This window comes from Symphalangus syndactylus, chromosome 10, assembly GCF_028878055.3.
Source record: "Symphalangus syndactylus isolate Jambi chromosome 10, NHGRI_mSymSyn1-v2.1_pri, whole genome shotgun sequence".
Classification (NCBI taxonomy): domain Eukaryota; kingdom Metazoa; phylum Chordata; class Mammalia; order Primates; family Hylobatidae; genus Symphalangus; species Symphalangus syndactylus.
The window spans coordinates 106194341-107217500 of record NC_072432.2 but is presented as its reverse complement, the minus strand read 5'-3'; the positions used below and the strand labels follow the sequence as shown (position 1 = coordinate 107217500).

Here is a 1023160-nt window from a genome sequence, read left to right as displayed (position 1 = left end):
AAATATATATATATTTATATATATAAATATATATATTTATATATATAAATATATATATTTATATATATAAATATATATATTTATATATATAAATATATATATATTTATATATATAAATATATATATATATAAATATATATATTTATATGTATAAAAATATATATATTTATATATATAAATATATATATTTATATGTATAAAAATATATATATTTATATATATAAATATATATAAAAATATATATATTTATATATATATTTATATATATAAATATATATAAATATATATATTTATATATATATAAATATATAAATATATATAAATATATATATTTATATATATATTTATATATATAAATATATATAAATATATATATTTATATATATATTTATATATATAAATATATATATTTATATATATTTATATATATATTAATATATATAAATATATATATTTATATATATTTATATATATAAATATATATATTTATATATATTTATATATATATAAATATATATATAAATATATATATAAATATATATATATAAATATATATATAAATATATATATATATTTTTTGGTAGAGACAGGGTTTTGCCACGTTGCCCAGGCTGGTCTTGAATTCTGGGGCTCAAGTCATTCACCTGCCTCGGCCTCCCAAAGTGTTGAGATTACAGGCATGAGCCACCACACTTGGCCCATTATAACATTTTAAGGGAATTAAATTAGCAAATCATCACTGCAGATCTGCTAGTATGACAGCTGGTGGCAATTTGTCATATGTTGGTTGTATGGGCAGGTTAAGCCTGCAAGTTCATATGTTATAGCCAATGGTATAACAAAAGCCTTTGCTAAAAATCTTAGGCAAGCCACATTTCCCTTGGAACTCTGTATTAGATGTCAAGGTATTAAGTTAGTATCACTCATTTATATCAATGCATGAAGAAAGGTCTGGAAGTGCACTCTTTAAGTGGGGAAAAACCACAAATTTTCAAGGATAAAAAATGGAGCGACAGAGGCATTACTAAAATGGAAACAAAATTATGTTCAGAAGGAGGCATGGGGCACCCTGGATTTTATTAAATAACAATTAATTGACATTCCATTAATTAATAATTACCAAAATAATACTCTATAACAACCACACAATGTCAGCAGTGAGCAACATAATCATCTATTCAGCTTGTGTGCCTGCAACCCTCCAGCTGGCCTGGAGTCAGCTGTTCTGGGTTGGGCTTGGCTGGGACTGATTCTGCTCCATGTGTTTCTCATCCTCCTCCTGGGACCAGCGGGCTAGATCAAGATGTTCATCTCTTGGTTATAGCCGTGAAGCAAGGAACAATTACACAAGTGCTTTTCCAGCCATTAGTGATACCATACCCACTAACATTCCATTGGTGAAAGCAAGTCACATGGCTGAACCCAAAGTTAAGAGGCAGTGAAATATATTCTGCCTCTTGGTAAGGGGAACTTCAAAGTCAAATGGTAACAGGTGGGAATAGATACAAGGAGAGGTAGAGAATTAAAACTATTCATGCGGCCAGGCCCGGTGGATCACGCCTATAATCCCAGCACTTTGGGAGGCCAAGGCGGGTGGATCACTTGAGGTCAGGAGTTCGAAACTAGCCTGACCAACATGGTAAAACTCCAACTCTACTAAAAATATAAAATTACCCAGGCATGGTGGCATATTCCTCTAATCCCAGCTACTTAAGAGGCTGAGGCCAGAGAATTACTTGAACCCAGGAGGCAGAGGTTGCAGTGAGCTGATATCAAGCCATTGCACTCCAGCCTGGTCAATAAGAGTGACACTCCATCTCAAAAAACAAACCAACAAAAAACTATTCATGCAATTTATCCCATATACTAAAATGTAAATTATTTATGGCAGGTGTCATTTCCAGTAAACCAAGCCCATTGGAAGAATGGTGGATTTTTCAGGTATCATTAAATTTGGCTGAAAACCTCCCAGCTCTGCCTGTGATCTGCAATCTTGTCATTCCCAACTAGAATACTCTGGGCTGTGAAAAAACAGAACATTAAAAACTAGTAGAACTATCCAATTGTTTCCTGTCTTTTTATTTGTTTTTAATTGAGATGTGGGCACCTGGGTGGTTTTGACTGAATTTCTTACTAGAAGAGGAAAACCTACTTCATAGCTTTACGTCAGGAACATGTATAAATAAATGCTGCTTACCAATTATGGAAGACCAAACAAAATGGACAGGAAGAAACGGGTGGGTAAGTTCACTAATAAACTTCATTCCAAACTTCCTTAAGCAAACCCATCTGCCCTTTCTTGTTGACAAAGCAAGCTAGAAAACTGACCTTTTGAAGTTAACCCTGTAGAAGTATTGGCACTCACCCTTAATTTCTACTGACCTATTCATTGGCTAACGGATGTTAAGGTGTTTTGCCTGTCTGGTTGCCTCATTGATGTTGGACCTATCAGGTGGGTGCCAGATCTAATTCTGATTCTGCATGACTTTCTGAGCAGTAACTGCTTAATCACTACTCATGGAGGCAGCCATAATGACTGGAACTCTATAGCTCAAATTCAGTGCTCACATACAAACAAACTGCAAATTCAGGACTCAAACTCTACTTCCGACGTGAATAAAAATCATTTTGCTTAAGTAAGCCTATCTCCCTTTACTATACGGCCAATACAGGGAGTTGTGTACTGAGCCCCCTGTCATGGAATGTAGGAACTCAAATATAGTTTTGGAAATGCAAATACATTTTCATTTGCTGATGCACATGTATCATTTATGATACAATCTGATTGGTTGTAAGTAATAGAAAATCCAATTTAAACCTTTTTGGTTCATACACTGGAAAATTTCAGGGTATGTGGGTTTCAGGAGAATTTGATCCAGGGGCTTGATAATTCAGTTTTTCTGTCTCACTAGACTCTAATATGTATAGTGAAGGCTCCATCGCAAGGCTGGTTCTCCTTATTTGAATCTAAGGGAGAGTCCTTACGTTTGCAATGATTAGTCCACCCTGAACCAATCCCTGTGGTCAGAGGAAGGGATTGAGCTGATTGACTGAGACCTGGGCGACCTAAAGCCGTCACTGTGCCAAGAGGGATAGGGTCAAATTTCATGGCTACCATTCAATGAGGAGAGGAAGAGAACCACAATAAGGGTGTCATGGAAGGAAGAACTCTGTCTCCAAATTAAGTATATGATTATTTTTGTCAATTGAAGTATAAAAGGCTCACAAATGAAATTTGTATTTTCTGCCTGATTTCAAACAATTCCCTGGAATTGAAGGATTTATATGAAATTGTTGGTTCTCCTTGACAGCCTACCCACTTCCACCCCATATTTAATAAGAGACCAAAGTCAGAAATGTATTGTGCAGCTTATATACCGTAGTAACTAAAAACATAGCCAATCTGTGTCCATAGCTTGTGTTGTTTAGAATGCTTGGGCAGAGATAAAAGGGTAAAATGGCCTCTCGTCTATCTGGCATAACTGTTCTACTTTAAGTCAAAGCTGAATATTTAAACCTCAGCAGCAATATCTCAAATGGTCAATTTAAGAAAAAACTTCAATTTCAAATTAGCTTGTTCTTCAAAGGGTGTTTGAAAACATTTATTTGCTTAAGCAACTAAAAACTTAGTCATATGGTTAGGACTCAAAGTAATGGGCTGGTGCAGCCTTGTAAGTTTATAAGCTCCACTTGCTCACATGTGTTTTGCATTAATTTGTGTCATCCTTAAAGCCAATGTATTATCAAGCCTTTTACAACTGACGAAGTAGCATACTTCTTCCTCTTGGGGATATGAAAGCATGTTATAAACACTATTACCCTAGAATCCCTTGAGATTGTGCGTGTGTGTGCGCATTTGTGTGTGTGTGTGTGTATGCATGTGTATGTACCATATGTGCCTCCTTATGAACAGATAATTGAGTGTCTACTATGTATAAGGTATGTCATGCAAATCACCTTAATTTGCAGAATCACCATATTTAATATAAGTCCCATTGTACAGATGATAAAACTGAGTCTTGGAGAAGCTAAATGATTTTTCCAGTAGTCATAGAGCTACTAAGTAGCAAAGCCTGAGGTGAACTCAAATCTGCCTGTGGTCACAGCTCATGATCTGATTTGCCAAATTTCACTGCCTCATCCCCTCTCTAGGACTTGAATTAAGTCACATTTCTCATTTTGCTTTTTAGCTTTGCCTCCTTCCCTGCCCACCTATCCTCTGCTGAATTCCATAGTCATTGACTCACTAAATATTGATTACCTCTTATATGCCAGACACTGTTTTAGGTCTGGCTAGAGATGCAGCAATGAACAAACTAGACAAAAATCCCTGCCCTCATGGAGCTTACTATTTGGAATTGGAATGGTTCAGTCAACTGTGCCTTGATCTCCCAGATTTCCATCCTAATACCTTTATCTTCTGATCATTCAATAAACTCAAGGCCTCTCCTCAAAATGTTGTCCTGGAATATAACTCCATATGTCAAATTCCTAAGGGTGGTGGCAATTTTCCTTTATTCTTCTGATCCAAGACACTCTTTGCTGCCCCACTGCTTCAGCTTCAGAGAAGGTGGCCAATCTCTGCATTGACTGCTTGCCCAGTGGCACCTGGATATATGGGCATTGAGGCATCCAGTGGGTCAAGAGATGGGAGTCACAGGTCCAGTTTCCAGGAGAGCAGCTTCTGACCCTGAGATGTGCAGGCAAGGAGTTTGTTGATAAGTGCTCTCAGGCACGTACTGGGCAGAGAGAAATGTTGAACTGCTATGCATCCACCACAGAGGTCAATTCTACACGGAGGCCTGGGGCTAGAATGGCCTTCAGAGACGTGCCCAACTAGTGTGAGAGGTTGATGCCTTTGTACTCCCACTTCAATCAGCTGTTAGATGTAGGCCACCCTGGGAAGAGAGTGACTTTGGGGGAGGTAGCTCTCTCTAGCCATGGCAAATTCCCAGATAGGGTCTCACCTGAGTGTTGGACTTCAACACACCTAGAAGCTGGAGGAATGAATGCTTCCATCCTGGAGTGGAGGTTCCGGGAAACACACCACAGTCTCTACCGCAAAGGGCTTCTTCACGTGTAAGCAGAGAGTGGCATCTCCTCCCTGCCTTCCCTAGCTAGAACGTTCTTATGGGGTCCTCGGCTCTAGATATTACTTCAGCAAGGTTTTGAAGAAAATCAGAAATCCCGAAAACATGAAACACAAACTTCAGTAGCCTTAGACTAACCAACACTACAGGAAAACTGGGCAGAAAGCCTGTAAGGCTAAGCTGTAAGTTCGAGCTACCATTGATCAAATTTGCTACTTACCTATAACTGGCTTTTCCATTTTGGTAACACCAGAAACATTTATTTGACTGGATTTTGCCATTATTTAGTTCTTTTTGCTCTTAAGCAGTATGATATTGTTTTGTTTAGTTATAATTAACACTTATTGGGCCAAACTAGGCATTGAACCTAAAGTTACACAGATTATCTCATTTTATCCTCAAAACAATCCAATGAAATAGGTATCACTATTATCTCCAATTAACAGATGAGGCACAGTGAGGTTAAGGAGCTTCCACAAGGTCACATTACTAAGTGACAGAGCTGATATGAGAACCCAAGTCTACCTGACATTGCTTGAGCTCTTACCCCGTACTTCCCTGCTTCTCTCCCTTTCACAGGGTTGTCCTGGGTTTCCTTTAAATTTGGTATTAAGACTTACTCTCGGATCCTCCATGTCCCACTGACTTATTGATTGAATCATTAAACAAATATACCATATTCTAGATAGTATCCAAGGCACTGGAGCTGTGATACACAAGACAGGGACATTTATTGCTCTCAAACATTCTCACAGGATGGTGTGAGGCATCAGAGAAGTAAGCAGGCACTCACAAGACAGAGGGATACATGATAAGCTATGTGTCTTAATCCATTTGTGTTGCTATAAAGGAACACTTGAGGCTGGGTAACTCATAAAGAAAAGAGATTTATTTGACTCACAGTTCTACAGGCTGTACAAGAAGCATGGTGCCAGCATCTGCTGTGGGCAGAAGCCTCAGGCTGCTTCCACTCATGGCAGAAGGCAAAGAGGAGCCAGTGTGTCACATTGTGAGAGAGGGAACAACAGAGAGGGGAGGGAGGTGCCAGCCTCTTTTCAACAATGAGTTCTGATTGGAACAAAGAATGAGGACTCACTCCCAGTGAGGATGGCATCAGATAGCCATTCATAAGGGGTCCATCCCCATGACCCGGCACCTCCCATCAGCCTCCACCTCCAACACTGGGGATCAAATTTCAACATGAGACTTGTGGGGTCAAATAAACTACACCCAAGCTGTAGCAATATGGGAAGCCCAGAGTACTGTAGGTGCGCATAGGAGGGACTCCACTCAGTCATGGGGGTGGGAGAGATGGTCAGTGAGAGCTTCATGAAACGGATATCTAAGCAGAATCCTAAAGCGATTATCCAGGTAAATGTGTATATGTATGTGTAGGGGTGGAATATGGGAAAAATGTTTTAACAAGCAACAGAATGCAAATGCTTGGAGGCAGACCCAAGAGTTGAAAGAAATTGAGATGTCTGGGTCTCCTATTTGAGAGTTTGGGTATGGAAAGGATGTATTGAGTAGGGACCAGATCATGCAAACTTTCCAAGCCACATTCTAAAGACTGAATTTTATCCTAAGATAATTGGGAAACCATTGAAGAGTGTTACATAGGGTGATATTGTTAGATTTGCATTTTATTTTGTGAGTAAGTGGTTAGTTTTCTTTTTAACAGCTTCACTGTGGTATACTTTGCAAAAAATAAACTGCATATATTTAAAGTGTACAATTTGATAAATGTTCACATATGTATATACCTGTGAAACATTCTTTTCCTGCTTCAGATTGCTAATACATTCTCACTTTGTTATATTTGTTATGTTTATTTAAGCTCTTGCTCTATAAGTTCCAGTCAACGTTTGTTGTCTTTAGGAGACAGTTATATTGCCCTGGGAAATCATGTTTCTGTTTTAATCTACCCTGCCTGGTAATGTGTTTTAAGCAGGAGCCGAATCCCTCCATGTGAGTTTAAGAACAGAGAAGGAATAAGCCCCAGAGCTGGATGCTCCAGATACCACAGAATTCGATAGGCTACTATTTTTGGTACCACTCTGCTAGGCAACTCCTGTGGGCAATAGTTGCCTAGATTAAAATCTGCCATCCCAGGGAGTTTGATGTGGAAGAGGTGGATGAGTGGATGTTAAATATCAGCTGGCCAGTCCTGTTTTCATCAACACTCATCCCAACAGGGTTTTTGCAGTACTTTTATGCACCCTGACAACACTAGCAGCCTGCGTTGATGCTGCCAGTTTCAGTGGCAAAGGGACCAGCAAGGATTCATTTAAAGCCAGGCAGTGAAGAGGAAAAGGCAGAACCCAAAGGCCTTCCTCCACTATCCCCTCTGCCTGCTGCACATGCCCAGCTGTCTGCCCCAGCCTGCCACCGCTCATTCCTCACACTCCTACGCTAGACGGCCTTCTGTCTCTCCAGGGCATTCTCACCGTTTTGGGTGTCACTGATAATTTCCTCAGAGCTTTGATTGCATCTGCTTCTGGAGCTATATGCAGTAAATTTAGGTGAAGGGAACCAGCAGCCCATGCTCGTATACCACCTTAACAGAAAGAGGAAGAGGCCTGAACATGTTCCTTAATAGATACAATGCACCTCTCAGTCTACTTCCCCCATAAGAGTGGTAGGGAAGGCCGCCCACAGAGGCCTGGTCAAGAACCAGCACTTCTTACAGAAGAAGAAAAGATATTAAATGCTAGCCTTCCGTTTTCCTCTCAAAGTAAACCTAAGTTAAATCTTTAAGGTAATGACTCAGAAACTCTGAAAAGCATTTAATAATAGCTCTTGATGATTCATATGAATATTTTACTCTAAAGATGCTTATCTTGGAGGAATGTTGGTGTGAAACTTTCGCTCCTAGGAAGTATGAGTACTTACTGCTTTGTGAAGTGATTATGATAATAGTAAAATAACTGTGTTTCTCTATGCACTGCCAAAGAATTGGGCATTGCAAAAACACTCTAGAATAAAGCGATAAATAGATGGAGTAGCTAAAGACATTAATTAAGCTGCTTAAAATAAAGTACTGTTTCATTCCTTTTTAACCCCAGTGTCTACAAACTTTACAAAAGAATCATTGAACTAATTGCTTGGGTAAATCCCAAGATTATAATTTGCAGAACTCTATTATTAGATAAAAATAAAACTCCAAGATTCTAAAATGCATTTGATATCAATGCTTAAGTTTGAGGCCAAACCTCTTCTAACTGATAGAACTGAGAGAGTTCTTCACCTGGCAATCTTGGTCTGGCCTGCCGCCAAGTGGCTGTGTGACCTAGGCCAAGTCACTTATCTCTCTGGGCCTCAGTTTCCTCATCTATTTCAGTTCACTGAAATAGATCTCTGGGCTAGTCCACCATTCTCTTCACTTTCATGAAATTATCCTTTCTGATATATTGCATGCTTTAGCAGACCCATCCCTGGAAAACTGTATGTAAAGACTGCTTTGGTATATCAAACCTAATTTTTCCCATGGGCTTAGGCCAGAGTTTTCTGAGGAGTGCCTCATTCACTGGTGAACCAGGAAAGTGACACAGATGGCAGCATCATTGGTGCCCTCAGTTTTCAGGGTGGTTAGGCTGGAGTCCCCAAGACAACTCAGGATCTGAAGTAACCTCAGATACAAATATAATTTTTATGAGCGCTTGGATGTGAACATTTTTGGAAAGCCCTGTCTTCGGTTTATGAAGTAAGAGAAACATCCCCCACAGGAAGAGAAATTAAGAAGTCATGGAATTATACTTAAGATTTCAGCAAAACTTAAACAAACATGTGCATACAAGCAGTACATTTAAATAAAAACTTCCAGATGAAATAGGGATAATCCTAAATATATGTTATAGTAATTCAGGAGAAAAGCCTGTAAGAACCCTGGTAACTTTCATGGCAGATGTGGGAGAACTAGACAGGAGTTTTTCCCCCTTATCTCTGAGTATGGCTGACATGAAAAAAGCTATCATGTTCCAAAAAACTTTTACAGAAACAAAGTCTACCTTTTTTTGTCCCTTTTATCACCTCATGGCACCTCTTTCTCTCCCTTTTAAAAATAGTCTGGTCCATTTCAGAGAGCACAAGATGACTGGCTTTGGGTCTGGAGAGAGAAGGTCTTCTCTCAATTCCAATAACCAACAGTATAATACTGACAAGTTACTTTAAAGGAAGAAATAAAAATTCCTATAAAAATGTTTACCTTGTCCATTTCTAAATACAAATTTTGGGGTGACTTAAGATAAAAATAATCATTTTTTCAGCGTAATTATGGGATCTTCTTGTTTCTTTGTTTCAAGTCATGCCAACCACAGAGATGATCTGAGAATGTGACACTTCACAGCATCAACATCCAGAGAGTTCATCTGATTCAACACTTTGATTTCAGATATAAAAACAAGGTTTCAGAGAGCTAGTTACCCCTAAAATGTATTTAATGAGTCCGGAATCTGGGTCTACTTAAAAATTTTACATTAGTTTCCCTTTCTCCCCAGCCTTTCCCTAGTTTAAATGGCATTTACTGTATATTTTAAAAATCTTTTGTTTTTGGCTGCCCAGCACATGAAGTTCATTTTTATTTGCAGGGAGCTCCCAACTTTTGGTCACCTTCCCAACAGAAGCTGAAAGTGTTAGAAGAGGGCTTGCTTACCTAGACTCCCTTGCAGCTATGGCACAGACATGTGACCTACACTCTGCCAATCTGATGCACCAGCAAAGACTTTTACTCTGGAATAGAAGGGAAGCAATTACTCTCAGACAACATTAGCACAGTGGCTTCCTCACCAGAACCAGTAATGAGATATCATTTGGGATCTCCCCTTTGGCCTTGAACTTGGTCCTCCAGGCACATCAACATTTTTGTGAGCTCACCAGTATCTATTCAGTAAATTCTTTAGCCAGAATCTTCTATTCCTTGCAACTAAGACCCTTGACAAGTACAACCAATAATATTTCTATTTGTAAATCTTATCAAACACTTGCCATGTGCTAGGTATTGTTCTAAGCACTTACAAGTATACATTCATTTAATCCTCACGATAACTCCATGAGATAGGTATGATTATGTCCATTTTACTGGTGAGAAAACTGAGGCACAGTGAGGGAAATAATTTCAGATTAAGAAATGTTCTCAAAATTTTAAGAAATGAAGAAGGAGGGCTAGGAGTTGAACCAGGCTGTTTAGATCTAACTCTGAGCTCTTAATCACTACACATACTACTTCTCCCTAATTTTTTCTGATTACATAATTAGTAACTATAGAAATATTTAAACACTATAGAAGAGTAGAAGGAAGAAAATACAAATAAACCACAACTCTACTGCTTATAGAAAACTATTGTCTACAATAGTTAAAGTATTTAAGTTTAGCCAGTACAGTATAATTTACTTCCTTGGTCACACTAGCCATATTCCAAGTGCTCAGCAGCTCAGGAGGCTCATGGCTACTGTTTTGGACAGTGCAGATGTAGCACATTTCTGTCATGTTAGAAAGTGTTAGTGGATGATGCTGGAGAGTCTGCTGGCATTCTCTCTTCATAGCCCTCTGTGGCTATGTACAGACACACACATAATTTTACATAAATGGTAAGAAGCTGTAGATAAAAGAGAATAAAGAAGAGACCCACAATAAAAAACAGCTTTTAAAATATTTTTTCTCTTCCTTTGGCCTTTCCCCTCTCTTCTCTCTAATAAACCAAGAGTGCATGACTCCTTCGATTCATAAAAGCTTTTCTCTAGGCTCTTACAACCATATAAAGTCACATATTCACATGCATAAGGCCTTGTTGTTGTTGATAAACACTTTTAGCCCACTTTCTTTTTTCACTTAATAAAACATTATGAAAATCATTCTAAGTTGGCCAGTACAAATCTAATTATAAGTGGCTGTGTGGAATTCCATGGTTCAGACATACGACAGTATTTCCAATCTTCCCTTATTGATGTGCTTCATTTTTTCTACCACAAGCAATGCCCAATAAACATTACTGGCCATAGATCCTTATAAACTAAAACTTCTATTTCTACAGGATTGATTCCCAGGAGTAGGACTGTTGGATTAAAAGGAATGTTTACATTTAATTTTAATAGCTATTGCCAAATTCTATCTCAAGGGCTAAAATGATCCCCATGTCCTCCAGCAATACATGAGTCTACTGTAATCTGCCCTGTCTTTTCCTTTTCTGTCTCCCCCTACTCCACACACCCCCATCCTGGCCAGCACTGCATGCTATCACATCTTTTAATGACTCTCAGAATTGTTAATGAATGTAATATCTGTCAACATTAGCATACGAAGGGTGGAACGGTGGGAGTAGCTGCCCAAGGTATAAACAATAAAACGTCACACTGTATGTGAGGATACAAAAACAGTAATAGAACTGACTAAAAGTTGGTTTGCTTTTTATTATCACCAGACATTGGCCATGCTAAACAGTGTGATTGGTAACATATCCCTCCCCTCAAAAATCTTTCATTGGCCTAACTTCTAGGCAATTTCTGTGGTTACTGTTGAGTCTTAAGAATAGATAGAATACACATGTAAAGCTTCAAATCCCAGTTACGTACTTGGCCTCAAACACACATGGATTCAGCTATACATGTTTGTTTCAAGAATAAATTTATGAGGTTCTCAAAAATTCTCTCTAACTTCAGGCGTGGTTTACATATGCAGCCATTGTGGTACCACACATTTTTGTGCTTAAACAGGAGATTTAAAATAAACCATGATAGCTGAAAGTAATTTTTCTTTTTTGAGATTAAAAAAACCACAAAAATATTTCCAAACAGAATCAGTTTTGAATAATGTACTCTGAAGATACATTAGCAACAGGCTTTAAAATTGTTCCTTGAAGTTTGGTGCATAGAAATTGTGGAGAAGCCCATGAACAATGCAATAACCATAAAAAATAAGGAAATAAATAATTCCATAGAAAACATAATCAAATGCTGAAGAAGAGTGCCAGGAAAAATGATAAAATGTGCTGGTCTTACAGTGCCAAGAAATCACAAGGGTAGTATTTGAACACCTTGATTATTTTCACCAAGAACTAGACATTTACTCTACAGCAGTGGATCAAATCATGTCGGTGTTCACTATTCAATCATTTGTTAAGTTTTAGTAGAAAAGGAAAACCTTCAGAGATTTTCTAAAATGTAATAGAAACTTACAATGAGTTTTCTGGCAAAAATATTTTAGTGGAAGTGTTTCAACGGCAGAGACATTTGAAATCCACTGAGGTCAATCCTGAAGAAACAAAGATGTGAACAATGGTACAATTTCTGGAATTTATTGTGAAATGTGATTTTTATTAATCTCTAATTTATCTTTATGCTTAAGACTTTTCTAAAGATTTATCTGTTGCTTTGCATTAAAGAAACTTTCAAAATTAAAATTAATAATGGGTTTTTAATGAACTGTGAGTGAAGATAGGTGGACAAATCTGGCTGTTTCTTTAACATGAATATGCAAATGTTGACAAAATAACTGACATGTGCAGAAGTTAAAGCTCAAAATCAAGAAATGTAACGTTTTCAGAGGAAAATGGTGGATAGGACGCAGGACTAACTTGCAGCTCTCACTCGGATAGACAGACCAGCATGTAGAGACCCACATTGTGAAATTTTGCTCCAAGAACCACCACAGGAATATACCAGGAAAGCCAAGAGAAGAGAATCCGAAAGCCCTTTGAAGGAGGTGGATTGCCGCTGCAGGCTCCATGGGACAGCTGAGGAACTCCAAGGACAAAGGACATAATCTCTTGGGAGTTCTGTGGCCCAGCACACCACCTGACCAAGGACAAGCTTGTATCCTTCCTATCCTACTGCAGCTGATGCACTCTTGAAAGCACCACCTCCTGGCTGGAGAGCAGCCAACACAAGACCAGTGCACTTAACAAAAATACAACCAAGGACCCTCACAGAGTCCACTTCACTCCTCTGTCACCTCTACCAGAGCAGGTGCTGGTATCCACGGCTGACAGACCAGAAGACGAGTCCCATAAAAAAACTCCTTGTAGACACTCTCTAGTACCAGCCTGGAGCCTGGTAGTTCTGCTGAGTGGCTAGATCCAGAAGAGAAATAACAATCACTGCAGTTTGGCTCTCAGGAAGCCCCATCCCTAGGGGAAGGGGGAGAGGACCTCATCAAGGGAGCACCCCTGTGGGGCAAAACAATCTGAACAGCAATCCTTGATTCTTAGATCTTCCCTCTGACCCAGTCTACTCAAAAGAGAAGAAACCTGAAAAACAATTCTAGTAATACGATAAAACAAGGTTCTTTAACACCATCAAAAGATCACACTAGCTCACCAGCATTGGATCCAAACCAAGACAAAATCTCTTAATTGCTGGAGAAAAACTGCCAGGAAAAGAATTCACAAGGTCGATTATTAAGCTAACAAAGGAGGCACCAGAGAAAGGTGAAGTCTGACTTAAAGAAATTAAAAAAAAAAAAAAAAAAAAGATGCAGGATATGAATGGAAAAGTATCCAGTGAAATAGATAGCATAAATAAAAAACAATCACAACTTCTGAAGATGAAGGACACACTTAGAGAAATGCAAAATGTACTGGAAAGTCTCAGCAATAGAATCAAACAAGTAGAAGGCTTTCAAATTAACCCAATCCAACAAAGACAAAGAAAAAATAATTTTTTTAAATGTACAAAGCCTCCAAGAGTTTGTAATCCCTGACAAGAAAGGATTACATTAAATTACCAAATCTAACAATAATTGGTGTTCGCAAGGAAGAAGAGAAATCTAAAAGTTTGGAAAACATATCTGAGGGAATAATTGAGGAAAACATCCCCCGCCTTGCTAGAGATTTAGAGATCCAAATCGAAGACACTCAAAGAACACCTGGAGAATTCGTCATAAAAAAAATTACCATCTCAGAACATAGTCATCAGATTATCTAAAGTTAAGACAAAGAAAAGAACCTTAAGAGCTGTGAGGCAAAAGCATCAGGTAACCTATACAGGAAAATCTATCAGATTAACAGCAGATCTCTTAGCAGAAACCCTACAAGCTAGAAGGGATTGGGGTCTTATCTTTAGCCTCTTTAAACAAAACAATTATCAGCCAATAATTTTGTCTCCAGTGAAACTAAGCTTCATAAATGAGGGAAAGATACAGTCTTTTTCAGACAAGCAAGTGCTGAGAGAATTCACCACTACCAAGCCAGCATTACAAGAACTGCTAAAAGGAGCTCTAACAAATCCTCAAAATACACCAAAATATAATCTCCTAAAGCATAATTCTGACAGGACCTATATAATAATGACATGATGAAAAAAAGCACAAGATATTCAGGCAGCAAATAATCACACAATGAACAGAATAGTACCTCACATCTCAATACTAAGGTGAATGTAAATGGCCTAAATGCTCCACTTAAAAGATACAGAATGACAGAAAGAATTCACCAACCAAGTATCTGCTGTCTTCAAGAGACTCACTTGACACAGAAGGACTCACATAAACTTAAGGTAAAGGGGTGGAAAAAGATATTCCATGCAAATGGAAACCAAAAGTGAGCAGGAGTAGCTATTCTTATATCAGACAAAACAAACTTTAAAGCAACAGCAGTTAAAAAAAGACAAAGAGGGACATTATATAATGATAAAAGGACTAGTCCAACAGGAAAATATCACAATCCTAAATACATATGCACCTAACAGTAAAGCTCCCAAATTTATAAAATAATCACTCCTAGACCTAAGAAATGAGATAAACAGCAACACAATAATAGTGGGGGACTTCAATAGTCCACTGACAGAACTAGACAGGTCATCAGGATAGAATGTCAACCAAGAAACAATGGACTTGAACTATACCCTAGAAGAAATGAATTTAACAGATATTTACAGAACATTCTACCCAACAACTGCAAAATATACATTCTATTCATCAGCACATGGAACATTCTCCAAGATAGTCCATATAATAGGCCACAAAACAAGTATCAACAAATTTAAGAAAATCAAAATTATATCAAGTACTCTCTCAGACCACAGGGGAATAAAATTGGAAATCAACTCCAAGCGGAACCCTCAAAACCATGAAAATACATGGAAATTAAATAACCTACTCCTGAATGATTGTTGGGTCAGCAATGAAATAAAGATAGGAATTAAAAAATTAGTTGAACTGAAAAATAATATTGACACAATCTATCAAAACCTCTGGGATACAGCAAAAGCGGTGCTAAGAGGAAAGTTCATAGCATTAAATGCCTATGTCAAAAAGTCTGAAAAAGCACAAATACAAAATGTAAGGTCACCCCTCAAGAAACTACAGAAACAAGAATAAATCAGACACAAACCCAGCAGAAGAAAAGAAATAGCAAAGATCAGAGCATAACTAAATGAAATTGAAACAAAAAAATTACAAAATATAGATGAAACAAAAACCTGGTTCTTTGAAAAGATAAATAAAATTGATAGACCATTCATGAGACTAAACAAAACAAAACAAAACAAAACAGAGAAGATCCAAATAAGCTCAATTAGAAATGAAATGGGAGATATTACAACTGGCACCACAGAAATACAAAAGATCACTCAAGGCTACTATAAGCACCTTTACGTGCATAAACTAGAAAACCTAGGGGAGATGGATAAATTCCTGGAAATATACAACCCTCCTAGATTAAACCAGGAAGAAATAGAAACTCTGAACAGACAAATAACAAGCAGCGAGATTGAAATGGTAATTTAAAAACTGCCAATAAAAAAAGTCCAGGACCAGATGGATTCACAGCTGAATTCTATCAGACATTCAAAGAAGAATTGGTGCCAATCCTATTGACACTATTCTGAAAGATAGAGAAAGAGGGAATCCTCCCTAAATCATTCAATGAAGCCAGTATCACCCTAATACCAAAACCAGGAAAGGACGTAACAAAAAAGAAAACTACAGACCAATATCCCTGATGAACATATATGCAAAAATCCTCAACAAAATACTAGCTAAGAGAATCCAACAATATATTAAAATAATCCACCATGATCAAGTGAGTTTCATACCAAGAATGCAGGGATGCTTTAACATATGCAACTCAATAAATGTGATACACCACATAAACAGAATTAAAAACAAAAACCTCATGATCATCTCAATAGATGCAGAAAAAGCATTTGACAAAATCCAGCATCCCTTTATGATTAAAACCCTCAGCAAAATCAGCATACAAGGGACTTACCTCAATGTAATAAAACCATCTATGACAAGCCCACAGCCAACATTATATGGAATGGGGAAAGGCTGAAGGCGTTCCCCCGAGAACCGAAACAAGACAAAGATGCCCACTTTCACCACTTCTATTCAACATAGTACTGGAAGTCCTAGCCAGAGCCATCTGACAAGATAATTAGATAAAGGGCATCCAAATAGGTAAAGAGGAAGTCAAACTGTCATGTTTGCTGATGATATGATTGTATACCAAGAAAACCCTAAAGACTCATCCAAAAATCTCCTTGAACTAGTAATGACTTCAGCAAAGTTTCAGGATATAAAATTAATATGCACAAATCAGTAGCTCTGCTATACACCAACAGTGACCAAGCTGAGAATCTGACCCCTTGAACTCAATCCTTTTTACAATGGATGCAAAAAAATTAAAATACTTTGGAATATACTTAGTCAAGGAAGTAAAAGACCTCTACAAGAAAAATCACAAAACTACTGAAAGAAATCATAGATGATACAAATGGAAACATATCCCATGCTCATGGATTGGTAGAATCAATATTGTAAAAATGATCATATTGCCAAAAGCAATCTACAAATTCAATGCAATTTTCATCAAAATACCACCATCATTCTTCACAGAGCTACAAAAAAAGAAATCCTAAAATTCATATGCAACCAAAAAAGAGCCCATACAGCCAAAGCAAGCCTAAGCAAAGCAACAAATCTGGAGGCATCACATTACCTGATTTCAAACTATACTATAGGGCTATTGTCACTGTTAATACTGAGTGTCAAATTGATTGGATTGAAGGATGCAAAGTATTCATCCTGGTTGTGTCTGGAGATTCATCTTGGTTACCAAAGGAGATTAACATTTGAGTCAGTGGGCTGGGAAAGGCAAACCCACCCTTAATCTGGGTGGACACCATCTAATCAGCTACCAGCACAGCTAGAATATAAAGCAGGCAGAAAAACACGAAAAGACTAGGCGAGCCTAGCCTCCCAGCCTACATCTTCCTCCCATGCTGGATGCTTCCTGCCCTCGAACATCGGACTCCAAGTTCTTCAGTTTTGGGACTGGGACTGGTTTTCCTTGCTCCTCAGCTTGCAGACGGCCTATTGTGGGACCTTGTGATCATGTGAGTTAACACTTAATAAACTCCCCTTCAACCTCTCAAAGTTCTCTCTATATATATATCCTATGAGTTCTGTCCCTCTAGAGAACTCTGACTAACACAGTCACCAAAACAGCATGGTATTGATATAAAAATAGGCATATAGACCAATGGAACAGAATAGAGAACTCAGAAATAAAGCCAAATACTTCCAGCTAACTGATCTTCAACAAAGCAAACAAAAACATAAAGTGGAGAAAGGACACCCTATTCAACAAACAGTGCTGGGATAACTGGCCAGCCATATGTAGAAGAATGAAACTGGATCCTCATCTCTCACCTTATATAAAAATCAACTCAAGATGGATCAGAGACTTAAATCTAAGACCTGAAACCATAAAAATTCTAGAAAATAACTTTGGAGAGACCCTTCTAGCCACTGGCTTAGACAAAGACGTCATGACCAACAACCCAAAAGCAAATGCAACAAAAACAAAGATAAATAAATGGGACTTAATTAAACTAAAAAGCTTCTGCACAGCAAAAGAAATAATCAGCAGAGTTAACAGACAGCTTTTTCTCTCTCACATAGAGTGGGAGAAAAGCTTTGCAATCTATATATCTGACAAAGGACTAATATTCAGAATCTACAAGGACCTCAAACAAATTAGCAGGAACAAAACAAACAATCCCATCAAAAAGTGGGCTAAGGACATGAATAGACAATTCTCTCTTTCTTTTTTTTATTATTATACTTTAGGTTTTAGGGTACATGTTCACAATGTGCAGGTTTGTTACATATGTATCCATGTGCCATGTTGTTTTGCTGCACCCATTAACTCGTCATTTAGCATTAGGTATATCTCCTAATGCTGTCCCTGCCCCCTCCCCCCACCCCACAACAGACCCCAGAGTGTGACGTTCCCCTTCCTGTGTCCATGAGTTCTCATTGTTCAATTCCCACCTATGAGTGAGAACATGCGGTGTTTGGTTTTTTGTCCTTGCGATAGTTTACTGAGAATGATGGTTTCCAGTTTCATCCATGTCCCTACAAAGGACATGAACTCATCATTTTTTATGGCTGCATAGTATTCCATGGTGTATATGTGCCACATTTTCTTAATCCAGTCTATAGTTGTTGGACATTTGGGTTGGTTCCAACTCTTTGCTATTGTGAATAGTGCCGCAATAAACATATGTGTGCATGTGTCATTATAGCAGCATGATTTATAGTCCTTTGGGTATATACCCAGTAATGGGATGGCTGGGTCAAATGGTATTTCTAGTTCTAGATCCCTGAGGAATCGCCACACTGACTTCCACAATGGTTGAACTAGTTTACAGTCCTACCAACAGTGTAAAAGTGTTCCTATTTCTCCACATCCTCTCCAGCACCTGTTGTTTCCTGACTTTTGAATGATGGCCATTCTACCTGGTGTGAGATGGTATCTCATTGTGGTTTTGATCTGCATTTCTCTGATGGCCAGTTCTCAAAAGAAGATATACCAATGGCCAACACATATGAAAAAATGCTCAACATCACTAATTATTATGAAAATGCAAATCAAAACCACAATGTGATACCATCTTACTCCTGCAAGAATGGCCATAATCAAAAAATAAATAAATAAACAGATGTTGGTATGGATGTGGTGAAAAGGGAATACTTTTTACACTGTTGGTGGGAATGTAAACTAGTACAACCACTATGGAAAACAGTGTGGAGATTCCTTAAAGAACTAAAAGTAGATCTATGGTTTGATCCAGCAATCCCACAACTGTGTATCTACCAGAGGAAAAGAAGTCATTATGTGAAAAAGATACTTGCACATAGATGTTTACAGCAGCACAATTCACAATTGCAAAAATATGGAACCAGCCCAAATTCCCATCAATCAAGGAGTGGATAAAGAAAATGTGATATATATACATACATATATAATATATATATATTATATATACACATATATGTGTATATATGTGTATATATTATATATGTGTATATAGTATTTATGTGTATATTATATATATATATACACACACACACACACACACATACATACATACATATCATGGATACTACTCAGCCATAAAAAGGAATGAAATAATGGCATTTGCAGCAACCTGGATGGAACTGGAGACCATTTTTCTAAGTGAAGTAACTCAGGAATGGAAAACCAAACATCATGTGTTCTCACTCCTATGTGGGAGCTAAGCTATGACGACACAAAGACATAAGAATGATACAATAGACTTCGGGGACTTGGGGGAAAGAGTGGGAGGAGGGTGAGGAATAAAAGACTTCACACTGGGCTCAGTGTACACTGCTTGGATAATGAGTGCCAAATCTCAGAAATCACCACTAAAGAACTTATACATGTAACCAAACACGACCTGTTCCCCAAAAAACAATTGAAATATAAAAATATTTTCAAAACAGAAATATAATGTTTTCATTACTGAGATAAAGTTGGTAATTTTTTTCTTTTTTCAAAAATCAGATTGATATAATTTTAAAACATTAATAATTATTTTTCCTTTTTGTAATATTTAATTTTTTAATTTTTGGCATATTATACATATATAATACAATAATAGAAACATTCTCAGTCTGCATTTCTTTTCTTACCTTCATTATGATTAGTTTCATTCCATGATTATTACCGAAAATTTTTTTGCAATATAGAGGACAGGGTGTTATAAAACCATTAAAAAGACACCCAAATGGTTTTAAACAGCTAGAATTGGCCTTCAACAGTGTAATCTGAAGCACTGAACTTTAAAATTGTTCCTTGAAGGTTGGTGCACAGAAATTGTGACTCTATTGGGCACATGTCAGCATGTATCAGCTCTAGAACTACCACAGACAGAAAGAGAAAAGTGGGTGACCAAAGGATCCATAAATGATTGAATGAGCCATTTACAGTTTCACTGCGCCAGCCATGTGCACTTAGACATGCATACCTTAATCTTTCTGACAAGCCCATTTCTTTCATTTACATTTCCCTGACTACAGGAAAGCCGAGCATCTTTTCATGTTTTTGGACATCTGATTACCTGCTAGAATTCATCCAGTCCTCTCTGGGATGGAGACACCCAGCCCGCTTGGATCAGGAATCTCTTTGAAAATATGATGAAGCCTATGGATTTGTTTCTGAGCAAACAGCCCACATTTTCATTGGTACAGACCCTCGCACCCAAGTTCAGGGGACTCAGAAACCACCCCTTCCTCATTCTACAGATACAGAAACTCAGGCCTATGATCTTGGACTAAAATAGAGCAAGCCCCACGCCATTTGAGACTTCTTTTTCTCATCTGCAGAATAGAACAATCACACTTAACTTCATAGGATGAATGTAAGGATTAAATGAGTTAATGTCTGAGCATACAGTCTGGACAACAGAGTTTCTTAAAAGTTTGAGTTGATTTCCAATATTAAAACTGAAAAGATCTCACACTTTTTGAAAAATCCACATTTTTTGGCTTCTCTTAGAAAGGCAGAAACCAGCAATCCTGTGCTCACCTTGTCAGGAGCTAGCAATGGGCTAGGCTGGGAAAACTGCTGTTTCCAGACGAAGGCTTGATTTGCAGATCCCCACTGTTCTCAGCACTCTGCATGTTGCCTGGCAACAGTGTTGACCCCTGTTTATTATTTTCCAAGTAGAGGGGCTTTTACTTTATCTGCCAGGCCAGGAAGCCCTTTGGGCTGGGACTCCTGTGCACGTGTCAGTGTCAAGTCAGTCACACGAAGGTGATAAGGCTAGAAAAGGACTGAGATGGTGCTATCTTTCTCTGGGAGATTTGCATTCTGTCATTTAAGGAAGGGCCTTCCCATAATCCTGTCACCCTGATCATGAAAAATCCTAGTAATTATTTGAGAACTCTTTTTGCAATCTAGCCAAAGGACTAAAGATGAAATTGCAGTTGCTTTTACCACCAAACTGTTTGGCAATTCAGTCAATTTCTCTCTATCTCCACTGTCACAACCCTAGTTCAAGCCACCATCACCTGCCCAGATTCTCATGAGACCAAGAAAAAGCATTCAAATACCTTTTTGTGTCTTCATTTCCTTTAGATCATACTTGTTTTTAATAAACTCTCAAATTTTACAGGTAATAAAGTCACAATTGCTGATTATTTTTCTGTTGCCTCTTTTTCATTTCAGGAATGCAAGGGGCATGAAGACAAATCATTGTACAGAAGGGGTGAGGGGTGAGGGTTTGGCTGAGCTACAGTGGTATTTGTCAACAAATTAGTAAACTGAAGTCAAATATTGTGGGTACTAACTTCTCAGAGAACAGGTTTGTATGAGCAGCAAGGAGAATAGGAAGAGGAGCTTCAATAGGGATTTCCCAAAGTTTGGAGCTGATACTCTCCAAACACCAGTCTCGGGAATTATGAACTTACAATTTTGAAATCCTGCTACTGAAAAGCCCAGCTTAACTACCATGAAGAGAAAAGAAACTATGCAAAGCCGGCTGTCTTGGGAGCACACACACGGTTAGCAGGCTGACAGAGTCCTCTGCCTTCTGTGCCTGCAAGGTAGCACATTCCTCTCCATGCATTTTCTTCTATTTTAATCAGGCACCATACGGCCTTGGTAAAACCCCATGAGTATCTCTTCTCTTCTCTTTTCTCTCTCTCTCTCTCTCTCTCTTTTTTTTGATGGAGTCTCGCTCTGTCACCCAGGCTGGAGTGCAGTGGCACCATCTCGGCTCACTGAAAGCTCCGGCTCACTGCAAGCTCCGCCTCCCAGGTTCATGCCATTCTCCTGCTTTGGTCTCCCAAGCAGCTGGGACTACAGGCGCCCGCTACCACGCCTGGCTAATTTTTTTTTTTTTTTGTATTTCTAGTAGAGATGGGGTTTCACTGTGTTAGCCAGGATGGTCTTGATCTCCTGACCTCATTATCTGCCCACCTTGGCCTCCCAAAGTGCTGGGATTACAGGTGTGAGCCACTGCACCCGGCCACAGGTATCCCTTTCTGAGGCAAACTTCTGCAATGCCCAAGTCTTGTTTAGTGTCACTGGATACTTATCAACACTTTGAGAAATAGGAATGTCCCAGTACTCCTTCAAGTGGGGTTCATAAGTATGACAGCATGCCCTGGGGTGCTGGCTGAAAATTCAAATAACCTGTCTCAGGACAGACCTCCTAAATCAGTCTCCAACGGTAGGTTTGGGGACCCTGTATTTTAAACCAATCAGATCCATTATCCTCCACACTTAAAATCCTCCTCTCACTTCCCATTGTTTTTAGAAAACAACAACAACCCAAACTCTGTATGTTTCCATGTCCTGTGAGGTCCTACATGGTCTAGACCCTGCCTGTTTATCTCCCATGAGGCTGCCCCTCCACCTCTGAGCTCATAACCCAAATGGCCTCTTGTCTGTCCATCATGGTAAGCTCTCTTCTTCCACAGGACCTTTGCACATGCTCTTACCCCTGCCAGAAATGATTTCTTCTTTCCATTTCACCTGACTAACAACAAATCATTTAGTTAAGTCTCAACTCAGAAGTCTCCTGCTGGGTCATATCTCTCATTACTGCTTTTCATATTTGTCCCCTGTTCACTGGCATGAATAAATTCCAGTAGCAAGATCTCAAAACTGCAATTAAAAAAAAATGTATCATGGCGGGAACACTTAACATGAGCTCCACCCTCTTAACAAATGTTTTTAAAATGTACAATACAGTGCTGTTAATTCATACTATATATTTCTCAATGGTGGGCCAGTGTCTATGTCTTCTTCCACTAAATCCACAAAGCTTAAATAATGTCTGGCACATAGTAAGTGCTCAATTCATATTGAGTAAAAGAAATGGTGTTTCCCAGTGTGATATCATCCAGTGTCATGACTTTAAGGCCCATCTACTAGTTGGTGACTCCTAAATTTATACCTTCAACAGTAACCTCAAAATGTCTAAAATTAAACTCTTGATCCAATGTTCACCATCTTGGAAAATGGTTTCATCATTCACTCAGTTGCTTAGTGTCCAAAACTTGTTGTCATCTTAACCTTTCTCTCACCACATGTTTGATCCATCAGCAACTCCTACAGCTTCCTTTCAAAATATTTTCAGAAACCCTCTGGTTCTCACCTGCTCCTCTGCTACCAGGTGCAAACCATTACCACCTCTCAACAAAACTTACTTCTGTAGTCCTTTTTAGAGGGAAACTCTTGGGTTTGTGGAAATAAATGAAGGCCACTCTAATGAAAATAAACAGAAACTATGTATTCAGAGTTGGCTATAGCAAGAGAGTCAGCTTCCATTCCTTTTGGTTGGCACAGACTCAAAGGCAAGCAGTGCAGTGTGAATGATTTATAGTATGAAAAGGGAAGGCTTCATGTTTGCTAGATTGGAAGTTGTTGGTATGGGGAAGCAGGAAATGGGCTAACTAGAAGCAAGGCATCCTATGTGATTGGGTTGGGGAGCATATTTGTTTTTCTCTGGTTGGTCCTGAGTTGGAAGCTGGCCAAGTTGCAACCATTTTAGACCAATTGCTGCAGAGGTGGTTTGGCTTTCTGGACTGGTTGCTGCTGAGTTTGTGGATCAGAGTTCTATTTTTAAATGGTGTGCCCACCCTCTGTTTGTTTATTTCATCTCTCAGGTTGATGGGATCTTCTATGGCCACTTGGGTGTTCTCCCTTCAGTGGGTATCACAGAATCTTTGCCATAAATTTTGGGCATGGGGGAGTGGATAGGTAAGGTCATACTGAGGCATGTGGATACTAATGCAGTAAGGCTAATAACTTAGTACCCTTTTAAATAGCCTTAAGATATACATTCAGATGAAAGCTGGGGGATTGAGGGAGGGTTAAGGGCAGAGATGGGGAATGCTGGAGGCAGGGCTCAGTCTCACACTTAGTGTTCCCAAACAGTTCAGCTTTGGTCCTTAAGTCCTGAGTTTCCAGGCCCACCTTCCTTAGAAGAAATCAAGTGTTTCTTGAGGGAGAGTGCAACAAAATGGCTACAAATTCCTCCCATCCCAATATGCATGCTCCTTCGCCACTCCTTCCACCAACAGGTGGAGTCTGTTTCCTCCCCCTCTGAATATGGGCTAGCTTTGTGACTTGCTTTGACCAACATAAAATAGCAGAAGTGTTGTTTATCAACTTTTGAGACTGGGCTTTAAGAGACAATACATGTTTTACTTGGTACAATGCCCAGAGACCAACATGTAAGAAAGCCAGTCTGGCTCCAGGACCATAAGCGACCATGTGGAGGAGAACAGAGGTGCCCCAGCCAACAGCCACCACCAATTGTCAGACATGCAAGGGAAGCCATCTTGGCCTCAAAACCCAACCAAACCAGCTGATACAGCCACATGAGTTAGTCCCAGTAAGACTAGAAGAGAAACTGTCCAGTCAAACCACAGAATCATGAGAAATAATAGATTATTGATGCTTTGAACCACTAAGTTTTGGGTGGTTTGTTATGTGACAAAAGACAATTTTAAAGCATTTCTAAAGTATACCTTTTGAGACTCAAACATCAAAGAAATACCAGAGTATTTCTATCATATTTTACCTTCTCTCAGAGAGGAGTTCTAGTGAATATGTTCTTCTTACCTAGATACATAGTTATTAGCTAGATGTACTGTCCAACTGGCCCCAACCCTTAATCTAGTTGTAGGGAAACGATGGTAGGTCTAGTGTTCAAAAGAACTGCTTTGCTTCAGGAGACTCCCTCAGAATCACAGAATTGGTCCAGCTAGTCATTGTCTTCCCCAAGAAGGGGCAGATTCTACAGGTAGAAGAGTGTAGACTTGGAAAAACTAGCTTCTCCTGGTGCACAGAGTAAGGGCTCTCACCTACAGGGCATGCTTGACCCTGTGCTGGACTCTGAAGAGACAGGCCAACAAAGCTCCACTCTGCCTGAGGATTTCCCAGCCTTCTATGAGGAGTGTGGCTCCTTACTTGGTCCCTGCGGACTTCAGTTTGGCCTCTTCTTTCCCCAAGGCTTACGAACTTCCTTGGGAAGGGAGGCCCCTGTCTATTTCCTTGGGTTCTAACTTCATCCAATCTCTGTAGGAGGAATCCGTGGTGGTTTCAAAGCATGTCTGCAAATTCTTTGACACTCCTTTTTGCAAGAGGTGGACTTTAGTTTCCCTCCCCTTGCATACAAGCCAACCTTAATGATTCATTTTTAATGAATAGAATGTAGCAAAAGTGATGCTGTGCGATTTCCACATTTAGATCATGAAAAGTGATAGAGCTTCTTCTGCCTGGATCTCTCCTTGGAACATGCACCTTTGGTTCTCTCAGCTGTCATGCAAGAAATAGGTCCATTCTGAAGCTGCTGTATTGGGGGACCAGGTGCAGAGCCCACGTCGAGAGCAGAGAGATGCCTGAGCAGCCCCAGCCATTCCAGCTCCCAGCTGCTTGAGTCTACCTAAACCAGGCATTGGAGATGTGGATGAAGAAGCCTTTGAGATGACCCCAGCCCCAGCCACCATCTGAATACAAACAAATGCATGAGAGACCCCAAGTAAGAACCACCTAGCTGAGCTTAGTCAGAACTCAGACCTGTGAAAGATCTAATAATAGATGGCAGTTGCTGTTTACACTACTAAGTTTTGGCTACTTTGTTACATAGCAATAGATAACTGCTACAGAATCCTTGAGCACTGCTGAGATGAGGAAGGAACAGGCGAGAGGAGCTATGGAGATTGGCCACCATCTGTGTGGTACCTCACTGCCAGTCGTATCTGCAGCCTTGCTGAGGGGCAGGTCACTCCACTGCCACTGACCTGGGAGGATCAGTCGGGGATTCTTCAAATGTAAATGTCATCAAAATATAATACTAAACTCATAATTAATACAAGAATACCCTTCAAATTATACATCCTAGGGAGGGAGAAATTTACACGACATTTGGTATATGTGGTTAAAATTCTAATTCAGTCAAAAATACTAGGTTTAGAGATAATTTTTTTCCTCCCCATGGAAACTATCTTATCTTTTCTTTCCTTGTGAATACAAGATTTTTCTGGAATTTCTACTAATTACAAAAATAAGTCATGGTAAATTATGGGACCTTCAAGATTATTTAGTCCAACTCTCATTCTTACTGACAAGAAAACCGAGTCTCAGAGAAGTGAAGGGATGTCCCTGAGTTAACAGATGGCAAACAGTGGCTAGAGTCTAGGATTTTAGACTTCCAGTCCAGTGTGCATTTCAAGTCATGAATGCTTGTTTTATATATGTAACAAACCTTATACAAGCACTTATGGGCCAACACTAAGTGCTGCACAAGTATTAACATATTTAATTCTCATGATGACCCTAGGAGGTAACTGCTACTTTTATTTGCCATTTATAGTGAAAAGAGACAATTGAGTACAGACAGGTTAAGTAACCAGCTCAAAGTCAGTACCTCCTTTAGACTTGGACAACAGGAACCTGGGCCCTAGGCTTTAGAGGGCCCCATTCTGGTCTCCTCTTGCCTATTGTTCCCTGTGGGATGAGGAATTAGTGGGGCCAAGATGCTTGCTTAACTGGAGGCTCTGTTCTACCTTCTAGACCACAGCCATGTACCCTAGAATTCCCTGCACAAACAGCCCTGAGAACACTTCCAGGTCCTCTGCACGCATTTTCCTCCAGGGCTGGCCTCCAGAGTGTGGACCTCCCCTCACATGTGTGTACCCTTGGGCCAGAGGGATGGCCAAGGAGCAGCTATTTGGATTGTGAGGTTTGGGGGCAGCTTGAGTGTGTAGGATGGAGAGTCCTCACATGGTGAGGGATGGAGCTGGGGGCAGAGTAGAAAGAGAGGGAAAACAGGAGGGCTGGCTCTTCCCTCACTGCCACCTAACACAAAACTCTGAAGAGCATTAGAATTCTAAGTTTAAAAATGGCACTCCAGAGCCAAGTGCAATGGTGCACACCTGTAGTCCCAGCTACTTGGGAAGCCTGAGACAGGAGGAACCATTGAGTCCAGCAATTCCAGTACAGCCTGGGCAACATAGTGACTCTGTCTCAAAAAAAAAAAAAGAGGTACTCCAGGTCATTATGAAGATATATTTGCCAAGGTAAAAGATAGAATAATTCTATGTGACAGTTTGCTAGAATAATCTATAACTTTTAAATATTTGGATGTATACATGATAAGTCTTTAGACTTTTATTCTGAGCCCCATAAATGTTAGCAGTGAGCAGTGGTAGATGGTTAACAACCAGCTCTCGGGGTGGAGATAGTATGGAGGCAGCCCCGATTTGTACTAGGTTTCCATGATGTGAACATACCTACTATGGCTGATTTCAATCCACCAACAGAATATCACTGAGCAGGGAGTTGGGAAAAGATATGCACAATCAGCTCACAGGAACCAGACAAGCCAGCTCTAGCAAATAATTCAGGGCCAGCCAATGTCACACAGCTAGCAAGTGGCAGAGGCAGAATTTGAACAAAGGCCGTTTGGTTTCAGAATCTGGACTTCTAACTGATATGTTGCTTCCTAGCCCTCTCTTTCCTAGACCCACATTATTAGATCCTGTAAAGTATTGAGGATTGTTGTACTAATCTATACTTTTTGAGTCCTGGACTCTGGAGGGCCATGTCCTAGCATCAGCTGATGCTAATATAACCACAGACATAGAGAAGACTTTTTGCCAGAAGCAAGGTGGCCATATTTTCCCTTATTTTCAAAACCTCTTGTCTATGCTGTGTTGTTCTTGACTTTAGAGTTTATTCCAGCTTCTGGGAACTCCTGCTTCCTGCCTCCTGCCTGCTTGCCTTGCCTTACCTCGCCTTACCTCGCATCTCAACTTGATCACTTTTACTCATTTGTCCCTGTGGCCTGCCTGACCATGATCCACTGGGCATCTAACTGCTGAGCCTGGACTGTAGTTCCAAGCTGGGGACATTAGGTGTTGGGTTTTTTTAAAGGGTCAGTTATCTTTCTATTTAATAGGTACTCACATGGGGAAGGGAACATATAAAATATTTTGACCGGCCAGGTTCAGTGGCTTACGCGTGTAATCCCAGCACTTTGGGAGGCCGAGGTGGGCAGATCACGAGGTCAGGAGTTCGAGACCAGCCTGACCAACATGGTGAAACCCCGGCTTAACTAAAAATACAAAAATTAGCTGGGCATGGTGGCATGCACCTGTAGCCTCAGCTGCTTGGGAGGCTGAGGCAGGAGAATCACTTGAACCCGGGAGGTGGAGGTTGCAGTGAGCCAAGATTGTGCCACTGCACTCCAACCTGGGAGACAGAGCGAGACTCCATCTCAAAAAAAAAAAAAAAATTTGACCATATAAAGGAATTCTACTTTTGAAAAAAATTGAGAACTACCCCTTTTTCTTGACCACTCAGCCTTTCTGACTATTCTATGAGAAAATAAAATCCTAATGCCTAAAGCATCCATTAAGTATAATGAACTGGGATATTGGGATGCAGGGCTCTAACTTCCAAAGGTGCTACTTTTTTTTTCCCCAGTGTGACCCAAAGGCTGTCCTTGAAGTAAGAAAATTAATTGAAAGGATTTATGGCCAGCACAGTGGCTCATGCCTGTAATTCTAGCACTTTGGGAGGCCAAGGCAGGTGGATCGCTTGAACACAGGAGTTTCAGACTAACCTGGGCAACATGGCAAAACCCTGTCTCTAAAAAAAACAAAAATTAGCTGGGTGTGGTGGTGCATGCCTGTAGTCCCAGCTACTCGGGAGGCTGAGGTGGGAGGATTGCTTTAGCCTGAGAGATCGAGGCTACAGTGAGCCATGATCATGCCACTGCACTCCAGCCTGAGTGATAAGAGTGAGACCATGTCTCAAAAAAAAAAAAAAAAAAGAAAAGATAAAAGAAAAGAAAGGACCAGGGAACCAGAGTGACACAACTATTTAGCCAGAAGACCCCAGTCCCAAATTCCATTAAATTCAACAGGTTCATGGTCCATGATAATCTCTAGATTTGATTCCTGGGATACATACTCTTTTTTCCCATATGTAGAGCAGTCATACTTATACCAGACAGCTATTTGGCTTTTTGGGAGTGAAATATTTAATGAAAAGAATGCATCTGGGGTCTCAAGTAAAATCCACAAGCTTTTAGGAGAAACGAAAATGTAGACCATTGTGGATCGGATAATTTTTGAGGTCTTTCTGATGCAAATTACAAAATTCAGAGGCCCAGAATGGGATGTTCTGATAGTTTCAGCCTAAAGCTGAGCTGAGTGACATGCATGGGTTTTTGGAATATGTGCTATATTTTCACCAGCTTTGTAAAGACTGAGCAGATGTTTGGTGGCCCTAAAGATCTGTCTCCAATTGCTGCTCTTCCCAGAGCAGTAGTTTTCAAAGTATGATCTTTGGACCAGCAGTATCAGCAACACATGGAGACTTGTTACAGCTGTAAATTCACCCCAGATCTGCTGAATTGGAAACTCTGGAGTATATTCCAGCAATCTGTGTTTTAACAAGTCTCCTGGGTGATGCTGATATGACTGAAGTTTGAGAACCACTGTTCCTGAGTAAAACTACAAGTCTGAATGTGCCTCTAAGAACACTGGAACCATGGAGAGATAAGAAGCATGTTGGAGATGGGGGAGGAAGACGAAGGGAAGTGGTAGAGGACTAGCAGCTTGGTGCATAAATTAATGGCCTGTAGCATTTCTCCAGGTGTAATTATCCACTCTGAACTGACAATCAGCCCTCTACCAGTAGAGCAGCATATTGGTGGTTAAATTTTGTCACCAATTAAAATGTCTCATGACCCACTGGGTTCCCAAATCTGTGTTCCATTCTGGTTTCCATTCCAGAGGTGATCAGATGGCTTCCTGTGATTGCTTTTCAAGCACCCCTTGGAGAGGGATATGAACCTCCCTCCTCTCTTTCCTTATTTGCATGTAGAATATCTTATTAACAAGGATGATTCAAATTTCTAGCATTTGGCCTTTCCTCCTCCCTCTGCTTCACAGCACAGTAAATAGCATGCTAAACGGAGCTCAGAGGGAGCACATTAAATGCATAGAGAAGTAATACCATAAAGACAAGCAGAAGTCTCAACTAGCCTCATCTTGCTGGTAATTGATACAACCTTTGATTTTTTTGTTTTTTTTTTATTTGAGACAGAGTCTAGCTCTGTCGCCCAGGCTGCAGTGCAGTGGCATGATCTTGGCTCACTGCAAGCTCAGCCTCCTGGGTTCACGCCATTTTCCTGCTTCAGCCTCGCGAGTAGCTGGGACTACATAAGCCTGCCACCACGCCTGGCTCATTTTTTTTTTTTTTTGTATTTTTAATAGAGACAGGGTTTCACCGTATTAGCTAGGATGGTCCCAATCTCCTGACCTCGTGATCCGCCCGCCTCAGCCTCCCAAAGTACTGGGATTACAGGCGTGAGCCACTGTGCCCAGCCACATTATACAATCTTAAAAAAAAAAAATGCAGACGTGTAGTTTCCTTTACGGCCAAACATCAATGAGTCCTGACTCCTGAGATCCGTCAATATATTCCAAAACCATAATGCTAAATCTAGGACTGTGATGGAACCCTGCAGTGTCAGAGTATAATCAGAAAAAAAAATTCATCTTTGGACACACAGAGAGACAGTGGGAGAATGGGACTTGTTTTTTCTCTTTAGCTGGAGGACATACATGGAGTTGCTTGGCTGGGAGCTTCTCCAGTATTATAGCACAAGCTGTAGGTGTCTCACCTACATTCCCTCAGCACACTGATAGTTGCATGCTGCAAACACCATTGACTCTCAGCTTGGGGGTTTTTGTCTGGCCAAGGGAGTATGCTTGGTCTGTGTGCGGGGCGAGCTAGAAGTTTCAGGAGATAACATCCCTAGAAGCAACACTCACCCAATTGGTAGATAAATACCCCCTTAGAGTCCTCACCTCTTAGTTGGGACAGCTCTGAAGAGGGTCTTGCACTACCCCCTAGATCACCCCAATAGGACTTAGCTCTTGTTGCTCACAGTGGGAACTGGCTTAATAACATATCCTTTATTGCCTCTTTCTTTTCCTTGACTCACTGTCCTACTCCTTTGCTGGTATTTTCTTGGATAACCTCTTAAATAAAGTACTTGTACTTGAATCCTTGTCTTCTGAGGTAAGTCACATTAAGACAAGGATGACAAGAAAATATTTAAGGTGACACACACAATAAGGGTAAGGAATAGCTTTCATTCTTTCTTAAAAACAAAAAGCAAACCATTACATTTAGGTAAATGGTATAATGAATTAACTAATTTGTTCATTCATTCATTTGTTATCAACTTTTATTGGGTACCTACTGTACGCATAAGACTGGGCTAGACACTGTCCTCAAAGAATTTAAAGTGTTTAAATCTAGTTTTGACTATAAGACCAACATGAAATGTGATTGAAGGATATTCAAATCAAAGGACTGTGGGAGTAGAGAAGAAAGAATATCTGCTGGTGGTCAGGGGGTATTTGATAAAAGCCTTGCAAGGTGGACAGAAGAAGATTTAACCAGACGCCATTCTATGCAGAGAAAACAATAAGAGTAATTGTGAGGTGAGAGAGTAAAAGGTGTCTGGGGAGGTGAAGAATTCTGTGTGCCTGGAGCCTGGAGCCTGGGGTAGATGCAGAGAAGCTGGGGTATGATGGTAAGAGGGCTTGAATACCAACCATCTTGAACCCAGAGGAAGGGGCTATTGTAGTGTTTTGGGCAAGGGAGTGATCTAGTCGAGCTGGGCACTGGGAGGCTTAATCTGGCTGTATAGCATAACCTGGGTGGGGAGATTGGGCTATGGAGGCACATTACAAAAGTGCTGGTATATTTATAGTGCAGGTGTTAAAGAATACTTTTCAAAACATTACATAAACGACTTTCATGCAAGTATAAAATGAATATGTCAAAGATTAGGACTCTCAAATTGAACTTGAGAAAGTCTCTATTTTCTTTCCTACCCCAAAGCTTGGAAACAAAGACCAATAAACCTTTCCACCATATTTGTCCTGGAGAACCTGTAAATTTGGTTAGTTCCTATCGTCTTGAAGTCTACCCAATTTTCTAAAGTTCCTGGCCTGCCAGGAAGTGATCTTTCTTAACACCTGTGAGGTTGATAACTCATTAGCAAGGTAGCAGGCTGGTTTCTTAGGAGAGTTTTGCAGACATTGGCTCATATATAAATTCAAACCCTTAATACAGGGTTTGTTGTATGTGACTGGTTTCTAAGTATACTGATGGGATAATTCTTGTGCACTAAGCAATCAGTATACCTAGAAGCAATTTTTACACCCACTCACGTAAAACATACCTCAAAATGTTCCACTGCATATGTGAAAGGAACTGGATAATTTGTTAATTCAACCACAATTCTGAAATCCTACAATAACTTCACTAGTAAGGAGCACTAAAGATCAAAGAAACTTTTCAGAGCTATCAATAATGATAACAGCTCAGGCACAGTGGCTCAGGCCTGTATTCCCAGCACTTTGGGAGGTCAAGGCAAAATAATTGGTTGAGCTCAGGAGTTTGAAATCAGCATGGACAACATAGAAAGTCCTCATCTCTACAAAAAATAAAAATAAAAAATTAGCCTGGTGTGGTGGCACACATCTGTAGTTCCAGCTGTTCAGGAGGGTCTTGAGCCCGGGAGATCAAGGCTGCAGTGAGCTATTACCATTCCACTGCACTCCAGCCTGGGCAACTGAGCAAGACCTTATCTCAAAAAAAAAAAAAAAAAAAAAAATTAAATAATGTTAACAGAAGCAAGACGGCCAAATACAACCCTCCAATGATCATTCCTCCCACAGGAGTAAGACGTTGAACAACTATCCACACAAAAAAGCATCTCCATAAGAACCCCAAATCAGGTAAGTGATCAAAGTACCTGGTTTTAACATCATATCAAGGAAACAGGCACTGAAGAGAGTAGGAAAGACAGTCCTGAATTGCCAGCACCACCCCTCCTCCATCCCCTGGCAGTGGCCACGTGATGTGGAGGGGAAAATCTGTGTACTCGGGGGAGGGACAGGGCAGTGATTGTGGAACTTGCATTGAAACTCAGTGCTGCCCTATAATAGCGGAAAGCAACACAGGGCAGAACTCAGCTGGCACCCATGGAAGGAGCATTTAGATCAGCCTTTAGCCAGAGGGGACTCATCTCTTCCAGCAATTGGAACCTGAGTTCCAGCTAATCTCATCACCACAGGTTAAAGCCTTCTGGGGTTCTAAATAAACTTGAAAGGTATTCTAGACCACAAGGGCCGCATATCCTAATCAAGTCCTGGTGTTACTGGGCTTTGAATCCAGTGGACTTGGGGTATACATACCCTAGTGAGACACCAGATGGAGCAGCCAAGGAAGTGCTTGCATCATCCCTTCCCTAATCCCCCAACCCCAGGAGCATAGCTCAGAGCTCTGGGACAGACTCCTTCCTTCCACTTAAGGAGAAAAGAGGGGAGAGTAAGGAGGATGTTGTCTTGCAATGTGGATACCAGCTCAGTCACGGTATAACAGAAAACCATTCCAGGCCCTAGCTCCTGAATGACATTTCTAGGTACACCCTGGGCCAGAAGGGAACCCATTGCCTTGAAGGGAAGAACCCAGTCTTGGCAGGATTCATCACCTGCTGACTGAAGAACTCTGGGCCTTGAATAAACACCAGTGGTGGCCACGTAGTACTCTCCATGGGCCTTAGGTGAGACACAGTGCTGTGCTGGTTTCAGGGGAGATCCAGCATATTCTGACCTGTGGTGGCCATAAGGAGAGACTTCTTCTGTTTGAGAAAAGGAGAGGGAAAAATAAGGGACCTTTGTCTTGCAGCTTAGGTTATCAGCTCGGCCCATAGTGGGGTAAGCACCAAACTGGCTCCTGAGGTACCCAATTCCAGGCCTTGGGTCTTGGACAACATTTCTGAACTTGTCCTGGGCCAGAGGGGAGCCCGTTTCCCTGAGAGGAGAGACCCAGGCCTTGTAGCACTCACCACAAGCTTATTGAAGAGCCTTCATGTCTCAAGTAAACATCAGTGGTAGCCAAGCAGTACTTGCCGTAGGCCTGAGGTGGTGGTGGCTGTGAAGAAAGACTCCTTCAGGTTGAGGAAATGAGAGAGAAGAGTGAGAAGGACTTTGTCTTGCAGCTTTGGTGCCAACTCAGCCACAGTAGAATAGAGCAGATTTCTAAGGTTCCTGACTCCAGGCCCTGGCTCCTGAACAGCATTTCTGGACCAGCCCTGGGCTGGTGGGGAGCTTGCCACCCTGAAGGGAAAGACACAAACATCGCTGGATTTGCCACCTGCTGACTGAAGAGCTCCGGGCCTTGAGTGAACATCAGCAGTGGCCAGGCAGAGGTCACTGTGAGCTTTGGGTGAGACCCAGTGCTGCACTGGCTTCAGGTCTGACCCACTGCAGTCCCATTGGTGGGGGCCACAGGGGCACTTGTGTCACACCTCCTCTAGTTCCAGGCAGCTCAACACAGAGATAGACTCTGTTTGGGGGAAAGTAAGAGAAGAGAACAAGAGTCTCTGCCTGGTAATCCAGGGAATTCTCTTGAATCTTACCCCAGGCCACAAAGGCAGTACCTATAAAAGTCTGCAATAGTCACAACATTACTGGGCTTGGGGTGTCCCCTAATGCAGACACAGCTACAGTGACAAAAGACTTAGATCACAATGCACAAGTTCCTATGAATACTCGGAAAGACTTCTCAAGAAGGATGGCTACAAACAAGCCCAGACTGCAAAGACTACAATAAATACGTAACTCTTCAATGCCCAGACATCAAATTCTTCTCAAGAAGGACAGGTACAAACAAGCTCAGACTGCAAAGACTACAATAAATACATAACTCTTCAACACCCAGACATCAGTGAACACCCACAAGCATTGACCATCCAGAAAAACATGACCTCACCAAACATACTAAATAAGGCACCAGTGACCAATCCTAGAGTGACAAAGATATGTGACTTTTCAGACAGAAAATTCAAAACAGCTGTTTTGAGGAAGCTCAGTGAAATTCAAGATAACACAGAGAAACATTCCAGAATCCTACCAGATAAATTTAACAAAGAGATTGAAATAATTTTTTAAAAATAAGGCAGAAATTCCAGAGCTGACAAACACAATTGACATAATGAAGAATGCATCAGAGTCTCTCAACAGCAGAATTGATCAAGTGAAAGAAAGGATTAGTGAGCTTGAAGACAGGCTACTTGAAAATATAGAGTGAAGGAAGACAACAGAAAAAAGCATAAAAAAGAATGAAGCATGGCTAGAGGATATAGAAAATAGCCTCAAAAGGGAAAAATCTAAGATTTATTGAGACTAGAGGATATAGAAAATATCCTCAAAATTTAAGAGTTATTGGTCTTAAAGAGGAGGTAAAGAGAGAGATCAGGGTAGAAAGTTTATTCAAACAGATAATAACAAATAAACTTTCCAAACCTAGAGAAAGATATTAATATTCAAATCCAAGAAGTTTATAGAACACCAAGCAGATTTAAGTGAAATAAGACTATCTCAAAGAACTTAATAATCAAAGTCCCAAGGATCAAAGACAAAGGAAAAAACCCTAAAGGAGGCAAGAGAAAAGAAATAAATAACACACAAAGGAGCTCCAATACATCTGGCAGTAGAATTTTCAGTGGAAACCTTACAGTCCAGGAGAGAGTGGCATTTAAGGAGCTGAAGGAAACAAACTTTTATTCTAGAATAGTACATTCAGTGAAAATATCATTTAAACATGAAGAAGAAATAAAAACTAACCCAGACAAACAAAAGCTGATGGATTTCATCAACACCTGGCCTATCCCACAAGAACTGCTGAAGGCAGTTCTTCAATCTGAAAGAAAAGAATGTTAATAAGCAATAAGAAATCATCTGAATGTACAAAACTCACTCATAATAGTAAGTACACAGAAAAACACAGAATATTATAACACTGTAATTGTAGTGTGCAAGCTACTCATATGTTGTGTAGAAAGACTAAAAGTTGAACCCCTCAAAAATAATAACTACAGCAACTTTTCAAGACATAGACAGTACAATAAGGTATAAATAGAAACAGAAAGTTAAAAAGCAGGGGGAATGAGGTTAAAGTGTAGAGTTTTTATTAATTTTCTCTTTGCTTCTTCATTAGTTAGTTTGTTTCTGCAGTCAATGGTAAGTTGTCATCAGTTTAAAATAGTGGGTTATAAGATGTCATTTTTAAGCCTTGTGGTAACCTTAAATCAAGAAACCTATGACAGATGCAAAAAAACTAAAAATAAAAAGCAAGAAATTAAAACCTACTGCCAGAGAAAATCACCTTCACAAAAAGGAAGGGAGGATGGGTGGAAGGAAGAAGGGAAGGAGGAAGGAAAGAAGGAAGGAAGGAAGGAAGGAAGGAAGGAAGGAAGGAAGGAAGGAAGGAAGGAAGGAAGGAAAGAAAGAAGAAAGGAGGGAGGCAAGGAAGGAAGGAAGGTATGAAGGAAGGAAGGAAGGAAGACGGCCACAAAACAACCAGAACACAACCAACCAAATGGCTGTATTAAGTCCTTATCTATTACTAATAACATAAAATGTAAATGGGCTAAACTCTCCAATCAAAAGACACAGGGTGTGGCCTAGGCATAGTGGCTCATGCCTACAATCTCAGTACTTTGGGAGGCTGAGGTGGGAGAATTGCTTGAGCCCAGGCATTTAAGACCAGCCTGGGCAACATAGTGAGACCTCATCTCTACAAAAAATAAAATTAGCCAAGTGTGGTGGTGTACGCTTGTAGTCCCAGCTACTCGGGAAACTGAGGAGGGAGGATTGCTTGAACCCAGCAGTTTGAGGTTACAGTGAGTTATAATTGTGCACCACTGCACGCCTGCCTGGGCAACAGAGTGAGTCCCAGTCTCCAAGAACAAACAAACAAATCACAACAACAACAAAAACAGAGTGGCTAAACTGATTAAAAAATAAGACCCAACAATCTGTTGCCTACAAGAAACATACTACACCTATAAAGACACACACAGACTAAAAATAAAGGTATAGAAAAAGATGTTCCATGAAAATGGAAGCCAAAAAGGAGTAGGAGTAGCTATACTTACACCAGACAAAATAAATTTCAAAACAAAAACTATAAAAAGGACAAAGAAGGTCATTATATGACAATAAAGGAGTCAATTCAGTAAGAGGATATTGTAAACATATATGCACCCAACACTAAGCCACCCAGGTATAATATAAAGCAAATACTATTAGAGCTAATGAGACGGATAGACCCCAATATAGTAACAGCTGGAGACTTTAGCGCCCCCACTTGCAGCACTGGACAGATCTTCCAGACAGAATATCAACAAAGAAACATTGGGCTTAATCGCTTGCTTGCTTCCTTCCTTCCTTCCTTCCTTCCTTCCTTCCTTCCTTCCTTCCTTCCTTCCCTCCCTCCCTCCCTCCCTCCTTCCTTCCTTTCTTTCTTTCTTTCTTCTTTCCTTTCTTTCTTCTTTCTTTCCTTCCCTCTGTGGCCCCGGCTCCAATCTACTCGGCTCCCTGCTGCCCGCGCTGCGGACTACCTGGGACTGCCGGCGCACGCCACCGCTGCCTGCTTTTTCTCCTTTAGCTGCAGGCACACGTTCGCCATCTTGGCCACGCTGGTCGCCAGCTCCTGACGCCGACTGCTCTGCCCGCCTCAGCCTCCCGAGGTACTGGGACTGCAGACGGAGTCTCGCTCACCTGGTGCTCGGTGTTACCCGGGTTGGAGTGCGGTGGCGTGGTCTGGCCTCGCGGCAGCCTCTGCCTCCCAGCCGCCTGCCTTGGCCTACCAGGGTGCTGGGATTGCAGCCCCTGCCCGGCCGCTGCCCCGTCTGGGAGGTGGGGAGCGTCTCTGCCCGGCCACCCTGTCTGGGAAGTGAGGAGCGCCTCTGCCCGGCCGCCCCGTCTGGGAAGTGAGGAGCGCCTCTGCCCGGCCACCCATCGTCTGGGAAGTGAGGAGTGCCTCTGCCCGGCCACCCCATCCGGGAGGAAGTGAGGAGGGCCTCTGCCCGGCCGCCCCGTCCGGGAGGAAGTGAGGAGCGCCTCTGCCCTGCCACCCCGTCCGGGAAGAAGTGAGGAGCGCCTCTGCCCGGCCGCCCCGTCCGGGAAGAAGTGAGGAGCGCCTCTGCCCGGCCACCCATCGTCTGGGAGGTGAGGAGTGCCTCTGCCCGGCCACCCATCGTCTGGGAAGTGAGGAGCGCCTCTGCCCGGCCGCCCCATCCGGGAAGAAGTGAGGAGCACCTCTGCCCGGCCACCCACCGTCTGGGAGGTGAGGAGCGCCTCTGCCCGGCCACCCATCGTCTGGGAGGTGAGGAGCGCCTCTGCCCGGCCACCCATCGTCTGGGAGGTGAGGAGCGCCTCTGCCCGGCCGCCCCGTCTGGGAAGTGAGGAGCGCCTCTGCCCGGCCGCCCCGTCTGGGAAGTGAGGAGCGCCTCTGCCCGGCCACCCACCGTCTGGGAAGTGAGGAGCGCCTCTGCCCGGCCGCCCCGTCCGGGAAGAAGTGAGGAGCGCCTCTGCCCGGCCGCCCCGTCCGGGAAGAAGTGAGTAGCGCCTCTGCCCGGCCGCCCCGTCCGGGAAGAAGTGAGGAGCGCCTCTGCCCGGCCGCCCCGTCTGGGAAGTGAGGAGCGCCTCTGCCCGGCCACCCATCGTCTGGGAGGTGAGGAGCACCTCGGCCCGGCCACCCATCGTCTGGGAAGTGAGGAGCGCCTCTGCCCGGCCGCCCCGTCCGGGAGGAAGTGAGGAGCGCCTCTGCCCGGCCGCTCCGTCCGGGAGGAAGTGAGGAGCGCCTCTGCCCGGCCACCCCGTCCGGGAGGAAGTGAGGAGCGCCTCTGCCCGGCCGCCCCGTCCGGGAAGAAGTGAGGAGCGCCTCTGCCCGGCCGCCCCATCTGGGAAGTGAGGAGCGCCTCTGCCCGGCCACCCCGTCTGGGAAGTGAGGAGCGCCTCTGCCCGGCCACCCATCATCTGGGAGGTGAGGAGCACCTCTGCCCGGCCACCCATCCTCTGGGAGGTGAGGAGCGCCTCTGCCCCGCCACCCATCGTCTGGGAAGTGAGGAGCGCCTCTGCCCGGCCACCCATCGTCTGGGAGGTGAGGAGCACCTCTGCCCGGCCACCCATCCTCTGGGAGGTGAGGAGCGCCTCTGCCCCGCCACCCATCGTCTGGGAAGTGAGGAGCGCCTCAGCCCGGCCGCCCCGTCTGGGAAGTGAGGAGCGCCTCTGCCCGGCCGCCCCGTCTGGGAAGTGAGGAGCGCCTCTGCCCGGCCACCCACCGTCTGGGAAGTGAGGAGCGCCTCTGCCCGACCACCCACCGTCTGGGAAGTGAGGAGCGCCTCTGCCCGGCCGCCCCGTCCAGGAAGAAGTGAGGAGCACCTCTGCCCGGCTGCCCCGTCCGGGAAGAAGTGAGGAGCGCCTCTGCCCGGCCGCCCCGTCGGGGAAGAAGTGAGGAGCGCCTCTGCCCGGCCTCCCCGCCCGGGAAGAAGTGAGGAGCGCCTCTGCCTGGCTGCCCCATACGGGAAGAAGTGAGGAGCGCCTCTGCCCGGCCGCCCCGTCCGGGAAGAAGTGAGGAGCGCCTCTGCCCCGCCGCCCCATCTGGGAAGTGAGGAGCGCCTCTGCCCGGCCACCCATCGTCTGGGAAGTGAGGAGCGCCTCTGCCCGGCCACCCATCGTCTGGGAAGTGAGGAGCGCCTCTGCCCGGCCACCTATCGTCTGGGAAGAAGTAAGGAGCATCTCTGCCTGGCCGCCCCGTCTGGGAGGTCTACCACGGAGACCAGAAGCAATGTGGGGGCTGGTTGTGGTGGCTCACGCCTGTGGTCCCAGCACTCTGGGGGGCGAGGTGGGTTGATCACTTCGGGCTAGGAGTTCGAGACCAGTCTGGCCAACTTGGCGAAACATGAAAAATACAACAGACAAACCAACCAACCAACTCAGTGACAACAAAACAGGTCTACCCTGGAGTCATACTCTAATTTTTTCTATTTTCCTCCCTTTCTGATCCTTTATCCCACTTTCTTTTTCTTCCTCTTCCTTCTCCCTCTTGTCAAATAGGGGATTGAGTTATTATCACTGATCCACATAAAGTCCCTCTCTCATTTATTTTAACTCCCACCCCCCATTTTTATTCCCCGACTTCCCATGTGCAACCTTCCTAATATATTTGATACGCATCAAAAAAAAAAAAAAATATTGCTTGTTTTGAAAAAATTAGAATACAATAAAATACGCTTGTCACAAAAAAAAAAAAAAAAGAAACATTGGGCTTAATCTGCATTATAGATCAAATAGATCTAATAGATTATATACTTATAAAACATTTCAGCCAATGGCTGCAGAATATACATTATTTTCCTCAGCACATGGATCATTCTCAAGGATAGGCCATATGTTAGGCCACAAAACAAGACTTAATTTTTTTAATGGAAATCATATCAAGTATCTTCTCTAACCACAAATAAATAAAACTAGAAACTAATAACAAGAAAATTTGGAAACTATATAAACACATGGAAATTAAACGATATGCTCCTGAATGACCAGTGGATCAATGAAGAAATTAAGAAGGGAATTTTAAAATGTCTTGAAACAAACAAAAATGAAAACACAACATATCAAAACATGGGATTCAGGGAAAGCAGCACTAAGAGGTAAATTTATAGCAAAAATTACCTAAATCAAAAATGTAGAAAAACTTCAAATAACCCAACAATGCATCTTAAAGAACTAGAAAAGCAAGAGCAAAGCAAACTCAAAATTAGTAGATGGAAATAAATAATAAATATCAAGCAGAAATAAATGAAACTGAAACAAAAAATAGAACAGAACAACAAACTGAAAAATTGATTTTTTTGAAAAGATAAAATTGACAAATCTTTAGACTAAGAAAAAAAGAAAACTCAAAATCAGAGATGAAAAAGGAGACATTACAACTGATACTGCAAAAATTCACAGAATCATTAGAGACTACTATGAGCAACTATATGCCAGCAAATTGAAAATCTAGAAGAAATGGATAAATTCTTAGACACATACAACCTACAAATATTGAATCATGAAAAAATCCAAAATCTGAAAAGACCAATAACAAGTAATGAGATCACAGCCATAATAAAAAGTCTCTTGGCAAAGAAAAGCTTAAACCTGATGGCTTCACTGCCGAATTCTACTAAATATTTAAAGAAGAATGAAAACCAATTCTCAAACTCAAAAAATAAGTGGAGGAAGGAATACTTCAAAACTCATTGTATAAAGCCAGTATTACCCTGATACCAAAACCAGACTAAGATACATTTAAAAAAACTACAGGCCAATATCTCTCATGAATATTGATGCAAAAATCTTCAACAAAATACTAGCAAACCAAAATTAACAACATATTAAAAAGATCATTCACCATGACCAAGTGAGATTCATCCCTTGGATGCAAAGACAGTTCAACATACACAAATCAATCAATGTGATACATCATATCAACAGAATAAAGGATAAAAATCATATGATCATTTCAATTGATGCTGAAAAAGCATTTAATAAAATTCAACATTTCTTCATGATAAAAACCATCAAAAAACTGGGTCTAGAATGAATATACCTCAATACAATAAAAGCAATGTATGGCAGACCCACAGCTAGTATCATACTGAATGGAGAAAAATGGAAATCTTTTCCTCTAAGGTCTGGAACACAGCAAGGATGCCCACTGTGAGCATTCTTATTCAACATAATACTGGAAGTCTTAGAGCAATTAGGCAAAGATTTCTTGAGTAATATTCCACAAGCACAGGCAACCAAAGCAAAAATGGACAAATGGGATCACATCAAATGGAAAAGCCTCCGTGCAGTAAAGGATTCAATCAACAAAGTGAAAAGACAACCCACAGAATGGGAGAAAATATTTGCAAACTATCCATCTGACAAAGGATTAATAACCAGAATAAGGAGTTCAAACAACTCTATAGGAAAAAATATGAGACAATTTAAAAATGGGCAAAAAATCTGAATAGACATTTCTCAGAAGAAGACATACAAATGGCAAATAAGTACATGAAAAGGTGCTCAACATCATTGATCATCAGAGAAATGCAAATCAAAACTACAATGAGATATTATCTCACTACAGTAAAAATGGCTTTTATGCAAAAGATAGGCAATAACAAATGCTGGCAAGGATGTGGAGAAAAGGAAACCCTCACACGTTGGTGAGAACGTAAGTTAGTACAGCCAGTATGGAAAACAGTTTGGAGGTTCCTCAAAAACCTACAACAAAAGTACCATATGATCCAGCAATTTTACTGCTAGGTATATATCCTAAAGAAAGGAAATCAGCATATCAAAGAGATATCTGCACTCCTATGTTTACTGCAGCACTATTCACAATAGCCAAGATTTAGAAGCAACCTAAGTGTCCATCAACAGACAAACGGATAAAGTAGTACATATACACAGTGGAATATTATTCAGCCATAAAAAAGAATCAGATTCTTTCATTTGCAACAACATGGATGGAATTGGAGGACATTATGTTAAGTGAAACAAGCCAGATACAGAAAGTCAAATTTCATATATTCTCACTCATGTATGGAAGCTAAAAATGAAAACAATTGAATTCATGGAGATATAAAGTATTAACAGAATGATGGTTACCAGAGGCTGGAAAGGGTAGTGGGGGTGTGAAAAAGTGGGGGAGGTTAGTGGGTACAAAAATATAGTTAGATAGAATGAATAAGATCTACATGGGAGGCCGAGGCAGGCAGATCACTTGGGGTCAGAAGTGCAAAACCAGCCTGGCCAACATGGTGAAACTCTGTCTCTACTAAAAATAGAAAAATTAGCTGGGCATCATGGCACATGCCTGTAATCCCAGCTACTCGGGAGACTGAGGCAGGAGGATCTCTTGAACCTGGGAAGCAGAGGTTGCAGTGAGCCGACATCCTGCCACTGCATTCCAGCCTGGGCAACAGAGCAAGACTCTGCCTCAAAAAAAAAAAAAAGAATAAGATCTGGTATTTGAAAGCATAACAGGGTGGCCACAGACAACAGTAATTTATTGTACATTTATAAATAACTAAAAGAGTATAATTCAATTAATTTTAACACAAAGAAAAGATGAATGCTTGAAGTGATGGATACCCCATTTATCCTGATGTGATTATTATCCTGTGATTATTGTATGCCTCTATCAAAATATGTCATGTACCCCATAAATGTATATACCTATATACCCATAAAAATTAAAAACAAATAAAAAATAAAACAATAACAATTTCAATCAGCCATGTTAGATAATATACATTCTTTCCATTTTCTCTATAGAAAATAATGTTACAGAACTTTTATATATGGAAAAAGAGATAAAAGAATTTACAACCAAAAATATAGAGAAAAAAGCATTATAGAAGTGTGGCGGGCAGTTAATTAATCAAACTATCACTTTTTTTCTAGATTTTATAATGCATGTGGTTTCTGTTAGAACATTTTAATTTCTCATTTGTTGCAATCTTTTTTTTTACTCTAAATAAATATTAACACTGGTGCCTTATTCTGTGTAAATTCCTTAAAGTGAGTCCTCCAGAAGTTTTGGGCCCCTAAACCTGGGTCTACTCCTGCTGAGTGCACCACATACCTCCCCCTCTGGAGGGTCCTTTCCAATGGTGTTGCCACAAACCAGGCTGTGGGCCTGCATTCACAGATCTTTCTTCTTCTTCTCTGTCTCAGGGGAAGTCTCTCTCTATACTACTTTTCTAGGGATCCTGTGCTCCCCTCTACCCATCTTAGACTGAGCTCTTTGTTGAGGTCAAGAGTTTCACAAAAATCAAGACGTGCTTTCAACTGTAAGCATTTTCTGTTATTTCCTCTACAAGAATCCCCAAGGCAAGGAAATATTATGGACCTGAACTGAATACCAGTTTAGGACTTGAGGAGAGAAGGTTGTGGAAATCTACAAATCGATTTCTCAGTAAATGATCCTGCTACATGAGCTAACATGATTGCTCTAATTGTTTTAACAGTCCTATTAATGTCTGTCTTCAGTAAGTAGATAACATTTATATAAAAATTAAATAATAATATAAAGCATATCTTGAGTCCGTTGAGGGGAAAGAATGTTCCTCTAGAGTTGCAGAGTGACCCCAGCAGTTGCACATATGAGACATGTAGTTTTTGCTATACAGTCTGAGGAAGCAACCAGAACTTCAGCAAGTTCTGGGGCTTCTCCCACATCACTGCCATATGCTCCCAGATGGGAACATAAACAAGCAATGAAAAGGGAGTGTTGAAATGAGAGATCTGGTAACAGGTCATTTGAAAAGACAGAGCAAAGACTTGTAGCCATTTTCTAGCAATTTCACAACTACTACTGAAATCAGCATAACATTTGCAACCTGGCCTATGTTAGAAAAAAAAGGCGTGTAATATACCGTCAACGGAATTGTGGTTTGAATTCTCTCTGAATGTGCGTTTATTTCTCTTTTATCCCAGCTGCATCTGTACCTACCTTGCTGTGAAACAGCATAATTAACCGGTAGGTTTCAGGGAGAGGTGATAATTTTCAGCTTATTCTAGGTCATTTTCAGTCAAAATTTTATCCTGAAAATGCTTTTCCTTCTCCCTTTGGCAGCAGCTTTCAGAAGTGGATTTTGCTGAAGCCTTCTATTTTCATCACTCTGATTGCTTTATTTATGCAGCAAATCACTGATTTGGTGTTTAGGAAATTGTCATGTTTGGGCAGCAAAGCTTTTTAGTTAATGGATTGAGGAGTTCTAAACTTGTTTATAAAATACATGCATTTTTTAAAAGGCCCATAAAGTTCCAACTCATCATTCATTATATTCAGGGTAGTGATTAACAGTAAGTTCTTTTACCATTTACTTCAACTCTTCCTGTCAAATCAACACTGAAGAACATATTTATCTAAACTTAAGAATATCTTGGTACTTGTCTTAATAACTAGGTTGGATAAATCAGTCTTTTCTTTAAACAACACTCTTAGTACTTTCTTCCCTGAATATCTAATCTCGTTGAATAGAATCCTTCAGGAAAGTAGAAAGATAGCCTGGAAAGATGGCCTCGCTATGACACTTCCCATCTGGAAAATGACTAGGACCACCTGTATTGAAATGACAACAGTGAACGATAGAGTAATAGATGCATAGGCCATAGATTTTGGAATTAAGTAGAAATCAAGGTTATGTGCTAGTCTTGGCTCTGCCATGACTTGGTTATGTCACTGTCTTGACCTTTCATGGCTTGTTTCTCCATCAATGAATTAAGAAAGTTGGATTAGACTATTACAATTTTTTGTTTGTTGTTGTTTTGTTTTAAGCAAGAGTTTTTCGAATGAAAATTTACTTGAAATTCAGATATATAATGAAATATGTTGGTTTTCTATTGCCGTAAAACAAATCTCTCCCCAAAATTTAGTACCTTAAAGCAAAGGTAGTAATTTATTAATCTCTCACAGTTCCATGGGTTGGGAAATGGAGACTGACTTGGTTGTGTTACCAAACTGAACTTGGGTCTACTTGCCCTGTGTGCAGAAAAAGCCAAACACTAATATTAAGATTTGCAGCAAGAGAAATTATTGCATTTATTGCAGGGTGCCAAGCAAGGAGAATCAGGCAGCTAATGCTTAAGACCTGAACTCTCTGATGGCTTACAAGCAAGGGTTTTGAAAGGCAGGGGTAAATTTTAAGAAAGCAGAAGTTACAGGTAAAATCATAGGTGAATACATGGAAGTTATATATTGGCTTGGCCCAAAAAGGTAGGATACCTTGAAGTGGGAGCTTACAAGTCGTAGGTGAATTCAGAGATTCCTTGATTTTGCAATTGGTCAAGGAAGCAAGGCTTTTGCTAAAAACTTGGGGTCAGCAGAAAGAAATGTTAAGGTCTGGTCTGTGGGCATGACCTTTTCCAGGCTCCTCAGGAAGAAATTTAGAACAAAGAACAATGGTCAGAATGTAGTCCTCAATTCCTTCTTAACTGAGGTCTACTTGATGGTGATCAACATTTTCCATTTGTTGGGAAAAAAATAACTCAAGAACATATGTCAAAATGTCATCTTTTGCTTTTATAGGGAGCCAATATCTTATGAGTCTAATTTACTTGGGTCTCACTAGTTGATATCTGTTAATGTCCCCCTTGTTTTTCTCCCTCCAGGTGGCTTCTCTTCAGTGATTTCCATTAGCTTGCAGAACTTAAACTTATAAGTATTGATATTAGAGGCATTTATTTTTACTGTGGTTAGAGGAGTGAAAATGTTAGGTCTTTGCAGGACCCATTCATGTGCATGACTCCCTGCAGCCCTCAGCAACCCTTTCTGAGGTTCTCCCTTCTTCAGGATCTCAAAGACACTGGAGAACTGTGAGAGCTGGAGCCTAAGGGGAGACCAAGGAAGTGCCAGCCCCAGTCTTAGAAAACCCTCCTCCCTGTCCCCTACATGCTTCTAGGTAACCCGGGGTGGGACAGCAACTCTCTCTCCCCCTACCCCCAATAGTATCCTTTAAAGGGCTTGGTGGGAACATCCTAGGCCCTGAATCTGCCAGTGCAGGTGCAGCCGACACCAGGCGGAAGCCACCCAGCTGGCTTTTAATCTGTCCGACCTAGCACCACTGGACTGTCTCAAGTCCTCCAGAATCCTGGCCTCCCCTATATTTGGGGATTCTTGAAGGCACATGTTTCTTGTAGTTATTGCTTGCTCTGACTTCCTGCTTCTGTTTATTGCTGTCCCTTGCAGCCACTTCCTTTTTCTGCCTTGCATCCACCCAAACATTGGATCCAACTTTCTTTCCCTGCCTTCTCCAAATATACCTCACACTCCTGTGGAGCCTTTGCTACTGGGTCGGTGGGGACAACCATAGTTCTGGAGTTGGGAGGCCCTGTGGGTAAACACAGCAGGTCATTTAATATCAGATATCAGGGATCCCTGTTTTCAGAAGTTACTCCGCCAACCCTTCCACCTGTACCTTGCTACTCACTGTCTCTTCCTGGGTCCCACTTTCCTGCCTTCTTGCTTGGTCTCCACTCAGCTTCTCTCTGGTTTCAACCCCTTCATTTCCTCATGCTGTGGGGAGCTCTCACAGAGCTCAACATTCTTCCATCTTTGCAGGAGGAGTAATTTTATTCTTCAGTCATGTTCCCAGTTTGATGCAGGGCATGTGTTGAGGGTTATCTTTCTACACACACAAAAAAATTTTTTTAATACAAACATAAATGCATATAAGTAAATATTTTTATATCTATTCTCCCTGAGATTTTCCAATGCCTAATATTAAACTAACAATCATTATTTTAGCTCCCACTACCCATATAAGGGTTTCATGGTGGGGAACAAGCCACAGGACAGAAGGCTGTGCAGCAAAATAGTTATGCCTTTAGCTTCTGGACACAGAGAGACCCAGATATGAATCTTGGCCCCAATACTTACTTGCTATGTGACTTTGGGCAAGTTACTCAACTTCTCTGAGCTTCAACTTCCTCACCTGTAAAATGGAGGTAACAACAACTACCACCTTATAGGGTTCCCATGAGCATTAAATGAGAAAATACATATAAATCTCAGTGTTTGCTGCTTAATAAGCATTTGATATATAGCTCTTTTATGTAGGTCACTGAAGCAGAGAGGACAATAAGGTTTTGCCAAAAGAATAGTTATAATAATGTTACTAGATATACCACTATATATGCCAGGCACTTTACGTGTATTAGTTCATTTTATTTTATCTTTTAACTTTTTAAATTTTAATTTTTGTGTAACAGACACGCAGGCTGGAGTGCAGTGGCATGATCATAGCTCACTGCATCCTCTAATTCCTGAGCTCAAGTGATCCTCCTGCCTCAGCCTCCCGAATAGGTAGCACTACAAGTGTGCACTACCATGTCTGGCTAATTTTTAGATAGCGTCTTGCTATGTTGCCCAGGCTGGCCTTGAATTCCTAGCCTCAAGTAATCCTCCCACTTCAGCCTCCCAAAGCACTGGGATTACAGGGATGAACCACTGCGCCTGGAATATTAACTTTTTTTTTTTTTTTTTTTTTTTTGAGACATAGTCTCACTTTGTCACCCAGGCTGGAGTACAACGGAGTGATCTCAGCTCACTGCAACCTTTGCCGCCCAGGTTCCAGCAATTCTCCTGCCTCAGCCTCCCAAGTAGCCGGGACTACAGGCGTGTGCCATCACATCTGGCTAATTTTTGTATTTTTAGTAGAGATGGAGTTTTGCCATGTTGGCCAAGCTCGCCTCAAACTCCTGACCTCAAGTGATCCACCCACCTTGGCCTCCCAAAGTGCTGGGATTACAGGTGTGAGCCACCATGCCTGGCCTTAACTCATTTTAATTCACATAATTCTCTAAAGGAGAGAATATTATCTGTCTCTCAAAGATGCGAAAACTCAAGTAATCACTTCAAGGTTACATGGCTAGGAAGCACAGAATTTAAACCAGACTTGCCCATGTCCTTGCTCTCTACACTATTTTTCTCCCTTTTTATTTCCACATTGACCATTAGAACCAGATATACCCTAGCAAGTACAAATCACAGAGTGTATATCTGGTTAGATCTCCTGAAGCAGAGGCTGAGATGGAGTTTGGGGCACAGGATGTTTTTTAGAGATCAATACCTGTAGAAGAGGCAGGGAGCAAGAAGAATGAGGTGGCAGAAGAAGGTGCACTCTGATACAGGACTGACAAACCTTTGACCAACCCCACAGGGCACTCCAGCACACAGATAGCTCATCAAAATAGTTTTAGGAAGTGAAGTAGTTTTTGGTGTAGCAAAATTAAACCCATGGTAAGTATTCAAGGGAGGTCAGTTATTAGGAATGTTATCAGTTAGCAACTGTACTCAGCTCATATTGGAGACAATTTCCCGCAAAACAAATTAGGGATTGGACTTTTCTTTACATAAAAGAAACCTGGAGATCAGCAGTATGAAGTTTCTATACTATCCTCCATGATATCAGCAGATCTACTTAAACTCTTTCTCTTTTTTTTGAGCTGCAGCAAGATTTATTGTGAAGAGCAAAAGAACAAAGCTTGCACAGCGTGGAAGGGGACCCAAGTGGGTTGCCCTCTTAAACTCTTTCTTAGCTCTGATAAAGACTCCCTCCTTGACCAAACCTTAGTTGAGCTCCACTGAGCTCTCTTGTCAACTAGGCCTGAGCAAATTAATGCAGGAACTGAAAAGCAAATACTGGATGTTTTCACTTACAAGTGAAAGCTAAATATTGGGTACACTTATAAGTGAGAGCTAAACATTGCAATGGGAACACTGGAATTGCATGAACTGAGTGATCATTTCAGAAAATAAAAGGGTTTTCTGCAAAGGTTTCAGCCCCTGGTGTTTCCAGCCACTTCTAAACAAACAGTAGTAGTGTCAACTTACCTGGACTTCCTCTGCTGCCGACCCCAGGCTGTCATGTTTGCCTAACCGAATACTGTAAGTTTTGATTTCTCCATCACACCTTCAGTTCCTTCTCAAACTTCTCTTCCCTTCCCCAGATTTTAACACTGCTCAGCATTATCACCAGGAAAATATCCTGCATCATCTGTCCTACAAGCCCCACAATATGTGTGAGCAGTCTGATACTGCCCAAGTTCATGAACCTAAAGTGGTGTGATTTTTCTCCAGCAATGTTCAGCTGCTGAGGCCAGGCATGGAGAAGATGAAAAGCCAGGCTTTGCTTTCAATAAGATCAGTGCATATGAGATAAGGCAGATGGGCTAGAACAGAAAATTGTGGTCAGAGAAAGGAGTGTATGAAATCAAGAATTTGGAGTTTTATTCAACAATTCTATTCTGAGTGGCCACTATGTGCCAAGAGAATTCTGTGATTAAGTTACTTTGTAAATCTTGCCTAGAAGGAGGAGAGAATAGACCAAGGCTAAAGTTGGAAGTGTCAAAGAAGCAGAAGTCACTCACAGTAGCTAGAATGTGGGATGTTTGGTCATTTTTGTGATTTGGACAATGTTCATGCTTCGAGTTCAGACATGATTACAGTGTGGTCTTGTTTTGTTTTGATCCATCGGGGTCACTGAGTGGCCTTCTCTGATGTTGTTTTTCTGTGAAAGTGTTGTGTTCGACAGGAGAACACCAAGACCCAGCTGATAGTACCAGGCCAGCTTCCAGGTGTCAAGGACTGCTTTTCGCTTTTGTCACCCCTTAGAACTAACCACACATTAAGAGAAAGAAAATTCCAGTTTTAAATAAACTGGCTTTACTAGTCTCCCATTCAGGAGAAACACAAAAGGCAGGGTTAACATGTTCCTCAAGCTCCCAACAGTAGAATGCTTTTGAAGACGAATTAAAATTTGAATGCAAAAATAATAAAATTTGCATTCAAACTATTTGAATGCAAGAGCAATGAAAACATTTGAATTTTACTTATTATAGGTACAGTCTAGAGACACATAGTCTCAGAGTCTGACCTACTTTAAAACTGTGATAATCTTTGGGGGATTAGCTCATGGACACTAAATAATTTACTTTTAAATTCCATTATAGCTACTGTGGTTTTAAAATAACAACATACTTTGTATTTTCATGACCTGTATATTGGTTTTCCTTCCTCCCCCAACACCATTCCTGCTATTTTAGCAAGCAAATGCATCTAGAAACAACGTATGATTTCCCAAATCATACTATTCAGGGGAAAAATAAAATGTTAATGCTAGAAGGAAGATATCAGGATCCCAACCATCGTCAAAGTCACCAAGCTACAGTGGAAGCATAAAAAGCTGATCCTAGGTCTCTAGACTCCTTGCTTTAGTTGGGACAGCCTGATACTTGGGTGGGCAGAGACATTTTCTGTCTGGTTACTGTTGGATTTCCACTGCCTAGGATGTTGCTGGATAAATTATACGTGTTCAATAAATGAATACATAAAAATTTTTGATAAACAAAGCACTTTTCTTTTTGTTTTTTTCTTCTTTTTTTGGGACAGAGTTTCGCTCTTATTGCCCAGGCTGGAGCGCAATGGTGCGATCTCGGCTCACTGCAACCTCCGCCTCCTGGGTTCAAGCGATTCTCCTGTCTCAGCCTTCCTGAGTAGCTGGGATTACAGGCACCTGCCACCATGCCCGGCTAATTTTTGTATTGTTAGTAGAGACGGGGTTTCTCCACGTTGATCAGGCTGGTCTCGAAATCCCAACCTCAGGTGATCCGCCCGCCTCAGCCTCCCAAAGTGCTAGGATTACAGGCGGGAGCCACTGCCCCCGGCAAACAAAGCACTTTTCTAGAAAGTCAGTGATTTGGAGCTGTAAGGTACTTTAGACCCTGTTATTCAAAATATGCTGTTGGCCAGCAGCATCAGCATCACCTGCTAAATTGTTAGAAAAGTGGAATCTCAGGCTCCACCCAAAATTACTGAATCAGAATCTGCATTTTATTTAAACAAATTCTCAAGTGATAAATAGGGATGTGAAAGTTTGAGAAGTATTGCTATAGACATCATCTATGTTTCTCAATCTTGGCTGCATATCACTGTAAGGAGCTTTTAAAATATGTGAATACTTAGGCCTTATCTGAACTTGATGTTCAGCCAGGATTGAGGACCACTATTTGCAGCCCAATATCCTGTGCAACTGAGTTACTTAACCTTTCTGTGCCTGTTTTCTTATGTGTTAAATGGAACTACCAATATCCTCTAGCCAAAGACCATAAGGAATACACTGTAATTAAACAGTTCCTTCAGTGGCTTGCTGCAGTAAGGAAAATGCCACATCAAAAGAGGCCATGAGGCATTTCCGAAACAATATGTTAGGGTAAGGTTGTTTACAGGAATATGAACTTGTGTTAGGTGATGTGGGAGAGAATTCAAAGTACTCTGAATTGAGTGCTGTCTAGAAGTGGGAGCAATTCTATTACGCCTTAACAATTTTTATATAGGAGATGAGAGGAATAAAGCAAGTTAAGGCTGTAATTTGTGAACAAGTAATCACTCATATTAGCTAAAAGAAGGGGATATTTGGTCATTTTTAATGAGTTGGATTGTTCTTGTTTTTTTCTGTCTGGACACAACTTTAGAGAGACCTTGCTTTTGTCTTGCTCCATTATGGTCAGAGTAGCCTAGTCTGCTGTTGGTGTACATGAAATTGTTTGTGTCTAACATGTAATAACTACAAAAGTTGTTGATAAATTTTACTTTTTTTTTTTTTTTTAAGGGACAGGGTCTCACTCTGTTGCTCAGGCTGGAGTATGGTGACGTGATCATAGCTCACTGTAACCTTGAACTCTTGGGCTCAAGTGATCCTCCCACCTCAGCCTCCCAAGTAGCTAGGACTACAGGTACATGCCACCATGCCCAGCTAATTTTTTTTTTGGTAGAGATGGGGGTCTTGCTGTTGCTCATGCTGGTCTCAAGCTCCTGGGTTCAAGTTATCCTCCCACCTTGGCCTCCAAAAGTACTGGAATTACAGGCATGAGCCATTGAACCTAGCCCTTTTTTTTCTTTATTATTATTTAGTGTTATTATTTAGTGTTCCTCTTTATCTCTACTAACAGTTTTTGCTTAAATTTGGCATTGTCTGATGTCAATCTTGCTACAACCAGCTTTCTTTTTGTTAATATTTTCTTGGTACACATAATTTTCCTTTCAAAATATTTTAAACCTTTCTTTGTGGTTTTAGGAGATCTCTCATTAATGACATCTAGCTGGTATTTCTTTAATCTCACAATCTCGATCTTTTATAGGTAAATTTAATCCATTTACATTTATTATAGTTTGTATGACTTTCTCAGTACTATCTTCTTTCTTAATTCTTTTAGTCATCTAAAGTTTGTATCAAATATTGAGTTGTTTCATTTCTAGCATTTTAAATTCTTCATGGAAATCCATTCTTGTTTCCTATCTGCCTATTTTTATTTTGTAATTTCTTGCTATGTTTAATAAAATTTAGTTTTATTTACCTCCTTGAGCATCTGTTTTAGTTCACTCCTACTGCTATAAAAATATCTAAGATTGGGTAATTTATAAAGAACAGAAATTTATTTTTATTCACAGTTCTGGAGGCTGAACAGTTAAAAATCAAGGTGTTGGCAGATTTGGTGTCTGGTGAGGGCTGCTCTCTGCTTCCAAGATATCACTTCCTTCTGTGTCTTCACATGGAAAAAGGGGGCAGATAGCTCCCTTGAACCTTGAACCAATCAGGGTGCTGATCTTGTTCATGAGGGCTTTGTCATCATCACTTAGTCACCTTCTAAAGGTCCCACCTCTTAATATCACATTGGCAGTTAAGTTTCAACATATTAATTTTAGGAAGACATATTCAGACCATAGCAGCATCCTAAACATATTGACTTTGGTTGAACTCTTGCATAAATTAATTTTATATGGAAGACATTTGTTCTGTTGATCATATTGGCTTTTTTCTTTTTGAGACAGAGTTTCACTCTGTCACCCAGGCTGGAGTGCAATGGCACGATCTTGACTCACTGCAACCTTTGCCTCCTGGGTTCAAACTATTCTTCTGCTCCAGCCTCCTGAGTAGCTGGGATTACAAGTGCCCTCCACCATGCCCAGCTAATGTTTTTATTTTTAATAGAGACAGGGTTTCACTGTTTTGGACAGGCTGGCCTTGAGCTCCTAACCTCAAGTGATCCACCCGCCTTGGCCTCCCAAAATGCGGGGATTATAGGCATGAGCCACCGCTCCTGACCCATATTGGCTCTTTCTTTGCATTGATTTTTTATGTTTTAGAATTTGGATTTTGAATGGGAGATATTTTATTTCCTCTTAACAATGTATTTTCTGGGCCGGATGTGGTGGCTCATGCCTGTAATCCCAGCACTTTGGGAGGCCAAGGCAGGCGGATCACAAAGTCAGGAGATCAAGACCATCGTGGCTAAAATGGTGAAACCCTGTCTCTACTAAAAATACCACAAATGAGCCAGGCGTGGTGGCACGCACCTGTAGTCCCAGCTCCTCAGGAGGCTGAGGCAGGAGATTCGCTTGAACCCAGGAGGTGGAGGTTGTAGCGAGCCAAGATCGTGCCACTGCACTCCAGCTTGGGTGATAGAGCAAGACTCTGTCTCAAAAAAAAAAAAAGCAGTATTTTCTATTTGTCTTTGTATTTCAATGCTTGTCTGTCCTTATTTGATGTTTGCATAGTTGCTTCTATCTGGCTTCTGAGCCCGCAGTACAAAATGGCCTCAAGGGATCCTGACCTTTGGTGATACTGAAGACTTTGCAATTCCTGTTACTGAGCCAATGAAAACTTAGTTTATTCCTTAGGGGTCATAAAATTTTGAAGGTGATCTCCCACATCCTCAGGCAAGCAAATGCCATAGCCAACAGTACAGCTTTTCTTTCTTGTCTTCATTTGATGTAGATGTTGGAGTGGTGAAATTCCTTCTGAACCTCTGGCTTCATGCAACAAGTTTGGCTTTGGTCTCTCCTCTTGGGTGAAGCATTTTGGTCCCCTTAAATCCCACTGCTACCATTTTTCTTCTTACCTATGTCCTAAGAGTCTTGTGCTTCAGTTTATTCTCTGCTTCATGTTTTTTTTTTTCCTTTTATGGTTTATCTTGTTGTGAAACATGGCTATGTCTATTTTTATACTTAATCTATCACTGCTGTTTTGAAGCAAAGGAGGTGCAAAAAAAACATGATCTCATCTCACTTTGTTTACCAGAAGTCCCAACTTGCCATTCTTAATATTACTCTGTGACATAATGCTATGAGTATATAAGCTCCCGGAAGGCAGGGGCTATGACCTCCACATCATGGTCTCCCCAGAGTTAGTACAATGTCCAGGACATGGGAGAGGTCCTCCATAAATGCTGATTTGAGTTTGTTGACTTGATAGGTGCTAGCCTTATCTCGAAGCCTCATGTTTTGAGAATCTATCACTACAGTCCTTTTTAAAAGCCTCTTCTCAGAGAGAGATGTTCATTCATTTCTTTATCTTATAGGTGCAATTTTTTAGTTCTATATTTGTCCATTAAAAAGAAGACCAAACTAGTCTCAAACAAAGGCCCCACAAATCTAAAATCTTACATAAATGGTCAAAGAAGATAAATTTGGAAGAAGTATGCTGTGTATTTCCCTTTTCCTCCAATTTCTAAATTTCCTTTCAAATCCTAGCTCAAGTTTCCTGGATATCTTTCCTAAGCAAGTTTTCTGACAATCCTTCTCTGACTTAGAATCCCTTCAGCAATGGTGGGTAAAGGTATATTATTATTATTATATTGTGCATGGTTCTACGGTACTTTAAAATAGTTGCTTCATCTATAAAGTTTTGAGGCAAATTTTGAAGTTTTTCTTTGGCACCATTCTATTAGTCACTTTTGAGCCCATCTGACAGCCCTTCATTACATCCCTTACTTTCCATTTCCACCCTTCCATACACAACTTGCTCTTAACAGACAATTAATAAAAAATATTTTAAATTAATTTTGAATTGAGATATAGCATATATAAGTGCATAAGTTTTAAGTGAACACAATAAAATTTTACATATAAACATATACACTCACATAGTCATTACCCAGATAGAGATAGAGCATTTCCAACATTACAGATGGCTCCTGTGAGCTCCTTCCCAGTCAATATCCTCTCCTCTGTGGAAGTAACTTGCCAATTTCAATTCTGATCTCTAGTACTACATATTAGTTTTGCCTGTTCTTGAACTTCATATAAAATATTAGTTTTGCCTATTCTTGAACTTCATATAAATGGAACCATAACTGTATGTATTCCTAAACTTTAGAAATAATTTCAAACTTACACACACTGGGTTGATGATATCTAACATTTGCAGTTTTACAAGATGCTAAGCATTTTCCTGAGAGCACCCTCACATGAACATAAAAACACCTTAAAATTTAAAATACTATACACATATAAAACATCACTATTATTACATTTGTACAGAATTTTCTCCAATTTGAATTGTTTCAGGGAGATGACCAATTAACTGGCCTGAGTTCCACAAATGATTTGCCTGTCCATACGTCATGTTGTTTTAGGTCAGTAGTTCTTAATCTCGGCTTATTAGCCCCTCTTCAAACAGGGGAGTTAAATATTTAACTGGGGAGCTTTAAAAACCACTGATGACTGGGTCTCTTACTCTCTTCTGCCCCCCAATTCCAAGAATATTGGACCGGGGATTTTAAAAGCTCTTCTGTGGGGATCTAACATGCAGCCAGTGTGGAGAACTACTGTGTTAGGTGAGGGTAAGACTTGCCTTTGTAAGCCACTGTGAAAACTCCCTGTGCCTGACATGCCCCCTTCTTGTGTCCCCTTGTGTTTGGGTGGACCTTGTCATAAATACTTATCTCAATGACTCCTGGACCACAGAACCTTGGGCCTCTCTTTATGGCTAAGTGGTGCCTAAAAATGGGCTTTGGATCATTAAATCACAAAATCACACCTTCTTCCCATGGCAGGCATCCTCGTTGGTTACTGGCTAAAGAAAATTACCATGCAAGCAGGGAGATGCTGCCTGTCCCAATATTATAGATCTTTCCTTTATTTGCTTTCTATCAGTACTTTTTTTTTTTTGCCTACTTCCTCAGCTTTGATTTATGTTTTCCTAAATATCTATCTGTTCTGTTCTGTCATTGATATTTTAGCAGTAGGCAGGCTGTTATTAGCAACGTGCCAAACTCTGTTTGAGGAGGGGGAGATAAGCACACCATTACCCCACAAGATAGGGCATCAGGTTCAGTGCGTCTGCAGTTAACAGAAAAAAAGGGACAGTCAGCCAACAGCTCCAATGCCATCTTTGCTTCATCATTTAAACAAACCACTATTTTAGATAAGGAAATTTACATTGGATTCTCAAGACAGCCATTTATTATAATTCATTTTGACACAGTCTCGTTAATATAGCCATCCGTGCATCTTTGTCAGGACTCCTGTGATGGAGTGTTTAGTTAGTTCCTTTTGAAATAAAGCAGATTTGGTGCAGTGTTAAAAACTGATGGATGTCTTATCCTCATTTGTTCAAACAACAAACTTTCTAAATGACCTAAATTGGTGCTCATATAGTCTGCTTTTGGAGAATCAAAATCACAACTCTCACTCTCCAGTCAAATCCAAAAACCAACAATTACGCACCTACTATGCCAAGACTCTTTGTCCAGTTGAGTTAAAATCATTTGTTTGCTTTTGTGGTGCTAAGGACTGCATTCACTGAGATTAATATGGCCTGTCTAACTTGAACAGGCCACCTCATTAATCTAAAAAGAATAAAACATGTGACATGGACTGCTGTTTGCAAACATTTAAAAGCAGAAAAGCAAATGATGAAATTGAGGCTGGCAACCCTGTACGCTCAGGACTGGCTGTTTTCTGGAGGGGATAATGACACTGAGTCCTCTTATTCCAGGGAATCCTAAGCAATTGCTGGAGGCAAAGTCTGAATGGCAGTCTTCATTTGTCTGGTAGGACATGCTTTGAGAGACCACTATCATTTATGGGGCCAAGCTGGTGGATGAAGTGTTCTAGCAGAAATAGCAAGCTTCTGTCTGCCTGTCTTCACTCTCTTGGTTCAGCAGTTCAGTAAAAGTTATCAGCAACATGCCCTACCTCATCACGAAAGTGCTCCATTATAAAACTATTCATAAAAGCATGATAAGCAGTATCATGATAAGTACCATAATAGAAACATAACACTCTTCTTGCCATAATTCCTGCAAAAGTGGGGAAAACTTCCCAAGTGGTGACCTTCAGGCAAAACAGGCAGTAAAAGGCATTTTTAGAATCACACACATCCTACCAAGGGAAAAGAATCAGCCATAGAAAAATAATGTAGCTAGTAGAAGCACAACACACTCCAGGCTAGACGACAAGTTTGCAAGACTCAATGCCACAGGAAGCCCACACTGTGTTTCTACTCTGACAAAAATGAGAAATAACACAAACATTTAAAGGTATTCATCCCAGAGGTCAAAATAACAGGTTCAGAGTCAGCAATCTGAACGCTGCTCTTTCCTCCCATAATGGGTTTTCACTGTGACACAGCCAACAGTCTCTCTTTGGGCAATGATTTAGAGCATAGGTTCAATTTTGCTGGAATCAGGAGAGACTTCACTCTGACATATTCTTTCTCAAAGAGGTGGTTTTTTGATTAGTAAAACAATATAAGCTACTGGATGTAAGGCAAGTAATCCTACAGACTAACGGAATTCATTCTGCATATGAGGAACCCTAAGTACAAATTCAGTTTCCATGTGTTTGACTGTATTCTAATACTCTTTACACTAGAAAAACAGGCCATAGTTCTATACACATTTCTCCATATGTGCTGAAACATGGTCAGGTCCCATTTGCAAATTTACCTTTGGAAATCAGCTGTAAAGGTCATCCTTATATTCCACTCCTTGAGGAAAGTTGAAAAGCAGATTTGTACCTCACCATTAGACTGCAAAAGCACTACTGACTCAAAAGCACTATTGACTCTGAAATGCTTAATACTCTTGTAAAGTATATCCTTATACTTGCTGTAAGAAATACTTTCATTTATAGCTTAATGTTTGTGACAGCTGGCATCATCCAATTTACCCACGCCAGGGGCCACTGTGGAAACAAGACTAATTGACATTTGGATTTCAGCTTCGGCTACCCTAGCAGGTAGGATAAAGGTCTTGGAGAGGAAGGATGACCAGTAGTGTTGGCCTCTCTAAGACTTAGAGAATTATACAAGGTTCAGTATTTCCATATTTTATTCCTAATAGCTAGTACCAAGTATGCAGGAACAAATGTCTAATTTGAATGAAGTTTAATTACAAAATTTCTCCATTTCAAGATAAAATCTGAAACAGTAAATCAAACTCAAGCTCAACTCAGGCCCAAGACGGCTCCACTGCTGAGAACTGAATTGCCACTGTATCTGTCCAGTGGTCAGCACTGCTCAAGAGCAGGCTTCTAGTACTGCCTGGGATCCAGAGAGTTGAGCAGGAGAGTACTGGGACCATGTACTCCCTATCTATAGTAGGCAGATTTCCATTTCTGAGCTGAACATTTGAGGACAGCTGCTGAGGCAAAATGCTTGTGCTGTAGCCAGAAATAGTAACCCTAAGTTCTTGGGAAATCACATTTTGTACTGTTGGACTAGGCAGACTGGTTTAGGTATTCCACAACTGGAGAGGACACAGTTCATCTGGGCCACTCAGTTTGCCAGAATGGAGTCTGGATCCTCTTCAAAGGATATGTACCTGTAGAAGCTGCTGGCAGTGGGGACTGGTTGGGGTTGGGGGGTGAGAGTCAAAGTTTTGTTCCCTGATTCTAGAAGACTGGGATCATACTTGTAATCCCGGAAGGTGATCAGAAATGTTATTTTAAAACTCAAAAACAGATCCACAGACCACCGACTATAGTGAAAGAAGGTGGTAAGTTTGGGGCAGGCTCTTTAAGTGCAGAAGGTTCCCTGCCTTCGTCAAAACATCTTATGTCTGGGCAACTGGCTACCTTCATATACTGATTCCTTTTTCACAAATAATGCAGGTAAAAGATTTTATGTTCTCCCAGAAGTAACTGTCCGTTTGTCTCGCAAGATAACAGCTCACTGACAACGCACCTAAGTTAGTCAAGAGCTCTGATGAAGATGTACAAGAATAATGTTGTTTCCATGCCTAACACATCTATTCTGTAGTCCATGCATAAACGTGTAATAGTGACTTTCAAACTCTAATCATTTAAGAAAGATGTTTTGTAAGGTTACAGTTGCCATAGTCCATAATATATAAAGTTGCCATAATCCTTCAGGAAAGGATTCACCATTTTAGATGCCATTAAGAACATTCATGATTCATGGGAGAAAGTCAAAATATCAATATAAACAGGTGTTTGAAAGTTGATTCCAACTATCATGAGTGGCTCTGAGGGGTTCAAGGCTCCAGTGGAGGAATGAACTGCAGAAGTGGAGCCTGAAGATGTGACTGAATTGCTGCAATCTCATGCTAAAACTTGAACAGATAAGGAGGTGCTTCTTATGGATGAGTAAAAGTGGTTTCTTCTTATGGATGAGTAAAGAAAGTGGTTTCTTGAGATTGGATCTACTTATGGTGGAGATGCTGTGAACACTGTTGAAATGACAACAAAGGATTTAGAAAAGTCCATAAATTCAGTTGTAAGGCAGTAGCAGGGTATGAGAGGATTGACTCAAACTTTGAAAGAAGTTCTACTGTGGGCAAAATGCTATCAAGCAGCACTCCATGCTACAGGGAAACCTTTTGTGAAAGGAAGAGTCAATCAAGTGGCAAAGTCCATTGCCTTATGCTAAGAAACTGCCACAGCCACCCAACTTTCCAGAAACTACCACCCTGATCAGTCAGCAGCCATCAACTTTGAGGCAAGACCCTCTACCACTAAAAAGATTACAACTTGCTAAGGGCTCAGAAGATCTTTGGCATTTTCTGACAATATTTTAAAATTAAGGTATGTATATTTTTAAAGATACAATGCTATTGAAATACATTATAGACTACAGTACAGTATAACTTCTATATGCATCAGGAAACTAAAAATTCTGTGATTTGCTTTATTGTGGTATTTGCTTTATTGCCATGGTCTGAAACCAAACCCATAACCTCTCTAAGATATGTCTGTATAAGTTCCTAAGCATAGTAGGGAGCATATCTAACTAATGTGTACCATTTTAAGTAGTGGCTATTCTTGAATTTACACTTTCACATGAATTTTAGAATCAGTTTGACTAGCTCTAAGTCCTATTGAGAGTTTTAAAACAGGATTGAAATGAATTCTTTACAATATAACCTTCCCATTCATGGCCATGATATTCTTCTCCATTATTGAAGTTTTCTTATCTTTCAAAAAAGAACATAAGACTCTAGCATATTTTTTGTTAGGCTTTCCCTAGGTGATTTTTAATTGCTATTATAAATAATATCCATTTTTCCCATAAAATATTGCTATATGTTTGTATATTAATCTTGTACTGTTATCTTTTTCAACTCTATTCGTTCTGATAGCTTGTCAGTTGTCTACCTTTCATCTTCTAGGTAAATATTTCTTACAAATAATGAGATTTGCTCCTACTTTCCAATTTATCTCATTACTTTTACTTGTCTTAGTGCACTGGCTAGGACACCCAAGAATACTGTTGAATAGAAGTTGTAGAGGGTATCCTTGTTTGATCCCTGAAAAGAATTCTTCTAGCATTTTACCCTTGTATATGATGATTACTAGAGATAACTTTAAACAAGTTAACAAATTTCTAGTTTGATATTTTTGTTTAGCCAAATACGGTGTGGTGGTTTTAAATGTAATCTACTCCAGTTAAAGACTATGACAGTCTATTATTATCACTAACCAAACTCATGAATAACGAACAGTATGTAAAAAATAATGTTATGTTTTACTTTAGCACCCAGGAAGCTCAAAACCAAACTATCTGAATATAACAACTCTGCACAGCATAGCCTGCTCATCTATATGACGTTGACACTATTCCCTTCCCCAAAATACTGCCTATTCTAATTTATACTATCCTAAATATTTTTCTCTTATTTTTCTATTTTATTGAGTGGATTTCCTATTACTTGCCATACATTTTTAATGGAATAAGATAAAGTATAAATAAAAACTTTAAAAAAACAGGGCTACCTTTGGATTTAAAGTGAAAAATGTGATACAACCGGGACAGTATAGCACATGAAGATCTAACACTATGACTAACAAATGTATTGGGTGATGTGAATTAAGAATCTGGTTCAAAGGAAATCAAGTATTTAAACTGAGGTCTGCTTATATACAGGGTTAAGCTTATTTGTCATGAGTAGCCATTAGTAAATACATGTTAATTTCATACAATTAAAAAGAAACCCACAAACCATTAGCATTTTGATTAATACACGATTAATAAAAGTTTGTTGAACATACAATCTTAGATCATTATAAATTCTTTTTGAAAGGCAGGCTGGGTGCAGTGGCTCACGCCTTAATCCTGACATTTGGGGAGGCCACAGAAGGTAAAAAGCTTGAACTCAGAAGTTCAAGACCACCCTGGGCAACATAGTGCGATCCCATTTTTACAAAAAATACAAATATTAGCCAGGCATGGTGGTGGGCACCTATAGTCCCAGATACTTGGGAGGCTGTGGTGGAAGGATCACTTGAGCTCAGAAGGTCATGGCTACAGTGAGCCAAGATCGCACTCCTGCACTGCACTCCAGCCTGGGCAACACAGCAAAACCTTGCCTAAAACAAAACAAAACAAAACAAAAACAAAACACACTGATCTTATAATTGAGTGATAACACTAAAAAGTAATCACCTCTCCCAACAAAAATGTAAACAGGACCGATAATTTGTGATTTTATTGTCTTTCCTTTGTCCGGCCTTTAACACGTTTCTGTAATTTAAATAAAAATCTATTTACTTTCTCCATTTTAGCAAATGGTTTCTCTACTCAAATAGGTTGCACTATAGTCCCCATATGGTTTTCTACTGTTCCACAACCACTATTTCACAAAGATTGACAAAACTTTAATAAAAGTTAAATTTACAGACATCTTAAGATAACTTGGGAAATATGTAGTAAAAAAGAATCGAGTCCACAAATTAAGAATATTTTGCTAATATGCCAAACACCAATTTCAGCAAATCCAATCTACTTAACTCATATATTTAATGTGGTAATTTTTCTAACAAAATTTAATGGGGATATGAATGATATATTTATGCCCTTGACAAAGATGACATGTGTGATTTTGTTGTGACTAAGAAAGGAGAATATGATTTCTGGTGGTTATTCTATCACTCTGGCTCATGGAAGCTTACAGAATATGTAAGGTTCTGCCACATCCAAAGATGTTAGGCAAATGTAATAGAAGGCGCACTGGGCTGACACACGTTTTCATCGTACAAATCTTCCGGCAGTTCCTCTTCATCTCCATCAGGAAAATATGTAGGGAATGGTAGATTTTTACCGAGATCCTTATATGCAGGCAGTTTAGAATCTCTGACCTGAGATAAGGCAAAAATCTTAGTAAGTGATACCAATTAAGTTCTCTAAAGGCAGACTTTTCAGCTATTATTCATAATCAAAGAAATACCCGCTACTACATTTTCTAATGTGAATAACACAACTGTTACATACATAGAGTAAAAATAACTCAGTCAATGCTTTCCTTTAATTCTAAAAAATTTGACTAAGCCAGTAACAGAAACTCAAGAAGCTACATGAATAAAATCACCAATTGTTACTTTGTATCTTAACTTGTAAGAATCTCTAGGATTGCCCCACAGGATGAAATCACATTCTAAAATTAGTACTTGAATTTCATTTATATGGATTCATTTTCAAATATAATGACCTGACAAACTAGCATTTTTGTTAGTCTTAACTCTAAGAGCACATAATCAAAAATATCATCTCTTATTAAGGAAATTAGCTTACATTTTTCTTCCTCTACCAAAAGAGTCATTTCTCCAACAAATAAAACAAACAAGATTGTATTTCTATGTCACATGGTCAAAAAAAAAAAAAAAAAGTCCTGTATTGATGGAAGATTTAAAGATAATTCTTCAGCATTTTCAAATTTGGGTAAGGGCCTTTAAGTTGAGACTATTTTATATCATTCTTGATTTAGCACTGAATACTCCCATGGACTTAGTGCATTTTTCTGCTTATAGGTGTGAGCAACAAGAACCAATCCTACCTTCATATACAATAAATGCAGCACAATGTATGTCAGAGCATACATTCTTATTGATAAGTTAAAGACAGAATAATATTTAGCAAAAAACAGTAACAGACCTATGAGTATAAGAGCTCTGTTAACTCTATATATTCTCAAAAATTCTAATTATATCTGTGAATTCACAGACTGAACAATTTTAATATAGGTACTGATGTGATCTAAAATGTTGAGTTTTATTTTTGGAAAACATTATTGGATTCTTCAGAACTTCTGACTCATTCTATAGCCTTCATTCATAAGTAAAGTTTTAAAAAAAATTACATGTAATTATATACACAGAGTAAAATGAGGGATAATTACTTTAGCAATAAGAAATGAATAATTTGATTGAAATAAAGTACACAGCTGCTAGGAACAGCTTAGTACAGAAAAACAGATCTACTTTAATCCCTCTTATTAAAATTGTTTCAAGAAATTACCAGTAAATTACCCAGAAGAAAGTAAACTTGTTCAGTTTTGTCGCCCCAATCCATTAATCTTAGGTTGAACTTTAAGAAGGGAAAAAGTCATATTCTTAACAATTTAAACTTGCTCAGTATTTAGGATTGAAAATAAAACCCAAGCAAAAAAACCAATAAAACCAATCACAACAAAACTTTCTGTGCTAATTTGAGAAATAAAAATTTAGTCATCAATGACCCAAAGAGATAATTCTCAGTTGCTTTCACACTTTCATAGAACTATTATACCTGAGAAATATTTTAGACGACAGAAGCACTGTTTATAAAATCTAAGTATTATAATTCATGGATCTGAAATGTAAATGACATCTCAACCATTTTTGTCTTAGTGGTGCAAAAGTTGAGGGCCAAAGGTCTGCAGCCCACATGTATTTCTGTCTATTTAATCTTACCTCAGGTTTATTATTTCCCTGCCTGCACCAAGACTCCCTCAATTATCTACCTCATTCTTTTTATGTCTATCAGCAAACCAGTCTAAATCTTTTAAGAAAATGTGGGGGAAGGACAGACAAAAGCCAGGCAAATCTGAAAATAAATGATATACAGGACATAGGAATGAACACGAATGAATCGTATTTTAGAACATATATATATACTTATTATGCTGTAAACAATAGTTCTTTAGTCTTCATTAATACATTTAGTGAATCCAAACAGCAAAACAAAAAGCTAATGCCAATTAAATAGGTTGGTCATCTCTAAGACTATCTTTACTAACTTTGGAATCTTAAAAAAAAGTTACTGGTAACCCTGTACTCTGAGGAAACAAAAGCTCCCAAAAAGTGAGTGGATGTTAACAAAGTTGGCTGCCCACTAGGAAGTGGTTCAAAACCCATGGGCAAGAAAGGACTAATTTACCTGCTACGGAGTCATCGGAAGAACAGAAATAATGGAGTGAAAGGACATAGCAAGTTTTACCATTTAAAACACAAACCTACAAAATGTTCCCCAAATTCACACCTTAATTAATGCCTGGGCAGATACTTTAAGGTTACAGAAGAAAGTTATTTAAACACCATGTTTCAAAGATTTTTTTAAAGGATGCATTCTTTTATTACACAAATATACTTGCTGGAAATATATTCACTAGTGTGTTAATAGTTCAAAGGGGACTAGACATTGTTCTGATGCCAGTTTCTCAAAATGTATTTAGACTCCTGTTTCAGAACTCTTTGGTGTATCTTCTGAGTATCTTCAGTGATGGCAAACTATTATCGATTATGAGAGTGAATAGAGTTTTTGGAAGTAACCTTTTATTGAAGTAGACGATAAATCTGAGTAATAAATGTTACTGGTTATCAACTATTTATACAACTACATCACAATGTCATTGTATGCACTATAGTTTTTCAAGACAATTGACCATTCATCTCTGCTGGTAACAGGGATATTGTAGAAGTACTTGAGAAGATGTTGTAGTAGTACTTAAGAAGTCACAGCAATGGTAAGGTTCAGCTAGAAAACCAGCCTAGAATCATGTATGTAGAAAAATGGGCAGAAAAGGAGGATTTGACATTTAAAAATTGATCTGGTGTCCAGTATACTTTTGTTCCAAAAAATAATCCTTCTCCTTTATCAAGTTGTGCTATTTATAACCTGTGATCTGAAATGTGGGGTCAGGGATATGAAGATATGTCTTCATATGAATTATGAAGACAAAATACTATGGGAAGTACAATGACAATCCTCTGGCTTCAACTATCTGTCATTGTAAGTATGACTGCCTTACTTGGGGACTAGAAACCTACTTAAACTTAAAAACCTGCAAACTTAAGGAAAAACAAAACTTACAAAAATTCATCAAATACATTTTTCTTTTCTTTTTTTTTTAAGAAGCGAGGTCCCACTCTGTTGCTCAGGCTAGAATGCAGTAGTGTGATCATAGCTCACTGCAGCCTCCAACTCCTGAGGCCACGTGATCCTATCCTCCCACTTCAGCCTCCTGAGTAGCTGGAATTACAGATGCAACCCACCAGGCCTGGCTTAAACGCATTTTTTTCTTTAAGAAAAATGAGAATAATCCAGTCAGTAAGTGAAGTGTCCCAGAAAGGTAATTTTAAAAAGCAAAACTCTTATTCCTTGCAAGATTTCAAAAAATTATTCCTTATGCTAGTAATGGAACCTAGAAATGAAAAAAATATATAAGGAAACACTGAGTTTAAAAAATCAGAGGATTAAGTTTCACTATTTTTTTGCTGCTATCATTGGAAAATCAATGAAGAATATACTCTGGAGAACAGCTGACATAACTTCTAATACAAACTTATTTTCAGCATGGAAGATTCAAAACTCAGAGGTAAGAAAATTTGTATTGTGTTGGAATAAACCCCAGGCAGAATATTTATTTTCTACTTTATGGAAGTAAGTCTCTGAGAACTTAAAGAGTTTTTATTAAAATGTATCTGAGCTATTGGTACAAATTTTTTACTTTCTTTTTTTTTTTTTTTTTTTTAAGAAAAACACTTAAAAGATAAAATCAGGGCATGGTGCTAGTAATAATAAAAAAGCTCCCCCTCAAATGTCTACCTTTAACCACTTCTGATGATTCTAATTTTTACCTCATGTATTTCTGGTTTGTCAAAGTAACTCTTTTAAAAGCCAAAAAAGCATTTTTTGGGGGGTGGGGGCAGGGTTTACTTATAATTGACACATAGTTGTACATATATATGGGGTACAGTGTGATGTCTCAATACATATACATTGTATAATGATAAAATCAGGATAACCAGCATATCCATTACTTTAAACATGTATTATTTCTTTCATGGTGATAACATTCAAAATCCTCTCTTTTACCTATATTGAAATATACATTACTATTAGCTATAGTCAGTCACCCTACTATACAACAGAACACTGGAATGTATTCTTCCTAACTAACTCTGTGCTTGTAGACCACTACTGCCAGCTCTCCTCCCCACTATCTTCCCCCAGCCTCTGGTAAAACCATTCTGCTCTCTACTTCTATGAAATCAACTTTTTTAGATTCTACATAAAAGTGAGATCATGCAATATTTGTCTTTCTGTGCCTAGCTTATTACACTTAACATAATGTCCTCCAGGTTTATCCACATCACCACAAACAACAGCAATTCATTCTGTTTATGGCTGAAGATTATTCTAGTGTGTGTGTGCATTCTCTAGAATATCTTCAGCCATACGCGTGCGCGCGCACACACACACACACGCCCACCCATCCACCCACATCTTCTTTATCCATTCATTTGTAGATGGGGCACTTACACATTCCTTTTGGAAGGACAGAAACATACTGGTATTTCGGCGATAGTTTTCCAAATATCCTTCTCATATTCCTGAAGATCTTTCTGCTTACTGGCCTGATATGGTTTGGATTTTTGTCCCCGCCCAAATCTCAATTGTAATCCCCAATGTTGGAAGAGGGGCCTGGTGGGAAGTGATTGGATCATGGGGGCAGACTTCCCCCTTGCTGTTCTCATGATAGTGAGTTCTCACAAGATCTTGTTGTTTAAAAATGTGTAGCACCTCCCCCTTCTCTCTCTTCCTCCTGCTCCAGCCATGTAAGACATGACCGTCTCTCCTTCCCCTTTTGCTATGATTGTAAGTTTCCTGAGGACTCCCTAGCCATGCTTCCTGAACAGCCTGCAGAACCACGAGCCAATTAAACCTCTTTTATTTATAAATTACCCAATCTTAGGTATTTCTTTATAGGAGTCCATCCATTCTATTAGGATGGACTAATACGCAGCCTTACCCTTTTTACAGGTTCTTGGTTTTAAAGAAACAGAAACATCTTGTGCATTTTTTTTCACTCAGGTGCTACTAAAAAGCAGAAAGATTCAGGAGAGAACATGTGGAAAAACAGTCATTTATTTATGAGCCACATATATGAGTCAAAGGAGACTTTATGGCAAATATCCACATATATAAACAATAGAAAATAAAGATAGTAATTTGTTAGAGCTTGCAAGTAAGAAACAAAAAAAAGAAAAAAAAGAAGACACTTACCTTTACTAAGCAATTTTTATGTCCAGGTACAGAGCCATTTACATAGATGATGTTGTGCTTTGTGTTTATTCTCCACACCTGAAGCATGAAATAAAACCAAAAATTTTAGGATATACTTGTATTAAAACAATGTTACTAAAAGCTGAGGATGTAAGTTGCTTGTAAAGTAATAATCTTACCAGTACTTCAGAATGTTGAATAAGAACTGAAAAACTTCAAGTCCTATGGATGACTTGTAATAGAAGACCATAGCAGATATATCTTATGGAAGTAGTAGAAAACTCTCATTTTAAATAAAGATGTGACTGAATGATCAAGACTATTTGGATATCTCAAAGGACTCTGTTGGCGCCATTAACAATAACAAGTGGAAATTCAATTTTATTTTTAGTTAATACTAGCTTGCTGTAACTAGAGGCTGGAGAAGCCACAACCTCACTGATTCTAATTTCTAAAGTAAGTGGGCTGAGTAGATGGTCCTCAAAAGATTTCCATGTGGAGAAAAAACGTACATAAATGGGAGAGAATGACTGGTCAAAAAATGGTACTGAGAAAATAAAATATTTGGAGAAGGAATCAAGTTTGACCCATGGCTCCTATCTAATAATGAATAAGTATTAAATATTACAGAAATTAAAATCACACACACGAACAAAATACAACAAATAGATGGTCTCTGATGAGTATAAATGTAATAGAAGGGGTAAAAAAATCTTAGGTTTAATTATATAAAATTTGAAAACTTCTCCTGGTCAAAATTTATATATAAAAGGTATCTAGAATAGAGACTGGGAGGATATGCACCAAAATGTTTCCAGTGATTGTCTTTGGGTATTGTTCTTATGGGGGCTTATTTTTGTCTTTGTACTTCCTACATTTTAAAACATACATGCAAACAAACATAAACATTAGTTGTTTAACAGAAATATAATCATACAGCATCCATTATAGTATAACTCAGTGTTAATTAGATACATTTCTCATTGGTAGAGATTGAATTCAACTTCTCTTTTAAATATACACAGATATTTTTTATAAAAACGGATGTATATCATAATCCTTTTGTAGTGCTATTGTTTCCTCCTATTTTGATTGTCTCCCACTCTCCTTACCTACATCCACTTACACACACACACACACACACACACACACACTTGATATATAATCCAAGAACCTGGTATATACCCTTCCACTCATTATATGATGGCACAGCAACATACATACGTAGAGAGCTTCTGTTCAATCTTTTACTCAATAAAGAGCATTATACTGAATGCTCTGAATCTTACTTTTTTCATGCAACAGTATCTTGTAAAAATCTTCCAGGTTCAAGAGTGGACTATTAATTTTGTCTCTTTAATGACTGCACTTTTCATGGCTTGAAATATACATTATCATTACTACCACCATTACTACAACTAGAGTGTACATACACACACACACAATTCATGTATCCTCTTTTCCTCAATAATTTTAAAGCCTCTTAGAACAATGATACAGACACAGATTAAATACATATTCTGCTACCTTTGCATTTAGACAATTTAGCTGTTCCTAAAAAGAACCACTTGCAACACTTACTTTCAGTCCGTATGAGGTCCTATATATGTTTCCCATTTTTCCAGGCATTTTAGTTCCAGGCCAGACTCTGCCAATATCCTAAATGAGAAAACTAAAGTTAACACTTTTAAGTACCATCAATTTTAAACAGCACTGATCAAGCCACAATGCAAACTAAAAATATAAATTATTAAAATGTTTTATTTTTCCCCTATTTGGCTAGGTCCCAGTAAGGAACTAAATATGGATTTAGACATATTTACTCCTAGAGGATTTCCTTTCTAATGAGACTAGACTGATAAAATAAATACAGACTAAGAAACAGATTTAGGAGAAAAACTCAGTAACAACTGACCTAATACTGGCTAAGAATTAAAAAAGGACAAGGGCATACAGACACACTGACACCATCATTCAAAGAAAAAAATGGACTGCCAGGCCTGTTTTGAACTCATCTTCCATATTAACTGACTTAATGGACTTCATCCATACCTCTGGTGCTGGAATGGTCCTACTCCTCCTTGCTTTAGATGTTACTTTCCCTGACCAAAATTATTCAAGGACAGAGTTAGTTATCAGAATACTAGTTTGGCTAGCCCTGGTTTTCTCTGATTTACACAAATCTAACAGCTTCACACAAGTCTCTGATTTTGGCTCTGATAATGGATAATAGTTCTACATCTAAAGAAGCAAATCTGAATTATGACTAAAATGGAACAGCTTCTTACAACACATGAATTCTCACTTTTCCATCAGCTGCTCTCACATTAACAGGTGAAACTCCCAGTGGAAGTACCTCATCATGGCATTAGATACGTTTAAAATGTAACCAACAGACTTAAAAGACAATTCTGAGTATTACAGACTAAGTATCACTCTTATTCATTCTACAAATATATTCCGTTATACATGACTACAATGTTCCAGTAGACAGAACTAAGACATACACACACACACACACCCCTCTATTTCTCTGTGTGCTACATTTTTTCCTTGTGTGCATGCATGCATTTCCCTCCCCCATCAAACAGTATATGCATACTTATAGTTTGAATTCAACACCATAGGGTTCATTTTAATTTTCCCATTTTCATACTTTAATGCCCTTTTCCAATAGTGAGAAACCTAGCTCCATCATCAATACATTTACTTATCTACTCAATCCTACAATTCACAGAAAATTATTTCAGAATTGCTAACTGATACTAATTCAAAAAACAAACTGAATTCAACATTTGCACAAAGTACATTTTAAATTTAGACTCAGGGTATATACAGCCAAACTACAGATGCTCAGCTAACCTTGTGGAATATAACTAATTCTAGTCTGGCTCTGGGAAATGAGTGAGGGGCAAGGATCCATAAAAGGGTGACAAGCACATGGATCCCCCTGGTGTCAAGCTAAAATTACGTGACTTCATATCAAGGACGGACTGAGGACTACATGTGCAGAAGTTGAATATTTAGCATTAAAAAGAGCTTCACTAGTTATACTCACACCAGTTGCAATAGCTCCAGGTCTCCTGTGGGTTTTCGTTTGACCATGCGTAGCAGGCTGGCCTTTAAATCCCCATCTTTTCATGACACCTTGAAAACCTTTACCAATACTGAACAAAACAAACATTAGAATTTACATAATGAAAAGAGCACAGACCATTCCCAATTGCACACTTTCTAGTACCAACTGTACACATTCTTGTTAGAGTTTTAACAATGCTTCTTATCTAAATAACTAGAAAAGGCTATACAAGTAAAACTGCAAATAAACATTCCTTTATCTCTGTCTTGGTCTGCACCCCTTCCTGGAGTCTAATTCTATATAAAATGATTAATTCAAGATTGTGAGACACCAGCAAGCTAAGCACAGGGAATTTTATCTGAACAGGAGTTTTATTATCCTAATTCTGTGAAGATGACACAGCAAAAATGGAAAAGCTCTAGAAGTTTCAAAGTACTTATAACAGATATGGCAAGCAGCCATTAAGATGGAACCCAAAGATCACCACCTCCTGGTACTCATGCTCTTGCTTAATTCCCTCCCCTTGAGTCTGGGTGAACCTAGTCCCTTGCTTCTAATAAAATATGGCAAGAGTGATGAGATGTCACTTCTGAGATTTGGTTACAAAGAGACTGTAGCTTCCATCTTGGTACTCTCTTGCTTGCCAGGCTCTGAAGGAAGCCAACTTCCACAGCTAGTGTAAACTGTCCTATGGAGAGACATGCCGCAAGGATGTCTCCAGCTATTAACGAAGGACCTGAGGTCTGCCAATGGACTATTAGTGGGTACGGAGGCAGATTCTCCCCAATTAGAACCTTGACATGACTACAGCCCTGGCTGATGCTTGACTGCAGCTTTGGGAGAGACCCCAACTCAGAGGCATCCAGGTGAGTTATAATGGGATTTCTGAGCACAGAAACTGAGGTAATAAATGTTTGTTATTTTAAGCTATTAAGTTTTAGGATAACGTGTTAGGCAGCAATAGGTACTAGTACAATAGAGGACTAAGTAGAAAAAAATAATGCTCTAAATGCTGAACAAATTTTATCTTAGAAGATATCAGAAGGATCTTCATCTCAGGGTTGAGAACAAATGGAGAAATAAAATCAGAGAGTAACAATTTCTTACTAATCTAAAATCTCCTTTTAAAATGAAATCACTCTATTTTCAAATTCTGTTAACCTAGAAGAACACCCCATGATCCAGGTAGAAAGCAAACAACACTAAAGCTAAAGCATTATTAACGTTTGTTTCTGAAATGCTCACTATATTAGGTATAGAAGGTATGCAGCTTGAAACAACAAAGGCCATATATGACAAACATACTGATGTTATGCTTTCAGCTACTCCCCTAAGATCAGGAACAAGACAAGTATGCCCACTTTCACCACTTCCATTCAACACAGTGCTAGAAGTCTTAGAGCAATTAGGCAAGAGAAAGAAATAAAAGGTATCCAAATTGTAAAGGAAGAAGTAAAGTTGTCCCATTTGCAGATGATACATCATATATAGGAAATCCTAGACTGCACCAAAAAAAGTGTTAGAATAAATTCAGTAAAGTTGCGGGATATAAAATTAACATATAAAAATTGGTAGTGTTTCTATATACTAAAAGTGAACCATCTGAAAAAAAAAATCAAGAAAACAATTCCATTTTCAATAGCTACGAAAAAATAAGTACCCAGGAATAAACTTAATAATGGAAGTGAAAGATTTCTACACTGAAAATGATAAAACATTAATGAAAGAAACTGCAGAGGATGTGGGTAAATGGAAAGCTATCCCCTGTTCATGAACTGGAAGAATTGCTAAAATGGCCATACTATACAAAGTGGTCTACAGATTTAATGCAATCTCTATCAAAATACAAATGACACACTTCACAGAAATAGAAAAAATAATCCTAGAATTCATACGGAACCACAAAAGACACTGAATAGCCAAAGCAATCCTGAGTAAGAATAAAAAAGCTGGAGACATCATACTACTTGACTTCAAAACATACTACACAAAGCTATAGGAGCCAAAACAGCATGCTACTGGCATAAAAACAGACACACAGAACAATGGAACAGAACAGAGAGCCCAGAAATAAATTCACACATCATGGTCAATTGATTTTTGACAAAGGTGGCAATACCACACACTGGGGAAAGACAGTTTCTTCTATAAATGGTGCTGGAAAACTTGAACATCCACATGTAATGAGGTTAGACCCCTCTCTCTCACCATATGCAAAAATCAATTCAAAATGGATTAAAGACTTAATGAAAAAAAAGTATGAAACTACTAGAAGAAAATATAGGGGAAATGCTTCATAATACTGGGCTGGGCAAGTATTTTTAAATGAGACCTCAAAAGCACAGACAACAAAAGAAAAGACACAGTACATCAAACTCAAAAGCTTTTTGCACAGCAAAAGAAACAAAGCAAAGAGACAACCTACAGAATGGGAGAAAACATCTGCAAACTACATCTGACAAGAGATATATAAAACATATACTAAAAGAACTGCAAAAAAAACTAAAATAGTTTGCAAAGGAACTCAAACAACTAAAAAAACCCCAAGTAACCCAATTAAAAAATGAGCAAAATATCTTAACACATTTCTCAAAAAGAGACAAAGAAATGGCCAACAAGTATATGAAAAATGTTCAAAACCACTAATTATCAGGGAAATGCAAATCAAAACCACAAGGAGATACCATCTCATTCCAGTAAGAATGGCTACTGTCAAAAAGACAAAAGAAAACAAGCGTTGGTGAGAATGTGGACAAGAGAACACATACACTGTTAGTGGGGATATAAATTAGTATAGCCACTATGGAAAACAGTATGGAAGCATCCCTCAAAACATTAAAAATATGATGACCATATGATCCAGCAATCCCACTATGGGGTAGATATCCAAAGTACATGAAATCAACATGTTGAAGAGATATCTTACATTTATTGAGCACCATTCACAATAGCCAAGATACAGAATCAACCTAAGTGTCCAACAACAGACAAACGGATAAAGGAAATGTGGCACATATACACATGGAATGTGATTGTCATAAAAAATAAAATCCTGCCATTTGCAACATTAATGAAATTGGAGGACATTACGTTAAGTGAAATATACCACACACAGAAAGACAAATAATGTATGATCTCACTCACATGTGGAATCTAAAAAATGTTGCTATGATAGAAGTAGAGAGTGCAACAGTGATTACCCAGAGACGGGGGAGAGGATGGGGATGGGAATGAGGAAGTTGGGGAGAGGTTGGTTAATAGGTAGATAGAAGGAATAAGTTCTGGTGTTCTATGGTACACTAGGGTATCTATGGTTAACAGTAAATTATTATATATTACAAAATAGCTAGGAATGTTTTTGAATGTTCTCACCACAAAAAAATGATACATGCATGAAGTAACAGGTACCGTAACTATCCTAATTTGATCATTATACAATATACACACATATTAAAACATCAACTTGTACCCCATAAATACAACTGCAATGTGTCAATTAGAAATAAAATTTGTCTTTGACTATATCAGTATAAATGACACAATAAAAAGACTGGAAAAAATTGTAAGACTGTATTAGACTTTTTAATTTTTTTTTTTTTTTTTTTTTTTTTTTTAAAGAGACAGGGTCTTACTCTGCCAACCATGCTGGAGTGCAGTGGTACAGTGATAACTCACTGTAGTCTTAAACTCCTGGTCTCAAGCAATCCTCCTGTCTCAACCTCATGAGTAGCTAGGACTACAGACTACAGGTGCATGCCACCACACTCAGCTAATTTTTAATTTTTTTGGTGGATAGAAGGATCTTGCTTTGTTGCTTAGGCTTTCTTGAACTTCCAGCCTTGAGTGATCCTCCCACCTGGGCCTCCCAAAGTGTTGGGATTACAGGTGTGAGCCACCATGCCAGGCATGTGACATATTTTTACTCTTAAAATGAAGATTTTTCTCACCTTTTACTAGATAAAACATCAACATATTTTTAACAGAGTGTTCCCTAACTCCACCAATGTTAGCTATTATTATATAGTATACTGCTCAGGCCATTTACAAAGAGGACAAAAAGAAAAAGATTATAAAAACAAACTTATTTCCACAAGGACTTTGCTATGCATTCAGCAAACAATTATCAGACAGCAATGGATTGAAGAAAGCCTATGTGAATAATACAGTTTGTTTTCAATACATCAAAAATCCACTCTAAAAATAAGGATAAGGCTGGGTGTGGTGGCACATGCCTGTAATCCCAGCACTTTGGGAAGTTGAGGTGGGAGGGCTGCTTGAGGTCAGGCGAGGCCAGCCTGGCCAACATAGTGAGACCTCAAACTTAAAAACAAAAATGATACATTACATCTACAACTTAACAGCTGAATACTATCAAATCATAGGTCAAAAGTTACTTTTATAAGAATAATTTAAACGTAGCTTACACCACATTCTTCACATTAAGCCCATGAACAGTGTATATATAATTTTTTGGATGTGAAAACTCAAAATAATGTGTATACCTGATCAAAGAGCTAAAACATAACACATATTAAATAAAAACCCACTATTTAGTTATGTAAACTAACATCTAAGAGGATAATCAAATATTTTATGCTTTAGAAATTTAACAAATGTTTCCATTTAACATTGCATTTTAGAACCTAATTGGAAAGTACAGTGCTTAGCAATTTAAAAACAAAAAGGAAATACCTAAAGAGTAATTTGAACTTACCATATCATTTGGCAAACAACACTTCAAAGAGAAAAGGAGAGAGACTGGCAACACTAATCTAAGTAAACAACATTGGCCATTCCTGGTAGAAAGTTTACTGGTACTTCTGTGTTCTTAAAACTGATGATCTCTAACTTAAAAAGAGAGCATGAGTGCATGCACCAATAGAACACATGCCAGGTGAACTACAGAAGATAATTTAGCTCATTTTAAGAGTAAATAATTATAAGATAAAAGTGGTATCCTGAAAGTGCTAATTATCTGTTGGCTAATTACAGATTGCTTTTCAATCTAGCTCTAGAATACATCATGTAGTTATACTCTGTACAATGAGAACTTCTTCAGTAACCTTTAAACAAAAGAACAAAACACAAATAACACGACAAATTATTGGCTGAATTCAGATTAGGGAGAACAGAGTGTACCTGTTGATCCATGGGAGGTTCAAGTATTTATACTACTCTCAGTTGTCACTCAACTTGAGAACAAAAATAAAACAAAAGCAAGAAATGAACTAATCTATACTTAGCATAGCGAGACACATTTCAAGTAAAAGGTTTTCACAGGTCATATAAAATAAAATCTTCATTTTACTAAAAATAATATACAACATACTTTATATTTTATCTCTTACCCATTTTCTGCTGTAGTTTTTAATTAATGATAGCAGAAAAAATCAAATAAAGGAAAGCTTAAAGTGGAAAGAACACAGAGATCCCAATTTTAGTGAGATATATTTGAAAATTAAGAAGACATAAAGGATTTATTTTGAGTATCTATACTAAAATATAGAAATTCAGATGTATCATTTAATCCAGGAAACATTATTGTCCTTGCTTCTCAGTCCATTTCCCCTTAGTACACTTTCAGTGCACGAAGGGTAGAAACTGTGTATTATTTAGCCGTAGTGCCCAGTCTAGAGAAGTAGAGTAAAATTTGTTACTGGCTATAGCTGTGTCCTGGGAAGACAGGGTATTAAATCTCCTTTCTTCTGTCCTACAGTTTCCAATTATTGTATAATGGGCATGCCTTTTAGTTTGAAAAGATGGTTTGAAGAAAAGGGAAGAAGCTTAAAGGTATGGCTAATAATCCTGCAGAAAGAAGGGAATGCACAATTTAATGTTTCCCACTGAATTCTATAAATCTCTAGAGATTCTTACTATGAGAATTGCATTCCCTTGCTATACTGTGACAAATGCCCAAACGCCTACCAGCAGACACACAGGTTTTAATATAAATCCATCATGTATTTCTTTGTGAGAAACTGCCTTTCATTGCATGATTCTGGATATACTTGTCTATGGGGATAAAATGAAATGTCCATAAAGTGAAGAGTGACCATATACCTGCTTTTAAACCCATCCATTCTGTGTCCTCTGAGAACTTCCTCTAAAATTCCCATCCCCTGAGTCTCTCCCTTGAGAAGCCACTGGATTCTCCTACCTTCTTTTCCCTTCATATCCCTCCTCCTCTTTCACTGGAACACAAACTGCTTCTCCTTCTCCCATCTACCATCCACTCTCTGCAATCCATCTTCCTCTCCAATTACTCTTTGGAATTCACTCTGAGATTAATCCCCAAATCCCAAATCCAAGTCTTTTACTAAAACAGCTTTTTATTATGGAAGTTTTAAGGAATATTCAGGAGCAGAGAGATTAACTCAATAAATCCCCATGTATCCATCATCCAGTGTCGAACAATAATCGACTCAAGACCTATTTTTTTTCATCTGTTCCTCTCCTCTGACAACTCCAATAGATTATTGTGAGGTAAACTCCAGATACCCTATCATTTCATTCACAAATATTTCAGTAGAGATCTCTAAAAGAATACTTTTGAAGAACAAAACCACAATACCATTATCACAACCTAAAAAATTTAGTAATTTCTTTACATCGGTGTTTAGATTTCTATGGGATCTTTTAAAATAGAATCTAGGCTTTCCTCTACCCCTTAACGTCCCGCTCCTTTCCATTGTCATCATTTCCTCCCTGTTTTCCTGCTTCCCTAATATTCTTTGAGAAATCTCTTTCCTCTTGCTGCCTCTGATTCTCTTCTCACTAAGGTTTAAAAGAGGGGTTGGCAAACTGGCCTGTGCTGGCCGTATGTTTTCGTAAATAAAGTTTTATTGGGATAGAGTCATGCACACTAATTTACATATTGCCTATCTCCAATTTAGAGCTGCAATGGCAGAATGAGTTAGTTCTCTCATGGGCAAGAGAGAACATAATAATGTCTGCAAACCTAAGATATTTACTTCCCATTCTTTGAGAAAAAGTTTTTAGACCCCTGAAGTTATTAGTAATAAGCTGGAGTTCCACAATCTTGCACTCTGGCAAGAATTTTGCTATGATCCCATTCTACAGATGTACCAACCATAGCCAATTGGAAGTACCTCAGCCATTCACTTGCAGTGTTTCAGAAACAAACCAAACATCTCTCTTCCTTCAAGTGATCCTTCAACAGCCACTAGAGCAAAATTCCCAAGGTGGTAATCTAATCACATAAATTTGTACTCTGCTTTAAAAAAAACAAGCAAACAAACTTAGATGGTTCCCCAGTAATATTTTTAGCTTAGAATATATAAGGTTTTTTATAACTGGATCCAACCTGATTTCCAAACACTGAAAAATCTTAGTCATAGCAGATTACTCCATGAGTCCCTAAACAAGCCACTCTTCCATGCCTTTGTTCATTTTGTTCCTTCTGCCTCAAACACCCTTCATACTACATTGTCTATCTTCCCACTATTGTCATGAAAGAACAACCAAGTATTTAATATCAAGTTGCATCACCTGTGAAATATTCGATTTTTTTTTTTTTTTTTTTTTTTTTTTTTGAGACAGACTCTCGCTCTGTTTACCAGGCTGCAGTATAGTGGTGGGATCTCGGCTTACTGCAAGCCCCACCTCCCAGGTTCAAGCAATTCTCATGCCTCAGCCTCCCAAGTAGCACTTGCCACCACGGCTAATTTTTTGTCTTTTTAGTAGAGACGAAGTTTCGCTATGTTGGTCAGGCTGGTCTCAAACTCCTGGCCTCAAGTGATCTGTCCACTCTGGCCTCCCAAAGTGCTGGGATTACAGGTGTGAGCCACTATGCCCAGCCCAAAATATTTGATTTTTAATTTTTAAAAATCAAAATCCATACTCTAAGTAGAGGTTTTTCAATTAGAACTATTTCCAAATTAAGTTTTCTTTTTTTCTTCAGGGAAATGTTTAGAGTCCTGCAATTTATCCAGCCACTGATGAAGCTGGTTAGAGCTGGCAGGAACTCCAAATTATTCTTGCATACACTGTCCCCCCTGCCTGGCCATGAGCACAGTCAGGCAAGGTCTACAAGTATGCCCTCCAAATTAAGTTTTCACTTTCTCTCTTTATGCTGTAAGAAGTTTAAGTGACTTGTACATGTATCACTCAAAAAACCAGTAACTGTGTACCAAATGGAGAAAGGACACTTGACTTCTTTAAGAATACACCCAAATCAGGCTACATTTTTAAAATTTAATAAATAGAAGTGGGGGTGGGAAGGTGAAGAAATTACTGGTTTAAAAATCAGCTTCTCTGTTATGGTAAAATGGAGATTCACAGGAAAATGGAGATTCACCTGAGTTTCTAGCTAAAATCAACACCAAGCTGAAATGAACCTATAAAACAGATTAGAATTAAGATGAAATCTGGCTGGGCATGGTGGCTCACGCCTGTAATCCCAGTACTTTGGGAGGCCGAGGCGGGCGGATCATGAGGTCAGGAGATCAAGATCATCCTGGATAACACAGTGAAACCCCATCTCTACTAAAAATACAAAAAAATAGCCGGGTGTAGTGGCAGGCACCTGTAGTCCCAGCTACTCAGGAGGCTGAGGCAGGAAAATGGCATGAACCCGGGAGAAAGAGTTTGCAGTGAGCCGAGATCGTGCCACTGCACTCCAGCCTGGGCGACAGAGCGAGACTCCGTCTCAAAAAAAAAAAAAAAAAGATTTAAGATAAAATTTTTTAACTGTGATAAAGTATTACTGAATATGAAAGCAAAATGTCTAAATCAACATCAAAAGAAATTCTCGTAGGATATAATAATCACTTTACTATGCTTTAGATTCAAACTATCCAAATGTTCTTAGTTTTAAAACAAACAAAACATTCTAATAAACAAAAAAGAATAATTTTTGCCAAAACATATTATATGTATATAAAAGGCTTATTAGCTAGTTGACAATCTCCCTCAAGATTAGCTTTTAACTCATGATGAACTAATATGGCACAAACATTTTAATCTTTTATCACAGCTTCTCCTCATTTCAGCAAACTCACCCAGATGTTTCCTACTTACTTGCATTTCCACATAGCATCTCTACTGAAGATCCCTGTAAAGTGTGGCAGTCAATTTCTACCCAATTCAGTGTTGCTGTCTAAACCTACTTGATCAGTGATGAACAGCTGCTGAGCCCACAAGTCAGTCATGTTGGAATTTTCCAGTTGCTTTATGTTCCATTCACATAGAGTTAGAAGGTGGCATGGAATATCAGTATAGCTGTAACTCTTTAAGATGAATTTGTGACAGCATGACCTGAAATGCAGGTATATGATTTCTGTCTAAAAAGCATAAACCTCCCATCAATATCTGGGAACATTTTTATCAACAAGAGTGCGAGGAGTGCACTGCTTACGGCTTTTCTGACATCAAATCTAGCTCATTTAATAGTACAAAGAGTCAAATGTGCAGTGATTCCTTCAATTTCCCAACTGCACTAAATAAACCCAGAACACCACATTTGCTGTCCTGGGCACACCCTGTTCTTCTCAAAGAAGAAAACACAAACAATTCTACAATATCATGAAAGGACACAAATTTTCTGAAGGTCTTCAGCCATATAATGTTCTTCAATAGATTAGAAAGCCATATTGCCATGAGCTATGAATATACTGTCATGTATTATTTCTTCATTAGTATAGATAAGGGTGAGTTATGACACTTGGAAAACTGAGGAATTATTTTTTGGAAACAGATTGTTAGAATTGAAAAAAACGTTAGAAACCATTTAGCCTCAGACCCTCAGGTTAAAGATAACGAAATCGAAATCCCCACAAGTTAACCCACTTGCCCAAAATCAAATCCCTGGAAATGGAAGCATCCGGCCACACTTTCAATCCAGGTCATAGTGCCTCTCAAGAAACAGATTAGAAGAAAAATATTAAAATATTCCAGCAAATCGGAGAGGCATGAAGTCATTTCAAGGGCATCCTCATTACTCTGTAAATTCCAGATACAATAGATAGTATGTGATCTTAAAATCACCTGGAGTGTTTTGTAAAGCTACTACTTTGTTACATAAAATATAAAGGCAAAACTTAATGTATTAGAAAACACCAGAATTGAATTCCTAATAACGTCATGTTTTCTATTCATTTCGAAAGATATTTTCTATTCAGGAAAACATGGATCTTTCTTTTTAAAATTGAAACTAATTACAAAGCAGCAACATCAGTAATAGTGATAGTAGCTAATACTCCTGAGCATTTATTACGTGCCAGGCCTTGAGCTAAGAGCTTTCTATGCACTGTCATTCAATCTTTGTAATATGGCTGTGAAGTACATTTACAATTATTCTTATGTTAAAAATGAAGCAGCAAAGAGATTAAGAAAGTTATCTAGGTCACAGAGCTACTGAAAGGCCCGTGCTTTTAGCTACCACCTTACATTGCCTCTTATTAGGCCTTAATTTTGCTGAGCTTGAGTAAAAACATGCTGCTTTGTAAATAGGGAGGCAATTATAGATGACCACTAATAAAATTTTTAACCCAACAAAACAACTAAATATAACCCCAACACACCACTCTCCAATCATTCATTTTGACTGATTTAAGAGGGATTAATTTTTACAGAGATTATTTCTCTCTATAGTTTAATCACTCATCTTGAAAATTGTTTCACTAATACATTAAAAACATACTGCTTTGAATAACTAGTACATAAAGTTACTTGTTAAAAATGAAATAAAACTGAAAATGTACAGGACAGCACAGCAACTGTATCCTGAAGGCAGCACATACCTTGCTTTCTCCTTCCAGTTTACAACAAACATCTACCAGTTAGAACAATGAGCTTGTGGGCAGTTTCTGACAGTATGCAGACACTCTTCACTCAACAGTGTACTGGGCTAGGTATACAGCCCACAGAGTCTTTACTCTTTGACAGTTTAAACACCTTTAAGACTTTGGTAGGCAACAATACTTCTTTACACATTTTGGTATTTGAATGAAAGAATCCAAACTAACTGAATCTCACTAAATGTGCCAAGGTGCTCCAATACCTAATCTTCTCCACCGCACTCCCCTTAATTTTTATTACTGGCCAGGCATGGTGGCTCACGCCTGTAATCCCAGCACTTTGGGAGGCTGAGGCAGGCGGATCATGAGGTCAGGAGATCGAGACCATTCTGGCTAAAACTGTGAAACTCCATCTCTACTAAAAATATAAAAAATTAGCTGGGCGTGGTGGCAGTTGCCTGTAGTCCAGCTACTCAGGAGGCTGAGGCAGGAGAATGGCGTGAACCTGGGAGGCAGAGCTTGCAGTGAGCCGAGATCATGCCACTGCACTCCAGCCTGGTCAACAGACCAAGACTCCATCTCAAAAAAAAAAAAAAAAAAAAAAAAAAATTTATTACTAATGATAACATTGTCAAGTAGTTATTTTTCTGTTTTGAGACCAAAGGGTAATGAGAATTTAAAGGGCACCGACAACTGTAAAGTAGTAAGATTATTCTTGAAAATATGAGTTGTTTTAATCAGCCCAGACTTGTAGACAAGATTTTTAAATTGTCCTTCTTTCAGAAAGAAAAAATATTTTAAGTACCTGAAGTCTTCTGACTTCAAATTTTAAGTAAATAAATAAATTACAGATAACCAGGAGAAAAATTACTTCAGGTATGCGCTGTCATGAATTCAAAGTTCAACAAGACACCTAGCAGGAAGTGTCTCTCCATGCTATTATGAATGCATCACTACCATCTCTGTCCTTCAAGTCCTTTCAGGCAGACACCTAACACTGCTCCCTAAACACAGCAGAAAGCATCTTTAGTTTTCTTTTTATTTGTTCTTTGTTTCACTCTTCTCTCATTTCTTCCTTTTTTTTTTTTTTTTTACAAGTTATAATAAGCACCACTAGAATTCAACAGAAAAAAAATGGGCTAAACATCCTATGCTGGGAATAGAATTAACAGTCATACCTCAGCTTACTCACTATTTATATATTATCTATAGTTGTTCCCTCTTCAAAATCGAGACTGAAAGAATGGGAAAATGTTAGACTCTAAACCATCATCTATTAAAAGTTACAATGGAATATAATTGCTACTATAGAACAAGAACATAAACCTTAAAAATGTAGCCAGGGTAGGGGCAGGGAGAAAAGACATCATGATACATGCTAGTTTAAAGATTTTATTTGGAATGAATTACATAAACTGCCATATTTCAAAGACTGGGCTTCATTATCTATTGATAGTATAATAAAACTAAGTAAAAATGTTCTGCTAGGCAGTTTTATTTATTAGATGTAAAAATCTTCCCCATACAATCTAAATAAAATTTGTCTTCTACCATCCTTTTGATGAAAAACTACTGCTGATATTACAAGTAAAAATTAAAATGAATTCTGGTAAATTATATATTCACCTCACACCCTAACGTGACACTGGTAAATTTACCTATTTATCTAGAGAATTATAACCAACATTAGTATAGGTAAACACAATGTATCTTTCATGTAAGCAAGTTTCCTAACAAAATTTTATTTTAAAAGGAACACTTAAAAATTGTAAGTATATCTTCAAGAAGCTGTTACTGTTGGTTACTGGCCACTTTTTAAAAAACTGTCTGCAGACAATTCCATTCCTGAGGTAGACAGATTCTTCTAACACTATTTTCTTGAAATGCAGACAGTGTTTGTTCCTATAAAAAATTTTCTTAGTTATTTCTAAAGTACATTTAACTCAGCAATTAAAGTTGAAGGTATAAGGTAAAAACCATTGAAATCTAGTACTAAAAATATAAGTGGAGATTGATAATTAAAATACATTACAGCATGAGAAAAATTAAGAAATTAGGGATTGAGATTTTTCTCTTTTCTAATGAAAAGATAATGAAGCCAATTACTAAACAGACTAGTTTTCAGTTTTATGCTAACTAAAATGTAACACATACCCACTTTTATTGGCAATGTTATTTTAATTACATTAAACTTGCCTGCTTTTAAACAGATGTTTATATGTTATAATTCAAGCAGAGTTAAGGAAAGAAAGGCATTCTGAATTCTGCGCTAGGTAGAGGAGTGAGGAGGAAAAGTGGTTTAACTGATGAGCTTCTATTTTCCAGTCCAGTGGTTCTCAATGTGTGTTTCTGGACCAGCAGCATCTATATCACCTGGAAACTTGGTAGAAATGCAAATTCTCAGGTATTAACGCCAGACCTACAGAATCAGAAGCTCCGTGGGTGGGGTCCATCAATTTGTGCTCAACTGAACCTCCAGGAAATTACAAAGCACACTCAAGCATGAGAACCACTGCTCCAACCTATAAATCCATGTCCTTTCATCACTCCCTTAACCATGGCACTGCACATATTGTTCCCCTAGTGTTCACCCTTCTAACAGGATTAATATCCAGAAGATAGAGCCCAAAAGTTCCAAAATGCATTAAGGAAATAAGAGAGAGGAGTTTAAAAAAGAAAAAAAAAAGTTAAGCAAACGTATGCACATGTATGTGTACATGTACACAAGTGGGAAGTCAGTGGCAGAGAGAAGAGGCAGCGGCAACTACGGGTGTATGCAGCTGGGAATACAATGCCGCACTCAGAGGAAATTCAAAACAGTTCCAGATGAGAAGGACAATGAATCCTATAAATTTACAAGCATTTAAAATTAAAAGCACCTTAAGGCAATAACAACATGTCAGCTACAAGAGCTATAGTTATTGGTAACATTTAGCAAAAGGTCAAATAAAGTCCAATTCATTCTCACATAAGTAATAAATACCTCATGAAGATATGCACACACACGGGAGGAAAACCCTGCCCCACTGTTAACACAGTAAAAGTTAAACAGAATATTGTATTGTAGCCCATATAATAGTGGTGATCTTCTCAAATGGAGGTCCTCACTTCTCTAGAGTTGATTGTCACTACTTTAAATTCCAGGGCTGGTTGTCCCCCAATTCTTATCAGCTATTTAATCCTGAAGCTGGTGCATGGCTTTACACAATCTTGTTTTCTATGAAAATGATCTTACGAAAAAACAAGTTTTCTTCTTTTACTTTATGCTTACAAGAAGGCAGCTAAAGTTTTAAAAATCACTTTAAAGAAGGCAAGGAAACCAAACAGAAGCATATGAGATGAAAGCATTCACTGAAGATAGGCATTTGAAAAGCTAAGCTCCAATCCAAGTTAGTCACAAGTCCAGCCACAAGGCAAATGTTAACAAAGGCCTCTGACTTTGCATGGTTTCTTTGAATATCTCATATTGTATAAAACACATAATGGAATTCACACATTAACTGTGTATAAATTAACAAAATTACTATGTGGCATTTTATATGCATTAATTCAAAAATTAACAAGTAAAATAATCTGATTTACAACACACGTATTTCCCCAACTAACCAAATCAAAGCTTTTAAGCTCCAATATTTTGAGTTCTTGCCAAAGGAAAGCAAAACAGAGTTATCAAGGAACCAGTGATTTCAGGGGTTCTTGTAACTAGGAACAAGTTCATGATAATCAGGAAGCAGGAAAAAAAAGGGGGACAGGTTTACAATCTCTTTAAAAAGAAGACTCATCTTACTACCAATCTATCCCACATTTCATTTCTAAACAGCGAAATGAAGGTTATTAAAGCAGCCAGCAGCTTTTGCAATGACCTATATTTGAAACTAGGAAGAATGCATCTTAACCGTGTGAAGGAAAGTGATACTAGCACTCGCCCAGTTTCTTTTGATAAAAGGTGCTCTGGCTCAATCTCTGTGATTACAAACCTATCCCAGAGCATCTGTAAACAATGGCATATTTTTCAGAGGGTTCCTAGTCAGAATAATCTCTGCAGAATTATCATGCAACAAAAAGGAGAAAACTGAGGCATCAAAAGAAATGAAATTATCATTTATGTTGAAGAAACAAACATCTGATCTTTGACAAACCTGACAAAAACAACAAATGGGGAAAGGATTCCCTATTTAATAAATGGTGCTGGGAAAACTGGCTAGCCATATGTAGAAAGTTGAAAATGGATGCCTTCCTTACACCTTATACAAAAATTAATTCAAGATGGATTAAAGATGTTAGACCTGAAACCATAAAAACCCTAGAAGAAATCCTAGGCAATAGCATTCAGGACATAGGCAGGGGCAAGGACTTCATGTCTAAAACACCAAAAGGAATGGCAACAAAAGCCAAAATTGACAAATGGGATCTAATTAAACTAAAGAGCTTCTGAATGGCAAAAACAAACAAACAAGCAAACAAAAAAAAACTACCATCAGAGTGAACAGGCAACCTACAGAATGGGAGAACATTTTTGTAATCTACCCATCTGACAAAGGGCTAATATCCAGAACCTACAATGAACTCAAACAAATTTACAAGAAAAAATCAAATAACCCCATCAAAAAGTGGGCAAAGGATATGAACAGATACTTCTCAAAAGAAGACATCTGTGCAGCCAACAGACACATGAAAAAATGCTCACCATCACTGGCCATCAGAGAAATGCAAATCAAAACCACAATGAGATACCATCTCATGCCAGTTAGAATGGCAATCATTAAAAAGGAAACAACAGATGCTGGAGAGGATGTGGAGAAATAGGAATGCTTTTACACTGTTGGTGGGAGTGTAAATTAGTTCAACCATTATGGAAGACAGTGTGGCGATTCCTCAGGGATCTAGAACTAGAAATACCATTTGACTCAGCAATCCCATTACTGGGTATATACCCAAAAGATTATAAATCATGCTACTATAAAGACACATGCACACATATGTTTATTGTGGCACTATTCACAATAGCAAAGACTTGGAACCAACCCAAATGTCCATCAATGATAGACTGGATTAAGAAAATGTGGCACATATACACTATGGAATACTATGCAGCCATAAAAAAAGATGAGTTCATGTCCTTTGCAGGGACATGGAAGCTGGAAACCATCATTCTGAGCAAACTATCGCAAGGACAGAAAACCAAACACCACATGTTCTCACTCATAGGTGGGAACTGAACAATGGGAACACTTGGACACAGGGCGGGGAACATCACACACCAGGTCCTGTCAGGGGTGAGGGGCTGAGGGAGGGATAGCATTAGGAGAAATATCGACTATAAATGACGAGTTGATGGGTGCAGGAAACCAACATGGCACACATACACCTATGTATCAAACCTGCACGTTGTGCACATGTACCCTAGAACTTAAAGTATAATTAAAAAATAAACAAAAATAAAAGCTATAACCTGATGTGAACTCTTTACATACAATTAATTTGGCACAATTTAAAAACCAGTATAATAGGCAACATGAAAGATTTGAATTCAGAATGAGAAATATATTTATCCTTTATTCACTGACTTGAAAGACTGTACTTCTTTCACTTACTCTGTTCTCTTTTAATAGATGAAAACAAAAGGAAAAGAGAACTCGCTATGAGGACATACGTTTTGGCTGTAACATCCACATACTGTCCTGGACGAAAGTGAGCAGCATAAAGAGGAGTGCCTTTATGAAAAGAAAATGAAAAATCAATATGAAATTTGACAGCACAGAAACAACTTTATTCAACATAAACTATATCCAGGAAGGCTTCTAGCTATCTGATTTCAAAAATGGTAAGAGATTCTCTTCTGCAATTAGAAATATCCAAACAATGAAATTATTCAACAAATAGGTCTTTTGACTGACTTCACAGAGACCAAAAGTGGTGCTGTTTGAAATGAGTGATTCCCATGACAACACAGTGTTCTTGCTGTCAAACACATAAATTTGATGATTCTTGGTTGTTTTAGTGAATAACAGTATACTAAATTAAGATATGTTTCTTGTTTTCACATTGGGAAAACAAAAACAAGAATAACTAAAAAATGTTGGGGCTTCATTAAATATCTTGCACCCATTGGACAAACAGGAAACAATTACTTGAACCCAAGTCCCTCATATGGTGTGTAATGATCATGGTATGTATGACATCTATATAAAGCCTCTACATATCAGATTTTGGGTGAACTCCTCATTGTACCAACACAATATAGTTCTCCAGTTCATGCCTAGATAATTAGAATAGGAAAAATTGCCTTTATAGATACTCTTATTAAATTTTATATAGAAACGTTTACAAAACTAGTTGTATGCAAATAAAGTCTTACTTTAAATGTACTTGGGAAATGTTATTTTAAAAAGGTTTAAATTTTGTGATGAATCAAAGCCCTTCATAATATTGTTTACATAAACTTGAAAGTAACATTTATGAGAACTATTTGGCAATTAATTAGCAAACATTTATAGGGCACTTACAAATATGTGCAGCTAGAAATTCAAGAATATAAGAACATAAGACACAGCCCCTGACAGCAAGAAATTTATTATCTTGGTGAAAAATAAACATTACCAAATAAGATACACTTTTTTAAATGGCAGAAAGAACTGTAGTACAGAATGTAACTGAAAGTTGATTATAGTTATATTTTATTTAATACAAGCAGCAAACTGCTGTAAGATTTCGGGGGGGGGGGCTTCCTTTAAGTTATAACCCAACCTGGATTTATACAGGCAGAGAAAAACCTTGAATGAAGAAAATATAGAGATTTAATCATTCCACATTGTCTACATATTATCAAAACATCACACTGTATCCCATAAATGTATATAATTATGATTTGCCAATCAAAAATAGTATTAATTTTTTAAAAATAAATTAAGTGACCTTTTATGAGGTTGAATTGCTGATTTTGGACCATTTTGACCCCAAAAACAATTTTGTATGATTTGAACTACAGCAAAAGTTAATGTGGCTTAATTTTATCTTTATCATAAACATAAACAAAGAGTTTAAGAAAGTTAGATGTGTTAATACCAAAGAGAATATTAAAAAGTGCTTCAGAACTGTATACACAACCATATATTTTAGAACTATCCCTTTATATTTAAAGTATTTCCATTATAAACTATTCTAATATACAATGGCCCAAGTACCTCCACTAATTTTTCTATTTGTTTAATTCCATTTACCTTGCCTTAAAATTGCAAAATCTTAACTTCAAGAATACTTTTAATCCTACCTTATATCAAGGCTGACCCTCTGTCACACCAATAAAAGCCTACTGCAACTGTATTTTACTTAAAGCAGTTTAGTTCAGATATTAAATACCAAATCTTAAAACAGCATTCTACTGTCTTCTTGTCAGAACTCAAGTTCAGAGATCAGGAAGCTTTTCTGAAGTTCAGACATCAAAATGTTATATTTTGCTAACCATATGAGCCAATATAATCATATGCCAAATCTTTACTCTTTGACAGTCCACGAATTAGGCAAAATATCTTGGAAATTTTAAGTAAGAATCTTTACACTGAGGTGCTATGGTCGGTCCCTTCTGTTGTTATATTTTCTCCAGTTCTTCTATCTAAGCAAGAGCCTGGCTATTTTTCATGAATGCCATCCTGTGAACAATGATCTTTGAATTTTAAAAGTTAGTGTATTTCTTTGAGGTGGCTTTTTCAAATGTTAAACTCTCTACATTAAAAACTTAAAAGTGTTCCTCCCTCTCTCACAGAAGGCAAAGAGTTCTCTACAGGTTTTTCCACTAAAAAAAAAAAAAATCAGATACAGTTTTGTATTTAAAAGTAAGTGTTTGAGACTCTGCATTTTAGATGTAGCTTTATTGAAAGGGGTGACATTAAACAAATTGCATATTTGGGTATTTTTACCTCCCTCCTCTCCCCAACCTCAAATTACCTGGTTTAATTGCAGCATTATCTGTTATATTAAAGATTTTAACTGTCTGTTTCGGGGGCAATCCAAGTTCTCGGTAAAATTCCAAAATGGATGTAGCTTTCTAGAGGAAAAGCAGCACATATAAGTAATACATTGAATATTAAAAGTGGAATTGAATGCACAGAGATCTAAACCAAATTATTAACACCCCAGAAAATAAATCAAAGCATACCTTATTCCTTAATGAACAAAGGGCACCCAATTCCCCTTATTTAAGGGAGGTGAGATTTATAGCTATATTTTATTACATCTCTGTGAATAATCTTACTACTTAGATTCCAACCATGTACACAGTGTTCAAATATAGCACACTAGGAAAGACCTCTGTTCTGCAGGAAAATAAAGAGTTGTGCTCATATTTAAATTCTGACTGGAGACTGTCTGAATTAAGAACCTAAACCCCGAAAAATCAACTCTCTGCCTATTCTGCACTTATTCTAAACTGGAAGAAAACACGGTATGTTACATTTAAATGTTATGACCACAAACTTCAGAATCTCAAATGTGGCCTGGTTATATCTAGAGATACCTACATATCTCTGGCTAAATAATTTTCACACTCTATAAGGAAACTAAGTCACATCCTCTTCTAAAATCTTCAGCACTGTTTCCTCTTCCTCCCCTTGAGTTGATCAAATAAAAGAATTAAGAGAACTTCTCCATGCTTTTACCAAATCAAATTGTCTATACCAGCACTAATATATTAATAGTACTATCCTCCCACCCTACTCTAGGTTATACATGAGATGCACATGGAGAGCTCCTAGAAAATGCCAACAGCAAGGGCCCTCTGCTTAGAGATTGTATCTTCACTGTCTAGTGTGGGGTCTAGGCATTGCTAATTTTCAGGCACCTCACATGATCTCTATGTCAAACTGGGGCTGGAAATCATGCTGATAGATGAGCTGTCCATACTTTTATTAAAAGCACTAATTCCCACCCCTTCTCACCTATTCAATGGTTTCCTCCTGAAATTGTCCCCACTCTCTTCTAAGAAATCTTCATTTTTTTCCCCCTTTCTACTGGAACTTCCTATCACTATATATAACATGTCACAATAATTCACATATTAAAACAAACTTTTTCTTGGCCACATATTCTTTAGCTAATTTTTCTGTTCTCCCTTACAGCAAAGCTCCTGGAAAGACTTGCCAAGTCTACTTTCTCTCCTCCCATTCTGTGAACCCAGTTTAATCAGTGCTTTCAGCTCCTAGCACTCAATGGAAAGTGCTTGTCATTCACCAAGGATCTCCATATGGTCAACCACACTGGTTGATACTCATTTTACTGAATCTACCAGCAATGCTTAACACAGGTGACCACTCTCTCCATGGAAGACTTTCTCTTGGCTTCCAGTTACTACTCTCTCAGTTCTCATATATGTGAATGTCTGCACATTTCTAACTTCAATTCCAAATTCTACTTTGAACTATACATTCACATGTCCAACTGCCAAGTCATTATCTCCACTTCAGTGTCATATAGAAACTTAAGCTTAACGTGTCTAAAACTGAACTCAACTCCCTTCACCCAGCCTGCCCTTCCCTGGCCTTCTTCCAAATCTCAATAAAAAAGGCAACTCCATAATGCTGCCATATAGGTCAAAAATCTTAGTCACCCTTGATTCTTTTCTTCTTCACATTCCACGTCCCATTCATCAGCAATTCCTCCAGACTATTTAAAAATACAACCCACACCAACCTCATCCACTATCTTCTGCCTGGATTATTTCAATAGCCTCCTAACTGGTCTCCAAGCTTCCACACTCCTGACTCTCTAGTCTGTTCTCAATTCACAGGCTGGCATTATCATTTTAAAACTCAAGCCATATCATATATCTACAGTGGCTTCTACTTCCTGCAGAATCAAGTCCTAAGTCCTTATCATGGTTTAAAATGTTCTACACAATCTGACCTCATCTTTTACTCTCCTCCTGACTCACCCTGCTTCAGAAAAAATGCACTCCCTTATTGGCCCAAGAACACATCAAACACTGGCCTCAAGACCTTTGCGCATCCTATTGCCTCTGTCTAGAATGCTTTTCTGCCATATTTTTGCATGACTGGCTCCCTTACTTATTCAGGTATCAATCAAAATATCAACTTACCTTGTCTAGTTACTCAATCTGAAATAGCACCATTTTTTGTCACTTATCCCCTCAGCCTACTTTTATTTTATTAAAGCATATTATTTTATTAATACCAGTTTTTTAGGCATACCAGGAAGCTTCCGAGAAAAATCCTTTACATTTTTAGTATTACCCTTCAAAGCATTTATCTCCATGTGTCATGATACACATTTTTTACTGTTTCTATGTCAGCAGTACCCAACCTTTTTGGTACCAGGGACTGGTTTTCACGGAAGACCATTTTTCCACAGACCAATGGAGGCAGCAAGAGGGATGGTTTCAGAATGAAACTGTTCCACCTCAGATTATCAGGCATTAGAGTCTCATAAGGAGCATGCAACCTAGATCCCTCACATGCACAGCTCCTATAGGGTTTGCACTCCTATAAGAATCTAATGCTGCCACTGATCTGACTGACAGGAGGTAGAGCTCAGGTGGTAACTAATGCTCACTCACCTGCCATTCACCTCCTGCTGTGCAGTCTGGTTCCCAACAGGCCACAGCGCAGTCCACAGCCCGGGGGTTGGGGACCCTTGTTCTATGTAACAGCCTTCCCATTTCACCCCCAAACCTACCCAAATGTAATGGCAGACTTGCTTTAGTTGCTGCTATATCCCCAGCTCCTGGTAGATCCTGCTGTCTGCTCTCCACTCCTGCCTTCTGTCCTGCTATTGTAAATATCACTACAACCAGTGCCACTAAAAACAAAACCTATAGACATCTTATTTTCTTATAATTCCTGGGTCTTCCCCCCACCTTAATTCTTAAGACTCGATATAGATTGCTACAGGGCTTGACAAAAAAGTTATGACACTTTTTATTTCCTCATGTGAAGAGTGCCTCTTTCATCACAATATAACATAGTACATCTATTTTCCTGCTGTTCGCTCTCCCTCAACTTTCTAACCATAAATGAAGAACTTGCAGGCCCCCAATGGCTATGGTACTCTATATATGCTTACCTGAATCTGTCTGCACCACTCTCTTCACCTGTGATCTCCTCCCTACCCTGCATCTCCAAAGCTTCAAAGTTGAGGGAAGAAGGAACAGCAGGCTGAGGTATCTGTGTTGGTTTTATTCTGGTGAAAGAGGCACTCTTCACATTGGGAAATGTAAGTACATGTCTCTAGTACTAAATTCAGTTGTATTTCCTATCCAGATCCCTCTCTGAGCAGCCTTACCACAGCACATTGCTCCTTTGTCTATGCCAACACTAGACACTGGAATATCTCAATTACCGTCCATATCACCATACACTTATCTACTCAAATGTTGGTCAGCATGCTGACCTGTGAGCACCTGGATGGTAAAGGCCGTTTTTTATTCATCTGTGTCTCTGACTTTACAGCTAAGCACAGTGGCAGGTTAGACTATAAAGAAGTGGGCTAAACCAACGATGAAAAGAAACAGAAGATAACGGACAGGCAACCATCTGGGAAAAAGTTTGTCTAACTCCTCCCACTTTTCTACTCTTCTGCTGCATCAGTTCTTGGAACACGATGTTACTGTGTTTGTGTCCTCAATCTTCAGGTCTAGTTACTGTAAAAGTATAGGCCTAACAGATATATCATGACTTGCTCTGAGGACGAACAAATCGGCAAGAATCTATTATAAAACCAAACCAATAGTAATTTGTAATTTTCAAAAAGCAAGAATAGCAGCAACTAAAAAACCCTAATCAACTCAAGATGACACTGATAATAACAAAGTATCCTTCTCCCAAATTCCAGTGAAGTGCCTGCAGAGTCAGACTTGTTTGTAGAATATAGTATGTGAATACTCAGCAAACTTTAGTTACTTGTTCAGTTTAAAATGTAAACCATTAGTACTTATAACTTACTCAGTTGCCTATAGTTGACATGAAATTGGGTGGCACTGGCCTGTAGGCACACAGTTTAATTTCTGGATCAGTCTACAACTTACCAGGAATCCCCCTGGGGCTCTCCAGTGGAGCCTACAACAAATGCCGAGAAGCTCTACTTTGATGTCCACTGAAGACTGTTCTACACCTCACAGAGTTCTCTCAAGAAGCTATCCTTTCCTCCACAAGAGTGATAACACAAATTGATTCCAATCATTCTCTTATTATTTTATTTCCTACACGCTGAAATTAACACTAACACCCAACATCACTATTATCAAGTCCCCTGCTTTTCATCTTCATTCATACTCACTTCTGTAACAAGAGCAAACACAAAATTTTCATTTAACAGTATGGCTCCTTGAAATTATTTTCCTGATGTATAAAACTCAGATTTATTAAATTTTAGAATAGACTTCAAGTTTATTTTTGACATTCACCTATTCCACATGATTTTAAAAGCATATTATTTTGTTAATGCCAGCTTTTTAGGCATATCTGGAAGCTTCTGAGGAAAATCCTTTACTATTCTAGTAATACAAAACAGACAATATAAACATCTCATCCTAAGTAACTTTTTAGACTAAACCATAAATAGAACCAAGGTAAAACATACTTCTTATCATCCAATTTAACTAATAGTAAATACTTTTTTCTTTTAAAATCAAAATATTATAAAACTAATTAGGTTTCAGTCAGAAGGAAAACCAAATGCTCAAGTAGAGTTAAAACCAGAAGCAGTAAAAAAGACTTTTTTCTTTTTTTCAAACTTCTAAATAAGTAAATGATTTCAAAAGGCAATTTAAAAGACTGACAGTACTGTCACGCTTGGATAATCCCATCTACGAGGTTGCATTCTTTTCCCCCACTTCAAAGTTCTCTGCAATTATCCTTCCCACAATGAAAATGCCTCTCCTCCTAAGATGAATTGATTTAATCAATGTTTAAGGCCACTTAACTTCCTCATTCAAAAACACTATGTACCACATCAGTTTTTATTTATAAGGTACAAAATAAAAAGGCAACGTAGTCTAATTTCTTGGAGGCATAAATTCTCTACAGATTAAAAGAAAACAGTTCTAACACTATTATAAAGTGATTTAATTTCCAAATGTTTAGATATATGAAATTTTATATTCACAGGTCTTCGTTTTTTAAAAAAATCCTCTATAATCAATCTATTTGCATTTTTTCCTGAGAGCTATAATATGGAAGTCTGTATACTTTTAGTTTCAAAAATCTTTGTTTTCAAACAAAAATGCTGTATTTACAAAGAATTCTAAAACTTCATTTTCACATTTCATTTTGAAGAAAGGTCATTTTATAGACAAAGCTTTTTCTTGTTATTGTAATAAATGTCACCTGGACTTAGAAATTTTATATCTTGAAGAAAGAAGGTCCTTTGCAGTACTTTCTATGCTAGAGAAGTGAAGTTTTCAAAGTTTATGTAAATTAAGTGAGTCAAAATCCACAACATTAGAACACAACATCCAAATCACCCTCCTGTGCTATGTAACCACTGAAGAGAATAAAGCTATCAGAATAAGCTAAAGAGAAAAAAATGTGGCCGGGCGCGGTGGCTCACGCTTGTAATCCCAGCACTTTGGGAGGCCGAGGCAGGCGGATCACGAGGTCAGGAGATCGAGACCACGGTGAAACCCCGTCTCTACTAAAAATACAAAAAATTAGCCGGGCGTGGTGGCGGGCGCCTGTAGTCCCAGCTACTCGGAGAGGCTGAGGCAGGAGAATGGCGTGAACCTGGAAGGCAGAGCTTGCAGTGAGCCGAGATTGCGCCACTGCACTCCAGCCTGGGTGATAGAGCGAGACTCCGTCTCAAAAAAAAAAAAAAAAAAGAAAAAAATGTGTGAACACCCTCGACTATGAAATGCAATGTCTATCATTTCTGTAATATTTTAAATTATTAGTACTGTTATAGTAATATTATTAGTATTACTTTCATAAAATTTTGATTATAACACATCTTCATCACTAAGTAAAATACAATAAATTGAGCTCCCATGTACTTTTTTTCTCCAAACTTGTTTTTTCTTGAGAATTAAAATATTCAGAGAACCAATGTGAGACTTTCAGAACTGGAAGAGAATTCAGAGACCATCAAGTACTATTCCTTGTTTTTACGGGTAAGAAAATAGATGTTCAAAAGGTGAGTAAAGGGGACCTAAAGGTAGAAATCAAGATTAGAATTCAACTCTTCTGATCCCACATCACTTGTTTTCTCACCACCTCATATTTCAGAGGGGGCAATCCTCACAGACATGGCTGGGGCAGAAGGGATTACCCTAGCATGCTTGATTTACAAATATTAAGGCCATGAAGGCATCAATTTACAAAACTGGTAATGAAAATGAAGATGACGATGCTAGTCATTACAAAAACACAGAAGTACAATCAAGTAGAAAACAGTGGCATCTATCAAACCAAAGAATTACTCATATGAAGGCTGGCACATAACAAATTTTTAAAAAGTCAAACACTTGATTTTTTCAAAAAGTTCCTATAAATATCTCATTGTACTCTAATTACTATGGAGTTATTTGAAACCCGAGTTTGTTAGTCACTAAACTGTTAAGAATAGCAGCACAGATATTATGACAAAGCTTTAAAGAAAAATAAATGGAGTATGCTACCATAATATTCAAAAATAGCTAACTTCTCTAACACGAAACAAAATAAACCATGTCACAGATTTCAGTGATTTCCACCACCACTTATTGACTAATCAGTATTTCTCACCATTTACAGAACTATGATTTCCGGTGAACATCTCAAACATCTCTTTCCTCCAAAGCTTCCCTTTTCCTTGTTCCTATCCCAGAGTATGGAATCAGCACTGACCTAGTTCTGTCCTCCCACCCAGTCCTTTCCAATCCCTGCCCCTTCCAATCTCAATGCAACTGCCTTGCTTCTAAAGGCTCTTATCAACTCTCTCCTGATCTCTTAAAACAATCTCCTAAAAACTGTTTCCTCCTATCAGATTTTTAAAATTTTAGTTAACTAATTTAACAATCTGAACAAGTTACTGACCTAGTTAAAGAATTCAGAAAGCACCTCAAAGTCCATAAGATGAAGTCTAAACCTCACACACTACCTTGATAGCTGCAGCTTCACCACCCTCCCAACACTGGCCCAGGCCTGCACACTAAAATGCAGCCACATTACACTTCTCTCCCCAAGCACACATGCTCTTCCATGTTGTCTCTGCTTCTGCAGAGGTCATTCTGTCTGGCATGCCTGTAACACCCATTTTCCTTTCTATTCTCCTCCCTGTGAAACCTCCTGGGATTTTCCCTGGCAGAATTGGCTGTCTCCGGTTCTGTGCTCCTTGGATTTATAATATTGTACTGGGATGGCTGTTTTATTTGTGTAATTTCCTCACTAGCTTATGAGCTCCCAGTGGGTAGATATCAAGACACAGTTAGGTAAGGCTCTGGTGTCTGTCGCTCTACCTTTTACCAGTGGGTGACTTTGAACGAGTTAGTTAACTGCGTTAGCCTCAGAGGCTGAAAAGTTTACATAAAGTAACAAATGAAAAAGGCGTAATGCTTACGCACTTGGCATGTAATAAATGTTCAATAAAAGTTAACTATGATAAGAAAATAGAGTAGTTGGTAGGATAAACACCTGATAGTTTTGATAGTCAGGGTATGGGCTGTATCCTAATTTCTGCCTTGTTCATTTCATAAACAGTTTGCAATGAAAAAAAAGTTTGTCTTAGAGATAAGCAATGTGTTCTAGTAAACCTAAAGATGTTTACTGAAAACCACTCCCATTTTGAGAAAGGTTTTCTGGTTTTAGTTATTCAATACAGGATACTCACTGGGCAGCTTTTCCAAACTTAAACTACAAACTCAGTACTCTACTTTAAAAAAAAGCTTTATTAAAAAAAATCTGATTTGGGTTCTTATACAGCTTTCTCCCAAACACTGCAAGCTCCTTCTAGAATACACAAAATTAATTTCCACATACTCTTGGTGTCAAGAGTTAAGACAATTTTCCATAGGAAGAAAGTGAAATGAAACATAAAACAATAACAAAATAACCAAATCTACTGTCTGTTATATTCCAGGCACATTTGAAAAACCTAATTTAATCTTTGTGATAAACCCATTACGTATGTAGTATTTTTATTCCCTTGTACAGATATACAAGCACTACAGCTTAGAGAGGTAAAATTACTTGTTCCAGATACAGGGAGAGGTATTAGAACAAACTCAAGAGTCTCCAAGACTCCTGGGCAAAATGGCTGTGCCGACTGCCTCCCCCAAATACACAATTTACCTCACAAACAAATGCAAGTTTGCGGCTGTGGAACAATCTCAAAACATAAACTCATCCAGATTTGAAACTGATGAAAAATGCAGTATTCTAGCTATGAAAATACATCCTTACACGAAAACGTGATACAGTTTTTCCTCCTACAGACAGGGCTGCCATTTTTCCATTATGATTTTCCTTTGAAGTATATTTTAAGACATGACAGTCTTGTACCTAAAAAAAAAAAAAACATAAAAAAACTAAGCATGTGCCAATACATATTTTAACATTACAAACCAGCCACATTGAGACATTAGGACAAATAGGAATTCCCTACAGTTACTTACCTCATCTTTCCTCTAACACCAACCACAATCTTAAAAACATAAATTTTTAAAAAATGATGAAATACGCACTTTGGGAGGCCGAGGCGGGCGGGTCACGAGGTCAGGAGATCGAGACCATCCTGGCTAACACGGTGAAACCCCATCTCTACTAAAAATACTAAAAATTAGCTGGGCATGGTGGTGGGCGCCTGTAGTCCCAGCTACTCGGGAGGCTGAGGCAGGAGAATGGCGAGAACCCAGGAGGTGGAGCTTGCAGTAAGCCAAGGTCACGCCACTGCACTCCAGTCTGGGTGACAGAGCGATTCTCCGTCTCAAAAAAAAAAAACAAAGATTAAATACATACAGAAAAGAACATATACAACAAAATGAGTATAAACAAAATATATATGTAACCACTACCCAGCTCAAGAAGTAGAATCCCAAAAGCCCGTGTGTGTCTCTTCCCAATCACCTCCTCATCTTTTTACCCTACAGCAGGAGTTCTCAAAAGTATGGTCACCAGACAAGCAGTGTCAGGATCCCCTGGGAACTTAATAAGGCGCTGATTCTCAGGCCTCAATCCAGACCTACTGAATCAGAATCTTTGTGTTTTATAAGACCTGTAAGTGATTCTGAGGTTCACTAAAGTTTGAGAAGCACTGCCCTAGAAATAACTCTTGACATTTATGATAACCATTTATTTTTCTTTATAATTACTATATTGGAAAGTATTGCTTAATAATGTATTTAGAATTGTCTGATTTAAACTTTATATAAATGGAATCAGATTTTATGGATTTTATGTACTCTTCCATGTCTTACTTCACTTAACATATTTTTAAGGTTCAACTATACTGTGTAGCTCTATTCTGTTCATTTTCATTGCTGCACAACATTTCGTTATGTGAATATAACATGATTTGTTTACCCGTTCTACTGTGGACAGAGACTTGGGTTATTTCTAGTTTGCTGGCATTAAGTGTGATGCTGCTGCTCAAGTTTTCTAGTAATACTTGGAAGTGGAATTGCTAGACTACAAGGCTAACCTGTCTTAATTTTGCCACATAATGCTAAAGTGTTTTCCAAAATGGTTTTGTACCAATTTGCAATCCCACCAGCTATTACTGAAAGCCCCCCGCCCCTGCCAGTTTCTTCAGAGTTCACAAAACTATCGTCTTATACTTGATCATTCAGAGCCAATCATAATTTGCAAAGGATCTATAGACTCTTTGTGCCTTATTAGCACTCTAAGCACTTAGGTGCATGAGCTCTTACTTTACATCACCTGTATCATTACTTGCCTAAGACTAAGCAGCAAGATCAACTGAGTTGCTCAAAGTGATTTGGGGAGTGATGATCTCTTACCAGTATCTTTCTATAATAATAATAATAACAACGATAATGATAAAGACAATAGTAGCTAATATTTAGTGGACACTTAACATTGTTTCAAGTGCCTGACATTTATCATCTTGTACAATCTACACAATAACCTTTTGAGGTAGGTCACAATTATTTCTTTTACAGAATAGAGTATCTTTCACAGATGAGGCACAGTGCTCCAAGGAATACACTAGTAAGTGGCAGAATCAGGATTGCAACTCAGGTATTCCGGTCGCAGGACACACATTCTTACCCATTAGACTATAGCTTATCTTAGTGAACAAAATACAGCCTCACCAGATAAGAGTATTATATTCTGTTAGCAAAAAGATCAAAACCGTAATTTGGAGTTGAAAGAACGCCATAAAAGAAAACAAAATGGGATTGTGTTTTTTTCCGATTATGAAGTAAACAAGATCTGTAAAAGGCTAGGTTATACTTAAAAAAAAATTCATTGCTCCAGTTATCCCAATACCAGTATCAGAAGGCCACTGCTCAGGCAAGGGTGAGAACATTCCTGAAACCACCATAAGTTCTTTAATACTATTTATGTTCAACATTACCCCTTTCTTCACCACACAGTTCCATGTTTCAGGATACAAATAGTTCTTGTTAAGGTTTGCACAAATAGATCTTGAAACACATAGATATCTCTTACGTCTTGTTTTTCTTTTACCTGAAGTAATGTGACCACATGCTTTTGACCATCCTTGGTCCATAAAGGCATCATGCCCAGCTTCAAGGCAATAAGGCCAACTCTAAAGGAACCTGGCAATTAAAACCAAAGCAATGTGAACAAAAGCTTTTGCAACATTCACCAACATGAAAGCAACATTCACCAACATGATGAAATCGTTTTTCCTAAAATCAGGTTTCAGTATGAGGAGCAGGCACATAAGAAATATGCTAATATATTCAGAGAGTAAAATAGGACTGTTCTTTACAGATGTCAGTGCCTTCAACCATGCCTGGCATGACATATTAGTGCTCAATAAATATTTGTAAAATGAACAAACATAAATATATGAAATAAAGAAAACAGAGAAGTTAGATATATTCTGGTTTTAAACAATGGCATTCATATAGGGCATGATAAGTCCATCATTTTGCTTTCCTAGTATCAATTTTTACCCAACTTTATTCATTAGAAAACATCTATCACTCAAACTCTGAAAAGATAGCTGAGGCTATAGAGATGCCACGACTGGTCATATATTGCTAAAATATGTCAGTCTACAACCAGACACTTAGATTCTTTGCATAAACTGGTAAAGTTGCCTCACTAAGAAGTTTTGATAACTATCCAATTCGACTGTCACAATAAACCCTAACCAGGGACCACACACTTAATAGAAAAGGCCTTACTCCTCTTGTTCTGGCCACACATGGGTTTAGCATCCTTCTAGACACAAAGAGCTGATTCAGGGGTTATGCTTCCCAAATCTACAGTGCTAAAGCATCCCAGATGAACATCCATGCAACACATTACAATTTACATCATACTCTTCCAGCCTTTCTTTCCTGACTTATATTCTTTTTAGCTGAAGTAAACAAGAGAATGTATGCAGAATGATTCTCCCTTCACCTATAAAACAGCTTCTCAAGCAGGTCTTTATTATCATGACATTCACTAAAACTAGACTAGGAGGTTGGAAATAAACTTGCAAAACAAACCACAATAAAACAGACGCAGCACATGAAAAATAAATTCAAGAAATGATAAATTATCAGGCGGTCACTATGATTTTAAATGTGTCCAGCCACACAGCAATTAGGAAATGAGAGCTCATCAAATACAAAATAATCACCTGGTTCCCAAGGATGTATAGGCCATGGTTCATCTTTCAGAGGACATAGTTTACTTGCTAATTGGGCTTTATCTTCGTCAGAGACCAACTGCTTAATGAATGGGACATTTTCTTCAGAAAGATGCTCATCCCACCATGTACCACTCTTTCCATGAAGACCTCTAACAAAAAGCCAGATGTGTGTTCTATAAAAAGAAAAAACAAATAAAACCAAGCCACAATTTAAAAACTTCCTCCACTTATTATAGAAAAGGGAAGTCACAAATTGGAAAGTGTGGTCAGGGCCTTGGGAAAGGGCTTGGATTCTGTATACCTTTTTTTCATGTCTCCAACCTTTTCCTCATCCCATTCCTTCGGATAAGGCTCACATTTAAACTGTTAGTCGTTACCCTGGAGAAAAAAATTCATCTTCTCCTCGCAGATAAACAGATTCCCAAAAAAACAGTCCTACCTATAGACATGAGAAGCCACTAACCCATTTGGAAGTGTACCTTAATAGTTTTACATTCAGTGGAGGTGGCAGAAGGTGGCATGCTGATCTTTGTCTAATAAGCTCACCGCCTCCCTACAATGACATGGCCTAGGTTCAGAGAAGTGAAGAAACTGGGTATGCAAAGTTAAAAGATCCACAAAAGTCATGACCTCTGAACAGGTGAACGTACCAAGAAAGACCTTAGTGGGTGGAGGTCAGGAAGAAGGGGCGTAATTCTTGCATGGAGGGTCAGAACAGAAGTAAAGCTTTCTGCAGTCTACTCTCCTTTTGTAGTCAGGTAAATTCAGGTTAGATTCCCAATTTTCCACTTATTAGTTGAGTGACTTTGGGCAAATTAACTCACCTCTCTAACCTTCAGTTTTATCTGTAAACCTTATGATAGTAGTTTGTTCCCGTGAGGCTACATAAGGGACCTAATACACTTAGCAGAGCTCTTAGTACCTGGCAAATGCTCACTAATTTTAAGATATGATTGCTGTTAATAGCGTTCGCTGCTAGTGGCTGGCTCATAAGCGTTTTTTAAAAATCACCACTTCAATCCCCTTAGAACGTGCTTCCTTAGGTTAACCGCCCTTATTCTTCTGTGCCCCACGTCTCAACAGAACCCCTTCCTCCTCCACCCAGGGGAGGCCCAACTGCACCAGGCCATTCCACTGCTTCAGGACGCAACTGTGCAGGTAGGACACCCTCACACCTTCCTACCTGTTTCCCGGGCCCAGGGCAGCACCCAGGCCTTCTCCGACTCGACCCAGCACCTGGGCGCCGACCTGCGTCAGCAGCCTCCAACCCGGCATGGATTAGCCCGGGAAGACTCGACTCACGACTTCCGGGCGCCCCGCCGCTCTCCTTTCAGGGAGTCCCCACGCCACCGCCACGTGGACGCAGCAGCCGTGGAGAAGTTGTCGCAATGGTCGCCGGAATGGTCGCCGGCCGATGCCCTCCGCGACGGAAAGAAAGCCGCCGGATCCACTTCCGGTGCACTTTACAATGAACTCCGGGCACTGGAGTCGCTCCCCGGAAACTATAGTTCCGCTTCCACCGTTGTCCTACTTTGGATCTGAGTTGGAGTAGGCAGGGGTGGGTGGGGACTGACTCGCCCCTCCAGGGGTAAAATAAAAGGAATGTTCAGAATTTAAACTTTAGAAGAATAAGGGCAGACTTCCTGAGGACGCTAAGGAAAATGAAAACACTTCTAAATAGTGCCCGTTGTGAGGCAATGCATTATGCTAAGCAGCGCTTGATAATCCTATATTAATCATAAAAAACGGTCCTGAAAGGAAGTAGTTATTTTTCAATTATAAATGAGGAAACTGACTCAGAATTTAGGTGCTGGACCAAAACAACACATCTGGCAGAGGAGCAGAGTTGGCACTGAAACAGAGTTGGCATGTGTTATCAGTAGACTACACCCATAGAAATGATGTATGCCTTCTAGGGCTGGATCATAAAACATATTGTTACTGCAGTTTTTGTCTCTTGGATTGCTCCCTATGGAGAAAGCTAGCCGTCATTTCCTGCAGACACTCAAACAGCTCTGCAGGGAGGAACATATAAAGAGGAATCAACTAGCCAGTCATGACTGAGCCACCTAGCAAGTGGATCCACTAGCCCTAGGCTGCAACTCATGGAGACGTTAAGCCTGAACCTCCCAGCCAGGCAGCTTGTGAAATCCTGACCAGGAGAAATTGCCAGAGAAAATAAATGATTACTGGTTTTTTTTGAGTCATTAAGCTTTAGGGTAATTTGTTATGCAGTAATAGATAGCTAATACACCTTCTGCACAAACAATCGCTTGTCTTGGGTTCCAGATCTAGCCTAATAACCATGTATTGACTAGGATATTTATTCTTCTACTAATTCCCTTGTCAGATTACTGTTTGTAGAAATTTGGAAATAAGAACTTTAAAGTGTAGCTATTTCAACCTTGTCTTTTTACTAGAGATCTGGCTATCCTGGCTTAACAGGTCCAGACAATGGTCAATTCCTGGCCATTACTTGGACTTTAGTGGGCTAAAAAATCTTTGCTTTGCTTGTCCATTCATTTAACTCATTGCTGTTGCGGTTACCTTAGACACTTTTCAATAATATTTTGGACCTTGAAGGAAAAACTACATCTCTTCATTCTAGCCATGCTGCCTGGCTTCCCAGATACTTAAGGATGGCTCTTCATTGAACAAACATGTTTTGAGGTGTGCTACATGCAAGAAGTTGAGAATAAGAAGAAGATTTCTGTACCACTGCCAATAACTAACATCCATATAGTGTGCTAGAGTATGTGCTCAGCATTGTGGAAGCCCATCAGCCAAGGCTACTAGAAGAAAACGTGAACTCATACAAAGTTGAGTTTAATTAGCTTGATGCAGCAAAAGACAGCATATGTCTGAGGATGTTTCCAAGAGTGACTGGGAGGGGCTTGAAATGAAATTTGGACTTAAGGCTGAGTGATTTTAAGGTGGCATCAGAGAAGCAGGAACTTGTTTTAGAATGGATGCTGTCAAGAAGAAAGGACAGTTCAGCAATTGGATATCTTGATAATCTTTGTTCTAGAGACAGGAAGAACAGAGAGGAAGTGGGCATGATGTTCATAAGGAAGCAGCAATCACTCAGAATAAGGAACTGTTAGTCATTTTGCGGCAGTGGTGTGGCCTACAGTACGGTCTGTAAGAAATATTGTAATGATGGGCTGGGCATGGTGGCTCAGCACTTTGGGATGCCAGGGCGGGTGGATCACAAGGTCAGGAGATTGAGACCATTCTGGCTGACATGGTGAAACCCCTTCTCTACTAAAAGTACAAAAAAAAATTAGCCGGGCATAGTGGCGGGCGCCTATAGTCCCAGCTACTCAGGAGGCCGAGGCAAGAGAATGGTGTGAACCTGGGAGGCGGAGCTTGCAGTGAGCCTAGATTGAGCCACTGCACTCCATCCTGGGTGACAGAGCAAGACTCCGCCTCAAAAAAAAAAAAAAAAAAAAAAGAAATATTGTATTGATGTTCTGCTATAAACACTGCAGTCCAGTTACTAATAGTATTCACTTTTACTCTCTCAGTATATTTTCTCACTTGATTGTTATAACAATCTGCTGTGACAATAGTATAATTATCTGGATCTTACAGTTAAGAAAATAGGCATACAGAGATTACATAACTTAAATAAAATCACCCAGCTATTAACTGGTAGAACCAAAGACTGTGACCACAGATAGAGCTTATGCTTTTAGACATTTTGGCTCTTTGGCTCTCTATGACAAATATGTCACTACTCTTGCATTGGAATTTCTTTAAGGCTAAAGAGGAAAATCGGTAAGTAAACATATCACACTCAGTGGTCAGTGAGGATTGAAGAGGTAGCCATTTGGTCTAACCTTTTCCCATAGTACCAAATATCTCCTAATCCATAAGGACGACCTTGACAGCAGGCACCACTGCTGAACTGAATCAAAGTAAAACATAGCTTGTCTGCTGTCGTGAAAAATGTGTCTCCTGATTGCCAGCCAGGGCTGAGTGGTGTCATACTTGATTTAGTCACTACAATATGCTGCTAACTGACAGTTACCAGGCCCAGTTGTCAAGGGACCCAGCCTAGGCTTTTCTAGGGCAGTCAGGCACTGACCTAGAGCTTCCTGTTATTTCTGATGTCATCCATCAGAAACTGCCTTAGACCCTGAAATTGTAATGCCATTTTGCCTCTGTAAGATTTCAATTCCTTATTGGAACAAAGATAACTTGCACTTTCTCTTTTTAGTGCTACAGTTCTATAACTCTTACTCCGCTAATTCAGACCAACAGATGATCTCATAAACCTTCTCTTACTAAATAAAACATTAGGAATAGATTCGTTTTTGAATTACTAAAGCCATGTTCAACACAAGAGAATAATCATAGAAGGAGCAGATTTCAGAGCAAGAGTTCACCGGAAATAATCTTTTATATGTGTTCCTACCATTAGGCTCTACCATTAGCTCTTATAATGTTTGTGATAGATCCTGTATAGTTGGATTATTGCAAGATGGTCAATTTTTTGTTGGGTAATTTCCATTTTAGTATTCACTTATGCTGTCTCTTAGTTTATAACATACCTTATATTTGAAATTAGAAATCTTTTAAACAATGATTTGGATTTACTAAGTTATCCTTGACCTTCCTCCATTTTTCTCAAGTTGTGAGAATCTAGCATATTTTAAAATCAGTAAAGATGTTATGAAGGTGAGTCAAGCATCCAATGGGGATATAGATAAAATAAACTTTAAGAGATTTTTGAACTTTAAGATTCCATTGCTGGCTGAAATAGAAAATTTGAAAGGCTGTATTGCAAAATCCACAGATATTCAATAAGAGAATGAATTCTGCTTCAATGTCCTTCAGTAAGGCCAAATCACAATTTGTAACTTTAATATATTGCTTTTAAAACATAATTTTTACTTGTAAATTCCCAAGTAAGCCCACAGACTTTAGGGTTCCAAGAGATGATCAGAATTAAAATTCATTTGGCTTGAAGAAAGCCTAAAAAAAATTGAAAAAAGCAGTATGGCCATGTAGTAATCTGGGTTTATGGTTTCAAAACTTAATGTAATTATACCAATGTGCATTTTTTAAAGTTCTTTGATTGCTTAGAAAAAATATTAGCAACAGACAATGTAGCATCACATGCCAGGGAACCAATGCTTTTCAGAAGGACATCTCTTCCTCCCTGGTCTTCCTCCCAATGCCAGTGTAGTTTTGATGGCTAGAGTATAGCTCTAAACCAGTGGATACTCTAGTCACCTAGAATCATAATCAGGATTACCCCTCTGAGCCTTACAGATACAGAATCTGGAGAAATTCTAAAGACTGAGCTAGTTTAGGATTTTGATTCCACTTACAGGAGGCCTAGGGGTTCCCAGAAAAATGATAAATAACTAACATTTGCATTGCTTTTGCTAAGTGGCAGACACTGATCTATGTGCTTTCCGTATATTAACTTATTTAATCCTCACCTGTGAAGTGGGTACTGTTAGTCTCATCCCCATTTTACAAATACAGAAACTGAGGCACAGAGAAGATGAGCAGGTCATTCAAGTGCACAAACTTTACATTTGTTAAATAAGTGGTGGACCCAGGAGTTGAGGCCAGGCAGGCTGTCTACAGAGTCCAAGTGCTTAACTGATCCACTGTACTGCCTCTTTCCTTAGAAGAGAAAGCTACATAGCACATTATTGGAACACTCAGCTCAGCATCCAGAGGATGCCCCAGACCAGCAAAGATTGATGATGATAGTGCTAAGCCTGCATCTTTAGGCGTCTGATCAGTCTAGATCAGAATCAGTCGGTCTCAAGAGAGAATGATGAGGCCGAACTGCTTGAGATATTCACCCATTCAATTCCTATGCAACCTCATTGGAGGCTATTCAGAGCCCACCTGATGTCGTAATCCTGTGATTCTCAACCCTGAATGTGTACAAGATTTACCTGGGAATCTTGCTAAAATGCTGAACCTGATTCATTAGGTCTAAGGTGGGATCTGAGAGTCTGCATTTCTAACAAGCTCAAGATGAAGCTCAAGAGTCTGCATTTCTAACAAGCTGACCACATACTGGGTAGCAGCATTCGAAAAATGGCTGTGAACTCAGAGCCAAGAGACTTGGGATTCAATCTCAGGTCTAAACTTAACTAGCAGTGCCACACAGAGTAAATCACTTCACCTCTCTGCCTGTTCATCCGATCAGCTGAGGCCCCTTCTAGTCTTCTAAGTGAAGACTTCTTTTTTTTTTTTTTTTTTGTAAAGATGGAGTCTCGCTCTGTCACCAGGCTGGAGTGCAGTCTCACTCTGTCACCAGGCTGGAGTGCAGTGGCGTGATCAAGGCTCACTGCAACCTCCGCCTCCTGGGTTCAAGCGATTGTCCGCCTCAGCATACCAAGTAGCTGGGTTTACAGGGGCCCGCCACCATGCCCAGCTAATTTTTGTATTTCTTTTTTTTAAGTAGAGACAGGTTTCACCATGTTGGCCAAGATGTTCTTGATCTCTTGACCTCATGATCCACCTGCCTCAGCCTCCTACAGTGCTGGGATTACAGGTGTGAGCCACTGCTCCCAGCCACAATAATCACATTATTCTAAATGTTTATGTCCTGATTCTTGAAATCTGTAAATGTGCTTTATTACATGACAAAAGGGACTTTGCAGATGTAATTAGAGTTTTGAACCTTGAGATGTGGAGATTATACTAGATTTTCTGGGTGGGCCCAGTGTAATTACATGAGTCCTTAAAATCTGAGAACATTTCTGGCTGTGGTGAGAAATGTAACAATGGAGGAAGGGTAAGATAAATGCAATGTAAAAAGAATCAACCTAACAGTGTTTGCCTGGAAGATGGAAGAAGGGGTGCAAAACCAAGGAATGCAGTGACCTCTAGAAGCTAGAAAAGGCAAGGAAATATATTCTCCTGTAGGAGCTCCAGAATAGAATGCAACCCTGCAGACACCTTTGTAGTAGCCCAGTGAGACTTGTGTCAAAGTTTTGACCCCTAGAATTGTAAAATAACAAATTTGTGTTGTTTAAGCCATTTAGATTTGGGTACTTTGTTATAGCAGAAATGGAAAACTATTATAGACAATTAAGCCCAAAGTTCAAAATGCTGGTAACTCATATAGCAAACAGAATTTGATTTTGGAATATTTTGAGATATAACATCAAGATTTTAAAAGAAACTGTTCTATTTTCTTTATTTAGTTTTGTTTACCTTTTTTTTTTTTTTTTTTTTTTTTTTTTAGAGATGGGGTCTTGCTCTGTCACCTAGGCTGGAGTGCAGTAGCATGATATGGCTCACTGCAGCCTCAAACTTGTGGGCTCAAGCGATCCTCCTGCCTGCCTTCTGAGTAGCTAGGACTATAGGTGAGTGCCACCATGCCTGACTAGATTTTTCATTTTTTTGTAAAGACAGGATCTTGCTGTGTTGTCCAGGATGGACTGAAACTCCTGGCCTCATGCAATCTTCCTGCTTTAGCCTCCCAAAGTGCTAGGATTACAGGCATGAGCCACCACACCCAGCCAGTATTCTATTTTCTAGTTTCCTTTGGAGGTCTAAAAAAATCGTTATTAGTATGAGTAAGACCCCAAAAGCAAATGCAATAAAAATAAAAATAAATAAATGGGACCTAATTTAACTAAAAAGCTTCTGTACAGCAAAAGAAATCATCATCAGAGTAAACAGAATGTCACATGCATCCGTGTGGAGACAGTCCACCAAACAGGCTTTGTGTGAGCAACAAGGCTGTTTATTTCACCTGGATGCAGGCGGGCTGAGTTCGAAAAAGGAGTCAGCAAAGGGTGGTGGGATTATCATTAGTTCTTATAGGTTTGGGATAGGCCTACAAAGTACGTTCTTAAGAGCAGGGGAGAATATTACAAAGTACCTTCTTAAGGGTGGGGGAGAATATTACAAAGTACCTTCTTAAGTGGGGAGGGGAGAATATTACAAAGTACCTTCTTAAGGGCGGGGAGGGGAGGCTATGTCGTATCAGTTAGGGTGGGGCAGGAAAAAATCATAATGGTGGAATGTCATCAGTTAAGGCTATTTTCACTTCTTTTGTGGATCTTCAGTTGCTTCAGGCCATCTGGATGTATACATGCAGGTCACAGGGGATACGATGGCTAAGCTTGGGCTCAGAGGCCTGACATTCCTGTCTTCTTATATTAATAAGAAAAACAAAACAAAATAGTGGTGAAGTGTTGGGGGCGGCGAAAATTTTTGGGGGTGGTATGGAGAGATAATGGGTGATGTTTATCAGGGCTGCTTCGAGCAGGATTGGGGCAGTGTGGGAACCTAGAGTGGGAGAGATTAAACTGAAGAAAGATTTGGGGGTAAAAGGTGATATTGTGGGGCTGTTAGAAGGAGCATTTGTCATATAGAGTGATTGATGATGGCCTGGATGCATTTTTTATGAATTGAGAAGCTAAACAGAAGACACAAGGTCCAAATAAGAGAAGGAGAAAAAGAGGTATTAAAGGACTAAGAATTGGGAGGACGCAGGACATCCAAATAGAGAGTGCCCAAGGGGGTTCAGCATAATTATTTGCTTGGTGGGCAAGTTTTTGGGCTCTATCCTTGAGTTTTTTTATGTTGTCATATACCAGGCCAGATTGATTTAGGTAAAAAAAAAAAAAAAAAAAAAAAAAAAAACACTCTTCATTTAAAAATATATAGAGTCCTCCTTTTTCAGCAGTGGGTAAATTGAGGCCTCGGCGATTTTGGAGGAAAGACAAATGTAAAGCCAGCAATTGTTTGTTAAAGAAGGATTAGAAATGGCTAGGAGAGCGTGAGTGAGATTGATAATGTGGTGGAGATAGCTGGGGAGAGGTAGAGGGTGGCATAAGAATGGGAACTAGAATAAGAGGGAGTATAAAAGTTAGGAATAGGACTTCATCAGGGTGAAAGTATTGGAGTGTGTTCTGCCAGCAAAGATCATCTATCCACTCCAAGAGGGAGTCAAGAGTGGCAGATTGGGGATAGATTGTCACGATGGAAAGGAAATGAGAGGTTTTAAGAGGTGGGCTAATGGCTTGTAACCTACAAGGAAGAGGTTATGAAATGATGACAGAATACAATGGGCCTATGAGGCTGGAAGGAGATATATATATTTTTTTGGCCTAAGAACCATCTGCCTTGAGTGGAGAGGGATTGATAGGTGGAAACTTCATTTGGAGAGTAAATAGGAGTGACCAATGAGAAGGAGAAAAACTGGCCATGAGGCACAGAAGTTGGAAGCTAGCTGCTTCTTTAGCTACCTTATCAGCATAAGCGTTGCCCTGAGTGATCAGATCTGATGCCTTTTGATGGCCTTTGCAGTGAATGACTCCAGCTTCCTTTGGAAATAAAGCAGCTTTGAGAAGAGTTTTTATTAAAGAGGCATTAATGCTGGAGGACCCTTGCATAGTGAGGAAACCTCTTTCAGCCCATATAACAGCATGGTGGTGCAGGATATGGAAAGCATACTTAGAGTCAGTATAAATATTGATGTGTAGTCCCTTTGCAAGAGTGAGGGCCCGAGTTAAGGCAATGAGTTCAGCTTGCTCAGAGGTAGTGGAGGGGGGCAGAGTAGTAGCCTCAATGATACATGTGGAAGATACTATAGCATAGCCTGCCTTTGCTGGTGAGTGGCGATTAGGCCTGGTGGAACTGCCATTAATAAACCAAGTGTGATTAGGGAGAGGAACAGGAAAGAAGGAAATTGGGGAAATGGAGTGAATGCCAGGTGGATCAGAGATATACAGTCATGGGGGTCAGGTGTGGTATCAGGAATAATGTGGGGGCCAGCCTAAAACAGTAAGGTCAAGTTGGTTGGACAGAAAGGCTACAGGACATGATCCCAGCTCTTGTGTAAGAATTCTGACTGCACAGCCCTGAACTTTGGCTGTGTGTAATGAAAAAGGGTTGGGATGAGTTAGGGAGAGCTAGTGTGAGAGCAGCTTTTAGGGCTATTTTTAAGGAACAGAAAGAGGGGTGGAGAAAGGATTTAGGATTTATGGAGTCAGCTAGGTTTCCCTTTGTGAGTTTATATAATGGTTTTGTTAGGATGGCAAAACCAGGTATCCAAAGGCGAAAGTATCCAACCATGCCCAGGAAGGAAAGGGGTTGTTGTTTTGTAGAAGCGATTGGGGTTTGGGAGATCGGTCGGATGCAATCAGCAGGGAGAGCACATGTGTTTTTATGAAGAATTATGTTGAGATTGGTAACAGATGAGGAAGAAATTTGGGCTTTGGAGGGGGATATGCGATATCCCTTTGAAAATAGATGTTGGAGAAGAAGGAGGGTGTCCTGTTGAGAAGATTTGTAGGGGCAGGCTATAAAGTAGAAGGTCATCAAAATATTGAATAAAGTGAGAAGCAGATGAATGGAAAGAAAGTAAATCATGAGAAAGGGCTTGACTGAAATAATGGGGGCTGTTCCTGAAGCCCTGAGGTAGTACAGCCCAGGTAAGTTGCTGAGGCTGATGGGTGTCAGGGTCAGTCCAAGTGAAAGCAAAGAGAGGCTGGGATGAAGGGTGCAAAGGAATAGTAAAGAAAGCATCTTGGAGATCCAGAACAGAATATAGGGTTTGGCACTATAGGATGGATGAGAAGGACAATTTGATTAATAAGGTGAAGATCCTGAACCAACTTTAAGACTTGTCTGGTTTTTGGACAGGTAGGATAGGGGCGTTTTAAGAGGTTTAGAAGCCTGGCCATCAATACCTGCAACAGTTATGGAGGCAAGGGAAATAGGGCCCTTGAAAAGAAGGTAATGTGGAGTGGATAGCCTCCATATTGATTAAGAAGGGGACAGACTTACCCTCCACTGTAAGAGTTGCCCAAAGTGTCCATGATGGTCCAGGAGGCTTCCAAGGTGATTGGACAGTGTCAGTCTTCAGCCACTAAGCCAAGAAGATGTGGGAAGGAGTCAGTCAGAAAACCTTGGGCCAGAGTTCCAGGGGCTCTGGGAGTGGCTGTCAGGTGAGTTGGACAGTCCGATTTCCAGTGGGGTCCCGCAGAGACGGGACACGGCTTAGGAGGAATCCGGGGCTGTGGGCATTCCTTGGCTCAGTGGCCAGATTGCCAGCACTTAAAGCAAGATCCTGGGGGAGGAAGTCCTGAAGGAATGCCTGACTGCTGTGGCTTAGGCATTTTGAAGTTCTTGTGTGCTGGAGATGTGGCTGGGGTTTCTCTCACAGCAGAGACAAGTAATTGCAACTCTTCTCTATTATTGTACACCTTGAAGGTGAGGTTAAGTCCTGTTGTGGGGTTTGAGGGCCAAAATCTAATTTTTGGAGCTTTATTTAATGTCAGGAGTGGATTGGGTAATAAAATGCATATTGAGAATAAGACGGCCTTCTGACCTTTTAGGGTCTAGGCTGTAAAGCGTCTCAGGGTTGCTGCCAAATGAGTCATGAACTGGGCTGGGTTTTTATATTTGACAAAAAAGAGCCTAAGTGCTAACTGATTTGGGAGAGGTCAGATAAAGAAAAAGGAGCATTAACCTTGACTATGCCTTTAGCTCCAGCCACCTTTTTAATAGGAAATTTTGGGGCAGGTTGGGAAGGGCTAGTCACGGAAGGAAACTGTAAGCCAGATCAGGTGTGAGGAGGGGAGGTGATAGAAGGATTATAGGGTGGGGGAGCAGAGGCTGAGGAAGAATTGGAGCCTGATTCAGCCTCGCAGGGAGTGACCTGAGGAGGAGCAGTCTGGGGAGGAGGGGAGAGGTCAGATGTGTCAGTAGAAAAGGAAGATTGAAAAGACTCAGTGATGCTTGGGATTGGGACTGAAGGGACAGGTGAGAGGGAAAGAAGGAGGATTTGGGATGAGTCACACTGGGATCAGAGACTAGGGAGGGAACAAAGTGTGAAAAATGCCTGGATGTAGGGCACCTCAGACCATTTGCCCATTTTTTGACAAAAATTATCTAGGTCTTGTAGGATGCAGAAAACGAAAGTGCCGTTTTCTGGCCATTTAGAGCCATTATCAAGTTTGTACTGGGGCCAAGTGGTGTTGCAGAAGAAAATAAGGCATTTAGGTTTTAGGTCAGTTGTGAGTTGAAGAGGTTTTAAGTTTTTGAGAACACAGGCTAAGGAAGAAGAGGGAGGAATGGAAGGTGGAAGTTTGCCCATAGTGAAGGAGGCAAGCCCAGAGAAAAGAGAGGGTAGAGGCACGAAAGCACAGGTAGAGACAGGAAAGCACCACTTTCCTGCTTGCCCCTCAGGAAAGTGGTGCTTTCCACTAAGGGTGAAGGATCAAGGCAGGCATTCCTGTGGTGAACAGACACCTCTGAAACGTGGGTGAATAATCAAGCAGGTGTCCCCGCAGTGATTAAACACCAAGGGAAGACTGTCTTCCCGAGTCCGTGACCAGTGCCCGAGTTTTGAGTTCATGGATAAAACGCATTTCCTCTGTCTCTACCAGAAAAGGAATGGAACTGAAATTAAGAGAAGGGAGAGATTGAAGGATGGCGCCAAGATTGAAAGGAGAAAGAGGTTCAGGGATAGTGAGAAAGGTTGGAGAAGAGAGTAAAATGAGGCCACTTACCCAATTTAAAATTGGTGAGATATTCCTTGGGCTGGTTGATTTGAGGACCTGAGGTCGTAGGTGGATCTTTCTCACAGAGCAAACAGCAAGAGGACAGGGGATGGATCTCCCAAAGGAGGTCCCCTGATCCAAGTCATGGCACCAAATGTCACAGGGGATATGATGGCTTAGCTTGGGCTCGGAGGCCTGACACAGACAGCCCACAGATGGAAGAAAATATTGGCAAACCTTGTATCCAGTAAAGGACTAATATCCACAATCTACAAGAAACTTGTTGGGAACAAGGCCCCCAAAATCTGGCCAAAAACTGACCCCAAAACTGGCCATAAACAAAATCTCTGAAGCACTGTGACATGGTCATGATGGCCATAACGCCCACGCTGGAAGGTGATGGGCTTACCGGAATGAGGGCAAGGAACATCTGGCCCGCCCAGGGCGGAAAACCACTTACAAGGCATTCTTAAGCCACAAACAATAGCATGAGAGATCTATGCCTTAAGGACATGCTCCTGCTGCAGTTAACTAGCCCAACCTATTCCCTTAATTAGGCCCATCCCTTCATTTCCCATAAGGGATACTTTTAGTTAATATCTATAGAAACAATGCTAATGACTGGTTTGCTGTTAATAAATACGTGGGTAAATCTCTGTTCGAGGCTCTCAGCTCTGAACGCTGTGAGACCTCTAATTTTGCACTTCACACCTCTATATTTCTGTGTGTGTGTCTTTAATTCCTCTAGCACCACTGGGTTAGGTCTCCCCAACTGAGCTGGTCTTGGCAAAACTCAAACAAATCATCAAGAAAAAACAACAACAACAGATAATCCCATCAAAAAGTGGGCAAATGTGACTTCAAACTATACTACAAGGCTACAGTTACCAAAACAGCATGGTACTGGTACCAAAACAGAGATATAGACCAATGAAACAGAACAGAGCCCTCAGAAATAATACCACATAGCTACAACCATCTGATCTTCGACAAACCTGACAAAAACAAGAAATGGGGAAAGGATTCCCTATTTAATAAATGGTGCTGGGAAAACTGACTAGCCATATGTAGGAAGCTGAAACTGGATCCCTTCCTTACACCTTGTACAAAAATTAATGCAAGATGGATTAAAGACTTGAATGTTATACCTAAAACCATAAAAACCCTAGAAGAAAACCTAGGCAATACCATTCAGGACATAGGCATGGGCAAGGACTTCATGACTAAAACACCAAAAGCAATGGCAACAAAAGTCAAAATTGACAAACGGGATCTGATTAAACTAAAGAGCTTCTGCATAGCAAAAGAAACTACCATCAGAGTGAACAGGCAACCTACAGAATGGGAGAAAATTTTTGCAATCTACTCATCTGACAAAGGGCTAATACCCAGAATCTACAATGAACTCAAACAAATTTACAAGAAAAAAACAACACCATCAAAAAGTGAGTGAAGGATATGAACAGACACTTCTCAAAAGAAGACATTTATGCATCCAACAGTCACATGAAAAAATGCTCATCATCACTGGCCATCAGAGAAATGCAAATCAAAACCACAGTGAGACACTATTTCACACCAGTTAGAATGGCAATCATTAAAAAGTCAGGGAACAACAGGCGCTGGAGAGGATGTGGAGAAATAGGAACACTTGTACACTGTTGGTGGGATCATAAACTGGTTCAACCACTTTGGAAGACAGTGTGATGATTCCTCAAGGATCTAGAACTAGAAATACCATTTGACCCAGCCATCCCATTACTGGATATATACCCAAAGGATTATAAATCATGCTGCTATAAAGACACACGCACCGTATGTTTATTGCGGCACTATTCACAATAGCGAAGACTTGGAACCAACCCAAATGTCCATCAATGATAGATTGGATTAAGAAAATGTGGCACATATACACCATGGAATACTATGCAGCTGTAAAAAATGATGAGTTTGGCCAGGCACGGTGGCTCAAGCCTGTAATCCCAGCACTTTGGGAGGCCGAGGCGGGCGGATCACGAGGTCAGGAGATCGAGACCATCCTGGCTAACACGGTGAAACCCCGTCTCTACTAAAAATACAAAAAATTAGCCGGGCGTGTTGGCGGGCGCCTGTAGTCCCAGCTACTTGGGAGGCTGAGGCAGGAGAATGGCGTGAACCCGGGAGGCGGAGCTTGCAGTGAGCCGAGATCGCGCCACTGCACTCCAGCCTGGGTGACAGAGCGAGACTCTGTCTCAAAAAAAAAAAAAAAAAAAATGATGAGTTCGTGTCCTTTGTAGGGACATGGATGAAGCTGGAAACCATCATTCTCAGCAAACTATCGCTAGGACAAAAAACCAAACACCGCATGTTCTCACTAATAGGTGGGAATTGAACAATGAGAACACTTGGACACAGGAAGGGGAACATCACACACCGGGGCCTGTCATAGGGTGGGGGTAGGGGGTAGGGATAGCATTAGGAGAGATACCTAAAGTAAATGACGAGTTAATGGGTGCAGCACACCAACATGGCACATGTATACATATGTAACAAACCTGCACGTTGTGCACATGTACCCTAGAACTTAAAGTATAATAATAAAAAAAGATTTAAAAAAGTGAGCAAATGGCATGAAGAGACATTTATCAAAACAAGATATACACATAGCCAACAAAAAATATGAAAATATGTTTAACGTCACTAATTGTCAGATAAATGCAAATGAAAACCACAATGAGATATCTCCATACCCCAGCCAGAGCGGCCATTATTAAAAAGTCAAAAAACAGTACATATTGGCATGGATGTGGTGAAAAGTGAATATTTATACACTACTGGTGGGAATGTAAGCTAGTATAACTTCTGTGGAAAACAGTATGGAGAATTCTTAAAGAACTAAAAATAGATTTATCATTGAATCCAACAATCCCACTACTGGGTATCTATCTACCCAAGAGAAGCCATTATATCAAGGAGACACCTGCATACATATGTTTATTATGGCACAATTCACAATTGCAATTATCAACCAATGAATGGATAAAGAAAATTTGGTATATATGCACCATGGAATACTACTCAGACATTTAAAAAAGAATTTAATAATGTCTTTTGCAGAAACTTGGATGGAGCTGTAGATCATAATTCTAAGCGAAGTAACCCAGGGTGGAAAACCAAATACTGTATGTTCTTACTTATAAGTGGGAACTAAGCTATGGGTACATAAAGGCAAACAGAAGGTATAATGGACTTTAGGGGCTCAGAAGGGAGAGGGTGAGTTGGCAGTGAGGGATTTAAAAGACTACACATTGGTTACAATGTACACTACACAGGGGAAGGATGCACTAAAATCTCAGACTTCACCACTATACAGTTCATCCATGTAACCATAAACCACTAGTACCCCAAAAGCTGTTGAAATTTAAAAAGTAATTTTTGGTAAGAAGGCTTATATCCTTTAAAAATCCAAATTAATGACCAGTTGCATTATTTTGTACATCCATATATTAAAAATACTTGATTGCATATCAACTGTGAAATATACAGTTTTTAGTAGTAGGTGCTTGACAAATACTGTTTAAATAATCAAATGAATTTGAATCACACTTCACTCAATGTAGAAGATAAAATAACAATGACAATACCTGTTATTTATTGGGCATTTTATAAGTCAGATAATTGGCTCAGAATAGACACCATCAAAGTTTTTCCTGACAATAATGATAGATATGTTCACTATTTTTCATATGTGAGTGCATGTCAGTTAAAGAGTAAGCAACTTGGCTGGGTGCAGTGGCTTACGCCTGTAATCCTAGCACTTTGGGAGGCTGAGGTGGGTGGATCACCTGAGGTCAGGAGTTCGAGACCAGCCTGACCAATATGGAGAAACCCATCTCTACTAAAAATACAACAATTAGCCAGGTGTGGTGGCAGGCGCCTGTAATCCCAGCTACTTGGGAGGCTGAGGCAGGAGAATTGCTTGAACCCAGGAGGTGGAGGTTGCAGTGAGCCAAGGTCATGCCATTGCACTCCAGCCTGGGCAACAAGAGTGAAAAAAAGGTAAGCAACTTGAACACTTAGCTAATAGGTAGCACAGTGGAAATTCAAAACTAGGTTTGTCTGGCTTTAAAACCTCCAATCACTTTCCCGTTTTTCTTCTACTCTAGAGCATCAAGACAAAAATCTCAGTCTTTGAGGAACTCACAGTGTAGCAGAAAAGACAAAGGAGGTAAACAGGAGGAGGTAAGTGCCAAAGCAGAGATGTATGTACAAAATTTGGTGGTTGGGTTCCCAGGGCAAGCTAGCCAAGAGAACAAGATTTCCTTTGGTGTGACCTAGCCTTGAAAGTCACACAGTATCACTTGACTTCAGTCACAAGCTGGCCCATATTTAAGGGGAAGAAACACAGACCCACACCTGAATGTGAACATGGCAAAGCCACGTTGTAAGAAGAACACGTGGATGGAAGATTGTTGCAGCCATCTTCAGAACCACAAGCACCATGTGTATGTCCATGTGAAATAATGAAGTTGCATCTGGGTAGTTGCAGAGATTGACCAATTCTGACTATCAAGAGTTTAACACTTGAACCGTTTAGCCTGACAGTTCCTTGCATCTGATGTCCCTCCTTGCTCACACCACCTCTCCAATTCTCCCTCATCTACAAGGCCTGCCTTAGGCCTGCACCCTCCATGAGGACTTTCTCATAATCAATAGCCCTGGCTGTTAGCTCCCTCCTTTCTTAGCAATTATTGTGTGGGGTGTTTCTACCTTGTAAAAAAGCTTCAGGCTATGTCTGGCTGGCTTACAGGAGAAAAAATAAGCTTTATTCCATATTTTCTTGTGCTACACAGTGTAGCTTTTGGGTAAAAAACTAGTGTGTCCTCCCTTCAAAGGCCGGGCTTGAAGAATTGTATATGCCCAAAAGGATATGGGGACTTGACTATGATCCAGCGTCAACCACACAGTCTGGGACAGAAGGGGAGATTTACCATCCAACAGGGTGAGCCGCTGACGTTGAGCTCCCTTTCCACTGTGCCTGTGACCCCCAGTGGCAAGGACTGGGCAGCTGATGTGGGTCCAGTAGGAGGAATGGACAAGCTGCAAGGGAGAGAAAGGGCACTGCTAGCTTTCAGGTGTCATGCGGTGACAGTGGTCCCTCCATTTGTGGTATTAGACTCCAACCAGGCCTTTCAGGATCGTCATGGCAACTTACCCATCTGTGCCGCTGAGCTGAGACGAGACAGGATTCCCTTAGTAACCAAGGAACCCGGGAGATGATGCTTAAAATAATTCTTTATGCCCAGGCAGAAATAAATGCCTTTGCAGTTTTAATAACCATGAAGCATTGTGGGGCATGGCTTTCATTGTCCCTTTATTTCAAAATGGAACAAAATGGCTTTTTAAAGTGGGAATTTCCAACCCAGGTCCAAATGTATCCTTGCTTCACAAAGCACACATCCCGCTGAGGCGAATGAGCATCACACCTGAGCTTCTGAGACGAGCTTCTGGTCACGATTATATAAATTACCTTGAAATAGATGAAGCGCTTTCTGGTTGAAATCACTGTGCTTCATCTAATCTCTTTTATTTCCTATTAAAGTCTCAGCCAGTCTCTCAGTAGGGCAAACAGTTACGCTTGGCAAGAGTTTAACACTTGAACCATTTAGCCTGACACTTCCTTGCATCTGATGTCCCTCCTTGCTCACACCACCTCTCCAATTCTCCCTCATCTGCAAGCCCTGCCTTAGTCCTGCCCCCCTCCATGAGGACTTTCTCATAATCAATAGCCCTGGCTGTTAGCTGCCCCCTTTTCTTAGCAATTATTGTGGTGTGTGTGTGTGTGTGTATGTGTGTATAATATATATATATATTTATATTCTTGCATGCTATCATTCTTTTATTATAAGTAGTGAGAAGCCTCAAGCTTCTAAATCATGGCTTCTCAATTAAATTGCAAACTCTTTAAAGGCAGAGTCGTAGGATATGGTTGTTTGGCCTTTCCAGGAACCTCGTATTTATAATAAGAGCTCCAGGAACACTTGGAAATCTTAGAAGTGATGGTTGCAGATGCGTGTACTTTGTGCATGTACTAACAACTCACCTGTTCATGTTGAAAGGGTGACTTTCATGGTATGTGAATTATACTTCAATAACAAAAAACTCAAAAATATGTGGAAATCTGGTATGAAATACTGAGAGAGTAGCCAGAATTACCATACCAGCAGGAGTAGAGGCAACCCCAGAACTATGGCTTGGGTGAAAAGGCCTGAACTTGGGTCACCAAACATCTAGCAAAAGGAAGAGTTTTCTGTCTTGCCCATCGGCATGCTTCTGCCTCCTCCACCAGCAACGTTAGCAGAAGCAGAGGGCTTAATATTGATATACTCATAAAATAGCCAAGAGCTTTTTTTTTTTTTTTTTAGGAAATGTCAGGTCTTGATTCAAATCCTAAATCCTATTTTTGTCACTATTTCTATGCATCTCGGTGAATCACTTAGTTTCTTTGAGCTTCCTCATCTTTAAAGTATGATAAAAAAATACTTCCTTCACAAGGTAACACTACAGATTAAAGGAAATAATGTATATAAAGTGCTCAACACAGTACCTGGCACATAGTAAGAACTAAAATAATGCTGACTACAATTGTTAATAATAATATTTATATTCACTTTCTGTTAGGTATTATAATCATTATAAAAAATCTCAATACATCCTTTTCTAACTTTCTCATTGGTGTTTTTAGCATGAATAATTCATCTTGATGTAATCATGCAAGACTCCTAAGAAGATGTTAGGAGACCCCGTCGTCATTCTTTTGGCCTCTAGTGTCCTTTATCTTCACGTTTGCCAGCTTCCTTTTACTACTGTGGAAATACAACATATGCAAAATTGGTGTTTTCACTGTTTAAAAACATCGTCAGCAGCATCATCGTCATTAACTGCACCAGGAAGCCACGACTCCTTTCTGGACAAGGTGCACTTGCCTCTCTTCCTTCCATCTCTTTCTTCCTCCTTGAAGTTCACAATCCCCAGTCCAGGAGCATTGCAGAGAATGCCAGGTGTGTCTGCAGACTTGACTTTAAAAGAAAACAAGTTCCTTCAAGTGAGTTCATCATGATGGGAATGATAATTTGTTTGAGAGAATGTGTGTTCTTTGGCAAAAGAACTCCTGTTATACCATGACAGTAATAATAATAGTAATAAAATCACCAATAATAAATTTATTTTTGAATTTATTTATGTAGTGTCTGGTGTTATGCTAAATGTTTTGCAAATATTATTTCATTTCATTCCCACAACAATCTATGAGGAAAGTACTGTGGTTGGAGAGGTTAGGTAAATTGTCCAAGACAGCATATCTAGAAACATCCCTCGTGAAGCCATTTACCTAGTACAACCCGGTTTAGACCCAAGGTCTCCTAATTCACATTCTTATTATTTCCACTTCATGCGATCCTTGGCCTTTGAGCTTGCTGTTTTGGGAGACTGAAAGCAGAATTCTTTATAAAATGTCTCCTTGCTTAAGTTATGGCCAGAAAGGAAGGGGAAAATAATTTAAAAAATGAAACATCAATTAGATTGGAAATGTTCACATGTAAAATGTCATTATAAGTAGGCAAGTCCTTTGCAAAAAGAAGCCTGTGACTTGGTCAGAGAAGAAAATAAGATATATCAACATCGATTCTAGGGGAAATAGACTTCATCATCTAAACTGGACACTTTCTCCCATGAGCAAAGGGGAATGTCCCAACAGTGGGCACGTGGGAGATCTCAAGCAGAAAAAAGGTGCTGGTTGCAATGGATACTTTCTTGGACTTTAAAGCACAGTGGTCTTCTGAGGAGGAAAATGAAGCCAGCATGGGGGACAAGAAGCCATTCTCCATCAAACCCTCAGTTCCCCCCATCAAACTTCCAGCAAATTTAGAAAACACCATAATCCCTGTGTCCTTCCTGGTTCCAGGAATATGAGATTTTTTTTTTACTCGCCCCATTGTATTATGCATATAAGTGTGAATCATCTTATTCCAAATCCTGAAATAAAATATGTAGGGAGCCATCATATAATGCACACCAGGGAAATAGTAAGGAGCAGTCAATAGAAAATAGTGGGAAGGCACACAGTGGGTTTCCCAGAGATTCAGGAGAGGAGGACACTATAATGGTCTGTCCTTTTGCCTTTTCTCTGCAGTGGCAACTCAAATGATTTGATCTAGGCTACAGCAAATTGAATCGCCTCTGTCTCTTTTCCATCTCATGTAAGAAAGTGAAGTAGAGGTTGGTGATTGGGCAATGTTCTTGCTTTCTTCAACAAATATCCAAGCACCTTCTGTGTTCCAAATCCTATGTGCATCTGCTGTCTACATGCTATCTGCTAGCTATGTGCTTAGTCCCATGGTGAAATCAAAGATGAACCTGTTCTCCAAGGTTATGGGGCAGAATACTTAGAATAAAATATTAGATTAGCAATATCATCATATTAATTTAGTTACTTCTTTTTGCCATAACGGTTCAAGGACCAGAAAGGAGGTCATGGGAATGAGTTCCCTTTGTGGCTGGTGGGGTAGAGGAGGAATGGCAGTGCAGCACTGCCTCTGTCTACCTCTGCCCCACTATATTTCTCTCTGCCAAAAGCCAAGCTATATTAGTCAGAAATCTTTAATTGCAAGCAACAAAAGTCCAACTTCAACTGAATTAAACGAAAAGAAAATTCAAAGGCGTTTGTGGCTGAAAATTTCAATGGTAGATCTCACTTTAGGCAATGCTGGATCCAGACGCCAACTGAGGCCATCAGGATGCTATCTTATTCTTTTTTCAATTTTATCTCTTATGTTCTGTTCTCTTCTGTTTTGGCCTCATTTCCATGAGGCGGCAGGATGGCCTCCTGCACACGCAGATTCCTATTCTCACAGTGTAGTAACCCCAAGGGAGCTCTATTCTCCTAAGAGCTCCAGCAAAATAATCCAAGCCCAAAAGTCCTGGGTTTGAATTATTTGGCCTGGCTCAGGTCAAATATTTATCAATGAGCTAGTCACTATATTGAGGGTCTTTGAAATGCTATAGGTTTTTGCATTTTTTCGGCTTGCTTTATTTATTTATGTATTGCCAAGCTTTTGCCTTCTAGGCTGTACAACTTGCCCATTATGCTATAAATAATGACTTATAGACACTTTACGATGTGCCATACATTGATATAACACTTTAAAGATATTATCTGCTTAAGTACTCACAAGAACTCTTAAGAGGCAGATAATATTGTCTTCATTTTACAAATCAGAAACCTGAAGGTCAGAGAGGTTAACTAAATTTACATATTCTCTGGGGAAACTGTTTCTGCCTGGCACCAAAACTCTTGGTCATAGTCATAATGATTCTGCCTTCTTTTGGAGGATCAGGTCAGCTTGTTATCCATTCTTGCTAGAATAGACAAATGTACTTTCTAGGATGGGCTGAGATCTGCAGGAAAAAAATAAAGACTAAGTCCCACAGGTGAGGCAGCTCATATGGGGCAGCTCAGGCAAGCTCATTTTGATCCTAAAGATACTAAAAACAAAACATAGACAGAATAGGATGGTAATTTCTGAGCTGTGGCTATATTTTAATGATATTTTTAGTCACTTTCAATTCATTTGCTTAATATTAAATTCTAAATGAATTAGTTTAGATTATGAAATTATTTTCTCAGTCTAATTCAGTTCCTGTGGGTGTAGATATTTTTAATATCCCACACTCCATTCTACCTGGGTTTGACATTTGGGGCTCTGATTGCTTTCTATGATGCAGGATTTGCAATCCCAGTGGATCCCACCATTGCCAAGGATTACCTCTGGGTTGTTAATGAATGCAGGCAAGTCCTTTTTAGCATTTTTACGTTACTTGGAAAAATGATTCAATATGCAAGAGTGAAGAAAAAAATCTTCCTCTTGAAATATACCAAAACTGTTCATCACCAGTAAAATAAATTCTTGTCTTAGAAACTACTCTGGCAATCAGGATGGGAACATTAATGGGGAAGTGGTGTCTGCCCACCTTAGAGTAAGCCCTGTCAAAATCAGGCATGCTTTCAAATTTTGTAAAAGTGAAGGCTAATACATATATATAATATATATTATATATATATGCATGTATGTTCTATATACCTAAAAGAACACTGCATAGTATAAGATACTATTATATTTTTTAATCTATTTTTTCCCTCATAAATTCCTGGGCAACACTAGAGAAATTATTTCAGAGCTTGAAGCCATATTTACTTTTTAGGAAAAAGCATTTTTTGTTCCATCAACAAGGCTGGAGTTTTAGAATCCTGCTATGTTCTCAGGAGTCACAAACAGGAATGGAATGGCAGCCTGATGCACCTTTATGAATTTACACTGGGGTTTTAAAATTAGGAAACACTGTACATTTAATAAAATAAGAAATGCCTACAAAACTTGTGTTTCTGAGTAAGCTTGATTATTATATTATACATACTAAAGACCCAAAAAGGTCAGGATCCCACACACAGTTATGAATACCAACATTTCTTTGTGATGCTCTGTATAACTGCAAATGGCAGAAGAACCTTTAAATTAACAATATGAAGAAGGCTTAGATGCATTTTGACACTGAAGAAGAAAGGATAATGGAATTGCAGGGATAAATTTGTCTTATTATTGGCAACTATGAAATTTTTAAAATGAAACCTTTGTAAATGTTTAATGAGATTTTTCTTTTCTCCTGAGTTATTAACAATATATTTTATAGCCCATGACTTCTTACAGCAAACACAGGATTCAGTTTTATGTTTATCTCTTTTGCATCATAATTTCCTTTGTTCACTACAAGTTTTCAGGAAAGCTTTGTTAAGCACTACCTTCTGTTCTTGGTTGCACTTTGGAGGATTAAGCAAGGAAAATGTGTCCATCGTAGTATCAGGGGTGGTGGGTGTGGGGTATGATTTAAAGAAAAATGCAGCCACCTAGAAATCTGTTAATGTGATACAAGGGCAGGAGATAATTAGCAGAGGAACCTGGAGCCACATCCAAAGTGAGAGGTGAGGATGGGTTGGGAGGGGACCCAGGTGAGTGACTGGGTGGCATGCTAATCTAATAAACTGGGGTATTAGAACATTTTATTGTGTGTTATTTAGGTTGATGTGAAATTCACATAACATAACCTATATAACATAAAATTAGTCATTTTAAAGTGGAAAATTTAGTGATATTTAGTACATTCAAAATGTTGTGAGCCACCACCTCTATCTAGCTCCAACAAAACACCCCAATAGGGTGATAACATTCCTGTTGGGATATTTTGTTAGAAGGCTAGAGAAACTTGGGGGACATCTGAATTACATAATTGCATTACATAAACCTTGGGAAACTGGTCACATTCTCTTGTATTATAAGTTTGTTGTACTTAATAATGTTTGCCTCAAAATCTTGGTGCTAAACTGAGAATTTTGGTGTAATAACAGTTAATGCACCAGAATTTGATTTGTGCTTACCGGCTATATTTCTTTCTTTTCTTTTTTTTTTTTTTTGAGACGGAGTCTCACTCTGTTGCCAGGCTGGAGTGCAGTGGTGTGATCTCGGCTCACTGCAACCTCCACCTCCCAGGTTCAGGTGATTCTCCTGCCTCAGCCTCCCAAGTAGCTGGGACTACAGACGTCCACCACCACGTCCAGCTAATTTTTGTATTTTTAGTAGAGACGGGGTTTCACCATGTTGCCAGGATGGCCTCGATCTCTTCGGCCTCCGAAAGTGCTGGGCCAGCTGTATTTCTTAAAAAACTGCACTGAGAGTCTGTTGTAAGTGGTTCCCTTCCCACTAGAAGGACGACTTCTCATACAGATTTATTTCTGCATGCTCTAATCATGTATTGGGCACTACGTAGGGTCTCAGTTTAAAGGTAAGATAGGGCTCTGTTCTCTGGGAGAAACTAAGGTACTAGGTGGGGAGAAAAGTTCTGACAGAGGTATGCACAGGTAAAAAGGGAACCCACAAGATAAATATTTGGTTTAATCTAGGGTAGGGAAGAGAGGTTTAGTAGGGCTTTTTTTCTTTTCTTTTTTTTTTTTTTTTCGAGACGGAGTCTCCCTCTGTCACCCAGCCTGGAGTGCAGTGGCACAATTTTGGCTCACTGCAACCTCTGCCTCCCAGGTTCAAGCGATTCTCCCACCTCAGCCTCCCGAGTAGCTAGGATTACAGGTGTGCACTACCATGCCTGGCTAATTTTTGTATTTTTAGTAGAAATGGGGTTTCACCATGTTGGTCAGGTTGGTTTCGAACTCCTGACCTCAGGTGATCTGCCCACTTTGGCATCCCAAAGTGCTGGGATTACAGGCATGAGCCACCGCGCCAGGCCTAGGAGGGCTTCTGAGAGGAGTTGACATGTGAGCGGAGTCTCCCAAGATAAGTAGACATTAACTGGGTGAAGGGGTGGGATGGGGGAAACAACAAACCAATGTGAAGAGTTTGTTAGCGGTGTAGGGTGGGGTGGGGTGGCTAAAAGTGGGCAGAAAAAGTGTGCAAGGATCATGATGAAAGTCAGATGCATGTTATGTTCAAGGTCATATTCAAAAATTAGGATTTCATTCTGAAGTTGGTGGGGAGCCATTAAAGTATTTTAGGCACGGCAATGAGATGCTCACATTTATTTCATAACTACCACCGTGGCAGCAGTATGGAGAGCAGATTGGATGAAGGTAATACGGATTACAGAAACCAGTTAGGAGAATCTTTTACATTCTAGACAAGAGGGGATAAGGTTAGAATAAGTCAGGAGCAGTGGCTACACAAAGAAGTGTAAAAATGATGACAGCAGGAGTTGAGTGGGGGAGATGGCGAGTTGAGTGGGGGAGATGGCGAGTTGAGTGGGGGAGATGGCGAGTTGAGTGGGGGAGATGGCGAGTTGAGTGGGGGAGATGGCGAGTTGAGTGGGGGAGATGGCGAGTTGAGTGGGGGAGATGGCGAGTTGAGTGGGGGAGATGGCGAGTTGAGTGGGGGAGATGGCGAGTTGAGTGGGGGAGATGGCGAGTTGAGTGGAGGAGGCGGCAGTGGGGCCCCGGACTAGGTGCCTCCATGACAGGCTCTGAAGAGCTGGGGCTCCGGGAAGACACGCTGAGGGTCCTAGCTGCCTTCCTTAGGCGTGGTGAGGCTGCCGGGTCTCCTGTTCCAACTCCACCTGGAAGCCCTGCCCAAGAAGAGCCAACAGACTTCCTGAGCCGCCTTCGAAGATGTCTTCCCTGCTCTCTGGGGCGAGGAGCAGCCCCCTCTGAGTCCCCTCGGCCTTGCTCTCTGCCCATCCGCCCCTGCTATGGTTCAGAGCCTGGCCCAGCTACTCTAGACTTCTATGCCTTGGTGGCCCAGCGGCTGGAACAGCTGGTCCAAGAGCAACTGAAATCTCCGCCTAGCACTGCTGGCCTCGGACCCCGCCCTGCGCAGCAAGCTGGTCCGCCTGTCCTCCAGCTCTTCCGCCCGGAGGTGGAGCTGTTCTGTAGCCGGGAAGACAGCTCTCGCCCAAGCCGAGCGTGCCCCGGGCCCCCGCCTCCTTCCCCGGAGCCCCTGGCCCTGGCCATGGAGCTGAGCCGGCGCGTGGCCGGGATGGGGGGACACCCTGGCCGGACTCAGCGTGGAGCACGTGCACAGCTTCACGCCCTGGATCCAGGCCCACGGGGGCTGGGTGAGCCGCTGAAGCCTCTCTCTCCCGGCCTCACGTTACCCGACTGTCATGTGATAGAGGATGGGCGGGGACTTCTTAGGTTCCTCTCAGACCTCAGGTATTCTCCCAGCTCCACTGCGTTCATTCTGTGTTGAGCCCTTGCTGTATGCCAGGACTGCAGCGGACGCTATGCCTGGCGTCAACGACTGAGTACGCTAATACCGTGAGCGTGAAACCAGTGACTGAGGTTACTCAGGGAGAGGCCGGACGAGGTGGCTCATGCCTGTAATTCCAGCACTTTTGGAGGCCGAGGCGGGAGAATTATTTGAGGCCAGGAGTTCAAGACCAGCCTGGACAACATAGTAAGACCCTATCTCTACAAAAATTGAAAATAATTAGCCGGGGTCGGGTGCGGTGGCTCACACCTGTAATCCCAGCACTTTGGAGGCCAAGGCAGGTGGATCACCTGAGGTCAGGAGTTTGAGACCAGCCTGGCCAACGTGGTGAAACCCCGTCCCTACTAAAAAAAAATACGTAAATTAGCCCGGTGCGGTGGCAGGTGCATGTAATTCCCAGCTACTCGGGAGATTGAGGCATGAGAATCGCTTGAACCTGGGAGGCAGAGATTGCAGTGAGCTGAGATCACGCCACTGCACTCCAGCCTGGGCGACAGAGTGAGACTGTGTCTCAACAAAATAATAATAAAAACCGGGTGTGGTGGCGGCTCGCGCCTGTAATCCCAGCACTTTGGGAGGCCGAGGCAGGTGGATCACCTGAGGTCAGGAGTTTGAGACCAGCCTGGCCAACGTGGTGAAACCCCGTCCCTACTAAAAACAAATACATAAATTAGCCCGGTGCGGTGGCAGGTGCATGTAATCCCAGCTACTTGGGAGATTGAGGCATGAGAATCACTTGAACCTGGGAGGCAGAGATTGCAGTGAGCTGAGATCACGCCACTGCACTCCAGCCTGGGCGACAGAGTGAGACTGTGTCGCAACAAAATAATATAATAATAAAAACCGGGTGTGGTGGCTCATACCTGTAATCCCAGCACTTTGGGGGGCTGAGGTGGGTGGATCACTTGATGTCAGGAGTTTGAGACCAACCTGACCATGGCGACACCCAGTCTCTACTAAAAATACAGAATTAGCCGGGCATGCCTGTAATCCCAGCTAGGGAGGCTGAGTCAAGAGAATTGCTTGAACCCAGGAGGCAGAGGTTGTAGTGAGCCGAGATTGCGCCACTGCACTCCAGCCTGGGCAACAAGAGTGGAACTCTGTCTCAAAAAATAAATAAAAATTTTAAAATTAATAAAATGATGGCAGTAATAATAGCAAATGTCACAATATACTGAGTAGTGTGGCAAATGCCAGGTGTCACAGATGTTGTGCTTTGCAACCCAGATCTCCCCATTCAGGCTTGAGAATTTATTCTTCCAGTTGCTGAGACCCAGAAGAGAAGGCTCAACTCTTCTGAAATTTCCTTAGTTGAAAAGAGATGCTTTGACCAAAACCAACCCTTCTTTTGAGGTATCTGCTGGCTTATCTATGATGGGATATAAAGGCCAGGCCCCTTTTCCCCAGCTTGGGATCACTTCGAAGGGCTGTCCCCTTCAAAGCTTCTTATGGGATCAGAGTGCCACTTCCGTTTCTTTCTTTCTGCAGTTCATGATCCTGATAATACTCCCTTAATAGTCTATCTGCATTCTAATCTTGATCTTAGAGTTTGCTTTTCAGGGAATGCAACCTCCAGACATTGTTCTAAGGTGCTTGCATATATTATCTGAAATCGCAGCAATTTGTCAAAGTAGGAATCATTCTCCCTATTCTACAGATGGGGAAGTTGAGGCTCAGAGATACCATCCCACTCTTAAATAGCAGAGATTGGATTTGAATTCATGTTGTTTTGGCTTGAAAACACCAGGTATTGTCACATACCATGCTCAAGAGGAAGGCACTGAGTCAAGACAGAATTAGAGAGTAGAAGTTTTTTAAGGAGGGATTTGATTGTTTATTTCATGTGGAGGGCAAGGCAGGGGATGATGATAAAAATGGTTGACTGGCTTGATAGTTCTCACCTGTGTTCTTACCTCTCTTCCTACACCACTACTTTACTTTCAATGTTTGAGAACATCTTCATGAGAAAGTCCACAAATAGTAAGTGTCTTAAGTGTTAAGGCGTATATAATATGTCTAATGGGATCCCAAAGTCCTAGAGTCAGAGGGCAGCTCTAGGCTGTGAGCTCCTCCAGGAGCAGGGACCAAATATTTTTATCTCTGCCTCTCTCACTTTAACTCCCATCCCCCTACTTCTCACCCCCAAGCCTAGTGCACGATTGGTGCTTATCAAGTGGGGTAGACTAAAAAAAGGGAGTTATTCAAGCAGATTCAGAATAAGCTCTCCTGGGCAAGGTCTAGAATCAGCAGGTATTTTTAACATCACTCCTTGACTTGCTCTATATTTTTCTTCTATTACCATGGGAAGCCTTTTTACGATTCTTGAACAATCCACATTTACTCTAAGAATCATCTAGTAATATTTTGCATTTCTTTTGTGGTAGGCAGAATGGCCCCCCAAATAAGTCCAAGCCCTAGTCCCTGGAACCCATAAACATGTTCTGTTTATGGCTTTACAACTTGAGCGATATAATTATGGTTACAGAGCTTAGGATCTGGGATTGTCTGGGTGGGCCAATCTAATCATAAACCCTTAAAAGCACAAAACTTTCTTTGGCTGGAGTCAGTGAAATACAGCAGAAAAAGAAGTTAGATTCAATGTTTGAGAAGGACACACCAGTGCTGGAGGGGGCCACATGGAGAGCGTGAGAGGGAATGTGAGAAGCCCTTCAGAGTAAAGATTGTGTCTGCGCCCACCCCACCATCCCTGACACTGCCCTCCCCTCTACTTTCTTGCCCAGCTGATAGACAGCAAGAAAACAGGGACTTCAGTTCTGCAACTGCAACCAACAACCCGAGTGAGCTTGGAAGCAGATTCTTTCCAGAGCATCTAGTAAGGAACACAGCCCTACTGACACCTTGATTTCAGCCTTATGAGACTTTAAGCAGAGGATGCACCTAAGTCTTCTTGGATTTCTGACCTATAGAAACAGTGAGATTATCAATGTGTGTTGTTTTACACACTAAGTTTGTAGATGTGTTATGCAGAAATAGCAAACAAATAGAACTTTGGCAAGTAGGCTATAAAAAGCAGTTCTCAGAGTGAGGTCCCTGAGACTCTTTCAGGGGGTCTCTGAGGTGAAAACTATTTTCATAATAACATTAAAATGTTTTTCACCTTTTTCTCTATATTGACACTGGCATAAATGGTGCAAAAGCAATGGTGGGTAAAACTGTTGAGGCTTTAGCTCACATCAAGAAAGTGGCACCACATGGTACTAGTGTTCCCTGTATTTTTCACCATCACACACTTGCAGAAAAAACATACAGTTTTACTTAACACTGTTCCTGGTGCAGTAGGAAAATTACTATTTTTATTAAATCTTGACCCGTGAGTTCATGTCTTTTTCAAATGCTGGGAGACAAATTGCAAAGCACCAGAAAGTGCTTTTGCTGCATTTTAACCTAAAATGGTTGCCTCAAGGAAACGCATACATGTCGTTGTGTTTGGAGCTGATCTAGCTGCTTTTTTTCCTCACAGAACATCATTTTTACTTGCAAAATGACTGACAGATAAGCCAGAGCTATTTAGACTTGGGAGATATTTTCTTAAAAATGATTGAAGTGAGCCTATCACTTCAAGAAAAACAACTGACAGTATTTGTTGGCAATGATAACATTTGAGCTTCCTAACAAAGATTAGAGTTTTGTAAAGCCTGAACCTGCCACCATAATTTGACAAATTCTCTATACTTAAAGACTGTCTGGTGAAATCAGCAGTGATATTGTACAGCAATAGAAAATGCAGGGTTTTTTGATATTATAAAATAAACTGTGCAAGCATTTGGAACATCTAAATAGCTGAGTGGATCAATATTTTCTGAATGACCGGTACATGATGCTACAAAATAGTGCATGGGTAAAAGAACCATTGAAAATGCTAGGACAATTTTATTGATATGATTTCATATTCTACATTGCAACTAACCTTTAAAAAACTACCACTGGTTGAGTTTGGATGTGGTAAAAAGAAGGACAATTATGTGAAAAAACTAAAAATAGCTCTCCTCTTTCCAACTACATATCCACTTGAGGCCAGGTTTTCAACATTGTACTTCAACCAAAACATCATTTCACAACACGTTGAATACAGAAGCAGATATAAGAATCTGGCAATCTTTTATTAAACAAGACATTAAGGATTTGAGAAATTATAAAACAATGCTGCACTTCTCTGACTATTTTTTGGTTTTGAAAATATAGTTTGTTATGAAGGTATTTTATTTATGTTATCATGTAATGGGTCTATTATTGCTATTTAAATAAATTAATACATATATTCCATTTCCAGTTTCAATTCCTAATATAGTAAATTATATTAGGAATATATTGTATATTAATATATATAGCAAAAATATTAATAAATATAAGCCACAGAAGTAAAGCCTTTAGGGTCTTCAAGAATTTTAAAGTGTGTATATTATCTATTGAGACCCAGTGGAGAGCAGGCCATACACAGATATAACTTAGTGGTTCCAAATTTGCACACAGAGCAAACATAAGCCCAGAGGTAGTTTTCATTTGACTTGCACAGATTGGTTCTTGCAGATTTTTTTTTTTTATCATTTTAGTTTTTTAGACCGAGTCTTGCCCTGTCGCCCAGGATGGAGTGCGATAGTGCAATCTCGGCTCACTGCAACCTCTGCCTCAGGTTCAAGCGGTTCTTCTGCCTCAGCCCCCTGGGGAGCTGGAATCACAGGCATGCACCACCACACCCGGCTAACTTTGTATTTTAGTAGAGATGGGGTTTCACCATGTTGGCCAGGCTGGTCTCAACCTCCTGACCTCAGGTGATCGGCCTGCCTCAGCCTCCCAAAGTGCTGGGATTACAGGTGTGAACCACCACACCCAGCCGGCTCTTGTCATCTTTTTAAACAGTTACTGAATTTTAAATGAGCTTTCAATATTTATAGATCAGTAGGTTTTATGTGAAATACCATGTTTTTCAGTTTTCTTGAAAAACTGGATGGGCTGGCTGCATTGGGTCCACATTCTTGCATGGCCCCTGGACCTGGGTAGCAGCTGCCTTCTTCTGGACACACACAATAGCAAGTTCCAGTTTCCCTCCATTTCTCCTCTTACTTTACTCTTTGTGTCCCTCTGTTAAAACCTGTTTTTTCTTAGTTATTCCTATGGCTTGCGCAGCTCTTGGAAGCATCTGTATTTGTAATGTCCGACCTAAATGGTCTCCTTGATGGCAAGAAGTTGGGGAGACCTGGTTGTGGCTTGAGAATTGTCTATTGCTTTCAGTGGGGGATGTTGTACATTACGAGACACCAAGTGCCCAAAACAACAATCTGAGATCATCAGATGAGACACATCTTTCTGAATTTGGGAGCAAAGGATATTTTAAAGCTAATTTCTCTCAAATTTCCTAATAATCTGCTGCTTGATATGGCAAATGAATGAGTATAGTGCAAGAAGGATAGGTGAAACGGGGATTATACAATGAGTTTGGGTTTAGGAGCCAAAGTATCCATATTTAAATCCTGGCTCTGAACTTCCATAGCTGTGCAATCCTGGCAAGCTACCTAATCTCTCTGTGTCTCAGTTTCCTCATCTGCAAAGTAAGGCTATTAATACTACCAATCTCACGAGGATGTTGGGAGGATTAAATGAGATAGTACATTACAAGCACTTAGAACAGTACCTGGCACACAGTAACCTTTTGTTATGAACTGAATATTAGTGTCCCTCCAAAATTCATATATGAAGCCCTACCCCTCAATGTGATGGTATGAAGAGGTGGGGACTTTTGGATATAATTAGGCTTAGATGAGGTCATGAGGGTGGGATCCTTGTGACGAGATTAGTGCCCTTATAAGAAGAGACCAGAAAGCTAGCTCTCTCTCTCTGTCACGATAGGACATAGTAAGAAGATGGCTGTCTGCAAGCCAGAGGTGAGCCCTCACTGGGAGCCAAATTGACTTGTACTTTGATCTTCGACTTTCTAGACTTCAGAACTGTGAGAAGTAAATTTCTGTTATTTAAGCTACCCAGTTTATGGTATTTTGTTATAGAAACTTGACCTGACTAAGACACCCTTCAGTAATTCATAGATATTATTTTTATTGTTCTTTTGAGATGAACTTGAGTCTGACTGTGAAAAGGAAAGTAAACTGCCTTAAGGTTCTGCCAGGCCAACTGCATTCTGTCCTCTCCGCCCCATCTCACAGACTCCAGGAATCCTGACATGAGTGTAGAGATCTTAACAGATCTTTGTGAATGACAGGGTGCATCATTTAATTGATAGACACAAACACTTAACCTACCTGTGAAATTGACAGTGGATTCAAGATTGATCATAAGGCATATTAACAAGCCTATTCATTCATTTACTTATTTTATTAGTCATCTCGCTATTAAATGTCTATTGAGTGTTTACTATGTTCTAGGTACATAGACATGTAAGTTCATGTCTTGGTTTGGGGTTAGATATAATCACCAGATATTTCTGTAATATTGCACCTAAATATTTTAATTTCTTGTTTATTAGGAGCAGTGATCCATGTTTCCATTGGACTATGAAAGAGCTACTTCCAATCTGAGGCCACATTGCCTACATGAAATAAATTATTGTTAGGAAATTGCCTTGAAAAGAGAAACAAGACCACAACTCTTAGAAGAATTCTGTAAGTACCCAATTTCTTAATAAAACAATATAGCTTAAATATTTATGATTTTTTCAGTCATACAATTTTACCATCATTCCCAAAATGTTGTGCATTTGGTTGACATGTATTTGAAAGATTAGGATCTATAATTGTAACTCTGGAAATCATACAAGGCATTTTATTTGCTTGTTAATACTGCTCCCCCCTTCAAACAAAACAAATTTTGCCTTGTGATTTACTTCTTCATCTCTCTGACCAAAAATAAACTCCACTTTGTGCCTTTTATGCTTGCAAAAACACTTGCCTGTTTCTCTGCAAGAAGATTATATAAGTTAAACATTCGTCCTTTTGGCTCCAGACTGGCCAGCTTATATTGAAACAAAACACCTCCACCCCAAACAATAATTCTAGGCATTTCTGCTTATAAAATTTGCCCTCAGAAGTGATAAAAAGGAGGCAAGAAGTTCCCACACTAAGCTCAAAGGTCAACTTAGTGGACCAGATCTCGGGAGCTGTACTGCATAGCCATTTGCCATGTGTAAGTTTCTATTGTTGTGGTTCCAATGAAGACTCTTTGAGGTCACTTCTAGGGATTGACACCATCCATGCAGTGGTGTGTGCTGCCACTTTTAAGAGGGCAGGGACTGGCCAGGAGGAGCACTTTCTAGTCTTATCTAAGGAAGAGGTGTGAGTATAAAGCAGCGAGACTGATTCGAGGTGTGCAGCTTCTGCAGTCAGTCTCATTACTTTCTTATTATTATTATTCTTTAAGTTTTAGGGTACATGTGCACAATGTGTAGGTTTGTTACATATGTATCCATGTGCCATGTTGGTGTGCTGCACCCATTAACTAGTCATTTAGCATTAGGTATATCTCCTAATGCTGTCCCTCCCCCCTCCCCCAACCCCACAACAGTCCCCGGAGTGTGATGTTCCCCTTCCTGTGTCCATGTGTTCTCATTGTTCAGTTCCCACCTATGAGTGAGAACATGCAGTGTTTGGTTTTTTGTCCTTGCGATAGTTTACTGAGAATGATGGTTTCCAGTTTCATCCATGTCCCTACAAAGGACATGAACTCATCATTTTTTATGGCTGCATAGTATTCCATGGTGTATATGTGCCACATTTTCTTAATCTAGTCTATCGTTGTTGAACATTTGGGTTGGTTCCAAGTCTTTGCTATTGTGAATAGTGCCGCAATAAACATACGTGTGCATGTGTCTTTATAGCAGCATGATTTATAGTCCTTTGGGTATATACCCAGTAATGGGATGGCTGGGTCAAATGGTATTTCTAGTTCTAGATCCCTGAGGAATCGCCACACTGGCTTCCACAATGGTTGAACTAGTTTACAGTTCCACCAACAGTGTAAAAGTGTTCCTATTTCTCCACATCCTCTCCAGCACCTGTTGTTTCCTGACTTTTTAATGATTGCCATTCTAACTGGTGTGAGATGGTATCTCATTGTGGTTTTGATTTGCATTTCTCTGATGGCCAGTGATGATGAGCATTTTTTCACGTGTTTTTTGGGGGCATAAATGTCTTCTTTTGAGAAGTGTCTGTTCATGTCCTTTGCCTACTTTTTGATGGGGTTGTTTGTTTTTTTCTTGTAAATTTGTTTGAGTTCATTGTAGATTCTGGATATTAGCCCTTTGTCAGATGAGTAGGTTGAGAAAATTTTCTCCCATTTTGTAGGTTGCCTGTTCACTCTGATGGTAATTTCTTTTGCTGTGCAGAAGCTCTTTAGTTTAATTAGATCCCATTTGTCAATTTTGGCTTTTGTTGCCATTGCTTTTGGTGTTTTAGACATGAAGTCCTTGCCCATGCCTAAGTCCTCAATGGTATTGCCTAGGTTTTCTTCTAGGGTTTTTATGGTTTTAGGTCTAACATGTAAGTCTTTAATCCATCTTGAATTAATTTTTGTATAAGGTGTAAGGAAGGAATCCAGTTTCATCTTTCTACATATGGCTAGCCAGTTTTCCCAGCACCATTTATTAAATAGGGAATCCTTATCCCATTGCTTGTTTTTGTCAGGTTTGTCACAGATCAGATAGTTGTAGATACGCGGCATTATTTCTGAGGGCTCTGTTCTGTTCCATTGATCTATGTCTCTGTTTTGGTACCGGTACCATGCTGTTTTGGTTACTGTAGCTTTGTAGTATAGTTTGAAGTCAGGTAGCGTGATGCCTCCAGCTTTGTTCTTTTGGCTTAGGATTGACTTGGCGATGTGGGCTCTTTTTTGGTTCCGTATGAACTTTAAAGTAGTTTTTTCCAATTCTGTGAAGAAAGTCATTGGTAGCTTGATGGGGATGGCATTGAATCTATAAATTACCTTGGGCAGTATGGCCATTTTCACGATATTGATTCTTCCAACCCATGAGCATGGAATGTTCTTCCATTTGTTTGTATCCTCTTTAATTTCATTGAGCAGTGGTTTGTAGTTCTCCTTGAAGAGGTCCTTCACATCCCTTGTACGTTGGATTCCTAGGTATTTAAAATTATAACAAACTGTCTCTCAGACCACAGTGCAATCAAACTAGAACTCAGGATTAAGAAACTCAATCAAAACCGCTCAACTACATGGAAACTGAACAACCTGCTCCTGAATGACTACTGGGTACATAATGAAATGAAGGCAGAAATAAAGATGTTCTTTGAAACCAATGAGAACAAAGACACAACATACCAGAATCTCTGGGACACATTCAAAGCAGTGTGTAGAGGGAAATTTATAGCACTAAATTCCCACAAGAGAAAGCAGGAAAGATCCAAAATTGACACCCTAACATCACAATTAAAAGAACTAGAAAAGCAAGAGCAAACACATTCAAAAGCTAGCAGAAGGCAAGAAATAACTAAAATCAGAGCAGAACTGAAGGAAATAGAAAAGCCCTTCAAAAAATTAATGAATCTAGGAGCTGTTTTTTTGAAAAGATCAACAAAATTGATAGACCGCTAGCAAGACTAATAAAGAAGGAAAGAGAGAAGAATCAAATAGATGCAATAAAAAATGATAAAGGGGATATCACCACCGATCCCACAGAAATACAAACTACCATCAGAGAATACTACAAACACCTCTATGCAAATAAACTAGAAAATCTAGAATAGATAAATTTCTCGACAAATACACCCTCCCAAGACTAAACCAGGAAGAAGTTGAATCTCTGAATAGACCAATAACAGGCTCTGAAATTGTGGCAATAATCAAGAGCTTACCAACCAAAAAGAGTCCTGGACCTGATGGATTCACAGCCGAATTCTACCAGATGTACAAGGAGGAACTGGTACCATTCCTTCTGAAACTATTCCAATCGATAGAAAAAGAGGGAATCCTCCCTAACACATTTTATGAGGCCAGCATCATCCTGATACCAAAGCCTGGCAGAGACATAACCAAAAAAGAGAATTTCAGACCAATATTCTTGATGAACATTGATGCAAAAATCCTCAATAAAATACTGGCAAACCGAATCCAGCAGCACATCAAAAAGCTTATCCACCATGATCAAGTGGGCTTCATCCCTGGGATGCAAGGCTGGTTCAACATACATAAATCAATAAATGTAATCCAGCATATAAACAGAACCAAAGACAAAAACCACATGATATCTCAATAGATGCAGAAAAGGCCTTTGACAAAATTCAACAACCCTTCATGCTAAAAACCCTAAATAAATTAGGTATTGATGGGATGTATCTCAAAATAATAAGAGCTATCTATGACAAACCCACAGCCAATATCATACTGAATGGGCAAAAACTGAAAACATTCCCTTTGAAAACTGGCACAAGACAGGGATGCCCTCTCTCACTGCTCCTATTCAACATAGTGCTGGAAGTTCTGGCCAGGACAATCAGGCAGGAGAAGGAAATAAAGGGTATTCAATTAGGAAAAGAGGAAGTCCAATTGTCCCTGTTTGCAGATGACATGATTGTATATCTAGAAAACCCCATTGTCTCAGCCCAAAATCTCCTTAAGCTGATAAGCAACTTCAGCAAAGTCTCAGGATACAAAATCAATGTACAAAAATCACAAGCATTCTTGTACACCAATAACAGACAAACAGAGAGCCAAATCATGAGTGAACTCCCATTCACAGTCGCTTCAAAGAGAGTCTCATTACTTTCTACTGTCGCCTCTGGAGACAGGCAGGACTTTTATGCTACTGTGAGGAAGAGGTGCCATTCTCAAGCAGACTAGAAGCCACCCTGTTTTTGATGGTCTCCATCATGATGCCCTAAAGTCTAGATCCTCACTCCTCTTGGTATAGTCCAGGGACTGTATTAGCATCACCTGGGACCTTGTTAAAGCTGCAGAATCTTGGGTCCCACACAGACCTATGTATCACAATCTGAATTTTAATAAGACTCTCAGGTGATTTGTGTACACAGTAAAAAGTATGAGAGGTGCTGGGCTGGATGACCCAGACCTACCTCAAAAAGACTTACCTCAGACAGAAGAAGTGAATAAACCTTGTCTTTAGTAGAGAGACCATTCTCAGCAGGCAGGAATTAGAGATAACAACTGCAAAAACTGTGTGGGTTTTTCTTTTTTTATTTTAAACATGCAAAATACAGTCCATGCATCTGCCATTTTAAAAAGTCTTTCATCCTATAGCAGATAAAACCAAGTATATTTTGTCTATCAACATTCAATAAATGTTTCAAAATGCTGTAGAGTGTAAAGATAAGAAATTTAGCAAAATTTCAACAAACCTGTATAAAAAACAGATACAGATACCATTTTATTTCAAGGCGACATGCTGTAATGTAAATAGTAAGTTATTATTATCTGTATTTCTTTGTAAAAAGTTAACAATACGAGGGTTTAACAGATCCAAGCCTCAGGGCTACACATGCAAAAAAAATCGTCAGATAGTTAAAAATCACCAAAACGTGCTATTTTTAAATGTGTATGTGTTGTTGTTTTTTTAAAATACAGGAGTAGTAGAAGTATTAAATATGAAATATTAGCAGGAGTAGTATTTCAGAACTCTGTAAAACTGCGTGGGGAGTTCATGGTGCTAGTGTTCTGGAAGATTCATACATTTCTGATGAACATTTTGGTTTAATTCCTTTGCCATTGTAATAGTCCACAACTTGGTTTGGGACTTCAGCCAACACGCTCTTTGCCAGGGCAGCTGGAGATGCCTGCAGGGGAGAAGAAATCATCATGACATTGGCTTCTGGTCAAAGGAATCAGACTCAACTTAAGATATTTGAGTCCTGCTCTGGGCAGCTAAGTTTCATTCACTTTCATTCATTCATTATTTGTCAAGGGTCTACTTCAAGCAAGAGTTGTCAGATTGTTGGAAAATGGGCCTTTAATTTCATTATTATATATTTTTATGCCGGTCTCAAACTATAAAACTATTTACATCTGAGGATGAGTAAAAGGTGGATGGGAGAATGAATTGTTCTGCAGTTTTATTTCTAATTTTCACTCAATTTTAGATACTTATTTATGTTCCAGGCGCCACACTAGGGTTTAAGGGGTCTATGGTTCTTGCCTCAGAAAGGCTATAATCACATGAGGGGAGCTAGGCATGGCCAATATTAACCCCACTATGAGGTAGAATATGATACGTGCTATAGAGCAGCAGTGTCACATCACGTGGGAGCTTATTAGCAATGTAGACTCTCAGACCCAATTCAGAGCTACTGAATCACAATCTGCCTTTTAACTTGATGCTCTAGTGATTCATATGCATATTAAAATTTGAGAAGCCCCTCTCTAGAGAATCACAAACAGTGAGGCCAGGGCATAAAAAAACATAGAGACTAACTTACCTTGGAGGCTTCTAAGAGGAGATGGCCTTTAAGCTGAGCATATTTTAATACACAGAGAAGGGGTAGGGAAATGGCATTTGACCATCATGGGGATAATGAGTTACTTGGTGGAGCTGAAGGAAGTGTGTATGGCAGGTAGGGGATGAGAGGGTATAGGGGTAGATGCAGGATTGGTTGGGCATTTGGTTGGAAAATTGGCTTGAGACCAGGTGATGGAGAGTCTTGAATACCACATTAATTCATTCATCCATCAGCCTTATGGATCTACTGCATGATTTTGGGGCAGGGGCACAGGAGGACCATGTGATTTATGGTGATGATTCTGCAGCAGAGAAAGGTTGAGGCTGATATCATACATGGACTCTGGAGTCATGCAGTGCTGGACTTTACTCCTGGCTCTGGCATTTAGTACTAACTGTACAATCCCTGGACAAGCAACTTCAATGGCCTGAGCCTCATTATTAGCTATTATTGAAGAGATTGAAAACTTGAGGCAGACTTAACAAGTGTTTGAGATTCCAAAAGAAAGAGAACTGGACTGAATACCTTGTGACCTGGTTTTTAGTTCTTTCTTTTCTATGTGGCTTGCCACTTGGCCATTTAACTTTACTAAGCCCCACTGATCTTAGAGGCAAAAGAGAAAAGAAAAAGAATTCACTCTATCTCACAGAGTCTCAAAATAAGAGATATGTATATTTTAAGCAATCTGAAGACACTGTAAAGAGTTTTTCTTTTTTTTTTTTTTTTTTTTTTTTGAGACGGAGTCTCGCTCTGTCGCCCAGGCTGGAGTGCAGTGGCGCAATCTCGGCTCACTGCAAGCTCCGCCTCCCGGGTTCACGCCATTCTCCTGCCTCAGCCTCTCCGAGTAGCTGGGACTACAGGCGCCCGCCACCACGCCCGGCTAATTTTTTGTATTTTTTTTAGTAGAGACGGGGTTTCACTGTGTTAGCCAGGATGGCCTCGATCTCCTGACCTCGTGATCCGCCCGCCTCGGCCTCCCAAAGTGCTGGGATTACAAGCGCGAGCCACCGCGCCCGGCCTGTAAAGAGTTTTTCTAAAGTGATCTTTCACATTTTGAAGATGTCATAGCATGATGGACATTTGTGATCTACAGATGTCCCTTTATTTTATAAATAACTGCTCAGGGTTGTGTGTTAGACCATGGTCCATGTGTATACTGGGGCAGATACAAAAGTCATTTATACCTTTTCTCCCTGGCTGTTTGTCATACAAAGGTTAGAAAGTCAAATCCTTGATTTTCCAGCTTCCTTTACATCTAGGGATAACCATATGACCCAATTCCATCCTTTGAGATATAAGAGAAAATTTCCTGGGGGAGGTTTTCTGGAAAGCTTTTCTCTCCTGGTTAAAAGTTAAAAGACTTTTTCCTTGTGAAAAGTCTTTAACAATACAAGAGTTTAACAGATTCTGGACTCAGGGCTCCACATGCAAAAAAATTGTCAGATAGTTAAAAATCACCAAAATGTGCTGTTTTTAAAGGTGTATGTATTTTTTTAAGTACAGGAGTAGTAAAAGTATTAAATATGAAATATTAGCAGGAGTAGTATTTCGGAACTCTGTAAAAGTGTGTGGAGGTCATGGTGCTAGTGTTCTGGAAGACTTGTACATTTTTTTCTTTCTTTCTTTCTTTTTTTTTTTTTTTTTTTTGAGATGGAGTCTCACTCTGTCACCCAGGCTGGAGTGCAGTGGTGCGATCTCAGCTCACTGTAACCTCCGCATCCCAGGTTCAAGCAATTCTCCTGCTTCAGCCTCCAGAGTAGCTGAGATTACAGGCACCCACCACTATGCCCAGCTAATTTTATATTTTTAGAAGACACGGGGTTTCACCATATTGGCCAGGCTGGTCTCGAACTCCTGACCTCAGGTGATCTGCCTGCCTCAGCCTTTCAAAGTCCTGAGATTATAGTCACGAGCCACCGCACCCGGCCTTGAAGACGTGTACATTTCTGATGAACAGTTTGGTTTAATCCCTTTGCCATTGTAATAGTCCAGGACTTAGTTTGGGACTTCAGCCAACATGCTGTAGACACAGTTGGCCCTATGTCCCTTTCCTCTTCCTTTCTATCTTGAAATAGAATGTGATTACTGGAGCTATAGCAACCATTTTATCATTATGTAGGAAGAGCAAAGGAAATCACAAAGTGCTGGCTCTGACACTATTGAATCACTGACTCCAGCAGCAGTGAGCCCCTAACTTCTAGCTACATGAGAAAAACATTTCATGTTCTATTTGTATAATCCAGGGTTTCTCAATCTTGACACTATTGACATTTGGGGCTGAATAATTCTTCGTGTGGGGGACTGTCCGGTGCATTGCAGGAAGTTTAGCAGCATCCTTGGCCTCTACCCACTAGATACAAATAGAAACCCCATATTTGTTGCCATCAAAAATTTCAGATATTCCAAAATGTTTCCTGGGGCATAATGTTACCCTTGGTTAAGAATCATTTACGTAATCCCTGTAAGATGGATTTACTGTTGCTTGCAGCAAAAAAAATTCCTAAACCAGGCTGTCAAATACATCTTCCTCTGATGATGGTAATATTCTATATCTGTGCTGTCCAATATGGGAGTTCTTATCTCATGCAACTAGTGAGTCCTTGAAATAAGGCAAGTCTGACTGAGGAACTAAGTTTGAAATTTTATTTTCTTTTAATGAATTTAAATTTAAATAGCTACATGTGGTTAGTGGCTACCATATTGGACAGCATTGTTCCCAAAGGTTTCCCCCATCCTCTTGCATATCTGTGCTGGCAAGCAAATAAGGCTTTGGGGACATGTATTGGGTGGGAAAGGGTCAAGAATATGAATGAAGCTGGTAATAACAGTAATAAAAGCTTTATTTATTAACCACCTACATGGACCAGGCACTGTCTTAAGCTTTATATAGACAACACCTTATCGTTGCAATGCGTGTATCATTTACCTCATTTTATAGATAAAGTGTGTGGCATGGAGAGGTTAAATAACTTGCCCAGAGTCACATAGCTTAAAGCATATGATAGTTTGAGTTTGTCTCCTAAATTAATGTGCTGGAAACTTAATTTTCAGTGCAACAGGGTTGGGAAGTGGGGCCTCATAAGAGGTCAGTATCATGGGAGCAGGTTAGCTATCATGAGAGTGGGTTGTTATAAAAGAGAGTCTGCCCCTTGTGCTTTCCTTCTTTCTGTGTCTTACATGTTTGCTTGTGCCTTCCATACTTCTGCCATGAGATGACCCTTGCGGATGCTGGTGCTATGCTCTTGGACTTCCCAGACTCAAAACCATAGCCAAATAAACTTCTGTTCTTTATAAATTATCCAGTCTGTGATATTCTGTTACATGAGGAGGAGAAAAGACCATAACATAACTTGTGCCCTGTAAACTCTAAAGCTCTGAGTTATCATGCAGAGCAGAAAAAGAGAGGCAATTCATGGGTTAATGGCTTACTTAAAATGATTTAAGCTGCTACCTTCCCTTTTATTTATGGCTTATTGAATTCAAAATAGATTAGTGTGGGTAATGAAATGGCTTTCAAAATCTAATTTGAAATCCATGAAGATAAGATGGGTGAGTATGCTCCTGGTGTTCTTCCTTGGTCATTCACAGAGCAGCCAGAGACTTTGTATAGCACAGAAACTATGAGCAGCACCTTACTTCCTTTCCCTGTCCTGAGCATTCCTCTTATTGACAATGTCCCCGAAATTCCCTGCTCTCCAAGGCTGTGTTTTCTCAAATACTTAACTTAAGCTGTAAGCCTTTTCCCATGGCTACTTCTGTCTGCTTTGAGGTCCTGTAGCAACATTTTAATTCTTCTCAACTACCCACAGGTTGTTTAGCATGTGATTTTTCTGCTGATACCTTTCTCCCAGTCATGCAATTCTCCAGTAAATGTATTGAGGGCTGAATCCATGGTTGTATCATTTTATTGTGGTCCTAGATACTAGCATGTGCCTTGCACAGAACAAGCATTCTGTAAGTGTTTTGGGGAAGAGGAGGAGACTTGAGGGTAGAGGTTAGAACCTTTCATAGCTCAGTGACATTGTGTTAGCACAGAAGTGTGTGTGGGGAGGTGGGGAGGTGGGGGATGCAAAGGGGAGAGAGGGTGATTTGGAGAAGTTAATGGATCTCCTAGAGAGTGACCTCTTTGATCCTGCTTCACTATGCAAAGTTATCACTGGTATTCAGTGATGTGTCTATCTATTTTGTCTGTCTGAAAAGAATACAGCATTAAAATCAGGAAGAACACCCTTTCCTCCATCTTAGACACCTAGGGAGAAACTAGCTTCATTAACGAACACAATTGCAGCAAATTTAGCCTGCTCTAGCTCATCCCTCTGTAAAGAATACTACTTCTTTTTGACTCTACTCCTTGCTGTCCATAGGCAGACAACTTGAGGGCTTAGTGCATCTCTTTCATTAATGAGTACCTTTATTTGAAAATCTCTTCCTAGGGAAACTTGAGGATGGGATATAACAACACAATTACCCCTCATCCACATGCACAGCCCTGGGAGCTTGTGGGAAGATTGACTGCTATTGCTGTTACTTAGAAACTCTCTCTGTACTCAACTCTGTAGCCAGGGATTGATTTTCTGCTCCTTCAGTGATTTTAATTACACTGCAGCCCTCCTTAAAAGTAGAGTAGTAATTGTGTGACAGTACAGTTGTGAACAATACTTCATCCAAGGAGCCTTGGAATGTGCAGTTACTTCCCTATGAAGTCTGGGCAGGTCATGAAATGTAGGGTTCAGCTGAGGCTGCTGAGCTAGTGATTTATCTGAATTCTCATTTTAAAGCCCGTCCAAAGAAGGTGGCAGAACAAACAGCAATTTCCGAAGAGCATATGCTAAAGGCTCTCACACTAGGACTGGTACCAGGATTACAGTCAAGTATGTATGGGGGTGGGAGGATGGATGGATCATTGTTTTGATGATTCATTTAGCTTTCCACCTCTCATCTGCAATTTCCTTACACAGTATAGGTGAGATTCCAGTGTGAACCCAAATTGGGAGTCAGATGTGTCTGGATATATCTGATAAACTCAGTATGAAGAATGTCAGGGATTCATTTGAATGAGTTTTTGACTGGAGGAGAAAGGCTTTACCAAATAAGGTTGAAGTGGAGGGGATGGCATCCTGCCTGACCCAAATAACTGATTGGAGCCCTATGCAGGGAGGGACTGCAGTGGAAGTTAATGAAGATACTTTCCGGCAGGGGTCTTTGAGATGTGGAAACACATCTCACTGCATTAATGACTCAGTTGACAGAGGGGACTTGGTAGCATGGAAAGGAGAGGATTCTCTTCTTTTCCAAGGAGACCACAGATAAGCTTCAGGATACTAAAGGTTCTGAAGATTCCCTGTTGCCAGAGCAGCTCAAGTTTAGTCACCAGCCCTAGGGATGGTATTGTCGGCATCTGCAGCAGTACAGAGGGCAAGGCCTCAGTGGAAAGCAGGGGCTGGGCATATGCTCTGCTCTTGGGTGGCTTTCGCAAGAAGCACAAAACAAAAAGCACAAAGGCTATCCAGGAATACCCAAGTTACCCCCACAGGTGCCAAGACACAGCTGGGATACTCTAGAGAGGTCTTCAAGACTACCATTAGCCCCAAGGGAGCCTTTTATGAATTCAAGATGTCCTTCTGGGTGATTATAGCTCAATAGGTGCAGAGGTTTGTGGAAATTTAAAAAATGCTCCTTTCTCCATGGACGCAATATATCAAAACCTGGGAAGGTGGAAAAATTGTTATTGAGCATTTTTTCAATGTCATACTAGAGCATTGTCTAATGGTTCTGCCTCAAGGCCCTTGGGGAATGCAATGCTGCTTGACTATTTCTTATTGGTAAGAGCCCAAGACTGTAAAGTTAGGTATTAATTTATAGAAAACTGATAGCATGCAAGTGATTTCTGTCCTATAGAGAGGGCAATTCAAAGATTACTTTTTTTTTTTTTTTTACCCTCTCGGTCATTAATCAGTTTTCAATCTACCTTAGCAAACTTATTCAGCATTTTTTCCCACTGACTTTAACTGTCTTGTTCATTTACTTTTTTTGAGACCAAGTCTCACTCTCATCACCCAGGCTGGAGTGCAGTGGCGCGATCTCGGCTCACTGCAACATCCACCTCCCAGGTTCAAGTGATTCTCCTGCCTCAGCCTCCAGAGTAGCTGGGATTACAGGCGCCCGCCACCACGCCTGTAATTTGTATTTTTAGTAGAGACGGAGTTTTACATGTTGGCCAGGCTGGTCTCGAACTCCTGACCTCAGGCAATCCACCCACCTTGGCCTCCCAAAGTGCTGGGATTACAGGGGTGAGACACTGCATCCAGCCTTATATACTCTTTTGAAATAACTTTGTCATCTTGTTTTGAAGGAGTTAAATAAATTTTTGATGCTGCTTACTATATTTTTTATAGAGGATTTAAGTTTCTATCATTTTGGAAATATACTTTGCCAAGGCAAACACAGACTTCTGCCAGGGCACATAGCTTGACAAGCAAAACATAGGCTGCATTTCAGTTTCTCCTTGGTACTTTGGGCAGGCGCCTTTGGGCAGGGAACAAGCTGCCCAACTGTAGGCAGTCCTAGATGCACTAGAGATCCTAAATTATATGAATTATAGGGCAAGCATCAGTGAAATTTTGCCTACAATAGTTAGCATGGCTTCTGATCTGTAACTCAATTTATAATTTTTTTCTCCAGAGTCATGCTCTACATATCCTTGTTGTGGGAGATGACGTGGCGCAGGAAGGGATAGCTAAGCCAGGTCATCTCCCACAGCAAGGGTATATAGAGCATAGCTGGTGTTGCTTCAAGAATGGTGGATCACTGTAAACATTGGTGGACAAATGTGGGAGGTGAGCATGCTTTGGTTCTGCTCTTCCATGGAAAGTGCCCCAGTGTGTATATGCATACGTGTTTGAAGTTCCTGAAGGGCACGAACTGGACGATGTCTCGAAGAACAGGCTCTCCCTTGGGTGACCTCAGAATCCCATCGTCACCGTCCAGCATCTGCATGTCACTGAAGTCAGCATTCCCTACTCCCACGATGATGACTGACATGGGGAGGTGGGAGGCATGGACAATGGCCTCCCGGGTGTCGGCCATGTCTGTGATGACACCGTCTGTCAGGATCAGCAGGATGAAGTATTGCTGCAATCAGATGCCCCATGATGACAGGGGGTGAAGAGATGAGGGAGACAAGGACAATACAATACCAGTTAGACACCCAGGTGGCCTCACTGCACATTGACCAAAGCAACAGTGATGACATACGTTTTTTGAGTGTCTGTGCTGACAGTCCTAAAGGCTTAGGGTTCTGATGAATGGAGCTTAAAGGTAGGAATGGCAATTATAGCTTAATTATAATAACTACCTCACTGACAGTTACAAGGAAAGAGCAGCAGACCAAAAGTTAGGAGGACAGGCTTCAAAGCCTCATTCTGTGAGACCCTGGGACGATCCCTTGACTCCTCTGTGTCTGAGCTTCTTCATTTCTCAAATGAGGGGTGGGACCCAATAATTTATATGATCTTCTTTGCTTGAATATATTTAAAAATCTAAAGATATGACATCCAATACAATGATGACTAACCCCATGAGACTACTCGGCCCTTGAAATGTGGCTAGAGCAAGTGATGAACTGAATTTTATATTTTATTTAATTGTAATGAATTTAAATTTAACGTTAAAATTGGATAACCAATTCAGTTATTAGAAACATTTTAAGTGTGTTTGGAACAACTTCAGTAGATTAATCTACTTTTTCTTTCTTTGTAACTGTCAGTGAGGTAGTTATTATGATTAAGCTATAACTATAAAATCTAAACAAAGATCAAGTATTTATGATGACAACTTAGCATCCAAACTGACATGCTGTAAGTATAAAATACATGTGGATTTTGAAGACTTATTAGACAAAATAGAATGCAGATTATTTCATTAATAATTTTTTTATATGGAGTACATGCTAAAATGACAATATGTTGGCTATGTTGGGTTAAATAGAATATACAATTAAAATGGATTTCTCTGTTTCTTTTTACTTTTTAAAATACAGTTACTGAAGTATTTAAAATTGTATACATAACTCGTGTTATATTTCCACTGGATGGCACTAGTCTAAAGTCCTGCTATAAGAGGGTCAGGGTTGCAGTCTCTCCCTCTGAAGGCCATGTGCCACAAAGGTGGCAGCTCTTGTCCAGGCACACTTGCAGAAGGTTGCAGTGCTCCCATGGCTTCCTGCTTTAAGTCCTGACTTCTGGCCTGCAGCCTGCCTGGCCCCTTTCCATCTGGAAAGCTGGAAGATGACTCAGCAGAGATGGGAATTGGAGGAAAGGTGCTGTACTCAGCAGCACAGGGAAGCCTTGGAAAGTGCTCTGGGGCCTGGAGAAGGATGACCCATTGGAGGTCATCACTATTTTTAGTCAACATGAGAGGCATCATGATGGCCTTTACTGGTAAGAGGAAAGAGAAGCAGATTAGTCAGATGCAGCTCAGGCTAAACAGAAAAGAACTTTCAATATAATCCTGCAAGATGCCCAACATTTATAGGTAGTAAGTGTGAGATTAAGCCATTCCACATTACCATACTTCGAAGGAGAAAGATTGGATAGAAGAGTGACATTTTGAAACATCTGTTTTTGAGAATCATATACTTAAGGTTGCAAATAGTTTGGTAGTACTAAAGAATTTCATTTTTTTTCTGTGAGCCTGAAAAAATGTTTTAAATGAAAAATGTAAGCTGGAGGTAGGTGAACTTCACACTATGATGAAGATAGCCACATGTTCTGAATGCTTTTCATACAGTCTAATGCAGAGGCTGATTCTGTTCCATGTCCATTAACTAACCACTCACCCCTAGTCCTAGCTGAATTCCCAGTTTGGTTTTCAGATTCATTCCACTTGTATGTTTCCATCTATGTCTATATTTTCTGAGTTATATATGTTCACAAGGAAGTTGGCTTGAGAGTTTAGAGAAGGATTTCAGTAGGATGAAGTGATGGAGGGGGTAGGGAGGTGCAGAGAGAAGCGGCAGAAAGAGGCACTGTTGGTGGTTTGGGGATGGAGGGAAGGAGTATAGAATATACCAGAATCATAAGTCACCCCCTCTAGAGTGCACTTGGAAGACCAGGGCAGATGGCACACCTAAAAGGAGACTACTTCTGATTCATGAGAAGGTGGGCCCTCGAGTGAATCACACTTCTGTTTCTCCTACCTTTATTCTCTACCTTCCCCTAACTCCTGTCTGATTTGATCTTAGAGTTCAGCAGATGAATCTCCACTACCTGATAAATGCCTTAAGAAATAAAACAACCTGATAGTCATACTACCACATTGAGAAACTTTAGAGTCGTAATGGTCTACAGCAGAGGTCAGGAAACTATTTTTTGTCAAGGGACATTAATAAGTATTTTAGGCTTTGTAGAACATAATGGTCTCTGTCACAACTACCTAACACTGCCACTGTAGTGTGAAAACAGCCGTAGACAATATTTAAAATGAATGGGAGAGGCTGTGTTCCAATAATATTTTATTTATGGACACTGATTTTTAATGTCACAAAATTTTCATATGTCACAAAATACAAATATTATTCTACTTTTGATTTTTTCAACAATTAAAAAATCTAAAAACCATTCTCAGCTTGCAAGCCACTGAAAAACAGTTTAGTTTAGTTATAGTTTATTGACTGCTGATCTGAACTAGGGGTTCTTACCTGTCTCCATGGACTACTGCAAGATTTCAGGCAGTCTGTAAACTTGGGGTAAATTACATTTTTATTTTCACTAATCTCTAAGTAAAATTTATCATTTTTTCACTATAAGTGTAATCAACAAATCAAATTAATATTAGTTCTACTTGTGGCTTAGTTATTAATAAAAAAACATATTTTCCTGTTACAGTACCTACATATATTTCAATGTATCATTTATGTTTAACACAACTTAGAAATTACAGAATTATTAGACAAACTACTGGTTCTCATAATTTAATATGTAAATAAAGAAGCATTTTATTACTGTATTTATGATGTCTCCATCTTCCTTTTAAAAAATATTTTGCTAACTGCATTTCAATATAATTGGTTTACTTTATAATATGGGTCTCATGTTGTACATTTAAAAATACTTCTGGCCAGGTGCAGTGGCTCACGCCTGTAATCCCAGCACTTTGGAAGGCCGAGGTGGGCGGATCATGAGGTCAGGAGATCGAGACCATCTTGGCCAACATGGTGAAACCCCGTCTCTACTAAAAATACAAAAATTGGCCGGGCATAGTGGCACGTGCCTGTAATCCCAGCTACTCGGGATGCTGAGGCAGGAGAATCACTTGATCTAGGGAGTCAGAGGTTGCAGTGAGCTGCCACTGCACTCCAGCCTGGCAACAGAGCAAGACTCCATCTAAAACACACACACACACACACACACACACACACACACACACACACACACAAACCCACTTCTGAGAAGGGATCTATGAACTTTATCAGCTGCTAAAGGGGTCTGTGGAACAAAAAGTTTAAGAACTGCTGGTCTGAAGAGATTGTCAGGATTCTGGAATCTGATCCTGCCAGGTTTAATCTAGCTAAAGGCACTAGGCTGTAGACTTCAGGATTGAAACCTGATGGAAATTTCCAATAAAGCAAACAATAACAGTTCCTTCTAAAGTCAGACTGGGAAAATGCTCATGGATGAAATATTATAGTCTTTGAATATGCTTGAGGTCCTGTTTAGATAAAGAGGGGCATTTTTTACTTGGAAGAGTTCCACAAAATCAAGGAGAAAATCCTATAGCAACAGACTCCCTGGCACAGCTTGCTGAAGATGTTCAAGTTTATGACCCTTAGAGATAACAAGGGACTCTGGACCACAGACTTTTCAAAGAACAGGAGAAACCTCTGGGGAAAAACATATATTCTTGGTCTATAGGGGTAATTTATATGGAGATATGTGGGTTGGATGCTTCTTAAATGTGGTCCCATTTAATGACCTGTCCTTTCATTGCAGACCCAGCTATCCCTGAGGGAGTGAGTGATGGCCCAAAGCTCATGCTGTTCTATATCAGCCTGAAATCCAGACCTACATTAGTTTTGTTCTCTTTTTAGCCATATGAGTCCTGGTACCCTAGAGGGGATGAGATCATCCAATTTTTAAACTGGGCCCCAGGGAGCCCTTAGGGATGCCTTGGATGCTCTTGAGGATAAAGGAGCTAAAGAGAATGGACAAGTTTCTGACTCTACTCCTTAGACCAAATTTGACAAGAATAGTGTATTTTTAAAGTCTATTTTATATGTTGAGTTTCTAAGCAAGTTATCATTTGAAGAATTTGTTCTGGTGCTGAAAAAAAGGTTAAAACATAAAATAAAATAATGGTCACATCCAAACCTTATTCCTAAATCTTGCATCTACGAAGGTTCAAATTTGCTCCAAGACCTCGGTGGTCAGAAAGAGATGCATTAGGGGAAGTCTTGCAGGGCCCACACACTGGTGGAGATGTTGGTCTATAATCCTGAGAAGTGTTGGTGGTTAGCCAGATGCATTGGCTCATGCCTGTAACCCCAGAACACTGGGAGGCTAAAGAAGGAGGATTGTTTGAGCCCAGGAGTTTGAGACCAGCCTGGGCAATATAGCAAGACCCTATCTCTACAAAAAATATAAAAATTAGCTGGGTGTGGTGGCACATGCCTTTGGTCCCAGCTATTTGGGAGGCTGGGGCCAGAGGATTGCTTGAGCCCCAAAGGTTCAAAGTTGTAGTGAGCCATGATTGTGCCACTGCACTTCAGCTTGGGTGATAGACCAAGACCCTGTCTCAAAAAAAAAAAATTAGTAGTGTTCATGGCTTCTGAAAAGAAGAGGAAAGATGAGCAGAGAGGAGTCATGATTTTCTTAGCTTTCACACCTGGAAAAGACTTGGCTTGGATTAAATCCTCAGCATCACTGCTGGACAAGATCTCAGCTTACAGAGTGTCTCTGCCCAGCATAAAGGCTAATATATCCACAGTTGTATATATTCACTATTCTGAAGTAATTATTTGAAGTAACACACACTTAGCTCCCCAGGGTCTCCAGTCCTTTTCATAGTCAAACCACTGGTTAGTGATTTCAAGAACATGATGTAATGAACAGAGGAGATGAGAGAACATGCCCCACAGATCAGACCCATTTGTTTCTTATGGATAGCTATGGGTCACCTGATGGATGTTGGGTAGAAGATTGAAACTGTGGTCAACTATGTTAATAAAAGGACATGGAAAAATTATGAGTCTAAAACAAAATTTTGCTTCAAACTATTCCTATTCCCTTGTAGGAATTGCTCATGTCACTCAATGACCCAAGCCCAGAGTAGCTGAAGATGATAATGAGATGTATGGAAGGGCCAGTGGACTGAACCAAAGGCATGCAGTGACTCTTGTTCTCTCTAGGGACCTTGGGAATTTGGATCTTTTCAAGTAGGAGAGACTTCAAATTATAATGAAAACAGCAACACTATTTTCTGGCGTATAAGATGTGCAATATTTAAGATACACACCAATTTTACAAAAGAAAATGTAAAGTACTTTTCATCATATAAATATGAAAAATAGAGTGGTTTTATATGCATTCTTTAAATAAGTATTTATTAAGCATATACTGTGTGCAGGCATTGTTTTGTGTACTAGGGATATACTAGTGAACAAGTCTTATTGTAGAGCTTCCATATGAAAGTAGAGAGACATAAAATATACAGGTTAGTAGATGCACCTAAAATATTTCAGATGGTGATGAGTACTAAGAAGAAAAGTAAAGCTGAGACATGGTGTGGGTGGGTGGGTTGGCTATTTTAGATAAGGTAGCCAGGGGGAACGTTCAGAGGGGTTGAGAGTTGAGCAGAGATGTTAACAAAGTCAGAGGATGGATCATATGGAGGTTTGGGTGAGAGAAACCCTGGCAGGGGAGCAGTAAGTGAAAAGGCCTCGAGGTGGGAATATATTTGGTGTGTTTGTGGAACAGCAAGAAGGTCAGTGTGGCTGAAATATAGGGAGCAAAAGAGAAAGTGATAAGAATTAAGATCAGAGAGGTAGGCAGAGATTAGATCCTATAGTGTCTTCTAAGCCACATCAGGGAATTTAGATTTTACTCCAAGTATGATGAGAAGTATTAGAGAATTTAGAAAAAAGGAATGATGCAATACTAATTATATTTTTAAAAGATCAATCTAGTTGCTGCATGGAGTGCAGATTATAAGCGGGAAGAAGTTAAGGACAGTAGCTAAAGGGCAAAGCAGAGTCAAGGGGGAGATATTAACTTAAAGCAGGAGATGTTATTGAATGAGTAGTTGTTAATGAGAATGAGTCTTCAGTACAAAGGGAAGTAGAAAGGAAAACAATAGATGATAGGAGAAAGAGTGAGAATATAACTGCAGAGTCAAAGTTCCTGGATAATTCAGAGGAGATGTGCTCAAGTACACAAAAGAAGATGTTGACATGAGGTAGGAGCATGGTCCTCTATCCATTCTAACATGAAGGAAGGCTGAGAACACGCAGACAGTGCAAGAAGGTAATTGATGTAAGAAGATAAGGGAGTAGTATTTTTTTAAATAAAAACTCAGTACCCAGGATAAAATTACAGAGCAAACTTCAGACATTGGTAATATTCTACTAAATCTGGAAAAAATCATAAAGCTGAAAAGACATGTATTAATGTTATTAAAATAAATACAGAAGTTATTATGGTAATATATTTACTTCTAAAATATTACGGGAAAAACTCAAACTCTGGTCTTGGTTTGCATTTTTCTTAAGAAAAGCAATAGACTATGAAACCAATTTTTGCTGCGATGTTTTGTGCTGCTGCGCTTTACCACCAGGAGGCAGAATCATCCATTGTTTTACTTCCGTGGTGCTTTGCTTCCATCTGTAGTATGGGTACCTTAAAAAGCAAGCTTATTTTTAAACCTTTCTTTTTCCTTTTCAAGGACAGGAGGTGGATATGACATACTTTAGTGAATATAGTAACTTGCATTGTTGAGTCTCTCCTGTGTTCAGACAATGTGGTAGACATTTGACATGTGTCATCTCTTAGCCTCACAACCCAGCAAAGATGGGTTTGATTATCCCCATGTTTCAGATGTCAAGACTGAGGATAGGAGGAGGTTAAGTCACTTGTCCAAATTCACACAGGTAGAAGTGTTGGAATTTATTGTCAGAGTGAGATGGGTCTTACGGCCCATATCCAGGTGAGGAAGAGTAAGCTCCCCTTAGGAGGCAAATAGCCCCCTCCTTACCGATGCCTCCTTGGTGTTAGTTTCCTCTGACGCTGACTTGGCAACCTTCTGGATGATGGGGGCAATGTTGGTGGGACCGTAGAGTTGGAGCTTAGGAAGACAGCTTTGATAGGCTTCCACAACTCCTTGAATTCCTGAGGTGAAATTGGCAAAGATCAACAGCTCCAGAGTCACTCCAAATATATTTATAGCCAAACACACACAAAAGTAAAGCATTAAATATCTCAAATAGTCCTTATCAACATCACATTTATGTTCTTAAGATAAAAAGGAATACCACATTGGTAGGGTTGATGCCTCCTTCCCCACTGAAATCATTCTCCTCTTTAAAAGCTAAAGTCAAAAGCAACGATTTCCACAAAATTTCCCCTAATATCCTACTTTATACATAAGATTTCATTTGCTCCTCATAGCATAATGAAATAGATGTTATACCCATTTTATAGGTGAAGAAACAAAGGCTTAGAGATGTTCAATGATCTGCCCTGGGTCACATAGCAAGTGTGTTCAAGACTCAGGATTTAAACTTGGGTCTGCCTGGCTCTCAGCACTGTGTTCTTAGCCACTAGCAAGCTAGCTTCAATGTTGCACTTGTTTGCACACGATCTTGTTGACTCTAGTAGATACTACCCGTGCCCTCTATAAGAGTCAGGAGTTCCCATGACCATCTTTCTGGATGTTATACTCTTTGTGGGCAGGAATCATGACTTACTTATTTTTTGTATTTCCCCAAAGAGCTTGAGGCAGTATTGAGCAAATGTAATGCTCACCAAGTGTGTGATGAATGAGCAAAGTGGCTGATATACTCATCTCCTGGGCACTGAGTACGGATAAGTGATGGTTATCATCATGGACAACCCCTCATTTAAAGGGGGGCTTCCATCCTGAGGCCATATGAGCCCAGGAAATAGAAAAGGATGGGACTCTGCCAGGAGAGGCAGTCCTATCTATACAGCTTCTCCTAGCACTTGATACATCTTGACTGCACATTTCATGTTATCATTCTGATCCCACAGCAATAATCTCATTACAAATGATTGTTATTCAAATGGCTCCTCTTGTTGTCTGTGCCTGTGTTATGCTTGCCTTCCCCTATTCAGCTCATCCTTCTATCCCTTTCTTTTCTGAAATAGCACATTGTTCCTGTTTTTGGCCAGAGGGATCCACACAATTCCCTCCTGAGACTGTTCTCCATAACCACCATGCACTGCAAAATAGCTCTTGGGTATTTTAGATGAGCAAGTTCTGTTCTATTCTGCCCTTACATACATGCTCCCAACCTCATTGGCAATCCTGCACCCACTTGGCCCTGCCTCAAAGCCTATCATTCTAAAGACAGATGCCAAGTCATTTTGCAGTCTGGTTCTGAAGTTAAGTGATGCTGAATAGAAGCTCCTTATCTTTTTTTGGTTCTTGAGCTTTTGCCTAAGATAAGCAAGTTTGATTTCCTCTTGAAAAGTATCAGATGAATTCTAAAAGTATAAAACAGGTGAATACCAGGGTTTATATTTCATTCTGCTGTGGGGGAAGCCACTCTTACAGTTGCAGAATGGGGGTGGTTGGGGATGAGGAAAGTCTAATCCATAATAAACTGAGGATGAAGAATACATTAGTGGAAAAAATGGCAGAATGGAGATTGGTCTTGGAGGTTACTAAGTTCAGACTCAATAGTATTGATATCATATTCTTGGCCATTAACTGCTAGATGCCTTACACACTCTACTGGATCTGAATTAATACTGATTTAGCCTCCTTCCTCCTTGACAAGAAGGAAGAGAGAGATATGGACATTTCTAGTGCAAAAATGTCTTATGATCTTCATAGCAACATAGGTACTTGGCTCTGTTACTTAGAAAACAAAAAATCATTCTAGAACAAAATTTATTATAATAATTATCATCATAGTTTCAGTATCATTATTTTGTGAAATCATGTCAGAGAATTCTGGCTGGAAACCATGGAACATGAACCAGAATCTTTGAGCAGGCTTTCTCTGGCACAAAGCCATGATGCTGCTTGTTCAAACTCGCTGAGGCCACGTCCTTGGCCAATATGCCGGAAGTGGGAAATGATTTCCATGTTTCTCCCTCTCCTTATATCGGCACAGAGATGAAGTTGTAAAAAAAAAAAAAAAAAAAAACTTGATGAAAATTTGGAAAACAGAAAGAGAGATATTGTATCACTGCCTAGCAGGTGAACTTTCCATTATTATTATTATTATTATTATTATTATTATTATTATTATTATGGCCCAAGGAATCCCGGGCTGGGATCAACATTATTGCCATACACTCAAGACCTCTTCTGCATTCTCTTTTCCAGTTCTTATTTTTCTGCTCTGTTATCATGGCTTTCTCTTGCCTGTGGAGTAGCATGGTTTATGTTGATACAGAAAGCAGAGATGCTGTGGACAATCGTAACTAATATGCTACACCAGCGGAGATAAACTAAAATGGGAAAGGCGCAGAGGGAAGGACTGTGATGCTGGCTTTCTTTCACGTTGTGCTTTACCTGCACATTCTGGGTTGTCTTCATTAAAGTTGATTGCAAAGTCATGAGAGACCTAGACACCGATTAAAATTTAAAAAACAGGAAGAAAGGAGAATTACAACTTTAATCCAGTAAGAAGGCACTGGGGTTTAGAGTTTGCAAACAAATGCCCATTACATTCATTATGTGTTAAGCAGCAGGAACCATTTCAAGCCTTTACACAATCAGTATGAGATGGAGGGTGAATTCTAAGCTTCCTGTGGAGTTGAGGTGACAGGAAGATTTTCTAGAATCAGATAAATGCTGTCAGGAGGGGAGAGTAAGGCTTATAAAAAAATCCAAGAAAAGATTTCAGAAAGACAACTTCAAATAGCTGCTAGATAGAACTGGCCACAGACTGGAGGCTTAGATTTGGCTGAGCTCTATTTGGACCCAGTGATTAAAACAAAAATAAAAACAAAAAAACTCAATAACCCAAGCTGACTGCTCAAGATAGCGATGGTTATAAAAGCTTCAGCTAAGCAGTTGACACTTAAGAATCATTAACATGATATGCAGAACTACAGGGCAGGAGGATTTTCACATACCTACAGGTAAAACAGACTACACTCTACTTTTGGAAACATAGTAAAGTAATATACTTTGTAATATTTCAACACAAATTCCTCTACCTGGCAGAACCTATGCACAAGGTCAAATAACATATTGTTCACTTTTTTCTTTACAAAAACCTGATAAAACAAGATAGATGTTCTGGCATCTGGACATTTTTATTGAATCATTTGGTATTTTATGGAGAATTTCATTTCAAAGGATATTTCCAAGCTCTGACTCTTTTGGGTATGTATAAAATAGGTCACTGTGTTAAAAGACACCTGTTTTCTTAGTGGGTGGTGATCGGTGATGCTCTCAGTGCTTATCCTATTCCCTTGCTCTTAGCACTTCCAGGGAAGCCAGCTGACTTCAGTCATCTTATTTGCTTTGTTTACCTTAAGTTTTTTTCCTGGCCTCCAGGGCCTGCCTTGCTTGCCCAAGTGACAGGCTAAAAGTGACCCTTGGGAGTAATCAGTAATTAACAGGAGGTGATGTATACATACCCCAGCTCCCTTATCCCTCGGGGTCCCTGTGTGCTGTATATTGTCTCCTAGGGTTCTTCAGCAGAGTTAAGCACCAGTTGCCAACAGCAGTAACTGACTTGATAATATACTCTATGCTGACTTCCACTTCCCAATCTCTATTGTGGTTTCCTCCACCTTTCAAATAAGCTATTTGCATCCAAACCCTTCTCTCAAGATCTGTTTCTGAGGAAGTGCAAACTAAGACAGAGGTGCTTGTGTTTCAGTTTCAATGCATACTCTGAGATTTTGTCCTAAGAAGTAAATTGTGGCAACCTTGTAAACTCTCCGGGGGGCACCTGAGCTGCTCAAATCATCAGTGCTTGTCTGAGGAATGGGAGAAATTAGGGGACCAGAAATATATCTGGGGACCAGAAATGGGGAAATGTGAGAGATGCCCATTGAAACGAGAATAACCAGGGGATTTTGCTGACAGGAAGGATGGAGTTAGGGGATCAAGTGAACAAGAGGACTTCAGAAAACAGCAAGAAGGATTAGTTACTCCAGGAAGGGAACAAAAAAGATGTCATTAGTGAGAAAAAGGTATGGTGCATAGTTTTGTCCTCAGCCCTGTTGGGTCAACCTGAGGCTGGAAGACCACCTGGTGGGGATGTGGTGAAAACTCAAGAATCCCTGGGTAGTTGGGCTGATGGCTATTGAGCTATTCAGCAGCTCTATGAAGAAAGTGGGCATTCACCTGTTTACATTCCTGATTTGAAGGGGCCTATATCTCCTCAGCTCCAGCTTATTCTTGTATAGGTCATCTTTTAATCTTAGTGTTGCCAGGCCTTTCAGGTTTTCAAGAGAAGCCAGAAATCTGACATTTTATATGCAACTGCTGAATTCGTTTTTTAAAAGTGTGTCAAATATAACATATTGGTAGCCTGAATAATGTCTACAGGCCACCAGTTGATAACTCTTGTTCTATATTCTTTCTCTCCACAAGCTCTATTTCTAATAAATGCTTCTAGAATTATGTAGCTATGCCCAGCAGGAAGGCCAGTGTGGAATACAAGGCAAAAAAGGAGAACAAGTCAGGGAGACAAGACAGTTTATCCACTGTTCACTCTAGGAGGGACAGGGAGATTGATTTCCTCTTTCAAAAAGGATACGTAAGCGGAAAGCCCTTTATGTGATGGCTCTAGTGAGGGAGCAAATGTCAGCATCTGCCTCCTCACCTGTGGCTCAGACACAACCAGTAAAAGAGAAATTGAGGATTGGGCAGTGTTGTTTGTACTTAGCTCAGACCTCAGAGGCACTGGTAAGGTGGAGGCTAGGGCAGGTACCCTGCTGTCTCTCCAAGGCCCTGTCCACCTAGTGGGCATGAGTTCTCTGTGGAGAATGTTCTACAGGAGCATCTAGAATATTACAGTAGTGTCTCAGCCTCATCACAGTGCAAATTTATCTATACACAATCTTTGCCTTTTTTCTGTCATGAGAAATCATTATCAAAACCAAATAGGATTCCAATGTCTTCATAAGAACATTTCAGCTTCCCAATTCTCTAACTCATAATAGTTCTTTCTTCACAACTTCTCTGTGTCTCCCATACAAGACTTGGACTTGGAGACTTGGGATAAGGAAGTTTGTAGACTCCATTGTCACAGACTTTCCCAGTTGGCATTGCCAATAGAATTCTATTGCCTAGGGGATATATGAATGGATAGGTTCTGAGCCCCTGGAGATCAACTTCTTGAGTGTTTTCTCAGACTCTGACCACATTTATAAGAAACGAAACAATGAAACTCCTCATCTGGACCTCTGAGAAGACCCATCCAAAATACCAGGAGATAGGGTTTCATCAAGAGACAGGCCCTAGGGAGTTAATCTCACTGATTCTGAAGACAATTTCTGACTCTTTATGCCCTACTGACATAGTTATGTCAGAGTCAAGAGAGTGAGACTGCTGCAAAGAAAACCCAAGTTATCTTTTGACCACGGTGAAGTGGAAGAAGATCCCATCTCCACTCACTCACCGTGTACTCTGGAGGTATCCTGGCACCAAACCCAAAGGCAGGGAACATTTTGTCACTGAAACCAAAATGAAGAAAAGAAAAAACAAGAAGTTGCTTAATTTATTCATTTAATGAGGAAGAAAACATGAACCTACATTACTAGGTTGCTAGGCCATGTTGCTATGCCAGTGCTGACTCATGCTTCTTGATTGTCTGTGGTGATGGGGGTAGCAATAGCATGGATAATTAAAATCAAGAAATAACCCCTTAAGTTCATTACAGTCATTAGTCTACAACTTCCTCCCTTTTTTGCTAGATTCTATACTAAGAAATAAAATGGCCCTACCCTTTCATCAGTGGCCTCCATTTCAACTTTGAACTTTCTGTTTCCTTTGAGAAGTGACCATGAACTAGGTAACTGTTAGGGTTGACTGTGTTAGAACCTTTTGTATGTATCATCTTTTAAAATACTTACAGGGAGAGATTGTTATTCCTCTTCTGCAGGTGGGGAAAGGCCTTGAGAGGTAAAGTGACTTGTCCAAGATCATGCCACTAATTAGAGCTAGAGTTCAAATACAGATAAGACTGAATCCAAATGGATATTAAAAAGCAATGGGGCCAGGTACAGTGGCTCACTCCTGTAATCCCAGAACTTTGGGAGGCCAAGGCGGGTAGATCACTTGGGGCCAGGAGTTCAAGACCAGTCTGACCAACATGGAGAAGCCCAATCTCTACTAAAAATACAAAAATTAGCTGGACGTGGTGGTGCACTCCTGTAATCCCAGCTACTCAGGAGGCTGAGGCATAAGAGAATTGCTTGAACCCTGGAGGCAGAGGTTGCAGTGAGCTAAGACTGCACCATTGCACTCCAGCCCGGGTAATAGACCAAGACTCCATCTCAAACCAAAGCAAAAAACAAGCAGTGAAAGCTTGTAAGTTTGGCTAATTTGACAGAGCTTTGTTCCCTCTACATGACTCATTGTGCCCACCACCTTATCACATACAAGCGGTGATAAGTTGTTTACATGTCTTTTCTTGTTTTTTGAACTCAAAGAGACCCTGTCTTTGGCATTAAAATCTTTATATCTCCACTGTCCTCTGCCTCAACTGCCCCCTGCCCCTCCATTTATTATAGTACTTGTCATGGAAGGTGTGCTCAATAGTTAATGAGTACATAATCCATGAATTTTAATTATTAAAATGTGGCTATGAAAAGAAGGGAGGATTCTTGTGAAAATCTGAGAGAATCACTTACATATCCTTTGGTTTGAGTTATGCACACTGGAGTTTCTTTCTTAATTATTCATTCACATATATTGGATCTTTATTTTTTATTTTTTATTTTTATTATTATACTTTAGGTTTTAGGGTACATGTGCACAATGTGCAGGTTTGTTACATATGTATCCATGTGTCATGTTGGTGTGCTGCACCCATTAACTCATCATTTAGCATTAGGTATATCTCCTAATGCTGTCCCTGCCCCCTCCCCCCACCCCACAACTGTCCCTGGAGTGTGATGTTCCCCTTCCTTTGTCCATGAGTTCTCATTGTTCAATTCCCACCTATGAGTGAGAACATGCGGTGTTTGGTTTTTTGTCCTTGTGATAGTTTACTGAGAATGATGGTTTCCAATTTCATCCACGTCCCTACAAAGGACATGAACTCATCATTTTTTATGGCTGCATAGTATTCCATGGTGTATATGTGCCACATTCTCTTAATCCAGTCTATCGTTGTTGGACATTTGGGATGGTTCCAAGTCTTTGCTATTGTGAATAGTGCTGCAATAAACATACGTGTACATATGTCTTTATAGCAGCATGATTTATAGTCCTTTGGGTATATACCCAGTAATGGGATGGCTAGGTCAAATGGTATTTCTAGTTGTAGATCCCTGAGGAATCGCCACACTGACTTCCACAAAGGTTGAACTAGTTTACAGTCTCACCAACAGTGTAAAAGTGTTCCTATCTCTCCACATCCTGTCCAGCACCTGTTGTTTCCTGACTTTTTAATGATGGCCATTCTAACTGGTGTGAGATGGTATCTCATTGTGGTTTTGATTTGCTTTTCTCTGATGGCCAGTGATGATGAGCATTTTTTCATGTGTTTTTTGGCTGCATAAATGTCTTCTTTTGAGAAGTGTCTGTTCATGTCCTTTGCCCACTTTTTAATGGGGTTGTTTGTTTTTTTCTTGTAAATTTGTTTGAGTTCATTGTAGATTCTGGGTATTAGCCCTTTGTCAGATGAGTAGGTTGCAAAAATTTTCTGCCATTTTGTAGGTTGCCTGTTCACTCTGATGGTAGTTTCTTTTGCTGTGCAGAAGCTCTTTAGTTTAATTAGATCCCATTTGTCAATTTTGGCTTTTGTTGCCATTGCTTTTGGTGTTTTAGACATGAAGTCCTTGCCCATGCCTAAGTCCTGAATGGTATTGCCTAGGTTTTCTTCTAGGGTTTTTATGGTTTTAGGTCTAACATGTAAGTCTTTAATCCATCTTGAATTAATTTTTGTATAAGGTGTAAGGAAGGAATCCAGTTTCATCTTTCTACATATGGCTAGCCAGTTTTCCCAGCACCATTTATTAAATAGGGAATCCTTAGCCCGTTGCTTGTTTTTGTCAGGTTTGTCACAGATCAGATAGTTGTAGATATGCGGCATTCTTTCTGAGGGCTCTGTTCTGTTCCATTGATCTATGTCTCTGTTTTGGTACCAGTGCCATGCTGTTTTGGTCACTGTAGCCTTGTAGTATAGTTTGAAGTCAGGTAGCGTGATGCCTCCAGCTTTGTTCTTTTGGCTTAGGATTGACTTGGAGATGCGGGCTCTTTTTTGGTTCCATATGAACTTTAAAGTAGTTTTTTCCAATTCTGTGAAGAAAGTCATTGGTAGCTTGATGGGGATGGCATTGAATCTATAAATTACCTTGGGCAGTATGGCCATTTTCACGATATTGATTCTTCCAACCCATGAGCATGGAATGTTCTTCCATTTGTTTGTATCCTCTTTGATTTCATTGAGCAGTGGTTTGTAGTTCTCCTTGAAGAGGTCCTTCACATCCCTTGTAAGCTGGATTCCTAGGTATTTTATTCTCTTTGAAGCAATTATGAATGGGAGTTCACTCATGATTTGGCTCTCTGTTTGTCTGTGATTGGTGTACAAGAATGCTTGTGATTTTTGTACATTGATTTTGTATCCTGAGACTTTGCTGAAGTTGCTAATCAGCTTAAGGAGATTTTGGGCTGAGACAATGGGGTTTTCTAGATATACAATCATGTCATCTGCAAACAGGGACAATTTGACTTCCTCTTTTCCTAATTGAATACCCTTTATTTCCTTCTCCTGCCTGATTGCCCTGGCCAGAACTTCCAGCACTATGTTGAATAGGAGTGGTGAGAGAGGGCATCTCTGTCTTGTGCCAGTTTTCAAAGGGAATGCTTCCAGTTTTTGCCCATTCAGTATGATATTGGCTGTGGGTTTGTCATAGATAGCTCTTATTATTTTGAGATATATCCCATCAATACCTAATTTATTGAGAGTTTTTAGCATGAAGGTTGTTGAATTTTGTCAAAGGCCTTTTCTGCATCTCTTGAGATAATCATGTGGTTTTTGTCTTTGGTTCTGTTTATATGCTGGATTACATTTTTGATTTGTGTATGTTGAACCAGCCTTGCATCCCAGGGATGAAGCCCACTTGATCATGGTGGATAAGCTTTTTGATGTGCTGCTGGATTTGGTGTGCCAGTATTTTATTGAGGATTTTTGCATCAATGTTCATCAAGGATATTGGTCTGAAATTCTCTTTTTTGGTTGTATCTCTGCCAGGCTTTGGTATCAGGATGATGCGGGCCTCATAAAATGTGTTAAGGAGGATTTCCTCTTTTTCTATCGATTGGAATAGTTTCAGAAGGAATGGTACCAGTTCCTCCTTGTACCTCTGGTAGAATTCGACTGTGAATCCATCAGTTCCTGGGGACTCTTTTTGGTTGGTAAACTATCGATTATTGCCACAATTTCAGAGCCTGTTATTGGTCTATTCAGAGATTCAACTTCTTCCTGGTTTAGTCTTGGGAGGGTGTATGTGTCGAGGAATTTATCCATTTCTTCTAGATTTTCTAGTTTATTTGCATAGAGGTGTTTGTAGTATTCTCTGATGGTAGATTGTATTTCTGTGGGATCGGTGGTGATATCCCCTTTTCCATTTTTTATGGCATCTATTTGATTCTTCTCTCTTTTCTTCTTTATTAGTCTTGCTAGCAGTCTATCAATTTTGTTGATCTTTTCAAAAAACCAGCTCCTGGATTCATTAATTTTTTGAAGGGTTTTTTGTGTCTCTATTTCCTTCAGTTCTGCTCTGATTTTAGTTATTTCTAGCCTTCTGCTAGCTTTTGAATGTGTTTGCTCTTGCTTTTCTAGTTCTTTTAATTGTGATGTTAGGGTGTCAATTTTGGATCTTTCCTGCTTTCTCTTGTGGGCATTTAGTGCTATAAATTTCCTTCTACACACTGCTTTGAATGTGTCCCAGAGATTCTGGTATGTTGTGTCTTTGTTCTTGTTGGTTTCAAAGAACATCTTTATTTCTGCCTTCATTTCATTATGAACCCAGTAGTTATTCAGGAGCAAGTTGTTCAGTTTCCATGTAGTTGAGCGGTTTTGAGTGAGTTTCTTGATTCTGAGTTCTAGTTTGATTGCACTGTGGTATGAGAGACAGTTTGTTATAATTTCTGTTCTTTTACATTTGCTGAGGAGAGCTTTACTTCCAACTATGTGGTCAATTTTGGAATAGGTGTGGTGTGGTGCTGAAAAAAATGTATATTCTGTTGATTTGGGGTGGAGAGTTCTGTAGATGTCTATTACGTCCACTTTGTGCAGAGCTGAGTTCAATTCCTGGACATCCTTGTTAACTTTCTGTCTCGTTGATCTGTCTAATGTTGACAGTGGGATGTTAAAATCTCCCATTATTATTGTGTGGGAGTTTAAGTCCCTTTGTAGGTCACTCAAGACTTGCTTTATGAATCTGGGTGCTCCTGTATTGGGTGCATATATATTTAGGATAGTTAGCTCTTCTTGTTGAATTGATCCCTTTACCATTATGTAATGGCCTTCTTTGTCTCTTTTGATCTTTGTTGGTTTAAAGTCTATTTTGTCAGAGACTAGGATTGCAACCCCTGCCTTTTTTTGTTTTCCATTTGCTTGATAGATCTTCCTCCATCCCTTTATTTTGAGTCTATGTGTGTCTCTGCACGTGAGATGGGTTTCCTGAATACAGCACACTGATGGGTCTTGACTCCTTATCCAATTTGCCAGTTTGTGTCTTTTTTTTTTTTTTTTTTTTTTTTTTTGAGACGGAGTCTTGCTCTGTCGCCCAGGCTGGAGTGCAGTGGCGCAATCTCGGCTCACTGCAAGCTCCGCCTCCCGGGTTCACGCCACTCTCCTGTCTCAGCCTCTCTGAGTAGCTGGGACTACAGGCGCCCACCACCACACCCAGCTAATTTTTTGTGTTTTTAGTAGAGACGGGGTTTCATCGTGGTCTCGATCTCCTGACCTCGTGATCCACCCGCCTCGGACTCCCAAAGTGCTGGGATTACAAGCGTGAGGCACTGCGCCTGGCTCAGTCTGTGTCTTAATTGGAGCATTTAGCCCATTTACATTTAAAGTTAATATTGTTATGTGTGAATTTGATCCTGTCATTATGATGTTAGTTGGTTATTTTGCTCGTTAGTTGATGCAGTTTCTTCCTAGCCTCGATAGTCTTTACAGTTTGGTGCGTTTTTGCAGTGGCTGGTACTGGTTGTTCCTTTCCATGTTTAGTGCTTCCTTCAGGAGCTCTTTTAGGGCAGGCCTGGTGGTGACAAAATCACTCAGCATTTGCTTGTCTGTAAAGTATTTTATTTCTCCTTCATTTATGAAGCTTAGTTTGGCTGGATATGAAATTCTGGGGTGAAAATTCTTTTCTTTAAGAATTTTGAATATCGGCCCCCACTCTCTTTTGGCTTGTAGAGTTTCTGCCGAGAGATCAGCTGTTAGTCTGATGGGCTTCCCTTTGTGGGTAACCCGACCTTTCTCTCTGGCCACCCTTACCATTTTTTCCTTGATTTCAACTTTGGTGAATCTGACAATTATGTGTCTTGGAGTTGCTTTTCTCGAGGAGTATCTTTGTGGCGTTCTCTGTATTTCCTGAATCTGAATGTTGGCCTGCCTTGCTAGATTGGGGAAGTTCTCCTGGATAATATCTTGCAGAGTGTTTTCCAACTTGGTTCCATTCTCCCTGTTACTTTCAGGTACACCAATCAGACGTAGGTTTGGTCTTTTCACATAGTCCCATATTTCTTGGAGGCTTTGTTCATTTCTTTTTATTCTTTTTTCTCTAAACTTCCCTTCTCGCTTCATTTCATTCATTTCATCTTCCATCACTGATACCCTTTCTTCCAGTTGATTGCATCAGCTACCGAGGCTTCTGCAATCTTCATGTAGTTCTCGAAAGTTGGCTTTCAGCTCCATCAGCTCCTTTAAGCCCTTCTCTGCATTGGTTATTCTAGTTATCCATTCATTTAATTTTTTTTCAAAGTTTTTAACTTCTTTGCCATTGTTTTGAATTTCCTCCTGTAGCTCAGAGTAGTTTGATCGTCTGAAGCCTTCTTCTCTCAACTTGTCAAAATCATTCTCTGTCCAGCTTTGTTCCATTGGTGGTGAGGAACTGCATTCCTTTGGAGGAGGAGAGGTGCTCTGCTTTTTAGAGTTTCCAGTTTTTCTGCTCTGTTTTTTCCCCATCTTTGTGGTTTTATCTACTTTTGGTCTTTGATGATGGTGATATACAGATGGGTTTTTGGTGTGGATGTCCTTTCTGTTTGTTAGTTTTCCTTCTGCCAGACAGGACCCTCAGCTGCAGGTCTGTTGGAGTTTGCTAGAGGTGCAGTCCAGACCCTGTTTGGCTGGGTGTCAGCAGCAGTGGCTCAAATGGAAATGCAGAAATCACCCGTCTTCTGTGTTGCTCACGCTGGGAGCTGTAGACCGGAGCTGTTCCTATTCGGCCATCTTGGCTCCACCCCACATATATTGGATCTTAACTCTAACTTTACTGTACTGTAGTTGATAGGATGGGGAACAGAATAATTAACATTTATTGATGCATACAATGTACCATCCCCCTGCTAGATGAAGTACCTACTTACTAAATTTTCAAACAATCCTGGAAGCTTCACCTACTTATTATTCTCATTTTACAGGTAAATAGAGTCTCAGAAAGGCTAAGTGGGCTATGGTGATTGCCGGGGAGAATTGTGTGATTCCAAAGCCCATACCTTTCTGTTATACCATTATAATTTAATGATTATATGTAGTATTAAATGTGGTTTTCTACTGGTACTTCCAGTAATCTGACCCCCTGTCTAGACAACAAATAAGACCCTCTTTAATCGAATGTTGTGCTTTCGGGTGGCTGTCGCCATAGGGCTCTTGGCAAGGAAATGTCCTTCTCATGTCATCTACCTTTTATTTCTTCTCCCATTAAAGAAATTAACTGAGATTTGTTCTTTGGAACAATTCCTACATTTCCCTGTTCTTGGTATATTCAGTCAATTCAGGTTAGGGCTCACTGTCCTAAACATCTATAAGGAAAAATGGATGAGCCCCACCAATCCCCAGGCTGACAGAAAAGTCAAAGTAGCAAAGCTAGATTCTCCTTTATCACCACCTGACTGATTAAGAGCTCATTACTAGCCAATGATGGTTTTGACAAAACTTTACCAAAACATAGCCAACTGTATCGAATTTGGGGTTAGGGGCTGGGTGATACAAGGAAGCTGGAATTCTTTGAATCAGTCTAAATTCTCCAGAAAATCACCAACTCCCACTTCTCCTCACTGTTGGGTCAATCCAGGCTTTGCGGTGCATTGCATCTAGCAGATATTAGATAAGGTATTAATGTGGGTAAATAGAGACTCACAACAGCTTATGAAGGATTAACTATAGATAGGAGAAAATATATTTCTGGGTCCTTGGACATACTGAACTACTTTGCCTCAGCAATTCCTCCTTAAACAAAACAAGCATGGGCTGGTGTGAGAAGATATCTGTGAGGGGGATTTTAGGGTACTTTCTAGTTAAGCCTGAAGTAAGGCTTTTCTGGGTGGAGGATGGATCCTGGTCCTTCACACTTGAAGATGACCCAGAAGTCAAATAGAGAAACTGGGAGTCTTCACACCCTTATTTTCTTTTTTTGATGAGTTTAGGAGGGGTAAGCTCTAACATTCCATCCATTTCTAATCCCTATGGTGTTCTAGGGTTAATGATATTCCTTTTATACTTTCTAAGCCACTCTTGGGGATTCAAAGTTTGCTGAGCATGATGCAGTGTTATGTAATTGAGTTTCAAGAGTAGGAAGGTAGGGAAAATGCCTCACCTACAAGGGGAATAATTAATGAGCCAGGAGGGATAAATTCTCTGAACTTAGCCATCAGAAAGCCTCTAACTAATAAACACACTAAAGAAAAAGTTTTAAGCTTAAGCACAATGGATTTAAACATCCATTATCTCTGTTTTAAAGTAAAACTAGGCAGAGATGAGTCTTACTATACAAGAAGTAAAAGAATGCAAGTTGAACACAAAAGAAAGCATCTGTATACTAATGCTTTAAGAACTCAAGATTGGATCCACTCAGCACCCAGCAAAGGGCCATTTAGCAACTGTTGGGAAAATGATTGACAAAGATGGACAATCTGGAAAATTCATGGGTATATTACCACAAGGGTAAAGGCAATATTTCTTATAACCAGAATAAAATAGTATAAAATACAATTAAAAAAAAAAACCTATGTGCTTCAATGGTAATGAGTAAGCTGTCCCGACCTTCTTAGGGAATGACTGTTGTCAAATGACCTCCAGATGGAAGATTTTTTTTTTTTTTTTATTATACTTTAGGTTTTAGGGTACATGTGCACAATGTGCAGGTTTGTTACATATGTATCCATGTGCCATGTTGATTTCCTGCACCCATTAACTCGTCATTTAGCATTAGGTATATCTCCTAATGCTGTCCCTCCCCCCTCCCCCAACCCCACAACAGTCCCCGAAGTGTGATGTTCCCCTTCCTGTGTCCATGAGTTCTCATTGTTCAATTCCCACCTATGAGTGAGAACATGCGGTGTTTGGTTTTTTGTCCTTGTGATAGTTTACTGAGAATGATGTTTTCCAGTTTCATCCATGTCCCTACAAAGGACATGAACTCATCATTTTTTATGGCTGCATCGTATTCCATGGTGTATATGTGCCACATTTTCTTAATCCAGTCTATCGTTGTTGGACATTTGGGTTGGTTCCAACTCTTTGCTATTGTGAATAGTGCTGCAATAAACATACGTGTGCATGTGTCTTTATAGCAGCATGATTTATAGTCTTTGGGTATATATCCAGTAATGGGATGGCTGGGTCAAATGGTATTTCTAGTTCTAGATCCCTGAGGAATCACCACACTGACTTCCACAATGGTTGAACTAGTTTACAGTCCCACCAGCAGTGTAAAAGTGTTCTTATTTCTCCACATCCTCTCCAGCACCTGTTGTTTCCTGACTTTTTAATGATGGCCATTCTAACTGGTGTGAGATGGTATCTCACTGTGGTTTTGATTTGCATTTCTCTGATGGCCAGTGATGATGAGCATTTTTTCATGTGTTTTTTGGGGGCATAAATGTCTTCTTTTGAGAAGTGTCTGTTCATGTCCTCTGCCCACTTTTTGATGGTGTTGTTTGTTTTTTTCTTGTAAATTTGTTTGAGTTCATTGTAGATTCTGGATATTAGCCCTTTGTCAGATGAGTAGGTTGCAAAAATTTTCTCCCATTCTGTAGGGTGCCTGTTCACTCTGATGGTAGTTTCTTTTGCTGTGCAGAAGCTCTTTAGTTTAATTGGATCCCATTGGAAGATTTATTTTTAACCACCATTTTCCCCTTTCTGTTAAGGAAGATTTTGAGATAAATCAAAACATTAATAAACGTACAGAAAAATTACTGTATCCACAAGGAAATGAAGCTCAGAGCAATATGGCATCTCAGGGCACCTAGACATTTAATAAAAACTGTTCTCTAAAGCAGAGGTCTTAAAACTGGGGTACCTGGAAATGCAAAGCACTTCTGGGGATATGAGGACATGGCTTTTTCTTTTTTTTTAAAGGGAAATCAATATTCAGTTCCTCTACATCCATATGTATTTTTTGCTGAAATTGATATTCTGGGAATGCCTGTGATGGAGAGACCTGTTCTCCATTCATACCTTCCCTTTCACTTAGCCTTCTCTTTTACTTATTCTGAATCTTAACCATCATAGTCCATTGCTCCAGAGTGTAAAAACTCCGTAGCATCATATACAAGAAGAATAATTCTAAACATGAATGATTCACTAGGGGAAAAAATCCTTTTGCAAGTCAGGTAGTTGCCAAGTTTTGCTTTAAATAAATTTTGGCAGGTGCTGATGTCAGCTGGTAGATCATTGAAGAAAACATTTTGATGATTGGCCATTATGTAATTTTTTTGGTATATAACTTGAAAGAATTGAGTAATACTGCTAGTCAAGTTATTTATTTCCATATACTTATTTATAAGAACAGGTTTTCTTAGTATTTACATTGATAAGAGCAAAAAACTGAGTTAGAATTGATGCTCGACTCTCCCATTCTAGTAATAGGTAGCACTTATCCACAGGTCTATAAATGAATTGGAAAAACACCCCATTATCTGTTTCAGTAAGAGCTGATTTCTGATAGGCTTTTATAGGCAAAAATTATACTGAAATTTCTAGTACATTTATGTTCTTTTGATCAATTATGCACTAGTAATAATTGTAATAAAAACTCAGATTTTTACAAATACTTTGAATCTTTTCATCTTAGAAATTTTTAGAAACTAAAAAATTTTAAATTTATATTTTTATTACAGAAATATACACTGATTATAACAGAATTTCAAACCAATTTTATTAAGATACATTAGATTAAAATTTTGGAGGGAAGAGAATGGAAATATAAGTTGATGAAAAGGAAGAAACAATTACAATTCTCAGCTCACATTGAAGAGCTTGCTTATTTTTTACAAAATGGATAATGGTGGATATCAAATAATTACGGCATTTAGATTCTACTTGACACAGTCACGAGAGTTATGTAAGAGTTTTATTATAAAATGTCCAAACTTACAACACATTAGAATTTTCATTCTTTGTCACTATATAAACTCATGATGAAAAATGTCAGATTTCAGTGAAAAAATGTGACAGCTATACATTTTAATAATTTTTTTAAAAGTACATGAGCAAAAATATTTTAAAGATCATTGGTCCAAAGTAAACTTTGGAACTGACACTATGGTTCTGTCTCCCTTTGTGTTCAGATCATTTTTAAAACATAAATCTAGGGTATTAAAGATAATAGCCTCTGCCATTTATTGAGTATTTATAACAGGTAGAACCTGTGTTAGCCAGCTACTTTATATATAATCCTTATAACTGCTCTGCAAGGGAAGTGATACATCTTCAATTTACAATGAAGAAAACCAAGGCCCATAGAATGCGAATCTTACGACAACAGAGGTAGCAGAACTGGGGTTTGAACCTAGGTCTACCTGTCACCAGTTCCCCATGCTCTCTCTATCATCCCTGTTGACTCTGCCCTCATAGAAGGCTTGTCTGGTGTAATAATTCAGAAAAAGGAGAACAAATCCATCCACATCCTAATAACAACAAAGCTGAAGGCCAAATTCTGATCAGCCCAGAAATTATCATCCTCAGGACTCCCTCCTTGACCACCCCTCTTCCCACAAAGGATAGAGTTAGCCCTTCCTTCTTTTATACAGTTCCCATCCTGACACAGGGCAACACTTCCCCGGCCATGCTGGGCTGTAATTTATTTACATGTGTTTCTCCCCAATGAGATTGTGGGCTACTTGGGGAAAAATTGTGCTTCATTAATTTTTCTGTCTTTACAGCTCCCCATGAGGTGTTTGGGGCTTAAGTAGATGCTGCATAGGACCTTAGCCATTGCATCTGAGCCATCTCTCATGATTTAACACTGGGTCTCAACCCTGGATACCTAGCAGGATAAAGAATTCTAATTTCCAGGATGCACACTAGACAGTTAAAACAGAGATTCTGGGGTGGGGTGCAGGCATCGTCACATTTTAAGGCTTTTCAAATGGCTTCAATGTACAGCCAAGGCTGAGAACCACTGACTGATGTACAGTGGAAAAGGTAGCACGTGATTTGAACTGTCTTCTCATCACTAAGCAACTGCTCTACACTTGAAAATACCTGTCAGATTGGGTTTCAGTTCTAACTTTGTCTTCTCGTACCATAACTAGCATACCATGGAGAAACCATGCCTTGGTTTCTGGTATCTGTCTCATTCTGGGGTAGACATTTCTATAAAACGGCAATCCATATTTCCAAGAAATGTACGCATTCAGTTTCTGTACTGTCTTGATAGCAGATAGACCATGCTTTTTATTAGAGAACATTTCAGGTTTTCAGAGACCCATATCCCTGCTGGCCCCAAGGAAAAGGTGTCACCTTGGCTTTGAGCAGACTAGGGAGACCAGGATACAGGAGCTGGAGAAGTGCTACAACTTGAGCTTGTGTGGGCCCGTGTGTGTGTGTGTGTGTGCGTGCACACACATACATGCGTGTGCTTTTGTGTGTGTGTACAAGTAATTGTGCTGGAGTGGGCGGTCAAAGGCAGAGGAAATGAGCAGCACCATCTCTTTCAGAGGCTGAAGGATAGAACAGGCAGGCAGGTTTGAGGACGAGCTGTCTGTGGGAAGCTTTCCTTCAGGGCCATCCTGAAAAGAGTTTTATGCATCTCTCAAGCTGTTCTATCTCATGGATCACCTCATAATGACCTGGTAGCAATGACTGTACAAGGCAAAAAGAAAATTCTTGGCTGCCAGAGGCTGGGAGGAATTTCTAAGGCTCATGGGGATTAGAAACCTCTGTGTCACTGCAGGAGGGGGAACAATGCCTTCTGTCAGTTTTTATTCAAGTGTTTCTTTTTGAGCACCAACCACACTGACTTTGATGTGAGAATAAATTAATTCCAGAGCCCCGACTTGAAATTTCCTGACTCTGCCTGTCTGTTGTCTATCCACCCACACAAAGGAGAAACAGCGGAACCTTGTCAGTTTTCAAGTGAGCAGCTTGCAATACACATTCTTCTAGGGAGCTTTTTTAAAGGAGCATTGGAGTTTTTCAATCCTCCTTTTTCTTCCTTAAGTATTTGCCCATTTTAATGTTGAGCTGCTTTCTTTATGTGGAAAAAAGAATTGCTCCACTGAGCTGTAGAAACTTGATTTTCTTGGTCAGTTGGGGATGACAATGTCGATCTTACTCTATTAAAATTTTTAAAACAATCATTTATGATGATTCTTCATGTAACTCTTAAGGTTTCATATCTTATTTTTATATTGAATCTGCATTTTTGAGGGAACAAAAATGCTCCCCAGACTTTTTCTGGCTCACAAAGGTATAAAAGCTTTACAAGATATACATGCCACTCTGACTATAGTCTCTGCATTTTGCATGTGAGGCAATCAGGAAATGGAGACGTTCAGCAGCTTCTTCCAGATCATCCACTAAATCTGCTGAACTAGAATAAGGGCTCTGAGGCTTACTATCTTCTTTTCTGGAAAACCCATAGTCTTCTCTTTGTAATTTATTATTAGACTGCTTTCTTCCCTGCAGATTCAGAGTTAACTTTTTAATTAAGCATCTACGGTTTGACATTTGTGTTAAGTGCATTTACCTACTTTATCTTTTGCAAGCATTTCAAAATTGAAATGTTGAGAATCCTGAAGATACTCTCCCCCTTCTTGTCTCTCAACATGTACACTCGTTATTATACTAGATTACTAATGTGTGTATGCATCTGTGTGTGTGATATAAAGAAGGAAGAAAATTCTTGTTTTTGTGTCTTGGGGACGTTTGGAGAAGTTTCCAAAGTAGTGGATGCAATTGGCCAGTCTTTTCTTTCCCTGGTGGAAATCTTCATATGATATAAACCTCTCTAGGAACCCCCTCCCCCACCGCCTGCAGTGGAGCTTGAAGAAATCAGTGTTGAAATTCAAGTTATCTTCATAGCCAATACCTCAAGATTAAGTATAAGAGGTGTTTTTCCAAAAAGATAATTTAAAATAACTTTTGACTTCTTTCCTGGATGTACAGGAGAGGAAGTATCAGCAAGGGCCTAATGTTTAAAACTCTTTGATTTTACTGGACCTGTTCATTCATTCCCCAACTGGCTTTGTACTACATTTGAGTCACTGGTGATGACCAAGCTGAATTCAGAGACACAGGCAGGCAGGAGACTGACTGCACCTTTCCGATTGCCCTGTCCTATTAGTTTCTCTGTACATTCTAGTCCTTAAAATGTGTCATTTCCCATGGTGTGGAGGATAACAGGTTTTTAGTATGATTATCGCCAATTATGACACTAGAAAGAACAGAAATCATGCTATCTTACAAAATTCCTCTGAAACCTAAAGGATAGAGTTGCTTTCTTTATTTTTCTGGTTTGAAAGGTCAATTTGTCACTGCTCATTACTAACTAGGCTTGGTTTACAATCACACCAGGGAGTTAACTGAGATTTACACATATTTATATTTACATTGGTTTCACTTCAAAAAGCTTTCCTTATGCATGCACCTAAATTCCTTTACTTCATTCTAAAACTACTGGAAAGGCAGAATACATTCAGTTTAACGTAATTTATGTAAGATACTCCTTACAGGGAATTTTCTTGGTAGGAAAGGTCAATATTTATCATCAAGTAAGAATAAATAGAACATTGATTTGATCTTAGAATCATGTTTTCTATATACATACATGCAAACATACACACGCACCTGGCTACATACATGTGCCACACCCTCTGCTGAAGTTACCAATAGCTTTTGAGGTCAGTGAAGCATAGTGATTATAGGCTAAGCTGCAGAGTGGGTAGACCTGGGCTCAAGTCCTGCCTCTGGCTACGTGATAGTGCACAAATTACTTAACCTCCTGTACAGTATTCCCTTCTCTTAAGGAATACATACTATATAAGGGTTAATGTGAGGATCAGATGTAATAATGTCTAATAGACCTGTGCTTCTACAACTCTAAAGTATACAAAAATCATCCGGGGATCTTGTTAAATGCAGATTCAAATTCAGTAGGTTAAGAATGCTGCTAGCGCATAAGCAATTTTGAGTAGCAAGGCACATGCTAAGACTTCACAAAATGGAAACCAAAATTGCTATCCAGTCGTCTTGCAAGCCAATTGAGAGAAGCAGTCTGAGAAAGGATTTGGTTTGGTGACCAGCATGAGCAAGGTACAAACTTAGTTTTTATAGTACAGAGGGAATGAAACTTTTGAAGCCACTACATAAGGAGCTACTAGACTTAATTGCCACTTTCTGCCTAGGATCAGCCGAAGACCATCTGAACCCACATGAGAGATGATAAGGCTCCAAATGTCCTGAAACCTCTTACCTGTCATAGTCTTGGCAAATCTCCCCCACAGCTACCAAAGCTTTCAGATACTCATTGGGTTGGTAAGGGTGGATGTAGTGCAAGGAACAGCTGTTCCTGGGGTCCCCGTTTGAGGCAGTGAAATCTATAGCTACCTAAAAGAGAAAAATACAAGAAAAGGAAAATTTAAAGTGGATGCATCTCCTAGGAATTGTGATCAGCCATGACAGAGACCTGGCCTCAGGTCAAAAACAGTAGCACATTACATACCCCGCCAATAAAGAAAGGTCGAGAATAAACTAATTTGCTTGAAAAACTAGTTATTAATTTGGTTGAGGCCATTTCTGCAGTCTTCAGTCTCCCTTCCCACCAGTGCACTCTCTTCTCCCTGTTTAATAGGAACTTGAGATTGACATAGATCAGAAGGCCCAGATGCTGTTGATCCATCTCACCAGGCAGCAAGAGTAAGGATAGAATATCTGCCCTCCAATTTCACAGTTCACTAAGAAAAGACTTCTACACTCCCTGGGCAGAACAATTCCATCTATGTGGCATAGGTAAGATCCCTTAAAACCAAATTCTGTGTTAAAGATACAGTCTTCATACCAAAGCCATTGTCATGTTTCCATGAGTGGCCAGATGCAGAGAGATGTGTTAGAGTGGTTATAACAAATTTTCTGCAAGGAGCAGCTCCGGGTAAGGCATTCAACATTTTGGTTCCCATTCATGTAAGAACTCCTGCCTACAACAAAGGGGATGCCTGAATGTTATCGCATTGTGAGTGGGATAGGGAGAAGGGAAACCTGTCTTGCCACCAACTAGTCATTTATCCTTCAACTTCTCAAATTTCTTCTGACCCCCAGTATCGTAATCATGTAAGTAAACGGTGACTCACTGAACACTTGTTAATAACAAAAGAAAGAACAAAAAATGCTTAAGCCAGAGGGTGTTAAAATGAGAAGAAACATTTCTTCTAATTTCCAACATCACCACCATCTAAATAAAAGTTAACCCAGCAAAAATCTCTTTAAAAATGCCACTTAAGCTTCGAGGGAAGAAGGTTAAAATAAAAAGTCATACGGGAAGAAAGAAATGTTTATGTTGCATAATTCCATTTCCTTCTGTGGTACGGTAGAATACATTCATTGGCTTACTATGGCCGAAAGGCTCTATTTTTTCATATGATCTTGGGAATCATAATGGGAAATGTTATTTGTGTTATATTTGGTAAATTCCATTACAACAAATAACTGGAATGCCCCATTGGATCTATGAAGGTGGAACATTATTTCTGAAAGGATAGAGAACATATGCCATGTATCTGTTTGTGCTTCTTAAGGTATAAGTTAATGGGGAAAAAAATGTTAGTCACATCTGATATTGTACCCTGCAATCAAATCAAAGTGACTAGGAAAGAAAAGCAATAGGCTAACATTAATTCATTTATAGCCTTTTTTCTTTTCTTTCATGAAATTATGTGTTCATCTCTGTTATATTTTTCTTTTTCTTCCTTGCCTCTCCACAGAACTATGTCAAAAATAAACTTAGCTAGGATTCAAACTCTGTTTTCAGAATACCCAGATTTCTTAAAATCAGGGGATGCCTACTGATAAATGCTAGTACTAAGAGTATGTAAAAAAAAAAAAAAAAAAAAAAAAAAAAAAAAGTTATCTGAAGAAAAATTGCAGTTCTTCCCTGACCCTTAGATTCCCTTACTTTGGATAACAAAGGAAAGAAGAGAGAAATAATCTCTGTCTCAGGCACTGTGCTAACTGTGTGTGACACAGAGGGCATGATATTACTTCATTTATATGCATGATATTACTCCATTTTCATGTGACAGGGTAAGAGGGCTTGGAGTTGGGTTTAAATCCAAGTCTATATGGTTCCTTTCTACCTTTTTCCATTATGCCATCATACATCCAGGAGAACATGTATGTCTATGACCAAAACACCAAGACTTCTCATGGGTATAATTATTCCAATAAAAAATGGAGGAGATTTGGCCTGGAGGTAGGGGGAGACTTGCTAGGAGACAACCACGGTAATTTGGGGAAGAATTGCCTTGAATAAACTCTGTGACCAAAATGGGTGTAAAAGTTAAGAAAAGGAAAACTGAAATGTGTGTGTATGTATGTCTGTACACACAATAGTGAGAGAATTGTTACTGAGGATGACCGGAGGTAACCTAGGGAGACCAATAAAGTCCAGTGTCTTCTGGGACGGGTTTATCCTGAAGGTGAGAGCCAACCCACCGGAAAAAAAAAAAAAAAAAAAAAAAAAAAGGAAGACCATAGGTGAGGCCCTTTTAATCCAGGACTATGATGAAAAGTTGGTGGGAGGGAGGAACCTACATGCATTTTCTGAACGAGGAGGTGAAAAGCACCCCAGGATCCACCAATGAGGCCTCAACAAGACAGAGATCCAAACTCATGCAGATAATTCCAGGAAAATTTCTGAGAGAAGCACTCCAGAGATGCATTTGAGAGACAATGTTTGAGAAAATCATACCTTTGGGGGCCTCCTGGGTTTACCAAGCTCAACTCACAGACACTATTCTCAGCCTTTTACTCCTAATGGGACATGTTTAAGGGATGATGGCACCTTGCACAGGTGTACATAGTGTTTAAAAGGTAAAATAATGCTGGGAAGGCCAGATGTAAAGCCACCCCATTCTCTTCCACTGAGGAAAGCATGTTAGTACTCCAGGGAATTCTAGAGAGTGTGAAGATGTTGTTATGGAGATTACCTTGATTCTGCTTTAATTTATCTAAAAAATGAATCATTGGCAGGTGTTGATACTTTATTATTAATAACAAGCACTTCTTGGCCCACCTCACTTCTATTCATGATGCCTTTCATCATGGGTCACCACCTCCTTACCTCTGAAGGCATCATGCTTCTGCTTCTTGATACTATAGTTAACAATCTGTCCCATGTGCTGGTTGCTTGACTGAAACTCCTGAAGTGTTAAGGGTGTTCTGTGATGACAAAAACATGCTGTTGTCTTGATGTAAAACTAGACAATGAAATCAGGTTATATAGACCAGAGGAAAAAAATCCATAAAGAAAAATGGCTGCTCAAGAAACATTCCTAGGCATTGGCAAAATTCTCCGAGCATGCAGGCACCTAGTGGCAGCATCTGAGCCCGAGTATATCACCTGGATGAATACGTTATATCTAGATAAGTGTGTGTAATGTCTGGACAAGCATACATAGATTGTGGCAACAATATATTTTAAAATAATAGAAAAAAACATATCAGAGCTGGAGATGGGTGAGGCAAAAAGAAGTGCCTAGTTTGTAAAACCCAAGGAGGCACTCACTCTCAGCAGACCCTACACTTGCAAAATCCGCAGAGTGAGAGTCTCCTTAAGTTTTGCACCCCAGGTACATCTCTTGCTTTACCTCCAATACTGACCCTACTGTGTCATCTTCATTCCTATCAACTCTTCATTGTCAGGCTTGGAATAATTTTCTTATGCTTAACTAGGGTGGGGCAAAGATGATGGTGAGAAGGAAAGAGTGATTGAAGAAAGTAAGGATAGAAAATGAATAGGATTTTGTGACCAATTGAATGTGGAGTTGGATATCAGGGAAAGGGAATGGCCAGGTTTTGGGGGGACAGAAGAGGATAATATATTTTGAAGATAATGAAACAAGGTGCAGGCTAATGCTAGAAGGTTAGTATTGGGCTGCCTGTTCTTGGTGCTACTATATAAACATTCAAACATGCCTGGTGGAAATTTTACTATTTCTTTTCAGGCAGGCCTCTAGGGTTTCCACTTTTCCCATGGCAATGGCCCCTATGTCTATGACAACGAGAGAGGCCACTTCATCTCAGGAGATTCTCATATAGACCTGGGGGAGGCTATAAACTTAAAAATTAACTGATGAAAAAGGAAATAGGCTTATGATTCTTACCATGTAGCCCATTTTATAGTTCTCATGGCTTAATACGAAAATATTTTATCATGTGACTAGACAGCAATGGACAGTCTTAAGTACGAGTCAACTAAAATATTTTCATTTTTATTTTCTGGTAAGTGGTGGTTCCTAAAACCTCCTTTATGAAGCTGGAGATAAAATATCTATCTTCAGGGGGTGGTCTTCCACCAAGAATTCTCTGTGCTCTTTAAAGTTAGCATTAGTAGAAAGAGAGCAGAGTGAAAGGTTAGGTTTATTTTAGAAAGCAACAGGGAGGCAGTGAAAGATGGGATTAAGTTGAGAAAGAAAAGCAAGAAAATGACTGAAAAATGCCAGCGTATGGAGGTGGCTACTGACGCCTGGTTTTCGGAATACCGGTGAGCTCGCAGAGCCACCACGTTTTCATTTCCCGATAGGAAGCATTTATGGAAACCTGTGGTTCTGGTATGTGCTCCAATCTTCTCTGCAGGCAGCACAAGAACAGGCGCCCAGTGCTTTTTCCTTCTGCCCAGGAAGCCACTGCTCGTTATTAAGCAGAGCTGTGGAGCAGCTTTGCAAAGCCTTGTAAAGTAAGAATGCAAAATGCTCCCTCCATGACACCAAGTCCCCAGTGCGTGGAGCTGTTCCTGGGAAAGGCCGGTTGCAAATGATGAGCATCTTTCTTTGGGCATTTTTAGATTCTTACATGAAACAACCCCGCTCCTCAGATCCCTTCCCTTCATCTGCCAAACAGGTCGTTTGTGAACCTTCTCGATGTTTTCTAAGGGAAGCTGCTGTGTAACAACCTCTGGTTAGTTGTACCTGCAGTCTACCTTTGGGATCACATTCTTGGGCAGCTTTCTTTCTTTTCTTTTTAAATAGCTGGGTACAATTTGGACCTATACAATGAATCTTGTAGGTGGACATACTGTTTGGTCTGGACCATTTCTTAAATAATAAGTTACATTTTTATTCTTTTCTATTTTCAGAAAACTTTCTAAGAGGGCAGTTAAATAGGAAAATAGGGAAAGTCGCCTAAACTTATTTGGTTCATTTTCTGGAAATGGCAAAGCATTTGCCTCTTTAACCCACTGTACCCTGGCTTTGCATAGAAATTCAGTAAGCAGGGCTCACTAAGCAGTAAGCAGACTCGAAGGTCTACATCAGAGTAGATCAGTGTTCAATCTGGGATGTAAAATAAAGATTTAAAAATGTAAACTGGGCCACAGTGTGGACGTAGGATACCCTAAACGTTTTAGGGTTAGAAAAGATTTCCTGAGACTGGGCGCAGTGGCTCACACTTATAATCCCAGTGCTTTGGGAGGCCGAGATGAAAGGATAACTTGAGACCAGGAGTTTGAGACCAGCCTGGGCAACACAGCTGGACCCTGTCTCTACAAAAATTTGTTTTAAAAAGTAGCCAGTGTGGTTGCACATGCTTGTAGTCCCAGCTACTCAGGAGGCTGAGGCAAGAGCATCACTTGAACTCAGGAGTTTAAGGTTACAGTGAGCTTCCAGTGTGCTACTGCACTGCACTCTGGGAAACAGAGTGAGACCCTGTTTCAAAAAACAAAAAAAAAGAAGAAAGAAAGAAAGAAAGAAAGAAAGAAAGAAAGAAAGAAAGAAAGAAAGAAAGAAAAAAATTTCCTGAGAGAACCTTTAATGAGTGATCTAAATTTTTAGGTTTGAAGGTCAGTCTGGGAGAAGTTGCATTCAGCAGCTTATTATATTATATTACTAAAATGTAAACTATAGTCAGAGGTAAGAGAAAGCAATATTATCTTCAATTTTTAAAAATGACACAAAAGAAATGTCCGTTTAAAATTACTAAGAAAAAAATATCACTCGCCATGCCACTAGGCTGGTAAGTCATATTTTATTTTTCTTTCCTCTCTAGGTATTTTATATATATAGTTGTAATCATAGAGTAACTCTGCTTTACATTTTTATAACACTATGTCATAAACATGACCTCATGTTATTATCTAAACCTTAGAATTATACATAGGCTTTATCATAATCAATACTAAACACTATGATACTAAATATCATAGTATTTAAAGGAATACTGTAATTTACATAGCCATTACCTTATTGTTAGACATTTAGGTTGTTGACAGAGTGCCTGTGTAAAAATCTGTGTTACAATGAACATTTTTGAGCATATGAAAAAGCAATAACTTTCAAAAAAAAACCTTTGATTTTTCTACCATTTTTTCTTTTCAAATACCTTACGGCATCTGTCTGTGTTGTGTTATCTATAACTTTGTATTTTGTGTGTGAAATTCTAGTATCTGGTTTTATTTTTAGCTGCTCTACCATGTGCCAAACCCAATCTCTCACCCCGTGGTCTGTTTCACCTCCACCCACCTCCTCAAAGACTGCAATGCTACAGTTGCTCTAGAGTTCTTATGACTCAAGGATTCATGTGAGGTACAAAGATTGTCTTCAGGAGTGCCCTTGACCTCCCAAAATTGCATGCAAAACTGTATGTGTGCACTTCCCAGTAAGAGGCTATAGATCATGTATCAAATTCTCAAGTGTTCAGGTGACCAAAAAAGAATAAGAATCATTGACTGTCTAGGGCTCTTTTTAGCATCATTTATCTCTTTCCTTCCACTGGGCTGTTGCCTCTGCTTATAGTCTGATTCTAGCTTAAAACCTCTTCTCTTTTAATCTTTAAATTGCCATCCTCCTTGTACCTCTTGCCTTCCCTTCACTGTTAACTTTCTTGAATGAATACTTATACCTGCTGTGTTCACTTCCTTACTTTCTGTTTACACTCTAACTCCTGGGTCTCACCTATCTGGTTATGCTGAAGTTGCTCTTTTGAAGATGATATACGCCTACTCATCATGTTGTTCTTCACCCTCTGACTTCTCTTTAGCATGCAAGATTGTTGCCCTTGATCTTAACCTTAGCTTTTTCCTCCTGGGCATCTGAGTTACTGCCTCCCCTTGGGCCTTCTTCTCCTCTGGCATTTCTTCTCTTAACTGTTTGCCCCTCTTTCTTCTGCTGCCAGATAGAGGTCCTCTACAATTTCTTGTCATCAGGCCCCTTTTCCTTCTATATTCTTCTCTTGGGACATCTCATCTAGAGCCACACACATGTAGCTCCTGACTGTCCCCTGAAACCTAGGTCCATATTTATAAGTACCATCTCCACTGGGATACCTGAAAGTACCTCCAATGTGTCCAAAGCCAAATTCATCATCTTGCCTGCAGCTGCTGTAGCCTCGCATATTTCCCTGACCAGGTCCACTATGCTCTGTCAGTCAGGCACAAAAGCTTTGATTGCTTTCAGTCTTCTCATTGTATTCTAGGCAGAGGCTTAGTGCTTTTCTTTCCACAGTACCTCTTCTGCTGCTGCCACCCTTGTTTAGCTTCTTTTTACCTGGCAGCAGGCCTGTGGCAGTGGGCTTCCATCGCTGCTTGCTTCATCTCTCATTCCCCCATCACCACCATCAAACACTCCCAGGTTTACTTGTCGAAAGCATGTGCCTGTTGCTTCAAGGACCTCCTCATTATCCTTTTGAACATGCATTATCCACCAAATTACCTCAAAATTCAAAGCCCTTCAAGTTCTGACCCCAAACTGCTTCCCCAATACTCCCCTAAATACATCCTGTTTATTCATTTTCCTAATTAAGGTTTTAGTATTTCTATTTAGAATATAGTGGTGCATAAATACTTAGTTTATGGGGGATGCTTTTTAAAGCAAAATCCCAATATCATATTTATTTATCCAATTTGTTCTTTTTTCTAAATCTTACCTCCCTCTGAAGGTTTAGGGTTCAATTTATTACAATTCAGCAAAAACATTTTGAGCAGCTTAGCAGCTGAGGAGAAAGATGCCCCCTCTTTAACACTCTTAAGATTGAACCAGAAGAACCAGCATCTCATGGAAGATACAAAGGCTTTCTCCTAGCCCCTGCTTATATTTTGTGTTGGTCAGAGCCACTACAGGAAACAAAAAGTCCACCCAAAAGGTGATTGAGGAAGTTTAATAAAGGGACAATTCACAAACATGTGGAAAAGGTTAATGGAAACTGACTAGAAAAGGTGGGAGGGAGCAGTTACTAGAAGTCAGTAAGAGGAGTATCTTCAGGACAGGGCACCTGACAGGAACTGTGACCTTCTGTCAGGAAGAAGGTTGCTGCCAAACCACAGCCTGGCAGGCAGGCAGCTAGAGAAATAAATATTTCAAGTTCTCTCGCCTCCTATTCTTTGATCTCTGATGGGTGCCTCTCCTTGGTCAAACCCAACCAAAAGCTAAGAGCTGGAGAGCTTGGGTGGTGCGTCCAAGGAGGCTTGCTTCCTGGGGCACAGAAGGGAGAGTGGAGAAGGATGGGAAGTGGCTCTAGGGGAGGAAATGGAGAACATCCAGAACTTTATGTCACCTCTGGTGCTTGAAGGCCTTTTTCCAGGGAGACAAAAAGTTTGTGTTGGCTAAAGCTCCCTAGTTGCTCAGGAGCCAAGGGTCACATAATGTGCCAATGGGGGTTTTTGCCTCTGAAAGCCTCCGAGGTATAATTACTGCAATGAAACATCCCTTTTCTCTCTCTCCTCTGCCCATCTCCATGCCAGGAAACCTTCCTCTCTTCACTTCTCATCTCTCTGCCACTTCCTTTTCATGTTGCCAGATGGTTTCAGTAAAATAACCAGGCAGATAATAAACACTGACAGACCAAATTAAATAAGACACGATACTTTTTCTTAACGATTTGTATTACAGCTTATAATTTAAATTAAGTTGCACCACTTGAGCAATAAAACATTTATAATGAGAAAGCTGACTTAATTTTGGAAGAAAATGACATAGAAGTGACTGGTATGTTTCCTTTAGTAGAACACTGGGAATAGAATACCTAGCAATTCTCTTCTGAGTCCCCAACCCGAAACCCTACAGGAGGAGGGGCTTTGTGGAGGAACTATTGTTGGCTGCCCCCTTCTCCTCAGCATTCATCTGTACATTCTCCTCTTCTCATTCCTTGCTCCACACTGCTCTCCTCACTCACACCTCCCACAGGTCTATCGGTTGACACTGGAGGGCATGGGGAGCTGCAACTGGGGTGTTGTTGGTGACAAACACTGAAGTGGTACTCTCAGTAGGGGAAGGTCAGCAGATTGAGAAAGGAGGGGAGAACAAGGAAGGGCACAGGGATATCTGAAAGTCAGGATGTGGAGCTGGGAACCCTTTGGGTTGGGGTTCAGCACCTGATTTTTTTGGGGCTGATTCTTTGCAGCACAACTTGAAGGGCAGAGCAAGCCCCTGAAGGTCAAATACAGAGTTGTTCAAGAGCATGGAATCTACAAAATCTAAACCAGACTGAAATCAATAGAGCTTTCCCTTGAAAAAGCTATAAATAGTTTTCTGCATCATGTTTTTGCCTAAGATCTTGGGAAACTATTTCCAGTAGCTCTCCTTTATGACATTGCTTGCTTCCATACTTCCATTTGGGTATGCTCAGAGCAGCAATGAGCCCGCAGGACAGCTAGAGTTAGACGTGTATCCTCAGTGAACATGCTTGCTACCTTCTGTATGTGACAGTGTGAATGTAGGAAGGCTTGCTGGCTGTGCATTAGAGAATTTTAGACTTTAAAGAGGTGACCAAACTCTAAAATTTGCTCCCGTAAGTGTTCAGAAGTAAATGCACAATACCCCAAGTTTAGGAAGGACATAGGTAGACCTCCCTGAGATTAGGGCAGGGGATACTTCCCTAGTTAAGGAGAAGCTGGTTTAGTAAATGGTCATTTATCTCATCCCTTTGAGACTCCTTTTAGTCCTTTGAGCACCATCATCCCTGGTTCCAGGAATATATTGATCCTGTCTACTCTCTTGGGCCCAAAGCTTGACTAAAAATTGAAACCCATTTTCTTTCCTTTTTTCAAATGGTGGAGCCAGTCAGGGAGCTGAACAGGGCTGAGCTCCATTAGTACATTTCTTTAAGATGAGAAATAAATGCTGTACAAGTTACATCTCTCTTGTTTACGTCCACATTGCTTTCCAAAGGGTTCTAGCATGTCTGTCTTTTGCCATCTGGGGATTCTTTTTCTGGAAGTCACATCTGACCAAACCTAGGAGGATTGTGAATGTTAAGTCAGTGAAAGTCAGTTGTTCCAGTGCAGATGGACTCACAACCTTGACCTACCTAGGCACTTTAAAAAGACTCAGCCTACCCAGTCAAATACACATCAGGGGTGTGTAAATCCCAAGGGCACACAAATTACATACAGGGGATGATCCTCGATCCACTCACTGAGTCTAGACACCCACTCTACTTCTCAACCTTGACCTCGGCCTGGTTCTCTGATCTTTGGAATTCATCTTTTCATTGCCTAATGAACTGTTTGTATGGCTTACTCTTGGTCCTGACTACTTGGTATGGGTATGACATTGGTGCTATGGTCTAGTCACATGAACACAACCATGGCACCTGCCTTGGCTCAGTGGAACTTACTTGCATGGCTTACTTCCTTTCAATTTTTCTCACCAGGTGATGGAATCTGACAGGCTACACTGCTTCATGCCTCACATAGTTACTGAAGAAATGGGAAGCGTTAGGAGGATTCCCTAGACCACCTGAGGTTGAGTGGCTTAAATTTCCGATATGATGCTGAAAACTGTACTTATTAAAGAAAACAGAAGTTTAAACACATTTCAAAAACATGATACCATACGCTTCAACAATGAGGCTTGAACAAAGCTGCCTGAAGGTTTTAATAAGCTTTTGTCTCCTTATCCCCCAAACCCAGTGCTACTCCTCATCTCTTGATTCCTGAATAAGAATCAAGGAATCAACATGAAAACAACTTACTGTAAACTGGATTTGGCAGCCACCCATGATGTAGTCCAAGAAAGAGTGCATCTTGTGAATCTGCATAGGAGGGGAGAGGAAACTGGGTTAATAACAGCACAGTCTATTTCCTGATATATTGGAGGCCTAAAGGTTGGTGACTGATAAGCTGCTAAACCAAAGGAAAGGGCAGACAGACATCATTGAAAAAAGATGGGTCAGTTAAGTTTGTTCTGTTAAAGGAGAGAAGGAAAGCAATATCAATACAGATGGGCCTACGAGGGCTGCCAATATCCATCCATTGCTCCCCTCTATTATGGTCTATGCAAATTTTAATCAGCTTATGCCTCTGAGGCGAGACTAAAACTATATTTTCCAGTGTCACTACTGTTTTGAAATCAATGATGTCTCACACTTGACTTCAGTCTTGCCTCCCTGTGTGTAAGTCCCAGTCCTGGTGACATTCTTAATATGCAGGTAATTTAGATAGGCAGTTTTAAAATACCATTAGCTGATAAGGTAATTTACTGACAATTTCCAGTTAGTTAAATGCTTCCCCTGCCATGAACAACAATGACTAACATTGGGCATTACTGAATGACAGGTATTTAACATCTTTAACCTCATTTAATTCTCGGAACAACCTTATGAAGGTGGTGCAACTATTATTATTGTACCCTGTTTATAGATGAGGAAATTAAGGTCAAGATCACAATGCTAATAAATGATAGAGTTGAGACTCAAATGATGCAAGTCTGGGTTACATACTCTATCCTTTTGACCTCTATGCTGGAAGTCAGGATGGTTGTTGCATTATGCCAACTGCCATCATCTGTTTTCTAAAGTACCTTAGGGATTTCTGGTCTTAATTTACATTTCTTTGTGATTTTGCTGCTTGGCTTGGCTCTTGGTGATATTCATGTATTTGTTTATTCAACAATTATTTATTGAACACTCACTATGCACTAGATTCTAGGACTACAGTGATTAGAGAAACACATACAGTACTTGCAGTCATGGAACTTACAGTCTGGATCCTTCTACCTGGACAGCCAGTAACTGTAATTTTTGACTGTCACTTCTCAGATTCCATCTAATGCTCAGGAAGCTTCTTAGAGATGGACCCAAAAAATCAGTGTTGGTCTCTCTAGATACCACCTCCAGGTGGCACACATCTATTGGCATACTTTTCTTAGAATTGATGTTCACTTGGCCTCTAAATAGTGCTTACTTTTGGTGTTCTGATGGTAATGCTTTGCCTGATAGTTGGGATACTGTGCTACTGTGTCTGCATATCAAATAAGAACTTGAAAGTGAGCAAAATAACAGTGCTTCTGAGCACTGAACTCTAAGAGCAACTCATGGAAGAAAAAAAAACTGTGTACACTGTCACCTTAAGGAGAAAGATAACCATTGAATCTAGATCTTTTCTCCTGCTTCTTTGGGCACAGGGATAGTCACATAACTGTTTAGAATGTACCCAGGATTTGATTTGTACAGTTATAAGATGCCTGACATGGAGACAGATGCCTGTATCTGTAAGAAGAGTTTATTGCTCACAGTTCTTCAAAGGATAGGAGGCATGTTATGCCACACAGGAAGGTCACATGGGGAAGCACCAGGATAGGTCAGGAAGCAAAAGCAATGAGGGGAAAGCATGGGCAAACCATTTATTGTGTGTTTTTTTTTTTTCATAGGAAGGAGTGGGCGAGGCAGGGTAAGCAGCTAAGCAGGCCTAGGATTGGATAGTTTGAATGATTTCAGCAGGTTTTGAAATCTGCCAAAACCATATGAGTGGTTTCTAGTTATCTGACACCTGACCCTAGGGTCATATAAGGTGGGAGAACATTGGCTTGGTGTGTGAGAGTTTGGGGGTTTGAACTAAAAAATGATTGGTTTGCATATCAAAGGCATGCTACAAGGCAGGTTGTTTGCTGTCTGTAGGAATTAGCTAACATTGGGAGAGTAGTCCCTCTTAGGTTCATAAGGCCCAAAGTTGTCAAAGCATCAAAAAATATTGAAAAAAAAAGATTAATACAATGACCCCAGATGGCCAATCATAAGACATTATCCCCTAGTCCCAGCAATTGGTGTAAAGGGTAGGGATATGACCCAAAGCAGACCAATTACTCTTTTTCTTCACTATCTTTTTATGTAAGGATATGATCCTGTGTATATACATATTAAGTTCCTTCTAATATATTAGGAAACATATATCTATGTATGTATACACACACATAAACACACACATACACACATATACATATATACGATCATGTGTCATTTAATGATGGAAATACATTCTGAGAAATACACTGTAGGTGATTTTATCATTGCATGAACATCATAGAGTATACTTACACAAACCTAGATGGTATATCCCACTATACACCTAGGCTATGTGGTATGGCCTATTGTTCCTAGGCCATAAGCCTGTACATCATGTTACTGTACTGAATATTGTAAGCAACTGTAACACAACTGTAAGTCTTTGTGTATCTAAACATATCTAAACATAAAAAGGCACAGTAAAAATATGGTATAAAATATAATAAATGGCACACCTGTATAGAGAACTTACCATGAATGGAGCCTGCAGGACTAGAAGTTGCTCTGAGTGAGTCAATGAGTGAGAGGTGAGTGAATGTGAAGGCCTAGACTATTACTATACACTACTGTAGACCTTAGAAACACTTAAGCTACACTAAATTTATTTAAAAAATAATTACATTACAATGGCTAAGAGTCACTAGGTGATAGGAACTTTTCACCTCCATTATAATCTTATGGGAGTACTGTCATATCAGTGGTGCATCATTGACAAAATGTTATTATGCAGAGCATGACTGTATATATACATATATACATGTATGTACAGCTGCTCCTGGACTTACAATGGGGTTACATGCTAATAAGCCCTTCATAAGGTCAAAAAATTATAAGTTGAGTCATCGTAAATTGGGGACCATCTGTGTGTGTGTATACACACATACACACACATATATGTATAGGTGTATCTTCTTTTATTGTACCTCACTTTATTGAGCTTTATATTTTTTACAGATTGAAGGTTTCTGACAATATTGCATTGAGCAATACTATTGATGCCATTTTCCCAACAGTATGTGCTCACTTTGTGTCTGTGTCACATTTTGGTAATTGTTGTAATATTTCCAACTTTTTCATTATATCTATTATGGTGATCTGTGATCAGTTATCTTTGATGTTACTATTGTAATTATTTTGGGGTGCCATGAACCAAGCCCACATAAGATGGTGAACTTAATTGATAAGTGTTGTGTGTGTTCTCACTGCTCCACCGACTGGCCATTCCTTCATGTCTCTCCCTCTCCTTGGGTCTCCCTATCCCCTGAGACACTACTCTATTGAAATGAGGCCAGTTAATAACCCTACAATGGCCTCTAAGTGTTCAAGTGAAAGGAAGAGTCACGCATCTCTTACTTAAAATTAAAAGCTAGAAATGATTAAATGAGGAAGGCATGTCAGTAGCTGAGGTAGGCCAAAAGTTAGGCCTCTTGCACCAAACAGCCAAGTTGTGAATGCAAAGTAAAAGTTCTTGAAATTAAAACAGTGAATATACAAATGATAAGAAAGTGAAATAGGCTTACTGCTTATGTGAAGAAAGTTTTAGTGGTTTAGATAAAAGATCAAACCAGATACATCATTCCCTTAAGCTAAAACCTAATCTAGAGCAAAGCCCTAACTCTCTTCAATTCTGTGAAGGCTGAGAGAGGTGAGGAAGATGCAGAAGAAAAGTTTGAAGCTGGCAGAGGAGATTGGTTCATGAGGTTTAAGGAAGGAAACTGTCTTTGTAACATAAAAGTGTAAGGTAAAGCAGCAAATGCTGATGGAAAGGCTGCCACAATTTATCCAGAAGATCCAGCTAAAATCATTTGATGAAGGTGACTACAGTAAACAACAGATTTTCATTTTCATTGTAGAACAAGGAAGAAGAAGATGCCATCAGGACTTTCCTGGCTAGGGAGGAGAAGTCACTTCCTGGCTTCAAATCTTCAAAGGGCAGGCTTACTTTCTTATTAGGGGCCATTGCAGCTGGTGACTTTAAGTGGAAGCCAATGTTCATTTACCATTTCAAAAATGCTAGCACTCTGAACAATTATGCTATATCTACTCTGCCCATGCTCTATAAATGGAACAGCAAAGCCTGGATGGCATCACATCTGTTTACAGCATGATTTACTGAATATTTTGAGCCTACTGTTGAGACCTACTGCTCAGAAAAAAAGATTCCTTTCAAAATGTTACAGTTCATCAACAATAGACCTAGTCACCCAAAAGCTCTGATGGAGATGTGCAAGGGTTTTTATTGTTGTTTTCATGACTGCTAACACAATATCCTATTCTGCACCTCATGAATCTAGGGGTAATTTCAACTTTCAAGTCTTCTTATTTAAGAAATAAATTTCATAAGGTTATAACTGTCATTACAGTAGTTTTTCTGATAGATCTCAGAAAAGTAAATTGAAAACTTTCTGGAAAAGATTCATGATTCTAGATGCCATTAAGAACATTCATGATTCATGGGAGGAGGTTGAAATATCAACACTAATAGGAGTTTGGAATAAGTAGATTTTAACCTTCCAGGATGACCTTGAGGAGTTCAAAACTTCAGTGGTGGGAGAAACTGGAGATGTGGTAGAAATAGCGAGGGAATTGGAATTATAAGTGGAGCCTGAAGATGTGGCTGAATTGCTACAACTGATAAAACTTGAATGGATGAGTAGTTACTTCTCATGGATAAACAAAGAAAGTGGTTTCTTGAATCTGCTCCTGGTGAAGATGCTGTGAACACTGTTGAAATGACAAGAAATAATTTAGAATATTTCCTAAATTTAGTTGATAAAGCAGAGGCAGGGTTTGAGAGGATTAACTCCATTTTTGAAAGAAGTTCTGCCGTGGGCAAAATGCTATCAGACAGCATCACATGCTACAGAGAAATCTTTCATTAAAGGAGGAGTCAATTAATGAGAAACTTCAATGTTGTCTTTATTTTTAAAAGTTACCTCAGCCACCCCAACTTTCAGCAATTACCACCATGATCAGTCAGCAACCATCAATATCCAGATAAGACCCTCCACCAGCAAAAAGATTATGACTTACTCAAGGCTCATATGACTGTTGCATTTTTTTTTTTTTTTTTTTTTTTTTTTTGAGACGGAGTCTTGCTCTGTCACCCAGGCTGGAGTGCAGTGGCGCGATCTCGGCTCACTGCAAGCTCCGCCTCCCGGGTTCACGCCATTCTCCTGCCTCAGCCTCTCCGAGTAGCTGGGACTACAGGCGCCCGCCACCACGCCCGGCTAATTTTTTGTATTTTTGGTAGAGACGGGGTTTCACCGTGGTCTCGATCTCCTGACCTCGTGATCCGCCCGCCTCGGCCTCCCAAAGTGCTGGGATTACAAGCGTGAGCCACCGCGCCCGGCCTGACTGTTGCATTTTTTAGCAATAAGGTATTTTTAAATTAAAGTATGTACATTTTTAGACAATGCTATTGTGTACTTAATAGACTACAGTATAGTGTAAACATAACCTTTATATGCACTGGGAAATGAAAGAAAGTGTATGACTTGCTTTATTGCATTGGTTTGGAATAGAACCCAAAATATCCCTGACATAGGCCTATGTACATATACATATACATATACATATACATATACATATACACATATATGTATGCCTGTACACACACACACACACACACACACACACAAGATGCACACACATCCATCATCTGGATAGCAATTGAGTCCTGTATGGTGGAGTCAGAGACACGTGGGTTAAAATCTCAGCTCTTAAATTTACTACTTGTATGACTCTGAGCTAGGTACATAACCTCAATTGAAAGTAGACATCTCAGGGTTGTGGTAAGAGTTAAATAGAGTTTATTATAGTTATTTTTGCATAGTAAGTACTCAACTAGTGGCAGCATCACTCCCAGATTTGAGTTAGGAAGTTTAATTATTAGCACATGTGATTCTCTGCAAAGTTGTAGCCCCTCTGGAAGGAATTCGTAAGCCCTTTAATCTTTGCCTGTTGTCTTGTTTTTATGGTACGCTTTCAGTATGAGTAAGGTACCACATATAAAACACTGGACAGGCCGGGTGCGGTGGCTCACGCTTGTAATCCCAGGACTTTGGGAGGCCGAGGCAGGCGGATCAAGAGGTCAGGAGATCGAGACCATCCTGGCTAACATGGTGAAACCCCATCTCTACTAAAAATACAAAAAATTAGCTGGGTGTGGTGGTGGGCACCTGTAGTCCCAGCTAGTTGGGAGGCTGAGGCAGGAGAATCACTTGAACCTGGGAGGCAGAGGTTGCAGTGAGCCGATATCGCACCACTGCACTCCAGCCTGGGTGACAGAGCAAGACTCTGTCTCAAAACAAAGCAAACAAACAAAACCAAAATAAAACAAAACAAAACAAAACAAAAAAACCACTGGACACTGTGAAGGGCACATAGCAGGTGTTCTAGAAATGTTGGCTTCCCCATTTGGAGATCTCTCTCTAGCACTGCTCTGGGCAGAGATGATTCTAACCTATCAGCGGAACTCTCCTGTCTTTGGGGCAGGACTGTCCCTGGGGAGAAAACAGTGACACTGCGCTGCCACAGCTCCACGACCACCCATGCTTACATTTCTCATTTCGTGTTCTTTAATACATGACTTTTTAATTTTTGTTTTAAAAGATCACATCTTTTTGATATTTTCTCTGACCACACCACCTGAACTCTTCCTCTCAGATAGCCCTAGCTTCATACTCCTGGAAGAGAGGGTTGTGTACATACCTTGCACAGATTCAGAATCACAGTGCCTGAGTTCTTGTAATTCTTCTTCTTGGCTTTGTACTTGGGATTGATGCACTCCCACTGCACCTGAAAGAAGGGTCATAGCATGAGAATCTGTTCAGGAAAAAGCTGAGTTTTTCAATAAGGCCAAGCTCCTAGGTGCTGCTGAGGACAAACTGAACTGGTGGGCTGACAAATAGTCTCTGGGTGGTAACTCTTGCATCTAGAGGAGCAATAGGGGGAGTGGTTGAGAGTGAGACTCACTGTCAGACTTCTAGGTTTGAACCCCAGCAACTCTGCTTCCCTGCTATGTAACTTTTGGCAAGTTACTTGATTGCTCTGTCTTGGATATCTTCTCTGCAAAATGGAGCTTATAATTATACTCTGTCTCATAGGATTATTGTGAAGACTGATTAACCCTTTTAATAAATTTAGAACAGGGCCTGGCACATGTCAATGCTTACTATTAATATAGTCAAATAAAGCAGTACAGGGAAGAAGAAATCTGCAGGAGTACAGTTAAGTAATGACCAAGTACTAAGTCTTACTGCCCGAGAATTGACTCAAAAGGTTAGGAATAGTGAATGCTGGCTAGAGAAATTTAGTAGGGACAATAATAAATTTACATAGAACTTCATGGAGAACTAAAATAATGGATTGGCTTATGTCCCAAAAGTGACACAGTAGATCTCCAAAGGGGCCTTTTTGAAGGATAAGATCAGAGCTACAGGAGTGGCTGGGAATTGAGGAGTCAGCTGGGAACTAAGGGGAATAGGTCTCCAGCCTACAGAAGATTTAATGGGACAAAATCAATTGTGAATCAAATATCCAAGAGTTGTTGAATGTTCCTGCCCATCAACCTATGAAAGCTGAATCTCTGGATTTCTACTCAAGAGACAAAATTTCACTACCTGAGAATTAGAAGTGTCTGAAAATGAAGTAGTTTCTGAGGCAGGTGCAAATGGATAGGCTGATATAACAGTGGCCTCCGATAATCTATTTCTCTCAGTGTCCATGCATTTGTGTAGCTGCCTCCCACAGTGATGAGGCATTTAGTCACATGACTCATTTTGGCCAATGGGACATTAACAAATGTGATATAAGCAGAGGCTTGAAAAGTGCCTGAGTATTGGGGCTGGCTCCTCTCTTGCTTCTGGGAAGTTTTCAGGGCCATATTAAAAAGCCTAGAATGGTCTCCAGGAGGATAAAAGTATACCTGGAGAAATATCCTGGCCATCCTGGCTGCTGAGGCACAAATGCACAAGTGAGTTCTGTTGGCACCACGTGGAGCACTATGTGAAGCAGAGAAGAATTAAGCCAAAATTGCCAACCCAGCAAATGTTGAGTACATAGTGATTGTTGTTTTCAGCCAGGAAGTTTTGGGCTAATTTTTTCACTCAGCAACAGATAACTGATACTGTAGTTTCTCATCACTGGAGGGTGCCAGCAGGACTGGGCAACTACATAGGATTTGGAAGAGGGAGATCTTACACCAGTGAAGAGTCCTCTATGACTCCTTCAAAATAATGGAATTCTTGGGTGAAAGAAAGAAGAAAACCTTCAAAGCAGAATCTAAAATCAGACCCCTAGCCTTGTTTTTGTCATTTAAAGGCCTAATCTCCTAATCTGTCCATAATGAATGTTGTCTTTCTTTCCTCCCTCAGATTTTCTTCTCATTTACTCTCCAAGTGGGTAGAACTTGATAAACAAGAATTATAGTCCATCTCAAAGTAGATTTAGTATTTCTGGACAAAAGAGCCCAAGTTCCTCCCAAACCTGTCAAAACTGATATTGTCTTTTGCCCCAAAGCTTCCTCTAATATTTCAGTAAAACAGTTGGCTTAGGGATTTACCTAACAGTTGGAAAGAAAGACACTAAAATTAGCTGTGCCATTTTTTGTCATTCTCAATGATTTCTATTAATCTCAATTTCTTCCATCAAGCAGGATATATTGAGTTAAAGATTTTGAATTCTATTAAAAATTATAGTGATCATCCATGAAAAGTCTACTCACTTCCTTTTCAGGCTAAGATGAGCAAGTATGGGTTGGCTTAGTCAGGAGAGGGCTCCAAGGAAGTTGAATCAAACCCGTAGATACTTGGGGTCCTTGTGCTTGTGAGGTGGGTAGGGGGTCCTGATGGACCAGATCTAAATAGTTTGCATCTGTCTTGGGATGAAGTTGGCATATAACTATGGGCTATGCACTTTACTTTCCCAATCCCATTTAACTCTCCCCACAGCCCACTTTGACAGATGGAAGATGAGGCTCAGAGAAGAGAACGAACTTTCCCAGGTCATACAGGTAGTAACTGGTAGACCTGGGATTCACACCCACATCAGTCTCATTCCAAAGCCTGCACTTTTAACCACAATGCCTTCTTCTAGAAGGTCTTGGAGTAGCTCTCCTATTCTTGCAAGTATCCCCTTTGGCCACCCCAAACTAAGGATGCTTATAAATTTTATTCAAGAATTAATCAAGGTTAATTAAGAATTTACCCTGTACCTATAGAATCATAACTCCCACAGGAAAAGGAAAGTTGGAAGATTCTCTCTCCTCTTTTTTTCTCTGATGCTACATACTGAGATTCCTCAGGGTTCGACCCTCTCTTCAGTCCCCTCTCCCTAGGTGTACTCATCCATTCTCTTGATTTTAAATGTCCTCTCTTAGTTGATGGCTCCTAAAATATATTTACAGGTAAACCTCTCCTCTGAGTACCAGTTTTTGAAGCCAAATTTTGAAAACTTCCTCATAAACTGGACCTCCCTACCACAATTCTTCCTTACCTCGGGAAATGGCACCATTTAATAATCTATCCTTGAGTCAACCATTTCCTCCTTCCCTTACTCCCTATATCCAAGCCTTCAACAAACCTTGTAGCTCGTATCTCCAAAATATGTCTTAAGTCTCTCCAGTTTATCTATCTCTATGACTCTTTCCTTAACCCAAGTTGTTATCACTTCTATCTATAGTGGTAGCCTCCTAACAGATCTCCCTTGTCTCTCTTTAATTATCTACACAGTAGCAAAAGTAATATTTTAAAAAATTAAAACCAATCATGTCATTCTCTAGCTAGAACACTTTGCAGCACTGTCCAGTAGAATTTTCTCAATAACTGGAATATTCTGAATCTGCACTATCCAATATAGTAGCCACCAGCCACATGAGACTATTGAGTATTTGAAATGTGGCTAGCATGACTGAGGAACTTAATTTGTTATTTAATTTTATTTTAATTAATTTAAATTGAAATAGCCACATGTAGCTAGTGGCTACTGTATAGGAAAGCACAGCTTGCACATGTTCTTATCACATTTAGAAGAATCTGCTTTTCCTGGCCTCTGCCTCTATATCTGACCACATCCTATGAATGGTTCTTTCACTCTCTGCTTCAGATACACTGGTCTTTTTCGAGGTCCTCAATCACACCAAGCTCATCCCTGCCTCTGTACTTTGCACTAGTGTTCCTTTTACTTCAAATGCTTTTCTCTCATTCATTACATATTGGCTTCTTTTTAATCCTTAAGGGGCTTCAACTTAAATGTCAGATTATCTTTTCTATATGCACACTTTTATAATGAAACTGGTTTAGTTTTGTAATAGCATTTGTCACAAATTGTAGTTGCATTTTAACTTTTTAAATTTGTGTTTACATTCTATCCTGACTCCCACCAATCTGTAAGCTTCAGAAGGGCAGGGACCATGTCAGCATTGTTAGTCATGGCACATTTAGAGCCTGTCACAGTGCATGGAATTTACTAGGTGCTACTCGATAAATATTGTAGAAACAATAAATAAGAGAACATTTCCCACTGTATAAATACACCAAAACGGTGGCTGGGTAGTTAAACTAAAGTTTTTCTGGTATCTCACTGATACAGAAAAGCACATTAGCATATGGTCCATTTCCTCAGTGGAACTTAAACAATTTCTCTCTGTTTGAAAGCATTAGGTTTTGGTATATTTCATGTATGATATGTGTTACATTCTTACTTTTAATATTTAATTAATAAGATGAAATATTTCCCATATTTACTGCTTGGACTATTTCTATTTATAGAAGTAGATAAGGCAAAACTTTATAAAACTCTTTAGAACTCTAGCAGGTGGTATGACTACTGTCATTGATTTAGCAGCTAAATAGGACTAGTTCTGCATATTCAATAGAGCAATATTCTCTAGCCATATTCCTTATTATCTTGGGAATTACTTTGCTTATAATTTAGTGTTGGTTTTAACTGTGGCTCTGAAACTCTGCATCCTGGCTTGTGGGTGATGGTCTCTGTGTGTTTGACAAGTTTCTTGTAATGCTGTGTACCTAACAGAGCATTTACAGCAGGTTTTGCAGGAGCTAATTGGAAAGCTGTCATTGTTTCCATTGAGTTTCCAGACCAAAGGTATGTGTTCAACAAATGGTCTCATTCAGATTAAGTTTCTGACTCTAAAAAAATGTGAGTTCATTTCCATCCAGTGTGACTGTATCCTGACCTTACATATGAGAGAGTTGAAAAATGAGTTGGGTCATCTCTAATTAGCACTTCTGACCAGAACAGGCACAGAGTATTATCTCTAAAGAAAAAGACTTTCTCAAAAGCACTGAGCCCTCTGCTTTCACTCCTTTCTGCTCCATGAGGACAGTGAACTCCAGAGTAAGAATGGCAGGTGTCTTGGGTTGAGTTCCCCAAGAAGCAAATTTGAGGCAAGAATATAAGTGCAAGTAGGCCATCTGGGAGGTGATACCAGGAAGCATGAATAGAGGAGTGAGAAATTCGATAGAAGAGGCATCCCAGAAAGGGTGCATTATCAAGTCATTTACCACTGTGGATAACTAGGGCCTGCTAGGGAACTCTGGGAAACTGTATAGAGCACACACCTCAGAGTTTTCCAGCTGAAGGGCAAGGGAGCTGGGGTATTTATATCCCAACTTCCATTAGTTATTTGTTGAGGGCTACCTCCTGTTACATCTCCTTCCACACTTCTAGCTTGCTTTGGGCATGGATAAAACAGGCTCCAGCAGATAGAGAAATCCCCCAGGCAAAAAGGTATTTCAGCTGGAAATTGGGCAGGTGAACAATAAACAGGTAAAACGAAAAGTTGCATGATTTGGGCCCAGATGACTTTCTGTCTCTCTGTCTGTCTGTCTAGATATTATATGATATGGAAGTGTGTGTATCTGAGGGAAACACAGAAGGGGTTTAGGTTTCTGTGTGGGACAATGTGTCTTAGTGGGATGTGGTAGTGTTTGTGTACAGGTCTTGGCATCAAATGTGTAAGAGTAAAATGATGGAACTAGAAGAAAACCTGGTACCCATATGAAAATTTGGAGGATTCAAATAATTTCTCCAAGGCATGAAAGTATTATTAATGTCACCAAATCATGGAAATATAGACCTAGAAGGAATACTACTGTTAATAGCAGATATTTTGGAAATGCTAGCTATGTGCTAGGTGCTCTGCTAGCACCTAGGATTGTCTCATTTAATCTTCACAAAATTCTATGAGGTAGGTACAATTATCACTCTTATATTTTTAGGCAAGCAAAATGAGGCATGGAGAGATTAAGTCACTTTTTCAAGGCTATACAGCTAAAGGAAGTTAGAAATACTCTCATCTATCCTTTCTGTTTTACTAATGGAGAAACTGTAACGTTTGGGGTCAGTGTCTTGTCCGAGGACACACAATTGCTTTGGGTTGGGCTAGTTCTAGAATCTAGGTACTCACATCCTACCATGCTCCCTTCTTATCACACTTAATCATACATTGATGTTTTGCCTCTCGCTGTTTCATTTGTAGCTGGGTTCTAAGGATGCATCATAGAGACTGGAGGCAAAACCAAAAGTGGTTGACCACGTACCTGTTTCCCTTCCATTGCTCCTCTCATCTCCTTGAATGTCGAGGTAAATTCTCCAATGAAGTCATGCTTGCCATTGGAGTCCCAGTCCCATACTATGCACTGTAAGAGAAAACAATTACCTTTCTTAAAAAATTAAGAATGTAGCCACAGCAACTGAAGGCAATGTGAACTTTATGAGAAAGAGTACATGAAAGATGTTTGGTCTGGAACCAAAGCCTGGGAGTCTAAGATTGGAGCATGTGGGATGTAATTCTGATTTCTATAGCCCTTTACTTGGACTTTTTGCCACAATCTGCAAATGGCCCTGTGACGCAGCAGTGACTACAATGATTTGCCCATTTTTCAGATAAGGCCAGTGAGACCCAAGGGAGATAAGTGACTTGTCAAAGGGACCTTCTAGTGAATGAAAACCTGGGACTTGAAGGCAGGTGCCCTGCTTCCAATTCCAGTACTCTTTTATGCATAGCAGATAGCCTCCCTGGTTTACATTGGCGTTAGATGCCTGAGTCCATGTATATAGCCTTCACAATGGCAGCTCCCACTTTATGATTTGAATGGGGCCGTATTAATCACATTTTTCTTTTTCTATTTTTTTTTGTTGAAGGCAAAATAGCAATGACAACAAAAATTATTAGGAAGGCAAAAAATCTTTAAACGTACCTATGTGAAAAATGGTTGGAAAATAGTGCACAGACAATACCAGATATTTACCACACTGGTAAATATTATGCACCCATCACACACAAGATGCAACCATTCACTTCTAACAAAAGGGCTAAATCTTCAGCTCTCGAGTGATACTTTTTAGAGTGACTAGACTGAATCAGCAGCAATCCCTGTGCTTGGTCACACATCTAAGTGAAGAGGAGGTCTCCATGTATTCCCAGGGTGGAGGCTGGATTGGAGTCTTAAGCATTTTAGATATCATTTCTACATCTTAAGCCAAAGATTTGCAGGAAAGAAGCTCAGGCCTCAAATAAGATGAAGGCAGCAAAGGGGACCTTTTGCTCAGAGGTTTTCCTTGGAATGTTGGGGATCTAAGAGGCAGCTTAGTTCTTCTTCAGGGTGAAGATCCCACTGGCCGGTCTTGCCTGAAAAATCTGACTTGGTAATCTGTTCCCAGATCCTGCAGGATGCCTCACAGATCTACAATATGATCTGTCTAAAATGAAACATCGTTTTCCCCTAAATTTATTCCTACTCATTTATTTTCTGTCACAGTGAATTGCATCAACACTCATTCAGTTGCTACAAACAGAAAACTGGGCATCATTCCTGATATTCCTCTCTCCACTCACCCTCCCACATCAGGTCCTCTCCATTCTGTCTCCTAACTATGGCTTGACTCCAGCACTTCTCTCTATTCCTACTGCTCCTTCTCATCTGCATTACTACACCAGTCTCCCAGCTTGTCTCCTTGTCTCACTTGTACTCCTATCCCCCTTATAACTCACTAATTATGTTAATTCCCTGCTTAAAATCAAAATGTATATAGGCTAGCAGGTCTTCCAAGGTCTTTCATGATCTGACTCCCTCAGTACCCCCAAATTCACCGTTTATGATCCATGCTTACTGTATTAGTCAGGGTTCTCCAGAGGGACAGAACTAATAGAATATATGTATATATGAAAGGTTATTTATTGGAGAGAATTGGCTCACACAATTACAAGGCAAAGTCCCATCATGTTAGGCCATCTGCAAGCTGGGAAGCCAGTAGTGGCTCATTTCAAGCCTGAAAGCCTCAAAACCAGGGAAACTGACAGTGCAGCCTTCAGTCTGTGGCTGAAGGTCTGAGAGCCCCCAGGAAGCCACTGACGCAAGTCCCAGAGTCCAAAGGCCAAAGAACCTGGATTCTGATGTCCAAGGACAGGAGGAGTGGAAGGAAGCATCTGGCATGGGAAAAAGAAGGATATCAGAAGACTTGTCAGGCAAGCAAGGTTATACTACCTTATTCCACCCGCTTTGTTCTAGCCGTGCTAGCAGCCCATTGGATAATGCCCACCCATGTTGAGGGTGAGTCTTCCTCTCTCAGTCCACTGACTCAAATGGCAGTCTCCTCTGGCAGTACCCTCACAGACATACCCAGAAACAAGACTTTTCCAGCCACCTAGGCATCCTTCAATCCAATCAGGTTGACCCCTAATATTAACCCTCACACTTACAGTCTTCGAAAGTTTCTCTAAAATGGGGTCGGTAGGAATGAAAAACATTTGCAATGACCTTTTCAAGACATCAAGAAAAGCCAATTTCTCAGCTTCTGCTATCTCTTTAAATATGGAGGATTTGGCAGATAATTATTTTGCCTAAGAAATATTAAGAAGCCCTTTGGTTAGGAAGGAGAATTCATTGGAATAAATAAGAATAGGAAGAGATTAAGACAAAAGGAGCTACATTTCTCTGCTGAAAAAGGTAATGGTCAAGTTGAATTTTCTCTTTGATAACAAGTAGAGACACAGAGGTGGGACCAAGACATGAGAATTGAGAAGAAATTAGGGTGGGTTTCCTCAGAGGGCTGAAGATGGACCCAAGTTTGGGGTGGGAGGAGGGGAGAGACAGGTAAGGAATTTTGGAAACTGTGATGTCTAATTTTCAAGGTGAGATTATTTATATACGTCGCCCCTCCATTCCCCTCTCCCAATTTGCCCTTCTTCCATTAACCCCAAGACTTCAGCAAATCTGCTACCCATAACATCATTAAGCTGATGGTGACTTGGAGAATAAAGGAGAGGGGCTGTGTCCATATTGTGGGGACAAAGCAGAGCAGAGAGCAGTGTGAGATGGCCCACTGCAATGACCGAGAACTGAATGGGGAGCAGGACTGTGGAAAGACAGCTTGACAGGTAAATCTAGGGGTGGAACTCTACAGAAATACTGTGGAGCAGTGGAGCTCCATGGAAATACCGTGGCTGTTCTGCCAACCTGAGTCCCTAAGTGAGGGTAGTACAGAACTCTCAGATGACCTATGTGTGGGTAAGAAATAAACCTTTGTTGTTTTCAGCCACTGAGATTACTGCAGCATAACTTAGTCTAAGAAACATCCAAGTACTTAAAGTACTATCATAGGAATAGGCATTACAATTTATTTTTTTCTGATTCCAAAAGTAGGAAAAACAGAATTTTAAGAGGTTACAAAGAAGTAACAAAGGAAGCATTTTCCAATAAACCTGTAGCAAACAAAAGAATCTGTTTGTTAAAAAGTGTTTTATTGCTGGAAATGTTCAAGCAGAAACTGCAGGACCACATGCAAAAAATGTAGTAAAGTCAAGCAGACAGTTATAGAAAATTTGGTGGGATGTTTTTGAACTTTCTTCTAATTCAGAGATGCTAAGATTAGTTCTAGTTGCAAAGGATGCAAAATGAAGTCAACGAAAGGCTTAGCTCATTCTGCTTGAAATGCTATGCAATGCAATGTAGCTTTGATAGGAGTGATGGGAACCCCTTTAATTCAAGGTAGGATGAAGTTCTACCTCATTTTTCAATGAACAGTGGGACAAATAAATGATTCAGTCATTTGGAAAATCGCTCAGGATGTGCACTGTGATCATCACATTGTAGAACACTGAATTGATCTGCTGTTACAATCAGATGTTTTTCTCTCTGTGTGCCAGCCCCTTCTTATTGACCCTGGCATTCACACACTCCTTACCTGGAGAAAGGAGCAGAAGAAACCTTGCTGGGCTTAGACATAGAAAGAGGAAGAAGAGTGGTCCCTGGGACCTTGTATTTGAGGCTCATAACTTTGCCTGATAGTAAGTACAGCCTACCGAATGCCTGCATTTGACATCAGATACTTACTCTTTTACCTTTGGAAGGAGCAAATAAAAAGGCAAAGGAGGCAGAAGCAAATAGAAGAAAAGAAGTGGGAGCAACTTTTTTTTAACACTCCCCTGAAATGGGAAAGAGCAGGAGTTCCCTTCTTTAGGGGACAGGGCACATATCCCATTCACCCCTTCTTTGCCCTCCATTCGATTTTCCATCATGCTTTGGTGAATTACTGTTTCCCCTTAAGCTGCCAACCTCAAGTCTTTAAGATGTTTGCAATGTGCTCTCTGGCTGGGGCAGAAAGGGAGTGACCAGCAGGCCTCCCTGAGCTGGAGGATGAGTCAGGCTTGACAGAACTCCATCAGGGGCCTCTCAGCAGCAGTGCTGCTTACAGGGGCCTCTTTCTTCAATCAGCTAGCATTCCTCATCAGGGCAGTTGCAGAATTTTATTTTGACCTTTCTGAGAAGGGATCCCAAAGGAAGAAAGACACAGTGAAGCAGGCAAATAAAAACACTGTCTTTCCTTCTCTCCCTGGCATGAAGCTGGCTTATGACAGCTCTGATGCAGCTGACAGAGGAACGCATCTTGGTGAAAAGTAAACAGATCAACCACCCTGCAGAAAAACTGAGACAGCGGCAGAGTCCTTGGTGTGAATCAATAAGAAGGCCTTGACACATCTGTGAGAGCACAGCACCTCAAAACTATCTACAAGCCAGAAAACCTTCTCAGGTTCTTACATCTCACAGAGCAGTTTAGGTATAATATCTTTAAAAATTCATAAGCTTTACAGATGGTCTAATTAACCCCCTCCTTTTACAGAAAAGAAAATTGATGACAGATAAGTGACTTCTGTCAGTTCACCCAGTACACGGTGAACTAAAATCCGGTTTTCGTACTTCCTTGATTTCATCACTACCACATAAACACAAATTATAATAGTTAAAGAGTATATAGTGTGTACTATGTGCCAGACATTGTTCAGAGCACTTCATACATATTAACTCCCTTAATCCACAGAACAACTTATTGTATGCTTGTTTTACAGTTGAGGAAACTTAGGCACAGAAAGATGAAGATAGGAACTTTTCTGAAACTACACAACTAACACTAGGTAATCCTTGAAATAAAGGAAGTTAAGCATCATAGCTTGTCTTAACTGAGCATCTTTTATAAACCCAGGCCATTTGTGTTTATGGTCTTTAATTCTTTACAATAACCATGGCATGACAATATTATTACTATTTACAGGTTAACTGCCATTCACAGGTGCCATTTACAGGCTTGGAGAGGGAATGTGACTTGACTAGACACCTGGTAAGTGACAAAAGTGGATCTGAACCCAGGTGTCTAATGTCATAGCTGATATACATATATATATATATACATTTGTATATATATATTTGTTGTTGTTATGCCATGCTACCTCTTAATAGAGGCAGGAACTTAGAATCAAGCTCTCATGAGTCTGCTCTGTGTAAAATCCCCATTCTTTGACTGAAACTGTAAACTACTAGAATCCTCTAAGGTTTAGTGAGCACACCAAACAATACAGAGGAAGAACCTGCTCGCTGTTTCCACACAAAAGGATGCAAAGGCAAGTAGTCTGTGCATTGTCCCTGGGGTCCTCACCTCTGTCTGTAGAATGCATGGATAAGTGGGTCTGAGGGATCGGGTTACTCCCTCCTACTCTTGTTTTATGATTGCCTTGAACCCATTAAAAGAAATGTGCTATGCCAACTTATTATACACTAGCTTTTTGTGATGGTCAGCTTCATGTGTCAACAAGGCTATCTGGCTAACAGTTCCCAGTTATTCAATCAAACAACAATCTACTTTATATATGTGGTTAAACATTTTATAATCAGTTTACTTTAAAGTAAAGAAGGTTTTGTGGTTCCATATGAATTTTAGGATTGCTTTTTCCATTTCTGTAAAAATTGTCTTTGAGATTTTAATGGAGATAACTTCAAATCTATAGATTACTTTTGTAGTATGGACATTTGAACATTAAGTCTTTCAATTCATGAACATGAAAGGTCTTTCCATTTACTTGTGTATTCTTTGATTTCTTTCATCAATATTTTGTAGTTTTCAGTGTAGGTCTTTCAACTCTTTGGTTAAGTCTATCCCTAAGTATTTTACTGTTCTTGATACTATTGTAAAAGGAAGTATTTTCTTAATTTCCTTTTCAGATGGTTCATTGTAAATATATAGAAAGGTTACTAATTCTTATATATTGATTTTGTATCCTGCAACTTTATTTTATCCTGAATTACTTTATTAGATCTAACAGTTTATTTTCATGAAGCCATTAGGGTTTTGTATATATAGGATTATATCATTTGTAAACAGAGATAACTTTACTTCTTTCTGATTTGTTTGCCTTTTATTTTATCTTCCCTAATTGCTCTGGCTAGAATTTCCAGGACTATAGTTTTTTGTTTGTTTGTTTGTTTGTTTTTGTTTTTTGATGGAGTCCTGCTCTCTTGCCAGGCTGGAGTGCAGTGGCATGATCTCGGCTCACTGCAACCTCTGCCTCCTGGGTTCAAGTGGTTCTCCTGCCTCAGCCTCCCGAGTAGCTGCGACTACAGTCACACACCACCATGCACAGCTAATTGTTTTTTTTTTTTTTTAGTAGAGATGGGGTTTCACCATGTTGGCCAGGATGGTCTCAATCTCTTGACCTCCTAATCTGCCCGCCTGGGACTCCTAAAGTGCTGGGATTGCAGGCGTGAGCCACCACGCCTGCCTGGCCTTCCAGGACTATGTTAAATAGAAATGACGAGAGCTGGCATACTTGTCTTCTTCCTGATCTTAGAGGAAAAGCTTTTAATTTTTTTTACTATTGAGTATGATGTTAGCTGTGAGCTTTTCATAGATGGTCTTTATTATATTAAGGTACATTTCTTCTACACCTAGTTTGTTAAGTGATTTTATCATGAAATTGTTTTAAATTTTGTCAACCCAGAATAGCCAAAATGATCTTGAGAAAGAAGAACAAATCTGGCGGCACCACAGTTCCTGATTTTAAAATACATTACAAAGCTGCAATAATTAAAATACTGTTTATTGGCATAAAGATAGGCAAATAGACCAATAGAATGGAATAGAGAGGCCAAAACCAAAACTATGCATATATATTCAACTGAACTTTGAGAAGGGTGTCAATAATACACAATGGGAAAATGATAGATCTTCAACAAACTGTGTTGGGAAAACTGGATATTCACATAAAAAATGAAATTAGACCTATACCTTGTATCACACACAAAAATCAGCTCAAAATGGATTAAAGACTGAAACATAAAACTTGAAACTATAAAGCTCCTAGAAGAATGCATAAGGATAAAGTCTTGACATTGGTCTTGGCAATTATTTATTGGATATAATGATAAAAGCACAGGTAATAAAAGCAAAAATAGGTAGGACTACATCAAACTAAAAAGCTTCTGCACAGAAAGGAAATAATCAACAGAATTAATAGGCAACCTATGGAATGGCATAAAATATTTCCAAACCATGTATCTCATAAAGGTTTAATTGTCTAAATAAACAAGAAACTCCTACAACTTAATAGCAAAACAAACAAAAAACTCAATTAAAAAAATTGACATAAGACTTGGATAGGCATTTCTCATAGAAGGCATACAAATGGCCAACAGGTGTATACGAAGGTGCTTGGCATCATTAATTATTAGAAAAATACAAATCAAACTCCAATGAGATACCACCTTACACCTGCTAAGGTGGCTATTATTTTTAAAAATGCACACACACAAAAGATAACAAGTATTGGTGAGGATGTGGAGAAACTGGAACCTTTGTACATTGTTGTTGGGAATATAAAATGGTACAGCAGCTATGGAAAACAACATGGAGGTTCTTAAAAAAAAATTAAAATAGAATTACCATATGATTCAGCAATCCCACATTGGGGTAGATATACAAAAGAAGTGAAATCAGCATCTTGAACAGGATGTCTGCACTCTCAGGTTCGTTGCCACATTGTTCACAATAGCTGAGGTATGGTAATGACTTAAATATTCATTGATGAATGAATGGATAAAGAAAATGTGCATATACATACAATGAAATATTATTCAGCCTTAAAAAGAAGGAAATCCTGCCATTTGTGACAACAGGGACTGTGTTAGTCTGTTCTTACATCATTATACTTGAGGCTGGGTAATTTACAAAGAAAAGAGGTTTAGGTTGGCTCATGGTTCTGCAAACTATACAGAAAGCATGATGCTGTCATCCGCTTCTGGTGAGGGCCTCAGGAAGCTTGCAATCATGGTGCAAGGTGCAGGGGAGCCAGCATGTAACACAGTGAGAGTAAGAGCATGAGAAAGTGAGGGAGGAGGAGCCAGACTCTTTAACAACAAGCTCTTGTGTGAACTCAAAGCAATAACTCACTCATTACAGCAAGAAGGGCACCAAGCTATTCAGGAAGACTCCACCCCTATGACCCAAACACCTCCCACCAGGCCCCATCTCTAACATTGGGAATCACGTTTCAACATGAGATTTGGAAGGGATGAATATCCAAACCATATCAGGGGTGAGCGTGGAGAATGCTATGTTAAGTGAACTAAACCAGTCACAGAAGGACAAATACTGCATGATTCCACTTAAATGAAGCACGTACAATAGTCAAACTGATGGAAGCAGAGAATACAATAGAAGTTGCCAGGGGCTGGAAGGTGGGGAACTGGGGAGTTGTTGTTTAATAAGTACGAAGTTTTAGTCATGTTAGATGAATAAGTTCTAGAGAGGTAATATACAACATAGTACTTGTAGTGAACAGTATAGTATTGTGCACTTCACAATTTGTTACGTGAGTAGATCTCATGTTAAGTGTCCTAACAAACAAACAAATAAATAAGTAAATTGATACAAGGAAACTTTTGGAGGTGTTGGATATGTCAGTCAGCTTGTGATGGTATCACAGATGTTTGCATATGTCAAAAGTCATCAAATTGTGCACATTAAGTATGTGCAATTCTTTATATACCAATTATATTTCAAAAAAGCTATTAAAAATTAAAGCAAATTTTTTTCAATAATCTGGATGGGCCTGATACAATTAATTGAAAAGCCTTAAAAGCAGTGCTGAGGCTTTTCTGAAGGATAAATTCTGCCTGTGGACAGGATTTTTAGCTCCTGCCCTAAAATTTCCAGTCTGCCCTTCCTGATGGCCTGATATACAGATTTTGGACTTGCTTAGCCAGCCACCCACAATAGCCAATTCCTTGCAATAAATCTCTTAATATATGTAAATCCTCATGGTTCTGTTTCTTGGGAGGAACTCTGACTGATATAACTTTCTTCACCTCTTCCCTGGTTTTCATGTAGTAACATTCTGAAATGAGTTTTCAGTGACACTCAATTGGTCCTCTCATACCAAAACGTCAATATTTATTGAACACTCACTTTGTGCCAGGTGTTGTAAGCATTTGTCATGCTCCGACTCATTAATCTTCACAGCAATCCTCTCAGTGAGACATTATTATTATCATCCCTACTGAACAGATGAGGAAACTAAGAACAGAGGGGTTAACCAACTACTGCTCTTATAGAATATCCAAGATCAGAAAACCAAACACTGCATGTTCTCACTCATAAGTAGGAGTTGAACAATGAGGACACATGGACACAGGGAGGGGAACATCACACACCGGGGCCTGTCGGGGGGTGGGGGGTGCTAGGAGAGGGATAACATTAGGAGAAATACCTAATGTAGATGACGGGTTGATGGGTGCAGCAAACCACCATAGCATGTGTATACCTATGTAACAAAACTGCACTTTCTGCACATGTAACCCAGAACTTAAAGTATAATAATAATTAAAAAAAGAATATCCAGGGTTTTGAAAATATGACTGACTTTGACATCAGAGTTCAAATGATCTGAATCTGATTCAGTTTCTGGTGGGCAGAAACCAGCTGTCCAAACTGTGATAATCAAATAACGTAACTGCTGCTGATCAGTGCACAATTCTCATAGTTAAAGGAAATATGTTCTTTTTCTCTTGGCTTTAAAATTTTTATTTTTTTAATGTCACAACTTATCATTTTTCCAGGTAAAGTAGAAATCTCTGTCAAATTTATCCTGGTTCCTTAGTCATACCATGCTCTAAGCTTCTATGTAATCCATTTATATTTGCTTTAACATATTGCTAATTACATGGTGATCAGTGGCTTGTGAGTATATCCACCACTTGAAGGACTTCTGATCACTGAGATTTTTATCAAGGTTAGCACAGTTTTGGGGCACAAGAAACCAGATAAATGTTTGATGAGCAAACAAACAAAAAAGGCCTTTCTCCCTGAGTTAAGTCTATGACAATTCTCTGAGTGTTTGGCCCTGTCTCTGCACTGCAAGGGGAAGGGAAGGTATTTTAATAAACTGGTTAACTATTAAAGGAGGCAATCAAACTGAATAATATGCTTTAATGGTTGTTGACATGGGTTGTAGGCACAGGATCGAAGAGATGGGATTCTAGAAACAGCTTTAGGGATTGTAGAGGTTGCTGGGAGCTGGAGAGCAGGAGACCTGAGTTCTGTTTCAAGCTCTCAGGATAATGCTGTGAGACCTTGGGAAAGCTTCTCAACTCCTCTATGCCTCAGTTTCCTACTCTATAAAATATGTATCTGGAAATGAGAATTGGAATGAATGCTCTCTGAGATCCTGTCCAAAATTCTCCAGTTACGTGGCATTGCATCTTTATCTCTTTTACAATCTTTGTTCCAAAGCCTGGGATAATTATATTAAAGCAATAAAATTGTCAACTATCAATACCTGATGAACAATAAATACTCCCTTTGTTTTCTTTTGTTAGGTATCATTATATCCCTTTGACAACTAAAAGTCACTTGTTTATTGTCTCATGGTGATCCTCACCAGAAATCCATGAGATGGGAGGGTCCATTTTTTATAGATGATGATCCTGAAATACAATAAAGCAACTGAAGGTGATTTATTCCAAAACACAGAGCTAGCAAGACTTGAATTAGGCTATGAATCTGGCTTTATTTGTTCACATCCTGGGTCCTTTTCACTATACCACATATCTTCGTAGTTTACTTCTGCTATGTACCTTTCCAATGGCACTTTTTCCTTTTTCCTTCTTTTTTTTTTTAACCAACTAATTCAAGGATGTCTAACCACATGGTATAAATATATATGTTTTAAAATTTCTCTTTGATAATAGACACTCTTTAAAATTACCCCCCCCAAAAAAAAAATTGAGCACTTTGGTCAATTGAGGAGGAGCCTCACTGGGTTTATTTACAAAATGAATTTTAAATCCAGACCATCCAAATGAAAGGCTAATTGGGTCAGAAATGTAAAAGCAAACTGTATTCTCATATCACTCAGTCTAGACCAGTCTTCTAACTGTAGCTTTTAGGAAGTCAAGCAATACTCTATCATTTTATGGAGCTTTTAGGCAAATACATATAATTACGTCCACCAATTATTAGGGATTTATGAGAATTTGATCCATAATTTAGTATTTGGAATGATGTATTTCTTTAAAAATTCAGTGACAACATTTGACACAAAATTAGTTTAATGGTTTGTACAGGACTGTAAACATCTGTGAAAATAATACCAAATATATATCTCAGCTTGTTGGGAGGTTGTGACCTGAATATGGGCAGATTTTGGCCAGTTGTGTACATGGGAAGAGGGGTCAAGTTCCCTTGATTATTGTCACTTAATTTTATTGTTTTCTTCTCACTGTAGACTTGACAACAACCCTCTGACATCAACCTAGCTGCTAGGATGGGAGTAAAAGAAACCCTTTCGTTTACAACATGAACACCCTGATTTGGACTTCTGAATTTGGCAGTGCAGAATGCCAAATAGAATGAAATAGAACTCTTCCTAGGAGAGGGCAGACCCTATAAGATGGCCATATGTAGGACCTAAATGAAGGAGAGAGTTTCTTAAATCAAAATTACATAGATATAATTCCAGAAGTGGTGATCTGGGCTGAGGCCTCAGTCATGTTTATCCCTGGGATTCACCTTGGCTAGACTGGTGGGCAGGACAGTGAAACTCTGTCTGTACAAGGGCCTGAGTATCTTCTGATGGACTCAACCTAAGGTGAGGTGAAAGTATGCTGGCAAGATGGGTCCAGGAAAAAAAGAACTGGATGCTGGAGGGGTGAGGCAAAGCTGAGCAAAGTCTGGTGACAATTACTAAGGTTTGTCCCCAGGCTCCATCCCCACAGACTCATGTCTCAGTTCTAGGGAGGTGGCTATAAATAAAAAGCCAGCTTTAAAGAGTGTTTTTTCCCCGAACAGCAAGGAATATAATGACATGGGTCAAGAGAACAGAGGAAGTGATTTTGATGAAACAAGAGCCCCAGGAATCCAGTTTTGGGCATCCTGAGGGTTGATCTAGATCTCTAGGCAGTTGGGTTGTTTCTTGGGGGCTAAGGGTGAAAGGATGGTAGAAGTATCAGCATCTGGGATGTCCAGCAGCCATAGATGGCATTGATATTCACACACTAAGGTATCCATGCACCAAGGCAACAGCAAAGAGAGGAAATGGTGCTGGAATTTTTCGGATCCATGTAACATGACTCTCCCTGGTTTATGGGTTAATGCTTCATGTGAGCTTCTAATACAATGAAAGTGAAGAAGGGCCCTTAGCTATTATTAGCCTCAAGGGTAGTACAAACAGGAGATGATGCATAGGAGAAGGGTATGGCATGATCCATGCCATGAAGTAGCCAAGTGACCTGTATATGAACGTGTCCAAAGACCTGTTTGAAATTTGCAAGGAAATGATTGAAGGGTTAACTTTAAAGGGGGAGGGGAATCAGAAGTCTGCTTTACTTGATGGAGCAAGACCAAGTAAAATGCAGGTCTTTCCACCAGCCTTTGTTTTAAGATCTATTCTAAATATTGGGCATACTACCAGGTACAGGCCATGTAAATGAGTTTGTGCACAGTCATCCATCACTCATTTTCCCTGCCTAGCCTATTCTCCCACTCTGACCCCAGCCTTGAGAGGAAACATGGAACATCTAGGGCATAACCTCTGTGTGGGGTGCTCTGTGCTATCTTGGGGTTATACCACCTTCCTTGTTAGCACCGTGTGTCAAGACTAATGAGGCTTCCTCTAATCCTGAAACTCAGACCATATATTTAGTAAAAGCAGCATCTCAAAGCATAAACTTCTTTTACAGACTTTGTCGCACCATTTACCTCTATGTGCTCCTTATATCTTGCTCTCTATCTGATTCTAGACTCTTTGGCTGTGGACTTTGCTACTTTTTATTTTTCTTCTAAATCAGTTCTCAGTTTACATTTTGCGTTTTCATTAATACACTACATTTTCATTAATGGGGCAAAACTTCCTTTTCCAAAATCAGAGAATTGGTTAAAGAAGTCAATACTTTCAGGAGAGAGAACACTTTGATGGTGAAAGGGAACTTGGTAGTGCTCTGGTATGGCGGAAACAGCAGCATTCTCGGGGTCATTCAGAATTCAATTCAAATCTCCTCTGTTTCACTGGACAACTATGTAATCATCCTCATATCACTTTGCCTTTGGCTACCCAGTTCATTCATCTCTATGGTGGGAATTACTTTTTGTTCTATTTGCCTGGTTGTTGCAAGGATTTATTATATGCACAAACACACGTGTATACACACACATTTTTTTAAATCAACTACAATAGACTAGGAATTGAGCTGGCAAAGAGAATATAAAAATAAAAGACAGCTTCATCCCTCAAGATGCTGATGATATAGTGCAGGTGATGGATGTGCAAATAAATAATAGTGATGCAGTGGAGGTGGCAAAAATGGAGGGTTGCACCAAGGGTTGTCTGAGAGTGTTCACTGCAGATAGTCAGGGAAGGCTTCCAAGAGCAAATAAAAACCTGGTAGTACCTGGTAAACAACATATGCAAGTATAACATTTCTTTATCCTATTTATACAGAAGAACAAATTACTAATATCAGACCCTCTTCTAAGCATAAGGTAAGGACAGGTAGAGCAGGAAAATATGCTGGGAGCCTGAAGGGACAACTGGATGGTGTAGAGATACTTTCTCTACTCTCTTGTTTACATGATAACCTGCACAGAATTGGAATGTAATCTGTCCAGTTAAGGCTCTCCTCTTCCCTCAGATTACATGCCCCAGAGATGGTGCAAGTATCTCAAAGCATTTCTTTACAGGACTTGTGCTATGCTTTGGTGAATGCCCTAGGAGATGCGGAGGATGTTGTAGAGAATCAAGGACAGACCTGGGAAGGCACAGACTTAGGTCCCAGTGTACCAGCTGTGAAACATTGGGCAGATCATTCTATTCCTGTGGGCCTCAGTCCTCATCTGTTAAAACACAAATTTGCACTGGAGGAACCAAAATAAAAAGTTTTTATGCCTAATAATTTAGTACACCTACGAAGAGTTGTTAAATTTCAGATTTCCAGGCCTTACCTCCAGAGATTCTGATTAACTTGTCTGGAGTGGGTTACAAGAATCTGCCTTTGAAGCAAGCAACTTGCTAATTTGGATGCATGTGGTCTCTGGACATATTCAGAAACACTACACAGAATACCCAGGAGTCTATGGTCTGTGACTATGGTAGCAATTATATCCTGGCTCCCACTGTATTCTTCAATTCAACAGCAACAACAACAGAAAACCCATCCATAGAGAGAAAACAACAGTCAAGGGCCATCCTGTTTCCTTAAGATAATTCAATGCAGTATTGCTGTAAGTAGGCAAATACAGTCCTAAAATGTTACTACACTCACAAAAGCCAGACTAAGAAATGCCCAGGAGGGGATGGAAGGGCAATGGGTATGTTGGCTTTATCTTGTCAGGTCACACATCTCTGCTCTTCTGGATTGCGGCCAAGCTAGGGGACATTCCACAAGAAATATGTCACTCTTGGAAGCTTTCACTGGAGATTTAGGGCCTTAGGAGGCTTGGTTAGCTCAGATAAGCCTCAGAGGCTCCCAAATGCTTGTACAAACCTTTTAACTTCACACCTCACTACTCCTTAGGAGGACTGAAACTCCCATGGTTGTGTGGACAGAGTAAAGAGACAGGCTTTGACAGTGATTTATGCCCCAGGCTTTCAATGAGAACTCTGTCTTCATTATCAGAGTCATTCCGCACTGGTTCGAGCTGTACCACTCTCTTCTACCAAATTTACAGATGTAATATGTATGTGAGAACCAGTTATTTTATTTGGGGACTGATGGGTGGTTAGATTCAGGAAACTTTATTATGTGAATTGCAAATATGAACACAATTCCTAGTTAATGCATAGATGCTCAATAATACAGAATAGACCAGTTGGCTGTTGAGGTATGATGCATACTACTTTTAACATCTGATGAAGCACTACTATAAAAAGTTCTGAAATGATAGGGGTCTCTCCTTTACAATTTTTTTTGGGTTTTGGACTCTCTGTCTCTATGACTTATATCTCCACCTGTCTGTATTTTCTAGACCTACTTTGGATGAGTTGGATCTGTTTCATAGCAGGAAGCAATCCTATTTGATGGTTTATTTTCATTCATTATCAAGTCTTTATTGAGTACCTACACTGTATTGGGAAATGATATAGGTGCAGTATGTAGAAGAACAACAGAAAAGATACATAAGTGCAATTTAAACAGCAATAAAGATGGGAAGATAGATGGACTAATCTCTACCTGTATAAATTTTACAGTCTAGTGGTAAAAATAGACATTAATTATACGTGGAAAAAATGAAAAATTAAAGTGGGCACCTAATAGGGACTCAATAAGTGTTGCTTGGATGAATGAATGAGTGAACAAAAGCAAAATGTGATGGATTTTTTTACGCAAGAATCTTGGAGCACTTTTCACAGATGCTAAGTAAGTAATAAATGTCTTCAAATGTTTTAGAGTATCAGTAGGAACTGATATAGAAATCCGTATTTTATTTAGAATTTAGGTTAGGTACATAATTTGTAACTTCATAACCTTACAACCTCAGGGTTATAAGACAGAAAGGCTGTGCTAGTTCCAGAGCTCAAGAGGCTGAGACACAGTATCCACCATATGTGCTGTGAAAAAAAACAGAAATCTGTCCACATCTCACATCGGAGAGATGCCATGAGGAGACAGGCATTTTGAAGAAAGAGTCTTAGCATTCTGAAAAGATTTGCCTTTCAAATCCAATCAAGATTTACAAAAACAATTGTTCTGCATAGTCCTCAGCAGAAGAAGCATTGGTCAGAGAATGGCCATTACCTTTTTAAGACAGGATTCTTCATTTTCCAGGGACTAAGGGCTGTCTTAGCTGGAGAAAGAACTGGATTCAATATTCCTTAAATTCTTGTCCTATTGTTAAAATGATTTAGAAATCTAAGGATTTCCCTTTTCTTTACTGGTGTCATTCCATCCATCAGTGGGATCACACTTGATCAACTTTGGAAGAGTAATTGCATCATACTTCTTATTAATAGAGCCCCACACTTCCAGATTTCTGTTCTATGTCACTGGATCCATTCTGGATGATAATGGCTTACCAAAGACAATTCTAATAGAAAGGGATTTTAGAAAGCAAACTCTAAAATCATTCATTTCTACTTAATATAGCTCTAACTCCAACAGATGTTGATCTTTCCACTGGAACATCAAACTAAACTTTTAAAATTGCAAAATCCTCATTTGATATGGGGGAAAGATTTCCCAACCTTACTGAAAAACATGAATTCCAGTTGCATGATGAGACCTGAGTAAATGCCTTTTGATTGACTGATTAGGGGTTGTGATGGTTAATACTGAGTGTCAACTTGATTGGACTGAAGGATACAAAGTATTAATCTTGGTTGTATCTGTAAGAGTGTTGCTAAAGGAGATTAACATTTGAGTCAGTGGGCTGGGAAAGGCAGACCTACCCTTAGTCTGGGTGGGCACCATCTAATCAGCTGCCAGCAAATATAAAGCAGATGGAAAAACGTGAAAAGAGAGACTGGCCTAGTGTTCCAGCCTACATCTTTCTCCCATGTTGAATGCTTCCTGCCCTCGAACATCAGACTCCATGTTCTTCAGTTTTGGAACTCGGACTGGCTCTCCTTACTCCTCAGCCTGCAGATGGCCTGTTGTGGGACCTTGTGATTGAGTGAGTTAATACTTAATAAACTCCCCTTTATATATACATCTAGTCCATTAGTGCTGTCCCTCTAGAGAATCCTGACTAATACAGGGGTGATGTGTGCAATGTGGGTTCCAAGTCTTGGCAGTCAGAGGTCACAACTCCCCAGTTTCCTTGTAAAGTACCCTGTATAGGTGATGCCTAAAAAGTACATAGCTTTTGTCATGTTAACCTATTTGCTGTTAATACAGATTGTATTTAAATTATTTCTCTGTGCCACTAAGTCATTGGCTAAGTCCTCTAAGTACATCTCATTTAATCCTACTGGTGTTGGTAACCACATTTTGAAGGACGCTGAAGCCCAGGAATGCTAGGTAACTTTATTGAGATTATTAAGCTAGAAAGGGATGAAGTTAGAATTTAAATCCTATTCTCTTGCATGGCTCATTTATTCTTCTTTGAATGAATAGTTTTTGAGTGCCTGCTATGTTTTACCCAACTTTCTGTGCATTGATTATATGAAAGCTGAGACAGAATGCTATTTTATTTATTTATTTTTTAAAATAATTTCAACTTTTATTTTAGGTGCAGCTTTGTTACATGGGGTATGAATGATTCTGTGGTCCAGGTAGTGAGCATTGTACCTAATAAGGAGTTTTTCAGCCCTTACCCTCTTCCTTCTCTCTCTCTAGTAGTCTCCAGTGTCTATTGTTCCCATCTTGTAATCTACGTATTTCACTATTTCTATAAATTCAACCCACCCCAGGATTTACTAAGCCCTAGAGCATTCCATAGAATTATTTGGTCAGAGTCATTCATTATGGACTAATATTTGCTCTGCAGGCAATTCAGTGTGAAATATTTTAAACAGAGAAATGACATGATCAGAGTAGCAATTTAGAAATATCACTCAGGCTGTTAAGTAGAGAATGAATGAAGTGGGAAGGGAAATAGAAGTCTAATGAGAGTTTGAAGTAAATCTGTGACACTGGAAAGATTATAAAGATATTAAGGAAGTAAAAACTGTAAGTCTCAATATCTATGTAGATGTTGGAGTTGAGGGAGAAGAAAAGGAGGAAGAAGAAATTAAAGATTACTCCCCAAACTTTTGGTTTGTGTCATTGAGCATACCATTCACCTACATGTGAATCACAGCAAGAACAGGTTTGAGGGCCAAGGAATAGTTTAATATTTGGCCATGAAAAGTCTCACATTCTTTGACTTTTAATAAGTACCATAATTCTCTGAACCTATGACGGGTAATCATTGTTTCTTCTAGCAAAATGCCTGTGTCTCTGTTTCTAAATGAGCCATGTTACTCATGGTGGTTTATTGATTGCTGTGATTTGCGCCTGGAGGCAACCTTCAGTTGGATTCCTGAGGAGGAAAAGGCACTTGAAGACCAGAAAAGAACAGATGATTCCATTTGTATAGCTTAATCAGTCTGGAAACCACAAATGGGCAATTTGGGATTTACTGACTGACAGGAGGAAGTCTTGGCACAGCCAGCCAACTTGATTACTATGTATTTCTAACTCATTTACTTGCTTCTCTTAATTATTGCCTAATGCAACCATCATAGGTGTTCAGGACTTGAAATTTTGTTTTAGAATAAGAGATCAATACAGATCCCAAAAGCATGGAGAAATTAGCTACTCCTAACCAATCATACATGAATGATCCACACAAAACAGTTTTGCTACTGCTATGTCCAAGCCAATCATTTTCCACCCCAAATAACAAAAACGACTCCAGTCCATGTGATCACGAGAAACGTGGCTGTCAGATTCCCTGCTCCACGTTCCAGATCTCCAGACCAAAGCTGCTACTGAGAACGGCAGGCTCAAAAACACTCTAGTCACCAAACTGCTGGCTGTCATCTGGGGTCATGGGGTCGTTATAATCCTCAGGGGTTACAAGAGGGTTGAGTTATTTGCTGCCTACAATTGAATTTCCCACCCCAAGGTCGGGATCGCTGGTTCGTGAAAGCAAAATGAAATCATGGAGCATTGGGTGTTTATAATAGATTGGACTGACCACCCTCAGATAATGAAAAGACACTCAGACATCTAGCCAGATTCACACACATGGTTCTGGACCCTCCGTTTTATCACTACTATTGGTCTTGGTCCCTGCTCTGGTCTAGTGTCCACAACATTTCTTTGGGTTACTTGGGCTGAATGTCTAGTTTATCCTTGAGCACAAAATCATCAGGACATTTTAGGTCCTTGCCAATCCTTGGGATTCTCTCACTCTTGGCTCCACTGGGCAACCATCACATCTGACCTGGGTCTGGATCCTGGGTTCTCCTCACTCCAGAATTGGCTGCTGGCTGGAACCTTATGTAGACTTACTCCAGCCACCTTCTAAATGTCTAGAAACCAAGTTTAAGATAATACAATATTTCTCTTTTTTCCTGAAATTTTGTTTAGTTATTTGTGATGTGATTTCTTTCGGTCCCCAGAAGCTTATTTTCTACATTACTTAGCCTTTCTGCATAGATTCAGCCATTTCTGGCCAATCTTTCCCTCACTGAGTTATGATGCTTAATTATCTAGTGTGAGAAAAACAGTTTGGAAGTTCCTCGATGAAACGAGAAAACCAAAAATTTGTACTAAGCTGTTAGCCTAACATTGCTACCACTGAAACTCTGTTTGTCAAAGAGAATCAATTATCCTCCTCTAAACAATAATTATTATAGACAGACTTTTGGGTGGATCACTTTCCTGGGAGATAAAATGACTTGGTTCTTTGAGTCAGCTAGGAAGACATCCTATTCCTTCCACCGAGATGGAGTCAGACACACATATTTGCAAGATGGACAAGCAGAGAGCTGAGATTTTGACAGTGTTAAGCAGGGCCACTGACCTATCCCATCAGGCTTATTTACCAAGTAATTGAACTTTTCTTCTCATTTCATCCCATCATTGGACAGACCAATAGCTTTATTTGTCTTTGGGGAGATAAAACAGATCTTCTTTACCTGGAAGTGTAAACCCATCCATTCACTGATGGGAATGGCCCTCCTTTTAAAGTGGTCTCATCTATAACTACTTTAAGAGGCCAGCAACATTATTGGAACCTAATTAGAAACTTCTTCTGGCTATCATAACATTCAATGCATTTTCAAAGGTAGTTTCTGATAAATGGACCCAAGTTTCTATCTAAATTCCATTTTCCACATAAAGGTTATCATTTTTGAAAAAGCACACATCAAAATGTATTAATCCATATAGTGGCAAAGCATTTTAAAAGTTCATTTCAAAGAGCATCAGTACTATGGGAGGTTAATAGGTATTAATGAAAAATTTAAAAGGGCTAGATCCTCAAATACATTTGGATTACCCTGAGATAATAGAAGTTAAACCATTTTTGCTACTGCAGAAACTCTCAGAGCCTTTGAAATGCCAATGTGCAATGTCTATTACTAGGAGGAGGTAAACTAGCCACGAAGGGCACAAAATTTAAGAAAGCAGTAATTCTAAGGGCATTACAAGTACAGGGTTGGCGCTTGCATTAAGCGGACAGCAGCTGCTTCCTTAAATTTTGTATTCTATACATCTACTCCGTTGTCAATAATTGTTAAGATTAGGGCATAATATACAACCTTCCCCAACTTATTTGGCCAAGAAAGTAACTTGTTTATGTATCTGAATTTAGGTAAAACTCATAGTGAGATTAGTGTCTTGTGAAAGAAGTTTGAGAAATAATTTTTTCATTCAATTAATACTATATTTTGAGTGCCTACTATGTATAAAATAATGACAAGACAGCAGAAATATGAAAATGAAAACAATCCCTTTCTTTAAAAACTTGGAACGTAGTAGGGAAAGTCAGTTCAAATAAACCAACTACACAATTTAATAAGTGCTATGCTAGTGATGCATTTAATGTGGAGTACAGTGGGTTTGGAGTGGATAGCAATCTGACTGAGCCAGGAGTTTGAGGAAAGCCAGTGAAGGACTTACAGTAGAACTGAGTGGGGAAGCTGAGTTGTGAAGGATGAATGCAATTAAACCTGAAGTATGACAGGATGTGAGTCTTCCAGGTACAAGGAACAGCAAGTGTGTGCTAAATGTACTGAGGTATGAGAACCCCACAGTGTGCCTGGCACACTGCACAGTGTTGGTTATGCCTGCTGAAATGGAGCCATGGGGAGGAAGACAACTTTCATTGAAGTCAACTGGCCTTAAAGAGAGGATACTCTAGGAGGCTGATAATAGTGGAGAACTGAGAGGAAGGGCAAGAACAGTGAAGATTTGTATGAATATAGGTATATAAACAACCTTCATAAACCAATGTGTAATTAGAAAGGTATAGTAAACACACAATAAGAATCAACAGAACTAGGAAGAAGTCTAAAATCCCTACCATAGCTTGTAGAGCCCCGAAGGTCTCTGCCTACTTCTCTAGCCTCATTCCACAACACTCCCCCACCACCCCCCGACATCCCCCACTTTCCCTCTCACTGTCAGGCTTCAACCACACAGGCATTCTTTCCTATTTGTGTCAGGGCCTTGGCACATGCTCTTCCTTCTGCCTGGAATGTTTTTCTCTCCAACATTTTTCTAGATACTCCCCTCCAATTTCAGATATCAGCCCAAATCTTCCTTCCTTAGGTATTCAGGCTAGATCTACCTTGTTATAAACTTTATTCGATTCCTGTACTTTTCCTTCATTGCACAATTGGGATCATATGTTTTCATGATTACTTGATTAATGTATATTTGCCCCCCAAACTGTAAGCTAGCTCCATGGGACTGCAACCACTTCTATTTAACTTACCATTTTATTCCCAACAGCTAACAAGGAACTTTGTGTATTTTAGGTGCTTTACAAGTAATTGTGGAATGACTGACATGGTTGGTTAGCTATCCACCAAATATTTGTGCTTTTCAGTGTAGGGTTGTTGATGGATGGGTACATTTCCTAGCCATTTGACTAGACACTGTCAAGGGAATGTGAGGTGTTTCACCTCTGGACTAAAGTAGTTAGGAATGAGGTGTGCTTTCTCCATTCTCTTTTCCTATCCACCAGCTGGAGGTATGAGACTTTAGGCTTTAGAAGAAGGTGGCATGATAAAGCCACAGGTGTTTAAAACCAAGATGCCTGAATCATTGTATGAAGGCTGCCCAAGAAAAACTTGATTAGATTTTTTTGACTAAGAAACACATCTTCATTTTACTAAGCCACTGAGAACTTAGTTTTTAAAAAATACATGTTAAATGATACATGTAAGGGAATAATGAAAGATTAAAACAAAATCTAGATGTGATTGGAATGGAGCTGGTTCTATAGCCCATATTAGCTAAGAATTTTCAAGAACATTTAATAAAAACAAGCTGGGAATTAATATAAACGTTATTGTTGCCATATTTGTGTTCGTTCAGGTTGACCATATAGTAAAATGGCTATAGCTTTCATTCCAGACCAGGAGTTTTATTATTCTCCCCTCATCTAGTTGATATGAGAGCCTGTAATGGACTGTTACAAATGAACTCTTGGGCTGCATGGACAATATCCGACTTTTAGAGCCAAGATCTTCATGCTCAGAATGAGTAAAGTAGGTTTGCATAATTCCTTTAAGAATAATGTTTTACCAAGATTCGTTTTTGTTTGAGTGTGTAATGTATTACACTAGTATAATACTTCCACCAAACCAACTTCCCCCTCTCCTTTCCTTTTTCCCTCCTTTCACAAATATTTTTGAATACTAACCATGGGCCAGGTACTGTGCTAGTCATTGTAGATAAAATGGTGAACAAGGCAGCCATTGCTTTTGCCATCACAAAGCCTATAATCTAGCAAGAAAGATAAATAACTAAGCAACTACAATGCAGCATGATAAATGCCATCTTAGAGAGTCTTCAGGGTGCTACAGGAACCCTTTGCAGGGCCAGTGTAGCAGATACTATCAATATGTCCTCCTCATGTCACATTGAATTGCTTTATCATTTTGAGGCACACCAGAGTTCCTGATGTCTTTTCTCTCTCAATGCTCAGCACCTCAGCCTCTTTGTTGGAGGGCTGTCCTGAGGCTGCTAGATTGTTCTCTTTGAATGTGCAGTACTGGAAGTGCTTGGAGAAATCCTTACCAGTGACTGACACACATCAAAGTTTAAATGTTGTTTATTGAGACAACTCTGAGATGTGACTAAACTGTTTTTATATATCCCTGGCAGGATTGAGCCAAAATTCTCCTGAGATTTTGCTTTATATCCTACTTTTGCTTGCCTTCTTCTCCTCTCTGGTTCTAATTTTCCACTCTCCTGTCAGTTATTTCTGGAAACACTTTCACATGAATCCTTATTTCAGGGTTGTTTCTGGAGGGCCTGACCTAAGACTGGCATCTTACTCAGTCCAGAAGGTCAGGGAAGACTTCTTTGAAGACATGCCATCTAAAACGATGACTGATGGAGGAATGGAGTCATCCAAGTGTATGGGGAGTGGATGGAAGACAAGAGCATTCTAGGCAGGTGAACAGGACAATTCAAAGGCTCCTCCTGGAGAGGCCACAGTTGGGTGCAGGTTACCTCTTTAGAATCCATCTTAATTTTCCATTTCAGCAAGTTTTATGGTGAGCTCACATTTTCTTTAACCTTTATGTCTGTGATATAAAATTCCTGTTTTCTTGTAATCAGCATTTATCAAGAGTCTTTTTTTAAAAAAACACAAAACAAAACATATTTGTTCCTTATTTAGTAATAGATTCACTGCCTGTAACAGTGTGAATAATGTGTTGGCCAAAGGAGAACGAGATAGCCCATTACACTTATTGATATAAATTATCCTTGATGAAGAAAGTCCATATTCATCAATACTAATATGACTGTGTCATCAATTTAATAGCTGAATGCTAAGGACCATTAAATTTATCACTATTTGCCATACCCTTATTTATAATAGTGCACAAGAGTAATATGTAATTAACTTCATGACTGATTGACAAAGTAAACTGCAGGGTAATCAATCATATTGTATAAATGTTTGTCATTAGGCTACATGTGGAATATGGAGGTTGACTTGTGATGTGTCAGCACTTCCCTGTCTTGATTGTTACTCTTGGCTGTTTAGATCTAAAGTCCCTGTAAGTGTTGGACTTATTTACATAAGCTGATCGCTACACCTTGAGATTCAGTCCAATCTTGCTGTCTAGCATGATCCTTAACCAATGTCCTTTGTGTGGGCATACGGAGGGCCTCTCCATTCCTCTTTATCTGGAATGTCTTTCTTTCTTTTAGGTCTTCCCCATTCATAATTGTTTTCCTTTGCATACCAGCCCCTGCTTTCACTTAGACTTTCTTCTGACATTTGTAATTAAAACTAGCAATTTGCACTCTCCTGCAATAGTTTTCCCTTACTGAAGTCATTTTGTAACTCTTTCTCCTCTCTCAGCTTGCCAGAAATGAGAAATGCCTATAAACTTCACCATGAGCAAAGGTAAATGAGCCCAAGTCACGGTAAATGAGCCTAAGCCAGGTTTTCTCTCCAAGTATGGACTGTTTTGCAAAGCTTACAGTGACCCAGAAGGGTCAGCTTCTTTGCCTGTGATAGCTATTTGTAACTTTAGAAACTCCAGGTTTTGTGTGACCAAAAGGAAGACTAAGATAACTGTCATAATTCATTCCAGGAATAAAAATGGGCTGGGTGCAGTGGCTTATGCCTGTAATCTCAGCACTTTGGAAGGCCGAGGCAGGCTGATCACTTGAGGTCAGGAGTTCAAGACCAGCCTGGCCAACATGGTGAAACCCCATCTCTACTAGAAATATGAAAATCAACCAGGCGTGGTGGCGGACACCTGTAATCCCGGCTACTCAGGAGGCTGAGGCAGGAGAATCACTTGAACCCGGGAGGTGGAGGTTGCAGTGAGCTGGGATTGAGCCACTACACTTCAGCCTTGGCAACAGAGTGAGATTGTGTGTCAAAAAAAGAAAAAATAAAAAATAAAGAAAAATGGCTAATGGAAAGATATGACGTCCCTACTAGTGTTTCTTTCATGTGAATATTGAAGCTACTATGCAATAATCTAACATGGTTGCACAAGGAAATTGGGCCCTTGTGGTTAGGTAAGGTTTTCCCTTAAATGAGGAGGCCTTAATTCACATATTTGTCATGGAAGAGGAGTCAGATCCATAGAGTGGTGAAAGATAGAATCCTGTACCTCTCTCTTGGCATCTCTCTCTTAGATCTAGACTAGGATGGCAAATACTGGGCACAGGCATTATCATTCATCGCCCGATTACTCCCTCTTTATCCTCTTATCTTCATCCATGCAAGACATCACTAATCCATCATATAATTTCCTCACTGAGCTGAGATAAAACTTACCTTAGACTCCTCCTCAATCCAGCATGGCAGTTAGTTGTTATCTATTGATCACAGCTGAAAAATAAAATTAAAACCTATTTCCTATTGTTGGTCTCCAGTATGCTGAGTCAGGAGGCATGTATGTCTAGAACACACTGATGGTAGCATGTGTGCTAGGAGGAAAAAAACTACCTGAACGTCATCACCTTAGTCACTGCTGCAGAACTGCAAGCCCTGAAGAGGAAGTCATATCTTGTAAACAAGATCATTCTAGTTTCATACAACTCCTAGATTTATTTTCTCTGTGTTATCTCCTGTCTTTAAGAGACATTTGGTTTGAATGATCTGGTCTTGTCACAGCTTGGCCACAGAGTACCCAGAGAAGTCCATGGTTGGGTCAGAGTTAAGTGGGAAGTTGAGTTACCTTGAAAACAGAGTACATCTGAGGCTGCTAATTAGTGAATAGTTTTAGCAATTCTAGGTCCTATAGTTGAGCTGCTTTTTCTTACCAGAGGTTCTTCCCCGTACTGACAACCTTAGTGAGCCTAAGTGAGATTACCAGCCCATCTCTCTTTTTCACAAAACCATACATTTTTCATGGCAAGTCCTTCTAGTTTCTTGTGGCTTCACTAAAGCCCCAAGATCAGGTAGCAGGTACCAAAGTCTTCTGATGACTCAAGACCCCAACATCCTATGGATAAAATGGTGATGATTTTCTCAGCATGAGTTTCCAAAAGAGTCACAGGAATCTTGCCTTCTTTTCTTTCTGTCTTTACCTAGAAGTTTAGTTTTTATGATGCTCTTTGCAGCTTTGATCTATAAAGAGGAGCAAATTGGCAAATATGAGCCTTGCAAAATGTTTTTCATATTTGCAAATAACCAACTTGGCAGGCCCGTATGTGCTCTGTAAACCTAAGTATTGCTTTGGCATGTGAGTCAAAGGGGAATTTGTAAGTAACCTTCAGGCAGCTGCTCTTGGAGAATACAGTTTGGCATGTAACCTAGTTCAGCTGAAAAATTTGGACACCTCGTCACTGCTAAACAGACCATCACTCCCCTTTGTGTCTTTCTGGTCATGTACAGGTCATTTATTTGGCAGGTTCTTTCTAATTCCACTAATTGATGGCATCCAATTCATCCTTTGGCGTTGAGTCAGGATTCTACAAGATATTTTTTTAAGCCCAAACATCATTCCAACCAAAAAAAAAAAAGGGGTACCAAAGAACAGTATTTAAGATGTATTTTTAAACTTAATTAAGAGTTTGGTGGATTGTCATTTGGCCCAGTCGCTGGCCTGGTACTTGTTTGGATTCCTCACCAGCCCAGCATAGAGAAACATGAATCCACTTTTAGGCAAACGAGTTGTCTTGAGAATTTTATTGGTTTATAGCCCAAGTCAGTGGGTAAGGGGTGGATCAAAAGGCAGAGAAATAAAAGACAGTGATACTTTCTGTGAAGGTATAGAATCTATTCTGCACATGTCTATACTATTGTTGTGTGATCTCATTCATTAAACCCAACAACATGTCCCCAGCATACACTCAGTAGGCTATTAGGAAACATACTATATACAAATGAGTTTAAAATCGTAGTCACTGCCCTCCAGAAACCTGTCATCCAGCAGGGAAGATAAATATATGCTGGAAGAAGGTGAAAACCAAAGTGAAATTATGTGATAACTTATTAGGAACTGCAGAGAAAGGTTTGAGTGAAAGCAAAGGAGAGGGGTGATTTGTTGTGCATCCTTACTGGACATGAGAACAGTGTCTGATACTCATGTGTCTCTGTAACTTGTGCCTGGAAAAAAAGTAGGTGTTTAATAGATGCTTAATGGACGTAATTGAGAGACAATATAGACCATTTCCTGTAGGGAGTCATTTTTGAAGTAGGTCTGAAAGGAAATGTGGACTTGGGGTTGACAGAAGAAGTAGGAGAAAATTCTATGTAGGAAACTGAAGGAGATTAGACATGAGGTGGGGTGGGGGGCAGCCTGCTGAAGCAGAAGGGAAGGAAGAGAATGGTGAAAGAGAACCAATGTGTATGGCATTTATCCTTAGGTAGGGCTTCCTCCCAGATTTGACCCTCACTCAGAACTAACTAGAGATACAATAGTTACCTTGTTCTTAATACTTGTTCTTAATATCTTAATACCTTGTTCAAGATATCTTAATATCTTGTTTTTAATACTCTTGTTCTTAGCCAAGTTGTGGGTACACTGCATTGTTCTCAGGGAAAATAGAGTCTCCCTGGGGTCTTAGGAAGCTTACACGAGTATCTTAGATCACTATTCTTAAACTTTAGTATGCACATAAATCACCTGGGGGGGCTTGTTAAAACACAGATTTCTGGACCCACCCACACAAAGTGTGTGATTCAGTAAGTTTGGGGCAAGGCCTGAGGATCTGCATTTTTGAACAATCTCAGATGACGATATGCTATTCCTAGGACCATGGTTTGAGAACCACAGTCTTAGATAAATATACAATTTCCTTTCCCTCATATTTGCACTGTTTACCAAGACATGGAGAAAATCAAATACCATAAGATTGCTGTGATGAACAGAGCCTTTAAAAATGTTTGCTGAAGGCAGCTGATTCAAAGGTGCTTGTATCAGGTGATATGAGATTTGTGGAGTAAAACTGCATTAATTTTCCATATTTAAACAATTATACTGTGGATGTTCCTATGGTAAAATTGGGTGTTTAAAATTCAGAACATTATTTTCCTCAGAGAAGTAACACCATTGTAAATAGAGTTTAGGTCTCCAGCTCATAGAAAAGTCCTGGTCGCATAGAATGTATCTAAAGCACTCAGTTCTGCATTAGATTATCACAGAAAATAATACCATAGCAATACCATTAGTTAAATAAAATGCAACCTTGAACATGTGTACTTCATTCTAACAGATGATGCTTCGAAGTTATGCGACCACTACATTTTGATAAAGTAAATTGTATTTTAACACATTAGGAACCTCACTAATTGAAGAACCCTTAGTCAATGAATAATGAAGTGATATAGAATGAATTGTAAAATAATAACGTGGTGCATAAAAGTGTTCTTAAAACCTTTGTTTATGTGCTTTTTGAGTTGGAATTTATTTTTATAGATCATAGGCTTTTTATAGGAAGAGAAGTTTGGTTTATACAGGCATCTCAGGCTCTATTATGACACTGACTTTGAATACTTTACTGGGCAGTCTAGGCTTTAGAACATCTGCATGCCTGTAATCCCAGCTACTCAGGAGGCTGAGGCAGCAGAATCACTTGAACCTTGGAGGCGGAGGTTGCGGTGAGCTGAGATGGCGCCACTGCACTCCAGCCTGGGCAACAAGAGTAAAACCCCATCTCACACACACACACACACACACACACACACACACACACAAAAGAACATTTGCTACTCCACCCCCACCACAGCCCCCTTCTGAGGGTTTCTCTCCATGTAACTTGCTATAATGGTATCTCATGCCCATTCTCCCCTGGCCACAGATGAAAGACGAGAAATGGTTACCTTGTTTAAGGACAGCCAAGCTGTATGACCAGAGCCTATGAGGTGACTTGATGTAGAAGTTTTACTCATCATAAACAATGGAGACTAACTGAACCAATCAGAACTTGAGACAGAGAAAAAGAATAAAGCAGTTAGCTGTGGGAGTAGAAGCTACAGAATAGTGAAAACAGTGTGATAGCTGAGTTGCCATAATGGTATAGCATGAGAATAAATGTGAACCTCTGCTGCCTAGGAGGTTAACCAGATGACCCAGTTGTTAGGGCTGCTCTGAATTCTGAAAGATTTTGAGTCTTGAGCTATTTAATAAGGCCTGTGAGCCCCGGCTGTTCAGCTCTTCCTGAAATCCTGGGAGTGTGGCCAGATTTCCTGTCTTTCCAATTTTTTCAGGTGAATTCTTATAAAATCTTCCCAAACTAGAGGTAACCCAAACCTCCTTTGGATAAAAATAGCCTAACCAACATAAACTCCTATGAAAAGTTCCTAGTGACAGATTTGGCACATAGATGATGCTTCTTGGTCCCATTACCCTCAAACCTTCATTTCAGATCTCTGAGCTAAGGTTTTCTGTGTGCTGAATTGGTATAGTATTTCTCTCCTCCTCTTGTTGATCCCTCCCAACTGATGAATCAGTATGGTAAAATCTGTACAGCTTTGAATTAGTCAGAACTGCAGGCACATAAAAATGCAAGGAATTAAAGAACAGACAGAACATAAAAGAAAAAGGTATAGAGTGAGAGTCAAGGAGATCAGCTCTCACAACAAAAGAAAGCTCAAAGCCTTTGATGAACTGCACCTATAAATAACTATTAGCTCTGGCAATCCCTGTAAGGCTTTGGCCAAATGGTTCAGGTCCATCAGGGATAATGAGGGCTAGGGACATGCTGCTAACAAGCACAGCTGCAACATAGGCTAGAGGACAATGTGCTTCCAATTGTCACATGTATGATGTAGATTTATAGGACCTGAGCTCTGGTCTGATGAATGCCCCAAGGAAGCTGGTATTCTTTGATTCATTAAATGGGAACTTACCTTGCCTTTTCTCCATTTGGTCTTAGGAATTATATCTTAGGTTAAGTGGTAATTTGGAGATCATTCCACTCTTACCCTCTAATTTTAAGGATCAGAAGACTGAGGTTGTGGAAGGGGAGATTACTTAACCAACACCACACAATTTATTCATGATAGTATTGCTTTTAAAGCCTTGCTCTACCTGCTCTTAGCTCAGATGCAGTAAAAAATTCATCTTGCTGACCTATTCAGTCACTTATTTTGTGGGGCTGTTTCTAATAGCTCTAATGCTGTCACATCTCTTTCTTATTTGATCCTCCCAACAACCCAGGCAGATGGGTAGAGATATTTTCATTTTACAGGTGAAGAAGCTAAAGTTTGGAGGTGAGCCCTCTTTTTTGGAAACTCAGATACTCTGGCTTCTAATACAGATGCCTTTTCAATAAATAATTTATTTGAAAACAATGTGTAGACTAAAATTTGCAATAGAAATGCTGATCTTTATCATAACCCTCACTTTCTTCCCATGCCATACTCCCTGTGCTATAGCAGAGGCCTATCCTTAAGGACAAAGTCTTCTTTGTATCTTCAGTTTTCTGCACAACACGTTGCTATTATAGGAATTCTCCTCAAATTAAGTCATAATTTCCATTGGGTTATATATGGGGTCCATTTGGAAGGTGGGAACTTTATTTCCAACGAACCATTTTCTCCATGGAGTGAAAGACTTTAATTCTGAGTCTTTGCTCGGTCACTGTGAACATTTTCTTCAGAGGGTTCTGTTTGACACCAATATTAACTCATCATCAGTCAAGTCATTCATTCATTCATTAATTCCTTGATTCATACATACTCCATTTCCAGGGCAGATGTGTGACAGATACTGTGTTAAATGCTGAAGACACACAGATAACAAGACATGGTACCTGTTTTCCAGAAACTTAAAATTTAGTGTGTATGGGGAGGCGAGGTCAGGATATGGAGACATCACTTTGGAACTGGGTATAAGATAACTACTGGAGATATAGGGAATGTCTCAAGAAATTCCTAGTGGGAGACTTTGGCTGACTACCCAGGGTGTGGGGGAGTGAATACTGGGGTAGTTTGGGAAGGCAGAGGCAGCTCTAAAAGCATAGAAAATGATGCTTAACTCATTTTAAATGTATTTTTAATTGACAAATAATAATTGTGTACATTTATGAGGTATATTGTGATAGTTTGATCAATGTATACATTGTAGAAAGACTCAATCAAGCTAAGCAACATATTCATCACCTCACCAACTTATGACTTTTTTGTGGGGAGAATATTACAAATCTATTCTTTTAGCAATTTTGAAGTATATAACACATTATTATTATTAACTGTGGACACAACTCATTTTCTTGCTTACTATCCTGTGGGCTACTGGAAATTGTATTAGTCCTTCAGTTTTCTACCTGTATGTTCCATAGTATCGGGGCTTTCTTGCAGCATTTCTAGGATATTTGTGGAAATAAAGTACAGTTTAAGGTAGAATGTGTTTTCTCTGCATTTGCTCTGACCTCCCAAAAACCTGTTCCATTGCCACTCAAGATTAGGTGTTCAAGCCTGAAGTATTTGTTAGAGAAGGCATTTCACAATGCCTGGCATATCGATCAAAGCCATGTGTGTTCATACAGCATACACTGTTGAGGTGGGAGAAGCAGAAGTCCCTATTCCCAAGGAGAGAGACAGCATTGGCCCATGACTACCAGCTGACTGAGCAACATAGAGTGGTTCATATTTAAAGGCTTGTGTGTAACCCAAGGTTTAAGGACAACCTGTATTCATGGGGTGTTAGTCTGGGGATATTGTGGAAGGTTTTATGGAAAGCAATATGATGTGAACTTTGAAGAACAGTGTGGCAGGTGAACAGGTAAAAAACATTGTGGGCAAAGTTGTAAAGTTGTTGCCCATAGAGTAGGAGGAAAATGACCTGGTCAAGCAGAGACTGCTTGCAAGGGAGCAATTGTTGGGGAAGGGGATATGATTGTAGGTAAAATAGGGAGGCAGATAAGGATATCTAGTTTGAAGACCTTAGGAAAGGAAAATCACAGAGGACTAGAAAAAGCCTAAATCCCCATGATGGTGTACAAGGTCTCACATGATTAAGCCCACCGTTTTCTTGTGAATGAGAGGAAGCTGTGTCGCAGGGAGAGCTCTGAAAGCCTGTGTAATTACAGGATGAAGTTGACAACTGGACAAATAGGGAAGGTCCTGGCAGAGGACTTAGACAAGTGTTTCTGGTTGTCTTTCTGTGACATTTGCAGAGTCAGTCAGCATCCCTCAGCTGTGAAAACTATAATATGAAGGTATTATAATATAGGGAGAGACATGAAGAGTAGTAAGAGAAGATAATTCACAGTTATTGAACTCTGGGCTTTGTGTGCAGTGAAATGCACACACGATTCCATTCAACTCTCCAACCAATGAACTCTTCATTTTACAGGATCAGAGTAGCTAAGTAACTTTTCCAAGTTCATTGGCTTGAAAAATGTTCAAACAAAGGTGTGCCTGATTTCTAAGCCCATCCTATTTCATCATGTCAGTTTTGCCCATCCTAGCCTAATAATAAGGGTCACTTTGGCATATTTATTACACACTTAGATTCCAAAGCCCTTGCCAAGACTTAGAATAAAAGAATTTTAAGTGAGGTGCCTAGGAATATGCATGTTTAATATACACCCTAGATGGTTAATAGGATCAAGTCATTTTGCGGAATCCCTGCAATGTGTCACACTGCCTTGAGAAAAGGCATAAGGTTGGAGAGGAAAGGGGAGGGATGGAAAGAGATTAAGGAGGTAGTATTGACAGGACTTGACTGATTGCAGAAGAAGTGAAGTCTTCAGTCTCTGACTAGCATTTCTGTCTGAAGTTTAGTAAGTGTTAACCCCTGCCTAGCAACAAAATCCTCCTCTAATTGGGCAAAGGTAGTGAGTGGCCATTCTGCCATGCTCTCTTGGGTGTGAGCATCCCAGGAGAGTTTTAGCCAGGACACAGCAGCATGCTAGTGTGCTGCTCTGGTTGCGTATGTTAGAGATGATTTTCATAACATTCATAGGTAAAAAGAAATGTAAAAGGTTTCTGGGAGAGAAGCCAACTATCATGTTCCTGTTTTCAGAACACAAAAATTGCTGTAATTGTTTGGTTAATTTAAAAAATAATGATGATGTATTGCAAGAAAATGATTTAAGGAGAGAGTTTCTTGGAGCAAGAAGTGATGTTAAGTGTTTAAAGATTTTAAATTGACAAACTAGGCTACAGTAAATCCTTTTACTTTTGGAACAGTGAGCCATTTTCCTTGAGCTCTTTGGGTCCTGAGTTACTCACCATGTTCAGCATAGATAAATGCTTTTTGTCCTTCAGTGAAGACACTGCTGATGGTAGGCAGAATAATGGTTCTTCAAATATGTCCATACCCTTATCCCTGGGACCTGTGGATATGTTACTTTAAATAGCAAAAAGAACTTAACAAATGTAATTAAGTATTTTGAGACAGGAAGAGAAGCCCAGATTATCCAGGTGGGCCCAATATAATTACAAGAGTCCTTATAATAGAGGGCAGGTGAGTAAGAATCAAAGAAAGAGATGCAATAATGGAAGCAGAGGTCAGGGTGCTGTGATTGCTAAAAGAGGGTCACAGGCTAAGAAACACAGGTAGCCTCTAGCAGCTGGAAAAGTAACAGCAATTGATTCCTAGAGTCTCCAGAGGAATGCAGCTCTGCCGACACCTGTTTTAGCCTAGAGAGACTAATTTTGGGTTTCTAATCTCCAGAACTATAAGATAATACATTTTCATTGCTTTAAGCCACCAATTTTATGGTAATTTTGTTACAGTAGCAATAGGAAACTCATAACACCATCATCAAGTGGCTTTTGTCTGTTATTTCCACGATGAGTAGGAAGGCTCTTGTATCCAAGAGGGATCTTTAGCAAAAACCAGCATGGAGGCAAAATCAAGACCCAAGTTCAAAGTTGACTGTGTTGACCTTGACTTAGAATGCATTTCTGGGTGAATAAGCCCTAATGTCTTCCTTTGACTCTGAAACCCATGGAGTTTCTGTTCCTTATAACTGCCAGTGACAATGTTCCACCTCACTGTGCCTTCCCTATGGTCATTTACTCTTTTTTTATTCTTTTTTAGACAGGGTCTCTTACTGTTATCCAGGCTGGAGTGCAGTGCTACAGTCATGGTTCACTGCAGCCTCAAACTCCTGGGCTCAAGTGATCCTCCTGCCTCAGCCTCTGGAGTAGTTAGGAGCACAGATATGCACCACCACACCTGGCTAATTAAAACTTTTTTTTTTTTTGTAGAGACGGGACCTTGCTGTATTGCCTAGGCTGGTCTTGAACTCCTGGCCTCAAGCAATCCTCCTGCCTAAGCCTCTCAAAGCACTGGGATTACAAGCATGAGCCACCATGCCCAGTCCTCTCTTACTTCTCTTAATGCTACCATGTCAGATATCCTCTAGGCCATTATCACTCAGATATTGCAGCTTTTAGGGCCAGCTTTGGAGAGTCTTCCCCATGACACTTTTAGTCCATAAATCCTATTCTGAGGAAATTACAATAATGCTTCCTAAAAATTATGCCATTAAATGGAATGTAGGCCAGGCATGGTGGCTCACACCTGTAATCTCAGCACTTTAGGAGGCCAAGGTGAGCAGATTGCTTGAGCTCAGGAGTTCGAGACCAGCCTGGGCAACGTGGCAAAATCCCATCTCTACAAAAAATACACACAAAAAAAATGAGCTGGGCATGGTGGTGAATGCCTGTAGTTCCAGCTACTCAGAAGGTTGAGGTGAAAGAATGGCTTGAGCCCCAGAGGTGGAGACTGCAGTTTCAGGGAGCCAAGATTGCGCCACTGCACTCCAGCCTGGGCAACAAAGCCAGACCCTGTCTCAACAACAACAACAAAAAAAAAAAGAAAAGAAATGTTCTTAGTTGTCACATTCCAATGTGTCTTTCCCTAATTGTAATCAATCAGCTTCTTAAGCCCATGTCTCCTGAGTCTCTGTAATTCAGAGACGGTTTATTATTTGTAAGCATTGGCCTCATATAAGGATAGACCATTAGCTGTGGTCTGCTGTCTGGTTTCATCACTCTTGGGAACCTCCTTTACCTCACTTATTTACTCCCAATTTTGATTTTAGGAAATGGAGTTAATCCCCTGCTGTAAACATGGTTTCATTTGCTATACTATACTAGGAAGAATGGCAACTTAAGTTTGCTCAGTTATCAATAAATTAGAATGTCGATTACTCCCGCATGATCTTAAGATTGTTATACTATGAAACATATTGTGAATCCTATCCTAACGTGTCCCTCATTTAAAAGTCTTGAAGGCCATCTCCTAGACTTAATAAACATGAACAGATGTAGGTTGACAGTCAGTAGCTGAGAGAGACATACTGAAGCAGGGCAGGCATTCAATGTGAAACAGTCTAGGAGCTACAGATACATCCTGGAAAACTTGTTTAATATATGGGTACCTAATTCTAGGAATATATATGCAACACCTGCTTATGGCAAAAAGTCTATGTTGGCATGTATGTATATGCACGGTGGAGAACAGTCCTATAATATAGGGAAGGGGGAAATAGTTGACAGGAGAGGGTGGACACTTAGAGCAGGTCAAAAATGGTTGTCCTCTGCACAGTGGCAAGAGGGAGATAGCTGCAAGGCCCATACTGAAATCAGAGATCTGCCTCCACAGGAGTTTGACGCTGTCCGTGGTTCTGAAAGTACTGCCCTAGAACACAGAAGTTTATCATAGCTCAAGTTGGGTTTCATCACTTTTTGTTGTTGTTGTTGTTGTTCTGTTGCTTGGTAGCCACATCAATAGGTGTCTAGAAGAGACAGAAGCATGATGCAAATTTTCCTTAAATGGAGACCAAATGCTATAGTTCATAGAGGATGGTAAGTACAAGGACAGAGGAGGGGCCAGGTATTTAATTGGAGACTACAAAGAGTTAATATGATAATTCTGTCTGCAATGTCTATAAAGTCCCCATTTCTACCTTTTGCTACACCATCAATTCTATTTTTATGTCATCTTTTTATGTCACTAAACTCTACTGTAATGACATACTTAAACTGAAAAAAAAAAAACAAAACCCTGAACTTTTATTTTTATGCAACAAGATGGAGTGTGCTGAAATGAAATCCATCATTGGGTGATGATTTTTGTTCGGGTTATGAAAACTTGTGATGGCTCCTGTGAGTAAACAATTTTAAATATTCCATCTCCCCTCCCTCCTTAAAAATAAAAAAAACTTGATGTGCAACTCTGGGATACCCAGGTCTCCTCTTGCTAGGCTAGGAGCTGTCAGCAGTCACAAGAGAGTTTCTCAAATCAACTCTCAAGAACTGTCATTCTTGGCTAGACTTCACTTCCTTACTCCCGGCAGGTGCTTCTTTATTTCTACTTGCAGTCCTCCCTCCTGAAATTGATTTATGCCTTAACAAAAAGCTAGTTCAAGCTTCTGTGTCAAGGCTCTTGTTATTCAAATCCTGGTGTGGAGCAGTGTGATCTGTGGATCAGCAGCATAGCAGTCACAACTGTGTTAAAATGCATGTTCCCAGGTTCCATCCCAGACTTACTGAACCGAAATCTGCATTTAAACAAAATCCCCAGGTGATTTTATGCATAATAAGTTTAAGAAGCACTGATTTAGGTGATAGCTAAACCAGTTCAGTTGACTGAACTAGGAAGACCTGTTTCCAATGTTTTAAATCTGCTTGTTGGGCCTATTTATTCATTGAATAGGTAATGGGTATCTACTCTGTATGAGGCATTACCCGATATGGGTAAAACATACCGGTAAAACATAAAGAGAGTGTAGCTCCTTTTCTCCTTATTTGTCATGGCAGTTGTTTACCACCTTGCACTGCCCTTTGGCTCTGGAAGGTCTGACCCTTCTCACCATCCTCCTTAGTTTTGGGTGCCTGGCCTTGCTTTACTCTCTGCTATTGGTGTCTTTCTGAGTTTTGTCTGTGAATTTGATTTTGTTTCCTTTTGTTCTGCTATGACTCCACCTGGGTTTTCTGAGTCTGACTTGGCCATCTTTCTGACCATTGCTTACCTCATGCACCAAGTTTGCTGAGACTGCTCAGACCCTGGCTCTCTTCCTTGTGACTGTGTCCCATTGCTACATATGCCCTTAGAACACAGCTTTCTCATTTTAACCATGAGATACATATTTTCCTAACTGCTGATATCTGGGTCCAGGTTTCTAGGAATTGTGGCTTTCACCAGAAATTGCCAGGGTCATACCTTGGGGAGAAGTAATCTGTCCTTCCACCAGAAAACACAGGACTTTATTTTCTTACCATGAAAAGTATACCCTTTTCCCCAGAGCCTTTTTTGTCCCTTCCTCAATTTAACCATTTTTTAACATAGCAGAATAATGAACCATAATAACAAATGGCTACATTTTCTAGAAAGCCTATTAACTTTCCATATTCTTTTCATTCTCTTTTATCACTAATAGAACTTACTGTACATTGAGTTTCAGCCCCAAATCCAAGTAGATTCAACTAATTTGAGAGATCTAGAACCTATAAATCTTAACATGGAGTAATTTTTCGGGAGGCAAACACTGCCTGTGCTTTCTAGTTTCTTCAGGGGAATAACGTTTCTCCTAAGACTGGTTCTATTTAAAACATGCTCTTTCCCTACACTCACATAGCACTTTACCAGGTGACTATTATCTGATTGGGTGCTACAAAAACTGTGAGGTCTCATGGGATGTATTATTGTTGCCTTGACCCCAGAACTGCACTTCTCATGCACGGAAGCTCATAGAGATATTTTCAAAATGGTGTTTTTAGCTTCTGGTCCTTACCCTATGCAAACAGAGCTCTAGTCCAGTTCATAAACAGGCCATGGCAGGTGCTATTCCATCCATCTAGGTTTGCCATCTCTTTCCTGCCAGAACTCAGACTGATACAATTATTAAGCCTTTCTCTCTCTTTGCACCTTGCCAGGATCTCATATATACCTTATCCAATTCTTCCTTTTCTCATCTAAACAAAAGTTAACAGTACAATTAACCACACTCCTCCCCTCAAACATCTATGGGGTCAAGGAACTATTATTTTAAGAAACATCCAAACTCTATTGCCCAATTAGTCCTTTCATCCCTTCTCCATTCTCTTTAAACATACATTTATTAGGCCTCTATTATGTATCATAAATTATATTACCATATTTTATTGGCTTGAAGTCATTATTGATTGAAGGAAGCACCATTATTTCAGGTCCTACTATAAAGTTAAAAGCATCCAAAATTAGGAATTTAACAGGAGACTTCTACCTAATTCTGAGACATTATAGATTTACCCTTTGAGGGTAAGAGTAAATGAGAAAACAAGCTCACTATGCAGAAAGGGACAGTAAGAAAATGTACATATATCAACTTTGGTATTGGCTAGAGATAGGAAAAAAAACCTCTTCCAAAAATTTGAACCAAAGCTGGTACAGTAGTCCCCATTTATCCATGAAGGATATGTTCTAAGACTTCCAGTGAGTGCCTGAAGTCATGGGTAGAACTAAACCCTATATATGCTATGATTTTCTTTATATGTACCTATAAAGGTTAATTTATAAATTAGGCACAATAAGAGGTTGCCAAAAATAATCAATGCAGGCATACTTTGTTTTATTTTGCTTCTCAGATATTACATTTCTTACAAGTTGAAAGTTTGCAGCAACCCTGTTTTGAGTAAGTCTATCAGCATCATTTTTCCAACAGGATGTGCTGCTTCATGTCTCTGCATCACATTTTGGTGATTATTGCAATATTTGAAACTTTCATTATTATTGTACCTATTATGGTGATCTGTGATCAGTGATTTAATGTTACTATTGTAATTGTTTTGAGGTGCCACAAACTGTGTCCCTATAAGACAGTGAACTTAAACAATTAATGTGTGGGTTCTGACTTCTCCACCAACTGGCTATTCTCCCATCTCTCTCCCTCTCCTTGGGCCTTCCTGTTTCCTTAGATACAACAATATTGAAATTAGGCCAATATTGTTAATAATCCTAAAGTGGCCTCTAAATGTTCAAGAAAGGAAGAGTCGCATGTCTCTCACTTTAAATCAAAAGCTATTAAGCTTGGTGGGGGAGGCATGTCAAAAGCCTAAAGAGGCCAATAGCTAGGCCTATTGCAACAAATGCTTAATCAAGTTGTTAATACAATAAACAAATTCTTGCAGAAAATTAAAGGTACTACTCTAGTGAACACATCAATGGTAAGAAAGCAAATAAGGCTTTTTGCTGATATGGAGAAAGTTTTAGTGGTTTGGATAAAAAATCAAACCAGTCACAACATTCCATTAAGCCAAAGCCCAATCCAGAGTAAGTCCCTAATTCTCTTCAATTCTCTGAAGGCTGAGAGAAGTGAGGAAGCTACATAAGAAAAGTTTGAAGCTAGCAGGATTTGGTTCATGAGGTTTAAGGAAAGAAGCTGTCTCCATACCATAAAAGTATAAAGTGAAGTAGCAAGTGCTGATGGAGAAGCTAAAGCATGTAACCCAGAAGATCCAGCCACGATCATTGATGAAGATGGGTAGGCTAAACAACAAATTTTCAATATAGACAAAACAGCCTTATATTAAAAGTAGATGCCATCTAGGACTTTCTTAGCTAGAGAAGAGAAGTCAATGCCTGGCTTCATATCTTTGAAGGACAGGCTGACTCACCTGTTGACTCAAAGTTGAAGTCCATGCTTACTGGCCACGCTGAAAATCTTAGGTTCCTTACAAATTATGCTAAATTGCTGGGCACAGTGGCTCATGCCTGTAATGCCAGCACTTTGGGAGGCTGAGGTGGGCGGATCACGGGTCAGGAGTTCGAGACCAGCCTGACCAACATGGTGAAACCCTGTCTCTACTAAAAACACAAAAATTAGCCGGGTATGGTGGTGGGCACCTGTAATCCCAGCTACTCAGAAGGCTGAGGCAGGAGAACTGCTTGAACCCAGGAGGCGGAGGTTGCAGTGAGCTGAGATTGTGCCACTGCACTCCAGCCTGGGTGACAGAGTGAGACTCTATCTAGAAAAAAACAAAAAGGAAAACAAAAAAAAAAAAAAAAGAAAAAGAATTGTGCTAAATCTACTCTATCTGTGCACTATAAATGGAAGAATAAAGCCCGAATGGCATCATAATAATATCTGTTTATAGCGTGGCTTTCTGAAAGTTTAGAGTCCACTGTGAGACCCATTGCTCAGAAGTAGAGTCCTTTCATAATATTACTGCTCACTGAAAATACACCTAGTCACCCAAAAGCTCTGATGAAGATGTACAGGGAGATTCATTGTTGTTTTTGTGTCTGCTAACACAACATCCATTCTGCAGCCCATGGATCAAGGTGTTAATTTTGACTTTCCAGTCTTCTTATTTAAGGAATACATTTTGTAAGGCTATACCTGCTGTAGATAGTGCTCTGATGGATCTGGGCAAAGTAAATTGAAAATAGTTTGGAAAGGATTCATGACTCTAGATGCCTTAAGAACATTCATGATTCATGGGAGGAGGTCAAACTACAAGCATGAATAGGAGTTTGGAAGTTAATTTTAATGCTCAGGGATGACTTTGAGGAATTCAACACTACAGTGGAGCAAGAAGCTGCAGATGTGGTAGAAATAGCAAGAGAACTAGAATTAGAAGTAGAACCTGAGGATGTGATTGAATTGCTACAGTTTTATAATAAAACTAATGGATGAGGAGTTGTTTCTTATGAATGATCAAAGAAAATAGTTTCTTGAGATGAAATCTACTCCTGGTGAAGATTCCATAAACCTTGTTGAAATGACAACAAGGAATTTAGATTATTATATAAAATTAGTTGATAAAGCAGTGACAGGGTTTGAGAGGAATAACTCCAATTTTGAAAGAAATTCAACCATGGGTAAAATGCTGTCAAACAGCATCACATGGTACAAATAAATCTTTCATGAAATAGTCAATGGGGCAAACTTAATTGTTATCTTATTTTAAGAAATTGCCACAGCCACCCCAATCTTAAGCAATCACCACCCTGATCAGTCAGCAGCCATCAACATTGAGGCAACATCCCAACACCCTCTGTATTAGTCCATATTCACACTGCTGATAAAGGCATACCCAAGACTGGGAAGCAAAAGAGGTTTAATTGGACTTACAGTTCCACATGGCTGGGGAGGCCTCAGAATCATGGCGGGAGGTGAAAGGCACTTCTTAACATGGTGGCAACAGAAGGAAATGAGAGGGAATCAAAAGCAGAAACCCCTGATTAACCCGTCAGACCTCATGAGACTTATTCACTTTTTTCTATTGATTGGAATAGTTTCAGAAGGAATGGTACCAGCTCCTCCTTGTACCTCTGGTAGAATTTGGCTCTGAATCCGTCTGGTCCTGGACTTTTTTTGGTTGATAGGCTATTAATTATTGCCTCAATTTCAGAGCCTGTTATTGGTCTATTCAGGGATTCAGCTTCTTCCTGGTTTAGTCTTGGGAGGGTGTATGTGTCCAGGAATTTATCCATTTCTTCTAGATTTTCTAGTTTATTTGTATAGAGGTGTTTATAGTATTCTCTGATGGTAGTTTGTATTTCTGTGGGATCACTGGTGGTATCCCCTTTATCATTTTTTATTGCATCTATTTGATTCTTCTCTCTTTTCTTCTTTATTAGTCTTGCTAGTGGTCTATCAATTTTGTTGATCTTTTGAAAAAAACCAGCTCCTGGATTCATTGATTTTTTGAAGGGTTTTTTGTGTCTCTATCTCCTTCAGTTCTGCTCTGATCTTAGTTATTTCTTGCCTTCTGCTAGCTTTTGGATGTGTTTGCTCTTGCTTCTCTAGTTCTTTTAATTGTGATGTTAGGTGTCAATTTTAGATCTTTCCTGCTGTCTCTTGTGGGCATGTAGTGCTATAAATTTCCCTCTACACACTGCTTTAAATGTGTCCCAGAGATTCTTGTATGTTGTGTCTTTGTTCTCATTGGTTTCAAAGAACATCTTTATTTCTGCCTTCATTGAGACTTACTCACTATCACGAGAATAGCACGGGAAAGACTGGCCCCCATGATTCAATCACTTCCCCTTGGGTCCCTCCCACAACACGTGGGAATTCTGGGAGATACAATTCAAGTTTAGATTTGGGAGGGGACACAGCCAAACCATATCACCCTCCACCAGCAAAAAGATTATGACTCACTGAAGGCTCAGATGATTATTGGCATTTTTTAGCAAGAATATTTTTAAATTAACGTATGTCCATCTTTTTTTTTTTTTTAGATATAATGCTGTTGCACACTTAATAAAGAACAGGATAGTGTAAACATAACTTTTTTTTTCACACAGAGTCTCACTCTGTTGCCTAGGCTGGAGTGCAGTGGGTGTGATCTCGGCTCACTGCAGCCTCTGCTTCCCAGGTTCAAGCAATTCTCATACTTCAGTCTCTCAAGTAGCTGGGATTACAGGCATGCGCCACCACACTTGGCTAATTTTTGTATTTTTAGTAGAGACTGGGTTTTACCATGTTGGCCAGGCTGGTCTCGAACTCCGGGCCTCAAGTCATCTGCCTACTTTGGCATCTCAAAGTGCTAGGATTACAGGTGTGAGCCACCATGCCTGGTCAATACTGTAAATATAACTTTTATATGTACTGGAAAATCCCCAAATCTGTGTGACTCTCCTTTTTGTGATATTCACTTTATTGCAGTAGTTTGGAACCAAACCCACAACATCTCTGAAGTATGCCTGTAATAGGCATTTGTGAATGTGGTCTCTCTCTCTCTCTCTCTCCCCCTCTTTCCTTCTCTTTCTCCCTCTCCCCCACCTCTCAAAATATCTTATTGTACTGTACTCATCCTTCTTCTTGTGATGATATGAGATGATAAAATTGCTATATGATGAGAGGAAGTGAGAAGAATGATGTAGGCATTGTGATGTAAAGGAAAAGTGCCAGAAAAAAGCAGTTTGTAAGTTTTAAATTGCATGTGTTCTGAGTAGCATGATGAAATCTCATGCTGTCCTGCAACACAGGATACGAATCACTCCCTTTGTCCGTCTATTCTACCTGCCGGCTGGTCTCTTAGTGGCCATCTTGATGATCAGATCTACTGTCACAGTATCACACTGTTTTTGTACAAGTAACTGTTATTTTACTTAATCATAGCCCCACAGGGCAAGAGTAGTAATGTAACATTTTCAGACTGTGGCTGACCAATGGCAAATGGTACTCTGGAAAGAGAAACCACAGATCATGGGGAACTACTGTACTCAGGGCCTCAGTCTGAACTCACTACTGGTGCAGTGAAAAAACCTCAAACAGAAAATTTAATTTAAAGGAGTCTCAAGTTGGTCATTTCTGAAGTGAGTGGAAGAAACAAAGTTAAATCCTTCCTGTAAGAATTTGACTTGCACCTATGATGTCCATCAGGCCCACCACTAGACACATGTGGCTATTTAAATTTTAAACAATGAAAATAAAATAAAATTAAAAATTGACCTCGTTAGTTGCACCAGCCATATTTCAAGTGCTCAGGAGACATATGTGGCTAGGGCTTCCATATTGAATGGAACAGATATAGAATATTTCCATCACACAAAGCATTCGTCTGGACAGACTGACCAATAGCAATAGATTATAAGATGAAACCTGATTTCCAAGACATAAGAAGAATATGAATAAAATGTGTGTCTTAGACTCAATGAAGTATAGTAGATGTAGAGATACGGAGATAAAAACCTCTCTTTGGGGACTCAGCAGATAGGAGACTCAGGCTGCTGATTAGGACTACATCAGGGTACCCGGAAGTTCTAAATCATGGAGAATTCCTCTCCAGCCACCTCAGCTTCGAGAGAAGTCTGAAGCCACTTGGACTGTGAGCTCACTGTGTGTGACTAACTGGGGAATTAGCACGAAATCTCATTACTTGGATGACCTCCCAGGCCTTTACTTCTGTGGAAATTACAATTGCATGCAGAATGACATATTTTCAGATATCTTTTTTCTCAGAATATGGCTACCCTTGACCTTTTAAAATTAAATCCATTTTTTATAAAGTCACCATAAAATCATTAGAGTTAATATAATCATTTTCTGAATCCCAGGAGAAGACAAAACCAGTTGAAGTTCCAGAGTAAAATATTTTAAAGAGCAATTTTCTACATCTTTTTTTTTTTTTTTTTTTTGAGACAGAGTCTCGCTCTGTCGCCCAGGCTGGAGTTCAGTGGCGCAATCTCGGCTCACTGCAAGCTCCGCCTCCCGGGTTCACGCCATTCTCATGCCTCAGCCTCTCCGAGTAGCTGGGACTACAGGCGCCCGCCACTACGCCCGGCTAATTTTTTATATTTTTAGTAGAGACGGGGTTTCACCATGGTCTCGATCTCCTGACCTCGTGATTCGCCCGCCTCGGCCTCCCAAAGTGCTGGGATTACAAGCGTGAGCCACCACGCCCGGCCAATTTTCTACATCTTTAGCTTTCCCCAATCCCCATCCTTTGACATGTCTCTCTGGGGATTTTTGGTTTTCATTGAAAGTTTTGTATATAGTAGTTTTATGTGGGAAAGATACATGGAACTTCAGTAGGCCTAGAAAATGGAGCTACTGGTTTGGGTTTGCACAGTTTCAAACTGAAAAAAGACTTAATAAACAATTCAGTTCAACAATGAAATATTTAATTTAATGAGAAATTACTTTATGACTCTGTATTTTTAAATTGCTACCTGTTTTTCTCCTAGTTCAATGTATTACCTTATATGGAAAACCTGAAATCATTAACATTTTTCTTTTTCTTCAGTTAATAATAAGGGATCATTGAAATATGGTCTCCATCACAAAGTGTATTTTAATGAGAGAATTGCCTCTTATAATACTAAATAGTATTTAGTATTGATAAAACATTGAAGTAGTAGTTTTTGTGTGGGGGCAAGGTAGGAGGGGTTGCAGGAGGAGAGACACTGGAGATGAATGGGAGAGTTGTGTTGTGGAAGGAGATTTTAGATTTTTTGAGGGCCTACTATGTGCCAGTTCTGTGATAGGTGCTTTGCACATTATTCTCCCCCACCACACACACAGTTTTTTTTTTTTTTTTTTGAGACAGAGTCTCACTCTGTTGCCCAGGCTGGAGTGCAATCGCACGATCTTGGCTCACTGCAGCCTCTGCCTCCCGGGCGCAAGTGATTCTCCTGCCTCAGCCTCCCGAGTAGCTGGGATTACAGGTGTGCACCACCACGCCTGGCTAATTTTTGTATTTTCAGTAGAGATGGGGTTTCACCATGTTGGCCAGGCTGGTCTTGAACTCCTGACCTCGAGTGATCCACCCACCTTGGCCTCCTAAAGTGCTGGGATTACAGGCATGAGCCACTGTGCTCCGCCTCATTATTCCCATTATCTCATGCAACCCTATGAAGTAGATTATTACCTTCAGTTTATAAGGGAGGAAACTAAAACTCAGAGAGGCTAAGTACCTTGCCCTAAGTCACTCAGTCAGTAAGTAACAGAGTCAGACTTTTGCCAACACCACTCTGTTGAAATTACTTTTGTTAATATGGGGTCTTTTCAATTACCCCACAATGGTAAATTCGAAGAGCAATTTTCAGTCCTCATCTTTGTTGATCTATCAACAGCATTGACAAGGCTGATGAATTCCTCCTCCTTAATATACTGTAAATACTTGCCTTTCAGTACATGAGACTATCCCGTTTTTTCCCCAGTATTCCTAGACACACACCTTAGAATTATTTGATAGATACTTCTCATCTCTTTGAACTCCTACTAAGGCATGCCCCAAAGCTGAGTCCTTGAGCACCTTTTCTTCTCTTATGTTTAGGCCTTAGGTCAGGTTTTCTCAGTCTTGGCACTGTTAACATTTAGGTCCTATAATTCTTTGTGGTAAGGGACTATCCTGAGCATTACAAGGTGTTTAGAAGCATCACTGGTGTCTACCCACTAGATGCCGATTGCACTTGCCCCAAGCACCCCAGTGGAGAGCCATTGACCTAGATGATCCCATATCTCTCCAGTCCAGACCTTTCCCCTGAACTGCTGTCTACTCTAACTCTCCATTTCTGGTGCCTAACATTTGGGTCTTCTACCCCAAACATGATCCACCTGCAGTCCTCCCCATCTCAGCTAATAGTATCTCTACCTTCCAGTTGCTCAGGCTAAGATTTCTCTCTCCTGCCCTCCACATCAAATCTTTTAGGAAATCTTGTTGGTTTTACTTTCAAAATATATCCAGAATCTAATTCCATCTCAACATTTTCACCACTACCTCCCTAGTCCATTCCACCATCATTTCTTGCCTGAATTATTGCAATTAGCTTTCTGTCTGGTCTCTTTGCTTCCATCATTGCCTCTCTAAAATTTCATTCATCTCCTTACCCCACCCCCATCCCTACCACACTATAGGTACCCATTGTAAGGTAGAGGTACCTATTCTTCTCAAACACACAGAAGTCTTTATAAAAGTTGACCTCTGGTTAGGACTAGACTAAAGAGCTAGTCTCAAAAGTCAAGCATATGAGGCAGACCATGTTCTGTGACTATTACTACTAAATAAAAACATTCATTTTTTAAAAACAACTGAATCTCCATTTAACTAAAAATGTTTTGAAAGTCTGCTGTCTAAATAACTCATAAGTGAAGACATAATTAATAATAATGGAAACCAAAAATTACTTGGAACTAAGTGACAATAAAGATAAGTATTAGAATTTGTGTGATATGGCTAAAAGTGAGCCATCAATGAAAATTTAAAGCCTGAAACATTTGTATTTGTTATGAAGAAAGGCTAAAAATTGATAAGCCAAATGTTCAATGTAACATTTTTTTTTTTTAAAAAAGAACAGAATAAACCCAAAGAAAGGAGAAGGAAAGAAAAAAATTAGCAGATGATTTTGGTTCACTCCCCTTTCCCTTCTTTATTTAGAGTCATTGTTTTATAACATTATTTGTAAAGGCTGAAGAGGATTACATTATTTAAATTGTCCTACTGTTGTTGTTACTACTCACCTATGTTGGCCATTTCACTTATAAATATGAACATATATAATTATTTCCATAGAACAAACTTTTAAGAATAGAATTGTGGAGCTGAAAAAATGGACATGCTTAAGGCCTTTGATATATTTGGGGATTGGGATGGTTAGCCATATTGACCTCAATTAATTTTGGAGATTATACTGCAACCCTTGGTACATTTAATAAAAATATACTCTTATTCTTTATCTTACTATTTGTGTGATATAAAAATGTGTCTTCACTCCCAACACACATATTTATCCTTTGGGTATTGGAAACACATTTAATAGTCATATAAACTTTGCATATGCTGAGCATCCATTCACTGACTTAATTAAGTTTATAATATATGAATGCCAAGATTGGCAAATATTTTGCCAAAGCTTTATCCATAGGAAATCTAGATTAGAAATAATACTTCACCTTGAATAATTTCTTCAGGTATAGCTGTCAGAATCAATGAAGAAAGTAAGTAATCAAACTCATTTATCAACACAATCCAATTTTGCAGAACATCAGCCAGCAAAATAATTCTAGAGACAATTAAACCTAGGTCTCCAGTTTAGAGGCCAGTAATATCCAGTAACTTCATAGTCTGTTCTTATTTGCTTACCTCCATTCTTGAAATGAATATTTTAGATTGGGTAAATATGATTACTTCCACCTTGAACCTAACCAGACCTTCAATATTGTCAGTCTTGAGTCTGACAATATCTCATAACTGGAAAGGAGATGAGAGGATAAGAAGGTAAAAATTGAAGCAATGTTCTTTCAGAATTCATGTGAGAAACTGTAAAGCTTAAGAAATTTTTAGTTATGTTTTAAGAGAGACTATCCTAGGTCTTATGTCATTACTTCACAAGCTGAAATCATCCTAAGTGGAAAATGGGGGGATTCCGTGTCTTTCCTTTTGGTCGAGGAAATTACCAAACACTTAAAAGTATCTGAAAAAATAAATTAATAACACATCAAATGGTACTCGGATGCGGTCACATATGATCTTTTAAAGTTCAAATTATTTCATTTATAGCTTATCCCTTTGAAAAACTTGATTATGACAGGTCTTTGATCAGTGACTTATTGCTCAATCATAAGGATCAAAAATAAATTTTGATTTTTGGAATGCTTTTGCATGATTTCTGTAGAAGAGCATTTGTACTTTCCAGGATTTTTCTCAAATTTGGGTTCAGTAACCTCTTACCACTTAAAATAGATTTCTAAGAGCTGAAGTTGTAAAAAGTCTCGGAAAACCTGCTGGTCATAGAATGACTTAACACCCATCATAAACAGAAGGCTCCTAACTTTATCACACTATTCTAATAAATGATTTAGACATAATCACTTTTGGAGTGGTCTTAAAAGTGCCTTACTAATTTTTAAAAAGACTATTCTAGTTTTATAATTTCTAAGTTTTCTAAATACTATTCAAAATTATACAATTACATTTCTAATTAATCAACATTGTGTAAGATATTAGATCAATATATCTATTCCTATGCTGTCTAATAGGGTAGCCACAAGCCACATGCAGCTCTTTAAATGTAAATTCATTAAAATTAAATAAAATTAAAAACTCAATTCCTCTGCTTCCACTAGCCATATTTCAAATACTCAATAGCAACACATGTCTTGTGGATAGCCCTGTTGGACTGTGCCAATATTGAACATTCTGTTGAATGCAGAATAGGACATCACGAAAATTCTACTACACAGTGTTATCTGAGACACATCAATCTAATATCCTGCATACAGACCAAACGGGGGAGAGGGATTAAGATGGCAGATAGGAGGCAAGACTAGCTTGCAGCTCCTGCTTGGATAGACAGTGCAGTGTATGGAGACTCATATCGTGAACTTTTGCTCCAAGAACTACTGCAGGAACATACCAGTAAAGCCAAGAGAATCCACAGACCCTTTGAAGGAACTGGATCACTGCCACAGGCTCCCTGAGATGCCAAAAAACTGTGACTCTGCTTGCTTATTGGCAGAGAGGCTTGTGGTCTGGGGCAAGTTCTTAGTCCTGGTCACTGACTTCCTGGAAATAGACTTGGTGCTGTTGAGTGGGGGTGCTTGGTAAGTGTGAGATCAGCCTTTAGGATTGCAGGCTCCATGGAAGCAGGGTGAAGCCTGTGACTGCTGTCTTTCCCCTATTTCTCTGGTGACCTGTATGACTCAGCAGAGGCAGCCATAATTCCCCTAGGAATATAACTCCAATGGACTGGGAACCACACCCCCATTACCCATAGCAGCTGCAGCAAGCCCTGCCCAAAGAGAGGCTGAGCTCAGACACTCCTATCCCTGCCCCCACCTAGTGGTCTTTCTCTACGTTCTATGGTAGCCAAAGACAAAGGTCATAGTCTCTTGGAAGCTCTGTGGCCCTGCACACCACCTGAGAAACTTAAATACTTGACCAGGTGTCCCTAGGGCAAGTTTGCATCCTTCCTATAGGACCACAGCTGATGCACTCTTGAAAGCACGACCTCCTGGCTGGAGGCCAATCAACACAGAACCAGTGCACTAAACAAAAACACAGCTAAGGACCCTCAAAGAGTCCACTTCTCTCTCCTGCTACCTCCACCAGAGCAGGTGCTAGTATCCATGGCTGCAAGACCTGAAGATGAATCACATCACAGGGCTCTTTGCAGACACTTCCCAGTACCAGTAAAGAGCCCGGTAGCTCTGCTGTGTGGCTAGACCCAGAAAAGCATAAACAATCACTACAGTTCAGCTCTCAGTAAGCTCCATTCCTAGGGGAAAAGGGAGAACAACACATCAAGGGAGCTCCCAGTGGGACAAAAGAATCTGAACAGCAACCCTTGAATCCCAGATCTTCCCTCTGACATAGTCTACCCAAATGAGAAGGAACCAGAAAAACAATTCTGGTAATATGACAAAACAAGGTTCTTTAACACCCCCAAAAGATCATACTAGTTTACCAGCAATAGATCCAAACCAAGGCAAAATCTCTGAATTACCAGATAAAGAATTCAGAAGATTGATTATCAAGCTAATCAAGGAGGCACCAGAGAAAGGTAAAGTCGAACTTAAAGAAATAAAAAACGTGATACAGGATATGAAAGGAAAATTCTTCAGTGAAATAGATAGCATAAACAGAAAACAGCCACAACTTCTGGAAACCAATGAAATACTTAGAGTAATGCAAAATGCACTGGTAAGTCTCAGCAATAGAATCAAATGAGCAGAAGAAAGAATTTCAGAGCTCAAACACAAGGCTTTCAAATTAACCCAATCCAACAAAGACAAAGAAAAACAATTTTGTTAATGAACAAAGCCTCCAAGAAGTTTGGGACTATGTTAAATGTCCAAACTTAAGAATAATTGGTGTTCCCAAGGAAGAAGAGAAATCTAAAAGTTTGGAAAACATATCTGAGGGAATAATTGAGAAAAATTTTCCCAGTTTTGCTAGAGATCTATACATCCAAATACAAGAAACTCAACACCTGGGAAATTTATCACAAAAAGATCATCACCTAGGCACAGTCATCCAGTTATCTAAAGTCAAGATGAAGGAAAGAATATTAAGAACTGTGAGGCAAAAGCGTCAGGTAATCTATAAAGGAAAGCCTATCAGATTAAGAGCAGATTTCTCAGCAGAAGCCCTGCAAGCTAGAAGGGATTGGGGTCCTATTCTAGCCTCCTTAAAGAAAAAAATTATCAGCCAATAATTTTGTAACCAATGAAATTAAGCTTAATAAATGAAGGAAAGATTCAGCCTTTTCCAGACAAACAAATGCTGAGCTAATTTGCCACTACCAAGCCAGCACTACAAGAACTGCTAAGGGAGTTCTAAATCTTGAAACAAATCCTTGAAATACACCAAAAGAGAACCTCCTTAAAGCATAAATCTCACAGGACCTATAGAACAATAACACAATGAAAAAAAAAAACCACAAGGTATTCAGGCCACAAATAGCATGATGAATAGAATAGTACCTCACATCTCAATACTAATATTGAATATAAATGGCCTAATGTTCCCCTTAAAAGATACAGAATGGCGGAATGGATAAGAATTCACCAACCAAGTTTCTGCTGTCTTTAGGAGACTCACCTAACGCAGAAGGACTCACATAAGCTTAAGGTAAAGGGGTGGAAAAAGATATTCCATGCAAGTGGACACCAAAAGTGAGCAGGAATAGCTAAACTTGAAAGCAGCAGCAGTTAAAAAAGACAAAGAGGTGATTGTATAATGATAAAAGGACTAGTCCCAACAGGCAAATATCACAATCCTAAATATATATGCACCTAACACTGGAGCTCCCAAAGTTACAAAACAATTACTCATACTAGACCTAAGAAATGAGACAGATGGCAACATATAGCGGGGGACTTTAATACTGCACTGACAGCGCTAGATAGGTCATCAAGACAGAAAGTCAACAAAGAAACAATGGACTTAACTATACCCTAAAACAAGTGTACTTAACAGATATTTACAGAACATTCTACCCAACAACTGCAGAACATACATTCTATTCATCAGCACATGGAACATTCTCCAAGATAGACCATATGATAGGCCCCAAAACAAGTCTCAGTAAATGTAAGAAAATCAAAATTATATCAAGTACTCTTTCAGACCACAATGGGATAAAATTGGAACTCAACTCCAAAAGGAACTCTCAAAACTATGCAAATATGTGGAAATCAAATAGCCTGCTTCTGAATGATCAACAATGAAATCAATATGGAAATTAAAAAATTCCTTGAACTGAACAATAATAGTGATACAACCTATCAAAACCTCTGGGATACAGCAAAAGCAGTGCTAAGAGGAAAGTTCATAGCATTAAATGCCTACATTGAAAAGTCTGAAAGAGCACAAATAGACAATCTAAGGTCACATCACATGGAACTGGAGAAACAAGAACAATCCAAATCCAAACCCAGCAGAATATAATAAATAAGGAAGATCAGAGCACAACTAAATAAAACTAAAACAAACAAAAATTACAAAAGATAAATGAAACAAAAAGTTGGTTCTTTGAAAAGATAAATAAAACTGATGGACCATTAGCGAGATTAACCAAGAAAAGAAGAAAAAAGATCCAAATAAGCTCAATTAGAAAAAAAATTGGTAGGTATTACAACTGATACCACAGAAATACAAGACTATTCAAGGCTACTATGAACATCTTTACATGCATAAACTAGTAAAACTAGAGGAGATGGATAAATTCCTGGAAATATACAACCCTCCTAGATTAAACCAGGATGACATAGAATCTCTGAACAGATCCATAGCAAGCAGTGAGATTGAAATGGTAATAAAAAATTGTCAACAAAGAAGTCCAGGACCAGATGGATTTGGAGCTGAATTCTATCAGACATCCAAAGAAGAACTGGTACCAATTCTATTGACACTATTCCAAAAGACAGAGAAAGAGGGAATCCTTCCTAAATCATTCTATGAAGCCAGCATTGCCCTAATACCAAAACCAGGGAAGGATACAACAAAAAAGGGAAACTACAGACCAATATCCCTGATGAACATAGATGCAAAAATCTTCAACAAAATACTAGTGAACCAAATCCAATAGCATATCAAAAAAAGATAATTCACCATTATCAAGTGGGTTTCATACCAGGGATACGAGATGGTTTAACATACATAAGTCAATAAATGTGATACACCACATGAATAGAATTAAAAACAAAAATTACATGATTATCTCAATAGATGCAGAAAAAGCATTTGACAAAATCCAGCATCCCTTTATGATTAAAACCCTTGGCAAAAGCAGCATAGAAGGGATACATCTTAAGGTAATAAAAGCCATCTATGACAAATCCACAGCCAACATTATACTGAATGGTGAAAAATTGAAAGCATTCCCCCTGGGAACTGGAACAAGACAAAGATGTCCACTTTCACCACTTTTATTCAACATAATACTGGAAGTCTTAGCCAAAGCAACCACACAAGAGAAAGAAATAAAGGGCATCCAAATCAGTAAAGAGGAAGTCAAACTGTCACTATTTGCAGATGATATGATTGTATACCTAGAAAACCCTATAGATGCATCCAAAAAGCTCCCAGAACTGGTAAATGAATTTGGCAAAGTTTCAGGATAAAAAATTAATGGATACAAATCAGTAGCTCTGCTATACACCAGCAGTGACCAAGCTGAGAATCAAATAAAGAACTCAATCCCTCTCAAAATAACTGAAAAAAATAAAATAAAATACTTAGGAATATACCTAACCAAGGATGTGAAAGACCTCTACAAGGGAAACTACAAAACACTGCTGAAATAAACCATAGATGACACAAATGGAAACACATCCAATGCTCATGGAAGGGTAGAATCAATATTGTGAAAATGACCATACTGCCAAAAGTGATCTATAAATTCAATGCAATTCCCATCAAAATACAACCACCATTCTTCACAGAACTAGAAAAAACAATCCTAAAATTCATGTAGAATCAAAAAGGAGCCTGCATAGCCAAAACAAGACTAAGCAAAAAGAATAAATCTGGAGGCATCATATTACCCAAGTTCAAAGTATACTATAAGGCCATAGTCACCAAAAAGCATGGTACTAGTATAAAAATAGGCACACAGACACATGGAATAGAATAGAGAACCCAGAAATAAAGCCAAATATTTACAGCCAACTGACCTTTGACAAAGCAAACAAAAACATAAAGCAGGGAAAGGACACTTTATTCAACAAATGGTGCTGGGATAATTGGCAAGCCACATGCAGAAGAATGAAATTGGATCCTCATCTTTCACCTTATACAAAAATCAACTCAAGATGGATCAGAGATTTAAAACCAAGACCTGAAACCATGAGGATTATAGAAGATAACATTGGGAAAACCCTTCTAGACATTGGCTTATGCAAAGACTTCATGACCAAGAACCCAAGAGCAAATGCAACAAGAACAAATATAAATAGATGGGACTTAATTAAATAAAAAGCTTCTGCACAGTAAAAGAAATAACCAGCAGAGTTACAAGAAACCCACAAAGTGGGAGAAAAATCTTCACAATCTATACATCTGACAAAGGACTAATATCCAAAATCTACAAAGTACTCAAACAAATCAGCAAGAAAAAGAAAAAACAATCCCATCAAAAAGTAGGCTAAGGACAGGAACAGACAATTCTCAAAAGAAGATATACAAATGGGTCACAAGCATACAGAAAAATGCTCAGCATCACTAAGTATCAGGGAAATGCAAATCAAAACAATGCAATGCAATACTACCTCACCTCTGCAAAAATGGCCATGATAAAAAAATAAAACTTAATTGATTTTGGCGTGGATGCAATGAAAAGGGAACACTTTTACACTGTTAGTGGGAACGTAAACTAGTACAGTCACTCTGGAAAACGGTGTGGAGATTCCTTAAAGAACTAAAAGTATCCTTTTAATCTAGCAATTCTACTACTAGGTATTTACCTAGAGGAAAAGAAGTCATTATACGAAAAAGATACCTGTACCTGCATGTTTATAGCAGCACAATTCGCAATTGCAAAAATATGGAACCAGCCCAAATACCCATCAATCAACGAGTGGATAAATTGTGGTATTTATATATACCATGGAATACTACTTAGCCATAACAAGGAACAAAATATTGGCATTTGCAGCAACCTGGATGGAATTGGAGGCTATCATTCGAAGTGAAGTAACCCAGGAATGGAAAACCAAACATCCTATGTTCTCATTCATATGTGGGAGCTAAGCTGTGAGGGTACTAAGGCATAAGAATAATACATTGGACTTTGGAGACTTGGGGGAAAGGGTGAGGGGTGGCGAGGAATAAAAGACTACACATTGGATACAGTGGTACACTGCTCGAGTGATGGGTGCACCAAAATCTCAGAAATCACCACTAAAGAATTTATTCATGTAACCAAATACCAGCTGTTCCCCCAAAATTTATTGAAATAAAAAAATAAAAAAATTTAAAAAGACTAAATAGTGTTCAGAATATTCAAATATCTCCAGAGACCAGGAAGGTAATATACATGTGCAAAACAACATGGTGTAGGACTATAGAGAAATTTGATGTCAGCTGAATTGGACAGTAAAGAGTATATGTTCCATCAAGAGGAATACCTGCCTGCCTCTGGCAGCATCTCCCCTAAACTTTGTGCTCTTTTTTTCAGCCAGGCCCTGCAGAGCCCTCAGAACACTTCTGCTAATTTAAGTAAAACCTTGGACCTTGAAAAGTTATTATCTTACCTTGTCTTGCAGGTAAAATAATAGACTTAAAATTAAAGTCTACTTGTGAAATCCTAACACGATTTTATGCATTAATGGCTAATATGATTTGGCAGTTTCCCCACTCAAATCTTGTTTTGAATTGTGGTTCCCATAATCCCTGCATGTCATGGGAAGGACCCAGTGGGAGGTAACTGAATCATGGGGGCAGTTACCCCCATGCTGCTGTTCTCATAATAGTGAGAAAATTCTTATGATATCCGATGGTTTTATAAGGGGCTTTTCCCCCTTTGCTTGGCACTTCCCTTTGCCGCCATGTGAAGAAGGACATGCTTGCTTCCCTTTCTGTCATAATTGTAAGTTTCCTGAGGCCTCCCCAGCCCTGCAGAACTGTGAGTCAATTAAATCTCTTTCCTTTATAAATAACCCTGTCTAGGGTATTTCTTCATAGCATCATAGAATGGACTAATACAGTAAATTGTTACTACAGAGAGTGGGGTTCTGCTATAAAGATACCCCAAAATGTGGAAGTAGCTTTGGAACTGGGTAAAACGGGCAGAGATTGGAACAGTTTGGAGGGCTCAGAAGAAGACAGGAAGATGTGGGAAAGTTTGAAACTTCCTAGAGACTTGTTGAATGGCTTTGACCAAAATGCTGATAGGGATACGGACAATGAATTCTTGGCTGAGGTGGTCTCCGACGGAGATGAGGAACTTGTTGGGAACTGGAGTAAAGGTGATTTCTGCTATGCTTTAGCAAAGAGTTTGGTGGCATTTTGCCCTTGCCCTGGAGATCTGTGGAACTTCAAACTTGAGAGAGATAATTTAGGGTATCTGGTGGAAGGTATCTGGATGTGAGTCATGGAGTCAAAGGGGATCATTTTGGAACTTTAGTGTTTAATGACTGCCCTTTTGGATTTTGGACTTGCATGGGGCTGTTAGCCCCTTTGTTTTAGCCAGTTTCTCCCATTTGGATTGGATGTATTTACCCAATGCCTGTACCCTCATTGCATCTAGGAAGTAACTAACTTGCTTTTGATTTTATAGGCTCATAGGCAAAAGGGATCAGATGAGATTTTGGACTTGGATTTTTGGGTTAATGCTAGAATGAGCTAAGATGTTGGGGGACTGTTGGAAAGGCATAATTGTGTTTTGAAATGTGAGGACAGGAGATTTGGAAGGGACCAGTGGTGGAATGATACAGTTTGGCTGTGTCGACACCCAAATCTCATTTTGAATTGTAGTTCCCGTAATCCCCATGTGTCATGGGAGGGACCTGGTGGGAGATAATTGAATCATGAGGACTGTTACTTCCATGCTGCTGTTCTCATGATAATGAGTGAGTTCTCACGAGATCTGATGGTTTTATAAGGGGCTTTTCTCCCTTTGCTTGGCACTTCTCCTTGCTGCTGCCATGTGAAGAAGAACATATTTGCCTCCCTTTCTGCCATAATTGTAAGTTTTCTGAGGCCTCCCCAGCCCTGCAGAACTGTGACTCAATTAAACCTCTTTCCATATAAATCACCCAGTCTTGGTATTTCTTCATAGCAGCGTGAGAGTGGACTAATACAGTGCCCATTTAATAGCTTTTTGTAATTAAGGTACACACTTTTGGCGTAGTCTGTACCATTGGTTCTCAAGCTTTAGCATGCATCACCCAGAGGGCTTGAATTTCTGCTTTAGTAGGTCTTAGGTGGAGCTTGATTGAGAATTTACATTTCTTTTTTTTTTTTTTGAGATGGAGTCTCGCTCTGTCGCCCAGGCTGGAGCGCAGTGGCATGATCTCGGCTCACTGCAAGCTCTGCCTCCCAGGTTCAAGCCATTCTCCTGCCTCAGCCTCCCGAGTAGCTGGGACTACGGGTGCCCTTCACCACGCCCGGCTAGTTTTTTGTATTTTTAGTGGAGATAGGGTTTCACCATGTTAGCCAGGATGGTCTTTATCACCCGACCTCGTGATCCACCTGCCTTGGCCTATAACTCCTGGAGTTAGTTATATATTTTTGAAGACCTCATTATAACTAGTTACAGATAATATCTCCACATCTTTTATGTTTGGCCATTTTTTTTTTTCTTGGAAACACTGACTCTCTGTAGGAGGGGCTGGTGCCTCAGAGAACACAAGTATGTTTCATTTCTTTTGATGTCTAACCAACAAAACATCTTAATTATCTATCATAACGTCTAATACAGGTCACTTTGGCTATGCATTTTCACTATTTATTATATGCTAAGTGTGTTGTTTTCACTTCCTCCTTTAATTCTTACAACTCTATGGGACAGTTACTATTTTATGCCCATTTTATTAATGATGGAGGTCCAGAGAAGTAAAGTATCTTAACTAGAATCATATAAATTTTGAAAGATCCAAAGTTTCAAATACAGACTTTTGATAAAGTAAGCAATTCATTGATTTTTTTATTCTTTGTAGTCTCAACAGCCTTTGTGGCAAATATCTGACTGCCCTGATTATGTGGCCCTGACTACCAATAATGCATTTCTAAAATAACAGGTCCCTTAAAGGGATCCAAAGCCCTTTTTAGACTTTCTCACTTCCTCAAAAAAGGTCACTGAGAAGTGGCTGGGGGCAGGCATTACCATCTTTGTAGGTAATGCAGTTTAAGCACAGGAAGGTTATTTGTCTAAAGTCACAAAGAGGAGTTTCAGAATTGTGAGTGGAGCTCTCACCTTGACCTTGGAGAAAGGCTCAGGAGGCTCAAGAACCTATGCATGAAAGGCCTTGCTTTTCACCTGTTGCATAGTATCCAATTTCTAATGCAGGGGTTACTTTGTTCAGAAAGTGCTTAGAATCTTACTCTGTGATTCACTAAGGACACAAGCTGCTGAAAAAAGCGACAAACTATACACAAACAGAAGGAAAATAATAGAAAATCTGTCATTTCGTACCAGTCTAGGATACTGAAGAGTTCTAGTTACATTTCTTTTAAAACATACAATGTACCAAGAATTAAGAGTTAGGCCAAAGGATTATTTTCCCTCTTCCACAGCAACATATTTTTTTCTTCCTCTTCTGTAAAATGAATCAATATAAAAATATAATTTCCTGTTTTCATAACTTTCATTGAAATGACCTACTCTGTGAAACAAAGGAAATCCTTTCCCCTACATATAGGGAAAATACTCACATACATATAGCAGAAAACTATATAGTTTTCTCACCATAGTGAGGAAAACCTCACCATATATAGCAGGTTGAATTCTGTCCTTTGGAAACCTCCTCGAAAAACCTCTGCCATGTTTCTAAGGTCCAACACATGTTGCAGGGCTAAATTCAGAAAGAGAGAGTACTGCTGAGGACAGTCACAGCAGATATTCTAAAATAAAGAGTGTAATTGGATTGTTTGTAACTCAAAGCGTAAATGCTTGAGGGGATGGATACCCCATTCTTCAAGATGTGCTTATATTACATTGCATGCCTGCAACAAAATATCTCATGAACCCCATAAATATTTACACCTATTATATAGCCACAAAAAATAAAAGATAAAATCAATGCTAGGAATCAAATGAGCTGGTTGAAGAAAAAGAGATACATAAGCATGTCAGGATGAGGAAAAGCTCTGAAAAGTTCTAGGCATCCAGTGAGTACAGGTAGGTACCATCTCTGGGCTCTGTTGCTGCTAGGGAATATCTTTGTTACCTTGGAAATCATTGTAGATCATGCAGAGCATTTACTCACAGATGGTACCATTCTGTCATCTGAACCACCAGCCTCTAGTCTTGTGGAGCAGAGCAGAGATAGGGGAAGAAGGGCATTCTACTGTGCCCGCAGCTGTCTTATAGTTACTGTGCAGATTCAGAGGTAACTCTGAAGGGTAAAATAGCTGCTATCCACTGTCAAGATACTGCTTTGGCCAGGCAAAAGGTTCTATATTGCAAGTCAGAGCTGAAGTGAAAGACGGAGCCTGAGAAATGCTAGTAAGCAAGCAGCGAACGGGAACTTCCTGATTGTCATCTTTTAAGCCTTTCCTTTTAGAATACATCAGATATATCTCAATACCTGGAGACGCTGTGAGCCATCCCAATAAATCTTACTGCCAAGGGTTACTGTAGAAACTGCCTTTGTTGATTTCTACAGACAGGACCAAGTTACCAGGTGAACCCCAAGAACTGTGTACCAGCTAGTGGAGAAGAGCATTGGTAAAGGAATGTAGGAGGTGGAAGGAAGAGAAGCCTGGTTATCAGATTCCACCTTTTGCCTGCCCGCCACCGTCTCCAATCTTGCCATGTCCTTTCTTTACCTTTGCCGCATTCTAATTGTCCAGGGAACAGATTTTTGGATCTAAGAATAGGGGCACATTGTCAGATTCATGTGAAGATCCTAGAGGAGGTTTGATTTTTAGCAAAAAGCATGGACTGTGGAGTTAGTTGGCCTACGTTTGAATCTTGGTCCTGATCTTTCTAGCTACTTAATCTTGAGGCTCTCTGAGTAAAATGGCAATAACAAACCTACCCTGCATGGCTGATGGGAAAAAATTACTCAAAATAGAAACTGGAGAGGAATTTTGATTCCCTACTTTGCCTTTTACCCTTTCCCACCTGGTCTCTGGGCAGTAACATTTCCTACCAAATTTATTGCTTAAATAAGTCTCCAAATGACTCCTTTGCTCTTTTATCCTCAATGTGACTGCATTTCGGGCCTCTTCATCTCTTGTCAGAACCACAGTAGCACTCTGTTTTTCTTCTCTTCTTCAAGTCTATGGAACCAGATTAACTGTCAGAAATGCAGCTCTGACAATATCATTTTTCTCCCCCATCCCAGGATAGGTGCTCTAAGGATTTTTCATTCCCTATCATTTCTTCACTTAAAATTTAAAATAAGTCTGTGTGGCTGGGCCTAGTGGTTTATGCCTGGAATCACAGCATTTTCAGAGGCAGAGGAGGAAAGACTGCTGGAGCCCAGAGTTCAAGGCTAGCCTGAGAAACATAGTGAAATCCTAACTCTACAAAAAGCACAAAAATTAGCCAGGCGTGATGGCATGCATCTGTAGTCCCAGCTACTTGGGAAGCTGAAGGTGGGAGGACTGCTTGAGCCCAGGAAGCCAAGGCTGCAGTGAGCTGTGGTTGTGCCACAGCACTTCAGCCTGGGCAACAGAGCAAGACCCTGTCTCAAAATTAAATACGTAAATAAATAATAAAAACCTATCTGCTTATTCACTGACATCAGCCTTCCCCATTACACTTGGAATGTCCTGATGATAGAGATATTCATCTCCATATCCTGAGAACCTAGCATGGTGCTTCACAGAGAGTAGGTCTTGAAAGAAGATTTATATATGACTGAAAGAATGACTACATATTTAATGTAATTAAAACAGATGGTACTTAAAAGATATTCAGCAATTACTTATAATTGTTAAAGAATAAATAGTTTAAATATTTGAAATTGACATGGTTCTGCAAATTCCAGCTCTGCTTCTTGATTATAAATTTTTTCATGTGGCTGTCTTGGAATACAGTAGACAATCTAAGATTTGTAGAATGAATGAGTGAATAAGTGAATGAACCAACCCTATGAAATAAGGGCAGGTACTATTATCTGTATTTGATTACTAAAGAAAATGAGGCCCAGGGAGGGTGCTACTAAGCTCTGGACCATGCCCACAGAAGCCCAATTCCTGTAGGTAGGTGGAAGAAAAGTACTGCCTGTCTTCCTGTCATTCCAGTTCAGCAAAAGTCTTTCTTATTAGAGGAAAATGGCCTCCAGCAAGGCAAGCATGGAAACCAAGCATTTTCCTCCTTAACTCTATGTCCCTGGGTTTGGTTAGTAATGAGTCTGCAAGACCTGAGACCTGGAAACACATGAACAACAGGTACTCGAATAGCTGTGCCCAGGTGAAAAATTTATTTGTGAAAGGCAGCAGCTTTTGGTACTTTGTTCCACAGTAGAATGAAAGGAAAGTCGTATCAAATTGCTTCTCAGAATGACAAGCTCCATTAATATTGAAGCAGTCAACTGTTTGAACTTTATAGTCAGGTACCTTTACAGCCCTGATAGATGGGTCTCACAGATTCTTCTCATGTGTAAGTAACAATGAAACACAGAACCCACTGTTGTCACTGAAGAGCTACAGGTCCTACAATGCATCAGTGCTGACGTAGAAGAATTCAGGACAGTAAATTAGCAGAAACCCAGGAGAAAAAGCTAGTTCCCATTATGAGAGGCCATGTGGAATTAGTTTTATGTTGTGGTACACTATAGGGCCAGTTGGATGCAACAATCACAACAATAACAACAAAAGGAAGCTAGAAGAACTGGCTTTATTCTTTCTAATCTCCAGGCTGACGTTCAAGTCTCTTGCCTTTCACTTCTAACTGTGAGAGCTGGGGCAAGTCACTTAAGCCTGCTGAGTCTGTCACTTCACTCCCAAAGTGGTTACAGAAATATCAATTCTTATAGGGTTTGGAGGAAGATGAAATGAGATCTTGTGGGCAAAGGGCTAAAAGAGTGCATAAGGTATGCAAAACCTAAGGGGTACAAAAGACCATCTATTGGTCTATTAGTTTTATATTGCTGTGTAATAATTTACCACACAATAGTGGCCTAAAAGAAGGCCCATTTGTTATCTCACAATTTCTGTGTGTCAGGAGTTCAATTACACTGTGGCTGCATTGTGTGCTTAGTATCTCACAAGGCTGAAATCTAGGTGTCAGGTAGGCTGCATTTTCATCTGAATGTTTGACTAGGGAAGGATCTGATTTCAAGCTCCCTCAGGTTATTGGCAGAATTTGTGGCTGTACTATTCATGGTGGCTTGTTTTTTAGAAGACAGATGCTGAGAGACAGAGTCTCTGTTGCTTGGAGTTTCTGACTTCAGGGAAAGCCTAGGCCATCTTTCAAAGGGCATATCTGATTAGGTAAGGCCCACTAGTATAACTACCCTTTAATTAGGTATAATTCAAGTGATTAGGGATATTAATTACATCTTCACCTCTTCCATACAACCATATATGATATAAAAAATAATCACAAGAAAGATATCCCATCACCTTTGCCATATCTATTGCTTAGAGAGTTACAGATCCTGCCCACACTCAAGGTGAGGGAATTACACAAAAACATGACTACTAGAGGGTGAGAGTTATAGGGGCCACCCTAGGGTGTGACCATCATAATTTAGGGGAAGGAAGAAACTATAAGCAATTTCATTTGTATTATTTTTTAACCATAGCCTTTAAAAATTCTATTATTGCATAAAATTTAAAATATACATACTGTATTAGTATAATAGTAAATGCTTGCAATTAATAAAATTGCAAGGGTTAATTAATAACATTGAAGGGTGCTTTTATTGATAGAAATGCATAGTAAAAAAATGGTAAACCATTTCAAACCACATCTCTTTTTCCCACTTTCTCTTCCCACCTTTGCTGGTTATCCATGATATCCTGCCAGTTACTTAATCTATGTCTCACTTTCTTTTCATCTGTAAAATGAGAATATTAATTCCTGTGCTATTTCCTAGGTGAGGCTCTGAAGAGAAAATGTTGAGGAAAGCATTAGAAAATAGATACAGTTTATACAATGTAGGCAGAAAGGCAAAAGAGAGTTTTTATTACTTCTGACTTCAGACTCAGAAACGCAAGGAAGAATCGTTCAAAGGGCCTTCTCCTTTCTTCCCATACATAATTTCTCCCATATATATGCAGGGTCCTCCTGAGATATTTTCAACACTATGGGGCTCTCTGAGCTTTTATTAAAAGCTTAGGAAAACCCTTGAGACCTCTTTTTCCCAACTGTCCACACCTAAGGGCACTTCACCTGAAATGTGTTGGGTGATATTAAATCTCAGGAAAGTCGTTGGTATTTCTCCTCTTCCTTTTTCCTTTCATCACTGAAGATGATAGATAAACACATCTACTATTTTGTTTTTCTCCTGCCTTAGGAGATCAATTGAACCTGTTTCCTCATTTAGCCTACACATCAGAATGGTAGTTTTGAGGAAGTTAGTGTGGCCTGACAGAAGAAACACAAGGCATTAGGAAGCCTTAGGAGAAAGGACTTTAAACAGACCTGGGCTTCAGGTTCTTCCCTCAAGAGGTCTGCAAATATTCAAGAACTTACTCAACTCTCTGATTTTCAGTTTCCTTCTTTGTTAACCTTGCAATTTTGTTGTATGGACAGAGGGGATGGAATGTGGGGTAGTACCTGGCACAGTTCCTGGCACACAGCAGGTACACAATACTGTCTTAATGCTATTTTCCCTTCTGTAAGTCCAGATCCAAGTTTTAGTCTGGCTTCTAATGAGCTGTGTGGTCCCGGGGAAGTAATTTTTCCTCTCTGGTTCTCAGTTTTTTTCACTGGGATGATAAAGTGGTTGGAATACCTTGAGGTCTCTATCACTTGATTCTAAGGAGTCCTAGGCTTCAAATCCCAACACTGGTGTACCCAGTTCTACAGGATCCAGAACTTATATAGGCTTCTCCCATGTTCTCTTCCTTACTCAGTTGAGGATTGCTGTCATCATTTTTAGCTTACTTGTTTTAATGAACAGCTGATGAAATCATCGCCCATATGCTTTCCAAAGAAATTAGGTGTGGCTGCTAAGTCTCAAATATATACTTGATTACTGTGTAGTGTAGGTTGTCAATGCAGAATGAACAACAGAGCAAGGTAGTATATGATAAACTCATTTTAGAAAGCTAATAAAAATGTAGAAGGACAGCAGCCTTCTCTATTAGTTTAGTTCATATCACCAAGTGATTTTCCTATTGCCAGGTTACTTTAAGCCTAAGTAGACACTGGAATTTAGGAGATTGTCACCAGGTACTAACCAAATTGATCTGTAGTCTATTTCCTAATGTTGTCTAATGTCACTATACAAAAATAGAATATACTTGCCCATACCGGGAAAACTCTCTAGGACTTTTAAAAATAATTATTTCCATTTTCAATTTTTAAACAGGAACTAGAAAGTTATCAGCAAATATAACAAATTGGCATGCATATTAAAAATGTGTGTGTGAATTTTAAACTAGCATTTTATTTTTCCTTGTTGCAATATATTATCAAGTTAGAATATTAAAAGCCAATTTAAAAAAATAAATAGCTTTATGATTTAACCACTGAGAAGAATATACTGTTATTAGATTGGTGTTTTTCCTTCTAGTCATACACACACATGAGCACTTACATGCATGTACACATGCACACTTGCCATATATTTACTGACAACTCATATTTACGTCCCAGCTGAGCTCTCTCCTCTGAGAATCAAACTTATGTAGGCAACTGCCATGTTGTCCAACTGTCCCAGTTCACCTAGGACTAAGTGGTTTCCTGGGATGTGGGACTTCCAGTGCTAAATTTGATACAATCGTGGGCCAACTGCCCACTGTATGGTCTGTAGACGCCTTCGACTCAGCAAGTACAAAACTGAATTCATCTTTCTCATCCCAAACCTTTTGCTCCTTCAGTGGTCTGATTTTAAGGTATGGTACCATTTTTCATCCACGTGACCAATACAAGAATCAGGGTTAAGTCTTTCCTCTTCCTCTCTTTATATCCAAAGGTGATCTAGTAGCAAGTTCTGGTCATCCCTGTTTAGCAATTAACTCACATGGATTACTGATATGACTTTTTTTTTTTTTTTTTGAGATGGAGTCTCGCTCTGTCGCCCAGGCTGGAGTGGAGTGGTGCGATCTCGGCTCACTGCAAGCTCCGCCTCCCTGCTTCACTCCGTTCTCCTGCCTCAGCCTCCCGAGTAGCTGGGACTAGAGGTGCTTGCCACCACGCCTGGCTAATTTTTTTGTATATTTTTAGTACAGATGGGGTTTCACCATGTTAGCCAGGATGGTCTCGATCTACTGACCTCGTGATCTGCCCCCCTCGGCCTCCCAAAGTGCTGGGATCACAGGCGTGAGCCACCGTGCTTGGCCACTGATATGACTTCTAACCAGACCTCCTGCCTCCAGCCTTGCCCTCATGCAATCCAAATTCTACAAAATAGGCAAAGTCCTAATCCCAGAAATCCAAATATGATCACATCACTCTTCTGCATAGAGGCCCTCAGTGCCTCCCATTGCTCTCAGGATGGAAATTAAAACTCCTTAACATGATCCAAATGTTCTGTTTACCTCACTAGCCTTGTCATCTTTTTTCCTGCCCTAGGTCTCCTCCCCAACATGTTAAAATGCTGCAGCATTGAGCCTATTAATCACAAACTTCCAGGTCTTTGCACATGCGTTCAAGTTCCTGGCTTAGACACTTGAAGTAGGAAGGCTACTCTGAAGCCTATAAATATTTCATGGCCTTTCTATTATGTTTATGCAACTTACACGTCAGCAGAATTTTGTGACTAAAAAAGTCTTAAGAAACACTGAGAGATTTTGTATCAGACTAGGGGCCATCTCCTTAATACCCTAAAGAAAAATCTAACAAGGGATTTCATGTTCTCAGTCTATTAAGTTAAGCAGTGGCTCTTTACTTTGACTGCACATTATAATCACCTTGGCTGCTTTTTAAAATTTCTGATGTTTTGGCCTTTATACTCAGAAATTCTATTTAATTGGTCTGAGGTGGGGTCTAGGTACCAGTGGCTTTTAAAGCTCCTCAGGTGATTCTAATATGAATCCAAGGTTGAGATCCACTGCCTTGGTGTTGCCATTGCAGTCCCACCTGGTATTTATACATTTATTTTTTTCCCTACCTAAGATTAGCTATGGACTTCCTCACCTATTTTTTTTTTTTAATCTTTTATTTTAGGTTCAGGGGTATGGGTGTGTTGTTATATAGGCAAACTTGTGTCATGGGGATTTTTGTACAGATTATTTTGTCACCCAGGTAGTAAGCCTAGTACCAAATAGTGTTGGTTTTTTTTTTTTTTTTTTTTCTGCTCCCGTACCCTCTACCCTCAGATAGGCCCCAGTGTCGGTTGTTCCCCTCTTTGTGCCCACGTGTTGTCATCATTTAGCTTCCACTTATAAGTGAGAACATGCAGTATTTGGTTTTCTGTTTCTGTGTTAGTTTAAAACCAGAATTCATTCACCTATTGTTAATCACAATCCAAACATCTCCCAGGAAAAGCATTCCTACTTGTGCACTGGGGCCAGCTTTAGCAACAGTGAAATTATAATCTGATGGCCATGTTTTCAAGTTCTGTTTTTGTTTCTGAACTGGCACCAACTCAGGAAGGCATGCGATGAATTTTCACCGTTAAACCCAACAAAGAAGGAAAGAGTAAAGATGCAATTGACTAGAGTAGTGGTTCTCAACAAGGGTGATTTGGAAGTTTCTAGAGACATATTTTTTTATTACCACTGAGGGGGGCAGTGCCACTTGCAACTAGTGGATAGAGGCCCACTAACCATCCTACAATACCCAGTCCAGTCCCCCACTGCATAGAATTATCCAATTTCAAATGTCAATAGTGTTAATTTAAGAAGCAACGATTGAGAGATGACTCCAAAGCTTCCTTCTTGCTTTAAAACACTCTGGGAAAGAGTCTTTGAGTAATTGAATTGGAGTGAAGTGGGCAGATAAACTTGCTTTTGTAAAAAAGAAACAGTGGATGCAGATACAGAGAAATTTTAAGGTGGAGATGGGTGAATTGAGGGAAATGTATTGTTGAAACTGTCTCTTGACTATTTCTTCTATGTGAATCATTCTCTACGCATGAACTCTGAACCAGCAGCATCAGCATCATCTGGGAACTTGTTAGAAATGCAAGTCTTGGACCCCACCCCAGACCTACTGAATCAGAGACTCTGGCGTTAGGACCCAATGATGTATGTTTCAACAAGCCTTCCTGGAGATTCTGATGTTGCTAAAATTTGACAATATTTTTCTAGATCATATGCTGACCTTGTCTTAAGGTCTGTTGTGGTTCATTATATCATGTGCCTTCAAGAGTCAGTTTGATTATTGGGAGTAGCAGGGGTGATTGCATTGTAAGAGAGCTTATGAAGAAGGCCAGCTGGTCTGCAGGGGAGATGAGCTAGAGGTAATGCTTCCTGACAAGTCCATTTATTGATTTTACTCTTTCATGGGATAGCTGTCATGAAATGTTTTAAATACCAGTTCAATAAAGCATGCCGTGTGGTCAACATAATGTTTAAGTTAATTGCCATGGGAAATGAAACTGAAGTTGGGGGGCAGGGGAGTGGAGACAAGTAGGTTGTAGAAAAAATTCTGAGGATCAGAATCCAAAGGATGCTCTTTCTTTTCTCACCCATTTTAAGACTTAATTGAATCTTGTTTGTCTCACTCACCCCACAGGCATCTTCTACTTTATTCTATTAAAAATCTCTTGCTTAAAGGTAAACCAGGATTTAGCATTGTTAGTACTAGAATTGATCCTTCCTATTCTAGGAACTGTTCAAAGAAGCAAAGTACTAAACCATAAAATACATCAGTGAAATAAAAAGGCCTGACATTTAGAAAATCCACAAGGCTACTTTCTTTACCATTCCTTTTCTAAGACTTTAGGCCTCTTTCCCCTCCAAAAGCTATGCTGTGAGAACCAGATGTGGTCACAATACTGTTTCCTTTTTTTTTTTTTGTGACTTGCATTCCAGCCCCTCATTCCTGAAGAAGTGCTTTTCTCTGCTGGCTGCTTCATCCTCCAGACTCTTCCCTTCCTTTCTTTCCTTCTTCTAACTCCCTATGGCTGGTGGAGGGAAAGATATGTTTAAATTTAAGGAAAAAATAATGTTAGGAGAAAATATGGTGACAAATGAGTAGCAATGGGATGTTCTTTGAGACATGACAATGAGGAAAGAAAGCTTCCATGATGAATGTAGACTTGTCTTAAATTAAAGGAAGTGTCCCAGGTCATCATTGATGTGATGGAAACATTAACCTAATTAACCTAATTACTAGCATTGATATATGTGGAGATAAGAATGAGTAGATAAGAGGGGTATTTTTCTAGGGGTCTTTAAAAGGTGAGACCAAATAGCAAAAAATCTGGTACAGTGTCATCAGTGGTATCGAGATAATGTAACTATGGGCTTGTGTATACATCCATCCATCCATCTATCCATCCATCTATCCGTCTATTCATTCTTTAAGCATACATTTATTAAGAATCTACTATATGCCAAGCACTGTTTTAGGGGCTGAGGATATAGAGGTGAATTACATAGGCCAGTTCCTTTCCCACGGACCTTGGCACTTATATTTCAGTAGAGGACCCAAACTATAAACATGTAAACAAATAAACAACATAATCACAGATGGTGGTAAGTGCCATGAAGGAGATGGTGATTAGATGAAGAGTAACTGGAGGAATGTATGTATGAACAACAAAGTCTGGGAAGGCAGCTCTGAGTGCTTCCGTTTTGAGTTGACACCTGAATGTTAAGAACATGCCAGCTATTCAGAGATGGGGAGACAATGAAGAGGGACAGATGGGAATTTCAGGCATATATCAGGATCTTCCAGAAATGTGAACTCAGGAGCTACTTGAGCCTGTTAAGAAAAATTATCCACAACCTGAAAACAAGTCCAAGAGTGTGACCGTAAGCCCTTTCAATGCCATACTTAATCATTATTTAACAGGCCCATCCAAGGATGATATATTTTCCTATAAGAATTTACTATTATTTGTTTCTGCTATTTACTATTTATTATTAATAATTGAGGGCTCAGACTCTGTAAAGTTATACATGTTAAACTTGTATATGATGCAATGATTTCCTTCTGGTGTAAAGATGACCCTGAAGTTTATGGTTTATTGTCCCTAAAGACATTAATTAATTTGTTATCTAGAAATCTTAGTCCTGTTTAAAGAAAAAGACTATGTAAACTAAATTACCCAAAATGCTCTTGGAGAAGTTTTATCTTCTTATTAGTGACCTAATTAATTAATTAGTTGAATAAAATTTTTGATACATATTCATTTGATAGTTCAATGAGAGTCATACTTTTTTTTTTTTTTTTTTTTTTTTTTTTTTTGAGACGGAGTCTTGCTCTGTCTCCCAGGCGGGAGTGCAATGGCGCGATCTCGGCTCACTGCAAGCTCCACCTCCCAGGTTCATGCCATTCTCCTGCCTCAGCCTCCCGAGTAGCTGGGACTACAGGCGCCTGCCAACACGTCCGGCTAATTTTTTGTATTTTTAGTAGAGATGGGATTTCACTGTGTTAGCCAGGATGGTCTCGATCTCCTGACCTCGTGATCCGCCCGCCTCGGCCTCCCAAAGTGCTGGGATTACAGGCTTGAGCCACCGCGCCCGGCCGAGAGTCATACTTTTAACTTTTTGAAAATTATACATTGACAAGATATACCGTGGCTCACCTCAGGAACTGGGAGTCAGAGATCAGCTTTAATGAATACATGAAAGCCTAGAATTATCTGTATATATATATTTTTTTTTCTTGAGAGGGAGTCTCACTCTGTCGCCAGGCTGGAGGGCAGTGGTGTGATCTCGACTCACTGCAACCTCCAACTCACTGGTTCAAGAGATTCTCCTGCCTCAGCCTCGCGAGGAGCTGGGATTACAGGCACGTGCCACCACGTCCAGCTTTTTTTTTTTTCTTTTGTATTTTTAGTAGAGACGGGGTTTCACCATGTTAGCTAGGATCGTCATAATCTCCTGACGTCGTGATCTGCCCCCCTCGGCCTTCCAAAGTGCTGGGATTACAGGCGTGGGCCACCACGCCCAGCCGAATTGTCTATATTTTTAAGATCAAGCACCTTATTAACTTAATCAGATGTTCCAGACTCTTGAGTCTTTCAGTCACAACTGCTGACCAGAGCAGACTCTCTCCAGACTCCTCATGTGCCCTTGCCTTGATTTTTCTATGCTCACCAAATAACATATTTTGGTTGCTAATTCTGCTTCAAAAGTATTCAGGTATCAGGAAAGAGATTCCCTGTATGGAGCCTGATAATTATAGTTCTTGCCAAATTTATTTATTTATATTTTATTTATTTTTATTTTTTGTAAATTACTATGTTGGCCTCCTGACTTATGCATCTGCCTTTTGGGTGAGTCAGTTCTTCCACGTCCCACTAAGTCCGAGTGACTGGACAAAGCTGAGTTCCTGTACCAGCAAAGAAGTTGGAGACTAGACCCGGTGAGACGGGGACCCTGACTGGAGCCATGCAGCATGAGTGGCCTCTGTAGGCAACATGAGGAGGCATCTCTCCATCTCTACCTGGTTTCTCTCTAAATTGCATGGGGTGGATGTGGGATTGGTGATCATTCTAACTTTCTTCTCTTTATTGGAATTGTCCCAAAGCATTTATGCTCATTTTCAATGAGTTCACACACTCTCAGAGATAAAATAATTCGTTTCATATGAGGTCAGTCAATTTGCTCTTTCTTGATGTTTGTTTTGTGTGCTCCACACAAAGTCCTCCTGGCCTTCCTTAATCTTTTTGGGAAGTATAAACACTGCAGACAGGTGGGGTCTTACAGGTACCATATCTTTGAGGAGATGCTGATACCTCCTCCAGCTCCTGAGAAGGAGGGCCTATAGGATTGTTCTGACAAGCATCTAAGAAAGTGTCATTTCCCTTTGCTTCGAGGACTCTTTCTTTATGAAAGCTGAGCTTGTTCCTAAGAGACAGGTCTCTTCATGTTTTATTTGATTATTCTACTGACAATGCTTTCCAGAAAAAAAGCCCAGGATGGCTGCAGATTGTGATGTTTTCATCTTTTTCAACAACATTCTGGTTTAATGTTTAAAATGTGGGAGAGAAGCTAGATGCCCTGCAGAAGCTGCCTCAATGAAAAGGCATCTTGGGATGTCAATCCAGTTTGTGAAAACCTTCCTATTGACAAGGCTAGGTTAAAAACAACATTTCCAAATGTGCAAAAATAAAAATTGAGATCTTGAGGCAACTTTTTCAGTTTCTGTGTGAACAAAGTAGTGGAATAAACTATAGAGTAACTCATATTAAAAATATTTTAAACCAAATAAACAATCAACTAAGAGCAACCAGCATAACCAGTGTTACCAGAACACAGCATTATTTAAACAGAGTAGTGAGTCCTATCGATTTGAATAATGACACAAAATTGCATTGGGGTATTCTCAGAATTTCTACTCAGAATAATCCTTCCCTTCATCATTAAGCAACTTTATCCACGTCCCAGTTTTCCCCAAGTATCTTCCCAGTAGCTGGTTAGCTATCCATTTTCAGTGCAGAAGGGGATGCAGATGGATTAAATAATGTGAGGACACTTTGGGAGGCCGAGGCGGGCGGATCACGAGGTCAGGAGATCGAGACCACGGTGAAACCCCGTCTCTACTAAAAATACAAAAAATTAGCCGGGCGTGGTGGCGGGCGCCTGTAGTCCCAGCTACTCGGAGAGGCTGAGGCAGGAGAATGGCATGAACCCGGGAGGTGGAGTTTGCAGTGAGCCGAGATTGCGCCACTGCACTCCAGCCTGGGTGACAGAGCAAGACTCCGTCTCAAAAAAAAAAAAAAAAAAAAAAAAAAAATAATAATAATGTGAGGAAACTACTTCCAGTTGCAGCAATTGCAATTTATTTAGATGGACATTCTCTCTAGTAGGGAAATGTCCCCCCAGATAATAAGAGGGCTACCTCTTTACTTTCAACTAGAGACCTCATCAGGGCACTGAATAGCATTCATCTGATACTTTTAGTTCAGACTTGCAAAGTGTTTTCCAAAGATGACTTTTTCAAAAACATTTTTTAAAAAATAAAGACAGAGCATGACCATGGACAATTTTTTCAATAAAACAGTTTGGCCAGGTTGTACCACCTCTTTTGGCCTCTTCCCTCATAATGGTTGGGCAAGGAAGGACCTTACCCTTTGCATGCAAGGGTTTCCAAAAGGGAGGAATTTGGGAGTCAGAAAGAATCGCTTAGGAGCTGCCATACCCTCATCCCAGATTGCTGAGAGAACAAGAGCCATTATAGGTAAGGTATGCCAGCTTTAGGCAGGCATTAAATACACTGTAGTACAATAATGTCAGACAGTTGTTTCACAAGGAGCAGGTTCAAAGTCATGTTAACAGGAAGAAGGCTTTTTCTAAATTTAATTTTTGTTGTGGTAAAAGATACATAACATAAAATTTGCCATTTATTTTTAAATTTACAGCTCTGTGGCATTAAGTATATTCATATTGTATTGCAACAATTACCACCATCTTTGTCCAGAACTTTTCTGTTTTCCCCACTGAAACACTAACTCCCAAGATTCTTTTTAATGTAAGATCAGTTTATATTGTTTCTTGGAAACAAACAAACAAACAAACTAGCACTTGCTTTGGCAAGGTAGGCTCTCTTTTTAGATAGTGAGGAAATCAGATCTAATTTTTACTAATGAAAAAGTTATTTTGACATTGAAGCACCTAGTGTTGACCCTATTTGTACAAGGGCCCATTTCTTCCAATTTGGAGCCACTAAAGACTAGGCAGAGGAGGGGTCCCATTAGCAGCAGAGGCTTGACACATGAAGGGGCAGAATTTTCTCCTTGGTGGATGGGAAGTATGATGTTTTTTGAAGAAAAGGGTATGGGATACCAGAATGGGAGGACTGAAAATAAGAAGGAGGCTTGAAGAGAAAGAGGAGAGGTTGGGAAAGAATTGCTTTGGCCACATGTGGTTAGTGGCTATTCTTTTGAACAGTACAGATACAGAATATTTCCATCATCACGGAAAGTTTTATTGGACTGTAGGTTCTCGTATGGAGTTTAGGTTCCAAAGTCATAAAGACTTGATCCTTTCAATGCCACTGACTAGCTCTGTGAATTTAGGCTAGTTATTTAATCTTTGTTAGTCTCAGTTTTCCCGTTTGCAAAATGAGGATAATAAGAGTGTCTCCCTGTGGAAGAGCCAGCCAATTCACCAAAAGTCTGTTTCCTTCTATTTCTAGGCATCCGACTAGGCCACATTTCCTGATTTCTCTTGCCATTTACTGTGGCTATGTGACTGAGTTCTACTCATTGGAATATAGGCAGCAATGCTAGATGTTGTTTTCAGCTAAAACTTTTAGAGAGAGGCCTCTTCATATTTTTTCCCCTTTTGCCTGTTGGATACAAACAAAGATAAGTCCCTAAGATATGGATGAGCCACAAGATAGAAGCAACCTGAGTTATTGAATTACGTCATGAAGGAGAGGCAAACATTGATATGGAAGTTTTACCTTTGATTGTTATGTGAGCAAGAAATTAACTTCTATTACACAGGGGCTCTTTGTTACTGCAGCATCGCTTAACCTAGAATAATTACAGGGTTCAATGAGAAAATTTAAGCAAAGTGCCCATCACAGTATCTGGTACCTGGTAAGTGCTCAGTAAATATTAGCTGTTTTTTAAATACTGAAGAGCAGAAATTATAGAGCAGGAGAGACCCAGGTTTAAACTAAAGCTGTGTAAACTAAGCTCTGTAATTATAAGCAATTTGCTAAAACACAGGTTCTTAATTTCCTCACCTGTAATATAAGATGATAATATTAATGAAAAGAAAGAATTATTAAAGTTGAGAGAATATGTAGTTTTTCTCTCAATTCAGAAGCCTCCTTGATTCCTGCATGATTTAACACTATTTGATTGAGCTGGCTACTGCTTTTTCACGCTGCAGTATTGATTTCCGATTTCAGTAGAGGCAGCCTGCTGTACTCGGGGTGCCATTTAGTTAAGTGGACTCAAGAATTCCTGTGCTATGGCTGATGCAATATAGAGACACCTCCATGAGTCTGCAATCAGGTAAATTCCAGGACATTTAGGCAGAATGAACTATTGACAGGCATAAAACCAGCAGCTCTTGAGTCCAGAAGGCCATAAAGCAAGCACTTGAATCTGACCAGATCTCAAGAAAACTCAAGAGGACCATGAGCCATCCAAAGATTTTTTTTTCCTGTTACAAATATAAGGCACATAGAGAGGAAGGTGAAATTGCTTTCAATTGCCTAAAAATGCCAGGTTCTTTGTTGCAGGTGTTTCCAACAATACTGAACACAGCAGTGGACTCCTCAATTCCAACTGCCTGTGTTTTGCACCAATAATCATGAAATGTTGATGTAATTCATATCTAATGATTAAAGCCCTTTCTATGGGTTTGGGGGAATTATGGGGCTGAATCGGGATCAATGCCAAGGATTCAAATCTGGGGATTGGAACTTGTCTTTTCCTTTCCAAGCAGGAAGAGCTAGAAGGTTTGCTAGAAAAAAATCAGCTTTAAAAAAAAAAACAGAAAGAAAACAAACATGCAATTAATTGTAAAAGATCAGAGGCAAAATAAGAGGCAAGTAGGGACCCAGGGGTTAAGAGTCACATGAGGCTGGGAATAAAGGGGGAAGTTCTGAGGCAAACTCTGTGAATAGACTCAAATCCATTTAGCAGTAGTGTGTCAGTCCGGCTCAGAGAGGCCAAAGCAAAGACAGTGAATTTATGGAGAAAATACAATTTCAATTGAAGATGGCCTGGTCACACATGAAATGAGAAAGATATGAATAGTTGGATGTAATCAAAAGACAGGTGTTAAGGATTTCTTATAGCAGGAAGAACAGAATGTACCCATACACATACACATATACATATACACTCAGCCTCACAGTAAGGCACCAGAAACAGTGCTGAACCACATAAGGGTGGTACCTGTAGTGAGTCAGCTAGGTTTGGAGAATCAGTAGAAAGACCATATTTCTCTTTTTTGCAATCTATCCATTTGACAAAGGTCTAATATCTGGAATCTATAAGGAACTTAAACAAATTTACAAGAAAAAAACAACCCCATCAAAAACTGGGTGAAGGATATGAACAGACACTTCTCCAAAGAAGACATTTATGCAGCCAACAGACATATGAAAAAAAGCTCATCATCACTGGTCATTAGAGAAATACAAATCAAAACTACAATGAGATACCATCTCACACCAGTTAGAATGTTGATTATTAAAAACTCAGGAAACAACAGATGCTGGCGAGGCTTGGAGAAATAAGAACACTTTTACACTGTTGGTGGGAGTGTAAATTAGTTCAACCATTGTGGAAGACAGTGTGGTGATTCCCCAAGGATCTAGAACCAGAAATACCATTTGACCCAGCAATCCTATTATGGGTATATACCCAAAGGATTATAAATCATTCTACTATAAAGACACATGCACATGTATGTTTATCACAGCACTATTTATAATAGCAAAGACTTGGAACCAACCCAAATGCCCATCAGTGATAGACTGGATAAAGAAAATGTGGCACATATACACCATGGAATACTATGCAGCCATAAAGAAGAATGAGTTCATGTCCTTTGCAGGGACATGGATGAAGCTGGAAGCCATCATCCTCAGCAAACTAACACATGAACAGAAAACCAAACACCACATGTTCTCACTCGTAAGTGGGAGTGGAACGATGAGAAGACATGGACACAGGGAGGGAAACATCATACATCAGGGCCTGTGGGGGGGTGGGAGGCAAGGGGAGGGAGAGCATCAGGACAAATACCTAATGCATGTGGGGCTGAAAACCTAGATGATGGGTTGATAAATGCAGCAAACCACCATAGCCCATGTATACCTATGTAACAAACCTACACATTTTGCACATGTATCCTAGAACTTAAAAAAACTTAAAAAAAAAACTTAAATTAAAAAAAATAATAAAGGAAAAACTTAAAGGAAAACAAAAGACAGTATTTCTCAATGTGTGTTTGGCAAATGGCCTTTACCAGCATTGTTTATGAAAATTGTTAAAATGAAGACTCCAGGACCACTGAGTGTGGGATTCTGATTTAACAGAGCACTTTTCTGATTGGCCAGGAATCCAACTTTGGGGGTGTCAGAAGGCAACTCAAGAACATGGCTGTTTTAAATCAACCAAGCATGGCAGCCTAAGACAGAGGGCGCAAAGAACAAGCGAGATGAATCGTGGGTGAAATGTCATTCAGGGGTTGCTTTAGACTTGTATTTGGGCCTCCTTTCACCCCTTAGTGGGTTCCTGGGTCTTACTCACTTCTACTTTGACTTTGGGGACCTGCTTCTCCTCCTCTTCTGCCATTTCCTTTACTGCACCATGAGCTCACTTAATAACCCGGGCCTCTCTCCTACATAAGGCATGGGGGCGAATTGATCCAGAACAAATGGTGCTATCACCTTAGTTTTCCCCTTCAAGACAAATAGCTCCTATCAACCATACTCTGAGGATGCCTGATGAGCTTTGTATAGGGGAAAGTATCCATGTTACTTGTGTGGTTTGGAAATTAGAGAAAGAGATAGAAAATGGACCCATAATACATGTGGTTAAATGGTCTCAGAGTGCTTATATGGTGTTTGTCAAGATTGCTGTGGCATAACAGTTTTCCGCAGTGCTAGGCATAATTGGGTTATGAATAAATACTTGCTGACAGTACCCTCTCACCATTTTCTTCTCTAAGAACACCCTCTGGAAGAATCTATTCTGAACATCAGCATTGCCTCCTAAAGAATATGTTCTGGGTATTAATATGTTCATCAAATCAAGTAAAATGATTAATGCCATATTACCTAGAATCTAAGAGGTACATATTTCTGGGACAGTAATTTATTTTCTTATAAATCATTCGTTGATAAGTAAGCATTGTGTTATAGTTTTATTGAGAGACTTTCCTTTAGTATCTCAGACCTTATGAAATGTTACATATAGACAAATCTTCTGTTAAATCTTAGCATAATGGTAAATAAATCATTCTGGTTGAAAAGGTCAAGAAATATGCTTATCAGGATGATTTATTTTCTAATAAGTATAATACAATAAAATAGAGGCAGTGCAATCTAATTGAAACAACATGAATTTGACATTTAACAACATGGGTTTTTGAGTCTCAGTTTCCTCATCTGTAAAATGAAGATAATGGAACCTACCTCACAATGTGGTTAGAAGTAAATGAAATTATGATTTTTATAAGGGCTTTATAAACCCTAATATGCTGTAGAAATAATATATATTGAGTCTATCCTAGAATATGGCATGTCTAGGATGCCATAGAAAGTAGTAGTGTAATGCCTTTATGCAGTTCAGAAGACATTTTAGCATGTTGTGGTGTTATCTCTTGGGTTACCATAACTAGTAAAAATATTATCTGAATATTTAAGGTATTTCATTGTATTGAATATCGTAGGTATTTAAGACTCAGTAGACATGGCTGAGAAAGCACTGAGTGTCTGATACCTTTAGAGTTACATTAAAAAATGAATCCCAGCCAGGTGCATTGGCTCACGCATGTAATCCCAGCACTTTAGGAGGCTGAGGGAGAGGACTGCTTGAGCCCAGGAGTTTGAGACCAGCCTGGGCAACATAGCAAGACTCTGTCTCTACAAAAAAATTAATCTCTGCCGGAATTAATGGGGAAACACTATAGAATTGTCTACTATGTTCATGAATAAGACAAGGAGGTGCTCTACCTCCACTGCCATCTATCACATTGAGGGTATTAGAAGAAAAAAAGGGGTAAGGATAAAAACTATCTCCAATTTCAAGTAGTCTGATTATATATTTGGAAAAAAACAGGCTGGGCATCTGTAATCCCAGCACTTTGGGAGGCTGAGGTGGGCAGATCACTTGAGGTCAGGTGTTTGCGAACAGCCTGGCCAACATGGTGAAACCCCGTCTCTACTAAAAATATAAAAATTAGCTGGGTGTGGTGTCACACGCCTGTAATCATAGCTACTCAGGAGGCCAAGGCAGGGAAATCACTTGAACCTGGGAGGCAGAGGTTGCTCCACTGCACTCCAGCCTGGGCAACAGTGCAAGAATCCATCTCAAAAAAAACAAAAAAAAACGAAAAACAACAACAACAACAAAAAAAAAAAAAAAAAGAGGAAAAGAAAAAAGTTAATGGGAAAATTACTATAAACAATAAGAGAACAAATATTAGTTTAAGAAAAACTTCAATGACCTTCATTTATGCAAACAATAGTCAGAGGTTCTAAGAGGTACACAGAAAATAAGAGAAAAAATACTAAGCGCTCCTTCAGAACACAAAAGGAGACTTGAATGAATGAAAAGACATGCCATATTCTAGGATAGGAAGACTCAATATTATAAAGAGAAAATTCTGCCTAATTCACAAGTTAAATGCAATCTCAAAATATTATCAAGTTTTGGGTTTTTTTCTGGTATTAGATAAGTTGTTTATAAAGCTCAATGAAAAAAACAGGTAAAATATCCAGAAAAACCCTTAAGAAGGCAAGGAATACAGAGGTGGGTATGGTGGATATGGCTAGCTGTACCAGGTATTAAAATATGCTACAAAACGTAGCATACAAAATATGCTACAAAATGAAGGTGAAAGGTAGAAGAGACAGGAATGGAAGCTAATCTTTTCTGAATATGCTCTGTTTTGCAGTTTTGACTTTGGAATCATGTAAACATTTAATATAATTAATAAGGCAAAATTAAATTTGAAAAACTATCTAAAAATTGAAAACAAAATGAAACAAATAAACCTGACTGTTCCATGGGCTATAGGTCTAACTATGGAGAGGGATGATTTTGAGAGACATTAAAATATGGCTCTGCATCCATAGAAATATATATGTAATGAAGAAAAAGAATTGTAAAATTTCAAAATTGATTTAGGTCAAAAATTCATTCCAGAAAGGAAGGACGTTATTAAGCAAGGACGTTACTGAGTTTATATCAAAAGAATTCAAAAGCCAATTTGAAGAAGCTTTTATTGGCCAAATATGGGACAACTTAAGATTTCAAAGGAATTATAATAACTGAAATAGATGGAAACACTGAAATATATCAAAAATCCATAAATTCTTAATAATACTGGGGCATTCTTGCCAGAAAACAGACCCTGAAATCTGATCAAGTTCCAAATATGCATTTATAGGAAACACAGAATGTGAGAAATGCTATGGGACAAACCAGCCTGGTTTCTTCACTAAGTAAATTACAGGGGGGAAAAAAAGGGGAGTGAGAACGAGCTGATTAAAGGAGGCTTCAGAGACATCTCAGTCAAATACAGTGCTTGGACCTTGTTTAAATCTTCACTTAAAAACAAACAAATAGAAACAATTGTTTAATAAGTGAGAGACTCTGGCAAACATAAACAATGGCAGAATATTTGATGGCATTAAGGAAGTATAGTTAGCATTCTTAAGAATAATGTTTTATAGTTTTATTAATGGAAATATTTATTATCTGTTAGCAATACATACTGAAGTATTTTCTGATGAGATGATAAGATGTTTGGGATAGGAACACAGTGTGGCTTTCATTGGCCCTAGGCACTTTTGCCTTCATGGGCCCCTCTTAACACAACAGATTTTCATGGACCCTAAAAAGTTCGTTGCTTTCTGATGCAAGAAAAAAAATTAGAATATTTTAGTTAATCTTACATGTTCGTTCTCTTCTTCTGATTTTGAAAGAAATTAAAACATTTTCATAGGTTCTTGAGGATTTTAACAAGGCTCCCAGGTGACTCTAATGTATAATAAGTTTGATGTACTATACGAGTAGTTCTTAACTGGAAGTGATTTTACACTCTAGAGAACATTTGGCAATGTCTGAATACACTTTTGATTGTCAGACTGACACAGGAAGCAGGGTGTGTGAGTGTGTATGTAACGGGGTGGAATACTACTGGCATCTAGTAGCTAGGGTTGCTGTTAAGGATCCTACAGGCACAGGACAACTCCCCACAGCAAAATCCAAACGTCAATAGTGCACGTGTGGAGAAACCCTGATCCTTCTCTTCCTCATCCCTTCCTTCCTTTCTCCTTCCTTTTTTTTCCTTCTTTTCCTCTGTTCTTCCTTCTCACATTCTTTCTTCCTCTATTTCCTCTATCATGTATCAATCAATCATCTATTTCCTTAGCTCCCACTTATTTCTCTACAGGCAGCAGAGCACTCACAAAGCCACAAAGTGTTCCTTTTCTGCATTTTTATTTATTCAATTACAGGTGACCTTCTCCTTTTATCCATTTAATGACTCCTCATAAAAAGTTGATATATGGCTAAAAGAGGTATTATTTTATTTCTGGCCAAAGAGGGTCATTTACCTCCCTGGGAATAGGAGGGTGCTACTCAAAGTATAAGTGATAATTGCCATCCTATGCCTGAAGTCACAGCTCTTGGCCATTCTGCATAGGAGCTTCCACATGAAGAACCAAATAGCCAGGAATCCTGATTTTGGCTTGAAGGTTTCCAGTGGGGTTGAGGCTTGAAATATCTCAGTTCTTACAGAGATACCAGGTACAACTCTGAGTTGCTCCTCAAGAACATGGAAGTGAATATGTCTGCTACGAGTTCAACTGCAAAGCTCATACAGAATGGGTTTAAGCAAAGACATATAAAGCCACCTTAAAGAGCTTGGGATTAACCAATCAGATGGGATTCTAACCTGACTGATCACATCAATGAATCAAAAAATTGTATCTGTCAGAAGGTTTGTGGGGCAAAAGTAGTGAGGAAAATGTAAAACTACTAAGGCAAACATCATCAGTTTCCAGCTACCCAGCTAACACTTTCCAGGGGATTAGTTGTCCTGAAAAGTCAACATGAATGTTTAGTTGGCTGGATGGACAGTGGAGGTGGGCACTCCTGGTCTTCAGAGTCTGAAGCCATTAACTGTCTCAGTTACCCAGTTCTGATTTCAGGCAATCACAGCAACCTTCTGATGATTGTCTTCTCTGTGGTTTGCCCACAAGAAAATGCCCTGGTGAAGCTAATATGACTGCCTGATGGTTGTGTTTTTCACTGAACATTAATCAATTGGCCTTTTAGTTTATAGGAACCAGTCTCCAGTAAATTTGCTTAGTTATCCTTAATTGGTTGAATCAACTCTGGGCCATTGACAACAAGGAACTTCTAGACTTTCAAGGTAGAGGAAAGGCCAGAGCATGGACTATAAAAAACATCTCTTGAAATCTGCTTCTGGCATTCAGCCTATTGTCTTCCTTTGGTGACTCTGAATGCATATTTTCTTCGAACTTTTACATTCCCAAGGTGCTCAGAAAGCCTTTGTGAAAGATTGAAAAAGTGGCCATGATACTTTGGAGCTTCTTCTACCAAGAGATGTAGTCTATCTCCTTACCCTTTAAATCTGTAATGACCATGTGACTTGCTTTGACCTAGACTGTGGAGGAAGTGACCTGTGTGAGTTCTGAGCCTAGGCCCTAAAGAGGTCTTATGGGGTTTTGTTCTTCCATTCTTTAGAACCCTAAGTACACTGTGTGTGTTAGTCCAAGCTGGCCTGGGGATGATGAGAGCCATACGGCCCCACCCCTCCTCTCATTCCAGATGACAGCCAGCCAACCCCCAGAAGCAGAACCACCCTCCTCTTGGGTAGCTGACCACAAATGCCTGAGAAAGTCCAGGCAAGATCAACAGAAGAACCACCTAGATTAGTTCAGCCTAACTTGCCAGTACTCAGAATCATAAGCTAAATAAATGCTTCTAGTTCTGAGCTACTAAATTTTGCATTATTCTGTTATGTAACAGTAGATAATTGATAAGACACTATTTTCATTTTAATAACTCTCATTTATACACTGAATTTATTGCCATGGTTTTGTCTTTCAGAAGACATGGGTTTTGCCTCTTGATATAACACAATTGGAATTTATTTTGGGCTTTCACATAAGCTTCAATGGCTCTAGAAGAAGAAATAGCCCTTGTTTCTTCCATCAAGATGCTAAAAGATGAGAGGGTTGGGTACCTTGTAAAGAAAATTTGGGATTTGTCAATATTATTTTGAAAAGAAATAGGAAGATTAAATACATTTTTTTAAAAAATCACATTTCTTGGACACAGATTTCTGACCTTCAGCCGGCGGTCTGGGTCTCCGCTGCATAGAGAATTTACGGATACTTTGAATGATTTCCAGGCTGGGCTTAAGTTATTCATCACAACCTGGGAAAAGAAAGAAAGGAGTGGTGAGTGGGGGAAAAATGCTTGACATTTTCACATTTCCACATTAAAACTGCTTGAGAAACCATTGTGATGCTTATGAAAAGAACAATAGCCTGGAAGAGGTGCCTTAATAAAAACTTGATGTAGTAAATCTTTTAAGGGTACCCACTAAGCAGGTCATTATGCACAGAACTCCTGTGGTCACTGTCCTGGCTGTTGTTTCATGAATAATGCCAATAATATTTTCCAGCATGTGGATGCTGAGAATGATCCCTTCTATATCAAAAGGAGTTGAAATTAAGGATAGGGCTGCCTCTGCCCATTGATAGAGAATTCTCAGTTCTGTAGGTCTGCCAGTCTTACGGTATAAATTATCTTCTCTTGAGGTCAGCAAAGGTAAAGACTCTTAGCGGGGTGAAGGGTATAGCAAGACAATTCTGCTGCTAAATAATTGGATGGTCTGGTAATCTGTGACCTTGAGTCACATCAGATTGCAAGTCAGAAGAAAAGTTTCTAGAAGAAAAATTCCAGGACCATACTGACACTAGCTTATCACCAACTCAATTAGAATATCCTGGAAAGGCACGACAAGGCAGATCTTAAGATTATAAACTATGTCTATAACATAGGAAAACCCTTTTAAAACCACTTTACTAATCACAAACTTGGCTAATCCTGGCCTAAGAATCTATGAGTCAAATCTTATCTTGCCATCACTATGGTTCAAATAATTCAATTTGGTTCAGAATGTACGAGTAGCTGCTCTGTGCCTAGCATTGTACTGTGTACTTGAGGGCAGGGGTTCTCAAAGTGTGGTTCCTGGACCAGCAGGAGCTGCATCACCTGGCAACTTCTTAAAAACACAAATTTCTAGTCCCCACCCAGAACTACTGACAGACGCTCTGGAGGTGGGTCTCCTAGGTGACTCTGAGGCACAAAGTTTCAGAACCACTGCTCTAGGGGATATACAAATAAAGTTAAATGGAATTCTGTCATATTGATTTTTCTACTTAGGAAGTCTTTAGTTAGTGGAAGTCTTAGAATTTTTTTTTTTTTTTTTAGATAGATTTTTGCTTTTGTTGCCCAGGCTGTAGTGCAATGGTGCAATCTTGGCTCACTACAACCTCTCCTGCTTCAGCCTCCCAAGTAGCTGGGATTACAGGCATGCACCATCACACCCAGCTAATTTTGTATTTTTAGTAGAGACAGGGTTTCTCGATGTTGGTCATGCTGGTCTTGAACTACTGACCTCGGGTGATCCACCTGCCTCCACCGCCCAGAGTGCTGGGACTACAGGCGTGAGCCACAGCACCCGACCTAGAATTTTTTTTAAATTAATTATCTATCCAAATAACATAATTATTTTATAAGTGATTCCCTCTTCTACCGGATTCCTTAATATAACTAGATCCTAGACTCATTGTTAAATTTCTTCTAATGCATTGAAGTGGAGAAATAATGTTTCTGTGTGACTTTGTCATGTGTCCTAGTACCCTTAGGATGATTAAAGTGATAGCAAGAAGGAGAATTAGGTAAAAAATGGTTAGGGTTAAAATAAATTTCCCAACTTTATATGAAAATGCTAAAAAGTGAAGACGTTTCATGCAACAGTTTTGAAAAACTCAATAGCAACTAGAAATTTCCTCTGAAGTTAAAATCTTTATGTGCGTGTATGTATGAGTGTACGTGTGTGTGTGTACGTGCAGGCTACCCACAAGTGAACAGTTTTGCCTGGTATTTATTTTGTATTTACTGAGAAAGCAAGATAAATCAATGTCATGTTGCTTCACTCATTGGAAAACCCTTGCCATCATGTTCCTTTTGAAACTCTAGGAGCACCTCCCCATTACAGTAAAGGGGGATATTATAGAAATTCTTGGGAACAGGAGAATTTACCAATATCAATGAGAAGAATGCTCTCAGGAGCAAAGGAGAGGAGGCTCTGGAAGAGAAGTACAGCAATAGTCATCCTTTCAATTTTTTATTTTTTGGGCTGTTACCTCAAGAATTTATCGTTTATGTTACAAACATTCCACTTATACTGTTTTGGTTATTATAAAATATATAATAAATTATTGTTGACTGTAGTCACCCTATTGTTCTGTCCAATACTAGATCTTATTCATTCTAACTAGATATTTTGTACTCATTAACCATTATTACTTCCCTCCTCCCCTACTACCCTTCCCAGCCTCTGCTGTCCATTATTGTATTTTCTATCTCCGTGAGTTCAGTTGTTTTAATATTTAGCTCCCACAAATAAGTGAGAACATGTGAAGTTTGTCATTCTGTGCTTAGCTTATTTTACTTAATATAAAGACCTCCAGTTTTATCCATGTTGTCACAAATGACAGAATTTTATTTGTACATTTTAGAGTACTGAATAGTACTCCACTGTGTATATGTGCCACATTTTCTTCATTCATCTATTGATAGACTTGTAGGTTGCTTCCAAATCTTAGCTAATATGAATAGTGCTGCAGTAAATATGGGAGGGCAGATATCTCCTGTATATACTGATTTCTTTCTTTTGGGTATATACCTGGCAGAGTGATTGCTGGGTCATATGGTTGCTCTATTTTTAGTTTTTTGAGGAACCTACAAACTGCTCTCCACAATGATTATATTAATTTACATTTCCACCAACAGTATATGACAGTTTCCTTTTCTCCACATCCTTGCCAATATTTGTTATGGCCTGTCTTTTGAATTTATCCCAAAAAGTCAATATTAACTGAGGTGAGTGCTATCTCATTGTAGTTTTGTTTTGCGTATCTCTGATGTTCAATGATGTTGAGCACCTTTTCACACATCTATTTGCCATCTGTATGTCTTCTTTTCAGAAATGTTTATTCATATCTTTTGCCCATTTCCAAAATGAATTATTAGATTTTTTTTCTCATAGAGTTGTTTGAGCTCCTTATATCTTTTGGTTATTAACCCCCTGTCAGATGGATAGTTGGCAAACATTTTCTCTCATTCTGTGGGTTTTCTCTTCACTTTTTTGATTGCTTCCTCTGCAGTGCAGAATTTATTATTATTATTATTATTTTTATACTCTAGGTTTTAGGGTACATGTGCACAATGTGCAGGTTTGTTACATATGTATCCATATGCCATGTTGTTTTGCTGCACCCATTAACTCGTCATTTAGCATTAGGTATATCTCCTAATGCTGTCCCTCCCCCTCCCCCCACCCCACAACAGTCCCTGGAGTGTGATGTTCCCCTTCCTGTGTCCATGAGTTCTCATTGTTCAGTTCCCACCTATGAGTGAGAACATGTGGTGTTTGGTTTTTTGTCCTTGTGATAGTTTACTGAGAATGATGGTTTCCAGCTTCATCCATGTCCCTACAAAGGACATGAACTCATCATTTTTTATGGCTGCATAGTACTCCATGGGGTATATGTGCCACATTTTCTCAATCCAGTCTATCGTTGTTGGACATTTGGGTTGGTTCCAACTCTTTGCTATTGTGAATAGTGCTGCAATAAACATACGTGTGCATGTGTCTTTATAGCAGCATGATTTATAGTCCTTTGGGTATATACCCAGTAATGGGATGGCTGGGTCAAATGGTATTTCTAGTTCTAGATCCCTGAGGAATCGCCACACTGACTTCCACAATGGTTGAACTAGTTTACACTCCCACCAACAGTGTAATAGTGTTCCTATTTCTCCTCATCCTCTCCAGTACCTGTTGTTTCCTGACTTTTGAATGATGGCCATTCTAACTGGTGTGAGATGGTATCTCATTGTGGTTTTGATTTGCATTTCTCTGATGGCCAGTGATGATGAGCATTTTTTCATATGTTTTTTGGCTGCATAAATGTCTTCTTTTGAGAAGTGTCTGTTCATGTCCTTCGCCCACTTTTTGATGGGGTTGTTTTTTTCTTGTAAATTTGTTTGAATTCATTGTAGATTCTGGATATTAGCCCTTTGTCAGATGAGTAGGTTGCAAAAATTTTCTCCCATTCTGTAGGTTGTCTGTTCACTCTGATGGTAGTTTCTTTTGCTGTGCAGAAGCTCTTTAGTTTAATTAGCTCCCATTTGTCAATTTTGGCTTTTGTTGCCATTGCTTTTGGTGTTTTAGACATGAAGTCCTTGCCCACGCCTATGTCCTGAAGGGTATTGCCTAGGTTTTCTTGTAGGATTTTAATGGCTTTAGGTCTAACATGTAAGTCTTAATCCATCTTGAATTAATTTTTGTGTAAGGTGTAAGGAAGGGATCCAGTTTCAGCTTTCTACATATGGCTAGCCAGTTTTCCCAGCACCATTTATTAAATAGGGAATCCTTTCCCCATTTCTTGTTTTTGTCAGGTTTGTCAAAGATCAGATAGTTGTAGATATGTGGCATTATTTCTGAGGGCTCTGTTCTGTTCCATTGATTTATGTCTCTGTTGTGGTACCAGTACCATGCTGTTTTGGTTACTGTAGCCTTGTAGTATAGTTTGAAGTCAGGTAGCGTGATGCCTCCAGCTTTGTTCTTTTGGCTTAGGATTGACTTGGTGATGCGGGCTCTTTTTTGGTTCCATATGAACTTTAAAGTAGTTTTTTCCAATTCTGTGAAGAAAGTCATTGGTAGCTTGATAGGGATGGCATTGAATCTATAAATTACCTTGGGCAGTAAGGCCATTTTCACGATATTGATTCTTCCAACCCATGAGCATGGAATGTTCTTCCATTTGTTTGTATCCTCTTTTATTTCATTGAGCAGTGGTTTGTAGTTCTCCTTGAAGAGGTCCTTCACATCCCTTGTAAGTTGGATTCCTAGGTATTTTATTCTCTTTGAAGCAATTGTGAATGGTAGTTCACTCATGATTTGGCTCTCTGTTTGTCTGTGATTGGTGTACAAGAATGCTTGTGATTTTTGTACATTGATTTTGTATCCTGAGACTTTGCTGAAGTTGCTAATCAGCTTAAGGAGATTTTGGGCTGAGACAGTGGGGTTTTCTAGATATACAATCATGTCATCTGCAAACAGGGACAATTTGACTTCCTCTTTTCCTAATTGAATACCCTTTATTTCCTTCTCCTGCCTGACTGCCCTGGCCAGAACTTCCAGCACTATGTTGAATAGGAGTGGTAAGAGAGGGCATCCCTGTCTTGTGCCAGTTTTCAAAGGGAATGCTTCCAGTTTTTGCCCATTCAGTATGATATTGGCTGTGGGCTTGTCATAGATAGCTCTTATTATTTTAGGGTACGTCCCATCAATACCTAATTTAGTGAGAGTTTTTAGCATGAAGGGTTGTTGAATTTTGTCAAAGGCCTTTTCTGCATCTATTGAGATAATCATGTGGTTTTTGTCTTTGCTTCTGTTTATATGCTGGATTACATTTATTGATTTGCGTATGTTGAACCAGCCTTGCATGCCAGGGATGAAGCCCACTTGATCATGGTGGATAAGCTTTTTGATGTGCTGCTGGATTCAGTTTGCCAGTATTTTATTGAGGATTTTTGCATCAATGTTCATCAAGGATATTGGTCTGAAATTCTCTTTTTTGGTTATGTCTCTGCCAGGCTTTGGTATCAGGACAATGCTGGCCTCATAAAATGTGTTAGGGAGGATTCCCTCTTTTTCTATTGATTGAAATAGTTTCAGAAGGAATGGTACCAGTTCCTCCTTGTACCTCTGGTAGAATTTGACTGTGAATCCATCGGGTCCTGGACTCTTTTTGGTTGGTAAGCTATTGATTATTGCCACAATTTCAGAGCCTGTTATTGGTCTATTCAGAGATTCAACTTCTTCCTGGTTTAGTCTTGGGAGGGTATATTTGTCGAGAAATTTATCCATTTCTTCTAGATTTTCTAGTTTATTTGCATAGAGGTGTTTGTAGTATTCTCTGATGGTAGATTGTATTTCTGTGGGATCGGTGGTGATATGCCTTTTTTCATATTTTGTTGCATCTATTAGATTTTTCTCTCTTTTCCTCTTTATTAGTCTTGCTAGCGGTCTATCAATTTTGTTGATCTTTTCAAAAAACCAGCTCCTGGATTCATTAATTTTTTGAAGGGTTTTTTGTGTCTCTATTTCCTTCAGTTCTGCTCTGATTTTAGTTATTTCTAGCCTTCTGCCAGCTTTTGAATGTGTTTGCTCTTGCTTTTCTAGTTCTTTTAATTGTGATGTTAGGGTGTCAATTTTGGATCTTTCCTGCTTTGTCTTGTGGGCATTTAGTGCCCACTGCTTTGAATGTGTCCCAGAGATTCTGGTATGTTGTGTCTTTGTTCTCATTGCCTTCATTTCATTATGTACCCAATAGTCATTCAGTAGCAGGTTGTTCAGTTTCCATGTAGTTGAGCAGTTTTGAGTGAGTTTCTTAATCCTGAGTTCTAGTTTGATTGCACTGTGGTCTGAGAGACAGTTTGTTATAATTTCTGTTCTTTTACATTTGCTGAGGAGAGCTTTACTTCCAACTATGTGGTCAATTTTGGAATAGGTGTGGTGTGGTGCTGAAAAAAATGTGTATTCTGTTGATTTGTGGTGGAGAGTTCTGTAGATGTCTATTAGGTCCACTTTGTGCAGAGCTGAGTTCAATTCCTGGATATCCTTGTTAACTTTCTGTCTCGTTGATCTGTCTAATGTTGACAGTGGGATGTTAAAATCTCCCATTATTATTGTGTGGGAGTTTAAGTCCCTTTGTAGGTCACTCAGGACTTGCTTTATGAATCTGGCTGCTCCTGTGTTGGGTGCATATACATTTAGGATAGTTAGCTCTTCTTGTTGAATTGATCCCTTTACCATTATGTAATGGCCTTCTTTGTCTCTTTTGATCTTTGTTGGTTTAAAGTCTATTTTATCAGAGACTAGGATTGCAACCCCTGCCTTTTTGTTTTCCATTTGCTTGATTGATCTTCCTCAATTTCTTTATTTTGAGTCTGTGCGTGTCTTTGCACGTGAGATGGGTTTCCCGAATACAGCACACTGATGGGTCTTGACTCCTTATCCAGTTTGCCAGTCTGTGTCTTTTAATTGGAGCATTTAGCCCATTTACATTTAAAGTTAATATTGTTATGTGTGAATTTGATCCTGTCATTATGATGTTAGTTGGTTATTTTGCTCATTAGTTGATGCAGTTTCTTCCTAGCCTCGATAGTCTTTACAATTTGGCATGTTTTTGCAGTGGCTGGTACCGGTTGTTCCTTTCCATATTTAGTGCTTCCTTCAGGAGCTCTTTTAGGGCAGGCCTGGTGGTGACAAAATCACTCAGCATTTGCTTGTCTGTAAAGTATTTTATTTCTCCTTCATTTATGAAGCTTAGTTTGGCTGGATATGAAATTCTGGGGTGAAAATTCTTTTCTTTGAGAATGTTGAATATCGGCCCCCACTCTATTCTGGCTTGTAGAGTTTCTGCCAAGAGATCAGCTGTTAGTCTGATGGGCTTCCCTTTGTGGGTAACCCGACCTTTCTCTCTGGCTGCCCTTAACATTTTTTCCTTCATTTCAACTTTGGTGAATCTGACAATTATGTGTCTTGGAGTTGCCCTTCTCGAGGAGTATCTTTGTGGCGTTCTCTGTATTTCCTGAATCCAAATGTTGGCCTGCCTTGCTAGATTGGGGAAGTTCTCCTGGATAATATCTTGCAGAGTGTTTTCCAACTTGGTTCCATTCTCCCCGTCACTTTCAGGTACACCAATCAGATGTAGGTTTGGTCTTTTCACATAGTCCCATATTTCTTGGAGGCTTTGTTCATTTCTTTTTATTCTTTTTTCTCTAAACTTCCCTTCTCGCTTCATTTCATTCATTTCATCTTCCGTCACTGATACCCTTTCTTCCAGTTGATCGCATCAGCTACCGAGGCTTCTGCAATCTTCATGTAGTTCTCAAAAGTTGGCTTTCAGCTCCATCAGCTCCTTTAAGCCCTTCTCTGCATTGGTTATTCTAGTTATCCATTCATTTAATTTTTTTTCAAAGTTTCTAACTTCTTTGCCATTGTTTTGAATTTCCTCCCGTAGCTCAGAGTAGTTTGATCATCTGAAGCCTTCTTCTCTCAACTTGTCAAAATCATTCTCTGTCCAGCTTTGTTCCGTTGGTGGTGAGGAACTGCGTTCCTTTGGAGGAGGAGAGGTGCTCTGCTTTTTAGAGTTTCCAGTTTTTCTGCTCTGTTTTTTCCCCATCTTTGTGGTTTTATCTACTTTTGGTCTTTGATGATGGTGATGTACAGATGGGTTTTTGGTGTGGATGTCCTTTCTGTTTGTTAGTTTTCCTTCTACCAGACAGGACCCTCAGCTGCAGGTCTGTTGGAGTTTGCTAGAGATCCACTCCAGACCCTGTTTGGCTGGGTGTCAGCAGCGGTGGCTGCAGAACAGCAGATTTTCGTGAGACCACAAATTCAGCTGTCTGATAGTTCCTCTGGAAGTTTTGTCTCAGGGGAGTACCTGGCCGAGTGAGGTGTCAGTCTGTCCCTACTGGGGGTTGCCTCCCAGTTAGGCTGCTCGGGGGTCAGGGACCCACTTTAGGAGGCAGTCTGTCCGTTCTCAGATCTCCAGCTGTGTGCTGGGATAACCACTACTCTCTTCAAAGCTGTCAGTCAGACAGGGACATTTAAGTCTGCAGAGGTTCCTGCTGAAATTTTGTTTGTCTGTGCCCTGTCCCCAGAGGTGGAGCCTACAGAGGCAGGCAGGCCTCCTTGAGCTGTGGTGGGCTCCACCCAGTTCGAGCTTCCTAGCTGCTTTGTTTACCTAAGCAAGCCTGGGCAATGGCGGGCGCCCCTCCCCCAGCCTCGGTGCCACCTTGCAGTTTGATCTCAGACCGCTGTGCTAGCAATCAGCGAGACTCCGTGGGCATAGGACCCTCTGAGCCAGGTGCAGGACACAGTCTCCTGGTGTGCCGTTTTTTAGGCCCATTGGAAAAGCGCAGTATTAGGGTGGGACTGACCCGATTTTCCAGGTGCCGTCTGTTACCCCTTTCTTTGACTAGGAAAGGGAACTCCCTGACCCCTTGCGCTTCCCAAGTGAGGCAATGCCTGGCTCTGCTTTGGCTCACGCACAGTGCGCTGCATGGGCTGTCCTGCACCCACTGTTTGGCACTCCCTAGGGAGATGAACCCGGTACCTTAAATGGAGATGCAGAAATCACCCGTCTTCTATGTTGCTCAGGCTGGGAGCTGCAGACTGACTGGAGCTGTTCCTATTCGGCCATCTTGGCTCCACCCTCCCAGAAGGTTTTTTTAACTTGATGTGATCCCCTTTGTCCATTTTTGCTTGGTTGCTTGTGCTTGTGGGGTATTATTCAAGAAATCTTTACCCAGTCCAGTGATTTAGAGAGTTTCCCTAATGTGTTCTTTTAGCATTTTCACAGTTCGAAGTCTTAAATTTATGTCTTTAATCCATTTTGATTTGATTTTTGTATATGGTAAGAGATGGGGGTCTGGTTTCATTCTTCCACATATCGATATCCAGTTTTCCCAGCACCATTTATTAAAGAGACTATCCTCTCTACAATGTCTGTTCTTGGCACCTTTGTCAAATATGAGTTCAATACACATATATGAATTTGTTTCTGGGTTCTCTATTCTGTTCCATGGGTTTATGTGTCTGTTTTTATGCCAGTACCATGCTGTTTACTATTGCTCTGTAGTATAAATTGAAGTCAGATAATGTGATTCCTCCAGTTTTGTTCTTTTTGCTTAGGATAGCTTTGGCTATTCTGGGTCTTTCATAGTTTCATGTAAATTTTAGGATTGTGTTTTCTAGTTCTGTGAAGAATGTCATTGGTATTTTGATAAAGATTGCATTGAATTTGTAGATTGCTTTGGGTAGTATGCACATTTTAATAATAGTAATTCTTCTAATCCCTGAACATGGAATATTTTTCCATTGTATTGTGTCCTCTTCAGTTTCTTTCATCAGTATTTTACAGTTTTCATTGTAGAGATCTTTCACTGTTTTGGTTAAGTGAATTCCTAGGTCTTTTATTTTATTTGTAGCTATTATAAATGGGATTATTTTCCTGATTTCTTTTTCAGATTGCTGCTGGAATATAGAAATGCCACTGATTTTTGTATGTTGATTTTGTATCTGCAACTTTGCAGAGTTTATTAGTTTTAATAGTTTTCTGGTAGAGTCTTTAGGTTTTTCCAAATATCATATCATCTGCAAACAAGTATAAATTGACTTCTTCCTTTTCAATTTGAATGCCCTTTATTTCTTTCTCTTCCATGATTGCTCTAGCTAGGACTTCCATTTCCCTGTTGAATAACAGTGATGAAAGTGGGCATCCTTCTCTTTTCCAGATCTTAGAGGAAAGGCTTTCAGTTTTTCCCAATTCAGCATGATACTAGCTGTGGGCTGTTGCATATGGCTTTTGTTGTGTTGAGATATGTTCCTTCTATACTCAGTTTTTTGCATTTTTTTATCATGAAGGGATGTTGAATTTTATTAAATGCTTCTTCAGTATTAATTGAAATGAGCATATGATTTTTGTCCTTCATTCTGTTAATATGATGTATCACATTGATTGATTTGCATATGTTAAACCATTCTTTCATCTCTGGGATAAATCCCCCTTGGTCATGATGCATGATCTTTTTAATGTGTTGTTGAATTCAGTTTGCTAGGATTTCAATGAGGATTTTTGTATCAGTGTTCATCAGGGATATTGGCCTGTAGTTTTCTTTTTTGAGGTATCTTTGTATGGTCTTGATATCAGGGCAATACTGGCCTCATAGAATGAGTTTGGAAGTATTCCTTCCTCCTCTCTTTTTTCAAATAGTTCAAGTAGGATTGGTATTAGTTCTTTTTTAAATTCTACCAATTTATTTGGTAGAATTCAGTAGTGAAGGCATCAGTTTCCAGGCTTTTCTTTGCTGGGAGATATTTTATCATGACTTTGATCTCATTATTTGATATTGATCTGTTCAAGTTTTGGCTTTCTTTATGGTTCAATCTTGGTAGATTATATGGGTCTAAGAGTTTATCCATTTCTTCCAGGCTTTTCAATTTATTGGCATATAGTTGCTCATAGTAACCTCAATGATTCACTGAATTTCTGCAGTATTTGTTATAATGTCTTCAGATTTAATTTTATTTATTTGGGTATTCTCTCTTTTTTTTCTTAATCTGGCTAAAGTTTTATCAATTTTGTTTATCTTTTCAAAAAAACTTTTTGTTTTATTGATATTTTGTATTATTTTCTTCTTTTAAATTTCCTTTATTTCTGCTTTAGTCATTATTATTTATTTTCTTCTGCTAACTTTGGAGTTTTTTGGCTCTTCCTTTTCTGGTTCTTAAAAATACATTTTAGGTTGTTTATCTGAAGTTTATCTACTTGTCTGATACAGGCATTTATAGCTATCCATTTTCCTTTAAGTACTGTTTTCATATATTCCATAGGTTTTGGTATGTTTTATTTTCATATTCATTTGTTTTAAGAAATTTTTACATTTCCTTCTTAATTTCTTCATTGATCCACTGGTCATTCAGGAGCATATTGCTTGATTTCCATGTATTAGCATAGTTTCCAAAATCCCTCTTGTGATTGATTTCCAGTTTAATGCCATTGTCATCAGAGATGATACTTGATATTATTTCAATTTTTCTGAATATTTTAAGAGTAGTTTTGTGATCAAATATATGGTCTATCCTTGAGAATGATCTATGTGCTGAAGAGAAGAATGCATATTCTGCAGTCATTAGTGGAAATGTTCTGTAAATATCTATTAGGTCCATTTGGCCTATGGTGAAGATGAAGTCCAAGGTTTCTTTGTTGATTTTCTGACTGGATGATCTATCCAATGCTGAAAATGGGGTGTTGAAGTCTCCAGCTATTATTGTATTGAGGTCTATCTCTCTCTTTAGCTCTAATAATATTTTCTTTATATATCTGAGTGCTTCAGTATTGGGTGCACATATATTTACAACTGCTATATTCTCTTGCTGAATTAACCCCTTGATCATTATATGTTTTTACTCTTTTCATTGCTTTTGTCTTGAAATCTATTTTGTCTAAGTATAGTTACTCCTTCTCTTTTTGGTTTCTATTTGCATGGGATATATTTTTCCATCCCTTTATTTTCAGTCTGTCTCTTTATAGGTAAAGTGTATTTTTTGTAGTCTAAATATCATTGGATCTTGTTTTTATCCATTCAGCAACCCTGTTTAGTTTATGGGAGTGTTTAGTCCCATTAAATTCAATGTTATCATTGATAGGTAAGGTGTTACTCCTGCCATTAGGGTTTTTGTTTTCTGGTTGTTCTGTGGTCTTCTCTTCCACCTTCTTCTGTCCTTCCTTCCTCCTTCTTCTTTCCTTCCTTCCTATGTTCCTTATAGTGAAGGTGATTTTTCTCTGGTATATGTTTTAATTTTTTTTTTTTTTTTGGTGTATCTGTTGTTTTTCAATTTGAGGTTACCATGAGGCTTGCAAATAATATGTTATAACCTATTATTATTATAATTTTTATTTGAGATGGAGTCTCGTTCTGTTGTCCAGGCTGGAATGCAGTGGTACAACCTGAGCTCACTGCAACCTCCACCTCCTAGGTTCAAGCAATTCTGCTGCTTCAGCCTCCTTCCTAGTAGCTGGGATTACAGGCACACACCACCATGCCTGGCTAATTTTTGTATTTTTAGTAGAGATGGGGTTTCACTATGTTGGCCAGGCCGGTCTCTGACTCCTGGTCTCAAGTGATCTGCCTGCTTTGGCCCCCCAAAGTGCTGGGATTACAGGTGTGAGCCACTAAGCCTGGCCCATTATTTTATTTATTGTTTAATTTCTAAGTTCAGGAGTACATGTGCAGGATGTGCAGGTTTGTTACATAGGTAAATGTGTTTAATGGGGGTTGGTTGTATAGATTATTTCATTGCCCAGGTATTAAGCCTAGTATCCAATAGTTATTTTGCCTACTTCTCTCCCTCCTACCACCTTCTGCCCTCTGATAGGCCCCAGTGTGTGTTGTTTCCCTCTATATGTCCTTGTGTTCTCATAATTTAGCTCCCACTTATAAGTGAGAAGATGCTGTATTTGGTCTTCTGTTCCTGCATTAGTTTGCTAAGAATAATGGCCCCCAGCTCCATCCATGTCCCTGCAAAAAACATGATCTTATTCTTTTTTATGGCTGCATAGTATTCCATGGTGTATATGTACCACATTTTCTTTATCCAGCCTATAATTGATGGGCATTTGGGTTGATTCCATGTTTTTGTTCTTGTGAATAGTGCTGCAATGAACATACATGTGCCTATATGTTTATAACAGAATGACTTCTATTCCTTTAGGTATATACCCAGTAATGGGATTACTGGGTTGAATGATAGTTCTGTCTTCAGGTTTTTGAGGAATCACCACACTGTCTTCCATGATGGTTGAACTAATTTACACTCCCACCAAGAGTGTAAAAGCATTCCTTTTTCTCCACTGCCTCTCCAGCATCTGTTATTTTTTTTTTTTACTTTTTAATAGTAGCCATTCTAACTGGTGTGAGATAGTATCTCATTGTGGTTTTAATTTGCATTTTTCTAATGATCAATGATGCTGAACGTTTTTTATGTGATTGTTGGCCACATGTATGTCTTCTTTTAAGAGGTGTCTGTTCATGTTCTTTGCCCACTTTTTAATGAGTTTTTTTCTTGTAAATTTGTTTAACTTCCTTATAGATGCTGGATATTAGACCTCATTCAGTTGCATAGTTTGCAAAAATTTTCTCCCATTCTCTAGGTTGTCTGTTTACTCTGTTGATAGCTTCTTTTGCTGTGCAGAAGCTCTTTAGTTTAATTAGATCCCATTTGTCAATTTTTGCTTTTGTTGCAATTGCTTTCAGCATCTTTGTTATGAAATCTTTGCCCATGCCTATGTCCTGAATGGTATTGCCTAGGATGTCTTCCAGGGTTTTTATAATTTTGAGTTTTACATTTAAGTCTTTAATCCATCTTGAGTTAATTTTTGTGTATGGTGTAAAGATGGGGTCCAGTTTCAATCTTCTGCATATGGCTGGCCAGTTATCCCAGCACAATTTATTGAATAGGGAGTCCTTTCCCCATTGCTTGTTTTTGTCAGGTTTGTTGAAGATCAGATAGTTGAAGGTGGGTGGTCATATTTCTGAGTTCCCTATTCTGTTCCATTGGTGTATGTGTCTGTTCTTGTACCAGTACCATGCTGTTTTGGTGACTGTAGCCCTGTAATATAGTTTGAAATCAGGTAGTGTGATGCCTCCAGCTTTGTTCTTTTTGCTTAGGATTGCCTTGGTTATTTGGGCTCTTTTGGGGTTTCATATAAATTTTAAAATAGATTTTTCTAGTTCTGTGAAGAATGTCAGTGACAGTTTAATAGGAATAGCATTGAATGTATAAATTCCTTTGGGAATATGCCCATTTTAATGATATTGATTATTGCTATGCATGAGCATGGAATAATTTGCCGTTTCTTTGTGTCATCTCTGAGTTCTTTGAGTAGTGGTTTGTAGTTCTCTTTGTAGATCTTTCAGTTTCCTTGTTAGCTGTATTTCTAGGCATATCACTCTTTTAGTAGCAATTGTGAATGGGAGTTCATTCATGATTTGTCTCTTGGCTTGACTGTTGTTGGTGTATAAGAATGCCAGCATTTTTTTGCACATTGATTTTGTATTCTGAGACTTTACTGAAGTTGTTTATTAGCTTAAGAAGCTTTTGGGCTGAGATGATGGGGTTTTCTAGATATAGGATCATGTCGTCTGCAAACAGGGATAGTTAGACTTCCTCTCTTCCTATTCAAATGCCCTTTATTTCTTTATCTTGCCTGATTGCTCTGGCAAGAACTTCCAATATTGTGTTGAATAGAAGTGGTGAGAGAGGGCATCTTTGTTTTGTGCCAGTTTTCAAGGGGAGTACTTCCAGCTTTTTCCCATTCAGTATGATGTTGGCAGTGGGTTTGTCATATACGGCTCTTATTATTATGAGGTATCTTCCTTCAATATCCAGTTTATTGGGAGTTTTTAACATTAAGGTATGTTAAATATTGTTGAAAGCCTTTTCTGCATTTATTGAGGTAATCATGTGGTTTTCGTCTTTTGTTCTGTTTATTTGATGAATCACATTTATTGATTAGCCTACTCTGAACCAACCTTGCATCCTGGGGATGAAGCCTCATGGTGGATAAGCTTTTTGATGTGTTGCTGGATTTGATTTGCCAGTATTTTGTTGAGGATTTTTGCATCAATGTTCACCAAGGATATTGGCCTGAAGTTTTCTTTTTTTGTTATTGTGTCTGTGCCAGCTTTTGGTATCAGGATGATGCTGGCCTCATAGAATGTGTTAGGGAGGAGTCCCTCCTTTTCAATTTTTTGAAATAGTTTCAGTAGTAATGGTACCAACTATTTTTTGTGTATCTGGTAGAATTAAGCTTTGAATCTGTCTGGTCCTGGGCTTTGTTTGGTTGGTAGGCTATTTATTACTGCCTCTATTGAAAAACTCATTATTGGTTTGTTCAGGGATTCTATTTCTTCCTGGTTCTGTCTTGAGACAGTGTATGTGTCCAGGAGTTTATTCATTTCTTCTAGATTTCCTAGTTTATGTGCATAGAGGTGTTTATAACATTCTCTGATGGTTGTTTGTAGTTCTGTGGGGTCCGTGGTAATATCCCTCTTATTAACTCTGATTGTGTTTATTTGAATCTTCTCTTTTTTCTTCTTTATTAGTATAGCTAGCGGTCTATTATAATATTATTTAAAAAAAAACCCTTCCTGGATTCATCAATCTTTTGAATGGTTTTTCGTGTCTCTATCTCCTTCAGTTCAGCTTTGATTTTGGTTATTTCTTGTCTTCTGCTAGCTTTGGGATTTGTTTGGTCTTGGTTCTCAAGTTCTTTCAGCTGTGATGTTAGGTTGTTGACTTGAGATCTTTCTAGCTTTTTGATTGGGCATTTTAGTGCTGGAAATTTCCATTTTAATACTGCTTTAGCTGTGTCCCAGAGATTCTGGTACATTGTGTCTTTGTGCTCACTAGTTTCAAAGAACTCCTTGATTTCTGCCTTAATTTCATTATTTGCCCCCGAATCATTCAGGAACAGGTTATTCAATTTTTATGTAATTGTATGGTTTTGAGTGGATTTCTTAGTCTTGAGTTCTGATTTGATTGTGCTGTGGTCCAAGAAGCTGTTTTTATGATTTCAGTACTTTCGCGTTTGCTGAGGAGTGTTTTACTTGTGATTATGTGATCAATTTTAGAGTAAGTGCCATGTGGTGGTGAGAAGAATGTATATTCTGTTGTTTTGCATGGAGAGTTCTGTAGATATCTATCAGGTCCATTTGATCCAGAGCTGAGTTCAGGTTCTGAATATCTTTGTTAATTTTCTGTCTTGATGATGTGTTAATATTGACTGTGGGGTATTAAAGTCTCCCACTATTATTGTGTGGAGGTCTAAGTCTCTTTGAAGGTCTCTAAAAACTTGCTATATGAATCTGGGTGCTCCTATGTTGGGTGCGTACATATTTAGGATAGTTAGCTCTTCTTCCTGAATTAAACCTTTTACCATTATGTAATGGCTTTCTTTGCCTTTTTTGATCTTTGTTGGTTTAAAGTCTGTTTCGTCGGAAACTAGGATTGCAAGCCCTGCTTTTTTTTTTTTTTTTTCCATTTGCTTGGTAAATTTTCCTCCATCCCTTTATTTTGAGCCTATATGTGTCAAGAGACCTTGCGTGTGAGATGGGTCTCTTGAAGACCACATACCAAAACCCATTATTTTAAACTGACAACAACTCAACACTGATTGCATAAAGAAACAGACAAACTAACAAACAAGCAAAGAGAAAAATTAATAAAAACCCTGCACTTTAACTTTGTCCCCCAGATTTTTAACTTTTTGTTGTTTCTGTTTATATATTATTTTAATGACTATGTCTTGAAAAGTTGTTGTAGTTAATTTTTTTTTTATTTTCTTTCATAGAAAGAAAATAAATAGAAAAATAAAAGTATTTCATTATACTTTCTTTCTAAGGGATTGTTATATCTTCTTTTCCCCACAGAAATGTATTTATTTAATTTTTTATTTCTATAGGTTTTTGGGGGCAGGTGGTATTTGGTTACATGAGTAAGTTCTTTAGTGGTGATTTGTGAGATTTGGTGCATCCATCACCTAAGCAGTATACACTGCACTCAGTTTGTAGTCTTTTATCACTCACCCCCCTCCCACCCTTTCCCCTGAGTCCCCACAGTCCATAGCATCATTCTTATGCCTTTATATCTTAGCTTAGCTACCACTTGTAAGTAGAACATATAACATTTGGTTTTCCATTTCTGAGTTACTTCACTTAGAATAATAATCTCCAGTTCCATCTAGGTTGCTGTGAATGCCATTAATTCATTCCTTTTTATGGCTCAGTAGTATTCCATGGTATATAAATACCACAATTTCTTTATCCACTCATTGATTGATAGACATTTGGGCTGGTTCCATATTTTTACAATTGCAAATTGTGCTGCTATAAACATGCGACCAGTTTATCTTTTACCCTTTCTACTCAAAATATTGGTAGTTTACACACCACAATTATAGCATTATAATATTCTGTGTTTTTCTGTGTATTTGCTATTACCAGTGAGTTTTGAACCTTCGGATGATTTCTTATTGCTCATTAATGTTGTGTTGTTTCAGATTGAAGAACTTCCTTTACAGTTCTGGTGTTAATGAAATCCCTCAGCTTTTGTTTGTCTAGGAAAGTCTTTATTTGTCTTTCATAATTAAGAATACTTTTGCTGGATATGCCATTCTAGGATACAAGCTTTTTCCTTCAGCACTTTAAATATGTTATACCACTCTCCCCTGGTCTTTAAGGTTTCTACTGAGAATTCTGCTGTCAGATGTATTAGAGCTGTATTGTATGTAATTTGTTTTTCTTTTCTCTTATTCCTTTTAGGATATTTTCTTTATACCTTTGGGAGTTTGATTATTAACTGTCTTGAAGTCATCTTATTTGGGTTATATCTGTTTGGTGTTCTATAACCTTCTTGTACTTGAATGTTGATATCTTTCTCTAAGTTTGGGAAGTTCTCTCTTATTATCCCTTTGAATAAACTTTCCACCCTTATCTCTTTTTCTCCTTATCCTTTATGGCCAATAACTCTTAGATTTGTCCTTTTGAGGCTATTTTCTTGATCTTGTAGGCATGCTTCATTTTTAAACATTCTTTTTTCTCTTATCTCTTATGATGGTCTGTTTTCAAATAGCCTATCTTCAAGCTAATTCCTTCTTCTGCTTGATCAATTTTGCTGTTAAGAGAATCTGATGCCTTATATAGTATGTCATTTGCATTTTTCAACTCCAGAATTTCTGCTTGATTTCTTACAATTATTTCAATCTCTTTGTTAAATTTATTTGATAGGCTTCTGAATTCCTTCTCTGTGTTATCTTGAATTTCATCAAGTTTCCTCAAAATAGCTATTTTGAATCCTCTATCTGAAAGGCCACATAACTCTTTTGTTCCAGGATTGGTCTCTGGTACTTTATTTAGTTTGTTTGTTGAGGGCATGTTTTTGTGAATGGTCTTGATGCTTGTAGATATTCACCAGTATATCTGGATATTGAAGATTTATATATTTATTGTAGTCTTTGCAGTCTGGGCTTGTTTGTACTCATCCTTCTTGGGAAGGCTTTCCAGGTATTCAAAGGGATTTGGGTGTTGTGGTCTGTTTTTGGTCACTGTGACTGTATCTGCATTAGGGGGCATCCCAAGCTCAGTGGTGCTGGGCTCTTTCAGACTTGTAGAGGTACAGTGGTGGTCTTGGATAAGATCTGGAAGAATTCCCTGGATTACCAGGTGGAAACCCTTCTCCTCTTCCTTTACTTTCTCCCAATCCAATGGAGTCTCTCTGTAATGAGCTGCCTGGAGTTGAAGGTTGGGTGACATGAGCACCCCTGTGGCTGCCACCACTGGACTGCACTGGGTCAGATGTGAAGCCAGCATAGCACTGAGTCTCACCCAAGGCCTAGGAGAACCCTGCTTGGCTACTCCCTATGTTCACACAAGGCTCTAGTACTCTACAATCAGGAGATGGCAAAGTCAGCCAGGGTATGTGCTTCCCTTCATGTTAGTGAGTGCCTCCCAGTCCCAGGCAGGTCCAGAAATGCCATCTGGGAGCCAGAGCTTGGAGTCAGAAACCTTAGGATTCCACCTCATGCTCTATTCTACTGTGTTTGAGCTAGTACCCAAGCCATAAGACAAAGTTTTTTCCACTCTTCCCTCCCCTTTCCACAAGCAGAGGAGCCTCTCCCTTGGCCACCACCACCCTAAGACCACAGCAAGTACTGCCTGCCTACCACCAATGTTCACTCAAGGCCCAAGTATTCATTAGTCAGCTTGTGGTGAATGCTCCCAGGCATAGGACTCTCTCTTCAGGGAAGTGGACTCCTCTCTTACCCAAAGCTGGTCCAGAAATGCTATCCAAGAGCCAAAGCCTTTAATCGGGGACCCCAAGAGCCCAATTGCTGCTCTATCTCACTGTGGCTGAGCTGGTACCTAAGTTGCAAAATGAAGTCCCCTCTACTTGTCCCTGTCCTTTGCTCAAGCAGAATCTCTCCCAATAGCCACAATAGCTGGGAATGCACTGCATCACATCTAAAGCCACCATGTCTCTGTGTTTCACCCAAGGCCCATGACGAGTACAGCCTGGCTATAATTGCTGATTATTCGGGGACCAAGAGATTTTTAGTCAGAAGGTAATGGATCCTGCTTCTCTTCAAGGCAGTAGGCTTCCTTCTGGCCCAGGGTTTTTCTAGAAATGTCATCTGGGAGCTAGGGTCTGGAATGGGGACCTCAGGACTCTGCCTGGTGCCCTATTCTATTGTGGCTGAGATGGTATCCAAGTTGTAAGACAAAGTTAGTTATATTTATGCTTTCCTCTCCTCAAGTGGGAGGAAGGAGTGTCTCCTGGAGCCGTGTGCTGCACTGCTTAGGGTGTGAGGCACGCATTCCTTGGTGGTGCGTGCACCTGAGGGGTGGTGCAGGCATTCCCTTGGTGACTTCGGCTGGTGTCTCACTAGGTTGCATACCCTCATAGCCCACTGGCTATAAGTCCAGCAGAGCACCAGTACTTGCCCAGGAATTGCAGTATTTGTGGCTTAGACTGCCTTTCAAATTTATTTAGGACCCCAGAGCCCTTCAGCCTGCAGTGGCAAAGATTGCCAGAACTGAGGTTTCTACTACTGATGTGAGTGATTCCCCCTGGCTAGGACTGGTTTAAATTCTACCTCCACGGGCACGGGATGAGTTATGCCCAGTATTGCTTTCTGCTGTGATGGGGCAGCACTGAGTTCCAGTGCAAGGTCCCATAATCACTGTCTCTTCTCCAAGCACACAGATTCTCTATCTGCACTACACAGCCACTGCCAAGGGGATGAGGGAGGAGTGGTATCAGCAATTCAAGACGGTCTTTCCTACCCTCTTCAGTGTCTCTCTCAGTGATAATGATGTTAAAACCCAGAACTGTGGTCATTCACCTGATGTTTGGTTCTTATGAAGGTGCTTTTTGTGTGTGTGTGGAGAGTTGTTTAATTTGATGTTCTTATGGGGAGGATGATTAGAGGATGATTAGTGGAGGCTTCTATTTGGCCATCTTGCTCTATTTCCTTCAAAAGAAGTTTGTTTCACCTAAGGAAACTTAATGGGTGAAAGACCACTTTTGGTGGTGGTAATGAGATGCCACTCAGGGCAACTGTGCTAGCTGCACCTTAATTTATTCTTCATGGATTAAGTTCCAAAGAATTACATTGTTCTATAGCATGCAATAGACATACTATTTATATTTAACAGCATTTATTTATTCTTTTATTAAACACATTTTATTAGATATCAACTTTGTATCAGATGATATCCACAGCTAGCCCATCCAAGGCTATTTAATTTTTGTCTATCAATCATAACAATGACATGAAACATTGCCCTAACAACACCTGCAACTCTGTCACTTCAGGAAATTGAATTTCCAATGTGATGTTGTGGGGACATAGCAACCACACCATCACCTTATGAAAGTCATGGGGGTTTCTTCTTTTTTTCACTCTGCAAATGGTATGCAAGCATAACTGGGTCTTCTCTCAGCTCCAAGTAATTCAGCACAAGTATATCACTTCCTTCTTATCAGTGTACCTCATTCCTACAGAATCCCTCTTGGACTGGTTTACAAGTAAAATAAAATGAAAAATGGAGATCGTGGTTAGTTGCTGAATCTGTGTGTGGTAGTGGGTAGTAGGAGGTAGGGTAATAAGAGATAAAGTTGGGGCCACTTGGAGAAAGAAGAGGAAGAGTGAGAAGGAGATACAGCTAAACTAAATGGCTGCTAAGAAAGGTCAGGTGTTCATATGATAGGACTGACATCAGTGCAATGTTTGTACATTCCCTGGGGAAGCAGATTGACTTCCCAAATTACCATGAAGCTCAGAGTCAAACAACCTCAATTGAAACCTCAGCTCCATCCTTTGTTAGCTGTGAGACCTGGGAAAGTGACTTAACCTCCTTAAAGTTCAGTTTCTTCAACTGTAAAATGGGGGTCATCATCATGTGTAAGGAATTTTTGTGAGAAATAAAATTATGCATGCAAATAACAGTGTCAAATGCTTGACACCTAGACGCCTAAACATCCTCATTAAATGATAGCTAGTATTTATGCTTTTATTATGAATGAGTTACTAATTGTCTGTTTTGAAAGTTAACAATAGCAATTGGGGTTAGAAAGGCTCTTCTGACAACTAAATTGAGGATTAAACGTGAAAAAAAAACAAGCTAAAAATGGCAGAACCTTCTTGAGGACATTGAAGATTTCAGGCCTTAGTTGATATCTATAGACATTAAGAAATAAAAGGAGGCTGGGCGCGGTGGCTCACGCCTGTAATCCCAGCACTTTGGGAGGCCGAGACAGGTGGTTCACGGGGTTAGGAGTTCAAGACCAGCCCGGCCAAGATGGTGAAACCACATCTCTACTAAAAATACAAAAATTAGCTGGGCGTGGTGGTGGGTGCCTGTAGTCCCAGCTACTCAGGAGGCTGAGGCAGAGAATTGTTTGAAGCTGGGAGGCGGCAGTTGTAGTGAGCCAAGATTGCACCACTGCACTCCAGCGTGGGTGACACAGTGAGACTCCATCTCAAAAAAAAAAAAAGAGTTTCTCAAAACAGGTCAATTTATCATCATCTTAGGAGATAAGAGGGCATAGCTGAAGATGAATCTTCTTACCTCAGTTCGGTGCACCAGCTGCTGAGTTGCATCATCATTCATACGAAAAATTTCCAGAAATGGGTCAGATTTACTGAAGAAATCCTAAAATAGATAAACATCAATGAGTTGTTGTTTTTCCTCCTGAATTTGATCTAGTCCTGATCAATCAGGAATATTTAATTAACAGGAAAACCCTCTTGATTTCCTATTGCTTATATGTGGAAGGGAGGCCATGCTTATCCTCTCTTCCTGCCCGGTTCTACCCAAACTCTCTTCTCTTTACCTGTGATGATGTGCCTCACCCTTTCTTCCTTTGTTCCTCATCCCTGAGATCCACCCTTGGCCAGAATGAACTGCATCTGAAAGCTAAGTTCTTTGTAAAGTCAGTACTTGGTTAGTTGAAATTCAAAGTATTCTTCAAAGATCAATTCAAATTCCAGTTCTTTGAAAATCACTGTATCTGTTGTCTTAAACAGATTCATTATAGTTATTTTAATGCCTATGTAATGACTACAATGTCTGGATCACCTATAGGTCTGTTTTTATTATCTCTTTCTTAGTTCTACCTCTTGGTATGCTTGTTAATTTTTTACTAAATAGTAGACAATGTGTAATGAAGATTATGAAGGTTTTTACATGAGTCTTTAGCTTCTAGCAAGTGGTTATAATGGGAGAAGTCTCCTGAATCCAATTAGGATTAAGCTATTTAGAGGTTGAATTTCTTCAAATGTCTTTAAAGCCCGTATCTACTTCTGATTCCCTTTACTCCTTGGGTATAGTCCTTAAAGGACCCTAACTGAAAACCTGAGTGTTCATGAGGGGTGTTCTTCCTTGACAAGTCTTCAATGCCAATTTTTATTTGTGAGAACCTCAAATGCTCTGTTTATTTTCATAATTTCTTAGCTCTAGGTTTTTGTTTAGTTTCTCTCTATGCTGCTTTTGCTAATTAGCAAACGCCTTGAGATGATAAGCCACTCATACTGTTGGACTACTTGTCTTCTCTGATGCGTCTATGAGTCTTTATCCTTTGCTCTCTCAATAGCCCTGAAGTTCAGTTTTTCTCCCCAGTCCCATGAGACCACCAAAAGCTCTGCTCAGTTTCTGTTTCTTAGTAGCCATTTTTTAAAACTAGGCTTCCCAGCCTTTCTATCCACACTATTTTAGGAATCAGCCTTGAGGAATTCCCTTGGGTGGAAAATCTGCACAGAATGTCTTAAGTACCTCCATTGGTTTCTCTCCTGTCCAGTTTCTTGGCCCCTCAAATCTACACTGCCGATAAGCCACTCATACTGTTGGACTACTTGTCTTCTCTGATGCGTCTATGAGTCTTTATCCTTTGCTCTCTCAATAGCCCTGAAGTTCAGTTTTTCTCCCCAGTCCCATGAGACCACCAAAAGCTCTGCTCAGTTTCTGTTTCTTAGTAGCCATTTTTTAAAACTAGGCTTCCCAGCCTTTCTATCCACACTATTTTAGGAATCAGCCTTGAGGAATTCCCTTGGGTGGAAAATCTGCACAGAATGTCTTAAGTACCTCCATTGGTTTCTCTCCTGTCCAGTTTCTTGGCCCCTCAAATCTACACTGCCTCAGGACTCTCAAATACATGTCTCTTGTGTCTTTTCTAGTGTTTATATTTGTTTTTAGTGAGATAATGATGTAAAATAAATAAGTGCTTCATTGTTGGAAATGGAACCTATCTCTATCCCTTTTAAAAACTTGATTTTTACCCCCAGTAGATTATAAATTCTCAAAGAGGAGAAACTTTATTTTCCTTTATATTTCTACTATTTCCTCAGCATTTTCCATAGTGTCTAGATTTTAGTAGTACATAGTGTTTATTGAATGAATGAATAAATACATAAATAAGTGAATGGATACCTGGTATAGAATAGGAGGCTATCTGAGCAAAATCCTTATTCATCACCATCACATTTTTATTATGAATTCCACCAGGTAATTTTTTTCCAGAAATCTAGACTTTAGCAGAGTAGAATTAAGCCCATATTTGCCTTAAAAGTCATTTATTCTTCCTAAAAGTTAAGCAAGCCAGAGTCAAACTCATTATTTTCCTTTGGTCTCTACGTCTAAATTTTTCCTTACTATCAATGTCTTTACCAGCCATCCTAGTCTTCAGCTCAGCAAAATATTTGTAGCACATACACTGATCAAAGAGCTTTTGTGCTTGATGTTAAGATATAAAGGCAGACAGAACCTGATCTCAGTCTTCCAAAGTACCATCTAGGTTGCTGGTAAGAAAAGTATACAAATAAATATAACCCAGGGCTAGGTATAAATGAGTGAATGAGTGAATGAATGAATGAATGAATGTACAAGGATTATTGAGGGAAGAGAGGGGAGTTGATGAATTTTTAACAGACATAGAGGAGGATACCCCAAGTAATTTAATGAGACTATAGCCTAAGGAAGCATAGGGGAGGAATTGGAGACAACGCTGGCAAAGTTGACCCCATGATATGAAGGGCCTTAAATGCTCATCTGAAGTCTTTGCACTGGCCTGGAGAGGCAGGGGGAATCATTGAAGGATTTTGAGCAGAAAAGTAATATAGTTGGCTCTGCAGTGAAGAATGTCAGTCTAGAAACTTTGTAGGATGTCTTAGAAAGAGGAGATGAGAGGTGGGAATAACTATCTTCCCCTTTGCTTTCCTTGCATGCAACCAGGAACCAAACACCATGCTCCACAACACCCAGAGTCTGGAACATCTGCTACTACTCTGTTTCTGAAGGTACCAAATTACCATAGCCTTCATCTTGTCAAGACCCCAAAATGGTGGCTTTCATCATAATATTGCCCTTCAAACATTGTCTCTCCTCCAGAACGGCCCATTTCTCTCTCAGATGCACTTCTATCTGATTCCCACCTCTATGCATTTACTCAAGACATTTGCCCCTTAGGCTGGTTTCTGTTTCTATATGCATCTTAAAAAATTAAAACCTCCCTGTCTTCTCCCTTTCCCTATGAATGTGGGATACAGCAGCTTGTTCCTACATGCCCTTGGGCTCCTCCTGTAACTTCATGCTTTGCCTCTTTAAATAGATTGTTGGTCCCTCAGGGGATGTTTTTATGATTCATACTTAAAAACTGCTAACCACAATGTACGAACTTTCTCATTTTTTCCCTCTTTACTGTTAATTTAAAACTTTTGCTACCATCACTTTTATTTAAAAATGAAAAATATAGAAAACAGATGACAAAAATAAAAAGAAGGAAAAAAGAACCCATAACTGAACCCATAATTCCATAACCATCAATAGAATTTTGGTAAATCTTTTTCTAGACTCTACTTATACATTTCATTTCCTTCTTTTTAAAAATTTTGTAATCATGATCAATATACAATTTAGTACCCTATTTCTTCTGCTTGTTGTATATTTATTTTACATGTTGTATATTACAATGCTTTTTCTATTTTATTTCACATTCTTTTTAAATACCATGAATAAATTTGGCAAGAAGTTATTGTCAGGAGGGCATACTGAAAAGTCAATGAAAGAAAGGTCAGGCATGGCCTCTGTCTTCAGGTAGCTGAAAATCCATATTCAACGTACTGGCTTTAGCGCTGCTTTCAAATCTCAACTCTACCACATATAATCTGAATAATTGTGGACGAAATATTTAATTTCTCCAAGGCTTAGTTTGCCATTCATAATGGAAGCAATATCACCCTTTGCCTCATAGTGACATAGGAAAATTAGAGGAGCTGGTGTATGGGAAGTGTTGAGTCCAGTGCCTGGTACATGGTGAGGACTGAAAAAAATGTTAGCTTGCAAAAATCCTCAACAAAATACTAGCAACCCAAATCCAGTGGCACAACAAAATTTAATCCATCACAATCAAGTACGCTTTATTCCTGGGAAGCAAGGTTGGTTCAATGTACACATATCAAAAACCATGTGATCATCTCCATAGATGTAGAAAAAAGGTTTTGATACAACCCAACATCCCTTCATGATAAAAACCCTTAACAAACTAGGCAGTACAGGAACATACCTGAAAATAATAAGAGCCATCTATGACAAACCCATAGCCAACATCATACTGAATGGGCAAAAGCTGGAAGCATTCTGCTTAAGAGCAGGAACAAGACAAGCATGTCGACTCTCACCATTCCTGTTCAATATAGTACTAAAAGTCCTCGCCAGAGCACTCAGGCAAGAGAAAGAAATAAAAGACATCCAAATAGGAAAAGAAGTCAAATTTTCTCTCTTTGCTGATGATACAATTCTATACCTAGAAAACCCTAAAGACTATGGTGAAAGACTCCTAGAACTGATCTTCAGCAAAGTTTCTGAATACAAAGTCAATGTGCAAAAATCAGTAGCATTTCTATACAAAGTGAGAGCTCCATCAAGAACAATCCCATTTACAATAGCTAGAAAAAATGAAATGCCTAGGAATACATCGAACCAAAGAGGTAAAATATCTCTACAAGGAAAACTACAAAACACTGGTGAAAGAAATCATAGAGGACACAAACAAATGGAAAAGCATTCCATGCTCATGGATCGAAAGAATCAATATTGTTAAAATGGCCATACTGTCAAAAGCAATCTACAGATTCAATGGTACTTACATCAAACTATAAACATAGTTTTTCACATAATTAGAAAAAGCTGTTGCAAAATTCATATGGAACAAAAAAGAGCCTGAATCACCAAAGTAATCCTAAGCAAAAAGAACAAAGCCAGAAGCATCACATTACCCAACTTCAAACTATACTATAAGGCTACAATAACCAAAGAAGCATGGTACTGGGACAAAAACAGACACATAAGACCAATGGAACAGGATAGAGAATCCAGAAATAAAGCCACATATCTACAGCCATCTCTTCTTTGACAAAGTTGACAAAAACAAGAAATGAAGAAACAGTCTATTCAATAAATAATGCTGGGATAACTGGCTAGCAATATGCAGAAGAATGAAACTGGACTCTTACATTTCACCATATACAAAAATTAATTCAAGATTGAATAAAACTTTAAATGTTAAGACCTCAAATTATAGAAATCCTAGAGGAGAACATATGAAATATCATTCTGGATGTTGGCCTTGGCAAAGAATTTACGTCTAAGTCCTCAAAAGCAACAAAAACAAATTGCAACAAAGAATACTGACAAGTCAGACCTAATTAAACTAAAGAGCTTCTGCACAGTTAAAAAAAAAAACAACAACAACAGAGTAAACAAGTGGCTGATAGAGTGGGAGAAAATATTATCAAACTATTCATCTGGCAAAGATCTAATATTCAGAATCTATAAGGAACTTAACTCAATAAGCAAAAATAAATAAAGAACCCCATTAAAAATTGGACAAAGGACGTGAGCAGACACTTGTCAAAAGACGACCTGCAAGTGGTCAACATACATATGAAAAAATGCCCAGTGTCACTGATTGTGAGAGAAATGCAAATCAAAACCACAATGAGATACCATCTCACACCAGTCAGAATACCTATTACTAAAATGTCAAAAAATAACAGATGTTGGTGAGGCTGTGGGGAAAAGGAAACACTTATATACTGTTTGTGGGAATGTAAATTAATTAGTTCAGCCACTGTGGAAAGCAGTTTAGAGATTTCTTTAAAACAGGACTACCATTCAACCCAGCCATCCTATTACTGGTATATACCCAAAGGAAAAGAAATCATTTTGCCAAAAAGACACATGCACTCGTATGTTCATCAAAGCACTATTCATAATAGCAAAGGCATATAATCAATCTAGGTGCCAATCAACAGTGAATCGGATAAAGAAAATTTGGCACTTATATACTGTAGAATACTACACAGCCATAAAAAAAATAATGTTTTCTGTTAACACCCTGGATGCAGCTGAAGGCCATTATCCTAAGGGAATTAACACAGCAACGGAAAATCAAACGCCACATGTTCTCGCTTCTGAGAGCTAAGCATTGGGTATACATGGACATAAAGATGGGAACAGTGGACAATGGTGACTACTGGAGCAGTGAGAGAGGGAGGGGAGCAAGGGCTGAAAAACTGCCTGTTGGGTCCTGTGCTTACTACATGGGTAGTGAGATCAATTGTACTCCAAACCTCAGTGTCATGCAATATACTCATGTAACAAACCTGCACATGTAACCCCTGAATCTAAAATAAAAGTTGAAATATTAAAAAAAAAAGTTGGCCGCTATGATGATTATCAATAGAAGACAAAATTCATGAAGGCGTTTTGTAAAAAACTATACAAATATCAGGGATGATTACTATTAAGAAGGCATCTGATTCACGGAAATGAAATAATTCATAAGCACCTCAAAATCTCAAGTATACGCTCAGAAATTCATAGCTTCAAAACAACAACTCTGGGTCTAATTGTGTGGTCACTTTAATTTGGAATTTTCCGCTTTTTAAAACTTGATTATTAGCACTAAGACAGCCATTGGGACAGTTCAGTTCAATAAAGATGAATGAATAGGGCATTTTACTGAAGTGTTGCTGTGGTAAAATTCTTTAATAACATAGAGACCATATTATTCTGCTTTTTTAGTTCAATATAAAAGAAATTTAGCTAAGTAAGAGGGTGATAAGCAATTAGGAAGCAGTTCATATCCATGACAGTGATCTTGAAAATGGAATATTGGACCTAGAAGAAATTATCTGAAAGATGCAGGCATATCCAATCTGTATAGCTGACTAATTCTGTGACTCTGGGAAATGTCTGATCTGAGTATCTTTATCTGTAAAATGGAAATAATGATACTAACTTCTGGGAATATGCTTGTGAGTTTTGGGGATAATATAGGTTAGACACCTGATACTTGGTGCATAATAGATGCTCAATAATTTTAATTTTCTGTCATTAATGCAGACCAGATTACAGTTTCAAGCAGGCATACTTAAACATAGTAAAATCATGTCACAGCAGTTAGAGATTTTACATTGTTTTAGAGTAGGGGTCAGCAAACTATGGCACATGAGCCAAATCTGTCTTACTGTTTGTTTTTGTGAATAAAGTTTTATTGGAACACTGCCACACTCATTCGTTTTTGTATTGTCTATGGCTGTTTTCATGCTTCAAAGGCAGAGCTGAGTAGTGGGGACAGAGATCAGGTGTCCTGCAAAACCTAAAATATTTATCAACTAGCCCTTTATTGAAAAGTTTGTCAACCTCTACTTTAGAGACAGATTTGTTTACTTATATTGCACCCCATCAAACTAGCATCATAGGAACACTGAAAATGCAGTCTATAATGATTACTGTTACATATGTGGAGACCACCAATGTGGGAATTAGTTCCAATGCACCAATATGAATACTTTCTCAAGAATGGGAAGAGAAAGAATCCTTTGTCAGCTTGAATGTTCCAAAGTGATTATTACATTTCTGCCTCTACTTACTTGTTAGATTAATTGCCGACTAGTTGCTAATGTAACAGATGTGCTTTACAAGTTAGAAAGTCCCTTTCTCTACTAAGTGAACTGCATTAACATTAGATAAATAAGTTATTTATCACAAACCTAAGCTATTTTATGTACTTACTCTCATTGAAGAGTGGGGAGATGATTGCTAGTCTGCTGAAAGACAAGTTAAAAATGACTATTTCTGTCAAAAAGAATGGTGCATTTCTCTGTCACTGTGGTTTGCAAAAGTACTTAATGCTTTCCCATATACCCTATAACAGGGGTTCTCAAACTTTTGGTCTTAAGACCCCTTTACATTCTTAAAAGTTATTGGGGGCCGGGCATGGTGGCTCACGCTTGTAATCCCAGCACTTTGGGAGGCCGAGGTGGGTGGATCATGAGGTCAGGAGATCGAGACCACGGTGAAACCCCGTCTCTACTAAAAATACAAAAAAATTAGCCGGGTATGGTGGTGGGCGCCTGTAGTCCCAGCTACTCGGAGAGGCTGAGGCAGGATAATGGCGTGAACCCGGGAGGCGGAGCTTGCAGTGAGCCAAGATTGCGCCACTGAACTCCAGCCTGGGCGACAGAGCAAGACTCTGTCTCAAAAAAAAAAAAAAAAAAAAAAAAAAAAAAGTTGTTATTGGGGATACCAAAGAGTTTTTGTTTTGTTGTATGTATTAATATTTACCATATTATAAAACTGTTCAATTGTTAAAATATTTGTTCATTGTTTAAAAATAATAAAATAAACCTACTACATCATGACAAAAACAGTATTTTAATGGAAAAATTATTATATTTTCCAAACTTAAAAAATAGTGAGAAGAATGGTATTAGTTTACATTTCTGCACACCAATTTAATGATTAGCTTAATAGAATGCAGCAGAATCCTTATATTTGTGCTGTATTCAATCTGTTGTGATATTAGGCATCATGTAGCCTCTGAAAAACTCCACTTTACATGTGTGAGAGAATGAGACTGAATAAAGAAAATTATGTCTTAGCATTATTGTGAAAATAGTATTGACTTCATTGGTTCCGCTGCAAAGGTATTGGGACCATGCATCACACTTGGAGGACTGCTGCCTGACCTTCCCTCTTACCTCCCCTCTTACTTCCCCTCTTCCTGGCTTCCTACTTCCCTGAAATACATGAAAACATTTCCAAGTCTTCCATATTCTGAGACCAAACCACCTTCTATTCATTAACTCTCTGCTCCAAAAGACTTAGATTTTGTCAGACGATCTGTTTGAGTCCCTCTCTTGGACTGATTTTTTTGTGAGTGTGTGCCTGTGTGGCTTTCTGTAAGTCACGCCACATCTCTGAACCTTAAAATTTTCATCTTTAAAATAAGGCAGTTGGATTAGACAGTGGCTTTCTACCTAAAGTATGTAGACTCCTGGGGGCTACCAGAGTTACTGCCAAGGGACTGGAGATCCAGGCATCCTACAACCATTGTCTGAATTAGATATAGCATACTTTTCCTACATATTCATACTTTAATTTTTACATGTATGTAGAAACTAGTGACTTTCATGATATTCATTAACACAATAAAAAATTAGGAGCATTATTTATTTTATAGTGACTTTTAGTCATACAATAAGTTTAGCTAGATACAGTAAGTTTTAACTGCTAACATGTAGATAGTTATAAAATTGTTTAATGCTAAAAGCTAGAAAAGGGTCCTCCTTGAGAGCATCTGGGAACTATTTTTCCAGCTGTGACATGAAATAATTATTTTATTCTATTTCTATCACAAAAATATTGTGGCAGTTTGCATTTTGTAAACATGACCACCGCAAGTTCATAGTCCACATGCTTTTTCTACAGTATGATTTTGCCACTGACCTAACACGATGTGGAGTCCTAGAATCTGGGCTGGCCTTATGACTCACTTGAAACCAAAAGAATGCAGCAGAAGTGATGACGCATGACTTCCAAGGCCAGGAAAGGGTGAGAAAAGGCCATAGAGCATCTCCCTTGTCCTCTTGAAATGCTCTTTCTGAGAGAAGCCAGATACTCTGAAGGAAGTGTGACTACCCCAGGACCACCATGTAGGCACTCTGGTAGACTGTTCCAGCTAAGCCCAGCCATTCAGCCATCTCATGTGCCAGGCATGTGCATAGAGCTAGTGTAGAACCTCCAGACAAGCTCATCCACCAGCTAAGTACCACTGAGTGACTTGCATCGACATCATAGACAGCAGAACTGCTCAATTGAACCCTGATTGAATTTCTGACCCTCACAATCATTAGCTATAACGGAATAGTTCTTCATTTAGGTTGCTAGATTTGATAGTTTACCATGCAGAATAGATGGTTTACCATGCAGCAATAGAAAACCAGAGCAGTAGTATTGTGTCTTTGGGTAAACCATCACACCTTGCTGAGCGCTCATTTCCTGAAGAGGTTGTGTGAAATGATCTTTATGATATCATCTTACTCCTCCATTCTACAACTTTGCCCTCTTTCCATCTGAGACCATTTACCTTCCAGTCCAAACTGGAGCAAAGGCCAGTGATTTGTTCTCTGAATTACTAAGGATCTGGACAAGACACAATCACATTATGAAGGAACTGGGGTCTCCAGCACTGGGGCATTGAGGCTCAGCAATGACCAGGGTCCTGGACAATCAGTACAGCCAATGGTGGGAATAGCCATTTAGAACCATTTTAAGTGCTGCAGGGGGCTCTTTCAGTTCTATGAGCAAGTGTTCATTTGACTAAAGGGAAACTGCTCAAACACTTCAAAGCCAACTGGTCCAACAAACCTCCAAGCCCCCTTTTACTGTAACACAAATCAGTTAGATGACAAATTAGAGGTACTTAAGAGCCTACTAAGTGTAGAGAAACCATTATAAGCCATTAAGCAAGTAGCTTAAAACTGCTATACACTGACCCAGTGGCTTATAATAGCACCAGGGAAGATACTACAAAGAAGTTTTGTGAGTTTTTCTGAAATTTGGGGAGATGATGAAGGAGAAGGAGCATAACAGTTGTGAAAAGGTGAAGTTAAAACTTGCTCCCAACTGACATCAATGCACACTGCAGTTCCCAGCACCTAGTTCATGCTAATGTTAAGAATGTAGCAGTCTGTGATAGTTTCATATAATCTACTCAAGACACTTTTAAAATCCAAATATAATTAGTTTATAAGGATAAAGTATTTCCTGATGTCCCCAGGTAGAATAAGTTGGCCTTACCAGGACACACTATTATATATCACTTATCCAATTCTATTATGGATATAGTATTATTATATCATTTGTTTTTTAGATGTATGTTTTACTTCAATGATGAATTCCAGGTTGCAGATGTGAGAGTGGAATGTCTATTTTTGATATGCCTTTTTTCCAGCACCACATGCACAACAAGCACACAACAAAGGTTTGGAAAATGAATGATGAATGAGTGAACAAATTAACAAATAAAAGAGTGAACGAGTGAATGCATAAATCGGCTGACTATTAATACCCGATAAATAGGAGTTGTACAAATGAATAAATGTGATACCACATAAAAAGCTCTTAAACCTGTACTTGGCAAACATAGGTGCTTAATAAATGTCATTTTTCTTCCCTTTCACATCTTCTCCTCTCCCTAGAATGTCCCTAGAAATGGAGTTAAATCATATTTACCTGTGCACATCTCACTGTGGCATTTGGAAACAGTCTTGGTGTTATAGAATTGTCCTGTTTTAATTACAGTCCCTTCCCCTTCTCATTAATCGCTTCTTAATGTGGGGGAAACCTTACTTTGTAGACCTCTCTGAATTTTTGGATCTGTTTGATAATGTGAGAGGAAAGGGAAAAATAGCTGCAGGGGGAAATCTGATTAAACTGTGTGCTAGCTTTATTACTTCCTTCAATAAGGTTAATGCCAAACACTTTACCTTGTCATCCAATTTCCGTGCATTGAATGCAAGCTCAACGTAGTCGTCATTGCCAGATAATTCTTCAGCAATCACCTAAAGGAAAAAGCACACATCAGCTGCAGTAGAGGGTGAACTCCTTAGCTCCAGAACCCATGAGCAAATTTAGTTCCTGTTTGGTTCAAAACTCAACAAAGACAAATGTTGGGCAAAGAGTTTTTCCACAACCCTAGTGACTATAGCACAGCAATTCTAGGTATTCAAGGGAACTCCCTGGAATAGACAATGGTAAATAACTAGACACCACTTATGCTGAGCATGCGAACATAAGAGATGGGACCCAAGCTGAAGGAAGAAATAGAAGAGCAGTTTGGAAGAGCTTCTTTCTTTAAAGGTCACATGGCATTGGATAGTATTTCTATAATTAACTACAATGTCTCCCTTTGGTAAATTATAGAGAAGGAAAAACAGCAATATTTCTTTACTGTTTTGAGTGAGACCAACAAGAAATGGTGGAATAAACTAGTTTCTATGTCAAATTTTTCTAATTCCTATTTTTCAAAAGACTGTCCCTGGGTTTTCTGAGATGAAGATGTGGGTATACGTAAGGATCTAAGCCCTAACACCCAAGTACAGACCATTCCTGACAAAGATTTTGGTATAAGTGAAGAAATTACTGTCCAAAAGGCTTTCTCATAATAGGTCATTTTCCAATACTTAATAGTTAGTGACTCTCAACAAAGCCTTGGAGCAGAAGTTGGTGGAGAAAGTCAGGAGAAAAATAATGACAGCAAAAGCAATAAAAATCTAGAAGCCAGTCAAGTTGCAGATAAGTTAAAACCTTTATAAATAATGTTAGGATTTACCATGTATTCTGTGGCCACAGCACATGGATACGCTTATCAAATTGCTTATATTAAGATACTGATAATTCAGTTTTACCTCTTTTCTGTATGAGCTCAACAATTCCATTGTGAGTTGGGTCCATATGCTCTCAATAGTCACTGGTAGTATTCCAAATATTTTGGAAAATTTAAATTATTTACACTTAATCTTAAAGCTAAGATGGCTACCATAAGACAGACCCCCCAAAAATGTGTGAACAACTGAGAGTAGAGATTGTGAATCCAGATATATAGGAAAAACTCCGGAACTGGTTGATAACCCAAGAACTATCATATTTGTATTTTTCATTTGGTCATCTTTTGTCCCTTACCACCTTAATGCCTCTTATACTTCATTTGATTACTGACCTTTAAGTATTTTATGGTCACAGACACCTTTGGAAAACTGATGAAAGTTATGATTTTCACCATCTGCAGAGACCTAGAAAATATCACGCACCTTTTCAAGTGTTTTCTAGAAGCTATTAAAGCTAACGTTTTGATCTAAAAACTCAAAGTTGAGGAGCATTTAAATACTTAAAATTAAATGGGGCTGGGGGCAGTGGCTCACGCCTGTAATCCCAGCACTTTGGGAGGCCGAGGCGGGCAGATCACGAGGTCAGGAGATCGAGACCATCCTAGCTAACATGGTGAAACCCCATCTGTACTAAAAAAATACAAAAACATTAGCCGGGCGTGGTGGCGGGCGCCTGTAGTCGCAGCTACTCGGGAGGCTGAGGCAGGAGAACGCGCGAAACCGGGAGGCAGAGCTTGCAGTGAGACGAGATCGCGCCACTGTGCTCCAGCCTGGGCGACTGGGTAAGACTCCGTCTCAAAAAAAAAAAAGAAAAAAAAAGAAAAGAAAAAGATCAAACTTTTCTTGGATGTGTGGAGAAAGAAAATCTCAGGATATCTCAGAGAAAATATGGCAAGATGAGATTTTGTTCTTCTGAGAAAGAACCATAGCAAATTCACACCTGGATCTACTGGTTTTGTGGGCTTTGGGAGTGAACCCGTGGGTCCATGGCTTTTCAGAGCACCATCAGTGTCTTCAGATAACACTTTGACTCATGATTGAAGATGGCAGTCAAGAAAAAGCTTTAACATGACAGTGTCATTTAAAATATTCAAGCAACAAACTCAGGTAAGTTCTTGTGAGAATGGCCACAACTTTCACTGACAGCTCTTTTGAATTTTTTCCTGCGCTTAAAAAAAAAAAAAAAAAAATCAGGGCTGGGTGCGGTGGCTCGAAGCCGAGGCAGGTGGATCACAAGGTAAGGAGTTGGAGACCAGCCTGGCCAACATAATGAAACTCTATCTCTACTAAAAATACAAAAATTAGCTGGGTGTGGTGGCGGGTGCCTTCAATCCCAGCTACTTGGGAGGCTGAGGCAGGAGAATCATTTGAACCTGGAAGGTGGAGGTTGTAGTGAGCTGAGACCATGCCATTGCACTCCAGTCTGGGTGACAGGGCGAGACACCATCTCAAAAAAAAAAAAACAAAGACAAGACCAAAAACAAAAACTCGGTTTCTCTCTAGTTAAAAAGGAGTGTTCAAAAGAACTCAAGAGGTTTGCTTTCTGGCAATTTGCCCCTCTAGCAATTCAGAATTTCTCTGTAGTTTTTTCTACCTTGTTTCTTTTGCTTGTCTTTTTGTTTGTTTTTTCGCTCTATACATCCAAATGGTTGGGCCACATTTTCTACCTTTTTCAAGGTCTCTAATAGAAGATGTCAAAGTTTCAAATACCAGGCATTCCATTCGAAAATGTAAGCTTTTATTTAGAAATACTTCTAGCATTACCCAGTAGAACATTCTGCAATTATAGAAATGTTTTATAATCTACACTGTCCCATATGGTAGCTGCTAACCACTTGTAACTATTGAGCACTGGATATGTGGCCAGTATGATTAAGGGACTGAATATTTAATTTTAAATAGTTTTATTAAAATTTAAATAATCACATGTGGCTAGTGGCTGCTGAATCACACAGTAAACCTCCAAACTATTATATCAAAGAGGAGCGTTAAATGCTGAGCTCTTTGTCAGGCAACAAACCAAACCTTGAAGTAAATGCTATCAAAGCAAAATTTTAATTCTCAAAATAAATGAGAGACAAGGACAGGTAGCTTTGTAGCTTTGATGGTGTGAAAATGCTAGACAATTCCATAATCTCACTGTGCTCAACAACTACATCTTTCTCCTCCACTAAAATCTATCTTGCAATTGCAGAAGTGCTTACTAGAATTAAATAACCTTATTTTCAAATGCTTTTCCTTTTTTATTTTTCCTAGAGTTAGAAAGATCAAAATTGTATTGTCAGAAAAGAGAAAGAAAGAAAAATAAGGGAATGATTTCAATAACTGAAATCAATCATCAGTAGTTGTGGCATCAACTCCCAATATCAGAAAGTCTGCTTCCCAAGTGTCCGGTTTGGGCTGGCCAGTCCGCCCAGGCCCTCTGCTCAGGCAGACAGCTGCTTAGGGAGGGCTTGCTTACCGTGATGGAAGATTTCCCTGCTGTGTTCCCATGCTTCAGCAAGGATTTGGACAGCTTTCTCTGGGAAACAATCTGCACAAAAGGAAACAAAAAGTAGGGATACTAGTCATTTAACTGCAGATCTATTTTTAAAACTTTTTTTTTTTTTTTACAAAACTCTGCATTCACATTTGTGTCAATGTATATTTCAAGGTTTGTCAATGAGCCTCTCCTAATATAGGTTATTCCCTTTTCTCTTTCTTCTTATGGCGTGTGATATGAGACAGTTAGTGAGCGAAGAATTACAGATAATGCAGTCAATTGGGAGGTGGCTTAATTGTTGATGAAGGATTTATATTAAAATTAGACAGACAACTTTGAACATGAATGTTAAGACAAAGCAGATAAAGTTTCAAAATGATCTCAAATATATCATTAAGCCTCCAGGCAAAGTAGGGGATGGGGTGCAGGGAGGGAAAGGAACTCAAGGGCTAAATATACCTCTAGAGTTCTATTTTTAATATATTCATTAAGAAGCCATAAAGTAAGTCATCAGAAAACTGATGCTCAGACAAGCCAATAGGAGTAATTGGGGTTCTCTTCATGATTCAATGCAAATGCACCTGTGCGATGACAACTAAAATCATCATCATATTGAAAGCTATTCCTAGCAGAACTTGCCCCATTCTGTTTTTCCTCTTTCTTCCTTTTTTGAAAGAGAAGTTTGACAAGGCATTGAAGCCATGATTGGTTGGCAACCCCTGATTCTTGAAGAAGCAAAGGGCTAAAAGATCTACAACGAGAAATACCATTTGACCCAGCCATCCCATTACTGGGTATATACCCAAAGGGTTATAAATCATGCTGCTATAAAGACACATGCACATGTATGTTTATTGAGGCACTATTCACAATAGCAAAGACTTGGAACCAACCCAAATATCTATCAGTGATAGACTGGATTAAGAAAATGTGGCACATATATACCATGGAATACTATGCAGCCATAAAAAATGATGAGTTCATGTCCTTTGTAGGGACATGGATGAAGCTGGAAACCATCATTCTCAGCAAACTATTCCAAGGACAAAAAACCAAACACTGCATGTTCTCACTCATAGGTGGGAATTGAACAATGAGAACACTTGGACACAGGAAGGGGAACATCACACACCAGGGCCTGTCATGGGGTGGGGGGAGGGGGAGGGATAGAATTAGGAGATATACCTAATGTAAATGACGAGTTAATGGGTGCAGCACACCAACATGGCACATGTATACATATGTAACCTGTATGTTGTGCACATGTACCCTAGAACTTAAAGTATAATTAAAAAAAAAAAGAACCAAGTTAAAGCTACACTCATGCTTAGAGGGAACAACATCATCCATTGTGGCTGGAAGCTTCTATTTAACATGTTCCACAATGATCCTAGCTTCATAATATTCATGCTATTGTGTAATATCCTCCCCTCAAGTGTGGGATGGACCCAGTGACTTGCTTCTAAAAAACAGAATAATACAAAGTGATGGGATATCACTTCTGAGAATAGGTTACAAAATGACTGTGACTTCTTATCTCTTATCACTATCTTATATGAGATGATATCTTATATCTTACCACTGTCTCTCATTCTTTTTCTCAGAGCCTTTGCTCTGGAGGAAGCTAGCTGACAGATTGTGAGTAGTCCTATAGACAGACCCATGTGGCAAGAAACTGAAGTCTCTGGCTAACAGCCAGGAGCATAAGCCTGGAAGAAGATTCTCCTCTAAGTTGAGCCTTGAGGTAACTGCACCTTGATTGCAGCTTCATGAGAGACCCTTGCATTTGGCACTAGTAGAGACTTGGTGTTTTCATTGCTGTAACACAGAGACAAAAATATATGAAGAGGACTCAGAAAAGCTGTACCCTGATTCCTGACATGCAGCAACTGAGATAACAAATGTTTGTTTTTTTAAGCTTTTGAAGTAATTTTTTTAAGTTTTGAAGTAATTTTTTATTAGCAGAGAGCAATGATACTGTACATATATGATTCACAGAAAGACAGGAAAGGAGATCACCATGAAAGGCCAGGAGGTAAACTCATTCTTTGAAATTTTCATTTATTTTTGTCTGTGTTACAGCAATGAAAATACCAAGTCTTTACTAGTGCCAAATGCAAGAAGTCCCGAGAACTTCCCTAGGACAAGCAGATTCAAAGATCTTGATGTTCAGTCTGCTATAATCTGAAGAGAAAATATGTCTGTAAAAAAAATCACCTGGTGAGGATGATGATGATCATGATCATGATTGTGATGATGATGACAGCAATGACAGCAATGTAGCAATGGGAACTCTCAAGGAGTACATATTATGTTGCAGATGCTTTATTCATTCTACAAATATTTATTTGGCCCCCACTGTATGCTAGACTTGGTGGTAGGCACTAAGAATAGAGTGGTAAGTAAAATCTGATGCAATGTCTAACCTCATGGAGCTTACAGTTTCTCTGCAGGTTTTTTCCAGCAAGGGAAGTGGGGAGGACACATGAGTAAATGACAAAACAATGGTCATCTGTAAGCAGTAGCCAGGTCAACGTCTGACTAAAGAAAAGCAACATATCCCATTTCCCAAACAAATCTGGTCTCAGAAATACTAATGTCCATTGTCACTGTGTTTCATCCACATTGGTCACCTACTCTCCTGACGTCAGGAGACCCCAACAACCTTCTGGGCCCTATAGTAGCCCACTCATTGCATTAGCAGTTGTGGGTAGACAATTTTTTACAGACAGTGTCTTACAAGATTCACATTATCTTTATTCAAGGAAGAGTAAAGGAGACTAATCCCAAGAGAGCCTGGATGGCCACAGTTCTCTCTCCTCACTCTTAACTTATCTACAAATACCAATGTTCCATTTGCAGGGAATGAAGAAAATGCTACTGTATGCCAGCTTTTGCCTTTTGCAAATGCTAGGAAGATAAACAATTTCCCAGGAAATATCCCTTAGGAAATGGGCATTTGGGTATACAAGTGGTGTTTTACAGCCTCGAGGTTTTCATCTCAGCTCCAAGGGATGAGTAATAATCAGGGTTTCGAATTTTCCATTGTAATAATGATGGACAAGAAATGACTTGCCATTGATGTTGCTATTCTCAGGACAGTTGGGCAAAAATAGCAAGGAAGCCCAGGTGGAGCAGTGACCTGTAGAGAAAAGCCTATTTGTTGCAAATACCACTTATCGTGTGTACTTTGTTGCAGCTGTAGCAACTACACCCAGCTCAAAAATGCTTTAGGTCTTGACAGAAGATGAGAAAGTCAGAGTCACAAGGACTCTCACCCTGGCTTCAGCTGACATTTGAGGCTAACAAATAGCAAATTGTGCCTGACATCAAGGTTAAAAGGGATGCATTTGTCAGAAGTTCCTTAATTTGATTCTTTACACCCTATGATGGGGTCACAGCTGCAAACCTTAGTATTCAACAAAAGGGTGAAGTGTAGAGGGAGGAAATAGAAGTTGAAACACTCTTTTTAGCAAGGTTGGACCAGAGAGGCCTTAGTACCATTAGCCCTCTTATCTGCATCCACCCATGGATCTGGGGAGAAGTGGTTCTTCTCTAGTAAAGTGGACAATGGCTTCTAACAACATGGGTCTTCAATTTTAGAAAAATGCACTGTTTCATTAAGTGGGAACAAAGCAAGGAGAATAAACTGGTCAGTATTTCAACAAGTTTATATTCAGCTGAACTTTATTCCAGAGTCTTTCAAAACAGTCATTTTGGAAACTAGACAGTCATTTTTCATGAGGCTGCTTTTATTGAAAATATTTTCAGAAATATTTTTTGATTTTCTTTTTTTTTTTTTGGAGACGGAGTCTCGCTCTGTCACCCAGGCTGGAGTGCAGCGGTGGCACGATCTCGGCTCACTGCAAGCTCCGCCTCCTGGGTTCACGCCATTCTCCCTTCTCAGCCCCTCCGAGTAGCTGGGACTACAGGCGCCCGCCACCACGCCCGGCTAATTTTCACAATAACAAATATTTATTGAATACTTTCTAGGTACAAGTTACTGTTCCTAGGCTACAATGGTGAGTAGAAACAGATTAAAAACATCTTACAATGTAGTGAAATCTCTGCTAGCTTTAATCTGATAGCCCCAAAACATGCATTATAGAACTTCTATTCCTTAAAAGGTAAATACATATTATTTGAAAAAGTGTTTGTGTAAATAAGTTTAGAATTTATAGGATTATACAAAGTTTAACATTTCAACTACAGGACTTCAACAGAGCTTTAGTTGTGAATCCCATGAAACAAGCATTCCTTACACTTATTTGGCCCTAGAATTCTTTGGTACAGGAGTCTCTCTAGTGTTTTGCAAACTCCTAGTACAATTACTAGGACCAACCACTACAGAGAACTAAGGTTTCCTGGTCTCTCACTGCAGCAGGCAAGGAAAACCTGCCCAGAACTGCCCAGGCCTCCCTCTTGCAGAGCTAGTAGGGCTTCCAACAGCCAACTCAGGCATCTCTTTGCCTGAAAGTTTCCTCTGGTATCCATGGCTACCATCCACAAGCACAGCAAGATGGAAGTGGGGAGGTAGGCATCCCTTGGAAGCAGATCTCAACCAATGACTGATGGTCTTTGCTACATAAATATCTCGGCTCTTTTGCCTCAGTAGTGAGGGCTGACACTGGGTGTTTGTTCAATATGGGTGCCTGACTTGTCCCAGTGAAATGAAGCTCCAGTTTCTCCTGGTGGTGATTTCTTAACTAATGCACCCTTTATTTTATTGGCTGTTTTCTCTTTGCTATCTCACTTCTCTTTTTCTGTCCTGCTGTTTCCTTCACCTCACGAATAATCTACTTACCCTCCAGTGCTTGACTGTGTCTGGAGGAACACAACCAAGACACTTATTCTGTGACAGATGATATGTGGAACACTTAATGCTAATTAGATGAACTCATTTCTTGTCATTTAATGATCAAACTCTTTCTTGCCTCCAAGCAATTGGGATGAAGGAATCGAGTCTTAGAGAAATTAAGGAGTTCATCTAAGGTCACTTAGTATTATGGATGAAACTGTGTATCCCATATTGAAGCTGTAACCCCCAGAGTCACTGTATTTGGAGATAAAACCTTTAAGGAGATAATTAATGTCAAATGAGGTCATAACGGTAGGGCCCCAATCTGATTGTACTGTTGTCCTTATAAGAAGAGACACCTGATCATACACATACACAAACTCACACACATTCTCTGTCTCCCTCCCTCCCTCCCCTCCTACCTTCCCACCCACTTTTCCCTTCTTCCTCCACTCTTCCTCCTCACTTTCTCTTCTCTCCCTTCAATCGAAAATTTTTATTCATTTTTCAAGCTCTACATGAGAACTTTGGAATCATTGCTGTGGAGGAAAGTGAAGTCACTTGTGGGACCAAGAAGGACTTTATCCTTGCTACTCACATTGTGTACCACTCCCTCATCCAACAGCAGCAGCAAGGCTGGGGAGCTTTTAGACATGCAGAATCTCGGGTTTTTATGGTTTTAGGTCTAACATGTAAGTCTTTAATCCATCTTGAATTAATTTTTGTATAAGGTGTAAGGAAGGGATCCAGTTTCAGCCTTCTACATATGGCTAGCCAGTTTTCTCAGCACCATTTATTAAATAGGGAATCCTTTCCCCGTTGCTTGTTTTTGTCGGGTTTGTCAAAGATCAGATAGTTGTAGATACGCAGCATTATTTCTGAGGGCTCTGTTCTGTTGCATTGATCTATGTCTCTGTTGTGGTACCAGTACCATGCTGTTTTGGTTACTGTAGCCTTGTAGTATAGTTTGAAGTCAGGTAGCATGATGCCTACAGCTTTGTTCTTTTGGCTTAGCATTGACTTGGTGATGTGGGCTCTTTTTTGGTTCCATATGAACTTTAAAGTAGTTTTTTCCAATTCTGTGAAGAAAGTCGTTGGTAGCTTGATGGGGATGGCATTGAATCTATAAATTACTTTGGGCAGTATGGCCATTTTCACGATATTGATTCTTCCAACTCATGAGCATGGAATGTTCTTCCATTTGTTTGTATCCTCTTTTATTTCATTGAGCAGTGGTTTGTAGTTCTCCTTGAAGAGGTCCTTCACATCCCTTGTAAGCTGGATTCCTAGGTATTTTATTCTCTTTGAAGCAATTGTGAATGGGAGTTCACTCATGATTTGGCTCTCTGTTTGTCTGTGATTGGTGTACAAGAATGCCTAGAAGAAAACCTAGGCAATACCATTCAGGACATAGGCATGGACAAGGACTTCATGTCTAAAACACCAAAAGCAATGGCAACAAAAGCCAAAATTGACAAATGGGATCTAATTAAACTAAAGAGCTTCTGCACAGCAAAAGAAACTACCATCAGAGTGAACAGGCAACCTACAGAATGGGAGAAAATTTTTGCAACCTACTCATCTGACAAAGGGCTAAATCCAGAATCTACAATGAACTCCAACAAATTTACAAGAAAAAAACAAACAACCCCATCAAAAAGTGGGCGAAGGACATGAAGAGACACTTCTCAAAAGAAGACATTTATGCAGCCAAAAAACACATGAAAAAATGCTCATCATCACTGGCCATCAGAGAAATGCAAATCAAAACCACAATGAGATACCATCTCACACCAGTTAGAATGGCCATCATTCAAAAGTCAGGAAACAACAGGTGCTGGAGAGGATGTGGAGAAATAGGAACACTTTTACACTGTTGGTGGGACTGTAAACTAGTTCAACCATTGTGGAAGTCAGTATGGCGATTCCTCAGGGATCTAGAACTAGAAATACCATTTGACCCAGCCATCCCATTACTGGGTATATACCCAAAGGACTATAAATCACGCTGCTATAAAGACACATGCACACGTATGTTTATTGTGGCACTATTCAGAATAGCAAAGACTTGGAACCAACCCAAATGTCCAACAACAATAGATTGGATTAAGAAAATGTGGCACATATACACCATGGAATACTATGCAGCCATAAAAAATGATGAGTTCATGTCCTTTGTAGGGACATGGATGAAACTGGAAAACATCATTCTCAGTAAACTATCATAAGGACAAAAAACCAAACACCACATGTTCTCATTCATAGGTGGGAATTGAACAATGAGAACTCATGGACACAGGAAGGGGAACATCACACTCCAGGGACTGTTGTGGGGTGGGGGGAGTGGGGAGGGACAGCATTAGGAGATATACCTAATGCTAAATGACGAGTTAATGGGTGCAGCAAACCAACATGGCACATGGATACATATGTAACAAACCTGCACATTGTGCACATGTACCCTAAAACCTGAAGTATAATAATAAAATAAAAAAAAAAAAAAGAAATGCAGAATCTCAGCCCCACCCCAGACCCACTGAATCCAAATCTGCATTTTAAGGAGACCCTCAGGTGCTCTGCAGGCACATTGATGTTGAGAAGCACTGAGCTAGAAAGGGAGAATTGCATGTAGAGAAACAGTTTAAATATAAAATGCTCAAATTTTAAAAAATTATCTTTGGAAGGGCTTTTAAATTAATCTGTTCTGCTGATTTGGACTTTCATTAATAGGTAAAAGTTGCAGAAACTGAGGAAGGCACAATGCTGACACTTTCTTGGCCACTCTGGGGAAGGAAAGGGTGATGTGCATGTGTGTCTACATTTTATGCAAATTCAGTACAGTCTTCAGCTCCCCAGTGGAGACCTACAAAAGCACCACCCTAGGGAGTATGAGTCAGAATAACAAGAGCAATAGGTATTCTATGAGTTTGGGCTTCCTGTCTTAAGGTTTCCATTTCACAGCGTTCTAATTACTTCAAGTGTAATTACAGGCTTTTACCCTGTCTCTGACTTCATTAGCAAGGGAAGGAATGGAAGGAGGGTTTCAGAGAGAGTTTTAAGGACTGCTTGTGTATTAATTATACACCTTTGCCTCATCTCTTGGGTAATGCCTTGTCATCATTACAAATGACCCAGCTCAGTTATTAGTCAGAGGCCATCTGCCCCACAATTCACCCCCACCTCCACTTCTGATCTCCCTCCCCCAGCCACACCAGGTGGCAGCCAGGAGAAAGAGAAAAGGACCCACATCCCCTAGCACCTAAGGTCCCGGCCAGAGCATTTTGTCGGGTCAAGGGCACGTAGTATCCTTTCAGTCACTGCCTTTGGTGGGTTGTGAGTTGTCTTCAGTGAGGCTTGACAACTGAATGTTAGCAGTTCATAGGACAGAAGATGCTTGAAGGAATTCTTTGACCATTTTTAAGTGAAAGAGGCAAACTCCCACTTTGAGATACTATAGTTAGGCTAAGTATTTTTGTTATTACTTTTTCACAGGGAAAAAGATCACAGGCTCAAAAATAACTAAGGTCACACAACTATTAAAGGGTCATAATAAACACCATTTTGAAATCACCGATTATGTGACAGCTACCACTGTAAAGTGCCTTATTAAGTATATTGATTCACTTAATTCTCATGACAGCTCTGCAAGGTATTATAAGCTTACGTATGAATGAGAAAATTGAGGTATACAGAATTGTAAACCAAAATTAAAATTTTAAGCCTCCTGACCATCTGAATGGATTCCTCCTCTTGGCCAAGGGTATTCCAAAGTTAACCTAAGAAAACTAGTTTAGGCTATGATAGGAAGGGGGAGTCAGACATGCCTCATTATACCCTCCTCCCTTTTGGAATTCAGGCCCAGCTGACCAGAATTAACATCAACACAGACTTTAAGACTCTTTAAGTCTGATAAGAAACATTTGCCATCTTTTCTTTGACGCCTGCTGCCTGGACACTTCATCTGCATGATAAAATCTTGGTCTCACCAACTCCATATCTTAATCCAGGCATTCTTTTCTATTGATTCCAAGTCCTTAGACAATAACTTAACTGTTTCAACCCATTGCCAACCAGAAAGTTTTTGAATCTATGACCCAGATGCCCCCCACCCCACTTCTAGTTGCCTCGCCTTTCCAGACTGAACCAATGTGTATCTTACATGTATTGATTAATGTCTTATGTCTCCCTAAAATGTTGTAGCCTGACCACCTTGGGCTCATGTTATCAGGTTTTCCTGAAGGATGTGTCGTGGGCCATTGGTCACTCATATTTGGCTCAGAATAAATATATTTTACATAGTTTGACTCTTTTCGTTGACCAAATATATTCACTTGCTAGGGCCTCCATAACAAATGACCATAAACTTTGTGGTTTAAAACAACAGAAATGTGCTCATGGCTCTAGAGGGAAAAAGTTTGAAATCAAGGTATTGGCAGAGCCACACTCTCTCCAGAGGCTTTAGGGGAGATTCTGCTTCTTGACTCTTCTAGCGTCTGGTGGCTGCTGCAGCTCCTCAGCTTGTGGCTGCCTCACTCTACCTCCTTCTTCATGTGGTCCTTTTCTCTTCTGTCTCTCCTCTGTGTCACTAGAATTGGGGCCCACCTGGTTAATCCAGGATGACCTTCTCATCTTGAGATCCTTTACTTAATTAGATCTGCAAAGACTCTTTCAAATAAATTCATATTCACAGGATTTAGGACTCAGGGCATGGACATATCTTTTGGGGGGCCACTGTTTAGCCCACTACAGAGAGAGTAAGTAACTTGCTCAAGGTTCCATAGCCAGTAATTAGCAGAGCTGGGGTTTGAATCCAGACAGTCCAGTTCCAGAGTTCATTCCCTTAACTGCTAAACTCTCCTGTCTCTGATAAATGACAGAGGCAGGACTTGATCAGGCCCTGAGCTAAACCTTACGAGATGCACAAAGCAATTCACACTCACTCTTTATCCTCAAGGAAGTTACCATTGAGGAGAGTTCCCTCTTACTCAAACCACTACAAGGGCCACTGAACCAGCTCCCTAGCTTCACTCTTGCTATAGAATGGTAGAGCAAGCATCACACATAAGGCTCCAAATAGTCTCCCTGGTATGGAACCCTGGGCAGATTAACCTCTCTGAGCCTCAGTTTCCTCATCTGTGAAATGGTAATATTTTCTACTCCATGGGTTTATTGTATATCTAATGAGCATTAACAAGATCCCAGCATCAGGCATATACAAATGTTTGGGAAATGCTATTTTCCTCTTCTTTTCTCTCCCATTCAATAAATCCCCACGTAGAGATAATTATAGTCATCTATTGGCTTGGACTGGAGTCCTGGCTGTGGAAGGGGTGAAAAGGGGTGGATAGTGGAGATATTTGAGACACTGAATTGATGGGCCTTCATGACTGGATTGATGGGCTGTGGGGTAGAGAGTGAATGAGAGGCATGAGGGAAAGCTCCTAGGCTCTGGACCTCTGGCTCCTGGGAAGAAGAAGGAGCTACTGAGTGAGTAGGACACATTAGAGGAAGGGGAAGATGGCAACGGGTGTGGAGAGGGCAAGAGGAGATGAAGAGCTTGGTTTGGGCTGCTGAGTTTGAGATGTCTGTGAGTCATACAAGTGGAATTAATATCTAGAGAATGCTGAATACATGAGTCTGGGCTCAAAGAAGAGTCCTGAGCTAAGAGTCTCCAAGTATAGATGATAAGTGGAAGGGCAGGAGCTGATGGAGGAATATATAAAGAAAGAAAAGGGTGTGAGAGTGAGGCAGTCTTCCAAGCTGAGAACCACAGTGATGTCTCCTGTCTTCACTGTACCCTCAGCCTCTGAATAAACCCTCTGATGGGACCAGCCACCAAGGCCAAGGGGGAACTGAGGGATGACACACTCTCCTCTGTGTCTTCTCTGCTCAGGCTGGGGATGGCGAAGGCTCTGTGGGGGGACATTCAACTAGGACAGTGGCTGCATCCTTGTTTTTGTGGTGATAGAAGCTTCAAAAGAAAGTAAGTGAAAAGTGGAGGTGTTACTGAGGATGCAGGAGAAAAGGCACCTTTGTGCACTGAAAGGGGCAGTGTAAGTTGCTACGATTTTTCTTTGGGGATATTTGGCAGTTTATAGCAAGGACCTTAAAATGAATGCTCAAATATTACACTGTTACTAATTCATTCTAAAAAAAATCAGTGTCTGAGGGCATAAAGATTTATATATATATATACACATATAACCTAATACTCATAAAAATGTTGTAATTCTAAAAAACTGGAAACAGCCTTAATGTCCATGGTAAGTGGACACATTACATGAATTCTGATATCAGGATGTTTAGTAGTTATCTCTTAATGGTAGGCTTTTTATTAGTTATCTCTCAATGGTGGTGATTTTGTTTTTTCTATTTCTAAATAGTTTTTGCCATGAGCCTATATTATCTTTGCATACAGAAAAACAATAAAGCCATTTCCTACAAATAATGCAATGGAGGGATGGAAAATTCTTGCTTGGCTTAAACTGACATCATGTGGGAGAATTTCTTGGGTGTCTGGAGGAAGAGCCTGGGATGCTGGTCCCACAGCCTCTAACAGAGCTGAAGGAGAGTCATAGCAGCAAGAGATCCCAGCAGCTGTTAGAGTGCCGTATCTGGTGAACCTGGGGACCCGATCATTTAAACGCCCTGTCCCTGTGGATCCATTGGTGATGCAGGCCTTGCAGATGTTGTTTCTCAGCAATCAGCCATTCTCTAAATCTTGTGTTAAAAGTGCTGGCAAAGAGGTTGTTGCAGACTGACCAAGGCATGGAACTGTTCAGTTGTTGAGGTGGGGATGTTATCTCAGAGGCAGAAGGCTGAGTTTAATTCATGCCTCCCTCGTTAGAAAATCATGTGCTCCTAAGCAAGTTACTTCAAGGTTCAAATGCTTAGCAGCAAAATGAAGAAATAATGACACTTACCCTCAGGGGGTTTGTGAGGATTAAATGAGATAATTGGTATGAAGCTTTCAGGATAGGATCTGGCAGAATATAAGAACTCTTGCTCTTCCCTCTGCCTGGAACACTTTTCTGGATGTCTTTACATGGCTCATGCCCACACTTTTATACTTTATTCTGGACTCTGCTCAGAAAGGGCTTCCCGACATTCCTACCTAAATTAGCACCCACTCCCTTCCCGCCACCCTCTATTTCTTATCCCATGTGTGCTTTCTTTCATGAGACCATTATTATCTGTTATTGTATCATGTAGGAATAGGTAAGCTCCATGAGGCAGGGCTTTGCCTCCTTTGTTCACAGCTGAATCTGCAGTGCCTACAAGAGTGTCTGGCACATAGTAAGTTCCAATAAGTGGATAAAGAATCCATATATATTTATTTGAATAAGTGAATACATGTATATTAGCGTTTGATTATTGAGAGCATTAGATAGATGCATTATTCATTGAATACATATCAGTTATTTTCAGATTATTATTAGCCTTAACTGCCATATAAACAATAGATCCATGTCAAGGGAAAGATGGGGTCTAACTGCTATACATTTCTTAGACCTTTTGGTCCAAGAGTATTTTGGTGGAGTGTCCATTTGCAGATAGATGTTACAGGTCTGCCTGAGCTGGGAAAAAGAGACTTTTTAGATATAGGAGTCAATTTATCAACTTGTGAGGAAGGATACTTTTATCCTCACTCTGTGGGCAGTTTACAGTGACAGCATTTGGGAAGAATTGCTACTCTATCTTTTCAAATTTACACAGGCTTGTAGAAATTGAAAGCGGCTTAGTAGGCAAGGTGGTATAATGAGGAGGCAGGTATTGAAATGAGAACAACTTAGGTTGGAAATTTTGCTCTGCAACTTACTGTCAGTGTACTCTGGTGAATTAGTTGAGCTCCCAGAGCCTAATTCATAATTTATCAAGCAGGGCCTCACATAACATAATATCTGAGATATAACAAGACACCCTGAAAATCAGTTTCTTCCCTTCGATTGACAAACGAGGAGGAAGTCAGTGGGAAGACCTGGGGCATTTATAAAGAGATAAGAATCTTTTTCTCATTAAGTTTATAAAACAAAAGCGCAGAGGTAATGTAGCTTAAAGGTAAGGGAAAAGTAGTTTAGCACTCTGACTGAATCCAAATGTTAGGTATTAAGCCCTTCCTTTGCCACTTCAGGAGGCATGTAATCTTGGCCTAGTGATGATGATGATGATGATAGTGTTGATAGCACCAAGCTCATGATTGCCTGGCATGTGATCAGCTCTTACTAAATACTAGCTATGAAAATGATTTATTATCATCAAGTGGTCGTAAAATATATTATCCAAATTGGGACACTTTTGAAAGTGAGAGGGGACAGTGCTAATAATTAAGCCATGATGGTAAGTGTAAACCAGAGAGGCAGGGGCAAATTGAGTCATAGGTTACCCTATCATTCTCACAATACCTGATATGTAAAAGTGAATTCCCCCTTAAAGAGTGTTTAAACATTGTCCAGAAGCACCAGAGAGCAGTACAGAGATGCCTGCCCTGGTTGGCTAAACTCAGCACTGCTTTTGTCTTCTCAATTTTAAGCTTTTCTGATTCGGTCTTGCTGACTGGTGCCCTGTCCGCACATTTACTGTGATACCAGTTTTCCTGATTTGAATCTCAGCGCGGAGAGAGAAGTTTGGGGGATATGTTTTCCTTTGTTTCTGATAACTGGCTTGAAAACGTGTGCTGGCCTGAGCATCCTGATGAGCAGATGCTGAGGAAGAGTGAGGGAAGCACGAGTAATCAGCCCACCCCGGGCTTACCTGGAGATTAGGCCCAAGAACATGCACCTTTGCTGACCTGTGCTCACATGGGAAGGGCCCTCAACGGCGCATGTTCCATGCAAAACAAAGCTAATTAATTCATACCCGGCCTCATTTTGTCCGTGAATCTGAAACCAAGACTCCTGGGAATGCTTTTGTAAACCAAGCAGTTATTGTTTTCCTCCCCCTCAACTTTATTAGGTTAATTTAAAGTAAAACTCTTCTCTTTCCCAAACAAAGCTTGAAATGAAGATTCTAGACTTTAGAGGAATCTCAGAACCTCATTTTCAGTTCCAGAAATGTTCCTCAACTTATTTGTTGTTCGTGCCCCAAGCCCTCCTGGGTCTCTTCTGTAATCAAAAATAATATTTCAAAAGATCAGAATCAAATTAGCCCAGCCAACTCTCCTCCCTGTGGACAAAGGGGTGAGGACTAACATCTGCAAATTGATCTCTCAAAAACCTCTCAGAAAGCACAGCTTCAGCAAATACCTCCCCCAAAAGGATTTCTTGTAAATTTCCCAAATTAGAATTCTTTACAAGTTTTGAAGTTCTTCCACATTTGTTTAAAAATCTACACAATGTTTACGTGTCTTACTCCTCCACTTGAGTGTGAGTTCTTTGAAGTCAGCATGCGGGTCTTATTATGATGTTCTGCCTAACATTTATTGTAATATTTTTCTGATCATAGATGTGATATAGTTTCCTTTTAGAAATACAAAAGCACAGATGTAATTTCCTACATCATCTGTAATCCCACAACCTAGATGTCATCACTGTTAACATTTAAAAATATATCCTCCCAGTCTCTTGGCTTGTAAAGAAATGGGTACTTTAATAGTTAGCACCATATTTTTAATCCCCTGTTGGGACAGGTTAGCTTTTTAATGGCTACATTTGATATTCAGAAACATTCATGATAACCAATAACTAAATTTCATAAGCAGTCTAAACCAACAAATGTTCCAGAAATCTTTACAACTTCTAAAATAATTGTAGTAAACTTTATAAATAGTTCAAGAAATCTAGTTTTTAGTAAATAAAAGTAATTGGAAGAGAGTTGGTTTGGGGATTAATATATTATTTCATTAATTGGCTTTTTGGTTATTAGACTTCAACAAACTGGCCATTTGTCATACTATGAATTCAGTTTATGGTGTTGGAGTGTTTCATGCTTTAGGGCTAGGACAAGGACATGCATTTTTATTTAAAGCAGCCAGGATGCTGATAATCGAGAAGGTGCAGCATGGCAGCATTTGTAGGGTGAAACACAGGGGCTGAATGATGGGAAGAGTATGTGTAAATGCCATGAAGATAGCAATCTAAATGAGATTTACAGCCAGTACTTCTGAGCTGGTGGAAATGGGATTGGAATGAAAGCTGGTTGGAAACAACAAAAGTGGGAGCTGTGGGAGAGGTCCTGAGTAACTGCCTTATGCCACCTGCCAACCCAGGTGGCATAAGTGGCTCCCTGGATGAGTAGGTAGGCCCAGGGCACACTGATAGGGTGGTCTGGAGGCTGGGTGCCCTGCACCAGCCTGGCTTAAAGGATTAGGATCAGGACAAGCACCTGTAGCTGTTTTTTAGCATTGATACACTAATCCTTGCAAATTGTCATCCAGCTCCAAAGCTCTTGCCCTCCTTCTCTGCACCAATATTGAGCTTGTAGAAGTATCATACTAATGAATGTGAGTGTAAAGGAAAAGGGCCTGTGTTAATTGTCACTAAATACATCTTTTTAAAACTATCTTTGAAATTAAATAGAGTTGTTTTCCTGGGGGCTACCAGGTAGGTAGAATGATACCATCTATGACTGAATGACATCTATGACTTTGCATGAGATAAATACTTCATGCTGAGATGAGATGAGAAAGGGTAGTGGAAAGGGGAGAGAGTGTCTTGAAAAGAAATGAGAATGTGGGGAGAGATGCTGAATTTCAAAAACAAGAAAAGGAAAGAGATGAATGAGAATCATTGACTATTAGAACTGGAAGGAACTTAGAGATGAATCAATGCAAAACCTTTGTTCTATAGATGAAGTCACCATATCACAGAGAGGTTAAGCAAACTGCCCAAGGCCATACAGAGAGTTGATGGCAGATCAAGACATAGGACTCATGACTCCAATCCAGGACACTAAAGGAGATTTCAAATTATAAAAGGAGGACTCCAGAGAAAGCAGAGGGATGTTTCTAGGATCCAAAGTTATGATTCCTTGCCTGCTTAGAAGTTAGAAGAAAAGAGCAAGAATTAATTATATTCTCCCTGTAGAAATAGGGCCTTCTCACCCACAACCACCCTACTTAAATCCCAGCTGCCTACGAGCAGAACAGACAGCAGTAAAAAAAAAAAAAAAAAAGCACTACTTCCCAGGATTTCTTAGCTAGTCCATAGGAGCTGAGATGATGTGATTACTTATGACATCATTCATCACTCACGTGGCTTCTGCTTGCAGTAATTCTGCAAAGTAAGGGCAAGCTTTGCATGTGAGAAGCAGAAGGAGAATGACTTCCCTGCTGTAATGTGTAAATTTGACTTCCCTGGGTCATCAATTTTATACCATGAGGATATTAGATATTATGCAACAAAATGCTAACCTGTGGAATCTTGCTGTGGGCATTACATTGAGTTTGGATAGCACCCTCAGCATCATCATAACACCCAGTGTTCAGCAATCTGGCTCATCCCAACACTAAACCTAATACCCATTGATCAATAGCTTGTGGTCTGCCCACTCTCTCAGTGACCACTGTGGCTGACATAATGCTAACATTCACATATGTCAGGAAGGAAACCAATGGATAATAGGTCCATTTAACTGCATTTAATGAATGGGAGAAAAAACTTTGGCACTCAAAATTTTTACCAAGAGCATAAACTGAAAGCTGTGTACATTGGCCTTTTTGTAGTGTAAACTTTATAAAGCAATTTTTTTCTGTTCACCAGATGTTTTCTTTGTCCTCTTCAATTTCTCCAGATAATTACCCAAAACACTGGTTCCTTTCTTAATTGAAACTAGTAATACAGTGTCCAAGACTCATTAGCATCCTCTTACATGAGACATTGGGGCAGGGCTTCTCAAAGTGTGATGTCTGGACCTGCAGAATAAGCATCACCTGGGAACTTAGAAAATGCAGATTATTCAATCTCTCCCTAGATCTTTTGAATCATAACTCTGGGGGTGAGGCCTAGCAATTTGTATTTTAATACGCCTCCAGGTGATTCTGCCACATGCTCAAGTTTGAGAACCACTGCCCTGAGGGAAGATGGTATATAATCTCTCTCTCATGAATAAGGGTCAGAGGACTCCTGATAGTCCAGGACTTCTTCAAGGTGTCACGAATTTCCCAGCCCCACTTATGATGACAGAAAGCAGGAAGTTCTTGGCTTTGACAGGTGTCCTCTGAACCTCTGGAGGAGACATACACTGAAGAACAGCCACACAACAATGAAGAGAAGATGACTTCACACAGTCATAACTGTCCTCCAAGCCACTGAGAAGAGAAAATGCCTGCAAGAAACGCAATGATGAAACCCAGGTGCAACCACTGAATTTTGATAAGGGATTTTTCATCATGGTTGAAGGTGAAAGGAAGGCCAGAGCAATGCAGCTTCTGGGTGCTGAGTTTGTAAGATTCTGGTTTTCAGAGGTTGACACATTGCCATTTTTTAAGAAGCCATATTATATTTAAAGTAAATTCAGTAGAGAAGCCCAGAGGGAAGATGATCAAGCCTATTTTTCTGCAAAAGGATTCCTAGTCTGTCTCTATCAGCTCTGCATAAGACAAATAAACTTAAGAAGAAACAAGACACCAAAAACTAGCCAGGTCAACTCCAATTTGACTTTGCATTCATAGATGCTACTTGATCATTTATACTAGTTAGTGACAAGCTATTAGAATAGATGGAAAATATCATAAAGGGCTTTGGAGCTAAAGAGATCGACAACTTGCTGTGCGACCTTGGATAACTTACCGAGCTTTACTCAGTCTCGGTTTCCTCAGCTGTAAAATGGTAATAATGGTAGTGCCTACCTCCCAGGGATGTTGTGCTGATTAAATGAAGTGCAGTATAGCAACAGCTTCACCCAATGCCTACTAAATAAAAGTGCCTGGAGTTTAAAAATTTCTTTAATTATTTTTCTTATTTATGACTCAGTTCCAGTGTCTTTGGTGGATGAAGTGGGAAAATATGAGGATGAATGAATGAGTTAATAAGCAGTGAAAGAGAAAATAAAGGCATCACATTAAAGAAGGTCAGCTTGCTGTTCTAGGCAGTGAAGGGTCACGTCTCTCTTTGGCGTACCCACTATTGGATGTAGCAGAAGAGGGGCTTAGCTCCTTGATTTCTTTTCTTTTGGGCAACAGAAATCTAAGGAAGGTCTCAAAACTCACCCAGAAAGAGGCAGCTTCTGAGCACCCTATGTCCTCGTGATGCATCCCCCTCATCCATCTGTCAAGAATGGCCAATTCTGCCTTGAGTTTCCCTGAGGACCTGAGCCTTCTTTGCTTTATTTGGCATTTTTGCTCAGTGTGAAGTCACTTGCTGTGCTTATACTCAGCTTTATGACCAATGCCAGTTTCTAGCATGCTTAAGGCTGCTATTTTCCTTTCCTAAAGGCCAGGAGTCCTGCTGTTTCACAAGGCTGAGTGAGAATGTGGCAAACTCAGCCAGACAGAGTGAGTACTACAGCAGCCTTCAGGAGGCGGACTCTCAATGTGTGAGTTCCTGTGTGGCTTTGGGGAAGTCACTTTATCTTTCCTTTAGGGCCTTAACTGTGGCAATCCCTGTCTTGCCACAGTTAAGGGCCAAATTAAAATAATTGCCCCAAATTATTTCAGAGACCTGATTTAAAACAATTTTTACTTAAAAATAGTGTCAGAAGAATAAATACACGTGTACGTGTGTGCACACATACAATATTTAAAATCCAACTAAGTAAAATACTTGACAAACCTGAGCAATGTAAGTTCAGTTTTACTATTATACTTGCCCAGGACGTAGGTGCTCTCTTACAATGTTTTCACCCTTTATGTTTCCCCCTTTGTTCTGAAAACATGTTGGTCTCTACAAGCATTGCCTCTTGCCACCATTTCCTAGGTTCTTGCCACAGTAATAACAGCTTCCCCATTCCGAGTGCTCCCTCCATGCCGGGGACTCTGTTAAGCATTTTATTTGCATTATTCTACTTGATCCTTGCAATATTTCTTGAAGTCAGCACTATTATTATTTCCATTTTTCAAATGAAGAAACTGAGGCTTAAGTGGCTGCAAGAATTTGCCTCTTGACAAACAAGTTGAGAGCAGCTGAGCTGGAATTGGACCCCAGACCATCAGGCCCCACACCATGTACACGTGAGCACTAGGAAACAGTGCCTCAGACTCTGACCCTGCCCTGGCCGGGGGTGCCCAACATCTGCATCTAGCCATTACCTGCCTATCTAGGCAGAACACAGAAAAAAGGACCTTCTTTTTACTCTGGAGTTTTAAAGAAGGAAAATGTTGATGTTTTTGCTTTTTGCTTGATCATACTGGAGAGGAGAAATTTAGAGAAAAGAGCAAAACGCCCATTCACGCCAAAGTGTCACAACCTGTGAAACCACAAAGGATGAAAAACTCTGCCTGTCCTTCACAAAGCTTTTAGTACAAATGCATTTGTCTGGCATATTACTCCATGTAAAAAACACTCAACAAAGGTTTTTTGGGTTTTTTTTCTTAAAGACAACATCAAGTTCACACTTTTTTCTGAAAGATAGTGGAAAGAGATGTCCTTACAGATGCCTTGATTTTTTAATTCTTTATTATTTGTTTATATATGGCACGTTCAAAAAATTTCCTTTCAAAAGTAAAGATAAAACAGCCTCCTCGAAGAGTCTCATCCACTCTAATGTTAGCAGCTATCACCTATAGGGATTAAGCTCCCACATCTATATTGTCTATTCTATATTCATGTCAGCTGCCAATTGTCACCCTCCTCTGAATTCTCCACAGACATCTGCACTTAACAGGCCAGCATCATGTTATATTCCTCACCCCCATCCTGGGCAAGATTGATTTCCCCTTAAAGACAGCCAAATCTCTCCCCTAGTTAGCTAAGCCAGACACCTGCAAACTCCTCCTCCCTCATTTCATCTCCAAGGCTTGTTGATTCTGCTCTTGGACAGGCTCTTTTCTGGGCCCCTCTTTTCAGTTTACATAACTACTGCCGTCCGCATTTCCTTCCTGTTATTGTACTAGTATCCTAATTGGTTTCCCTGCCATCCACCGTTTATGGGGAATGCCAAAGTGATCTTTCTTCCTTTCTTTCTTTCTTCTTTCTCTTTCTTTTATTTTTTCTTTCCTTCTTCCTTCCTTCCTCCCTTCTTTCCCTTCTTTCGTTTCTTTCCCTTCCTTCCTTCCTTCCTTCCTTCCTTCCTTCCTTCCTTCCTTCCTTCCTTCCTTCCTTCCTTTCTTTCCTTTCGAGACAGAGTATTGCACCATTGCCTGGGCTGGGCGTGATCTTGGCTAACTGCAACCTCTGCCTCCCGGGTTCAAGCAATTCTCCTGCCTCAGCCTCCCAAATAGCTGGGATTACAGGCGCCTGCCACCATGCCTGGCTAATATTTCGTATTTTTAGTAGAGATTGGTTTCACTATGTTGTCCAGGCTGGTCTCAAACTCCTGACCTCGTGATCCACCAGCCTCAGCCTCCCAAAGTGCTGGGATTACAGGTGTGAGCCACCGCGCCTGGCCAAAGTGATCTTTCTAATATACACATCCAATCTTGTCCTTTCCCCAATTAGGACTTCAGTGCATCAAGTCCAGGCTCTCCAAAGTTTACAGAAAAACACTTAAAAGCATCAGGACCAGGCTTTTTCTTTTCTGTCTGGCATCCTCTATCCTTTTCACATCCTCACTTGACCACTTACCCATGCTAAGTCACTTAAGAGTTCTCTGCCATTCCCTTCATGCTGCTGTGTCTTTGCATGTACCAGTCATTTTGTCCCAAGAGTCCTTATTTCTTTTCTCTGTTGGTGAATTCCTACTTATCCTTAGGGATTCAGGTCCAGAGACACATTTCTTGTGAGACTCCCCTGCTTCAATTCAGGTAGAGGTCTTTCCCCTACAGCCCTTGGATCACATTTCTATTGTAGTGCTTAGTAATATGCATTTTGAGTATTTATTTACCAGTCTGTGTTTCTCAGATAATTATAAGCTTTTCTGAGGCAGGGCCTCTGTCTTCATTTTTCATCTTTGTGTCTCCAGCACCTAGCACAGATGTACTTGGCATATCCAGGGTACTTGCTAAGTGTTTGTTATGAAAGCTTGGCATACAATTGCTATGTCATTAAAAGAGGAAATAAATGAATGAATGAAACTTATAGTGTTAAAAGAGTTACCATGTCTTTCCTTGAACCAATCACTGTGGCCACACAAATGTAATATTCTGATTCATTTAAGCCAATTAGTGCCTACCCCCAAAGTGTGGGAAAGGCCAACCCCACCAATCACCTGGTTGACAATATGAGAGGGTGACTGCCAAAGAACATGCCAGATATCCAGAGAGGCCAGCATGTCACCTTAAAGTGGATCAGTACAGCTTGAGAAATGTGGTTTAGAGATACACTGAACAAGTCACTGGCTGCTCATTTGCTTCATCTAGGCCATGATCTTGAAGGAGTTCTCAGAACAGGTAGCCTCCTCTCATCCTTCCCTAGGTCATGACAGAAGAAAGCTCTGGATTAAGAATCAAAAGCTCCTGACTTCTGGTTTGGGCCCTGTCAAAACATTAAATCTTTCTGATCTTCAGTTTCCTCAGCTATAAAATGTAGATAATGATTCCTGTCCTTCCTACGCTGTCAAGAGGGTCAAATGAAATGATCAGTATGTAAGTTCTTTCAAAAGTACCAAAAACATATCTTGAAAGGATTATTTGTAATCTCATTCTCAGTGCTCACTTCCACACATTCCTTCTTTTGAGAGATTAAGAAAATTAATTCAACACAACCCCCTAGTTTCCCTTTGTTCACCCCACTCCAGCCGGCCTGGCCTTCTTTTTAGTTCCTCCTATGTGCTATCTCCATCATGATACTTTCAGTTCAAGGAATAAAAATTCCCATCTCAAACAGCTTCAATGACAGGACATTTTATTTTCCCATAATAAGGCATCCATAGATAGAGTGAGTCCCAGGTAAAGAATGTCAGGCCCATGCCTCCACATCTTTTGGCTCGGACCTCCCCTAAGGGTCACTCTCATCCTCAGCCTTGCTGCAAGATGGCTGTAGTGATTCCAGGAATCACAGGCAAAGAGGAACTGTTTCTTCATGTGTGTCTCTTGTTTTAGGCTAGGAAACCTTTCCCGGAAAAATCCACATGTCTTACTGGACACACGCCTACCTCTAAACCAGACTCTTGCAAGTGGGGGATGAGATTCATGTGATTAGCTGAGATCAGTCAGGATTCACTCTTAAGCTAGAGACAGGGCTCCTTTCTACATAGACACATGGTATAAAATGATCAGAAAGTGATCAGGGTCAACAGCTAAAAGAGTAGGTGATTGGGTATTGAATAGGCAATCCACAGATGCTGTCAGGTCCCCATTCATATACCCAGGCCCTATGACTTGAGTGCCCATCACTGACTTTGACCACCAGCATCCGTATTTCTTTGCTTGCAAGCTCTTTGTGATATTTCGAGTTTGCTACTTGCACAGTAGGCCAGAAATGTTGGAGGACTGGAGGATTAATGTTCTCGACTTAGGAATTTTTTTTTTTTTTTTTTTGAGATGGAGTCTCGCTCTGTCACCCAGGCTGGAGTGCAGTGGCATGATCTCGGCTCAATGCAACCTCTGCCTCCTGGGTTCAAGTGATTCTCCTGCCTCAGCCTCCCGAGTAGCTGGGACTACAGGCATGAGCCACCACACCCGGCTAATTTTTTGCATTTTTAGTAGAGATGGGGTTTCACCGTGTTAGCCAGGATGGTCTCGATCTCCTGACCTTGTGATCTGCCCGCCTCGGCTTCCCAAAGTGCTGGGATTACAGGCGTGAGCCACCGCGCCCGGCTAGGAATGGTTATTAATGGCTGATGTGAGTATATATACACAAAATGTATAAATGTCCCAGTTCCCTCATCCCCAGGATGAAATATCTCTAATGTTTGTTTTACACTGCTCTCAGAATTTCCCCAGCAGAGTTAAGCTCCAGTTACCTATGGTGGTATCTACTTGGCCACTTTCCCTTGTAGGCTTCTTATCCTGTCTCACTTTCACTCTCCACTGTGGCGTTTCCTTCACCTCCTTTGACTTCCTACCTCAGATTTGGCTTCTTGGAAAAACCAAATGAAGATGCTCTGCACCATATGCCAAACTCCTTCCTGAATACAGAGGCTTTGTGTATGATGTTCCCATCTGCTTAGAATGTGTTTCCTCTTTCTTCTCACCTGATGCACTCTCACTCTCCATTCAAGTCAGTGTAAATGTCACTTCTCTTAGAAAGCCTTCTTTGATCCCTCTCTGCCTGATGCCAGTCTCCCAATGCTTGCTCTCTTATTCTGTACTTCTCTGTAACAAAGCTTATGATGATTGCCATTTAATTAATTGTTGTGTAATTATTTTCACTGCATCTTTATCCCCAACTAAACTACTGCTTGAAGGCAAGGATTATGTTTTTGGCTCACCACAGTGTCACTGGCACCTAGCACAATGCCTGTCTTACTTGCAAGGTTAAGGACTTACTGGCTTTTGGAAAGATGAGCTTTGTGAGGGACTAAAGATTTAAGTTTGGGGTCATTCAAATAGACAAAATTATCAAAGCTTTGGACCAAAAAAAAAAAAAAAAAAAAAAGATCTTTAGTCCACATGATTCCCACATGGATCTACCTTTTTTTTTTTTTTTTTTTTTTTTTTTGAGATGGAGTCTCGCTCTATCACCCAGGCTGGAGTACAGTGGCACGATCTCGGCTCACTGCAAGCTCCACCTCCCGGGTTCACGCCATCCTCCTGCCTCAGCCTCCCGAGTAGCTGGGACTATACGTGCCTGCCACCACGCCCAGCTATTTTTTTGTATTTTTAATAGAGACGGGGTTTCACCGTGTTATCCAGGATGGTCTCAATCTCCTGACCTTGTCATCCGCCCTCCTTGGCCTCCCAAAGTGCTGGGCGTGAGCCACCGTGCCCGGCCAGATCTACTTTTATTTCTTGTGAAAAAATATAAAATTTATGCATAGGAGGGATGCCCATTGTTTAAGGGAGAATCTTGGCATGGCTTACATATCTATAAAAGATGCCATTTTAATCATTTTTAAACAGAAACAGAATTTCATCTCAAATCCACAATGCATTTATTCATTTAATACCTACTTACTGGACATTGTACCTGGCAAGATCCTTTGAACTATCTGCCAGCAACTCTTCAAAGGTCATTAGAGAACATATATTAATGGAGAATATTTCAGATTTTCTTTCTGTCTCCCCTCAACTGTATTTCAATATTGGGCTTTTGACTTTCATTAAAGGAATAAGAAAATTAATCACTATATTTGCTGGAAAAGGGGAACTGAGGACACTGTCTATTTTGTCTCTTAGTGCTCACTGGGAGAAATTTCTTTTAGTGATAAGTGGCATGAAGCAAGGTAAGCACAAATGAACAAGCAAATATATATGCTTGCCATCTCTTTGTCAGGTAGACTCTTCCTGACAAATCCTTAAACCTGACCCTTACCTTGACAGGAGGTGAACCCAGGTTTTGTGGGTCTTAAGACCTATAATTTGGAATCTCTCTTTGAGAAAAAAAGTACAAAATAAAAATGTGACACAGAGCCATGGAAGGGGCCCACATGAGAGAGGGGATCTGATGTTAAAGCTTCATCGATTTCACAGTAAATCAGCATCTTGATTCAGTCAGGGAAAGTGGTCTCTTCCCACCCCATACACCTCCACGTTTGTTCTGACTCCTATGAGTTGCTTATATTGCTTTCTTACTTGAAAGGCCCCCCTCCTCTTTCTTCTGCAATCCATAGATAATGTTTTTTTCAGATTTTGGTCCCACAATGCCTTCTTTGACTCTACCCAGTAGAAAAAAGCTCTCTCGTCCTTTAAGGCCCATGACCTTGTATAGAGAGCCCAGGGTATTTTGTAATGAACTGCTCTATTTGAAGTGCATATTACTATGCCTTCTCCAGTAAGATTATCCACTATCTGGGCACAGGGACTGTTTTTACTTTTAGACTCACCGCATTTCTGGGTACAACAGAAAGGAAAGGATAAAAGGAAAAGTATTATAGACGCAAAATGAAGAAGTTTAGAGTCGGGAAGACCTAGTAGAGTCCTAACACTGCCGCTTATTAGGTAGAGCCTTCATCAGATCACTTAACCTCTCTGAGTCTCAGGTTTCTCACTGATAAAATGGATGTAATACTGATATTTATTTCATATTATTGTTGGGAAAATTAAGAGCTTTTATTCATTCACTGAGTATCTATTTAGCCCCTGCCTTGGACTATTTTTGGTATAGAGATGTCGACTAAATGTGAATGAGAAATACTTGCTGCATAGGGGTTCTCACAGCTGAGTTGGAGATGGAAATTTATAGTGGAACAGGATAAGGCTATAATAGACATCTGAACAGAGCATAGAGCCAGACACATAAGTGCTCAATAATAGTTGTTGAATAAATGAGTGACACAATGGGGGAATTCAGAAGAGAAAGTTCTGAATTTTTCAAAATAAGAAATTGTACAGACTTGCAGAATCACCTGTATGTAAACATAATGGATATGACACCACCTGGGAAGCTGTAAAATGCTACATGTTAAAGAAAATACAAGCAATAGGAAAAAGCAAGGATTAGATGAGAGAAGAGAGGGAAAGGGGGCTGGAAGAAAGGCCCTAGGATGACAAGGAGGAGGAAGGGATGTCTGTTGACCCACCTGGCCAAGTGTGCACTCCATGCCACCAAGGAAGTCGGCCTCCTTCAGCCCATTGTGGTTGCTGCTGATGTCATGGACTTCAAACCGCAGGCGCTGAACCTCCTCAAAGTAAAAGTCCACAGTAAACAGTTTTGAGTACACTGGGTTTATGCAGGTGCGAATCACCTCAGTCCTGTCAACCTGCAAGGAGAGAGAAAGAGAAAACCTATCAGAGATTAGGATTATTTTTATTATTACCCTTCAAGCTAATTCATCTCAGAGCACCTCCCTTCTTCCCAACCATAAATGCTCCCCAGCAAGTCATTGGATGGGCAGTCCGAAAGTACAAAGTACAGGCAATACCTTCAGAGAATGAGATGAGTTTTAGGGAAGAAAATAATGTTAGACATGTAAATAACTTGAAGATTTAGAGCTCATTGTATGAGTTTGCATTATACAAAATTGTATCATATCATTATGTCATTTTGTTGATGGGAAAACTGAGGTCCAGGGAATTGAAATGAGTGGGTGAACATTATGAACAGTAAAAATTTTTGAGTACACTGGGTTTATGCAGGTACATAAATGATTGATTGATGCATTTCATGATTGATTCAACCTTGTCCTGCCTAATGTGCCTGAGGTCACATCTAGGCTCAGGAGGAAAGAAATCTGTAATTGATGAGTGATGTCTGGTGGGCACAGTAATGGAGAAACTGCTATGTAGGGGTCTCATTTCAGCCAGCTCTACTCTAAGTTTCCTAATCCATGATTTCCAGCATAATGAAGTAGAAAAACCATGAGAATAGATAAGACAATAACTGCCTTTGGTCTTGAGTATGCCCTTTATTAAGTGTATAATGTTCACCCATTCATTTCAATTCCCTGGGCCTCAGTTTTCTCACCAATAAAATGAAAATTAATTAGAGGTTGAGAAGTTCCTTTCTGCTCTAACATTCCATGAGTTATGATTTCCTTTGTCTTCTGTGATAATAGTTTTTCAGTTGTCCCCCTTTCTCAGATAGTAATACATCTCTGCCACTTTCTGCACTATTCTGTGACATAGGAGGCTGATGTCTATGGATTGATTTTCCTGGCACCCTTGCCCTCTGGGTTCTGGTTGGAGTCAGCCAAATGGAGGACTTGGCAGGAGATCAGAGAATGGGAGAACAGAGAGGTGCAGGCATGCCTCTATACACACACATTCTGCTAGCAGACTTCCTTCTGCACAGGGAGCTTTTGCTGGGATTTGGTAACATAGTGCCTGTCTCGTCCCTTCACATTGAGGGGTAGTAATGGCTTCCTGTTGTTGCTACCTCCAATGTCTCGGATGCCTCACTTTCTTTGTTGGCTCTTTTAACCGTGCCCATTCCCATGTACAGAGTTTAGTCCTTTAGGTTAAACTGTTTGGGCATGCCATCTGTTTTCTGCTAGGATCCTTATTGCTAAGGTTCTTTTCCTACATACTTGTAACAAGTAAAAATATACACAACCATTTTTATTTTGGGAAGCTTTTAAAGACTAAGTTATAGATAACCCAAGATTCTATAGCATCCCTGTACTGGAGATACCCATCCTTCCTATTTTACAAATCAACTGGAACCTCTATGTACTGTCAGCTTTCAAATAGAAACATGGTTTATTGGATGTTTTCTGACATTTGTTAGCACAAACTATGAAAAGCATTTATCTCACTTTCATATGAGTAAAGGAAAATAGTGTCTCAATAAAGGGAAAGCAGTTCTTAACCATATTACGCATGTCCATGTTGCCTAGCAAAGAAAATCTGATATTTGTTCTAGCCACCCCTGACATTCTTCAGTTCAGTGCTTTGTCTCCAGCCCTAGCCCTTCCTATGCAGGGATGTATGTGAGAGAAAATTGTCCTTTAAGGAACACCAGCTGCCATTATTGGTTGGATGGACAATCCGGGTTGCAAGGAGAAGAGTATCATTCTGATTATGTCCCCATCCAATAAATAGGCATACAGAAAACCAATCTCTAACCTATTGCTGACTAGAATTTTACAAGTTACTCTTCTGACCAAAGGTTATCTGACTGTTCCAGCTTCCCAAGGAAGACCCAGCTTCTATTTGAGCTAAATTTTATATTCTTATATGATGTTCATTCAGAGGGTGATGGGACTGATTAGGCCAATTGTGCAGGTACAAGAATTTACTATATCAGCATAATTTTTCTGTTGTTCGGGGATAATAGTTTTGAATAACATAAATTAGAGATCATAAACTGGCATAATATATGCAGGCATAAGCTAACTTGAAGGTACTTTATTTGTCCTACTCAAAGTATTTTTCCCTTCATTTTCCCACTTAATAAGGTGGCTGTTTTTATTACCCTTCCTTTAGAAAAAAATTGGAATATCTGGCAACCTTGGGCCACATTTCTTCATGGCAACAATTGGAGACTGTCCCATTCAGACAAAGCATTTACTCTTCGCTTCTCACAGCAACTTCCAGGCCTTTCTCCTTCATTGAATTTCTCTTCCTGGCCCCTAGAGGCATTTTTGCAACATCTGGTCCAAATTCATGGAATAATGATCCATATAAGAGATTTATTTATATTTATATTGTATCTTTTGATAGAGGATTTGGAAATAACCCCCAAGAAGTATGTTGTGGGTGCATTTGACATCCTGAAGACACAGAAAGGGCACCTTCTCTCCTTGTTGTTGGAAGAGAGTGCTGAGTAGGTTTAGATGATAGAAGACAGGTGATGGAAACTCTAGTCTTTGTTATTCTCCTTTAACTGCCCCAAAGGGTACAAGTAAGTGATGTGCACCAATTCTGGTACTTTTCTTCTAACTTCTTGATTTTCCAATGGCATTCCCTTATAGATGTAAAGTTCACGTTGGCATCAAGACACACACCTCACACACATTATACAAGGTAAGCTGCCAGCACTGAGTGACTTGGTTTTTTGAGTGAAATGACAAGATAGAAAGACATTAAGTGATAAACATTTGCATTAGCAAGACAGATGATTTCCAAGGATAATCAGAAAGCCACTAAGAATCCTGAATATAACTGCTCAGGAAAAGCAGGAAAATGACGATAAGGGAAGTGCTTGCAATAATAAATGCATATTTGAAAGATGCTTTAAAATATTCTGCATTTCCAGTTATTATGGAAGATGCATTATTTTTTCTGGTGGCTAAATCCAGGTTTCACATGAGCAACAGGGCCTAGGATTGTTCGTTTCTCATTGAGAGGCATCAGGGTCAAGGCAGTTTTTTCCAAAAGATCATTCATTTACTGGTGCTACGAGCTGCATCCTAATCAACTGGGGGGGCGTGGGGGCTTTCTTTAAAACTCAGATTCCTGTTCCCTAACCCCAGGTCATTCTGATTTAGTGAGTATAGGGTAGGACCCAGAAATCTCTAAAAAAGTGTTCTAGAGAATTCTGGTGTAGGAACATCAGTCCTAGGGGAAATGAGGAGATGTGGGGTCTATCTCATGCTCTTGTGTGAGGTCAAGTTTTATTTTAATCTTGCTTACCCTCTGTTATCCAGTCTGCAAAAATGCAATTGCTTATCTTCTCTCTTCCCTAATCGTGATGACTGATAAATTCACATTGCTTTATAGTTTACAGAACATGCTCACATCCATTTTTAAAATTTGATTCTTATGGCTATCATGTGATATAGATATATACTACTTTACAAATGAGAAAAGTCAAGGTTAAATATCAGCACAAGGTATTGAATGTCAGAATGGGCACTTGAACTCATGCCTTTTGACCTCAAAGTCGGACTACTTTCCTCAATTCATGAGCATCCTTAGAAAGGAAAAAGGCAGCTAGATTATGGTGTGATGCTGAGAGACTCAACCATTGATATTGCTTCTCATGAGAAGCTTTTAAAAATATCTAAAACATGGCCAGGTGCGGTGGCTCAAGCCTGTAATCCCAGCACTTTGGGAGGACGAGGCGGGCAGATCACAAGGTCAGGAGATCAAGACCATCCTGGCTAACACGGTGAAACCCCGTCTCTACTAAAAATACAAAAAATTAGCCGGGCATGGTGGCAGGCGCCTGTAGTCCCAGCTGCTCGGGAGGCTGAGGCAGGAGAATGGCATGAACCTGGGAGGCGGAGCTTGCAGTGAGCTGAGATCGCACCACTGCACTCCAGCCTGGGCGACAGAGCAAGACTCCGTCTCAAAAAAAAAAAAAATCTAAAACATTTTTCAGTCTAACAATAAAGTCAATAACAAGTAACACTTTTGGAAGGCCTGCTATCATGGTGCTCATTTAAAAAAAAACAGCATTATTGAGGCATAATTGGTATATAATAAACCACATCTATTTAAGGTATATATCTATTTAAAGTATACAATTCAATATGTTTTGACACATATATACTTGTGAAAACATCACCACAATCAAGAGAGTGAGCATATCCATGCACCCAAACTTTCTTCTTACCCCTATGTATCCTCATCCTCTCAATCTTCCCTCCTACCATTCCCAAGAAACTACTGATCTGCTTTCTGAGACTATAGTCTAGTTTGTATTCTTTATAATATTATACAAATGTATATTATAATATACAATCTGTGGTCTTTTATTGTCTTTATCCTTTCACGTAATTATTATTTTGAGATTTATTCATGTGGTCCTATCAGTGGTTTATCCTTTTATTGCCCCCAGTCAATTACAGATGGACATTTGAATTGTTTACAGTTTTTGGCCATTACATATAAAACTGCATGACATATTCATGTACAAGCTTTTGTATGGGCATGTATTTCCTCTTCTTTGTAGGAGTGAAAGAGATTTTTGTTTAACTTTTTAAGTTCTAGTAGGTGTGGAGTGGTCTCTCATTGTGGTTTTAATTTTCATTTTCCTAAAACTAATGATGCTGAGGCTCTTTTCTTCTGCTTACTTGCCACCTGTGTATCTTCTTTGATGAAGTAGCTTTTCAAATCTTTTGACAAGCACTCTGTTTTCATTCTTATAACACTATGAGGTAGGTACTGTTATTATCCTCTCTTACTGGGAGATAGAGAGACCGCCATAACTTTTCCAATTTTACACAACTTGTAGGTAGCGAGGTGGGATGTGAAACTATGTAGTTAAGCTCCAGAGCCTGTGTGTTTAACCTCTATGCTATATAGTTATGCAAATTTGAAGAATTTTTTCATAAACACTGTTGCTCAAAGTAATGCATCAGCCAGACGACAAACATAAAATGTGGAACTGATAGGGAAAGTCAATGATTGAGGCTGCAGTTTTGTCTCTGGAGATCTGATTTATCCACTGGACATATTGGAGATACAGTGGGGGCCCTGAACACTGCCCATAGAAATTGGATTGTGTGGCCAGGCTCAGTGGCTCACGCCTATAATCCCAGCACTTTGGGAGGCCGAGGCGGGCGGATCACGAGGCCAGGAGATGGAGACCATCCTGGCTAACACGGTGAAACCCCATCTCTACTAACAATACAAAAAAAAAAAAAAAAATTAGCCTGTCGTGATGGCGGGCGCCTGTAGTCCCAGCTATTCGGGAGGCTGAGGCAGGAGAATGGCGTGAACCCGGGTGGTGGAGCTTGCAGTGAGCAGCAGAGATCATGCCACTGCACTCCAGCCTGGGCAACAGAGCGAGACTCGGTCTCAAAAAAAAAAAAAAAAAAAAATTGGATTGTGTGCGGGACAATGTGTCATCAACAAACAGTTCAAGACTATTTGTACAATGGCCATTTATTCTCTGGGACTTCCAAGGGCTGGAACTGCCACAGGCAAAGTTGCGGGAGAGGTGAGAGCTAAATCGTGTGACGCTACCAGTGGGGAGGAGGTGAGGGCAAAAGCCAAAATTATTGTCAGTCACTGAATGCTCTAAGGTTTCCTGGAGAAATTCAGGCCCTTATCATCCCATGGGTGATAGGTCTTGGTAAAGAATGACATCATAGGCCAGAGAGAGACAAGAGGCCCTCAGGGCAGGCTTATAATTAGGTATTCCTTCAAACTGATATTCTGTAAATATTTTCTCAATATTTATTTAGTGAGGGTAGGAAGAAACTAATTTTCTCTGAATGCAGAATGGCTTTCTTAATGTTTAAAAATAAAGGATTTATTACAGGCAATTTTTCAAACCAGATAACTTCCAAGGAGACATATTAAACCACACAAAAGTTAGATTAGATAATAAAATGAATCACCAAGCCACCAGAAATAGCATTACTCAATTTCAGGATTTCAGCTGCTTGTGACTGCTGATTTTAAGTGACTGGCCTCAGAGTTAGTGGCTTGCCCTGTAGCTGCAACAAACAAGTTGCAGATCTCAAAATCACTCAACAGAGAGAGATAGGTTGGTGCTGATGAGACACGGTTTTAATTTTCAATTTAAATGGATTTTCTACTTAGTTAGGATTAAAACTCTTTAACAGTTTGCTGGTTGTGTAAAGAGTCTCATGTGGAAACTTGAATTGATTTGTGCCATTTCTGTGTGATATGTCTACATACTGAGGTTGCATCATTTCTGGCTGTCTAGCTGATCTGCCACATGGACCAGGGGTTCCTGCTCACTAGTTCCTAGGACTAAAAAATTGCCTGAGTCTTTGACAGCCTTTGTTTCTCCTTAATAACTTGGGTGGAAGCTGCCTCCTGCCTAGTAAATTATTAAATTCCTTCTTGAAATGGACGGCAAATTAGGTGTTGACCGACAGTGATGGTAACTTTTCTGCCCAGGCAGAAGGCACTTCCATGTTATCTTCTTCAAGCCTTACCCTCATCAACTTTAAAACATACTTTTATTTCACAGTTTGATATATTTGAAATTGGTATGCGTGTTTTAATTAATTATATGCCATTGTTTAATTGGAATATCTTTGAAATTGGAGTGCATGTTATAATTAATGATATACCATTGTTTAATTGGAATATCTCTGAAATTGGGATGCATGTTATAATTGATGATATACTGCTTAATTGGAATATCTTTGAAATTGGGATGCATATTATGATTGATATGTCATAGTATAATTGGAAACAATTTTTTTCTTTCCTAGGGATACATTAAAATAATGGTTCATTTTAACACTGATTTATCATTTTACAAATGATCCTATTAAATATATCATTCTAACTTTGCAAATGATAAAATAAAACTGTGCATCAGAAAAGTAGTGGCAAAGGTAAGACTCAAATCCAGTCTTTCTCACTCTAGAATGTATGTTATTTTTATTATACTATATAATTTGTTATAGGTTGAGTTTTATCCCTCAAAATTCATATAACAGTATTTTAGAATGTGATTTCATATGGAAATAGGATTGTGGCAGAAGTAATTAACTTAGGATAAGGTCACACTGGAGTATGGTGGGCTCCTGATTTGATATGACTAATGTCCTTATAAAAATGGGAAATTTTGACACAGACATGAACACAGGGAGAATGCCATGAGAACACAAAGGAAGAGAGCAGAGTGGTGCAATCTCTTGTTCCTCATTACAAGCCAAGAAATGCCAAAGATTTCCAGCAAAACTACCAAAAGCCAGGAGAGGGGCATTAAGGAATTTCTTCCCAGTAACCCCAGAGAGAACCAGTTCTGCTGACATCCTGGTATCTTGATCTTGGATTTCTAGCCTCCAGAACTGTGAAGGAATAAATTATTTCTGTTGTTTAAACCACCCAGTTTGTGGTACTTTGCTATGGCAACCCTAGTAAACAAATACACCATTCTACTTCTCTAAAGAAACATCCAGACTGGCAGCACCACTTAATGGATATATCTCCAAAAAAAGCACTCTTCACCCATCAAGCAGTAAAACCTTCAAACACTCTAGATTAGAATGAACGAGTGATCTGGCATGACAAGTGTTTTTCTCCCACTTTCAATCCATTGAACCCTGCCTTCATCCTCCTGCCATGCACTTAACCTGATTCTCAAGTAACAGGGCCTCTGGCACGCTGGGTTCTGTTTATGGATCCCCTGGGATGACCATGCTGGAGAACCTAAAGCTAGACATTCGTTTCACCAGTAGACATAGCCTGGTACTTATGCTATTCAAAGCAGACAGCAGGGTTGCATCCTTGCTCAGGAATGTGGCTCAGAAGTAAACGAAATGAGTATCCCCCTGTAGGCCCCATCAGAGAGGTCTCAAGTGCTAATATGTTCTGGGTCTTCCCCTTCCTTCGTTGGCCTCCTCAGTACCTTCAAGGTGCTGGATCCATCCACACAGAGCCTGAGCCAATCCTGCCTGATTTGCCACACAAGCATAGATCTCAGCTACATCTTCCAGTGCCAAATGCCGCGTGTCCGCCATAGCTGTTCCTTTTCCCCAGTGTGAGTGTCCAGTTTGTGAGGCTGTTTTCTGATTTCTCGGTTTGTATGCCTCATTGTCTTTTGCCCCAGTCCACTCAGCTTAAGGGGCTTGTCACTGTCCTAGTGCTGTGTGATAGAACTTTCCATGATGTTCTTCATGGTCCAAACTAGCCACATGTAGGTATTCAGCACTTGAAATGTGGCTAGTGGGACTGAAGAATGGAATTTTAAATTTAAATTTATTTTGTTTAAATTTAAATAGCCACATATGGACAGTACTGCTCTAGCCTGTGCCAGCTCTATCGCGCTGTAGATTAGTGAAATCCTGTATAATACACACATATTTAATTGGCCTGGAGATTCCCAGGTGATGTCAACATATATACTAGTAATTCTCAAACTTTTCTTGCATCGAAACCACCTGGGGATCTCCAAACCAATTAACTTGGAAACTGTGTGGGGGTGGCGGGGAACCAATGCATCAGCAATTTAAAAATCTACCCAGGTGATTCCAATGCACAGTTAAGTTGTAGAACCAATAATACTCTATTCCAACTGTTATGGCTCAGCTCCAAAGTAGATGACAACCAGGAACCAGGGCTAGTGTGTGATCTACTCTGAATACCACACCCCAACCTCTGGATCAGACTTTGTATGCTAATACTTTCTTGCTTCTTTGGAAGCTGCCATTTTGACTGCTGCTTATGTCACTATAGGACATAAAGAATGAATGAAAGAAATAATCGTATTATGGGCAAAATTGGTTTATTTGGATGTTTTATCCAATCAGGCACTCCATTAACTGGCACACTCCCTGTTTGTGAAACAAGAGTTAGTGAATATGGTATCCATTCTCCTTTACATCCCCAGGTCTTTCTGCTCTGCTATGTACCAGGAGACCAGCCCGCATGTGGATTGTTTCATTCAGGTTTCTTGGCCCAGCTCACCTTCTTTCAGCCAATGCGAAGCACCAGCAGGAGACTAGAAGACAGGAGGAACCCATGGTGTACCCTCTGTCTACAGGCCCTCCTAGCCGCCTTTCCTGCAAAGCTCCAGCACTCCCTGGGTTCCAGTAACACTGCCACCTCTGCCTACTCACCAAGTCCCTCTAATAGTAGCTTCTGACTATTGCTAGTCCCAGGGCATCTCAGAGTCTCTTGCTGGCTCCTTTAACCTTGCCCACACATCTTGAAGCGGTCCCTTCATGAACATCTCTTTTTCTGCTGGAACTTTGATTGATTCCTTAATGCTCTTAAAAACGTTTCAAGATATTACAGAACCTGGAAGAGTTTCTAAATCTCAAGGGCAGGTGAAACTGTGTCCATTCTGATGGTTCATGATTAATGAATTATGGGCTTTTAAAACTTTGAAAACTGGTAATACATATGTGATTTTTGTGGTAACTTCCTATTAGTGACAACACCATATTTCCCAATTTTATTCAACAATGAATCATAAGGAGCATTTACTGAGCAATGGGTATGCACCAAGAATTATTTAAACCACTTTACATACCTTATTCCACTTAATCATCCCAACAACTATATATTATGACTGACCATTTTACACATGAGGAAACTTAGAATCAGAAAGGTTAACTTGCCTAAGGTCACCCAGCTGTTGAGTGATGGAACTACTTGAGATTTCCCTTAAAGCTGCTTCCCATGACATAGCACCTCTCTTGAAGAAGACAAATATATTCAGGTACCATCTGACCATAGCAATTATTCAAGTGGGGCCATTCTGAATGCTCAATGCTCCAAACACCATCGTCTGGGCAACAAACCCTGAAAAGTCTTTTCAGTGTGACTGTTGAGTGTCCAGCACAGTGTTTCCCAATCTTCAAACTTTCTCTTCCTCCTCTTGTTATATTTTGCTCTTCAAGTTCCTTCCACTTAGCTAAAGCCCCCCCAGAATAGCTGAGGAGAAATCAAAATGTTCCAGGCCAGAGGACAAGATATGATTCTATAACATAAAAGAAGTTTTTCAGTCCTAAATCAACCACCGTATACCCCCCACTCCAGCTGTAAGCTGGCACATAAATATCAAGCAATCAGAAACTGCCTCACAAAATTCATGCCTGCCTGCTAAAAGCAGGCAGAGCCTGCCAAGATTGGGAGCAGGAAGGTGTTGGATTGCAGTCACTCGAACTTGCAGTGACTGTCAGATCCTCAGTTTATAGACGCTTGGAGTCTAATCCCACACAAGTGTAAAGCAATTTTCACTTCACTCAGATGTTGGTTATTAGCAGGACGTTCCCACCAACTCATTTCTCTGTCACAGCTGTGGAGTCCTCCAGAGAGGTCATCCGAGGATGGAGAGCCTTGGTTTTCTTATTAATTGATGTTTGAAAATAGTGAAGAGGAACTCATCTGTGGGATGCTGCATATGCGCCCCAGGTCTGACATGCTCAGCAGCCAGCATATTGGGAAGGTGGCCTTGCTGAGGCCTGCCTCAACCCTCCTCACGATAGGTGTTCCAAGGAAGGGTGAAGTGATGGGGGTTGCCCTGAAGCTTGGGATCAGCTTCCTCTGGTTCCAACTCCCCCTCCTTCACCAAGTCCTTTAGAATCATAAATTTTTGTCCTGCTTATTAGTCAACTCCCAATTGACCAAATTGTGAATTAGTCCGCTGATCCAAGTGGACCTTCTCCAAATGCCACTGGTTAGGGAGGAGCCCTTCACCCTATGCCCACTGCTCTTTCCCATGGCACTCTGTTGTAAATCAGGAGGCATTCACCCCTCCCTAACAAACACTTTGCTCTTACCATGAAAAGGTAGGATTGTAGATGTATGTTCTTGATAGCAGTAACCTTGGATCTTAAATTCTTAGAGTTCACTAAGGATGGGAATGGCAGTGGGTTTCCTCTGAGGGATTTGTGGACATGTGGTGTTGGGAACACATCTGAAGCTGTCTCTGAATTTAGTGAGAAGAATGATCACTTAGCAATGCCCGCCTTGATTGTAGGAGGAGTAGGAGTATCTCCTGTGTCACATGTATGTCATTCCTCATCTATTCCTGTGGTTTAATTTTTAGTAGAGGAAACTGAGGTCCATAGATATTAAAATGACACTCTCAGGCCATGCAGTGACTCATACCTGTAATCCCAGCACTTTGGGAGGCCGAGGCAGGCAGATCCCTTGAGCCCAGGAGTTCAAGACCAGCCTGGACAAATAGCGAGACCATGTCTCTACTAGAAACACAATACAAAAAATTAGCCAGGCATAGTGGCACACTCTTGTAGTCCCTGCTACTCAGGAGGTTGAGGTGGGAGAATCACCTGAGCCCAGGGAGTCGAGGCTGCAGTGAGCCGTGAACGCACTGCGGCACTCCAGCCTGGGCAACAGGAGTGAAACCCTGTCCCTCCCCTGCCCCCCAAAAAAAGACACTCTCAAATTTCTGTAACTACTCTGGCAGTTGAGCTATGAATCCAGCTATATCACCTGATTCCTGGTGCAGTTCTCATCTCACCACACCAAACTGCTTATTTCCCAGCTTCCTGCACAGGGTGTCTACAAGGTCTAGGGCTTAGCACTTCAGCATCAAGGTTTAAACATAAACATAAACATACACACATTCAGCCTTTCACTGTGGTTTTGTTAGTAAGGCCTTTCCCTCACAACATAATTCTAAAAAAAGTTTCCTAAAAAAGCAACCCTATGGAACTAGGCCATGCCAGGAAATGAGTTAGCCCAGGAACCCTACTTCGCAAACATCAGTCAGAGAGGACATCACACCTCTCCAGACTGAGATGGTGGGCTCACATAGCAGAGCATTATCATCAGACGTTACTGCATGTCCTCTAAATGTGATGATTAATACTTTAAAGCAGCATTTCCTGAAGCGTGTTTCATGAACACTAGCTCTACAGGCGGCTCCAGAAAATAAACTGTTCTGCAGTCAAATAAGGTTTGAGAATCCTTCCCAATGTACCCTTCCCTTAGGAACTCATCAGGCAGAACAATTTTAAAGGGTCTTAAAGAATTCTGTAGCAAATAAATGTGTTAGGTTGTCTAATATTTTTCAAACTTATTTAGCCCTCTCTTTCTCTGTCATGAAATACATATATTAATATCCAACCAAAGACATTTTAAGAAGCTTGCATTGAAGTGTTAAGAAAATATATATCTCTATTACATGTTTTAGAGGCATTTTCTCTGAGAGCAAAGAAGTTTAAACACAAGTGGAGCAAGTTGACTTCATACTCCATGCTTGGCAAAGTGCCAACAACATAGTGTTTGTTCAGCATTTTTTATTATGTTTAATTAATAAACAAATGAGACACCTATGAATGCATTTGGTATTTTGCCCGATTTCCATAGACCCTGCCTCTATTTTTCCCTGATGTCTCTCTTGATCAACTTCTCTCCCCTACCTCCTCCTAAAATGTTAAGTTTCTATCTGAAGCCAAATCCAAGTTACTACAAATTCTTATCATCATGAAACTAGCTCAGAAGTTAGAGTGTCAGAGATAGCTGGGTTTCTTCACAGCCTGAGGCAGATTTCAATATGTGCCACAGGTCCCCCTGCCTTCTCTCCACAGTTAAGTAGGGCCACACAGCTTTGTTCATGCATGAGTCTCAGGCCCTGCCCAGTGACAAATCCAGGGTAGTGCCCATGTGGCAGTAACTAACTTCATATCTGGATTGTTTTCCATGGTGGCCCAATGACTGGCATCCACTCCTTCTCCCCCATTTTCATATATATCACTTTTTGTTTTACTAGTTTCTAAAAGACTTCCTTTTGAAACCAAAGAGTTAGCAACATTTTACTACAGTTGTTAATGTAAAAGTTGAAGCTACTGTCTGGGCGTGGTGGCTCACGCCTGTAATCCCACACTTTGGGAGGCCGAGGTGGGCAGATCACGAGGTCAAGAGATTGAGACCATGCTGGCCAGCATGGTGAAACCCAGTCTCTACTAAAAATACAAAAATTAACTGGGCATGGTGGTGCATGCCTGTAGTCCCAGCTACTCAGGGGGCTGAGGCAGGAGAATCACTTGAACCTGGGAGGTGGAGGTTGAGCCGAGATCACACCACTGCACTCCAGGCTGGCTACAGAGCAAGACTCTGTCTCAAAAAAAAAAAAAAAAAAAAAGTTGAAAATGCTTACACAAGCATGAGGGGGGTGGACACCCAGAGTTTAGGGATCACATTGTTTTGCTTGAACCCTGACTGTCTGGGCCTTGTCTCTACCCTGCAATAGGCTGAGTACTAGAATGTTCTAGACTATCACAGATGATATCAACTCCTTTTCTACTCTGGAAGATTCAAGCTACTTCATACACCACAAAGCTCTCCAAATGCAGACTTTTTTCTCCTATTTCTGTTCCTGATAAATAGGATTGGTAATCAGAAAATTAATCTCCATGGATCTTCAATTCACTACGAACCACTTGGGTTGAATGAATCATTATGGAAATTACCCTAAGACTGTCACAACATAATTTCTTTATTAGAAGAGCTAAAAATCCTTCTCTTCCTTTTTCTCCTTCCCATTCTAAAACTTCTGCTTCCCCTGTCTTTAAGTGCATTCAATGCCTCTTTTTATGAAGTATCGTGTCTTTTTTTTTTTTTTTTGAGAGGGAATCTAGCTCTGTCACCCAGGCTGGAGTGCAGTGGCACGATCTCAGCTCACTCTAACCTCTGCCTCCGGGGTTCAAGCAATTCTCCTGCCTCAGCCTCCTGAGTAGCTGGGCCTACAGGCGCTCACCACCACGGCCAGCTAATTTTTGTATTTTTAGTAGAAACGGGGTTTCACCATGTTGGTAAGGATGGTCTCGAGTGTCATGTCTCTTTTAGAGGCATCTCCCACTAATACGCTGGCATCACTCTTACTCACTTGTCATTAATTATGTTGATACAATGAAGGGATGACATTGCTGGATCCTTCATAAGGTGAAAGAACTATTAGTGAGTGGGGTCAAATCTTAAGTGGTGAAATTTCCCATCACACAATCATCACTGTCAGCATCATTAAAATGATCAAGGGATTGATGTTTATTGCATGGCTACATTTTACAAGCACAGGGCTGGGCACTCTCAGGACCTTAAAGAAGTAGCAAATCAACAATAGATAGAGGGCTTCAAGAGTTTATCATGAGCTCTGTGCTAAGTCCCCAGTGTTCATTCCCTTTTTGAAGCTACATAATAGCCCTTCTATGCTGGCCCCTTGCTCAACACGTTAGAGGGCTCAGGAAATGTAACCCAAGGTATATTGTTTTCTTGTGACAACATCAATGATTTCAGTGCTTAAACTTAGCCTCCTAGAGGACTTAAAAAAAAATAGCAACTAAAACCTTCTTTTAAAATGTCTTATTTATTCATCTAAAGTAAATTCTTCCAAAATGATTCCAATTAGCAATTTTTACTGATTTCCATGCATTTACTCATTTACTCAAGGAAGACTGAATGAGTGCATATGATTTTTTCAGCACTGGGCCCTAGGGATTCAGCATTAAGCTAGATACATCTCCATCCATCCTAAAGCATAGAGTCCAGTTTATAATAGATGTGTTACTCAAGGTACCACTCATTCTGCTGAAATCCTTGAGTGCACAGTATAGATATTCTGTGTGGCAGTGTTTATTGGCCACACTCTGTGGTGCCTTGTGGTGGAGACATTCCTGCCCCAGCTCAAAGACAGACAGAAAATAAATTATCATAAGTAGCATCTTTAGATATACAGCACATGTGACAAATACAAGTGGCTATTGTGATAATAAGAGCAGTTCTGCTCTTCTTTCAGGACAATCCCATTATACATATCTTATCTGATCTGGCAGTCGTGCTAGGAGCTGAGCTGAATGTTTTTTGTATTTGTACAGCAAGATATCAGGCTTTCAAGAATTAACAAGCTGGCGGCCACAGGAAGCAAATTTTGGCTCCATAAAGGAAGACCTTTCGTATAATCAGAAATACCCAAAGACACCACTTAATGGGCATGAAGAAGAAATTTAAGCAACAGATGGGGGAAGGGAGGGGGAATTAACTAATTTTTAAGGTTTCTTCCAACCCTGAAATTCTAATTCTATACCTGGTTTTAAATATGGGGTTTTTGGTTTTGTGGTTTTGTTTGTTCATTTTTGTTTGTTTTTTTCTGGCTTTGATAGCCAAGTTTTTAATTACATAGGGGATATGTTTAGTGGTTATGGATTATCCGTGGTTCATTTGCAACTCCTTGATTTTGCTTAATCAAATGTGCGGTCATTTTTCTTGATTCAATGCAAATGCACAAAGAAAAACAATACATAATGCGTACATATTCATCATGTGTTTTTTTCTTTTTTTTTTTCTTAAGATGGAGTTTTGCTCTCATCGCCCATGCTAGAGTGCAGTGGCATCATCTCAGGTCACTTCAAACTCCTCCCTGCAGGGTCAAGCGATTCTCCTGCCTCAGCCTCCCAAGTAGCTGGGATTACAGGTGCCCGCCACCACACAGGGCTAATTTTTGTATTTTTAGTAGAGACAGGGTTTCACTATGTTGGCCAGGCTGCTTTTTATTTTCTATATTTTTATACTTGGAAGTCATGGAAACTTGCTGACCCTGGAGGGATCAGTCTTCTCAAGGCTAGCTAATTCTTGGAGACAGTAAAAGCTCACCTGCAGAGCCAAACAAACCAGTCCAGAGCCCCTGCCTTTAACCATCTTTTTTTGTTCAGTTTTTATACTCTGGGCCATTCCCCTGCCCTAATCACCAGGCACAGCTAGAGACAGTTCCTCTGCCTCAGACGCTACTGAAATTAAACTGCCGATCCTACACCTGCCAACCCTGTCTTGTCACTTCTTCCTCACAGAGAAAAGGCTCTTGTGTACATTTTCCCCTCGCTCCTTCTGCCTCCTGACCAATGCTGCTGCTTCCCCCTGTGGCTGTGCCTCCTGTTTCTAAGGAACTGTGAGTATAAACATCTTCTTTCAGGACAGTCATTTCTGTGTCTGCATGTCTTACCATACCTGATTAAAACAAATCCTGGGTAACCTTAAAACAATGTGACTATAGGAAAGTAGACAGTTTGGTAGAGAAGAAACAAGTAACGTGGAAATTTAAGGATTATTTTGTGGATTTAAATGGCTTTTCTTTGGCCACTATGGCCAGTAAAGGAAAGAAGATGACATTTCTTGAACACCTACTACATGCTATTGTACTTACACACCACGAGCATCGCAAGGTAGATACAATCAATATCTTTACTTTATAGGTGAGGAAACTGACACTTGAGGAAGTTTAGTAACTTGTCTAAGATCACACATTTTGCTCCTGGCAATGCTGAACACAAAGCCAGTTTTTCTGTTCCAGGTTTTCATTGTATTTTATTTGCTCCCCCAACCCCATCATATCCCAGTTACCTCTCTTTGTACCATATATGAATGTCAAAGCAACTTGCCCTAATTCTTTTTCAAGAATAGTAAGCGCAGAATGGGAAGAGATACTTCTTATCTTTTACCCACAGAACCAATTGGCTTCTTGAGACAATGCATACACTAGACTTCATGGATGAAAGAAGCAAGTTTATAAAGGTAATATGGGTATGGGATATGGGATATAAGGCATTAAGGCTCAAACTGTCACTGTGCCTTCAGATGGAGCTGGCCTGTGACTGATACAGCTGGGTATTTCTTGGTCTTGTCTCAGGCAGGAACTCCTCATCTATGCATAAGGAAATATCTGTGCTCAGCTGTCCGTATTCGCATGATCAAAGGCTTAATTCTCTAGACTGGCTCCCTAGGTCATCTTATACAATCTCATGGTTTTAAATAAAATATATGAATGGATATCTCAGGCCTAGATGTCTCCCCGAAACATCTTTTGTGGCAGCTCAAACTTTACATGCCTATAGTGTTCCTGATAACTACCTCCCTCCCATGCCGTTCTTCTAGATGCTCAAGCAAAAACCTTAGGGTCATACCAAATGCATCCTTTTCTCACTTTTCCATATCCAACCCACCACCAAATCCTGTTTTCTTACCTTTAAAATACTGGATCTCACTGCTTCTCACCTTCCCCACTGTTGCCACTTTATGCCAAGTCACTATTCTCTCTTCTCTTGGATTATTAGGACACTATCTTAGCTAGTACTCCTTCACCTCCCCTGTCTTCTTTAAACTAGTCTCAATGCAGAAGCTAGAGTAATCGTGTTAAAACTCAAGTTAGATGATACAATTCCTCTGCTTAAAACCTTCCGACAACTCCCCATTTCACTCAAACTTTTCGTTGTAATCTTTAAAATCTGACTCCCTGCCCACAAACACTCCTTTATTACCATTCTGATCTCATATAATACCACTCTACCCTTCACTCTGGCCTCTCTGCTGTTCCTTTGAACATCCTAGGCATATTCTTATGTCAGGGCCTTTGCCTTTGCTGTCACCTCTGCCAGAATGCTCTTCCTGTAAATATCCACATGGCTCTTTCTCTTATTTCCTTCAGATCTGTACTTACATGTCTTCTCATTGAAGCTTTTTCTTGCACCCTATCTATAACATTAATACCTCCCTCTAACATTTCCTATTTCCATTTGCTGCTTTAATTTTTCTCCTTAGCACTTATTACTGTCTAACATAATGTAAATTCTACTGTTTTTCTGGTTCACTATTTATCCCAGCATAATGTAAAGTAAATGACAACAGTATTTAAAATATTAACAACTGATTCAGTAAAGGCATCATCCAAGCAGAGCAAATGCAGGCCTAGTCAGAATGGATGATTTTTGTAAACAATGAACATTGGTGTACCAGTGTGAACTGACTACATATCAGGTCCACATTTATACCTAATGAGATAAAGCTAGACAGTCTGAGAATGTGCTGGGAAAGGACTCTCAAATAGAAGGGACAAACTGTTAAGGGAATTCTCATAACAGTCTAGAATTAAAATAATAAGCCATCTCAGAAAAACCTGCTGATGCAATGCAATAGGGTGGGGTGAGGGTTGGGGGCCAGGTATTTCAAAGTTCTCATATGAGGTAAAAGGCAAAAGTCAGGGAAATAAGTTTTCTGAAAAATCTTATGTTACTGAAACAGGGGACACAGAAAGCACCTTGGCACAGGAAAGAGTTGGTACTTTAATTATAATTATAATACTAGAGAAAGATTTGCCTGGCTATGAAAGCAGGGAAGAGATTTGGCGGGCAACTTTGCCAAAACAGTTGTGGCTGTTCTCTCATTCTTCTTACTAGTGAGCCAGCCTCTTACTATAGAGGCTGAAAATGCCAGACACTCACCATCTTGGCCTCCCCTGTAGCCAGAGCCTGCTCATGTAACCCCATTCCCATCCTGGCCAATTGAGTTGGAGAAGATAGCTATTGGAGGCTTCGGGAAACATATGTGTTCTTCCCCCATAAAAAGATATGTGCAGGAATGAACATCTTTGCCCTCTATCCCTTCTTTTTCACATTGTCTTTGCCATGTGAGGGTGTGATGTTTGAAGTTGAAGCTCCCATCTTGCCACCCATCTTGCAACTGTGAGGGGTGTGATGGTTAATTTTATGTGTCAAGTTGACTGGGCTACAAAGTGCCCAGATATTTGGTTAAATATTATCCTGGATGTGTCTGTGAAGGTATTTCTGGATGAGAGTAACATTTGAATCTGTAAACTAAGTATCGCCAATTGACTTCGCCAATGGGGGTAGGCCTTATCCAACTCATTGAAGGCCTGAATACAACAAAAAGGCTGGGTAAGGGAAAATTTACTGTCTCTGCCTGTCTTCAATCTGTGACACGAGTCTTAGCCTGGCTTTGGACTAAGACTTGGACTGGAATTTATACCATGGGCTCTCCTTTTTCTAAGGCCTTTAGACTGGGATTGGAAGTATACCATCAGCTGTCCTGGGTCTCCAACTGCCAACTGCAGATCTTAGGACTTCTCAGCCTCCACAGTTGCACGAGCCAATTCTTAATAGTAAGTCTCTTTGTGCATGTGTGTGTATTCATATACATACACATATATGTATATATAATTGCATGTATACATATATGTAAACACCCTCATTGAGTGGGAGACTGCACTTTTTTCTCTTATGTATATGGAACATTTATGTAAATTGGCTTGATCATTAGTCAATAAGTAAAATCAATAAAGTTAAAGCCAGACACGTGCTCTGAACAAAATCCAACAAAAATAAAAATAAAGAATTAAAAAGTGACCAAAAATCCTGTTTACTTTGAAATTTAAAAACAAAATTCCTAGAGATCCTTGTATTAAAGGAAAAATAAAAATAGATATTTCAAACACCTTAGAAAGCAACTGAAAGAACACTTTCCACCAAAACCTATGGGAATCAGTGATAATTTTATTATTTGGGAAAAGTAAAGCCTTTAGTAGTAAATGCGTTTACTACTAAAGAAGGAAGACTAAAAATATAGAAACTTAATATTCATCTTAAGAAACAATAATAATAATAAATGAGAAGAAGCTACAGGATGAATTAATAAAGATAAAGGTGCACATCAACAAAATTGAAGAGAAACAAAAATATTAGAAGGAATAAGTAAATTTAGGAAGTGGTTCTTTAATAAAATAAAACAGACCAACAGCTAGCAGTCTGATTATAGATAAAAGAGAAAGAATAATGACAGATTCAGGAAGGATTAAAATAATATCATATGTATTTCTTTTCCAATGGGAAATAATTTTTTAGCAAAATATAAATGACTCAAAGTTATCTAACAGGCAGTGGAAAACTTAAATAGACCAACCATAGACCAGCCTGTGAAGGTGATTAGATCTACCATTGAAAAGGGCACTAGGACCAGATGGGTTCACAGCTGAGATTTATCTAACCTTTACAAAATAGATAATTATGATGTAACGTCGGCTGCTCCAGGCCACACAGAAAGCTAGACAGCTCACCAATTAATTTCATGGTACAAGCATAAATTTAATACCAAAACCCAAAAAATAGAAAAATAGAAAAGTACACATCAACCTCATTTAATAATGTAAATGTGAAAATTCTAAATAAAACACTGGCAAAAGAATCCAGTGGTGCACATAAAAATACACTATGATCAAATAGTTTATTCCAGTGATGCAAAGGGAGTTAAATATCAGGAAATTCATCAACATAATTAATCACATCAATACATTAAAAGAGGGAAACACATGATCATATTTATAGTTGCTAAAAACAATACTGTAAAATAGGAAGGGCTGGAAAACGTTTAAAGTAACTATAAGCAAATAAAATCTAAATGTAATAAATAAAACAATAAAAGCATTATAATGAAAATCAGTAATTAGACAAAAATTTCCATTATTGTTATCCTTTAATATTATTAGAAAGGTTGACAATGAGATACCATCTCACACCAGTTAGAATGGCCATCATTAAAAAGTCAGGAAACAACAGGTGCTGGAGAGGATGTGGAGAAATAGGAACACTTTTACACTGTTGGTGGGACTGTAAGATAGTTCAACCATTGTGGAAGTCAGTGTGGCGATTCCTCAGGGATCTAGAACTAGAAATACCATTTGACCCAGCCATCCCATTACTGGGTATATACCCAAAGGACTATAAATCATGCTGCTGTAAAGACACATGCACACGTATGTTTGTTGCGGCACTATTCACAATAGCAAAGACTTGGAACCAACCCAAATGTCCAACAACAATAGACTGGATTAAGAAAATGTGGCACATATACACCATGGAATACTATGCAGCCATAAAAAATGATGAGTTCATGTCGTTTGTAGGGACATGGATGAAACTGGAAACCATCATTCTCAGTAAACTATCTCAAGGACAAAAAACCAAACACCGCATGTTCTCACTCATAGGTGGGAACTGAACAATGAGAACTCATGGACACAGGAAGGGGAACATCACACTCCGGGGACTGGTGTGGGGTGGGGGGAGGGCGAGGGACAGCATTAGGAGATATGCCTAATGCTAAATGACGAGTTAATGGGTGCAGCAAACCAACACGGCTCATGGATACATATGTAACAGACCTGCACATTGTGCACATGTACCCTAAAACCTAAAGTATAATAAAAAAAAAATAATTAGAAAGATTGTTTGAATGCAATATAAGAAAAATTTAAAAACTTGCAGATATATTTTTAAAAATAGCTAAAATGACTTTTTGCTAATTATATGATTACATATTTATAAAGAACTAAGACACTCAAATAAAATCTATCAGTATTAATAAGAGGATTTGGCAAGATGCCTGAAAACAAAATAAAGAATATAGAAATTTATTAAAAAGTGATTGGCTTTTCTCTATTTTAATAATAAGTACTCAGAAATGGAGAGGAAACCATCTACTTATAACAGTGATAAAAGACTTTTTAAAATCTTGCAACTATGAACCCGGGAGGTGGAGCTTGCAGTGAGCCGAGATCGCGCCATTGCACTCCCGCCTGGGAGACAGAGCAAGACTCCGTCTCAAAAAAAAAAAAAAAAAAAAATCTTGCAACTAAATTTACTTTTTAGTGAAACTTTTTATTTTGTGTCAATTGTAGATTCACATTCAATTGTAAGAAATAATACAGAGACCCCCTTGAACCCTTTATTCAGTTTCCCCCTATGGTAACATCCTACAAAGCTATAGCACAATATCATACCAAGATACTGACACTGATACAGAGTATTTCCACCCCCTACAAGGATCCCTCATGTTGCCCTTCTATAGTGACAACCACTTCTCTCTATGCCTTCACCTACTTCTAAACCGCTGGCATCCATTAATGTGTTCTCTATTTCTATCATTTTGTCAGTTCAAGAATGTTATTTAAAGCACTCATCTGTTTCCAGTTTTGGGCTACTGCAGATGGGGCTGTTATAAACTTTTGTGTACAGATTTTCTTGTGATCACAAATTTTAATTTCTTTGGGATAAATGCCCAAGTGTGCAATTGCTGAGTCGTATGGTAGTTGCATGTTAATTTTTAAAGAAACTGACAAGCTGTTTTGAAGAATGGCTATACCAATTTACGTTCCCATTAGCAAAGCATGAGTGATTCAGTTTCTCCAAATCTCCAACAGCATTTGCTGTATCACTATTTATTATTTCAGCCATTCTAATAGGTATGTAATAGTATCTCATTGTTGTTTTAATTTTAATTTTCATAATAGAGTAATGATGTCAAACACCTTTTCAGGTACTTATTTGCTGTCTTATGTTCTCTTTGTTGAAACATCTCTTCATGTCTTTTGCACATTGGATTGCTTGTTTATTGTTGAGTTTTGAGATTTTTAAATATATTCAAGACACTAGTACTGTTAGATATGTGGTCTGTAAATATTTTCTCATAGGCTGTAGTTTGTCTTTTCCTCTTTGTAAAAGGGTCTTTTGCAGACCAAATCTTTAAATTTTGAGAAATTTTAATTTATCAATTTTTGCCTTTGTGGATTATGCTGCAGGTATCAAGTCTAAGAACTTTTTGCCTACCCCTAAAGCCCCCAAATTTTCTATTTTTTTCTGAAAGTTTTATAGTTTAATGCTTTACATTTAAGTCTGTGATTCATTTGGGGTTATTTTTCCTAATAATGTATGAGACTTAAGTCAAGGTTTTTCTTTGTCTATAAATGTCCAACTGCTTCGGTACCAGTTTGGATTGCTTTTATAGCTTTGTCAAAAATCAATTTGGTGTAATTCTGTGGGTATATTTCTGGTCCTCTGTTGTTCTGTTACATTGGTCTATGGGTACACCCCTCTGCCAGTTCCACACAGTCTTGATTACTGTTGCTATATGGTAAGTCTTGAGATAGAGCAGACTAATTCCTTCCACTTTAGTCTTCTTTTACAAAGTTGTTTTGGCTATTCTACTTCTTTTGTTATTTAGAACAACCTTGTCTATATCTAAAAAATATCTTGCTGGTATTTTGATAGAAATTGTGTTAAACCTGTTTATAAATTTGGGGAGAATTGACATCTTTATTATTTTCAGTCTTTTAATCCACGAACATGGCCTGTGTCTCTGTTTATTTAGATCTTCTATTTCTTTCATTCACATTATGTAGTTTTCAGCATTCGACTTCTGTACATGTTTTGTTAGATTTATGCCTTAGTATTTCAGCTTTTAAAAAATTTATCATCAACAGATAATAATTGTACATATTCATGGGGTACAACATGATGTTTAGATACACATATATAGTGTGATAATCAAACATGGTAATTAGCATGTCCACCATCTTAAACATTTATCATTTCCCTGTAATTAGAACATTAAAATTTCTCTCTTAGGTATTTTGAAATATGCAATACATTGTTGTCAACTCTAGTCATTCTACTGTACAATAAAACAGCAGAACTTATTTCTTCTATCTGTAACTTCGTACTTGCTGACCAATCTCTCTCCAAGGCCTTCTCTCCCCTCTTCTCCCCATCCTCTGGTAGCTACAATTCTACTCTCTACCTCCATGGGAACAACTTATTAGATTTCACATATGAGTGAGATAATGTGGTATCTGTCTTTCTGTGCCAGACTTATTTCACATAACATAGTGTCTTCCAGTTCCATCCGTGTTGTCACAAATGACAGAAATTCATTCTTTTTATGGCTGAATAGCATTCCATTGTGTATATACAGCACATTTTCTTTATCCATTCATCTGTTGATGGACATTTAGGTTTATTCCATATCTTGGCTACTGTGAATAGTATGGCAATAGAGATAGGAGTGCAGAAATCTCTTTGACATACTGATTTTATTCCCTTTGTTTATATGCCCAGCAATGGGATTGTGGGATTATATTGTAGTTCTATTTTTAATTTTTAAGAAACCTCTAAACCATTTCCCATAATGGCTGTATTAACTTACATTCTCACCAGCAGTGTATAAGGGTTTCCTTTCCTCCACATCCTCACAAACACTCATTGTCTCTTGATTTTTTGGTAGTAGCCATTCTAACTGGAATGAGTATATAACTTATTTTAGTTTTGATTTGCATTTCCCTGATGATTAGTGATGTAGAATATTTTTTCATATATCTGTTGGCCATTTGTATGTTTCTTTTGAGAAATGTCTATTAGGTCTTTTGCCTCTGTTTTAAAATCATGTTATTTGTTTTTCTCTTGTTGTTGAGTTGTTTGAGTTCTTTATACATTTTGGATATAAACCACTTATCAGATGTATAGTTTGCAACTATTTTCTCCCATTCTATGGATTGTCTCTTTGTTCTGTTGATTAATTCCTTTGCTGTGCAGAAGCTTTTTAGTTTGATATAATCCATTTGTCTGTCTTTGCTTTTGTCTGTGCTTTTGAGGTTTTATTCAAAAATTCTTTCCTAGACTGATGCAATGGAGTTTTTCCTTGAGGATTTCCTCTAGTAGCTTTGTAGTTTCAGGTCTTACATTTAAGTCTTTAGTCCATTTTGAGTTGATTTTTTAATATGATAAGAACTTTTTTTGTTTGTTTTTTGTTTTTTAGCAACTGTAAATGTTGGTTTTCACTTTAGTATTTTAAAATTTGGTTTCCACTTAAAAAAAAAATTGAGACAGGGTCTCACTACATTTCCCAGACTGATCTCAAACTCCTATGCTCAAGTGATTCTCCTGCCTTAGCCTTCCAAGTAGCTGGGATTGCAGGCATGTACCACATGCCCAGCTGGTTTCTACATGTTAACCGTTGGTGTGTAGAAATGCAACTGACTTTGCTGAAACTCACTTACTCATTTTAGAATTTTTTTGGTAGATTCTTTGGAATTTTCTATATAGACATTCATTTCATATGTAAATAGGAACAGTTTTATTTCTTACTATCCTATTTTTATGCTTATTTTCTTTTCTTACCCTATTGCCCTGGCTAGATACTCTAGCATAATATTAAAAAAGAGTAGTGACAGCAGATACCCTGCTTTTTTGCCTATTTTGGAGGAAAGCACTCAGTTTTTTACCATTAAGTATAATATTAGTTGTAAGATTTCTGTAGATGCTCTTTATCAAGCTGAGGAGGTAATTTTTTTTTTTTTTTTTTTTTGCTAGATACATTGTGAGAAAATAACTGAACCACTAAGGGAGCTATGGGTATATAATCTGCTATAGAATGGTATAAACCAAGCTATTGGCTGAATAAAAAAAGGCAGCCCAAACCTCCATAGGGGAGGAGACAGTGGTTGCAACTACTATGAAAACAGCCATATGGACCTGTGACAGATGACTATTGCTGAACTACAATAAACTCATTCCTCCTCAGATGTTAAAAAAACTTAAATTTGAAAACCGCTACCACTGACTTTACTTGTATTTACACCAAGAAATTAATTGATATTCTATCCACTGCCTCTATTATAACCTGCAGGGATGAAAGAATACAAAACAATTACAAATCAATTACTGTTACATTGGGTTTTCAGAAACCATAAATCTGACAGCTGCTTTGCTGGGAGTCACAGTGAGTTTGACAAGTTTCTTAATATTCAGAAGCCAGGCATCAGATCTAGTCAGAATTCACACATTCTAGTGTTGATTACTTCCTTTGTGTGTTTTGTAATGGCATTTGTTAAATACAAAGGCCACTTGTCTACATTATTATTGTAAAATAAATCATATTAGGATTCACCTATCCCATCACATTAGACATTTTATTCTGGAAACTATCAGGGTTGCTAGTATTTTGAAGCATTTTCCAGATGCACTCTCCAACAATTTCAAAATGCAAACCTTTCCTGGCATATCCTAGAGAAATTTTTGACTGTGTTCTTCCATAAAGTTTCTATTTCCTTCTGAGAGAATGCCAGTAAAATTATTTAGTTCCTCCTGATCCAATTATTATCATCCACCAAGAATGTATCCAAGGGCAGTGCACATCATGCCAAGTGTTAAGCTAGGGTTTAGTCAGTGTCTATAAAGAAACAGTGAGTAAAAAATGACAAAAAGCTTTGGTGTTTAAAACACTTCTACATCTCTCTTGCCAAACTCAAGAAGTCTTAATAGTCTTGGTAATTAGGCCCCTAAATCTTGATGAGTGCTAAAGTATTAGTGACCTCATAAAATTAACAGCCATATACTTCACCTGTTCAGCTCCCGCTTATCAGATGCTGAGAAAAGACTAGGTCTTTCTCAAGAGCATTTGTTATTGTTAGCTCAGACTTCCAATTTTACCGTATGAGTTCTAAAGTTTCAGGGTCTACTATACCCATATAGGAGTCTGCCTGGATAGATATCTCACTATCGAGAGCCCGAATCTGAAAATACCATTATAGGACAGAGCTTCTCTTACTTTGAGGCCACCCCAGTCATTCCAAAGTGCCTTCACCTAGAAAGGTACATTGCATTATCATTCATCCATGCTCTACCTTGGGATGGAAAAAATGAATTGCAGAAATAGATGGTCTGCAACAGTGGCCAGCTTTGGCCAGGAGATGGCAAGAGAGGACCACCCCAGTGGAGACAGCCAACACCTAAGGGGCTCCAGTTGGCGCTGGGCCATTAGTGACAGTTCTCAGGAATTTAGTAATTCAAAAGCAAAGGTTTGAGTTGGAGGCCCAGGGTTGGTAGTTGAAGTATGCTGATATGGTTTGGCTGCACCTCACCTAAATCTCAACTTGGATTGTATCTCCCAGAATTCCCACATGTTGTGGGAGGGACCCAGGGGCAGATAATTGAATCATGGGGGCTGGTCTTTCTCATGCTATTCTTGTGATAGTGAATAAGTCTCAAGAGATCTGATGGGTTTATCAGGGGTTTCTGCTTTTGCTTCTTCCTCATTTTCTCTTGCCACTGCCATGTAAGAAGTGCCTTTTGCCTCCCGCCATGATCCTGAGGCCTCCCCAGCCATGTGGAACTGTAAGTCCAATTAAACCTCTTTTTCTTCCCAGTCTTAGATATATCTTTATCAGCAGCATGACAATGGACTAATACAGTAAACTGGTACCAGTAAAGTAGGGGGTTGCTGCAAAGATACCTGAAAATGTGGAAGCAACTTTGGAACTGGGTAACAGGCAGAGATTGGAATAGTTTGAAGGGCTCAGAAGAAGAGAGGAAAATGTGGGAAAGTTTGGAACTTCCTAGAGACTTGTTGAATGGCTTTGCCCAAAATGCTGATAGTGATATAGACAATAACATCCAGGCTGAGGTGGTCTCAGATGGAGATGAGGAACTTGTTGGGAACTGGACTTTTGTTATGTTTTAGCAAAGAGACTGACAGCATTTTGCCTCTGCCCTAGAGATTTGTGGAATTTTGAACTTGAGAGAGATGATTTAGGTATCTGGCAGAAGAAATTTCTAAGCAGCAAAGCACTCAAGATGTGACGTGGGTGCTATTGAAGGCATTCAGTTTTATAAGGGAAGCAGAGCATAAAAGTTCAGAAAATTTGCAGCTTGACGATGCAAGAGAAAAGAAAATCCCATTTTCTGAGGAGAAATTCAAGCCCGCTGCAGAAATTTACATACGTAGCAAGGAGCCTAATGTTAATCCCCAAGACCATGGGGAAAATGTCTCCATGCCATGTCAGAGACCCTCAAGGCAGCCCCTCCCATCACAGGCCCAGAAGCCCACGAGGAAAAAGTGATTTCATGGGCTGAGCCCAGGGTCCCTGTGCTGTGTGCAGCCTAGAGACTTGGTGCCCTGTGTCCCAGCCACTCTAGCTGTGGCTGAAATGGGCCAACATACAGCTTGGGCTGTGGCTTCAGAGGATGGAAGCCCCAAGCTTGGCAGCTTCCACGTGGTGTTGAGCCTACAGTTGCACAGAAGTCAAGAACTGAGGTTTGGGAACCTCTGCCTAGATTTCAGAAGATGTATGGAAATGCCTGGATTCCCAGGCAAAAGTTTGCTCCAGGGGCAGGGCCCTCATGGAGAACCTCTGCTAGGGCAGTATGGAAGGGAAATCTGGGGACACACAGAGTCCCTACTGGGGCACCACCTAGTGCAGCATTGAGAAGAGGACCACTGTCCTCCAGACCTCAGAATGGTAGATCTACCAACAGCTTGCACCATCTGTCTGGAAAAGCTGCAGGCACTCAATGCTAGCCCATGAAAGCAGCCAGGAGGGAAGCTATACTCTGCAAAGCCACAGGGGCAGAGCTGTCCAAGACCATGGGAACCCATCTGTTGCATCAACATGACCTGGATGTGATACCTGGAGTCAAAGGAGATCATTCTGGAGCTTTAAAAATTGACTGCCCTACTGGATTTTAGACTTGCATGGGCCCTGTAATGCCTTGTTTTGGCCAATTTCTCGCATTTGGAATGGCTGTATTTACTCAATACCTGTACCTCCATTGTACCTAGGAAGTAACTAGCTTGCTTTTGATCTTACAGGCTCATAGGCAGAAGGGACTTGCCTTGTCTCAGATGAGACTTTGGACTGTGGATTTTTGGGTTAATGCTGAAATGAGTTAAGACTTTGGGAGACTGTTGGGAAAGCATGATTAATTTTGAAATGTGAGGACATCAGATTTGGAGGGGCCAGGGGCAGAATTATGTGATTTGGCTACGTCCCCACCCAAATCTAAACTTGAATTGAATCTCCCAGAATTCTCACGTGTTGTGGGAGGGACCCATGGGGAGGCAATTGAATCATGGGGGCTGGTCTTTCCCATGCTATTCTCGTGATAGTGAATAAGTCTCAAGAGATCTGATTGGTTTATCTGGGGTTTCTGCATTTGCTTATTCCTCATTTTCTCTTGCTGCTGCCACGAAAGAAGTGCCTTTTGCCTCCCGCCATGATTCTGAGGCCTCCCCAGCCATATGAAACTGTACGTCCAATTGAGTCTCTTTTTCTTCCCAGTCTCAGGTATGTATTTATCAGCAGAGTGAAAACGTACTAATACAAATGCCTAACTCAAAGAGAGAGTCAAACAGGTTAAGATACCAATGGGAATCTTGCCCAGCCCTAGTAGGATGATGGGGATGCCAGAAAGCAGAAGAAGCCAAGCAAGAAGGATGGAACAAACAAGGAATCATGCCTTACACAGGTCATTGGGTAACAACGAATGAACCAGATGGATGCTGAAAAGCCACTGAGGTTGGCAGGATCTAGGGGTAACCAGTTGGTTTTGGAACTATAAGACAAAGCCACCATTCATGTGTCAGGGTAGGTTTGATATCCTACAACTCTCTGCCAATGTGAACCTCATCAGAATTCTCATCAGCCTACTTTAGGAAGCTTGTCACTACAAGCCAAGAAATTTGAGTTCTTGACATCTTCTATTCTTTGATTTACTGTGACTAAGCCAAGATTAACAAGTTCTTCCCTCTCCCCAAAGCTCAACTCTAGTTTATAAAGTGAAGTTCCTAATACTCATCTAATGGTAGCATCAACTGTCCTTCCCCTGCCACTCAAGCAAACAAATGGACACGGAGCCCTTAGGCCAAGAAAGAAAGTTGGATCAGATCCCAACAAAGTCATCTTACAAGAAAAAAAGTGTAGTGGGGGAGAAAATTATGGAACTGCAATCAAGTACTGATGTTGTACTTACCAGGCTTTGTCAACCACTTTATGATTGTTAAGATAATGAATAGAAAATTGCATAATGGCTTAAAGAAAGTTTATAGGTTCTTTAAAACCTATCTGCAGGGAAGTTCTTTAAAGCAGTAATTAGCATAATGAGAAATGAGAAAATTTCAGCACTTTTCCTCCTGCATGTGAATAAATGTATTAGGCACCTCACTAGCTATTCTAAAGACAGAACTCTAATGTACCTTAAGTGCTGTGGAGGGAAGAAGGTCATCAATATTACAAAGTTATCTGGCATCCGTTTTATAGGATCAGCTCCAGGTGGCTTTGCCACTTCTGAAATAGTACTTTCTCCACTATAAAGAAAATTGTTTGCCATTGTGACCTACTGTGATACTTACTCACTTAAGTAAAAATCTTAGTAACAACTTTGATGCACCTTTGTCAGAGTACAAATAGTGCAGATTTTTTTAAAAAAAGAATCAATTCCATCATTACTGGAATGCCATCATAGCTGTAATTTAAGAACAAATTTATTGAAGTGAAATGCAGTGCTATAACGACTGCCTAAGTTATAACTGTAGGAGTTTGTCTGAATTATGAGAGGAAAGGAGACTGGCATTTCTTGAGACTTTATATGATTATGTTAACTTAATCCTCACAGCATCTCTGTGAAGTGGGCATCCTTGCTACTATTTGATAGATGAAGAAAACGAGGCTCAGGCAGGATTTTTAACTGGCCTCAGTATGCATAACTATTGAATTGCAGACTTGGTATTTGAGTCTGACCTCTTCCTTAATTTGTTTGGAGGAAAAAAAGAAAAACCGATTTCCAGTTTCCTGGTTACTAATCAGACTCAGGTTCCCATGTAACGTGTGTCTACGCTTTACTTTAGGAAGTCATCTTAGCTCCAAATGTTGCAGAAAGCCTAGACTTTTCCTATGTTTTTTTCCCAAAGAGAGAGTCACCCTTATGGTACAGGGTACATGCCCATTTGCATTTCATAAGATGAGATAAATCATTTTGCTTTTGAGGATGATTTGCCCAGCAAAGCTTTGGAAGCTCTCATTTGCACTCCATGAGTAACCAGATACTTCATTCCCCACAACGCTTAAATATGTGACACTTTTTATTTTTAAAAGGGCAATTTGGAAACAAACTAATGTCAGCCCTTCTTCACAAAATGAGATGACCAGTTCTATCCTTTCTCATATCTTGGGTGGTAATTGGGTAAAAGGGATGGCAAATGAGATAGGGGATATGAGCTCGGTCAAAGCAAGATAAGAAGATTCAAGGAGATGATTTAATTTTCTTAGCAGCGGGATAAAGAATTCCCTGAGGGAAGAGACACACTTTCCTTGCTGAGAAGATGCCTTGATAAATTCATCTTAGAGTAGAATCTTAGCCTTCAGGGCCTGAATGAGGATAGAACTGTTTAGCTTGAGACTTGGGGTAAGATTTGCTTTTTCCTCTCAAGAGGGAGGAGACAGTAAGGTAGAGGAAGACAGTGGAAGAGGGTAAGTGATGAAGTAAGAAAAGGCTTCTTCCACCTCACTTCCGACTCCCTTTTTTTTTTTTTTTTTTAGAGAAAGGGTCTGGCTGTGTCCCCCCAAGCTTGAGTATAGTGGCATAATCATAGCTCGCTGTAGCCTAGAATTCCTGGGTTCAGGTCATCTTCCCACCTAAGCCTGCTTAGTAGCTGAGACTACAGCCATGAGCTACCATGCCTAACACTACCCTCATTCTTAATCAGATTACCAAAGTCACAAAACACTTGAGAAAAATGGAATTTTTAATGAAAATTTATGAAAAGGCTGGGCATGTTGTCTGGAATGACAAATGGGTAGTACGGGAAAAAAAAGGAGGTTGTCGAGGTAGAAACCCACAAAAAGTATGCTTCTGGGAGCTTTTATCAATTGGCAGAGGTTGGGGATGGCTCTTGACTCCTCCAGATCATTACATGGTTTAGGTCAAGCTTAACCAGATGCCCAAGGCAGCTAACACCTGCACTTAGTACCTTTACAATTCTGTGCTATTGCTGTTTCTCAGTTCATTTGCTTCTCTTGGGACCCTAGGACTTTAACCATTCAACAGTGATGTCTTGGGTTAACTCTCAATAACAGTGTGAAGAAAAAAGAAAAAACAGATGTGGAAATAGAAGCAGGTAGGATATCAGGGCATTTCTCAAAAATCATAATTATCTGGCTGAGAAGACACAAAACCCTGCATTAGCATTGCTCTAATGCTCAAATGAACAAATTAGGAGGCCTTTTTGAGAGGAGGTAAATGGCTGTATTACTATTTATAGTCAATCAATTAGGGAGCAAATGATAACACTCAAATGAGGTTTCCCTGCTTGGGAAATATAAATGGTGACCCATCATGATGCTCATTTTATTAAGGATCTTTCCAACAACTTTGATGTTCACTTCAAAAGGAAACACATTTTTAAAATACGTGACTTCTGCCCCTTCCATCAAATCCTCATTCTCTCTGTGGTTAAGTTCACTTATCCTAAGTAAGGAAGCCTTAGTTGGCTAGAAGTTGACAACTTCTCTCTCTCCGTATGTCAGAATATTAAGGGGCACCCAGGAAGACAGTGTCTAAATCTATTATATGACATTTCTGAAATCTATTTAAGATCACTTCATGGTCACTCAAATTAATAGTTACTATTTGCCAAGTTCTATATTAAATGTTTGATATACCAGACTTCATCAAATCCTCACAAAAGCCCTAGAATGCAGGTAGTTTTATTCCCATTTTGTGGATGAAGAAACTGAGGGTCCTAGTGGTTAACTTACCAAGTGTTATTCATTTGCTTGTTTATCCATTCATTCTTTCAATATCTATTTATGGAGTGCCTACTGTATACCGCACATCATTCTCATTGCTGAAGATAGAACAGTGAATGTAAGAGAAAAAAAGCGTAGATTCATGGAATTTATATCTGACTGAGCTGAAAAAGGGTAACCAGAATAGGAGAGAGCTGACATCTGAGCAATATTAAGTAAGAATTCTATAACTGCCCCTTGAAATAGAAAGGTTTGCTACGTAAAATTTCATTGCTTTCTGCAGGAAGCCTGGATAGCAACATAAAAGAATATCATTACTCTTATAGATGTCATCATTATTTTATAGATAGCATCATTATTTTATGGATATCATCATATTTTTATGAATATCATGAGTATCAGCAAAGGTTTATTATGGTTTTTTTTCCAATATTGCAATTAAAGCTTATACATATCAAGACAGGAAAAAAAAGCCACATACACACACAAAAGTAACTAGACCAACCCCACTGAGATTCCCATGGGGAAGGAGACAAGGTAGGAAAGAATATATATACCATAAAATAATTTATTTTAGGAAAACAAAAAACAATCTTTTCTATACAGGATATGACCATTTAGAATACCTTCTAGATATAGTAATTTATATTTCCCCCAAGAAGTTCTGAGTTGATGCAGCAAGCATTTTATCCTCTTGCACAATGAGCTTTTCCTTTCCAAATTGGACAAGTAATAAAGTCTTATGATGAATGTGATTTAGCAACTGACTTAATAACTGAGGTAACATGAATCACAGCTGCCACATTCAAGTAGCCTTCATTTGATGCAGCTGATCTGCAGTATACCCTTCATGAGTGTGCGTTATGTTAAACCTGTCGACTGCTATTGTGTACTTACAATAACTTAGGTTATTCTTCCTCCAAATCTTCCATGTGTTTCTGGAGACGTCGCGGTCTAATTTAGCTCAAGTTAATGACAGCCCTCAATGCAATATTACCAGTTATCATTTTTCACTTTAAAATAGCACATAAGTGGCTAATGTTCCCTGGTATAGATGAAGTCCTAGGCCAGCTAATGAGGAGATTATGATGGACAGAACAAAGAGGTCACAGGAAATTGTGCTTCTGGTTCTCTAATCAGATCAGGTTTACCTCCTAGATTTCACCTGTCTCAGGAAGGCAAAAGACCGAAAGAAAATTGGTTGCTAACATCAAGTAATAAATAGTATTCTCCTATACTGTGTAGGGGATATATTTTTTTGGAGGAAAATTCAACAATATATAACAAAAGCCTTAACAGTGTGTATGTTCTTTGATCAAGCAACTTAATACTTAGAAATTTATTTTAAGAAATGTCTAAACCAGAATTTTCTGTAATATAAGGAAAATCAAACAGAAATATCCAATAATATGACTTTGATTAAATAATTATGGTGCGTCCAATATTGTTTTTAGCAAACACTCACAGGGTGCGTCCTATGTGCCAGGGTCTCTAAGCATTTAAAATTTTAATTTAATCTCCATAACAACCTTATGAGGCAATACTTTTATGATCCCTATTTCACTGGTGAGTGAACTGAGCCACAGGGATTTAATAACTTGCCCAAAGTCCCGTGGCTACTAAATGTCTGACCAGGCATTTGAACTCAGCAATTGGACTCCAAACTCAGTGTTCTCAAACTCTATTTATGTTATCTCACAACAATGGAATATTTTTGTGGAAAAATGCTCAAAGTATGCAGGTGGGTGAGTGAGCAAAAAAAGCAGGTTACAAAATAGGATGAACAGTGTGACCCTGTTTTATAGAAAAAAAAAAAGAGAGAATATAGCCATAAAAAGAAACTTAAAGGTCTATCAAGATATTTCAGACTAATAACAGTGGTTATTTTGGAATGACATCTTTACCTGCTTCTGAAATTTTCTTTTTGCTTATCTCTTAGTTCTAATCATTGTTATGAAAAAAATATATTCAAATGTTAAGCCCCTTAGAAATGAAACAATTGGAAGTCTGAATATGAGAAATAATATTATAATTAAATTGTAACATATATAACATAAAATCTATTTCTGGCTATACTGTGGTGAAAATTTTACATTCCCACATTCCTGCTAGCAGTATACATTGTTACAGTCCTCTATAGAAAGTAATGTGGCAATGTAAATTAAGAACTATGAAAATGTTCACTTCCTGTTACCCCATGGTCCCGCTTCTGGAAATTACCCTATGATCACAACTCAAAAGAAGAAGACTGCTTTGTCCATTTAGCAAGAAATATATGACTGAAATATTTAATTTGTGTATTTGTGACTGGTAGAACCCTAAGAGTCTGGACAGGCTACCAGGGTTTCTATTTGTACATCTTCCCAACAGGCTTATGAGGAAAAACAATGACTGGACACATTGAAGAGCTCTGAGATTGTTTAACAAAGGCCTCCTGTCAATGACCTGGGTGTCACTCCATCCAGAAAAGGCCCTCAGAAAAGTGTAGGATAGATCTAAATCCAGGATACCAGTGGATTTTAGGAGGCAGCAACTCCTAAAGGAGGAGTATGATGCCTTGTGTTGTCACTGGTATTATCTTCCCTTCAAGGAGACTTGGTTCAAGCTTCTAGCATGAGGGCCTGTGAATAGTGGAAAGAGTAAACCACATAAAAGAATTGTGACATTAGGATTGTTATGAGAAGCAAAGGGATCAAGGCTTCCTTCCTGTTTGGGAACTCATAAGCATTAGTGGAAAAACTCTCTTCTTCCTGGGAACTGAAAATATCATGCTTCCCTCTCTATGATAAGCAATGCTGGAACCAAGCATTTCTTTCTTTCTGTGCTAAACTTATTGGGAACAACCAGAAGTAATTTAGTTAATTACTCTAAGAAATACTATACTTGTATTTGGAAGATGAGACCATGAGACAACCTAACAGCTTGTTTATGAAGACTAATGGCTTTGCTTATCAAGAATTGCTTTAGGCCACTCACCTTACTGTGCCCACCAGTCAAAAGCTCTTCCCAATCCCAACCAGTTCCCTGTCTTATAAAACCTGCCTTAAGTTACCTAGCCCAGACCCTAAAACCCTTTAAAGATTCTCCCTTCACTCCCCCCATCTTAAACTCTATGAGGACTCTGTCAAGGTCCTTTACTATAGTCTAATCATCTTTGCTTGATCAATAGGTTTTCTGGTGGTCTTTGAGAGAGGCAGCAGTTAACTGCTCTCAGATTAAGGAACAAAAAATGAATTTGAAAGATAGAAATCTATGTGTTGATGGAAGTGACATCGCTGAAGCTGAGGCAAATCTAGAACCCTGTGAAGGATTGCTACATCACCAAGAAGGCTGCAAGGAAGAACTTACGATGAAAGAGGGCTGAAGACATCGGAGGAAGGGGAAGCTTCAACTTACTATTGGGACCAAATGGTGCAAGAAAGACAATGGACATCCTAAGTGGATCTGGCACTAGCAGCTTCATACTGTCAAGCATCAGGGTGACCAGGCAGAATATATGAATTCTATTGGGCTATGACAGGACAAGGTGGGCCTTGAAATTGACAGGCTGGGGAATCGGAGGGTCCATTTGTTGGTGCTCAGAGCTATGGTTCTGGAAATGTTACTGACTGCACTGTGGTTCAAGGGATAACCTCTGGCACCAGATTGCCTGCATTTCTGACTCTGGCCTGCCACTCATTAGCTGTGTGGCTTTGGCCAAGCTACTTGAGTTCTGTCCAATACTCTAAGCCTCAGTTTTCTCATCTGTGAAATGAAATTACAAATAATAATACCTAGTTTGTAGGGTTATTTTGAAGATTAAGCAAAGTGTTTTACATAGTATCGGGCACACAGCAAGTACTCAAGAAGTGTTAGCTTTTGTTTATTACTTCTTTATCATTATCCCCTTGGTGGAATTCTTCCAGGTACCAGAAGGGAAAAACACTGAGAGGCTTAGGCAAAGATGTCATTATGGTATTATTTATACCAGAAATAAATAGTGTGGTGCTGGTAAGTTTGTAGCATTTGCCAATTTTCAAGGTGTAAATACCTGCATCATAGCCAATTTCCGGCTACCAATTTGAAGTCACTGAACTCAGAATAGGGAAGAGATGGGCACAATTGGCTCCCAAAAGCAGGTACCAGCCAGCTCAAGCACAGCACTAGGAAGAGGATTAAATATTTGCCAAAGTAGAATGTCCAATAGGATGTCTCTTGATAACACAATTTGATATTATAAAAATTAGAATTCTAAAAACTGGATATAGCCATATAAAATGCTCATTAGAAAAAAAAACAGATAAAAATCATATATGTAATGAAATGGTAAGTCACATGCTCCCTCAATTCTAAGATGCACAGTTTTCACAGTTTTGTTCATTTTTTCTGTTCATGATACATTTTACCATCATATTTAATGTTTCATTTTTTCATCCTGAACATCTGTTAATAAATCAGTGATGCTCATCACAAGCAATGCTGCTGTAAACTCAAAGATAAATGGCAAATAACATGTTGCTAATATTGGGATGGAGACAGGAAAGGAGTATAAAAAATGGAAACAGATTTGTTGTTGAAGCAGGGTTTTAAGTAATTTTTTTCTCCTTATGTGGATGCCTGTTAATGTTGTATCCACAAAAAATCATAACAGAAACTTTAAAATCTAAACGTAGGCATTAATATATGTGTGCAAGGAAGGGAAAAAGTCTCTTTCTCTCTCTTCAACTTTGAATTTTTTGCCTGTAACTTACCTGTGACACTCTAAGGGATAGTAAAGGCACACAGTGTGGAAGGTGCTAAGTGTGAGCGTGTGTGTGTGTGTGTGTACTGTATTTAGATATTTAGGAAAAGATCTTTCATCACTTGGTTTGCCCTCTATGTGGGAGGGACAAAACATACTGAGACATCTATTTAGAGGTGGCCCTTTACAGAAAACTGAAGAAAACCAGTTCAGATTGATTATAAAACATGCAGGACTCAATAAAGAAGGGCTGGACCTGCCTGAACCCTGTGAGTGACATCTTTTCATATTAACAGCCCAGTTGGCTCCCTTCGGCCTGACTAGGGCACAGTTGAGAGGCTGGGGAAATAATGACCCCTTTTCCCTTTGGGCAAGGAGAGGACACTGTTCATGCTTTGTCATACTCGAAAGGAAAAAAAGCCCCAGCCACAATTTTTTCCTCTGCTGCTTCAGTGAATATTTCTTCAGAACAACAGCTTCAGACCCAATCTGCTTACCATAAGGATAACTTTGAGCCACAAAGATTTCTTTTCAGTTCCCCAAATCCCTGCTACCCCAAACATTCACACTCAGATTATATGTTTATTATTATTATTTTTTTTAAGGAAAAACACATTTTGAGTGTTTGCATCCATAAAGCCAAGTACCCTTACCACATAGAGCCTACACCCTGGTATTCTATTTGGAAACCAAGTATCAGATTTCTGGACTGTCTGGGTCTTAGGCTTTTCTGATATTTTGCCACTTCATTTTTCCACTCATGTCTAGTTAAGAGTAACATAGAGAGTATAAAAAGTAGCTCGATGCAGCCATTTACTAGTATATCTGGAATCCAAATACCTAGTGGAAGAGGAGGCTGAGATTTAGGATTGTAATCAGGCTTAGGCAGTTTTTCACATATCAGAAGTGTCAATGCTCTCTTGTTCCCACCATTTCTGCAGAAAACCAAGAGCTGGTTTTCGGGAACATTTGCACTCACTCATTCTAGAGCTGGTCCTGACTTCTGACGGCTTGTATAGGTCACTAAGGCAGCCCAGAAAGCTGTCAGAGCCCAGGAATTTCAATTTCTTTTGTTGCAAGGAGAAGTGGAAATTAAAACAGACCACTAGACAAGCTAAACTGCATATAGCAGACACTTGAAAAAAAATTCTATCGGCAATGTAATATCCTGAGCCCAGAATGAATCTATCCATTGGGACAGAAATTGAATCAGAATCCTCCTTTGTGTAAATGCCCTTCATGTTGATCTTTTCTTTCCACCCAGTGCTGTTTTGGTATCAAATAGAATCTTTCAATTTTAAGAAATTGTAGCACTTAAAGGACCTTGAACTGGCTGAGATTTTGGCTAACACTATGCAAAAACTGCTTTAATCAGAAGAGTCCTGGGGGATGTCTGCTGAACAGCTTCATCTCAAGCAGGATGGGAATGGCTCCCTCTGATCAGCTGTTGAAAGATTTTGAAAAAATTGAATTTATTTCCTTCTGCTTTCATGGATGATTTTGCCTTGTTTTTTTATCCTCTGCACCACAAACTCAATGCCACACTTCCCTGCCGTGCAACCAGATTGGGCATAAATACTGAATGAGTGCCCTGGAAAGAAACTCAAACCCCAAACTAGGCCATGATTCAAGAGAAAGGCTACCTCCAACTCTCTTAAAGTGATTTACTTACTGAAGGAAAATTCTAAGTTCTTTGCATCTTATATATGCTAGAAAAAGATGTTTTAAATATTTAATAGGCCTGAGAACTAGGCAGAGCCAATTGTAATTATATTATAATCCACATCTGGAGTGAGGATGTGGAGTTACAACAAATGTCTGCAAGCCTTGACCTCATTCCAGCTTGTGTTCATCCATTGGTGCTGTCAGAAAAACCTATATTTTATTGCCTATGCAGTTTTCCCTTGCTTATGGATTCCCTAGTGTTAGGTGAGATAACTTACTTACTTCACTGTTCCTCTCCTTGAATACACTTCATTCATCAGAGGGCAAGCTCAGGGATGGGGTTGGGAAGCTCTAAAATCAATTTGCTATACAAGTCAAATTAAGAAATACTACTGGTGGTTGTTCTGGGAAGATGTGAAGAAAACTCAAGTGCCCGGTTCCCTTCCTCTGAAAAACTGTGAGACATGGCCATCTGTAAATGAAGCTGTATGTTTGAGTGAAGATTTAACTGTATTAAACCTAACAGCTACTTTTGCAGACAAGATGGCTACCAGCTGATTGGTCTCTGCTGAAAAGGAAAGATTCAAGCATTTTCTTATAAGTTAGTAAGGATCTTAGATGTGAGTTATGTCCAGACAAAAATGATTACCTGACACTTCAAGCTGCAGTGATGATAACCTGCATAGGAGGCGAGGATAAAATGCTGCCTTCAACAAGTGGTGATGGAACAACTAAAAGGACAAGCAATACTGTGTGTATGTTCAGAAAACCTCTTTCTTCATTCCTATTTGCTTACTTTCTCCTCCCTATCCTTCCTGGAAGACCAGTTTCGCTGGTCTTAAAATTTACATTGCAACTGTTAATGGAGGGAAAAAGCTTCTTCCCTCCTTTATTTTGGGTTGAACTATGAATAATTTTTTGTCTATGCCACCTTTGAAATAGCCCACTATAAGTCAAATAATAGGAGTTGTATTATGAGAAGAACATAACTTATTTTCTCTTATCTACATTTTTTTGGCTAATAGGACAAAGCTAAAGATTCAATTTATTCTCAGAATTAAGCTACTCTCGTTCTGGGCCCCAAAACACTCAGGATGAGTTTGCACAGTTCTTGATGCATTCACTTCAAAAGCAAGAACCTCAACCTTGAAATGACCTCAAGTTCTGTCATTTCCATGTACAGGAGTTTTTGTGTGTCTGTGTGTCTTTTGTTTATTTTCACAGCACAAAATGTATTCTGCACACTCAACTCACCCAATATGTCTTCACAAGCAATTGTTGATTTTCCATTTCTGTGTTATTGTATTGCAAATGTGAAAGGATTTTGAATCGAGCTTTTTCTGTTGTCCTGGAATTTACTCCACATTTTAAAGAAAAGAATAAATCAGGAGACAGACACCCCTTCTGAGAAGACAACCAACAATAACCATCACTGCCTTCAATAAAAGCTTAAGGTTAGAGAGGAAGGAAGGAAGGCCAAGAAATACTGAAGTTGTACTTCCTGTCTAATTGCGAGTATAGTGACTTCCCTTTCTCCCCCCAAAGCGGGGTACAGCTTCATCACTCCACAAATTCAGTGAGGCAGATGAGCTGCAGGGGAGCTCTCATCGGAGATAGGTGGAGCTAGCAACCAGGGGAGACAAGGTGGAGCTAGCAACAAGAGGGCCAACACCTAGAGGAAGCTCCAGGAGGCCAGAGGAGTATTATGGGGGCACTCTTCTAGAGGCCAGAGTGAAGGTCTGGGATAGCTTAAGGAGGGCTGGGATCCTTTACTCAGTGCGTATAACCACCTGCTTGTCTGTAAGCCCACAAAGGCAATTTCTAAAGCTGATATTCTGAGATTTCTGCCACCTAAGGTCCAGTTTATACTGTGGTTTTGCCACCAAAAATTCTCATCTTCGGAAACCTCCCTGACTTACCTATCTCACTGGGTTAAATGTCATGACCTGGATCTCTGAATCTAAACTTCTAAAGACTTCACATCACTCAAAAGCTATGTGCTAGAGTTATGTGCCTGAAAAATGTGGAGACATTACATATCTTTTCAAAAGTTGGATATTTCATTTTATTGATTAATCCAGAAGACATGAAAATCTGTTTATAAAAGTCATGGCTAAAAGCAGTGTCTGATGACCATGATAGTCCTTATCTTGATTATAGTTTCATATTTATATATGCCTATTTGTTAAAGTTTCTCTCTCACCAAGTTTAAGCTCCATGAAAGTAAGAAGCATGTCTGACTTCTTTAATGCTATATCCTCAGTATCTAGTGAAGAGACTGAAACATAATAGATGCTTGATCAATAGATGTTGAAGAAACAATAAAAAATCTTGAAAATTTTATTTTGTTTCTATTTGTTTTAGACGGAGTCTCGCTTTGTCACCCACACAGCATTTCTTTTTTTTGTCACTGTTACAGTTGGTATGTTTGACCCTCCAAGCCTCATGTTGAAACTCGATCCGAATGTTGAGGGTGGGACCTAATGTGAGGTGTTTTGGTCATGGGGTCAGACCCCTCATGGATAGATTAATGCCCATTTTGGGTGAAGGGTGAGGGGTAACAGAGTTGCTACTCTATAACTTCCCATAAGAGCTGATTGTTAAAAGCCCTGGCACCTCCCCTCTCCCCTCTTGCTTCTTCTCTCGCCATATGAATTGCACATGCCCAGTCCCCTTTGTCTTCCACCATAAACGGAAGCAGTCTGAGCCCTCACCAGAAGCAGATACTGGTGCCATTCTTCTTGCGCAGCCTGTAGAACCACGAACCAAATAAACCTGTTTTCTTTATATTACCCAGCCTCAGGTATTCCTTTATAGCAACACACAAACAGATTAAGACAGCCAGTGACAAGGAAATTTGGATGCAGAATCCATATTGATTTTTCAAAATCCCCATTCTGATTAGGTTGATACTATCTGAAAATGGCTTCATGTGCTCCTGGTTCCATGTCAGATTCCTGCTACACAGTTAGAGGTTGGAGCTGGGTTTTTAATTTTTTGTTTGTTTGTTTGAGCACACACACATTTCCAGATACAGTCATTTTTGCCCATACATTTACAGAGTTCAATTAATTTTAAGAGAGTTATGGCTGTTTTCTTAGCCATCACAGCACTCAGTATCCATTCGCAAATGAACAGGCAATGAACGGAGTGAGGCTACAGTGAAGTTCGGGGAGGGAGGTGTCCCAGGAGGTTTAACAGTTTTATCATTCCTCAAAGCAGGAGTTGGACTGTTGTAGGTGGCAGCATCACAAGGCTTGGCTGCACCATCTTCAGTGCCACTGAGAGGAAGGAATGACAAAGAAGAGAAGGCTACTTAGCCCATACCTACACCATGCCAAGAACGTACCTAGCATGTAGCAGATGTTGAAAAATATCCATGTTAAATGAATAAACAGATTCAATAAATTTTATTATAACCATTAATTGGTATTAGTAAGGAACTACAGAGTGAGATCTCAAGAGTGTTGCCACAGTAAATGTGATGATAGAACCTCTGTCAGACAGCGTGTACAGAGTGTGTGAGCTATGAGGCAGCATCTCCACATTAGTCACATGCAAGGGAGTTTCACTTAGGGATTCTTGACAGTATCAGAATCCCTAGATGCATCTCCTCGAGCTGACTCATCAGAGAGCCACAAGTGTAAGAGGCCATAATTTCCCCTGAAGCATAAATTACTGATGTGAAGTCACCTGTGTTTCCACTCAGATTTGTGAAACACAGATGGCCTGGTAACACTCTGTCAATTGGAAGAAATGAGTGCAGTGGGGTGAGATGTTTATCTACCCCAAATCTCACAGCATGTCATTTAATATTAGCATATTTCTTCCATTTGTGTTTCTGTTGGTGTTTTGCTCCTTCTGAGAGCTTATGACTTATAGACTACATCATGAATGTGCATGGAGAAAGCCTGGACATAGAGCTGCCCAGTGAGCATTATTTACTGAAGTGCCCCTGGGCTGATGTGCTTTCTGCCTGTATACAGCATTAACAGAAACACCATGGGAGACAGTGTTTCCTTAAGAACTGGGAAGTGATCATGAATTCAAAAATCTATTTAAACCTTTTTAGAATGTATTGACTCTTTTGGACTGAACTAACACTTGGGTAGATGACAAAGGGATATAATTAGTTAAGCACTTTACTGGGCATCTAGTACATATTAGGCAGTACAGAATGTCATAAAATCCAGCATAGGCAAAACACCCTTGACTCTCAATTTAGAATCTCATAGCCTGCCAAATGAGGTAGTATAATAGAGAAAATCTAGCCACGGTTTGTTAGGCCAGCATTTTCATCTTTGTAGAGAGGAATATAAGGAATTTAAGGAAAGATTTAGCTGCCATCAGCAAGGACATATCTGTTTTATTTTAATAAATGTACAAATTAATGTTTGTTTTTAAAATGATAAAACAATACATGATTATTAATGAAGTTTTATTTATTTATTTATTTATTTATTTATTTATTTATTTTGAGATGGAGTCTCGCTCTGTCACCCAGGCTGGAATGCAGTGGTGTGATCTCGGCTCACGTCACACTCTGCCTCCTGGGTTCAAGCGATTCTCCTGCCTCAGCCTCCCAAGTAGCTGGGACCACAGGTGTGTGCCACCACGCCTGGCTAATTTTTGTATTTTTAGTACAGACAGGCTTTTGCCATGTTGGTCAGGCTGGTCTCGAACTCCTGATCTCAAGAGATCCACCTGCCTTGGTCTCCCAGAGTGCTGGGATTACAAGCCTGAGCCACTGCTCCTGGCCAAGGAAGATTTAAATAAGACTTAAATGAAAAAAAAATCACCTGTGATCTAATTATGCACATATAGCCACTATAGAATTCTGATATCTTTTGTATCATCTATTTTTAAAAAATCCCCTATCCAAAGCATCTTATTTGGGTCTTGATTTTTAATAACTGTGAAATCTCGCATCCTGTTTTTCTACATCATGTGCTACTGTAAACATTTTAACCTGTTAAGAGAATGCTTTACAAATATTTTAAATGGTTACTTAATACTGTATTAAGTTTCTTAACCAAACTTACTTAACCGTTTTCTATTGCTGGACATTTTCAGTGCTATCCAAACGTCTGCTCTTTTAAGATAGCAGGGTGATACATATCTTTGTGCCCAATGTTTTAAAACATATATTTTGAGACTATTTCATTAAGGAAACTGAGGCTTAGGATTATTAGACACTTGACTGCCTGTTCAATAGTCATTACTCCCTTCTTCCTTGCTAACAGAGCTCCAGCTTCTTCCAGCAGGCAGGGTCCTCATAGAAGCTGGGGACCTACCCAGAGATGAACCATGATTAGTTAAAACCCCAAATGGCCTTTTGTCAGTGACTGATTTAGAGATGAGGTTCTATCTAGTTCCAGCCAAAAATACAGCAGGGGAAGCCTGCTGAGGGAATTCTGCAATATATTTTCTACCCTGAAAAAAAAGGTAAGCAAAAAAAAAAAAAAAGGGACCTCTTTCTTGTAGACACAGGAGAGTGAGGACATAATGTCTTGTGCAGTGGCCACCATCTTACTATAAGGTGAGACCAGCCTGAATGTGAAAGCCAACATGCTTTAAATGAAGAAGCAAAAGGATGAAAGAACTTGGGTTCATAGTAACATTCATAATTTTATCAATAAATAGTTGCATAATCTGTTACTTGCAATCAAAAGCATTCTAACTGGCAGAAAAACAGAGAGGAAATTTAAACCTAGGCCTGACTGACCATGAAGCTCACAAAATTACCAAGAAAATGCAATATGATGTCCCTTGCAGTCTTTCTTTTTGGTGCTTCAGGGGCTTCTCCCAAGAACTAGAGGAAAGCTGAGCTGGGGAGGCCCTTTGCTGCCTTTCACTTCCCTGCCTCTCGTCCACTATCTCTGCTGCAATACATAGAGGTTCTAAATTAGATATCGTTCTTAAAATGCTTCTCCCGATTACAACTAATCTAAAATTATAGCACCACACTATGTAGCCTCTTTGAAAATTGTCTTTTTTTCAAGCCAACTGTTAACCAGCAGTTTCTTTTACTTGTGAGGGCCTCTCTTAAAATCTTGGCCTAACATTTGCCTCAATTATTTTGGCTGATAAGAGATAAAGCAAACAGGGAGGGAAAACAAAACCCAAGGGCAGTTCAGAAACTGTCTTTTAACTGATCTGGTCTAATTTCTTCTTTCTTACCTAGATCTCTTTTCCCTAAGGCTAGTAAATTAAATAGCCCAATCAGCTTCTTTCTATCCTAGCTTTAAAAATTTTTGTCTTTTCCTTTGCTCACCTCTAAAGAAGGCCCTGTGAAATGGCCCTGGGTCCTACAGAAGGAGGGAAGAAAAGGACAGAAGTGTCTGGGGCTATGAGGCAGTAGAATTTGAATATATTGTGACAAAGAGCCCAAAGTATAAATTCTTTAAAACTTTTGACTTTTTTTTGAGACATATTTCAGTGATCATTTTCTTTTATTCCAGGAAATTAACATCTTTGGTGGGGTAGAATTTTAGTTGGTACACAATAAATGTCCAAAAGATGCTAGAGAAAGAGAATGGGGATACGTAATATGGTTTGGCTGTGTTCCCACCCAAATCTTATCGTGACTTGTAGCTCCCACAATTCCCAATTCCCATGTGTTATGGGAGGGACACAGTGGGATGTAATTGAATCATGGGGGCTGGTCTTTCCCATGCTATTCTTGCGGTAGTGAGTAAGTCTCATGAGATCTGATGGTTTTATACAGGGGAGTTTCCCTGCAAAACTTCTCTTCTCTTGTCTGCCGCCATGTGAAATGTGCCTTTCCCCTTCTGCCATGATTCTGAGGCCTTGCCAGCCACATAGAGCTGTGAGTGCATTAAACCTGTTTCTTTTGTAGATTGCCCAGTCTTGGGTATGTCTTTATCAGCAGCATGAAAACAGACTAATATACCAGGCTTCAAAACTCAAAGACAAAGGAAACAGTGCAAATGTCATGGTTTCTCTGCATTTGGGAGAAAACCACAATGTGCCGATAAGAGAAGCCTTAGAGGGCAAAGCACATCATGAAGATAAAGGCACAAAAAATGCACTATTTTAAACAGGCCCCTGGCTTCCTAAGCCCTCATGCACAAATGTGAGCCAGAGGTAGATAATTGTGAAGCAGCAGACAGTTACTCTCACATTCAGGCTCTGGGCCCAGGTGTCCTCTTTCAGGCTTGAATATCCTTTTTCACATTTACCTCTTCTCTCCTTCCTGGCTTACCCTGGTGTATCTTCTGACCTGGTCACTGTCTCACTCCCATCCCAACTTCTCGCTAGTTTTCCAGTAAGCCTCTCAAACCAATGAAGCATCTTACTCAGCTGGTGGTGGTATATCACCTATTAATATATTTGTTATGGACCTGATGTCAATACCTCCTTCAATAAGACTGTGTCCCTTCTCATAGGTCAGGAAGCCAAGGCTCAAGGATTTGAAGAAACAGAGTTTCACTGATAGCAAGTGGTAGAACAGGATTCCAATGTGAGTCCAGGACCTATATTCCTTTCACTGTCTGAGGAACTTCCAACACCCTGATGGGAGGCTTTGAGAAATCAGAGCATTCAACGGGAGAGAGAGGAGGCTGATAGCATCTTTGTTGAACATTCACCTTGGCATCCTGTCACCACCCACAAGGGATAAGAAGAGAGTGTGATGGTGGGAACTTTATTTCAGACAAAACTGTTCCAGTCAGCTTCAAATTGATGTACTGAGGCCAAGTGAGAATAATACCCCTAGCAATAAAGCAGATGACAATTTGGGAAAAACACTGAACAAAACTGCTTAGATTGGAAACAATCAGCATCTCCAAAACCAGTATTTTCCCCCAAACCACCAAAAATGGGGCTGCCTCGCCTAATACAAAACATTTATTGCATCTTGTTGGACAATGCCTTTTGTTCATCAAGAGCTGACAGTTGATTAAGGACCTTTCTTTAGGTAGAAAATAACTCTCTTCCTCATCCTCCCTCTGCCACATGGATATTTAGGGAGACCTGGCAAACATTAAGAAGCACATTGAAGCAAGTATATATAGATTGAATTAAGGTATGACAGGGCAATTCATTACGTTATATATCAGTTATTGCTACTCCTGTGCCCTAGTAGCTCAGGGAAGTTGGCTAGTGGCTGCTATATTTTCACATTTTCTAGCTGGAGATGCATGGTCCTCTTGCCCTCAAAGTTACAGCCATTGGACTATAACCCACCCACAGATTTTGCCTCATTCAAGATGGAATCTAAACAGCACACATTAATCTTCCTGAAAGGGGGGTTATCGTATGGTTAAAGTGCATCTTTAATGTGGAGGTGATATTATAGTAACTCACGTGTCTTTCACTTGTATTGATTTGAACCTGACCTCTCCTGAGTACTCATAAACCAGGAAAAGCTTTCAATGCACTCTGCCCTAAAGCAGGGCTATAACTGTATAAATGCAGACAGAAAGGGATGTGAGATATGTTCAGCTTTGAATTTTTAAGGTGATTTTGAATCAGAGAAAATAGCATTTCAAGTTTTTTGTTTTTGTTTTTAGTTTCAAGAATTCAGGAATTTCAAATAATAAAAACAAAGCTTATTATAAGTAGATGTGGGGAGGAATGGCTAAAGAATAGGAATACCTCCCCAAAGGGTAGATGAGGGTTGTCCTGCTGGAGGATGATCACATTGGAGAAAGAAGCTCAGAGGATCCCAGGAGAAGACTAAGTGCCTTTCTAGGGAGCCCTGATCATCAGGAGGTGTGGTGACTGCCTTCCTTGGGGGGTTGTCTCATCAATAGCAGCCATAGAGACTCAATATATATCCCAAGACTTTATACAATCCCATTGGTCTTACACTTTATTGGCACTACACTTTCAACATTTGAGAAGAATCTTAAGCCCCCCATGACCAAGAGTGGACCTTATGAATGTAGGAGTGGTAAGGAGGTACAATGGAAAGCAGCCAGCACCTATTCTTGGATGTGGCTGAAAGGAAACACGTGGAGATCTCCTCCTGAGCAGGCCTGGAGGTGAAATACTCCCCTTTATTGCAGCTGTTGGTTAATGATGATATGTTGAGGGAATTTCACAGCTCTGGCATCAGGTAGGAGACTCACACTGATTCTGTATGATTCTGACCCAGTTGTCAAAACATAGTCTCCCAGCAGGACTGTGCTTTTCTCCCTGGTGACTGTATTCTCCATTTTCACAAACTGCTGTTTGCACAGGAAGCCTGCCTTGGTCTTGCCCTTGTCCTCCAAGATTAGCATTCGACTCTGAACTCCAACATCAAGCCTGTTCCCTGGAAATCAATGACAGGTTTCTTTTTGTCCACTGGAGCTCCTTGCATTGCCTATTTCTATTCTTCTGCCCTTAGAACACTGCACTGACTCATACTGCATGCATATTCCCAAGGCCAGCTCCTTGCCTGACCCACTCCATGGGTACCACTGCCCCTCCTCCTATTGTGTACCCTTCCCAGGAGTGTATGTCTAGCTCAAGCCTTGGAGAAGCAGCCTGTCCTGGACAGAGTATAGATTTGGAGTAAGGTTCAAATTCTGGTCTGGCACTTACAAGTGATGTGACATTGGGCAAGTCATAAATCCTCCTTTAACCTCAGCCTCATCTGTAGAGTGGGAATTATCATCATTACCACCACAGGAAACACATGTAAAATACAACTTCTGGCATAAAGTAGAGGGTATAAATGGTAGACTTTACCTACTCCCTCCATAGTCTGTGTTTTTGTTTCAACTCTACTATGTGACAGATCAGAAACTTTATTTCTTTTGGAGAGTGTGCCAAAGAGCAAGCTGGGAAAATTCCAAGGGTGGCCCAGACACTGTGAACAGGGTAGAAACTCTTTCTTTCCTTCCTGTCTTATCTTTTCTCTCAGGAATGAGAATACAGCCCAGGGGGATAGGCTGGCAGATTATAGAACTGTAGGGTCATACAAAACCGGTGCCGCCACTCCTATTCAGCATAATACTGGAAGTCCTAGACAGAGTAATCAGGCAAGAGAAAGAAAGGGCATCCAAATCGGAAGACAGGAAGTCAAACTATCTCTCTTCACATACTATATGATACTATACCTGGAAAAACCCCATCGTCTCTGCTGAAAGGTTTCTAGATCTAATAAACAACTTCAACAAAGTTTTATGATACAGAATCAATGTAAACAAATCAGTAGCATTTCTGTACACCAATAAGATCAAAGCTGAGAGCCAAAATAAGAATGCAATCCCATTCACAATAGCCACAAAAAGAATAAAATGCCTAGGAATACAGCTAATGAGGGAGGTAAAAATCTCTACAATGAGAATTATAAAACACTGCTGAAAGAAATCAGAGACTACACAAACAAATGGAAAAATATTCCACATTCATGGATAGGAAGAATTAATATTGTTAAAATGACAAAACTGCCTGAAACAATTTACAGATTCAATGCTATTCCTATCAAACTACTAACATTTTTCACAGAATTAGATTTAAAAAAATCTAAAATTCATTTGGAACCAAAAAAGAACCTGAATAGCCAAATCGATCCTAAGCAAAAAGAATAAAGCTGGAGGCATCACCCTACTCAACTTCAAACAATACTACAAAGCTACAGTAACTAAGACAGCATGGTACTTATAGAAAAAAAACCAGACACATAGACCAATACAACAGGTTAGAGAACTCAGAAATAAAGCCATACACCTACAACCATGTCACTGTCAGCAAAGCCAACAATAGCAAGCAATGGGGAAAGAACTTCTATTCAATAAACGGTTGTGGAATAACTGGCTACCCATATGCAGAAGATTGAAACTGGACCCTTACCTGTCACCATATATAAAAATCAACTAAAGATGGATCAAAGACTTAAATGTAAAAATCTGAAACCATAAAAGCCCTAGAAGAAAACCTAGGAAATCCATTCTGGACATTGACTTGGATAAAGACTTCATGATAAAAACTCCAAAAGCAATCTCAAAAAAACCCCATAACAATTGATAAGTGGGAAATAATTAAACTAAAGAACTTCTGTACAACAAAGAAACTATCGATAGCATAAACAGATAACCTATAAAATGGGAGAAAATATTTGCAAACTATGTATCTGACAAAGGTCTAATATCCAGTATCTATAAGAAACTTAAGTCGACAAGAAAAAACAACCTGCATTAAAAAATGGGCAAAGGACATGAACAAATACTTCTCAAAATAAAACATACATGCAGCTAACAGGCATATGAAAAAATGCTCAATATCACTAATCATTAGGGGAATGCAAATCAAAAATGCAATGAGATATCATCTCACATCAGTTAGAATGGCTATTATTAAAAAGTCAAAAAATAATAGATGCTGTCAAGGTTGTAGTAAAAAGGAACACTTATACACTGCTGGCAAGAATGTAAATTAGTTCCATCACTGTTGAAAGCAGTCTCGATATTTCTCAAAGAACTTAAAATTGAATGACCTTTCAACCTAGCAATCCTATTACTGGGTATTTACTCAAAGTAATATAAATTGTTCTATCATAAAGACACATGCATGCATGTTTATTGTGGCACTATTCACAATAGCAAAGACATGGAATCAATCTGTATGCCCATCAGTGGTGGACTGGGTAAAGAAAATATGGTACATACACACCATGGAATACTACACAGCCATAAAAATAAAAAGATCATGGCCTTTGCAGCAACATGGATGGAGCTGGAGGCCATTATCTGAAGCAAATTAATGCAGGAACAGAAAACCAAATACTGCACTTATAAGTGGGAGCTAAACATTGAGTACACACAGATGCAAAGAGAGGAACAATAGACACTGGGGCTTATTTGAGAGTGGAGGGTGGGAGGAAGATTAGGATTGAAAACTACCTATTGGGTGTTATGTTGATTACCTGAGTGACAAAATTACCTGTACATTTTGTCAAATGTCCAAACCCCCATGATATGTGATTTACCCATGTAACAAACCTGCACATGTACCTCTTGAACCTAAAATAGAAGTTGGAAAGAAAAAAAAAAGACAGCACCAAAGGGCAAACTGGAAAAGCTAAACCTGTCAGCAGATCCGTAGGGGGAGATACGCAAACAGCACCTAGAGCACAGCTTGAGGTCCGTGCGGCTGGACAGGAGGACAGTAAAGGTCTGGAAGTAGAGGTGGTCATGAACCTTGGCCATGGTGAAAACCAGTTTGCTCAGGCATCTCCTCAAAGTTCCATGAATGAACCTGGCTAAATGTTTTAGTTAGGTGGGTGTGCCAAAAAAAAAAAAAATTCCCCCAAATCAATTCATTTCTGCCTGTCAGTAAACCCAGGTATGGATAAAATAAAATTGGGTCTAACTTTGGTCCCAGTCTACCAAGAACTCAAATAAAGTTTCTGAGTGAGCAGCAAAGACATTTCCCCTGGTATTTTACACTAACGGTCTAGCTATGGCTGGAAGCAGGCAGTTTTCAGGAATAAATATACTAAAAGAGCAGAAAACCTGTTGTAAGAAACATTACTGTCCTGCCTTTCATAAAGATGATGATGTCATAAATCTGGCCACCATCTTGTGTTTATCAGAATTCATGCTTCAAATTTTATTCCAGTCATTTGAATATTTAAAATGAAGAAACCAGGAATGAACAAATAACAAATAAACAATAAATATGTGAAGGCCATTCAGAATCTCGGTAGCAGAGTGACGTATAGTCTCCTTCTAAATAAAAGATCGAAATATGACTGAAATTTAGTGTTTGCAGCTAAGATATGTAGACAAGTTCAAACTCAAGTTGGATGAAGTCAAAGAAAAACACCCATTGGGTAAGGCCACAAAAGTGTAAACTCATTGGCTCAAAAATCAGTATTTTGGGTTTATATGCCAGTGAGAACTGTATTAAATACACTAACTTACAAACTTTGGGGTTTCTAATTTAAGCCAGAAAGCTTAGTTAATGTTTCAGCCCTGTCAGATACTAATGACTTCTTTCCTTGAGTAAGTGGCTTCACATTTTTTAGTCTTATTTTCCTTGTTATTTGGAGCACACACAAAAACCTCACCACCCATGCCCTACTGTGGCAATTTCTTGAAACAGTGATGGGCTTTTCTGATTGCCACTTCTAAGTGTCTACTGCTGATTTTGGCACACAGAGGGTGCTCAAGAGTTGTCTGTTAAATGCTTGAGTGAGTGAATGAATGAGAACATGAGAATATGAGATAATTAATAAGAAAGTGCTTTGGAATGGTTACATGTATTTTAAAAATACAACTACTTTTTTTTATTATACTTTAGGTTTTAGGGTACATGTGCACAATGTGCAGGTTTGTTACATATCTATCCATGTGCCATGTTGGTTTGCTGCACCCATTAACTCGTCATTTAGCATTAGGTATATCTCTAATGCACTACTTTTATATTTCTGACTTTCTTTGTTTCTTCCGTTCAATATGCTCTTAAATATCTTCAAAACTTTAAGGACTTCCAACCAAGGAGGTCAAGCTTGTAGCATGTAAAGAGAATAATCAATTTGGCCAATTCTGAAGATGACAGTTTCTAAAATTCAAAATAAAAATATAATATCTTAGTGAAAGGAAATAGCCAATGCAAAAGATTTTTCATTTACTATTACTGTCTCACCTTTATTCAAACAGATTTAATGTTCACTAGCAGGTCATATGTCATGAACACTTTAGAATTTTATTGAAGAATTTAATAACTTAATTCATACCTTTACACATGTGATGCACTTTAGACATATATGAATAAATTCAGTTCTGTTTATTTCATCGATTTAAAGTAATACACACACACACACACACATGCATACACACACATACACAGTAGAGTACATTGCTCCTAGTTATTTTGAGAAGATTAATCTTATTTTAAAGAGGCTGCACATGATTTCTGGAATTAGGCAACTAGATTTAAAATGTTCTACTAGGGAATATAATATATGGTGAAAAAATGGCAACAGAAGGGCAGAGATTCTAGGTTTCCTTGGTAGGGAATGATGATGAATAGAAATGTAGATCTACCATTTTCTGTAGATGTAGAAGCCTGGAAGAATCAATATCATGAAAATGGCCATATGGCCCAAGGTAATTTATAGATTCAATGCCCTCCCCATCAAGCTACCAATGACTTTCTTCAAAGAATTGGAAAAAACTACTTTAAAGTTCATATGGAACCAAAAAAGAGCCCGCATCGCCAAGTCAATCCTAAGCCAAAAGAACAAGGCCGGAGGCATCACGCTACCTGACTTCAAACTATACTACAAGGCTACAGTAACCAAAACAGCATGGTACTGGTACCAAAACAGCATGGTACTGGTGTACCAAAACAGAGATATAGATCAATGAAACAGAGCAGAGCCCTCAGAAATAATGCCACATATCTACAACTATCTGATCTTTGACAAACCTGACAAAAACAAGCAATGGGGAAAGCATTCCATATTTAATAAATGGTGCTGGGAAAACTGGCTAGCCATATGTAGAAAGCTGAAACTGGATCCCTTCCTTACACCTTATACAAAAATTAATTCAAGACGGATTAAAGACTTACATGTTAGACCTAAAACCATAAAAACCTAGAAGAAAACCTAGGCAATACCATTCAGGACTTAGGCATGGGCAAGGACTTCATGACTAAAACACCAAAAGCAATGGCAACAAAAGCCAAAATTGGCAAATGGGATCTAATTAAACTAAAGAGCTTCTGCACAGCAAAAGAAACTACCATCAGAGTGAACAGGCAACCTACAGAATGGGAGAAAATTTTTGCAACCTACTCATCTGACAAAGGGCTAATATCCAGAATCTACAATGAACTCAAACAAATTTACAAGAAAAAACCAACCCCATCAACAAGTGGGTGAAGGACATGAACAGACACTTCTCAAAAGAAGACATTTATGCAGCCAAAAAACATATGAAAAAATGCTCATCATCACTGGCCATCAGAGAAATGCAAATGAAAACCACAATGAGATACCATCTCACACCAGTTAGAATGGCCATCATTCAAAAGTCAGGAAACAACAGGTGCTGGAGAGGATGTGGAGAAATAGGAACACTTTTACACTGTTGGTGGGACTGTAAACTAGTTCAACCATTGTGGAAGTCAGTGTGGCGATTCCTCAGGGATCTAGAACTAGAAATACCATTTGACCCAGCCATCCCATTACTGGGTATATACCCAAAGGACTATAAATCATGCTGCTGTAAAGACACATGCACACGTATGCTTATTGCGGCACTATTCACAATAGCAAAGACTTGGAACCAACCCAAATGTCCAACAATGATAGACTGGATTAAGAAAATGTGGCACATATACACCGTGGAATACTATGCAGCCATAAAAAATGATGAGTTCATGTCCTTTGTAGGGACGTGGATGAAACTGGAAATCATCATTCTCAGCAAACTATCACAAGGACAAAAAACCAAACACCACATGTTCTCACTCATAGGTGGGAATTGAACAAGGAGAACACATGGACACAGGAAGGGGAATATCACACTCCGGGGACTGTTGTGGGGTGGGGGGAGAGGGGAGGGATAGCATTAGGAGATATACCTAATGCTAAATGACGAGTTAATGGGTGCAGTGCACCAACATGGCACATGTATACATATGTAACAAACCTGCACATTGTGCACATGTACCCTAAAACTTAAAGTATAATAATAATAAATAAAATCCAACACCACATGTTCTCACTCATAAGTGGGAATTGAACAATGTGAACACATGGACACAGGGAGGAGAAGATCCCAGACCAGGGCCTATTGGGGTGGGGTCTAGGGCAGGGATAGCATTAGAAGAAATACCTAATGTAGATGAGTTGATGGGTGCAGCAAACCACCATGGCATGTGTATACCTTTGTAACAAACCTGCACATTCTGTACATGTACCCCAGAGCTTTAAGTATAATAATAAAAAAAGAAAAGTGCTTACATAATAATAAAAAAAGAAAATCATATTTTCTGCTCTTGTGATTTTATGTAATGCTAAACTTTTCCATAAAAGAAAATGATAAAATCCATCTCTTCTCAGTGAAGTGAGCCCTCATAGATTTTATGAGACATATGCACCTCTTGGCTTGGAGGCTGCCAGGTGTTTGGCCCCATGCTGCTGACCTTAGGTAAGTAGGCAGTAATAAGCAAGAACCTTGTGGCCAACTCTTGAGAGGGGCTCAATTATAGTTGTCAAGGAGACAGTTTGCTTATCATGGTCTGAGAATCCTGGCTGGGAGAGAAAACCATAATGATTTTGTGTACAGCTTACAGCTTAGCTCCAGCCATCTTCAGTGGTGGCAATGTCATCAGTGTGAGTACCCATAAAAAGAAGAAAGAAACCATTTCACTAATGCTGATAAAAATTAAAACGACAAATGCAACCCTTGGAATAAGCATTTTGGCTTTTCCTCTAATCCCTATGTCCTCTTAAGATAAAGCCTGGAACCTCCACTATAATAAGCAAGTACTAATTTTTAGTGCTTACAATATCATATCTGATCTTCTCAACCACCCTATGAGATAGGCTTAGTAGTGAATAATGGGCATCAGTTTTGGCCATCCATGTCTGAGATCCCCTTCTGTGTTAGTTACCTATAAATCTTTATGGGGGATTTTCCAGCTTCTCTTGAAGGTTAAAGCAGGTATAACACTTGGGTTCTGCCATCAGATGACCTGGGCTGGATTTTGACTTAGGTTAAAGTAGAGCTTTTTCTCTGGAGGTGGTGGCAGAAGTAATTGTCACAAAATGAAATTCCCAGCACAGAACTGGCAGTGATGGAAGCCTTAGTGTCTAATGCTTAGTGACTTTGATTTTTTTTATGATACCATTTTTGCAGCCTGGTTGTATGGTTCAAGCCTGATTCTCTAGTTCTCCTAAGTTCACTGGGGTATATTGATATCCTCTTATTAAGTTCATTTTCTGCTTTAGTCAAAGCCAGCACCATCTGACTTCAAAAACTGTGCTCTTAAACCTATTGCATGGGGCCAGGAAAGAGGGGCAAAGCTGTGATGGACAGCAAGCTAATATAATTCAGCTAGGTCATCTCCTATTGTTTATCCATACTGACCAGACATTCTGGTCAAAGGACAAAAGAGTTGAGTCCAGTGATCTACACCACAGACTGCCCAGGGAACAACAGAAGTCACATTCTATTTCAAGTTTTCCAGGATGATTTATTTAGCTGAAGTACGGTGAGAAGTCCTGAAGTTCTGACACCACAGGAAAGTAATTTGAACTTCTCTGAGAAATTTTGCTTAGCAAATATACAATATAGTTTTAAGGTTTTTAACTCTCACTTGCGCTGACATTTTACGACAAATAGTGTATATTTAATAAATAATGTCACAGACTCCCAGGGTTGGAACGTTCCTAAAAGCTAGCTGGTCCACCTGTCTGACCAATGATTGAGTTCCTGACCAATGAGCCTCCCCACCTAGCACTTTCTATGCAGGGCGATATTACTTCCTAGCCCTTTGTTCTATCTTTGAATGTTTCTGATTATCATAAAATTTTCCTCTTAGTAAATCAGTATAGGTCTGTAGGTGATTCCTTCTCTTTGGTTCTTAAACTGGTACCTAATATAAAATAGAATAATTTATAGCACCTCACTTCTGCCCCAACCCACCTCTGATTTCTGCTGCAGCTGTGGCAGACAGCCATAAGCCTTTGCATCTCTTTGCTTCTCAGCCTCTGAATTTTCTCTGACACTATGGGAATTCAGGTAGGAGGCAGCCTGCAATTGTGGGTGAATTATCATACTGAGGGGTAACCCTGAACCCATGAGATTCAGAAATTGAAGGGTTAATGTATCAGCATCTCTGCCTTGGGAGGGAAAATTCTGAGGTGCATTCTACATAGCTCCTGAAAAAGTCTCCAGCGGGATTGGGCCTCAGTTGCCCATAGTAGTAACAGTCTTCCACAATCTTTTTTATTTTCTTCCCTGTCTCACTTTCCCCATTTCTTAATTCTTGCTTTCTGATATCACCCTGTCAAATACATACCTATATTCTAATATTTGTCTTAGGCTCTACTTTGAGGGGAACCAAAACTAAGACAGAATCTATTACTGACATATCTGGTTCAAATTAATTAAAAAATGGAATTATTGCAACCAGTCTCCATCACTGCATTTGGCTATTTCACATGAAGACTGTAGAAAGAACTTGGGCTTTAGAGACAAATGGGCTTGTGTTTAAATCCCAATTGCACCTCTCACTATTTTTGTGGTCAATATCTTCAACTTCTTGAAGCCTCAGTGTCTTTATGTGTAAAATGGAGATATTAAGACCTAACTCAGAGGCTTGGTGTGAGGACATGGCAGACATAAAGGATCCAGAGCAGTACTGTCCCATAGACTTAGCTCCTTTGCTTAAATTATTTAATCCTTGCAATTCTGAGAAGTACATATTCCCCATTTTATAGTTGAGTAAACTGAGGCTTAGGGAGATTAAGTAATTTAACTCTTCTCCTTGGTCACACTCTTCAGCAATCCTGCCCTTTTTGCTATCCTCAAACATACAAGCTATAGTCCTGCCTTGAAGGCTTCCTTTGTTTCCAACACCTGCAACTCTCTTCTTCCAGATACCTGCTTGATTACCTCCCTCACCTCCTTCCTGTTTCTGCTTTTCACCTTACCCATGAGGCCTACTGTGACCCCATGATCACTTGGTTTCTTCCAATCCTTTACTCCATGGCTCCCCCAATCTCCAGAGATGCTATTTCCATTATTTCTTATTTTTTTCTTATTGTTTCTGTCCTCTTGGCTTAGTGTATATTTTGAAAATACTTCCTTTAATTTCAGATTGTCTTATTACTTCTAGTTCTTCAGGTAAAAATACGACAGTTTGTTACATCTGCCAGCACTCTCTCTCTCTTCTCTCTCTCTCTCTCATGGTGGCTTATTCCCCAGCGTTTTGTCATTTTGTCTATGAGCTCATCTTCAGCAGAAATTGTATTCCTTGTGAGTCTGGGTGCTCATGGTTTGGAGTTGTCCCTAATGGATGAGTTTTATGTTTGCTTCTGCCAAGACCTTAAGGAAGCCATAAGTTCTAGGATACATGTTTTACATATTGTTATCTCAATTTGGGCCTTTGCATATTCAGGTAATATAAATCAGAACTGTGTTAAGTAGTCCCAGGTGCCTCTATTTATGTTTGTGACTTTAGATATATGACCAGCTTTCATGATGCTTTCTTTGCCAGCTTCCTTTCTTCATTCTCTAATCAGGGTAACTTCCGTATCTATGGAGGGGCTTATCCGCAAGGCCCAAAGCCTCTTCTCTTGTTTTACGTGAAGGTAGGCATTGGTTAAAGCACCAGCTCTCCAGGTCTGAGGGCTAATAGTTAGATCTTATAGCTTTATGATCTGGTCATCAACAGCTTCTGCCCAGACATCTGGCTTTGTTCCTCTTCTTCATTTCTGGCACCAAGAACTGCCTTGCCTTACTTTCGAACTCAGCTTTGTGTTTACTTTATACATTTACGTTGTCTAGTATTTCTTTGTGTTTGGAAGACAGAGTTCTTTATATGTCAGATGAGTTTGCCAGAATGACTGGAAGTTTCTGAGTACTTTTCATGTGTGATCCCTTATTAGAAGTGAAACATACTTCAGACAATATGGAAATTCAAGTAGGACATCTAAAAATAACACTGATATTGACAACTGACATTTGTGGAGAATTTAGTTTGTGACAGATAAAATTTTAGGGGCTTTACATTACCTTTTCTAATGTAATCCAAATAACTCCATGAGATAAACACTATTATGTCTGTTTTTGAGAAGCAGAAGTGAGAGTAACTTTTGAAGGTCACACAGCTGATTAGTGGCCAAGGCACCTAGGGTAAAGTAGTATTTAGGCTGATGAAGTACATACATATTCTTGCCCCACCACTTCCAGTGTTTATGATGTTGGGCAAGATAATTAAACTTTCTAAGAAAATAGGAATAGTACAAATAATGTACAATATGAAGATTAAGTGAGAATATCCTTAAAAAGTACACAGTGCAGTGCTTGGCACATAGTGTGCTCTGTAAATGTTAAGTGTTATTACACAACAACCATTTAGAAATCATATTTGTATTGTCTGGGGAAAATAAAAAGTCTTCTCTTTGGATATGAAGGAATGATGCTATCCTTCTTTAATCACATTCTGAGAAGTTAGCACCAGCACACGCTCTCTCTGACTGCCAGACGGTTTCCTGCACACCTTCTGTGAGCACATCAGTTATTATTGACTTGAACTTCTGCCTCTCTATTTGTATCTTCACACATTTTAAATTCAAATTACTTGCTAATTGATGCACCCATCATGCTTCAATTCATTTCCTGGTACACCAGAGTCATTTGTAAGATTTCTCCTGGGTCTCCAGAATTAAGTTTCTATAGACATCTTGGAAGGGCTGATTTGCCAACTTGGTCTAGAGCAATACATGGGGAGGGAGATGCCGGATGTCACAGATTGACTTCTCCAGAAGCAGATGTTGAAGTAGATTTAGGGGTTTAGATATTTATTAGGGATTAGCATCTATGGAAGAAACAGGAATAACAGGATTCAGCAGAGGGAGAAGATGAACTGCAATGTGGGGTTGATAAAGTCTTGGCCAACCTGGTGGGGAGCTCTGGAGCAAACACGGTCTGTCAGAATTGCTCTGTGTTAGCCCACGACAAGGCTTTTTATATCCCAGCCCCACTAATTTACTGACTGGATGCCCCACAAAGGGTGGAGCTTGTGTGAGGTGTTCTTCTGCAACCAAGGCAGACCCTGATGGATCTGGCAGCTGAAGGCTGTCTGATGATCACCCTTCCTAAAGCTGAGCATCAACTTTTCTTGAAGGAGGATCTGGGTGGTACATCTGTGAGTAACACATGAGAGTAACTAGCCATGCAATTTCATCACTCTTGTGATAGAAACTTTAGGCAATTACCAAGATGTCTGCCTTCTCTCTTACTTTCATCTTGTGTAAGAGTTAATTTGGTAGCTTGACTTTCCCCTACTTGGTGATAAGTTCCTGGAAGGCAGAATCTGGAAACTACGAATCTGAAGACTGCACAGGACATATCACAGTGCCCTTTATCTTATAAAGGTGGTGCAGATGTCTGTTCAGTAAAACACTAGGAGAGAATTGTCTAAGAACCACAGGAAAAAGGACTGTCCAATATATCATTCTTGAATAATTATTGAGAGAAAAAGATTAATTAGTGCTTGTATCATACATGCACCAAATGAATGGCAAATGTACCAAATTTTTAAATATAAAAATTAAAACCTTAAGTCTAAGAAAACATAGGTAAATATGGTTCTGATTTTGAGGTATTCAAATTTTAGAGGCAAATGAGGAACCTACAAAAGAAATTCATAGTTTTCAGACATAATTTTTAAACCTCCACATGCAAGAAAAATTTGCTCAAATTTAAAGACAAACGAGCAATTGGAATTTTTTAGGCCGGGCGCGGTGGCTCACGCTTGTAATCCCAGCACTTTGGGAGGCCGAGGCGGGTGGATCACGAGGTCAGGAGATCGAGACCACGGTGAAACCCCGTCTCTACTAAAAATACAAAAAATTAGCCGGGCGTGGTGGCGGGCGCCTGTAGTCCCAGCTACTCGGAGAGGCTGGGGCAGGAGAATGGCATGAACCCGGGAGGCGGAGCTTGCAGTGAGCCGAGATGGTGCCACTGCACTCCAGCCTGGGCGACAGAGCGAGACTCCGTCTCAAAAAAAAAAAAAAAAAAAAAGACAAACAACTGAAAAAATATTTTTACCAGATCAAGTCATATTCTTAATAAATAAAGAAGTTATGCATGCTGATTAATTAATAAAAATATCTGAATGGAAAAAATGGCAAATGATGTTGAATGTACAATTTCAAAAAGAAAAAATACAAATGATGAAGAGCATAAAAGAAAAAGTTTAGCCTCTTTAATAATCAATGAGTTACAATTTTAAAACTGAGGGGAAAGTTTTTTAGGTACGTAAGTGATACATTTTAAAAAGATAATAATGTTGACAAAGGTTGGGGAGATGGAATTTACTTATAGATTTGGTGGCAGAGTAAATTTATACAACTTTTCTTGAGGACACTTTATCTATATACATAAAGTCTTTGATCCAACCAGTCTACTTTTAAATGTTTTCCCTAAAGAAATTATCTAAGATATAAACAGTGATAAATATCCAATAATAAGGGAATTAGGATTAAATAATGATTTATCCAATTACTGTGCAGCTATTAAAAATCACACAGTTGAAGGATTTTTAATGAAATTAGAAAATTATAAGGCTATAATGTTAAGTGGAAAAGAGTCAAATATAAACTGGGAATTTAAATTTACACACATACATACACACACATACATAATACTAGATAAACAGAAATTATTAGCAATGATTATGTCGGGATGGTAGAATGATGACAATTATGGTTTTTCCACATTCTTTTCTTTATGGTTAAAATTTTCACACTGTGCACATATTAATGATATTCAGAGAACTCAACCACACACACACACACACACACACACACACAGAGAGAGAGAGAGAGAGAGAGACTTTTACATAAGAGGCTAATAATAAAGGAAGTTTCCACCTGGTCCTGGGTGTTTACCAGCCACCCATCTTAGGCTACTCATCCTACATCCTTTCACTTTCCTCAGTCAAAATACTTAGTATAATGGTTCCTGTTCTGGAGGCGTACACATTGCTCTAGAGTATAATAAATATGGAACTGCACGTTTGAATCTAAATCCCAGACCTGTCAATTACTAGCTGTGTGTCTTGGGTGACTGACGCCCTTGTACTCTCAGAGAGACTCACATTCTTCTTTTACAAAATGAGGTTATAAATATCCACCTAATAGTAGTGTGGCAGGAACAATGTGGTATAGTAACAATTCAAAGCACAGACTTGGGAGCTAGACTGCCTTGGTTCAAATTTTAGCTCTGCTACCACTAGTTGTGAAACCATGGCCAAGTTATTTAACCTTTGTGTCACTTGATGTCCCTCTATTTAATGGGAGATCATAATAGTTGCCACTTTACAGGGTTTTAGGAGGATTATGCAGGTTAGTGAGCATGTAAAGCAATACCAGTACATGCTGCATACTATGTCAGTGTTTGCTATGATTATTCAATGAGGCATTTAATGTAAAACACCACTGAAAAAATAAAATTCAGTTAATTAAGCATTTGAGTGCCTACTAGGCTAAGTCCTGTGTTAGGGGTCCAGAATGTTAGAATATATAACCTCTGTTTTTAAGAAAGTCTTGATTTTGAGGGGGCATATGCACAAGGAAAAAAAATCCCTGCAGAATAGAGAAAATCAAGTTAGAATTCTGCACAGGCAACCTTAGAAGCACAAAGAAGGAGCCCTACATCTAGCCCAGGAGTTCAACATATACGGCGCTGAAGTTTAAAGCATGTAAGTAGGCACTCAATCTATGTCTGTTTTCTTCCTCTAATTCCATTCTCCTTCTAACCACCTCCCCTTGTCACATCATTTAGTGGACATTGGGTGACAAGAAATAGGAGAGGAAATCAAGGAGAATCGTGTTTCTTCTTCCTAATACCACCTACCCATTCTACCTATCCATTTCAGGCAGCCTGGCAGTATAATACCAACTTGGATTCATATATGCACACTTTCGAAAATTCAAGGTCCTGTCTCCTTTTCCTGCCAGCCAGATATGGGACTTATATACTTCTCCCTGGGTTGGTCTGACCTTTAATGAAAGACTATGCTAACTCCTGTGCTCACAAAGCAGTAAATACCCAAGTCTTGCTGTCACAGAGTTTTAGGAACACAGGGACATCTGAAAATTAACTAAGCTGCTTAGCCAAAGCTCACGTTCCCCAGGGGTGCTTCTTTGTTCTGCAGGCCAATTGGGACCAGTCCGGATACCCCCTACCCCAAAATAGCTCATTTTGTTTGCCAGTCACTCCTTGCCTAGCTCTAACAGGCACCTTTCTTAGGAGTCTAACTGAGAAGTTTAAATTTCTCTATACAGGCCAAGCCTCATGAGGGCTATTTGGGAAAGCCAGATGCCCCCTCTGTCTAGAAATCCTGCCCTTCTTTTCTTCACCCTGTGAATTCCTGCTTGTCTTCTGAGACTCAGCTGTGGCATCACCTCTTCTGAAACTCTTTCTTGACTCCTCTTCCCAGCTCAGGTGCTCCTCAGCTGTCATTTGAAGAGTGATAATTCGATGCCATAGTGATTAAATCCTATCATTTATTTGAGAAAAAAAACCCCACAGATTTGTATACACAAATACAAAAACATACAAATTTGCCTTCTTTAACAAATTTTGTAACCTTCCTTGTCCCCCTTCAAATAGTATTTCCATTTTATTTTCCTCATAGAATTTTAGCCTAATGAAATACAATTTTATGCTTTAACATGTTTTATTGTGCAGTCTTTAGTAATCTTTACCAAAAAAAATTTCCATAACTCAAAGTGTTAAAGATTTTTGTTTGGATTGAGTTTTCATTACAAGTACAACATTGATCAAAACAATAAATTATAGTCTACATTTTGATGATTACTGGATTTAAAATTATAATTCAGCATGCAGCTTTTAATGAGAAGAATGGCTACTCCTCTCGCATTTACTTATGTATCCATGGATAAATATGCCCAACCACCAGGATAAATGAGATTCAGCCTCAAGTACATTCCTATTTTTCATTTAATAAATGCTTACAACTGAGAAATTTTTTCTTATAAATAAATTGACATGAATGGAAGTTTTGTAATAGCCTTGTCACTCTTTTTTTGCACTTTTTCCAAGTTGTATATCAAAACCACAGTGATTTATCAGCAAAAATTATTTTTAGTCATCCAACAACTGACAAGTCAATCAGGTCTACCTTCAATTTTGTGGAAAGAAAAGAACTGGAAAACCTGACTTTCAGAAAGATTTGATTACTGAATCAGGATAGTTATCCATTTTCTCAACACGTAAACTGATATTTCAAATGGCCCTTTGTTTAGCACTTGGAAGATTTCAGTAAACCACAGTTTACTGTCATTATAGACAATGTCCCAGTGCTGACAAGCTTACTTTATTTGAAAAAGTGTAAGAAGTATGAGTTCTGAGGCAGTTCAGTTTTAGGAAACAGTACAGATGGAACTGGAAGATCTGCAAATTAAGCCCTGACTGCGTACTCTTCAGAAAATCATCACTCTGCCCCAGGGGTGGTGTTTCCCCAGATTTGACGTCTGTTACTTAGGTGAATCAATTAACAGATCATCAAAGCACAGAGAAGCATATTAATAAAAGCCTCTGAGAAATAAAAATGAGATCCCAAATCCGCCAACTGACTGAACAGAACCCCTCTTGTCCAAGGGGACCTCAGAGTAATCTTGAAAACTGAGTTCTCAGTTTTATATATTTTTATATATATATATATATATATATCTCCAGCAAAACATGAAAAAACCAGAATTATTTGTTCCACTCCCTTCTCCCATGTGCACCCATGCGGGTACCCACAGTGTCTTTTGTTTCTATAAGTGTCCCCACAATGCACCGAGTTGCTTAAATCAAAATTCTGTTGGTCATTCGTCTTTTCCCATACCCCAAAATCTAATCCAATCCATCAGCAAATAAACATTTTAGGTAAAGCTGTGAAGGACAACACCTTAATAACATTTCTCATAGCCGTCCATTTTTTTCTCCACTAGACCAAGAGAGACTTCATGGATATTTGCCACTGCCTACTCACAGTTTTCCTCATTCTTGCTACCCTTTCGCCTTTCAATCCATCTTCTACACAGGATCAAGAGGGAAATTTTAATCATGGATTATATCACATCACTCCCCTGCTTAAAATTCTTTGTGGTTTTCTATAGTTCTTAGAAGCCAAACTTTTTCCCATACCCTATAAAGCTCTATATCAGTTATCTTTAGTCTGTGATTAGAATTACCGGGAGAACCTAAAATAACAACAAGATCAACAACAGCAGCAGCAACAACAACCAAAAAGCCCAAACACCAGCCTGGGCACCACCCTAGACTAGTTGATTTGGAATTTCTGTAGGTGGAGCATCTGCATTTCTGATACATAGTCACTATCTCTCTCACTCACTAAGATCCAAATATACAAATCTATTTCTTTTTTAAAACACACAGAATTTGTACCTGCCTATGGACTTTTGCACTGGCTATTTCCTCTTTCTGGAATACTTAATACTCAGATTGGCACATTGGCTGGCTCCTTCTCATCACCCAGGTCTCCGCTCAAATATCACCTCTTTAAAGAGAAGAGAGTCAGAGAAGAGGGCAACAGACTTGTAAACTTTCATGTCTGTATACATGAGATTAGAGTCCTCATGTCAGGAGTTACTCCTTGCATTCTCCAGTCCCTCACATATCACGTGCCCTGTTTCTATGAGCTTGTCAGTGGTTGCTCTCCCATTTCCTTGCCTATGGTATGTAGCCATCCTAAGAAGCAACAGAATTATCAGGTTAGTTTTTAACTCATTTTTACATGCATATTTATTCAAATAATTACGATTCATTGGGACAGTGACTGTAAGAATGTATGCATATGTACGCAGGATTATCAAGGTCTTAACATGCCATGCAAACAGGAATCCCCTCTGACTGCCTCTGAGGAATGACACTTCTCCTTGGGATGTATCCTGACATACAGACCTTTATGATCATCCTTCAGGGAACTTTCTCAAGAAAATACTCATTGAAAATCCAGTTCAATTTTGGAAACTACTTTTTTTTTTTTTTTTTTAAGATGGAGTCGTGCTCTGTTGCCAGGCTGGAGTGCAGTGGCACGATCTCAGCTCACTGCAACCTCCTCCTCCTGGCTTCAAGCGATTCTCCTGCCTCAGCCTCCTGAGTAGTTGGCACTACAGGCGTGCACCACCATGCCCAGCTAATTTTTGTATTGTTAGTAGAGACGGGGTTTCGCCATGTTGGCCAGGATGGTGTCGATCTCTTGACCTTGTGATATACCCACCTCGGCCTCCCAAAGTCCTGGGATTACAGGCGTGAGCCACCACACCCGGCTGGACACTACATTTTTAGGGATGTGGTTGACTTTGGTATAAAGCCCTAAGTGGAAGAATGAATTTCAGCTTAGATACCCAAGCCCAATTTTGCTATAAAGGATCTTCCTGTATTCTTCCACTTTCAATATCTTAATAGGACTTGCATTGATAAGGAGTGCTAAAACTTACAAAGTACTTTTATAGGTAGATGTTCTTCCTTATCTTCTCCCTTAACTCCCCGGGTAGTTGAGGCTTGAGTTGAGTACCAGGTAGTTGAGTACCAGAGTTCCCACATTTGAGTGTGTAGCTTGTGTGCTATAAAAGCGTGCCTGGATGAAAGTTTGGGGAATGAAACTCAGTCCCTCACCAAGGCAGTCGCCTCCCTTAGGGGAAAGTCAGCCCAGAGGAAAGGGTGTCTTTCCCGTATTCAACCACCAGAGGGAACATTTTTCTTATTTCTGCAACACTGCCATCTGTCGTGGCTTAGCCATGGCAGTACTACTATTTTTGTTGGTTGTTTATTGCTTTATTTTGCAGACGAAAACTCTGCTATTGAGAGAGGTGAAATATTCTATCCCAGCAAAAAATCTTCCAGTGAGTCAAATATCAGCTAGTGAGTTGACAAAAAAAATCTAGAGCTCGTTCTGTCAGCACTTGGAAATATTCTTATTGTTACTGTGGGATGACCCCTGGTTTGTAGACACTGCCTATAGGGCAATGGCTGGGTTCAGAATTACAGAGTGAGAGGCATAATCATCAAAGCACAGAGAAGCATATTAATAAAAGCCTCTGAGAAATAAAAAGGAGATCCCAAATCCGCCAACTGACTGAACAGATCCCCTCTTGTCCAAGGGGACCTCAGAGTAATCTTGAAAACTGAGTTCTCAGTCATGACAGTATGTGAGGTCAGACATTCCTTGTAATATCCCCTCCCTTGATAATCACCATTAAACTTTCTTCCCTAAGCCAAACAGAAACCAGCCCTTTACAGAGACTCTACCACTGATATCAACTAACCAGTAACGACTGCCCCTCCCTTTTGTGGTTTTAACAAAACAAGGGACCAGCATTTCTTCCTGATAAGAGACCACTGACTATGGAGTGGTTCTGGCCAGTCCATGGAGGGTGTACATTAGGGGCTTTTGTGTCCTGTGCTTCACATTTGTCATCAGAGGGCTGAAAACACCACCCTCGGATCACGCTAACGAGGCTATATTTTGAACATGGGTCCCCTGGAGAATCATGAAGCTCAATTGTGAATGTGTGAGTTTCTCCTTTTAAAAATATTCATGACTCCTTTTATAGCTTACTAAATATGTAAATGTGGCCACCTTAGCACACATTCCTGTTCCCTTTTCTCCTCCCTTGAAGAGTGTTTTTGGCTCCTGGCCAGACTGCTTCCCAGTCTGTCAGAATGGCCACCATGCAGGTTGCAACGCTTTATGAGAAATAAAGCTCTCCCTTCCACATTTATGAACCTCGTCATTCTTCAGTTGACATCTCCAATTCCATGGGAGTCATTTAACTTATCAGAGTTCTTTTCTCTTTTGGAAATTGAAAGGGTGGACTCAGCACCAAATAAGGTTCCTGTGGGCTCTAATATCTTTGGCTAGGGGAGATGACAGAGTTTTTTTTTTTTTATAAAAGGAGCTATTTATTTGCTCTTCCATCACAGCTGTCCAAGGTTATTTGAATCATAGCCATCTTGTGAGAAGACTTCTGCCACATCAAGCCATTTTGGAATCATCTTCAGCCTCATTAACGACGTAGCAGGGTTAGTTTGGTCACTACTGACCTCCCTTTTTATCAAACTTGCTGTTGAATTGAATCTCTAATTTGGATGAAGTCGGGTGTCTCATCCCCAGGAGTTTAATTACAGACACATTCATTGATTCTGGGCCTGCTCCCTCAGGTCGAGAGCACACAACTACCTCACAGCTTTCTGCAAAGAGGACATGTTGTATAAGTCTATGCTTGCAGTCTTTGGAGGAAATGATGAAGGTTGGAGAAAGGAAGCAAATAAATGCATTTTTTCTAAGTCAATTCAAACTAGAATAAGTCACTGCCACACACCATCTGCCCCCTCCTCCCCAGGGTCCCCCTTCCCCTGGACCCTCCATCAGTAAATGAATTTAACCTAATTTGCTGCTCTCTAGGGAGACTGCATTCAACCACAAGCTTCCCAAGGCGCTTCCGTTCCTTATACAAAAAGCTGAAAATGTCATTGCATTTGCAAATGAACAGAAACCTCCCACTCAAAGAGCATCAGTGCCACTGTGGCTCACTGAAGCAGCTGGCAGGAGCCTTCCTCTCATTGCCATTGCTTTGTGGTTAGAATAATACACACATAGTCTTTTCATCTAATGATGTTGGCAAGTTTAACTTTCTTTGCAAAAGTAACAACGCTTTGCCTTCAACCAGTAGACTGTTCTCTCTTTCTTTGGACAAGGGCAGAATGGTTTCTATTTACTCCTGATAGTGCCAGTCAACTACAACCTCTAGACATGTCTTCACTTCACCTTTACCCCATGCTGTATAAACTCCATAGGTCGCAGTGGCTTTGATATTCTTCAGCTATGAAAGTCTGAATTCTAGATTGAGATGCTGGCCCCATCAAGCCCACGTTCTTATTTGTCAAGGAGGGATGGGCTCAAAGCAGAATACTTCACACCCCTCATGATTTGCAATGACCTACCTTCAATCTTTTCTCAGATTTAATATTTTCTGAGCAACGGGCCCTGAACTCTGGCAAGAGGTGGCTTCTGGGTAAAGGCAGTACAGGAAATCTCCAATTTACTGGGGCTCTTTCCATGATTTTTGAAGGTTGAAGGGACCATCATGGTGACTGGTTTACACCACTGACTAATCCAGACTAACCAGTTCATTTTGTCACAGAGAATTCCCAGAGTGTGGCCAAAAGTGTTCGCTAGAGATTCTACCAGAAACTTTGCATTTACATTGTATTGCAAGCTTGCCAAATGTACATCCTAGAAGAGTCTAACACTCAGGACATCTCATTACATGTTTTCATCTATTCTGCAGGAACTAGGGCAATGGAAATGAGAAACTCTAGTTATAAAATTTATTGACACTTCAAATACAATAGATACACAAGGCTGGGTTAAGTATTATCCTCCATCTAGCAATGGCAATCTGGTTGGTAATCGTACACTAACACTAAGGTAGATGTTCCGAGATATATAAGCTATCCTGCTCAGATATAACACATTGATGCCTTTTACATCAAAACTCACTGAATGAGCTGTGTAGAGGCCTGTCTACAAGTGCACTCAGTGAATAAAATTACCCCATGCATCAGTCAGCTCAAATTGCCATAATAAAATACCACAGACTGGGTGGTTTAAATTTACACATACTCTGGAGGATGGCAAGTACAAGATATAGGTACCCACCAATGTGGTTCCTAATGAGGGTTCTCTTCCTGGTTTGCAGACAACTGCTCTCTTGCTATGTCCTCAAATGACTGAGAAAGAGACCTCTGGTGGCTCTTTCTTTCTTATAAGGGCACCAGACCTAGCAGATTAGGGTCCCACACTTATGACCTCCTTTAACATTTATAACCTCCTCAAAGGCCTTATCTTCAAATACCATCACTTTGGGGGTTAGGACTTCAACGGATGTGTTTGGGAGGGGGAACACATTCAGTCTATAACACCCACAAATAGCCAATTATGGGACATAGGACCTCAGGTGCTCTATCATTGAACCTGTGCCATAATTATGAAATGAACACTCTTCAAAGGCCTCACTCACAAGTATCTGCCAATTAAGATGTATGTGTGGAGATGCAGGCAATGCTCATTCAGTCACCACCAAGGGCCTACTCTGTTTCATGACCTGTACAAGACAATGGGAAGATAAATAGGATATTGTTTCTACCCTTAAGAATATCACACCATAAGAGAGTTAGCGGACATATAAAATCAGATCATTAGAAACAGAAAAAATGGTCTAAGTCTGATGTTAAATGTATACCTACAGTGTTATGAAAATTAACACCTAGGAACATCATCCAACCTAGTTTATGAGGTGGTGATGAGAAAAAAAGCTTCCTGGAAGAAGTGATCTTTGAGTCTGATATGATAGTTTTTTGTGATATTTGAGAGTCCAAAAAGGAAGTATTTCAACCTTCCAACTTTTTCACAACTAGGCAAGTGTTTAGAAGCAAGCAAGGAATGACTTATTCTCTTCTCAGCCTGATAAAATAATCAGCTGAATTAGGACACTTCAATGTATATCAGGTGGTATATCATATTCTATTAATATGGTATTACTGCAAATGCCGTCCATAACTCAAATTTCACCAAGAAAAGTGATTACTTGGAAGTTTTTATTTTTCCATCTTCAGTTTTTTAAAAAAACCACAAACCCAAAAGAAATCAATAAGATAAAATCATGCAAAGCTTAACTTCATTACACTTTGAAATTAAATTGCACTTGCATGTCCCATAGTCAATTAAAGACACTTTTTTTCCAAACTCTCCTGACAAGGAATTTCCAAAGAGCTTAAGTTGTATTTATTCACTTTGTGGAGTTTTGAAAACTGGCTCTGAAAGAAAAAAAATATGAACAATACCACGGACATGTTTTTAACTTTTTAAGTTATCCCATGAGAGACCGGATATAATTGAGTTAGGAAAGACACAATTGGCTGGGCAAGGACATTTTCCTGAAGTAAAAATAAACTCATTAAAGGTTAAGCTCTGGGCAGCATCATTAAGACCAAGGCAAGGAGCAGAGCTGTGATACTAAATATTACCACTATTATAATCTCATTTAAGACATGGCACCCAAGGAATTGGGTTAGGCTCAGAATCCTCCTCCACAGGCCTGCAAGAGTGTATTTCATTTCATCTCACTGAGCCTACCCTATGGGCAAGAGTGATTCACAGAATTAGGACTATGCTGGAAAAGATAATTATTTTCTACCTACTCTGGTGTTGTGTTTTGTCTTTAATTTTGTTTTTTAAAATTTTGTTTTTACCCCCAGTCTCTGAATTTAACTATTAAATAAACTGAAGTAATATTCTTTCACGACCTCCTCCCTTTCCTACATTCCTCAGCAACCCTGAATGAGGCTCTATCACTAAATTTGGGGCCACATACAATCACCATTTTAAATAGAAGCCTGGATCCCCGTCAGCCACTGCAATCACTCACTGGTAAAACATACCCAGCATGACAATTCAGTGGCCTCCATGTGCAGATTATCCTAGGGTTAGTAACGAAGTGGCCAACGCCAGCAGTTAGAGTTATTGCTGTCTCTGTCATCAAAGAACAAGTGTAATAGAGCAGTCTTTAGTTTCCAAGATCCTTAAACATCAGGTCTGTCCTCATGTGGGCTGTTTTTTGTTGGTGCGTGTGTGTGTGTATTTCATACATCTTTTTCTCCCACAAACCTTTTCTTTTTCTTTTTAATTTTAGATTCAGAGGGTACATACGCAGGTTTGTTACATAGGTATATTGTGTGATGCTGAGGTTTGGGCTTCTAATGATCCTGTCACCCAAGTAGTGAACGTAATACCAGATAGGTAGTTTTTAAACACTTGTCCCCCTCCTCTGTTTTGTAATTCTCAGTGTTTATTGTTGCCATCTTTTTGTCTGTATGTTTCCAATGTTTACCTCCCACTTATAAGTGAGAATATGTGATGCCTGAAAACCTTTCCTAACCATGCCGAGAAAGTTTGTGCCCTTATTTAACTATTGAGATTGTATTGCAGTTCTAACACCTAATAATAAAGACCTGTTTGCAGGTCTCCTACCGTTATCACATGACAAGCTTCTTCAAGACAGCTTAGAAACCTATATATTCTTAGGTGCTTGCAAGTGCATAACACTAGAGTAACTGCTCACCAGATATTTACTGATGGCTAGGTGGATGCATAAATGGCCATCTGAGCCATTGGATCTGAGCTATGACTTGCCAAAATATTTCACAGGTGAGAAAAGTAAGGACTCTCTCAATTCTGTTTAGTGCAGTAGGGTTTGTGGGAATAATAGCCCTGTGTGAGGCCCTCCTACTGCTTCTGATGTTGTCTATGTGCAGGCTGGGGAAGCCACGTTGGAGATCGTTCAAAAAAAGGAATATTGGGGTTATAATTGTGGAGGCTTTGAATGTCATCCTAAGGGTGTGGCCTTAATTCTATGGTGAAGGTTTGGAATAAGTGAGTGACATGATTAGATAGATACTCCTGGGGACCTACTTTGGTAGCAATGGAAGAAGGCCAGGCCAAAGGCAGACATGCCTAACAGGCAACTTCTTAATTTTCTAAGAGAAACACTAAGAAAGCTTTAGTGTGGGTGAAAAGAAGAAAGGGCATGGGATTGGGAACGATTTTAGAGGTATATCCATGAGATCATCGTAGCAAAAATTCATCTAGAAAAATTTCAAATGTCTCCCATGTGGGTTGTAAAGAAAAAGGTAGAGATGAGAAAAAGGACAGAGTTTAAAATACAAGTAGGGACTTACGTCAAGTAGAGCAAGTATCCAGAACCCTCGTTTGTGGTACATAAATATATATTTTCTCAGATGATACTCATCGGTTGCCTCCATCATTTTTTCAAAGGGCCTTGGAGAAATAAACTGCTTCTATTAGTAATGCCCACAGCAGGCCAATCAATCAGTACTCAGACAGTACCTGGAATTTTCTAAAAAGCTTATGCTGCTTTCCAGATTGAAATAGGGTCAGCTTTGTTTTTGTACTTTATTGCATTTCCCAATAAATTTCTGTCTAGTCACTGGAAACCATATATATATATATATATATATGCATATGTATATATGTATATGTATATACATATACACGTGTGTGTGTGTATATATATATATAATATCACTGCTGAAGAGTTGAATCTATAAGATTAGGGTAAAAAAAAAGTTGCTTTGTGACCTTAAATGGAAACAATAGTAGAATCAAAATCAGGTGTCCTAAAGGTCTCTGCCAAAGAAATATGTCAGTGAATAAAAGAGAAATCGGGCAGGTTGGAGAGCTATGGTTCATTACTTATTATCAAAGACATGACTCAACTGTGGGTTAGTGCTTTCCAAAACTGGGCATCATAGTGCAAAATATTCCAGAGTATAAACTGTAGTGTACTCAAGTAGTATTTTCTCAGGCTTCTGAGTGCTGATAAGTATTCAGTAAATGCTCAACTTCAGGACTCAGTCTGGGTACATTGCCTAGTGGCAATGCCTCCAAGCCATGCTAGGATTTGAAAAGAACTAAGCCAAATGCCAAAAAAAAAGAATGTAGACAGGGGCACTGCTAGGGTAATAGTAGTAATAATAAAATGGTTTTAATCAGATGGACTGATCTTTCAGGTCAAGGAAATAGGGTGGGGGAAGTTCAGGGAAAAGATAAATTCAGGGTCGGTTTCATAAATCAGGCTATGCATCTAAAGTGAGAGAGAAAGGTTAACGCAGAACATAATCCAGAAGGACTTTGGTGAGAATCAGGTTCTGGTCACCTGATCAAAGTAGAGTGCAAGACTTCCTTTCCAACGGGCACCAGAGATTTGAGGCCGTAGAAATATGGGATAGAACAGGGAATGGACTAAGTGAGTAAGTCAACCACATCTACTCCTCGTCCAGTCTCTTATGTCACTGTTCTGTGGTTATACTAGTAGAGCATTTCCTCATCTGGGAAGTCTGCAATTTAAAGTCTGTGGGAAATTTTCAGTTTATTCTAACAAGGTAATTCAGACAGAAAAGGGGCAAGAAAACTAGGAACTATCATTCAAAAGCCTTAGACCTCTGCTCTGGGTATAGAACAGTAGACTATTACAAACTCTTCTGGTTTGCACAGAAGAAAAATGTTGACAAATTGCCCAGCTGCACTTTCTGTGTTACAAAATTGAAGTAGGGGGAGGCAGTCAGCAGATGCTGGCTATACATTGCACTTAGCCTGGGATGGGGTCAGGACAGCACTGACAGACACTGTTTAGCGGAAAGACCTATGTCACAATGCACTGAATTTCTCACAGCAAGGCCGTAAATGACATCAAAATACAGACATCTAAGCTGAGACCCTTAACATCATCCTCAAAGCACAAAATGTTCACAGAGGGAAACCCTGGAATCTCCCCTGAAAACCTGTTAATGTGGCTGAGAGCCCAAAATTGAATCATTGAAAACAGTATATTTTATGGACATAGAGAAAGATGCTGCTTTTCTCCTGACAATCTTCAAAGAGGGACCAGGTCACGATAAAGCAAGGCTGAAAGTCACTGCAGAGCAGGTCAGAAACCCACAGAAACAATCTTCCCTAAATAGGCACTTTAATGCCTTGGGTTTTAGCATTCTGGCCTCAGATGGAAAACTTGTATGGACTCAGGACTGGAATTAGAAAATTTTAAGGTTAGTTTTTTGGAGGATTTTCTAAGCTATCTATCCAATTCAGTTTCCAGGGAGGTAGTGAAAGATTACAAAAATAAATAAAAAGACGAAGAAGAAATGCTTTGAAGCCAGAAATGTTTGAATTCAAATCCTGGTTCTACCATTAGCCAGGTGGATAAGCTTGGAATTGGACAAATTACATAATGTCCTAGAGGGATGAATTTTCATTTGAGTATGGGCATGATTGCACCCACTTCTGTGAGGATGACATGAGATGTTGCCAGTATCATATTTAGCACAGTGCCTGGCATATAGCAGAAAACAGGAAATGCTAACTCTCTTCCCTTTCTCTGTCCAGATTTCTAATACAGTCAGTCCTACTCATTTAGTTTGTTATCTCTTTCTAGAGAACAAAAGCAAAAGGAAGTTTTGCTGGTAACTGTCTCTATCAAGTTTTTCCACGTTGAAGACAAACTGTGTATGTGATTTGTTCTCCTCAAAGGAGATATTTAGGTAAGAATACTCTGAAGGCATAGACATCTGGGAATCTCTCCTGAGTAAAGAATTTAAAATATGAGGACAACTCTATCTGTTCAAAAGATATTTTAAAATGTTGTTAGTTGCCTACTTTGTGCCAGGCACTGTTCTAGCCACTGAAAACCCATACTTTAGACAACTCTCTGCCCTTGTGAAGCTCATATCCAAACTGAGGAGAACATGCTGTGCTCAGAAATGTTTATTGCAGCACTATTTGTAATCGTAAGGAACTAGTGACGACATTAGTATTTAACAATGGGGAAATGGTTAAGTAAATTACATACCTCTGATTGCTGGAACATTAAGCAGTGATCAGAGTGGTGGTTAGGAAGGGTGGAAAACCATAAAGACTAATCTCTTACTAAATGAGAAATTAAAGTTCTTATTAAGGTTTGACTCCATCTCTGAGCATCTGAGTTTATCAAATCTAGTTACAAGCACAATAAATCAATAAATCTTAATTATTTTTCTCACCTTATCTCTTGTGTGCCTATAAATATCTAGAGTCAATTAGTCTCTCTCTCGCTCTCTAATACACGCAAATCATTATTGATTAATCCATCCCATCAGAGTTAAAGGGGTTGGTTGAAATTCTCTTTTACCACTGAACATTTGTGATTCTCTGATTCAACTATCAGGTAGAAGTCCTGAAACTTTTCTCCTCCCTGTTCATTCACACTGGTTTAATCATTACGAACATGTATAGATTGTTCTATACATGTGGAACTCAGTTTGTCTGCTATAAGCAGAACCCATATGATTTCAGACACATGAAATTGGGACACTGCAGGGAAAATGTTAATGTCAAGCAGCTGGCAAGTATTACAAAAATACAAATTATAAATATCTATAGAATATGTGAACTACTCACAACCCTAGCTATATCTTCCCGAGATATGACTCGAGCCTTGTGAATAAATGCCTAGCATCCAGCTGTTTTTACTTCATATCAGACCGCTTTATATAACCTGATCTGTAGGACTAGCACAATAATCAACCAAAACAAGGGCTAAATGATCACAAAAATGGGTTTCTTTTACCTTTTCCTGTGTTCAACATCCTTTACAATGTGACTTTCAATTCATCTGATGAGAAGGTATCGTGTATTTCCCCATCCCTTATATTGGGCTGGCCTTGTAACTTGCTTCAGCCAATGGGATGTGGTAGAAGTGGCAGTGTACATGTTCTAAACCAAGGCCAGAAGAGGCTTAAATGCTTCTGCTTTTTCTCTTGGAACTATTCCACTGCCACGTGACTAAGCTCAGGCTAACCTGATAGAGAACAAGTGACATGTGGCCCACCCAGTCTTCCCATTTGCCCTTGTCATCAGCCAGGCCTTATCTGCAGTTGGGCACAGACACATGAGAAAGTCCAACTGAGACCAGAATAACTGCCCAACTAAGCACAGCATAAATTGCTGACTCACATAATGATGAGTTAAAGAAATGGTGTTTTTAAGCCACTAGGTTTTGAGTGGTTTATTATTTAAGGGAAATATTCACAAGCAGACTAAATTCCAAAATGAGCAGTATCCTGAGTACTTCCAGATTCATTTGCCTTGAGTCAAACCAACAGAATTCTTATTGCCTATTCTGTGATTTTTCTCTCCTCATTCCCATCCAATCAGCCCATGTATGAATCATACACTACCTGCTGCAAAACTGAAAGATGTGTTTTTCCCTGGGAAGGCCATTGCTTGCTCTCTTTGGTGCCCTGGAAAGATACATTATTTTGGATAGCTAGTATAAAGTACAATTTTGCGGACGTATGAGATAGGGAGATCTCATGCTTCCCATGTTTGTGGCAAGATAAAGAGATGGATGGAAAAACTTAGTATCAGTGAAACCACAAGCCAGTGATTTCAACAATTTTGACACTTCGAATTCAGGGTTGTTTTTGCTCCAATGTGCTGTTCTAGTTATATCTGTCTGCAAAACAACAAATTTAAAGGTATTAAACAAATTCAATCCTCATTTATTATTATCTCATACAGTCTGGGTATTGGGTAGGCTCAGCTAAATGATTCTCACTCAGAGTCTCTCATGAAGTTGCAGCTAGACATTAACAGGGCTGGAGTCACCTTGAAGACTGCCTCCCTCACATGTCTGCTGGGTGATGCCAGCTGTCAGCCAGAACACCTATAAAAATGGTTTCTTCATGTAACCTGGGATTCCTCACAGCTGGGTGTGAGATAGTACTGACTGGGTACCAAAAGCAATTGTTCTAAATCTAGGGAGAATGTGCAGCTCTTTCATTGCCTCAGGAGTTATATAGTGACACTTCCACTGTGCTCTACTGGTTGAGGCAGTCACAAAGGTATGCCCAAGTCCAAGAAAAAGAGGCATAGACTCTGCCTGTCATACCTATGAATGTGGAAAGGTCACATTTTAAGAGGAGCATGTGGAATAAAATGTATTATTGCAGCCTTCTTTGGGAAATAAAATCTTCCAGATGTACATATAAATAATAGGAAATCATGAAATTCCAGAGTCACTTTACTTTTATTAACATGCAGCTAGAACCACGCTAGTGAATAACTTAGATATTAGATACTGTGCAGCCATATTCAGGCAGGTCTTGAATATAACTGGAGGCTTGAAACTTTATCTGAGTCTTCCTAAAAGTATCTTGGAAGTTAATGAGAACGTTTTTGTTGACTGGAAGCCATCCTTCCACATACAACTAAATGATATGTAATTTAAAACATGAACTTTGCCTTAAATATTAATTAGAACATAAAATTAAAATATTGGCCGGGCGCAGTGGCTCACGCCTGTAATCTCAGCACTTTGGGAGGCCGAGGCAGGCGGATCATGAGGTCAGGAGATCGAGACCATCCTGGTTAACATGGTGAAACCCTGTCTCTACTAAAAATACAAAAAATTAGCCAGGCGTAGTGGCAGGCGCCTGTAATCCCAGCTACTCTGGAGGCTGAGGCAGGAGAATGGCATGAACCTGGGAGGCAGAGCTTGCAGTGAGCTGAGATTGCGCCACTGCACTCCAGCCTGGGCGACAGAGCAAGACTCCATCTCAAAAAAAAAAAAAAAAATCGGAACAATTTTTATAGTTGTCAGCCTAGAGCAAGAAAACGCAATAAACTTGGTCAGCAGATGTTAAGACAGAGGTATAGGGAAAAAGTGAAAATTTTATTTAAAAATATCTCTTAGGCACTTTTAGAAGCCACAAACTACAACAAATCTATTCCCTCATTTTCTTGCTCTGGTTTCTAACATGTGGTCACTCCATGTCCCTTGCCTCTGGAGAAAGCGGTGGTAGCATGAAAGGAAGAATGAATGTCACGAAAGTCTTTCTGGATTTGTTTCTAAAAACCTAACATCCATTCTGAGAGATGGTTAAGAAGGGAGGAAGTTTGTAGTTTTCCAAGTTCCCCAAATTGCTTAAACAGAAGCAGGAGGTAAAGCGAAGCTTCTCTTATTCACACTAGAGGTTTACCAGGATTAGGATAAAGAGACAAGAGAAAGAGAAAGGTATGCATAACACCAGGGCAAGGGACCTGCATTTGTGGTAAGGCCATAAATTATTAGGAAATTCAGAGTTTAGAGATCAGGAACCAGTATTCTATGCTGCCAGTGCCTGGCGGGGGTGGTGATGAAGGGAAGGGGACACAGTGACCCTCTAGAGGGGAAGACTATGATGGGTGTCAGTGTAGGTATCAGGGAAAGGGACACTTGAACAAAAGTTTCCTTGCCACAAGCCAGACACTGAAGCACCATAAAGTCACAAGTGCCTTTGTTCAGGGCAAAGGACATCTCACAGGCAAATTTATAGTTTTAGGTTTTAAAAATTGTTTCTAAAAAGGTATCATATTGCATATATAATTTTATACCTTTTAAAAAACATTTTGCTTTGGAGATACTTAGGTCATTACATACAGATCTACTCTATTATACCTGTTGCATGTTATTTCACAGTGTAAGCATGAACTAGGATCTATTCTCTTATTAATGGACATCTATTTTTTCCTCAATTTTTCTCTAAAACAATGTAGTAGTGAATGTTCTAGCGTTAACCTCCATGTGAACATGTACATTTATTTCTCTAGGTTAAAGAAAGAGAAGTGAAATCCCTGGGTCATAGGGGAATACACTTTTAAAACATACAATTCAGTTAGGCCTAATTATCCTCTAAAATAAGCATGGCCATTAATATCTTAATCTGAAAAATATGAGATAAATTATTTCCCCACATTCTCACCTGTATATTTATTATTTTAAAATATATTTTTTAAATGATGATGTATTTTAAAAGCAAAATAGTAGAAAATGTTCAAATATATTCTCTACGATAGCAAGAACATTGCCCATCTTATTTTTATACAATTAGAACAGTGCCTGGTACATAATAGAAGACATTTAATCGTTATTAGTTGAATGAATGAATGAATGAATGACAAAGGCAAATGGAAGGAGGCATTGAGAAAAACTCTCTGGCATGAAGCATAAGGTAGTGCTAGAGGACTTTGAAGCCTGTGTTGAACTGAAAGTAACCATTGCAGCAACACTGAAACTCAGCTCAGCTCCTGGCTAGTTTGACTCAAGTCCCCACACTAACGGCAGAGCAATTTAAGAGGCATGCCCAATTTCAGGTATAAGGACTCTACCCTAGAGTCTACTGTCCTAAACAGAATGTCCATCATTCAATCAGAAATTACAAAACACACAAAAATGCAAGAAAAATCCCACTCACTGTTAAGAGACAAATTAATTAACAGAACCAGACTGAAAAATGGCTCAGTGTTAGAACTCTCAGACAGAGGATTTAAAATAACAATTGACTGATATTTTAAAGGCTCTAGTGGAAAAAGTGGGCAACATGCATAAAAGAAGAATTTACAGTAACTATAAGAGTCAAATGGAAATCTTTTTTTTTTAGGCTTCCTAATTTAATTTTATTATTATTATACTTTAAGTTTTAGGGTACATGTGCACAACGTGCAGGTTTGTTACATATGTATACATGTGTCATGTTGGTGTGCTGCACCCATTAACTCGTCATTTAACATTAGGTATATCTCCTAATGCTATCCCTCCCCCCTCCCCCCACCCCACAACAGTCCCCGGAGTGTGATGTTCCCCTTCCTGTGTCCATGTGTTCTCACTGTTCAATTCCCACCTATGAGTGAGAACATGTGGTGTTTGGCTTTTTGTCCTTGCAACAGTTTGCTGAGAAGGATGGTTTCCAGTTTCATCCATGTCCCTGCAAAGGACATGAACTCATCATTTTGTATGGCTGCATAGTATTCCATGGTGTATATGTGCCATATTTTCTTAATCCAGTGTATCATTGATGGACATTTGGGTTGGTTCCAAGTCTTTGCTATTGTGAATAGTGCCGCAATAAACATACGTGTGCATGTGTCTTTATAGCAGCATGATTTATAGTCCTTTGGGTATATACCCAGTAATGGGATGGCTGGGTCAAATGGTATTTCTAGTTCTAGATCCCTGAGGTATCGCCACACTGACTTCCACAATGGTTGAACTAGTTTACAGTCCCATCAACAGTGTAAAAGTGTTCCTATTAAATGGAAATCTTATAAATAAAAACCACAGTCACTATAGTGAGGAAATACTTTGATAAGGTGTCAGTGAACTCAAAAATCAATCAATAGAAAGTACTCAAACTAAAACTTAAAGAGAAAAAAAAAGGATGGGAGACAATTATTTTTTAAGAATGGTCACCAAAATGTAGCAACAAATTTGCCTTATCCTATATCATTTGAATTTTCAAAAAATAAGCTCATTATACAATCTTTCAAATATTTTGAATAGAATTGTTTCATGTGTTATTTGTATAAATTAGGGAAAAAGCAGTAAAAAAAATTCTGTGAGAAAACCTATCTAAAACTTAGTATTGAGGTTCTTAGAATACAGAAAAAGAAATGTGGCAATTTGCCAGTTTTCATTATAAAATGGAAAAGAATAAAATTATTTTTCACCCACCGTTTACAGAAGAATTTATTGTATTGAAAGGGATTTTTGTAAAAGGTAAACTAAGTAGTGTAATATAAGCTAGTAATTTTCCAGAAGGGAAGATACTTCACCCAAAAGCATCAGAATGGACAGAACATGTATCTTTGGTAAAAGTAGCCTGTGGCTTTTCTAATGATACAGAACATCTTTTTGGAGAGTATAGACATATATGTATGTGTATGTGTGTGCATGTGTGCGGGTACACCTGTGAATATGTTAGTTACATAGCAAAGGGGAACTAAAGTTTCAGATGGAAATTAGGCTGCTAATCAGCTGAACTTAATATAGGGAGATCATCTTAAATTATCCTGGTGGGTCCAATGTAATCACTAGTTCTAAAAAGTAGAAGAGAGAAGCTGAAGAATAGGTCAGAGTGATGTGATATGAGAACAACCCAACCCATCATTACTGCTTTAAGGATGAGGCAATAGAGTTATAAACCAAGACATGTAGGTGACCTCTAAGAAACGGAAAAGATGAGATGAATTCTCCCTTAGATCCTCCAGAGGGAACACAGCTCTGTTAACACCTTGATTTTAGCCAGTGAGATCTGTGTCAGACTTAAAACACACAGAATATAAGATAATAAATTTGTGTTGCTTCAAGCCACTGAATTTGCAGTAATTTGTTATAACAAGCAAGAGAAAGTGAATACACCTTCCCCCTTTATACACAAAGCTTTAATAAATGCCTAGAAAAAAGTGAGAGGTCAAAATATGAAGGCTTGAACACAACTGCGTGGTAATAAATATTAGCTAAGATTGACAATTGAAATACACCTGGGTTAATGAAGAACCAGTGGAATATATGCTAATAGGAAATCAAATGTGGACAAACAAATCATAAGCTTCAATGTTTACTTAATATGAATGAGAAAAGGTAAAAATCACCTGATAGGTTATTGCAGAGATTTGCAAATGTAACACAAAAAGGCAATAAATATTTCCAAGGGGACCAGGCTAGAAAAGCTGACAGTATTTCTTAAGGGTCATCAATTATCTGAAGTAGGTTTAAGTAATCAGGATATTAGACTTTATCCTTGCAATAGACAAAAAACTTCTTTTGCAATACACAAGAAAAAGAATTGAAAAGGAGTCATGGAAAGGAAGAAAAGAGTGGAAGGAAGAGAATAAGGAGGTAGAAAAGGAAGAGAAGAATCAAGAAGAGGAGGAGGAGGAGGAGGAGAAAGAAGTAGAGAACTCATAAACATATAATGATATTAATGCTTTAAATGTGAAACCTGGAACCAGAAAGCTGCCAAAAGAAAATGTAGGGGAGAGGCTTCTTGACATGTCTTGGCAATAATGTTTTAGATGTGACACTAAAAGCACAGGCAATAAAAGTAAAAATAAACAAGTTTTTACCAAAATGAAAAGCTTCTGCACAGCATAGGAAATGATCAGCAAAATGAAAGGGTAGCCTCTGAAATGGGAGAATATTTTTGTCTCTCACATATCTGATAAATGGTTAATATAAAAAATATGCAAGGAACTCCTACAACTTAATAGCATACAAACAAATAGAAAACAAAATTCCCAAATAACCTGATTGTAAAATGGCAAAGGATCCGAATAGACATTTCTCCCAAGAAAATATAAACATGAGGGAAACGTAAATCAAAACCACAAAGAGATACCACCTCACACCTGTTAGGAAGGCAATCATAAATTAACAAAAGGTAAGTGTTAGTTAAGTCTTAGTGAGAATTTGGTGGAAAGGGAACCCTTGTACACTGTTGGTGGGAGTATAAATTGATACAATCATTATGGAAAACAGCATGGAGATTTCTAAACAAATTAAAAATAGATTTACTACCTGATCCAGCAAGCCCACTTCTGGGTATACATCCAAAAGAATTGAAATTCGGATCTGGAAGAAATATCTGCACTGCCTTGTTCATTGCAACATTGTTCACAGTAGCCAAGATATGTAAACAACCTAAACATTCATTGATAGATGAGTGGATAAAGAAAATGTGGTATATACATACAATGGAATATTATTCAGCCTTAAAAAGGAAGGAAATCATGCCATTTGTGACAACCTTGATAGACCCGAATAGCATTATGCTGGGTGAAATAAGCCAGAAATAGAAAGATACTGTATGATCTCACTTATATATGGAACCTAAAATAGTCAAACTCATAGAGCAGAGAGTAGAATGGTGGTTACCAGGAAAGGAGAAAATGGAAAAGTGATGATTAGAGGGTACAAAGTTTTAGTTACACAAGATAAATAAGCTCTGAAGATCTATTATACAGTATAATGCTTATAGCTAACAATACTGTATTATATACTTGAAGTGTGTACAATAAGAGGGTAGATCTTATGTTGAGTGTTCTTACCACACACATACACATATTAATAATTTTAATAATAAAGGAGGTGGGAGAAAACTTTAGGAGATTATGCATATATTTATGGTCTTGATGATGGTGATGGTTCTATGGGTATATACTTCTCAAACTCATGGAATTGTATACTTTAAATATGTGCAGCTTTTTATATATAAATTGTATCTCAGTAGAGTGGTTTAAAATATATATATATATATTTTAAAGATGTTTTCCTATCTGGAAATAATGTACATATGTTGAATTGGAACATTAGAGCAAGGTAAGAGAAATGAAAGAAGGATAACTCAGTGAATGGCTTTGCACCCAGCAGAAAAGTCACCTAGTACGAACTGAAGCCTCTACTATGTATTACAAGTACCTTCCATGGGAGTTCACCCTTCCACATTTTCCTTCTGTCCCAACCCTGCCTCTAAGTCTCTCTCTGAGAATATTATTCAAATTAGCCCTTATATAAAAGTTCTTAGTCCTCTGAGTGTCCCAGAGGGAGGGCATTATGTAGATTTTCTCAAGTTAACAAATAGTATAGTTAATCAGGATGAAACATTTAAAAATAAAGAGTACATCAATACTTAGGAAGCATGGATATTGTGTCAGGCACCGTGTTAAGGAGTTGAAATATTAAGTGCATCATCTCACTTAACCTCTTCATCTTCATGTGATAGCTATAAATATCCTGGTTAGGAAACAGTCTCAAAGAGTTAAGCATCTTGCTCAAGGTCACACAGCTAACAACTGGCAAAAGAAAGAACACTACTTTCACAGAAGCACTATTACAGGGTATTGCTTGATATTTAAGTATAGGAGAGTGCGCCGTCCATGAAGGAGGGCTTGGAAATCAATAGTCCTCACTAGAAATTTTAGTATGCTGCCTGCCTGTCTTCAGGTCCATAAAGAACAAATTAGAGAATTTTACCCTATACCCTAACTTTTAGTCAAAATCATCCAGGATTGCAATTAGGATGCAGTCTTTATGGCTCCCCAAGAAGGAATAAGGAAGGTGGAAATAAGTTGGCAAAATTGGAAGAAAAAAAAAAACCCAGGAAGCATTTACAAAAAAACAACTCTATTTAAAAAGTGGGCAGAGGACATGAACAGACACTTCTCAAAAGAAGACATTTATGCAGCCAAAAAACACATGAAGAAATGCTCCTCATCACTGGCCATCAGAGAAATGCAAATCAAAACCACAGTGAGATACCATCTCACACCAGTTAGAATGGCCATCATTAAAAAATCAGGAAACAACAGGTGCTGGAGAGGATGTGGAGAAATAGGAACACTTTTACACTGTTGGTGGGACTGTAAACTAGTTCAACCATTGTGGAAGTCAGTGTGGCGATTCCTCAGGGATCTAGAACTAGAAATACCATTTGACCCAGCCATCCCATTACTGGGTATATACCCAAAGGACTATAAATCATGCTGCTATAAAGACACATGCACACGTATGTTTATTGTGGCACTATTCACAATAGCAAAGAGTTGGAACCAACCCAAATGTCCAACAACGATAGACTGCATTAAGAAAATATGGCACATATACACCATGGAATACTATGCAGCCATAAAAAATGATGAGTTCGTGTCCTTTGTAGGGACATGGATGAAACTGGAAACCATCATTCTCAGTAAACTATCGCAAGGACAAAAAACCAAACACCGCATGTTCTCACTCATAGGTGGGAATTGAACAATGAGAACTCATGGACACAGGAAGGGGAACATCATGCTCCGGGGACTGTTGTGGGGTGGGGGGAGGGGGGAGGGACAGCATTAGGAGATACACCTAATGCTAAATGACGAGTTAATGGGTGCAGGAAATCAACATGGCACATGGATACATATGTAACAAACCTGCACATTGTGCACATGTACCCTAAAACCTAAAGTATAATAAAAAAAAAAAAAAGAATCAATAAAGTTACAGACATTAAGGCGAAAGCAAAGCAAAGAGATTGAACTTGGAGAGTGGAGAGCAGGTACAAAATGAATGCTCAGGAAGGGGAAAAAGTCAAAGACAAATATTTAGCACAGTATGATGGCAAGAAAGGTGAATATCTAGTTAAGGTAGGAACCAGGGCTGAGGGACAAAAACAAAGATACTGGAGCCTACTGGTTGTCAATTAGCTCAAAGCATACTTCCCACCTCTTCAAATAAAAACAAAAGAATCTGAGCTTTTCAGAGCTCTGCCTTGAGACCAACAGCCCTAGGGCTAAATATCAAATATCACATGCAAATGTTGTATGCCTGAGAGTATGCACAACCATTTACTCATTCCATTTCATAACACATATTGAGCATTTACTGTGTTCCAAGCACTGTTAGCAACACAGATGACTTACAAGAGAGTAAGATACAGCTGAGAGGCCAGTGAAGGCAGACTTGTAGACTGAAACTTTCAGGAGCCACAGAAGAGTTAGTGCTGCAAAATATGTACAGTGTTGTGGGGAGCAGGGAGAATACTGAATGTCTCCACAAAAAGGGAAACATTTGAGTTGGATCTCAAAGGATACATGGAAGTTCACCAGAGAGGAATAAGGGAAAGAATAACATTTTAGGTAGTAATCCTATATCTGGGAATGTACACTAAAAAAGTAGTTTTTAAATCAATGAATAAGGATATTTAAAGAAGACTTATTCTGAGGTTAAAATCTGAAAACAATCAACATGTTCAACCACTAAAGAATAGTTAAGAAAATTGTATTATATTGACTTAATTGTCTTTTCAACTATTTTTGACCTATAAATGGCAATTTCACATCATTTAATAGAATTTCAGTCTAATGAAACTTATTCCGATAAAAATGGGAGAAAATCTGGGAAGACTATGTTGAAATTAAAGAATCCATAAAATAATGGCAGATAAAATACAAAGAACAAAATTTTCTATGTGTAATATAAATTGAAGTTTGTAAAATATGTTTCCATAGTGATAAAGATTGAAAAGAAAAGAGGGAAATGAGAGTAGTTGTAGTAGAATAGGAGTTAAAATATCAAAAATCCATTCATGTTGTTTAAATATATATATAGTATGTATACAAAAACGTGTATACATGTATGTGTGTATACATACATACAATATAGAAAAACACATGTTTTAAAAATATATTTTATTTATATGTATTTAAAATATATATTTAAAATATATTTTTTCTATATTGTGGGTATGTATACACACATATGCATACATACACACATTTAAAATATGAACCAAGATGATATTAAGTTACATTCAAAATCTTTTAAAAGTAGCTTATCTAAAACATTCCATTTTATCTAAGTCTGAGAGAAACACGTTAACCATTTTTTCAGGGGAAAAATAATTTCACTGATTTCATTTTTAAATAGAAATATCAAATGGCAGCCAGCTGAAGGAGTAATTTGTGTGCTATGAAGCATTGGGTTCTGGGAAGGAGAAGTCCCAGAACACTTATTTATTCCTGCTGCTGTCACAGTATTTGAGTCCAAGATCCAATATGCTTAATTATACCAGACGTGATTTTGAAATTCTTGTGTTGAAGATTTGGGGGATACCTAGTTTTTCTGTATCTTGGGTCTCTGTGTCTTTGACAAGAGGTTCAAAATGAGTTACCTCTTCTGGACTGATTTCTCTCTGACTGACACATGGCAAGGGTCTAGGTAAAGGCATCAATTTTATATGGTATAGGATCCAGTAGAGATTTGCCATGTTCACATATTCAAAACTGTATTATAACAGACTGCTGAGTGTAACATAGGCACCTATATACATGGGGGCATCTAAGGGCTAGAGTTGTATCAGTTAGGACAACTTAGGTAATTCTCCAATAACAAACAGCTGCCCAGTCTCAGAGGCTTAAAATGACAAGAGTATACTTCTTGTCCTTGTTACATGGACAGTAGAGCTTGGCATAAGAGTTTCTCTTCATTGTAGCAACTCAAGAAATAAGGCTAACAGAGCAGCCACTATCTTGAACATTGGCAGTCACCATTCTAGAAAGAAAACAGCACTCTAAAGGGTCTTTCATGGTCTGGAAGGGATTCATTACTCATAACTCACTTGCCAGTCACAAGCCCCTGCCAATCATAAAGGCCCAGGAAATGCGTTCCTACTGTGTGTACAGAAGGGAGAAAACTAGAAATACTTGACAAACGTCATTAATCACTACCACAAGACTCTTTCTGTATTGCTTATTTTTAATGGAAGCATAAAATATTGAAGTGCAATTTTAAGAGTGCCTTCAAATGCCATCTCAGAGAGATGATCTGCAGGGTCACAGGGCATCAAAAATCAAGAAGAGTTCTAAAGGAGGCCAACACCATTTTAAGAGACTGGTTGGTCTGGTGGATAAAGGAAGACAGGAAGAGTTAAATACGTATAGTTTAGCTGGGAGACCCAGTAGGGAGGAATAGAAGGTGGTAAACGTGGATGTGGTAGCAATCTAAAAATATCCATAAGATGTAAAGGATTAGAAGGAAGTATTATTTAGCATGCAAATCAGAAAGAATCACTAGATATTTTAAAGAATGATATGAGGAATTAGGCTCTGAGATCAAAAAATTGGAAAACTGATATTATAAATAAAGTGAAAAAGGAAGCAGCATTCTCAAATACTTTTTTTTTTTTTTTTTTTGAGACGGAGTCTTGCTCTGTCACCCAGGCTGGAGTGCAGTGGCGCGATCTCGGCTCACTGCAAGCTCCGCCTCCCGGGTTCACGCCATTCTCCTGCCTCAGCCTCTCCGAGTAGCTGGGACTACAGGCGCCCGCCACCACGCCCGGCTAATTTTTTGTATTTTTGGTAGAGACGGGGTTTCACCGTGGTCTCGATCTCCTGACCTCGTGATCCGCCCGCCTCGGCCTCCCAAAGTGCTGGGATTACAAGCGTGAGCCACCGCGCCCGGCCTCAAATACTTTTTACTTGAGAAGATGGGAAAAAAATTCTTTGGATAAGAATTGAAAACGGGGTTAACTTTAGGGAGACATCTAAGAGCACCTGAAATAAATCTGACCTCTCCCATTCACACACAAGATTTATATTTGCTAGCTAAATTCTAGCGTGAGGGAGCAGGATACGGCAGACACATCCTCTTGATGACATTTAGAGCAATGGAAGTTTTAGTATGTCATGGAGTACTTTACAAGGAGCCTGCCATCTATCCCAGTATGGGAAGATTCCAGAACCTGCCTTTATATATATATGTAAGTCCAAGCTTGTGCCATTTGCCGCCTGGCAGCCAGTAAGTCGAGAGACAAGGTGTTGGAACAAAGGTGACTTTATTCCACAGAGCCAGCAAACCAAGAGGATGGTGGACTTATATCCTAAAGAACTATCTGAAAAGACATGACTCTCAAGCTTCTTTTTATACTGGGGAAAGGGGAACAAACAAGGGGTTGTGATCAGGAGGCAACCAGTGACCACAGACATCTGGGTATCAGCAGAGGTCCAGAGATTTTGCAGAACTTCTTTGTCCTTGGTTAGTTCACAATGTTCCTATAAATCTTTAGCATAACATTTCTACTTGTGTGTACACCCTCCTTATATACTCAGGAGTTGGTTTTGGGAAGGGACTATTATCCTTGCTTTAAAGTTGAATTATAAATTAAGTTCTTCCCATAGTTAGCTTGGCCCATGTGCAGGGGTGAGCAAAGGCAGTTAGCTCGTGAGGTTAGAGGCAAGATGGAGTCAGCTGTGTTAGATTTCTCTCACTGTTACGTATAGAATACTTGGAGTATGGAAAAAGATCCTAAAACCCACTATAATTATAGCTACTTAATTATATGTGCTTCTGTGAGCATTTTAAAGACTTTTCCAAGTTTAGGACAATAGGTCTTAATATGTCCAGGGCTAACACTGATATTCAGGTACTGAAGAGTTTTTCTCAAACCTTCCATGCTATCACTGGGAGTGTTTCATAGGCAATGGAATTTAGTTTTATGTCTTCTTTTTATCGTTGTTACTTTCCTTGACTGTGTTTTCTCCCATCAGACACTTGCCTGACTCATTTTGAAAAGTTTAAAATGGAAACTTTTGGGGGGATTTATTAATGTGAGAAGAGATCAATCATTTACTTTTCCTAGCTTGTTTTTCAAACAGGAAATATGAGCAGTTTTCTTCTCAGATGAAAACTGCAGTTTTCTGAGTTAGATTCTAATCCCCACCCCTTTTAGGATTGAAACGGAATCAACTTACTTTAGAACAAGATACAACTAAACTGATCTGAGATCTTCTCGTTTCTAACAGTAACTACAAGTAAGAGAAGAGCCAACAAGGACGAAGCAAATGAGCTTAGCACCCAGGGATTTTCTCTAGTCACTCAAAGCCAGAGGGAGTGGTTTGCATTATGTAATTTTTTACTGACCTCTTTGTCCACACTGTCTCCCAGGAAGAAATATACCTTCCTAAATGCCAACTTCTACCCCTACCCTATAATATCAGCTTACCCCATACCTACACCATGACCCAAGGTCTATGATTATACCCTCTTTTTTAAAAATCAGCTTTATTGGGGTATATTTTACATACAGTAAACTGCACCCACTTAAAATGTATATTTTGATGAGTTTTGACAAATGTGTATACTTGTATAGCTACCAACAAAATTAAGACATAGAACAGCTTTAACTTTTCTTTAGGAAGAAATATTTCTGCTGTTTCTGAAGACTTAGATTTGCCTAATGTGGGCGTAAAGGGCATTTTCAGCACAAATCAGCAATGTTGGGAAAGGATGAGGAGGTGCAAATACTTTAGTTCACTACATGTGGAAAGGTCACAAGCACTATGGAAAAAAGAGAAAGCAAAGCAGGGTTGGGGGAATTTGGAGTGTGGGAGTGGGAGTGTAGCCGTGATGTGCAGTTTGCAATATTAAATGAACAGTCAGGGAAGGCTTTATTGCAAAGGTAAGGCTTAAAGGAGAGGAGGGAGTTGCCAAGGCTGCTATGGAGGGGTTGGGAGCAGGGAGAGTTCTAGGCAAAGGAAACAACCAAAGGCCCTAAAGCGGAATATATCTGTTATATTCAAGAAACAGCCGGGCGCGGTGGCTCACGCCTGTAATCCCAGCACTTTGGGAGGCCGAGGCGGGCGGATCACGAGGTCAGGAGATCGAGACCATCCTGGCTAACACGGTGAAACCCCGTCTCTACTAAAAATACAAAAAATTGGCCGGGCGAGGTGGTAGGCGCCTGTAGTCCCAGCTACAAGGGAGGCTGAGGCAGGAGAATGGCGTGAACCCCGGGGGGCGGAGCCTGCAGTGAGCCGAGATCGCGCCACTGCACTCCAGCCTGGGTGAAAGAGCGAGACTCCGTCTCAAAAAAAAAAAAAAAAAAAAAGAAACAGCAAGGAAGTCTATGTGGCTCAAGTGCAGTAAATGAGGGGTGAATAGTAGGACAGGAGGTCAGAGAAGTTAGCAAGGAGTCAAAACGTGTTGGGCCAAGACAGCCATTGGAGGGCTTTGGTGATCATTGTTTTTCCACTCTGTCCTATGGAGATGTGGATGAAGGAAAGCCTGAGGGAAAAAGAAGAGTGGTAGGTACGTATTAGTTTTGGTCCAAGATGCAAAAAGATAGAGTGGCAAAGGCCAGCAAGGGAAAAATGATTAAAAAGTGCAGGCCAGAACAACACAGAAATTCCTGGAAAGAAGCCAGGGGGCCCATGAAACATAAAATTATGTTACTGATGTTCACGGCAGAAGTTACAGAGAGACGCATTCTCTTGAATGACTGAAAAGGGATACAGAAAAGTCTTGTCCTAACCTTCTTGAATAAGCAACATTTTACCACCTCTCCTAAGTGAAAAGAGTATAAATAAAAGAAACACCACCTACTCACATCTGAAAGGTTGCCAACTCTTGTTTTGTAAGAATCTCAGAATCTCTTAAGCAAGGGGCTGCATTTCAGTCTTTAAAAAGTGCACCTTGTGGCTTTGTGCAATTTCAACCACTTAGGTCTCATAAGCTTTTGAGCCACAGCTCAATTTTGAAAGGAATACCCTAAATCCAATTTTTTAAATGGTCATCTGATGAGTCAATCAACAGGTGTAAATTTTTCAGTGCCTTACTGTCAGTGTCAAGAAATTGGTTTATTTTTAGTAAAACACAAAACTGCTTTATTAGTTGAGTATATAAAAACACCACAGGATTTATGTTCTTTCCTCAATACATGCTTGGGTAACTCCCATTAGGAGCAGCAGGAGTTGCAACAGCCCATACAGGGAAAAATAGAAGCTTCACAGGGTAAGGCGACAATACGCAGCAGAGACATCCAGTGGAGTCATCCTAACATTATAGGATCTGCTTGTCCGTGCCTTAGTTTCTCCATGTCACTAATGGGTGTGAATTTTTGTGCTCTTCTGTTCAAAAGGTATAGGATAAAGACTAATTAAGGGCCAATACTCACAGCTGCAAATGCATTGATCTTGTGTACGTGCCCAGCATTATTTAAATTCTCGCTACTCAAAGTGTGGTCCATGGAACAGCGTCATCAACATCAACTGGGAGCTGTTAGAAATGAAAAACCTTAGACTCTATGCCTAACCTGTTGAATCAGAATCTATATTTTAGCAAGATCTCTATCTTGCATATTAAAGTTTGAGAAACAAGAAGCACAATGTTTTTAAAACCTGATTTAATCTTTGTGACAACTCCATGTAGCAGATAATGTCATTCCCATTTTACGAAGTTGTTGAGATTGAATCCCGACGTGACCTGCCATAATTTAAGTAAGTGGTAAAACCAGGATTCAGGCTGGGTGTGGTGGCTCATGCCTGTAATCCCAGCACTTTGGGAGGCTGAGGCAGGCAGATCACGAGGTCAAGGGTTTGAGACCAGCCTGGCCAACATGGTGACACCCCATCTGTACTAAAAATACAAAAATTAGCCAGGTGTAGTGGTGGGCACCTGTAACCTCAGCTACTTGGGAGGCTGAGGCAGGAGAATCACTTGAACTGGGGAGATGGAGGTTGCAGTGAGCCAAGATTGCACCACTGCACTCTAGCCTGGGTGACAGAGCAAGACTCCATCTCAAAACAAACAAAAAAAACACAAACAAACCAGGATTCAGACTCAGGAGGGTATGTGATTCCAAAAGATATACGATTCCGAAAGTATACATCCAGTAATACTTCACTACTCATGATACATGTGATCAAGAGAGCAAAACTGAGGGAAGAAATAGAGGAAATCACTCTGCTTTATCTCAATATAATGTTCAAAATAAAAGAGGCCACCATTAGCATGTAAAAGGAAAAGCCATTTGGATGAATAAGAGAACAATTTGATCTCAATATCGGCTAGACTTAGTAGGAGAAAATGTAATTAAGGAGGACAAATAAGTCTTATGGAAGATCACAAACCAAGACCCTTCCCCAGTATGCCTTTTGCAGTAAAGGGACACACACATTCACACAGATACACACACACACACACACACGCACAGTTTCCTTAAAACCAAATCCTGCTTGGCATGAATATGTATAATTAGATGTTCCCTAGGAGTGAGAAGTAGTAATTAATTCAGTGTTAAACATCACAATCTATTACTTGAACTCCATAGCAACCACAGTTGCCAACAGAGAGAAAAGAAAATTTCGGAGCCTATTTTTAAATAATTACATTGAAATTTTTGAAAATGTGTAAAAGCTGACACTTGCTATTTTTAGGCTAAAACAATAGGCATTAACTCAGGGAGTAGAGAAGAATGCCAAGGAATAAAGGCAAAAGGAAATCTCATCTGAACCAACCTAAACAATGATGTGGAAAGTATGACTTTGACCCTGCCCAAAGCACAGAGCCCAGCTGCTCCCTCTGGGGGAGAAAATTGTTCTTTCAGACTAAGAAGAGATACATTAATAATTTCTGGAAAGAACTGGCTTTTGGAATCCAACCAAACTACATTTGAGTCCCAGTGTTGTCACTTCATGTGTTTCCTTAGACAAGTTGCTTACATCCCTGAATCTCAATTCCCTCATTTGTTACAATGGGAAAAATAATAGGTCTATCTCAGAATTTTCCTAAAACAATCCAATATAAAATGCCCAGTACAAGGTGTTGTAGATTGGGTTCCCCTGAAAGCAGATTCTGAGTTTAGCATTCAGGATATTTATTAAGGAATGCCCTTCAGACTAACATTTGTGGGAGGAAACGGAAACAAGCAAGGTTGGGCAGTAGGAGAAGTTGTGCTGTGATGATGGCCCAGTGACAGCCTTGCCTAATCTCTTGGGAAGTTCTGGAGCTATCATGGCCTGACAGAGCTGTCTGACAGTGGGCTGAAATGGCCAGGACATTTATCACACCTTGATCCAACAGCCAATAAATGTGGCTGCTCACAGAAGGACATGATCTTTGGTGAGGGGGCTCTCTGCAGCTGAGGCAATCCTTGCAGGGGCTGCCAGTTAACAGCATTCTCAGCAGCTGGGCAACAAGACCTTTGCAGGGGGACCTGAGTGCTGCATTTCTACATGCAACACATACTATGCAAATAATGTTTGCTTTACTTATTTTGCATTTGTAATTATTACAAACATCTCTTTCTAATAGAGGTTCTGGTATCCAGAAAAATCCCATTGTAATGCATATCATAACAATTTCTGTTCTTAAAAATAACTTTCAGTATTTTGTTAGGTTCTGATCCCGGAAACACACACTCATCTCTTTTAAATTTCTCAATATTTCTATGAGGTAGTGAGTATTCATCTCCACTGTACAGTTGAAGAAACAAGTGCAGAGAGTAACTAGAAATAACCAGTTCTGGTGAGCAGTTGAGGGTGAAAAATGCTATATTGGACAAGTTTTAAATGATACTTCTTGCCACACCATTCCTATGCCTGTCCAACATCAACTCAATCCATCAACAAGAACAACAGAAGTCTCAAGGGAACTGTGTTCCAAAATGTTCCCACATTTTACAGGGTAATCAACACGTCTCATATTTGCCCCAGAGAACGGCAGAAGGAGGAGGAGGTTGGCTTACAGGATCTCCAGAGCCCCTTTCATTTTAAGAATTCTCCACTGATAATCCAACGTATTAATTGATAAAGTGTAATGTATTTTGAGGCAAGCTTAAAATGAAGGCCTAGATAAGTTAGACCCTAAAACTTAAAGTACAAAAAAAAAAAAAAAAAAGAATTTCTTGGTTGCAAGCAAGAGAAACTAGCTTTGGCTAACTTACAGAAAAGGGCATTTGTTAGAGAATACCGGGAATTTACAGAATCCACAGAAGGCTGGGGGAATGAGTTTGGCAACTGGAAGGACCTCTGAAAGGCTAAGAAACAGGAAGCCAGCAATCTCCCTATTGTGAGAAGTCTGGACAGATGCTGTCCATTCTGCTGATAAAGCTGCTGCGATGTGTGACTTCCAAATATTCCTTCCACCCTTCATTATTCATTTAGGATGAAAGGCCTGGAGAAAATATTTTTTCAGACTGTTTGGCTGCCACAGCTATATCAGGAAGAGGACAGAAAGGGTGTGATGAGTTGGTTTCCACTGTAGATGAGAGCACGTGGAATTTCTCTCCCATTAAGACTACACCAACTGGGGAGTAATTCATTTCACAAAAGGAAATGAGGGTGTACTAGGAAGGAGGAACATAGCTGTGCACGACAATGTAAATTTCCACACGTATAACTGCAGTTTACTCATTTATTCTTATGCCCACAAATCACATCATCTTACTTTTTGTATTCTTATGCTGTCCAAATCCTTTCCTGCTTCCCAGACCTCTGAGTCTCCTCAGGGGTCCTTATGCTTCCCTCCAATTTATATTTGATAAACTCCTTTGAACTATAGGAAAACTTGACAAAATCCACCCCAAATAATTCTTCAAGGGACTGTCTATTCCTAATTACCAGTAGCAGTGTAATGTTAAATACCACTTCCGGGTAGTAAGAAGGATTTGGTAAACACTTCAATAATCTGGGGAGATTGCTTACATATATTCCTAATAACAAAGGTAGAGAAAAAAAATTAATTCCTATATTTGGTAAATTCAGTGCAACTGGATTTACAAAACAGAGTAAAATGCAATAAAGCTAACGCAAGGGCCAACTGTATACAATAAAACTTTTTTCAAGTTTGAAAATAAATTACATAGATTTTAAAATCTTCAGCCTACAACAAAAGCTATTTGGTCATTTTGAGACCAGATTGCTTTTACAGGATTTGAAATTTGGTTCTTTGTAAAAAAATCCCAAAGAGAAATTTGTATGTGTTCCCTAACTCAGTTTCCCTTATTCTCAGATTAGCATAGACCGACTAACCCTAGCCTTCATTCAAATGAACCATTTTCCGAAGTAATGAATGAACAAGGGTTAGAAAATAACCATTTTCTCCTTTCACATTCACCCCAATTTCATAGCCATATATAATTCAGATTTCATTAATTTAACAAGGAGAAGAGAATCTGATCATAGTTTGCTATTTAGCTCTCAAAGTTGATGCCCTTGTCTGCTTTGGTAAGTTGACTGGCTTTTGTATCTGTACAGGGAACCAAATGCCCAGACACAATTTTGCAGAGTCAGCAGGTACTTAGCTTGCATAAAAGTGTATATATCCAGGTCACTGTCTCACTCTTGCAGCCACAGAATAATCCACATACCTAAGAGACCATTTGGGAAGTATTCATGTTTCATATATTTAAACCTGTTTTTTTTTTTTTTTAATTTTTTTTTTTTTTTAGTACTTTCCTTATTTCTCAGCAAGGACGCAGAAATAAGTGGCAATGTACACTTCTTTTGTTTTTTTTTTAGATGGAATCTCGCTCTGTCACCCAGGCTGGAGTGCAGTGGTGCGATCTCGGCTCACTGCAACCTCTGTCTCCTGGGTTCAAGTGATTCTCCTGCTTCAGCCTCCCAAGTAGCTGGGACTACAGGCATGTGCCACCACATCTGGCTACTTTTTTGTATTTTTAGTAGAGACGGGGTTTCACTGTGTTAGCCAGGCTGATCTCAATCTCCTGACCTCGTGATCTGCCCGCCTCAGCCTCCCAAAGTGCTGGGATTACAGGCGTGAGCCACCGCGCCCAGCCTGTACACTTAACTTCTTATCACAAGTTTTTTTATGCAGGAAAAAGGGGAAGTAACCTAATATTTATTGAAAGTATGCTATGTGCCATGCATTGTGCTAGATGCTTCACATACTGTTCAGTCCTCACTGCAAGCTTGCAGGATGTAGTGTTACAGATTGCTGGGTAATTTTCACCGAATGAATGTATGGAAAGGTTAGCAAATTGCCCAAGATCCCCTGTATTTGACACTGACTGCAACGTTCTTGAGACTTCCATGATAGAAATGCCAGCAAGGCACAAGCTTGGCAATGTCACAGTTCAGAAATCAGCCTCTTGGAGATTGTCACATCCCATCACCACGAGTTGATGGGATTGAAATGTGCCATATGTTCTGGATATAGACAGGGTCAGAACTTTCATTTTCACTGAGCGTGTGGTAATTAAAAACCTTACTGAAAGCAAATGATGGAGGATGAGCTTTAAAGCATCTCTGAGGCAACTTCTAATGAATGCAAAAATAACTGGAGTCGTGAAGTCACATTGCAACCACCCTCTCCTTAAAGGTTAGGTATGAAGGCCAAGTTGCTTTCATCAGCCACATTGCAAAATATTTAAAGATAAGCATATGCTGCAGAGTTTAAATGACCATACATCAAAACAATATTGTTTTCAGTCTAATATTAAGTGTAGCAAGCCAGATGTTTCTTAGCTTATTTAAATGAAAAAAAAAATGGAGCTACTAGTGTGCACACTAAAACTTGTAACCAGATTGTAAGATTTGGGTACAACCAATATTTCATAATTCTTTCCGGCTCCTTTAACACCCAGCAAGAGATTACAATGAATTCTTGTTAAATGAATGAATGAATGAGGGCTTGTTTCTTGATTCAGAGGGCAGAATACAGAATCTAACAAAGAATCTTTAACATACTAAACACTCAGGAAATAAAAACACTGATCTAGAAGACAGAAAATCTAAAAGCTAATGAGTTGAACAAGTCATTTAAACTTTCCAGTCTGTAGTACTTTATTTATCAAACAAAAGGTGTGAGAAGCCCCATCTAACACTGTGATTCCATGATTCTATGAAATCAAAACCTAGTTATCCAGATGAAACTTGACCTCTGATATGTTTCTTGTTATCTAATTACATAGGAATTGGGCAAAAATGTGGCTTAAAAAGAAATACAGAACTCAAAGGTTAAAAAAGAACTATCCATCTCTAACTATCCATCCCCATCTTACCAGGGGACTCTTGAGTATATAATCAAGATGGAATTTTTTATGGTACATCAGCAACCTTTGAAAATACAACATGATGAAAATACAGCATGACCTGGTGCCTAGCCTTATCCTTTTGTTGAATATGGAGGGAAAGAGGGTGGAACTGCAGAGGTTAAGACCAGTGGAGGGGGGGGGGTCTATCAGTCTTTTAATGTTTCTGGGTCTCAGTTTTATTCATATTTAAGCAAGTAAGCCTGTGTAGACTTCTCTCAGACGAAAATCAGCAAGTTGTATAAGTGAAAGCAGATTAAGCATATGAACCCCTTCAGGAGAAAATTTAGTTGAGGTGTCTGTTGTTTTGTATGAATCTGAACTAGGAAAGTCAGACAAACTAGAGAAGGATAACAAGTGTCCTTCTGCTTGCTGCTGGAGTACCTTGTATCAGGGGAGTACCTTTGGATGGAGGCTTGGGGTGGACAGCAAATTGGGGAGCAGGAAGCAAAACAGGCTTGATATTCCTGAACATTCCTCATAGCAGCATGGAATCTTGAAGTCTTAGAGGAACTACTCAAGTGGGACCTCTAGTCCTATTCTCATAAAATGTGATACTTGAACTTCCACCATCAATGGAGTAGAAATGAGTTGATTGATTTTGCCAAAGCAGGACCCTTTGAAGGACCTAAGAGCTTCAAAGCCCCACAAGGAATCTATTGGGATATTCCTCAGCAGCTTTTGGTGTCACAGTAATACATTTTCCAAATGAAAGTAATAGTGAGAAATGGGGTCCATATGAGCAGTTTTTGCAGCAAATCCTTAAAGTGAGCCTCAGAGCAGCAAATAAAAAAGTGGTAATTTCTGGCCAGGTGCAGTAGCTAAGGCCTGTAATCCCAGCACTTTGTGGGGCTGAGGTGGGTGGATCATGAGGTCAGGAGTTCAAGACCAGCCTGATCAACATGGTAAAACCCCGTCTCTACTAAAAATACAAAAATTAGCTGGATGTGGTGTTGTGCCTGTAATCCCAGTTACTCAAGAGGCTGAGGCAGGGGAATCGCTTGAACCCGGGAGGCAGAGGTTGCAGTGAGCTGATATCGCGCCACTGCACACTCCAGCCTGGGCGACAGAACGAGACTCTGTCAAAAAAAAAAAAAAAAAGTGGTAACTTCTGTCAGTAACCATCTTTTGATGAAGAGCAACACAAATGATTAAAGATACAAACTATTCCACATGAAGACAGTTGGATAGATTGAAAAAGAGAAGGGTCGCGGATCATTTCAAACTGAAAAAGATTTGAGCCAGAGTTGAAGAAAGTTAGAATGGGCTGAAAGGAAATTTATAAAAGCCTTATTTTTTTCTGTACAGATAAGGGCCAGGAGACAAGATCAGGTCTTCTAACTCTGTTCAGTGATTTCTGAACATTCTGAGTTGCCTCCCCACCTCAGAGCTTTAACAAGGCTCCTTTTCATCCATTCTCTCATACAACACAGGTCAAAATAAAAGAAAAACAGCAAGATAGAGCTGGAAGTAATTTTCCACATTCTTAGAAAAATTTCCAAGCAGCGTTTATATTCTATATGCCCTTGGGTCTTTATAGGCCCCCTTTTGGATGAGCTTCCTTGTACCAGGTCACTCAGAATTTAGAAAGGTTAAGTAGATGAAGAAATTTATGTCACTTGCTCTTCAAGCTAACATTCTTTCCTAAACCTCATCATAAACATTGTCTTCCTTCAATAGGACCATTTGTTGAGCTCTTAAGAGCACCCCTCACTCTGTAAATGTAGACACATAGATGTACTGTATATTCTAAAACATCAGGACTTCTGGATGTCTTTTTCTTTTTTTGTTGTTTTTTGTTTTTTGAAACAGATTCTCACTGTGTCGCCCAGGCTGGAGTGCAGTGGTGCAATTTGGCTCACTGCATCCCCTCCACCCACCAGGCTCAAGCAATCCACCTCAGCCTCCTGAGTAGCTGGGACCACAGGTGCGTGCCACCATGCCTGGTTAATTTACAAAAAAAAATTTTTGGAAAGATGGGGTCTCACTATATTGCCCAAGCTGCTCTCAAACTCCTGGGCTCAAGCAATCCTCCTGCCTCAGCCTGTCAAAATGTTGAGATTACAGGCATGAGCCCCTGGGCCCAGCCAGGATGTCTTTTTCTTAGTCACCAGAATCCAATGAGCTCTGTGTCTTCACAGACAGCCTAAGTGTTTTTCATTTTTATTTTTATTTTTTTTCTCGCTGTTCATTCCTGATCTTCCCTATTCTTTGGAGATTGCTCTATTTTGAAGTTATTACATGTATTATATCTCTTCTTCAAAGGGACAAATTTTAATTATCCTCTGAAATCCTTTTATGGGATTCAAAAAAGATGCATTTAAAACTTCAGTCTCAGGTCAGGCACAGTGGCTTATGTCTGTAATACCAACATTTTGGTAGGCTGAGGTGAGAGGATCACTTGAAGCCAAGAGTTTGAGACTAACCTGGGCAATATAGCAAGACCCCATTTATACTAAAAATAATTTTTAAAAATTAGCCAGGTGTGGTGGTGGATACCTGTACTGCTAGCCACTTGGGAGCCTGAGGTGAGAGGATCACTTGAGCCCAGGAATTTGAGGCTGCAGTGAGCTTCTGTGATTGCATCACTGCACTCCATCCTGGGTGACAGTAAGACCTGACTCTAAAAACAAAACAAAACAACAACAAAAAAAAACTTCAGTCTCAGAGACAGGTACTATTTGAGAGAAGAATGATGTCTCAGAGGATTATCACTTTAAATAAAACACCATCAAGCCCTTTCAGCCAGTTCTCAATTGCTTTTATGCCCAACCAAAGACACCAAATAACCTAAAATATGTTCTGGTATGAAATCAGACTTTGCATTGTAAAAATGAGCCATTTATTCCAGTTTCTTTAGCCTTGCCAGTAATGAAAAGCTGCCTCACAGCACACATGACTTTAATGTACATATATTCAAGAGTGAAGCAAGACTGTGGTAAACCAGGTAGACAGAGTAAGTCATGGCTACTCATGGGCAGCCAGTCTCATGGACTCAACTACAGTGGTAGCCTCTCGCCTTATTTCACTTGTATTTGTTGAAGAAAAGCAGCAATGGACAAATAAGATACAGCTGCTAGCACAGCAAGATGTGAAACATTTTATGACCTAAACACAATAACCCATAATGCAAAAAAACCCTGCAAAATAGAGCAGAGTGAATCAAATTCACTAGAGAATTCCTATATTTTTACCACAATGGCTGTTATGCTTTAGAATACTTACTTCCTGTCTTGGCCCTTAATTATATCATAAGAAAAGGTGTTGAATTGGGACTGAAATGTAGGAAAGTATGCTTTTTAAGTTGGATTTGTAATAGAAACAAATGAAAAACTACTAAGAAAAAAATGAGAAAATTAAACAAGGAGCAGATCCAGATGGGGCAAGACATAAATATAGAGCAGTTTTAAAGCAAACCTTGCAAAATACCATTCTGGTAACTCGTATGATTTTCCTAGGCTGAGGACCTCACAGATTCCAAAAAATTACCTTGTGACATGCGTTATGCTCTTCACAAAGAGCATATCTGAGCTCTTCTCGAAGCTCCTTCCTCCAAAGAGCTCATATTTCAATGAGGGAGAAAGAAACAGAAGAAACAATTTAAAATACCCTAATATGATAAGTCATATATATGGCAGTAGTATCCTTTTTGTCTATAAAACGCCACTATAATATTGTATTGCTTGTAGCCTAAATTTATTTAATGTAATTTTCTGATTGCTCAATCCTCAAATTTTATTCCCCTCACTGCTCTTTTTTTTATTGAGAGTCTAATTTACTTATAATAAAAGGCACAGATTTTAAGAGCACAGTTCAATGAGTTTTGGAAAATGTATATACTCATGTAATCAATACTATAATCAAGATACAGAACATTTTCATCAACCAAGAAAGTGTCTCCTTAATTTATAACAACTTAGCTTAGTTTTGCTTATTTTTGGTTCATGTAAATAGAATCATACAGTATGTACCTTTTAATATTTGACTCCCATCAGTCAAAAATTGTCTATGAAATTTATCCATCCTATTATAAGCCTTGGATTTTTTCTTCTTATTGCTGAGTGTTGCCCCATTGTATGAATATATCACCATCTGTTCATCCATTCTCAAGTTGAAGGCCATTTAAATTATTTCTAGTTTGAGCTGCTGCAAAGAAAGTTGCTCTGAACAATGTTGTGTAAGTAATTGTGTAGTTATATTTCTTTCTCTTGGATTAATATTTAGAAGGGGAACTGTTGAGTTCATACATTGTATTCTTGAACTATTATTTTGACTTATTTCTTGTTTTCTCATGTATAAAATATATTTTATTTACGATCATAGCCACTTGGGAGCCTGAGGTGAGACGATCACTTGAGCCCAGGAATTTGAGGCTGCAGTGAGCTTCTGTGATTGCATCACTGCACTCCATCCTGGGTGACAGTAATACCTAACTCTAAAAACAAAACAAAACAAAAAAAACAAAACAACTTCAGTCTCATAGACAGGTACTATTTGAGAGAAGAATCTTTGAACACTATATTAGTCTGTTTTCATACTGCTGATAAAGACATAATTGAGACCGGGCAATTTACAAAAGAAAGAGGTTTATTGGACTTAAGGCTCCACATGGCAGGGGAGGCTACACAATCGTAATGGAAGGTGAGGAGGAGCAACTCACATCTTATATGGATGGCAGCAGGCAAAGAGAGAGCTTGTGCAGGGAAACTCCCATTTTTAAAACCATCAGATCTTGTGAGACTCATTCACTATCATGAGAATGGAAAGTCCTGCCCCCATAACTCAATCACCTCCCACTGAGTTCCTCCCATAACATGTGGGAATACTGGGAGATTCAATTCAAGATGAGATTTGGGTAGGGACACGGCAAACCATATCAAATACTTTTGCTGAAGTTTGGTTAATGGTATGTTTCTTGAGAAATGGTGTATTTTTCGAGAACTTATATAAAATATCTTTGTTTTCTATGTACACAAATAATATACATTTGAAACCCATCTCTTTCTTCCTCATTCACTATTAATGTCACAGCTCTAGAACAGACCTTATCATCATTCACCTGGAATACTGCACCTTGAGGTAGGGACAGTATCTTTATACCATTATGATCCCAGTGGCTGGCACATGGCAGAAGGTTAGTAAATACTTGCCAAATAAAATGTGTGCCTCTGCTGAATCACCCAAACTGATATTTCATTGGTGCAATTTAGTTACTATCTTTTATCTGCAACCCAATCTCATCAGCATATAATTACTTAAAAAAACAACAAATCAAGGAGCAAAGACCCCAATGGGACACTGCTTAACAAATGTTGATGACACTAAGCTAGAATAAATCAGAAGTGACAACTCTTCACAATTGGTTGGATTATGCATCATTTGTTCTTGAGATACCTTCATACACATCACTGTTCATACATACTTCATACACATCAGGACTGTTTACCAGCAGAACACAGTTGCATTTCAATTAAGTCATTAGTGATGGATTTTAGAGATGAAAATTAACAAGATCCTATGTTTATACAAATACACACATACACGAACACCTTCAAAAGTCAACACTATGGAAGATTCTAGCTAGAGGTAGTTGTCATAATTCGGGTCTACCTGGTCATAGAGGCTAGGCCCACACACTTTACATATTTTTCCTCTTATATTAACCTTTTTGAGCTTAGAAGATTCCATTAAAATCTGGCTGCCCAACAGCCAAACACCTAGTGTGAATTTATCCCTGTGCTACAGTGACAGTGATTCATCCCCCGATGGTCCATCCTGCACTGTCCTCTTGTTTTTACACACTCCATATCCAATTCATCCAGAAATTGTTTATCTATAAAATATATCCAGAATATGACCATTTTTCTCCACCTCCACCTTGGTCCAAGTTACTCTCATCTCTTGCCTGTATTATTATAATATCCTTCTATCTTGTCCCCCAGCTTTCATTCTTATTTCTCTTCTGGAAACCAGCTGACAGGTGACTCTTTTGAAAGATAAGATAGATCATTGTTATTCTATCTCCTTTCTGACACTTCACTTCCCACCATTCCACTCCTTTACACCCTACACTACAACTACTCAGGTGTCCTTGATATTTTTTGAACTTCTCCCTTGGGACTGTACTTGTACTTTTCTCTACCTACTCTTACTGGCGAGAGACTCTTCAAGTCTTTGTCCTAATGTCGCCTTCAAGGAAGCCTGCTCAGACAACCCTAATCACAGCCCTAAACTCAACACCCTCCTGCCTTCCAATCTTTCTTACTTCAAAGCAGCTATTACATTCTTTTTACTACTTATTATATATTATTTATGGTTTCTCTTTTCCAATTAGTTCTACAAAGGCAAGCTTCATAAAATCATGTCTATTTTGTTCACTGATACATCCCAGGTGTCCAATGTTTAGCATATAGTAGGTACTGAATAAATATTTATTGAAGAAGTCAATTAATTTTCATTAGATGCTTTTGGTACAAGGTACCAGATAAAAGGTACAAAGGTACAAGGTACAAAGATACAAGGAAAGTCTTCCTTGAGGTTAACTTCAGTATGGAAACTTTGGAAAATATATTTAAATATACTGTTAGAATAATTGTTCTAGGTCAATTTTTGAATTTTATGTAGGACTACAGGTAAAAGTTATTTTACCTAGGAGTGGAGGACTGTTTTTAAAGGAAAAAAAATTTCTACAATTTTTCTAGGTAGTTCATTTAGTATATAACATTGCTAAAAATCCTTCAAAATTGAAACAATAAGCTTTTCTTTATGGTGCAAGAAAAACATTGTCATGTTCTGGGATCAATATTTTAAAAATTCAGTTGTCTATGGCACAGAATGAATATTGAGAAATTTTAGAGGAAATTACACATCGTATTATTCAAGCATTGACATTATTTTAAGAATTTCTAGCATCACATCTAAAACAAAATATGTGCTTCCCACACATCACTCTTTCAAATGTCACTATTACTTATATTTAGATGTTGTTTTTTCTTTCAATTGACACATTAAAATTAAATATATCTAAACACTGGAGCTTTGTATTACTACTACTGATGGAAAATCAGTATCACTTAGCACAAATAGATGAGAAAAATCAAAATATATATTATGAAAACCAAAAAATTTATAAAATTCTAGCAAGGTACTATTGCTGGCCTAATGTTCTGAGTCTGAAGTCTTTCTCTTCTATGTTGAAAATGAAGAACACAAAAATGTTAAAAGATACAGAAACATATGCTGTAATATAAAACCAAAATTTTCTTTTTTACATTATCAGGATAAAAAAAATTAAGGGACAACTGTCTCATTTTGAGTTTCAATATATCCAGATTTCACGTTTAACATCATCTCTTGTGTCACTAGTGTCCGAGGGTGGTTAGTGCAGACTTTGTCATTCAATATTTGGATTTCAATGCTGACCTCATCACTTACTGACTCTGCAGCCTTGAGCTAGAGAAATAATCTAAGCTGTATTTTCTTTCATCCATAAAATAGAGCAAATAGTGTCTATTTTGCTGATATGAGATATGACAGTTAAATAATATAATGTACAAAGGCACAAATCAAGTGTTTTAAATGTTAATTCCCTTCTTGGTGAAAAAGATTCTTAGCTTTTAGTTTCAATGACCAAAATACTCTCTGTTCATTCAGGTCAACATAAGTTCTCATTGTCAATGGTTCAAAGTTCTATTTAATGGGTTTATGGCTTATACTTTGTAATTGAAATTAATATTAAAATGTCATTACAGCTTTAGAGGAGTTTGTTATGGAAGTCTTATATAGCAAGTATTATAGATTGATCGTAAACTCCCAAAACTCATATGTTGAAATCCTAATCTCTAATTTGATGGAGATGGGAAGGAATGAGGAAAAGCTGTCAGATTTATTGGCTTTCATGGGAGAACCATAGAACTAGTGCGCTATTCTTCAAGATAATAGAAGAGTGAACACAAAGGAGAGTCAGAGATCATCTACCTCATGGTTTCAAAAGTGGGGGACCATTGCCTTTCTTTCAAGGAATAGACAGTTTCTGCCAGAATCTTGCAGGTGGGACTGCCAGGCAGTCTCCTGGTGACACACTCAGTGGGCCTGAAGGTCAAGACATCAAGCCAGAGAGGGTTACTCTTGAGCCGTAAAATCTCATGGATTTTACCTTGCAGTATGGACTTACTTGGGATCCATTATTCTTTTCTTCTTTCTTATTTATTCCTTTTGGAATGGAAACGTCTATCCTACATCTGTTGCACTATTGTACTTTGATATATGATTTAGATGACATTTAAATGAGACTTTAGATTTTAGACTTTAGAGTTGATGCTGGAAAGAGTTGAGACTTTTGTGGCTGTTAGGATATAATGGATGTATTTTGCATGAGAATTACACAGATTTTGGAGGACCAGGGGCAGAATGCTATAGACTGACTGCTATAGACTGTTACGCTCAGTCAAAATTTGTCTATTGAAATCCTAATACTCAATGTGATAGTATTAGGAAGTGAGGCCATTGGTAGGTGATTTATGAGAGCAGAGCTCTCATGAGTAGGATCAGTGCCTATAAAAGAGACCCCAGAGCCTTGTCCTCTACGTGAGGACATAGCAAGAAAGTGCTGTCTAGGAATCAGTAAGTGCGCCATCACTAGACACCAAATCTGCTGACACCTTGACCTTAGATTTTCCAGTCTCTAGAACTGTGAGAAATAAGTTTATGTTGTTTATTAGCCACCCAGTTTATAATATTTTGTTATAGAAGCCCAAATAGATTAAGACAGCAAGCCTAGCCAGTTTAGAATGGAGAATAACTGGAAATGATAGGGATAAGTGAGAGTTCTTTGGAAACAGGATAATCTCTCAATATCTACAGCTAAGCATTCCATTTATATCAGAAGAGGGCTGGCCCAAAGTATCATGATATAAAATCTGCTTGGGGCTGGGAGGAGTGATCCATGCCTGTAATCCCAAAACTTTGGGAAGCCCAGGCGGGCAGATCACTTGAGCCCAGGAGTTTGAGACCAGCCTTGGCAGCATAGTGAAACTCCACCTCTACTAAAAAATACAAAAATTAGCTTGGGTGTGGTGGCTTGTGCCTGTAGTTCCATCTACTGGTCAGGGGGCTTAGGCAGGAGAATCACCTGAGCCCAGGAAGTCAAGGCTACAGTGAGCCATGACTGTGCCACTGCACTCAAGTCTGGGTGACAGAGCGAAACCTTGTCTCAAAATAATAAAATAAAATCTGCTTGGACTGACTTGCTCAAGGAAAATTCCTCAAAACTGGAGAAATTTGCAAAGGTCACCACCGACTCATCAAGAACATCTCACATTTTCAGTCATCTTGTGTATCCCGCATTTCATGGTGCTTCTGTCTTCCACTGTGAGAGCCACATATAGTGCTGCCAGAGGAAATTGACATTTGGGGCATATCTCCCCCTTCTGTGCAAAAGCCAGAGCAAGTGAGGGTGAAGATATGTCTTTATATAGCTATTAAAGTGGTTGGTTAAAATTATTTGAATAATTCAAAAAATTAAGCAGAAAAGCATGAAATATCTGCAAACTGAGAAAGATACAATCACTTATTTATGGAACACCAATTTTAATTTTATATTTTGAAAAGATGGCAATAAATATTTATATGTTTCTCATTTTTTAAATACAAAAGCCAGGGAGGAAAATGCAGACTACAGTGAAAGCTTGTGGTTTAAATTCCCTTTTTAGATTTTATAATAACCTTTATCTTCCTGAATTTTCTTCCTTTGTTAGTATTATGGAACAGCCAGGCTTAATTATCTCCTTTTAATTTGTGTTTCTTATTTCTTTTGTTTGGCTCATGCACTTGTTTATTCCTTTAGATATGGATTGGTGACGGAGGGGTAGAAGAGTGAACACAAGGAGATTCTATGTCACCTTTTATAAGAGAAGTTAGATTTTATTTTCTTATTTAAATTTCAAGAGATGATTTGTTAGGCTTAAAGCTGTGGGTGGTGAAGAAATTCTTCTTTGAAGAAAAAGCGTATTCATTCAGTAATTATATGTGTTAGTAGAGAAAGAAAGAATCACTAAGTAAACAAGAGTTCCAGGACAATCAATAACTATTTGGAGAGAAAAAAAATCAAGTTACCACAACTTTTCACAAAAAAATAAAAATCAATTCAAAATAGATTATGATTTAAAGGTAAAACAAATATATAAAACTGAAGTCTTAACTGATTGCTTATCTGATCTTAGGAGGTAAAAAGAGAAATCACAGTAGAAAAAAACTATAGATTTATGCAAAATAATGAAAACAAAAAGACAGAAAACCTGGAGAAATTACTTGACAGCAAATAAAGTTACTGTAAACAGGTAATGTATAAAGTAAATATATAAAGTTTTGGTATTAAATAACAAGAACAACATCTAGGTCTCATTTGAAATTGCCCAAAGACATGAGTAAGTAATTAAAACAGGAAATAAACATTAATAACATAGAAAACAAATTCTATCTCACTAGTAATAAAAATAGAATGACAGCTTCAAGTTCCAGTCAGGATGGAATAAGCACATTCCACCCTACTTCTGCTAATTTCAACAAACACCCTGGATACACTTAAAGCACTTATCCAGAAGATTTTGAAAGATGAATTCAAGACGATGGTTGGGCTAGTGATGAAGGAAGCCTTGACTGTGAGTTCCCTATATATTTTCGTCTCATCTATATCTTGGTCTGTGTGCTAGAGAAGCCAGCAACTCAGACCACAAAAGGGTACAGAATAAAAAGGCCCAGGGGCCAGGCGCGGAGGCTCACGCCTGTAATCCCAGCCCTTTGGAAGGCCAAGGTGGGCGGATCAGCTGAGGTCAGGAGTTTGAGACCATTCTGGCCAATGTGGTGAAATACCGTCTCTACTAAAAATACAAAAATTAGCTGGGCGTGGTGGCGTGTGCCTGTATTCTCAGCTACTCTGGAGGCTGAGGCAGGAGAATCGCTTGAACCCAGAAAGTGGAGATTGCAGTGAGCTGAGTTCACGCCACTGCACTCCAGCATGGGTGACAGAGCAAGACTCCATCTCAAGAAGTCCCAGGAAAAGCCTGTTTCCTCTATCCAGAGGACTGAGAAGAGGGAGGCTTTGTAAGACAGAAGCCTTTTACCCTACCTGCCCTAATAATACCACCAAGGACGCAGTTCTCTTCTCACTCCCCACCAGCCTAGCTGTGACATATAGGTAGGGATGCCCCTTATTTGCCTCTCCTCACTAAGTGTACTTTCCAAAGGGTCTGTGCAATGGAGCCCTATTAACTCACCCCTTCCTGAAGTGGGCACATGTCAATGAAGAGGTGCTGACCCTGCTCCTCCCCAAGCATGGCTGCTGCAGATAGAGTAGAGTGGAGCTCTGTAGAACTATCCCAGTCCCTCACTAAGCAAAGGTAAGCAGAGGCAGCATCCCTCTACCTTCCCTCATTCCCACAGTTGGAGAGGATTACTAGGAAGAGAGAGGTAGGAAAGGAATCCTTTCAATCTGTGTATGAAGTCTTAGGCTTACCCTGAAGTGATCTATGCAGGAAACTGACCACAATCAACACAGCAAAAACTTTGAGAACTGAATGAATTATGGCATGAAATATCACGCTGGTTTCAGGTTGGCCTCTGGGTAGCAGTGCACAAGTGGCGCAGATCAGAATAGCATTTTTGAAGGCTTTAAAAAATGAAATTGAGAGTTGAACCATGCCCTTATGATCATAGATCCAAAAATTCTCAACAAAATGTAAATACATAAAAGGGATAAGACACCTATACCCTGACCAAGTGGGGTTCATTCTAGGATGCAAAGTTGGTTCAATACTCAAAAATTAGTTAATGCAATTTCCCATATTTACAGTCTAAAAGAAAAAAAGTGTATGATTATATTAATTAAAGCAGAAAAGCCGTTGATAAAATTTAACACCCATTTGTGCTAAAAACTCTCAGCAAAGTAGAAACAGAAGGGAACTTCCTCAGCATGATAAAGAGAATCTACAAAATAACCTACAGCTAACATTATATTTAATGGTGTCAGACTGAATTCTTTCTCCCAAAGATCAGGAACAAGGCAAGCATGTCTACTCTCACCACTTCTTTTCAAGATAGCACAGTGCAACCAGGAAAGCAAAAGAAATATAGTTTGAAAAGGAAGAATTAATATCTTTCTCTGCCTGACCAAGGATTAGGCAAAGAGTTCTTAGACATGAAATCAAAAGCATGATCCATAACAGAAAGTTGGTAAATTAGAGTTTATCAAAATGAAAAATTTGTGTTTTGCTAAAGGCACTGTTATGAGAATGAAAACTCAAGCTACAGATTGGGAAAAAATATTTGCAAGTCATATGTCCAACAAAAGACTTGTATAACCAGAATATATAAAGAATTCTCTAAACTCAACAGTAAGAAAACAAGCCATCCAATTTAAAAATGGGCAAAATACTTAAAAATACACTTCACCAAAGATACACAGATGGCAAATAAGCATATGAAAAGATGTTCCACATCACTAGATATTAGGAATATGCAAATTAAAGCCACAATGAGATACTACTACACATCTATTAGCATTGCTAAAATAATGGCAATATTGGCAATACCTACTGCTGATGAGATAGCAGAACAACTGGATCTCTCATGTATTGTTGGTGGGAATGTAAAATGGTACCACCAGTTTGGGAAGCAGTGTGATAGTTTCTTATAAACTGACAAATATGACTGAGCAACCCCATTCCTGAGTGTTTACACTAGAAAAACGAAAACGTATATTTACACAAAAACCTGTACATAAATGTTCATCACCTCAAACTGGAAACAGTACAAATGTCCTGTGCCAGTTGAATAAATTGTTGGATGTCCATATCATGAGATATTACACAGCAATAGAAAGGGACAAACTATTGATACCCAAAAAGGATGGCTCTCAAGACATTATTCTGAGGTGAAAAAGCCAATCCCAAATAGTTACACAGTGTGTGATTTCACTTTATATAAGATTCTCAAATGACCAAATTACAGTGATGGAGAACGGATTAGTGATGCCAAAGTTGTGGATGGGGAAATAAGTGACTATAAAGGGATAACACAGGGAGATATTTTTTTTTAGGGGGGAGGGGTGATAGAATAGATCTATATCCTGACAGTGGTGATGGTTGTACAAATCTACACATGTAATACATGTAATAAAATTGATAGAACTATATACTACCCTCCACCAAAAGCAAAAAGAAGATGAAGAGAGAAAGTACATGGAATAACTGGTGAAATCCAAATAATATCTGTCATTTAGTACAATTTGGTACAATTTGACTATTGTACCAAAGTCAAATTCAGTCTTGATAATTGTACTAAGGTTATTTACATATGATGTTCTCTTGGGGGAAACAGGATAAAGGGTATAGGGGAACTTTCTGTAATATATTTTTAAAAGCATTATTGAAGTATCATATACATAATATTAAATTCACTCATTTCAAGTGTATAATTGAACAGTTTTTAGTAAGTTTACAGAGTTGCAAAACCATTACCACCATTTGTAGAGTATTTTCATCACCCTCAAGAGAAATCTTAGAATCATTTGCAGTCACCTTTGTTCCCATCCTCAGCTTTAGGCAACTTTCTGTCTCAATGGATGTGCTTTTCCTAGTCTCTGTACAATTTTTGCAGCTTCTATGTTAGTCTAAAATTATTTCAAAATAAAAATGTTAAAAAATAATTTTGAAAACTTATGACCTTAAAATTTGTTTTACTAATAAATTTGACAAAATTAGAAGACATTCATGTTGACTCTTTCTATGCAAATGGATATTTTACAGCCTTCATATACAATATATATTAGAAAAAATACAAAGAACAAGATTATGATGTAGTTCTGTTAGTCAGTGCTTAGAAGCACTTGTCTTATTAGAGCACCCAAGATAACGCAACAGAGAACAGAGAAAATTCAGCTATTATTGCTGACAAATTTACCCCACAGAGACCAGCAAGAAATACACAGGTATGCAAAGCACTTAACTAGTTTATTTCCGTGGGTGATACAATATATTTAAAAATAAACCCTACAAATTCTGAAAATCAATAGTAAAGGAAATAACATTAAAATTTCAGATTAAAATAGTAATAATATTGATGAACATTAAAGTATTCCTTAAAGATTTTTACCAAAAGAAAATTCTGACAGAGAGAAAAAGCTATATAAGAATCTCATCGAACTTTAATACAGAAGGTATTAAAGTACTTTTATACTATAAAAGTACTTATTTTTATTTTTAAAACAATAAGTTCAGATGATAGGACATTATTTTAAAAGTACTTCAATACCTTCAGTAAGTTCTAGTTACTATATGTATATTCGTATACATGAATATGTGTGTGTATATATATACATATGCACATATGTGAATGTATTTAGTAAATTTATGTGATTTACAATGACTTAAAATATAAAATTTCTGAGTTATAAGTTTTCTTAGACCAAATAAAATATATTCTTAGTTTTCAGATAATAAAAAATGCCTTTTAAAATAAAGCAATTTTGATATAACACCTTATTCAAAAGAGTCAGATAATAATGGAGAACAGATTGGTGTAAGCTTTTTGGAAAACAGTCTTGTAGTATGTATCAAAAGCCTTACAATAGTTCATTATCTGGTTTTAGAAATCAGCTTTGTAAAAAAATCTGAGGTGAGGACAAGAATTGTGTGCAATGCTGCCCTCCATATCTTTGCATTTTAATGATGAAAGATTTTTTGAAAGAAAATACTTGCATTAAAATGGTGAACATTTTGAATAATTAAAACATCTACATTATAGAGAATAAGTCAAAAAAAATTGTGTTATGTCCACACAATGGACTTTTCAAGGTAATCTATAAAGATAATATTGATGGAGACAATATAACACCATGGGAAAATGCTTATAATATAATGTAAAATTAATTTTAAAATCAAGTTACAAAATATATATCATACATTATATTAAAATATATTTATATCTACTTAATTTATTCTGATATATATATTTAGTTAATAGTGTTGATAAACATTTATATTTATTAACATAGCGAGATTACATATTTGCATATACATTTTAATTTTATATATCAATATATTAACATGTTTATTTTATGCACATATATTCATTTATACATATATAGTACAATATAGATAGTGATTATTCTGAGTGGCAGGTTTATAGTATACATTTGTTTTGTACTTTATATTTTTGTCACACATGGGTTTGTCACAGCATATGTATGTGTAACATGTGAGCATGTAATAATGTTATAAAAAGAAAAAAGACTTGGCTTGAAAGTGAAGAGACCTGGCACCTAGTTATTGTGTTGCCACTACCAGGTAACCCCAGGCAGATTGTTAAAATATTCTAGTTCTCAATTCTATCACCTGTTAAAGGAGGGGTTACATTATGCCATTGCAAAGTTTCATTATAGCTCTATTCTTTTGCAGTTCAATTATCTAGCATGTATGAGGCCCTATACAAGGCAATGTCAGATGGATGAAGTGCACTTCATGGACTTTAATGTCCAATCAGGAGGAAACAATCATGAATATACATACACACATTCATGTAGCATGAGGGAGAACTTGGTGAGTGCCATGAGGGGTTAGGTTAGTAAAGGGAAAAGCCACATCTGGCAGGGTGAGTAGAAACATTTTAATGAAGGAGTTAGCATAATCAGCCTTATATCTTCCACTCCAAGTTCAGCTGATTTTCTCCTCTATAATTTTCTCAATTAGTTTCCAATTTTATTCCATTAGTCATTTGGATCATTATTAGTTTTTATTTCAATTTCCTCTGCAGTGAGCCCTGTCAGCAGCCAAAGAGTGACACAGAACTAGTGAATTGGAATCCAAAAGAACAAATCGCAGCTCAGTTAACAAATATGTTGGCTAAATGCCGGCCTCAGTAGGAAACAGTCAGCCAAAATATTTATCAACAGGATTTTAATTCTACAGTTTGATTTAAATTTCTGCTCAGCTGAGTGTGCGGTATATCTAGCTAGTTAACTCCAGAATTCTAATCAAAGGACTGTCAAAGCAGCAAGACAAATATTTGTGTTAGTGCTGCAGTTGCTAACTTCGGATGATATGATGTGGCTCTTGAACACATTCAGACACCACCCTGAGTCCTTGGCAGCCCTTTGAGGAGTCCTTTATGGTGCTATTAACTTGCTTTTTGTGCCATGCTAGTTGTATGTCCCCACATCCCCATATGGGCTTCTAGAGCACGAATTCTGGCTTGTTAATGACCCAATCTTGGTAGAAAATGCACTTGGAGTGGTTTTCTGGTAGTAATTATATAAACAGGCATTCACACCAACTCAGGGGAGCCTCAGGTGTGACCACTTATCTTGATGTGGGGCCACCTGCTGTGTCATCTTCTTGGGGTAACTTCTCAAGGAGTGGTGTGACTTCCTTTTAACCTTTCCTTCTCTTTCTGCTCTCCCCCTCCTGCCTGCACCCACACATTTCTCTGTGGGAAGAGAAGAACAGAACTCTGTTCTTCCCCAATTCATCACTGCTTCTTAAGGGAGAGAAATGTTATTCTGGTTCTTCAAATAAGTGTAGCCTATCACCATACTAAGCTGAAATGTTTAGACAGAACCATCAAGCTACTTCGGGAAGAGAGGAGTTACACAGGAAGTATCAGGTCTTCATGTTTCAACCTCTTGTTGGCAGAAAAAAGGATAGGGAATCAATGTTTGGTGTAAAGTCCCATAAGGAAGTGGTTGTTCCCTTCCAAAGAAGTATAAACTGCCTCCCCTTTCATTGTCATGAGGCGAATAGATTTCTAAATAGGAAAAGAGCATAGAGAATTCAGATGTGAACACAGGGTATTTAGAAAGGCAAAATTACATCACTAAGCATGCGCAGAAATCATCACACAGGGGTCCCCAACCCCTGGACCATGGACCAGTACCGGTCTGTGGCCTGTTAGGAACCAGGCTGCAGAGCAGGAGGTGAGCAGAGGGCAAGTAAGCATTTAGCTCTGCCTCCTGTCAAATCAGTGGCAGCATTAGATTCTCACAGGAGCATTAACTGTGAACTGCACATGTGAGGGATCTAGGTTACATGGTCCTTACGAGAATCTAACGCCTGATGATCTGAGTCTGAAGTGGAACAGTTTCATCCCAAAATCATCTCCTTCCTTCCCCACCCCACGTCCATGGAAAAAGTGTCTTCCACAAAACCAGTCCCTAATGCCAAAAAGGTTGGGGACAGCTGACCTATCACTGTAATGAACATGGAGATGGACCACCCATATCTTCCTTCATGCCTGTTGCAGCTGGGAGTGCAGTTAGCAATTACTCCTCATCTATCAGCCTCTTTGGAGGTCACCTCAGTTGCAAAGTTAACTATAAACAATAAAGAAGGAAATATCCTGATATGAAATTGAAGGTGGTTTCTGCCATATTGGGAGGAAATAAAAGTTCTGCCTGAATTAGAGATGCCTGGAGAGAGGGTGTGTGTGTGTGTGTGTGTGTGTGTGTGTGTGTGTGTGTGTAAAACAGCAGTGCTGAAACCCGAGTTGAGACCTGCCCTCTGCCTCCTTCTTTAGGAATAGATGGAATAGAAACTGTAAATGGACTTAGGCTTGGAGTGCCTGGGCCAACCTGGGCCAGCCTGGGCCTTAGAGTGCCTGGGCCAACCTGTCTACCACAAAACAGAAATGGTAGAATAGCATCTTGAAGGAGAGGAGAGAGATGAGAAAGCATATTTCAGTTTTCCAGTGGCTGAATGTGGTCTGCAGAAGTTTCTACAAAGAACGGGAATAGGCCAATGGGCCAATAAGCTGAAAGAAACCTTCACTTTGAATGAGGAGGAAGTTGAGGGGAAGTAGAGAGGAAGTTGGCAGGGACCATGAAACATCAGCAGGTTCTGGAGCTCCACTAATGACCAACTGGATCCATTTCCAAGAGCACTTAGCGCAGTGGATATAGACATCTACTTCAGAGGTGGCCAGCAGGGATCCAGATGACTGCATGAGAACTGGACTCTCTTCCTCTGTGTTGTGTAGTTATACAAGTACCCACTCTGAACCCAGATAACATACTGGAAAGAGGACAGGAAGGGGAAATTCCTTGAGAGGGGAGAATCACTTAGATAAGAAGTTTGCATTTTGAATTGACTATTTAAATCCTCAGTTGACTATTTACACCAACATGATTGTGTTAACCTGGACAAGACTACAGTGAATTGGAAGTGACAGTTGCCTCCAACAGGCAAGCTAAGGTTTCCATCACCACCAACCAGAAATGAGGGCTCAGAAGCAAGTTATATTCTGTTGTTAAAAAAAAAAAAAAAAAAAAAGCCGTATCTCTTCACATCTGAATTGTAACTAAAAAAAATTAAACCACCTATGTATATTTAAAAGTAACATGAAACACTTGATTCCACCAGACATATAACTGAAAAGTGTTCCATGATAGGAAAAATCAAAACGATACGTGGCATTTACCCATAAGACAAATACGGCATATAAGAACAAGCCACAAATCCATATCCTGATTCCTGCACCGGTGCTCTAAAGACTTACTCCTAATCTCACCCCTTCCACTATTATGCAAGGGTACCTTGGGTTGGGGCTTCCTTTAATCATCTCTGTATCTCAATTTGCCCGTAGTAAAAATAAGTAAAACCCAACGATATTCGTCATAAAACACTGAGCAAATGCTAAATGACAATAATTAAAATTCAGAAAAAAACAAATCTTATCCCTATTACTCCTATCTCTATACACCATGATGGATATGATTCTGAGAGACTTCTGGAAGGCAGTGGGGAGGGGAGGAGGAGGCAGTTGCTGGCAGAAAATCAGAGAATCTGCCAGTTATTTATGCATAAACTGAGTGGGACAGGGCTTGCTATTTGAATTATGCATGCTTCTGTTTTATCGAACCCATTCCTCACCCACACATATTATAGGAGCTGTCATCTCTTATTTACACACCACAGGGTACGTTGCTCAAATAAAGAGGGCAAAGCGATATGGAGCACATAGAAAAGAGAGTGTTTACATTGAAAGTGTGAGTATTTATTAAACAATTCAACACATTTTAGATACATTTCTAAAAGATGAAGTAACGTGTGTTGACAATGTCCATGGGGAAAAGGAGTTCTTTCTCCCCAAATATTCAGCAGGCTGTTTGAACAGGTAGTACCTTATTTCTAGATTGTTGTTTGAAATTGTCCTAGTTCCAGCTTTTTAAAAATCTCCCTGAGCGTCAGTTTTCTTTTGTGCTAAGTGGGAGTAAGGAGATCTCTCTTGCAGGGTTGCTGTGAGGATGAAATGATACACCATGTATCAAGCACTGGAAGTGTGGGTCTGGCACACTGTAGGGGCCTTGTCCCCTTTATCCCTGGGTCAAAATGTGCCCCTCTGTTCTGGTTTCCTCAGCCTCATATTGAGGGAGGAGATTGAGGGGATGTATTGCCATGAAACCTTTACAAAGAGCATGGATTATTTCTCCCTGACTTGGTCTGAATATGGCCTTAACACACACAACCGAATGTCCCTTGGATAGAGCTGCTAGAAGATGTGGGAAGCGTGGGGAAGATGAGCAGCAAAAAACAACAGAAAGATGGAGAGGGAAAATTAGAAAGAAGTTTGTGTCTCCATTTCCTTATCTCTGGTTACTACTCTGCACACACTTCATCCTCGTCCCCTCTTTGGCCCCAGTCTGTGTTGCAGTTACAGTGGACACAAATGTCTGCTCACTCTCTAGGGTCATTGTGACATTTTGCTTAGTTCCTCAGACAGGTAAAAGCACTCTTTATGAATTAGCCCAAAAATCTCTGTATGTTCTTTTGTTGGTTTTTTTTTTGAGATGGAGTCTCGCTCCGTCACCCAGGCTGGAGCTGGAGTGCAGTGGCACGATCTCAGCTCACTGCAACCTCTGCCTCCCAGGTTCAAGCAATTCTCCTGCCTCAGCCTCCTGAGTAGCTGGGACTACAGGTGCCTGCCACCACGCCTGGCTAATGTTTGTATTTTTCAGTAGAGACGAGGTTTCACCATGTTGGACAGGCTGGCCTCAAACTCCTGACCTCAGATGATCTGCCTGCCTCGGCCTCCCAAAGTGCTCAGCCACCACGCCCAGCCCGTCTCTGTATGTTCTTATATGCGATGTTTTCCTCACTTCTTTCAAGTCCAGTGTGTTCACCAGATTGTGAGCTCCTTGAAGCTAAATTGTTATTGTAATAATTATTAACATATTAGCTAGTTACTCTATGCCAAACAAATAGTTTTAAAAGATATTAGCTCATAAAAGAGTCACAACAGCCATCAGTTAAGGTGTTATTATCATTTTCTCTCCCATTCCATTTTTAAGTTTTAAATTGTAGACCTTATATACATAGCCACATCGCATCTTCCCTAGTCTCAACTTTCTTTCTCTTTTGAAGTTCTTCAAAGCCTCATGGCTCCTACATGACACTTAAGCATATTTTGTACACTACGCAAGCTAATACTCTTCAAAAAGTGCAATTACAGTGAGCTATGAGTTTTATCTCATCTGCTACTTCCAGTTTATACCTTTGTTATTTAATAACCATTGTTTCCCTCACTAGTTACTTCAAACTATATATCAAAATCAAGGGAGAGAAAACGATGACTTGTGAAATCACCTAACAAAGTGAAAAATAGACTCAGTGTTTTGATTCCATTTATGTGTATTCACTGGATTTAAGGCCTGCTTAAAAGCCTTAGAAAAATGATTTAAAATACTGACCTCTGACTGTTGCATCATTATAACCACCCACCATCATCAACTTATATTGAATAGTAATTCTATGCCAGCTATCATACTCTACCATTTAAATATATTATCTCACTTAATCTTCACAACAACACTATTTACAACCTTCTTCACAGCAGGAAATCAGTGCTTAAAAAAGATAAATGTTTTATCCGAGGTTACATCCAAATAGCAAACCCAGGACTCAAACCCAGTTGTCTCTGATACCAGAGTTTTTTATTCTTTACTATGCAGTTCTGCCTTCCAGAATTTATACTGCTCACACATTTAATCACAGTCAAATCTTCTGAAGGCTAAAAGTTAACTGTAACAGAAATCCCTTAATCTACTTAACTTCATTATGAGAAACATGCCGTACCTTTGAGAACACACAACAGTCAAGAGATAGAATGTGGCCCAAGGCAGTTCAAATATGTCTAAGGGTATTTTTCAGCTACTTCCACTCATTGCCTTTAACACAATAAGCACTTAATAAACATGTTGATTGATTGACTGAATAAATAAAAAATCAATAAAAGCAACTCACTGAGGCATAAAATTGTTGGCACCTAATCTTTCTGGCCTAAAGTTTATGTAGAGGGTGTTCTGCTATCCTCTAGTATTTAATGTGGCAGAGATTGGACACTAGCTTGATTTTGGTTCCCTTTAAAAGAAAAAACATTCTGGATATTTACATGCTTTGTATTGTGACAGAAAACTAATCACGGTGAATTGAAGATTGAGTTTCTATTTCTCACTGAAATGGGGTAAACATTTCCAGTTTGCATCCTTGCTTTTATTCTCAATTCTGCAAAATTAACTATAATTAAATTAAGCATTTAAAGCCTGATAGCATAGAGGTCAATAGCACAGGGTGTGAAGCCAGACTGCCTAAATTCAAATTTTTACAAGCTGAGCGATTTTGGGCAAGGCAATTAACATTTCTGTGCCTATTTCCTATATGTAAAATTTCCTATATGTAAAAATAAAGTAGTTAGTTCATGGAGTTATTGTAATGAGTTAATACATGTAAATCACTTAGAAGTTCTTGGCACTTAGTAAGTACATATTCATCAAGAACATCTAGTATGATTTCCAGGATACAAGAGGTGTTCGTTTAGTACAGGTCCTCTGGAATCGCTGGTATCTTCTTCTCTCCTTACTGCATATATTTCCAACACTCTTGAGGGAATGAATTAACAGAAATTCCCTGCATGTCCAGCTACCTGGATTCTTTCCCCCTCACTCACTGTGCTTTATTGTCAGAACTTTAACTGTAAAAACCCATTACATCATTCCAGTTTCCCCAGCACAGCTGGCTTCCCTTTATCCCCATTCTTTGCCTGTTGATAGGGAAAAACTGTCTCAGCATAGATGTAGTAAGAGCGGTGCTAAGGGTTTGGACTTGTTCAGGAAGTGGATAAAGGTAATGAATCAGACAGCATTTATTAGAAATATTTACAGAAAACATGGCAAAAATAGAATAAACTGGCTGCTTTGTGAACTCCTACCCACACAGTAAGGAGATGACTGTTCAGTTTTCTGGTTCAGACCTGAGTAGAGAAACAAGAAAGTATTTCCCTACGTCTTTTACACTGGTAAACTGTTTCAGATGGCAGGCTGAGCATCGAGATTTTACATTCAGTTCCATCAGCTGAACCTACGTGTGGCTGCTAGGGCTTCCTCGCAGCATGACAGCTGCTAATTCCAAAGGTGGACACTCCCGGAAAATTAAGCAGAAGCTCTATTTCCTTCCGTGATCTTTGCTTCAGAAGTCACATAGTATCACAAGCCCACCTACAGCCCACACCTTGAAGGGAGGGAAGTCAAAGTCATATCGTAGGAAGAGCATAAAGGATGATGATTATAGCATCTGCCCCATCTCCCCTCAGACTCTGACTAACTTGGCCTAATGGGCTCTCTCGAGTGTAATGTCATCTCATGGCTGGCTCCTCACAGGTGTGTGTTCCTGCCATTCCTCTTGCAGATTCTGGTCTCCTAAGGCTTCTGTCTCATCTTCCCTCCATGGCTAGGCCTGGGTCCACTTGCCCACATGTGCTTGGCTTTGCTCATCACCACTATGCCCACTAAGTATCAGCTTTGTCTGACATGTTTTATACATATGCCCTTTACCTCTCTGTCTCTCCTCCAGTAAAGAAGGGAACTCCGTTTATTTTAATATCTTTAGTCTTAGCTAGTGTAACTAGTTCTGGAAACTAATGTTCTGAATAATTTATCTTCCTGCAATCCTGAGCATATATGATTAAGCATAAATGAATGTATTATTGGCCCTGTCTGCTCAGAGAGTAAATCTGATTATTTTCCAACATGAGGCAGAACTGGATAGAGAATGGGGGTCAATAGGTAGTGGAATTCAGGGTTGCTGCTAATTAGGTATTAAAAATGCCAAAATATAGGTCCATTCAAATCCTACAGAGCCTAGATCTGTCCAGTTGGATGCAGTAAGTGTTAAGGTCCAGCAGAGGAATATGGAGATTACACGTCCACTTTAGAGACCCAATTGTTTAGGAACTCTCACTATTTCAAGAGTATACCAGAACATTCAAATGGTGAGAAAACACATATGTCACTGCAGCAGATGGGCTATTAGACAAGCTGTAAGAAAGAAAATGATGGCCATGGCCTTAATGATAGAATTTTACTTGATTATTGAAGACCACTTGGAATATATCAACAAGAATAAAGAAAAACCTTAAAACCTCCCATTTACTCATAACCCAGAGATAAATGACATGTACACTTTAATAAATTAGTTTCTGCTAATTTTATGCATATAATTACATTTTTAAATAGTTTTAACATGAATGGGATCATATCACCCCTACAGTTAAGTATTCTTCTTTTTAAACAGCACTGTTGGGCCAGGAGCAGTGGCTCACGCCTGTAATCCCAGCACTTTGGGAGGCCAAGGCAGGTGGATCACGAGGTCAGGAGTTCAAGACCAGCCTGGCCAAGATGGTGAAACCCCATCTCTACTAAAAAAAAATACAAAAATTAGCCGGGTGTGGTGGCGGCTGTAATCCCAGCTACTCGGGAGGCTGAGGCAGAGAATTGCTTGAACCTGGGAGGTGGAGTTTGCAGTGAGACGAGATCACAGTATTGCACTCCAGCCTGGGCGACAGAGTGAGACTCCAGCTCAAAACAAAAACCCCAAAAAACAAAAAAAAGTACTGTTTCATGATCTATGTCAATAAATATTGTTTTCAAAGCTGATTGTTACTGTCTGAACACTACTGAGTTACATGAACATAATTTATGTAATCACTTCTCTACTGTTGTACCTGTAGGTTGTTTTCCATATTTTCACTATTATAATTAACATTGTAAGGAGCAACTTTCTCTATACAGAGGGTTTATATGTTCATTAGCTCCTCTTTCCATTGGCAATCATAAGGAATTTAGAGCACCCTTCCCCCATACCCTAAACAATAATGGCTATCATAATTCTTAAAACATAAGCAATCATAATAATTGAAGATGTGCATCTTATTTAAATTCACACTTATTTGATTATTAATAGAACATTTTATGTGTTTATTAGCCACTTAAGAGTCTGCTTTAGGAATTGTCAGTGGAATTATCCATACCCTGTGTATGTGTATCTGTTGGGTATGATAATATTTGAAGCATGAATTTATGTATCAGTCAAGGATCTTAATTATGAGTGAAAAAAATTTTGAGGTATTTCATAGGGTCTTTAAGAAGGCTTGGAAACCAATCCTAAGGCTAAGCAGTCAGGGAAAATGACTACTATTTCCCTTTTCAGCTGATTCTGGTGAAGAATTTACTGCCCCAATGGCAACTGCCACCAGATAGAAAGAGCCCTTTTTCCCTTGTGTCTCATTTAACTAGTTTTTGAATCAAAGTCAAGCACTGGCATGACCAATCTGAGACTAGTGGTAGGGAGGAAGACATGTTCCTTCCCAAAACCCATTCAATAGAAATTTCTTAACCATAGAAAGAGGTTTAGAAAAGCCTGGATGGTTGAAATAAATGTGAAGTTTCACTATGCTCCTCTCTATCTCTTTGTCCTTGGCTTGACCCACAGTAATAAGATGAAACAAATTGTGATAATATGAACATGTGTAGAGATCACCCTAAGATAAACTCATCCCTCAGTGACAGCTGCAAGGATGATGTTATTTATGCCTCATTATAACCATTGATCAATTTGAAGTTTCTCACAGGCAGCCCTGCCTGTATTCCCCACAGCACTTAGAATGGTGTCTTGCACACGCTCTGTGTGGGATGGATTGATTAAGTCTTCCAAGTCTAAGGAAACAGCATCATGAATGCTTCTTTTGAGAAAGTTTTCAGACTAACCTTTCTCAGCTATGTAGGCCAGCAGGCCAGGCTAAGTCAGCCAGCTGCAGATCAGATTTTCACAGCTGAGAGCCCACATTCATGCTATTGATAGTCATTTGGTCTTGCTAGTTTTTTAATTTAATGAAACAGGGGATCCACTGGAAATGAAAGTTTACACTATAATCAATCAACCACATGGTTTTCTTGTTCTCTCCTTCTATAGTGAATTCTTATCATTTTATGTTGCCTTGGTATCCATTTTGAATACAAGCTTAACTTATATCAGAAACAGGGCTCAGTTACTATTCAAAGTTTTCAGTTCTGTGTACACTACACCCAAATGGTTCAAACCAGTGGCCAGAGATTAGAACTTAAAGACATCTACCCCACTTAGCAACTTGGCTTCCTACTTTCATGCAGCTTCTTTTAAAGAGACCATCTGGGCATTTGCCTACAAACTTAAAGTGATTCACACCCTATCCCTTACATATACTGCTAGTTTCTTTCTCTCTCTCTCTCTCTGCCTGACACTTCGTTCCTGCCTCTCATAACCCTGGGATGGAGGACTGCCCTCCTGACTCACTGTACCCTCCCTGCTTGGTATCTATACATAAACATCTTTGAATTTGTTTCCCACTGTGGAAGTGTTTTAATTTGTGTCTTCCATCTAAAGAATGAGGGGCTGCCCCATGCCAGGTTTTCCCCAGGATTTCAGCAGGAGAACAAGGTTGGGCTTTCAGGACCAGAGTGATGGCAAGCAGGCATAAACCGAACATGAGTCAGACAAGAGCCACAAGGGTGTCTGCCAGTATACACACGTTTTCTGTGTGAGGAACCTCCTGGCCATGGGTCAGACAACTAGGTATTAGGCCATTGGCCAGGTAAGAGAAGTATCCTGTGAAAGGCACACTGCAAACACCCATGTCCAGCTCGCCTTTATTTCTCCTTAGGGCAGGGTTGCAGGCTGCTCTGGGACTGAAACCCCCATTTAGCCGGGGGCTCTCAGAACACCTTTCCTCAGTTACCTCTACTTCCTAGAGCCTTAATGCTACAGTATTAATGGTTTCTCAGGCTTCGATTGCCTCAAAGTAAGCTTTCATAACTAGAATATTAATTTAACTGACACTTCCTGGGCACCTACTGTGTCTATATCCACTTGAGCTACTATGCAGGCAGTGCCATGTCATCTCCTCTCAGTATCCTCTTGCAAAGTGAAACACTGGTACACATTTTTAACATTTGTTATGATATCTATTGCTAATTTGAGAGAAAAGTGAACTGTAAAGAAAGGCTACTAATGAAGAATTACATTTGAAAGAAAGCCATCTCATAAAGAATTAGAATTCAGATACCATTACTCTATTTTACCCAATAGTACAGGAATGCTTTATAGACCTACTACCTAAAATAAAGAGGTTACATGAGGAGGAGAACTGTCTCTTGAATTGTCTATTCTTCTTTGAAACTTTTGATTTTATAGGGTAAGTAACATTTTCAAATACTCCCAAGTTTAATCTCTCTAGGGAGGCTTTTAATAACTGTACATATTTTATTAATTGAATGCTTAGATTTTACTACCACATGAGTTTCCAGGAAACAGAAGTGAGATGGGAAAAGTGTATTCAGGGAATGAGTGACATAGTAAGAGGGAAAGTTCCAAAGCTCTCATATGATAGCAGAATCTGCCAGGCCACAGCCTTTGTAAGGAACAGTAACAATAGTCTAGAAGGGACTCAGGCCTCACAGCACTTAGCACTTAAAGATAGCATGCCTGTGCCAAAATGTCACATATTACCAAAGTCAGTATCAGCTAACATGAGAGTGGCTCCACAGCAGGGTCACCACTGCCATTTTTTAGAACATAAGTGGGAAGCCTTAGGCCCAAGATCTTGGTAACAATCATAAACGTGAGGCTGCACTATGTGTCTCTAGGGGATGTACATGGACATGGGGACTCATTACCCTCTTCCTTGCCGTAGCCAAGGACCAGGCAGAGCACAGGAGTCAGCTCAGGGGAGCACACATGATAGTAAAGAGCAGGTGCACTGATTCCTGGAAAGAAATATTCTCCAAGCAATTATAAGAGAAGCAAGCAAAGCAAGGAACAACAGAAATGCAGGACCAAGAAGCAGGAGGAAATGGGAAAGGGAATGCATGCTGCTGCAGTCTTAACATGTAAGTATACATTTTGGGAAAGTATCAAACATAGAATGTAAAAGCATATAAAGTTTGGATTAAGTCTGGGTTAGAATGCCAGTGTGGTCACTGAGTAGTCATGTTACGTTGGACAAGTTATTTGTAAGTAAGCCTTTCATGGGTTTTTGTTTTGTTTTGTTTTGTTTTCCTTGAGACAGTCTCATGCTGCCACCCAGGCTGGAGTGTGGTGGCACAATCTTGGCTCACTGTAACCTCTGCTTCCTGGGTTCAAGCGATTGTCCTGCCTCAGCCACTCGAGTAGCTGGGATTACAGGCATGCAACACCACACCTGGCTAACTTTTGTATTTTTAGTAGAGATGGGCTTTGGCCATGTTAGCCAGGCTGGTCTCAAACTCCTGGCCTCAAGAGATCCACCCACCTCGACCTCCCAAAGTGCTGGGATTACAGGCATGAGCCACTGTACCCGGCCTATAAGTAAGCCTTTCTGAGCCTCTAGTTGCTCATCTGGAAACTGAAATGCCACTATCCAAAGCACAGTTTTTCTGTAAAAGTTATTTAAAATAATGTATTAAGTGCCAATACAATGCCTGGCACATAAAAGATGCCCAAATACTTGATATCTACTGTCACTCAGCTATCAGCTGGGGTCTCACTTGCCCATAAGGATTTAGGGCTCCAACTTAACACACCATGGAACTCTAAAGATCTCTTTGTATTTTTTAAATTCTCAGAAACATGTGCATGAATGTGTGTGTGTGCATGTGTGTGTGTGAGTGTTGAGGTGAATGGCAGAGAGAACATTTAACTCAATAAATCAGCTTACAAAAATGTAACTTCTCTTATTTTCTTAATTTAAAACTCGTGTTATCTCATCTTTTTCTCGATTTTTGGAAGAAGATATATAGGGGATATACTAATAAAACATAACACTCTTTGCATTAAAATGTTTTCTAGTTCTTTACACTCCTTTAGGTTAGTGTTCTGTCAACTCAAGCACCAAATTCCTTGTCAAGGCTGTTTCTCTTTTTTCTTAAGGGGTCTCCCCACCCCTCCCACTTTTCTATGATCATATCTGGGAGGATGAGGAAGCTTGAACGCTCGTGGAAGCAGTGGAGGGCTGCCTGGTCCTGTGTTGTTCCTCTTTGTAGTCCCTTCTGAACTTGAGGGTGAGAGTAGTTCACTTCACCCAGGATTTAGGTAGTAGGCCTCTGACCTCAGTGCAACTGTGGCTCTGCACAGCTGGGGTCCCCTGTGGCACCACAGACTTATCTCCTAAACACTCTGCTTCTTCATTCTGCAGAAGACTTGTATGTCCACTTTTTGTCAGCTAGTACCTCTCTTGTGCTCATAGTCTGGGCCTTCTCTATACCAGAGTTTAGAATAAAATTATATGATTATTGCTAGATAAGGTTGAATCTTATGTAAGGGGAGCTTCTGCAATTCAGGAAATCCTTTTAGTCTTCAAGACCATCAAAAGCTGCACATTCACTCTCTGCTATTGCTTTACAGCTTCCTTCCTGGAGGCAAAGCCTTCCTCTAGTTGAACGTGGAGGTCACAAGCAAATAAAAAAGGGAAAAACATATTAATACATTCTAAAACATTCACTTTGTTTCAAAATCTCTTGGCTATCTCTAATCCCATTCATTCCCCACTCAGATCTCCCTACTTTATCTCATCACACTAGTCCCCACACCAGAATTATAATTTTCCTTTAAAAGAGCATTCCTTTGAAGCTGACTTCCTCCAATCTGCAACATGTGAGCAAAAATGACAAAACAAAGAGGGGAGGACTACTTGCTGTTAAATATAAGAAAGGAAAGGAGGAAAAGTACCGAGCCAATGAGTTGGAGTTTGCCAGGGAGGCTTCTAAATTTATTCTGCTGTGAATTCTAAGTGGGGCATTGGGAACTTCGTATCCTGGACATTTTCTTAGGTGATTAGTAATTAAATGTGCATCCAAAAAAAAAAAAACCTGAAGATTTGCGCTGCACCCCAATTTGGTTCATCTGAACACAGGAGCACTTGAGAAATGCAAAATTCTTTAATCACTCCAAATTGCCCAAGCACAAACCAGGCCAAGAGCGTCAATTGCTTCTAAAATAAGATGCAGGTGTTCTGAAAAATCTACAAGCAGCCTGCTCATTTTAAATTATTCTTCACTCCATGTGCCCATAGGGGAGGGAGGATTGAAGAAGGCATTTTTTTCATCACTGCCTCACTAGTGGAATGACAGCAGTGATTACCTAAATAAATAAATAAATAAATAAATAAAGATAGATATCATCCACCTCCTCTTTCTGTTTTACCTGCCCAACTGAAGTTGGTAGAGCAAATACATTTCCTCAGGGAACCCTTTGATTACAATCTTAATGGTAGATTTCATCATTGGTTTTAGTTTTTCACCCTTTCTGAATTATACTGTTTGCTAAGTGATCCTGAAGTTCCTCTCACTACAAGTACAGAGCATATTTCCCCACATCTTGACTTTGGCCTTGTCCATGTCACTTTCTTTGTCCATAGAATATAGCAGAAGGGATCGTGTATTAGTCATTTCTTGCACTGCTATAAAGAAATACCTGAAACTGGGTAATTTATAAATAAAAGAGATTTAATTTGCTCACAGTTCTTCAGGCTTTACAGTAAGCATGGCTGGAGAGGTCTCAGGAAACGTTCAATCATGATGGAAGAGGAAGCAGGCATGTTTTACATGGCCAGATGGGAAGAATAGAGAGAAGGGGGTGGTGCTACACACTTTTGAACAAGCAGATCTAATGAGAACTCACTCAATATTACGAGACCAGCAAGGGGGAAATCCACACCCATGATCCAATTACCTCCCACCAAGCCCCTCTTCTACCATTGGGTATTACAACTGCACATGAGATTTGGGAGGGGACACAAATCCGAACGATATCAGAAGGTATGTCAATTCTGAGCCCAAGCCTTAAGAGTCCTTGTTTGATTATTCTTGCTCTCTGGGACTTTTGCCATTACCATGAGTAGAATATAGCCTGGCTGGCCCTTTGGTCCCAAGAAGAAAATGAAAAATTCATGGAACAGAGCTGCCCCAACCAAACAGAATGTGAAGGAGCCCAGCCTAAATCGCCTGGCTGTCAGCCAACCACTGATGTCTGAGCTAAATAAAGTCCTATTCCTGTGCCACAGAGTTTCTGTGGTTCTTTGTTCCACAACATCATTGTAGCAATGGCAAACTGACACAGTACTAAACCCAGGCATAAAAAGCTAGGAGTATCGCATTCTTGGTCTGTGCTGTAACTCTATTCTTCATTGTGAGTATAGATGCTATATTCTATTGCGTATAAAATTTGCAGTATTCATGACTGTTACCCCTTAATATTGGAGTATTACTTTGGCTGCAACAATTGACACAATCCATCATTTCCATTTCTCTGAATTTTAAAACATTTTTAAATTGTTTTTGCTAAGATCCAGAATTTTTCTCAACTTAATGTTAACTAGACTTTTTAAGATAGTGCCTTCTCTTTCTAAAAAATGCTAAGTGTTCTTGATGTAGGGTTATGACATCCCCAGAAAAAGTGTACCTTCTCCTATGGGGATGATGTCTGTAGGAAATGAAGGCATTCTGCTGTCTGTCCTGGGAGTGTATAAGAAAGCAGACAACACTGAGTTTGAATTCAAATTTACTAGCTGTGTGGCCTTGGACAAGTTACTTAACTTCTCTGAGCCCCAATTATTTGATCATAGGGCAGTTAAATTAAGTAGGGAATGTAGAACACCCAGCATGGTGCCTGATGTATGCCAGTAGAAGATCTCAATAAATGCTTCTTTTCAAGCCTGACTCCACTTCTCATCTTATGCAAGGAGCTATTACAGCTATGTGGAAGAATAGCCATTTAGGTATGTAACTAAGATTGTTCAATAAGAATTTACTGACATCCTAATATGTGCCAAGTACAGCACTTTATTAGGGACACAACATCCGTTAGGCATGGTGCTTGGCTTCAGTGAACTGACAGTGGAGGATATGCTGGGTAGTATTTTCAGTGTTTTGCACATATCATTTCATTTAACCCCCATAACAATCCTACGAGATTTTATCCCCATTTTGTAGGTGGCTAACCAGATCCAAATCATACAACTAGTAAGTAACACAGCGGGAATTCAAACCTGCATAATATGATTTCAGAGCTATGCTCTTAACCATTTCGCTAGGATAATACTCATTAAAATTAAATATCTACATGCTCCATGATGCAGCAATTCTACCTCCTCCCACTTCTCCCACACTTGTGTACAAGACAACATAAGAACCTTCACTGCAGAACCATCTATTATATTGATGAACTACAACAACACAATGAGGGAATGTACTGAAAAAATGTGCATTGCCTCAAAGCATTTATATCATATTTTAGATTCCATTAGGTACAGGTATATATGTAAATACATAAGAAAATTCACCAAATGGATAACCTCTTGGGAGCTGACTAGGAAAGAAAGAGAGTGACTTATAAGGAGTTAGACATTATCTGTAATGTTTGAAGGTTTAAAAATGAGACTATATTTGGATATTACTCATTCAATTAAAAATTAATATTTTTAATCTCTCCTTAACAAAACTCAGTGAGAAAATCCAAAGGCTGATTTGAAGAATATTCTATGAGCTTAGCACCAGCTGTGTAACAGCTGGGCACAGGAAATATAACAAGCTGAAAAAAATCAGGATTAGACAATTATAAAACATAGATAGGACCATTATCCTCCAAATGAATCATACACACAGAAAGGTTCTAAGGAGAGATTAACATGTCAGTAAAGAAGGGTTTGACTTCCATGCTCACATTTATACAGACTGGTGTAAAAAATTTTATAGAGTCACTTCGAAGAAGTTGGTGATGATAGCAATGGAGAACAGGTTTTCCTTGTGCTGAACAATTTTAATAAGCCTCCAAACAACCAGCATGAAACAGTCAGTATTAGAAAGACGAAGGCAGAGCAATCCAGTGGAGGAAATAGCTATCCTGGCCTAAAAAGACCTGGTTTCTATTCCTGGCTTTCCCTCAATTCAGTTACCACCTGCAGATATATAGAATTTTATACATAAAAAGGGTCTTTTAGAACATGTAGCCTAGTTACTTTATAGATGAAGAAACAGAGACATGGGCAGAAGTGGATTTCCTGGAAGCAAAAGATCCTAAACTAGGATTCCAGCCCTTTCCTGATCACCGCACAGTCTTATGAATGACCCCTCCATTCATGGGTGAAAATGGAGCCACATTGACACCAGACCACACCATGGGAAGCTGTAATGACACGTATCTGTATAAGGCATTCTGACTTATGCAAGGTCAAGCCTGAACTTTTTATTAAGCAAAACCTGCTTTTGAAAGAGACATGGGAGAACAAATGCATATACATTAATTTGTTCACTCATGCGTTTTATTCTTAAAGTATTTTCTATGTACTTACAGAGTATTAAGAGTATGATACATTAATAGGCCCTTTTAGAGACCAGAAATAAATTTCCTACCAGGAAATAAAGCTAGTAGAGAAATATGATGGTTGTGTGTCACTGCAATATTAGCACATGTAAGCAATGTAAAAAACCCATCAATATACAAGAAGGATAATACATTATAACTAAGTGAGGTACATCTCAGAAACACAGAGTTGGTTTAATATTTGAAAATGAATCAATAGAATTCATCACACTAAGGAATAAGGGTGAAAAGCATACTGTCACCACAAGAGTTGCAGAAAAGTTATTTGATAAAATTTTAAAACCCAGTCATGTTAAAACCTCTCAGAATATTGGAAAATAAAGCTTCCTGAGTGTGATAAAGCACATCTATGACAAACCTGGAGCTGACACCATATTTTATGGTGAAACAATAAACACATTTTCTGAACATCAGGAACAAGGTAAAGATTTCTACTATCACTCCATCTTTTCAATAGTGTACTGCATGTTTCAGCCAGTGCAACAGACAAAAAAAAATTAGGTCAGGAATGATGTATCATTTACTCACATGCAATATTATTTTGTACTCAGAAAGTCCCATAGACTCTAAAGCAAATAAAACTAATAAATGAATTAGCAAAGTCACAGGATACCATCTCAATATACAAAAATCAATTGTATTTTTGTTTTTAATAATAATACAAAAATATAATAATTTAAAATAAAAATAAAGTACTTAGGGATAATCTTAGCAAAGCATGTACCTATATGGTGAAAATGATAAGTAACTGTTAAGAGAAATTTTTTAAATATTTTAAAGAAAAATGTAACATGTTAAGATGTCAATTTTCCCCACGTTGATAGATTCAGAGCAACCCCAATTAAAATACCAGCAGAATTTTCTGAAGAATTGACCAGTTTATCCTAACATTGCTATAAAAAGTCCTGTGACCTGTAAAAGCCAAAGCAATTTGAAAAATAAGAATATTGGAGAGTTCAGATTATGTGAATTCATAAATTATAAAAATATAGTAATCAAAAAAGTGTGATACTGATATAAGGATAGACAAATAGATAAATGAAAAAGGATGGAGTTTAGAAATGAATCTATGCAAACACTATACATTGATTATTTTTCAACGAAGGCACTAAAGCAATTCAATATGGAAAAAAGTACAAAAATCTTTTAACAAGTGGCACTAAAACAACTCGATGCCTGTGTGTGTGTGTGTGTGTGTGTGTGTATACTCTCAAATCTTCTCCTATAAACAAAATTAACTTGAGATGGATTATAGGCTGAAAGAAAAGCTAGAACTATAAAATGTCAAGGAGAAAACACAAGACAATATTTCTGTGGCTTTGGGAAAGACAATTATTTCTTGGGTAAGATACAACATGCAATAAACATAAAAGAAAAAACAATATATTGGATTAATCAAAGTTTAACAAAACCTTTTTTTCTCTTAAAGGCACTATTAGAAAATGAAAAGGCAGGCCATTGAAACAATATTTGCAAAACAAATATTCATAGCATAGGAAGAACTACAAATCAATAAAAATACAAACAACCCAATTTTTAAACATATGGTTGAAGATGTGAACAGATGCTTCATAAAAGAAGATGTACAGTAACCGATAAGTACATAAAAAGATACCCAACATTATTTAGTCATCAAGGAATGTGATTTAAACCACAGTAACATTTCATGCCCACTAAAATGGCTAAAATAAAAAAGACTGACAGTATCAAATGTTGGCATGCATGTAGAGCAACTGGAAATCTCATTCACTTTTGCAGGGAGTGTCAAATAGTATAACCACTTTAAAAGACTGGAGTTTCTTATAAAGCTAAATATGCATTTACTATATGACCTAGCAATTTCATTTTTATGTATTTTCCTGAAAGAAAGAAAAATACTTGCTCACTTAAAAACCTGTATAAGAATCTTCATTGCAGTTTTATTCACAATAGCTAAAAACTGGTAATAGTACAAATGTCCATAAAGGGAGAAGGAATAAAAAATATTTTAGTATATCCAAATAATAGAATACTACTTGGGCCACACTATGGATATTTAAAACAAAACAAAAAAAAAAATTAAGTTTAAAAAAAAAAAAAAAGACTCACAGTCTTCAGCCTGTTAATGATGTCTTCATGTTGAGTTTTACAGCATGACTGTTGACCTTAACATCCATTCTCATTGCTGATAATGCTGCAGCCCTGCTGGTTTGGGCTTGCCTCGAAGATTTTATTAAGGCACGAAGAAGTGAAAAACTAAGGGCTTTATTCACCATCACCAAGTATATCGAACCATATACTTGTTTGCCAAAAGGATAAAGACTTAATAGAAATATTTACCTCTAATTTGCCATATCAGAAGCCTAAAAAGAATGATCATAAATGTACCTCACCAGTGATTTTACTGAAATGCACTTATATTAGTCTTTATGTATTTGCTAGTTCAGCCTCATTTCTAGAAGAGGTTATAGTGTAAGACTTGTAGTATTCAAGTAAGAAGGTAAGTGACCTAATTTTAAAATAATTCTTCTACTTTTCTGTATATTCAGCAGGGTATTTAAGTGCCCGGGCTGGTCACACAGAACAAACTGAAAAAGACTAGAGAGGGATTAGTACAAACTCCTCTTATACAGAAGGCAAATCTGAGGTTCCACAGAAGTCTGGAACCAAGACTATTCAGTTGGTTAAATAAAGAGGTTAGTCTAGACTGGGCCTGCTCATTCTAGGTCACCACATTTTCCATCTCCAAATAGCCAGGACCTCTCTCCCTCAAGAAATGCCCAGATGTAGAAATTCATCAGTGCCTGTTGGTCTTCCAGAATTTTCCACCTTCCGTATCTCCCAGGCATGAGACTACCAAGTTTGTTTGTTTTCTTTTCAATTTGGGAATTTATACTTCAGTATGGTTTCAACGCAGTTATGTTTCCAGAGAACATCTAGAAGTGGTTGGAAACCAGAAGCTGGGGATTCCAGGGACCCCACTTAGTGCTCTATTTCCTTTATAGGTTTTATTTCTGGTCATAAAGAGAGAGAGGAGGACCTTTGACTTTTTCTTCATTGAGGGTTCTGAGGAGGAAAAACAAACCTAAAATAGAAATACAGTCAGCCTTTCAAATCCATGGGTTCTGTGTCCATGGATTCAACCAACCTTGGATCAAAAATATTTGAAAAACGATCTACAAAATTTCAAAAAACAAAACTTGAATTTGCTGCATGCCAAGAACTATGTTGAATTCATGTAAATGAAGTGATGTGTAGGCACTGTATTAGACATTATAAGAAATCTAGAAATGATTTAAAGCATACAGGAGGATGTGCATAGGTTATATGGAAATACTATGCCATTTTATATATGGGACTTGAGCATTTGTGGATTTTGATATTGGGGGATCCTGGAACCAATCCCCCATGGATACCAAAGTACGACTGCAGTTATCTATTTTTTACATTCTTATTATTACCACCATGCTCAGTAAGTCCATTTTTGCATGGAATATGGACCCTTAAAATATGTCATGAATTTGGAGTCCCTGGCACATACATCTACCTTCAAATCAGAGGTCCTTAATGATGCCTAAACATACAGTAAAATTAGAATCAGAACTATTTCTTTAAAAAATATTCGAAATGTGTTTGTTTCCCATGGGATTATTCTCTATCCCACACGAATGTAAAAAAATCCACAATAATGATCCCTTTAAGTACAGTTTTATTGGGTCTTTTTCTAATGATTAAAGGTTCTTTCTCAATTTCATTCCTCAGTCCTGCAAATAAGGACTCATACTGAAGAGTACTGCAACAAGGACTCTTAACAGCTTCTGGAATCTTGGGTTTTGTTTTTGTTTTTTGACATAAAATACACTATTGGCCATGTCCAAACACACACACACACACACACACACACACACACACAGATAAATCTCTAAAACATGATGTTGAGAGAGAGAGTGGCCAGACAAAAAAGAGTACATTTATATGAACTTCAAGAACATGCAAAACTAATCTATGGGAATAGAAATCTGAGTAGTGGTCATCTTCTTGAGGAAGAAGAGCTTCTAAGGGGAAAAGGGTATGAAAAGATTTTCTTGGGTGATGAAACTATTCTATATATTGTTTTGGGTGATTTTCACCTAAGTGTATATACATGTCAAATGACTATGCATTGAACATCAAACTGAATCAGTTTGTGCTCCTGGACAAAATTTTTATAGGAATATTTACTTCAAATTTTTTTAAAAATGGTTAAAAATGGCTCCCAAAATCCCAAAGAGGAAAAATTCTATTTCAGGATAAACAACCAACATTTTCACTGTCATCCAATGTAAAGCATCTACATTATCCATTCTATTACCAAAATAAAAAATTATTCAACATCTTTAGGCAGAGAGTGTGTGTCTGTGATTCTTTTATTTTCTCTCCATCTTTATTCTTTTCCTCTGTTCTTCCTTTATTCCCTCTCCTCTTTCATTTCTTCCCACCCTCCTCCTCCTCCTCCTTCTCTCCCTCCTTTCATTTCCACTTCCTTTCCTTCTTTTTCTTTTGAGGGTCCCTAGAAAATTGGAGAAGACTATTTGAAGAGTACCATTTCACATGATCCAATAATTTAAATTATGTGCATCTATAGCGTAATAAACAAATGTCTGCCCATCAAACCTTTCTCCATGGGCCTGCACAAGCCTACAACCAAGATACAGTAATTCTGTAACTTCTTTTAACAAGAATCCAGTGAAAAGCTAGATTCAAGAGAAAGTATAGTAGCTTTTGTTTTAGGTCAGTGTATTTCTTATAAGCCTCTTTCTGGGTTTGAGTTCCCAATGTTCAAGAAAATATGATGGGTACCTGATATCAACTGATTCATTTTCACTTGTCAGGTCTCTCTCCTTTGGGCCCCACGGTACTCATTGCTCTGTGATTGGACAAAGTCTTAGATCTCCCACTTAGGCATTGGCTAGCATATGTTAAGGCACTGAAACTTGGTTCTGGCACTAATCTCTTATCACTGCAGCAGCAGTAGAATTGTGCCCACTAAGGTTGGATTCAATGAGTTGACAGAGAGGGAACAAAAGCTTAAGGTGCCCATCTATAGTTTCTACACACAAGCAGATATTTTCAGCTCTTGACTTGCTAATAATTGCTCCATCTTTCACAGCACTCTAATTGTAAAGTAGTGTAGTCTCTATGTTTCGTGAAGGTGTCTTCAGATTTTACTTAAAAGAATATTTTTCTTCTGGCAGCTCTACCCTCTTGAATTGGTTTAGAAGTCATCAGTTCCACTGTCTATCTCACACTCATTCCTTGCACAGTTAGGTAAAGCATGGGCTCTGGAGTTTCTGTTTTGATCGAAGTAGTTATTTGTTCTCCTAACTGTGCCTTGTGAGGGTGTGTGTGTGTGTGTGTGATGAAAATGCAGCCATTTAATTTTGAAGAATTTGTTTGAGCCTCTGCTTATAAACACCTCTACTTCCAGACATTGCTTAGCTAAATCCATCATCATATATCTGGCTGTATTTATCATCATTATCTCTGCAGCCAAGCCTGATTCTTTCTAATAAACAGATAATGAGTTAATATAAAATAAAATTTATTGTAAGTTTACGTCTGCACTTGGTCTCATATGCCTGCCTTTCTGAGTTCTCCTCTGACTGGATAACCACTGAAATCAGAAACATATTTGAGATTTAAGCCAACAGGTAATTTGCTCAGACTGGTTATCCTATTTGCCAAGATTCTCCATATTTTCTAAATATCTCGCCTCAAAACACAGGCCAGGAGCTTTCGATAATACAATCTGATACAAATAAAAGGAAAATCACCAATATCAAACTTCTATCTATTAAGTCTATTCAAGTTACCAAACATCTTTGGGGCACCCAATATGTGTAGAACCTAGAAAAACATAAACGTTCTTTATGTTTATGGTTTATGTTTTCATAAATGTAAATCATGCCCTACATGGTTTCTATATAGTCATCTCTTGAACTCCTGGCCTCAGGCAATCCTCCTGCCTCAGCCTCCCAAAGTGCTAGGATTACATGTATGAGTCATCATACCTGTAATCTAGCTAGTCATCTCTTTCATAGGGATCACATACTCACTCTGTCAAAGTTCAGATGTTTTATAAAAGGCATCACTGTGAATGAGCCAGGAAATCAAATATATCATACATTCTAACATTCTATAGTTGTACAGAATATAATGAATATTTGCTGCTGTCTAGAAGATGGAATGTTCACATCCAGTTTCTGCACTAAGGTCCTGGAAGAGAATAGAACACACATGTGGATGGGAAACATGGTAAATAGAAAGGTAAAACCTACTGAGAAATGATGGAACCTTAGAAACATTGTCCACAAAAGAACTTTCCAAGCATGATCTTTCCTGGCTAACAACAACAATTACTGACATTTATTGAATGCTTACACTACATAGTAGGCACTATTCTAAAGCTTTATGCCTTAAAGCATTTGTTCCTCCCATGAGGTAATTGTTGTCCCTATTTTACAGATGAGCAAAATTAAGCACAGAAAACTTACCCAATGTCACAGAGCTAATAAATAGCAAAGCTGGGATTTGACAACCGTCAGGTTGTTGGGCTTGTGCTCTTCCCCATGATGATATATGATTTCATTCATTCAATGGAATAAGAGGATATATATTTATTATTTCTGTTTATAAGACATAATGCTTCAAGTATGTACATTAGCATCCCCGACTTACATCATATATACATACCACCTTGGAGCATGTGTCAAATCTTTGTGTCAAGGATTGTGCAATGAGAGAAAGATTAGAAATCATGTTCTCCTATCCTTCCCATTTTTTAAACAACACCTTATTGAAAGATACTCTTTGCTAAAACTAGTGCAAGATTCTAGTGTTTTAAAAGTGTATTCAATGAAAGTACCCTTTAGGCCAATGGGTATCATATATTTTTAGCATCAAAACTGATTGTGGGTGCTTTCTTCACTCTGAAAATCTTAAATAGAACCCTGCAATATAAATTAGGTAAACGTGAAGAGTGGGTTCCCGCAGCAGTTTCATCATTCACTGTTTGGCAGGAAATGCTTCCTTATTTTTAAAGTTCCAAGAACAAGTCAGTGGAGCCCTAGGGTTGGTAAATGTTCAGCTAAACAGTAGGATGCAGTAAAGCGAGCAATGAACTGGGAACCACTAAAATTGATTAGCTTGACTTTGGGGGGATATTTCTCAGTCTCCCTGAGCCTTATTTTCATTTTAGAGAAAAGATCTGGGTTCTGGAAATTCTCTAAGGCCTCAGATACGACATTCTACAGTTATAGATAATTAGTGCTGGTTGGCTCCGGGACGGGATGTTCTTTCTAGTGCCCACTTTCTGGGAAAGGGTCAGCGAAAGAAATACTCTGTGGAACAGCAGAGGGAAACCCTGTTATGGCCCTTCATGCCTCTCCACCTCCCATCCTTTCTGCTGCTCAACCAGGTACGCTCCTGGACTAATTATGTTGTAGAATCCACTGAAAAATCCAATACAACCCTCATTTCTCCTAACAACATAGCAATTTCCAGCAGGTGTTAGGTGCTTAAAAAAATTAAAGAGTAAAAACTTCACACCAGATGTAGCCCATATAAATATTACCATACAGGTGCTGGAAAGAGAACAAGTTCTCTAAATTATGCAAATAAGTCTTCTTGACAACTCAATTTTTTAGAATAACTATATATATTTCTTTAGAGATTTTTTATTAATTTAAAAGTATCAATGATCCATGTTTGCAAGTTAATTTACACAATTGTATCTTCAAACTTCTCTCAAAATCTTAAAGCCAAGAGAATTAAAGCTTTGACCATGATTTGTCCTCTGAGAACATAAGGAGTGAAAAAAGGTTGAATCAATTGCATTGAACAGGTAATGCAAAAGCATCATTTCAATTCCAGCTTTATACTTTCCCGCCATTCAACCCTATGAACAGATCCATTAATGAAAATAGTTGAGCTGGTTTTCTCCTTTTGTATTTTGTTCTCTCTTCTAATGAACTATAACTTAATTACTACTCAAAAGACAAGCAGCCCCAGATAAAAGATAAGAAAACAGAGAAGCACAGATCATCTACATAGAACCTTGGATAAGAAAAGTTGGTTATATTCACAATGAGATAGTGTTTGATATTTACTGTAAACACAAAGAGACATGCTTTTATTTTACTTATCATCCATAGTGGCCCTTTCAGAAATTGGCATGAACGATATCTTAGGTATCATGACATTCTAAAACTTTTATAAAAACTTTTAGACATTTTTCTCCCTTGAATGTTATCACACCAGTGAAACATTTGGAAATGATCACTCTCAAATTCTTCCCAAGGTTATGGCAACTTAAATGCTATGAGTGCCTAAACCATTACATAGTGGCTACATAATTTTAACAGCAAACGGAGCAAAACACACCTAGGAGTTGTGGCTACAAGGCAATAACGTTCATTATACAAACCACCAAAACCATTCTTCACAAAATTGCAATTTGACATCAGGCAACTCTCCACAAAGGGATGAAAACACTTTGAGCTTGAACAACTTCTCTCTTAAGCAGTGCTTTTAGGAAGCTTTAAAAGAGAAAGAGTAATGTCTGGACTCTACTCACCAAAATCTGAATCTCTAGGGAATGAGGACCAGCTATTTGTATTAAAGTTGAGAATCACTGTCTAAAGAAACTAGTGGAGCTGTGGGAATGATATTATTAGAGTTCAAAAACATTAATTGTATTTTTCTTAACTTATAAAGGACATGTTTACACAAGCCAAATGATGTAAGCATCAGAAGTCATAAATTAGACCCATGCTAAGAAAGTCCATGCACTGCAGTCTGTCTAAGAGAATCCTGGTGTATACCTGTTAGTTCAGTGTAATTATAAACAGCACTCCATTTTATTCCTAAAATATGAGAATTTATATGGTAACCTCATCCATGAAGCTCCCCAAGATAGCCAGCCACAAATCCTGGCTGGGCTCTTTATCTTGTTCTTATGTGACGGCAACTCACTGTTCCTCAAGATGCTCTTCTCTGTTCAATACTCATCATTGTAAACCACCTACAGTTGACTTCCTTTTGGCTACTTTTGCAACCCAATCTAGTCTTTTACTTTGTCCCTGTTTCAATTACTTTCCCTCAAATTTAGCATCTATCTCAGCTACACATTAGAAACTTCTTGGGAGTGGGTGGTGAGTCAGAAAGGGCTAAATATTCCAACACCCAGGCCACACTCCAAGCCAATAAAAGTAGAATCTCTGGGGGTGGAACTTATGCATCAGCAATTTTTAAAGGTCCATAAATAATTTGCATTACAGTCAAGATTGACCACCAATGCTGCCCACAAGATTCCAATAAACAGCTAGGATTGCCAACCATCGAATTACATCCACTACAGATGACAAGTGTCCCCAGATTCAGTCTGTAATTCTGCTGATACCCAAACGTCTTCACTTTCTCAATAACTTTATGCTAGAAGTAATCTCTTATGTCAGATTCTGTTAGGAAAACATGCAAAGAGAGGCATTCACCTTACTTAAATAAACTGTACCAATACTAACCCAATAGATCATAGGCCAGAAACTAATTAAAATAGAAAATATCAGTGCAAATCCATCCACAGAATGACTCCATCATTCCACACTATTAAAACTAAGCAATAATCTCTCCCATTCCTTTTTTCTTATCCTCAACAGATCACCTTGTTCTGGGTTTTATCTTATACATAAGTATGACAACCCCAAAGTGATTATTTAGACAAACTAATGCACTTTGGCCTTTAACTGTCATCAGTCAGTCCTTCTGTGTCTGTAAAGTTACACTGGTGCATCACACAACAAAGCATGAAAACAAATGTCTCCATAAGACATGTTTGGGAGACAATGATGGTCACAGTAAAAACCTAATCCACCAGAGTCGGTAGTTTAGTTATTGTTACTAAGTGGCAATGATAACATTTTAGAAATGGTACATATATTAATTGAGGGTTATTGATTATGTAGAACCCAAAGGGAGGAAAGGGACAAGACATGAAAAATCCAAAAACTAATTGAGCTCATTTTAATTATAGTTATAAAACACAACAAAGAAATGGCAGGATCTGGAATGGGAAATAGTTGAGACAATGTCTAGATATTCTTCAGATTTTCTTGCCCCAACTCAGAGAATTAAGACATCTGGGAACTGTATTTACTTCCCCTCACTGAAGCTCTCCACACTTTTTATTAAGGCATTTAATGGAAACAGTGTGGACAAGTTTGAGAGCATACAGGACCTTAGGTCAGATAGACTTTATTTTGAGTCTAGGTTTGGCTTACATGATTAAATTAATCAAACTCAAAGAGTCTTGGTTTCTTCATCTGGAAATAGGGGTTATATTGCTCATGTCACAGAAGATGCTAGAAGAATAAAGTAACTACCTATCATCTGTGTGCCAATCAAGGCAAACAAACATCAATGACACAAGTAAACCACAGTGTTAGCACACAGAAGATACTCACAACTGACAGCTGAGTTTGGCTTTGCATAAATACCTGATTTGTGAGTTTGTCTTTAATCTCTGAGAAAAAAGTGCTCTGTCCAATTTCTGGACATCAGTGCAAATGCTACTTTCCTAAGCGGTATCGCATGTCTAGTAAGTCTTGCTTCTCCTGTCATCACTGACTTTCTGTCCACTTCATATAAAAGTGAGTTTGAGTTTTATTCTTAAGTACAATCACACATATATTAATATTCCATTTTAGACTTTCTGAAACATACATATCTATAACCAACCTTTATAGAAAACCACATATTTGGAGTCAGTAGTGATTGTCAAACATCCCTTACTGAAGACACTTTTATAGGCTTGGTTCAGTTCCATTTGATTCAACTCAACATAAGGTTATTTATTGTTTACTGCTCACCAAAAAGTTGTGCTTTCAAAAAATTTATAGAATAAGTGCTCAGGACTGAGTTTGATTCTGCTGCAGAAAACTCTCCTAATTCAAGGATTAAGGATTTGAACTTGCAAAATTCCTCCTGCTTTTTGTACAAGTAAGTCATCTTATGACTTATGAGTTTAGAATATCTCATCTTTGCGTGTGTGTGTGAGTGTGTGTGTGACGGAATTTTGCTGTTGTTGCCCACGCTGGAGTGCAATGGTGCGATCTCAGCTCATGGTAACCTCCCCCTCCTGGGTTTAAGAGGTTCTCCTGCCTCAGCCTCCTGAGTAGTTGGGATTACAGGTGCCCACCACCACGCTCGGCTAATTTTTTTGTATTTTTAGTAGAGATGGGGTTTCACTATGTTGGCCAGGCTGGTCTCGAACTCCTGACCTCAGGCGATCCACCAGCCTCGGCCTCCCAAAGTGCTGGGATTACAGACATGAGCCACCATGCCCAGCCTAGGATGTCTCATCTTTTTAAAGGAGAAATAAGAATATACTGGAAGTTGCTAGACTTGAGAACACTAATGGGACATTTCCTTTAATATAATAACAAGGGAATTCAGGAGCATAAAAAATGGGCAAGCTTTGGCCAGCAAATGCACAAAAGATAAATAAACCATAAAGCTAGTCTACTGTTTCCTAGAATAGTAAAAGAGGGAGTTACACTCTGCATACTAATGAAGAGAAGTGAGGACACCAATATTTAGACATCATCTCCCTACTCAGGATTAAGCAGTATTTATTCAAGTCCCAGTAGACATAGATGTTACCCAGCGGCTCTTTTCTTTGCATTTTTTTTTGTATTCTATATCCTTTCTTTGAACAACATCAAAGAGATGTAGAGCTTCAAGTAACACAAACACTATGGTACATTATAAACCTATATTTGCAGTCCAGAGACATGTCTGTGTTTTAGGAATCTAGTTCAAGTTGTCTTCTTGGTCTTTGATATCTCAAATCTCTCATAATTCCTATCCTGACTCTTGAGAGTTCCACGACAATATTTCCTGGTACAAAATTCTCAGTCATCTTGACTCCACCTTTTTCCTCACCACGCATATAAGTGAGACTCCTAGACTTGATAATTCTTCAATAAAATTTCCTAAATCTGTCACATCCTCATTGTACCCACAGTCCCTGCTCTAGCTCAATACCTTATCTTCTATTGCCAAAATATCCTACCAGGTTCTTCAATGGTTTCCTTACCTCTGGTTTCTCCCCCAACTAATCTACCTCTTACATGGCCACTGATTGATCTTTCAAAAATCCTAAAATTCTCATATGACATTCATTTTGATCCAAACAAATGTAAATGTTTTCCTGAAGGCTTATATAATGCCATGTACTGTCTGGCCTCAATTCACCCTATCTAGGCTTCATCTCTCCTCCTACAAGAAAATCATGTGTTTTTCAGTCATGCCATTTTCTTTTAAGCTCTTATATTTTTTAATGCATATTAGTCCTTTTAAAAATGCTCTTCACCTCCTACATTTTGTGGTAAACACCATCATATTCTTCAAGACCCCTGCCAAATCTCACATTCTTTATGAGGCCTTCTTTGTGTGTCACAGGTGGTTTTTCAACCTGTCCCATATATTCCCATATAATCACCCCTATAAGGGAGCCATCACCCTACAAGATAATTATTTATGTGTCTGGCTCTTCCACTAAAGCTACTTCTGAATATGGGTTGCATCTTATCCATCTTTGTGCTCCTGACCTCCACCACCAACAAACAAGGCATAGCAGACAGCCTGGTATTGAGTAGCATGCCATACACATCTGTAGACTAAAAGCAATTTAGCACGTGTTACAGGTTGGGCTCTCCAAGAAGCACTGGAGACAGATCCTAGTGCACAGGTATTTATTAAGGTGTGCCTTTGAGACCAGTACCTGTGGATGGGAAGAATAGAAATCAGGAGAGGGCAGAGGGAAAAGTTAAGCTGTGATGTAGGCCCAGTGACAAGCCACTGACGCTTCTATGGGGAGCTGTAAATAGACCTTTGGCATTGTCCCAAGTTGGGCCAATATGGCCAGGCCTTTATAGGCTTACACATCGTTTATTGCTTGTGGGCCACTCCAGGAAGGTGCATGACTTTGGGTAAGGAGGCTCTCTGGAGCTGAGGTAGTCCCTGAAAGGACTAACAGCTGAAGATTGTCTGCTGAGAATACTGCCAAAGACTAAGGCAACAAATTCTTCCACGTACAGGATCTGGGTGGCACATCACAGTGCCCAAAACAAAGGCTGAACTTATTTAGTTATAATCTGATCAGTTAGGAATTGCAATCAGCTGAGAGTGAGAGAGTCTCCCACAGCAGTGATGCAAACTCATCAGAGGCTTTTTCTTTTAATGGGAATTCTGGAGCAAGGAAGTTATTGGCATTCGTTTAGTGTACCACAATGCTAGGGCTGAGGTCTCCAGGATCCTCTGGGCCTTTTTCATGGTTGAAAGATGACAGTGGCAGCTTCATTCCTTGTGTCCAGTTCCAGGGAGCAGTAATGAGAAAGGAGCAAGAAGAAAGGGCTGACATCTATGGGACGCCAAACTTTTTCAGGAATCCTCTGCTCAGGTTTGCTCAGGCTTCTGTTTGACATCTTACTGGTAAGAGCACCATTGCATGGCCAGCCCTAGATTCAAGGGAGGCTGAAAACTGTAATTTTACAGCTGAATACAACTGGCTGTCCCTCATATGCCCTCAATGCACAATTCTTTCAGTGAAAAAAGAAAGAATGGAATTGGGTGGGCACTTGAAATTTCTGCTATATAAACTCAGGCTGAAGAATCCAGGTTCAAAAGAAAAATAAGTGACATGTAAAAAGATCAGATAACATGGAAACAGGGGAGATTCATAAGGTAATTGCTGTTGTGTAAAGTGACTATTTCCCACTTAGCACAGCAAAATTCCACGAATTAATAAAGTCTGCCAGAGGAGATTAAGGAAAGACAAAGGCATACAACCTGACACAACAGAGAGCACATTGCAGGGACAAAGAATCGAAGTCATCTTAAATTAAAGGGGGCACAGAAGAGAATAACAGAGAAAAGGCCAAAACAGGAACAAGACACTACCCGGCATTAAAACAAAATACCAAGCATAAAACACAAAGACTGCAACAACTAGTGAGCAGCAGCACTCCTTAGAAATTCAGGTGAGAAATCAAAAAGGCAGCTGGTGGGGCTGCAAGTGTGTTAAAAGTTTGTTGCCAGTGTTCATAAAAGAAGTTAAAGGTTACATTTTGAAGATAGAAATAGGTTTCCCTAATGTGGGGAAAGAGGTGTAAAGAGGGCTATGACACACAGGAGGAACTGCCTTCCCTCACCCGCTCTTTGGGGCACAGCTGTTCGGAGCAGGTCAGAAAAGCTAAGATGACAAAAAACACCAGGAGGTGACAAAGTGAGAATCCCTGGATCCAGAATGCAGCAAACAAAGGATGAACAAAAAGTTAAACAGATTTTAAGAATTAGATAAGAATTAAATCAAGGTATAGCCAAAGAGTGGCCAATATTAACTCTATGATTAAGAAGGAAAGGACACAGAGGCAATGTTGAATGAGCCACTGTGAATTTTAACTCCAGTCCTCAAGTAAGGCATGGGGGTGGGGGTCACCTTGAGAGGTCAATTCGTCCAGCCCTCCATGCAAATGCCAGTCCCTTGTGTCCTCAGAAAATGCTAGTAACTTTTCTACCACAACTGCCTGTGATAGTTTAATTACCCCTCATATTATAGTTTTTATCTGAGGGAGATAGGGCACAGGCAATGGACAGGATATTGAATATTCTGCCAGGGGTCCTGAGTTTTAATTCTGGTTCTGCCACTAACCAATTTAACAGCCTTGGAAAAATAACATCCTCTCTTTTGACCTCATTTCCTCATCTGTACAATGAAAGAGATGAACCATCTGTTTCTTGGTCCTCTTCATCCTCTATGTTGATGGATAATGAATGATGTGTTTTCCTCACAATAATCCTTCATAAGAGAGATCTCAACAATAACTCACCAGAATGACACTTTACCTAATAATTGCTGTTTGATAAATGGACAACCCTAGTTCCTTTAGTCTTTATTTTTTCTGCATTTCTACCCATAAAAAATAGTACTAATGATATTCTAATAATGAAAACTGCCAAAAATACAGGATTTAACAACTTGTAAAGTTTATTTGTATAAATCTTCTCACTTGATAGTCACAATATTCAGATGATGGAGGTAGCAAAGATTTGTTAATTGTCCCGATGTCATTTCTTTTGTCTTAAATAGGTCCCTCGTTTTTTATCTTGACCCATGGCCACCTGAAGTAAAGCCTATCTTTCCCAGCCCCCCACCACAGTTAGGCATGACACCTCTCTACATTCTGGCAGAAGCACTGTTACAATTTTCAGAAAGGCCCTTAAAGAGAGGCAGGCATGCACATCTTTCCTCCTTCCTTTTTCTTTCTGGCTGAAATGCAGACTGACATGTGGAGCTCATGTAGATCTTGAACCACAGGGTAGAACTGCACATGGAGAATGGCGAGGCAACAGGATAAAGAACCTTGATTTCTAGTGACTCCATGCATCTGCTTTAGCAGGCTCTGGAATTCTTTAATATGTGAAAAAAAAATTTGTTTGGTTCCAATAACTAATGCTTTTATTTACTTCCCTTGCAGCCCAAATAAATTCTAACTGACACAATTATAGAAATTATTACTTTTATTTTACAGATTTAATAATTAGCTGAAAACTTCAATGGGGCTAAAATTTGAACACAGGGCACTTCTGACACCTAAGCCCAACACACTTCCTACTTCTCTCTAAATAGATAATAGTAACCATTGGCAGGTGTAAGCTGAAAGACAAACCCTAATGGAACATCCATCTGTGATTAGAACATCGCGGGAGTAGCTCATGTTGTCCTCCACAAAGAAAAACATTCCTATGACAAATTAAAGTGAACGACCGTCTCTTTGGAATTGAGTAGGAGATATTGGACACCACCTCTGTAAAGGACCCATATTCTCCCCAAAGTATCCAAGTAAGAACTAGGAGGAAATCAGAACGCAGTATCAGAAATGTTAGGCAAATGACCAAAAAGTACCACATGTTACTAAGGTTGCTGTGAGGTGCATTTCAAAGCCTTTAAGAAATAAGCCAAGACTTCAAGAGGAATTTTTCAGGAAATAGAAAAAGAAGTCCTTATTTCTCCTCCCACACCCCATTCTCTCAACCCCTCCATATCAGCTCTAGTTCTTTTGGTTTTAGTTTGTTTTCATTTTTTTTAAACACCTGGACAAGCCTTATCACTTCCAGAAAATGAAGGGGTGGGGAACTCAACCTTGCTTCTCACTGTGTTGAGTGAGCCCCCAGACTCCACACTGTTGACTTAGCTTGTAGTGTTGTGCTCTGACAGCCCTTAGCAGCTGAAGCATAAATAATAGAAATAATATTTCAGGATTTTATTAGGACTATTAATTTTTTTCTTTTGTAGATAAAACTCTTCAATATTTCTAACAGTAATACTATTCTCTTAGTATATGAATGGCACCTATGATTTTCAAAACAGCTGTGATAGCCCATTCACTATGAACAGCAGAGATGGCTGAAGCCCATTAGTTAGCTCAGCTTTTCATAACTTAAGAAAAACTTGCCAGTCATGTAACCCTCACTTCTGCATATTTTATAATAATGGAACATTTTTAGATAAAATCATAAATAAAAAAAATGCTGCTGAGTTTTTGAACAATGCATTATATGTTTTGTATTTTATTGTGGCTTTATTTTTTCATAGCACCATCATAACTACATAGATGATTACCGTTGTATGTTGGGAGAAAAAGAGGAGAGAGAAGACTAAGACTCATAGGAAAGAATCCTGCTTTTATTAATCATTCATACATATTTTCATTTATATGTTTTGAAAGCCAACAACATACGAGGCTGTCTGTTTGGCACTGTAAGTACCACAAAAGCATAATACATATGGGTCTTTCTCTCATGGGGCCTGTAGCTTGAAGGTGAATACAGATAATTAATAATTAAAGAGTAAAATATGCCATTGTCTACAACATGAGACATACAAGGGAACATATTTAGGGTTCCTTAATTTTGTTAAGAAGGAAGGAAGAGCAATATTTGGTTGTGGGTAGATAGGGAAGGTTCCTCAAGGAAATGACAGCTAAGCTATGACCTGGGGATGATAAAAAGAGGGTGCTCAGAAGAACACACAGCATGGGCAACTTTCTAGGAGCATCTTAGTGGAATCACAACAGGATACAATCCTAGGGCCCACATGGCTGCCTTACCCAAAACAGGCAAAACACTTCCACTTATTATTTGTTTATCCACTCAGTCATGAAATATTCACTCAGCATCTAATTTGTGCCACACACTGTGCTAAAGTTTTGGAGCTAAAAGGATGACTAAGATATGGTTCCTACCCTCAAGGAGCAACCGGTCTTGTTGACAGAAGCCATACTTACATAGATTTATGATATGAGGGCTTTAGCTGCTAATAATCAGGCACAAAGAGGGCACAATGTTGTCATTAAAAGACAAGTAGTTACAATTTTGAGGTGAGAGGACAAGAAGTTAGTGGGTGAGGGGATCAAAGAACAGGGAAAGGAAGTCAAGGAGAAAAGTCCAAAAAATTCTGCATGAACAAGTACAGAGCAGGGCTACACCGCTTCTTTTTCCTCTTCTCCTTCCTCCTTCTCTTTTCTCCCCCCTCCTCTTCCTCTTCCTTCTTTTTTAAACAGCCAACTTCCAAACTTCATTAGTTTTGTTGGGACATATTGTTCCCCCTAAACCAACTTCTTTTAGATGTTCTGAGAAAGGATGCTAATTAATGATGGTGCAACCAGAAGGTTTCTATTTGGAATTCACTAGACTCAGGATAGCAGATATCACACTAAGACACATTAGAGATGCACATAGAGCCACCGTCTGGCTGAGGAGTGGGTAGTAAGATTACTCAGCCTGAAGAAGAAAAGGCTGGAAAGTAGTTCAATAACTGTCTTCTAGGTGAACACAAGCTTTTGTTGAACATCCTCCATGAAGAGGTCCTACTGATGTTTAGTGTGATAAGGGGTGGGGAAAGACAATAGTTTGGGAAACCAGTTATTAAGCCACTTTAATAGTCCATGGAGAAAGTTCCAAGAGTTCAGAGTAGGGGGAAAAGAGATATGAAGGAATGAATGAAGAAAACATATTGCAGAGGTATAAAGTAATCCCTGGATAAAATAAGAAGGGTAAAGGAGAAAGAACCAGAAACAGAAAAACATTTATGACTATCTCTTCCAAGCTGATGGCAACCAACTGTCTTACAATTCTATCAACTGAAGATGGAACAGGAGAATGACTTCCTGTACCCTGGAAGGTAATCTTGGTTAAAAGATAAGAATCAGTGGGATCTGCCCTGATAAGAAGAGTTGCTGGAAATTGAAACAAGATATTCTAAGGATGACTGAGGAATCTCCTTGGAGATCTTTAAAGATAGGACTGTATTATCAGATTTCAGCACCGAGAATGCTCTTCAGAATGCTGAAAACAGCTAGCTGAGCAGAGTTGCTGACATCTTAACATCTTTTTCCTCAGCTTTTTATGCTCACACCCTGGAAGCATGTGCTATCCTGCTTCATTGGGGAATGAAGTGTATCAACATTTTCTGTGGGTCCAGATAGAGCAGGAAGTAGGAGAACAGCGGGTGAACTAGTCTCAAAATAACATACCCTCATTTGTCTCAACAGTAATATCTTCTCTCTGACCGATATCAGCTTCGGTTTCCTTGTGGAAAAAATAAGGATGTGGTAAGTTCAGACCCTTACCATTCAAGAAAACCAAACATAATGAGCTATTGGTAATCTTCTAGACATAAATCCACCTATTACCTCTGGAACTATGACTGACTTTACCTTTTACCTGAAATTATCTTCTCTTTTTCATTGACCAGCTCCTCCTGGGCATTCAGAATCCAGCAGGAACACTATCACCTCTATGAACCCCATACAAGCCCAGGCTGAGTAAGATGCTGTGGTAGATTACATTTTCCAAAGATGGCTATACCAAGATATATCCTGCCCCACATATCCTTCTTATGCCATGACACTGACACATCTCCATCAAGAGATGAGATCCTTGTTCCCCTACCTTGACCTGGGTGGACCTTTGTAACTGCCTCAAACAATAGTGTGACAGAAGTGCATGACCTCTCAGATGTATTTGTCAGGGTTTTCCAGAGAAACAGAATCAATAGGATGTATGTGTGTGTGTGCGTGTGTGTGTGTGTGCGTGTGTGTGTGTGTGTGTATGTGTGTGTGTGGAGAGAGAGAGAAAGAGAGAGAGAGAGAAGGAGAGAGAGAGAGAGAAAGAGAGAGAGAGAGAGAAAGAGAGAGAGAGAGAGAAAGAGAGAGAGAGAGAAGGAGAGAGAGAGAGAGATTTATTACAAGGAATTAGCTCACATGATTATGGAGACAGGTAGTTCCCAAGATTCGCAAGGGTGAGTCAGCAAGCTAGAGACCCAGGAGAGCCAATGGTATAGGTTCAGTCTGACGACCAGCTGGTCCAAGAACCAGGAGGACTCAATGTTTCAGTTCAAGTCCAAAGGCAGGATAAAGCTTATGTCCCAGTTTGACGGCAGTTAGGCAGGAGAAATTCTCTTTTACCTGGGTGAGGGTCAGCCTGTTTGTTCTACTCAGACCTTCAGCTGTTAGATAAGGTCCACCCACTTCAGGAAGGGCAATCTGCTTTACTCAGTCTACCAAATTAAATGTTAATCTCATCCAAAAATACTCTTATAGAAATAATCAGTCACCCTGTGACCTAGTCAAGTTGACACGTAAAATTGAACATCACATAAGACTAAGTATAAAAAGCAGTATGACTTCTGTCTGGTTCTCTCTCTCTGTCTCTCTATCTGTCTCTCTCTCTTGGGATAATTGACTTGGGAACCCAAACACCATGTTGTGAGGAAGTTCAGGCCATATGAAAAGGCCACGTCAAGATATTCTGGGAAACACCTTTAGCTAGGCCCCCAGTGAATACGTTACACATGTGAGTGAATGAGCCTTCCAGTAATTTCATCCCTTGGCCTTCAAATTTTCTAGCAAAGACTCCAGATATCATGGAGACAAACTAGCCTTTATGTGCCCTGTCTTAATTCTTGACCCACAGAAAATGTGAGCGATAATACCATATTTTTCTTGCTTCAGGCTGCTGAGGTTTGAGGTAAAGTTTTGCACGGCAATAGAAAATAAATAGTGATACCATCTTACATGGTCCTACAATACCAACTTTTAATGAAAAGACAGCTCTTATCACACTATGTCATCATTCCATTTACTTTAACTGTTGCAAGACTGGGAATTCTCAGATGGCTAGGACCATGCCATCTCAACCTTTTCTCTGTTTTCCCAGTCCCAAGGGTGAACAGTGCTTTCTGGAGTTGCTCCTATTTGCCTTTTCACATCCTTAATTCCTAGTGAATGATTCTTTATGTTAAATTATCTCTCTTAAAATAATGTGTGGTTTCTTTCTTCTAACTAGACCCTGATTGATATGGTGGGGATGGAAATTATTACTGTGGCAAAGCTGGGTTCTGAGATTTGGCCAGAGAAACCTATCTACAGGACGCTGAATTACTTCCCTCCCTCTTCTTAGATTTGATTACTTATCGGAATATTCTGATCTTTGAGATCAAGCTCTACCCCACTGGCTCTATAACTAGACCTTGAGACCACTCTGAGGCATCTGGTGTTCTTAAGACTTTATTTACAGAAGATAAAATTCTGTTGTATGAGAAACACTTTGTTTAGCACATCTCTTTGCCTGGTTCATGTTCACAAATATCTGTGAAACCCTGACTTCCAGGATACGTGCTGAAAATTCAGTAATGACTAATGCCCAGTCCCTGCCCCTGAGAAGTCCACTCTCTAGAAGGATGACTGACCCATAAATGGACTTATCACTCTCACAGTGTGATGAGAGATGCATTGAGCCCCAAGGCAGCTGGAAAGTGGTAATAGATCCTGTGTGCCTTCTCCCTGGCTCCTTGGCTTCCTCTTTCACTACCTGTCCTCTTGTCTCCTTTCTCAGGCCATTCCTGAGAGAACAGCTGTAGGAAGAGAAGTGGAAAACTAGGTAACCTTCCCCTCCACCTCCAAATAATTTTTGTCTATCTATGATTCAACCTCCACAGTAAAGTGTTTGTTCAATGTGGAATGTGCCATTTGAACATTTCATCTCAATTTTAAAACTACTTCAATGCCTTGGGATCTGAGATTTACTTATTCCTTCATTCAGTTGTTTCTTTTTTTTTTTGAGACAGAGTCTCCCTCTGTTGCCCAGGCTGTAGTGCAGCAGTGTGATCTTGGCTCACTGTAAGCTCCGCCTCCTGGGTTCACGCAGTTCTCCTGCCTCAGCCTCCCTAGTAGCTGAGACTACAGGTGCCCTCCACCATGCCCGGCTAATTTTTTGTATTTTCAGTAGAGACGGGGTTTCACCATGTTAGCCAGGATGGTCTCGATCTCCTGACCTTGTGATTTGCCCGCCTTGGCCTCCCAAAGTGCTGGGATTACAGTCGTGAGCCACCGTGCCTGGCCTCAGTTGTTTCTTTGACAAATATTTAGTGAGCACCTACCACATACCAGGCACTGGGTCAAACACGAGGAATAAAAATGGGGAATGAGATACAGCCTGGGCCTGAAAACTCTCTTTGTTGGTTGTATGACCCTGGTAGAATCACAAGGTCTCTAAGTTTTGGTTTCTTCACTAGAAATGAAGGTAACACCACTGACTTCACAACTTTGCTGTAGAGATTAAATGAATTTATGTATCTGAAAATTCTGCAGATGAATTGGGCTGAATTTAAAATAAAATTATGATACTTCATATTCATTGTTATATTTAATATATTCATTTCATTTAAAAAACCTGTTTCACTGAAATCATTTCATTACAACTTTATGGTAAAAAATGTAAATTTAAACATTCACATCTGGAGTTCCTTGTGACAATGGGAAACGGAAAAAATTGTGGCTTAAAGTCAAATTAAACATTAAAAAAGGAAAATCATGTGTATATTATTGATGAATATTTCTCATACCTATCTACGTCTCAGACCCAAACTCTCCACAGAATATAAGATTTCTACACTGACATTTAAAGCCTTTGCAATCTGGCCTTGACTAAGGAGATTTGATAACATGATACCCTTTAATTGTCACAATAAATCTATGAAATAGGCAATACTCCTGTTGTACAAACCAGAGATCTGTAGGCTGAGATACTGAGCAACTTTCCTAGCCCTACTCAATGTGTAAGTAAAATATCTGAGATTTCATCTTTAAATTTTAAACTCTGAAATCCATGAGTTTTCTTTATAGCATGAGGCATCTGTCACAGAAGGCACTAAATAGATACATTATCACTTAAAAAAAAAGACTAAATCTTTCAACCACTGTGGAAGTCAGTGTGGCAATTCCTCAGGGATCTAGAACTAGAAATACCATTTGACCCAGCCATCCCATTACTGGGCATATACCCATAGGATTATAAAACATGTTGCTGTAAAGACACATGCACATGTATGTTTATTGTGGCACTATTCACAATAGCAAAGACTTGGAACCAACCCAAATGTAAAACAACGATAGACTGGATTAAGAAAATGTGGCACATACACACCATGGAATACTATGCAGCCATAAAAATGATGAGTTCATGTCCTTTGTAGGGACATGGATGAAGCTGGAAACCAGCATTCTCAGCAAACTATCACAAGACAAAAAACCAAACACTGCATGTTCTCACTCATAGGTGGGAATTGAACAATGTGAACACATGGACACAGGAAGGGGAACATCACACACCGGGGCCTGTTGTGGGGTGGGGGGATGGGGGAAGGGGGAGGGATAGCATTAGGAGATATACCTAATGTTAAATGAAGAGTTAATGGGTGCAGCACACCAACATGGCACATGTGTGCATATGTAACAAACCTGCACGTTGTGCACATGTACCCTAAAACTTAAAGTATAATAATAATAAAAAGACTAAATCTTTGGGGTGTTGTACAAAGATAATCTGTTTAAGAAACCAATTTGCCATTTGTCATTAGAAATTTCATAGGGCTTTTACAAACTTAAACAGTTTCTTAGGTTTTTGTTGGTTGGAATTTTCATTGTAAATACTCAGTGCAGTTAAAATAGAAATGAGCCATCTTTCTAGAGGTAAAGAAGTTCCCATATTTACCAATAACAAAAACACATAATATTTATCTAGTTTATTAAAAAAACACAAGGTCAGGTGTGGTGGCACATGCCTGTAGTCCCAGCTACTCGGAAGGCTGAGGCACGAGAATCACTTGAACCCAGGAGGTGGAGGTTACAGTGAGCCGAGATGGCACCCCTGCACTCCAGTCTGGGCAACAGAGCAAGACTCGGTCTCAAAATAAATAAATAAATAAATAAATAAATAAATAAATAAATAACTACAAATACAACCAAATGAAAGCCATGCTCTTTATTTTTTGTGAGAGTGTTTTATTATTACGAGACATTCTTTTTCTCAGCCGGGCGCAGTGGCTCACGCCACTGTGTAATCCCAGCACTTTGGGAGGCTGAGGCAGGCAGATCACGAGGTCAGGAGATCGAGACCAACCTGGCTAACATGGTGAAACCCCGTCTCTACTAAAAATAGAAAAGATTAGCCAGACGTGGTGGCGGGTGCCTGTAGTCCCAGCTACTCGGGAGGCTGAGGCAGGAGAATGGCGTGAACCCGGGAGGCGGAGCTTGCAGTGAGCCGAGATCACACCACTGCACTTCAGCCTGGGCCACAGAGCAAGACTCCGTCTCAAAGAAAAAAAAAAAAAAAAAAAAAGAAAGAGACATTATTTTTCTCTATTTCACTGAGTGTGTGCACCTGTGTGTGTGTTATCACCAACTTTGCTAAAGGTTAATCTATGTAGTGACTGACAAAAGGTGGCAGGGCCTAATGAAGTGTGAGCACATCACTAACCAGAAGACCTGCTAGGAACCACACAGCAAATGCTCCCTAAATCACAGTGAGTACCATGTAGAAGGTACACCAGCACCAGCACAGGGAATTATCTATTTTTCCAAAACCATTCTAGTGCTATTTTCCCCAAGACAAAATGAGTTGATTCTGCTTCCTGTTTGTAGTTTCTTTTCTCTAACAATCTACAGCAAATACTATACTTTTTTTTTTCCTTGACACCAAACCAGCATCCTTCTCCCTTTCCTTCCTCTGCTTTAGGAGTTTCAAAGCCAATGATTAGTTTTCCAGCCTGTTTTGCATCTAGTAGTAACCAGTGACACACTGGCCATTAAATGACCATTAAGATATAAGCAGAAATCAACTGAACAGTGTTGTAGGGACAAAATTTTGTCCATTGAAAAAGGATTCCAGACATGGATGGTACAGCCTTCTGCCCGTTATAATTTTTCCTGCCTAAAATGTTGATATATTTGGCAATTCAGTCAAATTCTGTGTCCAGGGGGCAACAACTATGAACACAAAAATGCAAAAATCTCTCTAGGGAGGGGAGAAAAACGGAAAGAAAGAATCTGGGCTCCTGGTGGTGATATGGAGCAGCTGACGCAAACCAGAAACTTCTTGTTACATGTGAAAAACCCTATTTGTTTAAGATCCTCTAGCCTAGTTTTCTGATACTCATAGCTGAAAATATTCTTAGCAGGTACAGGGATGTAATGTTGATTGCTATGAAGCCTATGACATAATGGATGATGATTATAATAAAAATGAGTCAAAAATAGCATTTTGAATAAAAAGATATCACTAATAATATAAGTAATAATTGTAACAGTGTAAAGCTCCACAATACAGAGTAATGAAAAAATATGACTGTAATAACTGAGAATTAATAGGCCACTGGCTACTATTACAATAATGACTGCAGGAGTGAATTGAAAACAGGTTAAAAGGAGAACAACTGCTGAGGTTGGGGACACATATAAAAAATGGACATGCAACTGGCCTCTAAATGAAACATTTATTACACAGAGGTATGTCACAAAATAGGATACCCATATACCCAGCAAATATATAAAACTGTCCATCTTCTTATTATAAAACGTATGCAGATTAAAATCCCATTGAGACACTACTACATATTCACCAGGATGGCTAAGATGAAAAAGACAGGCAATATAAAATGTTGGGGAAGATGTGGAGCAATCAGAACTCTTACATGCTACTGCTGAGAGTGCATATTGGTACAAACCTTGTAGAAAACTATTTGAAAATCTCTACGAAACCTAAACATAGTCTCGCCTATCACATTCCTAGATATTTATCCAAGAGAAATGTATCCATATGCTCATTGAAATGATCTACAAGAATGTTTATAGCAGAATAATTCTTAATAGCCCTAAACTGGAAGCAACCCCTATGTTCATCAGTGGTAGGATGGATAAATCAATTGTGGTATTAGCCATACAATGGAAGAGCATACAGCAATGATAATGAATGAATGACTACATGCACCGCCATGAATCTCACAAAGATAGTGTTAGATGAAAGAAGCCAGACACTAAAGAGCACATGCGGTATGACATATATTTGCATAAACGTCAAAGATAATAAAAAACAATCTACATTGATAGAAGTCAGAAGAGTGGTTACTCCTGGCACAGAATGAGGGGCAGTAAACAGAAGAGGCACAAGAGGAATTTTGGAATTGCTGTTGATGTTCTGTTTCTTAATCTGATGCTGGTTTTACAGCTGTGTTCATTTTCTGGAAATTTATTTACCTATAGAGTTAGGATTTATAAAATAAAAATAATTAATCTGAAAAATTTATTAGAGGACATTCCTCCAAAGAAAGACTTGGGCAAAATCTCATGCTGATTAGATGATTCAAATAACAAGAAGACATTCTTAACACATTTGCTATAAGGAAATAAGATATTCCATTAAGAATAGATATGCTACAACTAGATGGGGTATGCGCTTATCTCTATAACAGACCTTCCAAATAATCAAATACAGCAAGAAGGAACCTCATTCACTTATGCAGTGAAATACTTATTTAGTGCCAACCAGGTGCCAGGCTTTGTTCTAGGTTCTGGAGATTCAATGACAAAGGTCTCACCCTCATGACACTTACCTTGCCCTACCCTTAGTATCTGAATAAATAACTTCTAGGAAATTGATTTGTTTAGTTTGGAAGATTCCATTGAAAGTACAACTGACACTGTCTCCTACTGCATTGATATGGTGAGTCTGTTACATTTGGTAAGCCTACTAACTTCACTACTAGTGAACCGAATCTAAAAATGCATAAGGGTGTGTGTGTGTGTGTGTGTGTGTGTGTGTGTCTGTGCTAGAAACAGACATACTCAGAGTGTTTGTTAGTGAGTACAAATCACATGGAGTGCATGAGATTGTCTAAGAGACAAAATTGTGATTAAAGTGAATGAAATGAGTGTGGAACTCTATGGGAGATATATGAATAAGGATATACATAACAAGGCTGAATTCATGCAACTAATGTGTGTTTCCATTAATGACTTTTTCCCTAAGCTTCTCTATCCTTCCCCAAAATCTCAAGATGTAAAAGAAGCCAGCTGTTTTATTCGACATTAACATGCTCTGTCTTCTATGATAAATTAATGGGAAAATGCTGGCACATAAGCAATCTAATTCAGGTTTAAGGTTGTATCAGGGTTTTTCTCTATTCAAAGGATTAAACCCTCAGAAACTGGCCCCCACTCCTCCTGAAACATCCCTTCCTCTCCCCACTGAGTGCTATTGAACACCATCTGTGCTTAAAAATTTCCATAATTCAAAGCCCATTGGCCCCATATGATGACTACAGACTCCCCTTCTCAAAAGGTCTTTTAAAAATAGAAGAGATATTATCTTCTGAGGGTATGGCTTAGGCAGAGCTCTAGCCAAGAAGATGATGACCCTTTTATAAGGTCCTACTAAGAACCATTTGTCATTAGAATTTTCAAGCTTTGGAGATTGGGCATTGGATTCTCCTGTTGAGGTCAGACCTTTGCACACAGCATAATATTCCCTTTCTAGGCAATGTTATTCTCTACCTTATATACCTGGCAGACTCATTACCAAAGATCTACTTCAAGTAATATCTTCTCTATAAAACTTTCCTGGGCTCCTCTTCCCAATGTAGAGATGAATATGCTTTCCCCTGAATCCCCTACCCAAACCTTTAAAAAAAACATTGATTCATACATCTCTGTGTCCCTTTTAGAATAGAAGCTTCATGAATACAGGGATCATAACTGTTCATTCTCATATCTCATGTCAAAGAGGGTCCATGGCATATGGTAGATATATATATGTTTTTTTTTTGAGACAGAGTTTTGCTCTGTCACACTGGCTGGAGTGCAGTGGCTCACTGCAAGCTCCACCTCCCGGGTTCACTCCATTCTCCTGCCTCAGCCTCCTGTGTAGCTGGGACTACAGGCGCCCACGACCACGCCTGGCTAATTTTTTGTGTTTTTCGTAGAGACGGGTTTTCACTGCGTTAGCCAGGATGGTCTCGATCTCCTGACCTCGTGATCTGCCCGCCCGACCTCCCAAAGTGCTGAGATTACAGGTGTGAGCCACTGCCCCGGCGGAATATGGTAGATATTTAACAACTATTTATTGAATGAATGTCAGTGACCAGGTGATGCTTTTAAAATTGAAAATGATGACTTTTCCCAAATCACAATGAAGTGGGAGCTGAAATGAAGCCATCCAACTGCCTTTTTAAAGATGAGGTACATTCTGGCCAGATCCCTTGTGAAAACTCATGCCCTGACTGAGACTCAGAGGGCTTCTTTAAAAGATTTCTGTAGGAGAGATGAGCAGAGACTTGAATGTCTTCAAAAGAGCTCCTGAGAATTTTACCTCTAACTGAGCAGGGAGATAAAGAAAAAGTAGAAAGCAGATTTGGGGTTAAAGAGAATAATAAACTTATGGAATGCATGTGCATTGCATACACTAAGTACCATTCTTTGGATAAGAGAGCTGAGAAATAGGTTGCTTTGAACACAGGATGTGTTATAATAGATTTTTCTTTGCTTAGCCAACAAGTTGGCCCATTGTTAGGACGATGTTTTTGAAATATAGCAGCTTAATTTCTAGGTTGCCCTCTAAGAAAAATGTAGCCTCTGCCATCTGGGAGCTGACTTAGTGCTATCAGCCTGGCCTTGTACTACTTGAAATTGGCCTGGTACTCAAAGCTGAACTCTAGTGTTTTCTGTTAAACAAAGAAAATGTTCACAGAACATCAACATAAGGCAAGGTCACTCCATCCCCATGATGGAGAAAGACAAAAACCAGACTGTTCCACAATCATGCTGGAGCCAGACAAAAACATGAACGCTGTCCAAAACACAACAATAACCAAACATCTCCCTATACTGGTTAAGATGAGTGATCGCTGCTTCTTTACCAATTACAGCTTTAGCTTTAGCCTTGGCCTATTCTCCCCTTCTTCTAGATAAGATTTATTAAGGTACTCAATCATAGAATTGTCCTGGCCTCTCAACAACTTCTAATCCAGAATAAAGCTGTCCTTTGTTAAACCTTCCCTAAACCACTAACTCAAATTCTGTAAGTTCTTTCCTAAACTCTTTGACTAAGATACTTCGCAGTTCCCCATGAGGTGTATTCTCCCTGCGGTAGTGAGCAATAAACCCAACTCGTTCAATTATACGTGTGTTCTTTGTGGTCTTTGGCTGGAAGGTATTGACAATTCTCTAATGTTATTATTCACTAAACTACAATCTGGCTTCTCCAGGACGCCAGAGTTTAACGCTAAGGTATTAAACTCTTTTGCTTAAACTCCACAAGTCTGTCTTATTATTATGTTTTCTTGTTATTCTATACCACCTCAGTTAAATAAAATATTTCAGAAATCTCCAGAGAAAATGGCAGAATGAATCATTTTTGAGAACTGAGAAAAAGGGAAAAAACAATTGGAGCTTCTATTTCCTTACTCCCCTTACATAAGAGAGGGAAACAGCCTTCCGCAGTTGTGGTGAAGTGGTCAAATTTATTCCATGAAAGCAATATATTTTCTAACATCCTTAACTCATCACCATAATTTCTACCAGTTCTCTGCACACAAAGATTTCTCCATGGAGCTGTCACAATATTTTTCTTCCTACTAAGAATACCAGAGTGCTTTTTCTTCTCAAGTTCTTCTTGTGTTGTATAATGTGACAGGTTATTAAATCAATTTCTCTTCCTCTCTTTAAATAAGGCAAGCATCAAGTACAGCGATCCTTCAGAATCAACACTGACAACCTAGAGATGCTTTGATTCATTCTTCAGTTCTAATATGCACACACACACAACCTACATCTCTCTCACAAACTCACACATACTGTATAATATACTAATAAGTTATGGTTTAATTATATTAGTATTTTATAGGTGTCATATTATATTACGTAAATAATTAATAAACTTCTTAACATAACGATAATTTTGGAAGAAAGATACAAATTCAATTAGAATCATTTAAGTGAGCTCAAATCATGCCAAGGCAAGGAAGTATTCATTGTATGACTGGGGCAAGAGGAGATGGCAAAGAGTCAGCAAGTCTAATATTAAACTATAAATATTTAAAATATTGTTTAAAGAACTGCCTTATTTGCATTTCTTGTAGTAACACATTGGTATGATCATTCCAGATAGGCAGTTGGGTAACTTGTAAAGCTTACCCAATATGAATATCCTTTAACCTAGCACTTCCTAAGAAAACAATCATATTTCACTTAAATATATAAATAATAATATTGATGCCTAACAGCTATGTAATGGTAAGTGCTAGGCACTATTGTGCATTAAATTCTTATAGCAACTCTACAATATAAGTACTTTTATTGTTGTCACTATTTATTAGCTTGGTGCAAAAGTAATTGCAGTTCTGCTCTTTTTTTTTTTTTTTTTTTTTTTTTTTTTTTTTTTTTTGAGACGGAGTCTCACTCTGTTGCCCAGGCTGCAGTGGTGCGATCTTGGCTCACTGCAAGCCCTGCCTCCTGGGTTCACGCCATTCTCCTGCCTCAGCCCCCCAAGTAGCTGGGACTACAGGTACCCACCACCACGCCCAGCTAATTTTTTTGTATTTTTAATAGAGATGGGGTTTCACCGTGTTAGCCAAGATGGTCTCAATCTCCTGACCTCATGATCCACCTGACTCGGCCTCCCAAAGTGCTGGGATTACAGGCATGAGCCACCACTCCAGGCCAGGTCTCTACTTTCAATGGCAAAAACCACAATTATTTTTGCACTAACCTAAATAGATGAGAAAATGGAGGTAATTTTCTCCCATTTTGTAGGTTGCCTGTTCACTCTGATGGCAGTATCTTTTGTTGTGCAGAAGCTCTTTAGTTTAATTACATCCCATTTGTCAATTTTGGCTTTTGTTGCCATTGCTTTTGGTGTTTTAGACATGAAGTCCTTGCCCATGCCTATGTCCTGAATGGTATTGCCTAGGTTTTCTTCTAGGGTTTTTATGGTTTTAGGTCTAACATGTAAGTCTTTAATCCATCTTGAATTAATTTTTGTATAAGGTGTAAGGAAGGGATCCAGTTTCAGCCTTCTACATATGGCTAGCCAGTTTTCCCAGCACCATTTATTAAATAGGGAATCCTTTTCCCATTGCTTGTTTTTGTCAGGTTTGTCAAAATCAGATAGCTGTAGATATGCGGCATTATTTCTGAGGGCTCTGTTCTGTTCCATTGATCTATGTCTCTGTTGTGGTACCAGTACCATGCTGTTTTGGTTACTGTAGCCTTGTAGTATAGTTTGAAGTCAGGTAGCATGATGCCTCCAGCTTTGTTCTTTGGGATTAGGATTGACTTGGTGATGCGGGCTCTTTTTTGGTTCCATATGAACTTTAAAGTAGTTTTTTCCAATTCTGTGAAGAAAGTCATTGGTAGCTTGATGGGGATGGCATTGAATCTATAAATTACCTTGGGCAGTATGGCCATTTTCACGATATTGATTCTTCCAACCCATGAGCATGGAATGTTCTTCCATTTCTTTGTATCCTCTTTTATTTCATTGAGCAGTGGTTTGTAATTCTCCTTGAAGAGGTCCTTCACATCCCTTGTAAGTTGGATTCCTAGGTATTTTATTCTCTTTGAAGCAATTGTGAATGGGAGTTCACTCACGATTTGGCTCCCTGTTTTCACAACCTACTTATCTGACAAAGGGCTAATATCCAGAATCTGCAATGAATTCAAACAAATTTACAAGAAAAAAACAAACAACTCCATCAAAAAGTGGGCAAAGGACATGAACAGACACTTCTTAAAAGAAGACATTTATGCAGCCAAAAAACACATCAAAAAATGCTCATCATCACTGGCCATCAGAGAAATGCAAATCAAAACCACAATGAGATACCATCTCACACCAGTTATAATGGCCATCATTAAAAAGTCAGGAAACAACAGGTGCTGGAGAGGATGTGGAGAAATAGGAACACTTTTACACTGTTGGTGGGACTGTAAACTAGTTCAACCATTGTGGAAGTCAGTGTGGCGATTCCTCAGGGATCTAGAACTAGAAATACCATTTGACCCAGCCATCCCATTAGTGGGTATATACCCAAAGGATTATAAATCATGCTGCTATAAAGACACATGCACATGTATGTTTATTGCGGCACTATTCACAATAGCAAAGACTTGGAACCAACCCAAATGTCCAACAACAATAGACTGGATTAAGAAAATGTGGCACATATACACCATGGAATACTATGCAGCCATAAAAAATGATGAGTTCATGTCCTTTGTAGAGACATGGATGAAACTGGAAACCATTATTCTCAGTAAACTATCACAAGGACAAAAAACCAAACACCGCATGTTCTCACTCATAGGTGGGAATTGAACGATGAGAACACACGGACACAGGAAGGGAAACATCACACTCCGGTGACTGTTGTGGGGTGGGGGGAGGGGGGAGGGACTGCATTAGGAGATACATCTAATGCTAAATGACGAGTTAATGGGTGCAGCACACCAACATGGCACATGGATACATATGTAACAAGCCTGCACATTGTGCACATGTACCCTAAAACTTAAAGTATAATAATAATAATAATAGAAAATGGAGGTAATTTACTTCTACAAGATCTTATAGCCTATAAATAATAGAGCTGGAACTCAAAGTATAGACAGTCTGTGACCGAAGTTACACTGTACCAGTACTTCATATTGTCTCTCAACATTAGAAGCATGTTCATGGTAGAATTATTGATGCAACCTCAATCTGGAAACAACCTGCCCCTCCCCCAGTGTTACCCGTCATCATTCACCCAATTGCTCATCCCTCTGGAATGATTCTTGACTCCTCGTTTTTTCTCATACCTTACTTTCAATTCATTAGCAAAGTCTATGGGGTTTTTACAATGCAGCTCATTTTCAACCACTCTTAACATCTCCATGGCTATTACCTGGTCCAAACTACCAGTGCTTTCACCTGGACAAATGCAGTAGCCTCCTGAGTCATCTCCAGCATCCACTTTTGTCTCTCCACATGATCTATCACAAGCAGTTGTACTTTCTTAAATGGAAATCTCTTAAAATACAAATCACTTCCACGTTCCACATCCTCCAATGGCCTCCCATTACATATGGAATAAAACCCCAAACACCTACCATTGCCTAAAAGGCTCTACATAATTTGGACCATAGCTGCCTCTACGAGATCATTTTCTCTCACTCTTGCTTTCTTATACCACTGCCTCACAACTTCCCTGCCTCCTTGCTGCTCTTCTTTATTATTGTGGTAAGAACACTTGAGATCTACCCTCTTCACAAAATTGTAAATGCACAATACAGTATTGTTAACTATAGGCATAATGTTGCACAGAAGATCTCTACAACTTATTCATCTTGCATAACTGAAACTTTATTCCTTAAATAGGCTAAGCAAATGCCCGTGTCATGGCCTTTGCCCTTTCTTCTGTTGGAATACTCTGTCCTTATATACAAATGGCTCACTGCTTACTCATTCAGATTTCTGTGCAGATATTCCTCAGATAAGTTTTTCTTGGTCATAATTTTTAAACAAGCCCCCCTATCATTCACTACCCCATTTCCTGCTTTATTTTTGTTTCACTTACCATTGTTTACCAATGTGTTACACATTTATTGTATATTTTCTATTCTACCCACTAGCACAAAAGCTGGGACCATGTATTGTTCCCTTCTGTATCCTCAGCCCTTAGAAAAGTGCCTGGTAAATAATAGGAATTCAATAAATGTTTACTGAATGAGTTAAAGAATGAATCACTTACGTGTGCACCACTATGGACTGGTAGGTAAATCATGATTCATCCACAGGATGAACTGCTTCTGGCCATTGAATTGTAGGAAATATTTATTAGAGTTGTAAAATGTAATTGGGAAAATCTCAAGTAGTAGATGGAGAGTGAACAAGAAAATGACCAAATGTCAGAGATGGAGATGCTTGTTTAGAAGTGGGTGTCTCCCACAGCAACGGGTACACTAGTCCCTAGGAAGGGGGCAGAACTAGGCATGGTGGGCACCAGCAGGAGAGGACTCACAGTGTGACCACAGGATCTGAAATCTGAAGTCAGAGTATTTCAGAGAGCAGGTTCCACTCATATTGACTATATGATGTTGGAAACTGATATGGTTTGGCTCTGTACCCCCACCCAAATCTTATCTTGAATGGTACTCCCATAATTCCCACGTGTTGTGGGAGGGACCTGGTGGGAGACAAATGAATCATGGGGGCAGTTTCCTCCATACTGTTCTCATGGTAGTGAATATGTCTCACAAGATCTGATGGTTTTATCAGGGGTTTCTGCTTTTGCATATTCCTTTCCTCTCTTTGCCTGCTGCCATCCATGTAAGATGTGACTTGTTCCTCCTTGCCTTCTCCCACAATTGTGAGGCTTCCCTAGCCACATGGAACTGTAAGTCCAATTAAATCTCTTTCTTTTGTAAATTGCCCAGTCTCTGGTATGTCTTTATCGGCAGTGTGAAAGCGAAATAATACAGTAAATTTGTACCAAGAGTGGAGTGTTGCTGAAAAGATACCCCAAAATATGGAAGCAACTTTGGAACTGGGTAACAGGCAGAGGCTGGAACAATTTGGAGTGCTCAGAAGAATACAGGAAAATGTGGGAAATTTTAGAACTTTCTAGAGACTTGTTGAATGGCTTTGACAAAAATGCTGATAGTGATAGGAACAATAAGGTCCAGGCTGAGGTGGTCTCAAATGGAGATGAGGAACTTGTTGGGAACTGGAACAAAAGTGACTTCTGTTATGTTTTAGCAAAAAGACTGGTGGCATTTTGCCCTTGTCCTAGAGATCTGTGGAACTTTGAATTTGAGAGAGATGAATTTAGGGTATCTGGTGGAAGAAATTTCTAAGCAGCAAAGCCTTCAAAAGGTGACTTAGGTGCTATTAAAGACATTGTTTTAAAAGACAAACAGAGCATAAAAGTTTGAAAAATTCGCAACCTGACAATGCAATAGAAAAGAAAATCCTATTTTTTGAAGAGAAATTCAAGCCAGCTGCAGAAATTTGCATAAGTAACAAGGAGTCAAATGTTAATCCCCAAGACAGTGGCAAAAATGTCTCCAGGGCATGTCAGAGATCTTCACAGCAGCCCCTCCCATCACCAGCCTAGAGGCCTAGGAGGAAGAAGTGGTTTCATGGGCTGGGCCCAGGGTCCCCAAGCTGAGCTGTGTGCAGCCTAAGGACTTGGTGCCCTGTGTCCCAGCTGCTCCAGCCATTGCTGAAAGGGGCCAATGTGGAGCTTGGAATTCAAATATAGACAGTCTGTGGTGCAAGCCCCAAGCCTTGGCGGCTTCCACATGGTGTTGAGCCTGCAGGTGCACAGAAGTCAAGAAATGAGGTTTGGGAACCTCTGCCTAGATTTTAGAAGATGTATGGAAACACCTGGATGCCCAGGCAGAAGTTTGCAGCAGGGGTGGGGCTATCATGGGGAACCTTTGCTAGGGCAATGTGGAAGAGAAATGTGGGGTCAGAGCCCCCACACAGAGTCCCTCCTGGGGCATCGCCCAGTGGAGCTGTGAGAAGAGGGCCACTGTCCTTCAGACCCCAGAATGGTAGATCTACCGACAGTGTACTGTGCACCTGGAAAAGCCACAGACACTCAATGCCAGCCTGTGAAAGCAGCTGGGTTAGGAAGCTGTACCCTGCAAAACCACAGGGGTGGAGCTGCCCAAGACCATAGGAACCCACCTCTTCCATCAGCGTGACCTGGATGTGAGACATGGAGTCAAAGGAGATCATTTTGGAGCTTTAAGATGTGATTGCCCTGCTGGATTTTGGACTTACATGAGCCCTGTAGCCCCTTTGTTTTGGCCAATTTCTCCTGCTTGAAACAATTGTATTTACCCAATGTTTGTACCCCCATCATGTCTAGGAATAACTAGCTTACTTTTTATTTTACAGGCTCATAGGCAGAAGGGACATGTCTTGTCTCCAATGAGACTTTGTACTATGACTTTTGAGTTAATGCTGAAATGAGTTAAGACTTTGCGGGACTGTTGGGAAGGCAGGATTGGTTTTGAAATGTGAGGACATGAGATTTGGCAGGGGCCAGGAGTGGAATGATATGGTTTGGCTCCGTGTCCCCACTCAAATCTCATCTTGAATTTTACTTTCATAATTCCCACATGTTGTGGGAGGGACCCAGTGGGAGATAATTAAATCATGGGGGCAGTTTCTCCCATACTGTTCTCATGGTAGTGAATAAGTCTCACGAGATCGGATGGTTTTTTCTGGGGTTTCTGCTTTTGTGTCTTCCTCATTCTCTCTTTGCCTGCCACCATCCATGTAAGACGTGACTTGCTCCTCCTTGCCTTCTGCCATGATTGTGAGGCTTCCCCAGCCACGTGGAACTGTAAGTCCAATTAAACCTCTTTCGTTTGTAAATTGCCCAGTCTCGGGTATGTCTATCACCAGCAGGAAAACAGACTAATACAGAAATGTTATTATGACATCTCTGAATCTCAGTTCTCTCATCTGTAGAACGGCACTGAAAATACTGACCTCAGTAGGCTGTATTGTGATGAATCAGTGAAAAAACAAATGTAGAAGGGCTATGCAGATACCAGCTGTTTTTATTTCTTCTTATTCTCTATTATTTCCAGAGGTGGTAGACTTCACTTTGTATTTTCTTCCTGTTGTACTTTTTCAGGCTATGCATTCCTAAGTTTAATGTTCAGAGTAGAAAGTCCTTCCTTTTACAAGCCCTACATATTCATCTTTCAAGCTTCTAAGAAAGCTTCCTAAATAAGAATTGGAACGTAAATATGCCTATGTTCCTCTTATCCACATCCTTTAAAGTAATTATACAACCTATGACAATAAGATGGGCTCCTTAGTTAACTAATGTTTCCAGGTATAGTCCATGGTTTAACTATGTGGCAAAAAGCTGACACTCTTCTTATTAAGAAGGAGGGTCTACATCCTTACCCTGAGAGATTGCCATGTAGGTAAGTTCACTTGTAGGTGCTCCAACTGGAAGTCCTAGCCTAACACTTGGGTGAAGATGCCTTCACACGATCTGAAACTCTGGCCAATAAATTATCCCCAGCCTTCTAGTCCTCCTAGCTGAGGTCCTAGACATTGTAGAACAGGAATAAGTAATCCCCACTGTGTTCTGCCTAAAGTCCTGAAGCACAGAATCCATGAGCTTAATAAAATGGTTGCTTCAATTCAACTTATTACATTTCAGGGTAATGTCATATAACAGTAGTAATTGGAAGAAACTAGATTAAGCAAATCTTCAATTGAAGTAGGCTAAAATAGATTCCCCAATTACAAATCCTAGTTTCTCCAGAAGTCAGTTTGAAAAGACTAACATTGACCAAAGTAGGGGAAAAGGTAACAAATTTTTTTTTCCTTTGATACACGTTTCAAAACCATAATCTTTCAACAGGAACTAGTCCTTGGGTTCAAAAAAAAAAAAAGTCTCTAGGACTAACTTCTCAGATGAAAAGGAGCTCTTGAAATACAATATTTGAAAACAGACTAAGATAGGGAGTTGAACATTTCTGATCTTAAATCAAGATAAAATATTTAATTAGCCTATAAACTGACCCCAAGAACATCTGGAGTTTCCAGAAGGGAAGAATTTTCTTGTCACTTCTCTTCTGAAACTGACAAACAGTGGGGGACAACGTTGGCACAGAAGCAAAGATGGGAAGGGAAGGTTATCAGTATGGCTTCTCTGAGATTTCGAGTCCATAGATTAGAGAACACAGACAAGTGGAATGAAGTTGCTCCAAGTCTATTCATCTTCTTCAAAATGCAGAGAGTGGAGGGGATAAGGAGACTTAGATAATTTCTCACTAGGAAAGTCGAAACAGATCAATCAAAGTGGTTAGTAAGAAACTTGGCAGACACTTAGAGAATTGTTACATTTTCTTACTAAAATTTCTCTATTTTACAAAGATAAATGGATCCAAGAATACTTGGGTTGGCCAGCAGACCAAAAACTTATTTCTGGCATTAAACATACCTCGACATAAGTATTATCTAATAATGTCTTTTATATACTGAGAACTAAGTGATCTACTCACATTAGTTTTACAAGCATTATCTCCCTTAAATATAAAAGTATTGAATATCTATTCAGTGTTCACTATGCACCAGCTACTATATTAAGTAATTCATAATCATCATCTCAACAGATCCTTATAATAAACCCATGAAATAAGTTCTATTTTTGTTACCTTCATTTTACAAATGATCAAATGCAGGCATAGGGAAATTGAGACATTTACAAAAGGTCACATGGATAAGTCAAGCAGTGGTATTCTAGGCTTATAGCATCAGCCCCTTCATTATCTTGCTAGCCAATTACTTAATCTTGACAAACATTCAGAGATGTAGTAGTATGAAAGGCTCAGAGATGTTAAGTGGCTTTCCCAAGGTCACACAGTTAACCTGTGGTGAATCCCTGCCTTGTTTCCAAACTGACCTCAGATCAAGCCAGGCTGCTACAACAGCTCCTAAGTCATCTAGCAAAGTAATTTCAGGTTGAATGAAAGCCTGGTGGATCACACTACAAATAGTTAAGTTCGATTCTGAGATAAACCAGCCAAGAGTTTATTTTTCTTCTTATGGCACTCTTTCTGAATTTCAAATATTTTTTAGCAATGAAACCATATTTCCCCCTTCACAGAACCCCAAAATGTTTAATAGTTTAAGTGATATTTTAGTATAACTTGAAAGTTCTGTCATTTACTGTAATGTCAACCAATGGCAACACAATCTGAGAATTAGTGGCATCTTCATTTTTTTTATTTTTTTTATTATTATACTTTAAGTTTTAGGGTACATGTGCACAATGTGCAGGTTTGTTACATATGTATCCATGTGCCACGTTGGTGTGCTGCACCCATTAACTCCTCATTTAGCATTAGGTGTATCTCCTAATGCTATCCCTCCCCCCTCCCCCCACCCCACAACAGTCCCCGGAGTGTGATGTTCCCCTTCCTGTGTCCATGTGTTCTCCGGAATCCTCCCTAACTCATTTTATGAGGCCAGCATCATCCTGATACCAAAGCCGGGCAGAGACACAACCAAAAAAGAGAATTTTAGACCAATATCCTTGATGAACATTGATACAAAAATCCTCAATAAAATACTGGCAAACCGAATCCAGCAACACATCAAAAAGCTTATCCACCATGATCAAGTGGGCTTCATCCCTGGGATGCAAGGCTGGTTCAACATACGCAAATCAATAAATGTAATCCAGCATATAAACAGAACCAAAGGCATCTTCATTTTAAAGGCATCTATGCCTTTAAGTGTATGTGGTGTCACATTTACAGTTAGCTGATGTTTGATAAGGGTGCCAAGGACACACAATGGAGAAGGATAGTCTCTTCAATAAATTGTGTTGGAAAAGCCAGATGTCCATGTGCAGAAGAATGAAATTGAGCTTTTATCTTACATCATAACAAAATCAACTAACAGTGGATTAAAGACTTAAAGATAAGACCTGAAACTGAAAAATTACTACAAGAAAATATAGAAAAAAAAATTCTCAAAATTGATTTGTGCAATGTTTTTAAATATGACACCAAAAGCACAGGCACCAAAAGCAAACATAGACAAGTGAGACAGTGTCAAACCAAAAAGTTTATGCGCAACACAGAAAACAGTTAATAGACTGAAAAGGGAATCTATGATATGTGATAAAATATTTGTAAATCATATATCTAAAAAGAATTAATTTCGAAAATATACAATAAACTCATAAAACACAATAGTAAAAACACAAATAAACTGATTTTTTTAAATGGGCAAAGGACCTGAATGGGCATTTCTCCAAAGACGACATAAAAATGGCCAACAGGTATATAAATATGTGCTAAACATCACTCATCAGCAGGGAAATGAAAATTAAAATCACAGTGAGATATCACCTCACTCCTGTAAGCATAGGCATTATTTCTTTTTTTTAGAAAAAAAAAAAACCCTAGGGTTAGTGAGACTGTGAAGAAATTAGAACCTTTATACACTGTTGGTGGCAATATAAAATGCTGCATCCATTATGGAAAACAGTATGGCAGTTTCTAAAAAAATTAAAAACAAAACTACATCTTATTAATCAATCCCACTTTGGGAGTATATATTCAAAAGAACTGAAATCAGGCTCTTGAAGAAATACCTGTATTCTCATGTTCATTGCAAAATTATTCACAATAGCCAAAATATGGAAACAATCCAAATGTTTATCAACAGATGAATAAGCAAAGAAAGTGCTGTATAAACATAAATGAAATATTACCTAGCATTGAAAAATAAGAATGTCTATTATTTGCAATCTGGAAGACATTATGGAACAGAAAGATATGATGCTAAGTGAAATAAGCCAGTCACAGGACAAACACTGCATGATTCCTCTTATAAGAGGCATCTAAAATAATAAAAAATACAGAAGTTGACAAAAGAATGATGGTTATCAGGGATGAGGAGGGGGCATACAGGAAGTTGTTGTTTAATAATAGCAAAATTACAGTAATTCCCAGAGATGTGCTGTACCACATAGTGCCTATAGTTAATAATAAGGTATTGTGTACTTAAATATTTATTAAGAGGACAGATCTTATGTTAAGGGTTCTTAGCAGAAAAACAAACAAAAATCCAAAGAGACACAACGAAACTTCTGAAGATGATGGATATATATATATTTTTTATCTGGATTGTGGTGATACCAGTATGAGTGCCCACATATGTCTAAACTTGCTAAATTGTATACATTAATTTTATGAAGTTTTTGTACAACAATTACACCTGAATAAAGTTGGAGAGAAATAAAATTTAGGTATGTGGGTTGTTTTCTGTTACATATTTTAAATATTAAAATATATTTTAGGAAATATTCTATAATTGGGATAGTGGTTGCACAGGTGTATACATTAATCAAAACTCATCAGGCCAGGTGCAGTGGCTCACGCTTGTGATCCCAGCACTTTGGGAGGCCGAGGCGGGCAGATCACGAGGTCAGGAGATCGAGACCACGGTGAAACCCCATCTCTACTAAAAATACAAAAAAATTAGCCGGGCGTGGTGGCGGGCGCCGGTAGTCCCAGCTACTCGGAGAGGCTGAGGCAGGAGAATGGCGTGAACCCGGGAGGCGGAGCTTGCAGTGAGCCGAGATTGCGCCACTGCACTCCAGCCTGGGCGACAGAGCGAGACTCCATCTCAAGAAAAAAAAAAAAAAAAAAACTCATCAAGCTATGAGTTTTTTTTTTAACTTTTGAGTTCAGGGGTACATGTGCAGGTTTGTTACATAGGTAAACTTGTGTCATAGGGATTTGTTGTACAGATTATTTCATCACCCAGATATTAAGCCTAGTACCCATTAGTTATTTTTCCTGATCCTCTCCCTCCTCCCACCTTTCACCCTCCAAAAGCCCCCAGTGTATTTTGTTCCCTGCTATGTGTACATGTGTTCTCATTATTTAGCTCCCACCTATAAGTGAGAACAGGTGGTATTTGGTTTTCTGTTCTGGTGTTAGTTTGCTAAGGATAGTAGCCTTCAGCTTTATCCATGCTTCTGCAAAGGACATAACCTTATTCTTTTTATGGATGCATCATATTTCATAGTGTATATGTACCACATTTTCTTTATCCAGTCTATCATCGATGGGCATTTGATTCCATGTCTTAAGCAAGACTGATGGCTGACTAGAATTACCTGGTGCTCATCTCACCTCCACAAAGAGAGACAAAAACAACTACTTTTCAACTAGAATAACTGAAGAAGTACACTGAAGGGCACCATGGGAATGGCAAAAAAATCTCTGTGGAGTATGAAAGCCCAGGATAGAACCATAGAGAGGGAGGCAAGGAGTCTCACCTCTGCCACAGTGCCTTTCCTGCTAAGATTAGCTCAGAGTTCAGGGGACTTCATCTTACAAGAAAAAAGGTAAGCTGGAGATCCCCAACAGTCCCCACTGCCCCTATAAAAATCCTTGCTATAGGAGAGACTCTGAATCCTCACAGGTCCCAAATTCAGTTTGCAGAGTATCCAATATTTGCAGAGCTGCATTGCCACCGATGTGGAAGCCACCTTAACTACCCCTTACCCCCATGATCTAAGCTGCTACAGCTCAGTGCCACCTTGAAACCAGACCCAGAAATGCTATTCTTCAGAAATGAAGGGGAAATACAGACCTTTCCAGACAAGCAAATGTTGAGGGAATTCATCACCAGTAGACCAACCTTACAAGAAATGCTTAAGGGTGTGCTACAACTTGAAATAAAAGAACAGTAAGTACTATCATGAAAACACATGCAAGTATAAAACTCACCAGTAGAGGACAATTTATAAATTAAACTCAGAATACCCCAGTGATATAATGGTGCTATATAAATCTCTTAATCCTCTACTGTAAAGGTTTAAAATCAAAATAGTCAAAAGCAACAGCTACATTTAGTGACTAAGGAACACATAATAGATTTTTTTAAAGGTAAATTAAGGCAACGAAAATATAAATGGAGGGCAGACAAAAAGGTCTAGAGTATCTTTAAGCAACAAAACTTAAGTAGTGATCAGCTTAAAATAGTCTATTATAACTACAAGACTCTTTGTATTAGCCCTATGGTAACTACAAAGAAAGAAATTACAGCAGATACACAAATGAGAAAGAGAATGGAAATAAAGCTTAGCACCACAGAAAACCAACAAACCAGATGTAAACAACGATAGAGAAAGAAAGGAAGAAAGAATTTTTAAAAAATCAGAAAACAACTTAAAATAGTAGAAGTAACTCCTTATCTATTATAAACAACCTTGAATATGAATAAACTAAATTCTCCACTTAAAATGTATAGAGTGGCTGAATAGGTTAAAGACAAAAAACAAGACCCAACTACATGCTGCCTATAAGAGACTCACCTCATTTTTAAAGGCAAACATAGACTAAAAATGAAGGGATGAAAAAAGATGTTCCATGCAGACAGAAACAAAAAGTGTGTAGCCATACTTATATCAGATAAAGTAGACTTTAAGTAGAAAACTATAAAAAGAGACAAAGAAGAGCATTATAAAATAATAAAGGAATCAATTCAACAAAGAATATAACAATTGTAAATAAATAGGCACTCAATGCCAGAGCACCCAGATACATAAAGTAAATATTATTAGACCTAAAAGGAGAGGTAGTCAGCAATACAGTAATCATAGGAGGCTTCAACACCCAACTTTCAATAATGTACAGGTCATCAAGACAATTTGACAGATAAATATCAGACTTACACTGCACAATAGACCAAATGGACCTAACAGATACTTGCAAAACATTTCATCCAATAGCTGAAGAATACACTTTATTCTAAAATTCACATGGAATGTTCTCCAGGATATATCACATGTTAGGCCATAAAACAAGCCTTAAGCATATAAAGATCACATCAAGTATCATTTCTGATCACAATGTTATAAAACTAGAAACCAACAAGAAAACCTTCAGAAACTGTACAAATACATGGAAATTAAACAGCACGTGCCTAAACAACCAATGGGTCAATGAAGAAATTTAAAAGGAAATTAAAATTTTTATTGGGATACATAAAAAAAGGAAATGCATCATACCAAAACCTGTGGAACGCAGCAAAATCCGTTCTAAAAGGGTTATTTATGGTAAGAAACATCAAAAAAGAAGAAAGATTTCCGATAAACAACCTAATGGTGCACCTCAAGAAACTTAGAGAAACAAGAACAAACTAAACCCAAAATGGATAGAAGAAAGGAAATAATAAAGCTCAGAGCAGAAATAAACAATATATAGACTACAAAAAAAGATTCAAAAGATCAGTGAAGTCACTTTTTTAAAAAGACAAAATTGACAAAACCTTTAGATAGTCTAAACTGTTATTAACAACCACACAACAACAACTTTGATAACATAGGAGAAATACATAAATTCCTGGACACATACAACCTACCTAGATTAAATTATGAAGAAATTGAAAATCTGAACAGACCAATAATGAGTGAAGAAATTGAGTGAGTAATAAAAAGATATTTATCAAAGAAAAGCTCAGGACCTGAGAGCTTTACTGCTGAATCCTACCAAACATTTAAGAAGAATTAATACCAATTCTCCTCAAACTAGTCCAGAAAATTGACTTCAAAAGCACAAGAGAAAAAAGCAAAAATATACAAATGGGATTACACCAAACTAAAAAGCTTTTGCACAGCAAAGGAAACTATTAACAGAGTAAAGAGACAACTTACAGAATGGGGAAAAATATTTGCAAACTAGACACCTAACAAAGGGTTAATATTCATTCAGAATATATAAGCAACTTAACATAAAAAAAAACAAAATAAACTGATTTAAAAATGAACAAATGCTTAAATAGACATTTCTCAAAAGAAGACATACATATGATCAACCAGTAAATTTTTAAAGTGTTCAATATTACTAATTATCAGGAAAATGTAAATGAAAACCACAATGAGCTATCTCACCCAGTTAAAATGGCTTTATCAAGAAGACAAACGAAAATAAGTGTTGGCAAGGATGTAAAAAAGAGGGAGCACTTACACGCTATTGGGGGGACTGTAAACTAGTACAGCCACTATGAAAAATAGTATGGAAGTTTCTCAAAAAATTAAAAATAGAACTAATATATTATCCAGCAATCCCACTACCAGGCATATATCCAAAGAAAATGAAATCAGTATGTTGAAGAGATATCTGCACTCCCATGTTTACTGCAGTATTATTTACAACAGTCAAGATATTCAGTCAACCTAAGTGTCCAACAACGAATGAATGGATAAGATAGTGTGATATATTTGCACAACAGAATGCTATCTAGCCATAAAAAGGAGTGAAATCTTGTTATTTGCACCAACATGGATGAACCTGGAGAACTTCATATTAAGTGAAATAAGCCAGGCACAGAAAGACACTGTCTAATCTTACTTATATGTAGAATCTTTTTTTAAGAAAGTTGGTATCATAGAAGCAGAGAGTAGAACAGTGGATACCAGAGGCTGAGAAGGGAAGGAGAGAGGAGTGGATGAGATGTTGGTCAATGGGTACAAAGTTACAATTAGAAGGAATACCTTCTGGTGTTTTAATGCACAGTAGAGTGAAAATGGTTAATAGTAAAAAGCTGTTTTTTTACAAAACAACTAAAGGAGAGGCTTTTGAAAATTCTAACCACAAAATAAATGATAAATGCATGAGATGAAGCATATACTACTCTGACTGGATAATTATACAAAACACGAAATTGTCCCCCATCAATATATACAGTTACAATGTGTCAATTAAAAGTAATTTCTTAAAAATAACCATTCTACAAAATAATTTGACATTAATTTTTCATCTTGATCCTGAGCTAATTTTATTTAATTTTTTGTTTTTCATAAACTGAATATGAAAATTTATACTAACAAATTAAACTACAGGTTAATCCATTTGGAAAGAAAAACCTCATCAAGCTGAACATCTAAAATGAATGCATTTTGATATATTTTATATGTAAATTATCTCACTAAAGTTGATAAAAAGGAAGAAATTGTATTTATATTTCAAACAAATAATTGCAGTACCTCTAAAGTAATTAGGCTACCCCAGAACACAATTTGGAAACCTTGAAATTCAAGCTAACATTTGGTGAATCAGATTGGAGAAGCTGAGAACTGTTTGTGTCCCAAGGTTCAAATAAACAATGAAAAACTTCAATCCTCATTCCAGGAATTTCAACGGCTAAAAAAACTTATCTAATCCCTGGCCAGGGGATCACGCCTGTAATCCCAGCGGAGGCCGAGGTGGGCGGATCACTTTAAGAATGTTCCTCCTCTTTATCACAATTTTACTTCTAGGAAAAAATAATCTCAAATACAGGGTGATTGGGGCCAGATGTCTCTTACATATAAGAAATTTATCCTGTAATTATTCACAATAGCAAAGCTTGGAAAATTCATATCCAATAATGGAAAGCTGGTTCAACCAACTGTGGTAGATTTTGTATGTGAAATATTATACAATCATTTAAAACGAGGTTTATGACTAATTTTGATAATATACATATATACACATATATTATTTATCATGAAATGATAAAAAGGGCAGGATACAAACTATAAATATTATATGGGCTTCACTCCGATTACTATCATAACATCACAACAAACACAAATCCTATGTTTAACAGATATTCTTTAAACCAATACTATTAAATGAAACCAAACTAATAGCAGAAACCTCGGAGATTTAAGTAACACAAAAGATGAGAAATTGAGGTGCAAACAATGTACGTCCCCTACAAACCACAAAGGTGAACTCTAATAGGGAAAATATGTATGTAAAGAGTAAAAAAATAATTGCACAAGTATCAAATAGCAAAATCTTGTCTTGGCACAGTTTGCACAGAAAGTATCTGAGTTTTAATTGATCACAAACCACATGACCGTTCTTAATGGAGTTATAGAAGGTATTAATAGAAGTGAAGAGTGCAGATCCCTGATGTCATTGCTCCACTGTCTTCTCCCTTGATGAAATCCTCCATTGTACTTGATACCTCCTGGTGCCACATTTTAAGAGGCATGGATGCCTTACCTTATTTTACCATCCTGAGATCAGGGACCATCAGCACCATGACCTTTATTTACCTTATGATCTTAGACATTAAGCATAGCTTTTCTCTACAAAATGTTCAGGAATACTCGCTCTAAAATCCATGGCCAAAAAAATGAGTGTTTAATTTTGGGAATGATTAAGAGTTTGGTTTAAAGACAGGCTTAATAAAAGTAAATGCTGGACACAAGAGGGCAGATTCCTAACGGGCAGGAATATCAATACCACATACTCCAGATCAACATGAAACACATGGTTTTAGATGAAGACATTGATGAAAGGAACAATTTGGATGCCTAGAACCAAAGGAGAGAAAAACATATTAATTTTATAGACTAGTGGTAATTTATTGGGTTATTCTGCCTCCACAGAGAACCGGATGAGAGAGGTGCAGTGTCATGAAGACAACATGGGTACTGGAGACACAAAGATCTGAGTTCAAATCCTAATCCCACTTCTCACTAGTCTTGTGACCTGAACATATACATTTCCTATGTGAATGTCAGTTTTCTCACCTGTAGAATGGGTTATCACAGTCCCTATCTTATGATACTGTTACGAGGATTATATGAATATGCATGTAATGACTTAGCATATGGTGCATAGCAAACACTCTGGTACTCATTATTCTGAAAGGAGGACAGTGAAGGATAGCAGGAGCACAGTTCTGAAGTCAGACAGTCTGGGTTCAATTCGTCATAGCTCCTTCACTTACCACTTGTGTGACCTGGAGCAAGTTACTTAACACCTCTGTGCCTCTACACTATATACAATTTTTTTGTCTACTATACCTCAATAAAGATAGAAGAAAATAGGCTGGGCACAGTGGCTCACACCTGTAATCCCAGCACTTTGGGAGGCCAAGGCAGGAGGATTGCTCAAGGCCAGGAGTTTGAGACCAGCTAAGCAATCTATCGAGATTCCAGCTCTATAAAAAATAAAATTAGCTGGGTGTAGTGGCATGTGCCTATAGTCCTAGCTAGTTGGGAGGCTGAGGTAGGAAGATTCTTTGATCCCAGGAATTTGAGGCTGCAGTGAGCTATGATTGCACCACTGCACTCCAACCTGGTTAACAGAGAGAGAGAGACTCTGTCTCTTAAAGAAAAAAAAAGAGGATGGAAAAGTTTTGATAATTAAATACGACAATGTATATAAAGTGCTTAGGAGAGTACCTGATACATCGTTTAAGTACTCTCAATATATTTAAGGTATTACAAATAAATCATCATTGTCATTAATAAAGAGATAAAATAGATTGAAATTACAAAGGAAATATGATTTTTAAGGAGATAATTATCAATAGTGAGTCTAGTTAAACATGCAAATAGGCACCCAGGAAAAGTGTCAAGAACACCTCCTTTGAAATGTTGAAGGTGATTCAATCTAGAGGCAGAAGACTCCTAATTGTACATGCCCTCTCAAACTCTTCCTCCAATCTGTAATTCCATCTTTCAAATGACCAGCATGGGACTCAAGGTACACTATAAAAACTCCTGGGGACCAATGCTCCATTTGAATGCCCAGAATGTGGCTTGCCAGTTCTCCAGGCTAAGGATGGGAGTAAGGCTAATGTCATGGTGTTTTACTCTATGCACGAAGCCAGATGTTATTCCTCTGGCTGATGAAATTATCTTCAGGGCATACAAGAGAATTAGTTAAGAGCCAACACAGATTTCAATTCAAATACTTTTTACTCATCTGTAACCTGAATTTCCCTTCTTGTGTAATTCTGTTTTCAGACATTATGACATTGAAAATGTTGAGATTTTAATGATAAGGAATCCAATTAGTCACATATGCAATCCAGTAATCTTATTTTCCTATATCTAAGTGCATCACTTAAAAGTTGAACATCATGGAACTGTCAGCCTCTGGTCACAGGGACATGGCCTCAGGCAACAAGGAGAAAATATTATCTGGCTGTAATATTTGATTTTGTTTTCTTTTATATTCAATGCTCAGGGTAAGAGTTCTAATATCACCAAGATCAGCTTTCTTTTTCTTTTTTATTTTTTTAAAAAATTATTCTTATTAAGGATGTGTTAAGGGGGAGGTATAAAGCAATATCAAAGTTTTTCCAAATGGGAGTCTTATGCAAAATCACAGTGGAAACTCTGTGAACAAGTGAAGAAAACTGTTGTTTTTTTTTATCATCTGTCATGCTGGGTGTTACCCATCCAAACCTTGCAAGTCAACAAAGTGTGAACAGAAAATCTTTCGAGAAAGAAGCTTGTCTGTGATATCCAGAGGGAATGTTTTAATTGACATAGCTTTCATTTTCTAGCTCTCGTCTGTGTCCACAACTGGGAGGTTAACAGTGTTCAGAGACCTAGTCAAGGGAGTGTGGGAGTGTAGTCTAAACTCAAACGCCTCCAGGGGCCACTTTTGTAGGGCAAGTGAGTGAAGCAGGCTGGCTAGCAGGAGGCACAAGCAGGAACCTCATATTTTGTTAAGGAGGGAAGATGCTAATTATCACCAGCTCATTGTTGCCATAGGATTAAAGACCCCACATTGCCAGATTTTCTGGTTGCTTGAAAGAAACCAGAAATCTGGAGTTTTATGAAAAGTCTCATGATCTTTGAGATTTGGCAACTACTACAAAGCTTGTTAGAACACTGTGAAGACCAGACAAAATATGTCTGCAGGCAACAGAAAGGCCACCAGATTCAAGTTTGCAACCTTTGAAAAAGCAGAAATAACATGGGCTTTGGAAGCAACCAGATTCCAGCTTTACTGTTTACTAATTGTATGACCCTGGGCAATGTATTAATTCTCAAGCCTTAGCTATCTTTTCTAGTTAGTAAAGCTTTTATTGCAGAGTAATTGTGAGGATAGAATATATGTAAAATAACTAATACATAACTGGCATCAACACAGATTGATGGCTACTTTAATTCATCACATAAATGTTAATATTGCTCGTCCCATTTTCATAAAAGTTCTAGGCTTTGGAGCAATGGAAAATTGAATATCTTAGGTATAGGTAAAATTGCTATTTTGAGTTTTATCCTCATGGTTTAATACACGAAACGGTGCTGGCCCACTATTATCCCAAGCATGAGAGAAACCTGTTTTGTTGAGTTCTTCCCCAAGTCCTCTAGCCAAGAAAATTCCACAGCCCACTTCTCTGGGCAAGCTCAACAACATGGGCACACATTATCCCTTCTGTGCTGCTAACAGGGATGCTAGGTCATATGGTGACCAAACCCTACATCTGGGTAGGTGGAGGGGGAGGGGGAAGAGAAAATGAAAAACAGTGGAGGGATCAGGATTAATCACCAGAATTATAAGGAGTTTAAACAACTCTACAGGAAAAAAAAATCTAATAATCTCATCAAAAAATAGGCGAAAGATAGGAATAGATACTTCTCAGAAGAAGACATACAAATGGCAAACAGGCATATGAAAAGGTGCTCAACATCACGGATCATCAGAAAAATGCAAATCAAAACTACAATGAGATATCATTTCATTCCAGTTAAAATGGCTTGTATCCAAAGACAGGCAAGAACAAATGCTGGCGAAGATGTGGAGAAAAGGGAAGCCTTGTACACTGTTGGTGGGGATGTAAATTAGTACAACCACCACTATGGCATGATTTATTTTAGTGCTGCTCCACATAAAGGTAACCTAGGCACCCTTGAGATGGTCTTCCAACCACACATTCAGGGAAAGAAAATGATTTAAGTCCAAATCTCATGTTGAGTCCTCTTTCTCAAGGTCACATGACTGTCTGAGACCCCAGCTCTCTGTCTCTAAGATAGGGTGAGATTACTGGACACTGAGGTCTTTGAGGACACAAGCTGTAGTGCTCAATATACGCTGGGGTTAATTTAAACAGCTGTGTTGCTTTTTCATAGAGCTGTTATCAGCAGGAAATAACATAAGCAGATGGATATTGTGAATATAAAGCACTATATGGATATGTTATTACTACAAACAATAATCTTGTAGTAGAGTCCACTGATAATTGATGTGTTACATATAACCACACTAATCGTCACTAACAATAATTACCAACAACTCACTAAAGCCCGTGGTTCATCATAACATGCTTCCATATGGAATTGATACAAAGGTAGGTAGTTTCCAGAATTACTTAGAGCTTCCAAGAAAGATCTCAATGATTGTGTAGTAAAATTCAATGAAAAAATTGAATTAATTGTGATTGAAGTAACCTCCTAGAAGTTTGGAGTATAATTTGGGTGTTCCCAATGAGAACAAGTACTCCACCAATCATGGGGTCACTGCCAAGGGCCACACACTCACGAGCTTGGTTCTACCCAGGCATGCCCAGGATAGAGCATATGCTCCAGTGAACTGAATATAAGTCTTTAGTTCACAAGAGTCCTTGCCTTCTGACTGTCTGAGAAGTGTCTGTTTGTACCACTTGATTATGATGCTTAGTTCCAGGAACTAGTGAACACATCAGGACTCACCAGAAAGCAGGAAGATATTATTTCCACTCCTTGATGGAAGATGAAAAGCATTCTAAATTATCATTACACTTAACTGTCACCATACACTGCCATCATTACATAGCCAGGAGTTGATGAAGAGGGATTTTTTTAAAGGATATGATCCTAAATTAGGAAAATGAAAGGGTATGAAATGAAACTCTCAGTTTCTAATGTATTTCAAAGTCACAAGTTTTTTTTCTTCCCTCCTTTCTGTCACTAAAAATCATGGCCATTATTAAAGATTTACTATAAGTTTTCACCTAATAAAAATATTTCTGGCCAGGCATGGTGGCTCACGCTTGTAATTCGAGCACTTTGGGAGGCCGAGGCAGGTTGGAGGACCCATCTGGTAGGAGTAGTAAAAATAGAGGAGTTGCATGCAGGGCTGGAAATGTTGCCTAGAAGGGTCCTCCAACCATGACCCAGCTTCTGCTAGATGGCCCAGCTGTTTGGTTCTGGGACTACCACCTTCTCCTTTTGTCCCTGTCACCCAGAGGAGTGCTGGCTCCCTTGGAGGGTTGGGGAAAGGACAGAACCCTTGATTTGAAACATTTGCCAATGTCTGTGGTGTAAATACTCCCTGACTTGCAAAATTCCTGAATATTTAACAGTGTGCTCTCAGGAGACTATATACGCTGACTCCAGCACATGACGGCTCCAGCCCCAAGCAGAGTTCCTGTTGTTCATCCCTGGGTTTCTTCACAGCCCCTATTTAGTTTTTCAGTATTTTCAGCTTCTTTGTTACTAATTATCTAATTATTTCTCTTAGACACCTGGCATGCACTTTGTTTCTTTTTTTTATTATTATATCCTTACTGTATATTGTTAAAAGAGCAAAATTTGTTAAACTGCTTCTAGAAGTACCATAATATAAATGAACCATATGACTAAGCATGCTAGAAATTAAGCTGATATTAATGGTTATAGAGTGAGACTTTCTAGATAAAGGAAGCCATGAATCAATTTACACTGTGGCACAAGGTTCTTATCACTGTGCACAGGTGGCAAAGTTTGTGGTAGCTGTGTGCTATAGCAACACTGTAATAGGACACTTTGGAAAAATTATTTGACAGTATGTATCAAAAGCCTCAAAAGCTTCCTATTATTTGTCCCACCAGTTCTACTTAACAGAATCTATTGTAGGAACTCATCCAAAAAGAACGGAAAATCCTCATGCACAAGGATGTTTACTGCAGTATTACTTAAAATAGGGTATATCTGGAAGCAATTTCAAAGTGAAAAAATTGATGAATTTAAATCCAGTGGATGGGATATTATGCAGCATTGAAATTACAATGATCAATATTGCAGCAATGTGAGGAGAAGCACATACTACTAAGCAATAAAATTAGGAAAGAAAATTTTACAAGTATGATAATAATCATATGAGAATATGCATGCCAGAATAAAAAGACTAAAATAAATATATACAAATAATAGTTGAATTATGTTAAGGGGTTATAAGTAGATGGATTTCTTGCCTGTAATTTCCAAGGAGTTACTTTTTATAATGTAGGCATTCCATTTAGTTTTGTTAAATAAAAAATAATGAGACTTACTAACAAAGTCAATGAGAATATTTAGAAGGGAAAAAAAAGATACTATGTATTAAGACACCCATGAATACTGTTTTATATTTACATTCTAAGCCTTCGATAGGCCTGAAGTTAAACTAAGATTCCCCAATCTGCCTATCAGCATTCATTTTCTATGTATGTTGACTCCTCACCTAAATTTCACCTGCTCACTAACTGCTATCAAGCCTTTCTTTCAAAGTGGCTGATATCACATATCTACATACAATTAAACATGCTGCCTCTCAGGTCTTTTGAACCTTCTTTCTCCTATGGAATGGAAGACTGTCTCTTAGAGGGGCACCTTCCGCCTGTTTATAAACAGGTGAGAGTAATATTGAAGGCTTAAAGAATTTGGCCCATGGGATCCAAAACAGGTCTATTTGTGCTCTGATCAGCATGGCTTCAAATCCCTTATTCTGAGCACTTTATTTTCTTAGAATAAGAACTGCTTCCTCTGCTACATCCTCTTACCCTCCCTATTTCTCCATTCACATCAGCTAGATCTTTAAAAACAAAATTTACTTAGACTAGGTACCTAGATGCAAAAAAGGAAAAAAAAAAAATCAGTCCTCATCCAATTTGTTTTGATTTTTAAATAAACAAAACCTAGCTGCAGAATTCAACCTAAAATATTGCCACACAAACCACCAAAGACTGATACCAGTGTCCAGCACAATTATAAAATAGCAATAAAGATCTCAGGTTCTGGAGCTCCAATGTATGGGTTTAAATATTAGCTTTTCCACTTACAAGCTGACTGCTCTTGGGAAAATCCTCAATCTTTTTGTCTTTCCATTTCCTTGCCTGTAAAATGGGGATAATATCTCATAGAATTTTTGAAAGAACTAAATTGGTAATTTCATGTAAAGCACTTAGACTAGTGCCTGGCACTTAAAAAGTACCCAATAAAGTTCAGGTCATATTGTTTTAAGTTCTTGCTCCAAAAAATAAATATTTCATGATGTGTCCCCTTGTTCTTCCCCAGGTGCCACCATTAGTCAGAGAAACATCTGGCCAAGCGTAGCACAGTTGATACAAAGAACCCCACTGTTTTTCCTAGAGCTTCTCTCCACTGGGTCTGTGATCAGTTAGAGTCTAGCAGGCACAAAAATGAATAAATCCTTCCCAGAATAAACTTTTTTAAAAAACCCAAGCCATCTCTTAACAACTTGGGGGCCCATCACTCTTTGAAGAATGACTCACAGAAATGCCATTCCATTCACACCACTGCCAAGGGAGCAGCTGCCTTGCACAAGCACAGCAAACAGTGTGTGTTAGGAAACATTCCAAGTGGATATTTTACACGAGTTTTGGGGGATGTCTGAATGTGGTTTTGCTACCTTCCAAAGCTAGTTAAAACTGCATGCTGGCCTTATGAGCTTGTAGGCCCCTAGCTCTTTCCTCCTGTTTCTGCCAGCCCCATCTCCTTACTTCTGAATCTACACATGATTTCCACATGCAAGATTCATCTTTCTCCAGTCCTCAACCAACTCAGACTGAGGTAACCATCCCACTCAGCCCCAAAAACCCATGGGGCTTAGAATGAGTCACTTCTTCAGTCCTGAGGACCGGGTTTAATTATCGTTGTTGGGTTCCCACGTGGCTCTCTTGGGTCCACAACAACAGTTTATGTTTCTCTATAGATCTATGACTTGCCGTGTCAGCTCTGTCCAACAGTCACTCTGTTTTGGGCTTGGTCAGAGACCTGGACTTCAGTCTTGGTCCCTATTCCTCAGTTCAGGCCAGTTACCCTGGATAGTAAGCAGCCCAGCCCAGCTCCCAAAACTGGAGTTTGCCCCTCTACTGCAGACAGAGATTTCATGGGACTGACTTTCTCATACCTGTCTTCTTGGTTCCCTCTTTCAATTCGGGACCTATGGATAGGACTCTCATCTACTGAGCTCATTCCATCTGAGTAGTCACTTCTCTCTCAACCCCCTAAAACCTGTTTCCTCAAAGCTACCATTCCCAAAATTCTAATTAAGTCTAATCTGAACTCTGCCTTGGCCACAAGACTCTGTCTCTGGAACCAGTTTTTGGAACTTTCTCACCCCAGCCCAGTCTGGGGTCTGGGTTCATGTCTGTTCCTGGTCCTCCTGCTACCTATGTGTTGCCAACGAGTGGGCATGGGATAAAGAGTGTATTGTGAGTATTTCTTGGTAATTAACAAAAACACCTAAAAAGTCTTAGGCTCATGAATTAAGGGTAAATGTCAAAATATCCACAACATCAAAACAGCAACATCAAAACATCATGATAGAAATGTGATCATATTCACTTCTCAAATTTTTTACTTCATCAAAATAAATGACCTGAAGATATAAAATATCAAAACATTTTTGAGCCAATCATCCAGCCATGGTTCTGTCCATTTCATTGGACATGCCTACCTCAAACCACTGTCCGTGAGACTGCATCTTGAGGATGACACAGGGGTCTGGTTTGGAAAGGGCATCTCTGTCAGAAATGCCTTTGCACGCCACACGCAGCTCAACTTTGGTCAGGCAGGGGCTGTTAAAGATTCCCAGTGTGTTGGCAGCGGACTCATAAATGTTGCTCATCTTCTTCATTCTGTTTTAGGCAAGTAAAAGAATAAAAAAGAAGTGCCAATCACTGCAATATTTGTCAAAGGAGAAAGCCTCCCCATCACCCTTCAGAAAATTGTCTGACACACAGTTTCAAACATTGAAGGTATTTATCTCACTTTCCAACCCAGTGACACAGTTCCAGTGAAACAAATCAAAACAAACAAACAAACAAAAAACAGGTGCTGCTGCACTTGGTTAAGAACACTATTTTCTTGTATGATTTGCATACATTTGCATAGTAAAATTTTTAGCCAGTGAAATAAAATTAATGAATTAGTTCAATAGGCTGCAAACTGTAATCCAGCTCTTCAATAAGTGTATGGCTTGTGTGAAATTGTACAGATTTGTTGGTTCATCAATTTAATCACATCTCAAGATTTTCAAGACTAAAAATCCAACTCAACTGCTACGTGATGGCATGGAGAAGTATATTGTTCTTTCTGAAGAAACAGCCATATTTCCTACCCCTAAAACTTTGCCCATCTTCTCAAAATGCTCTCAGCAAGCCAGCTCCAAGACAGAGGCCCAGCATCTGAGTCCCTGTCCCCAAATGCACGAGCCCATTCTCACGTTTCCCTTTCCCACTCCCACCTGCCATATCAGAACTCAGAATCAAAATGGGGAAAGTGATGGGGAGGAAAAGCACAAAGCTTCCTATTCTGAACTTGTGGCAACAGCAGCTACATTTAAGTACTGCAGGGCCCCTGCCCATTTCCACGTGATATCCTTTATAATAACACTTTGCATCCCAGAGCCCCAGTGATCCACCAGAGGCCATCAGTGTTCTCCTTCTCCGAAGAGGACTGAACGTGAAAGATTCTCTTAGGAGCAAAATTCAATACCTTGCTTATGGAATTCTGTGTCTTTGTAGATTCATTAGGGAAAATGACAATGGCTTCCTCAACCTGACATGGCATTGGTACTCTGCAGTGGAATTTCTTCATCTATAAAATGGGAATAATTCCTCTCTCTCTCCTTCCCTTCTTCCACAAATATTTAGTGAGCTTCCCCTTGGTACCAGCACTACACCAGGTTCAACTGAGTACAGCACGCCACCTCTTTTACGGGACGATGGCTATGCATCAGCATTACGCATTACACACACACACACACACACTCAATCACACCAACAGCATTTTACTGGAACACAAGCATGCTTATTCATTTATGTATTTATGTATTTCACACACACACACACACACACACTCACTCATGCCCACCAATAGCATTTTATTGGAACACAGGCATGCTTATTCATTTATATATTTATGTATTTATCTGTGGTTGCTTTCACTATAATGGCAGAATTGAGTAGTTGCAATAGAGATTGCAAGTACCACAAAGCCTAAAATATTTATTAAGTGGCCCTCTTCAGAAAATGTTTACCAACCTCAGTTCTAAAATATTAGGTAAGGAAATTTGTAGTTTTGGAGAGTTGCAATTCTGGTTTTAATATGTGTTAGGAAATTAGTTTTAGGATGACAACTGCTCTATCTTCTACCAAAGTGAACATTAATAGGGACTTTAGGACATTTGTTTTTTACAGATGAATAAATTCAAGCTCAGAGAGGATTGGCGGCTTGCCCATATTATGCAATTATTCTAATGGCAGAGCTGGGGCTGGAGTACCAGTTTTCTATCTGCCAGCCCAAAGCTATTTTTACCACAGGTAAAACCTTTAGCTGGAGAACTGTTCAAGTGTACCAAGGAATAGTGGATACAACAAATATCCTTGATTTATTTCAACCTCCGTACAGAGTCATACATCCCTTCTATTTGTAAATAAATTCTATTCAAATACAGAAAATGAACAAATTATAAGTCTATAGCTTCATAAACCATTTTCCTTCTATTTTTACAAGTTGTGAGCAGATCAATTACTACAGCAACATAGGTGACAGAGTATACAGAAAATGAAATTTACAACAAAGCAAAGGAAGGGAAAAGATCAGCTGGTGGAAAGATGGCTTTGTGTTCAGACAGGTTTGTAAGTGTGTTACAAACTCTCTTTATCAACTGTTTGATAAGAACAGCTTATTCTTCAATCAATATCTTCCTGAATTCCGCTTTTCCCAATGCATTAACTGACTCCTTGGAATCTACACTCTTCTTCTGCAGCCTTCACTGGCCTCTCCTATCTCCAAGAGCCATCACTGTCCTTCTAACTTTCCCTATCCTTATAGGCTCATGCCATGTCCATCTCTTCCAAATCCACTGTTTTAATATGTGTTAGGAAATATATATTGTATTTTTACATGCATATTGTATGCAAAATGCTATGCAAGCTATGATAGAATGGGACATCTCTAATATCAATCTTGATTGTGAGGTATAATGCAAAAAGACTCTGTCAAGGAGACACATAATTCCAGATTCAAATCCTGACTCCTCCATTCACTGACCATGTATCCTTGGGCAGGGTATTTAACGTCTGAGATGGTAATACCTATCTTGAAGAGTTGCTGTAAAGGGCAGATTAAATAATATATGTAATGTGATTACCTCAATACCAGGTATATTGTGGATGCTCTGAAAGTGGTAGCTATTGTTATTGTGTTCTGACTTATCTCCAGATAAAATCATTCATGCTTTCACTACCAACTGAAAACCTCTTAGATGTCTCACTATTAAGACCAAACTTCTATAAGCCCATTTAAATGTCTTCTGTATTTGAAACCTGCACAATCTGAGCATACTACCCTCCATCTAAGAGCACACAGTCATCTTTCAAATCAGTTTATCTGAGGATTCATACACATGAGCCAATAACTCTCACAGGTTCACAAGTCAGACAGTAAAACAATGGTGACAGCCCTTCTAATATTGTGAAGCTGCTTTATCAACTTCCTGGGATAGAAAATTTATTCTTCAATCAGTGTTCTTTCCAAATCATCGGCTAGCTCTTTGGGAATCCTATACTCCATAAAAGCCCTCTCTTGGTCCATATAAAAGATAGTCACCTGTTATGTGCAATTCACAAGGCATCTGATGGGAATGGCAGGATTCCCACAATGCAGAGGGGTCAATTGTCTCATCCTCCCTCATTTATTCATTTCCAGGTTGTTACAACAGTTTTGGTTCACATGGGCCTGGTTAAGTGAATTTCACATGGTGATATTTAGTTTTAACTATCCCTACCTCTCCAATGGATTACTGCAAGAAATCTTACTGAATGTAAAAAAAAATAATGTAGGCAACCAAACACCATGAAATAGCAGAGGTGACACATTTTTCTCCTAGTCTGAGGTTCCCGTTGGCCATCATACTTGCTTAAAATAGTGGCAATCTTATCACATGTGTTAATAGTTGCCCAAGATAACTAAAAATTATCAAGGCCTCTTGAAATACGGATTGATACATGCAATCACTGATAGGATATTTTATATCAAGTGTATATAGTTCTTGCTCTGAATTATTAATGATAGTAAATTTAAGTAATTTATAAAAGAATAAATATATAAACTGGAGGCACATGTTTAGAGTTTTTTTAATCAATGGAAATAAATGATTCAGAAATTTTATGGATCACTTCATTAAGCAATGGGAAACAGAGAATTTGAAGCTGGGAAATGGGCATGATCAAATAAACATTTGATAAAGATCAATCTAGTACTAATATGATGGTTGGACTGCAGGAGAGAAAAAACATTTGTGATCGTATGAGGCTGTTTACCTGGTCACTTCTATTCCTTCTTTTCCCATTGATTCTACTTTTTTCCCTTTGCTTGGGGCCCTAAAATGCTTACCTCCATTGACTGCCAGCACATTGTTGGCAAGTGTTACGTTTGGTTTCACTAAAGGGATGCAGTTTTGGGGAAAGGGGGAGAGAGAGAACAGCATATTTCTTCCCAACTCCTACTCTGATCTTTAGCAGTAGCCAAGCAAATGACCATAGCTCTATCTGCAAGCCTTCAGATATCACTGGCCTTAGTAACAACACTGTTTCTCCCCCTTACTCCTTCAGGCTTATGGGTTGTAATGTTTTCCTGCCAGTCTTAAGGTGGGCATCCTAGAAGCAAAGCCTGAAACAGGGATTCAGATGCACTTGATTTCCTTCTCTCAGAGGAGAGAAGAAAAGTGTAGGAAGCAAAGAGGTGGTCTCAGCTGGAGTCCAGCTTCAATCTGATTCCATGGGGGCTCTGGGACATGAATTGCACCCTTAAGGAAAGAGGTTCAGCCTATTTAACTCCATGTGAGAAAGTCATGCTAGGGATCAGGGGGCATAAACTCTTAGATTTGCTGCTTCCTCCCCCTGGCTGAAAGCAATCAGGCATTCCCCAGAAAAGGGGTAGCCATGAGCCATTATCAGTTAACACTTGGCAGTCCTTGAGGGAGGTGCACTTACTGGATAAAGGGCATGTAGGCAGAATATCATTGGGTCTATTTTACCACAATGGCTGGTCTCTAGGAACCTCCCTATAAATTCCTTTAACTTTGACCACATATCTTCAATCAATAGAGATTATTCTGTTTTCTGTCTGGAAGAGAACTAAACTAGAGCAGTACAGTTGGAATTAAAAATTAGGAGTGGTGTGGCAGACAGAGGTTAAGATGGCCACCTCCTGGTATTCATGCCCTGTATAACACCCTCACCTTGAGTGTGGGTGAGACCTGTGACTTGCTTTTAACCAATAAAATATGGCAAAAGCAATAAAATGTCACCTCTGCCTTTATGATACCTCAGATAATGACACCATCTTGATAAGAGACTCTCTCCCTTGTTGGCTTTAATGAAGTGGCCATGTTGGAAGGCAAGGAACTGAGGGTAACATTCATCCAATAGCCAGCCAGAAACTGAGACTCTCAGACCAACACGCTGAAAGGAAATGAATTCTGCCAACAACCATGTGAGCTTGGAAGTAGATCATTCTCCAGTTGAACCTCAGATGTGACAGCAGCCCTGACTGACACCTCAACTGCGGACTTCTGAGACTTGGAGACAGTGAATCCAAACAACCTGCAACAGTATTTCTGACCTACAGAAACAGTGAGATAATAAATTGTGCTGTTTTAAGCTGCTAAATTTGTGGTAATATTATCTAGCAACCAATAATTATTAATAATACAAACAGATTCAAGAGGTGCTCCAAGCAGGGTGTGTGTGTGTGTGTGTGTGTCTGTGTGTGTGTAAACTCCTTTAGATCAGCGACTACTTCTTATGCTTTACTGCATCCCCAGTAGTGCTCATCTTGGTAATATTTCCAGTCTGGTGATGAAGCCAACATAAACCTTCATTTCTAGAGGGATAGGGTACAGGAAAGCAATATGGAGATACTAAAGATAAAATTCCCAACTTTTCACAATTATACTCAGGGTCCACAGCTTACCTCTCGGTGCCTGCACAAATGAAAGCCCTGACAAAATATACTGGAGTTCATGAGTTCTTGTGCCTGACCTTGACTTTGGAGGTGGTACACAGGACAGTGAAATCAAATTGTTTGGCTTTGGTCTAGCTGAAGCTCACTGCTGAAAGGTGATCACAAAATATGGCTCTGTCAACGAGTGATCAGCTACCTCTAGGCCCAGATAAGCAGAGTAAACAAGTAATTTCACACTCTGCTAGAGAACAGGATTAATATAGCCAGATTATCAATGCATTCTCCATGGCTGATTTAAATCCTCTTTGTTGCCTTTCACACAATACCTTGGTTTTAGGGAGACTAATGTCTGCTGAGAATTATTTTGATAAAAGCTGACTTTTGGCCAATTTTAGAAACAAATTATAATTGTCCTTTCACTCAGATAATTTAAGTTATTAAAAACTACCACTTCAGCATATTCGCATTCTCTAACAGGACAAACTGATCCTGAAACTTAATTAGTTTCTGAATGAGTTGCAAACAACACAAAGACAATAGAGAACTCAAGAGGGAAGAGGATCAGCTTGAGTTCACAGGGGAACCGATTGAGCAGAGCTTGTCTTAAGACTGTGTCAGGAATAAGTGCATAATCACTCTTCTGCTTGCCTTGGCATTATTCAGCCTTTTAAAATGTCATAGTACGTCCAGGGAAGGCTAGGGTGCTGGATGTCTCTATCTCACAACATTTCCATCACAATTCAAGAAACATGTATAAGGGATCTGCCATGTGCCTGACGTTGTGCTGAATGCTGGAGGCACTGAACTTCCACTCCCTCAACCAGAGATTAACAAGGTGTTATTCCACTCAGACTTTTCAATCCATTTCCTAGTCAACGTTCCTTAGATCAAGAGGAGATCTATCCTGAGCTTACCCACAGGTGGCAAGCACTGTGCCAGACACTGTAAGGGATGCAGGCATAAATGAGATAGTCCACTTGCCTAAAGTTCCATATTCTGGAGCAGTCCATCTCAGATTTCACCATCATCACAAATCACCTGGGAAGCAGGTTAAAATGTAGTTTCTGTTTCAAGAGTGCGGAGTAGGGCCTGAGATTCTGCTCCCAGATGTTGTTGATCCTGCTAGCCTGCGTACTACACCTTGAGTAACAAGGTTGCTGAGTACAAACCAGGCATCTACAAAACAAGGCAAACTTCCCCCAGATATTACTTATCTTAGGAACAGACACTCATATATGAGATGCAGGATAACACAGGGGATAAGAGTACAGATCTAGTATTGGAGCATTTGAGTTTGAATCACAGCTCTACTGTTGTTAAAGTAGGTAGCTAGTCAGGCATGAGTAGTGTAAGAGAGGGCTCCCCCAACTCCATCAGGAATGTCAGGCGACCATCAGATGATGGTCAGGCAGTTGTCACGCTGTCTCTCTAAAATAATAATTGGTCACAGCCAGTGCCAAGGAAAGGCAGTCTCCATAGATTAAAAACACCTGAAACAGGTGATCAGCAGCTTTTGGATAAGATTTCAGCAGTTGGGCCAGTAGGCTCAAGCATGTATATTAAGAGGCAAAATAGTACTGTTTAACTGGTATATAACGATCAGGGGCATTCCACCGGTAAGGAAAGAATGCCTCAAATGAGCATGCATACAACTCCAGTAAACACGCTGCTCATGCTCCCCTCCCAAGTGCTAGCAGGCCACTGTGCATGTGGACAACCCATTCTGAGGGAAGAATGAGGGAAGAAGGGACGCAAGACCCCAGAAGTGTGTTAATATATAAAACCCAAGTCAAAAGGTCAAACTGTGCACTTGTCTATCAAGTTGTCTGCTTGGCCCTCTTCCAAGTGTATGTTCTTTCCTTTTGTTCCTGCTCTAATGCTTTTTAATAAACTTTCACTTCTGCTCTAAACCTTGCGTTGGTCTCTCCTTCTGCCTTATGCCTCCTTGGTCGAATTCTTTCTTCTGAGGGGGTAAGAATTGCAAACTCAGGTGGATTCACTGCCAGTAACACTATTTACTTGTTGTGTGACCTTGAGTAAGTTGCTTGAATTCTCTGTATCTGTTTTACCATCTTTAAAATGGGGATAATAATAGTTCCCACTTTGTAGAGTTGTGTTCAGAATTAAGTGAATTAATCCACATAAAGTCCTCAGAAGAGTATCTGGGCCATAATGAGCACTCAATAAATGCAAATTACTGTTATCATTGCTGTTGTTTTTTAATTGGACCACTAGGTTCATAGAACATTCTTTAAATTCTTATATATCTTCCCAGCATTCAATACTAGGTCATCAGATCCTCAGGATAATCCTTCACTGGATCCCTGGGATAATCCTTTTGTAGGCCCTATTAGGACACCCATTTCCATTTCATAGGCAAGAAATTGCACCCTAGAAAGCTACAACAACTGCACATAGCTGTCCAGCCACAAAGTGGTAAAGCAAGGATTTGAATCCAGGACCTCCAAATACAGAACTTATGCCCTTAACCACTTTGCTATTCTGCCTCCTTGTAGGTTAGCTGCTTAACAAGACTCTCAAAAAAGTGACAGGTGGGGATTTACACCACAGAACATCTTCCAAAATTTTCTTGGCCCATCTAGCTTCCCTGAATGTCACTTGGTGGCTGTCCCTCCCTCTCTCTGTCTCCTCCCCTTCTCTCTAAGTCCTTTAGATTTTAGATTCTTCCCCTCCCCCCCATAGAGAGTCGTTTATTTTGTAAATTAATCTGCCCTCTGGGTTTCTTTCCTCTCACGACTTTAATCATTACTCACCCTGCTCAGGGCCTCTCTGCTCCCATTTTGGCAGTACAAACACTGACTCTTCCCAAGAGGTTGGGAAAAGGAGAAAAGCTGTAAATATTTATACTTTTTGTCCTCATCAAACATATATGTTCTATAATTCTTTTAAAAATAAAAATAACTTGCTTTCAGGCGGGCACGGTGGCTCACATCTGTAATCCCAGCACTGTGGGAGGCCAAGGTGGGTGGATCACCTGAGGTCGGGAGTTCGAGACCAGCCTGACCAACATGGAGAAACTCTGTCTCTACTAAAAATACAAAATTATCTGGGTGTGGTGGTGCATGCCTGTAATCCCAGCTACTCAGGAGGCTGAGGCAGGAGAATCGCTTGAACCCAGGAGGTGGAGATTGTGGTGAGCCGAGGTCACGCCACTGCACTCTAGCCTGGGCAACAAGAGCGAAATTCTATCTCAAAAAAAATAAAATAAAATAAAAACTTGCTTTCCTAGCTACTAATATTAACTACAGTAATAAACCACACTGTTTTATTTATTCCTTGAGACAACTTCTTGAGATCAGTATTGTCAGCCTCATTTTATGGATGTGGTGGTTAAATAACTTATCCCAATGTCACAGAAAGTGACAGAGCCAGGAATTAAACTTGGGTCTAGTGGCCTCTAAAGCCTGTGTTTTTGACCATTTCTTATAAGATGATTTGTAATTTGCTTAACAATTACTTTCTTTTTAGACCATGCCAAGGCAAACTTCAACCCTATTCCAATCCTAATAAATCTCTAAGGTGTAGTATATGTATTAATGAGATTGTGCTCTGGCAGTCCTTAAAAATTCACTTTACTTCCTTTATTCCCAAGGCTGCTCAAGTCACTCTATACGTAATAGTAGCTTCATCAACAAGTTGAGGGTCTAAGAACTTAATATCCCTACTCTGATTATTTCAAACACTGAGCATTTGAGGAGTTACAGATGGTAGAGCTACAACACCCAGCAAATACAGATACAAACCACGTGAAACACAAAAGGCCATGGTTTTCACGAATAATATGACAATATGAGTGCATGAATTAACAACAAGACAATTGTCATATGCATTCAAAATGAACAATATGCATACATGAATGTTTTTCTGGAACATACCATACCAAATCTCTCAGGTGCAATAAATAATTATTTTAATCATTTCCTGAGCTTTATAATTTGAGACAACAGAGAGCCCAAAAGAAAAAATCTAGCAGAGATCTCATTTCCTGAAAAACAACTTCTTGGGGAAATGTGCATATGGAATCAGATACATTGATGTTCTTAGGAACTTCTGGGCTTACAATTTTGACTCTGACAATGATTAATAAAGATGTGATTTCTCCAGAAAGTAACTATGTTTATTGCATCACATTTATATTAACTTTATAGCACTCAAATGTTTCCCATCTTTAGGAGAAGAATTTGATGTATAAATGTAACCGAATAATTTTAAATGCTGACAGAAACTTTTAAGAGTTAAACTTGAACTAAATCTCAAGAGAAATAGTATAAATGACTATCTTCTCCCTGTCACAGCCCCTCCTTTTCCCGGCATACCAAAGGCAACTATAGTTCCTGAACGAGAGAGAAAAAGCAAATTTAAATAATGTTTTATTATTTTGGCACTGAAATAATTTGCTCTTGTTTCTCAGGCAACTAAATTTACCAAGTAGAAAGATCAAATCTCAGTCTTCTTTTATTCAGTTATTTTCCCTTCTTAATAAAATCACAGTTTGGATTCTTCCACTAGGGTCACGTTAACAGGAAGCTGGGGGGCTCACAACGTGGATTTTGTGTTTCCAGTTAAAAAAAAAAAAAAAAAAAAAAGAGCAGGATTATTCTTACGTTCAAAGGGAGAAACTACAGACAACATATGAAGCCAGAAGCCAGTTTCCTTGAGAAAGCATGATAACTGATCTACTTATGGGTCTTGTTCTGCTTCCAGGCTGTCTCCTTTAAGAATTGCTTCATGTACTTTTTTAATTTACATGCTTTTGCTTAACTGGCAGAGGACAACATGGTGTGTTTTGGGAAAGAAGAGGGGGTTGAATAGATAACAAAGTATAAAAAGAAATACCTTTTCAGGATAAAGAGCACAATCTATAGTTCAGCATTGCCCAGTAGAAATATGTGTAATGATGGAAACATTCTGTATTGGTGATGGACAGTACAGTGGCTACTAGTCAAAGGTGGCTATTAAGCAGTTGAACTGTGGCTAGGGCAATTGAGGAGATATATTTTTAATTTACTTTTATTTTAATTTAAATCGAAATAGCAACTTGTGGCTAGTGACATGCACTGGACATACTGAACTATTGTTTGTTTGTTTTCTTTGTTTTTCCTAAAGAACAAAGCAACTCATGAAAACAGGACTCTTTTATAAGATAAGTCTGTCATTGCCCTATTTGGTGGAGACTGGATGCAGAAGTGCTTAAAAGACTTAACAGGCTCAAGTTCAGCTGCTAGGCTTTTCATCGTCTGCCAGTGCCTGTTGATTGGCGGTGACTGCCCACCTTACTTGTGGAGACAGCATGAGAATGAATAGCATGATTCACTAGCAATGTCTGCAATCCACATGCATGGAGGAGTGAAGTGGCAACTCATGAGGAAAGACCTTGGGGACAATATTGGAACAAAGCTCTCCTCAGAATTTCTTCCTAATGTGGCAGTACCTTTATATCCAATGTGTAATCATGTTTCTGCTAAAAGTTTCCAAGTGGGACAACATAAGCTTTGTGGTAAATGACCTTGCTAGTGTTGCTATGGATGAAAACAAAGAAGAGACTAGAATTTAGGAAGAAGTAGCATGTGAGCCGAGTGTTTTTGAAGTTGAAGAGAGGGATGTTTGAAAGGGAGGACATGTTGGAAGATACATCGTGTTTGTCGCTGCAGTCAGACTCGTGACCAGCTATCACAGACACTTGAGTGATGCTTTGGGGAGGAGGAAAGCCACTACAGACATGGAAGGAGTGGTGTCTGCATTTCAACATTCATATGCAGACACACACACAAATTCATATGTTCTTGCTCTCTCTCTCTTCAATAGTGAGACTTCTTCAGTCTGAATAACAGGTGGGGTTGCTTTCATGTAATAATGTGAGAAATGCATATTCACTGAAGGAGTTTGACAGGAATAGATAGAAAAAGAAAGACACAAGGTCTCTCCACTAGCACAGAGAAACTTCAGAGGGCCTCTTGCTGCAGAAGGGAACATTGGCTGAATTGATCAAGTCAGTGGACCAGGGCAAGACTGTGGAAGACATTATCAGATGAGGAGGAAATCTGGCAGATGCCTTGTGTATGGCAGCTGAGAATTCTGTGGATTTCTAGTTCTCACTGAATGTGAAAAGAACTCCAGTACAAGAAAACATGCAGTTCCCAGTGTGGTAGAGAGAGACTAGAGAAACAAGCACCAGATGTAGAATACTCACAGGCAACAGTAACACTCATGGACAAGCATTTTTGGATAATTATGTGTCTGTCCCAGTGCTTCCCATAATATGATCAAATTTAATCCTTTCAAGAGTTATGGAAGGTAGCTATTGATATTGTTTCCATCTTACAAATGAGAAAATTGAGATTCAGAAAATCGAAATAAATTGCGAGACTACACAACCCAAAAATGGAGGAAGCAGAATTCAGTCAGATTTTTTAAACTCAAAAGTGCAGGATTTTGTGTATAATGTTATTCTTCCTCCCCTTACATACCTTAAGATCTAGGTTCATTTTACAGTTCGATTTGAGTCCCTTAATGCTGGAAGTCCTAGAATGTGATATCACGCTATTTAGACACAAAATATTTATTTAATACTTCAAGTATGTGCTGAGAACCATGGTAGGTACTGGCAGATACAAAGATGAAAAGACAAGGTTTCTATCTTCATGGAGTTTCCAGGCAGATGGAGAAATGAACAGGCAAACAAATATTTAGAAAAGATTAAGTTTGCTTGTTATGTTGACTGCCATATTTCCATTAAAATAGCCATAGACAGACTCAGAAGCTGACAATCACACCAGAAAGGAAAAAACAAATAACAAATAAACAAAAAAAAACATACGTGGAGTTTCCTCTGGCTGTTTTCTACAGAGCCGTGTGCTAAGGAACTGTTATTCTATGAGGTACTAATAGATAATCTTAAAAGGAACAATGGTAGACTTTATAACATAAAACAGTTTTTTCGTAACAGGACATTTTAGAGCCATTACTATGTTAATTTGCACTGTGAATCTCCAAAAAGGAGATATGGTATATAATATTTCCCAAAATTATTTAATCACAAAAACACATTAGAAGGCACATGAAACGCATTAGAAGACAAGTGATTAACAGAGAAGAAAAAACATTTTTAAAATGCTAGAGGCTAAAGAGTAACAGGTAGAGGCATATTGCATTTGGGAATATTTTATTTACTATGAAACGTGTTGAAGGGAGCTGAAGTGAGAATGCCCAGGAAACAGTGCAGTGTAGGAGGTGCTGTCTTTCATGTACTACACCGGGTGCTGAGCTTATGGTTAAGTCAGAGTTCCAGCCCTAGCCTGGAAGGTCTACTCTAGATAAATGCCTGCTGGATTCAGCATCTTAAGTCAGGTATATCAAGGTGACCTTCAGAAAGTCAACTGAGAAGTAGCAAATGCTAGAACTAAGTGAATAGTGAAGAGGATTGATGAGACTCCACTTAATCTGTCCACTGGTAAATGCCAGCTGGATAGATTTCTTTCCAAATGCTGAATGAATAAAATAGAAATAACAACAGCAACATGCAGCCTAAGAAAAGGATGGGGAATAACTAGATCGTGGTCAATTCATAAGATGGAATGCCATATAGCAATGAAAATGGAGGACCGTTTGATACACGTGCCAGTATGGATAAATCTAGACATAATGTTAAACAAAATAGGCTAAATACAAAACAGTACATGCTGTATGACCCCAATTTTGTGAAGTTCAAAACCAGGCCAAAATAAAGGCAGAACGTTGGTTACCTTTTGTGAATGCAATGATGGGAGGGATACAAGAAGGCTTCTGGGGTGCAGAAATAAACTACATCTTGATTTAGAAGGGTTTGCTTTGTAAAATTCACCCAGCTGTACATTTACAATGTGTGCACTATTCCGTATGTTTGTTGTACTCAGATAAAATTTTACTTAAAAAGTAAATAATAGGTGGCAGAAATAGAGTCAACCTATCTAATATGTTATTGATCATGAAGAGGTAAAATTCTCTTACTAAAGGACCAACACCCTATTAGATTAGCTTTAACATCTAACTAGGTAATACTTATAAAGAAAACTATAATAAGCAAGTGAATGCGTGACTATATGAATTTTTTAAAATAGACAAAATTTAATTAAAGGAAAGCAGTAATAGAGATAAGGCAAAACCTAAGGAAACAAACCTCAAATGAGTCGGAGTCACTTCTCTCATTCTCCCCACCCTGGATCCATTGTAATTTATTCCTCACTGCAGTCAGCATGTATGAGTTGCTTAGGGATGTTTGGCAAATTGTTAAACTCAAATCTGATCAGGTCACTCCGCTGCCCAACATCCTTCTGTGGATTCATAAATGCTGCAGGCCAAAGCCTACATTTCTTAGCCTAGAATCACTGATTTTTCCTAACTTTATTGATCAGGCCCACTATTCCCCAATAGAGAATATTGCTGTATTCTCATTTTTTTTCTCGTACTTTCAAGTCCTAGAAGGCCCATGGAATTATATGTAGATTTATTTAGATGAAAACATTTTTACTCATTTATTTCTTTTTACTGGCCCAATTTTAATCCCTTGACAAAATTTTCATGACCTCCCTCTTACCTTTGTTAGTCACTCCTTAATTTGTGTTCCTACAGTTCTGGTTTAGCATCCTCTCACACTAATTATCACATACATACTATAGCTATTAGTTTACATGTCTGTAAAGTCCTATTGGCTAAGGATCAAGGACTGTTTGACAAATATTCAAGGCAGGACAGACTGGAAGTGGAGCCTCCTAAATCAACTGATGACAGATATCTTGGGTGTGGGGGTATTTTAAAATCAGTGGCTCCAGATGCTGATAAGAAAACAAATCTCCAGAACCAGGAACTAGGCCCTTAAAATGTCAGTTGACCTAGAAATATAACAAATATGATCTATGGTGTCATCTCAGAACCAAATGTTCTGAAACAAATGTTCATCATTTGTTTGTCAAATCTCAGAACCAAATGTTCACGGATGTAAGACTCCAAGCATTTCATCCAGAAGGGCACTGCTCCTCGATTCTCCTTCCTCCCTCTCCCCAAATTGAGCTTGTCACTGATACTGCCTCAAAGACAGATTTACATGGTAAATGGCTGAAGCTAAAGAAGATGTCTGATGGTCTGGTATCCTTACAGTGGTACGGCATAACCAGAAGTTAAGCTGATGAGTAGAACAAAGGCTTCCTGTCCACACCTGATGGGCTGACAACATTGCTCCCACACAGTTGACACTTACTGGGTGGCACCAACTGGTGGGTGACAAAAGTGACAACTTTGCCTCTGCATCTCAGAAACTCACTTCCCCCAAGAAGAAATGATGTCACTTCTGGGCAAAAAGCACCAAACTATTCCTACTTCCACCACCAACTGGATTAGAACACCAGAGTACATTTTTTAACCCTCAGGACTCTCAGACTGTAGTCTTCGTGTTTGTCTATTTCACTGGAGGTGAACAGTCCAAGTAGCAAATGAGGCAAATTCTCATAATTTCACAGATAACTGGAAAGAGATGTTCATAGTCATAGATACTCTCCATTTATCCCTAAGACCCCTAAAATTCAACTTATTAATTACCGAGTGCCTACCACATACCCAATACTTGATCATGTGCCATGAGGAGCTCTGGAATAATAAAATGTGGTCACTGCCTTTGAGAAACTTTCAGAGTGATCAAGTACATGAAATATTTATTCAAGGAAGGAACTAGAGTATGATATTTAAATGTATAGGCTTTTTAATCAGATATCCTGAGTTCATATTCTACCTCCATGGTTTACTAACCATAACGATAGGCAAGGTGTACTTTGGTTCCCTCATCTGCAAAATAGAACTAACAACAGGATCCACCTTAGCACTGTTGTGAGGATTCAGTGAGCAACAATGCAGATATAGAGCATAGAGTAAGTGCTAAACAATCATTATGTTACCAGGATTAATATAAAAGAGAGTTCTGCAAGTAGATACATGATGAATCGTCAAAGTAATTAGCAAAGACCAAGTCAGTGATCATAAAGCCCAGAGAAGATAGAGATGCTTTGGTCCAAACTAGAGAGAAGAGAGAAGAAAGGTAATATTTATCAAGCATGCTCTTTCTGATATAATTTCAACTTTTATTTTAGATTCAGGGGGCTCATGTACAGGTTTGTTACCGGGGCATATTGTATGATGCTAAGGTTCGGAGTGTGATTGATCTCATCACCCACCCACGTTCTGAGCATAATACTCAATAGTCAGTTATTCAACCCTTACTCCCAACTAGTAGTCTCCAGTTTCTATTGTTGCCATCTTTATGTACATGAGTACCCAATGTTTACCTTCCATTTACAAGTGAGAACATGTGGTATTAGGTTTTCTGTTCCTACATTAATTCACTCAGGATAATGGCCTCCAGCTGCATTCATGTTGCTGCAAAGGATATGATTTTGTTCTTTTATATGGCTGTGTAGTATTCCATGGTGTATATGTACCACACTTTCCTTATCCAATCCACTGTTGATGGGCACCTAGGTTGATTCCATGCCTTCACTATTGTGCAGAACGCAAGCAGCCTTCTTCATGCCAGAACTGGTTTAGTGGCTTTACACAGAATCATCACTACCTCATCTATAAACTAGGAGAGACAGGTCTTAAGCTAAACCCAAGAGCCTGATCTAAATTTGAAGAGGCTAAGAAAAGAAGACAGGAAATGCCCATCTGTATGACCAGTTATCAAAGAATGGCAAAAACACGGAAACAGCAGGCTGCATCTGGAGGGCATGAGATGCTCAAATGGATGAGTATCAGTTGGGTGCTACATAACATATGGTCAAAAGTGCCTTGGAAATTCACAGGCATTAATTTGTTAAACATTCTCTAGTTGTGACGTAACTTCTCTGTGCCTCTGTTTTCTTATTCTAAAAAGGAAAGATAGTAATAGTTACTTCCTAAAACTATTGTGAGAATTAGAGGAGAGAATAGACATAAAAGAACAAGCATAATAACAAATATAGTAGATCCTCTAAAAGTGTTATGTCTGTTTCTATTTCTCCTGTCCTGTGGTCCAGAATATATTAATAGCAAATGCCCAAGTGCCCACACTTAAAGCTCAGATAATTTGAAAGAACTATGATTTAAAGATACATAATTATTATAGATCAAGACTGTAAATTAAAATGGTTCATGTTAAAAGTTGTTTGTTTATTTCTGGTTTGGGCCAAAACCTTTAAAACAAATAGGTTTAATGATAAGTTGGACCAGTTCACTGAACATGTGGGACTCTTTGGCAAGTTCTGTAAAGAAATTAGTTCATGGGAGGTTTAAAAATGAATTAACTTTATTTTTACTTGAAAGTCAGAGTGTAGTTCAGTGAAAAGCCTGCTACAAATAACTTTTGCTTTATCATACTCCTCTTTTGTGCTCATAGTAGGACCAAAGAAGCAGAGGCAAAAATGGGTGTGTGTTTCTGTGTATGTGTGTAGAAAATCTTGTCACCAAACATTCTATCTGCTCCCTCAGGACTCTTGCACTGTGCAGAGAGATCTCACTAGTTCTGAGAATGTGGAGCAGGGACTATAAGCCCTGTGAGAGGCAGGGGACGTGCAGAAAATCCAACAGAACTGGCTGGGCACAGTGGCTCACGCCTGTATTTCCAGCACTTTGGGAGGCCAAGGTGGGTGGGTCACTTGAGGTCAGGAGTTTGAGACCAGCCTGGCCAATATGGTGAAACCCTGTCTCTACTAAAAATACAAAAATTAGCTGGGCATGGTGATGCATGCCTGTAGTACAAGCTACTTGGGAGGCCGAGGCAGGAGAATCACTTGAGCCTGGCAGGTGGAGGTTGCAGTGAGCCAAGATTGTGCCACTGCACTCCAGCCTGGGTGACAGAGCTAGACTCCATCTCAAAAAAAAAAAAAAAAAAAAATTAAAAAAAAATCCAACAGAACCAAAGAAGGGTCTGGGGTAAAAGATGCCTCATGTGGGCTAGTGGCTCATGTCAGCTAAGCCTCAGGCCCTAAGTAAAATGACTCCCACACCACCCCAAGGTTTTCTTTCTAATCCTCCTCTCTCCACCAAAGGTAAGACCCAGAAGGAGAGACTAAAGAGACCAAGGGGCCAGTGGCTGCCTTATTCTTCTCTGAATCCAAAAGACCAAAGGGACCCTCCTGACTCTTATGTGGCCCGGCTTAATTCAACAGAACAGGAGACTCAAGAGAGATTTGGGTCAGTGGTTCACCTTGTGATAGTGGCTACTTGCAGGGTCTTACAGATATTACGTGTCCACTGGGGACTCATCAAGGACAGTGAAAGAACAAAAGTCCTGAATTCTTCTCATCAGAGGTATAGCTAACAATAGCCACATGACGTATCTTGTCTCCCTTACAGCTGCTAAGTCCTTATTTGTTTCCTTCCCTGGATAGGTATTCATCTCCATCCCCCATCCCAACTTCCAACCTTATCAGCTGGGGCAGTGAAGAAGGAGTGGGAGGGATAAGGCAAGAGAAGCAGAAACCTGAGTCATACCACTCAATTCAGCCATGAACTTAGCTCAAGCACTTCACGAAATATCACAGACATCATCATAGAAATGACTTAGTGTAAATCACAAAAATTACCAAACAGGAGAGTAAAAGGATCTAGAATGCAAAGAAAATACTAAATTATCTTGAAATATGTACAGCAGTGGTTCCAAAACTTTGCTGCACCCAGGAATCACTTGGAGATCTTTTAAAAAAAATGCTGGCACCTGTGCTTTATCTCAGATATTCTAATTTAAATAGAGTAAGGCTTGAATGTTGACATTTTTAAAAATTCCTTAGGCTATTCTAATATGCCTCAAAATTTGAAAACCACTAGTATAGAGGTGTGTCTAGACCAGCAATAGTATTTTCAGTCCCTAGAAAGGATGTACTAGAAACAATGGTGACATAAAGTGTACTTTTTGGCTATAAAGGAAATTAAACCCTTAAACTAATCAGTGTAAATGTGGGTGTTATCAACCAGTTGATGGAATGACTTGGTGACTTATATGTCCCTGAGGCTCAAACAGCAGGATCATAAATGCACCATGCTCTCTGTTCTCCTTCAGCTCCCACCTCTTCTTTGGTTTTTCCAAATGGTACTGTAATCTTGTTAGTAGCAACCTTGAAGCACAGCTTAAGCCAGGAAAGATCCTGTTTTTCGGGCACGAGCACTGACTGCAAGATTTTTCTCTTCACATTGAATTTTTCTGTGAATTCATCTTCATAAAGAAGTTTCACTCTCAAAACCTGTGGATTCCGTCCTCTCATCATTTTGAGATTGCTAAAAGTCTCTCTCTGTCTCGGATTCTCTCTCTCTTGTTCTCATATTCTCTCTCTCTCTCATAATTTTGTACTTTCCCTTTGCTTTGGATGCTCTTCTCTTCCCCCTAGCACTCTACACACACAGAAACCCACACAACGTACCACATTTCAGCTCAAACATCTGGGTGGTTAAGGAGCCAGAGCCGCCCAGAGTCATTCCTAGGCTGAGTTGGCTGTCCCACCTCAATGCTCTCATAACACCCTGGGATCACCATGATGTCAGCACAGTTAGGTCATTTGATCAAATTCATCAAGTAACTTTTGCCTGCTTTCTCCACAAAACCATAACCTCCGTGAGGGTATAGGCCCTCCATCTTTCCATCTGTGAATTCCCATCAACTAGTACATGACATAAAAAATAAACTTACCATTGTGCTCAAAAGTTCTCCTTGAAGGAGAGAAAAAAAAAAAGATTTGTACCCTTCTGCCTGAATGACAAAATTTGGTTTGGGGATACGGGAGAAAAAAATAGGAAGAGAAAGAAGAGAAAATATATCATTGTATTCTTATGATGTGGCCAACATTATTCTAAAATACATACATGTGTAAATGCCTCGAATTCTTGCATCAACCCTCTGTAGGATGCTCTAAGACACTCCTAATCTAGAAAGTATTAAGTTTCTGACTGGGCAGCCTCCCCAGGGCTACATATCAAATGAACACTTGAGAAATAAACATAGGCATTCTGACTTTTGGTGACTAGTCACCATATTATCCTGCATTTATTGAGAATTTCAGGGAACCTAGGGACATGAGACATATTTTCTACCTTCCTGGACAGGAGAGTGAGAAAGTCAGAAACACAGTTGATTCTTTCTTTTCTGCAGATGGAATAAAGAGACTAATAGAAACAAACACACAAACACACACACACACACACACACACACAATTTAAAGCTTACTATACACAAGTTAAATAAAATAAAGTGTAATTTTTAAAGGTAATTAATAAGATGGCCGACCAGCATGAGCTGTTGGGCTCTCTCTAATAGAATTAACCATGGAGAATTCAGAGAAAGAAGAGGCAGGTATGAGTCAGAGGGGTTAACAAAAAAATTGTGAGAAACCCCAAGGTGATGGAGTGCTGGCAGTGAAAAACTGGGATGGAGAGAAACTGTTAACTGTCTTTGCTTCCTTCCTTCTGAGTTAGCCTGTGACAAGCACTGTAAAAAAAGCAAAGACAATTCAACAATAAACATTTGTTGATTGAAGCGGAATTACTAGAACCGACACACTAAGAATTTAAGATGAAAAATAATAATACGTGTAACAAATAGATTTGAAAATAAGGATATGAACAACATGAAATAAGAAAACAATTATAATGAAAAGAAACATGTGGAGATATAGGAGGATATAGGACAATAAAAATGTCAGTAAAACAAGAAAAGTTTCTTGAGAAGGGGAAGGAGACGAAGCCAGAGATGAAAGCTGATATCCGTAAGTCAGTTACCAATCCGTGGACCTTCCTCCAGAGGAGCACACTTTGATGTTCAGCTATTTTAAGTGGGAATGAATTATTTTAAAGTTGGTACCTGCAAACCTCACTAAGCAAAATGTCAGAGACTGATAATCCCACCCTTTTAAACTCAGTCTCCCAATTTTGAGTGAGAAATGTTCCATTTCTCTTCTGTCTCCAAAATTCCTTTAATATCCTGGAGAAAGGTGACTATTTGAGTCAAATCTTGAAGGATGGGTTGTAGTTTTAAAGCAGGCAATAGAAAGATAAAAAAGCATACTGGAGAGATGGAACAGCTTGGGCAAAGGAGTAGGGGTCTGAGGATGGGGTAATAAGAGAGGGGTACAGAATTGAGTTATAGAATTATGGTGTGGGAGAGAGGAAGGAGCAAGACAAAACAAGCTGGACTAAAGGACCTTGCATGCCTTGCAAATGACAACAGCTAGTGCCTTTTACTGACCACCTATTAAGTTTCAGTGACTTTTCTTTATAATTTACTATCTTATTTAATATTCATAACAACCTTGCAAATAGTCATCATCATTCCCATTTTACAGATGGATAAATTAAGATTCAGAGAATCTTTTTTGTTTTCTCGATTACTTTTTGGTTGGTTTTGTTTTGCTTTTCAGAGGGTCATGCATCTGTCTGATGTCAAAGTCTTGTTTCCAACTGTGTTGGCTAAAATACAAAAGTTATCATTTAACATCCCTCTCTAATCTTTCAGTGGATCCCAGGCACTTTCAGGATTAAGAGCAAACTCCGTAATATAGCACACAGAGCCCTTCTCCCATCACATCTCCATGTTTCTTTCCTTCCTACCACTACAAATAACTTGTCTTTCACTCACTCATGTGGCTCAATTACTACTGTCACAACATCTCATTGGCATTGCAGAGTTATTTATCTGATCCCTACTCCAGACTGGGTGCTCTTGGAGGTCAAGGGTATATCTTATTTGTATGTTTACTCCATTGCCAAGTTCAGTGCTTGGCTCAAATTAAGAAGCCAATCAATGTTTGTTAACTGATGAATTAATTAGTCAATCAATCAAAGAAATAATCTTTTTGTCCCCCTGTGTAAAACAATTATCCAAATACATTCAGCAGGACAGTTTATCCTCTGTTCTTAGAATTAACCAGAGTTTCATTTTTTTCTCTGCCTGTCTCTACTTCCCACATCACCACCTTGGTTTTCTGGCTTTGTCTTTGTAGCTGGACATAGAAGTAGCTGGATCATGCTTGAGAGAACACTCAACTCATTCAAGGACAACCTTAGAAATAGGCAAGAAAAGTATTTTTTATATTTTTTTCTATTTGCATTATTGATGTCATTAACTGTATATATGAAAACCACTAAAAAATATTGGATGTATGCATGAGATAAAAGCCTGGAGAAAGACACACCACAATGTTACTGTTAATTTCTTTCACAGTCATGGGATTATAGGTGATTTTAATTTTTAGTGTTGTGAATTTTGGTATATTATAAGTTGTAGATAAAGTTTTCCAGGTTTTTAGTGAACATGCGTATACTACTTTTATATCAGAGAAACAGGAAGGATTATGTTTTAAAGCATTCAGCAAAATGTGTAAACGAGTTCTTATATGATATCACTGTTCAAAATCCAGAATAAGCATATATTAATTATACCATAATTAATGTATACCATATCCATGAATTAAAGTATAGGTTATCTAAAATTTGTAACAGTCTTCTTTTCTTAAAAATATGCAGATATGATTAGGATTGTATTTAACACAAAAGCTTTGTAATTCCTTCTTTAAATCTACTTGGCTATAAAAATTTTAAGGGAATTTTATCATGAAAGCAGCCCAAATCTATTCAAAGGAGCAAACCTTTCAAGCCAGTGACCCCCAGTGCCTTTTTTTCTTTGCCATTCAATAGTACAAATCACCCATCTGTTACAAACGGGAACCTGAAAAAGCAACAACATACTGGCAGTGACTGGCCTTAAAAACCATTCCCAAGTCTACCATCAGACCTGAAGTTGTATTCAAACGAATGTGCCTGAGGTGTGATCACCACAAGGAAACAGAACTGTGTCCTGTCTATGCTTATATTTGGCCGTGCTTGTTACAGCAAACATCCTGAAGTGACCACTGTGCTGTCCATACCCCAGCCAGGCATGACTGGTATAGATGGGAGAGTGTCAGGCCTCCAGGCATATGCTAGGGGAAGCTGCCATTTGAGAAGCTTTTGTTTCCCTGACACCTCTGTCAGGACATGAAAAATGGAAGGGAATGAGCAGCAGCTGGCTGCTCCTGCATTGAAGCCTGGCTTCTGGTATTTACCATGAGTGAGGAGGCTCTGGATGGTGTCCTGTAGAGAGGGCTAGTCCTAGTACTATCTGAGGAAAAGCAGATCTAGATAGTCTTTTAAACTACAGTTGCAAAGAAGCCACTCTGATCTCCAGATCAAGGTCCCCTCTCCATCAAGGAGGCCTTGAAAAGAGAGAAATGTCCCTGCTTCTGGGCTGGTTAAGATTTCTCAGTTCAGTGAGGTTTAAATTTTATGTATCCTGTCATCTTCTCCTCTTCTCCTTTCTTCATCAATCATCAGTCCCCAACTTGTCCTCACCAAAAAAAAAAAAAAAAAAAAAAAAAAAAGATTTTCATATCTTGTGTTAGAAAACACCAATCAGTTGGTGGCTGCACTTACTTGCTGCTCATTCATTCGTGCCAGATAAGAAGAACAGATACCACCTTATTACAAACACTAAGCCCACTAGGGACTAGAGATCCCAGGTAAAGACCAGGATTTGAATGATCTTTGGTACATCCCCTCCAAAACTTTTTCACCCTTCTTATTCCTTCATGGGGACCCTCTCCAGTTTGAGACTCACTTATGAAAATCTGTCTGCTTTGGGCTTCTCTTCTGTTGGAAAATACATAAAAAATCAGCAGTCTCACGTCTGATTTCTGCCCCTTCTCCATGTCTTCACATCGCCTCTGTTAGACAGTGCCCTTGGCCTCCAAGGGCTCCCTCAGAGATCTGCACAGATCTGCCCCTTCAGCAAAGCCTCAAATGCTGTTCTTTCACACATTCTCCCTCCTTTATCAAAATTCACCCCCTTCTGTGTTCCATTCTTTTCTGCCTACCTCTATTTTTGGAAAGCTCACCAACTAATTATCTATTCTGTCAAAAGTGAGTACCCCTGTTGGGGGTTTTTAATCTTTAAAGGAGCTCTCCTGGAGATGCAAAGCCTTACTGCTATTGAATGAATCTGCATTGGTAGTATTGGCTGCCTGACAAGATTCTGGGAGCAGAGAACACTTTTCATAGGAAGTATTCTATTGTGTATCAATGGGCAATCACTTGAGCACCATCTATAAGATCCACATGCAAGACAGGTCCTCTTGTCTGCAAGTGCTATTACAAATGTACTGTGGAGATTTTGCAAGTAGGAACTTAAGATTCATTCCCTGGGAGTCTTGCCAGCAGCCAGTGACTTCGTTTAATTCAATAGATAGTCATGTTAAAGTATTGGCACTTTCCAATGGTTGTTAACAAGAGGTAGTGGAAAGCGCCTTAACTTTCTAATCAGAAAGCGTTCATCCTGTTGAGTCAAGGTCCCCATAGGAAAGAGATGGCACACTGAAATTAGGATGAGTGTGATACAGCAGACCATCAAGGGACATTGCAGTAACCCATATGTACAAAGGGAAAATAGAAGGAGACAGAGCCCAGAGGAAAAGAGTTATATAGAAGAGGCTGCCTTGAGAAGATCAGTAATATGACCAGCTGAGGGTGACCTTGCAGAGAAAGGGGCAGGGGAACGTATACCCTGACCTCATTCTTTCTTCCAGTGTTCTACTTGGATTTCCAATTTAAAAAAAAAAAAAACTGGAAGCCAAAGGATTCATTTATTGGTGTGGGTATCTATGGGACAGATGTATAATTGATAATAAATGTAAGACTATCTAATTGCACAACTGACCTTGGTACATTTTATACCAAGTGCAATGTGAGTGATGCTTCCTGGAGTCCTGTAATTTGGTAATCCTATTAAGCACTTAGTACAGTGTCTGCCACATAGTAATTTCTCAGTGAATAGTAACTCCCTTCCTTGTTTCAGCTGGAACAGACTCAGTTGAAAAGTTCCCAATTATATGTGTTTTTCTTTGGGCCCTTATATATGTGAGCTTAAAGAAAAATGCTGCCACCCTTTATGGCTTCTTTCCCTTAAGTAGCGAAGGGCTTATTGAATAGTGGGGAGCTCTCACACCTGATTACTATAATTATAGGAGTTTCAGAAACAGGTGCTTTCAAAATTTCTACCTCTCTTCACACGCCTGTGCCTCTCATAAGGTGCTATGAGACAAGACAAATGAACTTTTGCAAAGTGAGAAAGAATGAGCTCACCCTTACAGGATGGTAAGGGTGTTGATTAGAAATATTTCTAATTAATGCATAGGTCGATACTTCATACGGGAAATATCACTACCTGATATTTTAGCAAAGACAACTTACACTTACTCATTCCCCATAAATTTCAGGGAAGTTTCAGTTATGGCAGGAAGTACAGCCAACAAAACTTGCTCTCCCGATTAGACTGGCAGGATCTTTTGCAATATTACTCTTGAAACTCAACTACCACTAAACAAAACCCAGCCTCAGCATACAAATACTTCAAAAATATCTCAAGACAGGAAATGAAAACTATTTCAGTGAAGACAAAATTGGTAAACCCATTTTATTAAAAAGTGAAGAAACAGCTGAGGTCTTCTCAGGAAGGAGAAGATTAATCTCATTTTCACCAGCAACATTCTTTTTCAAAGGGAATTGTGTCCATAAGAGAACAACACTCATACCTAATTGTCTTAATAGTAAGCATCATAATAATGGGTTTGGAGACTGTGTTTTAGGACTTCCTTTAGAATTTACGTTCATATGACTTCTGTGGACCAAGGAAAGTTGTGCAATTAGGTATCCTTACCTAATTGCAGTTATGATCACAATTTTGAGAGACAAAAAATAGAGTCTTCCCCTTATATCACAAAGAACATTTATGTCCCCTCCCCCATTTCATCCCTGTCTTTGTTTTGCTCTCTCTTTACAACTCAGAAAAAAACTCCAAAAATCAGCCTAAACTCAGTTGGCACATTTTTTGTCACTAAGACAAATGCAGGGTATAGTGAACAAAGGGGTCACACAACTGTTTGACCTTGGAGAAATTACTTTACTTCTATAGGCTTCAAATTTCTTACTTGTACAATAAAGGTTTGGATTAGTGCTATAAGGTACTCACCAGTTCTAATACTATATTATTCTAAGAAAGAGAAAACAATCTCCTTGGTTCTTACAGCTCCAAGTTTATTGACCTTCAAAATACTTCTAGTTTGCTACCATGATACAAGTGAACACCAACCATACATATATGGCTATAACTACCACAGTGAAAAGGCAATGTTTCCCATGCACATAGCAGTCAGGGGACAGGAAAAGTCATGGGCTTTCCTGAATGATGTGGCTGGCTGTGAATATCAGAAAGATCTCACATGTCAGCTAATGGGTTTCGACAGGAGGACAGGAGGTCTCCAAACCAAAGGTCAACAGTGTAAACAGAAGTATACACATGCTGACAATTTGAAAGGCCTCATTACCATAAAATCAGCTGGTTCAGTTCCAAGGTCACAGTATAGAATCCTGAAAGGAAACCTGGCTACCTGAAATATGACATATTATGCCATTAAATACCTCTGTGTCAAAGTGAGCCCAGCCTGGATTCCTTTTCAATCATCCAGTTAACATATATCAATTGAGGTGCTGCTTTATGTCATGTTCTGTGCTAGGTGCTCATGATTAAGCAGAACACAAGACGGACCTGGACCCTTACGGAAGAGAGAGACATTAAATAAAGAAGTGTACAAATATATACCTACATAACTGGATAAAGACCATGGAGAAAGGGTAAAACAGCATGATGAGATATTATAAGAGAGATACCCTTAGGGATCAGAAAATAATTTTCTGAGGAAGGAACATTTAAGTTGAATTTGGTGCATGAGTAGGAGTCAGCCAAATAATTGATAGAACACTTCAAGCAGAAGGAAGAGCACGCACTGGGAGGCCAAGGCGGGCAGATCATCTGAGGTCAGGAGTTCAAAACCAGCCTGGCCAACATGGTGAAATACCATCTCTACTAAGAATACAAAAAAAATTACCCAGGCATGGTAGTGGGTGCCTGTAATCCCGCCTACTTGGGAGGCTGAGTCAGGAGGATCCCTTGAACCTGGGAGGTGGAGGTTGCAGTGAGCCATGATTGTGCTCCTGGGCAACAGAGCAAGACTCTATCTCAAAGAAAAAAGAATAGCATGCAAAGTCTTCAGGTCAACATGGCTGACACACTGAGAACAAGAGGAAAATGAAGCTTGAGAGGTAGTCAAGGGTTAGATGGTACCTTGTGGACTCTGTTGAAGATTCTGGATTTTAAGGCCAATGGTGAATAACTTGACATCACGTAAGTTCATCATGAATCACTCTGGATCAGTGTGAAGAATGGATTGGGGAAGAGGAAAGATGGAACAGAAGAGAATAGAGAGGAGGTCATTACAGCAGTCAAGTCAGAAAATAACAAAATTTTGGACTGAAGCAGTGGCAAAGGAAAAGAAGAAAAGGGAATATATTTGAAAAGCATTCTAGGAGAAAAATTGAGAGCCTTCATGAAAAGTGGAATATGTATGTGTAGAAAAGGAAACCCTTGTGCTCTGTTGCACATTAGAACAACCATTATGGAAAACGGTATGGAAGTTCTTCAAAATGCCAAAAATAAAATTACTCTGTAATCCAGCAATCCCACTTCTGGGTAAGGATCCTAAGGACTTGAAATCAGTATGTCTAAGAGATGTCTACATTCTTATGTTCACTGCAGCATTATTAACAGTAGCCAAGCTATGAAATTAATTAAGCTAGGTGTTCATCAATGGATGAATAAATAAATATAAGATATATACACAATGGGATACTATTTATCTTTTAAAAAGAAGGAAATTCTGTCATTTGTGACAATATTAATGAACCTGGAGGACATTATGCTAAGTGAAATAAGCCAGGTACAGAAAGACAAAAAAAAAAAAAAAAAAAACACATGTTGTCACTTATATGTGAAACCTAAGACAATCAAACTCATAGAAGCAGAAAGTAAAACTGTGGTTACCAGATGCTAAGGGATAAGGGAAATAAGATATTGGTCAAAGGGTACAAAGTTACAGTTAGAGACAAGAAGTAAATGATAAGTATTTTTTTAAAGAAAGGAAAAGTGGTTATGTGAACAGAACATAAGAGAGATGGAAAAATATGCCTATGTTTATAGTGTGAGCTGCTAGATATATGGAGGTGCTTTTTTCTGAGAAGGGAGGCACTGCAAAGGAAGAGATTTAGGGTACAGAGATGGAAATCAAGAGTTTTGTTTTGATAGAACTATGTTAAATGCTGTTATGAGTTATTCAAAACAAAGATTTAAAAGTAACTATTTGAATTTAGGAAGACCATTGTTGACTTTAACAAGATCAGTTTTGGTGGAGTTAGGAAGTGAGGAATTTTGATTGGAGTGAATCAAAAAGTGAATGAGAGATAAGAAAGTAGAAGCAGGGGGGTGGAACCAAGATGGCCGAATAGGAACAGCTCTGGTCTACAGCTCCCAGCCTGAGCGACACAGAAGACGGGTGATTTCTGCATTTCTATTTGAGGTACCGGGTTCATCTCACTAGAGAGTGCCAAACAGTGGGTGCAGGACAGTCGGTGAAGTGCACTGTGCGCAAGCCGAAGAAGCAGGGCGAGGCATTGCCTCACTCGGGAAGTGCAAGGGGTCAGGGAGTTCCCTTTCCTAGTCAAAGAAAGGGGTAACAGAGGGCACCTGGAAAATCAGGTCAGTCCCACCCTAATACTGTGCTTTTCCAACGGGCCTGGAAAACGGCACACCAGGAGATTGTGTCCCACACCTGGCTCGGAGGGTCCTATGCCCACGGAGTCTCACTGATTGCTAGCACAGCAGTCTGAGATCAAAATGCAAGGCAGCAGCCAGGCTGGGGAAGAGGCGCCCGCCATTGCCCAGGCTTGCTTAGGTAAACAAAGCAGCCAGGAAGCTCCAACTGGGTGGAGCCCACCACAGCTCAAGGAGGCCTGCCTGCCTCTGTAGGCTCCACCTCTGGGGGCAGGGCACAGACAAACAAAAATTCAGCAGGAACCTCCACAGACTTAAATGTCCCTGTCTGACTGAGAGCTGTGAAGAGGGTAGTGGTTCTCCCAGCAAGCAGCTGGAGATCTGAGAACGGACAGACTGCCTCCTAAAGTGGGTCCCTGACCCCCGAGCAGCCTAACTGGGAGGCACCCCCCAGTAGGGACAGACTGACACCTCACTCGGCCGGGTACTCCTCTGAGACAAAACTTCCAGAGGAACTATCATATAGTTGGTCTCACGAAAATCCACTGTTCTGCAGCCACCGCTGCTGACACCCAGCCAAACAGGGTCTGGAGTGGACCTCTAGCAAACTCCAACAGACCTGCAGCTGAGGGTCCTGTCGGGGAGAAGGAAAACTAACAAACAGAAAGGACATCCACACCAAAAACCCATCTGTACATCATCATCATCAGAGACCAAAAGTAGATAAAACCACAAAGATGGGGAAAAAACAGAGCAGAAAAACTGGAAACTCTAAAAAGCAGAGCACCTCTCCTCCTCGAAAGGAACACAGTTCCTCACCAGCAACGGAACAAAGCTGGACGGAGAATGACTTTGACGACTTGACAGAAGAAGGCTTCAGATGATCAAACTACTCCGAGCTACGGGAGGAAATTCAAAACAATAGCAAAGAAGTTAAAAACTTTGAAAAAAAATTAGACGAATGGATAACTAGAATAACCAATGGAGAGAAGGGCTTAAAGGAGCTGATGGAGCTCAAAGCCAAGTATCGAGAATGACGTGAAGATTGCAGAAGCCTCGGGAGCCGATGTGATCAACTGGAAGAAAGGGTATCAGTGATGGAAGATGAAATGAATGAAATGAAGTGAGATGGGAAGTTTAGAGAAAAAAGAATAAAAAGAAACGAACAAAGCCGCCAAGAAATTTGGGACTATGTGAAAAGACCAAACCTACGTCTGATTGGTGTACCTGAAAATGACGGAGAGAATGGAACCAAGTTGGAAAACACTCTGCAAGATATTATCCAGGAGAACTTCCCCAATCTAGCAAGGCAGGCCAACATTCAGATTCAGAAAATACAGAGAACGCCACAAAGATACTCCTCAAGAAGAGCAACTCCAAGACACATAATTGTCAGATTCACCAAAGTTGAAATGAAGGAAAAAATGTTAAGGGCAGCCAGAGAGAAAGGTTGGGTTACCCACAAAGGGAAGCCCATCAGACTAACAGCTGATCTCTCGGCAGAAACTCTACAAGCCAGAAGAGAGTGGGGGCCGATATTCAACATTCTCAAAGAAAAGAATTTGCAACCCAGAATTTCATATCCAGCCAAACTAAGCTTCATAAGTGAAGGAGAAATAAAATACTTTACAGACAAGCAAATGCTGAGTGATTTTGTCACCACCAGGCCTGCCCTAAAAGAGCTCCTGAAGGAAGCACTAAACATGGAAAGGAACAACTGGTACCAGCCCCTGCAAAAACATGCCAAATTGTAAAGACCATCGAGGCTAGGAAGAAACTGCATCAACTAACGAGCAAAATAACCAACTAACATCATAATGACAGGATCAGATTCACACTTAACTATATTAACTTTAAATGTAAATGGGCTAAATGCTCCAATTAAAAGACACAGACTGGCAAACTGGATAAGGAGTCAAGACCCATCAGGGTGCTGTATTCAGGAAACCCATCTCACGTGCAGAGACACACATAGGCTCAAAATAAAGGGATGGAGGAAGATCTATCAACCAAATGGAAAACAAAAAAAGGCAGGGGTTGGAATCCTAGTCTCTGATAAAATAGACTATAAACCAACAAAGATCAAAAGAGACAAAGAAGGCCATTACATAATGGTAAAGGGATCAATTCAACAAGAAGAGCTAACTATCCTAAATATATATGCACCCAACACAGGAGCATCCAGATTCATAAAGCAAGTCCTGAGTGACATACAAAGGGACTTAAACTCCCACACAATAATAATGGGAGATTTTAACACCCCACTGTCAACATTAGACAGATCAATGAGACAGAAAGTTAACAAGGATACCCAGGAATTTAACTCAGCTCTGCACAAAGTGGACCTAACAGACATCTACAGAACTCTCCACCCCGAATCAACAGAATATACATTTTTTTCAGCACCACACCACACCTATTCCAAAATTGACCACTTAGTTGGAAGTAAAGCTCTCCTCAGCAAATGTAAAAGAACAGAAATTATAACAAACTGTCTCTCAGACCACAGTGCAATCAAACTAGAACTCAGGATTAAGAAACTCACTCAAAACCGCTCAACTATATGGAAACTGAACAAGCTGCTCCTGAATGACTACTGGGTACATAATGAAATGAAGGCAGACATAAAGATGTTCTTTGAAACCAACGAGAACAAAGACACAACCTACCAGAATCTCTGGGACACATTCAAAGCAGTGTGTAGAGAGAAATTTATACCACTAAATGCCCACAAGAGAAAGCAGGAAAGATCTAAAACTGACACTCTAACATCACAATTAAAAGAACTAGAAAAGCAAGAGCAAACACATTCAACAGCTAGCAGAAGGCTAGAAATAACTAAAATCAGAGCAGAACTGAAGGAAATAGAGACACAAAAACCCTTCAAAAAATTAATGAATCCAGAAGCTGGTTTTCTGAAAAGATCAACAAAATTGATAGACTGCTACCAAGACTAATAAAGAAGAAAAGAGAGAAGAATCTAATGGATGCAATAAAAAATGAAAAAGGAGATATCACCACTGATCCCACAGAAATACAATCTACCATCAGAGAATACTACAAACACCTCTATGCAAATAAACTAGAAAATCTAGAAGAAATGGATAAATTCCTCGACAAATACACTCTCCCAAGACTAAACCAGGAAGAACTTGAATCCCTGAATAGACCAATAACAGGCTCTGAAATTGTGGCAATAATCAATAGCTTACCAACCAAAAAGAGTCCAGGACCTGATGGATTCACAGCCGAATTCTACCAGAGGTACAAGGAGGAACTGATACCATTCCTTCTGAAACTATTCCAATCGATATAAAAAGAGAGAATCCTCCCTAACACATTTTATGAGGCCAGCATCATCCTTATACCAAAGCCTGGCAGAGACATAACCAAAAAAGAGAATTTCAGACCAATATCCTTGATGAACATTGATGCAAAAATCCTCAATAAAATACTGGCAAACCAAATCCAGCAGCACATCAAAAAGCTTATCCACCATGATCAAGTGGGCTTCATCCCTGGGATGCAAGGCTGGCTCAACATATCAAATCAATAAATGTAATCCAGCATATAAACAGAACCAAAGACAAAAACCACATGATTATCTCAATAGATGCAGAAAAGGCCTTTGACAAAATTCAACAACCCTGCATGCTAAAAACTCTCAATAAATTAGGTATTGATGGGACATATCTCAAAATAATAAGAGCTATCTATGACAAATCCACAGCCAATATCATACTGAATGGGCAAAAACTGGAGGCATTCCCTTTGAAAACTGGCACAAGACAGGGATACCCTCTCTCACCACTCCTATTCAACATAGTGTTGGAAGTTCTGGCCAGGGCAATCAGGCAGGAGAAGGAAATAAAGGGTATTCGATTAGGAAAAGAGGAAGTCAAATTGTCCCTGTTTGCAGATGACATGATTGTATATCTAGAAAACCCCATCGTCTCAGCCCCAAATCTCCTTAAGCTGATTAGCAACTTCAGCAAAGTCTCAGGATACAAAATCAATGTACAAAAATCACAAGCATTCTTGTACACCAATCACAGACAAACAGAGAGCCAAATCATGAGTGAACTCCCATTCACAATTGCTTCAAAGAGAATAAAATACCTAGGAATCCAACTTACAAGGGACGTGAGGGACCTCTTGAAGGAGAACTACAAACCACTGCTCAATGAAATAAAAGATGATACAAACAAATGGAAGAACATTCCATGCTCATGGGTTGGAATAATCAATATTGTGAAAATGGCCATACTACCCAAGGTAATTTAGAGATTCAATGCCATCCTCATCAATCTACCAATGACTTTCTTCACAGAATTGGAAAAAACTACTTTAAAGTTCATATGGAACCAAAAAAGAGCCCACATCGCCAAGTCAATCCTAAGCCAAAAGAACAAAGCTGGAGGCATCACGCTACCTGACTTCAAACTATACTACAAGGCTATGGTAACCAAAACAGCATGGTATTGGTACCACAACAGAGACATAGATCAATGGAACAGAACAGAGTCCTCAGAAATAATGCCACATATCTACAACTATCTGACCTTTGACAAACCTGACAAAAACAAGAAATGGGGAAAGGATTCCCTATTTAATAAATGGTGCTGGGAAAACTGGCTAGCCATATGTAGAAAGCTGAAACTGGATCCCTTCCTTACACCTTATACAAAAAATTAATTCAAGATGGATTAAAGACTTAAATGTTAGACCTAAAATCACTAAAATCCTACAAGAAAACCTAGGCAATACCATTCAGGACATAGGCGTGGGTAAGGACTTCATGTCTAAAACACCAAAAGCAATGGCAACAAAAGCCAAAATTGATGAATGGGATCTAATTAAACTAAAGAGCTTCTGCACAGCAAAAGAAACTACCATCAGAGTGAACAGGCAACCTACAAAATGGGAGAAAATTTTTGCAACCTACTCATCTGAGAAAGGGCTAATATCCAGAATCTACAATGAATTCAAACAAATTTACAAGAAAAAAACAAACAACTCCATCAAAAAGTGGGCGAAGGACATGAACGGACTCTTCTCAAAAGAAGACATTTATGCAGCCAAAAAAACACATGAAAAAATGCTCATCATCATTGGCCATCAGAGAAATGCAAATCAAAACCACAGTGAGATACCATCTCACACCAGTTAGAATGGCCATCATTAAAAAGTCAGGAAACAACAGGTGCTGGAGAGGATGTGGAGAAATAGGAACACTTTTACACTGTTGGTGGGACTGTAAACTAGTTCAACCATTGTGGGAGTCAGTGTGGTGATTCCTCAGGGATCTAGAACTAGAAATACCATTTGACCCAGCCATCCCATTACTGGGTATATACCCAAAGGACTATAAATCATGCTGCTATAAAGAGACATGCACACGTATGTTTATTGCAGCAGTATTCACAATAGCAAAGACTTGGAACCAACCCAAATGTCCAATAACGATAGACTGGATTAAGAAAATGTGGCACATATACACCATGGAATACTATGCAACCATAAAAAAGGATGAGTTCATGTCCTTTGTAGGGACACGGATGAAACTGGAAAACATCATTCTCAGTAAACTATCGCAAGGACAAAAAACCAAACACCGCATGTTCTCACTCATAGATGGGAATTGAACAATGAGAACTCATGGACACAGGAAGGGGAACATCACACTCCGGGGACTGTTGTGGGGTGGGGGGAGGGGGGAGAGACAGCATTAGGAGATACACCTAATGCTAAATGACGAGTTAATGGGTGCAGCAAAACAACATGGCACATGGATACATATGTAACAAACCTGCACATTGTGCACATATACCCTGAAACCTAAAGTATAATAATAAAAAACAAAAGAAAGTAGAAGCAGCATGTGTACAAAAACATTTTAGGATGTTTGTTATAAAATGTCACTAAAGAGTGCAAGATCAAGGGAAAGTATTTTATTTTTTTTAATCATACTTTAAGTTCTGGGATACATGTGCAGAACATGCAGATTTGTTACATAGGCATACATGTGCCATGGTGGTTTGCTGCACCCATCAACCCGTCATCTACATTAGGTATTTCTCCTAATGCTATCCCTCCTGTGACCCCCACCCCCTGACAGACCCCATTGTGTGATGTTCCCCTCCCTGTGTCTATGTGTTCTCATTGCTCAGCTCCCCCTTATGAATAAGAACATGCAGTGTTTGGTTTTCTGTCCCTGTGTTAGTTTGCTGAGATAAAGTATGACATGACAGGGATACAGGCTGCTAGGATAACCCAGTTAGGGAGCAAAGACAAAGCTGTGGGAGCTAGAGGGAATACCTACTAAATCAGGGGGAATGGGTGAAGTCTGGAGTACCTAAAAAGGCACTGGCTGCTGATTAGAAAAGGGATGCTTCTTCCATTAATCATCAAGGAAGAAAATTTAGGTAAGTCGGTCCATATTGTGTTGGAAAAAGGGAGATTTCCTATTTGATGGCTTCTATTTCATTTGTGAACAGAAAGATGTCATTTGATGAAGGTTGGGAGAAGTTTAAATTTTTTAGGAGGATGTAAAATATTAGTAAGTATTTTGTGATAAAGAAAAAAATTCAATAAAGAAATTAAATAACATATTTTGGCATTATTGAGGGCCCAGATGTTTATTGGTGCCTATGAATTGACAGTGATACCATCCTTCCCCCGTGTGTGATTTTTTTCCAGAGGTCTTGAGCTAGCTCTTTGCATGTGAGCAAGTAGCTGGGTTCAGTTTGGCTGGAATCAGGCAGTTGCAACGGATTGAGAGTACTTGCAAGAGAGAGATTAAAGTGAAGGTCATGGTATATTATCTGGATAGAATAAAAATGAAACAGGAAGGGGCTGGTAGAATTGAAGAAATCAGTAACTTGGACATCTCAACAAGGTAATAGAATCATTGTATAGACATATTTGAGCAAGTGATCCGGAAAGTGGGATGTTTTAATTAGCGAAATTGGAGGTAGGGTTTTGTATTAATGACCAAAGCCAAGAGTAGGAAAGACAAATGGAATAAAAGGGTAGAGGAGAGAAAAAGTCACTAAAGAAAGGAAGGAGCCAAGAAAATGTGAGGCCCAAGTCCTTTTGGGCATGTTTAATTAAATGAAACATTTTCTAGGATAATAGCAGAAGGCAAGGGGCTAAGTAAGACTGAACGAGGCCTCCAGAGATCAAAACTGTATGACCAGAAGATACGGGGAGAAGATAGTATGCCTTGGTAATGTGGCTTTGAGAAATAGCTTCTGCTTGAAGAGGCATAAGGGAAAGGGATATCTTAGGAGTTCAACCACACATCAATCTAGCAAGCTGGAAGACAAAATATTTGCAGAAGTTGAAGAGTTAGAGGTTTATATTCAGAATATTCTAGGAAGCATCAACTATAGGCTTTTCGTAGGGGTGAGGGCAGTGTATGGGGTCTATATAGAGGATATGGGGATTCATAGAAGGATATGAATTCCCTTTTATGCATTAAGAAAACCCAGGAATAACTTAAGGCTGAGACAGCCAATGTACAGTTCAGAACCATAGACCTCCTGCTTTGTTTTGCTTTGTTTTTTATTTTGGCAGAAATAGTCTTCAGGGCTTCTGATACGCTCATTGATGCATAAATCAACACTTTTGTTCTTCTCATGAAAATCATATAAAAGTAATAAACAATTTTTTTTAAATTCAAATTCCATTTTTATTGGGACTAGGAGAGGAATTTAAGCTACAGAGCATCAAAACATACAAAAGAGCTGCCAAAAGCAGCTCAGAGTAAGCAGAAGCTGTCCTGGGAGGGGAAAAATATGAATAAATAGACTTATAAAGGAACTCAACACTGATGGATTTCCTCATTTGTAAGTGAGGATTTTACCCGAAGTGTAAAAGACATATCCCTTTTTTGCAATGGATGTGGGTGGGATGAGCAGAGCTGGTAGCAGAAGCCCTGCTCTACTAAATCTGGTTCAGAGAAGATGAGAAGAGAGTGCACAGACATACTAAGATGAGTCTGTCTATGCAGCAGCAGCAAAGGAGAGAACCCTTAAGTTTACTCTGGACTCTCATCACCTCAAAGAGAAATTTCCTGTGCATAACTAATTCAGGAAAATCAAACTTTTGTTTATAAAAAGTGAACTGGCACAGACATGGTACAAAGAAAATATTTTTAAAATGTGGAAAAGAACAAAAAAAAATCTTACAGACAAAGCATAGTTCTTAGAAAATGTCATGGACATATGAAAATTGTGATGAACACATTTTACCATTAGTTTTAAACATTTAATGAAACAATCCGCCTTGCTAAGGAAGACAACAGAGCAGAAATATAAGAAATCAGACAAGAGATCGAAAAACAAGAAGAAAAGAGTTGGTAGAAACCAGGAAAAAAGCAGAAAGGGAAAAAAATCACAGACAAAGAAGAAATTTTAAATGACACTAGAAGAGTACATACGACAGCACAGTAAAGGACATAAAAACTAAAAATGAGAAAAGCAAAAAAAAAAGGCACATAAAGATAAAGAAAGAAAAAGTAATTAAAGATTAGAGGGACAATGAAAAATATGAGAAAAGCAAAGAAGAACCAACCGATGCATAATCAGAGTTTCCAATGAAAAAAACTAAATGAAAGTTAAATGTAATTATGAAACAGAATAATTAAAAATGTATAATCAATAAATAATAAATAATCCTGAAATAAAAGCATTAAATATATTAAAAAGTTATTGTATGTACCAAGAAATGTATACAAAAGTAGTCAATACTGAGCCATGTCTTAGTAAAGTTTATCACACACTCTAAATAATTGTCTAGGCAAACATGCAAAACCATGGGGTATAAATCGGACTTGCATCCAATTTTTCTACAGAGAAATTCTGCACTGAAATACAATATAGCAACACTTGCAAGGTTTTCAAAGAATGAAATTAAGAGCTAAAGATTTTAAATACAGCCAAACTGTCCTTCAGTTATAAAGGCCACTGACTAATATTTTTGAACATATAGGAATTACAGATATATTGTAATTTGGAGTCTTTCTTGAGAAAATACTAGAGGACAATTATGAGATGACTGAGGAAAGTATGGCAAACAAACAGTGCACTGAATACATTTAGCTCTTCAAATAAGACCAAAATAACCTGTCAGTATTAGGGTGCTGGGATGGAAACAACACTCTAATGCTGATATGTTAATATCTTGACCATGTAGATACATGCAAATAACAGAAATTAGATGGGGAAAGGAGGAAAGGAGTTTAAAGATGGAGTAAGATTGCTGATTTCTCATATAAAGCATCTGTCAGTCAAACCATATCATTTAAAACTGATAAATCAAATAATAAAATGTAGTCACATTTAACAACACAAAGTTAACCAATAAGAAACGTAATATCATTTCTTAAAATCAGGTAGCAAGAGAGAGGAAGCAGAAGAGGGAAAAAAGCCAACATGCTTCCTTGTGACTACTAATTGATCCTGGTAAGATAAATAAAGGACTAAGCGTATTAAATTAATTTATAATTATTAAGATAATACTCGAATAAAAATACAGATTTTCCTAAAGAAAGAGCTGAATCGTAAAGGTGTTTTTAAAACTTGATAAAAGGTCAGGTGCGGTGGTTTACACCCATAATCCCAGCACTTTGTGAGGCCAAGGTTGGGTATCACCTGAGCCCAGGAATTCGAGACCAGCCTGGGCAACATGGTGAAACCCTGTCTCTACAAAACATAAAAAAATTAGCTGGGCATTGTGGTGTGCACGTGTAGTCTCAGTTACTCTGGAGGCTGAGGTCGGAGGATCACTTGAGCCTGGGAGGTCAAAGCTATAGTGAACTGTGATCGTACCACTGCACTCCAGCCTGCATGACAGAGTGATATGCTGTCTCAAAAAAAAAAAATCATTAAAAAAATTTGTAAATAAACTTGATAAAATATCCAACAATTAGGGATACATAAAGACCTAATATAATAAAAAATGTCTCAACTTAAACAATGATGTATTAGTGTTTTTACACTGCTATAAAGATACTACCTGAGACGGGGTAATTTATAAATGAAAGAGGTTTAATTAACTCATAGTTCTGCATGGCTTGAGAGGCCTCAGGAAACTTACGATCACTGCAGAATGCAAAGCGGAAGCAGGCACCTTCTTCACAGGCAGCAGGAGAGAGAGAGAAGGGGGGAACTGCCAAACACTTTTAAAACCAACAGATCTTGTGAGAACTCCCTCACTATCAGGAGACCGGCATGGGGGGAAATGGCCCCATGATCCAATCACCTCCCACCAAGTCCCTCCCTCAACACATGAGGATTACAATCTGAGATGATTTGGGTAGGGACACAGAGCCAAACCATATAAAATAGATCAGGTTTATGGCGAAATTCAAAGGGCATATCACTCAAGTCAGAAATAAGACATTGATGCTTACCATCACAATTACTTTGTAGCATATTATTAAGTTCAAACTGTACTAAAATAACTGCCAACTTCCAAAACAAAACAAAACAAAAACTTGGCAATATAGCCTGCTGTTGATGCTATGGGGAAATGGGCAGTTTCTTGCACCACTAATGGAAAAGCAAATTAGTACAAGGCTTATTTATGCTGGGAGACTTAGCAATACCATTCCGAATTGAAAAGGCATACGCCCTTTGATCCAGCAATTCTACTTCTCTAAACCTACGTACAATAATATTCATCACAGCAATATTTGAAGTAGCTGCATATAAACAATCTAAAATCCAACAATGGAGAGTTGGTTAAATAAGGTAATAGTATATCCAAACAATGGAATACAATGCAGCTGTCAACAACAACAAAAAAAAGAATAAGGATGGCAGTTTGTGTTGCAATTAAGTCATCTCCAGGATATATTATTGTTGAGTGAAAAAAATGAAGCAGCAAACAATGCACAGCGAATGTTATCTTTTGTGTAAAAAGGAAGAAAAATTTTAAAAGTGTATGTATGTTTGCTTGCACATTTATGAAGAAAAGGAGAAGTTTTAAGAAACTATTAACAGTGTATATTCCGGGAAATTGGAAGAGCTGGGTGGATGTGTAGGGTGGAATATCTGTCTCAGTTTGCCTAAGATTATCCTGATTTCCCCCAGACAGTCCTGGTTTTCACCTGTTGTTTAAAACCAAAGTATTACACTTACACTCTCAAAACTTTCTCAGTTTGGATGATAAGTTAACCATTAACTTGTACATGAACTGGCAGCCGGTGACAGCACTTACAAAGCACTCACTCGGTGTCCGGCACAGTTCTAAACCCTTATATATTTTATCTCCACAGTTCATCCTCCGACCACTGCTGCTATAGTCAGTGGCTCATCTTATTCTGATTTCAAGCTAGCAGGAGTGGGCCAGTCAAAACTGAACATATAGTAGCTATCTTTCATAAGGCACTTCCTGCATCCTAAGCACTTTCAAGTAGGTATTAATAGTATTCTCATTTTACATGTGAGAGAACTGAGCACAAAAATTTGGAGTAACTTGCCCTAAGTCACACAGCCAGACAAGTAACAAAGCTGGAGTTTGCACTCATGTTTGTCCCCAAAATGTGTGTTTTGTGTTACCTGTGTGTGTAGTGTGTATGTGTTCTAACCCTGTCCTGGAAGCTCAGTATAAGTAATAATATTATGTTCAATTGGCAAGTGTAATTCCCCACAACTAATTCATGAAATTAAGGCATTATGATAATTTATAGAAAAAAAGAAAACACAGTATTGTGCATTTAATGAAACTTTGTTTCCAACAATGCTCATACATAATGCATGAATCTTCTAGATTAATCATGGCTATTAAAAAGTATCCCTACTGAATACTGAACTGGAAATATAGTATGATGCCAATTATATAACTCACACACACAGGGGAAAGAAATAATAGTGGCCCTCTCTGAGTTGCAGAAGTATTAATAACTTGTTTTGTCTTTATATTTATCAGTAGTATTTCGTGTTTTTTACATTGAGCATGTTTTACCTTTCATGTATAAAAAGCACAATAAAATATATTTTAAAGAAAACTACATGAACTCTAATACATATAGGCTTCTAATAACATGGCTTATAGTTGAAAATAAATAAAACAAAAAGTGACTCTAAAAAAATTAGTAGGGTGTATATTGTTTCCGGTATACTGGTGGAAATACCTCCTAGAACTCTCACCTGAAGCTGAATAAAGTAACAGATTTGATTTTCTTATGAGGTAACTCTCTCTTCTAGGCCAGTTCTAGGATAAAGAAAATTAAAGAATTATTGATCCAGAATAAAAAAGGGGGCAGTGAATAACAGGCACAGAGGTTTTGTGACCAGGAACACACAATTACAAGGTAGATGAAGATGTCGGTGTCTTTCTTCTTTATATTCAAGCTGACCCTTTTTAGCAGAATAATAGTAAGTAAATCCTGCTCACCAGTTTTTCTGAATATTCAAAATAGTGCATGAAGCTATTTTGTCTTTGGAATTGGTGTTAAAACTAAAGATGCTGTCATGGACTCCGAGGAGTAGGATGGGCCTTAATAAAACATGAAATAAGAGGAAACAAAATGAAGATTTATGTAAGACCTATGATACTCCAAGACACTATTAGGCGTTTTAAAATTAATGATTTCTTTTTAATCTTCATAACACCTAGTGAGTGGAATGCTGGAGCTGGCTTGCGCTAGGTCCAAAGCATCAACTGTTAAATTTTCAGAAATTTTGCAAGCTGGTTGTTAAATACAACTATTATTAATAATTAAACAATAAAAGCTTAAAATTATATTAAGAACAAAGGTAATAAATACCCAAAAAGCATCACTTTCTAATTATTTTACTACATTTTACTATTATCTATGCTAAGATAATTTACATGCATTATATATGTAGTGAGGAAAGAAATACTATATTTAATTATGCTTTAATGTTACATTGAATTCAGCCATAGTGGGGAAATTTACACCACAGAGATAGGAAACACTGCAAATCAGAGCTTTTTTCCCCCTGTCTATCTTCTTTATAAGAGCTGATTGTTAAACATTTAACAGCACACTTCTATGAAATACATCTTATTATCTACAGCTACTGATGAGAAAACCAAGGCCCAAAGAAAGGTTGTATTTGAAAAAAATCATGCCATGCAGCACATCTGTTGTAATTTATTGTTACTTTAATGCAAAATACTATAAAGTAATTCAATAAAAGGCTAAAGAAAGTTAAAACTTCTGGTTCAGAGGATACATATTTTAAAAACTGAGATTAAGCCAACCACTTTCTCAGAGTCCCCTAATCATCCTTGCACAAATTAGCTGCTTAATAAAAAATTTTCCTTCTGTGGCTTACAGATGTTTTATTGTTTAATCTTAATGAGTATAAAATATCATAACCCTTTGACAATATAAGACTTTAGTTCTTTTATTAAAACCTAATACAGGTAAAATTAGGTTTTAATTAGCTTTAAAAGAATGCCTAAATTCTCTCATATTACTAGAATGTTTATTACATATTATTTTATTTTTACCAAACAACTCATTATGACATAGAAATATTTTGATTCCTTTTAAATGTTGTTATTGCAATGAATAAATAAATTTATCAAAAAAACTATAGTTAAAAAAATTGAAAAATATTTTGTAAAACATAAAATAACTCCAAGAATTTAAAAACGTTACCGTTAAACTTCCTGGTATTCATTGGCAATTAGCAAGGAGCATAAGTCTATTAATTGAGAAAATCAACAAATATTTACTGACTGTCTCCTATTTACAAGGCACTTATTGCTTTCTCTCTCTTTAAAATATGTAATTTATAATTTAAAAAATTTAAAAGCATACTACCTAAGAGCACAAAATGACCGTTGTGAAAAATCTGGTAAGCTTTAAGAATCAAAACTAAAATCATCTATAATCTTTCCACCCAAAGTCTACCACAGTTAATATTTTGACAAGGTTTCTTCTAGCTTCCTCGTGTGTGTGTGGGTGTGTGTGTGTGTGTGTGTGAGAGAGAGAGAGAGAGAGAGGGAGAGATCATTTTATTTTGCTAGTAGAAAAGTGAGAACCAGAATCTTATTCCAGTGCCTTTGATCTGGCACCCCATGACATTGGGCAGCTGTTATCTTTCACCTTTACCTGATGAATCTGCCACAGCTGGCCACCAATCTCCATCCCCACAAATTTCCTCCATTGCCCTGGAATCTTTTCTTTGGGACAAAGGACTCATTTGAGGAAACTTGGTGAGGAAATTCTTCCTCTCTTCTAATCCCTCTAAAGCAAGGCATTGCCATATCCAGAAGCTAGTTAAAAAGAAACATCAGTTGCTTCATCTGTAAAATGATCTCTAAGATCTCCTCCTGCCAACCTAAGCAGACAGTGCAGAAAATGGTTCAAAGCGCAGGCTCTCCAGTCCCAAAAAAGCTGAATTCCCATCCAGTTCTGCCACCACCTAGTTGTATGCCTCTGGACAAATTGCTTAATCTCTCTATCCCTCCATTTCCACAGCCATAAGTGAAAACTATAGGCTCACAATTCCTTATCTGAAACCCCTGGTTTTAGATGTGTTATGGAAATCCAGAAGCTTTGGAATTTACAAAAGTAATAAAGTGGATATAAATTATAATTTGTAACACCCACGGAGGGCATTATATCACCTCTTGCATATTCGGTTAACGTTGCCAGGAGGGTCTGGAGCAGCACCTTGCAATCAAACACATTTAAATTCCTACAGCAAAAACGTGTGGTAACATAAATAAAGCCTAAATAGCCTCCTGTCATTTCAAGTCAGATTTTTCCACTGAGTTCAGAAGTCTGTTCAAGCTTTACTGCAAATGGGTTTGGAGAAAGTTTTTGGTTTCAGAATTTAAAATATTTTAGAATGATGGATCAGGAATTGTGTCCTTGTAATACGTCATTGGGTTGTTGTAAATGGAAAGAGTTCTTACCTATCACAGGAACTGATACAGATCTGAGAGCTCAATAAATGTTACTACAGCAACAGCAACTGATGATTATTACTACTATTTGTGTTGCTATTCTTATTCAAAAGCTCTAGGCATCTCCCCCACCCTTCTCTCCAGTGCCACTGCCATTTGCATTAATTCTGTTCTTCCTTTCTCACCTGGACTCCTCTAATGTGCTTCTTAATCAATCTCCCAGCCTCTAGGCCTTCTCCTGCAGCATCCATCTTCTGTTAGCACAGAATTGTTCTAAAAACACTAACATGACCTCGTATCTCCCCTGCTTTCTTACTATCCTCCACTGGCTTCCCCTCACTAACCTCATAAAGTCTAAATTGTTTAGTACGATGTACAAAACCACTCTCTCCTTGTGCATTATGCTCTAGCAATTCTTAAAGTCCCCTCAAACATACCAGACTGATTTCAATCCCCTGTCTTTGCAGAAGTTTTTCTGAGGGCCTCAGATATCCCATCACACACATACCACATACCATTGCTCTCTCTGTCTTCTCTGCCACATACATATCTTAATTCTATCACCACGCTTATTATGGTGGGTTGGAACTTGTTTGCTTCTGAGTGTCCCTCTTTGAAGACAAGAACTATTTTTTTCAACTCCAAATCTCCAGCACCTAGCCGTCATCAGCACCAAAAATGTTAATTGAACTAAATTCCATGTCTAACACTGTCTTGCAAGGTTAACTGGGTGTCAAATGTTCATCTCCTAAATATGGCAAAGGTGAACCTCTTTCCTGTCTTTTTTTTTTCTTCCAGAAAAGAATACATGCAGGGAAAGCCCAGAGCAGTTTGGTGTCATCCCTTCCACAGTGGAAGCTGACAAATGACTTCACGGTGTGGGCAATTTGGGGTAGGAAGAGATGGGCTGCTGAGTTCTTAAATAACATCCAGAAAAGCTAGTGAAGTGAGACAAATGGGTGAGAGGCTACAGGTGCTGCGTGACTGTAAGGTCTTCCTGCCCATAGGTTGCTCCTGGCTATTAGTACTACTACTATTTCACTCTCCACAACAGCAGTACCAGCAGGAGAAATGTAATGGCGAGGGCTCTCCTCAGGCCCTCAGCTGGTTATCTGCCATGACACCAAAGCCCCAGACAAGGAGCAGCTGCTCTTCCTCTCTCTCCCTACAGATGACATGCAAAAAAGAGAGCCATTTCCAGTCTGGCTGTTTTAACTTGGTGGGTTTGCGTAGTGGAAGTGGCGAGATTTAAATAAAATCAATTTACATCTTAATTTTTTTACTCGTAAGATACTGTTTTTTGAAGATGAATATTTCAGTGCTGGAAGTGTATAATCCTTCCAAAAGCTCCAAATGCCAATACGCATCTAATGATGAGAGAAGATGCTTGGCACTTCTCTGAGATGTGCCAATACAAAGTAAGCCATGAGGAAATTAAGTAAAATCAACATATGTGCACACCCCAGGGCTGGCAGATGTTTCTCCATGAACAGCTTTATAGAATATAGAGTGTTCATGCAGTCCCTAGTTCCAAAAATTGGGCATAGATTTTTAGATAAGTTCATGCCTGAATATAATATATGTAGGATATTGAGTTAAGCTGGATTTTAATCTTGTACCTGGCATTTTCTAGCCATGTGGCCTTTGGGAAGGTAGTTTTCTCTCTCTGAGCCACAGTTTGCTCATACGTGTTAACGGAAAAAGAATTATAGTCAGCTACTAATATTAAGTCCACATACTATACCAGATACTTTTTACTTATGTTATCTTATTTAGTCCTCTCAAAACCTGGTAACAAATGCAGTTCAGAGAGATTATAAAACTTCTCCAGTGTCACACTCTAATGACCATTGGCATATGCTGCTCAAATCTTCCTGCAAAAGAACGTATTGGCAAAAGTGTAGTTGGTGGACATCCTCCAGCTGCTATACCTTCTGATCCATACCAGCATTCATTGCTGAGGCTACATTCTCTCAGAGTTGCTCTCAGCCAATAACAGAAAATAGCTTGGGAACTAGAGATGGGCAATTCCAGCCCAATGCAGAACTCCTTTGATGGGCAGTTTTTGTTCTGGAGCTCCCCATTTCCTGGATGAGACTTTCTCAGGGCTCAACTGAAGTCTGAGGCCATTCCTACCCAACCTTCTTCCTTCCTCTTTGTACAAGTGTAGAAACTGCATCGTAGTCTGAAAGCTCTTTCTACCTACTCTGTTCTCTTCCCACTTTATTTTTTGTAGTTATTTCCCCCAAATTAATCTCTTGCTTGTCTATTTCTCTCCTGGCATCTCCTTCTTAGAGGACCTAATCTGACACACACATAGAGAATATGATACACTGAGTCAAGTCCTATAAGGGTAAAATGAAGATAGGAATAGGATAATGAGAAAATGCTTTTGAAAAATTCCAGGATACTGCCTGCATGGAGGCCAGCAGTGCACAACCCTTGCTGCACATCTGAACCATGTGTGCTATGTTTTAGGAATAGACAAGTTACTACCCATCTCAAACCTACTAGAAGCTCTGGTAGCTAGCCATAATTTTTTAGAAATAACTCATTGAGGTGAATTTCACATTACATAGAAACCATTTCAAAGAAAATAATTCAGTGGGATTCAGCACATTCACAATGTTATGCAACTACCACCTCTATCTAGTTCCAAAGCATTTCCATTACTTCTAAGTAAAATCCCTTACCATTAAGCAGTTTCTCCCCGTCCCTCACTTCTCCCAGCCCCTGACAACCACCAATCTGCATTCCATCTCTATGGATTTCTCTATTCTGAATATTTCATATTAATGGAGTTATACAATGTTTGTCCTTTTGTGTCTAGTATCTTGTACATAGCGTAATACTTTAAAGGTTCATTCCCATTGTAGCATGTATCATATCAGTACTTTATTCCTTTTTATGACTAAATACATAATATTCCATTGTATGGATATAAAACATTTTATTCATTCATCTGTTGATGGACATTTGGGTTTTTTCCATCTTTTGGCTATTGTGAATAGTGCAGCCCTGAACGTGGATGTACAGGTACTTGAGTGATTATTTTCAATTCTTTTGGTTATATGAATGGAATTGTGGGATCCTATGGTGATACTATGTTAATCCGATAGTAATTAAATGTTTGGCTTTTTGAGGATCCACCAAACTGTTTTCCACAGTGGCTGAATCATTTTACATTTCTACCAGCAGTGTGCAATGCTTTCAATTTCTCCACAGCCTCACCAACACCTTTTATTTTTCATTTTTTATTATAGCCATCTTGGTAGGTATGAAATGGCACCTCATTGTGGTTTTTATTTGCATTTCCTTAATGACTAATGACGTTGAGCATCTTTTTATGGGCTTGTTGGCCCTTGTTCTGTATTCTTTGAAGAAATGTCTCTTGAAGTTCTTTGCACATTTTAAAATTTGATTGCTTAAATTTTTGTTGTTGAGTTGTGAGAGCTCTTTATATAGTCTAGATATCAGAACTTTATCAAAAATATGACTTTCAAATATTTTCTCCCATTCTGTAAAGTGTCTTTTCACTTTCTTGGTCAAGTTTTTAAATTTCGATAAATCCTAATTTGTTTACTTTGTTTAGTTCATCATGCTTTTGGTGTCAAATCTAACCATTCATAGCCGTTATAAGTAATTACTTTTATGGCTTCAGCTCTTTATTTAGGTGTGTGATCTATTTTGAGTTAATTTTTATACATAGTGTAAGGTGAGGGTCCAACTTTATACTTTTGTATGTAGATATCCAGTTGTCCCAGCACCATTTGTTGAAGAGTCTATTCTTTCTCCCATTGAAAGGTCTTGGAACTCTCGTCAAGAATCAATTGGTCATAGATAGATGGGTTTATTTCTGAACTCTCAGTTCTAACCTACTATTTATCTACCCTTGTAACAATTTCACACTGTTGTGATGATTGTAGCTCTATCATAAATTTTGAAATCAAGAAGTTATTCCTCCTTTTCTCAGGTTGTTTTGGCTTATTTGGGGGCACTGCAATTCCATATGAATTTCAGGATCAGTTTTGTTTTGTTTTGTTTTCCCCTCTTATTTTTTAAATTCTGGGATACATGTGCAGAACATGCAGGTTTGTTACATAGGTATACATGTGCCATGGTGGTTTGCTGCACCTATCAACCCATCATTTAGGTTTTAAATCCCACATGCATTAGGTATTTGTCCTAATGCTCTTGCTCCCCTTCCCCCCAACCCCCAATAGGCCCCAGTGTGTGATGTTCCCATCCCTGTGTCCATGTGTTCTCATTGTTCGACTCTCACTTATGAGTGAGAACATGTGGTGTTTGGTTTTCTGTTTCTGTGTTAGTTTGCTGAGAATGATGGTTTCCAGCTTCATCCATGTCCCTGCAAAGGACATGAACTCATTCTTTTTTATGGCTGCATAGTATTCCTTGGTGTATATGTGCCACATTTTCTTTATCCAGTCTATCATTGATGAGCATTTGGATTGGTTCCAAGTCTTTGCTATTGTAAATGGTGCTGCAATAAACATACGTGTGCATTTATCTTTATAGTAAAATGATTTATAATCCTTTGGGTATATATCCAGTAATGGGATTGCTGGTTCAAATGGTATTTCTGGTTCTAGATCCTTGAGGAATTGCCACACTCTCTTCCACAATGGTTGAACTAATTTACAGCCCCACCAACAGTGTAAAAGTGTTATTTCTCCATATCCTTACCAGCATGATCAGTTTTCTTATGTCTGTGAAAAAGGTCATTGAAATTTTTTATAGAATTGTATTGAATCCATAGATTACTTTGAATAGCACTAAAGTTTTCACAATATTAAGTCTTTCAATCTGTGAGCATGCGGTGTCTTCCTATTTTTTAGGTCTTCTTTAATTTCTTTCAGCAATGTTTTATTGCTTTTAATGTACAAGTCTTTTACCTCTTTGGGTAGATTTATTCTTAGTTATTTTATTCTTTTGGATGTTTATATGATTTGACTCTGTGTCCCCACCCAAATCTGACCTTGAATTGTAATCCCCATAGTCCCCACATGTCAATGGCAGGACCACGTGGAGGTAATTGGATCAGGGGGGCAGTTTCCCCCATGTTGTTCTTGTGATAGTGAGTTCTCAGGAGATATGACAGTTTTATAAGGGTCTAACATTTCCCCTTCTTGCACTCACTCTGTCCTGCCACCCTGTGAAGAAGGTGCCTGCTTCTCCTTTGCCTTCAGCCAAGATTGTAAGTTTCCTGAGGCCTCTCCAGCAATGCAGAACTGTGAGTTAAAACTCTTTCCTTTATAAATTACCCAGTCTCAGGTATTTCTTCATAGCAGTGTGAAAACGGACTAATACAGATGTTATTGTAAGTGAAATTGTTTCCTTAATTTCTTTTTTGGATTACTCATTTTTAATGTAAGAAACACAACTATACACTAGCTGTGCGTGATTTTAGTGTGTTTGTCTTTTCCTAATCTTACGGGGAAAGCCTTCAATCTTTCTCCACTGTGTATAGTTTTAGCTGTCAGTTTTTCAGAAATGTTTTTTATCATGTTGAGAAGGTCACTTTTTTGGAAAAGCATTAAAAACAATTCATGTAGCAGCTCAATAAGTGTTTATTAAATTGAAAACAGTAAGCGGTTCCCCCAAACTGCTGATATGCTTTAGTATAGAGAGACTTAATATAAAATTCCATGCAGGAAAAAAATACACAAAAATAGGCCATTCTAAAGACACTGATTATGACTCTGGGAGCAAGTATCATTATGTGAAGAAAAGAGAACAGGTTTTGGTGTCAGATTAACTGGGTTGGAATGCCAGCTCTGCTATGGTTCTGGTTGCATGACATTGAGACATTCACAAAATTTCTTTAAAATTTTTTCTTATCTGTAGAGATAATATAAACCTTGCAGGGTATTGTTATGATTATATGAAAAGGACTGAGCCTTGTACCTAGAGCATAATCATTGCTGAATAAATGGTAGTGCCCTTTGCTAAGCCCATCTCTATGATTTGCAGGGCCCAATACAAAAGAACATAAAGAAGCCCACTTACCAAATACTTATTTGAAAATTATAAATCAAGATAAATAAGGTACTCCCTTCACCCACTCAGTTTCTTCATTAATTGAATTTTCAAAACATTCATTAAGTGGCAATTCATATCAGATATGATTTTCCACTTAGATTAAAATGTCAATCATGGGCATCCAGAGAAGAGTGGAGGAAAGCAGACAATATCTAAAACACTGTTTCCAAGATTCCAATTAAAATACTCAATGAAACACGAAAAGATATGCAAAGTTTTAGGAGTACCAAAATGCAGAAGTATTTATCAATAGCTAAAATAATATTTAAAGATGAAACATGAAGGCATTCATTTAGTAAACATTTATTCACCACCTACTATTTGCTAGATTCTAAGTCAAGAATAAAATAAGAGCATCTGCTACTAGTATTTAATAAATTCAATAAGTTCTACCTTATGAAATAAGAAGAGAAGATCAAATTATTATTATTTATACCTTTGCAAGGAAGCATTCCCTGACCATCCTATTAAAATTTCAAAGCATACTATCCCCAGGACTCACTTGATATCTCCACTGTCTACCTAATTTTCCTCTGTAATGCTTACTGCCTTTTAAAATATTGTATATTTTACATAGTTATTTTCTTTATTATATGTCCCTCCATTAAAATGCTGGCACTGAGGGTATTCCCTTGGATTAATATAACACAATGTATTCATCCATTCCCTACATGAAGGACATTAGGATTTTTATCCATGTTGTTACCATTACAAATAATGAATAGTTTTATACACGTCTTCTGGAGCAGGTGTGAGAGTTTATGATATATATAATACATTCTTGTTATTTGCAGTAGTTATGTTGTATAAGGTCACTATGTACACTGAATAAGCTAATACTGAACCATTGCTGTTGGGGGGAAATAAAGGGGATTAGGCCCCTAAAAACTTCTGGTCACAATATTTTTGTCAATCAATCAATAAAAACCTCGTTTTATGTGTGCTTCTTTTAAAAGTCAACTAATTTCACATATATTGTTGATGCATTAACAGTGAACTCACAGCCACTTAACTGTAACTCATGCTTGCATGAAGCTTAGCTGGCACATCTATTTTCTCAGTAACCCACATCACAGCCTTCTTGCATTTCAGATCACTGGATAACACTTCAGCACTACTCTTAGGGGCCACTTTTAATAGTAAAATCACCAAATAAAAGCACAGACCTTTGAAAATTATGGCACTAAGTCAAACACAGATAGGAAACTTGTTTAAAGTATGAAAAATGAGAGAAGAAGGCAGAGTTTTGCCTTGTTCAACCTCAGCTGGGAAAACGCATGTCAAGTTACTCAAATTTTTCACAGCTCTGCATATGTCTACAAGTGGCTGCAAAAGCACCATGAATATTAATTTGAGGGTTACAGGTAAGTTTTCGAAAGCAGGCAAATTCACAAATACAGAATCTGTGAATAATGAGGACTGACTATACTTACAAATAGTATTCCTGGATATTAAAATATAGCCATCATCAATTTTACTAGATGTTAGCAAGTTGTTATTCAAAATGTGTGTACCTATTTCACTTCTACCCTAAGTTTCACTAGATCCAAGAGTCCCCACATTCATTCCAACCCTTGGTATTACTACCATTTTTAACATCCATGAATCCGAGTCACATAAAATGTCAACTTGTGGTTATTTGTTTACATTTGGATTTATTAGATTACTAGAGAGACTGAGCATCTCATAAAGGTTTTTCTTCCTTTGTTCCTGTTGATGCTCTTTGTTCATTTCGTATTGTTTGTTGATTGGTTTGTCTTGGCTATCCTTGGTCAACTACTTCTACATATAAATTTAGGAGTAAGTTTCCTTAGTATTGTGAAAAATTCTATTAGATAATTTATTGGAATTATACCAATATTACAGGTTAATTTGTGGAGAATTAACATCATTAAAAGAATTACTATCTTCTATGTGTTTAAGAGATGTTTTGTGATTTTCTTTGCAAGAATATTGTACATTTGGAAGTTAAATTTATTTCTAGTTATTATATAGATTGTGTTATAATTTATGTGCTTATCCATTTCATTTTCTAATTGATTACTGTTGACATAGGGTTCATGATTGATTTTTTATGTCAATGTTTTATCTTGAAATCCTCTGAACTCCCTTGATATTTTTAATAATTGTTTGTGGGTCCTGTTGGGGTTTTTTCTCACATAGATGTGGCAGAAACTACTAATTACAGTCCAGAGCCTATTTGCCACATTTTCCTTTTGCCTAGAGATACTCTCCCCCTTCCCTTAGTATTCCTTCTACACAGATATACACACCAATTTCAGCTGAGCACATAACCACCAGCTAGAAGTCGCATGTTCCATCTTCCCTGTAACCATATGGTTCGGTTCTGTGTTTTTTTTTCCTTTTTCTTCTGTTGTTTTATTTTTAGTGGGAAGGGCTAGGATTTTCAGTACAAGGTAGATTAGTAGCAGTGGAGATGTGCATCCTCGTCTCATGCCCAACTTAACAGTACTATCTCTAAATGCTTACTAATATAAATTTGTCATAGCTTTTACATTCCCTCCTTCACTGCTACTATGGTATTTCATCATATTATGTAATTTCCCTTTCTTTCTTAGTGGGTTAAGAGGTTTTCTTTTTATTTATTTTTTCTCACAAAAAAGTGTCAAGTTGCACACATGCTTTTTCTGTATGGTATTGCATGTAAGGTTTTTTTTTTTTTTGTATGCCTTCTACATTCCCTCGGCTGTCTCCTTCTCTCTTGGTTGGTAGTCTGACCTGCTGAATCTCCCCTCCACTTCTGGTCTTAGATGAAATGCCACACAACAGAGCTTGGGAACTGACTTCTTGAGTAGCTACCAACTTGCCAAATGTATGGAAGTATTAGGTCTCTGTGGAATAAAATTTGACCAATGGGAAGCAAGAGTCAGGAGGGAACCAGACAGATACATTTCCCCTCCTGTCCCTCTGTGGCGCTGTTTCCTCTTACAAACCTATTAGAAAAGTTCCCATAAGCAGAGGGAATATGCTTAAATGTCTTTGCAACTGAATGTCTCTGAACTTGTATGGAAGTGGTGGCCAGTACAGCAACACAATCGCTGTACATCTTTTCTTGCCTCACATCACCTATTTTCCTCAATCACTGCTTGGATTTATACCTCTCAAAGTGTCAACATTATAATCTGTGCATCAGGCTCTGCTTTCCAGCAGATGCAGCCTAGGATACTCAGGCTAAAATCCATTATATCTAGTAGGACAATGTTAATGTTTTCTCCTTCAATCTCTTAAATATTAACACGGTGACAGATAGATATTGGTACACAAATCCGTCTTTCAGTCCTTCATTCCTGAAATAAATTCTTCTTGTATTTTTAAAACATTAGATTTTTTATATGCTAGCATTTTCTTTAGGAATTATTCATTTATGATCTTAAATAAGATCAGTCATTAGAATTATTTTACTGTCAGTATCTGGTTTCAGTGTCAAAGTAATACTTATCTATAAATTAGAGTTGATGCCTTTTTTTTTCTTTTTGTGTTCTCTGAAATACGTATAATTACCAGTTTTTTGAGGCTTGATGAGACTTGCATTCAAATTTTATTGGCTTGATGTATTTCTTATATTTGAGAGATGTGGGATTGATAAGGGCATATTTGTGACTACCATGTCAATTTCTTTAATGGATGCTGGTTTACTGAGGTTTTCTATAACTCCATCGTCAATAAAATCTTAAGTATTAGAATAATTTACATTAAAATGTAGCTTGAAATTTATGAAACAGAAGAGCATTACTCATTACTTATAATCCAGTAAAATTCTACTTTTGTGTAGTTTTTAAGCTGAAATTATCATAAATGTACAGAAAATGTGTATGTATGAATGAAAGTTCAATACAGAAATTATAAGCAAATACTTTGAAAACTATATAAATATCCAAAAATAATTGAGATTGATTTATAAAGTGTGTTCTATCCATCCCATTGTTTTCCTCATAGCCAATGAAGGTTGTAGCCTTGAATCTTGGAGAACATATAAAGATTATGAGAAAATACTTTGTGTTGGCAAGTGAGACACAGCAGTATATTCTATTACTTAATTTTGTTTTAGAATGGAGAGAGAAAGAGAATTAAAGACTTGTAGAATTTATCCCCAAGCTTTAGCCTTGTTATATTTTTCATTAAATTTTTATACATTTTATCATAACATGATGACATTTTTGTCATCAGGAACAAAACATGTTATAAAATATCTTTTTAAATCACCATTGTTTTCTACATGTGTACAGCCACACTAATTCAGGATAAGGTGTTAGATCATCTTGCATGTGAGGCAACCTCTCCCAGTTCAATGCCGTGTCCTACTTAGAATGAATTGGGATGCGAAGTAACCCCACACTGGGACTCAGTGAGAAACTGCTGACATCTATACTGTTATCATAGCACATCCCACTGGAGACCCACGCTTGTCAGAATACATCTAGGGCATCCTCCAAACTGCAAAAATAACAGCCCTTACCAAAGGATAATAATGTCTCCATGCCCATCAGCCTGATCCTGGAACAAAAATAACTGCTTCTTGAATTGAGCCAGGAGGATGTTGAAAAAGAAAATTTCCAAAGTGTACACTAGCATGGTTTGTGTTCCATTCAGCACCAGGTACCCAGTAAGGAGACGCTTGTTATAAAGAGAGCTAAAGAGGAACATGCGCAGAGCCTTTTGCTATCAGCATTGTTATCAAACTGTTGGATAAGAAACCCATTTGACCAGGGGAGTGTACAGAGGGTAACTGAAAAGATATAGAATTAAAATTTCTGAATTCTAATGCAAGCCTTTCACTGAGGAAAACAAATTGCACAATGGCAAAACAATCCACACTGGGTGGCAAAGCTTTTCTGACCTCGTGCCTTCCAGTTCCCTCACTTAGCCATTCACTCACCAGGTATTCGTTCAGATCCTGCTGACTGTGGGAGGCATTTTTGCTCCAAAGAAGGGCAAAGATTTGTTGCACACAGCCTCTGTATTCAAGGAGCTTATTCTCAAAGGGAATTTCTAAAGTCAAACAATTCTACTGCATTTTCTGTGCCAGAAAGTGAACAAGATGCAGAATAGCTGGAGGTAATTAAAGTTGAGGCAAAACTGCAAAGCCAGCAGTTTGGAAGTTTTATTCTTTCCAAGCAGATGTGAAAACCTCTAAACACTGAATTTTTGGTTGAGGGAAGAAGGACCTAAGCTAGAGACAGTAATTGTGGAAGAAGGAGATAAAGAATACCTGAGAGTTTGATAGAAAACAACCTGTGTGGGACAGGCAAATAATGGGACATTGAAATACAACATATGTCTCAAAGCATGAGAAAGACTAGCTAAGTCCTGGCAGTGTAATGTAATAAGAAACATGACAATAGGTAACTTTACAGAGTTACTTCTACATTCCAGGCATTCTATTAGGCATTTGAAATGCTTTATCTCATCTAATCCTCACTGCAACTCTGTGAAGCAGGTATAGATGAGCAATAAATAGCTCAGAGATAAAGCGACTTTTCCCAGTTCTTGCCCCTAGTGGAGCCAGTGTTTGAATCCAGGCAGCGTGATTCTAACAATTTCATTTTTGTACATCCCACCAATGGTCTCAGTGTGGTCCTTAAACCAGCTGCAGCAGCATCACTTGGGAACTTGCTAGAAATGCAAATTTCCAGGTGCCCACCCCAGACCTGCTTATTTGGAAACTGTGACCGGAGCCCAGGAAGCTGTTTTAACAAGCCCCCTAGGAGATTCTGATGCAGTTGATGTTTGAGAAACACTGCACTATTTCAGACTCTTTTAAATCAGAGAACTAGAGTAAAATTCAAACTCTACTACATCTCAGCTATGTGACCTTTGGCAATTGATACACTTATCTTTCTTTTTTTTTTTTTTTTTTTTTGGGGGACAGAGTCTTGCACTGTTGCCCAGGCTGGAGGGCAATGGCACGATCTCGGCTCACTGCAACCTCCACCTCTCAGGTTCAAGAGATTCTCCTGCCTCAGCCTCTTGAGTAACTGGGATTACGGGTGACTGCTACCACACCCAGCTAATTTTTTGTATTTTTAGTAGAGATGGGGTTTCACCATGTTGGCCAGTCTGGTCTCGAACTCCCGACCTCGTGATTCGCCCGCCTTGGCCTCCCAAAGTGCTGGGATCACAAGCGTGAGCCACGGCTCCTGGCCTGATACACCTTTCTAAGCTTCAATTATCCTATATATAATATAGAGTTAATAATAAGGACTCCTGCATTCCCCAATCCTGGAAGGTTTTATAATGAAGAAAATGAGATAAATACAAGTAAAATGTGTAGAGTACAGTTCAAACACTTTTAGAAAAGATTATCATTCACCCAGGCCAATATGCCTGAGCTGGACAGAATGTTAGAGATAGCACCAAAGTTGAGACACCAATTTCCTTAACATTCTTATCCAGGGACAACTGAGGAACTCTGTCGAAAACACCATCACATTGTGGAAATTGGGAAAATCAAAAAATCCAATTAAAAAATATATATTTATCTTCCACCAAGTCTAGCTTACTTGTGTAATTGCCTATAACACTGAAACACAATCATTCCTCTCTGGAACATAAGGGGACATTGTTTCAACTCTCAGTTGCAATTTAGGGTGATCTGTTTTGCTCCCCTTACTCGCCTCACTCCCTGAGCTGCCCACTCACACAAAGCCACCTAAATTAAAACATAATATAATGCCCTGAATTACAGTGATACTAAGCTATGAATATGAATGCTTGAAAGAACCTTGTTTCTTTTTAATGACTAGCCCCATTATTTTAAATATCATCTGAATACTAAAATGCTACTGCAAATTTAAGTAATACGTCACACTTCTAGGTGTTTCTAAATATTCAGATCATTAAAATGATGGAAATAGCCTTGAAAATAATTGTGAGCCCTACAATACACTGTATGAGGCATATGGACATGAGCGAGACAGAGTGAGATAAGTGAGAGAGGGAGAGGGAGAGAGGAAAGCAGAGAAAGAGTGGAGAGGGAGAGAGGAGAGGGAGGGAGATATTCAGGCTGACTGGCATAAAAGGGATTTATAATCATATTACTTCAGAAACCCTTATTGCTTGAAAAATGCTGGTAATATCTTCTGACAATGTTTATTTTTATGATATGTTTGATTTACGTTTCAATCTACAGTTAATTTCAAATAGTTTGAAAGATGTCTCATTACCATAACTTATATCAGAAGAACAAAGAATATAGGTTATTATAGCTAACCAAAACTTTAGAGATAGATGGTAAAACTGTCCCTATAAACTTTATAATCAGAGAAGAAGGGAGAGGGAGAACTGAAAATAAAGCAAGCTTGCAGCACGTTCAGCATTAGTCATGAGGTCAGCTTGCTCTCTGACTTGCGCTCCCATAGTTGTTTGCCTGTTGTCCAAGAATCATATAGAGCCTGTTACAAGATTATAGTTCCCCTTAACTGTTCTATAGATAAGAACTTGAATATTATAAAATGTTAAGCTTTTCCCTTTGAGATATTCCCTCAGGTCCTGCATGCTGATGAAACTACTGACTTAGCTGGTCTGAAGAACCTCACTGATGCCAGCTGGTCTGAAGGACTCCCCAAAGAGCTGGATTCTCAATTAATGCAGTTTCCACATCCTGATTATTTCATCCCACTTACCCTGACCAATGAAAATCCTCAATTTTTCAGCCCTTTACCCTCCATAATCCCCTTAAAACGCCAGTCCAGACCTCCTCAAGGAGATAGATTTGAGGGTCTTCTCCCATCTTGTCATTTGGTGATCTGCAATCATTAAACTTTTTCTCCACTGTAAACCCTGCTGTCTCAGTGTAATTGGTCTGTTACTATGCAGTAGGCATACAAGCTTGGTCCTGTAACAATGGTACAAACTCAGAGAAATGTCACAAGAAAAAGAGGTACAGAAATGTTCAAAGGTTTCTCTAAGACCACAGAGGTAGTTAGGGGCAGAACCAAGACTAAAATCCTGATCACCTGGTTCTTCATCCAGGGCATTTTCCTCCACGTGAACATACTTTTGTAGAGAAAGTTAAAAAGAAGAAGAAACAGAAAACAATTTTATTTAGAGTAACTCCCTCATAGAATGAGAGTTTTTTTCCTTAAGAAATCATTTCCTTAAATGTTTCCTTAAGAGCTGTATTAGAATTTAAATCTTATATCCTAAGGGATTGAGTTTCAATAGCACCTCTATGACCCTAGCCAGGTAAGGAATCACCTGAGCCTGTTTTATCACTGGTTAAAGAGCAGTAACTCTGGTTCCCTCCCAGTGTTGCTGTGCTAACACCTGGAGCTCATCAAAAGCAATGCTCAACAATAAGCATCATCATAAATCCCAGGGATAGGAGTTGAGCCACACACAGGGTGACTGTGCTAAGCTACAGCCTTTTCTGTGACCCGAATGGTCAGCCAGGATGTATGGTTGAAAAGAAACAGCCACTGAAATATTCATTCAATATATTACCCCCTTACAAACAAGCATGTTACGTTTCTCCAAAAGTACTCTCCTATCCCTGCTCTGTTGTCTATTCCTGACTCTTAAGATCCACACCTGGAGGACTAAAGATAGAACATAAAGGATTGAAGGGGACTCATGGTCCCACATTATAATCCTCAAAAAATGACCTTAAAGACAGACTAGCAGGTGAAAGGGTTAGAGACAACATAGGTGACATCACCAAGAGTCACACATACCAAATATCGAAAAACAATTTTCTTTTTATCTCTGTCCCTTCTCCCTTTTCCCTACTCAGATCCAGATCTGCTACTGCATACATATCACCAAGTTGTACCCATTCTACTTCCAAAATGTTTCCCAACTTTATCTCTATCCCATCTGGCCATATCTAGATCATTTCATTTAATGGTCATTCATGCATTCACCTAGCCAACATTTTTGAGTGCCTAAAAAAGTACTAGATTGTTTGAAGTGCTCAGAATTCCATGCATATTCAATTGCCTAGGCCTTTGCTGTTCCCTTTTGAGTAGACTCCCCTTCTAACCTGACAAACTCCTATTTGCTCTTCGCGGCCCTGCCTTTTTCTATGATCCCATAGCAAGTTGCCCATGCTTCCATTACAGCTAATATCTATTTCCTCAATGCCTAACAAGTGCCTACTGTTCAGCAGGTGCTAAGTCAAGGGTAGATGAAGAGACGTCTTTTCTTTTGTCTTGGAATTGGTTATGTTTCAGGAACCAGTCTAACCACCAGATCTGACAGTTATAATCAGACCATTACTTTATTTTCACTCAGTATTTGATCTTCTCTCAAGGCCCAGTTCACATGCAATGCACCACAACAATAACAAAAAAATGGGCTCAGACACCCCAGAACAAAACAAAGACCATCCTTCTGAGTCACAGCCATACAAAAAGAGCATAGACTGGACTCTTTACAGGATTAGAGAAGACTGGAACTATATCTCGAATGTTCCTTCCCCCCCTTTCCATTCATTCATTCATTCAACAACATTTATTGAGCACTTAATATGTGGCAAGTACTGTTATAAGAACTTAAACATTTATAATTGAATATTTATCTAAACCATGAAATCCTGAACAAATAGATGGGCTTCCAGTGGAGAAATGCATCTGTGGAACCCCAGAAACAGTTAAAAAAAAAATCCAGTGAGTAAATACATTTTCCTGAGAGAGAAAATGGCTTTCAGCAGATTCTTAAAAAGTCCCTGATTCAAAAAAAAAGTTCTATATTGCTCTACGCCCTGCTTAGAATAATAAATATTTATACCTGAACAAGTTCCAACATTTTGTTATTTGCTATATAAAAGGAATCCTCTCTCATTAAAAGTAATGGCAAAGTTTTTGGACTCCTGGCAAGATGGCCAAATAGGAACAGTTCCGGTCTGCAGCTCCCAGTGAGACCAATGCAGAAGGCAGGTGATATCTGCATTTCCAACTGAGGTACCCGGTTCATCTGATTGGGACTGGTTAGACAGTGAGTGCAGCCCACGGAGGGCAAGCAGAAGCAGGGTAGGGCGTTGCCTCACCCGGGAAGTGCAAGGAGCTGGGGGAGCCTCCCTACCTCAGCCGAAGGGAAGCCATGAGGGACTGTCCTATCTGGCCCAGATACTATGCTTCCCCCCATGGTTTTTACAACCCACAGACCAGGGGATTCCCTCACATGCCTATACCACCAGGGCCCTGGGTTTCAAGCACAAAACTAGGCAGCTGTTTGGGCAGACACTGAGCTAGCTGCAGTTTTTTTTTTTATACCCCAGTGGCACCTGCAACCCCAGTGAGACAGAACTGTTCACTCTCCTGGAAAGGGAGCTGAAGCCAGGGAGCCAAGTGGTCTCACTCAGTGGGTCCCACTCCCACAGATCCCAGAAAACTGAGAACCACTGGCTTGAAATTCTCACTGCCAGCAAAGCAGTCTGAAGTTGACCTGGGATGCTTGAGCTTGGTGCAGGGAGGGGCATCCATTACTGAGACTTGAGTAGGTCGTTTTCCACTCACAGTGTTAAGTAAGCTGCTGGGAAGTTCAGCAAAACTCACCGCAGGGCAGCAAAGTGGCTGTGGCCAGGCTGCCTCTCTAGATTCCTCCTCACTGGGCAGGGCATCTCTGAAAGAAAGGCAGCGGCTCCAGTCACGGGCTTATAGATAAAAATCCCATCTCCCCGGGACAGAGCACCTGGGGGAAGGCGCAGCTGTTGGCACTACAGCAGACTTAAATATTCCTGCCTGCTGGCTCTGAAGAGAGCAGAGTATCTCATGGCAAAGCTCTGCTAAGGGACAGACTGCCTCCTCAAGTGGGTCCCTGACATCTGTGCCTCCTTACTAGGAGATATCTCCTAGCAGGGGTTGACAGGCACCTCATACAGAAGAGCTCTGGCTGGCATCTGGTGGGTGACCCTCTGGGACAAAGCTTCCAGGGAAGGAGAGGCAGCAATCTGTGCTGCTCTGCAGCCTCCACTGGTGTTACCCAGGCAAACAGGGTCTGGAGTGGGCCTCCAGCAAACTCCAGCAGACCTGCAGCAGAGGGACCTGTTAGAAGAAAAACTAACAAACAGAAAGCAATAACATCAACATCAACAAAAAGGACACCCACTCAAAACCCCATCCAAAGGCCATCAGCATCAAGGATCAAAGGTAGATAAATCCATGAAGATGAGGAAAAACTGGTGCAAAAATGCTGAGAATTCCAAAAACCAGAATGCCTCATCTCCTCCAAGTGATCGTGACTCCTCTCCAGCAAGGACACAAAACTGGATGGAGGATAAGTTTGACAAATTGACAGAAGTAGGCTTCAGAAGGTGGGTAATAACAAACTCCTCTGAGCCAAAGGAGCATATTCTAACCCAATCCAAGGAAGCTAAGAACCTTGATAAAAGGTTACAGGAACTGCTAACTAGAATAAGCAGTTTAGAGAAGAACATAAATGACCTGATGGAGCTGAAAAACACAGCATGAGAACTTTGTGAAGCATACATGAGCATCAATAGCTGAATCAATCAAGCAGCAGAAAGGATATCAGAGATTGAAGATCAACTCAATGACATAAAGGGTGAAAACAAGATTAGGGAAAAAAGAATGAAAAGGAACAAGCAAAGCCTCCAAGAAGTATGGGACTACGTAAAAAGACCAAACTTACAATTGATTGGTGTACCTGAAAGTGACGAGGAGAATGGAATGAAGGTGGAAAACATACTTCAGGATATTATCTAGGAGAACATCCCCAACCTAGCAAGACAGGCCAACATTCAAATTCAGGAAATACAGAGAACCTCACTAAGATACTCCTTGAGAAGAGCAACCCCAAGGCACATAATCGTCCGATTCTCCAAGGTTGAAATGAAGGAAAAAATGTTAGGGGCAGCCAGAGAGAAAGGTCAGGTTACCTATAAAGGGAAGCCCATCAGACTAACAGCGGATCTCTCTGCGGAAACCCTACAAGCCAGAAGAGAGTGGGGACCAATATTCAACATTCTTAAAGAATTTTCAACCCAGAATTTCATATCTAGCCAAACTAAGCTTCATATGCAAAGGAGAAATAAAATCCTTTACAGACAAACAAATGCTGAAAGATTTTGTCACCACCAGGCCTGCCTTACAAGAACTCCTGAAGGAAGCACTAAATATGGAAAAGAAAAACCAGTACCAGCCACTGCAAAAACATTCCAAAATATAAAGACCAACAACACAGAAACTGCATCAACTAATGTGCAGAATAACCAGCTAGTATCATGATGACAAGATCAAATTCATACATAACAATATTAACCTTAAATGTAAATGGGCTAAATGCCCCAATTAAAAGACACAGACTGGAAAATTGGATAAAGAGTCAAGACTCACTGGTGTGCTGTATTCAGGAGATCCATCTCACATGCAAAGACACACATAGGCTCAAAATAAAAGGATGGAGGAATATTTACTAAGCAAATGGAAAACAAAAAGTGTCAGGGTTTGCAATGCTAGTCTCTGATAAAACAGACTTTAAACCAGCAAAGATCAAAAAAGACAAAGAAGGGCATGACATAATGGTAAAGGGATCAATGCAACAAGAGGAGCTAACTATCCTAAATATATATGCACCCAATACAGGGGCACCCAGATTCATAAAGCAAGTTCTTAGAGATCTATAAAGAGACTTAGACTCCCACAAAATAATAGTGGGAGACTTTAACACCCCACTGTCACTATTAGACAGATCAGTGAGACAGAAAATTAACAAGGATATTCATGATTTGAACTCAGCTCTGGACCAAGCAGACCTAATAGACATCTATGGAACTCTCTACCCCAAATCAACAGAATACACATTCTTCTCAGCACCACATCACACTTATTCTAAAACTGACCACATAATTGGAAGGAAAACACTCCTCCGCAAATGCAAAATAATGGAAATCATAACAAACAGTCTCTCAGACCACAGTGCAAACAAATTAGAACTCAGGATTAAGAAACTCACTCAAAACCACAACTACATGGAAACTGAACAACCTGCTCCTGAATGACTACTGGGTAAATAACAAAATGAAGGCAGAAATAAATAAGTTCTTTGAAACCAGTGAGAACAAAGATACAATGTACCAGAATCTCTGGGGCACAGCTAAAGCAGTGTTTAGAGGAAAATTTACAGCACTAAATGCCCACATCAGAAAGTGGGAGAGATCTAAAGTCAACACCCTAACATCATAATTAAAAGAACTAGAGAAGCAAGACCAAACAAATTCAAAAGCTAGCAGAAGACAAGAAATAACCAAGACATTTTAGACACAGGAGGAGGCAGCGCTGATCAGACAGACCGATGTGCTGTAAGTGTGAATTCACACAGGATTTTGAAGACTTAATACCAAAAAAAGCATGTAAAATGTCTCAATCATGTTCATATTGATTATACATTCAAATGATAATTTTAATATATTCATGTAAATAAAGTATGTTATTATAAAAAAAAAAAAAAAAGAAATAACCAAGACAGAGCAGAACTGAAGGAGATAGAGACACAAAAATCCCTTCAAAAAAATCAATGAATCTAGGAGCAAGTTTTTTTAAAAGATTAACAAAATAGGTAGACCACTAGCCAGACTAATAAAGAAGAAAAAAGAATCAAATAGACACAATAAAAAATGATAAAGGGGATATCACCACTGATCCCACAGAAATACAAACTATCATCAGAGAATACTATAAATCCCTCTACACAGATAAACTAGAAAATCTAGAAGAAACAGATAAATTCCTGGACACATACACCATCCCAAGACTAAACCAGGAAGAAGTCGAATCCCAGAATAAACCAACAACAAGTTCTGAAATTGAGGCAGTAATTAATAGACTACCAAACAAACAAACAAACAAAAAAGCCCAGGACCAGACAGATTCACAGCTGGACTCTACCAGAGGTTCAAAGCAGAGCTGGTACCATTCCTTCTGAAGCTATTCCAAACAATAGAGAAAGGACACCTCCCTAACTCACTTTATGAGGCCAGCATCATCCTGATACCAAAACCTGGCAGAGACACAACAAAGAAAATTTCAGGCCAATATCCCTGATGAACAACAATGCAAAAATCCTCAATAAAATGCTAGCAAGCTGAATCCAGCAGCACATCAAAAAGCTTATCCCCCACGATCAAGTCAGCTTCATCCCTGGGATGCAAGGCTGGTTCAACATACACAAATCAATAAACATAATCCATCACATAAATAGAACCAATGACAAAAACCACATGATTATCTCAATAGATGCAGAACAGGCCTTCGATAAAATTCAACACCCTTTCATGCTAAATACACTCAATAAACTAGGTACTGATGGAACATATCTAAAAATAATAAGAGCTATTTACAACAAGCCCACAGCCAATATCATACTGAATGGGCAAAACCTGGAAGCATTCCCTTGAAAACTGGCACAAGACAGGGATGCCCTCTCTCACCACTCCTTTTCAGCGTAATGTTGGAAGTTCTGGCCAGGGCAATCAGGCAAGAGAAAGAAATAAAGGGTATTCAAATAGGAAGAAAGGAAGTCAAATTGTTGCTGTTTGCAGATGACATGATTGTATATTTAGAAAACCCCGTCGTCTCAGCCCCAAAACTCCTAAAGCTGATAAGCAACTTCAGCAAAGTCTCAGGATACAAAATCAGTGTGCAAAAACCACAAGCATTCCTATACACCAATAATAGACAAAAAGAGAGCCAAATCATGAGTGAACTCCCATTCACAATTGCTACAAATAAAATAAAATACTTAGGAATACAATTTACAAGAGACGTGAAGGACCTCTTCAAGGAGAACTACAAACCAGTGCTCAAGGAAATAAGAGAAGACATAAACAAATGGAAAAAAATTCCATGCTCAGACAGGAAAAATCAATATTGTGAAAATGGCCATATTGCCCAAAGTAATTTATAGATTCAATGCTGTTCCCACCAAGCTACCTTGACTTTCTTCACATAAGTAGAAAAAAACTACTTTAAAATTTCATATGGAACCAAAAAAGAGCTTGTATAGCCAAGACAATCCTAAGCAAAAGGAACAAAGCTGGAGGCATCATGCTACCTCACTTCAAACTACGCTACAAGCATACAGTAACCAAAACAGCATGGTAATGGTACCAAAACACATATATAGACCAATGGAACAGAACAGAGGCCTCAGAAATAACACCACACATCTATAACCATCCGATCTTTGTCAAACCTGACAAAAACAAGCAATGGGCAAAGGATTCCCTATTTAATAAATGATATTGGAAAAACTGGCTAGTGATATTCAGAAAACTGAAACTGGACCCCTTCCTTACACCTTATACAAAAATCAACTCAAGATAGATTAATGACTTAAATATAAAACCTAAAACCATAAAAACCCTAGAAGACAAAGACTTCATGACTAAAACACCAAAAACAATTGCAACAAAGGCCAATATTGACAAATGGGATCTAACTAAATGAAAGAGCTTCTGCACAGCAAAAGAAACTGTCAGCACAGTGAACATGCAACCTACAAAATGGGAGAAAATGTTTTCAATCTCTCCATCTGACCAAGGTCTAATATCCAGAATCTACAAGGAACTTAAACAAATTTACAAGAAAGAAACAATCCCATCGAAAGTGGGCAAAGGATATGAACAGACACTTCTTTAAAAGAAGATATTTATGCAGCCAACAAACATTTGAAAAAAAGCTCATCATCACTGGTCATTAGAGAAATGCAAATCAAAACCACAATGAGATACCATCTCATGCCAGTTAGAATGGCAATCATTAAAAAGTCAGGAAACAACAGCTGCTGGAGAGGATGTGGAGAAATAGGAACACTTTTTTACACTGTTGGTGGGAGTGTAAATTAGTTCAACCATTGTGGAAGAGAGTGTGGCAATTCCCCAAGGATCTAGAACCAGAAATAGCATTTCACCCAGCAATCCCATTACTGGGTATATACCCAAAGGACTATAAATCATTCTACTATAAAGAACATGCACACATATGTTTATTGCAGCACTATTCACAATAGCAAATACTTGGAGCCAACCCAAATGCCCATCGATGATAGACTGGATAAAAAAAAATGTGGCACATATACTCCATGGAATACTATGCGGCCATAAAAAAGTATGAATTCATATCCTTTGCAGGGACATGGATGAAGCTTGAAACCTTAATCTCAGCAAACTAACACAGGAACAGGAAACCAAACACTGCATGGTCTCACTCATAATTGGGAGCTGAACAATGAGAATGCATGGACACAGGGAGGGAAACATCACACACCGGGGCCTGTCAGGGAGTTGGGGCCAAGGAGAGGGAGAGCATTAGGACAAATACCTAATGCATGTGGGGCTTAAAACCTAGCTGATGGGTTGATGGGTGCAGCAAACCACCATGGCACATGTATACCTATGTAACAAACCTGCATGTTCTGCACATGTATCCCAGAACTTAAAGTATTAAAAAAAAGTAATGGCAAAAACTACAATTACTTTTGCACCAACCTAATAAAACACTTTGTTCAAGCTTAAGAGATGCAGCATGTATTAATCTGTAAGTAGGCTCTTTAAGTGTATGTAAGCCTTTTGTAAAGGATATTTGTCTCTTAATTTTTAGCGTATAATAAACTCTCAAGGACACTTGAGGCTGTTTTCTGATTTTTTTTCTTTCTTCTGACTAAGAACAGTGCTCTCAACACAGTGGAGACTCGGTAACTTACCAACCATCTTGGTGCACTTCAGAGCACAGGTCTAAGGGGCAGCAGGGTGCTTTATTTATAGATTAAAGTGACTCCAAAATACAAATACAATTATTAAATTCTCTTCACTGTCCTCTCTAGTTCCTAAATGACATGTATATGCTTGGTGAGCATCATGTCAAACAAAACAAAACAAAAGCATGCACTTTGAAATCAGACCCAAGGACCTCAGTTCCAGGCTCTCCTCTTCAATTACCAGCTGTGTAACCACAGACAAGTTGCTTGACCTCTGTAGGCCTGTCTTCTACCTATATAATGGATTTTGTCAGAATTGAATGAGACATGCCTAGCAAAGTGCCTGCTCCATAACAGATGCTTGTGTTCATAATTGGTGCTGTTTACCAAGGATTTCCAGCTCTGTCCTCTTCCAGTCAAACTTCCCTGCCCTCTGAAAATTGAGTATAGAGCCATATGACTTGCTTTGGCCAGTGAAATGGAAATGCAAGTCATCTGTTTCACTCTGAGAATCAGTATATGAGCTGCCATTTCCCTTTTCCAATGCTCTAGAGATAGTAGAATCACATGTTGAGATGAAGCCTCACTTATCTGTGTCTCTGCATAACTTCAGTGAGTGGAGACACACCAACCCCCACACAGATACCAACCTAACTTTGACCTGTAGCCAAAGCAAGACATGAGCTTTTCTTGTATAAGTCACTGAGATTTGGAACTTATTTGTTACAGTGATATAATCCAGTGTATGCTGACCAGTACTGTGCTTAATAAATATTAGCTCTTTTTCCCCATTAAGTCTCATTAGCTGCACATTTCCCTGTTGCATTTTTTTCTTAGAAATTTGTCTAATCTCAAAGTTTGCTCTGACATGAAAAAGTTTGTTTCCTTGATGGGGCATTTGGGCAAGAAGCATATAATCTATATAGTTTTTTTAAATTAAACTTTTATTTAAAGGCAACTTAAGGGGATAGGGCTTATAATCTTTCCTTATGCTGCACTTTCTAGGTCCTCTAGAGCTACTGCTTTTTATCACTTTTTCCACTTCCACACATCAAAATACCTCCAGAGTTAAACAGCTTCACATTAGATTCCATGATCTAGCTAGATCACTTATCATAGAAATGGAAGGTTAAAGTTGTATTGTGAGTATATGTATGTGTAGGGGTTAGTGGAGGGTTGTTGTTACTTCCCATTATTAATGTAGATATAGAATGAATGGATCATCAATCTGAAAGGGTAGCAGCATTTCCCAATTATCTGTTGCTGCCTAACAAACTGCCCCAAAACTTAGTGAGTTAAAACAAAAAACATTTAATTTTATCTCATAATTTTTGTAGGTCAGGAATTTGAGAAGGATCAATTCTCAAATCACTAGATCATCTACTAGATGATTCTTCTGTTCCATGTGGCATAGATGAGGTCACTCCGTGGTGTTCATCTGGCAGCTAGAAAGATCTAAACAGTCCAAGATGCTTACAGTCTTACAGTCACATGTCTGACACTGTGGGGACAACATCTGGAAGGCAGAGCTCAGCTGGGTCTGTTAACTGGAGTTCTGACATGGTAGTTTCAGGGTAGTTAGATTTATTACAGGGTGGGTCAAAGGTTAAAGTTCCCAGAGAGAATGTTTTAAGGCATAATATGCAAGACTTCTTATGACCTAGACTTGTAAGTTCTAGAACATCACTTCTACTGAATTTCACTGGTCAAACAAGACCAGTAAAAAGCATCCAGAACAGGAACAGTAATTCCATGTCTCAATGAGAGTGCCAGCAAACATTTGCAACTATCTTTTTTATACCATAGAACCACAATCTCTTGAATGGTTCTCTGATTCCCTAAGATATCATTAGGTCCAAAAACTCCAGTCGCTACATTAAAATTTGACAAGCAAAAAGTAATTCCGTTACAGGTTTAAATGCCTTCCTTTTTGCCCCAGAGGGTTATCTGAACTCATTTACAAAACCTTACTGTGCTCAATATTTTTCTTGTCTCTTCAGTTGCACTCTCTACCTTTGCTATATTCCCTGGAAGTCTGGCCTCTAAGGGCTACCTCAGTGGATCCCTTGCCCTTAGGTTTCCAGCTGGGGGCAGTCAAAGGGGGACACTGGCAGGGAAATAAAGACCAAGAGGAGAGTGAGCAAGACCATTGCCCTCCCACTTCTAAGTCACTTCATTGATCCCATTCCTGTAGCTAAGCTAAGGCCACAGCCCCAGGCAGGCAGGCCCCTCTAGAATTACAGCTATTTTCTCTAGTCCCAACAATTTCCCTCTCCCCTTGTTCCTTCAGACTTACATATGATTTGCCTTTGTTTCTCTTGCATTTAGCTCAGTGTCTGGCACTTGGTAGGTGTTTAATGAATGTTTATAGAAAGAATTGTTGGATGGATGCGTAAATGAGAGAATGGCAAAGGACATACATTCAAGAGAAGAAAATGTTCATGGCAACTGAGTGTCAGGATTAGGATTATGAAACTTCTTATCTTCTATCTTCTAGAGGGGGAAAAAAAAGAAAAATCGACAAAAAGAAAAGCCTATCCTCTCAGAAGACAGTAAATGCTGTTCTCTCAGACATTGAAGCCAATGAAAATACTAAGGATTATACATCAACACTTCCTTGGCGCACAAAGTTCTCACTGGCGGCAACAAGTATATACTTCCGTATGACTGAAAGTCTATAGTTCTCTGCCCGATGAATTCCTCAAGTCAGCTAGCCAACTTGGAGCCTCATCATAGCACTTACAAGCAGAGTTCCTTTGTATGAGGTAAAATGCAGAGAGCTAGAACAAATGCCAATCCCCAGTGATTTTTGTCCCCTTTCAAATAAACAGATGGCATTACTGGGAACATGGAATTCTGGCCTTTCCTGTTGGTATTTCAAAAGAAAAACATTGGGCCCCCAAGGAAGCTGCTGCTCTCATGGAACAAAGTGTGCCCCTCACATCTGAGAAGAATCATTCAACAATGTCAAGGGGCTAAGATACCCATTCCTACAGCTCACAACAGGACCTAGTTGAAGACACAAAGGCAGAAGGCCAAATGGTACAGAGCTCTAAATGGCTCTATTTTTAAGGTAGCTCTGAACTGGGCCACAAGTGATCCAGGCTCTCATCCTGCATTTGTTCTTCCCTCCCTCGCTGACCTCAGGCAAGCTACTCATGTTTCTAGGATTCTACATCCTCCTCCATAAATGGGAAGGCTGGACCAGATGTTCTCAATGAACTTATCTCAGATCTACCATTCTGAAATCACAAGTCTCAAAGCCTGGCAACAAAGCACTAATACAATGGATTTTACTCCTAATCTTTCTCTGAAATCCCAGCTTTCTCATATATATTTTTTAAAAGAATTGGAGCATACAAAGGTCTACAACTAGCTTAAGTCTCACCTTTTATGAGTTAAGACTCACTTTTTGGCCCTAAAAATCCCAACTGGTTGTAACAGCAGAGTGTGATTTGGCATAAACTCACAGTGTGTGTGGTGAGCTGGAAAAAAGTCATTTTGCACAACTGATCTGTGGTATCATAGCCATCTTAAAAGATAATGAAACCTGAGTTTAAAAGAAGAAAAGAAAGGCTGGAGATTTTCAGCTGTGTTCAAGAAGATTTTTGGGTGATCTTGAAAGAATTCCTGTCATTTCAAAGTTCTACCAAGCCTCTTGTTCTATGGACTGTTTCTTCTCCCCAGAGTCCATCTATGTAGGGTGCAAAAAAAAAATGTCAATTTTTTCCGAAGAATAATCAATGTAGTAATAATAATAATAGAATTATGTGATGATGATGATGATATCTGGTAGTTCTATAGCCTCCGGTATGGATCAGGCATGATTCTAAGTGCCTTACATATATTAATTCACTTATTCTTCAGCACAGCTTTTCATGATAGATACTATTATCATCTCCATTGGCAAACAAGCAAGCTGAGAACCAAAAAGTTTAAGTAAGTTTTTCAAGGTCTCCCAGCAGAGCTGGTGGCAGAGCTGTATTCAAACCCAGGCAATTTGATGCCAGTATTAATGTTTTCAACTCACTATACTAAATGACTTCTCCCACATCAAAATGTATCCATTCCAAAGAAATCTGGAAAGAATGTTCTGAACAGCTATAGCAGTGGGAGAATGGGCATGAATTTTTCTCTCTAAGGTCAATTTAATTTGTTTATCTACTTAACTATTACCCAGGAAGAATAGGAATAACGTCAAAAGCATTTATCTTGTCAAAAACATAATTGGTTTGCCAAGCATAACGTTATTTTTTACCCTAAGAATTGAGCAGACTGTCAAGCCACAAAGTCTGCATTCCTGGGCTCTTTACCTTATTTGTAAAATGTTATCCCGAACTGCAGTCCCAGACCAGTTTCTTTGAATCACCATGGCAACCAGAGTCCATAGCAATACCTCCATGTAAATTTACAAGGGAAGGGCTGTCATTAAAATCCTGTTTGTGGTAGAAAGGAGGTATTTGGACAGAATCTGTCCTACCAGAGACTTTTCATTCTAAAAAGGGAAACACTCTTGCTTTTGTCAGAACTTTCTGTTCTCAGGTCTTAATACATTAGTTTCTTTTTCTCTCCCTGGAAGAGGTTAATGAAAGTCCTTAATTTCTATTTTCCTTCACAACGGTAATTGTAAAATTTCTCGTGCACATATATGTGTGTGCATATGTGTTATGTGCATATGCCTGCATCTATACACACATATGTGCACATATGTGCACATATACAGCAAATGCACATGTATACACATACAATGTGCACATACACACACCTAATACATGCATGCACATATGTACTGACTTCTCAACTCTCCTTGTCATAGCACACTCAGCTTAAATGACTCTGACAGATGACCTGCTTGTCTGGAAGTAGATTCAGCTGAGAAAAGATACCAAGCAGCATCTACCTTCTCTGCCTGTAATGAGAAAAGGGCCAACTCAAATGTGATCTGATTCATTAAGGTTACCATTGACAGAAAAGTCTCTGCTTGCTCCTCCCTGCCTCTCATACTCTGTGAACAGGGCCAAGCCTATCTGCCCATCGTTTCTCTTGCCACCTCAGACTGTTCAAAAGGGATTAAAGAAAAAGAGATGGGCTGGGCCCAGTGGCTCATGTATGTAATCCTAGCACTTTGGGAGGCTAAGGCAGGTGGATTGCTTGAGCTCAGGAGTTCGAGACCAGCCTGGGCAACGTGGCAAAACCCTGTCTCTACAAACAGTACAAAAATTAGCCTGGTGTGGTGGTGCACCCCTGTAGTCCCAGCTACTCGGGAGGCTGAGGTGGGAGGATGGCTTGAGCCTGGGAGGTGGAGGTTCCCACGAGCCGAGATTGCACCCCTGCACTCCAGCCTGGGTGACAGAGCCAGACCCTGTCTCAAAAATCAAATAAATAAATGAATATATAAAGAGAGATAAAGACAGAGAACCATCAAATTTTTTTCAAAATTCGTATTATTCATTTTTAACAATGGCTTTAAAACCGTCATCAAATTGAGATTGCAGCCTCAGAGGAGTTGGCAAAACCTATCCTGCAAGAGAGAACTGCCTGTCTAATTGTAACTAGGTTCTGGGGTTTTTACATGTCCCTTTCAACACTAAGCCTGCAAGTTAAGAGAAGCCAGTCAAAGTCATGAGGAGAAATAGGAAGCGATAAGAAAGTCAGCCTCCGGGAAATACAGGACAAAAGTACAGGTTTTCATGGTTTGATAGAAAAACCCCGGTTGGCAACTTGAGTGAGTTACCTGGGCATGAGAATGATTTCTCCTAGTTGCCTAGTCCTTCTACTTTGGGAATGGGGAGGATTGGATTCATTTACCTGAGGCTTCTCCCATTGCTACCAGCCTAGGCTTCTATGCAAACATTCTAGAACTATGACAAGCCCTGGGTGCGGCTGGCTCCAACTTCTTCAGCGTAATTCACTTCATATCCAGGGAAATCTACTCACACTGCTTCTGCAGGCCCTGAATGCCTACACTGCAGAAATAAACACCCTGACATTTACACCTATGGAGGGAAATGAAAGGTGACCCTGAAAAGAATGAGGTAATTTTGTACCAGTTGCTATCCTAAGGGACTTTGTAAGGTAGGGAAATCAGAGTATAGGCTGAAGTTCTTAGTACTTCTGTTTGTGTATTTGAATCATAAACATATATATGCATGCATAGATATGTATGCCTAGTGTACACAGAACTTATCCAACAAATATATCAGGTTATGAGAAAATGACATGCAAATAAGGATGACCATCACATGGTGGCTTGCAACAGTGAAATAAACAAACATAATAAACAATAAATTAAATAATTTAAATGTCCTCTGATACGGTGCGGTAAAATAGATAACATATCCATACTATGCAGTTGTGACAAAGATTAAAGTAGACTTATGGATGCTGATATTTAAAAAAAAACAGGCCGAGCGCGGTGGCTCACGCTTGTAATCCCAGCACTTTGGGAGGCCGAGGCGGGCGGATCACAAGGTCAGGAGATCGAGACCACGGTGAAACCCCGTCTCTACTAAAAATACAAAAAAATTAGCCGGGCGTGGTGGCGGGTGCCTGTAGTCCCAGCTACTCGGAGAGGCTGAGGCAGGATAATGGCATGAACCCGGGAGGCGGAGCTTGCAGTGAGCCGAGACTGCACCACTGCACTCCAGCCTGGGTGACAGAGCGATACTCCGTGTCAAAAAAAAAAAAAAAAAAAAACAAAAACTACAAGACCCTTTTTTAAAACTTAATAATCTGTCAATATTGTTGGGTTTTTTTGTTTTGTTTTGTTTTTTTAAGAATGTGCTCTCTTTTCTCCCTCCCTCAACCTCCTGTAAAACATTCTACTTTTAAAGTGTTTCTAGAAGGGTCACAGTGGTATTAGTGGTTGTGTATGGGGAAGAAGGCTAGGGTCAGAAGCCTGGGCTAGGAGGGAAACTTACTTTTGTAGGGTTTAATTTTTTTTTAATACTTAGACCATGGCTTATTTTTCCAATTAAAAAATAAGTTTGCTTCATATAAAAACAAACAAACCAATGAAAACACAACAGCAACAAAAACTTTGATAAAGTTCACCAAAGCTCTTTTCCCTTTATGAGACCACTATCTGGCAATTTGGGTCTGAAACGCTCTAGAAGAAAAAGGCCTTGGCTTTTATTATTTTAAAGAGAGTGAAGATTTTAAAAAGTAGAAGAGGAGGAGAATAGAAGGAAAGAGAGAAAACAAGTCTTCTCCTGAGGTGTATGTCAGAAAATTATATCTAGCATCAATACCCAAGAGGAAAAACAATTAAGGGAAGCTCAGGGGGAGAAATCATAAAAAAAGATCAAGGAAATTACTTCTGAGTTAAAGCCAAAGGAAATGACCCGATTGTATAACGACTGGAAACGATTTGGCAGTTGGCTTTTACATATCTGAAAAAGATAAACAGTTAACACTAAAAACACCAAACACTAAAAAAATTAATCGGTGATAAAGGAACAACATCATCATTCTTTTTTTTTTTTTTTTTTGAGACAGAGTCTCACTGTGTCACCCAGGCTGGAGTGCAGTGGTGCGATCTTGGCTCACTGCAACCTCCGCCTCCCAGGTTCAAGTGATTCTCCTGCCTCAGCCTCCTGAGTAGCTGGGATTACAGGCACGCACCACCATGTCTGGCTAATTTTTGTATTTTTAGTAGAGACGGGATTTCATCATGTTGGTCAGGCTGGTCTCGATCTCCTTACCTCATGCTCTGCCCGCCTCAGCCTCCCAAAGTGCTGGGATTACAGGCATGAACCACTGAGCCCGGCCACATTATCATTCTTAATAAACCCACTGTAAGTAAAACTTCCTCATTCCTTTCCCCAAGAGTCTTTGTAAAGATGAAAATCAAATATTAACTAATTCTTCTGAGCAACAATATTCAAGAATCTTGGAGTTAAAGGGTAAAGGAGACACAGTGAGAGGGCTCCAAAGTTGCACTTAAATTGTTGCATAAGTGGACCAAGTTACTTAGAAGAAATCTTTACCATATAGTTGATGATTAGTCCAAGCAAGATACCGTTTTGTTGTCACAGTAATAAACAAGATACAGTAATAATTAGCTATGACAGCACCTTCTCCTTTCAGGGTTGTGAAAAGTAGCACAGGACAAGAGACACTCCCACCTCAATTAGAGCCTACAACTGAAGTTTTATCCTATGCTTAAAATTCAGTGAGTTTACATTTGACAATCACCCAAAAAAGAAACTATCTAGCCACCTCCCATACCATGCAAACACATACACACACACATACATATACACCCAAACACAAACACATACAATAGACACCACTGCTATGCTATTCAGTTTCAAGCATCTCCTCTATGTGGTTCTTTTTTTTTAAATTTTCCTACATCATTAAAGATTTTTATTAAAAATATTTTTCATAAGTTATTGGGGTACAGGTGGTATTTGTCTACATGAGTAAGTTCTTTAGTGATTTGTGAGATTTTGGTGCACCTATCACCCAAGCAGTATACATTGCACCATATTTGTTGTCTTTTATCCCTCATTCCCCTCCCACTCTTCCCCCTAAGTCCCCAAAGTCCATTGTGTCATTCTTATGCCTTTGCATCTGCATAGCTTAGCTCCCACATATCAGTGAGAATATATGATGTTTGGTTTTCCATTCCTGAGTTACTTCACTTAGAATAATAGTCTTTAATCTCATCCAGGTCACTGCAAATGCTGTTAATTCATTCCTTTTTTATGGCTGCATAGTATTCCATCACATATATATGTGTGTATATATATATATGTATACACATCTATACACATATATATACATATATATACACATATATACATATATACACATATATACACATATATACATATATACACATATATACGTATATATACACATATATATGCATATATACACATATATATGCGTATATATACGCATATATATACGTATATACGCGTATATATACACACACATATATATACACATATATATATATGTATGCCACAGTTTCTTTATCCACTCTCTTTTCTTGGTTAATCTTGCCAATGGTCTATCAATTTTATATCTCTTTTTAAAGAACCAGCTTTTTGTTTCATTTATCTTTTGTATTTTTTTTTGTTTCAATTTCATTTAGTTCTGCTCTGATCTTGGTTATTTTCTTTCTTCTGCTGGGTTTGGGTTTGGTTTGTTATTGTTTTTCTAGCTCCTTGAGGTATGACCTTACAGTGTCGGTTTGTGCTCTTTAATTCTTTTTGATGTAGGACTTTAGGGCTATGAACTTTCCTCTTAGTGCTGCCTTTGCTGTATCCCAGAGGTTTTGACAGGTTGTGTCGTTATTACTGTTCAGTTTGAAGAATTTTTCAGTTCTCATCTTGATTTTGTTTTTGACCCAATGCTTATTCAGGAGCAGGTTATTCAATTTCCATGTATTTGCGTGGTTTTGAAAGTTCCTTTTGGAGTTGATTTCCAGTTTTATTCCACTGTGGTCTGAGAGAGTGCTTGCTATAATTTCAATTTTTTTAATTTATTGAGGTTCATTTTATGGCCTTTCATATTGTCTATGTTAGAGAAAGTTCTACTCACTGTTGAATGGAAAGTATATTCTGCAGTCATTGGATGAAATGTTCTGTATATATCTGTTAAGTCCATTTGTTCCATATAGTTTAAATCCATTGTTTCTTTGTTGGCTTTCTGTCTTGATGACCTGTCTAATGCTGTCAGTGGAGTCTTGAAGTTTCCCACTATTATTGTGTTGCTGTCTGTCTCATTTCTTAGGTCTATTAGTAATTATTTTCTAAATGTTGGCACTGCAGTGTTAGGTGCATATCTGTTTAGGATTGTGGTATTTTCCTGTTGGACAGGCTTTTACCATTATATAATGTCCCTCTTTGTCTCTTTTAAGTGCTGTTGCTTTAAAGTTTGTTTTGTCTTTTATAAGAATAGCTACTTCTGCTTGCTTTTGGTGTCCATTTGCATGAAATGCCTTTTTCCACCCCTTTACTTTAAGCTTATATGAGTCCTTACATGTTAGGTGAGTCTCCTGAAGGTAGCAGATGGTTGGTTCGTGACTTTTTATCCATTCTGCAGCTCTGAATCTTTCAAGTGGAGCATTTAGCCATTTACATTTAATGTTGGTATTGAAATGTGAGGTACCATTGCATTCATTTCATGCTGTTTGTTGCCCATGTACTTTGAGGTTTTTTTTTTCCTTTTTAACTTGTATTTTTATTTTATAGGTCCTGTGTGATTTATGCTTTAAAGAGATTCTGTTTTGATGTGTTTCCAGGATTTGTTTTAAGATTTAGAGCTCTTTTAGCTGCTCTTGTAGGGGTGGCTTGGTAATGGCTAATTCTGTCAGCATTTGTTTGTCTGAAAAAGACTGTATCTTTCCTTCATATATGATGCTTAGTTTTGCTGGATACAAAATTCTTGGCTGATAATTGTTTTGTTTGAGGAGGCAGAAGATAGGGCCCCAATCCCTTCTGGCTTATACGGTTTCTGCTGAGAAATTTGCTGTTAATCTGAAAGGTTTTCCTTTATATGTTACCTGGTGCTTCTCTCTCATAGCTCTTAAGATTCTTTCCTTCATCTTAACTTTGGATAACTTGATGACAATGTGCCTAGGTGAATATCTTTTTGGACGAATTTCCCAGGTGTTCTTTTTGCTTCTTGTCTCTAGCAAGGCCAGGGAAGCTTTCTTCTATTAGTCCCCCAAATATGTTTTCCAAGCTTTTAGATTTCTGTTCTTCCTCAGGAACACTGATTATTCTTAGGTTTGATTGTTTAACATAATCCCAGACTTCTTGGAGGTTTTGTTCATATTTTCTTATTCTTTTTTCTTTGTCTTTGTTGGATTGGGTTAATTTGAAGACCTTGTCTTCGAGCTCTAATTTTTTTATTCTACTTGTTCAATTCTATTGCTGAGACGTTCCAGAGCATTTCACATTTATAAAAGTGTGCTCAAAGTTCCTGAATTTTTTATTGTTTTTTCTTTAACCTATCTATTTCCTTGAATATTTCTCCCTTCACTTCTTGTATCATTTTTTGGATCTCCTTGCATTGGGCTTCACCTGTCTCTGGTCCCTCCCCGATTAGCTTAATAACTAACCTCCTGAATTCTTTTTCAGGTTAATCAGGGATTTCTTCTTGGTTTGGTTCCATTGCTGGTGAACTAGTGTGATTTTTGGGGGTGTTGATGAGCCTTGTTTTGTCATATTACCACAGTTTTCTGGTTCCTTCTCATTTGGGTAGGCTCTGTCAGAGGGAAGGTCTAGGGCTGAAGGCTGTTCTTCAGATTCTTTTGTCCCACATGATGTTCCCTTGATGTAGTACTCTCCCCTTTTTCCTGTGGATGTGGCTTCCTGTGAGCCAAACTGCAGTGATTGTTGTCCCCCTTCTGGGTCTAGCCACCCAGAAAGTCTACCCAATTCTTAGCTGGTACTGGGGGTTGTCTGCACAGAGTTTTGTGATGTGAACCATCTATGGGTCTCTCAGTGGCGGATACCAGTGCCTGTTCCAGCGGAGGTGGTGGGGGGGTGCAATGAACTCTGTGAGGGTTCTTAGCTTTGGTGGTTCAATGCTTTATTTTTGTGCTGGTTGGCCTCCTGCCAGGAGGTGGCACTTTCCAGAGAGCATCAGCTGTGGTAGAATGGGGAGGAACCGGTGGTGGGTGGGGCCCTAGAACTCCCAAGATTATATGCCCTTTGTCTTCTGCTACCAGGGTGGGTAGGGAAGGACCATCAGGTGGGGGCGGTGCTAGGTGTGTTTGAGCTCAGACTCTCCTTGGGCAGGTCTTCCTGCAGCTGCTGTGGGGAATGGGGGTGAGATTCCCAGGTCACTGGAGTTGTGTACATAGGAGGATTATGGCCGCCTCTTCTGAGTCAAGCAGGTTGTTAGGGAAGTGGGGGAAAGCTGGCAGTCACAGGCTTCACCCAGCTCCCACACAAACTGAAGAGCCAGTCTCACTCCAAAGGGCTTGGTTCTTCCCCCGCCTGTGGAGCCTGTACACCAGATTTGTGCCCGCCCCCGAGTTCTAGCCAGAAGGCTTCTCATACAGTTCAAATTGTTACAAAGTTGAGCTATAGATATGCTTCTCCCTGTGTAGTTTTACCTGGTGCTCATCTCCCGTTGGATCACTGTGGTGCCAGGCAGGAGTGGCCTGCTAGGAGACCCAGCAAGCTCCCAGGGCCTTTCTGCTGCTTCCTCTACCCCTGTATTTCACTCGGCTCTCCAAACTGACTCAGCTCCAAGTAAAGTCGGAAACTTCTCCCACGAACAGACCTTCAGCTTATCCAGTGGGAGTGTGTGTTTGGGAGAGGAGGTTCTCCCTTTCCCACTTGGATCACTCACAGTTTTGGGGATGTCTCCCAGGTCCTGCAGGAGCAGGCCCCTTCCTTCAGAGGGTCTGTGGGTCCTCTGGGGATTGCTGGTTTGTTCTCGCAGTCAATTTGGAGCTAAAACTCACAGTATGAGCCCCCGCACACTGCTCTGTCCAGAGCTGCAATCTAGTCCTGCCTCCCATCTGCCATTATGATTGAACCTCTTCTTTATATGGTTCTTTAAAGGTCTACTGTATGATCACTGAAAGCTCTGGAACCTTGTTACATATACATTGCTTGACTTATCAAGATAAATTGTCTTACTACTAAAACTTTATCCATTCAGATCTCTTAACAGATGAGCCATTTTAAACTAGTCAAAAAATTTATGTATATAATTTAGTAAAAACAGTTGCAAAGATATAAATACATTTGTCATGAGATAAGTTAATGAAGATATCAGAATTCTTAAGAGCCCAATTAATCTGCAGTTATTCATTGCACACCTTTTGTGCACTGGATGCAAATGTATTCAGGTCCTTTACTGCAAAAATGAAGTGCTAGACTGAGAAACTGAAGCCATATAAAAACAGTAATTGGTTTCTCAAATACAGTTATTATGTGCTGAGTTATTATAAACAATTTCTCATCCCCTTTGCCAGGATTAGTGCTTATGGTTAATGGAAGGTCATAACTTTTACTTTATTATTTATGTGCTTTATTGCCAGAGTCATTGGTGGTATATTATTGTTATTTACTTGCATGAATTCTTTTGTTTACATGTAAGAAAGTACAGGTTAATTTTTTTTTTTAAGATCAAGATTTATTTTGTGTGTGAAATATATCTCACTTTAATTGGAAACTTTAAATTGGTTTATAATAAATTACATATATATGAAATACTTTAAATTGGCTTATAATAAGGAAACTTTAAATTGGCTTATGATAAATTACATATATATGAAATACTATCTAAAAATATTCTGCCTACATTATCATCATGGATGCTCTAAAGTTTATGCTTCTATTAAAGTGATAGATAACATTGACATGAGCAAACAAAATCTTAAAAGAAAAAAAGATGAGACAATTATCTTTTAGTACATTTAATTACTTCATCATTTTTATTTTCCAAATTATGTTACCAAAGTTTTTGTCTAAAAATTGAAACTAGAAAATACTATAAGAACACTAATATTGAATGATATTTTTGTAAGTTTTAGGCTTCCTGATTAATAACCATTACCCTGTAAATATCTAAGTTCTCAGGTACTTAAGTTTAGGGTCTTAGGAGTTAACTTTGATTAATTCCATATTTGTCTAAATTTAATGAAAATTGATGCAATTATTTTTCTCTAACAGTAGGATTCACCCTTAAAATGTATATAGGTTTACACTACAATTTTAAATACAGAACCTGGTAAGACTAATTTACATTTATATCACACTGAGACTCTAATTGCTAGAATGCCACATGCATCTTTAAAATACCTACATATTATAAATTCCTTGCTACGATGTGGAGCTGCACAAAAAGACTATTGGATATCCTAATTAATACAAAAAGATCTCTTTAAAGTGCATAACTTTAAAGGCACTAACTTCATGAAATTCCAAAGTCTTCCAGTTAAGCATTTATCTAGTTATAATTAGTTCCAAAATTCAAAACCAATACTTTGTATGAGGGTATAATTTATAAAGTGGTAGGCACACTGTGGGCAAAGACATATTTCACTCCTAAAATTTTGGCATGATCATCCCTTGGATTTGAAAACGAGCAAAGATAAAATTATATAAACATTTTCTATAGATGATTTTCCTTAATGCCTGTGGAGCCAAACAAATACTCCAAGATGTCAGAGACTGATACCAAGAGTTTTCCAGGAGGAAACTGAAACAGGCAGTTGCAGCCACTATCTCCATTGAAGACAACAGCTGCACAGAATCCTTGGAATCAGTTGATTTACATCTATGTGTCTAATGTGTCCCAAGAGAGTCACTGAGTCTTCAGATCACAAATTACTTCAGTTCTGTGGATATAGGAGAAGCACAAGGTAATCATCAAGCCTTAAGGTGAATTCAGTACTCCTGCCAAAATCAACCAGAAGCACTTTGCCCTGTTGACTGGTAGAAAACTTGGCTGCTCCTATGTAGATCTCAGCATCTGAGACAACTCCTCTTCAAAGCATTGTTCCATGTGCTCTCACCATAACACATTAGCTAGGCAGGTAATTTTTTCCTTTCAGTTGAAACTTGGGGATTTTTACTCCTTTCAGAGGCCACACAAATGGTAAGTGACTGAGCAAAGACCCCATAAAGATCTCCTAACTCTTCATCCTGTGGTCTTTACACTGAACTGCACTGCCTTTACATAAACTTATCTTTTATCATATTAGAGTTTAATGGTTACAACAGTACCATTTCCCATTATTAAAAGTAAAACTGCATAAGGGTTTCTTGTGATTTTAATTCACCAAAAAGAGCAGTGCTTGTGCATACAGAAATACACCATGAGATATTTGTAAATATTAGAGCTGGGACAAACCTTAGGAGATGAACTAATGCTCCTTTAACTCTTCTCCCCCAACTCTATCACAGTAGTGGATGTGTAAACAAGCTTCTGGCATGAAAACCCTCCCATATATAGCTACTGCTACCAAATGTTTATTGAGCTACTATAGATATCAGTGCCTGCCTATGTCCCTTTTTCCCTGAATGATTTTCGCATATGCTGGCCCATCTTCCAACTGTATCACCTACATCTCTTTCCTTAAGGGCTTGTTCTGGTCACTGGATCCTTCTCTGCTCATATACATGGAAGGTTGTAGTGCCAGAGAATTAAGAATCGATGACTGATAGGGGTTGGTAGATTAATACCTCAGTTTCTTCTGTCTTCTAGGGAGATACCTCTGAGGTCCATCTTCCACATTGGTTCTCAGAGTTCCCCAGTAAGATTAAGCTCCAATTACTCACAATGCATATGTGTGTGGTAATCCACTCCTTATTGGCTTTCTTCTCTTTCTTGTCTGACTTCTCCACCTACCTACCAGTATTGCCTGGGGTGACCTCTGTCTTATATTGGGCTGCTATGACAAATTACCATAGACTGTATGACTTATAAACAACAGAAATTTACTTCTCAAAGTTCTGGATACTGAAAGTCTGTGATCAAGATGCCAGCATGATGAGGGCTCCCTTACAATTTGCAGAGTGTCAACTTCTCATTGTGTCCTCACATGGCAGAAAGAGTTAGAGAGCCCTGTAAGGTGTCTTTTGTAAGGGCACTATTCCCGTTCATGAAGACTCTACCCTCATCACCTAAATTACCTTCCAAAGTTCTTACCTTCTAATACCATCACATTGGGGATTAAGATTTCAACATATCAGTTTTTTGAAAGGGAAACATCCATCCATAACCACCTCTCAAACTACTTGCACCCAAATCCTTGTCTTGGAGTCTGCTCCTGGGGACCCAACCAAAGATATTAAGTATTTTACTATGTGTCACATTTGAAGCTTAGTGCATTTCTGTTTTATGTTAATTAATCCTCAGGATAATCCTGCAAGCTATTTTTAATACCCATTTTAAAGATGAGAAACATGGAACTTACAGACATTATAACTTACCCATGATTGCCCAAATAGGAGTAGAAGAGCCAAGATTCATAAACAGGTTTATCTGACTCCAGATCTTATTTTAAACACTAAGAATCATAAGTTCTTTTTCAGTGCTGCCCCACAGGTTTATATACAAAATAAAAAATATATTGGATCACTTCGTAATCAGTGGAATTCAATGACCAATTGAAACCAATTAAGTCATATGCCCATCAACTCCAAAGGAATGCTATATTCAAAGAAAAACCCTAAGTGAGATGCAGTAATAGAAGCTATCGCTGATTTCTGCTACCTAGTCCATGTACTGAGCATAACGCTGATGATGGGATGATTGTCTGGTCTTGTTTAGGCCATTATTATGTTATGTTTGCCCATGGACTTAGCATAATGGGATGATGGCCTAAACAAGATCAGACAATAGTGACTATAGGAAATAATTCTAAGGGTTTTCAACCAAGATCAATGGAAGAGATATGATAATTATGTCCATCTTTTTATATTTCCCAAAGGTGTAGATACACTGACAACATTATTTAAACATATTAGTAACTGCTAAATGGTAAATTTGAGGTTAGGAAAAGTTATCGCTTGAGAATACTACTGAAATATCATTTTACAACTGCTTTAACCAGATTAAGCCCTTCTCCTTAACAGTATTTACCTATAGAGGGTGTGTAATGACAAACCAGTTCTCTAGGAGAAGGTCAGGGAGGAAACAGAACCCGATTGGTAGTGTTTGCCAATTTCTGTTGTGTAAATATTCCCACCATGGCCAAGCTCAAGCTACCAACATGATGTCATTGAATAATTTGAATGACATCGTATATAGTTGGAAGCACAAAATCTGCCCTCACAAACCAGTATGGGTCAGCTTTAGCACACCACTGCTTCCACAGGATGATAAGAGCAAAAACCTAATGGCTTAAGTGCGTCTCCTTTAGGTTCTAGGGAAGGCAGGAGATGAGAAAAGCAGCAAACAAACAAAAAAGCGGGCAAATCTGCTCTAGTCAAGGTCTGCTTTATTCTGAGAGGTAACGACTGTTCTTTCCTAGCATGGATCAGAGACAGGAGGAGTTGTGCAACATAGAACTTAAGGAGGCCAGACGCAGTGGCTCACGCCTGTAATCTCAACACTTTGGGAGGCCGGGTGGGCGGATCACAAGGTCAGAAGTTCAAGACCATCCTGGCTAACACAGTGAAACCCCGTCTCTACTAAAAATACAGAAAATTAGAACCCGGGAGGTGGAGGTTGCAGTGAGCCAAGATCGTGCCACTGCACTCCAGCTTGGGTGACAGAGCGAGACTCCATCTCAAAAAAAAAAAAAATAGAACTTAAGGATAGACAGAACAGTGTTTTTCAATTTCAGTTGCATATTACAATCCCCTGAGAATTTTCAAAAAGTCCTGATGTCCAGTCCTCACTCAAGGCCAATTAAATCAATCTCTGGAAGTGGTACTTGGGCATCAGTTGATATCGATGTGCAGCCAGGAGTGAGAATGAATGCTCCATAGCAACACTTCTCAAATTTGAATGTGCACACATTCAAATGTGTGATTTGTGAGTGATTTGTGAAAATGCAGATTCTGAAAATATTAAGTAAAAAATAGTGGTATTTTATAAGTTCAAGAACATGAAAAGCTAATAAGCTAATTAACGATAGTAGAAGTAAAACCAGTGGTTGCCTCTGGGAGAGTACTGACTGAAAAGAAGAAGGAAAATCTCTTTGGTGCTGGAAATGTTCTACATTTGATATGGGAAAAGGTAACACAATTGACGCATTAAGTTGTACACTTTAGGTTAGTACACTTTACATATTAAGTTGTACAGATTTTTTTTTTTGAGACAGAGTTTTGCTCTTGTCACCCAGGCTGCAGTGCAATGGCATGATCTCGGCTCACTGTAACCTCCGTCTCCCAGGTTCAAGCGATTCTCCTGCCTCAGCCTCCTGAGTAGCTGGGATTACAGGCATGCACCATCACACCCAGCTAATTTTTTGTATTTTTAGTAGAGATGGGGTTTCACCATGTTGGCCAGGCTGGTCTCGAACTCCTGACCTCACGTGATCCACCCGCCTTGGCCTCCCAAAGTACTGGGATTAGAATAAATCCCAGGCACCATGCCTAGCCAAGTTGTACACTTTTAGATTAGTATACTTTACACAACAAAATAGTGATACTGGGGGAAAAATGCAGAACCCATGTGGGTTCTGAGGGTCTAGATTTCTAACACGTTCCCAAGCAATTCTGATGCTCGATAGCATCTGATCTTACTTTCAGTCTCAAGGCTCTAGACTAGTGTCAGGGTGACTTACGAGTCGATTTGCTATAAATGTTTACCCAGTGCTTATAATGTGCCAAGCACAGGGCTGTTAAATATTAGGTCCATGAATAAGCATTTGGCTTCCTTTAGGAAGCCACAGTCTACTGAGGGCAAATAATTAGTGTGGTACATTTATTCATTAATTACAAATACCATAGTGAGTCTCTGCCATGTGCTATGAGTAGGTGACATAGACATGAACAAGTCAGGGAAAATGCTTGTTCCCCTTCCCCCAGGATTTATGGATATTAGACCATAAAATACACATATATTTACTCATCCCAAATGAGATACGTGCTATAAGAACAGGGTGAAGTTGAGTTGTTGAAAGAAGATCAATATGGTTGGAAAGTGAGAAGTGACAGTTAGCAGTAAACAATGAGGTCACTGATCCACACAGGGGCCAGCGAAAGCAGGGCTTGGTGAGCCAGGTTAAGGATTCTTGTGTTTGTCTTAACAGCAATGGGAAGCCTTTGAAAGGGCTTAAGCAGGAGGGTGGCATAATCAGATTTGCATTTTTAAAAAGATCACTCTAACTGCATTGTGGTGAGCCAGTTGGAGAGGGGCCAGAAAGAGGGGGTCAGTCTAGTAGACCAAAAGAGAGATGATATTAGCTTGGATGAAGGCAATTGCTATGGAGACGGAAATGGGCCTAGTTTACGATATTCATGTAGGAATATAGACAAATCTTGATAGTTGATTGACTACAAAGGCGTCAAAGATGACTTTGAGTGTTCTCACTTGCACACCTGTAAAAATCAGGGTGTTATGCACAAAAATGGGGAAGAACACTGTCCTTATTGTTTCCATATTCTCCAGACTTACCAGAATAATCTCAATTTTATGTAAATTTATTTTTTAGTTTACATAGTTTTCCAAATATAAGATTTATAAATAAATCCACAAATTAAAAAATGTTTGACAATGATACCTCTTTTTCCATGGTCAGCATAGCTGAGGAAGAGGTAGATTCACATAAACCTGGGTCACTGTAATGCCAGGCCCACTTATGTTTCACTGTGGACATAAAGACCCCAAAGCTCAAAAGTTAAATACGAATTATTCTTTTCTATGCGTTTCCCCTCTTTCTTCCCTTTAGGACTCATAAACTAATAGTTGACTATGTTATATAGAGATACATGCTTAGGAAACTGATTATAATTGTGTGCACTGCTGTTTTGACATTGCTGATTTTACTTCTCAGAGTGATGTATTTTAAAGGTGCATTCAAAGCCCACCTGTCTGAATGACTCTCAGGTGCCACACAAAGGGTGGCAGATGATGAACATGACCTCTAGGAGATAAGCAGCAGACCTGGATGCATTATTGCATTATTATCCTTCTAAAAGAAATAAAACCTTTTGGTGGCTATTGAGATCAGATTCAACACAAAAATATAGGAATTTAGAGGTTACTGGAGTCCCTGTAGGTCAACTAAGTGCCCCTAAGGTTTTCAGGTAGCATAGATTGCTTCAAGCATAAAATGCCACTTTGGAATATCAAACATTAAGCTCTCATCAAACACTGTAGGTGAGTGAACAGAGGCTTTAACTACAAATACACTTATTAAAATTTCTTCTTGAGCAGTAACAATGGCCAAAAAATTGCACAAGTTTGGGAACCCATAAACCAAGAGTCCTACCCTCATGGTGCTGTATTCTACCAGGAAAACAGATATGAGAAGAACCAAAGAAAATTCAAGACAGAATGAAATTTGTGCTGAAAAGAGAGAGAAGCAACTTTTGTGAAAACCAAAAGAATGACATATTTTCTCTCACTGGAAGACAAGAAAGTGCTCATTAAAACAATGTAATTTGAGGTGGTGATAGGTGAGGAATAAATCCAAATTTTATGGGTGGAGAAAGCATGTCCAGCCCAAGATAACACCATATCAAAAATATAAAGAAGCAAAATTGCTTTTAGATTTTGGGAAACATGTAGTAGTCCGGTGAGAATAATGTTCTGGTGAGACCAGCATGAGCAAGCTTAGAACCAAGCATGAAGGGCCCAGAATCCTGGACTAAAGAGGCTTAAATGTAACTCATGGGCTCTGGGAAGCCATTGAAGGAAAGGCAGGAGCTCCATTTGGAAGGGGAATGTTGCTGGACTATGGGCATAATGAAAATAATGGATTATTGTGAATTTGTAGCCAAAGCCCACATTCTCTTCAGGTGAATTGCCATGCCCATTGTTTCACTGGCAACTTTGTAAAATCAAAGAGACATTTAAAATAACATATCTTCATTTATCATTGTGTGTCATACAAGTCTCTGTAAACTTATATGACCACATCTCCAAGATAGAAAGATTTATCTATATTTAATTTTCTAAAAGAAGAGATACAATCAATAAGTTTAGTTTTGTGAAAGAATAATTTTCACTATCTAAATTATGATTGTGCAGGCTATAGGTTATTTTACTAAAAAATTATTGGTTCAAGGACTGAGTTGAATTTTGAGTTCTAGCCAATTTTTTAGTGCCTAAGTCTAAATGACTATTGTTATGTAGAGGTGGAATAAATGTTTTTTGTGCGTGTTATGTGTAGAACAAATGTTGTTTTTGGATCTTTTTCTTTTTTTATACAACCCCCTGCCCCCAGTAAACACAATAACAATTATATTGTATGAAGTATTTCAAGTACATATTCAATAAAATATGTAACAGAAATGTTATATGACTTGACAACATAATACGTACAGAATAAAGTATGAAAAGACTTGGATTATTTTCATTTTCTTGATCTTTTACAATAAAATAAATACCTGATTTGGAACTGTATACTTCAAAAATTTATTGGAATAATCGTTGGTGTCCCTTTCTTTTTCTGTCCCAGTGTAACTTATTTGTCCAGAATATCCATTGTTGAATGAAAAAATGAGGATTAATATGGCTTGGCTGTGTCCTCACCCAAATCTCATCTTGAATTATAATTCCCATAATCCCCATGTGTCATGGGAGGGACCTGGTGGGAGGTAACTGAATCATGGGGGAAGTTACTCCCATGCTTTTCTTGTGACAGTGAATTCTCACAAGATCTGATGGTTTTATAAGGGGCTTTTCCCCCTTTGTTTGGCACTTCTCCTCTCTGCTACCATGTGAAGAAAAACATGTTTGCTTCCCCTTCCACCATGATTGTGTTTCCTGAGGCCTTCTTCCCCTTGCTGAACTGTGAGTCAATTAAACCTCTTTCCTTTATAAATTACCCAGTCTCTGGTATGTCTTTACTAGCAGTTTGAGAATGGACTAATACAGTAAATTGGTACCAAATGAGTAGGGCATAGCTATAAAGATACCTGAAAATGTGGAAGCAACTTTGGAACTGGGTAACAGGCAGAGGTTGGAAGAGTTTGGAGGGCTCAGAAGAGGACATAAAAATGTGGGAAAGTTTGGAACTTCCTAGAGACTTGTTGACTGGTTTCAACCAAAATGCTGATAATGATATGGACAATGAAATCCAGGCTAAGGTGGTCTAAAATGGACATAAGGAACTGTTGGGAACTGGAGCATAGGTGACTCTTTCTATGCTTTAGCAAAGAGACTGGCAGCATTTGCCTTGCCCTAGAGATCTGTGGAACTTTGAACTTGAGAGAAATGATTACGATATCTAGTGGAAGAAATTTCTAAGTGTCAGAGCATTCGAGAGAAAGCAGAACATAAAAGTTTGGAAGATTTGCAACCTGACAATGCGATAGAAAAGAAAAATCCATTTTCTGTGGAGAAATTCAAGCCCACTGGAGAAATTTGAGTAAGTAATCACCAAGAAAATGGGGAAAATGTCTCCAGGGCATGTCAGAGACCTTCATGGCAACCCCTCCCACTACAGGTCCAGAGGTCTAGGAGGGAAAAATGGTTTCCTAGGCTGGGACCCCTGCTCTGTGCAGCCTCAGGACATGGTACCCTGCCATGTTCAAGCTGCTTCAACTCCAGCTATGGCTAAAATGGGCCAAGGTACAGCTCAGGCTGTGGCTTCAGAGGATGAAAGTGCCAAGCCTTCACAGCTTCCACATGGTGTTTGTCCTGTAGGTGCACAGAAGACAAGAATTGGAAACCTCCACCTAGATTTCAAAGGAGGTATGGAAATGCCTGGATGTCTAGGCAGAAGCTTCCTGCAGGAGTGGAGCCCTCATGGAGAACTTCTGCTACAATAGTGAGGAAGGGAAATGTGGGATTGGAATCCCTACACTGAGTCTTCACTGGGGCTCTGCCTAGTGGAGCTGTGAGAAGAGGGCCACCATCATCAGGACCCCAGAATGGTAGATCCACTGACAGCTTTTACCATGCAGCTGGAAAAGCCTCAGACATACAAGCTGTGAAAGCAGCTGGAAGGGAGCTGTACCTTGCAAAGCCACAGGGACAGAGCTTCCCAAGGCTGTGGGAGCCCATCTCTTGCCTTAGTATGACCTGTATGTAAGACATGGGGTCAAAGGGGATCATTTCAGAACTTTAAGGTTAATGACTGCCCTATTGGATTTTGGACTTGAATGGGGCTGGTAGCCCCTTTGTTTTAGCCAATTCCTCCCATTTGGAATGGTTCCAATGCTTGTATCCCCATTGTATCTAGGAAGTAACTAACTTGCTTTTAGTTTTACAGGCTCATAGGTGGAAGGGATTTGCCTTGTCTCAGATGAGACTTTGGACTTGAACTTTTGGGTTAATGCTGGAATGAGCTAACACATGGGGGACTGTTGGAAAGGCATGATTGTGTTTTGAAATGTGAGGACATAAGATTTGGGAGGGACCAGAGGCAGAATGATATGGTTTGGCTGTGTTCCCACACAAATCTCATCTTAAATTGTAGTTCCCATAATCCCCATGTGTTGTGGGAGGGACCTGGTGGGAGGTAATTTCATCATGGAGGCAGTTACTCCCATGCCATTCTAGTGATAGTGAGTTCTCACGAAATCTAAAGGCTTTATAAGAGGCTTTTCCTTCTTTGCTCAAAACTTCTACTACCTGCTGCTATGTAAAGGACACATTTGCTTCCCCTTCTGCCATGATTGTAAGTTTCCTGAGGCCTCCTTAGCCACACTGAATTGTGAGTCAATTAAACCTCTTTCCTTTATAAATTACCCAGTCTTGGGTATGTCTTTATTAGCAGCATGAGAATGGACTAATACAAAGATAATGGAGGTTGAAGAGATAATGGAGGATAAGGCACATGATTTGCTTTTCAGCAAACTTTTGCTTTTCAGCAGACCTAGAGAATGAAGAATTGCATTACCTTGCAAAAAGGAGTTAGGTCCATAAAAAATTGTTCTGTTCTATGTCACTTCACTCATGAAAGTATCACAAGTGGTACTAACATTCAAAAAGAAGAATATTTTGATGTATTCTTTTGCTATATGAAGTAGATTGATAAATGCTGTCCAGGTTCAGGACATTTAAAGAGGACACAGGAAACTTGTAATCTTAATTTCATGACTAGCATTCTTTTGAAAAAGCAGAAGATGATCATGAAGAAATATGATTACTTAAAACTATTCAAGTCTGGGTCACCCAAGCAGAAAACACCCTGATTTTGTGTGCAGGAGTGGCAAAAAAAAAGCATAGCTTTAGAAACTAAAGTTCTTGCATTCACTTTCAAGACTTTGTCTGTGAAAACATGGGTTCTGCATAAGACCAACGTCCTAAAGTGCAGCAGAAGCAGAATCAAAGCCCTTGGTAGAAGATGAGCTCTAGAAAGTTTTCTAACCCACAGGAAAAATTCTCTTTTGCACCATTGTAACTATGAATAAAAAATACTCAAAGATGTGTTAATAGGTAATGCTCTCAACTTAAGACACTAAATTTACATTTCTCTAATTATTGCTTGGAATAATATCCCAAGCTTTAAAAGAACCAGTAAGACAGTCCCATTCAATATCAGACTAGAGATCTTTATTAGTGCAAAAATACAAGAAAAAGACATACAAATTAGGAAGAAACAATGCTGTCTCTGTCCTCAAATAAAATGATTATTTACATAGAAAATCCTAGAAGTCTACAAAAAGGCCATTAGAACTAAGTGAGCTTAGCAAAGTCGCATTGTAGAAAGACAGTATACAAAAATCAATGACATTTCTATATATTAGCTATGGAATGGAAAATTTGCATTTTGCAAAAGTACTATTTATAATGGCACTAAAAATGTAAAATCTAAATCTAGGTAAAATCTAGATCAGCATGAAAGATGAAAGTCTACATCTAGCAAGATATGTACAAAATTCATATGCTGTAAAAACTACTGAGAAAAATTAAAGAGCTAAACAAATGAAGATGTATGACTCAACTTCATGGATTGGAAGATTTAATATTGTGTAGAATCAATGCAGTTCCAACCAAAAGTATCAGTAAGGTGAGTTTTGTAGTTATATTTTGTAAAATATAAACTTATGTAAGAAAAATTAAAGATAACCCCAAACTTCAAGTACAATGAAATTATACTTTGAAATGTCAGCTTCTTGCTTCTCAGAGTAAGGTTCATGGACCAGCAGCAGCAGCTGCACCATCTGGCAGCTGCTCGAGACCTGCTGAAGGAGAATCTGCATTTTAACAAATTCTCCAGGCAATTCAATTTATATGCACATTAAAGTCTGAGAAGTGCAATGTTAGTGTGATTTTTCACTTCCAGCCCTTCAAAGTTCAGGTAATGTAAATTAATTAAATTCTTTTGAAGGTTTGTGTATTTCTTTGGGAGAACCCTATGTACTGGGCCCTAAAGCCATCTGTAAGGTCTGAATACATTAAAGCAAATTAGCTTAAAATAGCACCTACTCCTCCCAAAGGACGTAAACTTTTAGAGTAGCATATACACTGGGGAGATGGATAAAACAGATTTTTAAAAACCTTTTCTATAATGAGACTGTCACTTGTACAGAAAACATTTAATCAATGTTAAAACAGAAGTAACCAAAAGCATATGCTTCCAAATACTTTTTTCTTTTTAGAGACAGGGTCTTGAATCCTTGCTATGCCAAACAATTTTTTAATAAAAATGTATTGCTTTCTTTCCTGTTCAACTTTTAAGGTGCCTCTCTTCCTTGACTCCTACCTCTAGGAGGTAACATAAAGGGTCTTGTTGTTTGTTTTTGTAGAGAGAGGATCGTGCTATGTTGCCGAGGCTGGTCCCAAACTCCTGGGCTCAAGCGATCCTCCAACCCCTGCCTCCCAAAATGCTGGCATGAGCCACCACACCCAGCCGCAGAGTTTTAATTTTATCTGTTCTCAAATCAGAATTCATACACACAAATACACACACACTCACACACTCACACACCTGTTCATTTAAGGAAGTTCCAACACATAGCTATTTCATGGGTTGAGCTAGGACTTAGATATTTCTATAATATTATCATTATCTCTTTAAGTTTGTGTATGTTTATTCTTTCTAAATCCAGTATCCAGGACTTTTCTCATGTGTCTCTAAATGATAACCCCCCTTCAAGGTTCTGTGGAGGCCTTTTGCTCCCTAATATCCAACTTTATAATGCTTCTTCACTTTTCTTCAGGAACTCCATTCACAAAACATTGCATCCAACCATGACAGCAGATCCTGACACCTGCACTTACTTGGCCACTACCTGAGCAAGATGCCTCAGTGTGAGAAAAGATACCATGAAATGAGACCACTCTGAAAGGAAACCAGCCAGTCTTTGGAAAGCCTGAAAACCAGTAAAATGAGGAAAGCCAGAGGGACTCATTTAGCTTGGCAACTGCCTAGCAGTTGACATCATGGGAATCTTCCCAACCTTCTTCATGGACTACCTATTCCTGAGAAATCATCTACATGGAACATGTTGACTGCTTTCTGAGCACTTACTACTCAAGTCTCACAAGTCTATTACCTCGATGTGGTCCCTAAGAGAATCTCTATTCCCTGGTTTGTCAACCAGATGATTTCTCACAAATGAATTGCCACTGCAGCATATTTAGCAAGGAAGAGTTCAAAACTTGCAGTATTTCATTATATCAAAGAAATGACCAACACCTCTTAGTCAGTAAACTCTATCATATGCATCACAGTTAGGACTCCATGGCTCATGCTGCTGAATTTGGAAGTGTCATTCCTGTGCAATATCTGACATTCATTAGCACACTCCATTAAAAAAAATATGCTGTTGATCAAGCCAAACCTCAGCTCTCTTCCCTCTTGAAGTAATTGGCCGTGACTCATCCATTTGCACAGGACACTATAAGATGCTCTCTGTGTTTTGAAGAAATTAAGTGCCTGATTTAATCCACGTGTCTTCCTTTGGAGATTTAATTATTCATTTCTCCATGAGAGCAAAAGGTTGGATGCCTTGGGTAATTTATAGCTAGGGGATTGTGGAAGAACATGGAGAGTAGGAGGAGAAAGAAGAGAACCAGGGGAGAAATTCTATTAAAAATAAAGTGAACTCAGGCAGGAAGGCAGAAAAGCTGGAGATGCAAAATTCAACAAGTAGGAGGGAAAAGAGTCATTGCCCACAGTGAAGGCAGAGAAAGATGAGAACTAGAAGGAGACACTCAATAATGTCAGAGTAAAATGGAGAAAGTAATAAAAAAAGAGAGGGGAGAGAGAGCCCACAATAGGAACAGAAGAAAATCCTCACACCACCAAGCCTAGGGGAGCAGCAGTGACGGTACTTAATGCAGTCCAGCACTCATCTGGTCCCTCCACTTAGATATCATCTAGTTGCAAAGTCCAGATGTGATTGGATCGGATTCTCCTGGCAGGTTATGAGCTAGAGCATAGGTCTATAGTGTCTGTGGAATCCTCAGGCTCATGGGATTTCACTGTCATAGTCCTGTACGGCATGTTCTGATTTCTGAGTTAGGAGAGGATAATGATGGAATGGCCATATCGCTTTGAAAAAGAGCCTTTCTTTCCAGAAATAGAACAGTCCAGAGTTTCAAGAGACCTAGAAAGTTTGCACCAGCATTTTTGAAACAGTCCAAAATGTACAGAACATCTGCTTTAAGAATTATGAGGACCTACATACCAATGAGAATAACTGGACAACACCGAGAACTCTTACATGGAAATAATAATATAAAAATAGGCCTGGAGTGGAGGAGCCATATAAGTGCTAGCACTTGCATTATTACTGGAAACACCTCTCCCTAACTCAGGTATAGTAAAAATCCCTCTCTCCACCATGGTTTTGATATAACCTATAGTCATATAAAGGCCCATAGATTACAGCATCTCTGCAACTTTCTAAATTGCCTGACAAAAAAAAATAGTTCCCAGGATATTAAAAGTCTATTTGTAACCAATAATGGAAAGGGCAGACCACTCCAGAATTAAATTTTCAGTCATTCCAACAGCTACTGTTATCCTAAACACAGAAACAAATTTTGCAGGCCAGCTTCAGCCCAAATAGTTCCATCTCCTCCCCATTGTAGAGACTGGTCTTCACACAGCTGAAGACGGTTAATGCTACAAGCAGCAACAAGAAAGGGGACTCCTGAGAAATGGTCTACTTAAGGATTCAGTATCTAATATTCAGTTAATTTTCCTTAGTCCTGGCTCTGCTATCTGGAAGCTATGTGATGTTGATCAAGCCCATAAGTTTCTCTGTTCCTCATTTTTATTTATGTGAATAAAATGAAAGGGCTGGCCTAGAAGAGAGAAAAAGAGATATATTTTACAGATAAGAGTAGGTTCACAAATCCATTGGTAGTATTAATGTAACTAATGTGCAGCCTCATATCTTTTATTGTAGTCAAGAACCAGAGCTTCTTTTATTAGGTGCAATATGGAGAACATTTTTATAGCAATGGGAAAGCCATTTTAGGTGGAATGCTCAGCATGGTCACAGGTACGAACATTTAAAACTTAGATTGATGGCAATAAAGTGGCCAGATTTGGCAGGTACTTGAATGCCAGGCCGCAATGTTAACAAGATCTTGCAAGCAGCAGCAGAGAAAGGTAGAAAGTTTTTGAGTAGGAGAGTGGTATAATGAAAATGCTGTTTCATATGGGCTGAACTCTCTTATAATTGCCTGCTTCCATGATAATGACATTGATCCATTGAAGAGGGCAGAGCCGTTATGACTTAATCACCTCTTATTAGGCCCCACCTCCCAACACTGTTGCATTGGGGATTAAGTTTCCAACACATGAACTTTGGGGGACAGATTCAAACCATAGCATCTAGCTAGATTGAGAAAGGAAGGACCTGGATGTAGATATCATGAGACATTCTTTCTCTCTTGTCCCTCTCTACCACACCAGGAATTTTAAAGGCATAAAAATGCTAAAGTTTCCTACCCTTGAACCTCAATGATCCCCTGATGATGCAGCTGCAGGCATCCTGGATAACAATCCATGAGCAAGACAAGAAAACCATGGCCAATTGCTGATCCCACGTGTGTACTAACTATCCTGTAAGGTAAGTGTTTCTTCCTTCAACCTTACCTCCTTAATTAGAATGACTACCAGAAAACAAATCTACAGGAATACATCTTAGCACCACTAAACAGCAGATTAATGAGCCAGTCTATTTACATAAGCTTAAAAATGTGTTTTCCAGTTTGCCTCTAGCAATTTCTCTCTGAACATCAAGCCATGTAGGATGGATGCTGCGAATCCCCAGCTGTGACCTATTTTAACCCAGGTATTGAATGTGTTTGAGGAATTGGATTAACTGCCTTTGTATGACAAGACAGGAAAGAAAACGTTTTTCACAGTTGCATTTTCTTAAGTGTTTCTGACCCACGGAGAAACTGTTCTATTTATTCACCTATCAAATTCATAGTGGGCATTTACTAGTGTTGGGTACTGAGGATACAGAAATGAAAAAGATGGGTAAGGTTTTAGCCATCGAGATTTTATTTGTTCATTCTTTATTTGCTTCCTTATCCAATGATTATTGAGTACCTACTACATATTATGCTGTTTTTCACCACAGAATAGTCTAGGCTGTTTAAAACTAGGTACTGTATACCATTTTGTATTGTGGAGCGACAGTAGTAGACAGGTCCTATCTCTAGCTTATATTATAATGAGTGAAAACAAAATTGCCAGATGATGAGAAATGCTATGCAGCTAATTAACATAGAGTCACATGCTTAAGAGGGACTGTGATTACTTTAGAATGGGTGGGCAGGGGAGGCTAAGATTTGAGGGGCATGAAAGAGGCAGTTACAGGATAATAAGGGGCAATAGTATTTCATACACAGAGAATAGCATTCCAGACAAAAGAAAGAGCTAGTGCAGAGTAGTGTAATGCAGGGAAAAGTTTGGTATGTTTGAGGAAAAAAAGGAAGGGCAGTGCACTCTCTGACTCAGAAATCTCAATTATAGGTATTTACCCAAGGTAAAAAAAAAAAAAAAAAGATCGTCTTTGTACACAAATGTATATGAATAGCAACCTTATTTATAATATCCATCAACTGGTGCAAGGACAAACTAACCGGGGATCATTCATGCCATGGAATACAATCTAGCAATTAAAAGGAATAAGCATGCAGTAACATAGATGAATCTCGAGAATACTATTTAGTGAATGAGCCTTATGCAAAAGAGAGTACATACTATATGTTTCCATTTATATGAAGTTCTAAAACAGGCAAAATAATTCTATGCTGGAAAAGAATCAGAAAGATTGTTGCAATACTAAGCTTTATTTCAATATATGCTGATGTAATTAAGGAGAAATGTATTGATGTCTGCAATTTGCTTTGAAATGCACCAAAATATATGATGGATTAATAGATAACAGGGTGGGTAGATGGAGAGATATATGATCTGATAAGGCAATTGATTTAAAATTTTAGTGGTAGAACTGGCACTGGTTTAAAGGATTGCTGTAAAATCCTTTAAACTTTTCACATTTAAATTTTTTTCATAGTAAAACTTTGGAAAAGAAAAGAAGGCTAGTGCAGCTAGAGCATACTAATGTGATGGAGATAAGCACTGGGCAAATAATTCACAAAGGTAAATGCATTTTACTAGCATGTTTTTCATTAAAAATGGCTTCTAGTTAATTAAATGATAAATCCTGCAGTCATTTAACATTTTCTTGATGCAGATTGACTTAGCAACAAATTCAATGTACATCCACTGTGCCCCTATACTGAAGGAAATGGGCAAAAAAAAAAAAAAAAAGTCTGAGTCATTTATTCCTGCTAACAAGAAGCTTGCAAAAATAGTTGGGAAGATTGGACGGACTCATATGAACTAATCAGAGAACAAGATAGGATAGATAAAAAGATAATGCTATCATAAAAATGGGATTTAAGGAAGGAAGACACTGTCAAGAATAATGCTGAGTGGGCCCAGAAAAATAGATATAGTTGGATTCAGCTATAGAATTTTGATACTAAATGGAAGGAAGGTGTTATAAGTTCTCCCAGTCACAATGTGGTGCTTAACAAGTACTTACTATGTGCTAAGCTGTGCTAAGCACATTGCATTAATGTAACAAATATTTATGTTATCCCCAGGTGCGAGGGATAAAACAGAGCACAAAATTTCTTGACCTCATGATCTACTCATGGGGAGAGGAAGTAAGCAGTCAATAAACAATAAATAATAAAATAAATAATAAATAAATAAAATATAAAATTTATTAGATACTAGTAAGAGTTAAGGACAAACAATAAAGCAAGGAAGAAGGCCATAAAGTGTTAAGGAAGAGATAAAATTTTAGAAAAGGGAAATTCTCATTGAGAAGGAAATTCTTGGGTAAAAAACCCAAAGGAATTAGAGAGCTGACAATTTGGGTATCACGAGAAAAGCATTGTAGGCAGACACAATAAACAACTACAAAAGTCTTAAAACAGTAGCATTTTAAATACATTAAAGAGATATCAAAAAATGAATAATACAATGCACTATCATCACGCCATTGCCCTTCAGCCTGAGCAATGGAGACCCTGTTTCTTAAAAAAAAAAAAAAAAAGGAAGGAAAATGGATAATACATTATATCTCACTTAATATCCACAACCATCAAAAGTGTGGGCTGTGTACTAGAATCAACCACATTTTACAGATGAGAAAACTAAGGCACAGAAATGTTAAGAAGCTTGCCTAGATCCACTAAGAACAAGCCCTCAACAAAACCAGTCATGACTATGTCAAAACAAAGTTGTTTAAGTTGTTTTAATGTCCAGTTTTGGTCTCTCTACTCTTCATATTGTAGATGCAAGAGTTACAAGGACGGAAAAGGAGAAGGATCTGAATATTATCACTGATCAAAAGAGCAAGGCAAATTAAAGGAAGTCCTGACTAACAAATGATTTAGTTTGCTGGCTAGAGAATAGAAGGTCAGCTAGGTCAACCAAAAGATTACTTGATTTGAACAGATGAGGATTATGAGTAATCTTAATTCAGAAGAACCAAAATAAAACACTTCCATGAAGGGGCAAAGAATAACTCTTATCCAAGTATGATGAGTAGATAATGTCAGCAAGGTTGCTGTTTCAATCAATACATGACAAATGAAATGATAAAGGAAATCTGGCTGGCTACAAATGGACCATAGAATTGCATCACAAAGAAACTCAAAGCCTGCTCTTATGGACCGTAAGAAATGCCAGGAGTCTTGTAATTCTCAGAGAGAGAGACAAAGAAAGAAAGAAAGAAAGAAAGAAAGAAAGAAAGAAAGAAAGAAAGAAAGAAAGAAAGAAAGAAAGAAAGAAAGAAAAGAAAGAAAGAAAGAAAAGAAAAGAAAGGGAAGGAAGGAAGGAAGGAAGGAAGGAAGGAAGGAAGGAGAAAATGAAGAGAAAGAGGAGAAAAAAAGAATTCCATTCATACTGAGTATTTGATTCAAAGCAACAATTCTTACAGATGTCTTCATGTGTGCATGAGATGAATAAAAGACAGCCCTTCAGCCTTTCTCTTTCTATCCACCCCACAAATAAGGAGAATATCCAGAGACTAAAGGGCTGAATTAACGCCAAAATCCATATCCACTGAGTCCCTCCAAATTACAGTAGCTTTTTAAGCTTTGCTCAGTGTAATACATCATTTGACATTAATTCTGGTAACCAATATACAACCAAATTTCTTTTCCTAACTTCCCTAGATCAGCTGCTGCTGCGTAAGGGTTTTGTGTTTTTTTCCTATTTATGATCCTTTCCAAACACTTTTATTTTCCTTAACCAGGTTAAGTTGTTCCCAGTGAGTCCCAGGCTCCTTTCTGAAGGATGATATCATCACAGACCCAGTAGCGCCAGCTAATAAAAATCTGTTAGGCTGCCAATCTTATCAACACCTCTGGCACCCACACCCACTATTGTGATAGCCCCCATGTCTGCTTACTTGATTCCTCTTATGTGCCCCATTTATCATCTCAATAGTACACCATGGCATTCAGAATAATAAAGGTCAAAGACCAATTGCTGCAGACATGGAGATATTAAATTAAACCCATGTCTTGGCAGAAAGCCTCAGAGGAAGAAAAGGCCAGTGACAGGAACTAAGGCTCTCATTAATGTGTTGCTGACTTGTCACTTTTATGAAACTCTTGTAAGGAGTTGAACTCTGATTTCAAGAATACAAGGCAGTGAAGTTCCAGAGGATTTTCTCTAATTTTTCTTGCCACATCTTACTCAAATACATTTCTTCTTTTTTCCCAAGTTTATTCAAAAAGATAGCACTAAAAGAATGTGGAGAATGACAAGAAAGTCTTTATTAAGCATTTGTCTGCCTGAAGCATTGACACTTGTCCTCAGGAAGCTTGCAGTTCGTGAAAATATGACACAGGATTTATGTGAGGAGGCATGTTTCTGTTACATCTGCATCTGCAGAAAAATCAGTTGACAGTGTCCATTTGGACATTTCTGTTCTTGCTATCAAAAACAAAAACAAAAAACCCATGAGTCAATTCCTTTAAGAGTTATTTACATATCAAAGTGCAGATTTAAACAAGTATCCTTTGTAATAAGTAAAAATTTAAATAGAAGAATGCATCAAAAAGCCAAGCTTTGCCAAGCCTATCCCTTCTGATAGGCTGATGATCCCAATGACGACAACAGCTGTCAGTTAAGTCCTTAATACTGAAAGTGTGGTCCTTAGATCAGCAGCCTCAGCATTACCTGGAACCTGACTAGAAATGCAGAATCTCAGGCCCCATTCCAGACCTACTGAGTCAGAATTTGCATTTTAAGATCTCCAGATGATTCACATGCACTTTAGGGTACAAGAAAAACAGAGTTAAATGAATTAACTGTGAGTTCTGAATGAAACACATTGTCGCAGACACAATCTGCTTGTTTACTCATCATTGGCAGATATAAGCTGATATGGCTTGCGTATGCATTGAATGTACACACTACATTCATATGCATGTGAATTGACATGGATCACATAGACGACATCATGGTTGCCTCTATAGGGAAACTATGAAGTTAAGGGGATAAGTGAGGGAGGACAGGGTTATTTGTCACCGAGAGCAACTCCTCAGCCTATTTTAGATGATGCTCTCTTTTCAGAGAGACTTTAAGCTGTAGGTCTAATCAGCTTTTCCACAAAGCCCCCACCAGCCTACTCACCTTCTGCTGACCCCAGAACCTTGCCTAGATAATTTATTCCTGAGGAGCAGTCTAGTAGACCTCCGATGTCCTTCCTCTCATGATTCAGACAGCAGGTGTGTGATGCCCTTGACAGCTGAGGGCCGTTCTCTCTCTACTGCTTCTATGAAAAGCCACCTTCACCACTTGTTTCTGGGTAACAGACCTTCTGCTCACTCTGGCTCTACAATGGGTGAGGAGTCAGTGGGAATAAGACCTCAACAAGCACACTGTCCTTTAATTATATTACACAAACCATCATAATGCCATCTTTTTAGTATGCTTCCTGAGAAGCAGATGATTAAATTAAAATTCAGCTAATGTCTCTCTTCTTCGTCCAAGTTTATTGGGATCTGGGAAAATAAAAAGTTACTTGATAGGAGGGAGCAATATAGATCCTGATTAAAAAGACAACGCTGCTGACAGCTAGGGGCCATGGAAGCTGAGATGCTGAAACTTGCCAGCATCAGCATTTTAATTGCAAGATGGCATTCATCAGAAGATGCCCCCAAATTAACTAACCTGAAAGAGTAGAAGGGGAGAGCAATGCAGGGGCTGGCTGACCCTGATTAAATTGGATTTCATGATGGAAATGATGATCTCCTCCTGTCTGAATGGCATCTCCCTCCTATCCTGCTCTCTACACCCTTCTGTCAGCATTGTCTCCAAGTTCTGAATGGCTTCAAAAAGGCAACAAAGCAGGCAGGTAATCTAAAATGAGCATCATTTAATTCTCTTCTGTGAAAATTACAAAAAATTAGATACTTTAAAAAATCCATTCTGTATCTATGTCTATATAAAATGTATCTTCTGATTATAACACATCTAAGCAAAACAAAAGTGCATTTTTCAGTATATTTTTTGAATTTAGGAAAGCATATAGAGAAGAAAATCAAGATAACCCTTAAGCTCAGAGATAGCTGATATTAATATTTTGGTGTATTAATTTCCAGTATAGGATGCATGTATGTCTGCATATGTGTGTATGTATGTGTGGAGAGACAGAGACAGAAAGATGCAGACAACAATTTTCAGAAAGACAGAGAAATTTGGGATAATAATGGATATAGTTTTAAATTCTGCTAGGTTTACTTAGCATTGTATTGTGAAGATTTTAACAATCTGATGAAAATGGTTTTCATACTGACATTAAAAAAAAGTAAGAACTCAAGTTAAGCCAGCCTATGAAACAGTATTAAGAAGGAAAATGAAACAATTTCCTGAACTAAAACATTCCTGATGGTTTACAGGAAATATGTTACCCGTAAAAAAGTACAGCTACTGGTATAACCAACATCTAGAAATTTCAAATAGCCAGAGTTGGACATGAGCCACTATGGTTAAGCATTTGGAAATGAATGTAATAGCACATTCCCAGTGGAACTGCAAGACCATGAAGCTATTCTGAAGAAATCTCATGGTAGTATAGCCATTACCTCAAATCCTTTCTATGACTCAGAGGTAGAAAAAAAATAAAGAACCAACACCAGTAGAATAGAGTCTTTTGGAGCTCACTTACATCCATTTTTCTCTCCTTCTGGGCACAAAAGATAATTTCTGTTTTCCACCTTCTTAGTGGACTACTGGGGCCATGTGACTAATTTCAGCCAATAAGATGTGACCAGAACTGATATGTGGCTCTTCAATGACAGGTGCAAAACAGAATCAGCACCCAGTTGCTCTCTGTGGTGACTATGAAGAAAGCCTTGTTTTGAAATGGCAAAGCCAAAGATCAAGGCAGTCTCTTGAACCACTGATACTGGAGGGCAATTGCCCTGGAGAGCCACTCAATTGTATTAAGCCACTGGGATTATCTGTCAAGTTAGCATGACCTATCCTATCCTAACAGTCACCAAAAAACAACACAACAATGAATGTGCCATTTTTACATATATATATGCATATATATGTTTGTATTTCTATCATATATATATAATAGCTATAGGCTACTATACTTTACAAAAGGAAGACAACAATCTACTAACACATCCTTTTTCTCCATCTGTTCACCTGATTATACAGGATTGGTCAACATGTGTGAAGGGACCAAAAGCACAGATTAGGGAGGGGAGAATTCAGGACCACAGGGAAACCACTTTGCAGGGGGTTTTCAGAATAAGGAAATTATAGTCATTCCCCAGTATTTTCAGGAGATTGGTTCCAGGACCCCCACATATACCCAAATCCACACATACCCAAGTTTCCCAGTGGGTCCTCTAGAACCCACGTATAAAAAAGCCCTCCAAATATGCAGGTTTTGCATCCTGCATTTAATTGAAAAAAAAAAAAATCCACTTCTAAAAGCCCTCACAGTTCAAACCCATATGTTCAAGGGTGAATTGTAATAAGAAACAGTCCTTGCTTCCTGGAAGTTTGAAGTCTAACAGAGAAAACAAAACATACTACTACAAAGATTAGGGTACTTTTAACAGCCATATGACCCTGGGGGGTCATTGACATCTCTGAGCTTCAGCATCATCAGCTGTCAAATGGGGAGGAAAACAGCATCTTCCTTGCTGCAGTTCTGTGAGAATATAACATCCAGTACATCGTCTGACAAAGAGTAATTACTCACTGATCTCAATCTATTGTTGTTGTTTTATTTACCTGCAGGGAATATTACCATTACTAACACAGAACTTGTTCCTCCTTCTATTTAAGGAAAGTGGCCCCTCGCTGACTGTCAAAATATATGATATCATAGATAAAGCATGGCTATGCAGGAGTCAGTCCAGAGATGAAGAACCTGGACACACCATCATGGGCCATAGGACTTCTGAAGAGTTCAGTTTCCTCATCAATAAAATTGAGATAATAATTTCTTCCTCTTAGGGTCATTGGGAAGAAATCAAGCATATAACTCGAAAATATAAATCTTTCTTACTCCTTCCCCACTTGCCTTAAGAAAAATGAACAGCATAGAAGAAGCAAAGCCTGTTTACAACTTAGGCTCTATGTATCTACAGACTGTGACATTTTGAGAGAAGTTTACAGCATAACAAGCAAGATGTTTCCAAATCAGGTCTGCTGCATTCCTCTTCCAAAATCATATAACTCGAAATCCTCTGTTGCCTGAAACTTTAAAATTGTGTTCATTGTTATCCACAGTATTTCTTTAACCTGACATAAACCTTTCTTTCAATTTTTTTTTTGTTCTCTGGGCTGAGCTGTTGTGTTAAAAAGTTGATTGAGAAATAAATTGCCTTGAGAAGCAATGAGCAATCAGAAGTAACTGGATTTCCAAGGTCACAATGGGGCACAACGTGCCCAGACCGCAAAGGGGCAGTGTGGAGCAGGACTTGTTATTTCACAATCAACTAGATGTGAGAAGACACCAACCTGACATTGTATTATCTCATTTGCTGCTGATTCAAGAATGGAATGATATCAAAAATGAGTTCTAAAAGAAACAGCATATCAGAGTTGGATGTAATTCCCCTGCTGAGAAGCTGAGCCTCTGCTATAATAAAAGCTCCTACAATGACAGCTGCTCATTTCTGCTGGTCCAGGGCTGTTATCCTTTATTTTTTGTTAATGGTGACTGTGATGTGCTCGGCACCGCTACCAGGTGGATTTTTCCAGAATGTATGATCCATTCTTCTCTTGAAGAAATGAGGAAGAAGAGCTAAGAGTATGATGTTGTTCTAGTAACAGAAAACAGGGCAAGGGTCTTCCAGAGTTCATGACTTGAAGCCTAAAATCTGGAAAAGTAATCATTTCCCTGTCTTCACTTCTTTTTGATCCCAGAAACCTAAGCATTTGGTTCAAAGATGAGACGTGACTCAAATTATCAAGTTTAATCTTCAAGGGACTGTTTTCTCCTATTCTCCAAGCAGCAACTCTGGAGTCAGATATGTGTGCATGCCAATTAAGAGTACCCCTACTGACTCACTTTATGAAACTCACTGAATCCCCAACTCCATGCTTGCAAAATGAAGAAAACACAATGTAAGTATTAAATTGTTGGAAGTATTAAATGAGACGTGTGTGTGAAATGTTTGACAGAGTTGCTGCACATGCAAGTTGCACATTGACTATCTCCACAATTTAAATGGTATGCCTTGGAGTTGTGCAATGTGAAACCTGCACAACCATACACAGCAGCCCTTTTTTTTCATTCAACAGTTCATTCATTAAAACATTCACATACTATGTTTCCAAGCACTGTATTCAACTTTCCTTAGTAAGCCTTAATGAATTATTCATCATAAATTTATTCTAAAACAATTCTTGGATTGCCATGACACCTGTCATGATTTTCTATTTTCTGTCTCACAGTCACTTGCTCATGTGTCACTTACCCAGCACACCCACCATCATTGCCATATTCCAGGGTTTCTGTTCATCACTGCACCCGTCTTCCCTAAGCAATCAGCACAGAGTGTGGCACAAAGTTGGTTCACAATGGATACCTCCAATTTGAATGGCACATTTCTTTGTTGGAGGCGTGGCTGGAATACATTGTGCATGTAACCCCCTGGAAAGCAGGGGGTTTTGTCTCTGTTTTCACTGTGGAATTCCCAGTCCCTAGATCAGTGTCTGGTACACAGTAGGTGCTAATAAATGTGGAATGAATGAAAAGCTGGAGTCTTGAAGATGTTATATGGGAATAATTCCGTTTCTTGGAATATGACTTATTATTTCTTATTGAATGAGGATTTAATGAAGGTATACAAAATGAAAAAAAATGCCCACACCCAGTCTCAAGAGTGAAACGGAGTAAATATTAGGTGCAACAACCTAACTATTGAAGAGTAACCTAAAAATATCAATTCTAGAGCAGACTTTGTATCTGTTTTATTTAAGGCTCATAAGAAGATACTGTGTTGATAAAAATAATATCGTTTATCAAGTACCTTCCATGTTTTGCAACTTCTAATACATTACTTCTAACCTTAATCACAATGCCCTAATATAGCTATTATTGCTATTTTAAGGACAAGGAAACAAGCTCAGAGACCTTAAGCAACTCATGCATGCTTTACACGCAGGAAGTGACTGAGCTGGAATTTAAACAGGCTCATCTGGCCAGAAGCCCCATGATCTTTCCATATGAAGAAAAGAGTATATGTGCACATTTGCGCACATGGGCATGAATGTGCACAGATGTGTACATTTCACACTGTCAAATATGGGTTCAGTCAGATATGCCCACAATCCTTTTATGAAGAAGAGCTCCCTAAACTTCTAATGATTTTTTCCTGGCGGTTTTATTTAGCTCCAAAAACTTATGTTTTTTTTCTTAAAAAATCCCATAAAAATATTCATTATCAATACATCACCCTGATGATATTACTCAAGAAGGAGATGTCTCACTCTAAGCATTATTATAAAAATTCACAGGCAGTCCACTTTTCTAGAAAAATATGCCAATGATCCTTCTAGCCTTTTGCATACTGGGATTATTAAACCAGGCTGCTGAGCAGCCTTGACACCTGCTCTGTGACCAATGGTCCAGGCTGTTTATTTTGGCCTGGAACTCTCAAAATTGATGGGCTCTGCCCTCAGGAGGGAGGGTGTGCACACAGAATGCAGTGGGTCACTGAGGAGCTGCCCACATCCTCTTACCTAATAGAAGGTGGACTTCAGCAGAATGCCTGTCTGGAGTCAGAGGTAAGAGCTGGCACTGGGTCACATGGCTGCTCTGTCTCTCTCTGTGGCAGATCTCAGGGTCTGCAGGGTGTTTTATTACAAAATGCAATAGCTTCAAGGCACTAGCTCTCTTTCCCACAAAGCCTTAGTCTATGTGGAGTCAAGATCCCTGAGGAACCTCTGCTCCTGGGGGAGGGGAGGTCCTGTTCTATAAGCCTCCAGAGCTCATCACAGCCTGTCCCCATCCCTCCATGCTTGTTAAACACCCAGCATGGTTTTCAGAGGCCATGTTGATGCCATATGTTCATACCACTGAAGCATTTTACTGCCTAAGAAGAGGCACTTAGCACAGGGAAGAGCACATTGTTTTCATAGCTGGTTGGCTCTTAATACTTCCCCAGGAGGCTCCAGGCTCAAAGAGAGGGTGTCTGAGAAATTTGGGAAGATGCCAGCAAGGTGAAGGTTTTCAGTGACACACTCCAGGATGTCAGTCAGGCAGGGAGAATGACCCAAGTCATTCATAACAGAATTTTTGTACAAAAGAGGAGAAAAAGAAGAGCCAGTGGAAAAAAATTATGTATGCAGTGATTTCTTCTTTAATGGCAGGTAAACATTTAGTTACCTAAGTAACTCTCACTTATTCAGGACTAATTTTGCCCCCTGCGGGTATTTGGCAAAGCCTGGAGATATTTTAAGTTGTTAACAACTGAGTTGGGAAAAGATGGGGAAGCTGCTATTAGGACCAAGTAAGTAAAGGTCAAGGATGCTACTAAACTTCCTATAATGCACAGGATAGCCACAACAAATGATTCTAGGGCCCAAAATGTCAATCGTGCTGAAGTTGAGAACCCTTGGGTTATGTTAACTCTAAACAGATAAGGAAGTGCTCTCTTTGCCTGCAGCCTCATTGCACTAGCAATTAAATTAGCCACACTCAAGATAGTATAGGGAGGCATGGGGCACGGCTTTGAAAAGTACTATCACCTGGCTATAAGTTCCGAGTTTAAATCTTAGGTGCAGAACTTTCTAGCTCTATGGCCTTGGGCAGATTGCCTAACTTCAGTGAAACTCAGTTTCCTGTCTGGCCAAATGTAGACAGAACCAGCTACACCTAACCTGGCATGAAGTTTAAATTACATGGGATGACAAGAAAGCATTTGGCACCCTCTCTACACACAGCTACAAATAACTAAGCACTGATTATTATGGCCCAACAAAGTGGGAGGAAAAAAGAACAAAACATGGTTTTTAAGAGAAATCTACCAAATGCTTCAGTAATCTGAGGAAATTTTAGCTTGAGTTTGACAGAAATCTCAAGAATGCTCAGAGCCGTGGCCTCTTTCTTTAGAGGGTTCCTTGACTCCTGCAGTGTGAGCCTCACCATCATGTACTCACAGCTCACAGGGCACCTAATTGACATTTATTATTGTTGCTTTGCTCAGTCCGGGTATCTGGACACTTTTGTGTCCAGGTCCCCATTTTCAGTGGCCAGGCATAACCCTAGTGATGGTCTGGTCAGGGAGAAAAGATTGTCGATACATGATACTTAGGCAAATGTTCTCACAGTGCATGCAGTCAGAGGTGCCATGACTCTCTTCATTGGTCCAAAGCTGAGCAAAATCAGGCCAGACATAGCCATATCTGCCTTTGGTCTGACACCCCTCCTCCCACTTCATAGCCAATATCTGCCTTAATACTGTTACCTCTAGTTGTTAGAGTCCTGTCCTTAGAGGAACTCGAGAGCTCCCTTTTTTCCAAGCCCCAAGAACTTCCTGGCACATGGCTTTTCCTGCTAGCTTCAAAGGCACCCCTGTAGGGGAGCACCACAGAGCATGAAGAGAGCTGCTTACCCAACCCGCACAGACTGTCTCAAAGGACCTCCAAATTAAAGCTCCAAGGCTAGAAAATAGCTTGGAAACCATCTCCTCCATTTTTCTTAGCTGGTGAAACTGAAGCTCAGAAATGGGAAGGGATAGGCCTGCTGCTAGCTCATAGGGCGACTTTGTGCAAATTAGCAAAGTCGCCCTACATGGATGGAGGCACTCCTGAGCCACAGTGAACAGCCTGCTGAGTAGAAGAGTCCCAGAGCTCAGGCCCACAGATAGATCCCCTTGTGCTTTAGAAAGAGATTTGCTCAAAATCACAAAAACAGGTTGGCAGAGAACTGGAATCAGATTGACAACCTCTTTGTACAGACAGGATTAACTAGTAGAAAACTAGTTAATGGAAAACAAGTAGCTCCTGAGCTCTTGCACAGGATTCCTTGTAAAAAAGCTTGGATTTCACACTCTATTGCTAAGTTTTCCTTGTGGCCCTTTTAATGATGGAAAGGGAATGGCAAACAATTGCCACATGTACATTCCTTAGAGACATTTCACACATAGCTGGTGGCCCAGAAAAACCTAGTACCTGCAAAGAAATGAGGAGGCCCTGGTAGCTGGGGAAGGGGAAACCTTAATCGCCTAGTTCAGAATCATCATTTAAGAAAGCAAAGTCAAATCCCAAAGGACAGTTTTGTTCTGAAATTGTAAACAGCCAGCATAGAATAGCTATAAGAGAATGGGACCTCATTTCAAAGCAACTCATAACATTTTTCACCACTGTAATACTGCATGTGACTTCTGTGATGAAATCATATTATGAGGGACAATTTCAATTGGGATTAGAAGAAACATATACCACAGCTTAAGCAACAGGAGGCTGTGTCAAAAGTGTTCAGTTAACACATCATCCCCTTTGTTCTACAGACAACCTTATTACTCTCATCTTATCCTGTCATATTCTGAATTTCCCTTTCTGTAGAACCTTGGTGATTTCTGCCCCCTGTATTGCCTTGGGAAGACTTCTTTCTGTTCCTTTATGGGACTGGCATGTCTAATCTTTAGGTCACAGGTCAGCAAACTTTTTCTATAAAGGGACAGATAGTACATTTTTTAGGCTTTGGGGCCCATATGGTCCCAGTCACAACTATTCAATTTTGCTATTGTAGCACAAAAGCAGCCACAGGCAATATATAAAGTCATAGGTCTACACCCTTGTATTCCAATAAAGCTTTCTTTTGCTTTTTCTTTTGTTTTTTTTTTTTTTTTTAGACAATCTTGCTCTGTCGCCTAGGCTGGAGTTCAGTGGTACGATCTCCGCTCACTGCAATCTCTGCCTCCCAGGTTTAGGAGATTCTCCCGCCTCAAACTCCTGAGTAGCTAGGATTACAGGCATGTGTCACGACGCTGGGCTAATTTTTGTAATTTTAGTAGAGACGGGGTTTCACCATGTTGGCCAGGTTGGTCTCAAACTCCTGGCTTCAAGTGATCTGACCACCTTGGCCTCCCAAAGTGCTAGGATTACAGGTGTGAGCCACTGCACCCAGCTAGCCTTCTTTATAAAAAGGTGGTACTATATTTGGCTCCTTGGTCACAGTGTGCTGATCCTTGCTCTAGGTGGTACTGGCCGTGGATGGGCAGAACCTGAGCTCAACTTATGTGAAAGCCACCAAGAGGCTCCTGGGCAAATAGAAATTAGCAGGTAAGATGGCAACGGTGGGAAGTCCTTCCTCTAATTCTATCCTTGACATCATTAAGCTGACAAGAAAATTAAACTGAGAAGACTGATGTAATGCAGTAAGAAAAGGGTCTTACCTGGAGCATGGATGCTTCATTCTAAGATATATCCAAACACTAGCTTCCATGGCATCTGTCTGAGTACTATGACATTAATAAACCAAGAGTCTGCTAGTCAGGTGGTCTCCTTTACATTTCTTCAGGATACTAAAAAGACAACCACCAAAGAGAAGGTCCTAATAACAGCGGCATCTTTAAGAATTCATGTATCTTGGCTGGGCACAGTGGCTCATGCCTGTAATCCCAGCACTTTGGGGGGCTGAGGCAGGTGGATCAGCTGAGATCAGGAGTTCGAGACCAGCCTGGCCAACATGGTGAAACCCCATCTCTACTAAAAATACAAAAATTAGCCAGACATAGGAGTGGATGCCTGTAATCCCAGCTACTCAGGAGGCTGAGGCAGGAGAATTACTTGGACCCCAGAGGCGGAGGTTGCAGTGAACCAAGATCAGGCCATTGCACTCCAGCCTGGGTGACAGAGCAAGACTCCTTCTCAAAAATAAAAAATAAAAAGAATTCATGTATCTTGTATTTATTTAGGCAATTACATTGAATTATACCTGAATAACCAGAAGTTTTATTTTGTTTTTGCTGTTGTTGTTTTTAGGTGTGAATAAAACACAAGGAGGATTTCTCAGAGGGCTAGGGTCTCGAAGACATTACATTGACTACATGCTTTACCCTTTATTGGGAAACAGGAAACCTCTGCTCATCCATAACCAACAGACAGCAGCAGGAAGACGTGATGATATATCTTCAGACATCACAACTCTTAATTGCTAATTATCAGAGCCCAAGGTCAACTTTTTTCATAATTAAAAAATGTTCAGTTCCCCAGATTAGACCATAATTCCTCCAAAGATGGCATTTTATACTTCTTCGCATTATTATACCCTTGCCTAGTATTTTAGAATAATATAATAATTGCTAACATTTTGGGAATAATTATTCAGTGCCAGGCACTATTCAAAATGTTTTAAGTCCCTTCTCATTTAATAACCTCACAACAACCTATGAGTTGGAAACTAGTATTATTATTATTCCATATTGACGAATAGTGGCACTGGGACACAAACAGTTTATATAACTTGCCCAAGACAATGCAGCTAGAGGTGGTGGATCCTAGATTTGCACTCAGGCATCCCAGCCCAAGAGCCTGTGGTCCTAACTTCTGTATAATGCTGCTAACAATAATGCAACCAATATAGGTGATCAATAAGTATTTGGGGTTGTCAGTAGTGACTCTGAGAGCAGGGGAAAAAAACAAAGTCTGAGTTGAAGCTCAGCCAAATTGTGCATAATTATCAGTAAACTCATCCTGCTCCACTCTCCCATGATGCAGAGAATGTTACCCTTTCTTGAGGGCTCGTACAGGGAGCTGAGCTCTAAGAATGGCAGCTGCCAGTGAAGAGCCTTGGAAGACATCTCTGCAGCTGTGTAAAGAAAGCCCCTCCTTCAATAGCTGCAGGCTGGAAGGCCCTGGGAATATGCCTACAGCCAGGAATGGAGCACCCTCTCAGAGCCTTCCCTAAGGGGGCATGGGTAGAACAAATGGTCCCTGGGCCAGCCTACTCCTCCCTACCAATGCTCCTCCCATCCCCACTCCTCATCTCTTCATCTCTCCAAGATCCTGCTTCTGAGAAGGGCAGGGAACAAGCATCCTGACTTTCCTAGTGACTGAGGTAAGGGCTAGGGTCACCTGAGAAGGAGGAGGGAGAAAAAGAGGCACTACCAAGCTTGGGCTAGAAATTATGACTTTGTTCATTAGACCACTTGATTTTTTCCTCCTCAGTATCCAGATTATTTCCATTTTCCTTTTTCTTTTTTTGTTAAAATGTTTTAAATTCTATACACTATTTTAATCTCTCTCTTTGTTCTTTTTAAAATTGACATTTGGGAGTAGAAAATGTAGTCTAATTATAGTTTTCATTGCATTCCATGGTGTATATAATGAGGGTTATATTTCTATTGTCTTTTAATATATTGTGTTCTTGGCTTCTGTCATTCAAAAAAATAGTTATTTAATGTTTCTGAGCAATAGGATAGCTTTTAATTATTTTAGTATTATATACTTCCAAAGTCATTATATGTTAGGAGAAAGTCTTGTGGAAAAAATTTGACTTTTGTTTAACCAAGAATATTTTTAAATGGGTCCTATTATTTTTGTAAAATATCTCTGTATTCTTAAAAATAGTTTTATCTCTTATTTTTAAAACATTTTTTAACTTCTGTTAAATCACTTCCAATGAAATATGGAACAAAACTGTTTGATTTATTCTGCTGCTCAAATATATAATTTATCATTGCATTCTTTGCCTAACATATTTTTTATAATAGGTTACAAAGATTCTCTGCATCTAATTATTTCAGAGAGTCAAAGAAGCTATACTGTGATCCTTGTTTATCTTTAATCTGCTGCAAAGATAATTTGGCTCAAATTATTGCACATCTCTGGGTTTAGGTTTTTCTTATTTACAACATAGAGAGTTAAATAAAATAATATCCAAATTTCCTTTTGACAACAGCATTCTAGGAGAGCTTACAGTGAGGCTTACATTTACCAGCAGGCATATCTTCCCCCTTCCTTTCTGCTAGAAGGTAACCCTTTCAGCCAAGTTTCACCTGATAAAAGGAGGGAGGGAAAGCTCCAATAGATTCTAGGAATCAACTGCTGTCCTTAGAAGGAAAGAGTCCTTTCTTCTAACTCCTTAGACAAACACACTTACACACACACACACCCAACACATATATCATATACGATATGATGTCGGAATGTAAACTTTTCAGTAATCAGTCAAAACGTACCAATTAAGAAATGTGTATCCTAAGCAGCTGGCAAATATTCGATAAAAGGATTGTTTTCTTTACTCGAGGACAAAAATCAAAAGGCCACAAGCAGAGGGGACCTCAACAACCTATATCTCCCAAGCAATGCTGCTGATGAGGCTAAGCCATTGAAGGGATCAAATGGAACAATCACAGAGAAATGCCAGCCTCAGAAGGAATAAACAGAATCTTCAACTTCTACAGCTAGGCTGACAACACAGCATCTCAGCTGGATTTTATGCAAGTCATTTCCATAAAAGATTCAGACATAAGCCTAGAATTGGGGCTTCTCAGGCACCTGAAAATATCCCCCATGGATTGGGGATATTGAAACTGTATGATTTGAATTGGTTTCAGCTTATAACCATATATTTGCTATGAAAACATCCAAAAATACAGGTTAAATAAATGTATGTATCAGTGAGTAAGAAAATGGGAGACTTTTCCAGACTATATAATTGGACCATGTAAAAGACAAGATAACTTCTAAGATTCTTTCAATCCTGAGCTGTGCAATAAAAATAAAGCAAAAATTCACTAGCATGCCACGTATTACACCCTGGATTGAACTCAATCATACTAGACCACTTAACCTAGGAATTCCAAACCAAATTCTTGACTCCCAGGCTCTCTGAGATATCCAGCATGTCAGACCATTAGCCTCAGAAGCATGCTTTGGCTTACCCTAGATCTTACAAAAATTAAAGTTTGGAATTTCAACCACAGATCTAGGACTTATATTTCAACATTCTCTCTTCAACTTGGCTTTCCACTGTCGGCAGGTTTTTGCCTGCAACATAAAGTGACCAATCTACTGATCAAGAATGGGTCTGAGATAGACCAGATGGCTCCCCTGAGCCCATCACCAGCTGAAGAGAAATGGCATTTGGGGGAAACTGAAGAGGAGGTGGCAGTGTCCGGGAGTGAAGAAGTCAGAGGAACCCTGAGAGAGGAAAACAGGTTCCCCTGGAACTTTACCTTGAAAAACTGGGGTAACAAAAATAAAGACGACCGCACTTTTACTTACATCAATTCCTGGATTGAAATTTTCTCTCCTTTTTAAATATTAAAATCCTATTTGGAAACCTAGTTTACACTCCTTCTCTATAAGTCTTTCTCAAACCCACCCATCTCACAAATTGGTCCGTTCTCAGGAGTCAAAAGGCTTCTCCATTCATCTAGCAGTCATATTCACACTGTCTTGCATCATTTCACATTCCTGTTTGGTAACATCATGTAGCTATTACACTATTATCACCTTTTCACATGTGTGTACCTCAATTCTTAAATTTAATTTTAACCTTCCTCAGAGTGAAGTCCATCACTATTTTAGATTTTTTTCTCTAAGGCAGCAAATTGCATGCGGTAGGTGTTCAATATATGCTAGCCGATCACATGACTAAGGAAGGCAAGCAAAGAAGAAAGAAGGAGCTGGGGAAAGGTAATGCAGGACAAAAATGTCCCTCGGTAGCCAGAAGGTACACCTGTTGTGAAGGAAAAGGAATCAAAATTCCACACAAGCTAATAAGAAACAGTACCTAATAAACAACTGAAAATGTCTGTTGAATTGAAGAAAGGCGGTAAGGAAAGAGCAGATGGATATAAAGGAAGAAAAGACTAAAGGAAATGATAAAAGAGAAGAAAGTGGAGACGAAATGGGAGGAGTGAGAGAAGATGGAAGAAGGGAAGAAAGAGAAAGAGGAGGGAAGAATAGAAGAAAGGAAGGATGGAAAGGAAAATGGAAGGAAAGATTAAAAAGGAGTGGAAGAAAGGATGAAAAGAAGAGTAGGGAGAATGGAAGAAAAGAGGAAAAGAAGGAATAAAGGACAAGTCTTACCCTTGTATTTCTGGATCTTCCATTTTTATACTTGTTCCCTTTCTACTTCCAAAATAGCTCTTGGTGTCTTAGAGGGCACCCGGCACCTAGTTCCAGGCTCGCTGATGCACCTACATAAAGCCGTATGTGAACCACATTCACTGCTGATTTGGTGCTTCACTGGCCAGCAAACACCATCTCCTGCAAGTACAGCACCACTGATCCTGGGAAGTCAGCCCCAGAAAAGCTGCATTTCAAGGCTCAGGGTGTAGAACTCAAGGATATTTGGGCAAAACCCTGGGATGTCACTGGCTCTCCACCAGGAGTTACAGTGGGAGGCCTTCTCCTCTTATTAGTGACAAGGCATCACATGACATGCTCAGCCCACCGGCTACCTGGGAAGCCCATCAGGGAATCAGGGCTCAGAGGCTCCACGGGGTGGGGGCAGGGGAGAATCTTTGAGGATACTCATTGGCACACAGCCATGCCTCCCTCACTGCCAACTCCCTGAGGCGCTGCTTCACTCCTCCTCCACCCACCCCTGAAGACCCAGATGCTCAACTCAGAGTGTGCCCCCAGAAAACACAGGAAGGTTGGATGCCCAAATCTTGGCAAATGTACAACTCTTTGTGGCAATCCTAAAAAAAGAGCCTACCAAGACGTCCCCATTTGCTCCCTTTTCCCTCTAACAGAAATGCCACAGTGTTTGTTAATGTATATATTTTTAAAAAAGAATTTTGCCACATAGAAGACATCTATTGCTGAGACCAAGAAGGAGTTCTTGATGGGAAAAGAAGGTGTATGCTTTAGGGATGTCCATAAACCCCCAAAATCAGATGCACACAATTATGTGGGTTTGATTTTTCAGGTTAGAGAGTCCATAGTTTTTAGCAGATTCTCCAAGGGAACTGTGGCATGAACAATATTTTAAAACTACTATCCTGTACTCCTGAGGAGAAGCAAAGCAAGTTGTCAGGGGTTTGCTAATCAGGAAAAGAGTGATTGATTGATTAATTTGCCAACTGAGTTTCATGAAAATGCATTTTCTAGAATTAACCTATTTTGCTAAAATAACAACTGAATTTTGAACTAGGGACTTTCTTCCCCTAGCACCCCTCATCTTTATGTCTGTCTGTCTGTGTCCACCAGCTCTACAGCCTGTGTCTGCTAGGAAAGACCATTTAAACTTGTAACACTTCATGAAGCACATTTCCACCACCATCACAACTCTCTAAATTAAAGCAAACCAGTTCCAAATGGGCAAGCCTTGGAAATGCTTTCATATCTGCCTATCCAAACTCATGCTACGGAAATAAAATGGGCAGCTTTAGAGGAGATTATGGCTTTAATATACCACATAATTGTCATGAAATTGAAAATATCACTGAAAGAATAACCAGGGATATACATGAAATATTTAAGCACGCCCTAATATAGCACTGCTGGGACCTGAAGAGTGATTCGATTGCTACAGAATAAAATGAAGCTTAGAAAAATTAGGGCGATGCACTTGAGTAACCACCAAAACGTGAAATAATGGGAAACTCTGCTTTATCAAGAAATTTTTAAAAAGCTGTTTGCAGACTCTGCAGCTGTTAATCACTCTTCGCATATGGCATGGCTGTCACCTTTATGAATCATGTTTTATCTTGAAAAGATTTTCCTTTATTACCTTTCCATTTGCACATTCCTAAGGAGTTGTGAAGCAAACAAAAAAAAAAAAAAAAGGAAAAGCTCTGAAGTTCTCAAAGCCAGGAACAATATTTACAAACAAAACAAGCAACAAAGTGTGTTAAAGTTTTAAATTGTGTCCAATTTTGTGAGACCGAATATTAGCATCTTCACTTCCGAGCTACAGAAACAGTCTCATTTCTTATTAAAAAAAGACTTCTACACTATGACTTTACCTTGATTGCACATGAAATCTAAGCCCACCTTGGTCAGTAGGAGAAATAGTCATATACCTATTGTTTTAGATTAAAGTTTAAATAAATTTGATTCAAATTAATAGGTACAGTATTGCATAAATCTGTGACAAAATGCATCTGAAAAATAAATTTGATGAATGATGATATATGTTATTGAGACATATAAAGATATACAGGAATAGGAAAGGTTTACAATCATATACTTATAGTTTGTCCATTTACTTTTAAAAACAGAATAATAAAGGCAACTAATAAAAAACTCAGCATTCAGGAAAATTCACCATAATGCTCTCCCTTGACCAAATGATGCCACTTTATTGAAATGTAATATTAGCCAAATTGATGCTTTTGATTTGCAGATCAAAAAGCAATCCTTCTGCTTTTTGTTTTTGAATAATGGTTCTCAAAAGTTCTAATAAGAATTAGAACAGTCAGAAACAAAAAGTCTAAAAAGGAACAAAGGCTGCCCTTCAGCCAAGAGGACCAGACAGTCTATTTATGCAACATTCCTGTGTCTATCTGTCTGTCCGTGCCCACTAGCCCTACAGCCTGTGTCTGCTGGGAAAGGCCATTTAAACTTGCGACACTTCATTAAGTACATTCTCACCACCATCATGGCTCTCTAAATTAAAGCCAAACCAATTCCAAATTGGAACTTAAAGGTACAAGAGTCAGAACGTGGCAAAAACTGCATCGTGCCAGTGTCAGTCTCATCCTGTTCCTCTTATCCTTCTCTTCCCAAATGGAAAAAAGTGGCCTGTGTCCTGCACATGGGAGACAAGAGCTTGTGAAGGGCTTTCCCCCTCCTCAGCCCCAGGTTGTTCACTGCCTGCCTGCTCTCAGCCGTCCCATCCTGCCATAGAGAGTAAGTCACTTACCACAGATGGGAGGTAGGCAGGGCTGCTCCGTCTGAATCCCAGCACTCCGAAGGCTGGAGTGCCTGAGAGGAAAACTCTGGGTGCAGCCTGGGATTCTGATGTGGAGGCTGAGGCTGGGGCTCTGCTCACACCTCAGCAGAGACAGCGTGCCTCCCTCTAAAATGTCTAAATTAATAAATGATAACCCCATGGTCAAATCTGTGGAGCTGAGCTGAGAGAAACCCCGGCTGTCTTCTCAGGAAAGGGGGACTGTGGGAACTCCAGTTCCTGAAGGGTGGCATAGTATATGCTTTGAATTGGGAGTCAGCTACCTTAATCATATCATAGAGCATGAACATTTCTTTCAGGATCACGTGTTTTACATTTTTTTTCCCTGGGGGATGGAAGGAGGACAATAAGAGCTAAGTGATCACCATCATCTCTGCCCCTCCAAGTAATTCCTCCATAGCTCTCCAACTCCCTAAAGAGTAATTTTGGAGACCAGTGGAAGTGTGATTTTCACCTATGATTTTGGTACATGAGTGAAGGCACTCACAGCAGGTCATTGCAGGATGCTGTTAACCCTAGCCTCGCACATCTGGAACATGCCCAAAATTGCACCCGCACATAAGGAAATCTCAAATGTTGCTGAACACAAACAATAAACAGTATGTTCTTCAACCCCACTTCCATAAGCCAACTCAGACCAAGCACGAAGCATAACTTTGATGCTCTCAACTCTTAAATCCCCTTGTTTCTCTCCAGGTAAGATTCTTGATAGCACTGTGACAGCAGATGGTTATGCTTTTTGTACCTGCCTAATAATTCTGGCTGATGCTAAACGAATCTGACTGATGGTGATTCAAGAGACTGTGGCTGTCACATTGGCACACTGGGATGCAGAGAATCAAAAGTGTTTACGTTTGCCTCATTACCTCCCTTGCTAATATTATGTAGAATGGTCGTGCAAGAAGGATCCTTAGAGATTAAATAAAATACTTTGATTTTATAAATAGGTAAATGGAACCCACACCATAAGTCATTCATCTAGAAATATCATTCATGCCACAAGTACCTACTGTGTGCAAGATCCTCACAATGCACAGCAACAAAGTTCTACTACTTAGCTATTTGGCCCATAGTTCATATTTCAGAATAATAGTCCCTTGGATTTTTTGATGCCCATATATGTTTCCTATGTAGGTTCCTGGAGATGGCCAAATAAAAATATGCTGCAAATGCAGGGGCTGTCTAACTTTTTCTATCAGGAATCAGATAGTAGGCGGTGCACATCATGTGGTCGCTGTTTTAACTATTCAGCTCTGACATTATAGGGTGAAAGAAGCTATGTACAATAACAGGTATGACAGTATTTCTACAAAACTTCATTTATGAAAAAAGTGTGCATACTGGAATTGACACATGTGCTACAGATTGCTGATCCCTACTCTACTGGATCTCATTTGACAATGACCTTTTTTGGGCTGCAGACTTCAAGTTTGCCTTAATCAGATCTTATTTTACCTCAAACCTCCCCATTCATAGAAGTTAAAAATGTATGTATAAAGGAAAGATATCACAGAACAAGGAGCTTAGGAAGTAAGCTTTGTAACCAGCTATTGGAAGTATTCATAAAACACAGGAAGGGAATCGGAATCACAAATAGAACTGTTTCTGACCATCCAGGCAAAGTGGAATAGAAGTTTCCATCTAAGTAACCAAGAACCAGGCCTCCCAAATTGGATATTATATCTTCTCCCCAGCATAGGGAAGATGATGTTCCCATGGGATTAGGCAGGTCCCTATTATTCCACTCCATAGAAAATAACTGTCAACCATTTCTGCTGAAGACAGCAAGTCTATTTCCAGGCTGCTTAGCTTGGCTGGCAAGTCAAATACAGGGCAGACATGGACATGTAGGATCAGAAGGCAGGTCTGGTCTTCCCTGAGCCCATTCCCTGGGCAGGGGTAGCTGAGTAAGGAACAAGGAGACCCACCTATCTTCCATTTGTGCCTGCTTTAGAGAAAAGGAGTTCTTAAAAGCAGCCCTAGCAATCTGTGAAACCAACAGGGTTCATCATTCAGAGTGAGAATATGCATTGTTCCCATGGAATCCTTGAGTCAAAATTTGAGAATTCTTGACAAGTAACTCACAACTTTATAAAGAATAAGAAACTCAGGTAAAAGAGTTCCCAGGAGGTGGCCCCTCATGGGACAGCACAGATTCCTGCTTGATGTGACATAAAAAAACAGGTACAACTTGCCAGTACAATCACTGATGCTTTGCTTGGACCTTCCTGCAAGTGCTTCTCTCCAGAAATGTATTTCCTGTACACAAAGATGCTATACAAAAAAAAAAAAAAAAAATCCATGCTGCCTGAGGTCAGCTGGCAGAGATGCTTCACAGTGAGTTTCAGCTTCTACTAAAATGACAAATGATCATCTGCACTTTTTTGACTTGTTTGGTGGTGAGTTGTGCCTGATGTCAAACATCTGGATAAAAATTTTAAAAGTTGTTCAGCAAACCAGTGATCTAGATGTTTGGTGTCAAAAAGATCAAACATTCAGATAACTATCTGATTCCCTGTTTTCTAACTTCTTATCCAAGGATCTGCTACATCCATATAATCACAGTAACCTTATTGCAGCAACCCCCGTCATTCGCTTGTTTCCATAAAAATAAAAGGAAATCCGAGTTCATTGATCACCGATTGAGAACCACATCGAGTTATGTCAGCTCCGATTCAGTTGAATTTACTCAGTTAAACTTAATGATGCTATAAAGCATTCAGAGTCAGCCAGAGCATCAAAGTGTCTGAACAACCACAGACCATTACACACCAAGATAAAATATCTATAGAACATCTCATTGCCATCAGATAACAAATTAAAATGAGGGGAAAGGGCAGTATTTCAGTCGTTAACCTATAATTCAGCTGTCAACATTATATAAAAGCCTCAAGCACTCTAGTCCAATCATTCATCTTTTTTCTCTTGCTTTAACGAGGCAGCAGAAGTGATCCCTCAGCCTGCTTTCTGGGGCTTCCCTTGCAGTGCCATGTACCCAGAGAAACTCGAACACAATGCTGCTCACAAACTTTCATGAGCCGTTATCTTCGCCTTCAGCTACATCCTTCAAGGGATAATAAAGCCACTGCATCTTAGTTTGGTCCGTGATTGATACTTTAATTGTTGCTTTTTAAAATAAATAAAGATTTAAATATTTCAAAAGGCAATTCCAAAGCAGATCAGCCTTTTATTTAACAAGTCACCATCACAAGACATACAGGCTAAGGCTTAAAAGAAGCCCTCGGGTTTAAAAAAAATGTTTAGGAGGAGATGAGAAGTTTCTCGTCTTTGATGGCTACAAAAATCATCAAAACAAATGCAGGTTCAGAGTCTAGAAAAGACGTTACTATTTGCAGCATGGGTCTGGTACAGCAGTTCTTAAAGGGTAAACTGCTTTGTTTTAATTTCTAATATAGTAAATATTGATAGATTTAATACACATGGAAAAAAGCTCTTTGGGGTCTTCAGTAATTTTTTTTTTTTTTTTTTTTTTTTTTTGAGACACAGCCTTGCTCTGTTGCCCAGGCTGGAGTGCTGCAGCGTGATCTCAGCTCACTGCAACCTCTGCCTCCTACCTTCAAGAGATTCTCCTGCCTCAGCCACCCGAGTAGCTGGAATCACAGGCACACACCACCACACTGGGCTAATTTTTGTATTTTTAGTAGAGATGGGGTTTCACCATGTTGGCCAGGCTGGTCTCGAACTCCTGACCTCAAGTGATCTGCCCACCTTGACCTCCCAAAGTGTTGGGATTACAGGTGTGAGCCATTGCGCCCAGCCCTGGGGTCTTCAATAATTATTAAGAGTGTAAAGCACCCTGTGGATCAAAAGTTTGAGCACCTATGTTTTAGTGGAAGGACTATACATTTTGGAGCAAAATGGTTTTTAAGGGTTTTATTTGTCTCCCCTGTCTCCCATTTGCTGTGTAATCACAGCCAATTTATTTGGCCACTCTGGTCTTCCATTTTTTGAACGTCAGGCTAATCACCCTTATAATTATTTGCTCAAGCATGTCTTCCTTGCTGAAATATAATATCCAGAAGGTCAGGATTATGTCTGTTTTGTTCATCCCACATTACCAAAGCCTAGCACAGCACATTACATGATACATGATAGGGTCTCAATAAATAATCATAAATTGATTGACAGGGTGGCTGTGAGTCTTAAATAGAATAATGTGTATAAAGTGCCCCATAAGGTACCTGGCAGATGGCAAATGTCATAGGTGCTCAGTCAATGCCAGATCCCTTTCTTTACCACTAATGCTGTTCTCAGTGGTACCACACAGGAGAGATAATTCATGGCTTGTCTATATAAAGTAAATATTTAAAGCATTGGTTCCCAAAGTGTGGTGTCCAAACTAGTAGCATTAGTATCACCTTTAGAAGTTGTTAGAAATCAAATTATTTTACTCCTACCCTAGACCCACTGAATTAGAAATTCCACAGGAAGGGCCCATCACTTTGGGTTTTAACAAGCCCTCCAGGAGATTCTGATTCATCCTCAAGTTTGAGAACCATGCCTTGAAGATAGCATTTTATGCCAGTAACATTTTAGACTTTCGTAACAGAGAGATACCCAACACGTTGTCTAATGCTGGCAGCCTAAGATCCTTTCAGGACAAGAGCAGGGGAAACAAAGTCAAATACAGTAAATTTCTGCTGCTGGTCTTGTAGGGTGGAATGATTGATTTTGTATTCTGGTTGTGTTCCTGGGGCCAGTACTAAACATACCTTTCATTTGAAATAAAGCTGGAACCATTAGAAGCAGAGGAAGTTTTATCTAAGAGAAACTCCAGCATAACCCTTGAGTCACCTTTTGTGGCTGGGCATAAAATTTGTGAGTAGGAACAGAGAGAGAGGAGGGGAGGAAAGAGAGAAGAAGGGTAAATGATTCAGTAGCTATGAAAAGCATACATTTTGTTGCTGATATCTACCATACCTTCTAAACACACTTCTAATTTTCACAATTCCCCTGCAACACAGCAAACCACTACCATTAGGGTAATTAATTACTAATAAGCCTTTAGTTTGTGAGAGATGCCACCAGCAAATAAAGGTTGCAATTTGAGTAATTTCCAAGTGACAGCAAGCTTCACAACCATCCTATAACATAGACACAATCATTATTCTCATTTTGTATCTATGAAAACTGAGCTTCAACAGGTTAAGCAGAGCTGAAATTCAAACCTGGGAATTCCTGACTTAAAATTTATGCCGTTCACCAATAAACAATCTTACCTACCTACATACAACACACAAAATAGTCTTGCAAATATAATGGAGCACATTTGAGGTGAGGACTATGATTTAAAGTCAATGCATAAAGTACAACACACACATAGTCAAAATAATCCTTGAAAAGATATCATAAATTTTTCATGAAGTACAATACATGTTGTATTATAGATACAACTATGTGCAATAGTAATATGTCTATATAACTTCATATATTAATTTGGATTATATGATAAAGAGTCAATAATCAAAATATAATAAGAATATTTTTAATAAATGAGAGCAGGTGTAGAGTAGCTTTTGAGTAAGTTAAAAGCATGCTTTGCCTGGATGCAGGATATTTGTTAACGGAATGGAGATGCACCCAGAGTGACAGAGGGAGTATCCTATGTGCCAAAAAAGCTCTAGGTTCTCTGGAGTCATATCAAGAAGTGTGATATACAACTGCTACTTGGAAAAGCTTGCAACATGCTACAGACATGGTCATATCTATGAATAACCATGTTACAAGGCACACAATGCGGGGGCTGGAGCATAGCCAGGCCATGAGAGGGTATGGTAAAGAGAATTAACTTCAACTTGGAGAATCCAAGCCCAAGAAACAAAGATCATATGAAGCATGGACTGGATAAATGTGCCCTGGTCTGAATTGGAATAGGAATACCCTAAATTTGGTTCCTCTTCCTCCCAGTTGCCAGTGCTTTGACAACTGACCAAATTATTTATAAAACAGTACTAATAATATCTAACCCACAGAATATATACTTCTAGTGACTGCATATGTATTTATATTTATATGATTAAATAATTTTATTTTTCTGCAAGATAAATGCATATTATCTGAAATAAATTAACATTACTTTTTAAAAGAAGTACTATATCCCACTTTAAATCTTCTCAAGATGGATGGAGAGCAAGGTTGGGAAAGTAGGAAAAAAACATTGAGTGCATACATACAGTGAGTCAAGGCCTCTCTTCTGCCTTATAGCCTTATATATATGGTTTAATTTCCATTTTTACAAATGAGGAAATAAGGCAGACAGGTTTAGTAATTTCCCCAAAGCAAAACAGCTATTAAGTGCCAGAGCCAGCATTCAAACTAAGTATACTTACTTTTAAAGCTTAAGCCCTTATAACAAAACTTAACAAATATTTGTCTTTATCAAACTTCATTGCAACCCAGTGATTTCTTGGCAAATTTCCTGATATGAGTGAGGAAGAAAGAAACAGCTTATTTCATTCAGTCAACCAAAAGTTTCTGGGCAACTACTAGGTACCTAGCACTGTTTGGGGTTCAGTTGTGAGCAAGACAGAGAGAGTTCTGATCCCCTGAAGCATGAAGTTTAGAGGAGAGGGGAGTGTGGAATGGCATGGGCCAGAGAAGAACCCAGGACCAGGAGTGAAGAAGCCTTTATTCTCACTGCTGTAACTAGGCCACCAACAAGCTTGAGCAAGTCACTTCACCTTGCTGAGTCTCTTTTTTCTTATCTGGAAAATGGGAGGGGTGTGCATAATTTTATGGGATTGCCAAGTTCTCACATTCTCTTGTTCCATAAGAGGCATTTATTTTCCCATCTTTTTAAAATTAAATCAGGTTAGGAGCTATCATGAGTGTTATTAGTTGCCAAAAAATCAACTGTTTCCACTCTTTTCCTCTTATCATGGCTTTTCTCCAATATGATTCACAACCAGCCAAGTCACAGGACGTAAAGGGCACCAAGCAAAAGAAATCTGACCATGGCTTCTCAGGAGCTCTACAGTCTACCTGGCCAGATAACGTTAACACACATGATCACAGGTGTCCATCCCTGGTTTCACATTAGCACAATGTCAGGTGCAAAACTCCTTGACTTTTCCATTTTGACACTGAAACTTATATCTCTGAGTTAACTGTTGAATCAACTGCTCCAAAGATAACAAAGACATCACCTCAGTCATCTTGCAACGCTAGTGACTGCTAACATATTAAAAGCCTTCTTTGTCTTTAATGATAATGATAAAGCATTGTTTTTGGCCATTCTATTGCCCTTATTATTTTTCATTTTTATGGATATTTGTATGAAATATACCTTTCAATATTTTTAAAACAGAGTTCTTATTTAGATTGTTTCAGACCCATCACTTAATGGTAAAGGTTCTTGGTTATATTTTTATTACACTTCCTTCCAAATCATTTTCTGTTTAAATGAATTAAGTCAATGATTCAGGCATTTATTTCATGATATTGATGAAATTACTACGTACAGGGCATGGTGCAAGTTGATTAGATTTGAGAATCTCTATTAGCACTGTTAAGAATACATATAAACCAAAGTGCCTGCTGAATGAGATGCCACCCCCTCCACTTCTCCCTCAAAATTACCTTCTGTTCACCTGTTTCCTTGAAATACAGGGAGAGGAAAAACACCTTAGTATAACAGGACTTGTAAAGGACCACTTCCCAGGTCCTTTGAGATAAACCAAACGTCTCCTTTATCTCTTACCTAGCATCATTTGTTAATCTTTCTCCTCACACTTAACAGCACAATTTCAATGTTTCTTTTCACCAGTCTGCCTGCGCCTCAAGTTTTTATGTTTATCCCCAGTGCCTAGCACAGCTTTTGACATAAATGCTGTGACCAATTATTATTCAACAGGTAGATGAATGAGACCCTTCTGCTGATGGGGAAGGGGTAAGAGATGGGGGAAGGGATAAGAGATGGAAGAAGAGGCCCATTTAAAAATAAAATGGTGATAGCAAATAACAATCACAGTGAACCTGTGTTAAGCTCCTATTGTGTGCCAAGCATTGTATATATTATTGCTAACCTTTAACAAAAAGGAAAAATGACGAAAGTAATTTTATTTTCTCTTCTTATAGATCTGCACTGTTTCAATAGGGTAGCCACTACCCACATAGGAGCATTAAGCACTTAAGATGGGGCAAATCTGAATTAAAATGTGCTGTAAGTATAAAAATACATGCTAGATTTCAAAGATTTAGTACTAGAAAAAAAGAATGTAAAATATCTCAATAATCTCTATATCGATTACATAATGATTTTTTAAATTTTTTGTTAAGTAAAAGATATTATTAATTTTTCTTTTTCTTTTTTTTTTTTTTTTAAGAAAAGGGTGAAGTTTGGGGAGAATTCCCAAGAGAATGGGCACAGGAAGTAGCATTTATCTACCCACTAAAATGCCAGACACTTTTAAACACCTCATATTTACAACGATTACTAGCCCCATTTTCCAGATCCTAATACTCAGGTTAATTGATTCACCCAAATGCCTGGATCTTGAAAACTCTAGCCCAAATTTAAACAAGGTGTTTCCGGATTCAGAATTCTTCTGGTAACAGGCCCAAGCGTAAGGAAACAAAGGGCGATCAGACCCCAAAAAGGCCTGTCACGAGTTTTGAGAGCAGTCAGACTGTCCAGCCACGGAGCAACATAACCAGGCACTGGAAGACACCACCAGATGCTCAGGGCAAAATCTTTTGTCCCCTCTCCGCAGCGAGGCAATCCAGGCTGGAGAGTCAGATGCACCTGGGAAAACCAATACCCCCAGGGCATATCTTGAGGTTGGGTCAAACTCCATTCCTTATCCTAGAAGCCCCGCTTATGGGTCCCGGAGGTGGACTCTGCTGGTGCTCCGGCGCCCTCTAGCGGTTGTCCATTCCAACGCCAGCTCACTCTAGTCCGTCCTTCTAGACTCACCAGCTCCTAGGGCTTGCCCTGCAGTGGACCCCTGCCAGCCTGATTTTGCTCCTCCTCTACCTCAAGGTGCAATGAATTGCCCTACAGAGGTTTTGGATATCTTGGATAAGAAAGAGGCCTTCTGGTCAATAAACCTTAAACCTGAGCTTTCTAGGGTTAATCCGAAATACTGTATTTTCCCCCTGACATTTCCAAGGAGAAATTTCTCTAGTTTCCCAAGTAATAAGAAAAACAAAGTTAGAAATACTGTGTTCTGAGCCAAAGTTGTAAAAGCAACATTTAAGAAAGTTTGTTCTTTTTGAATGAAGCTTTAATTTAAAACAGAATAAAGGATTCCCCTGTGTGTTCCTGGAACTGTAAACACTCATAAACTCTCTGTTTACTTTATTGACTCAATTGTGACATTTAAAATAGCTAAGTCTATGCATGAGCAATTTTTTACAGAACACGCACATTAACAGAGATGGCTGCAGACAATGACTTTGTACAAATTCAATCACATTTATCGGGTAAATATTGCACTGGCTCCAAGAGACAGCAATGTAATAAGTCCCAAGCCTACTCCTCCTAACACTCTAATGGAGGTTGGAGACACCCCCGCAATCATCCCTAACTCATACTTAATAAAGATCAGCAGTGCACATGGTGCCAGAGATTGGCGCCACCGCTGTAATTATCTCCAGGGAACCTGAGCTTCTTTATGAGGGGGAGTAATCAGAAGGGTTGTTGAATGAGTCTCCTGATTTTGAGAAGTCACTTATTTGAGCTTTAGTTTCCACCTTTGTCAAATTAAATTGCTAGAGTCAATAGATGATCCCCAAGCTCTCTTCCAGTTCTGAGAGTCATAGACCATGCACATTAAGAGAGATGGCTGCAGACAATGACTTTGTACAAATTCAATCACATTTATTGGGTAAATATTGCACTGTTGAAAGTTGCTGATCACAGTTTAGAGATGAGTCCATCACAGATCAGCTTAAATGGGCTCCCCTTCTAGCCCTACGACTAAAATAATAGGACTGGAATAAACTTTCTCAAAGAAGGCATCCTTATCACTTCCTTATTTTTGAGACTTGCCTTCCAACCCTCAATATTTACTGAGCTAAAAGCTGATGGTTTTCAAGAGGGTTTCCAAAGAATACAGCAGATAAATAAAGGATTTCCCAGGATATACTGATTTAGGAGAAAATATATCCAATATATCACATATATTTAGTAGTTCATATAGCAAACAGAAAGCTACCACATAACTGCAACTTCTAGTACAGAAAAAAAAAACCTGAAAGTATATGTAGGCACTACTATGTTTTTATTATGCAGTCACAAGTTTAGGAGATATGCACTGTTTGAGTTTAACACTAATTGAGGCCTTACTACAGACTGTTTATTTCAAATAACATAGAAAAGATAATGCTTCTTACCTGACCCATTTATTGTGCTTGATTTTTGGATTTACCATCAACCATCACATAAATACTTTATCCAAAAAATGGATGTGTAACCCCAACCTAAATTATTATCGTAACGTGCTTCCCTCAAAAGAAAATATTATAAGATTTTGGGGATATCTTAAAAAGAATTAAAATCAGTAAGCTATTCTTTGCCATCCACATTCAATCAAGAGAAAGGCAACTGTATTATTACATGTTGAAAGATCAGCTTTAATGCACCAAAGAATGGTCTTGAACTGTGACTTTTTATTTTGAATGCATTTAAATTTTTCTATTTTGATATTTTGTAAATCTAGTGTACTGGCTACTGTTGCCAAGGAAATATGACTTTGGGTTACTGCATGGATCTGCAGGGTTTTTTTTCTTTTAAAATATTAACAAGACAAAAATGGAAAGATCAAATATGGAACACAAATTTAGCCCTTTCTCTCTTCAAAGTGCATGGAATACAGATCTTCTTATGCACCACTGATTAAAAAATACAAAGATGCATGAAGTGATTTTTCACAACTAGTGTAGAGACTTTTACCCAATTAGCCAAGTCGATATCATCAGAGTACCTGTCTCATTCTTTGTTCTGGATTCAGACCACTCTGAAAATGTGTGGCATTGATTACACACAACATTGACTGCTCATCTTCAGTAAGTTCATCTCTAAATGAAAAGATCCTTTCTTTATGTGGATAAAGGTAATATAATGGTCTAGGGTGTTACAGTTCAAAGAATTTTCAAAGTGAAGTCAGAAGAACGCATAGTGCAAACCTTATAAATGTGTTCAGTATTAATTCCAAAAGATTCAAATACATATGAGAATAAAGATTCCACCATTAACCCATTTCTTTTGGTCTGTGATTGTTTCTTATAATCAGTATAACCCCAAGGTTTTAAGTCATAACAATGGGCTCAAATAATCTAATTATTTAAAAGAATCAAAGCTTTTTCCTATTTTTTTGGAATATTACATAAAACTTCTCTATAAACAGATAACATCTTCCTACTAACTGAAATGAGGTATTTTTAATTAGAAATACACAAGCAGATTAAGATATACTTTAGAACAAACACCTTTTAATTAAAACCTCTAAAACCAGAGTCCCCTTAAGACAAACCAATAATTCACCAAAATGTCATGTTGCTACTGGAGACTTGGAGATAAACAGGAAGTCTTTTAATTTCTCTTTACACTTAAGAAACAACTCAGAGCAACTACTTTCAAAGAAATATTTAGAAATTCTAGTAAAGCAACTGTCTCACACTGGGAACTCACTATACCCCATCTGTGCCTTCTCCCAGTCAAATATGCTGGGCCTGTGTCCGGGAGAATAAAAATAAGGCTGACCACTCACAGGAAAGGCATAAGTTTGACGGCCATGGGAGTTTTTACTTGTTAACACATAAGTAGAGGTTTGGTTCAATTATAGGCAATCTCTTCTCACACAATCATACAAAACTGCCCAGGATTAAACATCTACTATTGCTATAGACCAATATATCCTTTTCTGTAATGTTAATGGAAAAATCACCTCATTCTGATGTGCTTTGAGTTTGATCCTCTAAAACCGTAAGAATCATCCCATGAGAGATAATTAAGAAAATGTTGGCCTTTATTAGTATGCACTATTAACACAGGTTTTCTGACTGCATTTTCCAACCCTCCATTTTATGCACCTCTCTACATGTGAGAACCTTTGACTAACTCTGGGTCCTGACCTGCCAGAGTGACTTTGTCAGTCTCTCTTTAAAAATGGGCAGGCAAATAAAATGAGTTCAGCCTAGAAGCAGCAGCTCGGTAAGGGAAATGAAAATATCAGAAGTTATCTAATCACAGCCATAGCCATGCTGAGCTTCATCTTATCTTTTGGTTAATAAAAAGAAATGGGACCTTCCTAAACTTGAAGGGCATCAAATTAAGTTTTTGCTTGCCTCTGGCTTTTTGGGGGATATGCTATGTGGTTTAACCAGTGTATACTAACTACAAAAATTGGCATGGATTCCAAACACCTGTGTCATAGGAAAGTGGGTGTTTTTTTGTTTTGTTATAAAGCAGAAAATAAAACACAAAGGCCTTTGAGAATAGGGATTGTTAAGGGAATAGAAGAGTAGGGAGAAAAGAATACTTTATTTGAAGTTAAGGTAATTGTGTATGCGTGTGTGTGTGTGTGTGTGCGCGCGCGCGCGCACGAGCAGGGTTTAGTTTCATTTAAAGAGAACACATTAAAGTATCTTGGACAGCTCAAAAGTGCTGTTCAGGAAACAAAACCAAGTGAGCCAAGAAAAACCAGAACAGTGCTTTTAAAATCCCTGGCAAAACAGCAAGAGGATGAAGAGTTGGGTTTGCACAGTTTTGAACACAGGGTGTAAAGGTGCTGAGGCATCTTTTCCCACAAGTCACTGAAATCCTGTGTGTGTGTGTGTGTGTGTGTGTGTGTGTGTGTGTGTGTGTAGAGGGAGAGGTTCTCAGATGTCTCTCTTGCAAAGCTTCCCAGAGCACTCTCCCTTCCCTAGCCCCCTCCCGCCTCACTCTGCTCACCTTTCCCCCCTCCACTTCCCAACCACCCACATCAAGCCCTTCATGAGTTTGCGCCCCTTAGATCATCTCTGCCGCCTGTGATTTTCCCTGGAGCCTGGCAGGTTCTGGGGCTGAAAGGCAATCCGCCAAGGCGCCCTGGGGTGCCCCGGGGGCGCGTTCAGATTTGGAATATAGAATGAGAAATAGGGCCTTAAAGCCCACCTACTCCAAGATGAAGGAGGAGCATTTTTCATCAGGGTTTAGCCTGCTCCTCACCGGATGGTAATCAGCACTCACTTGACTTGGCGTGGACCACCTCCTAATTATCTCCACTGGATTCAGCCCTAACAGTTCTCATGTGTGTGTGATACCACGCGGGGTCGTGATCTCCTTACTCAGCTGTGGCTTGGTTTCAGTGGTCCCTCCAGTCCCGTCCCCCTTCCCCCGTCCCCCGTCCCCCGTCCCCCGTCCCCCGTCCCCCTTTCCTTCTGGTTACTTTATTCCATAGAGGAAGAAGCGCTGAAGGACTGGGTTGAATCAAAGCACTTGCAAGCCTATTCATTAGTTTTTAACACTGAGAAGAGGCAACTAAAATATTATTAGAACCTCATTGTAAGAAGTGTGGAGGAGGAGGTTGAGAGGCTGAATCCAACCGCAGCCAGGTCAAGCCATTGGAATGGACTACAATGTCCCACAGCTTTCTCACTCTCAGAGAGGAAGCTGCAACTTCAGCCAGAACTCCCTTCCCCTCCCCTTCCCCGATTTTGAAAACCGTACCGCTTCTTCCGCCTTCGGGACTTCCCTGACCTATCCCTCACCCGTGCCCTGCTGTCCCCTCCCCTCCGCGGTCTTTCTCCCCAACTCCATTCGCCCCACCCCACCTGGGGGAGTTGGGTGGATGTCAGAAGGCGAGAGGTAGGGGATGGAAGTCCCTTCAGATTAAAGACCTTGCTTGCTGCTGCTGTTTAAAACAACAGCAATGACAAACGAGCAAATGTGAGCGAGAACCAGTGCATCTCAAAAGTTGGTCTTGCTACGCAGCAGCCCCAACAGACTTTGCAATCACAGCGCCCCAGGAACACAGGAATGAAGAGTTGGCATTTACTTACCTGGGTGTGCCAATCTCGAACAGTGGAGAGAGAATTCAGCCCGGGACGAGGTCTGTCCCGCCCCCAGTATGCAAAATCCGGCTTTGAAGTGGAGGTGGTTGGTGTGGTAGTTATGTACTGATGTAAGGGGCGTCGCACCTCCTTCCCCTCTCGTCCTCCGAGGTCAGTTTAGCAACAGCAGCTGGGAAAGGTGCTGAGAGCAGAGTTTGGTCTCTCCGGAAACCCTGACTCCATTCTCGGTGATGGGGGCGGGGAAAGAGGGTGAAAATGTTGGAGATGGCAGGTCGGCTCTCAGTTAACTCAGAGAGTAAAGAGGAGGCTACTGAGAAAAGAGGGAGGGAGTGGAGTGGAGTGGATCGAGGGAGGAAGGAAAGGAGGATGGCAGAAAGAGAAGGGGAAGAGCGGGTGGCGGGGAGATGGCAGCTTCTCACAGAGAGATTTCCACCTTCTGACGAAACCCATGCACCCAGCAACCCGGCAAGAGACTAGTTCCGAAACCTCCGCGCGAGCGCCCCCTGGGGGTTGCTGACGGAGACGAGCATTGCCCCGGGAACCCGAGCTCAGGCCCCGCCCAGGCCTTGGCGGCGGCGCTCTCCGTGGTCCTGCCGCGCCCACAGTCTGGGCTTTCTGCTCAGCTTTGTCGCTCAACTGGGCTCCTGGGGACACTTGATTTAGATCTCCAAGTGCCTGGTCTCCATCCATCTCCACTCTAGGGTGGAGCGGTCGTATCGCGGCGGGGGTGTGGGGGGAATGGGAGTTACACTTTTTTGGCACTCACCAAAGAAAACTTCTTAGATGGGTGCTTAACTGTCACCAAAAATGGTAAAGGTGTTGCTCATCTCTGTATCCTTCGTGTCTACAAAACTGTCTGGCGTATGGCAGGAGCCTGGAAATTATTTTTAGTAAGTAATGCATGAGTAAATTAATGGACAAAGAGTATTTTCCCCATCTCATGATGCGTTTCTGAATACATCTACCTCACAAATAAGATAAAGAAATACTTAGGGAGTACCTATGCTTAAAGATAGATATAAATATGCTGTCTTATGTAAGGGGCGACCACTTCCACATGTTATAAAGCACTTTAGAGAGAAAGTATGGCCTTCCTATTTCAAACTTATTCAAATTCAGACAAATGAACTTATTCAAATATAGGGCATTGTTTCTGATTATGTCTGCTACCATAGACAAACTAGACAACTAAATTCTCTCTGCACATTGGCATTGTCAGACTCACAAATTGGACTTTGGAATTAATGAAGTAAAGTGAATGACGGTCTCTTTCTGATATTGGGATGGTATAGAGTGTGTTACATCTAACATGGAGGGGAGATGGAAGGCCTTCCTCCTCACCCTATTAAGGGGCTATCTAACAAAGCCTTTCCAACCTGAAGGTTGGAGGGGATGTCAGCCAAAATCTTTTCACTAACCATGAAGTTCTCAATTTCAAAGTCCAGAAAAGGAGAAACAATAGGGTAAGGAGGAGGACCCCCTCTTAATTGTTCTATAGAAGTAGACAGAAATATCTTTGATAAACAAAGGGACAACCTTCTGACAGAATACAAATAACATTTTTCTTCCTTCAGTCACCTCTAAAGCCTTTCCGAAATAGGATAACACTAAACATGGACCCTGGAAAGGACCTCAGGGAGCTTCTCTGTACACTGAAACTACCACAGAAATCCTTGGATTTGCTTTGATTGCAAAAACTTGGGTCACATGGCTATGCATAAGTCAATCATTGTGACCTTTGGATATGGAATTACACTAATGGGCCAGGACTTCCACAATGTCTGGGAGCATGTGATGTCTTCTATAGCACTCCCGGAGCCAGGATGGAGCCCCACCTGATCATACATATTGCGAGTGAGACACAGGGACAATTCTCCAAGGGATATTCAAGGTCCTCCTCCCAGGAAAGGGGAGATGGATGCTAAGCAGGCAAAACGAGTGTATGATTACTAAATATGAAAATGTTAAGTCCAAAAACATTACTTCCAGGTTTTGTTAAGAGGTAGCCTCAGAGATAAACTCAAAATTTGAGTTGGATTGAACTTGCAAAGATGAAGGAAGAAGAAGGAAAAGTCATTGTGCATTTCCTTGCATGTTAATTGTATCCTCTTAAATTTAATTTCTATGAAGGCAAGTGATATGTCTGTTTTGTTGTCTTGTTCATGATTATAACCCCAATGCCTACAAAGGTGTCTATCACCTAGTAGGTAGTGAACAAACATTTATAAAATTAAAAATAATGTAAATACCTTAGGGACCATTCAACATAAACTTCTTATATTACAGGTGAGAGAAAAGGAATTAAGATGTGCTGAGCATGTACTATTTCCAGGCAATCTGTTAGGCACTCTACTTATCATCCCATTTAATTTTTACAACAAGCTGCCCAAGAAAGTTTTACTATATCTACAAAAATAAATCCGGGGTGTGGGCGGTTGAAATGACCAGACCAGGGAACACAGTTAATGGGAGGATAGGGGTTGTTCATTGAAGCAGTCTCTAAAGGGACAGCTAAGAATAAGTGAACACATGGACCATAGAGAAGAAGTTATAGAGTCAACGCTCATAGGGAAAAAGAAAAACAACACAGTTATCTTTGGCCCTACACGTTAAAAGCATAGATACACAAACTAAACACAATGCCACAACTTGTGACAAACATGGTTTCCTTTGCCAGCAGGCTTCAGCTCCCTAATTAGAAACAAACAGTTGCCTGCATGCCAGTGCGCAGAAAACATGTGCAGCTTTATGCCAGAAACTTGGAATTTTTTCTCAAGGCATGACACCGAAGGTAAATTCAAAGAAGCTTTTTACAGGGCACATAAAGCAGAATTTACTCCCACCTCTTATATGAAATCAACAGCTCATCTGTACAAATGAAGATTTGTAACCAGCTAATAATCTATGTTTTCAATCACTGCCCAGACAGCAAGTTGCCCGCCAGCCACAGTCCCCTCAACAATTGTAACATAAAAATCCCCTTGTCTCTATCACTCACCTCCTCCCAGCTCTCCTTTTAATGGATTCTGAGCTGCTGGGTTCTACAGCCATGGTCAAATTTATCTAAAGCCAAGCCACAAAGTCACTGTGGCCCTGGTGTTCCCAAGTTGCAAAAGAAGCTTCAGCTCTGGGTAGATTCACTCGCCCGGTCTCTGTTTGATAAGACAAGAGGAGGCATCCGCTCAGTGTCTTATGCCAATATGAAAGGCATCTCACCCAGCAGTGTGACAAGCAAAATGCTGGAATGAAGCCAGGGTACAAAAGGGAAGAAATGTGGATTCTTACCAGTGCAGTTGATACCATTTTTTAAGGGAAGCAGATGATGAAGGGGAAAAACAGGCAGAGAGTCAGTGCCCTGCATCAAAAACTTTGGATCCTTCCCTGAATGAGTCAGGGTGAGCGTTCTGTTTTGAAATTGAATTTCTGTTTCCTTTTATTTTCTTTCTTTTTTTTTTTTTTTTTTTGTGAGAACTACTCAACGAAACTGTTGCAAATAACGAGATATATTTTTGAGGCTGTGGATCATATAAGAACCTTGAATCTCACCCCAGGGCTATTTATAGCTCAAAAATTTGTTCTTCTTTTTTATTTCAACTGATTTTTGAGAACTGACTGATATGTCTTCCTCTGGTGTTTCTGTATATGCCTGAGGTGTGATGTATTACTGGAAAGCAGAAAGGAACACTCTAAGAAAGCACTTTTTCTAAGATGCTAAGAGCCAAGGGAAAATGAACATACATGTTCCAAGCTGATGCAGGAATTAAATATTCCACTCTCTGTCATTCTTTTTTATGAGAACCCTATACCACCTGTGGTGCCTCTAACACTGGGTAACAACCTGTGCTACAAAAGGGCAGTTTATACTTCTGTCTACCAATAGGTGGCATCAAAATCTCTCTAGCTTTTCTTTACTGTATTTTAAAAACCATAGGCAGAGGGCATTTTCTTTCTGAGATTTTACATTTTATCATGAGTGATGTTATAAAGGCCACTAAATAGCTCTATATAATTTCAGAGCAGATTTTCCTATTACTCTATTAATGAGGTCCCTCCGTCATCCCTCTGAGCCTCAGTTTTCTCATTGTAAAAAGAAAGTATTTGAATTGAACTCCAGCTCCAGGATTCTGCTTTTTAGCTACATAATATCTTCCCAAACACACCATTTTTCATGCCTATGATAAACCCATTAGCACTCCATTCCTCTGGGCTTAAGGAATATTAGCAAGCAAATATCCCTTGGTTGCAGAGGCTGTTATTTGCCCAGCCTATATTCGTTTTTGTTTGTTTTTCCTTACTAAGAAAAACATAATTTTGTGGAGGGTAGCAACGTGCTTAGCTCCAAACCTTCACTTTCCAGCTTTTCTTGAAGATGGGGTAGTGATGTGATTAAGATCTAGCCCTGCACTATTTATTATGGTAGCCACTAGACACATGTATCTATTTAAATTTAAATTTATTAAAATTAAGTAGAATTAAAAGTTCATTTTGTAAGTTCCACAAGTGACATATTAAATGCTAAACAGTCATAAGTGGCTAGTAGCTAACGTCTTGGATAGTTAAGATATAGAATATTTCTATCATTGCAGAAAGTTTTGTTATATAGCACTGATCTAGCCATTGAGATAAGATGTCAGTAGAAGTTATAGGGCAGTTTCTGTGAGAGTTTTCAAAGAGAAGGAGATACTGAATCAGCTGGGATGTATCTTTATCTCTTTACCTCTTCCTTTCTTTCTACCTGAAGGTTACAGTAAGTCAGCCATTATGTGACTATGAAGCAGCAAGCATTTGCCAAGGCAGGTTAAGTAGAAAGATAAAAGGAAACTGGGTCTTTGATATCATAAAGGCAACAACATTATTGTCAGCTGTATTATGAGAAAAATAAAATCCTCCATTGATTCAAGCCACTGTTTTCAGCTTTTTATTATGAGTAGCTAAATATCATTTCTAACTGATATACCATCAGAAACTTATCTGGACAACTTTCTATTAATGACTGAAAAGGCATGTGTCTTTCCAGTTTCCTTTACTTTGGTTAGAGTTGAGGACTAGACTCTGGATATAAGAAACAAAACAATGTGTACACCATGAAGTGATAAGTATTAATCATTCATTTCAATATGTCCAATGGACCAAAAAAGGGGCAGATGTGTATTAATGATTCCCAAAATAAATATCTCCTATTTTAAAATTTGGCTAAAGAGTAGCTTTGCATTTTCCTGGAAAAGAGGTTGGTGGGGAAAAAAGATAATATTTGAACCTGTACTATATGCTAGAAACTTGACTGAATGATTTGACATTATCCTATTTAATGTTCATGACAACCCAATAACGTAACCATTCATATCTCCCTTTTTTGCAGATAACAAACTGAGGCTCAGAGAAATCAAACATGTTGTCAAAATCTACATCGTTGAAGAGATGGATTTCAAATCCAGGTCAGGTTGGCCCTTGCCACGACTTCATAATGAAATTCCATGGGTGAGTGTTACCAGTTTCTGGTCCATCCTTGCTTATTTCAAGGGTTTCATCATCCCATCCACGGTATCACTTTTTTTGTTACAGGGTTTACTCTTTTCTACCATGGAAAAGACTAATGATATTTTTCTTCTTCATAAGCTTGGAAATATTCTCAATCACCATAAAATTCAGCCTTCCTCTGGTAACTTTGGAGACCCTCAGAGCTTTTCTTATTTCCAGAGACAGGCGGTTTGGATGAGAATTATTCTCTATTTTCACACAAACTGGCCAGATGACATCTTTACTGGTATCTGAAATAGAAGCAGAAAACAACTCGGAGGACACAAAATGTGAAGGCTGGAGAAATAGCTTTGAATTCAAACTGAAATTAAATAGTTTCCTTCGTTGAAACTCACAGAGGAAAACAAGCTACCTAAAAAACTTATTAAGACTTTTAGTCGAATTCATGAGATAATTCTAAGATAATAAAAAAGTCATGTAAAGAAAACCTATAGAATTCAAAGAGAAAATGAGAGGAAAACAGTATCATTGCAGATCTTGAAATCACATTCTGTAAAAATCAGAAATGACCATGCAGAAAACACAGAGCAGTCACACAGGGCAAAGTAAGTGATGTTTATGGTGACCTGAATTGTTAAGAGGAAGTTCAAATATATTCTGAGTTACTGATTAAGAAATCAAAAAATATGTTTTATAAATACTCTTTCCAAAAGATGATTAAATTATTTAGAAATCAACCTATCACTAAGATCAGCCTAGATTCAAGGGGAGGAAACATAGACCCACCCCTTGGTGAGAGGAATATCAAATGATTTTCAGATGTTTTAAAGCCACCATACCCTCAGTCCTAAAAATGCTCAATCCTTTCCAGCTACCTATTTCTAATGCCCTCAGTATATTAAAAGTACATGAGATGTATATGAAATAAAGATGTTCTAGGCAAATGTATAACTCTTAATAGCAGTTTGGAGATTAAGCCCAAGTTTCTGTCTGGTCTCTTTCACTAGTCAACTGAGTCCCAAGTTCTCCTTGTGCCCCTTCAGTGCAAGTGCAGATTCCTACAACACCCTTTGTCATAGATCCCCACCCTACATTGGCTATCTCAAGAGTATCAGTCTATCAGTAAGAAGAAAACAAGAGTCTTTCTCCAGAAGGCTTTAGAGCATAAGACACCCTCAATTCCATTTGGTCTTCTTCCCCTTGAACGTCACCAGGGGCAGGGTGCACTCTCGTCCCCACCTACAGTGGCAGAGGGAAACCTAAACAATCTACAGTTATCATGCTTTTTCCTAATTGTTATCTATCTTAGTTTATTTGTGTTGCTTTAACAAAATGCCATAGGCTAGGTAATTTATAAACAATAGAAATTTATTTCTCACGGTTCTGGAGGCTGGGAAGTCCAAGATCAAGGCATCAGCAGTTTTAGTATTTGGTGAGGGCCTGGTCTCTTTGCTTCCAAGATAGCACCTTGTTACTGCATTCTCCAGAGGGAATGAACACAGTGTCCTCACATGGTAGAAAAGAAGGAAGGGCAAAAAGGGCCAAACTCGGTGCAAAACCCCTTTCATAAAAGCTTTAATCCCAGCCTTCATGACCTAATCATCTGCTAAATGCCCCACATCTGATGCTATTACACTGGGGATTAAATTAAATTTTAGAGGACACATTCAAACCATAACAATATCTAACATCTAGCACATTACACAGCAGTACCTTGTGAAAAGACATAGTCTTTTTCCTCATTGGGTTTATGTTTAATTAGGGGACAAGAAATAAACAACTTCGACCCCACATGGCTATGGCAAAAATGAGGTAACCCATGAGGAAATAAAGAGGAAGAAAACCTATATGTGATCAGAAGAGTCAGGGTACACCTCAAAAAGTAGACAATGCAGAAACTAAGACCTGTGGAAATTAACCAGGCAGGTTAGAGAAAAAAGCTCTCCAGCCAAGGAAGCAGCATAGACAAAGGCTCCAAGTCAAGCGCAGACCAGGCATAATCAAAAAACCTCAAGTAATTAAATAATTCACTATATCTGGGGCATAAAGACAGAAGGAAAAGGAGCAAGAACTGAGGCAAACAAGCAGGCAGGGGCATAAATACAAAGGACCTTGTAAGATTGACTTGAGATTTTACTGTATTCCATGAAATACTTATTCCAATATACTGAGTGGTAATTCAGAATTTTCCTTAATCCATGGTAAAATAGGAAAAACAGGAAGCATTTTATATAACTAAATTAATTTTTTGAGAGTATTTCTTCATATTTTCATGTTAATATTAGTCACTGCATTCTTGTCATTAATTCTCATGAGGCTTTGCCATTTTATAAAAATATTCTTACTTGATAGAATAAAAGTCCTGTGAGCCAAGAGCAACCCAAGAAATGTGTTTTGAGGTTTGCTCTGTGAAATCTAAATATTTGGACACATCAGCAAGAGGTCATGGGAAGACATTAAAGAATTTTGAGCAGCAAATGTGATTAATGTTAAACTGGGAAAGGGTTGAAGAGGGAAAGTAAAGTTAGAGAAATGAGTAAGTTACCTCCACTGGATTCATTCAATAGATATTGAGCTGGTATTAGGGATACAATGATGGACCAGCTAGGTAAGGTCTCTGCCTCATGGAGTTATCACTCAAGTCATGGAGACACAAAATGAACAAAGAAGGAGAGACAAACAGGTTGGGAGTCACGTAGAGGGCAGAATGTGAGAGAGAAAGATAGTAAAAGAAAGAACATCTGCAGATTAGAATAAGTTCTGTGAGGGAAATAAAAAAGTCTAATGATATAAGAGGTCACTGGGAAATGCCTCTTTACATAGCATGGTCAAAAGGCCTCTCTGAGGAGAGAGCATTTGAATAGAGAACTAACAGATGAGAATGAGCCAGCACACAAAGACCAGAGGGAAGAGCACTCCAGGCACAGGGTACAGCATTTATAAGGGCCCAGAGGTGAGAAAAGCTCTCAATGATCAGTTTTAATAGTTTGGAGAAGAGAGGATGAGGCAGTTTGAGCACTCCAAACTGCTTAAAGGTGAAAGGAGGAAAGGAACATGAAAAGGATGCAGGGAGGCTTTAATGTTACAGAAGACTGGTGTTGTTAATTTTACTAAATACCGCCCAAGGTATTGGGGTTGACAAAATATTGTCCTAGTTCTTCAGAAGATTATTGTCCAGTGCAAACCACTGCATTGAAATTAACCCCAGAGGGATAACCCACAGGAGGTTGGGGATTTACTTCCATCTATAGGCTAGAGACAAGGTCAGCTCCCATTTGGCATCAATAGAAAGGAAAACCTCTGGATTGCACACCCAGGCTACCAACAGCAGAGAGTTATTTCTGGAGAAATAAGTCTACATTGATTTAAAGGTACAGATGTAAAGCAAGAATGGGATTTACCTCAGCAGATTCTATCCTCCCCCATAGGACCCACTCTCCCCATCACTTCCGTTTTCTTGATGATTCTTCAGGCTTGGCCTGCATCTGTAGTTACCTTCAGCAGCTATAGTTACCTTCAACATCTATAGTTACCTTCAGCATCTATAGTTACCTTGAGCTAAATAATTTCATATGTGTTACTTGGTTATATGTTATCTTGTTTATTCCTTGCAATAAATTTAGAAGACATCACTAGCTCCATTGTCTTTGTGTACTCCTTCTTAAAGGCAGTATTTTTCTGATGTGTGCAGTTTGTCCCAGGGAGGGATAACTTCTTCCTAGGTCACAGGGTCAATCTGTGTGGAGCAATGGGCCTTGGCTCCTGTGGAGACAAAGTAAACTGCTATAACAGGGGTGGGCCAGGCCACGGGACACTTCAGGGCAGGCACCAGGATAAAAATGTCTTCTTCACAGGGTTGAGGTGAGGCAGTATGCTGAGTTTTTAAATCACATTTATATATAGATATTTTTAAATTGTTAAATGAAATCTTACTATATATTCTTAGGCAAGCAGCCTTTTTATGTCTATATTAATCTACATCATAATTTATAATAGCTAGAAAATATCTCAATATATGGATATAACAAGAAAAATGCCTAACTTAATCCCCTACTGTTGAGCATTTGTTTCTAATTTTTTACTGTTGTGCACAATGCTTCCATGAGCATGGTTTATATTAGGTACTCCTGATTAGAGCCTAGTCTAATTTGGCCAAACCTAAAGAATCATCAAGAAAACAGAAGTGGGGCCAGGCACAGTGGCTCACACCTGTAATCCCAGCACTTTGGGAGGCTGAGGTGGGCAGATCACTTGAGGTCAGGAGTTCCAGACTAGCCTGGGCAACATGGCGAAACCCCATCTCTACAAAAAATAAAAAAATTAGCCAGGCATGGTGACATATGCCTGTAATCCTAGCTATTCGGGAGGCTGAGGCTGGAGAATCACTTGAACCCAGGAGGCAGAGGTTGCAGTGAGCCAAGATCACACCATTTCACTTCAGCCTGGGTGACAGAGAGACCCTGTGAAAGAAGGGATGGGAAAGGAAGGGAAGGGAAGAGAAGGGAAGGGAAGGAAGGGGAAGGGAGGGGAGGGGAGGGGAGGGGAGGGAGGCGGAGGGAGGGGGAGGGAGGGAGAGGAAAGGGAGAGAGATGGGGAGAGTGGGTCCTATGGGGGAAGATAGGATCTACTGAGGAAAATCCTATTCTTGCTTTACATCTCTTCCTTTAAATCAATATGGACTCACTTCTCCAGAAACAACCCTCTGCTGTTGGTAGCCTGGGAGCACAGTCCATGGGCCTGCCTTTCCGTTGATGTCAATGGGAGCTGACCTTTTCTCTAGCCTACAGGTGGAAATAAATTCCCAACCAAGGGGCTCCTGTGGGTTACCCCTCTGGGGTTTCCAACAGAATTGCCCTTAAAGTGAATCACCGGTGATCAAAGCAGACCAAAGTAACACATTATTTCTCTGTAGAAGAGAAGGTGAAGTCCTGTCGTTCTGAGGCTATTCTTGGTGGAGGGAGGAAATCATAAGAAACCAACCCAAATTGAGGGACATTCTATAAAATACCTCACTAGCGCTCCTCAAAACTGTAATACTATAAACAAGGAAAGACTGAGAAACTGCTGGAGACCAGAGGATACCAAGAAGACATGAAAAGTAAATGCAATATGATCCCCTAGATTGGATCCCAGAACAGAAAAAAAAGACATTCATGGGAAAACTGGTTAAATCCAAATACAGTCTGGAGTCTGCTTGATAGTAATATATCAATGTTGGCTTCTTCATTATGACAAATGTTCCAATGCAATGTATTCTGTTTACATTATGGGAAAATGGATGAAAAGTATATGGGTACTCTCTGTACTCTCTTCCCAACTTTTCCATAAATCTAAAATTATCACAAATTAAAACTTTGTTCTTAAAAAAGACAACTTTTCTGTTTGTTACCTTAGGGTAAAATTAGAATAGTTGAGTCAAAGGCTGTGCATAATTTGCAGGTTTTTGGTACATTCTGTAAAATCACTAGGATGGTAATTTAACTTAATCCATTATTTTTGCTTACTTCTGAAGTAAAAGCCCTCCTGTAACTGCTTGTCATATGTAAGTCAAGTGTCTCCTTGGCAAATTACACAGGAATACACTCGCCAGTTAACTCCTGGCAGAACTCAGAGAGAATATTGATGAGAACTGCCAGAGAAACAGTACTCTGCCTACCCTTCTCAGACTAGCAGATTCTCTACAGGTAAAAGAATTAAGAAGTGACTCGGCCAGGCGCGGTGGCTCACGCCTGTAATCCCAGCACTTTGGGAGGCCGAGGCGGGTGGATCACAAGGTCAGGAGATCAAGACCATCCTGACTAACACGGTGAAACCCCGTCCCTACTAAAAATACAATAAATTAGCTAGGCGTGGTGGCGGGCGCCTGTAGTCCCAGCTACTCAGGAGGCTGAGGCAGGAGAATGGCGGGCACCTGGGAGACGGAGCTTGCAGTGAGCCGAGATTGTGCCACTGCACTCCAGCTTGGGCAACAGAGCAAGACTCCGTCTCAAAAAAGAAAAAAAAAAAAAAGAATTAAGAAGTGACTCAAAAAACTCCCAGGAATCAAGGACAGAGTCAGAGGAAGCCATTTTTACATAGTCGTTTTTCTGATTGCAACTCTGCTTTCTGCGTTTTTCCAGCAGCCCTGCCTTTAAAGTGAATCACCGGTGATCAAAGGCAGACCAAAATAACTCATTGTTCCTCTAGAGAAGATAAGGTGAAGTCCTATCATTTTGAGGGTATTCTTAGGGAAGGAGAAAGAGAAAGAAGAGCAAGAGAAAAACCACATTGCCTACATTTTCTAAAAGCAAGGCCTGTAATTTTCCTCTTTTGAAAATCTTTTTAAAAAACACTTGCCTATTAAAACAAGCGTAAGTAATGCTGAGGCATGTATTAATAACTTTATCTGTTCTGTTTCTATCACCTCTTCCTACTGCAATGTGCAATGGATGATCTACAGTGTTTCTGGTCATGCTGTTAGTATATATAGAAAGGGAGAAATTAACAGATATGGAGCATCTGTGAGTGAGGCACTGTTCTAGGAACCTTCAAGATGGTGTCATCAAACTCTCCCAGTAATACAGAGTAAGAGTTTGGAAGGCTTCAAAAATTATCATTATTTTCCCCCAACCCCACGTATCCATGCCTTTTGTAGTGTGCCTTTGTGGCTCTTACCATCAAGTAGAATAGTCTATTTCTACACCCACTTGAATCTGGGCTAGCCTTGTGACTTGTTTTTAATAGAATGCAGCAGAAGTGACATTCTGCCAGTTCTGAGCCTAAACCTGTAGGAGGTCTAGCATACTTCCATGTAGCCACCATGAGAACAAGCCCAGGCCCTCTTTTTGGAGGATGAGTGAGAGATGGGCTATATATGAGCCATTGTGACTGAAGCCCAAACCTGTGAGACAGCCCAAGCAAGATTAGGAAACCAACCCCCCAGTCAACCCTCGGTTGGCCATAAACACTTCAGTGAGCCATGCCCAAAACAGCTGAGCCAGAGCAGAACTATGAACTAACAAGTGTTTGTTATTTTAAGCCACTGACTTTGGGAGGTGGTTTGTTATACAGCAATAGTTAATTGATACAAGATGATAGTCTTATTTCCATTTAAGATAGGATAAAATTAAGGCATAGAGAGATGAAATAATTTATCCAAGGAGGCACAGCTAGTAAGTGGGGAAACTCAAGATTCAATCCAAGGACTAAATAAATCTAAGGTTTCTTCTTCCACTACAACCTCTGCCAGTAGAATGGAAACAAGAAGAAAAACTAACACAACCAAATGTCATAGCTATTTAAATATGACAAAACTGAAATCACTTCCCCAGCTGTCTTCTGGATAGTATGTAATGTGTGTGCATCTGTATATGTTTGTAGAGAACAATGTATTCAATGGAGAGAATGAGGTAGGTTAGAGAGAGCTATTTTTTAACTTCAAAAACATAGTCTAAATCAAATGCATTCATCTTGGAGTAAATCTGTAATTGGTTCATGATGGCAAGTGGACTGTTTTTGACAAACTAATTTTCCTCTCTCTTAAAAGCAAGGTCACTTGAGACAACCACTCAGCACTCCTTTTCTTTCTCCCTGTGAGACTGTCTTGATCTTCCATCTTTTGTTTGGAGTCTCTCTTCAATCCTTTTCCCTTTGTCTCCTTTGATTATTCTCTGACTCTTTCTGTCTACCAAAACCTGTTTAATAACAGCTTAGTTAATCCCTGATGGCCTTATTTCCCCTGACTTCTGCATTTTTGGTAACTTATTTTCTGGTCTTGAATTTGCCTGTCCCTAGTTTGTTACTTTCAAATTGCCTTCCTTTGAATGAGCAATAAAGTGAATTAGATCATGCCATTTCTCTGCCTAATACCCTTCAATACTTTCCCATTGTTCCTAGGGTAGTCTGAACTCCTTAGCCTGGCCTGCAAGGTCCTGCATGATTCAGTCCTTTCTATTTTTCCTGCTTGGTCTCATTCTATGACCCTCTTTAGTTCCCCAACGTCTGTGCTCTAGCCAGACAAATTTCTTTCTTCGTTTATTTTTTCATTCCTTCTTTTTCTTTTTTTTTTTTTGTGATTTGAGTCACTGTTTCCCTCTGTCACCAGGCTGGAGTACAGTAGTGCCATCATGACTCCCTGCAGCCTTGAGCTCCTGGGCTGAAGAAACCCTCCTGCCTCAGCCTCCATAGGTGCTGGAACTACAGGCATGAGTCCACCCTACCCAGCTCTTGCATTTGTTTCAGATACTTCAACCTCTGTTTCCAAGCCTCCCCACATGCTGCTTCCTCTCTGAGAATGCCCTTTATGTGCACGTGCATGCACGTGCACACACACACACACACAACAATTTTTGGCTGATTTTTTAAGTATTTAAAGAAATTTCCCTTCTGCTGAAAGCTTCCCTTGAATCTCCTAAATGATAATATGCTCTTTTTTATTATTATTATGCTTTAAGTTTTAGGGTACATGTGCACAACATGCAGGTTTGTTACATATGTATACATGTGTCATGTTGGTGTGCTGCACCCATTAACTCGTCATTTACATTAAGTATATCTCCTAATGCTATCCCTCCCCCCTCCCCACTACCCCACGACAGGCCCGGGTGTGTGATGTTCCCCTTCCTGTGTGCAAGTTTTCTCATTGTTCAATTCCCACCTATGAGTGAGAACATGTAGTGTTTTTTTTTTTGTCCTTGCAATAGTTTGCTGAGAATGATGGTTTCCAGCTTCATCCATGTCCCTACAAAGGACATGAACTCATCATTTTTTATGGCTGCACAGTATTCCATGGTGTATATGTGCCACATTTTCTTAATCCAGTCCTTTGGATTGGTTTTGGGTTGGACATTTGGGTTGGTTCCAAGTCTTTGCTATTGTGAATAGTGCCGCAATAAACATACGTGTGCATGTGTCTTTATGGCAGCATGATATATAATCCTTTGGGTATATACCCAGTAATGAGATGGCTGGGTCAAATGGTATTTCTAGTTCTAGATCCCTGAGGAATCGCCACACTGACTTCCACAGTGGTTGAACTAGTTTACAGTCCCACCAACAGTGTAAAAGTGTTCCTATTTCTCCACATCCTCTCCAGCACCTGTTGTTTCCTGACTTTTTAATGATCACCATTCTAACTGGTGTGAGATGGTATCTCATTGTGGTTTTGATTTGCATTTCTCTGATGGCCAGTGATGATGAGCATTTTTTCATGTGTCTGTTGGCTGCATAAATGTCTTCTTTTGAGAAGTATCTGTTCATATCCTTCACCCACTTATTGATGGGGTTGTTTTGTTCTAGTAAATTTGTTTGAGTTCATTGTAGATTCTGGATATTAGCCCTTTGTCAAATGAGTAGGTTGCGAAAATTTTCTCCCATTCTGTAGGTTGCCTGTTCACTCTGATGGTAGCTTCTTTTGCTGTGCAGAAGCTCTTTAGTTTATTTAGATCCCATTGGTCAATTTTGGCTTTTGTTGCCATTGCTTTTGGTGTTTTAGACATGAAGTCCTTGCCCATACCTATGTCCTGAATGGTATTGCCTAGGTTTTCTTCTAGGGTTTTTATGGTTTTAGGTCTAACATTTAAGTCTTTAATCCATCTTGAATTAATTTTCGTATAAGGTGAAAGGAAGGGATCAGCTTTCTACATATGGTGCCAGTTTTCCCAGCACCATTTATGAAATAGGGAATCCTTTCCCCATTTCTTGTTTTTGTCAGGTTTGTCAAAGATCAGATAGTTGTAGATGTGTGGCATTATTTCTGAGGGCTCTGTTCTGTTCCATTGGTCTATATCTCTGTTTTTGGTACCAGTACCATGCTGTTTTGGTTACTGTAGACTTGCAGTATAGTTTGAAGTTAGGTAGCATGATGCCTCCAGCTTTGTTCTTTTGGCTTAGGATTGACTTGGCAATGTGGGCTCTTTTTTGGTTCCATATGAACCTTAAAGTAGTTTTTTCCAATTCTGTGAAGAACGTCATTGGTAGCTTGATGGGGATGGCATTGAATCTATAAATTACCTTGGGCAGTATGGCCATTTTCACAATATTGATTATTCCAACCCATGAGCATGGAGTGTTCTTCCATTTGTTTGTGTCCTGTTTTATCTCGTTGAGCAATGGTTTGTAGTTCTCCTTGAAGAGGTCATTCATGTCCCTTGTACGTTGGATTCCTAGGTATTTTATTCTCTTTGAAGCAATTGTGAATGGGAGTTCACTCATGATTTGGCTGTTTGTCTGTTATTGGTGTATAAGAATGCTTGTGATTTTTGTACATTGATTTTTTATCCTGAGACTTTGCTGAAGTTGCTTATCAGCTTAAGGAGATTTTGGGCTGAGATGATGGGGTTTTCTAGATATACAATCATGTCACCTGCAAACAGGGACAATTTGACTCCCTCTTTTCCTAATTGAATACCCTTTATTTCCTTCTCCTGCCTGATTGCCCTGATTAGAACTTCCAACACTATGTTGAATAGGAGTGGTGAGAGAGGGCATCCCTGTCTTGTGCCAGTTTTCAAAGGGAATGCTTCCAGTTCTTGCCCATTCAGTATGATATTGGCTGTGGGTTTGTCATAGATAGCTCTTATTATTTTGAGATATGTCCCATCAATACCTAATTTATTGAGAGTTTTTAGCATGAAGGGCTGTTGAATTTTGTCAAAGGCTTCTTCTGCATCTATTGAGATAATCATGTGGTTTTTGTCTTTGGTTCTGTTTATATGCTGGATTACTTTTATTGATTTGATATGTTGAACCAGCCTTGCATCCCAGGGCTGAAGACCAGTTGATCATGGTGGATAAGCTTTTTGATGTGTTGCTGGATTCAGTTTGCCAGTATTTTATTGAGGATTTTTGCATCAATGTTCATCAGGGATATTGGTCTAAAATTCTCTTTTTTGGTTGTGTCTCTGCCAGGCTTTGGTATCAGGATGATGCTGGCCTCATAAAATGAGTTAGGGAGGATTCCCTCTTTTTCTATTGATTGGAATAGTTTCAGAAGGAATGGTCCCAGATCCTCCTTGTACCTCTGGTAGAATTCGGCTGTGAATACATCTGGTCCTGAACTTTTTTTGGTTGGTAAGCTATTAATTATTGCCTCAATTTCAGAGCCTGTCATTGGTCTATTCAGAGATTCAGCTTCTTCCTGGTTTAGTCTTGGGAGGGTGTATGTATCAAGGAATTTATCGATTTCTTCTAGATTTTCTAGTTGATTTGCATAGAGGTGTTTATAGTATTCTCTGATGGTAGTTTGTATTTCTGTGGGATTGGTGGTGATATCCCCTTTATCATTTTGTATTGCGTCTATTTGATTCTTCTCTCTTTTCTTCCTCATTAGTCTTGCTAGTGGTCTATCAATTTTGTTGATCTTTTCAAAAAACCAGCTCCTGGATTCATTGATTTTTTGAAGGGTTTTTTGTGTCTCTATCTCCTTCAGTTCTGCTCTGATCTTAGTTATTTCTTGCCTTCTGCTAGCTTTTGAATGTGTTTGCTCTTGCTTCTCTAGTTCTTTTAATTGTGATGTTGGAGTATCAATTTTAGATCTTTCCTGCTTTCTCTTGTGGGCATTTAGTGCCATAAATTTCCCCTACACACTGCTCTAAATGTGCCCCAGAGATTCCGGTATGTTGTGTCTTTGTTCTCGTTGGTTTCAAAGAACATCTTTATTTCTGCCTTCATTTCATTATGTACCCAGTAGTCATTCAGGAGCAGGTTGTTCATTTACCATGTAGTTGAGCGGTTTTGAGTGAGTTTCTTAATCCTGAGTTCTAGTTTGATTGCACTGTGGTCTGAGAGACAGTTTGTTATAATTTCTGTTCTTTTACATTTGCTGAGGAGAGCTTTACTTCCAACTATGTTGTCAATTTTGGAATAAGTGCGGTGTGGTGCTGAGAAGAATGTATATTATGTTGATTTGGGGTGGAGAGTTCTGTAGATGTCTATTAGGTCCGCTTGGTGCAGAGCTGAGTTCAATTCCTGGATATCCTTGTTAACTTTCTGTCTCATTGATCTGTCTAATATTGACAGTGGAGTGTTAAAGTCTCCCATTATTATTCTGTGGGAGTCTAAGTCTCTTTGTAGGTCTCTAAGGACTTGCTTTATGAATCTGGGTGCTCCTGTATTGGGTGCATATATATTTAGGATAGTTATCTCTTCTTGTTGAATTGATCCCTTTACCATTATGTAATGCCCTTCTTTGTCTTTTTTTTATCTCTGTCAGCTTAAAGTCTGTTTTATCAGAGACTAGCACTGCAAACCCTGACATTTTTTGTTTTCCATTTACTTGGTAGATCTTCCTCCATCCCTTTATTTTGAGCCTATGTGTGTCTCTGCACGTGAGATGGGTCTCCTGAATACAGCACACTGATGGGTCTTGACTCTTTATCCAATTTGCCACTCTGTGTCTTTTAATTAGGGCATTTAGCTCATTTACATTTAAGCTTAATATTGTTATGTGTGAATTCAATCCTGTCATTATGTTAGCTGGTTATTTTGCTTGTTAGTTGATGCAGTTTCTTCCTAGCCTCAATGGTCTTTACAATTTGGCATGTTTTTGCAGGGGCTAGTACTGGTTGTTCCTTTCCATGTTTAGTGCTTCCTTCAGGAGCTCTGGTAGGGCAGGCCTGGTGGTGACGAAAGCTCTCAGCATTTGCTTGTCTGTAAAGTATTTTATTTCTCCTTCACTTATGAAGCTTAGTTTGGCTGGATATGAAATTCTGGGTTGAAAATTCTTTTCTTTAAGAATGTTGAATATTGGCCCCGACTCTCTTCTGGCTTGTAGAGTTTCTGCCGAGCGATCAGCTGTTAGTCTGATGGACTTCCCTTTGTGGGTAGTCCGACCTTTCTCTCTGGCTGCCCTTAACATTTTTTCCTTCATTTCAACTTTGGTGAATCTGACAATTATGTGTCTTGGAGTTGCTCTTCTCAAGGAGTATCTTTGTGGCATTCTCTGTATTTCCTTAATTTGAATGTTGGCCTGCCTTGCTAGGTTGGGGAAGTTTTCCTGCAGAGTGTTTTCCAACTTGATTCCATTCTCCCCATCACTTTCAGGTACACCAATCAGATATAGATTTGGTCTTTTCACATAGTCCCATATTTCTTGGAGTCTTTGTTCGTTTCTTTTTGTTCTTTTTCTCTAAACTTCTCTTCTCACTTCATTTCATTCATTTGATCTTCCATCACTGATACCCTTTCTTCCAGTTGATCAAATCGGCTACTGAAGCTTATGCATTCATCACATAGTTCTCATGCCATGGTTTTCAGCTCTAGCAGGTCCTTTAAGGACTTCTCTGCATTGGTTATTCTAGTTAGCCATTCGTTTAATCTTTTTTCAAGGTTTTTAACTTCTTTGCCATGGGTTTGAACTTCCTCCTTTAGCTTGGAGAAATTTGATCATCTGAAGCCTTCTTCTCTCAACTTGTCAAAGTCATTCTCTATCCAGCTTTGTTCCATTGCTGGTGAGGAGCTGCATTCCTTTGGAGGAGGAAAGGCGCTCTGATTTTTAGAATTTTCATTTTTTCTGCTCTGTTTTTTCCCCATCTTTGTGGTTTTATCTACCTTTGGTCTTTGATGATGGTGACGTACAGATGGGGTTTTGGTGTGGATGTCCTTTCTGTTTGTTATTTTCCTTCTAACAGTCAGGACCCTCAACTGCAGGTCTGTTGAAGTTTGCCGGAGGTCCACTCCAGACCCTGTTTGCCTGGGTATCAGCAGCAGAGGCTGCAGAACAGCGAATACTGGTGAACAGCAAATGTTGCTGCCTGATCGTTCCTCTGGAAGTTTTGTCTCAGAGGGGTACCCGGCCATGTGAGGTGTCAGTCTGCCGCTACTGGGGGGTGCCTCCCAGTTAGGCTACTCGGGAGTCAGGGACCCACTTAATAATATGCTCTTGTTATATGCCTACCAGTAGTCTATACTTATGCTACTATAGCATTTACCACCTTGTATTTGCTGGCTTAATTGTCTGTATTCCTTAACTTACTACCTATTTCATCTGCCATTCTATACCCAAGGCTAGAATGGAGCTTTGTACACAGTAGACTCTCAATACATATTTGTTGAATTAATAAATAATATGTTGTTATTCTTCTTGCATGCTTTAACTCCAAAATGAATTTTCATAATTCTTAGTACTAGTATACAAGAAAGCAAGTTGGAGTATTTTTGGTTATAAGGAACAATGAATGCAGAGTAGCTTAAACAATCAAGGATTGGTTGGCTCATGTAGCCAGAAGAATCCAGAGGCAAGATAATTATCAAAGATAGTTTTATCCAGTAACTCTGGTTCTGTTTTCTCTGGCGTACTGTGATACAGCTGCAACTGCTCAGGCTACACATCCACAGGTCCAGGGGGTGAGAGAAAACACTCCCATCCAAAAACCCTAAGCAAAAGTTCCAAGGTTTGTTCTGATTAGATCACTTAGGCCACATGGCCTAAAGTAAAGAGCCAGTACAGGGACCAGGGTAATATAATATGCTGATGGCTTAAGCTTCCCACTCCCCAAATAATTGGGTTGTGCAGGGAAGTATGGCTTATTGAATACAATTTGGAATATCATTAAAAAGAGAGAGATGGGTGCTGGCTACAGCTAATAACGAGTCTGCATTTGTCACTACATATTTTTCCATGACTACATTCTTAGTGATTTACAGGGCATATGTTGTATATCCATATATGCTGAGATGGTATATGGGACATACCATCTTATTGGGCAAGATACTACCTCTGCCCAATAAGAATGTAAGTTCCAGATGGCATAACTCTTCTTCTACCCATCATTTCAGATGCAAACAGAAGTTTATTTGGGATTCTGGATGAGTGGAGAGGAGGAATTACTTGCATGGCTTTGCCCATTTGAGGATTCAACATCTTGGTAACACTCAGTTTTTATGTATATGTATTTTTAAATACTGGAATTTTATGAAAATAACAGAAGACTTATTTGAGTATAACTGAACCCCCACTAGAAGATGAGATCTCTATATGTTTTACTATATCACTAATTGCAGCATAAAGAATATATACTCATAGTAACAGGTTTGAGTTCCATTGCCTCTGCTATGATTTGACTGTCCTCTCCAAAACCCATGTGGAAATTTAATTACCAATGTAACAGTATTGGGAGATGGGGCCTTTAAGAGGTGATTAGGTCATGAGGGTGGAGCCTTCATAAAGGTATTAATTTTTATGGAAGTCGATTAGTTATCCCAGGACTGAGTTTCTTTTATCAGGAACCCTCTCCTGGGATAACTAACCCACTTTGACCCCATTTCTCTCTCTGTCTCACATACTTCTTTGCCTTTCCACCATGTTATAATGCAGTAAAAAAGCCCTCACCAAATGCAGCCTCTGGATCTTGGACTTTCCAGCCTCCAGAACTGTCAGCCAAAGAAATTGCTGTTCTTTACAAATAATTCAGTTTGTGGTCTTCTGTAATAGCAGAGGAAAATTGTCTAAGACAGCCTCCTTCCCAGAAACTGCAAAAATCCTAAGCAAAAGTTCCAGGCATGGAAGTAGGCATGACCAAGTGAATTTCCTTCAGTGTGGTCTGGCCTGGATATGCTATCTTCTTACATTATATGGGTTCTAATGAGCTTCTTCTCAGCATCATTCTGTGATGTAACAGTCCTCATAGCATGGCTGCCTTACCATGACTGGCAGAAAATTTTTATTCTCTTGATTAGTAACCACTCGAAGTTACATTTCTTAATGCAGAGCCTTTACTGACTATTTTTAAGAGCAGTTATTCAAACATGCTCTGCTAAATCCAAATGCTATTGCTCATTGCCTTGGGAATGGCTTCTCTCTGTTTGACCTAGTTTTCCATTCCTATATTTCTCTAACGGGAAGTTGCTTTATTTCATCTATTCTGCATCAATGAAATAACATTTAACATTCTGCTCTTTCAGGACAGAAAGGGTAGCTCTCAGATTAGTCCCAAATTTAAAAAGTTATCTGCCTTAGGCAGAAACATGATTCTTTCTAAACTGACCACAGAAACATCCTCTCTGGCTTTATTATCTCACAGATTTTACTATTCAACCCCAGACTACCAATTTTTTATATTATTATTATGTTTTAAGTTCTAGGGTACATGTGCACAACATGCAGGTTTGTTACATATGTATACATGGGCCATGTTGGTGTGCTGCACCCATTAACTCGTCATTTACATTAGGTATATCTCCTAATGCTATCCCTCCCGCCTCCTCCCACCCCGCGACAGGCCCTGGTGTGTGATGTTCCCTTTCCTGTGTCCAAGTGTTCTCATCGTTCAATTCCCACCTATGAGTGAGAACATGTGGTGTTTGGTGTTTTGTCCCTCAATAGTTTGCTGAGAATGATGGTTTCCAGCTTCATCCATGTCCCTACAAAGGACAGGAACTCATCCTTTTTTATGGCTGCATAGTATTCCATGGTGTATATGTGCCACATTTTCTTAATCCGGTCTATCATTGATGGACATTTGGGTTGGTTCCAAGTCTTTGATATTGTGAATAGTGCCACAGTAAACATACGTGTGCATGTGTCTTTATAGCAGCATGATTTATAATCATTTGGGTATATACCCAGTAATGGGATGGCTGGGTCAAATGGCATTTCTAGTTCTAGATCCTTGAGGAATCACCACACTGTCTTCCACAATGGTTGAACCAGCTTACAGTCCCACCAACAGTGTAAAAGTGTTCCTATTTCTCCACATCCTCTCCAGCACCTGGAGTGACTTCATTTCCACCTTAGAAAACAGCACCTGTTGTTTCCTACCAATATTAGCAAGGTTTATAATTGAAGTCAGCACAAGTAGGATAAAGAAAGATATTGGTCAGGTCATTTAAGAGTGTGGTTCAGATTATAGGTTTGTAGAAAGTGATTCAATACATAATACCTTTGCTTCTTACAGATACCAAATCAACTAGACATCAAACCCCATTTGTATTTGCTAAGTACTCTCTCATCCATAAAAAACAAGGAACAGTAGTGCACAGACACCACAATTCACAGCCTCTAATTAAAATTGCCACAAGTAGTAAGTTTATTTATTTGAGGTTCATTTATTCTTCCTAAATGCCTCCTTTGGGGAATCATAGCAGCACTGAATCAAAAATAAATGTTGAACATTGTTCATTCACTCAACAAATAGACACTGAGCACCTGTTATGTGTCAAGTACTCTGTTAGTCACTGAAGATATAAAGCCAAAAACAGATAGTCTGATATTTTCATGGGTGGCAGACATGCAACAGCTCTAATAAAACATAGTGAAACTGTATAGAGAATTTGTAAGCTGCTATGGCAGTGGAAGTCTGGGGGAGTTAACAGGGTCTAGGGAAAAGGAAAAATTTCCTGTAGAGATCATATTTAGGCTCAGACATGAAGAGTCAGTAACAGGCAGTCAGAAAAATGGGAGTAAGGGAGAAGGAAAGGGCAAAGGAAGGATTGTGTGCATAAAAATCCAGAAGTAGAGATGGTTGGGAGAGAGATGGAAGAGAGAGGCATGAAGAAGATTGAGGTGAGTCTGGAGATGGAAAGAGAGATTGATTTTTGACTCAGTGGCATAAGTCCAGTGGGAATCATGAGAGGGAAGAGACAGGAGGGAGGCAGGTCATGGAAGAGTAGACTTCAAGGAGTCATTAGAGATTTTTAAAAGAGGACTGGCGTGACTTCATTTCTATCTTAGAAAACTCCCTCTAGCAGCTCAGTGGAGAATTGATTGATGATGAGCAGGGATGGATAGTGATCTGGGTGAAAAATGATGGTGGCCTAAACCCATGTGGTGACAGTGAGGATGGATGAACTGGGTGATTTCAGATATTCACAAGGCAAAAATCCATGTGACTTGGGGATCACTTAGTGTTAATTCAAAAATACCTGGACAGTTCAAATGTATAGCATTATTTTACTATGGGTTTTACTTAACTGTAGCAAATACCGTTGGTATCCTCCCTTCCCACCCCTCACCAAACTTCCTCTGCCCAAGTCTGAGACCACCTGTGGACAGTTGGCATACAGAGATAACTGCCTACATTTGTGTCAGACAGCATCCTCTGGCCACCAGCATGGAGCAGACCAAAATACGAGCAAGTCAATGCCACCAAGAGTGCCTCTCAACCAAGCGTAAATGGAAATTGTGTATAAATATTCCAACTTCCTTGTCCTCTCACGGGACAATGCTAAGATGTGTTCTAGATAGTCTCTCCAAGGCTCCTCATTGAGACTGGGCCCTTTGTGCCCATAGTGATCACCCACTCATTAAAAAATCTCTATTGGATTTCTGACCTTCCCTGGGTCTACTGCCCCGTCCCCAACTTCTACTTCCTGGGATCAACTTCCAAATAAATCACTTAACAAAAATCCTTGACTTAGGGTCAACTTTAAGGGGAACCCAAATTGAGCTTTATATTGTTTTTACATTTATGAGCTGAAATAGAATGTTTTACAGACACATTTTAAAGCCTCTAATTTTCATACTCACTTAACTGATGAAATTTTACTCTCCCACTTCTTCAACAGTATAATTTAGTCTTCCATCATATTAGTGTCAGATGACCAGTTTTTAGTTTTAACAGTGAAAAGGTCTTAAAGTAGGGTTTTAAAGTGTGTCTACAAATATTATTCTTTAAAACCTCATTGTTCTGATGTTCTCTGCTATTATTACCAAACATAAGATGCCTAGAAAACTGCCTAATTTCCTGATAAAAGTAGCATAAATATTATCAAGTGGTCATTTGCAGGAAATTGATATTTAAAGCAATACATTTTATTAAAACTGAAATTATCCCTCACTTCAATTACAACTAACCAGAAACTTCATAATTAGAATTTCCTCTCATCTTTCAACTTCACTCCCATTGATGTTCATACCTAACCATGGGAAGAAAGGGACACAGTTTAGAATGGATACTAGAGAGACAGATGAGGTGAAAGAAGGGAAAAAGGAAACAAGGCCAGAGAAGTCAGTATTAGAGGAAAAACTGGAAAGTGCATGTATTAGCTTGCCAGGGATGCTGTAACAGAGTGCCACAGGCTCAAGGGGCTTAAACAATGGAAAGATATTGCCTCAGTGTTCTGAAGGCTACAAGTCTGAAATCAGGGTGTCAGCAGAGTTGGTTCCCACTTGAGGACTGTGAGGGAAGAATCTGTTTCAGAACTCTTTCCCTGGCTTGTAGTTGGCCATCTTCTCCCTGTGTCTTCAAGTCATCTTCACTCTGTATGCATGTGTCTGTGGCCAACTTTCCTCTTCTTAGAATAAAGAACAGCAATCTTATTGGATTACAGCCCAGCATAAATACCTCATTTTAACTCAATTACCTATCTCTAAATATAGTCACATTCTCACTAGGGGTTAGCACTTCAACATGTGAGTTGTGGGAGGACACAATTGAGCCCACAACTTAAGAAGGATGAAATATTTCTAAGGGTGTGTTCTGAGCCCAGTAGGGTTTCCTTTAAAGCTTGGTACTTTTAACAATCTCGATGCTGATAATGTTTCTTCAGAGTGAATTAAGAACAAAATCCTCATTGCAAATGTTATTATGTACAGAGTAATATAATTATGGAAGCAATGAAACATATAATTACGTCAGGTTTTTTTTGGCTTTGCAATCTTTTCTGGCAAAGTTTTCTTTTTTTTTTTAATTAAATTTTAGGTTCAGGGTACATGTGAACCCTGTTTGAGTTTGTTACATAGGTGAACTCATGTCACAAGGGTTTGTTGTACAGATAATTTCATCACCTAGGTATGAAGCCCAGTACCCAATAGTTATCTTTCTGCTCCTCTCCCTCCTCCCACTCTCCACCCTCAAGTAGACCCCAGTGTCTGCTGTTTTCTTCTTTGTGTTCATGAGTTCTCATTATTTAGCTCCCACTTATAAGTGAGAACATGAGATATTTTGTTTTCTGTTCTTGTGTGTTATTTTGCTAAGTATAATAACCTCAAGCTCCATTCATGTTCCCACAAAAGACATTATTTCATTCTTTTTATGGCTGCATAGTATTCCATGGTGTATATGTATCACATTTTCTTTATCTGTCATTGATGGGCATTTAGGTTGATTCCATGTCTTTGCTATTGTGAATAGTGCTGGCATGAACATTTGCATGCGTCTTTATGATAGAATGATTTATATTATTCTGGGCATATGCCCAGTAATGGGATTGCTGGGTCAAACAGTCGTTCTGCTTTTAGCTCCTTGAGGAATAACCATACTGCTTTCCACAATGGTTAAACTAATTTACACTCCCACCAACAGTGTATAAGTGTTTCCTTTTTTCCACAACCTCAGCAGCATCTGTTATTTTTTGACTTTTTAATAGCAGTCATTCTGACTGGTGTGAGATGCTATCTCATTGTGGTTTTGGTTTGCATTTCCCTACTAATTAGCCATATTGAGCTTTTTTATATATACTTGTTGGCCATATGTATGTCTTCTTTTGAACAGTGTCTGTTCATGTCCTCTGCCCACTTTTTAATGGGGTTGTTTGTTTCTTCTTGTAAATTTGAGTTGCTTATAGATGCTGGATATTAGACCTTTGTCAGATGCATAGTTTTCAAATATTTTCTCCCATTCTGTAGGTTGCCTGTTTACTCTATTGATAGCTTCTTTTGCTGTACAGAAGCTCTTAAGTTAAATTAGACCCAACTTGTCAAGTTTTGCTTTTTTGCAATTGCTTTTGGTGTCTTTGTCATGAAATCTTTGCTCGTTTCTATGTCCAAGATGGTATTGCTTAGATTGTCTTCCAGGGTTTTTAGAGTTTGGTGTTTTACCTGTAAGTCTTTAATCTATCTTGAGTTGATTTTTCTATATGGTGTAAGAAAGGGGTCCTTTCTTCATATGGCTAGCCAGTTATCCCAGCACCATTTGTTCAATAGGGAAGTCTTTTCTTGTCACTTGTTCTTGTCAGCTTTGTTGGAGATCAGATAGTGTAAGTGTGTGGCCTTATTTTTTGGCTCTTTATTCTGTTCCATTGGTCTATATACCTGTTTTTGTACCAGTCCTATGCTGTTTTGGTTACTGTAGCCCTGTAGTATAGTTTGAAGTTGGGTAACATGATGCCTCCAGCTTTTTTATTTTTGCTTAGGATTGCCTTGGGTATTCAGAATCTTCTTTGTTCCATATGAATTTTAAAATAGTTTTTTCTGGTTCTATAAAGAATGTCTTTGGTAGTTTGATAGGCATAGCACTGAATCTGTAAATTACTTTGGTCAGTATGGCCATTTTAATAATATCGATTCTTCCCATCCATGAGCATTTCATGTTTTTCTATTTGTTTGTATCTTTTCTGATTTATTTGAGCAGTGTTTTATAATTCTCATCATAGAAACCTTTCACCTCCCTGGTTAGCTGTATTCCTAGGTATTTTATTATTTTTGCAGCAATTGTGAATGGGATTGCATTTCTGTTTTGGCTCTTGGCTTGGCTGTTGTTTGTGTACAGGAATGCTATCAATTTTTGTACACTGATTTTGTATCCTGAAACTTGAAGTTATTTATCAGCTAAAGGATCTTTTGGGCTGAGGCTGACTTCTCAGAACCAGCCAGATCTAACCATCCCCAACAATAATAGGGATTTAACAGAGCATGACAAAAAAAAAAAAAAATCCAAACGTGTTTTAGGGTGTGGAAGAAGGTACATTTAGAACAGAGGAAGACTCACTTCTCTCCTCAGAACTGAGGAATGAATGAGGAATGAAATCTTCACATACTATTTTATTTTTATTTTAGAAAACAATGGGTTTTCTAGATATAGAATCATGTTGTCCACAAACAGAGATAGTTTGACTTCCTCTCTTCCTATTTGGATTCCCTTTATTTCTTTCTCTTGCCTGATGGCTCTGGGCTAGGACTTCCAATTATATTGAATAGGAGTGATGAGAGAGGGCATCCTTATCTTGTGCTGGTTTTCAAGGGGAATGCGTCCAGCTTTTGCCCATTCAGTATAATGTTGTCTGTGAGTTGGTCATAGATGGCTCTAATTACTTTGAGGTATGTTCCTTCATTACCTAGCTTATTTAGTAGAAAACATATAATTTGTATAGAATCAAGTTTTGAAAGCAAATGGGGTTATCTGGTGATCCACTGGCTAATCAGAAATCTAATTAGGTATGGCTCACCTTTCATTACACATTTTATTAATGAAAGTGTCAATTTGCTGTGGCTTGTTATTACCTGTGAACAGTGGGTTCTTCCCAAGATTTCCAGATCATTCCTGCAGGAAATGCAACAATGGCTACACAGAGTGAGAGCATTTTCTACACATTTGGCTCAATTTCATAATCCCACAAAGGGAGTGGCAGTCATGTTTCTGCTGTAACTTGTAACTAATTGTCTCTGCAGCCATAAGCTGCATGCCATGCCAGGTCATCCATCCCTCTTTAGGCTTTTCAAGCTATCTCTCTCACTCAGTGGAGGTAACCATGGCCATAACACACTGTGGGGCACTTCTCAAGCCAGCATTCAAGTCGAGTATTGGGTTCTAACTCAGACACACCCCTGTCGTCCCCTACAGTTCCTCTGTCAGTCCAGTTCTCTGCGTGACTCTTCCTTTTCCTCATGCGTGGCTGGGGGCAAACAAAAAAATTATGCCTACTGCAATCATCTAAAATGAAATGTTTCAGCCTTATGTACCTATATTTTATTAATAAGTTTCATTCTTCCTGGGCCTTGTCAAGAGCCCTTGCTAGGAGAACAATTAGTTTAGTATATAATCACTTTTGATGACTTCCTGGATTTCACACAAATTCAATTTTAATGGAAAGCATAACCTTTTATATAGGGATGTATCAGAAAGTAAATAGTTTACCACCTGCCAACCATCTGATCTCACTTCATAATCTTTATGTTAAAGGAGATCATGTTATAAGGTGGGAAAAGCATCCATGAAACGTAAGTTGTCTATCAGGTTCCCAGACTCATTTCCTCATTGAGCAAAGTGGTCTCTACCTTATTAGCTCAGATTAGGTGGCCATATCTGCAGATCACAAAGGACAATGGGGGTAGGGTAGGCAGTTGGGGAGAAACAAGGAAAGAAACTACCATTTCCCAGCACCCAAGTAGTGTTAGATGCTAGACTGGATGCTTTGAATGCACACGTCATCTCATTTAATCCTCCACGTAAGTCTGTATAATAAGTGATACCATTCCCTTTTACAGATAAGGAATCTGAATCCTAAAGAGGTTTAAGAACTTGGCCAAAATCACATATGTGTGTGGAATTGAGGCTGAGCCTATTTAGGGGGAAAAAAAGGCGTATGATTTTTCTACTATACCCTTTTGATTTTAAGCCATTTTTACTGTTCCATGTGGATACTCCCCAAAGGTAGAAAAGATTTTCCTGGATGAACTTTCAGCCAGAAGATTTCCTAGCATCTGGGAACAACCCCAGAGGACTATATCAAGAACACTAGTGTTAAACAACCTTACTTCCCTCAATCCAATTTTTGTAACATATCATTAAACTGTCACTGTTGCTACAAACACCCACCTAGGAGCACCTGTAAAATGAATAAAAACAATGATTTGTAACAAGAGAAGTGTTCTGGCAGGTAAAAGGGCAGGTCATAGGTTTTCCTCTTCCCAAGACATAACCATAATAACAACAGTAACAATACCTTATTAAATAGTTAAAAGAACTACCTACAACCAACATTATTATATAAACTTAAAAAATGGCAGCTGAGCCAAGGAATGGAGAAGATAATTCCGGTGCAGCTTAGCAGAATAAGTGCTGAGTGAAAGAAAGAAATCAACAAACATGAGTATTATCACTAACAGTCCCCAAGTGAGCCCCCAACGAGTCAGCAATGTGGGGGAAGGCATAGAAATGCTCTCAACACGTGTGCATATCACCACAGCAACTCTAAGGAATGGGAGGAATTCCTAGCACTTCACGCTCTCTACTTGGGCATCCCCAGGCTGAGAGAAGCAAGAAGGAAGTCAAAGTGGTCAGAACCACCCAGATCTAACCATCCCCAATAATAATAGGGATTTAACAGAGCATGAAAAAAAAACCCCAAAAACATGTTTTAGGGTGTGGAAGTGGGTACACTGAGAACAGAGGAAGACTCACTTCTCCCCTCAGAACTATGAATGATAAATGAAGTCTTCTGATACTGTTTTATATTTATTCTTCTACTGGTAGGAATAGAAATGGCTATGAGGGAAAGACAGGTGAGTAGAAATGGCAATGTGAAACAACCAGGATGATGTAAGTAAGGGCCACACTGACTTGGAGGACATATCTAAAGTAAGATGATATCCCTGCCCTGTGTCCCCGCCACAAGAATAGAAAACAGCTCCAGCCAAGGGCAACAAGTCCTGATTTGTTGTTAAATGCCAAGTTTGTTTGTCAAATGTCTTGTTTTGACAAGACATTTGACAAAGTCTCAGAAGAAAGAGAAGTTCCAGGTCCTTCTAAGGTCACATATTGCCCAAGCAGAACTCTCCAAAATCTCTCCCACTGCTATTTTTAAAAATAATTAGAACTCAATATACACACCTCGAAGCAGCTCAGAAAAAGTAGACAAAGAAGTCACTGATAGCGTAAGAAAAGAGTCAAGGAGAATCAGTCCACATTATTAGAACAAATGGAAACTCTGGGTAGAGTCGCATGGAAGATGAAGACTAAGAGTGTGGCATTAAGAGAATATACTACAGCCAAATGAGAAAGCGAGACAGAAGATAGAAGGAAATGTCAAAAATTGTTTAAAAAAAAAAACTAACTTGGAAGAAAATTCTCCAATAGTACTGCATGCAATCATCTTTCTATAGGTTTCTATAGAAAATGAAATCAGTAAAATAAGACCACAAACAAAAGATGTTTTTAAATTGGATGAGAGGAAAATTGAGATTGCAAAGATAAGGAAACAAGCTAAGGACCAAAACAACCCATCATGGAACAAGGAGTATAATAGACACAGCTGAAAACAATTACAAATATAAGGAAGACTTAATCACAGTGAACACAGAGTGAAAAAAAGATAAACAGCCCAGAATAACAAGGAAAAAAGATAAGAGATGCAAAGAACAGAAGAAAGAAATGGCCCAACATATGACATATTATTCCAGAAATAGAAAATGCAATAAATAAGACAGAAAATGTATTAACAGTTATGGTAGAAGAGATTCTCCTTGAAATAAAGAAAATTACATACTGAAAGGACACAAAATGTTCCAGGAGAAATTAATAATTGTGAGAGAATTATTAAAATAATAAGTTATTAAACTCTGAGGCTCAAAAAAATTCTTCAGGTATTTAGTAGAGAAAAAAGCAAGTCATGAGAATGAAAAATAGAGGCTGTCTTCACAATCTTCACAGCAAAATTTAATGACAGAAGTCAATGACCAATGTCTACAAAGTTATGAGTTCAAGAAACCCTGACCCAAGACTACCTTGAAAACCAAGGTGTTCTGCAAGTGTAGAGGGAAAAAAAACGTTATTTTGACCATGAAACAGTTAAAGAATTATAACATCTGAGGGCCTTTATTGTAATAAACTCCCTCTATTTTTTGGAATCTCTTAGAATGAGCCTATGACGATTCTGGATATTAGCCCTTTGTCAGATGAGTAGGTTGCAAAAATTTTCTCCCATTCTGTAGATTGCCTGTTCACTCTGATGGTAGTTTCTTTTGCTGTGCAGAAGCTCTTTAGTTTAATTACATCCCATTTGTCAATTTTGGCTTTTGTTGCCATTGCTTTTGGTGTTTTACACATGAAGTCCTTGCCCATGCCTACGTCCTGAATGGTATTGCCTAGGTTTTCTTCTAAGGTTTTTATGGTTTTAGGTCTAACATTTAAGTCTTCAATCCATCTTGAATTAATTTTTGTGTAAGGTGTAAGGAAGGGATCCAGTTTCAGCTTTCTACATATGGCTAGCCAGTTTTCCCAGCACCGTTTACTACAATGAACTCAAACAAATTTACAAGAAAAAAACAAACAACCCCATCAAAAAGTGGGCAAAGGATATGAACAGACACTTCTCAAAAGAAGACATTTATGCAGGAAAAAAACATATGAAAAAATGCTCATCATCACTGGCCATCAGAGAAATGCAAATCAAAACCACAATGAGATACCATCTCACACCAGTTAGAATGGCCATCATTCAAACGTCAAGAAACAACAGGTGCTGGAGAGGATGTGGAGAAATAGGAACTTTATACTGTTGGTGGGACTGTAAACTAGTTCAACCATTGTGGAAGTCAGTGTGGCGATTCCTCAGGGATCTAGAACTAGAAATACCATTTGACCCAGCCATCCCATTACTGGGTATATACCCAAAGGATTATAAATCATGCTGCTATAAAGACACATGCACAAGTATGTTTATTGCGGCACTATTCACAATAGCAAAGACTTGGAACCAATCCAAATGTCCAACAACAATAGACTGGATTAAGAAAATGTGGCACATATACACCATGGAATACTATGCAGCCATAAAAAATGATGAGTTTATGTCCTTTGTAGGGACATGGATGAAGCTGGAAACCATCATTCTCAGCAAACTATTGCAAGGACAAAAAACCAAACACTACATGTTCTCACTCATAGGTGGGAATTGAACAATGAGAACACATGGACACGGGAAGGGGAACATTACACGCCAGGGACTGTTGTGGGGTGGGGGGAGGGGGGAGGGATAGCATTAGGAGATATACCTAATGTTAAATGACGAGTTAATGGATGCAGCACACCAACATGGCACATGTATACATATGTAACAAACCTGCACGTTGTGCACATGTACCCTAAAACTTAAAGTATAATAATAATAAAATAAAAAAGAATGAGCCTATGAAACATTTTTATGAAATAGTAACATCATTGATAACACCAATAATAAACTTTTAAGTTCAGAAACACAATTTATCAACCTAGATTTTAGTTTCTCAGAATGACTTCCAAGAAACGTGTTTTGAAGGTCGTCATAGTCTTCAGTTACGTCAGCATCTGAAATTAGTGATTTAGCTCAAACGCCCTTCGGTTCCCCTAATAATTTGAAGGAAGACTTTGCCAATGAATGCATCTATTTCCTTGCAGAGAAACAGTATTTCAGCTCTACTACCTCTTGTTACAAATCTCATATGTTTACTGTCTGCTGCATGAACTCATGGCTTTTTTTTAGTGATCCTGGAATTGGCTCTTCCAACTTCTTAGGAAATTTTGGTGAACAAATTCATATTAAGATTTTCCATATCATTTGGGATTTTATAACCTCCATTCTTATCCTGTCTCACATTTACAAAGGATGCTTCATGAGTTTTCTCACTCCTTGTCCTGAGACCCCAGTTCCCCCTTATTCATTTTAATTTTCCTTCTCTGAGTATGTTTTTTGCAATACCTTATATCATTGCAAACATTTAGCTGTTAAATAAAGGAAAACCTCCCACAGGGCCCATTAATATTTCATTGGTGGCTCCAGAGTGGGAAATGAGAAAAAACAAAAATAAAACATTACCAACCATGAGCTGTCAAATGATATCTCAACTTCATAATCACCTTCCATTAGTGAAGAAAATACAGACAATGTAACCGCCACTGAAATGGGAGTAAAGAAAAGCACCAACAGCAGCAAGTCACTGTACTCCAAACCTGGTAGGTAGAAGCTTACAATAGAGTCTGATAACTGGATTGGAACTCCTTGGGGATGGGGGCGATGAGTGGAGAGAAATGAAAAGTGAATGGATGAAGCACTGGGGTTATTAAAGGATTAGCAAAGCCAATGCCCAATCAGAGCAACCTTAAAAAATAAAAAAGGAGGATTTATAATCTGATCATGAGATGGTTCCAAATTTGACCACTTAATTGTGAAACAGGATAAGGTATGACGCCATCATCAATATATATGACTCTAACACTTAATATGCTGTGGATCCTCCCAACTCCAATACTTTCTTCTGAGTCTTTGATTCTGTAACCCTCCCTGTTCCTTGAAAACAGGATGTCTGAGAAAATGTTCTGCCAGGAGCTTCAGCTGTCTCCCTTAGCCATGTTCATCATTCAGCCAGTTGCTAGCAGTCATCATCACTTAAAAGATCTCAAGCTGCTTTCTGCTGGACATTGGTTCCTACCAAGAAGCAGGAGGATGAGAGCTGTCTCTGAGAGAGTGGACTATTTTTGTTGTCAGTCTTTCTGAAGTCTGATACAATGCTCCTTACGGTCACTTTTCTTCTGGACCTGAACTTTCTGAACTTCACAAGGCAGTCAATCTTCCAAAATTATCATTACCTGTTTCCTATGCTGCTCTGAGCAAGAAGAGTTGAGTTTGTTCTTTGCATGTACCTCTAGCATCTCAGCTTCACCTGTTGACTCTGTCAACAGGATTTTTATTATTATTTGATTCTAGAAGCTTCATTATGACTTTTCCTAATTGATATAACCAGGCAGGTTACAAATGGAGGCCTGTAGCCCTCTACTGTCTTCTTTGACATCTTATGAATGTCACCATTTTAACAGACTTTTTCTTCCTAAGTTCATTTCCTACTGAGTCTGCCAATGCTGATGAACCAAAGGAGGTGTAAAGAGTGTTTTCATCTGGTATTTACTAAGTTTTCTAAGTAAGAGCAGCAAGTTGCATACTTCATTTGGAACCAAAAGACCTGGATCCTAGTACTGTTTGCCACTGCTAAGTAGTTGTATCACCTTAAGTATACAGGTAGAGCCTTAGTATAACCAAATAGTCTTCAGCTTTCATATCTGTTGAATGCAAACAAGAGTACTGAAGCCATGCTCTCATGGGACAGTGAAGAAGTGAAGCAAGACAATGAATGCAGAGTGCTTCAGTATCTGAAAATTCCTCTGGAAACAAAAAATTTATGTTGTGGTAGCAGACTGAAGAACAACTTGTTAGTAACTCTATTCTCCCCCTTTCTGCCTGTAGACTCTTTTATATTAAAGAAAGGAAGTTGGGAGAGAAATAGGTAGAGGGAAAGGCCTTGCGACTTTACTTTGAGTAACAATAATTTTATTCATTTAACGTTAATTGAGCACCTATTGTGTGTTAATCTGTTTGGGCTGCTATAACAAACTACCATAGACTGGGTGGCTTATAAACAGCAGAAATTTATTTCTCATAGTTATGGAGGCTGGAATGCCATAAATCAAAGCATCAGCAGATTTGGTGTCTGGAGACAGAACCCATCTCCTAGTTCATAGATGGCTGTCTTCTTGCTATGTCCTTACATGGTAGAAGAGGTGAGGAAGATCTCTGGGGTCTCTTCTATAAGGGCACTAATTTCATTCATAAGGGCCCTTCCCTCATGACCTCATCATCTCTCAAAGGCCCCACCACCAAATATCATCACATTAGGGGTTAGGGTTTCAACAAATAAATTTTGGTGGGACATAAACATTTAGTCTATAGTATATTGTGTAGTATTTCTATGTGCAGTAGATTCATATCTGATTTTTACTTTGATCATCTCTCAAAAAATGGAAAATTTAATGAGAGATGCAGATGAGAAAAGAGATAAGTACAATAGAGTATGATAAGCATCATGATCAAAAGATGAATAGGGTATTATTGGAAGCACAGACCTAACCTGAAAGGTAGACTGAAAGAAGGCTTCTTAGAGGGGTTAACCCTGAGGCAAGTCTTCTTTACCAGCAACAACCCCAGTGTACATCTACTTTCCCAGTGTAATTATTAATACAGCCTCCTATGACTATCAAGAATGTCATGGTTTGAATGGTAATATGGTCATGGGTATATACTTTTCCTTGTCCTGTACAGAGAGAAGATGCGGTAATGTGGTAATTCCAGAACTCTTTTGATAGTTATGGATTTTATTTATGAAATGAAATAAAGTTCTATTGACTACCTATTCTGTTGATCCTATAAAAAGTACCTACAACAGGACCAGATAATACATGCATCCTCCACTCTTTCATTCCCACAGCAGGCATCATTAATTGATTGTGGCAGTCCCTTACTGAGCCAACTCAAACACAACCCCACCATTTTTCTCAACATACTGCTCTAGGCAGCCACTACCAATTGTATCAAGGTGAAATCTCTTTGTCCTCCCAAACTTAGAGTGTAAATAAAACATTGCTCCTTCACACCTAGCTGGGAAGATCAAGTTGCAATATATATAATTCTAAAGTAAATCTGCCTGTGATAAGTAGTGCAAACAATAGATATGATAAGGGTTCTTATTAGAAATTTTTCATTTTCCAAGCCTCCCATAGAATAATAGCTTTCTTTCCCTTAAGAAAAACACAAGAACTTGCCAATTGGATACATCGTCTAGTGTTTCATAGTATCTTTTTTTAGAATTTGAGATTGAAAAATGTCACCTTAGTGATGACAGAAAATAATTGAGTTTAAAGATTTGACCAGTCAATAAGAATATTCGGAAGACATGTGCAAAGAGCACTGAAGATTTGCAAAAAGACACAAAAGAAGTAAAATAAAAAGAAAAATGACAATAAGCTCATGCATTTTTACCTTCAACATTCTGGTCCCCCATTAGCTGACAGACACGCAACATCTGAGCTGACTAAAGGCTGATGTCAGCTCCTCATTCCTGGCTTTGACCAGGTGTCGTCTTGCAGTACACAAAAAAGCATGAGTCTACACAGCAGCCCTGCAAAGGAATCTACAGCACAGTTGTAGAATGAAAAGAATAATGTAATTGACCCTCTTTTATAAAAGGATTATAAGTTTATCTACAAAATTATTTTACCCCTAACCTGGCATATCTGTGTTGCTCATTTAGATTGCATCTAATGTAGCAATATGGGATAGTTTACTGTGTTGGGGTTCAGAATATGATATACAAAAATATGGCATCTTGACATACTGAGAAAATCTCTCTGACCTTCTCCTGCCCTCCTGTCTCCCACCCCTCTTTCTTCCCCAAAATGAGCCATAGAAACCAGAATTCCTCTTCCACAAGATGGGTAATAGAAATTAGAACACCTCTTCCCTAAAGCAATCCATACATAAAACCTAGAAGGGTCACTCTTTCCATTCTGCCTTGAAGAACCTTATTCCAGAGAGATCCTGCCTCATGGCGGGGAGGGGTGGGGGAGGGGGGAAAATGCTACAGAGAAAGGCCAAGAAGAATCTGACAAGACAGGCCTTGCTGTGTTTCCCTCTTCAGTCTATTACCATTAGATCGTGACCCTTTGTCCAATCACATGTTTCCATGGCTCCCCATTCTTCACTGAACCTGAGCATAAACATAGACGGTCTTCCCTGGGCCCTTGAGTGTTCATTGCTGAAGGGTCCCATGTCATTTAAAACTTAGAGTAAATAAATTTGTTATGCTTTTCTTTTGTTAACATGCCTTTTGTTATAGGAGTGTTGGCCGTGATGGATAAGGGAAAGTATCACACCTTTCTCTCCCTACAACGATCAAGAAGCACATATCAAGGCTTTGAGACTCTCTTTCAGACTTGTGGCTTATACAAAATAGCTCTCTCAAGTGTGAAGTGATAAAGTGTGGAAAAGGTGTCAGCATTTAATTGCCTTATCCAAGTATTCTACCCTATACACATACACACACACACAGCAGCTGCCTCTGGGGGACCTTCTGGGAATTATGTGTCCATAAATTTTCAAACAGAACTGCCAGAGCCTCTATCCTTTCCTTGCAAAGGTCAGCACCCACACTGCTCCTCTCCTCAGTGTCCCTTGCAATGTTTCTGAGGGTTGCTATAGAGTTTAACCTATCCCATGGTAATCTCCTTTTATGATCAAGTTTCCAGCTTCTACTAAGACCTCAATCTCCACTTTGCTGCTTCCCCTATAACTGGAATTCTTCCTGCACATCATTAGCCCTTTGGGAATCCACTCTTATTCTTCACACAAAGCACCATAAACATAGTGTCTGTGTAACCAAACATTACTTGGGGTTCAAAGCAACAGGATGGGGACCATAATAAGAAACCCTCTTAATGTTGAATCTAAGATGTTTTTGCTCTGAAATGCATTCTTCTCTCTCACAGTCCCTTGTTGGCTGTGTTCTCTGGTTAGGCACTGGCTCCCTGCCAGCTTAGGGGCCTCTAGTTAGTTCTTTGTAGCATCCTCTCACCTGTCTCTCTTCTTCTAGCTCCCTTGCCTCTCACATATCCAATCACTTCCTAGGCAGTCCTTAGAAATTTAGAATGTCCTTCAATGTATCAGGTTTATTATGCAGAAGAACCCTGCTGTTTCCTATCTACCATCCTCACTTTTGAAATGGTGCCCTGGGAGAAAGGGAGCTCAATTTTTACCCTCAAAGAGAGCATCAAGATAGATTCCTAATTCTCCACCTCCTTTGGTGTCAAATAAAATCCTCCTTAGCCTGCAAAAGTGGCTACATTCAATTTTCTGCATTTTAAAATGGTAATTTTTCTTCCTGTTGTGCAAAAAGAAAAACAGAGAGAAATTTGTTTCACTATTCATATTACATACTTCCATTCTCTACACACTGTGATTCAGGGAATTATCAGAAAGAGAAGCATTAAAAAAATTCTACAGTTTAATGGAGCAGTACTACACATATCTGAAAATAGCTGCATGTTTCTTATGCTGCAAATATGCATTTCTGAGTAGGGATTTTTTTAACCTCTTTATCAATGTTATTGTTTTTTTCTGTTCTCTTGCAATTTAAAAAAAACTGAGTCTCAATTATACCAGTATCTAAAGAAAACAGAGTATGAAAAATTGGCACACAGAGCTGTAATTTGGAACCGGGTGTTGTCCTTAGATTGCTGTAGGTGTGTTGGGGGAGGTGTATTTGGCTTTGCATCATGATCTGAAGCTAGAGCAGGAAAAGGATAAAATCAGGACATGTTTCTTCCTTTGTAAAATGGAAGATTTCCAGATTCCACCACCTAATCTTTATCCCACCCCTTTCCTGTTTCACCATCAGCCCCATCTTCATCCTTACTCCCCAAGCCCAGCAAAACAGAATAAGCCCTGTGTAGAATTTCCACAAACATTGCAGCCTACTTCTGGGGAATAGTCTTAACAAATCTAACTGAGAGAGGCCTAACAATACAGGTGAAAACAGACAAGGTTCCAGCTGACTTGAACTGTAGTGTCAGGTCACCGGGGATAGGGACAATATTTTGAAGACATTTTGAAACTCAGGATTTCTGAGTTGTGGTGTGTCACTATGGGAACAATGAAGAATAGAATAGACTCGGGGCTCAAGGACTGTTTTTTTCCTGTCTTCTCCACTCATTAGACAAGTAGTAAATCTTAGCTAGCCTGTACCCACTTGCTACTTGCCAAGTTCTGTGCTGTTTGGCTTGTATTATATCATTATCCTTTATAATGAACCCACAAGATAGGCATTGTTAGGTACGATTATTACCTCTATTAGCTTGAAGACAATTGCATACATATCCAAGTGACTTTGAAACACTCTAAACCTAAATAGTAGTTGTGGATGGAGGGAGTTGTCCAGGGAAAAATTCACCAAGGGAAGCCTGAAGTGGGAAGGAAGACATGGAGAAGAATTATCATTTAGTGAGTACCTACTTCATCTCAGGCAACTGTTAAGTGTTTTCTCCCTTTATTCTACAAGATCCCAAATGGTTATTATTATCAACATTTTATAGGAGAAGAAACTGCCGAGGTCTTTCACTGCCACATTGGCTGTGAAAACTAGTTTGTATGTCCAACCCAAATGTCCATCAATAATAGACTGGATTAAGAAAATGTGGCACATATACACCATGGAATACTATGCAGCCATAAAAAAGGATGAGTTCATGTCCTTTGTAGGGACATGGATGAAGCTAGAAACCATCATTCTCAGCAAACTATCACAGGGACAAAAAACCAAACACCGCATGTTCTCACCCATAGATGGGAATTGAACAATGAGAACACTTGGACACAGAAGGGGAACATCAGACACTGGGGCCTGTCATGGGGTGGGGGGAGGGGGGAGGGATAGCATTAGGAGATATACCTAATGCTAAATGATGAGTTAATGGGTGCAGCACACCAACATGGCCCATGTATACATATGTAACAAACCTGCACATTCTGCACATGTACCCTAGAACTTAAAGTATAATTAAAAAAAAAGAAAGAAAACCAGTTTGTGGGTTTGAATCAAAGTCTGTCTGATTCCATTGTACCAAATGTCTGGAAACTGAGCTGAAGAGCAGCCATAATTCAACATCTAGTGTTCCCAGGTCCTATTTTAGACAAGACCCAATATTTGCCTGTTGAAAAGTCAAATAATTTTGGAACTACTTCTAGATACACATACTTGGTTTCAGCTATACAGATCTAAACTAACAAATATCCCAGTCAGGGCCTTATACACATAATACCTTGATTCCAATTTCCTGGACCACCAGAGAGCTGGCTGAGTCTATTCTGCTTCTCTGACTCCTGCCTCTATTGGAATAAATGGAACATCACAAAAACTCAGTGATGGGACCTCACTCTTCTCAACCATCCTCATAAGATAATAGTATAAAGTTACAGAGGTTGGATTAGAGCTAAGGGATCAGAAAGTCTGCACAAAGATGACAGCAGAGCCTTGCCATCTGAAGTCCTATCCCTGATTTCTACTCCCAGATGACCCTTTCTATGGGCGTGTCCTTGTTCTCCTCTCCCTTTGGACTTACCAGGCATTATTAACTCCTAAGTCAACACGTAGATACCAGCTTGTAAGGTACCAAAACTGCCTTCCCAGGTGGTGTTATAAATAGCTGTGGGAGAAACAACCAGCTTTTTTTTTTTTCACTACATGGTTGAAAAAAAAGCATAGCTCTGAGATTTGGGGGAAGGGATGTCTGTGTATATGTGCATATATGTATATGATTGTATGCATATCTATGTGTATACGTGCCTGTGGATATGTATCTTGGTCCCTTGAATTTCTGCTCTGTTTTGAACAGATCTCAGGATTCACTTAGCAGACGGTCTGCCAAGAGCCTGATAGAGCCTAACTTCCCACATTAAATGTTTATGGAGCTGCTGATCAGGGGTGGGGGCAGGAGTAAGATGGGCAACTCACAAACCCCAGAAAATTATCAAGCCCTTTTTACTTGAAATATCAAATATTTATTTGTAGTTTACAGAATGTTTTCCCATTCACCAACACATTTTATTTTCTCAATCACCTTTTGATGTATGCATTTATTTCAGTTTTATACATAAGACAAATGAGGCTCAGGGAGGAGAAAAGATGGCTCAAACTCATATAGTTCCTATGTATAAAAGAGAGGGTCTCCTCACCTAACAAATTGTCTCACTTCAAGTTTTACCATCCCACCACATTGCTTACTACTGTCTTTCCAAGGGGCACAATGAGACTAATGAAAGGGACGTACAGTTATCCTCGATAGGACTCTTCCTCTTCCAAAGCTTTTAATACATACTTCTAAAAAATAGAATAAGATGGCATTCTTCACATGCAGCAACATTTTTTCCTTTGCTCTCAAACCAATTTTTTAATACAAAGGACACCTATAATAGAATAAATTTATAGAAGCAGAACAGTATAAAATATAACAGGCCCATTTGCCAAAGGTTTTAGGAATGCATTTCTCCCCAGTCAGGGTGCAGCAGGAAGTTAAATGTTTGTGGATGAAAAACTCTAAGACAACACTTCTACCAATGCATGAAACTTTACACTGATGCTTACGTGCATGTGAGTGGTGAAGATTAGATAACAAACTGTGTATGTGTAGTGTGTTTTATTAGTCTCAATGAATGCTAATGAATCCTAATGAAGTAATAAACTGAGACAGAGCATCTGGTGAGCTAGACCTGGTGGATATGGTACTGGAAGGGTAGTGGAGAAGGAGTCAAGTGTAGAGAAAGGGCTGAGAAAAGAATTGGACTTCACTCCTTCCATCAGCTCTTTCTCTATATCATTGGATGTAGGAAGGCAGTTGTTCCCACTGTGTCATTAAGTCATGTCCAGGATACAGCTGTATTAGTGCCCATGAAGACATGTGCTCCCTCCAAAGAATAATGAGCAAGTAATTGCTGTTTTTTGAGGACTTCAACACATTTTTAAGGAAGGTATATAACACAGAGGATCAGCTGGTAAAATCAGATTAACGTGAGTCAGAGGTCTCACTCAGTATCAGTCAAGCTTAACTAATGATTTCAAAGATGTACATAATCATGAAGCACAAGCAAAGCGAGGAAAGGCCTGGTACCTTCAATGCTGCCCTCAAAGTCTTTTCTTGCCACATCAGGCTAACACTCCAGGCTCAGATTTACCCATGAGTCTCTAAGCAATGTGCACAATTTACATCACTTATAGAACAAGTCATCTATGCTTAGATAGTGACAAGCTTACCTACCACTTTCCAGGGAGCCAAGATCCATAAATCTGTGGATCCAGGTTTATGATAAGAATTCTAGAATCCTGCTAAAAGCTTTCTATTGACAAGGACTAAGCTTATTTTCCAAGAAGTCCTCACTTAGCATATTTACCAGATTTGACTGGGTCTCTTGTCTTCTTTCTTTTCTGGAGCATTGCACCAATAAAGAGAAAGATTGGGTGCAAGCCTCCTCCTGCTAACTCCTCCCTTCCTGGCATATGACTGCATGTAAGATGGCTGTGAATGACGCTTTTAGTTGACTTTGACTTAGTTCTGGTGAATTGGAACCCTAAAGCATTTCCCAGTTTCTCTCCAGATTTTAGCCAGTGTTAGAGTTGGAGGTAGAAGATTAACTTGGAGAACTGATGATTCATTATTTCGATGGTTCTTTTCACTCAGTAACCATTTTTATTTGTGTAACACTTTCTCTCTACAAAGAGTTTCCAATAGAATTATACAAACTAATGCAAAACAATCCCAGAAGCAGGTAAGGTAGATATGATATGAATGGGGAAACAGGATCAGTTTCAGCTAACAAGCAGTGAAACTAGAATTCAAGCCCAGGTCTGTTTGGTCCCCAAGGTCCATGATCTCTGTTCACTGCATGATATTACAGGTGCTTTCAAGAGTAGACAGGTTTTGACCAGGGTAGAGTGAAAAGTATGTTTCCATGTTTCTTAAACTGAATTTCTTAAACTCAGAGTTGTTTTCCCCAAGCTCTGCTTGCACAAAACTTTTCTAACTTGTTATGAACATAGTAAATGCTAAGTGTGCTATGATGGAAGACTGCTCTGGCATCATAAATCACTTTTTTAAGAACATCCAAGTGGAAAAAAGATGGATGGACTCTCCCCACAGCCCTCATCTGCTTCCTTCCTGACAGGTATGATGTTAGTAAGGGGAGTTTGATGCACTTTCCTTCTCAGGCCTCTCATTTCTTCCTCCTCAATAGGAGGTTGATGATTGGCTTCTGAAAAAATAGATGAGAAAAGCGAAAGTAAAAGGGATGAATGAAAAATTGTCATAATTTAGTCTATACACTCAAAAAATAGGATGCTGTGCTGATACCAAACAGGGACAAAACCATAAATTGCATTATCTGTGCTGTCTTCCTGGTCTAGTGTCAGGCCTGCCTTGTCCCAATCCAAGTACAACTGCTTCACCCCACAGCAGGGCCCTTTTGACTCCTCAACTGCCAGCTTGTCCTAGGGCCAAACCAGTTCTGAACTGAGAGATTATCTAGAGCTCTTACCCATTATCTATAAGAGCTCTTACCCATCATTCCATTACCCAACTTGGTTACCTGGGTTTTAAAGTAGCTCTGGCCATGAACTCTGTTATAGAACTCATCTTTTCCTTTTTTAATATATATGTAATTTCAACTTTTATTTTAGATTCAGGAAGTACATGTGCAGGTTTGTTACATGGGTATATGGTGGGATGCTGAGGTTTGAGGTACGACTGTTCACATCACCCAGGTAGTGAGCATACTACTCAACAGTTTTTCAACCCTTGCTCCCCTCTTTCCCTTCCTGCTTTGGTGGTCCCCAGTGTCTATTCTTGCCATCTTTATGTCCATGACTACCCGGTGTTTAGCTCCCACTTGTAAGTGAGAACCTGAACTATTTGGTTTTCCGTTTCTGCACTAATTTGCTTAGAATGATGGCCTCCAGTTACATCTATGTTGCTGCAAAAACATGATCTGATTCTTTTTTATGGCTGTGTAGTACTTCATGATGTATATGTACCATATTTTCTTTATTCAATCCACCATAAATGGGCACCTAGGTTGATTCCCTGAAGTTTTTATTATGATAGTACTGCAATGAACATATAAATGCATGTGTCTTTTTGGTAGAACAATTTATTTTCCTTTGGGTATATACCCAGTAATAGGACTTCTGGGTTGAAAGGCAGTTCTATTTTTAGTTTTTTGAGAAATCTCCAGTGGCTTTCCATAAGGGCTAAACAAATTTGTATTCCCACCAACAGTGTATGAGCATCCCCTTTTCTCTATAACCTCATCAATTATTTTTTGACCTTTAGTAACAGCCATTCTGACTGTTGTGAGATGGTGTCTCATTTGATTTGCATCTCTCTGATGCAAATGTTGAGCATGTTTTCATATGTTCGTTGGCCGTTTACACATCTTATTTTCAGAACTCATCTTTTCTAAATGAAGTGGCAACCTCATGCCCTGATCTATGTAACTGGACTTCTCCTTAGCCTGCCTAGGATTCCAATCTCTGTTAGTTTTTCAACTACCTTATTATTTCCATGTAGAAAGGAACTAGAGCTGTGGTCCTATATTCACAATGTCTAGACACATAAAATCTTATGAAAGACTTCCCTAAAATTACAATCACCTTGGTAAGATCACAACAATCATCTGTTTTCACATTGTGTTATGCCTACCTGTTAGGATATCTCCATTATTTCTGGGTGAAACCCACCACTCAGACCATCCAGTATTATTATATTTATGTTTGTTGCCATATTATTTGGACACAACATTATATATCCAAGCTGCACCTTTTCTAGCTTCCAGAATTAGTTCTGTTCCCCAAACTTCTAGAGTATCTCAGTAAACAGATAATCACAGCTATGGTCCCATTTCAGTCAAACTTACTTCACTGTCCTCAGCCTGACTGTGTAAAATCACCCAGCATAGAAAAGCACGCTTTGCCATTAAAGAAGTTTTTGCCAATCTTCAGGGAGCTGAGAAATCTTACTTCATTAATTTCATATTCTCTTCTCCTCTTAAAAGATTTATCTGAATTAATTTTCAAATTAAATTGTATGTAATTGCCTCTGAAAAAAATCTCATGACACCACTGAATATAACTGAAGTCAGCTGTAGGTATCACAAAACTGAAGTTGGGACTCTCTTCATGAGGTCAATTTTAAGTCAGGGTCAAAATGCTGTGTAGATAAGAAAGTCTGAGTAACCTTTCCCTTCCCAGATCCCAATCAGCAGATCTAAGTCATATCATATCCCCAAGTACATTCTGACTTCTTTATAAACCAGAAGGAGAAGAGAAAAATCAGCATGTCATCAAGTCAAGAGTTCTGAGGGGGTGAGAGTGAAGAACAGGAATCATTGATAATGTCTCTTGGCAGCAATTCAAAGTCACATCAGAGAACACAGAAAGTAATGATGGCTTTCTGGACACCTGATTCACTCTCTTCAACCTTCTCAGGCTAATAATTCAGAAAGGGGTAATAAACGTTCAAATTTAGCAAGAAGCTCTTCTTAATCTTCAATAGATAATTCAGTAACTATTTCAATAGTAGAAAATTTGTTAAATAATATACAATATTGGAGAGTGTACAGTTTGCCAGTTACTTGCATACATCACTGATAGGGTGCATTTTGGTACTTTCGGCCTGAAAAACAAAAACTTTTGTAGTATGAACCAAAAGCCTTAAAAAGTTAAAAGCCCTAAACCCAGTATTTTGTCTAAAAAATCTATCTAAAAGAACAATCAGAGGTGCAAAGACTATTCATGAGACAATACTTATAATAAAGAAAAAATCGAAATCAATAAAAATGGTTAAATAAATTAAGGCACACCCAAATAATGGAATGCATGTAGCCATTAAAATTATATTCTAAACCCATTTAATGATATAGAAAAGTTTTCAAGATATAATGTTAGTGGGAAAAGCCTGACAGAAATGCTGTATATATATATTTATAAAGTCTCATTCTGTATACAAGATTATATCTGTAAAGTTAGATTACAAACCATGTGAAATTCTGTTTTAGACTTTTCTGTAGTTTCTGAATATAGAGAATGACGCAACACTGGCCAAGCCAAGGGATATACTCCCTGCTCTGTGACTGTCTTATCTTTTCAGCAGAGAACTCTTTCCACATGAACTGTCCTCTAAAGTTCTTATGCTACCTCCACAAGAGCTCAGATTGCACCGTGCAACTAGCTGTTAAGAAATGAAGGCAAATCTAATTATCCTGGTAATTTCTCAGCCACTAGCACAGGGTGAAAATGGGGCCTTCCTTTTCATACCCTTGGCCTCACATCTGGCCACAGTACACAATGCTTATTTTTGGAAAAAGAAAGGCTGAAGAATTTCATGGATGCAAAAGAGATTTGTTGTTAATCTGGGTTCCAGGCACATGGTAGGTATTTAATAAATGAGTGATAAACAAAAGAATGAATAACTGAACCAAGAAATCAATCAGTTTATCAGAATGATGGCATTCCTGCCATTCACCTAAGTTATTTGGGCGTCAGGATAAGCCTCTTATTTGCCAGTATTCTCTTCTGTATCCTGTTGAGGTCTCCAGTGACAGGGTGGAATTCACCAGCTATCAAGAACCCCAGGATTCTTACTTCATTTAAATTCTGTCCTCTCACTTCTATCTCAGTGCTTTCAAGAAAGGGACTCAATGTACAGGCTGCCCTATTCAGTAGCTACTTGCCCCCCACTACTTGCAGATGTTAAAAATATACCTCAAGAGGATATCTGAGTTCTCCCTTCCTCATGTAAGGAACTATGAATGGCCCAGATGCTGCCAAGGGAACTTCAGGAAGCATGATGAACCACAGGGGTGTTAGGAAAATTCTGAAGACAAAATTTTAACACTAGAGAGTCCAGCTACAAAGTTCTTAGTCTGGAGACCAGAGGTGAGGTCAAGTTCATGGTTATAGAGCCAAGATATCAGAGTATGAAGATCCAGAACTAAAGAAAATTAAGAACGAGCAAATGGTAAGGGGTAAGGGTGGGGAGAAATTCCACAGTGATGGCTACAACCACTGGAAATTGTTTTGTTTTTAAAATATTTTGTTGAACTGGTCTGGCATTAAGGGAAAGGGGCAGAGTAGACAATTAACATATAGGGGCTTGGAGAGGGTTGATTAGGTACTAATAACCCTCTGCTTTGGGCCCTGTGATGGTTAATATTGAGTGTCGACTTAATTGGATCGAAGGATGCCAAGTATTGTTCCTGGGTGTGTCTGTGAGAGTGTTGCCCAAGGAGATTAACATTTGAGTCAGTGGAGTGGGAGAGGCAGACCCACCCTCAATTTGGGTGGGCACCATCTAATCAGCTGCCAACGTGGCTTAGAATAAAGAAGGCAGAAATAGTTGGAAAGAGCAGATTTGCTGAGTCTTCCTGCCTTCATCTTTCTCCCCTGCTGGATGCTTCCTGCCATTGAACATCAGACTCCAAGTTCTTCAGCTTTTGGACTCTGGGACTTAAATGCCAGTGGTTTGCCAGGGGCCCTCAGGCCTTTTACCACAGACTGAAGGCTGCAGTGTCAGCTTCCCTACTTTTGAGATTTGGGGACTTGGACTGGTTTCCTTCCTCCTTAACTTGCAGATGGCCTATTGTGGGACTTTACCTTGTGACCGTGTGAGTCAATTCTCCTTAATAAACTCCCTTTCATATATACATCTATCCTATTAGTTCTGTCCGTCTAGAGAACCCTGACTAATACAGGCCTGTATACAGTATATAGCTCCACAGAAGTAGGAACCCCACCATCACTCATTCTCACTGGCCTGGCAAAGCCTGGAATTTAGGAGCAAGCTGTGGGAAAGTATGCAGATAGAAGCCCCAGGACAAATCTTTTTTTTTGAGATGGAGTCTCGCTCTGTCACCCAGGCTGGAGTGCAGTGGCGCGATCTCGGCTCACTGCAAGCTCCGCCTCCCGAGTTCACACCATTCTCCTGCCTCAGCCTCCCGAGTAGCTGGGACTACAGGTGCCCACCACCACGCCCAGCTAATTTTTTGTATTTTTAGTAGAGACAGGGTTTCACCGTGTTAGCCAGGATGGTCTTGATCTCCTGACCTTGTGATCCACCTGCCTAGGCCTCCCAAAATGCTGGGATTACAGGCATGAGCCACCACGCCCGGCCGACAAATCTTAAGTTTATCCTTTATATCCATGTAGTCTCTAAGCACAGTGCCTTGCTGTCAGTCAACAATCAGGAGAGGCTTGCTGGGGATTGTGTATTTGTCTGTTTGTAATATTATAATGTTAACTACAACCCCAGAGTACAACAACCCAACAATCTAAATGTTTCTTTTTTTTTGACACAGAGTCTCACTCTGTTGCCCAAGCTGGAGTGCAGTGGTGCAATTTTGTGGTGAAGAGTTGCCCACTGCAACCTGTGCCTCCCAGGTTCAAACCATGGTCCTGCCTCAGCCTCCCAAGTAATTGGGATTACAGGCATAGGCCACCATGACCTGTTAATTTTTGTATTTTTAGTAGAGATAGGGTTTCACCATGTTGGCCAGGCTGGTCTCCAACTCCTGAGCTCAAGTGATCCACCTGCCTCAGCCTCCCAAAGTGCTGGGATTACAGATGTGAGCCACCGTGCCTGGCCTTTTTATTTTTATTTTTTTTAGAAACTGGGTCTTGCTTTGTCACCCAGGCTATATGCAGTGGCACCATCATAGTTCACTGTAGCCTGTCTCAGCCTCCCAATATCTCATCTTTGAATCAGCACATGCCTGGTAGGGATACACTTAACTTGGAAATGCAGAATTAACAGGACCTCAGTCAGCCATGGAGACACAATACTCTCTGTCCCCAAACGTCTCATGAGCCATACGGCCTCTCTCTGTCTCCTTCTCTCTCTCTGTCTCTCTCCCCACCGCCCAACCCCCAACTAGCTCTTTATCTCCCTTCTCTCTCCCTCCCTCCCAAGTTTCTCTCTAGGATTTACTCTCTTCCTCTTGTTTGACTAACCAATTTTCCTGCATCAAGAGTGTCCACATCCTTGTAAATCTGAAGTGCCATCACATCCTCTTGAGGTCCTCTCCACTTCTGCTCCTTTTGCTAAGTTGGTTTTCTCTCTTTCTCTCTCTCTTTCTCTCTCTCCCTCCCTCCCTCTCTCTCTCTCTCTCTCTCCCTGCCTCTCTCTCTCTTCTGACTCCCACTGCAAGGATCTCTTGTGTCCAGCTCATGTTTGCGGCCTATGGGCCTAGGCCATGACATAACTCTCTGGCAAGTCTATGGATTAACTGAAAACAGAGCAAACTAATACCTACCTTGTAGGATGATTGTAAGGATGAAACAAGGTGAAAATGTGTAAATGTAACCTACCATATGTTGGGCATATAGATACTTGAAAAGTTGCTTTCTCTTCCTTTTTTCTCTTTTTATAGTCGGCCAGACTAAATTTTAAGTCTTCGGATCCTCCTCAGGAAATAATTTCTAGTCTCTAGCTATTTAGTGATGTTTATAATTGCTGATCTCATCCACATTCCTTTCTAGGTGAAATTGCCCATCTAAAAGCCCATGAAATCCCCCTCCCCATTTTCATAGATGTTCAGACCATGACAAGTACCTGTTCCTTTTATAGATGAGGAAATTTAGGCACAGTGAGGTTAAGTGAATTTTCCCACACAATCAGTAAGTGGCAGAGTTCAGATCCAACTAAGCCAAAATCTTTGTTATTTTAATTGTACCATGAATAACTGTCTTGAACAATGATCAAATACTAATATTAGAGAGAAAGAGAAATTTTATTTATCGTGGCACAAAAGAAACAAACTAAAATAATCAAAATCTCTCGTTAATAGATGTTTAAAATTTGTACCCAGGGATTGCTTCTAACAGGATGCTGCAGAGCAAGGGAAATCCTCCAGGAGAAAGTTGTTGCCTGAGGCCCATGAAGAAAAAGCACAAAATCGTGTGATAACAGAAATAGGTCCAAACTGATGGTTTGAGTTGTTAAGTCGTATCTAGTTCACCTTCTGGAATTCCAACATTTAACAAGCATATTTTTGGGGGCAGAGTGGTTTAGAGAAGGGATGAAACAACTCACAAGAAAATTGTTTGACTTAAAAGGTTCAAATGTACTATTCTACTTATATTTTGAAGGCAAATAAAGCTTAATTGAGCAACTAGGTTAATCATTGACTCTCACTTGTTCCATTAAATTGATATGCCATAGGTAAGTATAGTTTCTTCCTTTTTCAAGGTTGTTTCCTAACCGGGCAGAACAATGACACATTAGTTTTGGATTATCTGTAATCTAGTCTAATTTTTTAAATTATTATTATTTGAGATTATCTTAATCTAGTAATCCAATCATTGTGGCTGGAGAAAGCCAGTCACTCTAGCACAACAGATCTTTAGATATGTCCAGAAAAACAATGCTCAATGTGCCGGTGGCCCTTGAATTGCACCCATTGGTCCAAGTTCCTGGAACTTAAGCAAAGACGATGCAAATAATATCCACTGACCCTTTGCCACTGCTGCCTGAGGGACCAGACTGTGATGAAATAGACTGAATTTACAGGACAAAGGCTTCATGAAGACAAGAAATGACTCATCATTGAGAAGAAAAGGAGGCGGATGTAGCATATGCCTAATATATCTAGTGACTCTCTGGAGAAGGGCTCACTGCCAGCAAATAGGACATTACCCTCACCAAGTGATTTAAGAGAAAATCCTAGACATTCCATTATTTTCACCAGTTAAAGTTTATCCAGTATTTGACTGAGTGAATAAGAATCTATGCATTGTTATCATATTGAAGCAGTGATGTAAATGACAAGAAAGCTGTAAACAGATATAAGAAAAGAATGAAGTTTGTGGCTAGGTAGGGGATGACCATTCATTGAGATCTGGGCATTACATACCACATGAAATGCTTTACCATATAAGGTTTTTCACCCTCAGCACTATTGACATTTGAGGCCAGATAATTTTTGCTGTGGGGAGCTGTGCTGTACACTGTAGGATGCATTGCAAGATCCTTGGCCTGAATTCAATAGCTGTCAGTAGCACTGTTCCCCAATTGAAACAACCAAAAATATCTCAAGACTTTGCTAAATGTTCCTTGAGTGGGAAAATCTCCATTGGTTGAAACTGTGACTTTACAATAATAGTAATAGCTAATATTACTAATTAACCACTAACTATTAAACCATTAACCTTTATTAAAGGTTTACTAGATATCAAGTGTTGATTTCAACCCTTTCTTTTATGTTTACCTTTTCTATGACCAATTCTATCACTCAAAAAAATAGTGCAGAAAACAAAATATATAGCTTAATGATTTATCAAGAAGGGAACATCTATGTAACCACCAACCAGGTTAGGGGGATAAAAGGACATTGCCATCTTTAGAAGATGCCATCTTAAGAAGCTTCCATTGTACCCCCCACCAAATCTCTAAAAACTATCTGCACCACAAGGTAACCACTGTCCTAAACTTCCTTGTCTTACTTTATAGTTTTACTACTTAAACATGTATCTCTAAAGCTATAGTTTACCTGTCATTCAACCATCCCCAGGCATTTACAGGTGGATGTGTTCCATCAAAACCAAAAGTAAACCAAAAAGAAAATGACTTGCAGTTTAAGAAACAGAGGAAACAACACCAGAATCCTCAAGGTGATGAGGAGGATAATTTCAGAATAGCAGCTGGCACCTAACACAAAAGGAGCTGGCACCCACCAGCCCACAATGGAGCAAGTAAGACTGACTCAGGATAGATTTCTTCAAGGAAATGTCATCAGTATAAGTGCGTGATACATCTGAATGTACCAAGAGGTGATTTGGACAGCTGGTGGAACTTTTTGGCTTCACTTAGAGAAAGGTGCATAGGAAATTAAACAAATAAAGATAATTTCACTATGAAAAACAAAAAACAGTACAAAAAAGTTATCTTAGTACACTATGTGACTCAATCATAAATTATTTACATTGTCATAGTGTAAACACTGAGTATTGCTCTAACTGATATAACTATATTCATGCACAGGATAAGGGAAAGTGTGGTGATAGGATGGAGAGGTATATGAAAATTGAGGGAATTAAATCCTCCCAAGTTAGGAAGTCAATAGATAGTGCCTAACAGAAGCATGTTTTTTAGAGATATGATGGTAAATATCTAAAGTATTCACTTAGAAAGATGAAAATTGTTGCCTCTTAGGAGGGAGAAATGGGAGTAAAATGAAGCCTACTGTTTTTCATATCAAACTTTATAACACTACTTGACTCTTAAGTCATGTGCATGCAAATTTTTAATGAAAATGAATACTTTAAAACTGACTTTACAAGAGGTAATTATGATACAGGTAAATCCGTAAGTAGTGCTTGAAGCAAAATAAATAGAAAATAGATAGTGTATTCATAAACCCAGGTTTAACATACTTCTCCTGAATGATCATTTGCAAATAGGTAGTGAAGTTGTTTGGGGTTCTCCAGAAATAAAATGAAATGGCAGTAAACTCACCTCATCCCATTCAAGAAAAATGTTAAGGGATGTGTCTGCAAGATACAAAGCATCACAGTGCAATTGGCCCTTTGTATCCACAAAGCCAACCAATCACAGATCAGAAATTCTCAATAAATAAAAAAAACCAACAATAACAATAATACACAATTTTGAAAATACAGTATAATAATCATTTACATAGCATTTACCTTGCATCAGGTATTGTAAGTAATCAAGATACTGAAAGCATATGGGAGGATGTGCATAGGCCACGTGCAAATACAGCATCATTTTATACAAGGCACTTGAACATCTATAGATTTTAGTATCCTTAAGGTCCTGGAACCAATCTCCTATGCATACTGAGGGATGACTGTACAGGGAAATTTAAATGCTCAGGAAGAAAGCTCTTCTTCCCAGTGAAATAAGTATTCACTCACCTTCTATATTTTAACATAATTCTTGCTTTCTAGATCACACATTATAAGAAGAATTATCAAGAATATCCTACTATTTCAATTATTTCAGCCTGGAGAATACCTGGCACCTCAAACTTCCAAATCCTTTGTCTTCCCAAGGAGGTGTCTGAGGTGCTCAGTGACGACTGAAAGTTTCCTAGGGAGGACACAGATGCGGTGGAGTGAGCACAGACATGTGTGCCATGTCTATTTTGGTTCAAATCCCAGTTCTATTCTTAATAGGTGTCTCATCTTGGTGAAATTATTTAATCTCTCTTAATCACAGTTTTGACATCTAAAAATACAAGGATAATGATGCTTACATTGCTCGATGTTTCTCAAAATCAAATAGATAGTTTTTATAAAGTTCTTGGCACATAGATGGTTCTCTAGCAAATTTAGCTAATGTTATAATTATTGTCATCATTATAATTATAATAATAATTATTATTATTACTACCGCTGTTGGCAATGGTATTACATCCAACCCACTGCACAGTGCCTTTATAAAACAGCTCCTGCTTCATTTTTCGCTGCTTCTATGGATTCCAATCTTGCTGAGGCCACTGGGTTTTGGCTGTTTTTTTGGTTTTGTTTTTTGATTTTTTTGAGACAGGGTCTTACTCTGTCACCCATGCCAGGGTGCGGTGGCACAATCAAGACTCATTACAGTCTTGACTGCCTGGGCTAAAGCAATCCTCCCACCTCAGCCTCCTAAGTAGATAGACACATGAGCACACACCACCATGCTCAGCTAAGTTTTTTATTTTTTATTTTTTGTAGAGGCGGGGGTCTCACTATGTTGCCCCTCTCACTTTGAGAGACTGAGACAGGAGGATCGCTTGAGACCAGGCTGGTCTCAAACTCCTTGAAGGAAGATGATTTCAGGGAGAATTAAGGGGCTTTCTACATAGGCCAAGAATTTTGGAGCCCCAAATATAAGGAGTGGGATTTTCTACCAGTTGGGCAGAGAATCACAATCCTTATATTAAAAAAAAAAAAACAAAACAAAAAAAAAAAAAAAACGAATCAGCTGCGTGACAGGGAGAGACATGAGTAAAGGCAGAGGGGTAATATTGGGAACTAGAAGATATTCTGCCAGAGGACCTTCAAAGGGGCTAATTCCTTTTGTTTTTTCCTTTGTCATTGCAAAAAAAGTCAAGTCTAGCCTACAGCTTAACATTTTCCTTTCAACTCTTCAGTAAAGTGTAACACCTACACACAACCATGAATGGTGTATGTTAAGGATAGTGTCATTTGGGGTGGGCATTAAAGGGTTTCTTACTTGTTCCACATCCACTCTTCTGATGGACCCATAGTGAGGGAGCCTTGTCCCATCAAACAGACTGTGCCATGGAATTCTACAAGTGACCAAGAGCAAAGCAAGAGAGGAGCCACACCAATTTGTCATGATGCAGTGTTGAATGGGCAGCGAGTATGTGGGGGAATCTACACTTGAAAACAGTGCACATTCAACAGTGCACATAACCACAAGCAGCTCTGTGGGTTGCTGGCAAATGGGATGCTGCTGTTATGGCACCATCTCTATTATAAATGTGTTCTTAACAAACCTTTAAAAAACTGTCTCCCTTAGAAATATAAGTAATTCCTATTTGAACCTCTAAAATGCATTTCATTCTAGCTAGAGCTATGTATCTAACTTCAGCCAGCTTGAAATATTGTGAGCAACTTTAGACCTCTTAATCAATGAAACAACTTGAATACACTAAGGGAGCAGTTAAGGGAGAGGCCAAGAAAATGAAAATAAGGGTCACAGTGATGTGCTAGGAAAGACTAAAAACAACCAACCTTAAACTGTTCGAAATAACCCTCAGAATTTTTAGAAAAGATATAAAGCTATTTAGAATGGACTACCTAGTCATTCCATTTCCTATGAAGTTTTCAGTTTTCCACTTGTAATTACTGTAATCTATAAATTATATTATATATTTCTCTGTCTTAGGTCCCATGAATAAAGACAATCCCCAATCCATATTACATTTTCCAAGCATCTATGAGATGTTGAGAGTCCTTGAAAAAAATATTGAATGATAATCTTTTAGCTTATTCAAATGATGAGCTGCCTAGGCTAGGACATATCCTGAAAACACTATATTGTAAGAAAAAAATGTTTTAAATCTAGTTCTGAAAAATAACCTAAATCAAATTTGTAGCCAATAGGCTCATGAGAACAGTCTCCTTGAATGATGAAATGTGAGAACTTGTGTGTGGGAGTAAGGCAAACTCAGTTTCACGACTGGATTTTGGATTTCTGTTCTCCTTCAGAAAACTCTCAGTAGCACTATGATTGCCCATTTTGAACCATCCTTCGTCACCGGCCAGAAACAGCCTTGGAGACTGTGGATGGGCTTGATGCCTGGCTTATTCATTCATGATGGTGACTTTGTACCAGGATGTCTCTCCCACAGAGTTTTAATAAGAAAAAATGTTGTCCCTCCACTTACAGATAATGAAAATAGATAAGCAAATTGAGCACAGTGTTTGGTGTGTTGTAGACATGTAAGAGCAAACAGAGTGGAAGGAAGGAAGGAAGAAAGGAAGGAAGGAAGGAAAGGAAAGGAAAGGGAACAGAAGGAAAGGGAAGGGGAGGGGAGGGGAGGGGAGGGGTAGGGGCGGGGAGGGGAGGGGAGGGAAGGGAAGGGAAGGGAAGGGAAGGGAAGGGAAGGGAAGGGAAGGGAAGGGAAGGGAAGGGAAGGGGGATGGAGGGGTTGATTACTATACTTTTCTAGTCCATTTATTTCATTTTCCCATTCTTTCAAAAGACTTTCTTACACCTCTCCTCAAACCTCCAAAATCCCTCCCACATTCTTACTCTTATGTTTTTTGTGGAGAAATTTTAAGTAATACAAAAGAAGTTTGGTGGACTCTACTGTCTCTTCCATCCACCTACTATCTTCAAGGCCACATACTCCATTTTTGCACCTGCTAACACATGAATTAACCATACTCCTATCTAAAGACAGTCTTTTTGTACTTGATCATCTCCTCTGGTCCACTGAAAGATATCTTTCTAGCAATTGTTTCTTCTCTCGCCCTCTATGAAATCATCCCCATCAGCTTACAAGCATGTTGTTTCTCCCATCTAAAAACAAAAACAAAAATCCTCTCTAGAAGGTTTCACTTTTCCTCTAGTTGCCATTCCATTTCTTTCATTTCTTTGCAGCAAACCCCTTTAAAGGTGTTATATATACACATAATCTACAATTTTTTCTCCCGTTCTCACAGAAATCCAACCCAACTTAGCTTTTTCCACCACTATTCCACCAATACTGCTCTTAAGAAGATCTACAGGGCCGGCGTGGTGGCTCACGCCTGTAATCCCAGCACTTTGGGAGGCCGAGGTGGGCGGATCACGAGGTCAGGAGATCGAGACCATCCTGGCTAACACGGTGAAACCCTGTCTCTACTAAAAATACAAAAAATTAGCCAAGCGAGGTGGCGGGCGCCTGTAGTCTCAGCTATGTGGGAGGCCGAGGCAGGAGAATGGCATGAACCCCGGGGGGCGGAGCCTGCAGTGAGCCGAGATTGAGCCACTGCACTCCAGCCTGGGTGAAAGAGTGAGACTCCATCTCAAAAAAAAAAAAAAAAGAAGATCTACAGTGTATAGCTAAATCAAACTTTTCAGTTTTCATTCCACACCTTCCTTGATCAATCAGCAGATCTTAACACAGTTCCTCACTCCCTCCTTAATTGCACTTTCTTCACTTGGGTTTCAGGACACCACATTCTGCTGGCTTTTCTCCCACCCCTGTGAGAGTGTCTTCTTAGTCTACCTTCTTCTGGTTTCTCCTTTTTTTGACCTCATAATGTTGAGGTGCCCAGAGTTGAGTCCTTGGTCAGTCTTCTTTATTTATAGACATTATTCAGACAAAATTTTTAGTCTTATAGATTTAAATGTCATATATACAATGGCTACTTCCAAATGTATATCTTCAGCCCATATTTTCTCCTGAATTTCAGACTTCAACATCCAGCCACCTATTTATCCCCACCAGAGTATCCAACAGGCATCTCAAATTCAGCATGTCCAAAGTTAAACTGATTTTCCTTCTTAAACCTTCTGCATCCAAGACTTAACCATCTCAGTTGATCTCTCCATCTTTTCTATCATTCAAGCCAAACACTCAGGAGTTCTCCATTATTTTTCTCTTTCTCTTCTATCTCAATTAAATCTATAAGCAAACAATGCTGGCTTTACCTGAAAAACATGCCCGGAATATTTTTCCATTTCTTTGTCTGAGCTCTGAACAAAGAACCATAACAGGGCTCCCTGCTTCCTCCCTTGCCCTCTTACAGTGTATGCTCAAATGGCACACAGGATTTTTCTTTGTAAATATAAATCAAATCTTACTATCCCTAGCTCAAAATCTTCCAATGATTTTCTACCTTAATCAGAATAAAAGCCCAAATTCCTTTACAATTATTTACAAAGTAATTACAAACTTGCTACTTCTCTTATCTCATTTCCTACTTTCCACTCTTCATTTACTCCACTCCATTCTCTCTAACCTGTTTCTCATTCCTCAAGCACACTAGACATACTCCAACCTCAGGACCTTTGCACCAGCTGTTCTCTCTACCTAGACTATTCTTCCTCCAGACACCCACACAGCAGACTCTCATTGCCTTCAAGCCTTTGCTCAAATATCGCCTTTTCAATAAATCCTGCCCTGACCACCATATTTAAAAGTGCATTTTCCCCTTCCTTCACCCACAGGGATCCCACTCTGAATTCTTTTCCATAGTACTTATCACATTCTATCACATTGTATAACTTATCTGTCATGTATGTTGTTTAGTGTTTGTCTCCTCAATAGGATCCATGAAGACAGGAATCTTTCACTATTTGATTCACTGACATGTCCCAATTGCCTAGAAGAATACTGGAACATAGTAGATATTTAATAAATATATGCAGAAGGAAGAGAAGGAAGAACAGGAGAAAGACAGAGGAGGGAGGAAACTGGAAAGTGGAGCATTTTGGCTATTCTCAGACCATTCATTTGCCCTCCTTTGGCCTCAGTGTTCATCTTGAAATGAAAGTGTTGAAGCAGATAAACTCAAAGATCCCTTCCTCTTCTACATGCAATGATTCTATAAACTCTAAAGGGGTTCACAGAAGATGTAAAGAGCATTTGGACTTCATTATGATGCAAAAACTCAGGACAAGTAGGAGGCCTGGTAGACTACTGCCAGCCTCTTTCCCTTTTATTCCCAGCCTGCTATGAGGCTTTCCTGGATGAGTCACTTCAGCCCTCCTCCAGATGACACTGATACTGGAAAAGCTGGAGCATCTATCCCACGCCACCCCCTGAAGTACAGGCTACACAACCAAAGGCTTCTCCATGAGATCCCACGACATATGTCTCTGCCAAATTTAACTAGAACCTATCACTTGATATCCTCTGGTTAGATTATGAAAGCCAACCTTCTGCCTTTGATCCTTTGATCCTATTCTACTGTTCCCCTTTGGTTTGTGATATCATGACAAAGCCCTTACTCTGCTCCATGGAATTGTCAAGACTGGCAGACCATAAGCTGCTCTCATGGCCTGCACTGGCAAAGGGCCCTACAAATCTCTCTGTTCTTGGGTACAGAGTCCCTGGTATAGAAGCTTATGCACCTGCTTTTCCCCATCAAGACAAATGCTGTTTCCTGAGAGAAGGATAAATGCTGAACTGTAGGAAACATGGGATCTTAGCCCTTTGGGACACTTGCAGATGCAGAAAGACAAGATCAGCATCTGCTGACTGATTCCATTGCTGCTGCAGTGGCAAATGGAGAATTGGCAGGGAGGGCCCAAACTGTAGAGAAGTCAGGAAAATATTGTATCATGGTGTGATGTGCAGATGTGTCAGGGAGGTTTCTTAGCTGTCACCCAGGGAACAAAATCTTTCTGTAACAGTATGGCCAAAGCCTAGGTCTTGATTCCTTTCTCAAACCTGAACCTCCACTGCTCCATCACAGTTACAGTCCAAGTTACAGAAGTTATTTGGTTTAGTGAGTTAAGACAAAGCATCAAAAACTAGGGGATATATATTCTTTAACCAAGAAAAAGGAAGCATTTTTTCCTGAGAATAAGTGACTTATTTGCAAAAGACCCACCAAACAGACCCAGAAAATGACCTCGAAACATTCTTAAAGGCTTGTCAAGGGTCAAAATTGATATGAACAATGAAGATGCAGCCAGTGCTTTTTATAACATCCTACCACTGACTCTTGTAAGAGAACAAATCCTTTTTCATGAAATGTCTTCAACCCGCTTTTCTACCTAGAAAACTCCTACTCATCCTTCAAGACCGAAATAAAATTTCCTCTATGAACATTTTTCCAATCCTTCCCCACCTTAAATATATACACATGCATCAATATCAATGAATCATTATCTTCTCTATAATGCCTCAATAGTTTGTTTATAATTTGGTTAGTCAGTCCACAAACATCTTGAAGAAATATACTAAAAATGTTTAGTTGTGATACTTTCTTATCTCATTAACTGGATATATATTACAAATTTTAATTTTACATCCTGATTATCTACAGTTATAGTAATAAGAGTGATAAAAACATATTTCCAGAGCCAGCAATAGCTAATATGCATACACATAGCCATTTCTCTTGTTTCTTCAAAATTAGAAAATTTCACTTTCATTTATATGAGGACTTTTATTGTCTTTCACAAGAAATGACTGAAAAAAAAAGCCAGACAGTGTAATGTAAGGTGATACAGATTTACAAAATTTTCCCCTTATTTTACCTGATGAAAATTGGTTTTCTGCTTAACAATGGTCAACTTTACCTTAAATAGAAGCTGCCCACACTTAGGGATATACATATCAGAGCTAGAGGTGACAGCCACATCAATGTTGAATTCTTACTCAAAGTCAGTTTTCAAGCTCAAAATCTTATCTTATGTCACTCCATTTTGAAGATGGGAGAGAAAAAAATGCTGGAATGTTCAGTCCAGTTGGTTAGGGAATAATGAGACAGCTAGTCTCTGCAGCAAACTGAAATGTATCCCTTTCAAGCCAACAGATATTTGGTGGAGATCTGTCAATAGACCTTCATTAGACTCTGTGGATTCAGCCTATACTTAAGTAGGTTTTCTCTAGTCTGGTCTTCACAGAAGGTAGAATAGTTGCTTCTCATGAAAGACACTTCTAAGGAGAGGGAGATTTGTATCATGAATGAGAACCAGAGGGCAGTAGTGGAAACGGACAAAACCCAACTGGGGAGTATTCCTCTAATCCAGGGATTGACAAACTTTTCTGTAAAGAGCCGTATACTAAATATTTTTCAGTTTTGTAAGACATATATTCACTGTAGAAACTACTTAACTTGCCATTATAGCACAAAAGCAGCCAAAACAATATAAAAATAAATGGACTTGGCTGTGTTCCAATAACTTTGTTTATACAGAGAGGCAGCCATCCAAAATCTGCTGCCCCCTGCTCTGAGACAATAATTCCCAAAATGTTATATACATAACACCGTGAGTACATGGGTATACTGATTGATTTTAGGTGGCTCACAAAGAGATATTTTAAATATTAAGTTTATAATTTAATATTTGCTGGAAATAAACACATAACTGTTTTATAAAACATGATTTCATGAATGTTATTACTTAGTATAAGGATAAATTTATTTTTAAGTAAAAAAAGGTGTAATTTAAAGAAAATAAGTAAATAACAACAGCATACTGACATTGCAAAAATCATTTAGGTAGTAAATGAATGGTCAAAGGCTGAAAATACAGCTTTAGATGTACTTCCATCCTACCCACGAGCACATATGACCTCACTTCATCTACCACTGTGATTATTATACTGGGCCAGTGGAGAGGTCACTAAGAGGTCACTTAAGATCTCTAGGCTTGATTTTCTGTCTGAAAATGGTCAGTTCTCACAAACTGGTTCACAAGCGTGAGATAGTTTGCTGTCTTAGCCTTTCAACTATTATATGACCACACTCATAGTTTTATTCAGAATAATTTTTGATTCTTTTAAAGTTAAAGAAAAATAGGCCTCCTTTCTTGTAATTTTAAAAAATAATTCACTTTATTAAATCACAGATCATTCACTCAATGCAAAATTAGAAATAATTGTTAATAGCTATTGAGGGGTCTGATGGGAATACCTTTATGTTTATATTTTTAGCCCCAAGTATGCCACTTATGAAAATCATGTTTCCGGGTGGAGCCAAGATGGCCGAATAGGAACAGCTCCAGTCTACAGCTCCCAGAGAGAGCCACACAGAAGATGGGTGATTTATGCATTTCCATCTGAGGTACCAGGTTCATCTCACTAGGAAGTGCCAGACAGTGGACACAGGACAGTGGGTGCAGAGCACCGTGTGCAAGCCGAAGCAGGGCGAGGCGCTGCCTCACTCCAGAAGCACAAGGGGTCAAGGAGTTCCCTTTCCTAGTCAAAGAAAGGGGTGACAGACGGCACCTGGAAAATCGGGTCACTCCCACCCTAATACTGCACTTTTCCAACAGGCTTAAAAAATGACACAACAGGAGATTATATCCCGAACCTGGCTCGGAGGGTCCTACACCAACGGAGTCTCACTGATTGCTAGCACAGCAGTCTGAGATCAAACTGCAAGGCAGCAGCGAGGCTGGGGGAGGGGCACCTGCCATTGCCCAGGCTTGATTAGGTAAACAAAGCAGCCAGGAAGCTGGGTGGAGCCCACCACAGCTCAAGGAGGCCTGCCTGCCTCTGTAGGCTCCACCTCTGGGGGCAGGGCACAGACAAACAAAAAGACAGCAGTAACCTCTGCAGACTTAAATGTCTCTGTCTGACAGCTTTGAAGAGAGTAGTGGTTCTCCCAGCACACAGCTAGAGATCTGAGAACGGGCAGACTGCCGCCTAAAGTGGGTTCCTGACCCCCGAGCAGCCTAACTGGGAGGCACCTCCCAGTAGGGGCAGACTGACACCTCACTCGGCCGGGTACTCTGACACAAAACTTCCAGAGGAACGATCAGGCGGCAGCATTTGGGGGTCACCAAGATCCGCTGTTCTACAGCCATCACTGTTCTGCAGCCACCGTTGCTGACACCCAGGCAAACAGGGTCTGGAGTGGACCTCTAGCAAACTCCAACAGACCTGCAGCTGAGGGTCCTGTCTGGTAGAAGGAAAACTAACAAACAGAAAGGAAATCCACACGAAAAACCCATCTGTACATCACCATCATCAATGACCAAAAGTAGATAAAACCACAAAGATGGGGAAAAAACAGAGCAGAAAAACTGGAAACTCTAAAAAGCAGAGTGCCTCGCCTCCTCCAAAGTAACACAGCTCCTCACCAGCAATGGAACAAAGCTGGATGGAGAATGACTTTGACGAGTTGAGAGAAGAAGGCTTCAGACGATCAAACTACCCCGAGCTACAGGATGAAATTCAAACCAATGGCAAAGAAGTTAGAAACTTTGAAAAAAAAATTAGACAAATGGATAACTAGAAAAACCAACGCAGAGAAGTCCTTAAAGGAGCTGATGGAGCTGAAAGCCAAGGCTCAAGAACTATGTGAAGAATGCAGAAGCCTCAGGAGCCGATGCGATCAACTGGAAGAAAGGGTATCAGTGATGGAAGATGAAATGAATGAAATGAAGCGAGAAAGGAAGTTTAGAGAAAAAATAATAAAAAGAAATGAACAAAGCCTCCAAGAAATATGGGACTATGTGAAAAGACCAAATCTACGTCTGATTGGTGTACCTGAAAGTGACGGGGAAAATGGAACCAAGTTGGAAAACACTCTGCAGGATATTATCCAGGAGAACTTCCCCAATCTAGCAAGGCAGGCCAACATTCAGATTCAGGAAATACAGAGAATGCCACAAAGATACTCCTCGAGAAGAGCAACTCCAAGACACATAATTGTCAGATTCACCAAAGTTGAAATGAAGGAAAAAATGTTAAGGGCAGCCAGAGAGAAAGGTCGGGGTACCCACAAAGGGAAGCCCATCAGACTAACAGTGGATCTCTCGGCAGAAACTCTACAAGTCAGAAGAGAGTGGGGGCCAACATTCAGCTTTCTTAAAGAAAAGAATTTTCAACCCAGAATTTCATATCCAGCCAAACCAAGCTTCATAAGTGAAGAAGAAATAAAATCCTTTACAGACAAGCAAATGCTGAGAGATTTTGTCACCACCAGGCCTGCCCTAAAAGAGCTCCTGAAGGAAGCACTAGACATGGAAAGGAACAACCAGTACCAGCCACTGCAAAAACATGCCAAATTGTAAAGAACATCGAGGCTAGGAAGAAACTGCATCAACTAATGAGCAAAATAACCAGCTAACATCATAAAGACAGGATCAAATTCACACATAACAATATTAACTTTAAAAGTAAATAGGCTAAATGCTCCAATTAAAAGATACAGACTGGCAAACTGGATAAAGAGTCAAGACCCATCAGTGTGCTGTATTCAGGAAAACCATCTCACATGCAGAGACACACATAGGCTCAAAATAAAGGGATGGAGGAAGATCTACCAAGCAAATGGAAAACAAAAAAAGGCAGGGGTTGCAATCCTAGTCTCTGATAAAACAGACTTTAAACCAACAAAGATCAAAAGAGACAAAGAAGGCCATTACATAATGGTAAAGGGATCAATTCAACAAGAAGAGCTAACTATCCTAAATATATACACACTCAATACAGTAGCACCCAGATTCATAAAGCAAGTCCTGATGACCCACAAAGAGACTTAGACTCCCACACAGTAATAATGGGAGACTTTAACACCCCACTGCCAACATTAGACAGATCAACGAGACAGAAAGTTAACAAGGATATCCAGGAATTGAACTCAGCTCTGCACCAAGTGGACCTAATAGACATCAACAGAATGATCCACCCCAAATCAACAGAATATACACTTTTTCCAGCACCACACCACACCTATTCCAAAATTGACCACATAGTTGGAAGTAAAGCACTCCTCAGCAAATGTAAAAGAACAGAAATTATAACAAACTCTCTCTCAGACCACAGTGCAATCAAACTAGAACTCAGGATTAAGAAACTCACTCAAAACTGCTCAACTACATGGAAACTGAACAACCTGCTGCTGAATGACTACTGGGTACATAACGAAATGAAGGCAGAAATAAAGATGTTCTTTGAAACCAATGAGAACAAAGACAAAACATACCAGAATCTCTGGGACATATTTAAAGCAGTGTGTAGAGGGAAATTTATAGCACTAAATGCCCACAAGAGAAAGCAGGAAAGATCCAAAATTGACACCCTAACATCACAATTAAAAGAACTAGAAAAGCAAGAGCAAACATATTCAAAAGCTAACAGAAGGCAAGAAATAACTAAGATCAGAGCAGAACTGAAGGAAATAGAGACACAAAAAAACCTTCAAAAAATTAATGAATCCAGGAGCTGCTTTTTTGAAAAGATCAACAAAATTGATAGACCGCTAGCAAGACTAATAAAGAAGAAAAGAGAGAAGAATCAAATAGATGCAATAAAAAATGATAAAGGGGATATCACCACCCATCCCACAGAAATACAAACTACCATCAGAGAAAACTACAAAAACCTCTACGAAAATAAACTAGAAAATCTAGAAGAAATGGATAAATTCCTCCACACATACACCCTCCCAAGACTAAACCAGGAAGAAGTTGAATCTGTGAATAGACCAGTAACAGGCTCTGAAATTGTGGCAATAATCAATAGCTTACCAACCAAAAAATGTCCAGGACCAGATGGATTCACAGCCGAATTCTACCAGAAATACAAGGAGGAACTGGTACCATTCCTTCTGAAACTATTCCAATAAATAGAAAAAGAGGGAATCCTCCTTAACTCATTTTATGAGGCCAGCATCATCCTGATACCAAAGCCTGGCAGAGACACAACCAAAAAAGAGAATTTCAGACCAATATCCTTGATGAACATTGATGCAAAAATCCTCAATAAAATACTGGCAAACCGAATCCAGCAGCACATCAAAGAGCTTATCCACCATGATCAAGTGGGCTTCATCCCTGGGATGCAAGGCTGGTTCAACATACGCAAATCAATAAATGTAATCCAGCATATAAACAGAACCAAAGACAAAAACCACATGATTATCTCAAGAGATGCAGAAAAGGCCTTTGACAAAATTCAACAACCCTTCATGCCAAAAACTCTCAATAAATTAGGTATTGATGGGATGTATCTCAAAATAATAAGAGCTATGTATGACCAACCCACAGCCAATACCATACTGAATGGGCAAAAACTGGAAGCATTCCCTTTGAAAGCTGGCACAAGACAGGGATGCCCTCTCTCACCACTCCTATTCAACATAGTGTTGGAAGTTCTGGCCAGGGCAATCAGGCAGGAGAAGAAAATAAAGGGTATTCAATTAGGAAAAGAGGAAGTCAAATTGTCCCTGTTTGCAGATGACATGATTGTATATCTAGAAAACCCCATTGTCTCAGCCCAAAATCTCCTTAAGCTGATAAGCAACTTCAGCAAAGTCTCAGGATACGAAATCAATGTACAAAAATCACAAGCATTCTTGTACACCAATCACAGACAAAGAGAGAGCTAAATCATGAGTGAACTCACATTCACAATTGCTTCAAAGAGAATAAAATACCTAGAAATCCAACTTACAAGGGACGTAAAGGACCTCTTGAAGGAGAACTACAAACCACTGCTCAATGAAATAAAAGAGGATACAAACAAATGGAAGAACATTCCATGCTCATGGGTTGGAAGAATCAATATCGTGTAAATGGCCATACTGCTCAAGGTAATTAATGGATTCAATGCCATCCCCATCAAGCTACCAATGTCTTTCTTCACAGAACCGGAAAAAACTACTTTAAAGTTCATATGGAACCAAAAAAGAGCCCCCATTGCCAGGTCAATCCTAAGCAAAAAGAATAAAGCTGGAGGCATCACACTACCTGACTTCAAACTATACTACAAGGCTACAGTAACCAAAATGGCATGGTACTGGTACAAAAACAGAGACATAGATCAATGGAACAGAACAGAGCCCTCAGAAATAACACCACACATCTACAACCATCTGATCTTTGACAAACCTGACAAAAACAAGCAATGGGGAAAGGATTCCCTATTTAATAAATGGTGCTGGGAAAACTGGCTAGCCATATGTAGAAAGTTGAAACTGGATCCCTTCCTTACACCTTATACAAAAATTAATTCAAGATGGATTAAAGACTTACATGTTAGACCTAAAACCATAAAAACCCTAGAAGAAAACCTAGGCAATACCATTCAGGACATAGGCATGGGCAAGGACTTCATACCTAAAACACCAAAAGCAATGGCAACAAAAGCCAAAATTGACAAATGGGATCTCATTAAACTAAAGAGCTTCTGCACAGCAAAAGAAACTACCATCAGAGTGAACAGGCAACCTACAGAATGGGAGAAAATTTTTGCAACCTACTCATCTGACAAAGGGCTAATATCCAGAATCTACAATGAACTCAAACAAATTTACAAGAAAAAAACAACCCCATCAAAAAGTGGGCAAAGGACATGAACATACACTTCTCAAAAGAAGACATTTATGCAGCCAAAAAACACATGAAAAAATGCTCATCATCACTGGCCATCAGAGAAATGCAAATCAAATCCACAATGACATACCATCTCATACCAGATAGAATGGCAATCATTAAAATGTCAGGAAAAAACAGGTGCTAGAGAGGATGTGGAGAAATAGGAACACTTTTACACTGTTGGTAGGACTGTAAACTAGTTCAACCATTGTGGAAGTCAGTGTGGCAATTCCTCAGGGATCTAGAACTAGAAATACCATTTGACCCAGCCATCCCATTACTGGGCATATACCCAAAGGACTATAAATCACGCTGCTATAAAGACACATGCACACGTATTTTTATTGCAGCACTATTCACAATAGCAAAGACTTGGAACCAACCCAAATGTCCATCAATGATAGACTGGATTAAGAAAATGTGGCACATATACACCATGGAATACTATGCAGCCATAAAAAATGATGAGTTCCTGTCCTTTGTAGGGACATGGATGAAACTGGAAACCATCATTCTCAGTAAATGATCGCAAGGACCAAAAACCAAACACCGCATGTTCTCACTCATAGGTGGGAATTGAACAATGAGAACACATGGACACAGGAAGGGGAACATCACACTCCAAGGACTGTTGTGGGGTGGGAGGAGGGGGGAGGGATAGCATTAGGAGATATACCTAATGCTAAATGACGAGTCAATGGGCGCAGCACACCAACATGGCACATGGATACATATGTAACAAACCCGCACATTGTGCACATGTACCGTAAAACTTAAAATATAATAATAATAAAAAAATAAATAAAATACATAATCAAACATAATTCTGTTGTCATCTAAAAAAAAAAAGAACAAAAGAAAGATTGAAAAGAAAGTCCAGTTCTGTGTTTAACAAAATGAACACTGAAAAAGAACAAATAAAGTGAGAACAAAAATTATGCTTATTAGAAAAGAGGTGACTAGGCAGGTAATATATCTACCTTCCCTGATAGCAATTTTCTTAAAACTTTACATTGGGTCCACACTTGAATCCAGTTCTTTATAGCCCTCTGTGGCTTATTTAAAATACAACAGATCTATTTTAGTAAAAAAAGAGATTAAAGTTTGGAGACATATGCAATATTTCACCCATATTTCCATAATGGAGAACAGTTCCTATGCTTTCCAGCTGACACACGTTTGCCCCTTGTAGAAACTGTGACCACAGATTTCATGATTGCTTCTAACTATGAGACAGCACGTGCCACTGAGGTTCGTAAATCTACAGTTTTTCTTTTTCCCAGTATGACTGAGTAAAAAGAAGTTAATGATATCTATCCCAAAGGAAAAGGATTGAGAGTCAATTGTGCTCTGCAATTGGCTTTCTAGGATGTGTTCTAGACTTTCTAGGATGTTTCTTCTCATAGACCTTCTGAAGACGAATGACTAACAGTGTCTACACTCAGTATGTCAATAAAAAATGAAAAGTGAGGGTAAAAGGCTACTCTAGAACCTACTTGGATTGTGAACCAGAAAAAAAAATGAGTTTTTGTCTTAATTCTTTTTTGTTGTTGTTTTTTTAAGACAGGGTCTTACCCCATCTCCCAGGCTGGAGTGCAGTGATGTGATCTCAGCTCACTGTAACCTCTGCCTCCTGGGTTCAAGTGATTCTCCTGCCTCAGCCTCCTGAGTAGCTAGAATTACAGGCACCTGCCACCACGCCTGGGTAAGTTTTGTATTTTTAGTAGAGACGGTGTTGTTGGTCAGGCTGGTCTCGAACTCCTGACCTCAAGTGATCCACCTGCCTCAGCCTTCTAAAGTGTGGGGATTACAGGCGTGAGCCACAGCACCCGGCCTTCTTTATTCAGATATGACATGTGACCATTTCTAGGTACAGCATTTAAAAAGAAAGAAAAATAAAACATCTCTGCTTCCTGCAGTATAGCTAATAAATGTTCTAAAAAACCCTCATAAAAGCCATAAAAAGCACTCAAAATATAACTAGATCCTCAATGAATTACACAATCAAGCTTTTCAAAGCACTGCTGAGCTTATAAGAAAGTAAGACATGTCACCACATAGGTCACGTAAGGTGGAGGTGGAAGGAGGGTGGAAAAGAGGCAATGAGCTGTAGCCAGAATGATGAACAATAAGGAAGAGCAAAAGATGGCATTTTTATTCTAGGACAAATGTCGAAACCAGTATTAGAAAGGGGAGACTAAACCTAGAACAAGATGAGAAACTAAACCTAAGTCCTCTGCATTAGGCTTAGATTCTTAAACAAAGTGAAAGTGGTGCCAGATTAGTAGAACCACTGGCTCCTGGTAGAAACATACAAATCTTTTGTGGTGACAGCAATTCCAGTTTAGACTCTCAGTGTCTCACAGAATAAGATCAATTAAATACAATCTCACAATATGAAATCACCAATATACAGGGAAACAAACCACCATGAATAAAAGTGGCAGAAATTAATACAACCCCAAAAAAACTAAAAATAGAGCTACCATATCAACCAGCAATCCCACTGCTGGGTATATACCCAAAAGAAAGGAAAAAAATATATCAAAGAGATATCTGCATTCCCACGTTTGTTGCAGCACTGTTCACAACAGCCAAGATTTGGAAGCAACCTAAGTGTCCATCAACAGATGAATGGATAGAGAAAATGTGGTACTTATATGCAATGGAGTATTCTTCAGCCATAAAAAAGGAATGAGATCCTATCATCTGCAGCAACATGGATAAAACTAGAGATCATTATGTTAAGTGAACTAAGCCAGGCAAAGAAAGACAACATCACATGTTCTCACTTATTTGTGGGATCTAAAAATCAAAACAACTGGACATAGAGAGTAGAATGATGATTACCAGAGGCTGGGAAGGGTAGTGAAGTGTTGGGAGGGGAGGTGGGCATGGTTAATGGGTACAGAAAAAATAGAAAGAATGAATAAGACCTACTGTTTGATAGCACAACAGAGTGACTAAAGTCAACAATAACTTAATTGTATATATTAAAATAACTAAAAGAGTATAAGTGGATTGTTTGTAACACAAAGGATAAATGCTTGAAGGAATGGATACCTCATTCTTCATGATGTAATTATTACACACTGAATGCCATATCAAAGCATCTTATGTACCCCATAAATATATGTACATAGTATCTACCCACAAAAATTAAAAATAAAAAATGTTAATGAAGATATTTTTGTTTTACAGCTAAAATTTAAGGAAATCTTTAAACAACAACAAATAAAGATGATACACCTTTAAAAATATATACTGTATTATTGGATACACAATATAAAACAATATGAATGAAATGTTTAAAAAAATAAATAGTAATGAGCAAATAAGAACATATCAAAAAGACCTTGTAAAATAAAAAAATTGAAGTTTTAGAAACGACAAATATAATAGCTAAAAATAAGAACTCAATGGAAATTTTAAAGATAAAATTATTTAATATAACTGACGAAGTATTAGTGAACTAAGTAATAAATGATGTTGGGAAAATTGGACATCCATATGAAAAAAAACCTTGACCCATACCTTACATATCATACAAAAATTAACTCAAAATGGCTAATACACCTAAAGGTAAAACCTAAAATTTTAAAACTTCTCAAAGAAAACATAAAAGGAAATTTTATGACATTGGGTTAGGCAAACATTTTCTGACTGCAGCACCAAAAGCACAATTGATAACAGAAAAGAATGGTTAATTAGACTTAATCAAAATGTGTAATTTCTGTTCTATGAAAGACACTGTTAAGAGAATGAAAAGATAAGCCATACACTTAGAAAAGATATTTGCAACTTACACTTTTGACATACAACTTTTAGCCCAAATAAAGAACTCTCACAACCCAATAATAATAAAATAAGCAACCCCATAAAAAGGGACAAAAGACTTGAATAGACACTTCACCAAAAAAGACACACATATCAAATGAGTTATTAGTCATTAGAAATCATTACACAATACTACTCATCATTAGGAAAGTGAAAATTAAAATCACAATGAGATACCACTTCACACAATTAAAATGGATAAAATACAAAATAATGACATTACCAAGTGTGAGTGACAATGCAGGGCAATTGCAAATCTCATACATTGCTGATAGAAATTCAACATGGTACAAACACTTTGGAAAACTGTTTAGTAGTCTCTTACAAAAATATGCATATGCCTATTATATGACCCAACAATCCTACTTCTAGGTATTTCCTAAGAAAGATGAAAACTTATGTTCGCAAAAAAATCCTAAATATTACTGTTTATACCACTTCATTTATAATCACCAGAAACAATCCGAATGTCCTTCACTTGAAAAATAGATAAATAAGCTTTTAGGGGTGGAGCCAAGATGGCCGAATAGGAACAGCTCCCGTCCACAGCTCCCAGTGTGAGCGATGCAGAAGATGGGTGATTTCTGCATTTCCATCTGAGGTACCGGGTTCATCTCACTAGGGAGTGCCAAACAGTGGGTGCAGGATAGTTGGTGCAGTGCACCGTGAGCAAGCTGAAGCAGAGCGAGGCATTCCCTCACTCGGGAAGCACAAGGGGTCAGGGAGTTCCCTTTCCTAGTCAAAGAAAGGGGTGACAGACAGCACCTGGAAAATCGAGTGACTCCCACCATAATATTGCGCTTTTCCAACGGGCTTGGAAAATGACACACCAGGAGATTGTGTCCCACACCTGGCTCAGAGGGTCCTACGCCCACAGAGTCTCACTGATTGCTAGCACAGCAGTCTGAGATCAAACTGCAAGGCAGCAGCAATGCTGGCGGGTGGGGGGGCGCCCACCATTGTCCAGGCTTTCTTAGGTAAACAAAGCAGCCAGGAAGCTCGAACTGGGTAGAGCCCACCACAGCTCAAGGAGGCCTGCCTGCCTCTGTAGGCTCCACCTCTGGGGGCAGGGCACAGACAAACAAAAAGTCAGCAGGAACCTCTGAAGACTTAAATGTCCCTGTCTGACAGCTTTGAAGAGAGTAGTGGTTCTCCCAGAATGGAGCTGGAGATCTGAGAACAGACAGACTGCCTCCTAAAGTGGGTCCCTGACCCCCGAGCAGCCTAACTGGGAGGCACCCCCCAGTAGGGACAGACTGACACCTCACTCGGCCGGGTACTCCTCTGAGACAAAACTTCCAGAGGAATGATCAGACAGCTGAATTTGCGGTTCACGAAAATCCACTGTTCTGCAGCCACCGCAGCTGACACCCAGCCAAACAGGGTCTGGAGTGGACCTCTAGCAAACTCCAACAGACCTGCAGCTGAGGGTCCTGTCTGGTAGAAGGAAAACTAACAAACAGAAAAGACATCCACACAAAAAACCCATCTGTACATCACCAGCATCAAAGACCAAAAGTAGAAAAAACTACAAAGATGGGGAGAAAACAGAGCAGAAAAACTGGAAACTCTAAAAAGCAGAGTGCCTCTCCTCCTCCAAAGGAACACAGTTCCTCACCAGCAACCGAACAAAGCTGGATGGAGAATGACTTTGGCGAGTTGAGAGAAGAAGGCTTCAGACGATCAAACTACTCCGAGCTACAGGATGAAATTCAAAACAATGGCAAAGAAGCTAAAAACTTTGAAAAAAAATTAGACAAATGTTTAACTAAAATAACGAATGCAGAGAAGTGCTTAAAGGAGCTGATGGAGCTGAAAGCCAAGTTTCGAGAACTCTGTGAAGACTGCAGAAGCCTCAGTAGCTGATGTGATCAACTGGAAGAAAGGGTATCAATGATGGAAGATGAATGAAATGAAGTGAGAAGGGAAGTTTAGAGAAAAAAGAATAAAATGAAATGAACAAAGCCTCTAAGAAATATGGGACTATGTGAAAAGACCAAACCTATGTCTGATTGGTGTATCTGAAAGTGATGGGGAGAATGGAACCAAGTTGGAAAACACTCTGCAAGATATTATCTAGAACTTCCCCAATCTAGCAAGGCAGGCCAACATTCAGATTCAGGAAATACAGAGAATGCCACAAAGATACTCCTCGAGAAGAGCGACTCCAAGACACATAATTGTCAGATTCACCAAAGTTAAAATGAAGGAAAAAATGTTAAGGGCAGCCAGAGAGAAAGGTCAGGTTACCCACAAAGGGAATCCCATCAGGCTAACAGCTGATCTCTCAGCAGAAACTCTACAAGCCAGAAGAGAGTGGGGGCCAATATTCAACATTCTTAAAGAAAAGAATTTTCAACCCATAATTTCATATCCAACCAAACTAAGCTTCATAAGTGAAGGAGAAATAAAATACTTTACAGACAAGCAAATGCTGAGAGATTTTGTCACCACCAGGCCTGCCCTAAAAGAGCTCCTGAAGGAAGCACTAAACATGGAAAGGAACAACCAGTACCAGCCACTGCAAAAACATGCCAAATTGTAAAGAACATCGAGGCTAGGAAGAAACTGCATCAACTAATGAGCAAAATAACCAGCTAACATCATAAAGACAGGATCAAATTCACACATAACAATATTAACTTTAAGTGTAAATGGGCTAAATGCTCCAATTAAAAGATACAGACTGGCAAATTGGATAAGGAGTCAAGACCCATTAGTGTGCTGTATTCAGGAAACCCATCTCACGTGCAGAGACACACATAGACTCAAAATAAAGGGATGGAGGAAGAACTACCAAGCCAATGGAAAACAAAAAAAGGCAGGGGTTGCAATCCTAGTCTCTGATAAAATAGACTTTAAACCAACACAGATGGAAAGAGACAAAGAAGGCCATTACATAATGGTAAAGGGATCAATTCAACGAGAAGAGCTAACTATCCTAAATATACATGCACCCAATACAGGAGCACCCAGATTCATAAAGCAAGTCCTGAGAGACTTACAGAGAGACTTAGACTCCCACACAATAATAATGGGAGATTTTAACATCCCACTGTCAACATTAGACAGATCAACGAGACAGAAAGTTAACAAGGATATCCAGGAATTGAATTCAGCTCCGCACCAAGTGGACCTAATAGACATCTACAGAACTCTCCACCCCAAATCAACAGAATATACATTTTTTTCAGCACCACACCACACCTATTCCAAAATTGACCACATAGTTGGAAGTAAAGCTCTCCTCAGCAAATGTAAAAGAACAGAAATTATAACAAACTGTCTCTCAGACCACAGTGAAATCAAACTAGAACTCAGGATTAAGAAGTTCAACTACATGGAAACTGAACAACCTGCTCCTGAGTGACTACTGGGTACATAACAAAATGAAGGCAGAAATAAAGATGTTCTTGGAAACCAATGAGAACAAAGACACAACATACCAGAATCTCTGGGACACATTCAAAGCAAAATAGAGGGAAATTTATAGCACTAAATGCCCACAAGACAAAGTAGGAAAGATCCAAAATTGACACCCTAACATCACAATTAAAAGTACTAGAAAAGCAAGAGCAAACACATTCAAAAGCTAGCAGAAGGCAAGAAATAACTAAAATGAGAGCAGAACTGAAGGAAATAGAGACACAAAAAAACCTTCAAAAAATTAATGAATCCAGGAGCTGGTTTTTTGAAAAGATCAACAAAATTGATAGACCACTAGCAAGACTAACAAAGAAGAAAAGAGAGAAGAATCAAATAGATGCAATAAATAATGATAAAGGGGATATCACCACCGATCCCATAGAAATACAATCTACCGTCAGAGAATACTACAAACACCTCTATGCAAATAAACTAGAAAATCTAGAAGAAATGGATAAATTCCTCGACAAATACACCCTCCCATGACTAAACCAGGAAGAAGCTGAATCTCTGAATAGACCAATAACAGGCTCTGAAATTGTGGCAATAATCAATAGCTTACCAACCAAAAACAGTCCAGGACCAGATGGATTCACAGCCGAATTCTACCAGAGGTACAAGGAGGAGCTGGTACCATTCCTTCTGAAACTATTCCAATCTATAGAAAAAGAAGGAATCCTCCCTAACACATTTTATGAGGCCAGCATCATCCTGATACCAAAGCCTGGCAGAGACACAACCAAAAAAGAGAATTTCAGACCAATATTCTTGATGAACATTGATGCAAATATCCTCAGTAAAATACTGGCAAACCGAATCCAGCAGCACATCAAAAAGCTTATCCACCATGATCACGTGGGCTTCATCCCTTGGATGCAAGGTTGGTTCAACATACGCAAATCAATAAATGTAATCCAGCATATAAACAGAACCAAAGACAAAAACCACATGATTATCTCAAGAGATGCAGAAAAGGCCTTTGACAAAATTCAACAACCTTCATGCTAAAAACTCTCAGTAAATCAGGTACTGATGGGACGTATCCCAAAATAATAAGAGCTATCTATGACAAACCCACAGCCAATATCATACTGAATGGGCAAAAACTGGAAGCATTCCCTTTGAAAGCTGGCACAAGACAGGGATGCCCTCTCTCACCACTCCTATTCAACATAGTGTTGGAAGTTCTGGCCAGGGCAATCAGGCAGGAGAAGGAAATAAAGGGTATTCAATTAGGAAAAGAGGAAGTCAAACTGTCCCTGTTTGCAGATGACATGATTGTATATCTAGAAAACCCCATTGTCTCAGCCCAAAATCTCCTCAAGCTGATAAGCAACTTCAGCAAAGTCTCAGGATACAAAATCAATGTACAAAAATCACAAGCATTCTTGTACACCAGTAACAGACAAACAGAGAGCCAAATTATGAGTGAACTCCCATTCACAATTGCTTCAAAGGGAATCAAATACCTAGGAATCCAACTTACAAGGGACATGAAGGACCTCTTCAAGGAGAACTACAAACCACTGCTCAATGAAATCAAAGAGGATACAAACAAATGGAAGAACATTCCATGCTCATGGGTTGGAAAAATCAATATCATCAAAATGGCCATACTGCTCAAGGTAATTTATAGATTCAATGCCATCCCCATCAAGCTACCAATGTCTTTCTTCACAGAATTGGAAAAAACTACTTTAAAGTTCATATGGAACCAAAAAAGAGCCCTCATCACCAAGTCAATCCTAAGCCAAAAGAACAAAGCTGGAAGCATCACGCTACCTGACTTCAAACTATACTACAAGGCTACAGTAACCAAAACAACATGGTACTGGTACCAAAACAGAGACATAGATCAATGGAACAGAACAGAGCCCTCAGAAATAATGCCACATATCTACAACTATCTGATCTTTGACAAACCTGACAAAAACAAGCAATGGGGAAAGGATTCCCTATTTAATAAATGGTGCTGGGAAAACTGGCTAGCCATATGTAGAAAGCTGACACTGGATCCCTTCCTTACACCTTATACAAAAATTAATTCAAGATGGATTAAAGACTTACATGTTAGACCTAAAACCATAAAAACCCTAGAAGAAAACCTAGGCAATACCATTCAGGACATAGGCATAGGAAAGGACTTCATGTCTAAAACATCAAAAGCAATGGCAACAAAAGCCAAAACTGACAAATGGGATCTCATTAAACTAAAGAGCTTCTGCACAGCAAAAGAAACTACCATCAGAGTGAACAGGCAACCTACAAAATGGGAGAAAATTTTTGCAACCTACTCATCTGACAAAGGGCTAATATCCAGAATCTACAATGAACTCAAACAAATTTATAAGAAAAAACAAACAACCCCATCAAAAAGTGGGCAAAGGACATGAACAGACACTTCTCAAAAGAAGACATTTATGCAGCCAAAAAACACATGAAAAAATGCTCATCATCACTGGCCATCAGAGAAATGCAAATCAAATCCACAATGACATACCATCTCATACCAGATAGAATGGCAATCATTAAAATGTCAGGAAAAAACAGGTGCTGGAGAGGATGTGGAGAAATAGGAACAGTTTTACACTGTCGGTGGGACTGTAAACTAGTTCAACCATTGTGGAAGTCAGTGTGGCGATTCCTCAGGGATCTAGAACTAGAAATACCATTTGACCCAGCCATCCCATTACTGGATATATACCCAAAGGACTATAAATCATGCTGCTATAAAGACACATGCACACGTATGTTTATAGCGGCACTATTCACAATAGCAAAGACTTGGAACCAACCCAAATGTCCAACAACAATAGACTGGATTAAGAAAATGTGGCACATACACACCATGGAATACTATGCAGCCATAAAAAATGATGAGTTCGTGTCCTTTGTAGGGACATGGATGAAACTGGAAACCATTATTCTCAGTAAACTATCGCAAGGACAAAAAACCGAACACCGCATGTTCTCACTCATAGGTGGGAATTGAACAATGAGGACACATGGACACAGGAAGCGGAACGTCACACTCTGAGGACTGTCGTGGGGTGGGAGGAGAGGGGAGGGACAGCATTAGGAGATATACCTAATGCTAAATGACGAGTTAATGGGTGCAGCACACCAACATGGCACATGGATACATATGTAACAAACCTGCATATTGTGCACATGTATCCTAAAACTTAAAGTATAATAATAATAAAAAATAAAAAAGAGAAAAAGAAAAATAGTCAAATAAAATATAGTACATCCACTGAATATAATTATAGCAAAAAAGAAAGAAGTACTGACACAAAAACATGTATGAATTCCAAATGCATTATGCACCATTTATTTTAAAACTATGCTTTCTCCATTGAATTTATTTTGCATGTTTATCAGAATCAGTTGGCTGGACTTCTGTGCATGTTTCTGAACTCTCTATTGTTGTATTAGTCTATGTGACAATCACTCCATGAAGTCCACATTGTTTTTTATTACTGTAGTTATGTAGTAAATCCTAAAATCAGATTGCATTACTCTTCTGTTGTTTTTCTTTTTCAAAATTGTTTTAATTATTCTAGTTCCTTTGCCTTTTCACAACAATTTTAGAATAAGCTTGTTGATATCCACCAAAAATCCATTTTAATAGAAATGGAGTTAAATGAGATCTTAACAGAAATGGAATTAAATGAATAAATCATTGTTGTGAGAATTGACACCTTTTTAATTTGAGTTCTCTAATTCATGAATATTGTATGTCTCTCCATTTGTTTAGGTCTTTGATTGCTTTTTATTGAAGTTTTACTGCTTTCAGTAGAAAGATCTCACAGATATGCTATTAGATTTATACCTACATATTTTATTTTTGAGGGCTATTGTAAATGCTATGTTTTAAATTTTGATTTTCATTTGGGTTGTTTGTTGCTAGCATGTATAAATATGATTTATTTTTATTTATAGTGACATTTTGCTAAACTCATTTGTAAGCTCCAGTAGTTTGTTAGTAGGCTCCTTGCCCTCATCTATAAACACTATTTTTTCATCTAAAAATAAAAACAGACATCTTTTTTCTCCCTTCCTCTTATGCCATTTCTTTTCTTTCCTTCTTCCACTGGGTTAGACTTTAAGCATTATGCTGAATATGAGAGTGACAGCTGACATCACTTCCTTGTTCCCCACATAAAGGGCAAAGCATTCAGTCTGTCAATATTAAGTATTATGTTAGGTTTTGTGAAGATGTTGTTTATCAGGTTTTGGAATTTACCTTTAAGTTTTAGTTTACTTAGATTTTTTATCATGAGTGGGTGTTGAATTTTGTCAAGTGCTATTTCTGCATCAGTTGATTTAATAATGTAGTTTTTATTCTTTATTGTGGTTTGTATTGATTGATTATGATTACTAAGTGTTGAACCAGCCTTACATTTCTGAAATATATTCTACTTGGGTATATTATGTTATTCTTTCCATATATTGATAGATTCTATTTTTTATTATTTTGTTAAGTTTTTTTTCATCTACATTTAAAAAGAATATTGTTCTGTAGGTTTCCTTTCTTGTACTGTCTTTGGTTTAGGTATCAGGATAGCTGCCTTCACCATATGAGCTGGGAAGTGTTGCTGCTTCTTCTATTTGATGAGAGAAAGTGCTCAGAATTGGTGTTATTTCTTCTTTTAATATTTGGTAAAAATCATCGCTGCAAGTGCCTGGGCCTGGAGATTTCTTTGTCAGGTTTTTATAAGACTATTAAAGATTATCTGTTTCACCTTTGCTTTGATAATTTGTAGATTTTGAGCAATTAGTCTATTTCATCTAAATGGTCAAATTTGTGTGCATAGGGTTGCTCATAGTATTCCCTAATTATTTATCCTATGCGAGTTACATCCTGTGTTTCACTCTTGATATTGGTAATTTGTGCCTTCTCTGTTTTTTCTCTTTGTCAGTATTGCTAGAGGCAATTTTGTTTATTCAATTTTATATCCATGTATAAAAATATGGTGTATATATAGAATATAGATACAGATATATATAACAATAAACTATACACTATAGTATATACTCTATTGTTAGCAATATATAGTCTATTGTTTTTACTTTTTCAACTTCTGCTATTATCTTTATTATTTTTCTCTCCCGCTTGCTTTGTCTTATTTTTGCTCTTTTTTTCTAGTTTGTTGAGGTAGAAACTTATTGATTTGAGATTTTTCTTCTTTTTATTTTTAAATTTGAGACAGGGTCTCTGTCTGTCACTGAGGCTGGAGTATAGTGACACGATCTTAGCTCACTACAGCCTCAACCTCCTGGGCTCAAGCAATCCTCTCACCTCAGCCTCCTGAGTAGCTGGGACTACAGGCGACACCACCATGCCTGGTTAATTATTTTCTTATTTTTTGTAGAGAGAGGGTTTTGCCTTGTTCCCGAGGCTTTTCTCAAACTCCTGGGCTCAAGCCATGCTCCTTCCTCAGCCTCCCAAAGTGCTGGGATTACAGGTGTGAGCCACCACATCTGGCCTTCTGTTTATACTATAGGCATTTATTTGCTGCTGTAAATTTTGCTGTAAGCACTACTTTAATTGTATCCCACAGATTTTGATACGTTGCATTTTCATTACTTTTAGTTCAATACTTTTTTTATTTCCCTTGAAACTTTCTCATTAAACTTCAGATTATTTAAAAGTGTGTTGCTTAGTTTCCAAATGTTTGGTGATTTTCCTGTTATCTCTTTGTTACTCACTTCTAGTATGATTTCATTAAGGTCATAAAACATATTTTATAAGATTTAAATTATTTTAAGTTTGTTGTAGTTTGTTTTATGACCCAGTATGTACTCTATCTTGGTGATTTTTCATGTGCCTTTGAAGAGAATTATATTCTGCTATGGTTGTGGAATGTACCATATATTCCACATGGATGGTTGTGACTATGTTAATTAAATCTTGCTAATTATGAAATTTTTTATTTCTTCTCTATCCTTACTAATTTTCGGTCTAGTCAGTTTATAAATTACTGGGAGAAGGGTGTTAAAGTCCTCTAACTGTAATTGTGTATTTCTCAATCTCTCTATTCATTCCTGTCAGCTTTTACATCAAGTATTTTGAAGTTTTTCTGTTTGATGTATACACATTGAAGATTGTTACATCTTATGGGTAAGTGACCATTTTATCATTATATAATGATCATCTTTTTCCTAGTAATTTTCTTTATTATGATGTTTCCTAGGTGTTACATTAATATATCCATTCCAGCTTTATTTTGATTCGTATTTACATGTTATATCTTTTCCACTGTTTTTCTTTTATTCTACCTATATCATTGTATTTTAAGTGAATTTCTTACAGACAATATATAGGTGGATGATGCTTTTATTCATTCTGATCATCTTTGTCTTTCAATTGCTATCTTTAGACTAAATGTTGGACTTTTTTGTAAATGACTTTATAGTAAATATTTTAGGCTTTTCATGCCATATATAGTCTTTGCTTTATAGTCTTTGTTTTGTTTAAACAACACTGTACATGTAAAAACCAAAAAATGAGCAAACTAAGAATATAGGGAACTTCCTGATCTTCATAAGGAGCATCCATTAAAAACCTGTAGCTAACATGATTCTTACTGGTAAAAACCTTTCTCTTTAACTTCAAGATCAAAGCAAGGATGTTCATTCTCAACACTTTTATTCAATGTAGTAATGGAAGTTGTTGCCATTGGAATTTTAAAAACACACATATTGGAAAGGCAGAAATAAAACTGTCCCTGTTTGCAGATGATCTAAATGTCTAGGTAAAATCTCATGGAATCTCCAATGAAACAAATTATAGCAAGGACTCATATCTGAACGACTTCACATATTTCAGTTTTTCACGGTGAACTAAAGGAATTTCGAACACTTTCCTCTAATAATAATATCTACAATAGTAGTTTCCAACTCTCTTTACTATTTTTTCTGTATTTGCCTAATCCAAGAGCCCTTCTTCCTATCTCTTTCCTACTATGATTCGTATGACTGGGATAAGAGAACTTGTGTCATTAATCTAATAATAGATACCAAATATTCTTAGTCACCCATTCAGATATACCTTTCTAATTCCTACATATTAAAAGATAATAAAAATGACAATTACTTATTTCCTTAAGATTTTTATGCCTCATTTTTTATGACTAAACCATTCATTTATTTTTGGATTATCTAGGTCTTTCAATACTGCTTTCATAAATCGATTATACAATTTATAGCTTCTTGTAGTAAAGTTTCTTTTATTACAGTACATATTCAATTTTTTCTTCTTCTACTTTCATATTATATTCTAGGGGTACATTTGCAAGTGTGTTACATGGGTAAATTGCATGTCACTGAGGCTTGGTGTATGAATAACCCCATCAACCAGGTTAGTGAGTATAGTACCTGAAAGGTAGCCTTCCAACCCACACTACCCTGCACCCTTACCACTCAAGTATTGCCCAGTGTCTTTTTTCCCCATATTTATGTCCATGTGTATTCAATATTTAGCTTCTACTCATAAGTGACAATAGGTGGTCTTTGGCTTTCTGTTCCTGCATTAATTTGCTTAGGATAATGGCCTCCAGCTGCATCTATGTTGCTGCAAAGGCTATGATTTCATTACTTTAATGACTACATACTATTCCATGGTGTATATAGTCCACATTTTCTTTATCCAATCAACTGTTGATGAACATCTTGGTTGATTCCATGTCTTTGCTATTGTACATAGCACTGCAATGAACATGCAAGTACATGTGTCTTTTTGGTAGAACGATTTTTTTTTCCTTGGATATATAACCAGTACTGGGATTGCTGGGTCAAACGGTAGTTCTATTTTAAGTTATTTAAGAAATCTCCACACAGGTTTTCAAAATAGCTGAACTAATTTACATTCCCACCGGCAGGGTATAATTGTTCGCTTGTCTCCACAACCTCATCAGTATGTTGTTTTTTGACTTTTTAGTAATAGTGATTCTGACTGTTATGAGATGGTATCTCATTGTGGTTTTAATTTGTATTTCTCAATGAGTAGTGGTGATGAGCATATTTTTTCATATGTTTGTTGGCAGCATGTTCATCTTCTTTTGAAAAGTGTCTGTTCATGTCCTTTGCCCACTTTTTAAGGGAGTTATTTGTTTTTTGTTTGTTGAATTTTTCAAGTTTCTTATAGATTCTGGATATTGGACCTTTATTGGTGATATGGTTTGGCTGTGTCCCCACCCAAATCTCATCTTGAATTGTAGTTTCCATAATCCCTATATGTCATAGGAGGGACCCGGTGGGAGGTAATTGAATCATGGGGGCAGTTACCCCTATGCTGCTGTTCTCATGATAGTGAGTTCTCACGAGATCTGATTGTTTTATAAGTGGCTTTCCCCACTTTGCTCAGCATGAGAAGAAAGACGTGTTTATTTCCCCTTCTGTCATGATTGTAAGTTTCTGAGGTCTCCCCAGCCCTGCAGAACTGTGAGTCAATTAAACCTCCTGACTTTATAAATTACCCAGTCTCAGGTATGTCCTTACAGCAGTGTGAGAATGGACAATACAGTTGGATACAGTTTCTGAATATTTTCTCCCATTTTGTAGGCTGTCTGATTACTCTGGTGATAGTTCCATTTACTGTGCAGAAGCACTTTAGTTTAATTAAGTCCTACTTTTCAATTTTTGTTTCTTTTACAATTACTTTTGGAGACTTAGTCATAAATTGTTTACCAAGGCTGATATACGGAATGGTACTTCCTAGGTTTTCTTCAAGGGTTTATTTTTTATTTTTGTGGGCAAAAAGCAGGTGTATGTATTTATGGGATATATGAGATATTTTGATACAGGCATACAATGTGTAATAATCACATTAGGATAAATGGGATATACATCACCTCAAGCATTTGTCTTTTGTGTTACAAACAATCTAATTATACTCTCTTGGTTATTTTTAAATGTACAATTAAATGATTATTGACTACAGTCATCCTGTTGTGCTATTGAATACTAGTTCTTATTCATTCTTTCTATTTTTTATACCCATTAAACATCCCCACTTCCATCACCCCAATCAACTACCTTTTCTAGCTTCTGGTAATCATCATTCTACTCTCTTTCTCTATGAGTTCAATTATTTTAATTTTTGCCTCCCACAGATAAATGAGAATATATGAAGATGAGTTTGCTGTATGTGTATGGACTTGTTTCTAGGTTCTCTATTCTGTCCCATTGGTCTGTCCCTATGTGTGTGTTTTTATTCCAGTTCCATGCTATTTTGTTTACTGTAGCTCTGTAGTATAATTTGAAGACAGGTAATGTAATTCCTCCAGTTTTGTTCTTTTCGATCAGGATAGCTTTGTCTATTCTGGGTCTTTTGTGGTTCCATATAGATTTTAGGATTTTTTTTCTATTTCTGTGAAGAATGTCATTGGTATTTTCATAGGGACTGCATTGAATCTTTGGATTGTTTTGGGTCCTATGGACATTTTAACAATATTTGTTCTTCCAATTCATGAACATGGAATATTTTTCCATTGTTTTGTGTTTCTTTCAATTTCTTCCACCAGTGTGTTATAGTTTTTATTGTAGAAATCTTTCACTTGTTTGTTTAAGTTAATTTCTAGGTACTTAATTTTATTTGTAGGTATTGTAAATAGGATTACTTTATATATGGTAATACTAGCTTTGTACAATGAGTTTGGAAATAGTTACTCTTCCTCTATTTTTTGGAATAGTTTGAGTAGGATTAGTATTAGCTCTTCTTTAAATGTTTGGTAGAATTCAGCAGTGAATACATCAGTTCCCAGGCTTTTCTTTGCTAAAAAGGCTTTTTATTATGGCTTCAATCCCATTACTTGTTACTGGTCTGTCCAGGTTTTGGATTTCTTCATGGCTTAATCTTGGTAGGTTGTATGTGTCTAGGAGTTTATCCATTTCTTGTATATTTTTCAATTTATTGGCATACAGTTGCTCATAGTTGCCACTAATTACCCTTTGAATTTCTGCAGTGTCAGTTGTAATGTCTCTTTTTTCATCTGATTTTGAGTCTTCTCTTTTTTCTTAGTCTGGCTAAATGTTTGTCAGTTTTATTTATTTTTTCAAAAAATCAACTTTTGTTGATCTTTTGTATTGTTTTCACCATTTCATTTATTTCTGCTCTCATCTTTATTATTTTCTCTACTAATCTTTGGTTTGTTCTTGTTTTTCTCTTTAAGATGCATTGTTAGGTTGTTTGTGTGAAGTTTTTCTTCTATTTTGATGTAGGCATTTAGAGTTATATACTTCTCTCTTAGTACTGCTTTCATTGTATCCCATAGGCTTTGGTATGTTGTGTTTCCATTAACATTGGTTTCATGCATTTTTTCAAATTCCTGCTTAACTTTTTCATTGACCCACTGGTCATTCAGGAGCATGCATATTGTTGAATATTCATGTTTTTGCATAATTTCCAAAATTCCTCATTATTGAATTCTAGTTTTATTCCATTGTGGTTAGAGAAGATGCTTGATATTGTTTCAATCTTTTTGGATGTTTTAAGATTTGTTTTGTGACCTAACATATAATCTATCTTTGAGAATTATCCACTTGCTAAAGAAAAAAAAATGTGTATTCTGCAGTTGTTGGATGAAATGTTCTGTAAATATCTATTAGGTCCATTTGGTTTATAGTGCAGATTAAGTCCACAGTTTCTTTGTTGATTTTCTGTCTGGAAGATCTTTCCAATTCTGAAAGCGGGCATTGAAGTCTCCAGCTATTATTGTATTGGTGCCTATTTCTCTCTTGAGCTCTAATAATATATGTTTTATATATCTGGGTGCTCCAGTGTTGGGTGCATATATATTTTCAGTTGTTTTATCCTCTTGCTGAATTGACCTTTTTATCATTATATAGTAATCTTTGTCTCTTCTTATAATTTTTGTCTTGCAGTCTATTTTGTCTGAAATAAATAAAGCAATTTCTGCTCTTTTTTGATTTCCATTGGCATGGAATATCTTTTTCCATCCCTTTATTTTTCACTCTATGTGTGTCATTATAAGTGAAGCATGTTTCTTGTAGGCTACAGGACATTCGGTCTTATTTTTTATCCATGAAGCCACTCAACGTCTTTTTATTGGAGAGTTTAGCCTATTTACATTCAATGTTATTATTGAAAAGTGCGGACTTACTCCTGCCATTTTGTTACTTGTTTTCTGGCTGTTTTGTGGTGTTCTCTTCCATTTTTCCTTCCTTCCTGTCTCCCTTTCAGTGAAGGCAATTTTCTCTGGTGATATAATTTAATTTCTTGCTTTCAACGTTTTATATATCTGAGGTATGTTTTTAAATTTGAGGTTATCATTAGGCTTGCAAATACTATTTTATAACTCATTTCTTAAGCTGAACAACTTAACATTGTTGCATAATCAAGCAAAAAAAAGTAATAAAAACTCTGTGCTTTAACTTTGTCCCCATGCTTTTTAACTTTTTCTTGTTTCTATTTATATCTTATTGTACTATCTATGTCTTGAAAAGTTGTTGGGTTTATCATTTTTATTGGGTCATCATTTAGTCCTTCTACTTAAGAGTAGTTTATGCATCACAGTTACAGTGTTATAATATTCTGTGTTGTTCTGTGTTTTTTGCACCTTCAGATGATTCTTATTGCTCATTAACATTCTTTTATTTCTGATTGAAGTACTTTTTCTAGAATTTCCTGTAAGACAGGTCTGGTGTTGATGAAATCCCTCAGCTTTTGTTTGTCTGAGAGAGTTGTTATTTCTCCTTCATGTTTTATGCTATTCTAGGATAAAAGATTTTCCTTCCTTCGGCATTTTAAGATTGTCATACCACAGTTAAAGTCTTGAAGGGGGAAAAAAAGCATTTTACCTGTAAGGTTTCCACTAAAAAGTCTGCTGCCAGATGTACTGGAGCTCCACTGTACATTATTTGTATTTTTTAATCTTGCTGCTTTCAGGATCCTTGACCTCTGGGAGTTTGATTATGAAATGCCTTGAGGTAGTCCTCTTTGGGTTAAATCTTCTTGGTGTTCTATAACCTTCTTGTACTTGAATATTGACATATTTAAGTCAATGTTACTGACTTCTCTAGGTTTGGAAAGTTCTGTGTTATTATCCCCTTGAATAAACTTTCTACCCCAAACTCTTTCTCTACCTCCTCTTTAAGGCCAATAACTCTTAGATTTGCTCTTTTGAGGCTAATTTCTAGATCCCATCAGCATGCTTTATTCTTTAATTCTTTTTGGCTCCTCAGACTGTGTATTTTCAGATAGCCTGTTTTTAAGCTTAGTAATTTTTAATTCTGCTTGATTAATTCTGTTATTTAAAATCTCTGATGTATTCTTCAGTATGTCAATTGCATTTTTCAATTCCAAGATTTCTGCTTTATTCTTTTTAATTATTTCAATATCTTTGTTGAGTTTCTCTGAGAAAATTCTATATTCCTTCTCTGTGTTATCTTGAATTTCTTTGAGTGTCCTCAACATAGCTATTTTGAATTATGTCTGAAAGGTCACATATCTCTGTTGCTCCAGAATTGGGATCTGGTGCCTTATTTAGGTTGTTTGGTGAGGTCATGTTTTCCTGGATAGCCTTGATGCTTGTGGATGTTTGTCACTGTCTGGGCATTAAAAAGTTAGGTATTTATTGCAGTCTTTATATTCTGGATTTGTTTGTACCCATCCTTCTTGGGAAGGCTTTCAGGGTATTTGAAGGGACTCAAGTGTTGCATTATAAGCCGTATCTGCATTAGGCAGCACCCCCAGCCCAGTAATGCTGTAGTTCCTAAAGACTCATAGAGGTACCACCTTGGTGGTCATGGATAAGATCTAGAAGAATTTTCTGGATTATCAGACAGAGAGTCTTGTTCTCTTCTCTTACCTTCTCCCAAACTAACAAAGTCTTTTTCTTGGTGCTGAGCTGTCTGGAACTGGGGGAGGGGTGACACAAGCAGTTGTGTGGCAACCACCACAGGAACTGTGCTTGCACAGACCTAAAGCCAGCACAGAACTGGGTCTTTCCCAAGGCCTGCTATAACCACTGTCTGGCTACTGCCTTATGTTCGCTCAAGGCCCTAGGGCTCTACAATCAGCAGGTGGCAAGACCAGCAAGTTTTATGTTCTTCCCTTCAAGGCAGTGAGTTCTCCTGGGCCTCAGACAGGCCCAGAGATGTTGTCCATGAGCCAGGGCCTAAAGCTGGAAATATTAGAAATTTCTCTGATATTCTAGTGTACTGCAACTAAGCTGGCACTGAAACCACAAGACAAAGTGCTTCCCACTCTTATCTCCTCTTTCTCCAGACAGAGGACTCTCTCCTCATGTCCACTACTACCACATGCCCATGGGAAGTATTGCCAGGGTATCACCAATGTTCACTTACGTCCCAAAGGCTCTTTAGTCAGCTTGTGGTGGATTTTGCAGGCCTGGGACTCACCCTTCAGGGTAGTAGTCTCCCCTCTGGCCTAGGGTAGGACCACAAGTGCCATACAAGAGCCAAGTCCTGAAACTGGGGACCCCAAGTGCCTTAGTGTTCTCCACTGTGGTCAAGCTGGTACCTATGCTGCAGAACAAAGTCCCCTTTACTCTTCCCTCTGCTTTTTTCAAGCAGAAAGAGTCTCTTCTCATAGCCATCACAGCTGTGGATATGCGAGGTCACACCTGAAACCAGCACATCTCAGAGCCTTACCCAAGGCCCACAGTGTGTACTACTGGGCCTGGAATGGGGGCCTCACAACTCTGCCTGTTGCCCTATCCTACTGTGGCTAAACTGGTATTCAAGTTGGAAAACAAAGTCCTCTTTACTCCTTTTTCTTCTTTCCTCAAGCAGATGGAAGAGGCCTCTTAACACAGCCTGGGGTTGGGGGAGGGATGACACAAGCACTCCTTTAGTTACCCCAGCTGGTGTTTCACTAGGTCACGTGCCCCCAAAGGCTACTGGCTCCAAGCCCAGTATAGTACTTGGACTTGTCTTGGAGTTGCAGTCCTTGTGGCCTAGACTGCCATTGAAGTTTATTTCGGACCCCAGAGCCCTTTACCCCATAGTGGTTAGGCTTGCTGAAACTCAAGTTCCAACCACTGGCATGGGTAATTCCCCTCTATCTAGGGCTCATCTAAATGCTCCCTCTATGGGCATGGGCTGAGTTCTGCCTGGTGTTGTTTTCTGCTGTAACAGGGCGGCACTGAGTTCCAATGCAAAGTCTCACAAATACTGTGCTCTACTTCCCCAAACACACAGATTCTCTTTCTGTGCCACATGGCCACTGTCAGGAGATGAAGGAGGGGTTTTGTTGGCAAATCCAGATTGTCTTTTCTATCCTCTTCAATGCCTCTTTTAGCAATGTTAAGTTAAAACCAGGTACTGTGATTGCTCACCTGATTTTTGGTTCTTATGATGGTTTCTTTTGTGTAAATAGTTGTCAAATTTGGTGTTCCAAATTTGGGGAGGATAATTGGTGGAAGCTTCTATTTGGCCATGTTGCTTTGCCTCCTTCCCTTCTAAGGTTATTAATGTTTTAGGTCTTACATTTAAGTCTTTAATCCATCTTTAGTTAATTTTTATATATGGTGAAAGATAGGGGTCCAGTTTCATTCTTCTGCATATGGATAGCTGGTTGTCTCAGCACCATTTATTTAATAGGGAGTCCTTTGCCCATTGCTTGTTATTACTGACTTTGTTGAAGATCAGGTGGTTGTAGGTATGTGGCTTTATTTCTAAGTTCTCTATTCTGTTCCACTGTTCTATGTGTCTGTTTTTGTACCAGTACCATTCTGTTTTGGTTACTGTAGCCTTGTAGTATAATTTGAAATCAGGTAGTGTGATGCCTTTGTTCTATTGGTTCAGGATTGTTCCAGTAATTCAGGCTCCTTTTTTAGCTTCATATGAATTTTAGATTAGTTTTTTTCTAATCCTGTGAAAAATGGCATTGATAGTTTGATAGGAAAGTGAATTTCTTTGAAAAGTATGACCATCTTAACAATATTGATTTTTCCAATCCATGCACAAGGGGATATTCTTCCATTTGTTTGTGTCATCTCTGATTTCTTTCAGCAGTATTTTGTAATTCTAACTAGAAATCTTTCACTTCCTTGGTGAGCTGTATATCCAGGTATTTTGTTCCTTTTGTGGCTATTGTAAATGGGATTATGTTTTTGATTTGGCTCTCAGCTTGGATGTTATTTGTGCATAGAAGTGCTACTAATTTTTGTACATTGATTTTGTATCCCGAAACTTTATATATCAATATTGATATGTGAGGATTTGATTCTATCATTGTGCTGTTAGATAGTTGTTATATAGAACTTAATTGTATAGTTGCTTTATAGTGTCAATAGTAAATGTACTTAAGTGTGGTTTTTGTGGTGGCATGTATCTTTCTTTCTTTCCCATGTTTAATGTGTAGCACTCCCTTTAGGACCTCTTGTATGGTATGTCTAGTGGTAATGAATTCTCTTAGCATTTGCTTGTCTGAAAAGAATCTTATTTCTTCTTTGCTTGTGAAGCTTAGTTTGACAGGATATGAAAGTCTTGGTTTGAATTTCCTTCCTTTAAAGATGTTGAAAATAGGCCCCCAGTCTCTTCTGGCTTGTAAAGTTTCTGCTGAAATGTCTGCTTTTAGCCAGATGAGTTCCCTTTGTAATTGACCTGCCTCTTCTCTCTAGCTGCCTTTCAGATTTTTTTCTTTTGCATTGACCTTAGAGAATCTGATGGGTATGTCCCTTGGGGATAGTTACCTTATATAGTATCTTAAACAGGTTCTTTGAATTTCTTGAATATGCATGCTGAAAGCAAGACTGGGGAAATTTTCATGGACTATATCCTCAAATATGTTTTCCACGTTGCTTCCTCTCTCTCTTTCCCTTTCAGGAATGCCAATGAGTTGTAGGTTTGGTCTCTTTGCATAATCCCATGTTTCTCAGAGGTTTTGTTCATTTTTCTAAATTCTATTTTCTTTATTTTTGTCTGCCTGTGTTTCTTTGATGGAGTGGTTTTGAAGTTCTGAGATTCTTTTCTCAGCTCAGTCTGTTCTATTCTTCATGCTTCCAATTGTATTTTGAAATTCTTGTAGTAAATTTTCCATTTCCAGAAGTTCAGTTTGATTCTTTCTTAAAAGGTTATGTCATCTTTCAATCCTTGGATCATTTTACTGGTTTCCTTAGATTGAGTTTGAATCTTCTCTTGTATCTCAATGAACTTCCTTGCCATAGATTTTTAATTCTATGTCTGACATTTCAGCCATTTCAATCTGGTTAAGAACCATTACTAGGGAGCTAGTATGATCATTTGGACATAAGAAGACACTTTTTTGCCAGGGTTTTGGCACTGGTTCTTTCTCATCTGTGAGAACTGATTTTCCTTTATCCTTTGAATTTAAATAAAAAGTTCTTTGGATAGGGCTTTTTGTTTTTATATTCGTTACTGCCCTTGAGGGTTTGACTCTGCTCAAAGTTGGGTATAGTTGAATGGCTTCATTTCTCGATGCTTTCAGAGGGCCAAGGCTCAGCTCTGCACTCCTCGTCTGCATGCTCTAACCTTGAGTGGCTGGGACTGTGCCCATGACTTTGTCCTCTAATTTCTCAAGGTCAAGAACCAGCTTGGCTGGAGGGGTCAAGGTGCTCCTGGACCACTGGCAACAGCACTCTGTCTAGGGCAGTGGTGGGGCAGGGGGGAAGGGGTAGGAAGCACTCTGGTGGGAGGCTGTCAGCAAAAGCACTCCGGCGGGGTGAGATGGGGGGTCCTCCAAAGAAAGTGCTATGGCAGTGGTTACTGGCAAAAGCACCCTGGTGGGGTAGCTGAGGCTGTGCTGCATTCTGGCATGCCAGACAGGGACTCTGGGAGGGGCTGGTGGACAGTGGGGTACAGAGCTCTGACTCACCCTGGTCATACAGAAAAGACAGCCCTGCTCTGTCAGGACCAGTGATTATACTATGTCTCATTTTAGACCTGATATAATTCTCTTTAGATCCTAGATATATAATAAATGCTAATATATCTGGGCCACATATGCTACAACTGAAAAATACTTGAGAGGTTTAAGTGAGAAGATTCTTTTCTTCTCACTTTCTTTAGTGTTCAGAAAGATTTCTATTGAACTTGCTAAAATTATATCCTTTCAGAAGACTCTTAGAATAGATATTTATTTCCCCCAAATGGTCTTCTTGTGAGACTATGGTTGCTATCTAATGATAACCCATGATCTGATTATTTTCCTAGAGCATTTCAAATGAAGTTGGAAGAAAACAAGGGAATAGGAAATAAATTTTGGCAAAATTGTAGGCACTGGTACACAGCAGTAGTTACCATAGGAAACGAAATATTTTTGCCTCATTTTATGGATGAGAAAACCAAGGCTTAGACTGATAAAATAAATTTCCTCAAAGACACACAAACAGTAAATGACAGAGCCAGAATTTTGAAATGCAAATTCTTGGGCCTCGTTACAGACTTTCTGAAACTCTTGGGTAGGACACAGCAGTCTATGTTTTAATAAACTTTTTTGGGGTGGTGGGGGACGGAGTCTCTCTCTGTCACCCAGGCTGGAGTGCAGTGGCACAATCTTGGCTCACTGCAACCTCCATCTCCAGAGTTCAAGTGGTCCTCCCACCTCAGCCTCCCAAGTAGCCAGGATTACAAGGATGCACCACCACACCCAGCTAATTTTTGTATTTTTAGTAGAGACAGGATTTCACCATGTTGACCAGGCTGCTCTCAAACTCCTGATGTCAGGTGATCCGCCTGCCTCAGCTGCCCAAAATGCTGGGATTACAGGCATGAGTTATCACACCGAGCCATGATTTTAATAAACTTTTAAGTGATTCTGATGCACTCTCAAATTTGAAAACTGCTATGTCAGACAAATTCACAAAAAATGGAGGACACAGTCTTAGTGTTTAAAAGAGGCAAGGCACAGAACAGGGCTGTCTCTTTATAAAAAGAGATCTAATGTATAGCATTGTGACTATACTTAATAATACTGTATTATTACTTGAAATGTGCTAAGGGAGTAGATCTTAAGTGTTCTCATTACACTTGCAAAACAAGGTAACTATATCAGATGATGGATGTGTCAATTAATTTAACTGTGGCAATAATTTCACAAGGTATATGTATATCAAAACATCATATTGTCATCTTGATTACATATAATTTTATTTGTCAATTATACCTCAATAAAGCTGAAAAAAATGGAGACAGAGACTAGATAATGAATGGTCTCTAGTTTGTACCCTTGGAAATAACCCAGGAAAATGACTCCTACTTACAAACACACTTTGGGAATGAAACTTAGAGGATAATAGAACAGGAATGTCTGATGCCTTAAAGAGAGATGGAATAATTTAGCTGTTTTCTTTTTTAGCATCTTCACACTGGAAAGACCTGATAACTAGACTAGTTACAAGACTCAGAAAGGTGAACTGATTTGCTCCAAATCACACAACTAGTTGGTTGGCAGCAGAGCTGGAAATAGGACATAAGTTCTAAAGGCCAATAATCTAGTTAGTGCTTGTTATACTGGGCCTCCGTTATTTTCCTCTTCACATTTTTCCAATTCTCTTTTTGACATTAACCTTTAAATGTAGCACTGCATTTTTATCTTCCAGGTCACAACTTGGAGTCTAAGATGATTTAACTTTGAAATACTGAAAATAATTTTAATTTTTTATTCAACCTTTCTACTTCCTGGCTCTGGGCCAAAGAAGCTGGCTACCTGTTCTTAATCTATTCTTATCAGCTGGAAAATAACTGAGAGATGCCAACAGTAACCTGGCCGAGGACTAGGGCATGGGACTCCATGTTAAGGAAGCCACAGTCCACAGGGAAATTATAGGACAGCTGTCAGGCAGAGATGTAATCAGGAATAAAGATGCAACAAGTTGCTGATGTGATTGGGAACGTTTTTCCTTCCTAGGTTTCCCTCCACATTATAATACAGTTTTCTTGGAAGAGGCACAATAGAGAAATTAAAAATTAGATAAGAGGGACCAGCAATGTTGTTGCCAGTGATGGCAGCATGGAGGACAGAGATAGAAAACAGGTCTGAGGTAGCAGGAAACAATTAACTATAACCCTGATTAGCTAGGCCTCTGGCTAAAAAAGGTGAAAAAACAGAAGTCAAGTAGCTGTATAGGTTTTCCAGATATGAAAGGGATATAGAACAAGAAACAGAACTCAAGCAAATTTTAAGAACTATTTGGACAATAAGAACGGGAGAGAAAGCTATTTTGTAACTGCAAAGAAAAAGCAGGAGAATGAATCTGACTTCCTGATTTGGAGGTGAGGAAGACGCTGCAGGGAACCAATGATAAGCTGAATGTAAGACGCAATGCCAGTCTGATACATTAGTCTTTACAGAAAATTTAAAAGTTGGGAAGGAAGTAATACTCTGGTTATGGTTTTATTCTAAACAGAGATACATGGTGGCTGGAAAATTTGTATAAAGATGATAAGGCAAATTGATACAAAGGAAGTAGCATGACTTGCTCCACCATAATGGGTAGCACAAGTGGCCTTGGGCACAGCATAAGTGTGAGTGGAACTCACCAGGGCAACGAGTGGGGGCATGTCAAACAAGAAACCATATCAGAACTCAGGTACAAGATCAAGGGGAGAATTGAGAATGATCCCAATTATTGTCACATCAGGAAAGTGTGCAGAATAATAAACAGTGACTCAGAGAGAAAAGGTGAATAAAGCAGGAGATGAACACCAAATCATCAAAAATGCTAGAAAGCTAGCATTTGTGGCTTTCTAAATCAAGTGGGAGCTGGTTCCATAGTGGGTTTTCAAGTTGGCATCAGAAGTTGGGGAAGCACCTGCTGAGAACTTGGCTTAAACCAAGTTCTACTCTTTCAGCATCAGTCTCCTTATGTACAGAGAAAATGATACTTGGTTGGTGCAAAAGTCATTGTCGTCTTTACCATTACTTTTGTTTTTATTTTACTTTAAGTTCTGGGATTCATATACAGAACGTGCAGGTTTGTTACAGAGGTATATGTGTGTCATGGTGATTTGCTGCACCTATTGATTGACCCATCCTCTAGGTTCCCTCCCTTTGCCCTCCCACCCCCAACAGGCCCCAGTGTGTGTTGTTCCCCTCCCTGTGTCTATGTGTTCTCATTGTTCAGCTCCCACCTATGACTGAGAACATCTGGTGTTTGGTTTTCTGTTCCTGTGTTAGTTTGCTGAGGATGATAGTTTCCAGCTTCATCTATGTCCCTGCAAATGATATGATCTCATTCCTTTTTATGGGTGCATAGTACTCCATGGTATATATGTACCATATTTTCTTTATCCAGTTTATCATTGATGGGTATTTGGGTTGGTTCCATGACTTTGCTACTGTAAATAGTGCTGCAATAAATATACATGTGCATGTGTCTTTATGGTAGAATGATTTATATTCCTTTGGGTATACACCCAGTATTGGGATTGCTGGGTCAAATGGTATTTCTGGTTCTAGATCCTTGAGGAATTTTTGTCATGCCTTCCACAATGATTGAACTAATTTACATTCCCACCAACATGTAAAGGCATTCCTGTTTCTTCACAGTCCCACAAGCATCTATTGTTTCTTGACTTTTTAATAATTGCCATTCTGACTGGTATAAGATGGTATCTCATTATGGTTTTGATTTGCATTTCTGTAATGATCAGTGATGTTGAGCTTTTTTTCATATGTTTGTTGGCCACATAAATGTCTTCTTTTGAGAGGTGTCTGTTTGTATCCTTTGCCCATTCTTTGGTGGGGTTGTTTTTTTTTCTTATAAATTTGTTTAAGTTCTTTGTAGATTCTGGATATTAGACCTTTGTCAGATGGGTAGATTGAAAAAATTTTCTCCTATTCTGTAGGTTACCCATTCACTCCAATGATAATTTCTTTTGCTGTGCAGAAGCTCTTTAGTTTAATTAGATCTCATTTGTCAATTTTGGCTTTTGTTGCCATTGCTTTTGGTATTTTTGTCATAAAGTCTTTGCCCATGCCTATGTCTTAAATGGTATTACCTGGGTTTTCTTCTAGGGTTTTTTATGGTTTGGGGTTTTATATTTAAGTCTTTAATCTATCTTTAGTTAATTTTTATATACGGTGTAAGGAAGGGGTCCAGTTTCAGTTTTCTGCATATGGCTAGCCAGTTTTCTATTTATTGAATATGAAATCCTTTCCCCATTGCTTGTTTTTGTCAGATTTGTCAAAGATCAGATGGTTATAGATGTGTGGTGTTATTTCTGAGGTCTCTGTTCTGTTCCTTTGGTCTATATGTCTGTTATGGTACCAGTACCATGCTGTTTTGGTTAGTGTAGCCTTGCAGTATAGTTTGAACTCAGGTAGCATATGCCTCCAGCTTTGTTCTTTTTGCTTAGGATTGTCTTGGCTATATGGGCTCAGAGAGAAGAATCAAGTAGATAAAATAAAAAATGATAAAGGGGATATCACCACTCACCCCACCAAAATACAAACTACCATCAGAGAATACTATAAATGCCTCTACTCAAATAAACTAGAAAATCTACAAGAAATGGAAAAATTCCTGGACACATACCCCCTCCCAAGATTAAACCAGGAAGAAGTTGAATCTCTGAATAGACCAATAAGAAATTCAGAAATTGAGGCAGTAATTAATAGCCTAACAACTGAAAAAAGCCCAGGATTACATGTATTCACAACAAATTCTACCAGAGGTACAAAGAGGAGCTGACACCATTTCTTCCAAAACTATTCCAAACAATAGAAAAGGAGAGTCTCCTCCCTAATTCATTTTATGAAGTCAGCATCATCCTGATACCAAAACCTGGTAGAGACACAACAAAAAAAGAAAACTTCAGGCCAATATTCTTGATGAATATTGATGTGAAAATTCTCAATAAAATACTGGCAAACTGAACCCAACAGCACATCTAAAAAGTTATCCGTCATGATCAAATCAGCTTCATCCCTAGGATGCAAGGCTGGTTCAACATAAGCAAATCAATAAACATAATCCATCACATAAACAGAACCAAAGACAAAAACCATATGATTATCTCAATAGATGCAGAAAAGGCCTTTGATAAAATTCAACATCCCTTCATGTTAAAAACTCTCAATAAACTAGGTATTGATGGACCATATCTAAAAATAATAAGAACTATTTATGACAAACCCACAGCCAATATTATGTTGAATGGGCAAATGCTGGAAGCGTTTTCTTTGAAAACTGGTACTAGACAAAAATGCCCTCTCTCACCACGCCTATTCAACATAGTATTGGAAGTTCTAGTCAGGGCAATCAGGCAAGAGAAAGAAGTGAAGCGTATTCAAGTAGGAAGAGAGAAGTCAAATTGTCTCTTTTTGCAGAAGACATGATTCTATATTTAGAAAACCCCATCATCTCAGCCCAGAAACTCCTTAAGCTGATAAGCAACTTCGGCAAAGTCTCAGGATACAAAATCAATGTGTTAAAATCACAGGCATTCCTATACATCAACAATTGACAAACAGAGAGCCAAATCATGAATGAACTCCCATTCACAATTGCTAGAAAGAGAATAAAATACCTAGGAATACAGCTAACAAGAGATGTGAAGGACCTCTTCAACGAGAACTACAAACCACTGCTCAAGAAATGAGAGGACACAAACAAATGGAAAAACATTCCATGCTCATGGATAGGAAGAATCAATATTGTGAAAATGGCCACACTGCCCAAAGTAATTTATAGATTCAATGCTATTTGCATCAAACTAACACTGACATTCGCCATTACAATAGAACCTTATTCCTCCTGGTGCTGTACCTGACTCTCTAACCAGTGATTGTGGAAATCAAATGAAAAGCGATGTATGCAGAAAAGGCTATGAAACACAAATGCAAGACGATGGTATTATGATGTCATTTTGCTAACTCTACTCCATTATATTTTTAATGAGAGGAGTGGTATAGTTGTGAGCTACAAAGACAAAAAAAAACTCAGGAATGATACTCTTGGCACAGAGGCTAAGTTCAGGCAAACAACACAGTAAAACTTTATCTGGACAGGATTTATACTGTCCTTAGCAAAGCCACCAACTATTAAATTAATGTTTCTCTTTATTTTTTTCCACTGCAACAATAGGGGGGTTGATTCTTACTTGATAGATACAGCACGCATCCCAATTATAGTACCTGACACTACAAAACAAATGAGTATCTCATACTCGAGGACTCTGTTATTCTTAAAGGCAGATAAAAGACAAACAGAGAGTCCAACTTACCTCCAGGACCCTTTGCTGATGCTATCCTTTTGGCTATAGACCCTGAGAGCAGGAACAGGTGTGTCTCATTTCTGTCTGTATGTGCATAAAGCAAGGGCAATTCCTAGAATAGGTCTTAAGTGAAATATGTCCACTCAGCAACAGAGGCAGTATTAGAATACACATTTATTTTACGTTTTTGAAACTTCTATTTCTTGTCATCTGATATAGACAGCAGACTTTGAAAACTGAGCAAGAGTAGAGAACCTGTCACTAAAATTACATAACAGATGAGATGCTGATATAGGCACTGTTAATTGTCTATGCAGTAGCCATTATTCGTTCTTCACTCCTTTCTAACCTGATTTGTTCAGAGTAGCAATATAGCCATCTAAAAATATGTAACTTCCCAACCTCCCTTATAGACAGTGGTGGTCCAATGGCACATGTATGGCCAATGAAACATAGGCAAAGTCCCTGAAGTGGGTGCCTCTTCCTAGATAAAAGAAGACATTCCTCCACCATTCACCATTCTTTCTACTCATAATGCAATCATGAGGCCTAGAGATGCAGTCACCATCTTTGTCCATGAGGTGACAAGCATGAGAATGAAGAGCTACCCAGTGAGGGTGGAGCATGGAAAAATGGAGCCCAAGTTCCCAGGAGGATCACTGGGCAGCTGCACCAGTCTTGGATTGCCTGCCTCTATGCCTTTTACGAAGTGAGAAAAGCAAATCCCTTGTTTAAACTTCTCTCACTTGGCCTCTCTTTTATTTTCAGCAGAATATATTCTTAAGTGACAAAAGAAACTTTTCAGAGAGATAATGGGAGTTATGAGCGGTAACAGTTCATGGGAGCCATTTACCGGGAAGCTGTCAGTGAAGTCAGTTTGCAGGCAAATAAAAATGAGAAGGAAATTCTAGAGAGAGGACATAGAGAGGCTGATGTTTACCTGATATATCACTGTTCCGACATAAGTAGAAAAAGCTAATGGCATTTTAAAAGCAGCAAACTACGGACATGACTCTTGCAGGATTATTCCATCTATTAACTTATAAATATTTATTGAGCCCTGTTTTGTGGCCACTGCCCTTCTCCTCCTCCTCTTTGGTTTGTTTCATTATTTGGAACTCCAAGATTCTTCCCTGGTAGAAAATAAACCTCTCCTCCAAGGATCTTAAAATGCGTCAGCAATATCTTCAGAGAAATGTCATGCACTGATTTACTGGGAATTTTCTCTAAGTTACTCACTCAGTAAAAGAGGTGGTAACAGAATACACACCTATTCTATCTTTTTCAAAACTTCTATTCATTGTTATCTAATGTGGTCTAGAAACTTTGAAAGATGAGCAAAAATGAGCTGAGCTTCTAATCCTAATAGAATAATACATCGAATGCTAACCATAATCATGTTATGCTGCTTGATAATTTTACCTAAATGATTTCTAATATACATGAATGATGATTACTTGTATACAAACAAGAAACTTTTTCTATCTTTGTCTCATTTTTTTGGTTTTTCAATGTCTAGAATTAGCAGAAAAACCCATGGAATTATTATTTTAGCATCGCCATGTACACACCCACATATACAGCAAGAAAAATATGAAGTAGATTAATTACCCAGGCCTTCTCCCAGCAAAAGGCGAGTGCCCCTTGCTTTTGCCTTGCCCATCCTTTGTTGCCTCCCTTAACTCTGTCCACACTTCGTAAGTAATTCCTTAATTAAACTCTCTTCTTGTGTGTGTGCAAAGAGCCACCTAAATTTTGGTTGCATTTTTTTCCCAAAATCTATTGAATATCTTTCTTTAATCAAGGTATTCAATGAATAAAGAACCAAAATATTTAAGCTTTTAATCAAATGTAATAATTGAAATAAAGTCTGCAGATGGAAGTCATTAAAACATTGGTACAAACACAAGAGACAAACCAAACAAAATACATGATGAGAACTCAGATCATAAATAAATAAATAAAAATAAACTCTGCTACTAAAATTTTCAAGTTTGTCATCTATTTTCTCCCAGGATCCCGACCTATACAAAGGTTCATATAATAAGACTCCCTCCGTGGTCAGAGGGTGGTCCTGAGGAGAGAACACACCACAGGGTTACCAAGCTCCACACCCCTAGCATCATCCCAGTTCCTCAAAGTACATTAATGGACTGGAGACACAGAGACTCTTAAAAATATTAAAAGAGTCAATATGTCAGGAAAACATAATCATTACAAATGTATATGCATCTAATTACAAACATTTAAAGTGTGGGGTTAATCACGCTGTGGTTCTCTCCATGTTACATGTTAATAAAATATTTTTTAAAAAATCAAAGTATATGAAGCAAAACTTGATAGAACTAAAGGGAGATAGACAAATAAGCAATCATAGCTGCAGATTTAAACATACCTCTCTTAAAAATGGTATAATGACTAGATTAAAAATCAGTGAAGATATAGAAGGTCCGAAGAACTGCCTCCCTTTCTGTCACACCATTGCCCACAATACCTATACTAGGGGATACACCTACTATTGTTATTTAGAGATAAAAATGATTTTTAAATGCTAGCACACTGATGCATATCAGTCAAATTGCCAATAAGATATGAAATCCCTCAAGGAGGATGTAAAACGCGGAGGGCTCCTTATGACGCTTAGAAAGTCATAGAAAGGGGGAACTTCAGAGAATGAAGAAATCCACATAAAAGAGAGATTCTACATTCAAAAGAGAGAATCTGATATATGATTCAATCCATTTATATAAAGTTCTAAATGGCATCAATAGGGCTAGGAGTCAGAATAGTGGCTACTCTTGAGAAATAATTACTGGAAGGTGGCATAGAATGAACTTGTGGGATAGTGGTCATATTCTGTAAACCAATCTTCGTGCTGGTTATACTGCTGTGGTCAATTTGTGGAAATTCTTTAAGATATATGCTTGTAGTTTTTGCAATTTTTGGATTGCATATTATTCTTCAAGAGCAAAACAAAACATTTTAAAAAGACAAACTCCATGAACTTCACACTTTAATTTCAGTTCTTGGCTTGGCTTCATGAATGTTCATTGGAACAGAGAAATGACACATGCAAAGATATTTCATATCCCATTGTGCTTGGCACATGTGCATTCGAGGGAAACCTTAGCCTTCATTACAGTACTAAAAATCACAGAGTAAATGAATAAGAAGATATTTAATAACATGGAAATTTCATAAATTTAGGTCTCCTTATTAATTCATGGCTGGGATTACCGGCCCCAGTTCTTTGCCCTCCCTGTATGTAGGCACTATGCTATGAGACTGAAAAAAGAATTTTTTTCCTGCCTTCATTGATGGACTACACCTCCCAAATCTTTGCCTTTGGGTTGATCTTATGACTTTCTCTGGCCAAGTATATACAGATGGGCAGGAGGGAAAATACACCAGTTCCAAACCTAGGCCTTCACAGGCTCACACATTTTTGTTTGCTCTTTTGTGCCTCTGTCATTGCTTTGAAAAGCATGTTCTCCAGGTAGCAGCTGTCCCTTCATCCTGAACCTCAAACAAATGAAGCAGACTTGAGCCACCTGGACTCTCAGCTTGAAGCAGAGATACCCCAAGTGACTCACAGATATAGGAGCTACATAAATGCTTATTGTATACATCTAAGATCTTTCTAGTTATTTGTTACATAACAATAGCTAACCAATGCACAAACCAAAAGTTAGAAATATAGACTGAAGCAAGTTGCACAATTCTGCCTGATTCCTTCGAGCTACAAGGCCTACTTACACACAATAGAGCCTGCACCAGTTTTTAAATAATAACCATAATAATAATAATCATGATGGTTAATTTTGTGTGTCAACTTGCCTGGGCTAAGGAATGCCCTGATAGCTGGTAAAATATTACTTCTGTTGTGTCTGTAAGAATGTTTTCAGTAGAATAAGTAAAGATTTTCTCTCACCGATGTGGACAGTCATCAGTGAATTTTTTCTCTCTTCTTGAGCTAGGATATCCTTCTTCTACTGCCCTCAGGCATTACAGTCCGTGGTTCTCAGACCTTCAGACTCAGACCAGGACTTATACCATTTTCTTCCCCACTTCTAGGTTTGAGACTCAGACTTAATTACAACATTGGCTTTCCTGGTTCTCCAGCTTGCAGACAGCAGATGGTGGCACTTCTTGGCCCCATAATCAGGTGAGCCAATGTCTGTAATGAATCTTCATATATATTTATTATATGTGTTATTTTCTATTAACTCTATTTCTCTGAAGAATCCTTAATAACACTATTATTATTATTATTCTAGGCTTCTGATATTCATGCGTGGTTTATTGTCTTAGAGTACTCAAGGGCAAAGCCCAGGTCAAAGCTAGAGAACAGGGCTAATATCAGATAATAGATGCAAAGGAAATTTGTAAGTAGACCACAAAGTACCTGAGTTCCCTAGCTTCTTGCTTTGTGTTCTATTTACAGACTTCTGCCTTCTGCAGTCCTGGGTAAAAACCTTTACTGTCCAACTCAGCCACACATTCCTTGACGCAGGCCTTATTTTTCTCCTTTCCACCCTTAACTCATACCCTAGCTGTGGATGCTCCAGCCTGGCAAATGGGTCCTAGGCAAATTGAGCAGAAAGAGCCCCTCAATACTGGCAAAGTAGGCCACTTTTTTCACATCACGCTAATGAGGGTGTTAACACTTCCTTCTCCCCAGAATGTTATTTATTCTCGTTCCTCAAAATTTGTGCTCTAACCCCATCGTATTAGAACTCCAGCACAGATTTGCATCCAGAGCCAGTGAATAAGTCACTGAACCTCTTGTCAGTCCTTATCTCCAGTCTTTTCTCTCAAGCTGCAATGAGAAAGTGTATGCTCTGCCTTGGCAAACTCTTGAAGCTCTTTGGTTTTAAAATCTTAAAAGGTACTCTTGAGAGCTTGAGCAGCAATGGCAATAGATAGCACATTAATACTCTGGCAGAAGTGCTGTCTTCCTGACATTCAGCAGCTCTTGAGAAGGCTTCATTTGCATACTGGCATGGTCACAGGACTAAGCCCTGCAAATGGAGAGTCTAGCATCTGTCAAAATAAGAAAGCAGTTTAGAGTACCTGATAGGAATCTGAGAAGGATGCTCAATTTGGAATCACACACTGACACATGTGGATTTCAACTCACAGAGCAACCCACTTTTTCTTGTGAACCAGAAAGGATGTAAAATTTACTAAAAACCTACAATGTGCCTGGTGAAGTACTTGGGGTTTAATTGCATTGTCTCATTTAATCCTTATACAGCACTGCAAGGTCAGTACCTTTATTTCCCTTTTATAAATGAGGAAATGGAGGCTCAAAGAGATTAAATTACTTGCTCAAGGTCATGTGGCTAGTTAAAATGAGAATGCAACTTTGAACCTGGATCTATTCCACTGCATTCTTAGAACCCAAAAGATGAATGTGACTTTAGAAGAGCTTAAACAGGATATAAGAAAGATATCAATGACAGGTATTTTTCAAACATCCACAATTGCTTTATTTGAATAGTAAAGGCAGGGTAAAAATCTGTCCCTACAATCCAAGGTCAACTTTTCAGTTTCTGTCAGTCATAGGTGCCATAGTTAGGAATGCTATGTTGAATGAACTTATGTCAAGCAGAAACAGAGAGTCCTCTCCCTGTAGGTTTCTGGAATCCCTCAGGTCATGCTGTAACCACCCAAAATTAACACTGTTGTTACCACACAGACAGATGACACTGTCAGGATGACGTGAGGGAAAACAGACGGCAATTGTGGAGTCTCACCAAGACATAACTAAACACTACCAACAAAATCTTATACTCATGTGCATTCTGTCTCTCTGGATTTTATTTTTTTCATTCACCACTGATCAGAAGGCAAGCCTCTCTGGATTTTAACCTAGACAAGGGCTACTCTGTGAAGCTCAATATGATTTTGAAATGAATTGGGATTTCAATATAAGCAATATTTGCAAGTACTGTGTGCCCATCACTGGGCTCAAGCTTTCACCTATCTTGTCTCATTTCTACCAATCCTGTGAGAGAGGCATGATTATTGCCTGAGATGTTAAGTATCTTGCACAGTGCCACACAGATAAGAGTGGCAAGCTGAATTTTAACTCAGCTCTCTTGAAGAGTAGTTCAGAGTTCTTAGTCCCAAACTGGTGACCTAGGTTATAGTCACTTAGATTTTTTTTTATAACTATAAAGTAGTAAGAGTCCCACAATATTTTGAACAAGTATATTATCACTGGAAGAAAGATGCAACCTCCAAAGGTGGGAACATTGTGTGATAACTAGATTGTATCTAAAGGCATAATCTATATCTAATTCTTCTTAATATTCTTGAATGAATGAATGAATTTTTGAGAGAAAAAATATCTTATTCTAACAGCATCGCCTACTTTGCAGCACTCAGTGTGGGTTTATAAAGCCCTTCCTTTATGAAGCAGTACCACTTCATTTAACAGTCAAATAATCAGCCCTAAAGATTCCTAAATCCATGAAAAAATATTCTAGGTTTTAGAAGAGTTGTATTTTAATTTCCTTTAGGAGAGCACATTCCTAGGAGTTCTTAGAGGTGTGCCATTAATGTTCTATCCCCACTTTAAAACGCCAATGGAAATGCTATGTTTTCTTGAAAATGGCCATATAGACCAACAGATATATCAAGTTCATTTTAGCTAGAATTATACTAACTCATTGATTATAAGGGCTGATAGGAAGCCATGTTCAGCATGCAGAAAGAGACATGGGTGCACACTAAAATAGGAAAACTAATTATTACTTATTAATATACATTTTGCAATAAGACATGGTTTGATGAAAAAGGAAACTATTAAAAACAAAACTTAAACAAAAAATTAAGATAATTCACAAAAAAAGAAATTTAAAAAGCTAACATTACTAATAATCAGAGAAATGCAAGTAAAAATGATAAGATGCCACTTAAGACCCATCACATTAGCAGAAGTTAGAAGGTCAAATGATACCAAGTATTGGTAAGGTTGTGCAGAAATGGAAAGCTTCCTGCACCGCTACTGAAACTGTGAGCCTGCGCAGCCATTTTAGAAATCAATCTAAAATAAAATAAATCTGGTTGTAGATAGTGAAGATAAGAGTGTGTGTCCTTGAAATCCCAGCACTCCTACTCCTGTATGTATTCCCTAAAGAAATCCTTGTCCAGGTACAAAAGGACTCAAGGCTATTTATCAAATTTCTGTTTGTGGAAGCAGGGAAGTGGAGGCAGCCTGACTTATCCATCACTAAGGAAATGGAAAAATAAAATGTAGATTCAAACTGTGAAAAACCCTGCTGGAATTAGAAGCAATGAACTAGATGTGAATAGAAAAACATGGCTAAGTCTCAAAAAGTTAGTGTTGAGTAATAAAAATCAAAATCAGAATAAAGGCTGTAATGCAACACCATATGTGCCAACTTAAAAAATGCACACACATGCTATATTTTCCAAGAATCCATACATACTCAAGGACATATATCTGACATATTAGTTAGGGTGCATGGGGAGATAGAGGGTTGTGGATACAGAAAGGGAATGAGGATAAGGCATGAAAGAGGAAATAAAAATAAAACAAAAGAGGGAACTGTAATGATAGTGTTCCATGAACTGAGAAGAATGTCAATCACAACTCTATGCCCAGGAGACCCAAATAAATAAAGTGTACATTGTATGGGATGGGGGGAAGAAGTATAATAAAGAGAGAGAAACCATTGAGATTAATAATGATGGTCAGCTCTTGCAGTCAAGATCTTGTCATTGTCGGTTGAATGAAACCTTTAGGGTTACAGGAAGCATTTAGCCCTTTTCATCTGTCACTGCTAAAGGGCTCAAAGCCACACCAGGTGCCCAGTGGGACCCAATACAAAGTACTGTTATGGTTACATCTGAACTGTACCCCAATTTAGTATAAAATTTAGTATGGCTTTGCGATAAACAGAAAGGAGAAAGAGAAACCCTGGCTTGTCCTGTGAAGGAAAGCACAGCATTTCTCCTTGGCCATCAGTGCCAACCCATTGCTCTATCTTTGCACCAAAGTTGAAAACTGTTTAGCAGTGTCTCTGTTGTGGCTTCCAAATTATCCCTAGAATAGATTAAGAAATTCTAGGAAATATGAAGTCAGGAAGAGACACAGGTCCTCAGAAACATAATTGGAGATAATTCGCCTCCTAGATCAGCATCCAGACTGTAGACTCCTCTTTGTCTTAATAAACAAACAAACAAGGAAGTAAATAAAGAAATCAGAAGCAGTTACATTTGCTGCCAGAGAGCACTAAAAAATAGTAATAATTTCAAGACGCAAGAAATATTTTATAGAACGAGACAAAACAACAATAGAGGGATTTTGTTGAGGTGTGCAAACTGTTATTTAAATACACATCAGCTGAAAAGTCTATCACAAAGAGTATAGAGAGTACAAGAAGATTAAGAAATATATGACAACAAGAACTTCAGAGGTTAAATAATTACTAGCATCAAATATCATGTTTAAAATAAAACTCCAGACATTCATTTAGTTGACACATACAGTTAAATGGCGGCCAAAAGAAAATCTAATTGCTATGGATAGAACATTTGCAAATGTCATATGAGAAAGTCATTTTTCAGGCAACATATTATACATTTTTAAATATCAAAAAAATGAGGTCTGGAGTTAAACAAAATTAAATCAAATGAAAATTCAGGGTCAGTGCTTGAAACTATTGTCGAATGTTAAATATCTAGGAAAGTTTCAAAATTTCTGGGATTTAAAGGGTGGGGAAGATAAATAATTTCTAAATAATCCAGAAGTTTAGGGGATCCTGTACTACATATGTGACTTTATGAAGTATTCTTTTTATAACTGGAAACTTCCTTCTTAAACTACTCCCATCCCCAAAACCCCACCAACACCCTTAGCCTTGTCTCATGTAACTATATCAAATATTCAGAAATATTTTATACTCTTTTCTATTTTTATCCTTTAGACAGCAGTGGGTTCTAACACTTTGCAATCAATCTTCTCTAGCCCCCTTCTAGCAAAATTTCAGTGTGATATAATATGTGATTATCATGCCTTTCCAATTCTCTAGGTAAACTAGAAGTGAAATGAAATCAAAGTGAATTCTGCACTACTGAAGGGGGAAGGAGGATTTCCTGTGCCTTCAGTTAGCTTAGAACCTAATGGGGAAGAATTGAGGTAAAAGGGCAATATACTACAGAGTTTTAAATAATATGACAGCAATAATTACAGTATTATATTGGAATATACTTGGGAAGAGGGGAAAATAAGGTCAGAGATAGCTGCCTAGAGGAAATGATGTCTAAGCCGAACCCAGAAAGGCATGCAAGAGGTAGGCAAGGAAAGAACAATATACACTGAGTCATTATCTCAACTTTCTACGTCTAAATGTTTCAATATCCTGGAATGTCTAAGTTTGACATAAATATAAGTGGAACTTTATAACAGCAGGCCAATAACGAAAGTGTTAATGTTGCACATCTACTTAACCAATGCCAAGAGACCTCCACACAGTTTATTTCATAGCCCCTCAAGTGATGCCATATGGGCCATCACTGATTTTTAGAATCACCCTTCTGGAAATCTCACTTTGCTTTGCTCTAAGAAGCTATAGTGGGTCCCTGTTCCCTGCACCCACAGCCTCTTCCTTCCTCTAGAATCTAGAAAAGATAATGTCAGCAATTATATTATTTTCTCTATCCACCATTTCAGACACAGCCTTATTTCGTAAAAGAAAGTATACTTGATAAAAATATTCAAAAACTGAGTTGTGGTGGTATTGGTACATTTTCTATCAATTTACTAAAACTACTTATTGTACTCTTACAAGGAATAAATTTTGACGTTATGTAAATTATACCTCAATAAAGTACACCTAAATGTTGAACTTTTAAATTTATGTATTATTTATTTTTCAAAATCTTAGGGCCCTGCATTTTTTATGCATTTCTATAGACATTATTTATTTATAGAGGCATCAGCCACATTTCCGTTTCCTGGTTCCTACCCCAACCTCTGTGACCTCAGCAAGCAGCATAGCCTCTCTGAAACTCAATTTCCTCACATTTATAAATGAGTTCTTATATTATTTACAAACCTACCTCATAGGGCAGGTTGCAGCTACATGAGAAAGTGCAAGTTCAATGCCAAGTAGGGTCCAAGTGTTTAATAAAATCTCAATAAATATTCATGTTCTTCTTTCCTTCTCTTACTTGAAGTATAACATTTGAGAACGAATTTTCTCATTGCAACAATAACACCCCTTCCACTGAGGGATTTGTATCCCTGCCTAAGAAGCTATTAGTATTCTACAGCAGTGACTCACCCCACACAATCTTGGCAGAATACATCCCTCTACCTCTCTGGTCAATAACCTGCCTGGCCTGTGACCCCAGGCTTCCTGAGAAGCACCAAGTCCTCCTAGCTTTCCCCCTTGCCAGTGGCCTTCTGAAAGTGATACCATTCCGTTTGTATCTTTCATTTAAGAGACAAAAGCTGGTCCCAGGCCACAGCAGGCTTTCAAAAGCACCTCCAGGATTCTTAATAGGTCATGAGAGAGACAATTGCCACCCAGAAAAGACAGAATCAACCAGCCTGCTTCTTTTCTGGTGGCACACAGTGTTCATCAGCAACCCCAGACTGTGTAGTTAATGCCTCACCCAGGGAACAGGGGGGAATTAAGATGTCTGGAATGAGAAGCAGCTGAGAATGGGAAGCTTTGGCCCTGGAGCCAATTGTAGCTTAGACTTGACCTGCCAATGTGTATTTCTCTCTCCATGACTCATTTTGGGTAAATGCTAACAAGGACTAATCACTCTCCTCCCCTCAACAGCCTCAGGAGGGACTGGGACCATGACTGCAGCCTCAAACTATGCAAGCAGCTCAAAGCTACCCTCTCTCTGCGGGGACTAAATGTAGGCAAAGTTTCTGCCTTCAGGATGAATCTTTGGTTTCTTCTCTTTAACCTTCTAGGTCTGCAACCCCCTTGCCCTCTTGGCCTGGTAAGTCTACTCCTGAGACCTTCTGAAAGCCAGTGTGCTTTCCAGGGAGACTGTTTCACATCACTGTTTTCTCTCCTTCTTCCCCCGCACTGACAGTGGTCCAATGCCCGCAGTTCCACTGAGGGACTTTCATTCCTTTAGCCTACGGATCCCATTCTCAAAACATAACTGTCCTCATTTAATAATATATGTTAATACTCTTTAAAACCTTCAATTTATCACCCCCACTATAAGAATTTAGTCTGACAAACCAGAAACATGCAAAAAGATTTCTGTACAAAGATGCTTATTGCAGTATTGTTCATAATATCAAAAAATGAAACCAATATAACTGCCCCAAAATTAAAATATGAAATAAATTATGGCATAACTATAAAGCAATATTAAAAATCATGTTTGCAGATCACATGCTAATAGTTAATAAAAAGCTGATCAAAACAGTGAACACACACCTACACACCCCACACAATATTACACATAGAGAAAATTCTGGTTGAAAAATGTTTTGAAATATGGACAGTGTTTTTCTTCAGATGATGGGACTATGAGTGACTTTTTGCATTTTTTTCTATTGTTCTACTTATTTCTTCCTTAGTGTGCATATGTTACTTTCCTAGTTAAAATAAAAGACTTTTAAAAATAAATGGGCACTTTGGGAGGCTGAGGCAGGCGAACCACGAAGTCAGGAGGTCAAGACTATCCTGGCCAACATGGTGAAACCCCATCTCTACTAAAAATACTAAAAAAAAGGTTAGCTGGGTGTGGTGGCACACACCTGTAGTCCCAGCTACTCAGGAGGCTGAGACAAGAGAATTGCTTGAACCCAGGAGGTGGAGGCTGCAGTGAGCTGAGATCGTGCCACTGCACTCCAGCCTGGGCGACAGAGCAAGACTCCATCTCAAAAATAAATAAATAAATAAATAGGGCCAGGTACAGTGGCTCATGCCTGTAATCCCAGCATTTGGGGAGGCCGAGGCGGGCGGATCACGAGGTCAGGAGTTTGAGACCAGCCTGGCCAATATGGTGAAAGCCTGTCTCTACCAAAACCACAAAAATTAGCCAGGTGTGGTGGCGTGTGCCTATAGTCCCAACTACTCGGGAGGCTGAGGCAAGAGAATTGCTTGAACCTGGGAGGCGGATGTTATAGTGAGCAGAGATTGTGCCACTGCACTCCAGCCTGGGAGACAGAGCAAGACTCCATCTCGAAAATAAAATAATAAAATAAAACAAAATAGATGAAAATTCCACAATCTAGAAAATATCTAGAAAAGATAACATTTCATTATCTCATTCTTACAGTGGGCCTCTGGGAGTATCATCTATCATTTACATTCAAGGTACATCAGTTTCAAATCTGCTAGAGGAACAAGTATTGATGGAGAGAGAAGACTTAGAGCATTGAGTATTGATTATTGAAGGAGAAGGAGGAGATATGATGTGGGTGGTCTGGGGTATGAGGCTGGAGGCAAATTTGTAAAACCCACTACCCTCCACTCATATTGCCCCTTCTCAGAAACCTACAAACCCCAACATAGTGATGAGCAGACTGCATACAGGGAAGGCCGTGTCATGCAATGTAGTGTAGTGAGAAGAACACTGAATGAGTAGTTACTATCCCTTTTAGTCTAGTGAGAGAGATAAACATTAAACAAACATACAAATAAACCATATTTACAGGTTGTGATAAATGTTACAACAGGGTTTCTCAGCCTCAGCACAATTGACATTATGGGTCAGGTAATCCTTTGATGTGAGGGGCCAGTCTGTGCATTGTAGGGTGTTCAGCAGCATCTCTCTATCTGCTACACGCCAGTAGTACCCGCCCCCTGTCAAGCTGTGACCACTAGAAACATCTTCAGACATTGCCATATGTACTTGGGGGTCAAAATTCCCCCACTCCACTTCATGTTGAGAACCACCGCTGTGAAGGAGAAAAGAAAAGGAGTCTCTGAGACTGCTGAATAAAAGGGCCAAATTTAGGCCTCAAGTTCAGAGAAAATCTGTTCGAGGACTAAGTCCTGAAGTTGAGACACAAAACATGCCTAGGATATCGCTTGGCAAATAGGAGGAGGAAGAGTGTTCTGGCAGGAATCAGAGCCCATGCAAACTCCCTGAGCCTGGAGTTCTAGACGAATTAGAAGTCCAGTAGTATGATGTGAGAGATGAGACTGGAAGGGGAAGGCCATTCATGTGGTCTGTAAAATAGGACAGGTTGAGATATCCGGGCTCCCCTGTGGATCCACCCACTTGCTGTATGCAAACATTATTTTTCTCATCTTCGTTTTGTCTCTGTGTTTCACTATCCCCACAAGAAATTACAGAAATTGAAAGTAAAGGGACAGTGTGAAGTGACAAAGACTGCAAGCTCTGCCTCAAAATCCAAGTTTTCCTCTTCTTGAGCAAACAGCCAAATACAGTGGACCAGCCTCCTCTGCAGTAAGTGTGGCCAAATGGCTGAGTTCTGGCCAAAGGAATGGAAGTAGAAGTGATGTGCACAAATCCACGCCCAGCCTGTGAGATACTGCCGTGCATGATTTCCTTTCCTTGGTCTTTTCTCTGGTTAGATGCCAGTGGTCAGGGGAAATGATGGGAAGAACATACTGAAGATGGCAGCTCCTCGATCAGCCTGGTCCTTCAGTGACTGCACATACTGCATGGAGCAGACACCCATTCACGCACTCATCACCCCATCAGGAATAGCCACATTGGATGGTTACATAAGATGGAAATAAACTTCTATTTGTATTAAACCCTAAAATGTGGAGGTTTATTTATTAGTGGAGCTTGTGTTATCCTAACAAATAAAAGCAAGATCTCAGGAAACAGCTCTCTCTGGATGGAGGACATATTTCCCTTAGCCAGCTGCTTAATGCCAAGAAACAAAACATCTTTCAGCCTTATTGAGGAGCTGTGGAACAAACTCCTGGACAGCTCAAACCATAAAAAGGGTAGTTTTAGCTTTAAGTTTTTAGTGTGTAGAATATACTGAAAATGAACAGAAAAGTTTCTTCTTTTCAAAATAGCGTGCGGAGAATTTATATTGCAAACATTTTAACATTGTCACTAGTCAAAAGAGAAAATCCCCTGACAATACGAAGTTCTAAAATCAAACATGGCATAGCTAATAAATTCCAAAACTTTCTGAAAAACTACAACTACTATTATCAATTTGAAAATTAATTGATATTCCTTCTCTAAAGGTCTTTTATGTCTTGCATATCCTTCTTCTTCCTACCACTTTTCCATCTAAGTTTATGAATCCAAATGTCAGTGGCTAGAAATGATTTCCACTTTTCAGCAATCACACACTTAGCAATCAACCAAGCAAGATGAACAATCCGCTGTCTATTTATTCAAATGTACAACTCTAAATCTATGTAAAATGTTAAGGAGTGGAATGTAAAGAGGTTATCCCAGGGAGAAATTATAGAAGCATAAGCCAGAACAGATATGCTTTCAGCTTCGAGTATAAGAAAATCTGACTTTCAATGGGCTTAAGATATGGAGCGGGATATTTTTATCACTAAATAATAAATCTGATAGTAAGTTATAATAATGTATTTAAGATTGCAAAATAGTATGTATGTATATGTGTGTATATATGTATACACAGATGCATGTAGTTATATTTATAATACTGAAACAAAAGTTCAATGAAACGAAATATACCAGATGCAATGTATTCTGAAATTTCTTATTCTGTTTTATTTAGTTTCATTTTTAAAAGCTATCAGTGACAACCAAACCAATTGAAAAATGGGCAAAATATCTGAACAGACACTTCACAACAGAAGATATATAAATGGTCAATTAACACATAAAATATATTTATCAGAGAAATGCAAATAAAATCCACAATGAGATACCACTAATCCATACGAGAGTGGCTAAAATTTAAAACTGACAATTCTAAGTTTTGGAGACAATGTGGAGCAACTGGAACTCATGTACATTGCAGATGAGAAAGTAAAATTTTGGAAAACAGTTTGGCAGCTTTTTATTAAATTAAATTTACACTAACCATAAGACCCAGCCATTCATAGAATTTATCCAAGAAATATAAACATAGGTTCTCATAAAGTCTGTCACATAAATGTTCATTGCAATGTTACTCATAACCCCCCCACCCAAAGATGGAAACGACCATCGCCTACCCTTAACAGGTGACTAGATAAACAAATTGTGTGTACTCTAACAAAAATATACTACTCAGCAACAGAAAAGAACTATTGATTCACACACATGGATGAACCTCACAGACATTATAATGAGTGAAAGAAGATGCAAATAGTATATAGTGTATGATCCCATTTATATAATTTTACATGTAAGAGAAACTATTCTTAATGACCAAAATAGATATCCATAGTGCCTGGGATCTGGAGGAGAGGACTGCCTATAAAGGGGCTCAAGGGAACTTTTTATGGTGATGGAAATATTCTCTATCTTAGTTACATGGGTCTCTACATTTGTCAAAACTCATGAACTGTACACGTTAAAATGGGTCAAGTAGTTTTGGGTCCACCAATGGGTAATGATTTACCATTTGAAAAAACACAAATTTGTACTCATATATCACAGGGCTTTCTAGAATCCAAATTGTTGTTATAATAATCCCATAGGCTATCATGTTACTCATGATTAGATTAAATATGGCATGACAATTAATTATGAGACCTGGTACCCAACACTTCCAATTAGCACAGGCTTTCAAAAAACTTTCATCCTTCCTAATGCTATGACTGATAAAGTACTTTAGTAAAAATCGTTGTACTGTTTAGAGAGAACTTTCTCTTCCATTTTATGTGACCTAAGCAATAGCCAAGCAAGGCATTTATTTTTATTCTTCTTTCACAGCTGAGTAATTAAAATTTAGAGTCATAGAACTAGTAAATACACAGGTGGACTAAAATTCATTTGTATCTGAGTCTGTTTCCTGTTACATCACAGATAACTTTCAGAGCACTGAATCATGGGATCTTGACTTTTGGTTTTAATTTCTTTGTTATTAGGACATCCAAGAACCAGAAGACATATTAGGTACATCTTATTTGCTTTCACAAAATAGAGTTTTGTTCTATTGCTATCATTCCAACCCACAGATCTATACTTCATGGGTTCTATAAGATCAAATGGAAGTCACCTAACAATGCAGCTTTAAAAAAAGATGTCCTTTACCTAAGCATTTCCATTTTTCTTCCTCCAAAGAGTTGAATCCTCTTCCCTCAATAGATTTGGCTAGTTAATCAAAAAGAAGAAACCATCTGAAGAGGGAAATCTATGACCTCTTCATCAAGGAAAGTCAGATTATTCAATGCCAAGAAAGGCTATTTTTACTTTCATCTGATGGTCTGTGGGATTTTTTTAAAGGTCAACACCATGGAAGTAAAATAAGCAATATTTAAGAGGAGCTCCCATAAATCTCCCTCCTCTTAACAGTCTCAAGGCTGACCCTGTGTTATTGGTGGCCAGGTGGCTTGGGTAGTTAGAACTTTATTATATAACAAGGACAAGAGAGTAGCTCTATCCCTGGGGATGTCACTAAAGTAGGTTCAACGTGTTTTAGAGCCACTCAACCCACCATTGACACCAGCAGCCACAATGTGAGTCCCCAAAATGTAGGTGGATCTCCCTTAATTCACACTGGTTCTGGAAGAACAGGTCAGCAGCATCCTCTGGGCAGAGAAACAGAGATAGAGTATTTGTAGTTCACTTTATCCTTAGAGCATAACCATGAGGGCCATGTTTTAGGTAAGAAGGACAGGACATATTTAGTCAACATAATGCAATCACTCTAAGCTGTAGCAAAGGAAATCCTGAAAAACCCATTCATTAACTCTGTGACTCCGGGAGAACCAGTTTATTTCTCTGAGCATCAGTTTCTTCATCTAGAAAGATGAGAACAGTCATTCCCTACTTCAGGAGGTTGTTGTGAAGTTTAAATGGGACAAATGTGGAAGAGCTACATGAATTGTGGAAAAGCTCCATAAGGATTCATGGCCATTCTGTTCTTTATCAGGATCTGCTTTTTGTGAGAGAAAATTAGTTTTTGCTCAGTATCGTTGTTGATTAATTCAACAAAGGTTTGTTGAGTGCCTACTATGTGCCAGACAAGGGGCTTTGTGTAAGAAGTGCAGAGGAAATGTAACAAGATCCTGACCCTCATGTAGGGCTGGGAAGTATAACAGGAAAGGGAGGCTAAGAGTGGCAGATGCTGTGATGTGGCACTCTGGTCCCCCTCTGGCGTGAAAGGTCTCATTCCCTCACATGCTGGAAGTGCTATTAGCCTCTTAGAGGGAATGCCTGGGCTGAAGAGAGTCACCTTGCCCAAGGCCACACGCCCTTTCTGGATATGAGGAGTTCATATCCAATAACTGATTGACATGGGCATAAAAAGGTCCAGTCCATTGCCCTCAACTGGGACAAATGTGAACTGTCATTTCTCTGCAGAATTCCTCATAGGTCTGGCTGACATTGGGACTGTATCTCAGCTCAGCTTTCCCCTCTGCCCAGTACTGTTCCCTTCCCTTCCTTTCCCTTCCGCAAATATTGGCCCTGCAGAACTCCTTAATAAACTTTCTATACACTGATATCTATCTCAGAGCCTACTTCTATGACGCTTAATTTTATGTGTCAACTTGGCTAGGTTATGGTACCCAGTTTTGGATCAAACACCCGTCTAAATGTTGCTGTGAAGGTATTTTTTAAATGTGATTAACATTTAAATTGGTAGAATTTGAATAAAGCAGATTATCCTCCATAATATGAGTGGGTTCATCCAACCAGTTGAAGGCTTCACAAAAAAAGACTGAAGTTTCCCAAGGAAGAAAGAATTCTACCTCTAGATTGCCTTTAGCTTCAAGACTGCAAAATCAGTTCTTCTCTGGGTCTCCAGCCTGTTGGCCTGCCCTGTAAATTTTGGACTTGCAAGCCCCAGCCCCCATAATCACATAAGCCCATTCCTTGGAAAAAAAAATCTACCACCCCCCCAACACCTGCTCTCTGTCTCTCTCTCTCTCTCTCTCTCTGTGTGTGTGTGTGTGTGTGTGTGTGTGTGTGTGTGTCCTATTTGTTGTTTCACTGGAGAATCTTGACTAATGCAACTTTAATACAACTTCCAAACAACTCAACGATGACATCTGACATTTATGATACAGTGATAAATGATCTGAGTTAGCACCAGGGCTGGTGTCACAGGTATGCCACCTGTGCAGCCAAAAAGGTCCCCACACTCAGAAGGACCCTGATTATATGCTCTGAAGTCATTGTCTTGAAAATCTTAGTAATTTTATCTTCAAACTTGCATTTTATAAAAGAGCATGTGTTTGATCAGAGGAGATACATGTGACATGCATGTTCACTGTTTCTTGCCAAACAATTTGCAGGTAGCATTTACAATGCCCTGTAACCAAATAATTCCAGTGGACCCACGGTGCATGAGAGCTCAATGAGGCTCAAAGTGACCAAATAATTCCATTGGACTACAGTGCGTGAGAGCTCAGTGAGGCTGAAAGTGAGTACAAGAAAAGAGAGTTACTTCTACATGTGCTTTAGAGGGGAGAGGGACAGCTGACAGCCCAAGAGGCCACACTTCAGGCTCAAACCAGAACTTGTTTCAAACACAGAAGGAATGTAATGATATTCTAGCAAACATGTATGACCAAGAAACACTATTATATTCTTTTTTAAAAGTTTGTATCACTTCCCCATATTAGCCAACCACTTATGCTAAAAATGACACAGAAAGAAAGGAAAATAGAGGGCAACTCATAGTTCCTTTTTGTTTCATTCCTTCCTTATTCATCAGTAAACTGAAGGTAGAAAGTATTGGTGGAAATAGCAAATACTTGGAACCAACCCAAATGCCCATCAGTGATAGACTGGATAAAGAAAATGTGGCACATATACACCATGGAATACTATGCAGCCATAAAAAAGGATGAGTTCACGTCCTTTGCAGGGACATGGATGAAGCTGGAAACCATCATTCTCATCAAACTAACACAGGAACAGAAAACCAAACACCGCATGTTCTCACTCATAAGTGGGATTTGAACAATGAGAACACATGGACACAGGGAGGGGAACATCACACACCAGAGCCTGTTGGGGAGGGGGAGCTAGGAGAGGGATAGCATTAGGAGAAACACCTAATGTAGATAACGGGCTGATGGGTGCAGCAAACCACCCTAGCACATGTATACCTATGTAACAAACCTGCACATTCTGCACACGTATCCCAGAACTTAAAGTATAATTAAAAAAAAAAGTTCAAAAAAAGTATTGGTGAAATATTTATCAATAAATGAGATTTAGAAATGTTATTTTGTGTATATTTTTCACTGGGAAGAACAAAATATTGCATTTACAAGCTATGAAACAAGAATTCTATAATTTCACTGATTCTACATATGAGATCAATGCTCTTAATTAAACTGTCATTTCACCATATAGAGGTGAATGGTAAAATTTATGCTAATGATTTAAAATTTTATTTTTTCTTTACTTGAGATGACATTAAATAGAAAATAAATAGCAAACAGCAAATAAATACACAAGTCAAGAGAGAGATCATGGAAGAAAAGATAAAGCTTTGTATTGTAGTACCTTTAATAGACATTTTTCCTACTTTTTGAACAAGGGTCTGCCATTTTATTTCACACTAGCTCCTGAAAGTTATGTAACCAAACCTGGTTAGCAACGTGTCTTATGGGTACATAGAGTTGGGTTTGATGAATGCTTCTCAAAAGCTAAGTCCCAACAGACTGTTCAGACTAGCTGAGGAAAGTATAGTTGAGAGAAGTAAAGAAGAGAGTCCAGGTAGAAGGAATAGGACCTATTAAGTCTTCTAGCTTAGAGAGAGCATGTTTCCTACAGAACACAAGATACCATTTGGCTTAGTTGGATCTTACATCAGGGCATTTGGAGTCGGGATGTGAAAGGAGATGAGTCTGAACAGTGTTGCCCTGTGAGTCCTGCACTATCTAATCTTCTGGCCACTGACTTTCCTTTTACCCGAATGTTATAATCCAAGTTATTCTTTAAAGTAAAGATCAAATGTAATCTCCTCCTTGACTTTTCCAGGGTCATTTTTTAAAGTGTAAAGAAAATTCACTGGAGAAAGAATAGTCTTGCCAACAAATGGTGTTGGAATTATTGGATATGCTAGGAAAATAAGTTTTAATCCATACTTTTTACTATACATAAGAATTAATTAAAATGAATCCTGAACCTAAATGGAAAATATAACATGATACAAATTATAAAATAAGACATAGCAGAAAATCTTCATGATTTTGAATTAGGCAAAGATATCTTAGATATGATACTAAAAGTATGATTCATAAAAGAAAAAAGGTGATAAATTAAACTTTATTAAAATTTAAATGCTTCCTCTTCAAAGGACACAATTAAGAGAATAAAATACAAGCCACAGACTGGTAGACATATTTGCAAAGTATGTATCTGATAAAGAACTTGAACCCAAAATATAACAATTAAAATAGTAAAAAAAAAAATTTAATGGGCAAAAGATTTGAACAGACAATTCATCAAAGAAGATACATGGATGTTAAATAAGCACACAGAAAGATGTCCAGCATAATTCATCATTTCATCATTATAAAACCGAAAATAAGTATCACAATGAAATAACAGCATGTATGTATTAGAATGGCTAAAATTTTAAAAGCTGATGATACCAAATGGTGGTGAGGATATGGAGGAACTCATTCATTGCTGATGGGACTGTAAAATGGTATCATCACTTTGGGATTTTGTTTTGTTTTGTTTTTTGAGATGGAGTCACTCTGTTGTCCAGGCTGGAGTGCGGTGGCACAATGTCAGCTCACTGCAACCTCCACCTCCTGGGTTCAAGTGATTCTGTTGTCTCAGCCTCCCAAGTAGCTGAGATTACAGGTGCCTGCCACCATGCTGGGCTGATTTTTGTATTTTTAGTAGAGAGGGGGTTTCACCATGTTGGCCAGGCTGGTCTCAAACTCCTGACTTCAGGTGATCCACCCACGTCGGCCTCCCAAAATGCTGGGATTACAGGCATGAACCACCGCGCCCGGCCGGTATCATCACTTTGGAAGACAGTTCGGCAGTTTCTTAAAAAGTTAAATGTACGCTTAATATATGATTCAGTTATTCCACTCCAGTATTTACACAAGAGAAAAGAAAGCATACATCCCCACAAAGACTTATGCTGAAATATTCATAGCAACTTTATTTTTAATAGCCAAAAGCTGGAAACAATGCAAATGTTCACCAGTAGATAAATGTACAAACACACTTTGCCATATTCATACAATGGAATACTACTCATCAATAAAAAAGAAATGAGCCAGACACATGAAACAACACGGATGAACCTCAAAATAATTACGCTTGGTGAAATAAATCAGACATTAAAAAGAGTACACACTGTATGATTCCATTTATATAAACCTCTTTAAACTGTAAGCTAATTTATAGTGACAGAGAGCAGATGGCAGTTGCCTGCAGACAGGGAGAAGGGGATATAGAAGAGGAGAGACCATAGGGAGCCGCCAAAGAAAGAGATTACAAAGGGGTATGAGAAAACGTGAGGCGGAGGGTAACAAATATGTTCATTATCTTGACTGTTGATGGTTTCACAATTGTGTGTGAAAACTTTTCTAATTGTACACTTTAAATATGTGCAAGTTATTGTACATTGATTATACATCAGTAAAGCTTTTTTAAAAATCATCATCTGGAGATCCATTACACTATTTTGTCCATTTTTATATGTGTTTAAAATATTCCAGAATAAAAGGTTGAAAAGAAACATTTTTGTCTTTTTGTTGCAATATAATCAGAGTCATGGAAATAGAAGTGGCCTCAAAATGACATTATATCAATTCCTTTCCCTCACTGGGAAGGTCCACAAGTGATTTCAATGTTTGTGCATGTTATAACCTAGGCTGTGTTGCTAGAGTTCTCAGAAGCATGCTGGGCTTGCATAAATTTAATTTGACCCTTAAAATGAAATTCTTCTATTCTCCCCCACTCTCACTGCTCGCTGCATCAGGGCAATAACCAAATCTGTTCATTGCTGCTGGCAGTTAACATCTCGCTATAGATTCTGACTCCCATGAGAACAAACAGAGTGCAGAGAAAAGCAATGTAAATGTAAAACATATATTTGATTGCTCAATCAGCTGCTTTCTCCCTAGTAGCTGTGGCTGATTTGAAGTCAGGCAGGGGCTGAAATGACAATCAGACCTGATTTTCATCTGAGCTCTACTGTTAACTAGTAGACAACCTTGGGCAAGTCACTTCCCCTCTCTACACTCAGTTCCTTTCTCGCAATACGAAGGGCTTGGTCTTTAAACTCTAAGGTTTCTTAAAGGACCAAATATTTACAACTTGTCTTCTTCTATTTTCTATATCCTCAAAGAATAATAAATTGCAGGCTGAGACTCATCAAGGATTTTACAGTGTGGGCACCAGGCTGTGACTGGTAAGGATTGGGAGGAGAATTTTTCTGAGTTGGATGAGTTTTATCTGGGTTATAATGTCAAGTTCACTGTATGTGAGGTTGGAATATGCATCTTGGTCAGGGTTGATTTGTTGAAAAGGATAGAATCCCATTTGTGCTTCTCAAGTAAATGGGAAATTTTCTGGAAACTGCAGGGATGTCTTAGAACTAAAGTGGATGAAGCGCAGCAGGTATTTTAAGAGGCTGAAACCAGAGACCATAAAATCATGAGCAATGTCACTCACTTCAACTTCCTCACTTTTGTGCTCTTGCATTTTCTCGCATCCATGTGGATTGCTGTGCTCTCTTTCTCTCTCTCACACACACACACAACCGGTGACTCTGTCTTCACAAAGTCCTTACTCCTGCCTTTCTGCAAAGCAGCCTTCTAGCATCAGTGGCATATGGTAGGAAACGGCTCCACACATCTGCCTCTCCAACAGTGAACCACACCTAGTTAGCCTCTCATTGGCAATTCCAGATTCCCTAGTACAAATTGATGCACTGGTAGGGGGTGGGGAGGTGGGTCAAGAGGCACATAGATCTGCTCTCACCAGGGCCAGAGGCTTTTAGAAGGATGGCATGACATGATTGGTATAAAGACCGCCTTGGGTGGGGTTTGGGAATCTCGCTTAATGTCCAAGGAGCAAGTTTCTTTCCATAGTAAGAGCAGTGATCTTAATATCTTAAACCCCTAAAACCTTATAATTGAGGAGCTTAGGTTCAGCTAGTTGTGGCAGAGCTGGATCTGGAATTCTGGCTACTCAATCTCCAGCCCAGCATTCTCTTTTAGAATGAGTTGTCAGAGGTTTCTTCTCATGTCCAGGATGATGCCAATGTGGTAATAGTCTAGTGCCAGGAAGGATGCTGGTTATGATGACACCAGACATTGAATCATTAAAAAAGGAATGGGCCTTTGTGATAGGCTGTGTTTAGGCTGTATTTTCCAAAGACGGCCACACCATCCTTCATCCCATGTGTAACACACATGTTTCTCCAATGAGTGGTGGGGTCTATGTCCCTTCCACTTAAAGCTTGGCAGAATTCTGTGGCTTCCTCAATCAGTAAAGCAGAAGTGATGCTATGTGAATTTTCAGCCTAGATTAGCAAATTCCCTTCATATTCACCATGTTCTGTTGGTACACTTGCTCTTAGAACCTAGCCCAAACTAGGACCCATGGAGAGGCCATATGTAGGTGTTTAAGCTCAGAGCTCAGCTGAGGTCTCAGCCAACAGCCAGGATCAACTGTTAAATATATGAGAGGAAAAAGCCTCCAGCTGATTCTAGCCCCCAAGCCATTGAGAAACCCCCAGAATTTGAATGTGAGGCCCCAGAAATCAAGGAGCCATCTCTGCTATTTCTTGTCTGGATTCCTGACCCACAGAATCTGTGAATATAACGAGGTAGTTATATATGTATACATGTGCCATGTTGGTGTGCTGAACCCAGTAACTCGTCATTTAACATTAGGTGTATCTCCAAATGCTATCCCTCGCCCCTCCCCCCACCCCACAGGCACATTGTGCACATGTACCCTAAAACTTAAAGTACAATAAAAAAAAGATTTCAAAAATAAAAAAATATATAACACATAAAAATTCTGATTAGAGGAAAGAACAAGTTTTACTCTGCACACTGCAGAGCTAATAAGTAAAAATATATACTCTCATAAGTAAAAACTGTCATATCCTATATTTATAATGTGTGGAGAATTAAGAGTAAAAGTTGATGTAATTAATAAAAAAAATGAGGTAGTTATATTGTGCCAGTGAGTTTTGGGGCTAGTTTGTTATACAACAATAATAACTAGAACCACACTTGTAACTCATTTTAAATCATCTATCACCAAAACCTTTAGGTCTTAGAGACTATTTTTCTTGGGTATCTTTATCCTATCCATCATTTTAAGAAGAAAGCCTCCCATTGTATTACTACTGGTTGTTTGATTAAAACAGCAACAATAGCAACATATGCATTAAACTCAAAGTCCTGTATTTGTGAACACTTGTCTCATTACCCATTGCTGTAGCGAATTTATAGTCAGTGTCTGTCATTTTATAATAAGGCAGAATACCCTCATGGCATATAGAAGCATCCTAAAGATTGTCTATTCCCTATATTTTGTTCCATTCTTAGAATATTTTCTTTTCAGTTAATGCTGACTTTTCCCCTAGGTGTGGCAAAGCTGAGAGATTCCAGGTGTTTCCTTCTCTCAGTATTTGAGAGAAGCATCAATTCTGGTTTTAGCAATATCTGGAGGATGTCAGTGTCTAATCCCATCGGGCTGAGAAAGCTGGGCTCCAGCAGCTTTCCTCCTCACTCCATGCCCAACCCCCACGGTGATAGGCATGGAACTTCCGCTTTGGCATTCATTGGCATTTTCCTGTGGTCCTCAGCCATGCCTTCTTTTCATCTGTTTGCTCCCTGATATGGTCTGAATGTGCCTCCCAACATTCATGTGTTGGAAATTTAATCCCCAATGCAGTGTTGGGAGGTGGGTCCTTTGGGAAAGTATTTAGGTCATAAGGGCTCCACCTTCATAAATTAATTAATGCCACTATTTAAAAAAAGGATTGTGGGAGTGAATTTGCTTTCACTTGCTCTTCTGCCTTCCCCATATGCAGCAAGAAGGCCCACACCAGATGCCAGAGATTGACCTTGAACTTCCCAGGCCCCAGAATGGTGAGAAATAAATTTCTCATCTTTATAAATTACCCAGTCTATGGTATTCTGTTATAGCAGCACTAATAGACTGAGACACTCTACATCACTTCAGTCATGTTCTAATAATTACATGTCGACAGAGCCCTACTATGTTTGCAGAATAATGCATGATCATATCTCCAACATGAATATTTGTCATGTGTTGGGCGCTGTGCTGAGTAGTTGGGCTACAAAGATAAAGGAGATGTAGGGCAGGTCTGTAAGAGGCTCACAGTCATCACAGATCTTGCATCTCCTCCTCTGTCAGCTGCCTGCAGGGTCTGCTGCGGTCCCTATTCGGTTTCCCACCCTCCAATCCCTGATTTTCAAGGATAAACAAAAGCAAAGCTTCCACTTGGGAACATTTCTTAATATTACTGAGTCTCCATTTCTTCTTGTGTAAAATGGGAATGATACTGCCTGGTACATAGGTTGTGGGAAAAATAAAATACAATGTAAGATTCAGAGTTCAAAACTTAGCATGTAAGAGGAATTCAGCAAATGTTACTATTCTTTCTTACTCTGACTCCATGCTACTATCCCAAATTATTCTGTTTTATACTTTAAAACCCCTTTTATGCCCCATTCCTCTGGCTCCCTGCCCATTCAATTATTCTGGGGGAATTTCTGTGAAAAAGAAAAGTGGCAGGGTAAATCATAAAGACTATAAATTTCAAGTTCAGTATGTGCCATTCTGATAGTATTTTAAGAGTCATCCAACCTCACCCCCTCATTTTGCAGAGGTAACTTCATCTCCTGTTTTTTTTTTCCTTTCATTTATTTATCTAAACCATCCTCCTCATACACACTGTAAACCCAGCCTCTGTGTCTCCATTTGGTCAGATGGAAAATCCCTCCTTGAATTCTCTCCAAATTCTAAGTCCTTTTCCAAAGCAGTGGTTTATTAACTGGAACATACAGGTACATGGTGTGTGAAGGGAGGATGGCAGAAGGTGCCACAATTATAAATATGGGAAGGAAAGAGATGTAGTGTGAAAAACTTAATATTTTAATAAAAGACCATATTTTAAAATTTAAGGTCATCTCTTAAAAAAAAAAAAAACCTGTGATCATTCATTTTCAAAAATGGCCACAATTCTTCATGTATCCACATGTTTTGCAATGTGACTTTGCAGCTTCTCCCACCAAGAGGTGATGTTTATTTTCTCACCCCTTGGATTTTAATTGGTTTCGATGTTCTTCTGGTTTCAAGTCTAGGTCTCAAGGGCTTTGCACACTTCTCATTCTCTTAGAAACTGTCACTGCCATATGAACAAACCTGGTCTTACCTACTGAAGGACAAGAGACCGCATGGAGCAGAGCCTAGTTGTTTTAAATGAAGCCACCCTAGATTGACCCCAACTAGCTAATACCCAAATATGTGATCAAACACAGCCATGATCAACTAAGTGGCCACCCGACCCGCAGCTGAGCATAGCTGCATAAGTGAGTCCAGCTGAGACCAGAAGAAACACCCAGCCAACTCATACGCACGTGAGCAAAAATTCATGCTTACTGCTTGCAGCCACTATCTTTGAGTGGTTTTGCTATAATAGCTAACTGATACAAAGCTTACAGAAAAATAAAACTGAAAAAAAAATCTTCTTAGTTAGTGGTGGTTCTCAAAGCAGCAGGTGAGGTACAAACGTCCAAATTTCTGGGGTTTAGGAAGAATGAGGTTTTGATATTCTTCATTTTATTTCAAAAGGAACATCAACTTTAAAAGGTTGAGAAACACTTCTTTTGAGTTATAAAGCCTCGCATGGCCTGAACGCTGTGCAAAAAGCCTGATTAAAATTGAGTGTATTCACCTTTAAACTGACATCTGACATTGGAAGTAGTTAGAAAATGAAGCTAGGACTAAGGGGAGAAAAAGAAAGATTACGGTAAGCAAAGAAAGATTAGGGTAAGCATTTATTTGCATTGCCTTTTCACCCTTCCCCTGCTTCTGGGAATTGCTGCTTTGGATCATGTAGTTTAAATAGGAGTTGCCAGCTTTCTACCTTGCCTCTTTGGCAGTAATGATTGATCTAGAAATTGGCATACAACCCCGGCAGACTCACAGAATCGTTTCTTGAGATTTTAAATACTAGAACCAAGCAGAAAGGTAAGACAATTTTTCTTCTCTGTTGGCAGAAGCAGAGAGAAGTACATGTAGGGCAGTTATTACTTCTGGCACTCTCAAGGAAGCCCATCACACGAAAAGAAGCAGAGACAAGAGGCAGCAGCCATCTTGGGGGCATCTGAGTTTCTGGTTTCGAATCATTTCTGGCCTTCCCATGGTTTAATGACATGAGCAATAAATTTGCCTTTTCTCCTAAGCAAGTTCAACTTGCTCTCAAACACTTGCAACCAAGGAGAGTCTGTAGATGAAATCAATAACAGAGAACATCTTGCAAAGCTTGCTTTCTCAATGCAGCTTTGAGGGAAAAAAAAATGAACTGGAGAAAGATAAGTTACATGTGGTAGACATGGAGAAGCACTAGTCAGATCTTTCAAGAAAGCGCTCGCTGCCCAGCTGGAAAGAATGTAGTTGTCTAACAGCCTCCAGCTGTGAGCAATCTCATGGTCTGCCTCCACTTTCAAAGGCGCACTATTTTAAGGGCAGCCACCAACCAATGACTAAGCAAGACACCTCATAAAAGAACTAGGCATTTCCTATAGTGGGCAATTTTCCCTCCAAATTCTCCCATTTGGCTGGCAGACACTTTGGCAGTTTGGCAACACACTCTAGACTCTCCTCCATACACAATCCCATTCCTTCCTTTTTTTTTTTTCAAAGATGTTATTCCTTAATAAAGCTTTTTTATTTCTCAGTGTCCATTTTGGAAAGCCCTAAATTTAGTGTTTAATGGCCTTTACCCAGCAAATTTAAAATAATCCAACCAAAACCATAAACATTTTCATAGCCATCTTGTCTAGAATAGGCGGAAAGAAAGGATCCTGTCTAGGAGCCATGAGAAGGTAGACATGACAAATATCTCCCTCTTTCCCCTTTAGCCCACGTATCTTCCCATCATTACATGGGCCACATGGCAATGGTGTAGGCAAATCAAAACCACAGATTAGGAAAGCTCTTCTGGTCCATCTGATATACCTGTGGTATCTGTGGACTTGCCTCCAACTATCTGCCCTCCTCTCCTACCATAGCCCCTTCATTTGCCTCACCTCCTGCATCATCTGTGGAGCAGGATATTAATGAAACATCAGTTTGAATGCTGCAGACCTTGTACACTTCTCAGCCACTTTTTTTTTTTTTGCATACTTTCCATTATATCTAATCTTGAAGCTTCCAAAGATGTGATAGGTAGCTGGAAATGATTCTGAACCCGATTCTTCATTTTGTTTTCTACTGGTATACTTGAAAAAAATTAGAATGGGAAGAAATTCCAGCTTGTTCACACCTTGACTTAGGTAGTTACTGGCAGGATGACTTACCTTCAGTCCAAAAAAATTCCTAGCAGAGCTTAATATTTCTCTAACCTGATTAGCATAGAGCACATTAACCTAATATGCAAGAATCAAATATTTTAAGCTCCACTTGTTTATTCGAAGTTTCACAGATACCATTTCTTTAACTTTACTCACATTCAAAGATATAATTGCTATTTTTTTAAATATACAATCACTGTGTAAATAGTCTCCAAAGATGAACACCAACCATTTCTGAGTCTTTTTGCCCTCCCCTCCAACCAGGGATGGCCCTGGGAGTGCTTTGACCCCCATATGGCTTTGACAATACCATATGGGGAAAATGATATCTGGGATTACTTCAGAGGTCAGGCCTTAAGAATACTGGCAGCTCCTGCTTCCTCTCCAGGAACCCAGCTGCTCTTTTGTCAAGCCACATGGAGGAGACAGCAGCACCATTGGCAGCCATGTGAACAAGCCAGCTCAGTGATTCCAGCCCAATCCAGTCCCCCAGATAGCTGCAACCCCTGCCAATACCACGAGAAGCAGAACTTCCCAGCTGAGTCTAATAATGCTATGAACTCAAGAGAGATAATATAATGGTTGTTTGAGGATGGTTTGTTACACGGGAATAGATAAGCAATAATTTTCAGATACTCCTACTCAAGAAGTAATATAAAGGTATGGAAAATGGACTCTCTTACACACTGCTGGTGGGAGTATAAGTTCATACAGTTAATTTGAAGGGCGATTTGGCAGTATTTTCTAGCATTTGAAATGTATATGTCCTATAACTCAGCAATTTCACTTCTCAGTATCTATTCCAAAAAATCACCCACACGTGTGCCAAGGAGCAGGTACAAATATGCTTATTTCAGTTTGAGAAAGATAGAGAGGGGGAGAATATTTATCAATGTAGAAATGGCTTGTATGTCTAACGTGGAATATTTTGTGTCTGCTGAAAGAATAAGGTAGATCTACATGAACCAAACAACACATATCTCCAGTACATTATTGAGCAAAAATAATAAATTACAATACAATATTACAGTAAAAAAGCATTTGTGGCAAAAATACGCATGGCAATACCATATATTTGCAATTGCCTATGTATCTAAGTGCATAGAAAGTCTGATGGAATTAATTATATATTTAGGATAGGATAGTCTATGCTGTGATGATAAGCAACTCTAAGGTTTCAACAGCTTAACATGATAAAAGGTTTTGCTTTTTATCCTCACAAAACTTGTGATATGGGTTGGGTGACTTACTGTAGTCTCATTTTTGAGACATTTACATAATTTCCATTATTTGTCACCATTAGACAATACTGTACGGCACATACACATGAGAAGCTAAACATCTCTTTACACGTGTATCACTTTAAAGTTTTCAAACACTTTTCACATTTATTTCAGTTTAAGCTACATAAAAATCCCATGTGCTAAACAAGCTAGTATATGACATGATTACTCAACAACTGAAATAAGATATCTCCAATGTGGTTCTCCTCCAAATGGTTAGAGATCTGGGTTGCCACCATCATGCATGTATTTACACAATCTGGTATGTGTGGCCTTCAGGGTCTCTGCACCAGAGGGAGCGAGGGATGGAAGGGGGACATTGGCTCTTAAATGCCACAGCCTAGGACTAGCAACATGTCATTGTTGCTCACAGTCCCTTGACTAGTACTAGTCATATGGCCCAAAACTTACTGCAGTCTCATTTTTGAGACATTTACATAATTTCTATTATTTGTCACCATTACAGACAATCCTGTAGTGCATGTACACACAAGAGGCTAAACATCTCTTTACACATGTGTATCACTTTGAAGTTTTCAAACACTTTTCACATTTATTATTTCAGCTTAAGCTACATAAAAATCCCATGTGCTAAACAAGCTAGGTATGATTCTCCTTCATTTAACCCAGAGGGAAACTGAGGCCCAAAGAATCTTGACCAAGGTTTCATGGCTATAAAAGAGCAGAGACTTAAAATGAACTCTGTGATGCCCTGAGTCCAGTTCTCTTTTCCTTAGGGATATGCCAACAGCTTTCTGCCTTATACAATATCATTTAAGATGCCCTCAGTATGTGTGAATGAAAGGAACTTAGCCAGAGAATAGATTAGGATTTTAAGGACAAGAAAGAAATTGCTGTTCCAGGAATCTGGGTCAGAGTGATTTTGAAAAATGTTTGTTTTCATGTCTGTCTCCCTAACTAGAGTATGACTTTCTAAATGAGATTAGGCCACATTTGCCTCTGTAATCCCATTGTCTGGCACAGGGCCTGACCCACGTTGAGCATTAGATAAATATTCATTGAAAGGATGGATGGATGGACGGATGGGTGCACAGATGGATGGATGGATGGATAGATGGGTATGCTTTCTATATTCTCTATCATAAAGTCATAGCATTTAAAACTATGAATAAATCTAGAACCATGCTACTCAAATGTGGTCCTTAAAGCAGAAGTATCAACATCACTGGGAACTTGTTAGAAATGAAGAATCTCAGACCCCACTCCAGACCTACTAAATCAGAATCTTCATTTTAACAAAATCTGAAGATGAATCATAAGCATTTTAAAGTTTGAGTAAACTCACATGCAATGGTCTTGAATTAACTCTTCTTATTGTATATATAGGAAAGTTCTGTAGATCATTGACAATCTCCAAGATGCCTCAAGCATTGGATGGAAGTCAAGCTGGAAGCAGTTTCACCACTCTGCCCTCATTAATCTCATGCTTCCTTACATCATAGCCTGTTTTCAACATAGAAGAAATGTACAATAAGTGGAGTTTGCTTAAGTTCAATACATTCAGTGTCTGTGCAGGGCGGGTCGGGGAGGTAGTCTTTAATGATAAAATTAACACATCATACTTGTAACACAGGAGAGTTAGTGGCATACAGGAAGTAGCACCTCAGTGTTACAGGTGAATCTTCCTTTTCTCACCTATGATAGAATTCCCTTTGATCCTCTGAGACATCCTTACCAAGGATAGTCATGGTTCTCATCTTTACCACCATTGCGTTCAGGGCAGAGCATGCTAAGAACAGTTCAGGAGTATACAGGAGGAAAAAAAACACTAATACTGACCCAGACATTTTCACAAAGATGACCTCCATTAATCCTTATACTACCCAATGAAGCAGGTATTACATGCCTTTCACAGAAAGAGGAAACTAAGCTCAAACAAGGTGAGCAGCTTGTCTTAGTCACTCTGTAAATGCAGAGTCTTCTGTCACAACATCTAAGATGATCTGATATCAACCCTCCTAGACTGACTCAGGTGAAAAATATTCAGTGTAAGCAATAATATCCATTTCCCCAGTTTAGGATGATGCCATGAGGGCAAAGGTCCACTGGACCCCTTTGAAAAAGCTGTCAGAACTGCTCAATTATTAGTCTCCTGGCCACACTCCAGCCACACTCAGGCACAGGGCCCTGAAAGATTGCTCTAAACTCTTCAGACTGCAGATAGCTCTTCCTCTGCTGTGGAGATATGGCTGCTCTCCATAACATCAACTCAGATGATTATACATAACAAGCATCACCACTTGCCCAGCAGTATCAGCACAGGTGGGAAGTTGCCAGGAAGCCAGGAGCCTCTAAACTGCATCTAGATCTGGCAAAATTTTTCAAACATTGGATCCCCCAAATTTCTGTTCCTTGATACACAAAGCTGGAAGATGATTTCAAGTGAAAACACATGGAAATCAAGGAACTTTATGCCTCCAAGTAGAAGTGTCTCATGATTTGATAAGAAACATGATTTGAAAAGCAACCACTGTTCAAATCAGAGGCTAAAAGTAATAGATTTTTCAAAATTTTCTAAAATCAGGGAACCGAGGACCAAAGAGGTAAAAGGTCCCAACCAAGGCTATGTGGCTGGCAAGATGGCAGGAAAGAATTAGAACCTTGGTCCAGTTCATACTTTTCCCATTTTGTGAGATGATCTTTCCCATGTTTACACCCACTTAATAGCCCTCTCCTCTTTTCTTTCAATGTTATTGCCCTAAGTGATCTCTTCTAGTATCATGGCTATGAAAATACTTATATGCTACAAACTTCAAATTCATATTTCTGATTCTGATACCACTCTGATCATCAAAAGTATGTACAGCTAACTTGATCTCTTCACTTGGATGTCTAACAGGCATCTCAAACTTAATTTGCCCAAAACAGAACTCCATCTACCTCCCCTAACCAAACTTGTTCTACCCTAAGTCTTCTTTACTTAAATATACCGCCCTCCACTTGGTTGTTCAATTCAAAAATTTAAGAGTCATGTTTAATCCTCTTTTTCCTTCACTCGTCACATCCAATCTATTAGCATGCCTCATTGGCCATAACTCTGAAAGGTGTCCCCAGTCAACCCACTTCCATCATCACCACTGCTCTCATCCCCTCTCACTTGGAGTTCTCCTAATCAGCTTCCTTGCTTCCCCTCCTACTCATCTCCCACCCACTTCCTAACACTCAGAATGGTCTTTGAAAGCAAGCGTCATCAGGTCATGTCACTACCCACTTCAAGCCCTCCAAAGGCTTCCTGGTGTGCTTAGAATCAATCCAAATGCTGAATCGTGGCCTATAAGGCCCCACTGATTCAGCTCCTGACTACCTGGTTGACATCACTGCCTATCACTCTACCTCTCACTGTCTCCACTTCAAACAAATAGATCTCTTTTCTGCACCTTGAACATGCCAACCTAATTCCAGACCAGGTCTTTGCTCTTGCTGTTCTCTTAGCTCCAATGACCTTTCTCCAGATCTCCTTATGTACATTCCCTCCACTCAGATATACCTTTGCATATGTAACTCCCTCAGGAAGGCCTCTCTGGCCATACAATTTTTTTTTTTTTTTTTTTTTTTTTTTTTTTGGAGACAGAGTCTCGCTCTGTCACCCAGGCTGGAGTGCAGTGGCGCGATCTCGGCTCACTGCAAGCTCCGCCTCCCGGGTTCACGCCATTCTCCTGCCTCAGCCTCTCCGAGTAGCTGGGACTACAGGCACCCACCACCACGCCCGGCTAATTTTTTGAGTAGAGACGGGTTTCACCATGTTAGCCAGGATCGTCTCGATCTCCTGACCTCGTGATCCGCCCGCCTTGGCCTCCCAAAGTTCTGGGATTACAAGCGTGAGCCACCGCGCCCGGCCTGGCCATACAATTTTAAGTTCTCCTCCATCTCCTATTCATTCTCTAGCACATCACTCTGCTTTGTTTACTTTATAGCACTTAGTATATTTGTTCACTTGTTTATTGTCTCTCTCTCCAGCACCATATCTTCTCCCCAAAATGCTGGCTTATTTAGGCCATGGATATCTCTCCATTATTAAGAAAAGAGGTTCATAGACTCTTTCTATAAAGGTCTTTGCAGGTCATATAGTCTCTGTTGCAACTACTCACCTCTGCCATTGTAGCATGAAAGCAGCCAAATGACATGTAAGCACATGAGCATGGCTGTGTTCCAATAAAACTTGGATGAGCTAGATTTGGCCCACGGGCCATCATTTTCCAGCCTCTTATCTACAAAAGTATTTGTCATGTAAAAGATTCTCAGTAAGTATGTATCAAATGCATAAATGAATGAAAGATCTAAAAATCTCTGGGAGAAAACACCAAATACTCAGTAGGATGGTTCTTGTATACATCTGGCAATTGCTTATTATTAACAGAGCCTCATTGTCTCTTATGCACTTACCACTATAACTTAATATTTCTATTCCTCTGAGACTTACCAAAAAACTGAGAATATGTTTTGTAATAAGATCAGATTGTTCAGTTGGACCCAAAGGTCTTGGGAGATATTTATGAACCCTACTGAAGGACTCTTTCTCTGTTTAGATGAGACAAGGCCTGAATACAGAAAGAATAGCGTGTCCCATCAGTCAGCTGATGATAATAATGACCCATGGTTTCTAAAAGATTTTTAGGGAATTACCCACTACCAATGTTTTCGTCTGATTCTGCTACCCCCCTGAACTGTATTCTTGACCCTTTTCCACATCAATTTCCCTTATATAAATTTTATAAAGGATAAAAATTATTATTAAACACTATAATTTATCATGGGACTGCACCTACCCAAGACAGGATTACTCAACAACTGAAAAAAGAAACAAACACAACTGGAGACTTGAATTTAAGGTAAAGCATTTTCTAGTTTGAAAATGGGATTTCCAAAGTCCTTTATACGGAAGAGGCTAAGATTTGCCCCTGGGAGGGTACTACCCATCTTCGCCCTTTTAAGAACAACGAAGTATATAGGCTCTTAAGATCACCCTCAGTCATAATCCAGGATAACAAAGAGATGAGTTGCTGCTGCCCGAAGAATGATTTCAGTCTCTACAACTCCACTGAAAGAAGAATTCAGAATTCATTCTCTGTAGAAACAATGGTGTACTTGGTGCCTAGATTTTATTAAAATAGTGCTGAGATGCTGAACTTTAGGCACATCAAAGGTTAAGAAGGCATTTCTGGGCATTTCACCATCACTCCCAAGAAAACTCATTTTAAGTAGAAGGAGACTTTGAGTAATAAGCAAGTGACCTCCAAATAAAAACCCTTAGGGCACAACGTGTTCAGAGAGGGGAGGAGGGCACATTCAGATCCTCTAAGTGAGAAAGAAAGCAAAATGGGAATAAAGTGAGAAGAATCATTCCCTAATCATTTGGTGGCTGGTTTTGTTTTTTAGTTTTTGTTTTTGATTTTTTTTTTTGTTTTTTTCTGTCCTCTCTGAGCCATGGAAGATACTGGAGTTAACAAAAATTTTATAAACCAAAGAAAGCAACTTTATAATCTAAAAGAAAGCAACTTTCCCTCCTGTCTTTTGAATTATTATTTCCGGAAAGAATGGATAATGAATCAGGAGATGAGCAAAAATGTATCTTTTACAAAGCTCTAGTCTTCCAAAAGTCTCTAAACTCCAACAAAACCTTTTTAAAGTAGTTTTGTAAAAGTTCAAGGTATGCCGCTTCCAGAAAGTTGCTGATGAGCACCATCTACTGGGCATTACCCAAATTCTGTCATACATTGAGCAATGAAATTCAGGAATTGCACAATGACCTCTTGGCATATGAAAGAAAACAACTGGGAACCCAGGCAGCCTCTTGGATTCATCTGGAAATCTTGTCTTGGTCTTTGGCATAGGTACTGAGATGGAGTTAGAGGTTTCATTTCCAGGGGAAATAATGCAAAATGGGCCCCTTAAGAAACAAAGGTCCCCAGAACATCTGTATAAGAGGTCTAGGGATTAGGGCAGGAATCTAATCGGGGAGGGTGTGCTGTCCAAGCCTCCCTCCCTCCTCCTTTCCTCACCTTCAGGTAAATGGAAAGAAAGGTTCAGTCATCTGAGAGAATATCCGATTGTCCTTGAAATTTTTTTCCCTATTGACAAAGCAAGGCATGAATGAATATTCAGTCTGATTAGATCTTCCACTTGACAATGACTGTCATTACCTGGCTAACAAAATAATATATATCCGTGTATGTGAAACCACAATGGGTGATGTTTCAAATTCTTAATACATTATAATCTGGTTGGACTGAGTGGCTAACAATGCCACAATCCTGTGAGGTAAACAAAACATTCATCTCTGGATTTCCTCACCTCAGATCTAAGCATCTCCTGTCCATGCAGTACTGAAGATTTTGCACCATCACTTCTGTTTTTCTCATAAATTCTTTATGAGGCTATTAGTCTCTAGGGTGCTCTTCTGAAACCAGAAAGAAATTTGGCTCATACACACATAAAAAAAGTTGCCATATAAAGGCAACTGCAAAATATAGTGGGAAGTTGGTGGAGGATGGAGTTTCACTGAGAATGGGACAGCAACATGATGGAAAGAACATGAACCTGAATTTCAGTTCTACCACTTACTAGAAAGATGCCTTTGAACAAGTCTCAATTTCTGAATCTTCATTTGTTGCTCTGTAAAATGGGGTCATATTATCTCACAAAGTTGTTATAATAATTAAAATGAGATCTTGTTTTCTAAGTCACCTGACATATATTAAGTGTGAAATCATTTTTCTTTCTCATTTTCTTTTTTCTAATGCTCTTATAAATAGTAGATGTATGAGTTCTTCCCAGGATGTCTCATCAGAATTCAGAGAGTTACCTTTGCTGTTCATTCTAGGAAGATCTGCAGTGTATTATTGCAGAGTCAGCTCGTGAAATATGCATGAACTCTCTCTAAACTGGTGTTTTTAGCCAAGAAACAAACCACTTCACTGTAGGTGCCTGTGAATCAAAAGGGAAGGTTTCCATAGTACTTTTGCATGTGCCAAATCTATACATCTGCATTTTTCAAGGGAAATTGCTGAAAAGATATTAAGAGAAAAACTTCCCTATACAGGTATGTCTGAAATCCCCAAATGCCACTCTAACAAAATCAATATTTTTATGAAATTGACAAAAGTTTAAAAAGAGAGTTTTCTTTCTCCTGCAGCTTTCCTTGATTCATGAATTGCAGCATCAAAGAACTTAAACCCCAAAATACACCAAACTGTTGTTGTCACATTGATTCGTGGTTGGTTAGATAAAACAAATAATCTTAGCTTTTAGTATCAACCTGTCGAAATTTCAATAGCAGTGAAATATTGTCCATTGTTCATTCATTTATTGATTCATAAAATACTTATTGAATGCCTAACTTGGGCCAGGCAGTGTTCCAGGTGCTGGGAATAAAACAATGAATAGACAGGCAAATCATTCCTGCATTAATGGAGTTTAACAGTCTAATGAGGAAAGAGATAATAAACATGTAAACAAATAAATAAATGGTATAATTTCAGAGAATAAATACTATGAGAAAATATAACAAGATAACACAGTTCCCTGGAAGTCAGCACTCAGACGTTCTGAGACAATATTGCTTGAGCAGAAAGCTGAAGGACAAAATACAGCCATAAAAAAATTAGAAGATAAAGCGGTCAGCCAATTGGAACAGCAAATGCCAAGGCCATAAGGCAGGAGCCAGGTAAGCATGTTTAGGGGCAAAAAGAAGGCTACTATACCTGGGCAATAAGGTCAGAGAGGAGGTGGGCTGTGCGTCTCAAATCTGATTGTGAATAAAAATCAACTGGAGATCTTGTTAAAATGCAGAATCTAATGGGGGTGGGATGCTGAGATTCTACATTTCTAAAAAGCTACCAGGTGATGCTGACACTGCTCGTTCACAGAGCCCACTTTGAGTAGCAAGGACATAGGGCCTTGCACACCATGGGAAAATGAATTTCCTGTTAGTTGAAATAGAAGGCCACACTTATCTGATGCCTCTACACCTAGAAAGCCCTTCTCAGTTACACAAAGGTCTCATTACCCTTTGGCATTTCCACACACCCACTACAAAACTAAGTACTTGATAAATGCACCATAAATACTTACATTCAATGACAAGGCTAATGATCTAGACCCTGCTTTGTAGTTTGCCTAGTATTAGAAAGAGTAGCAAAAATAATGCTGTAATGGGGTGAAGCAAAAAATGGTGAGTGAATGGAAAGACTTTAAATGGGCTTTGAATCATATTTCTGGGTTCAAATTCTACATTACCATCTACAAGATCTTTGGCAAATTGCTCAACTTCTCTGAGCCTTGATTTTCTCATTTAAAAATAGAAATAATATCCACTTCATCAGGGAGATGTGAAAATCACATGCAATAGTAAAGTGGAAGTTTCTTGCAATAGTAGATGCTCAATAAATGTTTATTCTTTTTCTCTTCTTTCCAAGGTCCACCTGACTGTCAACACCATGACATTTGTATCAAATAGCATCATGAATCTGTGAATTTTATAGAGCACAACTGATTTCCAAATTAGGAATTCAGGGCCCACATCCATGTGAAGCAACTGATTATTCCTATAGCACTTGCTTATTGCTGCTTTAAAGAAAACCTAGATTTTAGCCCTTGTTCTAAACTAACTTGTTGGACAATCTTTGGTAAGTCCCTTATCCATCTATGGACCTTAGTTCATCTGTTAAATGAAAGAGTTGGAGTAGATGGTCCTGCCCAACCTTGGCATCTTCTGACTGTGATTACCTTGGTGAGAGTTCTGAAAGTGGACTTGTTTTCCAGAAAACATAGCAGGAGCCTTGTAGCTGAGATATTTGGGTGATGAGATTCAAATTCATGAAGAAGACAGGATGAAACCCTTGTATATTAACCTTGGCCAACAAATATCCTCATTCCTTTCTCTCCAATCCCATTATTCCAGGAACTAGAGTGCCAGAAATATTATCTCATTCTCACTGGATCTTTGATATTTTTAAAAGCAACTGACATCACAGGAAAAACTCGAGAACGAGACTTAATGGAATCAAATGTGCACTTCTCTGTTATTTTACTTTGTCACATAATAATGTTATAACCCTTTATTTTCAAAAATATCTTTGAGATGAAAACAAATCTATAAAAGTACTAGTATTTTTAAAACTTGAAAAAGTTTAAGGAGGATGTTTATGGCTTTATATCTGTTCTGGTCTTCAACCACCTACTCCTCCAATCCTCCCTCACCCCAGTTTAGGGTTTTTTAAGCTTTTTATTTGTTCATCTGCTTGGTTTTTATTATTGTTTTTACAATTAAATAAAATAAAAGTTAAAATAACCCCAACAGCAAATATCTTCAGATGCTAGAGGATTATAACTCCTGAGAGGCTTAGGTTGAAAAAGGAACTAATGCATCTTGTCTAAAGGTGTATATTTGAGATAAATCATTTTCCAGTGAATACTTAGAAATAAGCAGAGATTATTTCTTAAAAGGTCAGGTGCTTCATCTCAACAGAATGTTTTTCCACCTCTTTCAGAGGAGACTACTTACTTTCAGATATATCAACAAAAGTGCCCCTTCCCTTAGACCTAGCCAAAATGAAGAATCTCTTTTTAGCTTTATTTACTCTCTGCCTTTGAGAGTTTTGCTGTTTGCCTTCTTTATCCTGATGCTTTGAAGGCTTGGAGTATTGAATAAATGGAGCAAAGATCTAAGAACCAAGTAATGGAGACACACAGTTCAGTTTCAGAGAGCTCACGGCAACAACAGAACACACGACGATTAAGAGATTAAATTACGTGTACCAAAGGTAGACACTAAATCCTCCAAATTATATGTGTTTCCCAGATCCATGGGTCTACAGAGCTGGCAAAGGAGCAGGTGCTGCTTACCCAAAACATTGGCTCCTTTAGCATCATCTGTGCTCTTTCCTGGCCAAGGGCACCTATAATTACCTCCCGTAAGCTGAACTCTCAACCCTGCCTTGCTCCACACATACCCACTGCTGAAAATTGTACTGGCAATTAATTTGTCAGGAAAATGCTAGGGGATGTGAACACTGGTAACTTTATACCATAGATATTCAAATTAAACCTCGAGCCTGAGTATTTTCAGTGTCAAATTGTAGCATAGTTGCAGAAAAAGAGAGAAACACAAACATCCTCCTGCTATCTCCTGACTAGAGGTGAAAAAGAATGTTCCACGTGGATGTGATAACCTTGGCTCCATCTCTAGGCTTGACTTGGGAACATTAACAACAAAACACACTAATTATGGGTGATACCTTTTGTGCTCCTCTTTGAGCGAAAGGAGATGGGGTGGTTGTTTGTTCTGCGTCATTCCTCAAGTGACAAGAATCGTTTTAATGACCAGTAGTTTCAGATACCAATAACTTGTAGAAGCCCACTCCAGTTCTGCACCTGATTTTCTTAAGATTACTGTGGTTTATAGACCCTTGGTCAACTGACAGCCAGGAAAATAACATAGGACAAAAAAGCACCAGCATAACACCAAACACAAATCCCCCAAACTATCTCATGTACACAAGGAAAGCCTCTGGAACTTTGGAGCTGAATCAAAGTGAAGAGCCTAAAGCTTCAGATTCTCCTGGGACTATTGTTTTAAAGATTCATTTTGTTAATTATTTTGAAAGAAGAAAGAAAACTAACATTGACAGCCTACTTCAAGTCAAAAATTGTGCATACATTACCTCATTTAATCTTTATATCACACTCATTAGGACCCAAGTGCAGTAGGTCATGCCTATAATCAAAATGATCTGGGAGGCTGAGGCAAGAGGATAACTTGAGACCAGGAATTTGAGACCAGCCTGGGCAACATAGCAAGACCCTCATCTGTAATATATATATATATATAAACCTAGCTGGGCATGGTGGTACATGCCTGTACTCCCAGCAACTCAGCAGGCTGAGATGGGAGGATTGCTTGAGCCCAGGAGTTGGAGACAGAAGTGAGCTATGATCAGGCCCTTGCCCTCGAGCCTGGTGACAGAGCGAGATCATATAATATATATATATTTTATATATATATATACTATATATATATACTATATATAGTGTATATAAATATATTTATATATATTTATGAAGATGCCTGCTAGCTACTCCCACAGAGAAGAAACAAACATGAGTAAACACTGGCCCTTCAAGTGGATACTCTAAGAACACATTGCGAATCACCAAAGAAGCAATGGGACCCACAGAGAACAAAGAACAAAGTGAATGATGACAGCTACTGGGGATCCACAATGTCCCCACAAACCCTTTGCAATCCTGGGCACAGGAGAACTCCCCCGACCCATCCGGGCCTGCAGACCAACAAGAAGAACCATCTGGAGTCCATGCAGAGACATCTCTCAAGCCCACATGGAGCACCACAAGCACTGGATCCCAGAGCAGTCTGACACCGGCTGTCAATGTGCTGCCAACAAAGGAAGACAGGCAAGACAGGCTCTTTTGCAAGCCCCTAGGATAGCTGCTACAGCCACAGTACTGAGGAGCAGACCAACTGCAGACCCCACCTCTGCTGCTCCTCACCAGGCAGGGACCACCAGCTGAGGCTCCCAGCACAGCTGCCCCTGCCTGGATACTGCAGAAAGTTGCAGCTCTGGGGTCCTGTGGGATGGAACTCCAAGAGATATAATTGAAAAACCCTCTGCCTTCGCCCCTGTTGCCCTCCGGTTGAGGTGGAAACAAAGAGGCTGAATGCTTTCACACATCTCCAACAAGGACACCGCTGCCCAGGTATGAAGAACTGGGCAGACTGCACACCCCACAACTCCCTGCCTTTGCTTGTCACCTTCTGGTACCCAGTGCAAGCACCCTGCCTCCACATGAGCATTTCAGCTGCAGTCCAGAGTCCCGAAATCCCTACCCCCACAGGCCTATGCTCTTCCCTCAGATTCTTACCACCCAAGCATTCTGCCTCCCCCTGCCTGAGAGTTCATCCAATGACCCAGGGGCCAGCCTGCCCCTCTCTATCGCAGTCAGCACCTGAACCCTGGGCTAGCCTGATCTGGCTCCAGACCCTTCAGGACTCATACATGCAGTCCAGCAGACCATCTAGGGTCCTGGAAACTGAGGAACTACCTACCCCATTCAAATTCTGCTGGCACCTGACCACTTCTTACACAAGCCCAAAGGCACAGCCCCCGCCTTTACACAAAGCAGCAGTGCTATCATATCACAGTCCTGCCATAAAGCTATTTGTATCAGGCTGAGTGATGAAGTTGCCCCAAACCACTTTAATGGAGAATCACAAAAGAGGCATTTTCTGAGGCTCTCAGCCACATTGGTCTAGATACAGACTGCAGTGTGTGTCTGAATGAGGAGTCATCAGCCCTGGAGCAGGGGCATGATAGGAAAATAGACCATGTTCCTACCTATCAAAGATGGGGATCCACTGCAGACCCCTCATCAGCCCCCCTGCCCTGCCCCAGAGATCTCAGTGCATTTCACCAGGAACTCCTCCCAGCCACCCTTGACAGGGCTGGTGCCTGCACTCACCATGGGGGTATTTGTGGGCAAGCCAAAGGCTCCAACTCTGCCTAGCTGTATCTCTCCACCCCCACAGAACAAGAAGCACAGGGCACCAAGCACTCTACTGTCCAGCCCATCACCTAAAACAACAGAGAGCACCTCACAGTAAACAGACCATGTATATACCCATCTGTTTGTGCAGCAACTGGCTCATACCTGTCAGCACCATCTACTGGCCTGTAAGTTGAATCACACAGCCCGATATAAAACTGCCCACAAAAGTGCATAGGGTTATAGAAGCAAAGCCAAAAGACGTTACCCAACGTAATCTACAGTCACATCCCCTAGGAAAGGGGAGAAATGGAAATATATATAGGGAAAGAAAAAAAAATCCTACCAGCATGAAAATAAATACAAAAATTAGTAGCACCAAACTCTCCAGATGAGAAGGAACCAGTGTAAGAATTCTGGCACTGCAAAAAATCTGAACATTGTGACACCACCAAAGGATCACATTAGCTGTTCAGCAATGTTCCCTGACCAAAATGGAAATTCAGAAATAATAAATAATTCAAACCATGGAGCAAGGATGCTCAACAAAAGCCAAGACAAAGTTGAAAATCAACATAAAGAAACTCCTAAAGAAATCCAGGAAATGAAGAAAGAGATAAACATCTTAGAAAGAAATCAATCAGAGCTTCTGGAATAACTTAAGGAATTTTAAAATACAACTGAAAGCTTTATCAATAGACTAGCCCAAGCAGAAGAAAGACTTTCAGAGCTTGAAGACTATTCTCTTGAACTAATCCAGTCAGACGAAAATAAAGAAAAAATAATTTTTAAAAAAGAACAGTCTTCAGACGCCACCGGAAGAAAGGAAGGTGCTGTGTAATCAGTAAGGAGCAGAGGCATTTGGAACTGCTAAAATGCCAGATTACCTTGGTGCCCATCAGCGGAAGACCAAAGAAGATGAGAAGGACGACAAGCTCATCCAAGTTCTGGATGAGGCGGATATTGTCTTGCTGAAAACTTATGGTCAGAGCACTTACTCTAGGCAGATCAAGCAAGTCGAAGATGGCATTCAGCAACTTCTCAAGAAAATTAATGAGCTCACTGGTATTAAAGAATCTGACACTGGCCTGGCCCCACCAGCACTCTGGGATTTGGCTGCAGATAAGCAGACACTCCAGAGTAAACAGCCTTTACAGGTTGCCAGGTGTACAAAGATAATCAATGCTGATTCAGAGGACCCAAAATACATTGTCAATGTAAAGCGGTTTGCCAAGTTTGTGATGGACTTTAGTGATCAGGTGGCACCCACTGACATTGAAGAAGGGATGAGAGTAGGTGTGGACCGAAATAAATATCAAATTCACATTCCATTGCCTCCTAAGACTGACCCAACAGTTACCATGATGCAGGTGGAGGAAAAACCTGATGTCACATACAGTAATGTCGGTGACTGTAAAGAGCAGATTGAGAAATTGCGAGAAGTAGTTGAAACCCCATTACTTCATCCAGACAGGTTTGTGAATCTCGGCATTGAGGCTCCCAAGGGCATGCTGCTCTTTAATCCACCCAGTACAGGAAGACACTCTGTGTGCAGGCAGTTGCTAATCAGACTGATGCGTGCTTCATTCGAGTTATTGGATCTGAGCAGTACAGAAATATGTCAGTTAGAGGGCTCAAATGGTTCATGAGCCCTTTGAAATGGCCAGAACAAAAAAAGCCTGCCTTATCTTCTTTGATGAAATTGATGCTATTGGAGGGGCTCGGTTTGATGATGGTGCTAGAGGTGACAATGAAGTGCAGAGAACAATGTTGGAACTGATCAATCAGCTTGATGGTTTTGATCCTCGAGGCAATATTAAAGTGCTGATGGCCACTAACTGACCTGATAATTTGGATCCAGCACTGATGAGGCCAGGGAGATTAGATAGAAAAAATTGAATTTAGCTTGCCCGATCTAAAGAGTCGGACCCACATCTTTAAGATTCATGCTCATTCAATGAGTGTTGAAAGACATATCAGATTTGAATTGTTAGCACGACTGTGTCCAAATGGCACTGCTGCTGAGATTAGAAGTGTCTGCACAGAAGCTGGTATGTTTGCCATCAGAGCACGGCGAAAAATTGCTACTGAGAAGGATTTCTTGGAAGCTGTAAATAATGTCATTAAGTCTTATGCCAAATTCAGTGCTACTCCTCGCTACATGACATACAACTGAACCTTGAAGGCTTTCAATTTAAAACTTTTAATTGGAAATCCTAACCTTATATAGACTTGTTAATAACCACTTCACAAAAAAAATGGCTTCAAAACTGAAAAAAAGAACAGTCTTCAAGAAGTATGGGATTATGTAAAGTGATTTTAAGAAGTATGGAATTATGTAATGGGATTATGCAAATCTATGAATTATTGGCATTCCTGAGAGAGGAGAAAACAAACAACCTAGAAAACATATTTGAGAGAATAATTCAAGAAAATGCCCTAATCTTGCTACAGAGGTAGACATCCAGACATAAGAAATCAAGAGAGCACCTGCAAGATACTATACAAAATTAACATCACCTTTCTCAAAGAGCTTAAAACAGAGCTACCATTTGAACAATGATCTATATACCCAAAGGAATATAGATTATTATACCAAAAAGATATATGCACTTATAGGCTCATTGCACACTATTTACAACAGCAAAGTCATGAATCAACATAGGTGTCCATCAATGGTGGATTGGATAAAGAAAATGTGGTACATATACACCATGGAATACTATGCAACTATAAAAAAGAACAAAATCATATTCTTGACAGCAACAGGGATGCAGTTGGAAGCTATCATCCTAAGCAAATTAATGCAAGAGCAGAAAACCAAATACTGCATGCTGTCACTTATAAGTGGGAGCTTAACATTGGGTACACATGGAAATGACAGACACTTAGGACTACTAGAAGTGGGAGGGAGGTAGTGGGGGCAAGGCCTGAAAAACTACCTACTGGGTACTATGCTCACTACCTGGGTGACAAGATAAATTGTACTCCAAATCTCACATTACACTATATGCCGATGAAATAAACCTGCACATATACCCTCTGAATTGGAAATAAAAGTATATCTAATATATATGTGTCATCACCTTTTTACAGAAATTTAGGTTTATGGATTAAGTAACTATATGACTCAGCCAGTATCCATTATTTGTATAATTCAAACTCAAGTTTTCTGGACTTCTCCTTATTCTGAAAAATTCAAATTTCTGTCAAGAACCCCTTAGAGTACAGAGGAGGATACATGGAATGGGTTAGCATACGAAATTCTTTCATGAGGTCTTCTAATCTACTATATGTTGATTAAATACATGATATATTTCAAACATATATACACCAAGACCTTGGAATGTTCATAAGTACTGTTGGGACTAATGAAATCTAGATGCCTGTAAGTGTTACTGAACTCACAGCATCTTATTATTCCATATGTTTGTCCATCAGGGGATACCAAAAGTGTAATATTATCACATAGATAGATGAATATTTTTGCCATTAGCGGTCATTCTCAAGAACCACCACTGTTCACCAAACAGCTTCCTGAATCTACTCTTTAACATGTAACGCAAGCCGAGCACCACAGAATTAAATTATTGCACCATGTGGCTCACTTACATGACAAATGAAAACTATCATACTTGAGTTTAGGCTCAAGAGAGAAATATTTCACCTGAGCATGGTGACCATTTTGCAAATTATGACCTACGAAATATGAGGGACTTGATTTTAAAAATCATATTCTTAGGCATCGCCTCAGACCTATTAAGTCAAACTCTGTGGAGATGGGGCCCACAAAATCATGTTTTTTTAAACTCCCTAGGAAATTCTGTTACTCATAAAGTCTGAGAATCACCAGTGAAAATGGATACCATGAATACGTACTGACTATATAATAGTGCATTTAAATAAGATTCAAGGATTAGCATAAACGTACATAGGATGTAAGGCCTTGAACATAGTGGTTCTTGTCCCTGAAGAAAAGAGACTATGAACTGCTAACATGTTATTAGCCAAGCGGGATTTTTTTACCTATACTGAGATGTGAGGATGCTCTTCCAGACCAAATTTAAGATTTTTTATAAATCCTCTCTCTCTCCTACTTAATATAGCATAGCACAAACATCACTCATTAATATTGATATAGCCTCTGTCCTCATTGTTAGTGTTTGCTGCATTTCATTTGTTTTCACATTCAGATATTCATTCCTTGACATATGTTGAAAATTGGATATGAGAGTTTATCCTGGTGAGTCTGTGAAGATAACTGTTGCCATGAAGAACAAATTGTCCTTAGAAGCTGATAAGAAAATGGAAACCTCAATGTGATGAACAGTGTGGAACCTTAAATTCTCACCACCCAGGATCAGCAAGAAGCTTCCACCTTTGAGGTCAACTTCAAGTGATTGGTAGTGGCCTCCTAGGCACTGTGTTGAGAAAGATTCTGAGTCCGCACCTAAGCCTAGACCAAGAGAATAGAATAGTGGAATTGATAATGGGCAAGGTGGCGGCAAAGTGCCAGGCATTTGCTGTTCTTCCTCTTAGAAGTTCAATATTTGCAGTGGAAATGTGTTCCAGATTACATAGAATGCAAACGTCAGAATTCCAGAAATTTCTCTTTCATATCTGACATTTAATGTAAGAGAAGCAGGATCCAAAAAGGACAAATTTCCAAAGCCACACAACTACTTGACAATGAATACCAATGCTAGAACCATTTCACACCCATAAAATGTCTCACAATGTGACAAATTCCCTTTAACCTTAGCCATATCTGTTACATAGCTTCTAGAAAGAAAGTTGAGAAAATTTCCACCATGCCAAATCAGCAGGTAGTTCTCCTGAACAGTATGTCATGATGCCATACCCCTCTATCAAGTTGACCCACAAACCATCAAAAAATAATCTGTAGTAGTCCAACCCCAAAGGACTGATTTTTCTCTCTTAAGCAGAAATACATTTCCAGAAAAGGTGGGGAGAAGGGGGCAGTTATCTGGGATAAAGTTAGCTCTGTGAAACAGGACAGACTGAGTGAATGCCACATGTTGTGATGTGCTTTCTTCCCTGGAACCTACTGAGTTGAGAGCTGGAGTATAGGCCTACAGGAGGGTGGTTATAGATTCTCCTTCCCAAACGCACTTTGAAATGCATCTTCATTGAGCCAGTAATTAAAGAACTGCATTTTTCCTGATGATAGATTTTCACACATAGAGATGCTCACAGCTTTATAGATTTCTCACATCTCTAACAGTTAGATACCATTCCTCTACTCCAGACAACTGGGACTAAAAGGAAAATTAGCATCATAAGCATTTCAGCACCTTCCTTCTCTTAGAACCACTAGATAGTGCCCTTTCATTTCTCTGCTCTTTCGTTTTAATGGTTTTAAATGGATTTCTTAAAAAACAAATCCTGTACAGAATGTTCCTCCAATCTGTAGAGACAACACCATTGGTGCCCATAAAGAAACTGATGCTCCATACAAGCAGCTTAATCAGAATCATCCTAGAGTGTAGGCATTGTCTACACATGATTACAGAAAGAAAGGGAATGAAAGCAGAGTGCGAGGACTGAGGCAAGCTGGAGGTGATCCCTGCAGCAGTATCCCGTGATGCTTGGCAACAGGAAATGAGATTAAAGAAATGTATCTCATTCCCCAAATATGAGGCTTTTCCAACTTACTACATCTTCTCTATACCTGGCCAGGTATGATTAACTACAAGGTTAAGGGGTGAGAGGAAAGGAGCAAGAAGCTGCAACTAGATCCTTCTGGTAGGTTTACAGGTAGGCTCTACTGGCAGCACAGATGCTAGCTTATTCAGGGACCTTGTGCAAACTAGAAAAAGGTAACCCTTGCTCAAAACACTTTACTGCCATCTGCTGGAATGTTGTCAAAATAACTATTCATATCTAGAGTCTCTACAAGAAAATATCCCCTGGAGGAGTGCCCTGTCACTTACAACCCAAACAATTGTAAATTGAGGTTGCCTTGGGAGGAAATCTAGTCTGGCAGGTGGAACAGGAAATCCCAAGACTGTACAAGGATAGTTTGGGGCCAGTCTATATCAGGAGACCACAACATGTAAATCAAGATAAGGCATAAGCCATGATGAAGCACTCCAGGGGGAGCCCAGGCTCAGAAAGCCAGTGGAGTCATTGCCTCTGCAGGGAGGCTGATCATACAACCAGTTGCTGATGGAGGCAGAAGAAACTCAACAAGTCCAAGACAGGCCCTAGCACCAACCAGACTGAGGGAGTAGGGCAGACTTTAGTGCACAGAATCAGACACACATCTTCAGAAAATGAACGTAATTGCAAGGAAATAAGTAATTGCAACACAGGCTATATAAGCACCCCACCATAGAAGTTAGCACAGAGGGCTGTAGGAGCACATAACAGGTGCACTTAACCCCATCTTGGAGTACTTGAAAAGGGTTCCAGAAGAAGCAGTAACTAAGGTAAAACCTAGATAGAACACAGTTCCTGCCCTCAAGGAGTTTAGAGAATAGGTCTGACCTATCTAATACAGTAGCCAGTAGCCACATGTAGCTATTGAGCCCTTGCAATGTGGCCGGTGCAATGGAGGAACTATAATTTTATTTAATTTTCATTTTAAAACTGAAGCAACGCAAAATATTTTTTCCATTAAACACAACTTTATTGTTTGGTAGGATTACGTTTCACTCTAACCATTGCATTGGATAAGATACTACTGTTGTATTGTAATGTACATGAATTTTTCTCCTTTTAGAAAAATTACATGTCACTCTCATTATATTTCTATTAGATAGTACTGCTTTAGACCAAAGAGTCATACAACCTGAAAAGTAAAGTATTCATTATAATGCTGGGATAGAAATAGGCTCACCTACTACTCACTGTTATCTGATAATATTAAACAAAATGCTCAGAAGATCCTAGATGGCAGAGAAAAGAACACTTTTTTTTTTTTTTTTGAGACAGAGTCTCGCTCTGTCGCCCAGGCTGGAGTGCAGTGGCACGATCTCGGCTCACTGCAAGCTCCGCCTCCCGGGTTCACGCCATTCTCCTGCCTCAGCCTCTCCGAGTAGCTGGGACTACAGGCGCCCGCCACCACGCCCGACTAATTTTTTGTATTTTTAGTAGAGACGGGGTTTCACCATGGTCTCGATCTCCTGACCTCGTGATCCGCCCGCCTCGGCCTCCCAAAGTGCTGGGATTACAAGCGTGAGCCACCGCGCCCGGCCCAAGAACACAAATTAAAAGCAAATGAATGTAAGCTGAATTTATGAATAAATGGGTGGCACATACTTAAGCAGAGAATTTAGAGGAACGCCTCATAATCTGACAGAGACTGTCCTTACCCTGGGTTAGAGTCTGTGGCTGTTACAGATGTGGAAATATGATGTTCATTTATATTACATCAGTCAGTGTGCATTAGGCTACAAATAACAAAAAGTCTAACAGCCAGTAGCTTCAACTTTAAAAGACATCCATGGTTTACCGTTTAAAAACCCAGAGGTAAAAAAAAATCTATGGGTGGTTCAGCAGCTGAAATCTGTCTTCAAAAATTCAGTAACTGCTATCCTTTTCTCCGCCTTCCTAAGGATTTAGTGTTTTATCATAGACTTGTCACTTGAAGGTCCCAAGGCAAGAAGCTATAGGGGTGGGAACAGCCAAGTTAGAGAATCTTTCCTTTAGCACACTGATATTCCAGTTCTATCCCTAGCTTCCAAGGAGGCAGAGATAGCAATTATCTGGCAAAGGAGAGCCAGAAAGCCATAATATGTTTACACGAATCCTAAGTGTTCCATTGAAACTGGACATATTGCTGCCAGGAATTATACTGGGGTCCTATTAGCCAGGACTAAAGGAAGGTAATGCATAATGTCTGCCACATTCACTAATTGTTTCATGATATTTAAATATCCTATATTCTGATTCTTAGCAGGTAGTTGGCTAAAAGACACTCTCTTAAATGAGAAAACATAAATTTTTTATAATCATATATGAAGGAGGAGAGCTACGAAAGCTCTAGCCAAATCAAAGCTGTAGTAATCCAATGGCAACTTGCCTATGATTCTCTTACTCTCATTCAGGAAAATTGGTGTCATCTCAGTCCATTATCTTCACTGAGAAGAATAAGTATGGGATTCACAATGACTGAACTGAAAAACTTGTTTTTACTGAGAAAAAAATGAATTGTTTTTAGTATTCTTATAAAAGGATGAGAAACCCCTAAACTGCTCAGCATTATTGAGCCAAGAACAAGTTATTTTTCAAATTTTTCCAAGTAACAAGTGTTGTAAATTGAATGCTGTACTCAGTGATTTTAAGACACATTTCTTTAAAAAAAAAATATTCTATTAGGAGCTATAAACTGAAGACTGAAGAGTGGGAAGCAATAATACATATCAATAATCTTGGCCACTGAGGAAAAGGAATCTCCACATGATAATCACGTGGAAATTCAAACATGCCTTCATGATATACTTCATAGTATTCTTGTAAACCACTTCCATGGAATGCCTTGCCACCAGGAGAGGCCACACAGATCACCCTCTGCAAGGACGTGTCAGTGCAAAGAAAGGAATGACACAGACATAAATCAAGTGAAACTGAATTATGTTTAATAATTAGAAGTACATGTGGGCCTTTCATTTCTAAAGGTATTTATTCCATTTCTATTTGCTTCTAGAAGCTAAAGTGGGTCCTGGCAATACAAAAGAAAAGAGCACTAGGTCCTACCCACAATCTGTTCATAGCCTAATGGGAGAGACAAATGGGAAAACAAATGCCATTAGAATAATGAGTCTTTTAGTAATAAAGACAAGAGGCTATAAAAATGTCTTGTAGAGGAGGTGATATTTTACTTGAGTTTTTTAAATGAATAAACATTTTCCAGGGAGACAATGAGCTAAAGGAGAGTTCTGGATGAGAACCCAAAGGCAGCCATTTGATAAGCAGAATGGTGGTTGGAGAACTAGGCAAATTGTTCCACAATGAGTGTAATAAAGAGGATTCGATGGCTCTGAAAGAACAGAAAGAAAAAGGCAGAGACAACATGCAAAGGGCCTTGTACTGCACTACAGTGAAGTAGTAAGTACAGAGTTTTGCAGTTGAAAAGACCTAAAATTGTGTCCCAGCCCTTTCACTACCAGCCATGTGATTTTTAATAAGACGTTTCCATTTTCTGAGGCTCATTTCTTCTCTCCATCTATAAAATGTGGGTAATAAATACTTCCCAGGGCTCTTGTGTGGATGAAATAAGATAATGATTATAAAAGTACTTGGTAAACTGCAAAGCAGTATATTGGCATCCATTATGCTTATCAATATACATGCATTGTTGTTAAGTAGGACATAAAAGCAGGGCAACCTGTATTCACATTACCATCCAGGAACAATTGTACTACTGTTTCCCAGTGAATTAGTGGAGGCAAAACGGGCTGCAAACTAGCTTAAGTTGTGAGAACTCATCTAATAGCGAAAATAATGCTAATTAACTGTACCGTGACTCTAGTGGCAGAGAGCCACTAAAGACTAATTCTGAAAGTGCTGAAAACTTAGTAGATGGGCCTATTGATATAATTCAGCGGTGGTTTTATAGGTAACTTTCATGGAGCTATTTCATTTCCATCTGAACCTATCAGCTGCTGAGCATACCCCAGTCCTTTCCCATGGAAAAATAAGGCAGCTGTGTTACTAGGAGCAATGGTCAAATGTACTGATTACAGCTTCACCACCACTACCAGCATCCCAATGGTGCCTGTGGAACCTTGTTACCACGGCAACCATTTACAAACCCTTCAGAAGGTCTTTCTAAGGAGTTCTGCTGGAGTATAAGCTATAACCAAAGCCAGGGCTGGCTCAAATAAGTAAATCTGAGCTCTAGCTTCAGCTATGTCCCTAAATATTTCTAAAGTTTGAGAAATGATCTCAACTTATTAGGCTTTGATTGCTCCTTATCCAGAGAAAGGTTAGTCTCCACTTTTATAAGGCTCTGTGAGCACTGTCTTTCAAATGGATAATTATTGCGAGCCCACACTATAACAGGTACTTTACAAATAAGATTCTCTACCAGGAGCCTTCATGGCTGTACGTTTTTATCCAGCATTTGTAATGGTTTCCTTCGGGCTCATTTCTCTTTTCTGAGCCATCCAAGTGACCTTCTCCACCAAAGGTGAGCCTTTTTAGAAAGATGCAGTTGCTCTTTCAAAAACTTGCATCTTTATACATAAATGGCAAAACCTTTGTAATATTTCTTAAAGAGTGAATCTGGCTGTCAAAGTTGTCTCACAGGCTTTCCAAGGAGCTCTGGTGCAGGAGCTCATGAGTCCAAGGTCCCAGGGGAGCAATGCGCTGATATGCATAAGGATCTCAATATCATTTATTAGTGTACTTAAAGTAAAAGGAAAGATGAACTTTTCATAGGAAGATCTAAGTTTAAAGCTCTATTTAGTTCATTCTGTGTAACCTTGGATAAGTCACTTGATTTCTCATCCTCTGTGATCGAATCTGAAAATATTAAGACTATCTCTCAAGATTGTTGTTAGACTCAAATAAGATACAATATATGTGAAAATTATTTAAGAGCATATGTTGTTACTTTCTCATATACCAACCTGTCCTCTATACTGACTAATTCTAAAATGGTACATGACAAATACTGAGCTAAGGTGTAAGGACTGGTCAGACAGCCAGAACCAGAAACACAGCCAGAGGAAACACAGTAAGAATGACTACTCTGAAAAAAATAGATGACTTATGACTAGTATTTAGGGAGGAAGAGACTGCTGTCTTCAAACTCTTGAAAGATTATCATGTGAAAGCAGGAAGAGATTTGTGAAGGAAGGCGTGAAGAGACTGAGAAGTTCAGAATGTAGAATTAGCTGATCAAAAAAAAAAAAAAAGTATAGAAATGCGGCTAATAGACTTTCAAATCAGAACTTGAGTTGATCCCAGTTCTGTCACTCTTTCTGGATGACCTTGGGAAGTTTACTTAACTTCTCTAAGCTTCAATTCTTTCATCATTATAATGGAATTAATAATAGTAACGACCTCATAAGGTTGTTGTGAGGATTAAATAAGATTAGAGATATGAGTATTAAGAAAGCCAATGGCTCATGGAAATGTTTCTATAAATATTGACTACTTTTATTAAATGATGAGAGGTTGAGTAGGAAGAAAAGGAAGATAGTCTAATGGGTGGAAGTTTCTGGGAGACAGATTCAATTCCATAGGAGGGAAGCATTTCCATGGATAAATGCCATTTGACAACGGAGAAGGTATGCTGTTCCTCTTTCTGAGCAGTATCCCTGGATGCTGCCTTAAGCCAATGGTCTTTACCTACAAAGCTTGGTCTAGGTGTCAAACAGTACCCTTCCCTTATTTGAGAGCTGAAATATTTGAAGCTGAGCGAGCAACTAAGGGGGCAGTAGTGCCTTGGGAATTAACTAATACAAAATCCCAGAAGACCATGCTAATACATTACCAAACCTATGGGAGCTAGGCAAAGAGAGAGGATCCTGGAGGGAGACCAACAAGAAAAAGATGGTCAGGTAGAAGTTACTGGAGTTACTACTCACCAAGAAAGAAGCAGCTGCTGGGGTGGGGGGGGTGTGTATGTGTGCACAAGGCTATCCAGTGGGGATTGCTGGAGCACGGGCAGCGGCAGATGCCCTCTTAAGGTGCTAAGTCTTCAGGCACTAAAGATTTTCTTACAGAAGCAGGGAACCCTCTAAAAGGAGACCACAGACTGTGTTCCACCTCTGGCAGAAAACTTGGTCTGCATGTATGACATCTATATATACATTTCCAAATCTAACAGTTATACTTTTCAATGGGTTACAAGGCCCCATATAAGGTGCCTATATAGCCACCTTCTTTCCTCCACCCCTTTCCATACATTTAGTCGACACATATTTATTGAGTACCTACTATGTAGCAGACATGGGGGGCTAGTTACTGAGGAAATATGGTTTCTGTTATCAGGAAGCTTACAGCCTACCACTGTTGTCCAGTAGCTATATAACGTGAGCCATGTGTATAATTTGACATTTTCTGGAAGCCACAGTAAGAAAAAAAACAAGCCATGAACTTAGCCTTAATACTATATTTTATTTAAGTATATCCAAAATATTACCTCAACGTATAATTCACATTTTAAAAATTAATGAACTGTTTTGCATTTTTTGTATTAAGTCTTTGAAAATCCAGTGTGTTTTTTACACTTACAGCACATCTCGATCTGGACCAGCCATGTTTCAAGTGTTCAATGGACATATGTGCCTATTGCTCCCATATTGAACGTGCAAATTTAGTAAAGAGTTCTTTTAGAAAATAATAACTATATAGACTGAGAGCAGAGATAAGCCCTGTTTTGTGGGTTAGCAATGGTGTACTGGTAGTTGTTTAAAAACTGGCTTCAGGGGTAGATAATTTGTAATATCTACTGATTTCCATAATGCCTTAACCTAAATATCAGGCCAAATAGGAATGACACCTTCTTCTGAGATCATAAAATTGTTCTTCAAGTGCTGAAGAAACAAACTTCCCTCCCTACAAAGTGGACACAAAAGTAAGTCAGGGACATCGGAGAGAATGTGGCCTGGTTTCATGGTCAGGTGATCTAAACTCCAATACTAAAAGTTTAATTATCTTCAGGAAATCCTCACACTTTAGCTCATCTGTGCAATGGGGATTACAGCAATTGCTATGAAGCCACAAAGGGATAAAATGCATGAAGGAGACATGCAAGGACCCCTACAAGTGCAAATTTTTATTATTGACTTGCCCAAACTTCCGTCAATGTGGTTTTCGAAGTACTTATCTTCTAATTGACCAACGAAGATTGTATCTATTTATGGTATATAACATCATGTTTTGATTAACGTATACATTTTGAGCTGGCTAAATCAAGCATTAGCTTGATTATAATGAGCTAATTATGTTGTAATATGTTAATTATAACATATGTATTACATACTTATTTTGTGGTGAAAACAATATTTACTGTGTTAGAAATTTTTAAGTGCACAATACAGGTTATAAACTATAATCACATTTATTGTACGGTTGTACAATAGACCTCTTAAACTTATTCCTCCTGTCTTTTGGCCAATGTCTCCCTAACTCCACCCCTAAGAATTCTTATTAATTATTCTAGCTTGCCCACTTAGGAGCTACTATTACTATGGGAAGGCAGGTGGCCACTTAAAGGCCCCAGGGAAGCTCCAAACTGTCATGTTCCTAGGAAAGATGAGGAGCAATTGCCAGGACTAAGGTTGCCCAGCCTCCTCCCAACATGTTCCTGCTGTCCAGGAAAAGTAGCTTCCTAGAGAGATAATTAAGACATGGTGGCAATTTCTGCGTGTCTCTGTGGCTCTTATTATTGAGAATGTGTAGGGAGGAACACGATTTACTCATGGTTATGTAATATTACACAAAGTAATACAGCTTCTCAAAAATATTGTCAATTAATTGCCATCAATCCTAAAAAGGCCAGCTGTGATGCTGTGATTAATGGGCATTTCCATCAAAGTTTCTCCACAGCAGAACTAGAACAGATGGCTACAAGTGATCAGTGGATCTAGGTGATATAGCGGCAAGTATTAATAACTATCACTGTTTATCAAGTGTTTCCTGGGGCTGGCTTCAGCCACAAAGGCAGGTGCTGAATATTCTGAGCTGCCCATTTAAGCACTAAGAATTATGATGATGCTCAAGGTTTGAGCCTGGTGAAAGCCCTCCAGCCAGTATCTCCTCATCTATTAAGCAGAGAAGTCTCATAACCCACACTGCAGAGTTTAGTTTTAGAAGGCTTTGCTTTTCTTTGTCATGATGTATGAATCCAGATAACTGTTACTGATCTTTTAATGTGGACATGGGAGACATACCCAATCATCAAGACATCTGGTAAAATGTCCAGAGCAGAAACTCGCATGGTGCCAGAATCTCCCAAGGAGAGAAAGAAGGGTTAGAGTTGCCAAATGAAATACAGGACGCCCATGCAACATTTCGGAAATACTTACCTTAACAGATTATTTGTTGTTTCTCTGAAATGTAAATCTCACTTGGTGTCCTGTATTTTTTTTTTTTTTTTTTTTTTTTTTTGTGACGGAGTCTCGCTCTGTTGCCCAGGCTGGAGTGCAGTGGCGCAATCTCGGCTCACTGCAAGCTCCGCCTCCCGGGTTCACGCCATTCTCCTGCCTCAGCCTCTCCGAGTAGCTGGGACTACAGGCGCCCGCCACCACGCCCGGCTAATTTGGTGTCCTGTATTTTTATCTGCTGCACCTGGCAACCGTAAGATGGGTACCTCCCAGGTTAAAGGTACAGCAGCTGGCTAATTTGTCCTACCTCAACTAGTAATATCCTCCTCACATTCCTTGTACTAGGAAAATGAATTGCTTGTGACAAATATTAATTAAGAGCCAAAATTTTACGTTTTGAAGTACACTTGAGGTATCCATCCCATTTTCTGTCTTTCCTTTGAATTCACAAAAATAATGTCCTTCCTCATTACTATAGGTTAAAATGGTCTTTGTCTTCTTTTGAGTTATTTTAAGGCCTCATTATGGGCCATATTCTCTATTAAACATTTCACATATAGCAATTAGTGCTCACAACCAGCCTACAAAGAAGATATTAAAAAAAAAAAGAAGAAGAAGAAGAGAAATGTCAAGGTTATCAGAACCTAGGAAAGTCCAAAACACTGCCAGAGCCAAGAGGACCCTAGAGAGACATCACAACTAAATGTGATGCGGCATCTTGGATGGGCTCCTAAAGAAAAGGGACGTTAGGGAAAAACTAAGGAAATAAAATTAACTATGGACTTTACTTAATAATAATGTGTCAATATTGATTCATTAATTATGACAAATGTACCATCCTAATGTAAGATATTGATAAAAGAGAAAATGGTATGGGGTATGTCGGAATTCTATACTACCTCCTCAACTTTTCTGAAAATCTTAAACTGTTCTCAAAAATAAAGTCTATTGTATTTAAAACTGAGAAAATCTGTAAAACAATGGTTTTCAGACACTAAAAAATAGAAAAGAAGGTTTCTTAATCCCTATTTTACAAATAAATAAATTAAATTCCATAGAACTTAAGCACCATTCCCAAGTTGCACAGGTAAATCAATGGCAGGCATCTTGTGTAAAATCAATCCAGGGTGCACTGTTTGGGAACCTTCCTGATAGAGAATTATAAGGATCTATTGGAATTAGAAACTCTGTCAACTTCTTTGTAAAGTGGGTTGTTTTCCAAATAGACAGATCTGCTTGATTTTTAAAATTAATTGTCAACTGGGGCTTTATTAATAGAGTAGCAGGGGTCTAAGAATAGTCCCAAATTGCATTCACCTTGGGATTTAGGCTGTCAGGACAAGTCTGAAGGATACTAGGGCCCAGGGGAAAAGGTGGGCCGGGTGTGATTCAAGGACAGGGGCCCAGGCTTAGAGGGGTGGGTGGAAGGACCCTGAGAAGAGGATGCCATTCTCTCTCAGATTTTTCCCTAACCTCTGAAGACTGGAGTCTAAATGATGGAGAAAGAGAGCTGCAATAAACAAGTTGGTAAATATAGCTTTCTTTGTTTATAATCTCCCTGGGCCATCAAGGGGACATTAGCAGCAGCAGGTTCTGTGGTGACATTACAGGACACACGAGGTCAGTGCCAGCAGCCTTTGGACAGGCATAACAGCCTTCTACAGCAACTGCTCCATCAGGCAGTGGCAGGGCAGGGCTGGAAGAAATCTCCACAGCAGATCAGAGCATGAGAGGAAAAAGGCTAAAAGCAGGCTTGGCAGGGAAGTGGAGAGCATGTTTGAGATCTGCTGCAGGGACTTTCAGGACCCTTTGGAGGAAACCAACGTCCCACTAGGCAAGTGGGGGCAGAGATGAGAACAAACTGATTTCTGGTTATTTTTATAAAATATTCTTAGCCCCTGGCTGACTTTCTCTGGAATAATTAGGCTACATGAAAAACAATAGGAACCTCACTGTTTTTACATAGCTTTCAAATTCAAAAATAGTCTCTTAATTCTAACAAGATAATGAATAAGAAAACATAATAATTACTGTGAATTGTCTCAAAATGTACATTCTAGAATGTCTATCAACATGTAATAAACCTATGTTCTATAGGTACTTTAAGTTTTTCTTATGTCACTAAAAGTTTTAATTTCACAGCATGTCTAATGTAAGGTTTCCCCAAAAAGAATGTATTTTTTAACCCTGCTAAGCAATTTATAACCCTTTACAGGAGTCAGATATTCAAAATGCTTTTATATGTATCTACTATTTTTTTTCACATTTCTTTGAAAATAATGAGTGCAGTTGTTACCAGGAATTTTTCCCCTTGTACTGTTTTGGTGCCTTGCAGATTACCAAAAGCCTACAGGATCACTTTCTCACTTGAATTCATTTAAATTCTATGGTATGTGCAGGGTAGCATGAGTTGGTAGTAGTGGTAAGGCATCATTTATTGAGTCTCCATTAAGAATCAGGCACTGTAAAAGTGATTAATTATAATGGTTAATAATTATTGAGGGTTTATTACATGCCAGGCACTATTATAAGACCTTCCTGTGAATTAACTTAATCCAATAAGCTTTTGGTTCAGACCACAAAGCCAGACATAGCCACTGCTGTGTCCTGTTTATTGGGGTCAAGAGCCTCTTAAGGATGGGTAATTTTCCTGAGAAATGGCTGGATCTAGCCATGTGCTTCCACATCTCACTGTAGCCTCTGTGGCACCCATCCCTTGACTTGGTACTGCCGAACAGATCCTGGCTGGGAGCTGATGCAGGACCAGATGGCCCATGTTCTATAGAAATCAATGTTCTACAGCTAATCAATGGCTATTGATTAACTTACATGCAATAAGAGGCATGATGGAGTCGAGTCTAGCCCTCTATGTCTCTCGGGTGGCCAAAGCATTTCTTAATCCAAGGAGGTATTAAAAAGAGAACATCTTCAGCTGTACAGGGTCTAATCCTCTGAGGCACAGGCCAAGAGATAGGAATAGATCCACGGTCTTGGGATTCATCTCATCAGGATTCTTCAAAGGGGTAATTCACACATGGGATTCCAAGGCCAAACTGAAGTGGTAACTTAGCTAGCCAGGATGCAAGGGATGAGTTGTAAAGCAGGGACTGAAGGTGTGGGGCTGGGAACCAAAAAAGCAGATTATATTAATTATGTTTTTTTATTTTCTCTATTTTTATGAGACTTTGACATCTTGTGGATCTGGGAGGGACTGCCCCTTCCAGAGTTAGCTAATTCTTAAAGATATCAAACTTCCTGAGAGCATGCCCTCGATATGCAAACCAACCAGTTCTCCCCCTTTTATCAGGCTACCACAGTCTATACTATTTTAGTCTAGAATAGTCTAGTATACACTATACTACTTCCCTACCCTAGTTATCACAGGGCCAGTTATCAGCCAAGTAGGAGCAGGCCCTATGCTCCAGAGCTTGCAAAAATTATTCAAATAGCTAATCCTAAAATGATCCTCATGACCCTGCCTCACCCATTCCTTCCCATGAAAACCACAATAAACGCTGTCACTCATGCACCCTCTGCCTCCTGATTCACCCTGGTACTTCTCCATGGGGTTTGGATAATGATCCCAAAAGACACAATCCTGAATGCCAGGATGTGTCCCAAAAGACACAATCCTGAATGCCAGCTAATCTGAATGTTGAAATCCCAAAAGACCAAAATCCCTAAAGTCTAAATCCCTACAGTCTAAAATTCCTAATGTCTAATTGAATCCCAAAGCACAATGACTGATTTAGAATTACATACAGTCAAGGCTTCTGAAAGTGAATTCAAGATGTTACCAATAAAAATTGTTTTTTTCCATTCAGCCCAATGCATTTGACAGAAAATTCAGATGAGTGAATTGGCCATGTGATACGGCAAAGATGAAAACTTCAGTTTAAAAATGCATCATGTGTCTGCATTGGTATTCCTTCCAGCTGATGAAATTCCAGGAGCTTTTATGAGTTAAAGCCATATTTGCCTGAAGAAGCCTAAGGAAGTTACAGACTGGTTCAAAAATAATTATATGCACAGAAGAATAAGAAGACATGCAAGAGTGCTGCTGTTCTATCACCAATATTGTTTCTGCCAAATTTTTGGTCTGTATATGAGTGCATGGGAAATGAATTTCCACATGTTCAAAGCAACATGGAAGATGGCACAGAAGATGAGAAGTTTTAATAGAAAATGCTCATGTTGGGGTACAGCAAATCATAGAAGAATTTTTAAAAGAGCAGCACCAGAGTGAACATATTATCCAAGGTGGGTCATGCCCTAAAAGAAAAAAATGCAGCTATGCCTCACTGTGGAAGACTTCGAAATATAGTCAATGATGGTGAAAATCAGCCAGCTCTTAGGGACTATCTCCATGCAATTGCCCATAAACTATTTCCACAATATGCTTTTTCATATGTCAAATTTTCTTTTTCATTTCTTGGGGAGTTTTCTGGGTTTATTTTTTCCTTTTTTTAGTTTTTTTCCACTATTTTAAATTGTCAGCATTATGTTTTACAATTTTCTATGCTATGTATCTTATATTTGCATCATTTTCAATATTGGAGATATGAATTGCTTAGAGACTTTTAGAGAGTTCCAATTCATTTTATGTTTTCGCAGAGTTGACTCTATGTAAAGTGCATTATCAAAATGTTGACGTTGTGTGTAAGCATTGCGCATGTATATAACAATATTGAAACTTCCTCAGTAAATTAAGAGATGTCCATTTTGTACATCTGCATTTGTGAAAGATAAACTCTCTCAAGATCTTGATTATTTGAGAGACTGCATATGCAGTGGTCACCCATGGCAGGTTTTGACCAAATATCAAAAGACTTACGTTATTTGTCATGGTGTTTCAGATGACAGATGTTATAAAGCTGGTCACACAATTACCAACCATAGTAATACACATTTGTACATTTCTATTTTTTTATATATATTTTTTATTACACTTTAAGTTCTAGGGTACATGTGTACAATGTGCAGGTTTGTTACATATGTATACATGTGCCATGTTGGTGTGCTGTACCCATTAACTAGTCATTCACATTAGGTATATCTCCTAATGCTATCCCCTACCCCACTACTATACTTTCAGGGATCATTTCTATAGTTTGTTACATTTCCATTTTTTACCTATTTCTTTATAAATACAGTTTATCTGCTTGTAATTGTTATACCTGCATGACTCTTTACCATACATGTTTTATGCTTGCAAAAATATATTATCGTGTATTTTGCTGTGTAAAGTGGCCTATGAAGTGTTCTGTCATGTTTTTATATATTTCTCAAATAAATCTTTTAAAAACATAAATAAATATCTTTTAAACAATGTCCTTTAGTGGCCAAGTGTGGTGACTCACACTTGTAATCCCAGCATGTTGAGAGGCTGAGGAGGAAGGATCAGTTGAGACCAAGAGTTTGAGACCAGCCTGGGCAACATAGCAAGACCTTGTCTCTACAAAAAATTAATATAAAGAAAAAAGAAAAAAAGTAGTGTTGTTTGTTATTTTTCCAGAATTATATTTTCAGGATCTTTCAGGATTATGATCAGCTCCCAGTTTGGAAAACTCAGTTGAGAAATCCTGCTCTCCACACATGGAACTTCACAAAGAATTGGCATTCAGCAAACACTTACTGACTTGGCAAAGGGAAGTGCCTCTAACGCTCGAGTACAAAGGTTTCTTAGTTTGCATTCCCTCCGAAGCAAACCCTGAATCTGCTGCAAGTGGAACTGAATGCAAGTAGTTATTCATGAGGTGAAGGAAACACCAATAGGAGATAAATGGAGTGAGAGAGAAAACGAAGACAGCATTTTAAGGGTACATTATCAACCCAGCTACCACAGTAGGTAACTGGGGCTCAGTCTCACTGAAAAAACTCTGGAGGCCATGTGCCTCAAAGTTATCCTCCCAGAAGGTGAGGGAGCTGGAGTACATACCGACCAGCTCCCATCATTCATTGGCAAGGACTTCTGTCAGGGGATGTCAACTCTCTAGCACTTCTATCTTGCCCAGTGCAGGGCAAAGCAGGTTCTAGTGACTAGAGAAGGCCCTCGGGCAAAAAATGCAAGTGCTATCAGTTGGATGGCTGTCCAGTGGGATACCGGTGTGGTATGTGGAACATCTACTACAGAAGAGATCATTGGCAGTTTCTGAAAATTCCAACAAAGATCTCCTAGACCTCATTCTCCAAAACCAAGAAAGGAGAAATGTCCGTTGATTCCTTTATTAAATATACACATACTGCTTGTTTTGGGATGTAAACATGTGCCAACTGTACAATCTAGTACAGAAAAAAAAAAACAAAGACAAGATAATAAAATGGAAGAACTGTAGGGAGGGTAAAGTAGCTGTTCACAGGGTTAAAATGCATGATTACTTTGATACAGCCTCATGTCCAGATATGCTTGCTCTATACTTTTCATGTCATTTTAAGGGGAAATCATAATAAGGTCTGACCTCATGATCAAATCCCAACATTCAGACAATGTTACATCAACATCCTTTAATGGGTAAGTGTGCCTGTCTATTTCTTGCTGCCATAACTCTACTTTTGTCCGTGGAACAACGACAATGACCACATATCACAAAGAGAAGCACTTGGTTGTATCAAACACAGAAGAATTCTAGGGATGAAATGGAGTACCTCAAGGCATGCCCCAAACAGGATTTATCTGGCTGACTCCTCCCTCTTCTACATTGGAGGAGGAAGCACATGGAATTCTAAAATCATACTGACCTGGCTAAAGACCCCATTCATTCTTTTGCTAGCAGCAGGACTGAATCATACAAAGTCCTTGAGCTTCAGAATTCTCAAGTGTAAAGTGGGAATAAAAATACCTTCTTTACAGGCTTATTGTGAGTATGAAATGAGACATGGGTATAAACAAGCTTCACTAAGTGTAAAATGCTGCATGAGTGTTAGTAGTTGTCTTATGCTTCATAGACCATGACGACCTTGGCCACTAGTCCAATAAGAACAAAATGATCATTCACAAAGGATAAGAAGAAAGGGGTTTCCTTTCAACTCTACTTCTAGGGAAGGGAAAACAAACCTGTCCTGAGCTTCCACTATTTTTATTATATATACTTGAAAAAGCAAAAGGTATACTTGAAAGCACACCCCTCCCATTTCAGAGTGAATCATGTGGCTAATCACCAATGGTAAAATCAAGCTCAAAAGGAGGAATGCTTAGTGTATTTTTTCAGCATTTGAAAGATGAAACACTTAATTGTACATTCTGTAATTAGTTTGTAATTCCCACAAAAGGTGCAAGAGGAATGTTAATGGCGGCTGCATGCCCCGTGAAGAGGAAGCAACATATCTGGTATTCAAGCACCATCCCATAAAAGGGGTTCACTAAGTACACTGGGGCCATCACCAGCTTTATTTAACTACAAAGAAGTCCTAAAGGCAGCTCCCATCAGCACAGTGACAATGAAGAAGAAAGGCAAAATTCTTTATATATTAAGGTCTGCCAAGGCCGTCGCCTAGAGAGTTGACTGCTTAATTACTTCAGTTTTGTGGGACTGTTGGTCATGTCCTGAGAAAGAGATCAAAGAGTAGAGTTGAGATGACATTTTGTGTTGGATGTTCCCAGAAGTCATAGGGCTTGATTGCCTCTTTTGTATTGTTCATTTCTGCTACTGTTATACATTCCTCCCAGAACTGGTTCCCTTGGGTAGCAAGCAATTACCAAAAGCATTTCAAATGCAAAGGACTACAGAGTGTGTTCAAGGTAATCAGGACCAAGAAGCCTGCTCCCTAGGCCTAAGACCAAGCAATGGGGATGTAATCACTGAGCTGCCACCAATTCACTCAGCAGGTGCCTGGACGGACATGCCCCTTGGGAAGAGGAGTTGATTTTCTGTGCAAACTACAAAGTGTGACTTACATTCCAATTTGATGGGCTCTGCCTGCTCATAGAAGCAGAGGGCAACTGGGTAGACTGTTTGCAAAAGTTGCCCCAATTATTCACTTCCCTGCCTCCAGACCTGCTTGTAATGTGATTTTGAAATTTTTCCCATCAAAACTCTATTTTCTAATCCCTTGAGTCTGACCTGGCCTCATGACTTATTTTGGCCAAGAGAGTGTGACAGAAATGACATTGTGCCAGTTCTAAGCCTACACCTGAAGAGACCTTGCATTCCTTTTCTTGGAACCCTGTCCAGCCACTATGTCAACATGCACAAGCCCAGGCTAGCCTGCTGGCTAATGAGACACACATGGCCCAGTCACCCCTATAGCCTCAACCAGCAGCCAGACTAGCCCCAGAAGTAGAGCTTCCTACCTGACCTACAGCTGACCACAGATCCAACATGAGCCTAGCCCTACCCAACTAACCCATACAATTGTGAGTTAAACCAATGGTGGTCGTTTTCAACCACTAAATTTCAGTGTGGCTTATTGTGTAGAAAAAGCTCCATAGAGAGACATATCCCATAGCCTATTCTGGTGGCAAATGTCAGGCACGATGATGCCAGAGAAACAAAGTGTTTGGTTTCTCAGGGACAAGATTCCACACCAGAGCTGTCTGTGCAGCCCCATCCCCTATAACAAGGCTTGGTCTGCCCACTTGGGCAACTGTAAACACCAGCCTCTGGGTGTTGCTCTGCATCTCTGCAAATAAACAACTCCAGCTCTAATGCACCATTCCTTGTGCTCAATTTCTATTTCTTTGGCGTAGTTTTGCCCCCTACCTTGGTTCCCACCATTTACCTGCCCACATTTATCTTGAACATCTGTCTGAGCTCAACACAATTCTCCCACTCCTTCCTCAGCTCCTCTTCATGCTCCTGTTTTCTGACTTCTTCCCACACCACTGGATAAGAACTGCTCACCCTAAGGTCATTAATGGCCTCCTAAGTCCAATGTTCAATGGCCCTATCTCCATTTTCCTCTTATTCAACGTCACTGCAGTATTTGACACTGTCCTCTGTGACCTGCTTTTAAGACAGTGTACTTACGAAAGTTCCAGGAACCTCATTTGAAAGAATCCTTTCATTCTAGTAAGTCTCAAGGCTTGAACATGATCATAGTGAGGGACTTGCATAGTCAGATGCATTTTCAAATGACAGAAGTATTTCCAGTGTTAATGAGATAGATGGCTGCAACATTTAAAAAGTGGGATAGACAGGCTGAGTATGATTCTTCATGTTCTTAGCTTGTTGCAAGCCAAGTCTATTTTTAAGGGCCTTATTGTATCTAAAAAGATAGAAGGTGAACTCAAAAGAACACTGGGCAGGAATCAGGAATTCAGAATTAGTCCCAGTTCTGTCATTTATCAGCAGTCTATCTTTGTAAGCTACTTAACATCCCTGAACCACAATCCACCATCTGTGAAGTGGAAACAACTGCCAGACTGTAACCTCCTTGAGGGTAGGGATTCTTTGCATACCTTTTTTTTTTTTTGAGACAGAGTTTCGTTCTTGTTGCCTAGGCTAGAGTCCAATGGTGCAATCTCTGCTCACTGCAACCTCTGCCTCCCCGGTTCAAGTGACTCTCCTGCCTCAGCTTCCCAAGTAGCTGGGATTACAGGCGCCCACCACCACGACTGGCTAATTTTTGTATTTTTAGTAGAGACTGGGTTTCTCCATGTTGCCCAGGCCGGTCTCAAACTCCTGGCCTCAAGTGATCCACCTGCCTCAGCCTCCCAAAGTGCTGGGATTACAAGCGTGAGCCACCGCAACCATCCTTGTATACTTTTTACCCACACAGCATGGCCACATTGCCTACAATACAATGGGTGTTCAATAAATGCCTAAATGTTTGTTGACTGAATTGAAAATAAAGAAAGACCTGCAGTTTATATGCATAAAATCATAAACTCTAATGGGATCACTACCACATTTCTAAATGGCCAACTCCACCAGAATATAAGTCCCCCATGATGATTTTATCCCTCCACAGAATTCTTCTTGATGGCCATTTAAACACATTTTGCTCTGAATGAGGTTGGCAGCAGTGGAACAAAAGATAAGCTAAATCGCTTGTCCTCAAACTTTTGTGTTATCAGAATTACCAGAAAAACTTGTTTGAACAAAGCCCAGATTTTTGGGTCCCACTCTCAGAATCCAATTTGGAAGGATTGAGTTGGAGCCCAGGAGTCTTTTGTAAAAAGGCAGTCTCTCCAAGTGATTCTGGTGTAGCTGATTTTTCTCATGATTTGGGACATACTGCCTTTACCCTTCAAGATGCTTACATGGTGTCCTGAACCTTCCTTCCCACTTCCCCTACTGAAGGCTCATGGGTGATCATTCATACTGAGTGTTTTGCATTTTTAACTGTCTCAGCCCAGATCCAAGATTTCAAATGCAACTGATTGTACTGCTACACAGAGGGAAATGGCCTCTGGCCTTGGGAAGTGGCTGGGTTCTGCCCCAAAATACTAAGAGTTTATGGAGAGTTTATGGAGGAGATTTAGTGAGACATGCTCAGTCCCCTATGAATTTATGACTCAGAACATCTTTTTCTGTCTCGAAAGTGATTTGCAAAGCAGAACAGTGTCTTTGAAATGTTGTTATCCTCCCTAACAAAGAGATGAGCATGCATCTATTTAAGTTAAGACTGTTGTTATAGAAACTCCCTATTTTAAGTGCATCATAAAGAAGCACCACATACTCCACTGAAAAGAACAAGCTCTTACTAGAACTTGGGAAGTCTTGTTTGTTGTAAATGCACATCTTGGCTGACTGGGCATTCAGATGTGTTTGTCTCTCACCATGGAGACTGAGCAATGGCTCCTCTCCTTGCCGCTAACATACACCTTTATATTCCAGGATATCCCAAACCTTTTATTTCACAGGCCCTGTTTAAACACAAGAGACACTAAGTTAAGCAACTCTTTTCCAGTAGCAAATGAGTTTTAAAGTATGAACGTATAAGTCTCTTATGTATCACATTATTCTGGTGAAAGTAATTATGGACTTCCTTCTTTGCCCATCATGTAAAGGAAAGAAAACACTTAGCCAAGCTTACAAGTATTCTCAGTGGAATCCTCAAGAGGTTACCTCCTTATGCCTAAACAGCTTGAGGCAGATTTTATGCTGTGACCCACTGCCAGGCAGAAATGTTCCCCTTACTGCACACTTTCCCCTGTCCCTTCCCTCGTTCTGCTGGTCCAGTATTTGGAAAGTGACACCAAAATCCCTGTTGGAAAAGATACTTTGGATTGGGCTGTTTTCTGGATAGGTGTCTATGGCAAACCTTTTGTTAAAGTGCCAGATAGTAAATATTTTAGGCACACCCATTCAACTCTGCCATTATTGTAAGAAAACAGCCATACATAATATGTAAGTGAATGAACATGATTATGTCCCATAAAACTGTATTTGCTAAAATACACGGAAGGCTGCATGTGGCCCTTGGGCCATAGCCTGCCAAACTTTGCCATAGTAGGTACTATTGCGTTGCTACCCAGAGTCTCTCTTCCAGGACTAAAGTAGTCATAGCTCTAGATGCTGGAAATAGTGGAGGCTGAAGGTTCTTAGCTGAAGAGAGCAACCTTGCCTGAGGTAAACTCTGTCTTCTCAAGGGCAGTTCACATCCAGTGATTAGTTATGAGGGACTATAGGGGCCCAGTGCATTGGCCCAATCCAGCACAATTCTGAAAGGCCATCCCAGACCCAGAGCTCCCTCTAGGTTGACTGAGACTTTTTTTTTCTCCTGCATTTCAGTTCAACTTTCCTTTCTTCCCAGCCGTGCTTCCTTCATTCCCACACAGGGGTTGATCTGGAGAGCACTGGCTATAAACTCTCTCCATTCAAATCTCAGAGTCTGCTTCCCAGAGAACCAATCTTAGATAAGCACTACCACTCTTCTTCCAATCCAGCTCCTCTAACCATGGCCCACTCTGATGGGCTTACTTACCTCCTAGCTGGCCCCATCACTCTGTATGGGCCACTGTGCAGAGGGCTGGCCAGCAGAATTTCTAGGTATTGTCCCTTCTGGAACACATTTTTATCATTTTGCTCAGGCCACGGCCACTGCCACTAGCATGGGTGCTGCAACTACTGCCCACCCTGGAGAGCTGCTCACAGGTAAGTTTCAAACAGTACCCTGTATAAAATGCAGACTCCAGGGCCTCACACCTACATAATGTGTTATGGTACATCTAGGATGGAGCCTAGGAATCTATATATTTAACATGCATTAGCAAGCACCAGAGGTGATTCTAAAATTGGTGGTTTCTGAACCATTCATTTAGAAAGTTTGTACTATGCTAGCACATAGTAGCTACTCCATAAATGTCGATTCAAGAGATATTTCTAAGTATTTATCTTGCTAAGGTAGTTATAATCCAAAACATATTGGTGTATGCATATATACCAATTTTCTATATATATATATTGCAATATATATATATATACCAATTTGCAATATATATATATATTGCAAATAACTTAAGACCAGTTAAATCAGTATATGAATAATTTGAATTACACAGAGAACTTCAGAACTAAATCTTCCTTGAGGATAAGAGTCATTAATAATACCTAACTGAGATGAGAACAGGATTAGACCAGTTAAACTTGGGAAGAGGTTACCAGCTCATATAGGAATACTGGACTGACATATAAGGTAAAGGCATGACAATGCTGGATGCCAGATAGTAGGAATGAGAGGGGCTGCAGCCTACCCTCTCCAAAGGGGGCAACTGAAACTTTTATCCATCAATTGTGACGTGTGAAAATGGGGAAACACTATTGCCAGGTCATTGAACTTTCAAGAGTAGACTAAAACTGGATACTCACAATATAAAATCCATAGGTTTTTAAACATTGGCTCATATTGAGTCTATAAACTCAATTAGGCCCTCAGGTATTCTGTAGTAGCTATATGTATTCTGAGGGTAGCAATTAGGGTAATTGCTCTATTTCTGAAAAAGAAATATTCCAGAATTCCCAAGGAGTGTGGTCAGAGGAGTCCTGGGGGCCATCTTTGCAGGAAAACACCATAAATATTTTGTAATGAGGCAGAAGGGAACATAAGCAGAAGTTTATAAGGAGAACCACAGTTCAAATCATATATAAACATTCCTGGAAAGAGAGTGCAGCAAGGGTCAGAAGGGAAGTATGGCTAAAGATCAGACACTGCATCAACCCTGGGGATGACCAGGGGCTTGGTTCAAAGCAGAGAAGGTGACTGCCTGAACAGATGCCATCTCCAGGAGATGCAGAATAGGGACTCAGCTTCACAGGTCACAGAGCTTAGGCTGGTTAGAAGTCACTGTGGGAGTGGGGTTCAAAATCAAGTTACCCTGCCAGGGGGTAGGATGTATTTTTGAGGTAGCAGAAGTCAGGGTATTACAGGCCCATCATATAGCCATAGGAGATATTATATTTTCAATCTCAGATAAATAAGCCAAGGGCCTGTTACAATCACTCTTATTTTTGTTTTAGTTAGTAAGCCAGCAGTGATTGTATTCTAGAAGATAAATGTATATGAGAACTGACATCAAAACTGGCATATCTAAAGGTTAATAATTTTAAAATATTAAACAACTTCCTTAAAAATATCTCACCTCCAATCATGGATATAGTTCTTAATTTAAAGTTAGGATAGGAAGGAGACCCAGATGTTAGAGGTACTTCTACCACCACCAGACTATGTGACAGGTGCCCACCCTGGCTTACTCCTTCTGTAAAATGAGAAGTCGAAGGGGATCAACCCTCAGGTTCCTTTCAGCATGAATAGTGGTCATCTAGATCTGAATATTTAGGCCTTGTTTGCTTCGAAGTAACAGAAAACATAACCCAACATGGTTTAAGCAAGAAGGGAATTTATTATCTTACATAATTTAAAATTCTGTGGTGGGGGGGCAATCAGATATGGATTAATCAGGGCTTCAAGGATGTTCCCAGAAACCTTTATTTATTTATTGGCTCTGTCTTCTAAGCATTAACCCCAGTCTTGGCATTCACATGAGAGCAACATGCTGCAACAATGCAAAGATCTATATTCTCTTCAATTCAAGCCCAGTAGAAAGACTGCTTCTTTCCATCCCATCTCTCAGTGACAGTCCAAACATATATCATTGGCTTAGTAATGAACCTACGACTCAATCAAAGTTCATCTTTGTAGCTAGAAGGCATGCAATGAGTTGATTGGCTTAGGTAACATGTTTCTCTCTGAAGACGGAGAGTAAAATTTTACCAATAAAATTCCCAAAGAACTGGTACTAAAAGTGAGATAGACAGACGCTGAATGCCTAAAAGAAAGGCAAATAAAATCTGACCTTGTGACTTCATTAGATATAATATGTTATATATATAAATAAACTGCTTTTCAAAACATATCCCTTCTGATAAGCTCATTAGGTCATTCAATGTATTACTGTCATAAAGATGTCATAGAAGACGCAATCTACCTCATGTTAGTGTTTGGGTCATTGACAAAGCCCTTCACGTATTGAACAGACTCCACTTTGTTGTTTTTATCAGAAAACCTGCCTGTTTTACATACTGAAATCGAGAACTAATCCAAAGAAAATGTACCCCTGCTACTGCTTTGGATTCTTTTAGAAGAAAGTTACATTCTCCTAATTGAGACTATTTCCTGCGGTTTTTCACCCTGGAAATGGCTTCACAGACCTCAAGAAAACCAGCTAACAAGCATGAACCTGACCCTACTCATTAGACATTGAAATGAGGAGATTTAAGGACACATAAGTTCTGGGGAGAAAATCAGAGAGAAAATTATCTAATTATATTTCATAGTTAAGAGTCAATAGGGTAAAACTGAAGATAGAGATTTTTTTAATTAGTACCAGAATTCTCTGCGTGTATTCTTCATACTCCCCTAGTGGCTGGAGAAACTGCTCACTGTGGAACTAAGCCGGAGGTTTCTAGGACCTCCTTGCCTTTGCACATCTGAAAATGAGGCCATTGGAAAGGCAGAAAAGTGCAGCCATATGCTGGCATCAGTCAGATCTTTCCCCTTGATTCTGGCTGTTTCTTTAGAAAAGTTTTGGGGTTACATGATGATTGATCTAGCAAAGCTGGCAATTAAGTGGATTGTGAATAGCAGGCAAGACTTCTTGTGCAACTATTTCAGCTTGCTTTAACACACTATCTGCAGTTGTCCTATAAGAAGTAGTGATGGCAGAAAACTTAGAAGATTCACAAAAAGGAAGAAATCTACGCCGTATTTTGAGGTAGTGTCATTAAAATTTCAAATGTACAGAAATGCAGGAATGCTATTGTACAGATGATATGGGTTTCATTAGTGTAGAGTTGAATTCATAGTTCTACTAAGGCAGTAGGCCCTATCACAAAGCCAAATAAGCTGACTATCCTTCTAAAGCACAAGCAACACACCAGTGTCTTATGTCTCAGTGATGGGTTATCTTACTAATTTAACTGCTTTTTTTTGCAGTTAATCAAGTTGTAATATTTAATTTGCTGCAATTTATTTTGCTATTGCTTTCCAACATCCTCTCTTTTGTAGAAAATTTAAAAGTAAATTCAGAGCATTTGCAAAATAGGGGAAACTATTATGGGACATGCTCACCTCACAAGAACATCACAAGTTAATTTTTGTCCTATCTGTGAAAAAGAAAAAGATAGAGAAAAAATGACATAAACCCAGGATCTGCAAATCCAACACTTTGTGCCACAGGTTCATAAGGAAGATATGCATAGAGGAAATCTCAGAAAAATGCATTTTCTTTACAATGCACTTTGGTGGGCTTAAAGCATAGCAGTATGTTAGCTGCAAGAAATTATCATCCAAAGAAGAAAACTATGGTCCATGGGTCAAATCCTGTCCACTGTCTACTTTTATAAGTAAAGTTTTAGTGGAGCCCAACCACACTCATTCATTTCAGTATTATCCATGGCTGGCTTCATGCTACAACAACAGAGATAAGGAGTTGTAATAGAGATTGTATGATCTACGAAGCCTAAAATATTTACTATTCTGGCCCTGGAAAAACAGAAATAGTTCTTCCAACCTGTGTCCCAAAGGCTAGAAGCAAGTGGCTTTTATGGTCTCCTTATCTTAGTTAGCATCTGGGTTTTATCACACCAATGAGAAGAATAAAAAGGAAAGAGAAACCCAAGAACACGTGTGCCCAGGAGGAAAATTGAACACTTCCCCTTGAGACCTCTGGCAGAGCAGGACAAGGTTGCCCACCCTAGGCCTCCCAAAGGCAGAAGACTCCTTTCAGTGAGGCGACAGCTCCATTACAGCCCTCATAAAAGAAAGTGATGCACTTGATAAACTTAGAAAGAAAACATACCCCAGTGACTAGCGGGCATGGTAATTCGTTAGATTACTTTATTGTCACACCTCATAGTCCTATTCTTACATGCCTCACAGCTAGGTACATTCTTTGCCTCAGAGAGATTATGTGCGTTTTCCACTTAATACTGTTCATTGTAGCCATGTCTTAAAGAATGAATATAATTTGATATAATTTGATATAGATATATTAACAGCTTTGTGCATGAAGATAAGATGTGGAGTAATCTCAAAATTTTCACCTTTCCCCTCTTCACACCCCAAACTATTCTTCTTAACCTGTGACCCAATAGCTATCTGCCTTGAAAGCCATTTATGTTAGCAATCCTTCTTCTCAGAATGAGCTTCGGTGTGTCTGCTGCATTGGGAGGATGGTGGGGGAAGAGAGGGTCATTTACTCTTCCCATAGGGGCTAACTCTAATTATGTATCTACCTGCCTTGGTGGGATGTGTTGTTCTGAAAAATAAGAGTCCAGCGGGAAATGCCTTTCCCTCTATGACCATCTTAATGATTTGCCATGTACTTAGCACATTAAAGTCTCTAAGAAATAATGTAATAGAGAAGTTTGTTTAACTTTGTTTAACCCAGTATAAAACTTCATGGCCTACAGCAAACATTGTTCTAACGCTTATAAATCTGCTGGTTACTATAATTTGGCTGATCTAGGCTAGGCTCTGATGGGCACCTCTGCTTCAGGCTGAAAGTTGGTTGGGCTTGACTTTGAGCTATTGGTTGGACTCAGGTCAGCTTCTGGGGCCCAGCCTAAAGTGGCAGCAACTACACAGAGGATATTTTTGCACAAGCATATTTCAAGACTCTGTTCATGTCAGATCTGCTAACATCCCATTGACCAAGGCAAGACATATGGCCAAACCCAAGTCCAGGGGCAAGCGAACATATCCCACCCACCACAAGCCCATGGCATGAGCTTGGGTATGTGATTCAACCACTCTCTGACAACTCATTGGCTTTCTGGCATTTCTTTTATCCCATCTTAACCCCACCAATATTCCAACTAACATCTCCAGCAGTTCCCAACCTTTTTGGACCACAGGAGTTTCTTCTAATATTTACCAAAACTACTTCCATGGAACATACTTAACGTTCGTCTATACCCAACTGGCTGTATGCATTCCTGTGGAATGAGGATCAATTTTCAAACACAAGATTCTTTACAGTGTAAGAGAAAAAGGGGGAAAAAATCTCTGACACCATACTTTCTAAACATTTATGTTCTTCATCTATAGACTACTACTGGAAAGAACCTGAAATTGAAAGACTGGCCTCATGCTGAATTTGAAAATTTTTCCAAGACTATGCCAGGGAATGACATAGAAATTCTTTGCAGATGACGTATCCTCATTTTGGGTTTGCAAAGCCATGTCTTTGTCTCTTACAGCTGTCAGGTGATCATTACTGACTCATTAAGATATATTTACTTCAGTAATTGTCCAACTTTCCTCCCAAATAGCAGGAATTTCAGGAATCTAGCCCGCGAGCCTGAGCTGGGTTATGGGTGGAAGATGTTGGCTTATTTATCACCTGTTTGGTTCTCAATTTCAAAGAGATCTAAGAGGTAGCATCTGGGGTGAAACCAAATGAGAAGGCAAGCAATCAGTGATGTCAGCTGAATAGGTTGATGAGATTGGTAAAAAACAAGAACCAGATACAAATACATCTAAGGCACAGCAGCTGGGTCCAGGACTGGGGAGGCAGGGGTGGTTCCATTGCCTTAAGAGAGTTCAGTAGATCCTACAGCCCCTCGACTCTACTGAGGAGTGAAAAGAATCTTGGGTCAGTCTGGACTAGTTATGAGTTACCAGGTGGAACTTCAGGACACCACAAGTTAGACTTAGCAATCATTTCATAGTTAATATAAGGGTTTTTAGAATATTCTAAAACATGTTTCAGAAAACACAAGTTATGTGGTATGCTAATGGATATTACATGAAACAGGATTCCATGGTCAAATGGGTTTTGGAAACTGTTAAATAAGGTTAGAAGGATTTCTTTGCAGGACTTTGGAGCATTTTTATAATGATAATGTTTACTCCAAGTCTTCAAGAGGAATATATAATTTAGAGCATTTTCGAAACTAATTTGATTATGAAATCTCCCTTTTTAGAGCAGTTTGGTGAAATACACTTTAAGATGCGTGGATATAATGACACAAATCAATTTGCTTTCTACCAACAAACTGCACAGTATCAGCATAACCTTATATAACTTTTATATAACTCTTTTATAACTTATACACATGTTATAAAATAAAAAGTATAACAAATTATATTGTGACCAACTTAACCATTATTCGTCTCTCATTATTTTCTTCTCTTTTTGAAAAATAAGAATATTTTAATATAAAAGTAATTTTCTCTTTTGCATTTCAACATACTGAACTTCCCGTAGTCTATCAGAAACATCTATTTCCCTTGAGAAGGTTAATGATTATTATAGCAATTCTGCAAGAAAAACAGTTAATATTCAGCTTCAAAATTCCAAAATAGGATTTTGTAGCAACTTAATGGTTTATAAAAGCAAGCTTTTTCAAGAGAAAAAAAGACGTCCTAAATCTTTTTAACTCTCATTAACTTACTAAGGCCTAAGCCTAAGTAAGCTAGATGATACAGTTTCTTCTACACCTGTGCTTCTAAACATTTAATATACATATAGGTCACCTGGGGATTTTGTTTAACAACACAAATTCTGATCCATCTCAGGCCAGGTGGAGCCTGAGATTCTGCATTTCTAATAAGCTTCTAGGTGCTACCGTTGCTGTTGGCCCATGGACCACATGTTGAGCCAGGATACACCTTAGGGAAGCTACTCCTTGTATATTTATTTGATGGCTCAAATGAGGCTTGCTGCCCTAGGCAGAAAGAATATAAAATGTAGAGAAGATGGAAAGCCCAAAGTTGTTCACTTTCAACCTGAGGGATGGTATAATTAACAAAGGAGGTAGAGGAAGGCAAGATCTATCTCAGTCTCTCCTCTGTGGCTTAGAGTCCCAGAGATTAGAGTTATAGTAAAAGGGAGTTGAGGGAACTTCCAAAAAGGAAAAGACTTCTGTTCAGCTTGTGGTTGCCAACAAGAAAAATACTCCTCAGTCTGCCCTTGCACCAGGGGGAGCACTTGGCCTCAAATCAAATTTGATGAGAAACAATTAGGCAGAGAAAAGGCCTCAGTTAACTCTCCAAAGCTGCCTTCTGGTCCCATGGGTGGGACCAGAAGCTTCCCAAAGCTCTTGAAAATCAGTCTGGGAAGTTTCGCAGAAGTGATCACAATGGAGGAGTCCCAGCCAGACTTCATGGTTACCCATGGCACAGCAAGAACCAAGGTGGGGGCTAAGTTAACAGGGGAACCTGGTGTAATAAGAGCAGCCAGATCATGGGAGTAGAGAAGCAGAAAACATCAACGGCAGACATCAGTGGAACACCCCTCTGATGGAACTAGTTGTCCTTGGAGTTCTCCAAGCCAAGGAGCAACCCAGCTCAACCCTTCTGCCAGAGAGATCACAGTGATTCCAGAAAACAATCCACAGTTCAAGAATGTCACCCCACCACCACCAACAACCAGCCAAGGTCACATAAGCCACACCCTCTAATGCACCCACCACCAATTTGAAGAGGCACAATGGGTGAGGACAAGAAGAGAGTGGATAACTATTCAAAAGAAAATAAGCATAAACCTATAAGGACTGTTTAAACTATTGGCCTGGACTCACTAGAGCTGTGTTCACCTGTGATTTGATTTGTTAATTACTTTTAATAACTCTCTGCCATTTGGAGGCCATCAAGTGGTTCATTTCTTTTCATCTAAGTTATCCTTCTTGTTTCATGTAGCTTCAAAAAACTGACCTTAACCTTTTTTTAAAATCTTCTTCAAATAGTTTTCTATGGATGTCCTGAGACATTGAGGAATGTCTTAGAAGGAAATACCTTCTTGAAAGAATGCATATCCCAATATTGGGCATTAAATGATTAAATAACCATCTCTGAGCTTCCTCTAAACAAGTTGTCAGGAAGAAATATAGAGGTGTTGTCCAAGAACCATCCTGGCATCCTTGTTACTGCCCAATGAGGAATGTGCCTTCATGTTAGATCTCAAATGGGAAGTGATTGAACCCACCGAAGGGATTCACCAAAAGCCTTTAAAACATCCTTCCCAAACCAACAGCAGAAAGAGACACACAAATTACTACAAGACATCTATGACTATACACATACATACAACACAGTATCCTGAATCCTGAAGTTATAGCAATGCTCCTTAGCTAAAAGCACCTCAAAGAGAGGAGAAGAGGATTTCTCAGAATCTCTGTGATATGCCCCTTGGTGATGGGTAATATGTCCTTTCCTACTTCATCCCAACCCTATCTCCATTTCTGTAAGAATCACTACCACAGAGAGCCACTGCTACAAATGGAAAAGAGCTTAGTCTTTCAAATTGCTCAGACCAAAAATAACAGTAATAATAATAACGCTGAGAAACATTCTACATTGGAGAAACAAGAGCTGCTGTGTCACCAACCTGAATACAAGGTAGTGCTTTAAAACAGGGGCCCCCTGTTTTAAAGGTACAGTAACATTTCATGGCCTGTTAGGAGCAGGCAGCACAGCAGGAGGTGAGTGGTGAGTGAGGAAGAATCCACGCCTGAGCTCCTGTCAGATCAGCAGCAGCCCTAGATTCTCAGAGGAGCACAAACCCTATTTTGAACTGCACATGCGAGGGATCTAGGTTGTACACTCCTTATGAGAATCTACTGCCTCTGAAACCATCTCCACCCCTACTTTCCGTGGAAAAACTGTATTCTACGAAACTGGTCCCTGGTGCCTTAAAGGTTGGGGACTGCTGCTTTAAAGAGTTATATTGGAAGGGCATGACAACTTTTATAAAAAATTGAAAAGTGGGAGTTGAACAATGAGAACACATGGATACAGGGAGGGGAACATCACACACCAGGGCCTGTCATGGGGTTGTGGGGTAAGGAAGGGATAGCATTAGGAGAAATACCTGATGTAGATGACTGGTTGATGGATGCAGCAAACCACCATGGCACATGTATACCTATGTAACAAACCTGCATGTTCTGCACATGTATCCCAGAACTTAAAGTATAATAAAAATATATAAATTTCTTAATTTAAAAAAATTCAGAAGGACATATTCTAGACAAATGCGTAAGCAAAGGCCAAACATGATCTATCAATTATTTAGAGAGGTGGGATATACAAAGAACGTCTACCCACTGAGTCATAACTAATTTCTAGACCACAATTACAGTGATAATCACCAGCCCATTAGTGGGTAAAAGATGTATCACTTGTGTCCTTCATTGTATAACTGCATACTTAACTGTACCTGGTTCTCATTACAGCATTCTCAGAAAAACCTTTTATCATCTTTTATATATCCAGACAGGAACTGACCACATTCTATCTATTCAGAGTCAAGATTATGGTGCCCCAGCTGGAAGGAATCAGGCACTATATCTTCCCTAGCAAACTATCTAATTGGAAGCTACCTATGTCAGATGCAAGTGGTATCAATACTTACTTCCTCAAGTAAATGATACACTGCTGTTGTTTAAAGAAGCTGGACTCTGTTGCTTCAGAACTTGTTGGAAACCATCCAAACAAAACCAAGTTTATCAAAGGTCAAACTAGTGTCTTTATGCCCCAGCCCATAGCATACTCAAGGCACTCTGGAAACAGATGAGTGACCTCCTCATAAGCCTGCAAACAGACTGAGCTTTTCTCCGTTGCCTCACTGAGTATCCTCCATGCCTAAGTCATACTCATCCATTAAGGATCATCACATTCCACTTCCTTAAAGAAGTCCTCCTTGGCCACTCAAAGCTTCATTGGTCTCTCCTTTCACTGAAACTTTTTGAGCAAGTATTGATTGCACTATAATTGCAGTATTTAATCATATACTGTCTTGTTTGTTTTTAATACTACGGCATTTTCTGAAAATAATTTGAAAATCTCACTACCAAAGGGTTTTTCAAATAAGGGACTGGGTTCCAGGTTTTTAAATAATATGGTTACGGTTTTAATTTATGGTTTGTTGTCAGAAGCCCGACTGTTTCCTGATCTTACCAGGACAATTACTCCTTAGAATACTGCGAATCAGGATAACTACCTCTGAAGAAGCTGGTACTCCCTGGCAGCCCATTAGCTATCCCATTCTGACACACTCACCGCTTACACCCGCTCCTCACTTGCCAGCTTGCATTCCTGACTTCAGCTTCTCTCTTCCACTCACTGGCCCAGACATTGCCTTTTTTCATGGGTGTAGGTAACTGCCTCTGCTTCAGGCTCAGCTCTCCCCATTTAAGGCTAAGTTTCAGCCTGCCCAAATTAGGTGTGTCCCCAGCAGACACTCCTAGGGTAGCCAGCTCTTGGTTGCTGTTCTAACCTCCTCCTTACTGATAACCTTGGTTCACCTGGCTGCTATTCTAACCTCCTCCTTACTGATAACCTTGGTTCACCTGGTTGCTGTTCTAACCTCCTTATTGATAACCTTGGTTCACCTGGCTGCTATTCTAACCTCCTCCTTACTGATAACTTTGGTTCACCTGGCTGCTAGTCTAACCTCTTCCTTATTGATAACCTTGGTTCACCTGGCTGCTATTCTAACGCCCTCCTTACTGATAACCTTGGTTCACCTGGCATCTACAGGCCATTTGGCAGCTCTCTGCTGTCCCCTCCTGGCAATTTGTGACATGATGTCATATCACTCAAGGAACTCAGCCAGCTGTCTTAACTCTAGTTAAATCTGTGGATTTGTTATTTCAGGTGACAAATGGTTGCTTAATATCACATGAGAGGAGATGTTTTAAGTTTACTGTTTCTTTAGTCTCCACTTGCCTATCCCACATTCAGCGACTCACAAGCAGCCAGCCCTGCCTTTATTAGATACTAGTAGATCTAAAAGTTTCCCCTAAAAAGCCAGTTATCTATACCAGACTGATATATACATATCCATGTATATAATAAGAGGAAATGGGAAACATAACTCTGCTTGAGGCACTGAAAGTCATTATACTACTCTCTTTTTCTGATTCCTAATCCCTGTAATAACAAAGGTTAGGTCTGACGGTATACAATGATAATTCTCAAAGATTAGTTTATATAAGAATTGTCTGATAAGCATGTTATAAGTTAAAATTCCTAGGTGTTACGCCTAGAAACTAATTTTCCAGGTGGGGCCCAGAGTTCTACATGTTTTTTTACATGGGGATGGGGGAAAGAGTCTCGCTATGTGGCCCAGGCTGGAGTGCAATGACACAATCTGAGCGCACTGCAACGTCTGTTTCCCAGGTTCAAGCGATTCTCCTGCCTCAACCTCACTGAGTAGCTGGGATTCCAGAAGTGCATCATCACGCCTGGCTAATTTTTGTATTTTTATTAGAGATGAGGTTTCATCATGTTGGCCAGGCTGGTCTTGAACTCCTGACCTCGTGATCCACCCACCTCAGCCTCCCAAAGTGCTGGGATTACAGGCGTGAGCCACCGCGCCCGACCAAGATCTACATTTTTAACCAGAACCAGGTAATTCTAATGCAAGTGGTCCATGATAAACATTAGTCTACTAGCCATCTTTTGTTCTATTATTCTATTTCTTGATTCAGCCAAAACTACACACTCTGAGGTTTAGCAATGGAGTAACAGCCTAACAAGGACCTGGGGTAAAAACAAGCTTCTATAAATAAGCATCTTTTATAAGCACAATAATTATGAAAGATTCTCTACTTGCTGTGCAATGATTGCAGTGCCCAAAATATGCCTAACACTATCATCTGATGTAAGAGATAGTGTTGTAATAATTCTCTCCTCCATAATTTTTCACACTGGAACTTGCCACACACAGAGATGAGAAATAACTGAGTCAGCAAATATTTTAGGTCTCAGCAGACAAGTAACTGCTGTTTAGAATACACTGTGGTGTCCTTTGTTAGACCCAGAGACATGAAATTGGGGAGGTTCGTGGTTTTCTTAATTGCTATTTGCTTAGCCAAATGACTTATCAGACTTGGCCTCCTAATATTGTTGGAGTAAAGACCAAAAAAGAAGATATTTCAGCCAGCTTCACAGCAGCTGAAAATGTAGTTTCACCGCATTTCAAATGTAGTGCTTGGTTAGCAATGCTTCTCAAACTTTAAGGTGCATTTTGATCAACAGGTCTCTTGTTAAAATACAAATTCTGATTCGGCAAGTCTAGGGTGGAGATTGAGACTGCAATTTCAACAAGTTCCTGCGTGACCCCAGGGCTGCTAGTCCACAGAACATATTTAGAGTAGCAAAGCTTTCTTTAGGTTTCTGCTGTAAAGGCAGGCTGCTTACCTTGTAATCCTGATGTTACCACTTATTAACCATCCAATTTGGGGCAAGTTGTACTTTGAACCTTAGGTTTTTTTTTATGTGTAAAACAGTATATGCTTCAAAGGGTTATTGTGAAATTTAAAGAAGGAATGGCTGTAAAACTCCTAGCAAGTGAAAAACTTCTCATAAATGTTTATCCTTTTTGCTATATGACCACACAACTTCATGTGACACCAGTAGCAGATTATGATCACTGTTTTCCAATATTATTCCCATCCTCCTTCCTGGATCGTCTTCCACCTTGTGTCTACAGTCTTCACAGCCCCGAACTATCTTCTCTTATTGGCACAATAGGAGAAAGAGAAGGCAATGTGATGAAAGCAGAAAGAGAGATTTGAAAATACTATGCTGCTGGCTTTAAAGATGGAGGAAGGGGCCACGAGCTAAGAAATTAAGCTCTAGAAGCTGGAAAAGACAAAAAGAATTCTCCCCCAGAGTCTCCAGGGAGAGTGTGGCCCTGCCAACAACTTGCCTTTAGCCTAGTGGAAATGACGTGGGGTTTTTGGACTCCAGAATTATGAGAGAAAAATACAGGTTATTATTTAACTTTGACTCGTCACTATATTTTTTCTATTTTTCTATTTCTGGGCCCCACCTAGACTGCCCTTTTTTATTCACCCCACTAAAATACAAATTCCATAAGGAAAATGGCCTTGTCTATGTTATTACCTGCTCTATCTTAGTGGCTAGAACAGCACCTGGCACATAGCAGGTGTTCAATAGGAAGTTGTTGAATGAATAGATTATAGCCACCTTCTCATCAACCCCTGACTTCAAGAGTCTGAGTCCAATTCTTTAAGCTCAGCATTATTCTTGTTGACCCAAAACTCTACACTAGAGATGCAGCTGGATTCCAAGAGTGATTACAAGATCAGTGAATACAGGCAAAACCATTTCTGATTTGCCACTAGCAAAACAACATGAAGGAAAAGTGACCTCTTGCTCTAAAAAGCAGCAAATCATTATTGGAAATGAGGAAGAAATGAATAGTTATTGATCATAGATGAGGAAAGTAAACCTAAGAGATCACAGAATAAGGATTCTTCTATTCTTCTTCAGGTTTGCAGTTTTTACTATCTAAATGGTTCCTCTCACATGTACTCCCTGAACTACCAACACATCACCAAGAAAGGTGTGGAAATACACATTCTCCAGCCCTGCCAAGACCTACTAACCAGAAACTCTGGGGGTGAGGCTAAGAATCTGTGTTTTAATAAGCCCTCCAAGCCAGATGCGGTGGCTCACACCTGTAATCCCAGCACTTTGGGAGGCCAAGGCGGGAAGATTGCTTGAGGCCAGGAGTTTGAGACCAGTCTGGCCAACATGGCGAAACCCCTTCTCTACAAAAAAAAAAAAAAAAAAAATCCAGACATGGTGTTGTGATCCTGTGGTCCCAGCTACTTGGGAGGCTGAGATGGAAGGATCACCTGAGCCCAGGCGGTCAAGACTGAAGTCAGCCAAGATAATACCTCTGCACTCTAGGCTGGGTGATGGGAGTGAGACACTGCAAAAAAAAAAAAAAAAAAAAAAAAAAGTCTTTCAGGCAATTCTGTGCACATTAAACTTTGAAAACAAACGTACTCTACCAGGGTACTTTCAGCATCTTCAAACCTACTTTTAGAAATGTTCAAATAGTTAATTCGCAGAACCCACTAATTACTCTGAACCCACTAATTACTCTGGAAAGTTTAGACTGGGTGTAAGAAGATAAAAAGATTAGTTTCTTTCATAGGATGGAAGTTTGAGAGAAAGCCCAAACTGATGGTCCTGGTCCCATCCCCATCCCCATCTTCCATGCCCTACCTCTTCTCCACCCCTTCATTTCCCTTTCCCTTCCCACCCCAGCCAGTGAGTCTTAAACACAGGACTTTTGCTGGAACTATCCAGAAGAAAAACTTCCTTTTGTCTTAGGATTGCCGAGAGGACAGTGAGTAAACTTGACCAACTTGCCACCACATGTAGGGAATCTTCCTGAAAACAATCTTAACATAGAGAAAACAGATCCAAGAGGAGAGAAACAGATTCCTGATAACATGACTTGGATAGATGGATCCAGCCATGTTTAAAGCCAATACAAAGCCTAGGTTTGTCAGTTAAGTCACTTTTTTTCTAGAACCAGTTTCAGTTGGGTTTCTCTCATGTGCAATGGAAAAAGACACAACCAGAGCCACTGTTAGCCTATTCACACCTATAAAAGAATTAGAAGAAAAAAAAAAGTCCTAGTCAGGTACAGCCCTGTGGGTTTAAGGCTCAGCAAATTGATGGAACATTTGTGCTATCAACCTGAAATAATCAAAAGGATCAGAGTCCATTTTTAAAGAGTTTATTCAAGTGAAAAGCTGGTAATGGTCATCTGGTAAACACAGACTCCGGAGAAATGAGGTCAGTGCTCTGAAGTTAAAAGTTAGGGTTTTGCTTGCATAGGAACAAAACAAAGAAATTTTAACAGGATTACATTTCTTATATGAGGCTGGTTTATGAGTTGCAACAATTGAATTAGTGACAGTTTGTTTTCTTTTCCATACAGCTTGTTTTTATTTCCTTTTCAATAAAATAAAAAAGTATACTTAACATTTTGTCTTAGACAATGTGATAACCATGAAGTATTCGTATGAGAGGTAAGAGGAAAGCTAATCTGTAATGAAGATCAACAGTAAGAGGGAAGGGGTCTGCCCTGGCGCCCTGTAGCTAGTTACAACATTTTACAAAACAAGATAGGTAAGGAAGAAGGCTAATCTATAATCGGAGAAACAAAGGTTAAAGCTGCCTGGGTTACAGCTGCCTATCATGTGACTCAGGCCCCATAATCACATTTCTCTAAGACTCAAAATAATTTAAAGTTCCAACAGTTTAGATTTTTATTTATTTTCACAGTTATCATTAGAAAAAGGTTCCCTTTCCTCTAGGCACATGCAACCCCAACCAGGGAGTTCTGTGGCTTACAGCGTGGGAGCTGGATTTTAGCCACTACTGACCCTCAGCTGGACAGCTTTGTGTAATGCTCTAACTGGATACATTTATGTGGCAGCCAGAGCCTGGGTAGCATACAAAAAACTCAAACTTATTAACTCAAATTATTATCCTATTGACAAAGGCATTTGTTGTTAGGACATGTCACATTCACCAAGTTAAAAACAGGCAATAAGAGAATGACCAAATGTACCTGTTGTCAATCCCTACAGTAAGTACTCAATAAATGGCTGAATTTTATAATTAATATAAGTTCCTTTCAATATCAATTCAATCTGGATTAAGTACTGAAAAAGATTAAAAGGGCTATTTGTCTGGTGTAGAGTACAGAATACCTGGACAAAGACAAAGGTCAGCCTCTAGAATTTGCCAGAAATGGGCCAGCAAAGGGCAACATCTTAATAACTGAGTGATAACTGGCAGGAAGCTTTCTCCAAAGGCTTAACTATGGTGTTTTGAAAATACATCTGTAAATTATTTGACACTCATCCCTTCAAAAGGTGGGGACTAATTTCTGTCCCTTTGAGTGTAGACTATCCTTAATGACTTGATTCTAACAAATCAATTGTGACAGATATCATGGTTTATGATTTCAGGGACTACATCCTAAAAAGCATGTTTTACTCTCTCTTCAATCACTCACTGTAGGGGAAGCTAGATGCCATGTCATGAGGACACTCAAGCAGTCCTATGGGGACATACAGATGGCAAAGAGCTGGGTCTTATTGCCGATAGCCAGAATTAGCTTTTCAACCACATGAGTGAGCCACCCTTGAGGCAGTACATGCATCCCCAGCCATGTCTTCATCCCTTCAATAGCTTGACTGCAACCTCATGAGAGACCTCAAGCCACAATCACCTAGCAAAGCTGTTCCTGAATGTCAGATTCTCTGAAACTGTGAGATAATAAGTGTTTCTTGCTGCTTTAAGCCAGTAAGTTTAGGGAGTAATTTTAATGCAGAAATACACCATTAATATACTGACTAAAGAGCAAGACTCCAGCTACTAAGAGTAACGAAAGAGCCAGGCAGAACTCCAGCTCCAGAAGAAATGGGACACTGAGCTAGGAACGAAGGCAGGAACTCCAGATAGAAATTGGGGTTAAGTCAAAGCAAGAACTACACATTTGACTGAGTCCTAGAAGCAGAGGTTCTTCTATTTCTCCCATGCTGTAGAGCCCAGGGCAGGAGTGAGCCTGGAAGTTGGGCTGGTGATGGGCAAATCCTGCTGCAGGAGTTGGAACCCAGTAGAAATATTGGCTTCCTGGTCCAGCTCCAGAAAGACTGAAGTCCCAGGAGATAAACTGCACCAAAATAAATTGGAGCAAGCACGCAGATACCAAGGAGCAAGCCGAAATCACATTATATGTCAGAACCAACATCTTAGAATGAGGCTAAAGACCAGCTATCAAAATCAGAGCTGGAGAGCAATGCATAGTTGAGACAAAACAAATAGTAAGAGCTCAGAATGAAAGCTAGAAGAGGGGGGAACCTGAATTAGGCAGGACTCCAGGAGCTGGCTATGCACGGAGTGACTGGGTAGGTCTGGTTAAAGTTTCAAGATAGATCAGTGTTTCTCAAACTTCAATATGCATCCAGTATCACCTGTAGGGCTTTTAAAAACACATCTTGGCCGGGCGCGGTGGCTCATGCCTGTAATCCCAGCACTTTGGGAGGCCGAGGCGGGTGGATCACAAGGTCAGGAGATCGAGACCATCCTGGCTAACACGGTGAAACCCCGTCTCTACTAAAAATACAAAAAATTAGCCAAGCGTCGTGGCAGGCGCCTGTAGTCCCACCTACTCGGGAGCCTGAGGCAGGAGAATGGCGTGAACCCGGGAGGCGGAGCTTGCAGTGAGCCGAGATCCTGCCACTGCTCTCCAGCCTGGGCAACAGAGTGAGACTCCGTCTCAAAAAAAAAAAAAAAAAAAAAAAAAAAAAAAAAAAAACACATCTTACTGGGCGCCACGCCCAGAGTTTCTATTGAGCAGCTCTTGAGCAGAAACTGATAATTAGTATTTCTAATCAGTTCCAAGGTGATGATGATTCTGCTAATCCACTTTGAGAAGTACTGAGCTAGATTATAGTAGGATTTGGGTACAAAGGCTGGGATCATTCAGGGGTATGGGACCAAGTTTATCACAACAGGAAGAATGCGTAAAGGAGGTGTCTTTGAGCAGAGAACCATTCATGTCCCCTGAATCTAACTAGACATCTGTATGTCTTGTCCCTACACCCCCCTTAATATTTCTTAGACCCCACTCTCTGCTACTCCTTTCACCATTGAAAAAGACATCACTGTAAAATAAGAATTGTTATCACTTACAGGGCAATTACTATGTGCCATGAACTCTATTGACATGTTATTTAGTAAAGGGAATATTATTATCCTCAATGTACAAATAAGAAGAATGCAAAGCTCAGTAAAGTTACTTAGCTGACCTCAGATCATTTCAGGGAGCTGGAATAAAACTTAAAGACTTCCTAATTGTGTTACAATGAAAGAAGTACAGTCCTTTGTAAGCAAGAAGTCCAATTTGCCCCAGAATAAAACAATCCATAAGGTAGCAAAGTACTGCATACTGAGCTTTAGTAGTCATTTATTTTCAAAGAGAGATGAGACAGAGATAGTAACTTGTTTAATGAAAGCTTGGATGCAATTCATTTTCTTTTAAAGTAGAATATTATCGAGAATCCTTTGATTTTTCTCTAAGGACTCATTCTACACCACAACCTTCAAAAAACATTAAATAGAAGTCAGGGGAAATTTCCATACAGAGTATTTCTTTTCCATCATGTATACAAATGATCCATCTGTAGCTTATTAATTTGTAATTCTGACCCAAGGGACAAAGCTCAACTAGCTCTGTTTAGTGCTGGATCAATTACAGTTGGATAAAAAAGTTGGAAACAGTGGAAATATCCAATATGTTATTTTCATAAATTTTGTTAATTCATGATAAATATCATGTAGCATTTAAACCATATAGTTTAGAAAATTTTCAGAATATCTAATATCATGAATAGCATATACTATTAAATTTTAAAAGTCAATTTATAACTCTTTTAAAAATTATGTCTTTTGGCCCAGCATGGTAGCTCACACTTGTAATCTCAGCACTTTGGGAGGCCAAGGCAGGAAGATCACTTGAGCCCAGGAGTTCAAGACTAGCCTAGGTAACATGGCAAAACCTCGTCTCTACAAAACATACAAAAATTAGCCAGGTGTGGTGGCACACACCTGTGGTCCCAGCTACTCAGAGGCTGAGATAGGTGGATCACCTGTGCCTGGGGAGGTCAAGGCTGCACTAAGCCATGATCATGCCACTGCACTCCAGCCTAGGTGACAGAGTGAGACCCTGTCTCAGGAAAAAAAAAAAAAAAAAAAAAAGGAAGAAGAAGGAGGAGAAGAAAATTTTTATCTTAGATCTTAGGCTGATGTCTTGATTTGGGTTCCCATAGATCCAAACCCCAAGTCAATAATTCAAGTGCAACTTTATTGGGGAGGTGACCCCAGAATATACTGGTAGAGAAAGAAAGTAAAATGGAAAGCAACCCATCAAGCTTGCATTATTATGCAAATGATACTGTGGGAAACCAGACTTAATTCCATTGAAGAACTCCAGGGCCCATCCAGAAGGTATTGCAGCTCAGAGTTATCCCATAAAGGGTGTAAGGAATCTGAGTATTTAAACAACAATTTCTGTCAGTCATTGTTGGAGGTATGCTCCCACAGGCCATTAATTCTCTGGCACATTCAGCTTGCCGTGAACGGGTGCAGAATAGGCTCTGGCTGCCAGAAAAACCCTTGGGAAAAGACATGCAGAAACTGGCAGTTGGAATCCCACGAGTGTGAACTATTGTGGTAAATGCTAAGGGAAAAATTGGCAGAGCATCCACAGTGTCTGCTACACCTGAGTACCCCCAGAACCTAGAGCTTGAAGCTGAAGCTTATGTGCTATATTTTTTCAGAGAGTACAATCCCTGGGAGCAGGAGTTAGGTAAAAGAAGGTGCAGCCGAAGAACAGGGTTAAGTTAGCTCAAGGTTGTATTTCCAAGCTGGCCATCAAGTGATAACAAGTGCAAGTGATTGCTTAATCTCATAAAGCTCCCCCTCAAGAGAGAGTATGATGTACTGCATCCCGGGACAATCTGTCCCAAGGAGAAGAATTTACCCCTCAATGTTTGTATCTCATTGGTGAAAGGTTTTCCCCATGGTGCATTAACTCCTCAACCTTTCCAGATTCTGCATGTGGGATGCCAAGTGGGTCTCATGGATTCACACACCTCAAATGCAAGAGAGAAGCCAAGAGTGGGAGGCGAGTGGCATCCAGTGTGGGCAAGAGGTAAAGGACAGTAGGGATTTTTGTCTGTGTGCAGTTTGTAGAGCCCACACATCTGGTTACCCACTGACAGCCAGGGAAGAATTGGTGGCCAAAGGCCTTAGAAATAGTCAAGGCCAAAAAGATTTGACATGCTGCTTAAGATAAGCCTGATACATATGTATTCCAATTTTTGTTAAATATTTACACACAAAAAAACCCACTCACATTCACGTGAATGAACACAATTACAAATAAAAAAGACAACAGTTAAAATAAAAACAGTGATTTAGATCCAGCCAAATTGTATTTCTTTCTACCTATATCCTTTGATGTATGTTCAAAGTTTTATACAATAAAGGTATTTTGATTTTATAGTGGGAAAAGATCACAAAATCACAGGGACAGGTTTAGAAAGGAAGGCAGAACAGTAAACACTTTTTTTCAAAGTAAAAAAAAATGGTTAAAAAATGATTCTGTGTTTTACTTGATAGGCATAGACAAGGTGGTCTTCTTCATTTCAAGGTTGAATCTTTCAAAAAATTGCTTAGAAAAACAAATATAAGTTGCTTTTTAAATATGAGATACCTAATTCTTGTCTCATAATAAATTACCATAGTTTCTAAATAATTTGAAATACATTTGTTTATACAGTCACATGCCACATAACAAAGTTTCCATCAACAACAGATTGCATATAATGTCAGTGGTCCCATACGATTATAATGGAATGAAAAATTCCTATTGCCTAGTGAAGTCATAGCCATCATACCATTGTAGGGCAATGTATTACTTACACATGTGTGGGGATACTGCGATAAACAAACCTACTTTACTGCCAGTTAAGTAAAAGTATAGCACATACAATTATGTACAGTCCATAATACTTGATAATGACAAAGCACTATGTTACTGTTGCATGTATTAACTATACATTAACTGTATTACTTTTTATTGTTATTTTATTTATTTATTTATTTTTATTTATTTATTTTTTTTGAGACGGAGTCTCGCTCTGTCGCCCAGGCTGGAGTGCAGTGGCGCGATCTCGGCTCACTGCAAGCTCTGCCCCCCGGGTTCACGCCATTCTCCTGCCTCAGCCTCCCGAGTAGCTGGGACCACAGGCACCCACCACCACACCCGGCTAATTTTTTTTGTATTTTTAGTAGAGACGGGGTTTCACCGTGTTAGCCAGGATGGTCTTGATCTCCTGACCTCGTGATCCACCCACCTCGGCCTCCCAAAGTGCTGGGATTGCAGGTGTGAGCCACCGCGCCCGGCGTTTTTATTGTTATTTTAGAGTGTACTCTTACTTATTAAAAAAAAAAAAAAAAAAAAAAGTTGACTGTAAAATAGCCTCAGGCAGGTCCTTTAGGAGGAAGTCCAGAAGAAGGCATTGTTATCACAGGAGATGACAGCTCCGTGCATGTTATTGCTCCTGAAGACTTTCCAGTGGGACAAGATGTGGAGGCAGAAAACAGTGATATTGACAATCCTGACCCTGTGTAGGCCTAGGCTAATGTGTGTGTTTGTATCTTAGTATCCAAAAAGTTTAAAATGTAAAAAAACAAACAAATTGACCCTGTGTGGTGGCTCACACCTGTAATCCCAGCACTTTGCGAGGCCACGGCAGAAGGATCCCTTGAGCCCAGTTCAAGACCAGCCTAGGCAATATAGTGAGACTCAGTCTCTATTTCTTTAAAATAAAAAAAATAAAAATTTAAAAATTGTAAAAATTTTTAAAAGCTTATAGGATAAGGATATAAAGAAAGAAAATATTTTTCTACATCTGTACAATGTATTTGTGTTTTAAGCTAAGTATTATTACACAAGAGCCAAAAAGTTTTAAAAAAATTTTTAAAGTTTACAAAGTAAAAAAGTTACAGTAGCTAAAGTTAATTTATTATTGAAAAAAATAAATTGTTAAAAATAAGTTTACTGTAGCCTAAGTATACAGTGTTTATAAAGTCTACGGTAGTGTGCAGTAATGGCATGGGCCTTCATATTCACTTACCACTCACTGGGTGACTTACCCAGAACAACTTCCAGTTCTGCAAGCTCCGTTCATGGTAAGTGCCCTATACAACGGTAGTATTTTAGTCTTTTATATGGCATTTTTACTCTGTCTTTCCTATCTTAGGTATGCTTAGATACACAAATACTTACCACTGTGTTATAATTGCCTACGGTGTTCAGTACAGTAACATGCTGTACAGGCTTGTAACCTAGGAGCAATAGGCTATCCCATAGAACCTAGGTGTGTAGTAGGTTTGTGTAAGCACATTGCTATGATGTTTGCACAATGAATAAGTCACCTAATGACACATTTCTTAGAACCTAGCCTTGCCATTAAGTGATGCATGACTGTATATCTTGTGAAAGAAAAACAAAATCTCAGGGACTCCAAACTCACTATGCCAAAGGGAAAAGTTAAGCTTGGGAACTGAGTCATGCAAAACTCTCTCCCATTTTGTTTCTAAATAGATAGCTCCAAAGACAGAAGTTCACATACCACCCTAGGAGGCCTCCCTTACAATTTGCTCAGAAGGAAATTCCTTGTGGGTCCTAAGATCTTTACCTTAAAACAGTGTTCTATGGAATTTCACCCAGACAATATAAATCAATGTTGTCCTGTATTTTCACAGGTACAGGACAAAGATAGGACTAGAAGTCATCCCTCTGCTCACCTGAGACAAATGCATATTTGACTGCTTCCTTTGTCTTTACTTCATCTTATGTAAAAATTCATATTCACGGAGCAAGAGATGAATGCATAGTTGACTATTTCTCTACCCCCTCTTTTCACATGTAAAATGTGAATTCAGTGAACCCTGCACAAAGCCTCAGAGGAGTGCAACCACTCTTACTTACTCTCTTTCCCTTTTTCTGTCCTCCTTCCCCTACTGCCTGCTCTTTCCCCTTTAAATATTGAAGTCCCTAAATACTCTTTGAAAACAGCACAGATCACAGATGTTGCTGTGATTTTGTGTTCCTTTTGCCCAGGCACATCCTCAACCTTGGTGAAATAAACCTCTAAATTGATTGAGACTCACCTCAGTCATTTTCTATCCTCAGCAATTTTCAAGTATACAATACATTTTTAATAACTATAACCACGATGTTGTACAATAGACCTCTTGAATTTTTCCTCCAGTCTAGGTGAAATTTTGTATCCTTTGACCAACATCTCCACAACCTACCCCACCAAACTACTCTCAGCTTCTAGACACACACACTTTCTTTTTTATTTTTTAACTTAATTTGTTGTTGTTGTTGTTGTTTGAGACAGAATCTTAACTGTCGCCCAGGCTGGAGTGCAGTGGCATGATCTCAGCTCACTGCAACCTCTGCCTTGCCATGTTGGCCAGGCTGGTCTCAAACTCCTGAGCTCAAGTGATTGGCCCGCCTTGGCCTCCCAAAGTGCTGGGATTACAGGTGTGAGCCACCTCGCCCTGCCCTTAATTTTATTTTAAGTTCCAGGATACCTGTGCAGGACATGCAGGTTTCTTATATACGTAAATGTGTGCCATGGTTGTTTGCTGCAACTATCAACCCATCACCTGGGTATTAAGCCCCGTATGCATTAGCTATTTATCTTAATGCTCTTCCTCCCCCTCGCCCTGACAGGCCCCGTTGTGTGGTGTTCCCTTCCCTGCGTCCATGTGTTCTCATTGTTCAGCTCCCACTTATAAGTGAGAACATGCAGTGTTTGGTTTTCTGTTCTTGTGTTAGTTTACAGAGGAAAACGTCTTCCAGCTCCCTCCATTCCCTGCAAAGGACATGATCTCATTCCTTTTTATGACTGCATAGTATTCCATGGTGTATATGTACCACATTTTCTTTATCCTGTCTATCACTGATGGGCATTTGGGTTGATTCCATATCTTTGCTATTGTGAATAGTGCTATAATGAGTATACCTGTAAACATATACACTTTCAATACTAAGTCATAACACTCAAATGGAAGACCAGATTTCACTATGGTCTACTCTTACTGCAGACCCTTTTCTTGGTCTGGGATCCACTAAAACCTGACAGGGTTATTGTTACCTGGTAAATATACCAGAGAAGCACATCAAAATACATTGCCCCCAAAATCCAAAGTGGCCCACCAAGCAATGGGCCTTGTTCTGTGTGGTGAGCAGTGTAAGGTATAGCTACATCTTTCACTTTAGAAGGCATATGCTGATATGCCCCAGATGCTGGACTCCTAAAAGTTTTTTCTGTTTGTTTGTTTTTTGTTTTATTTGAGACGGAGTCTTGCTCTTGTCTCCCTGGCTGGAGTGCGGTGGCATGATCTCAGCTCACTGCAACCTCCGCCTCCCTGGTTCAAGCAATTCTCCTGCCTCAGCCTCCTGAGTAGCTGTAGTTACAGGCGCCAGCCACCGCACTTGGCTAATTTTTGTACTTTTAGTAGAGACGGGGTTTCACCATGTTGGCCAGGCTGGTCTCGAACTCCTGACCTCAGGTGATCTGCCTGCCTAGGCCTCCCACAGTGCTGGGATTAGAGGCGTGAGCCACCACACCCGGCCCTAAAAGTTTTACCAGTGTAGCAGAACCTTAAATCGTTGCAGTCTTATCTTCCACCGCTGATATGATATGAAAAAAATGGCACATTATCCTTGTGACAGGTTTTCTAAATATTCACAACCCCAGTCTAATCATGACAAATCCAAAGTGAGGACATTCTCCAAAATATTTAACCAGGATTTTTCATAAATGTCAAGGTTAAAAGAAAAATGACAAAAACAAGAAAAGACTGAGAAACTGTCACAGTCTGAAGAAGACTGAGAAACTGTCACAGTCTGAAGAAGACTGAGACATTACAAAGATAGCAACTAAATGCAACATGGTATCCTGGATTGAATCCTGGAGCAGAAAAAAAAAATAGCAGAAAAAATAAACTGGAGAAATCTGAATAGTCTGTCATTTGGTTAACACTGTTGCACCATTGCATGCCTGAATCAGAATATCTCATGTAACCCATAAATATATACATCTAGTCTGTACTGACACAAAGTAAAAATAAAACTAAATAGTGTTGGACCAGCATTTATTTCTTTTTTATTATTACCTTTAATGGACATATAATAATTGTGATACAGTGTGATATCTTGATAAATGTATCCAGTGTATAATGATCATATTGGGGGTAATTAGCATATCCATCACCTCAAACATTTAATTTCATAGTTTTGATAAATATACCATGATTATGTAACATGTTAACATGTTGCAAGTTAGGTAAAGGGTATACAAAACCTCTCTATTGCTATCTTAACAATTCTTCTGTAAATCTAAAATTTACAGAATTTATAAACTCTTCCATGAAACCTAAAATAAACAAAAAAAACTTGAAGAAAGGGAGAGAAAAAGGTACCTGGTTAATAAGATTGAATATACAGGAAAGAAGAGATAAAGACACATGTAAGAAAGCACACGTGTGTGTGTATGTGTCAAGGTTTATGACTGGATTTGTGTGTGCATATTAGAGGCAGGGTAAGTTTATGTGAGATGGTAGCTCTGCTATAAGGGAACTAGTGAGCCAAGGCACTTGCATGAACCTGAGAGTAAGCATCTGCTTAAATTATGAGCCTTATGCACCTTGCTTGCCTTACGCTAGTCCAGGACTTTTAATGAAGCTGCCGAGAGGAGCAAAAGTATGTCACAGGGGGCACCTGGATTTGAACCAGGGACCTCTTGATCTGCAGTCAAATGCTCTACCACTGAGCTATACCCCCTTGACACCAATAGCCTTCAAAAAAACATTTATTCCATTTTTATGACCTGCAAAACACCTCATAAATACCTTTAGTGTCTAAGATTCCTTTTGAATTTAAACTCATCCCCAGTTTCCTCCTAGCTGTACCATCTTTTGTTTTTCCCAGAGCATTTATACTCATTCTTTTCCCAGCACCTGAAGCTCAATGCTGTATCCTCAGTCTAATATTCCAGCTTTAAAAAAATACACCACCAGCTGCCCATAGATCTCTGGGCACATCAATGAATGTTTTGAGCATTAGGGGCTACCAACAAGTATTGGACATGGAGGGGATCTGAACTGGGTATCCACAAATTGACTTCAGATGTTCGTGTTCAATTCTGAAATTATAGGCAAACATGTATTTGCACATATTGTATATTGTGCATATTTTTATCAGATTTTCAATAGGGGTCCTCATCCAGGACCAACTATCTCACTTCAGTGTAAAAAAAAAAAAAAAAAAAACACCAAAAAGAAAAACAAAGCACCCTGAATGTTCCAAAGCCCAAAAGTCAATTTTGAACACCTCTGATTCCTATTCCTTTGAGTTCCAATCTGAGAACTCAATCTCATGCATCTCCAAGATTGAGCAAAAGGTCAAGGAAATTTTTGTCATTGCAACAAATTTTCCCTGATGAGGTCTGTCAGCTGCCATGGGGCCAGGAAACAAGCCAGAGCTCCAGCTCACAAGCTGTCTGAGGGCCCCAGACACCCACTCCCAGCACCAGCCCAATCTGATGCCCAACAGGAGCCTCAGATTTCAAATCCAGTATACCCAAACCTAAGCTTATCATCTTCTTGTCCAAACCTGCCTCTCCATCTATTTTGCTTTGTTGTAATAATAATAGCTCACATATGTTGGACATGTTCAATACGCCAGGCATGGTACTAAAAGTTCTACCGACAACCTCCATGTAATCGTTACAAAAATCCTATAAAATAGGCATGAGTAGTAGTATACAGGATGGAAACTGAGTCACAGATTGATTGGAATATCTAGCCCTAGGTCACACAGCTAGCAGGTGGTAGGGCCAGGATTCCAGCACAGGCTCAGACTGTGTGAAGAGCCCACCTGCTTAAGCAGCTGAGCAGTCTCCTTCCTGTCTTGGTTGGAGATGCCACCATCCTGTACTCAGTCATCTAGACCAAAACACTTAAGGCAACTCTAGGCTCCTCCCACCCTCTCCTCTCCAGTTCCAGTGAATCAGTAGATGCTATTGATTTTATGTTTGACATTGCTCAAATCCATCTCCACCCCTGCACTGTCAGTGCCACCACCTCCTAAATACCCTCCCAGCCTCCACCCCCACATCCACCCTGTACTGCTTCCAGAGCAGCCTGTTGGAAAACTAAGTCCATCTAGATCACTGCCCTTTAAATGCCTTCACAATAAACTTCAAGTCTCTTAGCACAACATGCAGTTCTTCTCATCTGATTTTTACCTGCCTCCTCAGCTTCAGCATTATCTTTTGACACTCCCCATATCACATTTTGTGCTCCAGCTGCCTCCATCTGCATCTACCTGGCTTCAGCCTCTGCTGCACTGTTTCCTCTGCCTGGAATTGCAACCACCCCTCTCCACAACCCCACCTCCATTCCACCCTCCATCTGTAAGATATTATTCATCTTTGAAACCCTGATTGGCCATCAGCTCCTCCAGACGCTCACCTTCACCTCCCTTCCTCTGAACAGATGTAATCGCCGCCTCTTCTGCGTTACTGCACCTATCACAGCTAGGTACAGCTCATAGACTCTATTTTCTTGTTCTATATGCCTACACCCTGAATGACGGCAGGGGCTAATGTCTTATTCACCTCTGGGCTTACACTTTGCATGGTTCTGGTGCATAGTAGGTGCCCAGTGTATGTTGTTCAGACTGATCTAAAAACAGAGCATTGCCTGTATTGTGGGTGGGAGTTATACCTGACTTCTGGCTCCATGCCTGGGTCCTAAATGAAGTTACCAACTGTGGGGGTACTTGGCTGTAGGAAATGAACAGGGGATGGAAGGTAATAGAAATCCTTAAGCTTTAAAGTGGAAAAATGCAGTTCCTTAAACTTCAGACCAGTTCTTGTTCACCTCCCTGAAAATGTTCTGTGGATAAAACTCTATTCCTTCGCTTTCCCCAGGGCAATGCAAAGTATGGGCACAGTCACTAAGTCCCTGGTTTTCCTTGTGGCCAACAGGTTCTAAAACTCTATGGGCAATCACAGGACTGTGGGAACATTCCCTAGTAGGAGTTTGTCACAAAGATTTTAACATTAGGAGAGCAGTATGTATAGTATACTTAAGTCAGTGAGAGTGTGTGCTCTGGGTTCAAATCCTGAATCTGCCCTTTATAGCTTTTTGACCTTGAGTGAATTACTAAGTATCTCCAAGTCTCAGCCTCCTCATGTAAAATGGAAATACAAGCAAACAAGTATGTATCTTGTAAAACTGTGGTCAGAAATAGAGGAGAACCAATGTAAAGGGCCTAGACTGGCATGCACTAAGAATGCAAGCAAGGGACATTAGTTATTATTCAATCACCCATGAGCCATAGAAGATAAGAAGTCAAAGTCAATCCATGTTTTTCTGAAACAAAAACACAAAAGCATAGGGGGCACCTGGATTTGAACCAGGGACCTCTTGATCTGCAGTCAAATGCTCTGCCCCTGAGCTATACCCCCACACTGGTAAGCTTGCTTTTATAGTCTATCTCTCTCTCTCTCTCTCAACATGCTGGTTCTAAAAACCTCCAGTGACTCAGGGGAGCTATAATTAGAATGTTGTCTGAAGGAAGTCTGGGCATTACAAGCTTTAGAAGAGGTTTATTATGAAAAAAGACAGGACTCCTGAAAACTAAGTTCTCAGGAGCCAAGAAACTCTTCTTAGACTGGCCAGTACCCAGAGCCTTATTCCTGTCCACCATATTTCACAGAAGGCAAACCTCAATTCCAAGTAAAAATAATCAGATTCTCCACAAATGGCAACATCAATATAATGTGGATGACTGGATTCCTGTCGAGCTTCTCTTAGCCAAGGCTCCTAGCAACTGAGATTCTTATTCCTCTTCATGACTTCACAGAATTGAGCTCATAACTAGCACTCTAGATATTTATTGCATTAAATTGACTCTGGAAAAATATATACATAAATAACAATTTGTGTGAGATAGCTTTTCCAAGCCACAACTGTAAGATGATTTTAGTCACACAAAAACAGATGGTCAGTGAGTTACACTCTTGTGTAACATAACTTGCCTGAAATTTGGAATATTGTCAACTTTGAAAGGTTATTTGATGAAGAGAAACAAGACTCTAGATGACAGTCTCGTAATCAACCAAGTAAATAATTTATCCTGGTCCAGCCACCAAAGATTCATTTTCAACTTCTAAACACAGCCACAATTACAGCAACCTATATTTCCTGACCTCATAAACATCTCCTCTCACCCTAATAAATTGTGCAGGTACTTCTTAAGTAAATCTTACATGTTTGAGCCTATTGAGAAGTCTCTCTTCTGCCAATTTCCTAGGCCACATACATTATTCAGGCATTTCCAAGGGATCCTACATTTGGGATGATCATTTTGTGTCAGAGTTTTGGTTGGTTGGGAGCATAGAAGAGGCTCCCCTACCTCAGGCTGGAACTGAGAGCTAAGAAAAGAATTACAATGCATGCTTTGCTCATTGTTCTTTTCTCATGCTGGCCATCAGTGGGAGCTGAGATTTTAACAGTAGCAGATGTACTCTGTGCTTCATATCAAAGAACTCCAGTGCTGGAAGGGTTTTAGAGATCATTATTTCAACCACTTCTTTTGTACACTAAGAAACACAGGTTGAGAGAAGCCAAAGAGCCTTGCTTAAAATCACAAGCATGTCAGTGGCAGGATATGGACTGGGGCCCGCTCTACTTTGAGCACATTAGAGGCGGGATCCTTTGGAAGCTCCCACTGCCTGGAACAATACAAGTGTTCAAAAAATGCTTGTGGGATAAATATCAGGCTGTAGTTATATACAGGGTGACCAACCATCCTGGTTTACTGGGGACTTACCCAGTTTTGGTACTAAATGTTCTACATCCCAGGAAAGCTTTCAGTTCCAGGAAATTCCTCAGAAAATTGGGTATTTTCTAAATGTTATCACTTACTTTTTCCATTGTCACAGTTTTTATCACTTCCACATACCTCCTATAGTAGTATTTACTTACTATTTGTCTTGAAATCAACTTACTGTTTTTTTACTTAGCCTCATTCTGACCAAAAATATCCTTGAAATCAAGCTAGTTGTATTTCTTTTTACTGTGCATCAAAATAAATAGACAACTACTAAAATATGTTAAAATCACATTTAACATGTTCCATTTACAACTTGCCATTCATGCTTCTAAACATTTTACAAATACTAATTCATTTAATCCTCAAGACAATCCAATGAGGGAGGAAATATTATCATCTTTACCTTACAAATGAGAAAACTGAGGCACAGTGAAGTTAAATAACTTGCCCAAGTTCACACAGCTAGCCAACTTGTCCATATGTCCCCAGAGTCATCCTGGAAACACCCAGTGGTAACCACAGTGTACTTATTAATTTAATATTTTAAGCTGACTGGGCCACAGGGTGTTCCAGATATTTGGTTAAACGTCATTCTGGGTGTCTGTGAAGGTATTTCTGGATGACATTAACATTTGAATTAGTAGACTGAGTAATGCAGATTGCCCTCCCTAATGTAGGTGGGCTTCCTCCAATCAAGTTGAGATCCAAATAGAGCAAAAGTGCTGAGTGAAAGGGGACTTCTCTTGCCTAACTGCATTGAGCTGGGACATCAGTCTTTTCCAGCCTCTGGACTTGAAATGAAACATCAGCTCTTCTTGGGTCTTGAGCATGCTGGCTTTCAGCCTGAAACTATACCATCAGCAATCCTGGGTCTCCAGCTTTCGAACTAGAGATCTTCGGATTTCTCAGCCTCTGTAATCATGTGAGCCAATTCCTCGTAATAAATCTCTTTCTATATGTATATGTGTGTATGTGTGTGTGCAAGCATATACATATATACATATACATGTATGTATGTGTGTGTGTGTGTGTGTGTGTATATCTGTGTGTGTGTGTGTGCATATTTGGTTCTTTTTCTCTAGAAAACCCTGACTAATATACACAGGATACTCTGGGAAGAATAGTCAGGCCTGCACTAGTTTTGAGGATCCTGTCCATGTTTGTCGAGATTGTTTAAACCCCTTAAGGCCCAGAACAGCACCTGCCACAAGATAGGAGCTGAACTGATCTGCTCTTATATTCCTAACCCTCTGCCATCATGAGATCACATATATTAGTTTGCTCTCAGTGCTCTCAAAACATAAGTAAAAGTAAAAGTTAATGCTTGTTTTAATTATAAGGTATATAAGCCAAACAATCTGGTCTGATTCCAAAGCCTAGCACTCAACGATTTTCATCAGAGCCACAAAAAAGGAGGGGATTACAAAACAAAACATCTTGCAGAGATCTCGGAAAAATTGTGGCAATTATTCAAAATATGTTCAACCACAGGGTTTTAGAAACTGAAACCTCTTAATATTTCTAGATTCCATAAAACTATTTAATAATGGAAACTAGAATTTAAGTTTTTCAAAGCTTCTGCACAGCAAAGGAGACAACTAAAACATGAAAAGGCAACTTACAGAATGGGATAAAATATTTCCAAACCACGTATCTGACAAGGGGTTAATATCCAAAATATGTAAGAATTCATACAATTTAATAGAAAAAAAACAAATAGTCCAATTAAAAACTGGGCAAAGGACATAAATAAACATTTTCTCAAAAATGACATACAAACAGTCATCAATTACACAAAAAAAGTTCTCAACATCATTAATCATCATAGAAATGCAAATCAAAATGAAATGTCACTTCACTATCATCAAAAAGACAAGAAATAACAAGTGTGAGCGAGGACATGACGAAAACCTCAGGTTCCTCAGGGAACTCTTGTGCACTGTTGGTGTTGGTGGAAATGAAAATTGGCATAACCATTATGGAAAAGAGTAGGGAAGTTCCTCAAAACATTAAAAATAGGAATAACATATCATGCAGCAGTCTCACTTATGCATATATATCCACAGGAAATGAAATCAGTACCTCAAAGAGATATCTGCACCCTCATGTTTATTGAAGCATTATTCACAATAGCAAAGATATGGAAACAACCTAAGTGTGCAGCAACAGATGAATGGCTAAAGAAAGTGTGTGTGTATATATATAATATATATACACATATATACTTGTGTATATATATACGTATATATGTATATATAAATATATATACACACATATGTGTATATATATGTATATATACACATATGTGTATATACTTATATATGCACATGTGTATATACTTATATATACACATATATGTATATATAAGTATATATATACACACATATAGGTGTATATATAAGTATATATGTATATATATACACATATGTGTATATATACTTATATATATACACATATGTGTATATATATATACTTATGTGTATATATATACTTACATACAAATATATACATATATACACACACATTTCCAATAAAATCCAAGTATATATATACGTGTATATATATACTTATATATACACATATATGTGTATATATATACTTATATATACACATATATGTGTATATATATACTTATATATATACACATATATGTGTATATATATACTTATATATATGTATACATATATACACACATATGTGTGTATATATAAGTATATATACACACATATGTGTGTATATATAAGTATATATACACACATATGTGTGTATATATAAGTATATATACACACATATGTGTGTATATATAAGTATATATACACACATATGTGTGTATATATAAGTATATATACACACATATGTGTGTATATATAAGTATATATACACACATATGTGTGTATATATAAGTATATATATACACATATGTGTGTATATATATAAGTATATATATACACATATATGTGTATATATATACTTATATATATACTTGGATTTTATTGGAAATGTGCGTGTATATATGTATATATTTGTATGTGTGTATACACACATACACATATATATACATATACATACTTATACACATATATACACACATATACACGCACACAATGGAATATTATTCAGCTATAAAAAAGAAGGAAATCTTGCCATTTGTGATAACATGGGTGCAACTTGAGGGCATCATGCTAAGTGAAAAAGTTGGACAGAGAAAGAGAAATACTATATGATCTCATTTATGTGAGGAATCCAAAAAAACAATCGAACTTATAGATGTGGAGTCGGATGGTGGTTGCTGGGTGCTTAGTGGTGGGAGAAATAGGGTGATGTTGGTCAAATGGTTAAAAACTTTCCATTATAAGTTCTTTGGATCCAATGTACAGCATTGTGTCTATAGGTAATAATAAATGCTGTATTGTATGCTTGAAATCTGCTTAGAAAGTAAACCTTAAAGGTTCTCACCATTTTTAAAAATGGTAACTATGTAAGGTAATGGAAGTGTTAACTAACTTGATTTTAATAATCATTTCACAATGTATATGTATATGAAATTATAACATTATATATCTTAAATATACACAATTTTATTTGTCAATTATACCTCAATGAAGCCAGGAAAAAAAATTAAAATTCTTAGTAATCAGAAGGATTTTCCCCTTATATCAAGATATTGCTCTCAATTGATTTTTTTTCACTTTTTAATCCAAAGTTTACTCAACTGTGAAATGCGGATGTTACAATTTGAAGATACTAAATTATTTCTAATCCTGACAATTAATGACTCACAAATTCAGATGTTACCTTCTCATGGAGGACAAAGTCAGAAAGTACAAGGATGGCCAAATAATGGCAGAACAAAATGATTAAACTGTGTGAGAGTTTTCAAATACAATCCCACATTAAAAAGAAAATATGTTCTTACCATGGCCACAAGATTCACCCTCAACCTTACTACCTTAATTTTTCCCCATATTATTTTGCACAAAATATTTGTTCTTATAAATGCCTATGTCCTATGAAAAGATGATCAACACCCCTAATTATAAGTAAAGGCAAATCGAAACCACAATGAGACATCACCTTACACCCGTTAAAATAACCACTATCAAAAGAACAAAATAACAAAGGTTGTTGAGGATGTGGAGAAATTGAAACTCTTGTGTACTGTTGGTGAGAATGTGCAGTTATTATGGAAGATAACATGGAGGTTTCTCAAAAAATTAAAAATTAAATTACTATATGATCCAACAATTCCACTTCTAGGTATTATCCAAAGGAATATAAAGCAGGATCTTGAGAGGTAGTTGCATATCTATATTCATTGCAGCATTATTCACAGAGCCAAGAGGTGGAAGCCACCCAAATGTTCATCAACAGATTAATGAATAAAGAAAATGTGGAGTATATACACAATGGAATATTACTCAGCCTTTAAAAATAAGGAAATTCTGTCCAATGCCTCATCATGGGTGAAACTCCAGTTATGCCAAGTGAAATAAGCCAGTTGCAGAAGGATAAATATTGTGGGAGTCTAACCATATGAAGTACCTTAAGTAGTCAAAACCATAGAAACAGAAGGTAGAAATGTGGTTGCCAAGGGCTAGGAGAGGCAAAAATTAGTGTTTAGTTGGTATAGAGTTTCAGTTTTGCAAGATAAAAAGTTCTAGAACTGTGTTGCACAATGACGTGAATGTACTTAATGCTATTGAACTACACACTTAAAAATGGCTAATATGGTAAATTTAATGCTATATAATGTTTTACCACAATAAAGAAAAACCTATGGTCTAATATTAGAAAGAATTTGTGTAATGAAGTAAAGCATCTCAAGAAAGCAACTGCATGCCTATTGTGGAAATGGCAAGCACAGGCACATGTTATCTCACTTGAGGGTAAGCTACTCTGCAACCTCTAACTTAGTGAACAGATTGCGCCTGATTCACAGGCCGAGACAAATTCTTCCTTTTACTCAATAGCAAACTCAAATGCCTCCCTCTGCCTGCAACAGGGCATACCACCACCTGGCATTCTTTATTTCCCAGATAGTCATGGTGTCCTTTAGCCCTTTTCATCATTCACTTAACATCAAAACAAAATGCAGCTAATAATGTTAGTCTATTTTTCTGGTCTTAGAGAAGTAGCATCTGGATTTAGGCCCTGTGCCCAGATTTCCCACTCTGTTGGCACTGTAGTCTAGGGAAGTCTTTCAAGTTTTTGTTAAGCCTTCAGCCAGGTGAGAGGTACATGTTAGTTTTATTTTATTTTTTTTAAAGGAAAAAAAAAAGAACGTCCCAGTCAAAGGGCACCAAACTAAATTGTCACGGGAAAATTGGCCAAATGATATATTTAGTCAATGCTTTGCAGTTTACTTCTCAAAAGCCTTTGGGGGCTTTTATATATGCTTTATATATATGCTTTATATGCGCTCTATTATAGCCTGGAGGTCATACAATGTGCTATGTTTTACTCTAAAATTCACTCTCAAACTCATTCTCTCTCTCTCTTCTCTCTTCCCCTTCCTCTTTCTTTCTCTCTCTCAACTTGATCCAGATTTTCCCAGGGTTCAAGTTACTTTCTAAACGAAACAAAAGCCCTTTTACTAGGTACATTCAAGCTGCTCAGATTACTTTGTTCTAGTCCAGCAGTTACAATTTCAGGTAGAGATGTGCCTTGTTTTATGAGAAAGATTTGTTCCTGTGTGACCACTGTATCAGTGAGATCAGTGTGTCCCTCCATGAATGCTTCTGCTAATTTGTTTCATGAAATATCTTTTTTTCTCACATACTCTCCCTCTCTAAGCTTTCCTAAGAATTAAAACAATAGCAAGCTAAACGAAACAAAAGCCCTTTTACTAGGTACATTCAAGCTGCTCAGATTACTTTGTTCTAGTCCAGCAGTTACAATTTCAGGTAGAGATGTGCCTTGTTTTATGAGAAAGATTTGTTCCTGTGTGACCACTGTATCAGTGAGATCAGTGTGTCCCTCCATGAATGCTTCTGCTAATTTGTTTCATGAAATATCTTTTTTTCTCACATACTCTCCCTCTCTAAGCTTTCCTAAGAATTAAAACAATAGCAAGCTTACCAACCCTTTGGCTAGTGCACTGAATATAAGATTATTGGGAGAATAAGGAGAATAATTTAATTCATGGATGTGGTGGCTTGTATGAAATCAACTTAGCTAAGCTGGAAATACATCTCCTGGAATTCCCATCTCTGCATGGTTGTCTATCAGAGTTGCCCACAAGAAAATGTGCAGATGTGAAGGTGGAAGTGAAACAGCAGCATGTTTACAATGAGATGGGGGTGTAGAAGCAGGTGCTGTTGCATTCTGCCCATAGTCACTGATCTTGTGGCTCACTTTGTCCATCAGGGCAACTGCAGGCCAATAGTTCTCCACCTCCTACTGGATATTCTCTTTAGCTTCTCTGAATCCTGGGCCAAGTTTGTGAACAGCTTTGGGGTGAAATGTGTCAGCCATTCTGCAAATCCCAACATTGTTGGAGTTGGAGGGTTTGGAGGCATTGAGAGACTGATGTGGGTTCCAATTTATCCTTTCTCTCCCCCACTTCATATTGATCTTCCTTTCCAGGCGGCTGGCCTTGCTGACTTCAGGCCCAGCACTAGACACAGGAGCAACAGACTTACCTATACTATCACCAAGGTCCCACAATTGCGTGAGATCTCATCCCTATAATAAATATTTTATATCACTTATATGGTTCTGCTTCTCTGATTGAATTCTAATTCCTTGGAAATAAGTCAGAAAATGATACGCAAGACTGAAATTCTTTGATTTGACCAAATCCTACTTGTAATGGCTTTCACTTCACTGAATGGCTGAAGAGGAGAGTAGTGGCATCCAGACTTGACTTCTCACCTTCTCTGGAGCCTCACTGTGAGCAGGGACCGGAGGACAACTTCTGGCCTCCCTCAGGGGTCTCTCTTCACAATCTTACCCTTAACCCTGTCTCTACTCTACTCCTTCTGTCTCCCTGTATTCACCACTGTCCAGCCATGAGCCTGCTGGTTCATGCGTGTTTCGAGCCACTTCATATCTAAAATCAGATCTGTGTACATCAAACTATATTTTTTTATTGCAAACATATAGTTTTTTCCTTTCTCATTAAATTATTAATTAACAGTGACTCTGAAAACTTCAGCTCTAAGAATTGCTCCTTTATGGGCTGGGCACGGTGGCTCACACCTGTAATACCAGCACTTTGGAAGGCCGAAGTGGGCAGATCACCTGAGGTCAGGAGTTCAAGACCAGCCTGGCCAACATGGAGAAACACAATCTCTAGTAAAAATACAAAATTAGCCAGGTGTGGTGACACATGCCTATAGTCCCAGCTACTTGGGAGGCTGAGGCAAGAGAATTGCTTGAACCCAGGAGGCGGAGATTGCGGTGAGCCAAGATTGCGCCATTGCGCTCCAGCCCGGGTAACAAGAGTGAAACTCTGTCTCAAAAAAAAAAAAAAGAATTGCTCCTTTATGGTATAGAGGAAAGAACATTGGGCTATGATGTCAACTTCAACTCTGATCAACCAGTCTGACCTTTGGGCAAGCCCCTGAATCTCTCTGGATCCTCCAGCCTTCAGCTACAGAGAGAAGAAGCTGGAGTTGATGATCTCTAAAGACTCCTCCAACTTCAAACATTCCATTCTGAATAAATGAGATGCTTTATCTTTAAAGAAGTTAGAAGTAAATATTTCCAGAAGCAAATAGTTATATTCTTATGCATGTTCAAAGACATACCAAACACAGACACAGCTGTATGAAAGTATGTTCTGGAATGAAGCTTAGAGCACATTTAATATTCAATCATTGTTACTAAATTAACCCTAAGTCTTAGCACACTTATTTATATAGTTTTTGATCCTTTATTTTTGTTTTGATAATCTTTTTTAGATGTATACTACCTTAATCCCATTTGGAAGTAAGCAAAATATATATCATAAAGAAATAATTAAAATATTCTAGCAGCTCTGAAGGAAAACTACCTCAATTTAAAACTCCTTCATGATATCACCTAGGAACAGCAAATTAATGTATTATATTAATGTTGCTGAAAGCAATTCGGCTCTCAAAGGGCCCTGATTTACTTCTAGGAAGTGAATTTGGCTTGAGAAAAAAAAAAAACTAAGCATATTTTTTGTCAACTTGACCACGCTCCCATGGACTGAAATAGTTTTAATCTTTTCCTTATAGGAAAACTCCCTTATTTATCTGGGTCCTCTACCCTACCTGAGCTAAAGAATACCTAAGCCCAGTCCCTCATTTTGTGTAAGGGGCCTGAGACATTAATGTCTGTCTACTCCCTACTATAAGAACCAGGTCCGTATGTTTCATTATCACCAGTCTCTATGCCCAGGGACTGCCAGATCCCTGCTCCAGAACCAAACCCAGGGTCCAGAGCTCTGCTCCCTATGAATAAGTGAGCCAGGTACTAGCTTCCTCACTTCTCAAATCTCCTAGCATTACCTATGGGTCCATTTCTCAAGGGCAAGGAAGAGTAACTCAGAGCCTAGAGGGCAGAGACCAGAGCCATGGGAGATCATTCTCAGATCATAAGTATAATAGCAAACTAAGCCCTAATAAAGGAATTAGCCACATGTGCCTTGGGGATTTCAGAATTGCTGTGAACCAATGGCTGCTGTGTGCCTCCTATTTTCTCGCTTTCTGAATGGGAGTAGCTACTGCAGTTATCCTATTCCTGTTCCACCACTGTAGGACAGATCATCAGTCTCTTTAATTTACAGGTTTTCAGATTGAGAAGGGTGGTACTCAAGAAGATGGACTTGAGGTACCACACTGCAGGAGCCTCAATTGCATGTGGACCTTGAGTCTGAGCCTGATTTAATAATGGAATGAGATTTTTCTAGAGTCTTTGGTGGAGTGAATATATTTTGCATGTGGGAGGAAAGTAAAGAATTGTGGTCATAGGACAGATTGTGTTTTAACATATGGCCCCAAATTTCTTTAACGTTTTTCTCATTGAAAATAATGTCCATGTCTCCTCCATTTGATTCTGGCCAGCGGCTTAGGACTTCTACACCAACAGGCTATGGCAAAAGTAATGCTGTGTGACTTTGGAGGCTAGGTCTGAAAAGGACATGCAGCTTCTACCTCCTTCTCCTGGGATCCTAGCTCTTGGATCCCAGCCACCATGCCATGAGGAAGTCCAAGCTGCCACAAGGAAAAGCTGAACACCTGAGGCTGATGTCCCACTATCACCAGTCTCTATGTAGGTATTTGGGCCAACAGCCCCAACTAAGGTCCAACAAGATGTGTGAGTGAACAAGTCTTTAGATCTTTCCAGCCCTAGCTGGAACTATCTGCCTGTATTTCCCATCATTGCTGTACCTGTTGGGGCATTCTCCCATCTCATGCCTCAACCAGGATGAGAGATTGCAGTGCCCTTGGGTCCTGTTCCTTTTCTGTCTTGCTGACTATCCCTCACCACCATCAAACATACTAGGCTACACCCAAACCCTGTCCTTCCTCTCACCTGCTTTGATTTGCTATGATAAACTGCACTGCTTTATAGCTGAATCTCAAAATAGTACAAACACAGTGATGCATAACATGCCTATAATTAGGCAGTAAATAAGGAGAATGAAGTCATAGTCTAATACTTGACACTTGGCAATATAATCTGTTGAGATGAGCCTGAGACATCTGATTTTTTTTTTTTGGCACCTAAATCTAAGCAAATTGCACTATGTCTCCATCTCCACATTGGTATAGTACAAGGACCAATGATCAACAGATGACAAGCTTTTACAAATCTCCAGCTTCACTTGGTAGAACCCCAAGCCAGATATAATTGCCTCAGACCCCTTTGTAGGCAATCCAGGATTCCCTATCAGGAGGGGAGTGCAGCCAGCAACAACTTCCTGGTCAGTAGCTACCACTACTCCTACACACTCAGTCTCCTTTGGACCTGAGATCTCAAGCCTTCAAAGAAGTGAGATGTTCTCCTTCTCCTAAAATGCCATCTGGCACACAGCCCCTAAGCCTCTGCTCTCTACTTCCTTCTGCCAGACAATGCCATCAACACTCTTCTTACTGAAAGACCATGTGTTACACAGTGCTGCAATAATCCTCAAGATACTGAAAGTAATGCCAAGTGAAAGACCAAGTGGGTGGGTGGAGGGCTAATGGGCTGGATGAAATAGCCACTTGATTGCTGATTCATACAAGATGTGGCAGCAACTCCTTTTCTGGCTGGAGATCTTGGATGTCACATCTTAGAATCAGGTGGCAAAGCATCTGTGAAGGGCAATGTGGCATCCCAGACAGTGGGTGGTGAGATCAGGAAGAAAAAATGGAAATCAACAGATGGTGGATCCTACAGCTGAGAACTGATTCTTCAATTTGACATGGTTGGCATAAACATTTTAAATGGAGCTTGGTAAAGATCAGGTTATTTTACCATTGACCAAGCTCTTGGCTTCTAAAAGGTCCTAAATTTTTATTTCCTTTGCTTTCACGAACATTTATTTGCTTTCCAGGGACTTCAGGGGAAAAGGTTAAGAAATGGAGGTAGGAAAGAGCGAGGGGTTGGCAGATCAAACACAGGACTTAAAAGTCCTAGATCTAAACCTTGAAATCCCCAGATATTTTATGTTATAAAAAGATGTCCCACTTTCAGAATCCAGTTCTGTAAATAGTTTTCAGAAGTCGGGGGACTTGCAAAGATTTAATTTGCCTGAGAAAAATTTTCATTGGCATTTTCTATATTTCCTAGCGCCACCCTCTATGATTTTCAATCCCTAAACATCTAAATTAATGTGGACATCTGCTTCTAGCAAATATAGTCAGAGCTGCCCTGCCACTGCCAATTTCAATCATAAAACCATAGGAATAAAAGGAAGAAGAAGTTAAACAGAACAACTCAGCCCAGCTTCCCGGAACTGGGGCCTTTTGTAACTTGCTCCCCTCCTCCTACCCCATATCCTGCCCCCTCTCACCATGTCCCAATCTAATGTTGTAATTCAACTGCCAAATATGCATAATAGGAAACATAAACCACAATCCTATTTGTTCTGTAATCATTCAAACATCAGCAAGTTTTTGTCAGGACAGAAAATGAAAACTATGTGAATAAATACTGCATTCAAAGAACCTGTACACCCCCAGCCATTTAAGCCACAAACTTATAATAAGGAGAATCTCACACTTTCTGGAAAGGGTGGCACTTTTCTCCTGGCCTGATGGTCATTATATCTCCCTGACTTGGCTCCAGCTCCAGGCCAGCACTGTCCAGTGGAAATGGAATGTGGACTATGAATGCAAGCCACCTATGCCATTTTAAATTTCCTAGTAGCCACAGTCAAAGAGGAAAAAGAAACAGACTACATTAATCTTAATAATACTTTTTGGTTTTCTGTTTTTTTCAATTTGAGAGCAGGTACTGTTTATTAACTGGCAAGATTAGAAAAAATAATTGTGGTAGGCACGTTTATTCTTCTAATAAGCCTGTTGATCTGGTCTTCCCTGTTGTCAGCATCTCCACCTTTTACAAAATTGGTGGTCTTTTTCTTCATTCCAACTTGTCAAGAGGATAATTTGAAGGGCCACAGGAAGTTATTTGCTTCTTTAAGTGTTTTCCAACAGTATAGATCTCATGAATCACATCCTCCATGCAGATGAGGCTATATTTACCAAAAGATCGAGCAATCAAAGTATTATCTGTTGGAGCAAGTAGCTGCTTATTCATTTTGCTATAACCACATTTGTAGATTAGTTTATTTACTGACTTCAGACTTGGGTATGCCCATGCAATACATGGTTCTACAAACCTCAGCATGTTATTGAAGCCCTGCTGAGCTTCACAAAGTTTCTATTGAAGATTTGATGAAGGCAAAGAAGTTGCAACACCTTTCAGACCTTCGGGCTCACCCAATTGATAACCTCCGATCCTGATGACAAATGCCAATTTGGGTTCTGCAGGTACATAGAAGTTGCCAGCTTTTCTTGCCATCCTCAATATTCAAATTTCAGTTCTGTATATCTGCATATATTCCTTGTGATAGTGCTTTGCTTTGTCATAGATAAGCTTCCTCCTTGCCTTTCGAAGCATCCTTTGGGCAAACTTATATCTCAGGTGCTTAATCTTCAGCTCTGTGAAATTCCATCACTTTTTCTTAAGGTTTTTGGCACAGCAGGAACCTTCTTCTTCTCTTTGACACCCTCCATGGTTCCAGCCGGAAAAGAGAGTTAACAATGCTTTTTAACCCAGTACATCCAAAATCATTTCAGCATATAACCTATTTGTAAAAAAACATTGAGACATCTTATAGTCTCTTTCACACGAATTCTTCAAAACCCAGTATTTACACAATTCAGACTAGTCCCATTTTAGGTCCTCGATAGGTGGCCAGTGACTAGCTTAACAGATAGCACAGGTGTATGCAGATAAGCCTGTCCTTATTTATATGGCAAATTATGTTCCTTTCTAAAAGAAAATGCCCCTCCTGTGTTAGGCAACTGGAAATGGTAATTCCTTTTCCTTAAAGTAAGCTTACCAGATAAAACACAAAACACCTACTTAAATTTGAATTTCAGATAAATAACAAATTATTTTTAGTATGTCTATGTCCTAGTATTGCATGGAACATACTTATGCTATAAAAATTACTCAATGTTTATCTGAAATTCAAATTTAACTGGGCTTCTTGTATTTTTATTTGGTAAATCTAGCAACCTCACCTGAATTCAACTCAAGTAAGAAATGGAAGGGGAGGAATAAAATATGGCAGCTGCTGAAGGCAGCAGCAGATGATGATGCACCAGGAAGTCAGAGGCAGGCCTGCTGGGAGAGCCACTGTAAGAACCACCATCATTAAGGTTGAGTAATGGAAGCACCTGCCAGGAAGGCACACAGGCTGAGCAGCAGGTGTCACTGCCTCTCTGGAGCCTGTGCCTGTGTGCCTTGTTTTCTCTCTCTTTCCATGAATTTTACAAAGATATCTGCACATCCTGTAAGTATACACATTTTGCAAGACCTTGGTCTTAACATGGCATCTGCAGCTTTACAATTTGCTATGGATTTTCCATGCTAATAAAAATAAAATTTTTTAGGGGCCAGGCACGGTGGGAGGCCTCCCACCTTTGGGAGGCCGAAGTGGGCAGATCACGAGGTCAGGAGTTTGAGACCAGCCTGGCCAACATGGTCAAACCCCATCTCTACTAAAAAATTACAAAAATTAGCCAGGTGTGGTGGCACATGCCTGTAATCCCAGCTACTCAGAAGGCTGAAGCAGGCAAATTGCTTGAACCCAGGAGGCAGAGGTTGCAGTGAGCCGAGATGGCACCACTGCACTCCAGCCTGGGTGACAGAGCGAGACTCCTTCTCAAAAAAAAAAAAAAAAAAAAAAAAAAAGGAAAGGAAAGGAAAAATCATATATATTAATAAGAGCTCATGCCATGGGTGAAGAGATAGAAGTACTGAGTTTTTTCTATGCACTAGGTATTCTTTTGTGTGCTCCAAGTGAGAGGGGGGAGGCATGCCCAAAACATTTTCCTCAAATTCCTAAAAATTCCAAAACAGTAACTTAGTTAGAGCTAAGGGGCATAAGGATTACAGAACTTTTGAGAAAATGTTTTCTTCAGATTGCTAATGCTCTTGGCTAAGATCCAGACAGTCTGATGCAGTAGGTCAGGGGTGGGGCCTGAGAATTTGCAATTCTAACAGTTTCCCAGGTGATGCTAATACTGCCGGTCCAGGAAATACACTTTGAAAACCGCTGTTTTAGGTTATGAGAGTGTTTCCATGTGGATATAAATAGCACTTGTTGAGGCTTTTTGTTTTGTTCTATAGTTAGAGTTTCCTCAAACTGAAAACTCAGAGAAGATAAACTGCTTCAGCAGTGATCCTGTGGGCCAGTGGCCTCTGTTATTGCTGTTGATCATGCAGGTGAAGGATGCGGGTTTTCACATCATGAGTCAGACGGCTTATCTGCAACACTGCAGGCTGGAGAAAGAAGTGACTCAAAGGCGATCCTTTGAGAACAGGTATCCCAAGTTAGACTCTTCCCACTTCCTGGTCACCTCTTTCCCATCCACCCTCCATTCATTGTGCTTCCTTCTCATCAGCCCTGAATTTCTCCAGTCTATCCATCTGCCTCAGCCTCCAGCCAATCCTATGCTGGATCATGGGAGGGTGACCCTAGCCAAACCTCAAGGCTACCATCACCCAGAAAGTTTTTCGTCTAGCCAGCTCAGTGGTAGTTAGGAGACCCACTTGGTAGCAAGGTCTTTGGGTCCCCAGAATGACTATGTAGTTACTTTCCTGTCCAGGAGGAGAGAGCTCAGACATATTGGTCCCAGGCAAATAAGGAAGATGGAACTCTGTATCAGGGCAATAACAATAAGCCGCCATGAGATTTTCAGCATTTACAAAAGGCACTCTTCTGTTTAACATTTTCCGACTCAGTACCTTATCTCTAGGCACCTTCCATCAGCCTTCCTTTCCAGCAGGCTTCTGGGAAGGCACGTTGTTCTCCTCCCTCTTTTATGGATTTCCTTCCTTAGAGTTCTCTCCAAGATTTCTCTTTCCCCAGGCCCCCCTTGCCCATGCCATCCATCCAATAAGGACCAAACACTACCCATTTAAGGACTTTATGACTAAATTAGAGTTATAAAGAATGCCCAGATGAAACATAAGGAAGCCCTAGAGGTTCAAAACACCTTACCACATTCTCCTAGACTTTGTCTCTCTTCTACTCCAAGAAGCCCAGTTACCCTTTCTCCTCTCTTTTATCCCCAAGGATACAGAACATCAACCACATCAGCCATCTTATGACCTGCGTGCTGAGAGGAGCTTTTCTTCCATGAAGATCCCTTGATGCAGAGCCCTTCATTTTGGTAAGAAAGAAAGTTTAGGGCAGATCAATAATGGTGACCTAGGAGGATATTGAGCTTCCCCTTTATCTCGAGTGAGAAACATTCCTCAGAGGAACTTAAAAAGGATCTTTGAGAACTAATGGAGAGGCAGCATGCTGGCTACAACAAAGACCTGATTTTCACTAAGTGTCTGCTTAGAATTTCACCCAGAGATGTGGCTAGACAAACCCTAGCCTTGTCCCCAATTTATAGAAATAAATAAATTATTGTCAATAAACCTATGTTGCAAATTAAATAAATCTTAAAGTGCAAGCAATTATTTCCCTCTTAATGGGGTCAGCTCATTTCCACATGTAATAGCCAATGTCTGGAATCCATTTACCATTTGCTTTAGATGAAAATTTCTCTGGAAATCAAAACTAATATTCACTTTGTATATTCCTTCTCTTCTTGTCCTGACTTCTTTCTTTCCCATTTCCTTGTTCTAATAAACTAGTATTTCTCCAACTGTGGTCAGTGGGGCCACTTTCATAAGAAATACCTGGGATGGTGTTTAAAAATGCAAATTATTGGCCTCATCCCAAACATACTCAAGTGGAGTGGGGACTTGCCCAGAAAATCTCTTCTAACAAGCTCCTTAGGTAATTCTTATGTTCACTAAAATTTGAGAGTCACTGCAATAAGTACTGTTTATATTTACCCTACAAGTGTTTTAAAGGCACCAATGTCCCTAGAAGCCAGGGGTTTGACAAAACTACCCCCACTCTGGAGCTCCAGTTACTCTGCTGGTTTAATTATGGCAAAAAGCACAAATGTTATTCTAGATGGGACTCAACACCGATCTGGAAATGATAAACTATAAAAAATTAAATCCAATGTATAGAAGCAATGGATAATGCCAGCTGGGTGGAAATTCAGTAGTAATATGGGCCTCATCTTCGGTAGCAGCCTGTGTGCTTACAGATTGACCTAGAACATAAGGCACTTTTTAATGTATAAGTCTATTTGTTCCCATGCAAATAAATTCATTACATATTTATGGGAGAAAAGCTTACAATATATCATGTGCAATATAATCCTGATGTGTATGTTGTATGTGTGTGTGGTAGCCACTAACTACATAGTGTATCTGTATATGTGTTACACATGGTACGTGTGCGAATATGTACTGTCTATACACAATCAGTGAACAAGATACAGAGGATGGTAGAGAATGTAACCAAAAAGTAGCAGTCAATATGTCCATATAGTAAAATAACAAGTAGTTTATTCCCAAATTCTATAATAAATGCAATCAAATAAGAAATTTTCTTGAAAAGCATAGAGCGAATAAGAAAAATTGTTATTTTTAAATGTCAGTGTATTCAAATCTGTTCGTTATCAAATATATCTTGTAGGTTACCACCTTATCTGACAGCTCTCAAATTCTCAGATTTAGGTACTAGTGTTTTGTTTGTCTGGCGTGATTTGGTTTGATTTGTAGAATTCACTCATATCTATCTGCCACGTACAGCTAAAAGTTGTTTGCCTTGGCCAGTATAAGGATTTATGCTCAGTTTTCTCCTAAACAGCTTTTGGTCAATAATCGTTTGCCTAATGATGTCAGTAAAGCCATGGATTGGGTGCATTTCCTCTTTACACAACTGCTCAGGAATATTGCATTTTATTTAGGATGATCTGAAACCATGGTTCTCAAACCTTTTTAAATTCAAGGACAAGACAAACTCTCCATAGACACCTGCCTCATCTGTCTCTGCTCATCACTTTTAGAAACCGGACACTTGGCATTGCTTTCAGGTAGACACCAATAAGGTAAAAAGTTTTAAGAAACCATGTATCAAATTGCATTATTATTTTATCCACCAAACCAAAACATAGATACTGTCATAATGCTAAATGCGATAGAGAGCTGCCTAAGATGGCCAGCTCAATTAATCTTGGGCATCACCCACACACCACTGAAAATTCTGATACTCTGCAGAGGGCCTGTGTTACAGGAGGGATGGATGGTAAGACCAGATACAGCCTATGCTGTAAATTGAGATCTAATGCAAATAAAAACAGACCTTTTAATTTTTTTTTTTTTTTTTTTTTTTTTTTTTTGAGATGGAGTCTCGCTCTGTCGCCCAGGCTGGAGTGCAGTGGCGCAATCTCGGCTCACTGCAAGCTCCGCCCCCGGGTTCACGCCATTCTCCTACCTCAGCCTCTCCGAGTAGCTGGGACTACAGGCGCCCGCCACCATGCCCGGCTAATTTTTTTTGTGTGTGTATTTTTAGTAGAGACGGGGTTTCACCGTGGTCTCAATCTCCTGACCTCGTGATCCACCCGCCTCGGCCTCCCAAAGTGCTGGGATTACAAGCGTAAGCCACCGCGCCCGACCAACCTTTGAATTTTAAATTAGATATAAAGTTGTTTCACCATATGAGCAATCCTAAGGCAATTAGAAACTGAGGCTGCCTGGTTGGATGGTTGAACTCGCAGAATAAAATAACCTCGACAAACTAGAGCTCTGAATGAGACAATTCTGGACATCTGGATTGCGCTGCCAGCTCCTCCACTGATTGGCTGTTTGCTTTGGGCAAGCTAGTCTGTGTCTGCGCCTTCGCTTCCTTAGCGAAAATGTAGCCATTACTGCCTAACTTTCAGATTTGTTGTGAATATCAAATGAGTGTACGTGAAAGTAGAAATACAAGTTATTATGTTCAATGTTTATATTTCTTCGTTCATTCTCACAGAATTTGGGAAGGGAGGACAATTGAATAGGTATGCTCTGTCAGCCATCTTGAACAGGCAGATTCATTGTTAATATTATTATCGACAGGTAAGAAAAAATTTTGTGAAAAATGAGAGCTACCTATTCAGGCTTTTCCTAAGATGTAAATTATAGCTTGAGAGTCTTTTGAATCACCTACTGATTTGCCACTGCTGATCTGCTCAAAGTGAGCCTTCTAAACGCAGTAAGGAATTGACTCTAGACATCTTCCTAAAGGAAGAGACCAGGGGAAGACGGGGTGATGGACAAATGGAGCAAATGAAGGGAGGGGGAAAGCGAGGAACAGCTTATCTGCAGCATAAAAGTAGAAGATAACAAGGCTCGGGGCTCCTGAAGAGCCAGCCAAGAAGGGCAACCCAGACAACAGACAAGGAAATCAGGACAAAAATGTCTTACTACTTTAGTATTTGGGTTAGCCCTCATCTATTTCCCTGGAGAAATGAGCAGTACAAACCTTCGGTTACTACTGAAATAAATATAACTGAATTTAAATGTTTAGGTTTAAAACCTTAATTTACTACTAAAATAAAAGCAACGACAAAAGTCTTTGTTCTTAAAGCAGCAGAGAGCTGAGGGGTGCTGTTCAGCTCCACCAAGAGGAAGTCAGAGACAAGAAGTGTCTCCTGGCATGCAGAAAGGGGTAAACAGGACACCAGCATGCAGTGTGGGAGAGAAAAGAGTGTGAGAGTAATCCAGATTCAAATCCAGACCGTGCCACTTCCACATTATGAGATTTGGGGGTGGATACTGAAATTCTCCAAGTCTTCACTCTATCACTGGCAAAAAAAAAAAAAAAAAAAAAAAAGGAGGGGGCGGGTAACGATGATAACACTGCTATGAGCTGAATTGTGTCCCCCCAAAAGTTCTTGTATTAAGGCCCTAACCCTCAGTACCTCTGAATGTGGCCTTTAAAGAGGTAATTAAGATGAAATGAGATCACTGAGGTGGGCCCTAATCTAATAGGACTGGTGTCCTTATAAGAAAAAGAGATCAGAACACAGAAACACACAGAGGGAAGACCATGTGAAGACAGATGGGGAAAATGACCATTTACAAGCCATGGAGAAAGGACTTCAGAAAAAATCAATCCCGCCGATAACTTGATCTTGAACTTCCAGCCTCCAGAACTGTGAAGAAATAAATTTCTGTTGCCGAAGCCACCCAGTCTGTGGTACTTTGTTATCGCAGCCCCAGCACTTTAATATCAATACCAATGTTACAGAGTGTTTGTGAGGATTAAATGAGAAAATATTAAAAAGCAGGAGAAAATAGACACTAAGTAGTTATCTTTCCATCCCTTTCCTGGTTAAAATGGTGCTTAATCTGCAAGTTGACTATTTGGCCAGAAGAGGGTCAAATCAACAAGGGACCATGAGACAACAAAAGTTCAACCCATGAGGCTCTGAACTCTAAAATCTATCATTGTTGTAGATTCTGAGTAACTTAAGAAACACATTAGTGCAGAAACGATTTCATAAAAATATTATTTTCTACTTTCAGAAGTTATAATAGAATTTTTGTGGCCCTCCAAACTGCTGGTTTTCTAAGGTCTCTCAAAAAAAAAAGCTTAGGTATGCTATTTGTTTCTATAGATGACTACCTGACTGAGACATAGAAAAGTTCATATTTCTTTTTTTTTTTTTTCTGAGACAGAGTGTTGCTCTGTCGCCCAGGCTGGAGTACAGTGGCACGATCTCAGCTCACTGCAACCTCTGCCTCCCAGGTTCAAGTGATTCTCCTGCCTCAGCCTCCTGAGTAGCTGGGATTACAGATGCACACCACCACGCCCGGCTACTTTTTGTATTTTTAGTGGAGACGGGGTTTCACCATGTTGGGCAGGCTGGTCTCGAACTCCTGACCTCATGATCCACCCCCGCCCCCCCCCACCCCGACCTTGGCCTCCCAAAGTGTTGGGATTACAGATGCACACCACCACGCCCGGCTACTTGTTGTATTTTTAGTGGAGACGGGGTTTCACCATGTTGGGCAGGCTGGTCTCGAACTCCTGACCTCCTGATCCACCCCCGCCCCCCCGACCCTGACCTTGGCCTCCCAAAGTGCTGGGATTACAGGCGTGAGCCACCGCGCCAGGCTGAAAAGTTCATATTTCATACCTATACCCAACTCTGTGACTCCAAAAGTAGAAGCAAGCCCGTCAACTGCCCACTGTTTGGTCCTTCGAAGTAACTGAGTAGCCAAGAGTCTCACTTCCTAGTTACTGTGCATAGTACTTAGGGATTCAGCAGGTTTTCCTCTCCTAAAGGCCAGTTCCCAAAGACATCCAATAGATGGCACTAGGTGGCTACAAGAAATAAAGTTTCTTTAAGAAAAAAAAAAAAAATTGTACTATAGAAATTTTCAAACAAATAACGAAACTAGAGAGAATATAATGAACTTCCATGTACCCATCAGCCAGTGTCAGCAGTTATCAACAAGTGGCCAATCATGTTTACTTATCCTGCCCACTGGATTATTTTGAATCAAATCTCAGACATCTTAATGTCATCTGTACATAATTTTTAATAATTTGATAAAAAGTAAGGGCAAGATGAGCACCTTGATCAGGCTATAATCTGTCAGAATTTTTATTTGTTTTTTTAAATCTTGAAAGTTTAATTCACAAATAATTTTTTTTAAATGAGCAATTTATACTGCTTCATTTCAGTGGCTCTTAAAGTACTGCAATTCATTGTTTTTTCTTCCTCACCAAACACCCCCTTTTAACTCCCAGCCTTTATTTCTTCCACCTCTACCATTTTCATATCCTCAGGCTCCTTAAACGATCATAAAGTAAAAACTTTACTTTTTTTTAACTGATTTTGTTTAGGCAACTTATAGTTTTGTCAGAGTTTTATTACATATAGTTTTCCTGTTATTTATAATGAGGAGCATTAAGAAACAGGTCAGTGAAACAATTATATTTCCAACTAAACTATAGATATTGTTCATGGGAAGTTTTTAGGTGAGTCTTGTGTTTAAAAACAACAATAATGATAATTTTTCATCCTAAGGGCATTATGATGTACTCTCCATAATTAACTGGGTTCTGACTCCATTTCACATTCACCACAAACCCTGACCACACATTCCGGCTAGAGAAGCAGGGGCTGTAAAACAGCAGACCTCAAAGAGCAGCACGGGGTGGAAAGAAACTGGACTTGGAGAAGATATGACTTGGGCCCTTGATCTGACCACCTATCACTACAGGACCTTGGACAAGTCACTTAACCTCTCTATGCCGCAGTTTCCTCTTCTGCACTAAAGGAATAATCATACCTGCTCAACTTATCTAACACAATCATAGTAGAGATGGAGGGAGATGATTGTGAAAGCGCATTTCCATTCCTAACATGCTGCATGCCCTCATGAAGTTAGGCAACATGGTGGTACAGAGCAGGGGTTCAGGTGTCAGATCTGGATGTGAATCCTAGTGATGCGTGATCTTGGGCATGTGACTTTACCTTTATGAACCTGTTTCAAAACCTATAAAATAAGGATAATTACAGAACACGTGTCATAGAGTTATTTTACAGATTAAAAAACACCTGCAGGTAAAGGACTTAGCAGAGTGCTAGGATAAAGAACCTCAGAATCATAGAAGCCAAATGGACTTTGGAGAATGTTTGTTAAGAGAACCCTTTAGGGCTGCTCATTCAAGCTCATCTCTATTTCCTGGCATCAAACTCACTCCTGAGCTTCCTTAACTGGCCCCTTGGCCCAATGTGGCTTTCCTGGGGTCCTTTAGACCAGGCCTCACCTCCTTGAGGGAGGTTTTAGTTAGAGCTGTACTTCTGGAGCTGAAACAAAGACAAACTGAGCTCCTGGGATGAAGGTCAGGGAATTCATGTTCTTTCCTCAGCCTTCTTGTTATCCCATGGGTAACTTCATGCAGTCATGTCCAGATGTTGCTTAAGGAAAATGACTATTGCTGCTCTGCCACAGACAGTGATGAGTTATGATGCCAAAATGCAGTGACTCACTTGCTTCCTAATACCATTCACCTCCGTGCTGCTCTAGCCATCTCTAGAGAGGCTACAGCTGCGTGACTGGGGGCTTCCCCAAGCAATTTGCCTCCTCAGTCTCAAGTGGGAGGAACATTGGAAGAAGCAGATGCCTTAGAATAAGTCTGGTCTCCGTTCTCACAAAAGTCTGTGGGATTCGCAGTAAGGGAATTAACATCAATCTGATCTTATTATCTCATCTGCCATTTTAAAATCAGCCTCCCACTCAAGTGTGATATTTTATACTGTTGATGCTCTTAAAATTGGGACCTTAACAAAGAAAAGCTTGCAACAGATGCATGACTACTGCTCAAATCATCGCTGAGGCACTTAGAGACCCAGAAAAGATCTTATGTTTGGCTTGCAGTGTTTCTAAGAGCAGTGGAATGAGGGAGGGTTTCTTTGCATATTTCCGGTGCAAACAAACTTAGACCAGTAAACACAGCCACCTTCTTATCTTTTGTGACAGCAGCCAAAACTATTAGCCACAGCCAGGGCTTTTGATATTCATACAAAACCTAAATGTGACATGTTATCAGGAAGAGAGAGATATAGAGAGGTAATTACCCTCTTATAAGGAGAGGAAAGATGGAAATGTGGTCACCAGGGATAGCATCTCTCTCCCACTCACAGAAGAAACCCTAGCATTTCCCAAACCTATCTGACCAAATGATTCAGTAAGCTAATAAATTACATAATAAATGACAAATGATACAGCATGTTAACACTGAGAGGGGACTCCTTGGTAAAATAAATAAATAAATAAATAAATTCAAGAAATATTGGATTAAAGAAGTCACTTTACTGCAAGATTTATCAGAGCCTCTAGTATATGTGCCTCATAACACTCTAAGAAAGCAAAGTGTGTCCGAAGCATTTCCTAAATCTATTTTACCATGAAACCCTTTACATACAGATTATGTAAGAAATGGGGAAAAGTTCCCTAGACCTATATGTTTTGAAATCCTATATGTTCAAAGGGTTGCATTATCCCACAGTAGGTAAAGATCCAAACATGGAAATAAGCAAACCTGTTTTAGGTGAAAGAGTTTGCATTCTGGTTCTACTAACTGCTAACTAAGTTCCTCTTGGCGCTTGTTCCTTTGAAACACGCACTGTCATGAACTTGCCATCCCTCTCAGCCTCAAACTCCAGTTGCCATTAAAGGCAGTAGTCTATAGCCGTCTGTTATGGGTTGAATTGTGTCCCTCTAAAATTCATGTGTAGAAGTACTAACCTTCAGTACCTCAGAATGTGACACTATTTGGAGACAGGGCCTTTACAGAGGAAATCAAGTAAAATATCATTAGGGTGGGGTCTAAACCAATATGACTCTTCTCCTCATAAAAAGGGGAAATTTGAATACAGAGACATGGTTAGAGGAAAGACAATGTGAATTGAAAAAGAGAAGACGGCCAGCTACAAGCCAAGGAGAGAGTCTCAGAACAGATCCTTCCCTCACAGTTCTCAGAAGAAACCAACCCTGTCGATAACTTGATCTTGGACTTCCAGCCTCCAGAATTGTGAAGGCAATAAATTTCTGTTATTTAAGCCACCCAATGTGTGGCACTTTGTTACTGCAGCTCTAGCAAACTAATGTAGCGTCTTTAAAATCAGCTTTCACTGCATCTATTTATTCATCAAATACTTATTGAAAGCTTGCTAATTCCCAAGACTGTTCTGGGTGCTAGAGACACAATGGTGAACAACTGCAGGCATCTTCCCTGCCATTATGGATCTTACAGTCTAACGAGGAACACAGGTGTGAAATCAAAGAATCACTTACAAATGTAAAATTACAAAAAGAAAATAACTAAAAAGAGACGATGAGGATGCTAAATCATTCACACAAACAGGTGCCTGACCTCATCTGGGATGTCAAGAAAACTTCCTTGAGGCAATGACATATGAGATGGGACTTGAAAGATTAGCAGGAATTGGTAAAGTGAAAAGGGGATGTGAAAAGTGTTCCCAGCAGAGGGAGCAGCACATTCAGGGATAAGAGAGGAAGCTGAAGTGGGCGAAAGGAAGCCAGGGGGATTGAAGTCATCAAGGCCGCAGATCACCTCTCAAGCAAGTCCTTGCAATCCAATTTTAGAATGTAGATATTTATCTTAAGACACCCTTTTATGACCTCAGATGAGTGAGCAATTCCATGTCTAAGTACATACCCAAGAGAATTGAAGACATAGGTTCGCACAAAAACATGTTTACAAATGTTCATAGCAACATTATTCATAAAAGACAAAAAGTAGAAAAAACCCAAATGTCCATCAACTGAGGAATGGATATACAAAATGTGGTGTCTCCATACAATGGATATTATTCAGCCATTAAAATGGATGGATTAATGATATATGCTACAACACGGATGAGCTGTGAAAACATGATGTTAAATAAAAGAAGCCAGTGACAAAAGACCAACGTATTGTGTGGTTCCACTAATATTAAATGTCCAGAATAGGCAAATCTATAAAAACAGAAAGTAAACTAGTGGTTACTAAGAACTGGGGGAAGGGGAAATAGTGATTTCTAACAAGTACAGTTTCTTCTGGTGATGATAAACTGTTTTCCATTCAGATAATGGTGATGTTTACATAACTTTGTGCATACACTAAAAAGCACTGAATCGCATACTTTAAGAGTGAATGTGGCTGGGTGCGGTGGCTCACACCTGTAATCCCAGCACTTTGGGAAGCCAAGGCGGGTGGGTCACAAGGTCAGGAGTTCAAGACCAGCCTGGCCAGCATAGTGAAACCCCCATCTCTACTAAAAATAACAAAAATTAGCCAAGCATGGTGGTGCGCACCTGTAGTCCCAGCTGCTCGGGAGGCTGAGGCAGAAGAATCACTTGAACCCAGGAGGCAGAGGTTGCAGTGAGCCGAGATCGCACCACTGCACTCCAGCCTGGGCGACAGAGCAAGACTCCATCTCAAAATAAATAAATAAATAAATAAAAGAGTGAACGTTATGCTATGTGGATTATACCTCAATTTTAAAATGTATGAGAAAAAAGGACAAAGAGAAGCACTTCTTTTTTTGGCAGTGTGGCAGACTGAATCCATTAGCACTGCCACTGAAAACTAAATGATGCCACTAAAATATTCAAAATATCTTTTAAGTATATTGATAAGCTTGCAAGAAACCAAGGAATAGTTAGAGGCCAAAATAAAAACGAAAAGAAGTAAACTGAATATTAAAGTTGGCTCTTACCTTGAAGTCATTTGCCTGGTCAAGTTACTGATTTTCTGTTTCTATGGCCTCATAGCATATGGAGGACAGGTGACAAAACCCACAGCCCAACCAAAGTGGATGATCTTATAGCAAACACCTCTATCTAAAGCTAGGATTTCCCAAAGGTATCCAATTTGAGCATAAGGGTAGACAATTAAGGTTGAGCCATAAGAAATTGCCAATATTTGATTATTTTTGACTTACGAAAAACAATTTTCTATGGTTCAACCTACACTTAGCCCTCAGTGATCCCCCTATCCAAACTCCCAGAAATTGCAAGGAAAATTGCACTTTAAAACTTGGAGATGAGTAAAGAGGAAAATAATTCCCTTGAGGAATAAATGTTCACTCAGAATTACATGTTAAGGAAAGACATTTTTGAAAAACAGGAACAAGTAAAGACATTTTCAAATGCCTAACAGATGGACCAACAGATTCTCACTAAAGAAATTTGTAATGAATGTTCATCCTACAGAAGAAAAGTGATTCCCGATGAAAGAACCAAGATGAAAAGAAATGTCACTATTACATTAACCAAAATAAAGCTAGTAAAGCTACATTATCATCCATCAAGGTAGACTTTTAGACAGAAAGAAAAACAAAAGATAAGATGGTCAGCACATACTTTAAAGAGATGCATTCTCCAGGAAAAAATATTGACTGAATTCTTTCTAATAAAATATTTTTCAAATGTATTAGCAAAGGTTGACAGAAAACAAGAGAAATGAAAAAATATATCATCATAATGACAGTTTTCAATACACCTATCTCTGTAATTGATAGATCAAGACAAAAATTAGTAAAGACATAGAAAATTTGAATAAACCATAAGAAGCTTGATCTATTGAGGACTAACTGACATATACAGAATACTACAATGAAAACACCCAATCTTTTCAAACACAGAAAGAATCTTTATGTACTGGACTGGAAAGAAAATATCAAAAACCTTCCAGGAATTAGTGTCATACACACTATCTCAGATCACAGTGTGATTAAGTTAGAAATAAATACCAAACACACAAAACCCCTTATGTATGGAAATAAACATACATCTAAATAGAAGAAATCTTAATACGACTTACAATATATTCAGCAATGAACAATAATGGACTACCTCATTTTATAATTTATGAAATGCAGCTAAAATAATACTTAAAAGGAAATATATAACCTTAAATATACCAGTGAGAGGATGGGAGACACTGAAATCAATAGCTAAGTCTCTCTGCTGATCACTTTCAGGGTACCCCTCTAGATTTATTGGTTGCCCTTCTGTCCATTGTTCTGTGCTTCCAAAAGGCTTGCCTGTAAAGACTGCATCATCCCAGCTACTTTCCTGCTGACTTCCAGTTGGGTTTACTCAATGGGTGACACTGACAGGACATAAGAGATTAGAAAGAGAGAGAAGGTTTTTTATATATCTGCTCCCTCCTTACTTAAAGCCATGGTTTTAGCAAAGGCCCAAGGTCATGGCTTTTTTGAGCAGCCCCTTTATCAAAGTTCTGGAAAGAGTCTACCTTCCCCTCACAACTGAGTAATGAGGCTTACTACTGTTGCTAGTTCTGGGTAACTCATCTCTTATTGGTTTCTTTAACCCTGACACATTTATGTAAATATTCTCCTCCTTAAACTCTCTTAAGTCTTCTTTTGAGTGTGCCATCTGTTTTTTGCCAGGACCTTGGCGGACAGAGCATCCCACTTAAGAAGTTAAGGAAAGACAAACAGAATAAACCCAGTGAAAGCAGATGGAAGAAAAAATAAAGATAAGTAGAAATTAATGCAATATAAAGCACATATACAGTAGAGAGGACCAACAAAGACAAAAGTTGACAAACTATTTGCATGATTGAGCAAGGAAAAAAATATATTAAAAATGTAAAGGACATAGCTAAATATAATGTAGAGATTTAAAAGATACCAAGAGAATAGTATAATTTTATGCCAATAAATTTGAAAACAAAGAAGTGAATAAATTTGTAGAAAAATATAATGCAATTTCAATTAAAAATCCAGAAGATACAACCCTATCAATGAGTGTCATGCATCCATCTCAGACAGGAATCCAGGAGTCAATTATTAAGTCAATTATTAAGGAATTTTGCGAGCTGATTGTTAAACTGTTGGTAGCTTGATGTTGGCCAGGGTGGGAGTATTCACACTACAAAAATAAGTGAACACTACAACAATTATAGAATTTGAGTCATTAGTTAAAAATCTACCAACAATAAAAACTTCAGGCTTCAAGGGTTTAACCAGCAAGCTCTATGAAACATTCATGAAACAAGTAATTCTAGTCTTCTATAAACGCTTTCAGGTGAACAGAGAATCATTTGATAAGTTTAGCATAACTTTGATGTCCAATATGATGAAGTATGAAAGAGAAAAGTCACAGGAGACTCTTATTATTAACCAAGCAAAAAATGCTAAACACAAAGCAAAGCAAATCCAGTGATGTGTATAAAATATAACATGAGTAAAATGGATTTTTCCCAGAAATACTTTCATTAGAAGGCATAACACTAGAAAATCTTTTTTTTATTTTTTATTTTTATTTATTTTTATTTTTATATATATATATATATATTTTTTTTTGAGACAGAGTCTCGCTCTGTCACCCAGGCTGGAGTGCAGTGGCACGATCTCGGCTCTGCCTCTGGGTTCATGCCATTCTCCTGCCTCAGCCTCCTGAGTAGCTGGGACTACAGGCACCCGCCACCATGCCCAGCTAATTTTTTGTATTTTTAGTAGAGACGGGGTTTCACCATGTTAGCCAGGATGGTCTCGATCTCCTGACCTCGTGATCCGCCCACCTCGGCCTCCCAAAGTGCTGGGATTACAGGCGTGAGCCACCATGCACAGTCTAGAAAATCTTTTAATTCTCCACTTAATAAATTTATGACTTACGTCATCATCTCAATCGATAAAAAAGAACCTCAATAATATTCATCATTTTAAAAAAGAAAAAAACTCCTAACATATCGAGAATAGGGGAGAATTTCTTTAACCTAATAAAGAGTAACCCCCATAAACTCCCGCCCCCAGCAAAAAAAAAAAAAAGAAAAAAATGTGGTAACACATTAAATGCATTTTTTGTAAAGTCAGAAACAACTCATGGGCATTCAATGACTTTTGCTACTTCTATGTAACATTGTGCTAAGGGTTTTAGCTAGCATTTTCAGGCATGGAAAAGAAATAACCCGTACAAAATAACAAGGCTTATTGCAAAATATAGTGTGGGAGAAGGTAGCTGTCACCATTCTCAAGGAGGAAGTTTAAACCCAATATCTATACTACAACAAAACTTGAAGGCAAAGAAAGAAGATTTATAGAGAAAGACCCAAGAAGCTAGAAAAAGTTTCCCTCCTTCTTCTTCCATAATGATTTTTCTGACAGGTGAACCCACCGCCACCACCACCACCACCACCACCAGGGAATCATTAAGAGCCCTTAGATCGCACCAGGTACCATAGAATCTGAAAACACAGTGAGCAAGAAATCTCATTCCATCAGCCCCATTCTAGCCACCAGTAGCCATCCCAGGGTAAAGAAATTGCTCCTGCCCTCCTGGAAAGATGAATCCACTAATCTCTGCCCTCCTTGAATGGCTGGTGGTTTCAGCTACGAGTGTGCTGTACTGCTGCTCAAAGTGTAGTCCAACGACTGTTGTAGGTCTACTCTTTGTTACTGGTCACTAACAAGAAAAGTGCAGAAATGAAGAGTAAGCAAACAGAACCTGTATAGCAACTTGACACAGTCATTTCACATCTGTTGAATCTAACGATATTTTTTTTAATTCTGGCTTATATTTGCAAGTCTTTTTTCTCAATTTTATTTTTCTATTAATTTATTTTTAATGTATTTTTTAAATCATGAAGAGATTGAAAACTTTAAAACAAACAAAACAACCAAACAAAAAAAAACTGATCCCTCACCTGGGGCACTTTTAAAATTCTTAGTGCCCCGCCTAAATCCTACGCCTACACCTATTGCATAAGAATATCTAGGGTGGCACCAGACATCAATATTTCCTTATAACCCAGGCTATTGTAGTTTGCAAACAGGGTGAAGCCTTCCTCTCCAAAGCATGCCTGTGGAGCAACAGCATTGGCATCACCCAGACCTCATTAGAACTACAGAGACTCAGACCGCACCCAGACCTATGGAACCGTAATTGCATTTCAACAAGATGATTGTATGCCCACTCAAGTCTGAAGTGGTTAAATTTAGAGAATCATATCAGAGGTATTGGTCTGCTTTTCAAGGCCCCAAAAGCACAGAGATTTTTCTGGAGAGGCAGCGTGAAGTGGGTTATCATCAGCACTAATGTTACCACAGGGACTTCCTAATTGACTATCCTTCCCACAGCTAGCAAGGTGACCTTTCCTAAACAAACCTGTTACTGCTCTCCTGGGGCCTACAAGATCAAGTCCAAACCCCTGACTGCACAGGATACTCACCACCCCTCACCCCATCCCCAACATTTTGTCCCCTTCTTATCTGCTCAACCTCCTTCACACACACACCACACTTTACATACACATCACACCCACTCACACACGCCACACACATGCCATGCAAACACTCCATCCATACCACATATACTCTACATAGACATCATATACACACATACCACACACACACCACATACACCACACACACCCACACATACCACACACACATACACATCACAGGCACCATACCCACTCACACACACAAACATATACCCCACACATACCACACACATCCTCACACATACCACACACATACACACCACACATACACTATACATACACCCCCCACACACTCTACATACATATCACACACCCTCACACACACACACACACGCACACACACTCTGGACACAACTCCATTCCTCTGCTAATTCCCCTATCTCTGCCTAAAATTCTACCCCCTCTCAGTCCTCAATTAATGTCACCCTCTTGCCTACCTAAAGAACTCCTTCCCCTGGTGGCTCACAACTGTAATTCCAGCATTTGAGGAGGCAGACACATGAGAATCACTGGAGCCCAAGTTTGAGACCAGCCTGGACAACATAGAAACTCCCCATCTCTAAAAAAAAAAGAAAAATTAGGTGGTGTCCACCTGTAGTCCCAGATACTTGGGAGACAGAGATAGGAGGATGACGTGAGCCCAGGAGTTTGAGGCTGCAGTGAGCCATGACTGTGCCACTGCACTCTAATCTGGGCAACAGAGGGAGACCCTGTCTCAAATAAATAAATAAATAAAATGACTTTCCATACTTCAAGACACAAGTTAAATATCTCCTTCTCCATGAAACCTCCTAGAAAAGGCAGGCATTTCCTCCTCCAATTTCCCACAGCTTCTCCTACAACCATTCAAATATAGCCATGATTATAGAGTGGGAATTGTTTACATATCTGTCTTGCTCATGGCTTTGTGCTTTCCCTACTGCTTTCTCCCTATGGCACTTCACATCCACTTTGTAGCAAAAAGAATCAAGAATTTTCTGAGAATCACTGGCCAAGGATCTAACTAGATCCCAGTCTCTCCTCACAACTACGTCACTTGTTCGTGGAATTTCCCCTTGAAGATGCACGATCAATTAACGATACTCAGGACATATTTAATAAATGCTACCTTGGGAATCCAAAGATGAAGACATTCACGCAGAGAATATCCTTCTGCAACATTTGACTATTCCATCCTCCATTCCCACCCGGTAAGTACTTTAAAACAGTCACAATCCAATGAAAAGGTGAGATGATGGCACTCTTCACATTTTTTCACAAAGCTTTCAAGAGCAAAGATTAAAATATTTATAAACCACACCCATAAGGTGATATTTTAAATACAGTTAATTCCCATTATTCATGGTAGTTACATACTATAAATTGACCTGGAACTCTCAATTAGCAAATACTCAACAACTGCTCCTAAGGAAAGGGAAGATTCCTGCAAGCCTTTAGTCACAACATCTTAATCACTGGGGGGAGTGGAGGGGCTACTTTTTATTAGGTCAAAGAGATTCCCATCTATTCTTGATGCGTTAGTTTTTCTTCTTTTTAAAAATGATGAATATTATTGGAGTTCTTTTTATCTATTGAGATCATGGCATAAGTTTATTAAGGTGGAGAATTACACTAAAAGATTTTCTAATATTAAGCCATCCTTGCATTTCTGGGAAAAATCCATTTTGTTCATGTCACATTTTGTACACATTATTGAATTTCCTGATTTTTTGATTAGCATTTTTGCTTCCATGGTAATGAGCAAGATTCTCCTATGATTTTTTTACTCATACTTTATCAGATTGGACAGCAAAATTATGCTAAATTCATTAAATGAGTCTCTGTTTACATAAAATGGTGTCTAAGACTGGAATTACTTGTTTTACAAATGTTTGATAGAGCTTACTGGCTAAACCCTTGGAGCCTGTGACCACACTTGTTGGACAACTCAAGTTTTTACCCAATCTGCACATGTCCACAAATGACTGTGGAAGCATCACGACTGTTGATTTGGGAGTTACAAATAAATTTGTATCAAGTAAGTATATTCATAAATATGGAATCTGCAAATAGTAAAGATTGACTCTATCTAACAAGTGGTAGGGTAAGAGCGCTAACAAACCAGAAGAGTTGCAAACCACATTATTTAAGGTCCTAGGGACTCCTGACGTGCCAGGCAAGAATACCTTGACTGCAGACTGCTGAGTCACGTGAAGCTCTAGGGAGAGTCCAAAGGAAGAGCTGGGCAGCTGGGGTGGCATGGGGACAGCAGCTATTTACCAATCCATTAGAGAAGAATTGCAATATCTTGTATTCATCACTTTAACTAAACTGGCCCTTCCTGATACCAAAGTAATACCAGGCTGAGAAATTCCAAATTTCTCCTATTACTCATTATTTTGTAAATCTGTTTGACCCACTTGTTGGAAATTGTATTACCCCTCTCCAGACAGAAAACCTAATTGTATCTTAAGAAAGGGGAAATCTCCTGGCACTGAAATGATTTTAATAGCAATCTGTTGGTACTAGCAAACTGATTATGTTTCATGTGGTACCACCCCCCGTCTTCATGGACAGGAGCAGAGTCTTCTCTGTAGAAACTGCAATGTTGTCCAAATTTGCAAAATGCCAGTTCTAGATAGTGACACACAAGTGCTGAGGGAAGTGGAAGGAACAGCCTGTTATCTTCTACTTCAGTGCTTTGATGACTGAGATGGGAGGAGTCATAGACTGGCTCTGGCTCAATGCTCTTCAAGGTATAATCTAGTCTAGAGCAGTGTTTTGCAAAATACAATGTGCTTACAAATCACATGAGAATCTTGGTAAAGTACAAATACTGATTTAGTAGGTTTGGAATGGGGCCTGAGACCTTACATTTCTAACAAGCTCCGAGCGACTGCTGCTGGTCCAGGGACCACACTATGCATATCAAGGGTCAAGACTGGAGTAGTGTAGTGGTTCTCAGTCACACTTGGGCATGCATCAGAATTACAGAGAGAAAGCCTGTTAAAGCATAGATTGCTGCCCCACTCCACCCTAGAGTTTCAGATTCAGTAGCTCTGACTTGGGCCTAATAATTTGCCTTTTTTTTTTTTGAGACGGAGTCTTGCTCTGTCCCCCAGGCTGGAGTGCAGTGGCACGATCTCGGCTCACTGCAAGCTCCACCTCCCGGGTTCATGCCATTCTCCTGCCTCAGCCTCCCGAGTAGCTGGGACTACAGGCGGCTGCCAATACGCCCAGCTAATTTTTTGTATTTTTATTAGAGATGGGGTTTCACCACGTTAGCCAGGACAGTCTCGATCTCCTGACCTCGTGATCTGCCCGCCTCGGCCTCCCAAAGTGCTGGGATTACAGGCTTGAGCCACCGCGCCCGGCCAATAATTTGCCTTTTTAACAAATTCCCAAGTGACAATAATGCTGGAAGTTTGGGGATGGCATGTTGAGAATTACTGATCTAGACTAGAAAGGCAAACCCTCAGAACCATGTTTCCTCCAGCATTTCCATAGACATAAAAATGCTAGCCTTTCATCATGTTGACAAAGAACTTAGATTTCCCTAAATGATATAACTCTAATGATGAAGTTCCCAAGGACAGGGGCCACATCTTGTATTCATTTGATACAATATGAATATAGTAAGAGCAATTAATACAGTCTAGATTTATGGCAATTAAATAATGAATTTTACTATCTGATGGAACGTTTTACCCTTTTAGTGCTGTCTCAGCTGGTGCAAAGCTGATCACTAGCTGCCAACTCTTGCTCTTAATTCATTTTTACAAACTTCAAAGTCTCTCTTTTCTCTCCTTTTTTCCAAATGAAAAGCCCTAGAAAGAAAGCAACTGGGAGTCAGGGGGTTATGGCTCCTTCACTTTGTATCTCCTATGCCTAAAAAAGACCTGTCAAGTCAGGCACAGTGGCTCACACCTGTAATCCCAGCACTTTGGGAGGCCAAAGCAGACAGATCACCTGAGGTCGGGAGTTCAAGACCAGCCTGACCAACGTGGAGAAACCCCATCTCTATTAAAAATACAAAATTAGCTGAGCACGGTGGCACATGCCTTTAATCCCAGCTACTCAGGAGGCTGAGGCAGTAGAATTGCTTGAACCTGGGAAGCAGAGGTTGCGATAAGCTGAAATCGCACCATTGCACTCCGGCCTGGGCAACAAGAGTGAAACTCTGTCTCAAAAAAAAAAAAAAAAAACTTGTCAAAATGTAAGTGCTCAATAAATATCTAAGGAAAAGGAAGAAAGGAAAGAGTGAAAGAAGGAAGGGAGGAAGGAAAAAAGGGAGAGAGAGAAGAGAGAGAAAGAAAGAAGGAAAAAAAAGAGGGAGGAAACATAATACCCTTAGTTAAATTTGTAGTTTGCCATTGGCATGTCTTCAAAATGATTAGGCTGCATGGCTTTCTAAAGGCAGAATTTTGTTTCATTTTAGTTGGGCCTTTATTCCAGATGAAGTCCTTCCAGCAATAAAAATTGAAATGATTTCCTAATAATAATGATAATAAGTTTTCTAAGCCAAAGCGTTATGATACTGTTAGCTTATACAATGCAGTTGGCAACTAGGTCACCATGTATAGGCATTATCTATAACATTATCTTTCTTCTAACTGATATATCAGCAGATTGATTTCTCCTGTAAAAAAGACAGAAACTACCAACCAGAGACAATCATGGTCTATTTAACCAGCTAAATAATTAAAGGCCAGATGTTTGCCCACAGCAAGTCAACTGTCCCTTAACTAAGATTTTCCAAGAAGCAATGAGGCTTGGCTGCCTGTCCTGGTGATGAGACCAAGGTCGTCTTACGAGCATTTACAGATGCCTACTGCATGCTGGTGATTTCTGGGAGTCAGGGGGAAGATTAAAGGAAAATCAGGTGCAACCGATAGCTGTAGTAGTTGGCAGTTTATCTAGAGAGAAGATCAGGTAAATAAGTAACTATATTATAAGAGAGGTATGTACAAAGGCTATGGGATGGCAGAGATAGTGTCAAAATAACTCCTTGGGAGAGTCAGGAAAGACTTGGGAAAGGGTGACATTTATGCTGACTGTAAAAGAAGATATAAAAGTGAACTTGGAGCTGAGAGTCAAGACACAGTGTTTTCTAAGCAGAGAATGGACATGCAGACATATTGCAAGTACATTCTTAGAGAAAAACAAACATCATTAAACCAGTGAGGAGAGGAGGTTATCTTGTATCTCAGCATTGAGCATCTGTCACCTGTGTTCACCCAGGCCAATACTTGTAGGTACAGTTTAATTCAGGGCTTGATGACAACAGCAAACAATTCATTAAGAGTGACTATGGGGCCAGGCGCAGTGGCTCACGCCTATAATCCCAGCACTTTGGGAGGCCAAAGTGGGCAAATCGCTTTCTATCTCAAAAAACAAAACAAAACAAAACAAAACAACAACAACAAAAAGAATGACTATGGCATGAGAACCATGTAGAGTTTACTGCACAGCTCCAGTAGCATGCACACAGTTCCATATCTACTGAGATAGGTTTGGCATTAATTTCCAGTTTCTCATCACCAAGGAACTGGTAAAAGTCTTAGCCACTGGAACTGTTACACCAGATTTCAAATCTTCTTTCACTCTTTATGATCTGCTGATCCACTCTTCTGAGTCTTATGCTGTTTTCATCCCAATACAATCTGCCCTGTTTTCTTGGACCAGAACCTGTACTTTTAGTGCCTGTTTCAACATATATTCAAGGAACACTTTCATAACAGAAACTTTGCCCATAGTTTTGCCATGAAGAATTCTCCTGCTTACTATGTGAATTGTTGGCCCACAAATGGCTTCTTTTGTGGGGGTCCGTCCCACAGACACTGACCCAATGACGGAGGAATAACGTACACTGACACAGATATTCTACCTGTCAGTCTGGCTAAGGGTCCGGGCCCCTCACAGATACCAAGGAAGGTGCTGTAAAGAGTAGCAGCCATAGCCCCATTCAGCCAGCAAAGCTCACATTTATTCAGTATGGATTAAATTACAAAGGTCTTGAGTAAACATTGTTAGAGGGTAATTGACCTGGTTGCCAATCCCCCAGTAGAGAGCAATTACACACCCATGGCTGATTAAAGGGTGGTCTTAGGATCACATGAGTAAACAAGCTATTTAGATAAACTACTCTATATTCCCAAGAATCTACACCCTAAGCTTTTAAGAGAGTTCAGCTGTCTTCAGCCAAACACTTTATGCAAACCTCCAGGCTTTCCAAGAGGGTTTGTGTTTAATTCCTATAATTTCATCTTAAAATTTTTCCCACCAGCCTGACTGAACTCCCACATTCTCTCTTTGGTGACAAACCCTGCAGCTTTCTCTCCCTCTTTCTTATTTAAACATTTACTTTCCAGAGCAGCTGCCTCTTTGTTCTTAGTGATTAGCAATCTCCTGTGGTGGAACAAGGAGAAAAGCATGGTATACCTTGAGGCTTTTTGGTGAAAGAAATACCTTCTTAAATGGATTTGAGCTGAAAATGGGTCCCCCTTGTGGTGAAGTTTCCCATTGGGGGAAAAAAAACACATGGCCAGCCAGGCGCTGTGGCTCATGCCTGTAATCCCAGCACTTTGGGAGACTGAAGCGGGTGGATCACAAGGTCAGGAGTTCGAGACCAGCCTGGCCAACATGGTGAAACCCCCGTCTCTACTAAAAACACAAAAATTAGCCAGGTGCAGTGGCAGGCACCTGTAATCCCAGATACTTGGGAGGCTGAGGCAGGAGAATCGCTTGAACCCAGTAGGCGGAGGTTGCAGTGAGCCAAGATTATGCCACTGCATCCTAGCCTGGGTGACAGAATGAGACTCCATCTCAAAAAAACCAACAAACAACAAAAAAAACACAGGGATTCACTCATTCAACAATATTTATGAAGCATCTGCTTATATGCCTGGCATTACCCCAGGTGTTAGGATATGGTGGTAAGCAAAACATATTAAAAAATCCTTGCCTATCTGAACTATGTGATGCCCCTGTGTAATTTCATAGGAGCTCAAGCTTGCACCTTTAAACCATTCTGAGATGACCATCATGTCGGCTATACAAAGACATGAAGAAATATAAGAGCAGAATCATACAAGGAGCTGTGGAAAACCATGCCTGTTATTTCTGTGCTTCTCCCATCTAACACAAGTGCCTGGTATAATTTATTATTTTATTCAATAAACATTTATTGAGTGCCTACTATTTATCAGGCAGTTATATTTCAGAACAATATTTTTCAAACTTTAACGTACATGTGAATCACTTGGAGATCTTGTTAAAATGCAAATTTTGATTCATTTGTTGCAAAAGTGGGGTTGGGGGTGGGGTGCAGGGGCTTAGATTTTGCATTTCTAACATCCTTCCAAGTGATGCCAATGTTGCTAGTTCATGCACCACACTCTGACACAATCACTTACATTCTGGTGGAAGACAGGTAAGTCAACAATTAGAGAATAGTAAGTTGAGGCCGGGTTTGGTGGCTCACGCCCGTAATCCCAACACTTTGGGAGGCCAAGGTGGGCTGATCACTTGAGGTCAGAATGTTTGAGACCCTGTCTCTACAAAAATACAAAATTAGCTGGGTGCAGTGGAGTGTGCCTGTAGTCCCAGCTACTTGGGAGGCTGAGGCAGGAGAATTGCTTGAGCCCGGGAGGCAGAGGCAGAGGTTGCAGTGAGCTGAGATAGCACCACTGCACTCCAGCCTGGGCAACAGAGTGAGACTACGTCTCAAAAAAAAAAAAAAAAAAAAAAAAGAGAGGCCGGGCACAGTGGTTCACTCCTGTAATCCCAGCACTTTGAGAGGCCAAGGCGGATGGTGGATCATGAGGTCAGGAGATCGAGCCATTCTGGCAAACACAGTGAAACCCTGTCTCTACTAAAAATACAAAAAATTAGCCAGGCGTGATGGCACATGCCTGTAATCCCAGCTACTCAGGAGGCTGAGGCAGGAGAATCACTTGAACCCATGAGGCAAAGGTTGCAGTGAGCTGAGACTGCACCACTGCCCTCCAGCCTGGAGGACAGAGGGAGACTCCATCTCAAAAAAAAAGAAAAAAAAAGAAAGAGTGAGAGAGAATGGTAAATTGATATATAGAAAACACAGGGTAGCAGGAGAACAGAAGAGGACCCAGAGTAAGAACTAAAGATGGGGACAATAGGGTGAAACTGGTCTCCTGAAATATAACTCTGAGTCCAGAATGAAGGGTAAAGAGGGAGAGACTGAAGACATAAGCTAATACTCACACCAATAAGGATAACATTTATTGAGTATTTACATCACGCTAAGCATTGTGCAAAGTGCTTTATAGCCTGAAACTCACTGAATCCTCTCAATAGCCCTGTGAGATGGGTAGCTATGGTAGACAGAATAATGTCCCCCAAAGATACTCATGTCCTAATCCCTGGAAACTGTCAATATGCAAAGGAGAATTAAGGTTGTGTAGGAAATGAAGTTTACTTGTCATCTGATTTTAAGCTAGGGAGAGTATCCCGGATTACCCAGATAGGCCCAGTGAAACTATAAGGCTCCTTACAGTGAAAGAGGGGAGCCGAAGAAGAGTCTGTGTTCGAGTGATGCCATGTGAGAAAGTTTCAACCAAGTCACTGCTAGCTTTAAGGACAGAAAGGGGCCATGAACCAAGGAATACAGGCAGCCTCTAGAAATGGAAAAGCAAGCAAAAGGCACTTTCCCCTAGAGCCTCCAGAAGGAATGCAGCCCAACCAACACCTTAATTGTAGCCCAGTGAGACCTATTTTAGGCTTCTGATCTCTAGAACCATGAGATAATAAATTTGTGGGTTTTTTAATTTTTAATTTTTATAGGTACGTAGTGGGTATGTATATTTATGGGATACATGAGACCAATACAGGCATACAATGTGTAATCATCACATCAGGGTAAATGGGGTATCCATCACCTCAAGCATTTATCATTTCTTTGTGTTACAAACATACCAATTACACTCTTTTAGTTTTGTTTTTTGTTCGTTTGTTTTTGAGACGGAGTCTTGCTCTGTTGCCCAGGCTGGAGTGCAATGGTGCGAACTTGGTTCACTGCAAGCTCTGCCTCCCGGGTTCAAGCAATTCTCTTGCCTCAGCCTCCTGAGTAGCTGGGATGACAGGTGTGCACCACCATGCCCGGCTAATTTTTGTATTTTTAGTAGAGATGGGGTCTCACCATGTTGGCCAAGCTGGTCTCAAACTCCTGACCTCAGGTGATCTGCCCGCCTTAGACTCCCAAAGTGCTGGGATTACAGGTGTGAGCCACCGCGCCCAGCTCTTTTAGTTATTTTTAAATGTACAATAAATTATTGTTGCCTGTCGTCACCCTTTTGTGCTCTCAAATACTAGATGTTATTCATTGAATTTGTATTGTTTAAAGCCACCAGAGTTGGGGTAATTTCTTATAAGTCATTGGAAACTAATACAGTATTCTTTAAAGATAAGGAAATGGATGCACAAAAGTTCATTAACTTACTAGTAAGTAGCTAGTTTGGGGTCTGAACTCTGGACTCATGTTAACTACACCTTAGTAGATTCTGGATCTAAGAAATAGGACTTGACAGGATTTGCTAACTATCTAATATGCAAGGATTCAGGAGATGAAGAAATCTAGGACACCACCAAGGTTTCTAGTTTAAACCACTGTTGGGGAAATGACACCACTCATTAATGAAAATAAAAGAAATGAATGAGCAATTAGTAATTATGGGAGATGCTTAAAACATATTTATATTTGAATTGCACACTCAAATCCAGATTCTGCTGGTAGTCAAGCTAAACTATGGTAATTCTCCCAAGACATAATATCCTCAATCTGATCTTCTCTCTGGCTCCTCATTCAAGTTCAATAGATGCAGAGTTGGGATGAGGAGATGCAAAAAACACATGTGAGAGATATTGTCAAGCAGGGTCAGCCTTTATATTTCAAAAGAGGACATCTCTGTGGTGTGAGAATTATTATTCAACTGGCACTTCTCTTCAATGTTATGAACTTACCTCAAGATCAACTTAGAAAATAGCTGCCTATCAAACATTCCTAATTCCCTCTGCTTCAACCCACAATACAATACAAAAATTTGAGGAACCTCCTTTGAGAGATATTTTTTAACTTGAAATTCAGAGGAAAATGTCCTACTGGCTAATTTAGCTAAAACTCCCTGCCTGAGAAAGGCTCTGTTGTGTAAGCAGGAACTCATAGGCTTTGAAGTTTCAATGACTTGGGTTTCAATGTTGGTTCTGCTGCTTACTATCTGTGTGATCTTGGACAAGTTACCTAACCTCTCTGAGCCTTCTTTCCTCGTCATTGTGAGGATCAAATGAGACACATATGTAAAATGCCTGGTACATGAAAGGCACTTAATCAACATTTCCTTTAACTTTTATATCAGAAAAATATATGGTAAAACATAAAGGAAAAAAATCTTAATGTATCATTACCTATTATGGGAAGTCACTTTTACACAGTACATCTTTATCACCTCTAAAATGTCCCTCAGTCTTGGCAGCTACTTACCAAGTAAAATAGGGATCTCTGACATCTACCATATTAACTCAGCTGATTTATTACCCAGGTTCAAATTCCGAGCTTCCACGCTCTGCGGGGCCTGCTGGAATGACAACGTCACTTATACACGAAGACCTGGGATCAAATTTCCCCTGCTCTTCTAGGGTCACTCAACCCAGTCAGCTCATCACGTGTAACCCATGTAAAAGCAGGCCCCTATGAAGTCCCGTCTCAAACCACAGTTGTACCAAAGAAATAAAGAACATCAGGAACACAAAATAGCAGAATCAAATATTTTCCTCTTTTCTAGATTATCTCCCCTCCACAACTACTCACAGCTATGCTCTTCTCTCAGAAAGCCACACTTTACTCCCTTACTTTATTCAGGTCTCTGCTTAAGTGTCACCTGTTCAAAGACACCTCCCTGATATCTCTGTCTAAGCATCTTTTGTTTCTGTCCCTTTATCCTATTTAACGTTTCTTCATAGAACTTGTTACTATCTAAAACTATATCATAGATTTATGTTTGAGTATTGTCTACTTCTTCCACTCTCATATAAGCTCTAGGAAGACAAGATCTTTTTCTGTTTGGTTATGATTGTTATCATCATGATTCACTGCTGTATACCCAGCACTTAAAACTGATCTAGGCACATAACAGATGCCCAATAAATTTTTGTTAGCTGAATATCAAAAGATCAGTGTTCTTATATTATGGATATGTAACTCAAGTAAAGGAACAAAGAACAAAGATGCTCCAGAAAGGACTGTGTTCTTTTAACTTGACCAGTGGAGCCAACATAGATTGACCTTATAAGGGTCTATTTGAGAACATGAGAAACACCCTCTCCAAATAAACTGCTTTGTTCTTTTCCAAAAGGCATACAACACAGATTATTGCTCAGAACAGTGAGTTCATACCGAGAGCAGAGGGAGTAGAGAGCAAACAATAGTTTATGTAAAGGTGAGAAGTAAGTGGCTGGAACGAAGGTTAGTACAAAAGCTTATGGTCATGTGAGGAAAGTAATCTCAAGTTCTGGGGTGGCTTCACTTAAGAGGGACATAGTTTTTCAGAGAACAAGGGAAGAAGGCCTATGAAGCTCAGGGCAAGATGTACACACAGAACTAATTTCTCTCTTTTCTGCACACTCTGGGCACACACAAGTTAGGTAATTATTAGTTTATCTGATTTAAGTTGCCTCACTCAGAAATATTTCCCAAGAGTGAATGTGCTTTGTTTTTCTCTGTATCACCAGCTTCTACTTCAGTGCCTAGTAGGGTCAGAAAACAAATGAAGGCCTCAGAATCAATAGTTTTTTCTATGATCTTCTCCTGCCCTCCTGTCACCCAGACCCATTCTGCCCGAACGTGGGCCATAGAAATTATACTTTTTATTTTATTATTATTATACTTTAAGTTTTAGGGTACATGTGCACAACGTGCAGGTTTGTTACATATGTATACATGTGCCATGTTGGTGTGCTGCACCCATTAACTCGTCATTTAGCATTAGATATATCTCCTAATGCTCTCCCTCCCCCCTCCCCCCACCCCACAACAGTCCCCAGTGTGTGATGTTCCCCTTCCTGTGTCCATGTGTTCTCATTGTTCAATTCCCACCTATGAGTGAAAACATGTAGTGTTTGGTTTTTTGTCCTTGCAATAGTTTGCTGAGAATGATGGTTTCCAGCTTCATCCATGTCCCTACAAAGGACATGAACTCATCATTTTTTATGGCTGCATAGTATTCCATGGTGTATATGTGCCACATTTTCTTAATCCAGTCTATCGTTGTTGGACATTTCGGTTGGTTCCAAGTCTTTGCTACTGTGAATAGTGCCATAATAAACATACATGTGCATGTGTCTTTATAGCAGCATGATTTATAATCCTTTGGGTATATACCCAGTAATGGGATGGCTGGGTCAAATGGTATTTCTAGTTCTAGATCCCTGAGGAATCGCCACACTGACTTCCACAATGGTTGAACTAGTTTACAGTCCCACCAACAGTGTAAAAGTGTTCCTATTTCTCCACATCCTCTCCAGCACCTGTTGTTTCCTGACTTTTTAATGATCGCCATTCTAACTGGTGTGAGATGGTATCTCATTGTGGTTTTGATTTGCATTTTTGTGATGGCCAGTGATGATGAGCATTTTTTCATGTGTTTTTTGGCTGCATAAATATCTTCTTTTGAGAAGTGTCTGTTCATATCCTTCGCCCACTTTTTGATGGAGTTGTTTGTTTTTTTCTTGTAAATTTGTTTGAGTTCATTGTAGACTCTGGATATTAGCCCTTTGTCAGATGAATAGGTTGCAAAAATTTTCTCCCCTTCTGTAGGTTGCCTGTTCACTCTGATGGTAGTTTCTTTTGCTGTGCAGAAGCTCTTTAGTTTAATTAGATCTCATTTGTCAATTTTGGCTTTTGTTGCCATTGCTTTTGGTGTTTTAGACATGAAGTCCTTGCCCATTCCTATGTCCTGAATGGTGTTGCCTAGGTTTTCTTCTAGGGTTTTTATGGTTTTAGGTCTAACCTGTAAGTCTTTAACCCATCTTGAATTAATTTTTGTATAAGGTGTCAGGAAGGGATCCAGTTTCAACTTTCTACATATGGCTAGCCAGTTTTCCCAGCACCATTTATTAAATAGGGAATCCTTTCCCCATTGCTTGTTTTTGTCAGGTTTGTCAAAGATCAGATAGTTGTAGATATGTGGCATTATTTCTGAGGGCTCTGTTCTTTTCCATTGGTCTATATCTCTGTTTTGGTACCAGTACCATGCTGTTTTGGTTACTGTAGCCTTGTAGTATAGTTTGAAGTCAGGTAGCATGATGCCTCCAGCTTTGTTCTTTTGGCTTAGGATTGACTTGGCAATGCAGCTCTTTTTTGGTTCCATATGAACTTTAAAGTGGGCCATAGAAATTATAATCCCTCTTCCCCAAGGTGGTTCATAGAAACCAGGACTCCTTTTCCCCAATGCCAGCCATAAAACCTAAAAATATTACTCTAATTTTCTCTCTGTTTTTCTGTGTAAAAACTGGCCACATAGCCAGGCATGGTGGCACGTGCCTGTAGTCCCAGCTACTCGGGAGGCTGAGGCAGGGGAATCGTTTGAACCCGGGAGGTGGAGGTTGCAGTGAGCCAAGATCACACCACTGCACTCCAGCCTGGTGACAGAGCAAGGCTCCGCCTGAAAAAACAAACAAACAAACAAACAAACAAAAAAAAAAAAAACTGTCCATAGAGAAATTATCTGACTTGCCTTGTTTGACTACAGGTCATGTAACTGCCCAATGTGTTCACCTTGCCTGTGGCCTAGACAGAGCCGATTTATCAAGATTGGAATTACAGTGGAGAAAGAGTAATTCACACAGAGCCAGCTGTGCAGGAGACTGGAGTTTTATGATTATTCAAATAGGTCTCCCTGAGCATTCAGTGGATCAGAGTTTTTAAATATAATTTGGTCGGCAGGGGGTTGCAAAGTGGCGAGTGCTGATTGGTCAGTTTGGAGATGGAATCCTAGAGGCTCGAAGTGAGTTTTTCTTGCTGTTTTCTGTTCCTGGGTGGGATGGCAGAACTGGTTGAGCCAGGTCTGAGTGGTGTCAGCTGATCCATCCAGTGCAGGGTCTGCAAAATATCTCCAGCATTGATCTTAGGTTTCACAATAGTGATGTTATCCCCAGGAGCAATTTGGGGAGGTTCAGACTCTTGGAGCCAGGCTGCATGACCGCTAAGTCAAACCATGAACTGAATTCCTTCCCAAAGTCAGTTCGGCCTATCCCCAGGAGTGAACGACGACAGCTTAAAGGTTAGAAGCAAGACGGAGTCGGTTAGGTCTGATTTCTTTCTGTTGTAGAAAGTAAAAAGTTTCCTCTTCAAAGTTCCCCTTCTTGTTAAAGAATAAATCATTAAGTGTTAGAAAGGGCAGTTTCTTGTAAAGACTTTCTTCAAGCCTCCTTGCTTTGTGCTAATAACTCTTTGTTAAGCCCTGTCCTATGTAACTGTTGGACATGCTCACAAGCATGTTCCAGCTCACAGTCTATGCCCCTTCCTTATTTGGAAATGTTATTGCTTCCTTAAACCTTTTGTAAACAACTTCTTTGTTCTTCCTTGCACTTACCTATTTAGGAAAGTTTTAGGATATTAGCAAATCGCGTATCAGTTTAAGATTGTGAGGTTCAGCTCCAGCCAATGGATGCTGGACACAGCAGTAAGGATGACCCAAATGTACAAGGGATAAATATGTCTGCTTTTCCTTTGTTCAGGTGTGTTCTCACCATTGTTCCATCTGCAATTGAGCACCCTTTCTGCAGAAATTAAAGATTGCCTTGCTGGGAGATCTTTTGTCTCCGTGCTGACTTTTCTTTGCCACACCAATTATTTCTAACAATTTTGGTATTTCTAACAACTGTCATAATTTCCTCAGTTATAATTTTGCATAGGTGGTTTTAGTCATAAGACCCCCATTACAGAGAGGGGCCAGCCCCATAGCCAGAAAAAAGGACTGAATGCTCAGAGAGGCCAAGAAGAATGTAGGCAGACCTTGTTGGGTTTCCCACTCAGTCCATTAGCAGGAGATCTTACCCTTTTTCTCCAACCATAGTTCTACACAGCTGTCCATACTTTTCTGAACCTAAGCATAAAAATGGGCAATTTCCCCGTTATCTTTGGGTCTTCATTCTGTAGGCTCTTGTGTATAACGTTAAATAAATTTGTATGACCTTTCTCTGATTATCTGCCGTATTGTGAGTTGATTTTTCAATGAACTGTCAGAGGGCCAAGCTCTTGATCCCAACAGTATATTTCAGATTTCAATAAATACGTGTTAAATACATGATAGAAAACAATGTTATTTGTCAATAATTAAAATACCAAGATATAAAATTGCCATTTCTTTAAACTTTTGGCTCACACATACCCTTTAGCAGAGATATAGCAGGATGGTTTTAAAAAAAGAAAGAAAGAAAAGAAAGAAATATCAGCTTTATATTCAGGAAATTCTGGCTTTTAATACTCTATATTAAAATCAAGATTCTGTTATTTAAGCCACCCGGTTTGTGTTCCTTTGTTAGAGAAGCCCCAGGAAACTAATATAAAGGGCAAAATAGAGGAAGAGGGAGGGAGAGAAGAAAGACAGCAACGTCAGCCTAGTAAATTGAGTCTCTCTGGAAGAAAAAAGAAAAAAGACATTCACCTAAGGCTAATTTGTTATGGGTTTTTTGTTTTTTGTTTTTGGTGTGGTGGGTTTTTTTTGTTGTTTTTTTGTTTTTTTGTTTTTTTTGAGACAGAGTTTCACTCTTGTTGCCCAGGCTGGAGTGCAAAAGTGCAATCTCGGCTCACTGCAACCTCCACCTCCCAGGTTCAAGCAATTCTCCTGTCTCAGCCTCCTTAGTAGCTGAGTTTACAGGTGCCCACCACTACACCCAGCTAATTTTTGGTATTTGTAGTACAGACGGGGTTTCATCATGTTGGCCAGGCTGGTCTCGAACCCCTGACCTCAGGTGATCCACCTGCCTTGGCTTCCCAAAGTGCTGGGATTACTGGCATGAGCCACCGCACCAGGCCAATTTGTTATGTTAACATAGCCAATATAGCTTCAAGTTTCCTAAAAAACAGTTAATACGTGTTCCTGATATTTAAGTGTTTCTTTCCTGAGGAGGTAATGGATGAGAAACCTTTCCCTACAGTAGTGTTTAAGGGGGTCAACATGGGTCTTCAGCAACATCACTTGTAGTACTTGCTTGAAATTCCCATTTCTGCTTCCACTGAAACTTCCAAATCTGGAGATTCAGAGTCCAGGAGCATGAATTTCTTACCAGCTCCCCAGGGGATTCTTTAAGAAAACCTCTAGCTAGCGGCCTTCTGCTCCCTCTGTTGTCCAAGTTATATGTTTGTAAATTTCACTGGTTGGTTTTATGAGAAATATGTTCCTCCACATTCTACATTTTCCTTTGTGCTAAGAAAGGATCTAGAAACATCTGAAATTCTAACATTGTAATTGAAGCTGTGGATCAAACTGTAGAAATTGTAAATTCATCTGGTTGTTTATTACATCTTAGTTCATTTTGTGTTGCTTAGAATACCTGAAACTGTATAATTTATAAAGAAAAGGAATTTATTTTCTACAGATCAAGAGGCTAAGTCCAAGGTCAAGAGGTTGCATCTAGTGACAGCCTTCTTGCTGGGGACTTCTTTACAGAGACCTGAGGCAGTACGGGATATCACATGGGAAAGGGGCTGAGCATGCTAACATGGCAGCTCAGGTCTCTCTTTCTCTTCTTATAAAGCCACCAGTTCCCCTCCCGTGATAACATAATAATCCATTAACCCATCAGTCCATGGATGGATTATTCCATTCTTGAGGGAGAGCCCTCATGCAATCATGTCTTTTTTTGTTTTCTTTGAGACAGGGTTTCACTCTTGTTGCCCAGGCTGGAGTGCAATGGTGCAATCTCAGCTCAGTGCGATCTCGGCTCACTGCAACCTCCACCTCCCAGGTTCAGACGATTCTCCTGCCTCAGCCTCCTGAGTAGCTGAGATTACAGGCATGAGCCATCTTGCCCAGCTAATTTTGTATTTTTAGTAGAGAGGGGGTTTCACCCTGTTGGTCGGGCTGGTCTTGAACTCCTGACCTCAGGTGATCCTCCCACCTCAGCCCCCCAAGGTGCTGGGATTACTTGTGAGCCACCACGCCCAGAATTCAATCATGTCTTAAAGACCCCGCCTCTCAATACTGTCACACTGGGGATTAAATTTCAATGTGAGTTTTAAAGGGTACATTTAAACCATACCACTATGGGATGTAGGTTGTTTTGATGAGGGACAGTCTCAAAATGGGAGGAAGATTAGAATTATATATAATAATACGAAGAAAAGGCTTATCTATGTATTAACTGGGGAAAGTTTGGCACTTTGGTAGGAGAAAAAAAATTTATTTATTTAATTTTTTTTTTTTTTTTTTTTTTTTTTTTTTTGAGACGGAGTCTCGCTCTATCACCCAGGCTGGAGTGCAGTGGAGCGATCTCGGCTCACTGCAAGCTCCGCCTCCCGGGTTCATGCCATGCTCCTGCCTCAGCCTCTCCAAGTAGCTGGGACTACAGGCACCCGCCACCATGCCCAGCTAATTTTTTTTTTTTTTTTGTATTTTTAGTAGAGACGGGGTTTCACCATGGTCTCGATCTCCTGACCTCGTGATCCGCCCACCTCGGCCTCCCAGAGTGCTGGGATTACAAGCGTGAGCCACCGCGCCTGGCCGGAGAAAAAAATTTATAAAAATGGTCACTATATCCAGATAAATGCCCCTGTCTACAATGAAGATTTAATTATTGTAAATTTTTATGCAGCATCTAAATCCATAAGTCAACAACTTCTAAAAATGTAATGAGAAATAGGTAAAAATATAATTACAGTAAGAGACTGTAGCTTATATTTGAAAATTAATAAAAATAAAAAACAAAGTGTCCTACAGCCAAAAAAACTTTAAAACTCTCTCTGAATTTGTTTCTGAAAAAATTCAAATCAAGTAAAGTAAATAGATCCTTTTGTAGTTCATAAGAGTGATTACTGGGTTTTCACGCTCATGTGTGAGATGTGCCTTTCTTTTTTTTTTGTTTTTGTTTGTTTGTTTGTTGGTTTTTTGAGACAGAGTCTCGCTCCGTCATCCAGGCTGGAGTGCAGTGGCGTGATCTCGGCTCACTGCATCCTCTGCCTCGCGAATTCAAGCATTTCTCTGCCTCAGCCTCCCGAGTAGCTGGGATTACAGGCACCCACCACCATGCCTGGCTAATTTTTTGTATTTTTAGTAGAGATGGGGTTTCACCACCTTGGTCAGGCTGGTCTTGAACTCTTGACCTCGTGATCCACCCACCCCGGCCTCCCGAAGTGCTGGGATTACAGGTGTGAGCCACCATGCCCAGCAGCCTTTTTTAAACTTTTTTACCACATCCGCACGTTACCCATCTGACATGGAAAAAGAAAAGACTTATAAATAATTTAGAAAATAACAATAAAATCACAATGCATCAGAAACTATGGGAAACCTCAAAAACCATGAGAAAAAATTCATAACTTTAAACATTTTTAATATTAACCAATAAAGAGTTGAGGACCAAACTGATTTTTTTATCTTGCCCAAATTCCTATCTAAAGAGTCTGGGGAGTCATGCCCTACAAACCATAAGTTCTCATCAGATGGGTTTTATTTAACCCTATATATCGTGACTTTCCAAACTGACTCTGGCATAACATTATGAGACAAGGAAGAAAAGCAAAATATTTTACCCCAAAACATGTTTATTTGCCATATCTTGAAATGGCCCTGCAAAGCTGTCCTTTGTGGGGGAAAATTTGTATCTGTAAAGAATCTCTGTTAACATAACTAGATCTTTTTCTTCCAGGCCCTCCCAACCCTAGAGATTAACTAAAAGTCTAGCACCTTTTAAAGATCTGAATATGAAATATTTGCCATCTATTATCTCTAAGGGCAGCCACAATAAGACTTCAAAGGAACCTTGGCCTCCACAGTCTTTTATCTTAACCCAAATATTTCCTTTCTGTCAGTCTCAGATCTTTAGACAAACTCAGCCAATTGTCAACCAGAAAATGTTTAAATTTACCTATAGCCTGGAATCCCACAACCCTGACTTTGAGTTGTACCATCTTTCTGGATCAAACCAATGTATTTCTAAAATGTATTTGATTAATGTCTCATGCCCACCTAAAATGAACAAAACCAAGCTGCACTCCGACCTTCTGAGGGCTGAGGGCTGTGTCACAGGTCATGATCACTCATATTTGGCTCAGAATAAATCTCTTCAAATATTTTACAGAGTTTGACTCTTTTCGTTGACAAAGTTAAGCTTTTAAATCAAAACATTTTAGAAGAAGAAAGCTAAAGTAAACAAAAAGAAACATGAAAGATGAAAGAAAAAAAACCATGAATTACAGAAAAAAAAACAGAGAGACAGGACTAATAAATTCATCTAAGAACTGAATCTTGGAAAAACAGTGAAATAGGTAGCTTAACTGGCTAATATAATTTTTAAAAGGCAATACAAAAATGAACACAGTTAGAAGTGAGAAAAATATACATGCACATAAAGGGAATTTTAAAAGATTATAAAAACTGGATGAAATAGATTAATATAAATTACAAGTTTATATTAAATGTAAGTTAATTTACCAAAAATTACAGCAAAAGAGATGGAGAAAACCAAGGAGACAAAATACTACAAAGAAACTGAGAAAGTGATCAAATGGTTACCCTTTAAAAAAAACACTAAATTCAGACAATTTCACAGAGGGTTTCAATCAACTTTGGTCAAATCTACAAGGAACAAAGCTTGCCAGTGTTATTAAAATAGTTCCAAAGCATAAGGGAAAAAGGCTATTCAATCAGTATTTACAAAACCAGTATAACTTTGACACCAAAATCTGAAAATAATAACACAGAAAACTATAAACCAATATTTTATGAACACTATTTAAAAATCCAAAATCAAATAATGGAAAAAGAAAACAGCTATTAAAAAATGCAACATGATCAAGGAGTCAATGAAGAAATTTAAAAATTCAACATATTAAAAGATCAAAGGAATGTCAACCTAAAGGAAAAAACTGAGGCCAACTTAACATAAGTAGAGATTTTATTTGGACCGAGTTTGAAGTGCAACTTGTGAACATAGATTTAAGTTGCCCTGAATATATGCTCTGATTAGCTGCAGTTACAAGTAGGTTTCTAAAGAAAAAGAAGAGGCAGTTCCTAAGTTGCCCACCAAGAATTTTATATTAAAATCACATAAGCCACTGATTGGCTATACATTGTTCTTCGTATCAAAAATTCCAGGAACATGAAAGTAATGGGTGAGGTAGGTAGTCAGGAACAAAATGCCTTCCTTTTTTTTAACCCCCCTTTTTAAAAGGCCAGGTCTTGCTATGTTGCCCAGGCTGGTCTCCAACTCCTGGGCTCAAGTGATCCTTTTCTGCCTCAGTCTCCAGAGTAGCTGAGACTATAGGCATACACCACCATGCTTGGCTAATTAAAAAAAAAAAAAAATTTAGAAACAGGGTCTTGCTATGTTGCCCAGGCTGGCCTCCAAATCTTGGGCTCAATCAATTCTCCTGGCTTGACCTACCAAAGCACCAGTATTATGGGCATGAGCTGATGTGCCCACCATCCTCTGTACTCTTTATTTATCATCATACAAAATTAATACTTGAATACACACACAACTTCAAATCTCCTCCATCCCCCTCCCAGTTTTCAGCTCCCTTTCTTAGCTAATTTTTCCCAAAGAGTTGTTGGTGGTTACTACTTTTAATCTTCAGCTCCCACTCCTTTTTCAATCAGTTGTGATTGTACTTCCAGCTCCACCACTCCACAGGCACTGCTCCCATCAGACTCAATATGACCTCATCTTGCCAAATCCAGTGGTCACTTCTCTGTCTTTGTCTTTCTTCAGCAAACACTCAGGGCTTTCAAAAAAGCTGACCACTTCCTCATTGAAATACTCTCTCCACCAAGCTTCTGCAACACTACACTCTCCTGTTTCCCTTCTAAGTTCTGCCTTCACGTTTTCAGGCCCCTCCTCCTCTGTTTCAGCTCTAAATACCAGAGGACCAGAGGGCTGTGTTCCTGTTCCTTTTCTTTGTAATTTTTTAGTCATGTTACCAAACCAAACCAGGGTCTGCTCACTCAGTGCAGTAAAGCCAAACATCTACACCAAGGTTTTGCAGCAGGGGGGAAAAGAAGGCATTTATTTGCAGGGCACCAAGCAAGGAGAATCAGGCAGCTCACACTGTAAGACCCAACCTTCCCAATAGCTTACAAGCAAGACTTTTTAAAAGCAGGGATAAATTTCAGCGAAGCAGAAGTTACAGGCAGAATTTTAAGGCATATGTGGAGGTTATATATTGATTTGGCCTAAAAAGACAGTATATATTGAAGCAGGAACTTACAGGTCATTGGTGGATTCAAGGATTTTCTGATTCTCAATTGGTTAAGGAAGGGAAACTTTGTCTAAAAACTTGGGATCAGCAGAAAGGAATGTTAGGTCTGGCCCCTGGGTATGACGTCCTTCAGGCTCCTAAGGAAGAAATTTAGAAAAAAGAACGGCAGTCAGAGTTCAGTTCACAGTCACCCCTTATATGAGGTCTACATGGCAGTGGATCCATTTGGTGGGGGTCTGTGTTTCTGAAAAGTAACTCAGGGACATACATTAAGATGTTGTCCTGGCCGGGCGCGGTGGCTCACGCTTGTAATCCCAGCACTTTGGGAGGCCGAGGCGGGCGGATCACGAGGTCAGGAAATCGAGACCATGGTGAAACCCCGTCTCTACTAAAAATACAAAAAATTAGCCGGGCGTGGTGGCGGGCGCCTGTAGTCCCAGCTACTCGGAGAGGCTGAGGCAGGAGAATGGCGTGAACTCGGGAGGCGGAGCTTGCAGTGAGCCGAGATCGCGCCACTGCACTCCAGCCTGGGCGACAGAGAGAGACTCCGTCTCAAAAAAAAAAAGAAAAAAAAAAAAAGATGTTGTCTTTAGTTTCTATAGAGAACCAAACATCTCAGGACTCTAACTACCTTGGCTATTGCTTTCAGCTACTATTATCTTCTTGCTTATCAAATTGCTTATTTACTTCTCAGAGCTAGTGAGGTGGCTAGTTCACTGCGTAGAATTTCCCTGGAAGTAATTCAATATTTTCCTCTATTTCCATGCTTGGCGAGGGGGGTGGGGAAGCCCTAAGAGGGATCCCTGCTCCATCTCTGTCATGTGACCTTAGACAAGCAACTTCATCTTTTTGAGCCTTAATTTCCTCATCTATAAAACGAGAGTTAATAATAGTACCTATCTCATATAATTCTGTCTAAGTCAAAATAAACATGTAGAGATGAATCCCTAAATTTAAGATTTTATTTGGGAAGAAAGAATTGCAGTTTGGGCCATACATACAGACCTGGTGGTCTTCGGGTATGTCCGAATAGCAAAGAGCGGCTTAGCAGTTTTGAAACAGGAAAAGTTCCCTTATTCCCCTCGCAGGGCGTGTGACGGGGGTGTGGCGAGCTTCTTCTGCGCCCCGCTGCTCACACCTCTCTGGGGAGCATACAGACAGTCAGGGTGTGAGGCTCCGACCCCATGACTAGGGGTTAATGTTTACAGCTGAAGTCCCAGTGGGCGTGTGTTACAGGGTGCTCTTTAAGTTTAGCCTTCTGTAGGCGGCTGTGCTAGTCAGCTCAATTAGACACCCTGCCTTATCGCAGGGACACAGGGCTTTCTGTATCATGGGGTTTCTTGCCCCGGTGTACTAGAAGAATCAGATCACACGTAGGCTTGCAGAATGAGTGCAAAGTTTATTGAGTGGAAGTAGCTCTCAGCAGATTGGGGAGCCAGAAGGGAGATGGAGTGGAAGGTTGTTTTCCCGTGGAGCTAGGCCGCTCAGCAGCCGGGCTCTCTTAGACCGCCCTGGCCAAAGTCCGTATCTTTCCGCCGGTTGATGGCCTGCCGGCCTGCTGGCCTACAGGCGTCTGTCAGTATGTTCTTAGGCCAGTGCGTTCCTCTCAACGTCTAGCTGCTTGTGTCTTCTTCCACTGGTGTGATCCTCTCAATGTCCAGCCGCTTGTGTGCCTGCCCACTAGGGTCCCAGGGTTTTTATAGGCACGGGATGGGGGGATGGTGGCATGGTGGGCCAGGGTGGTCTTGGGAAATGTAACATTTGGTCATGAAAACAAATGCCTGTCCTCACCTAGGTCCGTGGGCACAGGCCCGGGGGTGGAGCCCTGGCCAGGGACCTGCCCTTCTCCGCCTGGCACTTCCCTGCCCTACTTCCATATCAGTTTTATAAAAAAGGAGAAATGTTATGTATTATTCTTTGAGAAAGTTCATTGGCATGAGTAAGAATTTAGGGAGTTAGAAAGCTTCAACTGGTGAATGGTGGCTGTGGGCACAATTAGTGCTAGCTGTTGCAGCAAGTTATCTCAGAAGATAGAGATAAAACTGGTTTCAGGTTACAACAAGCAGTTCTGGCTGTTTGGGCTTGCAGAGAATTACATTCTTTCAGCAATGTTGTACCCTGCGTGCTTGTTCCCCCTGCCTTCTCAACTCTGTTTTAGTTGCGTGTGACAAGAATGACCCAATTCTTATGATCAACTTTCATGATTCTTATAAGAATTAAACGAATTAACATCTCTAAAGCATTTGAAACAGAACCAGGCAGGTAATGAGTCAGTGCTTCTCAAACTTCGAGGCATATTAGAATCACTTGTGGCTTTAAAGAATCTTGATATCCAGCCCAGGTCCCATAGTAATTAAATTAAAATCTCCAAAAAATTCTGTAATAACTAATTAGGCACAGGGTTTTATTGTTGCTATTTTGTTTTGAGACAGGGTCTTGCCCTGTCAGCCAGACTGGAGTGCAGCGGCATTGTCAGAGGCCTTTGAACCAGAGCAACTCCATCTTGAATAGGGGCTGGGTAAAATAAGGCTGAGACCTACTGGGCTGCATTCCCAGGAGATTAGGCATTCTACGTCACAGGATGAGATAAAAGGTTGGCACAAGGTACAGGCCACAAAGACCTGTACATTAATTATATGCACTAATTATAATGCATTATCATGCTAAAAGACATGCTCAGCAGTGCCATGACAGTCTATGAATGCCACGGCAATTTCAAGAAGTTACCCTGTATGGTCTAAAAAGGGGAGGAATTCTCAGTTCTAGGAATTGCCCACCCCTTTTCTGGAAAACTCATGAATAATTCGCCCCTCGTTTAGCATATAATCAATAAATAACCATAAAAATCAGCAACCAGCAGCCCTTGGGGCTGCTCTGCCTATGGAGTAGCCATTCTTTTGCTTCTTTACTTTCTCAATAAACTTGTTTTCACTTTATGGCTATGCCTCAAATTCTTGCATGAGATCCAAGAACAGCACAATCATGGCTCACTGCAGCCATCTTGGGTTCAAGCCATCCTCCCACCTCAGCCTCCTGAGTAGCTGGGACTATAGGGGAAAGTCACCACACCCAGCTAACTTTATTTTTTGTAGAGATGGGGCTTCCACCATGTTGCCCAGGCTGGTCTCGAACTTCTAGGCTGAGGCTATCCTCACACCTCAGCCTCCCTAAGTGCTGACATTACAGGCATGAGCCACTGCACCCAGCCTATTTTTTTAATTCTCAGGTAACTTCAATGTGAGGCTAAGGTTGAGAACCAGGATAGTAAGAGCTACAAAAGTATGTCTTAAATGAATAAGATAAAACTGTGTCTCTCTGAAGCTTCATCATCTGTGTCTGACACTTTTTTTGCCATTCACCCAATTTCTGAAGCCCAATGCCTAGGAGTGTTCCATGATTCCCCCATTAGTCTTAAATAATGAGGACCAGAAAAATTATGTATAGAGTTTATATGAGTCCAAAGCTTGAGGATGGCCACATGGGAGCATAGATTCAAGTTGCCATAAATATACCCCCTGATTAGTAGCAGTTACAAGTTGAAGTTTTAAGGAGTAAAAAAAGAGGCAGTTCCTAAGTTGTTTACCAAGAATTTACATTAAAATAAACATAAGCTAATGATTGGCTATATATTGTTCTTTGTATCACAAAAACAGGAAGAAAATTGATGTAGCAGCTAGTCAGGAACAAAATGCCTTTAAACAATTGTCCCAGACATAGTGGAGAAGGTGACTGAAGTCCCATACTCATGTTTCTCTGAGCCTGATAAATTCTGCATATCTCACATAGCTCAGACTGCTCTGAGCTATTTTCCTTTTCTCACCCTTCTCCCTTACATCTCATATCCAATACTAGTATGTATTTTTTTCATCCATTCACTTATTTTGACCTCCCCAAATCCACCCTGATCCAAGCTACAATCATCTGTTTCCTGGGTCACTACAGTAGCCTCCTGGCTGTTGTCATTCCTTTTTGCTTCTGCATATTTCATTCTTCACAAGCAGCCACAGAATTTTTAATGCATATCACTCCCCTGATTAAAACATCCCATTTGGCTTCCCATTGCGTTTTGAATAAATCCAAACTCCTCATCATGGCTCGATAAGATCCTGGATGATTCAACACCTTCCCACCTCTCTGACCTTGTCTGCTCCTGCCCTTTCCCATTTTTACAATTCTTCAGTCACTCTGGCCTTTTTTTCTTTCCTCTGAGACCACAACTTCACTCCCTGCCTCAGGGTTTTTACACTTCCTGGGATGCTCTGATGGCTCCCTCCTTTCCTGCATTCAAGTCTCACCTCAAATGTCACCTCATAGAAACCCTCTCTGACCACTCATCTAAAGTATCCCCCACCTCAAGTCACTCACTGTCATGTCACCTTATTTTATTGTCTTCACTGTAGTTCTCATTGTTACAGGACCAATGGGTTTGTATGTCTGCTGTGCAGTATCAGACTGATAGGCTGAGACAACAGGGTTTGCAGCAGAGAAAGAATTTAATGATTGCAGAGTGGCCAAGTGAAGAGATAGGAGGAGACCCTCAAATCCATCTCCCCGAGATGCCCTGGGCTAGGGTTTTTAAGGGGATCATGGAGGGCAAGGGCCTGGAAAATTGAGGTCATTAATTGGTCAGGTAAGTGTGACAAAATCATCAGGATGTGGAAATTGCATTCCTTGTTAAGTCGGCTTTTCATGGGGCATCAGTGAGGTCCTTCAGACCAGTTGACATCAATAGTTTCACTGGTATGCAGGACCTGAAAGAATATCTCAAATGGAAAACAACATTTCACAATGTTTAAGTAGTTATCTACAGAACAGTTAAGTGGTGACAGGTCTGTGTGATTCTGGGGTAATAGGCGGTGAATAACTCTTAGTAGGCAGGTCAGAGAGTAAGTTGACCTAATGATTAATGGTGAATGTGCTGCTGCAATCTTGCTTTATTTTTATTTCTCCCTCTCTCTTCTACTCTGATTAACTTTCTGAAGTCTATAGGGATGATTTCGTCATTATCTGAAATTATCCTGTTTATTTATTTGGTTACTCATTTATTATATCTCTCTGCTAAAATACATTTCATTTTAAAAAGAAACTTATCTATTTTGTTCACTTCAGCATTGTAAGAACCTTGAACGGTACCCGACACATGTAGACACTCCATAAATTTTTTTTTGATGAATGAATATGAGGAAATAGGCATGAAAACAAAAACCAGGTTTTTTCAACTGAAGTTGAAGAGCTCTTTCTTTTTAGGTAAGGCTTAGAGCAGCCTTGGCCCTAGCTTCAATTGGAAAGATACATAGTTTAAGAAATTGAAGCCAAACTGGGAGAGAAGAAGAATGGAACAGATGAACGTCAGTGGCAGTTTTGTTCCAAGTTCCCACTGATCTTTTCCCTTCCTTTAGTTCAGTATATGAAGCAAAAAATTATTTTCCTTGCCTAAAATGAATCAGATTAGATTAGATTTCTGTTACTTGCCTCCAAAGGAATTCTGAATACTATAGTGGACAACTGCCTTCAAAGAAAGTTCCAACATCGGAGGTTGAGAAGGGGACTCTGGTCAGGAGCCAGTTACCTAGACTGAGATCGCACTGTTCCTCCCATCAATGCCAAGCCAAGAATATAAAAAATGCCCTTCACAGAAATAACCAGGGATGTGTGATCCTCAGATATGCTTTCAAAAACAAACTTTCCCATAAATTCCAAGGAGAGCAGTTAGCTGACCTCCTCCAGCTGCAGTGCCTTTGGGATCTACTCTAGTGTTTGGCCCGAGGCCACATTCTTTTCTGGTAGCCCCAGACAACTGAGCATGGCAGGGGTACCAGGCCTGAACATTTTTTGCCCAACTCAAGATTCCTCTGTTGCACTGGAGACCCCATTTTGCAGGCTGTCTTTCTCAGGGTTGCACTAATCTGAGGCTCTCCGGACCCAATCCTCCTTCTTTCCACTCTCCTTTCCCAGTTATTGGACCTGCATTATAGTCTAAAGGCTTTCCCTCCCTGCTCCTTTATCAGCCATTACTGCTACTAAATTGAGTGCTCTTCTAACTCTGTCTTGGCATTTGCTTTCTGGAGGAGCCAACCAGCAGGGCAAGGCCAACAGCTCTCATGCTATCTGGGGGCTGGTGTGAGGAAGAAAGCATGAGATGCAGGTACAATGGAAGGAGGGGAGACTTCTGGAAGATCAATAATTTATGGGTCCACAGCAATAACCTGTTTGTGTCTACTGAAGGGAAAACAGAGAGAAGAAGCTGAAGAAGACCATTAATAGCAGCTATGATTGAAATACAGCAGAGAGAAGAAACATCTCCCTGGGAACTTTCCTCCTCCTTTCTTGTTGGAATTTTGTATAGACCGCCATAAATCAGATGTTTATGGCTCTGAATTCACACACTTTACTTATAACATATGCCTTTAACTATGGCATTGATCCCTGTGATGCTGAAGGTACATTCACATAGCTCTTCGCATTTCCTGAAAAAGGAGAGAGGAATTCTCTTTCATTAGAACAGGGTGTCCTCTGTGTCGATGGCCATAAACATTCCTCGTAGGAAGCTGTTTCAGAATGCTGAAGACTGACTTGTCCAGCAGTTACCTTCCCAGGTCCAATACTCCCAGTGCGTTGTACTCCAGCCTGGGTGACTGAGCAGAACCCCATCTCAAAAATAAATAAATAAATAAATAAATAAATAAATAAATAAATAAATAATAAGGGTTTTGGAGTTAGCCAGGCCTGAGTTTGTCTTCTTGCACAGTGTTACTTAGCTATCTGCCTTTCAAGTATGTTGTGAGGATTAGATGAAATACAACGTGCCATGAGACCGACACATGCACAACATACAGTAGGCACTCCATAAATGTTAGTGTCCTCTCTTCCTCTCTTTCTCTTCTAAGGCGAAACATCTGGTGTTCACTGTCTGACCTTGCCTTCATAATTGCCGTTCTTTACCCTTTTGCTGAAGCCCTTGCACAACTTCCTCTGCCACCCACATCATCTCACAACCACACCCACAACTGGAGTTTTACAATTACCCATTTGTCTCTCAGTTAGGGTGTCCCATATTCCTCCTCCTCCAAAACGAGGAAACTGTAGTAACAGCATAATTAACAATGTAGTACTAATGTTATAGTAGATCCAGTGGTGGGCTAGAGCCAGTTTATACTGGTTTGCAACAACCAACTGTTAAACTTTCAGTAATTTTGCCAACTGGTTGTCAAATGCAGCCATTATTAAAAATTAAATAATATGTTAAAATAAATTATATTTAAAATGAAGGTAAGAATACTCAAAACTCATCACTTACAAATTATTTTACTACATTTTATTATCTATGCTCTTGAAGTTATTTTCACTCGTGTCTGCATAATGGGAATATTGTATAATGGTATGCTCATCTCTTTCCACCTCCATGTAAAGTCACATCATGTTGGTAGCTTCGAATCAGCCACAGTAGGAGTATTTTCACCATGGAAATTGAAAAATGCTGCAAATTATAGAAAATTATACTGTTTTTCAGAGCCAGTTGTTAAACATTTACAACATAGCACTCAGTGGATCCTTTTGAATATGATCCAATAATAATAACAGCAACAGCAAAATAACCAATAATAGCTAAAGAAATGGGCTATATTTTAAAGAAATTAATTACCATCAAGATATCCCCATCAAACCATTTGCAATTCCCTAGACACATCATGCTCCCTCATGCCTTCATGTCTTTTTCATTGATCTAAGTACCAGGTTAATAAATGATTAAATGAATGTTTCTCTTCTGAGCAACCGTAATATTCTGTGCTTGTTTTGTTGGGTTTATCTCATAATTGTTTATCTTTTCCTACAACACAGTATTCTCCTTGAGGCAGAGACTTTGTCTTTCAACCTTGGCATTCTCAAGGACTGCTCATGGTAGAAAATCAACAAATGTTTGTTGAATGAATAAAACATTTGAATCATTAGCTTATCTATAGTAATAGTTCTCAAACATTTAGTCTCAGGACCCCCTTATACCCTTAAAAATTATTGAGGATACTTAAGAGCTTTAGTTAATATGTGTCTATTGATATTTACAATATTCAAAATTAAAACTGAAAAACTTTTAAAACACAAGAATATGTAAGCACACATTCAATTTTTCATGAGAGTAATGATGTCATCATATCACATAGCTTCTGGGAAACGCCAATGAATCTTCATGAGAGAATGAGAATAAAAAAGAAAATAATATTTTAGTGTTGGTGTGAAATGTTTTTTGTTTTGTTTTGTTTTGTTTTGTTTTTTGAGATGGAGTCTCGCTCTGACACCCAGGCTGGAGTGCAGTGGTGCAATCTCGGCTCACCGCCACCTCTGCCTCCTGGGCTCAAGCGACTCTTCTGCCTCAGCCTCCCCAGCAGCTGGGTCCACAGGCATGCGCCACTATGCCAAGCTAATTTTTGTATTTTTAGCAGAGTCAGGGTTTCACCATATTGATCAGGCTGGTGTCAGACTCCTGACTTCATGATCCACCTGCCTCAGCCTCCCAAAGTGCTGGGATTACAGGTGTGAGCTGCTGTGCCCGGCCAGTGTGAAAATACTTTGACCCCACAAGCCCTCTGACTAGATCTCAGGAATTCCCTGAAGGAGTCTCAGGGGCCCTCTGAAGGGTCTCAGGACCCCCAAGCCACACTTTGAAAATCACTGCCTTATATTAATGCTTCAACTAAATAAACTAACTCAGAAAAAAACATTCCACAGAGTTAGGTACAATGGATTTGATGATTTAGGATTAAGCACAGTAACTCTGTCCCAGAGGGAACTTGGAGAAAGGTGGACTGGTAGTCATTTGATGTGAGTCATTGTTTTGTGGATTAACTAATTTTGTACAGTGAAAATGTGGTACTAAGCACATTAATCAATTACATATTTTTGATAGAATTTCTATAGGCTGAGGTATTTTTTAAATCAAGTAATTGGCATATTTTAGCAACTGATATTTTGGGGTATATTTTATAACTCTTGATCTTACTTTTTCATAATGCTAGAAGCAGCATTAACTTTAAAACTCTCCAGCTACAGAACCCTAGTCTCCTATCAGGCTTTCTGAGACTGAGAAGAAGTGGTCAATAAATAGTGATTCCTGTGGTTTCCTTTTGAATTAAAGACTTTTCTGATTGAAACATCCATGTAGCTTTATAATCTGGTGTGATTAGTCCATTCTCACACTGCTATAAATACCTGAAACTGGGTAATTTATAAAGAAAAGAGGTTTAATCGACTTACAGCTCCACAAGCTGTACAGGAAGTATGGCTGAGGACGTCTCAGGAAATTTGCAATCATGGCAGAAGGCAAAGAGGAAGCAGGCACGTCTTACGTGGCGGGAGTAGGAGAAAGAGAGTGAGGGGGAAGGTGCTACACACTTTTAAAACACCAGATCTCATGAGAACTCACTCACTATCATGAGAACAGCAACAGGGAAGTCAGGATCCAATCACCTCCCACCAGGCCCCTTCTCCAACACTGGGGACTACAATTCAGACATGAGATTTGGGCAGGGAAACAAGTAGAAACCATATCACTGGTCAAATCCACTAATGTTTGTACATTACCACAATAATTATTATTTAATTATTTAATTTTATACAGATGAGAAAAGAAAGCCACTACTTCATTTTCTAGAATTGGGACTATAAAAATCTTTTTCTTTCATTTATCTATATAATATTCAAAATTATGTTACAGAAGTACTTTTGTTTTTCTCATGCTAAGAATACCAGTTCTTTCTTCAACATTATTTCTAATAAGCAGTTTCAGATAAAGAGTATGAATGTCAGGGTGCTCAGTTTCTACTCTTATCAACTCTATTAAGTCTATTATGTAAAAAAGAAGAATGAAATGAGATAAAATGGATATATTTAGGATGTTTTGGGATGCCAAAACATTACTAATTTTACTATAACATAACAGAGGATGCCTTAATGCCTTATCACAAAGCTTTTCCCATTAAGCATCACAAAGGGTCCTATTTTTTCTCACAGTAATTCCCCTTTGAGGATAATATATTGCCATACTTCCAAAAGGAGGGTATACTTATCTTAGATGATGCAATCAGCAAAGTGTGTGTGTGTGTGTTTGTGTGTGTGTGTGTGTGTGTGTGAGGTGGGGGTAACATAATTATGGAGTATGTACCCCATGATAAGTAATTTAAAATTTTATTTTTATTAAAATAAACACAGATATATGAAATAAAATAAAGACATTATGTTAATTTTCAGATCAAATATGGAATTAAAAACTGTCTCTCCTTCAGCAGATTAATTCTCCCAGAACACGTACCAATTGACAGAAAACAGGAGGGAATCTAGACTCAGCAGCCAAATTACTGAAGAAGACTTAGAAAATCACAAAGCTTTGAAAGTCACAGAACCAAGAGATAAAGATTGGCATGACTATTTATCCAAAGCAAGTCATCCAAGTGGGTAAAAGTGCCCGTCCTTCTGGTAACAGGATAAACAGATAAACAGTATAGAGATATTACAAGGAAACCTCAAAACATGTTGGGATATACATATCATAAAATATTTTTTATGTATAAAATAGATGTATATATGTGTATAAAATATATGTATCTATATGTGTATATAATATATGCATATTTTGTTTGTTTTGTTTTGTTGTAAATAAAGGAGTTGATAAGTAAGGATGCTTATACTAAAAATTTATTCGTTCATTCAACAAATATTTATTGAGCCCCTACTACATGCCAGGTATTTTTCTATGCAATGAGGACATAGCAATAAATAAAACAAGTTCCTGCTTTCATGGAGTTTGCATTCTTATGGGGGAGACAATAAACAAGCAAACAATAAATATATAACATAATGTCTGATACTTAAAGCATTATAACAAAAATAAAACAGGATGGTATTAAAGGAGGAGACCACCCCTCATATTGTCTTATGCCCAATTTCTGCCTCCAAAGAAAGAAGAAGTAAAAACTAAAAGGCAGAAATGAAATCTACAGGCAGAAAGCCCAGTGCCACACCCTGGGCCTGGTAGTTAAAGACTGACCCCGACCTAATCGATTATGTTATGTATAGATTACAGACATTGTATAGAGAAGCACTGTGAAAATCCCTATCCTGTTTTGTTCTATTCTAATTACCGGTGCATGCAGCTCCCAGTCATGTACCCTCTGCTTGCTCAATCGATCAAGACCCTCTCATGCAGACCCCTTTAGAGTTGTGAGCCCTTAAAAGGGACAGGAATTGCTCACTTGGGGAGCTCAGTTGTTGGAGACGTGAGTCTTGCTGAAGCTCCCAGCCAAATAAAACCCTTCCTTCTTTAACTTGGTGTCTGAGGTGTTTTGTCAGCAGCTTGTCCTGCTACATTTCTTGGTTCCCTGACTGGGAAGTGAGGTGATTAACAGACAGTTGAGGCAGCCCCTTAGGCCTGCCCTGTGGAGTATCCCTGTGGGGGACTCCAGCCAGCTTGAGCGACGTGAATCCTGAGAGCACTCCTGCATAGGCAGTTGCCCCAGTGGAATGCCTTGCCAGAGCAGCGCGTGGCAGGCCCCCATGGAGGATCAACGCACTGGCTGAACACCAGGAAGGAAATGGCACTTGGAGTCTGGACATCTGAAACTTGGTAAGACCAGTCTTTGGAACTTGCCCACTCCATTTGAGGGGAAGCATGGCCTGATCACCCACGACGTGCCTGTACCGGCACTTTGGTTTTTGTTTTTGACTTGACTTGGATTGCTTGATACTTTGGTTTTGGTTTTGACCTGACTTGGATTTCTTGATACTCTGATTGTGGTTTTGATTCTGGTTTGGTGTAAACTGTAAAATTATGTTTGTGCCCTTTTTACCCGTTCTTTGTTTTGTGGTGTGCGCGTGGTATGAGCCTGGTGTTTTGTCTCAAAGAAGCGTGGGTCAGGCACAAAGTAAGCCCACCCCACTAGGAACTATGTTGAAAATTTTCAAAAAAGGATTTAAAGGAGATTACGGTTACCATTGTAGCAGGACGAGCCGCAGACCAAACTACTCAGACACTGAGTTAAAGAAGGAAGAGGGTTATTTGGCCAGGAGCATTGGCAAGACTCCTGTCTCAAGAGCCAAGCTCCCCAAGTGAGCAATTCCTCTCCCTTTTAAGGGCTCACAACTCTAAGGGGGTCCACGTGAGAGGGTCATGATCCATTGAGCAAGCAGGGGGTATGTGACTGGGGGCTGCATGCACTGGTAACCAGAACGAAACAGAATAGGACAGGGATTTTTACAATGCTCTTCCATACAATGTCTGGAATCTAAAGATAAGACAACCGGTTAGGTCAGGGGCCGATCTTTAACTACCAGGACCAGGGCGTGGCACCAGGCTTTCTGCCTGTGGATTTCATTTCTGCCTTTTAGTTTTTACTTCTTCTTCTTTGGAGGCAGAAATTGGTCATAAGACAATATGAGGGGTGGTCTCCTCCTTATTCCCCCGCTTTGAGACTCTCACTCATTTAATTAGTGGGAGTTCTCACCTTCATTTTTACTACCTATGCCTTCCTGCAGGACAGATCGATAGTGATTTATGTAGTACACTTGTGCTGAAGCATTCTGGTGAACTAGAGTAGCAATGAAACCTTTTACCATTTGAATAAGTACAGGTAGTAAACAAGGGATCAGTAAGCAGGTTCCTATTGCTACTATAATTTTTATTATAAGAGTTTTAAATCCTCCTAGTGCTGGGAACCATTTTTAACATGGCCTCAGGGTCAAATCCGTGCCACACTTGTACAGGCATATGTGTCAGTTTAGTCATGTCTTTGTATCTTCGACTACTTGACCCTGATCATCTATGTGCAAGCAGCAATTGGTAAGGTTAAATTTTCTACAGACTTTCAGCTGCTAGCAAGTAGTTGGGAGTCGACCTATTTTGATAGATAGCATTTCTCATCTGATTTTCTTGCCGGGCCAGAACAGTCAAGGTTTTACTGGTTTTATTAGTAATGATCTCCAAGACAGCTTGCAACCGTATGATTCAGTTGAGCATGTAAACGGGGGTCCAGTATCACCATGAGCCATCTTATGCCCAAGTGGCAGGCCCATAGTATTGTATAATTTTTTCAGGAGGCCGTTTATCATTTTTTTAATTATCTATAGCTATGCTTCGCTTTTTGCGGGAAGCATAGACAGGGAAGCCCAGCAGTTCGCCTGTTTTTATGGGCAGTAGGAAGGAAGATGGTTTAACAGTGCCGATAACACAGCTACCTGTCCACTGGTCAGGCAGCTTAGCGTAGGCTGTATGTCCAATATCCAGTATAGCCCAGTGGGGGCCGTCCAGTGCCAGTGGGATTCTGGGTAGGCCTAAATGCTCTGCAACTTTGGAAATTTACTGAATGGATTTTTCTCTGTGTGGTTTGAACTCCACCATGTAGTCTTCCTACAGGAAGGATGAAGTCCTTCCCCACTCTTGCTATACAGTATTGTCTAATGATTGAGGCTTTTAGGATCTAGAAGTGATCAGGGTGATCCTTTGGGGCTGGGAATTCATCAGGAACTGGGTCTGTAGGTACTAATTCTCAGGCTTCCTACCGCCATTGATCTCCTGTTACAGTTTCTCCACATACATAACATGAAGTGGTAATGAGAGACTGGGGTACATTCTCGGCTAATTGCAAAAACAAATTTCTTGTTTTTCCTGGAATTTCTGGTACTGGCACATTTAGTTTATCATAGAAGGTTTGAAATACTGGCTCAGGAGGGCATTTAAAAACTTTTCCTCAAACCACAATATTTACTTGAAGATCCAGTCCAGCTCCATCAATTTTCAGGGTTACACATTCCCCTTTTTTCAACCAAGGATTAAGGGGGTTGGTTATTACTAGATCTAAGGGGTTACACTGACCACTGGTACAGGTAGGGCCACTTTTCCCTTGCTGAAGGTGGACAGCATTTTTTAAATTTTTTTTATTCAAGTAGCCTAAATGACACAAGAGCAGTATCTACATTTATTTTCACACAGACCTAATTCGTGATAAATGTACTTATTTTCTGCCATATATCCTCTTTTCTAATTAACAGAACCACATCCTATTTTTTTTTTTTTTTTGTATTTTTAGTAGAGACAGGGTTTCCCCGTGTTTTCACATCCATTTTTAACTTATTATTCTTAATGACAGCACAGGCATCAAACTTCAAGGTGACTTGTTTGGGCACCTCTTTTTTTTTTTTTCTGTTTTGGCTAACAATTTCCCTCTATCATTTATGAGCCCCCACCAGTCTTCAGTTCTTAATCTTATTTTTAAAACTGTGGTCATGGGAGGCGCAGATGGGTCATAACACACATCAGGTTGGTCATTTCCTGGGCTACATACCTTGTATAGAATAACATTATACAAACAAGTTCTTTTTAAAGTTCCAGTATACTTATAATAACCGTAAAATAGTAGGACCATAGCAACCTTTTGTTCTGTCTCAGTGACTTGATATATACACTGGGAACAGCCCTCAGTCTGAGGAAGGTCAGTTGAAGTCCTTACTGTACAAGTCCAAATTTTAAGGAAAATGAGTCCCGCGATGAGTTTTCTCATGCTTCGGCTGTGCGTGGACCAGTCAGCTTCCGGGTGTGACTGCAGCAGGGCTTGTCGTCTTCCTCAGAGTCACTTTACAGGGTTTGGCGAAGCTGCTCCCGTCCATGTACTGCTCACAGTCTACTGATGTTCAAGGATGGATTCAGAGGTTGGGCCTGCTAGAATAAACTGAGTCCAATACCTCTACATAATTATGTTCAGCTGGGCTCTCTAATACCGGGAGCAAGGTGGCGAGGTTTAGGGTGTTGCAAACTTCAGTGGTTATGCGGGGATTTTCACATAGCCAGCTTTGGTATCTAGTTAGTCTAGCATTCATTAAATAATGACGTCCTTTTGTATTTATTAAAGTCACCACAGCATGGGGGGACTTTATGTTTAGGTTTTGCCCAAGAGTTAGCTTATCTGCTTCTTGTGCTAACAGGGCCATTGCTGCCAGGGCCCTTAGACATGGGGGCCAGCCTTTGGAAACCCCGTCTAGTTGTTTTGAGAGATAGGCCACTGGCCTTGGCCAGGGCCCTACAGTCTAGGTTAAAACTCCAACTGCCATTTTTCTTTTTCTGACACATAGGGTGTAAAGGGTTTTCCAGGTCAGGTAGCCCCAGGGCTGGGGCTGACATGAGTTTTTCTTTTAACTCATGAAAAGCTTGTTGCTGTTGGTTGTAATAGATGTAGTTTATCTAATCTACATTTTTGTTAACTGTCACCCACTAAAATATTGGCTTAAATCCTGTAGCTATTTGATCTCAAGCTTTAAATTGATCTGGTATTCCTTGTGGGGCTCCAACTGCATCTAAGTAGATGTGAGAGTTGAAAGACCCAAAAGGGGCTTCTCTCACTTTAAGATGTCTTATTTTTTCTCCCTCTGGTTGATAAAATGCCAGGGCGAAAGGGATAGCCAATTGGACTAAAGTACAAGTGCCACTCCCATTATTCGGCAGAATGCCCAGTAAAGGTCCACCACAATACCACCACACATCCGCTCGGGGCTGACTGATTGATAAGCTCTTGAATATTCTTAAGTTCATCGCATCCATTCAGGTCTCCAAGGAATGCTAAGTTTCCTCCCTGTCGTGAGAGACGCGAAGTGAAATTAGTGTTGGGAGACAGAAGCCGGATGGCCCTTGGGGGCTGACCCACAGGGTGCTGGACATTGGGATATAGCAGAGAGAGCTTGGCATGACTTATTACTCCAGGCTATAGCATCCTGGAAAAGAGCTGCTGTGCAGCCTATGCCTGGTCGACTGGAGGACCACCTTAGTGGAAGGGGGACAATTTGGGCCTCTGGCCTGCCATGTGCACAAGTATAACAATTGCTTTTTGTTTAACATGCAGATGGAAAATTTGATCCATTTTAACCAGGCATTTGCATCTTGGTTTCCTATCTTTATTGCTAAAGTTTGTTTTCAGTCTTTAACTTCTATGATCCTCTAGTAAAACGAATGTATGATTTTAGGAAATACAAAAACCAGTTGGGGCAGTCCATCCTTGCTCTTTAGTGGCCCACAGAATGTTGGACCAACTATGGCATGAAAGCTCTACATCAGGGGGCAAGACTCCTGGTTGGCACTGGGGTCTTTATTGAAATCTCCCCGGATTAAATGGTCTTAGTTTACTAATGCCCAGTCTGAGGAGAGTCAGGATGGACGGAAGTACTTTTCCGAAGTAGAAAGCTGTCTTTGACTTGTCAAGTCTCCACAGGGTATAACAAGGCAAGCATTAAATGCAATAGTTTGAGGCGAAATTGACTTGGTTATGTTAATAACTAGATGGTCAGCAACAGAATGAGGAAAGAAGAAAAAGTAACAGAATAGATGAAAAGAGTTAAATTCTTTTTAGCTTTAGTTTGGTAGGGTTTTCCCCTGGGACTATGGCCCACGACTCTGGAGGGGGTGGCACTTTCTTGACTTGGGTGTGATGAGTCCATCCTTTTTTGCTGTACGAGCAGCACTCTTGGTGGTTAGCAGCACAAGGTAGGGTCCTTCCTAGGCTGGCTCGAGTTTTTCTTCTTTCCACCCTTTGATGAGAATGTGATCTCCAGGCTGGTGCTGGTTTACTGGAAATTCTAGGGGTGGTACCTGTGCTAAAAGACTTTTAGTTTTTGAGGGAAAGGAAAGTGGAAGATAAACCAAGTATATAACTTTTAAGAAATTGACCTTTTGTTTTAAATGTGGGGACCTTGGCAGTAGACTTTATAGTCCTTAGTGCCTTTTTACTGAGAAATTTCCTTTGGCCCCTATTTTTATTAGTTTTTAAACCAAAGAAAGGCAAATACCATTTTACATTTAACAATGCTTTTTGTATGATTTTTATACCAGATAAGCTAAATTTTACCTTTATATTAGTGTGTTATTAATGTTAAACCTAATTTTAATAAAATCTTGTAGACATATTTATCCAATTTTTAATGTTTGATCATAAGGTAAGATTTTATAGACTCTTTTTAATCTTTTATAATTTTTGCTAAAGCGCAGGTTGGTGCATTAAGAAAAACCTGCTATGCTTTTATTTTAATGTCTCGTTTACAGAAAAACTGGATAATACCTCTTTAACTTTAGCCAATGTTTACACACAGAATTTTCTTTCCAATTAATATTTTAAAACTTGATTAAACCTTTAAAACAAAATATACATATTTTTAACCTTTTAATGTAGGTAAAAATTTGTTTTCTTATAATTATTTTACCAAAGGTTTATTTTTTCTTGTACACCTTGCACATAAACTGTTTTTTTTTTTTTTTTTAGTTTTACATTCAGGAGGCCTAGTTACTTTTACATTATACAACATTTCTTTCATAAATTCTTTTTTAATAACATTTTTCTCTTTCACAACTTTCGCAGACAATTCTTCAACATGCTTTAACTTTCAGACTTATTACAAATATTTATTTCTTTAAATAACCAGTTAATTTATTTCAGGACAAGAATTTACAATATAATACTCTTTTTATATAAATTCCTGCCCCCCTTTTTTTCCTTCTTTTTTTTTCTAACAGAATAGCCCCATACTTTAAGATTTTTGAGTTAGTAAGCTACTTTTTTGCTTTTTTTGATTTAGGATAGTTCTGAACTGAACTAATGAGGCATGCTTACAATGAGGTTTCCTCTAAAAGTTATTTATTTATTTTTTTTACTTTTCTTCTGTTAGCCAAGCAGTTGCTGCTACAGATTGAATGCATTTTGGCCATCTGCAGGTTACTGGGTTAAGGATTTTTGATAGGAAGGCCTCAGTGATTTCAGGATATGCCTTTGTTTACACTGACAACAAAGTGGTATTGGAGCATTATAGGGTTACAGAGAATACCTTCAATTATCAATTACAGGTTTTAAACTTACCTTGGCCTTTAAAGGAATAGGGTACAGTTTTTTTTTTTCTTAACTACCTGTATGAATCTCTCTTTCTCTCTTTCTTTCTCTATTTGACTTTGTCTCTCTCTCTTTGACTTTCCTTTGCCTCTGTCTCTTCCTCTCTCTCTTCTCTGTCTCTCTCTCTCTCTGCCTCACTTATGCTGCAGTTCTCTCAACCACTGTGGAGAGATCTAAAACCAGCTATAACCAAGCATCTATGTATGGGAACTGGTCTGGGTGCCATGGCTTTACAGGTTACCTTGTGCCACACCTTTGAAACAAGGGACCTGTCCAGGCTTCCTTCTGATGGCCAACCTACCTCTAATGCTGGCCAGTCTATTTTACACAAAGTTTTAAGTTTTCCTGGTGTCATAGTACTCCATAGTCTCCCTTAAATCCTTTCTTGAAATTTTTCAACATAGTTCCTAGTAGGCTGGGATTATTTGTGCCTGACCCGTGCTTCTTTGAGACAAAACACTACACTCATACCACACAAACACACCACAAAACAAATAATGGATAAAAAGGGCACACACACAGTTTTGCAGTTTACACCAAACCAAAATCAAAACCAAATTCAGAGTGTCCAGAAATTCAAGCCAGGTCAAAACCAAAACCAAAGCATCAAGCAATCCAAGTCAAGTCAAAAACAAAAACCAAAGTGCCAGTACAGGCACACCATGGGTGATCAGACCATGCTTCCCCTCAAATGGAGTGGGCAAGTTCCCAAGACCAATCCTGTCAAGCAATTCAAACCAAGTCAAAACCAAAACCAAAGTGCCGATAAAGGCACGCCATGCGTGATCAGGCCACGCTTCCACTTAAATGGACTGGGCAAGTTCCCAAGACCGGTCCTATCAAGCAATTCAAACCAAGTCAAAACCAAAACCAAAACCAAACCAAAGTGCCAATAAAGGCACACCTTGGGTGATCAGGCCACGCTTCCACTCAAATGGAGTGGGCAGGTTTCAAAGACTAGTCTTACCAAGTTTCAGATGTCCAGATTCCAAGTACCGGTTCCTTCCCAGTGTTCAGCCACGGCATTGATCCTCCATGGGGGACTGCCATGCGCTGCTCTGGCAAGGCGTCCCACCGGGGCAAATGCCTATCTGGGAGCGCTTTCAGGATCTGCGTCGCTCGAGCTGGTCGGAGTCCCCCACAGCAACGTTCCACAGGGCAGGCTTAAGCTACCTAAGGAGCTGCCTCGACCTTCCACCAATCACCTCACTTCCCGGTCACGGAACCAAGAAATGTAGCAAGACGAGCTGCAGACAAAACTCCTCAGACACCATGTTAAAGAAGGAAGAGGTTTATTTGGCTGGGAGCATCGGCAAGACTCCTGTCTCAAGAGCCGAGCTCCCCAAGTGAGCAATTCCTATCCCTTTTAAGGGCTCACAACTCTAAGGGGGTCCACGTGAGAGGGTCTTGATCGATTGAGCAAGCAGGGGTTACGTGACTGGGGGCTGCAGGCACCGGTAATCAGAATGAAACAGAATAGGACAGGGACTTTTACAATGCTCTTCCATACAATGTCTGGAATCTATAGATAACATAACCAGTTAGGTCAGGGGTTGATCTTTAACTACCAGGCCCAGGGCGTGGTGCCGGGCTCTCTGCCTGTGGATTTCATTTCTGCCTTTTAGTTTTTACTTCTTCTTTCTTTGGAGGCAGAAACTGGGCATAAGGCAATATGAGGGGTGGTCTCCTCCCTTACTATGACACCAGAAAAACTTAGAACTTTGTGTGAAATAGACTGGCCAGCATTAGAGGTGGATTGGCCATCAGAAAGAAGGCTGCACAGGTCCTTTGTTTCAAAGGTATGGCACAAGGTAACCTGTAAGCCGGGGCACCCAGACCGGTTCCCATACATAGACACTTGGTTACAGCTGGTTTTAGACCAACCCCCCACCACAGTGGCCTAACAGCAGCATAAGCGGCTGGCAGAGGCAAGGAAAGACCAGCAGAGACAGAAAGAGGAAGAGACAGAGAGACAAAGAGGGACTCAAGGAAAGAGAGAGAGAGAAAGAGAGAGGCAGAGAGAGAGAGAGAGACAGAGGCAAAAGGAAAGTCAAAGAGAAAAAGAGACAGAAAATCAAAGAGAGAAAGAAAGGAAGAGAGACATATGCAAGTAGTTAAGAAAAAAAAAGTGTACCCTATTCCTTTAAAAGCCAAGGTAAATTTAAAACCTATAATTGATAATTAAAGGAATTCTCTGTAACCCTATAACAATCCAATACCACTTTGTTGTCAGTGTAAACAAGGGTGTATCCCGAAAGCGCTGAGGACTTCCTATCAAAAATCCTTAACCCAGTAACCCGTGGATGGCCCAAATGCATTCAATCTGTAGCAGCAACTGCTTTGCTAACAGAAAAAAGTAAAAAAATAACTTTTAGAGGAAACCTCATTGTGAGCACACCTCACCAATTCAGAATTATCCTAAGAAAGAAAAAAAGCGTCTGTAGTCCCAGCTACTCAGGAGGCTGAGGCAGGAGAATGGCGTGAACCCGGGAGGTGGAGCTTGCAGTGAGCAGAGATCGCGCCACTGCACTCAGTCCGGGAGACAGAGCAAGACTCCATCTCAAAAAAAAAAAAAAAAAGGATGATTTAACATTAACCACTGAAAATTCCCTTAACCCAGCAGGTTTCCTAACAGGGGATCTAAATCTTAATTACCATACAAAGGTCTGACCAGACCTAGGGGGAACTCCCTTCAGGAAAGGATGATCGATGGTTCCTCCCAGGTAATTGAAGGGAAAAAAAACAGCGACCTATATAAATTCTAAGTTAATTTGGACAAAACAAGGTCTTATTAACAGCAAAGGAAAATTAAAACCCAAACTTAGAAGGTTTTCAACAAAAGTAAAGTTTGCTAAAAGTTAACAGTGTAACATGTATTATAGTAACTTCTAATCTTGTGGCCTTAGACAGTCTAGTCCACAGACATAAAAGAAATTTGCTTTGGAAAAGAATGGTTATCATCTTCAAAAAAAAAACGGGAAAAAAGGGAGGACAGAACTTATGTAAAAAGGGTGTTATGTGGTAAATTCTTGTCCTGAAATAAATTAACTGGCTGTTTAAAGAAATAAATGTTTACAATAAGTCAGAAAGTTGAGGCATGTCAAAGAATTGTCTGCAAAAGTCGTGAAAGAGAAAAAAAGTTATAAAAAAAAGAATTTATGCAAGAAATTTTGTATAATTTAAAAGTAACTAGGCCTCCTGAACGTAAAACTGTTGAAAAAAACAGTTTATGTGCAAGGTGTATAAGGAAAGTAAAATATACCTTTGGTAAAAGGATTATAAGGAAGCATAAGAATATAAATTTTTACCTGCATTAAAAGGTTAAAAAAATTTGTTTTGAAGATTTAAGCAAGTTTTAAAACTTTAATTTTATATATATATAAAAATTCTGTGTGTAAACACATTAGCTAAAGTTAAATGGGTATCATCCAGTTTTTCTGTGAACTGGACATTAAAGTAAAAACACAACAGGTTTTTCTTAAAGCACTAACCTGCTCTTTAACAAAGATTTTAAAAGGTTAAAAAGAGTCTATAAAAATCTTACCTTATGGTCCGACATTAAAAATTGAATAAATATATATACAAAGTTTCATTAAAACTAAGTTTAACGTTAATAGCACACTAATATAAAGGTGAAATTTAGCTTATCTGGTATAAAAATCATACAAGAAGCATTATTAAATATAAAATGGTGTTTGACTTTCTTTGGTCTAAAAACTAATAAAAATAGATGCTAAAGGAAATTTCTCAGTAGAAAGGCACCAAGGACTATAAAGTCCATTGCTAATGTCCCCACGTTTAAAACAAAAGGTCAATTTCTTAGAAATTATATACTTGGTTTATCTTCCACTTTCCTTTCCCTCAAAACTAAAAGTCTTTTAGCACAGGTACCACCCCTAGAATTTCCAGTAAACCAGCACCAGCCTGAAGATCACATTCTCATCAAAGGGAGGAAAGAAGAAAAACTCGAGCCAGCCTAGGAAGGAACCTACTTTGTGCTGCTAACTACCGAGACTGCTGTTCATACAGCAGAAAAGGGATAAACTCATCACACCCGAGTCAAAGCACTACCCCCTCCAGAGTCGTGGGCCATAGTCCCAGGGAAAAACCCTACCAAACTAAAGCTAAGAAAAATTTAACTCTTTCATCTATTCTATTACTCTTTCTTCTTTATTTGCTCTATTGCTGACCATCTGGTTATTAACATAACCAAGTCAATTTTGCCTCCAACTATTGCATTTAATGCTTGCCTTGTTATACCCTGTGGGGATTTGTCAAGTGAAAGATCTCTACTTCAGAAAAGTACCTCTGTCCCTCCTGACTCTCCTCAGATTGGGCATTAGTAAATTAGGATGATTTAATCCAGGGAGATTTTGATAAAGACCTCAGTGCCAACCAGGAATCTTACCCCCCAATGTAGAGCTTTTGTGCCATAGTTGATCCAACATTCTGTGGACCACTAAAGAGCGAGGATGGACTGCCCCAACCAGTTTTTGTAATTTCCCAAAATACATTCATTTTACTAGAGGATCATAGAAGTTAAAGACTTAAAACAAACTTTGGCAATTAAAACAGGATACCAAGATGCAAATGCCTGGTTGGAATGGATCAAATATTTCATCTGCACGTTAAACAAAAGCAATTGTTATGCTTATGCGCATGGCAAGCCAGAGGCCCAGATTGTCCCCTTTCCACTAAGGTGGTCCTCCAGTCGACCAGGCGTCGGCTGCATAGTAGCTCTTTTCCAGGATTCTACAGCCTGGAGTAATGAGTCGTGCCAAGCTCTCTCTGCTATGTCCCAAAATCTGGCACCCTGCGGGTCAGCCGCTGAGGGCCATCCAGCCTCCGTCTCCCAACACTAAGTTTACTTCGTGTCTCTCACGACAGGGAAGAAACTTAGCATTCCTTGGAGACCTGAAGGGATGCAGTGAGCTTAAAAAGTTTCAAGAGCTTATCAATCAGTCAGCCCTTGTTCATCCCCGAGCAGATGTGTGGTGGTATTGTGCTGGACCTTTACTGGGCACTCTGCCAAATAACAGGAGTGGCACTTATACTTTAGTCCAATTGGCTATCCCTTTCACCCTGGCATTTCAAAAACCAGAGGGAGGAAAAATAAGACATTGTAAAGCGACAGAAGCCCCTGATGGATCTTTCAACTCTCACGTCTATTTAGATGCAATTGGAGTCCCATGGTGAATACCGTATCAATTTAAAGCTTGAAATCAAATAGCTGCAAGATTTGAGTCAATATTTTGGTAGATGATAGTTAATAAAAACGTAGATTGAATAAACTACATCTATTACAACCAACAGAAATGAGCTCTTCACAAGTTAAAAGAAAACTTCATGTCGGCCCCAGCTGTGGGTCTACCTTACCTGACAAAACCCTTTACACTCTATGTGTCAAAAAGAGAAAAAAAAAAATGGCAGTTACAGTTCTAACCGAGACTATGGGGCCCTGGCCAAGGCCAGTGGCCTATCTCTCAAAACAACTAGATGGGGTTTCCAAAGGCTAGCCCCCATGTCTAAGGGCCCTGGCAGCAATGGCCCTGTTAGCACAAGAAGCCAATAAACTAACCCTTAGGCAAAACCTGAATATAAAAGTCCCCCATGCTGTAGTAACTTTAATGACTACCAAAGGACATCATTGGTTAACAAATGCTAGATTAACCAAGTACCAAAGCTTGCTATGTGAAAATCCCCACATAACCATTGAAGTTTGCAACACCCTAAACCCTGCCACCTTGCTCCCGGTATCAGAGAGCCCAGTTGAACATAACTGTCTAGAGGTGTTGGACTCAGTTTATTCTAGCAGGCCCAACCTCCGAGACCATCCTTGAACATCAGTATACTGTGAGCAGTACGTGGACGGGAACAGCTTCGCCAACCCCTGCAAAGTGACTCTGAAGAAGACGACAAGCCCTGCTGCAGTCACACCAGGAAGCTGACTGGTCCACGCACAGCAGAAGCATGAGAAAACTCATCACAGGACTCATTGTCCTTAAAATTTGGACTTGTACAGTAAGGACTTCAACTGACCTTCCTGAGACTGAGGAGTGTTCCCAGTGTATACATCAAGTCACTGAGGTAGGACAAAAAATTGCTACAGTCCTATTATTTTATGATTATTATAAGTGTACCAGGACTCTAAAAAAAAAAAAAAAAAACTTGTTTGTATAATGCTATTCTATGCAAGGTATGTAGCCCAGGAAATGATCAACCTGATGTGTGTTATGACCCATCTGAGCCTCCCATGACCACAGTTTTTGAAATAAGATTAAGGACTAAGAACTGGTGGGGGCTAAGAACGATACGAATAAAGCGTTAGCCAAAACAAAAGAAAAAGGGGTGCCCAAACAAGTCACCTTGAAGTTTGATGCCTGTGCTGTCATTAACAGTAATAAGTTAGGAATAGGATGTGGTTCTGTTAATTAGAAAAGAGGCTATATGGCAGAAAATAAGTACATATTTCATGAACTAGAATTGTGTGGAAATGAATGTGGATACTGGTCTTGTGTCATTTAGGCTACTTGGATAAAAATTAAAAAGGATCCTGTCCACCTTCAGAAAGGGAAAAGTGGCCCTTCCTGTACCAATGGTCAGTGTAACCCCTTAGAACTAGTAATAACCAACCCCCTTGATCCTCGCTGGAAAAAAGAGGAGCGTGTAACCCTAGGAATCAATGGGGCTGGACTGGATCCTCAAGTAAATATCGTGGTTTGAGGAGAAATTTATAAACACTCTCCAGAGCCAATATTTCAAACCTTCTATGATAAACTAAATGTGCCAGTACCAGAAATTCCAGGAAAAATAAGAAATTTGTTTTTGCAATTAGCTAAGCACATAGCCCAGTCTCTCAATGTCACTTCATGTTATGTATGTGGAGGAACTGTAATGGGAGATCAATGGCCATGGGAAGCCCGAGAATTATTACCTACAGACCCAGTTCCTGATGAATTCCTGGCTGAAAACAATCACCCCGATAACTCCTAGGTCCTAAAAGCTTCAATCATTAGACAATACTGTATAGCAAGAGTAAGGAAGAACTTCACCCTTCCTGTGGGAAGACTCAGCTGCCTTGGACAAAAACTGTATTATAATAATACTACAAAAACAGCCACCTAGTAGAGTTCAAACCACACTAAGAAAAATCCATTTAGTAAATTCCCAAAGTTGAAAACTGTGTGGACCCACCCGTTAGACAGCCCCCACTGGATTATACTGGATATGTGGGCATAGACCTTACGCCAAATTGCCCGGCCAGTGGGCAGGTAGTTGTGTTATTGGCACCATTAAACCATCTTTCTTCCTACTGCCCGTAAAGACAGACAAACTCCTGGGCTTCCCTGTCTGTGCTTCCCTCAAAAAGAGAAGCATAGCTATAAAAAATTAAAAAGATGATGAATGGCCTCCTGAGAGAATCATACAATATTATTGACCTGGTACTTGGGCACAAGACGGCTCATGAACCCATGTATATATGCTCAACTGAATCATACAGTTACAAGCTGTCTTAGAAATAATCACTAATAAGACCGGCAGAGCCTTGACTATTCTGGCCTGGCAAGAAACTCAGATGAGAAATGCTATCTATCAAAGTAAATTGGCTCTCGACTATTTGCTAGCAGCTGGAGGAAGGGTCTGTAGAAAATTTAACCTTACTAATTGCTGTCTACACATAGATGATTAAGGACAAGTAGTTGAAGACATAGTTAGAAATATGATAAAACTAGCACATGTGCCCATGCAAGTGTGGCATAGATTTGATCCTAGGGCCGTGTTTGGAAAATGGTTCCCAGCGCTAAAAAGATTTAAAACTCTTATAATAGAAGTTATAATAGTAATAGAAACCTTCTTACTGCTCCCTTGTTTGCTACCTGCATTTCTTCAAATGATAAAAAGCTTCATCGCTACCTTAGTTCACCAAAATGCTTCAGCACAAGTGTACTATATGAATCACTATCGATCTGTCTTGCAAGAAGACATCGGTAGTGAGAATGAAAGTGAGAACTCCCACCATTGAGTGAGAGTCTCAAAGTGGGGGGAGTAAGGGAGGAGACCACCCCTCACATTGTCTTATGCCCAATTTCTGCCTCCAAAGAAAGAAGAAGTAAAAACTAAAAGGTAGAAATGAAATCCACAAGCAGACAGCCCAGCGCCAGGCCCTGGGCCTGGCAGTTAAAGATCGACCCCTGATCTAACCGGTTATCTTATCTATAGATTACAGACATTGTATAGAAAAGCACTGTGAAAATCCCTGTCCTGTTCTGTTCCATTCTAATTACCGGTACATGCAGCCCCCAGTCACGTACCCCCTGCTTGCTCAATCGATCACGACCCTCTCACACGGACCCCCTTAGAGTTGTAAGCCCTTAAAAGGGACGGGAATTGCTCACTCAGGAAGCTCGGTTGTTGGAGATGTGTGTCTTGCCAAAGCTCCCAGCCGAATAAAGCCCTTCCTTCTTTAACTCGGTGTCTGAGGGGTTTTGTCTGTGGCTTGTCCTGCTGCAGTATGACAGAGATTGCTGGGGAAGCTGTTCGTTTAACTGGGGTGTCAAGAAAAGCCATCCAAAGAGGTGAAGTGAATCAGCCCATCTGAGGGAAGAGTGTTCCCTCAGAGGGAACTGTCAATGCAAAGTGCATCAAGTGGAAGCACATGTGGCTCATTTTAGACATAGGGGATCAGTGTGGCTAGAATGGAGTGAGCAAAAGAAGCCTGATGGGAGGTGAGTTGGAGAGGTCATAGGAGCCAGATATAAGCAGAGCTTATATACCATGGAGGGCTTTGGATTTTATTCTAAATGTGGTGGAATATGTTTAATAGGCCATTGACCTGGTTTGATTTAGGAAGTTCTTAAGGACAAACAGGACTTTCTAAATAGTTATTGTGTTTTCTTGTACTTTCATACTACTACAAGAAGTTATCTGCTTAATATAAGACATATCAAACAAAAGAGGAGAGGAACAGGGTTAGAAACTGGAGCAGAAGATAGAAAAAGTTCTCTGTTCAATGGCTTAGGAGTTGGCCCATGTGAAGACAGGTGAACAGTGTTATGAAGCAAATTGCTTTCTAGGCCTACCTTCTATAACTCTGATACTCAAATGAGAATTATCATGAAGTTAATGCTAGATATTTTACAATTTGTTTTCTGATTTTAATTAAAATATGTATTCATTATAAGACATTTGGAAAGTAGAGAAAAGTAGAAGAAAGAAAATGAAAACAGCTATAATCCCATCAACCCCCCAAAAAAATCACCATTAAAAATATTGGCCCATCTCTATTCTGTCTTTTCTTCAATACACATTTATATAAAATGAGATTACATCATATTTTTATAAGTTCATTCTGTAAGCCTGTATTAAAGGTGAAATAGCAATAGGCCAACGTTTGCCTCCTGACTGTGAGAAAAGCAGCTTTGTTACACACAGGAAGCGTGAGGGCGCTAGCTCTATGCAAGTAATGACAGTCCAAGGAGTAGCTGGAGGTCAGCTCTGTTCAGTCTAAAAGACAAAAAGTCCTGAGCCCCATTCAGTCCTGAGTGCCTCAGTACAGTCAGCCAAAGCCGGATTCACCTCACCCAAGCCTGCATTTCCTTGTAGTGAGAATCAGAGAAAGTTAGATCATTTCATCTCAAAAGGAAAAAGTATGTTACCTCCAGCCTTCCAATTCTTAGAGTCACAGCTGGGAATCAGAGTGAGGTGAATGAGGCATTCTCCTTGGGCACAATACTTAAGGTGTACCAAAAACCTATAATCAAAAGAAGGAATATTTTAATGCAAAATTTTGAAAAATAAAAATTAATGTTAAACAATCCATAATAAACAACGTATCAAAACTTTATGTAATGACAGGATTGGTTTAATGATTTTTGCCTTTTGCCTTAGTCACCATTAAGTATTAGTGGGACACCATTCCTCATCTTACCTGAACCCACTGAATCAGAATTTCCAGGAGTGAGGCCCAGGAGAAGTCTGTTTCTTATTAAACTCTTCGGGTAATCCTTACACATGATAAATTTTATGAAGTCCTGGAAAGATGATCTCTGAAGTTTCTCTGTTGCCTTAGCTTGCATGTTGTGATGACTCAAACAGCCCTCTTGGAGGGGCCAAGTAGCAAGCAATTGAAGGCAGCTTCTATGCAGCAGCCAGCAATTTAGGAACTGGGGCCCCCAAACAGCTTGCAAGGAACCGATTCCTGCCAACAACTACAGGAGCTGGGACAGGATCCCAGGCCTGGCTAACACCTTGATCGAAGCCTTGTGAAAAATCCTGAGCAGAAAGGCCTTTATGTTATACCTAGACTCCCAACTCAGGAAAAAGGTAAGATAAGAAATGTGTGTTGTTTTAAGCCACTATGTTGTGTTCATTTGTTTCACAGCAATAGATAATTTTAATACTCTAAGTTTATATATATAAATTATATTTTATAATTAATACTAATTTTATTTAGTAATGTTTAAACTGGTTCAACCATGCACTCCATCAGTATTACATATAATAGATATCTGTTTATTTATTAAGGATATACTTCTATTACCATGCTTATATTAAATATTGGAATATTTATTTTGTGGTAAATTATTTAGATAACAGCTTTATTGAGACATAATTCGATGTCATAAAATTCATTCATTTAAAGTATACAATTCAATGGTTTTTAGTATATTCAGAGTTGTGCAAGTATCATTACAATCAATTTTAGACTATTTTTAGCAGCCCAAACAGAGACCCCATATCCCTCAGCCATCACTCTCCGCCTCCTTTTCTCCCTGTCCTAGGCAATCTTTAAAAAATCTTAGGCTGTTTCCCAAGATTTTTCTATTCTGAACATTTAATATAAGTGGAATCATACAAATATGTGTTCTATTTTAGAAGGAATATTAGTCTAATATTTTAAAGGTTCATCCATGTTGTACCAGGTATCAGTACCTGGATCTTTTTTTAATGGCCAAATAGTAGCCCATTTTAAAACAGTCCGTTGTGAATAAATTTCCATTGTAAATCTTTTTTTTCTTTCTTAGGTAAAGAAAAAAACAGAAATAAAAGTTTTAACACTTTATTTACTTTTTAAAGTGTTAGACCATTGCATGAATCCCCTAGGTACACACACCTTAGTTGATGACATTCTTATGTATAGTCTTTGGTTTTATGGGGGATGTATGTCTAAATACTAAAGAATAAAATAGTCATTTTATGCCGAGGGCAAAAAGGTCCCCCACAAAATGATGGTTTGAGAGGAGGAGAACATTTATTCTAAAGCCATCTTATTAAATTTTGCCTCAAAGCAATTCACATTGTAACAGGGCTCTGATGCAGTCATTTGCATTTATATTGACAGTTGGTCAATCAGTATTATTGAGTACCAATAGTTCATAAGGCCTTGAGAGCCAAATAATACAATTATGAAGGCCATAAGAAGTCAGACAGGTTAAACACAGTCTTCCCTGTGATGCTGGTGAACAGCCATATACTTACTGATGGATCTCACCTCCCAACTCAGACTCTTAAGGTCAGAGGCACATTTAGTGCTTTCATAGGCTGTGATCTACTAAGGATCACATTTTTTTTCCTATAAGTGTTCATCATCATAGATTCTGTGTTACACTGCCCAAGGATTCATTGCTCCCAGCTCTTGGAAATTTGTTTGACATCACTCAGCTAGCAACCCCTTTGGGAATTATTTTGGCAGAAGAGAGTCACTTTTGCCTTATCCATCATCATACTCCCTACCAGGGGCAGACTGCATCCAATGACTGGCTAATAAAAAAGACCTGGCTCCTCACCTCAATTCAAGACAACTCTGAAAGGCCCTCCCATCTTCAGAACTTGTAACAGGAACAGCTGAGGTCTTCAACAATATTGCATTACAAATCAATTTCTCCCTCTGCCCAACCTTGGTTATTTCTCCACCCCCCACTGATGTTAATCCTGAGTGCACTCCTTAACGAACTTCCTACATGCAAATATCTATCTGGGAGTCTGATTTTCAAAAATCCTAACCTGCTCCACTTATGGAACTTTCTAACTGTTCATTAGAACAGTTCATTAGAGGTTAAGCACTTGACATATAGAGAAAGAAGTACTACAAGAGAACATAAGTGATGCATTCAGTAAGTCCTACTAATCATGGAAAATTATTGACACCCTAAACTCTTACATAAAGACTTCCCAATGTTTTTTCAAATCTCACTTTTGATGTTACTATGATATGATTTGGCAGTGTCCCCACACAAACCTCATCTTGAATTGTAGCTCCCATAATCCCCACATGTCGTGAAAGTTACCTGGTGGGAAGTAATTGAATCATGTAGGAGGGCTTTTCCTATGCTATTCTTGTGATAGTGAATAAGTCTCTTGAAATCTGATGGTTTTGTAAAGGGCAGTTTCCCTGCACACACTCTCTTGCCTGCTGCCATGTAAGATGTGCCTTTGCTTCTCCTTCACCTTCCACCATGATTGTGAGGCCTCCCCAGCTATGTGGAATTTTGAGGCCATTAAATTTATTTTTCTTTATAAATTACCCACTCTTAGGTATTTCTTCACAGCAGTATGAAAGTGGACTAATACATACTATATCCATATATTTATCCCAGATGATCCTTATGTCTTTGCAAAGACCTTATTGAGTTCAAAGTTCAAGGTGCCACAGAACATTCTAAAACAGGTTTCATCTGAGTTGAGGATCTTTTACACTCCATTTCATGGTGTTCAGGTTTTTCAAGACTCTACATTTATGACTTTGAATACTTCTCCTCCCCTTATAACTCAATGATCAAAGTGGAAGTGAGGGTGATGATTGAGATAGAAGTATAAACCATTTAATTCAACTTGGATTAAGTTTGAGTTGAGATGTATTCAATTCAAGCAGCCTTTTTCTGGTTTTCAAAGAAAACTTTGTTGTTGTTGCCATTCTCACTTCATTCTCACTTGAAGAGCTAAAAGGAACCTAATTTACCACAGAAAAAATTAGGGTCTAGGTCAGAAAGAGGGTTTATCCAACCAGTGCAACATGGTATAGGTAGATTACAGAATCAGTCTTCATTATCAGGAAGGTCTAAGGCTATTGCTGAAATAGTTCCAAGCACCAGTCCAAGGGTGAGACAAGGAAGGAGATAGAACAAGGACCCAGGCAGATAGCTGACAAAATAAGGCATTCAACAGAATCAGACATCTGGCACAATTTAAGAAATGTGGTTCAGAAATTTGCCTGTGAATGGTACGTAGGTGCTGGAGCTTCCTTTCTCAGATTGCCTGGTGCACACAGCAGGGATTAATGTATCAACTTCATGTATGCCCTGGACTGGAAAACCTCCCAATTTTTATTTCCTTTTTCTTACACCCATTTCCTCAAAATCTTACCCATTAAAATTGACAGTGTAGACTGGCAGGTGGAGAATGTGATGGCAAAGAGAAGGTTGCAAGTTCCCTTGAATGTCTAATCCTAATCACACATGCATTTATTATTTGCACTTTTTTTTTTTTTTTGAGACAGAGTCTCACTCTATTGCCCAGGCTAGAGTGCAGTGGTGTGATCTCAGCTCACTGCAACCTCGGCCTCCCAGGTTCAAGTGATTCTCCTGCATCAGCCTCCCAGGTAGCTGGGATTACAGGCACCCACCACCACGCCTGGCTAATTTTTGTATTTTTAGTAGATACGGGGTTTCACCACATTGGCCAGGCTGGTCTCGAACTCCTGACCTCAAGTGATCTGCCCACCTAAGCCTCCCAAAGTGCTGGGCTTATAGGCGTGAGCCACAGTGCCCAGCCTATTTGCACATGTTTCCTACTACCAGAAGCAACAGTTCTCCCATATACCACATTCCAGGGCATCCTATGATCACATAAGAACACAATCCTCCTGCCACAGCTAAGTGCAATGTACCAGGAAACAGGTTGTGAGTAAACCATTGTTCTCCCTCTGCCATTAGGACAGAAATATCATGACAGGCAGCTCTGCCTCCAAATCTTGCAAAATCTCAATGTGCACCTCAAGTTTGTATTGTTCTAGCCTACGATGGAACTGACGGGTTGGGGAAAATGGAAAGCAAATTTCCATCAGTCTGGATTGTCTTTTGTAGTGTCCCCAATGAGATCATAGGTGGAGAGGCAAGGATGTAACTCACTCAAAATGTAAGGCTTATGGCCAAAGTTGGTGACTAATAATATAGAATTGTAGGTTTGGGCTTTTTGTTTTCTTAAAAAACTCTGTCAGATTTGGAAAGGGACCACCAATCCTAGTTTTGAGATACCACAGGTAATGTCTAATTGTCTTAAGGTGTGACTAAAATTTTTCTTTTGTTTTTTGTTTGTTGTTTATTTGTTTATTTTGTTTTGTTTTGAGATGGCATCTTGCTCTGTCACCCAGGCTGGAGTGCAGTGGCACAATCTCGGCTCACTGCAACCTCCACCTCCTGGGTTCAAGTGACTCTCCTGCCTCAGCCTCCCAGGTAGCTGGGACTACAGGCATGTGCCACCATGCCCAGCTAATTTTTTTGTTGTATTTTTAGTAGAGATGGGGTTTCACCATGCTGGCCAGGCTGGTCTCGAACTCCTGACCTCAAGTGATCTGCCCGCCTCGGCCTCCCAAAGTGCTGGGATTACAGACGTAAGCCACCACACCCAGCCTAAAATTTTTCAAAATAAACTTGCTCTTACTTTTCTTCTTTAATTTAAAAATACCTCTATAGGCTACATGAGAGTTTTTGAAAAAGTATCCATGTTTGGATTGGAAATAGGCCCCAAATATGTCAACACCTGTATTTCCTTCCAGATTTCAGTCCTACAACTTTGGACTCCCAACAGATTAAGAATCACTGGTCTAAGGTTTCTAAAGTCAGGGTAGATTCCTTTCCCAAGTGACAGCCACAAAGCCAATGCTGTATCATACCCTATCTAAAGAAAAGATAAAAGTAAACTGGCAGGGCACGGTGGCTCATGCCTGTAATCTCAGCACTTTGGGAGGCCGAGGCAGGTGTATCATGTGGTTAGGAGTTGGAGACCAGCATAACCAACATGGTGAAACCCCGTCTCTACTAAAAATACAAAAATTAGCCGAGTGTGGTGGCGCGCGCCTATAATCCCAGCTACTCAGGAGGCTGAAGCAGGAGAATTGCTTGAACCTGGGAGGCGGAGTTTGCAGTGAGCCGAGATAGCGCCACTGCGCTCCAGCCTGGGTGACAGAGCGAGACTCCGTCTCAAAAAAAAAAAAAAAAGATAAAAGTAAACTGAAAACAAGAACAGAAATGTCTGCTAACATGCTCTGTGACCTTGATCAACAGCTTTCCCCACTCTTGGCCTTGGTGTCCTGACTTAAATGGGGAAACTGTGATCTCTCTCAGCTCAAAATTTACATGGCATTATTTACATTCCAAACCTGCCCTACGCTTCCTGGAAACTTTACTATTTATGAGTGTGACTCCTCCTTCCCTTTCAATCCCTTAATTAAAAAGCTTCCCCTCTACAGGCTTTTGAAGTGATAGCAGTTCCTCCTAACTCCTGCCAGAAACAGCTCTCTTCAACATGAGAGCTGCACCCCTCCTCGTGGCCAGGGCAGCAAGCCTTAGCCTTGGCTTCTTGTTTCTGCTTTTTTTCTGGCTAGACCGAAGTGTACTAGCCAAGGAGTTGAAGTTTGTGACTTTGGTAAGTAGACTTTTCTCTCATTGCTTTTTCCTTAAAACTGTGTTCCCAGCAAAGTCTGATAAGGCAAGCGTCAGGTTTCATCTTACCCTTGGATTATTTCCCAGAGACCAGGCTCTGTTCAAACTCAGAAAGTTAATAATCAAGTTTTGCAAGTTCCTCTTAATGAAGACCTAACGTGTCCTAACAAAAATACTTTTTGGTCGCTGGTTTTTTAGGGGTTGCTTTTTATTTGCTTTTGCTGATGTTATCTATTTACTTACTTTACAAATGCCTTGAATTCAGATTCCTTTTGACAGCCACACCAGTCCCGAAGAAGCCACAGCTGGCGCTGTTTATGTACCAAGGGCTGGCTTCATTCAATTTAATGATTATTTGTTTGCAAGCCAAAAAACAGTCATTTTTCTGAATTAAGTAGTCCCTTCACCTTTGTTTATCAGGAACTTAGAACAAATATTTGTAAACAGCCTTGAAGCATAAAAGTGAATCTAAATTTGGAATTTTAGGATGATTTTCTGATGTATAGATTTAGTTAATTAAAATCATTAGTACATGTGACCAGTTATGAAAAAAGGTGGGGGGTGGCTGATGCACAATGTCAGGAAAAGAAAATACACTGTTGGCATTGTTTGAAAATAGATGGAAAGAGGGTTTGCAAAGTGAAGGGGATTCATCACATTACCTAAGAGTCTGATTTTCTGTTTCTGTATCTTTTTTTCCTTCTGTTTCACTCTTTCTCTGCCTCTAAGCTGCTTCTTGCCTTTCCTCTCTCATTTTCTTTCTCTTCCCTACATTTTTTTATTTGAGATAGTGAAAGTGGGCTGTTAAGTAGATAAATTTTCTTTCTGTCAAGTATACTCAAAAATTATTTTTATAATTTGAAGGAAAGTTTCCTTAAAAATTAAAGTTCAGGCTTTTTTTTTTCAGCATAGAATATTCAAAACTCTTTACTTTCTACAGAAAATATGATAGCCATGTGCTTATTTGAATCATGATTCTTATAGTCCAGTAAATCCTTACTAGGTCATGAGTCAACAATGACAGAAAACCCAGTGAAACAAACTATCAATTTATTTACAAATGATTCACCAGTTGTCAGACTTCTGTGCAGAAAAAAATATATAATACTATGTGCCTTCTTTAGGGAAACCCATGTGAGCTAGACTTGTACTTCTATCAGTAGTTTTCTTGCTAACATGTGCATGAAGCAAGTTTAGGGACTGTAGAAATTGTACTGCATCTGCCATGCTTGTAATACTATAAACCTGTGACAAGCTGGTTGAGTGGCAATCCTCTGAGAAATCCAAGTTACTCCAAGTTCCCTGTACATGATGTATTCCCTCCTCCATGTTTTGCCCAAGTTAGCCCAGGCTAACTTCCTTTGACTACCAAATTGTTGTGGGTTTCCTATATTCAGGGACTACAAGTTAATTCTTTCCTGAGGAAAGCCAAAATACAAATCTAGCTCTCTTAGAACTAAAGAAATTAACAAATATTGCACAAAGCCAGTGTTAACTATTTTTTCCTACCATGGCTTCCTTCCATTAATGGTAGATGAAGGGCCACTTAATACATCTTTCTTGGCCCTTATAAAACAACGTCCATCTAAGTACTTAAGCCAGTAAACATCAGTTTCTTATTTTTATTGACTAAAGAGAGTATTTGACTATAAGTGGTTAAATTATACAAATAAGAAAACTCTTAGAAAATTATTAGGAGAACCAGAATTTTTTTAAAAGATGCCCATGATTAAAGTGGTAATATTAATGATAATAACCAATAGTCAATTGAGTGCTTACTGCAAGCACTTACTGCAATTGAGTGCTTACAAGGCACTGTTCTGAGTGTTCAATATGAATTGTATCACATAAGCCTGTCAACAGTCCTCTAAAGTAAGGTCGTTAAATAAAATATGGGATGACCATTTGAATTTGAACTTCAGATAAATAGCAAATAATTTTTTAGTCCCATGCAATATTTGGGCATCCTGTATTTTTATTTGCCAAATCTGGCAACCATTCTATAAAGTTTTGTAAAACTTATTATTCCTATTTTATAGATGAAGAAATTGAGGCACAAAAAGATTAAGCAACTTGCCCATAGTCACACAGATGGAATGGTGGAGACAGAATTTGAACCCAGGCTCTCTGACCCTGGATGCCTTTCCCTTTATCTCTAGACATGGTCTTTTCCTGCTGTGTGTATATAACCCAGCACATGGAGCTAGTCTGAGATCCCCCTGTAGGGTTTGCTGGATTAGCTTGACTCTGAATCAGCAGGTGGTTCCCTTGCCTTTCCTCTGTGATCTGAGAAAAATAAATCTTCCTCAATTCTGAAAAGCTGTTCTCGGCAGAAAGAGGAGGAAACTGTCCTTGGTTCTTGTTCTCAGACTAACTGAAATGCCTGTGTCCCATGAAATGCTAATTTGACAAGTTGTTAACAGGTGTACATGGGGAAAAAATCAGCTGCAATAGTCAAGTTAGCTTTGGGAATAGAACTAGGTTAAATTGTGTTTAAAAGATCTCTTTAATGCAGTAATCCTCAGTCTTTAACATGCTAATCCGCACTGTGGCTTTCAAGGAAAATATCTAGTGTTTTCCAAACTGTGTTTTCAAAATTTTGATTACAGCATTCACCTCCCTCTTTTTTTCCCCAGTGTCCTGTAGAAAACACTGAGAGAACTGACATTTTTAACTTTATATAGAAAGAATAGTAAGTATGGTGAATCTGGATGTCCTCATCAACCAGCTTCAAAAACTATCACCCATGTAATCTTGTTTCATCTACATAGCCACTCATTTCCCACACACACCCACTTGAGTTTTTTAAGTTATTTCATGCATCATATTATTTCATCCAGAAATAGAAAAATGTCATTTTAAAGCATCCTGTCTCCCCTAACCCAGAGGAAACCCACAAGTTCAGCTGATCCAAGAGAAAAATTCCATCTCATTTCACCGGTGTTAAGAAAGGGATGATGACTTACAAGGTATACACTCTTCTCATTCTTCATGGTTGACTTTCTTCATGTAGAATTCTTAATCAAGTAATATAATATTCTTGGATTTTTTTTCTTTTTCTTTTTTTTTTGAGAAGGAGTCTCACTCTGTCGCCCAGGCTGGAGTGCAGTGGCGTGCTCTCAGCTCACTGCAACCTCCGCCTCCCGGGTTCAAGTGATTCTCCAGTCTCAGCCTCCCGAGTAGCTGGGATTACAGGCGCATGCCACCATGCCCGGCTGGTTTTTGTATTTTTAGTAGAGACAGGGTTTCACCGCGTTGGCCAGGCTGGTCTTGAACTCTTGACCTCAGGTGATCCACCAGCCTCGGCCTCCCAAAGGGCTGGGATTACAGGCGTGAGCCACTGCGCCTGTCATAATATGATATTCTTGATGGAAGCAGCCTCCAAATTCTCAGCACATAATCTATACACTGGAATGGGTAACTTCCACATTACGGACATGAAGGACCTCCTAGCTACTAGGGAAGGTGGGGCTAGAGGATCACTTGAGCACAGGTGTGGTTATAGGTTGGTGGGAAGCATCGTAAATTATTTTATTGCAATGTCTGTCACCTGACTTCTCTTTGGCTAACCCAGTGGCTCTCAACTTGGGGTGATTTTCTGCTCCTATGGCAGAAAATGTGCCTTTTTCAGTTGTCACAGCTGGGGAATGTTACTGGCATCTGGGGGGTAAAGGCTAGGGATGCTGCTAGACATTCTACAATGCACAGGACAACCCCCACAACAAAGAATTATCTAGCCCAAAATGTCAACAATGCTGAGGTTGAGAAGCCCTAGAAACTAAAACAGTGTGGGGTTTGTAATTTATTGAAACCATGTAACAACTTTAGTTATTCAAAGACACATTTACGTGGGATATAAAAACTCTAAAATGTACTTCGATTGTGGAAAGAGGCATCAATGATTAACTGTAATCATTTCTGAGCATGACCAAGTCCCCCCTGAGACTAGTAACTGCAGGTGCTCACAAAAAAATATGCAGCTGTCCTTCCTGCCTTCAGGGGATCATTCATGAAAGTAATTTCTCACCTGACCAAAATGATTGCTTAACATTTATTGCATCATTGCCCCCGTTTCTGTAGACTGTTCTACCGAAGTTTTAATTTGTCACTGGTTTAAAGGGCCAAAAGATCTGTTTTCTTCAGATATTAGAGACACAAACCAAGCATCTCCCACTTTCTTGGAATTCCTTCTCAAAAATGACTAAAGTCTGAGACTGTTTTCTTATTTAATGTTTTTTGAATTCTGTTTTACAGAATTTCAAAAGAGCAGGTTCTTGGCTTACTTTTCAATGGAACATTTTAGCCAGGTAGTATAAGTACAGGTATGGGTAACCACAGATAAATCAAGGTGTTACGCAGCTGTCTCTATATTAAAAATATTTGCTGACATCAGTGTAGACTTCATCTTGTAGTTCTTCAGTGTTTTCTTTCCTTATCTTTTGTTCATAAGATAGCTTTGTGTTTGGTTTGATATTATACTGAGAAAGCATATTAGAATCAAAGCACCAAGATTTCAAAAGTCCAGACTACTCTTCCCAAAGAGAAATGTGCAATCACAATAGCATGACATGGGTACAAATGTAGAAGTATGTTATTAAAGTATTGAGAATTAGCTTTCCTAACCTCCCCACCTGCAATCTTTTACTCCTAATCTCCAAAATGAACAAATCATTGGCTCAAAATGGTCACAAATTGTATGTGGTGTTAAAAATCTATTATTTTTATTATATATAAAATGTTGCCAGGTGTGGTGGCTCATGCCTGTAATCCCAGCACTTTGGGAGGCCAAGGCAGGTGGATCACTAGGTCAGGAGTTCAAGACCAGCCTGGCCAACATGGTGAAACCCCATCCCTACTAAAAATACAAAGATTAGCGGGATGTGGTGGCGTGTGCCTGTAATCCCAGCTTCTCAGGAGGCTGAGGCAGGAGAATCGCTTGAACCCGGGAGGTGGAGGCTGCAGTGAGCCGAGATGGTGCCATTGCACTCCAGCCTGGGCGACAGAGTGAGACTCAGTCTCAAAAAAAAAAAAAAGTTATACTGGTTGGGTGCGGTGGCTCACACCTGTAATCCCAGCACTTTGGAAGGCCGAGGCGAGTGGATCACCTGAGGTCAGGAGTTCGAGACCAGCCTGGCCAACATGGTGAAACTCCGTCTCTACTAAAAATACAAAAATTAGCTGAGCGTGGTGGCACGTGCCTGTAGTCCCAGCTACTCAGGTGGCTGAGGTGGGAGAATTGCTTGAACCTGGGATTCGCCACTGCACTCCAGCCTGGGCAACACAGCAAGACTCCGTCTCAAAAAAAAAAAAAGTTATACCACTATTACTGTAATCATTAAGGGAAGACTACTTCTCATCAGAGTTTGTCTGTAGTAAAGTACTCTTGTAAGCTTTCTGTTCCTTTCTGTCCTATCTTATGTACAAACTGATCTCCATTATGTGTCACCTGCTTTCTAATGGCTGATCATCTTGATTCTTACATTACCTGAAACACAGTGAAAGTGTTAGTGAGCTTAGAATAGTGGTTCTTAACTTTTACCTAGGGAGATTTTTTAAATCCTGATGTCCTGGCTACATCCCAGACTAAGGTTGAAAGCCAGTCCTCAGAATCTTTTAAAACTCCTTAGGTGATTACAATGGGAAGCCAAAGTTAAAACCAATGATTTAGAAAAAGAAAATCTATTATAATGAGCAGAAGCAAAACACCCAAGTGACGTTTATAACATCACTCTCTCACATCTATTTTCAGGTGTTTCGTCATGGAGACCGAAGTCCCATTGACACCTTTCCCACTGACCCCATAAAGGAATCCTCATGGCCACGAGGATTTGGCCAACTCACCCAGGTTGGTTGGACTTTTAGCTAAAGATTGTTGATGAAGCTGGGTGTGGTGGCTCATGCCTGTAATCCCAGCACTTTCGGAGGCCAAGGCAGGTGGATCACCTGAGGTCAGGAGTTCAAGACCAGCCTGGCCAACATGGTGAAACCCTCTCTCTACTAAAAATACAAAAGTTAGCCAGGATTGGTGGTGGGCACCTGTAATCCCAGCTACTCGGGAGTCTGAGGTAGGAGAATCGCTTGAACCTGGGAAGCGGAGGTTGCAGTGAGCTGAGATTGCACCATTGCACTCCAGCCTGGGCAACAAGAATAAACTCCATCTCAAAAAAAAAAAAAAGATTCTTGATGAGTCTCAAGGGGAAATGTATACAGAATTGTCTGTTTTGATATTTTTTGCCCTTCTGGCTTTATTTAAATGTAAGAGATGTACATGAACAAAGACTATATGAGCTTAGAAATGCTGAAGAGAGCCAAGTGGTAATTATAAGCCAGGCTTTGAATTTCTTAGGCTTCACATGAGAAAGTGAAAAATAGTCTTGTAATCAATAAGCTGAATCAACAGCATTGGGAAACATGATTCTCCAAAGTGCTGATATCAGAATATGATTTCTTGTCAGCTGGATATATTGGGATTCGACCTTCCTTATAAGTGGTCAGTTAAACACAGGGAGCCCTACTTTCTAAAGAGCATCTAAGGAGAAGGTGAACTGGGGAGCAAAGCCATCTTTAGTCACTGTTCCAAAGCCCTATTCCCTTTGCTTGTAAGATTGGATGACTCTTCTGTTTGGAGCCACAAGGCCAGGTGAATTGCTTCTGTCCTGATCTGTTTAAATATATTAATTAAGAAAATGTCACAGAATCTTTAGAGTAGAATGTCTCAAAAACTAATGGGTCTTAATCCTGCCAAAACATTGGGATTATCTGGAGAGGTTTAAAAAATATATTGATGTCTGCCTGGGAGGTTCTTATTTAATTGGTCTAGTGTGTGTCCTGGGCATTGGGATTTTTAGAAGCTCCTTGGTGATCAGTTCACTCTAATGTGTAGCCAAGGCTGAGAATTTCTGCCCTGACTATATTTCATAGAGGAGAAAACCCAGGCAGGCTATTCGAGACCAGCATCTTCTGTCTCCCAGGTCAGAGCTCTTCTCACCATAGCCTACCCATCTTCTGTCCCTTTGAATGAAAGAGAGGCTACAAAAATGCAGATTTGCTTGTTAATACCTATGGCTCTGTATAGACTCCTGTGCTGTTGCTATGTTTTCCCATTAAGACCAAAAGATTCTTCTAGGCTGCAGGATCTGAGTTCTTCTTCTGAAGAACCTTGATTACCCATCAGATTCTATTAGGGCAGTATTTCTCAAGCTTCCATGTGCAAATGAATCACTTGGGAATCTTGTCAAAATGCAGATTCTAATTCAGCAGGTCTGATGTGGGACCTGCAATTCTGCATGTCTAACATACTCCCAAGGATGACAATGGTACTGGTACATGGACCACATTTGAAGTGACAAGGTTCTAGGGCTCAGATTCCTACCCTTGTCTAGGTACTTTTTTTTTTTTTCTTTTGAGATGGAGTCTCGCTCTGTCCCTGTGGGCTGGAGTGCAGTGGCTCGACCTCAGATCACTGCAGCCTCTGCCTCCCGGGTTCAAGCAATTCTCATGCCTCAGCCTCCCAAATAGCTGGAACTACAGGAGAGCACCACCACGCCTGGCTAATTTTTTGTATTTTTAGTAGAGATGGGGTTTCACCATGTTGCCCAGGCTGGTCTCAAACTCCTGAGCTCAGGCGATCCACCCGCCTTGGCCTCCCAAAGTGCTAGAATTTCAGGCCTGAGCCACCACACCTAGCCTTGTCTAGGTACTTTAAATCTACATAATCATAAGATGATGTCTGTCTAGATCAGTGTCTAGGTACTTTTAATCTGCCTTGTCTAGGCATTTTTAATCTGCATAATCATAAGATGATGGCTGTCTAGATCAGTGGTTTTTAAAGTGTGGTCCCTGGACCAGCAGCATCACCATCACGTGGGAACTTCTCAGTAATGTAAATTCTTTACCCAATACCCAGTGAACCATAAACTTTGGAATTAAAGCCCAGACGTCTGTGTTTTGTTGAGTCCTCCAGGTGATTCTGCGCATGCTAAAGTGTGAAAATCACTGCTTTATACAGATGACTATTTAAAAAGTCAGCTGTAAGAACACAATTAGACCTAGAGTACCTGCTTCTCTGCTACTCAGGTCATGGTATATTATTCCTTTCCCACCTCGTCCCCATCCTAGATGGGAAGTGATTATAGTGGTGGTCAAGCAAATGACAAGTGTGACAAGCAAATGACAAGTGGGACCAAGCAGCAGCCACCGTAACAACCTCCTCTCTGGCTCCCAAAGCTCTAGTAAGGCTCTGGATTAAAGACAAACTTGAGTGCTGCATTTCCAAAGCATGGTGCTCTACTATCTGCATCTGAATCACTTGGGAAACTTAATTAAAATGCAGATGTCAGGGCCCCACTCAGGAACTAATGAGCTGGAATCTCTGATGGAGATGCTGAGGAATCTGCATTTCAACATGCACCGCTGGATAATTTTGTTTCTGAGGCACAGTAATGGTTGTGGACCACAGATCTAATGCAGTGCATCTCAGTGATTACTGTCCATCAGAAGTTGGTTAAAAAATATTCTTGAGCTCCACCCCCAAAGGTTCTGGTTCAGTAGGTCAAGGGTGGGGCCCAAGAATTTGATTTCTGTAATGCTCTTAAGTGAAGCCAATACAGACCACACTTAGAGTAACATGTTCTAATTTCTTTATGAACCAGGAATTAATAAACTAGGCAGATAGTAAACCATTGCCCACAGAGGTTGAAAGAGACTTTCAGATTCATCGAGTCTAATCTCATCAGATGGTTGAGCTTCTTCCACAAAATCCCCACCAAGTGGGTCTCTTTGAATGCTCTACCAACAAGGATCCCACTACGTCAGAGATGAACCATTTACTTAGATCAATCACCCAACTATCAACTAAGCACTTACTATGTGCAAGTTTCTATGTTAAGTGCTAATGAAGATAAATGAGTTTTCTCAGGGAGTCAGGGAACTGTAACTAAAGAGCACAGCTCTTTGGTTTTCATTTAAATATGTGTCATTGTTGTGGAACTATTAAACCACACCATTGTTCATTCTACACACATAATGAAAAAAATCAACAAATTTTTATGATAGTGTGATTCATAGAACTTACTTTCATTAATTTTTGCTTTTATTTTTTTCCCATAGCTGGGCATGGAGCAGCATTATGAACTTGGAGAGTATATAAGAAAAAGATATAGAAAATTCTTGAATGAGTCCTATAAACATGAACAGGCAAGTTGGGGAGCCAAGAGTGGGAACTTTGATCTTTGAAATAATTAAAATAATTCTGCATATATAAAAGTGCTTTGCCTGTTTTCCGAGGAACTTATACAAGTCAGAGATCTTGTTTACAAATATATTCCTCTTTATGTAACTTTTTATTCCAAAAAATTTGTGAATATGAGTAATTTCAAGATTTTATGAACACCTGAATAAATACTTTGGCTTGACAAGTAGCCACTGCTTAATTGATCTCATTTGTCAATTCAACTATTGGCCAACCAGGTTGCTTTGTACCATGATCATAATATTGCTCATTCCTTAACAAGTATTATGATTCTGATGTTAGCACAATGTCTGTAGTATTTCACTGTGGGTGTCCTGTCCTTTCTCTAATACCTTGGCAGCTCTGTAGAAAAAAACCTCATGTTCCCTTTATGTTCGCTTCTGCTTTGATTTTCCTACTCTAGGTTTATATTCGAAGCACAGACATTGACCGGACTTTGATGAGTGCTATGACAAACCTGGCAGCCCTGTTTCCCCCAGAGGGTGTCAGCATCTGGAATCCTACCCTACTCTGGCAGCCCATCCCGGTGCACACAGTTCCTCTTTCTGAAGATCAGGTCAGTATACTGGGAAAACCAGGAGATTTCAGATGGACCTAGAATGAGGAAGGCAGGCTACTCAGTAGTTGTGGATTTGGGAGTCTGGACACTCCTTGAGCTGTACAGTTTTAATTCTTTCTTAAATAAAGATACGAAGGACAATTGAGGACATGGAAAACCCTAGCTAAGAGAGAGTAGGAACCAAATTTCTCTTTGGATCTGTATGATCCACTTTGTTTTGCCACTCTTACAACTCTTGGCAATTTGCCCCCTCATCGTCATACACACACACACACACAGAGAGAGAGGGAGAGAGACGAGTTCCCCAGTGTTCTGCCTTAATTCCCAGGCTTCTGGTGCCCCAAACAGGTTTCTCCACTCTCCAGATTATCCAAAGATCTTTATACTGCCAAACACTCCTCCACTCATGAAAATCCACATTCCTAGGTAGAGAAAAAAAGAAAGATTTCAGTGCATAATTATTGCCCAACATTTTATATGAATCATCGTGTTACCTTTCATAACAACACTGAATGGACAACATTCTTGTTCTCCTTTTACAGTGAGGGAAGTAAGTGCTTGGAGAAGTTAAATAACAAACAAATTGGTCCAAAGCCACACTGCTGGCAAGCATCACTCTGGGATAAAACTAGGCCTATTTCATTGCAGAGCAATTTTCTTTCCTATAAAATCACGATTCTCAGACTTAGCTGCATATTAAAATCACATGGTTTTTTTAAAAAAATCCTGATGCCCAGGGCACTCTCCGTAAGAAATCGGAATGTCTGAGGGTGGACCCAGGCATCAGTGTTTAAAAAATAATCTCCCTCAATGATTCCAGTGGGGAGCCAAGTTTGAGAACCAGTACTATAAACTAAGCTGCCTGAATGAGGCTGTTTGAGAGAAACTCTCAAACATGTTTACACGGTGGGACCGACCAAGCTTTCTTTAATCTTTTCAGAGGAATGGGTATTTTTAAAGTAGTAATAGATAAATCTAACTAATCTTCCAGGTGTGAAACTTAAGGCTATATGAAAGAAATAGTTTGGGACAAAGAATCCCTTCCTAATTTCCCTGCAGTCCCATCATAGGCATGACCATCGCATCTCTTTATGGCTGAAGCTTAGCCTGACTGCTGGACCCAGACTTTTGCCCAGTGACCTCTGGGGTAGGTTACTCTCCTCTTTGTCCTGCCAGTACCCCTAGAAATTTGACTTAATTGCTGCATCTAGGGACTTAAGGATTTTTCCCAAATGCTGTGTAGAAAGTCACTGGAGTTAAATCTACTCCAATCATTTTTCTGCTGTTTCTTGAAAAGACAGGATGATTTATTTATATCTCTTTCCCTTCACAGAATCAGAAGGGAAGTATTGTGATTACCAGTGTTCTTAAGCATTTGTGAATATTTTATTCCAAAAAGAAAAAAAATCACTTTACCAGCCTTTTCTGCAGAGATAAAGACTGGAGGTCAGGTGCGGTGGCTCATGCCTGTGATCCCAGCACTTTGGGAGGCCGAGGCGGGCGGATCACCTGAGGTCAGGAGTTCGAGACCAGCCTGGCTAACATGGTGAAACCCCGTTTCTACTAAAAATACAAATATTAGCTGGGCATGGTGGCACACACCTGTAATCCCAGCTACTCGGGAGGCTGAGGCAGGAGAATCACTTGAACCTGGGAGGCGGAGGTTGCAGTGAGCGGAGATTGCACCATTGCACTCCAGCTTGGGCAACAAGAGCGAAACTCCATCTCAAAAATAAATAAAAAACAAAACAAAAGAAAGACTGGATAGCAGCACCAAAATTTAGCAAAATGTAGACCACAACAGCTATTTAACCATTAATCCTGAATGATAGTAATTAAGTTACACAGAAAGAGAATGCAGGTGCTAGTAGAAGACGAGGAAAGAAACAGGGAGAGTGAGGGAGAGAAAGAGAGAAGCAAGAAACATTATCTACATATGGCTTCCATCTATCTGATTCACTAAGGTCAAAAAAATTCTCTCATATCAACTAAGAAATCTAATGAAACCAATCAACACTAGCTTATTCCCAGCATTTAGCTGTGCTGAATGCTGTAGAGAAATAGGAGGCCAAGTTTTTCTAATTTATAATTTGATGAAAGCAAATTAGCATATGTGAAATGTGTAGAAGACATTATAAGATGGCGGGCAATAATTTCAAGTACAAGCCACATACGCTGGGTGAAGTCACAGAATGAGACTTACGTGCAGTTACCACAGGGCAGTCGTTCAGGTCTTCATAGAGTGAGAACTTGAACCAGACCTCAGAGGAGAGGGAGGAAGGAGAGGAAGGCAGCACAAAAACATGACCATGAGTGAATATGTAGAATGCCAGTTCTTCTGTGCCCAGAGTTCATATTTAGAAAGAGAATTAAAATAAAATTGATTATATTGGACACAGATTAGATAATCCAAATTTAATAGCCAGGAGGAATCTTGAGTTGAAAGAAAGGCAGTGTGAAGTTAGAAGAAGGGCTGAATTTGAAGTTGGAAAACCTACGTCTGAGAGCCAACTACCACTTCAGATATATGACCTTGAATAACCTCCGTAAACCTCAGTTTCCTTTCTGTAAAATGGGAAAATAGCACCCACCTAACTTCTTCTTAGGGATTTGTGAAAATCAAGTTAGTTAAAAAATGGAAAACACCATAAACTGCAAAATTCTGAACAGATGTCTCGGCGATTATTCTATTTATTTTCAGCCTGACTCAATTTGTGGATGAAAAAAACTAACATCCAGGAAGTAATGAATTAAATTCCAGGCCTTTTAATGAACAGTCTTGGGCTTTTTCTCTCAACAATATAATTTCTCCTATGGAACAATTTGAAAGCCAGGCATGCAAATTTAGACTAAAAGCAATGGACATAAAAGAAACCTGTATACATTCTTCAGTATTATGCACATGTGATGAGTGGTGCCTTTGGGCACTTGCCTGACAGTAGCTTGGACAGAAAAGACACTGGAGCCTCAGAGAATAACTATTGAAGCAATTCTGGAATTAAGAAATAAGGCCTGAAATGAGATGGTAAAAGATGTTAGAGGAAGAGAAGCAAGGTGAGACAAGGTGACACACAGAATCAGAAATGATGGACAGGAAGCAACTTTTAAAATAAATGTTTTCTGAGTAGCTACTAATATGCCAAGCCCTGTGCTGGGCATTGACATTGCAGCAGTGAACAAAACAGACACAATCCTGGCTCTCATCAAGTTTATATTTTATAGGAAATAGATGATAAAGAAGTAAATAAAATAATGTCAGATGACGATGAGTTCCTGGAAAGAAATGAAACAGGTTAATATGATAGAGACTGGCACAGGATAGCTAGAAGAGGGGTAGAAGTCAATTGGGGAGTGTTCAAGGCAGGAAACAGTTTTATGCAGAGCTCCTAAGCCATTGCCTTCCGGGACAGCAAGAAGGCCCACAGTGTTGCTGGAGAGGAGTGACAAGGGACAGTAATGGGAAAAGAGGGCAGTGCAGTTCCTGGACCAAGTCATGCGAACTCTTGATGTAGTCTGTGTAGTGGTGAGTTTTGATTTTATTTTAGGTAAAATGGAAAGCCAATGAAGGTCATGAACCACAAAATGACATGATCTGATCGATACTTTCAAAAGATTCATGCTTAAAAAATAATAATAGGCCGGGCGCGGTGGCTCACGCCTGTAATCCCAGCACTTTGGGAGGCCGAGGCGGGTGGATCACGAGGTCAGGAGATCAAGACCATCCTGGCTAACACAGTGAAAACCCTGTCTCTACTAAAAATACAAAAAATTAGCTGGGCGTGGTGGCGGGCGCCTGTAGTCCCAGCTGCTCAGGAGGCTGAGGCAGGAGAATGGCGTGAACCCGGGAGGCAGAACTTCAGTGAGCCGAGATCGCGCCACTGCACTCCAGCCTGGGTGACAGAGCAAGACTCTGTCTCAAAAAAATAAAAAATAAAAATAATAATAATAAAAGGTATTAGTGTATCTGCTGTGTGGAGAATGAATTAGGATGGCTGAAAGAGTGAACACTGATTTACCAAATAGGAAGCTGTCACAGTAGTTGAAACACAAGTTATGGTGGCTAGGACTGGTAGGGGACTATGAAGATAAAGAAAAGAGGTCTATTTTGGAATAGAAGGGGATATGTTTTGAAAATAGAGAAACAAAAGTGACTATGAAGTAGGTTGATAAATTCTGCCACTAGCAAATGCAGGGAAAATTACAAAGAGGGAATGGTTAAAAATGAAGTTGAATTCATTTTAATATGATAGAGGCTGGGGAAGGATGGCTAGAAGAGGAGTGGAAGTCAGTCGGGGAGTGTTCAAGGCAGGGAACAGTTTTACACAGAGATCCTAAGCCTGTGCCTTCAGGGACAGCAAGAAGGCCCTTGTAACATGTACAAGTTTAGCCTTGTACACGTTAAATTAGAGGAAAAAGAAAAACATCCAAATTAGTGATTTCTACCAAGGGCTAGAAATACAGGACTAGTCACAGATGGAAAGTAAGGGCAACAAAATAAACTTGAGAGCCACAAACCTGTGGCTGACAGTTAAAATTACAAAACACTGGCAAAATTTAATTAATTTTAGGAAGATCACTTTGTCCTCGCAACAGGTTTTTGAAGCATATTTTTCTAAGTATTTAATATATACTCTTAGCAGTCTGCAAATTTGCAAAAACTGAAGTTAATGAGTGGTTAATTGACTTAAGATTTTTTCCAGAATCAAATTCCTTTCTCCATACATACATGCGTTGGGGTGTGTGTGTGTGTGTGTGTGTGTGTGTGTACAGATGTGCACCTACTGCAAGAAACGAAAGGGATTGGGAAGGAAGCAAGATAACAGTTATTCACATGGAAGATCGACAAGTGTAAATATTTACCACCAACAGCACAGTTATATTACGGCAAGTTTATGAAAGAAAAAAAGGATTTTCAATTCTGAATCCATATCCTACCATTCTTTCTCCCCAATTTTGGAATTTCCACTCAGCTCAAAACACATTTGAATCTTTTATTAAGGTTGCTTTGAACCTAATGAGGCTTAAAATATTGCTGCAGCATACTTGGAAAAGTTCTTCTGACTCATAACAGTTTTATGATTTTTCTCTTATCCTCAGTTGCTATACCTGCCTTTCAGGAACTGCCCTCGTTTTCAAGAACTTGAGAGTGAGACTTTGAAGTCAGAGGAATTCCAGAAGAGGCTGCACCCTTATAAGGTTAAAAGCTAGTTTTGTTTAGTGGTACTTGTTAGTTTGTTAGCGGTACTTGAGTGTGAGGGCCAAGACACAAGATGAAGCTTTGGCTTCTTAAAAAGATGGGACGAATGCATCTGTCAGTGGCTGGTTATAGCAATGGGTTAGAATATTTAATGAGAGAGGTCATCACTCCTGCTTCCCTTCCCGGTACAGGGGTCACAAGCCAATAGACAAGCCAGTCCTTTTGAATCCTTTACTCATGGCCTTGAGAGGAACCAGGTGTGAGTAAATGGCTGGATGAGAATAAATACAACTCTAAAATCACCTGCCTTATTCAGGCTGAGGGGCTGGGATTATTGTCTTCATATACAAAGGATAGTCTTTTTTTTGTTTCTATTTTGCAAAATACCCATTTCCAGCACAATACAAAAGGTAGATATAATGCTGTGTATTTTTTAGATAATCTTTTGAATGAATAATACATTCATACTGCCCAAAAATTAGAAAATATGAAAAGGAATACAGTGGAAGTCTCCATGACCCCACAGGTAACCACTAGCATTATTTTCTAGTATTTTATGTATTTATTTTATGCAGTCTTTTATGTATTTTATGTAGTCTTTTACATATTTTATGTAGTATTTTGTGCAGTCTTCCAATTTCCTTATGCATATACAAACATAAAAATATATTCTGATAGTTTCTCCTTTTGTTACACGAAAATGGTATACATAGGGTTGGGCACCTTGGTTTTGTTTTGTTTTTTTTTTTCCATTTAAGAAAATATATTGGAAATATTTCTATATCTGTATGTAAAGAGTTTCCTCCTTTTCTTTTTTTTCCTTTTTTTTTAACAAATGTGTGATATTTATATTTATGTCATAATTTATTTAACCAGCCCCTATTGATAGGAATATGGGTATTTTTCAATCTTTCATTTTTACAAACAGCATGTATGAATAACTTGTGCATCTAAATAGTTTCACAAGAATACCTGTGGGATAATATCCTAGAAGTAGACATTCTGGGTTAATTTGAAATATTATTAATTTACCCTCCAAAGAGGTTTTACTACTTTCTACTTCTATCAGCACTGCATGCAAGTGCCCATTTCTCCGCAACTTTGCCAACAGTATGTGGACCACTCTGGGGATATTTGTCAGTCTGGTAAGTGGAAAATAATATCACTAGAAGCATCCATCCCCTCTAAAATTAGGAATAACACAAGGAAACTCACTATTATAACTACTGTACAACATCGTGCTATAGTACTTTTTTTCTTGTGATAAGTGAGTTTGGGTATCTTCATCTAGTTAAATGCCATTTTTTGGGTTTTTTTTTGGTGTTATATTTCTTTTTTAACTTTTATTTTAAGTTCAGGGGTACAAGTGCAGGTTTGTTATATAGGTAAACATGTGTCATGGGGGTTTGTTGTACAGATGATTTCATCACCCAGGTATAAAGCCTAGTACTCATTGGTTATTTTTCCTGACCCTTTCCCTCCTCCCACCCTTCACCTTCCGAGAGGCCCCAGTTTGTCTTGTTCCCCTTTATATGTCTATGTGTTCTCATCAGTTAAATGCCATTTATATTTCCTTTTATATCAATATCCCTTGACTATTTTTCTTTTGGATGATTGATTTTCCTTTTACTGTAAGTTTTTAGAAGCTTTTTTCTATATATTTTAACATTTCTGTCTGTGATATTTTGTGTGTGAAGAAAACACACTCAATGTGCTTTTTCCTATTTTTCTCACTTGACAACACCAATCAACACAGACAGAAGACTTCTGTGACCAAATATGGGGGATCTCTCCGCAAGAAAAGGCAGCCCGTTCTGTAGTGGACACCAGCTGGGTGGCCTCCAATTCAGTTTTGACACCATCTATCTGGAGATAGCATCAGATCCTACAGGTTGAGGACTCAGGCCCCAAAACTGGCCGCCCCCAACCCGCCACCTCAGACATAGGTGAAAGTCCAGACCTACAAACTTCTGACAGACTGGCTTTAAGTTGGAATTCCCACAACTTCCTCTTTGCGTTCGATCAGTTTGCAGGCGCAGCTCACAGAACTCAGGGAAACACAGTTACTGGTTATTACAAAGGATATTACAAAAGATATAAGGAAAAGGTCAAGGAGCTTGCCTACCTTCTTCAGGACCACCTGAAGGAACCTCTATGTGTTCAGCTGCCTGAAGGCTCTCTGAACCCTCTCCTTTTGGGCTTTTTATGGAGATTTCATTGCATAGGCATGATTGATTAAGCCGTAGGCTATTGGCTATCAACTTAAATTTTAACTCCCTCCCCTCCCCAGAGGTTCTGAAGTAGGGCTGAAAGTCCCAGTGCTCTAATCCTGCCTTGGCTTTCTGGTGACCAGCCCCCATCCTGAAGCTGGCCAGGGACTGCCAGCCATCAATCAATCATTAGCATGCAAAAAGACATACTTTGGAGACTCCAAGGATTTTAGGAATTCTATGGCAGAAAATGGAGATGAAGACCAAATATAAGGCCAGGCACGGTGGCTTACACTTGTAATCCCAACACTTTGGGAGGCCAAGGTGGGTGGATCACCTGAGGTCAGGAGTTCGAGACTAGCCTGGCCAACTTAGTGAAACCCTGTCTCTACTAAAAATACAAAAAATTAGCCAGGCGTGGTGGCAGGCGCCTATAATCCCAGCTACTCGGGAGGCTGAGGCAAGAGAATCACTTGAACCCAGGAGGCGGAGGTTGCAGTGAGCCGAGATGGCGCCACTGCATTCCAACCTGGGCAACAAGAATGAAATTCCATCTCAAAAAAAAAAAAAAGAAATACCAAATACATATTTCACAATATCACAGACAATGAATGGCATTTTTAAAAAAAAGTTTGTCTATTAACTGCTTACCGTGTTCTTGCCATGCAGGTTCTGTATCGATGTATTCTTATATGGCTTCTATATTTTGAGTCATGTTTAGAAAGCTTTCCCCACTCCTAGGTTATAAAGGAAGTCTGCAATGCTTTCTTCTAATTCCACTCTAGCTTCATTTCTCATTTATATATTGAATTCATTTACAGTTCATACTGGTAGGAGGTATGAAGTATGTATCCTGTTTAAGTTTTTTCCTGGAAGATTATCTAATTGCCCCATCATTATTTATTGAATAGTTCATTTTTTTCTACTTATTTAAGCTATTATATATTAAAATTCCCATAGGCGTGTGGTCTATTTATGTAATTTTTATTCTGTTTAATTTTTTATTAGCCAAAACTTGGGTTTTAACTATTAAGACTTTATAGTATGCTTTAATATCTAAAGGGCTAGTCATCCCTCATTGCTTTTTCTGAGTTTCCATGGCTATGTTTTAATTTTCTTTGTGAACTTTAGTGTCAGCTTGTCTAGTTCCAAAGTATTTTTTAATTTTTAGTATTTTCATTAGGATCATATTAAATTTATTTAACTTAGGGAGAATTTGCAACTTTTCACTGTCAAATCTTTCTTTCTAAGAATATGGTACATGTTCCTACTTGTTTTATCTTAAAGATTATTTTAGGGTTTTCTTCATATAGGGTCTTTACATTTTTTGTTAAGTTTGTTTCAGGTTTACAGTATCTCCAGTTTTCAAAAATGTGCACCTCTGATTTCTTCCTTTTGCCTATTTGCACTGGCCACTACTTACAGTATAATGTTATATGCAGTGTTGGTAGTGGGTATTCTTGTCTTATTTCTGATTTTAGCGGAGTTTTCCTAATAAGCATACAGGCTTTTGAACCAAAATAGACATATTTTTATCAAATTAAGGAAATATCCACCTTTCTTATTTTCTTGAGTGCATTTGTTTAAATCAATATTAGTTGTTTAATCTCCTGAATGATTGTTTTAACTTTTTTTAATATAATCAAATTATTTTTCCCCTTGGATTAATTACAATGATTGATTACATTCATAGATTTACCAATGTTGAACAATCTTTACATTTCTCAAATCAAACCCATTTCCTTTTATGTGACATTGAATTACTTCCTATTATTTTGCTTACACTTTTCACATTGATATTTACAAGTGGCATTGAACTAATCGTTTTATTTTGGGGGCAATCTTTGTCAGTATCACTGTTAACACTTAATTCATAAGAAGTTCTTGAAAGTTTTCTTTCATCTTCTATGCTCCAGAACAGTTAAAATAGCATTAGAATAGTTTACTCTTGAAAAGCTTGGTAGAATTCCTCTATGATAGCCATCTGGCCCTGGAGCTTTTATGTTTGAGAAGACGGCAGTAGGAGCTCTTTAACAATAATTTCTATTTATTTTATGAAAATCTATTGGGGTTAATATTGGCAAATTGTAGTTCCCTAGAAATTTCACCCATCAGACAGACAGTATCTTCCAAAAGGCTTCCCAGAAATGGCTGCCAATTTCAGCAGTCAGATAGCTGAACTTTGGGTCTCATTATTGCGACAATCCAAGAAACATACAGAACCTAGCGAAAGATTTGCATTCCATCCAAGTTTTATTATGTATAGCCAAAGATCAAGTCCTATTTCTGTTGCATTTTCCTGGATGCTTTGGCCTGAAATATGCTTTTCCTTTCTCGCCTGGGACATATTTACGCGTGAGTTATACTTTACCCAATTCCGGCACAAACCAGGAACATGTGGCAGTCAGCCAACATCTATCTACATTTTAAATGTAATAATAAGGAATAATCAATTCGTGTTTGTAAAATTCTTTGGAATGGCATTATCGTAACCAGTATTACTGGTGCATTTTTCTTTGAAGAACAGCGGTTCTCAACAGGGGCACATTTGCCTCACAACGAACATTTGGCAATGTCTGGAGACATTCTGGGTTATACAAGTAGGAGATTAGGAATGCTACTGGCATCTATTGGGCAGAGGCCAGGATACTGTGAAACATCCTATAATGCACAGGACAGCTCCCCACAACAAAGAATTGTCCAGCCCAAAATATCAATAGTGCTGAAGCTGAGAAACCTGTGTAGGAATTTTTCTTTCTCTGTTTGTGTTTCAGGATTTTATAGCTACCTTGGGAAAACTTTCAGGACTCCATGGCCAGGACCTTTTTGGAATTTGGAGTAAAGTCTATGACCCTTTATATTGTGAGGTAAAAGAAAAAAAATCACAAGTTAACTTGCAATCTGATTTTATGACTTAGGCTTATTTTGAAATAGATGAATATCTTTTCTTTCACTTCTTTATGAATGTATTACTTATACTTCTTTTGACATTGAAACGTAATTCACAACTTCCTTATATTAACTTGAAAATGCTGACTTCTCTTTTCTCTCTATTATTATTTATGTTTTTGCCCTTTAGAAAATTACAAGCAAAATTGCTTTTCTTCTGTGAGTTTCCACTTTAGTTTTTTTCCCCCCTTGGATTCAGTAGGATCTTATTTATTTTGCAGCCACTCAAAAATGCTGGGTTCCTGTCCTGGGTCTTAATGAAAAAACAATGTTGTTATAAAGAAAGAGGGAAAAATTACCTGATTTCCGAATGTAGAAATAAACAAGCAAAATATAAGCCAGGCTATTTATATTTGCTTATCAAGAAAGAACCTCTTTCTTGCTTTGCGGTGCATTTGATATATCCTTTGTGGCCAGATAAATGATGATTGCTTTTCAAGGTTACATGGTGTTTCTCACTCACCATGCTCCACCTTCTTGCCAAAAGGAGTACTCGCTATTCCTGTTTTCCCAACTAGCTCACTAAATACGGGGCAAGATTCTGACCACCCACCTAATTCATATTGACTTCTAACTTTGAGGTCATCGTGAGAGTCTGGAGGGTAGCAATTACTTCCGTAGTTCTACCTTAATAACAGGTGACACAGTTTGCCTCCATCCATCCTAGAGTTAATTGACCCAATCACATGCTACTTTCCCAGTATTTTCACTTTATCATCAGCATCTGTTTCAGTGAAAATTCATTAGCCTTGTAAAAGACTCTTCAGTGAAAACAAGAGCCCCAGTTTTCATTCCAGGCTTGATTTTTTTTTTCTTCCGTACTACAGTTTGATCTGAGCTATTCCAAAATGTGGTCATGTCATGTGATATCTTTTCCAAATCTCTCTCACTTATTTCCTCTGTAGGTCACTCCACTTTGGTGTCCTCTTTCACGAACTCACTTTCTCTCTCTCTTAATCCTGCCTTTGAAACTGGGGGACTCCTAATCAACTCTTCCTAACGGGTAATAAATATTGGCACAAGGTCTCTACCTGCCCTGCTTGTACTTATTCATTCATTTAACACATATTTACCAAGTATCTACTGTGTGCAAGGTGCAGGCTTTCCTCAAGAGTCAGTGAACTACAGCCAGGTGTGGTGGCTCCTGCCTGTAATCCCAGCACTTCTGGGAGGCTGAGATGGGAGGATCATTTGAGGCTAGAAGTTCAAGATGAGCTTGGATAGCATAATGAGGCCCTATCTCTACAAAACACTTTTAAAAATTAGCCACGTGTGGCCAGGTGCAGTGGCTCATGCCTATAAGCCCAGCACTTTGGGCTGAGGTGGGCAGATTGCCTGAGCTCAGGAGTTCGAGACCAGCCTGGCCAACATGGCGAAATCTCATCTCTACTAAAAATACAAAAATTAGCTGGGTGTGGTGGCGCATGCCTGTAATCCCAGCTACTTGGGAGGCTGAGGCAAGAGAATCGCTTGAACCCAGGAAATGGAGGTTGCAGTGAGCCAAAATCATGCCACTGCACTCCAGGCTGGGTGACAGAGCAAGACTCTGTCTCAAAAAAAAAAAAAAAAGCGCAATGTGTGGTGGCATGCACCTATAGTCCCAACTACTCAGGAGGCTGAGGTGAGAGGACTGCTTGAGCCCTGGAGTTTGAGGTTACAGTGAGCTGTGATGGCCACTGCATTCCAGCCTTGGTGACAGAGCAAGACCCTGTCTCTGAAAAGAAAAAAAAAAAAAGTCAGCAAACTAGAACTTGATGGGGGTAGGGGAGAACATATCACTGAAGGCTCCAGAAATATATTGCCTATCCTAACTGGCCTCTCAGGCAGCCCATTCAGCTTTTAAGGAAACATCATTTAATTCTGTCAGGTTCATAGAAAGATTTCTAACCCTTTCATAAAATAATGAGGTATTATTTCCCTACTGCACCCTTACTCTGCAAAATATGAGCCACCCACTGATCCAGAGTTAAACCAAAAGCTATGGACTGGGTAGGGATGGGTAAATTCATTTATATAAGCTTCTCTTCTGAAAGTCAATACCACTACTTATCACAATATGAAGTTCTCTTAGAAAGAAACGGCAGGACAAGAAAGTCTGGCCCTACTAGTTCTTGTGAGGCGAAAAAGGATAAGTCAACAAAGAGGACAGTCATATAAATACACATACATTTTTCTTTGCTACAGAGTGTTCACAATTTCACTTTACCCTCCTGGGCCACTGAGGACACCATGACTAAGTTGAGAGAATTGTCAGAATTGTCCCTCCTGTCCCTCTATGGAATTCACAAGCAGAAAGAGAAATCTAGGCTCCAAGGGGGTAAGTATTAAAAAATGAGAGGAGCATATTGGATTTGTGGTTGAACGATCCGGGTGTGAGTCGTTCCCTCCACTAATCAACTGTGTGATCTCAAACAGTTCACTTAATCACTCTTGCACCAGCTTCCATTCTGCAAAATGGGGATATTAATGATTCCTACTTCACAGACAGTGAGTATTAAAATGAATGTACACATTCAAAGGGCTTAGAACAAACAGTACCTGGTACATAATACTCTGTCAATAAATGTCATATGTTAGTATAATCATAACTATTACTCAGGCCCTTAGTTTTCTATCTGGAAAATGAAAGCCAAAGCTAAATGACCCTTTCCATCCCCTCCAGATAAAAATTCAAGGATCTGTATCTGAGCCACATGAAAATGAATTGTGTCTTGTGGCCTATATGATGAATTTTTCAAGTGGGAGGTATGACAAAAGTGGCCTGTTTTCCTGAAACCCTGAGTGGTAGTCATTGTGAAAGCTGATAAAATATATTTTTCAGGCTAATTGTTATATTTTTCAGACCAATTATGCACTGTTAAAATATGTTGCAATTGACAAGTTTATAACACAGCTTGAAATTTTTCATTGACATTGAAAGCTGTTGAGATTTATTTATCAGTGATGCCTCTTCTTGGTTAGAACTGGCTCTTCGTAGCACAGGACACCCTGCCATATGAAGGCAGACCCAGGCAAGAGGATGCTGGATTCTTGTAATCAGGATAAGTGGATGGAAGAAAAAAGTCAGGACTAGCAAAGACAAGGACAGATGTTGGGGCCTATGAGAGAAACTGGATGGGCAGGCCAAGATACCAAATGGGGTGTCAAACTCAGATGTGGTTATCGTAGGTATTAAAACTACATTTTAAGATTAATACAATCACATCATGATTCCAGCCATTGACAGACACTATTCACCACAGCATCAGGACAAGTCCATCAAAATCCCAACAGAATGCATAGAGGCAAAGCATATTAGGGCTGGACCAGACTGGGAGGTTGTTCACTGAGGCTACTTAACTAGGGAAAAAATGCAAATCACTGACCAGAAAAGGAATCAACTATAGCTAGAAAAGCGGGGCTGCACACCAGGTATAAAGAGTGAGGCAAGCTGTAACCAGGGGAATGAGGTATGAAACCAGGATGGTCAGGAGCAAATTCATGTGAGATGAATAAAGTAGGCTGGGGCAAAAAATTTAGGACAGTGGCCGTTAACGACATGAGGATGTTGTAGACCTGCTATTACAGAAATCCTGATTGCCTGGCACAGAGACAGATTTGGTAGAAATACGCAAGTCCTTACTTCACATTAAACACATGAGCAACAAGATCCAGCCTTGAGGAAGGGAGAGTCTCCAGAGAGGAGTCTTAGATGGAACCTGGAGTGCTGGAAAAAAATTACCAGGCAGGATACAGACTGTGTGTATGGGCAGAACCCAGGAAGAAGCTCAATCTTAAGTGCTTAACAACAAAAGATGTAGAGGGTGCCTTGGAAGCCACATAAGCACTCAGCCTCATTTCTGGCCCACCCGGTGCCAGTAGTGTGACTCAGTCGCAAGGCCCATCAAATGGTGGAAGTGGGACTCTTGATTTATTTCCCCCAACCTAGTTATGGTGGATTCAGGCATCTAGTTGCTCACGACTCAAAGTGCAGTCTACTTTTCAGCATTGGCATCAACTACCACCTGCCTAGAAACACAGGTGCCACTCCCAAACAAGTTGAATCAGGATCTGCATTTGAATAAAATCCCAACATGCTTTATACCAGATGGAAGTTGACAGTAGTCTAATAGTAGATGTAGGGATGTGTATATATAAGAAATGGAGTTGCTCCACTTTCCTCATGTTTCCTCTTTTATGTCCCTTGCCTACTAGAAGATTACATTCGGGAGAAGCCACTTCCCCCCCTGGATCTCTGTTTCACTACCTATGAGGATATTAAACTAAACTCTGTCTATAAGAGTCCTTCTCTGAGATGTTCTCTGATCTTGGATTCTAAAGGCTGGCACTTGTATGAAACCAGCTGTCCTGCTTTCTGGAAAAAGTCCAGCGCCATTGTTAAGCAGGAAAATTTCTCCTGTGTGGTTCTGCCAAAACAAAAGCTCAGACTATTATTCAGATCTGGCTGGGCAAGAGAGATTTGTCAACTGCATGTTTATTGAATGATGAAACAGCTGAACACATTCCTGCACAGAAAACACACATTGTCTAGGTGACAAAGAGTAATGTGGAAACATCAGGGCCATCTTCTGACCTTTGCTAGTTTTTTTGTTAGTTTGTTTTGTTTTTGTTTCTTTGTATTTTTTGTTTGTTTCTGTGTTTGTTTTTGAGACAGGGTCTCACTCTGTCCTCCAGGCTGGAGTGCAGCAGCATGATCATGGCTCACTGTAGCCTTGACCTCCCAGGCTCAAGCAATCCTCCCACTTCAGACTCCCAAGTAGCTGGGACTACAGGCATGCACCACCATGCCCAGCTAAATTTTTTTTTAATTTTTTGCAAAGACAGAGTCTCCTTATACTGCCCAGGCTAGTCTTGAACTCCTGGGCTCAAGCGATCCTCCACCTTGGCCTCCCAAAGTTCTGGGATTATAGGCATGAACTACTGTGCCCAGCCTAGAATTTTTATTTCATCATTTAACTTCAGGGGTGACACTGTTCAGTAAGACACACACACACGCACACACACACACACAACCAAAAAAATCCCTGGGGCAAAGTTAGGACCATATGGCTGGTCATATCAGTGAAAAGAGAGCTCTTCTTGCTCTAGGCCAGAGGTTGGCAAACTACTGCCTGTATGCCTAATCCAGCCCACTACCTGGTTTTGTAAACAAAGTTTTATTGAAATACAGCCACACTGATTCATTTATGCATTGTCTATTGCTGCTTTCATGCTACCACCGCGGAGTTGAGTAATTGCAACAGATTTTATAACCCACAAAGCCTAAGATATTTACTCTCTGGACTTTTACAGAAAAGTTTGCCAACCTCTGCTGTAGACTAGAAATGAAACAAGCAAAGTTTATGCCCTCAGATCAATGATATTTTGTCTAGTTTATGAAGATTTAATAAAGGATACAACAGATAACTTTGAAGCTAGCTTTCCACTATAGCGTGGTCTAATGATTACAAATAAAGTTTTGACACAGGACATGCTAGATTTATAGCCTTCCTTCTCTGCTTGCAAGTTGTATAATCTGATTAAGTTGCTGAGACTCTCCGAGCCTCAGTTTCCCCTACAAAACAGAATATTGATATGCCAGAGCCTGAGGATAATCATGATAGTCACCCCTAATCACTCCTGGGATAAGGGTGTAATCATACCAGAACCAAGAACTGATATATTCATGACCAAAACTGCAGCCTGACCAAAAGGCACTTGTTGACAAAGGGCAAGTTGCTGATTTCAGGTGGCTGTCATGGCTCCCAAAAGCTTGGCCACAGAGTTTAGCACCAACATGGCATGTTAATCAAGCTAAAGTCCTTAGTGCATTCCACAGGGCAACCCTCTCTGACATGGAGGGATTTAGACCTGTTAGACATGTACATTCAGATTATCCTGTTCATCCTCAAGGAATTTCCAGCCTCTTATAAAAAGAGCAGATACCTACCACCTTAATTAACCCTTTTGTATGCTTCCTGGTGTACAGACCTGTCTCTTCTTACTATTTTATGAGTTTTTGGAGGGCAGGGACCAGGTCTGATTCTCCTAGCACAGTATCTGGCGCATCATAGCTGCTCAGTATGTGTTTGTTGAGTGGACTACAGAACCTGAGATTATAGTCAATCTGTTAATATCAATGCTCTGCTCATTACAACTCACACACACACACACACACACCCTAACACACCCTACTGGTCATTCTCAGCCAGGAGAGCACATGCAGGGTAAAGAGACCAACAGAGACACCAGATAGTTACAGACATCTCTGAAGCAACATGTCCTTAAAACAGGATTTGTTTTGGCACCACAAGGTACCCCACAGCCCTCAATGCCTAGAAATAGGATAAATACCGCAAGCTCTGTATCTGCCTTTTACCACCTCAGGAGCAACAGCAGTTAGGTGTTCAGATGTGAAGTGTGAAGAGCAAAAGTTTCCTCTACTGAAGACAGACAGAAACTCAGATGAAAGCTAAAGATGCTGGCTGTCCTCCCATTAGTGACACCTAGGGTAACCTGGAGAAATGGTCCACAGAGAATAGTCCATGATCTGTACAGACATCCAGAGAGCTGCTTTCTCCCATGGCCTCCCACAGGTCTGACTGCCAGAGAGTCGAAGCAAGAGGGGTGAAAACAGAGGAGTACCTGCTGTGCTGTCATTTCAGGTCGTCTCTGGAGAAGAACATGGGCTAAGAATTATCTTTCATGATCTGAAAAAGCTGTCTGAAGTTCCTTCCAAGCTTATCAGCCTCCTAACCTGAGCTTTAACAAAACCCGGTGTGGTAAAGTCCTAGTGTGCCAATCCAGCTTTCCTTACCTGGCTCTGTGAGTCACTTAATATCTCTGGACTTAAGATTCCTTACCTAAAAATGAGGGTTGAGATGTAGGATTCAGTTAAAAACAAAAAAAGTGTGTAAATCACATTACCTAGCACAGAGCAGATGCTCAATAAAATTGTATCTTTGCCCCTCTTCTTAAGTCACGGCAGGGAGAGTCCACAACTATGAATAGAAGCTTATGTTTGGTTCAGTTTGGTTATTGATTCATCTCCTTTAAGGTGTCCTGGTCAATGAAATCCTCAATCACATGAAGACAGCAACTCAGATGCCAAGCTACAAAAAACTTATCATGTATTCTGCGGTAAGTATTTTCATCTTCATTTAACATATTTGTTCAAGTGTGTGATCTCTTGAAGCACAGGATCTCATCTTTTTTTTATCTTCATTTTCCCTTCTCCTTATACATGGTAGGCACTTGCACAAAGCTTTTAGAATTAAATGCATCGTTCTGTCCTTTAAGGGATTTATAGTCTAAACTAACAAGAAGACAAACATAAACACTATACAAAATGGGATGGAAATGCCATGCAGGCAGGTGCTTTGGCACCTCAGAAAAACTAGCCATCCCTTCTGTTCCAAGAGGGTGGAGAAGAGAAGCAGAAAGGCTTCCTAGACAAGGCAGCACATCCAACACATCAAGATGAAAGGGGTTAGTAAGTGCTCCTCACTAGTGTGTAAGACAAATAAAGTAAATTATTAGGACAAAGGTGGAAGGCCAGGTATGGTGTGTGGAAAAGGTGGTACCAAATTAGTGGATGTTAACCGTGCTGCTCAATATGGAACCTAGTAGCCACAAGTAGCTGCTTACATTTAAATTAATTATGATTAAGTAGAATGAAAAATTAAGTCCCTCAGTTGTATTAGCCACATTTCAGGTGTTCAATAGCCATATATAGCCAGTGGCTACTGAATTGGAGAGCACAGATATACAACATTTCCATCATCACGGAAGGTTTTTTAGACAGCCCTGATACAGAATGTCAGAAGTTTATGCTAGATGGCGGCTGAAGGGCCATCTTGTCCTGCTGCTTCTTTGTTTAATTGCAGAAAGAAGCAAGGAAGCAAGGGAGAACCCCCCTGTCAGTGTTTGCTCAGGGAAGGCAAGGCAGGGGTGACAGGAAAGGAGCAGCATTTTGGAAATTAATTACTTTATAGAATGACTGGATGTTGGGAACAGGATATGGTGTAGAAAGCTTTTGTGATAGTCTAGAAAAATGGGGATATGGCCTAAAATTAGGGCAGCGGCAGGAGAGGAAAAGAAGTGAGCCAGGTTACAAGAATAGCTGAGTGTGCATTCTCAGTGATGAATCGGAAGTGGGTGGAAGCCAATGATGTGGAAGGTGAAGCCCCAGATGAAGTCAAGTTTGCAGTTCCCAGTGGCAGGAAGGAGGTGGTCTTGGGCCAGGTAAATGTACTGATTAGACAATGGGTTTGAAATGCCACAGGGGCATCCCAGCAGAAAACTTCAGACGGCAAAGAGAATAGAAGGAAGAAAGGGAAGAAGGACTGCAACTCAAAGTTGGAGCTACATTTGGGAGTAGAAAGAAAAGAGAGCAAGAGATCTTAGAAGAGGCTTTCATCTTGGAGAAGCCAGGGAGAGAACAGTCTGAGAAGCCAGGGAGAGACACAGTGTTGGGGGAAAATTCTGCAATTGTATTATACATTCAAATAGCTGCCCATGGAGTCTGGGATGAGCAGGGAAACAGGACATAGCACGCGCTGACTCCTTTCACTCACGTCTCCATGACAAAAGGGTTCTCAGCTGTGGCTGGAGAAAGAAAGTCATGTTTTCATTCATGCAAGAAGGTGAAAGAGGTGACTGAAGATACCAGGAAGTTTGTTTATTATCAGGAGCCCTAAATGGTATAGACTAGGGAAGTAGCCCTGGGCAGGAGCAGAGTGCTTCCTGGAGAGAGATAGGCCTGAAATTACTCATTTCTGCCAATTTTTGTAGTGTCTAATCTGATTTCTAGTTTTAACTTGTGGTGTGACTTCCAGCATGTCATATCCGTAGCTCCTTTTTTTCTCTATTAGATTACTTCTAACCCCTTTTGAATATGTGCACGCTGCCATACAGTTTAGGCAGCCAAATGTTATCCCAGTTTTGTAGATATGGAAGTTGAGGACTGCCTAAGATTAGATAGCTAATCAGTAGCAGAAAGGGGGTTGAAAACCACTCCCCTATACCTTCCAGCCACTCTGGGGTAAACATTTAGCTTTACAATTATTTTTAAACTGCACCCTATACTTCCTTGCATTTTCTCTTCCCTAAACATTTAAACCTCATATATTCTTCCACAACTTTAAATCACAGATGATGCTAATCTATAGAAAAATATAATCTAGCATTAATGTGTTTCAAAATATTTCAAAAAGGCACAGCACTTAAGGAGACTTGATTCAAATTTACTTTCTTCCATTTGGAGTTATATGACATTAAGCAAGTTGCTTAATTTCCCTGGGTCTCAATTTCTTCGTCTTTTATTATTATTTTTAAAATTATTTTATTTTATCGAGATAGAGTCCCATTCTGTTGCCTTCTGAGTGCAGTGGCGTGATCTTGGCTCACTGCAACCTCTGCCTCCTGGGTTCAAGCAATTCTCCTGCCTCAGCCTCCCAAGTAGCTGGATTTACAGGCCCATGCCACCACACCCAGCTTTTTTTTTTTTTTTTTTTAGTAGAGATGGGGTTTCACCATGTTGGTCATGCTGTTCTCGAACTCCTGACCTCAAGTGATCCGCCTGCCTCGGGCTCCCAAAGTGCTGGGATTATAGGCATGAGCCATGCCAATTTCTTCATTTTTTAAATAGAAATGATGATACATATCTAAATCATACTGCCTAGCACACCACTAATGCTCAACCAAAATCTTTCCTTCTCTACTTATTAAGTCATTGTGGGCGCATCGGAAATTTAATTGAATCAGAAGCCATCATGGTTCTTTACAAGTGCTTCATACCTATTGAACGTGAATCTGAACAGGCGATAAAATTGATTTCAATCTCTGTAGCATGACACTACTGTGAGTGGCCTACAGATGGCGCTAGATGTTTACAACGGACTCCTTCCTCCCTACGCTTCTTGCCACTTGGTGGAACTGTACTTTGAGAAGGGGTAAGTGACTAAGTGCTTTTCAAAATCCGTATCACTGGACCTTGGGTTTCATTATTATTATTTTGGGTTAAGGGTTGTGTGCCTGTTTGTCTTTGATTTGGTTTTATATTCAGAGGGAAGAATGGTGGTAACAAGATCTTTGCTAGTTATGTCTCTTTTTTCTTTTTCATGAAGACTTTTATTGGAAAATAATATACACAGTAGATGAAAAAATTGGGAAATAGCCTATGTAACAGAAATTACATTTTAAAAAAAATTAAGGTATTCTAAGAAGTAGGTATGTATTGTATATATACTTGGAAGAGAAAAATTTCTTGATGGTTATATAATAATATTTTTTCAATTAAAGAATTCAAAGATATTCATTCAGCTTCTGATGATTCATATCCACAAGTCAAGATTCTTAAAGTACAATTTCTAACTGGTGTCTACCTCTTTGTGACCTGGTGTGGCCCTCCCCAGGTGACCACGGCTTAGCTTGAACCTATTAGAAGGGTCAAAGTTAGCGTAGCCAAATGTCCCAGTTCACCAGAATTGACCCATGAAATCTGGTGTTCTCAGAACGTGTGAATTTCATTGTTAAAACCAGGAATGTCCTGGAAAAACTGGGTAAGAATTGATTATCACAGCCAAGGTCATACCAAAAATATTTATCTGCTGTGACAATGACATTCTCATTGGGAGGAGAAGAAGGAGGTGTTTGGAACAAGTCACTATACTTCATGGGATATTATTAGTGAAATAAGAGCAAGGAAAGGGCTGAGTTAAGGCAGTGACCCCAGAGTTTGTTTCAGGATTAGTCAGGGAGATCTATTTTGCCCTTCCCTCAAGGCATTCACAATAGCTGCACACCAACCTGATTGTGCAGTTACATGGGGACCTGGCTCAAAAGAGCCCATGCTTGTTTTAATGATCTGCTGTGGCCATCTTTAAATTGTAATAATGTTTAAACAATGGGCCCTGTATTTCATCTTGCAAATTTTGTAGTCTTGGATGTAGCTTTCTGGCCTCTGAATTTGTAGAGTAAGAAAACAACAGCATAGAGACTTCATTCTCAACCAGTATCTTCGCTGCTTACAAAGAAGTGAGTTCTGCACAGTTAGGGACGGGTAGATACATCCTTTATTGAACCTCTAACTGGGTGTCAGGCACAATGAACTAGAACTAAAATGTGGTCTTAGTTAACCTTGCTCTCAAATATCTAGAGTCAGAGTGGAGAGATAAGACCCACAAAATGGAGACTGGCCAAATAGAGCAGAAAATGGGAATGAAAGGACTAGAGACATAAAACCCTCTCTTGATAACAAGCCCGGCACAAGTCTGCCCATCAGAAGGCCAGCTCTGGGCACAGAGTTAATAAATCCAACCAAATTCCAGGATCAGCTTCAGTGGCAGGCACCATCTCCTTTGGGATAAGACAAGAGAAGCTACTGACTCTAGTTGTACCTCCCTGTTCTCTGGTTTCTGGACCCCAGTGGTCCAGAGCCTGCTTTCTTGGTGCACAGAAGCATTTTCTCCCACTGAATTGCCTTCTTTTACCACCCTGAGTTAAATCTATATTACGAATCAAGTATGGAGTATTTTTTCAACTGAAAGGCAGTGACATACAGAGAAAATTAACCAAGGGCCACGTAAAGGTCAAGTCCAATTTGTTGTTATATTAGGATTTTTGTTTATTGGCACTCTAGGGAAACATCAAAGGTTAAACGTGATTGCTTTTAAATTAGGAACAAGGAGGCTTCGAGTTAACAAATTCTGTCTAAAGCCTGCTTATTAGGTGATCCTGACTGTGAAGTGACCTCACATTTTCTTATGAGAAAATATGGAGAGAGACAGAAAGAGAGAATATTTTAGATTTTCAACCATCTTAAATACTTAAACTGTTCAGGTTGTAGAAAAGGTAGCTAAAAATATTCTTTAAAAGATTTAATTTTGGGTTAGATACAGAGATTTAAAATCATAGACTATATAAAATAATTCATTAAGTTAATATTGCTTTGTTTCACTTTTACATTTTATAAAATGATCTTATCTAAACTCTTTGTATGCATCTTTGGCTTGTGTCTTCACCACTAAAGCCAATTTTGAGTCTTTTAAAATTGTTTCCCAGATATATTCACTAATAAAGACAATTTTGTCTTCTATATAGATGAACCTCAGATTTCTGAATTCTTAACCCAATATCTAACAGTACACTGCAGGTGTACATTAATAGATGTGATTCACACGTGGTGATTCAGGCACCCAGGGTTCCCTCTTTGGACCTACGGTTTCAAGAGTGCTGTGCTCACTTGCAGGCAGCTTGTAGAAAGGAATGAAAGGGTAGAGGCAGCAACCTGCTTATCAACCACGTCAGCCTTTTAAAAGGGACACATATCATTTCTTCTCACTTTCTACTGGCTAAATTAGTGACTTGGTCCTACCTAGGTACAAGGGAGTCTTGGCAATGTGGTCACTTCTGAGCCATAATTCAATTCTATGGAAAGAGAATAATGGAGTTTGATGGAGTATTGGTCATCTAGGCCATATCATCTTAAGACGGAAGATGCTGTTACTGAAAAGGTTATTCCAAGATATAAGTACCCATTCATAGTACATATTAGGGAGGTTTTTGTAAGTTTTATAGACATCTTATTTTATTTTATTTTATTTTATTTTATTTTATTTTATTTTTGAGATGGAGTCTCGCTCTGTTGCCCAGGCTAGAGTGTAGTGGCGTGATCTCAGCTAACTGCAACCTCCACCTCCCAGGTTCAAGTGATTCTCCTGCCTCAGCCTCCCGAGTAGCTGGGACTATAGGCATGCGCCACCACACCCAGCTAATTTTTGTATTTTTAGTAGAGACAGAGTATTTCACTGCGTTAGCCAGGATGGTCTTCATCTCCTGACCTCGTGATCCGCCTGCCTCGGCCTCCTAAAGTGCTGGGATTACAGGCGTGAGTCACCGCACCCAGCCTTATAGACATCTTATAAGTGAATATTTGCAGTTAATATGTTTATATGGCTTTTTAAAGTGATGTTTTAAAAGGCTTGTTTATAATGACATCCAAAAGTAGTCACTGTAAGGTTACCACCAAAAGAAGGATCACTAAATCCTACTTGAGTTCCCCTCCTGCCTCCTTGATTAGCAAATGGCTTCCATAAGCAACTCATGCTGGTTTAACTGAGGTCAGTTTACACCATTGGACCTTTCCAAATAGTACATTGTTTTTTTGAGATAAAGCATTGAGAGAGCTCTCCTTAACGTGACACAATGGAAGGACTGGAACACATACCCACATCTTTTTTCTGAGGGATAATTTTCTGATAAAGTCTTGCTGTATATTCAAGCACATATGTTATATATTATTCAGTTCCATGTTTATGGCCTAGTTAAGGAGAGGGGAGATACATTCAGAAAGAGGACTGAAAGAAATATTCAAGTAGGAAAACAGAAAAAAAAAGGGGGGGGCAGCAAATGAGAAGCCTAAAAAGAAGGGAGGAGGAGAAGGAAAACCCAACACCCCCACCTGCCTCCCACTTCTTATCCAAAGGTTCAAAGTCCCACCCAGCTCCCTGCAACCATCACTTCTCACCACCTGCTCTGATTTAGCATCCTGGTGCCTACCTCCTATGTCCCTGTTCATCTAACAAACCAGCCCTCCCATTTCCACCCTGCAAATCTGTCCCGCCTGCCCCAGTCTCCCCATTTACACACTTAAATTGGCTAAAATCTCCCCATAAGTTTTTCCATTAGTCCCTCAGCTGGCATGTAATAGTCCAGGTGGAAAGAAATTCAGTGGCAGTTCAACAACACAGAACTAACAGCTCTCTCCTCTGCCTTTGTCTGCCAGGGAGTACTTTGTGGAGATGTACTATCGGAATGAGACGCAGCACGAGCCGTATCCCCTCGTGCTACCTGGCTGCAGCCCCAGCTGTCCTCTGGAGAGGTTTGCTGAGCTGGTTGGCCCTGTGATCCCTCAAGACTGGTCTACGGAGTGTATGACCACAAACAGCCATCAAGGTACTGAGGACAGTACAGATTAGTGTGCACAGAGATCTCTGCAGAAAGAGTAGCTGCCCTTTCTCAGGGCAGATGGTGCTTTGAGAACATACTTTGGCCATTAGCCCCAGCTTTGAGGAAAATGGGCTTTGGATAATTATTGTATGTTTTAGGGACCCCCGACCTCAGGCAATTCCTACCTCTTCACCTGACCCTGCCCCCACTTGCCATAAAACTTAGCTAAGTTTTGTTTTGTTTTTCAGTGTTAATGTAAAGGGGCAGCAGTGCCAAAATATAATCAGAGATAAAACTTAGGTCAAAGTTCATAGAGTTGGCATGAACTATATGACTGGCCACACAGGACCTTTTGTATTTAAGGATTCTGAGATTTTGCTTGAGCAGGATTAGATAAGGCTGTTCTTTAAATGTCTGAAATGGAACAGATTTCAAAAAAAAACCCCACAGTCTAGGGTGGGAACAAGGAAGGAAAGAGGTGAATAGGCTGATGGGCAAAAAACCAATTTATCCATCAGTTCCAGCCTTCTCTCAAGGAGAGGCAAAGAAAGGAGATACAGTGGAGACATCTGGAAAGTTTTCTCCACTGGAAAACTGCTACTATCTGTTTTTATATTTCTGTTAAAATATATGAAGCTACAGAACTAAAAATTAAAAACCTCTTTGTGTCCCTTGGTCCTGGGAAAGGGACAAAAATCAAACTTTACAGAAAGATTTGATGTATGTAATACATATAGCAGCTCTTGAAGTATATACATCATAGCAAATAATCATCTGATGAGAACAAGCTATTTGGGCACAACACATCAGGAAATAGAGCGCCACTTGATGGAGTTTCTCTAGAAGCTCCAGTGATAAGAGATGTTGAGTCTAAAGTTGATTTAAGGCCAGGCATGGTGGTTTATGCCTATAATCCCAGCATTTTGGGAGTCCGAGGTGGGCGGATCACTTGAGCTCAGGAGGTCAAGATCAGCCTGGGCAACATGGTGAAACCTTGTCTCTACATAAAATACAAAAAATTAGATGGGCATGGTGGTGTGTGCCTATAGTCCCACTACTTGTGGGGCTAAGTAAGGCAGGAGGATCACTTGAGCCCCAAAGGTCGAGGCTACAGTGAGCCAAGAGTGCACTACTGTACTCCAGCCTGGGCAAGAGAGCGAGACCCTGTCTCAATCAATAAATCAATAAATAAATAAATCAATAAATAAATAAAAATAAAATTGATTTAAGAAAGGAAGTATAGGCCAGGCACAGTGGCTCACACCTGTAATCCCTGCATTTTGGAAGGCTGAGGCAGGAGGATCACTTTAGGCCTGGTGTGTTCAAGACCAGCCTGGTCAACATAGTGAGACACTGTCTCTACCAAAAAAAGGAAGGAAGGAAGTGACACATATCAAACTGAAACAAAATTAGAAATGTAATTATATTCTAAGTGCCTCCAAGTTCAAAACTTATTGGAATGTCAAGAGTCTGGTTACAAAATACGTTAGGAGGACAAAAGGAATGTATAAGTCTTTAATGCCAGTATCTTCAGAAAACCTAAGCAAACTTAAGGTCCTGCTGAAACTGCCCACTTTGCAAGAAGAAATCATGTTATAGCTTTGCCATGTGGCAGATCAACATGTCTAGAGAACACTGTGCTCTATTACCATTATGGATAAAGATGAGATGGTTTCTAGAGATGGTTTCTACTGGATGCCAGAATCCAGAGCAAAGCCATCCCCGCCCCTGGTTGGTCACAGAATGACTGACAAAGACATCGATTGATATGCTTCTTTGTCTTATTTCCTTCCCAAGTAAATGTTTGTCCTTGGGTCCATTTCCTATGCTTGTAACTGTCTTCTAGCAGTGAGCCAAATGTATAACAGTGAATAAAGTCATTATTAGGAAGTTCAAAAGCATTGCTTTTATAATGAACTTTGAAAAATGTATGTGTGTGTGTTTAATTAGAATAAAATTCCTCTAGGCAGATTTCAGGAGCTCCCTTTGGGTTTGGGGTTTTTGTTTTAGTGTAACAAGATGGAAAATATTGATATAAAGTAAAATGATTTGACTGGCTTAAATGAACATTTTACATTGAAAATATAGTTTGGACTTTACCACTTCAGATAAAGGTGAAGCTGTGGATGGCTCTGCCTCATCTATTTAAGATGGAATTTGCTGAGGAAACACCCTCAGGAAGTGCACAATATACTAGGGAAGTAAAGAGATACATACTGTACAACACAGAAAAACCAGGGCTATGTCTTATGACTACAAAGGTTACTGTGGGAACAAGAGTTACCCAGATTTGGAGTGGGGGAAGTAAGGAAGGTCAGGAAAGGCTTTCTGCAGAAGGTAGCAACTGTACCATGTAAAATCAGTTTGAGGCCGGGCGTGGTGGCTCAGGCCTGTAATCCCAGCACTTTGGGAGGCCAAGGTGGGCGGATCACGAGGTCAGGAGATTGAGACCATCCTGGCTAACACGGTGAAACCCCATCTCTACTAAAAATACAAAAAGCCGGGCATGGTGGCGGGCACCTGTAGTCCCAGCTACTCAGGAGGCTGAGGCAGCAGAGTGGTGTGAACCCGGGAGGCAGAACTTGCAGTGAGCCGAGATCGCGCCACTGCACTCCAGCCTGGGCGACAGAGCGAGACTCTGTCTAAATAAATAAATAAATTTGTTACCTTTTCCCCTGACCCTACTCTTGTCTATCTTGATGATAACTTAGGAGTTATTTTTTACCCTACCTTCTCCTTCATTCTCCATGGTCTCTCACCTCCTCTTGTCAAATCTACCTGTGGTATGTTTGCAGAATTCTTTCCCTCAAAACACAAATAACAATATGCAGGTAGAGTGAAATATGATTAAGCAGCAAAAAATGTTAATAAAAGAAAAATGTAAGGGTTGATGTGCTGCAGCCCTCTCATACAGATCTCAAGAGTGGAATGTGTACATTAGTTCCCAACTCTCAGTTCAACCACTTCACCTGGGCAGCTCCAATGTGGCAGGAGTATTTTCACCAAAGAAATTAAATGCTACAAATCCTATCAGCACACCACTGGTTTGGGCTCATAGAAAGTTTGTTAAGAGTCTGTGACATAAGGTGGCCTCTAATACAGTGAGTTCGATATTTGAACTTCTGTAAAGAAAAGGATTAGATTTATTCAGTATGATCTTAAAGAGGGATGCGAGGGGCAGCAGGTAAAAATTTCAGGGAGACAGATTTTCATTCAGTGTTGGGAAACTCCTGAGGTAAGAAGTGCCCGTTAGGCTGGATGGCCACTCACCTTAGAAGAGAGATACTACAGAGAAGGCTGAAACATGGAAGATTGTAGGGGTTGAGTGGCTCATTAGTTTGGCCACCAAATCTAGCAAATAAAAGTACAGGATGCCTAGACAAATTTGACAAATGGCTGTAACTGCCAAATTTTTGTAATTCATTGGAAAAAAAACAATACAGGACACTTAGGATGTTCTGAAAAAGACGATACAGGAAGCAGGACAAAATCATTAAATATAGGATATGTCCTATATGTACAAGATACTTTGCAACCCTACTCCTTAGAGTAGGGGGTTCCACCCATGAAATTCTATCCATAACTATAAGCAGTGTATTTAGCTAGTGCCAGTAGGCTCACTTAACCAGATTCCAGATCGTATCAATTAAATTCACCAGAGTCTTTGCTGGAAAATTCACAAGTCTAAGGCCATAGCACATTGCTTGAAAATAATAAAATTTGTCAAACTGCTTCTTTAATTCCAACATCTTACTAACACATTCAGACTTTCTTCACTAGTGCTCTCCCACTCCCATCTCAATATTCAACTCTAATTATTTCACAAGAAGGAGACTTACTGGTGAGAAGTCCCAGTTGTATCTCTTTGTAAAGCTGAGAATCTACAGCACAAATACACATGCCCAAGATTCAACCTTGAGCTTCTTAAAGGCAGGATCCATACATGTTTCCTCTTTGAGTCTTCAGCCAGTAGACAACGCCTAGAACCTTGTGCCTTCAATCAATATTTGCTAACTGAATACATGTCCAGCCCTGCATACCTAGCATGACTTCCTTGTGGCTGAGCTCAGATATCAGAAACCTGGAACTCAGTTTATTTGTAAATTAGAGAGAAGCTATGAATGAGCCTCAAAAGTGACTATACTGTAGAGACCCAATCATTGGCCATATACACATTTGTATGTGCCAACATGTCTGTAGTATTTGACTTCTGTTTTCAGCATAGTTGTTCTGGGATTCTCATGTTCCTCCATTGCTATTAAAAGCCCTTGTTCAATGATATCCCTTGTTCAGTGATATCCCTTGTTCAATGATATCCCTTGTTCAATGATATCCAGCACTGCTCCTCCCTCTGATATCTGATTAAAACACCTGTTTCCTCATTCTTGTTGCCATTATCTTCAGTTTCTTGGAATATATCTCATCATTTGCTAAAGACATTGGCAACTTGCTTTGGTATGCTCCAATTCACTCCTCACTCCACTCCTGCCCTAAACCTAGGCAATTCTGACAGCTATAACACTGACCTGTCCCATACACTGCTCACCATGCCAATATCTAAGCCTCTAGATCAAGCCAGTCACATGGTTTTTTCATTCTGATCTGTAAGTAGAGCTGAAGCAAGCAAAAGTCCAAGCCTATGGTCACTATTTCAAACGATGAATGTAGACATTCCATTCCATCCTCACCTGAGTCTCTCAATGTTTCTTGGTAAATGTATTCACCCCTACTGAACACTTTTCCTACTCCCTGCAGGAAGGCCTGTTTGTCCCAAATGTCTGATTCCATTTTGTTTTCTTTATTCTTATAAGCAAGATAATCTATTGATAAGTCCTTTAAGTTCTACTCTCACAATCTCAAAAATATCTCAGTAGCTTTAACCTTCCTTTGCTGCTGTCCCTCAGGAAACCACGTTCCTCCCTGCGTGGGCTGACCTCATTGTGAGTGTGAGCCCATCTCCACAGTCTCCTCAGGACCCCAGGGAATCTCTTGGCTAACTTCACTTTCTTCCTCTGCGCTGGCTCCTTCCCTTATACTATGAAAATGCCCAATATCCTCTCATCAAAACACTGTCAAGTGCTTATTCCACCTTACTCTCTTCAATCTCAATTTTCGTGAACTAATGATTTACATGTTCTTGTACTATTTTCTCACATCCATCTTATGTCTTAACTATTCTGTAAAATTATGTCCACCCTTCTGTCATCTCTTTTGTTTTTAACTTCTCTTTTGAAAGCCATCAGTGTCTAATTCAGTGGCCTTTCTTTCATTGTGAAGCAGCTATTAGTATCCCCAATTTACAGAGAAGAAAACTGAACCTCAGAGGATAACATGCCACAAGTAATAGGCTCAGGATTCAAGCCTAACACTTTCCAACATCCTATTTCTACCATATCATACTCACTTTTCATTCCACAGTGTCTTATAGACTACTTTCTTAGACCAATTTCCAAAAATAGGATTGGGGGGTCAAGATATATGATTATTTAATAAGCAATAGATTTACTGAGTACCTCTTATGTACTCAGTATTTTCCTATGTATCAAGCATTAAGCTTGCTGAGTAAACAGCAGCAGACAAGAAGACTGTCCCCATATGGCTTGCAGACCTTATGGAGAAAGGAGGGGTGGACAAGGAAATAAATAATTAAATCAGCCCTAACAGCAAAGTACGGTGAATTCTACGATGAAGGGCATACAGGAGAAAACACAGCAGAGGCAATTAGCCTAATGGGTCAGAGAAGGCTTCTTGGAGGAGTGATGTTCAGACTGAAACCTGAAGGAGAAATGGTACTAAGCAGGTGAATGAAGGTGAGGAGAGAGGAGGATGTTACAGACAAAAGAGGAGAATGCAGAAAGGCCAGGAGGCTAAAGGCAGCATAGAGCACTTTGGGAACTGGAAAAAGTCTAGTGAATGTGTGGAGAGCTGAGGCTGCAGAGGCAAGCACTAAGTGCTCCATAGGTCAAGTTGAACTATTGTGCTCATGGGAAGGTTTTAGGCAGAGGACAGATGCTGTAACTGGCTTCTTGTTTTAGGAAGACTCTTTTCAGTCATTACCTGTACTAGATCTCTTTGTAGTAAGATATAATTGATCATGCTGTCTTTTCTCAGTGTCTAGGACAATGCTCTGCCAAACTCCTGAAATATTTTACAGTACAAAGGAGCATATCATTTAAAAATAAATAAGTAAATATCACAGGGAGAGAAAGCACACGCGCTCACCTGAGTCTTTTCTTTGTTCTCGGGTTCCTCATTCCACATTCAGTATGAGCCAGTATACCCAGGCCTCTGTCTTCTAGGTCTACGATCCTTATTTCCACATCTAACTGTAGAATTCTTGACCTGTTTTGTCAAGCTGCCTACTGATAGTCTCTATCAGGATAATAACCTGTCTCAATCCCACACTGGAGACAAAATAAATTATCTTCTCTACTCCAGACCAATTCTTTTTTGTGGTCCCAATCTCAATTTATCTTCTCAGTCACCCAAACAAGAAGCCACGAGATTGCCTTGACCACAGCTCCTCCCTTACCAGTATATGTAGCCTGTTCCTAAAGCCTGTTAATTCTACTGCATCTCTTGAATTCTCTCCTTTTCGTTCCCAGGGCCACAATTGCGGTTCTAAGCCCTGAGTGTCATATTAAAGGTATTTTCAATAGTTCTCTATCAAGCCTAATGTATCTCCACGACCCTATCTTTTCCATATTTTTTGTTTTTCTTAAACATAGAGTAGTTGGCCAGGCACGGTGGCTCACGCCTATAATCACAGCACTTTGGGAGGCCAAGGGGGTGAATCACCTGAGGTCAGGAGTTCGAGACCAGCCTGACCAACAAGGTGAAATCCCGTCTCTATTAAAAATACAAAAATTAGCCAGGCATGCTGGCAGGCACCTTTAGTCCCAGCCACTCAGGAGGCTGAGACAGGAGAATTGCTTGAACCTGGGAGGCAGAGGTTGCAGTGAACCGAGATCGTGCCACTACACTCTAGCCTAGGCAATGAAGTGAAACTCCATCTCAAAAAATAAATAAATAAATAAAAATAAAATAAACACAGAGTGGGTTGTATCACTTCCATATGTAATAATTGCTGATGACTTCCATTTGCCCCACGTCAAACCAAGCACTCTAAAAACTGGCCCCTGGCCAGGCACAGTGGTTCATGCCTGTAATCCCAGCAACTTGAGGGGCTGAGGTGGAAGAATCGCTTGAGCCCAAGAGTTTAGGACCTGCCCGGCTAACATAGTGAGGCTCTATCTCTACAAAAAGTACAAAAAAAAAAATTAGCCGAGCATGGTGGCACGCATCTGTGGTCCCAGCTTCCCCCGGGAGGCTGAGGTGGGAGGATCACCCCAGGCTTAGAAGGTTGAGGCTGCAGTAAGCAGTGATTGCACCACTGGACTCCAGCCTGAGCAATGGAGTGAGACCTTATCTCAAAAAACAAAATCAAAAACAAAAAAAACCTGGCCCCCCATTTACACATGTGGTTTCACCTCCCTGAAGCCTGTATTCCAGTCACGTGTAACTCCTCGTTATGTCCTAAACATGCCCTTGTGAAACTCTTTCTGTCTCATGGCAAAGTCTTACTCACCTTGCAGGCCAGCTCAATTCTCAGAAGACTTTCCAAACTCTTTCTCTTTCAAATAGAATATACTCTGTTGACTGCAACTTTCTCTTTGTTTCAACAGCATTTCTTTTGCACCTCCATTTTAGTAGTTATCACAGTATCTTGTAATTACCTTTCTGGTTCTCCTGCTAGACACTGAGCTCCTCAACGGCAGAGATTATGGAACCTCGGCATCCAGTACAGCCTACCTGGTACATGTGTGCTCACCGCATGTCTAGAGAGGAAAGAAGGAAGGATAAAGAGCAGAAAAGCATGTTCCATCAGACTGCTATGACAACACAGCCCATAAAAATAACTGAAAATAAATTTCTAAATACAGAGTCAGCCATGAAAATAGATTTTTAAGGATCACCAGTATCTGCCTTCCTCATTTACATTGAGTCCTTTCTTTCCCTCTTCAATTTCATTTAGTTCCCTTAAACTTATAGTAAATCTGTCTGCAGTTCTAATGAGACTGTCTCTCAGGGTATAACTTAAAATCACCTTTTCATGATGCTAAGAAGTATCCTGGCATCATCAGAAAATACTGGACTAAGAGTTGGGAACTTATAAGTTCTAAGTCATTAATTTTTTTCTACGAACATTTATTAGTACTTGTTATGTGCCAGATATTGTTCTCAGTGCTTGAGATACATTCATGAACAAAAAAGACAAAAGTTCCTGCCTTTGCGAAGCTTGTATTCTACTAGAGGGAGAGAGGGACAGATAACAAATAATAACCATAATAAGTGTTTTGGAAGATGAGGATCACAATGGCCAATTTGGGGTGAAGTGAAGGAGGATGTACAAGATGCACTTTTAAATGGGAAGGTCCCATGGAGATGAGATTTAGGCAAAGAAAGCAAGGGATGTGTGGGAGAGCATTCAGGCCGTGATAACAAGTACAGCAAAGTCACTAAGGCAGGCCTGCTTGGCATGTCTGAAGAACAGTATAAGGTTTATGAGGCCAGAAGTGAGTGAGTGAAGGGAAGGTGATAGGAGAGGAAATGTGAGGGGACTCATAGGAGACAGATGATGTGGATCCTCATAAACTATCATCATTAGAACTGTAGCTTTTATTCCAATTGAGATGAGCATTCATTGCAGACTTTGTTTTAAGGAGAGAAGTGGGATGATTTGACTTTAAGTCATTTGACTGCTGTGTTAAAAATGGATCGTGGTCCGGGTACGGTGGCTTATGCCTGTAATCCCAGCACTTTGGGAGGTGCAGGTGGTGGTGGGTGGATCACCTGAAGTCAGGAGTTCATGGTCAGCCTGGCCAACCTGGTGAAACCCCGTCTCTACTAAAAATAGAAAAAAAAATTAGCCAGGCATTGTAGCAGGCACCTGTAATCCCAGCTACTGGGAGGCTGAGGCAGGAGAACCTTGAACCTGGAAGGCAGAGGTTGCAGTGAGCCGAGATGGTGCCACTGCACTCCAGCTTGGGCAACAGAGCAAGACTCCATCTCCCAAAAAAAAAAGGATTGTGGCCTTGTGGCCAGGTGTGGTGACTCACGTCTGTAATCCCAGCACTTTAGGAAGCCGAGGCAGATGGATCATTTGAGCTTAAGAGTTCAAGACCAGCCTGGGCAACATGACGAAACCCCGTCTCTACAAATAATACAAAAATTAGCTAGGCATGGGGGTGCATGCCTGTATTCCCAGTTACTAGGGAGGGTGAGGTGAGAGGATCACTTGAGCCTGGGCAGTCGAGGCTGCATGAGCCAAGATCATGCCACTGCACTCCAGCTTGGGTTACAGAGTGAAACTCTGTCTCAAAAAAAAAAAAAATTACAAAGGAGAAAGGATAGGTAGAAACAAGGGAACAAATAAGAGGCCATTATAGTGATCCTGGCAAAAGACGATGGTGGTTCAAAGCAGGGTGGTGGCAGAGAAGAAAAGAAGTCAGTGTTGGGATATATTTTTCAGTAGGACCAATAGGATTTCCTGATAGTGTAAGCTGTGAGAAAAATAAAGGAGTTAAAGAAGACTCCAAGAGTTTTATCCTAAGCCAACAGAAGAAGGAAGTTTCCAACAACTGAGAAGAGGAAAGGCTCTGGGAAGAGCAGATTTGGTGTGGGGAATGAGGATGGGGAGATCAAGAGTTCAGTTTTGAACTTGAGATTGAAATGCCTATTAGATATCTAAAGAAACATATCAAGTATACAATTGGATATACGAGTCTTGCGCTTAAGATAGATGTCAGAGCTGGAGATTTATATTTGGAAGCAATTACTGAATAGATGGTTTTTAAAATCATGAGACTGATAAGATCCCAACCCCAATACGATTATCTGCTTAACCATAACCAGATTATCTAATTGCTCTGCTTCTTATTTTCCTCATTCTCTTAATGATAATGTCAGGTGAAATCAGTGATTTTCACCTGTGTTCTATGGTGCACTAGGGTTCTGTAGAAAGAGCTGATGGGATCAGAGGGATGTTTGCTCTCCCATTGCCTAAGCCAACAAGAAACCCTATATTTTTACAATGAAAAGACATACATTTAGAGATGGTACAAACTGGTATTTATGATGTGTATACTATAGTGGACTAGGGTGCGTGTGTAGGAGAGTAACTTTCTAGATGAAATAATGAATTAGCATCTCATTACGAAATGGCCCCAAATATCTGCTTTTACTGGTCAGCTATCAAAGGAATATGTGTAAATAAAGGTACATATTAGAAATAGTACACAGTTATGCTGGAAATGTTTGCCATAGACAAAATGTGCACAAGATCTCCTCTCTAACAAATATTTACCTAAAAATCAAATTTAAAAATCGAAGGATTTCATTTGTTTTAGATCCAATTGATTGCAGTTGAGCATTCAGAATTTCCTTTGACCCTGAGACCATGGACAATTGGTAATTTAACTATAAAAAATGCATAAAGTTAGTGCTATAAGAAGACTTAGAAATACTCCAGCTAATTACCCTCCCTTTTCAGTGGGGAGCTGAATCTGAAGGGTCAAAGGTTATGCTGGAACTGGAACTTAGGTCATCCCCTGACTCCTAGTCCCGTGCTCTTTTTAACCACACACACAATGCTGATTTCAAGGCCTCTTTAGCAACTCCTCTGAAATTTGCAATTAAGGCAGAAAGCAACACTCACATGTGATCTTCATATTTTCCTAATGCATTAATTTTACATTAATACTTTTCCTATTTTCCCACAGTTCTAAAGGTCATCTTTGCTGTTGCCTTTTGCCTCATATCTGCTGTCCTAATGGTACTGCTGTTTATCCACATTCGCCGTGGACTCTGCCGGCAGAGAGAATCCTATGGGAACATCTGAACAGACAGCTGGATAAGCCAGGCCAACCTCCTGTGACACAACATCTCTCAGTGGTGCCGCATCTAAAGGACAGGCTTTTGCCATGTGGGCATTGCCGTCCTCACACCCTGCCTTTTGAATCTGACTAGAGCAGGGTCTGAACTCACAGTGACCCACAGACTGCTGCTGGATGAACACCCAGGCTACCTAGGTCTTCTCATAATGGAATGGTAGTGCAGGCTGCTTGTTCAGCTAGAAAGAGGCTGTTATGCATAGGATGGTTGTATTCTCCGCCACAGTTGTCCAGAGAGAAATAAGAAGCCAAACTCCAATCAGCCTTTTACCTGCAAAGAGTGAAGGGTGAGAAGGTGGACAAAGACATAGATTAGAAAAATACTGGATATTGGGGGAAGTTAGACTAGAAGTATTATTATACAGGTCGATTCTTATGAAAGAAGACCCAATCATAAATTATAAATAAACTTTTTATTTAGGTATTAAGTAGGTTTAATACACATACACACACATGCACGCACATGCACGCACACGCACACACAACTGAAAAGAAATTTCTGCCCAGTGTTTGATAGCAGAAAGATTTCTGTTTGTGTGTCTGTATATTAACACACATATATACACATATCCATATTTAAAATGTCTACAGAAGAGGTATTTAATTCTCAGAAACTATAATATCCCCCACTTTATGTATGACTCAGGTCATCTGCTCACAATTTCTTTAGTGGGGATTAACTGGAAAATACACATAGCCACTATCGGATACCTCCACTATCAGATCTGGGTGTTTTTTAAGTTTCCACTTTTATTGCATTTAAAATTGTAAGATCTTACTTTCATAAGGGCTAGTCATAGCTCAACTGAGGGTTGACAGCCCACTGTCTCAGCCCTGCACTGGCTTTGGGCTCATGACTTAGAACAAGTTTTTTTATATCTTTTTTTTTTTTTCCAGACACATGGTCTCACTCCGTCACCCAGGCTTGAGTATAGTGGCATGATCATAGCTCACTGCAACCTCTAACTCCTGGACTCAAGCAATCCTCAGTCTCCCAAGTAGCTAGGACCACAGGTGCACACCATCACACTCAGCTAATTCTTTTATTTTTTGTAGAGACAGGATCTCGCTATGTTGCTCAGGATGGTCTTGAACTCCTAACTTCAAGCAATCCTCCTACCTTGGCCTTCCAAAACACTGAGATTACAGGCATGAGCCATCACACCCGGCCTAGTTCTTTTATATCTTTTACCTTGGTCTCCTAACCTAAAAATGAAGAATCTGAATTAGATGAACATAGAAGTCACAGCTAGCTCTCATATACTGTGAATCATTTTTCATTTTATGCTCTAGATGAGCATTGACCAAGCAAGCACTGTCAAGGATGGTAGTATTGTGGCAAGCTGAAAATTTATGCTAAACAATTTTAATCTGCCCTGAACCCCCAGCCATCCAGTTGGTGGGACATTGAATCTCACTCCTCAGTAGGGTTCTCTACCTACTCAGGTCCCAGAGAATAGCTGGTGGGAGGAGTCTGAGAAGAGTCCTCTAGACCGCTGTCCATGCTGGTCTCTGTTAAGTTCACCATCCCTGCCCACATGGTCTTCCGATGGTAGGCAGGGGGTAACTGTGCCATTGCTCCCAGGACTATATTCTTGGAGTCCACCAGCCTGAGACTGTGCAATCCTGGGGTGATGCTTTTGCCCAGCACAGAATCGACCCCACCACCTCCCAGAACCCGACTCCATCTGTTAGTCTCAGGAATCTTCCTCTCCCCTTGGGTCCCACAGCTTCTACCTGTTAAGTTTCATGCACTTACTTTCTACATAACTCTCACTGAGCCAAGGTTATTGCAAACAAAAGGCTAAGAAGGAGTTGTCTTCTCTTGCTTGGCAATGTCTGCTTCCTGATGCAATACAAAAACCACCTAGGTAAAAACGAAAACAAAAAACACAAGATGTGGCTACCTTCTTAGCTTGGGAAAGGGAAAAATATCTACAGCAGCAAGAATAAAGGACAAATTACTGCCTTGATAAAGTAGCCAGCCATATCAGTACATAAGCCACAATATCTTATGCTAATTCAACAAACATGGATGAGAAAACTATTATTTGCTAATCACTGACCTAGATGCTAAATTGTCCATCCCAATTGTGATTATTAATTGCTTGACTCCAACACCGACCTTATACAGGGTTGGTAGAATGTAAAAGTAAGAACTTTCACAACACTTTTTCCATATCATCTTTTTTTTTTTTTTTTTGAGAGAAAGAGTCTTGCTCTGTCGCCCAGGCTGGAGTGCAGTGGCGTGATCTCGGCTCACTGCAACCTCTGCCTCCTGGGTTCAAGCAATTCTCCTGCCTCAGCCTCCTGAATAGCTGGGATCACAGGCCTGCGTCACCACGCCCGGCAAATTTTTGTATTTTCAGTAGAGACGAGGTTTCACCATGTTGGCCAGGCTGGTCTCAAACTCCTGGCTTCAAGTGATCTGCCCGCCTCAGCCTCCCAAAGTGTTGGGATTACAGGCATGAGCCACCACACCTGGCCCATATTATCTTTTAATCCTGCTGTCAGAGATGTGTGAACCAGAGCAACTCCATTTTGAGTGAGGGCTAGCAAAATGAGGCTGGGACTTGCTGGACTGTGTTTCTAGAAAGTTAGGTATTCCTAGCCTCTAGATGTTTATGGTTAAGGGAACAAATTAATAATGCTTACTAAACAGACCCAGACTTGGGAGTGTCCAGATATCCCCATATCTGGAAAACAAAGGCATTTCTAATTTTGCTTTAAAGATAGTAATATTAATTCTTGCAAAATATAGTAATTAAGAAATCAATCCTTTATCACAAACCCTTGTAGCAGAGCTCATCTCCCTATATATACAAGCATTGTACCTGCTTTATCGCTATAAAGCATTTAGCACTACAGAGGGTAAATGCATTCCTCCTCTTACTTTTGGGAACGTCCTACTCTGTCAATGGAGTAGCTGTACTTTCACTACTTTACTTTCTTTATAAACTTGCTTTTACTTTGCACTGCAGACTCGCCCTGAATTCTTTCTTGTGCAAGATCCAAGAACCCTCTCTTGGGGCCTGGATCGGGACCTCTTTCCTGTACATATTTCTGGCGATTGCACAAGGGACTACAGTGCAGAAACCCCTGGTAAGTGGTGAGGTCCTGTAATACTGCCAGTGACTAAAAGGACCTCTATTTTCTGTTGGTTCTGAGGGATTTTTTGACATCCTCATTTCTCTTCCTTCTGTCATCGCTTTTGATTATTGTAAAGAAAACTCTCACTCCCAACTCCGTTTGTTTTTTCTACTTTCCACAGAGCTACTTTGTTGATAAACACTGTAATTGTATTTCATCCTTCATAGCAGAATAAAAAATCACAACTGACAAATGCTCTATAGTGATAAAGCAGAGAGCACGAATGTACTGTAATCTTTCTCAGGAAATAAGCTAATTGAATCACTTCAACAAGAGAGAATGTAAATTCTTTCTGATGATAAAAGTGACTTTTTCAGATGGGTCAGGGATAATCAGTCCGGTTGCCCTGATAATAAATGCAGCTTGAAAGACAATCACTAGAGCTGAGGTCACCTCTTCTTCGAAATGTATTTCTCATTTGAACCACTACAGATGCTTTGAACAGGATGAGAATAAGGCAGTAATTATCACATCAATGGAGGAACATTCCCTAGCATAAAAACAGTCAGCAATATATACACAGGAAAGTACTAAGGAAGAGTTGTAGATGGGCTATCCCCAGCTAGAATGGCATTGCATTAAGAAAATATGATCATAAAAAGAATAATTTGTGCCTTTAGAAGAGTATGAGCATTAGAGGCAAACGTTTTACTGGAAGTCATTCAACCAACAAATCTTTTTTTATTTTAGAACTGGTATTTCTTCTCCCTGAATTCAGTCATGTTTCCTACTCTCCCAACTTCCTTTCTATCTTGTTCTAATATGTTAGCATTGATTCTTTCTCCATTGCCATGGAGGTTTCTTAGTAAATGAATGCCAGAGTGTTATCATTTTCTTTCTTTGACTAGGAAAGGCAATTCCCCGACCCCTTGCGCTTCCCGGGTGAGGCCATGCCTCGCCCTGCTTCGGTTCACGCACGGTGCGCTGCACCCACTGTCCAGCACTCCCCTGTGAGACGAACCTGGTACCCCAGTTGGAAATGCAGAAATCACCCGTCTTCTGCATCGTCCACGCTAGGAGCTGTAGACTGGAGCTGTTCCTATTCGGCCATCTTGGCTCCACCCCTCATTTTCTTTTTTAAAAACTCTCTTTTCAAAAATCTCATTTGAGCAATAATGGATGTGTGCAACATTTTGGTGTTTTAGACCAGGGCTGTCTAACAGAAGTAGAATGAGGGCCACAAATAAAAGCCACAAACGTAATTTTAAATTTTCTACTGGCCACATTTTTAAAAGGTAAAACTGCAAAGATTAAATTAATTATAATAATAAAATTGGATTAACTCAATGCATCTAAAGTATCACTTCAATGTGTAATTAAAAATTGTTAATGAGATTTTTTTTTTTATATTAAGTATTTAAAATCTCATGTGCATTTTACTCTTGCAGCACATCTCAATGCAGACTATCCACATTTCAAGTCTCAATAGCCACGTATGGCTAGTGGCTACCATATCGGACAGTTCTGCTTTTGATCATTAGATGACAATCTTTTTGAAGCAGAGAGAATGTGTTCTTTGTTATACTTCATAAAATCCACTTTCAGATTATTGTGAAGAAATAAAAATCATTTTTATTATGTGTCTACATCTTATCATTTTTGTGTACGGTTGAATTGAAAGATTTTTCTGAAATGCTTTTATTTCTAAATTTATCTTAGTAGCAGCCCAAACCTTTTCCAAAACTATCATAAACTAAACAGACCAGCTCCTCTTCTTATGAAATGTCTTCAGAAGGAATTTGTTAACACGCTTAGAAAATAAGGACTACTAGATTTGTTGGGGGTTGGGGGTGGTTAGATTTTAAAAGTGAAATTACAATTTTGATTGCTACTAGGCGCAGTGGCTCACACCTGTAATCCCAGCATTTTGGGAGGCCATGGTGGGCGGATCACTTGAGGTTAGGAGTTAGAGACCAGCCTGGCCAACGTGGTGAAACCCCATCTCTACTAAAAATACAAAAATTATCCAGGCATGGTGGCGCCTGCCTATAACGCCAGCTACTCAGGAGGTTGAGGCATGAGAATTGCTTGAATCCGGGAGGCAGAGGTTGTAGTGAGCCAAAGTTGCACAGCTGCACTCCAGCCTGGGTGACAGAGCGAGATTCTGTCTCAAAAAAAAAAAAAAAAAAAAAAGACTGCAAGTAATCTGTATTCAAAACAAAAATAAATGCAGATAATACAATAATTCAGAAGAGTATAAAATGCAAAGTGAAAGGTCTTCCTAACCAGTTTCAATCACTAGTGGCAATCCTGTCAACAATACCTGGTTTTATTTCTTCTAAGGAGAGGCATTAATTTTATAAAACATACTTTTATTTTCTGAAATTTTCACATCTTTCCCTTCTTTTACAACCCATGGTGTCCTCTTTCTTGTATTCTTTTTTTATTTCCATGAAGCAATTTTTTTAAAAGATGCATGAACAGTAAGCATTCTGATCCTAACGTATCTAAACATGTCTACAGTGTGCCCTCACACTTACCTATTAGTTGGCTGGGTATATTCAGGTTGAAAATCATTTTCTACCAAAACGTTGAAGGCAGTATTCTGCTGTCTTCCAGCATACAGGATTGCTGATGAGAAGTCTATCAGTCTGATTCTCATTCCAATGTAAGTAATCTGTTTTGCTTTTCCTAATTCTTTTAAGATATTCTCTTTAGCTTAGAGTTCTGAAATTTCACCAGGTTGTGTTTAGGCATGGGTATTTTGGGTTTTTGTTTGTTTTCTGTCTAATTCTGTATGGCTGACATGATTTTTTTCCATCTAAAGACATTTGTCTTTCTCCAACTAAGAAAAATTGTGTTCTGGAACTTGAATTTCTTGGGTCTATCCTCCATGCCTCAACTTTTCTCTCATATTTTCCACCATTTATTTTATTTCTCTACATTCTAGTAAATTTCGTTTTCCAGAACATCAACTTGGTCTTCAGCAAATCCATTATTCCTGTTTTACTTCCAAGTATTCTTTTCTTTGGTATTTGCTGATTGTTCTTTTTTTCACAGTAGCTGTTTTTTGTTTGTCTGTTTTCAGAAATGGGGTCTCACTCTGTTGCCCCAGCTGGAGTGCAATGGCACAATCACAGCTCACTGCAGCCTCAAACTCCTGGGCTCAAGGGATCCTCATGCCTCAGCCTCCCAAACAGCTGAGATTACAGGCACATGCCACCACACCTGACAGCCTCATTATCTTATCAGTGCAATCTCCTCTTGAAAATCTTTAAGGATACTAATAATTTTTTCAAGTTCTCCTCTGCTCCCTAAATTATCTGTTTTCTCTGGGCTCAGTCGTTTGGGTTTATTAATCTTAGACCTTGTTTAATGCTATGGTTTTTTCTCAAATTCTTGTAAGTCGTAATCCACAAATGAAGAACTTGGAGGATTAATAGAAATGGTTAGTGTTGGTTTTCGTTTTAGCCATGTATGTGTTTCCCCAAGAAAAGTTCTTCTTGAATAGCTGCTTTAAAATTCTCACATGCTAATTGCAATATCTTAGTCATTTCAGGACCATTCTTTGTTGTCTTTTCCTATATGGGTTCTGTTTTCCCGTTTCCTTTTATGTAGACCAATTTTGGATTGTGTCTTAGACATTGGAATAATATGTTGTAAAGACTCTGGATGCTGTTCTATTATGTTCCTCTAAAAACTATTTTTTTTAAGCAGGCAGTTAAATTGGCTGAAAAACTGTAATGAGCAGTAACTCAAATCTCAGTCCAATTCTTTCAGTCTTCATTTAGGCTTCTTGGAATCTTCCCTGTGTATGGTTAGTTCAAAGTGTGGAGGTCAGCCACAGCATTTGGGCAGAATTTATATACACAGTATGGGGTTCCCCTTCTTTGGCTTTCAGTTTTGGAGAATTTCCTTCTCACTTTTCAGAGGTGATGAATGCCCCCAAACTCTGTCCTCTGGTGTTTCAAGCCAGCAGGATGATGGATTTTTTAAATAAATAAATAAAAACTCACCTAGCGCCATTCCCTTTTTTCAAATGTTGACTCCTTGCCCCTTCTTTCAATTGCTTTCAAGAACTTTCAACTAGCTGTATTCTATATTTTGCCCAAAGTGTACAGTTATCTGTGGAAGTGTTAGTCTAAAGGAGGCACAAGACCATTGTCTGAAGTGGATACTCTCACTTGATTGGAAAGAGCAGGTTTGAGGTTCCATTTAAGGGCAGGAGTTACAGCAGCAGGTGCCCTGTAGCGTTTGTGAGCAGGGAAGTGGTATGGCAGCTGGGAACATATCAAAAAATAAAAGGAATTTACTCATGGCTGAGGTGAGTGTTTCTGTGTAAATATCTCCTGGGCAGAGTGATTGTAACCTTTTAAAATTTCCCTTCCACGTCTGTGATATGAGTCCCACAATGTCTGCTCTGCTTCCCCTTCAAGGCACAGCAGCCATACTAGGAGGCCTCCCCCTAAAACAGCACCCCCTTTCCACAGAGAGCACTCCTCCAGATTTTATCTTGAAGGAGGCCACCCTGTGTCTATGGAGGAAGGTGGGGGATGACCAGCTGATAGGGAATGCACCCTTTAATGCATTACCTTGACAAGTATTCCATAGTTCCCTAATGTTGTATGGATGAGCCAAGTTCCTAGCTTCCCCAGGGCTCCCTTGGGAAGAACCACATTCATCTCTAGTGACTTCAACTCTTCTGTTTTCACTTCTTCATTGGTTTGATCACATCTGCTTATCTTTGAAGAATTTCTCAAAATATCTGAGCTGCTGATGTTCTCTCTAGCACTGTTATGATTTAATTCTTATTTTAACATCTTTTCTATTAATTCAGTAAAAGATTGGGAGAAAGGTAGGTTCAGTACAATAGGTCTTTTTATCCTAAATAGGTGTTGTGCCAAACCCCTATTTACTCCAATGGGGATGGCACCAGATTCAAGTAGGGACCCAGGATCAGCAAATGAGTCATGGAATTTTACTGGGGAAATTACATACAGGTGAGAGAGTTCAGTGGCGGTTGGCTGATCAGGAGAACTGCAACCACTTGCAAAAGGCATGCAGTTATATTTATATAGCATTTTCACTTAACCACCTCCCCCTAACAAGCCTTACCTGGCAAACCTCATTTAACCCAAAACAACAGGCCTTGATCCCCTGTATGGCCCACAATCCACAGGACAGGCTATGGGTTTAGATGTTTCTCATAGATAAGGAATCAATCTCCGTATTGGCCACTCCCATATTCTTTAGCTCCGAACTCCAAGCACACATTCAGGTGGGTCTGCCATACAGGGTCATTCTCAGGGTATGCTTAATTAAGTTAAGTTATTGCTATCAGGTACATCTACCATAAAACAGGAAACCTGAACTTGTTTTACTAGCAAACGGGTCTATAATTGTGTCAAAGTTAAGAACACTAGCCAAGACATTCAGTGAAGGGAAGAAACCAGACATAACACTATGTAAACAATTTAATTTAATCTCACAAACATGTATTAAGTACCTATTGTTAGCCTTCAGTAGGGTCCATAGTTTCTATCATATTTTTAAAAGGGAATCTTAAGAAAAATGCCATCGTTTGGTACGGGGAGTGCAGCACTGAATCACTTATAGCCTCTGCCCTTATGAGTGTCACAGCTAAGTAATTTAACTGGGGTTTTCACTTTTCACTAGTTTATATTATTTTTCTTTCAGAGTTTGAGGATTTGGCCCTTCCTTTTAATAGTTACCCCCAAATTTTGCCCCTTAAACCCACATTTCTGGTTTTAAGCCACAAGGTCTCTCCTCTTTCCAATTAACTTTGCACAATATTCTTAAGACTTGTTTCTGGCCATTATTCAAAAATACACATTGGGCAGATTCAAATTAGGCCCTCTATAATTACTTGTTTATTATCATAACTAATACGATGGTTGGGGCTAACATAACAGCATTGCTCAATTTAAAGCCAGAGTATTTTTCTTGTGAAGCCCCAATTTAAATTCATTGGTTACAGAAACTCTACCAGAAGTATAACTAAAACAGCAATTCTCAAATTTGAGTGTGCATATGAATTTCCTAGGATGTGTGTTCAAGATTCAGATTCCCAGGTCTCAATCCCAGAAATTTTGATTCAGCAAGCCTACAGTGGGTCCACCAATCTGCCTTTTTACTAGGTATTACACATGATTCCATTGCAGGCAGTTCCTGACCTTGCTTTAAGAAACCCTGCTTCAAGCTATGCAATAAATCTCCAGCTGCTTCCACAGTGGCTGAACTAAATTATGTTCCCACCAATAGTGTATAAGCATTCCCTTTTCTTTGCAGCCTCGCCAACATCTGTTTTTCTGACTTTTTAATAATAGCCATTCTGACTGATGTGGGAGGGTGTCTCATTATGGTTTTGATTTGCATTTCTCTGAGGATTAGTGAAATAACTAAAAATAGAACTACCATGCAACCCAGCAATCCCATAACTGGGTATACACCCAAAGGAAAATAAGCCATTCTACCAAAAGATACATGCACTCTCATGTTCATCATAGCACTATTCACAATAGCAAAGACATGGAATCTACCTACTGTTACAGGATCCTTGGGGTGTTGTTTTTCTGGCTGGAAACTTCTGTGGCCAGTTGCACCTTCATCTGAGTTTTGCCTGGGCCCACTGGGCCTGTTTTGCCCACTCGGCCTGGCAGGCTGTACTCAGCTCATGCTACCAGCCTGGGTCCCACACCTGTCAAGGGTGAGTCAGACGGGGAACGGTGAGGGATGTATGAGCAAGCATGGGGTCCGGCCACTGCACACAATCAAACATGCTGCATGCTGTAGCAGGGCGGGCAGCTCCAGGTGCCGGGACAGAAGCTGGCTGTCTATGAGGCTACGGCAGGACCAGAAACACCGCAAGCAGCTTCTATGGCCGGCAATGGGGAACACAGTGGTGCCCAGAAGCCTGGAGACACCAGGAACTGCAGGACTCCCTCTTTGGGAGTCACAGCCCTGGCTCGGGGAACTCCCAGGTCTGGGATCCCCTAAAGGCCACAGCTCTTCTTTCCTTCTCTTTGCCTGCAATGTGGCGAGCAAGGGGCATGTCTCAGCCTGTTTGTGTTACAGCTGTTTCAGCCTTACTATTCAGTGAGTCCTGAGACCAGGAAGAACGAGGTATGCAGACAAGTGGAGGGTGAGCAAGATGAAGAGGAGCTTTATTGAGCGATAGAACAGTTCAGGGGAGACTGCAGGGGCCAGCTCCTTTCCACAGGCAGGGTGTCCCAATGAAATGGCTCCATTGTCTGGGGTATGTACCCTGGTTCTTTGTCACAATCAAGAAAGAATTCAGGACACAGACACACACGGGGAGTGGGCTCAGGAGTGGAAAGTTTAATAGAAAAAGAAGAGAAAGAGAAAAGGCTTCCTCATGCTGAGAAAGCAGGTTGCCCAAGAAAGGTTCTCTGATTTGGGGAGGAATGCAATCGATTTTGTACAGAAGCTTGAGGAAGCAGTGATTGATTTATGTAGGGCTTAGAGGATTGATTTGACCAGGTGTGCCATTTACATAGCCCGTGAAAAAACTGACCCTCCCACCCTAGTCTTTTATTATGCAAATAAGGCCTCTACCTGGTGGTGGCCATCATACCTGTACACATAGTTTTACCTGGAAGTTGTCATGACACTGGCACACGTGGTGACAAGGATAAGAGGGTGGACGATGCCATATTGAATGTATCTGGCTTCCAGGTACAGCTGCCAATATTTACATATAAAAGCTCCTAATTTGCATATCTATGCCTGACTCTTCAGGCTGCTTTCCGTTAGAGAAGAAATGGTTTGGGGCTGCTTTTTATTAAAGGAAAATTCCACTGAGAACTCTTTTACCCTTTCTAGCTGCCTAAAAATAATTTCTTAATAACTCCTGTATTACCAATGAGTGTTCAGCTTCTAGCCAAGAGGGTAGCTCCTCTCTGCTAGGCAAGTTGTCCCAACAAGTATTCAGCTATCAGCAGAGGATATCTCCTTTCTGCAGCTGGTCATCCCAATGTCTGCTCAGGTCTGGCTGAGCCTGGGGCTTTATGGGCCTCAGAAGGCAGGAAGTGCATGCTGATTGATCCATGGGTGGCCATGAGCAGGTCTGCAAAAGGTGCCGTAAGTTCCCACTCCTGTCCATGGGATTGGCAGCCCAACCCCCAGCCTTCAGGCCCTCCCTGGCCTGAAAGTGGGGCCTCACTGGGGATCCACCCCATTCAGCCCAGGAACCTGTCTGCCTCCTGCTGCCATTCATGGTGCTCAGGCTGTAGCTGTCAAGGGGTGCCTATAGGCCAGTGCTGAGCTGCCCTCAGCACCCCATTGGCTTTCCTCCTATGCTCATCAGAGTCCAAAGTCCACAGGGGGCCAAAGCAGCAGGGGGTTGGCATGTCAGCACTGCTCCGAGTGTGTACACTCCCAGCCAGGCTGCAATAGTGCCCAGGCTTGGCCCCAACTTTGCTCCAAGATAAGAGTGGGTGCTGACAGCAGGGAGAAGCCAGACAGCAGGAGCAAGCACTTCTGAGCCTGTGAGGATGGTGGGGGCTTCCTGGGCCCCCAGGAATTCAGGATGCCTGGGTCCACAGCTGTGGTTTGGATGGCTGCAGCTGCACAGTTAGTGGAGGGGGGCATTCTGCCTGCTCCAGGGAGCAGGAGGCCCAGGTCTGCAGCCATGGTTTGAGTGGCTGCGGCCATGCCCAGGAGAGTGGGTCTCCTGCCTCTTGCCTGCTCTGTGGAGCAGGAGGCTCAGCTCCACAGCCACAACTTGGGTGGCTGCAGCTGTGCCTGGGATGGTGGGGCCCCTGCCTGCTCACAGGCTGCAAGAGCACAGGGACGCCCAGATCTGCAGCCATGGCTTGGGCATTTGCAGAGGCACCCAAGGAGCTCTCACCCCAACTCAGAAGGGGCAGGGCTCCCACTTGTCCCCAGCTCCCACTGGCTCCATGGAGCATGCAGCCCCAGCCACACCTTCCTCCTGCAGCTGGCATGATGGCAGCAGCCACTCCAGATGGCCTCCCACTACCATCACTAGGTGTCCATCAACGGTGAATTGGATAAAGAAAATGCGGTATATATATACCACAGAATACTATGCAGCCATAAAAAAGAATGAAATCATGTCTTTTGCAGCAACATGGATGCAGCTGGAAGCCATTAGCCTAAGCAAGTTAATGCAGGAACAGAAAACCAAATACCACATATTCTCACTTATAGTGGGAGCTAAGCATTGGATACACATGGACATAAAGATGGGAACAATAGACACTGAAGACTACTAGTTGGCAGCAGGAAAGAGGGGGGTGAGGGTTGAAAAACTACCTATTGGGTACTATGCTGACTACCTGGGTGATGGGATCATTTGTACCTCAAACCTCAGCATCCCACACTATATCCATGTAATAAATGGATATAGCACAGATACCCCATGAATCTAAATAAAAGTTGAAATTTTAAAAAAAAACTATGCAATAACCCCCAGGGTGAGTAGAACATGCAGGTTTGTCCACTTAATCAAGATTCTGTGACGTAACTCAGAGGTCTAAAACTACCTTAATTATGTAGACATTAGGGTGTGTGTGTGTATGTGTGTGTGTGTTTTAGAAAAAGGAATAGTTAGAATGGCGATCATTAAAAAGTCAGGAAACAACAGGTGCTGGAGAGGATGTGGAGAAATAGGAACACTTTTACACTGTTGGTGGGACTGTAAACTAGTTCAACCATTGTGGAAGTCAGTGTGGTTATTCCTCAGGGATCTAGAACTAGAAATCCCATTTGACCCAGACATCCCATTACTGGGTATATACCCAAAGGATTATAAAACATGCTGCTATAAAGACACATGCATGCCTATGTTTATTGCGGCACTATTCACAATAGCAAAGACTTGGAACCAACCCAAATGTCCAACAATGATAGACTGGATTAAGAAAATGTGGCACATATACACCATGGAATACTAATGCAGCCATAAAAAAGGATGAGTTCATGTCCTTTGTAGGGACATGGATGAAGCTGGAAACCATCATTCTCAGCAAACTATCGCAAGGACAAAAAACCAAACACCGCATGTTCTCACTCATAGGTGGGAATTGAACAATGAGAACACATGGACACAGGAAGGGGAACATCACACACCAGGGTCTGTTGTGGGGTGGGGGGATGGGGGAGGGATAGCATTAGGAGATATACCTAATGTTAAATGACGAGTTAATGGGTGCAGCTCACCAACGTGGCATATGTATACATATGTAACTAACCCGCACGTTGTGCACATGTACCCTAAAACTTACAGTATAATAAAAAAAAAGGAATAAAGAAGTTGGAAATAAGCTCAAATTTTTAAATGTAATCTTAATAAGTGTCACCTGAAAAGCCAAGGCACTCAAAGAATTAGGCGTGTTTTAAAATGGTGTTTTGAGAACAAAGAGTGATGGCTTCTCAAGAAGATCAACCATTACAATCGTGGTTCCCAAAACTCATTTTATTATTAAATGAATAGTAGTAGGCTTACTGTGATCATATTTGCCAAGCCCAAGCACGGAAAAATAAACTTTAAAAATCTATAACAAATATAACAAATAGAAGCTTTCAGCATGCCATGGAAAATTTAAAGCCAAATTTTAACATGTGACCCTTTGTTGCTATAACATCTAAAGCTACTTGCCATCACCACTTCTTTCCTCCGTCCCTCTTACAAAGGTTATACAAAGTAAATCATACTTGAAGTAAAGAAAACCTATTCCAATGTCTCCACTCAGAGATAAGTACTGTGTTTCTGTGTATCCTTCTATAAACTCTTTACTTCTGTTTCCTTTATTTTTTAACTTTAATAATGCTACTAAAAGACAATACCTAAAAGTAATTGTATTAACAATGTGCTAACAATGTGAAAATATATAGTCCCATAGTCATGTCCCCAGATTTATACTCCCACAAAAGAAAAAATTGGAAAACAAAGTCTGGTGTCCTTAATCCATTATCAGATATAAATGATCTAATGATTCAGTTTTCCAGGAAAGTAAATCATTATGATAGGTAAATCATTATGGGAAGTAAAATGTTTTAACCATATTTTTCTTAATACACAAAGCAGGTGTCAGCTGTTGTCATATTCTCACCCTTCTTAAGAAATATCATTAAATTACTGATAATTTTTTTTTTTTTTTTAGATGGAGTCTCACTCTGTCAGGCTGGAGTGCTGTGGTGCAATCTCGGCTCACTGCAAGCTCCGCCTCCTGGGTTCATGCCATTCTCCTGCCTCAGCCTCCCAAGTAGCTGGAACTACAGGCACCTGCCACCACGCCCAGCTAATTTTTTGTATTTTTAGTAGAGATGGAGTTTCACCGTGTTAGCCAGGATGGTCTCGATCTCCTGACCTCGTGATCCACCCACCTTGGCCTCCCAAAGTGCTGGGATTACAGGCATGAGCCACTGTGCCTGGCCAAATTATTGATATTTTTTAAGAAAAGTAACAGAATAGATTTGATAGAGATACTTTTTCTCTTAATACCAAAGGAAAACTAAAATAATAATCCTAGTGTACTTTTCTTTGTTCCCTCATGTTTTTTTCAATCTATACACTAACATACCTAGCAAATTAAAGTTTTACTTTAACTTGAAATATTTAAGAACATTAAACAAGGCATTTCTTTGTCTTTGGTTGAATTCTTTTGGATTACCAACAGTAATTGAAGGATCAATTATCAAAGAGTTTGAAGAGCTAATATAAACCGCAAACTCACCATACAGTTTTTATTCCAAATGTGTTGATAAAAAGATACTTTGTTTCTTTATCCACTTTGTTTTTATAACACTTAAAAACCAATACAAACCAAAAAACCTAGTTAAAGCTAGTTTCTGGTTTGTAGTTTTAATTAATTTCCCCTAGGGTAGAAATTAAAGCTGATAAATCACACACACACACTTTGTTGGGGTGGGGGTGGCAGGTGGAGAGGCAGTATACTTGGGTTAGCTACAATTAAAAACAGTATTTCAATTCCTCATTTCACTTATTTTATATGTAGACAGGGCCTTAGTGATAAGATGGTGTAAATGATTTAGGATATTCATGTTTTAAAGTGAAGCATAAATATTTTGCAAAATGTTTTCTAGTTTGAAGGATGTTCCATTATTAGGATTTTTAGATTAATCTGTATGGTCAAGGAATACAAATGAAACCTGAAGGTTATTTATTTTCTGCAGTGTCATTTTGTCAAATGGTTGGTATTATAATTGTTCTTTTCTTTCTTTTTTTCTTTTTTTTTTTTTTTTATTTTCAGATGGAGTGTCACTGTGTCACCAGACTGGAGTGCAGTGGCATGATCTTGGCTCACTGCAACCTCCACCTCCTGGGTTCAAGTGATTCTCCTGCCTCAGCCTCCCAAGTAGCTGGGACTACAGGTGTGCACCACCACACCCAGCTGATTTTTGTATTTTTTTTTTAGTAGAGACGGGGTTTCACCATGTTGGTCAGGATGGTCTCGATCTCTTGACCTTGTGATCTGCCCACCTCAGCCTCCCAAAGTGCTGGGATTACAGGCGTGAGCCACCATGCCTGGCCCCCTCTTTTCTTATTCATTTTATCACCAGTGCATAATTCTTACTGACATTAGATTTTAAAAAAGAATTATGCTATAAATCTTTATAAATTGTATATATTGCAATTGCCTAAACGTTGTATATTTTAAGGCTGTTTTCTCTTGCTCTCGATGTTGAGGAAAACTATAAATTGACCTATAATGCATCTACTGTAAATGGTTTTGGTTAGTTTGATACTCATTGTTTTTAAAAATTTTCCAATACGGGGCCGGGCGCGGTGGCTCACGCTTGTAATCCCAGCACTTTGGGAGGCCGAGGCGGGCGGATCACGAGGTCAGGAGATCGAGACCACGGTGAAACCCCATCTCTACCAAAAATACAAAAAAAAAAATTAGCCGGGCGTGGTGGCGGGCGCCTGTAGTCCCAGCTACTCGGAGAGGCTGAGGCAGGAGAATGGCGTGAACCCGGGAGGCGGAGCTTGCAGTGAGCCGAGATCGCGCCACTGTACTCCAGCCTGGGTGACAGAGCAAGACTCCATCTCAAAAAAAAAAAAAAAAAAAAAAATTTTCCAATACGGAAACTTTAACACCTTTTATACAGTTCTCTACTATTCAAGATAAAGATTCTTTAAAATATCTCACCAGAACCTTATAATTTTATACTTTGTAATATTTAGTTTCTATAATTTGAGGAAGAGACTTTTTTGTTTGGGTTAAGTAAAAAGCCTTTATTTGATTACCAGCATGAGAATTCACCTTGGTTTCTATTTTATGCATTTGTAAATTTTTTCCCTAATTATATGGAAGCTATTGGAACTTTTGTATTCAATGCTAAATACTAAGTCAAAGGGAGTATAATAGGTAAGTTTTTTCAGTTACTGTGTCTTTAGCATTCAGTCATTACAAGAAAATGATCATAAAATCATTATATTATAAACATCTAATTATTTCATATAATGATTATCATGTACTGCATTGTTACTTTTAAAATAAGCTATTAAACTAGTTTTTATGGTTCAACTAATGCAAAAAAAAAAGAAATATCTGAGACTGGATAATTTATAAAGAAAAGAGGTTTAATTGACTCACAGTTCTACATGGCTGGGGAGGCCTGAGGAAACTTACAATCATGGCAGAAGGCACCTCTTCACAGGGTGGTAGGAGAGAGAATGAGAGCTGAGTGAAAGAGGAAACCCCTTACAAAACCATCAGGTCTTGTGAGAACTCACTCACCATCATGAGAACAGCATGGGGGGAACCTGCTGTTTGGATGGGGACACAGAGCCAAACCATATCAGGGGTTTTCTTCACTCTTCTTATATACATCTTGAAATGACAACTATTGTTAAAGTGATGGAAATTTCATTTGGTAGAACAACAGGCAGACTTGTGATCTTATTAAAACTGTTACTATGATTGAGGATTGCTTTCTAAGGGAACACAACATTCTCAGCATTTTCCCCCAACAAAACAAAAGAAACGGATTTCAAAACAAGGTCAAATGTAATAGAGCGCTTAAAAAATAAAAACCATTAAAATTGTAAAGATAGATTCTACAGGAGAGCCAGATTAAGTTATTAACAATTTAATCTGAAAGTAGATATTGTAGAAAGAAAGAAACAAGCAAAGGGTTGGTTTTACAAAGATTTGTTATCTTATTAATAACAAAATAGAATAATTTCAAACAAAAAATATTGAATGTAGGTGGCAGATATCTTTCCAACTCTCTTTAGTCTCTTGCTATATCTTAACTTCCTTATTATAAAAGTAAATTGCATCTCCTCTGGGCCCAGTTTCAATGACCTCAATGAAGCTGACATGCAACATCTACAAAATTACACAGGTATATGGATGCCCTTTAGTCATTGGTTGACTTCAAGCAGGTCTGGCCATGAAGTCAGACTATGAAGCAAGTTTCCCAGGATGGAAAAACATGCATTCTCCCTCCCACAAGCCAACAGAAAATCATGAATGGCCCTTTCTCAAAGGACACAAATCCTGGGTACAGTGGGCCAGAAAATTTTCCAAGTTACTTAAAGTCACTTAGTTTATCTCCTTTCTCCTTCCTACACAGACAATCTTCCTGGCCTCTTGAGAGCACCATTCAGTCCAGGGTATTCTTAATGCATAAAATTACCACCTTTGGTCTTCTGAAAGACTGACAGGGACAGACTGAGATGAGAAAAGAATGTATTTCCTGCTTAGGATGAAGTTCAAGACATTAAACATATATACACATAAAACAATTAGAGAAACCATACATAATGGTACAATCTAATGTTGAATGTTGTGGCACAGGCTTTAATCATTATAGGATTTCTTCTTCCTGATGGCACAATTCAATTCAACATGCAATTTTTTTGAATAATGTTTATCACTTGTATACATGAGTGTAACCATGACCACAAGATGAATTTTTTTAAAAAAAGACCCACACGCAGAACATTTTCAAGAAATTTCAGAACAATTTGGGCATGGAGAGCATTGTGAAAGATTCTAGAGGGGGACCACTATGTCCTACAAAGGAAAAAGAATGTAATTTCTTATTAGAATACCTAGATGCTATAACTTCAACTTTCTGAGAAAAATAATTATGGACCTAACATTCTACACTCAGTAAAAATATCAATCAAGTGAGAAAGCGAGAGGGAAAAAATGAGGTCACTTTCCAGCATGTAAAAATTCATCAAGTGGATTTATCATGCACCCTTTCAAGAAAATTACTTGAAGATGTTCTCCGGCCAGAACAAGAATTAAATCCAAGAAACGTAAAAACTTGAGATCCAAGAACACTGACTCCAACCCAGGACTTGGGTGAAAAAAAGTCAGGATGACAGCTTGGCATCCAGCCCAGAGAGCAGCTGGTTCAGATTGTAATAAGAAGTCAGATGGTTCTGGGAAATCCGTCTTCAACAATTATATTACATCCCTTATCACAGATGGAATATGTTTAAGGCAGATACATCATCTTAGTGTTTGATGAAGGCATACAATAAAAAATAAAATAAGACACTTTGAAATCGTAGGATAGTGAACAATGTTAACACAATCACAATAGAAACACTGTGTATTGATATTTTTGATTTTAGATTCAACCAATGAATAAAGTATGCAAGGATTAATTATGATTACAGAAGAGACGACCAAAGCTAACAAAAGGTGTGAGGGTGGGAGAACAGTGCATACAGAAGAGTGGGGAAAGGAGTAGAGGGAAGGATGGGAGTCCTAATTTACTCATCTTACTAATAATAGCTAACATTGGGTACTTAACATTGTGCTCATTCAGAGATAAACATGAATTAATTCAGCTAATCTCCCAAAAGGAGAAAACTAAGGTGTATTAGTCAGCGTTCTCTTAGAGGGACAGAACTAACAGGATATATATAAAGGGGAGTTTATGAAGTATTAATTTACATGATCACAAGGTCCCACAATAGGCTGTCTGCAATCTGAGGAGCAAGGAGAGACAGTCTTAAAAAAAAAAAAAAAAAAAAAAAACACACACACAAAAAAAAACTCACGTGAGCACTCACAGTACCTGGTTTTAACTTCATATTGCTGAAAGAGGCACTGAAGAGACAGAAAAATCAGGCCTGAGTCACTGAGGCCACCCCTCCCCCATCCTGGCAGTCGTAGGGAGTGGTGCAGACAGCATCTCTGGGAATTTGGAGTGGAAGAACACAGTCACCTGGTGCTGTCCTGTTAGAGCAGAAGGGAAAACCAGACTAAACTCAGCTGACCCCTGCCTATAGAGGGAGCATTTAAACTAGCCCTAGCCAGTGAGGAATCATGGATCCCAGGGGTTTAAACTTGAGTTCCTATAAATTTTGCCACTGAGGGCTATAGTGCTGCCTATCTCCAAGAAAACTTAAAAGGAAGTCTAGGCCATAAGGACTGCAACTCTTAGGCAACTCCTTGTGCTGAACTAGGCCCAGAGACAGTGGTCTGGGGGCATCACACCAACTGGGGCAGCCAAAGGAGTGCTGGCATCACCTTTCCCCTAACCCCAAGCTGCACAGCTTGTGGCTCCCTTCCTTCCACTTGAGGAGAGAAGAGGAAATAGTTGGGGAGACTTTATCTTGGGTCTTGGATACCAGCTCAACCACAGCAAGATAGGGTACTGGTCAGAGTCACGAGGCCCCTGTTCCAGGCCTTAGCTCCCAGATGACATTTCTAGATACACCTTGGGCCAAAAGGGAACCCACAATATTGAAGGAAAGGACCCGGTGCTGGCGGCATTCATCACCTGCTAACAGAAGAGACCTTGGGCCCCAAATAGCCAGCAGCAATACTCAGGTACTACATTGAGTGCCTTGGGTGAGCCTCTGAGAATTGCTGGCTTAAAAAAGGAAGAGGCGGACATTAAGAAAGTCAAATGATTAGTTGTGAATTTCAAGCTGGGCAAGGACAAAAGAGATGGAAAGGATGTGGAGCTGACACAAAGGGGAAGATGGACAGAACAGGCAGATCAGAGGTTTTTATGAGATTAAATGGAGTAAGAGCCAGAAGGACAAAAGGTTTGGTCAGTTACTGGAACTTTAGACTTTGATTTCTAAGACGGTTCAAACTCCCAATTACAAAGTGTAATAATGCAATGAATGGGTAACTGAATTGTGACAGGTGACGACATGCTAATGGCCCTGGCTGGCTCTCAGCGCCTCCTCTGCCTCGACGTCTGCTCTGGCCACGCTGGAGGAGCCCTTCAGCCCGCCCCTGCGCTGTGGAGGCCCCTCTCTGGGGCTGGCCCAGGCTAGGGCCAGCTCCCTCTGCTCACTGCGAGGTGCGGAGGGAGAGGCGCGAGCGGGAGCCAGGGCTGTGCGCGGCGCTTGCGGGCTGGCGCGGGTTCCCGGTGGGCGCCGGCTCCGCAGGCCCCGCACTCGGCGCAGCCGGCCGGCGCCTGCTGGGCTTCATCCCGGGACGAGCTCACTCTGCGCTGCCAGAGTGCCCCAGCTAGATGCCGCAAAGTCCCGCTGCAAGTGCCAGTAAGAGGTGAAGCCGGCTGGGCTTCTGGGGAGGGTGGGTACTTGGAGAACTTTTCCCTCTAGCTAAAGAATTGTAAATGCACCAGTCAGCACTCTTGTGTCTAGCTAAAGGTTTGTAAACGCATCAATCAGCACTCTGTGTCTAGCTAAAGGTTTGTAAACGCACCAATCAGTGCTCTGTGTCTAGCTAATCTGGTGGGGACTTGGAGAACTTTTCTGCCTAAAGGATTGTAAATGCACCAATCAGTGTTCTGTGTCTAGCTAAAAGTTTGTTAACGCACCAATCAGCACTCTGTCAAAACGGACCAATCAACACTCTGCAAAACGGACCAATCAGTTCTCTGTAAAACGGACCAATCAGCTCTCTGTAAAATGGGCCAATCAGCAGGATGTGGGTGGGGCCAAATAAGGGAATAAAAGCAGGCTACAGGACCAGCAGCAAAAACCTGCTTGGGTCCCTTTCTAGGCTGTGCAAGCTTTGTTCTTTCACTGTGCAGTATGTCTTGCTGCTGCTCGCTTTTTGGGTCCACACTACCTTTATGAGCTGTAACACTCACTGCGGAGGTCTGCAGCTTCACTCCTGAAGCCAGTGAGACCAGGAACCCACCAGAAGGAAGAAACTCTGGACACATCCAAACATCTGAAGGCACAAACTCTGGACACACTGTCTTTAAGAAGTGTAACACTCACTGTGAGGGTCCACAGCTTCATTCTTGAAGTCAGCGAGACCAAGAACCCACCAATTCCGGACACAATTGGCGTGAAAATAAAGTGATTGGAGTTGAATTCAAGCAATAATCATATCTTGGATGGCACAACTGTTAGACCATTAAAAGTCTACAGGGTAATGGTAGCAACTGAGGAGCTTAAAGAACTAAGACCCAAGTGCTGACATCATCAGAGAGGTCAACAGATGACACAGTGAAGGCATTTCTAGCAAGGAAGACTTGTTTGGAGCAGAGCAGTAGTAAGGACCCTGAGCTTTGCAAGGTCATGATGTCTAGGATGTCAGAGCTGGATTTAAACTTCAAAATTTCAAATTTCTGGTAATTAATATATCTACTTACAACATCTATTTCATAAGGGTCTGTGACAATCCACTTAGATGACATATATAAATAACCTAGTGTGGTGGTAGCTAGTATTATAATTAGTATAATTCGCCTTGCTATGTACTCTTGGGAGTAGAGAGGAAACACATGTCACTAATCACATCCCACATTTTCATTTGGGAGACAGGCTGCTGGAAAACAGACTAAGGGACCCACTGGATAATGCCACCATTCTGTGATTGGTCTAGATTCTAAAACTGGTTCCTTATTCCCAACACTGAATTTAGTTCATTCTGAACAAGACAAGTTGCATTTGTTTTAAAAACTCCCTGAATGCATATAGGTAAAGAGAAATAAATCTGCCTTGAGCTTCACATGGGCAAGAGAACATACCATCTTAAGAAATAAAACAAATGAAACAAAATAAGTCCTTAAGTTTTAGGAAATATAGTATACTGCTATAAGACAGGAAGATATAGCTCAAAATTATGTTATTGGTTAGTTTTACCACCTTGATACAAAATGTACTACTAGAAGCTTAAAAGGAGCATGTCTTTTGAATTTTAATGAATTTTAGTGAAATTTAATTACAGATTAAAGTTAGATAAATGGGTTAGTGGAATACAGGTCTAAATACTCATTATGTGTCCATTAATTAAGCTGCTTATTATTAAATTAACTTGTTAATTTAATTTTTTGATGAATTACAATCAAAATTTTTTCATTTTGTGAAAGACCTAGTTCATGGTCCCAGCTGTACATGATACAAGTGAATACTAATTCATAGCTGAACAACTATCATTTACTCTTTAAAGCATAAGTGTATATTATTCAATGATGTGTCTATGGAAGACTTTTGTCTTAGACTCACTCAATAGCTATATTTTTTATGGAATAAGGCAGAGACCTGAGCAAAATTTGGTAACTGTGATTGAGGGAGTGGAGAATTTGGCTCCTTTTCTTCAAGAGCATTTTTTCTTCAACCTCTTGCTTTTCTTCAATGGCTTTTTGAAGGTCATTATTACTAGGAAAATCGCTTTTATATTACTCTTTGATTTTATTTTGAGTAAATTGTGTGTGTGTGTGTGTGTGTGCGTGTGTACGTTCTCTAAATTTTAACACATGTATAGATTCCTGTGTCTATCACCATAATCAGGACATAAAACAGTTCCATCGCCCCCCAAAAACTCCCTTGTGCTATTTCTTTGTGGTCACCACCTCCCCCTGCCCATAACTCCTGACAACCACTAATCTGTTCTCCATCTTTATAATTTTGTCTTTTCGAGGCAGTTATAAAAATAGAATCATACAGTAGACTTTTCTAAGACCAAACCAAACAGAATCTCTAGGCTAGCAAATGGCTGATGTCACAAAATCATGCCATTTATAAAGATGCCATTTTTGGAAGTTTTACTGCCTTTTCTTACTATATTGCTTGAGTGCACCAGGTACTGTTTTTCAATCTAGAAAGTACTAAGAACTCCAAAGACCCCCCACTCCACCCGCTTTCTCTCAACAGTCTTAGTCACAGACAATTGTCAGTATCTGTAAGTACTACTTACATGTTAGCTTTCATCCTATAGGGCTGAGTCTGGGATGTTTTAGTCACTAAAATAGTATTTCTCAGAGCAGGGCCTCTCAAATGTCTCGTTACCATGAGGGGGTAACTTCAGTGGTATCAGTATACAGAACCTTCCCATTGTTCCAACACTTGTAAATATCCTTGTTATAGATCTTTTGCACGGTATAATCATTGTGACACAAGAAGCTGGGGCCCACAGTCTTTCCCAAATGTTTCTGAGGTTGCGCAGAGGGTTCAACCACTAGTTTGTGGGTATAGTCTGCCATCTACAGTCTACAGGTGGTCTTTGCATGCTTGCTTTCATGGCAGTTTAAAAATGTGATTTAAATGCAAATAATATGTTTTGGTGTCTTTTGTGAAAGAATGGAATAGTACATCTGGATTTCTTATCCACGATCTGATGATCTGACTCCCTCCTTCAAAACATTATACCTAGCTAAAACTCTGTCCAAATTCCCTTAATATTGGGCCAGAATTTGGGTATCACTGATCTGAAGAAAAAAAATATTGGGGAGTGAGTTATATCAGTCTAATTCTGGGGTAGCTTACATGGTTTGAGGTTTGTATGTTTAGTTTACACACTTCAAGTTTCAATTAAGGTTCCCAGCTGTTGGGGGAAAAAAACACTTTTCCTCATGTAGATTTAAATTCTGTGGTCAGAAATGCAGAAGGAAAGGTAGAACAAAAAGTAGATCAAGTTTTTGCAATTTTATTTCTCTTTTCCTGAAACCTTCTGCCACCCATTTGTTCACCAGATTCTTTTATTATCAAGATTCAGGCCTCAACTCAAACGTCACCTTCTAGAGAGGCTTTCTCTGACCAATTGGGTAAAGCGGCTACTCTGTCCTTCTCATCCCCATTACCTTCTAGCCCATTACCCTGATTTAATTTCTTCATATCACTTAGCACTAAACTGTCTGATTCAGTCATATTTCTATATATTTATTGTCTTTATTTCTTCCCCCTCACCCACTACAGCAAGGGCCTTTTCTTGTTCACTACTACATCCCCAATACTTAGAACAGAGCCTGACCCATAATAAGTGCTTTAAAAACATTGGTTGAAAAAAATTAATAGATACAATTATTTGGTGACACTAGCCATCTGGAGATTTGGTTTGGTCTGGTTAGAAAAGTCTACAACATCATGAATGCTCACCTCAAGCAAGTCCGAACTATGGGGAACTCCTGAAACCATAGCAGTGTACTGGGAAGAGTTTTCTGAGCAGCTCATCCTGGGAGTTTTGGAGAGCACTGTTTTAATTGCTGGAGGAAAATAGCTTTTAAAAGCAAATTTGAGATTGTGATCTGATAAAAAAAATGTTCATGTTAGATTCAAAAACTTGGACTCTGATCCCTAGATTTAAGGGGAGCTCTAACAATAATTATCCCCAGAGTTCCAGTTTCACGTAAGAAGGAGTAAGCATGCTTCACACCTTTTCTCACACTGAATATAATTACAAACCCTGGACAGAAGGCAAGAACAAGTATTTGAAGACTCTGAAAAGTAAATAACAGCAGCCAAATTTTGTAGTACCATTAATCTAAATCCACACATATCAATCATAACATGAATGTAAATGATCCGAACATACTGATTTAAAAATAGGAATTTTCCCTAAGCTCATCAAGCAGTATACATTTTATATATACAAGTTATATGTAAAAACTTATTTTATATGTCACACCTCAAAAAAGTGAGATTTTTTTTTTAAAGAAATTGTCAAAATGGATTTTTAAAAACTGTGACTCAACTCTATGCTATTTACAAGAAACACAACTCAAATATAATACACATTGATTAAAAGTATGGGTGTGTGCCTGTAGTCCCAGCTACTCGAGAGGCTGAGGCAGGAGGATCACTTGAGCCCAGGAGTTCGAGGGTGCAGTAGGCTATGATCACACTACTATACTCCAGCTTGGACAACAGGGAGAAATTCCATCTCTTAAAACTAAATAAATAAGACTGAGGCACGAGGATCTGGTGTTCCAACCCAGCAGGAAAATGAGGCCTTTGACTGAAGAGGAGACCCGTGTCATGTTTGAGAAGATTGTGAAATACATCAGGGAGAATCTTCAGCTGCTGCTGGACCGGCCCGACCGCACCTACTGTTTCTGGCTGCACGACGACCGGGTGTACTATGTGAGTGAGAAGATTGTGAAGCTGGATGCCAATATCTCCGGGGACAAGCTGGTGTCACTGGGGACCTGCTTCGGAAAAGTCACTAAGACCAACAAGTTTCAGTTCACGTCACAGCCCTGAATTACCTTGCACCTTATGCCAAGTATAAAGTGTAGATAAAGCATGGTGCAGAGCAGTCCTTCCTCTATGGGAACCATGTGTTGAAATACGGTCTGGGTCAAATCACCGAAAATACTTCTCAGTACGAGGGAGTGGTGGTGTACTCCATGGCAGACATCCCTTTGGGTTTTGGGGTGGCAGCAAAATCTACACAAGACTGCAGAAAAGTAGACCCCATGCGATTGTGGTACTTCATCAAGCAGACATTGGGGAATATGCGTGGCATGAAGAGACGTTGACTTAAAACGAAGTCATTGGCCGGGCGTGGTGGCTCACACCTATAATCCCAGCACTTTGGGAGGCTGAGGCGGGCAGATCACGAGGTCAGGAGATCGAGACCATCCTGGCTAACACAGTGAAACCCCGTCTCTACTAAAAATACAAAAAATTAGCCGGGCGTGGTGGTGGGTGCCTGTAGTCCCAGCTACTTGGGAGGCTGAGGCAGGAGAATGGCTTGAACCCGGGAGGCGGAGCTTGCAGTGAGCCGAGATTGCGCCATTGCACTCCAGCCTGGGCGACAGAGCGAGACTCTGTCTCAAAAAAAAAAACAACAACAAAAAAAAAACGAAGTCATTGCAAGGACAGCTGTGTGGAAGGGCCGAGTTTTGTTTCCTGTGTTCGTGCAGACTCCACCATCATGCTGAACTTTGTCAACACTATGGCCTCTTCAGGGACATCTTAGTTTACTGTACTGTCTATCACTGGCAGATGCAGGCTGGATTCTTATTATATACAGAGATGGCTCAAAAATGGGGTTTCTGATCTTTGTGTTTGTGATAAATAGAATACTCCGTTTCAAAAAAAATTAAAATAAATAAATAAAGGATGGGAAAATATACATATTCTCAGTAGGAAAGCAAACATGTCTTCTATATGAAGCAAGTATTATACCATTCATTTGTGGATTCATTCATCAAATATTTACTGAAAATATACTAGGTTCAAGACATGATGCTGAACATTTTTATATAACTCATAATCTTAAAAGCCATATTTAAGAGTGAATTATGTCAGTCAGGAGACCAGATGATAGTACCTGAATCAGAGTAGATAGGTAGAAATTGTAAAAATAAATAAATAAACAAAAAAACCTACAGTCCAATACTTGAGACAGCTTTTGATCTATAAAGGCAAAATGTCCACGTGTGCATCAAGATTGTCAGGCAAATTCATCAAGTGGAAATAAAATTGAGAGAGCAAAATCAGTTGAATAAAAGAAATAATTATATTCTTTATTGAGTTATACATCTTTCTTTTAAATAAGCATGTTTAACAAAATTGAGGTAGCAAATACAGTAATCAGTCCACCACTGTCACATGGAAAATAGTATTACAATTAGAAGAGAAGTTAAGATGAGGTTAGGAATGCTCATTGATGGGGAGTATTATGTGTATCTTCTATTCTGTTTTTGGTTAAATAGATAAACTTTTCTTTAAAGTAGGGGGTTTTTTTGTTTGTTTGCTTTTTTTTTTTTCCATTTCTAAACCTCCCAGTCTGATCCAGTTACCATCATCTGGTCTTCTGACTAATGCACTCTTAAATATGTCTTTTAAGATTATGAGTTACTATCTAAAAATGTGAAGAACATAACATTATACCTTAAACTTAGTAGATTTTCAATAAATATTTGATGAACAAATGCATAAATGACATGATACTTGTTTGATATGAGATACATGTTTGCTTTCCTATTGGGACTTAGAGATTCCAGAAACATTAAGTTGGATATTCCTACAGTCCTAAGAGAATAATGGGAAACTTTCAAAGCATTTAGCATGTGTCAGAGACTATTCTAAGTGCTTCATAAATATTTACTGCTCTAGTCTTAACAAACATTTAAAAGCTATTATTCCTAGCCCCATTTTTAGATGAGGAAACTGAGACACAAAGGGTTTTAATAACTTGCTTAAATTTTGCTTTCTTGAAGAACTACTAGTAAATGATAGACATGGGATTCAATGTCATGTAGTCTGGTTCCAAAGTTCCCACTCTAAACTGCTACTGAATTTGTATTCCAGTAGGTCTGTAAGTTGAATGTGCATCAGAATCACATCCAACTTGTTAAAACAGATTTATGGGCCCTATCCACAGAGACTCTGATTCGGTTGGTCTAGGGTAAATTCTGAGAATTTGCTGATCTAACAAGTTTCCAGGTGATGCTGATTCTTTTGGTCCTAGGTGCAGAAGTATACTTGAGAAGAAATCAAATTGCCACTGTGGACATTTCTTCTGTCTAATCCACTCTGGCTGAAGATAGAAGTTTCTGATCTTGACTGGACATTACTCAAACTTCATATGCACACTGAGACGTGAGAGCCTACTATATTTGGGTAAACTAAAGTATGATTCCGTATTTTTTCTCCCTACTTTTTGATCTTACAAGGTATTTTCTTCCTTGTGATAACAAAGTCATGCCTAGATTCTGATCCTTACCCCCAAATAAAATAAGACTATTGATATGGTTTGGCTGTGTCCCCACCCAAACTCTCATGTTGAATTGTAATACCCATAATCTCCACAATCCCCACATGTCAAGGGAGTGACCAGGTAGAGGTAATTGAATTATGGGGACAATTTCCTTCATGCTGTTCTCATGATAGTGAGTGAGCTGTCATGACATCTGATGGTTTTATAAGTGTTTGGTAGCTCCTTCTGTGTTCATTCTCCTTCCTGCTGCCTTGTGAAGGTGCCTTGCTTCCCCTTCGCCTTCTGCCATGACTGTAAGTTTCCTGAGGCCAGCCATGCTAAACTGTGAATCAATTAAACCACTTTCCTTTTTAAATTACCCAGTTTTGGGCAGTTCTTTATAGCAGTGTGAAAATGGACTAATACAACTATGAAATGACCACTGAGACTTTCTGTTGATTTATTACTCACCCATTCAATTTTACCTAAGCTATGCAGCAACTAGAAAATGGTAAGATTCTGAAAAATATTTCTTACTGTTTTATTTTGTTCGAGATCAAAAATTTGGGTATATAGAAAAGCACAGTGAAATTAAGAAACTTTTTTTTGTAATGCCACCACAAAATGTTAATTGTGGTAGATTCCAATATAGTGCCTCTCATCAGTTTTTGATTTATGCTTTTTTGTAAAAAAAAAATTGGACAAGTTATATTAAAGGACCTCAGCAAATAGTGTTTGAAAAGACTCACTGGAGATAAGGGTGAGCTTGCCTGAAGCTTCCCTGTGTTAGACTAAGACCCCTTTACAAATTGCGTCATTCAGGATATGACTGCTCCAAGAGGCCTGTTTCCAGAAGAAACTGATCAACAAAAGCCCAAGCTTCCTTAATGTGACATTATTAATTTGCTGCTTGTTAAGGAGGTAAGAATTATGCTGATTGTAACAAGTTATGCTTTCAGCCATGAAAAATTTCTCCTCTTCTCAGTGCTCAGATTATCATTAGTCTGATAAAAAATTTTGGAGATATGCAGGTTCATACTAAGATGTGTCTAATGCCTGGATTGTTTTATTAATATAAGCACCCGAAGTGGGCTCTTGCTTTACCTAATTTAGGATCTATAGTGATTAACTTTGTCATCAAAATTCCATTTTGTGCAGTGACAAGTAGAAAGTGCTGTACAAATTCTTCTGACATGCTGGTCAATATCAGCTTTGAACTATAAACCAGGACACTGCTCATGGCAGCATGAAGGTTACAAAGCAGTGAATCTTTTCCTTTCTAAATAGCCTGCTTTATAAAGAGAATAATTGTACTGAGCAGATAGCAATGAAGAACAGAGTAGAAGAGAAGAGGGTCATCAGTGTAGGAAGTGAAGGGCTGGGAGAAAGACAATTATCTACCTATTTATGTATTTTTATGAATTTTGGTTTTAAACCTTTACTATCAGAGAATTAATCAATTCTCATTCTGGCTACTTAAGACTTTCTGATGCCAGAAAAGTGTGGAATAGGGAGAAACCCCCTCCTTCTTTTGTTTAGAAATATAAATGTCTTATTGGTTTGTTTTCTTTGTTCTTTTTATCAGCAGAGCCAGTGTGCTGCTATTGTTTGCTGGCCTAACAAAAATGAAATCAAGGCTTTCACGGAACAGTCTGCCAAATGTTGAATCAACAGCCCAGCTTCTGCAACAGCTTGCTTTAATGACCCTAGACAGCTTCTATTTGAATCATATACTGGGTCAGAAGGAGGAAATAGGGATAACAGAAAGCAGGATGGGACAGAAACTAAATTAGCGCTTTGAAGGCTATTTGGGCTGCTGTCAAATCAGTTCCTCAGGGAAGCAGAATTATTTATTAGCTTCCTACTACATGCGTTTTGTAGTTATTTCATGTGCTATGGTAAAAATTGATGTTTTGTAAAAACTCCATCCTTCTAATAAAACAGAGTATATTCAACTAGTCTAAACAAATCCTTTTATGATCTTCATAATTTATCTGGGAATTTTGATTTATTGATTCTTAAAACTGTGATGACCCTATCTGACTAGTGCAGTCAAAGTTTTTATGCAAATCAGATAAGCAGCTTCTCTTCAGAGGCTTGTTTGAGTCTCGGGAATTACATGGTTCACTCTGGCCCCTCAACAGACAGAACTGAAATTTACCACTCACAGTCTGAGTTGCTAGAGACCTGAGTGAGATCTCAGGACTATGAGTTAACGGGAATGATCTGTAATAATGATTGTGGTATTTCTAGCTGGCCACTGGTGAACCAAGCAGAGGCAGTCAGACTTTCTTTTGGACAGCCAACTCACTACTCCATTCCACCTGCTTTGCCGTACTGGATTCACCATTTCCAGGAAACCTTCAGTGGAAGAAATATTCAAGAGCATATCCTGAAGGGAGGGCAACAAGGAATGTTTGGTTCCCCTTCTCAATGAGAACCACTCTAATAACCTAAAATTGTGTAATCGAAATGCCACTGAAGTCAGCAGACTCTTAAGAATGACATTAATTGGGTTGTTGTTGTAATAAATGTTGGCTGACAGATGGCCTGACTACGTAGAAGGCCTCTTTAGCTGTTGATGGCTGAATGCCTTTGGTCATTTTCTGTACAAAAGTCCGTTTGAGTAAAGTTGGGTAGGGTGATAAAAGTGAGGCAAAACAACAAAAAAAATTAAAGCTGAAGAGGAAAATAAAGACAAGTATATTAAACATTTTTGGAGATAAAACTAGAAATCCCTGCCCATATTTTGTATAGGTCATCACCACTGCTAACTGCCCAGGTAGTAATTAATCCACCTGCTCCCTTCTTAAAATATTGAGAGAGTGTTCCCATTGTTGAGCTAGGTTTTTCCTTTTCTTAAGACATCTTTTACCTAATGGAAAAGGAAGTACGTGAGTTAAGGGGTAAAGCTAAGGGAAACAAAGGAAAGAGCCAATGGCTTCTAGGACCTGATTTCTTAATCTACCTGCTGTCATGTAGACTTGGAGCTTGTGTTCATGTCAACTGGTTATGTAATAAGTTAACTCGAACACTAAGATACAGCCATTTTACTTAAAAAAAAAAACTATGAAAATCCCCTCTTTAATCCACCAACTTCAATGCTACACAGTTTAATTTCAGTTGATTTTAGATTATTTTGCAGTTTTACTTCCCCTTTGTCATTTATTTGCTTTCACTAGAAATAGACTATTTTATTTCCATTTCTTTTACTCCTAATTTAGCCTACAGATGGGCTAGAACTGAGGAAGGCTACAGATGTGGGCAAGTCATATTTTCTGTTATTTAAAATTTTGTGCTCCTAGACACGATGTTTTTGAGGAGATAGTTTATCTGTAGGACAGATTTTAATAAAAAGATAATATAGTATTATAAAATTATATTTATAAGAATAAAACACAAGTTGTAAGCCATGTTATTCTGAGAAAATGCTCTATGAACCAAGTGTGAAAGAGTTGCACTGTCTTTCCTTCATTTGAAAATCTCTAACATAAGTTTTTAGTAGAATGATAACCAGAAGTGACTCCTGAATGACTAAGGAAAGAGGAAGTCATGGCTACTAGAGCATACGTACTAAATGAAATGTAGTGATTTGCAGCATGGACTTTGAAATCCAACAGACCTGGTTTGAAAAGCACTACTGCTTTCTAGTGATATGACGTGGGGAAAACTCAACAACCTCTCTAAAGTATCGGGTTCCTCATCTGTAAAATGGGGATAATAACAGTGTCTTCCTGTGTGTTATGAAAATAAAATGAGGTGATGCATTAAAGTCCTTAGTAGAGTGCCCAGCACAAAGTAGCTGTTCAATAAATGATATATATGAGATAGGATGATATGTGACATATGACATTTCTTAAAAAATTGGCCCCAAATTAACCAGAACTTTGGATTAACTAGGATATCTTTCCCTTGGTTATATGAGATAGTATGAAAACCTTAATAAGAAATAGTGTATTTTCTTGGAAAGTGTTCAATAAAAAGAATTTTCCAGTTTCACTTGTTTCACAGCTAAGGCACCGTGAAACCATTGTCTATTTGAATTTCTCACTGTGTCAAGGACATTTTTGCTAAACCTGGGTTTATGTTTTAGAATCGATTTGGTTGCTGACAGAGATTTAAATTCAAAAATAAATGCTATTTCATGTTCATATTTGGAAACAATCTTAAATTATATGTTTAACATATGTAAATACAGAAATATCTTATGGCAAACATAGTTTTCTAATAGTTACATATTGCTATAGCCTGAGTGTTTGCAACCCCCCAAAATTTGTATGTTGAAATCCTACCGTGCAAGGTGATGGTATTAGGAGGTTGGGCCTTCGGGAAGATTAATGCCTTTGTAAAAGAGGCCTGAGAGAAATCCCTTACCCCTTCCATGATATGAGGACACTGCTATACACCGTCTACAGAAAGAGAGTTCACACCAAACACCAAATCTGCTAGCACCTTGGACTTCCCAGGCTCCAGAACTGGCAGAAATACATTCTGGGCTTTATTATTATTATTGTTATTATTATTGAGACAGGGTCTCACTCTGTCACTCAGACTGGAGTGCAGTGGCACAGTCACAGCCCACTGCAGTGTCAATATCCTAGGCTCAAGTGATCCTCCTATCTCAGCTTCCTGAGTAGCTGGAACCACAGGTTTTTGTTTTTTTTTTCCATGCCCAGCTTTTTTTTTTTTTTTTTTGGTAGAGACAGGGTCTCACTATGTTGCCCAGGCTGGTCTCAAACTCCTTGACTCAAGTGATCTACCTTCCTCAGCCTCCCAAAGTGTTGGGATTACAGGCATGAGCCACCACATCCAATCGCCCAGCAAATTCTGTTGTTTATAAGTTGTAAGTTTATGGTATTTTGTTACAGCAGCCCAAGTAAACTAAGACACGGTTTTCCAGTAATCAATATTTACACACCGACACATAGGTTAAAGAAATCCATATTAAAGAACGTATATGTCTTCTCCGATTATACAGAAAAAAAAGGGTAAGAAGGCAATTACATTTAATGATCTGGTATATTTTAAAAGAGTTCCTTAATCCAATCTATTCATATAATTTTTGAAAGACTCTGCTTTCAGATCATAAAGGGGAAGCTGATATAACTAAGCCTATAAATAAGACTACATGTTGGAAAATCCTTAGAGTGGAAATGATAATGAATCCCAGGAAAAATATAACTACAACATTTCTAAATAACTATTAACATATACATGTTTTCTGCAGTGGAAATTCTCACTATTTATCACCTTTGTAATCCCCCTAAGACTATCTGTGACCTCCATATGTACATATCTTTTCCCCCACCTACTGACAGTAATAATAACCACTACACAGTTTATGTTCTAGTCATGACATAAAATCTTAAAATTCCCAGAGGAAGGACCAAAAGAAGATCTCAGTCAGTTTATTCCATTTACTCACAGTGTACCATTTGACTTATAAATAAAAACAGCAGTCAGTGATTGCTCTTAGAGAATGCTGGGCCATGGAACCAAGTGGATTTGGGTTCAAATTCTAACTCTGGCACTTACTTGACTATGAGGCTTTGGACAAATCCTATTAGCTCTCTGAACTTTGGGGAGCATCTTCAACTGTACAGATGGGGTTAGCAACAGGTAACAACAGGCTGTTATAACAGAGCAGGGTGCGTGGTAAACTTTCAATGTCCAGCAAAGCCTTCTCTTATAACTCTCCTTTGATCTCTCAGGCCTATCTTCATTTCCTGTTTTCATCATAGTTATATAAAGCCTCTTGTTCCATATTTTCACAGATTTTTTTTTTAAATCTCTCGAATTCAGAGCTGGTTTTATATCGCTAGAGGTCCTCAATTCTATACTCATGAAATTAGTGAAGGAAACACAACAAAGTTCTAATTTCTCCACTGTGATTATAATTTTGATGCTTTTTATAAAACATTAATTAGCAAATCCTTTTCAAGTTTATTTCATCTTGATGGTCCTTGCTTTCCTGGTGCTCTAAATACTTAATACAGTACTGCTCCAAATATTGCATTATCTGCTTCAAGAATTACACAGGAAGAAAACAAAAGGCATATAAGGAAGGGAGAAAGTTAACACTTATGCAGAATGAGTGGTGCTTACTAAATGATCCATAAACGTTATTTTCCTTCTGCCCTTCATTCTTGGTTTTTAAAATCTGGGGAAGTATTAATTCACTCCCTGTTATTAAATAAAGAATTGGCACATTTAGACTATCTCCCTCTCCCTTATCCCATTTTTTAGAGTTTATGAGTTTTATTTTTCTATTATATACACTTATAATATTAAATAATATTGGTTCATCAATATTAGATAGCATAGCATATCTTGATCCTTATGTAATATCAAAACAACTGTTGTTGACATGAATTATTACTTTCATCTCATTGATAAAGAAATTGAGGCTCAAAAGTTAAGTGGCTAATAATGTAGAACTGGGATTTGAACACTTGTAAGGTAGAGCAAAGAGAGAAAAAGATATGTCCCCTAGTAAGTAAATACATTGTCAGAAGACAGTTATAAACAAGAAAAAAAGTAATACCTTACTTGCTGTAACTAAACCTCTGTTTCTTTCTAGTATAGTACACTATTTTCTTTTTGCTCTACTTTACTTATTATTTAGGTAGTATTTAGAGATTCCAGTTGTGCTGTACTCTGGTGAAGAGTTTCAAAGGAATACCAAACAAAATTGCACTTTGTTCTGTGAAGCCCATTAATGTGGCTATTTTTATTGGTAGCCTCTTACTATATTGTGCTGAAATACTAATACTCTATTAATTTCTTTTTATTTGCATGACATTCAATAGCCCAGCCCTTAGAAAATATAACATCATCGAGTAATGAATTCAGAAATGAAGCAGATGCCCAGAGACAAGCAGCTCTAGCCATCACAGCTATGCTCTGGGCACAAAAAAACATAAAGGGTGGAGAAAAAAGGACACCTACTAGCTGAATCTGGTAGCCCACACCAACAATATCTGCTTATGTTTCATCGATGTCATCTCTGATATGGTCAGCCCATCTAACAGGAGGTTGACAATGTAGTACTTGTAGGTGGCACATTGCCACCTTCAACTTGTAGGGAAGAAGAGGAAAATGATATTGGGTAGGCAATAGTATTTACTCTGGAAATATACAGGGTTTCTAAAACTTAACATGTTCAAACCATACTTTTTTTAAAATTTTACTTCAAGTTCTGGGATACATGCGCTGATGGTTATAGACTTTTTTTAAAAAAGCCTTTTTTAAACAAAATTTTAGTTTAAGTTCTGGGATACATGTGCTGAACGTTCAGGTTTGTTGCATAGGTATACATGTGCCATGGTGATTTGCTGCACCTATCAACCTGTCATCTAGGTTTTAAGCTCCGCATGCATTAGGTATTTGTCTTAATGCTCTCCCTCTCCTTTCTCCCCATCCCCCAATAGGCCCAGGTGGGTGATGTTCCCCTCCCTGTGTCTATGTGTTCTCATTTTTCAACTCACACTTATGAATGAGAACATGCGGTGTTTGGTTTTCTGTTCCTGTGTTAGTTTTCTGAGGATGATGGTTTCCAGCTTCATCCATGTCCCTGCAAAGGACATGAACTCATTCTTTGTTATGGCTGCATAGTATTCCATGGTATATATGTGCCACATTTTCTTTATCCAGTCTATCATTGATGGGCATTTGGGTTGGTTCCAGGTCTTTGCTATTGTAAATAGTGCTGCAATAAACATATGTATGCAAGTGTCTCTATAGTAGTATGATGTATAATCCTTCAACTCTCAAAGTTTGTCTGATAGGCAGGTTAAGAATAGACCCAAAGTAACTTTAACATTTGCAGTGACTAGTATATGTGAGTTTCTTCTATATTAGTAAGACTTTTTTTCAAATTGGCTGTTAATATGTGCTTTTTATTTTGGTTTACATTGATTTACTCTTTTTTTTTTCTCAGAATTCACAGTATAGATTTGAGAACCAGTAACTTTAAAAGCTAATTAGTTGAGCTTGAAATACTACTTCTTTTATGTTTTATTTTCCTTTACGCTAAGTAGGTGGCTGCCACCTTATTTACTGTTGCACATAAGAAGAAAAAAAATCATCTTTTCATTGACAAAATTTTTACATGGAAATAACAGTCATATCATCTTTATATGCGCAAAGCCAGCAATAATTTGGGTAATGAAGTTTTATGTTCTCAGATAAGCATAATATGAATAAATTATCCAAGATTAATGAATAGATATCCTTTCTTTCTATGTGGTTGCAATGATCTTTAACAAAATTAGTGGGAAAAAAAGCTTTTGTTGCACCTGATTAACTCACCTTGATTTAGGTATGAATGAGTCATTGTCATTCTAAGAACTTCCTCATGGTCAAGTTTTGGATCACCATTTTTAACATATATTGTGACTGTCGAAATTCCATGCATCTAAGTCTTTTTTGCATTGTTAACATTCACAGATGAATTGAACAAGTCAACTCTGTTCTCTATAATAAATAAAATGAACTATTTAATGATTTTTCATGATAGGAGTATTCAAATATGGTTGTCAAGAATGAACACTTGAACTTTCCCCATTCTGCTAATAATACAGAATATCTGCTTAACTGACATTCTATATTATTAGCATCTGGTTAGTCCTCTGGTGATAAGAACTACAGCAAACCTGTTTCATTTAAAAACGCCAAGGACAAGGATTACATAAAGAAGCTGGAGACCCTGATATTAACTATAGTGTGTGCTCAGTAATGAACTGCTCTATATAAGTTATTATCTGTATTATCTGCATCTGGTTAGTCCTCTGATGATAAGAACTACAGCAAACCTGTTTCATTTAAAAACTCAAGGACAAGGATTACATAAACAAGCTGGAGACCCTGATATTAACTATAGTGTGTGCTCAGTAATGAAGTGCTCTACATAAGTTATTTAACTTCTGCAAATGTCTCTCAAGGTAGGTATCAATATCCGAAGTTTACAGAAGACGGAACTAAGACTCAAAGAGGATAACGAACTTGCCTGTGAGTTTTTTAAACTACATTATATTTCCTTCAAGTGCTGATGACTGAAAATGTCTGAATATAATAATTTCATAGCAGATTGGAAATCTTGTTCACTTCAAAACCCTTTATGGAAAAAACCACCTAAGGTTCTTGAGTTTTCTCAAATCTGATAATACAAGAAGTATTTGAATTAATTAGTAAGAACACCTGAATTAGAAAACCCTCAGCAGTGTATATATTGTAAAAGAGCAGCTGTGGTTAAATTTAATAAGGAAAAAGAACGCAGGCCTTTTTCTTAACCAGTTAAAATTTCAATAATAGTTTAAAATTGTTAGACCACAGAATAAGTATTTTCTTTTCCCTCCTCATCCATCTTTGAAAATATAATCAAATTAGATAATTTCCTGTAATTAAATGAAAGCATGTTTTTGTTAATAAAATATTATAAATTCAAAATCCTTTATATATGAACTTCATTATACTATTTAAAAAGATATTCTCATTCACATTAATAATAAAACTAGAGTTCCTGGGGTAGGATTAAGTGAGCTGGGGAAGCCAGGCTATCATTTACAAAAAAAAATTGTGGAACCTATATATATATGCAGATACATATGTCAAGAAATTCTCATGTCATAATTTGTCATATGTTGTAAATAATTTCAAGTCTATACAATTACAGTAAAGTATAGAGAAACACAGAAAACTAAATACGTGTGGCCAGGTAAATCTTGAGAAAAACCACTAAAGACAAACAACCAACCAATCACATAACAAATTAAAATGAAGTCCAGTAGAAGATTCTGTGGAGGCTTCAAGCTCACCAACTCGACGTAGTTTTCTGACACTTACTGTTCGCTTGCACAAGATTTTCTAATAGCAGTATTGTCCAAGAGAAATACAATGGGAGCTATAGAGTTAATTTTACATTTACTAGTAGCTACATTTCTTAAAAGAAACAAGTGAAATTAATTTTAATAACATTTAACTGGATATACAGCCATAATATTATCATTTCCACATGTGACAGAGAGTCTTTGCTCAGCCAAATTTTAATCAGGCTTCTGAACCTTTCCTTAGGCCCCTCTGTGTGCTTCCTTGAAAAGTCTAGTCTGCAAAAGAACCTGGCTAAGTCGGTTGAGCAAAATTCCCTTGATATGTGATCAAATTCCTCATCCTTCACCTTCCCCCAGAAGATGTCTGATCACTCTGGCCTGTCTTTAGCAAGAATCCTGTTACGTAGGTTTAGCCAGGATCCCTGCTCACCCCTGATGTTTTCTCTTAGTAATTTTCCATCCACTGACCCCCACACACTGTTCCTTGGAGATAAATGCATACTTGCCCGTGTTGTTTTCTGACTTGAGCCCAGTCTCTCTCCCTTACTGCAAGCCCCTGTTGCAGTGGCTCCTGTACCTATTGTGATGGTCATAAATAAACTGAATAAAATCTTTTTTTGTGGGGAGCAGGGGGTACAGGGTCTTGCTCTGTTGCCCAGGCAGGAGTGCAGTGGCACAATTATAGATCACTGTAACCTCGAACTCCTGGGCTCAAGAGATCCTCTCACCTCAGCCTCCTGAGTAACTAGCACTACAGGGGCATGCCCCCATGCCCAGATAATTCTTTTATTTTTATTATTTTGTAGCAATGGGGTCCCACTACATTGCATAGGCTGGTCTCAAACTCCTGGCCTCAAGTGATCCTTCAGACTTGGCCTCCCAAAGCCTTGGGATTACAGGTGTCAGCCATCATGCTCAGCCTATTACCAATGATTACAAGTATCATTAAATAATACTTTTTTTTTTTTGAGATGGAGTTTCACTCTTGTTGCCCAGGCTGGAGTGCAGTGGCACCATCTTGGCTCACTGCAACCTCTGCCTCCCAGGTTCAAGTGATTCTCCTGCCTCAGCATCCCGAGTAGCTGGGATTACAGGCATGCACCACCAGGCCCGCCTAATTTTTGTATGTTTAGTAGAGACGGGGTTTCATCATGTTGGCCAGGCTGGTCTCGAACTCCTGACCTCAGGTGATCCACCCGCCTCAGCCTCCCAAAGTGCTGGGATTACAGGTGTGAGCCACCATGCCCAGCCTAAATATTTTTTTCTTTAACACGTGTAATCAATATAAAAATTGCTAATGCAACATTTTACATTTTTTCGTAACAATTTTAATTTTTATTCTGTGTTCAGTAGCCACATGGGGCTAGTGGCTACTGTATTGAAAACATAGTTCAAGCATTGTTGAGTGGTATGAGTTCTTAAGGATTTATTTTGGATCTGGGCATTGATATAATTCGGAAGGTCAATTTAGCAGCAATGGGAATTAGATAAGCAAGTGTTTGACATTCTTGTGGGCTCTCTAAAGTCTTAGATCACTCCAACCTTGTATGCTAACTTTGGAGACTGATAAAGGCTATTATTGCCTAAAAGGCTGTGAAATGTACTTTTTAAAAAGCTGTGAAATATTTTAAGTGTACATCACATAATTTAGATTGTAAATTTGATACATCTGCACTATGAAAGTGTCAGAAACGCTAGTGCAAACTTCAATTTTGAATAAAAAGACAAATCCAGAAAAATAAGTGTGCATTTGTCACTCTTTTAAAAAAGACTTGGGTGAGGAAAGGATCAAACTGATTTAACGTAATAGGGAAAGAAGAGACAGGTCCTACTCTCTCTGACTCTTGTATTTTGTTGTGGCATTTTAAGAAGGATCTAATTGTATGGATCCAGTTAAAAGCAACCAGTGGTTGTGAAAAGGCTTGAAACTACATCATGTGAACAATGGTTGAAAGTACTTTGAATATGGTTTCTTAAAATGAATATCTGTAGCATAGGTAATTAGAAGGATACGCACGGGAGAGGGAGTGGGAAAGGGTGATAAGCTGTACTGGTAAGTCGTTAAATGAATGTCACATACAAGAAGAAAAGGGCAAGAAACAAAGACAAAATAACTACTCATAGAAGAGAGTGCAAGTTGGCTGAATACAAGGAAAATGGCTTATAAAAATGCAATGGAAAAAGATGTCTTGTGAGGCAATTTTCCACTACAGAGGATGGGGACAGTTCGTGATACCTAAGGCTCCTCTCAACACTGAGAATTGATTTTATTGGTCTCAAATATTGAACAGAGAGGCAGTGTGGAGGTTTAATAGTTCACTGGCCTTGATGTTACAGGCAGGCCCTGTGTCTTAATCTTGGCTCAACCTTTAGGAGTTAGGTCACCTGTAGCAAGTCTCCTGGACTCTCTGGGTCTGCTGCTTCTATAAAATCGAAATAATATACCCCACATTTACTTTTGGGATTATTGGAAGGCTTTGTAACCACATAAACACGTTTCTGTTTCAATGGGATAAGCCAATAAGGCCCCTTAACAGAGCCCTCCTGTTTCTTTTTCCTCCTCCTCCCTTCCTACTCTATTTCGGGTTCTGTCTTCCCACACCCAGCTATTCCTGGTACCTTCCCTTACATGCACCTTATCTTACTGCTGCATTACAGAAAAGTCTAAGGATAAATACAAATAGTCTTTTTCCGCCCTAAGGTAGGGCAAAGGGTTAATAGAGTCAAGAGGTAGTCTGTAAAAACCATTTTTCCACATTTTTTCATCCTGCAATCGCTGTCTATAAAATGAGCCAACTGCTGAAGGGGACGCCAAGAAATCACAATTTCAGGACTACCATGAAGAACGAGTATTCAACTCCTTATCAGAGACCTTTAACCCTTATACAATAATGTATCCATGCAGGTCACCCCACACTGCCTCTACTTTGAAGTCTGCAGCAGAATCACTATTTTTTTTTAATCACTAATTTTTAAATTGTGGTCTTTACGGCTCAGATCTGGGAGTGGACATTGATCTTTCTTATTTAAACCATTGCCCACAGATAACACATAATTTCTAGCTGAATCCTTTAGTCCCAATATCCCCTCTTTTCACTACCCTGACTCCCCCTCTCAGGTGAGGTTCAGGAAGATGGTTATCTAGAGGACACAGGTTCTAGGTTCAAATTACTTGGGTGCAAACATCAAATCCACTACTCTGAGGCTGGGCCTCAACTTATCTGCAAAACGAGGATGATTCCTATCTCAAAGAGCTGAAGATTAAGTAGCTTTAAGTAAGCTTCTAAACACTTGACCCGGACACAACAAATGGGGCTACCAGAACTA

At 39.4% G+C, this 1023160-nt stretch overlaps 3 protein-coding genes, 2 long non-coding RNA genes, 3 other non-coding genes and 5 pseudogenes across 15 annotated transcripts in view; 5 read left to right on the top strand and 8 right to left on the bottom strand.

Annotated features, from left to right (window-relative positions):
• LOC129491317 (uncharacterized) overlaps window positions 1–36062 on the bottom strand; it is a 97572-nt gene extending 61510 nt beyond the window's left edge. Inside the window, exons 1-3 of the long non-coding RNA XR_010113919.1 lie at window positions 34293–36062; window positions 20921–34085; window positions 9742–9818 (exon numbers count right to left, since the gene is read on the bottom strand). This is a non-coding gene — a long non-coding RNA (uncharacterized lncRNA). The remainder of the gene's footprint in view (window positions 1–9741; window positions 9819–20920; window positions 34086–34292) is intronic.
• A 26483-nt stretch (window positions 36063–62545) lies between these two features.
• MRPL3 (mitochondrial ribosomal protein L3) lies at window positions 62546–103494 on the bottom strand. 2 transcript variants are annotated; one of them, XM_055295458.2, is made up of 10 exons: window positions 103201–103494; window positions 102006–102190; window positions 100874–100965; window positions 98624–98722; window positions 90186–90285; window positions 87895–87955; window positions 71464–71572; window positions 69987–70064; window positions 68406–68483; window positions 62546–63220 (listed from the first exon to the last, which is right to left on the bottom strand). In XM_055295458.2, exons 1-10 carry the CDS (start codon window positions 103290–103292, stop codon window positions 63068–63070), a joined length of 1047 nt encoding a protein of 348 aa, XP_055151433.1. In that variant the 5' UTR covers window positions 103293–103494; the 3' UTR covers window positions 62546–63067. The 2 variants fall into 2 exon arrangements, with proteins under 2 accessions (XP_055151433.1, XP_063466827.1); XM_063610757.1 differs by lacking the exon at window positions 103201–103494 and adding an exon at window positions 102319–102390.
• On the bottom strand, window positions 79408–79544 carry LOC129492426 (small nucleolar RNA SNORA58). The gene has a single exon (XR_008660875.1). It is a non-coding gene; the product is annotated as a small nucleolar RNA SNORA58 (small nucleolar RNA).
• Window positions 103495–127476: 23982 nt separating the features above from the next.
• LOC129491655 (bcl-2-like protein 12) lies at window positions 127477–128173 on the top strand (annotated as a pseudogene).
• Window positions 128174–139472: 11299 nt separating this feature from the next.
• On the bottom strand, window positions 139473–658516 carry CPNE4 (copine 4). Of its 3 annotated transcripts, none has more exons than XM_055295431.2 (16): window positions 658041–658516; window positions 527773–527953; window positions 343342–343521; window positions 317871–317942; window positions 314510–314584; window positions 303249–303332; window positions 281031–281120; window positions 199404–199502; window positions 193552–193638; window positions 186751–186810; window positions 176048–176181; window positions 160570–160624; window positions 157500–157551; window positions 154989–155122; window positions 147639–147875; window positions 139473–140084 (listed from the first exon to the last, which is right to left on the bottom strand). In XM_055295431.2, the coding sequence occupies exons 2-16, from the start codon at window positions 527950–527952 to the stop codon at window positions 139950–139952; spliced, it is 1674 nt and encodes a 557-aa protein (XP_055151406.1). In that variant the 5' UTR covers window position 527953; window positions 658041–658516; the 3' UTR covers window positions 139473–139949. The 3 variants fall into 3 exon arrangements, with proteins under 3 accessions (XP_055151406.1, XP_055151405.1, XP_063466804.1); XM_055295430.2 differs by lacking the exon at window positions 658041–658516 and adding an exon at window positions 641204–641467; XM_063610734.1 differs by lacking the exon at window positions 658041–658516 and having other exon boundaries at window positions 343342–343513; window positions 527765–527953.
• A 139194-nt stretch (window positions 658517–797710) lies between these two features.
• On the top strand, window positions 797711–799131 carry LOC129491781 (26S proteasome regulatory subunit 7-like; annotated as a pseudogene).
• A 49385-nt stretch (window positions 799132–848516) lies between these two features.
• TRNAC-GCA (transfer RNA cysteine (anticodon GCA)) lies at window positions 848517–848588 on the bottom strand. The gene has a single exon. It is a non-coding gene; the product is annotated as a tRNA-Cys (tRNA).
• A 2620-nt stretch (window positions 848589–851208) lies between these two features.
• Window positions 851209–851280, bottom strand: TRNAC-GCA (transfer RNA cysteine (anticodon GCA)). Its single transcript has one exon. It is a non-coding gene; the product is annotated as a tRNA-Cys (tRNA).
• A 12789-nt stretch (window positions 851281–864069) lies between these two features.
• LOC134731567 (large ribosomal subunit protein uL30-like) lies at window positions 864070–867074 on the bottom strand (annotated as a pseudogene).
• Window positions 867075–900033: 32959 nt separating this feature from the next.
• Window positions 900034–900110, top strand: LOC129492456 (uncharacterized; annotated as a pseudogene).
• A 36713-nt stretch (window positions 900111–936823) lies between these two features.
• ACP3 (acid phosphatase 3) lies at window positions 936824–982477 on the top strand. Of its 2 annotated transcripts, XM_055295428.1 has the most exons (11): window positions 936824–936993; window positions 942760–942855; window positions 946119–946205; window positions 946664–946816; window positions 951917–952015; window positions 957001–957093; window positions 959360–959492; window positions 964212–964294; window positions 967004–967107; window positions 970941–971110; window positions 981886–982477. In XM_055295428.1, the coding sequence occupies exons 1-11, from the start codon at window positions 936874–936876 to the stop codon at window positions 982002–982004; spliced, it is 1257 nt and encodes a 418-aa protein (XP_055151403.1). In that variant the 5' UTR covers window positions 936824–936873; the 3' UTR covers window positions 982005–982477. The 2 variants fall into 2 exon arrangements, with proteins under 2 accessions (XP_055151403.1, XP_055151404.1); XM_055295429.2 differs by lacking the exons at window positions 951917–952015; window positions 981886–982477 and having other exon boundaries at window positions 970941–973002.
• LOC129491307 (uncharacterized) lies at window positions 946083–998843 on the bottom strand. Of its 4 annotated transcripts, none has more exons than XR_010113915.1 (5): window positions 998772–998843; window positions 983816–983923; window positions 982151–982327; window positions 978841–978942; window positions 946083–947241 (listed from the first exon to the last, which is right to left on the bottom strand). It is a non-coding gene; the product is annotated as an uncharacterized lncRNA (long non-coding RNA). The 4 variants fall into 4 exon arrangements; XR_008660504.2 differs by lacking the exon at window positions 998772–998843 and adding an exon at window positions 991707–991878; XR_010113913.1 differs by lacking the exon at window positions 998772–998843 and adding an exon at window positions 991707–991878 and having other exon boundaries at window positions 982191–982327.
• Window positions 998844–1007302: 8459 nt separating this feature from the next.
• On the top strand, window positions 1007303–1007850 carry LOC129491779 (60S ribosome subunit biogenesis protein NIP7 homolog; annotated as a pseudogene).
• Window positions 1007851–1023160: the final 15310 nt, after the last annotated feature.

What these genes read in the sequence shown, in the direction of transcription:
- MRPL3 (XM_055295458.2), bottom strand. Translation starts at nt 103,292, where the DNA reads ATGCCGGGTTGGAGGCTGCTGACGCAGGTCGGCGCCCAGGTGCTGGGT. An exon ending in GCCCTGGGCCCGGGAAACAG is followed by an intron (nt 102,191 to 103,200) that starts GTAGGAAGGTGT and finishes TTCTTTTTATAG; the next exon opens with AACACACATCTGGCTTTTTG. An exon ending in ATGTGGTCACATTACTTCAG is followed by an intron (nt 98,723 to 100,873) that starts GTAAAAGAAAAA and finishes TTTTTTTTTTAG; the next exon opens with GTACAAGACTGTCATGTCTT.
- ACP3 (XM_055295428.1), top strand. Translation starts at nt 936,874, where the DNA reads ATGAGAGCTGCACCCCTCCTCGTGGCCAGGGCAGCAAGCCTTAGCCTT. An exon ending in AGTTGAAGTTTGTGACTTTG is followed by an intron (nt 936,994 to 942,759) that starts GTAAGTAGACTT and finishes ATCTATTTTCAG; the next exon opens with GTGTTTCGTCATGGAGACCG. An exon ending in AGTCCTATAAACATGAACAG is followed by an intron (nt 946,206 to 946,663) that starts GCAAGTTGGGGA and finishes TTCCTACTCTAG; the next exon opens with GTTTATATTCGAAGCACAGA.
- CPNE4 (XM_055295430.2), bottom strand. Translation starts at nt 641,226, where the DNA reads ATGGAAGATCCAGAAATACAAGG. An exon ending in TGATTCTGAATCTGTGCAAG is followed by an intron (nt 186,811 to 193,551) that starts GTATGTACACAA and finishes CCTCCTATGCAG; the next exon opens with ATTCACAAGATGCACTCTTT. An exon ending in GCTGCCAAATCCAGTTTACA is followed by an intron (nt 176,182 to 186,750) that starts GTAAGTTGTTTT and finishes TTTCTCTTTTAG; the next exon opens with GTAGCTATAGATTTCACTGC.